Source organism: Pleurodeles waltl, chromosome 9 (genome assembly GCF_031143425.1).
Source record: "Pleurodeles waltl isolate 20211129_DDA chromosome 9, aPleWal1.hap1.20221129, whole genome shotgun sequence".
Lineage (NCBI taxonomy): Eukaryota > Metazoa > Chordata > Amphibia > Caudata > Salamandridae > Pleurodeles > Pleurodeles waltl.
In genome coordinates this window covers 704682235-705835667 of record NC_090448.1, presented here as the reverse complement: position 1 = coordinate 705835667, position 1153433 = coordinate 704682235, and the positions used below count along the sequence as shown (strand labels likewise).

Below are 1153433 nucleotides of genomic sequence, written 5' to 3'. Positions count from 1 at the left end.
CCATGGTACACCCAGATGCAATAATCATGCTTTTGCACCCCTGCAGGACCCCTACCCAACGTCACCGCTCAGGAGGGTCCACGCATGTCCACACCACCAACAGAAGAGGCCCACAGTGATGATAGCAGCTCTGTCCAACTGGATCTAGATGACCAGCCCGGCCAATCTGGGACCTCGGGACAGTCGGTTCCCCTCACACTGGCACAGGCCACTACAGAGCTTGCCCCCTTTGGAAACACCAGCACAGCACCCACCCAGCGGGCCCATACCTCTGTCCCCAGGACACGTCAATCAGCAGTGTGTCCACCACTACAGGGAACCCAGGCTAACCCACCACCCCAACAACAACAGGGACCTGGGGGCAGTGGCAGTGGGCACACCGTTCAGGGGACAGAGGCCCAGGAACACAGGGGAACTGGGAGGGCTGCTGTGCGACAGGGTGAGGACAGGCCCAGGGAACCCACTTTCCACGAGGCTCTCTCTAACATCATGGGAGCCTACCATCATTCCCAGGAGACGATGGCAACGGTACTGGCCAAGTTTCAGGTGACCCAGCGGCTGCAGGAGGAACAGTATTTGGGCTTCAGGGAGGAACTCAGATCCATCAATTCCACCCTGGGCACCATCGTAGGGGTGCTGAAGGACGTCCTCAACACCAGGAGGGACACTGTGGCACAACAAGGGGCCCCTGACACTAGCCTGGATGATGAACTGCCCACCACCTCCTCCGGCGCTAGTGGACAGGAGGCACCACCACAGGACCACCACACCAGCACCCCACTCCCTGCAGAGGGAGAACCACCCCGCAAACGGTCCCTGAGATCCAGGACAAAGACAGAGAACGATGCCAAGACCCCCGCCAAGAAAGGAGACCACCCTAAATGTCATCCTTATGTCCCACCTTGTCACCCTGTCCATCCTCAAACTGCCCCAGCTCCACTTCCTGTGCCCCTTTGGACAATGCACCTGTGAGACTAATAGACTGGACTCTGCCATGGGCATTCCTCCACCATCACCCCTCACCATTTTACAACCCCCTCCAATATTGAGCACTTAAATAAACACCCTTCAAGCACAAAACAATCTGGAGTCTGTCTGTGATTTCAAAATAGTGTATTAGCAATTACAGTGTCAAAATGCTCTTTCAAATGTAATGTCAACATACCTATGTCACACAGCTCTAATCCATGAGGAAACAAAGCAGTTGTCACACAGTGGGACCCACATCTGTGAAATCGTAAGGGAAGGTGACAACTCGGTGACCATACACTGGGTGAAAAGGACAGACAGTAGAGAGGTAGTGGTGTTAAAGTACATGTAGTAGGCAGGTTTGTATTCTTACCTGTGTCTCACTGGAAGTATTGCAGGATCACAGAGTTCCTGTTGTCGATGTCCTCTTCTTCTGCTTCCTCGTCTTCGCTGTCCACAGGCTCCACAACTGCCACAACACCTCCATCTGGACCATCCTCCTGCAGAAAAGGCACCTGTCATCGCAAAGCTAAGTTGTGAAGCATACAACAGGCCACGATGATCTGGCACACCTTCTTTGGTGAGTAGAATAGGGAACCACCTGTCATATGGAGGCACCGGAACCTGGCCTTCAGGAGGCCGAAGGTCTGCTCTATAATCCTCCTAGTTCGCCCATGGGCCTCATTGTAGCGTTCCTCTGCCCTTGTCCTGGGATTCCTCACTGGGGTCAGTAGCCATGGCAGGTTGGGGTAACCAGAGTCACCTGCAAATGGCGAGGGACAACTGTTAGACACACACTAACCTGTAGGGATATCCCCAGACAACTATTCCCACTGATTTGGTTCCAGGTGCTCACCTAATAGCCACACACAGTGCCTCTGGAGTTGCCCCATCACATAAGGGATGCTGCTATTCCACAGGATGTAAGCGTCATGCCCTGTGCCAGGGAATTTTGCATTAACATGGGAGATGTACTGGTCTGCCAAACACACCATCTGCACATTCATCGAATGGTAACTCTTCCGGTTTCTGTATACCTGTTCACTCCTGCGGCGGGGGACCAAGGCCACATGTGTCCCATCAATGGCACCTATGATGTTGGGGATATGTCCCAGGGCATAGAAGTCACCTTTCACTGTAGGCAAATCCTCCACCTGAGGGAAAACGATGTAGCTCCGCATGTGTTTTAGCAGGGCAGAAATCACTTTGGACAACACGTTGGAAAACATAGGCTGGGACATCATGGCCACTGTAGTTTGAAAAGACCCACTTGCAAGGAAATGGAGTACTGACAGCACCAGCACTTGAGGGGGGATTCCTGTGGGATGGCGGGTAGCTGACATCAGGTCTGGCTCCAACTGGGCACACAGTTCCAGGATTGTGGCAGGATCAAGCCTGTAGGTGATGATTACATGTCTTTCCTCCATTGTCGACAGGTCCACCAGCGGTCTGTACACCGGAGGATGCCGCCATCTCCTCACATGTCCCAGCGGACGGTGCCTATGAAGGACAACAGCGAGCACAGAGTCAACCATCTCAGAGGTACGTAAACACAGCTTACTCATAAAACTATTCATAACCCGAATTTTGTCTGTATGAGTGTTGAGGCAAGGCCTAGGTATGTGTGACGCAGTTAAAAATTAAAGCCATGTGGGCCCCTGAAATGGCGGCTGCCTGACCTGTAATGTGGGACAAGGGGATATGAGGTAACTGCGCTGGCGTTGTACACCGTCGCGGTAGGCGGTCGAAGACCGCCGCGCAATTCTGCATTGGTGAACATTGTAGCCCTATGGGTCCCAGGAGCCAATGATGATGTACGCCGGCGGTGACGGTACGCACCACCGCGGACGTGACCGCCATTTTCTCTCTGTGCAATCACTCGATACCTGATCTTCGACAGGAGAGGACCTACACTGCAAGTGCTGCTGTGACCTCGGTCTGGAAGAGACAATGGCTCGTGCGTCTGGGGAAAGGGCCCCTGCCTTCAGCATGGAGGAGTTGGAGAAACTCGTGGATGGGGTCCTCCCCCAGTACACGCTACTCTACGGTCCTCCAGACAAACAGGTAAGTACACTGGGAGCATGCTGTATGGGCAATGCCTGTGTGGAGTGGTGTGGATGAAAGATTGGGGGGGGGGAAATGATGCGTGCATGAAACGACGGTGAGTGCATGTGCCACATGGCAAGGATAGGGATGTGGGCCAATGACTGTGATGGTGCAGTTGGTAATAACTTCTCTTTTTCCCCTGTACAATTCATGTAGTTCAGCGCCCACCAGAAGAAGGATATTTGCCGTGCCATCGCCAAGGACGTCCGGACCCTGGGGGTCTATCACAGACGGAGCACCCACTGCCGGAAAAGATGGGAGGACATTCGCTGCTGGAGCAAGAAGACGGCGGAGGCCCAGCTGGGGATGGCCTCCCAACGTGGGAGGGGTGCCCGTGGCACCATGACCCCCCTGATGTTCAGGATCCTGGCGGTGGTGTACCCAGAGTTGGATGGGCGCTTGAGGGCATCACAGCAGCAACAAGAGGGTGAGTACACTCTCATTCTGCTGATTCAGCGTGCAGTGGAGGTGTCTGGGTGGGGGAGGTGAGCTGTGGGTTTCCCTAGGCCGGGGCGAGTGTGCTAGTTAAGTCCCCTTTTTCAGCCAGACCCTGTGGCACCCCACCCCACCTGGGTACAGTGCCAACTACAACTAGTCAGGCTCCTGTGACATCCATGTGTGCAGATATCGGCCATTGCCTTGTAGGCCATGTCCCAGGGATTGAATAGTGGACCCCAAGAGCGCGACGTAGTGCAGGGGGCTTCTGTGTCTGTTGTGTCTGCCAACGGTAGCAGTAATGCATGCACTCAACATGTCTTTCTTCTGTCCCCCGCCCCCTTTTTGTGGTCTCCCTGTACATGTGTGCATTAGCATCATCAGGCGGAGGAGCAGTGGCATCGGAGCAGGAGGGAGCTGCATCCCAAATGGCCCTGGAGGGCGACACTACGGAGTCTGATTTCACCAGTGGGATGGAGGGCGAGGGGAGCTCCATGGCAGGGACAGGAGCTGACACCACTGATACAGACTCGTCCTTTGATGGGAGCTCCCTTGTGGTGGCAGCACCATCTGTGCCCCTGCATCTACAGGTACAGCCGCCAGCCCCCCTCCAGCACTGCCTTCCCAGCAGCCCTCAGCCTTTGCCCTGTGCCCGCTCACCCAGGAGGGTGGGCATCCCCTTTGTCCCAGGCACCTCAGCCCCTGCCCCATTCACCCCTGCTGCCCTCAGTGAGGAGGCCATTGACCTCCTCAGGTCCCTCACTGTTGGGCAGTCTACCATTTTGAATGCCATTCAGGATGTAGAGAGACAGTTGCAACAAACCAATGCATTCCTGGAGGGCATTTATTCTGGTCAAGCAGCCCTTCAGCGAGCTTTTGAGACTCTGGCCTCAGCACTGATGGCAGCCATTGTCCCTGTCTCTAGCCTCCCCCCTCCAACTTCCTCCACCCAAACCCAATCCCCTGTACCTCAGCCTACCCCAAGCACACCATCAGACCAGCATTCACACACCTCAAGACACAAGGGAAGCTCTGGCAAACATAATCACCACACATCCCACAGGCACTCACGCAAGCATCACACACATGCAGACATAGCAACATCCACTGCCTCCACTGTGTCCCCCCCTCCTCGTCTCCCTCCTCCCTCCCAGTCTCGTCTCCACTCACACCTGCATGCACTACATCTACAGCCACTACTTCCATTGCCAGCACACCCACCACCACACCCCGCTCACGTGCAGTCACCACCCCCACTACCATTCACACATCCCCTGTGTCCTCTCCCAGTGTGTCTGTGACGCCACCTCCCAAGGTACACAAACGCAGGCACACACCCACCCAACAGCCATCCACCTCACAACAGCCTCCAGCACATGCACCTTCACCCAAAGTCACCAAACATACACCTCCTACAACCACAACCTCTTCCTCCACTCCCAAACCCCCTCCATCTACCCGTCCCAGTGTTCCTAAGAAACTTTTCCTGGCCACCCTTGACCTCTTTCCCTCACCTCCCCCACCCCGTCAGTCTCCTAGGGCCCGACTCTACAGGTCCCAACCTAGCACCTCAGCCACAACATCGGTGGGACCAGTGGTGCCAGTTGTCACCCGATTCTGGAGTGCACCAGGCAGAAGGGCAGCCAGTGTGGCAAGGAGCCACAGCACCAACAGTCCCCCACCTGTCATGCATCAAAAGTTGGGCAGTGCCCGGTGGGAGTGGGGGAAGACACCAGCCACCAAAGCCGCTCCCAGGGGTCCAGGTGGGAGTGTGGAGTCAGCTGCGACACCTTCCAAGGTGGGGAAGAGGCACAAGAAACCCGGCAAGTCTGGGAAGATCAGCACGGCGGAGAAGACCGCCATCAGCCCCGCTGCCCAGGAGGCGACCGCCAGCAGCCCCGCTGGCCCAGACAGGACCGCCAGCATCAGCTGCGCTGCCCAGGAGGCGACCGCCAGCAGCCGCGCTGGCCCAGACAGGACCACCAGCATCAGCCACACTGGCCCAGACAGGACCGCCAGCATCAGCCCCGCTGGCCCAGACAGGACCGCCAGCATCAGCCCCGCTGGCCCAGACAGGACCGCCAGCATCAGCCCCGCTGCCCAGGAGGCGACCGCCATCAGCCCCGCTGGCCCAGACAGGACCGCCGGCATCAACCCCGCTGGTCCAGACAGGACCGCCAGCATCAGCCCCGATGCCCAGGAGGCGACCGCCAGCATCCCCGCTGTCCAGGAGGCGACCGTCATCAGCCCCGCTGGCCCAGACAGGACCGCCAGCGTCAGCCCTGCTGGCCCAGACAGGACCGCCAGCATCAGCCCCGCTGCCCAGAAGGCGACTGCCAGCAGCCCCGCTGTCCAGGATGCGACTGCCAACAGCCCCGCTGGCCCAGACAGGACCGACAGCATCAACCCTGCTGGCCCAGACAGGACCGCCAGCATCAGCCCGCTGCCCAGGAGGCGACTGCCAGCAGCCCCACTGGCCCAGACAGGACCGCCAGAATCAGACTTGCTGCCCAGGAGGCGACTGCCAGCAGCCCCACTGGCCCAGACAGGACCGCCAGCAACTGAAGCGCTGCCAAGGACACTGCCGCCACAATCACCGCTGCCAAGGAGACCCCGCCACAAGCACCGCTAGCAAGACACCGCCGCCACAAGCACCGCTGCCAAGGACACCGCCGCCACAAGTACCGTTGCCAAAGACACCGCCGCCACAAGCACCGCTGCCAAGGACACCACAGCCACAAGCACCGCAGGCCCATGAGCGCCAAAAGCACTGACGCGACTGAGGCCGCCACGAGCAGGATGAAGCACTCTGGGCACCAAGCCCCCTCCAGAACCAGTGGAGATTTACATCCACTTCCTCAGTCCTTGGCAGGATGAAACACTCTGGGCACCAAGCCCCCTCCAGAACCAGTAGAGAGATACATCCACTACCTCAGTCCTTGGCAGGATGAAGCACTTTTGGCACCAAGCCCCCTCCAGAACCAGTAGAGATTTACATCCACTTCCTCAGTCCTTGGCAGGATGAAGCACTCTGGGCACCAAGTCCTCTCCAGAACCAGTGGAGAATGTTATCCACTTGTGAGACTGTGGCTTTGCACTCCCCAGGATTGAACAGTGGGCAACCCACCCACTGTAGAGACTTGTGAGACTGTGGCTTTGCACTCCCCAGGATATAGCAGTGGGTAACCCACCCACTGTAGAGACTTGTGAGACTGTGGCTGTGCACTCCCCAGGATTGAACAGTGGGCATGGGGCCCCCTCGTGGATTTGGTGTCTTGCACTCAACCGGCTGAGGTGTCCCCCCTTTCCCATCCACCTGAGGTGCCTGTTTTATTTCTATCTGATGCCCCTGCAGTGTTCTTTCCATCATGTTCGGGTATCTTGTGTGGGCCCAGTGGTCCACGGACTTTAAGGGTGGAATACCCTGGACTAATATTCATGGTGTACATATTTGTAAATAGTGTATGTATATTATTTGAGTACTGAATTTTAATATATTACAATCGTTCACCTCATTTCTTTCTGTCTTTGTATTCTTCCGGGGGTTGGGGGGTGTAACTGTAATGTATCATGCTGTATTAGTGTGTGTGTTGTCGTGGGTGAGGGTGGGGGTTGGGGTGTTGCGTGTTACGTGTGTGTGTCACTGTTTTTTCAATCCCCCCTCCCCTGTGTCATAGGTGCAGTACTCACTGTGGTCTTCGCCGCTGGCGTTCGTGCCTCAGAATATTTGCCTTCCAGAGGGAACAGAGGATAATGCCCCATCGGCGATTATCTTCCTTGAAAAATGGATTCCAGTGACACTGGGATTTACATTTACTGAAGATTTTGAAATTGAACACACCCACAGAGAGCCTTCTCTTAAAGTTAAAAATGGGTCCAATCCATGTGCCCTGATTTCCCACCCACTGCACTACCAACACACTAAGGCTATCCTCTCATACATGAGGAAACACAAATCAATAGTCTGTCAACACACAAAGAATAACATCTCCAAGGATTATGCCAAAGACACAGTTACCAAAAGGAAAGGCTTCTTAGCACTTAAGAAAAGAAAACCCTGATGGACAAAGACAGCTAGCATTCCTTTATAGGTCCAACGAAATTCAGGGTGAACTATCAAGGCAAACCGCACATATTCTCTGAACCTAATGAATTAAGCACCTTACTGGACACTTTCGAAACCCAGATGGAAGAATCCCAAAATGGTCACGGTTGAACAAACCCTCGAACCCTACAATATATAGCCCGCACTAACATATCCTTCAGAGTGTTCCGGAAAACCAACATGCTACCTTATTCCCTCTCAATGAGCATGTATACCTTTGGGCACCATGTCCTCTTGATTTACACTATAGTAGAATGTGTGCCTAGTACATGCCTCATAAGTTTATTGATGTAACATAACAGACATTAAGTACTGTGTTTTCACTTTTTTATGTAACTCACGGGAATGATTGTACTTATCAAGGACCTTATAGGTTGTCTTCTCTAAAAGTTACCCTCAGCAGAACTACAATTATTAAAAGTCCACAGAGGTTGATTTAGGATGGTGTTCTATCAACTTGCCATCAAAATAACACCCCTTTTAATGCTGAGAGAGTCAGTTCTGTGTTTAGATGTTTCCATTGCAGTTACTTGCTACTTTGCCATTTGTTAACTACTTTATCACAGGGTCACATTGCGATGTGCATGCTTTTCTGCCCACGAGGGCAGCACCGTTATTGTTGGTTTTCCTTTTCTTCTTTTTTAAATACATGATTACCATGGTCAATGTTGCGCCGGGATTGTACCGGATAGTATCCTAGACAGACAATCTGTCTTCAGATATAGAATACCTAGATCCCACAAAGCACCACATGCCTTTTGTTCCCCCTCACAAACTGTCAGACATTTGGAGACTTCATAACTCCACTGGCAGTGATTTTATATTATTTTTGCCCCCACATAACTTGTTCTCCAAAATTGATTATATCTTAAACGACTCTTCTTTTCTACTACATGTCACCTCAACCTCTATAGAGCCTATAATGATCTCTGACCCTGCAGCTAATTCTTTCTCTGTACAGCCTCTCCACACCCTCCCGAAAGTCAAAAATTGGAGAATGAATTTAGAAATATTAGAAGACCAAAAATGTCCAAAGAACTTCAAGAAGAATTATCACAATTTATTCTAATAACTAATAACTCACTACTCTCTCCAGTAACTCTATGGGACTAATTAAAATGTTTCTGTAGAGGTCAAATGATAACAAGGATGACTCAGAAAAATAGACATATTAAATCTACATTTGACTGATTGACATCAGAAATAAAATCAAAGAACGTGAATACCAGAAAAGTAGGAAATAGACTTGTCTAGCAACCCTAAAATGCCTTAAATATGAATTTACTCATTAGTAAGTGTGCACATCTCTGGACCCATGCTCAAAAAGACAAGAAGCTCTTTTATTTAAATAAAGCTGTAAAATCCCTAGCAGTCAAATTCAAATGTAACTTCACCATTATCCACAGGATTAATGAAGAACATAATGATTTAGATACCTCAACAGAATCTATAGTCAGTGTTTTCCAGTGTTTCTATGCTAAACTATACACACCATCTCCCAATACCCCATTTAACGACTGCTTAAAATTACTAAATTTTCTCCTGCTTAAACAAATCGAGGAATCCGATTGCATCTCACTAACCAACCCAATAACCAAGGAAATAATTATATATTAAATCAAGAGCATCCCGTCTGGGAAAGCACCCGGACCAGAAGGCTTCCCAACTGAATTTTACAAAACCTTTGCTTGCTCTATTCTCAACACATTAGAGTCAACTCTTTCTCATTTTGCGACTTGCTGTTCAGTTTCACGGTCTGCCTCAGAAGCAACATTGTAGTCATATCCAAAAAGAGGAAAGACCACTCCAATCCTAACAACTTTAGGCTGATATCCCTCATCAATATGGAAGCAAAGATATACGCAAAAATTCAGACAAACAGACTTGCACTCTTGATCCCAAAACTAGTGCACGTAACACATTCAGGTTTCATTAAAGGCCGCTTAGCCAGTAACAATATCAATCTCTTCTCCCACATCATAGAGAAAGCTTCTAAAACTAGTTTTCCCAGCACCAGCCATAGACCTCAGTGTTAAAAAAGCATTTGATAATGTGTCTTGGCCATATCTCAAAGCCGTCCTATACAGACATAACATGGGGGACTAATTTGTCACGATGGATATGGCACTCTAGTCAAACCCTTTTCCTAGAATTACAGTAAACGGAACCCTATCTCTACCTTTCCCACTCCAGCAAGGAACACACCAAGGATGCCCTCTTTCACCATTACTATTCTTACTCGCTATTGGCTTTCTTATCCTGATGATAAATGATTCAGTAGACATCCCAGGCATTACATTTAACAATGTACCATACAAAACAGCAGCATACGCAGACGACATTCTCATATTAGCAACAACTCTAGATCTCACAATTAACGCGATTCTAAGTATTATTAATCTGTTTTCCCAAGTTTCTGGCTACTCACTGAAAAGAGAAAAAACAGAGATCCTCCCTCTGAATGTGAAGTCATCCCACAATAATCGGCTCTTCCAGCTTTCAATGGAAAACTACTATAAAGATCTTGGGATCTGGTTCTGTAAGGACCTGTCTGAATCTATCACCATCAATGAAAATAAGACCCTTAACAAAATAAAAGATCTATTAGCGACATGGTCTTCTAAACATATTTCATGGTGGGGTGGATTTCAAACCATCAAAATGATCTTATCCCATTGATTATTTTTTTATCCAGTATGCTCCCACTTTGCCTCTCACCAGCCTTCTTTCTAAAGATCAATAAAGCTGTTTCCAACTTCTTATCGGAGAACAAAAAATACAGAATTAGCTTTTAAAAGCTGAGAGCACACACAACAACCGGGGGTTGCAACTTCCCAAATTAGATCACTTACCAGACAGCCTACCTAGTGATTGAAGGTGCAGTGTGGTGTGTAACCGACCTAATTAAAAACCCTTTTGAGTAGCAATAGAATCCTCGCTCTGCTCTCCCTACTAACTACAAGCCATACTGATAATGTCATTCTACCCCTTCACCCAGTCCCAAAAGATTGTTAAAAAAACTATGGGGGTGATTCTAACCCTGCCGGTCGGTGATAAAGCGACGGCCAACACGCCAACAGGCCGGCGGTCGAAAAAATGGAATTCTGACCCTGGCGGGAACCGCCAACACAGCCCGCCACATTAACACTCCGACCGCCGCGGCGGTGCAGACAAACAGCGTGGCGGTCACCGCCAACAGGCAGGCGGCAGACAATGTACCGCCCACACTATCACAACTCACCAATCCGCTACCTTTTCCGGGGCGGGAGCACCGCCGATAAAAACACGGCGGAAACAGACTACGAACGGGAAAACGCGCACCAAAACACACTCCACGAGGAAGGAGGACAGCATGGAACCCGAATTAAACATCCTACCTGCTCTCGTCTACCTTCTCATCTACCACGAGTACGAACTCCGGCGCAGACGACAACGGTGAGTACTGCACCTACGACACACGGGAGGGGGGAGGAGGGAAGCTTACGGCACACACATATGCGACCCCCCCCCCCAAACTATGTACACACTAATGCAGAGCAACAATGCACAGTGACACCACCCAAACCCACCTTAAGAATGCAAAGACAGAAATAAATTGGGACGAAAAATGTATATAAAAAATAGACTCTGATATGGAGCGGTCAACTACGCAAAATATCCATAACAAAATGATACTATATACACTGCCATGGAGAACCGAGGCAATTAGTCCTGTACATGAAAGTTAAATGGAACAGTCCGTGGGCTACAGTGTAGCGACACAAGGGCAAAGCCCACACAGGAGACCTGAGTCCTTTGGCGAGAACACTGCAGGGGCATCTGATGAAAAAATTACAGGCACCTCAGGGGGAAGGGAAGGGGGAGGCACCACAGCCACATGAGTCCACGACGCCAGATCCACGAAGGGGCCACCATGCCCATTGATGTATCCTGGGGAGTGCAAAGCCACAGTCTCTCAAGTCTCTACAGTGGGTGGGTTGCCCACTTCACCATCCTGGGGAGTGCAAAGCCACAGTCTCTCAAGTCTCTACAGTGGGTGGGTTGCCCACTTCACCATCCTGGGGAGTGCAAAGCCACAGTCTCTCAAGTCTCTACAGTGGGTGGGTTGCCCACTTCACCATCCTGGGGAGTGCAAAGCCACAGTCCATCTGGTGGATGACAGTGTCCACTGCTCAAGGAGGAGGCATGGTGGGCACAGTGAACCATAAACAGTGCTTGACAGGAAGGGCCCAGCGGAGCGGTGCTTGAGACGGCGGGGCCCAGCGGAGCGGTGCTTGAGAGGAAGGGCCCAGCGGAGCGGTGCTTGAGACGGCGGGGCCCAGCGGAGCGGTGCTTGACAGGAAGGGCCCAGCGGAGCGGTGCTTGAGACGGCGGGGCCCAGCGGAGCGGTGCTTGAGACCGCGGGGCCCAGCGGAGTGGTGCTTGAGAGGAAGGGCCCAGCGGAGCGGTGCTTGAGAGAAAGGGCCCAGCGGAGCGGTGCATGAGAAGGCGGGGCCCAGCGGAGCGGTGCTTGAGACGGCGGGGCCCAGCGGAGCGGTGCTTGACAGGAAGGGCCCAGCGGAGCGGTGCTTGACAGGAAGGGCCCAGCGGAGCGGTGCTTGAGACAGCGGGGCCCAGCGGAGCGGTGCTTGACAGGAAGGGCCCAGCGGAGCGGTGCTTGAGACGGCGGGGCCCAGCGGAGCGGTGCTTGAGACCGCGGGGCCCAGCGGAGCGGTGCATGAGACGGCGGGGCCCAGCGGAGCGGTGCTTGACAGGAAGGGCCCAGCGGAGCGGTGCTTGAGACGGCGGGGCCCAGCGGAGCGGTGCTTGAGAGGAAGGGCCCAGCGGAGCGGTGCTTGAGACGGCGGAGCCCAGCGGAGCAGTGCTTGACAGGAAGGGCCCAGCGGAGCGGTGCTTGAGACAGCGGGGCCCAGCGGAGCGGTGCTTGAGACCGCGGGGCCCAGCGGAGCGGTGCTTGAGAGGAAGGGCCCAGCGGAGCGGTGCTTAAGAGGAAGGGCCCAGCGGAGCGGTGCATGAGACGGCGGGGCCCAGCGGAGCGGTGCTTGAGACGGCGGGGCCCAGCGGAGCGGTGCTTGAGACGGCGGGGCCCAGCGGAGCGGTGCTTGACAGGAAGGGCCCAGCGGAGCGGTGCTTGACAGGAAGGGCCCAGCAGAGCGGTGCTTGACAGGAAGGGCCCAGCGGAGCGGTGCTTGAGACGGCAGGGCCCAGCGGAGCGGTGCTTGACAGGAAGGGCCCAGCGGAGCGGTGCTTGAGACGGCGGGGCCCAGCGGAGCGGTGCTTGAGACCGCGGGGCCCAGCGGAGCGGTGCATGAGACGGCGGGGCCCAGCGGAGCGGTGCTTGACAGGAAGGGCCCAGCGGAGCGGTGCTTGAGACGGCAGGGCCCAGCGGAGCGGTGCTTGAGACCGCGGGGCCCAGCGGAGCGGTGCATGAGACGGCGGGGCCCAGCGGAGCGGTGCTTGACAGGAAGGGCCCAGCGGAGCGGTGCTTGACAGGAAGGGCCCAGCGGAGCGGTGCTTGAGACGGCGGGGCCCAGCGGAGCGGTGCTTGAGAGGAAGGGCCCAGCGGAGCGGTGCTTGAGACCGTGGGGCCCAGCGGAGCGGTGCTCTTGTGCACGGCGGGGCCCTGTTCAGTGGTGCCTATCTTCACGGCGGGGCCCTGTTCAGCGGTGCTCTTCTCCACGGCGGGCCCTGTTCAGAGGTGCCTATCTTCACGGCGGGGCCCTGTTCAGCGGTGCCTATCTTCACGGCGGGCCCTGTTCAGCGGTGCTCTTCTCCACGGCGGGGCCCTGTTCAGCGGTGCTCTTCTCCACGGCGGGCCCTGTTCAGCGGTGCCTATCTTCACGGCGGGGCCCTGTTCAGCGGTGCTCTTCTCCACGGCGGGCCCTGTTCAGCGGTGCCTATCTTCACGGCGGGGCCCTGTTCAGCGGTGCTCTTCTCCACGGCGGGCCCTGTTCAGCGGTGCTCTTCTCCACAGCGGGCCCTGTTCAGTGGTGCCTATCTTCACGGCGGGGCCCTGTTCAGCGGTGCCTATCTTCACGGCGGGCCCTGTTCAGCGGTGCTCTTCTCCACGGCGGGGCCCTGTTCAGCGGTGCTTTTCTCCACGGCGGGCCCTGTTCAGCGGTGCCTATCTTCACGGCGGGGCCCTGTTCAGCGGTGCCTATCTTCACGGCGGGCCCTGTTCAGCGGTGCTCTTCTCTACGGCGGGCCCTGTTCAGCGGTGCCTATCTTCACGGCGGGGCCTTGTTCAGCGGTGCCTATCTTCACGGCGGGCCCTGTTCAACGGTGCTCTTCTCCACGGCGGGCCCTGTTCAGCGGTGCACATCCAGTAGGTCAAGGGAGCCAGACCTGGCCTGGACTCCCTGCTCAGTCACCCTCCGACCGTGATGCTTCTGGACCCTTCGGGGACGGAGTCCTGGGCCCTTTGGTGTCCTCCTTTCCAGCTGGGATGTGGCATGTGGGGCCCACCTGCTCCGCGCTCCTGCTGCCTGACTTCTCCGCCCTGCTGCCCTTACGCTCCTTAGATGGGGCTCTCGGGCCCTTGCCTCCCCTAGATGATGTGGCTGGTGAAGTGGGCGAAGTTTGCTCCTTGGGGGCAGCCGTGTCAGTCCTCGCACTGCGGCCCTTGTGTTTCCTGGTCCTCTTGCCGGGGGGGGGGCTGGATGTGTCCTTGCTGCTGATGGAGGTGTCACTGCTGGAAAAGGGTGGACTCCAGAACCCATGCACAACAGTGACACCCGAAGCTGGGCTGGTGGTGGCTGTGGTGCTCTTGGGACTCTTTGCAGATGGAGGGGGTAGGTCATCGGAGGGAAAGAGGTCAAGATTAGCCAGGAAAACTTTTTTAGGGCCAAGGTAAAGGGTAGGAGGAGTGGTGATGGGAGTGGAGGAAGAGGATGTGGTTGTAGGAGAGTCAGGTGTGCTGTCATTGGGTGAAGGTGCTGGTGCTGTAGGCTGTCGTGAGGTGGATGGCTGTTGGGTGGGTGGCTGCCTGCGTTTGTGTGTCTTGGAAGAGGGGGTGACAGACACAGTGGGAGAGGACACAGGGGACGTGTAAATGGCAGTGGGGGTGGTGACTGCACGCGTGCGGACTGTACAGGAGGGTGTGGTGGTGATGGAAGCACTGGCTGATGTTGGTGTGCATGCAGGTGTGAGTGTAGACGTCACAGGGAGGGAGGAGGGAGACGAGGAGGAGGGGGACACAGGGGTGGCAGTGACTGTTGGAATGTCTGCATCTGGGTGTTGCTTGGGTGAGTGTTTGTGGGATCTGTGGTGCTTGTGTCTGGATGAGCTGCCCTTGGGTGTTCAGGTGTGTGCAGGCTGGTCAGATGGTGTGGATGGGATAGGCTGAGGAACAGGAGACAGAGACAGGCTGGAGGCAGTCCGAAGAGGGAGGCTGGAAACAGGGACAATGGCTGCCGTCAGTGCTGAGGCCAGAGCAGTGAACGATCGTTGATGGGCAGCCTGACCCGAATGAATGCCCTCCAGGTAGGCATTGCTCCGATGCACCTCCCTTTCTACCCCCTGGATGGCATTCAAAAGGGTAGTCTGCCCAACAATGAGCGTCCTCACAAGGTCAATGAGCTCCGCACTGAGGGCAGCAGGGGTGACAGGGGCAGGGGCTGAGGTGCCTGGGGCGAAGGAGACGCCCGCCTTCCTGGGCGAGCGGGCACGGAGCGTAGGCTGAGGGGCTGCAGGGAGGGCGGGGCTGGTGCGCTGGGTGGCGGCTGTACCTGTAGAGGCGGGGGTCCCGGATGTTTCCGCCACCGCTAGGGAGCACCCATCCGAGGACGTGTCTGTGTCGCTGCTCTCACCACCGGTCCCCGTTGTGGTGCTCCCCTCGCCCTCCGGATCACTGGTGCCCTCGGTGTCTGTTCCTGGGCCCACCGGGGCCTTGTGACTTGCAGCACCCTCGTGCTCCGATGCCAAATCTCCTCCGCCTGATGATGCTAATGCACACATGCACAAGAAGATGAAGAAGAAGGGGGGGGAGAAAAAAGAAGACCAGGCTGAATGCATGCAATGTCAACACCGTTGGCGGAGAGGACAGACACAGGAGCCTCATGCACTAAGCCGCGCATTCGGGGTACACTACTCAGTACTTCTGACTAAGACAACAGGTCAAGAGAGGACAAACGTGCAGATGTGTGAGGCTGGACCATCAATAGCTGTACTTGTCACCCTACAGAGGTGGGGGCCGGGAGCACAGGGCCATGCCTAAGGGAGAGGACTACACTACAGAAAGCGCCCTGGCCTAATGTCACCCACAACCCTCCTCCCCCACCCAGACGCCTCCACTGTGCAGAAAGATAGCAGAATGTGCTGATACTCACCCCCTTGTGTCTGCTGTGATGCTCTCAAGCGCCCATCCAAATCAGGGTAGGCCACCGCCAGGATCCGGGACATCAGGGGGGTCAGGGTACGACTGGCACCCCTCCTAGGTTGGGAGGCCATCCCCAGCAGTGACTCGGCGGTCTTCCTGGTTCCGCGGCGGATGTCCTCCCACCTCTTGCGGCAGTGGGTGCCCCGTCTGACGTGGACCCCCAGGGCCCGGACTTCCTTGGCGATGGCACGCCAAATCTCGACTTTCTGATGGGCGCTGACCTATGTGACATGTACAGGGTGGGAAGGAAACATTCATCAACTTACTGCATGTTAGATGTGATTGGCCCCCCCTCCCCAACCTTGCCATATGGCACATGCTCTCATCTGTCGTGCGTTGCACTCCTCATTCGCCCCCCACCCCACCAACTTACATCCACCCCACTCCACACAGGCATCGCCCATTCCATGTGCACCCGGTGTACTTACCTGTTGGTCTGGAGGACCGTAGAGTAACGCATACTGGGGGAGGACCCCATCCACGAGCTTCTCCAACTCTTCAGACGTGAAGGCAGGGGCCCTTTCCCCAGTCGCAGCAGCCATTGTCACTTCCAGACCGAGGTCACAGCAGCACTTGCAGTACAGGTCCTCTCCTGTGGATGATCAGGTCTCGAGTGATTAGGCAGATAGAAAATGGCGGTCACGCCCGCGGCGGTGCGTACCGCGGCGGTGCGTACCGCTACCGCCGGCGCACATCGTCATTGGCTCCTGAAACCCATAGCATTCAATGTTAACCAATGCGGCTCCGTGTAGCGGTCTTCGACCGCCTACCGCCACGGTGTGCTCCGCCTGCGCATTGACCTCACATCCCATTGTCCCACTTCACAGGTCAGGCAGCCGCCATTTCAAGGGCCCATATGGCATAATTTCTACTGCGACACACAGGCCTAGGCCTTGCATTGCCACACATACACGCCTTTCAAAACATAGATAACCGTGTGCTATGCAAGCTGTGGTGAACGTACCAGTGATTGGCTTGACTCTGTGCTCCATGTTGTCATTCCTAGGCACCGTACGCTGGGACTTGCGAGGAGAAGGATGAATCCTCGCGTGTACCGACCGCTGGTGGACCTGTCGACAATGGAAGAACGCCACATCATACTACGATACCGACTTGACCGTGCCACTATCCATGAACTGTGTGCCCAGCTGGAGCCAGCCCTGATGTCCCCCATCCGCCAACCCACAGGAATTCCCCCTCTGGTGCAGGTTCTGTCAGTTCTCCATTTTCTTGCAAGTGGCTCATTCCAGACAACAGTGGCCATGTCATCTGGAATGTCTCAGCCTATGTTTTCCAAAGTTTTGTCTAGAGTGTTGTCTGCCCTGACGAAACACATGCGGAGTTACATTATATTCCCTGAGGAGGTTGATTTGGCCACTGTGAAGGGTGATTTTTATGCCCTTGGACATATTCCCACATCATTGGTGCCATTGATGGGACCCATGTAGCCTTAGTCCCCCCAAAAGACGATGAGCAGGTGTACAGAAACAGGAAAAGTTACCATTCTATGAACGTCCAGGTGGTCTGTTTGGCTGACCAGTACATCTCCCATGTGAATGCCATGTTCCCTGGGTCAGTGCATGACGCGTATGTGATGCGTAATAGCAGCATCCCTTATGTGATGGAACAGCTACAGAGACAACGTGTGTGGCTAATAGGTGACTCTGGTTACCCCAACCTGCCTTGGCTATTGACCCCAGTGAGGAATCCCCGGACAAGGGCTGAGGAACGGTACAATGAGGCCCATGGGCGAACTAGGAGGATCATAAAAAGGACCTTTGGGCTCCTGAAGGCCAGATTTAGGTGCCTGCATATGACAGGGGGATCCCTGATGTACTCACCAAAGAAGGTGTGCCAGATCATCGTGGCCTGCTGTATGCTTCACAATCTGGCATTGCGACGTCAGGTGCCTTTCCTGCAGGAGGATGGTCCAGATGGTGGTGTTGAAGCAGCTGTGGAGCCTGCGGAGAGTGAAGAGGAGGAAGACTCAGAGGACGACACAGACAACAGGGACAGAGTTATCCAACAGTATTTATAGTAGCACACAAGTAAGAATCAAGCACGCCATTTTACTTTTCCTGCAAGCCTCCTGCTTCTCAGCTTTGTCTATGACCCCCCAGTTCTTTTAAACTGATGTTTGATTTTCCCTTCCCTTTTTAGTGCTGTATGACCCACTCCGTGACTACTGCTTGGTTAGCCCATGGACTAATGCTTATTGATCTCGATATGTGTTCAGCACAAAGTTAACAGAACATAATTGATCGGTAATGTGTTATACATTTGTAAATAATACAGCCTGACTCCTGTTTGATTTCAGTGCATTGAGTGATTTATTTTTTGTGCTAGATAATGGTACATGATATAAACACGGTGATGGGTGGGGGTGGAGTAATGGCCATGGCAGAGTCCAGTTCTCAGTCTCACAGGTGCATTGTCCATATGCCTGTGGAAGGATGGAGCAGGGGCAGTTCAAGGTTGGACAGGGTGGCAATGTGGGACAGTGGGATGACTTCAGGGGGTGTCTCATGCTGGCGGGGGTCTTGACATCCTACTCTGTCGATTTTTTTGATCTCAGGCTCCTCTTGCGGGGTGGTTGTCCTTCAGCAGGAGGTGGGGTTCTGGTGGCCTGTCGTTGTGGTGGGGCCTCCTGTCCACTAGCGCCGGCGGAGGTGGTAGGCTGTTCCTGGCTAGTGACAGGGGCCCTGTGTGGTGCCACACGGTCCCGCAACGTGTCTTCTATACGGTTGAGGGCCTGGACTATGCTCCCCATAGCGGTAGAGATGTTGGTGAGTTGATTGGTGAACCCCATGTAGCGCTCCTCTTGCTGTGCCTGGATCTCCTGGAACCTGGCCAGTACCGTCGCCATCATCTCTTGGGAGTGGTGGTAGGCTGCCATGATGGTGGTGAGGGCCTCTTGGAGAGTGGGTTCCCTGGGCCTCTCCTCCCCCCCCTGTCGCACAGTAGCCCTCCGAGTTGCCCTGTTTCCCTGGGCCTCTGTCCCCTGGACGGTGTGCCCACTACCACTGCCCCCAGGTCCCTGTTGTTGTTGGGGTGGTGGGTTAGCCTGGGTGCCCTGTAGTGGCAGACACACCGCTGATTGACCTGTCCTAGAGACAGAGGCATGGGCCCGCTGGGTGGGAGCTGTGCTGTTGGTCCCAGAGGGGGTTGGGTCTGCTGTGGCCTGTATGTGGGGAACCGACTGTCCAGAGGTCCCCGATGGTCCGGGCTGGTCATCAGGTTCCAGGTCGACAGAGCTGCTATCATCACTGGGGGCCTCTTCCGGGGGGGGATGGACATTTCTGGACCCTCCTGGCCGGTGTGTTGACGTTCGGGTCCTGCATGGGGTAAGAGAGTATGGTTATTGTTTCTGTGTGTGCTATTGCGTGCCATTGATTGGTGCCCTTGTCCCCCAGTGCTGCCATTCCCTTGGGGGAGGTGTTGTGGGGGTGTTTTGGGGGGGGGGGTATGTGCAGTGGTCATGCTTGGGTGATGGGTGTCCATAGTTTGTGGGGGCATGCAGGGGTTGGTGTTGGGTGGGTTGTGCTGGAGAGACATTCTCAGGGAGGATGTGTGATGGGGGGTTGGGGGTGAGGGTGGTGGTGGGGGTTAGCATGCTGGGGGGTGAAGTAGTTGAGATTGTACTTACCAGAGTCCATTCCTCCGTGTACTCCAGCGAGGCCATCAGGATGCAGGATGTTTAGTACCTCTTGCTCCCATGCTGTGAATTCGGGTGGAGTGGGTGGGGGTCCCCCGCCAGTCTTCTGCACTGCGATGTTGTGTCGCGAGACCATCGAGAGCACCTTTCCCCTTAAGTCGTTCCAGCGTTTGCGGATGTCGTCTCGATTTCTGGGATGCTGTCCCACCGCGTTGACCCTGTCCACGATCCGCTGCCATAGCTCCGCCTTCCTGGCTATAGTGGTGTGCTGCACCTGTGAGCCGAAGAGCTGCGGTTCAACTTTTATGATTTCCTCCACCATGACCCGGAGTTCTTGGTCCAAAAAGTGTGGGTGCCTTTGGGGTGCCATGGGGTGGTGTGGATGAGGTGTGGGGTGGTATATATGGTGATGAGTGTGTTGGTGTGTGGTGCTTTGTGCTTCTATGTGGTGTGTGTGATGGTGTAGTGTGCCTCTGTGTGATGTAGCTCTCTATTCTGTGATGTGTCTGTCTCTCCTTCGTCTCTGATCTTCGGTCATAGGGGTTTGTGGGTGATGTGGGTGTGTGTTTTATAGTTGTATGGATGTGTGGGAGTGTTGTTGGTATGTGTGTCAGGTGTGTGTATTTCAAATTGCCCAATGTGGCAGTGTTTTGGAGCTGTGTGTCAGAATGGCATGGGCGTGTTTGTGTTGGCGTGGCGGTGGAGGTTTGGTCATCTCCAGTTTTCCGCGGCCCGCTGATGAGGCGGCCTTCCTTGGATATCGGGTTTTTGGCGGATTCACAGTTGGTGGTCAGAATGACCGTGGCGGTTTACCGCGGCCACGGCGGTAGTATGGCGGAGTTCTGACCGGCGGTATGGCCCTTTTACCGCCAAGGTCAGAATGACCCCCTATATCTGCCATCTTGTCCCTAGATAGAATATTAACTATGAATATCCATAAATCCTTCCTCCCTTTCTATTGGAATAATAAGACACGGCAAAACCCTAAACCTATATCCATAGGACAGACATGGGGTACATAAGGAATCCAAACAATTGCCGATCTTTATGACAAACCTGCACCACCAACCTTTACTACTCTGCAATATAAATACAGCCTCTCAAACATAGACTTTTATGACTTTCTACAAATGAAAGCAAAACCTTCCAACCTTGGCACACTCAATAACTTATCCATCCCTCAAACCTACAAATGATATTATTGGGAGGAAACACAGCGTCTAAATCTGATAAAATACTTACCATCTCTAAAACCCCACGTCATCCTCCTCTAATGCAAAAAGGGACTTCATACTTTCAATGGAAAGGCCTTGCCCCACCTCACAAAGAAACTTGGTCACAAATTGGATTACACCTACTTAAAGACAAACTGATCCCTTCCTTAACCCAAACCAAATTCTTCGCTGCACACCTCACGGCTAAGGAACTCTGACACCTGTTGGTCCTGCAACTCTTCCTCAGGAGACAAGGAACACATGTTCTTTTTTTGCCCTCACTCTACCCTTACTGGCATAACATCACCTTACAATTACAGAAAATCTTCAAAATGACCATACCATTATCTTTCCCACTTATCTTATTAGTTCCACACTTTGCTACCCCCCGCAAATTGACCTTTCTGAGATGGATCTATCCCTATTGGACTTTTTACTTACCATTGCCATGAAGGTTATCCTAATCAACTAGAGATCTAACAATCTTGTCTCACTCCACACCTGATGGGCCTGGGTTCCCCATCTGAGAAGCAAACATATAAATCAATCACTCAACAGAGGCTACCCTTCTATCTCCCAGCACATATAGGATACGTTAGACCACTTTTGCACTGACCCTTTCTCTATTAGGCTAACTCTCTCGAACACATATAGCTAACTATTGGTCACTTTTCGTCTCTATATACCTCACCCTCTGGATCAAATGACTGTTATCTCCTCCTCCCCCTTCCCTTAACCCCAACCACAGATGACAATACCAACCTCATGTAGGTCTTAGACCTCTTGACCAGACCTACCCGCAATGAAAACTCTAGGATGAACATTCTAGGTTGCCTAGTGATTGTTGTTCAATACATACTCATTGGATAATGTTTGATGTTCATTATATGTTCACTACAGGATGCACATTATGTTCATTATGCTCACTGCGTCTCTGATGTTGTTCAGTATCCTAACATTAGTTGATGTATACCACTTCAAGATTGTGCTCTCTACTCTGATTACTCATACGTGTCTTAATGACATATTCACTTCCTACTACCCTCCTCCCCTTTTTCCCTTGCTTAATGTTAAAAATGCCAATAAAAACGTTTTGAACAAAAATAATAATATTGGATGGCTGTTCACTTCGCCTTCCACATTCTGGTCTGCCTGTAGGACTGCACCAAACATGCAATCCTCCTCTCCCCTCAGACAGCATCACTGTGACTGACTCTGTCCTGTAGGAACTCCAGTGTAGCTGAAAATTGTGGGGAATTGTCTTCAATCACTGATGATTTTTGCTGAAATCCCACATTTGTCTGAGATCTCTGAATGCTACTTTGCATGCATATTCTCCTTGAATTGTCTTGGATTCTGCAAGTTCTTTACAGAGTCTGGTGGGGCTTGGACCATTGACTATGTCATCCCATTCTGCAGCATTTTGTTCATCTTCTGCTGCATGAGGGGAACCAATTGCGATTCATCTTGAAGTCTAATTGGATCCAATCTACAATCCTGTTTCCAGTATCTGTTTTCCTCACAAAGATCATTTCTCATCTCAGCATTATCATTCACATTATTCCTGTTAGAATTGTTAAGAAATCCTTTACCTCTACCACGATAATCAGTAATTACAGCTTGCACTAAATGTACATCACTGTCTTGTGAACACTTTGCACACCAGAACCAATACCAAAACCTGGTGCCTCAAAGCCACCTTCACCATGCTTTCGAAAAACTTTGAGCCACCATCAATTTCTCTTTCATCGTTTTCTTTTTGACATTGTAACAATTACCACAATACTCCTTGTAGGCTAGTATTTCATCCAATGATTTGCTTTGTCAACACATCACACTTTCCTGAAAATGCAAACTAATTTCTGGCCTCAATCGCAGCACAAAGACAGTAGCAAGTCCAGACACATCTTCTATTGTGGGGGTTTTAACTCTACTGTACTAGCTGTTTATCTGCCTCAATTTCTCATAATATGCATGGCCTGATCCACCTGGATCTTGCTTTGCTCTCATGGTTTCTGACTAATTGACTTGTTAGTGGGGAAGCTCTGTTTAGAGATGTTCAATAACCTGATTACATTTCTGCGTAACAATTGGAAAAGGCTTATTGTGAGGGGCTTCCATCTGTGGTTCTTCTTCTGACCAATGTACTATGGTCTTACACTGTATCTACAAATCTTGAGGCAGAACAATTGAAAATAAAGTATCTAAATGTGTCCAGAGCACTTTTGAAATGATCACAATGCATCCCACCTTTGTATACCACTTCTCGGGCTCCTTGATCAAGGTACATGCATAAAAATTCCTCCCTGCACTTCTGTCAATCGAAACCCTTTTTAAACAATTACTTCACAAATCACTCACATTCACATTTTGTTCATTATACTCTTTTTTGACCCCCCAAGTTTATCACATGGTTCCGTCCATTGTTCTCAATACTTTGTCACATTCTCCCATTATCTAATCATGTCTAATAATTCTTCGAGATTTTCTTGCAGTGTTCTAGATTTTGTCCCATTAATTTGTTTTCAGTCGACCTTATCTTTTATGACTCACAAATGATCTTTTATTTTAAACTGACTTTTAGTCCTGTGCCCAATTCCTCAATGTTCTCAAATACACAATGAACATGCCTTCCTGCATCTGCCCCCAAACATGGCAATTCATTTTTAATATACATTGACATGTCATTATAATTTCCAGTTTCTACCATTTTTTAGAAATCTCCTTTGAGTTTGAAAGTATTAATCTCTGCCACTTTGTGAAGACAAACTAAATCCTGCATAATTTCTCCTCAGATGTAGCTTTACTTTTCCCATCTCTTCTACCAGCACTTGCACATGAGCCATTATACAAAGATGGTCTTGCTTCAGTAAACATTCTGCCTCTAAACTCATCTTTTCCTCAACATCACTGTCATTCTTCTCCGTCTCATTCTTTTTCTAATTTTTGTATCTTTTTTGTCATTTTTTATTTTCTTTTTGTCTGATTCGGTAGTAAGCCCAAGGAAAAGCACCTAGAGTGTTTAACACTTTGGGGGTCATTACGACCTTGGCGGTCTTTTCGCAAGACCACCGAGGTACCGCCGTGCTGAAGACCGCCAGTGGTGGTGGTCTTCCGCGCCGCGTAGTATGACCGCTGGCAGCCCGCCGTCCTTTTTCATACGGAAAGCCGCCAGCAGCCGTACTGGCGGATGGCGGGAAAGTGGAGGTTGCGCAACCTCCACTGCCACGTCAACAGAACACCGCCCACTGAATCACGTCCCATGATTCGGTGTGGCGGTGTTCTGGTGACGGTGTTCTGGTGGCGGAGCTGCCCCCATGGATCCCATCCCCTCCCGGAGGGTCAACGGACAAGGTAAGTTGATCGTCCGTTAGGGAAGGGGGTGGGAGGATGTTGTGTGCATGCATGGGGGTGTACGTGTGAGAGTGTAGAGGGGGTGAGTGAGTGAGTGAGTGAGTGTATGCGTGCGGGGGGGTGTTGTGTGAATGGGAAATGTGTACGGGTCAGACGGTGTGCATGTCTGTTTCTATGTGTGCGTGTAGGTGTGTGTATATGTGCATGTTGGGGTGTATATGTGCGTGTAGGGATGTGTATATGTGCATGTTGGGGGTGTGTGCGTGTATGGGTGTGTATATGTGCATGTTGGGGTGTGTGCGTGTAGGGGTGTGTATATGTGCATGTTCGGGGTGTGTGTGTGTAGGGGTGTGTAGATGCGCATGTTGGGTGTGTGTGCGTGTAGGGGTGTGTATATGTGCATGTTCGGGTGTGTGCATGTAGGGGTTTGTATATGTGCATGTTCGGGGTCGGAGTGGTAGGGGGGTTGTGCCACCTTTGGAGGTTGCAGGGGGGTGGGGGGTGGAGGGAGGATTTGTGGGAGGTAGCGGGGGTGGGGGAGATCCCTATCAGTGCCAGGGAAGGAATTTCCCTGGCACTGATAGTGCCTACCGCCATGGATCTCATGGCTGTTCCCAAACAAACGAGATCCATGGCGGTATGCAGGGTCCTGATACTGTCGGCGGTCTAGTGACGACCACCGGGCTGGAGACCGCAATCTCCAGCCCAACGGTCTTCACCGTCATGGCGGTCGGAATGGTGAAGTGGCGGATGACCGCAGCGGTTCATAATTCCATTTGTTTTTCTGCCGGCCTGTTTGCAATCTTACTGCTGCTTTACCACCGACCGCCAGGGTCGTAATGACCCCCTTTATGTCTTTGTGCCTTCACCTGTAAATGCAAACTTGTATCAATCCAATGGTTGACAGCTTTACTAAATTGTTCTTCTAAAATTTTCTGAAGTATTTTCTCATTCCCCACCATAGTCTCACATATTCAGGGCTTCAAACTATGCATGTCTGGGCTGCAGATTTATCACAGATATGACGCATCTCAAATTCTCAATAATTTTGACTTCAAATGTACCATTAAAAAGAAATTGTGACTTTTTATTAACAGCAGTATTTCAATTCCGTTCTATATCTAACAAGCATGTGTGCAATTCATGGTCTAATAGTACTTTGTGGGTGGCGATAGCAATTGGGGGTGGAACCTCTCTCCCATGGGAAGGAATTGTAGACTTATTAAAAAATGCACCCATTCTAATCTCAAACTAGGTCACAATACATGTAATACTAATACAATCAATCACAATACAATTTCAAAGCAAGACTTAATATGTAATGCACAAACTTACTAACCCATAAAACATAACAAAGAAACCTTTGTCTTCCTACCTGGAAATGGGGCAGAAAATCAAACTCACCTCAGAAAGGCGTTGGAACCTTAAGTGCTCCAGTCACTCCAAGATAGGTTCTCAACCAGGGGCAAATTACCCTTAGAATTAACTTATTTGTCCCTGGACACAAAGGAATAAAAAAAAAACACTACCCAGCATTTGTTCTCATACACATCTAGACTATAAAAGGTTGCATAGAACATTAACCTATCAGGACTTTATCCCATAACTTGATGTGATGCCACACACCTTTTAACCAGACAAACTTATAATTTCATCTTGAAATCTTGGATGTCTCTAAATCTGTAACCCTTAAACATAAATCCAAAAACCTATTTACATGGATTATATGAAATCATAATATCTCTCCACTAGGAGCACAATTTAGATAGCTTTAGCATTTTGTGCAACACATTACAATACACTACAGTATTCAACACAAGTGCAAAACAAAACACCATTCACATGACATGCTATACAGTGCTCCCAAAACAAATGATTTCACTCCAAATCACACAACACAAGACAACCCACACTCTGCTATTATTCAAAGTGTGGAAGAGAACTTATCACTCAAAGCCCTATTAATAATCACATAATGCAACCCCAACACCATCAACAAGCACATCAGCATTAATACACACAATTCAGGCTTCTCTAAATTACATTTTTAATTACATTTTTGAATTACAACATGCACATACTAATTTGCCCCAAAATATGCACATACTAATTTGCACCAAATTTTACATATACTAATGCCAACATTCTCCCCCAGAATTATGGCAAAATTTTTATGGATCAAATCTGTTTATTAGCATATAAAAAGCATAGAAACCAGACACAAAACACTGTGCTGCGACCAAAACAGGCAGAAGCATTGAATACAGACCAGTACCACTGTCATGGATAGTAAAAGTCAAACTAGGCATGAGCCGAGGACAAGGCACGCAGAAGTTGTATTCCCCGCAACCCCATCCACCGGCACTGGCACCCACGCCGCCCGTGTCCATAAGAACAGTTCGAGCTAAGCTGGAATGCAGCACAACAAACAAAACACAATAACAAAACAGTGCTCCCCCATATAACCTTCAGCAATGCCTCTCCCTCCCAACGCCCTCCTCCCCGCGCTCTCAGGAGGTCCCCTAGCCCCATCAACTTCCCAGGCCGCCCGTCTACCCCCCTCCCCCAGACACCTCCAGCAGCCCCAATACCCTTAGATAGGTAGGACAGGTCAATTCATTAAATTCTATGGAAAGGATCTGAATGAAGGGTCGCCAAAGTTCAGAGGCCTCCTCTGCCTGCTGCTGCAAATCTAGTGTTAATTTCTCCATCGCAAGGATGAACCACAGCCTATGGAGCCAGGAGGTGTAAGTCAGGACCCTGTCCGAGTCCCACAGGGCTAAGATTGCCTGATGTGCTGCATTAAGGGCAAGAGCCATCTGTCGGCCACTGAACGAGCGCAGGGGATAAGTGCAGGGATTGGGTAAACCCACTATAACATATGCTGGAAACCTAGTTATCTCTGTATGAAAAACTTTGTCCATATCATCCAGAATGTCCTTCCAAAATCTATTTGACTTGGGACAGTGCCACAGCAGGTGTATAAGTGTGCCTGTGTTGCTGCATCCCCTCCAGCAAAGCTGCGTTCTAGAAGGGTCCCACGCATGCACCCTGGCCGGCGTATAGTACCAATGTGTTGCCAGCTTATAGGCTGTCTCTGCCCCTGATGTATTGTGTGCTGTATGGTGTGCCCTATAGTGGATACTCTCCCTTTCCTCCTCCGTCAGCCCTCGTCCCAACTCCTCCTCCCATCGCTTCTGTCCCAAGGTTTTCGGCGGAGGTGCAACCCCCTGCAAGAGTCTATACAGCTCCGATATCACCCGTTTATCATCCTTCTTCACCTGCAGCCATCTCTCAAAAGGAGTTAGCACTCTGTCCACCAAGGGCCTAGCCGTCCAATGTGGGACCTGATAATATGTCAACCTGTCCGCCTCCATGAGCCCATAATCCTCCCCCATCCGATCGAAAGGGATTATTCCCTCTGCATCAAATAAGCTCCCCACTCTTCTGCAACCCCCTTCATACCAACGACGGAAGCCCTCCGGTTGCAGGCCCAGAGCAAAATCCAGGTTCTCACAAATCGGCAACAAGGGAGAGGGGAAGGTCGTCAACCCCTGCCTGACCGCCACTGCATCCCAAACTCGAAGGGTCGCACCCGTAATCGGGGAGGAATACAGCCCATGTGCTCTGTGCCTACGACTGAGCCAGGGTTCCTTCCATATGTGAGACCTAGCCACCGCCTGGTCCATAAAGCACCAGTGCTTTTCTGTAAGCGACCGGTTCCACTCCAGTAGAAAAGCATAACTGAGCTGCCTGGTAGTACTTCAACAGACACGGGACCGCCAAACCCCCTTCGTCCTTAGGATGATACATTGTGCAGCCCGGGATCCGCACTGGCCTCCCATCCCAAATAAATTTCAGAATCGCATTTTGAAGACTTGCAATAGTATGCGGCGGTGGCGTCAGAGGAAGCGTCTGGAACACATAGAGTATGCGCGGCAACACCGTCATCTTAACCGCAGAAACCCTGCCAAACCAGGACAGCTTTTGCTTACCCCAATTCCCTAGATCCTTCAACATCTCCACAGCAAGGGAGGCATAATTCACGCTAACCATCCTAGTCACTGATGTGGCCAGCTCTATGCCTAAATACAGGATATGTTATGCCGCCCATATGAAGGGATATATTGACGGAAGGGCCTCCTCATGCTCCGGAAGGACTGACAAATTTAGAATCTGTGACTTCTGTGTATTCATCTTAAACCCTGAGACCCTGCCAAAGGCACTCAGGGCGTCCATTAATGCCTCTCTTTCTCTCCCCTTCCCAGCCTGCACCATCTCAGTCGGGCCTCCTTGAAGGGGGCCGGGGCCTACTCCAGCCCAGAGGGCCCCGACCACGCGGCACAGATCTTCGCCGCAGCTCCCCCTTCCTGCTCTGCGTCTTTGCGGCCCAACAGCCGCGCCAGTCCAGCCAGTGCCGCTGCTCCCCTAATCACAGGCCCAGGCCGCTGCGCCCCCCAAGAGCAAGTGCATGCTGGGCCCTCCGGCGCTCCGCACAGCAGCCTCTGGCAGCCCGAGCCGCTCCCTCAGGCCGCTCAAAGTGGTCCCCGGCCTAGACTCGGCGGATGCTCCAGCCAGCAGAATCCGGGCCCGTAGCAGCACCGAAGAGGCCAGAGCGGCGGAGCCCCAGGACTCACGTCCGTTCACACCGCCATCTTGGGCACGCCCCATGGCAACATTTTTAACTAATAAATTGAAAGGTTTGATATGCTGTATCGGGCAATGTGAGGCCCATGTACACAATAAAGAAAAACTTTGTAGGATATAATTCAAACTCCATGAAGGTTTATTTAAAATTAAAGAATTATTACAGAATGCAAAAAAAGTTAATTGAATAGATTCAAAGCAGCATCAGTACTGCATCAAAGACGTACATTTTACAAGAGGTACTACATAAGGTCAATTTCCAAAGCAAGTCAATAGCCATTTTCAACATGTAGTTCAGCAAAACGCTAGCAAGAATCTACTGTGTTCATAAGTTAAGAACAGACTAAATATAAGTGTACCAAAATGATTGCCACTAGAAACGATGAAAACAGTGGTGGTAAGTAGGCCTGGGTGGAGCTCACGGAGTTTCACAATGTGGAATTCCGCTGAGTTATCAAAAAACTCTGAGAGATTCTGCAGAGTTCCGCAAGTGGGTGGAGTTCTGACCCTGGCGCCGGCATGTCATCTTCATTCAGCGGCAGAACATCATCGTCAGACATCGTGTGATGGAGTTCATCAAAGTCATTTGTTTCCTTAAAGTTCATTACTTTTCAGTGAACACTTTGCAGGGAGAGATTAAATTCTTGCTCAGCCATGTGTATGCTTTCAGTATATGTCAGCTTTGATGAGCTGCCAGAGCAGATACACATTGCATCACGTTTCACTGCATGGTGATCAAAGCTTCTGAGTAATGCAAAAGGCTCAGTGCCTTGGGAAAGTGAGCCACAAAGTGTTGTCAGAATATCTACATTAGGAAGGTTCTGTGTTTTGTGATAGTAGAAGAATAGGGAATATGTAGTGCTACATGACATAGGCATGCATGTGTGAAGCCAGTAGCTCAGGCTTTAATGTGTCAAAGAATGTATTTTAAGGGCCGTTTTTACTTAGGACTGCTGGCGTTGCCCCCACCCCATTGTGTCCCTTAAGCACTTTAAAAAAATGGAAGCACTATCATACAAATTTGATTTTCACCCCCACACACACACACATCTATAATTCTGCTTCAGAAAAAACAAAAACAAAGTCTTCACAACTAAAAGGAGAAGGTTTTGTTTATTGCTACAGGAAGAATCTTGTGTAAAGCTGGGCCCTTTCCCATGAGGTACAATCCCATGTAGCAGAGAGAAAGGAAAGAAGTATGTGTGAGGAAAGAGGTGAATAAAGCAGAAGACAAATAAAAGCACAGTGAATAGTAAAGCAAGAAACGGAATGAGGGGTGGGAAAGAGCAAGGAGGGAAGTGGAAAGACAAAAATGGTGGGGGGAGCAACAAAAAGTGGGGAGAGAAAATGGAATACAGAGAAAGTATGGATGGATTGAAATAAATAATGAGGGTAAAAGAGGAAGAGGTGGCCAGATCACGACATGTGTATGGACAGAGGGCAGAGAAGGGGCAGTGATAGAAATGAAGAGAGAGAAATAACATATAGCAGGGAGTGCTGCCTTCTAACCAAGAAGTCTCAACAAAAACAACATAGTGGTCTCGCCTGTCCTCGATGATCAGGCCTTTGCCCCCCACCCCAACACAACCACCCCACTCCATGAGCTCTGAAATACACTTGGGCCCTTTACACTAACCCCAAGTTCAGCCAACTCTGTGGAGTTCAGATGAAGGTGCCCTGAAAAGAGTGGTCTTCCCAGCTCATGCACAATGTCCTGGGCCTTAGTGAAACAAGCCACCCCGGGCTAGTGCAAGACCTGCAAGAATGTGTCCAATTCAAGCCAGCCTGGGGTTGTCAAAGTGGTATGCCTCATCTTTGGCCTATTTAAGCTCTCTGCCTGTGTCTCTTAAAGTGCATGAATTAACAAATGATCATCTGACATAGGAAGACCATTGAGAGTGAGGCCCATCTGTAAAACACAGAGCGCTGACAGCCTTGGTCCCTTGTGGAGTTACATGTCAGCTTCCAGTGCCCTGCCTCCTTTGTAGCAGTACTCCCTCCACTTGTAAACATGTTCAGTATTACTTTCCCTGGGCTTGGACAGCACAGGGACTCCCCTGTAGTGGACTATGCTAATTGACCCCTTCCTGCTCTGTAATGTATCCACTTCTGCAAAGTCCTGGGAGGGGCGGAATGTGGGCCTCTTTCCACTCTGGTGCAACACAGCACATTCGCTCTGCAGTGAACACACATTGCCTGTTTTGTCTCCATTTGGTTGGAGTTGCTATACACAGCAAATGACCTCCGCTGTGTGCAGCCTTTGTCTGTTTTGTATTTCTCTCCCAGGGTGCTCAGTGGATTTACACATGGCACGTGTATTTTATACTCTAAAACAGGTCTGCTGCTAAACTAAGGGCAGTGTTTGGCGTAATGAGCATGCTTATTGGAAAGATACTGTTCCCTTTGACAAATGAAGTACTGCTGAAATAGCGTGTCTGCAGGCAGGCTTTGACGAACACCTGTCAAATTCATTATCTTAATGCATTGATTATCAATGTAAAGATAAAAAGGCATGCTTTTTACTGTATTCAGGTACCAAACACAAGCTTTGACTCATCTCTGAGCACATCCTGGTGACTAGCCTCTCACATTATGGCCATATGACCATATTACCCTCCTTGTGGGCAGTACACTCCACTACACAGTGGTTGAAGGAGTTTTTCTGAACTTCATGCTCTAGCAGAGTGTCAAAACTCTGAGAACTCCCCTGCTGGAGTGGAGTTTACCACCCCCACTGGTGGTAATCCACATCACTAAGAGGATGTCCTATACAAGGGAAAACCAACTGATCATGTTGGCAACAAAAACATTTTGCACAAGCATGCAAGAGCTCTGGACGCAACTTAAATTAGTCATCCAGTGAATGATGTCTCAATGCATCTCAAAACCCCAGCAGATGTCATCAAACAAAGCAACATTTTCGAATGTCTGTTGTTGCTGATTATTAGCAAAGCAGTACTGGGTCAGCCCAGCTGTTTTCCCTAATCCAGGTGGCACTTTTAAACACCCCAAGATAACCTTTGCCACCCAGGAGCAATTCAGTATAATACCCTGAAATATAGAGTCAAAATCAAATCAAATCATTAACATTTATAAAGCGCGCTACTCACCCGTGCGGGTCTCAAGGCACTAGGGGAAAGGGGGGGGGGTTACTGCTGCTCGAAAAGCCAGGTTTTTAGGAGTCTCTGGAATGCGGAGTGGTCCTGGGTGGTCCTGAGGCTGGTGGGGAGGGAGTTCCAGGTCTTGGCTGCCAGGAAGTAGAAAGACCTCCCACCCGCCGTGGAGCGGCGGATGCGAGGGACGGCAGCGAGCGCGAGGCCAGAGGAACGGAGGAGGCGGGTGGGGACGTAGAAGCTGAGGCGTCGGTTGAGGTATTCCAGTCCCTTGTTTTGGAGGGCTTTGTGTGCGTGGGTGAGAAGTCGAAAGGTGATCCTTTTGCTGACTGGGAGCCAATGCAGGTGTCTCAGGTGTGCGGAGATGTGGCTGTTGTGGGGTACGTCGAGGATGAGGCGGGCCGAGGCGTTTTGAATGCGTTGCAGGCGATTTTGGAGTTTGGTGGTGGTCCCAGCGTAGAGGGTGTTGCCGTAGTCCAGGCGGCTCGTGACGAGGGCGTGGGTCACGGTTTTTCTAGTGTCGGCGGGGATCAGACAATAATAGAGTCAGACAATAATCTGACGTTGAGACTGCTTGGTTGAAGGTCAAGGAAATGGCTTTCTTGCATCCCAGTAAGGGCACATTTTACAGGTTTAAGGCAGTGAACAAATTGCACCTTCAACATGGTGAGATTCAGCATCATAGAGCTGTACTAACAAGGACACATAACATAAATCAAAAATAATCAAGAAAATATGATAATTCGAATATAAAACAACTTAAGGAACCCTGACTTTGCCTAGGAAATTAGGAAAATGACATGGCATTTATGCAGCAAGAGAAAATAATACACACTACAGCGAATGAATAACTCTTAAAGCAGACTCAGGCAAGGGAAATGAATTATTTTACAAAAACTGTTACAATTAGCACATAGCTTCTGATAAACCTGGATCTCTCTGCAGGGTCTCCCCAAGATTTGTTGCTTTCAACCCTCCTAATTTGTTTTTTGTTGGCTTTAGGACTCTGTGCACTTTACTATCGCTAACCAGTGCTAAAGTACTTGTGCTCACTCCCTAAAACATGGTAAAACTGGCTTACACCTGATTGACTTATAAGTCCCTTGTAGAATGGATCCATTCTGAGTGAGACCTAACCACCCAAGTGGTGTCCCTCCAGTTCTGGACCCTAGGTATTGGCCCAGATAGACAAACTCCAAAATGTGGGATTTAGAAAATATTTGTCTGAAAACTGATATGAGATCCGAGAGAATACTGGGACCAACCTACCTAACCATCTATCCATGCACGGTGTATTGCCAGTAGGCCTGACTGCTGCAGCTCCTGCTACATTCTTCTCTGCGGAAGCAAATCATGTTTAGCGGTCCCTCGGAGAAGGGGTGTCTGGCCTTGTGGAACTCATCAGCTACAGCCTCCAATAGATATATAACAACATTTCTTTGTCTGCATGGTTTGCTAATGTTACTGTAGACAGTTGCCTGTCAAATTATTCTAGAATGCTATTGAAGATGCTAAGGCCAGCCAAGATGCCATCATGAAGGTCAGCGACAATATTCTTATATACTTCTACTAGAACGCTTAAAACAGTTAAAATGTATGAGCAAAACTTTACAAAATTTGTAACCCTGAGAGCACCTCTGGAGATGTACAAATTATGCTGGAGGACCCAAAGTGACCACCATCTTCTTGTTTGTTGCACTTGGGAATGAGACTCACCAGTGGTGGTTGTGTTGTCATTTAGACTCATGTCCACAGAGGGAAGGCAGCATGTCTTTGACAGTCTCAGTGAAGAGTCTGCATCCACTCTTCCCAGCCAGCAACATTGCTCCCAAAGCAGCCTTGAAGGTTGATGAAGAGTCAGCTGAAAAAATCAGGGAGCGATGTGAAGAAATATGTCAAACGTGCCATTCCCAGAAAGCTTGATTCTCCTAAACAGGTACGCTTGACTACCCTTACCCAACATGGTCATTAAAGTTTGCCAGTCGAAGATGCTGACAAACATTTTTGTCTTGTGGTATAGTTTCCTTCCCATACCATATATAAAGAAGTTGTTGTCAGAAAAGGATGTGTTGCAACACTTTCATGTGCTTATTTTTATCATGTTTATTACCCATTTAGATGCCTTTTGTTCCTGACTTTTGGTCTGTTTTTCTGAAGCCATTTTCCTTACTTGATTCTCTTCCATGTAAACGTATTGCTATGGTTGTGCTCAACCCTGTAGTAAAGGTTCCTGCTCCTCAGTTCCTTTACCATTCATCATGTACAATTGGGAAATAACAGAGGTATTTCTGCCCTTAATGCCTTTTTTATTCTAACTAGAAACCTCTTCAGAAGATGCAGACTCCTTTCACATATACATTAGGCACAGGGTGGAACTGTGGCCACTGGGATGAGTAATCCTTTCCTAGGGAAATCAATAAAGAAATTAAAGAGAGAGACAAAGTGTCCAGTCGTCCTTGACTGATTGCTTCATTCAATAACTCCATATATCTGTCTTTGTCATTAATCCTTCTCAGGACCAGGCTCAATAAATATGTGCCTAAAACAAACCTTAACATTAAGGTCTAGGGTATCATAGTATCTCCTTATAACACTGAATGTTTTTCTAGTGATCCTGTGAAGTTAGCAAAACATTTGGATTCCCTAATGGTGGGTTTTGATTTCTGCCCTGCACAGCTTAAACAGGACAGAGCTAAGGTCTGATATCTAATCAGCTGTCTCACTGGACCTACCCTATCTTGGCCCATCCCTTCAGTTATTACCACATATCCTTGTGTGGATAGTTATGCTATGTTTCTGCTGCCCTTTAGAAAGATGTTTGATTGTCCTGTTCCAAATCATTCTAAGAAGTTATCTGTGATATCCAGCAATATGGTATAGCTGTATAGACCTATTGGACTACTTTTCATAAAATGGTAGCCAATTCTACTTGGGTTGAAATGATCACAGTAACATTATTTAATTTTGTATGTGGGTGGCACTAGCTACACCTAAGCCTGGTTGAACCTACCATTCTAGACAGGGAAAAGGAACTACACACCCAAGATAACCCCTGCTCACCTACGTAGTATCTTGGCCAGAGCAGTCAGGCTCATCCTGGAGGCAAGGTGTAAAGTGTTTGCACAACACTTACACACATAGTGACATAAATCAGTAATTCCTTTGCCAACAAGGCAATTGCCAAACCATCATAGTGCCAAGAGGCAAACCATGTGCCTTGCATATGTCAGGACAAAACATCATAACCAAAACATTACCGTGCCTGTCATATGGTTCCTCAAACAGTAGCTGGGCACTTGTCAACAAAGAACCCAACTTAAATCAATCTCAGAACACAGAAATGCAGCAGATAATGAATCACACACCTGAATCGTGAAAATACTTTTCAGCATAACCCGATTGGTCTGGGAAAACACATCAATTACTCTGTCAACATAGGGCACAGCACTTCTTCGCATCTATTAATCTTTACACTGTAATGTGCACGTTCTTTTGATGCATTAGCTTCTCCAAATTATCCAGTGATTGTTTTAAATTCCATGACTAAAAATGCACAATCCATACATCAATTAGGATACCAAAACAGTATCAGTATAACAGTTTTGTCACACCCATTGTTATTCTTCAGGAGGTTATTCCACAACTACACAAAGTCTCATCATGGCTAATTCTTTGTCAGCATCTCTGTACTGTACAATTTGTTCTAAGCCCACAGTCTGCTCACTTCCTTCTCACAGGGAAAATGATAGTGTGATAACAATTCAGACTGGCTCTGTCATACCATTTGAATACTCATATACTCCTTGTTGGAGAACAAGAAGGAAACCTCAAAGGACTGTTTATCAAAGAACTTGTGAAATGGACTGATTGCAAATTATTTTTCTCCAGCTGGGGTACCACTTTTTATTTATTCTGGAAAAAAGATTGAGATCTCGGACCCCACATTGACTGTGCAGGCCCAAAACATATCACAATGAACAATCTCTCTCCTTTGTGTCGTATAAAGACATTTGGAATCATTGCAAAGAGCTCAAATATTCACCCAACCCAATTTGCAAGATATTTAACACCTCCAGTGTAAAAAACTGTATTTTACAATGCATGAGGGCGTTTTTAAGTTTGTACCATGCCATTCAGGTTGAGCACTGTCCCTGCTATTTTTCAGTGTTTCATGGATTCAGGACCCCATGTGTTGCCTAAAGTGAGTTTGGCTCAGCTCTACAAGATTTGTTTTCCTACCCACAGGTGACAGGAGTGAACTTAGTTCAATGCATCAACACTTAAATGTGAAAGACAAGTTTTTGCAGCTCTGCAGAACTCCACTCAACACATAGTTGAAATGGCATCAATGCTTTTGGGTAACTAACGCTCCCTAAACAGGGATCCAGGAGCACCATGAATTTGTCATTCTCTTCAATCACACGCACAAAAGATGTGATAATAAAATCACTTTACCTAAAGGGCACATTTATTTCAACAGGTTCTTTCGGTTCCTCAACACACAGAATAGGATTAAAACTGGGCAAATGCATGTTGCAAACAATGAGAATAAAATAAACATTTCTAAAAGAATAAAAATGTAATTTAAACATCCAACACTCTAAACCCTACTTCTGTGTGCCAAGCTAGGAAAGCTGTGAAAGTAGAATACTTGCATCTGAGAAATGTGAATTTCAGGCAAAGGCGTTTGAGTAACATGGGTTAATATTGAATACACCTGGTTTGTCTATGGACCCAAAGAGAGTATCGGTCATCCTTGTATGGCTTTTTCCCTCCCATGTCAAAGAAAGCAAAAATTTCCTTGGATTTGCAATTTTTTATCAGCAATTGTTTTAAGGATTTTACAAATTTAACTGGTGACATTATGGGGGTCATTACAACCCTGGCGGATGGTGTTAAAGTGGTGGTAAGACCGCCAACAGGCTGGCGGTCTTTTTTTTTAATTATGACCATGGCGGTTACCGCCATGGTCATCCGCCGCTTCTCCGTTCCGCCCGACAGGGCAGAGACGACCGATGGGCTGGAGACCTGGGTCTCCAGCCCGGCGGCCGTGACAGTACCGCCACCGGTATTGTGACCAGGCTTACTGCCGTGGATTTCCAGCGGTAGGAACTGCCATGAAATCCATGGCGGTAAGCACTATTAGTGCCAGGGAATTCCTTCCCTGGCACTGATAGGGGTCTCGTCACCCCACACCCCTACCCCGACTCCCTCCCCTACACCCCCCACCACCCCTGCCACCCCCCAAGGGTGGCAGGACCCCCCTCCCCACCCGACCCCCGACATTACCTTACACATACACACTCGACACGCACGCAGGCACCACCAACACACATACATGCACACACACCGACACACATGCCAACATCCACATACACAGTTAGACACGCACATCCACATTCACACATACACGCACACAGCCATACAGACATAACTACAGACATACACGCACTCATTCCCAAAACACGCAACACCCCGCAAGCATACACGCACTTACACACCCCCTCTACATACACCCACGCACACAACACACAACACCCCACCACCCCCCTCCTCTAACGGACGATCGACTTACCTGTTCCGTCGATCCTCCGGGAGGGGACGGGAGCCATGGGGGCAGCTCCGCCGACACCACACAGCCAACAGAACACCGCCGCGCAGAATCACAGGACGTGATTCGCTGGGCGGTGTTCTGTTGGCGTGGCGGTGGAGGTGGAGCAACCTCCACTTCCCCGTCGCCCGTCACTGTGGCTGTTGGCGGCTCTCTGTCGGAAAAATGACGTAGAGCTGCCAAGAGTCATAATACGCCGAGTGGAAAACCGCCACCACTGGCGGTCTTCAGCACGGCGGTCCCTCGGCGGTCTTGTAAAAAGACCGCCGAGGTTGTAATGACCCCCTATATGTGTCTTTAAGAAGGAATTCCTTAGACTTCTCAAGCCTAAAGGCATATTATATTTTCTCAAAATGTATGCCCTGAAGGTAAAATCAAGCACGCGCGTAAGCTAAAATCTGAAATCCTGACACCTCTAAAAAGTTTATAGAAAGGACTGATCCTTCCGAAAGCGGAGTGGAGCTGCCAAGACAGTGATGGATCTACCTGTCCTATGTTCTGTCAGAAAGCAAAAAGAACTATTGAGTTCTAGAAAAAGAGTTACCTGGTATTAGATTGCTTTTGTTGAATGGAAGTATCTATTAATGTATACCAAGGAACCTTTTGAAATTTGAAATGACCATAGGAGCTTACTGTGCCTGTGAAGCATTCAATAACAGAATCGTTTTCAAGCTAGATGAGAATATTTCCTTTCATATTACGATTTGACCGTAACCTATATTCTTGGTTCAAGTAATCTTTTGACTGACCCATTATCCCACCATTATCCAGATTCATAATTTACTTACAGCCATATTATTATTTATACTTATCATGTGGTGGGACATATTCAATCTTACTTAAAAAGAGACAATATGGATCAAGAATAATTGGATCCTAAGTAACTAGATGATCTTCATCCTAAAAACTCCATTTACACTATGTAATGATTTGTATTTCAGTCAACATGCTATTTTGACCTACCAAAAACCAACAGTTTTATATGATGTGCATGTGTCATGATTCTGCAGTTTCAGGCTACAAAAGATATATATATAGCAACATGCAAGATCTTGCTCTTAATTATTTTGCAGGCCTTCAGTGCATTCCGATGTTCACAAATATGTCACCTCTTGCCCCATTTTTGCTCAAAACAAATCATTACATTCCAGGACTTTTGCATATTTGCAGCCTCTACAAGTGGCTCCAGAACCCTGGCAATCTATTTTTGCTGACTACATAAGGGATCTTCTGGCCACAGAAGGCTTTTGAATTACAATAGTTATAGTTGACATTTTCTCTAAGATGGATACTTTCCCCCTTATCTAAGTTACCTAAAGCGGAACAAATTACTGTATGCTTTCTGACAAACATTTTTCATCTTTATGCCTCACCATATACAGTATTTTCTGACACAGCGATTCAATATTCTTTGTGATTTTGTAACTTTCTTTGCAAGGCACTATGACTTGAATATACTCTCTCTTCCAGTTACCGTGCTCTGTCTGAGGGCCAAACACAGTGAAAAAAATCAGAATTTTGAACAGTATCTCCAATGCTACTGCAATGCCACCCAAGATGCTCGGTCATTTTTTTTTGTAATTGTGAAGAGAACAGAGTCTAAACCTACCAGAAGCCCTACACAGTCCAGGAAGGAAGGATCACAGCCCATATTGGCAGGTTGCATGTTCTGAGATGCTGCAGTTGGTGTAATGCTGAGTGAATAAACTGCCTGAACTGCTGTGTATCACCATGCTCACAGCTACCCAGAGGGGTACTCCACCATCTCTTCAGAGTACCAGCCATATAAACAGCTGCAGGATCTTAATATACAGTGCCAGTCAAAACACATCACACTTTGGCTTTTCCCTCATCTACCTGGTGAGCACCATGATTTTCAGAAAGTTGGTCTGGTCAGGCCATGTAATCAGTCTCTCCTCAAGATGATTGCTTACTCATCATATTGTAACATTGGTTTGCTTTGAAGATGGGACAGAGGTATTTCCTGTGACTTCAGTCTGTTTAACACCATATATAAGGAAGTATTTCCCAGTGCTGGTTAAATTGCAACACGTGTTCCCTTATTTGTAGTCATATTCCTTTTCTTAGGGCCTTGCTACTATATCTGTCACTCACCTTTGTTTCTAGATGTCTTGAACTTCTTTTGGATTTCTACACGTGTATTCTGCTTAGATCTTTGCTCCTTCTTGATGTAAGGAAGTGGTGCTTTGCTGGTTGCAATACTAGCATCTATCGTCAATCAAGAGCTAAAACTTTTTTTCACCTTTGTGGGATTTTCTTCCTTTCTGGGATACTCTTAAGGAAGCATTTTGCACCTTTCACATATACTATTCTGTGCAGAGAAGCACGAGTAGTTCTTGCGTTTGGCAATCCAAAATGTAACTTAACAGTCCTTCTCAGCATTCAGTCCTTGAAGATTGCAATGTCAATGACTCCTTAGGTTTGGTAAAGCTGTGGATCCTTTGCAGGACCTAGCATAAGATTTACAATACTTTTGCCTTTAGAATGTGTTGCTACAGCAGACCCTAGGGACCCAGTCTATTAATGTCCCAGTAGTCCCATCCAGTGCTCTGTGTTTCTCTGGGGATCCTGTGAAGTTAAGAGAAGTTTTGCATTCTCTTATGATTCATTTGTCTTTCACTGCCCCAAAACCAAGTGAAACTGGGTCACTTAATTGACTTCCTTCTAAGCAGAGGCTTGTGCCACTCCATTAGAAACAAATTTAGATCCTCCTCTACACCTAATGATAACTTATTGATAGCATGAATTTTGGGAATTAGTGTGATATGGAGTGTCTAAGAGGCAAAGGCATCTAGGGGCATATTTATACTCCGTTTGCGCTGGAATTGCGTTGTTTTTTTGACGCAATTTCGACGCAAAACTAACTCCATATTTATACTTTGGCGTTAGACGCGTCTAGCGCCAAAGTCCATGGAGTTTGCGTAATTTTTTTGCGTGGACACCTACTTTGCGTTAATGAGATGCAAGGTAGGCGTTCACGTCTAAAAAATCGACTCCGAGGCATGTGCGTCGGATTTATACTCCCGGGCAAAATTCACGCCCGGGAGTGGGCGGGTGAAAAAAATGACGTACGGCCGCTTTTGCGCCGTTTTTTAGCGCCTGCAAAAGGCAGGCGTTAAGGGACCTGTGGGCTCTGAAGGAGCCCAGAGGTGCCCTCCCATGCCCCCAGGGACACCCCCTGTCACCCTTGCCCACCCCAGGAGGACACCCAAGGCTGGAGGGACCCATCACAGGAACTTTAAGGTAAGTTCAGGTAAGTGTTTAAAAAAAAAAAAAAATGGGGCATAGGGGTGCCTGATTTGTGCCCCCCTACATGCCACTATGCCCAATGACCATGCCCAGGGGACAGAAGTCCCCTGGGCATGGCCATTGGGCAAGGGGGCATGACTCCTATCTTTGCTAAGACAGGAGTCATTTCTATGGGGGTTGGGAGTCGGAAAAAATGGCGCAAATCGGGTTGAGGCGAAAAAATTGCCTCAACCTGACTTGCCCCATTTCTTGACGCCCAAGCCCCATATCCCACTACGCCGGCGCTGCCTGGTGTACGTCGTTTTTTTACACGCACACCAGGCAGCGCCGGCGGCTAACGCCGGCTAACGTCATTGATTAAATACGGCGCCCGCATGGCGCTTCAGAATGGCGTTAGCCGGCGCTAATTTTTTTGACGCAAAACTGCGTTAGCGCAGTTTTGCGTCAAAAAGTATAAATATGGCCCCTAACCTTTTTATTCCCTAAAAAGTCTTGAAACATGTTGGACCTGGTCTTTTTTGCAGGGTCATCCCGAAACATTTTGCTTCCTTACTTTTCTGATCTGTTTTTTGTTGGCTTTAGAACTCTGGGCACTTTACTAGTGCATCTGCTCTCATTCTAAATTGTACTGGTGGTTGGTTTAGCCATAATTGGCATATTTAATTTACCAGTAAGTCCCTAGTAAAATGCACGAGAGGTGCCCAGGGCCTGTAAATCAAATGCTACTAGTGGGCCTGCAGCATTGATTGTGCCACCCACATGAGTAGCCCTGTAAACATGTCTCAGACCTGCCACTGCAGTGTCTGTGTGATCAGTTTGGAACTTCCAATTCAACCTGTCAAGTGTACCCACTTTCCAGGAAGCAGACCCTCCCTTTAACTACATGTAAGTCACCCCTAAGGTAGGCCCAAGACAGCCCCATGGGCAGGGTGCAGTGTATTTAAAAGGTATGACATATACTGCTTTGTTTTACATGTCCTGATGGTGAAATACTGCCAAAGTCGTTTTTCACTATTGAAAGGCCTATCTCTTCCATAGATTAACATGGGGATTGCTTGAAATATCTGTTAAGTGCAGTTTCCCATTAGGAGCAGATGGAGATAAAGGCCCTCATTACAACCCTGGCGGTCGGTGTTAAAGCGGCGGTAATACCACCAACAGGCCAGCGGGAAAAAAAATGGAATCACAACTGTGGCGGAAACCACCAACATAGACAGCCACTTTAACACTCCAACCACCATGGCAGTACAAACAAATAGCGCAGCGGTTACCGCCAACAAACAGGCGGAAGAAAATGTACCGCCCATACTATTATGAGAGGCCAATCTGCCACCTTTTCCAGGGTGGAACCAACGCAAACAAAAACACGGCGGAAACAGGACTTGGAAGGGAAAACACTCACCTCTCCACACCCCACGAGGAACCAGGACGCCATGAAGCCAGAACTCCAAATACTCCCTGCAATGGTATTCCTGCTCCTCTATCAGGAGCAACAACGTTGCGACAACGGTGCGACGACCACGGTGAGTACTGCACCTACAACACAGGGGGGGGAGGGAAAAGAGAGTGACACACACACGCAACACGCCCACACCCACCCTCACCCACAACATACACACAAATACATGCTGCAACATTCATTTACATCCCCCAACCCCCTTTCAAGAACGCAAGAACAAAAGGAAATGAGTTGAACAATTGTAATCATGAAAAAAACAGTAGTCAAAACAGTATATACAATTATGTACACCAACTACACAAGTCCGGATAGTGCACCAATATTGTCAGTGGACCACTGGGCCCAAAATGCATGGGAGAGGCCCACACTCGATAGCAGACTTCAAATGGAGAGAACACTGTAGGGGCATCAGATCGAAATGAAACAGGCATCTCAGGCGGAAGGGAAGGGGGGGCACGTCAGCCGGATGAGTGCACAACGCCACTGCTCCACGAGGGCGCTCCATGCCCACTGCTTTATCCTGGGGAGTGCAAAGCCACAGTCTCTCAAGTCTCTCCAGTGGGTGGGCTGCCCACTGCTCTATCCTGGGGAGTGCAAACCACAGTCTCTCAAGTCTCTCCAGTGGGTGGGTTGCCCACTGCTTTATCCTGGGGAGTGCAAAGCCACAGCCTCTCAAGTCTCTCCAGTGGGTGGGTTGCCCACTGCTTTATCCTGGGGAGTGAAAAGCCACAGTCACTCAGGTGGATGCCTTTCTCCACTGGTTCTGGAGGGGGCTTTGTGCCCTGAGTGCTTCATCCTGCCAAGGACAGAGGTAGTGGATGTGATACTCCACTGGTTCTGGAGGGGGCTTTGTGCCCAGAGTGCTTCATCCTGCCAAGGACTGAGGTAGTGGATGCCTTTCTCCACTGAAGGTGTTGCATCATGGAAGCTGCCCAGGCTCCTGGAACTGACCACCAGGCTCGGTCGACTAACCACTGGGGATGGCAGCCATGTCTGCGGCGGTGCCACTGGCTCACGATGTCCTGGGGCCGCTGGCGGTGCTTGCGGCGGTGTCAGTAGCGCCAATGCTGGCGGCGGCCTCTGTGGCATTGGGGCTGGCGGCGGCCTCTGTGGCATCGGTGCTGGCGGCGGACTCTGGGGCATTGGTGCTGGTGGTGGTCTCTGTGGCATTGGTGCTGGCGGCGGACTCTGTGGTGGCGGTGCTGGTGGCGGACTCTGTGGCGGCAGTGCTGGTGGCGGGTTCTGTGGTGGCGGTGCTGGTGGCGGGCTCTGTGGCGGCGGTGCTGGTGGCGGGCTCAGTGACTGCAGTGCTGGTGGCAGGCTCAGTGACTGCAGTGCTGGTGGCGGTGCATGTGGCGGTGCATGTGGCGGTGCAGGTGGCGGTCTTCTCTGCCGTGCCGGTTGGCGTCAACGTGGACAGAAGGTGTGACACTGGTCCCATTGTCGGTGCCACCATGCCTTCTCCTGACCTGCCCTTGATTTTCTGGCGCTTCCCCACCTTGGATGGTGGCGCAGCTGTCTTGCTACTAACCCCTTTTGTTTTCCCTGAGCCCTTGGTGGCAGGTGTTTTCGCCTTCTACCTCTGGGTTGTGGGCAACTTTTTTTACTTTTGCAGGTGGCTGAATGTCCTTGCCCTCTCTCCGTGGCACACTGGCTGCCCTGATGCTTGGTGCACTCCAAAAGCCCGCTGTTGGTGGGACCACTGTGCCCGATGATGTGGTGGCTGAGGTGCTGGGTTGGGACCTGGAAAACCTGGCCCTAGGGGACGGATGGGGGGTGTGTAGGGAAGAAGTCAATGTTAGCCAGGAAAATGTTTTTACACACACTGGGACGGGTAGATGGAGTGGGTTTGGGAGTGAAGGAAGAGGTAGTGGTTGTAGGAGGTGTACGTTTGCTGAATTGGGGTGAAGGTGCATGGGCTGGAGGCTGTTGTGAGGTGGATGGCTGTTGGGTGGGTGTGTGCCTGCGTTTGTGTACTTTGGGAGGAGGGCTCACAGACACACTTGTAGAGGACACAGGGGATGTGTGAATGGTAATGGGGGTGGTGAGTGCACGTGAGCGGTGTGTGGTGATGGGCGTACTGGTGATGGAGGTAGTGGCTGAATATGTAGTGCATGCAGGTGTGAGTGGAGACGAGAGAGGTAAGGAGGAGGAGGAGAACGTGGAGGAGGGGGACACAGTGGAGGCAGTGGATGTTGGTATGTCTGCATGGGAATGATGCTTGTGTGAGTGCCTGTGGGATGTGTAGTGCTTATGTTTGCCTGAGCCACCCTTGTGTGATGAGGTGTGTGCATGCTGGTCTGATGGTGTGCTTGAGACAGGCTGAGGTACAGGGGATTGGGTCTGGGTGGAGGAAGTTGGAGGGGGAGGCTGGACACAGGGACAATGGCTGCCATTAGTGCTGAGGCCAGAGCCTGAAATGCTCTCTGTTGGGCTGCCTGGCCAGAATGAATGCCCTCCAGGTATGCATGTGTTTGTTGCAAATGCCTCTCTACACCCTGGATGGCATTCAGAACGGTAGATTGCCCAACAGTGACGAATCTCTGGAGGTCAATAGCCTCCTCACTGAGGGCAGCTGGGCTGACTGGGGCAGGGCCTGAGGTGCCTGGGGCGAAGGAGATGCCCACCCTCCCAGCTGAGGGGCTCCTGGGAGGGCAGTGCTGGTAGGGGGGTGGCGGCTGTACCTGTTAATGCGGGGGCACAGAGACGCCCGCCACTGCAAAGGAGCTCCCATCAGAGGAGGAGTCGCTGTCGCTGCTGTCACCTCCTGTCCCCACCGTGGAGCTCCCCTCGCCTTCCCTCCCACTGGTGGCTTCAGACTCTGCTGTCTCGCCCTCCAGGGCCAAGTGGGATGCAGCTCCCTCCTGCTCTGGCGCCACTGCTCCTGGGCCTGATGATACTATTGCACACAAGAACAGGGAGACCACAAAAAAGGGTGGGGGAAAGACAGAAGAAAGACATGTTCAGTGCATGCAATACCACTACCGTTGGTGGACACTACAGACACAGCAGTCCTCTGCACTACGCCATGCACTTAGAGTTCCTAGATTAATCACATGTCCATGGGGTACAAGGCCTATGCCCGATTGCTGCACACATGGAAGTCACAGGAGCCTGACTAGGTGTAGTTGGATCTTACCACTGGTGGGGTTGGGGTGCCACATAGCCTGCCTCACAAAGGATCCTTGCCTACAAAGCTTGCCCTGGCCTAGGGTAGCCCACTGCCCACCTCCCCCACCCAGACACCTCGTAATGCGCGCAGAGTCAGATGGATGTGACGATACTCACCCCCTTGTGGCTGCTGTGATGCCCAAAAGCGCCTATCCAACTCCGGATACGCCACCGCCAGGATCCGGAACATCAGGGGGGTCATGGTGCGACAGGGACCCTTTCCACGTTGGGAGGCCATCCCCAGCTGGGCGTCCGCCGTCTTCTTGCTCCAGCGACGAATGTCCTCCCATCTTTTCCGGCAGTGGGTGCTCCGTCTGTGGTGCACCCCAGGGTCTGGACGTCCTTGGCGATGGCACGCCAAATATCCTTCTTCTGGTGGGCGCTGACCTAGAGGAATAGTACAGGGGAAAAGGAAAAACTTTAACCGTCCCGAACGTCACAGTCATCTGCCCACGTTCCCACCCTTGCCCTTCCGCACATACACCCACCGTCCGCACATGCAGGCCTCAGTCCTCCCCATGTATCTACTATCCACACCACCCAAACAGGCATTGCGCATGCAGCATGCTCACAGTGTACTCACCTGTTTGTCTGGAGGACCGTAGAGTAGCGTGTACTGGTGGAGGACCCCATACACTAACTTCTCCAACTCCTCTGAAGTGAAGGCAGGGGACCTTTCCCCAGACACATGAGCCATTGTCGCTTCCAGACTGAGGTCACAGCAGCACTTGCAGTGTAGGTCCTCTCCTGTCGAAGGTCAGGTATCAAGTGTGTGAACAGACAGAAAATGGCGGTTACGTCCGCGGCGGTGCGTACCGTCACCGCCGATGTACATCATCATTGGCTCCTGGGACCCATAGGGTCCAATGTTAACCAATGCAGGATTGCGCTGCAGTCTTCGACCGCCTACCGCGACAGTTTAGAACGCCAGCGCAGTTACTCATATCCCCTTGTCCCACCTTACAGGTCAGGCAGCCGCCATTTCAGGGGGCCACATGGCATTAATATTAGCTGCGTCACACTTATCTAGGCTTGCATACACACAATAACAGGCACATTTCGGATTTACAAATGTTTGCAAATGACATTTAGTAATACGTTCAGTGTTGGCTGACTCTCTGCTCGCTGTTCTCCTCCATAGAGAGCGTCCGCTGGGGCAGGTGGTGAGATGGCGGCATCCTCCGGTGTACAGACCGCTGGTGGACCTGTCGACAATGGAAGAGAGACATGTAATAGTCACCTACAGACTTGATCGTGCAACAATCCTGGAACTGTGTGCCCAGTTGGAGCCAGACCCGATGTCAGCAATCCGCCATCTCACAGGAATCCCCCCTCTAGTGCAGGTCCTGTCAGTACTCCATTTCCTGGCAAGTGGGTCTTTTCAAACAACAGTGGCCATTGCATCAGGGATGTCCCATCCTATGTTCTCAAACGTGTTTTCCAGAGTGTTGTCTGCCCTGCTTAAACACATGTGCAGCTACATTGTTTTCCTTCAGGTGGAGGATTTGCCTACAGTAAAAGGTGACTTCTATGCCCTGAGACATATCCCCAACATCATAGGTGGCATTGATGGGACACATGTGGCCTTGGTACCCCCCTGCAGGAGTGAACAGGTGTACAGAAACCGAAAGAGCTACCATTCAATGAATGTGCAGATGGTGTGTTTGGCCGACCAGTACATCTCCCATGTGAATGACAAGTTTCCTGGCTCTGTGGATGACGCTTACATTCTGAGGAACAGCAGCATCCCTTATGTGATGGGGCACCTCCAGAGGCACCTTGTGTGGCTAAAAGGTGAGGACAAGGACCCTATACCCTGTGAATAGTTGTCTGGGATTGTCCCTAAGGCTAAGTGTGTGTCTAACAGTTGTCCCTCAACATTTGCAGGTGACTCTGGTTACCCCAACCTGTCATGGCTACTAACCCCAGTGAGAAATCCCAGGACAAGGGCAGAGGAACGCTACAATGAGGCAGATGGGCGAACTAGGAGAGTGATCGAAAGGACCTTCGGCCTCCTGAAGGCCAGGTTCCGGTGCCTCCATATGACAGGTGGTTCTCTCTACTACTCACCAAAGAAGGTGTGCCAGATCATCGTGGCCTGCTGTATGCTGCACAACCTGGCTTTGCGATGACAGGTGCCTTTTCTGCAGGAGGATGGTCCAGAAGGAGGTCTTGTGGCAGCTATGGAGCCTGTGAAGAAGAGGAGGCAGAAGAAGAGGATATCAAGAACAGAAGCAACGTTATCCAGCAATACTTCTAGTGAGACACAGGTAAGAAGATGTCACTCCCTCACACCTCTCATACAATTGTTAGACCTATCATATGTCTGTCACTTTCACCCAGTGTATGGACCTTGACTTGTCACTTTGCCTTTCCATTTCACAGATGTGGGTCCCACTGTGTGACCTCTGCTATATTACCTCATGGACTAGAGTTGTGTTACATCGGTATGTTGACAATACAATCGACATTGTTATATTCCATAGTAATTGCAAATACACATTTGTGAAAGCACAGACTGACTCCAGCTTGTTTTGTGATTCAAGGGTGTTTATTTCAGTGCAAAATAGTAGAGGGGGTTGTAAAATGGGCAGGGGTGATGGTGGAGGATTGTCCATGGCAGAGTCCAGTCTATTTGTTTCACAGGTGCATTGTCCAAAGAGGCATAGGAAGTGGAGCTAGGGCAGTTGATGGATGGACAGGGTGACGAAGAGGGACAGAAGGATGACATTTAGGGGGGTCTAATTTCCTGGCGGGGGTCTTGGCATTGTACTCTGTCTTTGTCCTGGATCTCAGGGACCGTTTGCGGGGTGGTACTCCTTCTGCAGAGGGTGGTGTGCTGGTGTTGTGGTCCTGTGGTGGTGCCTCCTGCCCACTAGTGCCGGTGGAGGTGGTGGGCTGTTCATCATCCAGGCTAGTGTCAGGGGTCCATTGTTGTGCCACAGTGTCCCTCTTAGTGTTCACAAGGTCCTTCTGCACCCCTACAATGGTGACCAGGGTGGTGTTGATGGACTTCAGTTCCTCCCTGATCCCCAGATACTGTTCCTCCTGCAGCCGCTGGGTCTCCTGAAACTTGGCCAGTACCGTTGCCATCGTCTCCTGGGAATAATGGTACGCTCCCATGATGTTGGAGAGGGCCTCATGGAGAGTGGGTTCCCTGGGCCTGTCCTCCCCCTGTCGCACAGCAGTCCTCCCAGTTCCCCTGTTTTCCTGTGCCTCTGTCCCCTGAACCGTGTGCCCACTGCCCCCAGGTCCCTGATTTTCTTGGGTCGCTTGGTATTCCTGGGTTCCCTGTAGTGGTGGACACACTGCTGCTTGACGTGTCCTAGGGACAGAGGGATGGGCCCGCTGAGTGGGTGCTGTGCTGGTGTTTCCTGATGGGGGAGGCTTGTGCCAGTGTCAGGGGAATCGACTGCCCTGAGGTCCAGATGGGCCGGGCTGGTCATCTTGATCCAGTTGGACAGAGCTGCTGTCATCACTGTGGGCCTCTTCTGTGTGGGGAGTGGACATGTCTGGAACCTCCTGTCCGGTGACTTTGGGTAGGGGTCCTGGAGGGGTGTAAAGGCATGATTATTGCATCTGTGTGTGCCATTGTGTGCAATGGGTGGGTGACCCTGTACTCCAGTGCTTGCATTCTTGAGTAGGACCTTGTGTGATAATTGGTTTGGGGTCTGTGTGGGTATCTGTAGTGGACATGCTTTAGTGATGGGTGTCCCTGCTTTTGTGTTGCATGCAGGGCTTGGTGTTGGGATGTGTGGGTTGTGATAGTGGGACATTTGTGAGGTGCTGGAGTGATGGGGTGAGGGTGAGGGTGGGGTATGTGATAGCATGCAGGTAGGGAGTGGGATGTAATAGTTAAGATTTGACTTACCAGAGTCCATTCCTCCTGCTACTCCTGCAAGGCCCTCGGGATGCAGTATAGCCAAGACCTGCTCCTCCCATGTTGTTAGCTGTGGGTTAGGTGGTGGGGGTCCGCTGCCAGTCCTCAGAACTGCAATCTGGTGTCTTGAGACCACGGAACACATCTTCCCCCGTAGGTCGTTCCACCTCTTCCTGATGTTATCCCTTGTTCTTGGATGCTGTCCCACTGCGTTGACCCTGTCTACGATTCTGCACCCTAGCTCCATCTTCCTAGCTATGGAGGTGTGCTGCACCTATGATCCGAATAGCTGTGGCTCTACCTGGACGATTTCCTCCACCATGACCCTGAGCTCCTCCTCAGAGAACCTGGGGTGTCTTTGCGGTGCCATGGTGTGGTGTGGGTGAAATGTGAGGTGGTATGTGTTGTGATGTGTGAGGGATGTGTTTGTGTGGGTTGTCTGAGGTGCGTGGATGTTGTGTGAGTGATGGTATTGTATGCCTGTGGATGCTAGTGTTGTTGATGGTGGTGTCTCTCTCTGGGCTTCTTTCTCAATTTTTGTCGTAGGGGTTTGTGGGTGATGTGGGTGTGTGTTTTATATTTTATTGAGTGTGTGGGAGTGGTGTGTGTATGTGTATCAGGTGTGTATTTTGAATTGTCCAATGTCGGTGTGTTTTGTAAGTGTGTGTGTATTTTGAGCGCGGCAGTGTGTACCGCTAATGGAATACCGCGGTTGAATGACCGCCACATGGATTCGTGTGTCGTGATAGTGTGGGCGTATTTCTGTTGCCGTGACGGTGGAGGTTTTGTTATTGCCAGGTTATCACTGACCTTTGGTGTGGCGGACTTGTGTCGGTGTCTGGTTTTTGGCAGATTCCGGGCTGTGGGTCATAATAGCTGTAGCTGTATTCCGCCGCGGTGTGTTGGTGGTCTTCTGCAGTGGTAAGCGGGATGTACCTCCAATGTTGTGATGAGGGCCATATAGTTTGAAGTTTCTGAACTCACAATTTATAAATACTTCTTTTTGGTAATGTTGGTTTTTAGTTTGTAAGTTTGAAAATGCCAATTTTAGAAAGTGGGAATTTTCTTGCTTCAACATTCTGTGCTTCGGCTTGGCTGCTGAATCCACATCTGAGTCAGACTGAAGTGTGTTCTGCATATCCTGATGAGACTTCTTGGGCTATAGTGGGAGGGAGGAGCTGACACCTGCACTTGAAAGGGCTGTGCCTGACCCCTCAGAATACAGTCTCCAACCGCCTAGAGTATGGCAGGGACAGGGCAGGGAAGAGCTAGGGTCTTGTGGACTACAAAGACTTTCCTTTGGAGTTTGCCTACTTCAAAGGCAGAAATAAGTATAAGTATTGGACTGCTGACACCCAAAACAGGAGATTACTTCTGGATCAAAAGGAACCTCTGCCAAGGAGAAGGGCTTGAGGCTTGAGGAGGACCTGCCACCCTGCCTGTTGCTGTGTTGGCCTGCTACTTCTGCCCTGGGAGTGAAAGGACTGGAATTTGATTTCTGAAATCCTGTTTGTGTAGTTTCTCCAAGGGCTTGGACTGAGCTTGCCCCCTGTTCTAAAGTCTCAGGGGCACCGACGACTTCATCTGCCAGCACCTGTGCTCTCTTGCTGACATCCCTGACCTGCTAAGTGGTGCCACATCCAGTCCCTTGGCCCTTGAAAAGAGGAGTTAGTGAACCCAAGGTGGAAATCCACTCACCAGAGCCGAGTCGCAGAAAATCGATGCAAGCACCCACACCACGGCTGTAAAATTGATGCCGCACATACATCGTGGCTGTAAAATCTCAGCACCTGCCTCGCGTCTGCAGAAATCAACACAATGCCTGCTCAGTGCTGATTCATTGTTGCCATGCATCCGGATTTTCCATGCATCATCGCTGGCCGTCATAATCTGCAGAATCACTGCACGGACCGGAAGCTACAGGCTCGGAAATCCACAAATTGCTCTCCTCCGAGAAAAAGATTGACACATTTCCTAACCGTTGGGGAAAGAATCGATAGTACGGCCTCACTTGCAAGTAAGGAATTGAAGCATCGCTTGCTTTTCCGATGCATCACCTCGCCTGTGGTTTTATGTTTGACGCTCACAAGATACATTGTGTTAAATCAATGCATCCATTGATTTCTATGGATGAAGACTCTTTACTTTAAAAATTGATATCTCTTTTTGTGTATGCTGGATTTTTGTTGTTTTGGTCTTGTGTGATTTAGATAAATATTGGCTATTTTTCAAAACTGGTATGTGTCCTTTTGTGGTGTTTTAACTGTGATACTGTGTGTGGTTCTACAAATATGTTACACAATGCCTCGGAGATAAGACTGGCTTCTTGTACCAAGCTACCAAGAGGGTGGGCAGGGGTTTTCTTAGGTGTGTGATTCCCTTACCCTGACTAGAGTGAGGGTCCCTAATTGGACAGGGTGTATACTGACTGCCAACTAGAGACTCCATTTCTAAGAGAATACTTTGGTCAGACTAAATAATGTAATTGTAAAAGTATGCAAAAATAATATTGCAAGCCCTGAAAGAGTATAATTGAGAAACTACTTCAAGTATATTTAAAAGTGCATAGTCAATTAAAACCAGTACACTAACAATAAAATCCATAATTTAAACCATGCAGTTCTCAGAAACATACAGTGTAGGACCACAAGGGCTAAAGTGCTAACATTGCTAATTACCATTAGACTGCAGTAACATTCAAATTCAAAACATACATTTCGCCATAACGTACAGTATAAGATTACAAGGACTAGAGTACTGATGTTCCAGGATGCAAAAGACGGTGCCATATCTGTAATGAAAGTGCAAAAGATCTCTTCAAGTAATGGCTTCCCGATTGCAAACATACAGTTCTGTGCCATCTCATTGCCCTCAATACATATAACTTCATCAACCCTATTTCTCTTGCACAACCTCACACACACAGCAAGTTGGGAACCTAAAATTAATAATCAATGGAGACAATAAATGTTCTAAAGTGCCCAACATCAACACAAGTTACTGTCTTCTCGCTTCGTCCTAGCTTCTTCTACTTCACAATTAATGTACCAGTAGGCCAGAAATGTTAACAAATCTTTTTACGGCAGACATCAGTCAATTGGTACATATCCTGTCTGTCCCATTCATTGTCCAAGAGCCCATAAGGGCTAAGTTACCTTAATACAGAAAGTGCATAATCAGTGAGTATTGTTGCACAAGAGTACTCATGGGTAATATTAAAGTACAAAACATATAAAAAACTAATCTTGCGTACCATTGCTCTATAAAGGAAACTAAGAGCTCAAAAAGCGTAAGTCTTAGCTGAGAAGTTCAGTAGTATTATTTATTTGGGACTTAAAGGTAGATCAGTGATTTAAGTCCATAGGCTCTAAGAGTTTCCCTCCAAGCCTGTCTAAAAATGTCACCAGTCTGCAGCTAAACAGTAAATCCTCCTTGCTAAACCTAGCCATCATAAATAGCAGGTCTACACCTGTGCAGTCCTCTTTGGAGCCAAGCTGGCCGCAGGAAAGCTCTCTGATCGACCGTACTGGTGTTACAAAAGCATATCTGGTGGATCAGCGTTTCCAGGACTCGCGCACAAAGCCGGCAAAGACCTGTCAAGTCTCTCTGTTTCCACGGGGTAAGATGTGCATATGTTGGTAAACATCCCATCTGATATTTTATAAAGGCTGTTTTAGTTCGCAGTCTAACCGCCATTTCCAAGTATGGCTGTGGGGCAAGTGTTACATAAAACGACAAGACAAGCCAAGAATATTTCCTCTCTGCCAAGACCTATTTATCCATTAGCAGAGAGAGGATTTTAACACTTTTATTAATTAGCTGCCTGACTTGGTGGTACGAGCTAAGGTGATCACTTTGATCTATTAGTCCCAGTAATGCCAGAAAGGACTGCATATAAAACCAAGCAGGAGAGCTGTGGTGCTCATTAATTTTTGCCCAAAGAAGGGAGCTTAACATGACCGGACTGTTTTGAGTTTGTGACACAGCTTAATGAATGCCCCATTTCTCGCCAATGACTGTCTAACCAGGTCAAACTAAAGGCGCACATGGGCAAATGTATGTTTTTGGTAGACAGAATATTGCCTCGAAGAGCCTAGTAACCATTTTGTCCAATTGTGCCCCATCTCTTCCTCTGAAGGCTTTGCTACCAAATGTTATAGTAGGAACTAGTTTAGCCTAGATGACCTTTAGCAGAGGTAGCTAAGTCAAGCTGCCTATAATATTTTAATGTGTTTAGGTGCAGAAGTGAAAGACAGGGATATCCGCCTTAGTCCCTCCAAGTGAGGTTTAAAAGAGCCATTGCAATTGAGGAGAACTCCCAAATATTTATATTCCCGCACAGCCTCAATTTTACTGTCACCCTGGAACCACTGGTGCTGATGTTGTGTTGTTACTCTAGAGGACGTGGTTTTAGATTTACCCAAATTGATGGCTAGAGCATTTTCATTGGAATACGCAGCGGTGGAGTTCAATAACCTCTGTAGTCCAACTCTAGTGCAGCTGAGAAGAAAAAGATTGTCAGCATACATCAAACACACCAGGGCCATTTTCCCCAACTTCGGGGGATATGAGTTAGCTTGGTCCATGCTAGATGGCAAATCAGCCAAAAAAGATTAAAAAGAAGAGGTGCTAACACACACCCCTGTTGCAAGCCTTGAGAGGTTGGTATTTCTCTGAGCCACCCCCCAACTTAACTCTCATCCAGGTGTTTGTGTGGAGAAGAGTTATCGCTCTTAGCAGATAGCCCGGGATGTTCCACTTTGTGGGTTTGGCCCACAATTTACCTCTGTCTTCCCGATCGAAGGTGGCCTTATAATCTATGTACGAAAGATAGAGGGGTAATTTGGCACGCCAACTTTGTTAGAATAATAGAGATACGGCCATAAGGTTAGCAGTTGTGCCTACCCCTTTTGATTAAACAGAATTATGCCATTATTGCAGAGGCCCCCTAACTTTTTGTCCCCATTATCCACTTTTTGCTGGTGTTTTCCTGACCCTGGGTACTGCTAACCAGTCCCAGGGACTGTGCTCTGTGTAAAATCAGTATGCAAATTAGGCTAATTATAATTGGCTAAGTCAACCTACCTATAAGTCCCTAGTATATGGTGGGGCATGTAAGTTTCGGGACCCCAGCATAGGTAGTGCACCAATAGGTGCACTGCAGAGGTTCCCAGTGCCATTTTAAAGGCAGGCCTGCCTTGCTGGCTGCTTTTAAATTAAAGTTATATGCAAATTCGACTTTGGAATTAAAAGTAGCTCCAAAGTCTTAAACTACCTTATTTTTACATATAGGTCACCCCTAAGGTGTGCCCTATGTGTTCCTAGGGCTGGGTGGCATGTAACTATAAGCAGGGACCTTATAAAAATAGTTTTATAAGCCCTGGTGCGGTAAAACAGCCAAATTTGTTTTTCCCTCATTGTAGTGAATGGCCATATAGGCTAGAATGGGGAGACTTTATTTAAATTTTTAAAGTCCTCTTAAGTAACAGACACCAGAAGTGTGGTATCAAATTAATTGTTATAATAAATCCCACAACTTCCGGTTGTTGGATTTAATATAACTTGTTCAGGTAAAAGGTTTTAAACTTTACCTGAAAAGTTGCCAACTTCAGCCCTGCAGTGTTTCTGCTGCTCTGCTCTGATTGGCTAGCCTCTGGCAGCCTGGGCAGGCTGCCTTGATGAAGTATGAAGTGGCCTGGCTCCACACAAAGAGATGTGCCTGGGGGAGGAGATCTCCCCTCAGCAGATGGTGAGGCAGGAAGGGAGAGGGCTGCCAAACTGGTCTTCAAAGGCAGGGGAGGACATTTGGAGCAACCCAGCAACACCCCCACCACCTGCAAACCCAGACAATTAAGTGCCCCCTTGATTAGATTAGGAGAGGGCAGGAGAGGGGTGTGTTTAGGATTTTTAGCCACCCCAGTGGGTGTGCTCAGCCAGATGTAACCTCCAAAAATCACTTTCAGCCATGATGGATTTTTGAGGAATGTTGCTCCCTGGGATTGTTTTTTGCCACACTTCCCAGGAGGTGTTCATCACAGGAGGAAGGACCCTGCACCTGATTGGAGAACCAGGACCCCCCTGTTTTTCACCCAGGGGCAGGGATCAAACTGACAGACCTGCACCCACACCTCAGATCCCTATCAGATTCCACAAGAAGAACTACAGGAGAAGAATGACTGCTCTGCTGGACCCCTGACCTGCACCTGGACACTGCACTCTGGAGGACTACACCAGCTGCACACTTGGGCTACACCACTAAAAGGACGTTACGTGTCTTCTACTGCTTCCAGAAGGGACTCCCTGTTTGCTACAGGTACAAAGGAGCTGCCCAGAGTCTCCTGCATCAAGTCCTGCAAGCAGAGCCCAGCTGACCAGCATCCAGTGGCCATTTGAGGATTCTGACCAGGTGCATTCTGGAAATTGTAGTCCCAACTCCCAAGGAGCAACTCAGAGCTTCTGGAACCTTGGATCAAGTTGTGGACACTTCAAGGACACAAAAAGGACCTCTGGAAGAAGATCCAGAAGTTTGGAGACGTTTGGAGCAACTCCATAAGTTAAAGAGGTGCATTGTGGGAGTTGTAGTCCCAGACCCCGAGGCACACTCGAGCCTCTGAACCCTTGGCTGGTGCTGTGGACCACTTTCCTGAATCAAACACTTCTGAAAGTAGGTGTGACAGTGTTACCTCATGGGTGGCCTGAACTCTGGACTTTGTTCCTTTCCAGTGCAACCTTTTTTAACCATTGGAGCGCTAGTTGCTTACTTATTTAAAAATTCATATCTCCGGTTCCACTTATCCGATTTTATTTGTTTTGGTGTCATTTTAAAGCTAACAATATTTCCTATTTTTATGAATTGATTTTCGATTTTTAAACTGTTTCCTGTGTTTATATAATTACTGTTTTGTGATATTTGAATGCTTTACATTCTGTCTCCTACGTTAAGCCCTGTCGCTCGGTGCCAAGCTACCAAGGGTTGAGCTGGGTTTAATTTACTGAGACCTAACTAGACCTAAGTGGAAGTTAGTGGCCTATTGCTAAGTGTAGGTCCTTACCTGCCCTTACCAATAACGCATTTTCCAACAGTCATTATCTGCAGCCCAGGCTTCTAGTTCTTCCAAAAGACACCTCGCAAAAACTTAGACTCAACATCTAAAAGCGCTGTTAGCCAGTAGTTTGCTAGATCATTGGCTGAGCATCCTTTGAAGATTGGGGAGATTATTGAACCTCTACATGAATGCAGAATGGTATTGGTGACGGTTATGCTGTTATAAAGTGCTGGTGTGTGTGTTGGATAGAAGTTTTGATCTTCTCTAAAAAAGGCAGCAGGGATACCATTGGAACCTGGGGCTCCCTTCCTCTAGCTTTTAATTATTCGCTGCTTAACTACTTTTGGTAGGAAATGCCAACTGTTGTGACTTCATGAGGCCCATTGAGTGGACTTAGATGCCGGACAGACCATGTCCTGGCCCTGAGTTGAATTTTGATTTGGAGGTCTAAAATACTTAAAACGGGTGTTGATGCCAGGTGGGCTCAGAAATATTCATTATAGAATTAGGGTGCATTGCAGTATCCAGGCTGTTCACACACTTACAAAACTGTGCATGTCTATTTGTCTTGAGCTTGTACAAAAGCGCTGTCACTATACTTAATGCCACATCTCTTTGCTGCTCCCATAGATGTTTCCTGTAGGCAGAACGTGAGGCGGTCACAAGCGTCTTCAAGGCTACATTTCCAGGACCCCTTTCGAGTAAACGTAGGGCCCTGTTTAAATTGGGTTTAAGTATCTTGGTTTCCTGATTTGATGGTAGCTCTTTCAATTTGCTGTGTCTTAGGCCTCTCGATTGATGCGGGCAAGAGGCAACAAACTCCTTAGTAAGCTCACCCCAGGCTACTTGAGCTGTTTGTACGGGGGCAGTATGGCCCAATATTTTGGTCCACTTTTCCTTAGCCTATTCAGATAGCCTGAAAATGGTATCTAATGACCATTTAAGCTTCTTACCATTGTTTGTATATGTGATACGCTGGGATGCATCTGTTGGATCATGAAGATCAATTGTATTAAATAAAGAACGCTCCTTATGGCAAATGATCACTTTCACCTCTAATTGCTATTTCAAACTTTGAGACTTGATGAAACAAGGAGGGTGAAAGAATCATGAAATCGATTAGTGATCATGGCCTCTGATTATAGAGGGGGGCTGATCCGAGCTGAAGCGGCCATTGACAACTCGTAAGTCCATGGATTCCAGGTCATTTATTAGCAGTTTCCCTAGTTTGTCTCTCTTAAAGGCACCACATGTAATTTGATCAGGAACCTGCCAGAAGATGTTCTGTGCAACGATGGCCTCCTCAGTGCATTCCGTGCCCAATAAGTTCATATTAAACTCCACTGATAGGAGTAGCTCAAAGCCTTGGGTATTGTCTTGCCCCCCTGCTATCTCTCTAACAAGGTGTGCTATGGCCTCCAATATGCAAGCTTTTTCCGGGGGAATGTAGATGTTCATAAGGGCTAGATGAACTTTTAAATGACCTTCAGTCACATAAAGTAAAAAAGTTTATAGATTTTTGTAAGCGATTGGGTGCATTAGATGACTCCGCTTCATGGCAGAGTGAATAAAGATGGTTAGACCTCCGCTCAGGTGACCATAGCTGGCTCTTTTGGTCACTGGAACAGAATAGTTCACTTATCCTGGGTGCACCAGCACTGTTTCAGTCCAGGTCACTTGCAACATAATTATTTGAAAGGTGATTAAGTAGTTCAGTGTATCTTTGTCCTCTAACTTATCGAGTAAACTGTTGATGTTCCAGGAGCATATATTAAGTTCTATTTTGTGCTCTGAGTGATCAGTAGCCAGCCTACCTTTTCATAATTGCTTTGTTGGAGAAGTCAAGGTCCCAGGGAGCCAACTCCAATCATCACCATAAGAGGGAGCCTTTGGGAATTGCAACAACAATTAGACGCATTGTGGAGCTAAAGACAATGGTGACTTACTTTGTGCACTCTTTAAAATGCCACCAGGGACAAACTTCGGAGGCTCAGTTCCTCCATAGTCTGGCTGCGACAAAAGTAGATAAGGATATGCACTTCAGTTGCAAGAGAGTCTTGAATGCCCCAGTTTCTGAAGAAACTTGCACCTCCCAGAACCCGGTTGGCTACTTCAGTAGAGATCCAGGTCACTTTGGTAGTTTCTTTTTTTGGGCTGAGCAAGGTGGTAGAAATCCCACTGACATCATATCAGCAGAGGTTAAATTCTCAGGGTTAGATATCTGGCTCAATGATCAAAGAATGCTACCACGATTAAGCAGATCAAATTTACCCCATTGACTTATATGCTGGACACAATAAATTGGCTCTGATGCTTGCACTGCCATAAGAGGGTGCCGGTGCTTGCCGCTCACGGACATCCAAGGTTTGAAGTGCCATACCGTCAGTTGCTGGTTGAGGGTAAGTAGACTCTTGAGATGCTGGTGCTGCATGTGGATGACTACAGGGTGCTACTAGGTACAATCTCACGGCTCCTTGATGCCTCAAGTCTTGTGGCACTTTGACTAAACGTGTCTTTCTTGCAAGGTCTTTTGTTATAATAAGTGGTACATTAAGTGGTGTGCAGCCACCAGCTATGGGGAAAGCAATAGAAAGTGTTCCACTTTGCCAAAAGGAATGATTTAATGAAGTGACTTAACTTGACTGGGCAGCCATCCTTGCAAGATCAGTTGATTCCCCACGGGAGGTACTATCTCCTGTTTATGAGCACTTGCTAAGGCAGCATCCCTAGATTCTATAAGGGGTTGGCTTGTTTTAGTGCGAGAAAGACTCAGTAAGGCATTGTTCTACCCCTCCGGATGGCCTCCCTGTTGGCACGTATTATATCCAGGTAGGGATTTGGACAGACCTGTTTGATTGCTAAACAAGGAGTAGATCGATTTTCTCCCTGTAGCCTTCATCCAATGCTTCCGCCCTTTCTGTCAGTTCTTCTGCAGGGGTTCAGTCGGTGGAGGGACTGCAACTAGAGTGTCTCTTGGACCCGAAAGATTGGCATTAGGGTCAGCGTATAATGGTAAGCACTGGCCACCCTGAGGACTGCCCTGAAATAAAACAGAATGGCTTTAGGGAGGCAATTTCGAACAAGGACCAGTCTTTCACTCCATGGATAATGAAGAAAACTATAGTGCATTGGGAACATTTCTTCTGTTGCTATGATGATGTTAAACACGCTGTAAATTCTGGCTTATTGAGGCAAAAAATTGGTTAGACAAAATTGGGCTACTGACGATGAAGGATCCTCCTCCAGGAAAATACAGACTGTAATGGGTACCAGGGATGTGTGCTAGCACCAATGCTATTTTCATTTTGTTTGGCTGGCCGTCCAACTATGCTGCACGAACTATGCCATGTTCACCTCACGTAGGAGGAGCCTATGTCACATGTTTTTGTTTGCAGAAGGCATAGTGATCATGGATAGTATTGAGATTGGTTTGCAAAGAAAACTGAGGGGCATATTTACATGCCCCTAGCACCACCAGAGCGTGATTTAACACATACTTTATTCGATCAATCGATCATCAAAGCGAATATACAATAGTGATAGGAATAAAAATAAAAACCAATAATAATAATAATAATAATAATACATATACATAAATATAAGATATAAGAAGACGTAGATGCCTAAAAATGTGATTTTGTTAAAATTCTCAGTACTCATAATACACATAATACAGCTGCGAGCCCCCTCCTGCAGTTCTTATAAAGAGTAAAAATTTAAGACACTAAATTAAAACACAGTCCTAACAATAGAATTACGTATACGCCATGCTACTAATAAATATTTACTAACAGCATGTATTAAAACCGTAGAATGGTGACTTTTTAAGATCCTCAAAGCAGAGGCACAGTCTCTTATCCCCATTTCGTGACAGATGTGACGGATCCACTTAGACCTGGGAAGAGAGTAAACAGGGCAAAAGAACATAAAATGTTCAACTGTTTCAGATTTTGCACCACAAGCTGGACATGTATCTGTATCTGTTTTTGTACCCCATCTACACACCAATGACTTCAGTGGCAACGACCCAAAACGGAATCTGGCATATAAGCTTTTACCTAGGATGTCAGGAATATTGTCTAGATGTGGTTCAAATTGTGGATACCACTTAAAATCTGTGAAGTGATTTGTTAAAGTGCCATAGGTTCTGTGGGTGATATAATCGTTGTATACATAGGACCAGTATATGCGTTTCAGTACGTTGGAGTGAGCCTTTTCTAGTTTATGGGGTTCCTCCCAAAAATCGCCAAGGCCTAATTTATTGAACCATCTGGATACATGTTTAACCCAGGGAATAGTGGTTGAGTTAGAACACTTTAGCAGGTCATGGAGTGAGGTCTTATAAACGTCTAATTCAGGGACGGTCCATAGTCTTATCCAATATAATAATGGTCTTAAGATAATTAGATCGGCTATGCGTCTCAGTCCCAGGTCTAAGAACAGTGGTATTAAAGGAGTACTAGGAGGACAGGCACATAAAGACCTCGCAAAACTGTTCTCACTAATAGTAAGCCTGTTACAGTCAGTAAAACCCCAGACCTCAGCTCCGCATGCAGCGGCACCCTGTGCTCTGGCAATATAGATCTTAATTGCCGGGGAGACAGTTTTTGCTGTCGTACCCCTATAGAAACGCAGGATTGATGCTGCACCGTGCTGCAGGCGACCCACACTTTTATTGACCTGTTCTGCCCAGTTCAGATTATCAGTAAACCTTACACCCAGATAATCAATGGAGGAAACCTTATCCAGGAGGTTCCCTTCTAAATGGATAGTACATTTCTTCCGCACTCCTGAACGGAACGCCATTAACTTGTTTTTTTTTTGGTTCAGCTCTAGGCCGCATTTCTCGGCAAAAAGAGTTGAATCTGTTGATAAGAGTTTGAAGGCCCATGGGAGATTTAGAAATAAGAAGAGAGTCGTCAGCGAAAAGAAGGATTGGAATTTTTTGGGCGCATAGGGTGGGGGTATCATTCTGGCACGTCATTAAAACCTGTACAACCTCATTAATAAAAATAGTAAATAAAAATGGTGCCAACACACAACCCTGGCGAACACCCCTATTTATGGGGATTTTGTCCGTTAGTTCGCCTTGGTTACCCCATCTCACCTGCGCGTATGTATCCTCATGCAACCGCTTCAAAAGTTGGATTAAGTTGGCCGGAGTCCCTATTTTTTGTAGCACCTCCCACAACTTTTCCCTCGGGACAAGGTCAAATGATGATCTCAAATCAACAAAAGCAATGTATAAGGGTTGTTTTGCCAGGGCTGTGTATTTCCAGTACAGTATGGCCAGTCTAAAGACCTGGTCTACTGTACTGATCCTTAGTCGAAATCCAGCCTGGAGAGGAGAGTGAATGTGCTGATCTTTGGCCCAATGGGTCAATCTACCTAGGAGTTGCTTGGCAAATATTTTTTGGAGGTTGTCAATTAAGCTGATTGGTCTATAGTTTGTCGGGAGGTTTACATTACCCTTTTTATGGATGGGGATCATTTCTGCACCCTTCCATGTCATGGGAATCTGCCCCCCTTCGGCAATTTTATTGGAGAGTGTGTTGATGTACCAGGTCCAGACTATTGGTTCTGACGAATAAAGATCCCCCGGAATTTTGTCTGGACCTGGAGCTTTCCCAAGTTTTAAAGAACTAATAGCCTCGGCAGTTTCTTTGATAGTAAAGCAGATATGGCCCTTAGAATCCTGTGAGCCCCCTGCAAGGGGAGCTGGCCCGTGATGCGCATCAGAAATAGAGAGAAGGTCTTGGCCTGTTTCCCCTGCAACACAGATTGTAGGGGTCTGAATTTTTCCATATAGACCCAAAAAATGCTCAACCCATCTTTCTGGCTGTATGTGGCTTCTTACACCAGTCCTGCCCTCTTTCTCTCGCTTACCTAACAATTCCCAAAACAATTTATTGTTGTTGGATTGAGTAGCATCCAACAACTCCTGCCAGGTTGTATCTTCCCAGGTTTTTTTTGCTCGGGTTATGGATACTTTGTAAATGCGTCTAGCTAGTTGTATTTCCCCATGGGTTCCTTCCGTGAGGGCACTTTTTAATCCTTTCTTGGCCGTATGGCAGGACTCGTCAAACCATGAGCTAGAAGTAGCTCCTTGATGTCTTGCCCCAACTTTCCTATAGAAAATACGTTGTAATCTTGTGATCATATTTTCATGTATGGACAAGAAGGGGATATCATTGGAATCATAGTCACTGTATGGAGTAAAAATGTCTGTGAAAGCCAGGTAAATCTCACGTAACAGATAGGGATTTGACTGGACCTTTGGCCACCTGACCTTCGTAGATGTGATGTTCATGGTAGGAATAGGGACCAAAGTAGTTTGTTTGTTCAAAGTCCTACCAAAAACATCGCCTGACATAGAGAGAAGCAAAGGATAATGGTCGCTTTCGGTTCTAACATCCACCTTCATATCGTTCAAAAAGGGCAACAATCTCACATCCACTAGAAAATAATCGATTACGCTTGTAATTGAGCCTCGTTTGAAAATGGGTGCAGTATCCAGGTCAGAGGGCATGCGGCCATTACATGCCCTGAGACCATGTTTCAAACAAAGGGATGCCAATTGGATAGCTACACGGGAATTAAAACAGTTACTATCACTAGTCAGCTGTGGGATCCCCCATGTTTGATCTTCATCCTCTGTGAGACCAGTTAGTATCACAGAGGGTTCAAAAGTGCAATTTACATCCCCCGCTATTATTAAGTAGGAGGTTGATTGTAAGGTGTCTAGGAAATCAAGAAGCTGTTTTAGAACTTGGGACTCAACCCCTCGCGAAACCGATCGGGCATAAACATTAACAAAAATTATAGTAAAATTCTGTTGAAACGTAATTTGTAGCCCCATCAGATCTGGACTATCAAACTTTAGAGTCTTATATGTGCACTGTACAGTTTTGTTTATTAACATCAAAAGTCCTTCTTGGCGCGACCCGTCAGTTTAGTAGAAGGTTGAGCAGCCACATTAAAAGAAAGAAACCCATCTAGGGTAATCAGCTCTTCAGCCCATGTTTCTTGAAAAAGACATATATCTTGGGTGTTGATGTACGAACACCAGTCAGTATCGTCTAATTTTCTCCCGAGGCCAGCTAAATTCCATGTCATAATTGATATGCCTTTTTCCTCAAAGACCGAACTTAGTGGCTGTAGGTTGGGCCTCTCAGGATTCAGTTCTGTGTCGGTAGGTCCACCAGAGCCTCTCTTTTTGTGGCGCTCAGGCTGCGCTGTGCACTATGCCATATTTACAAGGCAGCGCTAAGCCAGGTTTTTGTGGCTTAACACTGCCTTGTAGATATGGCCCACTTTGACACAGTTTTCTGAGGCAGAGGTGCGTGCAATGGGTGTTGCTGTGAGCATTCCACTGCAACCCCCATTGCATTTTACGCTGCCCCAGATTTACAGAGAATTCAGAAATCTGTGGCAGAGCAAAAACTAATGCCACACCAGGGGTGGTGTTAGCATAGCGCAACAAGGAAAAATATTTTTATTTCTCATCCTTTTTGCTTGTTCTATGTGTGTTGCATTGTGTTGCATTCTGCAGCACACATAGAAATAGCAAAATGGCATGAAAATGTTTTATGTGCTGGAAGATGTTCCTTCCTGCACATAAACAATCATTCAATATTGATGATTTGCTGCTTCTATGTGTGCTGCATTTTGCAGCACACATCGAAGTAACAAATTGCCATTGTAAATTGTTTATGTGCAGGAAGAGGCACATTCCTGCACATGAAAAATCATTCCCTTCAAAGTAAATACCCTTGCACCTACGTTAGCAGCTAAATTTAGCGCCAGCACTAGGGGAAACATAGGGGTGAGCAATATTTGTGTAAATATGATGCATCCCTGCGTTTCAGAAGTGACGCAGCGTGGTGCTGAGAATGTTGGCTCAGCACCGCACTGCCCCACTTCTATGTAAATATGCCCCTAAATGCCTTCCATAAATATTGCTTACAAAATTGTTGTTTAATATGGATAAAATCAACACTTTGCTTTTGGCCCCAAGAACAGTAACTTCACATGTTATAAAGGGGAGTGAAAAATTGAGACAATATCCTGATATAAATACTTTAGCATTATTTTTGATAACATATAAAATAGACTGTCCAATGTGAAGTTTGAGCCCTGTCTGCAATTACATAGAATTAAAAAGACCATGATAGCTTGTCACATATCATGCTTATTCAGACATAGAGGCCAAAATTCTTCCCTAGGCATTGTGTGGAGTACAAATGATACTTTTAGATTGTAAATCCTCCTGAGGGTCTGTGGAAAACCTTTGCTTGAAAGGGTTATTGTCACTTCCCAATTCATCCATGGTATGAGCTGTTAAGCTACAACTACAGTTGACATATTTGAGAGATTCAGTGGTACTATAACCATTATGATAATAGAATAAATTATTACCGACCAATAGTAAAATAGCATTGTTTTGTTACAAGGACTTATTACAGAGTGACCTTCGATAAGTGCAAATTTCCAAAAACAGATATGTGCAGTTAGGGGAATTATTAGTTAGAAAAACAAAAACCCACTAACTCCCCTGAAGTGTACACAGATAGAATTAAAAGAGAAAATTAATAGGGTTTAAAAAAAAGAGATTGTCAGAATTTAGAATCAAAGCAGTCAGTTGCTCTGTTAAGGCTCATCTTGGCCGAAGATGTCAAATGCACACATATAACACAGTTAACGAAATATGATGTGAGTCAGGAAATCCTCAAGTTTCAAATTGGTTTTAACCCCTATTGCTCCAACCCAATTGCTGATAATAAATAGCATCTTAGCAGGTATCTATGCTGGTGTTCTTTAGGGGGCAAATGTACAAATGCTCATACGTTATTGGACGACATTTTAAATTATCCCTTTAAAAGCATTTTTTAAAACATGTTCTTATAAAATATGATGCAATTAGCACTGAGTCTGCTAAAAATGTTTACTAAAAGTGACCGTTTTAGATATGGATTGTTCTGTAAATCCTTTTTATGCTCTGATTCTTTTTATTTAGTATCAGTAATTTAGTACACTAAACCACCACGACCAGCGGCCTAAGGAGGAACAATGTAAGTAACAAACATAAACCTTCTACCCTTCACCTTCAGTCCAGGAATGCACGATGAGCCTGATTACAACTTTGGTGGAGGGGGTTAATCCATCCCAAATGTGACAGATATCCCACCCGCCATATTACGAGTTCCATAGGATATGATGGACTCGTAATACGGTGGGCGGGATATCTGTCACATTTGGGACAGATTAACTCCCTCCGCCAAATTTGTAATCAGGCCCATATGCTTAACATGTCTCATAATCCCTTCATACTTTATCCCCATCCACTGCAGCCCTTGCGTGTCTCTGCAAGCCCTTTTTGTTGAACTATTATCAGGTTCCCTATGTTTGATCTTATCCTTTTTAACTATGATGCAAAGTATAGTAAGAAATCTAGGACATCATAGCTTCTTGAGTTCCAGTGGCAGAAATTGTATACCCAGTGCCCATGTTCCATTTAATTGTGACTCTTCATAGATTGCTTTTTGAAGAAGGTGCACAGATTGAAAGGTAGATTCTAACCCTATTTTAAGCGCCCCTCCTTCATATTGTTTTTATATTTCTGTCATATTGCTTCATTGTTGTAATATATATTATATGTAATAAACTATGGCCTTAATAAGCAATTTGTTCACTTCAAGTAAAAGGTGTCTTTATCCACAATTGTAAAATTGTGCTGGCTTAAGGCTGGGCTGTGTTTCTATTGTGTTGCAGCTGGGCACATGATTCAGGCCTGTGTTAAACAGCCTCAGACCTCACTAAATTACCTTCTGAGAAGAAGATGGGAGTGGAGTATGTTGCCTCCCTTATATTGGATCTTCTTTCAATAAGTTGATAATCATTTGTTCCTTAAACAAATTGTTTTAATAAGAGAGAAGGAAAGATTGTTAATATGCCTGCATTGTTGGCTAGTGGAGCATGTGGAATATTTACTGATCAGGAATGGGCAACTAAGTATAACATTCCACGGTTAAGAAGACTCCTAACGTGAGTTGAACTGTTTATGGCTCACCATTACGTCCAGGACCAGTAGAGACTGCAGCTTCTTGCAAGTCTCAGTACTGTTTTGACATTATTGTCTCCCCAAAATCTGCTTCCCATTTTTGAATCCCTAGGTTGAAGAAATACTTTTTATATGTTAAGTGATCTACTGACACAGTGTCTTTGTTATCACAATTTTGTCATGATTCTTGTTACAAGAGATGACATAGGAGACTTTGATTTTAATTTAATGGTGGTTAACCCTTCCTCAGCTTCCTGCTGTCAGCTTGCAGGCCACGTAGAGAGGGGACCCCAGTGAAACTAGCAGTCTCACCACCCCTCCAATCCACCCCATCCCTTGCATGCTGATTACAAGGTTTCTACTTGGCTGACTGACGGAAACCTATGAAATCAGAGGTTTCTGCCAGTCAGCCCATTGGAAACCATGCGCCGGCATTGGCCTCGGCCCCTCATGGAGCCAAGGCAAATGCTGTCGCACAGAGGGTACTCCCAGCACCCTCAGAATACACACTGTCTGCTGTAGCAGACAGTATGCATTCCGATGGTGCTGGCCAGTGGGGCCTTGTGTCTCTCAGCACTGGCTTTCCACCAGCCATTTCATGGCAGGGTTTCCACCATGAAAAGGCTGGTGGAAACTGGAATTGTGATAAGCACGGCAGCACTGAACTCAGCACTGCCATAGCTGACCACCACTCTGATCACCGCACACTGTAAGAAACCATGTTCCTCACTGTGCCAGCAGTGTGACTGCCAGGGTCATAATTTTGCTTTTGGACTGCCAGAAGTGCGGCGGTCCAACTTCCACCACGAGTCTGGTGGTCTAAAGACCACCATACTCATAATGAGGCCCTATGACTGTGCCATATCAATTGAACCTGGCCCTTTTAGACATATGTATTTATTGACATTGGGTAAGGAAAGGCGATTGTAAAGGCTTTTGGAGGATTTACAGAATGGTTTGTTTATATTACCATCATCACCTGCCAGATCACTTTTTTCCTAAGAAAGACAAAGACTTCTGACCTTGTAATGATTATAAAGGTTTAATTTGATTAAGGATAGATACTCTTTGCTTTCTAAAGAAGACATTTTGGAATCAGTCAGTGAAGCACAAAATTTCACAAACTTGGTTTCAGAGGCAATATATCACCTCCTAAGAATAAAAGAAGTTGATGAGTGGAAAATGTTGTTGTGCACACCATTTAGTAATTTTGAATATCAAGTAATGCTTTCGGATCTTTCAATACCCCTGCCATTATCCAGCACGTTATGGATACAGTATTTTCAGATGTCTTGAATTAGTTTGTATTCCTCTTTGTTTATGACATCTTAGCGTCCTCAAAGATCCATGGCGATCCATTGATATATAATTTGAAATAACAAAGACTTCAGCAACATCTGTTATTTTGCACAACTGAGCAGTGTGAGTTTGAGGAAAAGTGAGTAACTAGGGTTCAGATTGACTGAGTATGGCCTTTGTATTGACCTAATGAAGTTTCAGCTATTTTGGAATGATTTTAACCTATTAAGGTTAAAGAGACCCAGATATCTGATAGATTCACACATTTCTGGGAAGGCTTTTTGTACACAAACAGATTTTTACTAAAGCACCCGTATTATGTCATCCTGATACTTCAAATATATTTGTTATAGAAACAGACAACTCTGACTGAAGAGTTGGCAAATACTGTTACTTGAAAAAGTGATGATGGCTAAGATCATCATATCTCATGACCTATATACTGACATCTTAATGAAACCATTCAGTACTTGAAAGGGAACTTTTAGTCTTGAAAATGGCTTTTACTGAGTAGAGACTTTGTGTGATTGGTTTTTGAGAACCTTACCCCATTGTGATCCAAAATTATTAATCACTTGTGCCTGTAATTCCCTTTCAGGGAGTGGTTGGAATAATGTGAAAACATCCACCTGGAGTGCAAGAAATGTTTTTTACTATGTAATAGTAATTATTAAAAGTAATGTATGAAGCTAATTAAATATAATTTAGATAATATTTATACGAAAGGTAATGTTATCCTCATTTTTTAATTCAAAAAGGTTATTAACATATGTAAAAATAAAATATAAAAATGTTGTATTTTTAGGTACATTTGCATTAGCTTACATTTTGTAAGTCCCTAACTCCATTATTCTGTATAGGAGAGTGTTGTAGTACCTGTGAGTGGCTGTGGGTGGTGTTGGATTTACTCCAGCTCTACATTTCCAACTTTTTTGGGTTCATTTTGGCAGTAGTAACTATAGAAATGCAGTTTGTAAATAGAACTAGGCTTCTTCTTTTGTGGGTGGGTGCATGCCATTCCCTATACCCCTCCCTACCCCTCCCTTAATCTATCCTTACTCCTCCTTAAATCCCTCACCTTTAGCCATAGATATTCTCCATTTTCCAACCATTCACCCATGTTCCCCCCACATTTACTACTAAAATGTATACCTATGGATACAGAGACTCCACAGTTGTTGTAGTGATCTCAACAAAGACAAAGATAAGACTGGGTGGAATGGGCCTCCACATATAGTTTGTGAATAACATTTTGTAGTGCATTTTTATCACTAATCTACCATAAAATGTATCAGAAAGTGCAGTTTGTGAATATGCCAATAAATATAGTTGCAAATGTTTTGGAATGTGGAGTTAGGGTTGTGGATTTAGAATTTATTGGCACAGCATGTAAGTTCTGTTTGCTTTTAGATGTGATGACAGATGATCAAAGAGGTTGGGAATAATTGTGGTCAAAATTAGCTGAAGATGAAAATGCCCTGTTCAAAAGATAATGAGAACTGAAAATAGAAAAGTTATTCTGTTCAGAAGATTAATTTGGTAGAACATGAACAGCAAATAAAGACTATGCTGCTCAAGGTAATCCACTGGCAATCAGTGTCAGTGGAATTGAAATTAAAAATTCCTGTAGGTGTGTGAAGATTATGGAAAGCCAAAGTACCATGTCAAAGCAAGGAACAGGTGATGGGTGCGCCTCAGAGTTTAACCTCTCTAATGTTGATTTGAAAATTGGAGAGATGGCAAACTGTAATATGAAAGGGATACATGGACTTGATATCACCCTACAACATACAGAAAAAAAAAATCCAGTTTCACTTTTTTCTGTCTTTCATTTCCATAATTGTAAACACTCTGCAATACTCAATGGGCTATATGTACGAATGTTTGGTTTTGCAACTCGCAAATTGTGAGTCAGAGCGACTCACAATTTGCGCGTCGCAAAATCTTATGTTGCACAGTGTCACTGACACTATTTGCCATTCGCAAGGGGTTTGCAAATGCCCTACCTCATGAATTTTCATGAGGTGGGTCGCAATTTGCGACCCCCTTAGGAATGGCCGCCCTCACAGGGATGGCAGCCTGCTGGAGACAGCAGACCACCATGTCTGTGACTGCTTTTAAATAAAGCAGTTTTTTTTCTTTTAAATGCATCCTGTTTTCCTTAAAGGATAACAAGATGCATTTCAAAAACAAAAACTGAAACGTTTTCGTTTCCTTTTTTTTAGAGCAGGCAGTGGTCTGTAGGAAAAAATGTTTTTACTGCCATTCACAAAGAGGAACGGGGTCCCCATTTGCAAATGGGTTAGCACCAGTGTGACATTGGTGCAAACGGCAATTGTTTTGTGACCGCATTTGTGGTCACAAAACAATCATACATGGGACTGAGACTCGCAATTAGGAAGTGAAAACCCCTTCGTGATTGTGACTCGCAATCCCTTTTTGCGATTCGGTAAATAGCTTACCAAATTGCAAAAATGGGTTTGAACATGTCAAAGGGCATTTTGCACGTCGCAAACTGCCAGATTCGCTGCATGCGATGTGCAAAATACTATGTACATGTAGCCCTATATCTTCAATATCTTTCACTTCATGACGTTTCTTTTTAACTGCATTTTACATATGATTTTTGCAGCATGTGATCCACGAAGAAAGCAGACAGCTGCAGGAAAGGAAGTCATGCCTACACAAGAGCATTTTTGGAAGTTTGTTGCGAACAAAGCAGTCTATCTCATATTTTGTTTAACAGCAATGTGTTATGTTCAAAGTCAGAGAGGAAAATCATTAGGTATGTATGAAATTTCTTGGGAATGTGCAGAATGTGGTTGATTTGGAGAGTATAATAATCCTGCCACAGCGTGGTGACACTGGAGAATTGGAGGAAGTTTAAGAATCATATCCTGGAAGGAATGTTGACATTAGTGAACAGTGAATCAGACACTGATCAAGTGGAAGAATCTCTTCAAGGTGAAGTGGGTGACATTTGTGAAATCATTTTGAAAGTTGAAAGGGGTGAAAGAGGGTATGGATTCTGGAGGCTCAAAGGGTAAAAAGGGTGATAAAAATTTGATTGGTGAAATTATGTCATCAGGTTACACAGGTCAAATGGGCAGAATATGCAGGCACATTTGACTGATTGGAATAGATCTGAGTTATGCAAAAGGGATGGAGGGGACAAATGGCCACTGGTCGTAATGTCATTGTTTTGGAGGGTCAAGATAAGTTAGTGAAAAATGTTCACAAGCAGTCTTTCTTGATAGACTTAACAAATCATTTAGTACACCATTCAGTTACAATGTAAAAAGACCACATAACCTCTTATGGGACACCATCTAAAATGCATAAATTGAAGCAGATCAGTAAAAGTATTAAAAACAACACAACAGCAATTATTTAATGTGTAACCATTGTTAATGTCAATGCAGGCCATTTTGACTGCACTGACAATAACACCAGATTCATGGAAGCCGTAAGGTCATACTTTCACAAACATTAAAAACAAAGACCTTAGTGGGCAACGTAAGCACTAACTTTGAATTTACTGAAAAATCCCTTCTGTGCCACATGCATAGGGTCGGTTTAATGAGGATAACGGTGCATCTATCTCTCAGATTCCTCTGCCAACTTTGTGTATGCTGTGTAATGAGTGCAAACATGTTACTTCTGCTTCAAAGAAATCAAAGTTTGAAATGTAAGATGAGGATCTTACTTTGGTCATTTCTGGGCCTGCCTCATGGTAAAAGTTTCTTAGGACCAGAAAGAGCTAGCATGAATGTAGCAGAATTTATGCTGAGTCATACACTATTTAATGTATTTGTTTATACACAAACTGACACATATCAAAACAGTGGTGATTTTACTTGCAATTTAAATGTTTGTTAACTCTTTCAAATTAGTCCAGTTTTCAAACTCTACGTAGTTAATGAACTGAGCAGCTTTATGTTGATTGCACATTGTTGAACTTATCACTTCAAACACTTTCCCGATGGAAGACCCTTGCCTGTGTCTGTTCTGTTACTCATTCGTCTACAATGGTGGCTGTATTTATTAGATCTTGGCAGAATTATAATTCAGCTTGCAGAGTTGCTGGAATTTGGAAACTCCGCACTACTACGCGTGTGGTGTGGAGTTCCAGCTAAATTCCGCCATCTGGCACATGGCAGAATAATTTTTCAGTTTGCGCATGCATACTTGTTTTGGCATCTCCAAGACTTGATTTGGCATACACTTGTGAGCGTGATGAGATTTGCCAGCCTCTAGCGAGCGCATGCAATATTTGCTGGCTGCTTTCGTGACTTCCGGTTACCACAGCACCTCCTGGTGCCATTTTTGTGATGCTGGCGAGCAGCCGCAGCTGCTCCTTGAGCAGATTTTCTACTCAAGAAGCTGCTAAATCTACTTGAAAAGACATTTATGAATGAGTATTCTACTCCAACGGACTATTCAGGTTGTTTTTTTTGTGTAGAAAGCATTTTTTATTTTACTTCTTTTTTCAACAGGAAATAAGTGCCCCACAGACTCCAACTTTTCCTTTCTGTCCAACAGGCTCCTCCCAGTGCTTTGTCCATCTCCTGGTCACTTTTCACTTGGATTTCGAAGTGCAAAGTTCACTCTCTCTGTAATTCATCCTGTATATATCCCATTGAATGTTAAGGACTTTGATTTAGTGATATCTACAATTGTGTAAGGGTGTTGTTTGTTTGATAGAGGGCATGCACCAGTATTTAGTTGTACTTTTATTCCATTTAATTTTTTTTTTATTGTGGTTGTGGTCGGTGTCCTGGAGTTTCAGAAGGGGCCTGGTTATGCTTTTGCACAGTTAGCACATTTTCTTCATATTTGTTAAATTTGCACTATTAATTTATTTTACTATGTGGACTAGTCTGCCCACAGGCCATCCTGCCAGTGCTAGTCATGGGTACATGAAACAACTGTTTCTGTGGTATATGTTGTTTTAAAACATCATTTAGGCCAGGGATGGCATTGGATTAAATGTAAAATGTGGGTATTATTTTTATATTTCACTATTGTTCTGCAAAATAGTGTATTTTGGTGGGGTAATATTTGATGCCTTGGAAGGATGTGTTTTGTTGTACAATTTTCATAGCTCACTTAATTTTAATGGTAGTTTTTTGTTCATTGTTAACATGCCTGCTTTGTCTGGCCAGTGTGTGCATGTGTGTGTGTGTGTGTGTTTACTATAGGCCACCATTTGTCTTTGTTTGTCCTCCATGCCAAGTGCCTAAAGACCATTTTGTGTAGTCAGTGTCCATAGGCCTACATGTGTACTTTGTTATCCATGCTTCTTTGCTTGTTGTTTGACCATGTGGTGGGTGGCCATTTTGTGCAGCCAGACAGTGTGCTTTTGCTATAGGCTTGCATGTGTTCTTTTTTGCCCATGCCTCCTTGCTTGTTGTTGTTTGACCGTGTGACTTGATGCAATTTTGGGCAGTTAGGCAATATGGTTTTGCCATATGCATGCATGTATATTTTGTTCTACAATGCTTCCTTGCTTGCTGTTGTTGCTTGAACACGTGGCTGATGGCCAATTTGTGCAGTCAGCCAGTGTGCTTTTGCCATAGGCCTGCATGTGTTCTTTGTTGTCCATGCCTCCGTGTTTGTTGTTTGACCATGTGGTCAGTGGCCATTTTTTGTAGCCTAGTCAGTTGGTGTGCTTTTTCCATAGACCTGCATGTGTTCTTTGGTGCCCTTGCCTTTTTGCTTGCTGTTGTTGTTGTTTAACCATGTAGTTGGTAGACATTTTGCCTAGTCAGTCAGTGTGCTTTTGCCGTAGGTCTGCATGCGCTCTTTGTGCTCCATGCCTCCTTGTTTGCTATTGTTGTTGTTTGACCTGATGGCCAGCGGCCATTTTGTGCAGCCGGCCAGTGTGCTTTTGCCATAGGCCTACATGTGCTCTTCTTTGTTGTCTGTGCCTCCTTGCATGTTGTTTGACCCTGAGGCCATTTTGTGTAGGCAGTCAGTGTGATTTTGTCATAGGCAAACATGTGTTCTTTGTTGTGGCCATGCCACCCTTGCTTGTTGTTGGTTGCCCAAGTGGCCGGTGGCCACTTTGTGAAGCCAGCCAGTGTGTAAATCCTTTTTTACCAGTTTTCAACCCAATTTTCTAGAGAGATTGATAGGAAAGGACTGTGCCTTTTTGTTTTTGTTCTTTTTTGTACTTTTCTGTGATATCAGTTTATTACGCTTGAGGTTCATTGTAGTAAATGTATGAACACTGTTTAATATTATATGCATTTTTTCCATTTTTCATTTGTACTTCCTTGCCTCTGAAATCCCAATGGGCTCCTCATAGTCCCCCGGTACACCAGCAGTTATTTTTTTCTGTATTTTCTTAGTTTTAAAAATATTTTTCTTTCTTCATTTATTTAACGTTTTCTCATTTTTAATTTTTTTTAAATGTTAAAAAAATATGTTTTTAGTTTTAATTTTTTTAAAAAATAATTTCCCTCCTTCCACCCCCTGCCTGCCAAAGGTGCCTGCCACACACCAGCATTCAGTTTTAAAGGATTATCATTACTCATTTTCCCGTGGAACCTCTGCCTACCAAAGGCACACAACCACACACCCTCCAGCATTCATTTTTTAAGTATTATTCCATTCTCCAGTGGACTCCTGCCTGTAATCGGCAGGATTATTTCATTTTCTCCTGGACCCCCTGCCTGCCATGGGCGCACACCAGCATCCATTTTTGAAGGATTATTCCATTTTGAGTGGACCTTCCTGCCTTCCACAGGTGTCTCCCCTTAGATGCACCTATAGCAAACAGTTACATCTGTATGTTGTTATTCTGATTGAAAGTGAAATATGTTTTGGTGGTGTGTTTTAACTTTCGCATGTATACACTAAGCACACTAAATTATATTGTCTGTACTATTAATAATTAAAACTGCAATGCCACATTTACCTAAAAGATTTTCTTGCTTGTTTGCTTTTAGGCGCACAAGAGACATCACCTACATAGTATTGCCAGACAGTAGGCTGGCACAAAGTGACATGACCACAACACATGAGTCCCCCAGTCTCCGCTTGTGCTGCTAAGTGCTATTGCCAACTTACAGCTTGAAGAGGGCCCCAAAGAAAGGTTCTGCCAAGAAAGTGGCCAGTGAGAAGGAGAAGAAGCAAATTTCTTCCACTGGCGTACCGCCCCAAACCTCTTTCAGGAAACCAGTGCCTGTGTAGTAAAGCCATTTATAGTTGTGTTCTTGGACATATTATTTTAGCAATTAGGCCTGCTGTTTGTGCCCTTTAGCCTAGTTACATTTCATTTCATCCCATTTTATTTCTTCAGAAACAATCACATTTGTGGTGATGTTTTATTTTTCTCTACCTTGCTGTTGTTTCGCCTAGGAATGCATTTACATTTCTTAGCACAACATCCTTTCACTCTGTCCTTTGTTTAAGGCTGCAACAAGATAGGTTTGCTGGCACAATGTGGTACATCGTGTCTCTAATATTTCACCGAAACATGGGTATTTTTACATGAGGACACTTTTCTCAGAATACTAGCCGTTGTGATATAAAACATATTTCTGCCCCCAGTATGTTAGAGGGAGGTTCCAGCCAGATAACTGCCATGGCATGTTGTTTGACTTTGCTACAGCTGTGTTCTGAAACTACCAGTTCCCTGGCCTACAGGCGGACGGTGTCTCAATAGACAACAGTCTTCTTCACTACTGGCATACTCTGGTATGGGGGATGATGTCTTCCCAGGGGCTCCTGGAGGACAGATCATTGCTGATCCTGCTGTGCTCTAACATAGAACATTAGTGGTGTATGTAGGAATCATACATCTCGCGTAGTGACATTATGGTGGGACTTTTCCTGTGTTTCACTTTTCTTGTCACCATCCTGTTTTTAGTATATTTTATGATCCTAATTATTGCAGTCCATGTCTTTTTATCTAGAACTCAGCTAAGTCAATAAAATTTACTGAACCATTTTCTGCTTCTGTTTGTCTTTGCATGCCTGAGATGAATGTAACTGGGAGAAAGGGATAAGATCTGATTTACCACGATTTCCCTGTGAGGTCACAATGTCATGTGCCTGGCTGCCACAAACAACCCCTGCTCTAGGGACATAAGTGAGGCTTTGTTAGCTGATTGGAAATGGATTATGCCGACAGTTGTCACATGGTGTGGGATCAAACTCAGTTCCCGACAATTCAGGTGATGCTGCTGCACAAATTCAGCAGCCTCATTGGTACAATGAGTGCCAACGCAACACCTGCTGCACCATGCAAGCTAGGAGCAGCATTCCCGCATCAGTAGCACCACCCTCACCTAAGCTCAAATGCATGTCTCTCAGAGAGGCAGCCAGTGCAATCATGGCAGTGAGTCTGAATTCGGAGTTGTCTCAGCCGCAAACTACTACCCAGTCATCACAGGACACTGAGAAAAGTGGACAACAGGAGTCACAGCCAGCAATAGTAGATCTTCCTGATCCCAGAACAGCAGGTTGAGCTTCCTGCTCAGCAAGATGTACCTCGTCTTGAGCTATTGCCTTCCCAATTTTCATCTTCTCCAGTCCCTCTTCTGATGATCTGGACATGGATTGGACCCACCACGAGAGACAAGGAAAAAGGAAAGTTACTGAAAGCCTTACAATTATGGAAGGGGATGAGGAGGGGAGCCAGTCATTGTCATGTCAACTTGCTTCGAGGGATATGGCACTGGCACAACCACCACCACCACCAGCTAGCCTCCATATTTGTAAGGTGCCCTCTAAGACCTGCATCCACCACTACCTCAATCAATGCACGCATTGCAGAGAGGCAATCGTCAACACACCCACCTACCACCAGTTCTTCGGACATTGACAGTGGCACCTGTTGCCCACTAAAAAGTTCTCGTCCCCAGTTTGGCTTTTCTTTACGATAAGCAAGCAGGAGGATAACATTGCAATATGCTCCATTTGCCAGGCGAGAGTTCATCACAGTAATCCTGGGTGACACTATGATCCTAGAGGCCAAACTACCCATTTGAAAAGACATCACACAATCTGTTGTGAGGAGTACCTTAAAAAAATAGCTGCAGGTGGTGGTGGGAGAAGGGAATCAGCTCCGATCACGGTGGGAGGTGAAGGTGTTAAACAAGAATAAGGTGACAGCTTTGCCCAAAGCAGCCTTGTCCCCATCAGTGCACCAGTATCACCCACCTCAGCACCCCCAAAATGGTACAAGAGTCAGATGGAGACACCATAGCATGCAGTGACTGGCCCAAGACATACATTGAGTTTACCACCTCCTAGTTTTCTGAAGTTGCCTGTGTTAATAGCACCAAAAAGGAAAAAAATCCAGGCTACCAATATGTCCATGTTTAGGCAGGAGGGGCCCTACAAACACAACCACACAACTGCACGGGTCAATCCACAAAGGTAGACTTACACTTTTGGTCTAAGTTTAGATTAAAAGTGTAAGTTTACAACTTTATGGAAATCACAAAGTTAAGTTACAAGTAGTATCTTTACATCTGCACTTGGGACAGATCATCTGCACAAAGGGCGGATCATCCACACTCGGGGCGGATCATCCGCACTCGGGCCACATCATCTGCAATTAGGCCGGATCAGGCAGAAGTACATGATGGCACACCTGTGTGAGTGCCTACCATCCCCCATCCAGCTCCAGCTAAAACTCCTGAGCCCACACCCAATCCCAGCCTTGCTGCATACATAAAAGCAAAGTTGACACAAACAAACCCTTTCAGACCTAGCAACATGTCACTGAATGTGTTTGTCGGTTTGCCCCTTGCTATGCGACAGGATCATTTGAGGAGAATGAGGAGGAAGAGAGTAGAGAGGATCTTTAGACAAAGGATAAACCTCTTTGGGATGTCCAGCCAAGAAGTCCTGGCCAGATACCGTTTTCCACAATATCGTCTTGGAGATGGTTTGTGAGTGGGAGCAGGATCTTGACTCAGTGACGTGCCGCGCCCACACCATCCCAGCCTATGTCAAGATCCTAGCAGCTCTCCATTTTTTTGCTACAGGGTCATTCCAAAGGGTCACAGTTGACCTTGTGGGCATTTCCCAGTCCACCCAGTCCTGATGCCTTCATCAGGTAGTGAGCTGCATGATTAGGAATGGCCATCGTCACATACTAATACCCCATACACTGGCTAGAAGTCAAAGGGTAGCTATGAATTTCTTCCACATTTCTCGCTTCCCACGTGTGCTGGGTGAAATTGATTGCACTCATGTCCATGCCCATTGTCACATACTAATGCCCCATACACTGGCTAGAAGTCAAAGGGTAGCTATGAATTTCTTCCTCATTTCTTGCTTCCCACATGTGCTGGGTGCAATTGATTGCACTCATGTGGCTCGCCAGCCACTGCTCCACAATGCACACATCTTCTACAACAGACACCGCTGGCACTCCATCAACATGCAGGGTGTCTGTGATGCCAGTGGTAGCTTCATTGGTGTTGATGTAGAATTCCTAGGCAGTACCCATAACAGCCACGTATTTCGCAGGTCACCTTTTGCCCAGCAGATGGCAGTGGGAGAATTTGGCAACATATGGCTACTGGGTAAGTACCAAGCACCACAATAATATGAGATGTATAACTGTGTATGTACATGTGCACAAACATCAGACAGAGCTGATCCTCATCACACATTTGTGTCCCAAACAGACACAGCATGTACCATCTCACACAGCATGTACTATAGAGATGCATGAGGGACATTTCTCAAATGTCACTCCATTTCCTTCCTCAGGTGATGCTGCATATGTACTCTCCACTCATCTCCTCACACCATACGGACGTACAACCACTGTACCGCACCAGAGGTACAATAGGGCACACAGACGTACATGAGCCATTATTGAACACAGTTTTGGGCTCACAAAGTCAAGAATCAGATGCCTTGGCCGTACAGGGGGTCACCTGCTGTACTCCCCTCAGGTTGTGAGCAAGATCAAAGTAGCCTGTTGTGTATTGCACAATATAGCATGAAATCATGGCTTACACATACCTCTGGACCCTCAGCTAGGTCTGCATTGGGGCAACCAGCCTATTGTAAAAAACAGACGGCACAGTATGCAGGTGCGTGACCAGCTAGTTGACACTTTTTTCACCTAAGCAACATATTTTGTCATGGCCTCATGTGGTTTGCAGTCTGCTGTCAATGATGATTGGTGGACATTTAACACTCTTTCCGCATATGCCATCCTGAGACAACTTTTCGACTCATACATGATGTCTGTATACAACAGCTGACCACAGGAGTCAAAAGATTGTCTCTGCATGTTATCATGTGTGCATGTCATGGACTAGCATGTAAAATGTCACTTAGAGCCTCATTGGCTCTGGGGATCAAAGCTCAGCTTGTGTGAGACCTCCAGTGATTGTGTCACAAGAGGCCTCTGCTTCACGAAGGGCATTGCCCATTGGGTTGAAGGTGCCACGTCAGAGAGTCTGTCCTTGTAACCAAGGTGGGTTTTCCTGCCATGAGAATTTGCTGTACAGTGATTGTAACCCATGTACAGTGATCGAGGGGCCACTGCCAGTAGTGTGTAGGTCATGGGCATGTCCTGACTGGCCAGTGGGTTATTGGACCTTTGTTATGGGCACTGGAGGGGAGGGGGCAGGTCATTTATGTGTATTGTTTCAGAACTGGCATGCCGGTATGTGCAACCAGTTAAAAATCATCAATCCTGCATGATCCACACACTTGACCTTACAGTTTCTGTGAAGAGGCTGCTGTAAGAAACTAGTCAGTGCTGCATTGGCTTCCCAGCCTTACACTGTACCTCTGGCCCTTGGTGTACTTCTTACTATGAGTTCAGGGATTGACATCACAACCTGATCCTGGATTGGTGATACAGCACAGTTTCCCAAGATGTGAGTAAGATATGTTGACCACATGTACCATAATGCAATGTAAAGTTCAAAACTGCTGGAAGTCCTGTAGTGTAAAGTGTGACCAGAAAACATTCCATATCTCCCTCAGTATACCTGCCCTTCCTACACGCTTGCATACGTCACAGTTGATTTTCATTTTTCACTTAAAATCTTTTTTTTTAGGATTTCTATTCTGAATAAAGTGCCACACCCCGCAAGTAGATCCTACCCTCCTCATGTGGAACGTATACTCGGGGTGCGGATAATCTGCACTTGGGGTGTAGAATCCCGTGACGGGCCAGAACCCAATGATAATCAACAAGAAGTGACACAGAGGAAATGCAAGGCAGGAAGTCCCTGACAGGAAGTTGCAGGCAGCCATTTTCTAGTCATTCTGAGTCATCCTCTGCTACAGACAGGACCGTCTGCCATCCTGCTGGTAAGTCCAACCTTACTGCCCCCAACTTGGCTTAGAGAGTTGAGGAGAGGGCACCCCCCCTACAGTGAAAGGGAATTGTACAACTTAGCTGGGGGGGGAGGTGCTGGACCACTACCCTCAGCTTTATGGGGGCCCAAGAGGACCAGTTGAGCAATGCAGCGTGCACTGGGATCTGGGAGCAGATTGTGCAGTGGGCATTTATCACTGGCTGGCCAGGACATGCTGCAAGTGTTAGGAGGACCTCAAAGGCTGGGCCTGTCTGAGGGCTTAAGAACTGTTGGGGCAGTCCTCCCAGCTCCACATGCACTGGCCCTGCCTCACGCCACTGTACAGTAGGGTCCTGAGTACAGCCTGACTGACCCTCCATGCTCAGATGGAAGAGTTGGGGTAGCAGAGATCTGGTGAGTGCATTGCCTGCATGCAGTGTCTGGTAGCATGGTGTGAGTGGTAACAGAGCTGTACAAACATGTATCACATGTCATCATGTACAGAATCTGGGCATTTGCTACAGCAATCATAAGGCCAATGTCCCATGGGCTCACTTTGGAAGCACTAACCAAAGTGCATTGTGGAACTTGTTGTGTGCTGGACACTACAGGGGAGAGTGGTCACATTTCTTGTCGCATGCTCTTTCTGTGCCTCTCATGTCTCTTTGCAAAAAATCACACCAATTGCAGCAGCAATCATAGGGCCCATACCCTTTGGGATCACTTTGGAAGCACTGACCTAAGTGCATTCTGGGACTTGTAGTGTGCTGGACACTACAGTGGAAATAGCCATCACTCATGCTTTTATGTGAAGAAATGCAATGCCTCCACCATGACTGGGTAAGCAAGGGCATTATCACTGCTGGGTCCAATGCAAAATGGATGGGCCAGACACTGTCCGGTGTGTGGTCAAGTGATCACATTTGTTGTGTCGGATGCTGTGACATGCATGCCTGGTTGTGTGTATCATCAGTGTAAAATATCATTTCTTGTATTTTGGAGTACTGGTTGACTTTGGAATATCTGTCTCACAAAAATGGTTCAGGAATTCCCAAGGTTGAACAAGTGCACCTGTCCTTACAACAGTGGCTAATTTAACAGCTAACTAGCTGCCAACTGGTGTGCAGCACCAACAGGCATTCTTGAACTGCCAAATGTGGCACATGCCATGTAGATAGGCAGATAGCTTCAGGCATTTCCCCAGTGCATGTACTCACAGCTTAGCAAAGGTCAGGGCCAAGGGCTGGTTTACACCCATTCAAGCATTTGTGTGGAATCAGACCATGCTACACAGCAGATGATACGCAATATTTTGAGGCTACCAAGTATGCACTTCGCAGGGTGCTCATTGACACATGGGGCCCTATTCACAAAGTCTATTTTTAGGCCACGACCTAAAGTCTAACTTTACTCGATGTAATCTTATACTTTTGGTCTAAGTTTAGACTTCTGTTCTAAATTTACCTTTATGAATTGAGCTCATGGCTTTGGGGGTGTCAGCTCCATCTAGACCATGTTCCATACCCACTTGTAGTCTGATTTGAGAAGACAACTGGGTAGTGAGTACAGGAAACTCTTGTCCCAATATATTTGGGTAACTTGAACTTCAGTTCAATAATTCACACATACAACTTTTATGGCTGTTGAGAATCTGGGCAAGATATTCAGGTTTTGCTTAAGGTTAGGCTTTGTCACTAGAGTAGGGTATACCACCCACAATTGTGACCAATATGAATGTGTGAGTTATGTCTGGAAATATCAGTGATAGTACACATTCTATTGGGAATTAAAGTCACCTGCAATTAGTCAGTGAGATTAAAAGAGGACAAAGTCAGCTTTTGCTTCTGATACTCATGTGCTTTGCCATGAATTGGATGCCAACTACATAAAGTTCTCACTTCCATTTCAATGGACCCAGCTGTCCAAGAAGACCAAGGAGAGGATCACAGATCGAGGAGAGTTACCTGAGTATGACGGCAGGCACAACCTCTAGCGTCTACTGAGGAATAAGAGGAGGAGGAGGGACCTGTACCATCTAAAGGCAGGGGAAATGTGCCCACCCGGACAGACACTGAGGACAATGCCCGGGTGGAAGCTGTGGAGACTGTAGGGGTAACCTCAACCTGGACACCTCTGGCCGGGAGGGAGGGATGTCACCTCTCCCAGGGACATTGAAGACCTTGATCAGCCAGAGGTGTACCTAAAGCTGCAGTCTCCAATGTCTGTGCCTGGCTCTGTCCTCTCCCCAGAACATGAGGCCCCCAGTTCAACAGGGCCCCCAGCTGCAACCCCTGCCACCAGTCCCCCTCCATGTGCCTGCCCTAGTCCCACTGGGATCTCTATTGTCCCCGACACCTCACATCTTGCCAAGGGGCTACCTGTTCCTCACTAGGGCTGGCATGTCCCTCAGATGTTGGTGAGAAGGCCTGGGAGACACTGTCAGAGTAGGAGTGTGTAGGGGAACCAACATGTCTGACCTCGATGTGAGGGCAGTGAAGAAGTGAGTTGTGGATTGGGGTTTGTGGGGAATGGGAAATCCTGTGGGTTGTAGACGGAGGTACCATGCCAAACACAACAGATGTGGACTTTGTTTGTGAGCTGCCTGGGCCAAATGGAGTGGTCATGGATTTGGCTTTCACATTACTTTAATTCTGCTTCTGATCTTCCTCCTCGTCTACTTCTTCCTCCTCCTCATCCCCCTCCTGTGCTGTTCTGGAAGCTGACAAGGCAACTTGGAAGAGAAGTGTGTTTGCCAGTCAGATTGCCTGCCACTGGTAGTTGCTCCATCATCCAGATTCAGATCTATGTTATCACCACCTGTGAGACAGAGTTTTCAACAGGCTAAGGCCCTCATTTATACTTTTTGACACAAACCTTCATTATCACAGGTTTGTGTCAAAATGTATACATCCGGCTAGCGCCATTCCTGGATGCCAGCTGGGTGTCATATTTAAGCTATAGGCGTAGGGGGAACTGGACTTTGTGTATGAAAGAATGGAGCTAGTCAGGTGGGAGTAAAAAAAATGACTCCAACCTGATTAGCGCCATTATTTCTACACACAACCTCCATGGACATGACACCCGTCTAAGTAAAGACAGAAGTCATGCCCCCCAGCCCAATGGCCATGTCCAGGGGACTGAAGTCCCCTGGGCATGGCCATTGGGCATAGTGCCATGTAGGGGGGCCCAAGTTAGGCCCCCCCCATGACATTTTGCAAAAAAAATAAAAATACTTACCTGGACGTACCTCGGATGGGCCCCCCCATCCTTGGGTGTCCTCCAGGTGTGGGTACGGGTGGTTGAGGGTGTCCCTGGGGGCAGGGAAGGGCACCTGCGAGCTGTTTCCATGGTCTCTGACCATCGAAAAGGCCCAAAGGTCCCCTAGCGCCTGCTCTGACTCAGGCGTTAAATAATGGTGCTAAGCAGACTTAGCGCCATTATTTAAGGCCCTCTTCCTCCAATGCGTGATTTTTGTATAGGAGGATAAATAAGGCGCTAGATCCTTTGAGTCATTTATTGCCCGGGGACACCTACCTTGCATCTCATTGACGCAAGGTAGTTTTCCACAGGCAAAAAGTGACTTTAACTCCAATATTTTGGCGCCAGACATGTCTAACGTCAAAATATAAATATGGAGTTAAGTGTGCACTGGATTTGCGTTAGAATAATGACGCAAATCCGGTGCCAACAGAGTATAAATATGCCCCTAAGTATGTGGCTTACAACATGATGCGGTGCAACACAGGTATTGGTCAAACTATATCTTCAATACAATGGATAATTAGCATGTGACCTGGCCTGTGTGCCCCTACACATGATAGCTCACACTGTAGCATTGAGATGTTTAATGCAAATGTGAAATGCCTAAGCAAACTCACCAGTTTCAAACCACAGGCCTGTGTGGTACAGAGCTCCCCCTAGGTGTCAGCTGTTGGACAGAGCTCCTTGAATGTGTAGCAGAAGAACTGGTCTGTGATCCAACAGCTTTGGAGTGAGGTGACACAATTGTTACTATTCTCCATGTAAGAAATGTGATTATACACACCTGACAGAAGCATCACTAATCAGTTAGGGTACATTTTGCACACCAGCTACAAGAGAGGTCTAAAAAATGGCAATCACTGGTAATCCACTTCCACAAGGAATTGGTTCTTGTTCAAGGGTGGAGGTATCAATAGGTTACCACACCATATGACACACTTACCTGACGGATGGATGGCAGTGGGTTTGACTGCTGCAGCCAGGATGTCTGCTAAACCCCTGGGTGGCGTCATCCTTACCACTGATGTTGTCCTGGCAGCAACTGAAATTAACATACATATCCATTACTGACAGCAAAGGATGATGGTGATGATTCCACATGTACATGTTAGAGATATAGACCAGTGATCTTCAAGTTACACCAAGCCCCAGATCAACCATGATTCACACTTACAGGAAAACATGTAATTGGACGTCACTGAGAGCTATAGGACGGGAATGACTTGGGTGTCTTTCACTAGCTACCTCTGGACACAACTACATCTACATTGGCATCATGTATCCTAAGTATGATGTGATATGTGCTAATTTGTAAAGGAGTCTTCCAGAACATGCAGAGCTAGGCAATTTTTTCTCATCAGTTTTTGTTGTTACATTGACAGGTACATGTTTAATATACGCAATTATCAACCAAGGTATGGATGACATTTAATTAACCCCCCTCCAGCAGGGCAATATTGCTAATTATGGACTGCGAGGGCAGCCATCTCTGCTGTGCACTTACCCTTTGGTTTGTGCTTCAAATGTATGTGTACAACTTCATGTTCTATGTTACCTGACACTGTATACAGTCATGCTCACCACACATCCTGTGGTTCTCTATTCAGAGGTTCAATCATTTGTGATATTGTTGGCAAAGGGAGATTGACAGCATTAAAGGAGCCCACATCTTGCGCAAGTGGAAAAGCTGGGCTGTTCCCCAGCTTTACTGTTTTCAATATGTGCTGTTCAACCACTAGATGTCTAGTCTTCCCCGCCTCTACACCCAACTTAACACCCTATGCCACACTTCTAAAATGCAAGCCTGCTGGTATCAGTACACCCCTCACCAACAACATGAGTTTAGCCGTTGTTTCCTGGCATCTTGTCAGCAAGTATCCATGTCAGGAAATTAGGAACAGGTTGTGACTCCACCTTTCCATGATGGACTTTGGGACAACATAATGAGCCCCGCAAGGCCCCAGAGGATCACTCTTTGTGCAACTCCAGCTGCACACACCAGTAAATCATGTCTATGAGGCCACAGCAGGCCACTTTGCATGGTTTGAAGTGGCATGCATGGAGTGTGTTAAGGGTGGACCAATCACTGTATTGCCTCACTCTCCACTTGAATGACATTCCATAAACAATAGGAAGACTTGTGGCAGTTTGCCAGAGTGGCAGAGTCATGTATACATGGGAAGGCACAAACACCTTACACCCTGTGAGGTGAGTCATTGCCACTTGCCACATGCAGACCTCCAGCACTGGCCCACGCAAAAAGTAACGTATGTGATGGCCCATATGAACCCTTAGGGAGGTAATGTACACATACATATTTGGTAGACAGATCGTTAGCCAACATGTCCGGTTGGTGTGTGGCATACTGTTATGAGCCATATGTGTGCATTTGGGGATGAGTGACAAAAGTGACATTAGACAGACACCACATACTGTTGACATTTACAATTCAATTTAGGAGCAAAATCTTTTTGTAAGGCCATTTTCGTGTGTCCTTACAAGTGTCTGATATCCCCCGGTGTGTGGTGCCTGACCAGAAGTCACATCCATACATGTTGCAGAGGTCACTGCAGGCTGTACCTTTCTGGAAAATGTCACAGGGCCTACAATGATATGTGTGTGTTCAGTTAACACAGTAGTTGACTCGTGAGACACAAGCATACATAGTTCACTTCACAGGTTTGACACAGTTCATGCATTCCATGCACATTAACTATGAATTGACTGGTAACAGTGTATGGGAGAACGCCCTCCCCTAGCCAAATGTACGTATCAGGTTGTGCTGATGATATGGGTTGTTGTGCTCCATGATGTTGCCTCACTGATGGTGCTGGGACCTGTGCTCCAGTGTGACTGTTCTCTGGCTGTATGTGGCAACCGAACAGAAAGTCAACAGACATGTCCAAGATATTTGGTTCTGTGCAATCTGTGACATGACTACACATTTGCATCTACATGTCAATAGCAGCGGTAAAGTGCATGAGACAGCAGTGATGGCTCACTGTTTGGGACTGAGACATTGTAAATTTCTATTGCCATCACAAGGGATTCTGGTACTTGTAGTCTAATTGACTAACTAAGACACATGAGGGCAGAGTCACCATGCAGATAGCACTTATTTGGGACACCATTCTTTGTCACATTTAATGAGCATCACAAACATTAGTCATTTGGTGTAATTGTTAGGTACATTGCAAATTACCTGACACCAAATTGCGGTCATCAGTCACAGGCAGCCCATGGAGCAGATGGGGGTCTACGGTGGAGAGGACATCCCTCTCAAGTGGGGTGAGACGGAGGCGGGTTCCAGTTTGTACACCTGGGAGAGCCCTGGCCACCTCTGTCCTGGTGTACTTCTCCTTCTTCTGCCTCTTCTCCTCCTGCCACTTCTTCTTGATGTCATTCATTGTCTGTATATCCACCCCCAATGCAGTGACTGCCATGGCCAACTGCTGCCATAAAGCAGCCATATATGAGGAACTGCTGCTCTAGGGTTGGAGACTATGCAGTCTCTTGTAGTTCCTTACAATAAATTTCAGGATCATGGTGGTCTCCTCCTTTGTGTAGTTTTTGTTACTCCTAATGGGCAGCATGGCTTCAGGATATGCAGCACAGGCATGCACAGTATGGTTCTTGGGAAACCACAGCATTGCTTGTATGCTGCTTTAATCTGTTTTTTGGATCTGGGTTGCAGGTGGATTTGGTTATGTGCAGGTGCATGTGATTACATTGATTACTACTGTGGCCCAGTTGATCTGGGCTGAGTGCGGACGATCTGACCCAAGTGTGGATGATCCACCCTGAGTGTTTATGATCTGGCCCGAGTGTCGATGATCTTCCCCGAGTGAGGATGATTCCGCCTCGAGTGCAGGTGTAAAGATATTACTCGTAACTTACCTTTGTGAATACCAAGAAGACGTAGACTTACACTTTTGGTATAAACTTAGACCAAAAGTGTAAGTTTACCTTTGTGAATCAGGCCTGTCATATTTTGGGCTTTTAAAAATGTATTTTATATCCTGATTCCACTAGATTGGTGATACTGCCCTCTACGCATTCTAAGTGTTCATCCAAACAATTGTCTGTGATATATGTACCATGAACAGATGACAATGCCTCAGGATCCCTTTGCAAGAGCTTGATTGTTCTCACAGAAAACACCATTTAGCTATTTGTGTGGCTTTGATCTAGAAAAATGACTAAGTATTCAGTACTTCCTGATGTAAATGCAGGTAAAGTGACTTAGGAGGTATACTTTGTGAGTTGAACCCTTTGCTAATGTAAGTTGTTATTGTGTATATTTATTTATTGTCAGCTTGGTTGTTAATCCAGTGCTATGTTTATTATGCACAGCATGTTTTGCAATATGAGATTACATTCTTAAAGTCCAAAACTAATCTCGAAAACTCATCAGGTTTAGAGTCCAGGAAAATGGCAGTGTTCATAGAACAATGCAAGTAGTGTACCTTGGTACATATAATTCAAAACCTTTTTAATGTCCCTTTTTAGGTCTCACCTGCAGGCAGCATGCATGTGCTGTTGCTTGGTGACCTCTTTTATTTAAAAAAAACCTCTAAATGGAGGTCTTAAGTCCACCCATGACATACTATTGGATGGCTTCATAGTCACTCTTATTTCTCTGCTTCTCATTTGTCGAGCATCCAGTTTCCCTTTCTTCTTTGGGTGTGCTGTCCCTTCGATGGAGCAGGAACCAAGGACTGATTGATTGCTTTATTAGTGTCTGTCCGCTGGTCATGCTCGGAGTGAGCTACTTTATTTTCTTTTTCCCCCATCATGTTGTTGTTATTGTTGTTTTTGTTTCTGGCATTTATGTGTGTGTTCTGAATGTGTCTGCTGCTGACCTTCGGCTGCACTTTCCCATGTGTGCAGATGTAACCGCTTGTTTTATTGTAAAGGTTGAAAGATAATACATCATGACAGTAAAAGTAGTGGAACTAATGGCTTAATGGAACTACATGAAAATCATTGTCCATCATAAAATGGCTACCTATGTCTCCATGAGAGCTGAGTAATCACAGAATTCATTTAACATTACTCAGCACTATTTTTATTCATAATCACACGTCCAGTGTCATTTAAATCTTCACATGTGGAAGCATTCCAAATTGCACCAGTTTTCCTGTTCTTTCACATTCAATGTATTGAGGGATGATCCTTGGCAATGTACATTTCCAGTCCTTTATTATTTGTTCTTTAAGAACTTCTTCAGGGCTACCAAATATAGAAAAACAAATATTCAGTATTGTTATGTTAACTAAATTTCTATATATACCCCTAAACAGGTTCCCAGTGACAGATCTCTTTCCCCAAAAATGTACCATGTCTTGGCACTTCAACCACCATTGTAAGTCCCTAGTAAATGACACTCCTGGTACCTAGGGCATGGGTCCTTAAGAGGACCCCCAGAGCTGCAGCACCAATTGTGCCACTCTGAGAGTCCCTATTCCAGCCTCATGCAGACTGCCATTGCAAGTGTATGACAAGGTGTATTTAAAAGTTGCAAACTTGACATGGCACTCACTAAGAGTGCCTTGTCAACTAACACTGAATGCACAATAGGTAAGCCACTCTGGCCCTACGGCAGCGTGCTCTATAATGCATTTGAGGGCATATACTTGCATGAGCAAATATGCTCCTACTGTGTCTTTAGAAAACCTTAGGACATAGTAAGTGCACAAAGAAGCCATAGCAAATACATGTGCTGGACGCTGGTCATTACGAGTTCCCCAGCTACCTGATGGTCTCTCTGAGTACTGGGTTGTTTGATATCAAATAACTCAGACAATAAATCCACACTGATGCCAGTGTTTGATTTATTATAACATGTACCCAGAGGGTACCTTAGAGGTGCCCCCTGCAAATCCTACTAGCCCTGGCATGGTTGCTCACCATTTTTAACCAGCCTGACACCACCAGACACAGATCTGGACTCCTCGGGTGAGAGCCTCTGCTCTATGGAGCCAGAATACCAAGCCTTTCCTGGGTGGAGGTATTACACCTCCTCCCCGCCCCCCCAGGCAGGCACACAGGCCCCACAGTCACTTTCAAAGGCTTTACCGCCTTTGAAATCTGATCTCTGACACTGCTGCTAGAAGCAGATGGCTTCCCATTGGTTTTTCCTTCACTTTGAGCGGGAAAACGGGTGGGAAAACTTAGTCAGAATGGGAGGAGTAGCCTTCCTCAGCCTGCACCACTCCCCAGGTGTGGCAGGCGGGGTGACCACTCCATTCCATATTACCCAATCTTGAATGGGAGGAAAATAGCCTATCGGGGTTAGGGATGTGACCTCTTCCCACAGGAAGTAGTCAAATAGTGGGTGTAGCCACCCTAAAGTAAGTGGCCCATTGGCCACTACCAGGTACTCCCTTTAACACCCACTAAATGCAGAATTTAGTGAACATCTCTAAACCTGCAGATCAGACTCGACAGACACAAGAAGACCAGCAACAAAAAAGATCCAGGGCTCGAGAACAGAAGTCTTGCTACAGAATGAAAAAGGTGCCAAACACTGCTGCTGCACCCAGGACTCAACAGCTGCTGCTGAAGGGTTTGACTGGACATCCAACAGGCTCTTAGAAACCCCAGAGGACCTCCAACCTTCTATAAAATTGCCAAGAACTGCCCTCCAGAGTGAAGGCATCACTCCCTGCACCCAGCAGGCAAGAACCAGTAAAGTCCAGTTCACTGAACGCCGCTGACCAACGAGCTGAACACAGCAGCCAGACCCAATTTCACCCATTGGACTAGGAATACAACCCCTGCAGTGAGCCAAGTCTGGTGGAACTGCGACCTCCATTGACTAAGACATGACATAGCCCATGGTACTGGACCCCCAACATCGGACACCGAGAAGACAAGTCCACTCTGGACTCTCCTAGGACCAGACACAAGCTCCAATTGAAGGACTTCAGGACACCCAAGAATCACCCCCCAGAGGGACCCTGCTGACCTGCAATCCACCATCAGAGTGACCTGCACCTGGCTCCAACAACCCTAGAATGCACAACTCTTGACTAACCAATCTGCACTGCACCCGGCCTTCTTGGCCCCTGCATCAGCAAACTAGCAGTGCTCTAGGGGTCCCTGACCCCTGGCAACCTCTACACTCCACCAGACTTACTTTTAAATCCTTCTCTGCAGTGTGGTTCCAAGTGGCTCCCTTCTCAGTTCTGCACCAGCTGAGAAACTTTCAACCACTGCTCCTGCTTGAACCGCAAGCTGCCTCAACTTCTCCCACTGTCCTCGACCTAAAAACAGAACGTGACACTTGTGAGAGCATTGCCTGATTTTATATGCATTTTAAAAGTTTTCTCCTATGTATTCCTATGGTGCCTCATTACACACAAAAATACTACTTTTGCTAAACTTTGAAAAAAACATAACATAAAAATTATTTTGATGATCTTAGTCTTAAACATTTTATAAAAATCAGAAGTATTTTTGTAATTTTACCTCGAGTTATTCTTTTGAGTGTGTGTCCACATTTATTGATACAAGGTGTTCAGCAAATGCTTTGCACATCTCCAAGATTATCTTAACTGCTTGACCAAGCTACTACTAAAAATAGAGCATTAGATGGTCTACTTAATACCTCTGGATACCACGAGGGGATTGCTTGGACTCCTTGCACAGTGCACATCAGTTTTGTTCACTATATAGAGAGCCAGGCTCCTACACCCATATCAGGAGAAAAGTGTGCAACACATTTGAGTATCTCTTGTGAGTAAGTGTTTAACAATTAGTATAATTTCATTATCCTCAATCAAATAGAGGATCATAGGTACACTTAGACTGATGACAAAGAAGTACAGTGCTGTAATATTATGTGGATATAATATATAATGTAAGAAATGAAACAGCCAAGATGCTTTATCTCCCTTCTCTCTTTTCACAAAACCTGGTAACAAGACCTTATTTGCTCCTTGAGTACATTAATTTGTTTTTCTATGATGCTCAACAGACTTTAGGTTTCATAAGTTGGATCCTGTAAATACAGAGGACATTGGAAAAACATTCATTTATCTAAAATAGTCTAAAAATCTCCAAAATTTGAGAATCCTAAGCCTGTAATAACCTAAGCTATTTTGTCCAGAGTTAGGAAGCCAAAAACTCCAAAACATTAGATCCTGTTCAAATGAGCTATTAAAATACAGAAACCTAAACAGGTGCCTGCTTCAGAAACAAATGTAAGAAAATAATGTGCATATCAATAAATGGTGGGTGAAGGAGATATGTATATGCTCCAGAGTAAAAATACTACAACTGCAAGAATATTACCTAAGGAGGAAGTTTTACAGAAAACACGTGCTTAGGACTGGTTCCACATGGTTGGATTAAGCTTCAAGGGAGGAATAAAATCAGCAGACAGATGTAATCAGTTTGTGACCTGAACCTAGGTTGACAATGAGTCTAGTTAATTATATGACCATGGTTGGCCACAGAAGCTGTGAAATGGAAAAAATTGATGAAACATTGACTACAAGTGCACATATTAGGAAAGAACACCAACTGATTTGTACTTGTATATTTGTTAGAAATGGGGTTTGTGTTTGGCTAGGGTATGGACCTAAGCCAGGCAGAACTCACCCACTCTAGTCAGGGCAAGGGAGTTACACGTCCAAGATAACCCCTGCTCACCCCCTTGGTAGCTTGGCACAAGCAGTCAGGTCTATCCCAGAGGCAATGTGTAAAGCGTGTGCACAACATACCCAACATATGTGACAAACTCTCCCCACCACAAAGGAAACACAACACCCAGTTATATAAAAATAAACTGTATTGCGCACAGAATAATTATTAGACCAAACACAACATATCAGTAATACCCTGCAACCCAAGCATTTGTCAGAACGTTACACAATAGTTACTCTGCACAAACAAGCAGAAGTCACACATAACACACTGGTTACTTATTATTCTGCAACATAAGCAGTAGTGAGGAATCACATTACTAAAGAAATGCACTTGTCATAGAAATATCATAAATGCCCATACCAGGAACATTATAAAACAAATGGCAAGTAATAAAAATATGTCTGCATAGGATGCCCTTAAAAAGAACATCAGCAAATATATGTCACATCATACAAGAAAAAACAGGTTAACATACTAGTCAATAATGTCCATACCAGGAACATTCGGAAAACATATGTCCATAAAAAGTAACTATTTTCATGATGAAAAGGTACATCTAGTGCTATGAATAAAACGTGGGGGGCCCTGGCGCTCCTCTTTGCAAAACGGGGGCCTTCGGCTGAAGTTGGGGGAGAGGGTGGCACCCACCCCCTCTGGGTTTTATATCAGGCCCCTCCTTGGGCCTGCGATATCTGCCCCCCCGGACCACGACTGGCCCTCCTGGGGGGAGGGAAGCACAAAGCAACAAAAGGAGACCCTGGGGTGCAGAGCCCCTCTGGTGAGGCTTCTGCCACGCCCACGGTGTCTTGGGGTGAAAATCAGGGCTCCAATGGAGCAGGAGAGCCTCCGGTGAGGCTTCCTTTCCCCCTGCCCGTCCACCAACACAGTCAGGGGCCTGGTGGGGTGGGGAGCCTCTGATGAGGCTTCCTTCCCCGCCCATCTCCCTCCAGACAACAGCCAGGTCCGCAGAGGTAAGCAGGCACCAAAGTCGGTGCATGTTTGTGCCCCGGGGCTGTTCCTTGGAGCTTGCTTCAACCCGGGGGCACGGTAGGAGCGGGCTCGCTCCTTTCTTCACTTTGGTGGTGCCCCGGGGGTCCCAGGGGCAGCGCATCTCTGGCACACTTGAAATTGATGACGCCCGAGTCGTGGCAGTGAATTCTTCAAGCCCCAACAAGCGGCGAGTGCTTACACAGCACAAAAATCAAAACGCTCTCCAGGCGCTTTCTCAACAAAGCCAAGATGCCCAGGCCCGGCACCTTAAAGAAAAAGGGGTGCTCCCACAGTGCCTTACACAGAGCACTCTCCAGGCGCTACATCAGGAGAAAGGAAACACTCCTTATGCGCTTCAGACAGTTGCCGGGGTCAGGGGCCACAGCACCCTGCCCATGGGGGACTCAGCAATTGGAGCACAGGGCGGCAGGGCCCAGCATCAGGCCAGCACAAAGGGTTTGCAGGCAGTTGGCAGTTCATCCAAGTGACCAGGCAGGTCACAGGTCAGCACAGCAGCAGCAGTCCCAGGTGGTTCCTGGTGAGTACCTCCAGCAGCATTCTGTGTCCGGTTACAAGTAAGTTCAGTTCCAAAGAGTCTCCAAATTGTGGGGTCAAATCCCCTCTACTTCTACTCAGTTTTGCAGGGGGTTAACAAAGAAGGGGAGAGGAGGTTCCAACCAGTTACAACTGGTTCTGGGAGTGCCCCCCTCTCTTCTCCAGCACAGGCTCCAAACATCAGTTGGGGGTAAACAACCCTTTTGTGTGAGGCCAGGGCATAGCCTTTACAGATGCAAGTGTGCCCCACCTCCCACTTCTCTCAGCCCAGAAAGACTATTCAAAATGCAGATGCACCTCTGTGACACCTCCACCCTCCCTGTGTACAGGCTGTCTGAAAAGTATGCACAAAGCCCAACTGTTACTCTGCCCAGACATGGATTGGAGTCAAGCTGCAAAACACCAGAGTCATAAGCGCCGAGAATTGCTCACTTTCTAGAAGTGGCATTTCTGTAATAGTAATAAAAAATCCACATACACCAGTAAGCAGCATTTCTCACTACCATTACAACCATACCAAACATGCCTAAGCTACCCCTCATAAATCAGACAATACCCCCTAGACATAAGGCAGGGCATTTCCAATGCAATCCAATGAGAAAGCAGCACTCACAACAGTGAGAAACCAAATAGGCTGTTTGTCACTACCAGGACAGGCGACGCTACTAGGCACATGTCCTGCCTTCTACATACATAGCACACTGCCCATAGAACTAGCTAAGGTCTCTCTTAGGGGTGACTTACATGTAGTAAAAAGGGAGTTCTGGGCCTAGCAAGTAAATTTAGATGACAGGTCCCTGTGGCAGAAAACTGAGCACACAGGCCCTGCGCTAGCAGGCCTGAGACAGGTTTAAACGGCTACTTCAGTGGGTGGCGCAAGCAGCGCTGCAGGCCCACTGGTAGCATTTAATTTACAGGCCCTGGGTATAGGGATACCACTGTACAAGGGGCATACAGGTACATTAAATATGCCAGTTAGGTATAAGCCAGTCATACCAACTATAAAAGGGAGAACACCTGCACTTTATCACTGATCAGCAGTGATAAAGTGCTTCGAGTCCTAGAGCCAACAGCGAGAGGTCAGAAAAACTAGGAGGAAAAAGGCAAAAATCCAGGCGATGAACATGCCGAAAGGGCCAGGTCCAACACAACCCCCCACCAGCCTAAAGCCAGGTGAGAACAATCAATACCTTGATGGGCTTCCCTGGTTGGGGTGATAGAACATGGACCCTGGCCCACAACTGCAGGGGCATGCTCTAGTTTTACGCCACTCTGATCCCAGTTGAGTCTCTCTGTCAATGTGTCCCAGGCAACCTAGACTAACCGCAGAATCTAAAACTGCCAGGGCGCTGGATACAGCCGTCCTGCACAACTCTTCCGCCAGCCCAGGATCACCACCCAGCAACTGGCCACCCAACCCAGGGTCACCACCCATGGACTGCACCGGGGTCCAGGGCGAGTTTCCCCCTCTCTGAACCCCACTTCCAGAGTGTTGCACCTCCCCACCACGGGAAGTGCCTCCAGAAATCACACACAGGGGTGAGCACACTAACCGCCCCCCAACCAGATCAGAGTTTACCCCTGAACCTGTCTTCCCAGTCCAGAGTCAACACCCTCAGACTGGGCCATTGCCCGGTGAACCAGGACTTCCTGGGGAGCACACCTATCGCTCGCCAGGTCACAGCTTACCCCCTGAACCAGACCATCCAACCCAGAGTCACCACCCTGCAGCTGAACCACTGCCTGGCGCACCAGGACTTCCTTGGGAGCACAGCTACTCCCCATCAGGTGAGAGTTTATCCCCTGAACCTGATCATCCAACCCAGAGTCACCACTCTGAGGTTGAACCATTGCCTGGCCCACCAGGACTTCCTGGGGGACACACCTACCCCCACAAGGGAAACACCTTCCACAAGGACCACACAAGAGTCTGGCTGGTGCAGGTCTCCTGATATCTGCCCATCTGGCAGAGTCTGGATTCCCCCAACCCAGAAATGGTCTCACGAAGGTCATTCCTGGGGGACTCAGACCTCAGAGCTGACCCCTGACCCTCCAGGTTCTCCACTGGGGCCCACAGTCCCCTCTCAACCCTACACCAGAATTTCCGTGTCCTCCACTCTGGAGTGAGACTACCAGACACCAGGACCGGCAGAACACTATCACCAGCCACCCGCCCAAGTCCTCCTGGCAAAATGGGATCCCTCTGAGCAGCTGGCCCTGCTGTTCAGGCTAGGCTCCCCTCCTGGAATTCACTCATGGAACCAACCAGGCTATGAGACTGGGTCTCGGACATCCTGGGACACAGCCCACCCCCACTCCCTGTCCTCTGAGACAAGACATGGGAACCTGAACCAAACCAATTACACTGGGACCTACCTGGGACACAAGCCTCTCCCATCACACCTGGTTGGGAAACACCTAGACCACTCTCTTTAAGAACACCCCTTGCCACACCAGACCCTCTGGCACTCAACCAGAGGTCTGTCTCCTTTGTAAGCTCCCTGGGGTCAGAGAGCTCACACACTGACACGTTTGTATAACCCTGAAAAACAAAAACAAAGCAGGTGCTCTCTGACAATCAGATTAAACTGCCCCTCAAAATTGTTTTCTGTGCTACCCTTTACCCATCCATCTAGTGCAATGCAGCAGTTCTCCACAAAATCCTCCCAGGACTGGTGGGACAGTTTCTTACAGCCCTTGTACCTCTTTCTGTATTCCGCAGGGGAAAAAACATAATTCTCAATCAGTGTGTTCTTCATAGTGGAGTACCCCTCCCTGTCACTCCCTTCCAGATCCAGTAGGGCGTCCCTCCCCTCCTCAGGAAGATAGCTCCCTAGGTTAGTACCCCAATCCTTCTCAGAGATCCTACACTCTACCAGAGCCCTCTCATTTTCCTTCAACCACTGACTTATGTCACCCCCCTCTTGGAACTTAGGTACCAGATCTGTGGGTATGTGACAAACATCTTTGCTACAGCACTCTACATTGCTGCCACCACTGGACTCCACCTACAGTGCTGGTGAGTCCAGAACCTTCAGACTGCGCTCAACAGCGAGTCCCTCTCCGGCAAAGGCCCTCTCTGCCATCTTCTCCACCTCACCCCTTCTCTCCTCCTCAGCCAGATGCACTAGCTGTAACTTCAGAGCCCTCTCTTCTCGCCTATCTCTAAGCTCATAAAGGCATAAAGGAATAAGAGGTAGCCCTGCTTTTTACACTGGATCCAGCAAGGGACTCCCTATCACTGGGGCCTTCCCTGTCAACTGGCGTCCCCCCCTGGTCATTCTCATCCTCCTGATCAGTGTCTCCACCGCTCTCTAGGAATGAGGTCTGGGAGCCCTCACATTGGGAATCCTAACTACACTCAGGATCCTCTGGATACCCCTAGGAACACTCTTACCCTGGACATATGTCACAAACCTTTCAAAGAAATTCAGAGATCTCCTGAGGTCTCCATTCACTGGCACCTCTCTCTCTCTACATAAGCCCTCTAATTCCTCCTGCGTGTAAAATGGCAGGTCCTCTAAATTAAAGGCTGGCCCCATTTTGAAAAGGTGCAGTAAACACAAGTGGGACAACCCAAATACCGAAGTGTAAGAGCTGAAAACAGGAAAAATGACCTATGAGAGAAAGTTAGGAGAAGCAAAAACATGTGATGGTCTAAAAGTACAGCGTGTGGTGCAACAATGAGTCACAATTGTATTGTGGAAGCGCAAGTCCTATGCTCACCGTTGACAACCAATGTAAGAATTGGGGTTTCTGGTTGGCTAGGGTATGCACCTAAGCCAGGCAGAACCGACCCACTCTAGTCAAGGAAAGGCAGTTACACGTCCAAGATAACCCCTGCTCACCCCCTTGGTAGCTTGGCATGGGCAGTCAGGCCTATCCTAGAGGCAAAGTTTGCACAACACACACAACACGTGACACACCATCCCCACCACAAGTGAAACACAACACCAAATTATATAAAAAGAAACTGTATTGTACACAACATAATTATTAAACCAAATACAACATATCAGTAATACCCTGCTACCTAAGTTCTTGTCAGAACGTTACACAATAGTTACTCTGCAGAAACCAGCAGTAGTCACACATAACACACAGGTTACTTATTATTCTGCAACATGAGCAGTAGTCACAAATCACATTACTAAAGAAATGAACTTGTCAAAGAAATATCATAAATGCCCATACCAGGAACATTATAAAACATATGGCAAGTAATAAAAACATATCAGCATAGAATGCCCTTAAAAGGAACATCAGCAAATATATGTCACATCATACAAGAAAAACAAGTTAACATACCAGTCAATAATGTCCATACCAGGAACATTCAGAAAACATATGTCCATAAAAAGTACCTGTTTTCACAATGAAAAGGCACCTCTAGTGCCATGCAGAAAACAAGGGGGCCCTGGGCGTTCCTCTGTGCAAAATAGGGTCCTTAGGCTGATGTTAGGGGCAGGGGGTGGGACGCACCCCCCCAGGTTTTATATCGGGACCCTCCTTGTGCCCGCGATCTCTGGGGGCCCCCTGGACCACGAATGGCCCTCCTAGGGAGGGGGGCAAAGCACAAAGCAACAACAGGAGACCCTGTGGTGTGGGGGGCCTCCGGCGAGGCTTCCGCCCCACCCGCGGTCTCTTGGGGCCAAAATCAGGGCTCCAATGGGGTAGGGGGAGCCTCCGATGAGGCTTCCTTCCCCCCTGCCCATCCACCAACACAGCTAAGGGGCTGGTGGGGCGGGGAGCCTCTGATGAGGCTTCCTTCCCTGTTCGTCTACTTCCAGATAACAGCCAGGCCCACCAGGGCTGCAGCAGTGAGTAGGCACCAAAGTGGGTGGCTGCTTGTGCCCCGGGGGTGCTCCTTGGAATGCGCTTCACCCCGGGGGCACAGTAGGAGCACGCTTGCTTCTTTCCTCACTTTGGTGGTGCCCTGGGAGACCCAGGGGCAGAGCTCTCTGGCATGCTTGAAATTCATGACGCTCAGGTCGCGAAAGTGAATTCTTCAAGCCCCGACAAGTGGCCAGTGCTTACACAGCGCAAAGGGATTTAAAATCAACGCGCTTTCCAGACATTTTTTCAACAAAGCCAAGGTGCCCAGGCCTAGCACCTTAAAGAAAATGGGGTCCTCCCACAGCACCTTACACAGAGCGCTCTCCAAGTGCTATATCAGGAGAAAGGAAGCACTCCTTATGCGCTTCAGACAGTTGCAGGGGTCAGGAGCCACCTCATCTGGCCCCTGGGGGACTCAGAAAATGGAGCATAGGGCAGCAGGGCCCAGCAGCAGGCCAGCACAAAGGGTTTGCATGCAGTTGGCAGTCCCTCTAAGTGATCAGGCAGGTCACAGGTCAGCACACCAGCAGCAGTCTTAGGCAGTTCCTGGTGAGTCCCTCCAGCAGCATTCTGTGTCTGGTTACAAGTAAGTTCAGTTTCAAATAGTCTACAAATTCTGGGGACAAATCTCCTGTACTTATACTCAGTTTTGCAGTGGGTTAAAAAAAAAGGGGAGAGAAGGTTCCAACCAGTTACAGCTGGTTCTGGGAGTGCTCCCTTTCTCCAGCAAAGGCTCCAAACATCAGTTGGGGGTAAACGACCTTTTTGTGTGAGGCCAGTGCACAGCCTTTACAGATTCAAGTGTGCCATGCATCCCCCTTCTCTCAGCCCAGGAAGACTATTCAAAATGCAGATGCACCTCTGTGACACCTCCACCCTTCCTGTGTACAGGCTGTCTGAAAGTTATGCACAAAGCCCAACTGTCACTCTGCCCAGATGTGGATTGGAGTCAAGCTGCATAACACCAGAGTCATAAGCACAGAGAAATGCTCGCTTTATAGAAGTGGGATTTCTGTAATAGTAATAAAAAAGCAGCATTTCTCACTACCATTACAACCATACCAAACATGCCTTCTCTACCCCTCATAAATCAGACTATACCCCCTAGACGTAAGGCAGGGCATTTCCAACACACTCCTATGAGAAGGCAGCACTCACAAGTTCAAAAATCCTTTACAAAGAAATACACAAATTACAGATAATCACATTGTGATTCCCTGTGCCCCAACACTATAAAACAGCATACGGCATCAACAATAAAGCAACAAAGAATTATTTACATTTAAATACTCAATGCCCAGAGTCCTGAAAAAGCTAACCCTTGAATCACAGGTTTTGCTGAAACCAGTTATTTGGGTGCCCAAATGCCACAATGAGGATACATTCTAAATGTGGTGAGTGCCCTTTCCTCCTGATGTTGATCTTCTAGTTCTCGTGGGGTGCTTGTTATTTAGTTTCTTCGGTATTGTGGGAAAGGACGCTTCAACTTCCTTTCTCTCTCTTGCCAATGCATTTCGACCTCAGAAGGAGGGCTCAATCATTCATGAGGTCATCATCGGGGCACAACATTAATTTAATCTGAACTGTAAATAAGGGTGGAGGATAGGGATGAAAGGAAGCAGAAAGGCTTGGTGTTAAGAGGGGTTAAAAACCCACTTTTGAGTATAATATTACTGGTGTAGCTCTGTGTCACCACAATAGTGAATTTGTGCCACATTTCGATATCGGCAAGAAAAGCACCCATGTGGTGAAGTGGCAGATAGATGTAATGCCTTAAGTGAGGTTCCTTCTCACACCTTTCTCCTAATATACATATGTATGCAGTGCATTTGCCGTTCATCATAGTGGAGGACTACATCATACTTCTGCTAACACATTTCCCTCACCCTTTGCAGGATTTGGAAACACTTCCCCTAGGTGGATGGGACCTTTTGACCCAATGAAGACTGCAGTAACTGCAGTAACCATGCACAATCAATTCAAACCCAATCAACAATTCTTATGCATCACGACCCATTTGGCCACAGAAGAATACTCCTATCGAAGTAAAAGTTTCAAAACCTTATTTTATAACCACAAAGCCAAAGTCATGTAAATAGTGCGCAGAATCAGGTTCTAAAGCTAATTGAACACCATAATCTATTTAACAAGTTTAATCTACTCAACATCATCACCATTAGACATTCTAGAAGAATAATGCATGTTAATAAAGCAATCACTTGTGAGGCAGAAACATGGTCCAATTCTAACTGCAAATACATTAGTCAAATCAATAACACAGATTCAGAAGTCAGGGATTGGGAAATAGGTTCTCCCTACTAATAGCCACCTTCAGGCAAGCATGTGTGGGAGCGGGCTAACACATGTAGGCAAAAATCAAAAGGAAAAGACAAAAAATAATCTGGAAAGACAGCTTTATTGGGCTGAGTTAGACTATCTAAAAAGTAAAATAGGCAGGTGTCAGCATGCTAACTCTACTCAGGAAAGCAAGTCAAGAGAAAATATCACTGCATTAGAATATACCTCTCCTAGGATAAGCATTCAATGCAGTTTTGTCAGCAAAGCATGTAGATCATCATCAAAGTCTGTTAGAGGCATCATCAGGGGGAAAATGCAGAACACAGGCTGCACATGGAAATCATGAATATCCAAAGGGACAATTTAACAGAACAAGATTCAAAATGGGACTGACTCTGAACATACAAGTCCATCCCTAACTTAGAAATACTCCAAACAGTTTGACTGGTCAGTTTGATGAGTTCATATTACGCTAATGGGGTAATAACCAATAAGATCTATCGCAGGAGTCAAATTTGAAACATCCATAAAAGTTCCCAGGTTTAGTGTGTAGTCATCACTCCTTTCTGTGTGACTCCAATAATTTAACAATTTGTACATCACTTGTTGCAATCCACATTCCTTCCCATGGCACAAGATGATTTCCTCCTTTCTCCTGAGAATTAGTCTGCTAAACAATAGTAATGTTTTACATTCAGTCCTCTTGTTACAATTCCAAAGACCCTGTGGAACAAACTTACACATAATACAATGGGGCTCTTTACTATTCATGTGAAACAACCTAGTAAAAAAAGTCTTGTTAGAGGGAAGAAAAATGACTGAACAATTTTACATAGCTGCAATATGAAAACTTCAGGCCTAGTTATGCTAACACAAGTAATATAGGCCCTCATTACAACCCTGGCGGTAAATCCCGCTTACTGCTGTGCTGAAGGCCGCCAACATACCGTGGCCGCGGCAGAAATCCGCTACAGGTATTACGACCCACATCTCGTAATCCGCCACAATACAGACACCCACACAAGTCCACCACACCAAATGTCAGTGATAAACTGGCGATACCAAAACCAACATCGTCATGCCAACAGGAATACCGAACAAGTAGAAAGTGAGAACCCACTTGTAGTTCAGTTCAATGGTGTCCAATTTGAATGAAATAAACTTGCAGACTGTGCTTAATATTCAATCATTTATTTAAATGTTCCAGATCAGAACCAGCCGACACGTGTTTCGCCCTCTATGGTGAGTCCACCTAGGGCTTTCTCAAGGCTGTAAGTAATCAAACATAAGGCAATCAATTATGAATGACTTGTGTTAAAAAGGAAAACACCACCGGTAAGTGAAGGGCAAGTGATGTGGCATGCAGTCTAAAAAATCCATAATACTACGTGAAAAAAGTGCAATAGGAAAACACCACCATAGAAAACTGATTTGGCATAGTTAAATTCAGTGGAGCGAAAAACAAAAGAAACACCAAAGGGATCAGAAGATTCCCGTCATACAAATGTCGTTGGTAAAATAAAAAAATTGACAGAATAATACTGGAGAGGGGAAAACTTTTAAATTAAAGGCGTTTAGAAAATACATAAAGAGGTGCTGGCCCATCCACCAAAAATTGAGAGGTAAAATAACTGGTGATAAGTGGAAGATCCTCATGATATTTGGTGCATCTCGTGATCCAAAAGAAGTCGTTAGCAAAAAGTACAGCGAAACTAACATACCATTTCAATAATCATGTATAGCAAATGATCTGATGATGTCTAGTCATTACAGGAATTTAAATAGAGAAATGCATCATGTAGTATGTGGACTAGAAAAAAGAAGAAGAAACAAGAAGGAAGAAAAAAATCATTCATCTAAGAATACGGCATTTGTAATGTGCATGGAAGTGATAAAGGTAAAATGATTATCCATATACAGAAGGTTAAAGAAAATTTAAATAGGTGTAAAATACCGTCAATGTCGTCATTCATCTAAATTCAAATAGCGAACAAATAGTGCATGGAAGAAATTGTTTAAAAGCATACGTATAGTCAAATTATGTTAGTTACCGTCCTGCGTAAAAGTTTTATATTTCCAAAACTGGTGTCTGGGGTCCTCCCCCAGTACACGCTACTCTACAGTCCTCCAGACAAACAGATGAGTACACTGTGAGCATGATGCATGGCACATGAATGTATGGAGTATCGTGGATGGAAGAGACAGGAGGGGGCAGAGGCCAGCATGTGAGGATGGTGAGTGTATGTTTTTCTGGGCCAGGGTGGGAGGTTTGTGGCCAATGAGTAAGAAGAACCGGACGGGGGAGTAACATCCACTCTTACTTCACTATTCCTCTAGGTCAGCGCCCACCAGAAGAAGGGGATTTGGTATGCCAACGCCAAGGAAGTGCGGACCCTGGGGGTCTACCATAGACGGAGCACCCAATACTGCAAAAGATGGGAGGACCTGCGCCGTTGGACCAAGAAGATGGCAGAGGCCCAGCTGGGGATGGCCTCCCAACGTGGAAGGGGTGCCTGTCGCGCCATGACCCCCCTGATGTTCCGGATCCTGGCGGTGGCATATCCTGAGTTGGATGGGCGCTTGTGGGCATCACAGCAGCCACAAGGGGGTGAGTACAGCATTCAGATGACTCTGCGCACTTAATGAGGTTTCTGGGTGGGGGAAGTGGGCTGCGGGTTCCCCTAGGCCAGAAGCGCCGAGGCAGATCCATTGTTTTTCAGGCTCAGTGCCACTCCAACCCCAAAAGTGGTAGTGGCCCTCTACACCTAGTCAGGGTCCTGTGGGTTACAGCTGTGCACCAAATGGGTCTAGGCAGAGTACCCCATGGGCATGTGCTTTTCCCCTGAACTGTTAGTGCATGGGCTAGTGCATAGGGCTGCTCTCTGTGTGTTGTGTCCGCCACCTGTAGTGGTGTTGCAGGCATTGATCATGTGTCTCTTCTGTCTTTCCTCCCCTTTTTGTTTTGTAACCTTGTCCTTGTGTGCATTAGCATCATCTGGCAGAGGAGCATTGGCACCGGAGTAGGAGGGAGCTGCAACCCACATGGCCCTGGAAGGTGAATTTACGGACTCTGAAGGCACCAGTGGGATGGAGGGCGAGGGGAGCTCCACGACGGGGACAGGAGGAGACACCAGCAACAGCGACTCCTCCTCTGATGGGAGCTCCCTTGCGGTGGAGGGAACCTCTGTGCCCACCTCATCAACAGGTACAGCCGCCACCCCCCTACCAGCACCACCCTCCCAGCAGCCCCTCAGTGTGTTTCCCGTGCCTGCTCACCCAGGAGGGGGGGCATCTCCTTCGCCCCAGGCACCTCAGGCCCTGCCCCAGTCAGTCCTGCTGCCCTCAGTGAGGAGACTATTGACCTCCTGAGATCCCTCACTGTTGGGCAATCAACCTTTTTGAATGCCATCCAAGGTGTCGAGAGGCATTTGCAGCAAACAAATGCATACCTGGAGGGCATTCATTCTGGTGTGGCAGCCCAACACAGAGCCTTTCATGCTCTGGCCTCAGCGCTGATGGCAGCCATTGTCTCTGTCCAGCCTCCCCCTCCAACTTCCACTACCCAGACCCAATCCCCTCTACCTCAGCCTATCCCGACCACACCATCAAACCAGCATGCACACTCATCAACACATAAGAGTGGACATGGCAAACATAAGCACCACATATCCCACAGGCACTCACAAAAGCACCATTCCCATGCAGACACGCCAACATCCACTGCCTCCACTGTGTCCCTCTCCTCCACGTCCACCTCCTCCCTCCCAGTCTCATCTCCACTCACACCTGCATGCACTACATCCTCAGCCAATGCCTCCATCACCAGCACGCCCATCACCACACACTGCTCACGTACAATCACCACTCCCACTACCATGCACACGTCCCCTGTGTCCTCTCCCAGTGTGTCTGTGAGCCTTCCTCCCAAAGTACACAAACGCAGGTACACACACTGTTAGTACCAGCAGTTGGCAGGCAAAGTCGCAGCACGGTGGAGTGTGTCTCTGACTCCATGGAGTATCATGCTACCTGTTCCCAGGCAATCTCGTGGCATACACACCCAGGTGAGAGAATGGGACCTGCTACACAGCATGTGCAGCACTCTGGGCACAAAGCCCCCTCCAAAACCAGTGGAGAAATACATCCACTACCCCAGTCCTTGGCAGGATAAAGCACTCTGGGCACATGGCCCCCTCCAGAACCAGTGGAGAACAGCATCCACTACCCCAGTCCCTGGCAGGATGAAGCACTCTGGGCACAAAGCCCCCTCCAGAACCAGTGGAGAACAGAACGCACTACCCCATTTCTTGGCAGGATGAAGCACTCTGGGCACTAAGCCCCCACCAGAACCAGTGGAGAACAGCCTCCACTACCCCAGTCCTTGTCAGGATGAAGCACTCTGGACACTAAGCCCCCTCCAGAACCAGTGGAAAACAGCATCCACTACCCCAGTCCTTGGCAGGATGAAGCACTCGGGGCACTAAGCCCCCCTCCAGAACCAGTGGAACATGTCACACACTTGAGAGACTGTGGCTTTGCACTCCCCAGGATAAAGCAGTGGGCAACCCACCCACTTAAGAGACTGTGGCTTTGCACTCCCCAGGACCAAGCAGTGGGCATGGAGCCCCCTCGTGGAGCAGTGGAGTCGTCCCTTCATCCGTCTGAGGTGCCCCCCCCTCTCTTCCCCCTGAGGTGCTGTTTATTTTCGACCTGATGGCCCAGCAGTGTTACCTCCGTTTAGAGTCAGGTATTGTGTGGACTTGGTCCATGATTTTTGGCCCAGTGTCCCACAGACATTTGCAAAGGACAATGTACAACCTTATGTACATATTGTATATTTTCGTAAATACTGTTTTTTGAATCTTTACGCATATATAACTATTTCTAAAATATCACTGTTTAACTCAATTCCTTTTGTCCTTGCGTTCTTCCAAGAGGTTACGGGGTGTATATGTAATGTTGCTGCATGTGTTTGTGTGTATGGTGTTGGGGGTGAGGGTGGGGGTGTTGTGTGTTGCGTGTGTGTGTCACTCTCTTTTTCCTCCCCCCTACCCTGTGTGCTAGGTGCAGTACTCACCGTGGTCATCGCCGCCGTCTTTGTTGCTCCTGGTAGAAGAGGAGGTAAACCAACATTGGTAGCACCTGTAACTCAGGCTCCATTGCGTCCTGGTTCCTTGTAGGGTGTCGAGAGGTGAGTGGTTTCTGTTCCAAAGACTGTTTCCGCCGTGCTTTTGTTGGCGTTGGTACTGCCCAGGAAAAGGTGGCGGATTGGTGCCTTGCAATTCAGTGGGCGGTACATTGTGTTCCGTCTGTCTGTTGGCGGTTACCGCTGCGGTGTGTGTTTCTACCGCTGTGGCGGTCGGAGTGTTAAAGTGGCTGTCTGTGTTGGTGATTTCCGCCATGGTCACGATTCCATTTTTTTTTACAGCTGGCCTGTTGGATTGTAATGAGGGCCATAATGCTTCAATATCACCATTAATAAAACACACATATGCAAACATATGAATTCAGTATTAATAATATATCAACAGACTATGGAAAAGTGTTTCATTAATAATTGCAGTCTTTGTTAAAGCATCATATTAAGTATGACAAAGACGTGAATTTAATTTCTCTGCACACCTGTAAATGTATACTACTAAATCATCATAAATCAAATTCGTTTCTGCTACTAATTTTTATTCTAATGATTAAAATATATTTCAACATTGTTTTAAATTGTGTTAGCACATTTTCAGTTCTGTTTGGCACAACCTCTACAATAAATGAGGAATGTGAACACTTTTAAAATACGTGTCACTGCAGCCTTTTCTCTATGTTAGGCTTTCAAATGTGAATCTAAATGACACCAAATGCTGACGTCTGGTGCACTAAAATCATCACTAAGGGGGCGTGGCCAAGATGGCGGCGTGAGTGTATGCGTTCGTCCGAGCTCCGCCTCCCGGGCCCCAGAAATCAGTCTTGCGACCCCGGAGATCGACGGCCCGGGGTGCCTGGAGGTAGCAGCTGGTCCCGAAGAGCGGAGGGCACCCCGAGGACGTCGGAGATGCCCGTTGCGGCGAGAGGTGTAGGTGCGGAGCCGCGCATTGCTTGGCCCCCCCGGTGGACGGAGACCTCTGACGAGGCGGGGGACAAGCCGGGGTGTTTCCGGGGTACCCCGGCTCTGGAGAGGGGCGGCCTAAGGTGGCGCAACGGTGCTGGGCCCCAACTGGTGCTACAGATTGCAGCTGGGTGGCGAGTGGCTATTGAGAGTCCAGGAGCGAAAGGGCAGTGGCGGCTGGTGGAATACGAGGCCTGGTGAAGCCTGGTCCCCTGGAGATACCGTGAGGGGGCCCTGGCTGGGTGATTGCACGGTCGAATCAGAGAAGCAGGAGTGATGGCGGCCTCCAAGTCTAAGCGGGAGCGGTCAGTTAGAGAAATGCTGGCTGGGGCACCCCGGGGCCGGGTGGAGCTGCTGAGGGGCCGCCGGTGATGACGTCCCCAGAGATGCATGGGGAGATGGAGCAGGACGAGGGGGCCCCCGTCACAAAGGGCTACCTTACCTCCTTGTTTGACTCACTCCGGAGCAATGTACAGGAACCCCGCAGGGACATATCTCAAGAGGTGAAGGAGCTGCGAGGGGAGGTTACGTCCCTGGGAGAGCGGGTGGCACAGATGGAGGATGGTGGACCTGCAACAGGAGTTTGTCCGCCTCCATGAGCAGCAGGACCTCCTGCAGATAGCGGTGGAGGACTTGGAGAATCGCTCAAGAAGGCATAATATTCGCATCAGAGGAGTGCCGTCTGGGGCTGAGAAGGAGGGCATTGGAGACTTTGTGGTGGTGCTGTTTCGCTTGATACTTGGCCTGGAGGAGACCCGGGAGATCACGCTAGATAGAGTTAATCGAGTGGGTCGCGCTGGTGGGGCCGGAGTCCGTCCGCCAGATATTCTAGCCTGTGTTCACAGCTACGGGCTTAAAGAAAGCATATTGCAGCAGGCTCGCAATCTTCCACAGGTCCACTTCAGAGGGCACGCACTCCAATTATTTCAGGACCTCTCGGTTCAGACTTTACAGCGGCGGCGAGAACTCAAGCCCATTACAGAGCATCTGAGAGCGCATGATGTGTCTTACTCTTGGGGTCATCCGTTCCGCCTTGTCTTCCGATGGGAGGATCAGCTTCGACAGGTGAAGTCAATATCGGAGGCAAATCGGATTCTGCGCCTGGAGGGTGATGGCCAGGATCCGAGTGCGAACGTGGGCTTGGCTGGCAGAGATCATTCACACTGGCGGCGGAAGGACAGAAGGAGGAAGCAGCAGCAACCTACGGCTTCGGAACAGATGTCGGAACGGCAGTTGGCATTGAGCAACGTGGCCACTGGGACTAGTGCTTAAGGGAGAGACGGCCGAGGAAGGCTGGGCTGCTGTGGGTCACATTGCTTCAGGCCTTGTGGCCGGTTAAGGGGGACCCGGGTGGTGGAGTCGTTGGACTTGGCTTGACAAACTTGGGTGGTTCTACAGCCCTGTCGAGACTTTGCCTCTGTGGAGATGTGTGTGAGAGGACTTTTTTGCTGTGAGCACCTGTTGTGCGTAATGGTTTTCTGTTGGTGTGCTTACCTGAGATCCCGGTCATGGTGTGGCTTAGCAGTATGGCCCTGTTGTTCGGAAGGGTCAAGGTGCTGTCCTGGACTATGGTTCCCAAGCTGGGCTTCGCCTTTTCTGAGCGCTCTTCCCTGTTGCATGACTATTAAGTGCATAAGCTTAAATGTCCGCTGGCTTAATAGTCCGACTAAGAGGTTGGCGATCTTATCAGGCCTCGAGAAGTCTGGGAGCCATATCTGTTTGTTACAGGAGACACACTTGTTGCATAAGGACACATACTGCATGCGCTCACAGTGGTTCCCTAGACAATTCTGGTCTTCGGCTTCCACTAAACATGCTGGGGTGGCGATATTGCTTTCAAGGTCCTTTTCTGGGGAAGTAGTGGAAAAAATACATGAGCTACAGGGGAGGTTTCTGGCTATCAGAATAAGGGTTGGGCTTTTTCCTTTACTATTGCTTCCTCATATGTTCCTAATACTCAGCAGGAAGCCTTCCTGAGATAGGCTGTCTCCTCGATCCTACACTCGCCGGATGGCGCCATCTTGGTAGGGGGGGATTTTAACTTGGTGATCGATAATGAACTGGATCGCTCTGGTCACCGCTTTGGGCAGACGGGGGCGTTGACAGTGGCAGGGCGGCAGTGGCTGGCTGAGTGTGGTATAGAGGATGTGTGGAGGAAGGCGCACCCCACGCTTAGGGATTATTCCTATTACTCAGCGGCGACCAAGACGTATGCACGGCTCGACCTTTTTCTGGCTTCGCAGGAGTTCCTCTCCTGAGTTAGAGAGGCCACGATTGAGCCTCGAGCCTTGTCGGACCATGCTCCTATTACTGTAGAGGTTACTATGGATGTGGGCCGGGTGGGTGCTTCGGGCTGGCGCTTTAGAGATTCGTTGCTTCAGAATGGGGCAACGGTGGAGTCGCTCCGGCGTGCAATCACGGACTACCTTAGTTTTAACAATGACGGGAACACTTGTTTGGAGACACTCTTGGAGGCCTTGAAGGCAGGGGTGAAGGGGGAGGTGATGTCGATGTCCACTAGAGATAATAAAGCAAGGAGAGAGAAGAGGGAAGAGCTGGAACAAAGGGTGGCGGCACTGGAGCGGTCCCATAAGTCCACTGAGTGCCCAGAATCTGGCGGGAGCTGGAGAAGGTGCGGCAACAGCTAAAACGGCTAGATTGGGACAAGGCGGAGTATGCAATAGCGCGTCTTAAGCATAAATATTATATTGGGAGCAACAGGTGTGGGAAGCTTTTGGCGCACCGGTTGCGCGCGCAGCGCGCAGCGTCGACGATAAAGATGGTCCGTTACCCTTCCGGAATGGAGGCGTGAACGAGTGATCGGATTGCAGAGGCGTTTGTGGAGTTTTACAGGGGCTGTACGCGGCGGATGATCGGAGCAATGTGGCTCTAGATACATTTCTGGAGGGCATAGCAATCACTCCTCTTGGGGAGCGGGAGGCATCTTTATTAGACCAGCCTGTAAGGGCGGAAGAGGTCATATCGGCGATCTCACGCCTAAAGGTTGGGAAGTCCCCCGGCCCGATGGTTTTACGGCACTTTTTTACAAGACCTTTTGTGCGGAACTCGTGCCGCTTCTAGTGCAGCTCTTTATCTCCTTCCGGACGTCGGGAGTCCTAACGCCCAGTATGCTGAATGCTACCTTTGCAGTTATACATAAGCCAGGGAAGGACCCAGAGGAGTGCGCTTCATATAGGCCAATTTCGCTCCTGAATATAGATGCCAAACTATTTACAGGCATACTCGCCCATCGCCTTAATTTCTATATGCCGGGTCTTGTTGACCCGGATCAGGCAGGTTTCATACCGCACCGACAGTGCAGCGATAATACGAAGCGGCTGCTTCATTTGCCAGATAAAACGGATTGTTCTCGCCGGGAGGCACTCTTCCTCTCTATTGACGCGGAGAAGGAGTTCGATAGGGTTCATTGGCCGTATCTTTTTAGAGTGTTTGAGCATTTTGGACTGGGCCCAGGTTTTATGACGTGGATTCATTGTATCTACCAGTCCCCTAGGGCTGCGGTCCGAGTCGACGGTACGCTTTCTTTGCCATTTCCAATTAGGCGAGGGACAAGACAGGGGTGCCCGCTCTCTCCCCTCTTGTTTGCGCTATACATGGAGCCCCTGGTGCAGCATCTGCGAGATGGCTCTTTAGTCTCTGGCATAAAGTTCTGAGGCGATCACCATCTCATTACCTTGTATGCAGATGATGTGATCCTTACCCGGGCGGAGCCCGCAACATCGCTACCTGTGCTTATGGAGATACTTGATGAGTTTGGCCGGGTCTCGGGATTCCGGGTGAATATGCAGAAGTCCCAGGTCCTTAGTCGATTTATAAGCTCGGAGCATGAGGAGAATCTGAGGGCCCGACACCCCTTCCTCTGGTCGTCCTCGTGGCTTTCCTACTTAGGGGTTGAACTGGTGCCTTCTGCTGCAAAGACGGTGAGCTTGAACTATGCAAAGTTAGTTCGTGAATTGCAGCGAGACCTGGAGGCTTGGGGGAGACTCAAGCTGTCTTGGGTGGGTAGGGTGGTGGCGGTAAAGATGACAGTCTTGCCGCGTATACTGTATGTGGTCCAGGCGCTTCCCCTGACCCCATCGCCCCGGACGATAGCGACTCTTCAAACAGCGGTTATCAGATTTGTCTGGGAGGGTCGACTGGCGCGTCTTCCGCGACGGGTTCTTTATCGCTCTAAGGGGGAGGGGGGGCTGGCGGTTCCCTGCCTTCTGCGATATTTTCAGGCAACACAGTTGCGTTTTCTTTTAGAGTGGAGTCGCCCACTTACTGAGAAACATTGGTGCTTTATGGACCAGGCGGTGGCGGGCTCTCATATATGGAAGGAGCCCTAGCTCTGCCATCGGCACAGGGCAGGGGGACTCTATTCTTCCCCGATCACGGGAGCAACATTACGCATATGGGATGCAGTGGCGGGTCGGATGGGGCTGACGACGTTTCCGTCCCCGATGACCCCCATAGGTGCGAATCCTGATTTTGAGCCAGGGTTACACGTGGAAGGTTAGCGACGTTGGCATGAGGGGGGCTGTAAGAGGATGGGGAGCCTTTTTGATGAGCAGGGAGTGATTCCCTTCGATCGGATGAGAGAGACATATGGCTTGACAGAGGCGAATAGGAAGATGTACTATCAGATCCGGCACTGGGCCCTGTTGCCGGCTAATAGGGCATTAATAGATAGGCGGTTAAAACCATTTGAGAAATGGCTCCTGATGAAGAAGGATGATAAACGAGTAATTTCGGAGCTTTATAGGCTTTTGCAGGGGGAGGGGCTCCCGCCTAAATCTAAGGGACAGTTGAGATGGGAGAAGGAGCTGGAAAAGGAGCTTTCTGACGAAGAGTGGGCCAGTATTTTTTATAGAATACATCATACGGCCTATAATGCGGCAGGGACGGAGACAGCTTATAACGTGGCCTCCTACTGGTACTACACCCCAGCAAGGATACAAACATGGGACCCCACTAGATCTAGACTCTGTTAGAGGGGGTGTTGGGGCAGGGGTACACTTGTGCATTTATTGTGGCATTGCCCCAAGCTCCATAGATTTTGGGAGAGCATTATAGACAGTGTTGACACAGCGTTTAATACTACGATTCCTAGATTTCCATCGTATATCCTGCTGGGTCTGCCTAATCCCCTCCCCTTTCCTCTGCGATCGATAAAATGGCGGCAGATGGCCCTGGCCCTTAATGCGGCGCTGCAGCTGATTCTAGCTTTGTGGGGCATAGACAGAGTACCGACATATCTGTCCTGGCTGCAGAAGCTGTGGTTTATACTGGCGATGGAGAAGCTTACTCTGGCCTCTCAGCAGCAGATGGGTGACCTGACCACCTTGTGGAGACCGTTCCTTCAGATTTTGTCCACAGAATTTACTGAGTTGAATTGCCCGGCTTATCTGAGAGTACTGGGGCTGACCTGAACCACTGGGTGGGTGCCTATTTGGAGGGATCTTGCGGAGAACGGGGGCAATGCGGGGGGGGTGGGGCGAGGGAACGGAGAGATGAAAAGACGGGGTCCTTCAAGAGAAGCACTGTTAGTGTTGTATTAGTTATTTATATGTTATGTATTACAATGTATGAAGTTTGATTCGCAACGCAACAGACTTTTGCGCATGGCCCACCTGTTCATTGGGTGGCAAGGAGGAGACCGATGGGGGGTCCAGTTTGACATAGCTATACAGGGGATGGATTCATAGGGGCCGCTTTAGAGCTTTTGGATAAGAGGTGATGTATTGTGTTTATCATACTACGATGTGCTGTACTTATATGTTGATATGTTTAAATCAATAAACAGATTTGATACATAAAATCATCACTAAAATATATACTCCAGCAGACCATCCTCTAGCAGCATACTATGCCGTCACAAAAAGGACACTCTCATTTCAATGAGACAAATGAAAGCCTTGTGATCTGATAATGTAATGGCCTCGGTCTAATGAAACTTTCAATTCTCCTCACGTTCTTGTAATCAGAACTCCTCATTTTCTCCATTTCAGTCTCTGTTTACTATTAGCTCTTTGTACCTTCCAAAATCTGTAAAGCTTGTAAAATCCAAGTGCGACTACAGCATACAATGTCACAATCAACAAAGGTCTCAGGATCATTTTCACAATTGCCTTTCCCAAAGCTCCAAACCATGATCTAACGTCTGCAAATCATTTCATTATTGTTGCCCAGATGCTTGTCTCCTTTAGATCTTTGAGGTCATTTTTCATGTTTGTCATGTTTGATATAAATCTCCTCATCTCCTTACTATTTTCTGGTATGAATGTGCAACAATTTTGCGTGTGTAAAACTTTGCAGACTTCGCTTCCTTTGCTAATAAGATGTCTACCACAAGACAGTTTTGCAAAACCATTGACCTCACAGCAACCATTTCCGTATCCAGGAGCAACATTGTTCCAGCATAATCAGAAGACATCTTACCTACAAATTGTTGACAACTTTCTAATCTTAATATCATTCAAGATCACACCAACTGACGGAATAAAGGCACCAAACATATCACCTGTAATCTCTGCTTCACTAGCTCCTTTTCTTCTCCTGGATTTAGGTCTCTCATTGCAGACTGGATTGTCAAAATCGTCCACATAGTAGACTTTCGGGAAAAACTACCTCTAAGTAACATGTACCATACCAGCCTTTCGGCAGCTTGGAATGGGCATTTTTCCCACAAATTAAATAAACATGTGGTACGGTGCATTTAAAATAAAATCCCAAACACTCTTAAACAAAAACACATATCACTAGTCCCTATAAACTTTGTGTCAGTCCTTGCCTGCGGCATATATATACATAGCTTCCCTACATATTGCCGATCTAAAGCTAAGCGTCCTTGTGTATCTGGAAGATGGGTAACATATTTCTGCCAACTCTGTAAAACTACTGTTTTTTCCATTTTCATTTTCATAGTTTTTCTCCTGTCATCCACTTAGTTAATGAAATCTTTCTCAACTTGTGTGAGAATGCAGGTTAAATTATTGTGTTCATATGCAGTTTCAAAGTTTAGGGTTGGTTCAAAGAAACCTCCAACAATGACTATATTTTTAGCTCAAGCACTGCTGCTCAGACAATACTTAATAGGCACAAAGGAAAATGCTAAATCAAATCTTGAATAGAACTATTGTTTATACTCTAGGTTATCCAAACGGGTTAGGAAAATACTGCATGTTCTGTCATAAGTTAAAGGTTAACTATTATATGCTATTTCGTCCTGTACTGATGAAGGGATCTGTGTACACTCATAATAGTCATGCACATCAATATTTTCAATATAATCATACATTAACCTGTAGTATACATTTGAAGACAAATCTGCCTCTGAGTCTTCAGGATGAAACAATCTCTCATCATGCAGGGGATCTCGTTTTGTATGGCACTCTTCCAACACAGGTGTAATTGTGATCTCAACTTGCCTTTTATTGACACACTCAAACGAGCAATCAATAAAATGCTCACAATCACACACACTATTGCTAAGCTTCAACACACATACTCACATTTACTACACTTACCTTGATCAGGACTCATGGTTTATCTAGAGTCAGACCAAGATATCAAATTAAAAAAGCAAATGGAAAAATTATAAATCAAAAATCAAAAATGTAAAGCAACTTGTAAAAGTTTTTTTTTAACATGAGCAAATCAAAAACAAAAACAAAAATATCTCCTTCAAAGTCTTTTTGCACTTATTTATAACAGTTTTGATCTTCTACAAAGTTCATCAAGTTTTTTCTGCTTGCAAATGTCTCTAGTAATACGCCATCTGGTAATCACTGATTAGCACTTCCAGTATATAATGTCTCTTCTGATCGAGGGGCAATGACATTTTAAAGTTAAGTTCAGGTGCAATTTCAAGTTCCAAAATATTCATCTGAATTGTCAACATAGAAGGAAATGAATTCCTTCTCCCATCATTAGCAGCAAAGTATGTCTATTCACATGCTGAGTACCTGAGATTTGGCACCCTTTTTCTTTTTGATCCTCTTGCTGCAGTATCTTCACTGTCACTTTGATCCGATTCTTCAGCTTCTTCAGCTATAGTTGGAAGCACATCTGCTATTGAGTCTGGACTTTTTGTGGCCCACCGGTCCCCTCCTACAGTTCTCATTTCAAGCACAACTGGATTTACAATGCTCACTGAGCTAGTAGGAGACGTCTGATTCTGACTTGACCCTCCTGCACCTTCGATTGCTTTTGACATGCTCAGATTTTCACCAGCCTGTGCAGGCTGTGCATCAGACATTTGTCCTGTCCTCGCAGTTTGGCTAACCTGGACCCCTTCACTCACTGATTCCAACCCTAGAGGAACATGTGACAATCACATTACCACTCTGATCTATGCGAAGGTCACGTCCACTACCTTTAAACTGAGGCACGTTATCCTGCTGTTGCACACCTTGCATCCCACTGATGTGCACCATCACTTGCAGACTCTGTGTTCCTGTCTGGGCAGATTTTATTTTCATCACCATCAATTTCTCCTTCAGCTTTTTCTGCTTCAATTCAATTACTGCAGCACTTCATCAATCGTTTTTTTCTGCCAGCCAATCAAATGATTCTGAATCATGTTGGCAATCTCAGGTTTCAATCCTTGCACAAATCTAAATACAAATTGAGTCATGTCTTTCAGCTGAATCACTTCTGACCCACTTGCTGCTTGAATGCCTGCAGAAATCTTATAATAAGCATGAATCGACTCCTTCATTTCCTGTGCTGTCCTGTCAATCTTTTGCCAATAAACATATTTTGGGGAAACTTTGTTCTTCAGAAACTCAATCACCTTGTAAAACCCTTTCATCACCTCTTCAGATGGCACACCTGTTGCTGGATCTCTTTATGGTTCATGAGTTTGAGAACTTTGAGGGACGCCAAAATGAGGTGGGAAAGCAAACAATGCGATAGACTAACTGATGCTCTTCATGATAGGGATATTAAAGTATTTTGGTAACTAGTAACAGGTAGGAATGATCCCGCTGCATTTGAGTGTGAATCAACAATCCAGCCAGACAAATGGGTGAACCATTTTAAAGGGCTATATGTTGTAAGAACTACTGGGAAGCCACCAGGGTAATTACTGGGTCTTTGATGGGTCTAAACCGTACAGTAAATATTACTCCTCCACGTACAATTTGGCAGAATTTACTCTGGATGAAACTTCAATGGCCTTAAGGATCCTAAACAAGGGGAAAGCACCAGGCCCTAATGGCATTCCTGGCAACTTGTATCTATCGCAACCTGAGATTTGGACACCATATATAAATACCCTAAGTAATGCCATCTTGAAGGGAGAAGGCATCCCCCCCCACGTGAAGTGGACCAACTGTACCAATTTATAAAAAGGGAGCCTGGATCTCCCTGGAAACTACAGACCAATAAGTGTAATTGATGTCACCCAAAAGATTTTTTGTGAGCAGATTCTGGCAAGGTTGCATTCATGGATTGACGAGCACCATATCCTTACTGATTGGCAGGCTGGGTTCCAAAAAGGGGTCAGCACTGTGGATCAAGTCTTCAGATTCAAATCTCTTTGCTGGAAATACTTAACTCTGAAATGCGACCATTTGTATGTTGCCTTTATTGACTTGAGCGTGGCTTTTGATCTGGCGAGTCCCTCTGGAGAGTCCTAAATGCCTATGGGATGGATGTTGACCTCCTGGGGCTAATACAATATATGCATGAGGGTACCTATGCTAGGGTGAGATGGACAACGGGAGGCGACCTCACTGACCCAATTCCAATCGTAAGTGGGGTGAGACAGGGATGTGTACTGGCCCCTACTTTGTTTAGCCTTTATATTATTTGGGCAGTGGACCAGTTGATCAGGTGAATCATGATGCTCCTAAAATAGAGGGAATGTCAGTACCTTTCCTTATGTTTGCTGATGGCACACTGCTGATATCAAGATCCCAGATGGGGCTGCAAAATGAACTGGATTCCTTTGCAGCATTTTGTGAAGAAAGGGGGATAGAAATCAACTCTGAGAAATCACAATTTATGGCCCTAAACCTGCATAAATCCTTTGGGGGAAAAATGGTCAGAGGGGGCGTCCCGATTGAGCAGGTTAGCCATTTTGACTACTTGGGAATTAGAATGTCATATAATCTTGCCTGGACTCCACAAATAGAGAAAAGTTTGGTGGCCTTACAACAGCGGGCAATGGTTATCAGTAGAAGGGTAACAAACTCAGTTGGAGGGCCTCTCTCCCCGGTCCTTGCGGCATATAAGGCTGCCGCAGTGACAGCTGCAACTTATGGTGCAGAACTTTGGGGGCATTACAACTTGCGCAAATTGACTGTGACTGAAAACAAATTCCTGCGCTCTATGTTCCATCTACCAGTTAGTACCCTACTCACTCCCCTCTGATTTGATTTGGGACTAAATCCAATACACTGTGTAATAAATTTGAAACCTCTTTTATATTGGGTGTGTCTGTGGTCTTCTGCCTAACTAGGGCCATACAGGATGGTAATGATGGAACTATTATGCTTTGATAAAGTGGAACTAATCCTGTGACTTAAGTATATAAAGGACCTGTGCTATCAGATTAAAATGGAGGAGGTATGGAGATGCCCATTGAATATTCAAAAAGATATGGCATACCGTGTAAAAAAGTTATATTGGGAAGCTATACTCATTTGAACTTGGCAAGTACAGCACACGGGCAGTAGAACAGATCACTACCTTAACCATAAATGTCTGCCTAAGTTTGAACATGACATGGACAATATATATCCGGCACAAGCAAATTACTTTTTTATAAAATTCAGACTAGGAATTTTGCCACTGAATTCCCTACCTTCTAGGTGGGAAAAAAGTAAAAGTAGTGGTGCGATTAGCTCTTGCCCCTTTTGTCCAGCGGAAGTTGAATCTTTAGCTAATTTTCTCATTTTTTGCCAGAGGTATTTAAAGCCAAGGAAATAATGGATTGCCCCACTGTGCCATAATCTTGGAATTAAAAATCATAAGGAGTCATACGTGTGCTGTTTAGCGACACTAGCGGAAAGGTAGTGTTTTCAGTCACTGGCTTCCTGAGAATTGCCTGGATCATGAGATCTAAGAATGGCCCCTCTAATTTGTAGAATACAGTTTAATATCATGGTCATTGGTTAATACCTAGTAATAATAGTGGGAAAGCATGATTTTTTACCTGATGTGGCCTCGCTCTGTATAGAAAGAGTACAATTAGAAAGGATGGCCCTGTAGGACCCTATCTGAGGGTAAAATGATTGAAACAATTATAAACCAAATATGAATTGTAGAAACATTTTTATTTAAATGAGTATTTATTTATCTGATTTTATGATCTTAACTTGTTAATGATTTTAACAATTGTAAAGTATTTTTAATAGATTATGTATTTTTTTTTGTTATTGATAGGATGTTGCTTTTATGGCTTATGGACGAAATAAAGCTGATGATGATCACGGTTCACGAGTTGGCCAATCTACACTTGGCTTGCACTCAACTCACAAATCGACTGCAACCACAATGTCAAATAATGTATTCGAATCTTCCCACAGGCATTTGGAAAGTTTTACAAACCTCTCTGTTTGCTTGTACCATTCTACTGGTTTCTCCCTCAATCTCGGGTGATCATTTGTGAATGACAACGTGTCACTTCTGCTCCACGGGACATGTACATAACCTCCACCTGGAATCTCTCTCATTGATAGCATTTTTACACTCTCAACAGTTTGATTTGCTCCAGCCAGAGGCAAATTCTGCTTTGCTTTCTTTTGATCTCTTTCTTTTCCCATCTGCCTTTCCAATGCTCTCTGTGTCCAAATGCTCAACATTAATTCTTTAATGTGCACTCTCATGCCAGGTGAACTCCTTTTCACAATGACGTTGGAATTAAATTCTAATCTATAACTCCATTTTAGTGTCTTTGACTTCCCTGAATCCTCCTCATATTTTTCAGCCAATTCTACTAATTTCTCATAACTCTGTCCTGCATAGTTTGTGACATCTTTGCACATGAAGCACAATTCTTCTTCATTGTACATATCCAATCTTTCCAGCTCCAGGGTTCCCTCTAATAATTCATTTAGCTCTAATTTCAATCCAGGGAGGACCTGGCCTGGCAGATTGGGCTGGACTGTTCCCACGGGTACCAGGGTCAAGACTGATTTGCATATGGCTAGGTCCAAACTGGGGTGGCATGGTGGGCAAAAAAACAATGGATTGAACCCAGATCTTTGTGACTGTGGGTGAATGTGTGCATTGTTCAGCATTCTGTCCTCCATCTATTCTTTTTGCTTCTGTCGCCCTAAGTGGGAAGGGTATGCCCAGATGTGGGTCCCATGCTCATTGCACCAGTGGATTCAAGCTAGCCTGGCTGATGAGGGGTGATACCCTGAAATGGTCTTAGTTTGTGTGTTTCTCGTCCAGCAGAGACCTGGGCTGGCAGTCCGGGCTGGACTGTTTCAATATGGAGCAGACTCAAGACTGATTAGCATATGGCTGGGTCCAAACTGTGGTAGCGTGCTGGGGAAAAAACAATGGATTAAATCCAGATCTTTGTGACTGGGGGTGAATGTTTACATTCCATCCATCATCTGTTCTTTTTGCTTTTGGTGCACTAAGTGGAAAGGGTATGCCCAGACGTAGGTCCCATGCTCACTGCTGCACTGGATTCAGGCTAGCTTGGCTGATTAGGGGTGATACCCCGAAACCAGTCTCAGGATGCTTATTTGTGGTCCAGTGAGGACCTAGGCTGGCATATCGGACTGGACTGTTTCCTTGGGGAGCAGGGTCAAGACTGATTTGCATATGGCTGGGTCCAAACCGGGGTGGCATGGTGGGCAAAAAACAATGGATGAACCCAGATCTTTGTGACTGTGGGTTAATGTGTGCATTGTTCAGCATTCTGTCCTCCATCTATTCTTCTGGCTTCTGTCACCCTAAGTGGGAAGAGTATTCCCAGATGTAGGTCCCATGCTCATTTCACCATTGGATTCAAGCTAGCCTGGCTGATGAGGGGTGATACCCTTAAATGGACTTAGAGGCGTGTTTCTGGTCTAGGAAGGACCTGGCCTGGCAGTTCGGGCAGGACTGTTCTCATGGGGAGCAGGATCAAGAATGATTAGCATATGGCTGGGTCCAAACTTTGGTGGCGTGGTGGGGAAAAAACAGTGGATTAAATCCAGATCTTTGTGACTGGGGCTGACTGTTTGCATTGTTCAACATTCCATCCATCATCTGTTCTTTTTGCTTTTGTTGCCCTAAGTGGGAAGGATATGCCCAGACTTGGGTCCCGTGCTCACTATTTCACTGGATTCAGGCTAGCCTGGCTGATGAGGGGGTGATACCACAAAACCAGTCTCAGGATGCTTGTTTCTGGTCCAGGGCGGACCTGGCCTGACAGTTCAGGCAGGACTGTTCCTATCAGGAGCAAGGTCAAGACTGATTTGCATATGGCTGGGTCAAAATTTGGGTGGTGTGGTTAGCAAAAAAAAGATGGACTAATCACAGATCTTTGTGACTGATGGTGCATGTTTGCATTGTTCAAAATTCCATTCATCATCTGTTCTTTTTGCTAATTTTAATCTGGGCACATTCATTGTCCTGTCCCTTTCTAAGGTATGTTCTGTTTTGTCACTGTTGTTAGTTGTATCCCTTTCTCCACTCAGACCGTCTTACCATTCAGTCAACTGCTGTTCTGAAAATCCTTGCAAACTGATGTTGTTTCTATGTATCATGTTCTACGGGATATTGCATGATACTCTTATAATGTGTTCTGGTGAGGACGTGTGTAACTGGAGTGCCTGGAGGACATCTCACATCTATTATTGGACTTGCTTGATTTAACTTCTTGTTGGGATCTGCAATTTACATGGAGTTCAAAGCAGGAATAGAGGTAGCTAGCCTTTCCATTTATGAATTAGTTGAATACACTGATCTCTGCATATCACATGGGAAAACTGCTGCAGATACAGGATTTGCGGTCTTTAGGCTACTCTCAGTATTACCTGGAGCATACGTGGGACAACAGGACCCATGGTGACGGGCACTGTCAATGCTTCGGCTTCTGTCTGAATGGTTTGATTTTGCGCGGAATCATCGTCCCTGCACTTTGACCTGTCAATGCTGTACTGAAAGTGGGTCCTGATTGATTTTGGGCAATATTTGGGGTTGTCGTTACTGGAGAATACATGGGCATTGTCTGTGTCTGATTTAAAAAAATTCAGGTGCTGTCACATTAGGTGTAGATTCTATCTGAATAATTTTGTAGCTGGCATTACCTGATTCACAACGGGCCTTGTAATTTGCTGTGCTGTACCAACAACAGTAACTCATGGATACAATGCAGTTGTACTTGGGGCTACCTGAATAGGGCACTGTGAAACTGGAGCTGTTCGCACACTTGGGGCTACATTCTGAACTGCTCGCTCAACTGCATGATAAGGCTGGGGACGATTCATTAAAAGCTGATTTGTAAATTCATCTTCTGAGTCACTCTGATGTGTAGCTGTTTTTTATCCCATCTGCTCTGTCTTTTCTGTCTACTTCCTTTTCGTTTTAAGTTTTGTACTTCCATCCCCTTCTTCTGTGATAGCGGAAACATTCTCACCCCATCTAACGTCTCCTTTTTCTACATTTTCTGTTCCTCATCCCATCTACCTTCCGTTAATCCCTTCTCTGCTCTCCTGGTTCTGTTCTGAAATGTTTCTTCCTGTCTAGCATCAAGTTCCCAAGTAGCTAGAGCTTCAAATTGTGCGAGTCTTGGAGGAGGCTTTAGTTCACACAATACTGTCCTGCAAATTTTCTAAAATCTTCAAATTAAAGGTTCAGTAACATGGAAAGACAATGAACCCTCTTTCTCTGTGTTTTACACCACTGTTTAACCCAAAAACATACTGAAACTCCTCTTGCCTCTGATACTTCATATGCTGGTGTACCTTCAGGTACTGTCTGTTCACCCTTCCTAACTGGAATAAACATGTCTCCTCTCAGCGCATTTCTTCAGGCTTTGGGAAATGTCATTATGCACAAAATTTCAATCAATAATACAAATTTGAACAAAACCAGAAAGTAAAATCAATCCTACAATTCTTTTCACAAGCTGTTCTCAACCAATGACAACACAGTATTGTCCACCAATACGTGTGCAGCTTTCTTACTAACCGACCTACCTTGGTGCTGCACAACTGATTTCACACTCACTTCACTGAGCAGCTGCAAGTCGTTTCGCAACTGTCTCTGACACAACTCACATACACTAAAATCAAGATATTGTGAGCACTAGAAAAAACAAAAACCTGTCTGCTCACTATGGGTAGGAACTCAAACTCTTTTAAAAGCTGTACGGCTTACACATCCGACAGGCTTTCGCAATTATACAAGTAAGACATAACCAGCAGATCTCACCCTGGTTTATACAGATCCCCAACGTGCACTGATGATTCACCTAATAACAACCAACAACTCACACTCACTCAAGGAAAACAACTGGTACTGTCAATGGTGCTTCATGACCGATACCTCACTGCAGATACTAAATTAACCAAGTGTTTCCATACACTTGTGTGTTACTCTGGAGTCTTAGGCTGCAACAGACCTGTCAACAACAACAACCATCGTGGACATTTTTTAGCCCAAAGTACCACAATCACTTTGAGTACGACGACACCACAACCGCCTCACAACATCACACTTTGCAACAATTTGTAGCAAGAAGCACCAGAAGTGCAAATCCCTACTTACACATACACTGTGCACTTGCAACACAATGCTGACATTTCATCAACCTCTCAAACAAGCAATAGAATAACTCTACTACCAAATTTGTCACCCTTAACACTCCTCAGATAGATGGTTCCCCTCCACGTGGGAGTAAACTGTCCTTTGCTACCAGATTTGCTAATGCGATTCCCTCATCCCTCGCAGGATTCGGAAGCACTTCCCTTAGGTCAATGAGATCTTTTGATCCAATGTAGAGGGTATTAACCATGCACAATCAATTCAACCCCAAACAACATTTCTTAAACACAATGACCCATGTTGCCACAGAAGAATACTACAATCAAAATTCAAAGCTTTATTTTATAACCACAAAGACAAAGTCATGTTAATAGTGAGCAGAATGAAAAATGTCCTAGCTAGGTGAGGTTTAGGCTTTACTTTCCTCACTTTATTGCACCCAGAAGCTATTAAAATGAACAATAACCATCAACAAAGTACGTTTCCCATTTTTCCTTGGGATAGAAAACAAATAAAACATAATGTCCAATCACAGCGCTGTCCTCCATACATATTAGTCCCTGAAGGTCTTCCTCCTCCCTCTTTCTTCGTGCGACACAGCCAAGTCTGTTTTAATTACTCCAGTTTGCCACAATCTAGCCCTAATATGAAGAATCAACATTTTAGGGTCACAGAAGCATCGAGTTACCATTAAGTTGGCATGAAAACATTACACTATAAATCAACATCCTCAAATTCCCATAAACCTTGTATAAAGAACATTATTAACTTGCAGAGTATTGTGACTCCTCGTCAGGAGGGAACATTTTCCATTAAAAGAAAAAACAGGGTGGGCTAATCCATGCCTCTGTATCCTTAATAGAATTGAAACTTTCTGTTACAATAGCTAGGGCATTTTACATTCTATGTCAGGACACGGAGGCGAGGATTAAGCTAGTTCAGAGCTTCTCTACCACCAAAGTAGCCAGATGTGTGATTTGCTTGAAATAAAATAATTTAAAAGTAGAATCAAATGACAATCAGCAGAGTTAAGGATGTCTTCCAACCTCACCCCCAAAATGAAGGCATTAGACACCATGGCGCCTCTCACTGAGTGATCTCCAAATTGGGAAACATCTATACCCGCTTGTGCATAGCCCATCTAACCCATCGGGCAATGGTAGGCGAAGAAACCGACTTGTGGGAATTTGTCAAAGCGATCAGAAACTGACGTTCACCTGGGGGAAGGAGCTCCCCGTCATAGCCTTGTACACTTTTAGTGCCCTAACCACACATAGGCCCACATTACAACCCTGACGGTCAGTGTTAAAGCGGGACTAAAACTGTCAACAGGCCGGCGGCAAAAAAAATGTAATCACGACAGTGGCGGAAACTGCCAACATAGACAGCCACTTTAACACTCCGACCGCCACGGCGGTACAAACAAACAGCATGGCAGTCAATGCCAACAGACAGGCGGAAGACAATGTACCGCCCACAGTATCATGAGAGACCAATTTGCCACCTTTTCCAGGGCGGATTCACCGCAAACAAAAACACGGCGGAAACAGGACTTGGCAGGGGAAACGCTCACCTCTACACACCCCACAAGGAACCAGGACGCCATGGAGCCGGAACTCCATATTCTTCCTGCCATTGTCTTCCTGCTCCTCTACCAGGAGCACGAACGCCGGTGGCGAAGACCACGGTGAGTACTGCACCTATGACACAGGGGAGGGGGCAGGGAAAATAGAGTGACACACACACGCAACACGAAACACCCCCACCCCCACCCTCACCCACTACAACACACACACAAGTACATGTTGATACGTAACATTTACACCTCCCAACCCCCCCGGAAGAATGCAAGGACAAAAGGAAATGAGTTGAACAATTGTAATCAATAAAAATCCAGTACTCCTAAAATGTATATACACTATTAACAAATATATACACCAAGAATTCAAGTCCATGTACTGCACATACATAGTCACTGGACCACTGGGCCCAAAATGCATGGGCGAGGCCCACACAGGATACCCAACCAAAACGGAGAGAACACTGCAGGGGCATCAGATCGAAATAAAACAGGCACCTCAGGGGGAAGGGAAGGGAGGGCACCTCAGCTGCATGAGTGCACAACGCCAGATCCACGAGGGGGCTCCATGCCCATTGATGTATCCTGGGGAGTGCAAAGCCACAGTCTCACAAGTCTTTACAGTGGGTGGTTTGCCCACTGCTGCATCCTGGGGAGTGCAAAGCCACAGTCTCACAAGTCTTTACAGTAGGTGGGTTGCCTACTGCTGCATCCTGGGGAGTGCAAAGCCACAGTCTCACAATTCTTTACAGTGGGTGGGTTGCCCACTGCTGCATCCTGGGGAGTGCAAAGTCACAGTCTCACAAGTCTTTACAGTGGGTGGGTTGCCCACTGCTGCATCCTGGGGAGTGCAAAGCCACAGTCTCACAAGTCTTTACAGTGGGTGGTTTGCCCACTGCTGCATCCTGGGGAGTGCAAAGCCACAGTCTCTCAAGTGGATAACAGTCTCCACTGGTTCTGGAGGGGGCTTGGTGCCCAGAGTGCTTCATCCTGCTGAGGACAGAGGTAGTAGATGCCTTTCTCCACTGCTTCTGGAGGGGGCTTTGTGCCCAGAGTGCTTCATCCTGCCAAGGACTGATGTAGTTGATGCCTTACTCCACTGGTCCTGGAGGGGACTTTGTGCCCAGAGTGCTTCATCCTGCCAAGGACTGAGATAGTGGATGTAACTCTCCACTGGTTCTGAAGGGGGCTTTGTGCCCAGAGTGCTTCATCCTGCCAAGGACAGAGGTAGTGAATGTCTTTCTCCACTGGTTCTGGAGGGGGCTTTGTGCCCAGAGTGCTTCATCCTGCCAAGGACTGAGGCAGTGGATGTAACTCTCCACTGGTTCTGGATGGGGCTTTGTGCCCAGAGTGCTTCATCCTGCCAAGGACAGAGGTAGTGGATGCCTTTCTCCACTGGTTCTGGTGGGGGCTTTGTGCACAGAGTGCTTCATCCTGCCAAGGACATAAGTAGTGGATGCCTTTCTCCACTGGTTCTAGAAGGGGCTTTGTGCCCAGAGTGCTTCATCCTGCCAAAGACAGAGGTAGTGGATGCCTTTCTCTACTGGTTCTGGAGGGGGCTTTGTGCCCAGAGTGCTGTATCCTGCAAAGGACTGAGGTAGTGGATGTAACTCTCCACTGGTTCTGGAGGGGGCTTTGTACCCAGAGTGCTTCATCCTGCCAAGGACAGAGGTAGTGGATGCCTTTCGCCACTGGTTCTGGAGGGGGCTTTGTGCCCAGAGTGCTTCATCCTGCCAAGGACAGAGGTAGTGGATGCCTTTCTCCACTGGTTCTGGAGGGAGCTTTGTGCCCAGAGTGCCTCATCCTGCCAAGGACTGAGGTAGTGAATGTAACTCTCCACTGGTTCTGGAGTGGCCTTTGTGCCCAGAGTGCTTCATCCTGCCAAGGACAGCGGTAATGGATGCCTGTCTCCACTGGTTCTGGAGGGGGCTTTGTTCCCAGAGTGCTTCATCCTGCCAAGGACTGAGGTAGTGGATGCCTTTCTCCACTGACGGTGGGCCTACATGGAAGCTGGCCAGGCCCCTGAAACTGACCACCAGCTTCGTACGACTGACCACTAGGAATGGCAGCCATGTCTGCGGTGGTGCCACTGGCGCATGATGTGGTGTGGCCGCTGGCGGTGCTTGAGGCGGCCTCAGTAGTAGCAGTGCTTGCAGCGCTCATGGGCCTGCATTGCTGGTGGGTGGCTCAGTGAGCGTGCTGATGGCAGCGATGTCCTTGGCAGAGGTGCTGGTGGCAGCGGTGTCTTTGGCAGCGGTGCTGGTGGCGGTCTTGTCCGCCGTGCAGGTTGGCGGCGACTTCCTGTTCTTTTTCTGCCCCTTCCCCACCTTGGATGGTGGGGCAGCTGTCTTGCCACTCCCAGCTGTAGTCCTGGGAGAGCCCTTGGTGGCAGGTGTTTTGCCCTTCTCCCTCCGGGCTGAGGCCAACTTCTTATGTTTCTGAGGTGGGGGACTGTCTGTGTTCTGGCTCCGTGGCACACTGGCTGCCCTGCTGATGGTGCACTCCAGAAGCCGGTTACTGCTGGCACCACTGTTCGTGGTGATGTGGTGGCTGAGGTGCTGGGTTGGGACCTGGAAAGGTGTGTCCTAGGGGACAGAAGGGGTGGGGGAGGTGTAGGGAAGAGGTCAACATTTAAGAGGAAATGTTTTTTAGACACACTGGGACGGGTAGATGGAGGGAGTTTGGGAGTGGAGGAAGAGGTAGTGGTTGTAGGAGGTGTACGTTTTCTGACTTTGGGTGAAGGTGCATGGGCTGGAGGCTGTCGTGAGGTGGATGGCTGTTGGGTGGGTGTGTGACTGCGTTTGTGTGCTTTGGGAGGTGGGCTCCTCCGCCTGATGATGCTATTGCACACAAGAACAGGGAGACCACGTAAAGGGGGGGGAGACAGAAGAAAGACATGTTCAGTGCATGCAATACCGCTACCGTTGGCGGACACCACAGACACAGCAGCCCTCTGCACTACACCATGCACTTAGAGTTTCCTAATTTATCACAGGGCCATGGGGTACAAGGCCTATGCCCAATTGCTGCACACATGAATGTCACAGGATCCTGACTAGGTGTAGTTTCTTAACACTGGTGGGGTGGGGTGCCACATGGCCTGCCTTACGAAGGGACCTTGCCTACAAAACTCACCCTGGCCTAGGGGTACCCACAGCCCACCTCCCCCACCCAGACACCTCCAATGCGCACTCATTCAGCTGAATGAGAGTGTACTCACCCCCTTGTGGCTGCTGTGATGCTCTCAAGTGCCCATTCAACACCGGGTACGCCACCGCCAGGATCCTGAACATCAGGGGGGTCATGGTGCGATGGGCACCCCTCCCACGTTTGGAGGCCATCCCCAGCTGGGCCGCCGCGGTCTTCTTGCTCCAGCAGCGAATGTCCTCCCATCTTTTCTGGCAGTGGGTGCTCCGTCTGTGGTGGACCCCCAGGGTCCGGACTTCCTTGGTGATGGCATGCCAAATATCCTTCTTCTGGTGAGCGCTGACCTACAGGAATAGTACAGGGGAAAAGGAGACAATATAACGTCTGGACCGTCACAGGCATTGGCCCGCCTTCCTACCCTTGCCATGACGCGCATACAGAACAGCTGACAGGATAGCTGACATCAGGTCCGGCTCCAACTGGGCACACAGTTCATGGATTGTGGCACGATCCAGTATGTAGGTGACAATTACATGTCACTCTTCCATTGTCGACAGGTCCACCAGCAGTCTGTACACCAGAGGATCCCGCCATCTCCTCACCTGCCCCAGCGGACGTGCTCTATGGAGAACAGCGAGCAGAGGGTCAGCCAACACTGAGGTACGAAAACACAACTTTATTGCACAAAGTTTTCAATACGCTATTGGCCTACACATTAAGACAGGCCAATAGCGTATTGAAAACTTTGTGCAATAAAGTTGTGTTTTCGTACCTCAGTGTTGGTACAGGCCAATAGCGTATTGAAAACTTTGTGCAATAAAGTTGTGTTTTCATACCTCATTGTTGGCTGACCCTCTGCTCGCTGTTCTCCATAGAGCACGTCCGCTGGGGCAGGTGAGGAGATGGCGGGATCCTCTGGTGTACAGACTGCTGGTGGACCTGTCGACAATGGAAGAGTGACATGTAATTGTCACCTACAGACTGGACCGTGCCACAATCCATGAACTGTGTGCCCAGTTGGAGCCAGACCTGATGTCAGCTATCCACCAACCCACAGGGATACCCCCTCTAGTGCAGGTGCTGTCAGTACTCCATTTCCTGGCAAGTGGGTCTTTTCAGACGACAGTGGCCATAGCATTAGGGATGTCCCATCCTATGTTCTCCAACGTGTTGTCCAGAGTGTTGTCTACCCTGCTGAAACACATGCGCAGCTACATCGTGTTCCCTCAGGTGGAGGCTTTGCCTACAGTGAACGGTGACTTCTATGCTTTGGGACATATCCCCAACATCATAGGTACCATTGATGGGACACATGTGGCCTTGGTCCCCCCGCAGGAGTGAACAGGTGTACAGAAACCGGAAGAGTAACCATTCTATGAATGTGCAGATGGTGTGTTTGGCCGACCGGTACATCTCCCATGTGAATGCCAAATTTCCTGGCTCTGTGCATGATGCCTACATTCTGAGGAATAGCAGCATCCTTTATGTGATGGGGCAACTCCAGAGGCACCGTGTGTGGCTATTAGGTCAGGACATGGGCTAGTGAATAGTTGTCTGGGTCTGGGGTTGTCCTTATGGGTTAGTGTGTGACTAACAGTTGTCCCTCAACATTTGCAGGTGACTCTGGCTACCCCAACCTGTCATGGCTACTGACCCCAGTGAGGAATCCCAGGACAAGGGCAGAGGAACGCTACAATGAGGCACATGGGTGAACTAGGAGGGTTATAGAGAGGACCTTCGGCCTCCTGAAGGCCAGGTTTAGGTGCCTCCATATGACGGGTGGTTCCCTATTCTACTCACCAAAGAAGGTGTGCCAGATCATCGTGGCCTGCTGTATGCTGCACAACTTGGCTTTGCGAAGACAGGTGCCTTTTCTGCAGGAGGATGGTCCTGAAGGAGGTGTTGTGGTAGCTGTGGAGCCTATGGACAGTGAAGAAGAGGAAGCAGAAGAAGAGGATATCGACAACAGAAACACAGTGATTCATCAATACTTCCAGTGAGACACAGGTAAGAAGACATCACTGCCTGCTACATCTGATACGCTTGTCCTACCTCTCATCTGTCTGTCACTTTCACCCAGTGTATGGACCCTGATTTGTCACTTTCCCTTTCGATTTCACAGATGTGGGTTCCACTGTGTGACCTCTGCTATGTTTCCTCATGGACTAGAGCTGTGTGACATAGGTATGTTGACAATACAATGGATATTGCTATTTCCCTCAGTTATTGCAAATACACATTTGTGAAAGCACAGACTGACTCAAGATAGATTTCTGATTTAAGGGTGTTTATTTAAGTGCTAAATAGTGGAGAGGGTTGTAAAATGGGCAGGGGTGATGGTGGAGGAATGTCCATGGCAGAGTCCAGTCTATTTGTCTCACAGGTGCATTGTCCAAAGGGACATAGGAAGTGGAGCTGGGGCCGTTGATGGATGGACAGGGTGGCAAAGTGGGACAGAAGGATGACAATCAGGGTGGTCTCATTTCTTGGCGGGGGTCTTGGCATTGTTCTCTGTCTTTGTCCTGGATCTCAGGGACCGCTTGCGGGTTGGTTCTCCATCTGCAGGGGGTGGTGTGCTAGTGTTGTGGTCCTGTGGCGGTGCCTCCTGTCTACTAGCGCCGGCAGAGGTGGTCAGTTCATCGTCCAGGCTAGTGTCAGGGGCCCCTTGTGGTGCCACAGTGTCCCTCCTGGTGTTCACGAGTTCCTTCAGCACCCCTACAATGGTGCCCAGGGTGGTATTGATAAATTTGAGTTCCTCCCTGAACCCCAAATACTGTTCCTCCTGCATCCGCTGGGTCTCCTGAAACTTGGCCAGTACCGTTGCCATCGTCTCCTGGGAATGGTGGTAGGCTCCCAGATGTTGGAGAGGGCCTCGTGGAGAGTGGGTTCCCTGGGCCTGTCCTCCCCCTGTCACACAGCAGCCCTCCCAGTTCCCCTGTGTTCCTGGGCCTCTGTCCCCTGAACCGTGTGCCCACTTACACTACCCCCAGGTCCCTGCTGTTCTTGGGGTGGTGGGTTAGGCTGGGTTCCTTGTAGTGGTGGACACACTGCTGCTTGACGTGTCCTGGGGACAGAGGTATGGGCCCGCTGGGTGGGTGCTGTGCTGGTGTTTCCAGAGGGGGGAGGCTCTGTTGTGGCTTGTGCCAGTGTGAGGGGAACCAACTGTCTCAAGGTCCCAGATGGGCCGGGCTGGTCATCTAGATCCAGTTGGACAGAACTGCTGTCATCACTGTGGGCCTCTTCTGTGGGGGGAGTGGACATGTCTGGAACCTCCTGTCCGGTGACGTTGGGTAGGGGTCCTGCAGGGGTGTAAAGGCATAGTTTTAGTATCTGTGTGTGGCATGGTGTGCAATGGGTGGGTGACCCTGTACCCCAGTGGTTGCATTCCTGTGTAGGACCTTGTGTGCTAATTGTTTAGGGGTCTGTGTGGGTATGTGCAGTGGACATGCATTGGTGATGGGTGTCCATACTTTGGTGTTGCATGCAGGGCTTGGTGTTGGGGTGTGTGGTTTGTGATAGTGGACATTTGTGAGGAGTTGGAGTGATGGGGGTGAGGGTGGGGGTAGGTGTTAGCATGCAAGTAGGGTGGGGGATGAAGTAGTTAAAGATTTAACATACCAGAGTCCATTCCTCCTGCTACTCCTGCAAGGCAGTAGAGCCAAGACCTGCTCCTCCCATGTTGTTAGTTGTGGGGGAGGAGGTGGGGGTCCGCCGCCAGTCCTCTGTACTGCAATCTGGTGTCTTGAGACCACGGAACGCACCTTCCCCCGTAGGTCGTTCCACATCTTCCTGATGTCATCCCGTGTTCTTGGGTGCAGTCCCACTGCGTTGACCCTGTCCACGATTCTGCGCCATAGCTCTATCTTCCTAGCTATGGTGGTGTGCTGCACCTGTGATCCGAATAGCTGTGGCTCTACCCGGATGATTTCCTCAACCATGACCCTGAGCTCCTCCTCAGAAACCCTGGGGTGTCTTTGCGGTGCCATGGGGCGGTGTGAGTGATGTGTGAGGGGATGTGTGTTGTGATGTGTGGGGTGATGTTTAGGGGTGTGTGGTGCTTTGTGCGTGGAGGTGGTGTTGTCTTGTTGTCTTTGCTGTGCTGTCTCTCTGGCCTTCGTCACTATTTTAGGTAGTAAGGGTTTGTGGGTGATGTGGGCGGGTGTTTTATAGTGGTGTGGGTGTGTGGGAGTGGTGTGTGTATGTGTATCAGGTGTGTGTATTAGGAATTGTCCAATGTGGTAGTGTACCGCCAATGGTTTACCGCAGTTGAAAGACTGCTGAGTGGATTCGTGGGTTGTGATAGTGTGGGTGTATTCCTGTTGGTATGATGGTGGAGGTTTTGCTATCGCCAGTTTATCCCTGACCTTTGGTGTGGCGGACTTGTGTGGGTGTCTGGATTTTGGCTGATTTCGAGCTGTGGGTCATAATAGCTGTGGCAGAATTCCGCGGCCGCAGCGGTGTGTTGGCGGTCTTCTGCACGGCGGTAAGCAGAATTTACCGCCAATGTTGTAATGAGGGCCATCATTTGGGAACCCCAGGAAACGTTGGATAAGGCACCACTTTTGAAATATATTTTGTTCAATGAGCACTTTGGTAAGTAACCCCTTTGAGGGGTACACTCTCTACCTGTTATATCCAGAGCTCTCAAGTCTGAAACTCTTTGGCAAGAAATAAGACATAACAGAGTAGCCAACTTGGAAGATAGCTGTTTCCTTGAGAGGTTTTTGTTAGAGGGCCATGACTTAAACAGATTGAGAACCTGATTCATGTCCCATCATCTGGAATACTGCGGTCCGGGGGAAACTGACAACTTGATACCCTGTAGAAATTTACAAACTGAGGGATGTTCTCCCACAGGGTGACAGTCAACCGGATGACCACCTACTGAAATCACAGAGCGGAAGATGTTGATCGTTCTGTATGCTAGTCCTTCAGAGGCTAGGGCCGCCAAAAAGTTTAAAGTGTGGAAATCTTTGCTCCCAAGGGATCCAACTAGCGTAGTAGACACCAACGCAGCCATCAAGACCAGACTGAGTGGTATCTCTTATTTGTGCTATCTGGCCAGGCTCTGGTGAGTAAGGAGGCAGCCTCCTGCAAAATGCCCAGGACTTTCCAGCGTTCCCTGTAATCAGCCAAACTATAACATGCAGGGAGCCGTCTAGGACTACGTGATGCAGGTTTCCCAGGGGATCCCGGAAAGGATCCGAAAGCAGAGGTAGAGGGATTGGAAAATCCCACGAAAGTAACATCAGAGCTGGAAACCAAACATGAGATCTCCAAATCGGGTGATAACAACCAGATCCGCCTTCTGCCTCCAGACCTGAGTGGATAATCTCATCACTGCAAGCGGGGGAAATGCATACCAATCAAGGAGACAGGAATTGCAGAATGTAGCATTGGAGTCCGGGCGCCAGCTACAATACTGGGCCAGCTGAAAGTCCGGACGAGAGGCAAAGAGGCCTATGGAGAAGGAACCCATGTTCCTGTAGTTGCCAAAATACTTCTGGGTGAATCATCTACAGACTGAAGTCCTTCCAATGGCGGGAGTGCCAATCCGCCACTTGATTGGTCTTCCTCGGGAGGTGTTCCGCTAACACAGAGATCTGATGTGCTAGGCAGCATTCCCAGAATGATCGAGCTAGGTCCGACAGGGTCTTTGACTGAGTTCTGGCCAGATGATTGATTTATCGAACTGCGGCAACATTATCCAATTTGAGAAGGACAAAACAGTGCACCTTGCCCTTTGTCTAACACTTTTCAGCGAAGGTACCTGCCATGAGTTCCAGGTAATTTATATGAAGTGTCTGTTCTGCAGAAGACCACCTTTCTACTGTGGAAAAATCTCTACAGCATGCTTCCCAGCTCAAACTGCCGGTGTCTGATTCAATAACCAAATCCGGTTGGGAGCTATTTCCTGGTCCACAAGCTGCTATTGTTCCAAAGGAAAAAAAGTGGATTTGGTCTCTGGGGTTGAAAAGGAGTCCCATAAAACTCTATCTGAAAATCCTTCACAGGGGGTCATTCTAACCCTGGCGGTCGACGACCGCCAGGGCTAAAATGACGGGAGCACCGCCAACAGGCGCTCCCATGGGTGTCCCGCCGGTTTCCCGCTGCCCTAGGGAATCCTCCATGGCGGCGCTGCAGGCAGCGCCGCCATGGGGATTCCAACCCCCTTACCGCCATCCTGTTCCTGGCGGTGAAAAGGATGGCGGTAACGGGTGTCGTGGGGCCCCCTAACAGGGCCCCATAAAGATTTTCAGTGTCTGCATAGCAGACACTGAAAATCGCGACGGGTGCAACTGCACCCGTAGCACCCTTCCCACTCCGCCGGCTCCATTCGGAGCCGGCATCCTCGTGGGAAGGGGTTTCTCGCTGGGCGGGCGGGCGGCCTTCTGGCGGTCACCCGCCCGCCCAGCGGGAAACTCAGAATAACCGCGGCGGTCTTTTGACCGCGCAGCAGTATTCTGGCGGTTCCCGCTTGGCGGGCGGCTCCTGCCGCCCGCCAAGCTCAGAATGACCCACACAACAGTCTGTAAAACCCAGGCATCTCATGATAGATTCTCCCAAGCATAAAAATATTGCCACAATCTGCCACCAAGTCTTAACCCCTCTGAGTCTTGCACTCTTACCTTGGGTAGTGATGGTGGCACTTGGGTCCCTGGAGCCACCCCGGCTTCTTGTGGGGTAAAGGTTTCAGAATCTGGAAGCGTCCTACTACTGACGCCTGTGGGGATTCGCACCTTGAGCAGAGGCTTGAGAGAAGGCGCCACCAGTCGAGTGCCCCCTACCATAACTGGCTGAGGCAAAAACACGTGGTGTGAAGACCCGTTTAATGGAAGACTGGGCCTTGTCCAAGGAAGTGAATGTATTTACAAATGTGCCCAGTTCCCAGACCAATAGGTCCCCAAACAATTTCCCTTGGGCTACAGGACCCTCTTCAGAAGTGGCTAGATCCCCAAGTTTCAAATTTATCTTGTTTAGGAATGGCCTTCAGGGTTCTGTCGAAATGGCACAGTTAGTATTACCTAAAAATGTAATAGCCCTTTGAGCCCAGTTGCACAGAGTGTCTGGGGAAATCAAGGAACCGGATGCCTCAGCACCTTCCGCCATATCTAAAATTTTAGCTAAAGGTCCTGCCACATCCAAAAGCTTGTTGTGGGAGGAACACCAGGACCAATCTATCCCTTTCTTGGGATACTTGATTAATTTTGCTAAGAAAATGGCCATCTTGGACTCAATTTCTAAGGTAAGCAATACCTTGACTTGCATAGAGGGTCTAGGGCACTCCGCCCAGAGGCAGACCCTGACCTCCTTGTCTAAGGGCTTTTGTAGGCAACCCGCTATGTAAGACACTTCCTTGGGAGCCAGGCACCATTCTGAGGACCAGGGATGCAAAAGGTTATAAGGGTCCAGCATGTCAGGTTCAGGGTTGGGAGTGCTAGTGGGCCCATTAGGGGCATCATCTGGTACTTGGTCTTTAGAGGACAGGCACCATGGTGTACTGGATCCACATCACCACCCGAGGTACTGGGAGAATCTTTCCCATCCGTGGGGTCATCAGGAAAGGGGGAGAAGGGGACTCCTGAAGTGCCTGGATGGCTTGCTCCTTAGAAGGGGACTGGGATGTGTTAAAGACCTTCTTTAGACACGCAAAGGCATCAAGATCAATACCCATATCATCAGTGTGTTTACACTTGGCCTCTGGGTTGGGATTTTATAGGCTGAACTGGAGGTTCTGAGGCCTGAGGCCCTGAGGAGTCTTTCCTCTGGCCAAGGGGTTTTGGGCATTATGACTGAAGTTGTACAATTTTCCTCTCCAAGGGCACCACCAGTTGGGTTACCATCTTGAAGATGGAAGTATCCATCACCTTGGCAAAACTGCTCATCTATGGGGAGGTAGGTAATACCCTGCTCTTCCATATAGGATTTGTATTCCTCAAAATGCCCCATAATGCTGTCAAGATAAACTTTGTGTACTCCACAGGTGGAACATGTAATTGGAGAAACCAGGCCACAGATGTCAGGGAAATAGTAATGCAGGGTAAAGCCCTAATACATGTATTTGGAGGAACAAAGACTAAGTGGTGAGGGTACAGTGATGCAGGGCAAAGCCCTTCGGAGAGAAAACGTCTGAGAAGCCTCCTGATGGGGTTTGGGACAATCACCCAATAAACTTGGGTAAGGAGGAGCCGCTTGGGACGAGTCCCAATTAATTAGCCAATGTGTCTCACCCACGTTGCGGCTGTTCAGTCACCAGGTGGAGACTCTTAATACCAAAGATGTACAGCCCCTGCTTGAGAATGTGGCCAGATGCACGTCACTCCTGTCAGAGAGTGAAAGTGACGTGACGGCGTGAGGTTATGCCCGCGATATCTTAGAAGCTGTGAGTGGGCCCCATAGCGGTCAAAGACAATGCTGCACATTGGAGCTGGCAAATGGATCACTGCAGCCACGTAGGAGATGTGAAACGCTCCTGCGCTGTTGGAAAAAGCAAAACAAATGAATCACAAACAGTTGACCTCTCGTCTGCCTGTGGCAGATACCGAAGCAGAGACACTGCATTCCGTTTGGTATCACTGCTGCAGTGACAGAGGGCAGTATTAGCAATAGAAAGAGAAACACTTATCTGCCAGCTGCTGGAACAGTGAAGAAAGAGGAAGGAGGAAGACCTTCAGGACTCTTATGTGTGGAGGACGGCACTGTGATTGGACATTGTGTTTTGTTTATTTTCTTTCCCAAGGACTCATGGGAAATGTAGTTTGTTGATTGTTATCGTTCATTTGAATGCCTGCTGGATGAAATAAAGTGAGGAAAGTAAAGCCTAATCCTCACCTCCACGTCTTGACATAGAGTCAGATTGTAAAGATAAATGAACACCATAGGCTGACAAATCTATGAAACAAGTTTAATCTACTCAGCATCATCACCATTAGACATTCTAGAAGAATAATGCATATTAACAAAACAATCACTTGTGAGACAGAAACATGCTTCAATTCAGACTGCACACACATCAGTCAAATCAATTACAAAGATTCAAAAGTCAGGGAGTGGGACATAGGTTCTCCCTACTACTAATCAAATTAGGGCAAGCATGTGTGTTAGCGGGCTAACACATGCAGGCAAAAGTCAAAGGAAAAGACAAAAAAATAATTTGGAAAATGCCTCTATCTCAGGCTAAGTTAGACTAACTAAAAAGTAAAATAGGCATGGACGGCGGCGAGAGCGAGGCTGGTGGATCGAAGTTGATGGGTGGGCGTGTAGAAGGTGAGGCGATGGTTGAGGTATTCGGGGCCCTTGTTGTGGAGCGCTTTGTGTGCGTGGGTGAGGAGCCTGAAGGTGATCCTTTTGTTGACGGGTAGCCAGTGCAGGTGTCTCAGGTGGGCGGAGATGTGGCTGTGGCGGGGTACGTCGAGGATGAGGCGTGCAGAGGCGTTTTGTATTCGCTGAAGACGTTTCTGAAGTTTTGCGGTGATTCCTGCGTATAGGGTGTTACCGTAGTCCAGGTGGCTTGTGACGAGGGCGTGGGTCACAGTTTTTCTGGTGTCAGCGGGGATCCAGCGGAAGATCTTTCGGAGCATGCGGAGTGTGAGGAAGTAAGAAGACGAGACGGCATTGACTTGCTTGGTCATGGTGAGAAGGGGGTCCAGGATGAATCTGAGGTTGTGTGTGTGGTCTGAGGGGGTCGGTGCGGTGTCCAGGGCCGTGGGCCACCAGGAATCATCCCAGGCGGACGGGGAGTTTCCGAGGATGAGGACTTCCGCCTTGTCTGAGTTCAGCTTCAGGCGACTGAGCTTCATCCATTCTGCAACGTCTTTCATTCCATCCTTTAGGTTGGCTTTGGCGGTGGCTGGGTCTTTGGTGAGGGAGAGTATCAGCTGGGTGTCGTCGGCGTAGGAGATGATGTTGATGTTGTGTTTGCGTGCGAGGGGGTCATGTAGACATTGAAGAGAGTAGGGCTGAGTGAGGAGCCCTGTGGGATGCCGCAGATGATCTCGGTGGGATCCGAGCGGAAAGGCGGGAGGTAGACTCTTTGGGAGCGGTCAGAGAGAAAAGAGGCGATCCAGTCCAGGGCCTGTCCTTGGATACCAGCGGAGGTGGGTTATTAGGGTGCAGTGGCAGACGGTGTCGAAGGCAGCTGAGAGGTCGAGGAGGATGAGGGCGGCTGTTTCTCCGTTGTCCAGCAGGGTTCGGATGTCATCGGTGACTGCGATGAGGGTGGTTTTCGAGCTGTGGTTGGCCCGAAATCCGGATTGGGAGGGGTCGAGCAGGTTGTTGTCTTCGAGGAAGTTGGTCAGTTGTTTGTTGACGGCCTTCTCAATGACTTTGGCAGGGAAGGGGAGGAGCGAGATGGGGCGGAAGTTCTTCAGGTCGCTGGGGTCCGCCGTGGGTTTCTTCAGGAGAGCGTTGACTTCCGCGTGTTTCCAGCTCTCGGTGAAGGTGGCAGATGCAAACGAGTTGTTGATGATGGTCTGGAGATAGGGGGCGATGCTGGCGTCGGCTTTGTTGAAGATGTAATGTGGGCAAGGGTCCGAGGGGGCACCGGAGTGGATGGTGGTCATGGTAGTTTTGGTCTCTTCGGCGCTGATGGGTGTCCAGGGTGACGGCTGGGGCTGTGGGTTCCGTGGTGGTCGGCGGGATCTGTGGACCGAAGCTGTCGTGTAGGTCGGTGATCTTTCGATGGAAGAAGGTAGCGAGGGAGTTGCAGAGTTCTTGTGAGGGCGTGATGGAGTTGGAGCTGGCGTTGGGATTGGGGAGCTCTTTGACGATGTTGAAGAGCTCTTTGCTGTTGTGGGTGTTCTTGTCCAGTCTCTCTTTGAAGGATGCTTTTTTGGTGGCGCGGATCAGCTGGTGGTGTTCGCGGGTGGCGATTTTGAGGGCTGACATGTTTTCTGTGGTGTGATCTTTGCGCCAGGCTTTCTCGAGGGTACGGCAGGTTTTCTTGGATTCTTTGAGGGCGTCTGTGAACCATTGAGGTTTCCTGGTGCTGGTCTGTCTTGGGAGGCGTCTGAGAGGGGCGAGGTTGTCAGCGCAGTTGGTGATCCACTGTGTGAGGCTGAGGGCTGCGTTGTTGGCATCGGAGGGGATGGTAGGTTGGTTGTGGTTGAGAGTGTAGAGTAGCTGTTCTGTGGAGATTTTGTTCCCAAGTCTGCGTGAGATAGGTTGTGTGCGAAAGTGGAGAGTCTTCCGTCTGAAGGTGAAGTGGACACATCTGTGGTCGGTCCAGTGTATTTCGGAGGAGTGGCTGAAGGATACGTGGTTGCTGGCAGAGAAGATGGGGTCGAGCGTGTGTCCAGCGATGTGGGTGGGGGTGTTCACCAGTTGCTTGAACCCGAGGTTGGCGAGGTTGTCGAGCAGGGTGGTGGTGTTGGTGTCGTTGTTCTGCTCCAGGTGGAAGTTCAGGTCTCCGAGTAGGATGTAGTCTGGCGAGGCTAGGACGTGCAGGGAGATGAAGTCTGTGATGGATTCGCTGAATAGGGCGCGTGGTCCAGGGGGCCTGTAGATGAGAGTTCCTCTGAGGGTGGTCCTGGGGTCGGTGTGGATCTGGGAGTGCATGTGTTCGGCGGCGAGGGGGGTGTCTTCGGTGGAGGTGGTGACGTTGATGGAGCTCTTGTATATGATGGCGATTCCTCCTCGGACTTGGTTGGTGCGGTCTTACCTGGTGATCTTGTAGCCGTCGGGGATGGCTATGGCGATGTCGGGGGCCGATGAAGCGTTCATCCAGGTCTCAGTGATGAAGGCGACGTCAGGTGCGGTAGAGTGCAGGAGGTCCCATAGTTCAATGGCGTGCTCGTGGACGGAGCGTGCATTGATGAGGATGCACTTGAGGTGGTTGTTGGCACGTGGGCTGGTGGACGGGGTGCAGTCGCGGTGGATGGTATGCTTGCAGGTTTGACAGGCGAAGGGACCTTGAGTGCGCTTCGGGCTGGCTTGGTAGCAGGTTGTAGTACGTCCCGGGCTGAGTGCGTGGAGGGAGGTGGCGTCGTAGAAGTGCTGGGGGTTTTGGGAGCGCTTGGGGCCAGGGGTTCTGGTGCTGGGCGCGGTCCAGGCGCAGATGGGCGCAGACGGGCTTGCCTTTGGCGCGCCAAAGGCGCAGCCGTGCAGCGGGCGCCATAAGAGGGAGGTAGGGGGAGGAGGGGTCAGCTGGGGGCGGGAGGCGGGAGGGAGGGCGACGAATGGGGGCGGGGCTGTACGGGTGGCAGCGGCGGGAAAGCAGAGGGCGGGGGGCGGGAGGCCGAAAAAAGAGAGAAAGTGGGGAAATTCACAGAAGATAGAAGTAAAAACGAGGAGCTGGACAAAGAGCACAGACACAGAAGAAAAAACGAGGAGCTGGACAAAGAGCACAGAAGACAGAAGAAAAAAACAAGGAGCTGGACAAAGAGCACAGAAGACAGAAGAAAAACGAGGAGCTGGACAAAGAGCACAGAAGACAGAAGAAAAACGAGGAGCTGGACAAAGAGCACAGAAGACAGAAGAAAAACGAGGAGCTTGGACAGGGGAGAGCGCAAAGGAGCACTTACGGTCTGCTGGATGTGGCAGGGGCCTGGGCAGGTGGAGCTGCAGCGGCGGGGGAAGCGACCTACCCTAGGGTCAAGGGTCGCTGTCTCTGCCGCGCAGCGGGCGCCATAAGAGGGAGGTGGGGGGGAGGAGGGCTCAGCTGGGGGCGGGAGGGAGGGCGACGAATGGGGAGCGGGGGCGGGGCCGTACGGGTGGCAGCGGCGGGACAGCAGAGGGCGGGGGGCGGGAGGCCGAAAAAAGAGAGAAAATTGGGAAATTCACAGAAGACAGAAGAAAAAACGAGGAGCTGGACAAAGAGCACAGAAGACAGAAGAAAAAACGAGGAGCTGGACAAAGAGCACAGAAGAAGGAAGAAAAATCGAGGAGCTGGACAAAGAGCACAGAAGACAGAATAAAAAACGAGGAGCTGGACAAAGAGCACAGAAGACAGAAGAAAAAAACAAGGAGATGGACAAAGAGCACAGAAGACAGAAGAAAAACGAGGAGCTTGACAAAGAGCACAGAAGACAGAAGAAAAAACAAGGAGCTGGACAAAGAGCACAGAAGACAGAAGAAAAAAGAGGAGCTGGACAAAGAGCACAGAAGACAGAAGACAGAAGAAAAAACGAGGAGCTGGACAAGGAGCACAGAAGACAGAGAAGAAAAACGAGGAGCTGGACAAAGAGCACAGAAGACAGAATTAAAACGAGGAGCTGGACAGGGGAGAGTGCAAAGGAGCACTTACGGTCTGCTGGAGGTGGCAGGGGCCTGGGCAGGTGGAGCTGCAGCGGCGGGGGAAGCGACCTACCCTAGGGTCAAGGGTCGCTCACCATCACTGTCCAATCCTGCATGCACCAGGGAGCCTGGTGATGAGAATCCCAGGATACAGTGGATGCTACCATTCTGTTCCCATTTGAGTGATCTCGCCTTCAAAATCTGTAGGCTTAAGGACAGATTTACCAAGGACATATGCTGCCCTTGTGTGATGCAAGTCTTCTAAAGGGCAACACAAGCCTTTAGTGGGATTTACTATGCCACACAAAGCCACCTTGTGCTACCTTGCAGTACTGGGGCCTTCCATGGGTGGTATGTGGGCGTTCCCACACATCGATCCAAGGATTTTGGTGCATACCTAGAATTACAAAGAGTTACAAACATGGGAATGCTTCAAAATGGTACACCTCCCAAGTCCAGGTATTACAAAGAGAAATATCTTTATTTCCCCTAATTTCTTCCTTTTTCTGTGTGTCATGTAATCCGCATCACATACAGAAAAAAGGAAATTACCTTTTGGAATTGTTTTTGTGTAGTAAGGTGTTCCTTCCTGCACAAAAACAATCCTGCCTGTAACACAGCCTGCATTGGCTCATGGCAGCATACAGTGTGCCAGTGCAAGGAGGCAGTGTAAATGCACCATATCTTTGTTATTAAAGTGCATTTCTAATGTCCCCCTTTCATGCAAGGCTTTGAAGGCCATTCTTCGCGGAGTTGTGTGAAATGTAGATGAATCTGTCCCTCCATATTTATGGTGTTATATTGGGGTCAATGTTTGTTATAAACTTCATTAACATTAAAGGGTATGTAGGCGGGTCCAAGATGGCAGACAGATAGGATGCTCTATTGAGTCCCTCCGTCCCCACCACCATAAGCCCTGTGGTTAGCGAGTAGATCTGGCGGTGCCAACACCAGTGGCACCTCACGCTGATAGGGCAAAGCCCAGGGAGATACTGAGGGAGCTCACTGTGGGCCCTGAACAATAGAAAAGCCTGAATTGGGGGCCGTGGCTGGTCAAAGTGCAAATGGCAGCCACACAACGTGGTTGATCTAGCTTATGGCCCTGCCCTCCTCACCCAAAGCAGACCCAAGGCGTCTGACGTGTGGCCCGTAAGGTAGGGCTGTGACGGTGATCTCCAACAGCGAGAGAGGGGCTAAAATAAAGGCTTGACTGCCCACGGGACCCTGGACGGCATAGACCGCGATACCCAGCAGGCCTGCCAGAGCCAGGAAGAGGTGAATAGGGGGTCAGAGGGATGTCCAATCCGCACTCAAGGTGCCTGCGTCATGGGAGTTGAGGCCTGCAATCCCATCTAGCTGGTGGCCCTGGGGACCAGAAGGCAGCTGGAAAGAGGTGACCTCCACCCATGCAAACAGAGCGGCAGCCACTGGATCGGTGCCTGGCAGTGGACACCCATGCAGACGCTTGCCCTGTGCATGAGCCTACAGAGAAATGTGGTCTTGCCCATCACTCTGGAACAACGACAGTACCACTACCCATGGGAGACAGCCACTGAATCAATACATATTGGGGGCCATCCTGTGCTCGCCCCTCAAGGACTTTTTCTGAGCTGCCCCTTTGTTTTTGCCCAGTCTGGGCCTTCCTGTCAGTGTGGACAGGGAACCAGCATCTAATCTTGCCATTCTGGGGGAGCCAGGACCAAGGCCCATGGGCCCATGCCACAACCACAATATGGACACTGGTGGGACGAGATTGCACTGTGGTCTGCTGGAGTGGCTGCTGTTAATGGACAGGCTTCCTGACCACACCTGCAGCTGCTGCCCATCTGAATGATATGCCCGCTGCTCGAGAGGAGATGGGCTGTGCTGGGAGAAGATTCATGCCCCTGCTTCCTGGCAGCATATAGAGCACTTCTGGGCCCTACATCGCAGTCTAGAAAGAAACAAGGGGGCGCCTGTGCTCTCAGAACACCATGGCGACGGCCCACACCAAGAAGGACCATACTCTGAAGGAGATGCTATCAAAACCCCCTGCCAGCAAGATGGTGGACGGACCTCACTCCCACCCCCGAGCGTGAACAACAACCAGATGGAGACAGAGGGGAGGACCAAGGAATGCACCCTTTCCTGGAAGCCTTCTTTGCTTCTCTCTGGGAAGACTTGCAAATGGTGAAAAGGGGTCTTTCATAGGATCTGAAAGAGGTCAGACGCGAGGTGGCGGAGATAGGCGACAGAGTTTCCACCCTGGAGGACCACTAGTCTACTCGAGACAAGGAAATAGAACTACTCCATCAAGAAGTCCTTCATCTCCGTGAGCAGCAAATCGACCTACAAGCCTATGTGGAGAACTTTGAAAACTGGTCCCAAAGGAAAAACATCAGGATTGGGAGGCCCTGATGGGCACCAAATAGTGGGACATAACTGCTTACGTCAAGGCCCCGTTCCTCCAGCTTTTAGAGATGCCACCTGAAAAAGACATTCATGTTGATTGGGTCCACAGGGTTGGCCTACCGCACCATGGGAACTCATGGCCAGCTGATATTGAGGCCTGCATCCATGACTTTCAACTCAAAGAGCTACTTTTACGCAAGGCCACAGATTCCCACCCACTGAAGTTTTGAGGACATACTCTACTCCTATATCAAGACTTAGCAATGATCACTTTGCACAAAAGGATGGAGTCTCAACTGATTTCTACACACCTCTGGGAAAAGGGAATAGCCTACTCCTGGGGACACCAGTTCTACCTCATCTTCCGCCTGGAAGGAAAAGTACACCAACATCGTTCCTTGGTGGCGGCCTGCAGGGCCCTGCTGATAGAGCACCCCTCAGATATGGACCAGCCAGCCTCACAGGAAGACCGAAGAAATTAAAAATGCTCCAAACGGAGGAGCTGGAGGTCATCGCCGGGCACCCACTGTCCAGATCCAGAGACAAAGAGGCATGAGCGGTGCTAGATTCGGGGAGGCCAAAGGGTGAAACACCACTGGACTGTATTGCACAGCCCAGTAGCAGATTAGACATGGATAGCATGGGCTGGAGCGGGCGGCGGAGGGACCATAAGTGAGGTATAGCGTACCTATGGGGGACTATGGTCCTAACTACCACATTGCACACAGAGACAATACTGGACAAGTCCAGCATTATTTCCTGGTTTTTGTGTTGTTCATGCCATGTTGGGGGTTTCTTTTTCATGTAGGGCAGAGAGCACATCTACACTCAATGATGATACACCACTATCAGATCCACTATCACTGGGGGCGAACCTGGATATATGAGCGAAATCTATTCACTATAGACCGTAGGTCGACCGGACACCATAGAATTAGCTTTCCCTTGGTTTCTACACGCTAACTTAAAAATAATTACCCCTAATGTCAAGGGTCTCAACAATCCAACTAAGCGCCATTCGATCCTATAATATCTGGAACACTCAGGAGCAGACCTGTGCCTTTTACAAGAGACACACTTGCTTCCCGGGGAATGCCAAAGGCTAAGATCCAGGGCCTTTCCTCATCGATATTTATCCTCAGCAGATACTAAGACAGTGAGCATGGCCCTGTTAGCCTCCTGTTCATTCCAGGGTAAGGTAGGAGACAAGGGTTTTGAGGCCAAGGAAAGGTCCTCAGCACGTAGAGTACACATAGCTAATTAGTCAATTGTGGTGGGCTCTATATATGCAGCAAACGAGAGCCAAGAAATATTTCTTAAACAAACCCTGGCAGAGGTGATGGTCACTCAAGACAAACTGATGTTGCTGGGTGGGGATCTGTACCTGGTTTTACATAACGAGATGGACAGGTCGGCTCAACAATCAGAAGCAACTGGGGAGGTTTCCACAGAGGGGGCTCGATGGGTGAGGGAACTAGGCCTTAGAGTTTTATGGCGTGAATATCATCCCCTTTCCCGGGACTATACCTTTTATTCTCATGCCCGCAAAACATATGCTAGACTGAATTACTTCCTGGGGACCACCGACATTCAGAACCTCCTCACAGACATTGCTATAGAACCAAGTTGCCTATCTGACCATTTGGCAGTGTCCCTGTATCTCCAGCTCCCTCCTCCCCAGAGGACGATTCATCCTTGGAGAATGAATGAAACACTTTTGCAAAGACCTGCAGTTGTGAAACAAATAGAACAGGCCATTTTGAGATTCCTGGAACCTAGGGCCAGATGTAGGAAACACTTTGCGAGTCGCAAACGGCAAAATCTGCCGTTTGCGACTCGCAAATGCGTGTTTCCTATGCAGAAATGCATTTTGCGAGTCGTTACCGACTCGCAAAATGCATTTCCGAATCGCAAATAGGAAGGGGTGTTCCCTTCCTATTTGCGAGTCGCAGTGGTATGCAACTCCATTTGCGACCGTGTACGCGGTCGCAAATGGAGTCGCAGTTACCATCCACTTCAAGTGGATGGTAACCCACTCGCAAATTGGAAGGGGTCCCCATGGGACCCCTTCCAGTTTGAGACTGGACCCCAAAACATTTTTTCAGGGCAGGGAGTGGTCCAAGGGACCACTCCCTGCCCTGAAAAAACCGAAACAAAAGGTTTCGGATTTTTTGAAATGCAGCTCGTTTTCCCTTAGGGAAAACGGGCTACATTTAAAATAAAAAAAACTGCTTTATTTAAAAGCAGGTTGCTAACATGGAGGTCTGCTGACGTCAGCAGGCCTCCATGTTAGCGAGTGCCTATACTCGCAATGGGGCCACAATTTGCGACCCACCTCATGAATATTCATGAGGTGGGTCATTGCGACCCCATTGCGAGTTGCAGTCGGTGTCTGAGGCATTTGCGACTTGCAAATTGCGAGTCGCAGGGACTCGCAATTTGCAAGTCGCAAATTGCTTTTTTGCTACATCTGGCCCCTAAATGACTACCCAGGTGTCTCTGGCTCCCTTCTCTCTGAGGCCCTCAAAGCTATCATTAGAGGGAAACTCATAGCGATTAATACAGCAGATAATAAGCTCAGAAAGGAGAAAAAGGAAGTATTGAGCCAACAGGTACTGAAATTAGAGAGCATCTACAAACGTATGGGTACACCACTTGTCAAGTGACAGCTTAAAGCACATGTATACAGGTAGCAGGGTTAGATCAGATTAGAGCGGAGTAAACCTTACTTAGATTACACCACTCCTTCTATATATGGGGAAATAGATGTGGTCGCCTACTAGCGAAACGTCTCCGAGCCAAGAGACAGTCAGAGGGGGTGGACTCCCTTAAGTCACTAGATGCCTCTTTATTACAAGAGATGCTCATTGCCTCCACCTTTTGCCATTTTTTCGAAAACCTGTACTCGCAGGACGGCATGATGGGGGACGCACCAGAGGTTTACCTCAAAGGAGTCCGCACTGCCCAGTTGACATTGGACCAGGCGACAACCTTGGAGAGCCTTATTAGAATATAGGAGGTCATATCGGCGATGGCACCGGTGCTGGACGGATTCCCATCAGCATTTTATCAGGTTTTTTGCTCGCTCCTGACACCCAGTTTGACGCACTATTTTAATGCAATCACAGGCCCGGACACAATCGCACCCTCCATGTTGGAGGCGTCCATCGTTGCAGTGCAGGTCTTGCCTACCAATATCATTACTCAACATTGATATCAAACTTCTCACTGGCATTTTAGCTAAACGCTTGAACCCACTTCTGCCGGGATTGATAGCTCTGGACCAGTGTGACTTTGTGCAACATAGACAATGCGGACATAACACGAAACACATTCTCCACCTCATTGATAAAGCAGATGGCTCACATCGGGACATTATGCTCCTGGCCATCGACTTAGAGAAAGCGTTTGACAGGGTGAACTGGCCTTATCTGACAGTGACACTGCTCACTTTGGCCTCGTCCCCTGGTTCCTATGCTGCATACACAGCACCTATAACCAGCCATTGGTGATGGTACGAGTCAGTGGCAATATCTCATCGCCATTCCCTATTTGTTGGGGCACCAGACAAGGGTGCCCTTTGGCCCCCTGCTATTCGCCCTCTATATTGTTTGCTCAACAGGTTCAGGAAAATTCAGATATAATGGGTGTGACCTTTGACGGAGAGATGTACACCCTGGCCTTACATGCCAGTGATGTTTTGGTATCACTAGACAACCCTTGAGAGGCTCTTCCAGCCCTTTTATGCGAGATGGAAACCTTCAGCAGGGTATCTGGCTTCCGTGTTAATATCCAGAAATCCCAGGCTCTCTATAATATCAGTTTCCCGTGAGGAACAGATCCTCTTAGAATAGTGGTTTCCAATACATTGGAAACCTACCTCTATTCTTTACCTGGGGCATCATATCGTCCCCACCATCAAAGATACATCTCTCATTAATTACTGTTCGCTATTACAGCGGGTTCAATGTAATTTGGCCCAATGGCAATTATACCCAAAATCGTGGCTGGGTCGTATTGCTGCTCCAAAGATGACGGTCCTGCCAAGGATCCTGTACCTCTTTCAAACTTTACCAGTTGATCATCCTCCTGGTATGCTCCAGCCCCTACAGGGAGAATTTCAAAGCTTCGTGTGGGCTGGGAAACGGCCTCAGTTAGGCCCAAAGAGACTGGGAATCCCTAACCTTCTACAATACTTCCAAGCTGCCCAGCTCCGCTACATAGTGGGGTGGTCCAGGGAGGAGTCTGAAAAGCATGACTGTTCATGGACCAGGCAGTTGCGGGCACATCCTTGTGGAAGGTCCCATTTCTGACACACTCCCAGCGGCCGTTGGGTCGGTATTGCTCACTGAGGGCGTAGGGAGGGAGTAGGACCAAAGAGCTTCCCACATTTCCCTCATCGTGTCCTTTACACCAGGCATGGATGCAGCTGCCTACAGCTGCTGGCTATTACTCGGATGCTGTTCTATCGGTCAACTTTTCGACGAGGAAGACCCACTCCCTTTTCAGACATTAAAGTCCGACCATGCGCTCCCAGAGACAGAAAGGATGCACTATTTGAAAATCCACCACTGGATAACACTGCCCGACATACCTGAGGAGACCCTCACAGCATTCGAAAGATGGCTCTTGCTGAAATCTACTGATAAAGGGCTTATTATGGAGCTATATGGCTTTTTGCAACAGACTCCCACCCTGCCGAAATCCCTCGGGCAAAAACGCTGGGAATCTGAGATTGGAACATCCCTTACACCCAAGGAATGGGATGAGATATATTATAGGACATGGCATACAGCCAGAAATATGTCTAGCATAGAAATTGCGATGAAAAGTGTCACATATTGGTACTTCACTCTGGTGCGAAACCATAAAACTAACTCCAGTGTTGTAGAAACTGTGGATTCCTAGGCACACTAATACATCTGCTGTGGGGCTGCCTGATGCTGGCACATTACTGGGAGAAAGTATTGGATGACATGACCTCTACCTGGATACACAGCACCCCCACTTCTTGGCATATATCCTTTTAAGGATGCCCAATGCCCTTGCATATCCTCTAAAATCACACAGAGGGCGATTAATAGGTTTGGCCCCGGGGGCTGCCATCCAGAACATACTTTCGCACTGGGGCACTGATACTCTACCTGCTCATATGGGGTGGATACATCAGTTGTGGCGTGTGCTGGGCATGGAGAAGCTAACCTTGAACCTTACTGCACAGGGAGAACCTTTTCAAGAGATTTGGGGCCTGCTTTTTGCACTCCTCTCTAGTGAATTTAGGGGACTGTCCTGCCCTAAATACCTTGGGCTCCTGCGACCCATGGACAAGCCTGCTCAAGCACAGTGACCAGTGGACCTCAAAGGGCCACACACAGATGTCTTCTTACTTAACATACTGATCAAACATGGGTGCTCCAGGGGCAGGGTTGGGGGGAGGCTGGTTGTTTTTCTTATACTTTTACTTTAGTTTTTTCGCCTACAGTTGTTATCACAGATACAAAGTCTCAAGAAAATGCTGCCTCACTGTTATATGGGAGATACCTTGCTACTGTATCTTATACCAATAAAAATATTTGAACGTAAACGGTTATGAATAGTTTGCAAGCAGATGAAATGTCTGTTCATTACTGTGTAGCTAAACATGCTTAGTTACTTTTTTAGAAAAAAAAATTGGGATACACCCTGCATCTCCCATTTTGGGGTTGATAAATTCCTTAGGCTACAAGACTGCCTAATTATGGTCAGGCGATAGCATCGTTAGATTTTCTTTTTGAATCGTTATCTGCCCCCTAGGAACTCTATGGGTCTAAAGCTGCAGCTGAAGCGTTATATGGTGCTGAACTTTAGGGACGTTTGAACACCATATTCTTGTCTTTAGCAATCTGAGCCGGGGAAGCAACCCTAAGAAAATTGTGCAGCGTCTCCCAGTCCACCCCAGTAAGCCTCTTTGAGATGAGAGTCACCAATAAAATGCATGTGGCAGCGTTCACGCATCCATTTGTGTGGGCAAAGGTGTGGGCTAAAGGGGTCAATAACGTGATTCAGATATATTAGTTGACCTCTTGAAAGCGCATCCTGCCACGGCATTTCCAGAGATGTTTCATGTGCAGAGTTCTTAAACTGTTAGTGTGCTCAGAGCCTAATTCCTGTTAAAAATCGAGTTAATTGGGGCTACCTTACCTGTTTTTTAAAGTATTTTTCTGGACGGAAAAATGATCTGGACTTCATACGGTCTTCCCTTAAAAGTTAAAAGATTCCTCTATGAACATCTTCTAGGGAGTTTGCCTTTAATAACTGCCTCACAGTAAGACGGACTAAGGAAACTTCAGACCTATTTCCTTGTTTCACCAGTTTGGCTACGATGAAATGCAATTTCCATTTTTCTCTTTATTACTTGACAACCACCGAAAATATCGGATCTAACGACTTTTAATTGAATATGTAATTTGCGATAGGCTCTTTTTTTTTATACTTTACTGCGAATTCTGTTGATATAACACGAGTTAAATTAAGACATGTAACTTAAGTTAATGAATAATTGTTTAATCTTGTCAGGGATGAGAAATTGCTTTTTCTACTTATCTGTTTAATATGGGGATGAGGTAAGGTCGTGTAGGATAGGTCATGCGGTGTAAGATGTATTGGAGGAATATATGAAGTGTTCTTCATTGTATCATGGGTGGCACACTGTTTTAAAAATGATCATGTTTAATATATGAATGAATGACATTTACTTGTGTAGCGCACAGCTACTCGAAAGAGTGTCCCATCGCTTAAGATACTAGCAAAGGGGTAAAGGCTAAGGCAGCTAGGGTGTTGTTATGTTTACTACCGATAGTTTATTTCGTGAGGGGTAATCTACACGAGCCGCTGGTATGCGGTCGCGTAGAAACCCCTCTCAATGTTCAGTTTCGATTGTTTGTTTTTATGACGTCAGGGAGCCAGTAATAAAGATTCTAGTGCTTGCGCTAGAACGGCAGTTAGGCACCGATTAACAATGCGTGTGGTGTGTTTATTTTAACGCTCTTCTGACGCCGATTTTCCTCACAAGATTACTTGTTAATAATGCTAAGAATATGACAAAATTGGCGACGAGGACCGGGATACGACCCTCGCACCCCAATCAATGCCAGTTTAGATTTGTTTCTCACCTCAAGTGGCCTGTGGTGCTGGTGTAACAGGCGGGTGCGTGGCTGATGTGACATCGTTTTGAGGTGTTCGGTGAGCAGAAACTCAGGAGGTGAGTCTCTCAAGTGGTAGACTCTGTAGAATCATGGGCAGTCGGCCGTGTTTCTAAATCGCTCAGCGGCAGAAGGAGCTGACGTGAGTTCAACTCATCAGGAGAATTGTTGTTAAAAAAAAAAAAAGCAAAAGAGAAAGGAAGAAGAAAACAACCACGCCCCCATCAGGAGATTAGAGGAAAGTGCGTGGGGGAGCGCTATTCAAGAAATTCAGACAGAGGCTGCAGCCACTGGACTATTGATGAGTGACAGGAGCAGGGAGAAGACACAACATTGAGGCAGTGCAGGTGAGGAAATGGAAAAATAAACCTATATTCAAGGTTTTCATGGCATGGCAGTAGGACTGCACATTTGATGGAAACAATAAATAAATAAATAAATAAATAAATAAATAAATAATAAAATACCTAGGTGCCTGTGAACACAACATAGAGTATTTGGGACACTTTAGATTACTGAGTGGACGTCAACGTCAGTTGCAAGTGGTCCCTATTTGGCAAGTACACACTGTCAGCAACATGAATTCGTTCCCGGCGTTGGAACCGTTCCTAATTGATGGTCCTCCATCAGCACATACTGCCAAATGGAGAACATGGGTGGAGCGTTTGGAGAACTATTTTGAGGCAGCAGCAATACACCCTGAAAGAAGAAGGACGATGCTTTTACATTTGGGAGGGCCTGCGGTTCACAAGGTTAGCAAATCGGTGGTAGAAGATGGTCCCCCATTCACATATCAAACTATGAAACGTGCAATTACAGCATATTTCGAGCCATTGGCGAATCCAGACTATGAGCGTTTCCTTCTCAGGCAAGCCAGGCAACGTCCGGAAGAGTCTGTAGATGTCTTCTATGCTCGACTCAGGGAGTTAGCGAGCACATGTACGTTACCTGATACAGCTGACGAGATTTGTGTGCAGTTTATTCAAGGCTGTCACTCTACCAAGCTCAGGGAACATATCTTACAAGTCCCAGGCATGTCAATGGTGGACATACTTACAATGGGGCGCTCCAAGGAATTGTCGCGTGTGAGGGCGGCCCATATGGAGTCAGCACTTGTAAAACCTATAAAGACAGAACCTGTGAACGCAGTGGTGGCGGCGACACTTATAAAGAAAAAAGAAAAGAATAAATCTGAGGGAGGGGGTCGCACCTGCTACATGTGTGGAGGAGTGTATCCGCACCAAGGAAAATGTCCAGCAATGGGGAAGCAATGTACAAATTGTCAACGTCTCAACCATTTTGCGAAAGTATGCAGGTCAGCTAAGAAGCCTAAGTCAGGGGGACGGAAAATGATACATGAAGCTCAAACCATCCAACATCAGAATGAGGTTCTAGACATGGATGATGATGATGAACCGGAAGGCACAGTGTATATTATTCACACCACACAACCAGGCAATGGTAGGGCGAAGAGAATTCCAAGGTGCACAGTGAAAATTGATAGTCATCAAGTGCCTGCTCTCATTGACACTGGGGCCTCGATAAATATACTGGCACAGTCGGTATTCCGGCAGCTTCCAAATCATCCCCAACTTCGGCCCACCACTGTGCAGGTATATGCATTTGGATCGGCAACCCCAATTCCTTTGGCAGGTGTGTTCACGACAGACATTGTACATGAGGACACTGCTACCAGAGCAAAGGTGTATGTCACAAAAACTGGAACAGGGATGTTACTGAGCTGTCGCACGGCTGAGGAACTGGAACTAGTCACTTTTGCTTTCAGTGTTCATGTGGGTGCCGTAGAAAGTCTGGAAGAAGAATATGCAGATATCTTCCAAGGCATTGGTTGTTTGAAGGAGCGACAAGTGAAACTACACATCGACAAAACGATTGAACCTGTAGCCCTGAAACATCGACGCATAGCATTTCACCTGACGCCAAAGGTGGAAGAGTAATTGGCCAAACTGGAAAAAGCTGGCATTATTGAAAAAGTTGAGGGGCCGACACCATGGGTGTCACCCATAGTTGTCACTCGAAAGCCAAAACAACCAGGTGAGGTGCGCATATGCGTGGATATGAGGTTGCCGAATGTGGCCATTCGGAGAGAGCGGCACCTCACACCAACGGTGGATGACATTGTGGCAGAGGTAAGTGGGTCACGGTGGTTCTCTAAAATGGACCTTCGGGCCGGATATCACCAACTGTTGCTTTCTCCTGAATCAAGGGCCATAACAACATTTTCAACTCATGTGGGGCTGAGGCGGTACAAGCGTCTCAGTTTTGGCATTGCTAGTGCTGCAGAAGTGTTTCAGGACACGATTCGTGGTGTGTTAGCTGGGCTTGAAGGGGTCATCAATGTGAGTGATGATATTCTTGTGCATGCCCCTACTGTGGAAGGGCATCTCAAAAGACTCTGTGCTACTTTCCACAGACTGAGACAAAACGGACTGACACTACACAGGGAGAAATGCGAATTTTTGAAACAAGATATCGCATTCTTTGGCTATCATTTCTCGACACAAGGGGTCCGGCCTGATCCAGGAAAAGTGGCTGACATACAGGTGGCACGTCCTCCTACCTCCGTCACAGGTGTTCGCAGTTTTCTAGGAATGGTGACCTACTGCGGAAGATTTATTCCTAATCTGACGTCTCTTACGGCGCCGTTAAGAGAACTCACGAAAACTCACACTCCGTAGGAGTGGACGGCTCGCCAGGATGATGCTTTTCAAGAGACAAAACGGGTGTTGTCGGCAGACACACCGTTGGTGTATTTTGACTCTTCTAAAGACACCGAGATATCTGTGGATGCCAGTCCCGTAGGATTGGGAGCAGTTTTATCTCAAAAAGGAACAGATGGTGAATGGGCCCCGGTAGCCTATGCGAGTAGAGCTTTGACGACCACAGAACAACGCTACTCTCACATAGAAAAAGAAGCGCTGGCGGTCCATTGGGGCTGTCGTCATTTTCATTTGTATATCTATGGCCATCCGTTCACAGTAAATACTGATCACAAGCCTTTGATACCCCTGTTCAATAAGTCAACATCCCAACCCCCACCCAGGATAGAAAAATGGATCCTCCAGCTCCAGGAATATCAATTTGTGGTGCTGTATCGACCAGGAGCCCAAAACCCGGCAGATTATCTGTCTAGACACACCAGACCCCTCACTACTCAGGAGGAAAAGGAATCGGAGGAGGTGGAAGAATACGTAAGATTGGTGGTGGAACGGTCAAGACCACGTCCCATTTCAATCCAGGAAATTCAAGAGGCCACCCGAGTAGATGAAGTGCTGCAGTTAGCCATATCGTGTGTTCGTGATGGAAGGTGGCATTTACTAAAACAAGACATGGGTCGTAGAACGACACAAGCCAAAGTAACTTTGTCTTCCCTGCATAATATTCGCCAAGAGTTGGTGGTGTCCCCGGAAGAGTGCTTACTGCGAGGTCATCGTTTGGTGATTCCTGAAGCATTGCAGCAACGAACGATTGATTTAGCTCACATCTCCCATCAGGGGATTGTAAAGACCAAAGCGAGACTGAGAAGTAAAGTATGGTTTCCTGGCATGGACGCTAGGGTAGAACAGACGATCCAACATTGCCACACATGTCAAATCCTCAGACCTGCTGATTTGCCTGCTCCGATCATAACAGAACCAATTCCCCCCACTCCATGGCATCAGGTGAGTGTGGATTTAGGCAGTCTTCCTGATGGGCGCCATATGCTAGTTGCCATAGATGATTTCTCCAAATACCCAGAGGTGGAGGTCTTGACCTCTACTACTACCGATCGAGTTGTGCCATGTTTAGAAAAAATCATGGCCACCCATGGCATATTCAAAGAGCTGAGAACAGATAATGGACCCCCGTTTTCGAGCCATGAGTTTTCAGAATATTTAGTGTCACATGATATTCATCATCGAAAAATCACCCCTCGCTGGCCTCAAGCTAATGGGGAAGTTGAACGATTTATGAGAACTTTAAATAAGGTGCTAAGAATTGCAGTGTCTCAGGAAAAGGATGTAGAATGTGCTCTGTTTGAGTTTCTAAGGGAGTACCGCCTGACTCCCCATGGCACCACTGGTGCTATTCCCAGTGAAGTGTGTCGTGTACAGGGTATGAGAGATACGTTGCCTCAAGTGAATGCTTCGAGTGGTTTTCATGATCAAGTTTCCAGTCGTTTGCGAAGTCGTCAGGTGCTGAATGATCAGATGTCTAAGAAGAGGCGAGCCTGGGTGCGACGTTTGAGAGTGGGAGACTGGGTGTTAGTAAAAAATAGACATGCAGGAGGCAAGTTCAAGCTCCCATTTGAAGCTAGCCCTTGGACAGTTGTGAATGTGAAAGGCACGATGGTCACTGCCCAACGAGACAAGGAGATAGTGACTAGGAATATATCTTTCTTTAAACCCTATTATTTGCCCATACATGATTCTCGGAAGCCAGTTTTGAGTACACCTGTTGTCCTGCCGAAGGAATGTATGACTCAGGGTTCTCCAGCACAAGACAGGCTCCCTGCTGCGGACCTGGGTTTGCCCCTGGATGAGACTGAATCATCTGATGATGTTGTTGTTACAGAGAAGCCTACTAGCAAGTCTTTAGACAGTTCTTCCCCGATTGGCACTGTGCCGAGAAGAGGCAGGGATAGATATACTTTGCGTTCCCGAATATCAGCTCCTGTTAAAATGAAAGACTATGTGTGCAATTAGAGTATTCAGGAATTTTAGAAATGCATTGCAGTGTTTTTTTTTTTATTTTGTTAATTTGTTATTTTATTTTGAGTGGAGGAGGAATGTTATGTTTACTACCGATAGTTTATTTCGTGAGGGGTAATCTACACGAGCCGCTGGTATGCGGTCGCGTAGAAACCCCTCTCAATGTTCAGTTTCGATTGTTTGTTTTTATGACGTCAGGGAGCCAGTAATAAAGATTCTAGTGCTCACGCTAGAACGGCAGTTAGGCACCGATTAACAATGCGTGTGGTGTGTTTATTTTAACGCTCTTCTGACGCCGATTTTCCTCACAAGATTACTTGTTAATAATGCTAAGAATATAACAGGTGTGACTCGCTATTTTGTATGCAAAATGTGTTCACTTATTTTTAAAATTTGTCTTTTGCCATGATGGATCTTATATATGCGGCAAGATGGTTCCACGCCTTGGCGCTACAACTGTGAAGGTAGAGCCTCCACGGCGCTGCCTTTTAAAATGGGGTACCACCATTAGGCTGATGTTACTGGACAGAAGTGCTAGCGACAGACAATATTCCATTTCATTGAGGTAGTTTGGCCCCTTGTTATAAAAACATTGGTGGACCAATGTCAAAGTTTTAAAGATTATGCGTTGCCGCACTGGCAGCCAGTATAGTTTTTTTTTTTAAAGGGGACACCCCAACACACTTAGGGTATTAAACAAAAAGCACACAGCCATGTTTTGCATCACTTGTAACCGTTTGATCAAATAATGTGGCAGACCTAACAGAGAACGTTGGCATAGTCCAACCCAGAAAGAATCACTGTTCTCACTACTGTCACATGAGCAGAGTGTGGGATATACTGTAAGAATTTTTTCAGCATGTGCAAGATCCAGAAGCAAGATTTGACTACAGCTGACACCTGAGACCCAAATGAGAGTTTGGTGTCAAATATGACCCCTAAGTTTCTTGCCACCATCATGGGTGGAGGAGGAGCAATCTTGGCCATGCTCCAACCCACCTTCGAAAATGATCACAACCAAACAGTAAGACTTCCATCTTATCTGGGTTGCATTGCAATTTATTGACTTGCTACCAGTTCAGCACTGCCACCACACAACATGCAAAAATCATCTTTGGCCCTTACTGAGTCCCCATCATACGTGAGCAGAAGTTGAGTGTCATCCCCATATACAAGATGACACAGATATAATAGGATTCCACCAGCAATGCCAAGGGTGCGATATAGATATTAAAAAGAGTACAGCTGAGGGCTGTATATATAATGTATATTGTTTTATGATGAATTAGAGTGTGTTGTATAGAAATGTTTGATGCAATTGCTGATTCAGAATAAGCAAATATTATGATGAAATAATGTGCTGTGGAAGTACTATTCAAGTGAGCTTATGGCTTCTCCACATGTAAGTTATATATATAACCAGTTTTTCTCCCTCTCTCTATCCCTCCTTCTTGTTTTGTCTCTCACATACAGTGGGATTTGGTGTGTGACCAGCGGTCTTTAAAGCAGTTGGCTCAGTCCATCTTTATGGCAGGTGTGCTGGTTGGGGCATTCCTGTTTGGCAGCCTGGCTGACAGGTCAGTATAATGGGCTGGTCGGTTTCATCTGTTTGAACAAAGGTACATCCAAATCAGAGCCATAAATAGTTGAAGTTGCTCTCCCTGTCTTTGTTGTTTGCCCGTCATCATTGCTAGCCCCGTTGTTGTTGCTTGCCCTGCCCTCTCCCACAATCTTGCTGTTGTCTCCCACCACTCTCCTGCATTGTGTTTCTTCTCTCATTGATGTCACCCCTCTCCTGTATTGTGTTGATTCTACTGTCACTCCCACCCTCTTCCCGTATTGTGATGCTTCTCCAGTCCCTTCCACTCCCCTTCTGCTTGTATTCCTTGGTCCACTGGGAAGGAAAGCAAGCACTAGCAAAAACAATAGGTCAAACCTATTTGACAGCTCTTGGCTTTGTGATTGTTGTTTAACCATGTTGTACAGAAGCATTGCTGCTGTGCAGCCTGGCTGAAAGGTAGGGAAAAAAGCGCTTTGACATAGCCAGCACTGGCCGCATCATAATGCTTTTTTTCTGGTGGAAGGGGCGGGGAGGAAGGGGAAAGCATTGGAACGCAGGATGGGGTGGAAGGGATGTGGCAAGGAACACAACACAGGAGGCTAGTGGGAGGGACTGGGGAAAACAACACAACACATAAGGAGTGGGAGCTACAGGGGAGGGGCAAACACACAAAGAGGAAGTGAGGCCAGCACCCACTGACCAAACAGAAGTAAGGAAATGAGAGTGCTGATGAAGCCAACCTGAAGCCAACCAATGGTAAGCAGTGGGCAAGTCGTAAGCCCTCTGTAATACAACAAAATGTCTCACAATTGACAGCCCATGAGCTGCTTCAGGTAAGACTTAATAAAATACTTTTTAAAATTGAAACAACTGTTATTAAACATAGGCAATAGCCCTTTACAAGTATCTTATTTATGAAATCGGTTTGAAGTATGATCGCTACCTAACTATATTTCAATCAGACACCATTATTTTAGTTTTTTATCCCTGTTTTACAGACAGGTAAAGTAGCATTTTATCCTTTAGCCATTTTAGCTGAAGAATTATCAAGAAGTATAGGAAAGAGAGGGCTTTGGATCAGCCATTTAGGCCATCAGCGTTTATGTGTTTTACATGGTTTGCCATTACTTGGATGGGCTTTCTGTTAAGGCAATGGGCTTTTGAGGATGGTGACATTGTCCTACTTGTGTTCCCATTAGATTTTCATAATGGGATCAGGCTGCCCTGTTGGTAAAATATAGTTGCAACATGAGTTGTAGTATGATATTGAGACCCAGCCTGTTTTCTTTGATGTATTTACTTTCTTGTCTCATTGACATTTTAAATGCTGATTAATGGCTTCAGATACCTATGCCTTTCACAACTTGAAGTCACAATGCCATTACTAATAGCACTTGCACGTTCACTTTTACATCTCATCTACCAGATAGCTTTTAGATGTCTGCAGGCAAAAGCCTCTTGTGGACCATGCCAAAAATGTACAGTGAGCTTAGAGCTTACCCATCGCTGCTTACCCATTGCTGACCATTGGTTGGCTTTGTTGCCACTCTCATTCAGTGCTTAATATGTAAAATAATAAGTGCTGGCACCCACAGTTTTGTTTAGAAGCCTGCGGCTGGTGATATTGAAGATTTGGTTGCTGAATACCAAGGCTCCACAGTCTTGATTCCTCCAACTTTCTTCTTGAATCCAGCACCAGGCACTCCTTCATTCTTTATTTCACTTTTTCAGGTTCCTTTTCATCCCTGTTTTCCCCTTTTATCACTGTTTTCTCGTCTTTCCCCTCCTCCTTCTTTCCCCCTTGTGTATTTATCTCTCTCTTGCTCTGGGTGAAAGTCTGATGAGGAAACGTAAGTGCTGGTCCTCGAAAATAAATGCCTGTGGTCCCCACCTGCCACCACTGGCTCATATTAGGCACTGCTGTCATTGCTTGCTTTTTATTTGATGGTTTACCTTCTTCTTGTGTTGTCCCACCCCAGCTCCATCAATCCCCCAGCCTCTCCTCTGTTGCTTCCTGAATCCCTTTTAGACAGTTAAATCTTTTTTTTGTTTTGGAGGGCCTGCCAGCTGCTGTCTGCTGCTGGGCCACTCAGCTATCAATAAAGCACTTCTGCACCACTAAAAGTATTTGTTTTTTGCATTGATTCAAGGAGAGCCCACCTTCTTGGATTAGTAAATAAATCAGTAAAAGTAGTGCCCATGTAATTTCCTAGGTGCACATAGGCAGGCATGCTTGGGGAATGAACTGGCCAAGTCATTGCAACTTTTTTCCTCTTTTTTGTCGATGCTATAGATCATCTGTAAAAACATTTTTTTCTGGATAATGCTATAAAGCATCTGCAGAAACATTTATACAGCCAATAAGTAATTGCTTGTTTTAAGTTTTCTGTCATGATACAATGTTGGATGTGAGCGTCTTTTGTTCACAGAGTAAAGATGTGCGGGCATACAGGCTTTCTTTAAAAAATACTTTCCTTGGTATGTCTTTTAGTTCTGCACTTGCAATGCCAACTTCAATTCCTGCCTCAGTTTTGTAATACTCTTCTTTGAGAATACAGCATAATACTGAACATTCAACTGGCTCACCAAAAGGCCCTTTTAGCCATTAACAAGGACACTTTAATTGTAATGAAAGTATGTGTAAAGAAGAGGTCTGTTGGTCTACCGCCAATTTATCCTCCATGGAAGGAGAGACTGCGTCAGGTCTACCCTGAAACTTGCAAAGGCAACGTAGACTGTACAATGGCAACTGGTTGGAATTCCCCTCTATTGTGTAGGGGGCAGTGAGGTGTTTTATTATAAAACATCTTGTGTTCTGAGAAAATTGCCTTGACGTGCTAACATGTATATTTCTCTATATAAGAGTTGAGGAAATGATGAATGCTTTATACTGGCAATAATTCGGAACTTATCACATACAACCTTGGATAGTGCACAGAATAGAATTGTGGTGCAGAGAAAAGAATAACAGAAGTTTGTGTAAAAGGACAAGCTTATGAAATAATAAAAACATCTCAGCTAAAAAGAAGGCTTTTGCTAAAATAATAGAAAAAATAAAATTGCACGCCTCAAAGTGAAAGTACACAAGCGTTAGGAATAGGCTAATGTAACGTGCCTGTGTAATAGCTAATGTAACCTCACAACACTCTCAATGACTTTTCAAAGAATAGAGGCCCCTAACAAAGCCTAAAGCAAGAGCTGCCATTTCTACAACTAAATCCTTAAAATCAATATTAAAATGTTTACAATAAAATGTCCATGTTGACAAGCAAACAGACAAAAAGTATGTCAAACTAAAACTGGGCAATTTAGAATTTAAAAACATAGCAGTCTAAAAACAGGGCCAAATGTCAAAAGACCAGCAATAATCATGGTCTTTTAGAAAGTCACCAAAGTCATAAAGTTTGAGAGCATCCAAGAAAAACCCCACTTCGGCAGATGGTATTGTAACCAATATTGGCCAGGAAGGCGAGAGAGCACTCATGTTCAATTGCCTTAGCTGAGGCAGCAGCATGCCCGTGCTGTGCCGGGTGTTGTAGCACCAAGAGCCGCTTGGTCCTCAAAGGGTGACTTATGGGAAGTTTCCCACAACAAAGGCAATCTCAATGTGCATGTCTAGTAATGAGCCCTCAGCGAGAAAATCAACAGATCAGTGTTCAAAAAGATTTGCGCTGCGTAGCAAGACACACTCTCCGTGCATGTTTGAAAGAGCACCGCAAGCAGTGAAAGACAGGCTGCACACAATTCAAAACCAGTCTGAATGACAGAGACCAGTTGCACCTCAGTTCTTCCAGGAGTCATGCTCCAAAATGGTCCCTCATACGTTCAAGACACAGTTGCGCTGGTGGTAGCCCCATCAGTCCTCCTTGCTGAGGAAAGAATAGCAACAGCAAAATGCCACCAATTAGTGCCAAAGTAATAGGGAATTCCCCAAAAACACAAAAAAAAAAAAGAGTGTATGGCTGAAGGTATGATGCCAAATATAGAGGAAAAGGTTCTGACAAAACCGGAACCAACAGCCTTAAAGAAATGTACAATACCTGCAGTGTTCGAGGTGCTAAGTATTCACTCAATTCATTTCCAAAAATATTTAGGAAAGTTATTATTTATGAGGGACTGTATCTCTGCAGATGACCTCACCACTTGAAGCGCATAGGTCTCGCAGGCAGATATAAGCACCAAGTGTTTTGGAAACAAAAGAGTTTTCAGTCTGCTTAGCTTGTCACAATTTACATTTGAAGTAGCAATATAAGGCCATATCTCTGCTATTTTTGTTCATTGCGTTGGAAGATAAAGTACATTACTGCAGAAGATGACAATTTGGGTGACCGAAATGATGTAGGCGATTCCAGCTCGCATTCCACAACAGCTCTCTTTGTTCAGAACCATATAGCTCCCATTCGAGAACACCTGGAACACAGGAAGAATCAAAGGGACTGGAACTCCCTTCAGATAACAGGCTAAATTTATTACTGAAGCATTGCATGCTCCATGCAAGGACAACTGTTTGCAAATCATTGAATGGCTTACAGAAGTCTCACACTTGCTTCTGCTAAGAAAGACCTCTTTCATGCCATTGAAACATTTCTACAAGATGGGCAGCTCCTACTCCTCATGAATGTAACTATCTCCCAGCCTTTCATATCTGCCTATAGGAACGTGCTTCAAGCACAAAGTAAAATAAAGTGTGGAAAAGGCAGATTATTTACCCCATGAATTAACCAGACAGCAGATAGTATTTTTGCCACAGTAAAAGGCAACTTTTTGAATTTTTCCGTTAAGCATGACATAAGTCACTTCTTTCTTAGCCATTATTTATTGCTGTCATATTAAATTTAATGCAACAAACAGGTCTTTTGAGCTAACATATTGCCATGGTATTCAACCACTTTTCAGGACTTGTAACCTCCAACCTAACTGCATTATGGACCTCAGTTGACTTTGTTCATGTTGTAAAGATGACATGCCATTTTGTATAAAGCTCAATCTCAGAAGAAATTATGTTGTTGAGCGTGTATATGCGGTCGGACAAGGTATTCATTCCATTATCTACAACGGCTAATGCTTTCTGTAAGATTTCCTGATCTATTTGCCTTAACTGAGCTGCGGCTTCTATTTGGGAAAGTTTTCAAATCTCATTATAATATGCATATAGGAAGTGCTTTTTTTCGCTGTCTTCTAGGGCCCAACAAGAAATGGTGTAGATCTGTGTCTTCTGATAGGAGATTTAGTTTTTTTTTTACGGCTTCTAGTGAGGAAGATTTCAGCCACTGTTGGCATAATTCCCCTACACTATATGTAGTGACAATATCAGAGTGTTGTCAGGGTCAGGTTGGCTCGCTCTAAAACCCTTTGTGGAGTTTACAAAACATGCATGACAAGCATTTGTGTCCGTTGGCCACAACAACCACTCATCAGGACCTCAAAGTGTTGTGTTGAATGTGCCTTTTTGGACCCACCCTTTGAGCTGTTCTTCAGCGACGTTTATAATTTTCTGCCGATTCTTAAATTTATCTGGTGAGAGAATACTGGGCGTTTATTTCCTTAATTTTCGCCAAGCCTAGACAACTTGTTTGATGTATTGTGTCATTTAGAAAAATAATTTGTAACGTAATAAGGCATGCTCCAAAAAAAGCTTCCCTGCCCTGTATTTGCCCAAACTCTTTTTAAGTCAATCGATTTCAAACAATATTCAAAGCCTTCTATTGCCACCTGGGAAACAAAGGAATCAGAATTAATCAATCTGATATCTGTTAACAAAATACTTTGCAGCTTCATAGGAGGTCATTTGAAATAATAAGACTCAGCATTTGTTACATCATGCCCTGTAAAATATGCACATTTTTCCATGTATGTTTTTGAACTCCCCACTGTTGGGGTCAGACAATGTTCCCATTGTGTGTAATTAAAATAATCTCTCAGGGTGCTAGCTTTATGTATAAAATGATGTCCATAATGGTTGTATTAAAACATATCGCCATAGTGAGCAGTTGTTCGATACACATCTTCACTTTCAGATATAGTGTAGAATTCATGCACTGAATCAATTGTTTTCACATCCCAATCATCAGAAACTACTCCTGGTGTTATAATATCATTCATCAAAACTTTAAATACATATGGTATTTGAAGGATCTCTATCGACCCAAAGACATCAAAGAATGCTTTGTCCCAAACAATCCCATCAGGAATTGGTATAGCTGAAATGTTCACTAGGGACAGGTCTCCCCAGATCTTATTTGAAGACAAATGTGGTTTTAGGACCTCATCCACCAGTTCAACAGCAGAGCATTCAGGAAGACAGTGACCATGTATCAATAAAAAGAAAACAATGACAAAACCAATCCAGAGAAGAAAGGCAAGCACAGTTAATACAACCCATAGATAGTTCCATGGACAAATCAGATAGTTATTTTTAATGTAAGTGAGCAGCTTACGTGGTCTTGATACAAGTACTTCTGAAGGCGTAGAAGAGTCAGTGAAAAAATAATTGATGTTGGCAAAATATCCAGAAGCAGTTCGTGGAAATACTGGAGCCAATATTGGAGAAGTTGAACTGACAGATGTGTCCCTCAGTGATTCGTCGTAAACTACCCCATCCGTTTGTGTTGAATTTGGATAATACTGGTCAGTAGAGTTGATGTTGCTTGTCACAGACCAAGTTACTGGTACTAATGAAAGATAATTTTCCACCTTCGCCAAGCTTGGGAAAGTGTCAGTGTTGTTAGCTAGAACTTGTAGAGGTACATCCTGGTTGGTAATGAGAGGGGTTCGGGAACTACCCAGGAGTCCTCTAGGTCTGCTGTGTGGGATTGGCCACATGGTATAATTTGATATTGTCAATAGAGACAAAGCGGTTTCTTTTCGAACCAGGCACTAGTGATAAGATGACAGCTCTGGTACTGTGTATTCCTAGGACTGCAACTGTGCTCTATATGAAGTGCCAAATTATTTTATCACAGCAATGTTTTCGTGCACCAGATCCCCAACTTTTGGGATCTAGCCAGTCTGTGTTACTGGTGTATCCCTTATTCCAAGGGTGGCGGCACATGCAGATGAGTTTTCATCACTGAACTGCTGTACTTCCTGCAAGACATTCATTGATGTCAAAAGGTGTGTCCGCCTCTACCACACCAGAGCCATCAAGATCTGGGACATATTTAGGTATGCTGAACAGGACCTCGTATGAGGTGCGCCCTCGCAGGGACCGACCTTCTAGGTAGATTATTAAGTACTCTCTGGACTCCATATAGGTGACTTGGCCAACTAGGATCTGTACCTAATACTCTCGCTGTTAAGAATTGCTTTAACTCTCATTTTATTTTTTTCACTCCACTAAACTGTTACTCTTGGGATAATAGGGAGACAAATAATGCAATTGGACACCCAATGTCACTATGGTGTCCCTGAATGCCCTTGAAGCAAAAGCAGAGCCTTGGTCTGAATGAAAGGGCACAACTGCATATGTCCCAATAAAGACGTGCAAATCTTTAATAACAGTTTGAGTGTCAGCTGATCGTTGTGGCCATAACCATAAGAATCTGGAGCAAGAGTCAAAAGTGACTAAAATGTATTTATATGCACCATCAGGTATCAAAGGACCACAATGTTCCAAGTACAGACATTGTAGTGGTTTGTTGGAAATTAGGATGGGTGTCTAAGGTGGGTGCCTGATGTTGGATTATTTTATGTGTTGGCAGATGTCACAACAAAGGACATACTGTTTGGTCTGTTGATATGGATCAGGCCACCAATAACGTTTTTGCAACAAGGAAATATTAGCTTCCACTGCTGCATGGGCAGACGCAACTCTTTATGCCACAATATTTATTAATTCTGGTCTCTGCTCTTAGTTGGGATCGCAAGGTCACCCACCCCTGGTATTGTTACAAAGCCTATGTTCTGTGCACTTATGAGGTAGGAATATTGGGCAGGATATGCCTTTGGTAGGGTCTTGCTCTCTGCTGCAGCTTTTACAACAGCCCATTTTCATCATCCAACCTAGTTCTGGAATGAGTAAGCACGGTAACAGAAGCCGTGGCTACTGCTGATTTGGTTGCTTCATTAGCCAAGGTATTGCCTGTAACATGTATCCCTACATGTTGATGACCCATTGTACTACATGGGCATTGGGTAGCATTTCTTTCAAATCTGCTACTTTCCCCCACAGTAATCTGTGTTTGATGGTGTTCCCTTTTGAATCTCTGAACCCATTTTGGCGCCAGTAATGCAGATATTCTTTCTTTCTTAAAACTTTATTTTGGCCACCAGGGCCATAAAAGTACAACACAATCACAAACAAAAATATAAATACGACATTTGATGGACAAATTGTTCCAAAAATGTAAAATTAAACAAAATAAAAACTATAACCATTATGCACTCCCTACAAGCGTCTTTCAGTTACAGTACTGTACATTCAGTGAGCAGTGTCACACCGAGGGAGTGATATTTTAGTTCTAAGAAGCAACATGGCTTCAAGGAACCTAGCAAGAGAGATAGCTTAAAACCTGATGGGTATCTGACCTAAGAATGCGAAGAGAGATAGAATAACTGCAAACTCCTAGTAAACTACAGGCAGGAGCAAGCCAATTACTGCGAGGCACTGTGTAGGCAAGACAAACAAATGAAACATGGGCTAGATTTTCTATGTGAGCGTTGCATGCTGGGCAGGCCGATGATGCCCCAGGCGACCAGTCACAAATTAATGGTCTTAATGGTAAAGCCCCCACACGAAACTGGAAATAAAGCTTCCTGTTCTTAGAGGGCCAGAATCACATCCCAGAATGCCTCATATCTACACACATCTATTAAATCACTAAAATCATGTAACAGCATGGAACAACCTGTGCCAGACAGCTCATCAGAGTCTACCATCCTCCAGTAATGTTTTTTTAAGTCGCTCTTGGAAAAAAATTAGGCAACATCTAGACAATCCCAAAGCTCATGCGAACCAAGCAAATACAATGAATCTTTAATATTTCTGAGCCAAGCAACGCTAAGAAAATGATCGGCTTTCAGCACAACGTGGAGAGCTGCAATATAGGGACCTAGCTCCGGGGTGGTCCAGCACCTCCTCCAATACAGAAGAGGATGCAAGTGAGCTTTGGACCCTATTTACTTAATACCCAAGTCCATGAAGAGCGGGAACAAAGGAGTACTCTGAGGAAGAGAGGCAAGGTTCCTCCCAAAATTGTTTTCATTTGAAGACAGTTCTTGGACATTAGAATAGTCCCATAACTTTGCACCATAAAGGGCAGAGCCCGTGGACTTGGCTTCATAGACCTGAAGTGCCAGAAAAATAGGCTTAAGACATGAAGCAGCAAACTTCTTGAGCAAAGCACCAGTGATCTGTTTTTGTTTCAGTGCAACCTTGGCAGTGTGTGGCTTCCAGGACATATTCTCCAAGATTTTTAAACCTAGATAGTTGAAGGATTTCACCAACTCAATATTCATTAAAGGACTGGACACAACAGTACGAATCACACTATCAGTGTTAACTGTTTCGGGTCTACATGTTCCAGTGCCAATACCAGAGCCTTAATCTCTGGTAATTGTGCAGTGCAGTCCCCTAGGGTCTGCGTGTAAGTGTTCTACGGAAGGAATTTGCCATCCTTCATGACACCACTCACAACTGCCATGCTGCGGAGTACTGTTGTTTTGTGCCTGCTGCTGGTTGTGCTGAACCATCAGTGTAGATTAATGTTTGGTATTGATCAAGAGGCAATATATTTGTTGGTATTGGGTATTCAGGCTCATGTTGAAGGAGTTCTTGAGTTTGACGTTTTCGGTCAAAAACATAATCTACGTCAGTCGCCGTCAGAGACGTTGCCTATTGGATTCAACGTGGATTTAATGCTTTAGGGTTCAGGACGCTGGCTTATGTAACAGCTCCGAGGGCTGGTATTGTGGTTCCGACAATAATGAATTTCTGCTGGGCCACGGGTCTCTCTTTGATGACAGCCATCTGAACAGTAGTCAGAATGTTTTCTGTGGAAGCAAAGCATTGTTCTGCCGTGGAGTACAGGTGTGATTTGTATGCTGTAGGTATGGTACAACCTTCATGAAATGTTATATAGGTGAATCCAAAAGCACCAGCAATTACTCTGATGACCAAATGTGTGTTGTTATCATGTGTTTGTAAGTGTTTTCCTTTAAGCATGTCCTGCTGCAAAGCTCTCAGAATGTGTGTGTGTTCAAATGTCCAATATTTAATTGAAAAGTTGGGGCAGAAAAAATCATACAGTGGTTTTATGCATTGTGCATAGTCTGGAATATCAGTTCTGCCAAAGTTGAAAAAAACAATAATGATTGTAGCTTTTTAATGTTATTTGTTTGTTGAAATTCTGTGCATTTCTTTAGAAAGTGGGGCGCCAGGCTCTGTTTTTCATCACATCACTCATATCCCAAAAATAGGGCACTGAGAAATGCAATTTTAGTTTTCATGAAATTGAATTTATAGCCTATTTCGGCAAATCCCAGAACAATGCAGATACCCATCTTAAATGTTCCATGAGGTCATCATCCGAAAGGTAGATATCATCTACATAGGACAATGCCTCGGGTAAATTTTGTGTAGAATGGATGTTACACTTGCTGAGAATAGTCCAGGACTGTTCTTATACCCCTGAGGGAGCCTACACATTTTTTTTGCAAGTTTAAAGCTCTAAATGCTGTTAAATCCCTGCTTTCAGGTGCTATATTTTGGCAGCAAAACCCATTGGAGATATCCAGGGTCATTTTGTATTTTTTGTGCACTAAATTGTTAATCAATGCTGTGCTGTGTTCATTTTGGATACCAAATGTGCATGTATGGCTATGTAGGTGTCTGTAATTTAAGACTATTCTATAAGAATGATCTGGCTTAGCTACAGGAAACCAGGGGTTATTTATTGGTGAGACACAAAGCTCAATGATACCCTGGTACTCGAGTTGTGTGAGTATTTCTCTTACAGGTGCATTAGACTCATGTTTAATGGGATATTGAGGTGGAGGCTGTGGTTGTGATCTGATATGTATTTGGTGGCATGGGGAGTTTCTGTCCCATCCCCACATGATTGCGATACAGAGCGGGGGCTTGTGCCAATGCCCAATCTACTGCATGAAGCTTCCCCTAATTCCTAGGAATGAGGAGTGAGAAAGAAGGCATAACTTCTTCCCCAAATTGAAAATTGCAGGCACGTTCTGGTGGCCAATCCTTTTCTGTCAATAGGATATCATAGCGCTGTGTCAATTGTTCCCAGAATATTACTTTAATTGTGTGCTCAATGTCTCCTTTGAGTTGCAATTTCAATTTGTAAGCTCTGTCAGGGGGAGAGACTTCAATATAGTCATTAGTTGCTGTCGTATCCAGAAGCCCTTGAAGATTCTGGCAAACTATTGTGACCTCTTCTGTCCTGTCTAGCAGAATCAGTGCCCACTTCCTGTTCTTCATTAAAGTTCTCAACCTGTGTGGCATTTCAGGCTGAACATCACCTTTTTCTTTTTCTTTTTTTTAATTTCTGTTGGGGAGGTTTCTCTTCCTTTTTTATGGAAGTTTTAGCCAAGCGTAGGAATCTTTTGTTTGTTTCATTTAGTTGTTTCACTGTTCGGAATACCCACCTCTCTTATTTCATTTATCCGGTGAGTCCTGAAAAGAACAATATTGGCCTGTATCAGTATATTGATATCTATCTGGAGTTTTACATTTATCTCTATTTCTTAATTGTATTGTTTATTGTTTATTTTGTTTTTGTTTATCCCAGCATTTTTAGAACCATCCATTGCTTGCTTGGTAGAATCCTTATTGGATTTACCTTGTAGTTGCTGTTTACTCGGTCTGGCTCCCAAACTACCCCAACCTATACTAGAATAGGTCTCTGCAATAATGTTTGGCAGCTCGCACTCCTGATCCTGTGCAGTAATATCACGGAGTCACATGAGGACTAACAGAGCTACTGCTTCCCCTTTAATGTTACTTATTATTATTGAGGATACTATGGCAAAATTGCCCATTAGTTGCATCCCCAGCTTAGGGCTGGGGCAGCCCCGTATTCATCTTGAATTTGTTTCAACACTTTTGGAAGATTCACAAGTGTCGGTGTACCATGTGCGTTAGTGTATATTGCTGCAAATACTGCACCCCATGTGGTGCAGTTGTCTACTGGCAGAACCATCCCAAATGGCGAGCACATTGTGAGAATACTATGAGGTCCCGTATGGGGAAACACTGCTTCCAAAGCGCTTATTTTTTGTTGTAGCCAAAACAGAATGTCTTCACGTTTGGTGGGTACTTTACCCATGACTGAATGTGCTGTTGCAGGATTAATTCCTGCCGTAACCTTATGTGGTTGCGCTTGAGCAACCCTTACTGGGACAGTATTTTATGTTTGCATTACAAATTGTATTAAGTGTCTATATACTTATACTTAATCATTATATAGGGGGCGCACTTCCACTACCGCCATGGTATTACCATTTGGATGTGGTGTATATGTGGGCAGCTGTGGCCACGTAGGGCCTTCATTACTTAAGGGACCTAGTCTAACATTGTATGCAATATGTGGTAGGGTGCCATTAAGCCAATTTTGGTGTTCTTGATAAGATAGAGGTATTTCTAAGTATGCCTAAGATCTGTATTGTGCAGATGTGTTAGCATTAGTGTAGTGCTGAAATACATGTGTGTTCCCGTCTTGCTGGAAAGTTGACCCAGGAATAAAATAATTCACTTCTATATGCTGCATTTGCCTCATCTACAAATGTGACCACTCATCCCTCCTCTTTGATGCCATTATTTATTAGATGATTTGTGAGGGACAGACTCATGTTTGCTGCAATTACAACCCGTCAAGGTTTCACCATGTTTTAAATTTTGTACAATTCAGAGATATGGACACCAATTGAGGATTTAGGGCCAGATGTACGAAGCATTTTTCTAGTCGCAAAGGGGCCGATTCACAAAATGCTTTTTAGGATGTACAAAGCCCAAACTGCGATTCGGTAACTTGTTATCAAATCGCAGTTTGGGTTTTGCGATTCAGTATTAGGAAGGGGCGTGTCAAGGGCGTTCCTTCCTAATACTGAATCTAAATGGTATGCGCGGTCCCAAAACAATCACGGTTAGCACCAATTTAAAATTGGTGCTAACCCCTTCCCCTTTGTGAATGCATGTGAAACATTTTTTCCCACGGACCACTGCCTGCTCTAAAAAAATGAAAAGAAAACTTTTCATTTTAAAAAAAAATGCATTCTGTTTTCCAACGGGCTGCATTTAAAAAAAAAATACTGCTTTCTTTAAAAGCAGTCACAGACATTGTGGTCTGTTGACACCAGCAGGCCACCATCCCTGTGAGTACTGCCATTCCAAATGGGGTCGCAAATTGCGACCTACCTCATGAATATTCATGAGGTAGGTCATTTGCGACCCCATTGCGAATCGCAGACAGTGTCATTGACACTGTTGTACATCTGTTTTTGCGACTCGCAGTTTGCGAGTTGAAAAAGTGGATCTTTGTACAAGTGGCCCTTAATCCTTCAAAAGGTTCAAGCTTGAACAACCTACAGCCAAAAATAGGTACTACCTGTCTTAGCTGAGGAGGATATCCCTAATACCATGGATGTCTGTATAAGGTAATTAGGGTGCCTTTAGCATGTCCTGAGACAGAGATACTTGGGAGAGCCATAATTCAGTGCCTAACCAATGTTGGAGATGCCATGTTGTAAAGACTCTCGCAATTAGTAATAAGACTGCTGGTATTGGACAGCAGCACTAGAGTCTGATCCTGTGCTGTGTGACAGCTATTGGCCTAACCCTTCTGGCAAGGGAGAGAGAAACATAGGTAAAGTCCCACCATACTGTTGCAACAGTGGTTCTAAAATCACTACCTGCTCTCCCATTAGGGCCCCTGGGAGAGCCCTATCCCCCATACAGGTGAATGTAGGTAAAGAAGAGGTCTGTTGGTATACCGCCAATTCTCCATCATGGAGGGAGAGACTGTGTCGGGTCTCAGCAGAAACTTGCAAAGGTGGAGTGTACGATGGTAACTGGTTGGAATTCTCCTCTATCGTGTAGGTGGCAGTGAGGTGTTTTTTATAATAAAACATCTGGTGTTCTAAGAAAACTGCCCTGATGTGTTAACCCATATATTTCTGTGTATAAGAGTTGGGGCCATGATGAACACTTTGGGGGTCATTCTAACCCTGGCGGTAAAAACCGCCAGGGCGAACGACCGCGGTAGCACCGCCAACAGGCTGGCGGTGCACCGCTGGGCATTCTGACCGCGGCGGTTCAGCCGCAGCCATAAACGGAAAGTCGGCGGTGTCCCGCCGACTTTCCGCTGCCCTTGAGAATCCTCCATGGCGGCGGAGCGCGCTCCGCCGCCATGGGGATTCTGAAACCCCCTACCGCCATCCCGTTCCCGGCGGTTCACCCGCCGGGAACAGGATGGCGGTAGGGGGTGCCGCGGGGCCCCTGGGGGCCCCTGCAGTGCCCACGCCAATGGTATGGGCACTGCAGGGGCCCCCGTAAGAGGGCCCCAGAAAGAATTTCAGTGTCTGCCTAGCAGACACTGAAATTCGCGACGGGTGCAACTGCACCCGTCGCACCTTCCCACTCCGCCGGCTCAATTCTGAGCCGGCGTCCTCGTGGGAAGGGTGTTTCCCGCTGGGCTGGCGGGCGGACTTTCGGCGGTCGCCCGCCAGCCCAGTGGGAAACCCAGAATGACCGCCGCGGTCTTTTGACCGCGGTACGGTCTTCTGGCGGTTCCCGCTTGGCGGGCGGCCCCTTTGTGTCCGCGATAATTTGTAACTTATCAAATACACAGAATGAAAATGTTGTGCAGAGAAAAGAATAACAGAAGTCAAAGGACAAGTTGATAAATTAATAAAAACATCTCCACTAAAAAGAAGGTTTTTACTAAAATAATAGAAAAATAAAAATGTGTGCCTTGAAGTGAGAGGGCACAAGCTACAGGCCTAGACTAAAATAATGTGCCTGTGTAATAACTAATGTAACTTCTCAACAGTAGTTTGTTTAGTGGTGGGGTACACTTGAGACCAAAAGGATATTTTTGCTGACATATTTGTTTACCTTGATCAGGGCCCGATGGTTTCTCCAACATAGAACTTGTCCAAAAACCATGACAAAACTAAACAACCATTTGGCAAAAGCAAATGACTGGTGGCCAACGCCAGAACTTTCGGCTTTGCCAGTGCTCACAAAATTATTATTATTACTATTATTGTTATTATTATTAGTAATAGTAATAATAGCAGTAGCAATTATTATTATCATAATTATTACTATTATTATTATTATTAGTAGAATTAATTGTAGTAGTAAAAGTAGCAGCAGTAGTAGTAGTAAGTAATTACACTAAATACATGTAAACCATTAATCTACAAGCTAAAAGTGTGCTTTATTAAGAAGACTGTGGCCCTCATCATGACATTGGTGGTAAATCCTGCTTACCTCTGCGGTGATGGCCGGCAACATACTGGCATGTAGGCGAATACTTGTTCGCCAAATTATGACACACACATACCAATCCAACAGAATACTGCCACATGTACAAATTCGCTAGCCCAAAGGCCAGTGCTAAAGTGGCATCACCAACACCCATACCATTACACAAACAAAACAACGCCCACCACATCATGACCCACGAATCACCATGGCGGACATTCAATGGTGGTAAACCATTGGCGGTACACACCGGCGCGCACAGAATGGACACCCAAATACTAAACTGCAAAACATTGGCCAATACCAAAACACACACCTGACACTAATACACACACCACACCCACCCACCCACAGCACTACAAAACACACACCCTCATTACCCACAACCCTTTACGAACACCAGTTATTGTAACAAGACTGACACCAAGACCACTGCAACAACTAGACACACACCACATATACCCATACATCCCTCACACACCCCACTTCACACCCAACCACAGTACCCAACACCCACACACCTACACACACCACACAATACCCATGTCCCCACAAAGGCACCCACGTTTCACAGATGAGGAGCTGCAGATCATGGTGGAGGAAACAGTCAGGATAGAGCCACAGCTGTTTGGAGCACAGATACAACAAATATCCTTTGCCAGGAACATGGAACTATGGCGGAGAATCGTGGACAGGGTGGATGCCGTGGGACAGCATCCAGGAACAAGGGACGACATCAGGAAGAGGTGGAACGACCTACGGGGGAAGGTACGTTCTGTGACAGCAGGGCACCAGCTTGCCATCCAGAGGACCCCCACCTCCTCCCCCACAGCTCACAGCATGGGAGGAGCAAGTCTTGGCAATACTGCATCCTGAGGGACTCAGTGGAGTTGCCAGAGGACTGGACACTGGTGAGTCAAGATTTGCTACTTATCACCCCCCATACCTGCATCCCATCTCACCCCCCTCACACTCACTCCCATCACTCAACCACATCCCAAGCACTGCACCTACACATATGACTAACCCCAATGCCAAGCCCTACATGCTATACCAATGCATGGACAGCCCTCCCAGCCCTGCATGGACACCGTTCACAAAAGCATGCACAGCATAGGGAAACTAACAATTCCACAGTACATCACAATACACAAACAAATGTGGCAGGGCAACAGCAATGATAGAGGGGAAGCTAGGGATGTACAATATGTCACAGACATGAAGCATAATATATCACTTACTTCCCCACAGGTGCCCAAGCCAATGTCAGTGGAGAGGAGGTACCATGACAAACCAGTCCCCCAACAAAGAGATAACCCCTGTGATGACAGTAACTCTGTACTCATAGATCTGGATGAACTATCTGGCTCATCAGGGACCACTGGTCAGTCGGTCACCCCAGCCCACTCCCAGTCAACTACAGAGCCTCCCCATCAGTATCCAACACCACAGCACCCACCCAGCTTCCCCACACCTCTATCACCATGACACATCAATCAGCAGTATGCCCACCTGTACATTGGCCCCAGGCCACACCTCACCCCCAAGACAATCAGGGACCTGGGCACAGTGGCAGTGGGCACACCGTTCAGGGGACACAGTCACAGGGCAACAGGGACACTGGGAGGACCACTGTGCACCGGGGGATGACACGCCCAGGGAACTGACTCTCCAGGAGGCACTCACCAAGATCCTGGGGGCCTACCAACAATCCTAGGACATGATGGGCCAGATCCTTACCAACATGCAGGAAAACAAGCGGCTGCAGGGGGAACACCATCAGGAGATCAGGGAGGACTTGCAGGCCCTCAACACCACCATGATCTCCATAGCAGGGGTGCTGGCAGACATGGCCAACATCATGAGGGAATTGACAGCACACCAGTGGGTCCCTACCATTCGCCAGTCTATTAACCAGCCTTCCATCTTCGCTGCAGCTAGTGGGCAGGAGGCCCCACCACAGGATCCACAGGCCACCTGCAGCCCTCCCCCTGCAGAAAGTGAACCACCCTGCAAACGTTCCCTGCAACCCAGACGGAAGCCAGAGACACTTGCCAAGACCAAGACCACCGCCAGGAAATGAGACTCTCCTGATTGTCCCCTCTGTGTCCAGCCCTGTCACCTTCTCCACCTTGAACTGCCTTTGCTCCCCTTCTTATGGCCCCTTGGACACTGGATATGTGCTACAAACAGGCTGGAATAATATCCACATGTCGTCTGAGGGCCAGGTTGTGCAACATGCAGCATCCCACTACTGTCTGGTGAGTAGCACAGGGATCTACCTGTCAGAGGCAGGTATCTGAACCTGGCCTTCAGGAGGCCGAAGGTCCTTTCGATTACTCTCCTGGTTCGCCCATGTGCATCATTATAACGGTTCTCAGCCCCTGACCTGGTATTCCTCACATGGGTCAGGAGCCACAATAGGTTTGGGTAGCCAGAGTCACCTGCAAGTATTGAGGGACAAACATTAGCCTTACACAATGCTATGGGGATAACCCCTGAAGGAATACACCGACAATCAGTGGGTGGGGATTCTGGCTCACCTATTAGCCACACCCTGTGCCTCTGTAGTTGGGCCATCACATTTGGGATGCTGCTATTCCTCAGAATGAAGGCGTCATGCACCGACACAGGATACTTGGCAGTGACATGGAAAATGTACTGGTCCGCCAGGCACACCATTTGCACATTCAGTGAGTGGAAACTCTTCCGATTCCTGAACACCTGTGACCGGGGAAAGGGCCCCTGCCTTCACTTCGATGGAGTTGGAGCGCTTGGTGGATGGTTCCTACCCCAGTATGGACAGCTGTATGGGCCTACAGACCAACAGGTAAGTACAACTTGGGCACAATGCATGTGGGAAGGTTGCAGGGAGATGTGTGTGCAGGCATCGTGTCTTTTCGGGGGGATGTTTGGTGGTATTGTACATGGTGTGTGCTGGGCAATGTGTGTGCCAATGGAGTTGGAAACTGGATTTGTGGGCCATATGTGTGACAGGCTGGATTCTATGTGTAATGCTGTCCTCCTGTCTGTATTACCTCTGCAGGTCAGCACCTATCAAAAGAAGGGATTGTTGCATGCCATCGCCAAGGATGTGTAGACCCTGGGGGGTCTACAGCAGGCGGAGGACCCACTGCAGGAAATGGTGGGAGGACCTGAGACGCTGGGAACAGAAGACCGCAGAGGCCCAGTTGGGGATGGCCTCCCAGTGAGGAAGGGGTGCCTGTCGGAACCTGACCCCCGATGGCCTGCATACTGGCGGTGGCCTACCCAGAGCTGGATGGGCGCTTGAGGGCATCACAGCAACCACAAGGGGTTGAGTAGAGTTGGCATTACTACAATAATTGGTAGGTGGCATGGGATCCGGGTGGTGGGTGTGAGTTAGTGGGTGCCCCTTAATGCCAGGACAGACATTGCAGCGTGATCCAGCTCAAGGGGGTGTATGGCAAATGCAGATAACCTAGCTCGCTTGCATTCCATGTCAGTCAGGGCTTTTTCCTCCTTCTCATCCACCACCCTCACAGTCACAACCACACTCACACCAGCAAGCACTGCTTCAACAGCCACCACCAGCATCACCACACCAAGCAGCACACACACCTCGCTAGCAGACACCTCCACAACATCCATCCACGTGTACCCTGTGTCCTCTCCCACCCTGTCTGTCCCCCCACAAAGGACACAAATGCGGCACTCAGATACCCAACAGCCATCCACCTCACATCAGCACACTGCCCATGCACCTGCACCCAAGTCCAGCAGACACACTCCTCCAACAACCACTCCCTCAACCTCCACTCCCACCCCTCCTCCCTCATCCCGCCCCACCGTCCCTAAGAAGCTTTTCCTTGCCTAACTTGACCTCTCCCCTCCCCTTCCACCCCGTCCTGCCTGTAAGAACAGGGTCCCAATGACCCAGCCCAGCAACTTAGCCAAACAGTCCACAGGGACAGTGGAGGCACTTCCTAGTTGTGGAGGCAAGAAAGTGAAGGATCCCACTCCACCAGCCAGGAAAGGGAAGGATCCCACTCCACCAGTCAGGAAAGGGAAGGATCCAACTCCTCCATCCAGGAAAGTGCAGATTCCCACTCCACCAACAAGGGAAGGGAAGAATCCCACTCCAGCAGCCAGGAAAGGGAAGGAAACCACTCCACCAGCCAGGAAGGGTAAGATCCCCACTCAACCCCCAATGACAGCAGCGGATCCCACTCAACCACCAATGATAGAAGAGGTTCCCACTCAACCACCAATGACAGTAATGGTTTCCACCCAACCACCAACGACAGAAGAGGTTCCCAATCAACCACCAATGACAGAAGAGGTTCACACTCAACCACTAATGACAGTTATGGTTCCGACTCAACCACCAATGAAAGGCAAGAAGCCCTCACCTCCAGCTGAGACACAGCAGCCCTCACCTCCAGCAGAGGCTGCCCAGGAGACACATCCCCCTGCTGAGACAGTGCAGCCCTCACCTCCAGCAGAGGCTGCCGAGGAGGCACCTCCCCCAACAGAGACAATGCAACCCTCACCTCCAGCAGAGGGCATGTAGGCCACCCTCCAGGGACTGTTGTACAAGGAGCCCCCTCCAGAAGCAGTGGGCGAGTTTCCCACTTCAGAGACTGTGACCTTGCACTCCCCAGCATTGGGAAATGGGCATGGGGCCCCCTCCAGAAGCAGTGGGTGGGTTTCCCACTTCAGAGACTGTGACCTTTCACTCCCCAGCATTTGGAAATGGGCATTGAGCCCCCTCCAAAAGCAGTGGGCGAGTTCCCCACTTCAGAGACTGTGACCTTTCACTCCCCAGCATTTGGAAATGGGCATTGAGCCCCCTCCAAAAGCAGTGGGCGAGTTCCCCACTTCAGAGACTGTGACCTTGCACTCCCCAGCATTGGGAAATGGGCATGGAGCCCCCGCTAGAAGCAGTGGGCAAGTTCCCCATGAGAAAATGTACATAAACTTAATCATACACCATAGCTGCTAGGCATCTGTTTATCTTTATTATGTTGCCATGTGCTCGACAAACCTCCTGAACTTTGATGATTGACCTTGTGTTCACAGCCTTGGGCTGCAATCTGCTTATCACTGTAATTTACTTGTTCTAACCGTAGTTCCGAGAATGTTTGTGCTTAATCAGTAACTGCCAGAACAGGTTCGTACAGGTCGTTGCCACCTCCTGCCAGCTGCATCTGTACCTTCTCCCACCACACGTGTATCCCTGAAATATTCTGAAGGCCGCAGAGGGCCTTGAATACGCTAGGGGTGGAGTTGTCCTCTGACTAAGCAGTTTTGTGTGTATATAAGGTTAGGTGCCCCAGAGTGAAGGGGCAGCCTCCGTAGGATAGTCACTTGACTGTCCTGGGACTCTGTATTAGCTCGAGCTATAATCCATGTAATAAACTTCTCTTTATTCCTCCAGTTGGTGACTCCGCTTGATTTGTGTATTCTCTGCTAAACGGATCCTGAGGACTAGGGTGTCCCTCCACGGCTGGGAAGGAGACCCCGGGTGGGGATTCTATCTTTCCTGGTTCCTCACCCACTTCAGCTGAGGTGCCCCCCACCCCCTACCCCCTGAGGTGCCTGCCCACTTCCAACATGTTGCCCCTTCACAGTTTGGTCCTGTGAATATCAGGATCAAGTTGGGGCTTGGATGCTGCCCTGTGGCCTACTGGGCCTTTTGTACTTCGGACTGGGCATTCGCCATTTCTGGACAATGGTTCATGTATAATATTTGTCACTTCGGTACTAATGGTGGTTGTTGTCATGCAAATACATTTTAAATTCTGGCTTACAGTTGTCCTTGCATTATTATGACGTGTGTCCTGTGACATTGTTTTCCCTCCCCAGCTGGTTGTGTGTAATGGTGTGTGTTGTGCGTGTCACTCTCCTTTTCCTCCCTCCCCCCTCACTTTTGTGCTAGGCGGATGTACTCACTGTTGTTGTCTTCGTTGGCGTTGGTGTTCCAGGTGGAGCATGGCATAGGAAAGCATAGGGAGGACCTGCAGTTACGGTTCCATGGCGGCGTTGATCTTCTCTGTGTCTCTAATGGTGAATCTTCAGTCTTCTGTGTTGTGTTTCTGCCAGGCTTTTGATGCCGTGGCTGTCGCCCCGGAAACCGTGGAGGTGTGCTGTGTCATAATATGGTGGGCGGTACCTTGTGTCCTGCCTGGCGGTTGATGGCTACCGCTGTGGTCAGTGGTGCTAACTCCCTGGCGGTTGGTGTAGTACATTGACTGTCTATGGGAGTTATCACTGCCATGGTCTTAATTTGGCGGTAATTACTGCCAGCCTATTGGCGGTATTACCGCCACTTTAACAGTCACCGCCAATGTCATAATGACCACCTAAATGTTTGTGTTTCTCATTAACAATTAAATGATAGGTAATCAAAAAGACTAGACATTACTTGAATAGTGCAAACATTTAAATATCAGAGAAAATTTTTATTATTTTTCTATCATACTTAACCTACCATACAAGATCTAGCCTACACGTGCACTGCCTAACCTGCCAACAGTCTTAAGCACTCCTAAGTTACCGTACTGAACATATGATACCTACTTACGTATCCTACCTATCTAATATACCTATATAGCAGACATTACCTACCATACCTATCTACATGAATGGATGAATAAGTCACTTGAAACGACTGACAGCTACCCAAAACGGGCATGACAGTGCTGCAGTAAGTAGGAGGAGGTACAATGAACATATGTGAGCATTGGTTAATTAGATCTAAATTGCCAGGGTTTTAATTGTTTTTTAACCTCTTCGCTGCCAGGCCTTTTCCCCCTCAGGTGCCAGGCCTTTTTTTGGCTATTTGGGGCAGTTTGCGCATAGGCCCTCATTTCCTTTTGTCCACATAAGCTGCCCATGCCGAATTTGCATCCTTTTTTTCCAACATCATAGGGATTTTAGAGGTACTCAGAGTTTGTGGGTTCCTCTGGTGGAGACTAAGAAATTTGCCAAAATACAGTGAAAATTTGCATTTATGGGAACAGTCACATCTAGTGCAAATGATCTGAACACTGTGATGGCATACAAATAATGACCTATTGCTGTCAGTGGTAAACACATCGGGACACTGTTGTCATATCACCAACATCTGTAAAATGACAAGCCAGAGGTGACAGTAAGTTGAGATGCAAAGGAAGTGAAAACCTTCATGATAAAGCCACACAGATAAATCAATAGTCATAGTAATGGTCAGTTCCACTGTCTCACCTGTGTGTCATTGGAAGTATTGACGTATTACTGATGTTCTGTTGTCCACATCCTCATCCTCACTGTCCTCAGGGTCCACTGCTGCAACTGGGTCATCTCCAGTCTCCTACTCCTGTAGGAAAGGCACATGTCGTCTAAGGGCCAGGTTGCACAACATGCAGCATGCCACTACTGTCTGGCAGCCCTTCACTGGTGAGTAGCACAGGGATCTACATGTCCGATGCAGGTATCTGAACTTGGCCTTCAGGAGGCCAAAGGTCCTTTCGATTACTCTCCTGGTTCGCCGATGTGCATCATTATAACGGTTCTCTGCCCCTGTCCTGGCATTCCTCACAGGGGTTAGGAGCCACGATAGGTTTGGGTAGCCAGAGTCACCTGCGAGTATTGAGGGACAAACATCAGCCTTACACAATGCTATGGGGATAACACCTGAAGGAATACACTGGCATACAGTGGGTGGGGATTCTGGCTCACCTATTAGCCACACCCTGTGCCTCTGTAGTTAAGCCATCACATTTGGGATGCTGCTATTCCTCAGAACGAAGGCGTCATGCACCAACACAGGATACTTGGCAGTGACGTGGAAGATGTACTGGTCCGCCAGGCACATTATTTGCACATTTAGTGAGTGGAAACACTTCCGATCCCTGAACACCTGTTCATTCTGGCAGGGTAGGACAAACGCAATATGTGTACCATCAATCACCCCAATAATATTGGGTATATGTCCCATTGGATAGAATCATACCTTCACAGTGGCCAAATCTTCGACCTGTTGGAAAGCAATGCAGCTACACATGTATTTCACCAAGGCAAACAATACCCTTGCCAGCACGATTGAGAACATTGGCTGTGACATTCCTGCTGCCAAGCCCACTGTCACTTGGAAAGAACCAGTTGCCAGGAAATGGAGCACTGATAGAACCTGCACAAGAGGGGGGATCCCAGTGGAATGACAGATAGCTGATATCAAGTCAGGCTCCAATTGGGCACACAGCTCTGTGATTGTGCTCAGTCCAGTCTATAGATGTGTATTATGTGCCTGTCCTCAAGTGTAGCCAAGTCCACAAGGGGTCTGTACACAATCGTTTGTCTCCTCCTCCGCAGTAGTAGGTATCTAAGGGACACAATAGTGAGTAGGTTGTTACAATTTGAACAATGTAAAGGTGCCAGGCCTTTTTTTGGCTATTTGGGGCAGTTTGCGCATAGGCCCTCATAACTTTTTGTCCAAATAAGCTGCCCATGCCAAATTTGCATCCTTTTTTCCCAACATCATAGGGATTCTAGAGGTACCCAGAGTTTGTGGGATCCTCTGGAGGAGATCAAGAATTTAGCCAAAATACAGTGAAAATGTTGTTTTGTTTTCAAAAAGAGAAAAAAGGGCTGCCGAAGAAGGCATGTGTTTTTTTCCCTGAATATGTGATCAACAAAGGTTTGTGGTGCTAAAATGATATCTTCCCAGCTTTCAGGAACAGGCCCCCTTGAATCAGAAAACCACATTTTTCAACACAATTTAGTCATTTTACTGGGATATACCCCATTTTTACTATTTATTGTGCTTTTAGCCTCTTTCAAGTTAGTGACAAAAATGGGTGTGAAGCCAATGCTCAGCCAGCACCTAGGGAAACCTACCAAACCTGTGCATTTCTGAAAACTAGACTCCTAGGAGAATCCAAGATGGGTGACTTGTGGGGCTCTCACCAGGTTCTGTAAGCTGGAATCCTTTGCAATCCTCAAAATTTGGCAAATAAAACACATTTTCCTAACATTTCGGTGACAGAAAGTTCTGGAATCTGAGAGGAGCTACGAATCCTTCTACCCAGCATTCCCCAAAGTCTCCCAATAAAAATGGTACCTCACTTGTGTGGGTAGGCCTAGTGCCCACAACAGGAAATGCCCCAAAACACAACATGGACACATCACATTTTACACCCCCAAAAAACGACCAGTTTTTTGCAATGTGCCTAGCTGTAGATTTTGGCCGCTAGCTCAACTGGCAGCTGGGGAAACCTGCCAAACCTGTGCATTTTTTAAAACTAGACACCTAGGTGAATTTGAAATGCGGTGACTTGTGGGGCTCTCACCAGGTTATGTTACCCTGAGTCCTTTGCAAACCTTAAAATATGTCAAAAAACACTTTTTCCTCAAATTTCAGTGACAGAAATTCTGGAATCTGAGAGGAGCCACAAACTTCATTCCACCCAGCGCTCCCCCAAGTCTCCCGATAAAAATGGTACCTCACTTGTGTGGGTAGGCCGAGTGCCCGCGACAGGAAATGCCCCAAAACACAACATGGACACATCACATTTTCCCAAAGAAAACTGAGCTGTGTTTTGCAAAGTGATTAGCTGTGGATTTTGGCCTCTAGCTCAGTAGGCATCTAAGAAAAGCCAGCAAACCTGGACATTTCTGAAAACTAGACACCTGGGGGAACCCGGTATGGGGTAACTTGTGGTGCTCTCACCAGGTTCTGTTACCCAGAATCCTTAGCAAAACTCAAAATTTAGCGAAACAAACACTTTTTCCTCACATTTTGGTACTGCAAAGTTCTGGAATCTGAGGGGAGCCACAAACTTCCATCTACCCAGAATTCCCCAAGATCTCCAGATAAAAATGGTACCTCACTTGTGTCGGTAGACCTAGTGTACACAACAGGAAATGCCCCAAAACACTATGGGGGTCATTCTGACCCTGGCGGTCATTGACCGCCAGGGTCAACGACCGCGGGAGCACCGCCAACAGGCTGGCGGTGCTCCCAAGTGCATTCTGACCGCGGCGGTATGGCCGCGGTCAGAAACGGAAAACCGGCGGTCTCCCGCCGGTTTTCCACTGCCCTGAGGAATCCTCCATGGCGGCGCAGCTTGCTGCGCCACCATGGGGATTCCGACCCCCTCACCGCCATCCTGTTCCTGGCGGTTGTGACCGCCAGGAACAGGATGGCGGTGAGTGGTGTCGTGGGGCCCCTGGGGGCCCCTGCAGTGCCCATGACAATGGCATGGGCACTGCAGGGGCCCCCGTAAGAGGGCCCCTAAAAGATTTTCAGTGTCTGCCATGCAGACACTGAAAATCGCGACGGGTGCTACTGCACCCGTCGCACCCTTCCCACTCCGCCGGCTCCATTCGGAGCCTGCTTCCTCGTGGGAAGGTGTTTCCCGCTGGGCTGGCGGGCGGCCTTCTGGCGGTCGCCCGCCAGCCCAGCGGGAAACACAGAATAACCGCAGCGGTCTTCTGACCGCGTAGCGGTATTCTGTTGGGGGAACTTTGGCGGGCGGCCTCCGACGCCCGCCAAAGTTAGAATCACCCCCTATGTGGACACATCAAAATGATCAAATACAATACTACCTGTTTTCGCGAGGGGACCTGCGTTTTTGGTCCTGGGCTCAGTAGCCATCTAGGGAAACCTACCAAACCCAAACATTTCTGAAAACTAGACACCCGAGGGAGTCCAGTGGGGTGTGACTTGCCTGGATCCCATAGAGTTTTCTTACCCAGAATCCTCAGCAAACCTCAAATTTAGCTACAAAAAAATATTTTTTCCACATTTCTATGTGGGATCACCGCCTTGGCACAAATGTCCTACCACCCAACGTTCCCCTCAGTCTCCCGGTAAAAATGATACTTCACTTGTAGGTGGGCCAAGTGCCTGTGACATGGAAGAGCCAAAAACATGTAAAAAATGAGGGCGAACCAAAGCAGGTCCAAAAGGGCAGACTGAAAAAAAAGTTTTTAGTCAGCAAGTGGGGCAGAAGTTTTATCTGTATAGATTTGACAATGCTGGGTGGTAGGAGTTTTGTGGATTCCTGCAGATTCTGGAATATTCCATCACAAAAATGTGGGAAAAATGTGTGCTTTCAAGCAAAGTTGGAGGTTTGCAGGGCATTATGGGTAAGAAAATGATGTGGGGCTCCCGTGAAGCACACCACCGTGGGCTCACCCAGATGTTTAGTTTTCAAATGTGTCTAGGTCTCGTAGATTTTTCTACATGGCTGCGTCCTAAAGTCCAAAATCTCACAATTTTGAGAGTTAGACAAGCTCTCATGGCCCAAATGTAAAACCAAAACCCAAAATTGTCAAATGCCCTCTTGCTTGCCATGGAATAAGATGTTTTAGTGTGTGGAGGAGAGCTGAAAGGCTGTTACCCCCTTCAGTAGGGGAAGGGCCATAACGATGCCTGTACTGATTAATAGCCACCACCCCACTATTTTTTTTTATAATTCCCTGGCATCTAGTAGGCTTTCTGCCCCCCTGGGGAGTGGATTCCGGGTAACTGCCCCAGCTGCACACCGGTGGGCAGAACAACTTTGTCCCCATTTACTTGGGGTGGGGGTATGGCCATACCCCCACCCTCTTTTTTTGAGAAACAATCTTCCCTGGTGACGGTGGGCTTTCTGCCCCCCTTGAGGGCACATGGGCCTTACAAAAAGAGGCCGATCTGCCCACGAGGGGGGCAGAAATGGCCTAAAATAAATTTGCCCCCCAAGGGAGCAACCCTTGCCTAAGGGGTCGCTCCCCTTGCGTGAAATTGTCACTAAGAAAATCCCTTTGTCTCCAATGGTTTTTGTCCCCCTTGGGGGCTGATTGGCCTGAGAAAAATAGGCCTGTCTGCCCCCAAGGTGGGCCTAAATGGCATAAAATAAAATTGTCCCCCAGGGGAGCGACCCTTGCCTAAGGGTCGCTCCCAAAGAGAAACACAAAAATAAAATACAAAAAATAAAAATCCCTGGTGCCTAGTGGTTACTGTCCCCCTTGGGGGCAGATCAGCCTAATTAAAATAGGCCGATCTGCCCCCGATGGGGGCAGAAATAGTCCAAAATAAATTTCCCCCCCAGGGGATCGACCCTTGCCTAAGGGGTCACTCCCCTTTATTGAAATTGTTGCAAAAACAATACTGCCTGGGGTGTAGTGGTTTCTGTAACAATAGATGATTTTTAAAACTCATTATTATTATTATAAACTATATTCGGTTGCATAACCACAAAAGTATACAGAATAGATAAAAAACAGAATAAAACAGCTATAAGATATAAAACATTTTGAATTGTGCATCCACTGTCAGAGAATTAATAAAAAAAAATATCTGCCACTTCATAGTTTGGATAAAGATTCGATGACAATTGAGATAAAATACAGGCGTGTCTAAGGGAGGCACATAACGGGCAAAGATCACAAGGTCAGACCAAGGCTGATTGTGGCAAGGTAAGGCTAAGTGGTGCCAGGGTAGCCAGACTATGCGAACAAGTTTAAGACAATAAAATGCATACGTGAAACTTAACATGTTGTTCATCTGTCACCCACTCAAGATGACACATAGGTTTCATTATGTAACACATCTAAAGATAAGACAATTCTGTCAACAAAGTGCAGAAGTAATAGTCAAACCTGCACTGCTGTACATTTTGGAGACAATACATGCAAATAAGGGCAGCATCATTATAATAAGCTATCAAGAATGGTATAACTAAGGCAGCTGGGAAGAAGAAATTTCAGTAATCCTGACACATTTTGAATTCTTCACCACAAAACATTGCAAAGTGCCACAAAGAGCCTAAAGATTTAATTCCCCTGGATTGAGGCTACCCTAGTGCCTTACTCCTCATAATCCAGGCCCAGTGCAAGAGCTTAGGTATGCTGTGCACAGTTGATTCTTTAGTTTCTGCTTGCAGGAGCCTCAGCACCACAAGGCATTGTCTGCAGCCCAGCTGTCTTCAGATAGGCACTATACAGCGATTTCTGGTTGAACACAGCCTAGGCAGAAAAATAAAAGATGTAGCACTGTTTCAACTACCCCCAAACAAAGAGGGCCGGTATCATTCTGAGCTCCATAATTATCCCAATTTTAACAAACAAAGTCAACTGGGGGAGTTCCATATTGGATCTTCATGAACAGTTGCCTATCTAGTGGAACAGAAATATAATAAAGGAAGTCTTCAAATTTGCTATGGTTCTTAAGGGCCATGAATTTGGAAGTAAGGGACTCTTGCTTTGTATTAAACTCTTCCAGTCCTTAATGGAACACCCAAAAAGTATCCTTGACACATTTCTTAGTGACCATAACCTTATTCCCTCCAGATTCCCATACATTGGTAAGACCTAGTTGGGCTTAAGAATCCTTGATGTAATAGATCCATTTGTCAAGAGCAGTTACTTCAAGAAGGGTACTATAAAACCTTCAAGGGCTGGGGTATACTTCAACGGCCTCCAATAGGGAATGGGTCTTAAATTGGCCTCAATTTCGATAGCTTTAGTGCCTGCATGTACCGTGTACGCTTTGTGTGGCATCAGATGAGACACAGATGTGCACAAGCTAAATATTCATAATGTAGATTACTATTGAAGTTTGGAGACCCTTACTTGGGTAAATATGGAATCCAATTTCGTGTCAAATTAAGATTTTGAAAAACAAATTTGAGAAAACTATAAGTGTTGTGTTCCATCGGAATTGAGATACATTAATGAACAGAAAAAAGCCTTGAGAAAGTCATGGAATGGGACGAAACACGTGTTGGCTGAAGTTTAGTTTCATTGGCTGAGAACTCATAAAGATTGAATATCCAAGATCTACTGTTAAATGAAATTTTATACGAACAGACACCTACTTTCTAAATTGTGAAAAATCATGTAAATACATGAGATTGTATAAAATATGGATACAAAAAATTTATATAATGTTTTTTGTAAAATCTTTTCATCAAAGATAATAACAACCAAAATTGGTATACACCCATTTGTCTTTGCATTGGCTCTTCTATTACTCCTTTTATTTAATATGCTCACTCAATGTAACTACTCAGGGGACTACAATTACTATTGTAGCTTGATGTAAAAAAAATGGAGTTATGGTGTGCTCCACTATATTTTTTGTTTTTGACTCTTGCTCTGTATTAAACTCTTCCAGTCCTGAATGGAATGCCCAAAAAGTATCCTTGACACATTTCTTAGTGACCATAACCTTATTCCCCCCAGATTCTCATACATTGGTAAAACCTAGTTGGGCTAAAGAATTCTTGATGTAATAGATCCATTTTTCAAGAGCAGTTACTTCAAGAAGGGTACTATAAAACCTTCAAGGGCTAGGGTATACTTTAACGGCCTCCAATAGGGAATGGGTCTTAAATTGGCCTCAATTTCGATAGCTTTAGTGCCCAAGCCCTAATGTAATGGGAGAAGGGCCAAGGACAATAAGGATCTCAAAAATCTATTTTCAATAGATGCCAAGAAGGTAAGCCCTGAATGACTACACAGCTGGGCCCTGTAAAGAGCGCTTCTTACCGCCTTTTTGTTGTATACATTAATAGCTGGAGATGCATGCTTTGCCTTGGTAGAGTTATGACACTTTGGGGGTCATTCCGACCCCGGCGGGCGGCGGAAGCCGTCCGCCTGGCGGGAACCGCCAGAAGACCGTACCGCGGTCAAATGACCGCGGTGGTCATTCTGACTTTCCCACTGGGCCGGTAGGCGACCGCCAGAAGGCCACCCGCCGGCCCAGCGGGAAAGCCCCTTCAACAATGAAGCCGGCTCCGAATGGAGCCGGCGGAGTTGAAGGGGTGCGACGGGTGCAGTGGCACCCGTCGCGATTTTCAGTGTCTGCTAGGCAGACACTGAAAATCATTATGGGGCCCTGTTAGGGGGCCCCTGCACTGCCCATGCCTGTGGCATGGGCAGTGCAGAGGCCCCCAGGGGCCCCACGACACCCGTTCCCGCCATCCTGTACCTGGCGGTTTTTACCGCCAGGACCAGGATGGCGGGAAGGGCGTCGGAATCCCCATGGCGGTGCTGCGAGCAGCGCCGCCATGGAGGATTCTTTGGGGCAGGGGTAAACCGGTGGGAAACCGCCAGTTGCCCTTTTCTGACCGCGGCTTTACCGCCGCGGTCAGAATTGCCCTTGAAGCACCGCCAGCCTGTTGGCGGTGCTTCCTCCGTCCCCGGCCCTGGCGGTCCATGACCGCCAGGGTCGGAATGACCCCCTTTGTTCTCCCTGCAGCGTGCTGGCATGGCTTAAGGCTACTTTTCTTTACTTGGGCGGACCAGGACATATTGATGGTTAGTCTAACTCCTAGATAATCAAAATAGGTGAACCTTTCCAGGGTGGAACTGGTCAGCCTTATAGAGCCTTTAAAGGATGTACATGTATTTATATGCATAAACCTGGTTTTAGAGTGATTAATCTCTAATCCCCTATCTAGGCAGAAGGCCTCAAAATGGTCTACAAGGACCTGCAAGCCTGCCGGTGTTTTAGATACCAGGAGTGTTTTGTCTTTAAAGAGGAGCAGAGGAGTCTTTTGCCCACTTATACAGGGGGCATCCTTGTTACAATTCTCCTAGTAGGCTGAAACAATATTTAAGGAAAGGGAGAATTGTGTGGGGGCAAGGACGCACTCCTGTCAACACCCTTTGTGAGTCCCTCTGCATTCTGTAAGTTCTCCCTGGAATCTCCATCTAAATTATGCATAGATTCCTTCATGTAAATTATGTAAGATGTCAAGTAAGTCTGGAGGCACTCCATTATGCTCTAGCATTTCCCAGAGTTTACGACGTGGTACTATATCAAACGAGGACTTTAAGTCCACGAACACTACGTAAAGCTGTTGCTTCTGCAAGACTACGAACTTCCAATAAATAGTTAGAAACCTCAGCAATTGATTTCTGCACCTTATAGGTTAGCATTAGTCAGCTTATTGAAATACTTGGCCCAATCCTCAGTATCAGTTAAGAAGAAATCACCTGGAATTCCATCCAGGCCAGCTGCTTTTCAGAGAAAATGCTTTTGATAACACACAAAGGGCCAGATTTACAGGCCCTATCGCGTCTGGAGCGTCACTTTTTGCGACGCTCCAGAGGCACTTACCACTGCTCTAGATTTACAAGGACCTGTAACATCACTTTTTATGGCGTTACACCTCCTTGTAAATGCCCATGTGTCCAGAGCAGCCAGATGGTGATAAGTGGTCAGAGTTACAATAGGATGTTCGAATGTAACAATAAGTCCATACAGCAAAACAGCCAACTATTCTTGGCGTAGCTCTTGCTACTCCTTTAGATGTGATGACTTTCACTTGAGGCTTAGGATCAGTGTGTAATCTAAATCTGGTTCCCCACAAATATTGCCTGAACCTTTCCGAAGCCCATACTGTGGCTAGCATTTTTTTCTTAATTACTGACAACTTTTCTTCCTATTTTAGCGATTTGAGTTAAAACTACCCCTAATCCTTTACCACTGGTGTCGGGAGTCACTACACTATGAGCCCCAATTTCAAATCCTTGTAAAGGGTTAGCTGTGCTTAAATCATGTTTAATGTTTTTCGTAATATTATTGTAGCTCCTTACTCCACTAAAATACTTGTTTGGCCTTCATCAACGGCCCCAATCCATGAGTTTTTATGGCAAACTTTTCCACAACCCTAGAATAAATTTCAACAAGACCCAGAAATGATCTGACTTCATCTATTTTTCTTTTTTTAATGAACTCTTTTTATTGAGTTTATGTATTCAAAACCAAACAAACATAAAACAGTGTATAGCATATGGGACCCCTCAGATGTCTTTCTTTCATGAAAATTACTTACACAGACAGAAATATATATCAACATTAGCTGATCCAGCAGAGCCTCCTATTAGCCCTCAACACATGGTGGTACCATTATGAAACCAATTCATATACAATCTATGCATACAAGAGTTTCAATATAAACATAGTTGGTTGTCAACATAATTTTATTCGTAAGTGAACCCTGTTAGTTAATCATCAGTGTCAGTACTCAACAGTTGCAGTGGAGCACTCCCGTTAGCGTCCCCATGCTATCAAATCGGTAGGTGCAACCTCATCCCTACGTGCAATCCGCATATGTTATACCTCTGCCACTCCCTTCTCCAGGATATCTCGCATCCAGTATTCAACCGATAGGCTCCTAGAGCTCATCCAGCCTATGGCCACCCTACCCTAAGCTAGCACTAGAGCCAGTTGTGCCAATTTGCATGGGATCTTCCACCCCCTGGGCTGCGTCACCACCCCCAGCAAACATGTCAATGGTGTCAATGCTGTACCTGGTCCCATGGACTTCACAACCTTTACAACCACCTCTTGCCAGAACTGCTGCACTTCCCTACAGGACCAAGTCAGGTGTAGGAAGCAAGTGTTTACCTCACCACATCGGGGACACCCGGCTCCCCTAATTGGATCAATCTTGGTAAGATGAGAAGGCGTGACATAAGTATGGTGCACAAAATGAAAATGTAGGAGCTTAAATCTATTATTGCATGAAACCGTGCGCACCCGTGACAAGGCCCTGGCCCAATCAGCATCCTCCACTGGTTCCCCAAACTCCCACTCCCAGGCTCTAAGCACCACATAAAGTGCACCAGTCATATTCTCCCAAAGGGAGTGTCTCCCATCCCCCCAATTTATCATCCGATTCAACACCTTAGAGGATGGCGGGGCAGCTGGAAATTCGCACCATATCTCCCTTGCAACATTTTCCATCTTAGCATATTGCAGGAATTGGCCGGGGCCCAAGCCAAACGTATATTCTGTGCCTCCTGAAATGATATAAACACCTCATTTGGGGATAAATCCCCTGCAACAAGACATCCCCCCACTCTCCAGCTGTCCATAGACATGTAATTTTCAATATTATGGAAGGGAGCAAGGTCCCACACCTTAGGTTCCCTATCAAACGGGGAACGGCGAAGCACCTTCTTAACGACCTGTTCCCAGATCCATGCAGTATTTAAGCCAGGTAAGGGACAGTTGTCTCTGACTGATCACCTTTCATCAGGATATGCGCTAACGAATCAGTGCCCAGCATGCCGTCAAAAAGTCGCTTTTCCCAGCCATCTCACTCAGTCAGCCATTTTGAAGCATGCTGCAAGTGTGCAGCATTGTAATATAGCCTAATTTTAGGGATAGCCAACACTCTACTGCACCGCCCACCTAAACTAGCAAAACTTATCCAACCAAGTAAACAACCGAGGGGACAACAGAAACGACAAATTTTGTACCAAGTATAGACAGCGCGGAAGAAACACCATCTTTGCAATAGCTGCTCTTCCCATCACAGAGAGTGGCAGCCTATTCTAAAACAAAACCGAGCGCTCCAGGCCTAACACCACTCTTTCCACATTATGGGGGTCATTCTGACCCCGGCGGTAAAATGCACTTACCGCCGGTCATAAATCCTCCATAATCCTGCCGCGGTCGCGGAAACCCGCCACGGTCATTCTGACCCGCAGAAGGCAAACCTCCGAAAATCCGACAGCCACAACCGACCGCCAGACCAGCGGTCGGCGGAAAAGTGGAGGTGACAAAACCTCCCCCGCCACGCCAACAGAAATACGCCCATGCCATTACGACCCACGAATCCACGCGGCGGTCATTCAAACGCGGTATTCCATTGGCGTGGCACACCGCGGCGGGCGGCGGGCGAAGACCGCGGCGCGAAGCCGCATTGGTTAACATTGAAGCCTATGGGTTTCAGGAGCCAATGGCGAAGGGCGCCGGCGGTGGCGGGACGCACCGCCGCGGTACGCACCGCCGCGGATGTGACCGCCATTTTCTATCTACTAATCCACTTGCGACTTGAACTTTCACAGGAGAGGACCTATACTGCAAGTGTTGCTGTGACCTCGGTCTGGAAGGGACAATGGCTGCTGCGCCTGGGGAAAGGGCCCCTGCCTTCACTGGAGAGGAGTTGGAGAAACTTGTGGATGGGGTCCTCCCCCAGTATGCGCTACTCTACAGTCCTCCAGACCAACAAGTGAGTTTAATTCAATCTGGATTTGGGGCCACTGGCTGGCTTGGGGGCCTGGCGGGGGCCTGGCGGGGGGCCTGGCGGGGATGGGGGGCATGTTGGGCCTGGCGGGGGGCATGACGGAGGGCCTGGCGGGGATGGGGGGCATGTTGGGCCTGGCGGGGGGCATGGCGGGGGGCATGGCGGGTATGGGGGGCATGTTGGGCCTGGCGGGGGGCATGGCGGGGGGCATGGCGGGGATGGGGGGCATATTGGGCCTGGCGGGGGGCATGGCGGGGGGCCTGGCGGGAATGGGGGGCGTTGGGCCACTGGCAGGGAAAATGCAGACAAACTTGAACGTGGTATTTCTCCCTCCCTGTACGTGTCACATAGGTCCGCGCCCATGAGAAGATCGGGATTTGGCGTGCCATCGCCAAGGGAGTCCGGACCCTGGGGGTCCACCATCGACGGGGCACCCACTGCCGCAAGAGGTGGGAGGACATCCGCCGCGGGACCAAGAAGACCGCCGAGTCTCTGCTGGGGATGGCCTCCCAACGTAGGCGGGGTGCCTGCCGTCAACTGACCCCCCTGATGTTCCGGATCCTGGCGGTGGCCTACCCTGATTTGGATGGGCGCGTGAGGGCAGCACAGCAGACACAAGGGGGTGAGTACAAGCATTATCTACTCTGTTGTCGCGCAGTGGAGGTGTCTGGGTGGGGGAGTAGGGCTGTGGGTCCCCCTAGGCCAGGGTGATATCTGTAGGCTGGGCACCCCCGTAAGCCCCTGTGTCCCCAGCCACCACCCTCAGTAGTTTGTCAGTACAGCCATCCCTGGGTCGTGTCATCCATGGGTGCAGTTGTCAACTCTAGGCGTGTAGGGCATGTTCCACGGAATGCGTAGCGGACCACAAGTGCGCAACTTAGTGCAGGGGGCATCTGTGTCTGTCATGTCCGCTAACTGTACCGGAGATCCATGTACTCAATATCCCTTTATTTCTCTCTCCCCCCCCCTTTTTGTTTGTCTTTCTGTGCTTGTGTGCATCAGCATCATCAGGCGGAGGAGAAGTGGCATCGGGGCAGGAGGGAGCTGCATCTCACATGGCCCAGGAGGGCCATGCCACAGAGTCAGACTGGACCAGTGAGACGGAGGGCGAGGGGAGCTCCACGACGGGGACGACTGGACCCTGCAGCGACACCGACACGTCCTCGGAAGGGAGCTCCCTTGCGGGGGTGGCACCATCTGTTTCCCCCGCCATTACAGGTACAGCCGCCACCCAGCGCAACATCTCCGCCCTCCCAGCAGCCCCTCAGCGTTCGCCCCGTGCCCGCTCTGCCAGGAAGCCGGGCATCTCCTTCGCCCCAGGCACCTCAGGCCCTGCCCCTGTTACCCCCGCTGCCCTCAGTGAGGAGGTCATTGACCTCCTCCAAACGCTCATTGTTGGGCAGACTACCCTTTTGAATGCCATCCAGGGGGTGGAGAGGGAGGTTCATCGCAGCAATGCGTACCTGGAGGGCATTCATTCGGGTCAGGCTGCCCATCAGCGATCGTTCCAGGCTCTGGCCTCAGCACTGACGGCAGCCATTGTCCCTGTCTCCTGCCTTCCTCTACTAACTCCCTCCTCCCAGTCTCCTGTTCCTCTGCCTGTCCCACCCACACCATCAGACCAGCCTGCACACACCTCAACACCCAAGAGAAGCTCATCCAAACATAAGCACCACAGATCACGCAGACATTCACACACGCAACATTCCGATGCAGACATGCCAACAGTCACTACCACCTCTGTGACCCCCACCTCCTCGTCTCCCTCTTCCCTCCCTGTGACGTCTACACTCACACCTCCATTCACCTCACCATCAGCCAGTGTTTCCATCACCAGCACACCCTCCACTCCAGTCCGCACACGTGCAGTCACCACCCCCACTGCCATTTACACGTCCCCTGTGTCCTCTCCCACTGTGTCTGTCACCCCCTCTTCCACACCACACAAACGCAGCCACCCACCCACCCAACAGCCATCCACCTCACGACAGCCTATCCCTCCTGCACCTGCACCCAAAGACAGCAAACGTGACTCACCTACAACCACATCCTCTCCCTCCACTCCCATTCCCACTGTACCTACCACTCTCCATTGTCCCAAGAAACTCTTCCTCGCCACTGCTAACTTCTTTCCTGACCCTGAGCCCCCCCCTCCTTCTCGTCGGGGTAAGAAGAGCACCTCAGCCACCACCAGCCCTGCAGCCCCCTTGACAAGGGTGCAGGGGTATTGGAGCCCGCCAGCCCGCATGTCTGGATCTTCGCCCAGCAGCAAGGGGACAGCCAGCCCACCCCCTGGGAAGAGGAGCAGAAGGCGGAAGGGGCGCCGCAGGAGCCCGCCTTCTACATCCCCCCCGGACACCACCCAGAGACAGTCACCAGCCACAGCTCCAAAGGGAGGAAAGGGCCACAGACTCACGACTAAGGAGGGCAAGGGCAGCAAGTCGGAGAGGTCAGGCAGCAGGCATGCTGCCCAGGAGGAGCCCACAACCCCCATAGCCGCTGCCCCGGGAGGAACCGGCACAGCTGCCCCGGGAGAGCCCACCACCCCCATAGCCGCTGCACAGGGAGGACCCAGCCCAGCTGGCCAGGAGGGCCCCACCACCCACAGCCCAGGTGGGCATTGAAGGAGCACCATCCCCGCTGCCCAGGAGGGCACCACCAGGCAATGAGCAGTTGGCCATAGACCGGCCGCCGTCTCAAGCACCGCTGAACTGGGCCCCGCCGTCTCAAGAACCGCTGAACTGGGCCCCGCCGTCTCAAGAACCGCTCCGCTGGGCCCCGCCGTCTCAAGAACCGCTGAACTGGGCCCCGCCGTCTCAAGCACCGCTCCGCTGGGCCCCGCCGTCTCAAGAACCGCTGAACTGGGCCCCGCCGTCTCAAGAACCGCTCCGCTGGGCCCCGCCGTCTCAAGAACCGCTGAACTGGGCCCTTCAAGGCAAGACCCGCTGAACTGGGCCCTTCAAGGCATGAGGCGCTGAACTGGGCCCTTCCAGGCAAGAACCGCTGGCCCTTTGGCAGACGTGGCAGGGCAGGATCTATCTCGGGCAGGGCTGCAGGATGTCCTCTGGCCAACATGCCTCCTCCAGTGGCAGTGGGGTCTGTTATGGACTGTATGGACTGTGGCTTTGCACTCCCCAGGATGGCCCAGTGGGCAGGCCACCCACTGTATGGACTGTATGGACTGTGGCTTTGCACTCCCCAGGATGGCCCAGTGGGCAGGCCACCCACTGTATGGACTGTTTGGACTGTGGCTTTGCACTCCCCAGGATGGCCCAGTGGGCAGGCCACCCACTGTATGGACTGTATGGACTGTGGCTTTGCACTCCCCAGGATGGCCCAGTGGGCAGGCCACCCACTGTATGGACTGTTTGGACTGTGGCTTTGCACTCCCCAGGATGGCCCAGTGGGCAGGCCACCCACTGTATGGACTGTATGGACTGTGGCTTTGCACTCCCCAGGATGGCCCAGTGGGCAGGCCACCCACTGTATGGACTGTATGGACTGTGGCTTTGCACTCCCCAGGATGGCCCAGTGGTCATGGAGTCCCCTCGTGGATCTGGCGTCGTGTACTCAAGTGGCTGAGGTGCCCCCCCTTCCCTTCCCCCTGAGGTGCCGGTCCTATTTTCTTTCTGATGCCCCTGCAGTGTTCTCTCCGTGGAGTTCTTGTCGTGGGACTGGGCCTTGCCCCTTTGCACAGGACCCCTATGGTCCACGGACAGTGGTTGGACTACATTTAGTAGCTGTGTATATTTTGTACATAGTTTATTTATTTATTGGGATTACTGGTGTCCATATTTCAATATATCTGCCCGTTTATGATCTCTTCTTTTGGTCTTTGCATTATTTTGGAGGGGGGGGTTTGTGGGTTGTGACAGTGATCTGTGGGAATGCATTGATGTGTGTGTTGTAGTGGGTATGGGTGGGTGGGTGTGTGCCGGTAATCTTTTCCCTCCCCTGTGTCGTAGGTGCAGTACTCACCGATGTCTTCCGCGCCGCCGGGCGTGCTCCTGGTATATGAGCAGGTATAGGAGTGCAGGGATGACCTGCAACTCTGGTTCCATACTGCCGGAATCTCGCGTGGAGTGCGTAGAGGTGAGCGTTTTCCCGTTCGTAGTCTGTTTCCGCCGTGTTTTTATCGGCGGTGCTCCCGCCCCGGAAAAGGTGGCGGATTGGTGGGTCGTGATAGGGTGGGCGGTACATTGTCTGCCGCCTGGCTGTTGGCGGGGACCGCCGCGCTGTTTGTTTGTACCGCCGTGGCGGTCGGAGTGTTAATGCGGCGGGCTGTGTTGGCGGTTCCCGCCAGGGTCAGAATTGCATATTTTGGACCGCCGGCCTGTTGGCGGCTTGGCCGCCGCTTTATCACCGACCGCCAGGGTCAGAATGAGGGCCCATGTGTCTTATATGCCGCTGCAGTATGGGTGACCCATATACCCAAATACCTAAAAGTCTCTAACTCCCAACGGAGATCCACCACCGGTAAATCATCCAGCTGTCTGCCACGAAGCACACCCAGCGGGAACAGGAGTGACTTAGGCGTATTTACCCGGAGTCCCAACATTTCCCCAAACTCCCCTAACAGCAGTAACAACAGAGAAACCGAGGCACCCGGCAATCAAAGGCACAGCAGCACGTCGTGAGAGTATAAAGAAATTATGTTAGTGGAAAGTCCCACCTGAATTCCCCAAGGCGCCAGCTCCGCACGTAACAACATTGCCAACGGCTCCACCTCTAGGGCAAAGAAGAGCATTGAAAGAGAACACCCCTTTCTGGTTCCCTGCGGACCACCCACGATTCAGAGAGCTCCCCTCCCACCGGGACTCGTACTATGGGTTCAGGAAAGAGCAAGCAAACCCATGCACTGAACTGGGGGCCAACAACATTCCTGCAGTACTGCCATAAGGTAGCTCCATTCCACAGTATTGAAGGCCTTTTCTAGGTCCAACGATACCAATGTCAGTTCTTGCACCACATCCATGGATTTATGCAGAACATGCGCCAAACGACGTAAGTTTAAGGTCATACTATGAGCAGGTATAAATTCACTTGTGTCTTCGTGAGCCAACCCCCAGACAGTTCCTCGCAGCCTAGTAGCTAATATCTGACAAAGGATCTTGACATCACTATTCAACATTGTGAGCGATCGGTAGGAAGAGGGGTCGCTTCAATTACCACCAGGCTTGAGCATGAGAAAAACAATAACTTACTGCAGAGACTCTGGCAAAATGCCCTCCACGTGGGCTTCTTCAAACACTGCCAATAATTCCTCTCACAGGAGGGAGGAGTATGTCTGATAAAGCTCAACAGGAAACCCATTCCCCCCCAGGGTCTTGGATTTAGACAATGCTGCCACCGTTGCACCCACCTCCTCTGTAGTAATCTCACTATCCAAGTCTCGCCTATTCTCGGGGTCCAACGGTGGTAGCTGCAATTGCTGTAAAAAACCCTGCAGAAACTCATCTGACACCAGGGGACCAGCCCGCAACACCATTTGCAAATGATCTGCCAGCACACTTAAAATATCTCTATGGTTGGTGACCAGTATGCCCGTAGCACTCAGAATATGGAAGATAGGGGGCTGTTAGAAATGGGGACTCTAGTTTGCAGTTAGTTTGAACCCTGTGAAAGAAGGGACCCTCACTCTAGTCAGGATAAGGGAAATACCCGCTCAGATAACCCCTGCTCAACCCTTTGGTAGTTTGGCATGAGCAGTCAGGTTTATCTCAGAAGCACTGTGTAAAGCATTTGCACATAACGCACAGTAACACAGTGAAAACATTACAAAAGGACACCACACCAGTTTTAGAAAAATAGCCAATATTTATCAATATACAACAAGACCAAAACGAGAAAAATCCAACATACAGTAATAAAGATATGAATTTTGCAAGAATTAACTTAAAAATACAGTTCCTTGAAGTCGATAGCTCCACCTGGGGATATCACAGCATCGTGATCAACAAAACCAACAGTTCAGGCTGGCCATGGTGTCGCAGGCCAGCTACGGTGTCGGGGAGACCCGCAAACATTACCTTTGGAATTGCAGGGCGTCGGGATCCTTGCGATGAGATCTGGGGAGCAGCATTGCTGGTGTCCCAGTGTCGGTTCCGGAGTTGGTATAGGGTCATCGGGCCCTTGAAGTCACAAACGTTGCAGATTGAACTCCGGACTGATGAAGCCAGGAGCGCAGGTGTGGATGGTGTTGGGGCTGCGGTGCGAAGCGGGACGATGTGATAGGTGGTGCCCAGAGGTCACGGTGCAGGCAGCGTCGTCGTCATGCTGAAGCTCTGTCATTGGTAGGCCCAAGTCAGCAGTGCCGGGCAGGAAGAGCTCCGTCACGCTGCAGACAGAGATGTCTGGTGATGACAGTGGAGACATCATGTCAAATTGTTGCCAAGGTTACAAAGTGTACACTTTGTCCAGTGCGCATGGATAAGCTGTGCACAAACTGCATGCTAGCGTGTAAAGTTTAGGTTAGTTAGCTCCGCTTCTCTCTGTACTTCTTCATATGTCCTGCTGCTCTACTTGCATACTGTGGAAACCATGGTTAAGCTCCTCAAACACCATGGTTGCAAGTTTCCCTTTGAGTCACATGATGAACTGTCTGATACTTCCACTCCACTCTGACTATCACCCCGAAATATAGAAGGTTCTGGTCCAGCTCATAGCCAAACTGTAATGAAGTACTGTACACTTGTGAAAAAGTAGAATGGTTTATTGGGGGACAGGCAGTACACGTCCTTACACAACAAAGTCCTCTCCAACGGTCACCAGTTTATTCTCACCTCCATTCTACAATCCCCATGTTCCATTCTTTATGCCGCAAGTGTGATGCAAGTATCCTAGATACCACAGAGAAGTTCAAAGATAATGTGTGTAGTCTAGCGAAGATAATTGAAAGAGTTGGTTCTCACCTTTTGTTAAAAAATACAGGCCATGTGTTTGAGCCTTGCTATTCTAAGAGCTGGTGGTAGGTGAAAAGAGATTTGTGTACAATTGTCAGGATTCTTTTGTTGTAATATGGCAACTAAACCTCTGTTACCTCTAGTAACTATTCTGAAATGATTTAGGCATGAGTTTTCTGTTTTAGGTTTATGCTTCAGTTGAGAAAATGGGAATTCAGTGCTTTACCTAATATTGTTACTGGCTTGGACTTAGAAATACAGGGCAGCCCAGTAAAAACTGGCCAGATGGCAGCCCCAGGGTAGAATAAAGAAATATCAGGTTGCCAGCCACCCTTCTTTAATTCTGTAGTGCTTAATACAGTAAACCTGACGAACTCCCACCATTTGCAACTATATCCTGATTGTCTTTCCATGTCACTGTCCTTCCCCAAGGCTTCCTTCACAGCATTTCTTTCTAGTCCACAGTCCCCTGCCACAGGATTAATTCAGATCTGGGTGAAACCATGTGAAGTGGTACCACTGCCACACTGTACTTGTGCCAAACTGATTGAAGCTGGTATCAGAAAAGAGCTTTGCATGTAGTGTGCCTTTGGAATGATTGTCTGTCTCAAGGTAGCTGTATAGATAAAGCCATTCTCATTGCTGTAGAATGAGAATGGGAGGAGAGATGGAAAATAACTCTGGCACTAGGGCCTTGGCAGCTCAAGTTTACACTCTTGGTGAATGATGGTACCATGTATGCTATTTTCTTGTTTAGTCTCTCACTGCAAAAATCACTAAATAGCTGTCTACATTTCATGGAACATGCTGCACGCTCCATATTAGCAGTTTGATTATTTTATTGTACAGTCTTTAATATCATAAAATATTATTTGTAAAGCACACAGTCACCCGGAGTGGTATTTTGGAGGTGAAAAAAGAGATGTTTATTGTTAACCAGTGGTGCTCCTTTTATCAACTTTGGAAAGGTGAAAGGGTGCGGCGGCTTGTCAGGATTTGAACCTCTGACCACATAGTCAAGCAGTAGATGCATCAGTCCACGTGGAAACTGGCAAGTTAACTGGGAACGCTGTAATGGTTTGCCTTGTCTATAAGAGCCAACAACAATGCCATGAGTGAACCAAGCGGCAGATTGTCACGTGCCTCTTGAACATGTCAGATAATATTATAGATGAAACGTCATTATAGCCTACAAAACAATGTACTAAATAGGCCTTTGTACACAGCACTCCCTGTACTGCAGTCAAGCAGTTCTCAGATGTGACGATCCAGGGAAATGAGAGCAAAGAAGTAAAGTGAGTTGACTCAGACCACTCAGTTTGATCAAGATGATATGCTGGGATTTGAAGCCCCCATCACAGTTTTCCTGGTAATATATTGTGTCAATTTGGAAACTGGATTTGTAACATCTGCTGTATCCCGTGCAACTCTAAATGGACCCCTACTGGACAAGGGCTCTTCCCGAGGTGCAGCACAAAGAACATTTCTGTCTGCATGGTCAAGCTGAAACTGTTGTGTAGCCATTTTAGTTATAGCTTCATGCACGCTAGTTCAATACACTAGGCCGCTGTACACCTTGACCTAGATATTTTATTCAGCTTCTCATTGTTATTTTTACAATAACCAGTTTTACGGTCTTGTTTTAATTTCTTCTATCTAACTGTTTGGTTAGCCCAGCACTGTGTTCTCAAACAACACATTCTTGATCACTTTGTGCTTCAGTCAAGGCTACAGTTTGTTACATTGCTGGTGAACGTGGTAGAAGTTTAGTCTCCAACATCCGTAGAAAATACACATCCTGAAGTAGGGACATTTTCTTAGAACATTAGCTGTGTTATTATTATAAAAACACTTCCTAGTCCCATTACACGTTAAGAGGGAGATTCCAGCCAGGGAACCACAACTGTATGTTGAATGCTTCGCTGCAGATTCTAACACAGACTACAGGCCTTTGCTCAGGTATGAGGGTTGATGTCCTCCCGGGGAACCTGAAAGGCAGGATTAGAGCTTAACATGCCGTGCTCAAATTATGATTCAGATAGAAAATAGTCCATCGACTTTAGTGACAACATGATAGCATTATTCTTATGCTTCACTCTCATCGTCACCATTTTAATATTGTTATGTTGTGTCGTTCTGGTTATTGCAGCTCACGCTTTGCTATCTAAAATGCAGTCGTTTTATTAAACCAGTCTTTAAAAATCATACTGCTTTCATTGTCATTTATATATGAGACTGAATTGTGAATGAGAGAACCGGATGCGACCTGAGTGACCACGACTTCCCTGAGAAGTATATGTCATGCGCTCTGCTGCCCAAATATCTTAACCTTTCGGGGGAGATGAGGCACTGCTAGTTAGTTGGAGCAAAACCCGGATTTGGAGCGACAGGTGTCACCCACTGTGGGTCAGACTTAGTCCCCCACACTGTGGATGAACTTGCTGCTCAAAATCCAGTAGTCTCATTAGAATAATGAGAGCCTACGCGACATGGCGCCGCCAACGTTTGGTCAGGCTCAAATTTTCGGGTCCTCCGGAGTATTTCTGTCTCATTATATATAATGACACCTCAATGCCGTATGCGGAGATGTCGGTGGTACTGAGGATTTCCACCACAGCTGTGTAGGTAATCCTATTACAACTGACGGTTGTTCAAGCTTGAACTTTAAAAAGAGACCCTATTTTGGCATGCCTTCTCTGAACTCATAGTGTTACTATCATGGCGAATCCCCAACATGTACAAATAGCTGGTAATATGAGACAACCTCTCACAGCACACTTATTAGCAAATGGCCTAACAGCCCAGGGAGGTCCCGTCACATTCGTGTTGGATGCCCACGCAGCTTATAGAACAGAACTTTTTTACTCTTGGGTCACATTTCCAGCAGTTGATGGGAACACAAATACATTTCACCAATATACACCTGCGAACGTGCCTTGACAATACAGAGCGTACGCATATTTAGAGATACCTCTATCTTATCAAGAACATAATAATTGGCTTGATGGCGCCCTACCCCATACAATATTACCAGTAAGGTTAGGTCTACTAAGTAATGACGGTCCTACCTGGCCTTTATTGGCCACCTATACACCACAGCCTGCAATTGGAAACTTAGCAGTAGCTGAGGTTCGTCGCTTATACATTGAGTTAACAGCAATATATAGACGATTAGTACAATTCGTGATGCAAACATTAAATACAAACCCAGCACGTGCTGCTCCAGCACACCCACCTGCAGTAACGCCAGGTATAAATTCTGCGACTGTACATTCAATTATGGGTAAAGTACCCGCCAAACGAGAAGAAACTCCGTTTTGGTTAGCACAAAAAATGAATACACTGGAGGCAGTATTTCCCCATACAGGACCTCAGGATAAACATAGAATATTAACGATGTGCTTGCCCTTTGGGATGGTCCCTACAGTAGAAAACTGTAATACCTGGGGTACGGTATTTGCCGCACTCTATACAACTGCACATGGTACACTGACACTTGCCAATTTACCAGAAGTGCTTAAACAAATTCAAGATGAATATGGGGCTGCCCCAGCCCTAGATTTGAGGATGCAATTAATGGGCAATTTTGCCACAGTGTCCTCAATCATTTTAAGTAACCTTAAAGGGGAAGCAATCGCACTTGCAGTGCGCATGCGGCTTTGTGACGTTCCTCAACAAGATCAAGAACGAGAGCTGCCTAAAATAATAGCAGAAACCTATTCAAGTATCGGTCGAGATAGCCTAGGGGCCAGACCACAAAAACCTCAATTCCAGGGTAAATCAAATAAAGATAACCCCAAACAACAACCTGAGGGTAATAAGAAACGCTGGGATAAAAAGCAACAAATGCCTAAAAAAGAAAGGGGAGAATCTCCACATACGGAGACCCCACAGAATAGGTATAATCTCAGAAATAGAGATAATATCAAAACGCCTGATAGATATCAATATACTGATACACACCAATCTCATTCCTTTCAGGACTCATCGGAAAAGAGAAATGAGAGAGGTGGGCGATCAGAGCGAAGAACAGAGTACGTGAAACCGAGACAGGAATCACAACGCTCTTCGGAGGTTTCTGTTAAAAAGGAAGAGAAACCTGCCCAACAAAAACAACAATTTAAAAAGAAAAAAGTGGCAGCAGTCGCAGTCCAACATGCCACACAGGAAGAGGGTCCTCTTGAAGAACAAGAATTGGGGTCTAGCATTGCTAGACAGCGCGGCAGCGGTCACAATAGTTCGCCTGAATCTTCGAGAGCATCTGGAGGTGAAAGAAACTGATGACTTTATAGAAGTAGAAACAGCGGACATGCGTGTCTCCAAGCCTGATAGGGTGTACAAAGTAATGCTGCAATTAGAAGGAGACATTGAACGCACAATAGCCGCAATCTTATGGGATTGCATAGTAAAAGTGTATGATGTCTTGTTGGCCGAACAAGATTGGCCACCTGACTTTGTCCGTACCTGCCCATATGGAGAAGATGTCATTAAGCCTTCCTTCTCGCCCCTTGTTCCAGAGGAACTGGCTGAATCCTATTCCATTGAATGGGCTTTAGCACAATCACCTTCATTATACAGAAATCACGTATGATGGGATAAAGACTCCCCCTACCATGTAATTCCCATTAAAAGTGAACCTCAGCCACAACTGCAGTATCCTATAAAACATGAAGCAAAAGCACCAGTGAGAGAAATACTCATGCAATTAGAGTACCAGGGTGTGATTGAACCCTGTGTCTTGCCAATGAATAACCCTTTATTCGCCGTAGCTAAACCGGACCATTCATACAGAATAGTTTTAGACTACAGACATCTAAATAGTCATACAAGGACCTATGTAATACAAAATTCACATAGCACTGCAGATTACCAAAAAAAGAACTGCAATGAAGGGTGGTGGAGGTGCTTAGATCAATGTTATCATATTGTAATGTAGCATTTGTATAGCCCTTTCCTGCCCTTTTCAGTGATATTGTAGCTTTACAAGATCCAAAGGTTACTGCCTAGGCTCATACATTTTGGCACAGTGTGGCAACTGGGAATCAGCACAGGTTCTCCAGTCACAGAAATAGTCTGCAATTCAACAACAGGAATTACCATCTGCAGATTCTAGTATTAGAGGGAAGGACTTTGTAAATAACTAGCTTTTCAGAAATTAAGCTGTGCTATACCAAGCTACGAAAGGAACAAACTAAGCAACAGGCTTTTTTGCATCTATGCATCCAGGATTTGGAACACTCAGTTAACATCTGGACCTGTCCACCCCAAAGCTCCCTCAATTTAGAAAAGAGTTGTAGACATTCATCTTTAAGGAAGAGTACTTCCCAAAGCAGTTACATTCTACACACCAGCTACCTCACCTATCACTTGTTGACTGTATGCTTGCCTTTGGCTGTGTACAGTGCCCCTCTGCCTTTTGTTTATAGAAATACCTCAACCATATGTACATAGGGTTAGCAACCATAAACAGACTATTTAGTGTGCATTAATCTCATTTTATGACCCTGTCACACAGCGCAGTGCAGCACCCAAATTTACTGTGCTGTGCTGCATGACAAGGAGAGAGAAGAAAAGCAAGATATTCCACCATTTCCCCCTTCTCCCTGGCTCGGCACACAATCAGGCTGCTGGGCCCCACACACACAGCTAGTGCCGAGGTGTCTGTGTGAGTCTAGCACATATTTTGATTGCAAGGGTACCCTTCCAATACAAATACTATGCCTAGACAAACTGAAAAACTTTTCTCTCTTTGTATGTGTGTTGTACAGCGCAGCACGCTTGAAAAGTCGGAACAGAAAGGAGAAATAAATGATTTCTCCTTTTAACGCCTGCTTCATTGTGATGACTTTTGGTGCAAAACACTGTCTACTATCGTTAGTAGTTAAGGTTTGGTTTAAAAAAGCATGGATGGTTGCATGGGAACGACGCCCCTCTGATGTTATGCTCTGGAAAGTAAGTCCCACGAAAACATTTTTTGCACGTTTGACCTATCTTTGTGACTCGAACCCAGTGCAAATTGATTGTAAATCTGGCCCAGAAGTTTTTTCCCTTCAACACCTCATTGAAGGCAATCACACATGTTAGCAAATCAGAGAGGTTTCAGAGAGTCTACACATTTTCAATAAGATACATAGAAGTGCAGATCTTGGTGATAAACAGAGTTTCACATCTAAGTTCTACATTTGATCTGCTGAAAAAAGATCCTACTGAAATGCACTTTTTTGCATCAATTGGTTACAATTGTTTGTCTCCTGCTTAGCAGTGTTTTCTGTTTATAAAAAAAACTACATTAGGGAGGGAAAACAACTAAGATGCTAGACTGGATCCGTTTGCAGAGCGAATCCTCATAGTCATGGGCTGAGCCTGGGCCCCATATTCTTCCCAAACAAAGCTTGAGCCTTGGTTAACTTTCCTGCCTAATGCACTTCAACCAGAGACTAGAGGGGGTAGGGTGTATCTTGAAAAGCTTGTTAATAAAAGTATACTCATGCTGGCATACAATGGCTCCTTATTGGGTCAGACCCTCTCTGCCTGCCTTTTCTTCAACCTGAACCCAAACAATGGAATTTTATACTTTAACCAAGCCATGGGTACACTGTAACCAGGATGGTTCTGTGGGAGGAATGATCATCACTGATTGCAGAGGCCCCCTAACATTTTGCCCCCATTTTCCCCTTTTTGCTGATGTTTTCCTGCCTCTGATGGTGCCCTGGGTACTGCTAACCATCCCAGGGCCTGTCTTTTGTGTACACTCAATATGAAAATTAGGCTAATAATAATTGGCTAAGTCAACCTATCTATAAGTCCTTAGTATATGGTAGGGCATGTAGATTTAGGGACTCCAGTATAGGTAGTGCACTGCTGAGGTACCCAGTGTCATTTTAAAGGCAGGCCTGCCTTGCTGGCTGATAGTAAATTAAAGTTACATGCAAATTCGACTTTGGAACTAAAAGTAGTTCCAAAGCCTTAAACGACCTTATTTTTACATACAAGTCACTCTTAAGGTGTGCCCTATGTGCCCTCAGGAATGGGTGCCATGTAACTATAAGCAGGGACCTTATAAAAATAGTTTTATGAGCCCTGGTGAGGTAAAACTGCCAAATTTGTTTTCCCCTCATTGTAGTGAATGGCCTCCTTAGGCTAGAATGGGGAGACTTTATTTTAATTTAAAAAATCCCCTTAAGTAACAGATACCAGAAGCTTGGTATCAAATTAATTGTGATAATAAATCCCACAACTTCCAGTTGTTAGATTTAATTTAACTTGTTCAGGTAAAGAGTTTTAAACTTTACCTGAAAAGTTGCCAACTTCAACCCTGCAGTGTTTGATGAGGTGTGAAGTGGCCTGGATCCACACAAAGAGATGTGCCTGGGGGAGGAGATCTCCCCTCAGCAGATGGTGAAGCAGGAAGGGGGAGGGCTGGCAAACTGTTTTTTAAAGGCAGAGAAGGACATTTGGAGCAACCTAGCAACACTCTCACATCCTGCAAACCCAGACAATTAGGTGCCCCCTTGATTAGATTAGGAGAGGGCAGGAGAGGGGTGTGTTTAGGACTTTTAGCCACACCAGTGGGTGGGCTCAGCCAGATGTAACCTCCAAAAATCACTTTCAGCCATGATGGATTTTTGAGGAATGTTGCTCCCTGGGATTGATTTTTGCCACACTTCCCAGGAAGTGGTAATCACAGGGGGAAAGACCCTGCACCTGATTGGAGAACCAGCCCCCCCCTGTTTTTCACCCAGGAGCAGGGATAAAACTGGCAGACATGCACCCACACCTCATATCCCTATCAGATTCCAACAAGGAAGAACTACAGGAGAAGAAGGATTGCCCTGCTGGACCCCTGACCTGCATCTGGACACTGCACTCTGGAGGACTGCACCAGCTGCACACTTGGGCTTCACCACTAAAAGGACTTTACCTGTCTTCTACTGCTTCAGGAAGGAACTCCCTGTTTGCTACAGGTACAAAGGAGCTGCCCAGAGTCCCCTGCATCAAGTCCTGCAAGCAGAGCCCAGCTGACCAGCATCCAGTGGCCATTTGAGGATTTTGGCCAGGTGCATTCTGGGAATTGTCGTCCCAACTCCCAAGGAGCAACTCAGAGCTTCTGGAACCTTGGATCAAGTTGTGGACACTTCAAGGACACAAAAAGGACCTCTGGAAGAAGATCTAGAAGTTTGGAAATGTTTGGAGCAACTCCATAAGTTGAATGGGTGCATTGTGGGAGTTGTCGTCCCAGACCTTAAGAGGCACACCAGAACCTCTAAACCCTTGACTGGTGCTGTGCACCACTTTCCTGAATCAAACACTTCTGAAAGTAAGTGTGACAGTGTTACCTCATGGGTGGCCTGAACTCTGGACTTTGTTCCTTTCCAGTGTGACCTTTTTTAACCCTTTGAGCGCTAGTTGCTTCTATGCACTAGAAAACATTAATTCTTAAAAATTCATATCTCCGGGTCCCCTTATCCGATTTTATTCATGTTTATGTCATTGTAAAGCTACAAATATTTCATATTGTTTACAAATTGGTTTTGGATTTTTAAACTGTTTCCTGTGTTTTATTTAATTACTGTTTTGTGATATTTGAATGCTTTACGCTTAGTCTCCTAAGTTAAGCCTTGTCTCTTGTTGCCAAGCTACCAAGGGTTGAGCTGGGTTTAATTTACTGAGACCTAACTGGAGCTAAGTGGAGGTTAGTGGCCTATTGCTAAGTGTAGGTACTTACCAGCCCTTACCAATAACCCATTATCCAGCAGTAACAAATAAGTTCAATAGTAACACTTGTAACTTACAGCATTGAGAAAAACTGGTATGAGGCATTGCCTAATAAGTCAGTTATTGTAATAGGCCACTTGGGACTCATTTCTTTACAACCCTGTATGGACATAATGGGGGTCAATACAACCCTGGCGGACGGTGTTAAAGCGGCGGTAATACCGCAAACATGCCGGCGGTAAAAAAAAGGGACTTATGACCGTGGCGGAAACCTCCAACAAAGACAGCCACTTTAACACTCCGACCGCCACGGCGGTCCAGACAAACAGCGCAGCGGTCACCGCCAACAGATAGGCGGAAGACAAAGTACCGCCCACAGTATTACAACAGGCCAATCCGCCACCTTTTCCGGGGCGGATTCACCGTGGATAAAAACACAGCGGAAACAGCCATTCCAATGGGAAAATGTTCACCTGAACAAACTCCACGAGGAAGGAAGGCACCATGGAGCCAGAACTCCAAATACTCCCTGCAATTGTGTTCCTGCTCCTATACGAACATCAGCAACGGCGGCGCCGAAGACAACGGTGAGTACGGCACCTACGACATTGGGGAGGCAAAAGTCACGGACACACACACGCAACACCCCCACCCCCACCTGACCCTCACCCACTACAACACACACATCAATGCATTTCAAAACATCACAGTAACAACCCCCCCGGAAGAATGAAAAGACAAAAGGAAATGAGTACAACCATTGTAATGTAGGACAACACAGTTAGCCAATATATACAGAAATATATACAAATGCCAAAAAAAAAATCACGATCAGTAGTGCAGGTATGCACCATCCAATGTCCGTGGACCACACGCGATACCTCTCCTGAAACGGAGAGAACACTGCAGGGGCATCAGATAGAAATACAACAGGCACCTCAGGGTGCAGGGAAGAGGGGGCACCTCAACCAGATGACAGCACCCGCCAGATCCACGACGGGGCTCCATGCCCATTGATGTATCCTGGGGAGTGCAAAGCCACAGTATCACAAGTCTTTTCAGTGGGTGTTTTGCCCACTGTACCATCCTGGGGAGTGCAAAGCCACAGTCTCACAAGTCTTTTCAGTGGGTGGTTTGCCCACTGTACCATCCTGGGGAGTGCAAAGCCACAGTCTCACAAGTCTTTGCAGTGGGTGGTTTGCCCACTGTACCATCCTGGGGAGTGCAAAGCCACAGTCTCACAAGTCTTTGCAGTGGGTGGTTTGCCCACTGTACCATCCTGGGGAGTGCAAAGCCACAGTCTCTCAAGTGGATAACAGTCTCCACTGGTTCTGGAGGGGGACTGGTGCCCAGAGTGCTTCATCCTGTGAAGGACAGATGGAGTGGATGCATGTCTCCACTGGTTCTGGAGGGGGACTGGTGCCCAGAGTGCTTCATCCTGTTAAGGACTGAGGTAGTGGATGCCTTTCTCCACTGGTTCTGGAGGGGGATAGGTGCCCAGAGTGCATCACTCTCCCCGTGACGGTCCCAGTTCCGTCACTGCCCCTGCCGCACATGGGCTAGCGATGCCTGAGTTGGCGGTGCTTGCCCTGTTCAGCGGTGCTTGCCATGGCTGTCTTTGCCCAGTTCAGCGGTGCTTGCCCTGTTCAGCGGTGCTTGCCAAGGCGGTCTTTGCCCAGTTCAGCGGTCTTTGCCCTGTTCAGCGGTGCTTGACCTGTTCAGCGGTGCTTGAGCTGTTCAGCGGTGCTTGCCATGGCGGTCTTTGCCCCGTTCAGCGGTCTTTGCCCTGTTCAGCAGTGCTTGACCTGTTCAGCGGTGCTTGCCCTGTTCAGCGGTGCTTGCCATGGCGGTCTTTGCCCAGTTCAGCGGTGCTTGCCCTGTTCAGCGGTGCTTGACCTGTTCAGCGGTGCTTGTCATGGCGGTCTTTGCCCAGTTCAGTGGTGCTTGCCCTGTTCAGCAGTGCTTGCCATGGCAGTCTTTGCCCAGTTCAGCGGTGCTTGCCCTGTTCAGCGGTGCTTGAATTTGCTGTCTTTGACCTGTGCAGCAGTGTGTGCCATGGCGTTCCCTCATTGACCAGAGGGACTGTGGCTGCCGGGGCCCTCTTGGGCACTGACTCCGGCGGTGGTCTCCTGACCAGTGACGATTGTGCTGCCCTCCTGGGCACTTACTCTGGCGGTGGTCTCCTGACCAGTGACGATTGTGCTGCCCTCCTGGGCACTGACTCCGGCGGTGGTCTCCTGACCAGTGACGATTGTGCTGCCCTCCTGGGCACTGACTCTGGCGGTGGTCTCCTGACCAGTGACAATTGTGTTGCCCTCCTGGGCACTGACTCTGGCGGTGGTCTCCTGACCAGTGACGATGGGGCTGGCGGTGGCGTCCTGGGCAGCGGGGATGATGGGGGCCTTCTCCGCCGTGCTGCTCTTCCCACAATTTGGCACTTTCTTCTGCCCCTTCCCCACCTTGGGAGGAGTCACAGCTGACTCGACACTCCCCTCGGGACCCTTGTGAGTGGCTTTGCCGGCAGGAGTCTTCACCCTCTCCCGTCGGGCACTGTCCAACTTCTGGTGCTTCACGGGGGGACTGGCTGTGCTTTGGCTCTGTGTCACACTGGCTGCCCTGGTGCCCGGTGCACTCTACATACCACTAACAGGCACCACTGGTACCGGACTTTTTTTGGCTGAGGTGCTACTACGGGACCTATGAATTGGAGGGGGGGGTGGTGGGAAAGAGGTCAACGTTGCTCAGGAAAAGTTTCTGACGAAAACTGGGACGGGTAGCTGGAGGGGGTCTGGGAGTGGAGGAAGAGGAGGTGGTTGTAAGAGGTGTAACTTTTGGTGATTTGGGTGCAGGTGCATGTTCTGTAGGCTGTCCTGAGGTGGATGCATGTTGGGTGTGTGTGTGGCCGCGTTTGTGTACTTTGGGAGGGGGCGTCACAGACACACTTGGAGAGGACACACAGGACGTGTAAATGGTAGTGGGGTGGTGAGTGCAGGTGAGCGGGGTATGGTGGTGGGTGTTCTGGTGCGAGTCCTAGTGGCTGTGGTGGTAGTGCATGCAGGTGAGAGTGTAGACGAGACTGGGTTGGAGGAGGGAGACGACGAGGAGGGGGACACAGCGGAGGCAGTGGATGTTGCTGTGTCTGTCTGTGGGTGATGTTTGTGTGAGTGCCTGTGGGATGTCTGGTGCCTATGTTTTCCTGAGCTGCCCTTGTGTGTGGAGGTGTGTGCAGGCTGGTCTGATGGTGTGCTTGTGATAGGTTGAGGTACAGGGGATTGGGTCTGGGTGGAGGAAGTTGTAGGGAGGAGGCTAGACACAGGGACAATGGCTGCCATTAGTGCTGAGGCCAGAGATTGCAGGGTTCGATGATGGGCAGCCTGACCAGAATGAATGCCCTCCAGGAATGCATTAGTGTGGTGCAACTCCCTTTCTACACCCTGGATGGCATTCACAATGGTAGACTGCCCAACAGTGAGTGACCTGAGGAGGTCAATGGCCTCCTCACTGAGGGCAGCAGGGGTGACTGGGGCAGGGGCTGAGGTGCCTGGGGCGAAGGTGATGACCACCCTCCTGGGTGAGCGGGCACGGGGCGAAGGCTGTGGGGCTGCTGGGAGGGCGGTGCTGGTAGGGGGGGTGGCGGCTGTACCTGTTGAAGTGGGGGGCACAGGTGGTGCCACCACCACAAGGGAGCTCCCATGGGAGGACGAGTACGTGTCGCTGGTTGCTGATGCGGTGACTGCCGTGAAGCTCCCCTCGCCCTCTGTCCCACTGGTGTACTCAGAGTCCGTGGTGTGGCCCTCCATGGCCATGTGGGATGCAGCCCCCTCGTGCTCCGGTGCCACTGTACCTCCGCCTGATGATGCTGATGCACAAAAGAACAGGGAAAGCACAAAAAGGGGTTGGGAAACAGAAGAAAGACAGGATGAGTGCATGGCTTACCTCTACCGTTGGCGGACAATACAGACACAGCAGCCCCCTGCACTACGCCGCTTTCTTGGCCTCTACAGATGCAGTTCCTGGGATATGGCCTACATGGCTATGGTGGACATCTGCACACATAGATGCCACAGGGGCATGTATACCTGTACTTGGCACTCTACAGAGGTGGGGTGGAGTGCCACATGGCCTGCATTACGGAGGGGCCTAGCCTACGGAACTCGCCCTGGCCTAGGGAAACCCACAGCCCTCCTCCCCCACCCAGATCCCTCCACTGCACGCAAAGTTAGCAGAATGAGAGTGTACTCACCCCCTTGTGTCTGCTGTGATGCCCTCATGCGCCCATCCAACTCAGAGTAGGCCACCGCCAGGATCCGCAACATCAGGGGGGTCATGGTGCGACGGGCACCCCTCCCACGTTGGGAGGCCATCCCCAGCTGAGCCTCCGCCGTCTTCTTGCTCCAGCAGCGAATGTCCTCCCATCTTTTACTGCAGTGGGTGCTCCGTCTCTGATGGACCCCCAGGGTCCAGACGTCCTTGGCGATGGCACGCCAAATATCCTTCTTCTGGTGGGCGCTGACCTACATGACATGTACAGAGGAAGAAGAGAAGTCATTACCAACTGCACCGTCGAAGTGAGTGGCCCACATCCCTGCCCTTGCCATGTGGCACATGCATTCACACTCATTCATGGTCGCAGAACTCTGCCCCCTTCCTTCTTACATCCAGCCCTCTCCACCCAGGCATAGCCCATACAACTTGCACCCTATGTACTCACCTGTTGATCTGGAGGACCGTAGAGTAGCGTGTACTGGGGGAGGACCCCGTCCACGAGCTTCTCCACTCCTGTGCAGTGAAGGTAGGGGCCCTTTCCCCAGACGCACGTGCCATTGTCTCTTCCAGACCAAGGTCACAGCAGCACTTGCAGTGTAGGTCCTCTCATGTCGAAGATCAGGTATTGAGTGACTGCACAGATAGAAAATGGCGGTGACGTCCGCGGCGGTGCGTATCATCACCGCCGGCACCCTTCCTCATTGGCTCCTGGGACCCATAGGGTCCAATGTTAACCAATGCAGCATTGCGCTGCGGTCTCCGACCGCCTACCATGACGGTGTACAACGCCAGCGCAGTTACTGCACATCCCATTGTCCCAGTTTAGAGGTCAGGCAGCCGCTATTTCAGGGGCCCACATGGCTTCATTTTCAACTGCGTCACACATAGCGAGGCCTAGACTCAACACACACACATACAACTTTTTGGAATTTGTTTCACGTTCTGGGTTGCTGTGGGTACATACCTCTGAATTGCTTGACTCTATGGTCGCTTTTGTCCTTCCTAGGCACCGTCCGCTGGGACATGTGAGGAGATGGCGGAATCCTCCGGTGTACCGACCGCTGGTGGACCTGTTGACAATGGAGGAGCGACATTTAATCATCACCTACAGGTTTGACCGTGCCACAATCCAGGAACTGTGTACCCAGTTGGAGCCAGACCTGATGTCACCAATCTGCCATCCCACAGGAATCCCCCCTCAAGTGCAGGTGCTATCAGTGCTCCATTTCCTGGCAAGTGGGTCATTTGAAGCAACTGTGGCCATGGCATCAGGGATGTCCCAGCCTATGTTTTCCAACATGTTGTCCAGAGTGTTGTCTGCCCTGCTGAAACACATGAGGAGCTACATCGTTTTCCCTCAGGTGGAGGATTTGGCTACAGTTAAAGGTGACTTCTATGCTCTGGGACATATCCCTAACATCATAGGTGCCATTGATGGGACCCATGTAACTCTGGTCCCCCCCCCCCCCACAGGAGTGAACAGGTGTACAGGAACCGGAAGAGTTATCATTCCATGAAAGTACAGATGGTATGTTTGGCAGACCAGTACATCTCGCAGGTAAATGCTATGTTCCCTGGCTCTGTGCATGACGCCTACATCCTGCGGAATAGCAGCATCCCTTATGTGATGGGTCAACTCCAGAGGCACCGTGTGTGGCTATTAGGGGACTCTGGTTACCCCAACCTGTCATGGCTACTGACCCCAGTGAGGAATCCCAGGACAAGGGCAGAGGAACGCTACAATGAGGCCCATGGGCGGGCTAGGAGGGTGATCGAACGCACCTTCGGCCTCCTGAAGGCCAGGTTCAGGTGCCTCCATATGACAGGTGGTTCCCTATTCTACTCACCAAGGAAGGTGTGCCAGATCATCATCGCCTGCTCTATGCTTCACAATCTTGCTTTGCGACGCCAGGTGCCTTTTCTGCAGGAGGATGGTCCAGATTACGGTGTTGTGGCAGCTGTGGAGCCTGTGGACAGTGATGAGGAGGAAGCAGAGGAAGAAGACATTGACAACAGGGACTCAGTCATGCAGCAATATTTTCAGTGACACACAGGTGAGAACACTTTCTTTACTACTACTTTTACTTTCACACTTCTACCTCTTTCCTGTCTGTCAATTTCAAGCAGTATTTGGTAACTGAGTTGTACGTTTCCATTACGGTTTCACAGGTGTGGTTACCAACGTGTGTCATCTGCTTGCATCCTTCATGGACTTGTGATGTGTGACATAGGTATGTTGACATTACTATTGTGAACGGATTTTGGGGGTCATTACAACCCTGGCGGATGGCGGAGAACCGGCGGTAAGACCGCCAGCAGGCTGGCGGTCTTACCTTGGTGAATTATGACCATGGCAGTTACCGCCATGGTCATCCGCTGGTTCTCCGTCCCGCCCGCCAGGGCGGAAACGACCGCCGGGCTGGAGACCTGGGTCTCCAGCCCTGCGGCCGTCAGTATACCGCTGGCGGTATTTGGACCCGGCTTGAACCGCCATGAAATCCATGTCGGTAAGCACTATCAGTGCCAGGGAAGGAATTCCCTGGCACTGATAGGGGTCACCGCCGCCCCCCACCCCCACCCCGACTCCCTTCCGTACACCCCCCACCACCCCTGCCTCCCCCCTAAGGTGGCAGGGCCCCCCTCCCCGCCCCGACTCCCAACATAACATTACTCACACACACCCGACACGCATGCAGGCACCACCAACACACTCACGCACACACCCCGACATACATGCCCACAGCCACACACACAGTCAGGCACGCACACCCACATTCAAACATACACGCACACATCCATACAGACATAACCACAGCCATACACGCACTCATTCCCATACACACAACACCCCCGCAAGCATACACGCACTCACACACCCCCTCTACATACACACACGCACACCCCCATGCATGCACACAACACACAACACCCCCCACCCCCCTCCCCTACCGGACTATCGACTTCCCTGTTCCGTCGATCCTCCGGGAGGGGACGGGAGCCATGGGGGCAGCTCCGCCGACACCGACACGCCAACAGAACACCGCCACGGCAAATCACAGGACGTGATTCACTGAGCGCTGTTCTGTTGGCGTGGAGGTGGAGCAACCTCCACTTCCCCGCCGCCCGCAAGTATGGCTGTTGGCGGCTCTCCGTCGGAATAACGACGGAGAGCAGCCAACAGTCATAATACGCCGAGTGGCAAACCGCCTGCACAGGCGGTCTTCCGCACGGCGGTCCCTCGGCGGTCTTGCAAAAAGACCGCCGAGGTCTTAATGACCCCTTTTGTCATTGTTATAGCTAATATACATTTTCGAAAACACAGACTGACTCCAGATTGTTTTGTGGTTCAAGGGTGTTTATTGAAGTGCTAAATATGGGAGGGGGTGGTAAAATGGTGAGGGGTGATGGTGGGGGAATGTCCATGGCAGAGTCCAGTCTATTAGTCTCACAGGTGCACTGCCCATATGGGCATAGGAAGTGGAGCTGGGACAGTTCCAATCTGGACAGGGTTACAAAGTGGGACAGTGGGATGACAATCAGGGTGGTCTCATTTCTTGGCGGGGGTCTTGCCATCGTGCTCTGTCCTGTTCCTGGATCTCAGGGACCACTTGCGGGGTGGTTGTCCGTCTGCAAGGGGTGGGGTGCTGGTGTGGTGGTCCTGTGGCGGGGCGTCCTGTCCACTAGCGCCGGCGGAGGTGGTGGGCAGTTCATCGTCCATGCTAGTGTCAGGGGCCCCTTGGAGTGCCACGGTGTCCCTCATGGTGTTCTGTATGTCCTTCAGCACCCCTACGATGGTGCCCAGGGCGGAGCTGATAGTTCTGAGTTCCTCCCTGAAGCCCAAATACTGTTCCTCCTGCAGGCGCTGGGTCTCCTGAAACTTGGCCAGGACCATAGCAATCGTCTCCTGGGAGTGGTGGTATGCTTCCATGATGGAGGAGAGGGCCTTGTGGAGAGTGGGTTCCCTTGGCCTGTCCGCCCCCTGTCGCACAGCAGCCCTCCCAGTTCCCCTATGTTCCTGTGCCTCCGTCCCCTGGACCGTGTGCACATTACCACTGCCCCCAGGTCCCTGTTGTTGTTGGGGTGGTGGGTTATCCTGGGTTCCCTGTAGTGGTGGACACACAGCTGATTGACGTGTCCTGGGTACGGAGGTATGGGCCAGCTGGGTGGGTGCTGTACTGGTGTTTCCAGAGGGTGGAAGGTCAGTGTTGGGCTGTGCCTGTGCGAGGGGAACCGACTGTCCTGAGGCCCACTATGGTCCGGGCTGGTCATCTGGATCCAGTTGGCCAGAGCTGCTGTCATCACTGTGGGCCTCTTCTGTGGGTGGGGTGGAGATGTCTGGACCCTCCTGTCTGGTGACGTTAGGTAGTGGTCCTGCAGGGGTATAAAAGCATGATTATTGCATCTGTGTGTGTCATGGTGTGCAATGGGTGTCTGAACGTGTACCCCAGTGCTAACATTCCTGTGTGGGGGCTTGTGTGATGATGGTTTGGGGTTGTTATGGGTATGTGCAGTGGGCATGCTTTAGTGATGGGTGTCCATGCTTTGTTGAGTCATGCAGGGCTTGGTGTTGGGATGGGTGGTTTGTGTTATTAGTACATTAGTGAGGAGTTGGAGTGATAGGGGATGGGGCGAGGGTGGGGGTGTGTGATAGCATGCAGGTAGGGTGGGGATATGATAGTTAAGAATTGACTTACCAGTGTCCATTCCTCCACCGACTCCTCCGAGGCTCTCAGGATGCATGATGGTCAAGACTTGCTCCTCCCATGTTGTTAGTTGTGGGGGAGGAGGTGGGGGTCCGCCGCCAGTCCGCTGAACCGCGATGTTGTGCCTGGAGACCACGGAACGCACCTTCCCCCGTAGGTCGTTCCACCTCTTCCTGATGTCCTCCCGATTTCTTGGGTGCTGTCCCACTGCGATGACCCTGTCGACTATTCTTCACCATAGCTCCATCTTCCTAGCAATGGAGGTGTGCTGCACCTGTGATCCAAATAGCTGTGGCTCTACCCGTACGATTTCCTCCACCTTTACCCTGAGCTCCTCTTCCGAGAACCTGGGGTGTCTTTGGCGTGCCATGGGGTGGTGTAGGTGATGTGTGGGGTGGTGTATGTGCTGATGAGTGTGGTGATGTGTAGTGGTGTGTGGTATTTTGTGCGTGGATGTTGTGTGGGTGATGGTGTTGTGTGCCTCTGTGTGGTGGGGTTGTCTATTGCTGTGCTCGCTCTCTCTGGCCTTCGTCAAAGTTTTTTGGTCGTAGGGGTTTGTGGGTGATGTGAATGTGTGTTTTATATTGTAATGGGTGTGTGGGAGTGGTGTTTGTATTTGTATCAGGTGTGTGTATTTGGAATTCACCAATGTGGCGGTGTTTTGGAGATGTGTGTGTATTTTGAGCGCGGCAGTGTGTATCGCCAATGGAATACCGCGGTTGAAAGACCGCCGCGTGGATTCGTGCATCGTAATAGCATGGGCGTGTTTCTGTTGGCATGATGGTGGAGGATTTGTTTTTGCCAGTTTATCACTGACCTTTGGTGTGGCGGACTTGTGTGGTTGTCTGAATTTCGGCGTATTCCGAGATGTGGGTCATAATAGCTGTGGCGGAATTCCGCGGCGGTATGTTGGCAGTCTTCTGCACGGCGATAAGCGGCTTTTACCGCCAATGTTGTAATGTCCCCCAATGTCACAACCGCAGGGCTCAAGGGAATGACCCCTGCAGTAACAATATACAAACTACCTACCTCTCCTATCACTTGTTGACTATATGCTTGTCTTTGGCTGTGTCCAGTTTTGCGATGCCTTTTGTTTATATCTGTGCTATACAAATACCTCATACATACACACACATGATTTGCAACCATAGACTGACTTTTTATTTTATATAAAAACCATTTTGAATTATGGAAATCATTACCCACTTGCAAAACAGGTTTACCTCCTGAGACTGAATTGCAATTAAGGAAGGGTATTTGTGAATCGCAATTAAGAAAGGTTGTGGGGAGTGCCAGAGAGCCCGGCCATAAAATGGCCACCAATTAGGTAAAATGTGCCTGCTGACCTAGTAATCCTTCATTTATGTGCGGCGCCTGAAAGATCTGCAGCCACTCAATCACCTCCAGCTGCAGGGACTGAGCTTTGGCAGTGGCGGTGTCCCTCATTTGCTCGCTTGCTCCTGTGGGGGACTCAACACCGGCCGTCTGCTGCCTAATTCGGGGTGAGCCGTGCCGCTGATGCCACCTAGCAGGTCGGTGCTCCTTGCAGCAGTGTTGGAGTCGCTGTGCTGAGTTTGCTGCGGCTAACCCACTGGGTGCTGACAGGGGTCCGAGACGGCCCCCAAGCAAAGACTGTTGTGCCCAGCTTGGGTGCGGCTGGACCTTGCCACGTGGGCCAGAGCTGGGTCCCCTCTTGGCCTTAGGGGAGTCTGCCTGTGGCGAAGGAAGACTTCTGCATGTGTGCTTGAGGATATTTGTACGATGACTGTACAGTCACTCAGCTACTGACTGGACCAGATTCTGTTTGTGCCCCGCAGCCTGTCAGTGCTTGGATGCAGGGATGAGGTGTGACTCGGTAGTCAAATATACGCAATGGACCATCAAGTGGACAAACAGGACGCCAGGTAACCCAAACTGGCCCTTGATGGCAAACAACAAATGTGTGGAGGACCCCGACCAGTGCTCACACACCCCTGCTGCCCCAACCTCTGGAGAAGGTGTGCAAGACCTCAACGTTAAGGAGATGTATGTTGATTTGAAAAGCAGCTTGTACACCATTGATGCCAAAATCGGACTGCTCACTTGTAGGATTGTTATATTGACTATAAAGCCACTTTTGACTTCGTAAATCGAAGTAGGCTCTGGAGGGAACGTACTAATTGGTTTCTTGACTCATTCAAGACTGGCAAAACATGTGAATATAAATAACTCGGCCTACTATTGGACAGCAACGGCACTTTTCAATGCCAGAAGGAGGAAATTAAAAGAAAAGGGATTGCCCTAGAAATTGCCAAGGTAGTGCCTTCCCTGGCATACAGCAGTGAAACTCTATGGGCCAGAGACTCAAATGTTCTGGATACTACTGTAGCGAGGATATATAGGCAAACTGTTCAACTCCTCAGCCACACATCACCAGCGCAGATCAGGCTGGAGTTTGGTCTTGTAAATCAGACACTAGGTAGATGTGTGGCCTTTGTCAACTTCTGGTATAGACTTATGTCCTGTGGGAAGAACACTATTAACCACAAAAATGGCTGGAGATAACCAACAGATCCCACTCACCTTTCAGAGACTATTTACGCTCAACAATCAACAGGTTTCGTCTAGCAGAAGTATGGTGTGCAGCAGCAAGTTCCAAATCATTAAAAGAGATGTAAATAACAGGTCTAAAATCCTATCATCTTTAGAGGACAACGCAACCTTAGAAAAACGATCACATGCCTGGATGGTCCTGGATACCACCAAGTCTCTAAGATCGCAGCAATGTCTGGCAGAAGCTTTTAACAGCAGAAATACCGACTGTTCATTTTGCACTCAAACACCCTTGCTATTCCTTGCCCACCCAAAGCTAGACATAATTCATGCCAAGTGCCTCTGCAAAATGACTCTCAGCCTCTGCTGCCATTGACTTTGTTCACTCCGGAACCAGCTCGGGGCACGTCCCTGCAGACAAGCGTTATTGATTTGCCACAACTCAGCTGAGCTGCAACTTATATCTTGGACTGTGAAATATCTCCAGCACAGCGAAGGGGCATTAAAGAAGGCACTCGACCAGAACGACCCCAATATTTGAGAACTATACCCCCCTAAAGAATTCTCTGCAGCTATGACTGGTACCAGGTAACTCATAAGAGGCTTTTGTTAGAGCTCGAGAGTCAATGGAATGACGGCCCGAACTTATTACCTGAGTGTAATCAACCTGCATTTTTCACCTTGGTCTGTGGCCAACTGATGTGGCCAGAACTAATTGCCAATCATTTTTATGTTTTGAAACATGAATGGGATTTTCAGTACAAGTATGTTTGGTGACCGCTATCCAGCTGGGCACTACCTTCCACCACATAGCTTTGGGAAGCATCCTTTGCATGCAGCACTTGACATCCTTTAGTATCATTAGCTCCTTGCTGCCTGTCGCACCCTGCACAACACGTTCCAGGCACCGCCCCCACAAACCCACCTGCACTCAGCATCTTAGAATATCTGATAACCAATCCTTCCCCCCGGAAGCTTATAACTTGTTTGTAGGAGAAGGAACCTGTAAATGTTCCTGGGGCTCATCTGCCTGGAATCTGGACACTAGTCTCCTTACCATGGAGGCACAGTGGCGTTTCTGTTGCTCCCAGTACAGCGCTCTCTCCCCAAACAACAGACTCCATGTTCTACACCTGAAATTCCTAATTAGACTATATTGTACTCCTGACCAACTATCCCGGATGGGGCTAGTGGAATATTCATGTTGCCTAAGATGTGTTGCTCCGACAGCCACTTTTCTTTATCTGCCCTGGGACTGTCGCTCAGTGGCACGTTCCTGGGTCGGTGTTCATGGGAAGGTGACCAAATTACTGGTCATCTCCCTCAGTGGGTACCACTGGTAGCCCTTTTAAGACGTTCCTTTTGAAGTGAGACGACTCACAGCAATGTTACTCCTTCTGTCTAAACAGAGGGTGGCAGTTGATTGGGAATGATGACCCATGTCTCAAGTTACAGTCCAGCTGCGAGATGCTGCATACTGTCAGGAACAACTGGTAAACTATAGGGACCTCTTGTCAGTACAATTGCAACCCAAAGACATTTGGGGCTCATTGGCTATGCATTTGAAACATCAGAGTGCGGATGAGGTCCTGGAGCACATGGACAAGAGGACATCCCTGGACAACAATCCCTCTTTGTGAGTACTGCCTGCTAGGTCTGCGACGGACTTAGAGGATGCCCCCTCCTGTTGGACTTGCACACTACTTTGGCTCTGATGCTAGCTGCTTTGGATGCAGGACTTGATTGTGTCCCCCTCCGTACTTATTCATTAACTCATTTCTTCTTTACTGAGATGCTATTCTACTTATAAGGCTTGAAATTCCCTCTCCCCTTTTTTCCTTGTACTTTCTCTGTGTGTTTGTTGTTTAAATGTCAATAAAAACAATAACAAAAAAGAGAAGTGGCATGAAAGGAGGTATGATATGTATCAGTGGCTTATGATCTCTAGTGGGATCACGAACCATTGATCAAGTTACAATAGTTCAAAGGTGCAAATTGATAGATTTGCAAAAGAGAAGATGTTACTGTAAATCATGATTGTGGCCTTTGGGGGAGCAGGCAGTGGCCCGCTGCCAACTTTATTGCCTGCTCTCTCTGATGTCTCCTCAAACTATAATATTTTTTCATTAAAAGTAGCACTTGTCCCTTTTAAGGCTGTGTTAGACCTGACATGCTTAGGGTGGTCTCACCCCAGACTTTTTATCTTCACCTCCCAATTTGTTTCTGTATCTTTTTGTTGGCTTAGGACTCTGAGAACTTTACCAGTACTAATCGGTGCTAAAGTGCACATGCTTCTCCCCTAAGACATGGTAACACTGGTGTATACCAAATTGGCATATTTAATTTACCTGTATGTCCCTTGTAGAGTGGTATACCACATACCCAGGGCCTGTAAATTAAATGTTACTAGTGGGTCCGCATCACTGATTGTGCCACACACTTCAGTAGCCCTGTAAATCTGTCTCAGGCCTGCTACCTCAACTTGGCATCTAAAACCTCTTGCCAAGTCCAGAACTCCCCTTTTCTTACATATAGGCCACCCGAAGGTAGGCCCTAGGTAGCCCATAGGGCAGAGTACAATGTAAGCAAAAGGTAGGACATGTACCTTTACGTTTTTCATTTCTAAGTAATGAAAAACTCCTGTAGTCCTTTTCCATTACTGCGAGGCCTGCCCCTTTTATAGGCCAGCACTAGGAATTCATTATAAAATCTTTAAGCTGTAATTCTTGATCTGAAAGGAGTAGGGGCATCATGTTTAGTACCATTGGAATGGCAATAAAACATCCTCTTTACTGATAAAGTCAGTTCTATTATTACTATTTTAGAAATGCCACGTTTAGAAGGTGGGCATTTCTCTGCACTCTGTGCCCTTTGTGCCTACAGCCTTGCTCCAATAAACTTCCTGCTTGTGCTAGGTGACAGCTACACTCCCTTCAGACACCCACAACATAGGATACTCAGCCACATCTGCATTCATCTGCATACTGATGGGTCTTCTTGGGGAGGAGGTTGGGAAAGGCTCAGAATTACACTGCAAAGAGTAAGGAATAGAGTTCACACAAAGAGGCTGATTATCTCCCAATGGCTGTCTTGAGCCGAGACTGACCTGAAAGTCAGACTTGTGCACTGCATAAGCATTGGGTCTCTGGACCCACTCAGTAGTACACTGCTGGATTAAGAAGAAACCCAGTTGGAGTAAAGGATGCCGTTCCAGAAGGCTTGCCACTCTGCTGTGACTGACTGTTCCCAGGAACTGCTGCACTGCTCTGCTATCTGCTGGCTTCTACGCTGCAACCGGGAACCAAAGATCTTTTCGGAAGATCCCTTCCAGATCCCTTCCAGCGTGACTCCAAGTACAGGTTTGCTTGCCCCTACTCATCACCTGCTGGGGACTGCAACAACCTTGTAAAGTGGCTTTGCCAGCTTGCCGCTCTGTTTATCCCGAGGTCCTGCAGACGACCCTGACCTTGTCCTTGATTCCTTTTTGACTCCGTGCTGTGGGAATGCATTTGAGAACCAGCGGGTATGAGAGAGGAGGAAGTCCCCAACCTCAGCGCTTTCTATAAACCCACACTATGCCTGAGCAGGAAACTCATGGCTGGAGGAATCTGCACTCCGCTGCGCTCCCTGATTGGACCTCCCCATTCACCCAGGCAGACGAGGAACAGTGCCCGGCAAAGCAGGGTCCGTGTCCATGACCCACCTGCAAAACTTGCAGCTTGCTCACCAGTCCTGCCTTCATCCACGGAGCCGTGAAGCAGGGAACCTCGCTAGATGGCGGGTGCACTCTGCCCAGAAAGGTACTGTGATTGTATGATCCCAACAGCTGATCCCTGGGTCCTCACGGGCTGCTGGGGGAGATTACATGTCAGCATCTCAGTCTTTTTCCAGGCCTCCGGAGGACCTTCTGAGTACTGATTCAGCTTCTGTGATTGTACCATTCTTACCAAGCAGAATTACCGTAAAGGTTCTACAAGGAGCGTAAATGATTTAAGTACTGCTCTTACAGTTAATCCTTGTAAACTATATATCTCTTGGTATATTGATTACATTCTTAACCAAATATTTCCTATTTTTCCAAACCTGTGTGAGGGTGAGCACAGGATAATTTAGGTGTGTATCTGACTTGCCCTGACCAGAGTGGTCGGTTCTGCCTGGCTCATGTGCATACCATAGCCAGCCAGAAACCCCATTTCTAACATAAGTGATCAGCGGTGGCAATAGGACTTGTCTTTGTGCAATACCATACAGTGATTCAGTAAGCACTACAACTCCATACTTAGGCCTACTCTTCCTATTTGTGCCTGACCTATACCAATTGCCATTTTTTTTTCCTTTTCAATTTTTTTCAATTTACCCTAATTGCCCATTTGGATTTTTTTGCTAAATTATGTCTCACTCTGGAAAAGCCGCTCCTGCACCTGCAGTAGTTGACTTGGAGCTGACCGGGTTGGAATCTTATTCCGTGCAACAGTTCAAGGATTTCTGCAAGGACTTTCAAGTGTCTACAAGTGGTTTCACCAGGAGGGTGGAACTACAGAAGGCTTTTTGGAGGCCTGGGCAGAGGCCCAGTTTGCAGAGGAAGACAGCCCAGAGGAGGAGCCAGAAATTCTTGAGGAGGAAGATGACCTGATCTTGGATTCCCATGAGGAAGGGGAATCACCCTGGCAAAAAGACCAACAGTTTGCCAGGAGCAAGAGTGGTTTCCAGACCAGGAAGCAGTGTCTCTTCCAGGAATCTATCACCAGAGGAGCTGGCAGACAGGAGGGAGGAGAGAAAACTCAGACTGGAGCTTGCTAGATTGGATCAGGCCCAGGAGGAGAGAAAACTGGCTCTTGAGGAGAAGGAATTGGCCCATGAGCTCAGTTTAGGAGAGCTTGACATAAGAGCCCCAGAAGTAGGGTCCAGCAATGGAAATGGTGGCAGCATACCAGCAGTGCATTCAATTGAGCCCAGATTCCACATCCAAAAAGATGTGGCACCCAGTTTCAATTGGGGGTTGAAATAGGTAAGTGGTTGGCACGAAGTGGTTTAAGAGTTCTGGAGAGGTAATTCGTATAGGTATCTGTCTCCAGTGGGGAGGGACACCCTAATTACCTTGGATGTGGGGGACCAGTTTAATTACCCTGCCATGGAAGCCATCTTAGTCAAGACGTTTGGCCTGACACCTGAGAGATATAGGCAAAGGTTCTGGGCCATTCACAAACTCAACACACAGACCTGGGTGGGTTTTCTAGATTATGCCGGTAAGGCACAGAAGGGCTGGGTGAAGGGCAGCAAAGTGAATGATTTTGATGGACTGTCAACTTGTTTTTGAGGGAGCACATGATTGGTAGTTGTTTTACAGAGCTGCACCAAAACCTGGTGGATTGCAAGCTGACTGATCCGAGGAAGCTTGCTGAGGAGGTGGACACCTGGGCCAGTACCAGGGTGTCCACAAAGGTATCTAGGGGGGATCCCAAAACGTTGGTCAGGGTTCCCACCAGAGGAAGGAGTGGGAATATAAAAAGAAGGAGTTCGCTAAAGCCCCGCAAAACAACTCACAAGGGAAGGAGTCTCGTTCACATTCCCAATCTGCTCATCAGACACCAAACTACCCTGACAAAAGTCAACAGCCCAAAACACCCAAGTGCTTTGACTGCGGCGAGTATGGACACTACAAAGGGGACTCTAAGGTCTAAACAGAGAACCTCCTTCTACTAGAGGCAAGAACCCAGGGGTGGCTAGCATAGTGATGGGGTAGGAGTTTGTACCAATTAATGGGGGGAGTTTGGTGGGGTTACTCTAGTGTCCCTGAGTGGCCAAGATGTGGTTCATAAGATCCATGAGCCATCAAATACTACTAAGTATAGACAACGGGTCACCATCAATGGGCAAGGCGTTGAGACTCTGAGGGAGACAGGAATAGCATAGCCATGGTAAGAAGTCAACTGGTGACCCCAGAGCAGGTCATTCCCCATGCATTCCACCAAGTTGTTGGGGCTGACAACAGGGAGGCTCATTATCCAGTGACCCTGGTTCCATTTGAGTGGAGAGGGGTTTCAGGCCATCTGAGAGTTGCTGTGAGCCCTGCCATGCCTGTAAACTGTTTATTAGGTAATGACCTAGAGTTGTCTGCCAGGAAGGAGGTGGAACTCAAAGTTTGTCTGGAGATGTTAGGGTTACCTGACTGGATTTGTGCTACCACAAGATCCATGGCTGCTGTGGAGGCGAGTCAAGAAGGGCTAGAGCCTGGAACAACAGCCCAACCAGCTACTAAAAAGGGGAGAGGCAGAGCGCATGGTAAACCAGCTCCTAAATGCACCCCTAGTAAGATGGATGGGGTGTCCACTGAGGACGGCACTGTTTCCCAATGCAACCTACTTACCCCTGCGGACTGGCAAGCGAAAGGAGGAACTGCCAAAGATGAGTTCTGTGGGGCACAGAGGGAGTGCCCAACCCTTCAGGGCATGAGTCTACATGCCTAAGCCCAAGCAGCAGGTGATGTCTCTGGAGGATATTACATTTATTGGGAGGACAGCCTTACATATAGTGAGTCTAAGGCTCCTGTGCATGACAAGACCCATGTGGTCCCCCAATACTACAAGGCCTTACTACTGGAACTGGCTCATGAGATACCCCCAGTGGGACAAATGGGCCAAGCCATTTGCAAGGCTTGTCGCCCACTTTTATTGGCCCAAGATGAGGACATCCTCAGATACTTTCTGTGGGACCTGTGTGACCTGCCAGGGTAGGAGAAAGATGGGGCAGAAGCTGAAGGCTCCCTTGGAACCACTGGTGGTCGTTAGCACCCCCTATGAAAGGTTGGGCATCAACATTGTTGGGCCTATGGAACCCCAGACAACTACTTCTGGTCACAGGTTCATCCTGCTCCTGGAGGACTATACCACCTAATACCCAGAGCCCATACCTCTGAGGAACACCACTGCACAGTAGTAGCAAGGGCCCTGATGGGGATTTTCTCCCAGGTTGTTTTCCCCAAGGAAGTGGTATCTGACAGGGGCACAAACTTCATGTCTGCCTATTTGTTCTTCACCCGTTACCACCCCCAAACCAAAGGGCTTGTTGAGAGATTCAACAAGACCCTCAAAGGCATGATCAGAAGTCTGCCTGAGGGTCTGAGGAGAAAGTAGGATATCCTCTTGGCCTGTTTGTTGTTAGCCTACATGGAGGTACCACAGAAGGGAGTAGACTTCAGCCCCTCCAAGCTTCTATATGGGCACCCTGTCAAGGGACCTCTTAGCTTGGTGAAGGGGGGTTGGGAGCAAGCTCCCACAATAGTCTCCCAGGATGTAGTGAATTACATGCTGGCCTTCTGTAGCCAAGTGGCTAAGTTGTGGAAGCAAGCTTCTGGCAACGTAGAAGCCAGCCAGGCTGTAATGAAGGAGTGGTATGACCAAAGCTCTACCACTGTTGAATTCCAGCCTGAGCAGAAAGTGTGGGTGATGGGACCTTTGGAGCCCGTAGGCCTCCACAATCACTGAACATGGCCCTACAAAGTGGTTGAGAAATAGGGTAAGGTCACCTATGTGGTGGACCGTTTGACCTTTAGGCAACCCCATAGGGTGCTGCATTTCAATTGCCGCAAACCCCACTATGAGAGGTCGGAGATCACCATGTTGCTGGTGACTTAAAGAGCTGATGAGGAGGCGAGTGAACCTCTACCTGACCTCTTAGCCTCCCGGAAGAAGGATGGGTCTGTTGAAGGAGTGATCCTTTCTCCCACCATGACTCCTGAACACCAGAGGGACAGCCACCAAGTATTGAAACAATTCTCTTCTCTTTTCTCCTTTACTTCTGGGAATACCCACCTGTGCACCCATAATATGAACAAAGGAGACAACCTCCCTGTCAAGCACAAAGCTTACAGGTTGCTGGATAAGGTGAGGGCTAGCATCAAGGCGAGGTCGCTAAGATGCTGGATTTGGGGATGATACAACCCTCCAGTAGCCCCTGGTCCAGCCCTGTGGTGCTGGTACAAAAACCTGCCCCACCAGGCACCATACCTGGACTAAGGTTCTGTGTGAATTACAGGGAGCTGAACTATATGACCAAACTGATGCTCATCCCATCGCCAGGGCTGATGAGCTGAATGACAGATTTGGGGCTGTCAAGTACTTAAGTACCTTTGATCTCACCTCCGGATACTGGCAGATCACCCTCACCAATGGAGCGAAGGAGAGGCCAGCCTTCTCCACCCCTGAGGGCTACTACCAATACAGAGTGATGCCCTTTGGCCTGCAAAACACTCCTGCCACCTTCAAGAGGCTGGTAAGCCAGGTACCTGCTGGGTTGAAGACCTTCTCTGCTGCCTATGTTGATGGCATAGCTGTCCAGATTAGCAGCTGGGAGGACCACCTCTACCACTTCAGGGAAGTGCTTCAAGCTCTGCAAAAGGCAATCCGGACTTACAAGGCCAGTAAGGGCTAGATAGGGCAGGTGTCAGTGGTGTACTTGGGACACCTGTTGGGCGGGGGTAAGGTGCAGCCCCTCCAGGCCAAGATTGAGACTATCATGGCCTGGAAGCCCCCCAAACACAGAGCTTTCATGGGCCTCACTGGATACTATAGGAGGTTTGTCAAGGGGTATGGCACCATTGTTGCCCCTTTGACTGAGCTGACTTCTAAGAAGCGGCCCAGTAATGTGATTTGGACAGAGGCATGCCAAAAAACGTTTGACTGCTTGAAGCAAGCCATGTTCACAGCTCCTGTGCTCAAGGCCCCTGACTTCTCCAAAGAGTTCATTGTACAAACTGATGCCTCAGAGCATGGCATAGAGGCAGTGCTGTCACAACTCAATGAAGAAGGCCTCTTTGTGGTTTCTTCATTGAGTTACTGTAATTTAAGTGTTGCGCAAATACTTTATACGTTGTCTCTTAAGTGAATCCTGACTGCTCTGTGCCAGGCTACCAGAGGGTGAGCATAGGTTAATTTAGGTGTGTATCTGACTTGGCCTGACTAAACTGGTGGGTTCTTCTTGGCTTAGGTGCATGCCATAGCCAACTAGAAACCCCCTTTCTAACAGGCTGCTTTTTAAAATAGAGTTTCCTGTTGTAAATGCATAAGCAGTGATTGAGGTCTACTGTCCTTTGTATGCCTCTATGCCTGCATTTGCAGTCAGTCACATGGTATTGTAAACAGTGGCCTGTCCAATTAATAGTCATTAGGCAGGAATTATTTTGACTCCTGTGAAGGTACAATTAGTGGCAGGCCCTAGTGAAACATAAGTTGCATTACAATTTGCAAATGCATTTGCCAACCAGTCAAGATACAAATCTCACATCTGAATGGGAATAGTACATCAGGCCCTGCAGAAGCCCATGCTGACACTGTTCAACGTACGGCTTACTTGCAATTCATGTATATACTATGTTAAATAAGAAATATTTCTAAAAACAAGTTTGGTAAACAGACATGAATATGTATCACAAATAATTATCCACAAAATTAGCATCAAGTACTATACCAAACACCATGGATTACCAGTTCTATCTGTTTGTGCAAGAATTGAGAAATATGCTTAATGGATTAGCAGGTCAGGAGAGGGCATAGTGGCACCAACTGAGGGACCAGTGTCACAACTTCTGTCCACGACTGAACCAACCTGTACAGCGGCAAACACCGCTAGCAGCCCCTCCACCACAACCGCCACCTGCACCGCCACCGGCACGTCTACAGCCTCAGCAACAGTCCCCAGCCTCTTCCCCAGTAGGCAGCTGTCTGAGGCTGCAGGAGACATCATGTTGTGTCCCTCAGCAGGTCCTGACCCATGCACCGCCGCCAGCACCGCCACCACAGACACTGCCGCAAGCACTGCCGCCACAGACACAGCCGCAAGCACCGCCGCCACAGACACCTCCGCAAGCACCACCGTCACAGACACCGCCGCAAGCCCCGGCACCAGCCCCGCGACCTACTCGGACAGTGGCACCACCGCTGACATGTCTAACATCCCCAGTGGTCAGTTGTCCGAGGCTGGAGGAGAGTTCCTGGACCCTGGGCAGCTTCCATGAGGCATGACTTCCATCACTGTTTGCACCTGCAGGTGCAAGGCGAAGCCGCAGCAGTGTTGGGTATGTCTCTGCCTCCATGGCGTATCATGCTACCTGTACCTCGCCAATCTCATGGCACACACACCCAGGTGAGGGAATTGTACCGGCCACACTGCACGTGGAGCACTCGGACACCAGGCCCCCTCCAGAACCAGTCGTGAGATACATCCACTACCTCAGTCCTTGGCAGGATGAAGCACTCTGGGCACAAAGCCCCCTCCAGAACCAGGGAGAGAAACATCCACTACCTCAGTCCTTGGCAGGATGAAGCACTTTGGGCACAAGCCCCCTCCAGAACCAGTGGAGAGAGACATTCACTACTTCAGTCCTTGGCAGTATGAAGCATTCTGGGCACCAGGCCCCCTCCAGAACCAGTGGAGACTGTTATCCACTTGAAAGACTGTGGCTTTGCACTCCCCAGGATAAAGCAGTGGGCAAACCACCCACTGGAAAGACTTGAGAGACTGTGGCTTTGCACTCCCCAGGATAAAGCAGTGGGCAAACCACCCACTGGAAAGACTTGAGAGACTGTGGCTTTGCACTCCCCAGGATAAAGAAGTGGGCAAACCACCCACTTGAGAGACTTGAGAGACTGTGGCTTTGCACTCCCCAGGATAAAGCAGTGGGCAAACCACCCACTGGAAAGACTTAAGAGACTGTGGCTTAGCACTCCCCAGGATAAAGCAGTGGGCAAACCACCCACTTGAGAGACTTGAGAGACTGTGGCTTTGCACTCCCCAGGATAAAGCAGTGGGCATGGAGCCCCCTTGGGCAGCAGTGGTGTTGTGATTTCATCTGGCTGAGGTGACCCCTCTCCCCTTGAGGTGCCTGTATATTTTCAGTCTGATGCCCCAGCAGTGTTCTCTCTGTTTCCAGTCAGGTATCTAGCGTTGGCTTCGCCCATGCATTTTGGGCCCAGTGGTCCACAGACAATGATTGGTACACTATCCGGACTTGTGTAGTTGGTGTACATATTTGTATATACTGAATTTTGAATTTAGATTTTTCATGATTACACTGGTTATAATAATTTTCTTTTGTCCTTGTGTTCTTCCGTGGGTGGGGGGGGGTGTATATGTAATGTTGCTGCATGTATTTGTGTGTATGTTGTTGGGGGTGTGGGTGGGGGTAGGGGTATTGCGTGTTGCGTGTGTGTGTCACTCTCTTTTCCCCCCTCCCCTGTGTTGTAGATGCAGTACTCACCAAGGTCGCCGCCGTTCGTACTCCTGGTAGATGAGAAGATACACTAACATTGGTAACACCTGCAGTTCGGGCTCCATGGCGTCCTGGTTCCTCGTTGGGTGTCGAGAGGTTAGTGTTTTCCGGTCTGTGTACTGTTTCCGCTGTGCTTTTGATCGTGTTGGTTCTGCCCCGGAAAAGGTGGAGGATAGGCGTCTTGAAATACAGTGGGCGGTACTTTGTCTTCCGCCTGTCTGTTGCCGGTGACCGCCGCAGTGTTTGTTTCTACCGCCGTGGCGGTCGGAGTGTTAAAGTGGCTGTCTATGTTGGCGGTTTCCGCCATGGTCGTTATTCCATTTTTGTTTTCGTCAGCCTGTTGGCGGTATTACCGCCGCTTTAACATCGACCGCCAGGGTTGTAATGATGGGCTTAGTCTTTACTGGCTTACCATCCAGTCCCTGAGCCTTTACAATAAATTATTGTAAGAAATTGGGTTCTTGGTTGACTATGGTGAAACTCTAATTGAGCAGAAACCAGAATCCTTGTCAGGATGAAGTCACAAGCAAACCCTAAATCAACCTGTGAGCAACCCTCAGGTAGCATGGCACATACCAACAATCAGGCTTAACTTTAAGGCAATGTGTAAAGTATTTCTGCAACACTTCAAACAGTAACACAGTAAAAAGACCCCCACAAAAGGATGCCATACTAGGTTAGAAAAATAGAGTAACGTTTAATAAATAAAACAGGACCAAATGACAAAAATCCAATCAGTGGAAAAGGAGATATGCAAGCGCTCAGATTTTAGTGAAAATAGTGCCCAAAATCAAAGCGCACCATCTGTTGAGATCTGGGTGTGCTGGACAAAGACAAAGTCACAAGTTCAAACCAACCCCAATGGAGTGTGGGCCGGCAACAGGGACACAGTTAGGCCCGCTGAACAAAGTATAAAGATATGTTGCTCAGCTGAGGTGATGTGTTGGTTTCAAAGTCCTACAGAGTTGTGATGCGAGGTCTTTCTTTATTGTCAAGGGTGCGAGGGCCTCCTTTGGGAAAGCTTTCCACAGGTGGCAGTTCTGATGCGGCAGTGAAGGCAATGCAAAGTTGTTTACAATGGAAGAACCCTTACAGCAGAGGCAATGTATCATTTCTGCTCAGGTTTGCACTGCACAGAAGAGGAGATGCATTGGTTCTGCTGAATCCAGAGATGTCTTTGCTGAGCACCTTCAGGCCCATTGCCAAGGGTCCAGGACTGGGATGGTACCACTTTGCAGGGTAGGACTCATAGATGTCTGAGTCCAGGTACTGGGTTCAAGGATGTTCAAGCTTTCTGTCCCTGAGGTACTAGACAGGAGGCCAGCAATTAGCTGTTGGAGTCACTCTGGGGTCCTGGGTTCAGCAGATGCAGGTCCAGTCCTTCTCACCCTGGCAAGAGGTCAGCAAGGCAGAATTTCCTTCACAGCAGCAGTCCAGCAGAGTGGCACTCCTTCCAGCAACAGAGCAGTCCTTCTTCCTGGCAGAGTACTGACAGGTCCAGAAGTGTACTGAAGAGGTGGTGTATGAGGTTCAACATAAATACTTGATGCCCTTCCTCTGGTTTTGTATTGACGTCCCCAGGCATCCTGCCTTCCCAGTACTGGCTCCAGACTAATGACAAGGTGTATTCAACTATTTGTTTGGAGACAGGACAAAGCCTATTATAGTGTAAGTAGGGCTGTGCCCAGCTCCACATTCCTATCCTGCCAGTGATGGCCCATCCAGACACACATAAGCTCTTTATTATGTTTGGCTTTCTAGAAGGAATGCACAAAGCCCAACTGTCATCTACATCCAGTCATGTGACCCAGAGACAGGCTACAGACACTAAGGCCCTCATTATGACTTTGCCGGTCTATTCCGTAGACTGCCAAAGTCACTGCCGCCATATGACCGCCAATGTTGGCGGTCTTCAGACTGCCATATTATGGCTGGTGGCTGCTCTCTGCTACTATTTGTTGGGGAAGCCGCCAGCCGCCATACTGGTGGTTGATGGTCTAGTGGAGCTTGCTTCGTCGCCACCGCCACGTCACACAACACCGCCTGCGGTATTACAACATTGTAAACTGCGTGGCGGGGTTGTGATGGCGGGGCGCTGGTGGGAGAGCAAGCTCCATGGACCCTGTTCCCTCCGGGATGACCACAGCGACCACCAGGTAAGGTGCTCCTCCGACAGGGGAGGGGGGTGTTGAGTGCGTGCATGGGTGGGGTGAATGGAGGGGGTGGGGAGGTGTTGTGTGCGTTTGTCTGTGTGTGTACAAGTGTCTGTGTGCTTGTGTGAATGCCTGTATGCAGGGGGTGTGGGGTTGTCATGGCCGTGTGTGCATGTGTGTGTGAATGAGTGAGCATGGATGTGTGGGTGTATGTTTGTATGTGTGGTGTGTGCGTGCATGGATTCAGAACGGGGACCAGGGCAGGGGGTCAGAACAGGGATCGGGGTTGGGGGGGCAGAACAGGGATCGGGGGTATCAAAACAGGGATCAGGGAGTAGGGAGACATCACTGCTTGGGGGTGGGTGGCTTCTGATGGGGTCAGGTGTGGGGTGGCTCCTACATGGAAAGGGGGGTGGGGAGTCCTGTTGTGGTGACAGGAATGAGTATTCCTGTCGCCAGTATCCTTACTGCCAGGGATTTCGTGACAGGGCTGCCGCCACGGAATCCCTGGCGGTAAGGATACTCAAAATGCCGTGGGTGGTGTTAAGTGGACAACCTTCGGCCAGGCGGTCCCACCCCCTTGGCGGTAGAGATAGTGAACTGGCTGCGATGCAGCGAGTTCACTAGCGCTGTCATAATTTGGCGGTCCTGCACCACCACGCTGTCGGCGGTCTGACCGCGACCGCAGGCGTGGTGGGGCAGGGCAGCCAAGTTCATAATGACCACCTAAATGGCTAAGGCAAGAATATGCCCACTTTCTAAAAGTGGCCTTTTCAGAATTGTAATATACAATCCGACTTTACCATAAGAGAGCGTTTTTCATTACAATTCCAAAGACTCTAAGCCTGGTCACCTGTTCCTAATTGGAAATTATCACGTATTAGATATAGGGGGTTATTCTAACTTTGGAGGAGTGTTAATCCGTCCCAAAAGTGACGGTAAAGTGACGGATATACCACCAGCCGTATTATTAGTTCCATAGGATATAATGGACTCGTAATACGGCTGGTGGTAAATCCGTCACTTTTCCGTCACTTTTGGGACGGATTAACACCTCCTCCAAAGTTAGAATAACCCCCATAATAATGTAACTCCAATGTTAGCCTATGGGAGAGGTAGACCTTGCAGTAGTGAAAAATTAATTTAATTTACAGGCCCGGGGCACAGGTTTTGCCACTTTAATAGGGACTTACAAGTAAACTGAATATGCCAACTGGAGATGTTACCATTTTTAAGGAGCGAACATAAGTACTTTAGCACTGGTTAGCAGTGGAAGAGTGCAGAGCATCCTAGGGCGAACAAAAATGGGTTTAGAAACTCAACAGTGAAGACAAAAGTTTGGGGATGACACTGCAGAAGGAGACAAGTCAAGCAATTATACGGTATATGTTATGTTCTGGCATTCAATTTTACAGTAGTTAGTTAGACATCAAGGGCCAGATGAAGGAACATTCCGAATTGCAACCCGCAAATTGCGATTCAGAGCGAGTCGCAATTTGCGAGTTGCAATTCGGAATGTTGGATGGTGTCCCTGACACCATCTGCGACTTGCAAGGGGGTCGCAAAGGCCCACCTCATGAATAATCATGAGGTGGGTCGCAATTTGCAACCCCTTTATGAGTGGCGGCCCTCACAGAGATGGTGGTCTGCTGCGGACAACAGACCACCATGTCTGTGACTTCTTTTTAAGAAAACAGATTTTTTTGTTGTAATGCAGCCCGTTTTCCTTAAAGGAAAACGAGATGCATTACAAAAACGAAAAATTAAATGTTTTCGTTTCATTTTTTCAGAGTACGCAGTGGTCCATAGGACCACTTCCTGCTCTGAATTTTTTTTTGCAGTGCCATTCACAATGGGGAATGGGTCCCATGGGGACCCCTTCCCTTTTGCGAATGGGTTACCACCCATTACAAAAGGGTGCAAACTTCGATTGGTTTGCGACCGCGGTCACAAAGCAATCCTGCATTGCACTGCGACTCGCAATTAGGAAGGGAACACCCCTTCCTAATTGCGACTCGCAAATCCATTTTGCAATTCGGTAACCAGGTTACAGAATCGCAAAACGGGGTTTGTGCATTGCAAAGTGCCTTTTGACGTCGCAAACCGTGCAAAAAGCTTTGTACATCTGGCCACAAATCCCCTAAACAAACTTGTATATTAGCTTATTTTACCCTGCCCCTTAACAAACTGCAAACCGCAACAGGATAGCAAGGCCAGATCTCTGCCCTAATGCTACTTAACTATGCCCTTAACGCACTAATCCTTATAAAGGCAAGGTGCTACAACAATAGAATACATGCTGAATCATGCTGTGCTGATTCTATTTGATTTTATAATCGTTCCCCAGGGTACTCCAACTGAGAAGTGATTATCAGATCAGGGACTGACAGGTACTCTTTTTGTTGCATACACCCAGTAAAGTCATTTTACTGTTCTATACAACAGGCGTGGATCACATTTAGTACAGTGGAGGTAGGGATCAAAACACATTTTGTCATTATACAGGAAACCATCACTAATCATAGGATGTCTACACTTTTTAGCCAAAAACAATTATTTTATTTATATTAGCCAGTCTGTACAGAAGACAATTATTAATATTAAACAGTGTGAAAGATTCAAGTGGGTTTATCACATAAATACATACAATATTCCTAAACTAAATATTAAAAAACAGGCCAAACATCAACAGATCCAGGCAAATATTCAGAAAAATTTAAGCACTGAAATTCTCCAGGCCTTTGTAAACGCCTCCAACTCACAGGTGAAATCGTTAATCAATGAGGTCCATTATGAGGGTTCTTTAGTGGTACCTAAAAGTTGTGTAGGTGTCTGTTTTTAATAATTGCGGGTTTGGCTAATAAGAGGAGCGACTAGGTGCCATTTCGACTATACAAATTGCCTGCAACCATTAAAAAAAAAGACATGGGCATGTCCGCATGTTGAGAATATATTAAGAGAGTAGACAATCTACGGTTAGTGAGGGTTTCCCATATAATGAGAGAAAGTAATTTTATCAGCAGCACAGGATTCACACAGACTATACACACTATTGATGTGATTATCTCACTCAGTTGCAGCAAGCCAAACGAAAGGTCTCACTGCCATAGAATGTCAAGTTTGGACTAGTGCTTTGTGGTTTGAGAAGAACTTGCTGGAACAGACGATTAGGGTGGGAGAAGTTGAGCCGATTCATTGAAAAGGTTTCTGTATGAGGCACGCAATTAGTTTGCAAAAGAGAGATAAATGCTTTAAAATTAGAAACTGTGCCCACAACCTATTCATAAAAAGGGACAGATTTACAAGGCCCTACCGCCTATTTACGCCACACTAGGGTAATTATTTTTTACGCTAATGTGGCTGAGGGAGGCAATTTTCGCGGCGCCATATTTACAAAGTGGCGCAATGCATGCATTGCGCCACTTTGCGACCCCGTGCGTCACAGGCATAATGTATGCAAGTAGGGCGTTCCGGTGTTAGGAAATCTGCAAAAATGGTGCACTGAAATCTACAAGATTTCACGGTACAATTTTTGGCGTTATGTTTAATGCCTGCTCAAAGCAGCCATTAAAGGGACGCACCTATTTTAATAATTGGACCTCCTTGCTCTTTGCTGCACTACCGTCAAAATTGTTTACGCTAGTGCAGCAAAGTGCCACAATAGCGTAAAAAATGTTGACGCTATTGGCCTAACGCGCTCCATGGTGCCCCATATTGTAAATACGGAGCACCCATGGTGTTGATAGATGAGACAGGGGCAACACAAGAAAACTGGAGCATGAGCACTGATGTGCCAGTTTGATATGTTGACATTCTATTTGGAATGCGGGGCCTGTAATGGGCTTGTGCTGGGGTTGTCTTGGAGAACGGGGACCGGCAGTTGGGGGAAGGTGACAGGATGTGTTTACGGTGGCTCCTGTATCTTGACACTGAATAAACGTGCACAGCCACTTACCGAGTGTGTGTTGATCTCATTGACTGCAACATAAATTTGGCGACGAGCAGTTGGAGCCACCTCAGGAGCCAGCGTGCTCAAAGTGAAGATCCTCGCACTCATCCATTCTTCCAGGGGCAGAGCGGAACGGATGGCATGGACGGAGTCAGATCGTTTTCAGAGGCAGTGAGAGCACTGTATTGGGATTCTCTGGCAGCACTCTGTTCACATTTCCTGACTATTGCTGGCAGTTTCATCTTGTGCGTGTGCCGCTACCATCACGGTCTGCGCGTGCCCATCAGACGTCTTGCATACGCGGTGAGATCATTGCTTGGTAACCAAGCAACAAGAACGCTCTTACGGAATGGCCTCATTGTGTGGATCGGTTGCTATGCAACACCAGTAATCCTTGCCCTCCCTCTCATTTTTCCTGGTTAATGCCCTTACTTTCTATAATCAACGCTGCATCCTCAGAGCACATTGGAGAGCAATTTTGTGTGTCGCATGGAAATTTTGCTGCATTCTTCGCTGTAATACACAATTTGGAGTGCAGTTTCACACTGGTTTTGTAGGCATTTCTCAACAAATACACAACTTTATAGAGTAATATTAATAGTAAAAGTATACCGTCTCCGGCACGATGCAATCTGTGTCTGCTCCTCCACCATTTTTAGAGTCCCCAGGAGAACCTCCAGTTTTATGGTCTCAATGGTTTGATTCATTTGAGACTTATTTGGGTGCTATTGGTGCCTCACGCTACAGACTTGAAAGGAAAACAATTCCGTTACTGCACTCTCTAGGCTTTGAAGGCCGAGAAACTTTAAAACATCTCCCTGATGTTGTAGTTGCAGAAGGCAATGAGTTGGACGAATACCAGGAAACAGTCAAAAAACTTGTTATGAGATTTGACAAACAGCCGAGCCTCATCGTGTTACATCACAAATTTTTCAAGAGATCCCAGTTACAGAGTGAGTCAATTGATGAGTTTGTTAGTGCACTTAGGAAATGGTGTGCACAATGCCAGTTTGGAACATGCCGGGATCAACTTATCAGGGATCAATTCATCGGACATTGTGTTGACAGATACATTCAACAGTAGCGACTTACGATGGATGACCGTCACTGGAAGAAGTAATCAAACTGGCTAAGAGTATTGAACTTGCTCAAGTATCTCTTAAAGAATCAGCTGTCCAGCGTAAAGAAGAGCAAGTCAGCATCAGCGTTGTTTCCACACGTAAAGAACACAAGAGTGTGAACAATCAATTTTTTAAACGAAACAATATTTGTTTTAGATGGGGAAATTTTCCGCATGGAGAGGACTCAAAGGGTTGCCCGGCAAAGGGTGTTGTATGTCACAAATGTGGTCGTACGGGCCACTTTACAAAAGTATGTCAAAGTAGTGTGAACAAGAATGTCAAGATTAACAGCATTTCTGAAGCCAGAGAGGTATCAGATCAGTATTTGGAGAGTGAGTTCCGTGATATGATTGTTGTGGTCACAGATGAACAAACTATTTCAGGAAATCCTGAGGAATGTGTAGACCCCTATGTGGATATCGTTGTAGAGGGTAAGACACTACATTTGCTAGTGGATTCTGGTGCACGAATCACCATGGTTATGTCAGAGTTATTTAAGAAAACATGGGGTTCTAGGAGATTGTTTCCGCCTGTAGATCTCCAGTTTCCTATGAAGGCAGGAGGATAGAATTCGAGGGTTTTATCAAAGACATTTTGGAATTCAAAGGGCGTAAGATCCAGGGAAAAGTGTATGTAGCAGTCAAGGGGCTGAACATTCTGGGTTGGTTCCATCAGGGCCTTCTCGGTATGGTACTTAAGCATGGTACAAGCGAGTAGGTGATGGTAGTTGAAGACCAAGGTGGTTTGGATCTCCAGGGCCCACATAAAGATTTCCCCAATGTTTTTGAGAAAAAACTTGGATGTATTAAGGGTTTTAAACATAGAATTAAAATTAGGCAAGGTGCTATTCCTGTTAAACACAAACTGAGAGCAATTCTCTTCAGTTTGAGGGATGACCTTAAATTAGAGTTGGAAAAACTACAAGGATCAGGGGTTATCGAACCAGTGGAGTCCAGCCTGTGGTTGTCTCCCATTGTGTAGGCACTCAAACGCAATGTGGAAATGCGTTTATGCGTTGACTTAAGGAGCTTGAACAAGGAGATCTGGATTGACTCATTTCCCCTTCCCAGAATTAATGATTTGTTGGAGAAACTCAATGGGGCTGAATGGTTTTCTAAGATTGACTTAGCATCGGCATACCACCAGGTGGTGCTTGAAGATGAGTCTAGACATCACACTGCTTTCAACACGCCTTTTGGTAGCTTTCAATTTCGCAGGATTCCTTTCGGTCTTGCCTCAGTGGCTTCAGTTTTCCAGAGTATTATGTCATAGCTGTTGAGGGATATTGAAGGAGTTCGGGCTTTCCAGGACGATGTCCTCATTTTTGCTAAACAGTTAGCAGAACATGACACTGTGTTCAAGTTAGTTTTACAGATTTTGAGGATAATGGCGTGGTTGTGAAAGGCGAAAAATGTAAATTTTGGAAGAGAGAGATTGAGTTTTTGGGACATGTCATTTCTTCGGAGAGCGTCAAACATAGACCTGGTTTAGTCAATGCAGTTCGGGATTGTCCTCCTTCAAAGAATAAAGATGAGTTGCACTCTTTTGTTGGATTATGCAAATTTTATTCCAGGTTTATTCCTGATTACACTTCCAAGATGAAGTGTTTGTCCAATATGTTGAAAAATAGTGTTGCGTTTGTGTGGGACAAGGATTGTCAGGACACCTTTAAATTAGTAAAATCTGAAATGACCAGTGCCAAAGCATTACGTTCATATGATCCCCTTTTAATGTGTACGATCATGGTGGATGCCAGGAAGTATGGTTTGGGTGCTGTGTTAATCCAAGAAACTGCACAAGGAGAAGCCACTATTAGCTATGCCTCTAGAGTGTTGAGGGAAGCTGAATTGAATTACTCCGTAATAGAAAAGGAGCTCTTGGCATGTGTCTGGGAAAGCGAAAAGTTCAGAAGTTATGTTTGGGGTAGAATATTTGTAATTGTGACTGATCACAAACCGCTACTATATATTTTGAGGGGTGACAAAATCAATTACACTACTCCACGTATTGCTCGTCTTACCACAAAACTTTTGCAATATGACATTGAGGTTAAGCATTTACCTGGTAGGCTTCACGTAAGGGTTGATTTCCTTTCAAGATTACCCATTGTTGAGTTGGACGAGTTTGATACAGAAGAAGATAGGGAAGACTTTTTTGTTGCCAGTGTGGATCTTACTGTGTACAAAGCTTTCAGCAAAACTGACTGGAAGGAAGCGGACTGCGATGATGCAATTTTAGCCAAGGTTAAGGAGTTTGTGATTAGTGGTTGGCCGAAAGAAAGAAATGTTTCCTTGTCTTTACAACCATTTTGTACAATTGCGGAAGAGATTTCCATTGAAGGTCAGATACTCTTGAGAGGTGAGAGGTGTATTCCGCCGTATGGTATTCGTTCTGGTTTGATAAATTCAGCACATGAGGGTCATTTTGGGGCAACAATGACCAAACTGAGACTAAGAGAGAATTACTGGTGGCCATCTATGGATAAAGCTGTGGATGTTGTGGTCAAGGGCTGTGTGATCTGCAATACTGCTGAGAAGAGGCTGAAGGTGTGTACGCCGCCCTTACATCATATTAGTATTCCAGAAAGACCTTGGTTGAAGCTAGGCATAGACATGGTCGGACCATTTAATATTCTTCCTCATGATTTGGGTATGCTTTCGTTCTCATGGACTATCACAGTAGGTGGCCTGAGGTTCATTTTTTTGCCACACCGTCTGCAACCAATGCAGTCAATTTCCTTAAAAATATTTTAATGCGAAAAGGTTTTCCTGAAGCCATTATTTCAGACAATGGAGTGCAATTTGTTAATTCTGAAAATGAGAGTTTTTTACCACAGTCTGGCATTAGGCACTTGAAAAGTTCACTATATCATCCTCAAACCAATGGTTTGGTTGAGAGAATGAATAGAGTGGTTGAGGATTGCATACAATGGACTAGACATAATAATTTTGACACCCAAGAGGCAGTTAAGACCATGTTATGGTTTTATTGTTCTACAGCTCATTCTTTGACTAAGGTGTCTCCTTTTGAAGCGTTAAGAGGTCGCAAACTAACTTCCATTTTGTTTCCGTCTTGGTTAGCAAGTTCAATGAAAGGTAAGGGGATGAGTGAAAGGAATGGTGTATACAAGTGGGAAAATGTGGATTTGGGACAGGAACGTATGAAGAAGAGATACGACTTCATCAAGGCCACCAAACTGCATGTGATTTGCCCGGGGGATTTAGTGCGTATTAAAAAAGTATGTTTGTTAAAAAAGGTGATGCTTGTTTCAGTGAACCTGTTAGGGTAAAACAAATTTGTGGTAATGCAGTAATGGTTGATGGAGGCCGGTGATGGAATCTGTCCAAGGTTGTAAAGATATCTGAAGACTATTCCCAAGGTGTTGAATGTGAGAGTGGTTGTAGTAACGAATGTGAGAGTGGTTGTAGTAACGGTCCTACTGTACAGATCAAAGATTCGTTAAGTTCAAGTACCCAAAGGGGAGCCATGGATTCTGGGGAGATCTGTGTACGCAGGTCTACCGTGAAACTTTTTTAACCGTGGAAGCTGAGATCAGATGTGTAAGATGTCATTATTAGGGACTCTGGAACTTTATGGTGGAGTAAAAAAAAAAAATGTTTTTTATATTTCTTTTTTTGGGTGTTTTTGTTTTTTTAATAGTTTGTTTATTTTCTTTTTCAGTTTTCAAACAATTTGCTATGTTCCTTATAGATTATCAAGTAGGCTCAGGTTCTGTTAAAAAAAAAATGTATTGTGTACTTTATTAATTAGCAAGTATTTATTTGTTATGTAAAAAATAAAAGGAGGAAGAGATGGTATGATATGTTGACGTTCTATTTGGAATGCGGGCCTGTAATGGGCTCGTGCTGGGGTTGTCTTGGAGACCGGGGACCGGCAGTTGGGGGAAGGTGACAGGACGTGTTTACGGTGGCTCCTGTATCTTGACACTGAATAAATGTGCACAGCCACTTACAGAGTGTGTCTTGATCTCATTGATCGCAACACAGTTTATTGTAAGAATACCCAAAAGGTCTGTCAAAAATTATCATGACGTTTAGTGAATGATCAGACTGAAAGATGTAAGAAGAGAACATTTCCCAAAAATAACATTTCTTACAAGGAACAACATATTCAGTTGTTGTAATTCTGTTCACAGAGTTGTCTGTGTGACTCGATGCAGTTAGTTGCCTGATATTCCCAGCTCCTGGATCCTGGCAATTAGGATTGCAAGTTGAAACCATACCTACTTCATACCTGTGTCTAATAGGTGATATACCCCTGTTAATCAATCAGCAATTTTCCTGGGTGCTGGATTTATTGAGCACCTTTTACTGGTCCACATTATTGTTTAAAGTAATATATTGAACAAATGGTCACCAGTACAGAGTTTGGAAAGGATGCACTCTTCTCTTGCATCCTGAGATCTTGAGCATATCTGCTATTCAAAATTTAGCTCTCCTTATTTTTTTGGATTCCATAACATTTTCTTATGTAAGGGGAGCTTCAAAAAAAAAAAGAGACCAAACAGAAGCTTGTAAAGCTTTACAAGGAAACTTCATTTTTTCCAGTTCAATCAAAACCTTCAAGTACTCCTTTTGAGGATCACCATAGCATGAAAACATGATCTTGCTGCTGGTGGGCTGGTAATAGACTCAAACGAAAGCGTATCTGCTTCCATTTAATCAAGCAATAGGGACTTACAAACTGTCTCTGAAGAGTCATCTCACAGAACAAGAGAAGATGATAACTTATGCACCCCACTTTAAGTGATACAACAGGTACATTTGGCCTTTAAATTAAATGTCACTAGTGGACATGTAGCACTTACTGCGCCATCCACCAAAGTAGCCTTTTTAAAGCATGTCTCAGGCCTGCTATTGCAGCCTACGTACAGTTTTAAAATGCCTATTTTACATGGCAGAATAAACCTCTTTCCAGACCTAAAACTTCCCTTTAATACATATAATTCATCCCTACAGTAGTTCCGAAACAGGCCCTCGGGTAGGGTTCATTGTATTTAAAAAGTTGGGCATGTACTTTTAAAGTTTACATAACCTGGAAGTTGAAAACTCTTAAATTCATTATTTGCTACTGCAAGGCCTACACCGCCCATAGGATAACATTAGGTTACCTTAATATTACATTTAATAAGTGATAAATTTGCTTGGGAATGAACACATGAATGAATGAATGAATGGATTCATAAAGTGCAAACAGCTTCTCCAAAAATGAGTGCCCCGGCACTAGGTAAGAAGTAAGACACAGCAAAGGAGCAGACATAACAAGGGCCAACCGTAAATTAGATCTCTCTAAAGAGGTGGGTCTTTAAAAGGCTCTTAACTAGAATCTCTGAGGTTTCTCTTCTAACAAGACTTGGTAAGAGGTTCCAGAGTTTTGGGCCAAGAAGAAAAATACAACGTCCACCTGCTCTGGACTTTTTAATTTTGGGAATATAGAGTAGGTTTTGATTGGATGAATGTAAAACTTTGCAAGGGAGATATCTTTTGTTTTTGCACATATATATGCAGAGCTTTTCTGATGGGTGGCCCAAAACGATAATGTCAAAGCTTAAAATTGTATTCTTTGCTTGAAGGGAAGCAAATGGAGGCTTTTTAGGCCATTACAAACTGATTGCCTTTTGGGACTAATGAGCACAAGACTGGTTGTCGCATTCTGGACACTTTGAAGTCTATTTAACTATCTTTGAGGCAAACCCGAAAGCAACACCTTTGCGTAATCGAGTTTCAAAGTGATTAATGCATGAATGATGATTTTTCTGGTGTGCTCTGGCAAGAAATTGAGAGTCAGCCTGAAGGCTTTCAAAAGAGAAAAACATACTCTTGTGGTGGCATGAAAAAAGCCTAAAAGTAAGGGCATTGTCAAGCTTGAATCCCAAGTTTTTAACTATGCTGAATGGGGCTGGGGAGAGTCCCGTTACAGAAGGCCAAAGGAGGGTCGGATGCCATATGAAAAGGAAGACCAAGATCAAATCTTCAGATTTGTCGTAGTTTAGGCAGAGACCTCAATCATGCATCTAGCCAGCAACTGCGAACAGGCAGCCCTGAACATTGGCTGAAACCAATGCATCAGGATGTTCAAAAGCAAACATTAACTGGGTATCATCGGCATAGGACCCTACATTAAAGCCCAACTCTAAAGAAATAGCAGCCGGGGGGTATGTCGATTTGAAAAGGCATAGGTTTATGGCCAAGCCCTGTGGAACACCATAGATGATCTCCTGAAAGTCAGATGTGAATGGGGGGAGAGAGACTGATTGCTTGCAGTTTTAAAGAAATAATTTAATCCATTTCCACACAGTGCCAACAATTTCTACTTTTTCCAGTCTTTGCAGTAGTATGAAATGAGAAACCATGATGAAGGCCGTTGATAAATCTAACAAAATTACGATGGTATTGATATTCAAATCATGGTGGGTTTTGATAAACTCAGTCACTTGTAAGAGTGCTGTCTCTGTGCTAAATCCAGGTCTGAACACGAATTGTGAAGGGTGTAGTACATTATTCACCTCAATACATTTTGTAATCTGGTGATTACCTGACAATTCCAGCATCTTTCCGCAAGCAGGAAGAAGTGAAATAGGTATGTAGCTAACAGGGCAGGAGGGGTCCAGATTGGGTTTTTTAAGAGTGGAAGGACCATAGCCTCTCTCTAACACAGTCACTACGTCAGATTTGAGGGAGAGGTTGAAAAGGGCATTCATCTGTGAATTCATTGACTGAGGCACGTTTTTGAGAATGTGGGGCGGGCACAGGTCAAGCGGTGAGCCAGAGTGAGCTTTTAGGATCAGTCTCTCTGAGTCCTCTAAAGCAAACTTTTCAAAGTTGACATTGGGCTGTAGGGCGTCTTAGGCTGTTAGGCAATGGTCCCGGCATGACCAACCCTGTGTCCATAATGTTAGGAAATTTTGTAAAGATAATATAGAAACGTTTATGGAAACACCTTATAAGCTAACAAAAAACTCCTGGGAGGCAGGTATAGATTAATTTTGAACTGGAGGCTTTATTAAAGTGTTAACAATCTAAAAAAATGTACGCAGTGCATTTTCTGCCTCATTAATTTATTTGGAGAGAAGTGAAGCTTAGGTTTTTTAAAACTGTTTAGGGGCAAATTTATATCTAAGTTAGTCTTGCTCCAGGAAGTTGTGTTGCCATTTCCTCTCTAGGACTTTGCACCTCTGTTCTTCAGCTTTGAGGGAGGAGAAGAAGCAGGGCGCAGAGGAAGAGGTCCTTCTATTTTTTCTCATTTTCAAGGGTATCAGGTCATCGAGGTAGCCTTGAGATTTAAATTGGAGGACAATGTTGCTGACTCAATGCCAGAGTGATGGTTAACCACTATTTGACAGCAAACCAAATTTAAGGTAGCAGCGCCAATAGAATGCCACTGGCATTGGAGCAATGGCTTCAGGGTTTGAGGGGGGCAGGAAAGTGGGTAGCATTCAGCTAAAGGGAACTACAAAGTGATCAGTCTAAGCTAAAGGGACTGAGGAGCCAACTTCAAGAGAAGATATATTTGAGAAGATGACATTGAGAGTATGTCCCACTTATGAGTGACTTTTTGTACAGGTTTAAAGTGAGACACAGCTCCCCTAAGCTGTTCCGCAGCTTTACAGTTGTTGCCATCAACGTACAAAGTGCAGGTACCCAAAATCGTGAAGTTGTTGTGTTGAAGACAGAGGTACGTAATTGCTGTGGATAGAAGATCAGAGACATAGAATCTGATTACGACCTTGGCAGATGGGATACTCCGTCACAAATGTGACGGATATCCCATCCACCGTATTACAAGTTCCATTATATCTTATGGAACTTGTAAAACGGCGGGTGGGATATCCGTCATGTTTGTGGCATAGTATCTCATCCGCCAAGGTTTTAATGAGGCCCATACTGTCTGGGTGAGCAGGACGCTAGATGCAAATGCCCAAGAGGGAAAAGGTTTCTGAGATTTTGATGGTAAATGAGATGGTCTCCACACTCTCTGCTAAGTCCAGGCGCTGACTAGCACAGAGACACTTAGACCAATGAATAATAACTATTCCTTCCCCTTTTTTGACTACTCGTTCCAGGTTAGAGGTAGACTATTCATAGGGAATAGCCAAAGCGAGGTCAGACCTGAACATGGAGTGAGCCAGGTTTCTGAAAGAAGATAATGTCCCAATAGTAGTTATGTAAGATGCTTCAAATCTCAATTTTATGTTTTGGGTAGGATCTTACATTGACTGAGCAAGCTTTTAGAGTATTGTTTTTGAGCACCTGGGGGTTCAATTTGGGTAAATGGTCGGAATGTGCAATTGGGCAGCTCTTAGGCCTAGAGGAGGGATCAAAGAACAGGGAAAAACCACAAGAGGAGCAGGAAAGAGGGCTGCCTGGTTCAATGGGCCAGGAGGGGGAGTGTAAGCACCTAAATGGTTGGAAGCCTAAGAGGGCTTATTATCATAAGAAATCGGTCCTACCAAATCAGGAGGCAAAGAGCAGCATGGCTTGACATGGTCTTCGCATTGAAGGGCGCAGACAGGCTTACCTTCGGCGCACTGGCAGGGTGCCAGTGGCGCGGCTGCCGTGTACGTCCACTGCATGTCTGCGTTTGTATGGCCATTATATGAATTGGAATCGAGGAGTGGCTCAGCCCCCCTTCAGCAACTAGATTGGGCAGAGCGGAGAATGGAGTTCTAACACTCTCCATTTGTCTGCCATAATAGAATCCAGCAAGCTGAATCTCCCACATGTATTTTAAAAAATACAACAAAAAATAACAATGCAAAGGTAATAAAGACAATGTTTAATGTGCTTACAGTCACTGGGGCCACGGCGGGGGAAATAGAATTCCAAAACCATCTGTCTGTGGGGGTGGGTGGGAGGGGCTTCCAGGTGATTCTTCCCCTTCAAAAACTTCAACACTGTCCCCAGGTATAAATATTGGACCCTCAGACCAACTCTTTAGTACACTCATGGACATGTAGATTTTACAGAACAACTACTGCCTAACTGCCAGAGGACTGCCCTGATTCTGGAGGCCTGCCCTGCTATCTGAGAAGGAAGACTGGTCCTCCTTCCTTCATCTCAGCTCTCTGAAGTGACTCCAAGGGTCAGCTGACTTTCCTCCTGTTCAGAGCTACAGGGATATGACTAGCTCCACAGGCCCTCTTGCAACTGCCTAGCTGACCTGCTGCCTGGATCTGCCTTGTTGTATTGTCCTCGAGAGGTTTCTCCCCAGGTCCAGGGCCCTGGTGTGGCATCAGAGTGCACTCCTCTGAAGGAAAAGAGAAAATCCTGATCTGAGAGGAGTAGCTGTCTCATGTTTAGTACAGTTGGAATTGTAATAATGAATCCTCTTTACTGGTAAAGTCAGATTTATTATCACTATTCTAGAAATACCACTTCTAGAAGGTGGACATTTCTCTGCACTCTCTGCCCTGTGTGTCTACAGCCTATCTCCAGTACAATTCTGTCTTGGGCTAGGTGACAGCCACACTTGTGCATTTCCTTTCAACACCCACTACACAGGACACTTAGCTACATCTGCATTCATCTGCATACTGAAGGGTCTTCCTGGGGAGAAGGTTGGGAAGGGCTCACACTTATACCTCAAAGGGTAAGGACTAAAGTTCACACAAAGGGGCTGGTTACCTCCCACTGGCTGTCTGGAGCCTAGACCGACCTGAAAGGGGGACCTGTGCACTTCACAAGGATTCTTTTGTAGTCATCCCCCACATCAGACCACTTTCTTGTATACGTATTGGGTCTCTGGACTCAATCAGTAGTACAATGCTGGACTAAGAAGAAACCCCACTGGAGTAAAGGCTGCTGTGGCAGAAAGCTTGCCACTCTGCTGTGACTGACTGTTCCCAGGAACTGCTGCCCTGCTGTGCTGCACTGCCCTGCTGCCTGCTGACCTCTGCCCTGCAACGAAGACCTGAAGATACCTTCCAGCATGACTCCAAGGACTAGTTCGCTTGCCCCTACCTATCATCTGCTTGGGACTGTAGCAACCTTGTAAAGGGGCTTTGCCAGCTTTCTGCTCTGTTCACACAGAGGTCCTGCAGTCAATTCCGATCTCGTCCTACCTAGTAAAGGGGCTTTGCCTGAGGTTGCTCTCCCTACAAGCGCTTCATGCATTGGGAGCGTGTTTGAGAACCAGCGGGTGCAAGATAGGATGGAGCACGGCACTTCAGCCCCCAACCTCAGCCCGCTCCGTAAACATGCACTCGGCCCGAGCGAAAACTCATGACCAGAGGAATCTGCACTCCACCGCACTCCCTAATTGGACTTCCCCACTCACCTGGGCAGACAAGGAACAGCGCCCAGTGACGCAGACCCCTTGTCCACGACCCGCCTGCACTACTTTTAGCTTGCTCCCCAGCCCGCCTTCATCAACGGAGCTGTTAAGCAGCACACCTCATTAGATGGCGGCTGCACTCTGCCCATAAAGATACTGTAATTGTGTGATCCCGATCGTTGATCCCTGGGATATCACGGGCAGCTGGGTTGAGATTACCTGACAGCATCCCAGTCTTTTTCCAGACCGCCAGAAGTCCTTCCGAGTCCCGATTCAGCTTCTGTGATTGTGCCATTCTTGCTGAGCAGAATTACCTTATAGGCTCTAAAAGGAACGTAAATGATTTAAGCACTGCTTTTACAGTTAATACTTGTAAACGATATATCTTTTGGCCTATTTATTACATTCGTCTAAACCTGTGTGGAGTTTTTTTGTGGTGTCTTCATTGAGTTACTGTAATTTGTGTTGCACAAATACTTCACACATTGCCTCTTAAGTTAAGCCTGACTGCTCTGTGCCAGGCTACCAGAGAGTGAGCACAGGTTAATTTAGATGTGTATCTAACTTGCCCTGACTAGAGTGGTGGGTTCTGTCTGGCTTAGGTACATACCATAGCCAACTAGAAGCCCCCTTTTTAACAGGCTGCTATTTAAAATAGAGTTTCCTGTTGTCAATGCAAATGCCGTGACAGAGGTCTACTGTCCTTTGCATGCCTCCAAGCCTGCATTTGCAGAATTATTTTGACTCCTTTGAAGGTACAATTAGTGGCATGCCGTAGTAGAACATAAGTTGCATTACAATTTGCAAACCCATTTGCAAACGAGTCAAGATACAAATCACACATCTGAATGGGAATAGTACATCAGGAAGCACATGTTGACACTGTTCAATGTACTGCTTACTTGCAATTCATGTAATACTATGATAAATAAGAAATATTACTAAAAACAAGTTTGGTAAACAAACATAAGTATGTATCACAAATAAGTATCCATCCAAATTAGCATCAAGTTCTATACCAAACATCATGGATTACCAGTTCTATCTGTTTGTGCAATTATTGAGAAATGTGCTTAATGGATTAGGAAACTACTCAGATCCTGCTGTAACTCCTTGGACTCTACCGAAATAGAATGTGCTGAGCTAGTTTGTTATAAATGCACAGAATATTTTAAATAATGTCCCAACACAAACCAAGACTAAAAATTACAATGTTGTGCTGTCAGCATTCAGAGACTACTATCCAGGGCCTGTAAGGGACGTGTATATACCTTCTCACACCTGCCTGTTCCATTGTCACCTGAGCTACCCACTACTTCAAAAATCTTCTATTTTCATGAAAGGATACGCTAGACTTAGGGCCTGATTTATACTTTTTTAGTGCCACATTTGCATCATTTTTTACACAAAAGTGGCACAAACTTACAAAATTCAATTATATTTTAGAAGTTTGCGCTGCTTTTGCATCAAACAATGACGCAAATGCAGTGCTAAAAAAGTATAAATCAGGCCCTTATTCTTTACTGGCTGACCATCCAATCCCTGAGCCTTTACAATAAATTATTGTAAGAAATTGAGTTACTGGTTGACTGCGGTGAAACTCTACTGAAGCAGAACCCACAATCCTTGTCAGGATGAAGTCATAAGCAAAACCTAAATAAACCTGTGCGCAAACCTCAAGTAGCATGGCACAGAACAATCAGGCTTAACTCAGAGGCAATGTGTGAAGTATTTCTGCAACACTTCAAACTGTAACAGAGTTAAAACACCCCACAAATGGATCCCATACCAGGTTAGAAAAATAGAGTAACTTTTAATAAATAAAACAAGACCAAATGACAAAAATCCAGTGGAACCGGACATATGGAAGCGCTCAAATTTCAGTGAAAATAGTGGCCAAAAACACAGAGCACCATCTGTTGCGATCTGGTTGCGCCAGACAAGGACAAAGTCATAAGTTCAAACCAACCCCAATGGAGTGTGGGCTGGCTACAGGGACACAGTTAGGCCTGCTGAACATAGTACAGGGATATTTTGCTCAGCTGAGGTGATGCATTGGTTTCGAAGTGCTGCAGAGTTGCGATGCAAGGTCCTCCATCATTGTCAAGGAGATGCGAGGGCCTGCATTGGGAAAGCTTTGCACAGGTGGCATTTCTGATGCGGCAGTGGAGGCAATGCAAAATTGTTTATAATGGGAGAACCCTTACCGCAGAGGCAATGCATAATTTCTGCTCAGGTTTGCACTGCACAGCAGAAGAGATACATCGGTTCTGCTGAGTCCAGAGATGTCCTTGCTGAGCTCCTTCAGGCCCATTGCCAAGGGTCCAGGACTGGGGTGGTACCACTTGTCAGGGTAGGACTCATAGATGTCAGAGTCCAGGTGTTGGGTTCAAGGATGTTCAAGCTTTCTGTCCCTGGGCTACTGGACAGTAAGCCAGCAACTGGCTGTTGGTGTCACTCTGGGGTCCTGGATTCAACAGATGCAGGTCCAGTCCTTCTCATCCAGGCAAGAGTTCAGCAAGGCAGCATTTCCTTCACAGCAGCAGTCCAGCAGAGTGGCTCTCTTCCTAGCAGCATAGCAGTCCTTCTTCCTGGCAGAGTACCGACAGGTCCCGAAGTGTACTGAAGAGGTGGTGTCTGAGGTCCAATATAAGTACTTGGTGCCCTTCCTCTGGTTTTGCATTGACGTCCCCAGCCATCCTGCCTTCCTGTACTGGCTCCAGACTAACAACAGGGTATATTCAACCATTTGTTCGGAGGCAGGATACAGCCTATTAAAGTGTAAGTAGGGCTGTGCCCAGCTCCACTCTCCCATCCTGCCAGTGATGGCCCATCCAGGCACACATAAGCTTGTTATTGTGTTTGGCTGTCTAGAAGGAATGCACAAAGCCCAACTGTCATCTATATCCAGTCATGTGGCCCAGAGACAGGCTGCAGACACTAAGGCCCTCATTATTACAATGGCGGTAAATCCCACTTACCGCCATGCTGACTGCATACTGCGGCGGATATCCGTTCACCATATTATGACACACACACACCAATCCGTCACTATTCAGCCACATACACAATTCTGCCACACCAAAGGTCACTGATAAACTGGCGGTATCCAAACCCACACCGTTACACCAACAGAACAGTGCCCACCACCTTATGACATACAAATCACCACGGCGAACATTCAATGGCGGTAAATCATTGGCGGTATATTCCGCCGCGCTCAAAATACACACACACATGCAAAACAACATTACATTGGTCAATTTAAATAACACACACCTGACACCCATACACACACTACACCCACCCACGCACACCACTATAAAACACACACCCACATTACCCACAACCCTTTACCATTACAAACAATTGCCACCAGAGAGAGACAGCAAGACCACTGACACAAGCAGAGCCACACACTACTCACACCTATACACCACTCATGTACCCCACATCACACACCCCAACACATTACCCAACACACCCTCACATACACACCTCACAAAACACACATGGCACCACAAAGACACCCCCAATTCTCAGAGGAGGAGCTAAAGGTCATGGTGGAGGAAATCATCAGGGTAGAGCCACAGCTATTTGGAGCACAAGTACGGCAGATATCGATAGCTAGGAAGATGGAGCTATGGGGGAGTATCATGGACAGGGTCAACGCTGTGGGACAGCTCCCAAGAACAAGGGATGACATCAGGAAGAGGTGGAACGACTTAAGGGGGAATGTACGTTCCATTGCAGCAAGACACCAACTCGCTGTACAGAGGACTGGCGGTGGACCCCCACCTCCTCCCCCACAACTAACAGCATTGGAGGAGCAAGTCTTGGCACTACTGCATCCTGAGGGCCTGGCCGGAGTACTATTATCACCCCCCTACCTGCATGCCATCACAGACTCCCACCCTCACCCTCACTCCCATCACACCACCACGTCCCATACCACCCACCATCACATTTCACTCATTGCAATGCGAAGCCCTGCATGCTCTATCAATGCATGGACATCACTCACAGCCCTGCTTGGACACCTATCATCAAAGCATGCACACTAGAGAGAATCAGCAAGCCCACCACATACCAACTTACACAAGTGCAAGCTGCTAGGGCAAATAGAACCAAAGAGGGGAACCCACCGATGCACAATATGTCAAACACAGAAACAATAACACATCATTTACATCCCCAGAGGTATCTCAGCCAATGTCACAAGAGAGAAGGTGCCAACAATATCTAGTCCCCCAACTGAAGAGGCCCACAGTGATGACAGCAACTCTGGTCGCCTGGATCTGGATGACCAACCTGGCCCGTCAGAGACCTCTGGACAGTCGGTTACCCAAGCCAAGCTACATACCACCACAGAGCCTTGCCTATCAGGAAACACCAGCACAGCATCCACCCAGCGTACCCATACCTCTGTCCCCAGGACATGTCAATCAGCAGTGTGTCCACCTCTATAGGTACCCCAGGGCACACCTCATACCCAAGACAATCAGGGACCTGGGGTCAGTGGCACAGGACAACAGGGAAACTGGGAGGATTGGTGTGCGCCAGTGGGAGGACAGGCCCAGGGAACCGACTCTCAAGGAGGCACTCACAGAAAATCCTGGGAGCCTATCAACATTCCCAGGACACGATGGGCCATATCCTGGACAATGTGCAGGAGAACAGGCGGCTGCAGGAGGGACAGTACCAGGGGATCACGGAGGACTTGCAGGCCATCAACACCACTCTGGTCTCCATAGCATGGGTGCTGGCAGACATGGCCAACATTATGAGGGAGGTAGTCTCACAACAGCGGGCCCCTGCCACTAGCCAGACATCTGAACTGCCTTCCACCTCCACTGCTGCTAGTGGACAGGAGGCCCCGCCACAAAACCAACAGGCCACCAGCACCCTCCCCCTGCAGAAGGAGAACCACCCCACAAATGTTCCCTGAGATCCAGGCAGAAGCCAGAGACTATTGCCAAGATCCCCACCAGAAAATGAGACTCTCCTGATTGTCACCCTTGTGTCCCACTCTGTCACCCTGTCCACCTTGAACTTCCATTGCTCCCCTTCCTATGTCCCCTTGGAGAATGCATCTGTGCTACAAATAGACTGGAACAATACCCTGGACTTTCCTCCATCATAACCCCATCCCATTGCACTTGCTCCTCTTTTTCTTAGCACTTCAATAAACACCCTTGGAAAAAATACAAGTATGGAGTATGTCACATTTTTCAAGTATGTATACGTTTAACCAGGTACAAACATTGCAATTCAACTGTACAGTAAATGAGCACATAAGAAAGACCTATAGTTGGCTGCAGTGATCACACCAGGAGCTATAGAGAGGCACCAACATCTGTAAAATGAATTGCCAAAGGGTACAGTAAGTGGGCATAGAAGTGGGAAATAACAGCATGCCAGTGCCAAAGTATTTCAAATTAATGACAATGAAATTTGAAGTAACACTGTCCTACCTGTGTGTCATTGGAAATATTGTAGTATCACTGCTGTTCTGTTGCCCTTATCCTCTGCCTCCTCATCCTCACTGTCCACAGGGTTCACTGCTGCCACACGGGCATCTCCAGCCTCCTCCTCCTGCAGAAAAGATACATGGAGTCTCAGGGCAAGGTTGTGCAACATGCAGCATGCCACTATTATCTGGCAGACCTTCTTGGGTGAGTAGCACAGGGATCCACCTCTTAGATGGAGGCACCGAAACCTGGCCTTCAGGAGACCAAAGGTTCTTTCTATTATCCTTCTGCTTCACCCATGTGCCTCATTGTGACGTTCTTCTGCTCTTGTCCTGGCATTCCTCACAGGGGTCAGTAGCCATGATAGGCTGGGGTAACCAGAGTCAACTGCAAATATTGAGGGACAACATTTAGCCACACCCTATCCCATATGGCCCACACCATACCCATACACCAACATATAGTGGGTGGGGACCAGGGCTCACCTATTAGCCACACCCTGTGCCTCTGTAGTTGGCCCATCACATTTGGGATTCTGCTATTCCTCGGGACAAAGGCATCATGCACTGACCCAGGATACTTAGCATTGACATGGGAGATGTACTGGTCCGCGAAGCACACCATCTGCACATTCATTGAGTGGAAACTCTTCCGATTTCTGAAAACCTGTTCATTTTGACAGGGGGGAAAAATGCAATATGTGTTCCATCAATCACCCCAATGATGTTGGAGATATATCCCATTGCATAGAAGTCAGCCTTCACTGTGGCCAAATCCTCCACCTGGGGAAATACAATGTAGCTGCACATGTGTTTAATCAGGGCAGACAACACTCTGGTCAGCACTTTTGAGAACATTGGCTGTGACATTCCTGCTGCCAAGCCGACTGTCACTTGGAAAGAACCAGTTACCAGGAAATGGAGCACTGATAGAACTTGCACAAGAGGGGGGATCCCAGTGGGGTGACGGCTAGCAGATATCAGACTCCAATTGGGCACACAGCTCTGTAATTGTGGTCCTGTCAAGTCTCTAGGTGAGGATGATTTGCCTTTCCTCCATTGTTGGCAAGTCCACGAGGGGTGTGTACACGGGAGTATGTCTCCATCTCCTATTCATCCGCAGCGGTAGCAATCTAAGGGACAAAAGAGTGAGGAGCCAGTCACAAACTAAACAATGGGGCTACAACAGTACAATGCATGCTGTCAAATTGTAATGGGTCAGTGAGAATTGTCCTGTATGTCCAAATTTAAACAGTGACGCAGTTATTATCCAGGGCCTGCCCGCCCTGAAATGGCAGATGTCTGTCCTGTGTGGAGGGACAGGTGGAAGTGAGGTAATTCCTCTTACGTTGTGCGCCATTGTGGGAGGTGGTTGGGAACCCCTGTGCAACTCCACATTGGTTAACATTGGTCCCTATGGTGTACAGTGGCCAATGGTGATGTACGCCGGGTGTGACGGTCTGCACCACCGCGGACGTCACCACCATTTTCTATCTGATTCCTCACTTGCTACCTGACCTTCAACAGGAGAGGACCTACACTGCATGTGCTGCTGTGACCTGTGTCTGGAACCTACCATGGCCCGTGTGACTGGTGAAAGGGCCCCTGCCTTCACCTCAGCGGAGTTGGAGAGACTGGTGGATGGGGTCCTACCCCAGTACGGACTGCTTTATGGGCCTCTTGACCAACAGGTGAGTACACTCTGGGCACAATGCATGTGGCATGAATGCATGGAGTGGTGTGCGAAGGTCTTGTGTAAGGTGGGTGGGTTGATGTCCCCTGGGCAGCATACAGGTTGTGTGTTGGGCCATGTATGTGTAAATGTTGATATGAAGGGGTATGGTGGGCCAAAAGTGTAACAGGCAGGACTGTCTGACTGATACTATTTTCCTGTGTGTATTTCCTCTGCAGGTCATTGCCCATCAAAAGAAGGGTATATGGCGTGCCACTGCCCAGGACGTGCGGACCCTGGTGGTCTATGGCAGGCGGAGCACCCACTGTCAGAAACGGTGGGAGGACCTGAGACACTGGGCACGGAAGACAGCAGAGGCCCAGCTGGGGATGGTCTCCCAACGGGGAAGGGGTGCCCGTCGCACCCTGACCCCCCTGATGACCCGAATACTGGCGGTGGCCTATCCTGAGCTGGATGGGCGCTTGAGGGCATCACAGAAGCCACAAGGGGGTGAGTACAGTGCCCATCTTTACAACTTACGCATGGTAGGGTGGTATCCGGGTGGGGTTGTTTGTCAGTGGGTGCCCCTAGGCCAGGCTCATGTCCTGAGGGTGAAGGAGGCTGCACCAGGCAGCCTCAAGGGTAAGGAGCCTGAACCAGCTGCTGCCAGGAAGACCAAGGAGCCTGCCCCAGCTGCTGCCAGGAAGAGCAAGGAGCCTGCCCCAGCTGCTGCCAGGAAGAGCAAGTAACCTGCTCCAGCTGCTGCCAGGAAGAGAAAGGAGCCTGACCCAGCAGGCAGGAAGGGCTAGGGGCCTGGGGCAGGGACTCTGACGGAGCCCCCACCACCAACCATGTTTGTGCAGCCATCTGAGGCAGCAGGGGATGGGCTGCAGCCCCCCCAGCAGCAGCAGCACCACCACCAGTGGGCAGCTATCCGAGGCTGCAGGGGATGGGCTGGAGCCTCCCCCGCCAGCAGCATCACCACCACCAGTGGGAAGCCATCCGAAGCTGCAGAGGATGGGCTGGAGCCTCCCCCCACCAGCACCACCACCACCTCCAGTAGGCAGCCATCCGAGGATGCAGGGGATGGGCTGGAGCCTCCCCCTACCAGCAGCATCAGTACCACTACCACCACTGAGCAGCCATCACCACCGGCGGACGGTGTGTAATCCTGCATCCATGGGCTGCTGCGCGGCCTGCCCCCTGCAAATCCAGTGGGTATGACACACACATGAGAGACAGTGACCTTGCACTCCCCAGGATCAAGAGCACAGTGCACGATGCCTCCTCCAGAACCAGTGGGTAAGACACCCACCAACCCCAGCCTCCCCAGGATCACGAGCGCATGGCACGATGCCCCCTCCAGAACCAGTGGGTAAGACACCCACCAACCCCAACCTCCCCAGGATCAAGCACAGGGCATGTTACCCCTTCCAGGACATGTGGGAAAGTCACCCACTTGAGAGAATGTGGCCTATCGCTTCCCAGGACCAAGCACAAAGCATGTTGCCCCCTCCAGAGAATGTGGGCAAGTCACTCACTTGACAGACTGTGGCCTATCACTCCCCAGGAACAAGCACAGGGCATGTTGACACCTCCAGAGCATGTGGGCAAGTCACCCACTTGAGAGACTGTGGCCTTGCACACCCCAGGACCAAGCATAGGGCATGTTGCCCCCACCAGAGCATGTGGGCAAGTCACCCACTTAAGAGACTGTGGCCTTGCACTCCCCAGGACCAAGCACAGGGCATGTTGCACCCTCCAGAACCAGCGGTTGTGTTTCATCTCCTGGCTGGGGTGCCCTCCCATCCCCCGTCCCCCTGAGGTGCCTGCCTATTTACCAACTGATGCCCCTGGAGTGTTCTCTTCGTGTTGATGCAGGTGACATGTGGGGCCTTGGACTTTGGCCTGTGGCCCTGTGGCCCTGTGGCCCAGGCACACTGAGGACTGGGCAGTGTCCCTTGAACTGTACAATTGTATATATCTATTACATTGCATATTTCTTATTTATACTGTATTGATCTTATTACACTCATTTTAGTAAATTCCTGTTGTCCTTGCATTATTCATCTGAGGTACGGGGTAAATATGTTTTAGTACTGCAGCTGATTGTGTGTATGGTGTTGGGGGTGGGTGTGTGTGTGTTGCATGTATGTGTCACTCTCTTTTTCCTCCCCCCTCCCTTGTGTGCTAGGCAACTGTACTCACCGTCGTTGTCTTCGCCGTCGTTGGTGTTCGTGGTGGAGCAGCACGTAGAAGAGCATGGGGAAGACACGCAGCTGTGGCTCCATGGCGCCGTGGTTGTTCCCTGTGTCTCCACTGGTGACTCCTTTCCCTTCTGCGCAGTGTTTCCGCCAGGCTTTTGATGTCATTTGTACCACCCCGGAAAGGTGGCAGACTGGCATGTCTTAATAAGGTGGGTGGAACTTTGACTTCTGCCTGGCTGTAGGCAGCTACCACCGTGGAGCCTGTTTTCTCCGCCCTGGCGGTCGGTGTGGAAAGTGACTGTCTATCTGAGTTCTTCCCACCATGGTCATAATTTGGCGGGAATTACTGCCAGCCTGTTGGTGGTATTACTGCCACTTTTGCACCAACCGCCAGGGTTGTAATGAGGGCCTAAATAGCTAAGGCAGGAATATGCCAACTTTCTAAAAGTGGCCTTTTCAGAATTGTAATATACAATCCGACTTTACCATGAGAGAGGGCTTTTTATTACAATTCCCAAGACCCTAAATATGAACTGGTCACCTGTTCCTATTTGGGACTTATAACTTATTTAATTTAATAATGTAACTCCAATGTTAGCCTATGGGAGAGGTAGGCCTTGCAGTAAGAGAAAAATGAATTTAAGAGTTTTTCACTACCTTGGCATGTGAAACTAAAAAGTACCTGTCCAACTTTTTAAATACACTGCACCCTGCCTGCTGAGCTGTGCAGGGCCTACCCTAGGGGTGACTTATATGTATTAAAACGGAAGGTTTGGTCCAGGTCAAAAGGGCAGTTTAAAGACATCACATACAGATCGCAATGCAGGCCTGAGACATGTTTAAAGGGGTAGTTGAATGAGTGGCACAATCAGTGCTGCGGGCCCACTAGTAGCATTTAATTTACAGGCCCAGGGCACAGGTAGTGCCACTTTAATAGGGACTTACAAGCAACTGAATGTGCTAACTGGGGATGTTATAATTTTTAATGAGCGAGCATAAGTACTTTAGCACTGGTTAGCAGTGGTAAAATGCACAGTGTCTAAGGGCGAACAAAATTGGGTTTAGAAACCGGAGAGTGAAGGCAAGAAGATTGGGTATGACACTGCAGAAGGAGACAAGTCAAACAATTACACAGTATATGTAATGTTATGGCATTCAATTTTACAGTAGTTTGGTATTGCCTGGGTTATCTAGGAGACATTAAGGGCCAGATGTAGCAAGATATGCTTTTGCGAATCTGAAATTGCGAGTCGGTGCGACTCGCAATTTCAGACTTGCAAAAGCATATGCAGAATGGTGTCTCAGACACCTTCTGCGACTCGCTATGGGGTCACAAAGACCCACCTCATTAATATTAATGAGGTGGGTCGCTTTTTGCGACCCCATAGCGAGTCCCTGCACTCACAGGGATGGTGGCCTTCTGAAGTCAGCAGACCTCCATGTCTGTGACTGCTTTATAAATAAAGCAGTTTTTTAATTTATTTTGCAGCCCATTTTCCTTAAAGGAAAAAGAGTTGCAAAATGAAAAAACTTCCGAAACCATTTGGTTTAATTTTTTCAGAGTAGGCAGTGGTCCATGGGACCACTGCCTGCTCTGAAAAAATGATTTTGTCGACATTCACATAGGGGAAGGGGTCCCATGGGGACCCCTTCCCTTTTGCGAATGAGTTGCCACCAGTGTGACACTGGTGGTAACTGCGAGTTGCTTTGTGACCGCATTCGCGGTCACAAAGCAGGTCTGAATTGCGATGCGAGTCGCAAATAGGAAGGGAACACCCCTTTCTATCTGCGAGTCGCATTCTCGCAATTTGTGAATGTGCATCGCGTTCGGCCGTTTGTATGGCGCAAACTGTGATTTTCGCAGTTTGCGTCATGCAAACGGCTTGCTTCATCTGGCCCTAAATCCCTTCAACAAACTAACAAACTTGAATTTTAGCTTACTTTGATCTGCCCCCTTAACAAACTCCAAACCGCAACTGGATAGCAAGGCCTGTTCTCAGCCCTAGTGCTGCTTAAATATGCCCCTAATGCACTAATCCTTTTAAAAACAAGGTGCTACAACAATAGAATACATAATGAATCATGCTGTGCTGATTCTATTTGATTTTTTAATCCTTCCTCAGGGTACTGTTAGCGCGTCTGACCTTAATAAGTAAACTTACAAGGGGACGCGAATAGGTCGATTAACCTTTTGACTCGCAATTAAGATGTTCTTATCACAGCTCCAGTGCATAATCAATAACCAATACACAATATCAAAAATGAACAACAATCAATACCATCAGTAATTAATAGAGTCAATAATTTTCACACACCATGACCTTTCAGTTATGAATAACCACACCTTTTAATAAAAGTTAGAGTATTTTTTTCCCTATAATAACAATGCTAAGGTCATGTAGATCAATCTCAAAATCAAGTGAAACATATACAGAAACTATACTGGCTGTCCAAAGTGGCGGAAGAAACATAATCTAATCAAAGCTTGAACTACAACACATTCTAAGTTTACAGGACAAATTAATAGCAAAGTCAACTGCGTCAAAGTGATTATATACATTTAAGTTCAGCAGAGAAATTCATCAAACATTATTCCCTCTTAGCACAATTTCAATAGTGAGGATCCTTAACTAACATCAGATTAGCATCAGCATGTTGGGCTTCATGCAAAACAATTTAGGAACACAAATTTGGAAAACATCTATCTATATCAAAACAGTGCAGTTGGTACCTAGAAAGGAAAAGCAAATGCACATGATAGTCAATTCATAATACCTATCCTCAATGTGGATCAGCAAGCAGAGTCAGTCTTAATCCTCAGGACATCAGTCGATCAGCAATGCATCAGGGACCAACATCAAAGTTCAGAAAACGCAAAGTCTTTAAGCAGTAAAGTTAAGCACATCTCCTGTCACGACGCATAAGGAAATCTTGACCTTTTGGCCAGCAAGAAGATGGGCAATGAATCTGTCTTCTCTCAGTGCAGTGTTGTTATATCAAAACTATTAAAACTACTTCCCAAATCCCTATTGGTCAGTTAGTCGCATGTTCACACTTTGTCCAATAAAACGAAAACTCCAAATCTATGAATTCTACCATTACTTTGTTCACATGTCTTTGATTGATTGTCCTGCAATGTCCGCATCATACGGCTTGTCAGGTAACAATATTGTTGTAGCTTCTACTCCAGGCAGTATCTCCATTGTTCTTCTCCTGAGGAAGTCAGTCTCACACACATTACACACAAAATGTTATGTTAGCAAGAACAGCATCTTCTAGTGAGCACATTTAAACAATGCAAAAATGAAAACCACAGTTTAACTCTCTAGGACAACCATTTTATTAAATGTTAAGAAATACAGCTTTGACGTGAGGCACAAGACACTCACTAAGTTAAGGCCTACAGTTAATAAAACTAAATCATAATGCATAACCCTTAAAATGACATATTACTACATTAGTCAAACATATATTCAACATTTCACAATATTAATCCCACTAATAAGTACATTTTGTGACCATTGGCGGGCACTCTTCGTAATCACATTTTCAAATGCGTGTATTCGTTTTTCTACATTATTATATTTTCTACATAAACCCATTACTTAGAATACATGAACACTCATTAATAATTTTTATTTATACCTGCGCTAGCAGTACTTAACTCAGATCAGGGACTGACAAGCACACTTTTTGTTGCATGCACCTGACAAAGTAATTTTACTGTTCTATACAACAGGAGTTAATCACATTTAGTATAGTGGAGGTAGGGATCAAAACACATTTTGTCATTATACAGGAAACCGTCACTAATCATAGGTTGTCTACACTTTTTAGCTAAAGACAATTATTTTATTTATATTAGCCAGTCTTTACTGAAGACAATTATCAACATTAAACAGACAGTGTGAAACATTCAAGTGGGCCTATCACATAAATAGATAAAATATTCTGAAACATAAATATTAAAAAAAAGGCCAAACATCAACAGATCCAGGCAAATATATAGAAAAATGTAAGCAGTGAAATTCTCCAGGCCTTTGTAAACGCCTTCAACCTATAGGTGAAAATGTCAATCAATGCGTTCCATTATGAAGGTTTGTTAGTACTAATTAAAAGTTGTGAAGGTGTCTGTTTTTTAACAATTGCAAGATTGCCTAATAAGCAGAGCGATTAGGTGCCCTTTCAACTACAAAGGTTGCCTGCAATCATTAAAAAAACAGACATGGGCATGTCCGCATGTTGAGAATATATTAAGAGAGAAGACAATCTACGGTTAGTGAGGGTTTCCCATATAATGAGCGAAAGTAATTTTACCAGCAGCACAGGATTCACACAGACTATGCACACTATTAATGTGATTATCTCACTCAGTTGTAGCAAGCCAAACGAAAGGTCTCACTGCCATAGAATGTCAAGTTTGGACTAGTGCTTTGTGGTTTGGGAAGAACTTGCTGGAACAGATGATTGGGGTTGGGGAAGTTGAGTCGATTCATTGAAAAAGTCAGTGTCTATATGAGGCATGCAATTAGCTTGCAAAAGAGAGAAAAATGCTTTAAAATTAGAAACTGTGCCCACAACATATGACATACAAAGGGCCAGATTTACAAGGCCCTACCGCCTACTTATGCCACACGAGCGTCATTATTTTTTACGCTAATGTGGCTGAAGGAAGCAATTTTCATTGAGCCATATTTACAAAGTGGCAAAATGCATGCATTGCGCCACTTTGCTACCCCTTGCACCACATTATTCCTGCGTCAGACATAATGTATGCAGAGGACTGCAAAAATGGTGCAGTGAAATCTACAAGATTTCACTGTGATTTTTGGTGTTATTATTAACGCCTGCTCAAAGCAGGTGTTAAGGTGATACACCCATTTTAATCATTGGGCCTCCTTGCACTTTGCTGCACTAGAGTCAAACAATTCTAAGCTAGTGCAGCAAAGTGCCACAATAGCATAAAAAATGTTGACGCTATTGGCCTAAGTTGCTCCTTGGTGCCCTGTATTGAAAATACGGCGCACCCCTGGTGTCGGTAGGTGAGACGGGGGCAACGCAAGAAAACTGGAGCATGAGCACTGATGTGCCAGTTTATTGTAAATATGCCCCAAAGGTCTGTCAGAAATTATCATGTAGTTTAGTGAATGATCAGACTGAAAGATGTAAGAAGAGATAATTTCCCAAAAATAACAATTCTTAAAGGAACCGTCCCCCGCATCCAAAGAAAGACCTCCGGAGGCAGATCCTTCTCATACCTCGCCGCCAAAACCTGGAACGCCCTCCCCACCAACCTGCGACAGACTCAAGACCTTCAGAAGACTCCTCAAGACCTGGCTCTTCGACCAGTAACACCAGTAACACCAGTTCCCCCCCCCCCAAGCGCCTTGAAAACATCACGGGTACGTAGTGAGGTTTTCAAATCCAATGACTGATTGAGTGATTGATTGAATAACATATTTAGTTGCTGTAATTCTGTTCACAGAGTTGTCTGTGTGACTCAGTGCAGTTAGTTGCCTGTTGTTCCCAGCTCCTGTAAATCAGGATTGCAAGTTGCAACCATACCTACTTCATACCTGTGTCTAATAGGTGATATATTCCTGTTAATCAATCAACAACTTTTCTGGGTTCTGGATTTATTGAGCACCTTTGACTGGTCCACATTATTGTTTAAAGTAATATATTGAACAAATGGTCACCAATACAGAGTTTGGAATGGATGCACTCTTCTCTTGCATCCTGAGATCTTGAGCATATCTGCTATTCAAAATTTAGCTTTCCTTATTTAACTATTTTATTGGATGCTATAAACATTTCTTATGTAAGTAGCGCGTCAAAAGAAAAAAAGAGACAAAACAGAAGCTTGTAAAGCTTCACAAAGAAACTTCATTTTCTCCAGTTCATTCAAAACCTTCTAGTACTCCTTTTGAGGATCACCATAGGATGAAAGCATGATCTTGCTGGTGATGAGCCGGTAACAGACTCAAACGAGGCTGTATCTGCTTCCATTTGATCAAGCAATAGGGACTTACAAACTGTCTCTGAAAAGTCATCTCACAGAGCAAGAGAAGTTGATAATAAATTGTTGAACTTGGCCCACTTTGCAGGGTCACCTCCAAATGTTTTGCCTCACCCCTCCTGTTTCCTACACCAGTTTTTGTTGGCTTTTAGGACTGTGTGCACTTTACTACTTCTAACTAGTGCTAAAGTGCTAGTGCTCTCTCTTATAAAACATGCTTCAATCGACTTACACCCAATTGGCACGATCAATTTACTTAGACGCCCCAAGTTAAGTGGTACAACAGGTACATAGAGCCTGTAAATTAAATCTCAATAGTGGGTGTTTAGCACTTAGTGTGCCACCCACCAAAGTAGCCTTTTTAAAGCATGTCTCAGGCCTACTATTGCAGCCTGTGTGCAGTTTTACACTGCAAATTTGACTTGGCAAAATAAACCTCTTGCCAGGCCTAAAACTTCCCTTTAATACATATAATTCATCCCTAGGGTAGACCCTAAACAGCCCATTCGGTAGGGTTCATTGTATTAAAAAAGTTGGGCATGCACTTTTAAGGTTTACATATCCTGGTAGTGAAAAACTCTTACATTCATTTTTCACTACTGCAGTTCCTAACTCTTCCATAGGATAACATTGGGTTAATAAGTGATAACTGTTGCTTGGAAATGAATGCACGAATGAATGAATGAATGAAGAAATGAATGAATGGATGGATTTGTAAAGTGCAAACAGCTGCTCCAAAAAGGAGTGTCCCAGCGCTAGGTAAGAAGTAAGACACAACAAAAGAGCAGAAATAAGAAGGGCCAACCGTCAAGTAGATCTCTCTAAAGAGGTGAGTCTTTAAAAGGTTCTTAAATAGATTCTCTGAGGTTGCTCTTCTAATATGATCTGGTAAGAGGTTCCAGAGTTTTGGGCCAAGAAGAAAAAAGAACATCCACTTGCTCTGGACTTTTTAATTTTGGGTATACGGAGCGCTTTTTGATTGACTGAATGTAAAACTCTGCAAGGAAGATATCTTTTGTTTTTATCACACATATACCCAGGGCCTTTCTGATGGGTGGCCCAAAATGAGATTGTCAAAACTTTAAATTCTATTATTTGCTTGAAGGGAAGCAGACAGAGGCTTTTAAGATCATTACGAACTGATTGCCTTTTGGGACTAAAGAGCACAAGTCTAATTGCCGCATTCTGGACACATTGAAGTCTGTTTAGCTATCTTTGAGGAAAACCCATAATCAACACATTTGCGTAATCGAGTCTCAAAGTTATTAATGCATGAAAGATGATTTTCCTGGTGTGCTCTGGCAAAAAATTGAGAATCTGCCTGAAGATTTTCAAAAGGGAAAAGCAGACTCTCGTGGTGGCATTAAAAAGAGCCTAAAAGTAAGGGCATTGTCAAGCTTGACTCCCAATTTTCAACTGTGCTGAATGGAGCCGGGGAGAGTCCCATCACAGAAGGCCAAAGAAGAGTCAGATCCCATATGGAAGAGAAGCCCAAGATCAAATCTTCAGATTTGTCATAGTTTAGGCAGAGACCTCAATCATGCATCCAGCCATCGACTGCCAACAAGCAGCCCTGGAAAATGGCTGAAACCAAGGTGTCAGGATGTTCGAAAGCAAACATTAACTGGGTATCATTGGCATAGGACCCTACATCAAAGACCAACTCTAAAGCAATAGCAGCCAGAGGACCATGTAGATTTGAAAAGGCACAGGTTTATGGCCAAGCCCTGTGGAACACCATAGACGATCCCCTGAAAGTCAATTGTGAATGGAGGGATAAAGGCTTATTGCTTGCAGTTTGAAAGAAAGAATTGAATCCATTTCCACACAGTGCCAACAATTTCTACTTTTTCCAGTCTTTGTAATAGTGCGAAATGAGACACCATGTTGAAGGCCGTTGATAAGTCTAACAAAATTATGATGGTATTGATATCCAAATCAAAATTGGTTTTGATGAACTCAGTCACTTCTAAGAGTGCTGTCTCTGTGCTAAATCCGGATCTGAACCCAGATTGTGAAGGGTGTAGTACATTATTCACCTCAATACAATGTATAATCTGATGATTACCTGACAATTCCAGCATCTTTAGGCAAGCAGGAAGAAGTGAAATGGGTATTTAGCTAGCAGGGCAGGAGGAGTCCAGATTTGGTTTTATAAGAGTGGAAGGGCCAGAATATCTCTCCTACACAGTCACTAAGTCAGATTTAAGGGAGAGGTTGAAAAGGGCATTTATCTGTGAATTCATTGACTGAGACACGTTTTTGAGAATGTGGGGTGGGCACAGGTCAAGAGGTAGCCAGAGTGAAATGTTAGGATCAGTCTCTCTGAGTCCTCTAAAGCAAGCTTTTCAAAAGTGGACATTGGGCTGTAGGGCATGTTAGGCTGTTAGGCGATGGTCCAGGAGTGACCAACCCTGTGACCATAATGTTAGGAAATTTCGTAAAGATAAAATAGAAGTTTTTATGGAAACACCTGATAAGCTATCAACAAACTTCTGGTAGGCATGTATAGATTAATTTTGAACTGGAGTCTTAATTAAAGCGCTAAAAATCTAAAACATTGTACACAGTGCATATTCTGCTTCATTTATTTGAAGAGAAGTGAAGCTTAGGCTTTTAAAATATTTTTTTCTCAACTGTTTAAGGGTGAATTTATATCAAAGTTTGTCTTTCTCCAGGAAGTTGTGTTGCCATTTCCTCTCTAAGACTTTACACCTGTGTTTTTCAGCTTTGAGGGAGGCAAAGGAGCAGGGCGCAGAGGAAGAGGTCCTTCTATTTTTGCTCATTTTCAAGGGTATCAAGTCGTTGAGGCAGCCTTAAGATTTAAATTGGAGGACAATGTTGCTGACTCAATGCCAGAATAATCATTAACCACTAGGTGAGAGCAAACCAATTTAAGTTAGCATCATTCAATAGAATCCCACTAGCAGTAGAGCAATGGCTTCAGTGGTTTGGGGGTCAGGACAGTGGGTAGCATTCAGCTAAAGGGAACTAGAAAGTGATCAGTCCAACCTGAAGGGACTGAGGAGCCAACTTCAAGAGAAGATATATTTTAGAAGATGACATTGAGTGTATGCCCCATTTATGAGTGGGACCCGTGACTTTATGTAAAAGTATAAAGTCAGACAAAGCTCCCCTAAGCTCTTCTGAGGCTTTACAGTTGTTGCCATCAACGTGTAAATTGCAGTTATCCAAAATCGTGAAGTTGTTGTGTTGAAGACAGAGGTGCATAATTTCAATGGATAGAAGATCAGGGACATAGGTCCTCATTATGACATTGGTGGTAATCCCGCTTCTGCCACGCTGACGGCCGCCAACTTACTGCCATGAATATCCGTTCACCATATTATGACACACACACACCAATCCGACAGAATACAGTCAAATACACAAATACGCCAGCCCAAAGGTCGGTGCTAAAGTGGCGGTCATAAAACCCATACCGTTACACCAACAACACTACGCCCATCACATTATGACCCAGGAATCACCATGGCGGACATTCAAAGGCGGTAAACCATTGGTGGTATATACCGCCACGCTCAGAATGGACACCCACATACAAAACAACACTACATTGGACAATACCAAATACACGCACCTGACACCCATACATACACCACACCCACACCACTATAAAACACACACCCACATTACTCATAACCCCTTACATACAATAATTGCCACCAGGAGACTAAGAAGAAGAGCACAGAGACAACTAGACACATACACCATTCACACCCATACACCCCTCATGCAATCCACATCACACACCCACCACATTACCCAACACACCCTCACCAACACACATCACACAACACCATGGTAACACAAAGGCACCCCTGTTTCACTGAGGAGGAGTTAAGGGTCATGGTGGAGGAAATTGTCAGGGTAGAGCCACAGCTCTGTACAGCAGATATCTATAGCAAGCCAGATAGAGCTATGGCGGAGAATCGTGAACGGGGTCAACGCCGTGGGACAGCATCCAAGAAAAACAAGGGATGACATCAGGAACAGGTGGAACAACCTACGGGGGAAGGTACGTTCCATAGCAGCATGACACCAGCTCGCCATACAGAGGACTGGCGGTGGACCCCCATCTCCTTCCCCACAGCTCACAGCATAGGAGGAGCAAGTCTTGGCACTACTGCATCCTGAGGAACTCGCTGGAGTTGTCGGAGGACTGGACCCTGGTAAGTCAACGTTTAACAATTATCACTGCATACCTGCATGCCATCACACACCCTCACCCTCAATGCCAGGCCTTGCATGCTGTACCAATACATGGACACCCCTTCCAGCCCTGCTTGGACACTCATCACTAAACCATGCACAGCATAGGGAAACTAACAATCCCACAATACACCAACATACACAAGCAAAAGCTGGCAGGGTAACACCAACCATAGGGGGGAAGCTACAGAAGTACAAATGTCATACACTTGAAGAATAATACATCATTTTCATCCCACACAGGTACCCCAGCTAATGTCAGTGGAGAGGAGGTACCACCACAATCCAGTCCCCCAACAGAAGAGGCCCCCAGAGATGACAGTAACTCTGGACTTCTGGATCGGGATGACCTACCTGGCCCATCAGGGACCACTGGACAGCGGGTTACCCAAGGTCACTCACAGATCACCCCAGAGCCTCCCCATCAGGAACCAACAACACAGCACTCACCCAGTGTACCCACACCTCTGTCCCCAGGACAGGTTAATCAGCAGTGTGCCCACCTGTACAGAGACCCCAGGCCACACCTTGCCCACCAGACAATCAGGGACCTGGGGTCAATGGCAGTGGGCACACAGTTCAGGGGACAGAGGCACAGGCCAACAGGGACACTGGGAGGACTGCTGTGCACCAAGGGGAGGACAGGCCCAGGAAACCGACTCTACAGGAAGCACTCACAGAGATCCTGGGAGCCTACCAACATTCCCAGGACATGATGGGCCAGATCCTAGACAACATGCAGGAGAACAGGCAGCTGCAGGAGGGACAGTATCAGGGGATTAGCGAGGACTTGCAGGCCATCAACACCACCCTGATCTCCATTTCAGGGGTGCTGGCAGACATGGCCAACATCATGAGGGAGGCAACAGCACACCAGCGGGCCCCTACCTCTAGCCAGTCATCTGAACAGCCTTCCACTTCCGCTAGTGGCCAGGAGGCCCATCCACAGGACCCGCAGGCCTCCAGCATCCCTCCCCCTGCAGAAGGTGAACCACCCCGCAAACGTTCCCTGCGATCCAGGCAGAAGCCAGAGACCATTGCCAAGACCCCCCGCCAGGAAATGAGACTCTCCTGATTGTCCCCGTGGTGTCCCACTCAGTCACCATGTCCATCTTGAACTGCCATTGCTCCCCTTCCTATGTCCCCATGGACACTGCACCTGTGCTACAAACAGACTGGAGCAGTACCCTGGACATTCCTCCATCCTCTCCTGATTCCATTGCACTTTCCCCTCAATTTCTTAGCACTTCAATAAACACCCTTGGATAAAACTCGACTACTAGTATTTCATGTATTTCAATTTTGTATTGATTTAAACAGCTGCAACCATTGCAAATGAACTATACATAGTGTGAGCACAGAAGTAATGACCTGTTGCTGGCTGTTGTGATCACATCAGGACATTGTTGTCATATCACCAGCATCTGTAAAATGAATATCCATAGGTCACAGTAAGTTAGGGAAGAAGTGAGTAATGCCAGAATTCCAATGCCACACAGAAAACACCTATAGTCATAGAAATATGAAGTTGCACTGTTTCACCTGTGTGTCATTGGAAGTACTGACGGCTCACTAATGTTCTGTTGTCCACATCCTCATCCTTTGCCTCCTCATCCTCACTGTCCTCAGGGTCCACTGCTGCCACAGGGGCATCTCCAGTCTCCTCCTCCTGCAGAAAAGGTACATGGCGTCTGAGGGCCAGGTAGCGCAACATGCAGCATGCCACTACTATCTGGCAGACCTTCTTGGGTGAGTAGCATAGGGAGCTACCTGTCAGATGGATGCACCTAAACCTAGCCTTCAGGAGGCCAAAGGTCCTCTCAATGATCCTTCTGGTTCGCCCATGTGCCTCATTGTAACGTTCTTCTGCCCTTGTCCTAGCATTCCTCACAGGGGTCAGCAGCCATGATAGGTTTGGGTAACCAGAGTCACAACATTTAGCCACACACTATCCTATTTGGCGAACAGCATAGGCATTCACCAAAATACACTGGATGGGGACCAAGGCTTACCTATTAGCCACACCCTGTACCTCTGTAGTTGGGACATCACATTTGGGATGCTGCTATTTCTTAGGACAAAGGCTTTCATGCACCGACCCAGGATACTTAGCATTGATGTGGGAGATGTACTGGTCTTCCAGGCACACCACCTGCACATTCAAGAAGTGGAAACTCTTACGATTCCTGTACACCTGTTCATTCTGGCGGGAGGGGGACAAACGCAATATGCGTTTCGTCCGTCGCCCCAATTATATTGGGGATATGTCCCAATGTATAAAACCCGGCCTTCATAGTGGCCAAATCCACTACCTGGGGGAAAGCAATGTAGCTGCACATGTATTTTATCAGGGCAGGCAAGACTCTTGCCAGCACTATTGAGAACATTGACTGTGACATTTCTGCTGCCAATCTCACTGTCACTTGGAAAGAACCAGTTGCCAGGAAATGGAGCACTGATAGAACTTGCACAAGAGGGGGGTTCCCAGTGGGATGATGGATAGCTGAGATCAGGTCAGGTTCCAACTGGGCACACAGCTCTGTGAGTGTGGCCCTGTCCAGACTATAGGTGATTATTATGTGCCTGTCCTCCAGTGTAGCCAAGTCCACCAGGGGTCTGTACATGGGGGTATGTCTCCATCTCCTATTCATCCGCAGCGGTAGGTATCTAAGGGATACAAGAGTGAGTAGGCTGTCACAATTTGAACAACTATACCACAACAGTAGTCCACATTGTGCAATCATGTTTTGTGACAGTGTAGTTTAAAAGTATGTGCCTATATATCCTGTGATGCAGAAATTATCGATAGGCCTGTTCACCTCCCACCCTGAAATGGTGACCGTCTGTCCTGTGTGCAGGGACAGGTGGAAGTGAGGTAATGCTGCCGACGTTGTTCGCGGACCGTGAACCGCCGTGCAATTCCTCATTAGTTTATATTGGGCCCTATGGGGTACAGTGGCCAATGGGGATCTACGCCGGTGGTGACGGAATGCACCGCCGTGGACGTGACCGCCATTTTATTTCGCATTCCTCACTTGTTTCCTGACCTTCCATAGGAGAGGACCTACACTGCATGTGCTGCTGTGACCTGTGTCTGGAACCTTTCATGGCCCGTGTGACAGGGGAAAGGGCCCCAGTCTTCACTTCGGAGGAGTTGGAGCGACTGGTGGATGGGGTCCTACCCCAGTACGGAAAGTTGTATGGGCCTCCAGACCAACAGGTGAATACACTGAGGGCATGATGCATGTGTCATGAATGCATGGAGTTGTGTGTGACGGCATCATGTAAGGGGGGTGGATTTCCTCTTGCCGGTGCACATGTTGTGCGCTGGGCTATGTGTGTGCCAATGGTGATGGAAACGGGTATGGTATGCCATTTATGTGACAGTCTGGACTGTTGTCTAATGGTGTTCTCCTGTCTGTATTGTCTCTGCAGGTCAGCACAAATCAAAAGAAGGCAATATGGTGTGCCATCACCAAGGACGTGCAGACCCTGGGGGCCTAAAGCAGGCAAAGCACCCACTGTTGGAAACAGTGGGAGGACCTGAGATGCTGGGCATGGATACCGCGGAGGCCCAGCTGGGGATGGCCGCCCAACAAGGAAGGGGTGCCCGTCGGACCCTGACCCCCCTAATGGCCCGCATACTGGCAGTGTCCTATCCTGAGCTAGATGGGTGCGTGAGGGCATCACAGCAGCCACAAGAGAGGGAGTACAGTGGCTATCATTACAACTTATGGCTAGTGGGGTAGTATCTGGGTGGTGGTTGTGTGTTAGTGGGTGCCCCTAAGGCCAGGCCAGACATAGCAGCATAGGTCCTCTGCAGTCAAAGGGTTGAATGGAAAATACTGGTTACCTAGCTTGTTAGTATTCACTTCTGGCCAGAGCTCCCAGGTGTGCTGCAGTTGGTGGTGCGTGCCCCTTCTCATGCCTTGGTGACTAGACATTTCACTGGTAGTGCAATGCATAGTGCGTAGGCCTGTTCCCTGTGTGTGAGGGTGCTGTGTACGCCAACTGTGTTGTTGGTGCAGTCACTGACATAGTGTATCCTTTGTCTCACTAGCCCCCTTTCTTGTTTTGTCATCCTGTCCTTATGTGCATTAACATCATCTGGCAGAGGAGGAGAGCACCGGCGACAGAGGGAGCTGCATCCCACAGGACCCTGGAGGCACAGTCCACCGACGCTGAGGGAACCAGTGGGACGGAGGGCAAGGGGAGCACCACGACGGAGACTGGAGGGGACAACACGGACTCAAATACCTCCTCAGATGGGAGCTCCCTGGTGGTGGCGGACACCTCTGTGACCACCCCAGCTGCAGATATAGCTTCCACCCCGTACCAGCACAGCCCTCCCAGTAGTCCCTCAGCGAGTTTCCTGTGCCCGCTCACCCAGGAGGGTGGGATCTTCTTCGCCCCAGGCACCTCAGGCCCTGCCCCAGTGAGCCCTGCTGCCCCGAGTGAGGAGGCTATTGACCTCCTGCGATCCATCTCTGTAGGGCAAACAACCATTGTGAATGCTATCCAGGGTCTGGCATCCAAGATGCAGCAATGCAGTGCATTCCTTGAGGGCGTTCACAATGGATTGAAGGCCCAACAGAGATCAATTCAGGCTCTGGCCTCCTCTCTGATGCCAGCCATTGTCCCTGTTTCAACCGCCCCCCCTCCAACTTCCACTTCCCAGTCCCATTCTCCACAACCCCAACCCATCCCAAGCACACAGGCAGATGAGCATGCACACAAGACAACACACAAGAGTGGCACAGGAAAACACAAGCACCACACTTCATCCCACAGGCACTCACACAAACACCATACAGTTGCAGACAGGACAACATCCACTGCCTCCAATGTCTCCCCCTCCTCCTTCACCCACCAGTTATGTCCACACTCACACCTGCATGCACTACATCAATATCCACTACCAGCATCATCACCACACCAAGCAGAACACACACCTCACTGGCAGGCACCTCCACAACATCTATGCACACGTCCCTCTGTGACCTCTCCCACCATGTCTGTCCCCCCTCCTAAAGGACACAAACGCAGGCACTCAGACACCCAACAGCCATCCACCTCACAACAGCATACAGCCCATGCACCTGCACCCAAATCCAGCAGACATACTCCTGCAACAACCACTCCTTCATCCTCCACTCCCATTACTCCTCCCTCCTCCCACCCCAACGTCCTAAAAAGCTTTTCCTTTCCCAGATTGACCTCTTTCCTACCCCTCACCCCCTGTCCTGCATGTATGGGCAGGGTAGCAAGGACACAGCTCAGCACCTCAGCCAAACAGTCCATGGGGACAGTGACAGCACCACTTACTAGTGGTGGTAGGGATACCAGACCAACAACACAAAAGGGGAAGGAGCCAGCACCACTGGGATGAAACAGAAGAGTCTGGCACCAGCTGTGAGGAAGGGGAAAAAGTCAGCACCACCTGGGATGAAAGGGAAGAGTCCGACACCAGCTGTGAGGAAGGGGAAGGAGCCTGCACCACCAGGCAGAGAGGGTAAGAGCCCATCGACCCCTGCCAGGAAGGGTAAGGAATCCCCAACCCATGACCAGGAGGACAAGAGGCACTCTACGCCAGTGGAAGCTGTCAGACAAACACCGCCACCACCACCAGCTGTCACGGGACCCCCACCGCCAGCCGTGGATGTGCAGCCATCAGTGAGTGCAGAGGCTGCCCAAGAGCCTCCCCCAACCACCACCAGCATGCAGCCATCAGTTAGTGCTGGGGCTGCCCAGGAGCCTCCCCCAACCACCACCACGATGCAGCCATCAGTAGGTGCAGGGGCTGCCCAGGAGCCTCCCCAACCACCACCAGCATGCAGCCATCAGTGAGTGCAGGGGCTGCCCAGGAGCCTCCCCAATCCACCCAGTTACGTCCACACTCACACCTGCATGCACTACATCAATATCCACTACCAGCATCATCACCACATCAAGCAGAACACACACCTCACTGGCAGACACCTCCACAACATCCATGCACGTGTCCCTCTGTGTCCTCACCCACCGTGTCTGTCCCCCCTCCTAAAGGACACAAACGCAAGCACTCAGACACCCAATAGCCATCCACCTCACAATAGCATACAGCCCATGCACCTGCCCCCAAATCCAGCAGACATACTCCTCCAACAACCACTCCCTCATCCTCCACTCCCATTACTCCTCCCTCGTCCCACCCCAACGTCCTAAAAAGCTTTTACTTTCCCAGATTGACCTCTTCCCTACCCCTCACCCCCTGTCCTGCACGTATGGGCAGGGTAGCAAAGACACAGCTCAGCACCTCAGCCAAACAGTCCATGGGGACAGTGGTAGCACCACCTACTCTTGGTGGTAGGGATACCAGACCAGCAACACTAAAGGGGAAGGAGCCAGCACCACCTGTGATGAAACGGAAGAGTCTGGCACCAGCTGTGAGGAAGGGGAAAAAGCCAGCACCACCTGGGATGAAAGGGAAGAGTCCGGCACCAGCTGTGAGGAAGGGGAAAGAGCCTGCACGAGCTGTGAGGAAGGGGAAGATGCCTGCACCACCAGGCTGAGAGGGTAAGAGCCCATCCACCCCTGCCAGGAAGGGTAAGGAATCCCCAACCCATGACCAGGAGGATAAGAAGCACTCTACGCCAATGGAAGCTGTCAGGCAAACACCGCCACCACTACCAGCTGTCACGGGCCCCCACCGCCAGCCATGGATGTGCAGCCATCAGTGAGTGCAGAGGACGCCCAGGAGCCTCCCCCAACCACCACCAGCATGCAGCCATCAATGAGTGCAGGAGCTGCCCAGGAACCTCCCCCAACCACCACCAGCATGCAGCCATCAGTGAGTGCAGGGGCTGCCCAGGGGCCTCCCCCAACCACCACCAGCATGCATCCATCAGTGAGTACAGGGGCTGCCCAAGAGCCTCCCCAACCACCACCATCATGCAGCCATCACCGCCAGCGGACGCAATGTAGTCCACCATCCAGGGGCTACTGTGAGGGCTGCCCCCTCCAGAACCAGTGGGCAAGACACCCACGCAAGAGACCATGGCCTTGCATTCCCCAGGACAGAGAGGAATGGGCATGTTGCCCCCTCCAGAACCAGTGGGCAAAACACCCACCTGAGAGACTGTAGCCTCGCACTCCCCAGGACAAACAGAAATGGGCATGTTGCCCCCTCCAGAACCAGTGGGGTAGTCACCCGCTCCAGATACTGTGGCCTTGCACTCCCCAGAACAAAGCAATGGGCATTTTGCCTACTCCAGAACCAGTGGGCAAGACACCTACTCAAGAGACTGTGGCCTTGCACTTCCCAGGACAAAGAGCAATGGGCATGTTGCCCCTTCCAGAACCAGTGGGCTTGTTCTGGCATCTGGCTGAGGTGCCCCTCTCCTCCCCTTGAGGTGCCTGCCAATTTGCAAACTGATGCCCCTGCAGTGTTCCATCTGGATGTGGTCAGGATTTGAGTTGTGCTTTTGACTGTGCCCTGGGGGCATGTGGGCCCTTTGAACTGGGAAGTGTCCCTTTTTATATACACTTGTACATGTCTGTTTCATTGCCAACTTGGATTATTAATTTTGATGTTGAACTGATTACAATCACTTTTGTCAATTCCTGTTTGTCCTTGCATTATTCTGATGATTTTCGGGGTCAAATTGTTTTTGTAGTGCAGCTGGTTGTGTGTATGGTGTGTGTGTGTGTCAGGTGCATGTTGTGCATGTATGTGTCACTTTTCTTTTCCTCTTGTGCTTGGAAGTTGTACTCACTGTCGTCGTCTCCGTAGGTGTTGGTGTTCCAGGTGGAGCATAACGTAGAAGTTCATCAGGAAGACTTGCAATTCGTGTTCTATGGTGGCGTGGTTCTTCCCTGTGTTTCCATTGGTGAGTCCTGTCACTTCTGTGCTCTGTTTCCACCACGCTTTTGTTGGCATTGGTACCGCCCTGGAAAAGATGGCAGTTTGCAGGGTCAAAATATTGTGGGCGGAACTTTGACTTTCGCCTGGCTGTTGCCGGCTGCCGCCGTGGTGGTTGTTGTTTCCACCCTGGCGGTTGGTGTGGTACATTGGCTGTCTGTCGGAGACATCACCACCATGGTCATAATTTGGCACTACTTATCGCCAGCCTGTTACCGGTATTACCGCCACTTTATCACCCACCGCCAGAGTCGTAATGGGGGCCATAGTGTCTGGGTGAGGAGGAGGACAGATGAAGATGCCCAAGATGGAAAAGGTGTCTTCGATTTTGATGGTAAATGAGATGGCCTCCACACTCTCTGCTAAGTCCAGGGGCTAACTAACACAGAGAACCTTAGACCAATGAATAATAGCTATTCCTTCCCCCTTTTTACCTACTCAGTCCAGATTACAGGTAGAATATTCATTGAGTATAGGAAAGTGAGGTCAGACCTGAACATGGTGTGAGACAGGCTTCGGAAAGAAAGATAATGTCCCAGTAGTAGTTCTGTAAGATGCTTGAAATCTCAATTTTATGTTTTGGGTGGGATCTTACATTGACTAAGCAAGCTTTTAGAGTGTTGTGTTTGAGCACCTGGGGATTCAATTTAGGTGAATGGTCAGAATATGCATTTTGGCAGCTCTTAGGCCTAGAGGAGGGGTCAAAGAATAGGGAAAAGCCACAAGAGGAGCAGGAAAGAGGGCTGCCTGGTTCAATGGGCCAGGAGGGGGAGTGTAAGCACCTAAATGGTTGGAAGCCTAAGAGGGTTTTTCTATTATGAGAAATCGGTCTTACCAAATCAGGAAGTAAACAGCAGCATGGCATGAGCTGGGCGTGGTCTGGGCATGGACGAGCGCAGAAGGGCTTACCTTCGGTGCACTGGCAGGGTGCCGGTGGTGCGGCTGCTATGTACGTCCACTGCATGTCTGCATTTGTATAGCCATTATATAAATTGGAATCGAGCAGTGGCCCAGCCCCCTTCAGCAACTAGAGTGGGCAGAGCAGAGAATGGAGTTCTAACAGACTCTGTTTGTCTGCCATAATAGAATCCAGCAAGTTGAATCTCCCACACGTATTTTAATACAACAAAAAAAAAAAGTGCAAAGCCTCACTCCTAGATCTGTTAACATCTACCAATTCAGCTTCCATTCCGTGGGTCAAGCATGTATCCACTTGGTTCAAGATATTGCGGTTAGGAGATTACTGGGAGAACCCTCACAAACTTGAGAAAGTCCATCTTAAAGCACTGAAGCGTGCCTATTGGTCTTATTTGAGGAACAATGTTATTAATTATAAATTACGCGATCGTTTAACCAACTCATTTATTGACATCAAATGGTACCCAAGGTTCGAAGCCTATCTAGACGTTATACCTGATATTCTAGGCAAAAGCCTATATGCTAGATTTCACTTTGGGACTTTACCATTGAAGACAGTGGTGCGCAGATGGGATTCAAATGTGACTAATGATATTTGGCCTGTGTGTGGTAATAATTCTGAATCAGTGGTGCACTTTATGTTTTTTTGCCCTGCATACATAATTCCTAGGTCCAAGTGGATCCGTGACCTATGTCGAGAAATTGGAATAAGGGAATGTGCACTAGCACTGAGGATTTTAAAAAGTGATTCCACTAAAATGCTAATATATTCTGTTAGTAAATATTTACTGTCAGCATGGCGTATAAGGAACTCTTATATTAGTAAAAGATCTGATGAACGAGTTCTTCCTGTTAAGTCAGGTCAGTGGAGGTGATCCTTTTATTTAGTATTATGATTTTAGGACAGATTTGTATTTTATTCTTTTAGGTGGCGTCACCATGTGGTATTATGCTCTTGGGATGGAATTGTATTTTATATTTTTATACTATATTTATGATGATATTGATTATGTATTGCTTTGATGATCATTGATCGAATGAAGCTTCTGTTGACAAACAAACAAACAGTGCAAAGGTATTGAAAACAACTTTTAATGTTCTTACAGTCACCAGTGTGCTCACGTTTCTGTGGCCATCATACGCCTTGGAATTAAGGCGTGGCCCCGCCCCCTTTAGCAACTAGAGGGGGCAGAGCGGAGAATGAAGTCTTAAAAGACTCCATTAGTCCGCCATATTAGAATCTAGAAAGTTGAATCCCCCACAGGTAGTTTTTTTAAAAAGCACAATAAAAATTAACAGTGCAAAGGTATTAAAAACTATTTTTAACATGCTTGCAATCACCAGAACATGTAGAACATGTAGAAATGTCATGTTTGTTCTCTAACGAATTATAATGTAAAATCCTCTTAAATGTAAAGTTGACTTTTAAGTCACAATTCTGAAAATGCCACTTTTTGCAAATTGACAGTTTCTTGTTGTAACCATTTGGTGTCTGCCGCCTGTGTCCTGGATGGCATGAGTAGTTGTAGTTCGCAGTTGGCCTTTGTATATTCCACCCAGACAGTGTCACAAAGGGGGAATGGGTGCTGGCAGGAAGACCATACTGACAGGATGGGTAGGGGCTGGGCTGTCATCTTACCACACTTACAGTCAAAAGTTGCAACCTCAGCACACCCACCCTAGCCTTTTGTCAACCATGGGGCCATGGTGGAGGAAAATGAATTCCAAAACCATCTGTCTGTGGAGGAGGGCTTCCAGGTGATTCTCCCACTTTAAAACTTCCCCAGGTATAAATTCTTGACCCTCAGACCAACCCTTTAGTACACTCATGGACCTGTAGAGTTTACAAAACAAGTACTGCCTAATTGGCAGAGGACTGCCCTGTTTCTGTAGGCCTGCCCTGCGATCTGAGAAGGAAGAATGGACCTCCTTCCTTCATCTCAGGCTCTCTGAAGTGACTCCAAGGGTCAGCTGACTGACTTCTTGTTCAGAGCTACAGGGATATAACTAGCTCCACAGGCCCTCTTGCAACTGCCTAGCTGGCCAGCTTCCTGGACCTGCCTTGTCCTGTTGTCCTCTATAAGAGTGAGTTCCTGATCCCTAAGATGATCCTCCCCAGGTCCACGGCAATGGGTTGGAATCAGAGTGCACTCATCTGAAGAAAAAGAGAAAATCCTGAAGTTATGGGCTCTTCACAACCACTAACAGGCCTGTTCATGCCAAGATCATGCCACCTGCACTACTCACCAAAGCGAAGCTCAGGTGAATTACACTTTTTGTGCTACAACAACCACCAGCAACAACTGGCAACATTACATCTGCACTTCACGCTACAGTGTTGACAGTTTGTGGTGACCACCAACACAGATCTCCAGGAACAACTATCTTCAATGCTTGACTAGATATTCATGGCACAATGACAATATCTGTGATGCCCGGCCTGCTGTTGGCTCTACAGTAATGACCATCCGCTACACTCTCCCTGCTCCTTGCAGCCTCCTCAGCTGCAAAATTGACTCTTCCCACCAGACGTTGAGACGGTAAGTCTTTCAATGGCACTGACTTGATCTCTGGGCCACGATCCATCACAGCATGACCAGATGGCTGCAAGTGACGCTTTGTCCTTTTAGGTGCTGTTATTACCTTAAATCTTTGAAAATGCATATCTCCAGTTCTCCTAGTTGGATTTTTGTACTTTTGGTGTCAACTAAATTTATTAAATGTTACACCCTTTTCTAAATTGATGTGTGGTTTCACTTTATTACTATTTGTGTGCTGCATAAATATTTTACATATTGCCTCTAAGTTAAGCCTGACTGCTTTATGCCGCACTACGAGGGGGTTAAGCACAGGTTAATTGAGGGACTATTGTGTTTCACCCTGACAATGATTGTAGTTGTTACTTCAGTAGGATTTCACCCCTTCAAACAATACCCCAATTTCTTGCACCATTGTTGACAAACACCTCAAACTACAACAGTGAGCTTCTAAACTGATCCTGCCTTATGGAATCACATTATTAACAAATTATGATTGTACTGGATTCAAAAAGTCTTTTAGCATGTCAAAATGGCAACAGTGATTTTTCCAAATCAACACGTGTATATTAACTGGGTGGAAAAAAAAGAGTTTTTCCAATGCTGCTTTCAAGCAAAAACTGCAGATTGATGAATTTGTAAGTTGTAAATGGTTGTTATATATACCATCACAAGTGGAAGTCTACTGTTTTTCTAGTTGTTTGTATTCTTGTGCATATTGTACATTCAGTACAACTGGGTTTAATGAATGTATGCATAAACTCAGCTCTGTTTCACAACAAGAAGCTGACCCAGAGCATTAAACATGCAAGGTAATATATAGGACATGTCAAAATGAAGCTGGCAATATTAACTCTGAATTACTGAAATAGATGAAACATGGTCACGATGTACTGGCAGGGTGTGTTGAAAATAACTATAGCATTTTTAAAATTGTTGGCATCAAGGGGAATGGCATTTATTAAGGAAACCGTATGATAGGATCATAGCACAAGGGAAGTTATTTGCGGATTTTGGAAGTGCTAAGCCAGTTTGATCCATTCCTTGGGCAGCATGTCAATAAATATGGAAATGCTGGTAAAGGGAATTCCTCACATCTATCTGTAAATATTTCTGAAGTATTTAAAACGTTAATGAGCAAGAAATATTTCTCTACAAACTTATCGGAAATAAGAGAAGAAAAACATGATTCTCTTAGTGTGGAATCCACACCAGATGTGTGTCTGTTGATCAGCTGACTTTCATAGTGCAATTTATAAAAGGTGAAGCACCCCAAGAGCTATTTCTGGAATTTCACCCCATTCATGGTCATGGTGCAGAGTAGCTCCTCATATATCTTAGCGAAATTCTTAGAAAGGGCAGATATTCCCTTATCATATTGTCATGGCCCGTCAAACAAAAATGAATCAAATATGTCTGGCCAGTATTCAGGCTTGCAAGCAAGGATACAATAAATGAGGCAGGTAAATCATTGTTTGATGGTTATGAAACAATTCAGGATGCTCTTTATTCACTGACAAACTATGACGAGTAGTCACAGGACTCCATAAGTGATGCTGTAAGCCTCCTTAAACAATGGACAAACTGGAAAGCATTTTCTTGACCATTCTTTGGAATGACATACTGGTGTGTTTCAATGGAATAAGCCAGTCTGCACAAAAAGATGATGTGGGCCTATCTGTTGCTGTTTTATGTGCAAGAGCTTAGCGTTCAAATGTGGAAACTATGGCCCGTATTTATACTTTTTGACGCGAAACTGCGCTAACGCAGTTTAGCGTCAACATTTTTTGCGCCCGCTAACGCCATTCTGAAGCGCCATGCGGGCGCCGTATTTATTGAATGGTGTTAGCCGGCGCAAGCAGACCGGCGCTGCCTGGTGTGCGTGGAAAAAAAACACGTACACCAGGCAGCGCCGGCGTAGGGAAAAATGGCGTTAGGGCGTCTTAAAATGGCACAAGTCAGGTTGACGCTAAAAAATCGTCTTAACCCGATTTGCGCCATTTGAAACGACGCCCAGACGCCATTTACATGACTCCTGTCTTAGTAAAGACAGGAGTCATGCCCCCTTGCCCAATGGCCATGCCCAGGGGACTTCTGTCCCCTGGGCATGGTCATTGGGCATTGTGGCATGTAGGGGGACACAAATCAGGCCCCCCTATGCCAAAAAAAATAATAAAAAAATTATACTTACCTGAACTTACCTGAATGTCCCTGGGGTGGGTCCCTCCATCCTTGGGTGTCCTCCTGGGGTGGGCAAGGGTGGCAGGGGGGGTCCCTGGGGGCATGGGAGGGCAGCTGTGGGCTCATTTTGAGCCCACAGGTCCCTTAACGCCTGCCCTGACCCAGGCGTTAAAAAGTGGCGCAAATGCGGGGTTTTCTGCCCCGCCAACTCCCGGGCGTGATTTTTGCCCGGGAGTATAAATACGACGCATTTGCGGCGCAGTCATTTTTTTGGACGGGAACGCCTACCTTGCATCTCATTAACGCAAGGAAGGCGTTCACGCTAAAAAATGACGCTCTTTACTCATACTTTGGCGCAAGACGCGTCTAGCGCCAAAGTATAAATATGGTGTTAGTTTTGCGCCGAATTTGCGTCGAAAAAAACGACGCTAATTCGGCGCAAACGGAGTATAAATATGCCCCTATGAATGCAGGGCAAAGGCAAAAGCTCCAGATACTATTTACAGTGACTAGGTCAAGCATATTAAACGATGAAGCTGTCGACTAACATGTCCTAAAGGACCTGCAAGTGACACTGTACTTAAAAGACGAAACAAATTTCAGGTAGAAGGATGCTAATCAACTGTGGACGCATTGATTGATGGTTTAACACAACAACATTACTCTTACCCAGACTTAAATCATCGCTTTGGATTCTTCATGTAATTGAAGAACATGAACACCAAAGAAATCCAAGAGTAGTGTGAAAAGCTTGCCTCTCTGTACCACAAGGACCTCAACAGGTCAGACCTCATCCTTATTTGTTAGCAATTCAAATATTATGCATTTCAAGAGAAAATTATCACTATCATGTCTCTTCAGAAAATAAAATCTGATGCCCTAGTTTTGAAATTGCACTGCAAGTATTCCTTTCCATAATGGTCACAAACTGCTGCGTTGAAAGGTCTTTTTCAAAACTGAAGCTAATGAAAACATGAGCTAAGTAATCGTATGCTCTAAGCTAGACAGAACTCTCTGGCTCTTTTGAATATTGAGTCATAGATGCTACAAGAAATTTAGGCCCTCATTAAGACCCTGGCGGTCTCTTGATCGCCATGGTTAATGTGGTAGTATTACCGCCAACAGGCTGGCGGTGTATACCGCCACATTATGAGTGTGGCGGATTGGCCGCTGCCAACCTACCACATCTCCACTCATACCGCCATGGCGGTATGAACCGCCGGGCAGGAAATGTTTATCTCCGACCTGGCGGTCCACAGAAGACCGGCGGCTGCATTATGAGTCAGCCTACCGCCATGGTTTCCGCGGCGGTAGCACCACCATGAAAACCATGGCAGTAAGGCTACCGGTGACAGAGAATTCCTTACCTGTCACCAGTTGACGGCTCCCCAACCCCACAGCAAGCACATGACCCCCTACACACAAAGCGCATCCCACACGCAAACAGCACCACCCCTACACACATAGCGCACCCCACCCCCTACACACATAGCGCCCCCTACACACATAGTGCACCCCAGCTCCCTACAGACATAATGCCCCTACACACATAGTGCATCCCACCCGCATACATGCACACCCACACACACCACTCATACACCCATTCACCTCCACTTTCAGACACGCATCCACTCACACTCATCCATACACGCATTCACTCACACATACTCACATGCATTCAGGCATGCATCCACACAAACATACTCACATGCGTACACACTGACATGCAGACACGCACTCACTGCAACATTCATACACACATCCACTCAAACGCATACAACCATGCATACACCACAACACTCACAGACGCATTCACACACGATACACACATTCATACACACAGGCAGACAGAACACACAACACCCCCCCTCCCCTGTCGGATGCCCGACTAACCTTGTCCGGCAAGGAGGTTGTCAGGAGCACCAGAGAGATGTTCCTCACTCTAAAAAATAAGGATGTCCCCAATGAAAGAGAATACTGATGTCGAAATCATCCTGGATGACCAGGAGATGTTTCTTGCTAAAACAAAAGGAAGGATGTCCACATTTAAAGGGAATGCTCTTCAGGCCAGTGAGGAGCGCCAGACATGTCCCTTCATGTCATATGAAAACGAAGGATGTCCAAATTTAAATGTAAACCTGATGCCTGAATCAGTTAAGAGCACCAGAGAGCTGTCAGTTGTTACAAAAATTATGATGACCAAAAAAAAAAAACGTATGCCTGAATCAAGCAGAAATCCTAGCGAGATGTTCTTCTAGCTGCTGAGTGAGCTCTGATAGCAAATTGATAGCAAGTACAATTTAATTTCTAAGAGAATACCAGAAGCTAGATAATCAGTTCGATAAGCATGAAAAGAATAAGTCCAACCATACATAAGACAGTTACCTGAAGATTGGTATGTATCACAATCAAGAGACATCTTCTGATCTTTGGTCGCCGCAGTCTGTGGATTAAACTAACATAATCATTGCACCATTTAATGTAAGTATTTGCTTATCTATTTTCCTCAATGATTTACTGCTTCTTAAAATTAAATGTAGAAACCAGTATTGTTTAAATTGCGTGCTTCAATTAGCTGGAACTGGGTAATAACTCTAAAGCGATACTCGTCAGGGTGCCCCAAATATGTCTTGCCATGGGCCCCAAAAAATCCATAAAATGGCACTGTGTTGGATTAGAGATGTGATTAATTGGCCAAATCTGAAATCATTGTGCTGAAGAGGGAGAAATGCTGAGGCTGCAGGAAGTACTCAATTCTATGAAGGGGACGAAATACTGATGGCTTTTGAGCACCCAGAATAAATTATTGATATGCAAATATATGAACAGGGACGGTACAGGAGAAATTAATCATTCTGCATTACGGGGTCCGTTAGGGTGGAATGGGTAGAAAATGGATAAACACATCGGAGTTGATACTGTAGCAGTTGCAGCCAGGACCTATGAAAAGTTCATTGTTTAAATTGGTTTACACACAAACAAATATGTAAAGACCAGTTTGGTAACCTCATGGGGGTACTGTGTGAAAATGAATATGATATGAAAACTAAGGGGCATATTTATACTCTGTTTGCGCCGGATTTGCGTCGTTTTTTTTTACGCAAATCCGACGCAAAACTAACTCCATATTTATACTTTGGCGTTAGACCCGTCTAGCGCCAAAGATCTTGGAGTCTGCGTCATTTTTTAGCGTGGACACCTTCCTTGCGTTAATGATATGCAAGGTAGGCGTTCCCGTCTAAAAAATGACTCCGAGGCATGTGCGCCGTATTTATACTCCCGGGCAAAAATGACGCCCGGGAGTGGGCGGGTCAAAACAAATGACGTCCAGCCGCTTTAGCCTCATTTTTTTGCGCCTGGTCGGCTGGTCGGGGCAGGCGTTAAGGGACCTGTCGGCTCGGAAGGAGCCCAGAGGTGCCCTCCCATGCCCCCAGTGACACCCCCTGCCACCCTTGCCCACCCCAGGAGGACGCCCAAGGATGGAGGGACCCATCCCAGGGAATTTAAGGTAAGTTCAGGTAAGTTTTTATTTTATTTTATTTTTTGGCATAGGGGGGCCTGATTTGTGCCCCCTACATGCCACTATGCCCAATGACCATGCCCAGGGGACAGAAGTCCCCTGGGCATGGCCATTGGGCAAGGGTGCATGACTCCTGTCTTTGCTAAGACAGGAGTCATGTCAATGGAGGGTGGGAGTCAAAAAAAATGGCGCAAATCGGGTTGAGGCAGATTTTTTGCCTCAGACCGACTTGCCCCATTCTTTGATGCCCAAGCTCCATTTTCCCCTACGCCGGCGCTGCCTGGTGTGGGTCATTTTTTTTGACGCACACCAGTCAGCTCCGCCGGCTAACGTCATTCCATAAATAAGGCGCCCGTATGGCGCTTTGGAATGGCGTTAGCCGGCGTTAACTTTTTTGACGCACAACTGCATTGGCGCAGTTGTGCGCCAAAAAGTATAAATACGGCCCTAAGACTTGGATAAGATGTATAGCGTGAAGTGTGAAGTGGTCCATTTTGCCACTCAACGGGCCAATATTTACTGGACTTGAGATTGTTGTAATCTTGCAATTGTCATACAATATAAACATAATAAAATTGGTTTGAAAGAAAATATGTGAGTCATTTACTTTAACTTGTCTTCTAAGGAAAGGCAAATAATTTTCTGTTTAAAGAAGATAATGTGGTTGTCTGCTGATATTTATTTCATACACACGCCTTATTTCACAGGTTACTTCGATTTTTGTTTCGTTTTGTCTGTGTGTGCAACATTGTTGACTACACTAAAACCGGCATTTCTATGTGCTTTATCATAAAATGAAATGAAAATTGGGCCCCTTGCTCACTGTGCCACTGGATGCAAGCTAGCCTGGCTGATGAGGAGTGATACCCCAAAACCAGTCCCAAGATGCTTGTTTCCAGTACAGGGAGAACCTGGCCTGGCATTTCGGGCTGGACTGTTTCCATGGGGAGCAGGATCAAAATTGATTTGCATTTGGCTGGGTCCAAACTGAGATGGTATATGGTGAGCAAAAGAACGATGAATTAAACACAGTTCTGTGACTGGGGGTGAGTGTTTGAGATGTTTCAGCACTCCGTCCATCATCCTTTTGTATTGCTAAAGTCACCCTAAGTGATCAGCGTAAGCCCAGAAATGTATATGTAAAGAATTCTATGCCGCTAAGTCTAGTCTAAAATCTTTAAATTATTATGACCCTGTGTTTAAGAAAACCTCTTTAAATTATACTACCCTTTTTCCTTTCCATCTGATCTTAATGCTTCAGTTGGAATTACTTCTTTAAATGTATTTTGATCAGTATGTACCTTTTATATTTTCCTTTAGAACTTCTTTATATGTTTTTTTCTATACTCACTCAGTTATGACCATTGCTATGCTGTGGTTAACGGTTAAGCATTTGTTTCTCTGTTTGTTGTCCAGTCTTGTTAGTTCCTTCCTTGCATTTGTGTTTGCTGGTAACTGTACTGTTGCTTCATTAACTTTAATCTTTTCAGATTTTTCTTTTATAGTACATTTACAATATATATTGATATTATCATAAATAAATGTTATGTTTTAAAGATTGTATCATTTAATTAAAAGGCTTGGGGTCCCCCGATAAAAGATGTAAAATTTCTGATTACTTTTATGATAGGAAATACACATTCCTAATATAACTTTATCTTCTTTAAGAAAATATTGTTATTCTAACATTGTTGTTTCACCAGTGTGTGGGTAAAATGTTGTAGCCATTTTATTTCATAGGGCCATAGATAACAAATAAGATTTCAAAGGGAAAGGGGTTTGTGTAAAAGTGGAGGTTGGCAATTTACAGTTTGTTCTTTTAAACATTTATGGTTCTTCTGTGTCTGACCCATGCTTTTGGAAAAGAACTACATCAATGTTGTTGGAATGGGATATTCTGACAATTGTGGTAGATGGATACTTTAAGCAATTTACAGACCCACTACTAAATCGGATGTCAAGATTTACCTGTAGACAGCCTAGGTACTGCAGGATCTAATTTGCACAATTAAATTGTTTGATTATTGATCTTTAAATGATGCTACTTCTAAACAATTTATCTTTTATTAAATGTGCAAAACACATTCTTGTATTAATTTTCTTCTGTTTTCTGGTTGCAGTTCACATCTCATATCAAACCATATGTTAGAAATGGGGTTTCTGGGTGGCTAGGGTATGCACTTATGCCAGGCAGAACCCACGCACTCTAGTCAGGGACGAGGGGGTTACACACCCAAGATAACCCTGGTCACCTCCTTGGTAGCTTGGCACGAGCAGTCAGGCCTATACCAGAGGCAATGTGTAAAGCGATTGTACAACACACACAGCACACATGACGCACTACTTTAACCGCAAAGAAAAAACAACAACCAGTTTTATACAAATAAACTGTAGTGTACACAACATCATTAGACCAAACACAACATGTCAGTAATACCCTGCTACCCAAGCAGTTGTCACAACATTACACAGTATGATTAATCTGCAAAAGCCAGCAGTAGTCACATACAACACATAGGTTACTGGTTATTCTGCAACATAAGCAGTAGTCAGGAAAACAGTATAGCTAGAAATGCACATATCATGGAAAACACATCACCAACAAGGTCAAACAGCATCATGGCTGTACAGTAGAAATTATATTGCGCAAATGAAATTCTGAAACACATCTGAAATTCCCATAAAAATGAAGTATTCCCTGCCTGTTTACCAGCCAAGTCCCTGGGGCCACATAAAGAGGCTCCAGCGCTCCTTTCAAGTTAAATGGAGCCCTAACTGGCTTTGTGGGGTAGGGGCCTCCGTGGAGGGTCCCCTTCCGCCCGGCAAGCCATCTCGCAGAGTGTGAAGAAGGGCGGGAAGCACACACACGCTCCTTTCAAATGGCGAGATCTCTCCCTGTTAGCCACAAACTTCCAAATAGCCCCCAGTCACCCCCAGAGGCCACGACTCGCTCTTACGGAGGCTGGAAAATGTCTCTGTGACCTATGAGGGTACAAATCTCACACGCTCCTCACACAGCGACCTGGAAAGAGGGACTTACCCTCAACTCCCTTGGTCCTGCTCGTGGGGTGCTCCCTCCTCAGACAGGGGTCACCTTACAACTCCGTCTTTGCCAGGCGGGGCCTCCGATGAGGCTTCCTCGCCACCCGGTGAGGGAAACAGAGGCTCACACAGCCTCTTGCATCTCGGGGGACCACGCATCTCCCCCCGAGTGCAATGCTCCCGTGATGTAGGCCCTGGGGCGGCCCAGCGAGTGGGAGGGACCGCCAATGAGATTTCCTTCCCTCCCGCTGCCACTCCTCCACACGCCCACACCTGTTCTGGTGCGCGAGTGTCTCAATGTGGATTGCCTCAGTCTGCAGCGGTGATTTTACAACAAATGGTGCTGGCCTGTGCCCCGGGGGCTTGCTTCTGCGCGCTCCTGTGCCTGGGGGGCACCAATGAAGGGCGCGCTTTGGACTCCTGTGGATTTCGTTGACCCGCCTGGGTTGAGACGGTGATTTTCCTCAGCCAGCCGGCTGAAGCACTCCAAATGTGCTTTGGTTTCCCAGACCAAAGCGCTCAGAACGCGCTTCTCCACTGAAAGTGAAGCGCTCATGACATGCTTTAATTTCTCAAAATAAAGTGCTCAGAATGTGCTCCTGCTCACAAAGGTAAAGCACTCAGATTGTGCTTCACAAAACAAAGCACTCTGATATGCCACCACAGAGTGCTCTTCCTGCACCACTTCAGTACAGGGAAAAGCTGCAGGGGAACAGGGGACACACCACCCAGCTCTTGGAGACTGTGAGAGGGAGCACAGGGCGGTAGGGCCCAAGCAAGCAGGCCAACACAAAGAGTTGCAGTCAGAGGTAGTTCCTCCTAGTAACCCAGCTGGTCACAGGTCAGCACAAGAGCATCAGTCCAAGGCGGTTCCTGGTGAGTCCCTCCAGCAGCATCCTATGTTCATTTCAGTAGTCCATTAGTGTCTCTCCTAAAATGGGGAAAACCCTCTGTAGTTATACTCAGTTTGGCACACACTGTCACAAAAAGGGGGAGAATAGGTTCCAACCAGTTCTAACTGGTTCTAGGAGTGTTTCCTCTCTCCTCCAGCACAGGCTCCAGACATCAGTTGGGGGTAAACAAGCCCTTTGCGTGAAGTCAGGACACGGCCTTTACAAATGCAGATGTGACCCGCCTCTCTTTCTCTAAGCCCAGGGAGACCATTCAATATGCAGATGCACCTCTGTGACACCTCCACCCTCCCTGTGTACAGGCTGTCTGAAAAGTATGGAAAAAGCCCAGCTATCATTCCACTGCAGACGTGGATTGGAGTCAAGTTGCAAAACACCAGAGCCATAAGCTATTTCTGCTGCTCCCTCCGGGTGGGAGCAATATATTGTTCTGTTTCCCTGCACACATCAGTGCAGGCAGGGAAAGGAATCTTCAAACACAGGTTTCTCTGCCCACATTAGAGTAGGCAGGGAAAGAATTATGCCCCTGTGCTGGGCTTCCTTGGACACAGTCAGTAAGCCGGACCATAGGCTGGGTTCCCAAGGGCCATTATAGGGTCAATATGGGGAGCCATGCAGCCTCCCTGCCATTTAATGTAACTTATGGCCCTGGGGATGGGGTCCCCAGGGCTTTTTGGAAGGCTCTGGGGAGGGGGCTGAGTGGCCCCCTCCCCGTAATGAGTACACAGAGCCCTGGGGGATGGTGTCCTTGGGCTTTAAATGGCTCTGGAGAGTGGCTGCATGCGCCCCCTCCACTAAATATTTGCATTGGTCCCCGAGGGATTGAGGTTACTGGAGATGAAAACATCTAGGGAATGGGGATACACACCCCCTCCCTTAAATAGAGCCCACCCCAGGAGATGGGGACCCTAAATTGGCTGGGGAAGGGATCTTACTGGCACCCCTACGTATATTATTAATATAAAGTGTTGGTTGCCATTTTGTTTTTTCTTTTGCCATAATCCCCCTGGACACCCTCAGGATCACAGCAAAATGTGCCTATTTTTAATAAATATTGGCCTGAGGTGGGCCCCTCTTGGTCCCCCCAATGGCCCTAGTGGAGGCAGCGTATCCCTAGTCTGCCCTATGTACTAAGTACCCGAGTCCTGTAATGGTTGCCAGCAAAACATTCACATTGCTGGCAGCCAATCAGAGTGCTCGCTCCCGCTGGAGTGTAAGATGTTCCCAGCATAAAAAAGCTTCCTGGGCCAATCAGATACCTCTGTTTTTAAACTGGTGCTACCACGAGACTTTTGCAAGCTTCTCACATACCCAACCATCCAGACATACAATTATATTTGTACCCTAATTTCTGAAAAACAACTGTATGGATTTACACCAAATCATAAAAAGCTCAATCCGATCCAGCTTAGTTTTTGTGGTGGCGCTTCATAGAGAAGTCTATAGAAAATGCATGGGGAAATCTGCTCCCCCCCCCCCCTTTTTCTTGGCTCCCGGTTGACAGATCACCCCTAAGCTTACCAGGAAGCAGCTGAAGTGAATTTAGTTTGTTTTTTTGGAAAGTTTAATGAAGATTCATCAAACTGCTCCAAAATTATTAACAAAACAAAAGCTAACCTAGCTATGATTACTATAATTTTATATATATTGAATTAAGAAATTCACCAGTTGCAGTTTCTCATGTTGCTGGCAGCCATTCAGAGCGCTCCCTGTTGCTGGAGTCTGACTCCTGCAGGAGCGACATGACCCAAAAAGCTCCATGGGCCAATCAGAACGCACTATTTTTAAATTGGTGCCCTATCCGTCCACATATATAATTATTTTTGTCCCTTAATTTCGCAAAAACTATTGAATGGATTTACACCAAATCACAAAAAGCATAATCTGTGGACCAAGATCTAGCTTCCTGCCAAATCTGGTGTAATTCCATTCAGCAGTTTTTGCTGTAGCCTGTCTTAAATAGGTCTACGGAAAATACATGGGGATTTTACATTTTGGGTCCCCCTGTTTTATTTAGCCCCTACTTGACAGATCACCTCTAAACTTACCATGCCCATACTAGTCAAAAAGTAGCACTTTTTTAGAAAGTTACTTAGTGTCTACCGCCACTAGGTTAAATAGGTATATAAAACCTACTGGCAGCATAGTTAGGACCTATTTTCCAAGGAAAAGCAGTTTTGTTTTGCTTATAACTTTGGTGCGGTTTAACGAATCTTCACAAACTTTTCAAAACTAGTTTCCCACTCACTTCAGCAGCTGGATGGAAAGTTTTGGGGTGATTTGTTTCCTGATCCAACTACCCATAGGGATTTTAGACACGACTACAGCCTGAAATGTTGATGAGAATTACACCAAATTTGACAGAATGCTAGATCTTGGTTCGGAAAGATCTGTTTTTGTAATTTGGTGTAAATATGTTCAGTAGTTTTGGAGTTATTAAAGAAAAAAGATTTATGTTTGTCTAGACAAGCAGGGGGTCTGCAAATCCGAACGATCTCAAAATGAGATCTGATTGGCTGCACCACTTCAACCAGGAAGTGATGGAAGCCGTCTTGGGACTGGGACTCAGTCAAGTCAGGGCAGTTTAGAAAAACCTTGACTCCATAGGACCTGTGGTGGGGGTCCCATATTTCTTTTTATTTCCAGCAAATCTGCAGAGGTTCCAGGAGAATTTTTTACGAGCCCCCTGGGGTAGGCTAGGTCCTGAGGGAGTAATAATTATTGTATAATTAGGTACGGAGTCATACAGTCCCCCACTGCAGGCTGATTTTGGCCCCTGGGACCCCATCCCCCAGGGCCTGGCTGAAGTAGAAAACAGGGAGGGGGGCTGCATGACCCTCCTCCTGGGCTGATTCTGGATCCAGGGACCCTATATTCCAGGATCCAGCTATGCACCATGCAGCACCTCTCCTGGAGCCATTAATGCCCCTGAGGACCCTGTCCTCCAGGGCCGGCTCCTGCTATGTCCTGGAATGTCCACCCCGGCACATATTGGTTTCTTTGCCCGCACTGGCGCAGGTAGGGAAACCTGTATTTGCTTTCACTTGGTGGGAGCAATTTCAAAGCTTCCGCCAAAGAAAAGCAATTGCTAATTTTGCTCCCAGCAGACGGGCGGGTGCATGAAAAATGCTCTTCCCCACTTGGAGCTGACTTTTCATGTGTTTCTCTGCCAGCTGAGAAGCAGGCAGGGAAACAGATGAAGCTATTGCTTCTGCCTGCCGGGAGAAGCTTGTTTAACTGCTCCCTGCAGGCAGGAGCAATGCCTAGCTTCCCGCTGGAGGCGAGGAGCTAGCTGGATCTGCGGGGCATTGGGACTCCCCTGCAGCCATCATCTAGGATGCAATGGGTGCTCTGGGTGATCTCCAGTGCACCACCCTTTCTTTGCCAGGCCCTGGGAAATGGGTTCCTCTGAGCTGAATTGAGCCCAGGGAGGGGGACAACCTTCAGTAATTAGCCAGGACCTGTGGGTTGGGGTCCCCAAGGCTGAAATTGGCCCAGGGGGCCATATGGTCCCCTCTCTCATTATTAATTGGCCCAGCCCCTGGGGATGGTGTCCCCGGTGTTCGATATTGACCCAAGGAGAGTGGTTGTGTGCCCTCTTCCACATTTCAAAAGGTAGTGGTTTCTAGGGGATGGGATCCCCAGGACCAAATTGGCCTGGGGACGGGGGCTCTGTGCCCTACTACCCCTTTAAAACACAGCCGGGCCCTGGGTGATGGGGTCCCCCATGACCTCCTAACTTGTGCTCTAAGGTAAACTCACGCTCTCACCATACACTGCTAATTATCCCACATTAGTCATGACATTTTCTATGACGTTATTGATAATATTACTGGAAAATTTCCAACACAATTGTTGATGGAAAAGCTGTGCATGGCGGGGCAGTATAGTTGCTTGAGATGAGATATGTATAACTATAACTGCTGAATTTCTATGGTTTTGTGTTTCTGAAATCTAAACTAACTATAAAGTCTGTGTAACCTTTGTTCTTTTTAGTGAAACATTCTCAGTGGTACTATTGCCATAGTGGCATGCCTTACATTTATGGTATTTTTTAAATCCACTTGCACTTGTTAGCCACTTTTTTTGGTTTGCCTTTTCCGAACTACTCCTAACAAGTTTTTGCCTCATAGACCTAGCTTTCCTGAAGGTAACGAGGAACTTTTTCTGAACCATTTTACCAACAACTGGATCACTCTTTAGTGAGATGCCAATGTTTAGATATATTTTTCCTAATGGTATCATGCACTTGGCTGCATTCTTGTTTATACGATTCTTGTTTTTTGGACTTTTCTTTTAGTCTTTGGGAACATAATAGTACTCTTGATTGATCACAGTGGCTTTCTGTCTGACCTGGTGAATTATTTAATTACGGTACCCTCTCTGGGAAAAGTGTTATGCTAATTCCCGTGCCTGTTCACAAGCAACATAACTGTAATTTGAATTAATTTGCAAGTTTTCTGCTTAGAGAATGCCGTAATTAAAATTGTGTGGTTGTGAGCTACAGGCACACAAAATAGTGTTCCTTGTATTGTCTGAGTAGAATTGTGTGTGGCTTACCATTTGTGTAAATATACAGGCAGATAATGAAAATGCACCTCTTGATTATTGATATCACCAGAAAACATTAAATTTAATTCATTGTTATTAATTTTGTTCACAACACAAATAGCCGTTTCTGTTGGCCCTTTCTATATAATAATCATCTATGTAAGAAGTCCATAGAATAACATGTTTTTCCTCTCAATAGGACATCGATTCTGAAGCACCTTCTCCTCCCACACACCCATATGCAAATTAGCATAGCTGAGGCCTAAGCAGGTGCCCATAGCTGTGCCTCTGATCTGTCTCAACAGCTTCCTGTTAAACAAAAAGTAGTTTTTAGGCCAACAACATCATTTATTTTTTCCATTATAAAATAAGTCTGCACAAGGAAATGTTCCACTGCTCTCTATCCCTGGCCATGTATTATGCTTCTATGCAGGGCAACAATGTCCAGTTTTCTTAAAAGATAATCTTCCTCCCATGGTAAGCCAAATATCCTTTTTAAGAAGTCCCCACTATGTTGGATATATGAGAGTAAGCCTACGATATATTCTCTCAAAAATGAGTCCACATTTTAGGATGCAAAAATGCTTTCAATAGCAATTAACCAACATAAATGAAAACCACTTTCATCAATAATGTTTTCGTTCTGGGTTTACCATGGAAATAGTCATGCTAAAGGTGCTCAATTATATACAGCATGTACTAGATAACTGTGACTGTGTTAATATTGCAACATCTCTCCACAGCTGTCAACACTGTTGACCACACCAGACTGCTCAACTTGTTTGAACAAAGAATAGGCCTTCATAATCAGATATAAAACTGAATCTTCTTTTTTCTTTCACACCATTACCGGTGCAGCAGGATTAGCAACCATATCTCAAATAGGTAAGAAATGGTGTGTAGTTTCTCTCAAGACCCCATATTGGTTCCAACGTCATTCAATCCATAGCTCAAACGTCTCAGGACAGTACCAGTAGAGTTTGGCATGACTATCTGAGAGTACGCTTATAATTTGTAACTCTACTTAAACACATCATCCATAAGGGATATTTGTACCCCAGGTTTTGTCCCACAAAACTCTACCATTTGATGTCTAGTAACCTTCTTATGCAAAAACTTAAAAAACACAGGGCCTGATTTAAGAAATGTGGTGATGTACCCAGTGTGGCACCACTTTTCTTGCACCCCTTGACCCCCCCCTAACGCCACCATGTGTGTGCCGTATCTAAGATACAATGCAACATGGCAGTAGTTAGGGGAACTAGCATCAACATTTTTTACACTAATACACTAATTCAGAGTTTTGCAGGATTAGTGTAAAAAATGTTGATGCTAATCCTGCAAAGCCCATGAAGGCCCATTGTAAACACTGGTGTACCTCCTCTTAACGCCTGCTCTGGGCAGGCGTTAAAAGTGCCAAAAATGAATGGCGCAAAGAAATCTCTTATATTGCTTTATGTCATTTTTTCAGCCCCTCTAATGGGGGAATGCCCCCTTTGTATACAAAGCCTGATGCAGACATAATATAGTACAAAGGGTTACAAAGTGGAGCAATGCATGCATTGCGCCACTTTGTAAATTTGGCGCTGCAATTTTGGCCTCATTGGGCCACATTAGCGTAAAAACAATGATGCTAATGTGGCACAAGGAGGCGACAGGGGCTCTTAAATCTGCCCCTAAGTTTATTATCATCATGCAAAAGTACAAATCAAATTTGATCTTGTCCTGTCTGAACTCGGTCTGGGTGACTCCCACCCTACCTTTCCCACAGGAAAACCTTTGTTAAGCAACATTGATCCCATTTAACATTTGTATCCACCAAAATGAACAACATTTTTTCTTCACTCCCTTAAAAAACAGACACACCCTGAATTCTAACCAATTGAAAACTGCATTCCAAGCTTTCATTATCTCTCAGCTTAATGGCGTCAGCACCATTTTGGCTCTTGTCCATCGGTTGTTTCTCAAATTGATCAATGCTGTACTTTCTATCACCCACCATGTCATCTTCAATGAGAGAAAATTCAACCACATTTCTCCACTTTTGTAGGATCCTCACAGGTTATCATTTGGGTTAAGAATAAAAAACAGGTTATCCTATTTGCCCTGGCTATTGAACCACTGGTGTATAAGATTTCATGCCTAAATCCAGGGTTTGAGTTGAGATGGGAACAGGGAAGACAAGATAGCACTTTATGTGGATGATGTTCTTTTTTTGGCCAATCCCCACCTCTTGGGACCCCAAAGTCTGTGAATCCTCAAATATATGAGGAGGCTCTCAGGCCTTCGAGTCAACTGGGGAAAATCACAACTAGTCCCTCTCCGGGCATGTACATCACTTGAGAACCGGGGTTGACATGGATCCCTGAATCTCCCCCTCTAGTGGTGAAAATGAAAAGAAGTTTTAAGAACTGGCCGCTTCTCCCTCTCTATATCCTCAGCAGAGTGGCCTTGTTTAAAATGATTATACCCCAGTGATTCTTATAGGTCTTTCAAAACTTCCCGAACCACTGGTTTAAGAACCTCACCTCCATGATGTGCTGCTTCTTGTGGGCAGGTTGCCACCCTTGCACAGCCTGAGGCGAATGTCTCTAGCCAGTATATGATGGACGAATGCAGATGGATGACCTCCAGCTGTATTAAGCAGCAACACATAGCCTAGCCATCAACAATTGGTTGAGTGAGGGTTGGAGTGACCCGACATACCAGGCAGAACTCTCTTTACTAGGTCTGGGCAATGTTATGGACATTTTATATAGAAGTCTTTTCCTACAGGCCTCCCAGAGGCTATGAGAGTGGTCATCATGATTGACGTGGGTAACTTTGCTTCATGGGCTAGGATGTAGAATTGACACACCTCACTTAAGCAGGGGAAATGGCTAAGCAACACGGCTAAGCTGGAGGGTTTTTGCACAATGGGATAAAATTGGTATCACAACCTTGTGAGATGTGTTGCAAGGTGGGTCCTTCAAACGTTCCAGGACCAGCAAACCCACTATTGCCTATCATACACTGAGTTTCATAAATGTCTGCAGCTCCGCCATGCCCTTGCCAGTCACTTTCCTGGAATCATTGAACTGTCTGAATGCAACCCACTTGAAGCCAAGCTCCTGAGAGGCCCAACTGTAAAAAGGTCTATATCTCAGTTTTATCATACCCTAATTGTTATTATCCCTGACAAATTTGAAGACCTCAGGTGAAAATGGAAACATGGGAAGATGTGCGTTGGTGAGACATCGGGATGGCCCCCTGGAACCTTGCTATTTGTTCCCGGCTTAGATTGGTCCAGTTGAATTATTTGCACACCCCCTACATATGTCCACTGTCTTTTGCACGTCAACAGGAATCACCATCCCATCTGCTTCCGCTGTACTTACACAGATGCAGGCTTCTTTCATATGGTCTGGTCCTTCCCTAATGTAGCAGTGCTCTGGAGAGGGGTTGAGGGAGTGTTTGCCCAGTCCTTGTGAAAATAAATGGAATTATTACCCGGGACAGCTCTCCTGGGAGTATTAGAAGACCTTGGTGGTAACTGGGAAATACATACCCTGGTTGGTGTAGCCTCACTAGTTGCTAAGACAGACCATGAATGTTAATGGATACACCAGAACCCCCCCACCACTGTTGGAATTGCGGATGGGAGTATACTGGTGTGCAAAAGGAGAGCAACTGATGTACCAAGTAAGAGGCTGCCCCTGGAACCATTTCAGGATTTGGGGAAGGTGGTAGGAATACTTCAGGTTGGATGTGGACTGTGCAGATTTTTGTTGGAGAAATACAAACATGTCACCACATAACCTGTATGATAATGCCAGCATTGCATGTTTTAAATTGCTTTCAACAAACTAACAATAATATTTTTTTTTTTTAAAGAATAAAAGTAAAAATTAGCTATTTGGGTTGCAGAGCACTTCAAATAGGTAATCCACATTATCTAACCAAACTGCTTACCATCTCTAGTGGTCAACAGGTACCCTATTTTTGGAAATTCTAATGTTAGAGACATCTTTGGGCCTGATTTTGAGTTTGGCGGATGGGTTACTCCGTCTCAAACAAGACAGATACCCTGCCCGCCGTATTATGATTCCCATAGGCTATAATGGAATTGTAATACGACGGACAGGCTATCTATTTGTGACGGAGTAACCCCCTCCGCCAAACTCTAAATCACTCCCTATATCTTTAATTGGGTCTCTCAATTGTATCAGTATCAGTCTTGAGAATGATTTTCCAACGACATTAAGAACTCAACTGATTCTCCAGTCCTAAATTATGGTGCTGAAAACACATCTTATCTGATTTTTCAAGGGATAACCATCATCCTTTACTTTCAGGTTTTCTTAATTCTCCCAATTCATAATTTTTGCAATTTGTAATGATAGGTTGTCTAATTTCCGTACTCATTCTACATCTCATCTTTTGATTTGATGTACTGAACCACCCTGCACAGCAATTTAGGTGTTTGACTATTCAACTGTAACTTCCTTCCCATACCCTCCCCAATTTCCTTCTGATATTAGTACCATTACTTGTAAAGCATGCTAATGCCTTTCTGTGCAGCGACTGTAGAGAAGCATGTTAAGCAAATAGTGCTAATAACAACTCAATTACTAGATAGGAGCGCAGGCAGTAAGGTGTGAGGTAGGAAATCTTCTATTAGTGAGCAGAGGCCTAGAGTATGAGTTTAGAGGTAAACTTTGTAGTAGGATAGAGATGACACACTAAAGGCAAAGTGGGAGCCAAAATAGGGGTTGCCTAGCATGACTCATTTAAAATAGCTTCCATTGGGATCAACTAGAGCACACTGTTACCTGTACTATATTGAGAAGAGAGTGTTGTATTATATATGCGTTTCCTATTACTTAGTGTTTCTGGAGGGCCTTCAAAGTCCCCACCCTTAAAACAGGATTCTAATTACAAGTTATTCTGCCTGAAATGGGGAATACTGTGCAGATACGTTTTTACATGGGAATTCCTATTCTGAATAGAATAACGGTCCCTTTTCCTCTCCCATTTGCACACAACAGGGAGTCGCTGAGGACACTCGGGGTTAGCGCAGGCTCTGGCCAGATGGGTGGTGAGTGGCATTCCTTGTTTCTGACTTGGCTTTGGACGAAGTTGGGTGAGGGCATGGCTGTGCCTTCTAGGCCTTACGTGAGTTTACAAAATTAGTTTTCAGAATTATTTGGTATGGGAGCACTGGACCAACTGTGATCGTGTGGATCAGTATCCTCTCAAGAATACCATTTTGCCAGGCCTGTGAATGGGCCCACAAAATGTTTCCTAGCAATAAAGTATGACACCCCTATTATAGTATGGCTTTATTATGTGGTGTAAGAAATTGGATTATTATATGGGGTGGGTGACTACCTATCTCAAGGAATAATCAAAACGTTTGACAGTGTGGACCCTCAAAGTCACTAAATTAGCCTGAGCTCACTCCCCTTGGAAATTATGGCATCAGAACAGACAAGAGTAACATAGGGCAATGTGTATAGTATTTAAGCAGTACCACAACAGCAATAAGATCAAAATGCCAAACAATAATAGTAAACCAAATGAGATGAATTAAGTAAAATTTAATAAACAATTTGACACCATTCAGTAAGGGAACCAGTGCTATGAATTTTTAAAATAGAAATAGCACCAAAAAACATAGGCCCTCAAGTCCCGCCGTCAAAATACCGTACCGCGGTCGCAAGACCGCGGCGGGTATTTTGACTTTTCCCCTGGGCCAGAGGACCATTGCCTATTTCTTAAACAGCTTTTTTTTTTTTTTTGTTAAGTTTACCTTTTAGGAAAATGGGCTAAATTTGTTTTATTTTTATTTTGTTTATATCTAAATGCAATCACAGTCATGACTATCATGCCTGTGACTCTAGCCAATCATAGGGGGTCGCAATTTCCAACTTGCCTCATGCATATTGATAAGGTAATTCGAATTACGTCCCATTATGATTCAGAATTTGTGAACTGACCTATTGATTGATTTTTGGCCTATTAGTACATAGTTGGTTCACATTATACCTTTTTATTTGAAAAAAGTTGATGCACAATTTACGACCACTTTTTGCAAATAGAATATTCGTACATTATGCCCTGGAGCATCATTTTTAGACTTGGACATTTTGCTTGAACATTTTTACTATGAAACGGGAAACATGACAAGATTCTGCAGCTACACCCCGTGGACTGGGGTCTGAAGATATAGGAAGTCTTCGATCTAGATAGAATTACCTGAGAATATTAGTGCCAACAGTGCGACTTCAGGAGCTGAATGCTCGTGTTTTTTTTTTTCGCTGAGGGTTTTTCTGGAGTGTTTGAGTCTACAGCGGCGCCCCTCTCCAAGGACGTATGACCTTGTGAAACCCTACTAGAGCTTAAAGGCACCCTGTCCTACTATAATTTAGTACAACTTGAACGCTCTGATATTTTTGGAATTTCGGCCCGTATTTATACTTTTTGACGCTAAACTGCGCTAACGCAGTTTAGCGTCAAAATATTTTGGGCCGGCTAACGCCATTCTGAAGCGCCATGCGGGCGCCGTATTTATTGAATGGCGTTAGCCGGCGCAAGCAGACCGGCGCTGCCTGGTGTGCGTGGAAAAAAACCACGTACACCAGGCAGCGCCGGCGTAGGGAAAAATGGCGTTAGGGCGTCTTAAAAATGGTGCAAGTCAGGTTGAGGGGTCTAGCACCAAAGTATAAATATGGAGTTAGTTTTGCACCGAATTAGAGTAAAAAAAATGACACTAATTCGGTGCAAACAGAGTATAAATATGCCGCAGAGTATAAATATGCCCCTAAATATGGCGTTAAAGCCATAGAGTCATTTTTTGCATGGGAACGCCTACCTTGCATCTCATTATGGCAAAGTAGGTCTCCACTTCCCAAAAATGACTTTAACTCCATAAATTTGGTGCTAGAGGGGTCTAGCACCAAAGTATAAATATGGAGTTAGTTTTGCACCGAATTAGAGTAAAAAAAAATGACACTAATTCGGTGCAAACAGAGTATAAATATGCCCCTCCATGCTTTTGAGCTCTGTCACATCTATGTTTAATAAAAACCGCTGCCGCTGCCGCTCCCGCGTTATATTCTGCCTCAAATTAATCTTCTGGGGAAAAATAAAAATGTGTATTAATGAGGTTAGCCTGAGATTAAAGACATTCCTACTATCTGCATGAGAAAGGATTTTGCAGTGTATGCCTTAATCACAATGTATAAGGATTTTCAGCTCTCATGTACTTGACAAAAATAACAAAATACGCTTGGTGACACTTCTTTGTAAAAGAAGTATGTATCATAAGCAACTCAAGAAGCATTCGGAGCAATGGCATTGCTTAAAATTCATTAAAAGGTGAAATTCTTAGGGGAAGATTTACAAACATTTTGCGCTGGGTTAGCATCACAAAAGTGACGCTAACCAGCACAAAATGTATTTTTTCTAATTTACTTTCCAACGTGAAACTTGTTTTGCATTGCTTAGAGTTAATGGAGCATTACATGGGCTCCCGTGCAACCACCCCTGGTGTTTGACGCAAAACAATAGCAGACATGATTTTGGGCCAAAAGTTAAGGCTATTTGAAGTCAGGCGTTAAAAGGAGAAATGTTTTATTTCTCCTTTCTTTTCTGAACTGTGCAGCACACATACAAAGTAGGAAACGTTTTCAAGTGTGTCTAACCATAGTATTTTGTACTGAAAGGGTACCCTTCCAGTACAAACCCTAAGCTAGACTGACACATACACCTTTGCACTATGGCACAAAGGTGTGTGCATGGCTCTGGGTAGGTGAAATCAGCACCGGCGCTAGGGAGAGGGGAGGAGAGGGCCATATTGTTGTAGATAAGGCGCTTTCCTGCTACATCCCTTTCACCAACGCAGCACAGCTTTTTGGCTGCTGTGCCGAGTTACCTGGCAGTTTTGTAATTCTGGGCCTTGGTGTGTCACACACATAAAAAATGCTTTGTTAATGAGTCCGTGACAGGCACAGAGAGGACTGGTGATTTTTCTTCTTGCCTAATTCATTTTCCCGGAGGGTAATCTTTCCTGGAATCTGTGAAGTAATTGTGACAGGCACACATGGAAATCAAGCTATGACAGGAACTAAAAGCAACAACTATAGTGTGTCAGTACCACTGAGGATAATTTACCTGAATCTTGTGAAAGGAATGTGACAGGCACACATAAAAGAAAGATGTGACAAGCACACAAAGTAGAGTATTAACACACTTGTCTGTGATGTGGGTACAGTGGATTGAACCTTAAAATGTTTTTCTTTATTCATTCTCCTGTACATTTATGTGGTAAAATACATCTCTCATCTCCAATAGCTTAATTGTTTATCTAACAATGCAGAATGTATTTTCTCCTCCATTTTTTCTATCCCACCTCGGAGAACCTCCTTTACGCTGGTGAAAGTGGAAAAACGTTTTTCAGAGTTATGCAGCTGTGTCATTACAGATTTGAATCTGGAACATTGCTCTGCTACAGCAGTTTGGGAGTGAAGGGTCAGGAGGTTTTTAGAACAATTACCCAGTCTAGACCCAGAAGAAGCTGAGGGTTAAATGCTTATGAACATTTTATAAAACATCTGGGTAACCAAGGATCTGTAAAATTTTAGTGATATCACTTTGGCAGAAGAGTACAGAATGAAAGACAGGCAAATAATATTTGTCAGATTTGAAAAAAATGGCTGCAAGTTTGGCAATCTGAGTGATTTTTATGGCCCTGTAATATTGATATAATCAGATGAGATTTCTTGATGAAGATGAACCACCACTCAATGGTGTTAAATATTGATAAACAGATAGAACACACAATGACGTGTGAGAGAGATAACAAAGATTCAGTAGTGAAAGAACTCGTCTACATCTTCAAGAAAATTAAAAATACAATAGGAAAGGAGGAGACAGTACTTTTAAAGGACAGTGTATTCGCTGTGGTTTGATGGGTATTATGGGCCATACAAAGGTGTGTCCTGCGATTAAGGCATGTGTAGTAAATATGGGAACAAAGGACATTACATGATGTAGATGCAAATATATAACAAATGAAGAGGCAGCTGTACAACATATGGGAGACAAACATTGAAGAAATCCCAAAGATTGGGTAAAGATAGACAGGTCAGGTGTGGAGTTTGGAAAGTTAGACTTAGTAAAATGGATATTCATCCAGGCTGACACAGGGGACAACCCATAAGAATGAAATGATATTTTAAAGCTGAGTTTGAATACAAACATAGTTTAGGGGTAAGAATAGTTCACTAGTAAGCAAGGTTTATGTCCTATTCAAAAGTGACAATGTTTTGAGTTTGTCAATGCAAAAAGATCTAGTTGTATATTTAAATCTTAATATTGAGCCACAAATTCAAGTATAAACAATATAAGGGGAGAGCGAATTCGAGAAAGAATTTTGAGCCAGATGTAGGTAAGAAAAAAATTGTGACTCGGAAATAGCGACTCCATGCGAATCGCTATTTCGGACTTGCAAAATGAAATTCCAGAAAGAATCGCTATTCCAATTCACGAGTCGCAGAGGAGTCGCACCGCATTTTGCGACCTCGTTTTTAGCGAGGTCGCAAATTGCACAAAGGGTGTGGTCCGGTGTCACAAATTGCGACTGACTCGCAAATTGCCTGCAGGTGGAACAAAACAGTTGAAATACCCACTTCCTGGTTCTGTGTGATGACATCAGAACCAGGAAGTAACCAAATGGAACAGGGAGGAGGGAGGAGCTCACCCAGCCCAAACTGCAGAGCCACTCCCAGGTGAGAGAAGCAGCAGCAACAATGGCTACACAGGAGGAGACACCCAGTGGAGGCAGAAAACTAAACATCAAGTTTTCTGACAAGGAGTTGGAGGTGCTAACTGAGGAGTGCTGCCTGCACCATGAACAATTATTCGGCAAGGCAGCAATGAGTATCCCTGACACCCAAAAAAAGAAGATATGGCAAGACATCCAGAACAAGATAAATGGCATTGGTGTACGCCACCGCACCCTGGATGAAATCTACAAAAGGTGGTATGACCTTCGCTCCAGGACCAAGGAGAGGGTGGAGGAGCGCATGAGGGAGATGCATGGCACTGGAGGAGGCCCATCCACCGTTCCACCCCCTACAGCAATAGAAACCATGGTGGAGACAACTCTGGAGCCGGAGGCTGTACTGGGCATTGGAGATGTAGACAGTTCGGCACCAGGAACATCAAAAAGTAAGTACCAAAATATATGCATTCACACCCACAAATGCACTATACACACAATCCCAGTAAACATCAGCAGGCACCTCCAGACAAGGGTTTCCAGGCACGCGACCCAGGATAGGTTTGCCGATGGACTAGAGGAAGACTTGAATAAATTCCCTTTGGTTTGAGGCTTGCACGTTCCTAGGATGCCTTTTCTCTACTATGGGATGGGCGACCTACTGACCAATTGACGGTGACAAGTAGTCTTCGTTCAGTAAGTGACTTTCAAGCACTTTTTTCTTTTATATAAATAGGAGAAGTAGTCATTACGGTCCTGATGAAGTGCCAAGGGATCATTTTTTGACCGCAGAGGCGCGAAACATGTTGACCACACTGTGTCAGGACTAGGTACACCACCTTTTTTTCCTTTCCATGGAGTACAGTGGGACATTATTCCCCGTATTAACTCCTCTTGTTTCCTTTTTTAATCTTGGCCTGATCCTTTTTCTGAGTTATTAAATCATGATGCCCAAGGCTCAGAGTCAATTTTAATCCGTTTGTCTCTCCCATTTTTTTCTTGTTGTCAGTATTTTCTGCAGACCTCATTACATCTGCTATATAATTTTTGGTTGAGTACCACCACCTTGTGTGGGGTGGTCCGCCAGACATTGCAGTGCCGGTCTGACGAGGAGATTGCCCAATGATGATGCTTAGCATCCTAGTGGATGCTTGAGGGCTCTCCTGATAATACTGACACTCCTTCTCCCTGCATGCATATGTATTGGAACAGTGTACTATTTCTACTTACACCTCCAGATAAGCTCCATTCCAGTCTAGCAACCTCTAGAATAGTGCATTATGGGCAATGTAGTACAGTAGTCCAAATATAGGCAAATGTTTATTTTGAGGCATAAAAGATATGTGTGAGACTGACAGTGTATCCCCTATGTCACACAGGTCTCCCACAAGGCCCCCCCCATCAGTGCCACTGTGCAGGGAGAGGAACATGGCACAGACCCACAGGAGGAGGCTGCCACAGAAACTGCAGGGGAGTGCAGGACAACACCACCCATGGAATTGACACCGGAGACCATGGACGATCCTGCGCTGGATATGGAGGCAGCCGTAGAAACACCAGGGCCAATGCCTATGGAAAGGCACACCCAGCCATCATCAGTTGCAGTGCGTAGACGCCGCTGCAGATTGCAGTCTGTGCGCAGTGAGGATGTTCCAGATGTCGAGTTTGTGGGACTTGAGGCACCCTTATTGCAGGGTCAATGCCTGCAAAATAGACAGTTGAGGTTAATGAACCGGAACCTCACAAGACTGCAGACCACTGTCACAGATGGGCTGGCTAATGTGGACAACCAGTTCACAACAATGAACACACATCTGGGAAACCTGATGACCTCCATTGACAATTTGGTCAGGGAACTGGTGGCTGACAGGGCACAGGCACAGCACAGGGAGCGCAACACTGCTGTCTGTTAAGACAGACTTGCTGCATCCATAGGGCACCTGGTGACATACACGACCTGCCTGTCAAGGCGCACTGTCAGCCTGCAAGTAGAACTGGGGCATTTTGGAGGAGATGTGGCATGTGGACTTGGCCGCATCAGCCATGTGGTGGATCTGCTGGAGACCAGACAGGCTGCAAGGGGCATAGGGGATACCCCGCAGGACAGTGAGGAGGGCTCAACAGTGAGCAGTGTGTCTGCCACTGATGCACATGTGCTGTGGAGTAGCAGTGCACAGCAGGGCTCAGGGGACCAAGCTGGAGTGCGCCATGGTGGCCGCAGTCGTAGGAGGCTGTGAGCCACTGACACGTACTGGTACAGAGGCACATGAACATAATGTGTCTGATTTGACTGTTTAATTTCCATACTGTTGCATAGTTCACAATGATATCAACATTATATTTGTGCATTAAAAAGGATTTGTTTGTTTGACTACACAACTGGGCTATGTGTGTCTGACATTAGTGAGTGTGGTCAAGGTTGCCACGTACCTGCCAAAGGAGTGGGTTGCAATGTGGTTCCGTCTCTGTCTGCCCTCATTTGCGATGCTTCTATCCCCAGGCTGTAGGTGTGGTAGCTCTTGCTCCTCATCCTCTGTATCTGTGTCTTCAGGGGTGAGATATATCCGACATCTGGTGGCAATGTTGAGTAGGATGGCACAGGTGGCAACTATCTTGCATGCTGTTTCTGGGGCATAGCGGAGTGCTCCTCCACTTTTGTGCAGACATCGGAATCTTGACTTTAGCAAGCCAAACGTCCTCTCAACTACAGTTCTGGTCCATCGATGTGCAATGTTGTATCGCCTCTCGTTCTGATTGCCAGGTGTTAGGTATGAGGTGAGTATCCATGGTCTCAGGGCATGTCACCGGTTTGACAAAAGAGGCAAATTTAGCAGGGCATCACAGGGTTACACAGTGACCTGTATGTAAGGCTTCAGAGTGTAGTCACCAATACCTAGTAAATATCCTTCTCCAAACTCCCCACGTTCTAGGTGTTGGTGTATCCCACTGTGCCTGAATATGTATGAGTCATGTGGATAGTCCCTGGATATTTATCCACAATGTCAGTAATGACATAATGGGCATCACATACCACCTGGATGTTTAGTGAATGGGTACATTTCCTATTGCGGAACACATATTCCAGATTTGCTGGTGGGCAAATTGGTATATGGGTCCCGTCCACACACCCTATTACATGTGGGAAGTTGGCAATTCTGTAGAAGTCCAACTTGGTGCTGTTCATTTCTGCCTCATTTCTGGGTAGGTATATATATATCTGGACATGTGTGTGAGTATGGCATCTAGGAAACATCTGAAGAATCGTGAGAGTGCACTTTGGGATACCCCTCCTGCCACTGCAATCACCCCCTTTGATAGCTAACCTAGGCCAGGAGGTGCAGTGAGCATAGCACTTGCACATGTGTGGGGATGGCGCTGCTGCGCATTGTCTGTTGTTCAAGCTGAGGTTTCAGCAGTTCAATAATCTCTAAGATAGCAGCACTGCTCAGTTTGTATTTGTCATAAATCTCCTCCTCAGTTTGTTGTAATAGTGTCTGCCTGGTTCTGTATATCCTCTCCTGTCTCTGCCTCCTCCTCCTCTGCTGGGCAGCCCGGACTCTCCTCCTCCATGCAATCAAGTATAGTGCAGCCATTTTGAGTAGCCCAGATGCCTTCTGGGTCTCCTTTTATACTTTGGTTCTGGTTACCACCTGCTCTGAATCAGTGGTAATCTGGGTATGCAAACCGGGCTGTTTGCGACTAGTCGCAATTTGCGACTGGCTTTTGCATACGGTTTGCGACTCGCAATTTGCGGGTTCCCAATTGCGGGTCGCAAATTTTGTGAGTTGGTAATGGGTTGCATCACTATTTAGTGATCAGAAATGGCATTTTTACATCCCATTTCTGATTTTGCGGGGTCTCAAATAGCGATGCAAGACATTTGCGAATCGCAATCCTTTGCTACATATGGCCCTTTGTGAGCTCCTCAAGAAAGTCATTGAATGTTTGAAAACTTTAATGTATAAGATTAAACTCAAAAGAGAGGGTGGTTTTGTGATTTCAAGAGTGAGGAACACATCATGGAAGCGGTAAGAAAAGAATTAGATATGTGTTATGAAGGTAATTGAGACAGAATGGCTAGCACCCATTGTAGTAGCATGTAAAGCCCATGGAAACATAAACCTGTTTGTTGATGTGTGCTCTGTCAATAAGGCAGTGGTGGTAAATAAGTTCCCATTACCTAATATATGTAAAATGATAGCTGCAGTAGCTGGCACAAGATTATTAACTCATTATTTTCTTCCTTTCTGTACATTCTCGGCTGGTGGTGTCTCAGAACACAGACTTCTGGCACCACAGGTGAGCCTCTGAGCCCCGGATGCCCAGTATCTGTTCTCCCTCCTTTACGTTTCTTCCAGGTTTGTAGCTGGCTCTGGGGGGTGGACCTTCCATCGAATTTTAGTGACAGTGCCCACAGCTCTCATTTGAACATTCTGTTTAGGCCGTGTGAATGACTGGTTGGGGTAGTCTGATGCATCTTACTTAGCGAGTGAATATCCTGGATGTATGTTTGTGAACCTGTACCCAGATAAAGTGTAGGCAGCCTGTGTAGGCAGCAAGATGTGTCTGTGGATTTGTTTATGCTTTTTAATGGTTAGGTATGTGTTTGGCTACAAAAATTAAATTTTGTAGCATTCTGTTTTATGTGGCCTGCTTGTGCTATTTTTGTCCAAGCTCATGCTATCAATACATGTCTGTATAACAGAGGATCATGGGCTCCAGGTTTGTTATGGACACTCGCTATCAAGGACTTCAAAAGTATATGTAAACATTACTATGATCATTCTCTTGTGGTTTTAGGCAGCTTATTATTGCATTTTGTTCCAGCAACTGCTCCCATTGCCCATTGGTAGACCTTCACCTGGTGGTTATGTGTTAAATATGAACAAGGATTGGTGGCTTACCTCTATGACAAGTATGTACAGCACTATTCAATTCTGTTTTTTTTTTTCTCCTCCTCGTTCATCCAGTTTGGTTGCAGGTTTGGTGCACTGGTGGGTGACATTTGGGTCCTCTTGCCCTGATGAAATTGCCTGAAAGTCTTTAATAGCAATGAAACATATTGGCCATTTTTAACATCATGGTCTAAACATGTAACTCAGGTTTTAATCATGAGCCTGGGGCACACACAGGGGCTCCGGGATGGCATGTGGACTCATTTCTAATCTTTCTTCTCCTTTTTGAGAGTAAGGAATTCACTCTTGCATTATGAGGATTTTATTGCATTTTTGTTGCAGGATAGTGGGGTATGTGTTTAGCTGGGCTTATTTGCTACACTCACCTACTATAGACAGATACAAGCCTCATACTTCTTCCTGCCTTCCGAATAAAATGTTTTGAATTGCATCCTGCTGTGGTGCCTGCTCACTTTTCTTGCAGCTGTTCGCCTGCTGGAGCTTTTATCGGCACTCACACCATATAGATATTTTCTGCTTTAATACGAAAGTGCCAGTGATGATGGAACAAGCCATTTGGTAAACACTAGCTAACAGACATTAGGTGCTTACTTCAGTGAGGCACTTCCTATTATTTGTATTGAGTATTTCTCTTTCTAAAGTTTGGTTTGCTCATGATACTGTATGCTGTTATAGATGCACCCCTTTCTTTGAGTGATGCTGAGTTTACCAGAGCTTTTTGATAGAGCTGACTGGGACCAAAGAAGCCCACTGACTTTTACCTCCTTTGCTGGAGCGTTGGAAAATGGGGCTTTTTGTTTTTTGAGCTTATGTGAGTGCAGGGTGCCCCTTTGTCCCTTCTTCCCTCTGTAGCTCCTCTTCTTTTGTGTTTGGCAAGATTGTTCACAACATTAGACTTAACAGGAATCTATTATCAATTACATTTACACCCAGAGTCTCAGGAATTAGCATCATTCATAACACCCATGGGTGCGTTGAAATTCAGTTATCTGCTGTTTCGGCTTGTCTCAGCAGTCTAAGGTATTCCAGAGAGACCTTTCATCTATGCTGTTTAGGATATCAGGAATGTTCTATTATAAACAAGATGCTCTGATTTTGGAAGATAGTGTGAGGAACATGTTGAAAGAGTAAGAATGGTCCTTAAGACCTTTATGGAGTGTGGATTAAATGCCCATGCAGAGGAATGCCAGTTTGGATGTGAGGAAATAATTATCTGGGACATTTTGTCACACAAAAAAGGGCTGACCCAGAGAAAGAACTTGTGGACACCATATTGAAACTTGTAGCCCCTAAAAACAAGGATGAGTTAAACTCCTTGGTAGGTATGATATAATTTTACAGTAAGTTCAATGAAAGTTTAGCAAAGAAAACCAATAACATGAGAATGTTGTTGAAAAGTAAAGTGGTCTTTGAGTGGGATGTGGTGTGTGAGAATAAGTTCTCTGATGTGAAAAAATTCTTAGCTAGCGAACCTCAATTAAATCATACCAGGAAGAGAGGTAATATTGGTAATAAATGCTAGTTCTAAAGGGCTTGGAGATGTATTGTTGCAGAAAGATCAGAGTAATGAGGAACCCATGGTGCTTGCCTCCATGGTCCCTACATAGTTCAGAAGTAAATAATTCTGTGATTGAAAAAGAGGTGTTTGCTGTGCACTGGGCAATTAACAAGTACAGAAACCTCTTGTGGGGTACTCTGTGTAAGGTTTGCACAGATCATAAGCTGCTAAGATTTTTTTTTTACCAAAATGGGATTGTAGGCAGTACCCAGTAGAATAAGAAGATGGATCATGCATTTGCAAGACTATAATTTTGATGTAGAATATATTTCTGGCACCAGGTACAAAACAGTGGATTGTTTGTCCAAATTCATTGCGGAAAGTAATGGTACAGGTGAAGCAAGTACGTTATCAGTGAAAGATGAGTGGGCTTGAGCGAAGGTATGTGTAATCACAGGGGGAGTGGTAACTGAGGAAGAGTGGATGAAAGCAATGGAAATAGATCTAGTGTTATGAAGTGTTATGAAGATGATTTAGGAGGGATGGAAGCAAGAAAAAGACATGTGGGAACAATTTAGATTGTATTGGATGGTCTCGTACAAATTGGCTGAGGAAGATGGATATTTGTTTTGAGGAACATAATTAATTCCTTAAGAGACTTTTAGAGAGAAAATTAATTAGCTCATGAGAGACACTTTGTATTCAGTAAAATAAAAGAAAACCCCAGACTCAAACCTGATTTTTGGTGCCCAGAAATTTACATACCAGTTGAGCTTAGAGTAAAACATTGTATAGAATTCGGCAATAGTGATATGATGCTGTACACCATAAAATCACCTATGATCTGTTGTGAACTTCTACCTGGGCCGTAGGAAGATGTGGCTTTGGATATTGTTGATCCAGTAACAGGAGAAGGTAGTACTATGTAACTGATCTTGTTATTTGACATTTTCTCTTGTTTGCCTGATGTAAAATGTGTTAAGGATATTACTATAGCTAGACAACGGTGTGCAGTTTTCTTCCAAAGAGATGCAATGTTGTAGTGAGAACAATGGTATTGAACATTGCCACAGCACTTTATAGTACCCAGAGGCAAATTATGTTGTTGAAAGCATCAGCAACACTCTCAAAGAGTACATATAATTAGCTAGAGCAAGTGGTTTGAAGTGGAAGCATGAGTTAAAAAAGGCTTATTGCATACAGGTTAACTCCTCATCAAGTTATACGTAAAACTCTGTTTGACTAGTTGGGAGGCAGAAAATTTAACACAAAATCAATCAATCAATTACAGGGTCTTATATAGCATAAGCTTGTCACCCTGGGGGTTCTCTAGGCACTGGGGCGGGGGTGCTGACCGCCTCATCTGGCTGGTGCTGGCAGTCGAAGAGCCAAGTCTTGAGCTGCTTTCTGAAGTCCTTCAGAGAAAAGGGAGACGTGCAGGTGGAAGTCGTTCCAGGATCTGACAACGAAGTGGGAGAAGGAACGACCTCCATAGCATTCACAGTATTTTAGAAATTCTTTTTCAAAATCATTTAATGTTCAACATGAGAAATGTGAGGAAATTCATTTAAACTGAAATGTATTCATGTTATTTTAGCTTGGGCAGAGTGAAGGCCTGAATTCTTTATGTGTGTTCTAAACTTCCATGTGAAGTTAGCTTTTTGCACATTTTCCTAAAGCTGCATGTGTCATGCCACAAGTTTCAAGGTTAATAAGGAGCCTATTGTGCGTGAGAGAAAAGGGAACCTCAGAGAAGTGTTACCAAGGATGGAAGGAGTATCCTGATCTGACAGCTATAACTTTTCTGAAATTCCTGAAAGTGCGAAGATGTACCAATGTTGGGTACAGAGACTTGAAAGGACGAATATATAATTTAAACTGTATATTATATGACTTGGGAAACTTTGACAATAATGTCAGGCCCTGGAAGAATTGACATTTAAGTGTGGTTTAGCTGGTGGTAGTTTCAGAGAGTCCTTGTTCCTTGAACAGAGCAGACCTCTCTGAGGTACAGACCTCATACTTTAATTCTATGTGGCTTCATGCTACTTCACCTCTCTTGACAGAACCTTTCACAGAAGTTCTGTTGTGCTGACCTTTTCTCTGAATTTCACACATAGTAGAATAGCTAGAAATCTAGATTTAATGGTCAGACAGAAAAACTTGGATTTGGACTTGATGCATCATACCCTTTTTCTGATTTTCTGCATTGTCGCTATTGTAATAATGGCAGTACATTTGTTGATCAAAATCAATATTGTGCAATGCTTTAATTCTCAGTTGGTGATTATGTACATTTATACTATGATTTTAAGACTCATTTAAGTAAGCTTGACTTTGAATCTGAAAAAAAGCCCTTTGAAACTTTAAATTGGTCTCTGAGATTCAATGGGTGACCATTGTGTTACACAATAATTCATTTTTATAATTTGATGCATTGTTTCCTCACCCCTTGGAACAGAAAAAGAAAAGATTAATCGGACCCCAGATTTAGAGATAGGGCACATTTCTGGATCAAAGATATTGAATGGACCTAGTCTAGGTATGCCCTCACTGTGCGCATGTTAAAAGCTTTGATAGCCTATTTGTGGTTGTAAAGTCAAAAAAGAGGGATTTACCACTTTCCTTGGTATGAGGAGTTATCATTGTAGGGTTAACATAAAGATCCTTAAACCTAACTTCTCAAAAGAATGTTTTACTTAAGTCAACCAAGGACCCTATCCACCCCATCCAATGCTAGACACGTTTCCAGTACCAATCTCAAAAAGGCAGCTTCTGGAGAAGATCAGATCTTAACTCACAAAAGTAATGGGAGGAGATGTGCCACATCCACAAGTAGTTTAGGACCAATTCCTAGTGCCAATGAATGAGGCTAAGGAGGCAGGGGTTGAAAGAATACGGTTTACAAATCTATTTTCCTGGGTCTGGAGAATTTCAACATTAACATGTCTTCACACTCTTCACCATGGAGCCCCACCAGAATGCATTTGCTTTTGTACAAAAGGAACATTTTATTTACCAATTTTGTGCCCAACCTTGAAGAAAATTGGAAAATTGCCTCGATAGTACACTGAAATTGGTGTGCTCTAGTCCCAAGTATAATGCTTCCAACTTAAAGAGGTATCAAAGGGTATGCCCAGATAGCTGAAGGTTGGGACTCCATGAATAGTGACCCCTCCCACCACATGTAACCTAGATTTCATCATTCGGGAGCCCATAACCATCATAAAGGATTTAGGGCCAGATGTAGCAAACCGTTTTACCCATTCTGTGTCTATGGGAAAATGTGTTCGTACATATGGCCCTTAGTAAAGTTAGCACTTAAATCTAAATTGCTCATGAAGGCCGTGACTGATTCCAAAAGCCACAGTAACCCATTTGCTGTGTGTGCTATGAGCACAGCGTTGTCCGCATAGAGAAGGCACAGAACCAAGCGTGCATCCACTACAGATAAATCTTATCCCTTCTTGATCAAAAGTAAATACAAACCATTTATATATAACTAAAAAGGAAAGGGGGCAAAATGCATCCTTGCCTAATCCCACTGCTGGATTTAATTGAATCAGTGCAGTCCTCATTTTGGCCTTATCGGATTTTAATCATGGTATCCAAGTGCATTCTCTTGAGGAGAGATACTAAGCTCTACCCCTATGGATTCTATCATATGCCACAGCCTAATGCAATTTGCTTTATCAAAAGCACAGACGAGGTCCATGAATGCCAGGTGTAAGGCACCTCCCCTGGCTTTGACATACTTCCCTGCTGTGAGTGACAAATTAAACATTGCTCCACTGTGACCAAATCAGCAAGAGTGGAGAGTGCAAGTGCAAGTGGCAAGAGTGGAGAGAGCACTTTTCAAAAATTATATTAATATCATTGAAGAGGGGGATTTGAGTGTCGGAAGGAATAAGAAGATGTTATAATACTCACTGGGTCCTCAAGCTTTTATAGTTACACTTGCTGCCCGAACAGCAGATCTCCTGTCCTCTCCTACCTGAATCCCACCCCCCCAGATACCTTCACTATGCTTCCTTCTCCCTTGCATCCCCTCCCACCTCTCGCATATGCTGAAGCAACAGTGGAAGATGCTTCTTCTCCTACCTCGCAGCAAAAACCTTGAACATCCTCTTTCTTCACCTATGAACCTCATCCTCTCTTCTGGGATTCAGGAAAGGACTCTAAACCAGGCTGTTCAACTGAGCTCTCCTTAGCAGCAATATCCTCAGTGCCTGAATAACCACGCAGGTGATTAGTCGAGCTCTTTAAATCCTTGATTGATAGTTTACAGCTGGATGGAAAAGAAGCCAAGAACACCTACTGAAGGATTTTTTTAAATGCTTCAGCAGACCTTGATGATTATTACTCTCCTTCTGTGTGCATTGAGATTGACTAATTTAACTTTTACTGCAGAAAATAAGAGAAATGTGAACAAGTTTATGAATATATAGCAGCTTTAAAAAATTGCACTCAATTGTAGGTTTGGCGCATTATGTGATGAGCTGATGAGAGATCAAATCATAATGCATGTGAACAACAAGAGAGGTTTTAGGCTCATGGAGATGCCGCATTGGTGGAAGTATTTGTTATAGTGAGAAAGGCTGAAGTATAAAATAAATGTGCCAGGGCAGCATTAGAGGGACTGTGGTGAAGGAGGTGGTTGCAAATATTAAATGAAAGAAATATTCCCAAAAGCAAAGATTACACTAAGAAAATCTTAAGAATGAGAGGACAAGTACCCCCAGTAAAAAAAGGCCAGAATGTGGGTGTAGGTAACATTAAAAGGTAATATACATGTGTTAGTGTACAACATTTGGCATAGAACAAAAGGTGCCTAGCAATAAATCAAAGGTGATCATTGTGTGGTATATGGAGTCATTTGCAAAAATGTGCAGAAAGAGTATTAAAGAACAAAGTTAACACAGTCATTGATATAGGTATATGACAAGGAACTTACAAGAAGTGAATCTAGTACCTCTGGAGATGGTGACTGTGTACCTAGTATTGAAACACAAGATGATGGGACAATTGGATTGGTGGTTAGCCTTACCAAGTCATTTGGGAATAAACCGGTGTGCGAGGTCTAGTTGAGTGGTGTTAAGGTTCTAATAGTGGTTGATTACGGGTCTCCTTGCACGATGTTGACAAGATGGTATGGAAGGAAAAATATTTGGGGTTGTTGGGTGATAGGTTGTTACAATCAGATATAGTTCCTGAAACTTTCTTTGGTGAGCTCAGTCCTATGGTAGGTGACTGGAATGTGAGTTTTGAGTTTAGAAATAGAATGTGAAATGGAAAGTTGTATGTTGCTGAGTATGGTCGCTCTGTATTAAGACAGATAGATCAAGGGCACTTGACATCATTTTGAAGCCCAGTCGTGTGGAACTAGTAATGGTGGTGGACACTGGTGAAAACATTAGATAAGAATTATTAAAATAATTTCCAGTTATTTTCAGGAAAAATTGGCAGTTTGGATGGGTTTTCACATAAAATGATGTTGAAAGACAATGCTCAACCTACAGTTCATGAAGTGAAGAATATTTCATGGATTATAAAGTAGAACGTCAACAAGGAAATTAAAAGATTGTTGAAATATGGAAAATTGTTTAAGTTAATTCTATGTACATGTTAACGTTCTTATCATTTGTTTCTGTATACTGTAGTTCTATAGGTGTTTGTTTGTTTCTTGTGTTCTATTAAAAAATCTGTTTTAAAAGGGAAGATGTATGGTATCTTCCTCTTTAAATGTCAGCCCTATTTACGGTTTTATGGTGACTCCCTGTCATCACATTTTTTATGATGTTAATTTCTAAAATGAATTGATGCCCAAGATAAGACTTTATTTGTGTTCAACAGTGGAGAAGCTGTGTCTAGGGTATTTTATGAATAAGTCCTCAACTGGACCTAACATGTCTGTTTTTATTTGAAGAGGATGTTGCAGAAACCTACTTAAAACCTGAGATGCACCCACAGTTTTACCCAGCACATTATTGACAAAGAGCCTTGGTTTTGGTTTGCTGCACCCTATATATTATTGTTTTTTTGTTTCTTTTTATCAAATTGGTTTGGATCGTTATTTCCTAAATGTGTTATTATTTTCTCTGAGGAATACCTTGTTGTTTGTGCCACAGTACCAAGGGTCAGTCAGGGATTCATACCAGAGTGTTTGGGCCAAGTGCTACTCAGTTACAGTAAACATCAAAAGAGTGTTCAATTTCTCCCATAGCCTTACATCCCCATTGCCTACACAATCAGTTTGATTGAAGAAAAGGCCAATCAAACTGATTGTGACCGCTCCAGTATAACCATTCTCTGTCTGGTCTTTACTAGCAAACTACAATTGAAATCTTGCTTTATTCGTCCTTTTTCAGCACATGCTTTCACATGTGTGCCCGACGCTGTTCAAAGTTGACTCATTACTTTTTTCTCCATTATTTTTACTCGAAATGCAATAGGTATGAACTGCCCTGTTTGTGAAAATAATATTTTCTTATGCCACTCCTAATAATAAGTACACAGACTAGAAGTTTCATATTGTGGCTTCTAGGGCCAAAACATGAGGCCCTGAGCTGTCTTTGACCCTAATACAAGTTTTAATTTCTCCATCGTGGCTCCCTTTTGATCCCACCCCTCCATAGTGCATGTTTAGATACTTTAGCTCTGCTCTTAATATGTGTGGCTTAAATCATGCACCTTCTGGCCAAACATTCAGAAAAAAGTGAAAATTACTTGTACTCCCTTCCCACTGTAAATCGTCCGTGGAAAAGGCATCTTTAGCATAAGTTGTAGTGGGTTCGCTACACATTGTAAGTGCTATATCTTCTGTCCAGTATAATTCTAATGCCCATTTTGTGCCCTTTCATTTCTCCCCAGGTTTGGTCGTCGGGCAATACTGCTCTGGTCCTTCTTGCAGATTGCCACCATGGGCATTGGAGCTGCTTTTTCACCTAACTTTTTAGCTTATTGCATATTTCGCTTCTTGACTGGCATGGGGATCTCCGGCTTCATTCTGAATGACCTCAGCCTGGGTGAGTGTTCTTTTCATACCATGGGACATCTCAACAAGACCTCCTGCAAAAGAGGTTGAGGAGAAAATACTGCTGGTCTGCTGCAGATAGATGTGTTGAGGCATTAGTTGAGAAGTGTGATGTCTGCCAAACCAATGGATTACATTGCAGGGAACCTCCTATAGTAGAAGTAGGTTGTCCTAGCAATGTTTGGGAAAAGGTAAGTGTAGATTTGTTATGACCACTTCCTGTTTTACTGCCTAATCAGAAAAATTTGATTTTGATAGCAAACTATATATATAAATGGCTGGAGGAGAGCTTAATAAGAGATCTCAATATCAAGTCAGTGATATATTTCTTCAATTATATATTTTCGATAGAAGGTATTATCTCACATATTTAATCTGACAATGGAGTACAGTTTACGTCACATAACGGTGGAATTTCTTGAAGAACTTTTTAAATAAACACAAAAGGCTAGATTATGTCATCCAAAACGCCATGGTAGTGCAGAAAGGATGAACTGATTAGTGAGTACGTGTATCAGGGGAGTAGTGGCCTCTAGTCTTTGTGTGAGAAATTATTTTTGCATGATGCTTTAGACCTAATGTAAAATGCTCCACGCATTAGTGGTATAATACCATTTGTTGCATCCAGGGGTAGAATGGGTTGTGATAAGCTATTTCAATGGGGGTTGTGTACGTTTAAAGGAAGTTTAGATGTTATGTCTGAAAAGGAACACAGTGAAACCATTGCAGGTGCAAAGAACAACATTTTATTGAGCGAACTGAAGACCAAGAGTAGAAATGATGCAATGAAGAAGACTTAAAATAGAGCTACCTGATACTTTAATCAGAAAAGGACATCAAAGATATGGATCTGTGCATAAGAGTAAAGAAGTTGTGATGGATGTGTTGTTAGGATGGAAAATGGTCAGTGGTGGAATAGTGAATGAGTGGTCAAAGTGATAAATCAGGTGGAAACACTTGGAGCCCAACCTGAGAATATTCAGGTTAAAGGAGGTGAATTTCCTCAACCAAGGGTGTGCTAGCGCAGGTGGTTTTAATAAAAAATATTAATGAGTATTCATGTATTATTATTACTGGGTTTGTGTAGAAAATGTAATAACATAGAAAAATAATACACGCATTGAAAATGTGATCACGATGAGTGGCCGCCAATATTCATGAAGTATACTCAGTAATGGCTTATTAATATGAAATGTTGAGCATATGTCTGATTAATGTGGTAATATGTCATATTGGGGGTTATGCATTATGTATTAGCTTTATTAATTGTAGGCCTTAACTTAGTGGAAGTCTTGGCCTAGTTGCATAGCCGCATGTCAAGCTGTATTTCTTAAACGTTTAATTAAATGGCTGTCTTAGAGCATTACACTGTGAATATCCACTGTGCTGACTAAATGTGCTCGTAGATAAAAGTCTTTCTCATGAGAACCGATTGCTAGAAGATGTTGTTCTTGCTAAATGTAACATTATGAGTGCAACATGTGTAAGACTGACTTTCTCAGGAGGAGAACAATAGAAACACTGACTGGAATGTAAGCTGCAACAATATTGTTACCTGACTAGAAGGACGATGAGGACATTACAGGAGAAGCCAAACAGCGATATGTAAACCAAGTACTAGTAGAAAGTATAGATTTGATGTGTTAGTTTTATTGGCCAAATTGTGAACATGCGATCCCTTGACCAATAGGGATTTGGGAATTAGTTTTAGGAAATTTAACTTAAGAGGACTGCACTGAGACAAAGCTGCCATTGTGCATCTGTCCTTAGCATTTTGCCATCGCTCTTTTGCCTTTAGCCACCGTCATAATTTCTTGAGCATCTTGACAAGAGACGTGCTTAACTATAATGCTTAAAGACTTTGGGGGTTATTACAACATTGGCGGTAAAAGCCGCTTACCGCCGTGCAGAAGACCGCCAACACACCGCCATGGCCGTGGAAATCCGCCAAAGCTATTATGACACACATCCCGAAATCCGCCAAAAATCAGACACCCACACAAGTCCGCCACACCAAAGGTCAGTGATAAACTGGTGAAAACAAAACCTCCACCGTCACGCCAACAGAAATACGCCCATGCTATCACGACCCACGAATCCACGCAGCGGTCTTTCAACTGCGGTATTCCATTGGCGGTACACACCGCCGCGCTCAAAATACACACACATCTCCAAAACACCACCACATTGGACAATTCGAAATACACACACCTGATACACATACACACACCACTCCCACACAATCAATACTATATAAAACACATACCCACATCACCCAGAAACCCCTACGACCAAAAATTTAGACGAAGGCCAGAGAGACAGCACAGCATAGACAACCCCACCATACAGAGGCACACAACACCATCACCCACACTACTTCCACCCACAAAACACCACACACCACTACATATCACCACACTTATCACCACATACACCACCCCACACATCACCTACACCACCCCATGGCACGGCAAAGACACCCCAGGTTCTCGGAGGAGGAGCTCAGGGTCATGGTGGAGGAAATCGTACGGGTAGAGCCACAGCTATTTGGATCACAGGTGCAGCACACCTCCATAGCTAGGAAGATGGAGCTATGGCGAAGAATGGTCGACAGGGTCAACGCAGTGGGAGAGCACCCAAGAAATCGGGACGACATCAGGAAGAGGTGGAACGACCTACGGGGGAAGGTGCATTCCGTGGTCTCCAGGCACAACATCGCGGTACAGCGGACTAGCGGCGGACCCCCACCTCCTCCCCCACAACTAACAACATGGGAGGAGCAGGTCTTGACTATTATGCATCCTGAGGGCCTCGCAGGAGTCGGTGGAGGAATGGACTCTGGTAAGTCAAATCTTATCATATCCCCCACCCTACCTGCATGCTATCACAGACCCCCACCCTCGCCCCCTCCCCTATCACTCGAACTCCTCACAAATGTACTAATAACACAAACCACACATCCCAACCCCAAGCCCTGCATGACACAACAAAGCATGGACACCCATCACTAAAGCCTGCCCACTGCACATACCCATAACACCCCCCTCAACCATCATCACACAAGCCCCCACACAGGAATGTTAGCACTGGGGTACACGGTCACCCACCCACTGCACACCATGACACACACAGATGCAATAATCATGCTTTTACACCCCTGCAGGATCACTACCCAACGTCACCAGACGGGAGGGTCCAGACATCCCTACCCTACCCACAGAAGAGGCCCACAATGATGACTGCAGCTCTGTCCAACTGGGTCCAGATGACCAGCCCGGACCATCGTGGGCCTTGGGACAGTCGGTTCCCCACACCCAGTCACAGGCCACCACAGACCTTCCACCCTCTGGTAACACCAGCACAGCACCCACCCAGCGGGCCCATACCTCCGTACCCAGGACACGTTAATCAGCTGTGTGTCCATCACTACAGGGAACCCAGGATAACCCACCACTCCAACAACAACAGGGACCTAGGGGCAGTGGCAGTGGGCACGCGGTCCAGGGGACGGAGGCCCAGGAACACAGGGGAACTGGGAGGGCTGCTGTGCGACAGGGGACGGACAGGCCTAGGAACCCACTCTCCACGAGGCCCACTCCTCCTTCATGGGAGCATACCACCACTCCCAGGAGACGATGGCAACGGTCCTGGCCAAGTTTCAGGAGACCCAGTGACTGCAGGAGGAACAGTATTTGGGGTTCAGGGAGGGACTCAGAACCATCAGCACTGCCCTGGGCACCATCGTAGGGGTGCTGAAGGAGATACTTAACACCAGGAGGGACACTGTGGCACTACAAGGGGCCCCTGACACTAGCATGGACGATGAACTGCCCACCACCTCCGCCGGCGCTAGTGGACAGGAGGCACCGCCACAGGACCACCAAACCAGCCCCCCACCCCCTGCAGACGGAGAACCACCCCGCAAGTGGTCCCTGAGATCCAGGAACAGGACAGAGCATGATGCCAAGACCCCCGCCAAGAAATGAGACCACCCTGATTGTCATCCCACTGTCCCACTTTGTAACCCTGTCCATATTGGAACTGCCCCAGCTCCACTTCCTATGCCCATATGGGCAGTGCACCTGTGAGACTAATAGACTGGACTCTGCCATGGACATTCCTCCACCATCACGCCTCACCATTTTACCACTCCCCTCCAATATTTAGCACGTCAATAAACACCCTTGAAGCACAAAACAATCTGGAGTCAGTCTGTGATTTTAAAAATGTGTATTAGCAATGACAGTGACAAAATCCGTTCTCAAATGTAATGTCAACATACCTATGTCAGACATCTCAAGTTCATGAGGAATGTAAGCAGATGACACACGTTGGTAAACACACCTGTGAAACCGTAATGGAAATGTACAACTCAGTTACCATATACTGGTTGAAATCGACAGACAGGATAGAGGTAGAAGTGTGAAAGTATGTGTAGTAGACAGGAATGTGTTCTCACCTGTGTGTCACTGGAAATATTGCTGGATAACTGAGTCCCTGTTGTCAATGTCTTCTTCCTCTGCTTCCTCCTCATCACTGTCCACAGGCTCCACAGCTGCCACAACACCGTCATCTGGACCATCCTCCTGCAGAAAAGGCACCTGTCATCGCAAAGCCAGATTGTGAAGCATACAGCAGGCCACGATGATCTGGCACACCTTCCTTGGTGAGTAGAATAGGGAACCACCTGTCATATGGAGGCACCTGAACCTGGCCTTCAGGAGGCCGAAGGTGCGTTCGATCACCCTCCAAGTCCGCCCATGGGCCTCATTGTAGCGTTCCTCTGCCCTGGGATTCCTCATTGGGGTCAGTAGCCATGACAGGTTGCGGTAACCAGAGTCCCCTAATAGCCACACACAGTGCCTCTCGAGTTGACCCATCACATAAGGGATGCTGCTATTCCGCAGGATGTAGGCATCATGCACAGAGCCAGGGAACATACCATTTACCTGGGAGATGTACTGGTCTGCCAAACATACCATCTGTACATTCATGGAATGATAACTCTTCTGGTTCCTGTACAGCTGTTCACTCCTGTGGGGGGACCAGAGCTACATGGGTCCCATCAATGGCACCTATGATGTTGGGGATATGTCCAAGGGCATAGAAGTCACCTTTAACTGTAGCCAAATCCTCCACCTGAGGGAAAACGATGTAGCTCCTCATGTGTTTCAGAAGGGCAGACGACACTCTGGACAACACGTTGGAAAACATTGGCTGGGACATCCCTGATGCCATGGCCACTGTTGTTTGAAATGACCCACTTGCAAGGAAATGGAGCACTGATAGCACCTGCACTTGAGGGGGGATCCCTGTGGGATGGCGGATTGCTGACATCAGGTCTGGCTCCAACTGGGTACACAGTTCCTGGATTGTGGCACAGTCAAACCTGTAGGTGATGATCAAATGTCGCTCCTCCATTGTCAACAGGTCCACCAGCGGTCGGTACACCGGAGGATTCGGCCATCTCCTCACATGTCCCAGTGGACGGTGCCTAGGAAAGACAACAGAGACCACAGAGTCAAACAACTCAGAGGTATGTACCCACAGTCTACATAGAACACCATTCATACATAGAATCTGGCCTGTATTTGTGTTGTGTGACAAGGCCTAGGTCTGTGTGACGCAGTTGTGAATCAGGCCATGTGGGCCCCTGAAATGGCGGCTGCCTGACCTCTAAAGTGGGACAATGGGATGTGAGGTAGCTGCGCTGGCAGTGTACACCGTCGCGGTAGGCGGACGGAGACCGCAGCGCAATGCTGCATTGGTTAACATTGGACCCTATGGGTCCCAGGAGCCAATAATGATGTACGCCGGCGGTGATGGTACGCACCACCGTGGACGTGACCGCCATTTTCTATCTGTTCAATCACTCAATACCTGATCTTCAACAGGAGAGGACCTACACTGCAAGTGCTGCTGTGACCTCGGTCTGGAAGAGACAATGGTTTGTGCGTCTGGGGAAAGGGCCCCTGCCTTCACTGCAGAGGAGTTGGAGAAGCTCGTGGACGGGGTCCTCCCCCAACGTGGGAGGGGTGCCCGTCGAACCATGACCCCCCTGATGTTCTGGATCCTGGCGGTGGCCTAGCCTGAGTTGGATGGGTGCTTGAGGGCATCACAGCAGACACAAAGGGGTGAGTACAACAACACTCAGCGGACTTTGCACGCAGTGAAGGTGTCTGGGTGGGGGAGGAGGGCTGTGGGTTTCCCTAGACCAGGGCGAGTTACGTAGGCTAGGCCACTCCGTAATGCAGGATATGTGGCACCCCACCCCACCTCTGTAGAGTGCCAAGTACAGGTACACATGCCCCTGTGTCATCTATGTGTGCAGATGTCGACTATAGCCATGTAGGATATATCCCAGGAATTGCATCTGTAGAGCTCAATAGCGCGGCGTAGTGCAGGGGGCTTCTGTGTCTGTGTTGTCCACCAACGGTAGCGGTAAGCCATGCACTCAACCTGTCTTTCTTCTGCCCCCCCCCCCCTTTTTGTGGTCTCCCTGTTCTTGTGTGCATCAGCATCATCAGGCGGAGGTACAGTGGGACCGGAGCACGAGGGAGCTGCATCCCACATGGCCATGGAGGGCCACACCACGGACTCGGAATATAACAGTGGGACGGAGGGTGAGGGGAGCTTCACGGCGGTCACAGGATCAGCAACCAGCGACACGGAATCGTCCTCCGATGGGAGCTCCCTTTTGTTGGCGGCAAAATCTGTGCCCCCCCACTTCTACAGGTACAGCCGCCACCCCCCCCCCTACCAGCACTGCCCTCCCAGCAGCCCCTCAGCCTTCGCCCCGTGCCCGCTCACCCAGGAGGGTGGGAATCACCTTCGCCCCAGGCACCTCAGCCCCTGTCACCTCTGATGCCCTCAGTGAGGAGGCCATTGACCTCCTCAGGTCACTCACTGTTGGGCAGTGTACCATTTTGAATGCCACCCAGGGTGTAGAAAGTGAATTGCAACACACAAATGCATTCCTGGAGGGCATTCATTCTGGTCAGGCTGCCCGTCATCGAACCCTGCAAACTCTGGTCTCAGCACTGATGGCAGCCATTGTCCCTGTCTCTAGCCTCCCCCCTCCAACTTCCTCCACCCAGACCCAATCCCCTGTACCCCAGCCTATCCCAAGCACACCATCAGACCAACATGCACACACGTCAACACACAAGGGAAGCTCAGGCAAACATAAGCACCACACATCCCACAGGCACTCACGCAAGCATCACGCACATGCAGACACACCAACATCCACTGCCTCCACTGTGTCCCCCTCCTCGTCATCTCCCTCCTCCCTCCCAGTGTCGTCTCCACTCTCACCTGCATGCACTACCACTACAGCCACTACGTTCCGCACCAGCACACCCACCACCACACCACGCTCACGTGCACTCACCACCCCCACTACTATTTACACGTCCCCTGTGTCCTCTCCCAGTGTGTCTGTGACGCCTCCTCCCAAGGCACACACCCACCCAACAGCCATCCACCTCACGACAGCCTCCAGCGCATGCACCTTCATCCAAAGTCATCAAACGTACACCTCCTACAACCACTACCTCTTCCTCCACTCCCAAACCCCCTCCAGCTACCTGTCCCAGTGTTCCCAAGAAACTTTTCCTGAACTAGCTTGACCTCGCTCCCACCCCCCCTCCAAATCATAGCTCCCATACTAGCACCTCAGCCAAAAAATCTCCGGGACCAGTGGTGCCTGTTACAGGTATGTGGAGTGCACCGGCCACCAGGACAGCCAGTGTGACACGGAGCCACAGCACAGCCAGTCCCCACCCTGTGAAGCACCAGAAGTTGGACAGTGCCCGGCGGGAGAGGGTGAAGACTCCAGCCAGCAAAGCCGCTCACAAGGGTCCCGGGGGGAGTTTTGACTCAGCTGTGACTCCTCCCAAGGTGGGGAAGGGGCAGAAGAAATCTCCAAAGTCTGGGAGGAGTAGCACGGCAGAGAAGACCGCCATCATCCCTGATGCCCAGGAGGCCACCGCCAGCCCAATCGTCACTGGCCAGGAGGCCACCGCCAGAGTCTGTGCCCAGGAGGGCAGCCCGATCGTCACTGGCCAGGAGGCCACCGCCAGAACCAGTGGAGACATGCATCCACTCCATCTGTCCTTCACAGGAAGAAGCACTCTGGACACCAGTCCCCCTCCAGAACCTGTGGAGACTGTTATCCACTTGAGAGACTGTGGCTTTGCACTCCCCAGGATGGTACAGTGGGCAAACCACCCATTGTAGAGACTTGAGAGACTGTGGCTTTGCACTCCTCAGGATGGTACAGTGGGCAAACCACCCACTGTAGAGATTTGAGAGACTGTGGCTTTGCACTCCCCAGGATGGTACAGTGGGCAAACCACCCACTGTAGAGACTTGAAAGACTGTGGCTTTGCACTCCCCAGGATGGTACAGTGGGCCTGCTCTTACCTCTCATCAACCTATTTGGTGCTGAGGGTTTAGGGGATGAGAACGTTGACAAACAATGAAACATGAACAGGGTTTGTTGGATCTGTGTTTAATATCGCACTTAACCCCCAAAGGGCAAATTGTCACTCGAGTGAGGAAGGGGTTGCTTATGACCTGGTTGATATCTGGTCCCATAATCAGGTCATGGTGCCCTTAACTGCCAGAGAAATTGGCCTGTTTAATTCCAGGCCCCTTCATGTAGCATGCTGTAGTCCTAATTTTTTTAATGTGTTGGATAGCAAAATTACGGATGGCATGATACAGTCATCACAGGAAGGGTTGTCAGTCCCCAGTAACACAGAAGAGACATTGGCATTTATTACCAACCCAAAGGATCTATCACTGACACAGAAGGAACCCCACTCCAATTAAGGATAGTTCTCCCACACAGAGCACAAAGGGTTTATGGTTCCTTTCTTGGAATGTGACAGGGCTTCGATCTAATTTATGTAATAAGGAATGGATGAGTTTTATCAAAGCTTTCTATGACCATATCTCAAAAAGTTTCATGTCTTTCTGTTCCTCTGCAGTACCTTCCACTGCTGGTAGGGGGATGGGGGGCAATTAGTCCTTGTATTTGCAGTAGTTGGGAATGTGCATGTCAAGGAATTCATTTTTAACTCCTACTATCAATTATTGAAGTTATCGCACCCTAAAGAGTTTAACCTAATCCTAATAAATTTCTTTTTTAATTTTTACATGACTCAACCAGTGGGGATTATTGATGAGTCGGAGCTTAGTCTCTCGGATTTAATAGATAAAGTGCCAATGGTCTTTCACTTTTATGCACGGGTGACTTATTGTAACCAAATGTAGCTTCAGCCACATTTTGGGAATCATTAATAGGCAGGGTGACTCTGCTGGTCAATTTTCAAGTTCTCCATATGGAGAAGTACTAACAAGAATAATATTAAGCAATAATCTGTCCTTTTTGATGGACGTAAAGGCTGATAATCCTAAAGTTGTTCCTTTGAGGGGCAAAAGCAGTATTATTAATCATATTTTAGTGTCAGATGATTGGGTCCCGTTGTTGAAAAATCACAAAGTCTGCCCCTTTCCTTGGAGTGATCATTATTTTCTTACTGTCACTCTTGCCCTGGCACATGTTGCCTCTCCTACTCCCAGTAAAACCCATCCCCTAACATAAATTTCTAATAAAGGGGTGCGCAGCAAAATGGCAAAATGTTGATCCTAAAAAAATATGTTCAGACGTGGTATAAAATAATCACATAGAAATTGTAAGTTGTCTCAGAAAAAAGAGTGATCCAGTTAGTATTCGTGACAACTTTACCAAGATATGCAAATCTAGCTCCAATACGTTACTGATCGATAATTTTTGGACAGTCCGTCCTGCCCGTGCATGGTTTAATTTAGAATGCACCCTCAAAACTTTAAAATATGTTACTAATATAATCCCACTAAATTTGGAAGCAGTGAAAGTAGCTAGAAATAATTACAAAGTAGCCATTTAAAAAACAAATGCTGAAATAAGAGTTAATGCTTGGGATGACTTAGAATGTGCTGCCTCACAGAAAGATAATAGGGCCTTCTGGAAAATTGTGACTAGACCCTATTTTACTAAAATAAAACTTCCACGGGGATAGACTGTCACATAAGGGAGCACAAATGGATTTCCCATTTTAACAAAGTATTTAATCCAGAAACGTCTGAATAAGTGCCACCTATGTTAGCTGATGTCGTTGATACGTCCATGGCCCTAGTTGAATTCAGCAAGACTATTTCAGTGGGAGAAGTGGGACAGTACATTTTGCGATTTGCAACAGGAAAGACATCAGGCCCAGATGGAGTTCCAGGGGAGATTTTCAGATATAACCTTGAATTCTGGGCCCCATTGCTTACAAATGTTTTCAGGGATATAATAATGGGGGGGGTTAGAGTTGTGGAGACAGTCAGTTCCAATGCCTACATGCCTATATATAGGAAAGGAAACAAAAATGCCCCTTCAAATTACCTATTTCAGTGCTCAATTCGACTGTTAGCATTTTTGGCAGGGCTCTTTTAGGGAAATTGGAAGCCTGGGTGGAAGAAAAATCTGTTTTCACAGAAGTGCAATCTGGATTTCACCCAGGCTTGGGTACTACTGAACAAGCTTTAAATCTCTACCTGATTTTAGGAAAATATGTCAAGGCCAGAAGAGGTCCCATACATATGGCTTTTATGTACCTCTCTTGTGCCTTTGACCTAGTGGATAAAGAAAAACTGTGGGAGATTATGGGCTAGGCAGATGTTGATCCTCCTTTATTGCATGTTTTAAAAGGTTGCCATCAAGAAATCATGAGAGTGCTCTATTCCCAGTTAGGTGATCAGACACCCCCTTTTCAAGTCACTCATGGGGTGAGACAGTTGCATTCTGACCCCTTTTTTATTTCTATTTTATATCAATGCTCTGGATTTTTTTTAGGAACCTGCAGCTCTGATGTATCCAAAAATGATTTGCACCTAGTTCCTGTACTGTTGTATGCAGACAACGCTGTGCTGCTAGCTCACACCACAGATGGCTTGCAAGCACCTTTAAATGGATTTCACAGTTTTATGCAGGGGCCGAAGCTCAAGGTTAACAATAATAAATCTTATATTCTAACATGTGGTCCAAAGAATACTCGCTCCAAAAAGTTTTTTATTGGTGAAACACCAGTCGTGGCTTGCAGCATACAAGAGGGCGGGCAGCATGGGGGGAAGAATTAAATAAAAAATAAAAAACAAAACCACTTGCTTCCGCCATGGCTCCATCCGCTCCTCCCACTCCTCTGCAGGTCAAGTCTCCCAGTCTGCCCTTTGCCAATCCTGACGCTTCTTAGAGCAGCATCAGGATTGGCTGGGAGCGCCCAGCCAGGGTGCTCCCGGGCAGACTGGGAGCCTGTGCAGGAGAGAGCTCACTGCCTATGTGTGTTTGGCCGGCCCGAGACGACCAGCCAAACACACATGTGCTTTGAGGGGGAGTGCACTGCTCGTCACACCTGAGGCCCCGCCCCTTTCCCCAAAAACACAGTTTTTTACTGTTTTTTAGGAAAATGTTTGCTGCTGCTGGCAGGGGGGATGGGGGTGACACTCCTCCACCCCAATGGAGGAGCCGCCCCTGTGAAACACCCATAATAAAAACAATGAATTTTAGCTATTTGGGTATTTTGTTTAATGTTAATTTGAGTTTGTTGTAAAGACTCTCGCAATTGGTAACAAGACTGCTGGATTTCAATGAGAGCACCACCGGACACAGGGGACTAAGTCTGATCCTGCACCGTGTGACAACTGTCAGCATAAGCCTTCTGGCCAGCTTGCAGCACCTCACCAGTACCCAAGAGTAAATGGTGATGTGTGGCAGTCCTTTGCATGTTATCTGGATTTCTCAGGGAAATCGTGGTGGAACAGATCTTACCCCTTTCTCTCACTCACATATGTCTCACACATACAAGGCAAAACAGAAGCAGGGCGAGGTTCAATAGATTTTATTGAATCATTCTATGTGAAAAGGCATGTATTGTGATTATGAGGATGATAAAACATAATAAAAGCAAGGCAGTGACAAGGAAAGTGAAACATAAGAAAAGTTCCACCATACTGCTACAACAATGGCTCTAAGATCCCTACCTGTACTATTATTCTCTACAAGAGCATGGCAGTTTAAGCCCTAATCTGCCCATCAGGCCCCCCTGGGAGAACTCCATCCCCATACTTATGATTGCAGGTAAAGAAGAGGTCTGTTGGTCTACTGCCAACTCTCCCACAAAGAGGGATTGACTGTGTCAGGTCTCAGCAGAAACTTGCAAAGGTGATGTGGAGTGTACGATGGCAACTGGTTGGAATTCCCCTCTATCGTTTAGGGGCAGTGAGGTGTTTTATATTATAATAAAAAAATCTGGTGTGCTGAGAAAACTGCCCTGACATGATAACACGTATATTTCTGTGTATAAGAGTTGGGGACATGATGAACGCTTTGTACCAGCAATAGTTTCTAATTTATCACATACAGTCTTGGATAGAGGCCAGAATTAAAATGTTGTGCAGAGAGAAGAATAACAGAAGTCTGGGTAAAAAGACAAGCTGATAAAATAATAAAAACATCTCAGCTAAAAAGAAGGCTTTTGCTAAAATAATAGAAAAAGAAAAATGTATGCCTCGAAGTGAAAAGGTACAAGCTACAAGCCTAGGCTAAAATAGCTTGCTTGTGTAATAGCTAATGTAACCTCATGACATCCTCCCCATTGATGGGTCAAAGTGTAGTGGTCCCTAACAAAGCCCAAAGCAAGAACTGCCATTTCTACAGCTCAAACCTCAAACTAATACTAAAATGTACACAATGAAATGTCCATGTTGATAAGCAAACAGACAAAGGTAGGTCAAAATAAAACTGGTCAATTTAGAATTTAAAGCATAGAGATTAAAAAATTGGGTTAAATGTCAATAAATCAGCAATAATCATAGTATTTTAGAAAATTGGCAGTGTCATAAAATTTAATAGCATCCAGGAAAGACCCCACTTTGGCAGATGTTAATGTAATCAATTAATTGGTAAGGAAGGTGAGAGAGCAATCATGTTCCATTGCTTCAGCTCGAGCTGAGGCAGCAGCATCCTGTGCAGTGCCAGGTGTTGCAGCACCAAGAGCCACTTGATCCTCAAAGAGTGACTCATAGAAAGCTTCAGCGAGAACATCAACAGATCAGTGTTCAAAGAAGGTGTGCTCTGCGTAGCAACACACACTTCTGGTGTATATTTGAAAGGGCACCACAAGCAGTGAGAGACAGCCTGCACACAAGTCAAACCCGGGCTGAATGACAGAGACCAGCCGCACTCCATTTCTTCCAGGAGTTGTGCTCAAAAGTACTGCATCATCAGTTTACGAAATAGTTGCACTGGTGGCAGCGCCATCAGTCCCCTTTGTTGTACAGGGGCAGCCTTTGCCAAGAAAGAATAGCAACAGCAGGATGCTGCCAATGTAAAAGTCAACCCCCGAGAATACTCGAAAAAATAGTGTATCGGTAAAGGTATGATGCCAAATATAGAGAAAAGGGTGCTGACAATACCGGAAGGAAAAGCTTTAAAGAAATATACAATCTCTGCGGTGTTCGAGGTGTTAAATATTCCCCCAATTAATTTTCCAAATGTTTAGGAAAGTTACTATTTAAAAGGGCTGTATCTCTGCAGATGACCTCGCCACTTGGAGCGCATAGGTCTTGCGGGCAGATGTAAGCACCACATGTTTTTAAAACAAAAGAGCTTTCAGTCTGCTTATCTTGTCAAAATTTACATTTGAAGTAGCAGTATGAGGGCATATCTCTGCTACTTTCATCTGTTGCTTTTGAGGAAAGAGTACATTACCGCAACAGGTGACAATTTGGGAGACCGAAATGATGTAGGCAATTTTGGCTCACATCCCACAACAGTTCTTTTTGTTCAGAACCACATAGCTCCCATTCGGGAGCACCTGGAATGCTGTATGAATCAAAGAGACAGGAACTCCCTTCAGATAACAGGCTACATTTAGTACTGAAGCATTGCATGCTCCTTGCAAGGATAACTGTTTGCAAATCCCCGACTGGCTTACAGAAGTCTGACAATCGCTTCTTCTAAGAAATACTTCTTTTATGCCTTTGAAACATTTGTACAAGAAGGGTGTCTCCCAACCTCATGAATGTAACTATCCCCCAGCCTTTCATATCTGCTTACAGGAACGTGCTTCAAGCACAAATTAGATTGAAGTGTGGAAATAAGCAGATTGATAACCTCATAAATTAACCAGGCAGCAGATGGTATTTCTTCCACAGTAAAAGGCAACTTTTCTACCTTTTCGATGTTAAGCATAACATAAGTCACTTCTTTCTTAGCCAATATTTGTAAGGTCCAACCTAACTGCTTAATGGACCTTAGCTGGCTTTGTCCATGTTGTAAAGACAACATGCCATTTTGTATAATGTCACTCTCAGAACAAATTATTTATTGTGCATGTATATTCAGTTGGACAAGGTGTTCATATCATTATCTACAACGGCTAATGCTTTCTGTGTGTTTTTCTGATCTATTTTCCTTTATCGGACTGTGGCTTTTATTTGGGAAAGTTTCCAAATCTCTTTATAAATTGCATATAGGAAGCACTTTTTTCGCTGTCTTCTGAGGCTCAACAGGAAATCTTGTAGATCTGTGTCTTCTGATAGGAGACTGAGGTGTGTTTTTTACGGCTTCTAGTGAGGAAGATTTCATCCACTGTTGCCATAATTTCCCTACACTATATGTGGTGATAATATCAGAGTGCTGTGATGATATGTAACGAGGGTCAGGTCTGCTCGCCCTTAAACCCCCTATGGAGTTTTCAAAGCGTGCATGACAACCATTTTTGTCTGTTGGCCAAAATAACCAGCCATCAGGACCTGAAAGTTTTGTGTTAAATGCTCCTTTCTGAATCCACCCGTCGAGCTGTTCTTTAGTGACATTTATTATTGTCTGCCAATTTTTACATATAGCTGGTGCGAGAATACTGGGCACAATCATCTCCTTAATTAGATAACTTGTTTGCTGTATAGTGTCATTTAGAAAAATATTTTGTAATGGAATAAGGCAGGCTCTAAACAAAGCTTCCTTTTTCTATATTTGCCAACATTTTGTTCCCCAAACACTCTTTAAGTCAATCGACTAAACAATATTCATAACCTTCTGCCAACTGGGAAACAAAGATATCAGACTAAATCAATCTGGTATCTGTTAACAAAATACTTTGCAGTTTCATGGGAGGTAATTCAAAATAATAAGACTCAGCATTTGTTACATCATGCCCAGTGAAATATACAAGGTTTTCCATGTATGTTTTTGATCTCCCCACTGGTAGGGTCGGACAATGTTCCCATTGTGTGTAATTATAAAGAACTCTCAGGATGCTAGCTTTATGTATAAAATGATGTCAATAATGGTTGTAACAGAACATATCATCATAATTAGCAGTTGTTTAATAAACATCTTCACTTTCAAATACAGTGTAGAATTCAAGTTCAGAAAGAATAGAATCAATTGTATTCACATCCCAATAATCAGAAACGACCCCGGTGTTATAATATCATTCAATGAAACTTTAAATACATATGGTATTTGGAGGATCTCCGTTGGCCCAAAGACAAGAAAGGATACTTTATCCCCAAACAATCCCAACAGGAATCGATACAGCTGAAATGTTCACTAGGGACAAGTCTCTCTGGAGCCTATGTGAAGGACAAATGTGGTTTTATGATCTCAACCACCAGTTTAACAGCAAAGCATTCAGGAAGATATTGACTATGTATCAATATGAAGGAAACAATGAAAAAACACAATCCAGAGAAGAAAGGCAAACACAGTTATTAGGACCCATAGTTAGTTCCATGGATGAATCATATAGTTTGTTTTAATGTAAGTGAACTGCTTATGTGGTCTTGATACAGATACTTCAGAAGACGTAGAAGAGTCAATGAAAGAATCATTGATGTCAGCAAAATATCCAGAAGCAGTTCATGCAGAGACTGGAGCCGATGTCAGAAAGTTGAACAGGCAGATGTGTCCCTCTGTGGTTCGTAGTGAACGACTCCATTCGTTTGTGTTGAATTTGAATAATACTGGACAGTAGCGTGGATGTTGTTTGTCGCAGACAAAGTTACTGGTACTAATGAAAGATAATTTTCCATCCTCCCTAAGCTCGGGAAAGTGTTAGTGTCTTTAACTAGAACTTATAGAGGTACATCCTGGTTGGTAGTGAGAGGTGTTCAGTTCCGAGTCGCAAAATCATATGCAGAATGGTGTCTCAGACACCTTCTGCAAATCGCAAGGGGGTCGCAAAGACCCACCTCATTAAAATTAATGAGGTGGGTCACAATTTGCAACCCCCTTGCGATTCCCTGCACTCACAGGGATGGTGGCCTGCTGGAGACAGCAGACCTCCATGTCTGTGACTGCTTTTTTAAGAAAGCATTTTTTTTAATTTTTTTTATTAAAGCCCGTTTTCCTTAAAGGAAAACGAGTTTCAATACAAAAGAAAAAATTAAACCATTTGGTTTCGTTTTTTTTCAGAGCAGGAGGACCACTGCCTACTCTGAAAAAATATTTATGGCGACATTCACAAAGGCGAATGAGTTAGCACCCACTTGACATGAGTGCTAACTGCGAATTGCTTTGCCACCGCGGTCGTGGTCACAAAGCAATTCTGCATCGCGGTGCGAATCGCAAATAGATAGGGAACACTCCTTCCTATGTGCCAGTCGCATTCCCATTTTGCGAGTCAGAACCGACTCGCAAAAATGGGATTGTGCATCGCGATGCCTGTTTTGCATGGCGCAAACTGCGAATTTCGCAGTTTGCGCCATGCAAAACGCTTCGTACATCTGGCCCTTCATCACAGAACTTCTATAACTCCTGCAGGGCAGTGACACGTTCATTTATGTCAAAAGGAGTGCTTGCTGCGATCACACCAGAATGATCAGGATCCAGGACATACATAGGTATTCCGAACAGGAACTCATTTGGGGTGCACCCTCCCAGGGACCTTCTAGGCAGATTATTAAGTGCTCTCTGGACTCCTGAGTGGTGACTTAGCCAACTACGACCTGCACCTAATACAAAGGATGCTTTAGGTCAATTTTTTTATGCTCCACAATACGGTTACCCTCAGGATGATAGGGAGACGAATAATGCAGTTGGACCCCCAACATCTCTGTGATGTACCTGAATGCCCTTGAGGCAAAAGCAGGGTCCTGGTGTGAATGAAATGCCGCAACTGCATATGTCCCGATAAAGACAATAAAATCTTTAATAACAGTTTGAGTGTCAGCTGATCATTGTGGCCATACCCATAGGAATCAACAGCTACTAAGATGTATGTGAATGCACCATCAAGTGTCAAAGGACCACAATTGTCCAAGTACACACATTGTAATGGTTTGTTGGAAATTATGGTGGCCGCTTGATGTGGGATTGTTGTATTTGTTGACAGATGTCAAAGCAAAATACATACTGTTTGGTCTGTTTATATAGACCAGTAATGTTTTTGCAATAAGGAAATTGTAGCCACCACTTCTACATGGGCAGAAGCAACTCCCTCATGCACTGCTTTTATTAATTCTGGTTTCTGCTCTTGGTTGGGGAGCACATGATCTCCCACCCCTGGTATTATTACAAAGGCAATGTTCTGTGCACTTGTTTGGTAGGAATATTTGGCAGGAAATGCCTTCTGTAGGGGCTTGCCCTCTTCTGCAGCTTTTACAGCAGCCAATGTTTAATCATCCAACCTCATTCTGGAATGAGTACTAACAACAACAGAAGCAGTGGCTACTGCTGATTTAGCTGCTTCATCAGCCAAGGTATTACCTTCAACGTGTATCCCTACATGTTGATGACCCTTTGTATGGACTACATATCTGCTACTTTCCTCCACAGTAATCTTTGATGGTGTTCCCTTTTGAATCTCTGAACACATTTTGGTGCCAGTAAAGCAGATATTCAGTGAAGGACTGGACACAATAGTACGAATCACACGCTATCAGTGTTAACTGTTCCGGATTCGTATGTTCCAGAGCCAATACCAGAGCCTCTAGCTCTGCTAATTGTAGTTTTGTGCCTACTGCTTGTTCTGCTAAACCATCAGTATAGGTTAATGTTTGATATTATATATTTGTTGATATTAGGTATTCAAGCTCATATTGAAGGAATTCTTGAGTCTGAAGTTTTGGGTCAAAAACATAATCTACATCAGTGGCAGTCAGAGGCATTGCCTATTGAATCCAACATGAATGTAATGCTTTAGCATTCAGGATGCTGGTTTTTGTAAAATGCTTTTAGGGCTAGTATTGGATTAACAACAATAATGTGTTTCCCTTGGGACAGAGGTCTCTATTTAATGACAGCCATTTGAACAGCAATCAGAATCTTTTCTGTGGGAGCCAAGCATTGTTCAGCTATGGAGTATAGGTGTGATTTGTATGATATAGGTACAATATAACCTTCGTTAAATGTTACATAAGTGGCACCAACATTTACTCTGATGACCAAATGTGTTTTGTTATCACATGTGTAAGTGCTTTGCTTCAAGCATGTCCTGCTGAAATGCTCTCAGAATGTGTGTGTGTTCGAGTGTCCCATATTTACTTGAAAAGTTGGGCATATTAAATCATACAATGGTTTTATGCGTTGTCTATAGTCTGTAATATAAGTTCTGCCAAAGTTGAAAAAGCCCAATAATGATTGTAGCTTTTTAATGGTATTTGTTTGTTGTAATTGTGTGCATTTTTCTAGAAAGTGGGACGGCAGGCTCTTTCCTTCATTAGATAACTCATATCTCAAAAACAGGATACTGAGAAAGGCAATTTTAGTTTTCTTGAAATTGAATTTATAGCCTAAAATCCCTGAACAATGCGGGATACTCGTCTTAAATGTTCCATGAGGTCATCATCTGCAAGGTAGATATCATCTACATAATACAATGCCTCTGGGTCAATCTTGTGTAGTATGGGTGTTACACATGGTGTGAACAGTCCAGGACTGTCCTTATACCCCTGAGGGAACCTACACATTTTTCTTTGCGAGCCTAAAGTGCTAAATGCTGTTAAATCCCTACGTCAGGTGCTATACCTGTTGCAGATATATAGGTTTGTTTTGTATTTATTGCACACTAAGTTGTTAATCAGTGCTATGTTGTGTGCATTTTGGATAGGAAAAGTGCATGCATGACTGTTTAAGTGTCTGTCATCTAAGATTATTCTATAGGAATGGTCTGGCTTAGCTACAGGAAACAACGCTTTGTTCATTGATGAGACGCAGGGCTCAATTATCCCCTGGTACTCGAGTTGTGTGAGTATTTCTTTCACAGGTGCTTTAACCTCATGTTTGATGGGATACTGAGGTTGAGGCTGTGGTTTTGATCTGATAGGTATTATGTGGTATGGGAAATCTCTGCCCCACCCCACATGATTGCAATACAACGCAGGGGCTTGTGCCAATGCCCAATCTACTGTATAAGCTTCCCCTAGTAACGAGAGGTGAGAAAGAAGGTATAATAACTTTTTCTCCGAACAGAAGATTAAGGGCAAATTCTGGTGGTCAATCCATTTTTGCCAACAGGATATCATAGCACAGTGTCAATTTTTCCCCAAATACTATTTTAATTGTGCGCTCAATGTCTCCTTTGAGTTGTAATTTCCATTTGTAAACTCTATCAGGGGAAGATGCGCATGTCTGCAGTTTCCAGAAGCCCTTGAAGGTTCTGGTGAACTATTGTGACCTCTGCTGCACTGTGTAGCAGAGTCAGTGTCCCCTTTCCTGTTCTTCATTAAAGCTCTCAACATGCGTGGCATTTCCGGCTGAAATAGCTGCCACCTTTTTTCTTTTTTAAATTGTTGTTTCTGTTGGTGATGTTTCACTTCCTTTTTTATGGAAGTATCAGCCGAGCATTGTGAATCTTTTCTTTGTTTCACGTTTTGTTGTGCGAAACTCCCACCTCTCTGTTTGTTTATCCTGTGAGTTCTGAAAGGAATGAGATTGGCGTGTATCAGAATATTGATATCTATCTGGAGTTTTCAAACTATCTCTAGTTCTTAAGTTGTATCATTTATCAGAGGTCTCTGGATGAAGAGATTCTCATCACTATTTTATATTGTCCTTATTTTGATTTTGTTTATCCCAGCACTTTTTAGAACCCTCCATTGCTTGCTTAGTAGACTCCTTACTGGATTTACTGTAAAGTTGTGATTTACTCAGTCTGGCTTCCACACTATCCCAACCTATACTAGAATAGGTCTTGGGGATAACCTTTGGCAGCTCACGATCCTGGTCCTGTGCAGGTATATTCCAGAGATGCATGTGGACTGCCACTGCTACTGCTTGCCCTTTAATGTTACTTAATATTGTTGAGGGCACCGTGAAAAAGTTGCCCATTGATTACATACCCAGATCTAGGGCCGGGGCAGCCCCTTATTCATCTTGAATTTTTTTCAACACTTTCGGACGATTTGCAAGTGTTGGTGTACTGTTTTCAGTAGTGTAAAGTGCCACAAATACTGCACCCCAGGTGGCGCAGCTGTCCACTGGGGGAACCATCCCGAAAGGCAGGCACATTGTGAGAATCCTATGTTTATCTTGGGGTCCTGTATGGGGAAACACTGCTTCCAAAGCGCTTATTTTTTGTGCTAGCCAAAACGAAATGTGTTCATGTTTGGTGGGTACTTTACCCATGACCAAATGTACTGTCACAGGATTCATTCCTGCCGTAACAATATGTGGTTTTCCTGGAGCAGCCCTTGCTTGAGCAGTATTTAATGTTTGCATCACAAATGTTATTAAGCCTCTGTATACTTATACTAAATCATTATATAGGTGGTGCACTTCCACTACCGCCATGGTGTTAGCATTTGGGTGTGGTGTATATGTGGCCAGCTGTGGCCATGTAGGGTCTTCATTACTTAAAGGACCTAGTCCAATGTTGTATGCAACATGTGGTAGGGCACCATCAAGCCAATTTGGTTGTTCTTGTTATATAAGATAGAAGTATTTCTAAGTATGCATAAGGTCTGTACTGTGCAGGTGTGTTAGCAATAGTGTAGTACTGTAATACATGTGTGTTCCCATCCACTGCTGGAAAGTTGACCAAGGAATCAAAGATTTCAGTCTAATATGCTGCATTTGCCTCTACTACAATTGTGAATGCTCCTACCTCCTCTGTGAGGCCATTAATTATTAATTGATTTGTAAGGGGAAGCCTCATGCTTGCTGCAATTACAACTGGTGAGGGTTACGCCATGTTTTAAAGTTTGTATAATTCAGAGATAGAGACACCAACTGGGGATTTAATCCTATTAAAGGTTTAAGCTTGAACAACCTACAGTCAAAATTAGGTACTGCCTATCTTAGCTGAGGAGGATATCCCTAATACCATAGACATCTCCGTTTAAGATAATTAAGGTGTCTTTAGCATGCATTAAGACATAGGTGGTCATTACAACCCTGGTGGTCGGTGTTAAAGCGGCGGTAAGACCGCCAACAGGCCAGCGAAACAAAAAAATGGAATCACGACCGTGGTGGAAAGCATATCGGTCACCGCCAACAGACAGGCGGAGGATAATGTACCCACCCACAGTATCACAACCTACCAATCTGCCACCTTTTCTGGGGCGGATTCACCGCGAACAAAAACACGGCGGAAACAGGACTTCGAAGGGAAAACGCTCACCTCTACACACCCCACGAGGAATCCGGACGCCATGGAACCCGAGCTCCAGATCCTGCTGGCCCTTATCTTCTTGCTCCTATACCAGGAGCAGGAACGCCAGCAGCCAAGACCACAGTGAGTACTGCACCTACGATACAGGGGAGGGAAAAAACAGGGACACACACACGCATCACCCCCACCCCCACCCTCACCCATTACAACAAACACGCTAATACAGCATGATACATTACAGTTACACCGCCCAAACCCCCAGAAGAATTCAAAGACAAAAGCAAATGACTGTAACCATTGTAATATGTAAAAATCCAGTATGCAACAATACATATACACTATTAACAAATATATACACCAAGAATAGTAGTCCAGGTAGTGCTCCATTGAAGTCTGTGGAACACTAAGCCCACACGGCATGGGCAAGGCCCACACTCAATACCCGATCAAAACGGAGAGAACACTGCAGGGGCATCAGACAGCAATAAAACAGGCACCTCAGGGGGAAGGGAAAGGGGGGGCACCTCAGCCGGTTGAGTGAACGAAGCCAAATCCACGAGGGGGCCGCATGCCCACTGTTCAATCCTGGGGAGTTTAAAGCCACAGTCTCTCAAGTCTCTACAGTGGGTGGGTTGCCCACTGTTCAATCCTGGGGAGTGCAAAGCCACAGTCTCTCAAGTCTCTACAGTGGGTGGTTTGCCTACTGTTCAATCCTGGGGAGTGTAAAGCCACAGTCTCACAAGTCTCTACAGTGGGTGGTTTGCCCACTGTTCAATCCTAGGGAGTGCAAAGCCACAGTCTCTCAAGTCTCTACAGTGGGTGGGTTGCTCACTGTTCAATCCTGGGGAGTGCAAAGCCACAGTCTCTCAAGTCTCTCAAGTGGGTGGTTTGCCCACTTGTGAGAAACTAGGGCTGATTGCAGAGGCCCCATAACTTTTTGCCCCCATTTTCCACTTTATGCTGGTGTTTTCCTGACTCTGATGGTGCCCTGGGTACTGCTAACCAGTCCCAGGGCCTGTGCTCTGTGTAAAATGGATATGCAAATTAGGCTAATTATAATTGGCTAAGTTAACCTACCTATAAGTCCCTAGTATATGGTAGGGCATGTAGGTTTAGGGACCACAGCATAGGTGGTGCACACCTAGGTGCATTGCTGAGGTGCCCAGTGTCATTTTAAAAGCAAGCCTGCCTTGCTGGCTGCCTTTAAATTAAAGTTATATGCAAATTCGACTTTGGAATTAAAGGTACTTCCAAAGTCTTAAAATACCTTATTTTTACACATAAGTCACCCCTAAGGTGTGCCCTATGTGCCCCTAGGGCTGGGTGCCATGTAACTATAAGCAGGGATTTTATAAAAATAGATTTATAAGCCCTGGTGAGGTAAAAACAGCCAAATTCGTTTTTCCCTCATTGAAGTAAATGGCCTTCATAGGCTAGAATGGGCAGACTTTATTTTAAATTTTAAAGTCTCCTTAAATGTTGCATACCAAGAATTTGGTATCAAATTAATTGTTGTAATAAATCCTACAACTTCCAGTTGTTGGATTTAATATAACTTGTCCAGGTAAAAAGTTTAGACTTTACCTAAAAAGTTGCCAATTTCAGCTCTGCATTGTTTTTGCTGCTGTGCTCTGATTGGCCAGCCTGCAGCAGCTTCCGCCAGGCTACCTTGATGAGGTGTGAAGTGGCCTGACTTCACACAAAGGAATGTGCTTGGGGGAGAGAATCTCCCCTCAGCAGATGGTGAGGCAGGAAGGGGGAGGGCTGCCAAACTGGTCTTCAAAGGCAGAGAAGGACATTTGCAGCACCCAGCAACACCCCCACATCCTGCAACCCCAGACAATTAGGTGCCCCCTTGATTAGATTAGGAGAGGGCAGGAGAGGGGTGTGTTTATGATTTTTAGCCACACCAGTGGGTGGGCTCAGCCAGATGTAACCTCCAAAAATCAGATTCATCCATGTTGGATTTTTAGAGACTGTTGCCTTCTGGGATGGATTTTTGCCACACTTCCCAGGAAGTGGTCATCACAGGGGGACGACCCTGTCCCTGATTGGAGAACCAGGGCCCCCCTGCTTTTCACCCAGGAGCAAGGATAAAACTGGCAGACCTGCACCCACGCCTTAGATCCCCTCCAGAATTCAACAAGAAAGGAACTAAAGAAGAAGAAGGATTGCCCTGCTGGACCCCTGGCCTGCAACTGGAACCTGCACTCAGAAGGACTGCACCAGCTGCACACTTGGGCTTCACCACAAGAAGGACTTTGCCTGGCTTCAACTGGTTCAAGGAGGGACTCCCTGTTTGCTACAGGTGAAAAATTGCTAAACCAGAGTCCCCTGCACCAACTCCTGAAGAAAGCGACCAGCTGACCACTGTCCAGTGGCCAAAAAGGAGTTTGCGCCAGGTGCATTCTGGGAGTTGAAGTCCGCACCCCCCAAGGACCATCACAGAACTTCTGGACCCTTGGGGTGAGCTGTGGACCCCAAAAGAACCTTAAAAGAACATCTGGGTGAAGCCCCAGAAGTTTGGAAAAGATTTGAGAATTTTTGGAAAAAAGCTCCAGAGAGGGACCGACCCGCCGCGGAAATTCTAGCCGGCTTGCCTCAACCGCGACCCGGCCTGACTTCGTGGTTCGTCCCGGTAAAGAAAAACATCCAAAACAGAGACTAAGTCCGAATGTAAAAAGTTGACCGGGACCTCCCAGCCATCGTATCCGAGAAGGGCTCCATGGACGTCGGATCAAGATCCAGGTTTACTACGGTCGAAGGATTTTCATCTCGAAAAAACGACTAAGTCCGAAGGTAAAAGTCTCCACCGAGGAAACCCACATCGCGTATCCGGACAAGGGCTCCAGGAGGTCGGATTCAACTGGCAGGTTCGTCCCGGTGAAGAAAAACTTCAAAATAAAGACTAAGTCAGAAGGTAACTTTTTAACCGAGGCCTCCCGCGACCTGTAGCCGAGCAGGGCTCCATCGCGGTCGGCCTGAAAGTTTGACTTTGCCCCGGTCGAGGTGCAACCAGATGACCCGATTGGCGCCTTTTGTTTCTAAGCGCTAGAAAAGTAATAATTCTTTAAAAATTCATATCTCCGGTTCCCCTGAACCGATTTTAATCGTTTTTGTGTCATTTTAAAGATAAAAATATAAACTATTTTTATAAATTGGTTTTGGATTTTTAAACAGTTTCCTGTGTTTTATTTAATTACTGTTTTGTGATATTTGAATGCTTTACACTTTGTCTCCTAAGTTAAGCCTTGACGCTCGATGCCAAGCTACCAAGGGTAGAGCTGGGATTAATTTACTGAGACCTAACTGTACCTATGTGGAGGTTAGTGGCTTGTTGCTAGGTGTAGGTACCTACCTGCCCTACCAATAACCCATTTTCCAACACCACTGTTCAATCTTGGGGAGTGCAAAGCCACGGTCTCTCAAGTGGATGTCAATCTCCACTGGTTCTGGAGGGGGCCTTGTGCCCAGAGTGCTTCATCCTGCCAAGGACTGAGGTAGTGGATGTCATTCTCCACTGGTTCTGGAGGGGGCCTTGTGCTCAGAGTGCTTCATCCTACCAAGGACTGAGGTAGTGGATGTATCGCTCCACTGGTTCTGGAGGGGGGCCTTGTGCCCAGAGTGCTTCATCCTGCCAAAGACTGAGGTAGTGGATGTATCTCTCCACTGGTTCTGGAGGGGGCCTTGTGCCCAGAGTTCTTCATCCTGCCAAGGACAGAGGTAGTGGATGTCATTCTCCACTGGTTCTGGAGGGGGTCTTGTGCTCAGAGTGCTTCATCCTACCAAGGACTGAGGTAGTGGATGTATCGCTCCACTGGTTCTGGAGGGGGCCTTGTGCCCAGAGTGCTTCATCCTGCCAAAGACTGAGGTAGTGGATGTATCTCTCCACTGGTTCTGGAGGGGGCCTTGTGCCCAGAGTTCTTCATCCTGCCAAGGACAGAGGTAGTGGATGTCATTCTCCACTGGTTCTGGAGGGGGCCTTGTACCCAGATCGCTTCATCCTGCTCGTGAAGGACTCAGTAGCGTCAGTGCCCTTGGCGCTCATGGGTCAGCGGTGCTTGTTGCGGTAGTGTCCTGTTCAGCGGTGCTTGTGGCGGCAGTGTCCTTGGCAGCGGTGCTTGTGGCGGCAGTGTCCTGCTTGTGGCTGCGGTGTCCTTGGCAGCGGTGCTTGTGGCGGCAGTGTCCTGTTCAGCAGTGCTCGTGGCGGCGGGGTCCTTGGCAGTGACTCAGCTGCTGGCGATCCTGTCTGGCCCAGCGGGGCTGGTGCTGGCGGTCCTTTATGGCCCAGCAGGGCTGGTGCTGGCAGTCCCTAATGGCCCAGCGGGGCTGGTGCTGGCGGTCCTTTATGGCCCAGCGGGGCTGGTGCTGGCGGTCCTTTATGGCCCACCGGGGCTGATGCTGGCGGTGGCTTCCAGGGCAGCAGGGCTGGTGCTGGTCTCCTGGGCAGAAGGGCTGGTGCTGGCCTCCTGGGCAGCGGGGATGATGGCGGTGGCCTCCTGGGCAGCGGGGATGATGGCGTTGGCCTCCTGGGCAGCGGGGATGATGGGGGTGGCCTCCTGGGCAGCAGGGCTGGTGCTGGCGGTGGCCTCCTGGGCAGCGGGGATGATGGCAGTGGCCTCCTGGGCAGCGGGGATGATGGAGGTGGCCTCCTGGGCAGCAGGGCTGGTGCTGGCGGTGGCCTCCTGGGCAGCAGGGATGATGGCGGTCTTCTCCGCCGTGCTGCTCTTCCCAGACTTGCAGTGTCCTGTTCAGCGGTGCTTGTGGTGGCGGTGTCCTTGGCAGCGGTGCTTTTGGCAGCAGTGTCCTGCTTGTGGCGGCGGTGTCCTTGGCAGCGGTGCTTGTGGCGGCAGTGTTCTGTTCAGCGGTGCTTGTGGTGGCGGGGTCCTTGGCAGTGACTCAGCTGCTGGCGATCCTGTCTGGCCCAGCGGTGCTGGTGCTGGTGGTCCTTTATGGCCAAACGGGGCTGGTGCTGGCGGTCCCTAATGGCCCAGCGGGGCTCGTGCTGGTGGTCCTTTATGGCCCAGCGGGGCTGGTACTGGCGGTCTTTTATGGCCCAGTGGGGCTGATGCTGGCGGTGGCTTCCAGGGCAGCAGGGTTGGTGCTGGCGGTGGCCTCCTGGGCAGCAGGGCTGGTGCTGGCCTCGTGGGCAGCGGGGATGATGGCGGGGGCCTCCTGGGCAGCGGGGATGATGGGGGTGGCCTCCTGGGCAGCAGGGCTGGTGCTGGCGGTGCCCTCTTGGGCAGCGGGGATGATGGTGGTGGCCTCCTGGGCAGCGGGGATGATGGAGGTGGCCTCCTGGGCAGCAGGGCTGGTGCTGGCGGTGGCCTCCTGGGCAGCAGGACTGGTGCTGGCGGTGGCCTCCTGGGCAGCGGGGATGATGGCGGTCTTCTCCGCCGTGCTGCTCTTCCCAGACTTGCAGTGTCCTGTTCAGTGGTGCTTGTGGTGGCAGTGTCCTTGGCAGCAGTGCTTGTGGCGACAGTGTCCTGCTTGTGGCAGCGGTGTCCTTGGCAGCGGTGCTTGTGGCGGCAGTGTCCTGTTCAGCGGTGCTTGTGGCGGCGGGGTCCTTGGCAGTGACTCAGCTGCTGGCGATCCTGTCTGGCCCAGCGGGGCTGGTGCTGGCGGTCCTTTATGGCCCAGCAGGGCTGGTGCTGGCGGTCCCTAATGGCCCAGCGGGGCTGGTGCTGGCGGTCCTTTATGGCCCAGCGGGGCTGGTGCTGGCGGTGGCTTCCAGGGCAGCAGGGCTGGTGCTGGCGGTGGCCTCCTGGGCAGCAGGGCTGGTGCTGGCCTCCTGGGCAGCAGGGATGATGGCGGTGGCCTCCTGGGCAGCGGGGATGATGGTGGTGGCCTCCTGGGCAGTGGGGATGATGGGGGTGGCCTCCTGGGCAGCAGGGCTGGTGCTGGCGGTGCCCTCCTGGGCAGCAGGGATGATGGTGGTGGCCTCCTGGGCAGCAGGGCTGGTGCTGGCGGTGCCCTCCTGGGCAGCGGGGATGATGGTGGTGGCCTCCTGGGCAGCGGGGATGATGGAGGTGGCCTCCTGGGCAGCAGGGCTGGTGCTGGCGGTGGCCTCCTGGGCAGCAGGACTGGTGCTGGCGGTGGCCTCCTGGGCAGCGGGGATGATGGCGGTCTTCTCCGCCGTGCTGCTCTTCCCAGACTTGCAGTGTCCTGTTCAGTGGTGCTTGTGGTGGCAGCGTCCTTGGCAGCAGTGCTTGTGGCGACAGTGTCCTGCTTGTGGCAGCGGTGTCCTTGGCAGCGGTGCTTGTGGCGGCAGTGTCCTGTTCAGCTGTGCTTGTGGCGGCGGGGTCCTTGGCAGTGACTCAGCTGCTGGCGATCCTGTCTGGCCCAGCGGGGCTGGTGCTGGCGGTCCTTTATGGCCCAGCAGGGCTGGTGCTGGCGGTCCCTAATGGCCCAGCGGGGCTGGTGCTGGCGGTCCTTTATGGCCCAGCGGGGCTGGTGCTGGCGGTGGCTTCCAGGGCAGCAGGGCTGGTGCTGGCGGTGGCCTCCTGGGCAGCAGGGCTGGTGCTGGCCTCCTGGGCAGCAGGGATGATGGCGGTGGCCTCCTGGGCAGCGGGGATGATGGTGGTGGCCTCCTGGGCAGTGGGGATGATGGGGGTGGCCTCCTGGGCAGCAGGGCTGGTGCTGGCGGTGCCCTCCTGGGCAGCAGGGATGATGGTGGTGGCCTCCTGGGCAGCGGGGATAATGGAGGTGGCCTCCTGGGCAGCAGGGCTGGTGCTGGCGGTGGCATCCTGGGCAGCAGGGCTGGTGCTGGCGGTGGCCTCCTGGGCAGCGGGGATGATGGCGGTCTTCTCCGCCGTGCTGCTCTTCCCAGACTTGCAGTGTCCTGTTCAGTGGTGCTTGTGGCAGCAGTGTCCTTGGCAGCGGTGCTTGTGGCGGCAGTGTCCTGCTTGTGGCAGCGGTGTCCTTGGCAGCGGTGCTTGTGGTGGCAGTGTCCTGTTCAGCAGTGCTTGTGGCGGCGGGGTCCTTGGCAGTGACTCAGCTGCTGGCGATCCTGTCTGGCCCAGCGGGGCTGGTGCTGGCGGTCCTTTATGGCCCAGCGGGGCTGGTGCTGGTGGTCCCTAATGGCCCAGCGGGGCTGGTGCTGGCGGTCCTTTATGGCCCAGCGGGGCTGGTGCTGGGGGTCCTTTATGGCCCAGCGGGGCTGATGCTGGCGGTGGCTTCCAGGGCAGCAGGGCTGGTGCTGGTCTCCTGGGCAGCACGGCTGGTGCTGGCCTTCTGGGCAGCGGGGATGATGGCGGTGGCCTCCTGGGCAGCGGGGATGATGGCGTTGGCCTCCTGGGCAGCGGGGATGATGGGGGTGGCCTCCTGGGCAGCAGGGCTGGTGCTGGCCTCCTGGGCAGCGGGGATGATGGCAGTGGCCTCCTGGGCAGCGGGGATGATGGAGGTGGCCTCCTGGGCAGCAGGGCTGGTGCTGGCGGTGGCCTCCTGGGCAGCAGGGATGATGGCGGTCTTCTCCGCCGTGCTGCTCTTCCCAGACTTGCAGTGTCCTGTTCAGCGGTGCTTGTGGTGGCGGTGTCCTTGGCAGCGGTGCTTGTGGCAGCAGTGTCCTGCTTGTGGCGGAGGTGACCTTGGCAGCGGTGCTTGTGGCGGCAGTGTCCTGTTCAGCGGTGCTTGTGGTGGCGGGGTCCTTGGCAGTGACTCAGCTGCTGGCGATCCTGTCTGGCCCAGCGGTGCTGGTGCTGGTGGTCCTTTATGGCCAAGCAGGGCTGGTGCTGGCGGTCCCTAATGGCCCAGCGGGGCTCGTGCTGGCGGTCCTTTATGGCCCAGCGGGGCTGGTACTGGCGGTCTTTTCCAGGGCAGCAGGGCTCGTGCTGGCGGTCCTTTATGGCCCAGTGGGGCTGATGCTGGCGGTGGCTTCCAGGGCAGCAGGGCTGGTGCTGGCGGTGGCCTCCTGGGCAGCAGGGCTGGTGCTGGCCTCCTGGGCAGCGGGGATGATGGCGGTGGCCTCCTGGGCAGCGGGGATGATGGCGTTGGCCTCCTGGGCAGCGGGGATGATGGGGGTGGCCTCCTGGGCAGCAGGGCTGGTGCTGGCGGTGGCCTCCTGGGCAGCGGGGATGATGGCAGTGGCCTCCTGGGCAGCGGGGATGATGGAGGTGGCCTCCTGGGCAGCAGGGCTGGTGCTGGCGGTGGCCTCCTGGGCAGCAGGGATGATGGCGGTCTTCTCCGCCGTGCTGCTCTTACCAGACTTGCAGTGTCCTGTTCAGCGGTGCTTGTGGTGGCGGTGTCCTTGGCAGCGGTGCTTTTGGCAGCAGTGTCCTGCTTGTGGCGGCGGTGTCCTTGGCAGCGGTGCTTGTGGCGGCAGTGTTCTGTTCAGCGGTGCTTGTGGTGGCAGGGTCCTTGGCAGTGACTCAGCTGCTGGCGATCCTGTCTGGCCCAGCGGTGCTGGTGCTGGTGGTCCTTTATGGCCAAGCGGGGCTGGTGCTGGCGGTCCCTAATGGCCCAGCGGGGCTCGTGCTGGCGGTCCTTTATGGCCCAGCGGGGCTGGTACTGGCGGTCTTTTATGGCCCAGTGGGGCTGATGCTGGCGGTGGCTTCCAGGGCAGCAGGGCTGGTGCTGGCGGTGGCCTCCTGGGCAGCAGGGCTGGTGCTGGCCTCCTGGGCAGCGGGGATGATGGCGGTGGCCTCGTGGGCAGCGGGGATGATGGCGGGGGCCTCCTGGGCAGCGGGGATGATGGGGGTGGCCTCCTGGGCAGCAGGGCTGGTGCTGGCGGTGCCCTCCTGGGCAGCGGGGATGATGGTGGTGGCCTCCTGGGCAGCGGGGATGATGGAGGTGGCCTCCTGGGCAGCAGGGCTGGTGCTGGCGGTGGCCTCCTGGGCAGCAGGACTGGTGCTGGCGGTGGCCTCCTGGGCAGCGGGGATGATGGCGGTCTTCTCCGCCGTGCTGCTCTTCCCAGACTTGCAGTGTCCTGTTCAGTGGTGCTTGTGGTGGCAGTGTCCTTGGCAGCAGTGCTTGTGGCGGCAGTGTCCTGCTTGTGGCAGCGGTGTCCTTGGCAGCGGTGCTTGTGGCGGCAGTGTCCTGTTCAGCGGTGCTTGTGGCGGCGGGGTCCTTGGCAGTGACTCAGCTGCTGGCGATCCTGTCTGGCCCAGCGGGGCTGGTGCTGGCGGTCCTTTATGGCCCAGCAGGGCTGGTGCTGGCGGTCCCTAATGGCCCAGCGGGGCTGGTGCTGGCGGTCCTTTATGGCCCAGCGGGGCTGGTGCTGGCGGTGGCTTCCAGGGCAGCAGGGCTGGTGCTGGCGGTGGCCTCCTGGGCAGCAGGGCTGGTGCTGGCCTCCTGGGCAGCGGGGATGATGGCGGTGGCCTCCTGGGCAGCGGGGATGATGGTGGTGGCCTCCTGGGCAGTGGGGATGATGGGGGTGGCCTCCTGGGCAGCAGGGCTGGTGCTGGCGGTGCCCTCCTGGGCAGCGGGGATGATGGTGGTGGCCTCCTGGGCAGCGGGGATGATGGAGGTGGCCTCCTGGGCAGCAGGGCTGGTGCTGGCGGTGGCATCCTGGGCAGCAGGGCTGGTGCTGGCGGTGGCCTCCTGGGCAGCGGGGATGATGGCGGTCTTCTCCGCCGTGCTGCTCTTCCCAGACTTGCAGTGTCCTGTTCAGTGGTGCTTGTGGCAGCAGTGTCCTTGGCAGCGGTGCTTGTGGCGGCAGTGTCCTGCTTGTGGCAGCGGTGTCCTTGGCAGCGGTGCTTGTGGCGGCAGTGTCCTGTTCAGCAGTGCTTGTGGCGGCGGGGTCCTTGGCAGTGACTCAGCTGCTGGCGATCCTGTCTGGCCCAGCGGGGCTGGTGCTGGCGGTCCTTTATGGCCCAGCGGGGCTGGTGCTGGCGGTCCCTAATGGCCCAGCGGGGCTGGTGCTGGCGGTCCTTTATGGCCCAGCGGGGCTGGTGCTGGCGGTCCTTTATGGCCCAGCGGGGCTGATGCTGGCGGTGGCTTCCAGGGCAGCAGGGCTGGTGCTGGTCTCCTGGGCAGCAGGGCTGGTGCTGGCCTTCTGGGCAGCGGGGATGATGGCGGTGGCCTCCTGGGCAGCGGGGATGATGGCGTTGGCCTCCTGGGCAGCGGGGATGATGGGAGTGGCCTCCTGGGCAGCAGGGCTGGTGCTGGCCTCCTGGGCAGCGGGGATGATGGCAGTGGCCTCCTGGGCAGCGGGGATGATGGAGGTGGCCTCCTGGGCAGCAGGGCTGGTGCTGGCGGTGGCCTCCTGGGCAGCAGGGATGATGGCGGTCTTCTCCGCCGTGCTGCTCTTCCCAGACTTGCAGTGTCCTGTTCAGCGGTGCTTGTGGTGGCGGTGTCCTTGGCAGCGGTGCTTGTGGCAGCAGTGTCCTGCTTGTGGCGGAGGTGACCTTGGCAGCGGTGCTTGTGGCGGCATTGTCCTGTTCAGCGGTGCTTGTGGTGGCGGGGTCCTTGGCAGTGACTCAGCTGCTGGCGATCCTGTCTGGCCCAGCGGTGCTGGTGCTGGTGGTCCTTTATGGCCAAGCGGGGCTGGTGCTGGCGGTCCCTAATGGCCCAGCGGGGCTCGTGCTGGCGGTCCTTTATGGCCCAGCGGGGCTGGTACTGGCGGTCTTTTCCAGGGCAGCAGGGCTCGTGCTGGCGGTCCTTTATGGCCCAGTGGGGCTGATGCTGGCGGTGGCTTCCAGGGCAGCAGGGCTGGTGCTGGCGGTGGCCTCCTGGGCAGCAGGGCTGGTGCTGGCCTCCTGGGCAGCGGGGATGATGGCGGTGGCCTCGTGGGCAGCGGGGATGATGGCGGGGGCCTCCTGGGCAGCAGGGGTGATGGGGGTGGCCTCCTGGGCAGCAGGGCTGGTGCTGGCAGTGGCCTCCTGGGCAGCGGGGATGATGACGGTGGCCTCCTGGGCAGCAGGGCTGGTGCTGCCGGTGGACTCCTGGGCAGCGGGGATGATGGCGGTGGCCTCCTGGGCAGCGGGGATGATGGAGGTGGCCTCCTGGGCAGCAGGGCTGGTGCTGGCGGTGGCCTCCTGGGCAGCAGGGCTGGTGCTGGCCTCCTGGGCAGCGGGGATGATGGCGGTCTTCTCCGCTGTGCTGCTCTTCCCAGACTGGCTGAGTTTCTTGTGTTCCTTCCACACCTTGGAAGGTGTCGCAGCTGACTCCACACTCCCACCTGTACCCCTGGGAGCGGCTTTGGTGGCTGGAGTCTTCCCCCTCTCCCGCCAGGACTGACCAACTTTTGATGCTTGACAGGTGAGGGACTGTCCGTGCTGTGGCTCCGTGCCACACTGGCTGCCCTGTTGAGATGTTGTGGCTGAGGTGCTAGTTTGGGACCTGGAGAGTCGGGCCCTAGGAGACTGACGGGGTGGGGGAGGTAAGGGAAAGAGGTCAAGGGTGGACAGGAAAGTTGCTTGGGAACACTGGGACGGGTAGCTGGAGGGGGTTTGGGAGTGGAGGAAGAGGTTGTGGTTGTAGGAGGTGTTCGTTTGGTGACTTTGGGTGAAGGTGCATGTGCTGGAGGCTGTCGTGAGGTGGATGGCTGTTGGGTGGGTGTGTGGCTGCGTTTGTGTACTTTGGGAGCGGGCGTCACAGTAAGAGAGGACACAGGGGACGTGTGAAAGGTAGTGGGGGTGGTGACTGCACGTGAGCGGGGTGTGGTGGTGGGTGTGCTGGTGATGGAAGTAGTGGCTGTAGATGCATTGCATACAGGCGTGAGTGGAGACGAGACTGGGAGGGAGGAAGGAGACGAGGAGGAGGGGGACACAGTGGAGGCAGTGGATGTTGGTGCGTCTGCATGTGTGTGATGCTTGCGTGAGTGCCTGTGGGATGTGTGGTGCTTATGTTTGCCAGAGCTTCCCTTGTGTGTTGACGTGTGTGCATGCTGGTCTGAAGGTGTGCTTGGGGTAGGCTGAGGTAGAGGGGATTGGGTTTGGCTGGAGGAAGTTGGAGGGGGGAGGCTAGAGACAGGGACAATAGCTGCCATCAGTGCTGAGGCCAGAGTCTGAAAAGCTTGCTAAAGGGCTGCCTGACCAGAATGAATGCCCTCTAGGAATGCATTGTTTGTTGCAACTGCCTTTCTACACCCTGGATGGCATTCAAAATGGTAGACTGCCCAACAGTGAGGGACCTAAGGAGGTCAATGGCCTCCTCACTGATGGCAGCAGGGGTGACTGGGGCAGGGCCTGAGGTACCTGGAGCGAAGGTGATGCCCACCCTTCTGGGGAGCTCCCATCAGAGGATGAGTCCGTATCACTGGTCTCAGCTCCTGTCCCCGGCGTGGAGCTCCCCTCGCCCTCTGTCCCACTGGTGAATTCCGAGTCCGTCGTCTCACCCTCCAGGGCCATGTGGGATGCAGCTCCCTCCTGCTCCGGTGCCACTGCTCCTCCGCCTGATGATGTTAATGCACACAAGAACAGGGAGACCACCAAAAGGGGGGGAACAACAGAAGAAAGACATGTTGAGTGCATGCATTACCGCTACTGTTGGCGGACATGACAGACACAGAAGCCCCCTGCACTACGCCGCGCACTTGGGGTCCACTGTTTAATCCCTGGGACATGGCCTACAAGGCTTTGGCCGACATCTGCACACATGGAAGTCACAGGAGCCTGACTAGGTGTACTTGGCACTGTACACAGGTGGGGTGGGGTGCCACAGGGTCTTCCAGAACAAGGGGACCTAACTAGCACACTCGCCCTGGCCTAGGGAAACCCACAGCCCACCTCCCCACCCAGACACCTCCACTGCGCACAAAATCAGCAGATTGATAGTGTACTCACCCCCTTGTGGCTGCTGTGATGCCCTCAAGCGCCCATCCAACTCCGGGTACACCACGCCAGGATCCTGAACATCAGGGGGGTCATGGTGCAACGGGCACCCCTCCCACGTTGAGATGCCATCCCCAGCTGGGCCTCCGCCGTCTTCTTGCTCCAGCGGCGAATGTGCTCCCATCTCTTACGGCAGTGGGTGCTCCATCTGTGATAGACCCCCAGGGTCCAGACTTACTTGGCGATGGCACGCCAAATATCCTTCTTCTGGTGGGCGCTGAACTACAGGAATTGTGCAGGGGAAAAGGAGAAGATATAACCGTCCATACCGTCACAGTCATTGGCCCCCTTCCCTACCCTTGCCATGTGGCACACGCACTCACCGTTGTTTCATGCACGCCTCGATCTACCCCCCATCTGTCATCCACCCACTCCACACAGGCATAGCCCATACAGCATGCTCCCAGTGTACTTACCTGTTTGTCTGGAGGACCGTAGAGTAGCGTGTACTGGGGAGGACCCCATCCACGAGTTTCTCCAACTCCTCCGATGTGAAGGCAGGAGCCCTTTCCCCAGACTCACGAGCCATTGTCTCTTACACACCGAGGTCACAGCAGCACTTGCAGTGTAGGTCCTCTCCTGTCGAAGATCAGGTATCGAGTGATTGAACATATAGAAAATGGCGGTCACGTCGGCGGGGGTGCGTACCATCACAGCCGGTGTACATCGTCATTGGCTCCTGGGACCCATAGGGTCCAATGTTAACCAATGCAGAATTGCGCCGCGGTCTTCGACCGCCTACCGCGACGGTGTACAACGCCAGCGCAGTTACCTCACATCCCATTGTCCCACTTTACAGGTCAGGCATCCGCCATTTCAGGGGCCCACATGGCTTAATTTTTAACTGCGCCACACATACCTAGGCCTTGCCTCAACACTCATACAGGCCAAATTTCGGATTATGATTTGTGTTCTGTGTAAGCTGTGTGTACGTACCTCTGAGTTGGTTGACTCTGTGCTCGCTGTTGTCCTTCATAGGCACCGTCCGCTGGGACATGTGAGGAGATGGAGCATCCTCCAGTGTACAGACCGCTGGTGGACCTGTCGATAATGGAGGAAAGACATGTGATCATCACCTACAGGCTTGATCGTGCCACAATCCTGGAACTGTGTGCCCAGCTGGAGCCAGACCTGATGTCAGCTATCCGCCATCCCACAGGAATCCCCCCCTCTAGTGCAGGTGCTGTCAGTACTCCATTTCCTTGCAAGTGGGTCTTTTCAAACAACAGTGGCAATAGCATCAGGGATGTCCCAGCCTATGTTTTCCAACGTGTTGTCCAGAGTGTTGTCTGCACTGCTGAAACACATGCGGAGCTACATCGTTTTCCCTCAGGTGGAGGATTTGCCTACAGTGAAAGGTGACTTCTATGTCGTGGGACATATCCCCAACATCATAGGTGCCATTGATGGGACACATGTGGCTTTGGTACCCCCCTGCAGGAGTGAACAGGTGTACAGAAACCGGAAGAGTTATCATTCCATGAATGTGCAGATGGTGTGTTTGGCAGACCAGTACATCTCCCATGTGAATGCCAAATTCCCTGGCTCAGTGCATGATGCTTACATCCTGCGGAATAGCAGCATCCCTTATGTGATGGGGCAACTCCAGAGGCACAGTGTGTGGCTATTAGGTGAGCACCTGGAAGCAAGTCAGTGGGAATGGTTGTCTGGGTTCTGGGGATATCCCCACAGGTTAGTGTGTGTCTAACAGTTGCCCTCGCCATTTGCAGGTGACTCTGGTTACCCCAACCTGTCATGGCTACTGACCCCAGTGAGGAATCCCAGGACAAGGGCAGAGGAACGTTACAATGATGCCCATGGGCGAACTCGGCGGATTATAGAGTGCACCTTCAGCCTCCTGAAGGCCAGGTTCAGGTGCCTCCATATGACAGGTGGATTCCTATTCTACTTACCAATGAAGGTGTGCCAGATCATCGTGGCCTGCTGTATGCTTCACAACTTAGCTTTGCGATGACAGGTGCCTTTTCTGCAGGAGGATGGTCCAGATGGCGGTGTTGTGACAGCTGTGGAGCCTGTTGTCAGTGAAGACGAGGAAGCAGAAGAAGAGGACATCAACAACAGGAACTCGGTTATCCTGCAATACTTCCAGTGAGACACAGGTAAGAAGACAAACCTGCCTACTACATGTACTTTAACACTACTACCTCTCTACTGTCTGTCGTTTTCACCCAGTGTATGGTCACTGAGTTTTCACTTTCCCTTACGATTTCACAGATGTGGGTCCCACTGTGAGACATCTGCTTTGTTTCCTCATGGAATAGAGCTGTGTGACATAGGTATGTTGAAATTACTTTTGAAAGAGCATTTTGTCACTGTAATTGCTAATACACTATTTCAAAATCACAGACAGACTCCAGATTGTTTTGTGCTTTAAGGGTGTTTATTTAAGTGCTCAAGATTGGAGAGGGTTGTAAAATGATGAGGGGTGATGGTGGAGGAATGTCCATGGCAGAGTCCAGTCTATTAGTCTCACAGGTGCATTGCCCAAATGGGCATAGGAAGTGGAGCTGGGGCAGTTTGAGGATGGACAGGGTGACAAAGTGGGACAGAAGGATTACATTCGGGGTGGTCTCATTTCTTGGTGGGGGTCTTGTCATTGTTCTCTGTCTTTGTCCTGGATCTCAGGGACGATTTGCGGGGTGGTTCTCCCTCTGCAGGGGGTGGGGTGCTGGTGTGGTGGTCCTGTGGCGGTGCCTCCTGTCCACTAGCGCCGGTGGAGGTGGTGGGCAGTTCATCGTCCAGGCTAGTGTCAGTACCGTTGCCATCATCTCCTGGGAATGATGGTACGCTCCCATGATGTTGGAGAGGGCCTCGTGGAGAGTGGGTTCCCTTGGCCTGTCATCCCCCTGTCGCACAGCAGCCCTCCCAGTTCCCCTGTGTTCCTGGGCCTCCGTCCCCTGGACTGTGTGCCCACTGCCACTGCCCACAGGTCCCTGTTGTTGTTGGGGTGGTCGGTTAGCCTGGGTTCCCTGTAGTGGTGGACACACTGCTGCTTGACTTGTCCTGGGGACAGAGGTATGGGCCCGCTGGGTGGGTGCTGTGCTGGTGTTTCCAGAGGGGGGAAGCTCTGTGGTGGCCTGTGACTGTGTCAGGGGAACCGACTGTCCAGAGGTCCCCGATGGGCCGGGCTGGTCATCTAGATCCAGTTGGACAGAGCTGCTGTCATCTCTGTGGGCCTCTTCTGTTGGTGGTGTGGACATGTGTGGACCCTCCTGTCCGGTGGCTTTGGGCAGGGGTCCTGCAGGGGTATAAAAGGATGTTTATTACATCTGTGTGTGCCATGGTGTGCAATGGGTGGGTGACCATGTACCCCAGTGCTTGCATTCCTGTGTGGGTCGTTGTGTGATGGTGGTTTAGGGGGGTGTATGGGTATGTGCAGTGGCCATGCTTTGGTGATGGGTGTCCCGGCTTTGTTGTTGCATGCAGGGCTTGGTGTTAGGATGTGTGGTTTGTGATGCTGGGACATTTGTGAGGAGTTGGAGTGATGGGGTGAGGGTGAGGGTGGGGGTATGTGATGGCATGCAGGTAGGGTGGGGGATGTAATAGTTAAGATTTGACTTACCAGAGTCCATTCCTCCATCTACTCCTGCGAGGCCCTCAGGATGCAGAATAGCCAAGACTTGCTCCTCCCATGTTGTTAGTTGTGGGGGAGGAGGTGGGGGTCTGCCGCCAGTCCGCTAAACCGCGATGTGGTGTCTTGAGACCACGGAACGCACCTTCCCTCATAGGTTGTTCCACCTCTTCCTGATGTCATCCCTATTTCTTGGGTGCTGTCCCACTGCGTTGACCCTGTCCACTATTCTTCGCCATAGCTCCATCTTCCTAGCTATGGAGGTATGCTGTACCTGTGATCCAAATAGCTGTGGCTCTACCTGGACGATTTCCTCCACCATGACCCTGAGCTCCTCCTCAGAGATCCTGGGTTGTCTTTGCTGTGCCATGGGGTGGTGCGGTGATGTGTGGGGTGGTGTGTGTAGTGATAAGTGGGGTGATATTTAGTGGTGTGTTGTGTGAGGTGCGTGGAAGTAATGTGGGTGATGGTATTGTGTGCGTGTGGATGCTTGGTAGTTGTTTGTAGTGTCTCTCTCTGGCCTTCTCTTGGTATTTGTGTTGTAGGGGTTTGTGAGTGATGTGGGTGTGTGTTTTATATTGTAATGGGTGTGTCGGAGTGGTGTGTGTATGTGTATCAGGTGTGTGTATTTTGAATTGTCCAATGTGGTAGTGTTTTGTAAGAGTGTGTGTATTTTGAGCGCGGCGGTGTGTACCGCCAATGGAATACCGCAGTTGAAAGACCGCCGCGTGGATTCGTGTGTCATGATAGTGTGGGCGTATTTCTGTTGGCGTGACGGTGGAGGTTTATCACTGACCTTTGGTGTGGCGGACTTGTGTGGGTGTCTGAAGTTTGGCAGATTCCGAGCAGTGGGTCATAATGACCGTGGTGGAATTCTGCTGCCGCGGCGGTGTGTTGGCGGTCTTCTGCACGGCGGTAAGCGGCTTTTACCGCCAATGTTGTAATGACCCCCATAGATACTTGGGAGATAAATACTTCAGTGCCTAACCAACGTCTGAGGCGCCATGTCATAAAGACTCTCGCAATTGATAACACGACTATGGGATTTGGTCGACAGTACTACTGGACACGGGGGTCTGATCCTGTGCCACGTGACAACTGTCAGCCTAACCGTTCCGGCCAGCTAGCAGTACCTCACCAGTACACAAGAAAAAGGTGATTTGTGGCAGTCCTCAGCATGTCAACTAGATTTCTCAGGGAAATCATGGTGGAACAGATCTTACCCCTTTCTCTCAGTCACATATGTCTCACACATACAAAGGTAAACAGAAGCAGGACAAGGTTTAATAGGTTTTATTGAATCAAATGCATTCTATGTAAAAAGGCATGTATTGCTATTATGAGGATGATAAAACATTATAAAAGTGAGGCAGTGACAAGGAGAGTGAATCATAGAGAAAGTCCCACCATACTGTCACAACAATGGTTCTAAAATCCCTACCTGCACTACTAAGGTTATCTGCAAGGGCATGGCAATGTAAGCCCTAATCTGCTTATCAGGCCCCAGGAAAAGCCCCATCCCCATCTACCTGTGATTGTAGGTAAAGAAGAGGTCTGTTGGTCTACGGCCAGTTCTCCCACATTGAGGAAGAGACTACATCAGATCTCAACAGAAACTTGCAAAGGCGACGTGGAGTGTATGATGGCAACGGGTTTGAATTTCACTCTATTATGTAATGAGCAGTGAGGTGTTTTATAATAAAACATCTGCTGTTCTGAGAAAACTGCCCTGACATGATAACGTGTATATTTCTGTGTATAAGAGTTGGGGACATGATGAACGTTTTGTACTGGCAATAATTTGTAACTTATCACATACAACCTTGGATAGAACACAGAATGAAAATGTCGTGCAGAGACAAGAATAATAGAAGTCTGTGTAAAAGGACAAGCTGATAAATAATAAAAACATCTCCGCTGAATAGAAAGCTTTTACTGAAATATTAGAAAAATAAAAATCCATGCCTTGAAGTGAAAGAGCACAGTCTAGAAGCCTAGGCTAAAATGACCTGCCTGTGTAAAAGCTAATGCAACCTCATGATAAGTTGAGACCTATTAATTACTCAGAGTTCCCAATCGATGGAGGTGGGGTGCAAAATACTTTTTAGGTTTGCAAATAAATTGGGACATAAGCCCCTAGAGAATTGATAATGTTAAATAAAAGCCAGTGCCACTCTGCGGGAATATATGGGGCTGGTGTGTCGGGGTATACGTCTGTAAAGACCCTCCAGGCAATTCAGGATAGGTTTTTACATAGGTTTTTATAATTTCTGAGATTCACATCAAGTCTTATCTCTCATCAAGAAGTGGGGTTAGGCGTTTTGGGAGAAGTGGTAGGCCTGGTGCCTGTTTTATTCTGGGTTAAAATCTGGTCTATGCTGGAGCTGAATTTTACACACAGAATTGTGAAGGATCGTCTGAAACAAAGTAACATGTTCCTCAGATTCATTTGGTAATAAGTACTTCTCAAGGCCTAGGAATGAGCAATCCTTTTGAGAATCCAGATAAGATTAGTTCACACACCAAGGCCCTGGTAAAGTAAATGTATGCTGCCCATTAAAAAAAAAAGATGAGATTTATGAAAGCTTTTGACATAGTCACAGTCCAATAATCTATATGGCTCTCAACTTGCAATGGCATGGAGCACTATTTAATGTGGATCAAGGCTCCAAAACATAGGTTTCATTTAACGTGGCTTAGAGCCAACATGATTAATTTTTTAGGGACTTTTACTGTCACTGGCTCCTGGTTTGCTTCATTACCATGTTGCCCATGTGATTGTGTTTTTAGCCAGTCAACCAACCACTTTATGTTATTTTGTTCTTTGTATTCTTCTTTTAGAATTTGGTTTTTATTCCCCATTTTAAGTAGAAATTGTTTCAAAACACACCAAGAGAGTCTATTGGTCCTGCAACGCCTTGTTATGCAGTTCTCAATTTTATTATCCAGGCGCTGAAGTTAAGGAAAAAAATATGCTACATGGTGTATCCTTGTCAATTGTTAAACCAGTGATGTAGAAGGTTTTTTTATTTTAACTGAAGTTTCACGACATTGATTTGTTGTGATTTCTATATATGTTTTAAATATGTGCTTTTATGGTCATACACTTGACTGAGGAAACATTTATTGACTTGTTGACTGTCACATAAATTAACTCAAAAGCTTAACACAACTATGGGCGCTTGTATATTCCTGTTTCAAAACTTTGAATTTCTTGTACTGAGGTTGAATACTTTTTAAGAATTTCTTGTTTGCCTTGTGGGCTTTGAGAGGTCCAAATTGGGAGTTCTGGGGTTAACAACATGCCCCAGGGGTTTTGGGGATCTAGGGCCAGATGTAGAAAGGGTTTTGCGCCTCGCAAACAGCGAAAAACGCAGTTTGCGAGGCGCAAAATCCTCTCCGGTATGCAGAAATGCATTTTGCGAGTCGGATCCGACTCGCAAAATGCATTTCCGACTCGCAAATAGGAAGGGGTGTTCCCTTCCTATTTGCGACTCGCAATGCTATTCATTTTCATTTGCGACCGCGAAAGCGGTCGCAAATGAAATCGCAGTTACCATCCACTTGAAGTGGATGGTAACCCAGTCGCAAACGGGAAGGGGTCCCCATGGGACCCCTTCCACTTTGTGTCTAGAAAAAAAAAAAAAATTCAGAGCAGGCAGTGGTCCAATGGACCACTACCTGCCCTGAAAAATACCGAAACAAAAGGTTTCGGTTTTTTTTCTAAGTGAAGCTCGTTTTTCTTTAAGGAAAACGGGCTGCAGGTAGAAAAAAAAACTGCTTTATTAAAAAGCAGTCACGGACATGGTGGTCTGCTGTCTCCAGCAGGCCACCATCCCCGTGAGTGCCCATACTCGCAATGGGGTCGCAAACTGCAACCCACCTCATTAATATTAATGAGGTGGGTCTTTGCGATCCCATTGCGAGTTGCAGAAGGTGTCTGAGACACCTTTCTGCATACCAAATTGCGACTTGCAATTTGCGAGTCGCACGGACTCGCAAATTGCAAGTCGCAATTTGGATTTTTGCTACATCTGGCCCCTAGTGATGCTACTGATGGAATAGGTAAGGACTACAAGTAAATGATTGCTCTGCAATATTTATCAGAGATAATATTCCTGCACAAATACTAAGTAGTTATTGATAAGGAACCTGAAGATATGGAAAAAACTACAGAATAAAATTGAAACAAAAGAGCATTGCTCATCGAAATGGCATGAGAAACTGTGGCGGGATAGTGCTCTTTGCAGAAGAACTTTGCCTCTACAAGATATGTCTGCTGCTTTTAACACATACATTTGTACACACCCTTTTTACTAAAGCAAGAGTCCTCACCATCGCAGCCTTCTCAAAATCAGGGTGCGACTTTGTGTGTTATGTGTCTTACTTAATCAAAGTGGTTTGGGTATTTACTATTTACCTAAAAAGAGGCTGGAGATATGGGTGGTGAGAGTGCTGTGGATTTTCATTAAATATGTTAACTGGTAAAGTTATAGTCAAAGGGACATAAAGGTTACTGTACAAATATGGAAGCTGAACGATGATTTATTTAGGGAGGCCTACAAACTTCATCCACTCTTTAACAAGAACATCATGCATCAGATGAGCAAACAATACCTTCAAACAGTATACATTAGTCAGAATCCTCAGACCTTCATACACACAAAATGATAATCCTGCCAACTAGTTGGCAAATGGCAGCCAACCCAACGGTGCTCCCATGCACTGCAGTAAAACAAATAATAGACCCACTTTGATAAATGTACTATAAGCACACCACCCCTCACGCTTGCAGTATTACAAATCAACATATTCTCTACTAATTAATTACAGACACCAATTAATGTCAGAAACAATCTATGAATGGCCACCCCAATTATAAATTAAAAAGTGCCCTTTAAATTCTCAAAAATCAGAGATTTCCAACACCCCTCTAAAACTACCTTAAATGCCACCCACATTTGAACAATCATACTTTACCAGTATGTTTGTAAATACCCGATTGCCACCACAAACGTAATCCAAACATAATACTAAGGGAGTACCCATCCACCTGCTGCCCTGGAAAATTGCTTTTAAATCCTATCCAGTTTTAACAGCTTGTGGCCCAATTTGCTTTTACATGCACCATTTGCTACAACTTGTCTTAGGATTTCCTATGGGATAGCCGCCACACCACTCTTTTAAATTATCTTCCATGGCTATCCAATTTTCTTCCACATAACAGGCCCAATTTCCATTGGGGAGAACCGCCTAATCTCTCTGTAAAGTCACCTTTCATTTTTATTAATTTTTTTCATACATCACTGACAAAATGGGCTTTTCAATGTAGTTTCTCAAAATTACCTTGGGTGAGACCAAGAACCCACATGAATGTCTTTCTATCCTATTCAGTTATGCTAGTCCAATGTGTGTTAAAATTTCCCTGAAAAATCCTTTTGGTAAAAAATATCCAAAATTCTCTGCAAATTTGTTTTAAATCATTTCCAGTTTTATTCAATAGGTTTTGCTCATTGTTCTCTAAAATGTCTCAATATATATACCAAAGTATATTGGTAAACTTGTACAAAAAGTTTGCTGGTGAACCTCTACATTATGTCATACCAATAACTTTCTGTCAGAGCTCAACCAATTGAGAATTTCTGGGCCTAGAATGAAAAGCCTGAGAGTCTAAAAAGGAAAAATAAATACGATATTGTGTATAGGTGATCTAGACACAGCTGAAATGTTTAATTCATAGATAGGTAAGAGGCAGTGGATTCGTCACAAAAATAAATCTGATTATAACAGAGTCAGGAGTAAACTGGTCATTTAGGTGGTTTTTCTCTTCCACATCCAATTATGACTTTATTTCAATCAGTAAATAATTATCAATAATCCAAACGCCTATTGCTTAAAAGATAAAAACTTAAGTTGACAAAGTACTGAAAATACTGTGTGATTTATTTTTCTTCCAGCTCAAGAATGGATCCCATCAAGGTTCCGGGCCATAGTGGTCACAACCCAAGCCTACTTGGTCACGTTAGGCCAGCCTCTCTTAGCCGGGATGGCCTATGGGCTCCGTCGATGGCGATGGATCCAGCTGGTTGCTGCACTGCCGTTTTTAATATGCTTCCTCTACACCTGGTATGATGATAGCTGTGTAATATGAATGATGGGGTTTAACTTGCTTAAGCAATGATCTACTCTCATACCATTATACACAGCCAAAAAGATAACTTTGATGTTTGCTCGGGGAGAGGAACTGCTCCCTTGGTGCTTTAGTACAGTACCCTTGGAAAGAAACTGGTGTATCTCAAGAGAAATAGCGATCTTCCCTTTGTAACCGGGACTTTATTTATGATTCTGCACAATTCTGTCATATTAGTGGCAAATCCAGATATAGCGAATTACCAGATGCAAAGCAGCAGTAATTGACCACTGCAATCTAACTCAAGAGGTCATGTACTATTTTCCCTAACAAGTACCTCATATCTTTTCACATCACTGCCACGCTATTCCTTTCCCAATTCTTTAACTTTCCAATTTTTCCCATTCCCCGTTTGGGAAACTGAAGATATCCACATCACTTTTTAAAAAATACAACCATTTTGCAAACATAGCTTCTCCTGTCATAATTCTAGCCTGTGCTATGTGCAAATCGTAGTGTAGTGTGAGTTATCAATGACGGAATCTGATGGACTTCATAGAACTGTGAAGTAATTGTTAGAAATAGTGAAGTGAATGCAGGTTAGAATGTTGAGTTTGCAGTTACACACAGACGAATAAAGGTGTGTAACACTCTGCTCCATGTGAGCCATAGTCATTGGCAGGTACCCAGGCTGGGGAAGACATTACAACAGGCAACAAGATAGGGGATAAGTAACCCGAAGGTTGACAGTGCTCTCCCACAGAGCTTGCCATGGTCTAATCAAACTGCATGTGCGTGTCAAGTCTGCCTCTGTCAACTTGCAAAATCGATGTTTGGCGTATGTGGAGTCAAAGTGTATCTCTAGCCTGTGTGAAGCACTTGAAGAGAATGAAAGCTGCACTGAGAGGTTTACAAATCGTTGGCCAAGAACCTGCTAGCAAGGCCGCAAAGAGAGGTACTGCACTATTACACAACATAAAGCTATACATCATAGAGAGTGATAACGCTGAAGGCAGATACAACCAGGTTTTAAAAGTGTAGCAAATAGCGACAGCAAATTGGAAAACAACACTGTGACCAGAAGCGCTGCGAGGCAGGGATCAACCACATGTCAAAACGCACAAAAGGACACCTAAAGACAAAGTCATTCAGATAAAAGAAACGGTATCTGCTTACTGGCATGATACCAAATCTGCTTAGTGGGGCACTGAACATCTTCAAAGGTCTTCCAAGACTGATAGGTCGAGAGTGCCGATAGGTATAGTGAAAGGCTGTTTTTCCAATAGAGACCAAGAAAGAGGTCACGTTTACCACAGTTATCAAAGATGACCCAGAGGCCAGCATATCGCAAGGTCTCAGAGGCGGTTTGCATAACAAGTTCGTAAAGACCACCAAGCAGCATCGGAGAGAATGCTATTTTCTGCATCAGCAAGTTCCACAAACAGTGGAAGCTGCCACCTTCCTGAAACCACCACCAGCATTCAAAACCACGCAGCCAAAAATCAGAATATAGTCAATAGATTGACTACTTGTATAGAGACATTTGATGATTTCATTGATGCACTAGAAGAAACAGATATCAAGAAGATTATCAAATATCTTAAGAATCTTGCTGGTGAGGGTGTAAAAGAAGTCATAAAGATAATGCTGCGAGGTGACAAAGATACATACCGTCAAGTTAAAGGGGCCCTGAGTCTCAAGTTCAGTCCATTGCCGAATATAAAAGTACACTTTCAGTCAAGAACGACAGAGAGTTGGTTAAACCATAGGTGAATATGATGAGAGACTGGATACACTCATCAAACACAAAGTTCAATTAATTTAATGATGAAGAAGGAATGTGTCTCAGAGTACTGACGGATGGCTGTCAGATTCATTCAAACAACGAATGCTGAGACAAACACTTAGGCCCAGATGTACAAGAAAATGATGAAGTGTAAAGCTGTGCCAAATTTGGCAGCGCCGCGCTCAGTCATTTTCAAAACGCAACAACAATATGGAGCACCCCTATGTTTCCCCGCTCCGGTGCTACATTTGCTGCCGAGCACCAACGCATCCACCCTTGTGCCATGGTGCAAGGATGGCTGCGATGCGGGAGATTATTTTTGTGCAGGAAGGGACACCTTCCTACACAAAAACAATCTTCAATGGCCTTTTGCTCTTTCTATGTATGCTGCAGAATGCAGCATATATAGAAAGAGCAAAACACAAGGAGAAAGCATTTCTCCTTGTTGTGCCATGCTAACTCCACCCCTGGGTTGGCTTTAGATTTTGGTGCTGCCTGAGGATTAAGAAATTACACCCACAGCAACACCAATTGCACCCTCCTTCCACACAAAGTGCTGCGTGTGAAGGGGCCGTATTTACAAGGTGGCATTAGGCCACAAATAGTGGCTTAACGCCACCTTGTAAATACGGGGCGGTGTGTATTGCCACTGGAGCATCACTAAAAGAGATGCTCCAGTGGCCATAGGGCCTTGTGAATCTGGCCCTTATTCTAGAGCGACGTCTCATGGCTGCCAGAGCTGAAGAGCATGTCGATCGACAAGCTGCTGACATGGAGCCGGGAGATTCCCCAAAGGGAGTCAGTCATGAGCATGAAAAGTAAGCAGAAGCACAAGGCTGAAGGACACAAGTGATGTCTTCAAAGTGATCTGTTTCAGGAGTGGATTTTCATTTCTACACAAAGGTAAATGTCTCGTCATTGAACAGATATGCAAAGGCTAAAGGAAGGATAACCATTTTGTAACTGTTTCAAGGCAAAGGAAAAAGTGAGTGTGTCACAGTGAGATGACAAAGTGGCCATCCAGACGTTCCAGAAGCGGCATTCTACGAACGCCCACAAGGCCAAGGAACAACACCAGATGAGACAAATCAACACCAAACGAAGTTGATTGTCATCTAAATCATTTAAAAAAGTTCATAAGTAATCATGTCAAGTGAAAGTGAAGAAGATGGTTGTGCAATGTTGATGTTTATCTCAGAAAAATGTGCCCATGTTGGACTGGCCACATGTGAAGACAATATCAAAGAAAAGTCAACTTCAAAAGGCACCAAAGTAATTCAAACATTGTCAGAAGATTACACTGAAAGTAAACTGCTGTTCAATACCTTTCATTATCGACAGTGGTGTGTTGCTAAACATTGTGCTTAAGGAGAAATTTAATGAATTATCTCCATTGCCACAACTAACGCCAATGAAAAGTAAAGCATATACCTAGGCTGCCTTGCTGCTATTGAAAAGTCAAGGTTCATTCGTAGTAAGGATGAAGCACAAGAAGACAGAAGTGCAAGCACCCAATCATGTGCTTCAAGGTACGGCATCAAGTGCCTGTTTACTCAGTTTCAGAACCTCTACTGATATGGGACTGATCTCAGTTACAACGTGAATGTTCACCACAAAATAGTAAGTCAGTTCTCTTCATTGTTTCAGGGGGTTATGAAAGTACAATTGCATATTACTGGGGATGTCTGTCCGGTTGCTCAAAAACACAGACAAATTGTATTTTGTTTACAAGAAGCTGTTGAAAAGGAGCTTGAATCAATTATTAAACCTGATATCATTGAGCGTTCTTCCGTTCTAACATCAGGGGTTTCTCCCTTAGTGGTAGTACCCAAAAAGAACAGTGAAGGAGCTGTATGCAGCTGTGTGGATATGCGTGAAGTGAATAAGGCAATTGAAAGAGAACGACATTCAGGTCTGCACATTGCTGACATGCTAATACAATTGAATGGTGTGAAGGTCTTTTCTTGCCTTGATTTAAAAGAATTATATCTTCAGTTTTAACTCAAGCAGAATTGCCGGTACATTAGAACCTTTTCTTCACATATTGGTCTATTTTTGATATAAAAGACTACTGTTTGGTGTGTCATCCACTGGAGACCTTTTTCAGGATATCAACCAACATATCATATAGCCTGTCATGAATGGTTTCAACTATAGCGATGACATAAATTTTCAGAGCTACAAAGAAGGAGTATGATAAAGCTTTCAAGCAAGTGTATTGTTTACTTGTTGATGCAGGTTTAACTTTGAATGCTGATAAATTTGAATTTCATAGGACAAAGCTAAAGTTCTCTGGCCATAACTTTTCTAATGGGGGTACCACACCCTATCCAGCTCAAGCGCAAGCATTGTTAACTGCCAGTCTTCCGCAAGATGTATCCATATTACATTCATTCCTTGGCATGGCCAGTTACAGGTCCAGACAAATACAAGACTTTGCCACCATGAGTGTTCCAATGAGAGACTTGATGAAAAAGAACGTTTCATTAAATTGGTCGCATGAATGCGAACAAAGCTTTAAGCAAATCAAACAAGCTATTGAGAACGCTACTGAAATGGCATATTTTAATCCAAAGCTTTATACAGAAGTTCTTGTTGATGCTAGGCCAGTCGGGTTAGGTGCAATCCTTGCACAGCACAGTGGACACCCAAATGCTTGAATACATTTTGTGGCATATGCAAGCAAACGTTTGTCCCAAACGCAATGTGTTTATTCACAACCTGAGAAAGTAAGTTTAACAGTGGTGTGGGCTTGTAAAAATTTCTTCCTATTCTCATGTGGAAAGCCTTTTATGCTTGTGACAGATCATCAAGCATGGTTGACCATCTTTGGCAATCAAAAGGCCAGGATGCCTCCTCGCATTGAACATTAGGGTCTACGATTACAATGGTGCACCGTCCTGGGAAAGATCAAAACCCTTCTGACTACTTCTTCAGACTGCCTATATAGTATCATAGTATCCCTTCCAAGATGGCTTAAGCCTACATACATTTCATTGTGAAATTAAACACACCAGCTGCCATTTTATTGGAGCAAATTGTCACTGCCACGAGTCAAGATAGTAACATTTTAAAACGGAAAGACATTATTACTCATCTGTCTTGGAACCAGCACACTCAACCTCTTGCCAGTGAAAGTGAATACCAGAAGTTTTTCAATGTCAACGATGAACTGTGTGTGACTTAAAAAGGCATCACCCTGAGTGGTTTGAGAATTGTTATTCCAGAGAGTCTGCAACAACAGATAATTGAAGTGGCCCATGAAGGACATTGTGGAATCATTGCCACAAAGTGAGCTCTCCCAGACTGAGTCTAGTTTCCTCATCTCGATGAGAGCTGAAAGAGAGTTGAAGGCCTGTCATCTATGTAATTGCCTTTCATTGAAAACAAATTAAACACCTTAAGCATGGCAAAGTTGCCAAAGGATGTATGGGAAAGAATTGCTGTTGACTTTTTCAGTCCTCTTGACAATCGATATCACCTGACAGTGATTGCTGATGAAGACTCCTGTTTTCCATTGATGGAAGATCTCTTACCTATCACTCAATCAATAAATCAGTGTATTTGTAGAGCGCGCTACTCACCCGTGAGGGTCTTAAGGTGCTTCGTGGGGGGGGGGGGGGGGGGAGAGGCTGCTACTGCTTGAACAGCCAGGTCTTGAGGAGTCTCCTGAAGGTCAGTAGGTCCTTGGTCTGTCGTAGGTGGACGTGGAGGGTGTTCCAGGTCTTGGCTGCTAGGTAGGAGAAGGATCTGCCGCCGGTTGTTGTCTTGCAGATGCGTGGGACGGTGGCGAGGGTGAGGTTGGTGGAGCGGAGCTGACGATTCAGGGTATAGAAGGTGAGACGTCGTTAAGGTATGCTGGTTCGGTGTTGTGGAGTGCTTTGTGGGCGTGGGTTAGGAGTTTGAATGTGATCCTTTTGTTGATGGGAAGCCAGTGTAGGTTTCTTAGGTGGGCTGTGATGTGGTGGGGGATGTTGAGGATGAGGCGTGCAGAGGCGTTCCGTATCCGTTGCAGTCTTTTCTGAACAGCTGCTGTGGTTCCCGCGTAGAGAGCGTTGCTGTAGTCCAGTCTGCTGCTGACGAGAGCCTGGGTAACCGTCTTTCTGGTTTCGGTAGGGATCCACCTGTAGATTTTGCGGAGGGTGTTGAAGCAGGAGAACGAGACGACGTTGACTTGTTGGGTCATGAAGAGCGATGAGTCAAGGATGAAAGATAGGTTGTGGGTGTGGTTAGTGGGTGTTGGTGCGGTTCCCAGAGGGGGCGGCCACCAGGAGGCGTCCCAAGCGGAGGGGGTGGGGCCGAGGATGAGGACCTCTGTCTTGTCTGAGTTTAATTTTAGTCGACTGTTCTTCATCCAGTTAGCAACGGTCTGCATACCCTCGTGTAGGTTGGTTTTGGCTGTGGTGGGGTTCTTGGTGAGGGAGAGGATCAGCTGGGTGTCTTCGGCATAAGAGATGATGTTGAGGTTGTGAGAACGTACGATTGTGGCGAGCGGTGCCATGTAGATGTTGAAGAGTGTCAGGCTGAGGGAGGAGCCCTGTGATACGCTGCAGATGGTCTTGGTGGCTTCAGATAGGAATGGAGGGATGCGGACTCACTGTGTTCTGTCTGTGAGGAAGGAGGAGATCCAGTCCAGGGCCTTGTCATGGATCTCTGCGTTGTGGAGGCGTGTGCGCAGGGTGTGGTGGCAGATGGTGTCGAAGGGGGCCGAGAGGTCCAGGAGGATGTGGGCTGCTGTTTCGCCTTTGTCCAGGAGGGTCCGGATGTCGTTGGTTGCCGCAATGAGGGGGGTCTCGGTGCTGTGATTGCTGCGAAAGCCGGATTGGGACGGGTCCAGAGTGTTGTTTTCCCCCAGGTGGTGGGATAGTTGCCTGTTGACGATCTTCTTGAGTACCTTTGCCGGGAACGGAAGCAGGGAGATGGGCCGGTAGTTTTTTAGGTCCTTGGGGTCCACCTGGGGTTTCTTGAGAAAGGCGTTGATCTTGGTGCGCTTCCAGCTTTCCAGGAAGGTGGCAGTCTCGAAGGAGCTACTGATGATCATACGGAGTTGGGGGACGATGATGGAGCTCACTCTGTTGTGGATGTAGTGCGGGCAAGGGTCAGATGGAGAGCCAGAATGAATGGTGTTCATTACTTTTATGGTGTCGGCGTCAATGACGTGTGTCCAGGAGAGCAGGAGGTTGGTTGGGGGGTGAGGAGTTGGAGGTGTTGGTGGCTTCTGGTGGGGACTTGTTGAAGCTATCATGGATGTCTGTGATCTTGTGGTGAAAGATGGTGGCGAGGGAGTCGCAGAGGTCTTGCGAAGGTGGGATGTCATTGGTACTGGAGCTGGGGTTCGAGAGTTCCTTTACGATGTTGAAGAGCTCCTTGCTGTTGTACGTGTTGTTGTCGATGTGTTCCTTGAAAGAGGATCTCTTGGTGGCCCAGATAAGCGGGTGGTGTTTGCGGATGGGGTTCTTGAGCGCCGTGTGGGTGGCTGGTGACTGTTCCTGGTGCCACTTCCTCTAAAGTTTTGCGGCAGGCTTGTTTGGATGTCCGGAGGTCGTGGTAAACCAGGTGGCATTTCTGATGGCACGGTTGTGGGAGGATGATTTGATCGGGGCAAGAGTGTTGGCGCAGTCGTCAATCCATTGCCTGAGGTTGCGGGTGGCTGAGGCAGCGTCGGTGGAGTCAGCTGTTGCGGGTCGGGTGAGGGCGGAGACCAGCTGGTCATTGGTAATCTAGTTCTAGCTGCGGTGGGGGATCGGTTGTGGGTGGAAGTAGGTGAAGTGGACGCAGTGGTGGTCTGTCCAGTGGAGCTTGGTGGTGTGGCTGAAGGTGATGTGTCTGCTGGCGGAGAAGATGGTGTTGAGCGCGTGTCCGGCAGAATGGGTGGGAGATGTGACGAGTTGATTAAGTCTGAGGTTGGCGAGGTTGTCGAGCAGGGTGATTGAGTTGCTGTCATTGGTGTTTTCAGGGTGGAAGTTCAGGTCCCCGGGGAGGATGTAATCTGTAGAAGCAAGGGCTTGAGTGCTGATGATGTCGACAAGGGAGTCACTGAACTGAGGTCGAGGTCCGGGGGGGTCTGTAGATGACGGTACCCCTGAGGGCAGTCTTGGGGTCGATATAGACTTGGAAGTGCATGTGTTCGGGGGGGCTGAGGGTGTCTTCGGTGTTGGTTGAGATTCTGATGGTGTTCCTGTGGACGATGGCGATCCCTCCTCCCGGACTGTTGGTGCGGTCTCTGCGGGTGATCTTGTAACCGTCTGGGATGGCTATGGCGATGTCGGGAGCTGGGGATGGGTTCATCCAGGTCTCTGTCAGGAATGCGATGTCCAGGGAGGGGGAGACGAGAAGGTCCCAGAGCTTGATGGCGTGCTTGTGGACTAAGCGAGTGCTGAGAAGGATGCACCTGACGTGGTTGCGTCCGGTTCCTGTGGGTGAGTTGGTGGTTCGGAGGGTGGAGAAGCTGCAGCTCCGGCAGGAGAAGGGTCTGTGGGCGAGCTTTGGTGAGGCCTGGAAGCAGGTGGTAGAGCTGCCGGTGTTGAGGGTGTTGGGGTCATAGTGGCGTCTGGTGCTGGGGGGATCTCGGCGGCCAGGGAGACTGGCGCAGGGTGCATTCCAGGTGCAGATGGGCACAGATGGGCGCAGACGGGCTTGCATCTGGCGCGCCAGTGGCAGGGCTGCGCAGCGGCCGCCATTAAGAGGGGGAAGTGGGAGGGAGGAGCAGCTGAGAGGCGGGAGAGAAGCTGAAATGGGCACAGGAGGGGGGCGGGACGCAGGGGATGCAGCGGCAGGGGAAACGACAGGGGAAGCCCAAGGAAGGAGCAGGGTGAAAAAATAGAGGAACAGAGAAAAAGGTACAAAAGAAACAGCAAGAAAAACAGAAGTAGTCACAAAAGAACGTGAAAAACAAACACAAGACAAACAGACAGACAAGACTTACAGCACCACTAGACCACCAGGGATGAGGTGCAGGAAGCGTCCTGTGGGTAGAGGAGGGCCTCGAACTCGCAGTAACAGATGCGAGGGCGGGGAGAGGGACGCTGACACAATGGTGGAGCTGTGCGGCGCAGGCAGCTTCTCCTGATCAAAAAACCAGGTCAGAGGTTGCTCTCCTCACCGCGTAGCAGGCGCCATTAAGAGGGGGCGGTGGGAGGGAGGAGCAGTTAGGAGGCGGGAGGGAAGCACGAATGGGGGCGCGAGGGGAGCAGGGCCGTGGGGGAAGCAGCGACAGGGGAAACCACGGGGGAAGCCCGAGGAAGGAAACAGGGCGAAAAAATAGAGGAATAGTGAAAAAGACACAAAAGAAACAGAGCAAGAAAAACAGAAGTAGTGACAAAAGAACGTGAAAAATATACACAAGGCAAACAGACAGACAATACTTACGGCACCACTAGACCACCAGGGATTAGGCGCAGGAGGGGGTCTGCTGGGAGAGGAGGGCCTCAAACTCGCAGTAGCAGCTGTGAGGGCGGGGAGAGGGATGCAGGCACAATGGTGGAGCTGTGTGGCGTGGGGAGCTTCAAGAGTCACAAGAGTCATCAAGAGATTAGACAGCATCTTTGTGACATGAGGTGTTCCTGCAATCTTAAAGTCTGACAAAGGCCCACTTTGCAACAGTAAAGAATTCAAAGATTTTCTCAGTCATCTTAATGTGAAGCATCAGAAGAGCACACCTCTTTGGCCACCGGCCAATGGCCTTGTCTGACGTTTTATAAGTACATTGAAGAAAGCTGTTCAGCATACTGTATTATAAAAGCTCAACCTTAAAAATGTCTTGAATTTTACCTTATGAGCTTACCATTCGACTCCTTACTTGACCACAGGTGAAAGCTCTGCAACTTTGATCTTCTGGAGAGCCATGATGACCAAGTTACCTCAATAGACCAACAGAAGATCAAGTACTGAGGAAGAAACACATACCAAAGACTGTGATTCTAAAAGGAAAATGAACCCCTATGCAGACAAACAACAACGTGCAAAAGATATTACTTTCACTAGAGGAGATCCTAAACCAACTGATTGTATCTCATTTCACCAACAGAATTTTTGCTGCCCAAGTAAATAAATTATTACCCAGAAAATTGCATAACATAACGCTGTTCACTGGAGTTTTGCCCCTACATTTCTTTGTTCTCTATCAATATCATCAATTTGTTAGTGTCACTTTCAGCCCCTTTTCATAATACAAGGTATTTACCATGCTTCTTTGCTGGAGTTACATAATTCCAGGATAATAAGTTTATTACCCTATGTTGACGATCAGCTAGTTTCAGCTGTGACTTAATTGTAGACACTGAGAAATCACATTTTGCTGTCACCAAGAGACTACAGATCATTGGTGACCTGCCCAAACAGATCTAGGTCAACTGTTTTTAACTCAAGCAAGGACGGTGAAGCTGGTTGAACATCTGTTAGCCATACTTTAGAAGAACCAAGCAATGATGATGGAGTGGTTTGTGGTCTTGCTGTCTTCTTCAACCTTTGATACAACATTTGCAGGAGTAGTAGAATCCAATTTCTCAGAACTAGTACCTCATGGCACCAATTACTGTGGAGATCCACGAAGCCCCTCAATGATGGCACATATAGGCATTCTCAACGGAGGAGTTCCCCTTTCCCCTCCTCTGCTATTCATTTTTACCATGGGTTCCAGTTTGGTGCTAGAGAGTGAAAATAAAAGAAAAGGTTGAGATCATCTAATTGGAGAGGGCTGGCAGCAATACTTCAAAATCTTTCCTGTTTTCCTTCTCAGCTTCAAGGTCAACTAGTAGCTGTAAGAATGGACAATTAGATTGCATGTTCTTAAAGCAACTGTCAGGGAATCCCTCAAAATCTCTGTTTAGCAACTGTTACTCAGAGGATTTTTTAAGGGGAAAGCAGAACCTTCTCTATGAGAAGCAGTTTATCGAACGACAGACAGAATATGGGTCTGCCAGCCTCTGAGCAGGACCCTTTCTCATTCAGAAACTATGACACTATGCCCTCAGCTATGCCAAAAATAGTTCTTCATTACAGCCAACCTTGGATCAGCTTGTTTACTTCAGAGAGCAATTTCCTCCTTCTGAGATTGTGTTCTCTGGTACCATCTTAGACTGAAAAGGGATAATCTGTGGATCCCTTGGCCTAAAGACCTATTGTGTGCCTTCCATCCCTTTTCACTGATCTCCAGAGTCCTTCATAAACTTCAAGACGAGGAGAGCAGAATATTTATTATAGTTCTTTGTTGACCCAGATGACAACAGTTCTAATTAGCATGCCATTCTTGTATAGTCCCCCCAATTCCATCTCTTTTTCTGTTTTTGTCTCTCTCAGAGGACCCTGAAATGTATTTCACTGCAAGTCTGGCTTTTGAAAGATCAATGTTAGAGTCCAGAGAATGCTCATCAGCGGTTGCCACTTGCCATGTACATACAACAATCTAGAAGTCCATAAAGATTAAGGTTTACACAAGGCACTGGTGGAATGTTAAACAATGCTGTCAAATTAAAAGGGAACAGATGTATTCTTGTAGTACTACTTCAATTTTGGATTTTGAAGAGATAGATTCCTATTAGGTTTGGCAGTCTTAACATTGTTAAGTCAGTGGGCTGTGAGTAATGCCTACAAGGGTGAGCAGGCAGGTGTTAGCTTCCAGATTCTTAAAGTTTTTTCTTAAAGTGTCCTGTAGTTCCCTCCCTGATTCCTTACTGGGATTTGGCATTAGTTCACCATCTTGAGCTTCTTCACATGGTAGAACTCAAATTCCTTCTTGCAAAAGTCTTTTTCGTTTGCTCTATTTAGGGCTATTTTTTTCAGTCACATATGGGGGCTTTAGTGTGTGAAGAACAGTATTTGCATTTTGTTGGAAATGGCCTTTCTTAAGGGTGACCCCTAAACTTTTTGCCTTTCTCCTTCTCTTTTTCTGACCTCATTTCTGCTGGCTTTAGGACTCTGCACACTTTACCACTGCTAACCAATGCTATGGTATTTTTAGCTCTCTCCTTTAAACATGGTATAATTGGCCTACACCTGATTGGTACATTTAACCTACTTATAAGTCCCTAGTAAAGCAGTACTACATGTACACACATGAAATACTACTAGTGGGCCTTCACCACTCATTGTACCACCCACTGATGTAACAATTGAAAACATATCTCAGGCCTGGCACAGCATTATAGCCTGTGTGCAGGTTTAAACTGACATTTCAACCTAGCAAAATAAACCTTTTACCAGGGTAAAACTTCCATTTTAATACATGTGTCACCCCTAAGGTAGGCCCTGAACAGCCTAAAGGGCAGGAGGCAATGTATTTAAAAATTAGTCCTGGGAGTGAGAAACTCCTACATTTGTTTTTCACTACCTACTGTAAGTCCTACTGTAATCCCTATCACTCCCATCAGGTCAGTGCTTACTTTTGATTGGGAGTTTGTATTGAAATTATTTGTAATTTAAAATCTCTTTAAAAGTAAAGTCGTATTTGAAGTCACAGATCTGAAAATGCCACTTTTAGAAAGTTGAAATTTTCTTGTGCTAACCATCTGGTGTCTGCTGCATATGTCCTAGGTAACATTATTGTGAATAGCTTGACATTTGGCCTTTGTATATTCCTCATAGGCAGCAAGACACAGGGGATGAATTAGGTGTTGATAGGATAGAGCATTGAGACTGAATGGGTCGGGTGGAGCTATTCCCTATCCCACTTACATTAGACAGGGCTGTCTCTAGCACACACAAAAAGGAACCTCACACTAGTCTTTTGTCACCCCAGAGCACTTGGAGCCTTGCACGGAGAAGAGAATAACTTTCCAGAAACAGATATGGGGGTAGCCAGGATGTCATGTCCACTTTAAAGGAGGGCACCCTGTATAAATATTGACCCTCACGAGCCACCTCCTCAGGATACTCTTTGACCTGTGGAAGATTTCAGAAGGCCTGCCTTATTTCTCATAGGATTGCCCTGCTTCTACCAGAGGACTGCCCTGTAGCTTGAGGCCTGCCTTGTTGTTTAAATGACTGCACTGCTGCTTAAGGCCTGCCTTGCTACTTGAAGGAGAGAGGACCATCTCCTTGAACCCAGGTCTACCAGAGTGACTCTAAAGGTCAGTTGAATGACCTCCTGTTCTGAGCTACGAAGATACAACAAGGTTGGAAGGCCTCATTACAACTGCCCAGATGACCTGCTGCAACTAGACCTGACTGGACCTGCAACCCGCCCTGCCTGAGCCCTGCTGGTGTCTGCTAGAGTGAGTACCTGATTCTCAAGTGGTGCCTCCCAGGTCCTGACCCTTGGCTGACATCAGAGTGCACTCCTGTGTAAATAAAGATTTGAGATTTTTGCAACTGCGAACAGGCCTGATCGTGCTGAGATTCTGCCGCCCCCATCATCCACAATGCAGAGCTTTGGCAAACCTGGCTCTTTGCCTCGATCTCCGTGATACAGAGATGACCATCATGGATGCCAGGCCTGCTGTTCTTGCTACAGTGACAACCATCTACAATGCTCTCCCTGTTCATCAGGGCCACCTCTACAGTGAACTGGACTTCTTGTACCAGACTTTGTGGAAGTATATTTTTCATAGGGACTAACCTGGTCCCTTTACCCGACCTGCCCTCCATCTCTATCAGCCTGAACTTTTGACATCCTCTGGTCCAGCACGACCAGGTAATCACAAGTCGCACTTTGCATTTCTTGGGTTTATTTTCACCTAGAACTTTAAAAACTCATATCTCTGGTTCTACATTTAGTTTTTTTGTTGTTTCAGTGGCATTTTATATATTTAGCAACACGTATTCCAGTATTGTAAATTGTTTTTGGAATTGTTCTTGTGTTGTTTTCACTTTTATTTTATTACTGTTTGAGTGCTTCATAAATACCTTACACTTTGCTTCTAAGTTAAGCCTGACTGCTTTGTGCCACGCTACAAGAGAGTTAAGCACAGGTTAATTTAGTTACTTGTGTGGTTTGCCATCACAAGGACTGTGTTATTATTTGAGTGCCACTTCCACTCCTTTCAACTAATAAGCTGGTGTTTTGCTTTGGTGTTCAGAGGTGGGATCCAGTACTTGTGTTTGTGCAGTGGCAGTCAGTGATTTGCTGAAAACTAAAAATCCCTAATAATAATCTGACATCAGAATTAACTTTTTAAATTCTATTTGATTTGCAATTTTTCCTATTTCCAACTGCACCTGTGATGCTTGCTTGCAGGTATGGAAATGGATCTTCCTCAAAAGCTACTCTATGGTGGAGCTGAAAGTGTTTTGCATGGTGAGGAATCTCCAGATAGCCCTCAGAGCCTGGGAGAAAGCACTTCAGCTTCAATCTACAGCACAGGAGCAGGTGGAGGATGAAGAGGATGGGTAGGAGGAGGAAATTGAGGGAGAGGAGGACAAACCCTTCCTGACCATGGCCTCATAGTAGAGAGGAGGGCCCATAGGTTTGAGGAGCCTTGCTGGATCCAGAACAGCAAGCAGTGTGTCTTCTCACAACCTTTCCTATGAGGAGTTGGAGGACAGGAGGGCTGAAAGGGAATTCAAACTGCAGATGGCCAAACTGAAAGTGGCTGCAGAGGAAAGAACTTTAACTGCAGAGGAGAAAAAGGCTGAGGCTCACAGAGCCCTGGAGGAAAGTAAACTTGCTCTCGATGAAAAGAACATTATTCTGGCTTGTGAAATAAGTAACAAAATGCTGGACCTAAAAGCCAAACAACTCACAGAGTCCAGCAGCAATAGTAGCCAAGACAATCCAGTATTCAGTGGTGATAAGAAGGTCCATTTACCAAAGGATTTGATTCCTAACCTTGTGGAGGAGGATGATATTGACAGGCAGTTTGAGGGCTATGGGGTACCTCTCAAAATACATAGGGTCCCTGAGAAGGATTGGGGAGCCAGTTTCTGGTGGCATATACCTACTAAGGTGAGGAATTCGCTGCTGGCCCTAGGAAGGGGTAGCAGGATGAAATACCCATTCATGAAAGAAACCGATCTCAGGAAATATGGTCTCTTGGTGGACCATTCCACTCAGTATCCAGAGGACAGTGACTGCGTCTGCAATGGCTTGGGCACTGATAGTGATATTTATCTGGAATTCTTCCCAAGGACATAGTGTCTGACTGTGGCACCAGTTTCATGTCAGCATACATGAAGTCAGTGTGGAACAAGTATAGGTAAACCTACACGTTTTCCACACCCTACCATCCCCAGAGCAGTGGGTATGTTGAGAGGTTCAACTGGTCTCGTAAAGTCATGGTCATGGGCCTGTCAAAGCCATTGAGGCAGAAGTGTAATGTCATCTTATCGTGCCTTTTGTTTGCTGACAGGGAGGTGCCTTAGATGGCATTAGGCGTCAAGCCCCTATATGTCCTCTCAGCCTTGTCAAAGAGGGATGGGAGCACTCCCCAAGAGGAATCCAGCTATATGTTGGCTCTCAGGACTCAGGTCAAGCTCTTTTGTAAAAAGGAAACTAAGAACCTGGGAGCCAGTGGGGGATTTTTTAAACTCTGGCATGACCAGCAGGCCATTCTGGCTGAGTTTCAACCTGCCCAGAAAGGGTAGGTAATAGAGCCAGTAGGCCAATGAAAACACCCCTAAACATAGGATTAGAAAAATAGAGAATATTTATCTGAGTAAAATAAGACCGGAATGACAATAATTTCATTGGTAGGAGTTGAGATATTAATTTTGAAATATTAAATTAAAAATACTGCTTAGAAGTCACTAGTTGGCAATAGGTTACTTGACATCGTGAGGAACCAGTGGAAATTCAAAGTTCAGGCCGACCGTGATGGAGGATAGGCGGGATACTGTTCCCAGGCTGGGTCTGCTGACTAAGTACCTTGGATGGAGCAAATCGTCAACGTCGAGGGCATGATGCATGGGTTCTGATCCGCACAGTCGGGTGGATGCATCGTTGTTGAGCCTCGCAGTCAGGTGCTGTGCCGGTGCCGAACTTTGTTGAGATGAATGCAATGCAGTGACGTTGTGCCGCACAGACCATCATATCATATCACATAGGCTGTGAATCCACTGTTGTCAGACAGCCTCTATGTTGGCGTCAAAGGGGTGATGCATCCGTTCTGACCTGTGCAGTGGTGACAATGCGTCGTTTTTTGCTGAAAGCAGCTGCAGAACGCACTTCTATGTCCCAGGATTGAAGTGGGCACCCCAGGCAAGGGTAGGACTCACAGATGGCAAAGTTTAGCAGCACCAGGAGAGATGCAGGCAGTCTTTGATGTCCCTGAGACTGCAGGAGAACAGGGACAAACCAGCGAGCACTTAGAGTCACTCTGGGTTTAAGTGAGAAGGGTCCAGTCCTTGTCCTCAGCAGGGCAGAGATCATCAGGGAGCAGGGTTGCAGAGCAAAGCAGAGAAATATGACTTTGAAGTGGGGGTGACTTCAAAGAAGGGCATTTGAAGTGCACAGAGATCCTTTCTTCCTAGCCCTTACTCTAGACTACGAGTAGGGAGTAATTAGCTCTTTGTGTGGGGACAGGTACCTTCTTATTCAAGTGTAAGTGTCAGCTCCTCTCCACCCTTCCTGCCCAGGATGGGCCATCAGATGACAGATGAATGCAGATGGGTCCATTGTCACACCCACCACTAGGCCTGTGGTTGTGGTTCTCTAGAGGGAATGCACAAAGTGTTAGCTATCACCTAGACCAGACGTGTATTGGAGACAGGCTGCAAGGCACAAAGAGCAAGAAGAGCAGAGAAATGCCCTATTTCTGAAAGTGACATTTCTAAAATAGCAATGTTAAATCCAACATTACCAGTAAAGAGGATTTATCATTACCATTCCAATAATATGAATCATGATGTAGCTGCTCTTTTTTGATTAGGAATGATAGTTTAAAGCTATATTAAGGAATTCCCAATGTTGTTCTATGTGAGGAGTAGGCCTCACTGTAGTGAAAAACAACTTTGAGGGTTTCTTCACTACCAGGACACGTAAAACTTAAAAGTACATGTCCTGCCTTTTACTTACATTGCACCCTGTTCTAAGGGCTACCTCGGGCTTACCTTAGTTGTGACATATATGTACCAAAAGGAGAGTTTAAGGGTTGGCAAGACGTTTTACATGCCAAGTCGAAGTGGCAGTGAAACTGCACGCACAGGCTCTGCAGTGGCAGGAGTGAGACATGTTTACAGGGCTACTTAAGTTGGTGGCACAATTAGTACTGTAGGCCTCATGATAGCATTTAATTGACAGGCCCTGGTATATTGTATACCACTTTACAAGGGACTTATAAGTGAATTATTTATGCCAGTTGTGGATATGGCAATGTTACCATGTTTAGGGAAGAAGCACATGCTCTTTAGTGCTGGTCAGGGATGTCAAAGTGCCCAGAGATCTAAAGCCAACAAAACACTATAGTAAAAGCAGGAGTAAACAGCAAAAAATCTGGGGTAACACCATCGTAAGGATTCCAGGTCTAACAGGAGGGCACTGACCTAGTGGACCTCAAGATCACCAGGAACTCTTTCAGAGTCCTGCATGTCAACTGCCTCAAATCCTGCTTTGGGAGGTCCGAGGTCACCATGCTCTTGGTGACAGATGTGGGTGAGGAGGAGGAGAGTGAACCTGTCCCAGATCTCCTCACCTGTATAGAGGAAGGTGGTTCACTTGAGGATGTGAGCCTATCCCTCTCTCTGACCTCCCAATAGGAGAGAGAAGTCCACCATTTGCTGGACTAATTCTCCTTCTTGTTCTCAATTAACCCCGGGTTCACTACTTGGTGTACCCATGATATTGACACTAAGAACAGTGTGCCTGTTGAGAATAAAATCTACAGGATGTTTGACAATGTTAGAGCTAGCATCAAGGAGGAGCTGCCCAAGATTCCTGAGTTAGGGGATGATCGAGGACTCCAATAGCCACTGGCCCAGTCCAATAGTTCTCATACCTAGAGCTTCCCCACTGAGTGCCACACCAGAACTCCTGTTCTGTGTATAATACAGAAGGCTCAACTCAGTCACTAAAACTGATGCTTAGCACATTCCCAGACTATCCAGCTCATTGACTGGTTGGGTGCTGCCAAGTTCATATGTACATTTGATTTGACATCATGATACTGTCAGATATCCTTGACCATGGGAGCTAAAGGGTGGTCTTTATTCTCTAACCCGAAGGACCACTTTCAGTTTTGAGTAATGCCCTTTGGGTGAAAGATATCACTGCCACCTTCCAGAGGTTGATCAGCCTAGTCCTGGCTTGGTTAGATGACTTCGGAGCTACCTACTTAGAAAACATTGCAGTTTTTAGCTCTAGTTGTGATGACCACCTGTACCACTTCAAGGAAGTGCTTCAGGCCCTGCAGAAGGCAGGCCTGACAATAAAAGCCAGTAAGTGCCACATAGGGCAAAGATCTATTTGTATTTGGGACACCAAGGCCCATATTTATACTTTTTGACGCAAACCAGCGCTGGCGCTGGTTTGCGTAAAAAATGATACCGCCGGCTAACGCCATTCCTAAGCACCATGCAGGCTCCATATTTAAGGATTGACGTTAGCCGGTGCTGCGAGCTGGTCAGAGTAAAAAAAAAAGACTCATACCATGCAGCGCCGGCGTAGGGGAAAATGGGGGTTGTGCGTCAAAAAATGGTGCAAGTCAGGTTTGAGTAAAAAATCATGGCTCAAACCGGACTTGCGCCATTTTTGGTGCACAACCCCCATAGCAAAGACAGGAGTCATACCCCCTTGCCCAATGGCCATGCCCAGGGAACTTCTGCCCCCTGGGCATGGCGATTGGGTACAGTGGCATGTAGGGGGGCTCAAATTAGGCCCCCCATGCCACTTTAAAAAATAATAATAATACTTACCTGAACTTACCTGTACTTACCTGGGATGGGTCCCCCCATCCATGGGTGTCCTCCAGGGGTGGGTGAGGGTGGCAGGGGGTGTCTCTGGGGGCAGGGAAGGGCACCTCTGGACTTCTTCCATGGTCAGAGACCACAGAAGTGAGCTAACAAGTCCCCTAACGCCTGTCCTCACCCAGGCTGGGCGCAGTTTTTTAAGGCCCACCTCCTCCTGTGCGTCAAAATGACACAGGAGTATAAATAAGGCGCACAGGCTTTAAAGTCATTTTTTGGGCGGGAACACCTACCTTGCATGTCATTACCGCAAGGCAGTTTCCTGCATCCAAAAAATGACACACACAGAGGAATTGTGACGTCCGCGGGGTCAGGCGTTATAGTATAAATATGGTGCACATTTTGCGCCAAATGTGCGTCAAAGGTTTTTACGCACATTCAGCGCAAACAGAGTATAAATATGCCGCCAAGTCAGTAGGGGCAAGGTGGAGCCCTTCAAACCAAAATACAGACCATCCTGGTTTGGGAATCCTTCAAGCCCTAGAAAAAGATGAGAGCCTTCCTAGAACTCACCGGTTATTAGAGGAGGTTTGTCAAGTGATATAGATCATTGTTGCCCCCCTTGACATAGCTGACTTCTAAGAAGCAGTTCAAGATTTCTATCTGGACAGAGGTGTGCCAGAATGCTTTTGACACCTTGAAGGAGGCCATGTGCACAGACCAATGATCAAGGCACTTGAATTCTCCAAAGATTTCATTGTACAGACTCTTCAGAACAATGCGTTGGAATGAATGATGAGGGCTTGAACCAACCTGTAGTCTTCATTAGCTAGAGGCTACTTCCCAGGGAACAGAGGTGGAGTGGAATAGAAAGGGAAGCCTTTGGAGTAGTCTGTACACTGGAGAAGTTGAGACCATACTTGTTTAGGACTCACGCTTGGGTTCAGACAGACCACATACCCCTCAGATGGCTAATGTATATTATGGGTGAGAATCCAAAACTGTTGAGGTGGTCCATCTCCGTACAGGGAATGGCCTTCACAGATGTACTTCACTCTGGGACTGACCATGCCAATGCTGATGGTCTTTACAGGTTTTTTTGCCTTAGTGATTAGAACCATGAAGAGGGTGGGTCGTCCTCCCTGCTTTCACCTGAAAGAGATATGTTAGATCTGACAACCTTAGCATGGTATTCCCCTAACCTTTTTGCCTTCGCCTCTTTACATTCCGGAACTTGTTACTGTTGGCAGCAGGCCTAAACCTTCCATTTTAATACTTATAAGGTAGGCCCTAAGGCCCATATTTATCCTTTTTGACGCACAACTGCGCCAACGCAGTTGTGCGTCAAAACTTTTACCGCTGGCTAACGCCATTCCAACGCGCCATGCGGGCGCCTTATTAATGGAATGACGTTAGCCGGCGCTGCGGACTGGTGTGCGTCAAAAAAAATGACTCACACCAGGCTGCGCCGGCGTATGGGAAAATGGGGGTTGTGCGTCAAAAAACGGTGCAAGTCAGGTCTGAGGCAAAATTCAGGCCTCAAACCGGATTTGCGCCATTTTTTTTGACGCCCAGCCTCCACTGACATGACTCCTGTCTTAGCAAAGACAGGAGTCATGCCCCCTTGCCCAATGGCCATGCCCAGGGGACTTATGTCCCCTGGGCATGGTCATTGGGCATAGTGGCATGTAGGGGGCCCCAAATCAGGCCCCCCTATGCCACGAAACAAATCAGAAAAAAATACTTACCCGAACTTACCTTTCCTTCCCTGGGATGGGTCCCTCCATCCTTGGGTGTCCTCCTAGGGTGGGCAAGGGTGGCAGGGGGTGTCCCTGGGGGCAGGGGAGGGCACCTCTGGGCTCCTTCCGAGCCCACAGGTCCCTTAACGCCTGCCCTGACCCAGGCGTTAAAAAACAGCGCCCATCAGGCTGTGTGCTGTTTTTTAAGGCCCACCCCCTCCTGTGCGTCAAAATGACGCCAGAGTATACATAAGGGGCACAGGCCTGAAAGTCATTTTTTGGAAGGGAACGCCCACCTTGCATATAATTAACGCAAGGCTGGTTCCCCCTTCCAAAAAATGACGCACCTGGTGGAATTTTGACGCCCGCGGGGTCGGACGTCAAAGTATAAATATGGGGCAGGGTTTGCGCCGATTGTGCGTCAATAATTTTGACGCACATTCGGCGCAATCAGAGTATAAATATGTCCCTAAATGTGCAGAGGGTAGGGTTGATGGTATTTAAAAAGTAGGGAATACAGGTTTAAGTTTTACATGTCCTGATAGGAAAAAATCCCTCAGATTGATTTTCACTACTGTAAGATATGCTATTTACACTCACATGAACTGTAATTTAAATTCCTCTTTAATGGTAAAGTGGGATATTAAGTTGCTATTTGAAAACTGACACTTTTAAAAAGTTGGCATTTTTCTGCCTAAACCAGTTCTGCTTTCTGCCAGTGTCCTGGGTCACATGACTGTGAATGGCTCTCCTCTTGTGGGTTGTGTGTTACTTCCAGACAGAGATACACAAGAGGCCTAGGTGTGAGGGGATTGGGTCTTCCTGACAGCATGGCTGGGGGGAGTTTGGCCTTGCCCTGATTACACCTGCCTGTCCTTGCCTTTGTCATCCTAGAGAGTTTGGAGCCAGGACCCAGGGAAGGGGAAGTATTGCCCAGAACCAGTTTTGGGGGTAGGCCAAAGAATTCCACACGCAAAGGCTGACACCTGGTATAAAAGTGGGACCTCCAGGCCCTCTCATTGGAGCACTCCTGGACCTGTAGAAGATTCAGACGAAGGATGCCCTGCTCTCTGAGTAAGAGGGACCACCCTGCAAACTGAAGGCTACCCAGAGTGACTCCAAGGAGGTCAATCGGCCTACCTTATGTGTCAACTGTAGGGTTAGAACACACTTCTAAAGGCCTTCCTGTAACAACTCAGGTGGCCAGCACTAGCTGAAAGTATATGGACCTGCCTGAGCCCTGCTGCTGGCCTCTACTGAGTGAGTCCTGATCCCCAAGGGTTGTCCCCCAGGTCCTGGACCCTTGGTTGGCATCAGAGAAAACTCCTCCCGAAGAAAAGGTGAAGATAACTAAGTTCTAGGCTCCTTCTGACCACAAATGGACCTTTTTGAACCAACAGCGACCATCGCAATGACTGTCAATGCGAGACCTTCACTTCATACCAACTATTGCCAACGTGAAGCTGCAGCAACAACTGGCTCTGCGCACTACAGCAACGATCGTCTGCAGTGCTCGACTTGTTCTGGACGCTGACAGGGTCCTCCTTGCAGCCCTGCCAATATAAACAGCACCCCTCACACCAGATCTGAGACAATAACTCTCCAGCAGCACTAAACTGACCCATGTATCCAACCATGCTTCATCAATATCGGCCTAAACTTCTGACTTATCCTCTGTCCACTGCAACCAGATAACCAGAAATGGCCTTTTGTGCTTCTTGGGCTATTTTCACCTGAAAGTTTAAGAACCTATATATTCAGTTCTACTGATTAGATTTTTTGTTGTTTTGGTGCCAGATTATTTGTTAGAATCTACGCAGATTGATTTTTCTAATGTTGTGCTTTCAGTTTATTACTGTTGGAGTGCTGCATATCTACTTTTCACTTTGCCTCTAAGCTAAGCCTAACTGCTTGTGCCAAGCTACCAGAGGGTTAACCCCAGGTTACTTTATGCCTTTTGTGGTTCACCCTGACAAAGATTGTGTTTTTGAGGAGGGTTTCCATCCCTCTTAACTAATAACCTAATTTTTTACACCCACAGACTAATGTGATTACAGGCACTCAGTGGTATTGAATAACCTGTGGATTTAATAGTGCTGCACGTCAAATTGTTTCAAGAGAGACTTAAAGAAATACCATATATTCCTGCTGTGGCAGCATGCTTATTATTAATTTGGATGCAGTACCTATCACTGCCCAGAGAAGTTGCCACAAAAGTCAGAAACAATCTCGATGTCAAGAAATATGTGAAAGCTTGGAAAATGAAGAGTCCATGGGGTGAATTAAGGCCATTGCCAGGTCCATATGTGATATGCATCCTTATCAGACACAAATCCATAGTGCCAAAGAGAATGAAGATATTCAATATCCAAAGTGAGGTGTGTGGTCAAAAGGTTGATACTGTGTAATTAAGACCCCAGTCAGCTAGCCACACACCAATAGGAGAAGTGGAGACCAAATTATCAGCTGGGCAAGGAGCGAACCATCTGGCATGTTTATGGAGGTCTGACAGTGTGACAAAGTACTTTTTGCTAAAAGTACCCTAATGATAAAGGACAAGCACTTTTAATAAAAAATCATTCTGCAGACAACTATATAATGGTGGTCCTTTCAGCAATGTGTTTCTTCCTTTAGACAAATCACTAAAGTGGGTTTTTTTTTCCTGAGAAGAACCCCATTGCCACATGAGTGGCCTAGCACTGCAGCATGCTCCCCAGTCTATTTCTTAGAAACAAGCCCCAAATTGAGGGATGAGTTTGGCAAAGCAATAATTCAATGGCTGTAATGCACAGGGAGCTTTCTCGGTTAAAGTTACACACAGTTATTATTATTCCTGCTTGGGCCCATAAAAACCTCACACCCAGACCCAGAAAATAAAAAAATAGATCTGAAGGCCCACACTAAGCAGGGCAGGCCTGTCAACACAACAAATCACCATCCCTGTGGCAGAAAATCTGTCATGCCACAGAGTTTTAACGGCAGACTCAGCTGACACCACCATCAAGGACTATCTAATGTGTTCACCACCACTAAATGAGTCTGGCAGGGAGGAAGCCTTACCAACTTACATCAAGGCTCCCACTCCACCAAACACTAACTTACCCCCTGTGTTTTGATATTTAGGGAGAAATTAGGTCTAACAGCCTGTTGATCTATCTGACACTCTCATGTAACCAAATCTAAGAATTGCCCCTAAGTTACAGCCTGTTTCAATATATTCTAAGACACAGGGGGGCTTATTTATAAGGAGCTTGGGCCGCTGTTGCATCATTTTTTTCTATGCAGCTGCAGCACTGTGCTAGCCCCATATTTACAGCATGATGCATTTGGTCAATTGTGTCACTTTTCCTAGCCCTGCATAAAAAAAGACCTGTGCAGGATCCAGCTGCGTCACATAGATCTTAGTTTATGCAGAGTGGGCATTCCGTCAGAAAAAGTCACTTAAAACCGATGCAGTGATATTTACAACATTTTCCTCTTTAAGATGTGTCACGTTTAGCCTGCAATGCGTCAGAATTCCTACACCTCCAAAACCCAGGCATAGGGACTGTCTTAATGGCTTTAAAAGAGGAATATGCCATTTGAAATCACTTCACATCCTGGAAGATGTCTGTTTTTTACATTCCCACTAATTGACGTATGTCTACACATGTGAAACTCGTGTTGTAGGACCTCTTCACCAACCTGGGACCATGGCACCTGTGATATTATCATGAACTGCAGCAAGACTATGTGATGTTTTGTACTTTTTGTAAAGGACAGTCCAGGATTGTCACTTCTGCATGGAAGAAGGGGTCCCCGCGTCCAGGTCTGCGTACTCCAAAGGACACCAGGTAAGTACACACATAAGGTAGGTAATACATGTATTGCCACTTCACATTCCAACACATACTTGTATTCACTTAGATTGTTCTGTCACTTACTATGTCACACATACTCAGGTCTGTACATGCAAATCAGTAGACTATGCCCACTGTAATGTAACACATAGTCACACTTCATACATTATCTCTTACACCCAGGACCAATGTAAATGTTTAGAAGGTGATATTCTACCAGTTTACAGTCTTTTACATTGGTCCTCACAAATTGGGCTCCATGCTTGAATCTGAACTGACGCATCACCTCAGATTTTTGACACATTGCTGAAGTTGCGACAGTCCTGACACCACCTTCAGCAATGCTTCAGTTTTTGAGTGTATTTATTGCGGCATCCTTCTCTCGGATGTGTCAGTATTTCTGACACATTCTGGTTGTCTGCCCCATTGAGCATTGTATTGTAATTACGATGCATTCATGACATCGTGATGTTTTTTTCCAGCAGAGGTGCATCAGTTCTTACAAATGAGGCCTCTGGAGTTTATATGTTTACATGCACAGTGCTGCCACCTTGTGCCATATATTATATAATCAAGATAGCAAAAGAGTAACTAGTGCCCCACGCAGCTTAGGTGAGCCAATAAATTGGCAAAGTTTAGATTTCTGATCCATTGTGATGTGCACACAATCTGACATCATAAGGAAACTGTGTGTTCATCAGTGGTCACCCCTTTATTGGACATGTTAGAGTGATTACCAGACTTAATAATGTGGCATATTAAGAAGAAAGGTCAATGGTTTCTCTCTCATCAGTAGTACAAAAATGAAACCATGGGGGTGCTGAATTTTCTGTACTAAAATCCTCTCTGGCAGGTCCGCAAATGCTTCGCGAAAGGAATAATACATTAATCTGGCGGCTTAGAAGAGTGTTCTTGCCCTTAACTGTTCTTTTCTTAGGTCTCCAACACAGAAAAATATGTTTATCAACCGGGGCATGGGGTCACCTTTCCTCTTTAGGTTAGTTTGTTTTATTTGGGGTTATTTGCCACTATGTCACTAATCACCAGTAATCAATATCTGGTTTTTATTGCATCTTGTGTGTGTATAAATTAAATTCAATTTTGTGGAATTGGACAATACAATGATGTACTGGTTGTTTTCCTACCATTTGTTATGAAGTTATGTCTGACAGAATTCGCACTGGCTGAATGTAAATGCTGGGATTTTGGTCGATTCTATACAGGATCTCCTGTACTATTTTATTGGTAATGTAAAATAAATTACATTTGAACGCCTATTCTGAAAGGTCTTTTTATACCCATGTTCACGTAGACATTTGATACTTGTTGTTTTTGTAGGCCTTTTAATCTTTGAGCAGAAATCAAAATTCTTTCAAATTGTCTAAAATAATTCCAAAATTGGATTGAGAGATCTGTTTAGAAAACATACCAGTGGCAACATTTCTGCCACGAGTTTATTCACATAATCTGTTACATTTATAGAGAAGCTTATATAAAGTTTGCACTGATGTATGGTATGTTATGCTACGTTATGTTATTAGTGGTTTTAAGCACAGTAATCACCCGTATCCAGGTGCTCTGAAACAGGTAATTGATGATAGCCCTGGGGGGCTTACTCAAAAAGCCGGGTCTTCACCTTTTTGTAAAAGTCAATTTGACAGAAGGAGGCTCGCATGTGTTTTGGGAGATTGTTCCATTTATGGGCCAGGCACAAGAAGACACTGCCCCCGCTCTGCTTTTGCATATGTATAATGCGTGTGCTCGTGAGACCAACAGAGCAGAGGTGTCTGGAAGGTTGGTGGAAGTGAATGCGTCTGCTCAGGAAAGAAAGGCCAGTTTTGTATAGTGCTTTGTAGGTATGAGTGAGGAGTTTGAAGTGTGCACCCCTGTCAGAAGCCTGTGCAGTGCCTTAAGGTGTGGTGATGTGTGCTTGGTGTAGGATGTTGAGGACTAAACAGGCTGTTGCGTTTTGGATGGTCAGCAGTCTCCTGGTGAGCTGGTTGGTTATCTCTGCGTACAGGTTGTTTCTGTAGTTTAGTCTGGTGGTGATGAAGGCTTGGATAACTGTTTTCCTTGTTTTGTCTGGTAACCACTAGAAGATTTTTTTCAGCATCCTTAGGGTGTTAAAGCAGCAAGAGACCACTGGGCTGACTTGGGTAGTTATGTCCAGCTTGTTGTCAATGATAGCCCTGAGGTTTCTCGCTTGTGAGCATGGTTTGCAGGTGGATTCAAATGCACCAAATGCTTTTTTACACAGTTTCTGTGGCTTGTGAAATAGAGAATAGAGCAAGCAGATTAGCTTCAGTCCACACTAAGTGAAAAATTTTCATCACAGCACACCTGAATAAAACATACTGTGAAACGTTGGTAAAGCATAACGGAGTCATCTTTTAGATAGAAATAATTTTACAATTAATCATGATTCCACCCTGTAAAAAGGAAACTAATGTTTGTTGTTTTAACCAGTTCTCATGACATGCATGGGGACCATCTGTTTGAAGACCAGAAAGCATGTCTGAAGTTCAGTACCTCTCTTCGCACCATCTTTTTTAGGGTAGTCATGCGTGTATCATTCTGAAGTATCCTGGAGATGTTGACAAAAGGGGGTTATTACACAGAGAAACATTCCCAGTATTGTTAACCTTCTCTGCATTGTCACCTCTAAACGTTTTGACGTCAGTCCTGATGTTTTCTGAATTTCGTTTTTCTTAGCATTGGGGCTTTGTGCACTTTACCGCTGCTAACCAATGCTAAAATGTTTTTGCTCTCTTCCTTAAACATGGTATAATTTGCCTACACATGATTGCTACATTTAACCTACTTGTAAGTCCCTAGTAAAGTAGTACTACATGTACACACATTACATACTACTAGTGAGTCTTCACCACTCATTGTGCCACCCACTGAAGTAACACTTTAAAACATATCTCAGGCTTGGCATTACAACCTGTGTGCAGGTGTGCTAGGCCATTTCTGCCTAGCAAAATAAACCTTTTTGCCAGTGTAAACCTTCCCTTTTAATACATCTGTCACCCCTAAGGTAGGCCCTGAACAGCCTATAGGGCAGGGTGCAATGTATTTAAAAATTAGTCCCGGTAGTGAGAAACTCCTTCATTTTTTTTTCACTACCTACTGTAATTCCTACTGTAATCCCTATCAGTCCCATCAGGTTAGTGCTTACTTTTGATGGGGAACAGATAAGAATATCAAATTTGTACTCAATTGTAATTCAAAATATCTTCAACAGTAAAGTCGTATTTTAAGTCACAGTTCTGAAAATGCTGCTTTTAGAAAGTTGACAATTTCTTGTACTAACCATCTGGTGCCTGCTACATGTGTCCTGGGTAACATCACTGTGAATAGCTTGACATTGGCCTTTATATATGCCTCACAGGCAGCAAGACAAAGAGGATGGATTAGGTGTTGACAGGATAGAGCATTAAGACAGAATGGGTGGGGTGGAGCTGTTGGCTACCCCGCTTACTTTTCAAAGGCCTTTCTCCAGCACACACAAAAAGAAACCTCACCCTAGCCTTTTATCACCCCAGACCACTTGGAGCCCTGATAGGAGAAGGGAAGAACTTTCCAGAACCAGATATGCGGCTAGCCAGGATGTCACACCCACTTTAAAGGCTGGCACCATGTATAAAGTTGACCCTCCTGAACCACCTCCTCAGAATATTCTTTGACCTGTGGAAGACTTCAGAAGACCTGCCGTATTTCTCATAGGATTGCCCAGGGGACTGCCTTATTGTTCAGAGGACTGCACTGCTGCTTAAGGCCTGCCTTGCTACTTGAAGGAGATAGGACCATCTCCTTAAACCCAGGACTACCACAGTGACTCTAAAGGTCAGTAGACTGACCGCCTGTTCTGAGCTACAAGGAAACAACAAGGTCGGAAGGCCTCACTACAACTGCCCAGATGACCTGCTGCAACTAGACCTGCCTGTACCTGCAACCCGCCCTGCCTGAGCCCTGCTGGTCTCTGCTAGAGTGAGTACCTGATTCTCAAGAGGTGCCACCCAGATCCTGACCCTTGGCTGGCATCAGAGTGCAATCCTCTGTAAATAAAGGAAAAATCCAGAACATTTTAGCTTTTTGCAACAGCGAATGGGCCTGTTTGTGCTGAGACTCTGCTGCCCCCGACATCCACCATGCAAATCTTTGGCAAACCCGTCTCTTTGCCGCAATCTCCGTGTTACAGAGATGACCATCAATGATGCCAGGCCTGCTGTTCTTGCTACAGTGATGACCATCTACAATGCTCTCCCTGTCCATCGGGGGCCTCCTCTACAGTGAACTGGACTTCTTGTACCAGACTTTGTGGAGGTATCATTTTCATAGGAACTAACCTGGTCCCTTTACCTGACATGCCCTCCATAGCTGTCAGTCTGAACTTGTGACTTCCCTTGGTCCAGCATGACCAGATAATCACAAATGGCACTTTGCACTTCTTGGGGTTATTTTCACCTAAAACTTTAAAAACTCATATCTCTGGTTCTACTGATTTGATTTTGTTGTTTCAGTGGCGTTTTGTATATTTAACAAAATGTGCTCTAGTTTTGTAAATTGATTTTGGAATTGTTCTTGTGTTATGTTTTCACTTTTATTTCATTACTGTTTGAGTGCTTCATAAATACATTACACATTACTTCTAAGTTAAGCCTGACTGCTTTGTGCCAAGCTACAAGAGAGTTAAGTACAGGTTAATTTAGTGACTTTTGTGGTTCACTATCACTAGGATTGTGCCAATATTTGACTGGGTTGTCCACCCCTTTCAACTAATAACCTGGTGTCTTGCCATTGGTGTTCAGTGGTGGGATCTAGTACTTGTGTTTGTGTAGTGGAAGTCAGTGATTTTCCTCAAAACTAAAAATCCCTAATATTAATCTGACATCAGAATTTACTTTTTAAATTCTCCTTGATTTGCCATTTTTCCTATTTCCAACTGCACCTGTGATACTTGCTTACAGGCATGGAAATGGATCTTCACAACCCCAAAAGCTACTCTATGGTGGAGGTGAAAGTGTTTTCCAAGGTGGGGGAGCTCCATATAGCCCTCAGAGCCTGGAAGAAGGCACTTTAGCTGTAACCTACAGCACAGGAGCTGGTGGAGGATGAAGAGGATGGGTGGGAGGAAGAAATTGAGGAATAGGAGGATAAAAACCTCCTGACCATGGCCTCATAGGAGAGAGGAGGGCCCATAGGTGTGAGGTCCCTTGCTGGATCCAGAGCAGCAAGTAGTGTGTCTTCTCACAACCTTTCCCCTGAGAAGTTGGAGGACAGGAGGGCTGAAAGGGAATTCAAACTGCAGTTGGCCAAACTGAAAGTGGCTGCAGAGGAAAGAAAATTAACTGCAGAGGAGAAAAAGGCTGAGGCTGACAGACCCCTAGAGGAAAGGAAACTTGCTCTCAATGAAAAGAATGTTCTGCTGGCTTGTGAAATAAGTAAAAAAATGCTAGACTTAAAAGCCAAACAGCTCACAGAGTCCAGCAGCAATTGTAGCCAAGACAATCCAGTATTCACCGGTGATAAGAAGATCCACATACCAAAGGATCTGGTGCCTAACCTTGTGGAGGAGGATAATATTGACGAGGGCTATGAGGCACCTCTCAGGATACATAGGGTCCCTGAGAAGGATTGGGGAGCCAGTTTCTGGTGGCATAGACCTACTGAGTGGAAGGATTCACTGCTGGCCCTAGGAAAGGGTAGCAGGATGAAGAACCCATTCATGAAAGAAGCCGATCTCAGGAAATATGGTCTCATGCCTGAGAGGTATAGGTTGAAGTTCAGGGACTACTCCAAGAAGGCACTAGATGGTTTGGTGAAGGGCATTAATGTACATGATTATGATGAGCTGTACAAGCTATTCTCGGAGAGCACATGTTCAGTCACTGTTTTGCAGAGCTGTGCAACACCTCATTGATCCAAAACTCACTGAGTATAGTGAACAGGTAAACGTAGTGGACCTCTGGCTTAGCATCAGCGTCCACATGAAGGCACCTGGGGGAGACTCAGTGAAGGGTGGTCAGGGTGGCTCTCATCACAAGGAGAAAGGAAACAAGTATGAAACCAATTAGTTTTCTCAAGGCCACCAAAAGAGTTCTGAGAGGAAGGCATCCCAGTCCAATCAGACCAAAAGAAAAGTGGTTTCTATGGCAAGGAGCCCCTGGGCTTTGTTAAGCCCAAGTGCAATGAATGTTACCAATTGTGCACTTTGAGGAAGAGCTCATCTGTGATTAAAGGAAGCAGCCCCCCACTGTTTTGCAGACCCCGGTGATAGGGCTTGGAAGGTGCTTGCCTTAGGTAGTGGGGTGGGAAATGTAGGACCTGGACTCTGGAACAATGACCTAGGTGCCTATCAAAAAGAGGAAGGACATGGAACCCCACCCCAGAGATTCTCATGGTTTGAGAGGAGACTCATCCTGAGGGTGATGCTCCTGAACCTACATGTGAGAAGTTTCTTCCTTGGGTGGCCTGCCCAAGCTAGCCGGATTATAAGCAGAAGAATTCTGCAAAGTCCAGAAGGAATGCTCCACTTTTGTGGGCCTACGGTGATAGGATGAGACCCTAGCAGTTGGAGTCACCTGTTGTGATCACCTCATTTACTAGGAGAATGACCTCATGTATAGCCTAGTGTCTCTGAGCCTGAGGCAACCTGTGTGTTGATGATCCCCCAGTGAAAGCAGGCCTTCCTATTGGGACTGGCTCATGATATATCGCTGACCGGACATGTGGGGAAGGTCAGCACCTTTGCAAGGATGGTTACTTAGTTTTATTGGTCCTAGATGAGAATGACTTCAGATACATTCATCCACATCAGTGGGAAGTCAAGGGTAAAAAAACAGGCTTCCCTGATTCCCCTCCCTATTATAGGCACCCTCTTTGGGCATTAATATTGTGGGGCCTATGGACCCCAAGACAACCCTGGGTGACAGGTTTATCCTGCTCTTGTTGGACCATTCCATCAGATACCCAGAGGTCATATCTCTGAGGACAGTCACTGCGTCTGCAATGGCTTGGGCACTGGTGGTGATATTTACCTGAAATTATTCCTAAGGACGTAGTGCCTGACTGTGGCACCAATTTCATTTCAGCATACATGAAGTCAATGTGGAACAAGTATAGGGCAACCAACAAGTTCTCCACACCCTACCATCCCCGGAACAGCTGGTGTGTGAGAGGTTCAACAGGTCTTGTAAAGTCATGGGCCTGTCAAAGCCATTGAGGTAGAAGTGTAATGTCCTCTTACCATGCCTTTTGTTTGCTGACAGGGAGGTGCCCCAGAAGGCATTAGGCGTCAGCCCCTTTTTGTCCTCTCAGCCTTGTGAATGAGGGATGGGAGCACGCTCCCTGGAAAAGTCCCCAAGATGAAGCTGGCTATAGGTTGACTCTCAGGACAAGCTCTTTTGTAAAATGGCAACTAAGAACCTGGGAGCCAGTCGGGGATTTTTAAAATAAAACTCTGGCATGACCAGCAGGCCACTCTGGTTGAGTTTCAACCTGGCCAGAAAGTATAGGTAATAGAGCCAGTGAAACTCTGGGCCTTGTAGGGATGGTAGATTGGGCCCTATACGGTCAAGGAGAGCAGAAGGGGAGCTGTTAGTTGCTGGTTAGCAGGGGTATGCACCCTGTCCAATTAGGGACCACAATCCTAGTCAGGGTATGTCAGATGCAAACTTTAAGTGAACCTGTCTTCACCCTCTGCTAGCTTGACACAGAGCAGGTGACTTAACTTAAGAGGCAACGTGTGAAGTATTTGTGCAACACACATACACACACTGACACTATGAAAACACCCCCAAAAAGCCTCCACACAGGTTTAGAAGAAAAGACTAAAATAAGACCAAAATGACAAAAATCCAATCAGTAGGAATTGAGATACTAATTTCTAAATATTAAACTAAAAATAGTGCTTAGAAGTCACTAGCTGGCAACAGGTTGCTTGATGTCATGAGGAATCAGTGGAAATCCAAAGTTTAGGCCAACCGTGATGGAGGGTAGGCCGGATGCAGTTCTCAGGGTGGTTCCGCTGACTAAGTACCTTGGATGAAGCAAATTGTCATTGTCGAGGACATGATGCATTGGTTCCGACTGCACAGTTGGGTAGATGCATCGTTGTTGAGCCATGCAGTCAGGTGCTGCGTCGGTGCTGAACTCTGTTGAGATTAATGCAATGCATTGCCGTTGGGCTGCACAGACCCTCACAGTCAGGCCACATAGGCTGTGAATCGATTGTTGTCTGACAGCCTCTATGTCGGCGTCAAAGGGGTGCACATCAGTTCTGACCATGTGCAGTGCTGACAATGAGTCGGTTTTTGCTGAAAGCAGCTACCGAACGCACTTCTAAGGCCCAGGATTGGAGTGGGCACCTCAGGCAAGGGTAGGACTCACAGATGGCAAAGTTCAGCAGCACCAGGAGAGTTTCAGGCAGTCTTTGATGTCCCTGAGACTGCAGAAGAACAGGGGCAAGTCAGCGGGCAATTGAGTCACTCTGGATTTAAGTGAGAAGGGTCATGTCTTTGTCCTCAGCAGGGCAGAGATCACCAGGCAGCAGGGTCGCAAAGCAGAGCAGATAAGAAGTTCCTTTGAATAGTCAGTCCGGGCAAAGTGGCAATCCGTACAGCACAGCAGTCTTTACTCCAGCAGAGTTCTTCCCAGGTCCAGTAGTGAACTGATTTGGTAGAGTCAAAGACCCAGTACTTCTACCCAAATATGCCTTTGAAGTGGGGGTGACTTCAAAGAAGGGTCTCTGAAATGCACAGAGATCCTTTCTTCCTAGCCCTGACTCCAGACTACCAGTAGGAGGTAATCAGCCCTTTGTGTGGGGACCGGTACCTACCTATTCAAGTGTCAGCTCCTCTCCACCCTTCCTGCCCACGAGGGCCTATCAAAATGCAGATGAATGCAGATGGGTCCATTGTCACACCCACCAGACCTGTGTTTGTGGTTGTCTAGAGGGAATGCACAAAGTGTAGCTGTCACCTGGACCAGACGTGTATTGAAGACAGGCTAAAGAGCAATAGGAGCAGGCATAGAAATGCCCTCTTTTTGAAAGTGACATTTCTAAAATAGCAATGTTAAATCCAGCTTTACCAGTAAAGAGGATTTATCAATACCATTCCAATGATATGAATCATGATGTAGCTACTCCTTTCTGATCAGGAATTACAGTTAAAGGTATATTAAGGAATTCCAAATGCTGTCCTGTGTAAGGAGTAGGCCTCACAGTAGTGAAAAACAACTTTGGGTGTTTCTTCACTACCAGGACATGTAAAACTTAAAGGAACATATCCTGCCCTTTTCTTACATAGCACTTTGTTCGAAGGGCTACCTCAGGCCTACCTTAGTGGTGACATATGTAACAAAAGGAGAGTTTAATGGTTGGCAAGAGATTTTAAATGCCAAGTCGAAGTGGCAGTGAAACTGCACACACACAGACTCTGCAATAGCAGGACTGAGACGAGTTTACAGGGCTACTTAAGTCAGTGGCACAATCAGTGCTGTAGGTCAAATGGTAGCATTTAATTGACAGGCCCTGGTATCTAGTATACCACTTTATCAGGGACTTATAAGTGAATTATTTATGCCAGTTTTGGATGCAGCAATTTTACCATGCTTAGGGGAGAAGCACATGCTCTTTAGTACTGGTCTATAATAGTAAAGTGCCCAGAGTCCTAAAGCCAACAAAACACTACAGTAAAAGCAGGAGGTAAACAGCTAAAAATCTGGGATAAGACCACCGTAAGGATTCCAGGTCTAAAAGGAGATCACCGACCTGGTGGACCTCAAGATCGCCAGGAACGCTTTCAGAGTCCTGCATGTCAACTGCCTCCAATCCTGCATTAGGAGGTCTGAAGTCACCATGGTCTTGGTGACAGGTGTGGATGAGGAGGAGGAGAGTAAACCTCTCCCATATCTCCTCACCTGTATAGAGGAAAATGGTTCACTAGAGGGTGTGAACCTCTCCCTGACCCAGAAAGATGCGCAGGATGAAATAGTGTTGAAAAGAGATGAAATGGATGCCTTTATAGAATTAAAGGAATGCATGTGCAGAGCTCCAGCTTTAGGTATGCCTGATTACACAAAGCCTTTCATATTGTTTGGTCATGAACGTGATGCATGTTCCTTGTCTGTCTTGACTCAAGCCCATGGTGGCATAAACAGACCAGTAGCATATTTTTCAGCTACTTTGGATCCAGTCGCAGCAGCCTTACAAGGATGATTGCGTGCTGTAGCAGCAGTGGGTATAAGCCTAAATCAGAGCGAAGGAATAGTGATGGGACATCCTTTAACAGTTATGGTCCCTCACTCAGTCGAAATACTTTTGACACGTTCCCGAACACAGCACATGACTGGTGCTAGGCTTACAAGGTAAGAGACAGTAATTTTGGGATCACCCAATGTGTATCTGAAAAGGTGCACTACGTTGAATCCAGCAACTTTGTTTCCCAGTGAAAATGTTGAAATTGAGAACGCCGAAGACATCGAACACAACTGTCTTCAGGTGACTGAATTTTGTACTAAACCAAGACCTGATATCAAAGACACCCGATTGGAAGAAAATGATCAAATTATTTTTGTTGATGGTTCATGTTTAAGAGGTGCACTAGGAATATTGAAAGCAGGATATGCTGTATGTACAATAACTGGTGTTCTAGAAGAATCTTGGCTTCAGGGAGTTTACTCTGCGCAAGTAGCAGAACTTGTAGCTCTTACTAGAGCTTGCCAACTTTCTGCATTCACGAAAGTCACCATTTACACTGACAGTCAGTACGGATTTGGAATAGTGCATGATTTTGGACAATTGTGGTCACAAAGAGGCTTTATGACCTCTTCAGGATCACCAGTAAAAAATGGTGAAAGAATAAGAGAATTTTGACACGCTATCCAGTTACCAGGAGAAGTAGCAGTGGTAAAATGCAGTGCACATTCGAAATCACAAGACCTTGTTTCTTTGGGAAATGGATATGCAGATCAAGACGCATTGAACTGTATATTGCTCAGAGACGAATGGAACTTGATAAATGAGCCAGAACTTGAACCAAGTGAAGCCTTTGCTCTAAAGGTCGTAGACACAATCGAAGAACTGAAATTCCTACAAAATAATGTCAGTAAGGATGAAAAACTCTCATGGAGTAAATTACAATGCGTAAAGAAGCCAGATGATTTGTGGGTTTCAAGTGAAGGGAGATTAGTTTTGCCAGACAGTCTCTTATCACAATTGGCCAGATTATATCATGGACAAGCCCACCTTGGAAGGGATGCCATGATTAGATTATTAAAAATTGATTGGTTTAATCCCAAATTCCGCAAAGTTGCTGAAGCAGTTTGCCATTGTTGCGTCATTTGCCAACAAATGAACGCAGGGAAGGGAACCGTAGTAAATTTGAGCCACATTGGAAGAGCAGGTGGGCCATTCAGCAGGATGCAAATGGATTTCATTGAGATGCCTATGCATGCAGGCTTGAAATATGTGTTGGTGGTTGTGTGTATTTTTAGTCACTGGATTGAAGCATACCCTACACGCAGAAATGACAGTCTCACAGTTGCAAAACTACTTTTGAGAGAACTAATACCACGTTTCGGATTCCCCATCTCTCTAGAATCAGATAGGGGAAGTCACTTCAATAACTAAGTAATAAAATTACTATGTGCAGTATTGAACATTGAGCAGAAATTGCACTGTAGCTATCGCCCTGAAGCAACAGGACTAGTGGAACAAATGAATGGCACGCTAAAATCAAGAATGGCGAAAATATGCGCATCCACAAATTTGAAATGGCCTGACGCGTTGCCCTTGGTGTTAATGTAAATGAGAAACACACCTGATAGAAAAACTGGACTATCACCGCATGAAATCCTCATGGGCAGAGTCATGAGACTTCCAGCAGTCCCTGCAAATGCTCTTGTAAATATTACAGATGATATGGTATTGGACTACTGCAAAGGTCTGGCTGATGTGGTCCGCTCTTTTTCTCACCAGGTGGAGGCAACCACCTTGCCACCGATCCAAGGTCCAGGACATGCCCTGAAGGAAGGTGACTGGGTGGTGATAAAGAAGCACGTGAGGAAGTCGTGCTTGGAACCCCGTTGGAAAGGACCTTTTAAAGTGGTTCTGACAACTACCACAGCATGATTACTTTTAAAGACCTAGAGAAGGCTCATGCTGATCTCAAACCACTAGTATTTTTCTGATCATAATATTACCATACTAGAGTTCAGTGAGCTAGTCTGTGGGGAAATTTCAGGCTTTGTCAGGCTCCCAATCTAATAGTAAACGTATGTTCGAGCAAACTTGGGCACCACACAAATTTTGGTAATGGGGTACACTTTCGAAGGCCATTCTAAGAAAGATGGTTACAGCAGAACTCATAGTTGTTACGCAATATACGAGGGGTAAAACAGAGGATCTACACACCTTACTTTTAAGAATGCATGAGGAACTCCTATAGAAATTAGCAATTTCAGAAAGGTGCACTATATTATTTTACTATGATAAACTGAAATTTCAATTAGAGGTGGGTTAGAGTTATAATGGAACTGTTAATTATAAGACTTTGAAGCAGAGAACATATAAAGATAGCAATAATGAATAATGTAGGGAAGCTCCTCGCTTTGAAAGGCTGGGGATAAAAGGTAATTCATGTAAGAGAAAGGGCGAGCGATCCTGTGTGCCAAGTTCTTATATTGTAAAAGAAGGATAGTAGTTGGGTATTCAAGGATTTTTATGTGTTATAAGGAGAATTTGAGGGCTAGCTTGGATAGTAAAAGAACATTTTAGGATGCTCAAATCTCAAACGATTTCCTATGACTGCAGGACAGGCACTACTGGAGAAACTAACCCACAATAAATAATTGTTGTAATACAAGAACTGTGTTGCAGAAGAAGGTGGGATAGGAAGACAGTGGTAAAATAACATAGCAGTAGGGATAGATCCCCCACATTCCCATGTCGTTTAATTTTCTTCTTGATGGGACCTGATTCCTGTGTCTTTCAAAACAGGAATCCTGAAAGTTATTAAAGAGAGGAAGGATATTCTGGTATGTGACTGACATTACCCTAAAACCTAAACAGTGATTATAAACGTCTGATGAATATTTTGGCTAATCTATATTGGGAAGTGTAATAGGGAATTTGGTCCAGAAAGAACAAGTATGGTTCCTCCTGGATGATTACTGTAAGCTAATACTCATTATTTGGTAGAGGTTTAGGGAAAGCAACAACGAAAGGATGCCCCATGACATCCATTTTTTAGATGCTTAGAAGTTGTTCACTCTGGTGAGGTGGACTTTCTTGTGGACAATGATAGACCTTTTTTGTATACCCTCCAAATTCTCAAGGTCAAAAAATTGACTATATGAAGGGACATCAGGAGTCTTTCACGTAAATGGGGTGATTCTGAGGACACGGCAGGCATTTGGAAAATCCCTAAGTGATGTAAACTGTAGTTCTCAAAGAACTTTGAAATGAAACAAGACCAATGGGCTCTGTTTTAACCTTGTGCATCTGGCGAATTGGTCTACATTTGCTGTGTTACAAGGGACTATGGAAAAACGTCAGGTAAGATTCAGGAACAATTTTTAAATTGATCTACTATTTTTGTTCATAGTAGTTAATCTGGGCCCCAGAGATAATTTGGAAGGCTTTTCTCACTTCACTGATAGGTGTTTCGGATTATTTGTTTTTGAAGTTAATTGGAAGCACATGCTTTATGACTCATCTAAGCTTTTGCACTTATGTTTGTCTGTGTTTTTAGGCTTGATATTGGAAGTTGATAAAAGAGCTCAAATGAGCCTTTAACAGAAGCTGGTTCATTGGAGGATTGACTTAGAGATCATGAAGGGGACACAAAAGCATGATGCTGTTATAGTGCTGTAGTCCGTTGGTACTTCAGTTACAAGAGCACCCATAGTTCAACATTGGAAAGACCAATATTACTCTACCTTTTTTAGAATATAGAAAAAATAAATACTAAGGTCCAAATTTTCAAGAAATTATGCAAAACTGCGCAAGTGCAATTTTGGGCCAAAAAAGGTAATGTTGCACTAAGAGATTTCTGAATGCCATGTTTGTGCCATATTTACAATGTGGCATACTATGGCGGTAAGGAAAGCTTAGCACCAGAAAAAATGATGGTAATTTATGCAACATGTCGCAAAAAAACAGTGCTAATGCCGCAAAAGTGGCGCTATCCTGATTTACAGCATGTTACGTGACAGAAATCGTGATTGCATCACTTTTCGAGTAAAAGCATTCAGAAAAAGCCAGCAAAAAAGCCAAAAAGTAGCCAACAAGTCAAAATGGGGAATCCAGGACAGGAGAGACCCCCAGTGAGCCAGGTACCAGCCAAGATGTCCAAACAGAATAGCAGGAGAAGGGGAAAAAGAAGAGGAAAGGTCACTTCAATCAGGAGGAGAACAACATCTTGATCACAGAGATGACAGAACACTAACACCAGCTGTGTGTCACCTATAAATTGCCAATAGGTAGTAAGGAGACCATATGGGAGTCCGTAGTAAGAGGTCAGAAGAACTGTGACGGACTGCAAGAAGTTTTGCCACAATTGCAAGTGCAGAACAAAAGAGAAACTAGCCAGCAACCGAAAGGCAGCACAGCAGCCCGGAGGTAAAAGTCATGTACCCCAGGAGCAGTTGGATGAGCCTGAGGAGATGCTGGCATCCCGGATGAGTTGGTGGAAGGAGTCCAGGGACAGGGCAGTGCTGCATTTGAGGAACAACAACAAACACAGAGTAAGTCGCAGTGGGGGCAATAGTGTATCTAACAATGACATAAGGGGGAGGCATATAGGACGCACTGTATGCATGCTAGTGGGTGGTATGGGGTACACTAATGGCTAAACGCCAAACCCAAGTAACGTCCATAACCCCACCACTGTATGGACTGACCACTTCACAACCCTCACAGCACTCCCTTCACTGTGTCAACTGTAACACCTGGTCATGTCAAACTCTCTATGGGCAGCATGTACCAGGCCTGTTGTGTATGGCGGAGGCACCAAGGGATATGCCTGCCTGCACCACTGGGAAAGAGCACTAATGCAACATACCCACAACAGAGGGGGCTTTACTGTCATCAGCATCTGCACTGCTGCACATGTGCCAACACATGTGCCTGCACCATATTGCAAAGGTGTCTGTCTTGTGGGGATGATTGCTGTTGTGCACGAAGTGACACCTTCCTGCACAAAAGCAGGCACAAGTATTGTTTATACCCCACTATGTGTGATGCACATTGAACCACAAATGGATACGTGAAATTACTGGCACAAACAATTATGTCACTGACTCCCCTGTCACTTTTACATCACCCTGAGGTGGCAAAAACACCTGCAGCGATCCCAGTCATGTATATCTGGGAAGGGCATCAAAGGTTGGGTGGCCTATATCTGTGTTGTGTGTAAACACTCCCAGCAACACAATTGGAATGCCACCCACATGCAGTGTCAGGTGTCAAAGAGGCACATCATTACCAGGCTATTAAAAGGCATGCAAGGTGCCTTGCTAAGCCTGGTAAATATGGGCTAGCACACTGCACCACTGGAGTGTCATGTAAACATTATAATCTGGTGGGGCAGTGTGTTATTAGAGTCAGGGAGATGTGGTTTATTGTTAACCATGTATGTTGAATGATACAGTGCAATGTAGCAACCCACCAACATACAATGCATCGCTGTAGTTCCATTGGTAATGGACCACAAAATGCTGCACATATTCAGGAAGGGAAACCTCCTGCAACATCAACAATAAGGAATGCTGTCTGCCACTTGCGTCATGGGTGCAGGGGTGCCTGTGTTGCTGGACTGAGTGTAGTTGTGCATGACACAACAACTCCCTGCATGAACACTTACACACAAGGTGGGTGCATCTTATTATGGGTGGTGCAGGACACAGTACACAAAACAAGAGGTGACGTGGAGGATGCAAGTGGACAGTTATCTCCCATGCATTACTCTCACAAGACATGTGGGGTGACAAAGGTGTAGTGTGGTTAGTTTTACGTATCCTTTGCGCATTAGCTTCAGGCCTTAGGCCTTTGTGCATTTTGCCCTAGATGTATTTTATTCATTTGCTCGCAGCTTAGAGCCTCTGTGCACTTTGCTCTACATGCTTTTATTCGGCTTCGTACTGTTATTTTTCAAATAGCCAGTTCTACGGTCCTGTTTTATATTTCATATCACACTGTTTAGCCTACTTCAGCACTGGAGTTCTCCATAACACATTCCTGTTTAACTCTGTGCTTCAGTCAAGGATACAGTCTGGTACATTGCCGATAGACGTGGTAGGAGTTTAGTCTTTGGCATTCCTGCGTAGGGACATTTTGTGATCACGCTGACATGTTAGTTATAAAAACACTTCCTTGTCCCAATACACGCAAGAGGGAGATTCCGACCAGGGAACCACAACTAGACGCTGACTGCCTCGTTGCAGATGCTGAACCAGATCACAGGCATTTGCTCAGGTATGAGGGCTGATGTCTCCAGAGGGATTCAGAAAGGCAAGTTAGAAGCTTAACATGCTGTGCTCGAAATAGAACTAGCTGAGGGAGAGTAGAAATAGTTAAATACCATGATAGCGTTATTCTTATGTTTTACTCTCCTTGTGACTATTTCAATCCTACTGTGTTGTATGGTTCTGGTTATTGCGGCTCACGCCTCATTATCTAAAATGCAGTCGTTTTATTAAAACATTATATAAAAAGTATACTGCCTTTGTCATTTGTATATGAGATCGTACTGTAAATGAGAGAGTTGGTTTGGATCTGAGTGACCACGATTTCCCTGAGAAGTTCCAAAGATGTCATGCGCTCGGCTGCCCAATCATCTCTTCCCTTTTGGAGAAATGAGGCACTGCTAGTTAGCCGGAGCAAAAACGGATTTAGGGTGACAGAGGTCCTTCCAAGTGGGTCAGACTCAGTCCCCCACACCGTGAACGATCCTGCTGCCTAGAAATCCAGTACTCTCATTTAGGATAATGAGAGCCCACGCGACATGGCGCCGCCAACGATTGGTCTGGCTCTAATTTTTGGGTCCGGCTGACTCTCTCGGTCTCATATATATATTGACACCTCGTATTTCCGCCGCCACGGGATAGGAGCATCCTATTACTTAGTGGTCGGTTGTTCAAGCTTGAACTTTGAAAGGAAAACCCCGTTATTGGTGTGCTTTCTCTGCCCTAGTGCTATTTTTATAATGGCGAATCCTCAAGTAGTGAACGTAGCGCTTAATATGCGTCAACCGCTCACGGGACATCTGATGGCACATGGACTGATGGTCCAGGGGGGTCCGGTCACTTTTGTGGTGGACGCCCATGCAGCCTATAGAACAGAACTTTTTTATTCTTGGGTCGTATTTCCAGCAGTTGATGGGGGTACAAACACTTTTCACGAATACACTATTGCGAATGTCCCGGGACAGTACAGGGCTTATGCATACTTAGAAATACCTTTATCTTATCAAGAACACCATAATTGGCTTGATGGCGCCCTCCCACACACAGTAGCACAAGTTAGGTTAGGTCCACTGAGTAATGATGGTCCGACCTGGCCTTTATTGGCTACTTAGACACCATATCCTGCGGTTGCTAACTTGGCAGTGGCTGACGTACGTCGTTTATATATAGACTTAGCAACTACATACAGAAGACTGGTTCAGTTTGTGATGCAGACTTTAAATACTAATGCAGCGCGTGCTGCTCCGGCTCACCCACAGGCTGTGGTTCCGGGTATTAATCCGGCCACTGTACACTCAGTTATGGGTAAGGTACCGGCTAAACATGAGGAAACTCCATTTTGGCTCGCGCAAAAAATTAATACGCTGGAAGCAGTATTTCCCCATACGGGACCTCAGGATAAACATAGAATATTGACGATGTGTTTGCTGTATGGAATGGTTCCTCGGGTGGACCATTGTAATACCTGGGGCACGGTGTTTGCCGCGCTCTACACTACAGCACACGGTACACCAACATTAGCTAATCTACCGGAAGTGTTTAAACAAATTCAAGATGAATATGGGGCTGACCCCGCCTTAGATTAAGGCATGCAGCTGATGGGCAATTTTGCTGCAGTTTCTTCTAATATTTTGAGTAATCTCAAGGGAGAGGCAGTGGCGCTAGCTGTGCGTATGCGTCTTCGAGACGTTCCGCAGATTAATCAGGAGCGGGAACTCCCGAGATTAATAGCAGAAACATATTCCAGTATTGGTCGCGATAGCCTAGGGGCTAGACCGCAAAAACCCCAATTACAGGGTAAAAATAGTAAAGATAATGCTAAACAACAGCAGCCTGAGGGTACTAAAAAGCGCTGAGAAAAGAAACAGCAAATACCTAAGAAAGATGGGGGACAGTCTCCGCAACCGGAGACCCCGCAGAATAGGTATAATCTCAGGAATAGGGATAATCTGATAGATATCAATATACTGATACACGCCAATCTCTTTCCTTTCAGGACTCCTCGGACAAGAGAAGTGAGAGAGGCGGGCGGTCAGAGCAGAGAACTGAGTACGTGAAACCGAGACAGGAATCACAACGCTCAACTGAGGTTTCTGTTAAACACGAAGAGAAACCGCTCCAACAAAAACAACAATTTAAAAAGAAGAAAGTGGCAGCAGTCTCAGTTAGACATGCTGCTCAAGAAGAGAGTTCTCTTGACAAACAAGACATGGGCGTTGGCACTGTTAGACAGCGCGGCAGAGGTCACAATAGTTCGCCGGAGTCTTCTAGAGCATCTGGAGGCGAAAGCAACTGATGACTTCATACAAGTCGAAACGGCAGATGTGCGAGTCTCTGATCCTGATAGAGTATATAAAGTAACTCTGCAATTAGAAGAGGACATTGACCGCATTGTACACGCCATCTTTTGGGACCATGTGGTAAAATCATATGACGTTCTGCTGGCCGAACAAGATTGGCCACCTGACTTTGTTTGCGACTATCCGGTTGGGGAGGAGGTTATTACACCTTCATTCTCACCACTTGTTCCGAGAGAACTAGCGGAGTCCTGTAGTATATCATGGGCTCTGGCACAGGCCCCCCGCACTATATAGAAATAACGTGGGGTGGGATAGACAATCACCTTATCATGTAATTCCAATAAAGGGCGAACCTCAGCCGCAGCCGCAGTATCCTATCAAATTTGAGGCAAGGGCATTGGTTAGGAAAATTCTTACACAATTGGAGTACCAGGGTGTAATTGAACCCTGTGTCTCGCCGATGAATAATCCCTTATTTCCAGTTGCTAAACCGGACCATTCCTATAGGATAGTGGTGGATTACAGACACTTAAATGGACATACACGCACATATGCAATACAGAATTCACACAGCGCAGCGCTTATGAATAATATTGTGCGTAAAAAATACAAAACAACATTAGATATCTCGAATGGATTTTTCTGCCAGAATATAGCGCCCGAAAGTCTGGACTATCCCAGTATCAGTCATTTGCCTCAGGGGTATAAGAATAGCCCAGGACTATTTTCGGCTTGTGTAACTGAAATTCTACACAAGTTGGACCCTGAAGCGTTATCATATGTTGATGACATATATTTGGCAGACGATGAGATTCTGCAACATCTGAGGCGTGTAGCACGCATTGTTGTGGGGTTTGCTGAAATTGGCTATAAGTTTAATTTTAAGAAATCGAAGATTGCCTTCCTCAGCGTCATTTTCCTGGGATATGAGTTGTCGAATGAGGGCAAGAGCTTAGCGCCACATTTTTTGGAGAAATGTGCTCAATTGCAGCCTCCTAATACGGTTCGGAAGCTCCAGTCATTGTTGAGGTTTCTGAATTTTGGCAGAACTTACATTCCTGATTATGCTACACGTATAAAACCCTTATACGAGTTGATTCGCCCAAATTTTTCGAGTAGATTTTGGACGATTGAGCATACACATATTCTTCGAGATCTACAAACTGATCTCTTAGCAGTTAAACATTTACACACTAGGGACAATAAAACGCATCTGGTCATCAGGGTAATACCTGGTGCCGTTGGGTTTACATATGTCACCTTTAATGAGGGTGAGACAGTCCCAATAGCATACAAGTCCCACTTATATTCTGCTGCAGAACAACGATTTGTACAAACTGAGCAAATACTCACTGCTGTACAGATGGCTGTGATTAAAGAAAGACCTATGGCCCAGGGCCAACGCATCATTGTCGTTTCCCCGATTCCGGCCTTAGAGGCTGTTACTAAAGCGAGTGTTCCTAATTCGAAAGCTTTACACCCGCGATGGATACAATGGGCTACGTCTTTGACAAGCACTGATGTAGATTACATCTTTGACCCTAAACTGCAGACTCAAGAATTTCTTCAATATGAAATGGAGTACCCAGTTCCCGCTGTCACGTTACCTATTGACCAATATCAGGTGGTCATGTATACAGATGGCTCTGCACAGCCAGCGGTTGGGACTAAACAACAGTATTCTGTTGCATGTGCGGTGGTGAACGGCACTATGGAGGGGGAAGTGTTCTGCCCCCGACAAAACTATACGCAGACCTTGGGAGATTGTACAGCACAGTTGGCTGAGCTCAAAGCTCTATTGTTAGCCTTGGAACATGCGGATCCGGCGATACTAACTTTGCTGGTCTGTGACTCCTACTACTGTGTTCAGTCTTTCAATGAATATTTACACTACTGGAGGTTGAGTGGGTTCAGAGATTCTAAAGGCAACACCATTAAACACAAATTGCTGTGGGGGAAGGTTGCGAATCTGAAGGAAACGCTTCCTAAAGTCCATGTTGTACATACACTTGGACACCAGCGCGTTGGAATACACATTGCTGGAAATACTTTGGCTGATGAAGCCGCGAAGTCGGCAGTGGCAGTTGCCACTGTGGCTGCAGTGACTCGTTCAAGTTCCAAACCAGACACAGAGATTTCGGCTGCCATAAAAGCTACGGCTGATGGCACGCCATTTCCTAAAGGATTCCCTTCTAAATATAGTTACTGCTTGGGTAGTATGCTAAATGCTGTTGTTAAAATTCCAGGCGTTGGTGTACGTGAAATGCCCAATAAAGTTGAGAGACCTCAATTTATATCTGCAGCACATGAGGGGGCGGCATCTGCACATGCTGGTGTGGCTGCCACGATTTCACTTTTACAGGCTCGTTACTGGTGGCCTGGTCTCTATAAGGAGACAAAGCAGTATGTCCTTTGTTGTGACGTCTGTCAACAAATTAAAGCTTTGACGGCTAGACGCCCGCAGCAGACGCCCCTTCTGATTTCAAATAAGCCTTTACAGTGTGTGTACTTGGATCATTGTGGTCCGCTGACGCCAGATAGTGCATACAAATATATTTTGGTTGCTGTAGATTCGTGCTCCAGATTTGTGTGGGTCTGGCCACAGCGCTCGGCTGACGCTCGGACTGTTATTAACCTCTTAGCTGCTGGGCCTTTCCCCCCCCAGTGCTGAGCCCTTTTTTGGCTATTTGGGGTAGTTCGCGCTTAGGGCTTCATAACTTTTTGTCCACATAAGCTAACCACGCCAAATTTGCGTCCTTTTTTTCCAACATCCTAGGGATTCTAATGGTACCCAGAGTTGGTGGTTTCCCCTGGAGGAGACCAAGAAAATAGCCAAAATACAGTGAAAATTTTGTTTTTTCCCAAAAAATGGGAAAAAAGGGCTGCCGAAGAAGGCTTGTGGTTTTTTCCCTGAAAATGCCATCAACCAAGGGTTTCTGGTGCTGAAATCACTATCTTCCCACCTTTCAGGAACGGGCAGACTTGAATCAGAAAACCGAATTTTTCAACACAAATTTGGCATTTTACTGGGACATACCCCATTTCTACTATATTTGGTGCTTTCAGCCTCCTTCCAGTTAGTGACAGGAATGGGTGTGAAACCAATGCTGGATCCCGGAATGCTAAACATTTCTGAAAACTAGACAAAATTCTGAATTCAGCAAGGGGTCATTTGTGTAGATCCTACAAGGTTTTCCTACAGAAAATAACAGCTGAAATAAAAAAATATTGAAATTGAGCTGAAAACAACAGCCATTTTTCTTTATGTTTTACTCTGTAACTTTTTCCTGCGATGTCAGATTTCTGAAAGCAATATACCGTTTTGTCTGCTGGACTCTTCTGGTTGCGGGGATATAAAGGGCTTGTAGGTTCATCAAGAACCCTAGGTACCCAGAGCCAATAAATAAGCTGCACCCTGCAGTTGGTTTTCATTCTATACTGGGTATACAGCAATTCATTTGCTGAAATATGAAGAGTGAAAAAGAGGTATCAAGAAAACCTTTGCATTTCCAAAATGGGATCAAGATAAGGTTTTGAGGAGCAGTGGTTATTTGCACATCGCTGAATTCCGAGGTGCCCATACTAGCATGTGAATTGCAGGGCATTTCTCAAATAGACGTCTTTTTTACACACTCTCTTATATTTGGAAGGAAAAAATGTAGAGAAAGATAAGGGGCAATAACACTTGTTTTGCTATTCTGTGTTCCCCCAAGTCTCCCGATAAAAATGATACCTCACTTGTGTGGGTAGGCCTAGTGCCCGCGACAGGAAATGCCCCAAAACACAACATGGACACATCCTATTTTTTTTATAGAAAACACAGCTGTTTTTTCCAAAGTGCCTACCTGTAGATTTTGGCCTCTAGCTCAGCCGGCACATAGGGAAACCTACCAAACCTGTGCATTTCTGAAAACTAGAGACCTAGGGGAATCCAAGGAGGGGTGACTTGCGGGGCTCGGACCAGGTTCTGTTACCCAGAATCCTTTGCAAACCTCAAAAAGTGGCTAAAAAAACAAGTTTTCCTCACATTTCGGTGACAGAAAGTTCTGGAATCTGAGAGGAGCCACAAATTTCCTTCCACCCGGCGTTCCCCCAAGTCTCCCGATAAAAATGATACCTCACTTGTGTGGGTAGGCCTAGCGCCCGCGACAGGATAACGCCCCAAAGGGCAACGTGGACACATCAAAATTTTTGGAAGAAAACAGAGGTGTTTTTTGAGAAGTGCCTACCTGTAGATTTTGGCCTCTAGCTCAGCCGGCACCTAGGGAAACCTACCAAACCTGTGCATTTCTGAAAACTAGAGACCTAGGGCAATCCAAGGAGGGGTGACTCGCGGGGCTCGGACCAGGTTCTGTTACCCAGAATCCTTTGCAAACCTCAAAAAGTGGCTAAAAAAACAAGTTTTCCTCAGATTTCGGTGACAGAAAGTTCTGGAATCTGAGAGGAGCCACAAATTTCCTTCCACCCGGCGTTCCCCCAAGTCTCCCGATAAAAATGATACCTCACTTGTGTGGGTAGGCCTAGCGCCCGCGACAGGAAACGCCCCAAAGCGCAACGTGGACACATCAAAATTTTTGGAAGAAAACAGAGGTGTTTTTTGAGAAGTGCCTACCTGTAGATTTTGGCCTCTAGCTCAGCCGGCACCTAGGGAAACCTACCAAACCTGTGCATTTCTGAAAACTAGAGACCTAGGGAAATACAAGGAGGGGTGACTCGCGGGGCTCGGACCAGGTTCTGTTACCCAGAATCCTTTGCAAACCTCAAAAAGTGGCTAAAAAAACAAGTTTTCCTCAGATTTCGGTGACAGAAAGTTCTGGAATCTGAGAGGAGCCACAAATTTCCTTCCACCCGGCGTTCCCCCAAGTCTCCCGATAAAAATGATACCTCACTTGTGTGGGTAGGCCTAGCGCCCGCGACAGGAAACGCCCCAAAGCGCAACGTGGACACATCAAAATTTTTGGAAGAAAACAGAGGTGTTTTTTGAGAAGTGCCTACCTGTAGATTTTGGCCTCTAGCTCAGCCGGCACCTAGGGAAACCTACCAAACCTGTGCATTTCTGAAAACTAGAGACCTAGGGCAATACAAGGAGGGGTGACTCGCGGGGCTCGGACCAGGTTCTGTTACCCACAATCCTTTGCAAACCTCAAAAAGTGGCTAAAAAAAACAAGTTTTCCTCACATTTCGGTGACAGAAAGTTCTGGAATCTGAGAGGAGCCACAAATTTTCTTCCACCCGGCGTTCCCCCAAGTCTCCCGATAAAAATGATACCTCACTTGTGTGGGTAGGCCTAGCGCCCGCGACAGGAAACGCCCCAAAGCGCAACGTGGACACATCCAAATTTTTGGAAGAAAACAGAGGTGTTTTTTGAGAAGTGCCTACCTGTAGATTTTGGCCTCTAGCTCAGCCGGCACATAGGGAAACCTACCAAACCTGTGCATTTCTGAAAACTAGAGACCTAGGGGAATCCAAGGAGGGGTGACTTGCGGGGCTCGGACCAGGTTCTGTTACCCAGAATCCTTTGCAAACCTCAAAAAGTGGCCAAAAAAACAAGTTTTCCTCACATTTCGGTGACAGAAAGTTCTGGAATCTGAGAGGAGCCACAAATTTCCTTCCACCCGGCGTTCCCCTAAGTCTCCCGATAAAAATGATACCTCACTTGTGTGGGTAGGCCTAGCGCCCGCGACAGGAAATGCCCCAAAACAGAACGTGGACACATCTCATTTTTTCATAGAAAACAGTGCCTACCTGTGGATTTTGGCCTCTAGCTCAGCCGGCACCTGGGGAAACCTAGCAAACCAGCACATTTTTGTAAACTAGAAACCCAGGGGAATCCAAGATGAGGTGACTTGTGGGGCTCGGACCAGGTTCTGTTACCCAGAATCCTTTGCAAATCTCAAAATTTGGCTAAAAAAACACATGTTCCTCACATTTCTGTGGCAGAAAGTTCTGGAATCTGAGGGGAGCCACAAATTTCCTTCCACCCAGCGTTCCCCCAAGTCTCCCGATAAATATGATACCTCACTTGTGTGGTTAGGCCTGGTGCCTGCGACAGGAATAGATCACACAACGGTCAATGTTGGTCCTTACGTGAGGCAGCTGTTGACCCTGGGGTGATCCATTCCTGACACAGGCACTAGGTGTAGGCACTCAAGTGGGGTAGTGTTTTTATCAGGACAGGTGAGGAGTCACTGGGTGGTAGGAATGTTGTGGATCCCAGCATATTCCTGTAGTTTGTGTGACAGAAATGCGAGAAAAATAGAGTTTTTTCTCAACATTTCAGCTTTGCAGGGTATTCTGGGTAAGAAAACTTTGGGGAATCCACACAAGTCACACCTCTGTGGACTCCCCCGAATGTCTAGTTTCCAGAAATGTTTGGGTTTAGTGTGTTTCTCTATATGGCCGCCGAATCCAGGACCAAAAACACAGGTGCCTGCCTTACAAAACCAGTTTGTTTTGCCATAGACAATTTTGATGTCTCCACAATATGATTTGGGTGGTGGAATTTGGGGCTGAACTAAATTGGTGAGCTCCCAAGAGAGCACTCTCTCTCTGCTTGCCGCCGCATTCACCTGCTCTCTGGGTTGGCCTAACCCACTATTACCCAGTTGCACGAACAGCTTGCGAAGGGACAGCAGGACTGTCCTCATCACCTCCCTCATAATGTACTGGAAGAGGAGTTTTCGAATGGGACTCCTCTGACTGAAAAATCACTCCCAGAGTCTGCGCCATTGTCCTATCCCTCAGATGCTGTCTCAGTATCTGATGTCTCAGTCTCTGATCCTATGTCAGAGCGGTCCTCTATAACCCGAGTGCAGGCAGCAGTCATCCATCAAGATGCCATCTCTGCTATTGGCTAAACTGTTGCTCTAAAACACTAGCCTACGTAGACAGTCACAAAATCGATGGTGTGTGTGAGATACGTGCAACAGTAGAGGCCACCTTACCTGCGCTTCTTCCCTCAATCAGCACGTACTTTCAAGACACTCAAAAAACACCTTGTCACATACCATTCGTCACAGTCTTTAGCACCTCCTGCGCCCAGTCCAACAATCATTATTGGTGCTCCCACTCCCTCCTCCTCGGATTCCCTCATTACCACCCAGCAAAAGTGCCCTTCATCTCTCCATAGACTTTACTAATGTACTCAGCTATTTACATAAAATACAGATGTGCTCTTTGCAGTAGGCATATAAACCTTCTGCGCTTCTTTATGGCACTAAAACTGCCACTAGACAAGTCGGACCCTTTTCCCCCCAGGGAAACCACACACATATTGACAAAAGTGATGTATATATGACAGCCAACCACCTGAAACTCAACTCAAGCAAAACCGAAATAATCCTCTTTGGCCCTCACCAAAAACACCTGGGACCCCCCATGGTGGCCCACCACGCTAGGCCCTGCACCCACCCCCGCCAACTACGCACGCAACCTCAGCATCATCCTAGACTCCTCCCTCTCTATGACCCAACAAATCAACGCTCTTACCTCCTCATGCTTCAACAAACTCCGTATACTGAAAAACATTAAAATGGATCCCCACAGAGACCAGAAAAACTGTCACTCACGCACTCATCAGCAGCAGGCTTGATTACAGAAACGCCCTCTACGCCGGCACCACTCTAAAACTCAAGTGCAAACTACACGCATCCAGAACTCAGCAGCACGACTCATCCTCGACCTCCACCGACACGAACACATCTCTCCACACCTCAAATCCCTCCACTGGCTCCCCATTGACAAAAGGATCACCTTCAAGATCCTCATCCTCACACACAAATCACTCCACAACACAGGCCCTGCCTACCTCAACGAGAGTCACCTTCCACACCCCCACACGAAACGTCCGTTCAGCTGACCTCTCTCTCGCCTCTGACCCCCGCATCAAACACACCACCACCGGGGGCAGATCCTTCTCCTACATTGCACCCAAAACATGGAACGCACTCACAACCCACATTCGCAAGACCCAAAACCTACTTCTTTTCAGGAAGGGCCTCAAAACCTGGCTTTTTGAACAGTGAACCTCCTAGCCCCTTTCCCTCCCCCCCGTTCCCCCCCCCCCAGCGCCTTGAGACCCTCACAGGTGAGTAGCGCGCTTTATAAATCTCTTTGATACAGATCTACCTATATATATATATATAAATATATATCTACATAGATATATCTATAGATATATCCATGTACCTAGATATATCTATCTACATAGATATATATATATAGATATATACATATATTTTTTTTTAGTTGTTGTATGGTTTCCTTGGGGGCCAAAATGGCCCCCAGGGAAACCCTACAACATCTAAAAAAAAAAATTGCCCCCACAGGGGGTCACCCTGCCCACGGGCGACCCCCTGTCACTTAATTTTCTATCAAATTTTTTATTTTTTTTTGAAAAAAAAAAAAATCCCCTGGGGGGGGGAGGGGGGGCGCGATCGCGCCCCCCCCCCCCTCCCCAGAGGGCACCTACCTTTTTATTTTTTTAGGAAAATTATCCGGGGGGGGGCGGCCCGTTTTCGAGGGGGGGGCTGCCCCCCAAAAGTGAAATCCCTGGTGTCTAGTGGGGTTTCCTGGCCCCCGATCGCAGCTGTGCTGCGATCGGGGGCCAGGAAACAGTTTCAGAAGGCCTCATAAGAAAGGGGAGACTCTCCCCTTTCTTACGAGGCCTTTTCAAAATGTTTCCTGACCCCCCCGATCGCAGCTGTGCTGCGATCGGGGGAGCCAGGAAACCTGAAAGTGTTTCCTGGCCCCCGATCGCAGCACAGCTGCGACCGGGGGCCAGGAAACACTTTCAGGAAGGCCTCGTAAGAAAGGGGAGTGTCTCCCCTTTCTTACGAGGCCTTCCTGAAAGTGTTTCCTGGCCCCCGATCGCAGCTGTGCTGCGATCGGGGGCCAGGAAACACTTTCAGGAAGGCCTCGTAAGAAAGGGGAGACTCTCCCCTTTCTTACGAGGCCTTCCCGAACGTGAAAAAGGCTGTTTTCCCCATGAAAGCAGGAAGCGGCCGCAAGGCTGCTTCCTGCTTTCATGGGGAAAACACCTTTGCAACGTCAGCGCGCCTCGCGGCGCGCTGACGTCACAAAGGGGCGGGTGGGGGGCGGGGGGAGACACGGTAGCTTCCGTGTCTCCCGGGGGGGGGGGGAAACGCACCCGAGGATTTATTAATGCCCTTCCTGGTGTCGGCCACTGGTCGTGACCCGCACCAGGGAGGGTGTGTGGGCGTCGGCCAGTGGCCGACGCCCGCATTTAAGAGGTTAAAGATTTGCGCATCTTTGTCGATTCATTTGCAGTTGTGGCTTTTCATTCGGACCAGGGCCCTGCTTTTGCCTCTAAGGCATTCAGGGACACCATGGCTTCGTTGGGGGCCCAACTCCAGTTCTCGTCTCCATTTCATCCCAAGGGAAATTCTGTCGTGGAGCGTTTAAATCGTGATTTAAAGCAATCCTTAACGGCCAGAGTTATGGGTACGGGTCGTAGTTGGCTAGCCCACCTGTATGGAGTACAGAGAGCACTTAATAACTTGCCTAGAAGGTCCCTGGGGGGTCGTACTTCATATGAGTGCCTGTTTGGAACACAAATGTATGTTCCTGATCTAGATGGTCCTGGTGTGGAGGCGGCAGATACGCCCTTTGACATAAATGATCGTGTCACTGTTTTGCAGGATTTACAACTATTCGTGAAGATAACTCTTCTGCGAGTGCTGCCTCCACAGGAATTAAGGATGAGCCAGTAATGCCTACTGGTTGGATACCCAGGATTGGGGATCTTGTGCGTGAAAAGGTCGCAGTAAAGAAAGAATTTGGTCCTTTTTATCGAGCACCAGTCCCTGTATTAGGGGTTAGCGGCACGAGAACTGTAATTTTACCGCCGCTGCACAGGGCCAAAGGAAATCGCTTTGTTTCCATTGATAATGTCAAGTTACAACATGTGGCCGATTCTGCACAGCAGACCAAGAGGGACACCCAGTAGTTCCGGAATCCCTCTCACTACTGGGGACGAAGTCCCGCTGCATGTGATTTGCACCGATGCTGTTGCCTCTCCGAGCTTGGGGAGGGTGGAAGCTGATCTTGCGATTGTTCCACAGACGATGATTAATTTGGAATCTTTTGATCAAGTTGCTGTACGTTCTACTGATATTTCTGAACTTGTGGTTTATAGCGTGCCAAGGCGAGAGCCACCATCTGCTTCTTTGTTCACGGTTGCACCTTTTGCAAGAACTGCCTCTGGCTGCTTCAACAACACTGATGATGCTGTGTCAGACTCCTCGTCCTCACTATCTTCAATCCGAGGTACACGTAAGCTGCTATGTTGGCTTAAACACACATATTTTGTTTTTCCTTGGAACTATTTATGGCTTTTTATGGCTGTAATGACTCTTTTCTTGTGGTTGGGATTTGTGGTTACTTTTTTTTTGGTAATACATGGTCATTTTCTTCCTGAACGATCTGACATTGAGCACGTGGAGACGGTGTTGAAACCACATTTTTCGTCTCATATGGTACGAAGAGACTTGTCCAATGTGAACATTTCTGCAATACCGATTCCGGATGGGATTGTGTGGGATAAAGTGATGTTTGATATATATGGTCCCACTGAATTGATTCAAATACCGTATGTTCTCAAGTTATCAATGAATGATATCGTTATACCTGGCATTGTTTCTGATGATTGGGATGTGAAGACAGTAGATTCAATGCTGACAGAATTGCAATATTATACTGTCTACGACGATGAAGATGCTTACCTTTTTAGAGATAATCATGGTGAGATGTTTTGCTACAATTATTATGGACACCACTTTATTCATAAAGCGAGTAGCCCTAAGTTGATATTTGATTATGTGCAATGGGAACATTGCTCGACTCCTCCACAGGTGAGTTCTAAAACGTATTATGATAAATTTGCATATTTTTCTGGGCATAATCAACAGGATGCTAAGTCTTACTATTTTAAAGTTACTCCGTACGCTAGCAAGCAAATGTTATTGACCGATACTAAATTACTGTATTCAAATTTGTTTGTATCTAAACTTTCGGTTGAGGGGTATGAATATTGGTTTAAGACTGTTGACTTAAAAAGTGTCTGGGGAACGAAAAATTGGCAAATGCGAGGCAGGGACACGTTGTTTAGGGCATGTATTATCCCTGTGCAAATGATTTTCCTCAATGACACTGTACAACAGACTAGCTGTTGGGGCTTAGCAACGATTGGAGATTTGAATTTGCCTGGTATACCTGTCCCTTCCAAATTGAACAATTGGCAGCGATATGTTAATGCCACGTTTAGTGAGTTTACACACTGGGTCCAGAATGGTACGCTTAACACTTCATTGATACATCTGGGCGGTCGGTTATTATGGCCCGTAGACACTAATAGGTGTCATCAGCGTTTTGTCACCTCTTCAGGGGGGTTCAGGACTAGTAGGGCAGACCCTCACTACATATCACCAGAACATGCTGATATCATAACTACATACAGCGTGCGAAAGCTTTGTCAGCAATGGTTAAAGTCATCCACGCTGCATGCAGTTAAGTCACATCTCACGTTACTGTCTAATGATACTGACTTACAAGATTTTTTGTCAGGACCAAGGATGCCACGGAAGAAAAGTTTTTTTGTATGAAGTATATAATGAGATTTGGAAGCTTTCACAACAAGAGGCAGCGGCCCGGTTGAGACAAATTGATCAGGAAAATCTGATACAGGCTTTGTCTGTTGTGGATAATGGGATGCATACCCTTTCAGACCGTGTTTACACAATTGACAACATTTTTTCCTCTGCTATAGACATTATTAAATCAGATATGTCTTCTTTATATCATGGGCAGAGTCAGACGTGGTCCATCATGCAGCTGGGTTGGACTCTACAGACCTTGAAGGCAGGTCGCGTTCCGTGGCAGCACATTCGTGCCAGGGAGATATTTGTTTCCTTTAATTTGACTCGTCAACAACAGCTGATGGCTAAAAAGGAAGAGACGTATGTTATGTTAAATATTGAAAAATTGGAGAAACTGCCTTTTACGGTTGCTGAGATTCCGTCAGCTGAGTGGTTGATTCATGGGGTTATTAATTTGCCTATCTCCACTCTGCAATTTACTTCTTGTTTAAAGCACATTCTGGTGGGTAGATACGAACAGTTGGGAGACAGTTACATACATGAGGTGTGGGAGGTTCCCTTTCTATACAGATGTAATAATGGTTTGAGGGAGGTTTTTCTTAGCGGTAGCGAATGCGAAACTTCTGTCAGCCATTCCATGGTTTGTAAACAGCTGTCCTTGCACGGGGCGTGTAATGCCTCGATTGCTAACTTAGCTTGTTATCTGAAGGGAGTTCCAGTCCCAGTTATTAAAAACACTTTCCAGGTGCTTTCAAACGGCAGTTACATCCTTCTTAACAGTGAACCCTGTTGTGGCATGCGTGCCGGAATAGTTTACGTAGTCGTTGTCACCAAGGCCGTTACGTGCTGCGGGAATGTGTTGTTTCCCCCCACTCAAATTAGGGAGGTAGCGGACATCTGGCCTCATATTGCTACTTCCAAGGTAAATTTCGACAAGTTGAGTCAACTAAAGGCTCTATTGTTTCAAAAGCATGTGGCCCTTACATCTGCTAGCGAGATGTTCAGGTGGCAAGGTCATCGGCGGAAATACAGTCCCTTTTGAATTCTAACTTTCCGAGTCACTTTGGTGAACTCGTGGGATGTATAATTAATGCGTCCAGCACTGCTGGAATTGCACATTTTTTCAAAGCCGTTGTTGTTGGTTTTGCTCACACCTTCTCTTCTATATTCGGTTTGATACCTTCGGCTATTCACTCTATTTTCGGAAGCATTTTTGGGGGTTTCCCGATTACTCTGGATTTATTGGCTGGGGTTTTGCTGTTGCTGCTGTTCTTCCGCAATGGCTGTCCCGCCACGACGAGATCCCATGTTGACGCTCCCGTCAACGCAGCTGTGTCGTGAACGTATGATACGGCATTTTGGAGCGACACTCCTGGTACAATTGGAGTGTGACTGGTCTTTGACATTCCGGCCGGTTTTGGAGTGTGTGCAACCCGTGTTTCGGTGCCTCTGGTGCTCGTTTGAACATGCACTGGCTCTCTGTCTCTCACTGCAGCGCCCTCCAGTGGTTGATGCTGATCTGTTGATGTTCCCGATTAGGGCTCATTCCCAGACTTGTGTACTACGGTTGTGTTTGCTTCATGAGGCAGTTTATGAGATTCCCTTCCTGGAGGAAGATGGTATTGTCTCATTCATAGGCCCTGCACGGGGTACCGCCCTGAATGGTTTTGGGGCTTTGGAACACATCTGCTCCATGGTACTTTTTGGCGTGGATCTTCCGATATTGACATATATCGAAGTGGAGGAACTCCTGCTTTAATTTGCTTCTGTCTGACAATTGGATTTTTTTTTTCTCTCTCAGTGAAACAAAAATTGACATTATATTGAATTTGGCTTTATCGTCACATGCTTCCCAAATTTATGACTTTGTTGTCCTCTGACCTTGTCGAAATATATATTTTTATGTATTGTTTATATCTGGGGCATACTTTTATATTATTGGAACCACTTGCTACCGACAATGGGAGGGTGTAGTGTGGTTAGTTTTACGTATCCTTTGCGCATTAGCTTCAGGCCTTAGGCCTTTGTGCATTTTGCCCTGGATATATTTTATTCATTTGCTCGCAGCTTAGAGCCTCTGTGCACTTTGCTCTACATGCTTTTATTCGGCTTCGTACTGTTATTTTTCAAATAGCCAGTTCTACGGTCCTGTTTTATATTTCAGATCACACTGTTTAGCCTACTTCAGCACTGGAGTTCTCCATCACACATTTCTGTTTCACACTGTGCTTCAGTCAAGGATACAGTCTGGTACATTGCCTATAGATGTGGTAGGAATTTAGTCTTTGGCATTCCTGCTTAGGGACATTTTGTGATCACGCTGACATGTTAGTTATAAAAACACTTCCTTGTCCCAATACACGCAAGAGGGAGATTCCGACCAGGGAACCACAACTAGACGCTGACTGCCTCGTTGCAGATGCTGAACCCGATCACAGGCCTTTGCTCAGGTATAAGGGCTGATGTCTCCCGAGGGATTCAGAAAGGCAAGTTAGAAGCTTAACATGCTGTGCTCGAAATAGAACTAGCTGAGGGAGAGTAGAAATAGTTAAACACCACGATAGCCTTATTCTTATGTTTTACTCTCCTCGTGACTATTTCAATCCTACTGTGTTGTATGGTTCTGGTTATTGCGGCTCACGCCTTATTATCTAAAATGCAGTTGTTTTATTAAAACATTATATAAAACTTATACTGCCTTTGTCATTTGTATATGAGATCGTACTGTAAATGAGAGGGTTGGTTTGGATCTGAGTGACCACGACTTCCCTGAGAAGTTCCAAAGATGTCATGCGCTCGGCTGCCCAATCATCTCTTCCCTTTTGGAGAAATGAGGCACTGCTAGTTAGCCGGAGCAAAACCGGATTTAGGGTGACAGAGGTCCTTCCAAGTGGGTCAGACTCAGTCCCCCACACCGTGAACGATCCTGCTGCCTAGAAATCCAGTACTCTCATTTAGGATAATGAGAGCCCACGCGACAAAGGGACCTGGCACATTCCCTAAAATGTAGATCTAGCAATGCAACTGGATCTGCATGCTTCCATGGGTGTTACATGGGAACACCCCAAACAACATGGCATACAACTGCCATGTAATGTACTGCATGAAAGGGGTCATATGAGGAAGCCCATGAAAATCCGTGTCAGAGGGCTCTGACCTAAATTGTAAATGTGGACTGGCTCAATGTGTCAACAGAGGGTTACCACAAATCATGCTCTGGTGGCGTAGTGTTACGCCAGGGGCCTGTGAATGAGGGAATTGATTTGTGGCTCTGCGCCATGTAAATATGGCACCATGATGGACAACCTGATGACTCATGTGAACAGCTAGTACAGATCAACATTGACATATCTCTATCTTATTGCAGAGAATGATGACATACCTTCTGCCCAGCTGCCTGCCCTGGACTTCCAAGATGATCTTGATGACCACCTGCCACCCAATAATCCCAACACTCTCCAGCAGATCGTGGGTGTCATTGGTACATCATCTCTGGTTGCAGGGAGGACACGCAGTGTTGTAGGGGTCTCCAGATGACTCACTCAACAGAGCACACACTCCACCTGTTGGCTCACCCAGAGCCCTGGACTCCCATGACCCAGACAATATTTTCCAACATTAAACGGTAGGAGTCCAGCGTGAGCTGGCACAGTATCTGCGAGTGGGGATGGAGACCATGGCAGGCAGCCTAGCAGAAGTTCAGTGGTGCCTCAGTCCAAATAGGGACAACTCTGCTGCCATCAGAGGCACCCACTCCCCGCTTTGTGGACTACAGCAGTCCCTGGCTGACATCGTTGGCATCATGAGGCAGAGGCATGAACAAATGCCCTTCCAAAATGGTGCCAGCAAGGATGCCAAAAAGCTGGGGGTAATGCTAGCATGCCATGCAGCGGGAGCTTGTCTCCATCAAAGAGTACTTGGCTGCCTACCACCGTGACTTTGCTGCTGTGTTGCGAAACCAGCAGTTCCACCTTCCTGTAGTGGTGCCTCACATCTTGCCACAGATGAGAGCTACTGGGACCTACAATTCCACATCTTATGCCCCTTATGTGTGTGTGTGTGTGTGCCTCCCTCAACTCAAACACCAGCACAACCGTTGGTACAGGAGGCACTGCACACATAAGAGGATGTGGAAGAAACACCTTTCACTCACAAAACAGCCTGGTGGCTTCAGTTTGTGGCACATGGACAGTTTATCTTTTGCTCTGTGTTTAAGATTGTGCCAATGTTGCAAGAACTATCTATGTCCCCTCTTCACTGTCTCACTGTTGACCACCAGACATATGGGCTGTCAATGTGCCCAGTCCTACATAATGGCAATGTGATCACCTCACAACTGATGCAGTCCTCTCCTACACATGTCTGACGACATGTTCCGCTACTCCAGGACTCTGTTTGGACATCAAATGAATTGGGATCTCTCATAGAGTCTATCTCCTGTGAAATGTAAAGAACTCCACATATTATAGTTGCACATGTCAACAAATTCACTCCACACATAATCTGTGCTATATTTGTGTCTAAGGCAGTAACTTTTTGAACTGTATGCATTATGTGAAGCCAATACATTGAGGGGCCTATGTCTAAAGAAATGGCACTGCACAGTTCCATAAGCAATTTCTCTACATCAAGGTGTGTCATTCCCAAAACACAGGGTAGGGACGTATGGAAAAGAGTACTGTCCCAGTGTGTGTGTTTTCAGTAGTGCTTTTGAATAATCTGTTGCCTAGTGTCCATGCAGGCACCCTAGCACCACAGTGCAACATGTGCCAGTGTTGCAGGGAATGGTTTTTTATCTACAGAAAGGTGTCCCTTCCTGGTTATGAACGGTCCCTAATGGATCTTTGCACTCTTTATGTGTGTTGCAGAATGGTGCACACATAGAAGAAGCAAAAATATGGAGAAAAAATTATATTTCTGCAAGTTGTGCCCTGCAAACCCAACCCCTGAGCTGGTGTATGTGTTCTTCCATTGCTTCTGGTGCACTTCATTGTATATCTGATGCACTTTCAAAAGCAATGGATGTTGCCTGGGTATGCCCACAGCAACACCTATTGAATGGCCTTCTGCAGCAGAAACCTGCTGCAGGGGAGCAACATATCTACAGTAAAGTAGCATTGAGGCACCCTCAGTGGCATAATGCAAATTTGTACATATGTGAAAGAAAACAACACCCCTGTATTGTCACAAAAATGATGCAATGGTGGTACTAGGGGTTTGTAATAATGCCACTGAGTACCTGCCTAAGGGACATGTGCATATGTGTGTCAGACAGAATGCCACAAATACTGCAACATGATTAAGGTGAATGAGAACTAATTTGAGAAGCAGGTTTTACCTGAGTCTTCCAAACATGGCATGTGACATGCATGTATTGTGATACCTGACACCCGTCACTAACCAAGTGGCAGGGCCAAGCAAGGATGGTAGCAACAGTACTACATTGATATTACAAAAAATGATGCATATGTAGGATTGTGAGGGGTAGGCATGAGTGACTCATTACCAAACTCTATATTTAGGGATAGTGTTTTGACAAAAACATATTGACAATGCAAGTCACATAACTTCAAGACAGAAGAATGCAGTATGAACACCTGTGTCAGGATGTGTATCCATGCACAACCAGAGTGCCATGTACCTTGCACAAAAATGTCTTTAGTCGCTGATGTGACACCATTGCAAACCTGACAGGAACTTCACCATAGGAGATATATAGTCATACATGTCACAAAGTACTGCTGTTCAAGGCACTGTAATGTGTCTATCGTGACCTGTGCAGACATGCTATCACCTAGACAGTAGACATGATGGAGACCAAGCTGTAGGGTTCAGTTAGATTTATTTTGCCATTATCTTAACCCTAATAAAACCATTCCTAAATAACCTAACTATACTAACCAATCCTACACTATGTTATCCTAACCTATCACTTCAACTAACTTAGCTTAACGTAACCTATTCTGTACATCACATGACACATTCTAAACATCTAACCCCACTCCCTTAAAGTACATCCATAGACAAGGACAACAGTGACAACAGCTAAACATTGACTAACTAAACATATAGGCTAAACAATTATTTATTTTTTGAAAAATGTACATATTTCTTTTTTATTGAAATATAACATAGACCCAAAACATTACCCCCAAACAATCAAAATAGTCACCACAAACCCCACCCCCTGTAATGCAACTACTATGGCCTAAAACAAACTACACTTTGCTAACTAATCTAACCTTACCTATCTAAAAAAAAAACCTTAGGAAAACAAATATATACATAGGAAAGGAAACAATGTTCAGATATGAAAATGTCCAGCTCAAAGCCTACTCCTCAGTTGGGCCTGGCTGTCACGTAGTACCCTTAAGATCTGTTCAGTCCTGGGCTACACCTGAGCTATTTGGTACTTCTGCTCAGCCAGTTCTGTTCTGAACTCCTGAACATATGGGGGCTCCACAAATTGCTGAACTGTTTGGGATGTGCCAGGTTCAGTGTGTTGAAAGTGGCATAGGTGCTGAAGGTCCGGCCCTGTCTGATCTTCCAGACCTGCCTGCTGGCTGGGTGGTCAATGTAGATTCCTCCCTTGGTGGTCCCCCATGAAGGAAGGCCCTCCAGGTCCCCTCAGCCTTTTCCCTGTCATACAGGTGCTCCATCCGCCTTTACCCCTTCTGGACTAATTTGATATGCCGATAGTGTTCGGCACGCAGGGCGACCTCCTGTTTCTCAGTTGGGGTCATGTTGGCAGCTGAAGGAAAAATAGGACATTTCAGCCATCTGTCTGTTAGTCAAAAGAGCAACAGGCATACAATGAATACACCAACTGCAAACCTCAGACATTGAAATGCACAAATCACAATATCACCCTGATTGGCAAGGTGAATACACATCTGCACACCTGCAATCACCTCACAAAATGCACATGTGCAAGGTTTCACGGCTATCCACTGTAGCACAATACCACTTCACCATCCTTGAATATCTTGTAAGGACAATGATACCATTGACTAGTATTGTCATACACATCATCCATGTGGCCATGGTTTGTCACTATCATCATGTTGGATTGCTCATCAATGTCCCTTATGCATAAGCCTTTGACCCCTGACCTGATTGCATATACCAAACTCATCTGAGCAAGGATTGCTAGCGAAAGATAGTCTCTCAACAGTTTGTGCATGATATGGCAAGGACAGTTTCTGAAAACATTGCTACATGGAAAATGGATATGACAGGGATCAAATGTGTGAATGGTAAACAGGGCAGTCATCCATGTCACACAGAGGAGGCTGGCACAATTCTCATATCCACACAGTTCAGTACAATGTGAATTGTGCCATAACCCAGAATTCCTTGATGTGTTTCACTATGTTGTCCATTGCCTGTTTACATGTCAAAGAAATATGTGTTGCATGTTGCACTACAGCACTCCTATCTCATATGTTGATGCATACACCATATCTGCACAGGGATTCTGGAACAGCACTGGCTAATGCTGTACATGGTGTGAAACTGTTTGCATCACATCATAGGCACTATCAGGACCACCACTTGTTTTGAATGATGGCATGTCATATGACAATGTTGTATGGACATCCCTCAGCCCAAACACACATGTCAAGATCTCTGAGGATGACATGAGCTGACAATGTTGTAACACACGACTCTGTGTATGGGGTATTACAGCTCCATGGTGGTTAAGACTTAGGTAGTTTTTAAATGTGGTAGATTGCCCACTATACAGCAAATAGAGGGAAATAATCACATGGTGATAGATTTCAGCATGAACAGAGTTTATGTGTGCTATGTGTGGCACACAGTGCAGTCACATGTTTAGGGAACAACATCTTGCCACCCTGCATATATATGTCAGATCCTGCACTTCTGGCACGTGTCCCAACATTCAACACTGTTTTTGGACTCATATGCCATGTCAAATATGTACAGGCCCTTGCTGTACATGTTGGCACCAATGCATTGTTTACTTGCGATGCCTATCCTAAACACAAGTGCAACAATACAGTCCACATTCATGTATTGCATATGATGTCTGTTATAACATACATGCACCTGGTACATGGCATCCCACAGAACATACCACATCTCACACCATACTTGCACCATACATAATTACAGATTTACACTCACTGGTAGTATCGGAGTCGGCAGAACTGGCCACCTCACCAAGGAAGCGGAGCACCTGCAGGAGAAAACATGTGACATATCATTGTGAATCTTGATCAATGAACAGCATGGACACATATTGCACATCACACAAAATAGCATAATGTACATAGGAGAGTTGGATTAGTTATTAAAAAGGCCAATTGAGATGTCTTTGTGACATACATTGGGAGGACAGTTTGAAATGTAAACATATGTGCTTGGACCATACATACATGTCTCAGCCACATTGTTCACATATTGCAAATGACTCACTACTGCATCATTTTTAGAGCATAGACAACCGTAATATCACTTTGCACATACATGCCTCAAAGGACACACTCAGGCATGATTTCCTTTATGCCTGCATCACTTCTATCATCACATGTACATGAATAGGCAACATACGACATCTGTCAGTCCCTTAGTGGACAAGGACACTTCTTCCTCTTAATTAATTTCACTACAACCATGATACAGTTGTTACAACATTGCTGCACATCATACTTTTGTAAAAATAAAAAAAACACTATACTGGGGATAAGGTGAAGAATGTGCCACTTGTCTTGAGTATGGTGCTTTACTGACCTTTTCATGTGTGTATTTTTGCAATAACACACTACCCACTTGCCTGCCCTTAAGCTTAGCTGTGTAAATGAGGGCATATGTCAAACAGACATGAATTTGCAATTGCACAACAGGAGTCACCCACAAAGATTTTGTACTCACCAGCGGTTCCGCTGACCTCAATACCGAGGAACTCCAGCAGTTTTCCCTTAGTTGCTATTAGGTCTGTCCAGCTATGCTTCAGTTGCCAGACAGTCCTCTCCATCTGGTAGATCCGGTTCACGTGGGACACGACCTTGCCCCAGCACAGCTTTCTTGCCTCTGTTCTGTACCCTTGGATGACCCTGCAACCATGGCCACTATGTGGGGAGGTAATGCATAATTAACCTCCTCCTTGTTCCAACAGTCATCTTGCTTCCTCTGAAGCTAACAACAAGGCCGTTTCCGTGCTATGTTGTGCGCAAAACCCCATTTGGGGTGAAGAATATGGTGGGAAGCAGAGAGATGTGCATTAATATGTTTTTCTAAGAGCTTAGATAAACACAGCAGCAGGCAGATGGTCTTATAGTTGCTCAGATATCATGAGTTAAGTCCAGCATTTATTTTTTTTACCACTGCATGTTTCCAGTCCGGAGATACCTGACCTTTAGAGAGAGAAATGTTGAGTAATTCAAACAGTATGAGGACTATACTATCACAGCCCTTTTTTAGGATATGAAGATGGGCATGGTCAAGAGGGGACCCTGATTTTATTGTACTAAAAAGATCTACAAGGAGGTCTACAGTGATGTCTGGAAAGGCTATGAAAGTCTGTGCTAAATGACTTATGGGTGTCTTTGGGGAATTCTCCAGAAAAATGTTATCTGGAGATGAAGGATTTTCCAAAGGTTTGTTTTCTGGGAAGAGAGAGTAGATATTTAGTATCGTCTTTTGGAAAAAAGGGCCAGATAATTGCTGTGCTCACAGGAGGCTTCTGAGGCCCCATTGAAAGATTTAGGCTTCGTGTTATCTTTCAGAATTTGAAATATCTGCTTGGGGGAATTAGCAGAGTGCTCTGTTTTTGAAGACTAAAAGGCCATTTGAGCACCTCTGATTTCAGAGTTGTAGTGCCTAACCACACTCCTATAATTGACCTTATTGATGCATCATACTCCTTTCTCCAAATTCTCTCTAGCCGCTTACACTCCTCTTTTAAGCTAAGTAAATGGAGTTAAAGCTGGGGGATTTTTTATCTGGTTGCCTATTCTTGAGCTGCCTCATCAGGAGAACTTATCCAGGGAGTTGGTAATCCACTCATTGGAGCTTTTCGAAAACTGGACAACTTGATCACTCCGTTTAGGCCTTGAAGCATCCAGGACCCTAAGCCAGTTCCCAATTTTCAAGTTGGACCAACAACGGCCCCTCTTGCTGCTATTGCTAGAGGGGGCACAGAGGTGGCATCAGACACAGTAAAAGAAAGCAAATAGTGGTCGGTCCAAGTTTTAGGTGCAGAACTATGTACCTTTAAGGGAGATCGGTAGGTCAAGATTAGGTCAGTAGTGTGACCTCTATTGTGAGCTGGGCCTATTACTCGTTGGATAAGTTGAAGTGATGCCAGATCACATGCAAGGCTCTTTGAGGCACTATCATTTACATCCTTGAAGTGCATATTAAAATCCCCAAGAAGGGTAAAATTAGATCTTTCCACCACTAGACTCACAACGAGCTCAAGAAGGGCCTGTAAAAACTGGAAGGGCGATCCTGGGGGTCTGTAAACCAGAATCCCTGAAAACATAAAAGTGAGAGGAAGATTAAATACAAGGCTTTCACAATTCGGTATACTGAGAGGGGCAAACAGACCATTCAAGGAATCTTTTTAGACAATAGCTATCCCTCCACATGTTTTACCTGCACGATCTAACCCATAGATTTAGTATACAGGTTGGATAGATTGAATCACATCAGGGCCTGATTCACTGTTCAACCATGTTTCTGTAAGAAAAAGTGCCTCAGGTTTCTGATCTACTATAAAATCATACAAATCAAATTTGTGTGAGACTTGAGACCAACAATTTACCAAAGAAAGGCCCCAAGAAGTACATTTACTAATTGGACATGATTTCTTACAAGATGGCGAAGGAGACCAGCCATAGCTTCCACACTGCGTGGTGGATCCTGTAGGTTTGATAAGCAGATGGCAAAGACACAGGTCAGGGTTTTGCAATGCTTGTAATTGACCAGAAGAGTAAGTTAATCTACCATTTACAAAATGGCTGGCCCCTGGGACCCAATAGGTGTGGACGGGCACAGACGGGCTTGCCTTTGGTATGCCTTTAGCGCGTCTTGTCACGGTTTCAATGGGCTTACCGTCGAGGTTGAGAAGCGTAGGGGAACGTCCCCGGTTCCGGCAGGTTCTGCTCTGGCCGAGGTAGGGGCGACCCCTTCCGGTAGCCACGGTGCTGTTTGGCAAGAGCAAACCACTACAGTCCGTGCCCCCCAGAAGGAGTCCCAGAGGAAAAATCCCAGTACGGTAAAAAACCTCCACAGGAACTCCCTGAAACGAAAGGAGGACACCAAGGCGTTAGGACTGAAGATCAGGAAGACTGGAGAACAAAGACAGGTCAGGAAACACTGGATTCGCAGGAAGAAATCAATCAGAGCGTGACTACCACCAAGGAGTGTTGCAACGCAATGAACCAGCAGCTGAATTCCCCTTATATACCCCCAGGCAGGAAGTAGGAAACAGGAAGTAGAAATACCACCATCTTGGATTGGGGAAAAGAATGCAATAGTGAATCAGGTACATGCACCTAAAGAAGAAAAATAATGCATGCTGGGAGGAGAGGAAGTGCTCAGCATGCTGGGAAAGGAAAAAGGCAGGTACAAAAATACCACCATGTGCAAGGGTTCGGCTTTTGACTGGAGACATGGTAAGTGGTGAGCAGGTGTGCAAAGCAGAATGCAGAGATTAGCTGTAAACGCGCATTATGCGCTACATGCGGTCAGACCTGAAACCCCTTCGGGGTCTCAAGCCCTACCGCGTCTGCCTTTATGGCAGAACTTAAAGAAGGGGAAGCGGCGAGTGCCGCGACCCCTAATCAAGCTCCCTGGAGCATCCGCGGCCTGTGCCCGAGCCGCGGCGTCCCCCGCTGCCCGCGCGCCAGCCGCGGTGTCCCCCGCTGCCCGCGCGCCAGCCGCGGCGTCCCCCGCGGCCTGCGCGCCAACCGCGGCGTCCCCCGCGGCCCACGCGCCGGCTTCGGTGTAAATGGAGTGCCGCGCCGCGGCAACCTGAGCCCGCGGCCGCGGCAAGCGCCGCGGCCGCCGCGGCATGACAGTATGCCCCCCCCCGAGGCCCCAGGTTTGTGAGGGAAGAGACGAAAAAAGCGACGGACCAAAAGAGGAGCATGAACTGAAGGAGCATCTTCCCAGGAACACTCACTCATAGGGTATCCCTTCCAATGAATAAGATATTGGAGGCGCCCATGGAAAAACCGAGAGTCACAGATTTCCTGAACCTCATACTCAGGTACATTATCAACCAACAGAGGAGGGGGACAGGGTAAGTGCCTATGAAAAGGATCGGGACGGTAAGGCTTCAATTGAGAGACATGGAATACAGGGTGGATCTTCCACGTCCGGGGCAGGCGAAGACGCACAGACACAGGGTTGATCTTTTTGAGAATTAGGAAGGGGCCATAAAAGCGAGGTTTGAATTTGTTCTGAGTGAGTCGGAGAGGTAGGAATCTAGAGGAGAGCCAGACCTTGTTATGAACCTGATATTGAGGAGCCGCACAACGTCTTCTATCTGCTATCTTTTTCATGCGGAACTTAGTGGCCACAAGGTTGGAATGGATAATTCGTTGTATACCCCGTAGCTGTCGAACATAGGAGGAGATGGCAGGAAGATTGGAGTTATCTCTCAGGGGAGTTGGGAAGGCCTTGGGATGGAAACCGTAGGAGCCATAGAAAGGAGAGACCTTCGAGGCACTGTGTAGAGAGTTGTTATAGGAGAATTCTGCAAGCGGTAAATAGGTAGCCCAATTACTTTGTGTAGCATTGCAGAAGCTACGTGAATACTGTTCGAGACCCTGATTGAGTCGTTCCGTTTGCCCGTTGGTTTGAGGGTGGAACCCGGATGATAAGGCCACCTTGATTCCCAAGGTCTTACAAAATTGATTCCAGAATCGGGAGATATATTGAGGACCCCTATCCGATATAATGACCCGAGGTAACCCATGAAGCCGAAAGATTTCTTGAGTAAAGATTTGACCCAATTCCTTAGCCGTTGGTAACTTTCTTAAGGCCGTGAAGTGAGCCATCTCGGTGAAGGAGTCCACGGTTACCATTATTACGTGGTTTCCCATTGAGGAAGGTAATGCGCACATAAAATCTGTGGAGATGGTGTGCCATGGGCCGGGGGGAACTGGTAATGGACGGAGTAATCCCACTGGTCTGGTACGGGGTGTCTTGGCTTGAGCACATATAGGACAGGCAGATACATATGTCTCAGTATCAGCCTTGAGAGTTGGCCACCAGAAAGAGCGCAGCAAAAGTTCTTGGGTTGCTTTCATTCCTCGATGACCTGCAATAGGGGAATCATGGCACATATGTAAAGCTTCAGTTTGTACTACTTTAGTGGGTAAAAACAGGGCCTTGTCATGATAATAATAGCCATGATCTGTATGCAGTTGCGGACGCAACTCTTTCAGTTCTGTTTCGTCTAGACGGGCATATTCGGACTTGACTTGGTCTAAAAAAGTCTGTGCTACTCCAATGATCTTGTCGTTGTCAAATAAGTTCTGAACAGTAGAATCGCTGCACTCAGGATAACGTCGGGACAAGGCATCCGCTAGGATGTTCTGAGAACCAGGGATGTAAGTGATATAGAAGTCATATTGGCTGAAAAAGAAAGCCCATCGAGCCTGCCGGCTATTTTGACACTGAAAGTTTCTTAAGCACTGTAGATTTCTGTGATCTGTCCGGGCTTCAAAAGGTTCCTTTGATCCCATCAAAAAGTGTCTCCATTCTGTTCACGCGGTTTTTAAAGCGAGTAATTCACGTTCTAACACGGAATAATTCCGCTCGGAATCAGATAAAATGTGTGATAGGTAAAATACAGGGTGTTCTAAGTCATCATCGTCTTGTCTTGCCAATAAGGCAGCTCCAATGGCCCTTTCTGAGGCGTCTGCGACAACAATGAATTGCTTGCTGGTGTCTGGGTGTCTTAGGATAGGGGCTTGAATAAAGGCTTTCTTTAATTCCTGAAAGGCTAACTCAGCGTCTTGTGTCCAACAAAAACCCTTCTTTAGGTGTTCTTTTTTAAGGGTTTGAGTAATATAGCTGGTTCTCTGGGCAAAGTCTGCTATGAACTGTCGATAGAAGTTGGCTAGTCCCAAAAAACACTGAGGCCCTCATTCTGACCTTGGCGGTCTTTTCGCAAGACCGCCGAGTTACCGCCGCGGTAAAGACCGCCGACCGCGGCGGTATGCCGCTGCGCGTATTCCGACCGCTGGGAGCGTTCCGCCGGAATACCGCCAGCAGCCACACTGGCGGTCGGCGGGAAAGTGGAGACTGGTCAACCTCCACCGCCACGCCAGCATAACACCGCCCCCAGAATTACGACCCACATTTCTGTGTGGCGGTCTTCTGTTGGCAGTCTTCTGTTGGCGGTCACGTCCCTATGGCTCCCGTCGCCTCCCGGAGGACCAACGCACAAGGTAAGTCGATCGTCCGTGAGGGGAGGGGGTGGGGGGGTGTTGTGTGATGTGTGCGTGCATGGGGGTGTGCGTGTGAGTGTGTAGAGGGGGTGTGTGAGTGCGTGCATGCGGGCGGGGATTGCTGCTGTGCCTATGGGCAATGTGTGTAGTTCGGCGGGTGCGCATGTCGGCATGTATGTGTGCGGGTATGTGTCCCCGTTGTGTATGTGTGTGTGTAGGGGGTGTGTATATGTGCATGTTGGGGGTGTGTGCATGTCGGGGTGCATGTATGTGCATGTCGGGGTGGGGGTGGGGAGGGGGTTCGTACCACCTCTGGGGGGTGGCAGGGGGGTGGAGGGTGTGGGGGGAGGACTCGGGGTGGCAGTGGGGGTTGGGGGAGACCCCTATCAGTGCCAGGGAAGGAATTCCCTGGCCCCGATAGTGCCTACCGCCATGGTTCGCATGGCGGTTCCCGAACGCAAGAAACCGCGGCGGTAAGCAGGGTCATGATAGCGTTGGCGGTCTTGGGTCGACCGCCGGACCGGAGTGCGCAGACTCCAGCCCGTCGGTCATGACCGCCGTGGCTGTCGGAGTGGGGAAGTGGCGGTCGGTCGCGGCGGGGACCGCCGCGGTCAGAATGCCATTTTTAATACCGCCGGTCTGTTTGCGGTCCGACCGCCGCCTCTCCGCCGACCGCCAAGGTCAGAATGAGGGCCTGAGTCTCCTTGATGGAAGAAGGAGATGGCCAATTCAATATAGCCTGCACCTTGTCTGAATCCATGGCGACTCCGGTTTGGTTTATGCAATATCCCAAGTATTTTACTTCCGTCTGATCAAATTCGCATTTTTCAGGTTTGCAGAATAAATGATGTTGTCGGAGTCTCTCTAAGACTTGGCGAACGTGCTTGGAATGTTCTTCTGGGTGAACCGAAAAGATTAGAATATCGTCAAGATACACCACCACTTTTTTTTGCAAAAGATCAGAAAAGATAGAATCCATGAACCTTTGAAAAATGGAAGGGGCATTAGTAAGCCTGAATGGCATTACTCTATATTCGTAGTGACCAAAAGGTGTTCTAAAGGCGGTCTTCCACTCATCACCTTCTCTTATTCTTAGAAGATGGTAGGCTCCTCGGAGATCCAGCTTGGTAAATCTCTTTGCTCCTCTGACTGCTTCTAAGATGTCCTTTATGAGGGGTAACGGATACCGATCTTTAATTGTGATCCTGTTTAACCCTCTGAAATCGATACAAGGACGCAAATCTTTAGTTTTCTTTGGTACAAAGAAAAGAGGAGCCCCGGCGGGTGAAGAAGAGGGAGTAATCAACCCGCTTTGTAGGTTCTCATCTTAGGAGTTGCTGCTGAGAGACCTTTTGGGGACCAATAATCCCCGGCGTGATAGCAGTGGTGTTGGCAAAAGTGAGAAGACAAGGAAATGGTTTTTGTTTCCCAGTTAATGTAAGGATTGTGCCGTGTGAGCCATGGAATGCCCAGGATCATGACGTGGTGTGGTGATGAAATTAAATCAAACGAAAGATTTTCTTGGTGTTTTCCAAACTGTAGACAGAAGGTAGGGGTAGTATATTGTACAGGTCCAGAGGCCAAGAGTGACCCATCCACGGTATGTACCTGTTCTGGTACTTCCTTAGGTATTTGTGCTATCTGTCGTTCTTTGGCCCAGGCTTCATCTAAATAGATGCCACTGGCTCCGCGGTCTAATAAGGCCAAGGTTCTTTCTTCCCGGCCATCAGTTAGATGAAAGATAACTGGTAAGAGAAAAAGGGCAGTTCCTTCCTCCCTGGAAGAACAAATAGAAGGTATGTCACGATATCCCGTCCTCACCCTTCTTACTGGGGACGGGAGTTGGCGTTTCCCAAGGGCTTGGTTGGACGAATGGGGCAAGTGCGAATTAGGTGACCAGCTGCACCACAATATAGACAAAGCCCCTTCCTTCGTCTATGTTCTCTTTCACTGGCTGATAAAGGTCCTCGAGCCGTGTCAATCTGCATTGGTTCTTCCTCGGTATTCCCCTTAGGTTCAGGACGGACTTCCTCGGTACGATGAGAGAAAGAGCGAGACGGTACTGAGTGCGATGGCAAACGACTCTTCTTTTTCTCCATTCTTCGTTCATTTAACCGATATTCTATCGTCAGAGCCTGGTCCATCAATCCTTTAAGGTTCTCTATTCTAGCAGAGTGCACTAGTTCATCTTTAATGTCCTCTCTGAGACCTCTACGGAACAGTGTCACCAAGGTACGTTCCACCCAAGTTGTTTCTGCTGCTAATTGTCTGAAACGGGTGATGTATTGTAATACATCTTGATTCCCTTGTTGAACTTCGCAAAGAGCTTCTTCTGCGGACGCCTCGAGTCCAGGGCGTTCAAACATCTGTTTAAAAGTAGTGATAAAGGTGGAATAATTAGATAGGCAGGGATCGTTTCTGGTTACTAGAGGGGTGGCCCAAGCCAAGGCTGGCCCCGATAAGGCACTAATCAAATACCCCACCTTGGTCTTGTCTTGTATAAATTGCGAGGGGCGAAAAGCAAAGTAAACCGTCAAGGCATCCAGGAATTCTTTTAAGTTGTTAGGATCTCCGGAAAAACGAGGTGTAGTGGCAGCTACTGAGGGGACATCTGTGGTCCTGGATGCAAAGGCTTGTCGATAGACGGTATTTTCAGTACGTAACTGTTGGAGTTCTTGAGCCTGTTGTTGTATCGTCATAAGCAGGGTCTGGCTCGTAGGTTCCGTGTTTGCCACTGGATTATCCATGATACCGGACTGCAACTGGAGTTTTGGGCGTTGCAATCTGTCACGGTTTTCAATGGGCTTACCGTCGAGGTTGAGAAGCGTAGGGGAACGTCCCCGGTTCCGGCAGGTTCTGCTCTGGCCGAGGTAGGGGCGACCCCTTCCGGTAGCCACGGTGCTGTTTGGCAAGAGCAAACCACTACAGTCCGTGCCCCCCAGAAGGAGTCCCAGAGGAAAAACCCCAGTAGGGTAAAAAACCTCCACAGGAACTCCCTGAAACGAAAGGAGGACACCAAGGCGTTAGGACTGAAGATCAGGAAGACTGGAGAACAAAGACAGGTCAGGAAACACTGGATTCGCAGGAAGAAATCAATCGGAGCGTGACTACCACCAAGGAGTGTTGCAACGCAATGAACCAGCAGCTGAATTCCCCTTATATACCCCCAGGCAGGAAGTAGGAAACAGGAAGTAGAAATACCACCATCTTGGATTGGGGAAAAGAATGCAATAGTGAATCAGGTACATGCACCTAAAGAAGAAAAATAATGCATGCTGGGAGGAGAGGAAGTGCTCAGCATGCTGGGAAAGGAAAAAGGCAGGTACAAAAATACCACCCGCAAGGGTTCGGCTTTTGACTGGAGACACGGTAAGTGGTGAGCAGGTGTGCAAAGCAGAATGCAGAGATTAGCTGTAAACGCGCATTATGCGCTACATGCGGTCAGGCCTGAAACCCCTTCGGGGTCTCAAGCCCTACCGCATCTGCCTTTATGGCAGAACTTAAAGAAGGGGAAGCGGCGAGTGCCGCGACCCCTAATCAAGCTCCTTGGAGCATCCGCGGCCTGTGCCCGAGCCGCGGCATCCCCCGCGGCCCGCGCCCCAGCCGCGGCGTCCCCCGCGGCCTGCGCGCCAGCCGCGGCGTCCCCCGCGGCCCACGCGCCGGGCGCGGTGTAAATGGAGTGCCGCGCCGCGGCAACCTGAGCCCGAGGCCGCGGTAAGCGCCGCGGCCGACGCGGCATGACACGTCTGGGCTACATGCTTCATTTGAAGGAAAGAAGCCAAAAACACTAGAGTGTATCCATACCAAAAATGGTGGATCGTAGTGTGCAATTGGGCAGGCCTGAGCTCTGAAAGGGTGCATGCTTAATGGCAACAACTTTCCACCCAGCATTGTTTCCCTCCAAACAGCCCTAACAGTTCCCAAAAACCACAAAGATAAAAGCCAAAATGTTTTTCCAAAATGAAAAGATAATAAAAGAAGTGATCTCCCTGCAGCAACACCAAGCAGTGAAGTGATTCTGCTAGTGGCGCAACCGCTCTACTGCTTCATTTGTCGGAAAGAGGCCAAAAACACTAGAGCACGTCTATACCAAAAATGGCGGCTTGTAGTGAGCAATTGGGCAGGCCTGAGCTCTGACAGGGCGCACGCTTAACAGCAACAGCTTTACCCTCAGCAATGTTTCCCTCCAAACAGTCCCAAAATTTCCCAAACAACACAAGATAAAAGTGCAAAAACATTTCCAAAATAAAAAGATAATAAAAAAAGTGATCACCCCGCATCAACACCAAGAGGTAAAGTGATTCTGCTGGTGATTTAAGAATATAGAAGAAAAAATATCAAGGACCCAAATATTGAAATGTAAGTGCAAATAGAGGATGTATACATGTACTGTTCCTAAATCCACATCGCTGCACTATGAAGATATGTATTTTGTTAAGGTACATATATGTGGAGTTATGTATAGAAAAATATATACTCACAGTTTGGTAGTTTGGTTTGGATATTTTGTCTTTGATAGTCAGGGAGCACACCAGTCCATATATTTCATGAATCAAGCCAATAAATTAAGGTTTTTTCCCACTGAAACAAAAAATGACTGCATTCCAGCAATCACAGAGACCTAGGGGTATATTTAAGAGCACTCTTGTATTGCTCTTGCTCCAGGCAATTTAGTGCAAGAGCGATGCAAGCCTCAAATGAGATTTATGAAGCTATGCAAGGCTGCCTTGCATAGCCCGGAGTTGCTTGATAAATCTCGAGTAAAGCAACGCAGCACAAATTGCTACCCTGCCTTACTCCACACCAGGGAGGTCTTCCATAGGTGTTGTGTGTGTGTTCCTACGCAACATCCGTGGATTTTGAGGCATTCACAGATTTACCAAAAGTGGCATACCTGGGAATGTGCCAAAAACATATGCCTCCACAGGTGAAGCCTAACAAGGAGAAATATCTTTATTTCTCTTCGTTTTCATTCTGAAGCCCACATAGAAAGAGGAAAAAGCCTCAGGGTATTGTTTTTGTGCAGGATGGTGCCAGAGATATATTGGGATTGTTGGGTACATTGTTTCGTAAATGTCTGATATATGATTACATGTATAGAGCATACAAGGCTGGCGGCAGTGGGCAGCTTTGTCAGGTAGCACAGGTAATTCTAGTTGTGTATTTTGGCATTAGGTATTTGGTATACTGCCTGATTGAGATTGATAAATTGAGGGTTGTTATTAAACTCTGTTCATAGCTCCCATTAGAGTGGTTCACTTAAGTTGTCCGCTCGCCTATTAATGCAGTAATAAAGTTGCTGCGGAATGTGGTATCTTCAACAGAAATAAACCCATGCTGTTCATCTGATATCAACATACAGCTTATCCTATTAATCCTGTTGGCCAAGGGTCTGGTGTATATCTTGGAATCTGCATTTAGCAATGAGGTGGAGTAGTATGACCTACATTCCAAAGAAATTATCTTTTTAACTATTATAGATATAGCTTCATGCCAAGAAGGCAGATAATGGTTAGTAGTTTGAATTTCCTTGATTACTTCCAAAAATAATAGAGAAACAATATCTGACAGCATATGATATATTTTCCCCTAAGAATATAGACAGAGTCAGGGACCTTTCCAAGTGGTAAGTAAAGAAGACCAGTTGAAACCTCCTCTAATGTGAACTCAGCATTGAGCATTCCACTACCACTGTGATCTCGTTTGGGCAAATTAATATTGCTAACATAGTTATGAATGGCAGTGTCATTGCTGTTCAAGTCCTCTCTATGCAATTCTGAGTAATATCTTTCAAAATTGAAGAATTCCTGAATGTTGATTACATATCGCCCATGTTGGGTCTCTGATTTGAGTACTTAGGTTCTTCTGATTATTAGACCGGCTGAAACAAGCTACCAGTTTTCCTAATGTCTTCCCTATTTTATAAATTTTGACTTGAGGCTGAAAAGCTCTTTTATTAAGTCTAGCTGTTGATAATGTAACAATGCACTCCCGTAAGCCCACTTTTTGTAGATACGTTTCAGACCGAAAAATGATCTGAGCTCTATGTACCTGGATTAATCTACTCAGTTGTCTTCATAGCAGTTCTTCTTCCCTATCCACTTTTTGTGTCTGAACGATAAAAGATTGCATGTTACCTCCGATAAAGGCTTTCATACTGTCCTCTACTACAAATTGACAAACTGATTTCTGATTGCATTGAATAAAAACGTGAATTTATGTTTGCAAATGATTAATATAATCAGTCTGTTTGAGTACATATTTGGGGAAATAACAGAAACATGGTTTAGTGTTGTAATGGTGTTGTAAGTGCTGCAAGGTTCCCATGGTAATGATATTGCAGAGTGGTCAGAGAGTAAAAGATGCTGCATTTGAGTTTGACAGGAGGAAGCAATTAATACACTGTTCAAACATATCTCTCCAATCTCTGCCTATGAGGCTTCAAGAAAAAGGTATAATTCTTTATATTGGGATTGGGATTCCTCCATACATTCACTAAATTTAACACCTCTGTCATAATAATGGTGCTGAGTCTGGGGATCACTAACATAATATCAAGGTATACAATGTTGAAAAACAAAAATAACAGAAAATAAATATTGATAACAAAAATATCGCATTCCTATACTTAACTCTTAAAACCACAAATGTCATGAACACAAATATTGTTGTTAAATATATAGATTTTTACTTATTTTGAAAACACAAATTGCGGAAACATAAATATTGGGGGTCATTACAACCCTGGCGGACAGTGTTAAAGCGGCGGTAATACCGCAAACAGGCCGGCGGAACAAAAAAGGGAATTATGACCGTGGTGGAAACCGCCAACATAGACAGCCACTTTAACACTCCGACCGCCATGGCGGTACAGACAAGCAGCGCGGCGGTCACCGCCAACAGACAGGCGGAAGACAAAGTACCGCCCACAGTATTACAACAGGCCAATCCGCCACCTTTTCCGGGGCGGATTCACCGTGGATAAAAACACGGCGGAAACAGCTTTTGCAATGGGAAAACGCTCACCTTAACAGACTCCACAAGGAAGGAGGGCACCATGGAGCCAGAACTCCAAATACTCCCTGCGATTGTCTTCCTGCTCCTCTACGAACATCAGCAACGGCGGCGCCGAAGACAACGGTGAGTACTGCACCTACGACATAGGGGAGGGGGGAGGCAAAAGTCAGGGAAACACACACGCAACACCCCCACCCCCACCCCGACCCACGCACACTACAACATACACACCAATGCATTTCCAAACATCACAGTAACAACCCACAACCCCCCCGGAAGAATGCAAAGACAAAAGGAAATGAGTTCAACTATTGTAATGTATCAAAATAGAGTATGCTCATATATACATAAATATATATACACATTCCAAATATATAAATCACGATTAGTAGTTCAGGTATGCACAATTCAATGTCCGTGGACCACTGGGCCCAAAATACATGGGCGAGTCCCACACACGATACCTGTCCAGAAACTGAGAGAACACTGCAGGGGCATCAGATAGAAATACAACAGGCACCTCAGGGGGAAGGGAAGGGGGGGCACCTCAGCCGGATTACAGCACCATGCCAGATCCACGACGGGGCTCCATGCCCATTGATGTATCCTGGGGAGTGCAAAGCCACAGTCTCACAAGTCTTTGCAGTGGGTGGGTTGCCCACTGTACCATCCTGGGGAGTGAACACAGTCTCGCAAGTCTCTACAGTGGGTGGGTTGCCCACTGTTCAATCCTGGGGAGTTCAAAGCCACAGTCTCACAAGTCTTTTCAGTGGGTGGGTTGCCCACTGCACCATCCTGGGGAGTGCAAAGGCACAGTCTCACAAGTCTTTGCAGTAGGTGGTTTGCCCACTGCTCTATCCTGGGGAGTGCAAAGCCACAGTCTCACAAATCTTTGCAGTGGGTGGTTTGCTCACTGCTCTATCCTGGGGAGTGCAAAGCCACAGTCTCACAAGTCTTTGCAGTGGGTGGGTTGCCCACTGTACCATCCTGGGGAGTGCAAAGCCACAGTCTCACAAGTCTTTGCAGTGGGTGGGTTGCCCACTCTACCATCCTGGGGAGTGCAAAGCCACAGACTCTGAAGTGGATAACAGTCTCCACTGGTTCTGGAGGGGGACTGGTGCCAGAGTGCTTCATCCTGTTAAGGACTCAGGTAGTGGATGCTGTTCTCCACTGGTTCTGGAGGGGGACTGGTGCCCAGAGTGTTTCATCCTGTTAAGGACTCAGGTAGTGGATGCTGTTCTCCACTGGTTCTGGAGGGGGACTGGTGCCCAGAGTGCTTCATCCTGTTAAGGACTCAGGTAGTGGATGCTGTTCTCCACTGGTTCTGGAGGGGGACTGGTGCCCTGAGTGCATCACGCTCCCCGTGACGGTCCCAGTTCCGTCACTGTCCCAGCTGCACATGGGCTAACGATGCTTGAGTTGGTGGTGCTTGCCCTGTTCAGCAGTGCTTGCCATGGCGGTCTTTGCCCTGTTCAGCGGTGCTTGCCCTGTTCAGCGGTGCTTGCCATGGCGGTCTTTGCCCTGTTCAGCGGTGCTTTCCCTGTTCAGCGGTGCTTGCCCTGTTCAGCGGTGCTTGCCATGGCGGTCTTTACCCTGTTCAGCGGTGCTTGCCCTGTTCAGCGGGTATTGACTTTGCTGTCTCTGACCTGTGCAGCGGTGTGTGCCATGGTGGTCCCTCATTGCCCAGCGGGGCTGTGGCTGCCGGGGCCCTCCTGGGCACTGACTTTGGCGGTGGTCTCCGGATCAGTGACGATTGTGCTGCCCTCCTGGGCACTGACTCTGGTGGTGGTCTCTGGACCAGTGACGAATGTGCTGCCCTCCTGGGCACTGACTCTGGCGATGGTCTCCGGACCAGTGACGATAGTGCTGCCCTCCTGGGCACTGACTCTGGCGGTGGTCTCTGGACCAGTGATGATTGTGCTGCCCTCCTGGGGACTGACTCTGGCGGTGGTCTCCGGACCAGTGACGATGGGGCTGGCGGTGGCGTCCTGGCCAGCAGGGAGGATGGCGGCCTTCTCCGCCGTGCTGCTCTTCCCAGACTTTGGCGACTTCTTCTGCCCCTTCCCCACCTTGGGAGGAGTCACAGCTGACTCGACACTCCCCCTGGGACCCTTGTGAGCGGCTTTGCCGGCAGGAGTCTTCACCTTCTCCCGTCGGGCACTGTCCAACTTCTGGTGCTTCACAGGGGGTGGACTGGCAGTGCTTCGGCTCCATGTCACACTGGCTGCCCTGGTGCCCGGTGGACTCCACATACCTCTAACAGGTACAACTGGTACCAGACTTTTTTTGGCTGAGGTGCTAGTACGGGACCTATGAATTGGAGGGGGGGGTGGTGGGACAGAGGTCAAGGTTGCTCAGGGAAAAGTTTCTGACGAACACTGGGATGGGTAGCTGGAGGGGGTCTGGGAGTGGAGGAAGAGGAGGTGGTTGTAGGAGGTGTAACTTTAGATGATTTGGGTGCAGATGCATGTTCTGGAGGCTGTCGTGAGGTGGATGGATGTTGGGTGTGTGTGTGCCCGCGTTTGTGTACTTTGGGAGGGGGCATCACAGACACACTGGGAGAGAACACAGGTGACGTGTAAATGGTAGTGGGGGTGGTGAGTGCAGGTGAGCGGAGTGTGGTGCTGGGTGTTCTGGTGCGAGTCCTAGTGGCTGTAGTGGTAGTGCATGCAGATGAGAGTGTAGACGACACTGGGAGGGAGGAGGGAGACGACGAGGAGGGGGACACAGTGGAGGCAGTGGATGTTGCTGTGTCTGTATGTGGGTGATGCTTGTGTGAGTGCCTGTGGGATGTGTGGTGCCTATGTTTGCCTGAGCTGCCCTTGCGTGTTGATGTGTGTGCAGGCTGGTCTGATGGTGTGCTTGGGATAGGCTGGGGTACAGGGGATTGGGTCTGGGTGGATGAAGTTGGAGGGGGGAGGCTAGACACAGGGACAATGGCTGCCATCAGTGCTGAGGCCAGAGATTGCAGGGTTCGATGATGGGCAGCCTGACCAGAATGAATGCCCTCCAGGAATGCATTAGTCTGTTGCAACTCCCTTTCTACACCCTGGATGGCATTCACAATGGTAGACTGCCCAACAGTGAGTGACCTGAGGAGGTCAATGGCCTCCTCACTGAGGGCAGCAGGGGTGACAGGGGCAGGGGCTGAGGTGCCTGGGGCGAAGGTGATGCACACCCTCCTGGATGAGCGGGCACGGAGCGAAGGCTGAGGGGCTGCTGGGAGGGCGGTGCTGGTAGGGGGGGTGGCGGCTGTACCTGTAGAAGTGGGGGGCACAGATGGTGCCGCCACCACAAGGGCGCTCCCATCGGAGGACGAGTCCGTGTCGCTGTTTGCTGATCCGGTGACCGACGTGAAGCTCCCCTCGCCCTCCGTCCCACTGGTGTATTCTGAGTCCGTGGTGAGGCCCTCCATGGCCATGTGGGATGCAGCCCCCTCGTGCTCCGGTGCCACTGTACCTCCGCCTGATGATGCTGATGCACAAAAGAACAGGGAAAACACAAAAAGGGGTGGGGAAACAGAAGAAAGACAGGTTGAGTGCATGGCTTACCGCTACCGTTGGCGGACAATACAGACACAGCAGCCCCCTGCACTACGCCGTGCTCTTGGCCTCTACAGATGCAGTTCCTGGGATATGGCCTACATGGCTATGAGTGTCATCTGCCCCCATAGATGACACAGGGGCATGTATACCTGTACTTTGCACTCTACAGAGGTTGGGTTGAGTGGCACATGGCCTGCATTACGGAGGGGCCTAGCCTACGGAACTCGCCCTGGCCTAGGGAAACCCACAGCCCTCCTCCCCTACCCAGACCCCTCCACTGCACGCAAAGTCATGAGAATGTGAGTGTACTCACCCCCTTGTGTCTGCTGTGATGCCCTCATGCGCCCATCCAACTCAGGGTAAGCCACCGCCAGGATCCGGAACATCAGGGGGGTCATGGTGCCACGGGCACCCCTCCCACGTTGGGAAGCCATCCCCAGCTGAGCCTCCGCCGTCTTCTTGCTCCAGCGGCGAATGTCCTCCCATCTTTTACGGCAGTGGGTCCTCCGTCTCTGGTGGACCCCCAGGGTCCGGACGTCCTTGGCGATGGCACGCCAAATAGCCTTCTTCTGGTGGGCGCTGACCTACATAACATGTACAGGGGAACAAGAGAAGTCATTAGCAACTTCACCGTCGAAGTGAGTGGCCCACATCCCTGCCCTTGCCATGTGGCACATGCAATCACACTCCTTCATGCTCGCAGAACTCTGCCCCCATCCTACTTACATCCAGCCCTCTCCACCCAGGCATAGCCCATACAACTTGCACCCTATTGACTCACCTGTTGGTCTGGAGGACTGTAGAGTACTGGGGGGGGCCACCGTCCACGTGCTTCTCCAACTCCTGTGCAGTGAAGGCAGGGGCCCTTTCCCCAGACGCACGTGCCATTGTCTCTTCCAGACCGAGGTCACAGCAGCACTTGCAGTGTAGGTCCTCTCCTGTCGAAGATCAGGTATCGAGTGATTGAACAGATAGAAAATGGCGGTCACGTCCGCGGCGGTCACGTCCGCGGCGGTCACGTCCGCGGCGGTGCGTATCATCACCGCTGGCGACCTTCGTCATTGGCTCCTGGGACCCATAGGGTCCAATGTTAACCAATGCAGCATTGCGCCGTGTTCTACAACCGCCTACCGCGATGGTGTACAAGGCCAGCGCAGTTACCTCACATCCCATTGTCCCACTTTAGAGGTCAGGCATCCGCCATTTCAGGGGCCCACATGGCTTCATTTACAACTGCGTCACACATACCTAGGCCTGGACTCAACACACATACAGGAAGATTTTTGTATTTTGTGTCGTGTTCTGTGTAGCTGTGGGTACATACCTCAGAATTGGTTGACTCTGTGGTCGCTGTAGTCCTTCCTAGGCACCGTCAGCTGGGACATGTGAGGAGATGGCGGAATCCTCCGGTGTACCCACCGCTGGTGGACCTGTTGACAATGGAGGAGCGACATTTAATCATCACCTACAGGTTTGACCGTGCCACAATCCAGGAACTGTGTACCCAGTTGGAGCCAGACCTTACATCCAGCCCTCTCCACCCAGGCACAGTCCATACAACTTGCACCCTATTGACTCACCTGTTGGTCTGGAGGACTGTAGAGTACTGGGGGGGGCCACCGTCCACGTGCTTCTCCAACTCCTGTGCAGTGAAGGCATGGGCCCTTTCCCCAGACGCACGTGCCATTGTCTCTTCCAGACCGAGGTCACAGCAGCACTTGCAGTGTAGGTCCTCTCCTGTCGAAGATCAGGTATCGAGTGATTGAACAGATAGAAAATGGCGGTCACGTCCGCGGCGGTGACGTCCGCGGCGGTGCGTATCATCACCGCTGGCGACCTTCGTCATTGGCTCCTGGGACCCATAGGGTCCAATGTTAACCAATGCAGCATTGCGCCGCGTTCTACAACCGCCTACCGCAATGGTGTACAAGGCCAGCGCAGTTACCTCACATCCCATTGTCCCACTTTAGAGGTCAGGCATCCGCCATTTCAGGGGCCCACATGGCTTCATTTACAACTGCGTCACACATACCTAGGCCTGGACTCAACACACATACAGGAAGATTTTTGTATTTTGTGTCGTGTTCTGTGTAGCTGTGGGTACATACCTCAGAATTGGTTGACTCTGTGGTCGCTGTAGTCCTTCCTAGGCACCGTCAGCTGGGACATGTGAGGAGATGGCGGAATCCTCCGGTGTACCCACCGCTGGTGGACCTGTTGACAATGGAGGAGCGACATTTAATCATCACCTACAGGTTTGACCGTGCCACAATCCAGGAACTGTGTACCCAGTTGGAGCCAGACCTTATGTCACCAATCCGCCATCCCACAGGAATCCCCCCTCAAGTGCAAGTGCTATCAATGCTCCATTTCCTAGCAAGTGGGTCATTTCAAACAACAGTGGCCATGGCATCAGGGATGTCCCAGCCTATGTTTTCCAACGTGTTGTCCAGAGTGTTGTCTGCCCTGCTGAAACACATTGGGAGCTACATTGTTTTCCCTCAGGTGGAGGATTTGGCTACAGTTAAAGGTGACTTCTATGCCCTGGGACATATCCCTAACATCATAGGTGCCATTGATGGGACCCATGTAGCTCTGGTCCCCCCCCACAGGAGTGAACAGGTGTACAGGAACCGGAAGAGTTATCATTCGATGAATGTACAGATGGTATGTTTGGCAGACCAGTACATCTCGCAGGTAAATGCTATGTTCCCTGGCTCAGTGCATGACGCCTACATCCTGCGGAATAGCAGCATTCCTTATGTGATGGGTCAACTCCAGAGGCACCGCGTGTGGCTGTTAGGGGACTCTGGTTACCCCAACCTGTCATGGCTATTGACCCCAGTGAGGAATCCCAGGACAAGGGCAGAGGAACGCTACAATGAGGCCCATGGGCGGACTAGGAGGGTGATCGAACGCACCTTCGGCCTCCTGAAGGCCAGGTTCAGGTGCCTGCATATGACAGGTGGTTCCCTATTCCACTCACCAAGGAAGGTGTGCCAGATCATCATCGCCTGCTCTATGATTCACAATCCGGCTTTGTGACGCCAGGTGCCTTTTCTGCAGGAGGATGGTCCAGATGACGGTGTTGTGGCAGCTGTGGAGCCTGTGGACAGTGATGAGGAGGAACTAGAGGAAGAAGACATTGACAACAGGGACTCTGTCATACAGCAATATTTCCAGTGACACACAGGTGAGAACACTTTCTTTACTAGTACATTTACTTTCACACTTCTACCTCTATCCTGTCTGTCACTTTGAAGCAGTATTTGGTAACTGAGTTGTACATTTCCATTACGGTTTCACAGGTGTGGTTACTAATGTGTGTCATCTGCTTGCATCCTTCATGGACTTGTGATGTGTGACATAGGTATGTTGACATTACATTTTCGAAAGGATTTTGTCATTGTCATAGACAATACACATTTTCAAAATCACAGACTGACTCCAGATTGTTTTGTGGTTCCAGGGTGTTTATTGAAGTGCCAATTATTGGAGGGGGTGGCAACATGGTGATGGGTGTTGGTGGAGGAATGTCCATGGCAGAGTCCAGTCTATTAGTCTCACAGGTGCACTGCCCATATGGGCATAGGAAGTGGAGCTGGGGCAGTTCCAATATGGACAGGGTAACAAAGTGGGACAGTGGGATGACAATCAGGGTGGTCTCATTTCCTGGCGGGGTCTTGCCATCTTGCTCTGTCCTGTTCCTGGATCTCAGGGACCGCTTGTGGGGTGGTTCTCCGTCTGCAGGGGGTGGGGTGCTGGTGTGGTGGTCCTGTGGCGGGGCGTCCTGTCCACTAGCGCCGGCGGAGGTGGTGGACAGTTCATCATCCAGGCTAGTGTCAGGGGCCCCTTGGAGTGCCACGGTGTCCCTCATGGTCTTCTGTATGTCCTTCAGCACCCCTACAATGGTGCCCAGGGCGGAGCTGATGGTTCTGAGCTCCTCCCTGAACCCCAAATACTGTTCCTCCTGCATGAGCTGGGTCTCCGGACACTTGGCCAGGACCGTAGCCATCGTCTCCTGGGAGTGGTGGTATGCTCCCATGATGGAGGAGAGGGCCTCGTGGAGAGTGGGTTCCCTTGGCCTGTCCGCCCCCTGTCACACAGCAGCCCTCCCAGTTCCCCTGGGTTCCTGTGCCTCCGTCCCCTGGACCGTGTGCCCACTACCACTGCCCCCAAGTCCCTGTTGTTGTTGGGGTGGTGGGTTATCCTGGGTTCCCTGTAGTGGTGGACACACAGCTGATTGACGTGTCATGGGTACGGAGGTATGGGCCCGCTGGGTATGTGCTGTGCTGGTGTTACCAGAGGGTGGAAGGTCAGTGTTGGGCTGTGCCTGTGCGAGGGGAACCGACTGTCCCGAGGCCCATGATGGTCCGGGCTGGTCATCTGGATCCAGTTGGCCAGAGCTGCTGTCATCACTGTGGGCCTCTTCTGTGGGTGGGGTAGAGATGTCTGGACCCTTCTGTCTGGTGGCATTACGTAGTGGTCCTGCAGGGGTATAAAAGCATGATTATTGCATCTGTGTGTGTTATGGTGTGCAATGAGTGGGTGAGCGTGTACCCCAGTGCAAGCATTCCTGTGTGGGGGCTTGTGTGATGATGGTTAGGGGGTGTTATGGGTATGTGCAGTGGGCATGCTTTAGTGATGGGTGTCCATGCTTTGTTGTGTCATGCAGGGCTTGGTGTTGGGATTGGTGGTTTGTGTTATTAGTACATTAGTGAGGAGTTGGTGTGTGATAGCATGCAGGTAGGGTGGGGGATATGATAGTTAAGATTTGACTTACCAGTGTCCATTCCTCCACCGACTCCTCCGAGGCCCTCTGGATGCATAATGGTCAAGATCTGCTCCTCCCATGTTGTTAGTTGTGGGGGTCTGCCGCCAGTCCGCTGAATCGCGATGTTGTGCCTGGAGACCACGGAACGCACCTTCCCCCGTAGGTCGTTCCACCTCTTCCTGATGTCCTCCTGATTTCTTGGGTGCTGTCCCACTGCGTTGACCCTGTCCACGATTCTTCGCCATAGCGCCATCTTCCTAGCTATAGAGGTGTGCTGCACCTGTGATCCAAATAGCTGTGGCTCTACCCGTACGATTTCCTCCACCATAACCCTGAGCTCCTCCTCCGAAAACCTGGGGTGTCTTTGGCGTGCCATGGGGTGGTGTAGGTGATGTGTGGGGTGGTGTACGTGGTGATGAGTGTGGTGATGTGTAGTGGTGTGGGGTGTTTTGTGCGTGGATGTTGTGTGGGTGATGGTGTTGTGTGCCTCTGTGTGGTGGGGTTGTCTATTGCTGTGCTCTCTCTCTGTCGCCTTCGTCTCTAATTTTTGGTCGTAGGGGTTTGTGGGTGATGTGGGTGTGTGTTTTATATTGTGTTGGGTGTGTGGGTGTGGTGTTTGTATGTGTATCAGGTGTGTGTATTTTGGATTGTCCAATGTGGTGGTGTTTTGGAGATGTGTGTGTATTTTGAGCACGGCGAGTGTGTACCGCCAATGGAACACCGCGGTTGAAAGACCGCCGCGTGGATTCGTGGGTCGTAATAGCATGGGCGTGTTTCTGTTGGCGTGACGGTGGAGGATTTGTTTTCGCCAGTTTATCACTGACCTTTGGTGTGGCGGACTTGTGTGGGTGTCTGAATTTCTGCGGATTGCGAGATGTGGGTCATAATAGCTGTGGCAGAATTCGGCGGGCGCGGCGGTGTATTGGCGGTTCTCTGCACGGCGGTAAGCGGCTTTTACCGCCAATGTTGTAATGACCCCCATTGTCACCTTTAAATAAGCATATAAGATGTCAATAATATCAATTCACCCAATACCGGCTACATTAATATTGCCAAACTAAAAAAAAAGCATTTTTACGTAAAACAAGTATTTAAAGTAAACATAAAACATTGTAAACACATGTTTGAATTGAAAATAAATACATTACATTAGCAAGATAAATATAATTCACCCCCAAAAATATATACCTAAATTCATAACATTATAACTGAAAAAAATCCATTAACTACATTCCCTTTACAATGTAAATATTATTAAATTTATATGAATACAATTATATTAAAAACTATCAAACTATATCAAACATTAGAAATACAACCAATATTAGCATTTACCATAGAAGGATACAAGTGATAAAAAAAAACAATCTAAACTAACCAATAAAATCAAACTATAAACAACCTGAACCAATAAAATTAGACCAACAATTAAATCAGCAATATAAAAGGCACACTAATGTTACCAACTAAATACATCAAAAAGAACAGATGAGGAAACTCTGCTGGACTCCCTGACCAGAACCTTAAAGAAGAAATTTATAAATCTCAACAACTACCTAACCAAATAAGGAAAACAAATTTTTAAACTAAAACTTACTTAAAAATAAAATTGAAACTGTAACATAGCAAATAATCAGCAAAACACTATCCATCTTCTCTTTACACATACTTCTTAGAAGAAAACACTACAAATTAAAACTGTGATAGCATGCCAGCAAAAAGAAATAACGAAGTATACATAAATTATTAAAAATATGAACTCACCCCAATAGCGAGTAAAAATAAACATAACAACCTCAACCTCTACAAACTACCAACAAATAAACATTTAAAATGAAACTGATACTTTTTCTTCCAACATAAAAGAAAGCAACTGCTTCACATTACAACACCCCCAATGGAAAAGTTGCAAAACTGTGTGAAGCATCTGAAAAGAACATACATGTAAGCAGAAAAAATAGAACTAGTTGAATACTTTTATATATAAATAGCAAAGGTATAAACTTTGAAAATTTTTATCTATTTAAACTATTACACTACTGTCTGATACAATGACAGAGAGAGCTAAATATATAACATACCAGAAAGGAGGGCAGTTACTAATTCACATGGTTTACACCTGCTACCAAGAAAGTGCATTGACAGAGAATGTGAAGTGGAAATGTACCACATATTATTCTAATGCACGCAATGGGAGTTCCACCACAAAAGGTGATGTAATTAATGTAAGGGAACACTACCACCCCCCCAAATCTGACAGAAATAGAAGTAAGGAAACTATTGCAGTAAATATAGGAGTCAATTACATTCTCCCAAGAGCCCACAACCAAAATCCAAAAAGATATGCTGCCTAAAGTCCCCGAACACATCGCAGGCCAACTACCACCTACAACCACTTTAAAAGTTTAATTGCACAAACTAAAAAAGCCACCAGCAATGCTCCTCTTGCCCTGGATCCTAATATTCTTTACAGCAGCTAACTTACGAAAACCAAGCCATTATCAAACCTGGAAGATGGATGGGGCTTTCAAAATGTGTCCCAAACTATTCACTCAGATATACACCATACATGTTGAATATCAACACACAAATATCCCTTTTACATATATGCCCTACTGCCAAGTAAACAAAGAAGTACTTGCTACGAACTCCTAAACCACACTAAACATCAATCAAATAGCTACTACCTACAAAAAATAGTCAGAGACTTTAGACAAGCCATGATTAAAACATTTTTAAAAATTGGCCCCACACAGCCATACAAGGCTGTTACTACCATTTCAATCAAAGCATATGGAGCCACCTTCAACAATCTGCACTAAGGCCCTCATTCTGACCCTGGCGGTCGGCGGAGAGACGGCGGTCGGACCGCGAACAGACCGGCGGTATTAAAAATGGCATTCTGACCGCGGCGGTCCCCGCCGCGACCGACCGCTACTTCTCCACTCCGACCGCCGCGGCGGTCATGACCGCGGGGCTGGAGTTTGCGCACTCCGTCCCGGCGGTCGTCCCAAGACCGCCAAGGGTATTATGACCCTGCCTACCGCCGCGGTTTCTTGCGGGCGGGAACCGCCGTGCGAACCATGGCGGTAAGCACTATCGGGGCCAGGGAATTCCTTCCCTGGCACTGATAGGGGTCTCCCCCACCCCCCACTACCCACCCGAGTCCTCCCCCCACACCCTCCACCCCCCTGCCACCCCCCAGAGGTGGTACGAACCCCCTCCCCACCCCCACCCCGACATGCACATACATGTACCGCGACATGCACACACCCCCAACATGCACATATACACACCCCCTACACACACATACACAACGGGGACACATACCCGCACACATACATGCCGACATGCGCACCTGCCGAACAGCACACATTACCCATAGACACAGCAGCACCCCCCGCCCGCATACACGCACTCACACACCCCCTCTACACACTCACACGCACACCCCCATGCACGCCCACATCACACAACACCCCCCCACCCCCTCCCCTCACGGACGATCAACTTACCTTGTGCGTTGGTCCTCCGGGAGGCGACGGGAGCCATAGGGACGTGACCGCCAACAGAAGACCGCCAACAGAAGACCGCCACACAGAAATGTGGGTCGTAATTCTGTGGGCGGTGTTCTGCTGGCGTGGCGGTGGAGGTTGACCAGTCTCCACTTTCCCGCCGACCGCCAGTGTGGCTGCTGGCGGTTTTCCGGCGGAACGCTCCCAGCGGTCAGAATGCGCACAGCGGCACACCGCCGCGGTCGGCGGTCTTCACCGCGGCGGTAACTCAGCGGTCTTGCGAAAAGACCGCCAAGGTCAGAATGAGGGCCTAAGTGTACAATATGCTGCAAAGTGCAAATTTTCCTTTGAAATACAAAAAAATGATAGCACTAGCCTATGCCCATGTCACAAAGGCAGCTAACCATCCCCATTTAGTAATAGAAAGCCCTTTCTGCCAACAAAACAAAGATAAACTAAGCCCCTAATGGATTATTTTGAACTGCAATCTGTATGCCAAATTGCACCTAAACTTAGCAAACAACCCAAAAGAATGAACGAGATGCTACAATTTAAAGTCAAACTCCTCATAAACATCAAAAGAGTTGATTATTTCGAAATAATAGCCAATTAATAATATAAAAGAAATAGTAACCTACAAGAGTCCCAAACAACTGTCACACGACACCCCTCACCGCCATCCTGTTCCTGGCGGTCGGAGCCGCCAGGAACAGGATGGCGGTGAGGGGGTCAGAATCCCCCATGGCGGCGCACCAAGCTGCGCCGCCATGGGGGATTCCCAGGGCAGCGGAAAACCGGCGGGAGACCGCCGGTTTTCCTTGTCTGACCGCGGCCAAACCGCCGCGGTCAGATTGCCCTGCGGGGCACCGCCAGCCTGTTGGCGGTGCTCCCGCATCCCCGGCCCCGGCGGTCCCTGACCGCCGGGGTCGGAATGACCCCCTTGGTCTGATGGGCTGGCAGTCTGGGATGGATATCAAAGGTTTGCAGTCCCGGCCGTGCGGTCTCAAGGAGGACACCCTAATTGGGGCCTAGTTACCCTAATCCGATTCTCTAAAATAGCGAGAGCACATCAAATTACCTGTAAACATCAGGGTTTTCTAATTGTCTGGGTAGTCTTTCCAAATAAATGTAATGTCCTGCTGGTAAATATGCTGTTTGGGACTCTGGCTGCCAAATTCGGGTCCTTTTTTCAGTCCTACAGATATTCAAGTGTAGATTGGTAGGGTTTGATATGGAGTTTTCTGCTGTTGTGTCAGGGGATTTTAATGCCAAAGTAGGGTGGCATAGATAGTACTGTGGTGAATCCTTTTGAGCAGGATTATGAGATATATACAGCTAAGCGATTACAGGACCCAAGGGGTAGGGACCTGATCAAGGGCCTACGGAGTTTGGATCTTTTAAATGCATGCGACCTGGAAGCAGTAGGTACACATCAGGCCCCAACTTTTGTAGGCAGAAGGCGGGAACGACAATGGAATACATCTTTATGTCCCCATCTTTATAAAATGTGGTTATGCATGGTGAGGTGGTAGAGCAATATTTTAGTGATCATAATCCCCTCACGATTTCCTTTAACTTCCCTGAGATCTTACACAAACCAATGTGTGGAGGGCCAGTCTCGGTAAGAACTAAAGATCAGGGTAGGGGACTTGGTTGGAGACAGGTAAATATCCAGCAAGTAATAGAGAGGGTGGTGGGTAACAATCTAAATCTGATTAGAGGAACTCTCTTGGCCGAATCCCCCAGATCAGGGGAAGTCATGGATGCCATGCTCAGAGTAAATGTAGCACTTAAAGAATGTATGGCTGTAGCTGCCCAGCCCTCTTTTAAGTACCAGGGTGGATGGTTTCAGTAAGCCCTGTTATGAGGCAAAGAAACCTCTGTGGAGGGCACTAAATGAACATCCAAGAGATAAGGTCCATGTAAGAGATGTGAGGGCTCATTACAAAATCATATTGAGGGCTAGGCAGCAACAGCTGAAGGAGCAGGCCTGTGAGGAATTGGAACATGCATCCTATTACAAGAACCCAGGCCTGTTCTGTAATGTTGTAAATAGGGGTTCCATTGAGACAGAAACATCTGAAGGTTTGGGCTGTAATATCGCCCCTGAGGTTTGGGTGAGCCATTTCTGTAGGATTTGTTAGGGGAGAAAATGGGTAAACAGTATGGCTACCCCCCCAAACTTAGCCATTAGGTTTACCCTTGAAGAGGTGCGGGACACGTTGCAAGGCAATGCTAGTCATAAAGCCCTGGGCCCGATACTATCCCAATGGATTTATACAAACACTGTCCTCAGTTGTGGGCACCTATTTTGCTCAATATTCTCAACGCAGAAGTTAGTGCAGGAATCCCCACTACTTGGAGATCGGCATGTATTATACCCGTCTATAAGAAGGGCAATCAAAATGACCCAAAGTCGTATCGCCCAATCTCACTTCTTGATTACTCAGCAACACCTTTGGGTGGATTATTTTAAGGCGTATTGAGGATTGGATGTCTGAAAATGCAATTCTGAGCAGGGTGCAATATGGTTTTAGGGAAGGGCTTGGTACCCAAGAGCAATGTTTAAATCTGCTTATGCTGATTGGAAAATACACGCAAGCTAAGAGGGGTACTTTGTATCTTGCTTTTATGGCTCTTAGTTGCTCCTTTTATAAGGTTAATCGGAGTAAGCTGTGGGAAAGGCTAACCCAGTTGAGCATGGATCCCCAAATCATGGAGCTGCTTCGCTATCTCCACCTAGGAATAAATGCAAATGTGAGGGTTGGGCCTAATGGGGAATGTACGGACTTGTTTGAGTGTAATAGGGTTGTACACCGGGGGGGTGTTTTGGCTCCTACCCTTTTCCTTCTATATACAAATGGGCTGTATGATTTTTTAGCTGAAAGATGTAAGGATGCTCCTAAAATCAATGGCAAGAGTGTCCCGGTATTGATCTATGCTGACGATGCAGTTCTTATGACCCGCACCATGAATGGACTCCGTGAGGCAGTCAAAGCGTATGAAACTTTTATGTCATCCCTAGATTTAAAGATAAATTGCAGTAAATCACATTCTATGGTGTATGGCAAACCGTTGAATAGGGTGGGAGGGTTGAAGATAAATGATCAAGGAATTAGCAAGGTACAGGAATTCCCCTATCTAGGGGTAAATTTTGATGATAAGGGCACCTGGAAATCCTGTATCTCTGGGAGAGGGATGCTTTTAAATGCCACAGTAGTTGCCACGATTGAGTTTGCTGCAAGACTGGGAAATAAACCTGTCAAGTCCCTGGTTGAGGTATACAGGTGCAACTGTTTTCCAGTTTTGCTGTATGGGGCACCACGTTTTTGTAGAAGGTTGTTAGGAGTTGTCCAAAACACCTCTGGTTTCTGTTTGCATGCTGAATTGGACTTAGATTTGAAAGAAGATGCCATCAAGATTGCTCCTTGCTGTGGATTTCTATCTGGACTAATGAGTTTGCTTCTTTAAACAGAGAAATCCTGCAGGATTGTATGCTTTGTGATCATGCAAAGGATATTCCCTGGCTGGTATATATAAGAAAAGTAGCCATTGCACTTGGGCGTTTAGATATGTTTGATGCACCAGAGGGTTTAACTAGCTCTGACAAACATTGGGCAAAGGAGAATTTCTATAAAATCTCAGGGGCGAAGAGGGAGGAGGAGGAATTAAGGAAAAAACCAGCGAGGGTTTTTATAATGTTAAAGATGGGGGTGGGCCCAGAGGCGTACCTCTGAGAGATAAGAAATGTTAGGGAAAGGACTCTCATTTTGCGATTCCGTTTGGGGGTAATTAAAAGTAATTTGTGTTTTCTGTTAGGTCAGTTTGATCGAAATTCTATAAAATTGTGCCCCTGTGATGGTGTGTCCTTACAGACCCTAATTCATCTTACTTTGTTCTGTGATTTTTATGCACCCTTTAGGCATTGTTATTTACTCCCCTTGCTGAGGTCTAGGGGTTTTGTGCAATATCGCCCAGCTTTCTTGTGGTTGCGTATGGTTTCTGATGTGCTGGTGTGGTGGGGGGAGGATCTTTTCTAAAGGGAGCTATAACCTGGCGGAACAATGTTAATCATTTTTAAGTGTTTTTATAAACATTTACCTTTATTGAATTATTAATTGATCAATTAAATTTCGAATGTAATTTTTAAATGTGTTAAAATTACTTGCAGTCTTTGAGGTGATAAATTTGGTGATTTAATGCAATTCTTTTTTGTTTTGTTTAAAAAGTATTTATTGGGAAGAATAGTTGTCCCACTGTAACCTTGGTAGTTACTTTTAATTATTACTGTGAGTGCTATGTGATGTGCTGTTTATTTATTTGTTTTTATGGTTGAAACTTTTTAAACCGAATAAAGTGTTTGATGGATGGAAATGAAATGTAAAAATATTGGTTTGTTATAAACCAAATATGATTTCTTGAAAAAAACAGTAACAACCAATGCCCATAGGATATGTTTGAAGAAAACCCATCATGCAAAACACATTACATTCCCCAAAAATATATATATTACACTTAATCATCATAAAGTAAAATAACACAATATAACATAACATAATGATTCATTACTAAAACAGTGTATAAAAACCCAAACTACACACTAGTGAAAAACACTACTAATAAAAGAAAATGTACAAAAAACCCAAACAACACAGAGCGCCTCATTACAAGTTTGGTGGCCCAAGGACCACCAGACGCGCAGTGACGGTCCGACCACCTCATTCCAGGCAGTCCGACCTCCACATTATGACCCTGGCAGTCGTACCGGCAGGGGACTGCAGTCACCACCGGGGACATGGTTCCCAATTGGCTGACGACAGTCTGACTAGTGTTCAGTTACAGCAGCACTGAACTCAGCACCGCCGTGCTGATCATGACTCCTGTTTTCACCAGCCTTTCTATGGTGGGGACCCTGCCATAGAGAGGCTGGCAGAAACACAGTGCAGGGGAAGAACCACGCCGCCATGGAGCCCGAGCTGCAAATGTTTCCAATGCTCTTCTACGTCCTGCTCCACCACAAACACCAACAACGGCAAAGACGACCACAGTGAGAACAGCCGCCTAGCACACAAGGGGGGGGGGAAGAGAGTGATACATACACGCAATACGCAACACACACACACTCCAACACCATACACACAATCAGATGCAGTAAGGAAACATATATATCCCGTACCCCTCAGGAATAATGCAAGGACAACACAAATAGATGAAAGTGAGTGTAGTAATATAAATACAGTAAAAATATGTACATCCAATCTAAAAGTATATACGTATGCACATTTTAAGGGACACTGTCCAGTCCTCAATGTGCATGGGCAACAGGGCCACATGACAAAGTCCAATGCCCCACCTGTCTCTGGCACCAACATGGAGAGAACACTGCAGGGGCATCAGTTAGAAATAGGCAGGGACCTCAGGGGGACGGGGAACGGTGGGGCACCTCAGCTGGCAGATGGAACAACACCACTGGTCGTGGAGGGGGCAACATGCCCTATGCTTGGTCCCGGGGAGTGCAAGGCCACAGTCTCTCAAGTGGGTGACTTGCCCACATGCTCTGGAAGGGGCAACATGCCCTGTGCCCTGTCCTGGGGAGTGCAAGGCCACAGTCTCTCAAGTGGGTGACTTGCCCACATGCTCTGGAGGGGGCATCATGCCCTGTGAACTTCATCCTGGGGAGGATGGGGTGTCTTCCCCACTGGTTCTTGAGGGGGCATCATGCCCTGTGATCTTTATCCTGGGGAGGATGGGGTGAGTGGGTGTCTTCCCCACTGGTTCTGGAGGGGGCATCGTTCCCCATGTTCAGATCTTGGGGAGTGCAAGGCCACAGTCTCTCAGCTGGGTGTCATACCCTCAGGATTTCCAGGGGGCAGGCCGCACAACAGCCGATGGAAGCAGGTCTACAGAATGCCCACCGGCGGTGACGGCTGTTCAGTGGTGGCAGTGGTGGTGCTGCTGCTGGTAGTGGTGGGGGGAGGTTCCAGCCCATCCCCTGTAGCCTCGGACTGCTGCCCACTGGAGGTGGTAGTGCTGCTGCTGGTGGTTGTGGGGGGAAGCTCCTGACCATCCCCTGCAGCCTCAGGCGGATGCCCACTGCTGGTGGTGGTGGTGCTGCTGCTGGTGGTGGTTGTTGGGGGAATCTCCTGCCCCTGGTGGTGGTGGTGCTGCTGCTGGTGGTTGTGGGGGGAGGCTCCTGCCCATCCCCTGCAGCCTCGGACGGCTGCCCACTGGTGGTGGTGGTGCTGCCACTGCTGCTGGTGGTGGTTGTGGGGGGAAGCTCCTGCCCATCCCGTGCAGCCTCGGACAGCTGCACAATCATGGTTGTTGGTGGTGGCTCTGACTGATTCCCAGCACCAGGCCCCCTGTCCTTCCTCCCTGCTGGTGCAGGCCCCTTGCCATTCCTGGCAGCAGCTGGGGATGGCTCCTTGCCCTTCCGGCCAGCACTTGGAGCAGGCACCCCTTCCGTGAGGCTGCCTGGTACCCTGGATCCTTTGCCACCACGAGTTTCTGTGGATAGTACTGGGCCAGTGGGCTGGGTGGCTGAGTTGCTTGCCTGGGTTTTAGCCACCCTGGCCAGACGTGAAGGACAGGGGGGAGGGGTAGGGAAGAGGTCAATGGTGGAGAGGAAAAGCTTCTAAGGGACATTGGGGCAGGAAGAGGGAGAAGGTTTGGGAGTGGAGGAAGAGGGAGTAGTTGTGGGAGGTGTCTGTCTGATGTGTTTGGGTGCAGGTGCATGGGCTGGATGCTGTTGTGAGGTGGATGGCTGTTGGGTGTCTGAGTGCTTGCGTTTGTGGGACAGACACTGTGGGAGAGGACACAGGGGACGTGTGCATGGCTGTTGGGATGGTGTCTGCCAGTGAGGTGTGTGTTCTGATAGGTGTGCTGGTGATGGCGGTAGTGGATGAGGATGTAATGTATGCAGGTGTGAGTGTAGACGCAACTGGGATTGAGGTGTAGGAGGAGGAGGAGGGGGACACAGTGGAGGCAGTGGATGTTGGTATGTCTGCATCTGGATGGTGCTTGTGTAAGTGCCGATGGGATGAAGTGTGGTGCTTGTGTTTGCCTGTGCTACCCTTGTGTGTTGTCTTGTGTGCATGCTGGTCTGCCTGTGTGCTTGGGATAGGTTTGGGTTGAGAGGAATGTGATTGGGTAGAGGAAGTTGGAGGGGGAGGGTAGAAACAGGGACAAAGTCTGCCATTGGAGAGGAGGCCTGAGCCTGGATTGATCTCAGTTGGGCCGCCAAGCCAGTGTGAATGCCCTCCAGAAATGCATTGGTCTCTTGCATTTGGGCTGCCAGACCCTGGATGGCATTCACAGTGGTTGACAGCCCAACAGAGATGGATCTCAGGAGGTCAATAGCCTGAGGGCCTGAGGTGCCTGGGGCGAAGGAGATGCCCACCCTCCTGGGTGAGGGGGCACGGGCAACTTGCTGAGGGGCTGCTGGGAGGGCGGTGCTGGTACATGGGGTGGCGGCTGTAGCTGGGGTGGGCACAAAGGTGTCCGCCACCACCAGGGAGCTTCCATCGGAGGAGGTATCTGAGTCTGTATTATCCCCTCCAGTCTCTGTCGTGGTGCTCCGCTCGCCCTTCATCCCACTGGTGCCCTCACCGTCGGTGGACTCTGCCTCCTGGGTCCTGTGGGATGCAGCTCCCTCCGTCGCCGGTGCCTCTGCTCCTCCACCAGATGATGCTAATGCACATAAGGACAGGATATCAAAACAAAAAGGGGGGAGAGACAAAGGATACACTTGGTCAATGGCTGCACCAACGCCACCGTTGGTGTACACAGCACACTCACACACAGGAAACAGGCCTACACACTATGCAATGCACTACCAATAACAATGCTAGTCACCAGGGCATGGGGAGGGACACATACCGCCAGCTGCAGCATACCTGGGACCCACACAGCCCTGCCCAGTAGTGGATGTCTACAAGCTAGGTAGGAGTAAATTCACATCAGAACTCTGCCCAACATGGGACCTACTCTGCAATGTCAGGCCTGGCCTAGGGGCACCCACAGACACACATCCCCCACCCGGATACCACCCCACCAGGCCTAAGTAGTAATGATGGGCTCTGTACTCACCCACTTGTGGTTGCTGTGATGCTCTCAAGCGCCCATCCAGCTCCAGATAGGCCACCACCAGTATGCAGGCCATCAGGGGGGTCAGGGTTCCACGGGGACCCCTCCATCATTGGGAGGTCATCCCCAGCTGGGCCTCCGCCGTCTTCCATGTCCAGCGTCTCAGGTCCTCCCACAGTTTCCAACAGTGGGTTCTCCACCTGCCATAGACCCCCAGGGTCCGCACGTCCTTGGTGATGGCATGCCATATACCCTTCTTTTGATGGGCGCTGACATGCAGAGGAAATACACATAGGGAAAGGTATTATTCAGACCGTCCTGCCTGTTACACTCATGGCCCACCCTACCCCTTCCCACTCCCATTTGCACAGAAATGGCCCAGCACACAAGCTGCACGCCGCCCAGGGGACATCCACCAACCCCCCCACACGAGGCCTTCACACACACCACTCCATGCATTCATGCCCCATGCATCGTGCTTACAGTGTACTCACCTGTTGGTCTTGAGGCCCATACAGCAGTCCGTACTGGGGTAGGACCCTATCCACCAGTCGCTCCAACTCTGCTGAGGTGAAGGCAGGGGCCCTTTCTCCAGTCACACAGGCCATGGTAGGTTCCAGACACAGGTCACAGCATCACATGCAGTGTAGGTCCTCTCTCCTGTTGAAGGTCAGATAGCAAGTGAGTGAGCAAATAGAAAATGGCAGTGACGTCCGCGGCTGTTCATACCGTCACCGCCGGTGTACATCACCATTGGCCACTGTACCCCATAGGGCCCAATATTATCCAATGAGGCGGTGCACGGCGGTTCCCGACCGCCTCCCGCAACGGGGCACAACGTCAGCAGAATTACCTCAAATCCATCTGTCCTTCCACACAGGACACGCGGACGCCATTTCGGGGGGTGGGGGGGCAGGCCCTGGATTATTACTGCATCACAGTTCACAATTGTACATACAGGACAAATGCCACTTATACATTGCAATTTAACATCATGCATTGTACTGTTGTGGCTACAATGTACAGTTTGTGCCCGGCTCACTCTTTTGCCCCTTAGATTGCTACTGCTGTGGATGAATAGGAGATGGAGACATGCCCCTGTGTACAGACCCCTTGTAGACTTGGCAACAATGGAGGACAGGCATATTATCCTCACCTATAGACTGGATGGACCATAATCATGGAGGTGTGTGCCCAACTGGAGGCTGACCTGATATCTGCTATCCGACACCCCACTGCGATCCCCCCACTTGTGCAAAACCTATCTGTGCTCCATTTCTTGGCAACTGGTTCTTTCCAAGTGACAGTGGGCTTGGCAGCAGGAATGTCACAGCCAATGTTCTCAATAGTACTGACAAGAGTGCTGGCTGCCCTGATTAAATACATGTGCAGCTACATTGTTTTCCCCCAGGTGGAGGATTTGGCCACAGTGAAGGCAGACTTCTATGCAATGGTACATATCCCCAACATCATTGGGGCAACTGATGGCACACATATTGCATTTGTTCCTCCCCGGCAAAATGAACAGGTCTTCAGAAATCAAAAGAGTTTTCACTCAATGAATGTCCAGATGGTGTGCTTGGCAGACCAGTACATCTCACACATCAATGCTAAGTATCCTGGGTCTGTACATGATGCCTTTATCCTGAGGAAGAGCAACATCCCAAATGTGGTTGTATAACTACAGAGGCACAGGGTGTGGCTAATAGGTGAGCCCTGGTTCCTACCCAGTGATGTTAGTGTATGGGTATGGTGTGGGCCATATGGCATAGTGTGTGGCTAAATGTTGTTCCTCAATATTTGCAGGTGACTCAGATTACCCCAAAATATCCTGGCTACTGACCCCTGTGAGGAATCCCAGGACAAGGGCAGAGGAGCGTTACAATGGGGCACATGGGCGAACAAGAAGGATAATTGAACGTACCTTTGGCCTCCTGAAGGCCAGGTTTCGGTGCCTCCATCTAACATCTGTGCTACTCACCCAAGAAGGTCTGCCAGATTATCGTTGCATGCTGCATGTTGCATAACCTTGCCTTGAGACGCCATGTGCCTTTTCTGCAGGAGGAGTAGGCTGGAGATGACCTTGTGGCAGCAGTGGACTCTGTGGACAGTGAAGATGAGAAGGCAGAGGATGAGGATGAGGACAACAGAACTGCAGTGATTCGACAGTACTTCCAATGACACACAGGTAAGACTGTGTAACTTCACATTTCATTGTCATTTTTTTGTTTCACATTGTCACTGCAGGCTGCGATTTCCCACTTCTATGCCCACTCACTATACCCTTTGGAAACTATTTTTGCAGATGTTGGTGCCCCACTATCGCTCCTGGTATGTTCACAGCAGCCAACTACAGGTCTATCCTATGTGCACATTACTGTACAGTTGATTTGCAATGTTTGAACCTTGTTAAATGAATACATACTTAAATCATTTCACATACTCCATACTTGTATTTTTTCAATGTATGTTTATTGAAGTGCTAAGAAGAAAAGGGGGAAGTGCAATGGGCTGGGGTGATGATGGAGGAAAGTCCAGGGTATTGTTCCAGTCTATTTGTAGCACAGGTGCATTGTCAAAGGGGACATAGGAGAGAGAGCAATGGCAGTTCAAGGTGGGCAGGGTGATAGAGTGGGACTCAAGGGTGACAATCAGGAGAGTCTGGCGGGGGTCTTGGCAATAGTCTCTGGCTTCTGCCTTGATCGCAGGGAACGTTTGCGGGGTTCTCCTTCTGCAGGGGGACGGGTGCTGGTGGCCTGTTGGTCCTGTGGTGGGGGCCTCCTGTCCACTAGCGGCAGTGGAGGTGAAGGGCAGTTCAGTCGTCTGGCTAGTGGCAGGGGCCCGCTGTTGTAAGCCTGCCTCCCTCATGATGTTTGCCATGTCTGCAAGCACCCTTGCAATGGAGACCAGGGTGGTGTTAATGGCCTTTAAGTCCTCCCTGATCCCCTGGTACTGTCCCTCCTGCAGCCGCCTATTTTCCTGCACATTGTCCAGGATCTGGCCCAGCGTATCCTGGAAATGTTGCTATGCTCCCAGGATCTCGGTGAGTGCCTCCTGGAGAGTTGGTTCCCTGGGCCTGTCCTCCCCCTGGCACACAGCAGTACTCCCAGTGTCCCTGTTGTCCTGTGCCTCTGTCCCCTGAACCGTGTGCCCACTGCCACTGACCCCAGATCCCAATTTTCTTGGGTGCGAGGTGCGCCTTGGGGTCCCTGTAGTGGTGGACACAGTGCTGATTGACGTATCCTGGGGATAGAGGCATGGGTACGCTGGGTGGGTGCTGTGGTGGTGTTTCCTGAGGGGGTAGGCTCTGTGGTGGTGTGTGACTATGCCTGGGTAACCGACTGTCCAGAGGTCCCTGATGGGCTAGGTTGGTCATCCAGATCCAGGCGACCAGAGTTGCTGTCATCACTGTGGGCCTCTTCTGTGGGGAGATTGGAAATTGCTGGCACCTCTTCTCCACTGACATTGGCTGGGATACCTGTGGGGATGTAAATGCAGTGTTATTGTTTCTGTGTGTGACATATTGTGCATGAGTGGCTTGCCCTCTTTGGTTTTATTTGCCCTGGCAGCTTTCACTTTTGTGAGTTGGTTTGTGGTGGGCTAGTTGATTCTCTCTAGTGTGCATGCTTTAGTGATAGGTGTCCATGCAGATCTGTGAGTGGTGTGCATGCATTGGTATGGCATGCAGGGCCTGGCATTGGAATGAGTCTGATGTGATGGTGGGGTGTGTGGGAAGTGGTGGAAGTGGTGGAGTGATGTGAGTGAGGGTGAGGGTGGGGGTATGTGATGGCATGCAGGTAGAGGAGTGATAATAGTATAGAGTTGACTTACCAGAGTCCAGTCCTCCTCCTACTCCGGCCAGGCCCTCAGGATGCAGGATTGCCATGACTTGCTCCTCCCATGTTGTGGGGGAGGAGGTGGAGGCCCACCACCACACCTCTTTACAGCGAGTTGGTGTCTTGCTGCAATGGAACGTACCTTTACCCGTAGGTCGTTCCACCTTTTACTGATATCATCTCTTGTTCTGGGGTACTGTCGCACGGCGCTGACCCTGTCCACGATCCTCCGCCATAGCTCCATCTTCCTAGCAATGGATATCTGCAGCACCTGTGCTCCAAATAGCTGAGGCTCATTCCTGAGGGTTTCCTCCACCATGACCCTTAGCTCCTCCTGAGAATCTGGGGTGTCTTTGTGGTGCCATGGATGTTGTGTGAGTAGTGTGGGTGAGGGTGTGTAGGGTGATGTGTTGGGGTGTGTGTTGTAAGATGCATGGGTGGTGTATTGGTGATGGTGGTGTGTGGCTCGGATCTTGTCTGTGGTCGTGGTCTCTATCTCGTGGCAATTGTTTGCAGTCGTAAAGGGTTGTGGGTGCTGTGGGTGGGTGTTTTATAGTGGTATGGGTGTGGTGTGTGCATGTGTGTCAGGTGTGTGTAGTTTGAATTGTCCAATGTGGTGCTGCTTTGTATGTGTGTGTGTATTTTGAGCACGGCAGTATGTACCGCCAATGGTCTACTGCCATTTACTGTCCATGGTGGTGATTCATAGGTCATAATGTGGTGGGTATAGTTCTGTTGGCATAACGGTGTGGGCTTGGATACTGCCAGTTTATCACTGACCTTTGGTGTGGCTGAATAGTGATGGTTTGGTGTGTGTGTGTCATAATATGGTGAACGGATATCCACTGCCGCGGCGGTATGTTGGCTGCAGTCAGCGTGACGGTAAGTGGGATTTACCGCCATTGTCAAAATGAGGGCCTAAGTCTCCCCCCGTCCATCATGCCCAGCACAGCATTGGTGTTGCATTGTCTACGGGAGCTGGAAGTTGATCATCAGTGGGATTGAGGGGGAATCTGAGTGTGCTGACATATAGTGGTGTAATGGCCCCCAAATGTCTTCTGGCCTGGAACTCACCGTTAGAGTTTCTGCATACAATGATAACTGCTCATCACAACAAATGAGATCCGTCATCGATAAGCTATTCTATTTTTAGCCAGCACTAGTGCCAGCGCTGTAAATCTCCTGTACTGTGGCTTAATCTGCTGTGTGTACCCCAGTAGAGCTGCTAAGGGTATAAGCTGAAACAAAGGCTCTAGCATTTCCTTTAACACCTGTTCTACATCATGCCAGTATACGCCTATGCAGCCACACTCCCAAGCCAGATGCAGAAAATCTGCTCCTGCCATGTTGCATCTCTGGCACCTATCGTGAATGGGTGGGATGGTTGCTTTGCATTTGTTGCTGAGTCAATTGTTGGAGGGGGGCTTGTTCTTAGCTGGGCTTCCAGTGCCATATCTTGGCCTGAGAGTTTGTTTGGGGGCCTGCTGTGGAGCTTCATGGGATGACATGGTAGGCCCTTGGGTTTCCTGGGAGGGTAGTTCCTGGGATGTTTCTGCTGCTGGGGTCATCTGATGCTGGTTGTCCAGGCTGTTGTGGGGGCCTCTTGTCTGGTGTGGGTGTCAGACTGGTTTTTGACCAACTGCAGCAATGCTCCTGCTATGGTGGCCATTGTGGCATTGTGCTCTTTCCACTGCTCCATGGCCTGCTGGTGTTGTTCCTGATGCATCCTCTGACTGTGCTCCAGGGTGGACACAATCTGTGCCAACCTGTCTTGGGTATATTGGTAGGCCCCCAATACCTCAGATATCACGGCCTGGGCTGCTTCATACGTCCTGTGGCCTCCCCCCTGGCCCACTGCGACCCTTGCACTTGCCCTAGCCCCCTGTGCCTGTGTCCCCTACACAGGTCTGGCAGTACCACTTGTACTGGGGCCCTCGCATTCATGCATGTTGGAAATGGGAGACTGTGGCCTCTGTACCTGTGTTCCACCAGTCTGTGTGGGTACGCCTGTCCTGGGCTGATGGTCTTGACTGGGTGGGAGGGGTGACAGTGGTTACCTTGGTGGGGCTGCTGCATGGTGAGAGTCCAGGACTGTGTGAGGGGCCTACCTGCTTATCAGTGCCCAGGGATCCTTCACCAGTGTCCTGTGAGGTGCCTCTGTCTCCCTAGAGGGCAGTGTCACTCCTTGTCCCGTCCATTAGGGTTGCATGGGTGGTGGTGCCTGCTGGGGGTCATAGACATGTCTTTTACATATGCATGAACGTTTGAGGTGAACAGGACTGTGCTATTTTGTCTTGGTGTTACTTTCAGTAGCCTTCCAGGGTGCCTTTGTGAGGTTGACATTGCATTTAGCGCCAGTGTGGGGTTGCATTGTGGTGGGGGTGTCGTTCCATTGTGGGTACGTGCAGGGGTGGATGACTGTGCACAGCAAGAGTGACGTGGGCCTGTTAGTGGGTTTGTGGTCATGCAGGGGGGTGGATGTAGTGGCCCATGGCTGGGTGGGGTGTGGGTCCTGATGGGTGTGGGTGGGGTGGGGTCGTGCATGCATTGCAGGTGGGTGGATATGGGGTAATTGTAGATGACTTACCCGAGTCCATTCCTCCAGTGAGTCCAGTGAGTCCCTCTGGGTGCAGGGTGGCCAGTACCTTTGCCTCCCAGTCGGTGTAGTCGGGTGGTGTTGGTGGCGGTCCTCCCCCAGTCTTCTGCACTGTGATGTGGTAACTGGATGCTATGCCCCGGAACTTCCTCCGCAAGTCGTTACATCTCTTCCGGATGTCGTCCCTGGTGCGTGGGTGGTGTCCCACTGTATTGACCCTGTTCACAATGGTCTGCCACAGCTCCAATTTCCTGGCTATCGGTGTGTGCTGCACCTCGGTCCCGAAGATTTGTGGCTCCACCTTCAAGTTCTCGTCCACCATGGTCCTTAACTCCTTTTCGGTGAAGCGTGGATTTTTTGGGGGGGACATGGTGAGTGTGGTGAATGGTGTCAGGACTCGGAACAGGGTAAATGTGCTCTTCTGTGGGTCGGTGTGTGTCTCCTGTGTGCTGGCGTTCGATGTCTGCCTCTGGTGCTCTCCGTCTTCTTGTCCTGCTTTCGTTGCAAGGGATTGTAGGGGGTGTCTAGAGGTGTTTTATGGTGTTCTGGATGTGTGTCAGGTGTGTGGGTCATACGCCTATCCAATGTGTGCACTTCTTGCTGTTGAGTCCATTTGCCGCCCGTGGCGGTTGCAGCCGCCAATGGTCATCCGGCCTCCACTGTTCGCCGAGGTGATTTGTGCATCATTATTCGGAGCGGGGGATGTGGGTGTGCTTGGCGGTGGCGGAGTGGGGAGGTCCGGGATACCCGCCGACAGAGTCATGGCGGGGAGTGGTGGTGTGGGGATTTTTGGCGGGGTTGGGTTCTTTGTTCATTATATGGTGGGTTTCCATTCACCGCCAGCGGCGGGATTCTATTCACCGCCGACACGGCAGTCGGCGGTCTTTCCCACCGTGTTCATAATGACCGCCTTAGCCTGGGAAACAGCCTCCAGGGTGCAAGAAATGAGGGCTCTCATTTCAAGGTTCAAGGTTTTTGTTCCCATATAGACATTATTAATGGTAAAGTGTAAGAGTATTGTGGGCAAGCTATGGAAGCAAAGCCTCTCTTGGAAAGTACATTAGGGCTCAACAATATGGGGAGGGGGAGGGGGAGTGACTGGGATGCACCCTGGAGCATCTGCCCAGTCCCTCCTGAGGCAGTGATAATATCCCCAAACTGCTGTGGGAAAATGGGGTTCGAATCACTGACAACACAAAGATCCTAGAGGAATTACTGTGCCACTACTCTACTCTCTATACTGCCTGCAGCACGCAAGATTATGTTGCTATATCTGACTAGCTCTCGAGATTGCCCCGGTGTGGATGGCACTGGCCCAACAGCAGTTCCTCAGCAAGCAGATCTCTCTTGAAAAGATTATACAGGCGATAGATGCCCTCAGTGGGTCGAAGGCCCCCTGTCTGGATGGTGTGATTGGTGCCTTTTACAAAGCATACAAGCAGCTATTGTCTCCACAGCTCTTTGAGGTTTAAGCAGAACTCCTAGAAACAGGGGTGCTATGCCCAACACTCCGTGAGGCTGTTATTACGCTACTAGTCAAAATGGGTAAGGATCCCTTACATTGCACTTCCTACCAGCCCTTATTACTAATACATTTTGACACTAAGATACTGGCTAAGGGATTGGCGACTCCGCTGTACCTTCCTTTGGACCAAAGAATTTCCCTCTTGCAGTCGGGCTTCGTTCTGGAGCGATCCATGTCTCACAACTTACTTGTGGTGTTCTCGGTGCTCCACAGGATCTCTCCAACTCTGCCAGCTGCAGTTGCCCTCCTCGATGCAGAGAAGACATTCGACTCCCTTGAGTGGCCTTTTCTGCTAGTGACATTGTGCAAGTTGGGACTTCCCCACAGATTTATGTCACTAGTTCAGTTACTATACACATAGCCACGGGTGCGCATTTAGGCAACGGCTCCCTCACTGACTCCTTTGAGATTACCAGGGGGACCAGAAAGGGCTGCCCTTTGTCACCCCTTCTTTTCATCATTGCCATGGACCACTTGTTTGTCACCTCCAGGAAAAACATCTTCACTGCTGTTTACAGTTCCGACCGGGCCCGCTCCTCCTGTCCCCTAATGTAGATGATATCCTACTGGTTGTCTACCTCCCATCTGACAATATGGTCCCCATTATCCAAGGAATAACCCAGTTTGGAAAGTTCTCTGGTCTAGCTATCAATTGGAAAAATAAATAAAAAATCTTCCTCTCACTGATGTCATGGTGCCATTTGCATGTGCCTGTCCCCGTGAGTGGTGTGACGGTCTGGTTCTTTACCTGGACATCTGTTAGCACTGAGATAAAGAGCAAGTTATTTGTTTGAACTAGGGCCCTGCAGCTGACAAACTTGCAAGGCAGATCAAAGGGTGGTGTCGACTCCCACTGTCTATGACTTGTCTTATCAACATTATTAAAATAGTTGTTCTACCCTGATTCCTATACTTTTTTCAGAATATTCTGATCCCCCTCACCAATGCCTTTTTCTCTATACTTAAAACTCAGCTGATACATCTGGTTTGTGCAGGACAGAGACCCCAGGTGGGCTGGAACACTTTGGTGCTTCCCTATGATCAAGGGGGATCTGAGGTACTGCATTGCCAGCTGTACTACCTAGTTTCTCAATGCTACTTTAACATTGGTATAATTGTTCTGCTCATTTCCCCTAAGCTATACCTGAACATGACCAGGCGTTCCCAACTCCTCTTGCCTCCATTCTCCCGCTGGGTATCTCTCTGGACCCAATTGATATATATACCCTCTCTACCACCAGCTGGGCATAGAGGAGGCTCCTCCGACTGCTTGGGGAGGGCCACTCTCTACTCGCTAGTTTTACCACTAGTCAGCAACTGATGGCTGCCCCCCACACAGGACAAACTGGTTCATCAGACTTTGACACGCCATGGTCTCCATACGATTGGTGACCTCTTCCCTGATGGGCATGTTTTATCCCATGGTGATGATACCCGATTTGCTGATGCTTCCTTTATGGACCATTATTGTTTTACAGCACATTCACAGTGCTTTGAGATCACAGACCTCCTCTTACTCATTGGCCTCCAACAAGTTTCTCCCCTTGACAATGTTGATTATGGACCCCAGTGGGTGGCTCTTGGTGTCCAAGCTGTACCATACTTGTTGCTACCGACCCTTGATGAGAAATTCTGCGAGGTGTGCAAGCTTGAGTTAGACAGACCACTGTCAGAAAACCAAACTAAACTCATATCATCTAAACACAGACACAAACTGATACACTACAAATTCTTACAACATGCGTACACTTCACCCAGTGCATTGGCTAAACTTGATCCATCCAGGTCTTCTAACTGCCCCAACTGTAGAGCTGGTAACTCCACCCAATTGCCTGGAACTGCAGCCTGTGGGAGACTACTGGAAGGCAATTTTTACACAGCTCTCTGCAATAATTGGGACTGAATTGGCTCCAGACCTGCTGCTAGCCCTGCTTGGGTATGTCAATGATGTACCACAGGGGGTGCATAGTTTCACGGCTATATTGCTATTATTAGCTAAAAGAGAGAGCACCCTACACTTGGGCATTAGGCATTGTCCTTCCGTTCCTGACTGGCTGCACAGTATGACATTTTATGACACCACAAGTGAAATATATGCCACACTTCAGCCCACTACTTCCCGGCCCAAGACATTTGGCAGCCACTTAGAGACTACCTTTTGCTACGTGAAAGTCCGGATTCGGATTAGAGGGACCATTTAAAAATATGACACTGCTGTATATCGCTCTCAAAGCTTGTCCAATCTCAATACATAGGGCCTCATTTACAAAGAAGTGGTACTGCACCAAATTTGTCAGCGCTGTGCTGCATCACCTCAGAAATTCAGGGATGCGCCGTATTTACTACAGTACTGCGCACCCCTGTGTTTTCCTTAGTGCTGGCGCTAAAATTAGCTGCTTAATGCCAATGCAGGCACCCTTTCACTATATTGACAGGGTGCCTGTGTTGCAGGGAATTATTGAGTTGCAGAATGCAGCACACATAGAAAAAGCCTAAACAAGGAGAAATAAAATTATTTCTCATTGTTGTGCCATGCTAATGCCACCCTTGGGGTGGTGTTAGCTTTTGGCACTGCCTCAGGTTTACGGTTTCTCGTAAATCTGTGGCAGCATCAAAATGCAATGGGTGTTTTGGTGGAACATCCCCAGCAACACCCATTGCACGCCTCTTTCACGCAAAGTGATGCATGTAAAGGGGATGTATTTACAAGCCTTTCTTAAGCCACAAAAAGTGGCTTAACACCACTTTGTAAATATGGAGCAAGGAATTGCTCCACTAGAATGTCGGAAAAAGGGACGTTCTTGTAGTGCACAGCCCTTGTATATGATGCGCATTGTATCCTATCTTGTCCTCAGGCCAATGTTAAAGATGTCTTCTTTATTCTGTCTCTGCAGACTGTTTCGATTGCCATGCCATCATATACTGATATTGATGTACCTGCTGATGTTTATATATGCTCGATGACTGCCTACTAAGCATTGTTCTCCATTTGTACCCATTTCCTTTGGGTAGTGTGCACTCTTTGTGGCCTCCTTAATGCAAAATGATGGATAAAGCTTTAAGAAAAAAAACTATGGGAGCAAAAAATAATAAACCAAGAGGAAGGCAAATCCCCCTTTTTTCTTTCTTCATTCTAATTTTTTCCTGGGGATTAATGTGCAGAGAAAAGGAGGGCCCAATCAAAATATTCCCTAGATGTCAGGAGTGACATTTGAGCAGGGATGGGTCTCCCTGCACCCTGTCAATGTCAAGCTAGGGTGCTGTAGCAGACCAAGTGTGGGAAGACAATAGGTGTGGAAGGGGGGTGTAGGGGCAAAGGAAGGAGGCCGGTGAGAACTGACAGGGGGAGGAAGGGAGGTATACTGGGGACAAAATAAAGAAAAAGGAGCATTCAAAATAACAAAAGCTTTGTCAGTATCTAATAAAATGGGGACTGGTTAAAAGTTTGACATGTAATATTGATGGCATTCAGAAAGGGGGAAGAAAGCAAGACTTTTCTATGGAGCTGGGTGACTGAAGGCAGATATTATAGCTCTGCAGGAAACTCATCTAACTAAGGGCCCTATTATAAGTCTGGCAGTCGGAAGACCGTCAGACTCGCGGTGGAGGTCGGACCGCTACGGCTGTAGTGGTCTGAACTCCACATTACGACCCTGGCGGTCGGATTGACAAAAGACCAAAGTCTCCACCAGGATCTTTGATCCAAACGGAAGGACGGCAGTTGGGGTTGTTGCTGAGTACAGCCATGTTCTCTGCCAGCCTTTTCATGGCGGTTCAACCGCCATGAAAAAGCTGTCGGAGAACAAATGCCAAGGGGCACAGGGGGGCCCCTGCACTACCCATGCCTATGGCATGTGCAGTGGAGGGGCCCCCCTCCCCAGCAGAGTTAGAATGCGCACTGTCTGATGTGCAGACAGTGCACATTTTAAAGGTTCTAGGGAGGCCACCTGTGTGACAACATTGGACTCGGCTCCATGTGGAGCCAAGTCTGATGCCCCCACACGTTTTCCACTGGGCTGACAGGTTTTCGCCCAGTGAAAAAGTCATAATGGGGCTGGTGGGGAGCGGGAGCGGTCTCCTCATCGGGAGTTTGGCGGTTGGGATTTCCGACCGCAAAACCTGTAATCAGCGCCTAAAGGTCTGAAGCCACAATCCACAATATATCTAAGTGCTGCAAAGGTTACACTATTCCAAGAATGCATGACATAATTAGTGTTACATATCACTCGAGGAAGAGAGGAATCTCCATAATAATTTTTAAGAATGCATTTAAAATGATGAATTTTAAGACAGATTCTGCTTGCCAATTGATATCAAGAGAGATAGCCAATTAAGAAGTTAGAGGCCAGCTTATTCTTGACAATCTGTATGCACCTAACTTGGAGAGTCCACAGTTTTTTGCTAAAGTAATGCTGGAGTTCAATAGCTTTAACTTACCTCTTATTGTCATGGACAACTTCAATCCTATACCTAATTCTGCTATTGGTACTACTAATGCTAAATACATTGGATAGATGAAGACAACTAGGCTTGGTGTTTGGACAAAATATTGATTACAAACAATTTGATAAAAAATATTGTACCACGACTACTGTGATATCAAAAATATTGTTGACAGGAATATCGAAGGCAAAATTATTGTTTTAAATGTTTCTAACACTGTTGTAAAAAATATTGATTGAGAAAATATCATATGTAGTATTGTTTAAAAGTGTTATTTTGTGTTCTGTGTTTAATTTTATGTTTATTAATCTTTTATTATTTGTGTTTTTAGTAAGTTGGTGTATTAATTATGACACTGTTAAAATGTGTCTTTTTAGTTGCATGTCTAATAATGGATTTACATTTTTTTTAGCAGTGGCACATTGAGTTTTTAAGTGGATAAAGCTGGGCAGATTTGTCAAAAAGTAGCTATATTAGTGTAAATGTAATGTTAATTATTTTAATGATATGCAAATTGAAATTGTAATTATGAAATTGTTGAAATTTGTCTTTTTAGTTACATTAATGTCCAAAAATTATGATTTTTTAATTTTGTTAGCAGCAGGTATTGTGTTTTTAGGGGATAAGGATGTGGAGATTTTCAAAAAGTTGATATTTTAATGTGAATTATTTTAATGTTATACAAATGAAGATTGTAAAGTTTGCAAATTTATTTTATTATATTAATAACTGTTATAAATAATCATATTTAAGTACATAGAATATTTATTAGTTATATTCAATTAAAAATATTTTGTTGAAATATTTTTAAAAATTGTAAAAAAAGCTTTTAACATTAAAAATCAATTTCAATTACATTTAATAAAGTGAAATAATTAAAAGTTTTAAAAAATGTTATAATAAAAAAACAATTTAACGTTTTTAATGTTGAAAATTATAATGTAATATTAAGAATATTTCTATGAACATTTTTATTTCAAAAATAGTTTTTAGATATTTTTATTTTTATTGTTAACTGTGGATTTTGATTAGATTTATTATTCTATGGTTACAAATTTACGAATGGTAGTACATATTTTAAAACATATTATTTATTAATAGCGATAAAAATATTCTTTTATATGGTAATGTTTAATTATGAACATTTCGATTTTATTTATATTTTTAAATTGTATTTAATGTATCAAATCATATCAAATCAGGGTTTTTCGAGCACAACTACTCATCCGTAAGGATCTCAAGACGCTGAGGAGGTTTATCCTCTGTGCTTCAGTTGAAGAGCCAGGTTTTAAGGTCTTTCCTGATTTGAGGTAACAATGATGACTGCCTGAGGTGAAGGGGCAGGTGCTTGGCGGTTAACAGATGAAACTGTAACTGATGAAGCAGCAGGTTTTGTCCAAGCTGCTGCTAGTGCCATTTTAGCGGCTCCCAGATACAACCAAATGATTAAACGATCACTGGAGGTTTGGTGTTTAAGAGACTTGTCTTGTATACCAAAAGGGTAATTTCTGGTCTAGCCGGCATGTGGTAACCCAAAATCTCTTTAATTTGCACCACAATCTTGGACCAGTAGGGGTGAATCGTGGGGCAATCCCACCAGATATGGTGGAAATAGCCCAGCATCCTGCAATGAGCACAGATATCTTTTTGGCAGACTTCATAGCTGTCAGTGGCAGGGAGAGTCTCCAGATGAAGATGGTGGTCCTGCCTCAGCTGTTATACTATCACTAATCTCCCTCTATTCCTTCACCGTCCCTTTTTCCGTTCTTTAGAGCGCATCATGGGAGCATTTATTTGGCACAACCTCATGCTTTACCTTCCTAACTGATGGTGACAGGCTTATTGTTCCCAACACAAACAATATTGTCTAGCCTCCCAACACCAGTGAGTATCCCATTGGTTTGCAGGTGACAACCGAGAGGACACCGCAACACTTTGTCTTCCATGGGTTTTAGAGAGAATGCTTATGTGGTTCCACACTCTTGCAAGGACACTGCTCCAAGACACCCCCTTCCTACACACAGCTTACGGATGTTACAGCAGTGCCCTGCTTTTTACCCGGTTGACCAAACCGTATGCTCCAGCCCTGCCACTACTTGGAATGCTGCACCGCTTTATCTCTGCTACCCACAGGGAATTAACACAATGGCACGCAGCTGGTTTACACACCTTGGGCATCCTATACTGTGATGGCGCTCTCCTTTCCATAGAGGACTTGCTGGCTGGCTCTGAACTCCCACCTGGCCAATTCCTACTGCACTCTTCTTTTCTTTGGATACTACGCCAGTCCTGAGGAGAGATACAGCAGGAGCCCTCACAACATCTTGTTGTCCAATTTTTGCATGTCTTGGGTACTGGAGGACATGAGACCTGGTAGTTGGCAAGTGCCTTGCGCACACACACAGCAGTGCCACTTGCCAAGCTGAGGAGATGCTGGGAGACGGATCTTGGACATGCGTGCACTAGCAGTGAGTGGCTGCTTCTTCTGACCTATCCCCTATTGGTGTCCCGAAATGCCAGTTTTAAATTGATCCACTTTTATATACTACACCGCTCCTAGCTGACCCCAATAACATCAACTGTTATTTTAACCACAATGACACTGTGCTGTCTGTTTCATGATGCTGGGTTGGTGCATATGATATAGTCCTGCCCGAAACGTGCAAGTTACTGGAATAATTTAATTACACACAACTCATTTCATGGGATCTGTCGGTTTACATTTGGGAGCTGTGCATCCTGGGCCATTACCGAAGGATTAAAAAGTACTTGGACATGCATGCACCAGCAGTGAGTGGCTGCTGCTTCTGACCTATCCCCCATTGGTGTCCCGAAATGCCAGTTATAAATTGATCCGCTTTTATATACTATACCGCTTCTACCTGACCCCAAGAACATCAACTTTTATTTTAACCACAATGACACTGTTCTGTCTATTGCATGATGCTGGGTTGGTGCATATGCTGCATATGCTGTAGTCCTGCCAGAAACTTGCAAGTTACTGGAATAATTTATTTACACACAACTCGTTTCATGGGATCTGTCGGCTTACATTTGTGAGTTGTGCATCCTGGGCCATTACCGAAGGATTAAAAAGTACGTGCATTTTTGTTTTCCTTCCATAGGCTAGCATGAAGACTCTGAAAATTGCACTCTGTCAATTTTTGAAACAGCAATTCATTTTTAATTTAAAAACTGCTTACCTTATAATGAAGTTCTTTGGTTCAAAGCATACATAAAAGCTACTGTCATTTTTCTAAATTGGTCTCGGATTTGTTATTTGAGTGTGTGTCTCATTTATTGCCTCTGTGAATACAACAAATGCTTAACACAACTCCTTGATAAGCCTAGCTGCTTGCCCACACTACCACAAGAAAAGCACTAGACCTATCTATTTCTGCCTTTGCAAACCTTTGGGGATCCACTGGACTCTCTGCACAGTGTACTTCATTTTAGTGCATTATATAGAGACCCAGCTTCCTACACTCACCGTTTGGCGCTGCTGAATACAACCTTGTTGATCCCCTCTGGGTTTATAATCTCTGTGCTAATTTCCACTGTCATCATGCGCGAGTCCAGTTTTTACTTGTTTCTTCATTCCGTTTAATACTTTAACCATTTTTTCTTTCTTCTCAGCATTGGTTTCATTGTATACATTGATCATATTTTCCTGACTTTGACATCTTGCCTTTCATCAGGCCCCATTTATTCGGATTTTGAACTACCAACTGATAAATTCACTGCTGTTTCTCTTGTAGCCCTGCATATGGACAATAGGTTAATCAGTGGTGTAACATCCCCCATGGTGTCGGGGAGGCCGAGCTCCAAGGGGTTCCATCAGCAGAGCCGGCACTGTGCACAAGACGTCCTGAATGGGTTTGGGGGGAAGAGAGGCCACTCCATGTACTCTGCAGGGCCCCCCCTCAAGTTTCATTATGCTCCTGCGGCTAATACTGATAGTAATGTTACATATTGTTGTTCTCTTGGTACTTTTCTCCAGGACGTGTCATCAACGGAAATGCCTTGTTGTACTATGATCACTGTCCTGCTTTAAAAGTATATTTGTATACAACTAAGACAAATGCCAATAAAACCATTTACAAAAAAACAAGATATTCAGATGGAATCTCAGGTTATCCCCCTTCCCCTTTGAAGCTTCCCTTAGAGACTAGGTTTTACCCTGAGTAACGAATATCAAGCTCTCTAAATCTTCTCTTTGAACTTCTGTTTTTATACAGGACCTCTTTAGACAGTTGCAGAAAGCCTTCTATTTAACGTGTCTCGCTCTCTCTTACAACGTTACATCACCTGGCTGAGATAGATAATCACATTAATAGTAAAGTAATAGTCATGAGACCTGATTTTCAATCTCTAATGGAAACTGGGTATTCATCAACAGGCTTCTGGAACAATGTTTGCTGGAAATGTTCTCACCAAAGGTAGCGTTTTACCTTGAAACACTAAAGAACAGTTAGTTTTGAGTCTTACTCAATCTGTATGTAACCAAACAAACTCAATGCACTGAAGAGCAATACAGTCTTTTTACCTGGGACTTGAAAACTGGGATTTACTAAGAATTCAGCTGACAAGGCCCTTACCGATGAGGACCCCCAAAGTCCTTCTTCATTTAAGGACTTCAGGCCTTTCTTTGGGAGTGCAGACTCACTACCTAGTTGCTCCAAAGGGCAGTAGTATCTGGCTGAATTTCCCTGGAGAAGTTTGCTGTACTGGAATGTCTCACTTCACAGGACACTCTGGTGAGTGGCCTCCCTCCTGATGCTTTTACAAAATAGTGAGCATGCAGTTCGGGGCAAGCCGGTTTTATACACGAGCCCCACCCAAGATGGCTGCTGCTCAAGGATGCCTGGGATTTCTAGTGCAGAAGCACACTAAGGGTCTGATTTTGATTTTGGTGGATCTGGTCCCTCCATCGCTTTACCATCAGTTTCTCTGTCTGCCTACTAGCCGGCGGTCCACCCGCTCTATTTAGATGCTGGCAGGTCGATGAACGAAAGTCCGTCGGAGTGTCGCTGCCGTTGTCGGAATGTTCATCCCACATCAATGGCACCATTGGCAAAAGTGGCTGTACGAGGGAGTACAGCCAGTATTCCGCCGGGCCAAACACAATGTGCCATCCTGTTGACATAACTGTGGCGGCTAAAGTTCTACATCTCACTTGGTGGATTAGAAGGAATATAAGCTCGAAACTTACCTTCTCCTCTTCTTGCACTACCATTTCCATCAGGAATCTAATCTTCCAAGTCCTTACTTTGCTGCTGAAACTTGATCATGGATCAAATCAACCCTGTCATTGCTGAAATTTAAAGTGTATTTTTTACATGTTACCATTTCAATTTCCTCCTTACATTAGCCCTGGACTTGTGCATTTTTTACTTTACACATACAAGCAATATTTTACTAGTGTGCAATGCATATTTTTGTAATGTGGTCACTCAAGAAATTTAACGAAACACACCTGTACAGTTTTTCCTCATTTAAAAATGTGGTGCAAGCTGCCCTCATGCTTATGGATACCTACACAAAAAGTTACATTAATCCCAAATTCTAAATATGTCTATACAGATGTGTTTAATAATTTGTTGTAAACTGTTAAAGCACATACATATGCGTTACACAATTTTGAATACTACAAATGTAATGAAATGTAGAAATTGCACTCTGTATATAAATGAATTATAATTTACTCTAAGTTCTTTAAATGTGTATTGCATATGTGTTTATTTTTATCACTATCAATTTAAAATGAACATATTAATGTAACAAGTAAATCCAATTCTTCAACATTGGTGTAAGTGTCAATTATTCATGATGAGTGCCTGCACCACAATGATCATGTCCGTTACAAATGTCTATCACTAATGTATTCACTGTACTAATATGTTATTTAAAAAAGCTTTTGTGTGTACTGTCAAAAATGTAAGTAAGTTTATGTTTCTCACATTTTCATCATTAACATTGTGACTAATCAATGACTTGTAAAGAAATAATAATGTAAGGACAAACATTGTAAAAAGAAAATATTTGTATTGAGAAATGAGATACCTCTTCCATAATCTTTATTATTGTTTTATATAATCATGAAAACAAACATGATGTACAGCAACAACACATGGGTTTTTGTCCCAGAACATGCCTCCTAAATAAACCCCCAAGGGGTAACCTCCTCAGGAAGGAGCATCTAGTGGACACAGAGAAAGCACTTCAAGGATTCTTCTTGGAAAGAGTGGGTTTGGGTTACACAGGGGTCAGGGAAAGAAGTAAATTCAGGGGGAGGAGTACGGGTAGAAGGGGTGGGGGAGGATTAGGTTTGGGAGGTAGAGGGAGCTGGAGTGGTTGATGTATGTGTGTCTGTCTGTTGTGCAGTTGCATGCGGGTCTGGTGTGTTATGTGTATGTTTGGGTGTTTTTTGAAAGGTGTTTGTTGTTTGGGTAAGTTTGTGCTTTTGTGTTTGGTTGGTGTTGTGGATCAGTTTTTGTGTGTGTGTTTGCTTGGCTGAGTGTGCTGTTGAGGTGGTTGGTGTGATTGTAGTTTGTGTGTCTGTATGTTTTGCAGCTTCATGTGTGCATGGTGTATGTTTGGATGTGTGTGATTTAGCAAGTGTTTGGGTGGGTGTGTGTGTTTAGATTTGATGGGTGTGGTTTTACATGTAAGTGTGGTTTTGTATGAGTGTGTATGTTTGGGTGAGTGGGCTGTTGAGGTGGTTGTTGTGGTTGTGTTGCTTGTGGGTGTTCTAGTGGTTTTAGGTGTGCTGGTGGTTGTGGGTGTGCTGGTGGTTGTGATGCTTGTGGGTGTGTTGGCTGTGGGTGTGGTGTAAGTAGTGTGTGTATGTTGTTTGGGTGTCTGTTTGTGTTTCTTTGTGTGTTTGTGTGTGTGAGTATGCTGTTTGTGTCTGACGGAGTGGGTGACTGCAAGAAAGTGAGTGTACTTGGGATGGGGAGGGACTTGGTATTTGGGATGAGGGAAGGAACTGTGTTGGGGCACAAGGTTGGGCTGGTTGGGGGGCTGTGGTGAGTGCAGAAGCTATTTTAGCAAGCAATCTCTGCATGCCAGGCTTCAAACTATGAATGGCATCTAGAAATGCAATCATTTGTTACAGTTGGCAACTAAGGCCCCAGATGCTATTCACGATCACTGTCTGGCCTACAGAGATGCTGCGTAAGAGCTCAATAGCCTCCTTACTCAGCGCAGCTGGGGGGACAGGGGCAGTGGATGAGGTGCCTGCAGCGAAAGAAACCCCAGGTCTTTTAGGGGGTGGGGGTTGAGTTTGTCCAACTGCGGGGAGCAAGATGGAAGGTGGAGATGGGTCTCTGGGTGGCAGACAAGGATGCAGCTGGTACTGTCTCTGTAGGGTCCACCACCAATAGGGAATAGTCAGTTCTGGAGACCGCTGAAGAAGATGATGATCTGGTGGCCTCCTTTCCAGTCCCCTCACTCTCCATGTCTCACGACACACAGTGGTCAGCTGCTTTCCCATCTTCGTGTCCAATGTCCCCTTTGCCTACACCTGAATATGCTGAAAAGACACATACAATAGTTTTATTGTATCGATGTAAACTGAGGTGATTGTGAGGTTTCAATCAAAAAATGTTCCTACTTTTCATATTTCACCTGCATTAAAGTGTTCAAACTGAGGTTGCATTTACCATTATCTCATGCATGTAGGAAACTGCTTCAGAAAACATTTGGTCACAGTTTTGTATTTTCACATTGCTCCCATATTATTTATGATCATTCCTCTTAACAATTTAAAATTTTCTCCAGGAATTAACACCTATGAATGGATCTGGTATTTTTTTCTTTTTTTTGAATAATGAACTTATGTCACAAAAATCAATGACAAGCAAACAAACCTTTGTACATTGTACATTGTCCAGCTGCAAAAGTCCATCTAAATAATCTCTTTTCTTCATTATTGATTTTTCATCTTAGAAATAGCAAAAGACATAAAAAAGTTGTTTTTGGGTATGTGTTACTTTGTCACCAATGTGTACATATTCCTGTCTGTGTTTTCAAAACTGTATGCCTATCAAAAACAATTTTCAAAAAACAAACTTGCATGCAAATTTGTGAAAGACTAAGACATCATGCAAATCTATAATTTTTATCATAAATTGTATTTGTATGAAAAAATATATTAATAATACGTTTTTAACTAAAAAATCTTTCCATTTGTTCTCATGTTTCTAGTCGTTTTGGCTCATATGCTCACCGCTGTTTGTCTATCATGGCAACTCATCAATCGGCTGTTTAGAACATCCACTCTATAATAAGTGCATTTTATGGTATGGCTCCTGTAATAGGGCCAACATAACCTCCTTCACAATTGTGATTGATTATCACACCTGTCACATTTATATATTGTGGCCTGTTTGATACAACTGCCACTTTTAACATCAAACAAACTCATGCACATTCTTTTTATTAGGCAGGCATCTGTCTGCTTAAAACAGTTCTTTGGCAGTGATCAATAATTTATTACTATCATTTTCCACAATTAAATATACAAAACACATCATCGTAAACCTTGTGCAAACCTTACACCTTAAAGAACTCTTCTTGTGCATTGGACATGTGTCAACCTTATGTTTATGCCATAATTAGCTGCTGTAACAAAAAATAGTTATTTAAGAAAAACTCAATAAAGAACTTATCCCCTTGCTGGTGCTGTTCGGCTCTCAACTGCCCATCAAGCTGTGGATAGACCACTGCAAGAATGTGGGCCATTAGGGGTCCATGGTGTAGTGCATATGCTTCCCATGTTGGGAGGACTGGCTTAGCTGGGCTTCTGCTGACTTCTTGGTCCAGAGTCGTAGGTCCTCCCACCTCTTGCGGCAATGGATGCTGGGCCTCTTTAGACCCCCAGGGTCTGCACATTCTTCACGGTGGCCCTCCAGATGGATTTTTTTCTGATGGGCGTTGACATGTATGGATATGAAAAAGAAAGAAAAAATTGGGGGGGGAGTTTTTGTTTGTGTGCACTGATGTAACACAATTTTGAAAAAAACAATCACAGCATTTAGATAAAGTTGGAACAGCATATTAGTTCCTTAAGTTTTATAACATAAAAGTTAAAATTTGTAGTGACCTGTTGAGTACCCTTACCCCTTCTCACGTCCTCACTTTACTAATCCAGGCCAGTAACATCTTCTAGGCCTGGGTTCTCCAGCATTTTCTGTAGTGAGAGCTACTTCTGATCAGTGAAAGCTCATCATGAGCTACTGAAGGCTAAACAATGTGAATATGTGTGTGTAGGAACGGTATAGATATTTATGGGTGACAGAGCCTTTGTTGTATGTACTTGCAGCACAGAACATACCTTTCCCTATATGTGGCACCATTATATATAACACAAACATAACCTTTTTATTTTTAAATGGAAGAAAAAGAAAGTGCAGAAAAGGAATTTAACACAATCATAATATTGTGATTTTCTGCACTTACAATTTCTCTCATTTGAAAAATTGCTGTATTTTTCCCTTATACTCATGGCACAAATTATTTTTATTCTGCATGTAAAAATATACATTTACAAGTGTTACTTTTATTGCAAATAAAATATATTTAACAAATTGACATATTGTTAATTTAGTAGATTTCACAATAACATGTTACATATACATATATACAGAACTATACACCAAATAAATATAGGCCATCAAACACACAACACATACTAATGTTGTGATGTAGTCTGATTCGAATGTGTTCCAAAATAGACATCATGATTTTTCTTTTTTCATTTACAAAGAAATTAAACTTCACTTCAATTGCTGTACTGCCCTCAGGAACTAAAAGGGACATTCTAGTCTGTGTTCCTCAAACAATAAAGTTACTGAGAATTACATTTTTCAATTTCAGTATGTACCTCTTCCTCTAGGGAGCCATACAGCTGACTGTACAGGGACAGAACTTTCGTTGTCAGCAAATCAAGCTCCTCTACTGAGAAGTTAGGGACCCTGTCAACTGCTTTCCTGGGTATCATGGCTCCTAGAGGTCATAATCAGCAGCAGAAGTGGAAGAGGTGTTGTTGGCTGAAGTGTGAGGAGGCTAGTGAGCTTTTTTAAATACGCTTTGTATATCTACACAGCATGGGTGATCATCAATGAAGACGGGTTCATCTATTGGCTTTCATAAGTAGCTGTCACACACGTTAGCCTGTGGCTGTGTCCAGCATGGAGATTACACCCACTACGCTGTCAGCTTCAACTGAAGGAAATGTTCTGATTGCGAGGTCTGGCGCCCACCATTTTAGAATGTGAAACAGTGCTTCCTGAATGTTAAGTGTGTCACCACCACACAAAATGGTGGCTAGTTTGTTTAAATAGACCAAATGCTAGCGTTATTCTTCTTTAAAAAAAACAGTATGATTAGTGCATTACTGTGGTTAAATGTGATAGTTGCACAGTTTTGTTTATACTTCCTTCGATGGAATTTTTGGAAGAAAAAAAAACAAAATATAGATTGTGTACATAATACATGTTAAATGTATTATTTACAGATGTCCAGAAAAAAATAATAAACATGTCAAAAGTGTTATCTGAAATTTAAAAATCACTAATAAATGTGTACAGATATGTTAAGAAACCAAATAGATTTTTTGAAATGCATGAAATGTCTGTTAAATATCAAATGAAGGATTTCAAATGTAATTAAAAAACTTTTACATTTTTCTAATGTAGTCATATAAACCCAGGGAGAGGTAGAATATGACAGCTTCAAGTGTTTCAACTATTTTCAGACCTTGTCACCATGGGAGAATAATATATTATAAAACAATCTGATTGAATAGACAAACTATTCAATATTTATGCCATCAGTTGGAGCCAGATCTTCTGCCTCACAATAGGAATCCCACAGCAACAACACCAGTAGTGAAAACCATTACAGCACTCTAGTTTGTGGCCACAGGATCATTCCAGTACACTGTGGCAGTATCTGGTGAAATGCCACAGCCAACGTTCAGTGGTGTGCTACAAGGCTACAAGACGTTCTTTCCATAATCTATAATCTGTATAAAGCAGCAAATATATATGTATATATATATATATTATATATATTCACTGAAAAAAACAAAGGTTACTGTGACGTTATAGTTAGGCACACATTTGAAATATACAAAACCATAGAAATTCACTGTTTATAGTTAGAGTTATCTCAAGTAACTATAACTCATGCCCCAAGGCAACTATGACTCGCGCCCCCACCATGCACAGTTCTTTTGAGAAAACATTTACTGCAGATATTACATTGATATTATCATTGATGTTGTCAAAGATGTCATGAGTGCTGCAATTTGTGGGGTAATGAGCAGTGCTCAGCAGGAGTTGGCTGCAGCCTCTGTGGGTGTGAGAATAGGTGTGAGAGGGTGTTTCTGAGGGTGACAGTAGCTGTGAGAGTGTCTGTCTGGGTGTGAGAGTGTGTACTTCAGTGTTTTAGTGGGTGCGTCAGTATGTGCACGGGTCTGAGTGGGTCTGTGAGTGGGTGTGTGAGTGTCTGAGTGGGTCTGTGCGTGGGTGTGTGAGGCTCTGAGTGGGTCTGTGAGTGGGTACATAAGTGTGTATGTGAGTGGGAGAAAGACATAGGGAGTTTTTTAGACTTCGATGGATGATATACTTAGAATAAGATATTTTTCCACAAAATGAAAAGAAAAATGTACTTGTCAAATAAAAACAATAAGATCACCTTGTAGTATGACCCTTAAACATTTTCACTTAAAAAAAAAGGAGGGAAATGACCAGGGATGCACCTGGACTCGAACCCTCAACGCTCAGTGTGAAGTTTTGTGACCTTCACACTTGAGCTACAATTTTTTTAAATATATTCTTTTTAGCCCTTTATGGGCTATCTGGGACCACCAGTGGAGCCTCAGGGCCTCTCCCATGGTCCCTGATTATTTATTTTATTATATGGCCTTTACTGACTACCTGGGGCCACTGAGGGCTCAATCCCTCCCCCGTGGTCCCACCCCAGTTATTTTTTTATTTTTATTTTTTGTTGCCCTTTACAGGCTATCTGGACTAAAGGGAAGCATCAAGGCCTCTCCTGCTGTCCCTGCCCATTATTTTTTTTATTATGTTTGGCCCTCTATGGGCTATCTGGGACTGCGGGCCGAGCCTCAAAGCCTCCCCGGAGTCTCATTGCTCCAGCAACCAAGGAGCTGCTTTAAGTAGCAGCTCCGTGGTTGCTGGAGCAAAGCTTTCATCTCTGTTAATAGCATGCATGTCTGCGTGCAGGGAACATCATTTACTATTTGCCCTGGGGAGGTGGTGGTCCCCGGGCCTGCAGGGGGGGGGGGGCACACAGCTCCCCACACTGAATCTAATTAATGTCCCAGAGAGATGGTGGCCCCCAGGGCTACAGGGCATCTGAAACAGACCCCAATCATTTTTTTTACTCTTTGCCCCACAGAAGTGGTGGTCGCTGAGCTACAGGGGGTCCGAAACAGACCCACTTCACTTTTTTTTACCTTTTGGCCCGGGAAGGTGGTGATCCCTGGGGCAGCCGGGAGCCGAGTGACCTTCATGTTTAATTCAAAAAGCCCTGGTGAGGTGGCGGTCCCCGGGGCAGTGGGGGGCGCTGCATGGCCCCCCACGTGTTAATTTCTTGAAGCCCTGGGGAGGAGGTGGTCCCTGGGGCTGTGAGAAAGGCCAACCCCCTATAACTATCCAGAGAGTTTTTCTAGACTTTGATGACTGACATACTTCGAAAGAGATATTTTAGGACAAATTGTACTTGCAAGTAAAACTAGTGCAATTACATTTCGGAATATATCTTAAATTCTTAAATATTTGAATTTGAAAAGTAATTAACGCAGGAATGTGACTACTGACACATCTAGGACCCGATTCTCGAAGTTAAACTTATACTTTTTGTCTAAGTCTAGAACAAAAGTCTATGTTTATGAGTTTTCGGTATTCACAGAGGTAAGTTACGAGTAGTATCTTTATGTCCACACTCGGGGAGGATTATCTGCACTCAGGGCAGATCATCCGCACTCAGGGCAGATCATCCGCACTCAGGATGGATTATCCAACTTTGGTGTGGATCGTCCACACTCGGGCAGATTTTCCGACCTCGGGCCAAAAGCATTGTAATTACACACACCTGCACACTATCAATACCACCTGCAACCCTGCACCAAAAACAGATAAAAGCAGCACACATCCAAGGCACTGTCTTTTTCCACACCAACACTGCACCTGCCTGCTCTGAGGACATGCTATCCCTCAGGAGGAAGAAAAATTACACAGAGGAGGAGACCACCATGATCCACAAATTCATAGTGATGAACTACAAAGACTGTGTGGTCTTCCCCCCTATAGCAGCAGTTCCTCACATAACACAGCCATATGACAGCAGGTGGACACGGCTGTCATTGCATTGGGAGAGGATATACGTACTGTGACAGGTATCAAGAAGAAGTGGCAGGATGAAAAGAGGAGGGAGAAGGAGAAATACAGCAGGTTACAGGTGGCCAAAGCTCTTCCAGGTGTACAAACTAGACCTTGCCTCCAACCCACCTCACTTGAGAGGGACATCCTCTCCACCATGGACCCCCACCTGCTCCATGGGCTGCCTGTGGGTGATGATCTCAGTCTGGTGCCAGGTAATATGTAATTATACTAACAATGACACTAAGGCCCTCATTCCAACCCTGGCGGTCGGTGGTAAAGCGGCGGTAAGACCGCCAACAGGCCGGCAGAAAAAAAATTGAATCACGACCATGGCGGAAACCGCCAACATAGACAGCCACTTTAATACTCCGACTGCCACGGCGGTAGAAACAAACAGCATGGCGGTCACCGCCAACAGACAGGCGGAAGACAATGTACCGCCCACAGTATCATGACAGGCCATTCCGCCACCTTTTCTGGGGTGGATTCAACGCGAACAAAAACACGGCGGAAACAGGACTTGGAAGGGAAAACACTCACCTTTACACACCCTACGAGGAACCAGGACGCCATGGAGTTTGAACTTCAAATACTCCCTGCGATTGTCTTCCTGCTCCTCTACCAGGAGCAGGACCGACGGCGGCAGCGACCATGGTGAGTACAGCACCTACGACACAGGGGAGGGGGGAGGGAAAAGAGAGTGACACACACACGGAACACGCAACACCCCCACCCCACCCTCACCCACAACAACACACACACAATTACATGCTGCAACATTACATTTACACCCCCCCCCAACCCACCTGGAAGAATGCTAGGACAAAAGGAAATGATTTGAACGAATGTAATCAAGAAAAATCCATTACTCAAAATTTTATATACACTTTAAACAAATATGTACACCAAGAATTCAAGTCCACGTACAGCACCTATATAGTCGGTGGACCACTGGGCCTAAAATGCATGGGCGAGGCCCACACAAGATACCCGATCGAAACGGAGAGAACACTGCAGGGGCATCAGATCTAAATGAAACAGGCACCTCAGGGGGAAGGGAAGGAGGGGCACCTCAGCCGGATGAGTGCACGACGCCAGCTCCACGAGGGGGCTCCATGCCCATTGATGTATCCTGGGGAGTGCAAAGCCACAGTCTCACAAGTCTTTCCAGTGGATGGTTTGCCCACTGCATTATCCTGGGGAGTGCAAAGTCACAGTCTCTCAAGTCTCTCCAGTGGGTGGATTGCCCAATGCTTTATCCTGGGGAGTGCAAAGCCACAGTCTCACAAGTGTTTCCAGTGGGTGGTTTGCCCACTGCATTATCCTGGGGAGTGCAAAGCCACAGTCTCTCAAGTCTCTCCAGTGGGTGGATTGCCCACTGCTTTATCCTGGGGAGTGCAAAGCCACAGTCCCTCAAGTGGATAACAGTCTCCACTGGTTCTGGAGGGGGCTTGGTGCCCAGAGTGCTTCATCCTGCCAAGGACTGAGGTAGTGGATGTCAATATCCACTGGTTCTGGAGGGGGCTTTGTGCCCAGAGTGCTTCATCCTGCCAGGGACTGAGGCAGTGGATGTCAATCTCCACTGGTTCTGGAGGGGGCTTGGTGCCCAGAGTGCTTCATCCTGCCAGGGAGTGAGGTAGTGGATGTCAATCTCCACTGGTTCTGGAGGGGGCTTGGTGCCCAGAGTGCTTCAACCTGCCAATGACTGAGGTAGTGGATGTCAATCTCCACTGGTTCTGGAGGGGGCTATGTGCTCAGAATGCTTCATCCTGCCAATGACTGAGGTAGTGGATGTCAATCTCCACTGGCTCTGGAGGGGGCTTGGTGCTCAGAGTGCTTCACATGCAGTGTGGCAGGTCCCATTCCCTCACCTGGGTGTGTGTGCCACAAGATTGCCTGGGAACACGTAGCATGGTACTCCATGGAGGCAGGGACACACTCTACCCTGCTGTGACTTCGCCTGCCACCTGCAGGTACAAATAGTGCTGGGAGTCATGCCTCCTGTACGCTGGGCAGGGTCCAGAACGTCTCCTGCAGCCTCGGACGGCTGCCCACTGGGAATGATTGCCATGTCAGCTGTGGTGGCACTGTGTGAGCACGTTGCGGGCTGGTGGCGGTGCTTGCAGCGGTGTCTGTGGCGGAGGTGCTGTCGATGGTGCATGTGTCAGAACCTGTTGAGGGACACAGCAGAACGTCTCCTGCAGCCTCGGATGGCTGCCCACTGAGGATGATGCTGGGGACTGTTGCTGAGGCAGCAGACGTGCAGGTGGCGGTGCTGGTGGCAGTGTCCACCGCCGTAAGGGTTGATGTTGTGGTTGACAGAAAGGGTGACCCTGGTCCCTCATCTGGAGCCACTGTGCCCTGTCCTGACCTGCTCTTTGGCTTGTGTCCCTTCCCCACCTTTGATGTCGCTGATGGTGCCTTGCCACTGTCCCCTTTTGGCTTGGAGGAGCCCTTGCTTACTGGTAGGTGCGGCTTATCCCTCCGGCATGTGGGCACCTTCTTCACCTTGGCAGGTGGCGGAATGGCCTCCTCCTTGGCCTTGCTAGGCGGCACACTGGCAGCCCTGATGGGTGGTGCCCGCGATGAGACAGGACTTCTGGGACCACTGTGCTGGAGGATTTGGTGTCTGAGGTGCTGGGTTGGGACCTGTACAGCCTGGTCCTAGGGGAAGGACGGGGGGAGGTGTAGAGAAGAGGTCAAAGTTTGCGAGGAAGAGTTTCTTAGACACACTGGGACGGGAAGATGGAGGGGGTTGGGGAGTGGAGGAAGAGGTATGTTGTAGGAGGTGTACATTTTCTGAATTTGGGTGAAGGTGCATGGGCCGGAGGCTGCTGTGAGGCGGATGGCTGTTGGGTGGGTGTGTGCCTGCTTTTGTGTAGTTTGGGAGGATGGCTCACAGACACACTGGGAGAGGACACAGGGGATGTGTGAATGGTTGTGTGGTGGTGATTGCACGTGAGCGGTGTGTGATGATGGGCGTGCTGGTGATGGAGGTAGTGGCTGAGCATGTAGTGCATGCAGGTGTGAGTGGAGACGAGACAGGGAGGGAGGAGGAGGACGTGGAGGAGGGGGACACTGTGGAGCAGATAAAGATATGGAGTTTGGGGTCTCTGAACCCACAATTTAAAAATAAATCTTTTGGTAAAGTTGGTTTTTAGATTGACAGTTTGAAAATGCAACTTTTAGAAAGTTGGCATTTTCTTGCTTAATCATTCTGTGCCTCTGCCTGCTTGTGTAATCCATGCCTGGGTCAGACTTACAGTTGGGCTATTTGTGAATTCATTCTAGACAGTGACACAAATGGAGGTGGGGAGTGTCCTGCATATGAGTCTCCTGGGCTACTGTGGGGAGGAAGGAGCTAACACTTACACCTGAAAGGGCTGTGCCTGTCCTCACACAATGTAGTCTCCACCCTCTGCTTTGTATCTGGGTCCAGGCCTGGGCAAGGCAGTATCTTGTGGACAACAGAGACTTTCCCTTGAAATCTGTCTACTTCAATGGCAGAAATGGGTATAAGTAGTGAACCCAAAAACCCAGACTTTTAGATTACTTCTGGATCAAGAGGAACCTCTGCCAAGAATAGCTGAAGAGCTAGAGGAGGAGTACTGCCCCTTTGCCTGTGAGTGTGCTTTGCTGGGTTGACCTGCAGTTTCTGCTTCTATCGAAGAGAGGACAAACACTGGACTTTGCTGTGTTTTCCTGCTTGTGAAGTGTCTCCAAGGGCTTGGACTGAGCTTGCCCCTTGTTCTGAAGTCTCTGGGCCTTTAAAGACTTCCTCTGCCAGCACCTGGACTCTCTTGTTGAGACTCCTACCCTGCCAAGTGGTGCCTAATCCAGTCCCTGGGCCCTTGAAAGGAGAAGCTGGTGGAACCAAGACTGCAGGAGAAAAATCGACGCAAGACCTGCTTTGCGGCTGCCAAAATCAACGCATCACCCATGCAGCGCAGCTCTTCACCACTATGCACAGGGATTTCAGACGCATCATCATGCAATGTCAAAACCACAGTGAACATGCACAGAACCCCAGGTTGCCTTCTGGAATTCAATGCATCTCTCTTCTGAGGGAGAGAAAAATGATGCATTGCCTACCTGACCGGAGAAGTAACGACGCACAGACTTACTTGCAAGTCAGGAATCAACGCATTGCTGACTTTTCCAAAGCACACTCGCCCATGCGGCTTTATTTTTGACGCAAACAGGTACTTTGTGTAAAAACAACGCATCCATTCATTTCTATGGATTAAAACTATTTTTAACTTTAAAAATTACAAAAGCCAAAAGAAAATGCTGAGGCGAAGTTACAGTAATTTTCAAGCGCTTTTGTTCAGAATAAAATAACAGCTCTCATAAAATCCTGACGCGTTGTGGGTAAAAACCCTTGATCACAGGTAAGTGATTTCAGGTGTAAAGACAATGCTTTTAAATTCACATGTCACTGCCATTGTTGTTTCACCAAACACGTTTTGGATGTTGCAATATTACATAGGATACTGCACCTATGACGCTGAGGCTGCCCTGCAGGGTTGGAAGACCCGATGGAGGCTGCATTTGGATTCTCATGTAAATATTCAGGGGCGTGACCCGCTGGTCTCTACAGTAGCTTAAGCATTTATCCCTATATATTTATGAGTGGAGGCAAGGAGGGATAAAAGAGAGTGACTCCTCTCTTTTAGTAGCTTCAGAATTCCTTGCGTTTGGTGACAGCAGTGGCAGCAGCTCCAGTAAAGTGATCTTTACAGAACAGCATATGAGTTGTATTGGATCATGTGGCTAATCCAGGAAAATATTTGATGAACTGTGATTATTGATGCAAATGTGAACTGTGGAGTTTTTGAATGCTATTACAGCAGGATAATGAGAACAACTCTGCAATAATGAATGTTGACATTAACGGTGCATTATGGGAGATGGATGCTGCTAATATTTAGTCATGTGACATGTGATTTAAAAGCACTGGCTTTACACCTGAAACCACTTACCTGTGATCAAGGGTCTGTTGTACCCGAAACGGTTCATGATTTTGGCTGTTGCAATATATATATAAATATATATATATATATATATACATATATATATATATATAAAACACAGTGGGGGTCGCCAGTAGGTAGTTAGAGTTGGGACCTAGTTTCTATATAAAAAGTGATTCTTTACTTGCCTACATCTTTGGTGCTATTTGAAGAATCTTTACAAAGTTTTGATAGAAAATGCTATGCTCACTTGAGCTGCTGTATGGAAAGTTCTTGGATGATCGGTTGAGCGGGGGCGGGGGAAAATGGGGCTGTCCCAAAATAATATTTCCCCATTCATTTTTAGGGGTTTAGAACAGGGATACCGCCCGAATCACTGAACGGAATTGCACCAAATTTGGAAGAATGGTAAGTCCTGGTCCAGAAAGTGACCTTTTCGTGATTTGGTGTGAATCCGTTCAGTTGATTTCTTGTAATTACGTGAAAACCAAATTCGTATCTATAGGGACGGGGATCCGTCTCGTAACCTACGCGAAGCATTGCAAATCCATGTGTGAGAAGGATCACTGTGATTGGTTGGCCGTAACCTGTTTAGAAAGTTGTGGCCACCTTTTTCTGTACAAGTCAACGATCCCGGGGGATGGAAATTGAGGGACAAAACAATAGAAGGTATCAGCGTAGAGTTACTCTGACCCCATGGGGATTATTTATGGGTATCTGAGGGACCCCTTATTACTTTAAAAAGGTTAAAAAACTTTTTTGTAACAATTGTGGAGTCACAACTCTGTCGCAGTGCTCGGCGCGGCCCCCCCATGTAATGTTTAGATGGAGTCACAAGCCCTGCCAATAAAAAATAAAAAAAATACATTCAGACACTCACTCATACACTAATACACACACAGTCAGACACGCACAGACCCAGACAGACCTTGTACACCCATTCAGAGAGCCACTCAGTCATGCACACACTCACAGACCTAGTGACACTCATACACCCACTCAAATACCCACTCAGACACTCATACACCCATTCACAGACCCAGTCAGACACTCATTCACAGACCAACTCATACTCTCTCACACACTCAAACCCACTCAAATGCTCACAGACCTACTCAGAGACCTAGACAGTCACATGTACACCCACTCAGAGAGCCACACAGTAGTCATGCACCCACTCACAAACTCAGTGACACTCATACACCCACTCAAACACTCATACACCCATTCACAGATCCAGTCAGACACTTATTTACAGACCCACTCATACTCCTTCACACACACTCACAAACCAATTCAGATACTCACAGACCTATTCACAGACCCAGACAGACACGTTTACACCCACTTAGAGAACCAGTCACTCATGCACCCACTCGCAGACCCACTCATGCACACTTACAAACCCACTCAGACTCTCACACACTCACTTACAGACCCACTGAAACGCTCACGCACCCACTCACAGACCCACACAGACACTGACACACCCGCTAAGACACTGATGCACCCACTCTCACACCCAGATAGGCACTCTTACAGCCACTCTCACCCCCAGATGACCCTTTCACACCCAGAGAGACACGCAGCAGCTAACTCCTGCTGCACACAGCCAAAGGGCCGTGCGCAGCATGGGATTCAGAGGTTCGGGGGTTGGCCACAAGGTCAGGCTGCAGGCCAAGCCCCACGGCCACCCCACCTGCATACGGACCGTGCGTGGCGTGCGGTTGCGTGGTTATGGGGGGTTGGCCACAAGCGGTGGATATATTATCGTAAAGTAGTTTAAATTACTTTAAGTTAAAAAAAACCTTGCAATTCACTGAAAAAAAACAAAGGTTACAGGGACATTATAATTAGGAAACAGAATTTTTTTTAAACATAGAAATTCACTTAAAAAAACAAAGGTTACCGGGACGTTATAGTTAGATTCTGCCTATAACTTGCACTGTCTGCATGCACTGCTAATTCATCCTCATATTACAGCATTCATGCCATCTTTTATAACACCATTAAAATATCAGTGTAACAGTAGCAGTCAAATTATTGAAGAGAAAACTGTGCATGGCAGGGGCACGAGATATAGTTACCTTAGTGCGTGAGTTATAGTTACTTCATCTAACCATAACTATGACTGCTGAATTTCTATGTTTTTCTGCAAGTAAATTCAGACCCTAAATATATATAGATAGATAGATAGATAGATAGATAGATAGATAGATAGATAGATAGATAGATAGATATAGTTATAAATGAGGTCTTTGGTTGGCAGTTAGGTTACCCCCTGTCCAAGCAAGGACCCTCACTCTAGTCAGGGTAAGTCACACACAATCCAAATTATCATGTGCCCACCCTCTGGTAGCTTGGCACTGAACAGTCAAGCTTAACTTAGAAGGCAATGTGTAAAGTATTTGGGCAATAAATCATGCAATAACACAGTATAACACCACAAAAATACACCACACAGGTTTAGAAAGATATATCATATTTATCTGAGTAGATGAAGGTCAAACCGATCAAGATTTGATAAATACAAGTTGAAATATCACTTTTGTACTGATAAATAGAGACTTACATTTCTTAAAAACAACAATGGTCTCTTGCGAGCGCAAAGTACCTGGTTTGCGTCTAAATCAGCCGCACTTGACCGCAGAGGAGGAGGTGCGTGGAGAATGGGGAGGTGTGCATCGGTTTTTCCAGGCGCACACAGATGATGCATTGATGCTTTTCCATACAGCAAGGGCTTTGCATTGATTTTCGGCACGCAGACTTGGATCCTCTTTGGGTTGTGGGGGATTTGGATGCTCCGGGGACGATGCAGAGAAATCCTGGGCGTGCAGGACGAAGTCACAGGAGCTGCGTCGATCCGGTGGGCAATGCACGGAAATTTCTGTTACACAGCAGGTGCTGCGTCCATTCCTCTTGCAGTAAGTTGGGCTGCGTCGTTCTGGCTTGTCGATCTAGTGGGCCGTTCGTCGAAGTTCCGGTCGCAAGGCTGGCACTGCGTCGATCTCCACTCAGGGAGGCAGGCTGCGTCATTCCGGTTCGGCGTTGCAGTGATTTTCTTACCGCAGGGCAGGCTGTGCATAGATTCTGGCAGGCTGTGCTCGGATTTTCGATGCACAAGGAGTTATTTGTGGAGATGAAGTCTTTTTGACCCTGAGACTTCAGGAAGCAGGAGGCATGCTAAATCCAAGCCCTTGGGGCAGCAGGGCAACAGCAAAGCAGCAGTCCTTTACAGCAAAGCAGTCAGGTGAGTCCTTTGGGCAGTCAGGCAGGTTCTCTTAGCAGGTTGCAGTTTCTGGTTCAGAGTTCAAAGTTCCTTTCCCAGTAGGTATCTTGTCAAGAAGTGTCTGAGTTGGTAAGGTCAGAGACCCGGTTGAAATACCCAAATGTGCCTTTGAAGTGGGGAAGACTTCAAAAAGTGGCTTTGAAGTGCACAAGGTCCCCTTTCAGTTCCATCCTGTGTGCCAGGGTCCCAACACGGGGTTTGGCAGTCCATTGTGTGAGGACAGGCCACTGTCCTTTGACATGTAAGTGTCAGGCTGTCCACCCTCCCAGCCCAGGAAGACCCACTCAATATGCAGATGTGTGCAGGTGTGACTGACCATCCTATGTTTGGGGTTGTCTGAGTGAAATGCACAAGCGAGCTGTCAACTAACCTAGCCAGACTTGGATTGGAGACAGGCTGTCAGGCACAGAAGGATTTGAGTGTAGAGAAATGCTCACTTTTTAAAAGTGGTATTTCTAGAATAGCAATATTAAATCCAACTTCACCAATACGCAGGATTTTCTATTACCATTCTGGCCATACTAAATATGACCTGTTTACCTCTTTCAGATCAGAATCTACCACTCAAACAATTTATGATGGGATCCCTAATGCTATCCTATGAAAGGAGCAGGTCTCACTGTAGTGGAAAATGAATTTAGGAGTTTTACAATACCAGGACATATAAACTATACAGGTACATGTCCTGCCTTTTACCTATATAGCACCCTGCCCTATGGGTTACCTAGGGCCTACCTTGGGGGTGACATATGTAGAAAAAAGAGAGTTTAAGGCTTGACAAATACTTTTAAATGCCAAGTTGAAGTGGCAGTGGAACTGCACACACAGGCCTTGCAGTGGCAGGCCTGAGACATGGTTAAGGACTACTTATGTGGGTGGCACAACCAGTGCTGCAGGCTCACTAGTAGTATTTAATGTACAGGCCCTGGGCACATGTAGTGCACTTTGCTAGGGACTTACAAGTAAATTAAACATGCCATTGGGTATGAGACAATGTCACCATGTTTTAGGGAGAGAGAGCATATGCACTTTAGCACTAGTTAGCAGTGGTAAAGTGTGCAGAGTCCTGAAGCCAGCAAAATCGAGGTCAGAAAAAGAGAAGGAGGAGGGCAAAATGTTTGGGGTGACCTTGCAGAAAGGCCATTTCCAACACACACACACACATATATACAGTATATATATATATATATATATATATATATATATATATATATATATATATATATATATATATATATATATATAGACATACATAATGATAAACCCACAAACCCTCTGGCTGGGAGCTATCTGGAGCCTCACACCTAGTTGCAAATATAGGAGAGGCATGCAACTTGTTATCACTTCACAGGTACCTGAGAGGCCTGCTTTTGACTTTGTTCGGTATATATATGCACTGTAAAAATGTCAGATCCGGTTGGTCTGTCTCAGTACTTACACAAGTAACAATTTAATTACAACTGTTTTGTTTTATTTCATTTATAGAACTACTCATCCCAATGCAGTGTGTCAGAGCACCTAACACACATTATTATATATTGACAATAAATCATATGTGTGTAAATCATATACAGGATGTGTTACATAACACAATGAGGGTTACAAGGTGTGGTGGTCACGTCCTTTATAGCTCACTGTGCTGTATTTGAGTAGGATTCCAATTTATGAACTGCAAGTGAGAAAAGGATCTCTGTGTTAAAAGAAGTATACCACTTACCCATTTAAATTAAATAAAAATCTGTCATTTCCGTGTTAGATGATCTGCTTATCAGGAGACATATTAACCCTCTATGCCACTTTGATTTAAAACTGGGAATAGACAAAACACAGATCTCTCCAGTAAATGTGTTAACCTGCAAAATGATCTTACCATTGTTATCATTTCATGAGATTTATTGGGCACACAAAGATCTCCGCAGCAGGTGTCTTAACCCCATATTATATTTTTAAATGCAGACTTTGCAACCAGTTGAGCTGAGCAACTTACTACCACGTCTCTCCTTATTGCCAGTTTATTTGTGACAGAGTTTAAAAAAAAAAAATGTATAAGTTGAGGCCTTGATTTTGCATCAGGGTTGTGAACCCTGATACCAAATCTAAGTTGCCAAATCTTGTAATGTGTTAAAGAACCATCAACAAAGATAATTTGGTCATTTTCTTCCAATCGGGTGTCTCTAATGGCAGGTCTTGGTTTTGTGCACAAGTCAGTTACTTCAAGACAATCATGCCCAACATCTTCCATCTTTTAGATTTCGACATTTTCATTTGGAAGTAAGGTTGCCGGGTTCAGCACTGTACATCTTTTCAATGACACATTTGGTGACCCTAGAATACTCGTTTCATATCTGGTCAACCTGGCACCAGTCAAATATGGGTTTTTTCTCCTTGTAAGTAGAATCTCAATAGAGTGAGGGACCATTACAGTCAGGGGATGTCCCATCCAAATGCCTTCACACTGTGTAAGGCTTTAACCAACTGCTGCAACTGTGTGCAAACAATCTGGTAAGGCTGCTGCAACTGGGTCCAGAGTAGCTGAAAAATATGCTACTGGGTGGTTTACACCTCCACGGACCTGTGTCAAGACAGACAAAGAACAGGCATCCCGCTCATGACGAAACAATGTGAAAGGTTTTGTGTAATCAGGCATACTCAACACTGGAGCATTTGCCAGACTCTCTCTCAATTCAGTGAACGCTTTCATTCCGGCCTGGTCTAACACTATAGGATCAGTGACTTCCTTATGAGTCACTTCTGCAATGGTCTCGAAATGACTCAAAAATTTGGAATCCATCGGCGACAATAGCCTACCATCCCTAAAAACATCCTGACATCTCTCTGTGTGGTTGGGGGATTTATCTGCAATATGGTTGTAGTCCTTTCTCTGGATATCTTTCTTGAACTCTTCTCAATCTGGTGACCCAAATATTTCACTACTTTTTGAGAATATTGCAATTTAAGCAGAGACACTTTGTGACATTTTTTTCCCAAATAGTTCAACAGGGCAATCATATCATACTTGCACTCGTCCCTTGTTTTGGACTCAATCAGCAAGTCATCAGTGTACTGCACCAAGGTCGATTGGGAAGGCAATTCCAACGACTCCAAATTCTTTTTCTGGATCTGATTAAATATGGAAGATGACTCTGAAAACCCTTGAGGAATTCTGCACCAGCAGTAAACTCGATCCAGGAGTTTGAAACTAAAGAGAAATTGGCTATCCTCATGAAGAGGCACAGAAAGGAAGGCTTGCGACAAATCAATGACAGTGAACCACTCAGCATCACATGGAATCTGAAACATTATCACAGCTGGATTTGGCACCACAGGACAACAATTGACTACAATCTCATTTATTTTTCTCAAATCCTGAACAATTCGAACTTTCCCACAGGGCTTCTGCAAACCTATTATCGGTGAATTACATGGACAGCTCAATACTTCTTTTGAAACCCTTTGCTTTACAAAGTCTGCAATTATCTGGGCAACCTTCATAAGGACATCTTGCAGCATGTGGTACTGTGGAAGTTGAGGAAAAACTGCATTCGGCTTCACATTAACTTTAACTGGCTCAACTCCCTTTATTAGACCTACTTCTTTTCCTGTCAGATCCCACACTTTCTCGTTAACCGTTCCCTGCAAATCAGGATGAAGCTCTTTCACTGTGAACATCGAGAAAAAATCAATCAGAGGGTATTCCTCATTTGTAGTTTCACACTCTGTCTCTGGGGCTTGGTCATCCTCATCATCACTATTCATCTGGACCTCCATCCCATCATTTGAGCAAGTAATTGAACACTTTGCTTTACACAGCAAGTCTCTTCCCAGTAGGGATACAGGACTTCAATCACAGACTACGAATTTGTGCAATCACTGAAAGTTGCCAATCTCAACTTGAACTGAATCTGCAATCAGGTTTGTCAAATACTGGTTTGCTACTCCCACAAACTTAACTGTTCTACCTGAAAGGGGCAAAGTTGGAACTTCTGCACTTCTCACTGTAGAGCGTGTAGCTCCTGTGTCAACCAAGAATGAAAATCTGTGACCCATAACCTTTCCCTTCACCTAGTGTCCTCTTTGATCTACTTCTAAGGAAGTTGCAAGCACACATGGCTCCTCATCTGAACTGTCACTAGTCCAATCACCATTTATTCCATTCTCACTGTGTAACAGTGTAGAAAAGTACCATCTTTCTTGGCATGTTACCCCCAATATCTACCTGTTTGTCAGTATGTTTTGCCTGTGTCACTGGGATCCTGCTGGTCAGGACCCCAGTGCTCATAGTTTGTGGCCTAATGTGTGTGTTGTCAATAGTGCTTAACTGTGTCACTGAAGTTCTGCTAACCAGAACTTCAGTGCTTATGCTCTCTCTGCTTCCAAATTAGTCACTATAGTTTATTGACTTCATAGTCCAAGTCCAATTGGCACACTGGATCCCCCTTATACGTCCCTAATATATGGTACCTAGGAACCCAGGGCATTGGGGTTCCAGGAGATTCTTATGGGCTGCAGCATTTCTTTTGCCACCCATAAGGAGCTCAAACAAACCCTTCTTCAGGACTGCCACTGCAGCCTGTGTGCAATAGTGCACACACTATTTCACAGCCATTTTCACTGCACCTAAGTAACTTATAAGTCACCTATATGTCTAACCTTCATTTACTAAAGGTTAGCTGCAAAGTTACTAAGTGTGAGGGCACCCTTGCAATAGCAAAGGTCCCCCCACGCTGTTCAGGGCCAATTCCCCGGACTTTGTGAGTGCAGGGATACCATTACACACGTGCACTACATATAGGTCAATACCTATATGTAGCTTCACAATGGTAACTCCGAATATGGCATTGTAAGGTGTCTAAGATCATGGAATTGTCCCCCCATTCCAAATTCCCATTGGGAGGCCAACCTCATGCATCCTGGAGGTTCCACCATGGACCTCCAATACTGCCAAACCAGCTCTCTGAGGCTTGCACTGCAGCTACAGCTGCTGCCACCTCACAGACAGGGTTCTGCCCTCCTGGGGTCTGAGCAGCTCAGTCCCAGGAAAGCAGAACAAAGCATTTCCTTTGGGAGGAGGGTGTTACACCCTCTCCTTTTGGAAATAGGTGTAACAGGCTTGGGAGGGGTAGCCTCCGAGAGCCTCTGGAAATGCTTTGAAAGGCACAGATGGTGCCCTCCTTGCATAAACCAGTCTACACCTGTTCAGGGACACCAAGTCCCTCCTCTGGCATGAATCTGGACAAAGGAAAGGGGAGAGACTCCCCTGTCCATCACCACCCCACGGGTGGTGCCCAGAGCTCGTCCAGTGTGTCCCTGGTTTTAGCCATCTTGTTTTCAAAGGTGTGGGGACACTCTGGAGATCTCATTTAATCTGTGAAAATCTATGCAAGGGCGCAAGTCTTTCGTCTTCTTCGGTACAAAAAAGAGGGGAGCCCCTGCGGGAGAAGAGAAGGGAGCAATCATACCACTCTGTATATTCTCTTCTAGGTATTCTTTGAGGATCTTCTTCTCAGGCTCAGTAAGAGAATACATTCTCCCAAAGGGGACTACAGCATTGGATTCTAAAGGAATGGCACAATCATATTCTCTATGAGGCGGAAGTACTCGTTTATCAGGTTTTTGAAAGACGTCTGCATATTCCAGATAATGACTGGGTACTCCTTGAAGGAGGTTGATGGAACAGTTTACTTTAGTTGACAACATTTTCCTTGGGGGACCAATATGTTCCTGCTAGATAACAGTGTTGTTGACAAAATTGGGAGGACAGTGAAATGGTTCTAGTTTCCCAATTAATATAGGGATTGTGCCGGGTGAGCAATGGAATACCTAGAATCATGACGTAATTAGGTGAAGATATCAGATCAAAGGAATCATATTCTTGATGTTTCCCGAAGTGTAAACACAAGGTAGGAGTGGTATTAGTACCAGGCCCAGAGGCTAACAGAGAGCCATCCACTGTATGAACTTGCTCTGGTATGTCCTTGGGTACACGAGGAGTCTTCCTTTCCAGAGCCCATGTTTCATCCAAGAACATACCACTGACCCCACAATCCAACAAGACTAAAGCTTTTTCTTCTCGGCCATCTGCTAATTGTAATGTGATAGGTAAAAGAAAAAGAGCTGTTATTTCTTCTCTGGAGGAACAGATGGAAGGTATCTCGGAATATCCCATCCTCACCCTTCTCACAGAGGATGTGAGCTGGCGTTTCCCAAGGGCCTTGCTGGATGAAAGGGACAAGCACAAATTAGATGACTGGAAGCACCACAATAAAGACATAGGCCCTCATTACGATCTTGGTGGGCGGTTGAAGCTGCCCGCCAAAATCGGACCGCCGGGAGGCCACCAATGCAGCTGCACCCCGCCGCAGCCATTTGGAGATCCCCGCTGGGCCGGCCCAGCATAGCAGACAGTGAAAAGCTGCACGGGGCCCTGTCAGGGGGCCCCTGCACTGCCCATGCCAGTGACCACGACTCCCCGTACTGCCAGCCTTTTCCTGGTGGTTCAAACCGCCAGGAAAAGGCTGGCGGTAGGGGGACTTGTAATCCCCTGGGCAGCGCGGATTACAACTGCCGGGGCCATTATGGCGGAAAACCGCCGGCCCGGGGGTGCGACCGCAGCCCTTCTGCCGCGGTCGTAATGCCCTAGGAAGCACCGCCAGCCTGTTGGCGGTGCTTCCTCTGGAACAGCCCTGCCAGTCTTGGACCGCCAGGGTTGTAATGAGGGCCATAGTCCCTTCCTTCGTCTAGTCTCATGCTCACTAGTCGATAAAGGTCCATGTGCCATGTCAATTTGCATAGGTTCCTCATCTGTAGCTCCTCTAGTTTCAGGATGAGTCTCTTCAGAACGATGAGGAGGTGCACGTGAAGTTACTGAATGTGATGGCATACGATTCTTTTTCTTTTCCATCCTGCGTTCATTAAGACGATATTCTATGGGGAGAAGTCCATCAAATTCTTGAGATTCTCCACTCTAGCAGAGTGCAGTAATTCGTCTTTAATCTCCTCCCGCAAACCTCTTCAATAAAGAGTAACATGGGTACGTTCTACCCAAGAGGTTTCCGCTGTCAGTCGCCTAAACCGTGTGATGTATTGTAAGACGTCCTGACTCCCTTGTTGGATGTTGCATAAGGCTTCATCTGCAGAAGTTTCAAGTCCAGGACGCTCAAACATTTGCTTAAAGGCAGCGATGAAGGCTGGAAAACTAGAATTAGACAGATGGGAATCATTGGAGGTTACCAGAGGAGTTGCCCAGGCTAAGGCCGGGCCGGACAGGGCACTGAATAGGTATCCGACCTTGGTCTTGTGTTGTGTAAATTGTGACAGTTTAAACGCAAAATAAACTGTTAGGGCATCTAGGAATTCTCGTAATTTGTTAGGATCCATAGAAAAACTGGGCATGGAGGCAGAAACGATGGGAACATCAGTGGTCCTGGATGTTAAGAATTGTCGTAAGACAGCGTTTTCATTTCGTAGCTGTTGTAGTTCCTGGGCTTGCTGTTGGATAGTCAGGAGCAATGACTGATTTGTTTGTTCTGTACTTGGCAAGGGGTCCTCCATGATACTGGACCATGACCGGAGTTTTGGGCGTTGCAATCTGTCAGGATTTGTCTTGGGCTTACCGTCCAGGCCAGTGGGAGATGGCGTGCGGCCTCGGTTCTTGCAAGTCCAGCTCTGGCTGAGGTAGGGGCGACCACTTCCGGTAGCCACGGTGCTGCTGACAGTAATACGCCACCACAGTCCGTGCCCTCCAGAAGGAGTCCCAGAGGAAAAAACCCATAGGGAAAAAACCTCCAGACAGGAACTCCCTGGGACAAAAGGAGAACACAAGAAAAATCAGAACTTTGATGCCAGGAAAAACTAGTAAGTACAGAGGAAAAAACAGTAGCAAAAACTGGATTCCAAAAAGAAGACCAGCCGGAGCATGACCACCACTGGAGAAGTGTTGCAACGCAAAGAGAAGAGAAATCAATCCCCTTATATACCCCTTGACAGGAAGTGACAAACAGGAAGATGAAAAACAGCCATCTTGGATTGGGAAGGGGTATAGAACAGGTTTACCCGAGACCGATGCTAGTTCAGACGGAACCAACTCCACTCTTACTGCCCCAAGTGCAGCCGCAGGTAATGCCAAGATTTACTCCAGTAACAGGGACACAGTCAGATATGACTCCGATGATGAATCAGAATCTGGGAGTTACTCTCGCACAGAGCGTAAGTGCCAGAACAGCCCCAGATGCTATATCGCTACCTATTACCGTTGGTTCAGCTGCACCCTTTTTTGCACAGAAGAAACTGACTGTAGGTAAACAGGAAGCAAGGTCCCAGAGTATGATGAGGGGAGGACATAATGAAAATGTTCAGGTAGTCTGTTCTGTGGGACAGACATTTGACGGATCAAGGTGATTGCTTGACCTTAGTCCACTTGTAGCACTTCCAGATACTATGGCAGGGTCAACTGTTAGCCAGAGTTTGAAATTATTGACACCACAGACCCCAAATGTAGTTGCACAGCAGGTGCCACCAGTCCGAGCAAGTAGCATTTCGCTACAAGGATTGACAGCTCAGCAGTTGACTGGATGGTTAGACAAGCTGAATACTCCACAGAATGCTTCTGAAGGAGAGGAGTATTTGAACTGTGCCAGGCTAAGCATGGAAGTGGGCAAACTCATTGAGGGACCAATGGGGGTGAACAGGTTAGAATCCTAAGAGGAAAAACCACAGCACATAGCAGATTCGTAGAAATGTCAATTTATTCTCCTGACACCATGCGACGCCGTTAGCAGAACAACAAGATATTATCCAACCCTTTTGGAAGCTTATCATGGTCTTTGGCCGTTATTACATTTTACTCTATTTGACAAATTGTAGTGCCCATCGGAGCTTGACAATATAATTTGATACTTCCACATGTTGGAGCCTTGAAAAAGTCATTTCTGACGAAAAACACGTGTCGGCTGTTGTTTTCCCGCATATGAGAACTGTATTGGCCTATTGACACCGCGCCCATTTGTCTCACTGGGTCAGGTGATGTACTTTCTGATACACCACAGGAGAATAAATTGACATTTCTACGAATCTGCGATGTTCCGTGGTTTTTCCTCTTTCTATAAACCAACTGTGGCCCTTCCAAGGCGACAGTTCATGCACCCTGTGGCTGGGTGTTAAACCGCTTGTGCATTCCTTTCTTCAATAGAGACTCTATTGTTTATGGACTTTGTACTCTTGCGTGGGCTTACCTTCCGGAAGTGCGCACCATCTCTACACAGCCACAACTCTTGTTGTCATTTTTGTAATACAGGTTAGAATCCTACATAGAGCAGAATTGAGATATTTGTGCCCGAAGATTACGAGAGAAGTGAGCAATGTACATCAGAAATTAGCGGACTTGGCAGAGAAGTACGGCATAGAAATAGAGAAAACGAAGCATTTGAAAAGGAGTTACAGATTAGATTTTGAGGCTAAAGATTTTGAACATATGAGATCTGCTGGAAGGAAGGCACACCTTAGGGAATTGTGACATAGCGGGGACCCGTGGCGCCACCCGCTCGAGCCGCAGCAGGAACCATGGTCCATTTTACCGGCTACGAGGCCCGCCCCGGTCTTTTTTCCAACGTCGTCCAATCCTCCTTGCTGCGGAGGGGTCGGCCTCAGGATTGGGCTTCGGTTCTCGCCGCTCATTGTGCGCGGTGCGGATGTTAACTTGAGGCACCCGCGGGCCCCCTCCTTGGCCTTCCACTCACCTGGTGCCCATTACATGGCCTTCTCTTTTTCCTCTTTCTTCTGGTGGCCATTTTCTCCTATCTCTCCCAGCATGCCTTTCTCTGTTCTTGTTCCCTGCATACATCTGATTCCCTTCTTACTATGGTGTTTTTCCTATCTAGTTCTATACCCCAAGTGTCTCATACACTTTTCAATATATCCGGAGTCTTAGACCGTACATCAACAACCACATGGAAAATTTTTGACTTCCCGACTCTCACACTGGGGAGTACGCATACTCCTTCTACAACTTCATCTGGAGTACGCAAACTCCCTAAACGCTCACAAACCTCACAATTCTCCTGCTATTTGCATAAGCTGTACAAGCGCAACCTACTTCATTTACACTGTCACTAGAATGCAGAGAACATCCTCAAACAACCATTAGCAGGATCCAGGATTCTGGGAAAGTCATTTCTAGACTTAAGGGAACATCATTTTCTCTCCAATTAGCATCCTTGAAAAATAAAATCAAAATTTTAATAATAATGAATCTTTACCTCTGTTACTATCTCTGGACATCTGTCACGGGCTCTTAAGGAGACAAACCTTCACCTCTCTTTACCAATACTGTTAACACCTGATAACCTGTACCGGACGTCTAAGGTAAGTTCTTAAGAAGACCAACCATCAGTTTCTCTTACCATCTCTGTTAACACCTGTTATTCTGTACCGGACGTCTCTGATGAGCTCTTAAGGAGACTATCCATGACCGCTGCTACCATCTCTGTTAGCGCGTCTGACCTTAATAAGTAAACTTACAAGGGGACGCAAACAGGTTGATGAACCTTTCGATTCACAATTAAGATGTTCTTATCATAACTCCAGTACATGCGAATCAATAATAAATAATCAATATCAATAATCAACAACAATCAATAACATCAGTAATCAATAGAGTCAGTAATTGTCACACGCCATGACCTTTCAGTTATGAATAACCACACCAATTAGTAAAGGTTAGAATATTTATTTCCCTATAATAACAATGCTAAAGTCATGTGGATTTATCTCAAAATCAAATGAAACACATACAGAAACAATACTGGCTCTCCAAAGCGGCGGAGGAAATGTCATCTAATCAAATCTTGAACTACAACACATTCTATCGTTATGGTGCAAATTAATAGCAAAGTCAGCTGCGTCAAAGTGATTATATACATTTGAATTCAGCAGAGAAATTCATCAAACATTAGTCCCTATTGGCTTAATTGTATTAGTGAGGATCCTTAACTAACATCAGATTGGCATCAGCATGTTGGGCTTCATGCAAAACAATTTAGTAACATACATTTGGAAAAACATCTAACTATGGCTCTATCAAAACAGTGCAGTTGTTACCTAGAAAGGAAATGCAAATATGCATGATAGTCAACAGTCTAATTCATAATACCTATCCTCAGTGTGGATCAGCAAGCAGAATCTGTTTTCATCCTGAGGACGAGTCGATCACCAAGGCATCACGATTCAGCATCAAAGTTCAGAAAAAGCAAAGTCTTTAAGCAGTAAAGTTAAGCACGTCTCATGTGAAGACGCATAAGGAAATATTGACCTTTCGTCCAGCAAGAAGATGGGCAATGAATCTGTCTTCCCCCTGTGCAGTGTTGTTAAATCAAAACTACTAATACTACTTCCCAAATCCCTATTGGTCAGTTAATCGCATGTTCACACTTTGTCCAATAAAACAAAAATTCCAAATCTATGAATCCCACCATTACACCGTTCACATGTCATTGGTTGGTTGTCCTGCCATGTCTTCATCATCCGGCTTGTCAAGTAACAATATTGTAGCAGCTTCTACTCTAGTCAGTATCTCCATAGTTCTTCTCCTGAGAAAGTCAGTCTCACGCACATTACAAACAAAATGTTACATTAGCAAGAACGGCATCTTCTAGCATTCGGTTCTCATGAGAAAACGTCTGCTGTGACCACATTTAAACAATACAATAGAAATCACAGTTTGACACTCTAGGACAGCCATTTATTAAACGTTAGGAAATACAGCTTTGACATGAGACCTGGCAAATAGGCCAAGATACTCGCTAAGTTAAGGCCTACAACTAATAAACCTAGAGCATAATGCATATCCTTTAATATGACATATTACTTCATTAGTCAAACATATATTCAACATTTCACATTAATATTTCTCTAGTAAGTACACTTTGTGAACATTGGCAGCCACTCTTCATAATCACATTTTCAAATGCATGCATTATTTTCTGCATTATTTTCTGCGTTATTATATGTTCTACATAAATCACTTATTCAGAATGCATGTACACTTGTAAATAATTTGTATTAATACACCAGCGCTAGCACCTAGCATAGCCCACCCACTCCTCCACCCCCACTTCAAAGTAACTAGAAAGTCTTGTGGTTAATGCACTGGCCAAAGTCATGTGTGTTTTGTCTAGTCAGGGTTTTGACTCTTCATAAAGGAGCACGGAGGCCTAATGTGCCTGCTGCAAAGCACAATGTGTAACATTCAGAGTAGAGAATTTTTTTGTAAATAGCTCAATGGGTGTCTGCTTTTGTCACAACGATCCTTTTGTTACTTAAAGTTAATAAGCCACAGTCATTCTCATGTAGTATAGAGAGCTACGAACTAGCATCAAGGAGCTGAATACAAAGTTCAGGACATAGAACCTTATTATTTTCATCAATCTTTGGATAAACTAAGGTTGTTAAAAATGGTTCTTTTAGGTATTAATAAAGATGTATTAGTACAGACAACACCAGCTTCTGTAGTGTGTGTTAACTCTTGTGTGTTTGTACAGACCAAGCATTTTTAACATTTAGGGGGTCATTCTGACCTCGGCGGTAAAAGGCTCTTACCGCCGGTCAGAAGTCCGCCATTATACCGCCGCGGCCGCGGTAAACCGCCACGGTCATTCTGACCCACAACTGCCAAACCGCCAAAAACCCGACATCCACGGAAGGCCGCCTCATCAGCGGTCAGCGATAAACTGGAGATGACCAAACCTCCACCGTCACGCCAACACAAACACGCCCATGCCATTACGACCCACGAATCCACACGGTCAAAATACACACACCTTTACAAAACACAGCCACATTGGACAATTTGAAATACACACACCTGATACACATACACACACCACTCCCACACATCCAATCAACTATAAAACACACACCCACCAACCCCCACTACTAGAAATTCGGAGAGAAGGCGAGAGAGAGAGCACAGCTATCGAAAACCCCAACACACAGAGGAACACAACATCATCACCCACACTACATCCACGCACAAAACACCACACACCACCACACACACCACACTCATCACCACAAACACCACCCCACACCACCCCATGGCACCCCAAAGACACCCCAGGTTCTCGGACCAAGAACTCAGGGTCATGGTGGAGGAAATAATTAGGGTAGAGCCCCAGCTATTCGGCACACAGGTGCAGCACACCACAATAGCCAGGAAGGCGGAGCTATGGCAAAGGATCGTCGACAGGGTCAACGCTGTGGGACAGCATCCCAGAAACCGGGAAGACATCCGAAAGCGCTGGAACGACCTACGGGGGAAGGTGCGGTCGATGGTGTCAAGACACAACATCGCTGTGCAGAAGACTGGCGGCGGACCCCCACCCACTCCACCCGAATTCACAGCATGGGAGCAAGAGGTCTTGAACATCCTGCATCCTGAGGGCCTCGCTGGAGTAGGTGGAGGAATGGACTCTGGTAAGTCTAATCCCAACTAATTCACCCCCCCCACCACCAGCATGCCAACCCACACCCCCACCCTCACCCCCAACCCCCCAGCACACATCCTCCCTGCCAATGTCTCACCAGCACAACCCACCCAACACAACACCAATCCCTGAATGCCAACACAAACCATGGACACCCATCACCCAAGCATGACCACTGCACATACCCATCCCCCCCCACAAACCACCCTCACAACTCCTCCCACAAGGGAATGCCAGCACTGGGGGACAAGGGCACCCACAAATCGCACGCCATGGCACACACAGAAGCAATAACCATACTCTTTTACCCCTGCAGGGCCCGAACGCCAACACACCGGCCAGGAGGGTCCAGATTTGTCCATCCCGCCCCCAGAACAGGCCCCCAGTGATGATAGAAGCTCTGTCGACCTAGAACCTGATGACCAGCCCGGACCATCGGGGACCTCTGGACAGTCGGTTCCCCACACACAGACACAGGCCACAGCAGACCCAACCCCCTCTGGGAATACCAGCACAGCTCCCACCCAGCGGGCCCATGCCTCTGTCTCCAGGACGCGTCAATCAGCGGTGTGTCCGCCACTACAGGGCACCCAGGCTGACCCACCACCCCAACAACAACAGGGACCTGGGGGCAGTGGTAGTGAGCACACCGTCCAGGGGACAGAGGCCCGGGGAAACAGGGGAACTGGGAGGGCTGCTGTGCGAGAGGGGGTTGACCGGCCCAGGGAACCCACTCTCCAAGAGGCCCTCACCACCATCATGGGAGCATACCACCACTCCCAGGAGACGATTGCGACGGTACTGGCCAGGTTCCAGGAGATCCAGGCACAGCAGGAGGAACGGTACATGGGGTTCAGAGACGAACTCAGGAACATCGGTACCGCAATGGGGACCATCGTCCTGGCCCTCAACCAGATAGTCACCACATTGCGGGACCATGTGGCACCCCAAAGGGCCCCTGTCACTAGCCCGGACGACGAACAGCCTACCACCTCCGCCGGCGCTAGTGGACAGGAGGCCCCCACACAACGACAGGCCACCAGAACCCCACCTCCTGCTGAAGATCAACCACCCTGCAAGCGGAACCTGAGATCACACAAGAAGACAGAGTAGGATGCCAAGACCCCCGCCAGCATAAGATACCCCCTGATGTCGTCCCACATTGTCACCCTGTCCAACCTTGAACTGCCCCTGCTCCATCCTTCCACAGGCATATGGGCAATGCACCGGTGCTACTGAGAACTGGACTCTGCCATGGACATTACTCCACCCCCACCCATCACCGTTTTACTATCATGGACCTATACGCAGCACTTAAAATAAATCACCAATTGCACTTCAAATTTCAGGAGTCTGCTTGTATTCTTTACAAATGTATTACACATATTACACACGGTGCAATAATGTTCATTTACATTGTGATGACAACATACCAGTGTCAATAAGCATTAGTCCATGGGCAAACAAAGCAGAAGTCATGCTGTGGGTCATACAGCTCTGAAAAGGGAAGGGAAAGTCAAAAATCAGTTAAAAGGAACTGGGGGGGAACGCAGAAAGTAGAGATGCAGGAGGCCAGAAGTAAATGTATAATGGCGTGGGTGATTCTTACCTGTGTGCTACTGAAAATACTGTTGTATAACTGTGTCCCTGTTGTCCGTGTCATCCCCGTCGTCTTCCTCCTCTTCACTCTCCACAGGCTCCACAGCTGCTACAACCCCACCATCTGGACCATCCTCCTGCAGGAAAGGCACCTGGCGTTGCAATGCAAGATTGTGAAGCATACAGCAGGCCACGATGATATGACACACCTTCTTTGGTGAGTACATTAGTGATCCACCTGTCATATGCAGGCACCTAAACCTGGCCTTCAGGACCCCGAAGGTCCGTTCTATAATCCTCCTAGTTCGCCCATGTGCCTCATTGTACCGTTCCTCTGCCCTGGTCCGGGGATTCCTCACTGGGGTCAATAGCCAAGGCAGGTTGGGGTAACCAGAGTCACCTATTAGCCACACACGGTGTCTCTGTAGCTGTTCCATCACATAAGGGATGCTGCTATTTCGCATGACATACGCGTCATGCACTGACCCAGGGAACTTGGCATTTAGGTGGGAGATGTACTGGTCAGCCAAACAGACCACCTGGACATTCATCGAATGGTAATTTTTTCTATTTCTGTACACCTGCTCATTGTTTTTTGGGGGTACTAAAGCCACATGGGTCCCATCAATGGCACCAATGATATTGGGGATATGACCAAGGGCATAGAAATCACCCTTCACAGTGGCCAAATCACCCTCCTCAGGGAAAACAATGTATCTCCGCATGTATTTCATCAGGGCAGACAACACTCTGGACAAAACCTTAGAAAACATAGGCTGAGACATCCCTGATGACATGGCCACTGTTGTCTGAAAAGACCCACTTGCCAAAAAATGGAGTACTGACAGAACCTGCACCAGAGGGGGAATCCCTGTGGGTTGGCGGATGGGGGACATCAGGTCTGGCTCCAGCTGGGCACACAGTTCATGTATAGTGGCTCGGTCAAGTCGGTATCGAAGTATAATATGTCGTTCTTCCATTGTCGACAGGTCCACCAGCGGTCGGTACACGGGAGGATTCATCCTTCTCCTCGCAAGTCCCAGCGGACGGTGCCTAGGAAGGACAACATGGAGCACAGAGTCAAGCAACCCACAGGTTAGTTCACCCAGCTTGCACAGTACACGAATCGCTATGCATTGAAAGGCTTGTATGAGTGGCAATGCAAGGCCTAGGCCTGTGTGACGCAGTAGCAATTAAGCCATGTGGGCCCTTGTAATGGCGGCTGCCTGACCTGAGAAGTGTGACAGTGGGATGTGAGGTCAACGCGCTGGCGTGGCACACCGTGGCGGTAGGCGGTCGAAGACCGCTGTGCGAAGGCGCATTGGTTAACATTGCACCCTATGGGTCTCAGGAGCCAATGACGATGTGCGCCGGCGGTCGCGGTACGCACCGCGGCGGTACGCACCGCCGCGGGCGTGACCGCCATTTTCTATCTGCTTAATCACTAGAGACCTGATCGTCCACAGGAGAGGACCTATACTGCAAGTGCTGCTGTGACCTCGGTCTGGAAGAGACAATGGCTGCTGCGTTTGGGGAAAGGGCCCCTGCCTTCACTTCTGAAGAGTTGGATAAACTTGTGGATGGGGTCCTGCCCCAGTATGCGCTACTCTACGGTCCTCCAGACCAACAGGTAAGTACACTGGGTGCACGTTGAATGGGCTTTGCCTGGTTTGTGTATGGTGGATGTAAGATGGTGGGGTGGGGAGCGAATGAGGAGTGCAAGGCACGACAGATGAGAGCATGTGCCACATGGCAGGGTTGGGGAGGGGGGGGCAATCACATCTAACATGCAGAAATTTTTTGAAATTTCCTTTCCCACACTGTACATGTCAAATAGGTCAGCGCCCATCAGAAAGTCGACATTTGGCGTGCCATCGCCAAAGAAGTCCGGGACCTGGGGGTCCACAACAGACGTGGCACCCACTACCGAAAGAGGTTGGAGGACATCCGCCGCGGGACCAGGAAGACCGCCGAGTCACTGCTGGGGATGGCCTCCCAACGTAGGAGGGGTGCCAGTCGTACCTTGACCCCCCTGATGTCCCGGATCCTGGCGGTGGCCTACCCCGATTTGGATGGGCGCGTGAGGACATCACAGCAGACACAAGGGGGTGAGTACCAGCACATTCTGCTATCTTTACACGCAGTGGAGGTGCCTGGGTGGGGGAGGAGGGCTGTGGGTGACATTAGGCCAGAAAGGCCGTGAAGAAAGGCACCGCTGAACAGGGCCCCGCCGTGAAGACATGCACCGCTGAACAGGGCCCCGCCGAGAAGACAGGCACCGCTGAACAGGGCCCCGCCGAGAAGAAAGGCACCGCTGAACAGGGCCCCGCCGTGAAGACAGGCACCGCTGAACAGGGCCCCGCCGTGAAGACAGGCACCGCAGAACAGGGCCCCTCCTGTCAAGCACCGCTCCGCTGGGCCCCGCTGTCTCAAGCACCGCTCCGCTGGGCCCTTCCTGTCAAGCACCGCTCTGCTGGGCCCCGCCGGGCCCCGCCGTCTCAAGCACCGCTCCGCTGGGCCCTTCCTGTCAAGCACCGCTCCGCTGGGCCCTTCCTGTCAAGCACCGCTCCGCTGGGCCCCGCCGTCTCAAGCACCGCTCCGCTGGGCCCTTCCTGTCAGGCACCGCTCCGCTGGGCCTTTCCTGTCAAGCACCGCTCCGCTGGGCCCTTCCTGTCAAGCACCGCTCCGCTGGGCCCCGCCGTCTCAAGCACCGCTCCGCTGGGCCCTTCCTGTCAAGCACCGCTCCGCTGGGCCCCGCCGTCTCAAGCACCGCTCCGCTGGGTCCTTCCTGTCAAGCACCGCTCCGCTGGGCCTTTCCTGTCAAGCACTGCTCCGCTGGGCCCTTCCTGTCAAGCACCACTCCGCTGGGCCCCGCCGTCTCAAGCACCGCTCCGCTGGGTCCTTCCTGTCAAGCACCGCTCCGCTGGGCCCCGCCGTCTCAAGCACCGCTCCGCTGGGCCCTTCCTGTCAAGCACCGCTCCGCTGGGCCTTTCCTGTCAAGCACCGCTCCGCTGGGCCCTTCCTGTCAAGCACCGCTCCGTTGGGCCCTTCCTGTCAAGCACCGCTCCGCTGGGCCCTTCCTGTCAAGCACCGCTCCGCTGGCCCATTGACAGTGCCGGTTCTGTGTCGAGCTAGTGTTCACGCTGCACTCTGGGCACCCTGCCTCCTCCATGACCAGTGGAGTCTGTTATCCACCTGATGGACTGTGGCTTTGCACTCCCCAGGATGGCACAGTGGGCATGGTGGCCCCTTCGTGGTTCTGGCGTCGTGGACTCCTGTGGCTGAGGTGCCCCCCCTTCCCTTCCCCCAGAGGTGCCTGTAGTTTTGTCATCTGATGCCCCAGCAGTGTTCTCTCCAACGGACTCAGGTCTCCTGTGTGGGCTTTGCCCATGTGTTTGGTAGACATTGGCCCACGGACTGTGGATATTTGACACACTGAGCAGGACTTATTGACTATGTACATAGCTTTCGCACTGTTCATGATTTTTGCTTTGATATTTCATGACGATAATTTTCCATGACTTCAATGAACCTAATTTATACATAAATTTAAATTAATATTTAATTGTGTCTTTGCATTTTTCAGGGGGGTTTGGGGGGTGTCACTCAGTTGTTGCTCTGCATTGGTATGTTGATAGTTGGGGGGGGGGCGTATGTGTGTGCCCGTAACCTTTCGTCCTCCCCCCTCCCCTGTGTCGTAGGTGCAGTACTCACCGTTGTCTTCTGCGCCGGAGTTCGTACTCGTGGTAGATGAGCAGGTAGACAAGAGCTGGTAGGATGTTTAATTCGGGTTCCATGCTGTCCTCCGTCCTCGTGGAGTGTATAGAGGTGAGCGTTTTCCCGTTCGTAGTCTGTTTCCGCCGTGTTTTTATCGGCGGGGCTCCAGCCCCGGAAAAGGTGGCGGATTGGTGAGTTGTGATAGGGTGGGCGGTACATTGTCTGCCGTCTGCCTGTTGGCGGTGACCGCCGCGCTGTTTGTCTGTCCCGCCGTGGCGGTCGGAGTGTTAAAGTGGCGGGCTGTGTTGGCGGTTCCCGCCAGGGTCAGAATTCCATTTTTTGGACCGCCAGCCTGTTGGCGGTTTTGTCGCCGCTTTAACACCGACCGCCAGGGTTGGAATGACCCCCTTAATGCCTACCAATTTGGATAACATGCGACTCCTACACCTTGTAGCCCTCATTGTCTGATGTAACATTTCCTGTATTTTGACCTTCACACATATGATTCATTGTCTCTGCATATTATTCGTGAGGTATGAAGCGTTCCGGCTCCTTAGGTAGGGATAAATAGCACTTTACAAGAAATTAAATAAGAAATGATGTAGTAAGTGCTACAGAAATGGTACGAGTGTAGTAACTCCTGCAAACATGAGAATCTGACATTCTTACAGTGCATGGCTATCTCTGACACACAGGAGTTAAACTAAGTTGAAATATCCCTTCAAATCATAGTCTGTCTCTTAAGTGCTTGTAGTGTGACATCAAGTTCTCCATGGAATTTACATCAAGGTGTTAGGCTTTGGATAGAACCCAGCAAGGAGAGGGCTTGAACAAAAAAGGGATGATGGCCCTTCAAATAAGGTCTTTGTGTTGGGGCTCGCTCAAAGTGAAAATAAGAAAACCACCCTCATGCCTTGAAGGTGTCTTCTCTGAATGCAAAGTAGACAAAGTGCAGGTGTTGTAAAACATGCCCTGGTGCCAAATTACGCAGAGACAATTTCAGCATATTTTACTGGGGCTGCTCTGATCCTGGATCTGGATCAATAACAGCTGCTGATCTAGCTCTATGCCTCTCATTTCCCATTGAGGATGAAGACAACACCACTGGGGTCCCGTGTCTCAGTCTGTCTGTTCATTCATTGTTGTCAATAATTCAGCTGTTGAGCAGCCTGCTGTTCTGCACTACCTCTGTGCTCTTCTCCCGTGTCTGATTCTTGAAAGATGTAGATGCAGCAGGAAATTCTTGCAGTCTTGCCTTATGGATACCCTGTGGTCAATAGGATCAGCATTCTATGTACTCATCAACTGTTGCAGGCTGTTGCAACCCCCCTTTTAGATACCTTCATATTTACAAAATGGTGTAATAATCTCTAATAATCTAAATAATCTGTTTATAAGGATCAGATGCCCTGTTCAGCTCTTGATAAAGTGCCACTAAAAGTATCACACCTAAGGCTTGAAATGACACACAAACTTTGCAAACTGGTAAGTGTCACACATTTAGACAACATTTGGCAGCTATGGAACACCGTAGAAACCCATTTCTTCCTCCACCTTCTCAACACAGCAAGCCAACTACAAATGATTCATTGGCCATGGCGATTTCCCTGGGGGTGGTACAAGTGTTTATTCCACTTACTTTGCCCAGGCTGCAGTAGGTGGAGTATACATATGCAAGATACACAGCCGGAACTAAATTCAGTATACTATTTTTGTGCTTCTAAATAGAGCTATATTGCACACATGCCATTAGACCAGATTCAGGTAGGAACCGCCCAATTTTTAAAGCAAAAAAGGGATTTAAAGTACCTGTCTCCCACCTAAAATTACCCCTTTTTCAATGTTAGGATGGTGACAATAAATTGACTGGATTTTTTTACACACTTTTTTATTTTTTTAAATGTTGGCATGTATGCTATTGCTCTAAAGAACCTTACCAGGAGCCTGGTAAACGTTTCATTCATAAACTTGCTGTCCCTTGAGTGTACTTCAGTCTCTGCTTTCCTGTATGCCCTTGGAGGATGCTCAAAAAGAATTGCTGCCGAGTAACAGATAGTTGGTGCTGCAATGCGTTCATCGGGTGGCGAGCAGCTCAGCAGGACAAACCATTTACAGCACCTGACTTTCCACCTTCCATCATCAGTTGAGCCTCCGTTCCTGCTTGCCATCACACCAGCCCAGGCACGACTAGTGCCTCTGCGACAAAACCTAACAGGTGAAAAGATTCCACCCTGAGCAGGAAGTGTAATGCTTCCGACGGCCAAGCAACCTTCTCTTCCTTCCACCCTCCCCACCTCCTTCCTTGTGCTTAAATTTAGCTGGTATTTGTAGGTGGGGCTCACCAGCACTCATTTGGGGGCCAAGATTTATTTTCTTCATCAGACTTTGATCCAGACCAAGAAAAAGAAAAGCGGAAAAGGAGGAAAGGAGAAGGGAGAGAAAGATGGAAGACCAGGGAGAAAGCAAGGTTGAACTAAAGCCTCTACAAATGCGATAAAGTGGAGTATATGGTGGTGGACACAAGACTGGACAGCCTTGGTATTTAGCATCCAACATTTCACTACCTCTGGGTGTGGACTGCTGAGAAAACTAGGATAAATCCACAACCAGAGGTATGGTGAATTCCCCAAGAACTAGGTGTTGGGTAAAACAGACCATGGAAGACTTGGGTCTGGTAGATATTTGGTGTAGTCGAGCCAACAGGTGCCCAAGATTTACTTTTCCTAATAAAAAGTATGGACATAGATCCAGGATTGATTTTATTTTGATTCACAATAGTCTTTGTGGGAAGGTGAAATGTGTGGCTTATGCACCGGAACATTTGTCTGAACACTTGGCAGTTAAAATTCATATGAGCTATGATATATCAACTAGTCCTCATAGGTGGCCTTTAAATCATGCCTTGTTGGCTGATGGAGGTACTATTGAAGGACTAAAACAAGGCTCTACATTTTTTTTTGCAACTAATTTTGGGTCCGCCTCTTTACAAGTTGTATGGGACACATACAAGGCATTTATCAGAGGAAGATGAGTTAGTATCTCCGCACATAAACTCAAAGAAGACAAAAGGCAAGTTTGATGTTTTGAGTCTGTGATTCAGGAATTGCAAATTAGGGGTGACATGGGATTGAATGTTCAGACAGGGAACGCATTGGATCATCAGCTGAAGGAAGCAAGAGCAGGTCTGTGGAACTTCTTAGAAGTGAAGATCAGGAAAAGATGGAAAACTAGTAGATTAGCACATTATGAGTATGGAAGGGCTGTGGCAAGTTAATAGCCTGTAAAACTAAAGTAGACCAAGCTAGGAATAGAATCAGTGCACTTCAAATGGAAGGTAACCCTAGTCGCTTCGTAGATGAACTAGAAATAGAACAGGCATTTGTTTCCTTTTTACAAAGCTATACACAGAGGAAACGGAGGCCACGGACGATCAGGTTAGAGATTACTTGAGTAGGACATTGCTGCCTGCCCTGGATGAGATAACAAGACAGGCTTTGGAGGCAAGAATAACTGTGGGGGAACTTCAGGAAGCATTAAAATCCTTGAAAGGGGGGAAATCCGCGGCCCTGATGGTCTACCTAATGAACTACATATGTTGGTTTCAAATGAGGTGGCCCATGTTATGCTGGAATTGATGAATGAAGTCTTTTTTGGTATTTCTCCAAGGTCATGGAATGAGGCTACGATTATGTTGATTTTGAAGCCGAATAAGGACCTGACACAGTGTGAATCTTATAGACCCATTTCTCTGCTTAATTCATTTTAATGAGAAGGTCAGCTGAGGTAGCTGATACACTGATACACTCTGATCAGAAGGGCTTTATAAGAGGTAGGCAATTGTTTGCATTGACTCATGAATTATTTGGTGCTACAGATTTTGCCAATTGAATGGTCATCCTCTTGCGATTCTTAATATAGATGCCGCCAAAGCTTTTGATTGGGTTAGTTGGCATTGTTTATCGAGAGTTATGGAAAAAAATGGCTTTGGCAGCCTTTTTATTAAGGCAATAGAGGAGTTATATAAGGATCTGGTAGCTAGGGTATTGGTGAATGGCAATCTATCAACTCAAGTTAAGATAGAGAGAGGTACCTGTCAGGGTTGCCCACTTTCTCCTCTTCTATTTAATTATATATTGAACCTTTGTCGAGGATGATTAGGTCCAATCAAAATATAATAAAGTTTCGCTTTAGAGCGTGGGAAAAAAGGTGGCATTATATGCAGACGATCTTATGATGTACACTAGTGATTTGATAGGTTAATTACCAAACATTTGGAGTGTTTTGGAGAAGTTTGGTCGGATGTCCAGGTATTTGGTCAATCAACAGAAGACAGAGATAATGTGCTGGAATGTTTGTTACAACTCTCCCCTTGTTAAAAAAGAGATCAGATACCTGGGAGTTCAGGTTACTGCAGATTTTGGGGAGGTGACCTGGAAACATTGTTTTAAACTGTGGCTATCTACAAAGAAGTTACTGAGATCACAGGCTGCGCTTCCACTGTCCTTGCTAGGCACATCCAATATTTTGAAAATGCTTATTTTACCGAAATTCACCTTTTTATTTAACACTATTCCACTAGAATTTAAAGCAATATGGTTCAGAAGGTTAGAGGGGGATTTAACTCTTTTTGAGTGGGCATCACGGGGAGTCTGTATTGCATGTAGGAAGTTGTCCAGGAAGAAGCATCAAGGGGGAATAGTTGCCCCGGACCTGTATGAATACTACATGGCATTCCACCTTAAGAATATAAGGAGGCTATTGAATGAGTGTTCTAGTTATACCCTGTACCACAAAGCAATGATTGACATCTTGAAGGCCGGAGACCACTTTCTATACAAATATGGCCACCGTAAATACTTTAAGAAGGTTAGATTAAGGTGTCTTAATGCAGCATGTAAGATACGGTTTGAGACGCAATTACTATTAGATATACCATACTATTATGATTTTGCACCGATATGGGACTCACCAGGCAGTCCAGAATGTTTGCAAGACGGTCTATTGCTTCCACTAAGGAGAAACAGGTTGTTTGTTGGGGGCAAATTCTGGTAAAGCAGCAATTGATACTGTTGGATAGGTTTGTTGAGTTAGTTGGAAACAATGTTTCCAAGTTCAAATATTATCAATTGGCAAGTTGGGCAAGTGTTCTTCCTAGATTAGAGCAAAGAGAGGACATTTGGGAGGAGAAATTGTGTTCTACTCATGGTATGGTAAGGAAATTGCCCTCTGGTATTGGATGTTGACAGAAGACCCCTGTTTACTTCCAGCAAAGAAATGGAGTAAGAAATTAATCTCGCCAGACTTTGGCAAACTCTGGCATATTTCATTTACTACCCTTTGGGATATAGTTAAACCTGCCCTTCTGAAAAAGAATCATCTTTTTACTTTGTACAGATTATACTGGTCCCCGGAGAGATTAAACGCTCTTGGAAAGGGAATGAAATGCTATCCAGGGTGCAACGAAGAAAGGGTCAATGACATCCATATGTTCTTGAATTGCCGGAAGCTTGATCGATACTGGATGGAAATAGGGCAAGTGATTAGAGGTGTGGTGAGCCCAGATGTCAACATAGCACATTCACTAGTAATATTTGGAATTAGTTTAAGGGAGGATTGCTTGTCAAATTTGGATAAAGAACAGAGGCACATGATACTTGTGCTAATTATTTTGGCACGACGTGTGTTTTGCCTAAAATGGACGCTTCCCCAGGCTCCGGTCGCCCAGGATTGGGTCGTATCTATTAATAAAGTGTGTAATTTGGAAAAAAGGTGGCCTTCAGAGTAAGCAGAATAGATTTTGGGCATTATGGAGGGAAAGGGCAGCTGATCTAAGTTAAATGCGGAACAGATGACCATGATAGAGAGTCCGAGAATTATATGCCTTGACTGTTCTTCGGTTGCAATAACCTGTGGGGTAAAGGGGTGTCGCTGTCTCTTTGGAGAAGAGACTCTTGGTAGAGCGGGGCCTAAACCACAAGGCTGATAGACGGCTGGATGAGGCCCATGAGTGTTGGTTCGCCCTCTTGGCGCTTTAATTCGAATATTTTGGTGGCCTGGCCCGAGTGGTTATGAGGACACAAAAAAAAATATATGCAATATCTGTCAGAACTTGTGATTCACGGCTACACTTGTGTTGTATAATATATACATATGAAATCCTCAGAACTGCGAATGAAAGAAAAAGGCATTAACGCAGCGATAAAAATGTACACAATTAAAAATTAAAACAAAACTAATGGGTGCCATGCGAATTTTGGTGGCGAATACATCTCTTCTGAGTCGCATGTCTGAAACTGAACGAAAGTGCATTGTTAAACAGAACACTTATGAGCTTTCCCAGTTGTAACTCGAGTCTTTATATTTCTCTGCAGGTGGCTTCCAGAGTCTGGGCGGTGGCTGATTGTGAATAATAAAACTGAAATCGCGTTAAAGCACCTGAACAGAGTGTGTAATTTCAACAAGAAAAAGGAAGAAAGACAACTGGTGTCTCTAGAGGTGCGTTCCAGCAGTACATTTCATGCAAGCTTCTGAAGGAGTGGGACGTCAGAGGAGAGACAGAGGAGGTTTCTCCCAGAAACCTTGACCCCAGCATAGAATCCCACCCTTTAATTCCAGATTTTTAAAATAGAGAAAACCGGCAGGACATACCACCAGGGGTTGACTCAGGAGCAGGGACCAAGGTACAGGGAAACGTGATAGAGGGTGCGGCAAATAGAATGAGTCTATGAATTAAAATTAATACAGTTAATGTGACAACTGTAAGGATTTTCCGTATAAAGTGAGAGTAGAAAAAAAAGGTCGCCTTGGCTCTTTCACCGACATGGATGTGGGTTAGGAGAGCAAGCTTTACCAGTATGTCTGGCTCCGGTAAAGTATAATACTTCTAAACATGAACTAAGGAGTAAATAGTGATGGCGCAAATCTGGATGTGTTATCAATATCCCTGAGTACACGTTTGGGCATGTATTAAGGAGTTACGACTGTTAGTGCAAATATGAACAGGAACGCAGGATTATTGAGTGATAATCCAACACTGTGTATGCACTAATGATGATTGGTACAAATATAAACATGCTGCTGAGATTAATGAGTAATCGCACAAATCTGAAGATACACAAGGGATTAATTCATGATGGACAAAATCCGAGCATGCATAAAGGTGCTGTTGTAACCATTCTTGACATAATGTCTCGCACTCCTGCGTAATGCTTTCACTGACATGATAGGGGTAGTTCTTGACATGGTATAGGCAGTCTTACTACAGTGGCAGCCATCCTTGGCCTAATGTGGGAGAGATATATTTCAATGGTACCCAGCTGTGGTATAATGAGGTCTAATGCTTTCTGTGAAATAATATTACCAATTCCAGGCATTTTTAGAGTCCTTGCTGACTGAGTTCTCAGGCTGTAAGAGGTGTGCCTCCATCTAGGCATTCCTCAACCGTTGATGGACTCACCCAATCATACAGGCAGGAACCCATCCACGCCCTTAATTATTCAACCAATGCATTATTTTGCCATTTATACAGCCATTTATCTAAGTATGCATATGCTCATTTACATATTAATTATCCGTGATCTCAGTCCTTCACTTTTTCAACCTAACATGCGCCCAGCAGTTAACTCATTCTCATACCCACCCACTCACCCTTTCGGAAAACCAAACAATTAAGCTGGACAACCAATTGTGAAACAACCAGGCCTATTGGCTTTTCCAACGCTTGTTCTGTGATGTCTTCATTTAAACAAAACGAAACGGCCATGCTTATGTGTCAGTTATAATGTGTCTGAACACACTTTTGGAAGACAAAGGATATATTGTCATACAAAAAGACAATAATAACAATTGCTGGCCCCTTACATGTCAGCCTCTGATTCCCAGCCATCCCTCCAACAGTGCAACCTACAGTTTGCCTCGTAAAAAATAAAACGTGTGATTTACCAGAAAATAAATGGAACGGATTTTAAGTGAATTCTCTGGCGAGTGCTATAAGGTGGCATAAAAAGCACTTCTTTCCTCAAGGTAAGAGTAAGCATAATGGTTTAGGACAGGAGTAAAAGATGGAAGTTGCTCCAGTTATTATGTTCTGTTTTTAATTTTCTTTTGACATGTTCCATCACTTTGGTGTCAGTGGTCCTTTAAGATACCACAGAGGGCCTTCATTTTTCGGCATTGACCGCCAACAGGCAGCTTAAATCCAAGCACCAGAGGATCTTCCATCACTTAGCGAATTGCATGAGAGCTGCCCCGACCTTTATTGGCTCTTTCTAAATCATCTCCTTGTTTTTCGTTATTCCACTTTCAGTGGGAGTAAGGAGTTTGCTGAAGACTGAGAGAGGTATATTGCGTGGAATATCAATTGATTCGCTCTTTTTCTACCCAGATGTTGCAGATGGAAACACAGGAAGTTAAACCTGCTTCAGATTCCAGGCTGAGCTTTGTACACCTCTTCCGCTCTCCTATCATGTGTAGGATGACCTGCTGCCTCACATTCGCCTGGTAAGCACCTGCTTCAATGGTACCCTACTGTAATACGCTCCTCTAGTCTCTTCTACTCAGTCCTCACTTCTCTACACTCACCTAATCTATCATAGTGTGCAATGCCCTAGTGTAACATAATTGTATCTATCCTTTTAAGTTGTAATCAAACCTTTCCTATTCTACCAGGTGCTGGCCTACTGTCTTGTACTGTAGTATAGGGTACTTTGGCCTTCTTTACCTTGTCCCCTGCACCACTTAATGGCTTGTCTTCTGGCCATCTTCAAGTGGAATTTTATATTCACTCTTATTGTTTTGCCATTCTAAACTGGCTGCAAAATTTATATTCAGACCAGTGGTGTAACAAATGCCCCCACAGCCCCCGCGATGCGGAGGGCCCTGTGCTCCAGAGGGCCCTCTCAGCACAGTACCCTGGCCTGAGAACTCCTGAGTGGGTCTGGAGGGGGGACCTCCAGATACTGTGCAGGGCCCCCCTCTCAAGTTTGGTTATGCCACTGATTCAGTTGTTGAATGTGCGGCATCACTAGGGAGTGAGTTCTGACCAGCTCATCTCCCCAGTGGTGCTGAGCAAACACGTAATGGTTTTTCCAGTGCTTGTTTTCATTGAAACACACTGTTATTTTCTGGTGGTTTCCAGCTCTGGTGAACCCACCAGCACAAAGGCATCTCTGTTTATGTAAAAAAAAAAAACATTAATGGAAGAGCTCAGGAGACTCAAGCAAGGGTGTCACTTAGGGGTGCCTTTTGTGACCCATGGCACTGCCTTTAAGGCTCCTGGCCTCATAGGTGAAAAATAAGGGGCAAGAACACATAGGCAGCTCCACATTCCTTAGTTTCTACCTGTTGTTCATGATACTAGTATTAAATGATATTCTAACTTTTGCCTGCCCATTCACCGGCTTTCTTTTGGCCGCCATGCCTCAAAATGTCTCAAAATACGCACCCTTGCATACATTTCAAGGGTGTGTGCATTCTTTGCAACATTGGTTTTGTACTGGAAGGGGTTCCTTCCCGTACAAAAACTATTCTTTTACCCTTTTCCCACTTTGTATGCACACTGTACAATGCAGCACACATGCAACGTTGGCAAAATGAGAAGAAATGAAAACATTTTTCTCATTACACCTGCCTCGGTGAGGTGTAACATTTTGGTTAAAATTCCTTTCTACCCATATTTGTAGATAGGATTTGTGTCAAAACCCATGGGTAGCTGCATACAAATGCCTATGCATCATCCATGGAATGCCCCTTTATGCAAAATCACTCAAATCAGTGCATTACACAACTTTGCTTTGCTTTGGGAAGCTATCTCATCAAAATTCCTGGTTTGCATTGGATACTAAATACCACCCTAGCACTTTGCACCAGGTGTGCATCACAGAAGTGACGCAAACCCAACACAAAACATCAGTAAACCTGAGTGTTATTAAGTAGGAGTAAGTAAAAATTAGATCAAGAGTGAATGCAAGTGAGTGAGTAAGAATGAATAAGAATAATTGTTAAGGGGGTGTAAAAGAGCATGACTGAGAATTAATGAGTATGATTGTGAGTCAATGTGAGTGTGACAGAGAAGGTGATGTGATGCTTGCTTGCCTTTTATGATGGTTTTATGTTTTAAGCTGATAGGAAGAGATCGTTACTTGAACTTACATTAGGCATGGAAGGCCAAGAAATATTTGAACATAATGGATGTATGTGTAGGAGGATGAAAAACAGGAGTTAGATGAGTTTGAACAGACCATCAAAAGATTAGAACAACATTTTGCAAGATACAAAATTTGGTGATGAAGAGACATACGTTCTTGTCTGAAGAACAGTCAAACAGAGACTGTTCAGATATATGTAGTATCACTGAGTGTTAGCTGTGAAATGAGAATTTGACAATTTCATAGATAAAATCATTAGAGACCAATTGGTAACCAGATATCATAACAAAAGTATACAAACGAGATCACTTACATGCAAGTACACAAAAGAGATTACTTACATTCAAGAAAGCATCTTTGGATGAGGCAAATGAGACTACTAATAAGATATGACTTGAAGAAATATGCTAAGTAATGGAACAAAAAAGTTGAAGAGCCATTGTGGGCTGTAAAATTCAATAAAAGTGAAGCCAGACAGTCACAGTAGAAGAAAATTTTGACTACAGATAACTGTTGTTTTAGCTATAAATCAAAGTTTTCTACAGCCTCATTTAAGCAGTGTCCAGCTAAAGGAAAAGAGTCTGCCAAATCTAGCATGTTGCAACATTTTGCTAGAGTATGCAAAATGAAGAACAACAGCGCCAGTGCAGTTCTGGAAGAGATGGAAGAGGGGTTAGCTAATATTTTAAACATTATTGTGTTGTGTCTGAAAGCACATGAGAAGGGTGCACCATTAACTTCAGATCCATGCCATTCCTAACTGCTTCAAGAACTAAAATTACTAATATTTCCAAGGGCATGCTGTATGGTTTTGGGACAAATCGGGATCTTAATCCTCCTGGCCTGAATGGAATTCAAATTATGCAGGCTTAATGCGCATAATTTTGGGAATTTCACATTACGTTTGTTAAAGAAATTCCCAAAATTACAGCAATATACCACTTTGCATAATTATGTGCCATTCGTGGGACAAACTTACCACAAAGGTAAGGAACACCTGAAAGAGAGCAGCTGTTGTTTGTGGTGTTTTTGTTGAAATGCATACTTGACCAAAAACACAGACGGATTTGCATTTCATGTAAATATATGTAATCCTGTATAATCTTGCATAATTAGGCAAAGCAAGTTATGCAAATTTCTCACACACCTTATATAAACCCCAGAGGATGCAATGGTGTAGGGATTGATTTGAAGCATTGCCTTGAAACTATTGTGGAATTCAAAGGATAAGCAGTTACAAGGAAGGTTAGGCTCAGGTGGAGGGCCATGATACATAAGCTGGCATCAGCAAAGAACTTTAGGAGTTATTTTAAAATTGAGCTGTGGTCAACAGGTGTAATGGATTAACAATTAAGTGAGTGCTGGGTTCAGTCTTGTAAGCATTTTGGACAAAACAAGGAAACCTTCTGAGGGTAGTTAGGGAAGTTCAGTGTTTTTGAAGACACCAATAAAGAGAAAAAGGGGAGTGTGTCTGTGAAAAACTTATCAAGGTGTGTACTCGACTACAAGAAGTGAATTGAATGAATTTCTGAAAACGTGTGCTGAGGGGGAATTGAATTTACAAATTCAATATTATGGGTACCTCCAATTGTGGTGGCACATATGAAAAACAGGGAACTCAGGATGTGAACTGACTTAAGAAGTCTCAACAGTAATTTTTGTTGGTAGTCACCCATCACCAAAAATAAATGAGATGTTAACATCATTAGCTGAGTGGATTCTCTCAGAATTAAACATGCGTTCTGCATAGCATCAGGTCATGCAGAGCAATGAAGAAGGCATTTAAGAATGTTTGTAACTCCTAATGTCGTGTATCAGTTTTACAGAATGCTATTTAGTTTAGCTTCTTCAGTAGCTATTTTCCAGTGTCTGATGGAAGAGGTGCTGCATGGTCTCCCTGGTGGTTTGGTATTGCAAGATGATATTTTAGTTTGTGGCAAGGGTGGTGGTGAACATGTGTAAAAGCTGGTTGCAGCTTCTTAAGCTCTTTTGAGGTTGAGATTGGATAAATGTGTGTTTAGGTTCAGGAATTGTATTATCTGGGGTGCATAGTTTATAGAAAAAGGATTTCTCCAAGGCAAGAATTGTTAAAAGCAATTGAGGAAGTGTCTTTCCTAAGGATCATGCAGTTGCTTGTATATATAGGAATGTGGGACTTTATTCCAAATGTATTGAAATCATTGCCACCATTTCCAAACCACTTCACTGTCTTTTAACAAAAAATGCTAAGTTGTCATGGGGTACAAGCAAACAAGTGCATTTGTTGAAATCAAAAAGAAACAAGTGTGCCCATATATTCCAGGGACAGAATTGTGCATCGCTGTTGATGCCAGTAATATTGGTGCAATTTTGTCCCATGGTAGAGGTAACTGGGACCATACTACTGCAATGAAGTCACAGACTTTGGCCAATTGAACATGCATATTCGGTTCCAGACTGCATATGGGAGTTGAACAACTTGAATCATTTGTGCGGGTGACCACATTTCCTATAAGAACTAGCCATACCCTTCTTCTGGCTATTTGAATTTGAACAATGTGAACACAATTAAGGCAACTGATAAATCAGTAAGATTGAATTCAAAGCTGTTAGAGCATCATTTTTATGATGAACATATTGCTGGTAGAAGGAACAACAAAACTGATTGTTTTGATTACCAAGTATCCAAGAGTGGCGGGGAGGAAAAATGTGATTCCACAGAGTTGGAGTGTCTTATGGCAAGTAGTTGTTGGTCGGGTAAAGAAAATTTTAGTGAACAGGAGTAAAGCAAGGTATTAGACTAGAACAGAGTTTTGATGAAAGTGATTGATTTGCTCAGCAAGGGACCCCCAAAATAAACAAGGCCTGCCATTGGAATTGGAATGATCATTGGCAGTGTCAACATTTCTATGACTTTTCTCAATTACGTATACTGCTTTTTGTGCTACATGTGCTAATCAATCAAAAGATAATGGGGGTCATTCTGACCCCGGCGGGCGGCGGGAGCCGCCCGCCTGGAGGGAACCGCCAGAAGACCGTACCGCGGTCAAAAGACTGGGGCGGTCATTCTGGGTTTCCCACTGGGCTGGCGGGCGACCGCCAAAAGGCCGCCCGCCAGCCCAGTGGGAAACAGCCCTCCATGAGGAGGCCGGCTCCGAATGGAGCCGGCGGAGTGGAGGTTGTGCGACGGGTGCAGTGGCACCCGTCGCGTATTTCAGTGTCTGCAATGCAGACACTGAAATTCAAAGTGGGGCCCTCTTACGGGGGCCCCTGCAGTGCCCATGCCATTGGCATGGGCACTGCAGGGGCCCCCAGGGGCCCCACGACACCCCTCACCGCCATCCTGTTCCTGGCGGGCGGAACCGCCAGGAACAGGATGGCGGTGAGAGGGTCGGAATCCCCCATGGCGGCGCAGCAAGCTGCGCCGCCATGGGGGATTCCCAGGGCAGCGGAAAACCGGCGGGAGACCGCCGGTTTTCCTCTTCTGACCGCGGCCGAACCGCCGCGGTCAGAATGCCCAAGGGAGCACCGCCAGCCTGTTGCCGGTGCTCCCGCGGTCCCCGGCCCTGGCGGTATTTACCGCCAGGGTCGGAATGACCCCCAAAGTGTTTGAATAATATAGAATCCGCATATAGTTTATACTATTTTTCATTTTGATGTGATAATCAAATCTGCTCAAATATATTCATACTATTTAATCTTTTCTGACTGTTTTAAATAATTGGCACTGTATTATAAGCAAAGTTTTATGGAAAGCTGATAACTGCATATCCTATTTGTTGTAATTATTTAATGAATGCAGTTTTGTGGTGTAGGAATAGTGAAAGGGTATTAGACCATTTTCTGTCAATTGTTTATTCTAGAAGATTCAACAACGACTAAATAATGTTACAAAAGATAAGCACAGGGTGTTAAAGTGGGAGAGATGAGCCTTTATGCCAGGCAACAAGGAGTCAGGCCATGCAGAATTACATAACCCACTTTCACTGAAGGCTGCCAGAAAATGTATTCAGCCTTGACGTGCTGAGCTATCAGCCCAGCTGGCCTCACACAGCTAGAACAACATAAGCTCTATTGTTAAACAGGTGTGTGGGTGTGAACATCTCTGAAACTCAAATTAAGCTTTCTATTCTTTTCTGTGTTAAACTTTGTTTATGGAATAGAATATAAGAACGAGGGAAGAGATGCTACAAAATCATAAAGCAAATATGATAGATTTTCTCTTGTTATTTACTCTTTTAGCCACCATTGCAGCTACCATTCTATTTTTCTTTATTATAGTTATAGTTCATAACAGTTCATATCATGTGCGCTAGGACAGATTCTGATTTTAAAAATTGCAGTCATTGTGGTTAAAAAAACCAGACCCCCAAACTCCCGATGAGGAGACCACCACGGTGCTAGGAGTCTTGCCACCAGCCCCATTACAAGTTTTCCACTTGGTTGACCGGCGCAAACCAAGGTTTCTGCCAGTCAGCCCAGTGGAAAACATGTGGTGGCATTGGACTCTGCTCTACATGGAGCCAAGTCCAATGTTGTCGCACGGGGGGCCTTGCTCAGCACCCTCGGACTGCGCACAGCAGACAGTGTGTGTTCCGAGGGTGCTGGGCAGGGGGGCCCCTGCACTGCCCATGTCATGGCCATGGCCAACACAGAGACCCCTTTACGGCCCGATGCACTTGTTCTTTGCCAGCCTTTTCATGGTGGTTGAACCGCCATGAAAAGCTGGCAGAGAACAGGGTTGCAGTCAGCACGGTATTACAACCACAACTTCTGTCATCTCGTCGGGATCAAAGATCCTGGCTGAGATGGCAATCTTTTGGAGGTCCGACTGCCAGGGTCGTAATGTGGCAGTCGGACCACCAAAACCGAAATGGTCCAACCACCACTGCGAGTCTGGCGGTCTTGAGATTGCCAGAGTCTGTAATAGAGCCCTAAATCTTGAAAATGTGTCCTTAATTTCCTACTATTCACACGTGTGGTTGTCCCTAATAAAAGGGGATTTGGAGTTCTGCTAATTATCCCTGTCTCATGGAACTGATCCATATCTAAAATACTCCTTGCCTAAATATTTCTAGTGGGTAGTGGAGTGGTTACAATCCAACTAATTTTCTGTCTCAGGTTAACACATTGACTGAGCCTTTGGGCCAGACTCTGTGTTCTAGAGTAACCTAGAAAACATATCCACATGTGGATTATTGTTTTATAATGATGCATTGATTCTGCCTTATTCTATTAGTAAAGCATTGGGCATGTAGGTCAGGCATCTAACAAAAAAAGTTGATGGTACAGTATTGGTGGCTTACCCTAGATAGGGATCTGGAACATTTTGTGTAAATGTAATCTGTTTGCAAAGGATGTAAGGCTCAAGCCCAAAGTTACACTGGCAGAGGTGGGTTGCCCTAGTAAAGTGTGAGACAGAATGTACATTGATTTTTTGGGTCCATTTCAGACTCTTCCTTTGCATCAGAGATTTATTATTGTGCATGTAGACTATATTTCAAAGTGGATAGAAGTGAGGTTTGTAGGTGAACCAGACTACGGTTATTTTTGGGCATATTTGCTACAAAAGGTTTCCACATATGATTGGTGCCATGCAGTTCATTTTGAAAGAGATGAAGAACCTTGTGGATGGAGCTGGAGTTAATATGATGTAGTCTATATCATCCTCAAAACACTAGTCTAATGGAAACAAATGAATAGGGTGGTTAGTGAGTGTAACAGAGGATCCACGATAAGTGGAGTCCATGTGGAAGATCCTGTAGGAGCTATGTCTTGAGCTCACTGTAAGATGCTACATAGTGTCATAAAGGTTACACCACTTTGTGTGTTGAGAGGTAGGAACTTGAAGGATTTACTGTGTCTGGCTTGATTGAACAGGTTGAGGAATGTGTTCAGTATCAAGATGAGGAATATGTTTGAGAGTGACTGTGGTCAGTTTCATGAGTACATCAAATAAAGAATTGCACAAAGTTAGAAGAAGAGTAACTCTAGATTTGATTCTATTAAGAGGACGAGATTACACAAGTTTACAAACAAATGATTGGGTAAGGGTGAAGGCACCAGGGATTAGGGTCAAGAATGGAAATTTGAAATACAGCCATTCTTACACAGTGGTTGAAGTGAGTGAAGATGCAAATGCTATGAAGTTGCCTAGTTGAAGGTAGTGGAATTGTTAGAGGGTTGTGAAGGTCTAGATCTGCACCCTGAATACTGAAACCAGTCTAGGTTTTCTGTACCTAACTCCACCTATGTGAACCTACACAATACATAGATCTTTACTGTACATAGATATGGAGTTAGGAATAGTAAATCTATACTTCCCTATGTGCACTTACCTTTTGATATTTTGTTCCTGATATTCTTTTATCTCAATATATTTGATATTCAGTACTACAATAAAGGTATATAATGTGGGATGTGACACAGTGTCTTTCAAATCATCTGTTTCCTCTCTCAGTGAGGATAATGGTAGTGATGACACTGTTCTACGTAGAGCACCCGCTGTTACTCCAAATCAGCAGGAACAAAAATTATCATTGAAATACAAAGACTATGTTATAGACAGATGTTTTGGTTCTCCTACTTACTGTTGCAGTGCTGCGGAAGAAACTTTCCACCATGTTGCCTTTTTTTGCCCCCTGCATGCTAGGCCATGCAAGCTGTGGCGAAAACTACAGTGCAGTCTCTTCAGTTTCAGGCAATATACAACAGCACTACGCATTTTATGCTTTGATTCAAAAGAGGTGATTGTGGCTCCTTCACAAACGTTTCTGGGAGGTGTCAATAAGGCTGATTGGTCTTTAATTCCCAGGATCGTCTTTACTACCTTTACTATAGATGTGTATAATATTGGTTGAATGCCATGATGCGGGGATATGGCTGCCTTCCAACAGATCACAAACAAGAAGCTGGAAGTACAAGGCCCAATTCAAGGGTATTAGTATATCAAATGCTTATATTTTTCTAGCTCTGTAAAACATGTCTTAATAAATGCCATAAATACATTTGCTTTCTTGCATATATCCATGGTACAATAAGAAAAGACTAAACACTCTGCCTCTATTAAGCAAACATAGGGCCGGGGTCGGCGGGAGCACCGCCAACAGGCTGGCGGTGCCCCGCGGTCAGAACAGGAAAACCGGCGGTGTCCCGCCGGTTTTCCGCTGCCCTGGGAATCCCCCATGGTGGCGCAGCTTGCTGCGCCGCCATGGGGGATTCCGACCCCCTCACCGCCATCCTGTTCCTGGCGGTTCCGACCGCCAGGAACAGGATGGCGGTGAGGGGTGTCGTGGGGCCCCTGGGGGCCCCTGCACTGCCCATGCCAATGGCATGGGCACTGCAGGGGCCCCCGTAAGAGGGCCCCACTTTGTATTTCAGTGTCTGCTTTGCAGACACTGAAATACGCGACGGGGGCCACTGCACCCGTCGCACATCCTCCACTCCGCCGGCTCCATTCGGAGCCGGCATCCTCATGGAGGGGTGTTTCCCACTGGGCTGGCGGGCGGCCTGTTGCTGGTCGCCCACCAGCCCAGTGGGAAACCCAGAATACCTGCGGCGGTCTTCTGACCGCGCAGCGGTATTCTGGCGGTTCCCTCCAGGCGGGCGGCACCCGCTGCCCGCCGGGGTCAGAATGACCTCCATAATGTCATATTAGGGCAGGTGCGAAACACCTATATTTAAAAGTATGAAATATATTTTAAAAGTGATTAAAGGAATGATTGATTTCATCTCAGCCACTGGTAAGTACTCGGGCTGCATCCCAGTCCATAGTTACTGTGCACACCATGCCTCCTTGATTTGGACCAAGACATCTGCTAATCAGTCTTGACTCTGCTCCAGTGGGAGCTGTTCTACCAAGCCAGATCCTCCCTGAACTGGAACACAAGCAAACCAAGACCTGTTCCCTCCTTATTAGGGCTAATCAGCCAGGCATAGCTTTATTCTAGCTTCTTAGAATTATTTCAAAAACTTGCGCCACTCTGGGCATTGGTAATTTAGTTTCTCAAGCTGCTAAACCACAACTCAAAGCAAAACATGAGACTGGGGACTCCAGTAAAGAGAAAGCTAAGGAAAAGCAGAAAGCAAACCAGAAAAACAGAACTGGATCTCCTCCAGTGCAGGATATAATTTGAGGAAGCATGATAAAATAAGAAAGCTGGATCAGCATCAGTATTCTCACAGCCATTCCCTCCATTCTGTGCTTGACTCTGGGGACAGTATAGAAAGAGATGAACAGGCTGAGTATTGCAGAAAAGATGAATACGTGAAACAGAAAAGTGAAATGGCTTGTGAAGTTGAAATTGATATAAAGAAGTAAGAGAAGGTTCAGACTCAAAAACACAGTTTAAGAAGAAGAAAGTAGTTAGGTTGACAAAAAAACATGCCCTGAAGGTTACCGATATGTCTGTGGAACTGGAATTAGGCAGTAGCACTTCAGGACAGAGCAATAGATGTGACCATAGTTTGCCAGACCTCCAGGGAGAATATTGTTGTGCAATACAAGTTAAAGACAGGGGAGGATCCAAGAGATACTATGTAGTACAATAGGTATGCAGTTCCTGAAAAGGGAGAAAGGGAAGAGAAAGTCTAGGCCAGTGGTTCCCGACCTTTTCACTTTGGGTGGACCACGACTTTATTATTACTGGAGCACAGGGACCCCCACTGAATCATTATTGCAATCCGGGGACCCCCCACGGAGTAATTACTGAAAGCTGGGGACCTAATCTTTTAATATTATTTAATTTTCCAAGCAGTCGCGGACCACCTGAGGAGGCTTTGCGGACCCCCAGGGGTCCCCAGACCACAGGTTGGGAACCACTGGTCTAGGCCATGGGAACTGAGGCAACAGATCAGGGTATCCGATTCCTCAGAAGGAAGAGCCCTTACACACCCAGGATGGTGTCATGCTTCATCATTGGGTAGCTCCTCGTTTAGCCGGCACTGCAATGCCCAATTGGCCCCTCGAGGGGGCTCTTTGGTGGAGGTCTTTTGCACATGAGATGCTGATGTGAGGTGTAGGGTGGGGGTTCTCTAGATGTAGGTTGGTGTAATGTGAAAAATGGTTTAAAAGTAGCTAAGAGATACCCAATGAAATTTAATGGGTGGGTCCTCTTGTTATGGTTAAAAGCAGTAGGTGGCTGAGTGTGGAAGTATTGGTCCCATCCAGCTCATAAGTTGATGTGTTTAAAAGTCAACCTGTTTCTTGCCTCGACCTGGAAAATTCTTCAGGGCTTAGGTAGAATAGGTTTAGCCTTGCATAAAGTACCTGAATCACACAAATCCAAATCCTCACAGTAAAGTATACATAGGGATGTCTAAAACCTGACCATAAGCTATTGACCCCTTAGGTGATTACAGAGATCATGCTAGCTGTGGAACAAAAAGCTTCCAGTGTGCTGTTTCAGCTGTGACCTATTCCTTCTCTGCCCTGTGAAGGTTTCAATACAAGTGCCAGTTTCAACAAGTAAACCTGAGGTTGCAATATCAACAGTTGCAACCTTGGTGTCTGTGGAACCACCCCAGTACCCACTTCAATTGAAATGATATGCCAACAAGAAATTATACTATGTAAAAATGACTTTGAGTCCAACAAGCTGGTAGTGAGGGAGTTACTGACCCCCAATCACAGAGGACACCATGTCCCATCTCTCCTAACTCCAGGAGGTGTCACTCTAGTACCATCCTTGGACAGGGCATGGTCTCCCGCAATGCTCTATAAAATGCATTTTGCTGTCCCGCTGCCTGGGTCTCATAAGTGTCAGGGGCCCCGGCTGCAGTATCATCCTTGGAGGGTGGGGTGGACTCCCGCAACGTGCTTTGAAGCACATTTTGCTGTCCCGCTACTTTGGTCCAACAAGCTGGTGGCGATGGGGCTACTGGCCCACACAGACTTACCCAGTTGCAGAGGATGCCATGTCCCATCTCTCCTAGCACTAGGAGGGATTGCTGCAGTATCATCCTTGGAGAGGGGTGTGGCCTCCTGCAGCACGCTTTAAAGCACATTTTGCTGCCCAGCTGCCTGGGTCCAACAAGCTGGTGGTGAGGGGATTACTGTCCCTCGCAGACTTACCCAATTGCAGGGGACTCCATGTCCCACCTGTCCAAGCACCATGAGGCGCTGCTTCAGTATCGTCCTTGGAGGGGGGGGGGGGGGTGACCTACCACATGCACTATAATAGGCATTTTTCTGTTCTGCTGAATGGCCAGCGGCCGGGCGAAGGGCAGGCCCGTCCTGCAAATGTCTGTGCCAGGAGAAGACAGGGCAGGGCTACCCCCTTGGTTTCCTGGCTGAGGATTTTTTACTTTTACTTGGCAATTTTGGTAAGCCTTAGTCTGCTGTATGCTGCCATAGGTTCTACTTTTCCCCAGTGCCTGCATTGTCGTTCAGTATATCTGGTGGCCAAAATCCAGGGCTAACAGTGTTCCTGTCCTCCTAGGTGTGCTCACTCTATGTGCCTAGACCAGTGGCAGCTCCTCCGTTTGGGCAGAGGAGGGTTGTCCCCCCGCCAGCAGCAGCAGCTGCAAAACCTTTTAAAGAAAACAATAATAAACCATGTTTTTTATTGTTTTCTATAAAAGGGACGGGCTACGGGGTGATGTGCCCTGAGGGGGAGTGCTCAGTTGGTGGGCTCGAGAGAGCCTGCACAGGCTCCCAGCCAATCCTGACGCTGCTCTGAGAAGCGTTAGGATTGGCACAGGGCAGGCTGGGAGCCTGTGCCTGCAGCGAGGAGCATCGAGGGACAGAGGAGCAGCAGAGGAGGTAAGTGATTTTTTTTTAATAGAAGTAAATGTTTATTCCCTCCCTCCCTGCCCTCCTGCGCCTCCCCGCCCCCCCTTCTGCGGCATGAGAGCCGCTACTGGCCTAAACCCCATTTTAAGCAGCCTCAGAAACCTTATTTGGTGACTTGTTTGATCTAACTTTGCCGATGTATATTCGGGACATGTTCCTGCTGATATTGTACTGATTGATTACTCAAATTAAAAGGAGGACACTAACCCCAGACTCGATAAACATGTGCTACTCAAGAGTATATCGGGTGATTGTTCGTCCTTTGCTATTTTGCTCCTCCTTGCAGATTGGCTCATGGTTTTCTGCTCTTTTTCAGAGGCATCTATATTCGTTTATTAACTCTGGAAGGCCCACGTATTGATGCAAGTCAACTGATAATCCTTTTAGCTTGTAAACCTACCTTTCCTTAAGCTTTTATAGTGCAAGCCTATCTCATTTAATTTTACCTTTGTATCATTGAAAAGGTCCTTATCTAACACAGGGGGATGTCTTGGGGAAAAGAAAACCCATCAAAAAAACATTCAGGTGAACCCAATAATAAACAAAGATCTATGCCCTTCCTCCATTTATTGTACTTTGCAAGATATTGACAATCTCATAGAAGAAGTAGAGCAAATCTTCTGCCCTACCGTCTCAAATGCATAATACCGTAAACTACCAATCTTTAGTGACTTCACAGATGTTTCCTCACAAGTTTCAACCTCCAAGGGTACCACAGGAGTAGCTGCCAATCCATCTGATTGCCCTAATCCTGAAATTCACACAAGTGGACTGGGGGACTTTTATTGACAATAATGATATCATTATGTTGTCAGAAACTTGGGAATTAGTGCCATCCCAAGGCAAGGCTATAAAACATTTTGTACCAGCCTGGAAGCCTCAGGCTGGCCAGCCATCAGGGTGCCTAGCAGTTTGGCTCAACATGGTTGCTCTGCAAAATCAATTAGACATTGATTCCCTTGACTTGCTTGGAATGCGAAGAAACTATTTTTATACAATGTGTGCAATAGAAGTGCTCCAAAGACCTCTGAGTCTCTGGTACTACTATTATTAAGAGGCCATACCAAAGGGTTAGCCAAGGAAGCAATTGTTATTGTCAGTCGGGATTTTAATACAACTTTTGAGCCTTCTGCTCTTTTAAAATTCATTGCCGATGAAGAAGATCAAATCTGGGGTATCCCTCACCTTCAGGTCCGTATATATGGTCACTGTTTAAGGCAGCTCTACAAATGTTAGATCTATACTTAAGTTGTCACCTGAGAGCCTGTAGCCGTCGTACTGTCTCTGACATAATTGGATGTTCAACCTTTAAAAGAAACTCCTACCAGAGCAGTAATGACTACATTCTCTTTGATTTGCACTCTTGGTTTCAACTTATCAACATGGAAATTATCCAGTGTTACAAAAGTGACCACTTTTCCCTGTTTCTTACTCTCTGGGGTAATCTATACCAACCAAAAAGGCAACCAAGATTGCCTTGTGGCACTCTATCTGTCCCTAACAATCAGAAGGATGTAAAATGGGAGTCAATAGCTAAGAATAAGGAATATCTTGCACTGATATACCTTCATTTGGGCCCAATCTTATCTGTTTTTGCTAACCTTGATACTTCTCCTCAGTCAGTTATGGCTTCTCATGCCAAGTGTTTTGTGGAACTAAAAAACTTTTTTTTTTACAAAACCGTTTTTTCAAGAGGAGCTCTTCCCCTCATATTAGTCATACTTGGTATAATAAGACCTGCAGGACAACTAAACTTTAATTTCAGCTATTAAAAGCAAAAAGTGACTCCCACGCTGACATTCAGATTGCCAGAACTGATTACAAAGCAGCTCAAAAGCAGGTAAAATTAGTTTAGGATACTCCCGTCTGGGATGAGTTCGTTCTGGCAACCAGATAGCATTTTGGCACCTGATACGTCATGGTTTAAAAACAACCACAATGAGGCCAGAGAACAAAGTTCTTCCTCATGATTGAGTCAACCATTTCCAATCTCTTCACTCTAATGGTACAGTTGGTTCCTCTCTTTCACCATTTTGGCTCACAAAGATTTAGGCTATGACTCTTCAATGATAAGCTCCAGTGGGTGGGAATCAGATAGTGGCTCGTTTTTTTTCCTTGCTGAAACCAATCGCACAATTTGCTTGCAGAATGCAGGTAAGGCCCCTAGGTCAGATAAGATTCCTGCAGACCTCTTTAGGTCCAAGCCTACTGTCTGAGCACTTTGTCTAAATCGTGTTGCCAATGCCATCATGGTTGGTGCCCAAATTCCTGCTTCCTGGAAAGGAGCAGAGATAATTCCCATCTTCAAAAAGGAATGAAAATCTGACCCAGCTAATTACTTCCCAATAAGCCTTATGGATGCATAACAGAAAATCTTCTGCAAGCAATTTCTAGATCATCTTCTTACATGGATAGAAAACAACAGGATCCTTTCCCATTTCCAAACTGGAATTTGTTCCAAGACTAGCACAGTGGACCAAGTCCTTAGATTCCAACTCTTAAAATCGAAGGTGGTGGATCAAATGGGGGCAGCCTGTATGTGGCTTTTGTTGACCTGTAGGCTGCCTCCAATATGGTCCTGGGAGAAAGGCTTTGGTACACTTTAAGAGAATTGGGGCTTCCATCTCCTCTATTTGACATTGTTTGTCCAGCTACACTCAGACAACTTTGCACAAGTGCAATGGGGTCCCAATGGGGAAATAACATGTAAAATAAATGTGGCTAAGTGAGTAAGGCAAGGATGTGTTCTCACCCCAGCTTTATTTTGTCTTTTTATAAATAGGTGCATTGATTTTCTACTGCATTGCAACAATGACTCACTTCTTTTGGGGGTCGCAAAAACCCCAGCCCTTCATTTTGCTGATGATACTCTCTTAATGTCCAAAACCATAAAAGGCCTAGAAACCCTATTAACCAGGTTCAAAATGTTTTTCACTAATCAGGGTTTGGCCATAAATACTAATAAAAGTTTATTGTACAACATCCACACAGGCACTTCAGTAGGGTTATAAGATTAGAGGGTGTAGACCTCAGGTAAGTGTTAATACTTTGATAATCTTTTATCCGCCTATCGACTAGTAAATCCTGGGCTAGCCAGATTTAAAAGAGCACACTCCTGTTAAATCACAGGGTGACAGCCACATTGCAATTTTCAAGAAATACCACTCTCCACTGATATCTCCCCTTTTCGAAATTTGGAGAGCTAAAGCGATGGCGGATCCAATCTATGAAGCTAAACCTTGGGGCCATTGCAATATTGATGCATTAGAAGTTACTGAAAATACATTCTTGAGGGAGGCTCTTAAACGTGCCCAAAGCACTCCACTAATTTTCAAACATGACTTGGATATGCAGTCTATTATCACCAAGATGAGACTTTGGCTGATTTTATATTGGTTGAAGATATGGTACACTGCTGAGCTAGACCTATACAGGGCTGGTTTGGGAGACATTTTGGAGAGGTAGACAGTATGAGAGACACTCCTGTGGCTTAAGTACGTGAAAGAGGTGCTAACTGCTCTAGGTCTGATAGAGTTTTAGACTACCCAATGTTGAAAGCCCTCTTCATTAGATTAAAGCTTGATGCCCTCCCACTTGCAAGTTTCACTGCTAGGTGGAAAGGCCCTACTGAAGAAGTTAAAATCGGCAGCGTCTTTGTGTGCAGTTTTAAACTGCCAATTCAACTTGGCAAGTGTGCCCACTTGCCAGGCTCAAACCTTTCCCTTTCATACATGTACGGCACCCCTAAGGTAGACCCTGAATAGCCCCATGGGCAGGGTGCAGTGTATGCTAAAGGTGGGACATGTACTGATGTGTGTTACATGTCCTAACAGTGAAATACTACTAAATTCACTCTTCACTGTTGCACGGCCTATTTCTCTCATAGGTTAACATTGGGGCTGCCTTTAAATAACTTTTTTAAAGTGCAGATTCCCTTTGAGAGCAGATAGAAATATGGAGTTTGGGGTCTCTGAACTCACCATTTAAAAATGCATCTTTTAGTGAAGTTGGTTTTAAGATTGTTAGTTTGAAAATTACACTTTTAAAAAGTAGGTATTTTCTTGCTTCAACCATTCTGTGACTCTGCCTGTTTGTGGATTGCCTGTCTGGGTCAGTTTGACAGTTGGACTGTTTGTGAATCCCCTCTAGACAGTGAGACAAAGGAAGCTGGGGTTTAGCCTGCATATCCTGATGAACCTGTGTGCTAGAGTGGAGGAAGGAGTGTTCACTTACACCTGAATGGGTTGTGCCTGCCCTCTCACAATACAGTCTACAACCCCCTAGTGTGTGTCTGGGTCCAGGCCTGGACAAGGCAGGATCATTGTGAACAACAGAGACTTTCCCTTGATGTTTGCCTATTTCAAAGGCAGAAAGGGGTATAAGTAGTGGACCCAAACCCCCAGATTTTCAGATTACTTCTGCAACCAAGAGGAACCTCTGCCAAGAAGAAGAGCTGAATAGCTGGAGGAGGAATACTGCCCCTTTGCCTGTGACTGTGCTTTGCTGGGTTTGCCTGCTGGTGCTGCTTCTGCCTGAAAGAGGACAAAGACTGGACTTTGTGGTATATTCCTGCTTGTGAAGAATCTCCAAGGGCTTTGATTGAGCTTGCCTCCTGTTTTGAAGTCTCAGGGCCATCAAAGCCTTACTGTGCCAGCACCTGGACTCTCTGTTGAGACTCCCGCCCTGCCAAGTGGTGCCCTATCCAGTCCCTGGGCCCTTGAAAGATAAAGCTGGTAGAACAAGGACTAAAATCCAAGCACAGGAAGACATGAGAGAAACATTTCGATGCAACACCTGTTTGCGGCTGTTAAAGTCGACGCAAACACCACAAATCACAGTTTTTCATCACCATGCTGCCGGATTTCTCACGCATCGTTGCTGGGCGTCAAAATCACGGTGAACCTGCGCGGATCTGAGGTTCCCTGTCCAGAAATCGATTTGTCGCTTTCTTGCGAGAGAGAAACAACGTATTGCCTACCCGACCAGAGAAGAAATGACGCATGGCCTCACTTGCGAGTACGGAATCGACCCATCGCTGACTCTTCCGAGGCACGCTTACCCGTGCGGCTTTATTTTTTTACACAAACCAGGTACTTTTGTGTAACAACAACGTTCTAATAGTTTTCTATGGAGTAAGACTCTTTTTACTTTAAAAATGTGTAACTTGACTTGTGTATGTTGGATTTTTGTTGTTTTGGTCTTGTTTGATTTAGATATATATTGCCTATTTTTCTAAACTGGGTGGTGTCCATTTTGTAGTGTTTTCACTGTATTACTGTGTGTGTTGGTACACATACTTTACCCATTGCCTTTGAGATAAGCATGACTCCTTGTGCCAAGCTACCAAAGGGGTGAGCAGGGGTTCACTAAAGTGTGTATCTCCATTGCCTTGACTAGAGTTAGAGACCCTGCTTGGACAGAGTGCAAACTGACTGCCAGCCAGAGACCCCATTTCTAACAGTTCCTTATAAAAATATGGGTCAGACAGAAATGATTCAGATTCACTGCGTTTTAACAATCTCCCTATATTTTAAGAGTATCCCTGAATGACATGTTAATTCCTGACCCTGGCTAGTGGATAGGGTGTCAGTGTTTCTGTTAATGGGGAGAGGCCTGATTTGTTTGGAATACATAGGGGTACCAGCCCAGGCTGTCTAGTGCCCCTCCCCTGGTCTTCCACCTTTTATACCGAAAGTCTGACAAATAGAATTATAGCCTAGATAGATATCAAAGAGACCCGCCTTGAGAGTGAAGATCATGATTTGCTTGTGCGCAGGCAATGTGCTGGTGATGCTGGCTGGTCCAATGTTTTCTCTCCTGCCCCTACTGGAGGAGCCGAGAGATTTGGAGTAGCTTCAAGGTTTTAAATGAATTTGCAGAAATCTCAGGTTTTGAATTTATCGATCCTTGTTGACCAGAAGGCCTACATGAAGGCTGCTTTCCTTTGACATGGGTGGAAAGCAAAATCACATACACTGTGGTAAAAATCTTCCCAACTTTGAAGGATACAGCATGTGTAAACTATGATGATCTTTTGAGCTTCCTTAAGTCAAACTTGCAGATGTGACATGAAGGGGGTCTCACTTGAAAATCACTGTAGTTAAAATGACAGCTCTGCCTAGATTATTATAGACAAACATTGCCCCTCTAACTACCAAAGGGAGCTCTGGGAGACCGTACACTAATTAATTTTGAATGGAGAGAGAAGAAACGAAGATTGTAGTCTGCACTATGTGGAAGCCACTTACAGAGGAGAGTTTAGGTGCTCCCTACATATGAAACTATTATCACACATCACAGTTGCAATGCATAGTCTAATCGAGCAGGGGGGAGAGCAAGGGCCACACCCATCTTCCCAAAATCCATTTGTAGGCAGCATGGTATTCTTGCAAGGTAAAAGCTGGGAAGAATAGCCAGAGTTACGTCACAAATTTCAGGATTTAAAACTAACTATAAGCACTTGGTTGATACCTATAGATTCTTTATGCTGGCTATCTACCCTTGCAAAAAAGCAGGTCAAAAACGATGGGAGACTGAGTTGGAGAGAACACTGGCAGAAAATGAATGGGGAGAGTTTTACTCCAGGTCAAGAACAAGCACATCCAGCTCTGCCATAAAAGAAACTGTAATTAAAGATTCCAACTACTGGTATTATGCATCTGGTACAATACATGACTGGGATAGAAGCAAAAGCGGGGACTTCTAGAGGAAGTGTGAACCTCCAGTCCCTTATACATTTGCTGTGGCACTGGCCCAAACTTAAAACATAGTGAAATAATATTTTAGATGATACTGATATAATGTTTCATACCACCACGAATACATTCTCGGCACGTTATTCTATGTGTTCTTTCAAATCTAATGAGATCCGCAAGAGTTCGCTTGATTACTTTATTTTTATGTGCTGCTAAGCAAGTGAATCTGGGTTGTGGGGTAAAGAAGATAAAACAAATCAAAGATCATGGCTTTATTGTGTTTGGGAACTGAAGGGTATTGAAAAATATCAATGTCGATCATTGGTAATGGTGAATGTGGAAACCATTCTTAACACTATGGGCGTCAGAGGTTAGGGAGGTCACCCAACCTAAGTTTCTTAGGGTATTGCACATTTCAGAACTGCCTTCAGGGTTGTAATTTTTGTGGGCGTCATACTCATATATATAAAATAGTTGATAGATGGGCTTTGGGGCTTGTATGATGAGCAATATTTTATAGGACGCAGATATGCTTTAAATATGAGCAGCTTTCATGGGGATGGGGGCTAGTTGTCGGGGGAGATATCTATTGTTTTGTGCGTTAGTTAACTTGTTCATTATTTTAAAGGGTCAGCAATCAAACATCATTCAAATAAAAAGCAAGCATGCCACAGGTAGTAGGCGGATGTATGTGTATCTCTCAATTCAATAAATAAATTGATCATGAATAATGGCTGGCCTGTTTGCTAATTCATGGGCATAAAGGCTATTAAACAATTAATTAATGATTTGAATTCATATGCATCACTGGACAATTAAGAACCTTATTTAAATGCAGAAAATAGCTGTTTTTTTCATTACTATGGACAACATGACATTCATTAAACAAAACAGCCCTAGAGAAATACATAATTTTACATGGTGGGAGTATTGTTGTACCTCACCCATAAATAGTCCTAAAAAATTCTAGGGATGAATTCCCTATTTTATTGGTGATGACCTGTCTGATTCATTATTAGTCCCAAGAACAAGAAACATTGAAAAATATCCTGATAACAAACTATGGGGGTCATTATGACCCCGGCGGTCGGTAATAATGTGGCGGTAGTCCCGCCAACAGGCTGGCGGTACATACTGCCACATTATGACATTGGCGGGCTGGCTGCAGCAATCCCGCTAATTTACCATACCGACCGACATGGCAGTAGCAGCTGCTGGGCCAGAAATAAGAATCGGCAGCCCGGCGGCCGCTACTGTACCACTGGCAGCATCATGGCCCTGCCTACCACCATGGTTTTGGTGGTGTTTGCAAAGCCACGAAAACCATGGTGGTAGGCCCTACCAGTGACAGGGAATTCCTTCCCTGTCACTTGTTGGAGGTTCACCCACCCCACCACACACTCCCCAGACGCCCCATCCCTTCCATCCATGCCCCCCCTCCAATCCCCCACCCCCTTCACACACACTCGCAGACGCACCACGCGTACACACACTCACTCACACAGGCATACACGCATTCATTCATGCATACATCCATACATTCTTGCACACATCCGTACACACATTCACACTGACACGCAGACACGCGTTCACATTTCCATTCACACACGCCAAAGGTGGCTATCTCAATCCAGTTTAAATGTTGTGAAAGATCCCCACTTTTTGCCTGCTATATTATGTTGCCTAGAAATTGTAGTGCCCAGGGCTGTTGTGATGCATTGGCACAATTGGATACACCTTTAGCTGTGACTATAAGTCCCTAGTAAAAGGTACTTAGGTACCCAGGGCATGGGGTACTAAAGATAGGCCCCTGAGGGCAGCAGCTCTGATTGTGCCACTCTCTAGGGCCATGCATCCAGATACACCCAGCACTGACATTGCACACTAAGGCCCTCATTATAACATTGGCAGTAAAAACCATCTACTGCTGCGGCGACAGCCGCCAAAAGACCATCGCCGCGGCTACCAGCCGTCCACCATATTATGACCACAACTGGATTTCCGCCACAAGAAGGGCAGAAATCCAGCTGTGGCCATATTGGCGGATGGCAGTAAGGTGACGCTGCTACTACCAGCAGTGCCACTCCAGTAGACCACCGCCAGCCATATTATGAGAAATAATACGGCCTGGCAGTGTTCTGCTGGCGGGTGCTGCTGGCGGTAGCAGTGGCCCATCCCGTCTCCTGCCGGAAGACCCCCAGGATCCAGTTAAGTCGGGTCTCCGAGAGGGGTGTTGTGTCTGTGTGGGGGGGTGTGCATGTATGTGTGTGCGTGATTGCGGGTGTGTGTTGAGTGTTGATTGCATGCGTCAATGTATGGAAGTGTGAGTACATGTATGTTGTAAAATCGTAATGTGTGTCTGCGTGTATGTTTGGAAGTGTGTGCGGATGTGTGTTTGATTGGATATGTGCATGTGTGTATGTATGTGTGAATGAGTGTGTGTATGTGTGTGTGTGTTAAGGGGGCGTGGATGTATGGGGCATGGGGGTTTGGAGAGGTAGGGGGTGGGATGGGGGTCTTTGGAGAGGTAGGGGGTCTTTGGAATTGGTTTGGAGAGGTAGGGGGTGGAGTGGGGGCTTTGGAGAGGTAGGGGGGCAGGGGCCCCCTATCAGTGACAGGGAAGGAATTCCCTGTCACTGATATGGCCTACCGCCATGGTTTTCGTGGTTTTCATAGTCCCGCAGGTGGCACAATGTTGGCCGCCAGGCTGGAGATGGTTATCTCCAGTCCAGCGGCTGCTACTGCCATGGCGGTTGGAGTGGTACATTGGCGGTTGGCTTCAGCCAACCCACCAATGTTATAATGTGGCAATAAGTACCGCCAGCCTGTTGGGGGTACTACCGCCACATTATCGCCGACCACCGGGGTCAAAATGACCCCATAAGTGTCCTGGTGCAAGCCTAAAACACAAACTCGACATGGCACTCTGCCTGTGTCTCCTGTCCACCATACACTGCATGCGCTATGGATAAGGCACCCCTCTGGCAGGCCTTCCAGTCCTAAAGCAGGGTGCACCATAGTATATGTCAGGGCATAGCTGCATGAGCAATATGCCCCCATTGTATCCTTGCAAAACCTGGGACATAGTGAGTGAACAGAGCAGCCATTTTAAAACACATGTGCTAACACCCCTTCCTCAGGATTATACTCAGCCTTGGTGGTGAGCTTCAAAAGGCTAACCACATTTGAAACTCGACCCCCAGGCCTGCTGCTAGCAGTAGATGGTCACCTCCTTTGCAAACCCCCACTTTTGGCGGTACAAAGGCGGGAAACCATGTAAAGGGTAGGAGGAGTGGTCCCACCCAGTATGTACTACCCCTTAGGTATTGCCTGCGAGGTGGGCACTCCATTTCATTTTCTTCCATCTTGGATGGAAGGAAAATAGCCACTCAGGGATAGGGAAGTGACCCTTCCTACAGGAAGTGGTCGCTGTAGTGGGTGTAGCCACTCAAAGGTAGGTGTTCCTTTGGTCACTACCAGGTTCCCCCTAAAACGCCCACTAAATTTAGTATTTAGTGGGCATCCCTAGACCAGGTAATCAAATTCAGTGGACAAAAGAAGACCAGCAACAAGAAGTTCCAAGACACGAGAACTGTGGACCTGCTGCAACAAAGAAAGGCACCAAACCCTGCCTGCTGCATCCAGGACCCAACAATCGCCACTGATGAGCTTCTAAACAACTGGAAAAACTCTAAATAATCCCAGAGGACCTCCAGGCTTTGGAAATTGCCATAGAACTCCCTCAATGAACTAGCAAACCAGTGAGGGTCACTTCACTGACCAGCTGCTTACTCCCAAACTGGAAGTCGCAGCTAGACCCAACAACACACCGATGACCACGAGGACAGACCCTGAAAGTGTGCCAAGTTTGGAGGCACTGCACCCTCCAGTGGTCAAACCATACCAGTACCCGGGGTATTGGTCAGCTAACGTCGGACACCAGGAAAACCTGCCCATCCAGGGCTGAAAAAGGACCAGAAAGCAGCCCCAGTCAAGGGACTTCAGGAACACCCTGGACCTCCTGCCAGAGTGCCACCCTTGAACCGACTTACCTCCAGCTCCAAGGGCATCCTTCAGCACAGCTCCCGGCTCACTGATTCACTCTGCACCCGGCTGCCCTGTGTCCTGTATTGAAGAACCGGCTGTGCCCTGAGGGTCCCTTGCTGCGTAGGTTCTCATTATGCTAATGGGGCTACTGGATTTGGGAGACAGGATCACATGGATTGTGGCTACTGAGTAGAATTCCACACTACATGACGCCTGTCCGCCTAATACGGGTTCTCCGACTAACTAGCAGCGCCCCATCTCTGGCCGAGATGATTGTGGCAACCGGACGCATGACAAGAAGACTTCTCAGGGGAACTGTGGTTGATCAGATCCGATCCCTTTCTCTCAGTTACCAAAATGTTTCATACAGGCAAAGACAACAGAGGCAGAATTTAGTTCAATATAGATTTATTGAAGTAACTGCATCTTAGATAAAGGCATGTATTGCAATAAATAGGATGATAAAACACAATAAAAGCAAGCGGGTGACTAAATGAGTAAAACACAAGAATAGTGCTACCATACTGTCACTAAGAATGATATGAATATATACTTCTCCTACCTACACTATGTTTGAGCACAGTGTAACAAGCCTTATCGGCCCTTTGGGTTTTTATCCCTGGGAGTACACCATCCCTCATACCTGGAAGAAGAAGCCTGTAGTCTAGGGAGACACCGTCCCCATGTGGATTAGGGGTCCAGCCGTCCAGGTCAGTACCTGCAGCGAAGCAATCAGCATACAGTCATGGTCATCTGGCTGGAATCTCCCTCTTACGTGTCTGGGATAAAGGGGTGTTATAATAATATTACAGCTAACATTTTAAGAAGTGGTCCCCACGTATGAGTATGTGTTTTCTGTGAATGTTGGAGACACAGCATACCATGTTTGTCGGCACCCTATCTGACTGCAGCCTCGGAGAAAGCACAGAGTGAAATAAATGTCCTACGAAGAACATAGGGGGTCATTCCGACCTTGGCGGGCGGCTACCGCCGCCTGCCAGGCGGAAACCGCCATGCGGCCGCCAATGCAGGCGCACTCACGTGGCCCCCATTCCGACATTCCCGCTGGGCCGGCGGGCGCAAACCAAGTTTGCGCCCGCCGGCCCAGCGGGAATGAGGCCGCAACACAGAAGACGGCTCCGAATGGAGCCGGCGGTGTTGCGGGCGTGGGACGGGTGCAGTTGCACCCGTTGCGCTTTTCACTGTCTGCTAGGCAGACAGTGAAAAGCTGGCCGGGGCCCTGTTATGGGGCCACTGGACACCCCTTATCGCCAGCCTCTTCCTGGTTGAAAACCGCCAGAAACAGGCTGGCGGTAAGGGGGTCATAATCCCAGGGCAGCACTGCAAGCAGCGCTGCCCTGGCGGATTATCGCCGCCGGGGCAGAAATGGCAGAAAACCGCCGGCCCCGGCGGTCCGACCACGGCTTTACCGCCGCGGTCAGAATGGGGAAGAAAGCACCGCCAGCCTGTTGGCGGTGCTTTCAGTCATACTAGCCCTGGCGGTCTCGGACCACCAGGGTCAGAATGACCCCCATAATGCCTTCCTAGGCGAAAGTACAATGAGAAAGAAAAAAAACAGCACCGCAAATATTGCTAGTGCTAGAAAAATAAAGCAATGCTGAATAAAATGTAACATGGTTAAAGTGCACAGCGGCAGGCCTAGTTAGCATAAAACAACGTGTCTAAAACATGGCTAAAATAGCTATATAGCACACTCACCCATTGGGGCCTCGACACTCCAAGGGGACGCCAAGGAACAACCTCTAAACTTACCTGTGCAGTGCTTTTCCAAGTGGTCCCTCACAGTGGCCCTGCACCAGCTTCAGAGACCTTTCCTTGCTGCTTCTACTGGAACCGGGAATTGTCTGAACTTCTCCAGGTGGCACAGCGTGCCCATAAACGACCTCGACCAACCAGAAAAAGAAAACTTGGTAAACCAACTGTACGACTTGATATGTAATTTTAAAGGTGACTTTACATTGATTCCTATGGTGTGTATCTAAGCACAAAAAGACAATTTTTTTTAAACTTCAAAAACAAATTCATAACTCAAAAAGTACTTAACCAATTTTGATAATCCTGGTCTTAAAAATGATATCTGAAGTATTTTTATAAATTGGTCTTGAGTTATTCCTTTGAGTGTGTGAGTCGCATGATTGATACTATGAGTACAACAAATGCTTTGCACTTCTCCAAGATTGGCCTCACTGCTTTAAGCTACCTTAAAAATTAGAGCATTAGGTGATCTAGTTTTTACCCCTGTAAATCAATGTGTGGTTGCCTGGACCCCCTGCACAGTATGCTAAGCTTTGCACACTACTAGAAGGACAGCCTCCTACAATCCCCTGTCAAAGCTAGGCAAACATATTGATTTAGGTGATTTTCTCTGTGGGTCCCATCCCAATAAAAAATATATACATTTATGCATCCCATGATTCATGGCACTTTAAAGAAACACAGGCATATTTTGAAAGAGAAGCTGCAGAAATAACTGGAAAAAACTGAAAACTAATAATGCTGAGTACTTCTAAAATTATCAACAATGGTTTTCAAACACTTTCCAAATGCATATACACAACCCAGCCATGATTTCTTCTGCTCTCAATCTTTTAAAAAATATTTAAATCTCCTGCAATAAGGGCAAGTTTGGATGTGAACAATTCCTCAATTAAATTAAACTTTATAAACTCTGAAAATGAATAAAGTGCCACGACAGCTCATAAACAAATCAGTCATGATTTTTCCCTGCTGAAGCATTTTCCTACTCAGGAATATGTTTTCAACAAGGGTAATAAATCTTTTCACCTAGCATAAGGGTGTGGAGACATAAGGCATCACAATTTCACAATAAGTCAATTTAGAATAACAGTGTGATCACATGGATAATACAAGGGAAATTCTAGTTGGAATTAAAGTTGAGCGGTTTTATTAGAAGATTAGACCTAAAATCATGTAAACAATTCTCAAGACAAAGGGTCTGATTCAAAGTTTAGTGAATGGATTACTCCGTCACAAACGTGACAGATATCCCATCCGCTATATTGCAATTTCATTACAGCCTATGGAGATCTTAATATGGTGGATGGGTTCTCCATCACGTTTGTAATGGAGTAACCCATCCACCAAACTCTAAATCAGGTCCAAAGTAAAGGTACAGAATCACCGTTGGTTGACTAAGGTGACGAAAAAGACTCAAATGAACTAACATCAAAATGACTAAACATTCAACAATGAAGATACAAAACAGCAACAAAATAGCCTATTGAATAGAAAACAAGCATTCTTCACTTCTTTAAGCATTAGGCATTAGGGCAATTTAAAAGTCATCTAAGCTTACCTAGCTGGGGCAAGGGAAGCCCCTATAAATATTAAAGTCAAAAGTCAACATGTGCTAGGCTTAACACATGCAGACAAAAAGTAAAAAGAAAAAAGGCAAAAAGAATTTGGAAAAGTGACATCTGGGACAAAATGTGACTAACCAAAGATGGCAAGAAGTAGGTAAAAAGGAAAAGTGTCAGCATGTCAGAAGCTCAGTCAAGAGTCTTCTTCTTAGGGTCAGGGAAACATTTTTTTACGTCTCAGCAAAGCATTTCAAATGGTAAAAGTTGAGATATCTGTACCTCTGAGTCCAAGGGAATCTAGCCACAAGAGAAAAATGGGGAAGACTGACTGAAGAATGCCACTGATCCCACTTAGAACAGTATATTAAAGTCCATAGTGCAAGATGATTTTCTCATCCATCACTGCACATGACACAGAAGATGAAATTGTCCACTCATTGTCATTCATGTGATATAGAACTGCAACATCAATGAAGGTTCCCACTACCAACATTTAGAAGGCATCCATCTTAGCTCATCTGTGCGGGTTGAAACAAATCTATACTATGGCCCTCATTACAACACTGGTGGTCAGTGATAAAGAGGCGGTAATACCGCCAACAGGCCGGCTGTAAAAAAAAGGGATCACGACCATGGCGGAAACCGCCAACATAGACAGCCACTTTAACATTCCGGCCGGCAGGGCGGTAGCAACAAACATCGCATCGGTCACCGCCAACAGACAGGCGGAAGACAATGTACCGCCCACTGTATTACAAGGCACCAATCCACCAGCTTTTCCGGGGCGGTACCAACGACATCAAAAGCGCGGCAGAAACAGTACAGTGAAGGGGAACCACTCACCTTTCGACATTCAACGAAGAACCAGGATGCCATGGAGCCCGAACTGCAGGTCCTCCCCATGCTGGTGTATCTGCTAAAACACCAGGAATTTCAAAAAATGCGCGCCGACAACCACAGTGAGTACTGCACCTAATAGACAGGGTTGGGGGGGTAAAAAGAGAGTGACACACACACGCAACACCCCCACCCTCACCCACAACACCATACACACAAACACATTCAGCAACAGTACATTTACACCTTGTAACCCCCTGGAAGAACACCATGACAAAAGGAATCAAGTCAAATCTGTGATATTTAGAAAATGCATATAAAGTTAACGATTGTAAACAGCAGTTCAGACAAATATTTACAATATGTACAGAGGGCCGTACACTGTCCATTGCAAATGTCTGTGGACCAGTGGCCCAAAAAATCATGGGTGAAGCCCAACCTTGACTCCTGCCTCAAAACGGAGAGAACACTGCAGGGGCATCAGGTAAAAAAAACACAGGCACCTCGGGGAAGGGGAGGGGGGCACCGCAGTCGGAAGATGGTACTACGCCACTGCTCCTGGAGGGGGCAACATGCCCACAGCGATGTCGTGAGGAGTGTAAAGCCACAGTCTCTCAAGTCTTTCAAGTGGGTGGTGTGCCCACTGCTTGGTCCTGTGGAGTGCAAAACCACAGTCTCTCAAGTCTCTCTAGTGGGTGGTTTGCCCACTGCTTGGTCCTGGGGAGTGCAAAGCCACAGTCTCTCAAGTCTCTCTAGTGGGTGGTTTGCACACTGCTGGTCCTGGGGATGACAAAGCCACAGTCTCTCAAGTCTCTCAAGTGGGTTGCTTGCCCACTGCTTGGTCCTGGGGAGTGCAAGGCCACAGTCTCTCATGTGGATGGCTTCTCCACTGGTTCTGGGCAGGGCTTTGTGCCCAGTCTGCTTCATCCTGCCAAGGATAGGGTGAGTGGATGCATTTCTCCACTGGTTCTGGAGGGGCCTTGTGCCCAGTCAGCTTCATCCTGCCAAGGATTGGGTGAGTGGATGCATTTCTCCACTGGTTCTGGAGGGGGCCTTGTGCCCACTGAAGCTGCACCTGGGGTGTGGCAGAACCCATTCCCTCACCTGGGTGTCTGACGCACGAGATGTGCAGGGAACAGGTAGCATGTTACTCCATCGAGGCAGAGCCAGACTCCATCCTGTGGCGACTTAGGCTGCAAACTACTGGTAGTGCCAGTGCTGGTGCTTCAAGTGGTGGGTGCAGGGTCCAGGCCGTCTCCTGCAGCCTCAGACGGCTGCCCACTGGAGATGCTGCTGATGTCTGATATAGTGGCACCAGCATGGTGCATATGGCGGTGCAGGTGGAGGTGTCTGCGGCGGAGATGCTGCTGATGCTGCCGTGGTGCAGGTGCTGGTAGTAGTGGAGGGAGACACCAGGTCATCTCCAGCAGCCTCGGATGGCTGCCCACTGAGGGTGATGCTGCTGACTGTCATTGTGGCAGCGGCGGTTCAGGGGGCAGTGCAGATGGCGGTGCAGGTGGTGGTGCATATGGCGGTGCAGGTGGCAGTGCTTGCGGCGGTGCTTACCGCAGTACAGGTTGCTGTCCTGTCAGGAATAATGGTGGTCACCAGTCCCTCACTGGGAGGCTCCGAGCCCTGAAGTGCCTTGTCTTTGCTCTTTTTTCCTTCCCCACCTTGATAGACGCTGCTGGGACCTTGGCACTGTTTCTTGTTTTTTGGATGAGGCCTTGCTGGGTGGGTCGTGCGTCTTGGCTGTGCTGCATGCTGGCCCCTTCTTAACCTTGGCAGGTGGCGGAATCGGTTGGTCTTTTGCATTGGTAGGTGGCACACTGCCAGCCCTGACGGGTTCCCCCTTCGATCCCCTCGGACTTGCATGGACCACAGCGGACGGCGAGTTGGTGGCTGAGGTGTGGCCTGGGATCTTGACATCCTGGCCCTAGGGGAAGGACGGGGGGTGGGAGGCATAGGGAGGAGGTCAATGTTAGCCAGGAAAACCTTTCTAGACACACTGGGATGGGAAGATGGAGGGGATGTGGGAGTGGAGGAAGAAATAGTGGTTGTAGGAGGTGTACACTTGCTGAGTTTGGGTGAAGGTGCATGGGCTGGAGGCTGTTGTGAGGTGGATGACTGTTGAGTGGGTGTGTGCCTGCGTTTGTGTACTTTGGGAGGAGGGCTCACAGACACACTGGGAGAGGACACAGGGGACGTGTGCATGGTTGTGGGGGTGGTGACTGCTCGTGAGGTGTGTGTTGTGATAGGCATGCTGGTGATGTAGGTAGTGGGTGAAGATGTAGTGCATGCAGATGTGAGTGGAGACACTACTGGGAGGGAGGTGGAGGACGAGGAGGAGGGGTACACAGTGAAGGAAGTGGATGTTGGTATGTTTGCATGGGTATGGTGCTTGTGTGAGTGCCTGTGTGATGATGTGTGGTGCTTATGTTTTCCTGAGCCACTTTTGTGTGTTGATGTGTGTGCATGCTGGTCTGAAGGTGTGCTTGGGAGAGGGTGAGGTAGAGGGGAATGGGTCGGGTTAGTGGAAGTTGGAGGGGGAAGGCTGGACACAGGGACAATGGCTGCCATCAGTGCTGAGGCCAGAGCCTGAAATGCTCTCTGTTGGATCGCCACACCAGAATAAATGCCCTCCAGGTATGCATTTGTTTGTTGCAAATGCCTCTCGACACCCTGGAGGGAATTTAGAATGGTTGACTGCCCAACAGTGAGGGGTCTCAGGAGGTCAATAGCCTCCTCACTGAGGGCAGCAAGGCTGACTGGGGTAGGGCCTGAGGTCCCTGAGGCGAAGGAGATTCCCACCCTCCTGGGTGAGCGGGCATGGGAAAACACCTTGAGGGGCTGCTGGGAGGGCAGTGCTGTTGTGGGGGGCGCTGTACCTGTTGTTGGGGTGGGCACGGAGGTGTCCGCCACCGCCAGGGAGCTTCCATTTGAGCAGGAATCGCTGTCACTGGTATCCCCTCCTGTCCCCGTCGTGGAACTCCCCTCGCCCTCCGTTCCACTGGTGCCTTTACCCTCAGTGGATTCAATCTCATGGGCCATGTGGGATGCAGCTCCCTCCGTCGCCTCTGCTCCTCCGATAGATGATGCTAATGCACACAAGGACATGGTGACAAAACAAAAAAGGGGGGAGAGACAGAGGATACACTTGGTCAATGCCAGCAAGACCACTACCGTTGGTGGACACAACACACACTGAGCTGCCCTATGCACTAGGCCATGCCCAACCAGTCACTAAGGTAATTACCAGCCATGGTGTACAATGCCTAACGCCAGCATCTGCATACCTGACACCCACAGGACCCTGCCCAGTAGTAGTTGGTCACTTGTACCTTTGGGGTAGGAGTGATTCAGAGCCTGCACACAAGGGACCTACCCTGCCATGATCACCCTGGCCTAGGGGCACCCACCGCCCATATCCCTCACCCAGCTAGCTCCTAAAGGGCACAAAGTCAGCTTTCTGAATCTGTACTCACCCCCTTGTGGCTGCTGTGATGCCCTCAAGCACCCATCCAACTCCGGATAGGCCACCACCAGGATGCAGAACATCAGGGGAGTCATGGTGCGACGGGCATCCCTTCCACATTGAGAGACCAGCCCCAGCTGGGCCTCCGCCATCTTCTTGGTCCAGTGGTGCAGGTCCTCATATCTCTTGCGGCAATGGTTGCTCCGCCTGTGATGGACCCCCAGGGTCCGCACCTCCCTGGCAATGGCACGCCAAATACCCTTTTTCTGGTGGGCACTGACCAAGAGGGAATAGACAGTGGAAAATGTAATTACTCACCCGTCCGGACCGCCATACACATTGCCCTCCAGTTCCCACCCATGCCCTGATGCACATACACTGACCGATTCTCATGCAGCACGCCAGGACGCGTCAGCACCCCCCAACATGTGGCTTACATACACACCACTCAAAACATGCACTGCCCACACATCATGCTCTCAGTGAACTCACATTGTTTGTCTGGAGGACCATAGAGTAATGTGTACTAAGGCAGGACCCCATCCATCAGTTTCTCCAAGTCCTCCGCAGTGAATGCAGGGGCCCTTTCCCCAGACACATGAGCCATTGTCCCTTCCAGACTCAGGTCACAGCAGCACTTGCAGTGCAGGTCCTCTCCTGTTGAAGGTCATGTAGCAAGTGAGTGAATAGCTAGAAAATGGCGGTGATGTCCGCAGCAGTACGTACGTCCCATCCACCAGTTTCTCCAAGTCCTCTGCAGTGAATGCAGGGGCCCTTTGCCCAGACACATGAGCCATTGTCGCTTCCAGACCCAGGTCACAGCAGCACTTGCAGTGCAGGTCATCTCCTGTTGAAGGTCAGGTAGCAAGTGAGTGAATAGTTAGAAAATGGCGTTGATGTCCGTGGCGGAACGTACGTCCCATCCACCAGTTTCTCCAAGTCCTCTGCAGTGAATGCAGGGGCCCTTTGCCCAGACACATGAGCCATTGTCGCTTCCAGACCCAGGTCACAGCAGCACTTGCAGTGCAGGTCATCTCCTGTTGAAGGTCAGGTAGCAAGTGATTGAATAGTTAGAAAATGGCGTTGATGTCCGTGGCGGAACGTACGTCCCATCCACCAGTTTCTCCAACTCCTCTGCAGTGAATGCAGGGGCCCTTTCCCCAGACACATGAGCCATTGTCGCTTCCAGACTCCGGTCACAGCAGCACTTGCAGTGCAGGTCCTCTCCTGTTGAAGGTCAGGTAGCAAGTGAGTGAATAACTAGAAAATGGCGGTGATGTCCGCAGCTGTACGTACTGTCACCACCGGCGTACATCACCATAGGGCCCAATGATAACCAATGCAAAGTTGCGCAGTGGACATCGTCCACCTACTGCGACGCAGCAGTACGCCAGCGCACTTACCTCATTTCCCCTTGTCCCCCTCACAGGTCAGGCAGCCGCCATTTAAGGGGGGCACATGACATGGCACCTAACTGCGTCACAGCACATATTGGCACATCTACTGACTCTCGACTTCACACATTGCTTCTGTGACATACATTCACAAACAGTTGTGCCATCTGTGTGGAAATGTGACCTTCTGCTCACCGTTCTCCTTCATAGGCTACAACCGCTGAGGCAGATGATGAGATGGCAGCATACTTCAGTGTACAGACCCCTGGCGGACCTGTCAACAATGGAGGACAGACACAGTATCATCACATACAGACTTGATCGTGCCACAATCCAAGAACTGTGTGCCCAATTGGAGCCAGACCTGATGTCAGCTATTCGTCAGCCCACAGGAATCCCCCCTCTAGTGCATGTCCTGTCAGTGCTCCATTTCCTGGCAAGTGGTTCCTTTCAAACAACAGTGGCCATGGCATCAGGGATGTCTCAGCCAATGTTCTCCAACGTGTTGACCAGAGTGTTGTCTTCCACATGCGCAGCTACATCATATTCCCCCAGGTTGAGGATTTGGCCATAGTGAAAACTGACTTCTATGCCCTGGGACATATCCCCAACATCATAGGTGCCATTGATGGTACACATGTGGCATTTGTCCCCCCGCAGAAATGAACAGGTCTATGGGAACAGAAAAAGCTATCATTCGATGAATGTGCAAATGGTGTGTTTGGCTGACCAGTACATCTCCCATGTGAATGTCAAATATCCTGGCTCAGTGCATGACGCCTATGTCTTGAGGAACAGCAGCATCCCTTATGTGTTAGGGCAACTCCAGAGGCACCAGGTGTGGCTATTAGGTGAGGCCAAGGTCCCCACACAGTATAAGTTGTGGTCTAAGTATGGGGTTGTCCCTAAGGGTTAGAGTGTGTCTAACAGTTGTCCCTCGATATTTACAGGTGACTCTGGTTACCCCAACCTGTCATGGCTACTGACCCCAGTGAGGAATCCCAGTACAAGGGCAGAGGAACGTTGCAATGAGGAACATGGGCGTGCAAGGAGGATAATTGAGAGAACCTTCGGCCTCCTGAAGGCCAGGTTCTGGTGCCTCCATCTGACAGGTGGCTCCCTGTACTACTCACCCAAGAAGGTGTGCCAGATCATAGTGGCATGCTGTATGTTGTACAACCTTGCCTCGAGACACCAGGTGCCTTTTCTGCAGGGGGATGAGCCTGGAGATGGTCTTGTGGCAGTGGTAGAGCCTGCAGACAGTGAGGAAGAGGAGGCAGATGGAGAAGATGTGGACAATAGAACAAACATTATACAGCAGTACTTCCAGTGACACACAGGAAAGATGCTGTAACTCAACTTCACATTTCAGTATAATTTTGGACATTGTACATGGCAGCCTCTTATCCTCTGTCTATGGACACTGACTGTTCCCTTTGGATTCCCTTTTTTCAGATCTGTGTACCCCATTCTGGCTCCTGCTATATGTACTGCTGCCCACCAACTGTCATCCTGTGGTATAATTCATTGAACAAAGATGTTGCAATGCTTTGAGAATGTTGTAAGAATACATCTTTCCAAGCATTACACTGACTCCAGTATGGTTTATATTTCAGTGGTGTTTATTTTTTGTGCCAAATAGTATGGGGTAAGTGCAACGGTCTTGGCTGATGGTGGAGGAAGGTCCAGGGTAGAGTCCAGTCTCTTGGTATTACAGTTGCATTGCCCAATGGGGCATAGAAAAGGGGGTAGTGGCAGTTCAAGGTGGACAGGGTGACAGAGTGGGACAGAAGAGTGACAATCAGGAAAATCCTATTTTCTGGCAGGGGTCTTGGCAATGTTCTCTGTCATCTGCCTGGATCGCAGGGACCATTTGCGGGGTGGTTCTCCTTCTGCAGGGGGTGGGGTGCTGGTGGCCTGTTGGCCCTGTGGCGGGGCCTCCTGTCCACTAGCACCGGTGGACGTGGAAGGCTGTTCCTCGGTTTGGCTAGTGTCAGGGGCCCTTTGTTGTGCCAGTGCCTCCCTCATGGTCTTGCCCATGTCAGCCAGCACCCCTGCAATGGTGACCAGGATGGTGTATATTTTAGTGAGGTCCTCCCTGATCCCCAGGTACTGTCCCTCCTGCAGCCACTGGGTCTCCTGTAACTTGGCAAGTACCGTGCCCATGGTCTCCTGGAAATGGTGGTATGCTCCCATGATGTTTGAGAGTGCATCGTGGTGGGTCGGTTCCCTGGGCCTGTCCACCCCCTGTCGCACAGCATTCATCCCAGCTTCCCTGTTTTCCTGTGCCTCTTTTCCCTGAACCGTGTGCCCACTGCCACTGACCCCAGGTCCCTGATCGTCCAGTGTTTGTGGGGTTGCCTGGGTCCCTGTAGTGGGGGACACACTGCTGATTGACGTGGCCTGGGAACAGAGTTATGGGCCAGCTGGGTGGGTGCTGTGGTGGTGTTCCCTGATTTGGGAGCCTCTGTGGTGGTTTGGCAGTGTGTCCGGGTAACCGACTGTCCAGAGGTCCTTGATGGGCCAGGTTGGTCATTTTGATCCAGGCGTGCAGAGCTGCTGTCATCACTGTGGGCCTCTTCTGGGGAGGAGGCTGGATGTACCCGGCACTTCCTTTCTGGTGACATTGGGTAGGGGTCTTGTTGGGATGCAAATGCATTGTTATTGTATCTGTGTGTGCCATCTTGTGCAATGGGTGTGTTTCCCTGTATAATTGTGCTTTACCTGTCACTTTGGCCTTGTGTGAGTGGTGATTATGTGGGCTGGGTGAGTTTCTCTAGTGTGCATGCTGTGGTGATGGGTGTCCATGCAGGTCTGTGATGGGTGTCCATGCATTGGTGTGGCATGCAGTGCTTGGTATTGGGATAAGTGGGTTGTGATAGTGGGCATATGTGAGGTGTTGGAGTGATGGGGTGAGAGTAGGGGTGGGGGTTTGTGATGGCATGCAGGTAGGGTGGGGTATATAGTAGTGAAGATTTAACTTACCAGAGTCCACTCCTCCTGCTACTCCTGCGAGGCCCTCAGGATTCTTGCTCCTCCCATGTTGTTAGTTGTGGAGGAGGAGGTGGGGGTCCACCGCCAGTCCTCTGTACAGCAATCTGGTGTCTGGAAACCACGGAACGCACCTCCCCCTGTAGGTCGTTCCACCTCTTCCTGATGTCATCCCTGGTTCTTGGGTGCTGTCCCGCGGCGCTGACCCTGTCGACGATTCTCCGGTATAGCTCCATCTTCCTTGCAATGGAGGTGTGCTGCACCTGTGATCCGAATAGCTGTGGCTCTACCCGGATGATTTCCTCCACCATGACCGTTAGCTCCCCCTCTGAAAACCTGGGGTGTCTTTGGGGTGCCATGGATGTGGTGTGAGTGATATGTGTGAGGATGTGTGAGGTGATGTGTGCGGCGATGTGTTGGGGTGTGTGGTGTGATGTGTGTGGATGGTGTATGGGTGATGGTGTTCTGTGCCTCTGATTGAGTGGGTGCTCTTTGCTTGTCTCTCTGTGCTTGGTCTCTTTTTTTTCGTTGTAAAGGCTTGTGGGTATGAGTGTGAGGGTGTGGTGTGTGTATGTGTGTCAGGTGTGTGTAGTTTGAACTGTCCAATGTGGTGTAGTTTTGTAAGTGTGTGTGTATTTTGAGCGCGGCCGTATGTACCGCCAATGGTTTACCGCGGTTGAAAGACAGCGTCGTTGATTTGTGGGTCATTATACTGTGGGCGTATTCCTGTTGGCGTGATGATGTGGGTTTTGCTATTGCCAATTTATCACTGATCTTTGATGTGGCGGACTTGTGTAGGTGTCTGTATTGTGGCGGTATTCTCTGTGTGGATCATAATACCCGTGGCGGATTACCGCCGCGGTCACAGTATTTGGCGCCCGTCAGCACTGCGGTAAGAGGCATTTACCACCAGGGTTGTAATGAGGTCTATATTCTGGTTCCGTAGTTCTTGAATTTACTGTGCTCAAGGTTAGTTTCTCAGGTTCACTATGTGTAAAACAATAGCGCATCTAGAACCAAGCTAGCATCTCATTGGAATGAAGTCTGAAAGAAAAGTTCATGTTAGCAAGAATGATTTAACATTTTTCTGCATAGTCAGCAAACAAGGCCTTGTAGGTCTCGCTTAGGCTAAGCAAAGTGAATTAAAATGGCACATTCATTTATGCAAAAAATGCGTATATAGCACTCGAAATTATGAATTCATTATTGATAAACTTTGTCAGTGTTCATATTACAGTAGATTTCAAATGAAATAACTCTTCTGTTAATACAATGTATTAAGTACGGTGAGAACTGCAATCTTAAACTTTTGTTTGTAATATTTTAAACATTACTCTCTTGAACTCTTTTGTCGTTTTAGTACAAACTATTAATAAATATCATGAGAAATTACATAAAGTTGAACTAATTGGTTATACATGATGTTTTAAAGCTATGCCACCAGACCTTAGTTTATTGACCTACAGTGAATGCAAATTAATATAGGCTTTCAGTGCTCCACTTTACAATGAATCTATTAGTACTTCAACTAACAAAATGCAAAGTCTGTCATGTATAGATGATCAATGTGAAGTCAGTAGCAATAACATGTCTGCTACTTCACCTCTATAATCTGCCCTCAAAACAGATTATGATCTCTAGGAAAGAGGCTTCGTTCAATCTTTTATCAATAGATCAGACACAGACAACTTCATTCTCTGTAACAGAAAATACACATTTTATGTGGCTCCTGCTTGGAGTAATTTCCTTTCACTGCTTTCTATTTTTATGATTGTAAAAAATACATCTCCTTCAGTTGGTATGAAAAAATACACCATACTTTTCTTCAACACATCTGGAAATTCCCTTTCAAGTTCAACTGTTGTACAAGAGTATCCTGCATTCATTAGCACATCTGCACATGCCAACTAAGTAAGTGATTTCATCCTTTGTGACTCTATCACTTTGCACGGAGCTCGTGACTCTTTGAAACTTCCCCTTACTTGCAAACTTATTGCATCACCTGTTTCATTCATTCCTTCTAATATACACTCCTAGATACTGATTCATATTCAATTAGAACTGATGAATCATGCTGTGGGTTGACCAGAGTTTAGTCTATCTATTAGTGTTTCAAAAAAGAGATCTGTTGTGTTATTATCATTATTAGTTCATCCTGCCAAACTAAGTGAAAGTGTTTCATAGCAAAAATAAACAAATAATAATTGAATGTTTTGATAAATTATTGTTTGTTTGTTGCAAGTCAGGCACAGAAAGAAATGTCTTTAATCTCTGCATCCAAAATTCAGCAGCTTCTGCAGACTCCATTCCTGATAAAATTTGCTGATTTAATGCACATTATCTTTGATGCATTAAATATAACGTGTGGTCCATATTTTTAAAACCATCAGATCTGACCTATGTACTGGCTTTAAGAATATCTGTGCCTCCTTCTTCCTTCTTCAGTTCTGTGTTTTAGAAGCTTTTTGGTGGAATCTCACTACGCTTCCAACAGTTGATTGTGGAATTTATTTATGTTTCCTAGTAAATAAATAAAGCCAACCAGCCAAAAAGTTGAACAGGATAAGTACAAACTGGAGTTTTTCAATTCACAAGTTTCAAGCTCCCCAAGTAACACTTATTTCCTGCTGCATGTTCAGTTGTGAAACAGTTTATAGGAGTATTCTGTTGGAACAACCACCAATGATGTCCCCTGATATTTGGGAAATAATTTTGTATAAAATTTTTGTTGTTGTGCAAAATGCATCAATTTCATCTTCAACATCGACAGTGTCTGATTTTTCAGATTTAATTGGTATCTTTTTGCGGAATGCTTTGGCTTTATCATCGACACCGCCAATGGTACCATTTTCCTCTATGGTCTCTTTTTTTTGAGAGACTTATGGCAACTTCACCATCACCTACATCTATTAAATGTGGGATGTTATAATCATCATGTTTTTTCTGTTCTATTTATCCCCCTCTTGAATCATATGTGTTTGCTTTTTTGGGTTCGTTTTTCAAATATAAATGCATATTTAATAATCTTGTATTTATTGCACTGTGATAATTCAGCCTGCTTGAATATATTCATGTTATTTCTGTACGTTTTGAATTTTCTATACAGTAAATAATGAACAATGCTTCATAGAAAGATATCTTGACTTCTCACTAATTGTTTTTGAACAACAAGCAAGATTTCACAGAATGTAAGTGAAAAGTTAGAATGGCTTTACTATTGATTGTATATTTTGAAAATGTTCTACAACTTTCAGACAGAATATGTAAAGTAGAAGAGAGCATCATTAGATAGAGTAGAACATTGTACCATAGAAGTGAGACTAAGGCCCTCAATAAAGGTTTGGTGGTGGTCTGAGGATCGCCACGGTGGGGGTGGTGGTTGCACCACCATGGGCCTGGCGGAGCAGACTGCCAAATTATGACCGTGGCGGTGTTCCAAACTGAACACAGCCAAGTCACCGCCAGTGTGGACGGGCCGCCGCGGCCAGCAGTAAGCATCTCCAGGCCGGCAGGAACCATGTTTCCGCTGACCATATTACAAGGTTGCCCCGCCACAAAAAGCCTGGCGGAAACAAACTACGCAAAAGGGGACACTCATCTTCAGGAACACAGGCACTTCCGCAGCTGCCATGGAACCAGACCTGGAAGTCTTCCCACTGCTCCTGCTGGCCATACAACTCCACAACCAGCAACGCTGGCAAAGACAACAACCGTAAGTATAGCCACCTAGCACACACTGGAGGGAAGGACATTAGTACACACCCACACACAACACACCACCCTTCCAATGCTAGCCATGCCCACACACACACACACAAACAGACATCTGTACCAATACACACACACATATACACACTCACACACAACCCCCACTCAACAAATCACACATATACAACACATACATGTGGAAGGAAAGCCAGGACATGTTTGTTACCCTCGACACCAACAGGTATCTGGTGCAGATATATTAAATAGAAATGGTAATACTTTAAAAACTATGTACAACATAGGCCTACTGGCCAGTGTAACAGCATGAGGGGCACCAGGCACACAGGGCAATGTCCATGGCCCCAATTTGACTCCTGACTGCAAAGAGGCCTCCACATGGCAGGGGCATCAATGGGGCACGCAGGCACCTCAGGGATGAGGGGGGGGCGAGGTGGGGGTTTGGGTTTGGGAGGGGGGTCCCCAGGTTTGGGATTGGAAGGGGGGTCCTTTGCTTTGGGTTGGGGGGTTTAGGTTTGGACTTTGCTTTTGGCGGTTGGGGCTTGGCTTTGTGTTTGGGATCGGTAACCTTGGGCTTTGTGGGGTTAGAAGTCGTAGGTGGAGGAGATGCATGGCTTGTACCAAGGGGACCATGGGAGGACTCTGAGGTAGAAGGCAAGGATATGGGGAGGGTAACAAGGCGGTGGGAGGTACAGAGATTGGGACAGTGGGAGGAAACAGGCAAAATTCCAGCAGGAAACATTTTTTAGGGACACGTTGGTCATGGGAAAAATGTTTGGGAGTGGAGTGAGAGGGGGTGGTTGAGAGGTTTGTAAGTGGAGGTACCTTGGGTGCAGGTGCGAGCATGGATGCCGTTTGTGTGCTGTGTGACTGTTGGGTGGGTGAGTGTGGGCGTTTAGGTGTAGTGGGAGGAGGGGGGAAGAGATGCAGGGAGATGGCAGGGTGGATGTATGAATGTATGTTCTGGTGGTGTCTGCAGGTAGGGTGACTATGCTGCATGTGGGGGTGTTGACAGTTGTACTGAGTGCGCATGTGATGTATGGGTGTATGTTTGGGGGTCTGCTATTGTGGTGATGGTGGGAATGTGGGCACTTGTGGCAGGATCTGGGAGTGATGACGTGGTGACTGCAGGTTTCAGTGGTGTAGTGTCTGTGGGGGGGTGGCCGGGGAGTCCGGGTAGGGCGTGGATGTTGTTGTGTCTGTATGTGTCTGCTGTGCGTGTGCATGGTGGTGGTGGCTTTTGTGATGCTTGTGTTTGTCCTTGCGAATCATGTCTGTTGATGTGGATGCATGTTGGTATGAAAGTGTGCCTTGGATGGGTGTGGCGAGAGGGCTGTGGGATTGGGAACAGGTAGCTGTAGGGGGGACTGGAGAAGAAGGAACACTGCCTGCCGTCGATGGGGAGACCAGAGCCTTAAAGGATCTCTGCAGGGCAGCCAGGGCACTGTGAATGCCTTCGAGGTAGGCATTGGACTGCTGCATCTGTGATGCCAGTCTTCGGATGGCATTCACAATGGTTGACTGCCCCACAGAGGTGGACCTCAGGAGGTCAATAGCCTCCCCATTGAGGGCAGCAGGGCTGACTGGGGCAGGGGCAGAGGTGCCTGCAGCAAAGGAGATGCCCTCCTTCCTGGGTGAGCGGGCACGGGCAACTAGGTGGTGAGCTACAGGGAGGTGGTGCTGGTAAGGGGGGTGGCAGACAAGGATGGTGCTGGCATGGCCCCAGAGGGGTCTGCCACCACCAGGGAGGGTCCATCGGAGGAGGATTCCAAAGATCTTTTCGTCGATCCTGTCTCCCTCATGGCACTCCCCTTGCCCTCCGTCCCACTGGTCCCCTCAGCTCTGCTGGTATCAGTCTCCTGGGTCCCATTGGCTGCAGCTTCCCCACTCACCGGTGCCCCTTCTCATTCACCTCATGATGCTGATGCACACAAAGACAGAGGAAGAGAGGAAGGAAGGGTAGCAGAGAAAGACAGGGTGCAATGGGTCAATACCAAACTAACATTCACACAGAGTAACAACATCAGTAACTGCTCCTATGCCATGGCAGGCCATGCCTTCACCTATACATGCTACAACAGTAGGACACCATGGGGGAAACTACAACAATGTTGATGTAAACTGCTGTTGTGGGAACATTTGCTCACATTTCCTTGATAAGGGTCATGCTTGTTACACTTGTCCAGTACTTGGCATATTCTCATGGTCGTTCATAGAGACATATTCTGTACTCCTCACTCAACAGAATCCTGCATGGGTAGGTAGCATGCCCACTAATCACTTAACATTTAGCACAGTAATATCAGGGTCTGCACTTGCTTGGCGATGGCACACCAAATCTCCTTCTTCTGATGGGCACTGACCTGCATGGGTAACACAGATAGAAGCCATGTAGAGTGGCATCACAGGGACAGCAGTGGACATCACACATCAGCCACATCTCATGGCCACACTAACTTGTCTTCACCTGAATAACGCTCCAACTCCTCACCCATCACCAAGCTGTATTCAATAGTATGTGTGCCCTTGTAATCTCACTTTCTTCACAATCTGCCCTGTGTCTCTACTGGTATTGGGATGGGTCCAACCTTTGTTCACACAGGTCACTCTGGCTATCCTAACCTTCCCTGGCTACTGACACCTTGAGATATCAGACTACAGATGGTAAAAACCGTTTCAATGAGACCCACAGCTGCGCAAGGCGTGTCATCGAGAGGACCTTTGGGCTACTGAAGGCCAGATTCCGCTGTCTACATGTCTCCAGAAGTGCCCTGCTCTACACACCACTAAAAGTCTGCCAGATCGTTGTTGCCTGCTGCATGCTATACAATATCTGGCCCTGCGATGTCACGTCCCATTGCTGGATGTAGAGGAGATGGCAGATGGACTAGTGGCTGATGATGGTGACATAGTAAGTGATGTGGAGGTAGATGATAAGGATGCAGCTGACTCTAAAGCAGAGTTGATCCGCCAACACTTCCAATGAGAAACAGGTATGTGTAGACTGTTTTGTATGTGACCTGTACTCCTGTCTGCCTAGTGACATAGCACATCCTGGTGTGTCATCAGTGGAGGTGTTGAGCGCAGCTATTCCCCTGGGGGGTCTGAGCGGGAGACATATTGCCCATCAGGGGAGGTGTTACTGTTCAAATGTCAGAGCTATTTTCACTCTGCTGTTGTGTTGCATCACATCAGCAAAGTACTGTCCATGTTGTATGTTACCTGTACTGCTATGTCAACTGCAATTGAAGTGCCAGACATAGTGGTGTCATCAGTAATGCTACTTATCCTCCCAATCCACGAGGTGAGAATGTGTTACCCAACTTTTACTGACTGTGGAACATGCCATAAGTTGAGTTTTGTCAGCTGTGAGGGAAGGACCACTAGGTATGGATGTCTAGGGAATGTGGATCTACCATGGAAATATGGTTTGAGATTCCACTTGCCAAATCACACTAGGGAGCTCGACATTGTACTGCTTGTGTGTTGAGTGGCAAACATTGATCCTATTGTGATAGTTGCCCCTATGTTGGTCTATTTGCATGTCATTTGTGTGGTGCAACTCTGGTTCCTGCCCTGCCTGGTGGCTCCCTTGATACATGAATCCAAAATATGTGTGCTCCACCATCATCCCTGCTGCATATTGTGCCCCCTTCTGTCAATCTCACAGACTTTTGCAGGACTATGGGTTGACATGCTGTACAACAGAAAATCATAGTTATTACAATAAAGACATGTTGGCAGTAGCTCTGCTCAAAGGTGTTTAATGTGATTCACAAGTGCAGTGGGTGATGAGTGGGCTCCTGGTGGCTGAAATCATCAGAGTAGTCATCAAAGCTGTAGGTAGTTCAGGTCCAGTATCCAAGGGGCCATGGGAAAATAGAGAGATGACAGTTAACAGTCAACAGGGTGTGTCAGTGGCAGACAAGGGAGAATGTTCAGGTGAGGGTCACTTCCTGGCAGTGGTTTTGGTCTTGGCATCAGGCCCTGCAGGATGTCTTGATGGTCAACCTCACTTGCATGTGGGTTCCTCAGCTACAATGGGAGGGGGGGCTGGTGGTCTGCGGGTCCTCGGACAAGGCCTCCATTCCACTAGCTGCAGCAGAAGTGGAGTAATGTGGCTAGTGGAAAGGGGCCTGCTGGTGGTTGGAGAGCGCTCGCTGGATGGTAGTGAGTTACTTGAGCACCCCTGCAATGGAGGCCATGGTGGCATTGAGGTTCTGCCACTGCTGCATGGCCTCCTGGTGGTATTCCCTATGCAGCCTCTGGTTCTCCTGCAAGGTTTCGAGGATCTGGCCCATCTTTTCCTGGGATTGCTGGTATGCTCCCAGGATTTGGGAGTTGGCCTCCTGGCCAGTCGTTTGCCTTGGGAGCCCCGTCCCTTGAGCCATAGGTGCCCTCCCATTGCCCCTGGCCCCCTTTGCCTGTGCCCCTGGCACAGTGTGCCCATTCCCAGTTGCACCAGGTTCTTAATCGTCTTGGGTGCGTGGCCTTGACTCTGGTCCCTGTACTGTGGGGCACACTGCTGATAGTCCTTGGGACACAGGTTTGGAGATGAAGGGTTGGCTCTGGTGTCATAGCTACTGCGGTGGGGGATTCCGATGTGTTTATGGTGGGGCTGTTGGTAATGGACTGAACATTTCTCCCAGATGGACTAGGCAAGTCGTCTATGTCCAGACATCCACTGCAGCCTTCATCCTGGGAAGGGCTGTCTGTTTCTGGCAGCCTCTGCAGGGTGGCAGGGGAACCTGTGGATGGAAAGGGAGAGAGTTACATAGTGGAGATGTACTTGTTCGTATCATCGTCTGATGCATGGAGTTGCTTGACTTGCTTCCCAGTGACGGCAGTGACAGATGCAGCACTGCATACATTGTTTGCGGGTGACGGATTGTGACATTGTTTCCATGTTCCATTGAGGGTTGAGGATAGTGGATAGCAATGCTGTTATTGCCATTTCGTAGAAAGCAGTCGAAGCATCCAGTTAGTGTTGCATGTGCTATGATTTTCTGTGCAGGTGTTCCACTGTGAAGTGGGACTGTCATCTTTTGATGTGTAGGGAATGATGCATTGTAGGAGTTGTGGTGCATGGCATTGTGATTGGTATCCGTGCACTAGGGAGGGACTGTTTGGGGATAGTGGGTATCAGTGGTATGGCATGCAGGGGAGGGGTGTGTGGTGATTGGGGGGGTGCAGAAGTGTGGGATGGGGTGGATTGGGGAGTGTTAGGGTGGTGGGGATGCATGCTGTCCAGAAGTGGTTGGTGCCTGGGAGTGTTGTTGACTTTCCAGAATCGAATCCTCCGAAGATTCCAGTCAGGCCATCAGAATGCAGTATGTCCAAGACCTTCTCCTCCCACGATGTGAACTCAGGGGGAGGAGGTGGGGGCCCACGGCCAGTTTTGTTAATGGCAATCTGATGACGTGATGCCGTGGAAGGCACCTTCCCCCTAAGGTCGGTCCATCTCTTCCTTATGTCCTCCCTTGTGCGTGGATGGGTGCCCACTCAGTTGACCCTGTCAATGGTCCTCCACCATATTTCCATTTTCCTGGCAATGGATGTTTGCTGGGCCTGTGCTCCAAACAGTTGTGCCTCTACCCATATTAGTTCATCAAGCATGACCCTCAACTCTTCATTGGTGAAGCGTGGGTGCTTTAGAGGGGACATGGTGGTGCAGTGGTTTGGGGGTGATGATGTGTGCAAGGGTGTGGTGTTTGGGGATTGATGGTGTGTGTTGGGTGCATATTTAGGTGTGCAGGTGTGTTGCGGTGTTTGTGTGCAGTTGTGATGTGTGTGTTGTGTACTGCGTGAGATTTGTATGTGTGCCTATAGTGATTAAGTGCTAAATATGTGTATTTGCCTGATGTAGGTATCTCTGTCTGTGGATGTAGTTGCAAAGGATTGTGGGTTGTGTGGGGGGGTGTTTTGCAGTGGTGGTTGTGGGTGTGTGTAGTGTGGTTAGGTGTGACAGGTGTGGGGTACCTATATTGTCCAATGAGGTGTTGGGTTCTGGTGGTGGTGATCTTTTGAGTGCAGTGGTTCGCACCGCTGTGATGATTTGTGGGTCGTAATATGGAGGATGGGATGTTGTCGGCGGGGTGGGGCTGGTGGTGGGACCGTCTCTCTCCTTCCCTCGTCGGCCTGGTGGTGTCAGATTTTGACTCGTAATACAGCGGTCAGGATACCACCATCACTGGCAGTCTTGCGGCGGCCGCCAGCGCGGCGGTCTTGCCAAAAGCCCGCCAAACTCGGAATGAGGTTCTAAGTGTTATACGGAAGCCTTGCTGAAGGCTACAGATAAGGCACATCAAGCTTTCACTCTGTTTATCTGCCAATTTCCAGATACAGATGGGAACAGCAGCTGTAATTTCTTTGCTGAACGTTGGCTACACTGCTCTGAAAAAGATATGTGGGTGTGAACAATCTATAAAACTCAAAAAGGCCTAACGCCTCCTTTGGTGCTAGGTTTAGCTTAGTTAGCAAATAGAAAGGAAGGGCTGGGCCTACTGATATAAGGGAGCAGAATGATACAGACATAATGTTAGAATATTTTCCGTAGTTCTGCCTCCTAACAGTATCATTGCCACTATCTTGTTTATTTTTAAAATAGTTCCTATGCATATTGTATGCACTAGGATACAATTTTGATTTTAATAAATCTTGAAGGTATATTCCTGGTTTTGTAGTATTCTTGGGGGTACCTATTTATGATGAAAGAGGGTTTGGGGTTCCACTAACATTCTCTGAAATTGCACAGCACTGATTGCTCCTTAGAACACAACTCACTTAAGTAATGCTCGGTAAGGACGTGCTGGTTGTTGTCAGTTGCTGCTGCCTGGTGTGGGAAAACCAAACCACAGATTACAATACTCATAATTACATCTTCCCAGGAGGCGGGTGCTGCAGCCTTTATCTGGCCACCTTGCAACCGCTGCATCGGACACATTGGTTGTTGTTGGTTGCCGCTGCCTGCTGTGGGTGAAGCAAACCATAGACTACAATACAATGCCCATAATTACATCAGCCCAGAAGACGGGTGCTGCAGCCTTTATCTGGCCACCTTAAAACCGCTGCATCAGACACACTGGATGTTGTTGGTTGCCGCTGCCTGCTGTGGGTAAAGCAAACCATAGACAACAATGCCCATAATTACATCAGTCCAGGAGACGGGTGCTACAGCCTTTATCTGGCCACCTTGAAACCGATGCATCGGAAATGTGCAGGACGCACCCGGGCATGTGCCTAGGCTAAGAATGGGCCAAGAGTGGGCCTGTTTGTGCCCATCCACGGATGGCTGAGACTACACAGAGCACTTTCTCTTGGCTGTGTGTTCTTCTCTTCTTTACTATGGGTAACAGTAAATTCAATTCTACACCTGGCGAAGTCAAGCACCCCTGCAATGGCCCCAACGTTATGAGGCTGGTAACATCTGCTGTGGGGACCATCACTGGGAAAAATAGTGCAGTGGAGTTAGAGCTTGGTTTAGGTGCTCAGGCCTCCAACTGTGCCGGGAATGGTGTTACTGTCCACGCCATTGAATCTGTGACAGGAGGCCTATCCATTATTGCTGTTACATAGGATCTTTCTGCTGCCAGTCCATGTGTTTTTTCAACCTCAGCTGTTGTGCATCAACCTGTAGAATCTATGGTATCTCAGCTGTTCGCTTGTAAAGTACTAAAAGAAAGCATCTTGCCAAGGATCCTTTGAATAAGATATAAATACCTTATCTAGGCGGCGGAACGGTACCCCTGATTACTGATGAATGTTGTGATCTAATTGTGATCTAGACTTTGGTGGCCCCCTCTTTCCCATCTTTTGAACAGCGGCTTTCTAGGATTCAATATACCACTCTCAAATCAATTTAAGACTCTTATAACAACTGTGTGGCTGGGGCCGAGTCATCAATCATTCAAGTCCCCCTCGAGAAGCTTGTCTCCGTTGCTTCTGTTCCATCTGTTGGCACGTCATCTTTACTTAACGTCCCACATCCTTCTGATCGCACTATATCAGTGGGCAGCTTACACCTGAATGCAAATGCTCAGGGTTAAAAGACGAGGGTCCGAGTAAGGTGCTTTGTATTCTGTCTGCTGCCTGCAAACTTGAGTACTTAGATGGTGATTGAGGTGTTGTCAATTTTAGTAACCCTAAGACAACTGATCTCCTGATGCTTACTTGGCGTTTAGGCATGTGACCTCTTCCTGCATTTTACCACTTTCTTTAGGTTACTTTTACAAACCTTACCCACCAAGCGGCTTAGGTAACAGTAAGGTTCATACAATTCCCATAATTCTTACTGTTTTCAACTCTATGCCTGTGTCTGAAAACAGTTTAGCTTTTTCTGATAGTTTTGCACCCAAGAGCATCGTGACTGACAATGATTGACTGCCTCCTGCTCACTATAGAGGTTTGCTCTCCCGCCAGGAAGGTCATTTCTTATGGAGTCTGCTTACACTTTAATGTTTTTAAGCTAGAAGATAGCTGAACTAGCTAATAAACTGGGCAATGTGGATTTCTACTTTTTACAGAAATTTAAAAGTGTGTGTTTTCAAGAAGCTTGGGGCGTTGGTTCAAATTGTTTTTCTGATGGTTATACTTCTTTTGTTGTGCATGCCATGCCGTCAAACCATGGGCAGGCCAGAGGCAGCCTTTTTGTACTGATTGTTTTGAATTTAGGATGTCAAGGCAATCAATACTAGTCCTCCAAACTTGGCTGCCGTTTTGTTACCTTTTTCTAATTCCTTTAGTTTACTTGTTGTTAGTTTCATTAACACTTTTTGACAGTCAGAGAAATTTTAGAAAGGTTGTCAGTTTTTAACTGTGCAGATAGTTTTGCCATTTTAGCGGGTAATTTTCATTTAGTCCCTTGCATTTGGTTTTTTTTGCATGGTTTTGTTGACCCTGTTTTATCTGATGCTTCGCACTTTATTCCTTCACTGAAGCAAGAACTAATACATTCGATCGTATGTCATTTTTATTTATTGTCAGTCAATTTGTACCGCTCTGGGTCCGGTCTATTCCAGATATACCCACTTTCGTAGGTAGAGGGTGTTCTATTGTGATCGATTATCTTTTTGACTCGTCTCCTACGGCTCAATCTGAGGTTATGTGGGTCCCTCTGAGTGATCATAATCCCTTCACAGCATCTTTTATATGGGATATTAAAAGAGCTAACCCTGTTTATCTTGCTTTGGATAATGCTAAACCTCACACGCAAGTGTGTCGCCTCAGGTGCAATAAGGTCCTTCCTGATTTTTTTATCATGACCTTTTTAGAGATTGTCAGCATAGCTTGATACCTGCTTATGCGTTCTGAAGCCTGCCTTGGTGTTTGCAGCTGCTTTTGTACAATGTATTTTGTAGTACTTGTTTGTCAGGTGACAACAGGTGAAGGGAAAACAGCAGCAGTAATAACTTTTTTTTATAAGGCCACTTATGCAGCACGTATTTAATTTCTAAGCTTTGTAAATAACAAGTGTCAGTGTTAATCTAATTAATGTTACTCAATTTAAACACTTTGAAAGGATGAAAGCCTTACATTTGCCCTGCAGGGTTTCGGGTAATGGTGGTTGTGCCACTGAATGGATGAAATGACTGCCTGAGAGACAGTAGTGGCCAGATATGAATCTGAGTAGGCTGGTCAAGGGATGGGAATGGAGGATATTAGAGCTAGAGTTTGAAGAAGGGTAATTTATTTTGATTGTCTTGCAAGAGTCTCAGCAGAGGGCACAAGCTGACTGAGTGGTAGAAGGGGCTGGGAAAGGGGGGTGATGTGACCCAGAAGCCTATATTATTCAGTCATTGTGCCTTCTTTTTGATGATGGGACACAAAGATTGTAGGAAAAATATATTTTTCTGCTGCGAGTAGCCCCAGTATTTTCAATTTACAGTGCATTTCAGTAAAAGGTAAAACCCCATTTTAACCTCAGAGGAGCCTTACATTGCATCTTTCAAAGACTGAGAGCCACACCAGGGTACTTTGGAGAGTGCAGTGGTTACAGGATATCACCTGTGTCCAGCCAGAATCTTGGACTCCTGCACACTGATGTAGAAGCCTCAATTAGGCTATGTTGGACCTTATTCTGATACATTTTTCCTTTTTCCTTTGGTGTCTGAAGGCAACTGTTGTAGGTCAAGCACTGGTCTTATGACCAAAATTGTATTATGGCATGTTGAAATCTGTAGGAGACAGGCCTTTAGGAAAATGAATAGCCTAAATTGGCAAATGTAGCTTCTATGCTTGTGAGATTAGCATTGTGCATTACGAATGAGGTAAAATACTGAAATTGACTACACTTGAAATTTAACGTAGTCCAACCTCCACCATTGAAAGACTGGTTTCTGTGTCAAGCAATGCATCACAAGATTGCCAAGGCACATTGTCTCTCCCTCGCTTGCTTCATTGAAGATGCACAGGCAGAATTCTAAAGTTATAGTTCACAGTTGAAGAACACATGGTGATTGGCAGAGTTTTAATAAAGGATGGTAGTATTTTCTTGGGTTTATGACTATGTTCATTCAATGTAACTATTACCTTGATATTTTCTTTCTTGGGGCATGGACCTTTGGCAGATAAAAAAAAGAACATGGTAGATGATCGTCCGAAATGTGGAATATTATGAGACAGGTATAATTATGTTATCAAAGCAGAAAGTATTTGTTGTTCATATGTGTAGCTGTACATGTAAGCAGTGTCTCAGAGTGAAGTGCACAGTTATACCAATTAACTACCTCCCTCCAATGTTTATTTTCCAGGGAATGCATGGTCAGCATCCTGGATTTTCATTGGTTTCAGTAGAGCCAATTTAATTTGTTCAGTTAAACAAAATCAAGAGTATAACTCCCCAAATGCAGGTGTGTGTTACATAACAGCCTAAAATTACTAAGTAGGTGTGCCTTTTCTTTTGTCAGTCGTTTGGTAACCCTGCACCAATCATTTGCAACATATTAAGCACCGACCTCTTGATGTCTATACCCATCATCCTTATTTTCCCACTGAGTTTTATTCACACCTCTTCTACCTCATCCCATACCCCTCTATCTCTCTTGCACTCTCACAGCCCACTCTTTGGCGCTTTCACAATCACTCACACCCACCACCACCTCACATCCTATTGATATATCCCTCACTCAAAGCACCAGTCATTCACAACACTTATCACTAATCTTCCGCTTCAGTGTCACTTGCAACAAAATTGTAGAATGACACTTAATCACGTACTATGCATGCTTGCCTCCTGCTATATGGACTATCTAATGACCCTTGGCTGATTTCACTACTCGCACAACCATTCAGTTGTATGTTCACTTTAAAAAACACCCAATACTCCTACAGCTACTTGTAACCCAACTTGTATCCCAAAACGACTCTCTTGCCCCCATGACACCACTCTGCTACAGAAGCCAGCACATACCAGAGGATATTCAAAATACTTTGGAGCTACACTACTCACCACTATCACATTCATTCTTACTGTCCTCAGTGTACTCACACATATCCAATGGACACCACCCTTTTCCCCCACCTTATTGCACCACTCACCGTTGATCACTGAATCTCATTTACTCTACTATCTTAAGATTTGCTTACTCACAGCACTCACCATTTACTCAGTCATACAAATCAATCACCTACATATGTAGCAACTCGTAATACCACTCGCATCATTTGCTTACACTTCACCACTCATAATGCCACTCATTACACCACCTATTTGCCAATAGCCACTCATACTGCAATCCAACTTTCAGCTCCACTTATCTACTGGATCACTTCACCACATATGACCAAACACCACTTTGGAAATTAATTGCCCATATCATTTGCTCACCATCAGCCTTTTATAACACCTCTATAAAAAAATGTCAGTCTTTTTATATCACATTACAGTTCACCCACACAAATAAGCATTCACTGTAGCAAACCCACGTGTTTGGCCTCTCACATGCTTGTAGCCAAAACATCCACTTACTGCATAACTCACAGCAATGTTCATTCATTTGAATTATTATAGATTGTAGAATGAGTGAATTCAAGTATTTCCTAACCATATCACTTCTCCACCAATGCACCAATTGGCCCTCCAGAGTACTATTGAGCTATGTTGAGCACTATTCAGAGACCCTTTCACACTGCAAGAACATTATACAACACACAGCACATCATTGTTTGCACCATTTCCTGGCCATAATCCACTCATACCATTCAATGGCAACACCAATCACACACCACATGAAACATCACCGATTCACTGACAGCTACTCAACACAGCACACATTTATCCAACTGCAATATAATACTCAACGCCATTACTCCACCTACCCACACACAATTACATCACCAATCACGCACACCATTTATTTGCCTTCAGGTAGTTAAAAACGTACTTTCAGCACCATTCATCGATTTCATCACGCAAGCACAATATAACTTCCCTACGCTCGACACTTTGCTTGCCACACTACTTGGAAACTCATCCTGCAATTCAGCCACTTGCCTCACCTGGCCATTGACAGAACCACTTTTCAGCACCACTCAATGGGAGCCAGTCAAATGCTGCCTTGCAGAGCAATATGCATCTTTCACAACCTCTTTGTAATAGATGACACACCCCAGGTACCATGCACCACTCATTCACTACACCAGCATACACCACTTAAACTAGGCATCCATAGCCATTCACTAAGACCATCCTCCATGTCCACTTGCACCCCCATCAGTAATATTCTCAACAAACAGTTGCAATACCTCTCATCTGCAGCACTACAATCATTCAATCAACTCTCAATGCCCTCTCCAGTCACATGCTGCTTGTGTGCCTCACTGTCACCTACATTCATTACAATCCTCATCCACAACACACCTCTGTTACACTAGTCACATGCACCATCACTTATTTGCACCACACCCTTAGAACATCACTCGCCAAATAAACCTGATTGCCTTCACTTACGTCATGTAATCATCCTCAGACATTTATACCTCACATCATCATCCACTCAGTGCACAGTCACCATTTCCTGTAACATTGCCTATGCGCACCCTCACTGCTGCTTGCCCAAGAAATACTTTGAAGCTACCTACTGATTGCAGGTATCTCAGTGTCCCCCACCAAATGTATATCACTGCCACTAGCCCTTTACATTAACTGTTAATCACACCATCATTCAACTGAAGCATCCCAACTGATTCCGCACAATACTATGCAAGTTGATTGTTAACAAATACTCAACCACAGCTTATCACAACATACCTGTCCCACTGGTAAACATGTCTTGGTTCACTGAACACTTCCATAGCCTGTGCAAATACTTGCACTTGGAATCAGTTATTTACACCTTCCTCCACACTACTGAATAATAGTGACAGACCAAATGATAGTTCTCTTCTTGTTAGATTATCAACACTCTGTTGCTCTAAAGTTATAGTAGGGAAAATTATAATTATAGAATCCCTTGAAGTACTGCTCATGAAATCATCCTGAAGTTACAAATTTGTCCTTCTCTATATAGGTCACCATTATCTTCTTCCATTTACCATGCACAGAAAAAGTGACTAGCCAGTGACATCCTGCAGGGATGCAAGATTTGACTGCTCTTCAATATATTCAGAGATCGTTTCAGACAATATGGGCAGTAGAGACAGCAAAATTATGAATGGATTGCTAGATACCAGTCATAAGGGTATAACCGTAGAACAGTCTCCTGTGTCAGCATATTGGATTGGCTGCTATCTACCAATCAAAAAAGCTTACTTTTAGGCCATTCATACTTTTAGGCTCCGGGGAACCTATTCAGAATAATAATGGGAAGCCCATTCCTTCTGGGACAGTTTGAGATCTAGAGTAGCACAGACAGTCATACTGCTTTCCCTATATTCAGGCTGACTAGTCCCTTGAAGTACTGCTCATGAAATCATCCTGAAGTTACAAATTTGTCCTTCTCTACACAGGTCACCATTATCTTCTTCCATTTACCATGCACAGAAAAAGTGACTAGCCAATGACATCCTGCAGGGATGCAAGATTTGACTGCTCTTCAATATAGTCAGAGATCGTTTCAGACAAGATGGGCAGTAGAGACAGCAAAATTATGAATGGATTGCTAGATACCAGTCATAAGGGTATAACCGTAGAACAGTCTCCTGTGTCAGCATATTGGATTGGCTGCTATCTACCAATCAAAAAAGCTTACTTTTAGGCCATTCATACTTTTAGGCTCCGGGGAACCTATTCAGAATAATAATGGGAAGCCCATTCCTTCTGGGACAGTTTGAGATCTAGAGTAGCACAGACAGTCATACTGCTTTCCCTATATTCAGGCTGACTAGTTTGCCTGTGAAGCGGGTGTAAGTTTTTTTTTGTTTCGGTAAATAACCATGACCACTGTGGAAGCAAATTTTACAAAAGGTGGATTTTTTACTTTTCACATTTAGCAAAAATGTTTGCGCACACTACCCAGTAGATACCTGTGAATAATACAGCATCGCTGTGAAGTCATTCTGGAGTCTAACAGCCCCATCTTAAAGTCCTCATGGAATCATCCTAGAGTAAAAACTCCATACTGAAGTAATCATTATTTCATCCTGAAGTAATTCAGTCTCATCCTGAAGTCATCATGGAATCATCCTGGAGTTATACTATCCCATCCTGAAGTTGTCATATTATCATCCTGGAGTAATACAGTATGCCCCTGAAGTCATCATGGGATCATCCTGTAGTAGTAAAAGGTCATCACATGTTTTCCAATGAAGTAATCACAAGGCCATCCTATATTAATAAATATCATCACACTGAAGTCATCACAACACAATCCTGAAGTAGTTTTTTCTGATGACACTAGAGTCACCTCATTTAAATATTTCACCCTATACACATACTTCAGGATGGCTTGTGATGACTTCCCCAGATAATTACAGGAATAGCCCAGCTGAAGTCATCGGCCTTCTTCTTGTGCAGCTAAAATTGCCTATGCTTCTTTTATTGATGCTGGGTCTCCTATCAATAAAGAATTTCCATTTAATGTTTAGAAATAATTGCATCATCTTTTATTGACACAAATAATTCAAACAATTATACATTTCTATTTTATATATGGCAATCACTTTCATTTTAAAAAGCCATGAAGGTGATACTAATCCAGCGTGCACGCAGACGCAGAGCCCAGCAGCAACAACAGCAGCTACAACAACACCAGCAGGGACCCCAAAGGCAGCGCAGAAGGCAGGAGAGGATATTCCGCCCAAGAACAACCCTTCAGGGCCTCAGGATACACATCATCATACAGAGGTACCGGTTGAACTGGCAGGCCATTCAGCAGCTGCTGCGAAACATTGAACAGCAGTTGGCCCCCACTTTGATGACACCCCGCACCATCCCAACAGAAACAATGCGGCTTGCCGTACTTCATATGCTGGCAAGTGGCTCTTTCCAAACAACTGGTGCCCTGGTTGGCGGAATATCACAACCATCATTCTCCACCATTTTGCCCAAAGTACTGGACGCCATCATTCGACTGACACCCCGCCACATCTGCTTCCCTAACACACTGCAGAAGCAGCAGGAAACTAAACAGGGGTTCTACGCAATCAGTGGCTTCCCACACGTCCTTGGTGCAATCGACTGCACACATGTACGCCTTGTGCCACCTGCTGCAACTGAACACCTCTACCGCAACAGGAAGCACGCACATTCCATCAACGTGCAGGTCATTGTCGATCACCAGGGATTGATCATCAACATCGTGGCTAAATATCCTGGGAGTGTACATGACTCATACATCTTCCATCACTGCACCATCAATGAACACTTCCAGGATGGACGGTATGGCAATAGACTACTTGTTGGTAAGTACAAGAACCTACATATATATACACTGCACAGCAACCCTCTAGGACACACAATACATACACCACAACAGCAACATGTCAACAGGAACACACTGAGGTCATGACTTCACTAACCATGTTTCTTAAGTCACCATTAAACCTGTCACACATCGGAATTTACTGTACAGCCTAATGTGAAGGCGTCAATGAGTGTGGTTGCTGAAATGTCACCTTGCAAATTGTAAGTGTCCCAATGACCTTTACATTAATACATTGCATAAGTCTAAAGGTATGGGATGTCCAGGGTACTTTGATATGAACGTGTTAACAACACTTTCAATTTTAACTGTGCATGGAACTATCCTCTCACCCCCAGTGAAGACACACGGACACCTGTATCACAAGTCACAATGCTAGGGAGGGCACACTGTACTGCAAATCCCAAAACATACTGCTGACAAACGGTTAGCAGACAAACACTCGTTCAGCCAAGGAAACAACACAATGCAGATGGTATAGCCTACAAGCATAGGATGTCACATTAGTACACAAAAGAGTCACAGACAATACAAGACAACTACTGCCATTAAAGGTCTTTTCAATAGTGCCATCTACATCAACATGATCCCATTCATTTTCTCTTGCAGCTGATCAGGGGTATGGCATCCAGCCATGGATTATGACACCATTTGGCAACCCGAGTACAGCTGCAGAGCGTGCATACAACGAGGCCCATAGGAGGACACGCAGCATTGTCGAGCGGACCTTCGGCATCCTCAAGTCAAGGTTCCGCTGCCTCGACATCACTGGTGGTAGGCTCCTCTATTCCCCTGAGATGGTCTGTAGGCTCATCCTCACATGTGCAATATTGCACAAAATTTTCATCAGAAGAAACATTCCCCTCCTGGAACCAGAGCCACACATGCCTGAAGAGGAGGAAGAGGAGGATGCTGGCCTGCAACAGGAGTGGGAAGTACAGAGCACAGCTGCTGGTATACGCAGGCGGCAACAGATTGTAAATAATTTCTTCTGAATATGATCACCTTCGCCACTTTATTTAACTAATTTAAATAAACACCTATTATAATCACCATATCATTGTCTGGCTACTCCTTTTTACACACCTTCATCTCTACTTATCAGAATAAGAGTGTTGCCTCATGGAGCATTGCTGAGATACTGAGTAGGACACGGAACATCCCAGAGCTTATGTGATGCCTCACATACAATGGTCACATACACACACACTCTTAATGTCATATATCATGTACATATCTCCTTTGAAGGCCTATAGCAGAGGACCACAACTATTTCACACATACATGTTGAAAGCAAGGTCCAACGCAGCATATGGCACACAACTATGACACCATCACTCAATAAGGGGAAAACAAGCCTCATACATGAGGCAGTCAATGTGCTTTGGCATCACTAACAGGAATCTCTGACAAGACCCTTGACAGCAGTTAGTCCAACTGCATCCAATATTTGCAAAGAATATCTGTGACTAGAGTTCCATAGAAGCAGAACATAGACAGCACAAGTGCCACACATATGACATGCATTGCGCACTGGACATTCCATGCACATGTCAGCCCATTTCCTAACTCCTGACATACCCATGCACCTGGTCACAACCCACCTGTCGGAAGAGATCCCTGGAATACTAAGATGTGTACCCTGATAATACCTCCTCTACACACACAGACCAACATTAGCAAACCAGTGTGCTACACCCTTTCCTAAGGTATGCCATTTTCATAGAACATCTGACTGCATGGACGTCAGGTCAATTTATACACTGTCTTCTAGTTTCAAAGCCCTGTTAGCACATGTAGATTGCTTCCCCTTGTGAAAATGTCTGTTGGCCCTTAGAATGCAAGTCTCACCTACAGGACTGGTGAGAAACAGATGCAGCCCACACCTGTGATCACCTCCATGCACACCACCCATTTAAAAAAGCACTGCCCCTGATGATGCCTGGAACAGCATAGGAGTTGCCATCATGTCAAATACACCGTCAACCATTGATACTAATTAAGCCGTGTAACACAGCCCTTGGGTTCATTTGTCATCTTCAAAAACACAGGACGTACACAGATTGACATGTCAACTGTCTAGTTTGTCCTCCAAACAGTCTCAGTCAGCCCACTTGATTATGTAACTTGTCCAGTAGCTGGCTCCTGAATCATCTTGCATTCTGTCAGCCTGACTGGCAACTGTCTGTGCGTCACACTAATGTATCCCTGTGTCTACATATGTACCACACTTGCGTTAGCAAACCTGCCATTCATCAGGGGGCATTGGGCATGGGCTTCTTCCATGCATACACAAATAGATTGTATAGCATCATCTGCCTTTTAACTGTACCATTTGAGTTAAATCCTCTTGGAAATGCAAAATTCATGGCCCATCCCTTGTCTGGGTTGCATATATGCATGAATGACAAAGTGTGACAGTGTCCCAGGGTCATAGGCAGGGATTGGGTACGGGACTTTCAGCATGTTGGAAAATGGGTTATTGGTAGGGCAGGTAGGTACCTACACCTAGCAACAAGCCACTAACCTCCACATAGGTACAGTTAGGTCTCAGTAAATTAATCCCAGCTCAACCCTTGGTAGCTTGGCAACGAGCGTCAAGGCTTAACTTAGGAGACAAAGTGTAAAGCATTCAAATATCACAAAACAGTAATTAAATAAAACACAGGAAACAGTTTAAAAATCCAAAACCAATTTATAAAAATAGTTTATATTTTTATCTTTAAAATGACACAAAAACGATTAAAATCGGTTCAGGGGAACCGGAGATATGAATTTTTAAAGAATTATTACTTTTCTAGCTCTTAGAAACAAAAAGCGCCAATCGGGTCATCTGGTTGCACCTCGACCGGGGCAAAGTCAAACTTTCAGGCCGACCGCGATGGAGCCCTGCTCGGCTACAGGTGGCGGAAGGCCTCGGTTAAAAAGTTACCTTCTGACTTAGTCTTTATTTTGAAGTTTTTCTTCACCGGGACGAACCTGCCAGTTGAATCCGACCTCCTGGAGCCCTTGTCCGGATACGCGATGTGGGTTTCCTCAGTGGAGACTTTTACCTTCGGACTTAGTCGTTTTTTCGAGATGAAAATCCTTCGACCGGGGTAAACCTGGATCTTGATCCGACGTCCATGGAGCCCTTCTCGGATACGATGGCTGGGAGGTCCCGGTCAACTTTTTACGTTCGGACTTAGTCTCTTTTTTGGATGTTTTTCTTTACCGGGACGAACCACGAAGTCAGGCTGGGTCGCAGTTGAGGCAAGCCGGCTAGAATTTCCGCGGCGGGTCGGTCCCTCTCTGGAGCTTTTTTCCAAAAATTCTCAAATCTTTTCCAAACTTCTGGGGCTTCACCCAGATGTTCTTTTAAGGTTCTTTTGGGGTCCACAGCTCACCCCAAGGGTCCAGAAGTTCTGTGATGGTCCATGGGGGGTGCGGACATCAACTCCCAGAATGCACCTGGCGCAAACTCCTTTTTGGCCACTGGACAGTGGTCAGCTGGTCGCTTTCTTCAGGAGTTGGTGCAGGGGACTCTGGTTTAGCAATTTTTCACCTGTAGCAAACAGGGAGTCCCTCCTTGAACCAGTTGAAGCCAGGCAAAGTCCTTCTTGTGGTGAAGCCCAAGTGTGCAGCTGGTGCAGTCCTTCTGAGTGCAGGGTCCAGGTGCAGGCCAGGGGTCCAGCAGGGCAGTCCTTCTTCTTCTTTAGTTCCTTTCTTGTTGAATTCTGGAGGGGATCTGAGGCGTGGGTGCAGGTCTGCCAGTTTTATCCTTGCTCCTGGGTGAAAAGCAGGGGGGCCCTGGTTTTCCAATCAGGGACAGGGTCGTCCCCCTGTGATGACCACTTCCTGGGAAGTGTGGCAAAAATCCATCCCAGAAGGCAACAGTCTCTAAAAATCCAACATGGATGAATCTGATTTTTGGAGGTTACATCTGGCTGAGCCCACCCACTGGTGTGGCTAAAAATCATAAACACACCCCTCTCCTGCCCTCTCCTAATCTAATCAAGGGGGCACCTAATTGTCTGGGGTTGCAGGATGTGGGGGTGTTGCTGGGTGCTGCAAATGTCCTTCTCTGCCTTTGAAGACCAGTTTGGCAGCCCTCCCCCTTCCTGCCTCACCATCTGCTGAGGGGAGATTCTCTCCCCCAAGCACATTCCTTTGTGTGAAGCCTGGCCACTTCACACCTCATCAAGGCAGCCTGGCAGAAGCTGCTGCAGGCTGGCCAATCAGAGCACAGCAGCAAAAACAATGCAGAGCTGAAATTGGCAACTTTTTAGGTAAAGTCTAAACTTTTTACCTGGACAAGTTATATTAAATCCAACAACTGGAAGTTGTGGGATTTATTACAACAATCAATTTGATACCAAATTCTTGGTATGTAACATTTAAGGAGACTTTAAAATTTAAAATAAAGTCTGCCCATTCTAGCCTATGAAGGCCATTTACTTAAATGAGGGAAAAACAAATTTGGCTGTTTTTACCTCACCAGGGCTTATAAATCTATTTTTATAAAGTCCCTGCTTATAGTTACATGGCACCCAGCCCTAGGGGCACATAGGGCACACCTTAGGGGTGACTTATATGTAAAAAAAAGGTAGTTTAAGACTTTGGAAGTACCTTTAATTCCAAAGTCGAATTTGCATATAACTTTAATTTAAAAGCAGCCAGCAAGGCAGGCTTGCTTTTAAAATGACACTGGGCACCTCAGCAGTGCACCTAGGTGTGCACCACCTATGCTGTGGTCCCTAACCCTACATGCCCTACCATATACTAGGGACTTATAGGTAGGTTAACTTAGCCAATTATAATTAGCCTAATTTGCATATCCATTTTACACAGAGCACAGGCCCTGGGACTGGTTAGCAGTACCCAGGGCACCTTTAAAGTCAGGAAAACACCAGCAAAAAGTGGAAAATGGGGGCAAAAAGTTATGGGGCCTCTGCAATCAGCCCTGTTTTCTCACACAGCACAACCAGCAACCTCTGATAATGTACATGACTAATACACGAATGTCAGAACCATGACAGTTCACACACAGCGTCACAGTGCGCACAACATAGTGATGGGCCGTGTGTGGTGAATAGCTGCGAGAATAAACAGCACAGAGGCTATGATGTCCCAGATGCAGTGGGAAGTGCAGAGGCCAACCTGTGTACAAATGTTGTAATGACACCTGCCGGAACATGACAATTGAGACATTATCTCACTCAGCACACCAAGGTTGCCCTGTTTACTGTCTCATTACACGTTTTTAGTGACAGGGTGGGACCATCCACATGTTGGTTCACATGTCCACATCTACTTTACTCACATTGATCAACAAAGGATACTCAGTAGTTACAGGAATAGCTGCCACTGACTCATGATGAGTCCTGGTCCAAACTGTGACAAATTACACCCCAAACAATCTACAGGATCATCATTGGACCACACACATGAACAAGACACCTATGTGCAATTGATCACTGGAAATACAGTATGTGGACACGTGCTGTCTTGTATGCTGGTCCACCACAGCCACTTGATAGTTGGGCCTTACTTCTATGGCCTCAACTGTGGTGTCATCATACATATGAGATTGACCCTTGCCTGTCTGTGCAAACAACATGGTACCCACTTCCTCAATGCATGTGTATGACTCACTGTGGGATTCATCAACTAGTGCCTAGGAAGCTCTTACCAATACTCTAGGACATAGGATGTTGAAAATGTGGACCTTTGACATGAACATGCGTCTGCCATCCATCTGGTGCATGCTATGTCACATGTGGTGTCTACGTGACCCTAAAACTTGGAAGTATACTTTGCGGGTGTTGTTACATGTATAACTAACACATGCCTTTGCTCATTCCAATTTTGACTTGCATCTTAGGGTTGGACACATGGATGTCACATTCATACAACCAAGTGTACAATAATGCTTCATGTGATATACACACACACTTGGTCAACCAACAAATTAGTTGTCAAAGCACACACTTTGAGCCAAAGGCAATTAGGTATTGTACATATGTGCGTCACATTGCTATCCTCTCCTTATGGCAAACATGCACAATTTGTGCCACACATATATGTAGGCCACACTTATGACCATCTATGATGTCAGCCAACTGTAAACATACTGTGAAGGGTGTAGTGGATGGTGTTCCACTGCAGTATGATGTCACACATGTGAACATACACCATCAACACCATACTGTCTTCAATTAGCCAATCTCTGATGTGTTCCAAATGTAAAATAACCAAAAAAGATGTAAAAATGCCCCAAACCAGTTAATGCACTGTAATTTTGAGGTCCCTAGCGGTGTGCGTCATTTTTTGTTTACCAAAACTGTATTTGCGTCATTTTTTTTGACGCACATGAGTGAAATTTAGCCCGCATCCAGATATTTGTACAGTCCATGTATCATTATGTGGATGCGGGTTAATATTCACGTCTGTGCGTTAAAAAAAAGGACGCAAATACAATTTTGTTCAACAAAAAATGACGCATAACGCGAAAAAGCCGGGACTTTTCATACAGGAAGTGATGTAATAGGATATCCTGTTTACAGATCATGTACAGTGGGTGTACTTTCATTTTCACTTTGCAGTCTATGATCCTTCTAGACTGTGTGGCTGTGTGGAGAGTGTTGTCCAGAGATTTTGTGCTGTATTTGTCCTGTGTGCTATCTGTAAAGTCCTTTTGTGAAATAAATATTGTTTGTGCATACTGTAGTACTGTGTTTGGTATACATTTGTCCATTTATCTTGTGTATTTCTTGTTTGTGGGAGTCTGTTGGTAGTGTTAGTTTGGGGATAGTTGGGCTCTTTTAGTGTTTAGGTTTACTTTTTTCTGTCTTTTTACCCCTACTTTCAGCCATTTCCCCTTTCTATTTCTTTTACCCCTATTCCTTCTCTTCAATTATAAGTATGTCTGGTAGGCCACGTCTTGGCAGGATAGGGGAAGAGGAGTTGGGGGGGCTTCATCTGGCTGGTGACACATTTCTTACCACTCATGATCCAGGCAGGGGGCAGGGTCATACAGGGGTACCCGACAGAGGCGCGCAGAATCCGGTGGGGAACGGTGCTGCATCACCTGCAGCGTGTGTATGCCAGCCAGAGGAGTGACCACCAGCTGAAGCACCGGTGGGCTGACCTCATCACCAGGGAGCAGGATCTCTTGGACCACCTGGGAATCATGATTGGTAGCACTGTTGGTGAGTACGACTATTGTTATTGTGCACAATTAAATGCTCTGTAGTGACATCAGGGGATTAGTGCATTGTCTGCCAGCTAACTTGATGACTGTGTGTAATTTTGGGGAAATATAAGGGGATCATTGATGCACTATGGCAAGGATCACAATTGCTAGCTGTCAGGTAGCACGTGCTCAGCAAACTTACAGGTAACTTTACCATGAAGGAAATTTGTGCGTCTTTTTTGTCAGCACTGCTAACAAAAGAGGAGCCAATCATGTCTATATAGGGTATTATTGACATAGAAGTACCGATGTACCAACATTTAGGCCAACAATGTTGACGCAATAGCTAGACTGACTTTAGAATCACTACATGATGCTGAAAATGAGTGCTGCCTTCACGTCAATTGATAATAGCAAAGTGGCTCAAACATTGGTCTCATGTTAGTCTGGTGAGTGTGGAAGGAAAGCGTTCACAGAAGTACTATGAATGTGTGGGATTATTGTGTTTCTTGATCTTTTTGGATACATGTCAGTTAATGATTTGAAAACATCGTGAAAAGGTGTAGGGTGCCCTCAGCTAACATCTTAAGATGTTTGTTGGAATCGGTTGAGCCACAATCCAAATATGGATGGCAGTCCAAGTGTATGCACATGGCTTCACATCTCCATGGTTGGTGCAAATCACTATAGCTGGGCCACATCAATTGACTATACTGTAACAACAGGATGGCTTACAGGAGTCCCTGCCCCTCCCTCTGTACATTGGGCCTATGTTTCTCTTGGATGCACATGATGAGACGATTACACTCCATATTTTTTAGTGCTCACCAATTATGGGGCAAGTTTGCAACCACATGATAGTTAGGGCCAATGTATGTGTGCAGATATGTGTGTAACTGTCACAGGAGACCCATGCTATGTACAAGTTGGCCGTGAAATATCAGATGCAGTATCATCATGTCTGAATGGCTGCCATGTCCTTATTCAGCCTACACATTGTAAATGATACTGAAATTGTTGCACTGTGCACAGATTTTGAGCACATTTCTTCCTTCCATACCTTACAGGTGGACCGGTGCCCTACACTGTGGGAGAGGTGGCGACATTTGAGGACTCCGACCACTCCAGTAAGTGTTGATATGTCTGTTATGTGTTGTGTTTGCTGGTTATGGACTCGTGTGAGTTGGACACACAGCAAGGTATGATGCGTTGGGCAAGTTTTTCACTTGTTCCATGAGTGGGAATGCAGTTCTCACATGTTTTGAGTTAGCCAATGTGTATCCAATGGTATCATGTAGGGATTGTAGGACATCCCTGTAGGCCCCACTGTGACTACTGGGGATAGTCATGTCTCTGACACTTGTATCACCAAGAGTCGCAATGGAAGTCAGCCCCTATTTAGTCAGCCTGTCAGACCCACATTCTCTAAGATTGGTGGAGCTAATAGCTTCCCAATAGACATCTGCTTCACTATTTACCTACGAAAGTTTGAAACAGTAGGTAGAACCTCCTAGCAGCATGTACTTCCACATGTAGTGCATCAAGTCTGTGGAACCTGAGTGTAATGGCCTAGGTGTGCATGCAATTCATGATCATGGGTGTTCTAGCAACTCTGTGTCTGATGTAAGTCAGGCCTCACTGGAAGTATATGTTGTGTACTAAGTTCTGATTTTCCTGACATGTCTGACCCTATGAGTGCTCTAGGGTTTGCTGACTCCAAATTGTAGATAGACCTTACCTGTGGTGTGTCTGTAGAGACAAACATGTGTGGATTAGCCTGTACACTCCTCGGTGTACATGTTGTTGGCAAATTATAGTTGTGTATCCACCGCCCCCCCTCAAACACGCCATGGGTTTGTGAATGGGGTACCTAGTATTGATGCTACCAGGATGTTACACATACCTGTGAATAAGTGACAGTTTGGTTGCATAGTAGTATACACACTCAGGTTTGGCACTTGGTACCATACTGGAAAGTCCAGTTACAACTTGCAGACCATGTGGCTTTAGTTATGCTTTCCGTACACTGACATTTGTAGCCCAGCTCTTGGTGGAGGATATGCAGCATGATTCTTAGATGTTAACTGTCAGAACTCAGATTGCAAGTCAAGGCCAGTTGTTACCCATCTTGTGGGTTATGGATGTGCTTTGTGTGATGTGACCTTTGTTGTCTGGCCTGCCATGTACTTCCTCAGGGACATTCAATGCTCTGTATGGTGATATGAGCTACACAATGCAGTTACTAATGTGGCATATTTGCATTTGTCTTCACAGCAGCTAACATGACTCCAGACCAGGTCTGTGAATTTCAGCGTCGGGCCATGCGATACCAGCACATCCTGCTGGTGGAGTTGGGGTTCCGGAGGATGGCCCGGCGATATCGCCATGAACGTGCCTCCGGGGCATGGCGAGCATTCCCACAGGGTGGGCCTACTGTGCCCACCACAGAAACAACCACCAGTCAGAGCCCGGTGGCCCTACCCACAGCTGCCTCTGTTGATTCTACATCTGCTGTACTTCCTGGCCCCAGCATTGCCACCGGTGCAGGACAGCCCACACAGACATCCTCCACCGGTACCCAGACTGCCACTGCTCCAGCTGTTGACCCTGCAGCCTTCAATAGACTTGAACACAAGATGGACAAAGTGCTGCGCAAGATGAGCCACCTGAGCCGGGACGTGCGGCACATTAAACGGCGGGTCAAAGATATAAAGAGGACCCTCTGGAGGGCCAACCTCTAGACAGTTGAATAGATGGACATGATACCCTCCCCTCCCTCCTCTTTCCTTGTTCTTATAGTTAGTGGGCTTAGTGTTAGGTTAGTATAGGCTGTTAGTTTAGTCAGTGTTAGTGGGTGGGGCGTAGGGGGTCCTGCTTGTTTCTTTTTTTACTTATTACATGTGTGGGTGGGTGGGTGAATGGCTATGTTGGGGTTCTTGTGTGTAAAAAAAAAAAAAAAAAAAAAGCCAAAGAATAAAAAAAAACAATTACCAACAAAATATATATTTGTTTAGGGTAGTATAGTATGTGTTTAGGTTAGTATGTGTTGTCCTCAATGTGTCCCGTCTCATAAGGGGGGTGGGGGGTAGATGTTTAGAACGTTTTGTTACATGTGATAAGTAAGTGTAGCTTAGGTTAGTTAGGGACAGTTGTGGGTAATGAGTAGTCAGGGTAGATTAGGGTAGGTAAGATTTTTCCTTCCGTTTCCTCATCTATGGTTAGCTTTTAATAAATATTTGGTTACCCCTTAATAGTATGTGTTGAATGGTACTTGATCGTGGGTTTGGATTCCGTGTACATCTCTTTTGTACTATAACATCTGTGTCCAATGCTACAAACAAATCCCAACTGAGCTGTACGATTGGCAGCTAACCCAGAGCTACCTTGCAAAGTACCCTTTGTTGCAACCACCAGTCACAGTTAATATGGATCCCAATGTGTTTCTGTTGATAAGTGTGTTTTCAAAGTCACTAACAGTGCTTCCAGACTTGTTATTGGGGAAACAGTTTTAGGTCCGACTGCAGTGTGATGATCATGCACACCCTTATAAGATGAGTTCTCATTGGCAATCTTGTATTCTTGTCTTCATGACCCTCATACATCATTTGTGACACAGTTCGGCATGATTACCTATTTGTATGTTAACTCAGACACCTTCATTTGTGCAGTTTTTTTTTGTATTTACTTAGATTAGTGTGGCATGTTTATTGTGTTATTTCTGCATGTTGACAACATTTAGCGGGCACTATTTGATGACTTAGTTATCCCCTGAAGAAGCATTCTTCTGTCCTACACAGCATGGTGGTGTATGGTTTCTCAGTTCATCAGATTATTCCCTCAGGATGGGCAGAGTATGATGCAATCATGGTCACTGTGCAGATTTCTCTAACTACATAATATCTGGACAGTTGTATTGACAAGCTACGTTATTTGACAGTAGGGACATTTCAATTATCTACTGCGCAGTTGATATGTCACATTACCCAGAGACAGATTTGTTGTGTAAGTGCTATTTATTGAAAAGTGCTGTAGTGCTATATGTACATTGTCCATTATTGTGAGTCCATTATAGTGATATCTTCCATTGTGATCCAACACAAGGGTTTACCAAAATGCTTTGGTCATGCTGGGGTTGCTGTTTCAGACAGTGCAGAGGGACAGACTTAGCCAATGAGTAGGAGAGAGACAATCACTCGGCTGGGTGACAAGATATACAGTGGATAGCAGAACAGTGCTTGAGTACAGTTGTTGCAAGACTGTCATGTTTCAAAACGCAGGACTTTGGTAATAGTTGGCCATGTGGCAGGGACTAGTGCTTCCGGGTACTTTTCCTTGTGAATGTGATCTGTTCCATGTCTTCTTCTTCTGATGTGTGTGTTGCCTGCTTTTTCCTTGTTGTTGTTGGTTGTGAAGGGGCAACACACACCTCAGTGTTAGAAGACGTGGAGTCAGACATCCCGGTCGCTGCTCCCTGTGAAGGTCTTAAGGGCAGTACTGCTGCAAGGAGGGCCTGCTGGTTCTTGAGAATAGCAGCCACATCACGATGGTAGGCAGCCAGGTCGGCCCTGAGGGGTTCAATGTTGCATTCGTGCACGCATTGATAGGATTGCTGTTGTAGGTGTTGGGTCAACTGTATTACAGCTGTGCTGATTTCCTTCTGGGTTTTCTGCAGTTCCTGCGAGATAGATGTTAGGGCTTGCATAACTGCTGCCTGATCTGCAAATGACACCATGCACGAACGCACCCACTTAAGGCTGGCTACTATATTTTGCATCCCCACCCGCACCTCCTTGGCCAGCTCCCGCTGTACTCCAACTACAGTTCTCTCAAAGCTGGTGCCAGTGTCGTCTGAGTCCTCAGCTGTATTGGAGCTGGCAGGTCTTACAATTGGGGTGGTGGGTGGTTCCTCTGCAATGGCTGCTTGTTCTGTGCTCCTCCTTCTGACAGAAGGTGGGGTCTGGAGGGTTTCAAGGACATTTTGGAAAGTCTCCTGGGGAATGTTTATCGGCTCGTCATCCATGTTATCAGGGAAATCTGGGACAGGCATATCGGCAGGAGATCCATCTTCCTCTGCAATGAAACAGGGTACAATTAGTGTGTCTGTGTTGTGACAATTTTGTTGTGACGTGCCTGCCTTTTGATGAATTTACTTTGTGACCTTGTTTTGTATTAATATCTGCAGTCCTTCAGATGGGCATTGTTTCAGGCCTATGGCCCACCTGTGTGTCACATGTATGGTATTGAGTTATCAGACTTGTCAGCCTCATCGCGTCTAGGTGTTGGTTTATGCCAAATAGAGAATTGCCACCTTCTTGTCCTACTCGACCCTCCGTGTGTATCCATTCTCATGGTGAGACCTTTCACTGGCTGTGGGTGTTCTGATGGGCCTGGCAGCACACTTAACAATCTGGACCTGCCCCAATCCCTGATCGTTTGCATCGACTTAAATGTAATTGACATGTTGCATATCCTATGCATGGCAATGATATGATCTGATATGGATGTTGACATTGTTAATGGGTCCTGCTGATGTTGGGTAATGTGTGTTACATTGAATTGCCCTGATAGTCGTATCAGTGTCCTATTTCGTCCTCTAACTGTGTAGGTGTATTTCAGTGACCAGTTACATGTGTCCCCTCCTCAATGCTGTTGTCTGAGCAGTATGACATTTGGGATGTTGCCTTGTTACCCAGGCACAGGATGGACCCTGACATATGCAGCATGGGTGTGTCCTTAGTGCTGTGTCGCTCCTATTGTTGTTTACTTTGGCTGATGTTTGTGACAACTATGGGCATTGACATTTGAGTGTACTGGGGCCTTTGTCTTGTTTCAGGGGATTGTTGCAGATGTCATCCTCACCCCCTAATTTAGGTGTGTTTGATCCATGGGGAGGTTACTGCCATTGGCTACTTGAGCTGCACACAGATCAGAGGTGGTAGTGGCAACTGTTGTCGCAGTTACATTGCAGTTGTCGGTTTGGCTAGAGGATTGCTAATAGGGCCCTAGTTAATGTAGGAGGTATGTCGGCTGACGAGTGCCAGGATGTAAGTTTGACGTAGTGGCCTTCCCTCCTGTCGTGGCTTTCCCTTTGCTCCATCGTTGGCATGACAGCATGCCCCCATGGGACTGTTATTGGTGTAGTGTAATGGTGTGCCCCAGCTTCTGTCTGTGCAGGCCATGCCTCAATGCCATGCCCCTTTACCCATGCCACTCCATGTATATGTTGACGTCCATGCATTTTGTGGTCGGTATCCCCCCGCTTGCAGTTAACATTAGTGCATTTTAAATCCCCATGCAACTTACCCTGCATGTGCATTGTCCCCTGGTAGTCTGCGATGTCCTGTCCTTGAATCCCTGTGACGATCTCCTCAGGGATGACGGCTGCGACCATCTCCTCCATGTGGTCCAGGGCCTCCTGGTGTGCTGGACTCCCCCCTCCAGTCTGCAGTGCTGCCTTCCTGTTCCTGGCCATCTTTTCCTTGGTCCTGCGTTTGCAGTCATGCCAGCGTTTCTTGCACTCGATGACAGTTCTGCGTACTTCAGCCACACTGTTAATCTTGTCGACAATTTGTTGCCATATAGCCTCTCTCCTACTGATTGGCAACTTTGATGTGACAAACAGTTGGTGCTGGTGTTCCGTCACCTCTTTAACCAGGATTTCCTGCTCCTCCTGCACTGAAGCCACACTTTCTTTTCTTCTTAAAAGTGTCCTGATTCTTGTGTGGGTCCTCCTGGCTGGTTCCTGGTCTGCTGTCATCTTCTTGGGGTCTGTAGTGGCATCTGGGATCCATTTTGGCTCTCCTCTGGTGAAATGGCTGTGTTCGCTGTGTTTTTTTACGCTATTGCGTCAAAAAAAACGGCGCATATCCGGTTTGCGGTGTCGTAAATCGACCCACAGTCATTTCCGCTGCGTTAACGTCGTTTTCTTTTACGACTTGACGCCGCGGTGTGCGTAAACAATAATGACTCCCACCTGTTGTTTGCGCCGCCATGCGTCAAAGTATAAATCTGACGCCCGCACGGCGCACCAAAATGGCGTTAGCCGGCGGTAATATTTTTGACGCAAAACTGCGCCGGTGCAGTTTTGCGTCACAAAGTATAAATATGGCCCAAAATATTTAAGATTACGATTTGGTGTCTTTGATTTATGCGAGATTTACAAAACATGGAAGTACACAAAGGAATCTATTAGCTGCCACTTTTGTAGCTATAAATGTGATTCATTAGACCATGAAATATGCTGTTTTCTGACTCTTTATAAAGATCGAAAAAAGGTTTTGATCCCATATTGGAAACAAGCATTTTCAATGCAATGGGTCTGGCATTTGTTCGAGTTAGAGCTATTAGCGTTGTAGAGCAAAAAAAAAAGCAGCGCGATCGTGCTATGTAAAATGCAGCAGGATCGCGCTTCATGGAAAATGAACAGATAAAGTAGTCTGGACTCCAGGCTGAAAACATCGAGCCTCGTATGTTTTTTGTACTTTACCAGTGCTGTGTAGGTGGGCTAAACATCGGAAAAGGCATGACGTATGCATGCCTTTCACAAATGAAAGCAAGCGGATTTTAAAAGGCAAGCCCACGAACCAATGTAAGTGACTGACATGGCATGGGCGTGGTTTCAAGCCCAAAGAGAGATTACAGAATGGACGGAGCACTTTGTGCTCGTCCATAAAAACATGTGACCTGCTCCTGTCAAGGAGCAATTCTTTTTTGCTTCAGTAGTAACAACGGACAGGTTATTGCTGGCTTTGTGATTTTAACTACTCCTTGAACGGCAACGATGGGGAATTGAGTTTAACCAATGTACAATGATTTAAGTGGAGGAGTTTTTTTAATTTGAAAATTTTCTGGCACTAGCATTACACTGTTTTTCTTTTTTCTCGCACACCACTGTATAATTAATAGCTTTCATTAGCTATGAATGCATTATTTACAATACAGTACACAATATACACACTAACTGTCAATGTAGCTTGCCAACCATGTTTGCTATGTCCGTATGTCTACTGATAAGCTGGCTTGTAGGTGAAGGCATCTACTGAGGGGTTAATGACCTGATGATCTGTGTGCATTAAGCACCTCTTAGCATAATACTTCCAATATATTGCTTAGGATGTAAATGCACTTGATAAAGAGATCTGTATGTAATCTGCTACTTATGAGTTTGAATAATTATAAAACATCTTGGTGAGTTAATGTGCTGTGAATCACATTTTTACCCCACAATAAGATTGTGCAGTCACCTAAAGAGCTTACGGGAACAGGGGAGATGGAAAAGTGGGACTAGGGGAGAGGAACAGACGGGGCATGATTGTGGCAAATAGTAAGGTGCATTGTGGATGGTATTATCTCATTGAAGAAACTGTCAATAGTAGTTTGTGGGTGGGAGAGGACGGATTTGTCAATATTTTATATTTTTGATAAGGACGGAACAGAAGGAACTTCACTGTTGGCTTTCCCTAATATCACCTCAAACACTGTCTGCAGCAAGCACAAACACCGAGGTCCTCAATCCTTCAGATACCACCCAGATAGCATGTCCTAGAAAGTTTGGAGCTGCTTTATTTACAAATGTGGACCTCTTTTTGTACTGCATGGGTCGGGAATGGAGGCCAGTGGCGGCCGGCAGCTTTGGGAGGAGGGCGGGCGGGGCACACACACAAACACACACACAGACTCATTCTTTCACACCCAGACACGCACGCACGCACGCTCACCCATTAACAACACTCATTCCATTCAAACATGCACGCACGCACCATTCATTTTACAAATTCACACACATTCATTCTTACACACACGCACGCACTCACATCCAGTAACAACACTCATTCCATTCAAACATGCACGCACGCACCAAACATTCATTTTACAAGATCAAACACATTCATTCTTTCACACACACACACGCACGCACATCCATGAACAACACTCATAACACTCAAACATGCACGCGCGCACCAAACATTCAAAGGAAAACATAACACACATACACACACACACACACACACACACACACACTTACCTTCAGCCTCCAGGTCCCAGGAGGGTTGGGACTGCTGCCTTCCTTCATTGGCTGACCTTAGGTCAGCCAATGAGGGAAGGCAGCAGTCCCAGCCTCGTCACAGAGTGGGATGGGGTCAGTGAGACTGCTGACCCCACCTCACTCTGTGACGAAGTGTCACTGATTGACACTCGCCCTGGGCGCTTCAGGGCTTAAACCTGAAGCGCCCAGGGAGAGTGTCAATGGGTGACGCTTTCCTCGTCACCCAGGGGAGGGCCTGGAGGCACCTTTGCTGGGCCGAGGAGATCACGCCCATAAGGGTTGTGATCTCCTCAGCCCAGCAAAGTTCAGCTCAGGCAGCTAGGAGTCTGCGCAAATCGCGCATGTCTGCTCCTGGCTGCCTGACCTGAACATAAAGAGTGTCTGTCAGGCTGACCTTTGTTCAGCCTGACAGACACTCTTCATGGGGTGGGGGGGGCGTGGCCCCTCCGCCCTAAAGGACGGGCCGCCACTGATGGAGGCCTCTCTCATTTTGGTACCCAAGGGTCTTTTCTGTCCCAGTCGGACAATGAGAACAAGCAATTTTGTTAGAAGTGTCACAACAAAGCAGAAGCAATGTGTAAAGCAATATCACTATGATGTATAAGCTCAACTCTCTGCTTTTGACTTACTGACATAGGAATCCTGGGGGGTTATTACAACTTTGGAGGAGGTGTTAATCCGTCCCAAAAGTGACGGTAAAGTAACGGATATACCACCAGCCGTATTACATAGGATATAATGGACTAGTAATACGGCTGGTGTTATATCCGTCACTTTACCGTCACTTTTGGGACGGATTAACACCTCCTCCAAAGTTGTAATAACCCCCCTGGTTGCTGGTTTACAAGTGTTTCTGAAAAAAAATATATATGTATAATATTGTGCAATGTTGTCCACAAAGAAGCATTATCTTTTTACAGTGATTCCTCACAAGTGGTTCTTATATGCTGCTATTCCTTTTAGTTTATTCTTGTGGGAAACTATTCTAAAAGATAAAGGGCCAGATGTATCAACAAACCATTTTGCGATTCTCTAATAGGGCATTTTAAGAAATCGCTATTTCAGAGTCGCAAAATGGTATGTATCATATTTGCGACTCGGTAATAGTGATTTCTTAAAAATCGTGAATGCTATTACCAAATCGCAAAAATAGCGATTCTGACCCCATTCGCACCTATGGGCCTATAAGGCCCATATTTGCGAACTTTTTGCATTTCCCAAATTGTGAAGTCCTAACTGGAATTCGCAATTTGGGAAATGCAAAACCCCGAGTGCTGGGGGCTTAAGGCCCCCTCTGCTGCACCCCCAAAAATTATTTAAGGACATGTAAGGCGCACACATGCCAAAGAGGCATGTGTGCGTTACATGTCAATTTTAAAAATTCATTTTTAATGCATTTTTAAAATTTGCACATGGTTACCACCAACTTGTATTTGGTAGTAATTGCGATTCCTTAATGCCCAATTCGCATTAAGGAAAAGCTTGATACATGTGCTTAAAAAATCGCAAATAAGGATTCCTTATTTGCGATTTCTTATTTAGAGAATCGTAATTTGTGATTCTCTAAACGAGGTCGCAATTTTAAGGAATCATATTTTAGCAATTCCTTAAAATTGCATAGCAAATGCCTTTCATTCATAATGAAAGGCATTTTTGCATTCGCAAACGGCCATTCGCACCGTTTGCTAATGCAAAAGCGCTTGATACATCTGGCACAAAATGTTATGAGAAATAACCACAAGCACCGATTTCTAAACACATTCAAATTGTTTGCGATGAGAAATGCATGAAACATGGTTAGACAGTGGCAATTTGTATTTTGAAGATTATTATTAAATTACCTGCCACATTGCAGTTTTCAGATTTGAATGACATGTTATTCCTAATTAAAAAAAGTATGTCAATATAGAGATTTGAAATATTTCAGTAGGTGAGGAGATATTATGATTACATTTTTACTGTAACACTCTACCCTGCCAATAGAATATACGTTTCCAAATGCTGATATATGCCACATACAAGGATTTTTTCACTCCATTAAAAAAATTAAAACAATAAGGGCATATTTACAAGGAGTTTGCGCCTCCCCTGCGTCCTATTTTTTGATACATCTGTGGCACATTCTCTGCTTCATGTGCCCCATATTTACAAAATGACACATTGGGCCCATTGCGCCAGTTTTTGATGGCCTGTGTTAAAAAATATGTGTTCTGGAACCATCTGCTCCCCGCAGCTTATAATGTGTGCAGGGTCGGAGTACCTTCATAAAAACTCACATAAGACTGACGCAGTGAACTTTATACTTTTTTTTATGTGGGACACATCTTGGAGATGCGTCACTTTTAGCCTGGCATTCGTCAAAATTCCTAATCCTCTGTAACCCAGGCGTATGAAATGTGGAAATGTTTTTTTAATAGGAATCTGACCAGCTGATGTCCTTTTACACACAGTTATGACTTATAAAATCACATCCCCTCAACCAGTAGTAGACTTATACATGTAACAATCATGTAGTGGGACCCCTTGACCAACCTGTGTCCATGGCACTTGCGATATCAACATCCAATGCAGCAATGCAATGCAACTCTGTGTACACCATGGGAGGGACAGGCCAGGATTGTCACATCTCCATATGGGAATGGGTTCCCAAGTCCAGCCAAGCATACTCCAAAGCACGACATGTAAGTACAGACATAAGATAGGTAACACATTATTTGCCACTTTACATTACACTACACACTTTCATCTACTCACATGACAGTGTCACTCAATATGTCACACTTACTGTACATCCTGGACCAATGTAATAGAGTAAAAGGTGAGTATTCCACCATTTCAGACTCTATTATATTGATCCCCACACAAAAGGCTACTTGCTTCAGTCAGAACTGACGCATCACCTATGTGTTTTTGTACATTGTTGAAGTTGCGCTAGTTCTAAGCCCAACTTCAGCAAAGCATCATGTTTTTTGGGAGGATGCGTTGCAGCTTCCTTCCCTCGGACGCATCAAGATTTCTGATGCATCCTTGGGACCCTACGCCATGGTGCACCATATTATAAATACGGCACATCCATAGCACTGTAAGCTGTCTTCATGCACCACAAGTGATTCCTTGTAAATGAGATGCTAAATATGCAATAAGTGAAGCAACATATTACAGAGGAATGGTTTTGTGGATACAGGCAGAAGATGTGTTTGTCAGATTCCTATTATCCTATCATAATTATTGCAATGAAAAAATAGTTGTTTTATTAGTATTACATTTATTTTTGGAACATAGCAGTATTTACAATGAACTATAATCAAACACAAAAATAAATAAAGATATTTTTATATCAGACATATTCATTTATCTTGCTTTCAAGAAAAAAGAAATAGATTGCAAGCTTCAGTCTCCTTCTGTGTGCTTCTTGTGAGTCTGAATCAGACCTTTGGCATGTGCCTGGTATTTCATCTTCTGTCTGCATGTTACTTTCAATGTCTTCCAGCTTAGATATATTAATACAAACAATAACACTGCACAATGTTACACAACCATTATGTTACAAACTAAGTTTGAATAGCAATTGGCCACCAGCCAAATTCCGACACTCAAATCTTGATTTTCAAATTCAATGACAACGTTGTTGACGGATCTTGACGTCATTTGAGCAGCATTGTACAATTTCTCTGTAACAGTTTTTGCTTTTTGAAATGATGTTGTCAGCTGTGGACATAGGGCATATTCATGGTCACCTGTGGTACTATGAGAAACAATGGGCAAGTTTGAATCACTATACTCTTTCTAAAGCACACACAGCATATTGATGTTAGTTTAAACATTTTCAACAAATATCTTTCTTTTAGTATTTAATGAATATTTCAGAATGAAGCATACTCATGTAATTAAGTTGACATGGTCAAGCTCTCCAAACCTACATGACAAGAGTATCAGATGTTGAATATATAGCAAAAATGAATATATTGAAGCAAAGTTTATTACAATATAACATTTCAAGATTTAATGTTCTTTATATGACTCAACACATAACATATATGCACTGTTTTTATAGGTTCTTGGTGGCATTATTATTAGTAACTTAGGTTGAGCATTGTTTATCATGACATGCATTTTAAAATCTCAGAATGCAAATACTCATCAAAGTTTGAATATCTCCTATTAACTTACTAAAAATTAGTTAAACTCAAATAACAACCAGCACAATAAAAAGAATATCTAATAAGGGAAACCTACATGCACTTTCAATTCCAATGACTTGGGGTGTCAGGGAAGGCAGAAAAGGGTCAGCACAGAGGAGATATGATTCAGGGGTCTTGTTAACATATCTGGAGATCTAAGGGGTAGTGGGGAGGGGAATAGTGAAGGGGTGTGAGTTTTCTAGTAATACTTAATAGGAATGATTCAAGCTGGCAGCAAATTGAAACATATTTTCCCTCAGTGGCACTGTATTGCTTTATTAGATATTAACATTCAGTAAAAAACAAAGAGTAAAAACATAAATTTACAATTAAAATTGATTGAAATGGATCCCTTTGTAGGTATACTACATTTCTAATGTGAAACAATATCTGGCAAAGTGTTTATTTTTTATCAATTTGATCCATAGACAGCACTCTAAGGTTTTATTGCAGCTTTAGAACTAACATATTGTAGTTAACTTTTACATTTGTTTCATATTACATGAAAAAGCTTTGTTCAAATCTCAGATGAAATTTCTAGATTATTCTTTTAAATTATGTGCCCATACATCACAGTGTTAAGCTAATGCTCGCCCCACCATTTTCTCACTAACAATGTTACTTCAAATGTTACAGTGATATTGTCAATGATGTTATATAAGATGACATGGGTGGTGTAATATCTGCGGTAATATGCAGTGCATGGTGAGGGCACCAGTTATAGTTACTTTAGGGCATGAGTTATTGTAACTTGAAATAAGTCTAACTATAACAGCTGAATTTCTATGGTTTTGCACATTTGAAATGTGAGCCTAACTACATCGTACCTGTAACCTTTGGTTTTTAAAGTCAATTTGTATGTTTTTTAAATTCTATTTTCTAACGATAACGTCCCTGTAACCTTTGTTTTTTCCAATTAATTTCCTTGTTTTAAAAAAAATGTAAAGTAGATTAACATATAGGGGGTCATTCTAACCCTGGCGGTAAAAACCGCCAGGGCGAATGACCGCGGTAGCACCGCACACAGGCTGGCGGTGCACCGCTGGGCATTCTGACCGCGGCGGTTCAGCCGCGGCCAGAAACGGAAAGTCGGCGGTGTACCGCCGACTTTCCGCTGCCCGTGAGAATCCTCCATGGCGGCGGAGCGCGCTCCGCCGCCATGGGGATTCTGACACCCCCTACCGCCATCCTGTTCCTGGCGGTTCTCCCGCCGGGAACAGGATGGCGGTAGGGGGTCCCGCGGGGCCCCTGGGGGCCCCTGCAGTGCACATGCCAACGGCATGGGCACTGCAGGGGCCCCCGTAAGAGGGCCCCAAAAGGAATTTCAGTGTCTGCCTAGCAGACACTGAAATTCGCGACGGGTGCAACTGCACCCGTCGCACCTTCCCACTCCGCCGGCTCAATTCTGAGCCGGCGTCCTCGTGGGAAGGGTGTTTCCCGCTGGGCTGGTGGGCGGACTTTCGGCGGTCACCCACCAGCCCAGTGGGAAACCCAGAATGACCGCCGCGGTCTACCGCTACGGTAGACCGCCCGCCAAGCTCAGAATCACCCCCATAGTATTGAAAATTACCTTACGTTAAAAAAAAAAGAAAAATCACTGAAAAAAACAAGGGTTACAGGGACATTATAGTTAGGAAATACAATTTAAAAAACCCTAGAAATTCACTTAAAAAAACAAAGGTTACAGGGACGATATAGTTATGTTCTGAATTTACTTGCACTAAACCAGAGAAATTTAGCAGTTATAGTTAGAGTTATTTCAAGTAACTATAACTTGCGGCCTAAGGTAACTATGGGCCTGATTATGAGTTTGGCAGTCGGACTGCCAGATTGCCAAGGCAATGGTCCCAAAAAGACCTCTGCGCTAGCTGTCTCCAACAATCTTGGCAATGTGCACTCCTCATCGTCATAGCCACATGGAGCCTCTGAGCCCATTACAAAAAGACAGTCATTGTGGCGATCGTCTTGCAGCAGTCAGCTGATGGCAGTCGGCCTCCACGTGCGCTTTCAGCAAAGCAACAGACAAATGCTCATTGGATGGATTCAATTCAGCTTTATTTCGGCAAAAGAATGCCCATAAAGCAAGTTTGTCACACACAAGAATAAAACCATTAAATTCCTAAAACAGATTAAAAAGAATTTCATCCGCAAGCTTCTAAATAACATTTCACAAAGTATGAAATATGAATTGACCTGCAATAAATGCACTCTGGACATTAAAACAAATTAAGAAACTGAAACTAAAACAGATTGAGGCAAATTTACAAGTACAATTCTTCATATAAAAAAGTGACTTAGGCTTTATCCACCACACTGTTTCCTATGCTACCAGCGACAATATGTGCAAACTAATGTTTAATTGCCGGTAGGAAAGACTCACAACCTATAATTTCGCTCTACGCATAAAACGTTTTGCCCTAACAATTAAAATTTCCTATACAAAAATATAAATGTATATAAGTGTATACATAGATTAAAAATACAAAAGGACACCATTATAAACTACTTATTAAAATGTATACATTGGTAGTCAAGAGTTTAAATCTGATATGCCATATCGCCTCTAAATATTTTGCCAACACACATGCCACAGTCCCAAGCGGGTTTGTTCTGCAAATCCTAAGGGCCGAGTGCCGATCTCTAATACCCAAGGACTTAAAGAAAGGCCTAATCCAGCGCACCCTCTGCCTATTATACGCCGGACAGTGGAATAGGACATGAGCAATATTCTCTGTGGTCAAACATCCCATCGGCAAAGATCTACTCGACTTTCAGATTGCTTCCATCCAGAAGTGAAAGCCCGAAGAGGTAGGGATCCAATTCTAAACCTAATGTACAGTTTACATGCATGAGGTGCTAAGATCATGTCAAGATAGGGCTCAAATTCATAGTGGCATTTAGCTAATAAAAAACTATCAGTTAAACTTCAGGGCGAAACTGAAGCTAACCGTGCCACTATCAGATTCATCCAAAGTGCATCCTTCAAAGTTTGAATAGCTCTCTTTGGAAGATGCATATGTCTATCCAAAACAATCCTAACCCCAGAGTATAAAAGGCCTTTTTCAAGTATCTGCACTGTGGAATTTTTTCATTTTGCAGGGCAGCTAGGGCAGCTAGCACAGCTCCTAACCATATTCTATACAGATTTAATACATCTGTAGACCATAATCTTATCTAATACTGCAGTGGCCTCAAGGCGGCCATGTCCGCAATTGAATGTGAATTCAGATCCATTCGAATAGGAATTGTGGGGGAGCTCAAAGGAATTTTTAACAGAGCCTTGAGAAAAAAAATCTCTGCTCTCTCTAAGTCTTGTAATTTGCTGTGTCCCTACAGCTCAGCACCATAGAGGACTCCTCCTCTGGCTTGGCTTTTATACATCTCCATCGCTGGTGTGATGGAGAAACTGGGGGATCTACCTGCAAATCTCAGAATACCCCCTGCTTTTTGTTTCAGAGACATAATACATTTTAACGATTGAGCTTCCAACTTATGCGAGTCCTCCAGCCTTATTCCCAGATAGTCAAAATCTGGAACACTTTCTAAGATATTACCGTCCAGCGATATCATTTTCTTCATTCTACATTTTGGGTCACCCAAATGTAGTTGGTGGTGTTGATTTGTATACCACACTCTCTACAGAACCCCGAAAATCTCTCAAGGAGTCTATCAAGGCCATAAGCGGTTTGGGAAGCAGGAGGATGCCATCCACAAACAAGAGACATGGGATCTGTACACCACTCAGTTTTGGAGCATCGTTTTCAGTCATAGAGATATGGGATGCAAGCATTTATAAAGGGTAAAAAATGTAAAGGCGCCAGCACACATCCCTGTCTCACCCCCTTCTGTAATGGAATTTCCCCTGTCAGTTCACCATTCATACCCCACCTTACTCCGGCAAAACTATCAAAATAAACCTCCTGGATAAACTTTATCAGGGGGCCCGGAATTGCAGCCCTACCCAGGATCTCCCATAGTTTATCTCGAGGGACCAAATCAAAGGCAGGCTTGAGATCCACGAAAGTGACAAAAACTCTACCAGCATCCAGGTCAAAATTGTGAGAAAGCAGAAGACCTGGTCTTCTGTGTCAGTCTTCTGTCTAAAGCCACCTTGAAGATGGGATAAAATATTGTTCGCCTCCAACCAATCTTGGATCCTACACAGGACCTGATAAGAAAAGATCTTCTGCAAGTTATCTAAGAGACTTATAGGTCTGTAAGTACCCGGGACTGAGCTATCCCCTTTTTATGAATTGGGACAATTATTGCGACCTTCCAAGAACGAGGGAGAATGCAGCCCGCCACAACTGCATTGGACAAATTATTTATATAAGGTCCCCAAAAACTTAAATCAGACTTGAACAAATCTGATTGGATTCTGTCTAAGCCAGGCGCCTTTCACAATTTTTGTGCTCTGATAGCTGCCACGGTCTCTTCTAAAGTAAACGGGGTAAACGTGTCTGCACCCGGACTAGCAATCTTTACTATGCTCTTTATGCATTTAAAAGGCACAATTTCCTGTCTTAAGAGATCAGTAAAATAATGCAACCAAACATCAGCAGGAATGTGGCAGTCAGGTCTGGGGTTTACATTCCATCGTTCATGAGCAATCAATGACCAAAACCTCTTAGAGTTATTTTGGCTATCTGCTAATAGTAGTTCCTGCCAAGTTAACTCTACCCATTTACTCTTACTGGTCTTTATAATGAGAGCGTACTCAAGCCTTGCAAGAATGATCCTTTCTCTATCTTTTGAGTGTATTGCATCCAAGAGTCTACCCTTATCTATTCTACATGCTTTGTTAAACCACTTACAATTACCTTCTTTCGGCTGTGACCTTCCCTTACTCACTCTGGAGAAAAGATCTTTTAGAGAATAAAAGAGTTCTACGTGAGTAGCCATAATTTGGTTTGGGGTACACATACAATATGTGACATAGAATTTATTGGTGGAGACTAAGTCATACAATTTAACCACTAAGGCATTGGAGTTTGTAAAAGTCTCCCATTTCATGACACGTTTGTTGTTAGACACCATTATGGGTGACATACCCTCATAATCTCGATGGATGTTAGTTACTGTGGAAAACCACCTATGACACTCCACCAAAATAGGAGAGTGATCACTATTACGTTGCTCACCCACCCTAAGACCTTTAAATTCATGCCAGATTCTTACATCAATAAGCACAAAATCAATAGAGCTGCTACAAGACCCTCTAAAAAAACGTAGGTTTTGCGGGGGAATCTGAGGGAAAATGACCATTACCTGACCGGAGACCGTGCATTATCATGAAGTCAATGACTTGGAGGGCCCTGGTACTAGCTTTGGGTTGCATCCTTAACGATGAAAAAGTTGGAATTCCCCACTTAAGATCCGCTGCCTGAGTTAGTTCAGAGAAGAAGGAGTTAGGCTCTAGGGACACATTTAAATACCCTGCTACGATGACAAAATGTGAGGGAGCGAATTCTGAGACCAAGACACTCAACACACTAATAGTACTAGACGATTGGCTTGGGGCACCAGGTCTGTTGTAAATATTAACACATAAGAGCCTAGATCCGTACTTTAACTTAATTGCAACTGCCAATATATCGAGTGAGTCAACATATATTTCATCCAGATCACCCACCTGGGAGATTTGTATCCAGGTGACAAGACCCCCACCTGCTCTCCCTGATACAGATGGACAAGCCTTCTTACAAAATGAGATAAACTCCTGTATATAGATGTTTGAAGTGGCCCAAGTTTCCTGGAATAAACAAATGTTAAAATTATCTATAAACTGTCCCCACTCCTCATCAATAATCTTATTACGTATACCAGCTACGTTCCAGTAAATTCGTGCAGGGTTCATAAGCCCTGGGGCCTCAGTCTCTCTCAGTGATATCTTAAGATGAAAGGTTGGATTTGGTTGTTCATAACTGCCAGCCGAGTTTCGATCTTCTGCAAGAAAAGAACTCCTGAAAGAAAACAATTCAGAGTGTGGTTGAAACTCTATCTCAGATGTACCCCCATTGATGTGATAAATTGTTAAGGGAGAGAGTAGGTAAAGAGCACAGTCAATCGATGTCAGAAAGATCATAGGATTGCAATGTTCTTGAAGGGTTCCGTGTCCTAACCAAATCTATGCATTCCGTTCCAAAACTCTTGGAATGCTCCTTCATAGGAGGGATTTCAATCAAGGGTCCCATATCGGATAGTAAATTAATTACATTTGGGATTGAAGCATTAAGGGGCATATTTATACTCTGTTTGCGCCGGAATTGCGTCGTTTTTTTTGACGCAATTCCGACGCAAAACTAACTCCATATTTATACTTTGGCGTTAGACGCGTCTAGCGCCAAAGTCCATGGAGTTTGCGTCATTTTTTAGCGTGGACACCTACTTTGCGTTAATGAAATGCAAGGTAGGCGTTCCCGTCTAAAAAATTGACTCCGAGGCATGTGCGCCGTATTTACACTCCCGGGCAAAATTCACGCCCGGGAGTGGGCGGGTCAAAAAAAATGACGTCCGGCCGCTTTTGCGCCGTTTTTTAGTGCCTGGTCAGGGCAGGCGTTAAGGGACCTGTGGGCTCGGAAGGAGCCCAGAGGTGCCCTCCCAAGCCCCCAGGGACACCCCCTGCCACCCTTGCCCACCCCAGGAGGACACCCGAGGCTGGAGGGATCCATCCCAGGGAAATTAAGGTAAGTTCAGGTATTTTTTTTTTTTTTTTTTGTGGCATAGGGGGGCCTGATTTGTGCCCCCCTACATGCCACTATGCCCAATGACCATGCCCAGGGGACATAAGTCCCCTGGGCATGGCCATTGGGCAAGGGGGCATGACTCCTGTCTTTGCTAAGACAGGAGTCATTTCAATGGGGGTTGGGAGTCGAAAAAAATGGCGCAAATCGGGTTGAGGCGAAAAATTCGCCTCAGTCTGACTTGCCCCATTTTTGGGCACCCAAGCTCCATATCCCCCTACGCCGGCGCTGCCTGGTGTACGTCATTTTTTTTCACGCACACCAGGCAGCGCCGGCGGCTAACGCTGGCTAACGTCATTGAATAAATACGGCGCCCGCATGGCGCTTCAGAATGGCGTTAGCCGGCGCTAATTTTTTTGACGCAAAACTGCGTTAGCACAGTTTTGCGTCAAAAAGTATAAATATGGCCCTAAGTACCATATTAATAGGCCCATTGCTCGCGGCAGTAGGAGCCCCTTGCTCTGTGTGGCTCGCTGATCTCCATATGGGCTCTGCCTTCCCGACAAGTTCACACATTCTCTCCCAACAATCAAAGGATGCCTCTTCACCAGTAACACTGAAGTCCTAGATCTCATCTTTTCTTGCCCAACACTCGTATTAGAAGATGCCCTCTGAGCCAGTGGTCCTCTCTCCGGCCAGGAGCTCTTAAAAACAATGAGTGGATTGCGCATCTCCAGTGACAATAGCCCTTTTACCAATTTGGGACAGGCGAGCATAAGCTCTACAGTGTCTCAGCACCCTGGGTTCTCTGGACATTGCTTGACAGAAACTATATCTGATTATATAATGGACCAAAAGTGCCTGACATTCCTTATCCAATGGATAACTTTGTTCTTTGGTGAGAGGCTATCTTCTCTTATGGTAGAGGATACTACCGGCACTTTACACATGTAAATTGGATAACCATTGATGTTGTTCTTGGGACCTGACAAGACATAAGAAGAGTCACATACAAAGCTCTCACAGGACAAGGATAGGTAGTGAGCACTTTTGAACATTGACACCCTTGTTGTTAAGACTAGCCAGGGGTACTTTGGACCTAACATCATGCCTAAAAGAATCCTTATTCACCATATTTCTCTGGTATGTGCAAGTAGGGAGCGTAGAATTCAAGCCTTCTCTATAGGCGTCTTCATTGTTCCACTTCCCTCCAATAAGTCGAAGGAGGTTGAGGGTCTCCATCAACATTTGTTTTAGGTCCTTTACCTCCTCTCTTAGGCTAGAAATGGCAGGAACCACATCCTCCTGTGAGAAGGCTCCAACGGGCTCAGAGGTGAGTATTTTAGTGTATGGGTCAAGAATACTGGATTCTAACAATTTTACAGGAGCATCCAATGGCAGAAAGTGATTACAATAGGGGATTTCATGAATAATAGCGCTACATGTTTTGGCGTTCTCAACATTGGTGGGTACGGGATTGATATTCAGAGTTGCTAAGTTAGGGGCGTCATTTTGCCCTTGAATAGGCAGGGTTTCCGTACAATCAGTTACACAATCAGAGTCGCCCTTAATAGACATTTTTGGTTTAAAAAAATACGAGAGCGAACCGGTATTTAGCCCCTTGGAAGATCGCTTACTTTTCCCCTTCAGCAAAGACTCAACTTCTTCAATCCGTGAATCGATATCATTAGTAACACAATTAGAAAAGTTACAGGAAGTTTTATGTAATTTGGGCACTTTAGATGAAAGTACACCCACTACAGGACTCCCCTTTGCCTTGCGTTCCCCATCCTCAAGCTTCGGAACAGGAAAATCAAAAGTCAAAACCCTACCTTTAGTTTGTGGAACCTATCCCAAAAGGAGCCCAACCTCATTCAACCAAAAAACAAACACTGCCAGGCACGATTCACAAATGATACTGCACTGTGGCACTCTAGAAAAGTAATAGGCCAACCTCGTAGATGTGAGGCTCCTTAGGCAGCAGGATCCATCCAGGTGTTACAGCTCACAAGGGGAGGGAAAGAACCTAAAAAAATGAAGGACAGGACCAAGAGGAATGGCCCTGCCCTGTCTTTCCTGGTGCTGATGGGCGCGGACGGGCCATCCATTGGCTAGGGCTTTGCCCGGGCGTGTCCCATGCCACGTTGGAGTAATGGTGCTTTGTAGCGTGAGGAGGTCAGGCTCCTCCCCCTATGTCCGTGCCTCCTGGCTCACTGCAAGGTGATTCGAGGTCCCCTACGGGACAGCAAAACAAGCAGTGTGTCCCACGCCGCGTTGAAGTAATGATGCTTTGTAACATGAGGGGGTCCGGCTCCTCCCCCTATGTCCGCGCCTCATTGCGCACTCCAAGGTGATTCCAGGTCCCCAGATGTCACTGCAGATGTTGAGGTGAATACCGTAGAGTAAAAGGTGACAATTTGCTGCAGTTCGGAGTCACTGGCAGTTAATGTGAATACCTGTCCGCTACTAATAGCGGCCGGCAATGAATTCAGCCTCAATGAATGGATTAAAACACAACGCAGCTGACATACATTGGCCCAGTGGACACATCTCCAAATCCCACTATAAAACACACCCCTTCCCAAACCACAATCTTTTGCCTCTCCACTGCAAGAAAGAGACCAGAGACCACCAATTTTTCTTATCATTGATAGATTAGGCACCCCTTTTATCACCATCCCATTTAACACCTTTCACGCACTTTTGTCCATTTACTCCCTATATCACTTTTGTTTGTTAAGTAAGTCCCTGTCACCCACTTTAATTGACTGCCATGTCACTTATGTGTTGAGTGTCATGGTGGATGAAATCATAAGAGTAGAGACACAATTGTTTGGAGCACAAGTCCAGCATACTCCTCTCAGTAGGAAAATGGAAATGTGCAAAGGATAGTCGACAGAGTGAATGCTGTAGGAACCACCCTACGCACAAAGAACATTAGGAAGAGGTGGAACGACCTGAGAGGGAATGTGCATTTCTTGTCATCCCAGCAACACATGGAGTCCCTGAAGACTGGTGGTGGTCTTCCCAGTGCCCCAGTACAACTCTCCCTGGGAGGAGAAGGTCTTGGCCACCCTGCATCCTGAGGGCTTGACAGGAATAGCTGACGGACTGGGATCTGGTAAGTTACAAACCAAAAACTGTCACAAATCTTCAATGTCAGGTATGATCACATCTCATCTTTTGCCACTGTGTTGTTCATCTACTTTCCCAACATGCAGTACCCCGAGTTGCAGTGAGGTAGGTTTGTCAATATGCATTGTTGTACAGAACATCACATGTATGAATCTTCATTACATGCCATCAGTTGGAATGGGATCTGTAAATATTTCAATATCAAAAGTTCATCCCAGGACCCATGGTATGTGTCAAAATGTAAACGTACAGTCCGATCTAACTGCAGTGTGGACACAGATATGTACGACTAAACATTTTTCAAGGGTTGGGAAGTACAGAGAGTGGCGCGACAACAACTACCAGGAGGCCCTGTTTCTGTACCTCAAAATAACAAGTCTTTCTACATTTGTCCAAATGAACCTGTGTGTCATCTCTCAAATGATGTGGCCTCCCCAGGAAGTTTAGCATTTGTGTAGTGTGGAGAGTCATCAAGTGATAAGACTACAACTGCCTGGAGGCCCTGTTTCTGTACCTCAAAACAACAGGCCTTACTGCACTTGTCCAAATACACCTGTGTGTCATCTCCCTATTGAAATACCCTCCCCTTGGAGTTTAGCATTTGTGTTGTGTGGGGAGTCAGCAAGTGACATGACTACAGCTACCTGGAGGTCCTGCTTCTGTACCTCAAACCAACAAGCCTTTCTGAATACCAAATTCTAAATACACCTGTGTGGCATCTCTCAAATGATATTCTCTCACATGGGAGTGAGCAATCTACATATCATGCTCAACAGAGAGATGTGTCTGTCTACCTAGCTTGCCCTTGTCCTGGTATCCCAAAATTAAACTATTGAGGACAATAATGACACCTTACCAAGTTTGTACATCAAGTATTCCTAAGGCTTTAAACTGCTTTACCAGATTGGTAGTGGCAGTTAACACATTGACTCAGCACTGCTTATATGATGGATCTAGCTCCATATACAACAAAGGTGTGTGTTCACCTGTATCTCACACAGCTAGGCCTTGGAATGTTCAAATACACACCTCCTCTCCACTATGTTGGCTAAACTGTTTCTAAGATGCCATGTTAATTCCGACATCTAAAGTGCAGCTGATCAGCACATCTAATGGGCTACTTGAGTCTAATAGCTTCACACACGTCATGCCAACAACTTCAATACCATGATAATATAGCACAATCATCAAACCTACTACTTAAGATTGCCAAAGGTCTCTACTTACAGTGACACAAAACCTTTGGATGTAGTTTACGCACTTCAATCAATATCAATGCAGTCTATTTCCCAAAAGGTCGAGGTGGCACAGCACCTGGCCAGATATTGTCCACCGAGCAGACTCCCAATCCACCTCTGGATGAAATCCTCAGTGATGATGACACTCCTGGACATGTGGATGTGGATGACGGTCCTGGCCCATCTGGGCAGCCTGGTCAGACGGCAACCTCCCACCCAAGTTGCTTCAGTTTCACAGAGAACAACATACCCCCCAACCGGTGTACCTAGCATAGTTACTACTATATTGTGCCCCCCAGTCCTGGATCCTGAGGTGCATATCAACAATCCTGACACTGAGGGTACAGGATCCAGTTGGAGAATGCATCTTGTGCCAAAGGCACAGGCTTGTGGGGGTAGGGCCCATGGGAGGGATGCTGTGGGCCAGCAGAGTGAGACTACTTGTGCCACCCACAACCAGGATACCAACAGCCAAGTCTTGGTGGTCTATCATGAGTCCCAAGACATGATGGGCCAGTGCTAACCAAACTCCGGGAAAACAAGCAGGTAAAGAGGAACATGAACCAACATATGGAGGACAATAATTTTAACATGGCCACCCAAACTGGGGTGCTGAGTACATCCATACAAACCTGAGCAGGGCTTTTACCCCAACATCTACCCCTTCGTGTGGGCCAACTACATCATGCCCAAGTTCATCTGTGGCAGACACATAAAGGGAGGCCCTGCCAGAGGACCACCCATCCTCAGATACCTTTGCCTCTGCATCAGTTGAAACCCCCACCCTCGCAAGCGGGGACGTCCATGTAAAAATCCAGGAGGTGCGGATGGCAAGACACCCACCACTGCCAGCAAGAAACCTCATCCTTATTGTCCTCCTTTGTGTGTCACACCTTCACTCCATAGACTGATCCTAAGCCCCCTTCCATTTCATGGGAGGAGTACTGTGGACTTTAGACTTCCGATGGTGTGGCATCTACTCCTATGATTTCATGTACCATGACTGACCCCTTCACTTTAAATTTGTGTTACTTTTTGCCACCAGTTTGTTTTCCCCCTTAACACTGTAATAAGTTCACCAGTCACAACTTATTGTCTGCTGTCTTAAATTTCACATTTAGCAATGTAAATATGTAAGAACATGTGAACCATACAATTAAAAAACAAGCTACTTGTTGAAGCAGGGATATGTTGCATGTACGCAGTGTCCATCTCAGGATTACAACAATTCCACACAAACACACGCATACAAGTGTCTTGTCAAAGAAGAAAATATATTACATTGTTCGGCTCATAGGCTGTCAATACGTCTAGAACATAGCAAATCATACATTATTGGATCATACTGGTTCAATGACCAAATTTACAGGTACAGACCTCCGGACCATGGAAGGAAGGGATATATCAGACATTGTCCTGTAGAATAGGCAAACATTAAATTGTTTGATGTCATCAGCTGGAGTCATATCGCCCACCCCACAAAAGGAATCCAATATCATATAATGTAAGACTCATGGCAGTACAACAGTTTCTAATCACAGGGTCATTACAATCCAGTGCTTCTGCATCTGGCTGTAAGACACACACAAATGTCAGTGATGTGCCACAGGCACTTTGGCTTACAATGATGAAACACAAGAGCTGCTACATATAGTTCATACAAAAAGAGTGTTTAGCCAGCGTGAGAGGAAACTAACAAAAATGTGGCGTAGGACGACATAGTTTCTGACCACATGATGCCACAAATGATGCATCAGGGTCACCACATGACAAGTAACAAGTCCAATGGAGTCTTCAACACTTCCATTCAATGACTGTGCAAGCTGGCTTTGCACGGGTCTTGTACACTCAAAGTCTGTAACCTACACTCCCCGGAACAATCCATGTCCATTTTGTATATCCGAACAGCATCATATACCTACCAATATCACAAATCGGATATTTCCCACTGAAGATTTCATGCTGAAGGTACCTGAACAAATGCAAAGTCAAGGAGTATATTTATGAAACCATACATATGACACAATTCACATAGCATACGTCTGGAGAAAGCAGTCCACGTTATAAATCTCACACAAACACAGCAACCTCTCCAAAATGTTATTGTGTCAGGAGCTTCCTCATCAGCTGCACGTTCCCACTTTTCCAACAAATATACTCTTCACATCATCACAATAGTTCAAAGTACAGTCAAAGTCATGACATCTCATGGCATACTTACACTCATGAGAAGAAGCTGTTGATGAGTTCTTGTTGCAAGTCAGATCCTCTTGACCACTATCATCTTCATTTGGCATTTCTAGATTCTCACCCGGTGGCACCCAGGCTCCCCTTCCTCTTGGATGTAAAGGATGTAAAGGATGTTCCTTCGCAGGGCGATGTTATGGAGCATGCAGAATGCCACAGTGATTTGACATACCTTTCTGTGGGTGAGTAGAGGAGGGCTCCCCCAGTCTTGTACAGACAGCAAAATCTGGCCTTTAGAAGCCCAAAAGCCCGCTCAACTGGCCACCGTATTTTTCCATGGGCCTCATTGAAGAGAACTTTCCCTGGCATTCTTCAGCTGTGTTAACAACCAAGGACGGTTGGGATGTGCTGAGTCTACTGTTTTGTAACGTGACCTAAGTACCACAATGAGCCACATACTTCCTGATTGTATCACCTGACATTGCACAACAAGGTCACAACAATACCAATAAGCCAGGGCCTCTCCAGTTGCAGTTGTGACATCAGCTGGGGTATGGTGCTGTTCTGCATAACAAAGGAATCATGGGCTGAGCCTGGGAACCGGGCATAGACGTTTGAAATGTACAAATCTGACAAGAAGACAACTTGCTTGCTGATCAAATAGAAGTGCTTCAGTTTGTGATAAACTTGACTGGCATGCTGTGGCGCCAATGCATGATTTTTGCCATCAATGGCTCCCACAATATGTGGGAGGCCACCAAATACATAGAAGTCAACCTTCACATTGGCTAAATCCTCACGTCTGGGGAACCTGATATAGCTGTCAATGTGTTTCATCATTGCTGACAGCACATCTTTTGAAACACCACTGAACATAGGTTGTGACTTACCACCAGATATAGCGATTGTATATTGAAATAGCCCTGTGGCCAGGATTTGTAATACTGCCATGAGTCTCACAATGGCAGGTATACATGGATTACTATTTTGAGGCATGAGATCTGGCTCCAACTGACAACATAGATCTCAGGTTGTTTGCTATTCAGGCAGAACTGCTTTATTATGTCACGTTCTTCCATGGTCTGGAAATGGACGGTAGACTGGAGGTTCTCGCATCCTCCCTCTCTGAGGTTACCTATTGGTGGAATAAAATGACTTGGAGCATTAGTCACTGTGTCCAGACCAACATAATCTGATGAGTAAAACCACAGTCATGTGACAAAACATTACTAACATTACACCCCATACACATCAAAACTGTCTACTACTCAAGGTCAAGCTATGATCCCCATGCTTGTCTAGACATGTTTCTACAACACATATGTGCACATAACACACCTATCTGCTCCTCTTGTGCCCCTTGATGTTGTAATGTGTGTTCCGACCACCAAAAATACAGTCACCAGTGGAGTACAGTGCACTGCGGTTATATGGCATCTGTGACTAGCAAAGCACTACACTGTGTGCCACCTCTGGGAGCAATAATGCCAGGCCAAGCAGATGAAATGGCTCCTGCCATCTCTCCAGAGGAGCTGGAGCAACTTGTTGAAGAGGTCCTTCCCCTGTATGTCCAGGACTATGACTCACCGGAGGAACAGGTAACTATCTCACACCCATATCTGACTATGTTCAAAATCATACTTTCCTTCCTCTCAGGCTAAAATGTGCCTCGAAGTCCCAGTGAGTTCTTTGGGTGCTTGTTGTCACAATCTGTGATCCATGCATAGGATGTACAGGTTGTGGATTGTGGTGCCCTGTACTCAGAGTATTTCAAATAATCATTGTATTGTGTGATAAGCCCCAGATCCTCCTTGTGTTGCATTTGTATATCTATGCAAGTAAACTTTACAGACAAACAATGATACATCTGATGATCTGATGATGGTAAGAAACCCAGCAAATGTATTTGCATTACAGCATGAACTGTGTATGTATACTGTTGAAGTCAGTTGAGGATGTTGTTAGCAATGTGTAAAGTCTCACAATTCACCCAGTCCAGATCAGACCTTGGCAAACAGTGGTTTGGGACCAATGTAAAACTTACTGAGCCATTCAGAGTGCTGCACAACCCTGAACTCACATATAGGGTGGCCACAGGATGTACTGCCATGCATGGAAGTGATAGAAATGTGCTGTTAGTTTAGGTTCTGTATGTTCAGCCTGCAGAGAGCAAGGCTGGTCAACGCCCTTTCACAGTATAGGACATAGCCCAGGCTGGTGCACAGTAACTGTGGCTATACAACTGAAGCACTGGGCCAACTCCCTATAGACCGTCTGATCCTTGGATGTGGCCAAAATGAGTCTTCAGAAGCAAGATTTGGCCTGAATGTTTTTACATTGATTACATTAGGAGTGAGGACTGAGGTAAGCACCTGACCTGGTACTTATTTCCATTGACCCTTATTGTCAATATGTGTCATTGCCTGGTGACAGGCCCTCTACTCCCATACGTCTGTTGTCACCTTTCCAGAAGTCATGTTTGTACAGTACAGGCCTCTTGCACAAGTGACAAACCCACAGTACAGATAGTTAGTTAATGCAGGAAAGAGCATAACATGTGAATCACTAGCTTTGTTACATGCAACCAATTAGACCAAACATACCACTCATATCCACTCAGACGTGGTATGAGATTCCATTATGTAGACCACATTTTCACACATCCACAGAAAAGACGCTTTCAGTGACACCCATGCCATCCCTTTTATTGTCACCTAAGTCTTACGTTGTAGTCTGTACCATGGTACTTGCCTGTATGGACTATATGCAGCAAGTCAATGTGCCTGGTTGTAAATTTGTCTGTACAGTCATGTACAAATAGTTTGCCCTTCAGAAGGTCACAATGGTGTGCTGTGTTTCCTAGTGGCTCACATCATAGTACATGTTGCTTGGCCCTGGGCTACATGGTGTCAGTGGGATTGCTTAGTCAGTGTAGGCCATGAACAGGTTTGTGGATAGTCAGCAGATGACTCCAAAAGTGTGTATTTATGTCCCTGTACTTGTCACCATGTGTGTTTTACACATGCTGTGTGTTGGCAATTACAAAATGTTTGTGCTATGTGTTTCCCAATTGTGTGTTAAACAACCAGTTACTCTAGAAAAGTGCAATTGTGACCTTTTCATTTGTCTATTGCATCCATACAGATCAATGCCCATCAGAAGCAAGGGATTTGGAGAACCATCAACCGGAATGTGCGGACCTTGAGGGTCTATTGCTGGTGGAGTGTCTACTGTTGAAAAAGGTGGGAGGACCTGAGGTGCTGGGCCAGGAAGATCACGGAGGTCCAGCTGGGGCTGCCCTCCCAATGTGGGTGAGACACACGCAGAGCCCTGACCCCCCTGAGGGCCCACATACTGATGGTGGCCTACCCCGAACGTGATGGGCCTTTGAGGGGAGCACAGCAGATATAAGGGGGTGAGTCCTGGGCAGATTCATACCTGTTGCATTGTCAGGTTGATATGTTAGAGGCAGCCATCTCCCCATGAATATTTGAGCTGGCCAATGTGAGATACACAAGATGAATTATTGTTTGTGTAGGTTTGGTAGCTGGTGCATGGTGATGTGCCTTGCCTCTTGTCCTAGTGACCAGGGACACAATAGAGTAAGGTCCACTGCCAATATATTCTCTTGGGCAGACACATGGCTGAGTGCAGTTGTCAATCATTTCATGTTGTTTTATGTTCTGGGTGTCATTTGAACCAATTGTAGTCCCCTTGTCTTCAGTGTGTCAGCCATATATTCAACATGAGGTAATAGATCACTGTACTCAGCCATGTGTCTGCTGAAGAGAGTATAATGGCATCTGTACCTAACAGGCCACTTGCCTTCATTGTGTCAAGAGTGCTGGTACCTCACTTCTGTCTCTTATTTGGTGCTGGCCATCATACTTATGACAAAGCATACATTGTCCTTTGTGTGTAGTCACTGGGCAATACATTCCCCTAGTAAGTAGTGAATGGACAGTTAAATGATTTGGGTAACATCACTGTTGGTATCAGTATTTTTGCCTATTTGTTAGCATGTGTACCTTGCACTTTGTAGTATCATTTCCACTAATGTTTCATACATAATCTACCTGTCTTCATTCGATGATATCCGATTCTATCACATATGTGTGCATGCCAAAATCTTTTGGAAGTAGTGTTATATGATGGGTATACAGTTCATGTGGTATGTCAGACAGAAATGTGTCAACATTGTTTTCTGGGACACACATACCCTAACCCATTACTCCATGTCATTTATCATGAACAATTGCAAAAGCTATGAAAAGCATGACAGGTAGACCTACAATACTTACTCACAATGTGCATTTCCATGCCGTTGATGTTCAATCATTTGGCTAAGTACTTTGCACGTCATTTGTTGAAGGTTCAGTACCTGAATGTTGACTTGCATCAAGGAGTGACATGCAGAAATGTTGGAATCATATGTGGGTGTGTACACTCAGTAATCCAATGGAATCTGTGTTTGCATCCTACTGAGAAACAGGTTAAAGGCCTTCTTCAGGTATTGGAGATCCATGAGCCACAACAACATTCAATGGACTTTTTCCTTTTAGTTATGCAATGTTAGAAGGGTGTTCTCAGCTTTACCAATCGAAAAACAGGTGATTTCCCTAGGCCTAGCTGATTTATTGTGCTGTGGATATTTGTAGAGAAATCTCCCAGACATTTTGACCAGATCTCCAGTATTCTGTTCTGTGCACGATGTTTTATGTAGCACGGCAACATTAGCACAACTTCCATTAGGCTATTTAGACAATGGACATATTGTGAAGTTACCATTGGTGAGTTTTTAGTGTGACATGGGTGTGTTCATGTCACCTTCTTCGGGTTACTGTGCGTCTTACTTCTTCCTCCAACATGTCTAAATTATTTGCCCATCATTTCATCATGATATGGTATTGTGTATATGAATATTTGCTGATTTCAGCACCTTGTGTGGAATCTGTGAGAATGTCCTTGGCATTGCCATTATATATGATGCCAACAGGTTAGTGAGAGGTGCTACAAGAGTCAGGCCATTCAAGGTAACAAGGTCACCTACTTGATCCAAGGGTATTGTGATGGGACAAACTTCACTCATGCAACTGAAGTTGTCTGTGAATCTGATTTTCAAAGGTGTTTTTCAAGTGTGTTCAGGCACATGGACTAACCCTACTTTTATTTGTCATTTCAACATCATCACAGACAAGCGGAGGAGACAAGCCCAACATCAGTGGGGAAGAAGCTGCCCACGGTCCCTTCAGTCGCAAAACATCAGGCACGGAGAGACATAGTGGCCCAGAGGGTGAGGGCGGAGTGCCATGGAGGAGACCAGCTCTACATCATCTTCTTCTGAGTTGACCTCCAGTGGATACTCCCTAATGGTGGCAAAACACTCAGGACCTACACCTGTTCTATCCTTGTCCACCACCCCAGTTCCATCTCCACCCTCCCTGATGCTCCCCACCCTTTTGGCCAGGCCTGCTCTCCCAAGAGGATAGCAGTAGGAGGCTATTGACCTCCTGAGGAGCATCTCTGTGGGTCAGACTGCTATTCTGAATGCCATCCAGGTGCAGGGCACCAAGCTTCAACAGATAGCTGTGTACCTGGAAGGCATTCACAGTGCTATGTCTGCCCTATAGAGACCTTTTCAGGCTCTGGCCACCTTCCTCGTGGCAGCCTTCCACCCCCCTCAATCCTCCCCCCACCACATTCCACTTCCCCATTCAATTATCCTATTCACATACCTGTCCAAAGCACACTCACACAAATGCATGCACACACTTCAACAGCCACAAGCAGCACACATAAAAACAAACACCACAAGACACACAAGCATGGAAGCAATCAACAGTCACTCACCCCACTCACAACCACCACCACATCCATCTCACCCCCAGACACCACCCCAACACCCACAGACACAGCCACCCTAACCACCATATCCCAAGACACCACCCCAATACCCACAGACACCACATCCACCATATCCCAGACATGACCCCACTACCCACAGACACAGCCACCAATCACACAATAACTCCAGACACCACCCCCACCCACACAGACACATCCACCACTCCCACCTTACTCATCACATCCACGTCCCAGCCCACCAAGAGACGCAAATGCCCACACTCACAAACACAACTGATATCAACAAAATACAAACATACTTCAGACACACACACCAGCCCCAACAACACCCAAATCCACAGCTGAAACAAGCACTTCCTCAAACTCCCAACCCCTATCCCCTTCAGTGGATGACTTCCCAGTATAGACTAAGTTCCCTCCCCGGGGCCCCCTCTGGATACTCTCCCGGGTCTGCGGCAGGGCATAGGACCATCTAGAACCTGCACCCTCCCCACTATGGGACCTGTCAGGGTTACTCTGAACCTCCCTCGCCCTATGTTAGGGGGAACTTGAGCCTTTCCCTTTTGGGTCACTCCCCAGTGCCCTACCAGCTCCCCTAGCATTCAGCCAGAGGTCAGCCTCCTTTGCAAGTTCCCTGGGGTCAGAGAACATACTCTGCAACAGGTGTTGGCATAGCCCTGGAAAAAAACCACGGAACATGTGCTCTCTAATAATCTGATTGAACAGCCCTTCAAAAATGTTTGCTGTGGTCCCCTTCACTCATCCTTCGAGTGCCTTGCAACAATCCTCCACAAAATCCTCCCACGAATGGTGAGACCACTTCCTGCTGTCTCTAACTCTCAACCTGTAGTATTCAGGGGAGAAATCATACCTTTTTATCAGGGCCTCTTTAATGAGAGGATACTCCTGCCTGTCACTCCCTTCTAGGGCCAGCATCCCTCACCTCCTCGGGAATATAGCAACCCAGGCCAGTCCCCCAATCCTTCTCAGGGATCATGTGCGCAACCAGAGCTTCTTCATACTCCCTCAGCCACTGACGTCTGTCTTCCCACTTCTTGAACCCAGGGACCAGGTCGGTGAGTAGGTAAGGATTGTTCCTGACACTACAGTCAATTATGCTGCCACCACTGGACTCCACGTGCAGCACTGGTAAGTCCAGATTTGTCAAACTGCGCTCAAGGGTGAATCTTTACCTGGTAAAGGCCCTTTTAGCCTCTGCCATCCTCTCCTGGACTAAGGCCTTCTCTACATCAGCCTTTCTCTCTTCTACAGCCAGCTGGGCTAGCTGTAGCTTCAGGGTCCCGTCTTCCTGCCTATCTCTGAGCGCCTCAGGCAACAGGGAATGGGAGGTGACACTGCTCCTAGGAAAGGACCCAGAAAGGGAAACCCTATCTATGGGGTCCTCTCTCTCTACTGGCGTCCCTTGACAGTCATCTTCTCCCTCTATGTCAAACTCTCTGGGGTCACTGTTCCCCTAGGGTGTGGACTGGGGACCCTCCCACTCAGAGTCCTCAGTAATCTCATGGTCGTCTTCAGGGTCACCCTCAGAACCATCACCTCCTTGGTCCTCTGTTACCGTTGTTAGGCAGGGTGCTTCATCAAATTTAAACAGGGCTCTCTGGAGTTCCCTTATAGTGGATTCCCCATTTACAGGTATGCCCCTCTCCCTGAAGAATCTCTTTAACGCCCCTAGATTGTAGAGCAAAAATTTGTCTCGGTCAAAGGTAGATTCCATTTTGATGAGAACAAACACAGGTGTAAAACAACAAGAGTCCCAAGTGCAAGAATCTGAAACATAAGTGATACATCAAAATGACTGGTTTTGAGAGAACAGAAGAATCAAAAAAAAATGTGAACATGTAATGGTCTCAGTGCAGTTTGTGGTGCAAAAATGAATCACAATGGTATTGTTCAAGCGCAAGTCCTATCCTCACAACTGATCACCAATGTTAGAAATGGGGTTTCTGGTTGTCTTGGGTATGCACCTAAGCCAGGCAGAACCTACCCACTCTAGTCAGGGCAAGGGGGTTACACACCCAGGATAACCCCTGCTCACCCCCTTGGTAGCTTGGCACAAGCAATCAGACTTATCCCAGAGACAAAGTGTAAAGCGTTTGACATCACACACAATACACCACAAAGAAAACACAACACCAAGTTACATAAACTGTATTGCGCAAAACATCATTAGACCAAACACATCATGTATCAGTTGTCAGAACATTACTCAGGTACTAGTACTCTGTGAAAACCAACAGTAGTCATAATAAAAACACATAGGTTACTGGATGTCCTACAACATAAGTAGTAGTAGTCAGGTTGTCATTAGTGCTGACAGTGTATTATGCAAAATAAAGTTACATTTGGGGTACCCAAATATCATCATGAATACATACTAAATCAGACATTCCGATGAGGCATGTATGATACTGGAACATTCCTCACCGGGCAATCCGGAAAGAAGTTAATCACCTAACATGGTGATCATGTGCGCTGGCCCGTCTCGTAGGGGAAACATAGCTCTGTGGGGAGGGGGGGAGAGGACACCACCCTGCCCGCAAGCCACAACCTTGGAGAGGGAGCCCAGCGGGAACAGGGGAGTCATGCTGGCTCCCCGGCTTCTCTGGGGGGGAGGTAGGGACACTCCAACACGGCACTAAGCGCGCAACCAGCACTCGGGTTCGGAGGCCCATGCAGTGCTTTACACGCGTTGGCTCAGAGGAGATCCAAAAAGAAGACGAATCGCTTTCCTCACGCTTAGATGCCAGTAGGGGAAGGAGGCAGGGGCCCCAGCACCCAGCCCCTAGGGTATGCTGGTGGGGGCACACAGGGTGCAGTAGGCAGCAGCTAAAAGAGGCCAGCACCCTAAAGGCAGGTAGGGGCAATTTCTCGTGGCAGTCTAGCCGTGCCCAGGGGACCCCAAATCAAAGAGTAACTGGCAGGCAGGTCAACAAGCAGAAAAGCAATCCTGCTGAATCTTTTGTGCCATCCAGCAGACACCAGGCAGCAGTGCAACTAACAGAAGAGCAGTCCAGATGAGTCCTTTGCGCTGTCCAGTAGCCTCTCTGGCAGAGGTTTGGTCCCAGTTCCGCAAGTGCTTTGAAAAACATGTGGAAGACCCCCCTGTACTCATACTCATTTTGCACATGGTTACAAAGGGGGGAGAAGAGGTTCCAACCAGTCTCAACTCGTTCTAGGAGTGTTCCCTCTTTCCTCCAGCACAGGCTCTAGACATATGTGGGGGTAAACGAGCCCTTTGTGTAAGACCAGGGTACAGCCTTTAGAAATGCAGGTGTGCCCTGCCTCTCCTTCTCTCAGCCCAGGAAAACCATTCAATATGTGGATGCACCCTTGTGACACCTCCACCCTCCCTGTGTACAGGCTGTCTGAAAAGTATGCACAAAGCCTAGCTGTCACTCTGCCCCAGACGTGGACTGGAGTCAAGTTACAAAACACCAGAGTCATAAACACAGAGAAATGCTCACTTTCTAAAAGTGGCATTTCTATAATGGTAATAAAAAATCCATCTTCACCAGTAAGCAGCATTTCTCCACTACTGTTACAACCATACCAAACATCATAAGCTACCCCTCATAGATCAGACAATACCACCCAGATAAAAGGTAGGGCATTTCCAATGGAATCCTACAAGAAGGCAGCACTCACAGCAGTGAGAAACCAAATAGGCTGTTTGTCACCACCAGGACAGGCCACACAACTAGGCACGTCCTGCCTTTTACATACGTAGCACCCTGCCCATAGGGCTAGCTAGGACCTACATGTAGTGAAAGGGGAGTTCTAGGTCTGGCAAGTAAATATAGATGCCAAGTCCCTGTGGCAGTAAGCTGTGCACCCAGGCCTTGCACAAGCAGGCCTGAGACAGGTTTGAAAAGCTACTTCTGTGGGTGGTGCAAGCAGCACTGTAGGCCATTGGTAGCATTTAATTTACAGGCCCTCGGTGTAGGGATGCCACTATACAAGGAACTTACAGATAAATTTAATGTGCCAATCAGGTGCAAGCCAATCATACCAGGTTTACAAGGAAGAGCACATGCACTTTAGCACTGATCAACAGTGATAAAGTGACCAGAGTCATAACATCAGCAAAAACAGGACCAGACAAAATAGGAGGAGGAAGGCAAAAAGTTTGGAAAATGGCCCAGTAAAATGGGCCCGGACCAACATACACCCTCCCCATTTTCCCAAAGAAAGTTTCTTGTTTCACTTGCCCTTATCCCTGTGAAACCCACCGTCCGAAAGAAAAAAGGACCCCACCCATACCCCAACCCATCCCTTCCACATTCAAGCCCTCCTCTTTGACACCTGCCCCCCCAGACCCAGCCATACCCCACTCAAACCCAAAAAGAGGCTGACCCATCCCAAAGTAAAGCCCACTCCTCCCATGACCAAATCCACCCAACCAAAACCCGACCTCACCCCACCCAGGGGTGATCATTGAGGTGCCTGGAATGCCCACTAGATGCCCTTTCCTGTGCAGGTTTCTGTGGCAGTGATTTTTGAGGCAAGTTGTGGGGAATAGAAGTGTGCTCAGCACACCTTTTTTTATTAAGAAATGGCCATTGGCCTTTACTCCATTTTTGGAGTGTTGTATATAAAGTTCAGTTGTTTTCTTTGCTACACATTTGTCCTGCCATTACTTTTCTACCTTTTTGATGTTCATGTATAATGTGTGATGTATGACTACAGTTGTGTCTATTTCACCGTGATTGATGAGCCATTTGATGTGGTTGGTAAGATCTGACTTTGAAACCAGTGCTGGAGTCACCCAGGACAAGGGGAATGTTCGATGGATGGATGTTTGGGATGCAATCCAATTGTTGTTTCATATGGTAAGTATTTCTTATTGGCTTAGCCAATGTCAACATCTATTGGGTTACATTTATCCCCCTGATGTAAACTGGACATTTGTTTAATGTGTGCAAGCTAAAGGTTTGTTTGTCCATAAATGGAGGGTCGTCATTTAAGCTATCTTCCTATAAATTTGAATGGATGTGTCCATTTTCATCCGTGCACCTTACACCTACTTGATCTAAAAGTGTGACCCACGCTGTTACTGGTGCATATGCTTTCATGACTTTCACTGACACATTTGCCACATGAGCATGACACTTGGTTATGCTATTGATTGTCCCTGATATTCAAAAGGCCACAGTTCCTGTGAAAAAGGTGTTTTTGAGGCATGTGCAAAGTGAAATGTGTCCCAGGGTAGCAGCCTTCCTGGGGTCCCCCTGATGCGGCCATTCCTATTCTGCAGGGACTGTTTGCATTGTGTGCTTTGGATGTTTGTCACTCAAATCATTCTGCATCCCATTTACCTTACATTCTCTTGCAATATGGGTGATATGTGTGAGTCTATGACAAGGATTTTGCAGGAAAGGTGTGTTTGGGTTCAATGACATATCCATGAAGATGTATAGGGTCTGTCACGACAGGCCATGGCATGTGGACAATGTGCCACTTCAATATGTAGTTGTGATATTGCCTGACACACTGTTATGTACACATCACTATCCCTGAGACTGGAATTTTAACACATATCACATTTTGTAGAGTGTGGCAGTGCAGTGTCACTCTGCCTGCAGGTGACTTTTGGCCTTGTATCCCTCCATTTCCGCCTGCTCAAGTGTGGTGGTTGGACCGCCACAGTCATGTCAGTGGAAAGCAACATCGTGAATGGGATGGCAGTTGAACTGGCGGCCCACCATCCAATAGATGCATTGGCTTATCTTACCAACGAGGTGGTCTACATTTGCTGGCATTGTGGGTGGGACCGCGGCAGTCATTTGTCGGTGTAACTGTATGTATCGTAATACGGCATTTGGACCGCCAACACAGCAGCTGTTGGACTGCCATCTTCGCCGTGGCGGTCCCTGGATTGCCTAACTCGTTATCAGGCCCTATAACTCACGCTCTCCCCATGCACTGCTAATTACCCCAGATATTACAGCACTCATGACATCTTTCCTAATGTCAATAAAAATATCAATGAAACATTAGAAGCCAAATTATTGAAGACAATCTGTGCATGGAGGAGTTATAGTTACCTTAGACTGTGAGTTATAGTTACTTGAAATAACTCTAACTATAACTGCTGAATTATATACATATACATATAAATACCAACACACTTCTAAAATTCACCAGTTATAGTTATCTTAAGTAACAACAACTAGTATTCTACAGTAACTAGAACTCACATCCCCACCATGAACAGTGTTGTCAACAATGAGGTAATCTCAGATGTTGCAGTGATGTTCACAACAATGTTATAGAACATGTCATGAGGGATGTAATATGTGAGGTAATTAGCAGTGCATGGCGAGGGCAAGCTAATTCATTATCCACTTTTTTGTCATTCAGTATTTTTTGCGATATTCAAATTGACTGAATTTTCAAAACATTGCTGCTTATATATTTTTTACCTACTGTTGAATCATTTCTCTTAGTACTTAGAAGTTTCCCATATGGGATGTTCCATTTTGTTAATGGTTGGTAGTTACTCTTTGTGTTGAACAATCTTTCAGTTGTCTTTTTTTCAATGGACAGTGGTTTGTATATGTTCTTCTTCTATAAATACCTCCATATATAAGAGTGGCACTCTCGGTGAGCTGCTTTCGTAACTGTATTGTACTGTCAGATCATTTTTTGCCATAGGAATACCCTGAAACTGAATAAGGCATGCCTACTGGCAACAATCTGGACCATTTGTGCCTGCATCTTGGGAAATTGGTCCTTCCTGGCTACCATTGTGGAAAGAATCAGGTTTTTCTTTTGGTGTGTGATTCATGTTTGATCTCTTAGACAAATTAGGGCACATTCATCAGTTTTCTTCTTTTTTTAAATCCTACAAAACATCCTATATGTTCTTCTTGGTGGTTCAGATAGTCCGATGAGCTCAGCTGGCTTATTGAAACTCTCTATATCTGGAAATATCAACATTATTTTCAGTAGACTCCAGCATATTCAGAACATGACAGTCAGATTGATTCTGCTGATTCTGAGGCTTTCATTCTTTTCCATCTGTGACCATGCCTGAATGCTTGAAAGCCTTCAGTTGGAAAGGCATGTTCTGTTCAAGTCTCTATGAATGTGTGACAGTGCTCTTGCAAATGAAGGACCCATTTCAAGCGGTACAGATTGTGACTCCACGGTGTGAAGTAAGGTTTTGAGATTAGCCTCTATAGCTAATTGGGAAATCCCTTCCTTTCGCTTTCATAGATTGAAGGGAGATCCCTCTCAGTTATCAATGCAGAAATTTGGAAAATGCTTCCCACTGGTTCACAGTGGACAACTGATTATTTGTGTTGAAGAAATAAGCTGAAATTGTTAGATAATGGCTGTCAGCTCGATGTCTAGCTCATCATCATGCTTCTTATTAGATTATTTCTGTTAAGTCACTGGTGGGCAGTCTAGTGCTACAGCACCCTTTTGCAATTATCTGAATGAAACAACATCATGGAATACCTTCAGAGCTTGCATTTTAGAAATGCTCTAACTCAGTCATTTGCTAACTCACTTACTTGCTGTGACCATCTATAGTGAACATGAGCACCAGTACATTTATTTTTGGAGTGACTGGCTACATTGGTAAAGGTGTACATGGATGCCAGGATGAAGCAATGATGTTGAAGAGTAGAGTGCACAATTGTATTAAGGTGTATCATTATTACTGTTATAGGTTTGCAACAAGCTTTGCCTTCTTCGCCGTAGCTATGGACCTGCAGAAGTTTGGACTTAGTATATACCTGGTGCAAGTAATCTTTGGAGTCATTGATATCCCATTTAAGCTCCTGGCAGCTTTGGGAGTGACCTACATTGGCCGTCGCTTCAGCCAGACCTCCTGTCTCATCCTGGCTGGACTCCTCATCTTAGCCAGCATAGCTGTGCCTGAAGGTAAATATTTATTTTTATCATTATTTTATCTTGGACATTTTTCTGTTGAATAATCGTACTTCATCCAGATGGAGGATGATGGAGGGGTCTCATCATTTTTTGTAGCAAAATGTAGCCTAAGCACCAAAAACAAACCCAGTTATCCCAATACATTAACTGTATTCAATCAGGTGAAAACATTTGATGCATAAGATATTATGGAGCTGAATACAGAGTGTAAGATGTAGATCTAATTAGATCGACTCTGATGGATTGGGGGGATTTGAAATGGTAATTTGTTTCCCTTAATTGTGCATCCTTTACTCTACACCATCCTTGGGAGATTAAACCTCAGGTTTATTGCAGATTCAACATTAATTCATTAGGTTCCAGACTGTACAAATGTATATAAATTAGTGTGCAATAAACGCATTTTCCATCTTCTATTAAATCTAACTATTAAAATCAGGCATGGAGCAAAAACATTAAGAACATGAAAGCTCTTGCCTATCTTCTTGGATAAAAACTATGATTCACTATAAAAGTTTCCCCCCAAGCTTCATTTTAAAACTAAACCTAACAATTATTCTGAAGAAACATTTACATTTTACAGACCTACAGCAGAACCCAGTCTTTTTGCTACATGGGAACACATAGGCCAACTGCAGTCCCTCTAGGAATACACGTTCTCCTTTTTTATTGTTATGAGCTGTGTTGCTTTCTTATGGAAGGGTTTCTCCATTATGCCCTGTGTTTTGTCCCTGACACTTTCTTTCACTATGTTACAGTCCACATTACTCTTTACATATTAATGATGAGTACATTGTGTAAAAGAGAGGGATCTGTGCTTGCTAACATCTTTCTTTCTTGCACTCCTATTAGCACTTTATTTCCCTGTTCCTTGAGTCTTTGGTCAGTCAAAAACAAGCTTTTGAAAATGTAATTGTGAATTACCATAGAGTTATACCCAGACAGTACATTTATGTTTTGTTTATTTCTATTTTTTATTCCTTCGTATTCCAACAGTACATTTTACTATCTTCATTCTATGAGTAGAGCCGTCTTCAGATGTGCATTCCTGTTCTATTGAAGGTAATCCTGTAAGTGAAGCAACTGAAGAGTGAATTTGAGGAGGTGCCTTTCGAAAAGATTAAGTATTTCTCCTTTCTATCATTTCTAAGGCACATGGATCTGTTTTTATGGCCTTCCTGAGGAAGAGAGATTTTTTTTTGTAGCACTGCTCCCACACATCCCTGGGTGGCTTTGTGAGACTCCACATTGGCTCCATACTGCTCTGGAAGTGACAGAGTGGATCCATATGTAAGTGGCACACCTCCACACTGACATCAGTTTCTTGTCTTTTTTTTCCTCCACCCTCAGACATAGAGTGCAAACAATTGTTGGTAACAGTGTGCTTTATACCAGCTTGGGACCTATTCAGATGTTACAAAGAGCCCATTTAATGGAACAGGGAGGTGCGAGGGCAGTGAGGAATCTACAGTTAGATAGATGATCCACCAAAAAGTGTGTTACTGATGTTTAAGTAACATTCTTCTAATGGATACTTCTAACCTCAGATTTCTCACCTTAGAACTCATACCAAAGCAGTACTTCCACAACAGGGGTGTAAGCAGGTCCCTGTAGCCCTTCCTATGTGGAAAGACCTCCAACCATTCATGCCCCCCAACCCTTGAATGGGCCACCATTCAGCCCAAAGCAAATTAGTATCTGTAATATACTGAAACATCAGGGACCGCTCTTCAGATTCTGCAGGGTGGTACCATTATTTTGCTTTAGGCAGTTGCTCCCCAAGGTGGAAGATTTGCGGAGTGGATTCATAACAAAACCTCCTGCAGCCCTGGGTGGGCAATGTGACCTTTCCACCCGGACAGTGATTGAATGTATGCACCAACACCAAAGTCTCCGCCTGGAAAAGACCAAGGACAAGCACCTCTCATGTCGACACAGTGGCAGCAGCCTTGGCCATGGTAGGATGGGCTCTCAGACCATCAGGGGCTAATTCTTGGCAAGTGCATAGCCGATCCTAATATCCAACATCCACCTCATAAAGGTCCTTTTCTACACAGCCTTCTTTTTTTGCTCTAGAGAACCCCACAAAAAGTTTATCATCCTCTTGGTGATCCTTGGTATGATCTCTAAAAGCTCCAAGCTCTTTTGGTGTCCAACCAATATACTATAGCCTCCTTTGAGTGGTAGCTAAAAATACATGTAAAGGGATGGATTGCCCAATGTAAAAGGGAGTTATGACTTTCAGTAAGAAGGCGGCCTTAGTCCTCAGCACCAATGTGTCCAAAAAAAAATGTTTTAAGGTGTTTGAACTTAGAGTGCCTGAGGAGCTGACGTAATCACAATAAATAAGGCAGTCTTTAACGTCAGGAGACACAATGAACAGCCATTCATTAGGTCAAAAGGCATACACATGAGGAATGTAAAGACAAAGTTAAGGTTCCAAGTTACAGTTCATGTGGCCTGGCCCTCTGTTGCATTACTGGTTCGCAAGGCTGTGTCTGTCTATATACCATGTCCTAGGTTTCCATAACTGGTGTGGAAATTATTTGGCAGACACCAACAGCCACAAGGAAGGCACTGTTGTTCTGCTGTCCTTCAAGCGTTCCAAAGCAGAGTGTATTTTCTCAAAAAAGGGATGAGACCCATCATCGAGCAGACCAATCAGTGAAGCCTGCATATTACCAGAAAAACCCAGTGGACCTCATACAGGCATGTCAGTGAAGGATCACACTGTTATCATTTGCCCTGCCAACACAATCCATGGTACCCAAACCTGCATGTATAACAGATTTTTCTGCATGTTGCCCATCACGTATAACGTACCAATCAAAAGAGAGTCAACCTTGGATCACGTGAAGGGAGCCCACTCGTTCTAGAAGAAAAAGCCTTTTTCTTAACAGGAACTGTCATTCACTGAATGTTATTCAGTGACATGCTTTATCATCAGGCTCTTTTTTTTTAAATGGGAATTTGGAATGTTCATAGGGATCATGGAAATAAGATATAGAATAATAGGTGACAACATCATCTTAATTGAATCGAATCTACCCCACCAGGAAAGAATTACTGGGTTCCATTTTGAAATAGTGTCACTTAAGGATTTGATGATATGGTCAAAATGTAATTTAATTGTGTCTCTAAAAGTCTTTGTAAACCATAATTCAAGATATTTTATTTTAATAGGCTGCCAGCTAAAATATACAAAGTCAAAAAGTTGCCTAGTAAAATGAATATTTAAAGGTACAATTTTAGAATTATCAGTATTTATTCAGTATTTATTCAGTAACTTGATATGTGAGAAAATATTAAAACATGTTCTAGGAAGACTGGAAATGTTTTAGAAGGGTGAGAGCAGAATAATAAGATGTCATCTGCAGAAACTGACATCTTTACATGCTGTTCTCCAATCACAAAGCCAGAAATGTTTTGGTCTTGTTGAATCTTAAAAAAGAAGGGTTCTAATGTGATGATAAACAAAAGAGGGGACAGAGGACAGCCTTGGTGCACTCCTCCAAACAAAAGAAAGTAATCTGTTAGTATACCGTTAACAAAAACAGCAGCTTTGGGACCTGTATTTATTAAAGAGATGAAACTATATAGTTTGGGGGGAATCCAATTCGTTTTAATGCTGCAAACATGAAGCCCCAACCAATTCTGTCTACATCTTTTTCAGTTTCTAAGGCTATAGCAGCCAAAGGATGGTCTAACGTAGAGGCAGTACTTAAAAAGTCAAACAGAAGGCAGGTATTATCAGAAATCAACTGACCTTTGACAAAGCTGGTATGGACCAATGAGATCAGGAAGAATGGCATCAATGCAGAGAGCAAGTATATTCACAAAAATGTTATAGTCCATATTCACTAAAGATATGGGACGATAATTCTTACAACATTTATGATCTCTGTCTTCTTTTGGTATTAAAAAATCATGGTCTCTTGAAATGTGCCTTGAGATGCTTCATTTGTGGTGAAAGTATTAAACAAAAGTAAAAGATTTGGAAGAAGAATCTTAGCAAAACGACTATAAAATTCAATAGTGAAGCCATCCAGGTGAGGGGCCTTCACTTTCTTTATAATGGACATTGCTTTATTAATTTAAACTAACAAGATATTTTCTTCCAAGGAAATAAAGTCAATATGTTGAAATTGGGGAGATTTAATAGATTGAAAAAAGGTAGAGATATCTGTAGTGGAAGGTCACGATTCCGGAGTACATAAAGATGTATTACATTTGACAAATTCATTTAAAATGTCTTTGAGGATAATATCACCATTGTTATTAACCAGAGTTTCAATGTTTTTACAGTCTTTCTTAACTTTGAAATAATTGGCAAGCAGTGTACCCATCTTAGTTTGACCACCATAATATCTTTTGCTACTTTTTAATAAATACGTTGAGGGAGAGTTGGTGGTTAGTCGATTCAAAGAAGATTTAGTGCCTAATAATTCTCATAAAGAAACATCACTCTTTGAGTTATAAAGTTGTTTTCATTTTTATTTTTTTATTTTGCCAAGAAGGTGATTACATTGACCTTCCTTAGGTTTCTTTTTTGTTGGACAAAATTGATCATAAAACCACAAGCAGCTGCTTTTAATGAGTCCCATATCATTGGAAAGGAAGTGCCACTGGTATTATTGAGCTAATAATTCTCAGGCTAAAACTTCAAATTGGGAAACACGTTTAGTAGCCAGTAGTAAGGAATTATCAAAGTGCCAATGTAGTGAGAAATGTATAAAATCTAGATCTGCGTAAACTGGGACATGATCTTATATCAAAATAGAGTCCACATCAGAAAATAAATGATGTTGAAATAAACTCTACTAAAGAAGAGGTAGTGAAATAGAAAGAGTACTCACAAAGGTCTGGGTAACATAATTTCCAAACATCGACTAAAGATTTACTAGTAACAGCACATTTAAACTGAGTATACATTTTGGTATGGTCATATTTAAGTTTGGAGCTTCCATTCAAGATGGGACCCATTACTTGATTACAGTCACCTTCTAGAATAATATAATAATCATTACAGTGGTGCAGGTTGTCAGGTTGTCAGAATGGTAGTTGAAAAAGTGTTGTCCACAAAGGCAGTGCCATAAAAATTAAAAGTTGTAACAGAAATATGAATTAACAACTTAACTATGATTCATCTGCCCTCTGAATCATGCTCCTGGCTTCTGACTGACATTTGTAGCTTGTTATGACAAAGAATAAGTACACAATGTTTCTTCCCAATTGCAGGTGAGACAAATACATTACCAACCCAACATGTTTTCAATTTGTTAGCTTCCAAATCAGACAAGTGCTACTCTTGAGTTAAAGTTAGGTCTGTTTTTAACTTAGCTAAATGAGATTAAACCCTCCGTCATTTATTAGGGATACCTAAACCATTAATATTCCATGAGGTAACTCTGAATTTAAGACTAAAGTGGGAACATGAATAATTTGTATGTCTACATTATTAACGGATATGATAAATTGAAACAAATGTATAAATAGCAATTGGAACATTGAAAAACACAAAAATTGATTTGAGAAAGGAAATAGAAAAGAAGTAAAAAAATGGGAGGAAAATGAAAGGGAAAAAGTGAAGCAGGGTACAAGAAATAAATAGATCTTAAAAAGTAGGGTACAAAAAGGAAGAAGAGACAGTACCCGTCGTACAAATGACCATTAAGAAACATACCTACGAATATGATAAAAAAATGAGAAGGGATGGTAACACCAGAAGATGATGATGACAACATCTTCACTCCAAAGGACAAGTGGGCAGCAAGTGTGTGGAGCGTGAGTAATATGACATAGGGTCATACGGAAATAAAATGAAAAACACAAACCAGTGTATGAAAAAAGATAACATGTTAATGAACTATAATGAATAAAATGAAAAATTCATAGCACACTACTACTGAGACACAATAATGTTATTTTGAAACATGAAATCGGTGACAGGTAAATAATCATGTACTATTTCAGACCTCCATTGCTTCTCTGTCATGTTGCTGAAGGAATTGTAGAAGAGCAGCAGAATTTTCATAGGATATAATTTTATCCTTATAAGTCACTTTAAATTAGCAAGGATGAATAAGGCCAAATCTGGGATGCTAGACTCTGTGGGCAGGTCGCACATCTAGAGACTGCTTTTAGTGATCTACTGTGACCATTGCTACATTCTGAGAAACGTAGAGTTTACAACCTGACCAAATTCTTAGCTTTTTGGATTAAACACAGTCATTATTTTCTGGAGGTCTGTATATTGCAGGTAGAAAAGTGTAACTCCTCTCAATTTAGATTAAATTCTCGTGCAGAGTATGTGCACTCTTTGAATGCTAAAATGGGTAGAAGGCATATCTAGAAGAACTGGGAGAAACAATTGAAAGTAAACAATTGGGTCAGAGCCTTCGGATCCCTCGAGAAGACCATCCATTTGGAGATTATGGGGGTCATTATGACCCAGACGGTCGGAGATAATGTGGCGGTAGTGCCGACAACAGGCTGGCGGTACTTACTGCCACATTATGACATTCACGGGTTGGCTGAAGCCAATCCGACAATGTACCACTCCGGCCTCCAGGGCGGTAGCAGCCACTGGGCTGAAGATAATCTCCAGCCAGGCGGCCGCTATTGTGCTGCCGGTGGTATCATGACCCTGCCTACCGCCATGATTTTTGTGGTGTTAACCATGGTACTAGGCCCTATCGGTGACAGGAAAGTGCTTCTCTGTCACTGATAGGAGGCCTCCTCCCCTTCCAACACTCCCCAGACACCACCACCCCTCTCTTCATCCACTTCCACATCCACTTCCACATCCACTTCATCCCTTCCAACCTCGCTCCATACACACACATGCAGACACACACTCATCCACACAGACATACAAACATACATACACACATGCATTCATTCATTCATGCACACATCCGCACACACATCCACACTTGCACGCAGACACGCCTTCACATTTCCATTCATACATGCACTCACACACATTCATACACACACTCACACACATTCATACACACACACAAACAACACTAAAAACACACTCACATTCACACGCACACTCACACATACATGCACACACACACACAACACCCCCAACCCCTCCCCTGTCAGGATTCCAACTTACCTGTATCCAGGGGGTCTTCCGGCAGGGGACAGGACGGGGCTCTGCTACCGCCAGCAGCACCCGCTAGCAGAACACCGCCAGGCTGTATTATTTGTCATAATACGGCTGGCGGCAGTCTACTGGCGTGGCGCTGCTGGTGGTAGCAGCGCCACCTTACCAACATCAGTGAGTATGGCCACAGCCGGATTTCCACCCTTCTTGTGGCAGAAATCCGGCTGGGGTCATATTATGTAGGACGGATGGTAGCCGCGGTGATGGCCTTTTGGTGGCCGTCGCCATGGCGGGAGGCAGTTTTTACCATCATTGTCATTATGAGGGCCTATTTCTTTGGTTAAGATTTTGATGGTTGTTGTTATATTTTTGGAGTGTTGAGACTTCTGACTCCAAATGCGCAATACTTGAGGGAGTATCTTGCAGACCAATAATCATTTGTTCTTCCCTTGAAACTTGTACATCCAAAGAGGGCTATTTATCATTCAAGCATTGTAGAGTAGTATTAGTTTGTTCCATAAAGGGCTTTAAAGTGCAAATTACCTCAAGAATTATTAACATTGATTAAGATTTGACTTGACAGCAGAGGGAGGCTCTTTTTTAAGTCTTTTATTTTATCCCAGTGGTACTTTGCCAGGTGTTGAAGTTCTAAAGGTCATTATAGGGTCAATGTTTGACTTGTGAGCAGTGGCCTCTTCCATGCGTTGCAGAGTAGAATCTGAGTCTGAGAGTGAGAAAGTAGCTTGTGATGCAATAAGGTTAAGTTTCCTTGTTTGTGCCATGTGCCATAAAATATATTCAGATAAAAGAATCCTCAAAAAGTATTATTCAGCAACAATGCTAATATTAGACCTCAAGAAGACATAAGGAATGAAAAGTAGAGAGGCTCACCTTATTGATGAAGATGTAAAATACAGAGAGTAAAGTTACATGTGAAAAATGGTTGTTTAAAGCAACTTTGTACTATATAAGGGTGGGACAATTTATGAAAAAAGTCACATTTTACTACCAGTAATTGGGGAAATATGACCCACATGATTAGCAACCTGAAGATAGAAGAGTCAGCATTCATAAAATAGAACTGTTATTCCAAAATTATCAACATAACCTCGTTGAATCCAGGTTGGGGTTTGATGTAGAACATGAAGTAAGCAGAAGAAGAGAAATATAGGATGAAAAGAGGTGCATGGCCAATGTAAAGCTGCAGTTGAAAAAGAAGGCTCTGGGATGAGTAGAATGTGAAATCATCAAACGAAATGAATTAATCTGTGCCCATTATGGAAGTGTTGGCAATGAGTAGTAAGTGTGCACAGATACCACACAAAAAGGTGGGCGAGACTTCAAAAGTGAGATGATAAATTCCCAGGACGGGCTCCTGAAGCATGTTGTAGCTGAAATTGTGGAGTACTAGCAAATCACCGTCCACTCCGGAGGTGACATCTGCTAAAATGAGTCCTGGGAACTGTGACTATGAGGCCCAAATATTGAAAAAAGCTCCCCACTCAGATCCCAGCATAGCATAGCACCACCATCTTGAAAGACACCAAGACACCAAGACCACACCCCCACCTGGAGAATATTCTAAGATGAGGAATCTGCAGTCAGAAGTATCTACAGGCAAGTGATACAGCTAACAGAGCCTCTTCCTTACTGCCCTGAAAATGGGCCTGAATTCTTCCTTTCCTAAAGGAACCCAACTTTAACAGCTATGAAAAAAACAAATTATCATCCTATTACTCATCAGCCCTTTGATAAAGCCCTTCAAGAGCCCTACAACACAATCCCATGTACTAAATTTTTCTTCAAATTTACCAATCTGACTTGCACCTACACTGGAACAACTAAAGTACCATGCTCCAACTCGGATGACAACCTTCAAATTATAGACAAAGCTGTACCATTCCTTCTTGTTTACCTAAGCCTTTCACTGGTATTCAGTGTCATTCATCATAAAATCTTCCTTTTCTCTCCTCTCATGTGGACATCTCTGGCATCGTCCTCAACTAGTTTGAATTCTTCTTCTCCTTTCTCTATTGTAAACTCATGTGCTCGACCTTCTGCATAGGCCCCCTGAGTGCTATACCAGCCTCACATTGAATTCGCCTCCACCAATATTCTGATGTCAGAACTTTACCTCAGAGTATCATCTACAGAACATATCCCACATTAAAGGCGTGTTTGCAGATTATTCATTCTTCAGTGTCCACTGCCTCCCTCAAATTAACCTAGACAAAACCAAAATTCAATATAATAAATGATGCAAAATGCATCAACCTATTAAATAATTGTTAATCTCATTGCTTCTTCACTTCTGTCTCCTTACTACAAACCTTCTTGGCTTGCCCAATGACCCTCTTCTCTCCCTGAGGTAGCATGCTATCAAACAAAAAAATATATTGGCTTCGAATAAGTGTTCTCGGCATTAACAAACATTTCTTTCTCACACATTTCCTAAACTACTGTAGAACCCCTTGTCCTCTCACATATTGATAGTTAATGCTCTTCAATGAGGTTCCCTTGAAAAAAGATCCTCTTCTTCATGGCTGCCAGCTACACAGCAGTTATCTTATTACTGGGGAAGCTGCATTTGGTCATATTATTGCTACCCAATTCAGTCTTTATTGGCTAACTGTCCCAGCATGTATCCAACATCAATCTCTGCATCGTTCACAGAACATGACACCCAGAAACTGGTTTACCAAGCTGAAAACCTTTCTTGAAGGTTGGATTTGCATGGCACGCCTCACCAGCGAAGTGGTTCTCAGAATTCCCAACTTTTAAAAATTTCACCACCCACCCCAACTCTTCCTAACAACTACACGTCACTTGAGAATGGATGATTCGTTGTTTCTAATCTTTCAAATGTGTTCTCAAATCTTTCATTTTTTTCAGTTAATCTTTCCCCTCTCTCATCCCAGTCTTACCTCTTTTGCTTTGGCGAATTATTAATTCCTCTTACCCTTTGTAATCTTCTGTATCACCTGTTTGCTTCCAAAATGGCCAACAAGTTTCAGAATCATGTATTCTTTGACTATTTTCTTTGAAAACCTACTCCATTGTGTACATTATGCCAAGTTCTTTGTCAGCCGGCTGCCTGATACACATGTTCTCATCCTCATCCTCACTTTCCTCTGTGCTTCTTCTGCTTTTGAATACAATCTTTGGCATATCACACACTTACCCCTTGTTCTTCTGCTTTTGTGAACAATCACAGTCTGCTTTCCTTGGCTCACACATCGGATATTCTTTTTTATCCTATTTAAAGTGCAGCAGTGCCTCTCATGACTTGGATGAAACTACATCAATTCCCAAAATGAAATAAACTAAATACAGACAGTGGTGTATATATCAAAATGCAATAAACAAATGTACCAAAGCAAGAGCGTAACCTGGGGTACAATTGAGTCGTGAATGCTTCAAGACTGGTAAATGACATGACTAGTTAGAAGAGAAAAACCAATAGAAATACAAAGAGCTTAATCATAAGAACAATAATAACTCAAACTAAAGTGTTTTTAAAAAGCAAATTATTTAGAAGTGATTTGAATACAGAAGGCAACAAGCATTCCTGCTACATAGAGGAAGACTGTTTCAATTTCTGGCAGTTACTCTAGAAGGACCTGTCTAATATATTCCGCAAAGGATGAGGGGAGAAAAATATTTTGTTATTGCTCTGAGAATCTCCAACTAGGGACAGTTTTTTCATTGATATCTAGGAGATTTGATGTTTAAGGCTTTGTAAGTGATGCATGCTGTACTCATGGACCATAGTGCACCCACAGAGGGTCACCAAATGATGATATATGTGAATTAATGGGAAAATGAAAACTGAGAAATCACATGCGAGGAAACTAAATAATGGAAAATCAACTGTAATGAAATACAATATTAAGGGAATACAAATAAATTGAAAATTGAAGCAAACATTTCAAAGCAAAGATAATGTTAAGGAAACATGCAACATCACACATGGGTGAAGATTAGCAGTAGTAAGGGCTTTTGGGTTCAAGGATGGGTGATTTATAGGTGCAATGGGGGGTTTTCAGGGTTAGGGATGTGTGGAGAGTAGGAGTGGCGATAGTTTTTTTAGGGATCAGGCTTGGGTGGAGTTTAGGGGTGAGAGTTTTTTAGGGTTCACAGATAAGTGAAGTTTAGGGGTGGTGAGGAGTTTTAGGATTCAGGGATGGTTGGAGTTTAGGGCTGGTGAGTGTTTTGATGGTTCACTGATGTGTGGTAAAGGGTTTTTAGTGTTCAGGCATGGATAGAATTTCAGTGTGATGTGGGGTTTTAAGAGTTCAGGGTCGGTGAAGTTTATTTGTATAAAACGTTTTTAGAGTTCAAGTATGGGGGAGTGTAGTGGTGGTGAGGGGTTTTAGGAGTAATGAATGGGTGGTTTTCAGGGTTGTGAGTTTTTTTTTTAGGGTTTTGGGATTTGGAGTTTGAGGGTGGTGTGGGATTTTGAGGCTAAGGGATGGTTTCTGTTCAGGTGTAAAAAGTTTTTTTAGGGTTTAGGAATGGGTGAAAATGGGTAGAGTTTAGGAGTAGAAGGGCCTTTAAGAGTTCAGGAATGGGTGGACTTTAGGGGTTGGAGATGGGTAGAATTTAGGTCTGGTGAGGGGTTTTAGGATCCAGGTGTGTATGAAGATTAGGGTTAGAAAGGGATTATAGGGTTCCAGGATTTGGTTAAATTTAAGGGTCAGTGATGGGCGTAGTGTATGACTGGGGAGGTATTGCTAGGGGGCAGATATGAATGATGTTTACAGGTGGTGAGGGTTTAGTGAATTAATAGCATTTAAAGTAATTGTTTAATATAAATCTGAAATAATGTCCCCTGCCATACATGATTGAAATAAATACCTTTGACAGAAATGTTTGTTAAAGTAGGATCTGCAGCCATTCATTTATGCAGAAGCCAAATTTGAAATAAAAGACATTCTATGATTTGGTTACAATGAAATGGTAAATGCCATTCATCCTGAAAATTTCCATTAACCCATTTAGATTAAATAGTTTCTCAGGAATGGTATTCAGTTAAATCGTTTGTCTATGAAATCACATACAATCCCTAAGGTAAGAAAGGGCAGAAGTGACATGATCATATCTTTTGGTTACAGGCCCAAATTTTGCAACTTTATGAAAGGCATCTGTAGGGTAAAGCTTTAATTAAGAAGCAGACCACAATTATATAACCCTCTAGTATGTATATAGCCGCTACAGCTAGGTTCAGAATGCGTTTAGGCTTTTGAAGCCTATGATTTCTAGTGTCACCACTAAAACCAGTGAGACAAGAAGGCAGAGGTGACCTTCATACAACATGAGGAGGATTTCTTAAGATACTGTGAAATAACCGCCTACCTGGAGGGGATCCATGGTGGTTTATTTTATGGCACTGAAGATTTGCAAAGTAGACGCCATGTTTAAGTGCCCACTGTAAAAACAATTTTGCTCAGAGAAAACAAATTCCCAAAGCAGGAGTTTGACTCTACTGGAAAACAAATGAATGGCCAGACGCACACAGTGTTTGTACTTGTGTAGGAGTGCCATTTAAAATTTGCACTTCCTGTGTCCACAATGTCTCACATAGTGGGTACGGTCTTGTAAAAAAGATTATCGCTGCACCACCCTCCATAGGGCGTGATGACTGTCCCAGTGACCCAACCGTCTTGTGACAGATGAACAGCTGAATCAGGAATTGCATCAGTGGAAACAGTGGCGCCTGTGCAAGCAATAACTCAGCTGGTCCCCCGACTCTTACTAGAGCAGGGCAAGTACAGCAATTTTATGAGATTCCTCACACTCTGCTAAACCCTGAATGAGGCCCTAGCTTTAAAAAACGGCCAGTATATGATGGGTGTGTAAGATATAACAGAATGTAAACCAATCCTCATATGTACTTTTATTCTACAGTGTAGTAATGGTTGTCTACAGCCAAAAATGTGTCACTATAAGAGCACAAGTCTGACGCATGAAGCATTAATGTGGTACCGAACAAATGATGGTTTGACTAAGATTCTCAGGCCTATGGCCTTGTTGGAGGTCCTGAAGAGGAGGCCAGTGCAGTTAATGTGAAGGATTATGAGAACCAGTGGTCAGTTTAATTTCCTATTGTACCATTTACCATCATTTTTAATTCTATAATGGCACTTTAACCCCATCGCTGAAATGCCTTTTCCCCCTCAGGCACCAGGCCTTTTTTGGCAATTTGGGGTAGTTTGCGCTTACGCCTCCCTAGCTTTTTGTCCACATAAGCTACCCACGCCAAATTTGTGTCCTTTTTTTTCAACATACTAGGGATTCTAGAGGTACCTACTATAGAGTTTGTGGGTTCCCCTGAATGAGACAAAGAAGTTAGCCAAAATACAGCGAAAATGGGGAAAAAGGGCTGCAGAAGAAAGCTTGCGGTTTTTCAACACAATTTTGACTTGCCATTTTACTGGGATATAACCCGTTTTTACTATTTTTTGTACTTTTAGTCTCCTTCGAGGTAATGACAGAAATGGGTGTGAAACCAATGCTGGATCCTGGACAGCAAAATATTTCTGAAAAGTAGACAAAATCCTGAATTCAGCAAGGGGTCATCTGTGTAGATCCTTCAAGGTTTTCCTACAGAAAATAACTGCTGAAATAAAAACATATTGAAATTGAGATGAAAAAAACAGCCATTTCACTCCACGTTTTACTCTGTAACATTTTCCTGTCATGTCAGATTATCAAAAGCAATATACTGTTACGTCTGCTGGACTCTTCTGGTTGTGGGGATATATAGGGTTCATCAAGAACCCTAGGTACCCAGAGCCAATAAATGAGGTGCACCTTGCACTGGGTTTTATTGTATACTGGTTATACAGAACTTTATTTGGTAAAATATAAAGAGTCAAAAATAGGTATCAAGAAAACCTTTGTATTTTCAAAATGGGCACTAGATAAGGTGTTGAGAAGCAGTGGTTATTTGCGCATCTCTAAATTCTGGGGTCCCCATACTAGCATGTGAATTACAGGGCGTTTCTCAAACAGACGTCTTTTTTACACACAGTCTTACATTTGAAAGGAAAACATGTAGAGAAAGACAAGGGGCAATAACACTTTCTATTCTGTGTTCCCCCAAGTCTCCCGATAAAACTGGTACCTCACTTGTGTGGGTAAGCCTAATGCCCGAGACAGGAAACATAACATAGACACATCACATTTTTACATTGAAATCTGACGTGTTTTTTAGAAAGTGCCTAGTCGTGGATTTTGGCCTGTAGTTCAGCCGGCACCTAGGGAAACCTACCAAACCTGTGCATTTTTCAAAACTAGACACCTCGGGGAATCCAAGATGAGGTGACTTGTGAAGCTTTCACTAGGTTCTGTTACCCAGAATCCTTTGCAAACCTCAAAATATGTAAAAAAAACTTTTCCTCACATTTCAGTGATAGAAAGTTCATGAATCTGGGAGGAGCCACAAATTTCCTTCCATTCAGCATTCCCCCAAGTCTCCCAATAAAAATGGTACCTCACTTGTGTGCGTAGACCCAGTGCCCGCAACAGGAAATGCCCAAAACACAACGTGGACGCATCACAATCTCCAAAGAAAACTGACCTGTTTTTTGCAAAGTGCCTAGCTGTGGATTTTGGCCTCTAGCTCAGCCGGCACCTAGGAAAACCTACCAAAACTGTCCATTTTTAAAAACTAGACACCTAGGAAAATCCAGGATGGGGTGACTTGTGGGGCTCTCACTAGGTTCTATTACCCAGAATCCTTTGCAAACCTCAAGATTTGGCACAAAAAAAAAACGTTTTCCTCTCATTTCAGACCTGCAAAGTTTTGGAATCTGAGGGGAGCCACAAACTTCCTTCTACCCAGCATTCCCCCAAATCTTCCAATAAAAATGGTACCTCACTTGTGTGGGTAGGCCTAGTGCCCGCAACAGGAAATTCCATAAAACACAACGTGGACACATCACATTTTCCCAAAGAAAACTGACCTGCTTTTTGCAAAGTGCCTAGCTGTGGAATTTGGCCTCCAGCTCAGCTGGCACCTAGGGAAACCTAGCAAACCTGGATATTTCTAAAACCTAGACACCTAGGGGAATTCATAATGTGGTAACTTGTGGGGCTCTCACCAGGTTCTATTAACCAGAATCCTTTGCAAACCTCAAAATATGGCAAAAAAAACACCTTTTCCTCTCATTTCGGGGATGGAAAGTTCTGGAATCTGAGAGGAGCTACAAATTTCGTTCCACCCAGCATTTCCCCAAGTATCCCGATTAAAATGATACCTCACTTGTGTGGGTGGCCCAGGTGCCTGCAACGGAAAAGTCCAAAAACCCATAGAGATTGATGGGATAGCACCGCGAGTTGATAAGCACAATTTATTCTTTTATACATTTTTAGGCTGACTCTTCGTTGGGGACCCACTAAATTGAGGTATAATTTTACTTGGGAGACTGAGGGGAATGCTGGGTGGTGGGAAATTTGTGCCCGCGTAGTGATCCTACAAAGAAAAGTAAGGGAAATATGCATTTTAAAGCAAATTTTGAGGTTTTCTGGGAGGATGGGTAAGAAAATGTTGGGGGATCCACGCAGGCCACACCTCCCTGGACTACTCCGGGTGTCTAATTTTCACAAATGTCTGGGTTTGGTAGGTTTCCCTAGATGACCGCCGCACCCGGGACCAAAATGCAGGTGCCTCCCCCCCAGAAAAACAGGTAGTTTTGTAATAGATCATTTTGATGTGTCCACGTCCTTCTGTGATGTTCCAAACACTAAAATTGTGATAAGAAACACACTTAGATTATGTTAAAAAGACCCGTCACCCACCAACCAAGTTGGTGGCATGCTTCATCATTGGGGTCCCACCCGAGACACCTAGCATGTCACGGATGTGCTTCAACACCTGATTACAACGGAGCAAGTTTTTTAATTTTTACCATACATACTCGTTGGATTTGGCATGAGGTTGAGTGATGGTTCAGTAGATCAAATGTTATTAAGAAGAGATTTCACAAAAATGAAATGCACTGTTAATAACTGAAATGCCAAAAACTGACCCAACCGCGTCATGGCACCGACCGCTTTACAGTCCATTCACACACCTTTCATACATGACATGCACAAGACCATTCACGCCGTGAGCCGCGGACCCAGCACATTACAACACTCACATCAACAGACAGTGCCATTCAAGGGCCCATCACTTTCATATGCCCACATGTCTGACACAGCAATCACACCAGCTGATGGGAGTGTGTGTACTGGCGTTTGGCTAGCAGTGTGTGGCAGTGGCCAACAGCAAGTCACTGCCAGCCAAGCGCCACTCCACGCACACTGCCAGCCAAGCGCCACTCCATGCACACCGCCAGCCAAGCGCCACTCCTTGCACACCACCAGCCAAGCGCCACTCCATGCACACCGCCATCACTTTTTTTTTTTTTTTAGCAGCAAAGAAACCACTAACTTATTATAAATAAGTACAAAACTATAAACACAAAAGCTCTAACTAAATACGTGACAGTAATGCCAACCCTGAAACTGAACATCTGAAAATATAAAACAGGCAGTGTATGCTCACGGTGGGGCATATTTATACTCCGTTTGCGCCGAATTTGCGTCGTTTTTTTCGACGCAAATTCGACGCAAAACTAACTCCATATTTATACTTTGGCGTTAGACGCGTCTAGCGCCAAAGTTCCTGGAATTAGCGTCATTTTTTTGCGTGAACACCTTCCTTGCGTTAATGATATGCAAGGTAGGCGTTCCCGTCTTAAAAAATGACTGCGATGCTATTGCGTCGTATTTATACTCCCGGGCAAAAATGACGCCCGGGAGTGGGCGGGTCTAAAAAACCCGCATTTGCGCCGGATTTTAGCGCCTGGGTCAGGGCAGGCGTTAAGGGACCTGTGGGCTCAGAATGAGCCCAGAGGTGCCCTCCCCTGCCCCCAGGGACACCCCCTGCCACCCTTGCCCACCCCAGGAGGACACCCAAGGATGGAGGGACCCACCCCAGGGACATTAAGGTAAGTTCAGGTAAGTATTTTTTAATATTTTTTCCCTACGCCGGCGCTGCCTGGTGTACGTGGTTTTTTTTCACGCACACCAGGCAGCGCCGGTCGGCTAACGCCGGCTAACGCCATTCAATAAATACGGCGCCCGCATGGTGCTTCAGAATGGCGTTAGCCGGCGCAAATTGTTTTGGCGCAAAACTGCGTTAGCGCAGTTTTGCGTCAAAAAGTATAAATATGGCCCGGTATTTCCTAAAAGTTCTTTTTGGTGTGGTAACTCCTGAAACAGCCGGCCACACACAACCCAGGCTTTGAAGGGCAATCAGGGCAGTACATCCGGATTCTCCCTCCGGATACCTCTTGGGGCACTGACTCTACATTTCTTAGTGGGAAAGTCTTTTTTGGGAGTGGGAGGAATGTGATCAGGAAAGTGGTGATAGTTCAATCTAGCCATATGCTCCACCACTGCTGCTCTAGGAACTGTTGCATGTTCCACCACAACAAGGCTCTCTATCACTGACTCCTGAATTTTAACAAATGTCATCCTTGACTCTGGGGAACAATCCTTGAACACAATAAAAGCATTACAAGTTGCTAAATTAAACAAATGGATCGCCAACTTTTTATACCAAACGTAAGACTTACGAACAGCAGTGTAAGGTTTCAACCTCTGATCTACTCTATTAACACCACCCATGTGCTTATTGTAGTCTAAAATGCACACAGGTTTGCACACTTCAGCAACTTGACCCCAAACATCCACAGGTGAAGTACTCTCATTGTGGATGGTAGTTAGCATGTAGACATCCCTCCTGTCTGCAAATTTCAGAGCTAGGAGCTCATTATTCCACAAGGCACTGCACTGTCCCTTCTCAAGTTTTTTTACAAACAAGCTCCCTTGGATTGCCTTTCCGGTTAGAGCAGATTGTGCCACAAGTAACAGTGTCCACTCTGAACAATTTATTGAACAACTGCACTCCAGTGTAGAAGTTATCTACATTCAAATGGTGACCTTTGTTAAACAGTCGTCCACCAAGTTCCCACACAATTTTCTTTCTAACTCCAAAAGTGGGCGGACAACCGGGGGTTCAACATGGAATCTCTACCAGTGTAGACCCGGAAATTATAAACATATCCTGTACTACTTTCAGACAGCATATACAATTTAATTCCATACCGTGCCCTCTTGCTAGGAATGTAGTGTCTAAAAACCAAACGACCCTTGAACAGGACCAAAGACTCGTCCACACTTATTTCTTTGCCTGGAACATAGACCTCTGAAAACAGCTCTCCAAAGTGATCAAGGATAGGCCTAATCTTAAAAAGACGGTCATAATTAGGGTGATCTTGTGGAAGGGCTAAAGAATTCTCAACAAAATGCAGCATCTGAAGAAGAAGCAAATACCGATTACGAGTCATGATTGCAGGAAATATAGCCGTTGCCATCAAGGGACTAGTAGACCAAGAAGAATCTAGTGACGGCTTTCTTATCAACCCCCTCAAAAAAGTCAAACCCAAGAACTTTTTCATTTCTTCCAAATTTGTTGGAATCCACTGGCTAGCTCTAGACTGTGGCCTAAGTCTGGCAGGGTTGTCCCTCAAATTCTGCATACAAATTAGTCTTCTCAATAATCTCTTCCAAAAATACATTGTCCATAAATAACTCAAAGAAATTGACCGGCAAAAAGTTTCCGTATTCACTCTTCACCCTGGGAGACCAGTGAAGGCAGGCAACTATGGCTGCTCCAGGTTTGGGGCAACTCAGATTTCAGGTCTTCCAATGGGAAACCTTTCAGCCCCAGGCTGCTACACGATTGGCACATCAGTGTCCTCCTCTAAAACAAGCCCTTCATCTGCACTGAGAGTGGCTTCCTCATCAGAAGATTCCTCTTGGAAAGACAATTCACTGTCAGAATCTCTCTCTTCCGCCTCTGCCTCAGATGCAGAGTCAGTCTCATAATCATGATCAGAAGACAACTCAAAAAGCATACCAACAACCTGCTGAGCGGTCACCCTGTGGCTAGCCATGATCCTTTCTAACAATAAATGGATTGCCAACAGCAACCAGCACTGTCTAAAATATGTAATAAACAAAGTGTGGCTTTGAAAAGGCTGGTTTCACCAGCAACTAATTTGCACAGACATAGCAATCATCAATGATATCCCACTAAAAAGAAAAAAAGAAAAGAAAATTAGAGATAAGACTAAAAATATCATTGTGCACACATCACAGGACAATTTCACACACAATCCTGCATTTAGAACACCACTTACAAAAATGGCATTCATGCATGACAATAATACTCCTTTGAGGTCAATTGTTTTTTGCTTACCTAAAACATGCAGCTACGCAAATTCCAGGTCAGCCACTGCCAAAACCGCAAGGAGTCACAGCAAAGGAAGCAAAAGTTTTGAACTAGAACAAAAAGGAGAAATAAACTGTTATAATCACAAATGCAAATGCTTCGCCAGTTGACAAACACCCCGCCACCAAACATGTAGAAATTTTCTCTGGAGTCTAGTGGTCTCTGCCCCCCTCAGAGGCAGATGGGCCTAAATAAAATAGTAAACAAAATGGCATAATATATATTGCCCCCTTTGGGGGTGACCCTAGCCCAAGGGGCCACCCCCCCCATATAACAAAAACACACACAAAAACAATCCCTGGCTTCTAGTGGCCTCTGCCCCCGGGCCTAAAAAAATAGGGCGATCTGACCCCAAGGGGGGCTGAAATGGCATAAAATATATTGCCCTCTTTGGGGAGCGAACCTTGCCCAAGGGGCTGCCCCTCCACACAAAACACACACACACAAGATCCCTGGTGCTAAGTTGATTCTGCCCCCCAACAGTGCTTTGCCTCCTTTGGGGAGCGACCATTGCCCAAGGGGCCGCCCCCACACAAAATAAAACACATAAAAAACAATCCCTGGCATTCCAGTGGCTTCTGTCCCCCCCACGGGGCAGATCGGCCTAAAAATAAGAGGCGGATCTGCCCCCAAGGGGGGCAGAAACAGCGATAAACATTATGTCACCATGGGGGAGTGACACTTGCCTAAGGGGCTGCTCCCAACAACATAAAAAACACCCAAAAAAAATCCCTGGTGTCTAGTGGGCATTCCTGCTGCCGGAGGAAAAACTTACCTCTTCCTCCAAAGTCACGACCGGTGGCCTCTAATGATGTCAGCGCGTGATCGCGCACTGACGTCATTAGATGGGGTTGGCGGTAAAGGGGGGCGTGGAACGAGAAGCGATTCCCCTTCCATCCCTGCCCATGGGCCTGGTGCAGCACTGCTCGGGTGCACAGGACGTAACCGTTACGTCCAGGGCATCGAAGGGGTGAAGAGGGTGAATCTCTAGTGTATCTATCTCTCTGGTGTTTGGGCAAAATATGGAGTCAAAAATGTCTTGTGGAGAAAATATTGTGTCAAGAATATCAAGGACAAAATTATTGTGAAGGTGACTTTCTATGTGTAAGCAAAGTTTTAGTATACTTAACTATGCATATATGTACCTTGACAAGATAGTATATGTATGTATGTATATATATATATATATATATATATATATACATATATATATATATATATATATATATATATATATATATATATATATATATATATATATATACAGGCTATGCAACTCTAGAGTTAAGAATAGTAAAACAATACTTACCTGTTTGCACTTACCTTCTTAATATTTCAGTCCTTCATATATCATTACATGATATTCTGTCAACACATTATTTTTAGCTTTAATATTCTATCAGACAACCTATCTCCCTGGACACTTGTAGTAACCCTTTGATAAAAAGTACTGCAACTCTTTGAGTGAAGATTGAACATGGTTAGATCTGACTCCATGTTATTCAGATGCTGTTTGTATGCCTGAGTTTTTGTTTAACAAACATATTCTGCCACTTGTTGATCTCAGACTACAGCCACCAGAAAGCATTGGTTTGTTAACGGAAAGCTCATGGACTGGATTCAGTGGGCCTCATGTACAAATCCCTTTTGCAATCACAAACCCTGTCATTTGCAAAATGACAGGATTTGTGACAGCAAGAGGTATTTTTATATGTACAAAAGCTCTTTTGAGAGGTGGAAAACTCCTTCCGTTTTGTAAAAGGACTTTTCAACCATGTCCACATTGCAAATATAAGGGGGCATGTAAAGGGCATTCCCCTCCTATTGACGAATTGGAGAGGAATGTATCAATGGTGTGAGGCTGCAGTTGGATATCGCAAACCATTGATCAGATTCTGATACCTCAAATGGGTGATATCTGATTTGCAAAGGGGGAGGGGTGCTACTAGAACTCCTTCCTGTTTGTGAATCTACAAATAAGTTTCATGGAGAGGTGGCAGTGTTGAAACTTAAAAAACAAAACTTTTTTTATACACAGTACTGTTTACTGTAAGCTAAACACACCAGTTAAAAAAAAGATTTTCTTTATTTAAACACAATCACAGACATGGTGGTCTGTTGACTCTTGCAGGCCATCATTCCTGTGACTGTGGCCAATCGGCAGGGGTCACAAATTGCGACCTGCATCATGAATATTCTTTAGGCACATTGTTCTGCAAATCCCTGTGAACCAGTATTTTGTAAACTGACATATTGTACATAGGTTGGTTCACCAAATCAGAATGAGTTTGCAAACATTTGAAGCGACCCTTGAGACCATTTTTACTAACCAATGCATGAGGCCAATATACCATAACCACAGAGGGTCACCTGACCCTCACTGCTGAAAGTGAGAAGAGGATGATTATTGCTTACACACTTTTGCTACATTCCTAAGAACCAAAAGAACCTTGACGTCCATGAGCAGTATCCTATTAAAGATGTATGCCGGCTTTATTGTAGCACCCGCTGTCCTTCCTCCTCTCCACTGTGTTGTCACAACCCCAAAGGTATTGTTGTGTCTGGCTACAGTTCCTCACCATAGTCAGGCACACCCAGGAGATAGATCCCTCCCAGTGCTTAAGGGTTGCACCTAAAGCTCCCTCCCCCATTTTCCGTACTCTGATTCTAACTTGCTCAGTGTTCGGAAGCAGTTCTCCCATCACCTAGGTTATTCCCTATCATTAGGGTTTTGTTTCTCAATTACAAAGCAACTCTATTTAAAGGGTAGCAGCATGGTATATATGTTTAGTGTGAATAAATATGTTATTTTTGAGTAGCTCATTAAGGGCCTGATTATGACCTTGGAGGATAGAATACTCTGTCACAAACATGACGGATATTCCGTTCTCCATGTTATAATCTCCACAGGATATAATGGGATCGTAGTATGGTGGACAGGATATCCGTTACGTTTGTGGAGGAGTAACCCCGTCCGCCAGGATCATAATCAGGCCCTTAATCTTTGTTGCAAGTGTGTCTTGTATCTGCGGTAATGAAGACAAAACTCAAACTTCAAAGAAAAAAATGAGTGAATGAGCGAAGTCTACCATACATAGGCCACCTTTAGCTCTGTTTCTTTTTCCTGCAGGCACCATTCTGGTCATTCCAATTCCCAGCATCACACCAGATACTTTCAGCCTTAGCTTTCACCTATGAAGAGTAGGTGGAGTCATTATGGCCACACGTATCTAGGTCTTGAACCCTTTCCCGAAGCAAAATGGACAATGGCATTATTGTGTGTGTTAAGCTCAAAGCATTACAAATGTAAACTGACTTTTAACTTATGTTGTTGCATTTTACAGCAGTGTCATGAAAGGACACTTTCATGATAGGATAAAAATATAGAACAATTAAAATGAATCAATCGACAAAGGGTATGATGTATTTTTCCTACTCCACAGACATGCACAGACTTCAGATCACGCTGACTGTCCTGGGGAAAGGCTCCCTCGCCTCCTCCATACTCTGCGCCTATGTGTACAGCACTGAGCTCTTCCCAACAGTAATCAGGTATGCAAATACAGCACTTCTACTATGCATTATGCATAGTAGTAACAACAGTTTCTAGAAGACTGCACTGTTTCGTCAAAGATACCGTTCAATAGAGTGGCAAATAATAAAATCATGCTAGCTTATTTAGGCATATGGTTCAGAAAGTGGCCTGTATCCCCGAAATACTACTTTTATAGCCCATAGCTTCTTTAAAAAAAAAAAAAAAACCTTTGTCATGTGGCATTTGAAGTGAATGTACCTACAGGCTGTGGGCCACTGGCTCTGTTGCTTCCTAGCTGGGTGTATTGTTTTTCAGGAACCCATACATACATTTTTACAGCCCCGATGAGATAACAAAAGACATGCCCTAACCTACTTCTTTACAACTTTAGACGTTGTTTTCTTAATTATTGAACATTTCCTAAACATCACACTAATACACAATTACTTTTCTATCTTCCCCATGCCTCAGAACATCTCATTGAAGTGAAGAGATCGTGCACCCATTTCTCTCCCAGCCTTAGAATCCATTAAGGGCAGCACTTCCACCCTAGTGCCTTGGCAACCCTTCCTTCTCAATTACCAAATATGACTTGATTTTCCCATTTCGTGTATTTTATAACATATTTATTATTGCACACGGCCTACCATAGCCTCTCTCCTGTGCCCCCCAGCCTAGGCACTAACTAACCTCTAACCAGAAATCTATGTCTTCAAAGCTATCTTTTCTTTCCCCATTCAATGGCCAGGCATCCTGTATATAGCGTAGACGGGTGGGTGTCTTCTCAAGCCAGAATGGTACCCTGGCTTGTGCTTTCTCCTTCTCCATATGGTGGCCTCATGGGTTTCGATGATTGATGATAAGAAAAGGTGTGCTTTTGTGCAAAGCTCTGCCCTGTCCGCCAAAAGACCCAGGGGTGGAGAGGGAGGTGACATTGCCTTCCTTTAAGGGCAGTGTTAAGAATAAACTTTTCAATTCAAAGGTTCTTCATAAACCTTTATTAGGTTCATAGCATGTTTATCCAACCTCCCCAGGCAGTGAACTGATTGAAACTGACCACATTCAAATCTCCCATAGAAGCTTATCACTGCCTGGAATGCTGTGACCTCAAAGTGATTGGTACTGCATTCCAGCCAAGTGATCTAGTGAAAACCACTACACATCTCCCTCCCTTATAATATCATATCAGAATACAACAGTTACAAATCAACATTAAAGTAATCAGCTTCTAATGAAACAAATTACATCATGGAAATCATATGTGTACAAAAAGAAAATGAAACATGTTATACACATATACATACATTCACTTTATGTATAACAGTAGAAGGTTCCCTTACTTAATAAAATTGTTCCATTCATGATTTAATTGTCTGTTTTTAACTTTCCCCATTACGTAGTCCTTGTGCCAAGTAGGTTTATAGCTCTCTCTTATAAACAAAAACTCTTTCTTATCATTCAGATCTTCTACCACATGACTCTCTTTTAGCATAGTTCCTGAACCAACCTCTTTTAGTTTTGTTAATCTAGATATACTTCAGACATCTCCTGAGTTCAAAACTGCGGCATTCCTTTTAAGAGAAGTTATCACAAAAGGACCTATGAATTTTGAATGCCCCTTTCTTATTATATTAGGTTTTTTAACTAAAACTCTGTCACCGACCTCAAACTATGATTCATGTGCACAATTCTTAGCATCATAGTTTTATATTCATTTTGATGTTCCCGCCTATGCAGAACAAGCTCATAATTTGGAAAGTCCACATTATGTTCCCCACTTATTTTTACCCACACAGGACTGAGTTTACAATGTGGTTTCCTGCCTTTAAAAAACAAATGGAGATATAGATGTTACACTATTAGGAGTGACACGGTGTTCCCAGCATGTTTCTCTCAACACTTCTTTTGTGGATGTCGTATTCAAGAGCGCACTCTGTGGACAATTTTTAATTATCTTATTCATATTCTCTGCTAAACCATTGGCCTGAGGTGAATAGAGGGTTTTCTTGAAATGAGTTATTGACAATTCTTTAAAAAAAAAATCATTTCCTGGGATACAAACTGTACCCCATTATCAGTTATAAGAGTTTTTGGAAGTCTCTTCCTATAAAAATCTTTTTTTAAATATTTGATTACTATTTTAGTGTTTACCGTAGCCACATACATTGTGACCACCCTGTTAGACGTATAGTCTACCAGCAGCATAACATATTGTTCATAATTGGCTAGAAGATCAAAAGGCCCTGCTATATCTAAACCTAGCTTAGTCCATGGCTCCATTGGAACCTAAACAGGTGACAGAGGAACTGTGTGAGTTTTCTTTGTTTTGTCATTCGCACAATGCCAACAGTCCTTTACCACCACTTCAACCTCTTGATCCATTTACGGTCACCAGTACCATTCACACAATCAATCCTTGGTCAAATTTCTCCCTAACTGTCCTTTATGAGCCAAGTTAATTAACTTCTGTCTCAAAACATCAGGAGGAAGCACCTATTCCTCTCCTAATACTTTCCCATCACTAATGCTAAGTTTGTCTTATACACAAAGAAATCCTTCCACCTTAGTTGGTTTATCTTTCTTGTTTGGCCAACCATTTACAATGATTTCCTTAAATGTAGATAATGCTAAGTCATTTGAAATAGCATTATCCCACTCACTTTTCTCCAGGGGTGATTCACATACCCATTCTACAAATACTACTTCACACACATCTATACTCTGGTTGATTAGCAGTCTAGAGAGACAATCTGCCATTGCATTCCCTGCTCCAGGTATATACTCAGCTGTAAAATTATAACTGGCCAATCCATCTGACCACCTCCTGATCCTAGGGGATACATTCTCCATCTCCTTCATAAGAACATATGAGTAAGTGGTTGATGATCTAATCTAACCACAAATGGTATTCCTCATAAAAAAAATTAAAGTGGATAATTGCCGAATATACAGCTAAGGCCTCTTGTCCAATAACTGAATAACACTCTTCAGCACCTTTTTATGAGCGAGAAGGAAAAGCGATCACCTTCATTTTATAATTCACTAATTGGGCTAAAACTGCACCCAAACCCTTTAGACTGGCATCGGTCAATACAATTGTTTTCTTGTGAGCATCAAAATGTCCTAAATTTGTATTTTTCCAATGCTGCATTTAATACTGGCGAAAGACTGATCACATTCTTCAGTCCAGTTGAATTGGGCACCTTTCTTTAGCAGCAACTTCAATAGCTGAAAAACACTAGCAACATTTTGGATGCATTTTGAACAAAATACTGCCAAACCAAGAAATGATCGTACTTGGTCTTTGTTTTCTGGTTTGGAAATCTCGAAAATACTGCTTGCCAAATAAATTTTGGGACTTTCATACCTTCACCTGAGATAGTGTGTCCCCAATAAGCTACAGTGGATACACGGAATTAAATGTTTTCTTTTTTATCACCAAGCCTGCATTCTGTAATCACTCCAGCACCTTCCACAATATTTCATCATGTTCACATTAGTTTCGTCCATAGACCAAAATATCATCCTAGAAAAACAGAACTTTGTCCAACCCTTTTACCACTTTTTTCATGACCCTCTGAAAGCATGGCATTGCAGAAGCCAATCCTAAGGGCATTCTGATGAATCTAAATGCTCCCAAAGGGGTTACATATGATGTTAATAGCCTAGAATCAGGATGGAGCATAACTTGGTGGTACGCAGAGGACAGATCCATCACACTAAATAACAGCATCTTTGATTAAAGCCAGAGTTGCGGAAATATTCGGTAATGGTTGACGATCAACCCAGATGTGTTTATTTAATTCTCTGAAGTCAACACACATACAAATCTCTTTACCCCCATCCTTTGGTGCTAGAACTATGGGGCCAACTGCTCTGAGCACTCAATTTCTTCAATTACTTCCCTTTCTTTAAAATTTTGTAATTCTTGCTTGAGTGGTGCTAACATCATTTGTAGGACTTTCCTTATCTTAGACATACATGGTATTGCATCATTCTTGAGAACAATTCTACATTCAAAATTCTTTAGTAACCCTAAATCATCTCCAAATACTTTAGGAAACCCAGAAACTATCTCATCTGAGAATCCGTTGTTCGCCATTATTAACACTTTCTGTTTGGAATTCTGATTTAACATTATCCCCATGTCCCTTTGATGTCTCCAACCTAAAAGGTTATCACCCCTTTTCGCTACATTCGATTTCCCAGTGTTTTCACGCTCATCAAATTGAATTCTCATCACCGAATAACCCAAAACATCTACTTTCTTGCCTCCGTTCCCAACAGGATTTATATTTGGTGGTAGTAATTCAGTTTCTCCATTCCCAAATATTGAGTTCCAATTCTTGTCACCAATCATCGTGTATGGTGATCCCCAATCAGCAAGTACAACACCTTTTTTTCCTCCCACCACAATAAAAAATTCCGGCATTTCTGTTGGATCTGCGTCCACACATTCATCATCGTTTATACTGAAAATATATTACTCTTCAAATTTTTCTTCTCCTTCAATACAACTCACCGCCTGTTGTTTATTCCATCTACACACCCTGCCATAGTGTCCTTTCTTACCACATCTCTTGCAGACTGCTAACCTTGCGAAACATCCAGAAATATTGGAAAGATGTCCTTCGCTCCCACATCTAAAACATCTCATCCCTCCACTTTTTGTTGATATTACAGTGTCATTTTGAGAAAGTTTCTTCTCAAACTTTTTATGTCCCTCCTTGCTCTTCGTTCTCTCATGTTTGTCTACTTCCTTCTCTGCATTTCTACCAACTCCTCTTACTTCATTTTCTAACTCATCTACAAGCATGTTGCCTTTTTCTTTTTCATCACGCATTTCACACACCCACATACTAGTATTCTCCATACCTTCAACTATAGCTGTCATCCCTTTCAAAGTGGGATTTTTTGTTAATAATTTTTTTCTACTTTTACATTGTTCTTGCACCTGTCAATCTGGTCTCTGTAAAGAGAATCAGTCAGTTGTTAAAATTCGCATGTACAAGCTAACATTTTGGAGGCTGCAACATACGTGCCAATTTTCTCCTGTTTCCCCTGCACCCTCGTGAAAAATTTGTGCTTTTCAAGTGTCACATTAATCTGTGCACCAAAACGGTTCACCAACATCACTACAGACATGTCAAAACATTGTCTGGTTCACCCTCCCCATGACCAATGATGATTTCCTCCAAACTTTCATACACATTTCTCCCTTCTTTTCCTAAATTATGTAATAGTACAGCTTGTTTGCAAACTGTTGAAAATGTTTCTCCCCCAATTGAAAGTATTAAAGGTATAAAGCTGTGCAATGGTCTGTACTTCACAGCAAATTTGAGGAAATAAAGCCCTTGGTCACTGTCACTGTTAAAATTCTGTTTAACACAATGTACAAGAACCATTTTGTAAAAATAATTACCTAATCCCTGACTTTTTACTGAAAGAGATGCTCATCACAGCATATTGGCCAGATCATTGGCCATCACTTTAAAGCATTATACACAGGCTAGGCCCTCCAGCCAACCCCACGCTGCTCATTAACTTGCACAGCAGCTGTTGTCTGCCTGCGGTAGTTGGATGCAGGGCCTGGCATAGCGTAAGCCTAGTTAGGTATGAGAATAAAATACAACTTTATGTTGAAAAACCATAGACATTCACTGAAAGTCACTGAAAAAACATAAGGGCTCATTATGGCTTTGGCAGTCAGAAAACTCCAACTGCCAAAGCCGCAGGGTTGATGCAGCCGTCATACTGCGTCCTCCCCTGTCATATTACGATATTCCTGCCAGGCTGAACATTGCAAACAGTGCTACAGTTTTGGCCTCAGCTCCCTTAAGGAAGTTGAGGCCAATAACGTAGCACACCAGCACCCTCGGAATGCGCACCATCTGTAAAACAGTCAGTGTGCATTCTGAGGGTGCTGGGCAGGGGGCCCCCCTGCGCTGTGTTTCCACCAGCCTCTCCATGGTGGAGTCACGGCCATGGAAAGGCTGACCAAAACATGAGTCATGATCAGCACAGCGGTGCTGAGTTCAGCGCCTATGTGGCTGACCACGTGTCCACCCACCGTCAGCCTGTCGGGAACCATGTTCCTGGCAGTGGCGGTGGTCGCAATGTGGCGGTCAGACTGCCTGGAGTGCGGCAGTATGAATGTCACTGCGAGTCTGGGGGTCCCTTGACTGCCAGACTCGTAATCAAGCCCAAAGTTATATTTAGGTATGGTCATATTTTTTTTTTATCTGAGAAATTCACTGAAAAATGTTAGTGAAAAAGTTACATTTAAAACTTTAAATTGAAAAAACACTAAAACCCAATAGGTATAATTAACTAAAGTAAAATAACTCACACCCTTGCCATGCACTGCCTATTACGTCACATATTACATCGCTCATGACAAGATCTATGACATAATTGATAATGTAAGCGCAACATCTGCAAAATGACATAATTGATAACAAAACTATTCAAACGCTCTTTATTCATATGTTTTGTGAGGCAAAGAGCATCAAAGCTATCTAGAAAATAAAAATACAAAATTCATTGGAAGCTCTGCTCTATCAATAACTACACAGATGCAATTGAAAAAACAATGGATTTAGTTAGATGTCAGAAATACGAAGACTCTGCAAAGCCGGCATAGAGGGGACTGCTCTCGACTGGATCACATCCTACCTTCAGAACAGAATTAATGTCATCCATACTCTCCCTTTCTCATCAAAACCCAACTTCACAAAAGCAGGGGTCCTCCCAAGGCTCAATCATCTCATCCAAGTTTTTCAACATCTACATGATGTCATTAACGACAATGATCAATGAATTTCAACTCACATTCTACAATTATGCAAATGACACACTAATACTCCTTAAACCGCCCCAAAGACATTGCAAACTCACAAATATTCAGTTGCCTCAGAGCTGTTAATCAGTGGATGACATGGAGCCATCTCAAACTGACTGCTTCCAAAATGGAAATACTCACATGTGGTGACTGGAAAAATTATGACCCGCTCTGCTCCTGGCCTGATGATCTGGGGCCACCTCCTAAACTATCTAAGGAAGTAAGAAACCTGGGAATTACCATAAATTAACAATGAATGCTCAAGTGGACAAATTAGCAAGATCAAGCTTCGTCACCATGAAAACTCTGATACGCATCTTCCCCCACCTCAGATTTCCGCACAAGGTGCAGGCGACTATCTCTCTTGTACTGTCTAAATTGGATTACGCCAATGGCCTCAACCCTGGATCATCTCTATCTATACTATGAAAAAACTACAACGCATGCAGAACTCGGCTGCCAGACTCCTCCTACATGTAAAGCCACTAGCCCACATCTCACCGGCCTTGAGGTCCCAACATTGGTTACCGGTTGCCAGACGATTCACTTTCAAGCTGCTTTGTATCACCCACAAAGCAATACATGGAACAGGATGGCTTTTCATCAGGAATAAAATCACCAGATGCATTCAACAAAGAAACCTTCGCTCAAGATTATCACCTCACCTCAAAATACCACCATACTAGAAAAAGACAATAGGTGGTACATCTTCCCCTGTTCAAGCAGCCAAACTATGGGACTCATTACCCCCAAATATTAGATCCACATCTTATCTTCAGAAGACTTCTCAAGAGTTGGCTCTTTTCTACATAACCACCATACTCAAACAGCAATGGACTGCATATCTCCGTGAATGTAAACATGTTAATTTGATTATGTGTATATATCTAGATATGAGTATTTCATTGTACAAATATGAATACTAACTATTTTATCTTAAAATATATACATATTCCTTAGGCCTGTTTAACAAATGTATATTTTACTTCAATTAAATGTATATATGTATATGTTTATATGTGTAGGTGTATGTATGTGTGTGTGTATATAATATGTATATGTTTATGTTATATATATATATGAGTGTGTGTGTGTGTATTATTCTACACTTGTCATGTTCATAGGTCAATGCATAGTTTCTATATAAGTTGCCTGCTTAGATGCTTTTGAGTCTCTGTTTTAATTTAATCAATCACAATAGGTAAATAGTATCTTACTATTTATCCACAAGTATTTCACTATTGAAATATTGAGGAAAGCTAAAATAATGTTATAAAAGTACACAAATAAATTAACTTCAAATATTGTAACTCTTGAAAGCCTGTGTTGATTTGATTCAACTTTAAATCTCAATATATTATGGTGGTCATTACAACATTGGCGGTAAAAGCCGCTTACCGCCGTGCAGAAGACCGCCAATACACCGCCGCGGCCGCACAAATCCGCCACAGCTATTATGACCCACATCTCGGAATCCGCCGAAATTCAGACACCCACACAAGTCCGCCACACCAAAGGTCAGTGATAAACTGGCGAAAACAAATCCTCCACCGTCACACCAACAGAAGCACGCCCATGCTATCATGACCCACGAATCCACACGGCAGTCTTTCAACTGCGGTATTCCATTGGCGGTACACACCACCGCGCTCAAAATACACACACATCTCCAAAACACCGCCACATTGGACAATTCGAAATACACACACCTGATACACATACAAACACCACTCCCACACAATCAATACTATATAAAACACACACCCACATCACCCACAAACCCCTACAACCAAAAAGTTTGACGAAGGCCAGAGAGACTGCACAGCATAGACAACCCCACCACACAGAGGCACACAACACCATCACCCACACTACATTCACGCACCTCACACAACACACCACTACACATCACCACACTCATAACCACATACACCACCCCACACATTACCTACACCACCCCATGGCACAGCAAAGACACCCCAGGTTCTCGGAGGAGGAGCTCAGGGTCATGATGGAGGAAATCGTACGGGTAGAGCCACAACTATTTGGATCACAGGTGCAGCACACCTCCATGGCTAGGAAGATGGAGCTATGGCAAATAATAGTAGACTGGGTCAACGCAGTGGGACAGCACCCAAGAAATCGGGACGACATCAGGAAGAGGTAGAACGACCTACGGGGGAAGGTGCGTTCCGTGGTCTCCAGGCACAACACCGAGGTACAGAGGACTGCCGGCGGACCCCCATCTCCTCCCCCACAACTAACAACATGGGAGGAGCAGGTCTTGACAATTATGCATCCTGAGGGCCTCGGAGGAGTCAGTGGAGGAATGGACTCTGGTAAGTCAAATCTTAACTATCATATCCCCCACCCTACCTGCATGCTATCACAGACCCCCACCTTCACCCCCTCCCCTATCACTCCAACTCCTCACATATGTACTACTAACACAAACCACCCATCCCAACACCAAGCCCTGCATGACACAATAAAGCATGGACACCCCTCACTAAAACATGCCCACTGCACATACCCATAAAACCCCCCAACCATCATCACACAAGCCCCCACACAGGAATGCTAGCACTGGGGTACACGCTCACCCACCCATTGCACACCATGACACACACAGATGCAATAATCATGCTTTTATGCCCCTGCAGGACCACTACCTAACATCACCAGACAGGAGGGTCCAGACATCTCTACCCCACCCAGGATAACCCACCACCCCAACAAAAACAGGGACCTGGGGGCAGTGGTAGTGGGCACACGGTCCAGGGGACGGAGGCCCAGGAACACAGGGGAACTGGGAGGGCTGCTGTGCGACAGGGGGCAGACAGGCCAAGGGAACCCACTCTCCACAAGGCCCTCTCCTCCATCATGGGAGCCTACCTCCACTCCCAGGAGACGATGGCTACGGTCCTGGCCAAGTTTCAGGAGACCCAGCACCTGCAGGAGGAACAGTATTTGGGCTTCAGGGAGGAACTCAGAACCATCAGCTCCGCCCTGCGCACCATCGTAGGGGTGCTGAAGGAGATACTGAACACCAGGAGGGACACCGTGGCACTCCAAGGGGCCCCTGACACTAGCATGGACGATGAACTGCCCACCACCTCCGCCGGCGCTAGTAGACAGGACGCCCCGCCACCGGACCACCACACCAGCACCCCACCCCCTGCAGACAGAGAACCACCCCACAAGATCCAGGAAGAGGACAGAGCACGATGCCACGACCCCGCCAAGAAATGAGACCACCCTGATTGTCATCCCACTGTCCCACTTTGCAACCCTGTCCGTATTGGAACTGTCCCAGCTCCACTTCCTATGCCCATATGGGCAATGCACCTGTGAGACAAATAGACTGGACTCTGCCATGGACATTCCTCCACCATCACCCCTCACCATTTTACCACCCCTTGAAGCACAAAACAATCTGGAGTCAGTCTGTGATTTTGAAAATGTGTATTAGCAATGACAGTGACAAAATCCGTTCTCAAATGTAATGTCAACATACCTATGTCACACATCTCAAGTCCATGAGGAATGTAAGCAGATGACACACATTGGTAACCACACCTGTGAAACCGTAATGGAAATGTACAACTCAGTTACCATATACTGGTTGAAATTGACAGACAGGATAGAGGTAGAAGTGGGAAAGTACTTGTAGTAGGCAGGAATGTGTTCTCACCTGTGTGTCACTGGAAATATTTCTGGATAACTGAGTCCCTGTTGTCAATGTCTTCTTCCTCTGCTTCCTCCTCATCACTATCCACAGGCTCCACAGCTGCCACAACACCGTCATCTGGAGCATCCTCCTGCAGAAAAGGCACCTGTCGTCGCAAAGCCAGATTGTGAAGCATACAGCAGGCGATGATGATCTGGCACACCTTCCTTGGTGAGTAGAATAGGGAACCACCTGTCATATGGAGGCACCTGAACCTGGCCTTCAGGAGGTCGAAGGTGCATTCGATCACCTTCCTAGTCCGCCCATGGGCCTCATTGTAGCGTTCCTCTGCCCTGGTCCTGGGATTCCTCACTGGGGTCAGTAGCCATGACATGTTGGGTAACCAGAGTCCCCTAATAGCCACACACGGTGCCTCTGGAGTTGACCCATCACATAAGGGATGCTGCTATTCCGCAGGATGTAGGCGTCATGCACTGAGCCAGGGAACATAGCATTTACCTGGGAGATGTACTGGTCTGCCATACATACCATCTGTACATTCATGGAATGATAACTCTTCCAGTTCCTGTACACCTGTTCACTCATGGTGGGGGGGGGACCAAAGCTACATGGGTCCCATCAATGGCACCTATGATGTTAGGGATATGTCCAAGGGCATAGAAGTCACCATTAACTGTAGCCAAATCCTCCACCTGAGGGAAAACGATGTAGCTCCGCATGTGTTTCAGCAGGGCAGACAACACTCAGGACAACACGTTGGAAAACATAGGCTGGGACATCCCTGATGCCATGGCCACAGTTGTTTGAAAAGACCCACTTGCAAGGAAATGGAGCACTGACAGCACCTGCACTTGAGGGGGGATCCCTGTGGGATGGCGGATAGCTGACATCAGGTCAGGCTCCAACTGGGTACACAGTTCCTGGATTGTGGCACCGTCAAACCTGTAGGTGATATTAAATGTCGTTCCTCCATTGTCAACAGGTCCACCAGCGGTCGGTAAACCGGAGGATTCCGCCATCTCCTCACATGTCCCAGCTGACGGTGCCTAGGAAAGACAACAGCGACCACAGAGTCAAACAACTCAGAGGTATGGACCCACAGTCCACACAGAACACAAAACATAATCCAAAAAGTTGTCTGTATGTGTGTTGAGTCTAGGCCTAGGTATGTGTGACGTAGTTGAAAATTAAGCCATGTGGGCCCCTGAAATGGCGGCTGCCTGACCTCTAAACTGGAACAATGGGATGTGAGGTAACTGCGCTGGCGTTGTACACCGTCGCGGTAGGCGGCCGACGACCGCGGCGCAATGCTGTATTGGTTAACATTGGACCCTATGGGTCCCAGGAGCCAATGACGAAGTGCGCAGGCGGTGATGATACGCACCGCCGCGGACGTCACCTCCGCGGACATAACCGCCATTTTCTATCTGTTGAATCACTCGATACCTGATCTTCGACAGGAGAGGACCTACACTGCAAGTGCTGCTGTGACCTTGGTCTGGAAGAGACAATGGCTCGTGCGTCGGGGGAAAGGGCCCCTGCCTTCACTGCACAGGAGTTGGAGAAGCTCGTGGACGGGGTCCTCCCCCAGTACACGCTACTCTACGGTCCTCCAGACCAACAGGTGAGTACACAGGGAGCAAGTTGTATGGGCTATGCCTGTGTGGAGAGGGCTGGTTGTAAGAAGGAAGGGGCCACAGTTCTGCGTGCATGAAGGACTGTGAATGCATGTGCCACATGGCAAGGGTAGGGATGTGGGCCACTCACTTTGACGGTGCAGTTGGTAATGACTTCTCTTCTTCCCCTGTACATGTTATGTAGGTCAGCGCCCACCAGAAGAAGGATATTTGTCGTGCCATCGCCAAGGACGTCCGGAACCTTGTGGTCCACCAGAGACGGAGCACCCACTGCCATAAAAGATGGGAGGACATTCCCCGCTGGAGCAAGAAGATGGCGGAAGCTCAGCTGGGGATGGCCTCCCAACGTGGGAGGGGTGCCCGTCGCACCATGACCCCCCGATGTTCCGGGTCCTGGCGGTGGCCTACCCTGAGTTGGATGGGCGCTTGAGGGCATCACAGCAGACACAAGGGGGTGAGTACAACAACATTCTGCGGACTTTGCGCGCAGTGAAGGTGTCTGGGTGGGGGAGGAGGGCTGTGGGTTTCCCTAGGCCAGGGCGAGTTCCGTAGGTTAGGCCCCTCCGTAATGCAGGCCATGTGGCACTCCACCCCACCTCTGTAGAGTGCCAAGTACAGGTATACATGCCCCTGTGTCATCTATGTGTGCTGATGTCCACCATAGCCATGTAGGCCATATCCCAGGAACTGCATCTGTAGAGCCCAACAGCGCGGCGTAGTGCAGGGGGCTGCTGTGTCTGTATTGTCCGCCAACTGTAGCGGTAATCCATGCACTCAACCTGTCTTTCTTCTGTCGTCCCCCCTTTTTGTGCTCTCCCTGTTCTTGTGTGCATCAGCATCATCAGGCGGAGGTACAGTGGCACCGGAGCACGAGGGAGCTTCATCCCACATGGCCATGGAGGGCCACACCACGGACTCTGAATACACCAGTGGGACGGAGGGCGAGGGGAGCTTCATGGCGGTCACAGGATCAGCAACCAGCGACACGGACTCGTCCTCCGATGGGAGCTCCCTTGTTGTGGCGGCAAAATCTGTGCCCCCCACTTCTTCAGGTACAGCTGCCACCCCCCCTACCAGCACCGCCCTCCGAGCAGCCCCTCAGCCTTACCCCGTGCCCGCTGACCCAGGAGGGTGGGCATCACCTTCGCCCCAGGCACCTCAGCCCCTGCCCCTGTCAACTCTGCTGCCCTCAGTGAGGAGGCCATTGACCTCCTCAGGTCACTCACTGTTGGGCAGTCTACCATTTTGAATGCCATCCAGGGTGTAGAAAGGGAATTGCAACACACAAATGCATTCCTGGAGGGCATTCATTCTGGTCAGGCTGCCCTTCATTGAACCCTGCAATCTCTGGCCTCAGCACTGATGGTAGCCATTGTCCCTGTCTCTAGCCTCCCCCCTCCAACTTCCTCCACCCAGACCCAATCCCCTGTACCCCAGCCTATCCCAAGCACACCATCAGACCAGCATGCACACACGTCAACACACAAGGGAAGCTCAGGCAAACATAAGCACCACACATCCCACAGGCACTCACACAAGCATCACACACATACAGACACAGCAACATCCACTGCCTCCACTGTGTCTCCCTCCTCATCGTCTCCCTCCTCCCTCCCAGTGTCGTCTACACTCTCACCTGCATGCACTGCCACTACAGCCACTAGGTCCCGCACCAGCACACCCACCACCACACCCCGCTCACCTGCACTCACCACCCCCACTACCATTTACACGTCCCCTGTGTCCTCTCCCAGTGTGTCTGTGAGGCCCCCTCCCAAAGTACACCAACGCAGGCACACACCCACCCAACAGCCATCCACCTCACGACAGCCTCCAGCGCATGCACCTGCACCCATAGCCACAAAAGTTACACCTCCTACAACCACCTCCTCTTCCTCCACTCTCACCAGACCCCCTCCAGCTACCCGTCCCAGTGTTCCTAAGAAACTTTTCCTGTCCATCCACCCCCCCTCCAATTCATAGGTCCCGTACTAGCACCTCAGCCACAAAAGCGAAGGTACCAGTGGTGCCTGTTAGAGGTATGTGGAGTGCACCGGGCACCAGGGCAGCCAGTGTGACACGGAGCCACAGCACAGCCTGTCCTCCCCCTGTGAATCACCAGAAGTTGGACAGTGCCCGGCGGGAGTGGGGGAAGGCTCCAGCCGGCAAAGCCACTCACAAGGGTCCCGGGGGGATTGTCCACTCAGCTGTGACTCCTCCCAAGGTGGGGAAGGGGCAGAAGAAATCGCCAAAGTCTGGGAAGAGCAGCACGGCGGAGAAGACCACCATCATCACCGCTGCCCAGGAGGCCACCACCAGCCCGATCGTCACTGGCCAGGAGGCCACCGCCAGAGTCAGTGCCCAGGAGGGCAGCCCGATCGTCACTGGCCAGGAGGCCACCGCCAGAGTGCCCAGGAGGGCAGCCCGATCAGCACTGGCCAGGAGGCCACCGCCAGAGTCAGTGCTCAGGAGGACAGCCCGATCATCACTGGCCAGGAGGCCACCGCCAGAGTCAGTGCCCAGGAGGGCAGCACCATCGTCACTGGCCTGGAGGCCACCGCCAGAGTCAGTGCCCAGGAGGGCAGCCCGATCGTCACTGGCCAGGAGCCCACCGCCAGAGTCAGTGCCCAGGAGGGCCCCGCCAGCCACAGCCCCGCTGGGCAATGAAGGACCGCCAGCCCCAGCCCAGCTGGGCAAGAAGGACCGCCATGGCAAGCACCGCTGAACATGGCAAGCACCGCTGAACAGGGCAAGCACCGCTGAACAGGGCAAAGACCGCCATGGCATGCACCGCTGAACAGGTCAGAAACTGCAAAGTCAAGCACCACTGAACAGGGCAAAGACAGCCATGGCATGCACCGCTGAACAGGTCAGAAACTGCAAAGTCAAGCACCGCTGAACAGGGCAAAGACCGCCATGGCATGCACCGCTGAACAGGTCAGAAACTGCAAAGTCAAGCACCGCTGAACAGGGCAAGCACCGCTGAACAGGGAGAGACTGCCATGGCATGCACCGCTGAACAGATCAGAAACTGCAAAGTCAAGCACCGCTGAACAGGGCAAGCACCGCTGAACAGGGCAAGCACCACTGAACAGGGCAAAGACCGCCATGGCAAGCACCGCTGAACAGGGCAAGTACCGCTGAACAGGGCAAGCACCACTGAACAGGGCAAAGACCGCCATGGCAAGCACCGCTGAACAGGGCAAGCACCGCTGAACAGGGCAAAGACCGCTGAACAGGGCAAGGACCGCCAACTCAAGCACCGCTAGCCCATGTGCGACCGGGACCGTCACAGGGAGAGTGATGCACTCTGGGCACCAGTCCCCCTCCAGAACCAGTGGAGAACAGCATCCACTCCGTCTGTCCTTACCAGGATGAAGCACTCTGGGCAACAGTCCCCCTCCAGAACCAGTGGAGAACAGCATCCACTCCGTCTGTCCTTACCAGGAAGAAGCACTCTGGGCACCAGTCCCCCTCCAGAACCAGTGAAGAACAGCATCCACTCCGTCTGCCCTTACCAGGATGAAGCACTCTGGGCACCAGTCCCCCTCCAGAACCAGTGGAGAACAGCATCCACTCCGTCTGTCCTTACCAGGATGAAGCACTCTGGGCACCAGTCCCCCTCCTGAACCAGTGGAGACTGTTATCCACTTGAGAGACTGTGGCTTTGCACTCCCCAGGATGGTACAGTGGGCAACCCACCCACTGTAGAGACTTGAGAGACTGTGGCTTTGCACTCCCCAGGATACATCAATGGGCATGGAGCCCCCTCGTGGATCTGGCGTGGTGCACTCATCCGGCTGAGGTGCCCCCCCTTCCCTTCCCCCTGAGGTGCCTGTTGTATTTCTATCTGATGCCCCGGCAGTGTTCTCTCCTTTTTGATCAGGTATCTGATGTGGGCCTCGCCCATGCATTTTGGGCCCATGGGGTCCACGGACATTGAATGTTGCAATACCTGCACTACTAATCGTGATGTAAATTTTGTTGAATGTGTATATATATCTGTATATATTTGGTTACTGTATTTTGATATATTACAATGGTTGCACTCATTTCCTTTTGTCTTTGCATTCTTCCGGGGGGTTTGGGGGTTGTTACTGTTATGTTTGGATATGCATTGTGTGTGTGTTGTAGTGGGTGAGGGTCGGGGTGGGGGTGTTGCGTGTGTGTGTCCCTGACTTTTGCCTCCCCCTGCCCTATGTCGTAGGTGCAGTACTCACCGTTGTCTTTGGCGCCGACGTTGATGATGGTCGTACAGGAGCAGGAAGACTATCGCAGGGAGTATTTGGAGTTCAGGTTCCATGGTGTCCTCCTTCCTCGTGGAGTGTGTAGAGACGAGCGTTTTCACTTTGAAATGGCTGTTTCCGCCGTGTTTTTATCCACAGTGAATCCGCCCCGGAAAAGGTGGCGGATTGGTAGGTTATGATACTGTGGGCGGTACATTGTCTTCCGCCTGTCTGTTGGCGGTGACCGCCACGCTGTTTGTTTGTACCGCCGTGGCGGTCGGAGTGTTAAAGTGGCTGTCTTTGTTGGCGGTTTCCGCTGCGGTCATAATTCACATTTTTTTTCCGCCGGCCTGTTTGCGGTCTTACCGCCGCTTTAACACCGTCCGCCAGGTTTGTAATGACCACCTATATTCCTTAAACATTTACCCTTGATTATGTAATCATGTACTTATATATTTACTACTCTAATCCACAAGAGAAAAAAAATAAACATGTTTTACTCACTCGAAAGCTTTACTCTGTCTGACATCACCCTATACCTCTATCAATCGATCCTCTATCTCTACTCTCTGACTCATCCCAAACCTATTCAACTACTATGATCTCCAAAATAACCCTTCCCAGACTCTTCCCTCCTCTACCCCTCCTAGTTCACCCAAAACCTCAGTTTACTACTATGATCTCCCAAGCAACCCTACTAAATTCATCCTCATTTATCTTTCCTTCGACTCATCCCAAACCCCATTTAACTACTATGATCTCACTAATCCCTTTCCACAGACACTTTCATCTTCCACTTCTCTTTTACTCATCTCAAACCTCATCTTACTACTATGATCCCCAATTAACACTTCTGGATTCTTCCCTCCTCTATCCCTCCATTATTCTATTCAAACCAACTAACAGACTCACATGTCCATCGCTCAAATTAACTCATACCTCCCCACACTAATACTAATACAGTACTCACATTTCCCTATACTAATCCATTACTAATCATTTTGAGTTCTAGAGTAGCGTGCTGCTAGCCGAAAAGTACTTTGACGCCTCATCAGGGGTAGTAAGTGCTTTATAAATACAATCACAGTTACAATTACAAGCTAACGTAAAAAAATCCCTGAAATACTCCAGTTATAGTTTACTGAGCTAACTATTCTTGTGCCCTGTCATGCGCTGACCTCACACATTACATTATTGATGACATGTTAAATGACATCAGTTATAATATCTCAAATGACGTCACATCCGTGAGGATGACAAGTAACAATTTTGATTATTAATAAGGCTGTCATTATTTCCTCTTTGTGTCTTACAAATTAAATGAAAAGTTTTTTATGGAATATGTTGTTACAACTCGGGGAATAAGAATGTTATTGTTGAGTAACTTGAAGTGTGTTTTTCATGTCTTTCAATTACAAAGTTGATACGAGAAAGCTGTATATACATAAGAGTTATTTGGAGAAGTGTTACTATGATTAACATTTCCCATGACGTGTAATCTTCCTCATTTTTTAATATATATATATATATATATATATATATACTGCCACAGTTATCGCCTTCACTCCAGCCTCTTGTTACGGGGAGTCACAGGCAGGGCGGCGACCCCTCATAAATCCATCCAGCGTTGACCTAAACATCACAAGATAGTTTCCCCGCGATGAAAGCAACAAGCCAGGACTCAGTGCAGATTAACGTGCTTTACTTAAACAAAAGAAAAGAAAATCTAACGCGTTTCGGAGAGTTAACTATTTGTTCACAGATCCAAATCACCTCTGTTTGTTACACGTATTTAAATGTCCAAGAGCAAGCAACAGAAACCTAACATGAACTCCTTTAAAATATGGGATTTTACTCCCTCCGATTCAGATACATTCGAGACATCAGTTTCACTGTTCTCACTTTCATTCGTATCTGCTGAGATCTCCTCATTTGCACCTCCTGCAGGCTTTTGAGAAACATGTAATACTATGGGTACGTTTTATTGACGATATTTTTGTTATCTGGAGGGGTAATGAAGATCAGGCAGTAGAGTTTGTTAAAACACTAAACATAAACCAGATGAATCTTAGGTTAACATCACAGATAAACGGAAAGGAAATTGAGTTCTTAGCCTTAAAGTTAGAAATTAAAAATGAAAAATTGATGAGTACTCTGTTTCGCAAAAAAACGGCAGGGAATAGTATTCTTCATGCCAAAAGTTGCCATCCAAAAAACCTTATTCGGAGTATTCCATATGGAGAATTTCCAAGAGCCAAAAGGAATTGTAGTGAACATAGCGACTTCCTGGTAGAAATGCAAATTATGAAAAAAAGATTTTTGGAAAGAGGTTACTCTGTAAATTTAATTGACAATGCGTGTCAAAAAGTACTACCACTGGATCGAGAAAGAATACTAATAGACCAAAAAGATACCAGGAAAAGAGATACTAGTGAGGGAGCTAATGAAACAGTAAGGTTTTTACGACTTTTAATACACAGGCATGGGATGTCAGATGAATTTTGATGACATTTTGGAATATCCTTCAAGTAGATGACCATCTGCTAAGTGTGGTCGGGCAACAACCTCAAGTGATTATTAAAAGATGTGTATCCTTGAAAGATCGTTTATGCAAAAGCCTTATTCAGTCATCTCAGGCTAATCGAGCAAATACTGATCAGGGTTTCTTTATTTGTGGAAGGTGTAAAGCATGCAAAGGTAGCAAAAATTGCCACAAAGTCCAATTATCCAAAAATATGGCTCCATTCACAATTAAGAAACATGTGAATTGGAATTCGGAATATTGTGTTTATGCCTTGAGCTGCCCATGTGACAAATATTATATTGACAGCACGATTCACAAAGCCAAAAAGAGGATATTAGAGTATATGAGGGCAATAACCAATGAGGATAAATCATATACGATTGCAAGACATTTTGTGAGTACACATCAAAGAAACAGGGACCTGTTAAAATTTTGTGTATTAGACACTATTCCAGTAAAGATAAGAGGTGAGAATAGAGAGTTGGAACTAAGGCAGTTAGGCCCATATTTATACTGTTTTAGCACCACATTTGCGCCGCTTTTTGATGCAAAAACGGCGCAAACTTACAAAATACAATTGTATTTTGCAAGTTTGCATCGCTTTCGCGTCAAAAAATGACGCAAATGTGGCGCTTAAAAAGTATAAATATGGGCCTTAGAGTCTAGATTTATCATCAAGTACTCGACTATCTCCCCATATGGCTTTAACCAGGATGAAGAACTTTGGGTTCACTTTAATCCTATTTAAATTGGCCTAAATAATCAGAAATAATTAAGAAAATTTAGGTATGATTTTGATTAAACAAGAGTGTGAAAATTTTGAAAAATTGAGGAAAGAATTGAAGAAAAATAATTAATAAATTGTAGGTGGTAAAACTGTAGTTAAATGACTGTAGAGAGAAAACAAGAAATGGTTGAAGGATCTTTTGTTGTAAATGTGGCAGATAATGAACTATGTATTGTATTTCCTCTTTTTTGTGTATCTTATGTACGAATACTTATGTTTGTCTTTTTCTCCTTTTTTTAGGTATGTCAGAAATAGTAGTGGGGTGTTGCTGAATTGCAAGGAGCTATTATATCTATGAGGATTGATATCGCTCATCCAGATAAGTGATATTGTATAAAAATACGATACCTGCCTGTTTCAAAATGGCCGACACCCTTTAGAGTATTTGTGTGACGACTCTGTGTTTGAGTTCCTCTTCTATGTTAAGTTTCTGTTGCTTGCTCTTGGACATTTAAATACGTGTAACAAACAGAGGTGATTTGGATCTGTGAACAAGGAGTTAACTCTCCGAAACGCGTTAGATTTTCTTTTCTTTTGTTTAAGTAAAGCACGTTAATCTGAACTGAGTCCTGGCTTGTTGCTTTCATCGCAGGGAAACTATCTTGTGATGTTTAGGTCAACGCTGGATGGAAATATATATATATATGTATATATATATATATATACATATACACACATAGATATACGTATATATATATATATATATATATATATATATATATATATATATATGCATACATATGGACTGAAGAAACCAAAGGGTACAGAGATGTTATAGTTAGGAAATAGAGTTAAAAAACCCATAGAAATTCACTTAAAAAACCAAAGGTTACAGGGACGTTATAGTTAGGCTCACATTTGAAACGTAAAAAAACGTAGAAATTTACCACTTAAAGTGAAACTTATCTCACGTTTGATGTTATCAAAGATGTCATCAGTGGAGTAATTTGTGGGGTAATTAGCAGTGTATGGCGAGGGCACGAGTTATAGTTACCCGAGATAACTCTAACTTTAACTGGTGAATTTCCCTGTAACCTTTGTTTTTTCTGTGAATCTCTATGTTTTTTTTAACATATGGTGGTTTTCATTACTATACGTTGATCCAACCACTGCCACACACAGCCTTCGGCCATGCATTGCCATGATTGGCCACAGGGCCTGGCCTGTGGCAAGGCACTGCAGCCAACTCCTTATCAGCACCCAACCTTGCACCGTGCACTGTCTTAGTTCGTGCATAGCATGGGTTGCTTGCAAGAGTTAGCCTGCAGCCATTCCCTGCAACCAACCTCCCTCGCCACTAAACCCTACTCTGCACACAGCCCATTGGCCGTGCACGGTGGGACTGTGTCTCAGCCTATCTCTCTAGGTGTGAAAATAGGTGTAAGATAGTGTATCTAGAGGTGAGAGTGTGTGTCTGGGTGTGAGAGTGCGTACATCAGTGTTTTAGTGGGTGCGTCAGTGTGTGCGTGGGTCTGTGAGTGGGTGCATGAGGGTGTCTGGGTCTGTGAGTGGGTGTGTGAGAGTTTGAGTGGGTCTGTGACTGGGTGTGTGAGGGACTGGCTGGGGCTGTGACTGGGTGCACAAGGGTTTGAGTGCATCTATGATTGGGTGCATGAGTGGGTCTGTGAGTGGATGCGTATGTGTCTGAGTGGGTGTGTGAGTGGGAGAAAGAAATTGAAAGGGAGAGAGAGAAAGAGAGCGAGAGGGAGACAGAGGGGGTGATTCTAAGTCTGGCGGGCGGCGGAGGCCGCCCGCCAGACTTCCCCCTCCAAAATACCGCTCCGCGGTCGGAAGACCGCTGAGGGTATTCTGGGTTTTGCACTGGGCTGGCGGGCGACCGCCAAAAGGCCGCCCGCCAGCCCAGTGCAAAACTACCTTCCCACGAGGACACCGGCTCCGAATGGAGCCGGCGGAGTGGGAAGGTGCGATGGGTGCAGTGGCACCCGTTGCAAATTTCACTGTCTGCAATGCAGACAGTGAAATTCTTTGTGGGGCCCTCTTACGGGGGCCCCTGCAGTGCCCATGCCATTGGCATGGGCACTGCAGGGCACCCCAGGGGCCCCACGACAACCCATACCGCCATCCTGTTCCTGGCGGGCGAACCGCCAGGAACAGGATGGCGGTATGGGCTGTCAGAATCCCCATGGCGGCGCAGCTCGCTGCGCCGCCATAGAGGATTCAAATGGGCAGCGGAAAACCGGCGGGAGACCGCCGGTTTTCCACTTCTGACCGCGGTCAAACAGCCACGGTCAGAATGCCCAGCGGGGCACCGCCAGCCGGTTGGCGGTGCCCCCGTCATTTTAGCCCTGGCGGTCTTGGACCGCCAGGGTTAGAATGACCCCCAGAGTTTTTTAGGCTTTGATGTATGATATATTTAGAATGAGATATTTAGGCACGATTTTAAAAGAAAATTGTACTTGTCATTTGTGAGATTACATATGACCCTTAAACAGTTTTATTTTTTTTTAAATGAGGGAAATAAGTCTAGCTGGACTCAAACCTTCAGCGCTATTCATGTTTTTTTTCAAATATTTTTTTAGCCCCTTATGGGTCATCTGGGACTGCGAGGGAGCCCTGAAGGGCTCCTCTGCGGTCCTTACATATTTTTGTTATTCTTTATTTATTTGAAAACATGCCTTTTACAGGCTATCTGGAATCACGGGGGAAGCCTCAAGGCCTCCCCCGCAGTCCCATTGCTTCACCAAGCAAGGTGCTGCTTTAACAGCAGCTCCCTGCTTCCTGAAGCAAACCTTTCATCTCTGTTCCCTGCATGCATACCTGTGAGCAGGGAACAGAGATGAAAGCTCCACTGTTTGACAGCGATAACTGCTTAACAGGTCCCGCTATCAAACAGCGGAGTGTTTGCTCTGGCTTGACTGCAGCTTCAAAGCTGCAGCCAAGTCACATCAAACAGCTATTGGCAACCCAGGACATAGCGGGATCCGGCCCTGGGGGATGGCGTTCCCCAGGGCCATCAGTGGGTCCACAAGGGGGGCCGCGCAGCCCCCCTCTAACATGAAGGAAGACCCAGGGAGATGCTGGTCCCCAGGGTTAATGCAGGTCTAAAACTGACCCCCTTTGTATTGTTTACTCTTTGCCCCAGGGAGGTGGTGGTCCCTGGTGTAGCAGCAGGGGCCAGGTGCCTCCCGTATCATAAGTGTGAAGCCCTGGGGAGGTAGTGGTCCCCAGGGCCTGAGGGTGTGGGTGTGGGGGCACCCGCAGTCAAATGTAATCAAGCCCCGGGGGAGTGGCGGTCCCCAGGGCCCCCTCCATTAATTATTAATTATTTTTGCCCTGTGGTGGTGGTGGTCCCACACTTCATTTTAATGATGCCCCCGGGACTTGGACCACCTGGGGGCTTTAGGAAAACGAAGCACGGAATCCCACGCTCTGTTGTTTTTAAAAACTGTTGCCAGATTCGCTGATCCTCCTTGAATCTCTGCAAACATTTTTTTTAAATGTTTTTTTAGCCCTGAGGGACCCCTTTTCTTTATTTTTAACTTTGTTTGTGGGACTCAGCTGAAGCCAAGTCCCAACATGGCTGACAACTCTTCCTTGTTGAAGTGTTGTCAGCTAATCAGATCTCAGCACGAGAGCAGGAGGGATCGCAAATCCTTCATGTCCCTAAATATACAAACTTGGATTTCTACCAAATAACAAAAAGGGCTCTTTCTGGACCAAGAGCTACCTTTCTGCTAAATTTGGTATAATTCCGTCCAGTGGTTTTGGCGCTATCGCTGTTCAATTTTTCCTATGGGAGTTTCCTATGGGAGTTAACATTGGAAACGCTCTGAATTCCCCCCCCCTCCTATCTCAGCTCCCTCTTGACGGATCACCCTGAAACTTTCCATGTGACCTGGGCTCCCTCTCTATGAGAGCAATGTTTCCTCTGTTTCCCTGCCTCATCTTCGCAAGCAGGGAAACAGGGGAAACCTCGGGTCACAGAGCTGTTTGACATCGGCCCCGGGGAGGTGAGGGTCCCCCAGGGCTTTGGCAAGCCCAGGAGGGGGTCCCCGTTGGCCCCGTTCTTGCATGCCCCGGGAATTGGCCCACCAGGGGGCTCCATGAAAAGGGCAGGAAGCTGCCTGGGTTTTTATGTAAAAAACATGGAAAAATCTGCAGATTCAGATCCGCTGATTTCCTAGGTTTTAAAAAAAAATGCTTTTAAGCCCGGGCAAGGTCCCTCTGGGACCCCACATCCTAACTAAGGGGTTAGGGTGTCCCTACCCTGGCCCCTTTCATGTGTTTTTTTTGCTTTTTTTCTGGAACTCAGCCAAAGCTGAGTCCCAAGATGGCTGCCAACACTTACTGGTTGAAGTGTTGACAGCGAATCATATAACTGTACAAGGACACTCAGATCCCTGGAGGATCCAGATGCCTATATATATCTATATTTTTAAACTCTAATTTCACCAAAACTACTGAACGTATTTACATCAAATTACACAAAGCGTGCTTTCTGGACCAAGATCTAGCTTTCTGCCAAATTTGGTGTAATTCAGCGGTTCGGGCTGCATTTGTGTTAAAAATGTTGAGTGGTCCTGAAGGGGTGAAAAAGTTAGAAATATCCGCACCGTTCCAGATGTGTTCTGATAGGCCACTTTGAAGGGAAGTAGTTAATCCTGATAAGCTGGTGACAAAATGGACAACCTGTTGTGGCAGCCATTACTGGACTCAAGGTCATGGTCCCCATTGCAATGCATTGTGGTGAATGCCTGGTTAAAGGGATACAAAAAGAAGCACATATAAGAGATGATAACAGATTTTAGTCATAATAAATACATTGGTACCATTCTAATTTTAGGAACTGTAGCGTACTCTCAGGCGATTTTACTTTGTGTAAAATTCTGATACTCTACTGGGATATGATGAACCATTTTTTAAACAAAACTTGTTTATCTCATGTTTTTCTCCTACAGGTTATGAAAGGTGCTCCGGGAAGCCGAAATGAGATCATAATTTCTGTAAATTCACACTATATTCCTCTGCCATGTGAGAATAAAGTCTAACATACTGAGTTAAACATGGACTTTAAACAGCATTAGCCTGTCAGTTGACTCCCCATTGTGCTACTGCGACCTACCACAGTGTTCAAATGAACAACTAGAGAATTAACTTTCTTAATTATGACAAAAGTGTGGCACTCCTGAAGCTATTATAATGGAATCAAAAGTTTAAAACTGAAAGCATTGCCTACAGACGATACTGCAGTAAAAGAAGAAATTAGGAAAATTGATCACAAAAGAGTCTCTCCAAGATGCAATATGCTTAAGTAACTTGTGCAAAAATAATTGATTGATCAGTTGGGATAAAAGAACACAAAAGTAGAACCTAGTTTAAAAGTCCTTTGTTCCTATTTTAGAACTCAGAAAATGTGTCCTCATTTTAGTTGTCTAGACCACTGACCATAATTTCTATAAAAAATACCCTTATATTGTTGAGTTTGGAAGGAAACACTTTAGATGTTGATTCCATCACAATGATTTCACACTTTTGTCACAAACACAGAATGTTAACGCTTCAGTTGTTCATTAGAACATTGTGGGGATTGCTGGGGTGGGGATCTAGTTAAGTTATCTATTTTCAAAAAGGTTTTACCTTTCATTGAGAGAGAAATCCCAGCTGTTTTACTGGGCCAATGGATGTTTGATGTTGGCTGAGATTAACCAGGAGCTGCATATCAAGTTAAATTATCATCACAATCTCAATTCTATTTTCAGTCAATAAGGAGAGTTGGTGTGAGTGTTAAGTGTTTTATTGATCAAATTGAGCAAATCTTTTAGTATTTAACCAGCAAATAAAGTTATCAATATCAATCATTAGCTTGGTCAATGTTCAAAAATAAGTAATCAACAAATCATAATAAATGCATTAAGCATGTTCTATAAAGGAAAGAATCCCTATTCGAGGAATGAGTTTGAAAAGGTGTCCGTTAGAATCTATAAAGAGCTCCAATTAGAGTAAGAGGAATCAAGAAGCATAAAGCTTTAGCATCAGCTCATTAATTCAATTCAATATTCAATCACAGCAGAACAGTAGATTCTCAGCATGAGCAGCATGCTCTGTGAATGAAAGTGCAGGGCAAGTGGCAAGTGGGGCATCTGTTGACCTACTCTAGAAACATGCATTATTATAGACACCATAATCTAAAGCTTTTGAAACATGTTGCTTCTTCTTTCTTCTATCAGCCAATCAGCTTTTGATGCCCTCATGGGAACAGGATTGCTCCTCTTCTTCTCTTCAGGAATACAATAGCCCACAGACAGCAATGTCGAGTGAAAAATTTCTTATCAACAACAGTGTTAATTCTCATATATTTTCACACCATTCATTGCCTTTAGAAAAGCTTCATCTTCGTATGAAAGCTTCTTCATTGCCTTACTAAATTACACATCTCTAATATTTAACAGTGAATCATTGTGTAAGTAGTAGCACTTGCAGAGTTAAACAAAAACATTGTATTCAACTAATATTCATTCTGATAAATATGTTCATGGGAAGGTCAGGCAATAAACATTTTATGTGAAATCTGCATTCTTTAGACATCTCATGTTTGTCAAATAGCACTACTTTAACTATTCAGGTTTAGTATGAGTAAATAGTGTTGCCTACTAAGTTTTTTAATGTAAATACATTTATTTTCATCAAGTCTACATGTTATTTTGGCGCATTATTGCATTATTTTTCTCGATATTTAAAACACTCCTATCAACCATCATCATTTCTTCACAAATGAATCTTTAGAGTTTACTCTCATCCTCAATTGAGTCTTTTTATTTTCAAACTCTCAAGATTCCTTCAGCCTTTTATATTATCGATTGATTTGATCATTCTGTTCTATTCATTCAGTTCTTTAAATCTTTGGTTCTTTCTTTGTTCTTTCTCTTTTCAAGATATCACTTGATACCTTTCTAAAACCCTTATAAGATCAGGAAACAAACACCAAAAATTAGTATAGGTACTTTTATTGCTTTAAAAATCCCTCCTCCTGCTGTTGTTGTAAATCAATTGCAAATTGAAGAAACTCCTTTACTCAAACTTTCTAAAACACCTGTGGTTTCTAATGATTCTAGCTCAGGTTTAAAGTCAGAAATGTTCTTTCTAAATTCTAATATTTTCTTACTCTCATCAGGAATGTAAGTGCAGCAGTGCTGAGATTTCAGCATCTTACAGACTCCGCCTTTCTCTGCGAGCAAAATGCCTAAGGCTAATCAATTTTGTAGAACCATTGATCAAACAGCCACTAATTCGATGTTAACAACTAATAAAGCTCCAGAAGTACTGATTGCCAATTTGTCTACTATTGTTTGAAGGTTTCTAATTTTCCTGTCATTTAAAACAATTCCCTCTGGTGGATGATTGCTCCAAAAATGTCTCCAACTAATTGTGTTCCATCACTTGTACGACGTGTGTGTCTATTTGATGGTGTCATTGTCAAAGCATCTATACTACTTACATGATACATCTTAGGAAACAGCAACGCTAAATGGTAAATTCCTTCACAATCATCTGGCAAATTAAAATAGGCATCCTGTCCACAACCAAAATAAACTCCTGAATGATTGTCTCTCCTCCTTGTAAAATTTGCCACTAACCACCTGATATTTCAAATATGTATTCACAACTGCTATTTCCTACAGGTCTTTTTCTAAGTTGTTTTTTTCCTCTGAAAACACGTATTTTGCCCTTTTGTCTTCTGTCTAATTTTAATTTAGAATAAATCATATTCATTCTGAAATCACCTTCCTCCTTTTTTCAAACATTTTTCAAAACGCTCTCTGATTTTAATGTGTGAAATGTGTGCCCTTCTTTCTTTTAACATCATGATAAATGTATTTTCTAATGGTCTCATTAAACAGGTCAAATAGTTTTCATATACTTTAACAGTGTGTTTAGGTAAGAATAGTCTAAAATAATGCCAAGCGGTCTCCATTTCTTTTTCTTGTGGATGTAGATTTATGCTGTTCCATAAAGAAACATTTGAGAGAGTTATTTCAAAACTAGAATTATAATATTCAAAGTGTCCCTGCTTTTAATAAAGTAAGCAAAACACTACATGTAATTGCATATGACAAAGGTATGTGGTGGTATATCTTCTCCTCTGCAGATGACAAAGGTTAGTGTGCACAAATGTAACAATTTTTCACATATAAAAGCTGAGCGTATTCTGGAATTAACCTAGAATAAACATTTGTTGTGTAAACGTCTTTCAAGTAATCTACAAATAAAGACTTCAATGTGTCCTCCTCTAAAACATGTGCAGATGTCATGCTATTAAATACAAATGTTAATTTCTCTGGAAACACATGTTTTCCTAAAGTCAGATTGTTAAGTAAAATATTGCAGCAAGTAAAGCCAATAATCTACTCCCAGACTTTTGCATTAGGCAGATGGTTCTTTTAACTTTATTTATAGCAATCTTTGTATAGTCATCCCTAACCCTACTCTGTCTTCTTCTTAAATGTTCTTCTACTGTAGCCTTGGGCCTAGGGAAATCTTAAATATTTTATTTAACAACTTATCGATCTTTATATTTCAGACTTTTTTTCAGTCTTTTGCACTTTTGAGTCAATAAAGTTTTTCAAAATACTTTTTATTTCTTTCTGAAATCTTTTTCAGCAACTTTTTCCAGACACTGTTTTTAGTATGATGTTATGGAGGTTTAAACAGTTCTGGGCTCACATCATGCAACTCTGATATTGGAATGTTTACCCCTTGGTTCACATAGCAAGTCCATTCAGGTGCAGAATACCTCTGAAAAGAAACCCTTGCTCTTTTTGATCTCCTTGGTGCCGGTGGAACTCTTTCGGTTTCACTTATACCACTTGATTCTGTCCCCTCAGGAACTGTTGGCGGTATGCGTTCAACTGACACACTTGATTCCAATTTCCACTGTTCATAGTTTTGTGGCCATTCAGCATTGTGATTCTTCTTGATTCAGTACTTGTCCCTTCTCGTGGATCTTCTATTTGTTCTGGTGATGTCTCAACTGTTACCTCAGGTTGAGCTCTAGTTGTTTCTTCTTCTTCCCCCCTCTCTTTTTCTTGCTATTGTGTCTCTTGAGACATTGTTCATTGCAGTTGTACACATTGCAGTCGTACTGTCACCAGTGCTCTTGGGTCTGGCTTAAAGAACACTTTTCCTTCATATGGATTTCTTGTTCTCTGCATATGTGATGCATGCACCCAGTTTGGTACTCCAGCACACTTAGCAGCAGTCTTCTTTAGGATAATCACCTGGAAGGGGCCTTTCCATCTTGGGTCCAAACACGACTTCTGTTAAATGTGCTGTCCATAAGTGCACAATACTGTGCAACTTGTTCAGCAAATCTGTTTTCAACTGTAACATATCCTTTGGCACTTCTGTGAGCCGCACATTTAACAGGTCTAAATTTGGTAGGCATCTGCAGTGTGTCAAACAGCTTCCTTACATGTTCCCATTTTGGATGGGAGTGCACGATGAGGTAATGAAATCCCTCTGTGACCAAAACTGTCCAAAGTCATGGATCACACCAAAGCTGTACTGACTACCTGTAAATATAGTCACTCTCAATTGGACTACCAGATTGAACGCTTTTGTAAGGGGCAACCAGTTCTGCAACTTGTGCTGTGGTAACACCTCAAAGCCATGAAGCTTCCACAACCTCTTTAATTGTACAGCAAAAGCTGATCTCAAGACACCTTCATTTGTTCTCAGACATGAGCTATCCTCAAAAATAACATAATCAGGCTCAATCAAAGTCGGGAACCACTGATCTAGAAATCATCTCCCCATCGTCTGTTTCATTTTTAGGAAGGGACAGCAAAGTGACTGGATTCAGTGTCTGACATCTTTTTAATGAAATATTATCAGCAGCAAGGATCTGCAGCTCGTACTTTGTAAGTCTACTGTTTGTCATATGCTGTGTTTTTATTCTGGTAAGCCAAATTTCTACAGGTTGAGGGACCATAACAGTTAAAGGATGTCCCATCACTATGTTTTCACATCTCTCTATACTGACACCAACTGCTGTGATTGCTTTAAGGCAGCTGGGATGTCCAGTAGCTGCAGGGTCAAGGGTACTAGAAAAATAAGCTACAGTTCATCAAGAATCTCCATGTATATGAATAAGCACTGAGAGAATGCAGCCATCTTCTCACTACAATCTGAACATCTTACTGTAATGAGGCATTTCAAGTGCAGGGGCACAGCAGAGACTTTACTTTCTCTCAGGTCTAGGGAAGCATTCAGCATTGTTGTCCCATGGAAGCGCATCAGGCACATCTTTGCGTGTCAGTCTCAGTAAATGTTTAGCCACTAGTGAAATGGTTACTGTCTACTGTAGCCACCCATTCCCCTGCATCTGAAGAGCAACTACTGGAGGCAGATCCTTCTCCCACCTCGCCGCCAAGACCTGGGACAACCTTCCAATGCCTCTGCAACAGACCGAAGACCTGCTGACTTTCAGGAAGCGGCTCAAGACCTGGCTATTCGAGCAGTAGCAGCACCACCTCCAGCGCCTTGAGACCCTCTCGGGTGGTAGTGCGCTTTACAAATACACTGATTGATTGATCCCCAGGAACATTCTGACTTCTCCTCGTGTTCTGGGTGGATTTATTCTAAAAATCTTTCTACTCAGACACTTTTCTTGTTCCCTTTTCAGTGACATGTCCCAAGTATTGGACTTCTTTGGGCCACTATTGTGGTTTACTCAGAGACACCTTATGTCAATTTTCAGCTAGGTGATCAAACAAAGCAATGGTTTCTTTTCTGCATGCTAATTTAGTACTCAATACCACAAGTAGGTAATCAATATATTGCACCAGAACTGAATCCCAAGGCATCGGCAGAGACTCAAGATTTTTCTTTAAGATCTGATTAAAAATTGAAGGACTTTCAGTATACCATGTGTAACTCAGCACCCAGAGCCGGCGCTATGGGGGGCCGACAATGGCCAGGCCGGCCCAATTTCTACCTAGCTGTGTTCAATGGCCTTTTGAAAGATATCATGTTTCATGTTGTCTAAGCCTTGCTCTAAGGGTGTACATTATGTCTTGTATTTACTGTAGTCACGTTGCACATGAGACCCTGAGCAAAAGCTTCATTTTGCTTGAGCACATGGCAAGTCACAGTCCTGTTGAGTGTCTACTGTGTCTGTGTAGAAGTCGCCGTGCCTTCAATGAGGCAGGTGGCATGCAGAGGCAGTAAAGCAAAAGCAATGTCGCAATGGGTGACAGGAGCTTCTTCGCACACTTCCTGTTTGGCTATTAAAATAATGCCTGCCTTATGTTTAACTGCCTGCCTGCCTGAACAGTTAACACTTTGCAACCCAACAGCACAGTTTGTGCGTGACTTGTGCACTTGCATCCGTTTGTCAGGACAATCACTGGGCCTACTCTGGTTTGTTTCACCCCTATATGGTACAGTGATTCAGCATAGGAGTAAAGCTCAGACAGAGTCGGAAGATAGCGGGAGGTGGATCCAGTAAAATGCTGTGGTTCAAAAATTATATTCAGAGTGGTAGCAGAGCCCTGCATTCAGTTTAAAAAGAATATCGTATGAATAGCTATCTGACAAAAAGACAGATCTTCTTCAAGATGCATTATTATCAGTTATCACACTGAAATCATTATGATGACAGAGATTTGTGGGGAAGCAGTGCTGTTCTACTTAGCATGGCTTTAAGGCCATTAAGAAAGATTCTGGGTCTTTCAAAACTTTCCTTTGTGTCTGCCTCTCATCTCTCTGAAAACCACCCTTTTAAAAGTACTTTTATATTTGTGAACTGGTATATTGCATGTAACCTTGGAGTCTTCCAAACACAGTTGACTACAAGATTCAGAATGTAATGTGACAAACAGCGTGGTTGATCTGGGGGTGGGGGCTTAGCTGCCTGTGAATTGGTGTGTTAATTTAAGGATGTAAACATTCAAAATTCTTTTTTGGGGAAAGGGTGGGGATGAGTGCTCAGGACATACCATATATACAGCAGCACTGAAGTGCCTTCTCGCTCCCATTTTGACTCTTTGTTCACGTGTTTTTTTTGGTTTGTTCATGTTAGTTAGGAAGCACAGGGCAGGTGTGACACATTCATCCAGTCCCTACTTTTGGCCAGCTGCTCCTAGCTTTCTGTTACTTGGAGGTCAGGTTTTCCTAAGAATGTATTTTCAAGATTCAGAATTGAAAGCATAGTTGGATAAAAGACCGGGAGTGACTGAAGGTGTTTCAGTTCCCACTCTTGCATGCACCCCTGGCCACAGTTATATTTGATGGTTAAGGCAATAGCTTATTTGTCTCTTCCTATTATTAAAACTATGAAATGTAATGCTTGATTTGGTAGTTGATTTGTTGCTTTCTATAAAAAATTATGCTTTCCTACTTTGGTATATTAGGTGTAAAGCCTCATGCTGGAGAGACCATTTTGTGGCTGTACCTCCAATGATGAGAAGTCCAGAGTAAATTATATCAAAAAATTGAAAAAAACAATTGTTTTTTTAGTAATGAGCAGAGATGAGCAGATGTAATAAACATCATAACTTGACAAATTGGCTCTCCCCGAAACCTCATCAAAATGTATCAATACTTTCGATAATCAAATAAGCTTAGAAAATAAACACATCGTGTAATTCATAATACTCCTGTAAACATAAATCTTAGTCCAAGATCTGAATCTTCATATTGTTAAAAGGCTGGAAAATGAACATATGCAAAAGTGCTGCCAGTTCAATGAAGTAGACGTAAACATCAACTTAAAAAAGCTTATTACTGTAATACCATTTAGACTGAAAGTAATCCTGGACTAAAATGTTTAGAAAATGTTTTGGAAAACATACAGCTAAGATCCCAAAACTGATTGAAAGTGAACATGTGAAATAGTACCAACTGATACCGAGTAACCTGGTTGATAATGTAGAATGGGCGTAGTCATCGAATTGAAAAAAGCTAGCTACTATAATACCGATTAAACTAAAAGTGATCCTGTGCAAAAGTGCTTAGAAACAGCTAAATGCGGCCATCCAAAAGTGCCAACTTGCAAGGAGCTAAATTAGAATCAGTATCAAAATATAACCATCCCCAACCCCTCTAGCATTGCAAATATTAAAAACACATCCATCACAACACCTTACAACAAATTAAGATAATGCCATACTACCCAAAATCTCTTTAAAATCCCCACCCTTCCAACATGTGACTCTTCAAACCTTCTTATTCTAGCCATTTTTTCAAGCCATTCTCTACATAATGGGACCCACTCCATACAACAATTTTCTTAGGTAATTAAGGATCTAAATGAAAACTGCAAGCCATGTACCAGCCTTGCACATCATGGTATCCAAAGGAAATGGATCGAACACAGCCCCTGGAGTCAAAGTTCTAGCCAAAATATCATTAAGGGCCACGTCGTAATACGTTTGTATGTGAGGAAGAGCCAACCCACCATATAAGGTCGAAAGCTGAAGCACAAGTACTTTACCCTGGGTGTTTTATGGTTCTATATAAATTGTTGAAACATAGTATCTAAGTCATTAAAAAATCTCTTACTCATTTTAATGTGAATGTTAGAATATAAAAATAATAGCAGCAGAAGAATAGACATTTTGATAAGAGCCACCCTGCCTATCAAAGTCAATGGAAGAAGACGTGTCCATTTATCCAGAAGACCTTTGATTTTATGGAGCATTGGGAGGAAATTTAACTGATACACCTTGGAAAAGTAATTGGTCAAGTATATCCCAAGATAACAAATCAGAGTTTGGGATAGCGCTTGTTGTTGTAAAAAATCCAGAAGATTATTAGCAGAAGTATTAAAAAGGAGCAGTTCTGTTTTATTATGATTGATTTTATAGCCCCCTATATCCTGGAACTGAGAAAATTCCTCTATTGCTCTTTGCACATTCTCTATATCAGGTTTCAGGTAAAGAATAACATAACCGGTGAACATTTTCAATTTTGTCATCCCTAAAACAGGGGCTTTAATTGCCAAATTAGCTCCAATCTTGACTGCAAAGGGTTCTAAGAAGAAAGTAAAGAAGATGGGCAAAAGAGGGTAACCCTGCCGAGTCCCTCGATTAATATCGACTACTCCTAACAACTGGGAATTTACCATGAGTTTAGCTTGAGCCCCCAATATATCTTACTAAGCATTTCAACTAATTGGGAAGGGAAACCAAATTTGCTCATAGAAAAAAAGAGCATGCCAGTTGACTAGGTCAAAAGCTTTCTCAGCATCAACCATTATTACTGTCACACTGGTGGTGTTAGCTGAAAAATAGTCTAATGCTTGTACTAGAAAGCCAGTGTTGGCAGCCATCAGTCTACCAGCCACAAAGCCCTTCTGATCCCGATGAATTAGGGTCTGAGCCAAAGAAATGATACGGGCAGCCCATGCTTTCACACAAAGCTTATAATCTGTATTAAGCAAGCTTATTGGACGGTAGGAATTAACATCACAAGAATTTTTACCTTTCTTTATAAAGCTAACTATTGTGGATTCCTTAAATGTACAGGTAATCTCCCCCTTCTAGAATTGAATTGAACAAATCAGACAAAAAAAGGTAAAAGGTCTTTGGCAAAGGTTTTATAAAATTCAACAGGAAAACCATCATTGCCAGTAGCCTTCCCATTTGACCTAGCAGAAAGGGCTTCCTGTACTTCCCTAATATTAGGGAATATATTGTTATTAGCCAGTATCAGCCAGAAAAAAATCTTACACCCAACTAGAAACATTTCAGCATGACCTCACACAGATATATATTCAGAAATAAAAATAGAAGTAGAGATCTATTCTCAGAACTGCTCTTTTTACATTGCATGAACCCCACCTCCCCACACACAACCCATCCTCCCAAAAAGGAGGGATCCACCCCAAACGTGAATAGCAAAAAAACAAACACCAAATAAAATTGCCCTCGCAAGTGGGGAACTGCCCTATAATCCCTCCTGCTATATGACACCTTAGATTGCGGGCCATGGCTTTGTATCCTATTGCGGCCCCGCCCGACCCCACAAACCGCATTTGCAACTAGCATTCATAATTTTTCATTCATTTTGTAAAAAAGCTACACATTAGACGTATTTGACTTATTAGCCATTTCATGGAGAAACTGCTGAGCCTTTGCCAGATTTGTGAATAGATGAAACTGTCCCTGGGCCAAAACTTTCTGTTTAGTTTGCTGCACAATAGGCGCTTGCAGGCTATGGGCTTTAAAAAGATGCATCAAATTCACAAAGTCTTTCCTCCTACGAGCAGCTGAAGCAGTCATATTGGAAAAAATATGACATTGGGGAGCTCTGGTGTAGATGATTGTTTTCACCTGATGGCCTCTGGCAGCACCCATTCCTTAATCCGGTAGTCCATGAAGTTGACCAAGATAGTATATAGAAACTTAGCATTTGGAGGGTGATGAGCCGGTACAAGATGGGCCCTGGTTATTGAAAGATCCCCTGAGAAATCTGGAATGCCCTGGCATCTAATGAAAGAGTCTACCCATTGAGCAACTTGCTGACCTTCACAGCCCTCTGGGATACCACCTATCCGTAAATTAGAGCGCCGGAATGATTTTCCAACTCCTCATGTTTTGCCTCGAGAGATAAATTCTGCTTTTCAAGCTGAGAGATGAGCTTCTGAGTCAATACAATCTGATCTTCTAGTTGCAACACTTTGGTCTCTGCCTCTGGGACCCACTCCGAGAACTGAGTCATTGCTAGCTCGATTTTAGCCAGCCTTGCGTGACCAGCCGCTACCTTGGTGGCTTGTGATGCCTTAAGATCTCTAATCTCATCCAGAATCATGTTGAGCATATTTTTGACGTTGAACTGCATCACAACTTCATCTGCAGATGCTTGCAACTGCTGTGGCTGTTGGGCCAGGAGCTTGCCTGATGAGGAACAATCCTGGGCCTTTTGGCCTAGGAGCTGTATTTTTGATACTAGGGGCTAGAGGTGGAAGCAGGTTAAAGTGGATCTGCCTGGACGATGACAGGCTGAGTGAATTCCACAACAGCCACGCCTGGTTTACTTTGACAAACAAGGGATAATCTTTAACTTTACCAGGCAAGAGTCCCAGAGCCTGGCTAGCCCCATCAGAAGAAGATAGTCCAGAGATAGAGGGAGATGAAAGGGCACCTATATTCATAACAGCAGATTCAATAGAAGAGAGTCCATCAACTTGGGCGTGTATTCTGTGATAATAGAGACATGAAGGGGGGGCACCAGGGAGGACACCCCCTGCTGCACATCATCAGAACCTGCCCTCACTCACTGATGTTGCAGAATATCCTCCAGTTTGGAAGAATTCAAGGACATTTGGCTCTCCTTACTCAGGTGTGGCTGCAATTTCCCCTAGCGACCAGATGCCCTACTCTTTTCTAAGCCCTTTGCATAGATACAGCGGAGTTTGTATTCGCCGTGAAGCAAGTCTTAAAATGTTTTTTCATTTCTCCTGCTGTTTACTTTCTCTTTCCCTTTATTTAGCCAGATGTGCAATGTTTAGGCAGATAAGGTCAACAAATCCTGTGGGAACTGCAGGAATGCCCAGCTCCACATCTGGAATGATATACTCTGTGCAATGAAGCGAGCAGACAACCAGAGCAATAGCCATCAAACATGCGCAATTCCGGCCTGGAAAATGGTACCAGAGAAACTGACATTAAACTTCCTTTAGCAGGCTGCCATTGACTCTGAAGATTGCTTGTTAGCAAGACGCCAACTCCAGCGTCCCAACACCTCTTGCCTCATGTCTCGCAGAGCCTGCCCTTCTCCCCCCGGAAGTTAAGGCGACGTGACCGGGGGAGGGTCCAACCAATGCCTCAGCAGCAGCAGAGCATGCCGCATCCACCTGCCGCCTCCTACATTTGCTCAGGCAAGATGAAATACATAGTTTGAAAGAGATTACACTGGAATGTTTAAGCATGAAAAACTTTTCTATTGAAAGCATAACATGTGAAAAAAAAAGTCTGAAAGTTGTTAAATGACAATAATGTGGCATTTTGTGTAAATGAGGCAGAATAAAAAAAAATAAAGTGGGAGCTCTTTGATCACCTAAAGTCAAAGGAAAAGTGTTGTGCTTCTGAAATGTGCAGATTTTCTTTAATTCCGTGATGCACAGTGAGGGTCTAGTTAAGAACACAAAACACTCCAGGTCTTCAGGAACACTGTTTTCCTTATATTTCTTTTATCCTAACTCATACTGGGAGTTGTTACCTTGATTAATTTCAAGTGATCCAGTTGGATTAACACACCTGACATCAATGTTCGCTTGTTACAGCGAAAGCTGAGAACTGAAGCATGGTGTCTTTGATGACATAAACGCACCTATTAGTCCTTGGTTTGGGGTTGATGTGGAAGGTCTTTCACCACTGGTTTTCCTGAAATTTACAATTAGAACAACAAAGATGGGGTGTCCTACATACAGCTGGATCAGATAACATCAAAGATGACATGGGTGTGGAGAGGCAGCAGCAATTCTAGGACAGTATTGAAACTTAACAGAATGGTAGAATACTGTTAATAACTGAAGGCCACATGTAGGAAACTCCGAGATTGCGACTCGGATATTGTGAGTCTGTCCGACTCGCAATTTCCGAGTCGCAATCTCGGATGCAGAACGGTGTCTCAGATACCGTCTGCGACTCGCTATGGGGTCGCAAAGACCCACCTCATCAATATTCATGGCGAGTCCCTGCTCTCACAGGATGGTGGCCTGCTGAAGTCAGCAGACCTCCATGTCTGTGACTGCTTTTTAAATAAAGCATTTTTTTTTTTTCATTTTGCAGCCCGTTTTCCTTAAAGGAAAATGAGTTGCAAAATGAAAAAAATACCGAAACCATTTGGTTTCGTTTTTTTCAGAGTAGGCAGTGGTCCATAGGACCAATGCCTGCTCTGAAAAAAAGTTTTGTCGACATTCACAAAGGGGAAGGGGTCCCATGGGGACCCCTTCCCTTTTGCCAATGAGTTACCACCAGTGTGACACTGGTGGTAACTGCGAGTTACTTTGCGACCGCATTCGCGGTCACAAAGCAATTCTGAATTGCGATGCGAGTCGCAAATAGGAAGGGAACACCCCTTCCTATTTGCGAGTCACATTCACAAATTGCGAGTCGGTACCGACTCGCAATTTGTGAATGTGCATCGCGTTCGGCCGTTTGCATGGTGCAAACTGCGATTTTCGCAGTTTGCACCATGCAAACGGCTTGCTACATCTGGCCCTGAGTTCTTTATTTTTTTTAAATGGAAAACGTTTGGAACTGATGCCTACAAATTAAATTGCATTGATTTTCAGAGTGAAAGTTTCTCATTTTCGCTTCTTATTATTTCAAACGTTAAACTTTAAACCTAGATTTTTCTCTACACATTTTCTGTAGCATGTGGATGGAATAGGTAACACTTGGTGGTGGACTTAATTCATCTGACAATTTTTAGTAAGGAGTAGAAAATTCCCATCATAGTTCTACAACAAATCGCTCCATAGCCATAGGTTATTTAACAGTGCTTGTGGAACTTTTACATACCCAACAGTCTCAGCACATTTAAGTGGCTACTTTTGGACACACTTCATTTCACAATGGACAGTCTTACATGACTCCTTCCTATCTCAACACAGCATAATCCAAGACCCAATCCTGTCACTCTAAGGAGTAGCACAAGGTTCTTTCAAATATCAATGGGAAGCACTGTATGGCCATATCTCATCACAACGTGGAACCTTGTCCTATCACCACACAGAATATTAAGCTCTATTCCATCACTGTGTTGCCTGCCCAACAATACTATCTAACCATAAGAGCATACTACAGGTTTACCCTATCACAGAGCACTGCAAAGGTCTAACCTGTCATTATTTTGTGCTCCCTAGTACAGTAATCCAGGGGTCTATCCCAGTGGTTGTTAACCTTTTGACTTATGTCGACCACCACTTAATGGTTACTGGAACCCGGGACCCCCAACTGAATCACTATTGGAATCTGGGAAATCTACACTGAGTCTATATTAGATTCCTGTAATCATGATTTAACCATTTGTAATGATTTGAAACACAAAACAGTACACAAAAAATACAAACACAAGCATTCATCCACCAAATACACAAATAATGAAATATTTTAATTTGCCAACAAATATAAGAAGAAAAAATCAAATTGGTAAATTTAATGGGACGTTTGGAGCTTTTCTAAAATCAATTGAGGCCACTGATCATCCATACTGTCTTCTGTTTGATGCACTTGCACTGCTCCCAAAAATTAATCTGAGGATACAAAGTTAATTTTTAGCCTCCAGTTTCAAATTTCATCACATTTATAGATTGTTTTAAAAATTGTAATCTTTACGTTTTTTTTTCTTTGTTTATATACACTTCATTCATCTGCTAATATTATTTAGTTTTCTAAACAGTCTCTGGCCCTCTGAGAAGACTTTGTGAACCCCCTCAGGCCTCCCAAGGCCACAGGTTAAGAAACACAGGTCTATCCCATCTTCACTGGAACATCCCAAGGCTTTTGGCCATAGTCTTACAAAAGTAATCCAAGACTCTTTTGTGTCACCAACCAGGCAGCAGCTAGACAAACAGGCAGCAGGGATGGACCTCCAGAAAAAGTTACCTTCACACTTCGGCCTCTGAGTATTTTGGAATTAGCCTATATATTTGCTAAATTGGCTAATTAATTTGCACCAGTGCTATGTGCCATGGACTGTGCTTGATTTAGATATGCACGACCACCATGGTAACAATGTTTTGCACCTGTGCTAAAACTGCAGGGTTATAACACGAGATAAAAATAACACATGCACACAACATTCTGGTTTAACTTTATTTTCTTCTAGTGTATATGCTTCTATATAATTATAAAAATGCAATAGAAATGAAGTGAGAAACCACAGAATGATTTCTTACTTGCCTTGTAGTACTGTCATGTTTTCCCTTATTTGCAAACAAAGGCATTTTATTGCTCCAAAACTGCCAGGAAAAACTGTTCATCATTAGTGCTATATCTTGGTCATAGAAAGAATGTTCACAACCCATTGGCATTCTCCACATCATTTCACAGTTTGTAGATGTATATTAGTGAACCTGGAGCTATACAGACCACAGCAGTCCCAGGAGAAGGAAAAGCAGAAAGCTCAACTGACAAACTGACAGAATTACCTAATTAGATTGCTAAATCTTATGGGCATGCACAGGTTGCATGTAAAACCTGCATTTCCAGGCTTAGGATCTGGTTAGAAATACGTAACAAGACCAATGTTGACACTGTTTACCCCTGCACCTTTAACCAATACAGGTAACAATGGAGTCGTCACATTCCTGTCTGTAAGTCAGTGTCCAAGCAAAGATAATTCCCTCAACGGAGTGAAGGACGGTTATCACACTAGCTGACCCAAGGGCCTTGGAGGGAGAGACAGTCAATACCATAATATACCTAGCTATTTTTTCAGGGCTCATTGGAGGCCTTTAGATACCCTATTTGAATAAATCATTAGAATAGTGCAAAGTTAAAGATGGTTTAACCATAATAGTTTGCATGTATCTAGTACTTAGACAACATAATAAGATGGCTTGAATGTGATATATGAGAGATCCAGTGTCAAATGCTTTTTTTTTTGTATCAGCAGTAGGAAGGTGGCTGCGGTGCATTCCACAATAGTATTTTGCTGCCTCTTCCAAAAAGCACTTTCCACAATCACTAGAGTTCCTTATATAAAGATTTTGTATACTGAAGGGTTCAGAGAACTTCACTACTGGATGTAAAATTATGACTGGGGAGTTTAGAACAGCAGTCTACTATTCCAGCACTTCTGAATATAGATAGGGCACCAGAACCTTGAAAAGGCAAGGGATCCATAAGACCATTTTGCAGCTCTTAAATATGTTGACTCCCATGAAAGGTTGAATGATGTGCATCTTTGTTTCTTAAGGATTGTTGTAGACATGCAGTACTGCTGAATAACAATAGTAACTTGCATTTTATATGGTGCTTCATACAGCAATTGTATTGTCCGAACACCGTAAAACCTGATGTTACTATTACCCAATTGAATGGAAAACCCTCAAGTGACCTCTTATGTAGAGAATGCTGAGTTTGCTTTAACAGGAATTGACCTTTTAGCTGGTACTCTATTTGCTGCTCTTGGATTGAATAGAATTGGTGTATGTGGGAACATTGTTCGTGTAATGCTTAAGGATTATCTAGGCATTCCTGTTTTGTTTCAGAAAACTTGTAGCTGCTGTTGAGCACATACTAAAATAAAGAGGAAGTGATGCAGTCTTATCCACCGATAAATACCAATGTGATGCTTGGTTGGTAGAGTGTGGTCTACTTGGAAAACATATTGTTTTGGAACTTGGAGAGAAGAGAAGCAAAGATAATTTGATTAATTTGTCGTGCCAGGGATCAGTGAGAGTCGATGACCACTGCCAGGTTATTTCTTACTTTTCATGAGAGGTGGTCCACGTTCCTGATGTCAGGTGGAGGTAGAGTGGTAATTCTACCAGTTCCCTCCCCTGGGGATCTTGGTTTTTGATGTGCTCATTTTCAGGTCATTGATCAACATTCATAGGAGGCAATGTTCTGTGCTGGAGAAGTAAGGCCTGTTAGGTTATTTTTAGCCTATGGGTGTTCTTCTTGTCATGTGCCATTGTTGGAACAAGTTAGACAGAAGGGCTTAATAATGTAGTGGAATTAGGTGTATGTTGAAGAGAAGAGGAGATGAGATATAATAGATCCTGTGATATGCCTCAGTTGATGTAGAATAACATGGTGCTTGATGAGATAAAATATGAGACAATTCAATCTAGGAAGGTTCGTTTAATACCAAATTCATCTATTCACTGTAATAGGGCTTTGGTGATGGATTGTATAAAAGTAAACAAAACAGTGGTGGGTGGAATGCCCAAATTAATCCTAACCACTGGTAATCACTGGTGGAGTCATCCCAGTACATTGTTGTTTTGCACACCATGCCACCTCAGTCTTGACCCTGCTTCAATAGGAACAGTCCAGTTCAATCTGCCAGGCTTTCCTTTCTGAACCGGAACACAAGCAACCCAGAACAAGTTTTGCCCTTGTGAGGGCTCATCAGTATTCCACACATTATTGTTTTGTATACTTTAGCATGTCAGCCAAATAGGACAGGTATGCCCAGACTTGGGTCCTGTGTACACAGTGTTACTAGAACCAAGTTATACCTGGCTGATAGGCCCTAATTAGGGCAAAATCGGTCCTGAGTTACTTGTATCCTGGAGATCAGGGAGGACCTGCCTGACAGTTGTGGATGGACTGGTTGAATAAAACAATTGTATTTTTAGGCCTGCTTTGCTTAAAGGGAAACAGGATGATTAAAAAAAATAAAAATTGCACAAACCTTTTTCAGGAGCAGTCAGTAGTCCCATGGGCCACTGCCTACTGTTAAAAGGAATGTTTTTGAACAGTCACAAAGAGGAAGGGGACCTGTTTGCGAATGGCTTACCACCTCCTTTGAGGAAATGGTAAACTATTAATGTTTTTAAACAGGATTTCAGTAACAAAACATTATTATAGCCATATAGGAATCTGTATCTGGAAGGGATGCCCTTAACAGGCCCCTTCCAGATACCAATTTGGTAAGTATTCCAAAACCCAAATTGCGATTCAGTAAAATATTACTGAGTCGCAGGTTGGGTTGTTTGAATTCAACTATGATATTTTGCAAGTCATTAAGTCTCTGATTTTACAAATATGACCCTTATTGATCATAAAATCACTTAGTACATGAGGGCCATAGTACAGAACCTTCTCATAAATGCACAGAATAGAACACTGAGATGTATGGAGAGAGTCCAAGCTTTTGAGATATGTACGGTATGCATGCAGTAGATGTATGAAGGCATTAGATATATTCATATTACGGAAACCACATAAATACACATCACATTATGCAGGCCTCTGACATGTGAACAGTACTTCAGCCTCTGCTATATGAAAATAGAAATGTACTTTTTATACAGTGGTTCATATCTCATTTCTGATGTTTAATGGCACTGCAAGTAACACGTGCTACTAGTTCCCAAAGTAATAGAACTAAATTTACCAATCTCAGACGAAAGGAAGTCTGAGTTGGCTTTGCTGCGATTTGAATGTCTGAATGACAGATAAGCACAGAAGCCAATGGCAACTCTCTTCTTGCTGTAGGTGTAACATGCAGACAGAATATGAGGTGTGTATAACAAACATTTATCAGAGTCTCCATACATTAAAAAATATCAGATACTAGATTTTTCTACTGTGCGCACGTCAGAGACTGTACATACATATATCTGTACCAATAATTCATATATTGGAGGCCTTCCTGCTTACTGGGCATCTATGACTGTGAAGACTGCACATAATGGGCAGGTTGATAAATGTATTGCTCAAGACTGATGCACTGATAGTAACACTCGCACCTAAATATACAGAGAGGTCTCTTGGAGTGGAATGCGGTCAATGCCCAATTAAGAAAGGGAGATGGATAATTAGAGGGAGTTGTGTATTTTCTATCCATTGACTTGCATTAGGGTGAAGGATCTTAATTTCAATTATGATTTTTGGCCATTTCAAAAAGGTTCAGTACTTAGAACATTATTGTACTTGGAGTCAAATGGGAACCAGATTAAATGATTTTGTGGTGGCAGAAAGGAAACAAGACTTTTAACTTGGCCTTTATCTTGTTCAACTCCAGTTTTCACATTATTCGACTACAGAGATTTGCAAGTTAGGTCAAAGGAAGAAAACATGATTCTCTCATAATCAAATTTCTTGATCAAGGACCAAGTTGAGAACATCCAGACCTCCCCTTTCCCAACGTTTGCCTGCTACAGTACATTAATGGAAAATTTCCAGTATGAAAATTGTATTTTCGAAAAAAATAAAAGAAAATGCATTGTGGGTTAAAACTTACCTACTATTTTAGGCGTTTTTTCTGAAAATTCCTGAAGGCAGAGAATACCCCATCTTCTGAATCTGGGAAACACTGCCCATAAACCCTTTCTTCACTTCTATTATGTTATCATGATTAGGGGCCGTGCCCCTGAAGTACATGCTGCTGGCTGCGACCCTGTCGGCACCATGCCAAAACTGTCTCTCAGAATACGAATGAGTGCAAGAACTGACTGTCCTCATGCAATTGGATAGAGAAAAAGGCCGGGCACAGATCCATAACAGTAAATCATTCTGCTGTGCACGGAATTTGAAAAAGGATGATGGCAGGATTTGGTATCGTGGAACAACATGGAACAGCAATAAAGTTAATCTTTTCGGAGGTCTTGAACAATCCAATATTTACCATTAGGTTTCTGCAAGCCCATATTGGGAGAGTTGCAAGAGCTCCCAACAATTTCTATTAGAATTCCTTTCCTCAAAATGTCTTTGTGAGAAATTGGGTGGCTGCATGGGGTGCGATCCCTGGTCAAGCAACAGCTACAATCCCTGTGTTTAACCCTGGGGAGCTTGGCACAAAAAGCAGTCAGACTAAACTTAGAGGCAATGTGTTAAGTATTTATGCAGTACAAAAACAATAAAAAAGTCAAAACACAACACAAAAAAAATCCAGTTGAGAACAATAGACAACATTTTAATAAATTATTTGACACCAAAACCATCAAAATCCAACAAGTAGAAACGGAGTTGTGATTTTTTAAAGTTTAAGGTTCAAAATAATAAGTCCTCAGTTTTAGAAAATGGCCACCCGAGCACCTTTAGCACCACAACCAAGAGTCCAGAAGTGGATGTGGACCCCTTGAAGGTTCAAGACTCACTCAAGCTGTGTCCAAATGCTGGTTCAAGATGGTGGGAGCCTGTTATGTCCCTGTGGCTCTGAATAGGGGGCCAGCAAAACTAGCCCTTGAGGTCAATTCTGGAAGACCAGGGTACAGGTGAATATGCAGGGCTCCACAGCAGGGATGTCCTTTGAAGGTTCAAGGCAGGTTCCAGGGCAGCAAACCATCCTTCGAGGGACAGCAGCAGTCTGGTAGGATGCACAGCAGGCCACAGCAGCAGGCAGTCCTTTGAGAGTCCTTTTGCATGTCCAGTAGTCAATCAATCGATGGATTTGTAAAGAGAGGCTTATCACCCTGGGAGGAATTCTGGCGCTCTAGGAGTTTTGTTGTGTGCCAATGGCTACTCCTCAAACAGCCATGTTTTGAGCTTTTTCCTGAAGTCGAGGAGAGTATGTGATGTCCACAGGTGGGGAGGGAGGTAGTCCAGGACTTTGTGGCGATGTAGGAGAAGCAGCAATCTCACTGTGGCTGAGTCAGATTCTCAGGACCTGTGCGAGGGCGAGGGTTGTAGAGTGAAGCACCCTGGTAGGCTGGTGGAAGGGGAGTCTGTGGTTGATAAGCTTGAGTCCGATGTTGTGGAGGGCTTTGTAGGTATGGTGAGAACCTTGAATTTGCAGCTCTTGTGCAACAGCAGCCAGTGTAGCTCTCTGAGGAGGGGATGATGTGGGCCCTTCTGGGGCGGTCTACGGCGAGTCTTGCAGCTGCATTCTGAATGGTCTGGAGGTGATGGAGGAGCTGGGCAGGGAGTCTGGCATAGAGGGTGTTTCTTTGATCAAGTCTGCTGGTGATGATGGCCCGGGTGACCATCTTTCTGGTTTTGATTGGATCCATTTGAAGATCTTATGTAGCATACAGAGGTTATGGAAGCTAGAAGAGGCCACTGTGTTTATCTGCTGTTTGTAGGTAAGTTTGCTGTCGACGATGATGCCCATAGGTTGTCTGAGCGTGGATGGCCACCAGGAGACGTCCCGGGAAAGGGGTTGCTTTCGAAGATGATCACCTCTGTTTTGTCTGTGTTCAGTTTCAGGCAGTTGGGTCTCATCTATTCGGCAACATGTGTAATGACATTGCTGAAGTTGTCTCTGGGGGTGACGTGGTATTTGAAGAGGGAGAGTATTCGTTGAGTGTTAGTGGCATAGGAGATGATGTTGAGTCCATGGGAGAGGGCAAGCTTGGCTAACGGCGTCACGTGGACATTGAAGAGGGTGGGGCTGAGAGAGGATGCCTTTGGGACGCCGCAAATGTTGTTCTTTGGTACTGACGCGAAGGGTGGGAGGCGGACCATGTGGGTGCGGACTGTGATGAAGGTATGGATCCATTTGAGGGCATTACTTTGGATCCCAATGTGGTGTCTGGAGGTGAAGTGAAGATGGCGTCGAAAGCAGCAAAGAGGTCTAGGAGGATCAGGGCAGCTTTCTCTCCGTGGCCCAGGAGTGTCCTGATGTCGTCCATTGCGGCGATGGGGGCAGTCCCTGTGCTGTGGTTGGAGCAGGACAGGGTTGAGTCTTTCAAGGTGTTTGGACAGTTGCTTATTTATGGCTTTATTGAGGATCTTGAATGGACTGAGGAGTATGTTTAAGAACCCTATTTTTATACTCTGGTGCCCTGCTCCTAGAAGTTGGGAGAAATTTCCAGAAGTGTTCTTTGAAGTTCCAGGAATTTCCTGCCTCCCCTGCCCTGGCTCCTCGTTGGCTGTTCTGACAATACAGGGTTGTTAAGCCTATTGTGTGGCAGCAAAGCTTAGCCTAATCAGATGTAAGTGGGGCTGTGCTTAGCACATACTCCCATCAAGTGAGTTAATGGCCCATTCAGGCCCTGCTAATCCCATTATTATGTGACTGTCTGGGGTGAATTCACAAAGTCTCAACTGTCAGTTACAGCTAGTCATGTGACCTAAGGCAGGCTGCAGTCACAGAGGGCTAACGGCAGGACAATACCAACTTTCTTAAAGTGGCATTTTCAAACTTGTAATGATAAATCTGACTTTACCATTAAAGAGGATTCATCACTACAAGTTCATAGATACCAAGCATCATAAATTCACCACCTCTGGTGGTGACGAACTTATTAAATCTAATGACGAACATCCAATGATATCCTATGTGAGAAGTAGGACTCGCCGTAGTGAAAAAACTAATTTGGGAGTTTTTCACTACTAGGACATGTCAAACTAAAAAGTACATGTCTTACATTTTAATTACACAGCGCCCTGCCTTAGCGCTACCTAGGGCCTACCTTAGGGATGACATATTTCTGATAAAAGGGGAGTTTAAGGCTTGGCAAAGAGTTTTTTCAATGTCAAGTCGACAGCTGCAATGGCAGGCCTGGGACATGTTTTAAGGTGCTACGTAAGTGGGTGGCACAATACGTGCTGGAGGCCCACTTGTTGCATTTAATTTACAGGCCCTAGGTATATGGCATGCCACTCTATGAGGGACTTACAGGTAAATATGCCAATCAGGTATATGCCAATCAAACCATGTTTAGGGGAGTGATCACTGGTTAACAGTGGTAAAGTGCACAGTGCCCTAAGGCCAACAAACTAGAATCCAGCAAAAAGTAGGAGGAAGGCAATACTTTTGGGGGTGGCCCTGAGGAGCGGGCTGTTTCCAACAGTCTTCAATTATTGGTGGTATTCCTGGCTCTGTCTCTGGGGTCAAATTGTATGGTGGTATTTTCAGAAAAATTGCATTGGCCTTTACTGTAAATAGGACTGGTTCAACCCCTTTGATTAGTCCAATGTCTTTATGTGTAAAATTCCACACTTCTGGATTCACAATCTCCCTCAAATCAGGAGTTACATTCTCTACTGTCTTCACTGGTGACAACAATACAGCTGCTTCTAGTTGGGTCATTTTAAATTCAGACTCTTCATCATGAGTTTGAAACTTGATACCAACCGGTGTACAGTAAACTGTGCAGTTTAACTTGCATAATAAATCTCTTCCTAGCAGATATACAGGACTTGAATCACACACCACAAACTGATGTTTTTCATCAAATTAACCCATTTTATTTTTACAGTATCCTCTTCTGAAACTGGATTTGGAATCTGTCTATTTCTAACTCCCACAACTTGGATCATCTTTTCTGTTAGAAATTGGGGGGCATATTTACAAGCCCCAAGTACCACCAGAGCATCACTTCTTTTGACTCTCTGGTGGCGCAGTGTGCCGGCCTATATTTACAAGGCCACACAAAGCCGCCTTGCGTGGCTTTTCATGGCCTTGTAAATATGGCCGCCTTCCATGCACAACTCTGCATGAAAGGGATGTTCCATGGGTGTTGCTGAAGGTGTTTCCACAGAACACTCATGGAATCTGATGGATTCCCAGATTTACAAGGCTGGGAGGACAAATAACTTTATTTTTCCTTGCTTTTTGCCTGTTCCATGTGTGCGGCATTCTGCAGCACATATAAAAGGAGGAAAATGTCATCAATTATTGTTTATGTGCAGGACGGTGTCCCATCCTTCACATAAACAATCATCACTGTGACACAGGCACCTCGGTGCGAGAAAGGGTACCTGCATTGGCAATAGGCAGCCAATTGTCCCCCAGCGCAGAGGAAAGTACAGGGATGAATCGTGTTGCTGTAAATACGGTGCATACCTGCACTTTCCTAATGATGCAGCGTGACATAGGGAGCTGGCTTGCAGCACCACGCTGCATCATCTTTTATAAATATGGGACAGGGTCTCTAGTTGACAGAGGTATGCACCTGTCCAAGTAGGGACCACAATCCTAGTTAGGACAATTCACAACACAACCTAAATTATCCTGTGCTCACCCTCAGGTAGGTTGGCACAGAGCAGGCAGGCTTTACGTTGAAGGCAATGTTTAAAGTAGTTGTGCAATAACTCATATAGTAACACAGTGAGAGACACCATAAGTTGTGATTTTAAATTGTGAGTCTAAGGACATAAAACTCCATATTTCTAAGTTTTCCCATTTGGAAATTAGACCTCAACAGCATTTTAAGGTAATCCCAATGTTATCTTATGGGAGAGAAAATCTTTACAATAGTGAAAAACTAATTTAGGAGTTTTTCACTATCTGGACATGTTAAACTTAAAAGGACATGTTCAGCTTTTTATAAACACTCCACCATGCCCTTTGGGCTTACTAGGGCCTAGCTTAGGGGTGACTTACATGTAATAAAAAGGAAGGCTTGGGCCTGGCAAGTGGGTATGCTTGCCAGGTCGAAATGGCAGTTTGAAACTGCACACAGACTCTACAATGGAAGGCCTGAGACATGTTTAGAGGGGTACTGTAGTGGGTGGCACAATCAGTGCTGTAGGGCCAATAGTAGTATTTAACTTATAGGCCTTAGATATACACACTATACTTTACTAGGGAATTAAAAGAGAATTAAATATGCCAATTGTGGAGAAGCCAATGCTACCATGTTTAAAGTACAGATCACCTGCACTTTAGCACCGGTCAGCAGTCGTAAATTGCCCTGAATCCTGATAAGTCAGCAAAAATGAGACAGAAAAACAGTTGGAAGAAGGCAAAAAATTTGGGGGGTGACCCTGCAGAAAGGGCCATTTCCAACATTTCCCAAGAGGGGTATGTCTGGGACTTCTGGTGTTCTAACAGTAGAATGGGTAGCTCTAATGTTAATAAGAAATTACACTTGGTGGCATTTATCTCAACTTCTACAAATGTCCCCTTCTGATCTATCTCAAGACTGTGCTCAGTACACAATCTTCCTCCCCCTCAGGCACCGTCATTGCGAATTATCAGAGTCAAAGCTCTTACTGACCAACATAGGGAACTGTTGAAATCTGTTCTGATTATGAGTCTGGAATGGGTTTGGATGTTCCGTGGGCATCTGATTCATATTAACTCCATTGTTTCCCATATTTTGTGAGACCATTGTAACTTGTGAGAACGGCATCATTGGAACCTGTGTCTGCATTGGCACTTGCATTTTCTGAACAGGAACACTATGCATCTGCACATGATTTCCTCCTTGCATTTGACCATCACTGCTCATTCTTTTTGGATTCAGTCTACACTCCCTCTTCCAATGCCCTATCTTGTAACAGAAATGATGAGGAATTGTTTTCTTCTGCGTTGCAACATCTAAATCAGAATTCAGATCGACTGAACTACTAGACCTCTACCCTGCGGAAAAATCCTACCTCCATGAATACATTGAATACCAGCTTAAAACCCAACTCCTTGCATTCTACCAGAATTCCTTGCAAACAACTGTTTCTGAAATCCTTTTAATGCCACTTATGTTTGCACAAGCATAGCGTTCTCTTTAAGTCTCTTCTGCTTAATTTCCTTTCCATCACTACAATATTTTGCATATCTCAGGATCTCATCTAATGGTTTTGTCTGCCAGCAAATCACACTGTGTTGTATGTGCATACCGTGGCTGGTCTTAACCTGAGTACAAAGTGCGACACAAAGAACAACATATCACTCTTGTTGGAATGTTTCTGTCCACTGTGTTGTCTAAACACCTTCAGCAATCACTCATAATAGTCATACAATGATTTGTTTGGTTTTCGTGATGTTCTTTTTATGCTTACCCAATCAATATCCTTTGCAGGAACTTTGCCTTTCCGAAAGGTAATCACCTCATCATATGTATTCATCACTATAGGAGATGGTGCATTAGTACATGAATCTCTCTGTGGCTCTGTACGTGGCCATTGTACAGTAGTTTTACACTCTGCCCACAAATCACTTGCCACTACAATATCAAAGAACATATTCAAATCAGTCAACAACACCTTTAAAATCTTCACAAATCCATTAACGTGTGTACCACTATACAGTATTTTCTATCAGCTTTGGATAATTATTCCTCATTGCTGCAAGATCGCCTTTACTCCATAGTACAAGGGCATACCCTCCAGCAGGCACTTGTCTCACTGGACTAGCTGAAGCTTCTCCTTCATCTGGCATACTTGGCGGTGGCTTACTATTTGCTTCAGCCACATCTGATTGTTTCTTTTTCTTTACATGTTTCATTGCCCATTTGCTCTCTAATTTCTCAAAATCACTCCATATTTAATGCATTTTACTAATTCAGTAATGTATATTTGCACCTCTGAAGAGCACATATTCTCAATAGCTTCATCACCCAATTGTGCTTTGAAACATTTCTGCAATGTGATACTCTTTGAAAGATCGATATCATATTTGCGGTCCATTTCAGTTAATTTATTATGTGTACCCGCTGCATGCCTAGTAATTTCTTTGCTCAGATAAATCAACTCTTTTTCTTGGTAATAACTCACAGGTTCAAGATCTGGACATCCTCTGATTATTCCTTCTCACTCTATTTTTAACCTTGGGACATTTAGTGGTCTTTCTTTCTATGTCTACTATGTAATGACCACCTGATTTTCTGCATTTCCTGTCTTCATATTTTCTGCAGTTTCTTCAAACCATGGGGGAAAAATCCCATCTTCAAATAAATTAGTCTTGTCTTGTGCTATTGATCTTGTAAAGACAATCCGTCTCCCTTTCCTCAATGATTGAACAATTTGTGTTGTTGTCCAAGCAAAAATGTGTGAATGCTGCAATCTTTGGATGCACCCTGCTGCAGGTACTTCTCCAACAGAATATTGAACTACAGTGTTTGAGACAATATTGTTCAGAGCAGTTGCTCAGCAAATCTCTAATGGCTGTGCTGTTATAACTCCTCTAGTCACAACAGAAGTAACACCTGGAGGCATCACTGTGGGAACAGTCTGAACTTTGGCAGGCACAGTATTAGGTATAACAGGTTGTACAATAGGCTATGTCACAACAGGCTCTGTCATCTGTAATGGTCCTTCGATTTGAATCACATTCAGGTCAACAGGGGCTGTAACCACTGTTGCATTACAAGACGAAGCACCCTTAGTATTTGTAGCAGGGGCCACATAAGGTGGTGGATGCACTGCTAATAATGAATCCAACATTTCATCCCTGAATCACTATAGGTATCTGATTTATTTTCATCTTTTTCATTTTCATTTCCCTGTGTTTTATTCTTTTTTGACTTCTCAGAGTTTTCATTAGTGATGGCTGGATACAACTAAGCTCCTTCAGTTATACATTTCCTCCACCTCTGCTCTTTCTCATCACATCTTGCATCTGTATAATTATGCACTGCTTTCTTAGCCTTGTTCTTATATTTTTCTCTCTCTTTAGCATGTGCTATTGTCTCCCAACCATTTAATGCTTCATACTGTGTTGGACTAGGGGGTGGTTTCATGTCATATAGCATTTCTCTCAATCTCTCAATAATTCATAATTCAAATGTACCACATCTTGGGAAACTCAAAGGACTCTCATTTTCAGTGATCTTGCACCACTGACAAAGACACTAAAATGTACGAACCCTATACATGTTGCCATATAATGTGCTGATGTACCCTCAGGAGGTGACTCTTCACCTTCTCGTACTGGAATTGTCAAATCCCTCTCACAATACTTTTAAAAGCTTTAAAACATTTCATGATTTCAGATTATTCAACAAATAGCACACAGCATAATTCAGATCACCTATGTTTTGATTCTATTCCGTATGCAGCAGTTTCTTAGTAAGACCGTCCTCCAATCTCAGTCGATTCTGAAAACAGACCATCCAATGACTGCATGGCATTTCATCCAATCTACCAATGTCAGCGCAGCACAATATGACACAACTCCTCACTCCTTTTAGAAGTTCATCCGCCTTAATAATTTTCTCATACTCACAATTCTACAGTTCTAAGTGAACACAAAATAAACAATCTTTGTCTGCTCCTGTAAAAAAACTAAAGACAACAAAACAACTGGAATAGTTAGGTTTTTACACCCTCCAACTTTTCTTATTCAAAAAGATTTTTCACATATGCAAATGAAATCCAGATCAGTGGGAAAACACCTTAATGAATGCAGCCTCACCTTTTTGCAATAGATTCCACTAATATCAATATATACTAGTACAATCACAACAAATTGTTACCATCCCTATCTCAATTGTGCAGTCAACTGCAGCTCACGACCTGCACCACAAATCTTTAGCAGACAAAAAAACATAAATTAACTCTTATTTATCTATCCTGGGGTTTTAGACTAATTTGGGGTAGGATAACCATTTCATCTTCTTTACAATAAGCACACAAAAATCAACAATTCCTTCAACGCACATAAATAAACCCTTGAACAAAACCTTAATCATCAAAGCAATTGCAATGCAGAACCTTATTGATACTCACACCTCCAAGTCTTCAACCACCTTAAAAACCACGCTCCATCAATCTTCAGAATTCTGGCATTGGGCTGCGGGACATGGGCATCTCTCTAAATCAGGGCACTTGATTACTGCTCCTCTTCCTCATAATGTAAACCATCTTCTGCTACCAGCTTTACAAAAAGGGATTACCATACATTCAGTGAGAAATCCCCTCTCTGTCACTGGGCCAGTGGATCTTTGACAAGATTAACAAGGAGCTACACACCAAGTTAAATTATTATCACAATCTCAGTTCTATTTACAGTCAATAATGATAGTTGATGTGGGTTGTAATAGTTTTATAAATCAAATAATTTAGTATTTCATCTTTATTGTGATCAGCAAATCAAAGTCATCAATATCAATCATTAGTTTAGTCATTGATCAAAAATAAGTAATCAATAAGTCATAATAAATGCATTACCATGTTCTATAAAGGAAAGAATCATTCTTCTAAGAATGAGTTTGAAAATGTGTCAGTTAGAACCCATATATAGTTCCAATTAGAGAGAGAGCAATGAGCATAAAGCGTTTGCATCAGCTCAGTAATCCAATAATCAATCAAAGCAGAACTTCCCATAAGGAGAGGCTCAAGAAACTCAGTAAAGTCTCTGCATGAGCAGCATGCTCTGTGAATGAAAGGGCAGAGAAAGTAGCATGTGGGGCATGTGATAACTTACTCTAGGAATACACACTATTATAGGCATCACAATCACAAGCTTCTGGAACATGTGGCTTCTTCTTTATTCAGTCAGACAATCAGCTTTCAATGCCCTCATGGGAACAGATTCACTCCTCTTCTTCACCTCAAGAATACAATTACTCCACAGGCAGAAAGGTTGTGTTGAGTGAAACATTTCTTATCAACTACAATGTTAATTCTCATATATTTGCACACCATTCATTGCCTTTAGAAAAGCTGCATCTTTGTACGTAAGCTTCCTCATTTCCTCACTAAATGACACATCTCTATTCGTGAGTTAACAGTGATCTTACGCAGAATTAAAAGAAAACATTTTACAAAACTGTTATTCATTATGAAAAATATGTCCACTGCAAAACATTGAAATCAGCATTCTTCTTTCAGGTCATCTTTGTCAATTAGCACTGCTTTAACTAGTCAGGCCAAGTACGAGTACATATGGTTGCCTACTATATTTTTTGCATTTAAATGCATTTATTTTCATTAAGCCTACAAATTAATTCTGCTCAATATTGCATTATTGTTTCGATATGGAAAACACTCCAATAGGATGGAGGGGCAAGGAGCACAGACTCAGACAATGGAGGGCACTGGTTGGAGCAGGACAGAGGCAGCAAACCAGCCATGTTAATTAGGCAGAATGTGAAGTGGAAGCACAATGGACCATGCAGGGCAGGCAGGAGGGGCGGTGGCAGAACAACTGACCATGGAGGGAAGATGGGATGTGGCCAAGGGCAGTAAGCCAACCATGCAGGACAGGCAAGAAAGGCTTTGGCAGCACAACAAACCATGGATGGCAGAAGGGATGGGCAATGGCAGCACAAAGGTCCAAGAAGGATGAGTTGGGGGAGCAGACATGCACACTGGAAGACAGGAGGGAGGTTGCAGGTGCAGCAAGCTGACCACATAGGGCAGGTGACAGGGCTACTGACCACACAGGGCACACAGAAGGACAATGACAGCACAAAAAACAAAAGGGAACAAAAGCACGCACACGGACAATGGAAGTCAGAGAATGGGTGCAGGGGCAGCGATCTGACCAAGCAGGGCAAGTGAAAGGGGCAGTTGCATCACAACAAACCCCGGACAGTAGGAGCGAGCGGGCTGAGGCATGCACACAGACAATGGAAGCCAAAGGGAGGGAAGTAGGGACAGCAAGCTGGCCACACAGGGCAGGGAGGAGGGGCAGAGTGAGCACAACAGACAGTGGAGGGCAGGAGAGACGGAGCAGCAGCATGCCAACAGACCATGTAGGATAGGAGGGAGTTTGAACACAATATCCAGTTGAAAATATCAGGAGACAAAACTTCTCAGATTAAATATTGTGTCCCAAATGTTGTGATGCATGAATATGGTTGACAGGAATATCATTTTTAAAAGAAAATATTATTGTTTTTTTAATGTTATTTTCTCTAATATAGTGGTTACAAATATAATTTTTTATTTATTTTAATGTTTTAGTTGATACATCATTTTATGTGTTACTATTGTTTCTATAAAATATAATAATTGTGTTTAAACCATAGCATGTATTTTAAAGTGAGCTAGAATTGTGAATAGTAATTTATAATGTTGTAGTGGGATGTTGGATTTGTAGGGAGATAGGGTGGGGAATTAGTTAGAAATAATTAAGTAAAAATGATTTAATAATTGTTATTTAGTGATATAATTGATATTTATTACTTAATTTATGTAATACTGATTTATTTCCATTATATGTTATTCGCGGGCTGTTACATTTGTTGGGCATAGGCTAGAAAGTTAATTAGGTAATATGTGTTTGAAAAATACTTATTAATTAATTATTGAACTGATTTTCAATTATGTAATTTACGTAATACTTATTTAAGTTACATATATTTTGGTTATGGGATGCTAAGTTTGTAGGAGTGTAGGGTGGGAAGTTAATTAAGTGATAATTAATTAACAATTTATTATTAATTGTTTAATTGAATGCTAGGTTTGTGGAAGTATAGGGTGGAAAGTTAATTATTTATTATTAATAATTATTAATCATATTTTTTAAATGAATTATTTAGTTGAATTTTAAATCTTCAAATTGTGGAATAGTTATTTATTTTCATTTTGTTTTAGTTGTGGGATGTTAGGTTTGTAGGGGTCTGGAGTGGGAATGTAATTAAGTAATAATTAAGTAGCAATTACTTATTAAGGCCCTCATTCCAAGTCTTGGACCGCCAGACTTGCGTTGGCGGTCTTACCGCCGCTGGCGGTAAAGACTGCCATATTAGGACTTCGGTGATTTGGCAAAAGCGAAACCGCCACCCGTTCCGCCAGGGTGGTCGTCCTGCCAGGCCGGAGGTGAGTACCTCCGGTCCGAGGGTAGCCGTAATACTGCCATTGGTATTACGACTCAGCAGACCGCTAGCATTCTCGTGGCGGTCGCACCGCCACAAAAATGCTGGTAGTCATGCACCCACCTACAGGAATCTCCATTCCTGTCACTTGCAGACCCCCCCACACACCTACATTCATGCACCCACACTCACCCACGCATTCGCTTACATACACCCCCACACACTTGCACTCAAACACATACTCAAATACACCCATTCACTTCCACACCCACACGAACACACCCATTCAAACGCACATGAATACACCCAGTCACTCACACTAACACACGAACACACCCATTCATGCACACACATGCACTCAAATAGACACATACACTTGCATGCAGACACTCAAACTGACACATACACTCACATGCACGCACTCAAACTGGCCCCCCTCCGCATTCACACAAACATACATGCACATACAACACCCCCCTAGGCATACACGCACTCACAAACTCCCTTCACCATCCCTGCATTCATACACATATGCAGACACCACACACATTCACACAACACCCCCCACCCTTCCACCCACCTGCCACCTCCTTTCAGACAATCAACTTACCTGCTTCGGGGAGGTGGCCATCCGGTGGGGATGGGTCACGGCGCTTTCCACCGCCGTGCAGTAAACTGCCACCCTGTATTACAAATCATAATATGGCATGCAACGTCCTGTTGGCATGGCGGTGCTGGTGGTGGAACCTCCTCTATTATGATATCGGCTAGGCCGACGGTGTTGGATTTCTGACTGAAATCATAATAGGGTGGTCTCTAAACCGCCAGCAGTGGCGGTCTTTTGGTGGTCTTACGAAAAGACCGCTGAAGTCGTGATGAGCATCTAATTGTTAATTAGCTATCTTATTTATTTTAAATATGTAAATTAGCCAATAGTTTTTAGTAATATTTTACTAAACAGGTAAGTAGGTGTCCAGCATGGGAAGTTAATAAATTATTAATTGAGTAACAATTATTTAGCCATTGACATTTACATTTATATTGAATAGTAAGTATGTAAATTGAATAATTGATTTTAGTTTTGTTTTAGTTTAATATTTTTTACATTGAGTGTAATATTTTTTCTACATTGCTGTGGTTGCTCATATGAATAATGTGTTTGAAGTGAAGTACTTTCCCTACTCTTGCTTAGACCTCAGTAAGAATAGTAAAATTAACCTCTTTGCAGTTCAACTCTTTCCCTACTGTTGATCTGTTTATAATGGGAATAGTAAATTTCACCTCTCCGAAGTCCAACGCTATCCCTACTGTTGCACAGATTGTAGTGAGAGTAGTAAATTTTACCCCTCTGAGGTCCAACACTTTTCCTACCTTTACTCTGTTAGAAGATGGAATCATAAATGCCACCTCAACAAAATCCAAAACTTTCCCTACTGTTGTACTTTTTGTAGTGGGAATAGTACATTTTGCCCTTCAAAGTCCAGCAGTTTCCCTACTGCTGTTTAGACTGGAGTGGGAGTAATAAATTTAACCCAACTACAGACTGGAGTAGGAATAGAAATCTAACCCCTCCAAAGTCCAACACTTTTCATACGGTCACATAACCTAGAGTGGAAATAGTATTGTTAATATTCGTAGACTCCAAATGTTTTCATAATATTGGTTAAATAGAGTTTATAGCAAATATTGGTGGTCATTATAACCCTTGCGGACGGTTTTAAAGCTGCGGTAATACCGCAAACAGGCCGGCGGACAAAAAAAGGAAATTACGACCCTGGCGGAAACCGCCAACTAAGACAGCCACTTTAACACACCGCCCGCCACGGCGGTACAGACAAACAGCGCGGCGGTCACCGCCAACAGACAGGCGGAAGACAATGTACCGCCCACACTATCACAACACACCAATCCGCCACCTTTTCCGGGGCGGATTCACCGTGGATAAAAACACGGCGGAAACAGCTTTTCCTATGGGAAAACGCTCACCTCAACACATCCCACGAGGAACGAGGACACCATGGATCCGGAACTACAAATACTCCCTGCCCTTGCATTCCTGCTCATCTACGACCAACAGCGACGTAGGCGCAGAACATACCGGTGAGTACAGCACCTACGACACGGGGAGGGAGGGCAAAAGTTACGGGGACACCCACCAAACACCCCCACCCCCACCCTCGCATATTACAACATACACACCAATGCATTCACAAAAATCACAGTAACAACCCACAATCCCCCCGGAAGAATGCAAAGACAAAGGGAATAGCGGTCAAACTTTGTATTGTGCCAATATACTACTAATTAAAAAATATAGGGATATATATATCACTAAATCTGTCAAAAATATATGTACAATACAAGAAGTAGTGCAGATATGTACACAACAATGTCCGTGCACCAACAGTCCAAAAATGCATGGGCGACGCCCACAATAGATACCTGACCAAAATCCGAGAGAACACTGCCGGGGCATCAGATAGAAACACTACAGGCACCTCAGGGGGAAGGGAAGGGGGGGCACCTCAGCCAGATGAATGCAAAGCCAGATCCACGACGGGGCTCCATGCCCATTGATGTATCCTGGGGAGTGCAAAGCCACAGTCTCTCAAGTCTCTACAGTGGGTGGCTTGCCCACTGTTACATCCTGGGGAGTGCAAAGCCACAGTCTCTCAAGTCTAACAAGTGGGTGGGTGGCCCACTGTTACATCCTGGGGAGTGCAAAGCCACAGTCTCTCAAGTCACTTCAGTGGATGGGTTGCCCACTGTGCCATCCTGGGGAGTGCAAAGCCACAGTCTCTCAAGTCTCTACAGTGGGTGGCTTGCCCACTGTTACATCCTGGGGAGTGCAAAGCCACAGTCTCTCAAGTCTAACAAGTGGGTGGGTTGCCCACTGTTACATCCTGGGGAGTGCAAAGCCACAGTCTCTCAAGTCACTTCAGTGGGTGGGTTGCCCACTGTGCCATCCTGGGGAGTGCAAAGCCACAGACTCTCAAGTCTCTACAGTGGGTGGCTTGCCCACTGTTACATCCGGGGGAGTGCAAAGCCACAGTCTCTCAACTCTCTACAGTGGGTGGGTTGCCCACTGTTACATCCTGGGGAGTGCAAAGCCACAGTCTCTCAACTCTCTACAGTGGATGGGTTGCCCACTGTGCCATCCTGGGGAGTGCAAAGGCACATCTTCGCAAGTAGATGCAGTTCTCTACTGGTACTGGGTGGGACTGGTGCCCAGACTGGATGAGTCTCCCCGTGAAAGTACATGTCCTGTCACAGTCCCAGCTGCACATGGGAGAACGATGCCTGATGTGCCGGACTATTCATACCCACACGGTCTTTGCCCTGTTCAGCGGTGCTTTGCCATGGCAGTCTTTGCCCTGTTCAGCGCTCTTCACCATTGCAGTCTTGGCCTTGTTTAGCGGTGCTTTGCCATGGCGGTCTTTGCCCTGTTCAGCGGTCTTCACCATGGCGGTCTTTGCCCTGTTCAGCGGTCTTCACCATGGCGGTCTTGGCCTTGTTCAGCGGTGCTTTGCCATGGCTGGCTATGGACTGTTCAGCGGTGCTTTGCCATGGCAGTCTTTGCCCTGTTCAGCGGTCTTCACCATGGCGGTCTTGGCCTTGTTCAGCGGTGCTTTGCCATGGCTGGCTATGGACTGTTCAGCGGTCTTCACCATGGCGGTCTTGGCCTTGTTCAGCGGTGCTTTGCCATGGCTGGCTATGGACTGTTCAGCGGTGCTTTGCCATAGCAGTCTTTGCCCTGTTCAGCGGTCTTCACCATGGCGGTCTTGGCCTTGTTCAGCGGTGCTTTGCCATGGCTGGCTATTGACTGTTCAGCGGTCTTCACCATGGCGGTCTTGGCCTTGTTCAGCGATGCTTTGCCATGGCTGGCTATGGACTGTTCAGCGGTGCTTTGCCATGGCAGTCTTTGCCCTGTTCAGCAGTCTTCACCATGGCGGTCTTGGCCTTGTTCAGCGGTGCTTTGCCATGGCTGGCTATTTACTGTTCAGCGGTGCTTTGCCATGGCAGTCTTTGCCCTGTTCAGCGGTTTTCACCATGGCGGTCTTGGCCTTGTTCAGCGGTGCTTTGCCATGGCGGTTCTGGTACAGATATTGGTGTGTGGCATGACGATCTCCACAATGGACATTGGTGTGTGGCATTACGATCTCCACAATGGACGTTGGTGTGTGGCATGACGATCTCCACACTGGACATTGGTGTGTGGCATGACGATCTCCACAATGGACATTGGTGTGTGGCATGACGAACTCCACACTGGACGTTGGTGTGTGGCATGACGAACTCCAAACTGGATGTTGGTGTGTGGCTTGACGTTCCATCATTGCCCAGCGGGGCTGTGGGATTCTGGACCCTCATGGGCTGTGACTCCGGCGGTGGCGGTGGTCTCCTGACCAGTAACGATACTTGGGCCCTCCTGAGCTATGACTCTGGCGGTGGTCTCCTGACCAGTTACGATACTTGAGCCCTCCTGGGCTGTGACTCTGGCGGTGGCGGTGGTCTCCTGACCAGTAACGATACTTGGGCCCTCCTGGGCTATGACTCTGGCGGTGGTCTCCTGACCAGTTACGATACTTGAGCCCTCCTGGGCTGTGACTCCGGCGGTGGCGGTGGTCTACTGACCAGTTACGATACTTGAGCCCTCCTGGGCTATGACTCTGGCGGTGGTCTCCGGACCAGTGACGACGGTGCTGGCGGTTGTGTCTGGACCGCCGGAAATGATGGCGCACTTCTCCGCCGTGACACTCACAACAGGTTGGGGAGACTTCCTCGGGACCTTCCCCACCTTCTTTTGAGTTACAGATGACTCACCAATCGCCTTGGATCCCATTTCACTTGTTGTCCCACCAGGAGTCTTGACACGGTCCCGTCGTTCACTCTCCAATTTCGGAGCCTTTACAGGGGGTGGGCTGACAGTGCCTTGGCTCTGGGTCCTACTGCCTGCCCTGGTGGACGGGGCACTCCAAAAACCTGGTACACGCACCACTGGTACTGGAGGCTTTTTGGCTGAGGCACTACGACAGGACTGATGAATTGGAGGGGGGGATGGGGGCAAAAAGGTCAATTTGACATAGGGACAGTTTCTGACGTACACTGGGATGGGTAGCTGGAGGGGCTCTGGGAGTGGAGGAAGAGGAGGTGGTTGTAGGAGGTGTCACTTTAGCTGTTTTGGGTGCAGGTGCAGGTACTGGAGGCTGTCGTGAGGTGGATGGATGTTGGGTGAATGATTGCCGGCGTTTGTGTACTTTGGGAGGGGGCGTCACAGACACACTGGGAGAGGACACAGGGGACGTGTATATGGCAGTGGAGGTGGTGAGTGCAGGTGAGCGGCTTGTGGTGCTGGGTGTCCTGCTGCGAGTCCTAGTGCCTGTAGATGTGGTGCATGCAGGTGTGTGTCTAGACGACACTGGGAGGGAGGAGGGAGAAGAGGAGGAGGGGGACACAGTGGAGACAGTGGATGTTGCTGTGTCTGTATGGGTCTGATGCTTGTGTGAGTGCCTGTGGTGTGTGTGGTGCCTATGTTTGCTTGAGCTACTTGTGTGTGTTGACTTGTGTGCATGCTGGTCTGTAGGTGTGCTTGGGATGGGCTGGGGTACAGGGGATTGGGTCTGGGTGGAGGAAGTTGGAGGGGGGAGGCTGGACACAGGGACAACGGCTGCCATCAGTGCTGAGGCCAGAGATTGCAGGGTTCGCTGAAGGACAGCCTGACCAGAATGAATGCCTTTCAGGAATGCATTACCGTGTTTCAACTCTCGTTCTACTCCCTGGATGGCATTCACAATGGTAGACTGCCCAACAGTGAGTGACCTGAGGAGGTCAATGGCCTCCTCACTGAGGGCAGCAGGGGTGACTGGGGCAGGGCCTGAGGTGCCTGGGGCGAAGGTGATGCCCACCCTCCTGGGTGAGCGGGCAGTAGGCGAACGCTGTGGGGCTGCTGGGAGGGCGGTGCTGGTAGGGGAGGTGGCGGCTGTACCTGTAGAAGTGGGGCGCACAGATGGTGCCACCACCACAGGGGAGCTCCCATCGGCGGACGAGTCCATGTTGCTGTTTGGTGATCCTGTGGCCGATGTGAAGCTCCCCTCTCCCTCCGTCCCACTGGTGAATTCAGAGTCTGTGGTGTGGCCCTCCATGGCCATGTGGGATGCAGCTCCCTCGTGCTCCGGTGCCACTGTACCTCCGCCTGTTGATGCTGATGTACAGAAGGACAGGGAGAGCAGAAAAAGGGTGGAGACAGAAGAATGAGAGTTTTAGTGCATGGCATACCGCTACCGTTGGCAGACAAGACAAACGCAGCAGCCCCCTGCATTACGCCGTGCTCCTGCCCTCTGCACATGCAATTTCTGGGATATGGCCTACATGGCAATGGTAGAAATCTGCCCACATGGATGGCAAAGGGGCAACTATACATCAATTTGCCTTATTTTTTAGCTGGGGTAGAGTGCCACATGGCCTACATAACGGAGGGGCCTTGCCTACCTAACTCGCCCTGGCCTAGGGACACCCACAGCCCACCACCCCCACCCAGACAGCTCCACTGCACGCAAAGTCCATAGGATGAGGTTGTACTCACCCCCTTGTGTCTGCTGTGATGTCGTTAAGCGCCCATACAACTCCGGGTAGGCCACCGCCAGGATCCGGAACATCAGGGGGTTCATGGTGCGACGGGCACCCCTCCCACGTTGGGAGGCCATCCCCAGCTGAGCCTCCGCCGTCTTCTTGCTGCAGCGGCGAATGTCCTCCCATCTCTTCCGGCAGTGGGTGCCCCGTCTCTGGTGGGCCCCCAGGGTCCGGACTTCCTTGGCGATGGCACGCCAAATGTCCCTCTTCTGGTGGGCGCTGACCTACATAACATGCACAAGGAAAGAGGAACAGTCATTACCTACAGCACCGTCGTTGTAATTGGCCCCCTCCCAACTCTATCCCTGTGGCCCATTCATCCCCATGCATGACTGTTCTATGTACTCTGCCCCCTTCCCTCATCCACCCAGCCCTGTCCATACAACGTGCTCCCTGTGTACTAACCTGTTGGTCTGGAGGACCGTAGAGTAGTGTATACTGGGGGAGGACCCCATCCACAAGTTTCTCCAACTCCTGTGCAGTGAAGGCAGGGGCCCTTTCCCCAGACGCAGCAGCCATCGTCGCTCCCAGACCGAGGTCACAGCAGCACTAGCAGTGTAGGTCCTCTCCTGTCAAAGGTCAGGTATCTAGTGATTGAAGAGATAGAAAATGGTGGTGACGTCCGCGGCGGTGCGCATCATCACCGCCAGCGCACCTGTTCATTGGCTCCTGGGACCCATAGGGTCCAATGCTAACCAATGCAGCATTGCGCCGTGCTCTACGACCGCCTACCGCGACGGTGTCCAACGCCAGCGCAGTTACCCCACAATTCCATTGTCCCAGTTTAGAGGTCAGGCAGCCGCCATTTCAGGGGCCCACATGGCTTCAATTACTACTGCGTCACACATACCGAGGCCTACACTCAAAACCTTTCCCGGATGGGTTAATTGTCTGGTGTAGTCTTGTGTGTGACTGTGGGCACATACCTGGAGGAATGCTGACAGTTTTTTCGCTGTTGCCCTTCTTAGGCACCGTCAGTTGGGACATATTGGAAGATGGCGGAATCCGCCGGTGTACCGACCGCTGGTGGACCAGTGGACAATGGAAGAGCGACATGTCATTGTGACCTACCGGTTTGACCGTGCCACAATCCGGGAACTATGTACCCAGTTGGAGCCAGACCTGATGTCACCAATCCGCCATCCGACTGGAATCCCCCCTGACGTGCAGGTGCTGTCAGTGCTCCATTTCTTTGCAAGTGGGTCTTTTCAGACAACAGTGGCCATGGCATCAGGGATGTCCCAGCCTATGTTTTCCAACGTGTTGTCCAGAGTGTTGGCTGCCCTGCTGAAACACGTAAGGAGATACATCATTTTTCCCTGAGGTGGCGGATTTGCCTACAGTGAAAGGTGGCTTCTATGCCCTTGGAAATATCCCCAACATCATAGGTGCCATTGATGGGACCCATGTAGCTCTGGTCCCCCCCGCAGGAATGAACAGGTGTACAGGAACAGGAAGAGCTATCATTCGATGAATGTCCAGATGGTCTGTTTGGCAGACCAGTACATCTCGCAGGTAAATGCAATGTTCCCTGGCTCAGTGCATGACGCCTACATCCTGCGGAATAGCAGCATCCCTGATATGATGGGTGAACTCCAGAGGCACCGTGTATGGCTATTGGGGGACTCTGGTTACCCCAACCTGTCCTGGCTACTGACCCCAGTGAGGAATCCCAGGACCAGGGCAGAAGAACAGTACGATGAGGCCCATGGGCGGACTAGGAGGGTGATCGAGCATACCTTCGGCCTCCTGAAGGCCAGGTTCAGGTGCCCCCATATGACAGGTGGGTCCCTATTCTACTCACCGAAGAAGGTGTGCGACATCACAACTTGGCATTGCGACGCCAGGTGCCTTTTCTACAGGAGGATGATCCAGATGACGGTGTTGTTGCAGCGGGTGAGCCTGTGGAGCCTGTGGACAGTGATGAGGAGGAAGCTGATGAAGATGAAAACGACAACAGGGAGTCAGTCATACGGCAATATTTTCAATGAGACACAGGTGAGTACAATTTCATGTTTCACATTATATTACATTTCACACGTCTACCTCTATCCTCTACCTACATTTCACTCCCTATTTGGTAACTGAGTTGTCCCCTTCCATTTCAGTTTCAGTAATGTGGTAACCTACGTGTCAACAGCTTGCACCCTTGAAAGGCTTGTGATGTGTGACATTGGTATGTTGACCTTCCAATGGGTAACCTTTTTTAACACTGTAATTGACAATACAAAGTTCACAATCATTGACTGACTCCAATATTATTGAGGTTTCAAGGGTGTTTATTGAAGTGCATAAAAATATAGGGGGGTTGTGAAATGGGGAGAGGTCATGGTGGAAGAATGTCCATGGCAGAGTCCTGTCTATTAGTCTCATAGGTACATTGCACATCTGGCCATTGGAAGTGGAGCTGGGGCAGTTCCAATCTGGACAGGGTAACAAAAGTGGGACAGTGGGGGGACAATCAGGGTGGTCTTATTTCCTGGCAGGGGTCTTGCCATCTTGCTCTGTCCTGTTCCTGGATCTCAGGGCCTGCTTTTGTGGTGGTTGTCCGTCTGTAGGGGGTGGGGTGCTGGTGTGGTGGTCCTGTGGCGGGGCGTCCTGTCCACTAGCGCAGGCAGAGGTGGTGGGCATTTCATCGTCCTGGCTAGTGTCAGGGGCCCCTTGGAGTTCCACGGTGTCCCTCAAGGTCTTTTGAATGTCCGTCAGCACCCAGGGCGGAGGCGATGGTCCTGAGCTCCTCCCTGAACCCCAAATACTGCTCCTCCTGCAGACGCAGGGTCTCCTGCAACTTGTCCAGGACCGTTGCCATCGTCTCCTGGGAGTGGTGGTATGCTCCCATGATGGAGGATAGCGCCTCGTGGAGAGTGGGTTCCCTTGGCCTGTCCTCCCTCTGTCGCACAGCAGCCCTCCCAGTTCCCCGGTGTTCCTGTGCCTCCGTCCCCTGGACCGTGTGCCCACTACCACTGCCCCCAGGTCCCTGTTGTTGTTGGGGTGGTGGGTTACCCTGGGTGCCCTGTAGTGGTGGACACACCGCTGATTGACCTGTCCTGGGTAGGGAGGTATGGGCCCGCTGGGTGGGTGCTGTGCTGGGGTTACCAGACGGTGGAAGCTCGGTGTTGGGCTGTGGCTGGGCAAGGGGAACCGACTGTCCTGAGGCCCACGATGGTCTGGGCTGGTCATCAAGATCCAGTAGGGCAGAGCTGCTGTCGTCACTGTGGGCCTCTTCTGGGGGTGGAGTGGTGTTGTCTGGACCCTCTGGTGTGGTGACGTTCCTTCGGGTTCCTGCGGGGGTATAAGTACATGATTATTGCATGTGTGTGTTTCATGGTGTGCAATGGTTGGGTGTGCGTGAACCCCAGTGCAGGCATTCCTGTGTGGGGGCTTGTGTGGTGATGGTTGGGGGGTGTTGGGGGTCTGTGCAGTGGGCATGCTTTGGTGATGGGTGTCCATGCTTAGTTGTGTCATGCAGGTCTTGGGGTTGGGATGGGTGGTTGGTGTTATGGGTAGATTAGTGAGGAGTTAGGGTGATAGGTGATAGGTGATAGGGGAGGGTGTGAGGGTGGGGTTGTGTGATAGCATGCAGGTAGGGTGGGGGATATGATAGTGAAGATTTGACTTACCAGTGTCCGTTCCTCCAACGACTCCTGTGAGGCCCTCAGGATGCAAGATGGACAAGACTTGCTCCTCCCATGTTGTTAGTTGTGGGGGAGCAGGTGGGGGTCCTCCTCCAGTCTGCTGTACCGCGATGTGGTGCCTGGATACCGTGGAACGTACCTTCCCCCGTAGGTCGTTCCACCTCTTCCTGATGTCCTCCCTATTTCTTGGATGCTGTCCCACAGCGTTGACACTGTCGACTATTCTTTGCCATAACTCCATCTTCCTGGCTATGGATGTGTACTGTACCTGTGAGCCAAATAGCTGTGGCTCTACCCTGATGATTTCCTCCACCATGACCCTGAGCTCCTCCTCGGAGAAGCGGGGTGTCTTTGGTGTGACATGGGGTGGTGTGTGTGATGTGTGGGGTGGTGTATGTGTTGATGAGTGTGGTGAGTGTAGTGGTATGTGGTGTTTTGTGCGTGGATGTTGTGTGGGTGATGGTGTAGTGTGCCTCTGTGTGATGGTGTTATCTATTCTGTGCTGTCTCTCTCTGGCCTTCGTCTCTAATTTGTGGTCGTAGGGGTTTGTGGGTGATGTGGGTGTGTGTTTTATATTGTGTTGGGTGTGTGGGAGTGGTGTGTGTATGTGTATCAGGTGTGTGTATTTGTAATTGTCCAATGTGGCGGTGTTTTGGAGATGTGTGTGTATTTTGAGTGCAGCAGTGTGTACCGCCAATGGAATACCGCGGTTGAAAGTAGTAATAGCATGGGCGTGTTTCTGTTGGCGTGGAGGTGGAGGATTTGTTTCCGCATATTTGTCGCTGACCTTTGGTGTGGCGGACTTGTGTGGGTGTCTGAATTTCGGCGGATTCCGTGATGTGTGTCATAATAGCTGTGGCGGTGTATTGGCGGTCTTCTGCACGGCGGTAAGCAGCTTTTACCGCCAATGTTGTAATGACCCCCATAGTCTTGTTATTTTTTCTATTTTATATTCTTTGGTTTTATTACTTTTTTTTAAAATGTTTATAGTATTTTAAGTAAATGTGTAGATTTTTTAATTTCTTAATACTTTGGTTATTGTCTGCATTAATATATTTCTTCCTGTTCAGTTGTGATATATTCTTATGATTTTAGGGCTTTATGTTGTATATATCGCAATATATAGTGTAACAATTAATAATAGCATTTTTATTTTACATTATGGTAATTTATTAATATGTCTCCTTTATTAATATGATTATTATATATATATATATATATTTATATATATATATATATATTTATATATACATAAATTCACAATAATGTACTACAACTATTAAAATCCTTAATATAATGTCAACGATATTTACATCAATTATATATAATTATATTTAATGCAATTATGTATAGTCTATATTTTATTAATAATAATTACATTATGTTGATTTTATTTGTGTGTTAAATGTATGACTATGAATATATATAGTATATTTTATATATATATATATATATATATTCATTTTAATTAATGTAAACTTTAATAAAATGATGGTAATGTAAACTACTCATATATTTATGTAAATTCATACTAATAAATTCAAAATATGAAAAACAGTATAATGTAACATAGATATATTTCATATTTATGTTCCAATATATATAAATATGTGTGTGTTTGTATTCATATATATATAACTCCTTTTGATAGCTAGAAGGCAAGGAACAGCACCACAAGGCAATGGGAATCATCCAGTGTTATTTATTTATTTCACCAACAATGCAACACAGGATAGACTGGCATCTCACCTTCAACTGATCCATATATATGTGTGTGTGTGTGTATGTGCATGTGTCTGTTTAAATCAGTACATATCTATGTATGATATTAAATATTAATGACATTTTTAGTTTACATTATATTACAATTAGATGTTCAAATATTTAACATATACTTTAAACTCTATTCGTATTAATAAAACAATATTTTTTGTTATTTTGGGTGATATTAGTGCAGACAATATTTGTTCCCCCTATTATTGTACTTGCCATTATCAGTATAGAAGCACAATATTGTGGTAAGCAATATTTGTGAAACAATATTTATGTCAACAATATTTTTTACCACAATATTATGCCATTGAACTTGGCAGGAGGGAACAAATAGGTGCATGGACTGAGACAGCAAAGGGCAGGGGAGAAGGGTGCAAGGGCAACAAGCTGAACATGCATGACAGGTGGGAGAGGCAATAGAAGCACAGCGTACCATGCAGGGCAAGTGGAGAGGGGAGTGGCAGCTCAGTTGAGCCTGGAGGATCATGGAGGACATAAGGAAGGGGTAGTAGTAATACAACAGACCATGGAGGACAGGAGAGAGGGGATAAGTACACAGGCTCAGACAGCAGAGGGCGGGGGAGGGGAGAGTGCCTACAGGCTGACTGTGCAGGGCAGGTGAGAAGGGCAGTGGCAGCACAAAAGGCCATGCAGAGCAGACACAAAGGGCAGTGGCAGCTCAAGGTGCCATGGAGGGCAGGAGTGAGGGGGTGGAGGCACAAACAGAGACAACAGATGGCTGAGGGGGGAGAGCAGAGGCTCAAGCAGCAAGCTGATCATGCGGGACAAACAAGAGGGGCAGTAGAAGAACAATGCACCATGAGGGACAGGAGGAAGGGGATAGGAGCAGGCACACAGAGAACTGGAAGAAAGTTAAAGATGATCAGAGGCAAGGGTACCAAGATGACCATGCAGGGCAGGTGGGGGGGCAGTGCAGCACAGTGGACATGCTTGGCAGGCAGTAGGGTTAGTGGTAGCTCAATGGACCATGGTGGGCAAGAGGGAGGGGGCGGGAGCATGCAGAAAGGAGCATGAGGGGCAGAAGTGAGAAAATTGGGGCTAGCACATAGGCCAGGCAGCAGGGGAAGTGGCAGCACAAAGGACTTTGAATGGCAGGAGGAGGGGGATAAGGGCATGGGCTAGGATGATGGAAGGCAAGGTGAAGGGGCAGGGACAGGGGCAGCAAACTGACCATGCTGAGCAGGCAGGAGGGGCAGTGGCATCTCAACGGACCACACAGGGTAGGCAGGAGGGACAATGGGAGCTCAATGGACCTTGGAGGACAGTTGGGAGGGGGGTGGGTAATGCACACAAACAACAGAGGGTGTGGGAGGCAGGGCAAAGGCAGCAAGCTAAGCACATAGGCGGAAAAGGAAGCAGCAGGACAACTGATGACATAGAACTGGAGTGAGGGGGCAGGGGAATGGACTCAGGCAATGGAGGGCAGTGGGAACTGACCATAGAGGAAAGGCATGTGTGGGCAGAGGCAGCAAAGTGAACCATGGGCAGCATGAGAGCGAGGCAGGGGCTCTCACAAAGAGAGCAAATGGGGGACAAGAGCAGGGACAGCAAGCTGATCATGTAGGACAACCTGCTATCTACACAGGGCTGACAGGATGAGGCAGGGGAATGAAGATGGTGAACGGAGGCTGTCAGAAGGGGGCGGGCAGCAATATGATTTTGTGAGCAAGCCAGCCTGGGCAGGATCAGCACAATGGACCATGGAAGGCAAGAGGGAGGGGCCAGGAGAGGCATGCACATGGAGAAAGGAGGGCAGGTAGTGTGAGCAGAGGTGGGGTAGGAAGCTGTCCTCGAAGGACAGGCCAGCATGCTTGGAGCAGCAAAATGGACCACAGAGCACAGGTGAGAGGGTGAAGAAGCTGGTATATGGAGAATGGAGGCCAGTGTATTGGGGGCCGTGGTAGCAAGCTAACCGCCCAGGGTGCATGAAAGGGCCAGGGCACAAATACAGAGTGGAGAGGGCAGGTAGGGAAGGGACAGAGACAGAACGTTGACCATGAAGAGCAGGATATAGGAATCAGGGGCATGCAGATGGAGAATGAAGGTCAAGCAGGAAGGGAACAGGGGCCAAAGCAGCAACCTGACCATGGAGGGCAGACTGCTGTGGGATGGCCACCAGGGAGTGGGCCTGTGCCAACCCCTAGTTGCGAATGGCCAAAGAGTGACTGGACACAGTGGTGATGTTGGCTGGATAAGTTCAATAACCCTAAAAATTCACTACACCATTCTGCTCATTCCAAGAAAATGTGTGAGATATTTTTTACAAACATGCCTTGTCAGTGGCTAAAGTATAGATGTGAAGCTGTTGACTCAAAATTCAAATCATTTAAAGTATTTAACAGGTACATCACATTAATAATAATAACTCACAGCCTGCCATGCACTGCTAATTACCTCACATATTACATCACTCATGACATGTTCTAAGACACCACTGGTAACATCACTGCAACGTTAGAAATAACATAATTGATAAGAACACTGTGCATGGCAGGGGTACGAATTATAGTTACTTTAGGGCATAAGTTATAATTACTTGAGATAAATATAACTGATGAATTTCAGTGGGTTTGTTCATTTAAAATGCTATGTTTCAACATTTATTTGCACCTATGTATAATGTCCTTTAGCCTTTATTTTTTTCAGTGATTATATAATCAGATTTTCATACATTGGTTCCCCTGATACTGGTTTTGGGGGCAACAGACGCCTACAGGATTGGCTGATGGGCGGTTGTGTGCTCTTTGTTCAAGGCTGTTGGGTTGAGGGAGAGTATGTGTTTGGGACTTTTTATTTTGTTGGTGTTCAGATTTGGGGCCATATTTATACTTTTTTACGCAAAACTGCTCGATGCAGTTTTGCGTCAAAAATATTATCGCTGGCTAATGCCATCTCAATGCGACGTGCGGGCGTCAAATTTATACTTTGACGCACGGCGGCGCAAACCCCAAGCGTGAGTCATTTTTTTGACACACACCACAGCGTCACGTCGTAAAGGAAAACGACATTAACGCGGCGGAAATGTGCTAATGAGAGCCAAAATGGATCCCAGATGCTTGCACAGACCCCAGGAAGATGACAACAGACCAGGAACGAGCCAGGAGGACAAACACAAGACCCAGGACAGGGAGAAGAAGAAAAGAAAGTGTTGCTTCAGTGCAGAGGAGCAGGAAATTCTGGTGAAAGAGGTGACGGAACACCAGCACCAACTGTTTGTCACCTCAAAGTTGGCAATCGGTAGGAGAGAGGCAGTGTGGCAGAAGTACGCAGAACAGTCATCGAGTGCAAGAAATGCTGGCATGACTGCAAGCGCAGGACCAAGGAAAAGATGGCCAGGAACAGGAAGGCAGCACTGCAGACTGGAGGTGGAAGTCCTGCACCACAGGAGCCCCTGGACCACATGGAGGAGATGGTGGCAGCTGTCATCCCGGAGGAGATTGTCACAGGGATTCAAGGACAGGACAGCGCAGACTACCAGGAGACAACACACATGCAGGGTAAGTCGCATGGGGAATTAACATGCACTAATGTAATGTGCAACAGGGAGGGTGGACATACCCACTACACAATGCATGTAAGTCATGATATTCAGGGAGTGGCATGGGTAAAGGGGCACAGCACGGGGCATGGCCCGTAATGAGGAAACCTGGGGCACACCACTCCACAACACCAACAACCTTTGCATGGGGGTATGCTGCCATGCCAAGGATGTTGCAAAGGCAAAGCCAGCCCAGGAGGGCAGGGCACAACGTAAAACTGGCAGCCCGTCACACGTCAGCCAGTATACTCCCTACATTAACTAGGGCCCAATTAACAACCTCTGGCCATACCTGCAAGTGGAATGTAACATTGACAACAGTTGCCACTACCACCTCCGCTGTGAGTGCAGGTCAAGTAGCTAATGGCAGTAATGTCCCCATGGATCTAAAACACCCAAATTAGAGGGTTCAGGATGACAACGTTAACAATCCCCTGAAATGAAGACAAATGTTCCAGTCCTGTCAAATGTGAATGTCCATAGCTGCCACAAACATCAGCCAATGTTATTAACATTAGGAGGTACACAGCACTAATGTCATACCCATACTGCATATGTCAGGGTCCACCCTGTGCCTGGGTCACAATGCAACATCCCAAATGTCATACTGCTCAGACAACAGCATTGAGGGGGAGGACACATGTAACTGGTCACTGAAATACACCTGCACAGTCAGAAGAGGAAATAGGACACTGCTACGACTAGCAGGGCAATCCAATGCACCACACATTCCCCAACATCAGCAGCACACATTACCAATGCTGACATCCGTATTGTGCCATTGCAATGCTATACATAGTATATGCAACATCTCTACTACATATAGGTGGAAGTGAAAGATCAGAGACAGGGGCAGGTCCAGATTGTGAAGTGTGGTGCTAGTGCCATCAGAGCACCCACAGCCAGTGAAAGGCCTCACCATGAGAATGGAAGTAGACAGAGGGTTGAGTAGGACAAGAAGGTGGTAAATCACCATTTGGCCAGAACCAACACCTAGCGGATATGATGCCGACAAGTCCACAAACTGGCCACAATACATGTGACATGCAGGTGGGGCATAGGCCGGGGAGAATGCCAATATGAAAGACAGGAACTATGAACAGGAACCAAGATCACAATGCGAAAATAATCCTAAGGCAGGCATGTCACATTACAGATGTCACAACACAGACACACTAATTGTACCGTATTTCATTGCAGAGGATGATGGATTTCCTGCAGATATTCCTGTCTAGGACTACCCTGATGACATGGATGACGAGCTCACAAACATCAGCCACCAGACACTCCAAGAGGTCCTTGAAACCCTCCAGACCCCACCTTCCTTCACAAGGAGGAGTACAGAACTAGCAGCCATCACAGAGGACCCACCCACAATACCAATTGTACGATCTGCCAGCTCCAACACAGCTGAGGACTCTGACGACACTGGCACCAGCTTTGAGTGTAGTTGGAGTACAGCGGGAGCTGGCCAAGGAGGTGCGGGTGGGGATGCAAACTATGGCAACCAACATAGAGGGGGTGCGTTTGTGCATGATGTCAACTGAAGAACAGGCAGCAGCCATGCAAGGGAGAACATCTATCTTGCATGAAGTAGAAAAAAAGATTGAAGTAAATTACCACAGCCATAATACAGTTAACTCAACACCTACAACAGCAATCCTGTCAACGCGTGCACAAATGCAACCTTGAACCCCTCAGGGCCGACCTGGCTGCCTACCACCGTGATGTGGCTGCTATTCTTAAGAACCAGCAGATCCTCCTTGCAGGAGTACTGCCCTTAAGACCCCCACAGGTAGCAGCTACCAGGATGTCTGACTCCACGTCTTCAAACACCGAGATGTGTGTTGCCCCTTCACAACCGCCACCACCAAGGGCAGAGGAGACTACACACACAGCAGAAGATGAAGACGTGGAACAGATCACCTTCACACGTAAGAGTACCCGGTAGCATTAGTCCCTGCCACATGGCCACCTATTACCAAGGTCCTGTGCTTTGTAACATGCCAGTCTTGCAACAACTGGACTCAAGCACTGTTCTGAAACACACTGTTTATCTTGTCAGCCTGCCCTGTGATTGTCTCTCACTAACTCATTGGCAAATCCTGTCCCTCTGCACTGTCAGACACTTCACCCCAGCATGTCCAATGACATGTCCTTTTGCACTTGTGCAGGATCACAATGGAAGATGTCACAATAATGGACTCACAATCATGGACAATGTACATATAGCACTGCAGCACTTATTAAAATAAATAGCACTTACGCAACCACTATGTCTCTGTGTAATGTGACACATCAACCGTGCTGTAGATCAGTGAAGTTTGCCTCCTGTCAACTATTATAGATTGTCAATACAACTGCCCTGAAATAATGTGGGCTGATAACTATGCACAGTGGCCTGGATTGTACCATCATCTGCCCTTCCTGAGGGTTATTTCAGAGGAAAATAGAAACTATACACCATAATGCTGTGTTGGACAGAATAACGCTTCCTCAAGGGATGTCTAAGCCAGAAAATAGTGCCTTCAAATTTTTGCTTCAAGCCAAAACTAACGTATGTGACATTTGCCACAAATTTAAGCGAACACACACCAAACTGCATGAAGGGATGTGTATGAGTTTCCATCCAAATAAGTAACCATGCTGAACAGTGTAACAAATGATCTATGTGTGTTATGTACACTATGCTACAAGAGAGCATACTACCACAAACCTTATAAAGATTTCCTTGGACATCAGACTGCAGGCAGACTTAACACAGTGTCCCCAATACTAAATCTGGAAGCACAGTATGTGACATTGAAAACATACATCATGAAATAACCACACTTTGGGTTCCATAGTAACCGTGATTGTTGGTTGCAATGAATGGCCGAATCTTAGCTAAGTAGCTTTGCGGTAGCTGCCAGTGTAACAGATCAGTTGGGATATGGTTGCAGCATGGGACACAAATTCTAATACAAAAGAGACACTGTTCACTCATGCCAAGGCCCTGATCTACACGCATTTGACACATACTGTAAAGGGTTACCTACATATTTATTAAACAGTAAAAACAGAAGTTAAAACTAGGGTAAACACCTTACCTAACCTAATCTACTCTAACTACACATCACCCACAACTGTCCCTAACTAACCTAAGTTAAACTTACTTATCACATTTATTGAAACAATCTAAACATCAACCCCCCTCCCCCCTTATAAGATGGGACACATGGAGGACAACAGATACTAACCTAAACACATACTATCCTATACTAAACAAATATATATATTTTTTGTAATTTTTTCTTTTGTAATTTTTTTTTTTTTTTAAACACAAAAACCCCAGCATTGGCGAACACACATAATAATAAACTGTAGAAATATTCTGAAACCCCAAACCCTCACCCACTACTACTAACTAAGCTAACAGCCTATACTAACCTAACACTAAGCCCCCTAAACTCACAAAGTGTAAGAACCAGGAAAGAGGAGGTAGGGGAGGGAATCATGTCTGTGTAGATACCTACAGGTTGGCCCTCCTCAGGTTCTCTTTTATGGAACGCCCCCGCCGGTTGACCAGTGCCACCTCCTGCTGCAGTCTGGTCATCTTACGTAGGACACGGTCCAAGTTCCTTCGCATCTCAGCAAAAGCTGCAGGGTCAATGGCTGCAGCAGGGGTGGTCTGGGTGCCAGCCGAGGAAGTATGGGCCTGTGTTGTTGCAATGGCTGTAGGCTGCCGTGCAGGTGGTGCTGTGACTGGTCCTGGAGCTGTTGCAGTTGATGGTCCCGCAAAGGTCCCAGCTGCTGTTCGTGCCACCTGGGTGGTAGTGGTGGTGCTGCTGGTGGTGGCTATGGTAGACACAGAAGGGCCCCCTTGTGCAAATGCCCTCCAAGCTCCGGAGGCTCGTTCATGGCGATATCTTCTGGCCACGTTGCGGTACCCAGACTCTACATCAAGTATGTGGCGGTATCGCATTGCCCGGCATTGAAACTCCCGAGCCTGGATGGGAGTCATATTTGCAGCTGTTAAGACAAATAGAAAACCAAACATTAGGTACTGCATTGTGTGAAATGGCACAAGAAGTAAATCAGACAATACATCTAATGTACTTGTAACAGCCCATATTATCATACAGATCACTGATTGTCCCTGAAGAAGTACATGGCAAGCCACCCTACAAATGTCCTATCACAAATAGCACATCCAAACCCTACAAGATGGGTAACAACTGGAATGATTTTGGCATCATAGTTCTGCCAGTTGTCAGCTAAAAATCATGCTGCATATCCTCCACCACTGCCAGGCCAACAAATGTCTTTGTCCTGGATGGCAATCTAGGGCCACAAGATCTGCGAGTTGTAAATGGACTTGCCCGTATGGAAAGCATGTGTTAATCATGAGTGTATATACGAGGTTTGGACAAGTGATTTACTGATTTACATGTCTCTGTACCAAACTTGTATCATCAGTCCTAGGTACACTATTCACAACCCTACGCCTGTGTCTGAGTGGGGGGTGGACAATCAACTAATAATTTCTAACAAGGACACCCAGGAAGCTTTGGAAAGCTGGACATGGGTTTGGCCAGCACACCACAGGTAAGGAGGAACTCCAAATAGGAGACAGCCAACCCTTGGACAATCCCATCAACACTTATGTTTGGAAATGCAGACCTTTGTCCACATCATTTACTACCAGTAAGCAATGACTTACAATAAACAGATGCAAGAACCCCTCTGGCCATGAGCTGTATGCACACCTAGGCCATTGTACTCAAGTGCCACATACTCGTAGCACTACATGTGGAGCTATATGCTGCTAGGAAGTTTAACATACAGTCAAACATGTTCATAAGTGAATACGGAAGCAGAAGTCTGTGGGTAAGACTTTGGCATCCCTATTCTGGGAGAATCCGGTTCTGACTGGCTGACTAATTCACTAATATGGTCCAATGCTACTTTTTCTGAATCACATTTTATCCACATGACTCATCACTATTCACATTGCTGTGCCTACAGGACTGACCTAGAATACCAAAATATGACAATACAATAAATGGTGATAAAATGATATTCCACTCATGGAACAAAACAAATGATTGCCCAGTGCATCACACCTTGCTATGTGTCCAACACACAGGAGTCCATCACACATCACCAGCAAACACAACACATAACAGAAATATCAACACTTACTGGAGATGTCTGGGTCCTCAAATTGAGCCACCTCGCCAATACTGTAGGGTGCTGGTCCACCTGTAAGGCATGGAAGGGAGAAATGTGCTCAATGTCTGTGCACTGTACAGCAATTCCAAAGACAAATACTATGTGTAAGATTAAATCAGAAAGTAAAGCCTCTCAAACATGATGATACTGCATCCTACATACCACGGCAAACATGTACAGACCCAGGGACTCCAGTGAGTGATATACACATATCTGCACACATGCAGTGGCCCTAACTACCATGAGGTGGCAAACCTGCTCCTTCATTAGTGAGCAGACAAAAGCATGGAGTGCATTCCTCTCATCATGTGTATCCATGAGAGACATCCAAAGCCACTTTCTGTGAGGACTGCATTACCAGTGAACCAGCCATTGTGACTATGACCAATTTCAGACACACAGGTACAATGTGCAGAGGGCCAGGGACAGTTGTTAGCCCTCAATTTGTATCAGTTTCTTCATTTGATGTGACACAGCTATGATGAGTTGCACCAACAATAGAGATACGAACCCATGTGCATACCTTTTGCCTGCCATCCCTAATTTAAATGTGGCACTACAAACTCCAAATATCAGTCTAAGATGTTAGCTGAGTGCAGCTAGAACTTGTTACGTATGTGTCCAAATCCAGATCAGACATGTATCCGAAAAGAATGGAGGGACACAATAATTCTGATTATTTTCGGGATTTCCATGATCGGTTTCCTGACACACTCACCGAACACACATGAAACATATATTTGCGCCACATTGCCATCATCAATTGATGTGAAGCCTACACTAATATTCAGGCTCCTGTTGTGTTTATAAAGTTAGTCTAGCTGTTTTGTCAACAAATGACGGTAATGTGTCGGAAATTTCTATACTTCACAGGCAACTGTGGCCCATATCTATACCTATTTTGCACCAGATTGTGTTGCTGTTTGACACAAAGGCGGCGCAAACTTACTAAATAAATTGTATTTAGTAAGTTTGCGGCACTCTTGCTTCCAAACAGGTCGCAATTGTGGTGCTAACAAAGTAGAAATTTGGCCCTGTATGTTTCACTAGCATTCCACATGTTCAAACAGATTGCCGGCAGATATTGTAAAAATCAGCTACTGTCACTACAGAGCATTTAAACATGCACATTAACCTGATTTGTACTCACCAAGAGGGCCACCAATCACAATCCCCAGGTGGTCCAGCAGATCTTGCTCCCTGGATACAAGGTCAGCCCAGCGGTGCTTCAGCTGGTGCTCATTTCGTGGTGTGTTTAGATGCATGTGCGTCATTTTTTGACGTGTATGCGGCAAAATGTCTGGCATTAACTGGGTTTGGGTCATTTTACCATTTTAATGGTACATGACAGTTGTGACAATACTGAGATAGGCTGATTGCACCCACTTTGGGCATGACGGTGTATGGGCACATGTGACAGATCATACTACTGCGAACCATGATCCGCTACTTGGTGTACAGGATTTTCACTCTTCACTGACGCAATAGATGGCCAAACATGTGGGCTACATATATGTATTACCCAAATTGGGCATGTTTGGTGTCAGGAGAGGATAGCAAGGTGACACACATGAGTACAATTACTCAATGCCTATGGGTCAATGTGTGTGATTTGGCTACTACTATTTTTGTTGACCCACTGTGTGACCATCACAAGATGCATTTAAGCAAATATGCTTGTATGCATGTGGAGTCAATGTGTCCAACCCTCAGATGCAAGTCAGTGTGGAAATGAGAGAGGACATGTGTTAGTCATACATATAGCAACAACTGCTGTGTGCACTTTCTAGTTTTTGGGTAACATAAACATCACAAATGACAAAGCATGCACTGGATAGATAGCAGACGGTTGTTCATGCCAATGGTCCAAAACTTGGCCATCACATGTCCTGGAATGTTGGATGCTACTTCCTAGGCACTTGTTGGGTAACCCACCTTGAGTCAGGCACGGGTACATACTAAGTGGGTACCGTGTTTGTGACACGGAGACCCAAAGATAAACCACATTTGTTATGTTACGCCACAGTTGAGGTCATATAACTGAGCCACGACTCTCCTGTGGCAGTGGAGGACCAGCAGACCAAGCAGCACGTGGCCACATATTTCCAATGGTCAAACGCACAGAGGTGTCTGGTTCATGTGTGTGGGCCAATGTTTAGCCTGTATATTTTTAGGGGTCTATATTGTCATAGTTACGTGCAGGTCTAGTCATGAGTCTATGGCGGCAATTCCTGTATCTACAAAGTATCCTTCGCAGATCAATAGAAGTAAAGCCAATGAGGATTTGAGAACACACAAGGGGATGGTCCAACCCTGTCACTGCAGACGTGTTATGAGACTGTCAACAGGGCAACCTTGGTGTGCTGAGTAAGTTAATATCTCAGGATTCTTGTACCGGCAGGTGTCATCACAACATTTGTACACAGGTTGGCCTCTAAAATTCCCACTGCATCTTGGAACATCATTGCCTCTGTGCTGATAATTCTCGCAGCTATTCACCACACACGGACCATCAATATGTTGTGAGCAATGTGAATCCGCGTGTGGACTGTCAGGGTCCTAACATGTGTAGACATTTCATGCACATTATCTGACGTTGCTGGTTCTTCTGGAGGCACCATACCCAATCCCTGCATACGGCCATGGTACACTGTCACAATTTGTCACTCATGCATACATGAGACCCAGACAAGGGATAAGCCATGATTTGGGTATTTGGAGACAAGTTGCCAATGATGGTACAATAAATAAACAGATTATGCTATACAATGTATTTGAGTATGCATTGTAGACCCACCTGACACAATACCCCAGGAGGAATATGAGGGTTGGGAAAGCAACTATGATACAATTGTAACCCCAAGGAACCTTTAGGGTAACGCACAGACAGGAGCCAGTCAGGCCAACAACATGCAGGGTCAATCAGGATCCAGACATTTCACAAGGTAAATACACAGTGGTCCAACTGAGACTTGTCAGAGGAGGAACAAGACAGTTGAAATGGAAAACTGTGTTTGTCCTGTGATTTGGAAGGTAACACATTAACGCAAGGGCTGTGTTACACAGCTGAGTTAAACGGCAATGCATAACAGTGTTATCGATAAAATGGCAGCTTCTATGCTACTCCAAGCATCTGCAAGGGCAGTGCATGTTCAAATGGCTGGTCTCCATGGAGGTGCACACAGATGTGTGCAGCATCAGTCTCTCCCAAGTCCTGTATGTGAGATTCTAGTTCAAAGGGCCAACAGTACCGTTCACATGGGAATCACTGTACAGGTGATAACAGGTCTTAGAAACTACAAGCCAGTGCATTATTTAACGTGACGTCCATGCAGCCAGAAGTACAATGACAATGGCATACCATACTAAAGGGGGAAGCACACTAGATTTACATTGTGAGTCTGGGAGTGTGTAGAGGAGGGATTATCTGGGTACACATATTACCATTCCAGGGACCTCTGAAGACGGGTGGGGTGAGACCGGGAACATGGGTGTGTCAGGACTTAAGCTTGTCATACCTGTGGCACTTGTGCTATCTATTTGCTGCTTATATGGAATACTAGTCACACATAGTCATTGCACAGATAGGTGTTGTAACATTTACTGCTGTCAAGGGTCTGGTCATACATTCCTGTTACTAATGCAATAGCACATCCACTGCCTCATGTTTGATGCTTTTTGTTCCATTATTGACTGATGATGTCTTAGTTGTGTGCCATATGCTGCAATGAACCATGTTGCCAACATGTATGTGTGAAATAGGTGTGGTCCTCTGCTATTGCCCTTCAAATGTGAAATGTACAGAATATATGTAATTTACAGTGTGTATGCATCACAATAGATTTGGACTTTTCTGTGTCCTGATCGGTATATCAGCAATGCTCCATGAGGCTACACTCTTATTCTGATAGTTAGAGATAATGTTATGCAAAAATGATTACCCAGACCATGATATGGTGATTATTATAGGTGTTTAGTTACATATGTTAAAACAGTGGTGATGGTGAGTTGAGTCAAAAGAAATTGTGGACAATATGTTGGCGCCTACGCAATCCTGCAGCTGTGTTAGGTTGGTCCCCCTCATGTTGATGGCCAGCATCCTCCTGTTCCTCCTCTTCAGGCATTTGTGGCTCTGGTTCAAATAGGGGAATGTTCCTTTGTACACATATGTTGTGCAGGATTGCACAGGGCAAAATTATCTTGCAGACTATTTCTGATGAGTATAGGGGGCTGCCTCCAGTGATGTTGAGGCACCTGAATCTTGACTTCAGGATGCCAAAGGTCCTCTCGACTATGGTGCGTGTCCTCCTATGTGCCTCATTATAGGCGCGCTCTGCTGCAGTGTCTGGGTAGGCAATTGGGGTCATAATCCATGGCTGGATCCCATACCCCTGATCAGCTGAAAGAGAAAATAATTGACAACATGTTGATGTAGCTTGCCCCTTAAATATCACCTTGCATGGCAGTAGTTCTCTTGTTTTGCCTGTGACTCATTGGTGTTTGTGTTATTGTTTCGATTCCTAGGCTTCTAGGATGTACCATCAGCATTGGGTTGTTTCCTTAGATGAACGAGTGTTTGGCTGCTGACCGGATGTCAGAAGTATTTTTGGAGAGTTGCAGTACAGTGTGTACTCCCTTGCATTGTGACTTGTGATACAGGTGTCCCTGTGTCTTAACTGGGAGTGAGATGATAGTTCCATACACAGAATCAATTCAACAGTGGTTGTAACACGTTTGCATCTATGTACCCTGGATATCCCATACATTTTGACATATGCAATAGATTCATTTAACCATCAGTGAGACCCTTAGGTTTTGCAAGGTGACAATTTGCCAAACTTCTCCGTGCGTTGTGATCACTGACGTGTTAACATTTGACTATACACTAATTACACATGTGTGACAAGTTCACTGCAGACCTATTTCTCTGCCTTTGCCAAGTTGACTCAGGTTGTAACGTGTACCTAGACTACTACACATGTTCTAGTTCAGCTGGCTAACTTGGTTGTGAGGTTGTCATTTTGAGTTTCAGAAGGTCCGTATGGCAGTACATCTGTTGTGTGTGTTTTAATTTGTCACAATGCGTATGTGTAGGAATGTGCACTTTCCATATTGTCACATCAAGATGTGTTCTTCGCACAGTCTACTTGCTTCTTGGTTGTGGGCAATGTGAGAGCAGGAGTGATGTGAGATAATGGAACGGCCTCAATGATTGCACGTGACCTTCATTGTAGTCATCATCATGCTATGTGTGTCATGGTGTTTGACCTGCAGCAAAAAACATTCTACACCCCTCATACAGTACGTATTGATTTGAAGGGTATTTGATTGAGTGTTATTGATGTGATATTGAAGTTTAATATTCGCAGATGTACTGCCAGTTGGGACCATGTGTTTGTCATTGTGTTGTTTTACATTTTTCCCTTGTGTCTGTGGAGTGGCATCAGTTGTTATTTGGAAAGGTCATTTGTCCCTAGGTGTGTCTCCCATTGGGTGAAGATATCAAACATGCCTAGCGGTGTCACAACCTCAGTGTGTTCCTGTCCACATGTTGATGTTGTGGTGTATGTGTTGTGTGTCCTAGAGGGTTGCTGTGCAGTGTGTATATAAGTAGGTTTCTGTACTTACCAACAAGTAGTCCATTTCCATATCGTCCATCCTGGAAGTGTTGATTAATGGTGCTGTGGCGGAAGATGATTGAATCATGTACACTCCCAGGATACTTTGCCACGATGTTGGTGATCAATCCCTGGTGATCGACAATGGCCTGCACAGCGATGGAGTGTGTGTGCTTCCTGTTGCGGTATAGATGTTCAGTTGCAGCAGGTGGCACAATGCGGACATGTGTGCAGTCAATGGCACCAAGGACATGTGGGAAGTCATTAATTAGGTAAAACCCCTGTTTTGTCTTCCGCTGCTTCTGCTGTGTGTTGGGGAAGCAGATGTGGTGTGAGTGAGATGATGGCATCCAGTACCTTGGGTAGGAAGGCAGAGAATGATGGCTGTGAGACCCAGCAACCAGGGTGCCGGGTGGTTTGAAAGGAGCCACTTGCCAACATGTGTAGTACAGCTAGCAGCTTGGTTTCTGGTGGAATGGTGCGGGGTGTTTGCAAGCTGGGTGCCAACTGTGGCTCAATGTTGCGCAGCAGCTGATGAATGGCTTGCCAGTTCAGCCTGTACCTCTGGATGATGTCATGTTCTCTGAGGCCATGAAGGGTTGTCCTGATGCAGAATATCCTCTCCTGCCTTCTGCGTTGCGTTTGGGGTCCCTGCTGGTGTTGTGGAAGCTTCTGTTGCTGGTCCTGTGCTCTGTGTCTGCGTGCACGCTGGATGAGAAGCACCTCCATGTCTTCCTTTTGGAGCTCTGCTGTTGCTTATGTGTGTTTTCATTATATACAGGTGTGTTTGCCCCATTTTAACGCCTGCCCTGACCCAGGCGTTAATTTTTTACGCAAATCGGGCTGTGCGTCGTTTTCCGACTCTGCGTCCCGGCCGTGCGTAATTTTTGCACGGTAGCATAAATAAGGCGCACTGGTGTTTGAGTCATTTTTTGGACGGAACGCCTACCTTGCATGTCATTAACGCAAGGTGGTTTCCCGCATCCAGAAAATGATGCACACGGCGGGATTTTGGCATTCGCGGGGTCGTGTGTCAAAGTTGAAATATGGTGCATGGTTTGCGCTGAATGTGCGTAAAATATTTTGACACACAATCGGCGCAAAGGGAGTATAAAGATGCCCCTTAATATTTGAGCTTGGGTGGACTAAGGGGAGAATGAAGTTAGACACTGTATTTTACTTCAAGATTTTAAGGGTGATCTGTCCTTGGCAATCAGCAAATCCTAAGGTAGGCCCCTACAATTTTGACATGGAACGTCAACAGGCTCGGTAGTAAAATTAAAAGAGGAGTGGTGTTCTAGGTACTTTAATGATACAAAGTACATATAGTACTGCTTCAGAAATCCCATGTAATTGGGGAAAGGGACAGATTTATAAGTGGAAAAATCTACCTAATTGGCATGTGAGGGCCTTTTTTCAAGATCATAAGGAGTAGTGACCCATATTAGAAATTCCACACAACTTGTTTCTAAATAAATATCCTCTCTTTACCCCAGTGACACTCAACTCATACTCTCCCTCTTGGTCAAGACTGTCAGAGCCCAGCCCCTAATACCCACGCCAAGAACCTTGGGGTCATCATTGACAGCAAACTGGACATGAATGCCCAAGTCAATGTCATCACACCCTCCTGCTTCTACACCCTCAATATGCAGAGGAAACTCTTTAAATGGCTCCTGAACATCATCTGCAAAACCATCACACACATCCTCGTCATTGGGAAACAGGATTACAGGATCTCCCTCTATAACGGGATAAACAAACACCTCACTAATTGACTGTAACCGTGCAGCTCTAGCGAGCATCCAGAGTCACTGTTAATCTCCCACGTAGCATGGACATCATGCCACACCTCAAGGAGCTCCACTGGCTTCCTATAAACATGGCATGCAGAAGTTAAACTCCTCACTCACACTTCCAAAGCACTAGACTACACTGGCCCTGTAGGAAAGTCCTTTTTTTTGCCTGATCACCCCCACTCTTTCTGGATAGGTACTGGTGGTTACTGACTCTTGGCTGTGCCCTGGGTACTGCTTACCAGTCCCAGGGCCAGTGCTCTGTGTAAAATGGATATGCAAATTAGGCTAATTATAATTGGCTAAGTTAACCTACCTATAAGTCCCTAGTATATGGTAGGGCATGTAGGTTTAGGGACCACAGCATAGGTGGTGCACACCTAGGTGCATTGCTGAGGTGCCCAGTGTTATTTTAAAAGCAAGCCTGCCTTGCTGGCTGCTTTTAAATTAAAGTTATATGCAAATTCGACTTTGGAATTAAAGGTACTTCCAAAGTCTTAAACTACCTTATTTTTACATATAGGTCACCCCTAAGGTGTGCCCTATGTGCCCCTAGGGCTGGGTGCCATGTAATTATAAGCAGGGACTTTATAAAAATAGATTTATAAGCCCTGGTGAGGTAAAAACAGCCAAATTCGTTTTTCCCTCATTGAAGTAAATGGCCTTCATAGGCTAGAATGGGCAGACTTTATTTTAAATTTTAAAGTCTCCTTAAATGTTACATACCAAGAATTTGGTATCAAATTGATTGTTATAATAAATCCCACAACTTCCAGTTGTTGGATTTAATATAACCAGTTCAGGTAAAAAGTTTAGACTTTACCTAAAAAGTTGCCAATTTCAGCTCTGCATTGTTTTTGCTGCTGTGCTCTGATTGGCCAGCCTGCAGCAGCTTCTGCCAGTCTACTTTAATGAGGTGTGAAGTGGCCTGGCTTCACACAAAGGAATGTTCTTGGGGGAGAGAATCTCCCCTCAGCAGATGGTGAGGCAGGAAGGGGGAGGGCTGCCAAACTGGTCTTCAAAGGCAGAGAAGGACATCTGGAGCACCCAGCAACACCCCCACATCCTGCAACCCCAGACAGCTAGGTGCCCCCTTAATTAGATTAGGAGAGGGCAGGAGAGGGGTGTGTTTATGATTTTTAGCCACACCAGTGGGTGGGCTCAGCCAGATCTCTCCTCCAAAAATCAGATTCATCCATTTTGGATTTTTAGAGACTGTTGCCTTCTGGGATGGATTTTTGCCACACTTCCCAGGAAGTGGTCATCACAGGGGGACGACCCTGTCCCTGATTGGAGAACCAGGGCCCCCCTGCTTTTCACCCAGGAGCAAGGATAAAACTGGCAGACCTGCACCCACGCCTCAGATCCCCACCAAATTTCAAGAAGAAGGAACTACAAGGAGAAGAAGGACTGCCCTGCTGGACCCCTGGCCTGCACCTGGACCCTGCACTCAGAAAGACTGCACCAGCTGCACACTTGGGCTTCACCACAAGAAGGACTTTGCCTGGCTTCCACTGGTTCAAGGAGGGACTCCCTGTTTGCTACAGGTGAAAAATTGCTATCCAGAGTCCCCTGCACCAACTCCTGAAAAAGTGACCAGCTGACCACTGTCCAGTGGCCAAAAAGGAGTTTGAGCCAGGTGCATTCTGGGAGTTGAAGTCCGCACTTCCCAAGGACCATCACAGAACTTCTGGACCCTTGGGGTGAGCTGTGGACACCAAAAGAACCTTAAAAGAACATCTGGGTGTAGCCCCAGAAGTTTGGAAAAGATTGGAGAATTTTTGAAAAAAAGCTCCATAAAGTGACCGACCCGACGCGGAAATTCTAGCCGGCTTGCCTCAACCGCGACCCGGCCTGACTTCGTGGTTCGTCCCGGTAAAGAAAAACATCCAAAAAAGAGACTAAGTCCGAACGTAAAAAGTTGACCGGGACCTCCCAGCCATCGTATCCGAGAAGGGCTCCATGGACGTCGGATCAAGATCCAGGTTTACCCCGGTCGAAGGATTTTCATCTCGAAAAAACGACTAAGTCCGAAGGTAAAAGTCTCCACCGAGGAAACCCACATCGCGTATCCGGACAAGGGCTCCAGGAGGTCGGATTCAACTGGCAGGTTCGTCCCGGTGAAGAAAAACTTCAAAATAAAGACTAAGTCAGAAGGTAACTTTTTAACCGAGGCCTCCCGCGACCTGTAGCCGAGCAGGGCTCCATCGCGGTCGGCCTGAAAGTTTGACTTTGCCCCGGTCGAGGTGCAACCAGATGACCCGATTGGCGCTTTTTGTTTCTAAGCGCTAGAAAAGTAATAATTCTTTAAAAATTCATATCTCCGGTTCCCCTGAACCAATTTTAATCGTTTTTGTGTCATTTTAAAGATAAAAATATAAACTATTTTTATAAATTGGTTTTGGATTTTTAAACAGTTTCCTGTGTTTTATTTAATTACTGTTTTGTGATATTTGAATGCTTTACACTTTGTCTCCTAAATTAAGCCTTGTCGCTCGTTGCCAAGCTACCAAGGGTTGAGCTGGGATTAATTTACTGAGACCTAACTGTACCTATGTGGAGGTTAGTGGCTTGTTGCTAGGTGTAGGTACCTACCTGCCCTACCAATAACCCATTTTCCAACATAATTGGAAGCAGCGACGGGATCCTGTACTTGTGTTCAATATCACGTTACAGTTTTAGGTAAAACAAATTAAAAATCCTTTAAATTGTCCTAGTGCAAAAATTGTTTTTAATTTTTAATTTGGATTAATTTCAATTATTGAATTTTTGTAATTTTTCTAAATTCTTGTTTCCAATTTTTGCAAAAAGTTTTTGTTGACACAAAACTAGGGAACCATGGAGCTTGATCTGGCTAGCCTACCCACACTGACAGTAGTCCAGCTTAGGGGGTTGTGTATTGAAAGAAGGTTGCCTGCAACCACTAATCTCAGGAAGGAAATCCTGATTAAATCCCTGACAGCATGGGCTGAGGCCCAAGAGGTAGAGACAGAGGAAGCTCCAGAGGAGGAAGAAAAAGGGGAAGATGCTAGCTCTAACCTTTCAGGGGAGGGAAGGCATCAGATCCCAAGTGAGGAAGAGGAGGAACGGTCCTCAGTGGATACAGTCACTAGGGGCAGACCCAAAGCTAGTGGTAGGAAGGGGGTCCTTTCAGGAGGAGAGAACCCATCCATCAGGGAAAGAGAGCTGGAAGCCCAGCTAGTCTACATAGCTTTGGAAGCAGATAAGCTTGCCCTAGAAAAGAAAAAGTGGGCAAGCAAAGAAAAAAAAGATGGAGGCAGCGTGAAAGAAACTGAGGTGTCCCTGGGTGGGGGTTTTGCCCCCAGATTACCCAAAGGGGTGGTTCCTGCCTATGTAGAGGGGGATGACATAGATAAGTGGCTGGGGGCCTTTGAGAGGGCCCTCCAGATGAGGAAAGCCAAGCCTCAGTACGGGGGTTCACTCCTTTGGGAGTTAGTTCCCAACTCTGGGAGGGATAGGCTCCTAACCATGAGTGGGGAGGATGCAGACTCATACCCCAGTATGAAGAGTTGCTTGACTAAAAAGTTTGGTCTAACCCCAGAGCAGTATAGGCTTAAGTTTAGGGACACCCAAAAGACAAGCACCCAGTCCTGGGTGGACTTTGTGGACATTTCAGTAAAAGCACTGGAGAGCTGGATACAGGGCAACAGGGTAAGTACCTTTGAGGGGCTGTACAATTTGATTATGAGGGAGCACCTTCTAACTAATTGTGTCCAAGAGAGGCTCCGCCAGTATCTAGTAGACTCTAGGTTGACCAACCCCAGAGAGCTGGGGGAGGCAGCAGATGACTGGTTAAGAACTAGGGTTAACCAGAAACCCCCAGGGGGTGATCAGAAAAAGGGAGGACATGGTTCTTCTCAGGGGAAGAACCAGGGGAAAGATGACAAAAAACCCAAAGAGTCCTCACAAGAGTCCCCAAAAACTTCTCAGGGAGGGGAAGCCCCGAGCCAATTCACTTTTAAAGGGAAAGGGTATCAGGGAAAGAATTATGATCCTGCTAAAGCAGGAAAGTTTCAGGAGCTTGCTAAGGCCGGCAAGTGTTTTGACTGTCATCAGCCAGGACATAAAAGAGGAGATGCTATCTGCTCCAAGAAGCCCCCCACTGGTGGGCAATCCCAGGGGATTGCTAGTGTAGGGTTGGGGGTGGAAGTTGGCCCAGGGGTGGAATCAGGGTACACTGAGGTCACCTTAGTATCCGTGGGTGGGGTGGACATTGCAACTATGGCCACCTTACCTCCCATCATGGAGAGGTATAGGCAGAGGCCTAAAGTCAATGGGACTGAAGTGGAAGCTCTGAGAGATACAGGAGCCAGTGTGACAATGGTCGCAGAAAAGCTGGTTTCTCCAGAGCAGGTCTTACCTGGTGTCTTCCACCAGGTGACTTACGCAGATACCAGAACCAAACTCCATCCCATGGCTATGGTGAGTCTGGAATGGGGAGGTGTGACTGGCCCTAAAAAAGTAGCTGTAGCTCCTGCCCTCCCAGTAGAGTGTCTACTGGGGAATGATCTTGAAGCATCTGAGTGGTCAGAAGTGGAAAGAAGGGTCCATGCACAGATGCTGGACCTCCCTGAATGGGTGTGTGCTGTAACCAGGTCACAGGCGGCACAACAGGGGAATGCTGGACACGTGGACCCTGGAACAATGGGCCAAGCCTCCAAGAAAAAGAGAAAAGGCACTGGGTCTGGCTTGCCAGCCCCAACAAGTACAGAGGGTCAGGAAGAATCCAACCCTGAGGGGGAGGATCTGAACTCTGAGGGAGGGACACCTTCCCTGCAAACTCTGCCTGACTTGGCAGAACTGCAAGGGGCAGGTGGGCCCACCAGAGAAGATTTGTGCCAGGGACAAAGAGAGTGTCCCACTCTTGAGGGCCTGAGGCAGACTGCTGCCAGGCAAGAACAAGGGGATACCAGTGGTACCCACAAGGTTTACTGGGAGGATGGAGTTCTCTACACTGAGGCAAGGGCCCTTAAAGAAGGGGCTACTAGGAGAGTAGTGGTCCCCCAAAAGTATAGAGAATTCCTCCTTACCTTAAGCCATGATATCCCCTTAGCTGGTCATTTGGGACAGACCAAGACCTGGAGCAGGCTGGTCAACCATTTTTATTGGCCCGAAATGTCAGAAAAAGTCAGGGAGTTTTGCAGCTCCTGTGTCACCTGTCAAGCCAGTGGCAAGACAGGGGGCAAGCCAAAGGCTCCCTTGATTCCACTGCCAGTGGTTGGGACTCCCTTTGAGAGGGTGGGGATTGACATTGTTGGTCCTCTAGACCCACCAACTGCTTCAGGTAACAGGTACATTGTGGTGGTAGTGGACCATGCCACCAGGTACCCTGAGGCAATACCCCTCCGGACAGTCACTGCTCCCACAGTGGCTAGGGCCCTACTTGGTGTGTTCACCAGAGTGGGATTCCCAAAGGAGGTGGTCTCAGATAGGGGCACAAACTTTATGTCAGCCTATCTGAAAGCCATGTGGGAGGAGTGTGGTGTTACTTATAAGTTCAGCACACCCTACCATCCACAGACCAATGGTCTGGTGGAAAGATTCAATAAGACCCTGAAGGGCATGATCATGGGTTTGTCTGACAAACTCAGGAGGAGATGGGATGTCCTCCTCCCATGCCTGCTGTTTGCCTACAGGGAGGTGCCGCAGAAGGGGGTTGGATTCAGCCCCTTTGAGTTACTGTTTGGACACCCTGTAAGAGGCCCATTGTGCTTGGTGAGAGAGTCTTGGGAAAAGCCTCTCAAGGAATCCAAGGAGAATGTGCTGGATTATGTACTAGGCCTGCGGTCTCGCATGGCTGAGTATATGAAGAAGGCAAGCAGAAACCTGGAGGCCAGTCAGGAGCTCATGAAGCTCTGACATGATCAAAAGGCTACCATGCCTGAGTATCACCCAGGACAGCTGGTGTGGGTTTTGGAGCCCATGGCTCCTAGGGCACTACAGGCCAAATGGACTGGGCCCTATCCAATCCTAGAGAAAAAAGGTGAGGTCACCTACTTGGTGGACCTTGGCACCCCCAGGAATCCTCACAGGATCCTACATGTCAACAGGATGAAACCCCACCAGGACAGGGCAGACATGACCATGCTGATGGTCACTGATGAAGGGAAGGAGGAGGAGGGTGAACCTCTGCCAGACCTCCTGTCCTCAAAGGCAAAAGATGGGTCAGTGGAGGGAGTGGTACTCTCTCCCAAATTGACAGATCAGCAACAACAAGACTGTAAGCAAGTCTTGGGACAGTTTGCTAGTCTGTTATCCCTGACCCCTGGACTCACCAATTGGTGTGTCCATGATGTTGACACTGGTGACAGCTTGCCTGTCAAGAACAAGCTGTACAGGCTGTCTGACCAGGTCAAGGCCAACATCAAAGCTGAAGTGGCTAAGATGTTGGACCTGAAGGTAATTGAGCCCTCTGATAGTCCTTGGTCCAGTCCAGTGGTACTGGTGCCCAAAGCTAATCCCCAAGGTGGGAAGAAAGAATTAAGATTCTGTGTGGACTACAGAGGTCTAAATGCAGTCACTAGGACTGATGCTCACCCCATACCTAGAGCTGATGAGCTCATTGACAGGTTGGGGGCTGCCAAATTCCTGAGCACATTTGATCTGACCTCAGGATATTGGCAGATTGCCTTAAGTCCAAGAGCTAAGGAGAGGTCAGCATTTTCCACACCAGAGGGCCACTTTCAGTTCAAGGTGATGCCCTTCGGGATGAAAAATGCTCCTGCCACCTTCCAACGGTTGGTGAATAGAGTCCTATCTGGGTTGGAATCTTTTAGTGCAGCTTATCTGGATGATATAGCTGTATTTAGTTCCACCTGGAGGGACCACCTGGTCCACCTGAAGGAAGTGCTTCAGGCCCTGCTTCAAGCAGGCCTGACTATCAAGGCAAGCAAGTGCCAGATAAGGCAAAGTTCTGTTGTGTACCTGGGCCACCTTGTTGGTGGAGGCCATGTACAACCTCTCCAGCCCAAGATCCAGACTATCCTGGATTGGGAGGCTCCAAAAACCCAGACTCAGGTCAGGGCCTTTCTTGGCCTGACTGGGTATTACAGGAGGTTTGTTCAGAATTTTGGGACCATAGTGGCCCCTCTGACTGAGCTTACCTCCAAGAAACAACCCAAGAAGGTCATTTGGACCCCAGAGTGTCAGAAAGCTTTTGACACCCTAAAACAGGCTATGTCTTCAGCACCAGTGTTACTGGCCCCTGACTATAGCAAGGAGTTTGTAGTGCAAACAGATGCTTCAGAGGAAGGGATTGGGGCAGTGTTAGCACACGTTAATGAAGAGGGCCATGATCACCCAGTTGCCTTCATCAGCAGGCGACTACTCCCCAGAGAAAAAAAATGGAGTGCCATTGAGAGGGAGGCCTTTGCTGTGGTTTGGTCCCTGAAGAAGTTGAGGCCTTACTTGTTTGGCACTCACTTCCGTGTACAAACTGACCACAGACCTCTCAGATGGTTGATGCAGATGAGGGGGGAGAACCCAAAACTGTTAAGGTGGTCCATTTCCCTACAGGGGATGGACTTCACAGTGGAGCACAGACCTGGGACTGCTCATGCCAATGCAGATGGCCTTTCCAGGTTTTTCCACTTAGCTGATGAGGACTACCAGGGTGTAGGTTAGTACCCATCACCTTTCATCTGGGGGGGGGCAGTGTAGGAAAGTCCTTTTTTTTTGCCTGATCACCCCCACTCTTTCTGGATAGGTACTGGTGGTTACTGACTCTTGGCTGTGCCCTGGGTACTGCTTACCAGTCCCAGGGCCAGTGCTCTGTGTAAAATGGATATGCAAATTAGGCTAATTATAATTGGCTAAGTTAACCTACCTATAAGTCCCTAGTATATGGTAGGGCATGTAGGTTTAGGGACACAGCATAGGTGGTGCACACCTAGGTGCATTGCTGAGGTGCCCAGTGTCATTTTAAAAGCAAGCCTGCCTTGCTGGCTGCTTTTAAATTAAAGTTATATGCAAATTCGACTTTGGAATTAAAGGTACTTCCAAAGTCTTAAACTACCTTATTTTTACATATAAGTCACCCCTAAGGTGTGCCCTATGTGCCCCTAGGGCTGGGTGCCATGTAACTATAAGTAGGGACTTTATAAAAATAGATTTATAAGCCCTGGTGAGGTAAAAACAGCCAAATTCGTTTTTCCCTCATTGAAGTAAATGGCCTTCATAGGCTAGAATGGGCAGACTTTATTTTAAATTTTAAAGTCTCCTTAAATGTTACATACCAAGAATTTGGTATCAAATTGATTGTTATAATAAATCCCACAACTTCCAGTTGTTGGATTTAATATAACCAGTTCAGGTAAAAAGTTTAGACTTTACCTAAAAAGTTGCCAATTTCAGCTCTGCATTGTTTTTGCTGCTGTGCTCTGATTGGCCAGCCTGCAGCAGCTTCTGCCAGGCTACTTTAATGAGGTGTGAAGTGGCCTGGCTTCACACAAAGGAATGTGCTTGGGGGAGAGAATCTCCCCTCAGCAGATGGTGAGGCAGGAAGGGGGAGGGCTGCCAAACTGGTCTTCAAAGGCAGAGAAGGACATCTGGAGCACCCAGCAACACCCCCACATCCTGCAACCCCAGACAGCTAGGTGCCCCCTTGATTAGATTAGGAGAGGGCAGGAGAGGGGTGTGTTTATGATTTTTAGCCACACCAGTGGGTGGGCTCAGCCAGATCTCTCCTCCAAAAATCAGATTCATCCATTTTGGATTTTTAGAGACTGTTGCCTTCTGGGATGGATTTTTGCCACACTTCCCAGGAAGTGGTCATCACAGGGGGACGACCCTGTCCCTGATTGGAGAACCAGGGCCCCCCTGCTTTTCACCCAGGAGCAAGGATAAAACTGGCAGACCTGCACCCACGCCTCAGATCCCCACCAAATTTCAAGAAGAAGGAACTACAAGGAGAAGAAGGACTGCCCTGCTGGACTCCTGGCCTGCACCTGGACCCTGCACTCAGAAAGACTGCACCAGCTGCACACTTGGGCTTCACCACAAGAAGGACTTTGCCTGGCTTCCACTGGTTCAAGGAGGGACTCCCTGTTTGCTACAGGTGAAAAATTGCTATCCAGAGTCCCCTGCACCAACTCCTGAAAAAGTGACCAGCTGACCACTGTCCAGTGGCCAAAAAGGAGTTTGCGCCAGGTGCATTCTGGGAGTTGAAGTCCGCACTTCCCAAGGACCATCACAGAACTTCTGGACCCTTGGGGTGAGCTGTGGATACCAAAAGAACCTTAAAAGAACATCTGGGTGAAGCCCCAGAAGTTTGGAAAAGATTGGAGAATTTTTGAAAAAAAGCTCCATAAAGTGACCGACCCGACGCAGAAATTCTAGCCGGCTTGCCTCAACCGCGACCCGGCCTGACTTCGTGGTTCGTCCCGGTAAAGAAAAACATCCAAAAAAGAGACTAAGGCCCTCATTCTGACCCTGGCGGTCTTTGACCGCCAGGGCGGAGGACCTGCGGGAGCACCGCCGACAGGCCGGCGGTGCTCCAATGGGGATTCCGACCGCGGCGGTAAAGCCGCGGTCGGACCGGCACCACTGGCGGGCTCCCGCCAGTGTACCGCCGCCCCATTGAATCCTCCACGGCGGCCCAGCTTGCTGCACCGCCGCGGGGATTCCGACCCCCCCTACCGCCATCCAGATCCCGGCGGTCCGACCGCCGGGATCCGGATGGCGGTAGGGGGGGTCGCGGGGCCCCTGGGGGCCCCTGCAGTGCCCATGCCACTGGCATGGGCATTGCAGGGGCCCCCGTAAGAGGGCCCCTACATGTATTTCACTGTCTGCTGCGCAGACAGTGAAATACGCGACGGGTGCAACTGCACCCGTCGCACAGCTTCCACTCCGCCGGCTCGATTCCGAGCCGGCTTCATCGTGGAAGCCTCTTTCCCGCTGGGCTGGCTGGCGGTCTGAAGGCGACCGCCCGCCAGCCCAGCGGGAAAGTCAGAATTACCGCCGCGGTCTTTCGACCGCGGAACGGTAACCTGACGGCGGGACTTTGGCGGGCGGCCTCCGCCGCCCGCCAAGGTCAGAATGAGGGCCTAAGTCCGAACGTAAAAAGTTGACCGGGACCTCCCAGCCATCGTATCCGAGAAGGGCTCCATGGACGTCGGATCAAGATCCAGGTTTACCCCGGTCGAAGGATTTTCATCTCGAAAAAACGACTAAGTCCGAAGGTAAAAGTCTCCACCGAGGAAACCCACATCGCGTATCCGGACAAGGGCTCCAGGAGGTCGGATTCAACTGGCAGGTTCGTCCCGGTGAAGAAAAACTTCAAAATAAAGACTAAGTCAGAAGGTAACTTTTTAACCGAGGCCTCCCGCGACCTGTAGCCGAGCAGGGCTCCATCGCGGTCGGCCTGAAAGTTTGACTTTGCCCCGGTCGAGGTGCAACCAGATGACCCGATTGGCGCTTTTTGTTTCTAAGCGCTAGAAAAGTAATAATTCTTTAAAAATTCATATCTCCGGTTCCCCTGAACCGATTTTAATCGTTTTTGTGTCATTTTAAAGATAAAAATATAAACTATTTTTATAAATTGGTTTTGGATTTTTAAACTGTTTCCTGTGTTTTATTTAATTACTGTTTTGTGATATTTGAATGTTTTACACTTTGTCTCCTAAGTTAAGCCTTGACGCTCGTTGCCAAGCTACCAAGGGTTGAGCTGGGATTAATTTACTGAGACCTAACTGTACCTATGTGGAGGTTAGTGGCTTGTTGCTAGGTGTAGGTACCTACCTGCCCTACCAATAACCCATTTTCCAACAGGCCCAAACTACCTCCAGGAAAGGAACTAAAGGCCAAGGACCCTAATGAGAAGGAGGGCTAGCAGGGCCTGGGAGCACCAGCCAAGAGCAGAGGAAAGAAGAAGGCCAGACCGAGGTAGAAAGACCAAAGAGGACCAGTACCAGGAGACCAATGGAAAGAAGGACCACAAACAGGAGGACCAAGACCACGAAAATCAGATCAAGAAAGACCAAGGGACCAAAGCAAATGGACCAGTACCAGGAAACTATGACCAAAAATGACCTGGGCTAGCAATACCTGGTGATCCTAGATTAGAATGACAAGAGGGAATATAAAGGACCAGGAAGTCAAGGTCTCCTGGGATCAGGATCAGAAGATCAGAGAGGGTCAGACTCCAGGGATTCATTTGAGGATGACAAGGACTACTTGGACCAGGGTGACACACAACATGGGAAGTAGGGTGCCAGTGCCAGATGGAGGAGGAAGACCAGACCCAGGAGGGCCAGGACAGAGGGGACCAGGGTCAAAGTGACAAGAACAAGGTGGAACAGGCAAACCAGGAGGACTAGTAGAACTAGGATGGGACAGGAGGACCGGGCTTTTGGGAGCACTAGGGAAATAAAGGCCAGTGAGACCAGCACCAGGAGGCTGATACATGAGGACCAGACAAAGGAGTTCCAGGACTAAGATCAGGACTACATGGACCAAGAGAACCAGGTCTACAAAGATTAAGAACAGGCAGACCAGGGAAATAGATAAACCAGGGGAGTCGGACTAATAGGACTGCTAGACAAGAATTAGGGTGAGGGGGTGAAAAGGTTGAGGACCAGGAGACTGTGAAACAGGAGAACAGAGATACAAAGGGCTAGGTGCGGGAGTACATGTGAATGATGACCATAGAGACCAGGAAGTACGGGGTCAAACATTTTTAGGACTAAAATGCAGAACCATGAGGGAAATGAGCAGGAGGACTAGTGCCAGGAGGATCTTGACCAGATTTAAGAGAAGGACGAAGATCAGGATCTGGAGGGCAATGGCCAGTAGTATCAGGAAACAAGGATAAGCAGGATAGGGACTAGAAAGACAAAGGAGACCCGTACCAAGGCCAACCAGATCACCAGAGCAAGGATGACAAGCTGAACTAAAAGCATCATCACCAGGAGAATCTGAAACAAGGCTAAGATGGCTATGAAGATTAGAAACTAGGAGACAAGAACTCAGATTACCAATTGGGGCAGAGCAAGGGGGATGAACATTGGTGGCCAGGAGGACCAGGACCAAAAGGACCATGCTCAGAATGGCTAAACAAGGGGAACCTGGAGCAAGAGGTGCAGAATCAATAGCTGCAGTACCAATCGGACTAAAATGACAAGGAAAAGATCCAAGAGGAACAGGATGGCCCAAACCAGAAAGGCAAAGATTAAGAGGGCCAAGACACAAGAGGCCAGATGGACACTGACCTGCAGTACCAAGCTGGGAGGTTCAGAGAGAGTGAGATAAATCAAGACAATTTAACTAGGGCCAAGAGGACCAGAAAGATTAGCTGATGGGCCAAGACTGGAGGGAACCAAGAATGGCCAGGATTGCCAAAAGGGAAGGTTCATGATAACAAGCACAATAGGATAAGAATGACTAAAACGTCCAGGACCAAGGAGGCCAAGAATAGGTTTGTTGGTGAACCGAGTCTATGAGAACTAAACCCAGGAGAAGCCAAAGTATAAGGACCAGGACCAAAAGGATTTAGATCAATGGGCACATAATCTGTAAAAGGAAAAGAAGCATTAAAAACAAGAAAGCATGACCATGGCCAGGATTGCCAGGGAGATGAGACCATGAACAAAGGCAGCCAGAGCCAAAAAGAAAAGTTCTAGGAGGACAAGGAAACACAGGACTAGGGGGGACCAGAAAGATCAGGGCAAAAAGGATCAGCACCTTAAGTACCAGGACCAAGAGAACCAGGGTAAAGAGGATCAGGACCAGCATTAACACAGCCTGGAGATCCTAGGAACAGGTTGGTTAGGAGATTAAGCAAAAGGATAAACAAGCCTAGGAGAACCCGCTAAAGGAGGACATGATGAGTTTCTGTAGAAGCACAAGGAGCAGGGCAAACAGGGCCAGAATGATCAGGACCAGATCCAGGAAGACCGGATCAAGGCCAATAGGACAAGGGGGACAGAATAAGAAAGGAAGATGAGGGAGGCAGTACCAAGAATACCAGGAGGACCAGAGCCAGGTGAACCAGAGACAGAGGATTAGAAAGATCAGCACTAAGATGACCAGGAATTTGCCTAGTAGTGCCTAGGAACCAAAACCAGGACCCAGATAATAAGCAGAGCAGAAAGTCTAGGACATTGGGGTAACAGGACTAGGGTGAAGAAAATTAGATGGACCAGAACAGCCAAAGACAGGAAGAATAAAGGGACTGGAGCTGGATGTCCATGAGGACCAGGAAAAATGACAAGTCTGTCAAGGAACCAAACAAAGAGAACCAGGGCCCAGGCCTGTGGGTGCTGCCAGGACCATGAGGACAAGGCTCAGAGACAGGAGGGCAAGGATGATCCAAACCAGGAAGACAAGGGCTAAGAGGGCAAGGCCTAAGAGGTCCAGGACACAAGAGGCCAGGTAGACCAAAGGGACCAACAGAACCAGGAACTGATGAGCAGGGTTCGACGGATCAGAAGAACAAGGTTAAATAGACGAGGGTAAAGAGGGTCAGAAAGAAAAGAAAGAGGTAGGAAAAGGGGCCTGAATGGCCACAGTGGCCTGAAGGACTGGAACCATGAGAATTACGAATATAAAGACCAAGACAAGGGAAACAAAGAGATCAAGTTTAGTAAGCACAAAACCAGGAAGAGAACACGGAGTCTGAGGACCTGAAATAGGAAGAGCATTGCTAGGCAAGCCAGAGTGAGAATGAGGAAAACTAGGAGAACAGGACCTGAAGAATCAAGAGGAGATGGGCAAACAACCAGAGCCTGCAGGATACGAGCTAAGATGACCAGGACAAGTAGGACAAGTGGGAACACATCCAAGGCGTAAAGGAAGCTCATGTCACAGAGGCCCAATGGTATAAGGACTTTCCATACCAGGACAAGAAGACCGGGAGAAAATGGAGGACCACAACAAGGAAAGCCAGGATGACAAGAGCAATAATGACCAAGCTGGGCGGCTAAGAACAGAACGACCTGAACAAGGAAGATCAGGACAAAGTGGAAAAGTTAGTCCAAGATGACAATGAGCAGGAGGACCAGGGCCAAGAGTATCATGACATGTTCGAGGAGAACCCAGAGAACTAGTCACGTCAGGAGCAGATGGACTAGGGACATTGAGACCTGAGACCAGATGGGCGACGCTTAGGTGGGTGATGACAATCAGAATAAGCGGAAATAAGGCTAGGAGGAACAGAGGGGTCAGAACCAAGGGGACTGACACCTGAAGTGCCAAGTGCAGCAGGAGGACTAGGAACTGGCATATTAGAACCAGGGTGGTGAGGATCAGGGGAACCAGGACAACTAGAGCCACAATGACTAATGTGAGGGACCAGGACCATAATGACCAGGCCCAGCCCAAGATGACCTTATAAGGAGGACCAGGACCAGTGGTTGGAGTGCCAGATGGACCACAAGGACCAAGCCAATGAGAATTAAGATGATCTACAAGGGCTAGGAGTGCCAGCCAGAAGCATCAGGATTAGATGCAGGAAGACCAAACCAAGGCCAATAGGACCAAGGGGTGGGGGGGAATAAGTAGGAAGGATGAGGTGGTAGTAACAATAATACCAGGTGAACCAGAGCCAGGAGGACAAGGGCCAGAGAAAGGATGATTAATAGGAGCAGCACCTGGAGGACCAGAAACAGGCCTAGGGGTTCCAGGGGGGACAAGACCATAGGACCAGGGCCCAGAGTATAAAATGGAGCAGTAAGATCAGGACCTGGGGAGAGCACAACTAGGGTGTGGAAGATCAGGAGGACCAGAACAACCAGAGACAGAAAAACTAAGGGGCTGGAACTGGATGTACAGGAAGACCAAGACCAAAATGACAAGGCTCTGAATGACCCAAGCAAAGAGAACCAGGACCAAGAGATCCAAGACCATTGGTAGCAGTGAGGACATTGAGGGCAAGGCTCAAGGCTAGGAGGACAAGAATGACCTAAACCAGGGTGACAATAGCTAAGATGGCAAGGAATAAGAGGGCCAGGACACAAAAGGCCAGGTAGACAGAGCAGACCAGCAGGACTAGGAGCTGATGTATTCTGAATCAGATGGGCAGGGTGAGAAGGATCAGAAGGGCCATGTTAAATGGATGAGGGTCAAGAGGATGAGGAAAGAACCAGGACCTGAAATTCCAAGTGGAGCAGGAGGACAAGGAAATGGGGTATAAGGAGTAGGCTGGCGAGGATCGCGGGAATCAGGGCAACCAGAGCCACGAGGACCAATGTGACTGACTAGGACCAACCCAAGGGGAACTAATAAGGAGGACCAGGACCAGTGGATGCAGTGCCAGGTGGGCCACATTGACCAGGGCAAGATGAATCAAGATGACCCAAAACAGGAAGACAAGGAGAGCCTGCCCCAGGAGAACCAGGACAACAAGGCTAGGTGGATCAGGACCCAGCAGGACCAGGGTGAGGATCAGTAGTACAGGATAAGGTGTTCCAGCAAACTCTAATTCAAGGATGAGCCAGTAACAGGGTCAGGAAGACCAGGGTCAGGAAGGAACCAAACAATACAACTGGTGCAGGTCAAATATGTGCCTTAGGAATCCACAAAGTCAAAGCATCACCTCGGGGTGGCATATGAGTGGGCATCTTTGGTAGTGTGTGGGGCACAACGACAAACACCACAGTGTCTGGTGAGGTCGCTAGTCAAAGATTTATTGTGCTTTCAGCTTGGATGGTGTAAAGCAAGTATGCTCAAGGCAAGAATAATAATCAATGAGTGGTTGCCAGATACAGGTGAATTTTGCTTCAGTCTGGGCCCTTAGTGGGACAAAAGTTCTGTTGCCATAACATGCTAGAGGCATGTGAGCCATTGGGCAATTGGTTGGCCACAGTCTTCTCACAGGCAAGAGCTTTAAGCTGTTTTGCAGTGCCTAACATATGGCTAATGAGCCTCCAGTCAGTATGTGTCATCACCTCTAGTACAAGGGGTTGGATACCCCATATGATAGTTGTGTAGGAGGCAGGGATTGTAAATCCTACTGTGAATTTTATGTGACCCAGGATTTCCTTCAAGTAAGTAGCGATGAGGGAGCAAGATCACCAGATGTTGCAGAAGACCCTGGGCTCTGTTCCGCATCACCAACAGACAATAGAAGCAGTGGGGTAGATAGTGCGCAGGCGTGTTGGGGTATAGTACCACTGTGTCTTGATCTTATATGCTGTCTCTCATTGGGGTATACTTCTGTAGGTTTTGGGGATGTTGCAGCAGAGTATTTCCTATTGCTTTTGCGAGATGCCCTCTATAGTGCTACCCTTAAATTGCTTTTGGTACATGTGTGTGCGGAAAGGTGTAGAGTGCTGAAGTACTTTGTAGGTTCTAGATACCAATCCCCTGGAGCCATGGTATGCCCTGATAAATTTCTTGAAGGGGGTGCAAGCCTGAGTACCTCCCTTTGAGTCACCGGGGTGGTGGCTTGACCAGTGACATAGTAGACAGTATTGCAGCCACGTCAATTGTGGGACTTTGAAGTCCACTTTGCATTGATCAAAGAGCGTTATGGTGCCTCCCACGAAGAGGTCACACAAGTTTCTACACTCATCCGCCTTCCATCTGGAAAAATATATGGGGGTTGAGGGCCAGGGTGAAGTCCAGATTATGGGCAATCAGTGTGGTTGCCCAGTTTGTCTCAAATCTCGAGGACCGTCTTTGTCAGGGTTGCGATATACACACTCTGTGGTCTGGCACGTATGAGGGGTGACAAGCCACTGCTCGGTCCATGTGGAAGCAGTGTTTAACACTTTTGCGGATGACCCATTTGGGGCTATAGCATAGATGAGCTGCCCAATAGTCTTCAAGGAAGTTAGGACAAGGTAGACTACCTCTATCTCTAGGCAGCATTAACAAAAGAGTGAGATAGCCTAGGGTGTTTACCTCCCCAGATCAAGGAGTGTATTTTGCTCTGTAGGCACAATACGTCATTGGAAGGAATGGGAGAATCCTAGGCTGGGGAGGGCAATCATTTTTATAACATTGAGTGAGCCCAGCCACAATACATGCAATGGCTTCCAGCGGCAGAGGTCTCCCAGGATGGATGTTCGGTATTCTGGCCAGTTGGCTTGCATTCAAGAGGTCAGTGTGAAGGTTAAGTTAAGGCCCAGGTATCAAAATGTGAGGACGTTCATTGAAATGGGGACTAGTAGTTGAACTGCATGGAGATCCTATTTGGGCATGGTGAGGTTCAGGGTGTACAAACTGATCATATCAACTTTGAAGCCCTATATAATTTCAAAGGCAGAAAGGTAGTGCAGTGGGCAGAATGAGAGTAAGTAGTAGGTCATCGACAAAAAGACTTATCTTGTGGGACCGCTCACAAAATGGGTAATAGTGGTGGATGCCATTTGTTGAATGGTAATGACTAGAGATTCGACTGCCAAGGCAAAATGTGGTGTGTGACTCCAGTAAGATGGATTAGCTTCGCATGCTGTCCATTAATATGGATTAAGGCAGTAGGGCATACATAGGATGCCATGATCTTGATGACCATACATGGGCCTAGACAATCTTCTTGAGGACTGAATGGAGAAAGGTCCAGCGCACACTTTCAAAAGCATTTTACACGTTGAGCAAGAGAACGCAAGCTGGGATATTGCGATAATGAGATTTTCACACCAGGTGTGCAATCCAGTGAACATTATCTGTACCTTGCTTATCACTCCAGCCTGTTAGCCAGGATCTTCATAAAAATCTTGGCATCTGAGTGTTCAAAAGAGTTATAGGGTGATAGGATGAGCAGAGTGTGTGGTCCTTTCCTGGTTTGGGAGGATGTATGAAGGAACCATGCATGCCATTACCACGCATGCCTTTAGCATGCGTGCATTATCCACAATGCCTTTACCACCCAAGTCAAAACCACATATATGCCTTTCCGACGCATATCTTTGCCACCAAATTGTAGGTGTATGCCAGGTAAGTGAAACCCTTTTTTTAAATCTACATAGATGTCTATAAACATGTGTGTGTGTTCCCCTATCGACCCCAACCCATTAACTCACCCACCACTAAACCCTAAAGATACCCTTGCCACCAAAATACGCTTATCCACCACAAACCCTAAAAATACCCCTGTCACCCAAATATCCTTAACCACCCTAAAAATACCCTTGCCACCCTCTCACCCACCCTAAACCCTAAAAAAAAACCTGTCCACCCAAATACCATTACCCACCCCTAAAAACCCTTCCCATTCAAATACCCGTACCCACCACTTTATATCTCTCTCTCTCTCTATATATATATGTATATATATACTTGCCTGGCATATACTTCCTATTTCATGGTAAAGGCATGTGCATGGTAATGATTTGCATGGTAAAGGCAATGTGTAGTAAAGGCATTCAGGCATTGCATGCTAATGGATGCTTCTTAAATGTATTGCATGGTAACGGCTGCATTGTAAAAGTTGTTTCCTGTTTGGGAATGAGAATTGAGGGAACTCCAGTCGCAGTTGCAAAAGTATGCCTCTATCAAGGCCTATGGGATAATGTCTTGTGTGTAGAGAGTTTGGTAGTATCTGTAAAATGCCTGTTGCTTTGCTCCTTTAGTGGTTGCACAAGTCATGTCTCCTGCTCAAATTTTAGCAATATGGGCCTTAGCATGCTGTTGGCACAGTTTACGGGCAAATAAGGTGCCAGCCATGCCCTCCCCCTTCATAGTACTTCTGTTTCAAACCCAGAAGGGAGCATTCATCTTTATTGGTCCAATGGGCTCTCAACTGTCCCCATAGAATTGCAAGCTCTCTCTTGTTGCATCAGGTGGGGGCTGTCTGGTTGAGGCACTCAAGGGCTTTAATCTCTGTCACCAGGCCTGTCTCCATCAACCGGGACTCCCTCGCTCTTGCAATGCAATGGTCAAGATCACCCCCCAGACAGTAGCCTTGACACCACATCAAAGTGTTTGTGTTGGTATGTCCAGAAGGGCACTGAGTTCAAAGTAGTCCACAATCCCTTTTAAGATCTCCACTGTGTCTACTGCATCTCTAAGTAATTGTGGGGGCAAGCGCCACCACAGCAGACTCCGACATGGGTCCGTGTTACCAGCTTACACCAGCTCCATATGTGCATGGTCTGAGACTGAGATGCCTGAAATGGCGGCTGTTTCAAGGCCACAGAATAGGGCGTGAGTGAGGAAGAGATAGTTAAAGCAGGAGTAAAACGCATGAACATGAACAGACTAATCCCACGAGTCAGGGTGTAAATAGCTCCAGGCGTCCAGCAACCCCAAGTCCATGGTGTCATGCTTAAATAAGCAGACATTGCACCCGTGCCCTGGTAGGAAGCTGTGCTTCAATCTAAATCTGAGTCCCAGATCAGGTTGAAGTCGATTCCTATTGTAATGTCACCCACCACTTTTGTCAGCTGGTGCCAAAGTATTCCCCAAATTTAGTGGTCCTGTGCTTGACTGGGGGCATACATGTTAAGCAGTGTTAGCGGGCGTGTGCCCTGTAGGTGCTCAATTTAAAAAAGCACCCATCCATGTCAGACTTCAGGACCGTGGAGCAGAAGCCTGCCTTGCACAAGATGGCTACTCCTAGCATTTTGATAGGAGTGTGGGCCCAAAAACAAGAGGGATATTTCAGGTGGAACATGCAGTGGCTTTCTGCCCTTAGGAGGTGTTTTTGTTAGAGGAAGATGGTGTCAGGATCCCGTTGAAGAAGATACTGTCAAATTTCTTTGTGCTTGTTGGGTGAATTCAAGCCCCTGGCATTGAGAGAGAGTACTTTAGTGTCCTGTGTAGTGCGCATGGCGAGAATGAGTGTGTGTATCTGTTGCATAAGTCGCTGCGCCCAAGATAGTGCTTGGCAGGGCACTGACAAAGTGGCCCAGGTGGAGGGCTCCCACATCCCAGGTATTGAGTAGTGGGAAAGCTGGGGGTCTCACAAGGATCTTACCAGAGAATGGGGGAACAAGGTAGCTATACTGTCAATGCAGTACAAGCCTATATGTGGTGGTGCGGAGCCCCGAGCAGTGAAAAAGTAGTAACCACCCACATAGGTCACCTGACCAAGAAAGAATAAGAAACAAATAAAGAAAACAAACAATGGTGAACCAACAGGACCCAACAACACCAGCCAGGCCCTGTGGAGATCGGACCAGAAGCACACAGGTCCCGCTGGAGTTGTCACCTTCCTGGGTTATGAATCGAGGTGGGCGGCCCACAGGGAATGATTGCTGTCCTAACAGTAGGTAGTGAGTCAATAGAAGTAGCAGTGTGGTGGACATGAGAGTATAACAAGTTTGTTACTCTGAATCCCCGTGTCCTGCCTCAACTGGGGTTCAAAGCCCGAAGGTTCTCAAGGATACATCATGAAAGTGTGGGACCGCTCTCCATGGAAGTGCATAATCTAGTCAGTGTTGCTGTCAGCCAATCATGCACGCAGCTGGGGAGGAGTTTTTCCCTATGCTCTGCAGGTAAGTGATAATGTCTTGCTTGGTCCCTTGAGGTACATTCTCCTTTTTGAGCTTGTTGTGGTGCAGAGTGCGTACTGTACACCAGACCGGGCGTCATCACTCCCCGGTTGTTGCATGGGTTGGGGATACATTCCTGATAGACCTGTCATCAGGAATGTCTAACATCTTATTTTCTTCAGCTAGTAAGCATAGGGATCTCTGCATCTTCTTCCAGTGAAACATAAAAGCAAAGGGGTGGCCCCACTGCTCATGGATGTTTAGTTCCCTTAACTTATCTGGGATCGGCTTAAAGTCATGCTTCTTACACAGCATAACTGGAGAAAGATTCTGAAAGGTGGGGCCATGGTAGATCAAGTCTGCTTTCCCCTGGATGCCTGCAGAATGGTTTCCTTTTTAGTGAAGAAATGAGCCATCATGAGGATGTGTGGCATGGCATTTGGACATCCCAACACTGGAGACATCCAGTGGGCTCTGTTCAGGGGTGGTGGGGGCCTTCATATTGCCCTGCATTGTCTGTAGGAGCTCAGTGGTGATGGTCATGATGTTGCTGCAACCTGAACCCCTGGGGATCCCTGGGTGCAGATGTTGTTTCAGTGGCTTTTATTTTCTAAGTCTTCTGGCGTGGCCTTCAGTTCCACCTCAAGCATCCTCAAGTGTCACTACCGGGTGCCACAGCTTCTCCTGATCTTCCACCCAGGAGTCCGCCCGATCATCTACTCACCCCACTATTTCGGAAATGTCACAGTGTAAGTCCTGGAGACAGGACTTGAAGGCTTACATAAGGCATCTTATTTCCTGTTTTTCAGGAATTGATCCATGTAATCCTGCATGATGGGCACTGGATGTGATTCTCCAATCAATGACAATGGGGTGGGCTCCTTCATGTCCATATCTGCTGGCTGGACCTTGTGCCAGAGAGAAGTCACAGAAGTCTCCATGGCGGGCTTGGGTCATGGCATAATGTGGTAGAGTGGGGATAGGGATGTGAAGTCTCAATGGTGAGGTGGTGCAATTATCCACCCTCCTCCCTGCTGTATTGATTGTACCAAGGGGTGTATGACAGGGGGCATAAGAGATGAACTAGGCCCAGTCAGGTGAGGCAAGCTCCTATCTCAGAAGTGGTCAAAGGGCAGGAGAGATGTCCCTTTGAAGCAGTGGTCAATATGGTGGGGAGGTGCACGTCCGAAAGCCCTAAGTTCACTGTAGGGCTGCACAGCCTCAGAAGGGCACTGAACTCTCACCTGCCATGCATGTACTAGTTGGTTCTCCAAAAACTCCAGGGAGGGATTCCATATCACACAGTTGCAGGTTGGCCACCCTAATCCATGATGTGCTGTAGGGGGACTCATTACAGTTTAGGCAGTCTCTCGCTCGCCCCCCACCCCTGTGGATGTTTTTAGGGGACCAGTACAGGGGGGCCAGTTCAGGGCCTGCAAGGAGGGCCTCAGGGGGTCAAAAGAGGCCCCCAAAAGTCCAGGTCTCACTGCTACAGACCAGCACTCAGGCCAGGAGCAGTCCCTAGGGCTCAGGTAGTGCCCCTGCCGAGGTCTGCATGCAGGCAGCTACCACAGCACACCAGTACCCATTTGTGGTTCGTCACAACCCCCCACACCAACACAGTCATTCACATGACAGCTTTTTGCATTGGAGACCTCTAGGGAAACTTGTCTTACTGTCCCTGATTTTGTTGACCTTTATTTCCTTTGGGGTATTCTTTAGATTAAGTAGATGATCTTTTAGAGCCACTCTAGCACAGACTGGGGCTATCTTCACCCCTTTTTCCAGTATAGCAGTAAGATTTAAATTCTCAGGAGCTTCTGCCTCCTCAATTGCCACAGGTGGTGCTCCTCCTGGGGTTGCGCCTGCAGGCACTTTTCCTTGCCACACTGGTCATAGACAGAATGAAACTTCTCCGGTACCAGTCCACAGAGGCAGCTCGGGGTCCTTGGGAGCAAATACCCTCCATTCTGTACAACCGTGAAATAAAGGAACTCCCCTGCATGGCCCCTGATTGCAGCCATTCATGAATGTCACCATCCTACATGGCTATATTTGTGCCATTTTGAGGTGACATTGGAGGCAGACACCGCATTCCCCACACATTTTTTATATCATCAAGTGCAAACCTATTAAAACATAGACACCACCTGGCCCACCTCAAGCATTGACGGTCAGTTGTATACCGGGCCTCAGTAAACCTGTTTTCACCTCGACTGTCACCAGAAAGGGCACATCACTGGGTATCCAGGGAATGGTGTTCGATGAACTGCATTGCTAGCTCGTCCAGAGTAACTTTTTTCACAAGTATATGTGGAACTTTGTACCTTACTCTGGCATGGGGAAGTTGCCAGAATTCTGCTCACAAACCAATGTAAATGGTTGTGGGATGTAGGAACTGCTCAAATATTAGGAAATATTATGGTAATATTTGGTAAATGATTGGTCGTGTGCATTCCAACATAAGTCCTCAATACAAGTGGACAGATATACGAAGGGTGGAGGAAGCAATATTACTAATAAGTCAGTTCACAACATACTAAATCGCAGTGGGTTGCAATTGGACATACATCATGAATATTAATGAGGTAGGTCACAAATTTTGATCCATTATGATTTACTGCCATCACAGGGAAGGTAGCCAGTTTGGGTCAACAGATCACCATGGCTGAGGCTGCTTTGAAATAAAGCAATCTATTTTTTTTTTTTAAATGCAGCCCATTTTCCCTAAAGGAAAACTAGATAAAAAATTTTTAAAAAGAGAAATGTTTTCAATAGCAAATTACCCTAGATATTATATCAATTACAGTTGTTATCCCAGATATTAGATCACGCATAACCCAGATATTACATCACTCATAACAACTTCTATGACATCATTGATAATTTCACTGTAACATTTGCAGTAAAATTATTGATGAGAAAACTGCATGCTGACGGCGCGAGTTACAGTTACCTCAGGGCATGAGTCATAGTTACTTGAAATAACTATAACTATAACAGCTGGATTTGTATGGTTTTGTGTGTGTACAACCAGAACCTAACTATAACCTCCCTGGAACCTTTGTTTTTTAGTGAATAGATAGATAGATAGATAGATAGATAGATAGATAGATAGATAGATACATAGATAGATACAGACTAAAGAGAGGCTACAAATGGCCAGATTACATTTACTTTTATTTTTTCCATTTTAAAAGAATCCCATGACATACAGATATGTCATTAACAAAAATGACTATAGAAATAAATTCTTTCACAAACCTTTATTAAAAGGAAAAGGAAAGGTAATATGATGCTTCAGTAGCCAATAGGCTGCCATTCACAAAATAGTAGGGAAAACTGGCACTGTGCCTTTGATGAAGGGTGATACCCTGAAAATAGTCACAGGATGCTTGTTTCTGATTCAGGGAGGACCTGGCCTAGCAGTTCAGGCTGGACTGTTTCAATGGGGAACAGAGTCAAGTCTGAGTTGCATATGGCTGGGTCCAAACTGGAATGGCATGGCTAGCAAAAAAACTGATGGATTAAACCCAGATCTGTAACTAGGGGTGAACGTTTGATTTGTTCTGCATTCTGTCCATCATTTGTTGTTTTTGCATTTGTCACACCAAGTGGGAAGGGTATGCCCAGATGTGGGTCGGTGCTTGCTATGCCACCAGATTCAAGCCAGTCTGGCTGATGAAGGGTGATACCCTGAAACCGGTCCCAAGATGCTTGTTTCTGATTCAGGGAGGACCTGGCCTAGCAGTTCGGGTTGGACTGTTTCCATGGGGAACAGTGTCAAGACTGATTTGCATATGGCTGGGTCCAAACTGGAATGGCTAGCAAAACAACTGATGGATTAAACTCAGATCTGTAACTGGGGGTGAATATTTGATTTGTTCTGCATTCTGTCCATCATCTGTTGTTTTTGCAGTTGTCACCGCAAGTGGGAAGGGTATGCCCAGACGTAGGTCCTGTGCTTGCTATGCCACCAGATTCAAGCTAGCCTGGTTGATTTTGTTGACCTTTATTTCCTTTGGGGTATTCTTTGGGGTGATAGCCTGAAACCGGTCCCAGCATGCTTGTTTCTGATTCAGGGAGGACCTGGCCTAGCAGTTTGGGTTGGACTGTTCCCATGGGGAACAGGGTCAAGAAAGATTTGCATATGGCTGGGGCCAAACTGGAATGGCATGGCTAGCAAAAAAACTGATGGATTAAACTCAGATCTGTGACTGGGGTGAATGTTTGATTTGTTCTGCATTCTGTCCATCTTTTGTTGTTTTTGCATTTGTCACACCAAGTGGGAAGGGTATGCCCAGATGTGGGTCCGTGCTTGCTATGCCACCAGATTCAAGCTAGTCTGGCTGATGAAGGGTGATACCCTGAAACCGGTCCCAAGATGCTTGTTTCTGATTCAGGGAGGACCTGGCCTAGCAGTTCGGGTTGGACTGTTTCCAAGGGGAACAGGGTCAAGAATGATTTGCATATGGCTGGGGCCAAACTGGAATGACATGGCTAGCAAAACAACTGATGGATTAAACCCAGATCTGTAACTGGGGGTGAATATTTGATTTGTTCTGCATTCTGTCCATCATCTGTTGTTTTTGCAGTTGTCACCCCAAGTGGGAAAGGTATGCCCAGACGTAGGTCCCGTGCTTGCTATGCCACCAGATTCAAGCTAGCCTGGTTGATGAAGGGTGATAGCCTGAAACCGGTCCCAGCATGCTTGTTTCTGATTCAGGGAGGACCTGGCCTAGCAGTTTGGGTTGGACTGTTCCCCTGGGGAACAGGGTCAAGAAAGATTTGCATATGGCTGGGTCCAAACTGGAATGGCATGTCTAGCAAAGGAACTGATGGATTAAACTCAGATCTGTGACTGGGGTGAATGTTGGATTTGTTCTGCATTCCATCCACCATCTGTTGTTTTTGCATTTAAGAACCGTACAGCACCCCTGTATCCAATCAAGCCTCACATGTGACAGTTAGGTCAGTTAATTTTTCCAGCTTCTACTGTTAAGATCCTGGAGCACCCAGCTCTGTCTTTTTGGCAATTTAGTCAGAAAAGTCTTTTCAAAACCTTTTAAATTTAACATCTTTTGACATTTCCCTTTACCTTGAGTGCAGAAAATTCTTTTTCTGACAAACGTTTTTTTTATTTTCTGTCAGTAATACCTTCACTTGTTGTGAAGTGCCCTTCCAGTGGGAAGAAAACGGCCCAGACTGACGATTATTTAGTCTGTATTGTCTGCCTGCTGGAGTCTCATAATCCTAAGACTTGTGGTTACTGCCAGAAGTTATCTAGGCATACACTCAAGGACAGAGAGAAGATCAGACCTCATGGTCCCCAAGAGAGAGGGATAAGTGTACCATCAAGAGTCCTTGAGGAAGGTCACACTTCTTCCAAAGAGCCCCTCTCTCTCTCCAAGGACTCCCACAGAGGAAGATCTCATGAAAAACATCATCATCAAAAAACAAGATGTTCCTGGTCGACGTAGAGAGGTATGACATCGAGGACGGAGTGGATCCTGGTGTGTTTTCCGTGCATGTCTAAGACAGGGTCGAATGTGGGGTTGAGTCACACTTCCCTTAAGAGTGTCTCCCGTAGATTCTAAATTTACCTTTTTCAGGTAATATCCTTTTTGCCACCCAGGCAGATGAAGAGATGTCCACAATGAATACAGAAATGGAGACTCTCAAGCCTTTTGGTTTGGAAGCGAGAAGGGAACATACAGGAGATACAGATCTTACAACAGAAGGCTTTTCCCTCAGATGGTTCAAGCCCCTCACAGGCCCCATCAGCAACACCAACAACAGTCAAGGCAACACGACCATCCTTGAACACCATTAATAAGAAGAGTATCTCAACAATAGCCTGCATCTACAGGAAAGCCTCCTGCTAAACAATGAGCTGTCGTTTCCCACTTCTCTGTTACCTACTCCGGTGGGGGAAAGTATAACCAATCATCTGGAAGAGTGATACGCAATAACAAAAGACAGGTGGATCTTGATTATTGTTCAGAATGGATATTCTCTTTGATTGAGGTCCCCTCCTCCCTCTGTTCCACTAACAAAAACAGTGCTGCATCAAAAAGACCCATTCCAGAAAGAAGTCAACATTCTGTTACAAAAGCAGACAGTAGAGCAGGTGCTCCTTCATCAAAGATGACCAAGGATTTATTACTGCTATTCTTTAGTAGGAAAGAAAGGACCAAAGCAAGATTTCAGACCCATTTTAGATCTGCGAGTATTTAATAGGTATATGCCGAAAGAAAAATTCAGAATGCTGGTGTTACATCAGATGAATGAATGAAAAAGGCATTTGTAAAGCAATATTGTCACTTGTGAATGAGCATCCTGGTGGTGTGCTAAGTAGCAGTGTGAACCCTGTTCTGAACCTGCGTGAGTCAGTTAAATTAGGGCGTGGCAGAGAGCATCAGTTGCTTGGGAAAGCCAGGTCTTAAGGGATTTTTTAAAATGCATCTTTCGTGTCTGTAGATCTGCCCACAATTACATCATGGAGAGTGGCTGTGTTCCATAGATCTACAGGATGCTTACTTTTACATCCTGATATCCATAAGGCATTGAAAATTTCTCTGTTTTAGGGTAGGATCCTGAGACTATCAATACAGAGTCCTACTTTTTGGCTTAAAATCAGCTCCACTGATGTTTTTCAAATGTATGGCTGTAGTCACAGCTCACTTAAGAAAACAAAAGATCTTTGCCTATTCGTACCTGGACGATTGGCTAATAAAGAGGACGTCACCAGCCCAGACAAAGAAACATTACCAACTTTGTGTGAAGATGTTAACTAATCTGGGTCTACATGTCAACCTCAAAAAACGTACAACCAGTCCGGTCCAAATATTTGGGAGCAATACTGGATACACAATCCGCAAAACTATCCTTCGGAGGAGAGAATATTATTAATCCAGTCAACACAGCTTTATTCGATCAATTGACCATGAAAGCCTATATAAAACAAAGCTAACAAAGATACAAGAATAAATAATAATTTTTGATAAAATACAGCAACTACATGTCAATAAATTAATTTAAAATCATTAAAACATGAAAACAGTAAAAGCTCAAATTACACATAAAGCTCTAAGAAGAGATAATAACCTTAGGTTGCTTTTTGGAAATGGCAACGTATGCGCCAGGCTGTCACTAAATACTTGCTCACTGGAAGAATGACATCAGCTGAATTATGGCTTTTTAACACGCGGAGAGCCAATGAACAGATCTTAAATCCCATAGCCCTACAAGTGTTGCGGATCAATTTTAATCGCGGATTCGCATAAGCTGGACAGAAGAACATAAAGTGTTCGATGGTTTCGGAGGTACTGCCACAAGCAGGGCATATATCAGGGAGACCAATTGGCCCCCACCTGTGAGTCAATGACATCAGGGGCGAGGAGCCAAAACGAAACCTTGCATATAGGCTTTTGCCGTGCAGATCCGGTATAATGTCCAAATAGGCTTCAAACTTTGGAGTCCATTTAAGATCAATAAAAAAGTTAGTTAAACGACCATGAGATTTACAGGTTATGTTGTTATCCCTAACATAAGACCAATAAGTTAACTTTAAAACATTTTTATGCCATCTCTCCAGTTTATGGGGATTTTCCCAATAATCACTCAAGCCCAACAAACAGAACCAATGGGACACATGGCAAATCCATGGGAGAGTATTGGCATTTTGGCATTTTAATAGATCAAGTAAGGAGGTGTTATATATATTTAGTTCAGGGGTAGTCCATAACCTGATCCAATACAGGAGAGGTCTTAAAATAGCTAAATCTGCTGCTCGACTTAAGCCCAGATCCAGAAATATTGGGAGCAGGGGTGTGGAGCGTGGACACGCTATCAAGGGCCTCGCAAAGTTGTTTTCTCCGACTGAGATCTTGTTACAGTTGGAGAAACCCCATACCTCCGCTCCATAAAGAGCGGCACCTTGTGCCTTGGCTATATAAATCTTTAATGCTGGAGAAACAGCTTTTGCAAGGGAACCCTGATAAAAGTGCAGTATGGCGTAGCTCTATGTTGTAACAACCCTGCGCTTTTTGTGATCTGCTCTCCCCATGATAGTTTACTAGTTAACCTGACTCCCAAATAGTCTATAGAGCTAACTTCCTTCAAGAAAACACCATCGATGTGAATAGAACATCTTTTACTAAGCCCTTTGGATAACACCATTAGTTTTGTTTTATTAATGTTAACCTCCAACCCATGATCGCTACAAAATGAATTGAATCGATCAACAAGGATTTGTAACCCCATCGGTGTCTTGGAAATGAGGAGCGAATCGTCTGCGAAAAGCAGGATAGGGATTTTTTGTGTGTTCAAGGAGGGAACGTCATTCTGGCATGTGGACACTGCCTTCACTACTTCGTTGATAAATAGAGTGAATAATAACGGGGCTAGCACACAACCTTGGCGGACTCCCCTTCTGATTGGGATCTGTTCTGTCAATTCGCCTTGATCGCCCCACCTCACTTGGGCATAGGTATTTTCATGTAATCGTTTTAGCAGGAGTAGTAGGTCCTCTGGAACTCCCAGTCTGCCCAGCACTTCCCACAGTTTAGCTCTTGGATCCAGATCAAAAGCAGATCGCAGGTCTATAAATACTACATATAGACATTGCTTGGGGATAAGGACATATTTCCAATACAATATAGCCAATCGAAAGACCTGGTCTACCGTGCTAGTTTTAGCACGGAACCCGGCCTGTAGTTGAGAGAGAATTTGGTGCTCCTCAACCCAGCTAGTTAGCCTCTGCAAAATTTGTTTAGCAAAAATCTTTTGCAAGTTGTCTATATGGCTAATTGGCCTGTAGTTGGCTGGAAGGTTAGCATTTCCTTTTTTGTAGATGGGTATAATTTCGGCCCCCTTCCATGTGCCTGGGATTTGTCCCCCTGCAGCTATACTATTTTAGATACCAGGACCAGATATTTGGTTCCGATCTAAAAAGATCTCCAGGGAGTTTGTCCGGTCCGGGTGCTTTGCCAAGTTTCAGACTGTTTATAGCCTCAAGGGTTTCTTCTACTTTAAAAATGAGATGACCCTTGGGGATACACTGGGCCCCCACTTGGACTGACGTACTGGGGATCAAATCCAATAGCATAGGTTGACTACATTGGTGTCCGTTGAGCCCTCTGGTCGGGCAGAAAGAGTGGAACAATGTTCTACCAAGCTTTCTGGTTGTATGTGGTTGCTGGGGCAACTCCTACCTCCATTTTCTCTTTTAGACAGAAGTTCCCAAAAGCGCTTATTATCCTTCTCTCTGGAGGCATTTAATAATTCCTGCCACAAGGAGTCCTCCGACCGCTTTTTTGCATTAGACACGGTTTCTTTATATAGAGATCTAGCTTGTTTGATCTCCCCCTGGGAACCGGACATTACTACTGCTTTTAGCCCGGACTTAGCCTTTGAGCACCTCTCATCGAACCATCCCTTACGTGCCCCTTTTCCTTCACATGGCTTTGGCCGCCTTGCTTGATAAAAAAAAGCCCGTAGCTGAGTGGCCAAACTATCATGAATTTTAAGAATCAGAATGTTCCCCACAATCTGCTCTTCATACTCTGCCAAATTATTTAAAAAGATTTGGTATATTGCTCTGATATGATATGGGTTAGACATCACTTTTGGCCAAGTAATCTTAGTGAATTTATTATTCCAGCATGGTGGCGGGATTATTGTAACATGATTATTGTATGTTCTCCTGAACATTTCTCCGGAAAGGGTAAGAAGCAAGGGAAAGTGGTCGCTATCGCTTCTCACTATTACTTCCATGTCTTCCAAGTGGGGCCACAACCTAACATCAACTAAGAAATAATCTATAGTGCTTGTGGACTTGCCCCTTTTGAACGTTGGTGCAATGTTCATATCAGATGGCGTCCTACCATTACAGGCCCTAAGGCCGTGTTTTAAACATAGTGAAGCTAATTGTGTGGCCACCTGAGATTTTTTGCAGGGCCGAATGATAGATAGTTGCGGGATCCCCCACAGCTCATCCTCTTCGTCAGTTAGGTCACTAATAAGGGTGGAAGGTTCAAAGGTACAATTAAAATCTCCAGCTACAATTAAAATAGTCGAGGGGTGAAGGCTTTCTACAAATTCGGACAAAATGGCCAAGGTATGGGACTCGGAGCTGCATGAGACAGATCGTATATAAACATTAACAATAACAATTAATTAAGTTCTTTTGAACGTAATACACATAGCTTTTATATCTACAGAATCAATTTTCAGAAGCTTGTAATCACACTGCAGGTTCTTGTTTACAAGTAGTAACAACCGACCTTTCGCCCGACCCAACCCCTTCTCTGGAGGTATAGCAGGAACACTAAATGAAAGAAATCCATGTATAATAGTAGCATCCTCTACCCAAGTTTCCTGGAAGAGACAAACATCTATATCCTCAATAAAAAAGGCCCATTCTCTGTCATCTAATTTCTTTGCCAACCCAGCAATGTTACAGGACATGAGTTCTAATGTGCATTTGCCTTTGTTTACCACCACAGTTGAGCAACCAACGTCCCCTGGGCCCAGGTCATTATTATAAATGTCGAATGTTGATACTTTATTGTTCCCCTTTAGATGTGAGACCTTGGGGCAGGCCATCGCATGAGTCACTGGTTCAGAAGTCAGTCATACAGAATCAGGCAGCGGCCCTAGATCGGTAGCTGCCTTACATACAACACCTCCATGGGAACTAGTTAAGCCAACTGGTCCATCCGGTCCCCTATCTGGTTCGTGATTGTATGGGTTTAACATAAGTCTTATCCCCTCCATAGTTGTTGCTCTATTCGAGTGGGTGCGAGAGTCAAAATCCATTAGTTGAGTCACCATAGTCTCACCTCCAAAATGGATAGTAATTATGTCAAAATTGGTCCCTGAGATGCTGTTTCTCTCAGCCGATGTTATATCCGAACGAAAGACAGAGAGGCAACTTCGTCGGGAGCGTAGCCAGTGTATGACTTTATTAATCAAGGAGGCTTGGTTCTCAACTGACCCTGGCAATAATTTTGGAACATTAGTCAAATAGATTTTATTTGTTCCATAGCTTGTACACAAATCCTGTTCTTTGTTAACTGTGTTCTCAATATTGTTACGAGGGAATTGTTGTTATAGAAGGTTTTGTATGGCCTGCTAGGAAATTGTGTGGGATTGTCCCCTTGGACAGTTTCAAGGGGGTCGGATCCATTGATCCTACCTCTAGCTCTACCACTAGTTGGATTAGTCGCCCAGTTCCCTTGACAATCCCGGTTTCTGGGTGCATATTCAACCCTCCCTTTGGGCCTCAAGTTATCTTTAGTATGGTTGGGGCGGTTAACTTCCCTCCCTTGTGGAATTGTCCCCCCTCTGACGGGGAGACAAGAATTAACCCTTGACTCAGCCCCCTTGTTTGGGGCAGAGGAGGGGAATACTTCTTTCCCCCTGACCTCTCTACAAACCCTACAAATCCCTCCGCAAGCACAGTTATTCCCATGCTGGTGCACAAGATTACTCTTCAAGAGATCTATTAAAACTAGAACCAGTCCCTTGACTTCGTCAACTCTCTGGAGAACTTTAGCCAGATTGCCTCTGCAAGCTGCTGGTTCATTACCTTCCGGATCAAACTGGGAGATCAGTGGAATAACACTAGGATTAGATATTCCAACTGCAGGCTTGAGCACACTCACAGGCACAGGCGGGTCCTCTGTTGCCAGCAGTGGTTCAAAGCGATTAGTACACAGTAGGCTTGGAACCTCTTTAATCACCGGGCTCAACGGAAGGAAGGACGGACTATTTGGTACATATGGGGAACCCCCATGGGATACTAGGGGACTCTCTATGCTAAAAGTGGGTTTTGGAGTGGGGTCCCTACAATTGTGCAGGGCCCCATCCCCATCAACCTCTGTTGTTACATCTGAAGGAATCCTCTTCCCCTTCTTTTTAAATATCTCAGAGATTTTCCTATCCTTGGGGGGGCCTTTCCTTGGATTATTTATCCCCGTGGTTTGTGTACCTAACTTCTTTAACTAAGAGGTCAATTTCATCAAGTGGATTTGGCTTGTTAGATGTGCCCAAATTCAGGGATCTATTTGTGTGATTTTTCGCTATTTTTGTTCCCTTGGTTTGCGCTGGTAAATCTACAGCCTTCCTTTTCCCCACGATAAGAGAACACTCGTAAAATCAATAAATACAAATACAAGAGAAAAGGAAAAAATTACTCTCTTACTTGTATGTTGAATGTCCTGCCACTGGAGTAACTGGCCCTGCCTGCCAAGCCTCTTCTGGAAAGTAGCAGCGTCCCGCTCTTCAGCTAGATACTTGTTTAAATAGGGCCCTCCGGGTAAAAGCCACCACTAACAGAGAGGAGCTTGTGAAAGGGGCCTGTTGATAATGCAGTTGTAGTAATGAACAGGGCTACTCAGATTAAACTGTGCAGTTCTCTTAGATGACAGCTAGGCTCTTTACTGCAGACGAAAGAGGGGGGGGCAGCCCAGCCTCCTCCGGTCTCCGACTGGCACAGGACGGGAGTGCTAGCAGGGATTTAAAGGGCTCCTGCCCTTGGTTATGCTGGTGCTGGTCTCCCCTCGGCCCCAGGCATCGTGAAAGCGCGTCCCGTGAAGCGGGAGCACTAGCAGGGATTTAAAGGGCTCCTGCCCTTGGTTATGCTGGTGCTGGTCTCACCTCGGCCCCAGGCGTTGTGAAAGCGCGTTATTAATCATTGTGACGTGTTGCTATGTTCTACTGCTCGAGTTCCATCACCGAGGCAGGCTTCATCCCCACTATGATCAATGTTATCTTGTATCTTCATAGTTCCTCATGCAAGATTTCACAAAAGACCCCTGCAGCAATGTCTAAAGAACCAGTGGAATCAGACCTCCTACTGCTGGGAAGAAAATCTAATTCTATTGCAGGCAGCATGGTGGTCTCAACAGAAGAACCTTTTGGTAGGGGTACCATCCCATCAGGATCTACCAACTCAGACACTGATCATATTTGCTTCTCTCCAGGGATGGGGTGCTCATATGGGCTCCTTGCAGACACAAGGAATTTGGACAGACAAAGAAAAGACTTATCACATCAATATGCTGAAATTGAGAGCAGTTCATTTGGCTTTCAAATCTTTTCTCCTGTTGATAATTATGAAAAAATCACTTTGTTCAAACTGACAACACAAAAACAATGCCTTACCTGAACAAGCAGGGAGGGACTCATTCTTATCCTCTATCTCTCGAAGTTTGGGCCATTTGGAAATAGTTAATATCCAGGACTTTAACTATAACAGCCATTCACCTTCCAGGGGTTCAGAATACCCAAGTAGACTCTCAGTCTGGTTTTTCAAGAAAATGACAAATGTATCTTAAACAACAAAGCCTTACAAGGCGTTTTCCAAGACTGGGGATACCCGCAAATAGACCTGTTTGCCGACAAAAACAACAACAAATTCTGAAACTACTCATCCAGAGTCTTTCAACCTGGGTTTAAAGCGAATGCCCTTTTGATAAATTGGTCAGGGAAATTTCTCTATGCATTTCCCCCCATTTCCTCTCATACCAACAGTGATCATCAAACTTTACAAGTGCAAGACCAGGATGAGACTGATGGCACCAGAATGGCCTCAGCAGTTTTGGTTCACAGAACTTCTGTGCTTGTCAGAATGACACACAGGAGATTGAGTGCAGACAGGATTCAGAGGACAGATACTGCATCTCAAACACCCATTACTGACCTTGACAGCTTGACTCCTGAATTCCTCCAATAGGGACATTAAGGCCAGCCTTGAGACTGCATGGACATTTTAAGAGAGGTTAGAAGACTTTCCACTAGAAATTCATATGCCTTTAAGTGGAAAGGTTTTTCATGGTGCATTTAAAACAAGTGCAATCCTAGATTGTGCCAATAAGAGGTAGTTATTCCTTATCTTCTTTATTTAGGTAAGTATGGACTACAATTTTCTTCTATTAAGGGCCATCTTGCAGCCATAACAGCCTATGGAAATCTCTGTCACCGACATCTTTCTTTAAAATCCCAGTGATCAAAGACTTTTTAGAAGTCATTGCTCACTGAGATTTAAAAGAACTATCAACTTTTATAAGGGCTTAAAAGGGTGCTCCATCCAATAAGGTCACCTTCCCACCGTGTGTGGAAACTTAACATTGTTCTCTCCAAACTGATAGGTCATCCATTAGAACCTTGCCATAAAGCCTTCTTACAGCATCTATCACGGAAAGTGGCTTTTTTTGTGTCCATCACTTCAGGACCCAGGGTTAGTGAAATTCAGGCATTGTGCTCTGAAGAGCCATAAAAAGATTTTTCATAGCTTTAGAGTGCTGATGAGAACTCACCCTTGCTCCTTTCCGAAGGCAGTTTCAGACTTTGACATTAAACAAAAGATCTCAGGATCATGCACTAGAACAGCCATCATCCTACGCTATACAGCTACCATCATACAATAAACACCCATCATCATATGCTAACATATCTACAAACATACGCCCACACACCAAACATCATATGGCAGTCAACCTACCCCCCACCACATGTCAACACACACACCAGCATATGTTCACCAGCAATAACCTATATTATAGGCTGGTGGGACTGGTAGATGAGTTATAACATTGTATGCAGGATACAAATATACACTGTTGCCCTTTCTAACAAAAATCTAAGTTCCAGGTGCATCCTTATAATAAACCTTATCATAATTTCCTATCCATCCCCTAAACAGCCATGGTCCATGTATTATAGCATTATTAATCAAAACAATCTATATTTAACTATAAAATAAGCAACCTCCCTTTCCTTCCGAACCAAGATCTCCAGCAGAATTAGCAGTACAGTATTGGACTTGAGTTTCACTTGAATCTTTACATAGAAATATACTCTGAGGCCTTGTTCTTATCTCATTACTGCTTAGGGTTGGCCTTATCCAGCCTGTGCTCCAAATAAAAATGGCAAGTACCAAAAATGTATGTATCATTTTCAAAACATTTGTTGTTGTATCTACAACAAGATAATTGGCTGCGACCACACTTTGAAGTAAAGCTTTTTAATGTACGGATACCCTATTTATGGGCCTAAAAAACTTCAGAACCCCCTTAGAACACAGTTAAATTGATGCTGTGGTTGCAGTACAAAACATAAAAGCTCTCTAATCCCCCAGTTGTAATTAACCATAACCCACATTGCCCATGAGCTGTTCATGACATCATTCAATGTCATCAATGAATTTTCAAGCTTCATAATCACGGGCATCACTCATGATATCTCAAAATGTTCTCTTTGATAATATCACTGATGAGATCACATATGACATCAGCAATAATCATGGTGTGGGAGTAATTGGAGGCAGGTGCGCAGTATAGTCAATGGTCACATTTTAATTTCAGTCCCCAGGACTCATGAAAATAAAGGGGATCATAATGAACATGGCGGTCCAGACCGCCATGCTGGCAGTGGCGAAAATTACCGCCACCGGCATGGCGGTCTGGACTGCCATATTACTAACACAGGAAGACCACTACAGGCGTCCCTCCGCCACCGCCAGGCTACTGCCACCAGGCAGCCTGTTGATGGCGGATTTCTCTATCTGACAGGGCAGCGCTGCAAGTAGCGCTGCCCTCTGGATAAAAAACATGTGTTACTCCATCCTTTCCCTGAAGACCGGCGGAAGGGGTGCTCTGGGGCCCCCCTGGGGACCACTGCACTGCCCATGCACTTGGCATGGGCAGTGCAGGGCCCCCCGTGCACAGCCCCGTCGCGCAGGTCAGTGCCCAATTTACGGGCAGTGATTTGTGCGACAGGTGCTGCTGCACCCGCCGCACTGTGGCATTGACGACATCTCCATGTGGAGCCGTCGGCAATGTCCGGGCCCAGCATTCAGCTGGGCCAGCTGGCGGAAACACTGTTTCCACCCGCAGGCCCAGCGGAATGTTGTTTAAACGGCCGGCAGGGCCTTCCATGGGCTGGCGGTCTGTGTTTAGAACACCAGCATGAACACAGCGAGGATTTCCACTGTGTTCATAATGACCCCCAAAATGTGTGCAAGCTGTTCTGTGGACTTGATTTTTTAGGTTAATTAGAAAAATGTGCCAGCTGTACACCACCAAGTTCCATGTGCAGTGGAGTTTGTCCACAAGGCCAGGGTGAAAGACCTCCTGTGCCCCGCAAGCCCTGCCTAAACTCCTGTGTCAGTGTGTTATGTCCATCAGAGGGCTTGTGTAGACACACTGCACCACAACTTATACATGTTCAGACATCACACACTACACTTGTTTATGCACAATTGTTACTGATATAATCAGTACTGTCATGTCAACAAGGATGCATGTGTGAGGCAAAAACCAGCTCATGCTGACGCCTGGGTTGTGGTTCCTCAACTTACAATGACTAGAGAATTTCAGGTTTTTCCTTTTAAGCCTAACCTCACTTTGAGTATGTTTAAATATATATATATGTGTGTGTAATAAATCTTTTTGTTATTTTTTATTTCAGTTTGGTGATTGTATCCAAAGCCTGCTGTTGTCTTAAACACTTTGCTCCTTGGCTTTGATTATGTCATACACTCAAACAGACAAATTGAAAGCATTCTCAGGCATGTTGAAATCTTGATTTTAAGAGCCAGATTCACCAATTGTATTGTGTAGTACTACAGTAGAACTACTTTGTGCCTGATTACAATCTTGGCGAATGGGGTACTCCGTCACAAATGTGACCGATATCCCATCCGCCGTATTACAAGTTCCATAGGATATAATGGAACATGTAATACGGTGGACGGGATATCTGCCAAGATCGTAATCGGGCCCTTACTTACTATAACATACAATTCACAAACCTACCAGTCTAAATTGTGGTGTGAGAAATTTGCATTATTTGCTTTTGCTTAATTAGGTGACAATTCAACAATATTACATGAAATTATGTATAATTATGCGATATGTGAATCTGTCATTTTGCGCTATTTTTTAGTATGAAATATCTCCTCATGTCCATTTTTGCTGCAAGGATGCATTTCAACAAAAGCACAGTGAACACCAGCTGCTCACCTTCTGTTGTTCCCCTGCATTCACAGTAAATTTATAGTGCGAATGGCGCTATCCTCAGTAAATGTTTACCACACATGGCAAGAAGTTACGCTAAGTGCAATAATAGTGTAAATATGGAATTTCATGTAATAGCATCAAGTGAAATTCCCAAAATGACATGAATTACTCCAGCGTAGTTTGCCCAAGCATGGAGTAAATCTCTATCTTTCCTGTCCTTTCTAGGGGAAGATCCTCACACTTGTGAGTTTACTACTTAATGGTAAATATGGGATGGACAAGACATCAGTGGCTGTCAAAAAGGGCATACTTCCTACTACTTGGGATCAATTTGGTGAGAAGTAAGGGGGGTTGGGGAGGGTTAAGGAGGGGTTTGAGGAGGGTTAGGGAGGGGTTTAGAGAGAGAAATGCACAAACTCAGAAAGGAAAAAGCTCATTGTTGTTCATAAACTACACTTCTGAATTTACTAGAGCTAAAAAGGGCCCAAAAGAGTATTAAATGTACTCCAGCACAGAGCTGGAGTAGGTCCAGCACCAAACTTGGTCAATCACTCCTACAGTAAAACCTTCGTTTAGAAAATAATGGTGGTAAGTACTTAAAATAAAGCCCAATAGGAAATAATGTTACATTAAAATATTTAAATTAGTTAAAAATATAAATAAATGTAATTCAATAACAATATCTGGAAATAAAACATATTTGTGATTTTTTTAAATAATATTTAATAATCTTTGTTGAATGTAAAAAAATAATGTAACATTATTTTTAGTCAATTATAATAAAATGACTAGTAAATAATTCTATACATCACTTTTAATAATTGTTAATGCATAATATAGCCTTGGAGCCCACTATAGCAGGCTATACCAGCCATTAAAGGCCCGCTTAAGCATTAAAAGCTCAACAGGCTCTAAGGATATGAGAACATTTAGGGCTAGATTTATGCTAGCCAGTGCGGCGTTCCTGCGCCACATTAGCATTATTTTTTTTACGCTAATGTGGTGTTGGAAGGGGAAAAATACAGTGCCATATTTACAAAGAATTGCACCACTTGTAACCCCTTGCGCCACATTATACCTGCGCCAGGCATTATGTATGCAGGGGGGCGTCCTCGCCCTAGTGGGGGCCTGTAAAAATGCTGCAAAGGAATCTGTGAGATTCCTTTATGCCATTTTTATAGCCATTTTTTAATGCCTGCTAAGTGCAGGCATTAAACAGAGGCTCCCATTGATTACATTGGGCCTCTGGGTGCTTTGCAGGATTAGCGTCATAATTATTTATGCTAATTCTGCAAAGCACAGGACTAGCGTAAAAAATTATGATGCTAGTCACCCTAATTACCGCCATGGTTCACCGTATTTTTAATACGGCGCCACCATGGGGTCGTTAGGGGGGTGCTAAGGGGCGCAAGAAAGGTGGCGTTGCATTAGGTACAGCGCCACTTTTCATAAATCTGCCCTTTGGTTCCTAGAGGGCAGAATGTTCTAATTATTAAAACAAAGGCCTCATGGAGCTCGAGGGGGTTAAAATCCCCTTGGGTTCCGTGAGGCCTTTGTTCACAGCAACAGTTGTGAACAACATTGGAATGTTGGAGCATCCTGGCTTTTACTAGATTAGAAGCCCGGAGCTCTCCATAGTTTTCAATGGAGCTCCCAACGTTCAAATGTTCTAATAAAAATATATACATATTTACATTAGGTGAGATTTATTTATTTAATCTTCAGAAAAATAAATTTAATTGTTAAAAAATTAAAATTTCAAATGCAATTAGGTAGTAGTAGTAAATCTTTATTCGTTATAAATAAAACAATAAAAAAACATAGAACAATTCATTATATACAATATGAATCCGATTTCATAAAATCTCCATCAATACAAACAGGAATAAAAAAAAAAAAAAAAAATCATTAATGTCCAGATTCAGGTTCCACATACGTTTACATTCACTTATATGTCACGAGAGCACTGCCCCTTAATATTTTAACAACAAAGGTGTAAAGTGCATTAATCACAGTGCAGTTATTTGCCAATCACTTTGCACAGCCTTACAGCAGCTGCAATAAACCTGTATACTATATGGCAAACCATTTCTGTTTGTAGTAGTTGTAGATAGAGCAAGGCAGGTCTACAGGTTCTAATGTTAAGGTTTCTGACTGGGGAATTAGAATATTTCTCCTTGGGACCCTATATAAGTCACATAAAAAATGAAATGCAGCTGAGATTGGATAGATGTTGTCACAAGGGCAGGCAGTGAGGACTTTATCACAGTATGCCTGTGACGGGTATGAGACCAGCAAATGGGCGAGATTAAGGTGTCATCTAACCAAATTGTATCTCTGTATACTAGTGCTATAGAGATAAGGTTCCATACTGTTGGTCATTACTAAAAGGGCATAGACATTCATCATCTTTTTTTCATGCTCAACTTAGGCTCTTTTAATTGCCATAAGGGCCAATAATTTGCTCTTAACAAGAGCTTTCAGTTATCGGCGCATTTTATATTTTATTCTACATTTAAAATAAATGTATACAATTTACTTTACTACTTAGCCTAAAATATTCTTACTAATTTTTATTAATTTAATAAACTTCTCTTCTTTTCACAATTATTTACCATAAGAAGATGTCTGCCCTCGAGTTGGCAATCTCCATATGGTAACATATAGGGAAAAGTAAATAATTTTATTAACTTAAAAAATTAGTGCAGATATTTTGGTTTATTATTATTTATTTTAAATAATAATGTAAATTAACAGTATTTATTTGAAATGTAGCACAAAATAAAAAAAGCAACGCCATTAACCTAATTTTGAAATAAATAATTATTACATTTAAATATAGCGGGACACTCACAGGACTCAGCTGGAGGCAGGACTACAAGCTCCAGGATCCTCACCTGGCGGGGGAGATCTGCCACGCTAGTTTCGCATCAAGAGGTGCTTTATCTTGGTCTGTGCCACTCCCGCTGCACAGGACGCTCACAGGACTCAGCTGGGAGCAGGACTGCTAGCGCCAGGATCTTCACCAGGCGGGGGAGGTTCACCATGCTAGTTCTGCACCTGGAGGTGCCTCAACTTGGTCCGTGCCACTCCCGCTGCACGGTACGACCATGCCCGGGCAAAGAGCGGGCCTGTCCACACCCGTCAGAGCCTGGAATAGGCTGTTCTGGGGCCCATCCCCCGTCGACAATCCTCTCAGGGTGAGCCTTTTACTCTAATCTCGTGCAGGAAATGGGGAAGATACTAGCTGGCCCCATGAAAGCTCTTCTGTCAACCAAACCAACTAGCATAGACAAAATGTTGCAGAGGGCTATGGGGATCATATCCACCGAAATAGAGCTTACTGAGAGGAGGTTGTCGTTAGACGTTCAGAGTGACCAAGGGATCCTCATTTAATGCCATCCAGACTGTCTCTAGCCCTGCTCTAGACTGTTCGGGGTCTAGTACTGAGACACCTCGTTGTGCAGACAAAGAACCGGTAAAAGAACCAAAGGGGGCACACCCTAAGGCTGTCTGCAGGGCCCTGTACACTAGTGTTTCAAAATCTAAATCTCGTCATTCAAAGCAAAACCCTGACCTGGTAACTGATAATAATCATGAGGTAGAATTGGTAAATGAAGCAGATCCCCCGAGCACTCTGCCCTCTGATGTCACAGTTTCGGGTCGGCTAGACCAACATCATACCGGAGGCAAGTACCTTATGGAATTTATAATGCAGGAATTCACAGAGATCGTGCTAAATGAACTGCACCCCATATTCAGCCGGCTTGATGCCATTTAAAAAGGTCTAGCCTCTGCTCTCTCATTACAGAAATCAAATACTTACCCCCTCCCCCACATGATGTGCCATCCAAAAAGGAGGGGAGCCAGAATTTTGTAGGTGACTCGTCTGCTAACCTTCCTAAATTAGATGCTCTCCCAAGGAATATGACATTAGAGACAGCACCCATCATATCCAAGGGCTGCTCCTTAGTGAGTGTTACTGATGGTGGTCAAGATTCCTCTTTTAGGGGGACAGAACCTGATAATGGGGCAGTCTCAGTCTCAGATATGGTAGCTGGGGCTGTGAGGAACTTAGAATGGGAAGATCGCCGAACATCTGGGAAGAACCAAATTGTGATCAATTTACCACCAACCTCTTGCCCCTATATGACTAATCTAGCAGGAGGTACCACAGCTGCAGAATGAACAGAAAGGAGGGCCAAAGTGAATTGCGTAACAAATGGATTAACTGGCTTGTTACTCAAAGGAATTTTCCTCCTTGTATGGCAAATTAAATTCTTCTTACACGTCGGGTGGGTTGGGTTAACCCTGGTTGTAAGGACATATGTGGGGACTGTGTTATTATTAACTTTCAATCCCCTCACATTGTACAGAGGCTGTTCTTTCCCCCCCGTAGGATGACCAAAGAAATTCACTGTGGCTTTATTGTCACTGTGGTACCTCTACAAACCCAGAAGAGGAATGATTAATGGGCTACTATCGCTCAGTCCAATTAGCAGGGCTAATTGTACACAAGATCTAATGTTAAGGCCTTTTGCCATTGGAGCCCCTCGAAGGGTTTAGTTTGACCTTCCACTCACAAATCGGTATGGTATTCTGGATGGTGTGGATTGACTTGCTCACGGGGAGTGGCCTCTGAGCTGAGGTTGGAGGGGTGGAACTGGGAACGTTGTATGGCCTTCTAACTCCGGCATGGATCCCAGCTTGACCTTGCTAAAAAAGGGGGTTAATGCAGTGGGTGGTCCCCAAGAAGTGTTTCAAGTCACCGGGGTAGGGCACAGGCCCCTAAAGTAATCTTTTACTAAAGATTTAGTTACCCTTGATGTTGGGCCCCCTGGTGTTGTGGCTTCAAGTCCAGGTAGTGCTAGACAAAGGCTCCTGGAAACAGGCCCCCCTAATTGAGATTGGTGATCTAACGGACTCTGTGTATAGCTCTGAAGAGATTGGATTCAACCTAAATCCCTCTGATGTAGGTCCCACGAGTATGGTCAATGGTGTGCTAACTCCAAATAATAGTGAAGCGTCCAGAGAGGGTCACCAAAAACAGGATTGGCAACAATTGACTGGCACACAGTATTGCATCCAAAGGAGAAGGGTCCAGACAAATTAACTTCCTGTATGGAATGCCTGTTCACCTGCGATGTGGGAGCTTAGACCGGAGGACATGAACCCTAGTCCTCCTTTAATGAGGAATCCTACTAATTGGTTGGTAAGGTCCCACTATGAAAACATAATTTTTTCAGCTGTTAATTGCAATAGTTCAAAAGTAGAAGGTGCCAGAAAGGGATCTCTTGTGCCCAATTCAACACGTTTTTATTGAAAAGAAGTGGTGAATTCCAAAGTTGAGTCACAAAATCCAACGAAGTTTCAGCCAACACGTGTTTCACCCCACACGGCGTATGCGCCAGGGCTTTCTCAAGGCACGTTATTTGAAAGCATAATTCTTCAGGCTGAATGCCACAATATTATAGAGAATCTATTTAAATGGAGACAAGCAATATTTACGATCCCGACGCGTCCATCGCCTCTTCTCGGGAACAATTGACTGGCACACAGGCCTCTGGTAGGTTGCTGCCATGGAATATTGTGGGTCTTGTTGCCAAACTTAACATCCCTAAATGGACTAGGCTTATAGATTCTTATGCAATATGTCTATTCCAGGAAACTTGGGCAGTTCAACCACAACACCGTATCAGGTTTGTTAACTTTAGTATGGAGGAAGTCTCAAGTGGCAGGGATCGTCCCTCTGGGTGGTTAACTATATGGGTCCACACAAGCCTTCGATGTAAAGTCAATGAGCTTCTGGTCCCCTCTCCAGATATTTTGTGTATTTGTTTGAGTACGGGACCCAATGTGATATATTTGTATGATGCGTATTTAAGGCCCAGTGGGGCTGGGAAAGAATCCACTACAATAGAAATATTGAACTCTCATATGTCAAACGCACCTGGGGGGTGCTGGGTTTCGCGAGACGTTAGTTTAATTGTCAGTATGAACCCTTGGATGATAATGTGGTAGCCCTAACTCATGAAATTGATATTGGTTGGAGCATACCCCAGTTGACCCTGGTGCCAATTAAGAAATGGTCCACACTAGCCCTGCAAATTAATGCCTTTACAATGAAGCAGGGGCTATGGGCCTGCAATGGGAGAACAATGACTGACAAAGACAAAAACCATACTTTTAATCGGGCTTCCGGTACAAGCTTAATCAATTAAATCCTAGTAGACGTCAGGGTCTAGTCATCAGTGGTAGACATTGCTGTGATCCCTCCTTTGGATAGTGACCACAACACTTTCAGCCTTCAGGTAGATCTTCATATTATGGGGTGGGAAGGTAGTGTGAGAGATCCTTCATTAACCGCTCTATGTTTATCTAGTAATAAGCGCAGAGTAAAATGGCCCATGGGTTCTCCGAAGATAATGGCGGTCATTTATGGTGAGGTCACTTCAAGCCTTGATGCCCTCCTGAGAGGACAGGGGGACTCTGCTTGGAACATTAGTGGGGAATGGATTAGCTCTATTCACAACCATCTATTTGGGGGACTGAAGGATAATTTCTTTATGGCTCTCCCTGGATCTATGGGCTGGAGGGCTCCAGTCTCATGGTATAGCAGGGCATGTAGGGATGCTAGGACTGCCCTAGCTACTGCAATAAAAGCACAGAATCAAGCTGAAATTCAAGTCTGAAGGGCCAGCTATAAGAAATCCATTTTAGTTGCAAAAAAAGAATGGGATATGGCAAGATGGGAGAAAATGCTTATAGCCACCAGGGCTGGGGATGTTTGTGGGTTTTGAAATCTGATTTTGACAGGAAGTTGGGATCATATCTCCCAGTTGGGAATTAACGTTCTGGCAAGTGATTGGGTAGCACATTTCTCCACACTATATGCTGATGGGGAGGGTATTGTTCCACCACAGAAGCTCAATCGGTGGGAAGTAAGTTTGAAGAGTTGTGAGCTTGGTAATTCTGAGATTATCATTGGCTCCCCTATCACTGGGGATAAAGTTAGAGCTGCTATGCTAAAATCAGACTTAATAAAGCTCCAGGGCTGAATAAAGTCCCAGAAGATTTATATTTAAGTAAGCTGGACGTTTGGGCCCCATATTGTCTGGTAGTTTTCAATAACATCTTTGCAGGTGGACCCATTCCTCCTTCCTGGCCAAGAGACGAAAATTATTCCATTTATAAGAAGGGCTCCAGGAATGATCCCCGGAACTATAGGCCAAACAACTTAATTGACTGTTCACAAAAGTTATTTAGCTCAATTCTTCTTGATCGCTTGCAAGTGAGGATGAAGTGTAGTGATATTCTGACTGATTTATAAGTGGGGTTCCGAGAGGGAGTTAGTACAGTGGACCAGGTTTTTAGACTTATGTTGATCTATTGGAAAACAGTGGTCTTGGGGGGTGATAAACTGTATGTGGCTTTTGTTGATTTTACTGGCCTCATTTTACTTGGTTCCCTGCCCCAACTTACGGTAGGCCCTTGGAGAAATGGGTGTTTCACTGGACCTGTTAGCTACTATTGACAGGCTGCATAGTAACAATTATGCCCAAGTGCGGCACGGCTTGTCAGGAGAGCTGAATGACCCTTTCCCGGTGTACCGTGGAGTTAGGCAGGGCAGTGTTTTGGCTCCTACTCTTTTTTCCCTATATGTCAATGGGCTTGTTGATTATCTGAATCTTTTCAAGGGGGACGTTCCCAGGTTGGCCATCCTTAAAATACCTGTATTGTTATTTGCAGATGACACCCTTTTAATATCTAAACTGCCTATGGAACTGCAAAACATCTTAGGTCACTTTGAGAGTTTTTGTGTGCAGAAGGGCTTAGAAATTAATGCTGAGAAGACCAAATATATGATAATAAACCCAGACTGGACAACTTGATTGAGCCCCCAACTCACGGGGGTTGTCTTAGAAAGGGTCAGTGTGATTGATACTGTAGAAAGAGAAGGTTGAAAAAGGTGCAGTGTGTGGGGACAATCCTGGGAGCTCACTGAGCCTCTTCTTTCCGCCTCTAGATCCCCCTATAAAAATTTCTAGATCAACGGGGCTTGGGGACTGCCCTTAATGGGGCTCAATTATGGGGGCCCAAGGATGTGAGCAAACTTGTCATTGTTGAGAACTGCTTTGTGCACCAGCTAGTGGTTCTTCCTGTTAGTACCCCTCTAATACCACTTAGGCTTGATCTGGGTATCAAGCCTATTAAAGAGGGAGTGGGGATTGGGCCCTTATTAATCTGGCAAAGACTTTGGGCAACAGCTGAGCTATCCCCATACTAGGAAGCGGTTAGAGATGTTTAAAGCCATCCCGGCTCAAAAACTCTTCCCTGGTTCAAATATGTTAGAGACTACCTATACAATATTGTATTGTGTAGTACTACAGTAGAACTACTTTGTGCCTGATTACAATCTTGGCGAATGGGGTACTCCGTCACAAATGTGACCGATATCCCATCCGCCGTATTACAAGTTCCATAGGATATAATGGAACATGTAATACGGTGGACGGGATATCTGCCAAGATCGTAATCGGGCCCTTACTTACTATAACATACAATTCACAAACCTACCAGTCTAAATTGTGGTGTGAGAAATTTGCATTATTTGCTTTTGCTTAATTAGGTGACAATTCAACAATATTACATGAAATTATGTATAATTATGCGATATGTGAATCTGTCATTTTGCGCTATTTTTTAGTATGAAATATCTCCTCATGTCCATTTTTGCTGCAAGGATGCATTTCAACAAAAGCACAGTGAACACCAGCTGCTCACCTTCTGTTGTTCCCCTGCATTCACAGTAAATTTATAGTGCGAATGGCGCTATCCTCAGTAAATGTTTACCACACATGGCAAGAAGTTACGCTAAGTGCAATAATAGTGTAAATATGGAATTTCATGTAATAGCATCAAGTGAAATTCCCAAAATGACATGAATTACTCCAGCGTAGTTTGCCCATGCATGGAGTAAATCTCTATCTTTCCTGTCCTTTCTAGGGGAAGATCCTCACACTTGTGAGTTTACTACTTAATGGTAAATATGGGATGGACAAGACATCAGTGGCTGTCAAAAAGGGCATACTTCCTACTACTTGGGATCAATTTGGTGAGAAGTAAGGGGGGTTGGGGAGGGTTAAGGAGGGGTTTGAGGAGGGTTAGGGAGGGGTTTAGAGAGAGAAATGCACAAACTCAGAAAGGAAAAAGCTCATTGTTGTTCATAAACTACACTTCTGAATTTACTAGAGCTAAAAAGGGCCCAAAAGAGTATTAAATGTACTCCAGCACAGAGCTGGAGTAGGTCCAGCACCAAACTTGGTCAATCACTCCTACAGTAAAACCTTCGTTTAGAAAATAATGGTGGTAAGTACTTAAAATAAAGCCCCATAGGAAATAATGTTACATTAAAATATTTAAATTAGTTAAAAATATAAATAAATGTAATTCAATAACAATATCTGGAAATAAAACATATTTGTGATTTTTTTAAATAATATTTAATAATCTTTGTTGAATGTAAAAAAATAATGTAACATTATTTTTAGTCAATTATAATAAAATGACTAGTAAATAATTCTATACATCACTTTTAATAATTGTTAATGCATAATATAGCCTTGGAGCCCACTATAGCAGGCTATACCAGCCATTAAAGGCCCGCTTAAGCATTAAAAGCTCAACAGGCTCTAAGGATATGAGAACATTTAGGGCTAGATTTATGCTAGCCAGTGCGGCGTTCCTGCGCCACATTAGCATTATTTTTTTTACGCTAATGTGGTGTTGGAAGGGGAAAAATACAGTGCCATATTTACAAAGAATTGCACCACTTGTAACCCCTTGCGCCACATTATACCTGCGCCAGGCATTATGTATGCAGGGGGGCGTCCTCGCCCTAGTGGGGGCCTGTAAAAATGCTGCAAAGGAATCTGTGAGATTCCTTTATGCCATTTTTATAGGCATTTTTTAATGCCTGCTAAGTGCAGGCATTAAACAGAGGCTCCCATTGATTACATTGGGCCTCTGGGTGCTTTGCAGGATTAGCGTCATAATTATTTATGCTAATTCTGCAAAGCACAGGACTAGCGTAAAAAATTATGATGCTAGTCACCCTAATTACCGCCATGGTTCACCGTATTTTTAATACGGCGCCACCATGGGGTTGTTAGGGGGGTGCTAAGGGGCGCAAGAAAGGTGGCGTTGCATTAGGTACAGCGCCACTTTTCATAAATCTGCCCTTTGGTTCCTAGAGGGCAGAATGTTCTAATTATTAAAACAAAGGCCTCATGGAGCTCGAGGGGGTTAAAATCCCCTTGGGTTCCGTGAGGCCTTTGTTCACAGCAACAGTTGTGAACAACATTGGAATGTTGGAGCATCCTGGCTTTTACTAGATTAGAAGCCCGGAGCTCTCCATAGTTTTCAATGGAGCTCCCAACGTTCAAATGTTCTAATAAAAATATATACATATTTACATTAGGTGAGATTTATTTATTTAATCTTCAGAAAAATAAATTTAATTGTTAAAAAATTAAAATTTCAAATGCAATTAGGTAGTAGTAGTAAATCTTTATTCGTTATAAATAAAACAATAAAAAAACATAGTACAATTCATTATATACAATATGAATCCGATTTCATAAAATCTCCATCAATACAAACAGGAATAAAAAAAAAATTAAAAAATCATTAATGTCCAGATTCAGGTTCCACATACGTTTACATTCACTTATATGTCACGAGAGCACTGCCCCTTAATATTTTAACAACAAAGGTGTAAAGTGCATTAATCACAGTGCAGTTATTTGCCAATCACTTTGCACAGCCTTACAGCAGCTGCAATAAACCTGTATACTATATGGCAAACCATTTCTGTTTGTAGTAGTTGTAGATAGAGCAAGGCAGGTCTACAGGTTCTAATGTTAAGGTTTCTGACTGGGGAATTAGAATATTTCTCCTTGGGACCCTATATAAGTCACATAAAAAATGAAATGCAGCTGAGATTGGATAGATGTTGTCACAAGGGCAGGCAGTGAGGACTTTATCACAGTATGCCTGTGACGGGTATGAGACCAGCAAATGGGCGAGATTAAGGTGTCATCTAACCAAATTGTATCTCTGTATACTAGTGCTATAGAGATAAGGTTCCATACTGTTGGTCATTACTAAAAGGGCATAGACATTCATCATCTTTTTTTCATGCTCAACTTAGGCTCTTTTAATTGCCATAAGGGCCAATAATTTGCTCTTAACAAGAGCTTTCAGTTATCGGCGCATTTTATATTTTATTCTACATTTAAAATAAATGTATACAATTTACTTTACTACTTAGCCTAAAATATTCTTACTAATTTTTATTAATTTAATAAACTTCTCTTCTTTTCACAATTATTTACCATAAGAAGATGTCTGCCCTCGAGTTGGCAATCTCCATATGGTAACATATAGGGAAAAGTAAATAATTTTATTAACTTAAAAAATTAGTGCAAATATTTTGGTTTATTATTATTTATTTTAAATAATAATGTAAATTAACAGTATTTATTTGAAATGTAGCACAAAATAAAAAAAGCAACGCCATTAACCTAATTTTGAAATAAATAATTATTACATTTAAATATAGCGGGACACTCACAGGACTCAGCTGGAGGCAGGACTACAAGCTCCAGGATCCTCACCTGGCGGGGGAGATCTGCCACGCTAGTTTCGCATCAAGAGGTGCTTTATCTTGGTCTGTGCCACTCCCGCTGCACAGGACGCTCACAGGACTCAGCTGGGAGCAGGACTGCTAGCGCCAGGATCTTCACCAGGCGGGGGAGGTTCACCATGCTAGTTCTGCACCTGGAGGTGCCTCAACTTGGTCCGTGCCACTCCCGCTGCACGGTACGACCATGCCCGGGCAAAGAGCGGGCCTGTCCACACCCGTCAGAGCCTGGAATAGGCTGTTCTGGGGCCCATCCCCCGTCGACAATCCTCTCAGGGTGAGCCTTTTACTCTAATCTCGTGCAGGAAATGGGGAAGATACTAGCTGGCCCCATGAAAGCTCTTCTGTCAACCAAACCAACTAGCATAGACAAAATGTTGCAGAGGGCTATGGGGATCATATCCACCGAAATAGAGCTTACTGAGAGGAGGTTGTCGTTAGACGTTCAGAGTGACCAAGGGATCCTCATTTAATGCCATCCAGACTGTCTCTAGCCCTGCTCTAGACTGTTCGGGGTCTAGTACTGAGACACCTCGTTGTGCAGACAAAGAACCGGTAAAAGAACCAAAGGGGGCACACCCTAAGGCTGTCTGCAGGGCCCTGTACACTAGTGTTTCAAAATCTAAATCTCGTCATTCAAAGCAAAACCCTGACCTGGTAACTGATAATAATCATGAGGTAGAATTGGTAAATGAAGCAGATCCCCCGAGCACTCTGCCCTCTGATGTCACAGTTTCGGGTCGGCTAGACCAACATCATACCGGAGGCAAGTACCTTATGGAATTTATAATGCAGGAATTCACAGAGATCGTGCTAAATGAACTGCACCCCATATTCAGCCGGCTTGATGCCATTTAAAAAGGTCTAGCCTCTGCTCTCTCATTACAGAAATCAAATACTTACCCCCTCCCCCACATGATGTGCCATCCAAAAAGGAGGGGAGCCAGAATTTTGTAGGTGACTCGTCTGCTAACCTTCCTAAATTAGATGCTCTCCCAAGGAATATGACATTAGAGACAGCACCCATCATATCCAAGGGCTGCTCCTTAGTGAGTGTTACTGATGGTGGTCAAGATTCATCTTTTAGGGGGACAGAACCTGATAATGGGGCAGTCTCAGTCTCAGATATGGTAGCTGGGGCTGTGAGGAACTTAGAATGGGAAGATCGCCGAACATCTGGGAAGAACCAAATTGTGATCAATTTACCACCAACCTCTTGCCCCTATATGACTAATCTAGCAGGAGGTACCACAGCTGCAGAATGAACAGAAGGAGGGCCAAAGTGAATTGCGTAACAAATGGATTAACTGGCTTGTTACTCAAAGGAATTTTCCTCCTTGTATGGCAAATTAAATTCTTCTTACACGTCGGGTGGGTTGGGTTAACCCTGGTTGTAAGGACATATGTGGGGACTGTGTTATTATTAACTTTCAATCCCCTCACATTGTACAGAGGCTGTTCTTTCCCCCCCGTAGGATGACCAAAGAAATTCACTGTGGCTTTATTGTCACTGTGGTACCTCTACAAACCCAGAAGAGGAATGATTAATGGGCTACTATCGCTCAGTCCAATTAGCAGGGCTAATTGTACACAAGATCTAATGTTAAGGCCTTTTGCCATTGGAGCCCCTCGAAGGGTTTAGTTTGACCTTCCACTCACAAATCGGTATGGTATTCTGGATGGTGTGGATTGACTTGCTCACGGGGAGGGGCCTCTGAGCTGAGGTTGGAGGGGTGGAACTGGGAACGTTGTATGGCCTTCTAACTCCGGCATGGATCCCAGCTTGACCTTGCTAAAAAAGGGGGTTAATGCAGTGGGTGGTCCCCAAGAAGTGTTTCAAGTCACCGGGGTAGGGCACAGGCCCCTAAGGTAATCTTTTACTAAAGATTTAGTTACCCTTGATGTTGGGCCCCCTGGTGTTGTGGCTTCAAGTCCAGGTAGTGCTAGACAAAGGCTCCTGGAAACAGGCCCCCCTAATTGAGATTGGTGATCTAACGGACTCTGTGTATAGCTCTGAAGAGATTGGATTCAACCTAAATCCCTCTGATGTAGGTCCCACGAGTATGGTCAATGGTGTGCTAACTCCAAATAATAGTGAAGCGTCCAGAGAGGGTCACCAAAAACAGGATTGGCAACAATTGACTGGCACACAGTATTGCATCCAAAGGAGAAGGGTCCAGACAAATTAACTTCCTGTATGGAATGCCTGTTCACCTGCGATGTGGGAGCTTAGACCGGAGGACATGAACCCTAGTCCTCCTTTAATGAGGAATCCTACTAATTGGTTGGTAAGGTCCCACTATGAAAACATAATTTTTTCAGCTGTTAATTGCAATAGTTCAAAAGTAGAAGGTGCCAGAAAGGGATCTCTTGTGCCCAATTCAACACGTTTTTATTGAAAAGAAGTGGTGAATTCCAAAGTTGAGTCACAAAATCCAACGAAGTTTCAGCCAACACGTGTTTCACCCCACACGGCGTATGCGCCAGGGCTTTCTCAAGGAACGTTATTTGAAAGCATAATTCTTCAGGCTGAATGCCACAATATTATAGAGAATCTATTTAAATGGAGACAAGCAATATTTACGATCCCGACGCGTCCATCGCCTCTTCTCGGGGACAATTGACTGGCACACAGGCCTCTGGTAGGTTGCTGTCATGGAATATTGTGGGTCTTGTTGCCAAACTTAACATCCCTAAATGGACTAGGCTTATAGATTCTTATGCAATATGTCTATTCCAGGAAACTTGGGCAGTTCAACCACAACACCGTATCAGGTTTGTTAACTTTAGTATGGAGGAAGTCTCAAGTGGCAGGGATCGTCCCTCTGGGTGGTTAACTATATGGGTCCACACAAGCCTTCGATGTAAAGTCAATGAGCTTCTGGTCCCCTCTCCAGATATTTTGTGTATTTGTTTGAGTACGGGACCCAATGTGATATATTTGTATGATGCGTATTTAAGGCCCAGTGGGGCTGGGAAAGAATCCACTACAATAGAAATATTGAACTCTCATATGTCAAACGCACCTGGGGGGTGCTGGGTTTCGCGGGACGTTAGTTTAATTGTCAGTATGAACCCTTGGATGATAATGTGGTAGCCCTAACTCATGAAATTGATATTGGTTGGAGCATACCCCAGTTGACCCTGGTGCCAATTAAGAAATGGTCCACACTAGCCCTGCAAATTAATGCCTTTACAATGAAGCAGGGGCTATGGGCATGCAATGGGAGAACAATGACTGACAAAGACAAAAACCATACTTTTAATCGGGCTTCCGGTACAAGCTTAATCAATTAAATCCTAGTAGACGTCAGGGTCTAGTCATCAGTGGTAGACATGGCTGTGATCCCTCCTTTGGATAGTGACCACAACACTTTCAGCCTTCAGGTAGATCTTCATATTATGGGGTGGGAAGGTAGTGTGAGAGATCCTTCATTAACCGCTCTATGTTTATCTAGTAATAAGCGCAGAGTAAAATGGCCCATGGGTTCTCCGAAGATAATGGCGGTCATTTATGGTGAGGTCACTTCAAGCCTTGATGCCCTCCTGAGAGGACAGGGGGACTCTGCTTGGAACATTAGTGGGGAATGGATTAGCTCTATTCACAACCATCTATTTGGGGGACTGAAGGATAATTTCTTTATGGCTCTCCCTGGATCTATGGGCTGGAGGGCTCCAGTCTCATGGTATAGCAGGGCATGTAGGGATGCTAGGACTGCCCTAGCTACTGCAATAAAAGCACAGAATCAAGCTGAAATTCAAGTCTGAAGGGCCAGCTATAAGAAATCCATTTTAGTTGCAAAAAAAGAATGGGATATGGCAAGATGGGAGAAAATGCTTATAGCCACCAGGGCTGGGGATGTTTGTGGGTTTTGAAATCTGATTTTGACAGGAAGTTGGGATCATATCTCCCAGTTGGGAATTAACGTTCTGGCAAGTGATTGGGTAGCACATTTCTCCACACTATATGCTGATGGGGAGGGTATTGTTCCACCACAGAAGCTCAATCGGTGGGAAGTAAGTTTGAAGAGTTGTGAGCTTGGTAATTCTGAGATTATCATTGGCTCCCCTATCACTGGGGATAAAGTTAGAGCTGCTATGCTAAAATCAGACTTAATAAAGCTCCAGGGCTGAATAAAGTCCCAGAAGATTTATATTTAAGTAAGCTGGACGTTTGGGCCCCATATTGTCTGGTAGTTTTCAATAACATCTTTGCAGGTGGACCCATTCCTCCTTCCTGGCCAAGAGACGAAAATTATTCCATTTATAAGAAGGGCTCCAGGAATGATCCCCGGAACTATAGGCCAAACAACTTAATTGACTGTTCACAAAAGTTATTTAGCTCAATTCTTCTTGATCGCTTGCAAGTGAGGATGAAGTGTAGTGATATTCTGACTGATTTATAAGTGGGGTTCCGAGAGGGAGTTAGTACAGTAGACCAGGTTTTTAGACTTATGTTGATCTATTGGAAAACAGTGGTCTTGGGGGGTGATAAACTGTATGTGGCTTTTGTTGATTTTACTGGCCTCATTTTACTTGGTTCCCTGCCCCAACTTACGGTAGGCCCTTGGAGAAATGGGTGTTTCACTGGACCTGTTAGCTACTATTGACAGGCTGCATAGTAACAATTATGCCCAAGTGCGGCACGGCTTGTCAGGAGAGCTGAATGACCCTTTCCCGGTGTACCGTGGAGTTAGGCAGGGCAGTGTTTTGGCTCCTACTCTTTTTTCCCTATATGTCAATGGGCTTGTTGATTATCTGAATCTTTTCAAGGGGGACGTTCCCAGGTTGGCCATCCTTAAAATACCTGTATTGTTATTTGCAGATGACACCCTTTTAATATCTAAACTGCCTATGGAACTGCAAAACATCTTAGGTCACTTTGAGAGTTTTTGTGTGCAGAAGGGCTTAGAAATTAATGCTGAGAAGACCAAATATATGATAATAAATCCAGACTGGACAACTTGATTAAGCCCCCAACTCACGGGGGTTGTCTTAGAAAGGGTCAGTGTGATTGATACTGTAGAAAGAGAAGGTTGAAAAAGGTGCAGTGTGTGGGGACAATCCTGGGAGCTCACTGAGCCTCTTCTTTCCGCCTCTAGATCCCCCTATAAAAATTTCTAGATCAACGGGGCTTGGGGACTGCCCTTAATGGGGCTCAATTATGGGGGCCCAAGGATGTGAGCAAACTTGTCATTGTTGAGAACTTTGTGCACCAGCTAGTGGTTCTTCCTGTTAGTACCCCTCTAATACCACTTAGGCTTGATCTGGGTATCAAGCCTATTAAAGAGGGAGTGGGGATTGGGCCCTTATTAATCTGGCAAAGACTTTGGGCAACAGCTGAGCTATCCCCATACTAGGAAGCGGTTAGAGATGTTTAAAGCCATCCCGGCTCAAAAACTCTTCCCTGGTTCAAATATGTTAGAGACTACCTATACAATATAGGCTGTAGTGAACTATGGTTGATTTCTGAGTCTCCTCCACATATTGGGAAGGCGTTATTAAAAAAAAGGTACTGGGAATTTATATTGGGTCAACTCTTTGCCTACTCTTCGATTGGTGTGCTGTCACATTCCTTTCTTAGGATCAAGGATGTATTTTTCCAGGAACAATTTTTGGATGAAATGGAACCCCCCTTGGCAAGGAAACTGCACATGCAGTTCAGGTACAGTATGCTTCCAATTGGCATCTTTACTGGCAATTGGGGTGTGTAAGAATGATCCCATTTCATTCTCCTGTGCCTTGCGTGGAGCAGCCAAGGAAACTGAAGAACATCTCCTATTTTTTTGCCCGACCTATGCTAGGTGTAGGAAAATCTGGATTCCCCCCGTGTGTCAGTCATTGGGTGTAAGAGAATGCCTAACAGCTCTTTGATGATTAAAATATGATGTGAGTTATCCTATAACTTTTGCCATCTCACGGTTTCTCCTGGCGATGTGGAGAACAAGACAACTTGCACATTTATACTAATTGATATAGTGCCAATGTCCCTTTAATTATGAAAATATTTTGGACGCTGGGCATTGGACCAACATTTGGAAGACGCTCCCCATTGTGATCCAATTAGACTAGTGTTAAATTGATGCACAATATAATGTTATATATTGGAATTTGTTTAGTGTATTTTAATCAATAAGGTTTTTTAAGGGTTTCTTTTGTGCAATCTTGATGTATTATATATTTTTTAGATTATTTATTTATGATGTGTTTTTTATGTGCTTTTATGGTCGGAATGACTAAAATAAAGTATTTATGATGATGATGACATTTTTAAACATTTAGGCGGTCATTATGAACACGGCGGGAAACACCGCCGACCGCCGTGGCGGCGGTGAACAGAATCCCGCCGTTGGCAGTGAATGGAAAACCGCCATATAATGAACAAAATCCCATGCCCGCCAAAAATCACCAGACCACCACTCCCACCATGACCCTGTTGATGGGAATCTTGGACCTTCGCACACCGCCACCCCCAAGCATACCCACATCCCGCCCTCCAAATAATGATGCACAAATCACCATGGCGGACAGTGGAAGCCGGATGACGATTGGCGTCTGCGACCGCCACGGGCGGCAAGTGGACTTAACAGCAAGAAGTGCACACATTCGATAAGGGTAAAACCCACACACCTGACACACATCCATAACCCCATAAAACATCCCCAGACATCCCCACAATCCTTTGCAACGAAAGCCGGCCAAGAAGACTGAGAGCACCAGAGGCAGACAGCGAACGCCAGTATACAGGAGACGTACACCGGCCTACAGCAGAGCATCCTTACCTCGTTCCCAGCCCCAACACCATTCACCACACTCACCATATCACCCCCCAAACATCCACGCTTCACCGAAAGGGATTTAAGGACCATGGTGGACGAGATCTTGAAGGTGGAGCCACAAATATTCGGGGCCGAAGTGCAGCACACACCCATCGCAAGGAAGATGGAGCTATGGCAGACCATTGTGAATAGGGTCAATGCAGTGGGACACCATCCACGCACCAGTGACGACATCTGCAAGAGACGGAACGACCTGCGGGGGAAGGTCAGGGGCATGGCATCAAGGCACCACATCACAGTGCAGAAGACTGGGGGAGTACCGCCACCAACACCACCAGAATACACAGAGTGGGAGGAAGAGGTACAGGCCATCCTGCACCCTGAGGGACTCATGGGACTCACTGGAGGAATGGACCCGGCTAAGTCATCAACACATACCCCATATACACCATACCTGTAATGCATGCACCACCCCACCCACACCCACCAGGATCAACACCTCACCCAGGCATCAGCCACTAAATCCACCCCCGCATGACCACAAACCCACTAACAGGTCCACATCCCTCCCCCTGTGCACAGCCACCTACCCCTGCAAGTACCCTCAATGTAACAACACACCCCACAACAATGCAACCCCACACTGGCGCTAAATGCAGTGTCAACCTCACAAAGGCACCCTGGAAAGCCACTGAAAGTAACACCAGCACAAAATAGCCCAGCCCTGTTCACCTCAAACGTTCATGCAGCTGTAACAGACATGTCTATGTCCCCCAATAGGCACCACCACCCATGCATCCCTAACGGACAGAACAAGGAGTGCCAGTACCCCCCAGGGAAACAGAGGCACCCCACAGGACACAGGTGAAGGGTTCCTGGACACTGATGAGCAGACAGGCCCCTCACACAGTCCTGGACTCTCACCATGCAGCAGCCCCACCCAGGAAACCACTGTCACCCCTACCACCCAGTCATGATCAGCAGCACAGGGCAAGCGTCCCCACACCAGTGTGTCCAGGCCACAGACCGGTGGAACACAGGTACAGAGGCCACAGTCTACCACTCCCAACATGCAGGAAGGCGAGGGCCCCAGTACAAGTGGTACAGCCAGACCTGTGCAGGGGACACAGCCACAGGGGGCTAGGGCAAGGGTGGCAGTGGGCCAGGGTGGAGGCCACAGAATGGATGCAGCAGCCCAGGATGTGATATCAGAGGTTTTGGGGGCCTACCAGCATACCCATGACAGGTTGGCACACATAGTGACCACCCTGGAGCACAGTCAGAGGATGCAGCAGGAACACCACCACAGGCCATGGAGCAGTGGAAAGAGCACAACGCCACAATGGCCACCACAGCAGAAGCAGTGCTGCAGCTGGTCCAAAACCAGTCTGATACCCACACAGGACAAGAGGCCCCTACAACAGCACCGGACAACCACCATGAGATTACACCATCAGCAGAAACATCCCAGGAACTACCCTCACAGAAATCCCAAGGGCCAACCATGTCATCCCCTCAAGATCAATAGCAGGCACCCAAACGGACCGTCAGGCCAAGATATGGCACAGGAACCCCAGCAAAGAAGAAGGCCCCCTTCAAGAAGTAACTCAGCAACTATCTGCACAGCAACCATCCCACCCAATCACCAACCACACATTGCTAAGAGGCAATATGAACTACTGTAAGACACCCACCCACCCCTCACGACTTGCCATCACTGTAAATAGCACTATTCACTCACATCAACCAATAAAACACATATCACACCTGTAACACTGTCCCCTGTGTTAAATTGTGAACAAAGTGAAGTATGGATGCAACTGGCTGATAACTACTTTATTGTCAAATCTGTGCATGAAGGGAGTCCTGTGTGCCTAAATGGTGGCAATGAGTAAATGCATAAAATTTCAGTCTGTACCATGCAGAAGTGGAACATGTTTCTCCTATCATGACCAACCCCCCCCCCTTATATGACTGAGCACACTGACAGTATTTGACACAAACCACAATGTCAGGCCCAAATCCCACACAGTTACTGAAAGTAGAGTTGTATCAGTTGGTTCCTGGAATTGACATCTTCCCCTTCCTCATCATCAGCATCACTCTCCTCCCCTCTCTGAGGTAGCTGGTCAGGACATACATCACCCTCCACCTCCAAGAGGGGGATAGAATGTCTCAATGCCATGTTGTGCAGCATGCAACAGGCCACCACTATTCTACACACCTTATCAGGCCCATAGGCCAGGGAACCCCCAGAGATATGTAGACAACGAAATCTATCCTTCAGGAGACCTATAGTTCAGTCAATCACCCTCCTAGTACGTCCATAGGCCTCATTGTAATTCCTCTCTGCATCCGTCCTGGGATTCCACACTGGTGTCAGGACCCAACGCAAGTTTGGATAGGCAGAATCACCTAGAAAAAGTTGCAATACAGAGGCGTCATTGTTATGCCCCATAGACAGACAGCCTGGCTGTCTGCTATGTGTCAGTTAGTGACAGGCACACTTACCTATGATCCACCCTCTGTCCTCTTGAAGTTGTTCCATCTTCTGTGGCACACTACTGTTCCTCAACACAAAGGAATCATGGACTGAACCTTGGAACATGGCATTCACATGTGAAATGTACTGGTCTGCAGAACATACCACTTGAATGTTCATGGAGTGAAAGTTCTTTCTGTTTCTGTACACCTGTTCACTCACTCTTGGGGGGATGATCGGTATGTGGGTGCCATTGATGGCACCTATTACATGTGGTATGTTGGCAAAGGCATAGAATTCATACTTGAGGGCAGGGAGGTCAGTACTTTGGGGAAATCTCACATAGAACTGCAGGTGTCATACAAATGCATTCAGAAATCTTGTCAGTACCATGCTGAACATTGGCTGTGAAACTCCAGCACCCATGCCCACTGTCACTTGAAATGAGCCCGTGGCCAGGAAATGGAGTGAGGAGAGCACCTGCACTTCAGTAGGGATGGCATGCTGATTACGATTTCATGTGTGTTAGAATACGGAATGGACAGAGGATTAGGTGCCTCATGTGGCTAGTAGGGCCTGCATTGTGAAAAGTGTAATTATAGAGGCGTAGTTCAGGCCAAAATGTCTTCCCACTGTAAATCTGCCCTTTCGTTGTGGAAGTGACCTCATACTGCTAGCGGTTGACCTCACAACATAAGGCGCTGTTTACCGCCATTCACACCCTCATTGGTTAACATGGATGCCAATGGGGAATCCTGGCGTATCATGATCGCCGCCGGCGGTGACGGTGCACACCGCCACAGAATGTATGCGAGTTCGTCATAGATTATTCACTTGACTCCCTGATCTCGTGCGGACAGGTACTCCACTGTGTGTACTGCTGTGGCCTGCCTCTAGCTATAGATGTGCCTCATGTTGCAGGGTAAAGGGCCCCGGCCTTCACCCAGGAGGAACTGGAGAGGCTAGTGGACAGGGTCCTGCCCCTGCACGCAAAACTGTACAGATGGCCAGAGGTACAGGTGAGTCTGGGTTTGGGGGGCACTGCTTGTGTGTAATGGATGGTGTTGATTGGACATATGTGTGCACCTCTGAGCCTGCATGGGCCATGGTGCATGGCATGCTGCGTGCGTATGTCCTATATGTCTGACAGTAGTGTCCGTCCCATAGTGGACGAATAGTCAGCTGTACCTATCGTGCAAGTGCCTGACCTCTGTGTTCCATTTCTGTGTCACCCTTTTAGGTCAGCACCCACCAAAAGGGCACTTTGGAATGCAATCGCCAAGGAGGTGCGGACCCTGGATGTCTACAACCGGCGGAGCACCCACTGCAGAAAGAGGTGGGAGGACCTGCAGTACTGGGCGCGTAGGATCTGTGAAGCCCAGCTGGGGAAGTCCTCCGAACGTGGATGAGGTGCCCATCAGGCACTGACCCCCCTCATGCGACGGATCCTGGCAGTGGCGTACCCAGACCTGGATGGGCGCTTGAAGGCTGCACAGCAGTCACAAAGGAGTGAGTACTCATTTCACAAACTTGAGACTGGAAGGATGTCTGGGTGTGCATTAGGGTTCATGCTGCTTAAAGGCAGGGACTTTGACTGGTGTCCATCTATTCTATGGTCCCCAAAGGGTGTAGGGGTGTCTTTGTCAGGTCTCCCACATGTTGCATCCTTAGGTAGTCCAGGGGATGGGTGTAGAGCAGTACTCTGGTCAGTAGTCAGGGGCATGGCCATGGGCATAGTAAACGGTGCTGCCTGTTGGGTGTGTCTTCTAGGTGGGTGTATGTCTGGTCATTATGTACCTCCATTCAGCTACTTACAATTGTCCCTGCTGTTTTGTCTCCCCATCCCTGTTCTCTTGTGTTGGTTTGGTACAGCATCAATATCTGGCCAGGGAGCTGAGGCACCGGCAAGTGGGGAAGCAGCGGCCAACGGATCCTCGGAGGCAGAGACAACCAACGCCCAGGAGACCAGTGGGTGGGAGGGCGAAGGGGAGTTCCACGGGGAGGCACCTACCACAGGAGGTAGTGCTTCCAAGACGTCCTCCGATGGGGGCTCCCCGGAGGTGGCGGATCCTAGTGGCCACACCACTACCGTTACATCTTCCGCCACCCCCCATTCCATCACCGCCCTCCCTTCTGCTCCCCACCGAGTTGCCTGTGCCCACTCACCCAGAAAGGTGGCCATCTCCTTCGCCCCAGGCACCTCCTCCCCTGTCCCAGTCAGCCCTGCTGGCCTCACGAAGGAGGCTATTGACCTCCTGAGAACCATCTCTGTAGGGCAGACAACCATCGTCAATGCCATCCAGGGGCTAACATAAGAGGTGCAGCAGACAAATGCCTATCTGGATGGCATTCCTGGTGCTGTGTCTACCCTACAGAGATCTTTTCAGGCTCTGGCCTCCTCTTGGACAGCAGCCAGTTTCCCTGGCCATTCCGTCCCCCCTCCAACCTCCTCTACCCCTTCCAGCACCCCACTCCCTTCACCCATCTAAGGCACACATTCAGATACGCAGTCAGGCACATCAATACACAAGAAGCACACTTCCAAACACAAGCACCACACCTCCCACCAAAAGCATATTCATAACCAACAGACACATGCACACACAACAACATCCACTTCCCCCAGTGTGCCCACCTCTTCTGCCTCCCTATCTGTCCCCTCTACATCCACACCCTCATGCACTGCACCTTCACTCACTGTTGCTGCTCCTCTTACTGCACTCACCACAATAGCATACAACCATACATGCACCCAATGCGCCACACCTGCACTCACCACAACTACTGTAGTTGACACATGCAGCACACTCACCAGACTTGCAGATACCCACCCAACATACATCCACCCTAGCTGTCTGTCTTCTCCCACTGTGTCCACCCCTGCCTCCAAAAACACACAAACGCACCAAGACACCCACCCATCAGACATCCACCACACCACAGCATACTGTCCAGTCACCTGCACCCACTACACGCACTCCTACACTACATACATCCACTGCCTCTGCCTCCACTCCCACGCCCTCATTGAGGACCACCCTAATTTCTCTGAAGAAACCTTTCCTCTCCTGTGCTAACCTCTTCCAACCCACTGGCCCACCCCGTCTTGTCTCCAAGCGTGCTCACCCCCTTGCCAACTCCACTCCTTCCACATCACAGCCACCCCTGTCTGACCTTCACATTCCCATGCCCCTTCCCCAGATAAAAAAAAGGCCCGGACTGAGCCGAGTCCATCTGGCTCCACCCGATCTAAACGCCCCCCACCCCCTTCAAAGGACAAGCCCACCCCCCTCAACCTCCCAAACAAAAGTCCAAGGCCCACCCCGTCGCAAATCCTCACCCCTACCACCCCCTGCCCCAGTTCCGTGAGGTGCCTGGATGCCCATATGTTGCCCCATAAGGTGGAGTACCATGCACTTGTGGGAGTCAGGTTGGGTCCGTTGTGGCCCATGGCAATTGTAGCCATACAGACTGGCCATTGGCCCTGTTTGGACTGTTTGGCTCTGTGAGCTTCACATTAAAGATTTCTGTGTCGCCTGTGTTTTGTCGGCACACTGTTGAACCCTGGTCTTTTGTTTCATTGTTTATGGGTGTGGGGCATTTATATGTACTATGGACAAGTTGGATTAGCCTTGTGTCGGGTAAGTACCTCTTGCTGTGGGGTGTATGACTTGTGCTGCTGTGAAGGGTTGGGAGTGTAGCAGGGTGGGTGGTGTGGGTGGATATGTCACTGTACCCTTTCATCCCTTGTTTCGTAGATTGCGGTACTTACCGTCGTCGTCTTCGTCGGCGGTCTCTGTCGTGGAGGTATATGGCAAGGAGCAGGGCTGGCATGATCTGCAACTCTCCATCCATGTCTGCTTCGGCGCGTTGTGTGGTCCTCCGGTGAGTGTTTTATTATATTTGGTTCATTTCCGCCTGGCTTTGCATGGCGGTGGTTCCCGGCCCGGAACTGGTGGTTCATTATTTGATGGGCGGGTTGGGCCTTTCCGTCGGCCTGTGGGCAGACTCTGCCGTCGTCGTCGGCACTCCTCTGCTGGCGGTGGGTGGTTTTCGGGATGCCTGTCTTTCGTTTTGGTTCATTATTTGGCGGTCTGGCCCGCTCCTCTGTTGACGTTTTTTACCACCACCGCCGGCGGAGCGGAACGGACCGCCATGTTCATAATTAGTAACAAAACCCATCTAAAGTAAAATATTAACCTTTATTTATTATATATTAAAAATCACAAAAAGGAATGAATAGGATTCATTGAAAATATGTTTTTTTTTAAATAGAAAGTATAGCTACACTTTTCCTTAAATTAAAAAGGTTATCAGTATTTTACAGGTTTTTATTATGTTTACATTTTCAACATAACATTACATATATATATATCAAAATTATATCTATCTCTATATATGTGTATATCTATCTAACTATGTATATATATATTTATTTATATATATATATATATATATATATATATATATATATATATATATATATATATATATATATATATTCAATAGCATGTGTAGCTAAAGATACACATGCTTTGCATAAGTTCACCATCTAGTGTTGGGCTCGGAGTTTTACAAGTTGTTTTTCTTCGAAGAATCTTTTTTGAGTCGCAAGATCAAGTGACTCCTCTCGGTGATAGTGCGCATGGCCATTGAGTCCTTTGTTAGATTTTTTTTTCCGCTGTCGAGTTCGAAAGTGTTCCCTCTCGCTCCGGTAGATCTCGGTTCGGTACATTCTGAACTTCTCTCTTTCCTTTAAACGTCGGTATCGTTTTCGAACGTGTTTTCCATCCTACGCTCAATCTGATTGTAGTGTCGTTATCAATTAAACGCCCTTTCGGGCGCCCGTGCCCTTCTTGGGCCTTCTCCGGCCTACTGCGTCATAGACTCATGGAACAGGCTCCATTTCGATTCTGCCCTCGGTGCCACGCTACGTTCCTCTACACTGACCAGCACTCGGTGTGTAACCGCTGCCTCTCTCCCGACCACAAGGAAGAAACCTGCGAGGCTGGCCGATCCTTCCACTCCAGGAAGACTCTGCGGGATCGGAGAGCGTGTTGGCTGGAGATGGCATCGAAATTGACCGAACAAATGCCTGACATTTTCGGTGTGGAACAGTTGCAGTCCGCGGTTTCCATTGCAGACTCTGATTCCGACTGTGACTCAGATAGGGACAGCCAAGTTATTCCTGTGGCACAGTACGTGAGAACGCCAGCCCCTTCCCATCACCAAAAACATCATAAAAAGTCAACACAAATTGTCTTGGGTCTACCACTGCTTACCGGCCATGGTTGGGCCAGAAAGTTACATCTCGTCGACCAGCCCTCGGGTTCGGCATTAAAAAAGACCAAAATGCGTTAGACCGAGCGGACTGCCACGCCTGTTTCGGGATTGAGTCGTAAGGTGAAGGCTTCCACTTTGGAACCAAAACTTTTGCATACCACCTCGGAGCTGAAGCAGCCAAGCTCCTCTCCGGAGTCAAAAAAACTCCCATCTGCTTCAGAGTCCACATTTTTGGCCCGATTAAAGTAGTCAATCACCACGCTTTCAGAGAACACAACTATAGGAAGCATATATGTTCCATCTACAGGGGAATCAGCAGACATTAGACCCATTCTTGAAGTGATGGACCATAAACAATGGAAAATACGGATTCAAAAAGACAATGGGAAGATTATTGCCTCTCCTCCTTCAATAACAAAGAGGAAGCTGTCTTTTCAGGAAAGTGTGGAACCCGGGCCTTCTCCTGCAAAAATATTTAAGCACAAGGAGAAACCAAAGACAGTACAGCAGTCTTCTCCACTGTGCTCTCCTTTGCTTCCCACTTCTCTACCACCTCAGACTCCACCACCACCACCTTCACCTACAAAGTATTCTATGCAATCTCCTGTCTCTTCACATGGGGATTATGTGGAAAACAATACTTACAATGTAGACCCATGGGATGTATATGATTCCGACCGTATCCCATATAATGACCCTGATGTATATCCCACTAGCCCATCTCCACCAGAAGACGCCACAGCCAATAATCAGCTAGAGAAAAGGCCATGGGTGCCCTTTACACAACACCATTTTGGAGTACTTTTCACAAGCCCCAATTCAGAGGGGGTTTTAAACTTCAAGCATCAGAGGCCTCTACATCCCAACAAAAACAGGGACAACAGTATTATTCTAGGGGATCTTTCAAAGGATCCTATAGAGGACACAACTTCAGAAGTAGGGGCAAATCTACTGCCAAAAGAGGTGCCTCCACCTCATCAAAGGAGACACTTTCTCTGCATCCCCAAACAGCACACATCTCCTGTGGCAGGAAGACTGCAACATTTCTACCATCAATGGCACAAATTTACATCAGATCAATGGGTACTGTCAATTATCCACAATGGTTTTTGGCTAGAACTCATCTCCACGCCACAAAATATCCCCCCTAGCTCACACAGGCTTTCTCCGGAACACATTGTTCTGCTAAAACAAGAGGGAGAATCACTTTTACTCAAAGGTGCAATAGAAGTAGTACCTATCACTCAACAAGGAACAGGAGTATATTCTCTATACTTCCTCATACAAAAAATGGATGGCACTCTCAGACCAATCCTCGATCTCAGACCTCTCAATCAGTACATTCTCTCAGAGCATTTCCACATGGTCACTCTTCACGATGTCATCCCCTTGTTACAAAAACAAGATTACATGACAGCATTAGACCTAAAAGATGCTTACTTCCACATTCCCATATATCCAGCACACCACAAATACTTGAGGTTTGTAATAGCAGGCAAGCACTACCAATTCAAAGTGCTACCCTTTGGAGTAACAACAGCACCAGGGGTATTTACCAAAGGCTTAGAAGTGGTTGCAGCATACCTTTGAAGACAGTATATACATGTCTTTCCCTATCTGGCCGACTGGCTCATAAATGCCAGCACCATTCAAACCAGTCAAAAATACACACATAACACAAATGATACCCTACACATTATACGGTTCACAATCAATTACCAGAAGTCACACCTTCAGCCAGCGCAAATACAACCATATCTGGGAGCAATTCTGAACACTCAGTCAGAATTAGCATACTCAAACCCACAAAGAATTCAAGCGTTCCACATTCTCATATCTCAGCTACAATACAATCAAACTTATACAGTAAGTTTTATTATGAAACTGTTGGGATAGATGGCATCCTGCATATCAATAGTACCCAATGCACGTCTAAACATGAGACGCCTGCAACAGTGTCTTTCACAACAATGGTCTCAGGCACAGGGTCAACTTCACGATCTAGTGTTGTGGGACCGCCAAACTTACAACTCTCTGCAATGGTGGAATCACACCAACTTATCAAAAGGGCGGCCATTTCAGGACCCTGTGCCACAGACCATAATCACCACAGATGCATCAGTGACAGGTTGGGGAGCCCATCTCAACAATCTTATGATACAGGAAGAATGTGACTCAGTCCAGCAGACTTACCACATAAACCACTTGCAATTGCTGGCAGTGTTCTTAGCGCTGAAAGCATTCCAGCCACAGATCGCACACAAGACAGTGTTAATAAGGACAGACAACATGACAACAATGTATTGTCTGCAGAAACAGGGGGGACACACTCTTCTCAATTGTCCCTTCTAGCACAGATGATTTGGAAGTGGGCAATTCACAATCGCATTCACCTATTAGCAGAGTATATCCCAGGGATACACAACCAACTAGCGGACCTCTTAAGCAGGACGCAGCAACAAATACACAAATGGGAGATTCACCCACAAGTAATTAAACAGTACTTTCACATGTGGGAAACACCAAACATAGACCTCTTTGCAACAAGCGAAAATGCTAAATTCCCAAACTTCACATCCAGGTACCCACATCCTCGATCCACGGGGAATGCTCTATTGATCAATTGGTCAGGGATATTTGCTCATGATTTCCCCCCTCTCTAACTGTGATACTCATAGCTCCCACATGGGCACGTCAACACTGGTACACAACACTATTGGATCTATCTGTAGTACCACATCACAAGCTCCCAAACAGACCAGACCTATTGACTCAAAACAAAGGTCAAATCAGGCATCTCAGTCCCAGTAGGCTCGACCTGGCGATTTAGCTCCTGAGGTCATAGAGTTTGGATATCTACAACTTCCATCAGAATGTATGGACATTCTAAAGGAAGCACGTAAACCTACAACCAGGCAGTGCTATGCAGCTAAATTGAAACGTTTTGTATATTACTGTCAACCCAAAAACATTGATCCACTTAAAGCATCTGTACAGGATATTGTACGTTATTTGCTTTAGTTACAAAAAGCAAATCTAGCATATTCATCTATTAAAATTAATTTAACAGCAATATCAGACTATCTCCAAAACAGACAGCATGCCTCTCTGTTCAGAATTCCTGTCATAAAAGCTTTTATGGAAGGCCTTAAAAGAGTTATTCCACCTAGAGCTCCACCAGCTCCTGCCTGGAATCTTAACATTGTGGTCACAAGGCTTATAAGTCCACCATTTGAACGAATGCATTCTTGCGCTCTTCAATTTCTCTCATGGAAAGTTGCTTTCCTGGTAGAAATGACTTCCTTAAGGAGAGTAAGTGAAATTCAAGCATTCACTTTAGAAGAACCCTTCTTCCAAATTCACAAACACAAAATAGTACTTAGGACAAATCCAAAATTTCTACCCAAAGTGGTTTCACCATTTCACATCAATCAGTCAGTGGAATTGCCAGTCTTCTTTCCACAGCTAGATTCAGTTGCTGAAAGAGCTGTCCACACTTTTGATCTCAAAAGAGCTCTCATGTATTATATAGACAGAACAAAAGATTTTAGAAAATCTAAACAACTTTTTGAGGCTATTCAATAGCCTCATAAAGGTAATCCTATTTCCAAACAAGGATTAGCCAGATGAGTACTTAAGTGTATTCAAACTTGCTATCTTAAGGCTAAAATGCAACTATTAGTAACTCCTAAAGCACATTCTACTAGAAGGAAAGGAGCTTAAATGACATTCTTAGAAAATACACCGATGGCAGACATATGCAAAGCAGCCACATGGTCCACACCACACACATTTACTAAGCACCACTGTGTGGATGTGCTATCTCGCCAACAAGCAAATGTTGGTCAAGCAGTGCTTAGAAACCTATTTCAAACTACTCCAACTCCTACAGGCTAGCCACCGCTTTTTTTAGGAGGGGACTGCTTTTCAGTCTGTGCAAAGCATGTGTATCTGCAGCTACACATGTCATCGGACGGAAAATGTCACTTACCCAGTGTACATCTATTCGTGGCATGTAGTGCTGCAGATTCACATGAGCTCTCTCTCCTCCCCGAACGCCTGTAGCTGTTGTGGTACTTTCCTATGTAAATATGTATATACATTGCATGGACATCTTCTTTACTTACTATATATATGTACAAATACAATTCTTCACTTCTTACTTCACCCTCCTGCGGGAAAACAATCTAACAAAGGACTCGATGCACATGCGCACTATCACCGAACGGAGGAGTCACTCGTTCTCGTGACTCGAAAAAGATTCTTCAAATAAAAACAACTTGTAATGGTCCGAGACATTTTCCATATATATATATATATATATATATATATATATATATATATATATATATATATATATATTGAGAGATATACAGATGTACATACATACATAAGTTGCCAGTAGGTAGCTATGTGGCCTGATTACGAGTTTGTCAGTCGGATCGCCAAATCCCAAATCGCCAAGGTGGCAGTCCCAAAAAGGCTGCTGTATTACGATGTATGCAGGCTGAACTGCCGTCCTCTAAACCAAATGGCTACCCACCAGCTGCGTGGCTGTTTGCAATCTTGGTGGTGCATAATCCATGGCCATCATGGCCGGGTGGAACCGCCGAGCCCATTACAATAACAGTCTATATGGCAGTCTCTTTGTGGTGGTCAGCTGAGGGTAGTCAGCCGCCCCGGAACACATTCAGCAAAGTAGCAGACAAGTGCCCATTGGATGGATTAGAAAATCACACAGCTGACATACATTGGCTCAGTGGACACACCTGCAAATCACACTATAAAACACACCTCTTCCCAGACCATGATCCTTTGCCTCTCCACTGCAAGAAAGGGACCAGAGCCCACTGTTTACTCATCAGTGATAGATAAGGCACTCCTTTTTCACCATCCATTCAACATTTTTCACCCATTTCTGTCCATTTATTCCCTATAACACTTTTTTTGTTAAGTAGTTACCTGTCACTCACTTTAATTTACAGTTATGTCACGTCCCAAAAATCCCCATTTTTCTAAAGATGAGTTGAGAGTCATGGTGGATGAAATCATAAGAGAAGAGCCACCGTTATTTGGAGCACAAGTCCAGCATGTTCCTCTCTGTAGGAAAAAGGAAATGTGGCAAAGGATAGTCGACAAGGTCAATGCTGTTGGTACCACCTTGCACACAAAGGAGGACATTAGGAAGAGGTGGAACTACCTGAGAGGGAAGGTGAGTTCCATGGCCTCCAGGCAACACATGGAGTCCCAGAAGGCTCCTGGTGGTCCTCCCAGTGCCCCATTACAACTCTTTCCCTGGGAGGAGAAGGTCTTGGTCATCCTGCATCCTTAGAAATAGACAGGAACAAAAACTGTTGCAAATATTCTGTGGCCTGCATACTTATATCTTACCCTTATCCATTGTGTTGTTCATCTACTTACCCAACATGCAATACCCAGAGCTGCAGAGATGTAAGCTTGTCAATGTGCATTGTCTTACAGAACATCACATGTATCAATCCCCATCACATGCCATATGTTGGAATGGGGTCTGTAGGGGTTTCAATATCAAAAGGTCATCCCAGGATCTACGCTATGTGCCTGCAAGTAAATGCATGGACCAAGCCAACTGCAGTGTGGCAACAGATATGTAAGGGTAAATATTTGTCAAGTGTTAGGAAGTACATAGATTGACTACAACTACCAGGAGGCCCTCTTTCTGTAACACAAACCAACAGGCCTTCCTGCCGTTGTCCTAATACATCTGTGTGTCATCTCTCAAATTATGTACCTGCTCCTGGAAGTTCAGAATTTGTGTAGTGTGGGGAGTCAGGTAGTGACATGACTATAACTACCAGGAGACCCTCTTTTTGTAACACAAACCAACAGGCCTCACTGCACTTGTCCAAACACACCTGTGTGTCATCTCTCAAATGATGTACCCTCCCCTGGGAGTGAGCAATCTACATATCATGCTCAATTCAGAGACATGTCTGTTTACCTAGCTGAAAATGAAACTATTGAGGACAGGTATGACACCTTAACATGTCTGTACATCAAGTGTTCCTAAGGCTTTAAACTGCTACATCAGATTGGTAGTGGCAGTTAACACATTGACTCAGCATTGCTCATATGATAGCTACATTTCTAACAAAGTACTGTGTTCACCTGTATCTCATACAACTAGACCTTGGAATGGTCAAATATACATGTCTCCTCTCCACTGTGTTGGCTTAATTTTTACAAAGATGCCATGTTCATTTCATCCTCTAAAGTGCAACTGATCACCACATCTAATGAGCTGCTTGAGTCCAGTAGTTACTGTAGCTTCACACATCATGTCAGCAACTTCAATACCATGGTCATAGCACTAGCAGCAAACCTATCATTTAACAATGTCCAAGATCTCTACTTGGCATCACACAAAACCTTTGGATGTAGATTCCCCACGTCAAACAATAACAATGTACTCTATTTCATAACAGGTTGAGCTGGCACAGCCCCTGGTCAACCTTTGTCCACCAACCAGACCCCCAACCCACTTCTGGATGAAGCCCTCAGTGATGAAGACACTCCTGGACATGTGGATGTGAATGACGGTCCTGGCCCATCTGGGCAGCCTGGCCACATGGAAACAGTGAGTCTCACTGTGCCCACAACAACACCTCCTACCCGACTTGCTTCAACATCACAGACAACAATGTGCCCCCCCAACCTGTGTAATTAGCATAGCGGCTACCTCCTAGTGCGGACCCAGTCCAATATTCTAAGGTGCAAACCAACAATCCTAACACTGAAGGTCCAGGACCCAGATGGAGAGGGCACCCTGTGCCAAGGGTACAGGCTTGTGGGGGAAGGGTCAGTGGGAGGGAAGCTGTGGGTCGACAGAGTGAGGCCACTGGGGCCACTCACGAACAGGATACAATCAGTCAAGTCTTGGGGTCTATCATGAATCCCACGGTGTGATGGGCCAGGTGCAAACCAAACTCTGGGAAATCAAGCAGCTGCAGAGGGACATGAACCAACATATGGAGGCCCATAACACCGCCATGGGCATCCTAACAGGGGTGCTGAGGGACATCCATACAACCCTGAGCAGGGCCTTTCCCCCAAAATCTACCCCTTCCTGTAGGCCAACTACATCAAGCCCAAGTACATCTGCAGAAGACACAGGAAGGGAGGCTCTGCCAGAGCACCAAACAACTTCAGACACCCCTGCCTCTGCAGCAACTGACCCCTTACAAAAGGGTACATCCATATAAGAATCCATGCAGTGCGGATGGCTAGACACCCACCATTGCCAGCAAGAAACATCATCCTTATTGTCTCCTTTGTGTGTCACACATACACTCTGTGGACTGATCCTGAAGCCCATTCCACTTCTTATGGGAGGAGTACTCTGGACCTTGGACTTCCAATGGTGTGACATCTACTCCTATGATTTCATTCACCATGATTGACCCTGTCACTTCTCATTTATGTTACTTTTTTGCCACATGTTTGTCTTCACCCCTAGCACTGTAATGAACTCATGAGTCACAAACTTATTGTCTGTTGTCTTAAATTTCACATTTAGCAATGTAGATATGTAAGATCATGTGTTTTGTCAAAAAAGTAATTTTATTACATTGTTCAGCTCATAAGCTGTCAATACGACTGAAACATAGCAAATCATACATGATGAAATCATACTGGCTAAATGATCAAATTTACAGGAACAGATCTCCGTACGATGGAAGGAAGGGATATATCAGACATTGTCCTGTAGGATAGGCAAACATTAAATTGTTTGATGTCATCAGCTGGAGCCAATTTGCCTACCTCATAAAAGGAATCCAACATCATGTAATGCAAGACTCAGACAGATGGCACTACAACAGTTTCTGATCACAGGGTCATTACAATCCAGTGCTTCTGGTGGTATGACACAAACAAATGTCAGTGATGTGCTACAGGCACTTTGGCCTACAAAGATGAAACACATCAACAGCTACATATAGTTCATACAAAAAGAGTGTTTAGTCAATTTGAAGGGAAACTAACATGAATTCGGCCTAGGATTCCATCTTTTCTGACCACATGATGACACACATGATGCATCAGGGCAACCACACGACAAGGAACAAGTCCAATGGAGCCTTCTAAACTTCCATATTTTCACTGTGCAAGCTGTCTTCATACAGGTATTGACCACCCAAAGTCTGTGACCTACATTCCCAGGAACAATCTATGTCCATTTCGTATGTCCGAACAACATCATATACCTGCCAATGCCACAATTCGGAAATGGCCCACTGAAGATGTCATGGTGAAGTTACCTGAACAAATGCAAAAACAAGAGTAGAGTTGTGAAACCATACATATGACACAATTCACATAGCAAACCTCTGGAGAACACAGTCCATGTCATATATCTCACACAAACAAAGCAATGTCTCCAAAATATGATTGTGTCAAAAACTCCTCATCAGACACACATTGCCAGCATTTGCCAGAGCTACAGCTTCCAACGTTTTCCAACAAATATACTCCTCACATCATCACAACAAGAGTTTGTTGTACAGGCAAAGTCATGACATCTCATGACCTACTTACACTCATGAGAAGGAAGTGATGATGAGAACTTGTTGTAAGTCAGTTCCTTCCTCCTCACCACTATCATTTTCATTTGGCATTTCTGGATTCTTACCATGTGGCACCACAGGCTCCCTCTCCTCTGGTATGTAAGGTATGTTCCTTTGCAGGGCGATGTTATGGAGCATGCAGCATTCCACGGTGATCTGACACACCTTCCAGGGTGGGTAGAGGAGGGTTTCCCCAATCTTGTCCAGACAGCAAAATCTGGTCTTCAGGAGCCCAAAAGCCCACAAAGATGGCCACCTTGTTCTTCTCCTGGCATAGTTGGATTCCTCAGCTTTTTTAACAACCAAGGACGGCTCGGATATGCTGGGTCTCCTGTTTTGTAATGAGACATAAGTGCCACAATAAGTCACACATTTCCTGATTGTAGCACCTGACATTGCGCACACAAGATCACAAATGATGTAACTTACCAACAAGCCAGGCCCTCTCTGGTTGAAGCTGTGACATTAGCTGGGATATGGTGCTGTTCCACATAACAAGGAATCACGGGCTGAACCTGGGAACCGCGCACAGATGTATGAAATGTACAGAACTTATAAGCAGACAACTTGCACGTTGATCGCATGGAAGTGCTTCCTGTTGCGATAGACTTGTTCACGGGCATACGGTGGCACCTATGCAATATGGGTGCCAACAATGGCCCCCACCACATGTGGGAGGCGACCAAATGCATAGAAGTAAACCTTCACATTGGCTAATTCTTTATGTCTGTCAATGTGTTTCATCATTGCTGATAGCACATCTTTTAAAACACCACCAAACATAGGTTGTGACATACCACCAAATATAGCCACTGTATATTGAAATAACCCTGTGGCCACGAAGCGTAATACTGCCATGAGTCTCACAATGGGTGGTATACATGCTGGATTATTGTTTTGAGGCATGAGATCTGGCTCCAACTGATGACATAGATCTTGGATTGTTGGCCCAAACAGACAGAACTGCTATATTATGTAACGTTCTTCTATGGTCTGAAGGTCTGGAAATAGACGTTAGACTCAAGGTTGTTGCATCCTCCTTCTCCCAGGTGACTTAATTGTGGAATCAAATGACTTGAAGCATTAGTCACTGTGTCCAGACCAGCATATCTGATAAGTGACAACAAAGTCATGTGACAAAACATTACCGACAGAAAAAACATTACACCCATTATGCATCAAAGCAGTCTGCTACTCAAGGTCCATCTATGATCCCCATGGTTGTCTAGATATGTCTCTACAACATATATGTGCATGTAGTGCACCTATTTACTCCTCTTGTGCACCTTGATATTGTAAAGTATGTTCCAACCGCCAGAAATACCGTCACCGGGGGTTTACAGTGCACCGTGGTAATATGGCATCTGTGACCAGCAACATACAACACTGATGATTGTGTAGGAGAATATACATATCAAGGGATGTTGACATATTTTGAGGTATTAGTGCACATTTATATATGTTGTGACGCATTTTACAGTCTGCAAAAATGTATTTTCAACCGCCAAAATGACGGATGCCTGACCTCGTTCATTGGACATTAGGAACCTCCCTTTGCTAGTGGAAGTCGACCACACGGTGGGTGGGCTTAGCAGAGGTCGACCACATGGTTGGCAGGTTCAACCGCAGCAGTGACAGCCATAAGCTATATTGTTGACTAAGATGGTCGCAGGTCAATAGCTGTGGCCGTTGACGGTGATGACTGTGTACATGACATACATGTACACCGCATCTTGGAAAATTACTCACTTGCCTCCTGACACTGCTGCCATCAACACCTCTACCACATCAGCTGCTGTGAGCCACCGCTGGGAGCAATCATGCCAGGCCAAGCAGGTTTTAGGTCCCCTACCTTCTCTCCAGAGGAGCTGGAGAGGCTCGGGGAGGAGGTTCTTCCCCTGTATGTCGAGCTCTAAGGCTCCCCAGAGGAACAGGTAACTACCTCATTGGCATAAATGACTCTGATCAACACTGCCCTTCCCTTCCCCACAGGCTACAGTGTGCCTCTGAGTCCCAGTGAGTTACTTGGGTGCCTGTTGTCCCAATCCGTGGTCCATACATAGGATGTACAAGTTGTGGAACGTGGAGCCCTGTACTCTGTGTATTTCAAATGACCATTGTGTTGTGTGATGTGTGATAAGCCCTAGAGAGTCCTTGTTTTGCCTTCATATGTCTTTGCAAGTGAACTTTGCAGACAAACAATGATATATGTGATGATCTGATGATGGTAAATGGCACAGTAAATGTATTGGCATTACAGCATGAGCTGTGTATGTATACTGTTTGAGTCAGTTGCGAATGTTGGTAGCAATGTGTAAAGTCCCACTGATCACTCAGCCCAGATATGGTCTTGGCAATCTGTGGTGTGTCAACAAAGAAAATCTCATGGAGCCCTTCAGAGTTCCACACAACCCTGCATTCGTATATAGAATGGTCACATGATGTACTGTAATGCATGGAAGTGATGGAAATGTGATGGTCATGTACGTTCTGTATGCTCAGCATGCAAAGGGCAAGGCCTGTCAAAGCCTTTTCACAGTATGGGATAGAGCCCAGGCTGGTTCACAGTAACTGTGGCCATGCAACTGAGGCACCGGGTCTACTCACTGCAGAACTTAAGATCCTTGGATATGGCCAAAATGAGTCTTCATAAGCAAGATTTGGCCCAAATGTTTTTACGTACACTACACTAGGAACGGGGATTGTGGTAACCACCTGACCTGGTACTCATTTCCATTAACCCTCATTGCCAATGTGTGATAATGACTTATGGCAGCCCCCTTACTCCCAGAAGTCTATTTTCACCTTTCCATAAGTCATGTTTGTACATTACAGGCCTAGTGTTCACATGACAAACACACAGTGCAGATAGTTGGTTAATTCAGGGGAAATCATGACTTGTAATTTACTAGCTTTGTAACTTGCAACCAACCCCACCAAACATACCTTGCTATGTTGGATATCATCTCTGTCAGAGTGCCACATAGGGTAGCAGGTGTCTCCTGTGATACCACTACATACCACACAAACCAACTCAGAAGTACTATGAGATTGCCTTAGGAAGACAAGTTATCAACATATCCACAGACAAGAAACTTTCAGTGACAGCCAATGTTTTGTGATCAAAACTGTTGTTCTAGTGTGTTGATGCACATGGAATGACCCTATTTGTATTTGTGATTCCAGTAGCATCCCAGGCAAGCAGAGGAGATGGGGCTTACATCAGTGGGGAAGCAGCTGACCATGGTACCTCCAGTCACAAGACAACAGACACAGAGTGACCCAGTGGCTCAGAGGTTTAGGGGAGTGCCACAGAAGACACCGGCTCCACATCATCATCTTCAGAGTCGACCTCCAGTGGACACTCCCTAGTGCAGGCGGAACACTCAGGACCTGCTTCTGTTCCATCCTTGCCCGCCACCCAGGAATCCATCTCCACCCTCTTTGTTGCTCCCCACCCAGTTGGCCGGGCCCACTCCACCAAGAGGGTAGCCGTCCCCTTCATGACAGTCACCTCATTCCCTGCCCCATTACCACTGCTGCCCTTAGTGAGGAGGCTAATGATCTCTTGAGGAGCATCTCTGTGGGTCAGACTACCATTCTGAATGCTATCCAGATGCAAGGCATCCAGCTCCAACAGATAGATATGTACCTGGAAGGCATTAGTTGTGCTATGTCTGGCCTAAACAGATCGTTTCAGGCTCTGGCCTCCTCCCTCAAGGCAGCCTTCCACCCACCACAATCCTCCTCCCACCACCTTCCCCATCCAATTTCCCTATTCCCACATCTATCCAAAGCACACTCATACAGACGCATGCACACACCTCAACAGCCACAACCAGCACACATAAACACTAACACCGCAGACACACAAGCAGGCAAGCACTCAACAGTCACTTACCCTACTCATAGCCTCCACCACATCCACCTTACCCCAAGATACTACCCCAACACCCACAGACCCTGCCACAACTCACCCCATACCCCAGACAACATCCCAACATACACAGACACACCCAGAACATCAACCATACCCTCAGACACCACCCCAACACACAAAGACACACCCACCACTACCATCTTACCCATCACATCCACATCTTAGCCGATCAGGAAATGCAAACACCCATACTCACACACGCAACAAACACCAACAAAACACAAATATACTTCAGACACACATGCACCAGCACCAACAACACACAAAGCCACAGCAGGCACAGGCACTTCCTTAACCTCCCAAACCCTAATCCCTCCTGTACACCCTCCCCATTTTCTAAATGAAAGTTTTCTGTTTGGCCTTGCCCTTAACCGTGTGAAATCCCCTCTCCCAAACCCAAAAAGACCTTGCCCACAACCTAGCCCATTCCTTCCATGGCCATGTCCTCCCTAGTAACACCTGCCCCACCAGACCCAGCCATACCCCACCCACATCCAAGAAGAAATACACCCCTTCCAAAGTAAAGCCCACCCTTCCCAAAACCAAACCCATCCATCATAAACCCCACCTTACCCCACCCCACCCAAGGGTGATCATTAATATGCCTGCAATGCCCATTAGATGATTTCATGTTTTCATGGACTGGCCATTGGCCTTTACTCCATTTTTGTTTTGTTAATAAAGTTCATTTGGTTGTTGTCCTAAACATTGGTCCTGCCATTACTTTTCTATCTTTGATGTTCATGTACAATTTGTGATATATGACTATAGTTGTGCTTGTTTAACACTGATTGTTGATCCATTTGATGTAGTGGTGAAAATCCGATTTGGAACCAGTGCTGGAGTCATCCAGGACATGGGGAGATGTTGGATAGATGGATGTGTGGGATGTAATCCAATTGGGGTGATATAGCATTGGGTGTTGTTTCATATGGTAAGTATTTCATTTTGGATTGGCCTTTGTCAACATCTATTGGGTTTCATGTCTCCCTCTGATGTTGATTGGACATTTGTATCATGTGTGCAGGGTAGAGGTTTGTTTGTCCACACATGGAGGATGTTCAATTGCGCTACCTTCTTATAAAATTGAATTGAAGTGTTCATTTTGATGTGTGTACCTTACACCTAGTTTATCTAACTGCGTGATCCATTTGCCACATGGGCATGACACTTGGTAATGCTAGTGGTTGTCCGTGATATTCATCAGGCCACTGTTCCTGTGCAAATATTGGTTTAGAGGCATGTGCAAATTGGAATGTATCCCAGGACAGCAGCCTTCCTGAGTACCCCCTGACGCCACCATAACTATTCAGCAGGGATTGCTTACATTGTGTGCTTTGGATATTTGTTAGACAAATTATTCTGCATCCCATTTACCTTACATTCTCTTGCAATGTGGGTGATATGTGTAAGTCCATTACAAGGATGTTGCAGGGGAGGTGTGTTTGGGTTCAATGACACATTCGTACAGATGTATCTGTTGTGTCACGACAGGCCATGGCATGTGAACAATGTGAGTGTGTCACTTCAGTTTGTAGGTGTGAGATTGATGATGATCTGCTGTTGTGTGACACAGTGTTATGAACACATCACTAGCCCTATGACTGTTATGTGTGCACACTAAGGGGGTCATTCTAACTCTGGCAGGCGGCGGAGGCCGCCCGCCAGAGTTCCCCCAACAGAACACCGCTCCGCGGTCTGAAGACCGACGCGGTGATTCTGTGTTTCCCGCTGGGCTGGCGGGCGACCGCCAGAAGGCCGCCCGCCAGCCCAGCGGGAAACCCCTTCCCACGAGGAAGCCGGCTCCGAATGGAGCCGGCGGAGTGGGAAGGTGCGACGGGTGCAGTTGCACCCGTCGCAAATTTCAGTGTCTGCTCAGCAGACACTGAAATTCTTTGTGGGGCCCCCAGGGGCCCCACGACACCCCATACCGCCATCCTGTTCCTGGCGGGCGAACCGCCAGGAACAGGATGGCGGTGAGGGGGTCGGAATCCCCCATGGCGGCGCAGATGGGGGATTCCTCAGGGCAGCGGAAAACCGGCGTGAGACCGCCGGTTTTCCTGTTCTGACCGCGGCCAAACCGCCACGGTCAGAATGCCCTGCGGGGCACCGCCAGCCTGTTGGCGGTGCTCCCGCCGACCCCGGCGGTCCTTGACCGCCGGGGTCGGAATGACCCCCTAAATGTTTTGTAGTGTGTGACAGTGCTGTGTCGGTGACCTGGCCAAAATGGGCGCCGTGGGGGTGTGATTGTGACCTACGTTGTGTACGATTCCGAACCGGGGCACGGACAATCTTTTGGACCACGGAGCACAGCCCACATACCAGGCCAGTGGTGGCCCTTTGAGTTGCTGAGGAGTGTGAGGGAATGGGTAGGTGTTTGGCTTACTGTCGGTTGCATCAGTGCGTCCCTCGGGCCTTGCCAGGGCAAAAAAAGCATTTTTATAAAAAAAATTGGCAAAATTTGCAGAAGATCCAAGAATCCGGCAAAATAAAAAATAAAAAGAAGTGCAGACTCCTGTGCTTATTCATTATGGCACCTGGGTGGGCCAGGTCCCGGGAGCATTTGCCAATATTCAAATAAAAAACAAGGGGGGCACTGGTCCCCTCTTGTAAGGCTCTATTGAGCCCTATAAACCACCACCTTCCCGGGGCTTTATTAGTATAGTGGAAGGGGGAGCGCGGACCCCCTTCCTGGGGCTGTTTGAAGCCTCAAGGACCACCACCTTCTTTGTTGAAAACAGTAAAAGTGGGTCATGCAGATCCTCCCAGGGGCGACCACCACCTCCCCAGGACCGATACATTAAGTAGAAGAGGGAGGGGACAGCATAGCCCCCCTCCTGGGCCATATACAGTCTCGGGGACCGCCACCTTCCCGGGTCGGACAATGCAAATTGAAGGATTGGGGCTGCGAGGTCCCCCTCCTGGAGCCATTATTGGCCCTGGGGACCAACACCCCCGAGGGCCAGCTCATGCTATCTGCAAAGGGCCCACCCTCAGGAGATAGAACTTTGCTTTCGCTTGGCAGGAGCCATGACAGCTCCCGCCAAGTTAGAGCAAAAACATACTCTGCTCCCAGCAAGCAGGAGCTGTAAAACTGCTCCCACTTGCTGGGAGCCGAGCTTTCATCTGTTTCCCTGCCCACTGCCATGCGGACAGGGAAACAGATGAAAGAATGTTCCCACATACCTAGAGCTGCACTTCTTTCAGCTCCCTATATGTGTGAGCAATGCTGGCTCCAACAGGAGAGAGGGGGCCAGCTGGGACCTCAGGGGCATTTAGGCTTCCCCTGCAGGCCCTATCATTTCACACTGGGTGGCCTAGGTGGGGCCAGAGCACCCAGGCCTAAGTGCCTGGGCCCCAAGGGATGGGGTCCCTGGCTCCAAAAATGCGCTGGGCAGGGAGTCGCGCCCCCTTTCCACTATTTATAATGGTCAGGACCCAGGGAACGTGGTCCCCGGGGCCAAAATCGGCCAGTGGAGGAGACTGCATCATCCCATTCCCCCTTTAGTAATTGGTCGGGCCCCAGGGGATAGGGTCCCTAGGGCACAAATCGGCACAGGGAGGCAGGTCACATGGCCCCTATTTCCTTATATTAATTGGCCGGGCCCCAGAGCATGGGGTCCCTGGGGCCAAAATAGGCCCAGGGAGGAGGACCACGTTGTCTCCATCCCACTTTTAGTAATTGGCCAGTCCTGTGGGTTGGCATCCTCATGGCCAATATCGGTCCAGGGAAGGGGGGAGCACAGGGCCCTCTCTCTTAATAATAATTAGCCTGGCTCAGTGGGTGAGGCCCCACCACGCACATCAGAAGGCTGTGTAAGGCACAGAGTTGGGTGCTTATAGGTGGTTGGCAGCACGGCTTGCAGTGCGGACAACCTCTGCTGTGCATGACCAAAGGCCGTGGGCAGCAGTGGTTGGAATAACGTACAGTTATTAAATATTACTGAAATCTAAAAAAAAAAAGAAATTCACTGAAAAAACAAAGGTTACAGGGAAGTTATAGTTAGGTTCACATTTTACTCGGACAAAACCATAGAAATTCAGCAGTTATGGTTATCACAAGTAACTATGGGCCAGATGTAGAAAGCCTTTTGCAAGTCGCAAACTGCGAAAAACGCAGTTTGCGTCATGCAAAAAGGCCTAACGCGATGCACAACCTCAAATTGCGAGTCGGTACCGACTCGCAATTTGAGGCTGCGACCCGCAAATAGGAAAGGGTGTTCCCTTCCTATTTGGGACCGCATCGCCTTGCTGAGTTGCTTTGTGACCGCGAATGCGGTCGCAAACCAACTCGCAGTTACCACCCATTTGAAGTAGGTGGTAACTCATTCGCAAAAGGGAAGGGGTCCCCATGGGACCCCTTCCCCTTTGTGAATGCCGAGAATTTTTTTTTTTCAGAGCAGGCAGTGGTCCTATGGACCACTGCCTACTCTGAAAAAAACTAAACCAAATGGTTTCGGAAGTTTTTCTTTTTGCAGCTCGTTTTCCTTTAAGAAAAACGGGCTGCAACAAGAAAAAAAAAAACGGCTTTATTAAAAAAGCAGTCACAGACATGGAGGTCTGCTGTCTTCAGCAGGTCACCATCCCTGTGAATGCATGGACTCGCTATGGGGTCGCAAAATGCGACCCACCTCATTAATATTCATGAGGTGGGTCTTTGCGACCCCATAGCGAGTCGCAGAAGGTGTCTGAGACACCTTTCTGCATAAAATTTTGTGAGTTGCAATTTGCGAGTCGGTATGACTTGCAATTTGCAAGTCGCAAAATTTTACTTACCTACATCTGGCCCTATAACGCACACCCTTGCCATGCACTGTTAATTACCCCATATATATATCACTCATGACATCTTCTATGACTTCATTGATAATATCACTGTAACGTTTGCAGTAAATTTATTGATAAGAAAACTGTGCATGGTGGGGGCATAAGTCTTGTTACCTTAGGGTGCAAATTATAGTTACTTGAGAAATATAACTGCTGAATTTCTATGCATTTGTGCAACTAAATGTGAGCCTAACTATAAGGTCCTTGTAACATTTGTTTTTTTAAGTGAATATTGTCAACATCAGGGCAGTGTTCGCTCTACGAGCGACTGGAATGCAAAAACCCAACCCTTATGAGAAAACGTAATTCATGCATCATGTTGATATGCTGTTGTTTAACCTTTAGCATTGCAGAGTTAATCCTGAAGACTTATATTCAAGGTGATTGTAAATACTGTTCGGCAAGATGCGCGATTCATTCCCGCATTTAAATGTTGATGTTTCAGATTGTTTGCAGAGCGCACAAACATTTCATGGCATTTGCATAAACCTGTTGGAATCGGCAGTGTGCGCGATTCATTCCCGCATTAAAACCTTGATGTTCAGATCGCTTACAGAGTGCGCGATCATTTCATGGCATTTGCATATTGTTGTTGGAATCAGCAAGCCGCGCGATCATTCCTGCATTTAAATCTTGACGCTCAGATCGCTTACAGAGTGTGCGATCATTTTGTGGCATTTGCATATACTTGTTGGAATCGGCAGTGTGCGCGATTCATTTCCCGCATTTAAACCTAGGTGTTTATATCGCTTACAGTGTGCGCAATCATTTCATAGCAATTAAAAAACTTTTGATGTGCAATGTTTTCCTGAAGTGCACACAACTATCCAGGGCTTTTGAATTTTCTGCAAAGGTGTTAAAATTCAAGGTGTTACATTATATGTGCATATTTAGTACTTAGTACAATTCCTATTGTTTTCCAGGGAATGTTCAGATTTCTTTTTGTCCTCATGTAAAAAGACAAAGGGGGTCATTACAACTCTGGCGGGCGGTGTTAAAGCGGCGGTAAGACCGCCAACAGGCCGGCGGTAAAAAAATTGGAATTATGACCGTGGCGGAAACCGCCAACAAAGACAGCCACTTTAACACTCTGACCGCCACGGCGGTACAGACAAACAGCTTGGCAGTCACTGCCAACAGACAGACGGGAGATAATGTACCGCCCACAGTATCCCAACCTACCAATCCTCCACCTTTTCCGTGGCGGATTCACCGCGGATAAAAACACGGCGGAAACAGCCATTTCAAATGGAAAACGCTCACACTCCACGAGGAACGACGACACCATGGAACCGGAACTCCAAATTCTCCCTGCAATAGTCTTCCTGCTCCTATACGACGATCATCAACGCCGGCGGCGAAGACAACGGTGAGTACTGCACCTACGACATAGGGGAGGTAAAAGTCAGGGACACACACACGCAACACCCCCACTCCCACCCCGAACCTCACCCACTACAACACACACACCAATGCATATCCAAACATTACAGTAACAACCCCCAACCCCCTGGAAGAATGCAAAGACAAAAGGAAATGAGTGCAACCATTGTAATATATCAAAATACAGTAACCAAATATATACAGATATATATACACATTCAACAAAATATACATCACGATTAGTAGTGCAGGTAATGGACCATTCATTGTCCGTGGACCACTGGGCCCAAAATGCATTGGCGAGGCCCACATCAGATACCTGATCAAAACTGAGAGAACACTGCCGGGGCATCAGATCGAAATACAACAGGCACCTCAGGGGGAAGGGAAGGGGGGGCACCTCAGCCGGATGAGTGCTCCACGCCAGATCCACGAGGGGGCTCCATGTCCATTGATGTATCCTGGGGAGTGCAAGGCCACAGTCTCTCAAGTCTCACAAGTGGGTGGGTTGCCCACTGTACCATCCTGGGGAGTGCAAAGCCACAGTCTCTCAAGTCTCTACAGTGGGTGGGTTGCCCACTGTACCATCCTGGGGAGTGCAAAGCCACAGTCTCTCAAGTCTCTACAGTGGGTGGTTTGCCCACTGTACCATCCTGGGGAGTGCAAAGCCACAGTCTCTCAAGTCTCTACAGTGGGTGGGTTGCCCACTGTACCATCCTGAGGAGTGCAAAGCCACAATCTCTCAAGTCTCTACAGTGGGTGGGTTGCCCACTGTACCATCCTGGGGAGTGCAAAGACAACAGTCTCCACTGGTTCTGGAGGGGGACGGGTGCCCAGAGTGCTTCATCTTGTGAAGGACAGAGGTAGTGGATGCATGTCTCCACTGGTTCTGGAGGGGGACTGGTGCCCAGAGTGCTTCATCCTGTGAAGGACAGAGGTAGTGGATGCATGTCTCCACTGGTTCTGGAGGGGGACTGGTGTCCAGAGTGCTTCATCCTGTTAAGGACAGACGGAGTGGATGCATGTCTCCACTGGTTCTGGAGGGGGACTGGTGCCCAGAGTGCATCACTCACCCCGTGACGGTCCCAGTTGCGTCACGGCCCCTGCCGCCCATGGGGTAGCGGTGCTTGCCATGGCGGTCTTTGCCCTGTTCAACGGTGCTTGCCCTGTTCAGCGGTGCTTGCCATGGCGGTCTTTGCCCTGTTCAGAGGTGCTTGAGTTTGCAGTTTCTGACCTGTTCAGCGGTGCTTGCCATGGCGGTCTTTGCCCTGTTCAGCGGTGCTTGCCCTGTTCAGCGGTGCTTGCCATAGTAGTCTTTGCCCTGTTCAGCGGTGCTTGAGTTTGCAGTTTCTGACCTGTTCAGCGGTGCTTGCCATGGCGGTCTTTGCCCTGTTCAGTGGTGCTTGCCCTGTTCAGCGGTGCATTCCATGGCGGTCTTTGCCCTGTTCAGCGGTGCTTGAGTTTGAAGTTTCTGACCTGTTCAGCGGTGCTTGCCCTGTTCAGCGGAGCTTGCCATGGCGGTCCTTCATTGCCCAGCTGGGCTGGGGCTGGCGGTCCTTCATTGGGCAGCTGGGCTGTGGCTGCCGGGACCCTCCTGGGCAGCTGGGCTGTGGCTGCCGGGACCCTCCTGGGCAGCTGGGCTGTGGCTGCCGTGGCCTCCTGGGCACTGACTCTGGCGGTGGCCTCCAGGCCAGTGACGATCGTGCTGCCCTCCTGGGCACTGACTCTGGCGGTGGCCTCCTGGCCAATGACGATCTGGCCAGTGACGATCGTGCTGCCCTCCTGGGCACTGACTCTGGCGGTGGCCTCCTGGCCAGTGACGATCGGGCTGCCCTCCTGGGCACTGACTCTGGCGGTGGCCTCCTGGCCAGTGACGATCGGGCTGCCCTCCTGGGCATTGACTCTGGCGGTGGCCTCCTGGCCAGTGACGATTGGGCTGGCGGTGGCCTCCTGGGCAGCGGGGATGATGGCGGTCTTCTCCGCCGTGCTGCTCCTCCCAGAATTTGGCGATTTCTTCTGCCCCTTCCCTACCTTGGGAGGAGTCACAGCTGAGTCGACACTCCCCCCGGGACCCTTGTGAGCGGCTTTGCTGGCTGGAGTCTTCACCCTCTCCCACCGGGCACTGTAAAACTTCGGGTGCTTCACGGGGGGACTGGCTGTGCTGTGCCTCCGTGTCACACTGGCTGTCCTGGTGGCCGGTGCACTCCACATACCTGTACCGGCACCACTGGTCCCGGAGATTTTTTGGCTGAGGTGCTAGTACGGGACCTATGATTTGTAGGGGGGGTGGGAAAGAGGTCAAGCTTGGTCAGGAAAAGTTTCTTAGGAACACTGGGACGGGTAGGGGGAGGGGGTTTGGGAGTGGAGGAAGAGGTAGTGGTTGTAGGAGGTGTACGTTTGATGACTTTGGATGAAGGTGCATGCGCTGGAGGCTGTCGTGAGGTGGATGGCTGTTGGGTGGGTGTGTGCCTGCGTTTGTGTATCTTGGGAGGGGGCATCACAGACACACTGGGAGAGGACACAGGGGACGTGTAAATGGGAGTGGGGGTGGTGAGTGCAGGTGAGCGTGGTGTGGTGGTGGGAGTGCTGGTGCGGGACGTAGTGGCTGTAGTGGTAGTGCATGCAGGTGAGAGTGTAGACGACACTGGGAGGGAGGAGGGAGATGACGAGGAGGGGGACGCAGTGGATATTGCTGTGTCTGCATGTGTGTGATGCTTGCGTGAGTGCCTGTGGGATGTGTGGTGCTTATGTTTGCCTGAGCTTCCCTTGTGTGTTGACGTGTGTGCAGGCTGGTCTGATGATGTGCTTTGGATAGGCTGGGGAACAGGGGATTGGGTCTGGGTGGAGGAAGTTGGAGGGGGGAGGCTAGAGACAGGGACAATGGCTGCCATCAGTGGTGAGGCCAGAGCTTGCAGGGTTCGATGAAGGGCAGCCTGACCAGAATGAATGCCCTCCAGGAATGCATTTGTGTGTTGCAATTCCCTTTCTACACCCTGGATGGCATTCAAAATGGTAGACTGCCCAACAGTGAGTGACCTGAGGAGGTCAATGGCCTCCTCACTGAGGGCAGCAGAGGTGACGGGCAGGGGCTGAGGTGCCTGGGGCGAAGGTGATGCTCACCCTCCTGGGTAAGCGGGCACGGGGCGAAGGCTGAGGAGCTGCTGGGAGGGTGGTGCTGGTAGGAGTGGTGGCGGCTGTACCTGTAGAAGTGGGGGGCACAGATTTTTCCGCCACCACAAGGGAGCTCCCATCGGAGGACGAGTCCGTGTCGCTGGTTGCTGATCCTGTGACCGCCGTGAAGCTCCCCTCGCCCTCCGTCCCACTGGTGTATTCCGAGTCCGTGGTGTGGCCCTCCATGGCCATGTGGGATGCAGCTCCCTCGTGCTCCGGTGCCACTGTACCTCCGCCTGATGATGCTGATGCACACAAGAACAGGGAGACCACAAAAAGGGGGGGATGACAGAAGAAAGACAGGTTGGGTGCATGGCTTACCGCTACCGTTGGCGGACAATACACACACAGAAGCCCCCTGCACTACGCCGCGCTGTTGGGCTCTACAGATGTAATTCCTGGGATATAACCTACATGGCTATAGTCGACATCTGCACACATAGATGACACAGGGGCATGTATACCTGTACTTGGTACTCTACAGAGGTGGGGTGGGGTGCCACATATCCTGCATTACGGAGGGGCCTAACCTACGGAACTCGCCCTGGCCTAGGGAAACCCACAGCCCTCCTCCCCCACCCAGATACCTTCACTGCGCGCAAAGTCAGCTGAGTGTTGTTGTACTCACCCCCTTGTGTCTGCTGTGATGCCCTCAAGCGCCCATCCAACTCAGGGTATGCCACCGCCAGGATCCGGAACATCAGAGGGGTCATGGTTCGACGGGCACCCCTCCCATGTTGGGAGGCCATCCCAGCTGAGCCTCCGCCGTCTTCTTGCTCCAGCAGCGAATGTCCTCCCATCTTTTCCGGCAGTAGGTGCTCCGTCTGTGGTGGACCCCCAGGGTCCAGACGTCCTTGGCGATGCTACGCCAAATATCCTTCTTCTGGTGGGCGCTGACCTACATGAAATGTACAGGGGAAGAAGAGAAGTCATTACCAACTGCACCGTCGAAGTGAGTGGCCCACATCCCTAGCCTTGCCATGTGGCACATGCATTCACAGTCCTTCATGCACGCAGAACTATGCCCCCTTCCTTCTTACAACCAGCCCTCTCCACACAGGCATAGCCCATGCAACGTGCTCCCTGTGTACTTACCTGTTGGTCTGGAGGACCGTAGAGTAGCGTGTACTGGGGGAGGACCCCGTCCACGAGCTTCTCCAACTCCTCTGCAGTGAAGGCAGGGGCCCTTTCCCAAGATGCACGAGCCATTGTCTCTTCCAGACCGAGGTCACAGCAGCACTTGCAGTGTAGGTCCTCTCCTGTTGAAGATCAGGTATCGAGTGATTGAACAGCTAGAAAATGGCGGTCACGTCCGCGGCGATCACGTCCGCGGCGGTGCGTAACATCACCGCCGGTGTACATCGTCATTGGCTTCTGGGACCCATAGGGTCCAATGTTAACCAATGCAGCATTGCGCCGCGATCTCCGACCGCCTACCGCGATAGTGTAGAACGCCAGCGCAGTTACCTCACATCCCATTGTCAGACTTTAGAGGTCAGGCAGCCGCCATTTCAGGGGCCCACATAGCCTGATTCACAACTGCGTCACACAGACCGAGGCCTTGTCGCACAACACAAATACAGGCCAGATTCTGTGTATGAATGGTGTTCTGTGTAGACTGTGGGTACATACCTCTGAGTTGTTTGACTCTGTGGTCGCTGTTGTCCTTCCTAGGCACCGTCCGCTAGGACATGTGAGGAGATGGCGGAATCCTCCCGTGTACCGACCGCTGGTGGACCTGTTGACAATGGAGGAGCGACATTTGATCATCACCTACAGGTTTGACCGTGCCACAATCCAGGAACTGTGTACCCAGTTGGAGCCAGACCTGATGTCACCAATCCGCCATCCCACAGGGATCCCCCCTCAAGTGCAGGTGCTGTCAGTGCTCCATTTCCTTGCAAGTGGGTCTTTTCAAACAACTGTGTCCATGGCATCAGGGATGTCCCAGCCTTTGTTTTCCAACGTGTTGTCTGCCCTTCTGAAACACATGCGGAGCTACATCGTTTTCCCTCAGGTGGAGGATTTGGCTACAGTTAAAGGTGACTTCTATGCCCTTGGACATATCCCCAACATCATAGGTGCCATTGATGGGACCCATGTAGCTCTGGTCCCCCCCACAGGAGTGAACAGGTGTACAGGAACAGGAAGGGTTATCATTCCATGAATGTACAGACCAGTACATCTCCCAGATAAATGCTATGTTCCCTGGCTCTGTGCATGACACCTACATCCTGCGGAATAGCAGCATCCATTATGTGATGGGTCAACTCCAGAGGCACTGTGTTTGGCTATTAGGGGACTCTGGTTACCCCAACCTGTCACGGCTGCTGACCCCAGTGAGGAATCCCAGGACCAGGGCAGAGGAACGCTACAATGAGGCCCATGGGTGGACTAGGAGGGTGATCAAACGCACCTTCGGCTTCCTGAAGGCCAGGTTCAGGTGCCTCCATAGGACAGGTGGTTCCCTATTCTACTCACCAAGGAAGGTGTGCCAGATCATCGTGGCCTGCTGTATGCTTCACAATCTGGCTTTGCGACGACAGGTGCCTTTTCTGCAGGAGAATGGTCCAGATGAAGGTGTTGTGGCAGCTGTGGAGCCTGTGGACAGTGATGAGGAGGAAGCAGAGGAAGAAGACATTGACAACAGGGAATCAGTTATCCAGCAATATTTCCAGTGACACACAGGTGAGAACACATTCCTGCCTACTACTAGTACTTTCACACTTCTACCTCTATCCTGTCTGTCGATTTCAATCAGTATATGGTAAATGAGTTGTACATTTCCATTACGGTTTCACAGGTGTAATTACCAACGTGTGTCATCTGCTTACATTCCTCAAGGACTTGAGATGTGTGACATAGGTACGTTGACATTACATTTGAGAACGGATTTTGTCACTGTCATTGCTAATACACATTTTCAAAATCACAGACTGACTCCAGATTGTTTTGTGCTTCAAGGGTGTTTATTGAAGTGCTAAATATTGGAGGGGGAGGTAAAATGGTGAGGGGTGATGGTGGAGGAATGTCCAGGGCAGAGTCCAGTCTATTAGTCTCACAGGTGCACTGCCCATATGGGCATAGGAAGTGGAGCTGGGTCAGTTCCAATATGGACAGGGTTACAAAGTGGGACAGTGGGCTGACAATCAGGGATGGTCTCATTTCTTGGCGGGGGTCTTGGCATCGTGCTGTCCTGTTCCTGGATCTCAGGGACCGCTTGCGGGGTGGTTCTCCGTCTGAGGGGGGGGTGCTGGTGTGGTGGTCCTGTGGCGGTGCCTCCTGTCCACTAGCGCCGGCGGAGGTGGTGGGCAGTTCTTCGTCCATGCTAGTGTCAGGGGCCCCTTGGAGTGCCACAGTGTCCCTCCTGGTGTTAAGTATCTCCTTCAGCACCCCTACGATGGTGCACAGGGCGGTGCTGAGGGTTCTGAGTTCCTCCCTGAACTCCAAATACTGTTCCTCCTGCAGGCGCTGGGTCTCCTGAAACTTGGCCAGGATCGTTGCCATCGTCTCCTGGGAGTGGTGGTATGCTCCCATGATGGAGGAGAGGGCTTCGTGGAGAGTGGGTTCCCTAGGCCTGTCCGCCCCCTGTCGCACAGCAGCCCTCCCAGTTCCCCTGTGTTCCTGTGCCTCCGACCCTTGGACTGTGTGCCCACTGCCACTGCCCCCAGGTCCCTGTTGTTGTTGGGGTGGTGGGTTATCCTGGGTTCCCTGTAGTGGTGGACACACAGCTGATTGACGTGTCCTGGGTACGGAGGTATGGGCCCGCTGGGTGGGTGCTGTGCTGGTGTTGCCAGAGGGTGGAAGGTCTATGGTGGCCTGTGCCTGTGTGAGGGGAACCGACTGTCCCGAGGCCCACGATGGTCCGGGCTGGTCATCTGGATCCAGTTGGACAGAGCTGCTGTCATCACTGTGGGCCTCTTCTGTGGGTGGGGTAGAGATGTCTGGACCCTCCTGTCTGGTGACGTTGGGTAGTGGTCCTGCAGGGGTGTAAAAGCATGATTATTGCATCTGTGTGTGTCATGGTGTGCAATGGGTGGGTGAGCGTGTACCCCAGTGCTAGCATTCCTGTGTGGGGGCTTGTGTGATGATGGTTGAGGGGGATGTGATGGGTATGTGCAGTGGGCATGCTTTAGTGATGAGTGTCCATGCTTTGTTGTGTCATGCAGGGCTTGGTGTTGGGATGGGTGGTTTGTGTTAGTAGTACATATGTGAGGAGTTGGAGTGATAGGGGAGGGGGTGAGGGTGGGGGTCTGTGATAGCATGCAGGTAGGGTGGGGGATGATAGTTAAGATTTTGACTTACCAGAGTCCATTCCTCCACTGACTCCTCCGAGGACCTCAGGATGCATTATAGTCAAGACCTGCTCCTCCCATGTTGTTAGTTGTGGGGGAGGAGGTGGGGGTCCGCCGCCAGTCCGCTGTACCGCTATGTTGTGCCTGGAGACCACGGAACGCACCTTCCCCCGTAGGTCGTTCCACCTCTTCCTGATGTCGTCCCGTTTTCTTGGGTGCTGTCCCACTGCGTTGACCCTGTCGACAATTCTTCGCCATAGCTCCATCTTCCTAGCTATGGAGGTTTGCTGCACCTGTGATCCAAATAGCTGTGGCTCTACCCGTACGATTTCCTCTACCATGACCCTGAGCTCCTCCTCCGAGAATCTGGGGTGTCTTTGCCGTGCCATGGGGTGGTGTAAGTAATGTGTGGGGTGGTGTATGTGGTGATAAGTGTGGTGATATGTAGTGGTGTGTGGTGTTTTGTGCGTGGAAGTAGTGTGGGTGATAGTGTTGTGTGCCTCTGTATGGTGGGGTTGTCTATGCTGTGCTGTCTCTCTGGCCTTCGTCTAAATTTTTGGTTGTAGGGGTTTGTGGGTGATGTGGGTGTGTGTTTTATATAGTATTGATTGTGTGGGATTGGTGTGTGTATGTGTATCAGGTGTGTGTATTTCGAATTGTGTGTGTATTTTGAGCGCAGTGGTGTGTACCGCCAATGGAATACTATGGTTGAAAGACCGCCGCGTGGATTCGTGGGTCGTGATAGCATGGGCGTATTTCTGTTGGCGTGACGGTGGAGGTTTTGTTTTCGCCAGTTTATCACTGACCTTTGGTGTGGCGGACTTATGTGGGTGTCTGAATTTTGTCGGATTTCGGGATGTGTGTCATAATAGCTGTGGCGGATTTCCGCGGCCACGGCGGTGTGTTGGCTGTCTTCTGCACTTTTACCGCCAATGTTGTAATGACCCCCAATGTTTGTTCTGAAAACATAATTCTAGAAGGTTCTTATATTCCTAAACAATATGTAACATTTCATGAAAAGTTTCATATGAAAAGTTGTATTAATCATTCTTGATTCCTTCCCAGTTACCCAGACGTCTTGAGGCCTAGTTATAGCCCTTTCTTAAGTTATCCATGGTTACAGTATGACAATGTCTAGAATCATAGTCTAGTGAAGATCAATGTGATATAATCTTGATATTGTGTAGTTTAACCTTTTGCTTCCTACAGGCCTCCTTACCAGCTGTTCCCATCCTAATCCCCTTTTCCCCCCCTCGGACTCTCTCAGGCTCTGTGATTTTTTCTATTAGAGTTTTGGAGCTGTCTAGTGGTGGACATGTTGGGAACGCGCGCAGACCCCGAGGATCTGGTCTCCCTGACAAATATAGATATATTTGAAAGTCAAAATAAATTAATTTAATTTTAACATTATTTCATATGGGGTTCTATTTTAGGTCCTTGCCTCCATTATTTTCTGGTTGTTGCAGAATACGTGGTTAGCCATGCATGATATTGGACTTAATACTGCTCCTTTTTGGCAGCAGTAGGTTACACTCATAAATTAGGATCCACCTCCTGTTTCAGAGTTTGGAGATATGCAAATCTTCACTTTTCAGCAAGCTTACACTTAAATGGTAAATAGCCAAGAGTAGTAAAGTTACTCGTAAGAGTAAACTTATGCATTCAATTTACTCTCATGTGTAGGTTACCTTTATCATTTGCCCCCACTTATATTTAGTGGGATGTACGATGGATAGTAAATAGCTATGATGGAGGAGCTTTGTTACACACAGCAGGGCTAGTCACCCTAAACACACAGGCGTGTAGTCACACAGCGGATATTCAGCAGTGCTCCCTTCATGTTTTCTTCATTTGCGGAGGACCTGCATTCCCATGAGGCAGCAGTGCAAGCTTCTCATACAAACAAATTATAGCAGCAGTGCAAGCTTTCTCAGCACTGATCCGTAGATGTTGCTGGCCATGCAAATTATTTAATGGAAGGCGCCCCCATCTAACTCTAATATATAATGAGTGCAAATCTTAACCCAATACTCCATTCTTGATTGATGAAAGCCGAGGAAGACATAGGCCCTCATTATGACATTGGCGGTAAATCTCACTTATCGCCATGCTGACTGCCGCCAACATACCCCAGCCGCTGCGGATATCCATTCACCATATTATGACACACACACACCAATCCATCACTATTCAGCCACACCCACAAATCCGCCACACCAAAGGTCAGTGATAAACTGGAGGTATCAAAAACCACACCGTTACGCCAACAGAACAACGCCCATCACATTATGACCCACGAATCACCACGGCGGACATTCAATGGCGCTAAACCATTGGCGGTACATACCGCCACGCTGAAAATGCACACACTCAAACAAAACACCACTGCATTGGACAATTTAAATAACACACACCTGACACACATACACACACCACACCCACCTACTCATACCACTATAAAACACACACCCACATTACCCACAACTCTTTACCATTACAAACCATTGGCACGAGACAGACACCACGATTACAGACAAAACCAGAGCCACACACTACCACCACCTATACACCGCCCATGCACCCCACATCACACACCCCAACACATCACCCTACACACCCTCACCAACCACTCACACTACACCCATGGCACCACAACAACACCCCAGATTATCTGAGGAGGAGCTTAGGGTCATGGTGGAGAAAATCATCTGGGTAGAGCCACAGATATTTGGATCACAGGTGTTGCAGATATCCATTGCTAGGAAGATGGAGCTATGGCGGAGAATCGTGGACAGGGTCAACGCCATAGGACAGCACCCCAGAACAAAGGATGACATTAGGAAGAAGTGGAATGACCTACGGGGGAAGGTGCGTTCAATTGCAGCAAGACACCAGCTCGCAGTACAGAAGACTGGAGATGGACCCCCACCTCCTCCCCCACAACTAACAACTTGGGAGGAGCAAGTCTTGGCAATACTGCATCCTGAGGGCCTGGCAGAAGTAGGATGAGGACTGGACTCTGGTAAGTTAACTCTATACTATCATCACCCCACTACCTGCATGCTATCACATGCCCCCACCCCACCCTCACTCCCATCACTCCACCACCTCCCACACACCCCACCATCACAACCCACTCATCCCAATGGCAAGCCCAGAATGCCATACCAATGCATGGACACCACTCACAGCCCTGCATTGACACCTATCACTTAAGCATGCACACTGTAGAGAATCAGCAAGCCCACCACATAACAACTCACACAAGGTAATGCTGCCAGGGCAATAACAACCATAGAGGGCAACCCACCCATGCACAATATGTCACACAGAAATAATAACACTGCATTTAAATCCCCACAGGTATCCCAGCCAATGTCACAGGAGAAGAGGTGCCAGCAACATCCAGTCCCCCACAGAAGAGGCCCACAGTGATGACAGCGACTCTGCTAGCCTGGATCTGGATGACCAACCTGGCCCATCAGGGACCTCCGGACAGTCAGTTATCCAGGCACAGTCCCACACCACCACAGAGCCTCCCCCCTCAGGAAACACCACCACAGCACCCACCCAGCATGCCCATACCTCTGTCCCCAGGACACGTCAATCAGCAGTATCTCCACCACTACAGGGACCCCAGGCCACACCACAAACCCAAGACAATCAGGGACCTGGGGTCAGTGGCAGTGGGCACACGGTTCAGGGGACAGAGGCACAGGACAACAGGGAAACTGGGAGGACTGCTGTGCGCCAGGGGGAGGACAGGCCCAGGGAACCAACTGTTCATGAGGCACTCACCACGATCCTGGGAGCATACCAACATTCCCAGGATACACTGGGCCAGATCCTGGACAAGTTGCAGGAGAATATGTGGCTGCAGGAGGGACAGTACAAGGGGATCAGGGAGGACTTGAAGTCCATTAACACCACCCTGGTCTCCATTGCAGGGGTGCTGGCACACATGGCCTACATTATGAGGGAGGCAGTGTCACACCAGTGGGCCCCTGCCACTAGCCAGTTACTGAACAGCCCTCCACCTCCGCTGCCGCTAGTGGACAGAAGGCCCGCCACAGGGCCAACAGACCACCAGCACCCCTCCCCCTGCAGAAGGACAACCACCCCACAAACATTCTCTGTGATCCAGGCAGAAGCCAGAGACCAATGCCAAGACCCCTGCCAAGAAATAAGACTCTCCTGATTGTCACCCTTTTGTCCCACTATGTCACCCTGTCCACCTTTAGCTGCCATTGCTCCCCTTCCTATGCCCCCTTGGACAATGCACCTGTGCTACAAATAGACTGGACTCTAGCCTGGACTTTCCTCCATCATCACCCCAGCCCATTGCACTCCCCCCTTTTCTTCAGAGCACTGCAATAAACACACTTTGAAAAAATATGGAAAGTATGTATTTGTTTAAGAAGGTTTAAACATTCCAATTCAACTGTACAGTAATGTATACATAGGGAAGACCTGTAGTTGGCTGCAGTGAACACACCAGGAGCGATAGTGGGGCACCAACATCTGCAAAAAGAGTTGCCAAACGGTACAGTGAGTGGGCATAGAAGTGTGAAATCACAGCCTGCCAGTGACAATGTCAAACAACAAACTTTCAATGAAATGTGAAGTTACACTGTCTTACCTGTGTGTGATTGGAAATATTGTCTAATCACTGCAGTTCTGTTGTCCTCATCCTCATCCTCTGCTTCCTCATCTTCACTGTCCACAGAGTCCACTGGTACCACACGGCCATCTCCAGCCTCCTCCTTTTGCAGAAATGGCACATGGCATCTGAAGGCAAGGTTATGCAACATGCAGCATGCCACGATTATCTGCCAGACCTTCTTGGGTGAGTAGCACAGGGATCTGTTAGATAGAGGCACCAAGACCTGGCCTTCAGGAGGCCAAATGTACATTCAATGATCCTTCTTGTTCACCCATGTGCCTCATTGTAACGTTCCTCTGCCCTTGTCCTGGGATTCCTCACAGGGGTCAATGGCCATGAGAGGTTGGGGTAACCAGAGTCACCTGCAAATATCGAGGGACAACTGTTAGCCACACATCAACCCTTATGGGCCACACCATACCCATACACCAACATCCAGTGGGTGGGAACCTGGGCTCGCCTATTAGCCACACCCTGTGCCTCTGGAGTTGGGTCATCACATTTGGGCTGCTGCTATTCCTTAGGATAAAAGCATCATGAACCAAGCCTGGATACCTAGCATTGACATTGGAGATGTACTGGTCCACCAAACACACCATCTGCACATTCATCGAGTGAAAATGTTTTCGATTTCTGAAGACCTGTTCATTTGGCTGGGGGGGGGCACAAATGTAATATGTGTTCCATCAATCGCCCCATTGCATAGAAGTCAGCCTTCACTGTGGCCAAATCCTCCACTTGGGGGAAAACAATGTAGCTGCACATGTGTTTAATCAGGGAAGCCAGCACTCTGGTCAGCACTATTGAGAACACTGGCTGTGACATTCCTGCTGCCAAGCCCACTGTGACTTGGAAAGAATCAGTTGCGAAGAAATGGAGCACAGATTGCACTTGCACAAGAGGGGGGATCCCAGTAGGGTGACGGATAGCAGATATCAGGTTAAGATCCAGTTGGGCACACAGCTCCGTGATTGTGGCACTGTCAAGTCTGTAGGTGAGGATAATGTGCCTGTCCTCCATTGTTGCTAAGTCCACCAGGGGTCTGTACACGCAGGTATGTCTCCATCTCCTATTCAACCACAGCGGTTGCAATCTATGGGGCAAAAGAGTAAGGAGCTGGTCATATTCTGTACATTGTAGCCACTATAGTTCAATGCATGATGTGATTCTTTAATGTATCAGTGGCATATGTCCTGAATGTACAATTGTGATCTGTGACGGAGATATGATCCATGGCCTACCCCCCCCTGAAATGGCATCTGCCTGTCCTGTATAGAGGGACAGGTGGAAGTGAGGTAATTCTGCTGACATTGTGCGTCGTTGCCGGAGGCGGTCAGCTGTGTAACTCCTCATTGGTTATTTTTGGGCCCTATGGGGTACAGTGGCCAATGGTTATGTACGCCGGTGGTGATGGTATGCACCGCCGCGGACGTGACCCCCATTTTCTATCTGATTCCTCACTTGCTACCTGACCTTCAACAGGAGAGGGCCTACACTGCATGTGCTGCTGTGACCTATATCTGAAACCTACCATGGCCCGTGTGGCTGGGGAAAGGGCCCCTACCCTCACCTCGGCGGAGTTGGAGAGGCTAGTGGATGGGGTCCTACCCAAGTACGGACTGCTGTATGGGCCTCCAGACCAGCAGGTGAGTACACTGTGAGCACGATGCACGGGGTATGAATGCATGGAGTGCTGTGTGTGAAGGCCTTATGTGGAGGGGGATTGGTGGATGGGCCCTGGGCAGTGTGCAGCATGTGTGCTGGGCCATGTCTGTGCATAAGGGGATGGGAAGGGCTACAGTGGGCCATGAGTGTAACACGCAGGACGGTCTAACTAATACCTTTCCCTGTGTATATTTCCTCTGCAGGTCAGCGCCCATCAAAAGAAGGGTATATGGCATGCCATCGCCAAGGACATGCGGACCCTGGGTGTCTACAGCATGCGGGGCACCCCCTGTCAGAAACGGTGGGAGGACCTGAGACGCTGGGCATGGAAGACAGCAGAGGCCCAGCTGGGGATGGCCTCCCAACAAGGAAGGGGTGCCTGTCGAACCCTGACCCCCCTGATGGGCCGCATACTGGCGGTGGCCTAGCCAGAGCTGGATGGGCGCTTGGGGGCTTAACAGCAGCAACAAGGGGGTGAGTACAGTGCCCATCATTACTACTTACTCCTGGTGGGGTGGTATCTAGGTGGGGGATGTGTGCCTGTGGGTAGCCCTAGGCCAGGGCTGACATTGCAGAGTAGGTCCCATGTTGGGCAAGGTTGTGATGTGAAATTCCTCCTGCCTAGCTAGTAGGCATCCAGTATTGGGCAGGGGTGTGTGGTTCCCAGGTATGCTGCAGTTGGCGGTTTGTGTCCCTCCCCATGCCCTGGTGACTAGCATTGTTACTGGTAGTGCATTGCATATTGCGTAGGGCTGTCCCCTGTGTGTGAGGGTGCTGTGCACGCCAACGGTGGTGTTGGTGCAGCCATTGATCAAGTGTATCCTTTGTCTCTCCCCCCTTTTTTGTTTTGTCATCCTGTCCTTATGTGCATTAGCATCATCTGGTGGAGGAGCAGAGGCACCGGCGACAGAGGGAGCTGCATCCCACAGGATCCAGGAGGCAGAGTCCACGGACGGTGAGGGCACCAGTGGGACGGAGGGCGAGGGAAGCACCACGGCGTAGACTGGAGGGGACAGTTTGGACACAGATACCTTCTCCGATGGAAGTTCCCTACCTTTGTGCCCACCCCAGCTACAGGTACAGACGCCACCCCCGTACCAGCACCGCCCTCCCAGCAGCTCCTCAGCGGGTTGCTCGTGCCAGCTCACGCAGGAGGGTGGGCATCTCCTTTGCCCTAGGCACCTCAGGCCCTGTCCCAGTTAGCCCTGCTGCCCTCAGTGAGGAGGCTATTGACCTCCTGAGATCCATCACTGTTGGGCAATCTACCATTGTGAATGCCATCCAGGGGCTGGCAGCCCAAATGCAACAGGCCAATGCATTTCTGGAGGGCATTCACACTGGCTTGGCGGCCCAACAGAGATCAATCCAGGCTCTGGCCTCCTCTCTGATGGCAGCCATTCTCCCTGTTTCCAACCTCCCCCCTCCAACTTCCACTACCCAGTCCGAATCCCCTGTACCTCACCCTATCCCAAGCACACAGGCAGACGAGCATGCACACAGGACAACACACAAGAGTGGCACAGGCAAACACAGGCACCACACTTTATCCCACAGGCACTCACACAAACACCATCCAGAAGCAGACATACCAACATCCACTGCCTCCACTGTGTCCCCCTCCTCGTCGTCCTCCACCTCCCTTCCAGTTGCATCTACACTCGCACCTGCATGCACTACATCCACATCCACTACCGCCATCACCAGCACACCTATCAGAACACACACCTCACTGGCAGTCACCACCCCAACAGCCATGCATACATCCCCTGTGTCCTCTCCCACTGTGTCTGTGCCCCCTCCTCCCAAAGTACAGAAATGCAAGCACTCAGACACCCAACAGCCATCCACCTCACAACAGCATCCAGCCCATGCATCTGCACCCAAACACAGCAGAGAGACACCTCCCACTAACACTCCCTCTTCCTCCACTCCCAGACCTTCTCCCAGCCCCAATGTTCCTAAGCAGCTTTTCCTCTCCACCATTGACCTCTTCCCTACCCCTCCCCCCGTCCTTCACGTCCGGCCAGGGTGTGTAAAACCCAGGCAAGCACCTCAGCCACCCAGTCCACGGGCCCAGTAGTGTCCACAGCAACTCGTGGTGGAAAAGGATCCCGGGCACCAGGCAGTCACACAGAAAGGGTGCCTGCCCCAAGTGCTGCCAGGAAGGGCAAGGAACCACCCCCAGCTGCTACTGTGAAGGTCAAGGTGACATCCCCAGCTGCTGACAAGAAGAGCAAGGAGCCATCCCCAGCTGCTGCCAAGAAGAGCAAGGAGCCATCCTCAGCGTCTGCCAGGAAGGGCAAGGGGCCTGCACCCGCAGGCAGAAAGGACAAGGGGCCTGGTGCTGGGAGTCAGTCGGAGCCCCCACCACCAACCATGGTGGTGCAGCCGTCCAAGGCTGCAGGGGATGGGCAGGAGCTTCTCCCCACCACCACCAGCAGCAGCAGGAGCAACAGCACCACCACCACTACCAGTGGGCAGCCGTCCGGGGCTGCAGGGGTTGGGCTGGAGCCTCCCCCCACCACCAGCAGCAGCAGTACCACCGCCACCAGTGGGCAGCCGTCCAAGGCTGCAGGGGATGGGTTGGATCCTCCCCCCACCACGACCAGCACCACCACCACCAGCAGCAGCACCAGTGGACAGCTGTCCAAGGCTGCAGGGGATGGGCTGGAGCCTCCCCCCACCACCACTAGCAGCAGCAGAAGCACCACCACCACCACCAGTGGGCAGCCGACTGTGTCTGCAGGGGATGGGCTGGAGCCTCCCCCCACCACCAGCTGCAACATCAGCATCAACACCACTGAGCAGCCGTCACCGCTGGTGAACAGTGTGTAGCCCTTGTCCAGGGGCTGTTGTGCGGCCTGTCCCTGCAAATCCTGTGGGTATGACACCCACCTGAGAGACTGTGACCTTGCACTCCTCAAGACCTGCATGCCCCCTCCAGAACAAGTTGAGAAGCCACCCACTCACACCATCCTCCCCAGGATGAAGATCACAGGGCACGATGCCACCTCCAGAACCAGTGGAGAAGCTACCCACTCACCCCATCCTACCCAGGATGAAGATCACAGGGCACGATGCCCCCTCCAGAACCAGTGGGGTATTCACCCACCTGAGAGACTGTGCCCTTGCACTCCCCAAGACCAAGCACAGGGCATGTTGCCCCCTCCAGAGCCAGTGGGCAAGTCACCCACTCAAGAGACTGTGGCCTTGCACTCCCCAGGACCAAGCACAGGGCATGTTGCCCCCTCCAGGACCAGTGGTTTTGTTCCATCTGCCGGCTGAGGTGCCCCCTCATTCCCCATCCCCCTGAGGTGCCTGCCTATTTTCAAACTGATGCCCCTGCAGTGTTCTCTCCGTGTTGTTGCAGGAGTCAAGTGGGACCTTGGACTTTGTAATGTGGCCCTGTGGCCCACAAACATTGAGGACTGGGCAGTGTCCCTTGATTTGTATATGTGTATATACTTTTGGATTGGATGCACATATTACTACTGTATTTATCTTATTATACTCGCTTTCATCTATTCGTGTTGTCCTTGCATTATTCCAGAGGGGTACGGGGTAAATATGTTAAGTTACTGCATCTGCTTGTGTGTATGGTGTTGGGGGTGTTGCGTGTGTGTGTCACTCTCTTTTTCCTCCCCCCTCCCCTGTGTGCTAGGCGGCTGTACTCACCGTGGTCGCCTTCGCCTTCATTGGTGTTCGTGGTGGAGCAGGACGTAGAAGATCATTGGGAAGATCTGCAGCTCAGGCTCCATGGCGGCGTGGTTCTTCCCTGAGTCTCCACAGGTGAGTCGTTTCACTTCTGTGCATTGTTTCCGTCAAGCTTTTGATGGCGTTGGTACTGCCCCAGAAAAGGTGAAGGTTTCCTGTGTCTTAATACAGTGGGCAGAACATTAGCTTCCGCCTGGCTGTAGGCGGCTACCGCCATGGTGCCTGTTGATTCCGCCCTGGCGGTCGGTGTGGTAAAGTGGCTGTCTGTCTGAGCTCTTTCCGCCATGGTCATAAGTTGGCGGTATTTACTGCCAGCCTGTTGGGGGGTATTACTGCCACTTTATCACTGAACCAGGATTGTAATGAGGGCCATAATGTGTACTGTTAATTACAATTCATAAGGTCACGTTACCCATTTGAATTCCTTTAGCTTTTGGTTTAGAACAAATAGTCACTGATGAAAGAAATAGCCTGATCGCCAAACTGAGAGCTGTACATTTCAATACAATTTCATTCCTCAGATTCAAGAAATACACTTTCTCAAAAAATTATTATGTGGTTTTAACAGTGAACCAAGTCACCCTCCTCCCCCAATAACCTCATAACTTTGTACCACATAAGGTGCTGATCGAAGCTTTGTTAAGTAACTGAAGGAGTATAAAAAGGAGCACTCCTAATTTTAAATTCAATGTAGATATGATATGTGTGGTTTTACCTAACAACAAACACACAAAAGGTGATGGAAGGAAGGCTTGCAATTAATTGGACCACTGGTAATTGTGTTGTTAGCATTCCAATCCATCGTTGTTTTGCCCACCTTGCCGCTTCAGATGAGACCCAGCCATGTGCAAATCAGTAGTGGTTCTGGTCCAATAGGAACAGTCTAGCCTGAACTGCCAAGCAAGGTCAGTCAACTGGAACACAAACAACCCAAGCCCAGTTTGAGCCTGATTGTGCATCTTCAGAGTAAGCAAGGGACCTATGTCTGGGCATACTCTTGGCCACTTATCTCATTCTGTCAAACACACAAAAGGTGATGATAAGAATGCTTTAAATTTGTCTAACCACTGGTAATCACTCTGGATAGCATTCCGACCCATCATTCCTTTGCCCAGAATGCCACCTCAGATAATGGAATAATGGTACCCCAAGAGATTGCCCTAGGTTAGACAAATTGCAATCATTCCTCCCACCACCTTATGTGTGTTTGATGTAACTCCCTAAGTAGCCTAGGTTGAAACTGCATATGCATATGGCTGAGTATATTTTAAAGTGGTATGGTGAGCAAAAAATGATGGATTGGAATGATATCCCAAGTGATTGTCATTCATTAGACAAATTGCAAGCATTGTCTATAACCTTTTGTGCGTTTGGTATTACTTAACATCCTATGGTTCACTGAGAGCCAGTTGCCACAGCTGTTAAACCTTAAGCCCCAAAATCGAAATCTACAACAACTTCATTTTGGTACTATTGATTACAGACCTTTTCTAGAGATATCAGTATGAACATTTACTTGCAGTTATCCTCCACCATTCAGATGAATAGTATGATTTAAAGGAGTCTGGAATCTTGTTAAAGACTATTTAAGTTCTGTTTACCAAAACCCTAATGATACTGACTCACCATTAAGCATAGGTCCATCTTTAGACACAGAAAAAATAGATATTAGTTTGTTATGAAAACTTTAAACTATGGAGTGGTAAGTGTAAAACCTTTCTTTACACTTTTCTTTTCTTGACACTAAAACTGCCACTTACATTCACTAGAATGGTATACTGTAACTCTAAGATTGTTGTTGAAATGGAGTACAAAGTTATATGTATGAGCTCTCATGTAATGGCATTGCCCTGTTCGCAGTATTGAATGCTCATCTACATTGAGAAAGGCCATCAATAGTTTTACTTTCTTTAGGTGGATATATTTAATAGCCATTGAGGACAGTCTAACCGCCTACTGAATAGTACCTAAGGTTTGCCTAAATCCGGCTTGGTGATTTGTCCACTTTGTTCTCACTGCCCCTGCACCACTACTCTGGTCTTCATTGTCTTGAGTTGCCCATGCCCCTCCTGTCTACCCTCTTGTGTCAAAAGTGCTACCCACTGCCCCTCAAGCCAGCCATCTGCGGTCAGATTGCTGCTCTTGCCCTTTCATTGTGTTACCCCTGATTTACCTACTTGCCCTCCTTAACCAGCTTGCTGCCCTTACTTGAGCTCCATTGCACATGTGCTGTCCCTTCCCACCCACCTGCCATCTGTTGTCTGTTTAATGTCCTTGCCTGTCCCACCTACCCTCCCTTGTCTATTGTGCGGGCCCTCCCTCCTGCCCTACATTGTTTGCGCGATCTCATAGCGCCTCCCGCCCAGCTTCTGTTGTCTCTCTCCTGCAGTGTAAAATTACTGTACTGTGTTACCACAAAGGTTGTGCCGGGTACCACGGTACAAGCTGTTCGGCACCCAAGTACCCACCACCTGAAATATAAATTTTTTATGTTTGTCACAGAAAGGGGTGTCTGTTTGGCACCCACTCACAATGGCTTTAGAAGGTCAGGGTGTGTCCACCGATGTGCCTTAATGCGCTTTTAAAAAAGAATTCAGGACTTGGAGACTGAGTCCCCAAGTCCTGGAATGGCTGCCCAAGCATTTTGTTTCTAGCTGTACTCAGCCACTCAAATTACTCTGTACCATGGGAACATCCTGGTCCTGCACTTCCAAAAATGCCCAAGAGACAAAAAGCTCCCTGAGCTAATCAGAAGGTTCTGTCTTTAAAAATTACAGTCCTAATGACTACCACAAGACCAACCTTCTAGAAATACCTTTTCCTTAAGCCTTTCAAGCATGCACTGAACTCCTTTTTTAAAGGCACATTTCTTGAAAACGAGTGAACAGATTTACACAAAATCACAAAAAGTGTTCTTTCTGAGCAAAGTTGTAACTTCTTGCCAAATTTGTTGTATAGACATTCAGTGGTTTTTTCTATAGCTGCAATAGATGTTTCCAATTTCCAGGAACAAACTGAGGTGGGTAGGCTTTTGTTTGGAATGTTTTTCAACAAGTTGTCAAATAGTTCCAAAGTTATTAGTGAAACAAATAAAAAAGTTCTAACTTTGAACTAACTATAACTACATAGTGATGATTAGTTCACTGAAGGATTTGCTCTGCCAGATGAGCAAAGTGATTTTCCTTTGTTACACATTGGTGATGACCTATGATTTAGCAACTGTCTTGTCTGTCCTGAACAAAATTTGGTGACCTATCAGGAAGGTGGTGAAGGCCAATAGACTCCTGTGGGTACCTTGCAGATTTCAAACTCTCTGATTTGTTCCAGAACCCCTAACCTCTCTCCTATCCATAGTTGGTTCTCAATATGATATAACGGCATTCATTAACACCACCTACAGAGCATCCAAATCCAAAGAAAGCCCTCATCTCAGATAAATGAAGTGACCACCCCAGTTGTTATCAGAAATCTGGAGTAAGAGCCACAAGTTCTTGCATGAGATCCACTCCTGCATTCAATATTCAAACTGGGGCTGGGGAACCAATATTGGTATTTTGACAAGAATACTATGCCCACTTGACTTTGGAACTCTACCGCTTTTATTTCTAAGGAGTGAGATGGATCTAAGAGTGATTTATTTTCTGCCTAAAAAGAAAACCATGTTGATGCAACACCACAAACTCCCTCTGAGTGTGATGCTTTGTTAGATTAGGAATTGGGGCATGCATCTACCAACCTTCTCAAAGCGGATGAACCACGGTGCTTTCTTCTTGGAGAAATTCTACCAAAGGTAAAAAATGTTTGGTGAATATTCTGGAAGCTGTATTGACCTTGAGGAACAACAATGTGAGCAGGTATGTTGAACATCACCAACTGGATAAACCTCTGGTGAGGTTTCCAAACAGATACATGCAGATAGCATCCTGAAGAGCAACGGAAGCCAAAAGGTTGTAAGAAGAAATCAAAGTAATGAACTGTTGCAAGGTTTCCATCTTGAAGCAAATGTTGGAATATTGGGAATCCACTTATTCACTAAAATAAGAAAGATTGTGGAGTAAACACCTTACCCCCAACATGTCTTCTGTTCCAGAACCACAGCTTGCTTAGCCACCAATTCCAGAACTAAGGCCTCTTGGAGCCTTCTCCTAACCAGATCATTGGAAAGAAGTGTAAGTACTACCACAACCAGCAACCAACACGCACTCTCCTCATGTAACCCCACAGCATATCGAATACATACAAGCTCTAAGGAAGGAAGTCACAGAACTCAAGCATATGGTTAACTCATTACTTGCAATAGTAAAACAGCTAACCCACGCAAATAACACGACCACCAGTAACCTTGCCCAAAATCCAATCCTATCAGGCATCACAACAAACTCGCCCAACTCCTCTGCTTCTAGCCACGCTGGCCCTCACCCTACCAAAGAAAAGATCATGAACTCCCACCAGTCTCCCCTCTTCCACAATTTAGGCATAGGAAATTCACTAGACATCTATCATAATACCCTCAAACCCATGAGCAACACCGCCTCAAAATACTCTACGCAACCTGCCACTGACCAGTCCCATTTAGGTAATATAGTTCTAATGGTTAACGTTCCCAAGTTAACCACATTGGCGCGCAAGGAAGGGGTAGACTCTATCAAAAACAAGGCAATCCACTGGATTCGCCATGTTAGAGGCTGCCGATCCATAATACGTGAGGACCTAATTACCATAGTACGACGGCCAGACCCGGGAACTCACTTTGATATCCTAAAACTGACACTCAAGAACAGGACCATGGCGAACAATCTGGTGGCCCTAGACGCAAGAACAAGCCCACCTGCACACTCACGCATCCAGTTTAAACAGCCCAGGTCACCCACGCTCCACGAGGAACGCCCGAGTTACCACCCGGCAGAAAACCTATCCCCTCTTGGTAAACATGATTGACTCACAGCCCCACCTAAAATCTATGCAGGCAAACCTTGCAACCTTCCAACATCCATCACCCCCAGATCCTCCTTTTACCCCACCACTGTCTGTCCATGTATTCACCCCCCTACCCATGATACCGCGACCATTTCCGGCTCACCGAGCAATCATGACAACGATGCTCCACCCATCTTGCAGGCACATTGCCCACCAAACCTAGAGCTGCTGTCTAGGACCGCAAGCATCTCCTTGATCAGGACCAGGCCTGTTCCAACAGAGGAACATCACCAACCACCACAAACCCCACGGGCAAACATTGGCATCAACCCATCCCTGCTCCCCCAGCCACATCTGCCAAACCAACCCCTGACAGCCAACCTCAAAAACCCCGGGCATTTAGGTAGGACAACTCAGTCACAATCTGGGGTACGACTTGTCTCATGGAACGTGGCAGGTCTGAAATCTATTCTTCCCCTTCCATCCTTCTCCTCATTTATTGACGAACATGACATATGTCTCCTACAGGAAACATGGTCACTCGACCCACTCTTCCGAACAGGCTACTCAAATTTCCACATCCCCGCTGTGGCCAGCACGAGAGGCAGGCCCTCAGGGGGTCTGACCATCTGGATCAAAACATCACTTAGCTGCCATATATCACAGCTACCTACCGCCTCTCCCGACCTGTTAGGCCTTTGTCTATCCTTTGGGCCTGACTCTGTGGTGAACATCTTTAATATCTACGCCCGAGGGGTCAGGGGGGGTCAAGTCTCCAAAACCCTCTGCGCCCTCGTAGCCCTCTTACAAAATTATCCCCGCCATCATAAAACCATTGTGGCTGGGGACTTCAACGTCACATTCGAACCCCTTGACTGGGACGATCTCAGGTCCACCCGCGAGGAAGATCAAGTCTGGTCTATCCCCGCCCTGTCCATTGCACCCATCAAAAGGTGGACGTCGGTTGCGATTCAGGTAAAATCATTGACCATGGAGTTTGGACTCAGGGCGCTAAATGGCAGAACTAATTCAGACACCAACGGTAGTCACACATACAACAAAACGAACCACACCAGCAGAATCGATTATTGCCTATTCGATATAAGATTATGGCCTCTAGTCATCGATATGACAATCATCGAAAGGACCGAAAGTGATCACAACCCTCTTTCTGTCCACACATTAGCCCTAGGTAACCTCCCAGCCACGTCTAACCCCGCAGCAGTAGCACCCGAGGGTATTAACCTGGCCAACAACAAAAGACACCTAAAATGGGTCAATATTGTGGCCCGGCCCGCACTCATCAATGCTGCCAACAACACCCTAAAATCCACACTAAGGGACCTAGAGGCAGGTTCTGCAACACCCCACCAGGAAATTAGCTCAATCCACACCTCCTGCTTTAGGGATATCGCAACCCACTTCTCAGCACCCCCAGCCCACGACGACAAACGACCCAAAGCCAGGCACCGCTGGTTCAACAAAACGTGCCGATCCCTAAACAAGCGCCTAGTTCAAGCCATTAAATCCAAGGACCCCATCGCCATCCGCGTAGCTAGGAAGTCCTATAAATCTGCAATATGCATAGCCAAGCGTGATCAAGATAGCAAATGGTGGACATCACTCAGCGACGCTGTGCGCGAGAGAAATTATAGTCTGTTCTGGTCCCTGGCAGCGCGAGGCCCAGAAACCAGTGGTTTGGACATCACAACCAATATTGCCCCAAGAGACTGGATAGCCCACTTTAGTAGTCTGTACTCCCCTGATCATGATAGCCCCACCTCTGTTTGTACGGGCCCCCTCCTATTTCACTCGTTAGCACCAACCACCGCAGCACCCCTGTTGTTCTCCCAAAGTGATATAACTTACTCTCTAAGCACTGTAAAACGCGGCAGGGCCCCTGGTTCGGACTGCGTCCCAGCAGACCTATTCTCAACAGACCTAGCATCCTGGTCAAGATATCTCACCATTCTAGCTAACGCAATAGCATCTGGGGCGCCAATTCCCGACTCTTGGAAAGCGGCCATTGTTATTCCAATCTTTAAAAAGGGCGACAGATCTCTTCCCTGTAACTATAGACCCATTAGTCTAATTGACTGTGTCCAAAAAGTCTTCTGCCACTGCCTCCTAGGGAAGATAGAAGAATGGATAATTGACCACGATATCCTTAGCCCCCTCCAAGCCGGTTTCCGAAAGAAGATTTCCACCACTGATCAAGCCCTCAGATTCCTATTATTATATTGGAAAACAGTGTTCATTGGTAAAGGCAGCCTTTATGTAGCTTTCGTGGATCTCAAATCTGCTTTTGACCTAGTACCTCGCAACAAACTGTGGGTCACCCTCTCTCGGATGGGAATCCCGGAACACATCCTTGCCATTTTGATACGACTCCACGAGGACAACTACGCACAAGTCAGGTGGGGCAACAAGGGCCAACTTACCGATAGAATCCACGTCTCCAGGGGTGTGCGGCAAGGTTGCGTACTTGCCCCGACCCTCTTTTCCCTGTACATCAACGAAATTGTCCCCTCCCTCCTCAGACTGCAGGCTGACGCACCTTCACTTGGCACACAAAAAATCCCAGTCTTACTCTTTGCCGATGACACTCTCTTGATATCTAAGACCCCTAGTGGTCTAAGGAAACTCCTTGCGTGCTTCGAGCATTTCTGTTCATCCCAGGGACTCGAAATCAACGCAACGAAAACCAAACTAATGACCCTTAATCCCCACAGATCTTTCAAAGGGAAATTTACTCTAGAGGGCTCCTCACTCGAGAAGGTGGGCATTTTCAGCTACCTGGGCATAACACTCACTGACAACATGTCCTGGAAGCCACACATAGGAAAACAAGCCCTTAAATTAAGACAAACAACTGGGGCTCTACTAAAAAACTTCCACCTCTCACACACAAAACCAATTCGCCCAGCATTACAATTATACGAAGCCCAGGCAGTTTCCTCAGCGCTCTACGGGGCTGAACTTTGGGGTTATACCAAAACCCAAGACCTAACCACCGCTGAAAACAACTTCTTAAGAAACCTTGTGTCCCTTCCGCTAAGCACCCCACTGTTCCCTCTTTTTAGGGACCTCGGCATCAAACGCATTGGTCACAAAGCCCGCCTGTGACCTCTGCTGTACTGGCGGCGTCTCTGGACCACTCCGGAACTTGTCATCTTCACCGAAGCTCTACAGGTCATCCTAAAAGCCGACCACCTGCACAGAATCCCCTGGCTACGATCCATCAAGGATTTACTCCACTCTATCGGGCTCGATGATCTCTGGAACTCACCAGCCACGTCAGTCTTTCCCTCGAAAAGCGAACTAAAGAAACTTTACTGGCAAAGGGCCAACAACGAAGACACTCGGGCTGCACTCCACACTACATTATCTTGTGACTTTGCCAACCTAAAAGAGTCATGCAAGTACGAAACTTTTTGGGACCTAATCACGGCCCCAAGGGAAAGGAAACTGTACTTCCAGCTCCGCATTGGAACACTCCCATTAAGACTTTTCACCAGCAGCTGGTCACACAACGAATCCACCGCATGCCCTGCTTGCAAAGCCCCCGTGGAGAATCTCCCTCACCTCCTTTTTGCATGCCCCGCGCATACTGCCCCCCGTAGGAAATGGCTGGCCCCGGCATGCAGACTACTGGGAGCACGCTGCTCTGCGCTAGCTCTGCGAATCCTTAGATCAGACACCAGACCAACGCTAGTGATCGCTATCGCCAAATTCCTCGGAGCTAGTTGGCTTATTAGAGGGAAAACTCTCCTGGACAAAGACTCCAAATAAGACTGTCCCAACATCCTGCAGAGTGCATTTCACTTCATTTCATTTTTTCTAATTTCATTCCATTTTATTCTATCTCATTTTTATTCCATTTTAATTTTTATTTATATTTCATTCCCTTTTATCACCATATTTACCTGCAATTTTATTTTATCATGTGCATTTATTTGTATTTATTACTGCTCGCGCTTTTTTGGCTCTTGTAGCCGCAATAAAGCTTCCTTGAATTGAATTGAACTACCACAACTCAGAGGATGGGAGGAAAATTCTAGCTAATACCATTTGGACACAATGGACTATACCCAAGGGACTTGAAATCACTGGCACCATGAAGCCTTGATCAGACAAAAGCAACCCCTACTCAGAACCTCTGGTAGTGTGGTTAGTAAATAGTCAGGATTGAGGAGGCTTCCAAGGGGCTGACTGCTGAAAACCATCACTGAATCTTTCTTGCTCAAAGATTTTCAGTAGCAGCCTGTGTATCTAGACAACAAGCCTCCTGGCTGCATTCCACTATTGGTGCTGCTCTAAAGAGTCAGACTTTGACGTGACCTATAATGAAAATGAGAACTTGTAAATTTCAATTACCTTACAACCCATATCCTCTAAATCTGAAGCAAACAATGTTTGGCCCGTTTAAAGACTTTTGAAATTGATATCTGTGTGCCACTCGCTGAGCTGAATAATCCACCTGGAAACCACTGTGAAACTCTTAGTGAAAGCACCTCCAATGAATGTAATTAAGGTCAATATATGTCAAGAAATCCATTTGATGTTCCATCATAGACAAATCCAGTGAATAATCCAATTTGTTTTCTGTCATGGAAAATAAAGATCGAAAACCACACTGTAAACATTTAGGGCCATATTTATACTTTTTGACGCGAAACTGCGCTAACGCAGTTTTGCGTCAAAAAAATTAGCGCCGGCTAACGCCATTCTGAAGCGCCATGCGGGCGCCGTATTTATTCAATGATGTTAGCCGGCGTTAGCCGCCGGCGCTGCCTGGGTTGCGTGAAAAAAAATGACGTACACCAGGCAGCGCCGGCGTAGGGGAATATGGAGCTTGGGTGCCAAAAACTGGGGCAAGTCAGGCTGAGGCAAAAATATCGCCTCAACCCGATTTGCGCCATTTTTTCCGACTCCCAACCCCCATTGAAATGACTCCTGTCTTAGCAAAGACAGGAGTCATGCCCCCTTGCCCAATGGCCATGCCCAGGGGACTTCTGTCCCCTGGGCATGGTCATTGGGCATAGTGGCATGTAGGGGGGCACAAATCAGGCCCCCCTATGCCACACAAAAAAAAAAAATATATACTTACCTGAACTTACCTTAATGTCCCTGGGATGGGTCCCTCCATCCTTGGGTGTCCTCCTGGGGTGGGCAAGGGTGGCAGGGGGTGTCCCTGGGGGCATGGGAGGGCACCTCTGGGCTCCTTCCGAGCCCACAGGTCCCTTAACGCCTGCCTTGTCCAGGCGCTAAAAAACGGCGCAAAAGCGGCTGGACGTCATTTTTCTTGACCCGCCCACTCCCGGGCGTGATTTTTGCCCGGGAGTGTAAATACGGCGCACATGCCTCGGAGTCAATGTTTTAGACGGGAACGCCTACCTTGCATATCATTAACGCAAAGTAGGTGTCCACGCTAAAAAGTGACGCAAACTCCATGGACTTTGGCGCTAGACGCGTCTAACGCCAAAGTATAAATATGGAGTTAGTTTTGCGTCGGAATTGCGTAAAAACAAACGACACAATTCCGGCGCAAACAGAGTATAAATATGCCCCTTAGCCTCATAAGCTGCACAGATTTCGCACAAATGGAGAGTCACATAGTCTCATTTTACGGTTGCAATCATGTTGTAGTCCACAGAATCTTTGGTTACACTCTTTATAGCCTTGGATACCCTCTCAGGTAGATTGGGTTACATTGAATCCACAGAAACAGAGTTAAGCAACCCAAGTCCCAATCCTTTCAACGGAAACATCCTGGACATACATTTGGCCATGATAAGCTTCTTAGAGTTTGTCCATTCCCTGCCAACAACATTCTCCATGGATCTATACAGTGACCTATGTGACAAAGAAAGTAAGCATATCTCTCAAACTCATCATAAATTCTGTCATGTTCTACCTGATGTAGAACTGGGCCTAGATTAATGTGCATATGTTGTAAAATTAGGGCAAGCAATTCATGTGACAGAAATCTAAAATCTTGGCAACCACGTTCCTTGACATAAATCTGGATTGAAGTCCTAGGGCTGTACTCCCCCCCTCCTTTTTGACTCAGAAGAAGATTTGTAGTCACATTACCTCGCCTGTTAGATTCCACAGCTGCTAGCACTTCCCTGGAAACAATGGCCTACAATGAAATAAAAGATCTATGTAAGCCATCATCCTCAGCTTATGAGGGTGAGTGATAGCAGCGCTGCATTACTGATGTAAGGGAATGTTGAAGGATGTGGGAGGAAGACCTGCTGCATCATCTCCTCCTGCTATACATAATAAGCCCTACTGCCATTTGCATGCTTCTGCAGGAATTATTGGCTCCAGGATGCAACTTACTACCTTGACTGGGCACCAATGTCCACTTTGACCAAGCCCTGAGTGTAAGCCAGCATCATCAGCACCATGCCCTTTTTGAATTAACTTGTCTTAACAAAAGCATGTTAATTTTAAGCCAAAGGAAAAAGTCAGTTTCATTAATTTTCATCTGCCCTCCTCAGTGTATCTATCCACCAAGGGGACCATCTCTGGCACCCAGTCCTGAAACCGCCATCTACCAGACTTCCATACGACTGTCCACAGATAAACAACAAAACAGAATATTGCCACTGTTGGACGTGGCCCTCTCTGCAGATTGATCCCCCAAAACATTTTGCCTTCACCACTCCTGTTTTCTGAATCCATTTTTATTGGCTTTTAGGAATGTGTGCACTTTACTACTGCAATAAGTGCAAAAGTGGCTGTACTCCCTCCTCTAGACATGGTACAATTGGCTTACACCCAATTGACACATTTAATTTACTTATAAGTCTTTAGTAATGTGGTACAATATGTACCTTGGGCCTATACATTTAATGCTACTAGTGGGCCTGCAACACTTATTGTGCCACCCACTTAAGTGGCCTTTTCAGACTTGTCTCAGGCTTGCCATTACAGCCTGTGTACTGTTTTAAACTGCCAATTCAACCTGGAAAAATAAACATCTTGCAGGGCCTAAAACATTAGTTTTCATGCACACAAATCACCCCTAGGGTCGGACCTAAATAGCCCTTAAGCAGGGTGCATTGCATTTAAAAAGTTGCAAATGTGCTTTTAAGTTTTACATGTTGTGGTAGTGAAAAACTCTTAGTTATTCACTACTGCAAGGTCTACCTTTCCCATAGGATACATTTGAATTACCTAACTACATTTATTAAGTGCTAACTTTTGCTTGAGAACAGGTAGAAGTCATTTCTGATCTCTAAAGAATTATAATCTAAAATCCTCTTTATTGGTAAATAAATCACAATTCTAAAAATGTAACTTTTAGAATGTTATCACAAAACACATATCCACCTCAAACTCATTTTCAATCAATTTAAATATTATAGCAGAAAAATCTTGCTACTGGTTAACTCATACACAAAATTCTTAAATGAAGACGGAAATCATTTATCTAGAATCTTTAAAAAAAAACTCCACTGAATCCAGTACCAACACACATGTGAAAAACATGTTTTTGATGTTTTGGAAGCTGCATCAGCATATAATGGTAAATCATTTTTATAATCATACTTTATGAAAATAAACAAAGAGTGATAGTTGAAAAAAGTGATCCCCAAGTGAGAAAAGAGACACCACACCATAAAGCAATAAAGAAATCTTAATCTTGTCTGATTAAAGTGTCAACGGCATTTCGACCTTCATGCTGGATACTGGGGTCTCATCAGGACAAAAAATTACCTGGGAAACTGTCAAGGAAAAGACCATCAGTAAGGAGTGTGCGATGATGTATAAAAACAAAAAGGGGTATATTTGAAATAATATACATAATGGGGAAAGATTGGAATCATTAAAGCCTCAACTGGATGTCAAATATTGGTATCTGGAAAAAAGGGGTCCAAATTCAGTGAATACGCTTATATTAAAATTAGTATTTGTGGGAGCAAGTTATAGTAAGGCATAACTCATCACTGTCTGACCGAAAAAGGTGCTTTTGTCACCTAAAAAAAAGAAAAGCATTCATGAGCTTGTGGAAAATAAATGAATGACATCGTGAGGGGAGAAAATAATCCTTTTTACCTTAATATAAGAGCTGGGTAGACTGGCAGCATCTTCCCACAGTGGGGAGCGCTGTATTTTCTTAATTCTGAAGTCTGGACACAAGGGAAAGTCAGACCTGACTCTCCTTCTATAAATAGCCTCTGGAGACAAAGCCTGACTTTGATGTTTGCCTGAGGGCAAAAGGCAATTAGAAACAGCTGTGGACAACTCGAAGAGAAAGATATTATACTCTGGGCTCATTTGTATTAGGTAATGTAAACAATAATTAGGAGAAAGTTGAATGTGAATTGGAACAGATGTATAAGTGAGATGAATGTAATCTATTAGAAATAAATACTGAGCGGAAATAAGGGGTAAATAAGTACTTGGTGGAAATAAAAAAGGGAAAATAGCTCGAAAGATCCTTTTCCCCCCTCAAGTTGCCATTAATTTATTTTCACATGTGTTGGTACTGGATTCAGTGGAGCTTTTTTGAAAGATTCTAGACAGATGATTTTCATCTTCATTTAAGATTTGTTTGTATGAGTTAACCAGTACCAAGATTTTTCTGCTATAATATTTAAATTGATTGAAAACGAGTTTCATATGGATATGTGTTTTATGATAATTATACCCAGGTTCACGTGGACATTCTGGGTAGCTCGTGTATTTGTTTAGTGACTTTTAGAATGTTGCATTTTTTCACCCTAACCATTTGGTACCTGAAGCGTGTGTCCTGGGTCGCATGACTAGGTGTAGGTGGCAGTTGACCTTTGTGTATTCCTCTCAGACAGTACCACAAAAGAGGACTGGGTGTTGGCAGGATGGGATGGGTAGGGGTGGAGCTGTCACCTACCACACTTACATTTCAAAGGAGATGACTCAGCACACTTACAAAGGACTTCACAGTAGCCTTGGTTACTCCAGACATCCTGGAACAAGGGCAGGAAGGAAGGAAATTCCAGAATCATCTGGGGGTGGGGAGGGGAATTTTCTCCCACTTTAAAGCTGGTATAGGCTATAAATATTGGAATCTTGGGCCATCCCTTCAGTACACTCCTGGACCTGTGGATACCACAGAAGGAAGACTGCTGTGCTGCCAGACGACTGTCCTGCCGATTCAGGCCTGCCCTGTTGTCTGAGAAAGAAGACTGGGCATTCTCCCTTTAACCCAGGATCTCTGAAGTAACTCCTGTTCACAGCTCCAGGGGGCATAAGAAGATCCAGAGGCCTCCCTGCAACTGCCCTGCTGGCCTGCTGCACTGGACCTGCCTGGACCGACTAGCCTCTACAAAAGTGAGTTCCTGATCCCTAAAAAGTGTTTCACAAGGCCTGATCCATAAAAAGTGCTTCACAGGTCCTTGGCCCATGATTGGCATAAGTGTGCACTCCTCTGACGAAAAAGGAGAAAATCTTGAAGTTTTGTGTTCTTCTCGACCATGAACGGGCCCTTTCGCACCATGATCTTGCTGCTCATGCTGCCCTCCAACACAAAGCTCAGGTGAACCAGACTGTTGTGTTATAACAATCACCAGCAACGACCGGCAACATGAGATCTGCACTTCAGGCTACAATGTCGAGAGTCCGCAGTGCCCACCAGCACAAAGCTCCTGTAGTGACCATCCGCAACAGTCAACAGGATCTTCACACTACAGTGACGACCATCTACGACGCCCAGCCTGCTCTTCATGCTCCAGTAACAACCATACAGGATGTTCTCCCTGCTCCTTATGTTCTCCTCCACAACTATCTGGACTCTTTGTGCCGGATTTTGTGGAGGAATTTGCAGCGGAATTAACATGGTCCCTGTACCTGGCCAACCTCCATTGTAGTTGGCCTAAACTAGTGACTTTCCTCCAGTCTAACATGACTAGATGACTGCAAGTGACACTTACCTTAAATCTTTGAAACTGCATATCTCCAGTATTATTGATTGGTTATGTGTTGTTTTGGTATAAAATAAGTTATTAAATTTTACTCTATTTTTCTAAATTGATGTGGAATTTTTCTTGTGATGTGGTTTTACTTTATTACTGTTTGTGTGCTGCATAAATACTTTACACTAAGTTAAGAATGACTGTTTTGTGCCACGCTACCAGAGAGGTAAGCACAGGTTCGTTTAGTGACTTTTTCTGTTTTATCCTAACAAGGATTGTGGTTGTTGCTTGAGTAGGGTTTCACTCCCTCAAACAAAAACGCAATTTCTCACACCAGCAACCTTCTCCTGCCTTACGGAATCCTATTACAAACAAATTTTGATTATAATTGATTTAAAGAGGCCCTTTAGTGTGTCAAAATTGCAACAGTGGATTTTCCAAATTAACATATTTATCAGCTAGGTGAAAAAAAAGGAGTTTTTCAGATGCTGCTGTCAAGTTAAAACTGTGGATTGTTGAATTTCTAAATTGGAAATAGTTGTCATATACAACATCACAAGGAGAAGTGTGCTGTTTAACTTGTTTATTTATTCATTTCTTTATTTTAAGTTTTTAGTGAGAGCAGGAAAATCAGACATGCACAACCAAGTTGCAAGAAAGACAACAACACTGTCAGAAAGGCATATAAAAATGGCCACTGGTACACAGTCTGTCCTTATAACATCATCCACCGGATAAGGTGGGAGGTCATAGGGTCTATCTATAATCATTCCTCCAGACCACACGCCTGTTCCCTTTATCCAGTTATGGAACCTGTCTACAAGTCTTTGTTATGGCTCCCATTGTGCAGCACCCCACAGTCTATTGCAGTGCTTCACTAGCAGTTCATGCTGAATCAGTCAGTTGCTCTCGTTAGGAAAGTTTTGAGGGGGCCCCAAATATCTTCAGGCCGAGAGGATGGAGGAAGCATCACAGCATGCAACTCAAAGAGTTCATTATAATTAATGGGATAAAATCCATTCCTTGTACTTTAGGGACTGTCCTCTGCCTCAGCAGCAACTCTTGTGTCTCTAGGCATTTCAGAAGCCACCACGGTGGAGAGCGAATTCAGCTCCTCCTCACGGTACATATAGACAGCCGGACAGGACCAAGCCAAGTGCAAGATATTAGCCCCTTGCTGGCCACATCTAGCCCAATTGGTATCCTTCCTGTGACCCTGCCTATGTAGAGACACCAGAATATAATATGCTTGCTGGAAGAGGTTATAGTGTAGGATACAGAATTTACTACTTTGGGATATAGTGCCAGTTAGGGTACAGCAAAAAGCCACATTGTCTCAAAGATCTCAGGCCTCATCTCCCCCTCTCATTTAGATAATGCAGATTGTGCTCTAGCTGGCACATCTTCTAATGCTGCCTGGTACAGTTTAGCAATTAGTTATGTCATCGAGGTGGCCTTAAGAAGTGTGTCCAGCACCCTGCAAGGCACTGGTTCTGCAGGGAACCCTGGCCCTAGTGCCCCCATCGTAATTTTTATTCAGTAGTATAGAAAAGTATCCAAAGGGGTGTGCCGCGTGGCGTCAGCTAAGGCATTCAGGCTCATAAACTCCTTGTTGACATTTAAGTCCTCCCACTATAATAGGCCCTTATTACAGACCTGGAATAGTGCTTTCATTTAATTTATAGCGGGGATTTGCGGTGTTGTTGAAGCACAAGCTCAGGACAGTAGAGCAGCTCCAGGCCCAACAGCCTGCCCAACTCTGTCCATGCTTTCAGCGTGCACTTTGTGAGTATCTGGGGGGTGCCCCCTTAGTGAAAATGGAGTCACTGCATCCGTCTCAATCGCCAAGCAGGGGCCGCTGCTCCGCTACGGCAGAGGAGTGTCATTGCGCTGCTTTCATCAGAAAAAAAATTAAAATGATAATAATAGATCTTTATTACCATTTTATTTTCAGCTGAGGCAGCACAATAGGGTGGGGCGAGACTGAAGGGAGCTGGAGGGAGGAGTGGTTTGTGCACCTTAAGTGTGCATGTCTGTTTGGCCGGCTGTGTTGGGCCTGCCAAACAGACATGCGCACTTTGCATTTTTCCACCCGGCTGTATTGAACAGCTGGGAGGAGAAAGTGCACAGGGTGACACTTCCTCTGTGAGCGCTGAAGCAGGGTGCTCACACCAATCACGGAGCTGCTGTCATGCTGGTGACAGCAGCTTTGTGATTGGCTGAGGGGAGTATGGGAGCCTGTTTGCTCCCAGACGGCAAGGATGAGGAGACGGAGGAGACGGACCTGGAGGACAAGGTAAGTGTTTGGTTTGTTTTTCATCTTTATTTTTATTTATTTTTTCATCCCCATCCCACCATCACCGTTCAGTGGCAGCTGCCACTGTCGCCAAGTGCTGGGTGATCATTTCCTGACCATACAAGTAGTGTGCAAAGTGCACCTGGGTGCAAGATAGTATAGTTCTGGGTCTAGCGCCTCAAACTCCCCCATCCCCTTGGGGAAAGCCGGTATAAATATGTACCATCCCATCCGTGGTTGCTTGTTGGCACAAGCTAGCTTTATAAATTACAATTGAATCTGACAGAGAAGGCATTTGGTGAGCAGAAGTGGGACAGTGATGAACAGATATAGCAGTTGAGGCAGAAGCATCATTTTTGTGAATCTTATCGTGATAGCTAAAGATAGAGGGAGGGAGACCCACAGAAACACCTTGGCCCATATTTAAGAAAAAGTGGTGAATCAGCTATGATGCATCACTATTCTTGAGTCAACCTACTGGCACCTAACGACACCATGGCTGCGACATATTTATAATACGGCGCACCATGGCGGTTGTTAGCACAAGAGCATCAAAGGTTTTGACGCTATTGTGGTGCTTTGCTACACTAGCGTCGTACAAGTTACTTACCTTCATTAACAATATATCTGGTAGAGACATATTCTAGTTGCAGATTCCTTACCTTAAAATTTCCCCCCAGTCATCAGATTGGATCCGGAGATTTTTTCTTTGAGCAATACCTTTGCACGTCGGTAGGTGGTGTTGGTCGACTCCGTGGGTGTCGTTGGCGTCATAGTCACTGTGATGACGTCGGGAGTAGTACATAGACGCCGCCTCAGCGCAGTGACATCAGTTTATTTTCACAACTTTCCACGCCAAAGCACAGAGCCACAAAGAACACTGAGATTGGTGCACCAGAGCTAAGGCCCTGAATAGGAAAGCACTATCCCTAGAAATCAGTTCACAAGCAGGGAGGATGGGTGGGTCGGTAGGGAATCTTCAACTACATGTCTCTACCAGATATATTGTTACCGAAGGTAAGTAACTTGTACATCTGATAGAGACTTCTAGTTGCAGGTTCCTTACCTTAGAATAGATACCCAAGCAATGCCATCCTCAGAGGTGGGCTATGAACCAAGATCATACTAGGAAGTCCTGCAGGACCGCACGACTGAAGTAGCCATCTCGATGGACCTGACTGTCCAGGCAGTAATGTTTAGTAAATGTGTTCAAGGATGCCCACGTAGTTGCCTGGCAGATATCCAGGACAGGAACTCCATTTGCTAAAGCACTGGAAGCAGCAGTTGCTCTGATGGAATGAGCGTGCAAGCCCTCAGGGGGTTGCTTCTTGGCCAAAATGTAGCACATCTTGATGCAAAGAAGTACCCATTGAGAGATGCTACGTTTTTGCACAGCCTTCCCTTTCTTCACACCCACATATCCAACAAAGAGTTGATCGTCCACCCGGAAATCTTTAGAACAATTGAGATAGAATGCCAACTCTCTTTTAGGGTCCAGCCAGTGGAGTCTCTTCTCCTCATGAGAAGGCTGTGGAGGTGTGTAAAAAGTAGGCAAGGTGATGGACTGGCCTACATGAAAAGGTGTAATGACCTTAGGAAGGAAGGAAGCCTTAGTGCGCAACACCACTTTGTCAGGGTTCACAAACAAGTATGGGGGCTTTGAAGAAAGAGCCTGAAGCTCACTCACTCTGCGGGCAGAAGTGATGAAAACAAGAAAAAAAGTCTTGAAAGTAAGGAGCCATAATGGACAGTTGATCAGTGGCTCAAAAGAAGTACACATTAAGGAAGTAAGTACAAGATTGAGATCCCACTGAGGCATGATAAATGGAGTGGGAGGAAACAAATGGGTGAGACCCTTAAGGAATCGACTGACAATAGGAGACTTAAAGAATGAAGGCTCATCAGGCAACCTAAGAAAGGCCTAAATAGCAGATAAATAACCTTTAAGGGTGCCCACAACTGAACCCCGCTGGGCTAAAGAAAGAATTAACAAAAGAACCTCAGAAAGAGGAGCAGAGAGGGGGTCAACAGATTTGTTGGTACACCATGCCACAACTTTATGTCAACGACAAGCGTATACACGGACGGCAGGCTGCCAAGATGATGTCACAGACGTCGGGTGGAAAGTCAAAAGCCGTCAACTCCTGACGCTCAATCTCCGCACATGAAGGCAGAGATTGGACAGGTTCGGGTGGAGAACTGTCCCCTGCTGCTGCAACAGAAGATCCTCCCAAATAGGCAGTCTAAGTGGAGGATCAATTGCCATGCTCAATAGCTCTGGATACCATACTCTCCATGCCCAGTCCGGAGCCACTAAGATAACTTGGGCCCGGTCGTTCCTGATCTTCTTGGATGCCTCGGCCATCAACGCTCCTCCCGCGTCGCATCAGCTGAGCGACAGGGTGAAGTCGAAGGATGACAGGGTCTCTTTGACTTCCCACGGCCGTCTAGGTAATCGCGGCTATCTACGGTTCAAGGGGGTCTTTCATCGTTTTTTGCCTCTAGTCTGGAGACTAAAGTGCCCCAAGTTTCGCAGCCCGATTGTCGCAGTACCCTTCACGCCAGGTTCATTAGCACCGGGTGTTCAGCACGTGCCCAGCGAAGCGTGAGGGTGAGCCAGGCTTTTAGGTCGGGTGCATTGGGGGCCTTCCAGTTCATGGCTATCAGTCTTTTGTACATTGCATAAGCTAGATCTACGAACCTGTGCAAATGTTTGTTTCTTTTCGTCCTTATCCTGTGGCCAAGAAGGCAGGATTTTGGATTCGCGTCCAGGTTGAGACCTGTCATTTCTGATAATGCTATGACCACCCCAGCCCGTTCCCCTTGTAACCGCGGGCACTCCCAGACCATGTGGTAAAACTGTGCTGCTGGTGTTTTGCATCTGGGGCAAGCTGGGTCCGTCCCGGGGAACATACTTTTAATCCTGGCTGCGCCAAATATGTCTGATGTAAGTAATTAAACTGTGTGTATCAAGATCTTCCCCTCCAGCGAGACCGGGACCTACGCGGAGTCGAGCGTCGGGTCACCATAAGCTTGAGGGATTGCTCCCTCAAGGCCTTGGTGTGCATGGCACAGCACTCAAAGCATGCATTCCGGTTGTGGTCACGCTCCACGCACCACAAACAGACCTGATGCGGATCATGCGGTGACAGTCCTTGCACGGATTGAAGCCAGCCTTCGGGGACATCCCTTGACGCACCAAAAAAGTTACCAAAAAGTAGACAAAAGAGTTGAAGTTGGTCTAAAAGCGACCAAGGGTAGCTCTCTCCAGGTTCAGCACATGGCACGAAAAGTAAAGAACTGATGTCACGGCGCTGAGGCGGCGTCTATGTACTACTCTCGACGTCATCACCACAACTACAACGCCAGCAACGCCAGTGAAGATGACCAACGCCACCGACCGACCACGCAAGGGTATTGCTCGAAGAAAAAATCTCCGGATCCAGTCTGACGCCTGGGGTAAAATTCTAAGGTAAGGAATCTGCAACTAGAAGTCTCTATCAGATAAAAATGTTGACTCTAGTGCAGCAAAGTGCTAGGAGGCCCATAGGTTACTATAGGAGTATCAGTTAACACCCTCGTCTGAGCAGGCATTAAAAATGACGCCAAAAATGGTGCACTACAATTTTTTAATTTTCACTGCGCCATCTTTGTTGGCCTCCTAGCATGGAACGCACCCTTTCATACATTATGCGTGATGCAGGCATAACGTGGAGCAAGGGGTTACAAAGTGGCGCAATGCATGCATTGTGGCACTTTGTAAATATGGTCCAGCAGAAAAGCCACTGTAGTGCTGCCTTAGCCTAAAAACAAAAGATGCTATGGTGGCACTAAGGTGGCGCTAGGGGCTCTCATATATGCCCCCTTGTCTTCAATCTTGCTGACTGTATGGCCGTGGTTGTATCTGATTACCATATCCATGTCCTGGCTCACCCATACCTCTAGGTATTTCATGGAGCCGTAGCACTACTCCTAGGGGGAAGTCCTAGGTGAAGCGCTGCACCCCCTCTGTTAAAGGAAAGATGACAGATATTCCCCAGTTAATTATGACACCGATGTGAAAACCACATCGGGTGTATTTTTCAAAATCTCATTAAGATATGAAGTCACGTAATTCATGCAAAGTGATATTACAGTAGGATGCAGTGTATAGTGAAGTGCATGAGGTGCTTAATTTTGGCAAAATGTTCTGCCAAGAGCTCCGGAGCCAGCGCAAATAATATAGGGGAGATCAGACAACCCTGTTGGTTTCCCCACGTAGGTGCTAGGGGGTGGGACAATCAACCAATAATACATATTCTTGTGGTTGGGGCACTGTAAAGGAGCTGTATCCAGGCCATAAAAATCTCTGCACACCCATGCGTGACAGAATCGGAAAAAGATATCCCCATTCCACTGAGTCAAATGGTTTCAAGGTGTTCAGAAACACTGTGACTGCATCAAGCTTGGAGCCTAGTGCCTGAATCAAAGCAAAACGTGTGTGGATATTTTGTGCTGTGGAGTGCCCCGGACCAAATAGGTCCGGTTATATCATATCAGGAAGGAGAAGGTTTATCCTGTTTGCAATTAGCTTAGCCAATATTTTATTGTTGCAGTTAAGAAGGGACAGTGGGTGGTAGAAGTCACAGAGATATGCCTGCTTGTTGGGTTTCAGGAGAGTCACTAATATGGCCTCCTGCAAAGAGGAGGGAAAAAATCTGATGTGCAGGATTCCTCAAATATATTTAGCAGATGGGGGACTTGTAGAGTTTTGTAATGTTTATAGAACTCTGTGGGGAGTCAATATGACCCCGGGTTTTGCACTTGGGCGAATCATCTATTACTTCTAACGCTTCATCAAGTGTAAAGGGTTGCACCAGAAACAGCTGCTGAGCATCGGTTAGTCACACCAGGGCCATGTCCTCTAAATATGTACTAATTTGTTCAGGTGTGCACAATCCCCTAGTAGTGTAAAGCCCTGAATATTATGAGTGAAACCAATGTAGAATTTGGGAAGTGTCAGAGTGTTCTGTACCCTTCTCATCTGTAAAGGAGACAGTGGTGTTGGCTGCCCAGGGGCGCTGAATCATGGTTTGCAATTAATGCCCTGGATGTTCCCCCTCCCCAAAAGTGCAGGCCCAGGCGTATCTTCCACTGTGCTTAACCTAACCTCCCTATTAGCCACTACGCACTTTGAAAGTTTATCTCTGATGTTGACCTATAGGTGGGCACAATGCCCCACTTGCTCCTGCTCATCCAGAGCTCCCAGGTCTCACTCCAGCCTATCCAAGTTTGCCCACAGGTGTCTATGGAAACCCCCCGATTTGAGATACAGATACCATGGATGGAGGCCTTGATGGCTTCCCATATTGTACCAATCTCCTTCATCAATACCAGATTTAGCGCAAAGTATTCTACAATAGCTATTTGGAGCTAACCTGGCAAGACTTCATGCAGCAGGGCCTCATTGATCAACCTCTACCGGGCCCCCCTTCAACAACCCCGGGGACAACAAGGTCAGCAATACAGGAGAGTGGCCCGACAGTTTGCATGCCAGGTGGACCACCTCTATAACCCATGTGTCTACATCTTTTATGATGTGCCAGTAGTCCAGATGGGATCATATGCCATCTGCAGCAGAAAGGTGCATGCTCTCCCACCATTGGGGGTTGAGATGTCTCCAGAACATGCTCATCTATGATTGTGTGTAGACATCCAGAAGCCAGTGTGTCCCCCTGGGTGCTAAGGTAGCTCTTTCAATGTGATCCTGGAGGGTGCAGTTGGAATCTCCACTCCAAAGCATGTATATGGGGATGGTCACTAATACTCAATTTCATAGCACACCAAATAATCCGGGGTCATCAGTATTTGGGCTATAGCAGTTAACAAATGTGCTGCACGTAGTGACTCATCTGCCCTAGAGGACAACACATCGACCCTGGTCATTGCAGTAGGTATCCAGCTCTATAAATTGGTCACTTTTTGTATGACTATAGCAACCACCCAGCCATAGGAGGAGTAGAACCATAGACAGCTGTGCACCACCCATTGGCCCACAAAAGTGGTAGCCGAGCATGGGTCAAATTGCATCTCTTGCAGCACTAAATAGATGCCATGTCTATCTAGATAAGCACACATTTGTTGTTTCTTACACGGAGTGCCTAGACCCCTTGCATTCAAAGTCAGACAGGAAATAGTTGCAATGCGATTGGCACCCACATTGGGTATGGTGGTGGGTTAGTCAATGGTATCACTTGAGCCATGAGTGAGGGCTAGGGTAAGGGGATTTGATATTTTTAGTTACATGGTTCTGATCCTATGTCCTTAACTAAAAACTTCAAATCCCCCCACCACAGCCCTCCCACATTGATGGCCCAAACACACCAGGACAGTATCTAGCCTTGTCCCCCAAACCATATAACACATTCCCCTTAACCAAAAAACTATTCCAAACTGCCACAAACCAACCATCAAAGTAAATAGAGGAATTTCGCATCTGGAGCACCAGTGGGTGCACCCACACCAGTACTTTGCGGGTGCTGGGGGTTGTCTCTGGCTCATTCCCCTATGAGGAGGCATTATGCCCACAAGAGGGACACCTTTTGTGTTTGCGAGGACCCCAGGTGGGGTCCTTTCTCTTCTCCGTGGGAGTCACAAGGATACCTTTATTCAGAGTCCATGTGGTATTGCAGTGAGTTTCAACTTCTTGAGCTTGGCTCATCACCACAGAGGAGCTTGTTAAGAAAATCTGATACTAGCTTAGGAGTATGGAACATCTGTTGCTTGCTAGCTTGCTGGATGCATAGGCAGGTCGGGTAAAACATACCATATTGTACATTGGCATTCCACAGTAGTTGCTTTTCCAGTAAGAATTGTCCCCTTACGTCCTGCAATGATATAGTAAAGTCCAAGTACAATCAGATGATATTGCCATAAAAAGAGAGTTGCTTTGCCTCTTTTGCTAGGCAAAGCGCTGTATCATGGTACCAGAAGTTGAGCTATCTCGCAATGATGGGGCAAGCTGGCACATCAAGAGGGGGCCTGGCCGCCAAGGATCTATGCACGCTCTCCACTACCAGGCAGCAGGGCAGCACAGAAAAGCAAGAGTCCAGCAAAGCAGCAGTCCAGCAGAGTGGCAGTCCTTCAGCAGCACAGCAGTTCTTCTTCTAGGCAAAACCTTCACAGGTCCAAACGTGTAATGAAGTGGTGGTGTCAGAGGTCTAGTACTTGTACACAGTTGTCTCTTTGAGGTGGGAGGAAACTTCAAAGACAGGCCTTTGAAGTGCACAGAGGTGCTGCCCTGGCTCCAGTCTCACTACAGAGGGTTATTCAGCCATTTGTGTGTGGACAGGACACAGCCTACTCAGATGTATGTGAGCCTGTACCCAGCTCCTCCCTCCAATCCTCCCAGGATGGCCCATAAACTCACACCTAAGCTCCCATTGTGTGTGGCTGTCCAGGGGAGTACATAAAGCCCACCTGCCAGCTGCCCCAGACATGTGATCAGAGACTGGGAGGAGGCACCAAATGGATAAAGTAAGCAAATGAAAACTTTCTAAAAGTGGGGTTTTCAGAATTGCAATTTAAAATCTGACCTCACCATAAGTTGTGATTTTAAGTTGTGATTCCAGACACACCAAACTTGAAATGTTTATCTCTTCCAGATTGTGAATTGCACTTATAAGATGTTATAAGGTAATTGGAATGTATTCCTAAGCGAAAGATAGGCCTTGCTGTAGTGAAAAACTACTTTGGGAGTTTTTCATTACCAAGACATGTAAAACGTAAAAGTACATGCCGTGCCTTTTAAATACATGGCACTCTGGGTTGTTCAAAGCCTACTTTAGCGGTGACTAATACATTTAAAAAGGGAAGGTTTGGGCCCAGCAAAATGGTTATTTTTGCCAGGTAGACATGGCAGTGTAAATCAGTGCTGCAAACCTACTAGTAGCATTTGATTTACAGGCCCTGGGCATGTGTAGTGCACTTAACTAGGGACTTCTAAGTAAATGAAATATGCCAATTGGGGAAAAGTCAGTGCTTCCCAAGCCTTTTAGACCCACGACTCCCTTGACCTGTTAGCCATGATGCTCCATTATATTACTTTTTTTGGCTGGTGGGAGGATGTAAGCTTGGCCTCTGGAGTACTTTACATTTTTCTCCCTGAAAATAATTGTGATTAAGCCGATGAAGGTATTATTATAATCATAGATGTAATCCTATCCTATCCACTGCAGCGCCCCATGCAGGCATCAACGACTGATTGGAGGGACATGGGGTTCTCAGAGAAGTGAACTGTTACTGCATTGTGATGTAGTACTCTTTAAAGAGGTGTGTCTTTAGCTCATTCATGAGCAGGGTTCGAGAGGCCCTGATAAATACACAAATGTCGTTTCAGATCCTGTGCACATTGATAGAGAAGGTCTGCTGTCTAGTTTTTTTTCTTTTTAGCACATTATTGTCCCCAGTCTGACAGTAGTAAGCTGTCCTTGGTTCCTTGGCAGTGTGGTCCTTGAGACTTAAGTTGGTCTCCAGGGTTATTTGCAGTAACTTGATGTTGTATGAAAGTTGGGGTTTGAATTGGTCAAGTTTTATGATGCTGACTTAGGTTTGGACTAGTTATTGCTCATCTTTCTTGGTAAATAACAGTCCCTTGTGGAGTTGGGCTTCAGATCAGTGCTGCACATCCAGTTCTGAATGAGGGGCAGGCATTGCTTGTGGTGTAGAACGCCTGGAGCAGAGGACACTTTCAGGTAATATGATCTTTCCCCAGCAGTGCCCTGTGAGTGCTAAGACTGTAGTAGTGACCTGTCCCTGTGGTGTACCCCATAGGACAGCAGGAATATTAGCTTCCTCAAGCAGCATGTCTTTTATATAGGACTCAACAGTGTAAGTTTTCTACCAGCACTGCCCTGTCAGTACTGTCGCAATAGCATTGTGAGTCCCCTGCCCTACCCTCAGTGCTGTAGGACCCCAGCAGTGTTGTCTTCCTTCCATTAATGACCTGACAGTGCTGTAGGAAATCATCAGTATGAGTTTCATCTCAACTAGAGATGGGCAAGCCAGACAAGACTGGAAGCTGGCTCCAGTTTAATATCTACCCTGGCGCTGCCTTTGCCCCAAGGAACAAGCCATCCTTAATAAAGCTGGATCCAGTACCCCAGATAGTGCCTCTATTGCTCCCTAATGTAGTTCTTAAAAGATAAAAAACACTGAACACAGGACAGCTGATTGGAAACTGGAATTCGAATGAAGAGAACGTGTTGGACACACAGTTTGTCAAGTGAAGAACTGTAATCTTCGCACCGCCTATCTTGGATTTAATTTACCTGCTATTAACATCACAGAGAAATTCCAGGCAAATCACACTCTCATTTTCCTTGGCAAAGTAACTTGAAAGCACCAAGAAGAAGGTTTGTTCAGGATGCATGCTGTACAAAAATCAAACTCTTAATTGATTTAACTGAAATATGCTTCAGATACATTAGTAGGGTTGGCCATATATACAGTGGTCATGACAAACTGACAATTCATGCTCACCGATGGGAGCGTCATCAGGATAAAACGTGCTATTTTGTTGGCTTGTGTATGAATGTTTTAGATATGTCTCTCACTGGTGTGGGTCTGAGTATGGATGTTGAGGTGGGTGTGTTTTTCAATGTGTGCATGGACGAGTATTGTAGATCACTACTGATGTGGATGTAAGTGCATTGATATTCTGTGCCTGTCTATTTACATTAATATTATAGGTGGTTTATGGATTTGAGCAATGCAACACATCCTAAGTGGAAGTAGACACAGGCCTCGCTGAACACGACTCCAAAAGTCGTGCCTAACCAGGATAGGTCCATCAGAAGGGGGATGGCACCCCCCATATAAATGTAATTTGTCATAAATAGTTGGGTGCAGGGGCTTTCAGTCCGATATGGTGAGGTGCCTGTCGGATTTCACAAGGAATTTTTAAACACACTGACAAAAATAGACACACGCTGCCTCCCTTTCTCTGTTTCGAAAGACTTAAAACATGTTGGTTATTTCACAAAATAATGCTCTTTCTCTCACTTAGTACACCTACCAATCTTGCGTGTCTGTAATGTATTTTAATATCATGTGCCACTGTAATTTGTCGGGAATTCTGAAGCTAACAACCCTCAATCATACTGACCGAGCTACGCCCCTGTCCATCAGAAACAGGAAAAATGCTCTAAGTCTCTGGGTTCCCTGGTAGCAGAAAGAGGCAAATCGTTATTTTCAAATGGGGAGCTAAAGTAAAAAAAAAACGTTATTGAAACCCTGAGAAAGAAAAACAACTAACTCCCAAATCTTAACAACGAGTTAAAAAAATATTTCAGTAGAGTTAGTGCATAACAATTAAAGCTCCACAAAGAACTGAATAAATAAACGTATTTCATTTGTGTTAACAAAGACTGGGGCATTCTTGGGAGAAATATCCAGCAGGTGCAGAAAAGAATGGACCATTCGAAAATGGATGCCTCCTATTGGAGGCCTGAGAATGCCTGGTTCTCTGTGACGTCAATTTGAAGAGCCTGCATATAAAGGTTGTGGGAGAGTAAGGTCTTAGTAGACTGTTTTCCAAGTAACACCAAGGCTATTCCAGCTAAAGTGGCAACAGTTTCTTGAGCATTGTGCACTTCCTCAGAAAGCTCAGCCTGAGGGCACTGATGTTTTTTAAACTGTGTAGAAAAAGTTGTAAAAAAACAATAGTTTTCCACAGTTACATATTATTTTAGACCAGGAGCTGCAAGAGCAATGCTAGGGGTAGCAAGGACAAGCCAGGGTTCGCAGTAGCGACACCTAAATGATGCCAATGCTTTTTAGCAACCACAGAATAATACAAATTTGAGTGAAAAAAGCAATCATGTTCTAAACCAATGTTAGCGCGCCTGGTCCTTAGTAAGTAAACTTACAAGGGGACGAGTATAGGTCGATGAACCTTTTGAATCGCATGGGGTATCCCAGTCATGCAGTGACCACTGAATCAATAATCAACATCATTGAGACAAAATATACCACCTTAAGAAACCACACAAAAGCCACTTTACTCAGAAATAAACCATCACTCATGGAAAAGGTTAACAATTTTTATTCCCTATTGGTTACAATTCTAATCAAATGTTAATTATACCTTTATTAATCAATCTTTATTAGTTCATCACGGAAAACATTTTTCTCCAAAGAAAACATAAGCAACAATGCAAATCATAAGTCAGTAAATATCAACATTAATGAAACAATTCAGCAATTCAATTTGTCTGTCATTTGTCACTGTCAATGTCTCCCCTGTCAGCCTGCCAAACCAAGATTAGCATCAGCATGTGGGTCTTCATGAAAAAAGAATTTAGATAAAACATTAATTTGGAAAAATCTACCTAAAAGAGAATTTCTATAAAAACAGCGCAGTTGGTACCTAGAAGAAAAGGCACAGAATTAGTCAGTCACGTTTTCATAGCTACCTATCTAGCATGGATCAGCAACGAGTCAGTCTTCGTCCCCAGGTCATGAATGGTCAGCTACGTATCAGGCTCAAAGAGCATAAGCCCATTTGTCAGCACATCGGACAGTATCTCCTGACGTCCTCAACTTTCTCCTCGCAGTTCTGATTTTGCTCCCCTTGTCGTGAATTTTTATCAGGGTCTCCCAGTCCATCCTACTAATTGCTAATAGGTCAATCCGTTGAAAGTTATAACTCTAACCTATAGTTTTTGTTTACCAAATCTTCAATTTTGCATATGCTTTATGTCCCATAAAACTGATTGGTTCTTCTTGCGATGAGAACATCATCCGGCTCTTCAGGTAACTAAATTGTTGCATACAAGTCTTTAGCCAGTGCCTCTATTGTTCAAGTCCTGGGAAAGTACATTTAGCCTACACTACACATAATTGTATCAAATTGTCTTCATCATCTCCTGTCTGTTTGTACATTTGCAGAATGTTCTAGCTGAGCGGCTTGAACTCTGAGCGGTTCAAGGTTGCTATCCCCGGTTACTAGTCCTGTGCGAGACACTCGAGTTCTTCATTTTCAGAGCAAGCAAGGCCCTTTGAAACCAGGCCTTTAGTCTGGCTAATTTAAGAATATGAATTAACATAAAACATAGGTTATACATCCAGTTATGATATATTAATACATTTTCTTAACATATTTCCATTATTTAGCATCTGTAAATACATATGGTAACCGCTCTCCGAGGGCACATTTTCGATTATACACATTATTTTCTAATATTAATTTTTCTATGCATTTTCTCATTAATAAACACACATTAATCATTAGCAATTTCTTTAATTAGCATATCTGCTTCATCAGCCTCTCCTCTGATGACTAAATATGTCATCACACTTTTCTTGTCAATACTTTACAAATTTGTCTCAGATATATTTTGCCTTGTTCTTGAATTTTCCCTATAAATCTGTCTCCTAGGTGATTCTTCCCCCCTCTGATCATTTTCAATTTTCCTTAATTTTATCCTTTGCCATAATTTGCATGCACCCCATGGAAACAATCACAATTAATATTCCCTGGACAATTTTACATAACACCCCAGTCCAAATTTGACTAAACCAATTTCCCACAGAGGCAAATCCATTTCCAACTTTTTCCCAAACTCCAAAACATAGGTTATACATTCAGTTATGATATATTAATATGTTTTCTTAACATCTTTCCATTATTTAGCATCTGTTAATACATACGTGACTGCTCTCCGAGGGCACATTTTCGATTATACACATTATTTTCTAATATAAATTTTTCTATGCATTTTCTCATTAATAAACACATATTAATCATTAGAAATTTCTTTAATTGGCATATCTGCTTCATCACCAATGTGCCTTGAAGTTTTAAAGCAGCTCGCTAATGCACGTTTACAGCTCGTGCTACATTAAGAGGACTACTGCCTATGAACTAGAAGTAACAAGAGGATGTCTTTGACAAAGAGAGTGCCTCAGTGATCTTTCACCGCAAAACACAAATCTGTGTTCTGCATATTACACGTGTGCTTTGCAGCAGGCACATTAACCCTTGATGCTGCTTTAAGAGGAGTCAAAACTGTGAAAAGGCAAAACACACATTTATGTTGTCATTGCTATAAGCCTCTGAAGATTGCTGTGCACACAAAGCCTCTGCATCTAGGGATTTTAACATCCATAAAATATTCAGAAATGCCTTTTGGGCAACAAAGATGCGTGCTATGAAAGTGCTGAGTATTTACCTTAAAGGGTTGGTCACTGAGGGCCAGTCAACATTGTGGCATGTTATTGTTGGTAGCTGCATGTGGCCTGGTCACATTGCGGGTGATGGCCACGAATGTCAGTGCTGGCCTGGCATTCTCTCTCTCACACTCAACAGCAGGTCGACCAACGCATTTTAAACAGGACCTTCATTTGTAGCACTTTGGGAGCTACATTAAATGAGTGTCCTGCAACAACCACTAAGATGGAATCAACATATGATACATTATTGTGGTGAAACAGAGTCATGGACATAAAAAGGGAACCTACCTACTGTTACTATTCTATTCCGAGATGGCGGTAGCTTTGGCTGACTCTGATTTCTCTTGCCTGACCACCAACTGAAAAGGTGTGGATCACATAGGGAAGCGACGGACATAGCAACGTGAGCAACAATGCTCCTCTCCCATCAAGTTGTTCCCAAACAGTGTGTTTGGTGCACATCTGTTTGCGGCCCCTCTAGCTAGTTTTGAGGATGCATCAAGGCGCCACAGTGCACGAATTGGGGACTGCAGGAATAAGCCAATGTTAACACGTTTAAAGGAGAGACCAAAAGCACCTTCCCACTGGTTATTAGTGATAAAGTGGACAGAGTCCTAGGCGCAACAAAACAAATTCAGCAAAAACAGGAGAATTAAGGCAAAATGTTTTGGGTAATCCTGCAGAAAGGGCCAGGTCCAACAGGAAACCTAGCAAAGCAATGCATAATTTTTGAAAGCAAGACACCTAGGTGGGGGGGTGGTCTAGGATGAAGTAACTTGCATGGGTCTCACTAGGTTTCCTTACCTAGAAGACCTTGCAAACCTCAAACTTTGACCGAAGACACACATTTTCCTAATATTTCTCTGCGAAAAACTTCAGCAATCTGTGGGAAGCCACACATTTCCTACTGCCCAACATTCCCCCAAGTCTCCCAATAAAAATGGTACCTCACTTGTGTGGGTAGGGCGAGTTCCCGCAAAAAGAAAGGCCCCAAAAGAAACATGGACACTTCACATTTTTCTACTAAAAAATGACCCTTTCTTTGCAATATGAGTGGCAGTGGATTTCGGGCACACACTCAACTGGTACCTAGAGAAATCTAGAAAACCTGTACATATTTGAAACTCGATACCTCTGGAATCCAAGGTGAAGACCTGGGTGGCTCTCACCAGGTTTTCTTCCCCAGAAGCCCTTGTAAACCTCAAACTTTGACTAAAAACACACATTTTCCCTCACATTTCTGTGAGAAAAAAGACTGGATTCTGTGGGGAACACAATAAAAATGGTACCTCTCTTGAACACTGACTCTTTTTTGTAATGTGGGTAACTGTGAATTTTGGACCCGGGCTCAGCCGACACATAGGGAAACATAGCAAACCTGTACATTTTTCAAAACTAGACTTCTTGGTTAATTCAGGCTGGGGTGTGTTGCATGGCTCTCACTAGAGGCCAGATGTATCATGACGGCCCTTTTCGATTCGGTAATAGCGATTTTTAACAAATCTCTATTACTGACTCGCAAAGTGCCATGTATCACATTTGCGATTCGGTAATAGCGATTTCTTAAAAATCGCAAATTCTATTACCGGATCACAAATTGCGATACCGGCCCCATTCGCAGCTATGGGCCTGTTGGCCTATAGCTGCGAATATTTTGCATTTCCAAAATTGCGATTTCTGAACCAGAAATCGCAATTTTGAAAATGTAAATCCCCAGGGTGCTGGGGGCCTATGGCCCCCTCTGCTGCACCCCAAAAATGTTTTGGGGGACATGTAAGGTGCACACATGCCAAAAGGGCATGCGTGCTTTACATGTTCGATTTAAAAATGGATTTTTAATGCATTTTTGAAATTTTAACCAGGTTACCACCTGGTTGCAGTCCATGGTATTTTGCATGTGCAAAATGCCATTCTGCGAAAAATCGCAATTTGCGATTTTTTGCAGCATCGCCTTGTGACCTGGAATATGCGACTCGCAAATTGCGACTCGCAATTTCCAGGTCACAACACAAGAAATCGCAATGTTAGCGATTTCTTATTTTGTGGTCTGCGAATGCCTTTCATGCATCGCAGACCACTGTTTTGCACTCGCAAATGGACGAATTTACCGATTCGAACCGTTTGCGAGTGCAAAACATTTTCATACATCTGGCCCTAGGTTTGCTCACCCAGACGCCTTTGCAAACCGTAAATATTGACTAAAAACACATATTTTACTCACATTTATGTGAGAAAAAAGTTTGGAATCTTTGGGGATCCACACATTTCCTACCACCCGACATTGCCCTTCAAATAAAAGTTGTACCTCACTTATGTGGCTAAGGTAGTGCACATGACAGGAAAAGCCCAAAAACGCAACATGGACGTATCACATTTTTCCAATGAAAACTGCCCCTTTTTTTGCAATGTGCATAGCTAAAGATTTTGGGCACTAGCTCTACTGGCACATAGGAAAACCTACCAAACCTACAAAGTCTTTTAAATTAAATTCCCAGGGGAATCCTGGGTGTGGTGACTTGTTTGCTTCACACTAGGTTTTCTTACCCAGAAGCCCTTACAAACCTCAAACTTTATCTAAAAAAAACACATATTACTCACATTTCTGTGATGGAACGTTCTGGAATCTGTGGAAAGCTGCAATTTACCTACCACCTAGCATTCCCCTAAGTCTCCTGATAAAAATGTTACCTCAATTGTTTGGGTAAGCCTAGAGCACGTGACAGGAAGGGGCCAAAACACAATGTGGAGACATCAACATTTCCCATCAGAAAAACCACCTTATTTGGCAATGGGGGTAGCTACAGTTTTTGGGCCGGGGCTCAGCAGCCACTGAGGGAAACCAACCAAATCCAGATATTTCTGAAAACTAGACAACCATGGGACTCTAGGGTTGTGTGCCATGTGTGGTTCTCACAACGTTTTCTCATCCACAATGTCCTGAAAACCTCAAACTTTGCCTAAAAGTGTGCATTTTACTTGCATTTCTGCAACATAGATGTCCAGAATCACCAGGAATCACCAACATTCTTATAACTCAGAGTTTCCCCACTTGTTTCAATAAAAATGATACCACACTTGTGTGGCTAGGCCTGGTACCCACGGGCGTGGACGGTGGTGGTTGGATGCAGGGCCTGCAGCCAACCCCAATAACCACCCAACCCCGCACTGCACACGGCCTTCTGCTGTGTGCAGTGAGGGTTGGCTGCAGGGCCTGGCCCATGCCCAACACTCCTAACCACCCAACCCCACGCTGCACACAGCCTTTGCTATGCACAGTGGTAGCTGGCCACAGGTCTGCACGCACTCCTCCCCCAGGCCAATCTTGGCCCCGGGGAACCCATCCCACCGAGTATCAATGTTGGGACTGCGGGGCAACCTGAAGGCCCCTGCGGGCCCAGCTGGCTCCCCACATCCTGTCGGAGCCTGCATTTCTGTTGCAGAGAGGGAGCTGCCTCTGTGAGAGCAGTTTCCTCTCTTTCCCTGCCTGCATCTTTGCAACAGTCCCAAAATCTCTTTGTAAATTAGCCCCAGGAGGTCTGTATCCATCAGCTATTGGCTCTTTTGCTCTGTGATTGTTGGCATTTTGTGATCATGTATGTACCTGAAAATAAGTGTACTTCAGTATCAGGGCAGGTTGACAGGTCCTTTAGTTTTAAATGTTCAACTTCTATGATTCCCCTTTAATGCCCTTTTTCTTATCTTTTTATTTCATTGTTCCTTAACAGCATACAACAGCTCTCCAGGCAAAACTAACAGGTAGCTTGCTTACCGCCCATTTAGTCTGCTGTGCGCAGCGTTCCACATGGCCAATTTCTCTAAACCATTATATTATAATGGAATACTGTTGTCCATAATGTATCACTGTTTTACCATTCCAAGATGTCCAACATGTTGGTTTTAACTGTGGCGGCCATGCTTGAACTTCAAAACAATGATAGATTATTTACAATACTTTTGCAAGACAGACAACTGCTTCTGTGTTTAGTTTTGTTGCTTCAAACATATGCCCACTGTGTTTAGAAGGGAGCATGTTTTCTTTTTCCTACTAGCATTCTTTTCATTCATCTTTTATATGTTGTTCAGTTTGTGTGGTAGTGTCAAAGGGTAAATGGAATGCTGAGTCAGTAGATTCTTGAATGGATGCATGAGTGCAATGATGAGGGACAAAGTGTGTAAATGATGGCTTATTGAGTGTCTACACCCATCAGTGATACAAAAGGCATATACATTCATAAGCCAGACCTATTGTCATTGCCAACAATTGACATGCCTCCTCATTACTAACTGCCCCCATTCTAATTGTATTCTGTACCTTCAGATTCTGTAACCAAATTGTCTCCTGTACTTCATTGGGTCACTCCTGCAGACAGTGTTAACTATGTCACACACCACTCACGACATATTATACACACCTACATGCAAAAAAGAAACATATGGGCTTTTGAACAGCCCCTTACAACCACTGACTACTGTGGTTCAGCTGGCCTCAGGTATTTGCTAACAGGGATTTTCATCAGCAATGGTATCAGTCCATGGCACTTCGTGGATATGAACATCCTAAAAAGCTGTCCACAAATATATTGGCATTTAGGCCCTCATTACAACCCTGGCGGTCGGTGTTAAAGCGGCGGTAAGACTGCCAACAGGCCGGCGGTAAAAAAAAATGGAATCACGACCATGGCGGAAGCTGCCAACACAGACAGCCACTTTAACACTCCGACCGCCACGGCGGTAGAAACAAACACCGCGGCGGTAACCGCCAACAGACAGGCGGAAGACAATGTACCGCCCACTGTATTACAAGGCACCAATCCACCAGCTTTTCTGGGGCGGTACCAATGCCATCAAAAGCACGGCCGAAAAAGTCTTTGGAACGGAAACCACTCACCTCTCAACACCCAACGAGGAACCAGGACGCCATGGAGCCCGAAATTCAGGTGCTACCAATGTTGGTTTACCTCCTCTTCTACCAGGAGCAGCAAAGACGGCTGCGATGACCACGGTGAGTACTGCACCTAGCACACAGGGGAGGGAGGGAGGAAAGAGAGAGTGACACACACACACAACACGCACAACCCCCACCCCCACCCTCACCCACAACAACATACACACAGATACATGCATCAACATTACATTTACACCCCGTCACCCCCTGGAAGAATGCAAGTACAAAATGAAATGATTGCAACAAGTGTAATCATAGAAAAATCAGATATGGAAAATAAACAGGCACCTCTGGGGGGAGGGCACCTCAGCCGGATGAAGGGACGACACCACTGCTCCACGAGGGGGCTCCATGCCCACAGATTGGTCATGGGGAGTGCAAAGCCACAGTCTCTGAAGTGGGTGGTTTGACCACTGCTTGGTCCTGGGGAGTGCAAAGCCACAGTCTCTCAAGTGGGTGACATGTTCCACTGGTTCTGGAGGGGGCTTTGTGCCCAGTGCGCTTCATCCTGCCAAGGACTGGGGTAGTGTATGATTTTCTCCACTGTTTCTGGAGGGGGCTTTGTGCCCAGAGTGCTGCACATGCTGTGTGGCAGGTCCCATTTCCTCACCTGGGTGTGTATGCCACGAGATTGCCTGGGAACAGGTAGCATGGTACTCCATGGAGTCAGAAACACACTCCACCCTGCTGCGACTCTGCCTGTCACCTGCTGATACTAACAGTGCTGGTTGTGGTGCCTCATGTACGCTGTGCAGGGTCTAGGACATCTCCTGCACCCTTGGACGTCGGTCCACTGGGAACGTTGTCCATGTCCACTGTGGTGGCACTGTCTGTGCACCTCGCGGGGCTGGTGGTGGTGATTTCGGCAGTGTCTGTGGCGGAGATGCTGGCGGGGGTGCATGTGTCAGCACCTGTGTGGAGGGAGACAGCAGGACTTCTCCTGCCGCCTCGGACGGCTGCCCACTGGGCCTGATGTAGGGGACAGTTGCTGAGGCAACAGACGTGCAGGTGGCGGTGCAGGTGGCGGTGTCCACCACCGTAAAGGTTGCTGTTCTGTTTGCCAGAAGGGGTAACACCAATCCCTCAGCCGGAGGCTCCGTGCCCTGTGCTGACTTCCCCTTAGCCTTGTGTCCCTTCCCCACCTTGGATGTTGTTGCTGGGCCCTTGGCACTATGCCCTTTTGGCTTGGAGGAGACCTTGCTGGGTGGTTGGTGCGGCTTTTCCCTACGGCATGTGGGCCCCTTCTTCACCTTGGCAGGTGGCGGAATGGGCTGATCCTTGGCCTCGATAGGTGGCACACTGGCAGCCCTGATGGGGGCCGCCCGCGATGTTACAGGACTTGCAGGGACCACAGTGCTGGAGGATTTGGTGGCTGAGGGGCTGGGCTGGGATCTGGACATCCTGGCCCTAGGGGAAGGACGGGGGGAAGTGAAGGGAAGAGGTCAATGTTAGCCAGGAAACGTTTTTTAGACATACTGGGACAGGAAGATGGAGTGGGTTTGGGAGTGGAGGAAGAGGTAGTGGTTGTAGGAGATCTACGTCTGCTGAATTTGGGTGAAGGTGCATGAGCAGGAGGCTGTTGTGAGGTGGATGGCTGTTGAGTGGGTGTGTGCCTCTGTTTGTGTAATTTGGAAAGGAGGGCTCACAGACACACTGGGAGAGGACACAGGGGACGTGTGCATGGTAGTGGGGGTGGTGATTGCATGTGAGCGGTGTGTGGTGGTGGGTGTGCTCGTGATGGAGTTAGTGGCTGAGGATGTAGTGCATGCAGGTGTGAGTGGAGACGAGACTGGGAGGGAGGAGGAGGACGTGGAGGAGGGGGACACAGTGCAGGCAGTGGATGTTGGTGTGTCTGCATTGGGATGGTGCTTGTGTGAGTGCCTGTGGGATGTGTGGTGCTTATGTTTGCCATGTCCACTCTTGTGTGTTCATGAGTGTGCATGCTGGTCTGATGGTGTGCTTTGGATAGGCTGAGGTACAGGGGATTGGGTCTGGGTAGTGGAAGTTGGAGGGGGAGGCTAGACACAGGGACAATGGCTGCCATCAGTGCTGAGGCCAGAGCCTGAATTGCTCTCTGTTGGGCTGTGTGAGAAAGTAGCCTTTTTCTAGCCTTGTTACCCCAACTTTTGGCCTGTTTGTGAGTATATGTCAGGGTGTTTTCACTGTCTCACTGGGACCCTGCTAGCAAGGGCCCAGTGCTCATAGTGAAGACCCTATGTTGTCAGTATGTTTGTTATGTGTCACTGGGACCCTGCTAGCCAGGACCCCAGTGCTCATAAGTTTGTGGCCTATATGTATGTGTTCCCTGTGTGATGCCTAACTGTCTCACTGAGGCTCTGCTAACCAGAACCTCAGTGGTTATACTCTCTCTGCTTTACAAATTGTCACTAACAGGCTAGTGACCAAGTTTACCAATTCACATTGGCATACTGGAACACCCTTATAATTCCCTAGTATATGGTACTGAGGTACCCAGGGTATTGGGGTTCCAGGAGATCCCTATGGGCTGCAGCATTTCTTTTGCCACCCACAGGGAGCTCAGACAATTCTTACACAGGCCTGCCACTGCAGCCTGAGTTAAATAACGTCCACGTTATTTCACAGCGATTTACCACTGCACTTAAGTAACTTATAAGTCACCTATATGTCTAACCTTTACCTGGTAAAGGTTGGGTGCTAACTTACTTAGTGTGTGGGCACCCTGGCACTAGCCAAGGTGCCCCCACATCGTTCAGGGCAAATTCCCCGGACTTTGTGAGTGCGGGGACACCATTACACGCGTGCACTGGACATAGGTCACTTACTATGTACAGCGTCACAATGGTAACTCCGAACATGGCCATGTAACATGTTTAAGATCATGGAATTGTCACCCCAATGCCATTCTGGCATTGGGGAGACAATTCCATGATCCCCCGAGTCTCTAGCACAGACCCGGGTACTGCCAAACTACCTTTCCCGGGGTTTCACTGCAGCTGCTCCTGCTGCCAACCCCTCAGACGGGTTTTTGCCCTCCTGGGGTCCAGCCAGGCTTGGCCCAGGAAGGCAGAACAAAGGACTTCCTCAGAGAGAGGGTGTTACACCCTCTCCCTTTGGAAAAAGGTGTCAGGGCTGGGGAGGAGTAGCCTCCCCCAGCCTCTGGAAATGCTTTGATGGGCACAGATGGTGCCCATCTCTGCATAAGCCAGTCTACACCGGTTCAGGGATCCCTCAGCCCTGCTCTGGTGCGAAACTGGACAAAGGAAAGGGGAGTGATCACTCCTCTGACCTGCACCTCCCAGGGGAGGTGCCCAGAGCTCCCCCAGTGTGCTCCAGACCTCTGCCATCTTGGAAACAGAGGTGCTGCTGGCACACTGGACTGCTCTGAGTGGCCAGTGCCAGCAGGTGACGTCAGAGACTCCTCCTGATAGGCTCTTACCTGTGTTGCTAGCCTATCCTCCTTCCTAGGTAGCCAAACCTCCTTTTCTGGCTATTTAGGGTCTCTGCTTTGGGGAATTCTTTAAATAACGAATGCAAGTGCTCATCAAAGTTCCTCTGCATCTCTCTCTTCACCTTCTGCCAAAGGATCGACTGCTGACTGCTCAGGAAGCCTGCAAAACCGCAACAAAGTAGCAAAGACGACTACTGCAACCTTGTATCGCTGATCTTGCTGCCTTCTCAACTGTTTTCCTGGTGGTGCATGCTGTAGGGGTAGTCTGCCTCCTCTCTGCACTAGGAGCTCTGAAGAAATCTCCTGTGGGACGACGGAATCCTCCCCCTGCAACCGCAGCCAACAAAAGACTGCATCACCGGTCCTCTGGGTCCCCTCTCAGCATGACGAGCGTGGTCCCTGGAACTCAGCAACTCTGTCCAAGTGACTCCCACAGTCCAGTGACTCTTCAGTCCAAGTTTGGTGGAGGTAAGTCCTTGCCTCCCCACGCTAGACTGCATTGCTGGGTGGCGCATGATTTGCAGCTGCTCCGGCTCCTGTGCACTCATCCAGGATTTCCTTCGTACACAGCCAAGCCTGGGTCCCCGACACTCTAACCTGCAGTGCACAACCTCCTGAGTTGTCCTCCGGCGTCGTGGGATCTCCTTTTGTGACTTCGGGTGAGCTCTGGTTCACTCCTCTTTGTAGTGCCTGTTCTGGCACTTCTGTGGGTGCTGCCTGCTTCTGTGAGGGCTCCCTGACTTGCTGGGTGCCCCCTCTGTCTCCTCATCTAAGTGGCGATATCCTGGTCCCTCCTGGGCCACAGCAGCATCCAAAAACCTTAACCACAACCCTTGCAGCTAGCAAGGCTTGTTTGCGGTCTTTCTGCATGGGAACACCTCTGCAAGCTTCTACTTGACGTGGGACATCCATCCTCTAAAGGGGAAGTTTCTTGCCCTCCTCGTTCTTGCAGAATCCACAGCTTCTACCATCCGGTGGCAGCTTCTTTGCACCCTCAGCTGGCATTTCCTGGGCATCTGCCCAATCTCGACTTTGTCGCGACTCTTGGACTTGGTCCCCTTGTTCCACAGGTACTCTCATCTGGAAATCCACTTTGGTTGCATTGCTGGTGTTGGTCTTCCTTGCAGAATTCCCCTATCACGACTTCTGTGCTCTCTGGGGAATATAGGTGCACTTTACACCTACTTTTCAGGGTCTTGGGGTGGGCTATTTTTCTAACTCTCACTGTTTTCTTACAGTCTCAGCGACCCTCTACAAGCTCACATAGGTTTGGGGTCCATTCGTGGTTCGCATTCCACTTCTAGAGTATATGGTTTGTGTTGCCCCTATCCCTATGTGCCACCATTGCATTCTATTGTGACTATACATTGTTTGCACTGTTTTCTATTGCTATTACTGCATATTTTGGTATTGTGTACATATATCTTGTGTATATTTGCTATCCTCATACTGAGGGTACTCACTGAGATACTTTGGCATATTGTCATAAAAATAAAGTACCTTTATTTTTAGTATATCTGTGTATTGTGTTTTCTTATGATATTGTGCATATGACACCAGTGGTATAGTAGGAGCTTTGCTTGTCTCCTAGTTCAGCCTAAGCTGCTCTGCTATAGCTACCTTCTATCAGCCTAAGCTGCTAGAAACACCTCTTCTACACTAATAAGGGATAACTGGACCTGGTACAGAGTGTAAGTACCCCTTGGTACCCACTACAAGCCAGGCCAGCCTCCTACAGGCTGCCACGTCAGAATGAATGCCCTCCAGGTATCCATTTGTTTGCTGCAAATGCCTCTCAACACCCTGGATGGCATTCAAAATGGTTGATGCCCAACAGTGAGGGATATCAGGAGGTCAATAGCCTCCTCACTGAGGGCAGCAGGACTGACTGGGGCAGGGCCTGAGGTGCCTGGGGCGAAGGAGATGCCCACCCTCCTGGGTGAGCGGGCACGGGAAACACGCTGAGGGGCTGCTGGGAGGAGGGTGCTGGTAGGGGGGGGTGGCAGTTGTACCTGTTGATGCAGTGGGAACAGAGGTGCCCGCCACCTCAAGGGAGCTCCCATCATAGGAGTTGCTGTCGCTGGTGTCTGCTCCTGTCCCCGTCGAGGAGCTCCCCTCGCCCTCCGTCCCACTGGTGCCTTCAGACTCCGTAAATTCACCCTCCAGGGCCATGTGGGTTGGAACTTCCTCCTGCTCCGGGGCCAATGCTCCTCCGCCAGATGATGCTAATGCACACAAGGACAGTGACAAAACAAAAAGGGAGGGAAAGACAGAAGAGACACATGCTCAATGCCTGCAACACCACTACCGTTGGCGGACACAACACACAGGGAGCAGCCGTAAGCACTAGCCCAGGCACTAACAGTTCAGGGGAATAGCACATGCCCATGGGGAACTCTGCCTGGACCCATTTGATGAACAGCTGGAACTCACAGGAGCCTGACTAGGTGTAGAGGGCCACTACCACTTTTGGGGTTGGAGTGGCACTGAGCCTGCAAAACAATGGATCAACCTTGGCGCGTCTGTCCTGGCCTAGGGGAACCCACAGCCCATTTCCCCCATCCAGAAACCTCATGAAGCGCCCAGAGTCAGCTGAATAAAACTGTACTCACCCCCTTGTGGCTGCTGTGATGCCCTCAAGTGCCCATCCAACTCAGGATGTGCCACCGCCAGGATCTGATACATTGGGGGTCATGCTGCGCCAGGCACCCCTTCCACGTTGGGAGGCCATCCCCATCTGGGCCTCCGCCGTCTTCTTGGTCCAGCGGCGCAGGTCCTCCCATCTTTTGCAGCAGTGTGTGCTCCGTCTATGGTAGACCCCCAGGGTCCGCACTTCCTTGGTGATGGTACGCCAAATCCCCTTCTCCAGGTGGGTGCTGACCTAGAGGAATAGTGAAGTAAGAATGGATGTTACTCCCCTGTCTGGTTCTCCTTACTCATTGGCCACAAACCTCCCACCCTGGCCCAGAAAAACATACACTCACTATCCTCACATGCAGGCCTCTGCCCCCTCGTCTCTTCCATCCACGACACTCCATACATTCATGTGCCATCCAACATGCAGACAGTTTACTCACCTGTTTGTCTGGAGGACCGTAGAGTAGCGTGTACTGGGGGAGGACCCCATCCACCAGTTTCTCCAACTCCTCCGCAGTGAAGGCAGGAGCCCTTTCCCCAGACACTGTAGCCATTGTCGCTTCCAGACTCAGGTCACAGCAGCACTTGCAGTGTAGGTCCTCTCCTGTTGAAGGTCAGGTATCAAGTAAGTGAACAGATAGGAAATGGCGGTCACGTCGACGGCGGTGCGTACCGTCACCGCCAGCGTACATCGTCATTGGCTCCTGGAACCCATAGGGTCCAATGATAACCAATGCTGAATTGCGCAGCGGTCTTCGGCCGCCTACCGCGACGCTGCACAACACCAGCACAGTTACCTCATTTCCCCTTGTCCCTCCTTACAGGTCAGGCAGCTGCCATTTCAGGGGGGCACATGGCAGGGCAACTAACTGCGTCACAGCACTTTTGGCCAGGAATACGGACAGACAGCGCCACACACCAATTACATCTCAATTGTGCTAAACAGCCTTTTGAAACCTATGTGGTGTATGACCCTCTGCTCACCCTTCTGCTCCATAGGGCACGTCCACTGGGGCAGGTGTACGGTATACAGACCCCTGGAGGACCTGTTGACAATGGAAGACAGACACATCATTATCACATACAGACTTGATTGTGCCACAATCCAAGAACTGTGTGGTCAGTTGGAGCCAGACCTGATGTCAGCTATCCGCCACCCCACAGGAATCCCCCCTCTAGTGCAGGTCCTGTCAGTATTCCATTTCCTGGCCAGTGGGTCATTTCAAACAACGGCGGCCATGGAATCAGGGATGTCACAGCCAATGTTCCCTAACGTATTGTCCAGAGTGTTGTCTGCCCTGCTGAAACACATGCACAGCTACATCGTTTTCCCTCAGGTGGAGGATTTGCCCACAGTGAAAGGTGACTTCTATGCCCTGGGACATATCCCCAACATCATTGGTGCCATTGATGGGACACATGTGGCATTTGTCCCCCCCCTGCAGGAATGAACAGGTGTACAGAAATCCCAAAAGCTACCATTCTATGAATGTGCAGATGGTGTGCTTGGCAGACCAGTACATATCCCATGTGAATGCCAAGTATCCTGGCTCAGTGCATGACGCTTACAATTTGAGGAATAGAAGCATCCCTTATGAGATGGGAAACTCCAGAGGTACCTTGTGTGGCTAATAGGTGAGCCGAAGGTCCCAACACAGTTGACAAAGGTGTCTGGGTATGGGAGAGTCTCTAAGGGTTGGAGGATGTCTAACAGTTGTCCCTCGTTATTTGCAGGTGACTCTGGTTACCCCAACCTGTCATGGCTACTGACCCCTGTGCGGAATCCCAGGACAAGGGCAGAGGAATGCTACAATGAGGCACATGGGCAAACTAGGAGGATGATAGAGTGCACCTTCGGCCTCCTGAATGCCAGATTCCTTTGCCTCCATCTGACAGGTGGCTCCCTGTACTACTCACCGAAGAAAGTGTGCCAGATAATCGTGGCATGCTGTATGTTGCACAACCTGGCTTTGCGACGCCAGGTGCCTTTTCTGCAGGAGGATGGGCCTGATGTTGGTTTTGTGGCAGCTGTGGAGCCTGTGGACAGTGAAGAAGAGGAAGCACAAGAAGAAGATATAAACAACCTAAACAACATCATCATGCAATACTTCCAGTGAGACACAGGTAAGAGGATGGCACTGCTTCTCACATATCATACTACTGTAGGACATAGCATAAATCTGCCTTTCTTCCTCTATGTATGGACCCTGACATGTCACTTTGCCTTTGCATTTCACAGATCTTGGTCCCACTTTGTGCCCATCTGCTATGTTTACTGCTGCCCAACAACTGTGTAACATTGGTAGGTGAACATGAACATTGACATTGCTGTATTTCTGAGAGGTTGCAATTACACATTTGTGAAAGTACAGACTGACTCCAGATTGATTTGTGATTCATGGGTGTTTATTTCTGTGCAAATAAGTGGAGGGGTGTGCAATGGGCTGGGGTGATGGTGGAGGAATGTCCCTGGTAGAGTCCAGTCTCTTGGTCTCAGAGGTGCATTGTCCAAGGGGGCATAGGAAGTGGAGTAATGGCAGTTCAAAGTTGTCAGGGTGACAAAGTGGGACAAAAGGGTGACAATCAGGAGAGTGTTATTTCCTGGCGGGGGTCTTGGCAATGTTCTCTGACTTGTTCCTGGATCTCAGGGACCATTTACGGGGTGGTTCTCCTTCTGCAAGGGGTGAGGTGCTGGTGGCCTGTTGGTCCTGTAACAGGACCTTCTGTCCACTAGCGCCGGCGGAACTGGAGGGCTGTTCATTGCTCAGGCTAGTGTCAGGGACCCTTTTGTGTGCCACTGTGTCCCTCATGGTGTTGACCAGGTCTGCCAGCACTCCTGCAATGGTGACAGGGTAGTGTTGATGGACTTCATGTCCTCCCTGATCCTCAGGTAGTGTTCCTCCTGCAGCCGCTGAGTCTCCTGAAACTTGGCCAGTACCATGCCCATGGTCTCCTGGGAATTATGGTATGCTCCCATGATGTTGGAGAGTGCCTCGTCGAGAGTCGGTTCCCTGGGCCTGTCTTCCCCCATCGCACAGCAATCCTCCAAGTTTCCCTGTTATCGTGTGCCTCTGTCCCCTGAACTGTTTGCCCACTGCCACTGTCCCCAGGTCCCTGATTGTCTTGGGTTGGTGGGTTTGGCTGGGGTCCCTGTAGTGGTGGACACACTGCTGATTGACGTGTCCTGGGGACAGAGGGATGGGTTCGCTGGGTGGAAGCTGTGCTGGTGTTTCCTGGGGGGGAAGTTTTGTGGTGGTTTGTGACAGTGGCAGGAGAACCGACTGTCCAGAGGTCCCTGATGGGCCGGGCTGGTCATCTTGATCCAGAAGTACAGAGCTGCTGTCGTCACTGTGGGCCTCTTCTGTGGGCGACTGGATATGCCTGGCACCTCCTGTCCGGTGATGTTGGGTATGGGTCCTGTTGGTGTGTAAATGCATAGTTATTATATCAGTGTGTGCCATCTTGTGCAATGGGTGAGTTACCCTCTACTCCTGTGCTTGCATTATTGTGTTTGCCCTTGTGTGATTAGTGTTTTTGGGTCTGTGTGGGTATCTGTACTGGACATGCTTTGGTGATGGGTGTCCATGCAGAGGTGTTGCATGCAGGGCTTGGTATTGGGATGGGTGGGTTGTGATGGTGGGGCATATGTGAGGTGTTGGAGTGATGGGGGTGAGGGTGCAGGTGGGGGTATGTGATGGCATGCAGGTGGGGTGAGGGGATATGGTAGCAAAGATATTACTTACCAGAGTCCAGTCCTCCTGCTACTCCTACGATGCCCTCAGGATGCAGTATTGCCAATACATGCGCCTCCCATGTTGTTAGTTGTGGGGGAGGAGATGGGGGTCCACCGCCAGTCCTCTGTACTGCTACCTGGTTTCAGGATACCACTGAACACACCTTCCCCCGTAGGTCGTTCCACCTCTTCCTGATGTCATCCCGTGCTCTGGGGTGCTGTCCCACTGCTTTGACCCTGTCGAAGATTCTCCGCCATAGCTCCATCTTCCTAGCAATGGAGGTGTGCTGCACCTGTGATCCGAAAAGCTGTGGCCCTACCCCGATGATTTCCTCCACCATGACCCTGAGCTTCTCCTCAGAAAACCTGGGGTGTCTTTGAGGTGTCATGATGTGGTGTGGGTAATGGATGAGGTGATGTTTGTTGTGCTGTGTGATGTGTTGTGTTTGGGTGTGTTGTTTGAGGTGCGTGGATGTTGTATGAGTGATGGTGTTGTGTGCTTGTGGATGCTGGTGTTTTGTTTGCTATTCTCTCTCTCTCTGCTTCTTCACAAAAAGGTCACTGTAAAGGGTTGTGGGTAATGTGGGTGTGTGTTTTATAGTGGTGTGAGTGTGTGGGTGTGGTGTGTGTATGTGTATCAGGTGTGTGTATTTCGAACTGTACAATGTGGTTGTGTTTTGTAAGTGTGTGTGTATTTTGAGTGCAGCGATGTGTACCGCCAATGGATTACCGCGGTTGAAAGACCGCCGCGTTGATTCATGGGTCATGATAGTGTGGGCGTATTCCTGTTGGTGTGACGGTGTGGGTTTTGCTATTGCCAGTTTATCACTGACCTTTGGTGTGGCCGACTTGTGTGGGTGTCTGTATTGTGGCGGATTACAAGATGTGGGTGTTAATACCTGTAGCGGATTTCCACTGTGGCCACGGTATGTTGGCGGCCTTCAGCACGGCGGTAAGCGGGACTTACCGCCATGGTTGTAATGAGGGCCTTAGTCTTTTGAAAAAATATCTATCATTTTTTTACTATGTACGGCCCGTCTCTCCCTATGTACTCGTCCCCCATGATCATTCTCTTTCATTTCTGCCTGTTGCTCCCACACCCATCGCCGTCCCATTCACTGCCTGTTTTTTATCTCTGATGGTCTGGCAGATGCAAAGTGGTACCAGATTGGTTGCCTCTTTTGTTTCAAACCATTACAAATGGCACTGTGTGCTCAGACCGCCAGTCAAATGGCTTTTTTTTATACATTACTGCTTCAACATGTCTAACAGCCGTTTTAAAACAGTAAAATCAAACTTAAAAAATAAAGCGTGTGGGTGCATGAACTGAGAGGGCTGATACAACTTTAAAGCTTCCATGCCCTTGAAACAAATAATAAAGTACTGACAAAGGCAATACGCTCAACTTATTTGCCTTACAAATGCTTGCTTAATCTACATTGGGCTGATGTACAATGACAGAAGCAGGCGGCTTTTTGGTGTTAAGACATCTGGAGGTGATAACAATAATCATTTGTACTATTGTTATGCCTGCTGCCAAATGCAGTGAATGTAATGTGCGATGTAGCTCCACTACGTTTGGAAACAATTCAATAAAGAGTTTATTAAAAAAACAAAAAATTGGAGGAATACAACGGGTTAATTTTATGACTGTCAATATTAATGTGGTGAATTCCTGTTGAGGTATGAGTTAGCCTATGGAATAACAGACCTACATTTAAGAGCAGGACAGGAAATAAACAACAATAACAATACTTCTTATGGACAACAGCATGGCAAATGGTTTACTTGATGGTGACAGAAAGAAAAAAGTCATCTTACTTCCCATCACACATGTGTAGGATGTGTGGGGATTCTGTGTTTTGGTCCTGCCCTTCTCCCCTCCCCCTCTTGCAGGATTATACCCAAACCTTTTGCCTTTACCCTCTTATTTTCTGAATATTGTTTTTGTTGGCCTTAGAATTATGTGCAACTTCAAACAAAGCTTTCCTGTGCAGCCTCAGACAAACTCTGCTGGGTATCATGAGCGTGAGGCATTATATGCTGGTCTTTAAGGAGCATCAACAACACATGAAGGGCTTATAAAAAGTCTGTTTTAAACAAGACTCATTTTAAAATCTTAGGGGGTAATTTTGACCCTGGCGGTAAAAAACTGCCGACCGGCACGGCGATGGCTTCCAAAAGGCCGTCGTCGCGGCTACCAGCCGTCCGCCGTATCATCACCACAGCCGGATTTCCACCAGAAGAATAGTGGAAATCCGGCTGTGGCGTTACTGCTGCGGGAGGCGGTGTGGGAAATTGGCGGTTTGGCTTGAGCCAAACCACCAATGTCTTAATATTGAGGAAAGTACTGCCAGCCTGTTGGCAGCACTTTCCTCCACATTAACGCCATCCGCCAGGGTCATAAGGACCCCCTTAGTGTACCTTGAGAACATCATTGTCTTTGAAAACATAGTGGAGGAACATGAGTGACAATGCCAAAAGTCCTCAAATGAATAAAAGCGCAAAACCTCAAACTTTCACCCAATACGTTTGACTTTTGAGGTGGTATGAGTGCCAAGTTTGTCTCTGAGTGAGGAGTCGAAGCAGACCCAGTGTGTATAGAGTCTCTCAACTCCTAGGCTTGACCCAACAGCCTGACGGAGGTACAAAGCTCCCTGGCGTCCTGCAACTATTACCACCAATTCATGGATGATTTGCCATGATCAACCAAACGCTAATCTTCTCATTGCGGAATAAACCAGAGAAAAGGTGGGCGCAATGGACTTTAGTTTCATAGGCATTTCTACAACAATGGCTTATGTTAGAATAAATTTCACCCTTCCGCCATCTAGTTGTAAAACTATCCAGCAAGAGAGCGTCAAAGTGAAATTTCATGGAGTTGTCTGCTGAAGGTTAGATATGGTCCAGAGAGCTAAAGATTAGATATGTGCCAATAGTTGCAAATGGTGGGCACGCACACTCATTTTTGGGGAACAGGACTTGTTTTTATCATTAAATTTTGACCCAGAACAAGAGCTGGAAACAGCAGAAGAAAGTAGGAAGAGTAAGAAAGGAAAACAGTGAAGGGAGAAAGAAAGGATGGAAAAGACCCCGAAGAGTCCACCCAGTACAGCACTACTTGGGGCCCGGGCTTAGGGGTGCAGCCATCACTCTGTACATCCTGTTCAGCATCAAGAAGAGTAAATAAGCACCATCTAGCATCAGGGCAGCTAACAGCTCGATCGGGTAGGGGTGAGGGGGATCCCGCTCTACGGATGATTCCTGAGAGCAGGGTCGTACACCATGGTGGTGATGATGGAAAGGGTGCAAATAGACTGAGAGCCTGATTACGACCTTGGCGGATGGGATACTCCATCACAAATGTGACAGATATCCTGTCCGCAGTATTACATCCGCCAAGGTCGTAATCAGGCCCTAAGTCTCCCCACAACAGCTTGCCCTTTTGATGTGATTTTAACAAACGCACCAAGACTCAACCAGACCAATCGGAGAAGAAGGATCAATTTACATTAAAAGCTAATCACCGGTTAATTCAACGAGGGGGGATATCATTATTTCCTGATAGACAATATTTTGATGGCAAGGAGGGTGGAGTGCGAGGGGGTCTCTACCAATTCTTTTTCTTGTGATTGTATTGTGGTTAGCTTTAGCAACTCAAGAATTCTGTTTTACTTGCTAATGCACTCCCCTCTGTCCTCTACAAAATCTTCTCAAATTTCTGTTTTACCTTTGTTTTGTTTTTTATCAATGCATTTATAGCCCAGTCAGCCACCACACAGTAGCTTCTAATTGTAGCAGGCCCTTGATACCTCATAGCTCAACCTGTTGGCAGACAGTAGCCCCCAATAATGGTAGGCCTCTCACAAAGACCCGTGTGGCCTACGATTGTGATTATGATACTGCCAAGGTAATCTCTCAAAACAGATATGCACCCCTGGAAGGGTTAGAGGGTGTGGACTGACTACCTCCTCAACAGGAGTTAAGGGTATCTGAACATAAGGGAGGGCACCTGGTTAGCACTTTGGGACCATCCCCCACAAATGTTCATGCTTGCGAGCCACTTAGGGTTCTGACCTGGAATATCACAGGCTTGAAGAGGAAGATACACAATCAAGGCTGGAACACCTTAATTGCTGCTTTTCACGTAGTCTGCTTTCAAGAAACCTGGGAGGTTGAGCCCAATTATTTGGATCGGTCCTGCTCCTATCACACACCAGCCCTCCTGTCAAATCCGGGAAGAGCTAAAGGGGGATAACTTACCCTGATTGCGAACATCTTGGATAAGATAACTTTCTGTAACAAATCTCCCTTTTTCACTATCTTGTGTGTGAAGGGGCACACAATTGGGATCTATCAATTATCAACTGTTAAATAATTGCTTCTAATGTAATGCCTCTGGGGTGGTGGTGGAGCTTGAAGAAGCCCCCCTTTCTTTTAGTAATACTCACGAAAGCCTTGAAGATACTCTGGGTTGGTGATTTTAACACCCATCATTTCCCAAATATAGGGAAACCAATATATGGCATAAAGAATTTTGTGAATAAGGCTCCCTTGCAATTTGAACACAATGACTATGGAAACATACGCAATAATATTATGGTCAAATTTGGCCTGACCGGAGTGAATGAAGTGATAGATCAATCAGGGCACCCTACCCTGACTTTTAGGAGGTCTGTAGGCGAGTCAACCATTGATTTTAACTTAGCATCTGAACATTTTGTCAGGCTATAAGATGATTTTGATGTATGTCATGGATTCAGTGATCACGCCAGTCTCTTGTGTAGTATAAGGTTAGAGGGGGTCTGCAAACTACATCGCAGGGTAAAATCCAAACCAGTGTTTGCCAAGAAGAACGGCTACTCTCTTAAGTGGGTTCAAGTTGATAAAGTTAATTTTCTCCCAGGGATCTCAAATAGAATCCAAGCTGAGCTTTTGGTCTGTTTAGACCCTGAAGCATCCCCTGCACAGGTTATTCCGGCTTTCGTGGGAATCACTACTAATATCAAGAATACTTTGTTGCTGCCTTCTGGCTTAAGTGCCCCCCAAGGCTCCGGGATGATTTGATTCTAGGTGCAGAAAAACTCGGGCATGTTTAGTTCAGGCCCTGCGCGATAAGCAAAAAGATCAGGAGCTCATAAGGAGCCCACGCAGACTCTATAAAGAGGCCCATGTGGCTAAAACCAAGGAGCTGCAAGATAGGGAGTGGGAGGAACTTAGGTCCAGGGATTGTGTCCAGGGAATGTGCTTCCTTTTGGAAGGTACTTAGAGCTCCCTGTTTCAGGGAGCCTCAGGATCCCACTTTAGATGTGCATATATTCAGGGACCCGCTTGGATAGAAATGTTTTCATAGGTTTACGCAAGTGGGTCAGTGGAGAGTGAAAAGGAGGAAATAAGTAGGATGGAGGATGATTTGACCTCCCAGAAGTACAAAGGGCCCTAGGAGAATATAGTGGAGGTAAGGCGCCAGGGCAAGATTGGTCACCAGTAGACATTTTCATGGAATGCCAACCCTTATGGGCTCCTATCCTTATAAATATCTTTAATGTGGTCAAAAACCTAGGGCCCCTGGATAAATGCCAAGAGTCAATAATTGTACCTATTTATAAGAAGGGGAGCAAGGCCCAGCCTAAGAATTATAGGCCTATCTCTATTCTTGATTCAATTGCTAAAGTCATGGGCAGGATTCTGCTGCATAGGTTAGAAGAATGGGTCGATGCTAAGAACGTTTTAATTGATACCCAGTATGGTTTGAAAAAGGGGTTAGGTACTGCAGACCAGGGGTTGAATTTTAATCTTATAATTGGCAAGTATGCTTTAGCTAAGAAGTGCCCTATTTATATGGCTTTTATAGACCTGGCTGTCGCATTCGATTGTGTAATTCATTCTAATCTTTGGACTATTATGGAGGAGAGGGGTATTGAGGCACCAACTGTAAATTTTATTAGGCGATATACTTGGGAGCGAGTGCCAGGGTACGTTTTGGGCAGAAGGGTGAATGCAGGCAGCCCTTTAAAATCAAATCTGGGGTCAGGCAAGGATGCGTGTTGGCCTCTTTTTTGTTTGCTTTGTATAACAACAAAATAGAAGGAGCTTTACTTAGGGAAGCTAGAGACGTCCAATGTGCCCCCCTCCCAATCCTCCTCCATGCGGATGACGCAGTACTCATGGCTTGAACTGGACGGGCACTGCAGGGCCTGATAAGGGAACATACCATCTTCATGTCTGATTTGGGCTTAGAGGTGAATGTGGGCAAAACATTCACCATGATTTGCGGCAGAAGGCCAACAAACCTCCCCGTATTTACTATTAACAATTGTAGAATTACTGATGCTTCAAGTTTTTGTTATCTGGGCACACTCTTGGATGCTACTAAGCTTACTTGGAAAACCATGATAACGAATAGAGCCGCCCTGTTGGAGAGATCGGCTTTGGAACTGTTCCATTTCAGTAAAAAAAAACTTGGTGTAAAACCTATTCATGAGTTGCTTAGCATCTATGCAGCTAAAGCCGTGGCCATTTCAATGTACGGGGCAGGGGTACGGAGAATGAGGGATACCCATGAGATTCAGAGTCATGAGGATGCCTTTTTGAAAAATCTGTTGACTGTCCCATGAAGCTGCTCTAGCAGCGCATGCCATGACGAGCTGAGTTGCCCTTTTACTAATGACAGAATAACAATCGCCCCTTTGTTTTTTTGGCACTCAGTATGGAGAAGGGAATCTGCCAAGCTGACACAACAGGTGCTAGTGGCCTCCATGCAGCCTGACTTGCGTATGTAACCCTGACTTGCGTATGTAAAATCACCCCGGGATCTGTTGGGTTGGCGAGGCTCTTCAGTTCCCCACAGTTATGCCTTTCTTTTAGTAAATTTGAGATGAAACAGGTATTTTTGGAGCTGCATAAAGATAAAACTGCTGCATGCTTATCTAGTTAGTCTCTCTCATTTGTGTGCCTCCAGCCTTATTTGATGGGCATTTTAACCGCTTAGGTGCGGGCGTCGGCCACTGGCCGACGCCCACACACCCTCCCTGGTGCGGGTCACGACCAGTGGCCGACACCAGGAAGGGCATTAATAAATCCTCGGGTGCGTCGCACCCGAGGATTTATTTTTTATTTTTTTCCCCCCCCGGGAGACACGGAAGCTACCGTGTCTCCCCCCGCCCCCCACCCGCCCCTTTGTGACGTCAGCGCGCCGCGAGGCGCGCTGACGTTGCAAAGGTGTTTTCCCCATGAAAGCAGGAAGCAGCCTTGCGGCCGCTTCCTGCTTTCATGGGGAAAACGGCCTTTTTCACGTTCGGGAAGGCCTCGTAAGAAAGGGGAGAGTCTCCCCTTTCTTACGAGGCCTTCCTGAAAGTGTTTCCTGGCCCCCGATCGCAGCACAGCTGCGATCGGGGGCCAGGAAACACTTTCAGGAAGGCCTCGTAAGAAAGGGGAGACACTCCCCTTTCTTACGAGGCCTTCCTGAAAGTGTTTCCTGGCCCCCGGTCGCAGCTGTGCTGCGATCGGGGGCTAGGAAACACTTTCAGGTTTCCTGGCTCCCCCGATCGCAGCACAGCTGCGATCGGGGGGGTCAGGAAACATTTTGAAAAGGCCTCGTAAGAAAGGGGAGACTCTCCCCTTTCTTACGAGGCCTTCTGAAACTGTTTCTGGCCCCCGATCGCAGCTGTGCTGCGATCGGGGGCCAGAAACAGTTTCAGAAGGCCTCGTAAGAAAGGGGAGAGTCTCCCCTTTCTTATGAGGCCTTCTGAAACGGTTTCCTGGCCCCCGATCGCAGCACAGCTGCGATCGGGGGCCAGGAAACCCCACTAGACACCAGGGATTTCACTTTTGGGGGGCAGCCCCCCCCCCCCGGAAAACGGGCCGCCCCCCCCCCCCCGGATAATTTTCCGAAAAAAATAAAAAGGTAGGTGCCCCCTGGGGAGGGGGGGGGGCGCGATCGCGCCCCCCCCCCCAGGGGATTTAAAAAAAAAAAATAATAATAAATCAAATAAAAAAAAAAATGAAATGACAGGGGGTCGCCCGTGGCAATTTTTTTTTTAGATGTTGTAGGGTTTCCCTGGGGGCCATTTTGGCCCCCAAGGAAACCATACAACAACTAAAAAAAAATATATGTATATATCTATATATATATATCTATGTAGATAGATATATCTAGGTACATGGATATATCTATAGATATATCTATGTAGATATATATTTAAATATATATATATATTGGTAGATCTGTATCAAAGAGATTTATAAAGCGCGCTACTCACCTGTGAGGGTCTCAAGGCGCTGGGGGGGGACGGGGGGGAGGGAAAGGGGCTAGGAGGTTCACTGTTCAAAAAGCCAGGTTTTGAGGCCCTTCCTGAAAAGAAGTAGGTTTTGGGTCTTGCGAATGTGGGTTGTGAGTGCGTTCCATGTTTTGGGTGCAATGTAGGAGAAGGATCTGCCCCCGGTGGTGGTGTGTTTGATGCGGGGGTCAGAGGCGAGAGAGAGGTCAGCTGAACGGACGTTTCGTGTGGGGGTGTGGAAGGTGACTCTCGTTGAGGTAGGCAGGGCCTGTGTTGTGGAGTGATTTGTGTGTGAGGATGAGGATCTTGAAGGTGATCCTTTTGTCAATGGGGAGCCAGTGGAGGGATTTGAGGTGTGGAGAGATGTGTTCGTGTCGGTGGAGGTCGAGGATGAGTCGTGCTGCTGAGTTCTGGATGCGTGTAGTTTGCACTTGAGTTTTAGAGTGGTGCCGGCGTAGAGGGCGTTTCTGTAATCAAGCCTGCTGCTGATGAGTGCGTGAGTGACAGTTTTTCTGGTCTCTGTGGGGATCCATTTTAATGTTTTTCAGTATACGGAGTTTGTTGAAGCATGAGGAGGTAAGAGCGTTGATTTGTTGGGTCATAGAGAGGGAGGAGTCTAGGATGATGCTGAGGTTGCGTGCGTAGTTGGCGGGGGTGGGTGCAGGGCCTTGTGTGGTGGGCCACCATGGGGGGTCCCAGGTTTTTTTGGTGAGGGCCAAAGAGGATTATTTCGGTTTTGCTTGAGTTGAGTTTCAGGTGGTTGGCTGTCATATATACATCACTTTTGTCAATATGTGTGTGGTTTCCCTGGGGGGAAAAGGGTCCGACTTGTCTAGTGGCAGTTTTAGTGCCATAAAGAAGCGCAGAAGGTTTATATGCCTACTGCAAAGAGCACATCTGTATTTTATGTAAATAGCTGAGTACATTAGTAAAGTCTATGGAGAGATGAAGGGCACTTTTGCTGGGTGGTAATGAGGGAATCCGAGGAGGAGGGAGTGGGAGCACCAATAATGATTGTTGGACTGGGCGCAGGAGGTGCTAAAGACTGTGACGAATGGTATGTGACAAGGTGTTTTTTGAGTGTCTTGAAAGTACGTGCTGATTGAGGGAAGAAGCGCAGGTAAGGTGGCCTCTACTGTTGCACGTATCTCACACACACCATCGATTTTGTGACTGTCTACGTAGGCTAGTGTTTTAGAGCAACAGTTTAGCCAATAGCAGAGATGGCATCTTGATGGATGACTGCTGCCTGCACTCGGGTTATAGAGGACCGCTCTGACATAGGATCAGAGACTGAGACATCAGATACTGAGACAGCATCTGAGGGATAGGACAATGGCGCAGACTCTGGGAGTGATTTTTCAGTCAGAGGAGTCCCATTCGAAAACTCCTCTTCCAGTACATTATGAGGGAGGTGATGAGGACAGTCCTGCTGTCCCTTCGCAAGCTGTTCGTGCAACTGGGTAATAGTGGGTTAGGCCAACCCAGAGAGCAGGTGAATGCGGCGGCAAGCAGAGAGAGAGTGCTCTCTTGGGAGCTCACCAATTTAGTTCAGCCCCAAATTCCACCACCCAAATCATATTGTGGAGACATCAAAATTGTCTATGGCAAAACAAACTGGTTTTGTAAGGCAGGCACCTGTGTTTTTGGTCCTGGATTCGGCGGCCATATAGAGAAACACACTAAACCCAAACATTTCTGGAAACTAGACATTCGGGGGAGTCCACAGAGGTGTGACTTGTGTGGATTCCCCAAAGTTTTCTTACCCAGAATACCCTGCAAAGCTGAAATGTTGAGAAAAAACTCTATTTTTCTCGCATTTCTGTCACACAAACTACAGGAATATGCTGGGATCCACAACATTCCTACCACCCAGTGACTCCTCACCTGTCCTGATAAAAACACTACCCCACTTGAGTGCCTACACCTAGTGCCTGTGTCAGGAATGGATCACCCCAGGGTCAACAGCTGCCTCACGTAAGGACCAACATTGACCGTTGTGTGATCTATTCCTGTCGCAGGCACCAGGCCTAACCACACAAGTGAGGTATCATATTTATCGGGAGACTTGGGGGAACGCTGGGTGGAAGGAAATTTGTGGCTCCCCTCAGATTCCAGAACTTTCTGTCACCGAAATGTGTGGAAAACGTGGTATTTTAGCCACATTTTGAGGTTTGCAAAGGATTCTGGGTAACAGAACCTGGTCCGAGCCCCACAAGTCACCTCATCTTGGATTCCCCTGGGTTTCTAGTTTACAAAAATGTGCTGGTTTGCTAGGTTTCCCCAGGTGCCGGCTGAGCTAGAGGCCAAAATCCACAGGTAGGCACTGTTTTCTATGAAAAAATGTGATGTGTCCACGTTCTGTTTTGGGGCATTTCCTGTCGCGGGCGCTAGGCCTACCCACACAAGTGAGGTATCATTTTTATCGGGAGACTTAGGGGAACGCCGGGTGGAAGGAAATTTGTGGCTCCTCTCAGATTCCAGAACTTTCTGTCACCGAAATGTGAGGAAAACTTGTTTTTTTAGCCACTTTTTAAGGTTTGCAAAGGATTGTGGGTAACAGAACCTGGTCCGAGCCCCGCGAGTCACCCCTCCTTGTATTGCCCTAGGTCTCTAGTTTTCAGAAATGCACAGGTTTGGTAGGTTTCCCTAGGTGCCGGCTGAGCTAGAGGCCAAAATCTACAGGTAGGCACTTCTCAAAAAACACCTCTGTTTTCTTCCAAAAATTTTGATGTGTCCACGTTGCGCTTTGGGGCGTTTCCTGTCGCGGGCGCTAGGCCTACCCACACAAGTGAGGTATCATTTTTATCAGGAGACTTGGGGGAACGCCGGGTGGAAGGAAATTTGTGGCTCCTCTCAGATTCCAGAACTTTCTGTCACCGAAATCTGAGGAAAACTTGTTTTTTTAGCCACTTTTTGAGGTTTGCAAAGGATTCTGGGTAACAGAACCTGGTCCGAGCCCCGCGAGTCACCCCTCCTTGGATTGCCCTAGGTCTCTAGTTTTCAGAAATGCACAGGTTTGGTAGGTTTCCCTAGGTGCCGGCTGAGCTACAGGCCAAAATCTACAGGTAGGCACTTCTCAAAAAACACCTCTGTTTTCTTCCAAAAATTTTGATGTGTCCACGTTGCGCTTTGGGGCGTTTCCTGTCGCGGGCGCTAGGCCTACCCACACAAGTGAGGTATCATTTTTATCGGGAGACTTGGGGGAACGCCGGGTGGAAGGAAATTTGTGGCTCCTCTCAGATTCCAGAACTTTCTGTCACCGAAATGTGAGGAAAACTTGTTTTTTTAGCCACTTTTTGAGGTTTGCAAAGGATTCTGGGTAACAGAACCTGGTCCGAGCCCCGCGAGTCACCCCTCCTTGGATTGCCCTAGGTCTCTAGTTTTCAGAAATGCACAGGTTTGGTAGGTTTCCCTAGGTGCCGGCTGAGCTACAGGCCAAAATCTACAGGTAGGCACTTCTAAAAAAACACCTCTGTTTTCTTCCAAAATTTTGATGTGTCCACGTTGCGCTTTGGGGCGTTTCCTGTCGCGGGCGCTAGGCCTACCCACACAAGTGAGGTATCATTTTTATCAGGAGACTTGGGGGAACGCCGGGTGGAAGGAAATTTGTGGCTCCTCTCAGATTCCAGAACTTTCTGTCACCGAAATCTGAGGAAAACTTGTTTTTTTAGCCACTTTTTGAGGTTTGCAAAGGATTCTGGGTAACAGAACCTGGTCCGAGCCCCGCGAGTCACCCCTCCTTGGATTGCCCTAGGTCTCTAGTTTTCAGAAATGCACAGGTTTGGTAGGTTTCCCTAGGTGCCGGCTGAGCTACAGGCCAAAATCTACAGGTAGGCACTTCTCAAAAAACACCTCTGTTTTCTTCCAAAAATTTTGATGTGTCCACGTTGCGCTTTGGGGCGTTTCCTGTCGCGGGCGCTAGGCCTACCCACACAAGTGAGGTATCATTTTTATCGGGAGACTTGGGGGAACGCCGGGTGGAAGGAAATTTGTGGCTCCTCTCAGATTCCAGAACTTTCTGTCACCGAAATGTGAGGAAAACTTGTTTTTTTAGCCTTTTTTTGAGGTTTGCAAAGGATTCTGGGTAACAGAACCTGGTCCGAGCCCCGCGAGTCACCCCTCCTTGGATTGCCCTAGGTCTCTAGTTTTCAGAAATGCACAGGTTTGGTAAGTTTCCCTAGGTGCCGGCTGAGCTAGAGGCCAAAATCTACAGGTAGGCACTTCTCAAAAAACACCTCTGTTTTCTTCCAAAAATTTTGATGTGTCCACGTTGCGCTTTGGGGCGTTTCCTGTCGCGGGCGCTAGGCCTACCCACACAAGTGAGGTATCATTTTTATCAGGAGACTTGGGGGAACGCCGGGTGGAAGGAAATTTGTGGCTCCTCTCAGATTCCAGAACTTTCTGTCACCGAAATCTGAGGAAAACTTGTTTTTTTAGCCACTTTTTGAGGTTTGCAAAGGATTCTGGGTAACAGAACCTGGTCCGAGCCCCGCGAGTCACCCCTCCTTGGATTGCCCTAGGTCTCTAGTTTTCAGAAATGCACAGGTTTGGTAGGTTTCCCTAGGTGCCGGCTGAGCTACAGGCCAAAATCTACAGGTAGGCACTTCTCAAAAAACACCTCTGTTTTCTTCCAAAAATTTTGATGTGTCCACGTTGCGCTTTGGGGCGTTTCCTGTCGCGGGCGCTAGGCCTACCCACACAAGTGAGGTATCATTTTTATCGGGAGACTTGGGGGAACGCCGGGTGGAAGGAAATTTGTGGCTCCTCTCAGATTCCAGAACTTTCTGTCACCGAAATGTGAGGAAAACTTGTTTTTTTAGCCACTTTTTGAGGTTTGCAAAGGATTCTGGGTAACAGAACCTGGTCCGAGCCCCGCGAGTCACCCCTCCTTGGATTGCCCTAGGTCTCTAGTTTTCAGAAATGCACAGGTTTGGTAGGTTTCCCTAGGTGCCGGCTGAGCTACAGGCCAAAATCTACAGGTAGGCACTTCTAAAAAAACACCTCTGTTTTCTTCCAAAATTTTGATGTGTCCACGTTGCGCTTTGGGGCGTTTCCTGTCGCGGGCGCTAGGCCTACCCACACAAGTGAGGTATCATTTTTATCAGGAGACTTGGGGGAACGCCGGGTGGAAGGAAATTTGTGGCTCCTCTCAGATTCCAGAACTTTCTGTCACCGAAATCTGAGGAAAACTTGTTTTTTTAGCCACTTTTTGAGGTTTGCAAAGGATTCTGGGTAACAGAACCTGGTCCGAGCCCCGCGAGTCACCCCTCCTTGGATTGCCCTAGGTCTCTAGTTTTCAGAAATGCACAGGTTTGGTAGGTTTCCCTAGGTGCCGGCTGAGCTACAGGCCAAAATCTACAGGTAGGCACTTCTCAAAAAACACCTCTGTTTTCTTCCAAAAATTTTGATGTGTCCACGTTGCGCTTTGGGGCGTTTCCTGTCGCGGGCGCTAGGCCTACCCACACAAGTGAGGTATCATTTTTATCGGGAGACTTGGGGGAACGCCGGGTGGAAGGAAATTTGTGGCTCCTCTCAGATTCCAGAACTTTCTGTCACCGAAATGTGAGGAAAACTTGTTTTTTTAGCCACTTTTTGAGGTTTGCAAAGGATTCTGGGTAACAGAACCTGGTCCGAGCCCCGCGAGTCACCCCTCCTTGGATTGCCCTAGGTCTCTAGTTTTCAGAAATGCACAGGTTTGGTAGGTTTCCCTAGGTGCCGGCTGAGCTAGAGGCCAAAATCTACAGGTAGGCACTTCTCAAAAAACACCTCTGTTTTCTTCCAAAAATTTTGATGTGTCCACGTTGCGCTTTGGGGCGTTTCCTGTCGCGGGCGCTAGGCCTACCCACACAAGTGAGGTATCATTTTTATCGGGAGACTTGGGGGAACACCGGGTGGAAGGAAATTTGTGGCTCCTCTCAGATTCCAGAACTTTCTGTCACCGAAATGTGAGGAAAACTTGTTTTTTTTAGCCACTTTTTGAGGTTTGCAAAGGATTCTGGGTAACAGAACCTGGTCCGAGCCCCGCAAGTCACCCCTCCTTGGATTCCCCTAGGTCTCTAGTTTTCAGAAATGCACAGGTTTGGTAGGTTTCCCTATGTGCCGGCTGAGCTAGAGGCCAAAATCTACAGGTAGGCACTTTGGAAAAAACAGCTGTGTTTTCTATAAAAAAAATAGGATGTGTCCATGTTGTGTTTTGGGGCATTTCCTGTCGCGGGCACTAGGCCTACCCACACAAGTGAGGTATCATTTTTATCGGGAGACTTGGGGGAACACAGAATAGCAAAACAAGTGTTATTGCCCCTTATCTTTCTCTACATTTTTTCCTTCCAAATATAAGAGAGTGTGTAAAAAAGACGTCTATTTGAGAAATGCCCTGCAATTCACATGCTAGTATGGGCACCTCGGAATTCAGCGATGTGCAAATAACCACTGCTCCTCAAAACCTTATCTTGATCCCATTTTGGAAATGCAAAGGTTTTCTTGATACCTCTTTTTCACTCTTCATATTTCAGCAAATGAATTGCTGTATACCCAGTATAGAATGAAAACCAACTGCAGGGTGCAGCTTATTTATTGGCTCTGGGTACCTAGGGTTCTTGATGAACCTACAAGCCCTTTATATCCCCGCAACCAGAAGAGTCCAGCAGACAAAACAGTATATTGCTTTCAGAAATCTGACATCGCAGGAAAAAGTTACAGAGTAAAACATAAAGAAAAATGGCTGTTGTTTTCAGCTCAATTTCAATATTTTTTTATTTCAGCTGTTATTTTCTGTAGGAAAACCTTGTAGGATCTACACAAATGACCCCTTGCTGAATTCAGAATTGTGTCTAGTTTTCAGAAATGTTTAGCATTCCGGGATCCAGCATTGGTTTCACACCCATTCCTGTCACTAACTGGAAGGAGGCTGAAAGCACCAAATATAGTAGAAATGGGGTATGTCCCAGTAAAATGCCAAATTTGTGTTGAAAAATTCGGTTTTCTGATTCAAGTCTGCCCGTTCCTGAAAGGTGGGAAGATAGTGATTTCAGCACCAGAAACCCTTGGTTGATGGCATTTTCAGGGGAAAAACCACAAGCCTTCTTCGGCAGCCCTTTTTTCCCATTTTTTTGGAAAAAACAAAATTTTCACTGTATTTTGGCTATTTTCTTGGTCTCCTCCAGGGTAAACCACAAACTCTGGGTACCATTAGAATCCCTAGGATGTTGGAAAAAAAGGACGCAAATTTGGCGTGGTTAGCTTATGTGGACAAAAAGTTATGAAGCCCTAAGCGCGAACTACCCCAAATAGCCAAAAAAGGGCTCAGCACTGGGGGGGAAAAGGCCCAGCAGCTAAGGGGTTAAATGTGCAACATCGTTTTGTGCTCACGCGATTTCGCTTAAATTATTTACCTTTAATGATGGGCTTTCCGCTTGGGTGTCATACTTAGAAGGAGCTGGGTCCTTGCCTTTACAGCACATCTCCTCAATCTGACTTACACTTTTTTTTTCTTCTGCCGGTTTTATATGACCCCAAGGAAAAACTGTATTGTCCACCTTTTAAGAAGTTATAATTTTAGGCAATGCAGACCAGCTCCCTCTTTAAAAATTTTTTTTTAATTAGAAGCCCCTGTGCTCTGTATGTGGTGGCTATTTTTATTTGACAATGTATTCAACTGAGGAAAACGTTGTAAATTAATAGGTTTATGTCTTTGATTTTTATGGTTCTACGATAAGTATTTTTAGTGGCATATATATGTGATCTTTGTATCCTCAATAATACTACATAATTTGAGTATATAATGCAAATTTATGTAACTTTGCGGGGGACTCCCGAAATGTACGACTATATTTACCGAGAAAGGACATTTGTGATTTGTGATTTTTTAGCTGGATTTGTATGTTTTTAACAACTGATCAGTTTTCACACTTATTTATTTTGTATATTGTACTTTTACGCTATGTAAAAATAGGGAATAAAGTTTGATGATGATGACCCCGAGGAGTGAGATTAAAAAAAGAAACATAATCTGTATGGTGAGAGATGAAAGAAGCATGAGATGGAATCAAAATAAGGAAGCTCAGGCACGAAACTCCTCAGAAAGTCTTTGCTCACCCCACTGCACTTATGTTTTTGACAAAGTAAGCACCCTTGACACATGTTTAACCAAGAGTATTGCAATGTTAATACACCACGTTTCGAAACATGCAAGCAACGAGCCCAGCTATAAAATAAAGACCTTTCAACTCTAAAATTATACCTTTACCTGCTAATTCATTTTTTTCATAGAAGTTCACACCCTAATAATGACAGAATATTGCAACTATCTGAAAAGTAGAGTAGACTGGAAAGCCACAATCATGCAAAATATAGCAGGCTCTGCATGATGAAGAGTTGCAGACAGCGCCTTTGCCCGACATACCTTGTTATTTATGTACGTTATATTTTGTTAATAGAGCACATGTTCACAGATTTTCTGGGGCTAACCATGAGCCTGACTTAACCAGAGTGATTAAAACTCAATGAAGAGAAAGTCTAACAGTTTTCTAAAAAATCCTCAAATGAGAGTGCACATACATGCAGAAGGGTGGGGAGTTCCAAAGTTTGGTGGTGTCTATGGAGAAGGACCAGCCTTAAGTCACTGATGTAGTCTTTGGTGCCTTAAGGAAAGTCAATTAGATGTGCAAAAAACTATTATAGTATTACAAAGTGAATTTGCTGACCGGGAACTCTATAGGTTTCTGATAAAATGGCGTGTGTTGAAGGGTTATTGATTTAAAGGATACTGTAATTCATACAGGTATCCAAAGAAGTGATCGTAACACTAGTGAAAAATGTTCACACCTGGCCACACCCATGATCAGACAGGAGGTAGCATTTTGGATCTATTGAAACTGACAGAAGAGCTTTTCTGGCGAAGTAGAAGAGTTTGAGTTGGCATCCCTTACTAGAAAGGATATCATCCACTTTTGGGCCTTGCCAGTGATGCCTGCTTCGGAGAGCAATGCTATCAAACATTTTTGGCTGTTGTGTCAATGGCAGCTGACAGATCTAATAAAATTAAATAGTCCTTTGTAGACCCCAATGAACATCTACCTGCAAACAAGCCTGTTTATTGAGCAACTGTTACTGGCTTGAAAGACACAACTAATCCACCAAAGTTTAAAATAAATCTTTTGAAAACATTAATTCTACAGTTCAACAAAAGTGAGGTTTTATCAGCTTGCAAGCACTATGTTGCATCGACAATTAAAGAACCCCCTCAGTAAACCTCTTCCAATTACTCTCCATCCAAGTAGATGTTTCTTCTAAAGGTTTTGTGGGGCAAAATGACGTGTGTATTGTTTTACTGACATTAACGATAGCCCATACAATTTAAACAAATACAGAATACATTTAAGTAGACAAGCCCTTGACGAGTTTTAAAAATAGAAATTCATCATCAGCAAAAAGTAGTAATAGCAAATACTTTTCCTAAGATGGGTACATCAGAGGGCTCGAGTGACAGACCCATCCATTAACGGACAAAGGTTTATTGGCATTAATATTAACCTCTGGCAGCTGGTCAGCCTTTACTTGTCCTGAATGGGGTGTGACCGAGGTGTGAACTTCCTCCCAGAAGCTACACAATAGGTCAGTTTGATTGAGAGGTGGGCCTGAACGGGCAAGGATAACTACACCATCTTCATCAGAATATTCAGGATGGGGGCTGTTGCCATCCTTTTGGCATATCTATTTCAAATGTCATATCCTGCCTGAGAAGCATGACTGAAGCACATGGATTAAACAGAACCAGAACACAAATGCATCCCCTGTCTGAATGCTGGATGACCCTTCTTTAGTCCTATCAGACATCTGTTTCCTGTCTTGTGAGTCCAGTGCCTGCCTCAAATTGGATTTTAGTGTTATATATTTCGGAGGACACTGGTAATTTCAACGGTACCCTCCCTTAGACACCCCAGCTCTCAGAGCTCAAGTTTAATGTGGTAAAAACTTGATATGTTGGGCCTTTTTCAGTAAAGCAAACAAGAACTACTAAAAGGGTAGTCAGGCCAGGGCAAGGGGAACACTTACTCCAGGTCAGAGAGGGACCAGGAGTGTCTTAAGGTGTCCCCCACCTACAGACTGGTGAAGCCCATAAAGCTAGATCGTCCCCCAGCCTTCCTGAAACATTTTCAGGACCTACAAAAGACTTGAAGAGGGCTGGATCATCTGTGTGTAACCTAAGAGGCTCCTTCATGTACCCATGACAAAGAGGTGGACTCCAAGGGTCAGTTGGATGACCTCCCGTGTGGCTAAAGGGACCATGAGGTCCTGGGGGCCTTGGAAGTGTACTCCTGTGCTTGTTTGGACACCAGAGGGAAATCTGGAAACTTTTGAAAACTTTTCCTCCAAAGCCTCAGTGGGACACACTGTAAAATGTATCTGACCTGCAGATCCACTGTGTCGGGCACAAATCAGGCCCCCCTATGCCAAAAAAAAAATATATATATACTTACCTGAACTTACCTGAATGTCCCTGGGGTGGGTCCCTCCATCCTTGGGTGTCCTCCTGGGGTGGGCAAGGGTGGCAGGGGGGGTCCCTGGGGGCATGGGAGGGCAGCTGTGGGCTCATTTTGAGCCCACAGGTCCCTTAACGCCTGCCCTGACCCAGGCGTTAAAAAGAGGCGCAAATGCGGGGTTTTTTGGCCCGCCAACTCCCGGGTGTGATTTTTGCCCGGGAGTATAAATACGACGCATTTGCGTCGCAGTCATTTTTTTGGACGGGAACGCCTACCTTGCATCTCATTAACGCAAGGAAGGCGTTCACGCAAAAAAATGACGCTCTTTACTCATACTTTGGCGCTAGACGCGTCTAACGCCAAAGTATAAATATGGCGTTAGTTTTGCACCGAATTTGCGTCGAAAAAAACGACGCAAATTTGGCACAAACGGAGTATAAATATGCCCCCAAATGACTTGATTCAGTGCAAATATTATGCAAGCTGAGCCTTTTTTCAGAAACAAAACAAAACAGCAGTTTGTCCTAAAAACAAAAAAACTATAACCCTGATGAACAGCAAGTCTTCCTCCTGCACGTAGGGATAGTTGTTGACTTTCACTAACCGTCTCCACCATGGCGCATGTAGTGAACACCTGCATCAAGAGGGCAGCCCTAATTATGGCAGACCTTCCAATGCTTTAAAGATGGTAGATCAGTGGTGTACAATCAGTGGTGCCATCACTATTAAACGGGGCAGAAGGAACTGTGGATTTGGTAATGCAGGAGCCTCTTCAATCCATTTTTATATATACTGAATAGCACAGCGTCAGCATGGGCCCAATAAAATTATTTGAAATCAATTTCTGGAACATACTGACATTTTCAAATAATACTCAAAAGGCTTAGTGACAAAAAGTTTTAGCCTTTTCATCAATGTTGCATGCAAACCATATTCAATAAACAGAAAGATAATGGCCCTCATTCTGACCTTGGCGGTCTTTTCGCAAGACCGCTGAGTTACCGCCGCGGTGAAGACCGCCGACCGCGGCGGTGTGCCGCTGTGCGCATTCTGACCGCTGGGAGCGTTCCGCCGGAAAACCGCCAGCAGCCACACTGGCGGTCGGCGGGAAAGTGGAGACTGGTCAACCTCCACCGCCACGCCAGCAGAACACCGCCCACAGAATTACGACCCACATTTCTGTGTGGCGGTCTTCTGTTGGCGGTCTTCTGTTGGCGGTCACGTCCCTATGGCTCCCGTCGCCTCCCGGAGGACCAACGCACAAGGTAAGTTGATCGTCCGTGAGGGGAGGGGGTGGGGGGGTGTTGTGTGATGTGGGCGTGCATGGGGGTGTGCGTGTGAGTGTGTAGAGGGGGTGTGTGAGTGCGTGTATGCGGGCGGGGGGTGCTGCTGTGTCTATGGGTAATGTGTGCTGTTCGGCAGGTGCGCATGTCGGCATGTATGTGTGCGGGTATGTGTCCCCGTTGTGTATGTGTGTGTAGGGGGTGTGTATATGAGCATGTTGGGGGTGTGTGCATGTCGGGGTACATGTATGTGCATGTCGGGGTGGGGGTGGGGAGGGGGTTCGTACCACCTCTGGGGGGTGGCAGGGGGGTGGAGGGTGTGGGGGGAGGACTCGGGTGGGTAGTGGGGGGTGGGGGAGACCCCTATCAGTGCCAGGGAAGGAATTCCCTGGCCCCGATAGTGCTTACCGCCATGGTTCGCACGGCGGTTCCCGCCCGCAAGAAACCGCGGCGGTAGGCAGGGTCATTATACCCTTGGCGGTCTTGGGACGACCGCCGGGCCGGAGTGCGCAAACTCCAGCCCCGCGGTCATGACCGCCGCGGCGGTCGGAGTGGAGAAGTAGCGGTCGGTCGCGGCGGGGACCGCCGCGGTCAGAATGCCATTTTTAATACCGCCGGTCTGTTCGCGGTCCGACCGCCGTCTCTCCGCCGACCGCCAGGGTCAGAATGAGGGCCAATGTGTTGTCACACTGACACATCCTCTTTCCCACACTGTTTCACCACCACCACTACCACCAGCACACAACAAGCTGCTATGATTATGTTTTGACCTATATACTGAAACTACAAATCCAGATCCTGCTGCCACATAGTACAGATGCTTCTTTCCCTATGTATGTTCTAAATTCCCTATCCGACCTTAACCAGCTGATGTGATCAGGACAAATCATGTCCAAATACTTGAACATGGTCCCACTTTTCTCTGAAAATTATTACAGTACACTACCACAAATATAAAAGATTGGAGTCTAAGGTGGTCATAATGTACACGGCGGAAACAACCGCTGTGTTCATGCTGGCAGTCAAAACACTGACCGCCAGTGACCCTGGAACCCCGCCGGCCAGATAACGAACATTTCTGACATTGTTTCCGCCCGCCGGCTCACAGGAAAGCTCGGCCGGGACATTACCAGTGGCTCCACATTGAGCCACTGTGAATGCCTCTGTGCGGCAGGTGCAGTTGCACCTGTCGTGCAGATCACTGCCCGATAATCGGGCAGTGACCTGCGCGACAGGGCTCTGCACCGGGCCCCTGCACTGCTCATGAAAAGTGCATGGGCAGTGCAGGGTTCCCCAGGGGTGCCCCGCGGCACCACCTCCGCCAGACGTTTCCTGGCGGGAAATCCCGCCAGGAAAAAGGTGGCGGGAAATGAAACATTATCCACAGGGTAGCACAGCTACCCTGGCAGATGGTGTTTCAACTTGCCGCCAGGCTGCCCGACCGCGGGAGCCTGGCGGTGGGTGAGGGATGCCGCTGGAGGCCGTCACCATGTGCATTATATGACGGTTCAGCCCGCCATGCCGGCTGGTGGCCTCAGCCGCCACTGCCGGCAAGGTGGGCCGACCCACCATGATCATTATGAGGGCCTAAATGTCCATTCCATATTTAGTTTCCTATTCACATGCTGTTTCCCTGTGTGGATGTTTAAACAACTTAATAAAGTCATTTACCCAAATGTTTTCTTTGTCATGGCTAACAAATGTGCCCCAAATAGCACCATAACTGTTATATATTGAAATATTGGAATTGTTCTGTGACATCTCTTCCTGTATTCTTGTTACAAGCTGTTCCCAGTCTCTTCCTCTGGGACCATCACCACTTCCTTTCATTTCTGGACCATATGGTCTGTTTGTGTTTCCTGAGCCATCTTCTGTATGAGCCATATCTCTTTTAGATTGCACTCATGGATTTGCTTCCCCCTTTTGTGGAGAGTCTATCTTATTCTACAGCATTATCCTTTTGTGTCTGAGCTCTAGTGATTCAATGTCATGTTGTTTTTCAAATGTATCATGCCGTTCAAAGAACTATGGGCATCATTACAACTCTGGTGGCTGGTGTTAAAGCGGCGGTAATACCGCCAACAGGCCGGCGGTAAAAAAAATGGGATCACAACCACGGCGGAAACCGGCAACACAGACAGCCACTTTAACACTCCGACCGCCATGGCGGCAGCAACTAACGCAGCGGTCACCGCCAACAGACAGGCAGAAGACAATGTACCACCCACCCAATTACAACCCGCCAATCCGCCAGCTTTTCTGGGGCAGTACCAACGCCATCAAAAGAACGGCGGAAACAGTCTTTGGAAGGGAAGCCACTCACCTTTCAACAATCAACAAAGAACCAGAACGCCATGGAGACCGAGCTGCAGGTCCTGCCGATGCTGGTCTACCTCCTCATACTCGAGGAATATCAAAGGAGGCGACGGTGATGACCACGGTGAGTACTGCACCTAGCAAATAGGGGAAGGGGGAGGAAAAAGAGTGTGACACACACATGCAACACCCCCACCCCCACCCCCAACACCATACACACAAACACATGCCTCAACATTACATTTACACCCGTTACCCCCTGGAAGAACGCAAGGGAAAAAGGATTTGAGTTAAATCAGTGATATATTAGAAATAGGCAGATTTACTTAACGAATAGAAAAACAGTATATACAACTATTTACAATATGTACAGAAGGGCGTACACTGTCCTTTGCAAATGTCTGTGGTCCACTGGGCCGAAAACATGGGCCAAGCCCACACTTGACTCCTGCCTCAATACGGAGAGAACATTGCAGAGGAATCAGGTCAAAAAACACAGGCACCTCAGGGGGACGGGGAAGGGGGGGCACCTCAGCCGGAAGATGGTACTACGCCACTGCTCCTGGAGGGGGCTCCTTGCCCACAGCGATGTCCTGGGGAGTGCAAAGCCACAGTCTCCCTAGTGGGTGGTGTGCCCACTGCTTGGTCCTGGGGAGTGCAAAGCCACAGTCTCTCAAGTGGGTGGTTTGCCCACAGCGATGTCCTGGGGAGTGCAAGGCCACAGTCTCTCAAGTGGGTGGGTTGCCCACTGTTTGGTCCTGGGGAGTGCAAAGCCACAGTCTTTCTAGTGGGCGGTTTGCCCACTGCTTGGTCCTGGGGAGTGCGAGGCCACAGTCTCTCAAGTGGGTGGGTTGCCACTGCTCGGTCCTGGGAAGTGCAAAGCCACAGTCTCTCTAGTGGATGGCTTCTCCACTGGTTTTGGAGGGGGCCTTGTGCCCAGTCTGCTTCATCCTGCCAAGAATAGGGGTAGTGGATGCATTTCTCCACTGGTTCTGGAGAGGGCTTTGTGCCCAGTCTGCTTCATCCTACCAAGGATAGGGGGAGTGGATGCCTTTCTCCACTGCTTCTGGAGGTGGTCTTGTGCCCAGTCTTCTTCATCCTGCCAAGGATAGATGGAGTGGATGCCTTTCTCCACTGCTTCTGGAGGGGGCTTTGTGCTCAGTGATGCTGCACTTGGGGTGTGGTAGTTCACATTCCCTCACCTGAGTGTCTAAGGCATGAGATTTGCAGGGAACAGGTGGCATGATACTCAGTGGAGGCAGGGCCAAACTCCATCCTGAGGCAACTAAGGCTGCAAACTGGTGGTAGTGCCGTTGCTGATGGGGGTGCTTCCAGTGGTGGTGGGAGGCTCCGGGCCGTCTCCTGCAGCCTCGGACAGCTGCCCACTGGGGATGCTGCTGCTGACAGCTGTTGTGGCAGCGGCGGGGCAGGCGGCGGTACAGGTGGCGGTGCTTGTGGCGGTGCCTGCTGCCTACTGGGGATGCTGCTGCTGAAAGTTGTTGTGGCAGCGGCGGGGCAGTGCAGGTGACAGTGCCTGCAGCGGTGCTTGTGGCGGTGCTTGCCATGGTACAGGTGGCGGGGCTGTCGGTTCTTAAAGTGGGCAGCAGGCCCTCACCTGGAGCCTCCGAGGCCTGAAGTACCTTGCCTTGGCTTTTCTGCCCCTTCCTCACCTTCATAGATGCTTCTGTGACCTTGGCACTGGCAGATGCAGTTTTGGAGGAGGCCTTGCTGGGTGGTTTGTGCTTCTTGACCGTGCTGCATGCTGGCCCCTTCATCACCTTGGCAGGTGGTGGAATGGGTTGGTCCTTTGCAGTGGTCGGTGGCACACTGCCTGGCCTGACGGGTGTACCCTTTGATCCTCTGGGAGTTGCAGGTACCACAGCAGACGCCGACTTGGTGGCTGAGGTGCTGGCCTGGAATCTGGACAACCTGGCCCAAGGGGAAGGACGGGGGAGGGATAGGGAAGAGGTCAACGTTAGCCAGGAAAGTTTTTTTAGACATACTGGGATGGGAAGATGGAGAGGGTTTGGGAGTGGAGGAAGAGGGAGTGGTTGTAGGAGGTGTCTGCTGAGTTTGGGTGAAGGTGCATGGGCTGGATGCTGTTGTGAGGTAGATGCCTGTTGGGTTGGTGGGTGCTTGCATTTGTGAACTTTGGGAGGAGGGGTGACAGACACACTGGGAGAGGACACAGGGGACGTGTGCATGGTTGTGGGGGTGGTGACTGCCAGTGAGGGGTGTGTTGTGATGGGCGTGCTGGTGATTGAGGTAGTGGATGAGGAGGTAGTGCATGCAGGTGTGAGTGGAGATGATACTGGTAGGGAGGTGGACGATGAGGAGGAGGGGGACACAGTGGAGGCAGTGGATGTTGGTGTGTGTGCATGGGCATGGTGCTTGTGTGAGTGCCTGTGAGATGAAGTGTGGTTCTTATGTTTGCCTGATTTGGGTGAATACTGGTCTGAAGGTGTGCTTGGGATAGGGTGAGGTTGAGGGGATTGAGACTGGGTAGTGGAAGTTGGAGGGGGGAGGATAGACACAGGGACAATGGCTGCCATCAGTGCTGAGACCAGGGCCTGAAATGCTCACTGTTGGGCTGCCACGCCAGAGTGAATGCCCTCCAGGTATGCATTTGTTTGTTGCAAATGCCTCTTGACACCCTGGATGGCATTCAGAATGGTTGACTGCCCAACAATGAGGGATCTCAGGAGGTCAATAGCCTCCTCAATGAGGGCAGAAGGGCTGACTGGGGCAGGGCCTGAGGTGCCTGTGGCGAAGGAATGAGATGCCCACCCCCCTGGGTGAGTGGGCACGGGAAACGCGCTGAGGGGCTGCTGGGAGGGTGGTGCTCGTAGGGGGGTGGCGGCGGTACCTGTTGTTGGGGTGGGCACAGATATGTCCGCCACAGCCAGGGAGCTTCCATCGGAGGAGGAGTCACTGTCTGTGGTCTACCCTCCTGTCCCCATCGTGGTGCTCCCCTCGCCCTCCGTCCCACTGGTGCCCTCACCCTCGGTGGATTCAGCCTCCACGCCCATGCGGGATTCAGCTCCTTCCGTCGCCGGTGCCTCTGCTCCTCCGCCAGATGATGGTAATTGTTGGACCTGGCCTTTTTGACAGGGTCATCCCCAAACATTTTGCCTCCTTCCTCCTATTTTTTCTGACCTGTTGTTGTTGGCTTTTAAACTCTGGGCACTTTACCACTGCTAACCAGTGCTGAAGTGCATATGCTCTCTGTATAAATTGTACTGTTGGTTGGTTTATCCATTATTGGCTATTTGATTTACTTGTAAGACCCTAGTAGAGTGCACTATATGTGCCTAGGGCCGGTAGATTAAATGGTACTAGTGGGCTTGCAGCACTGGTTGTGCCACCCACTTAAGCCCCTTAACCTTGTCTCAGGCCTGCCATTGCAAGGCCTGTGTGTGCAGTTTCACTGCCACTTCGACTTGGCATTTAAAAGTACTTGCCAGACCTAAAACTCCCCTTTTTCTACATATAAGTCACCCCTAATGTGTGCCCTAGGTAACCCCTAGAGCGGGGTGCTGTGTGGGTAAAAGGCAGGACATGTACCTGTGTAGTTTATATGTCCTGGTAGTGTAAAACTCCTAAATTCGTTTTTACACTACTGTGAGGCCTGCTCCCTTCATAGGCTAACATTGGGACTGCCCGCATACATTGTTGAAGTGGCAGCTGCTGATCTGAAAGGAGCAGGAAGGTCATATTTAATATGGCCAGAATGGTAATACAAAATCCTGCTGACTGGTAAAGTTGGATTTAATATTACTATTCTAAAAATGCCACTTTTAGAAAGTGAGCATTTCTTTGCACTTAAATCTTTCTGTGCCTTCCAATCCAAGTCTGGCTAGGTTTAGTTGACAGCTCCTTGTGCATTCACTCAGACACACCCCAAACACAGGGTACTCAGCCTCACTTGCATACATCTGCATTTTGAATGGGTCTTCCTGGGCTGGGAGGGTGGAGTGCCTGCCCTCACACAAAGGACTGCCACACCCCCTACTGGGACCCTGGCTGACAGGATTGAACTGAAAGGGGACCTGGTGCACTTCTTAGCCACTCTTTGAAGTCTCCCCCACTTGAAAAGGCACATTTTAGTATAAAACAGGGCCTCTGCCATACCACATCAGACACTTGCTGGAGAAGAAACCTGAACCAGAACCTGCATCCTGCCAAGAAGAACTGCCTGGCTGCTCAAAGGACTCACCTGACTGCTTTCTACAAAGGACTGCTGCCTTGCTGTTGGCCTGCTGCCTTGCTGAACTCTTGTCTGGCTGCAAAAGTGCTCTCCAAGGGCTTGGATAGAGCTCGCCTCCTGTTCCCTGAAGTTTCAGGACCAAAAAGACTTCTCTTTTTCAACTGGACTCCTTGTGCGCTGAAAAATTTGAGACACAGCTTGCTCCGCAGTAAAAAATTCACCGCACGCCGATCCGGAAAGACGCCGCTCGACGCGACGCCTGCGGTGCGACCGGAAACTTTGACGCATGGCCTCGCATGGACAACGCCGCCCGACTTGCAGAGAGGAAATCGATGCGATGCCTGCCGTGAGAAAGAAAATTCCACGCACAGCCCCCTGGAACGAGGCGCAGCCGGATAACAAGCCGAGGAATTCACGCACAGACCCTGGGACATCTGGTAATCCCGCAATCCACAGAAGGAGACGGTCCGCGTGCCGGTAAACGACGCACGTCTTCCCCGAGTGAAAAATTACTACCCAAGTTCGTGTGTTAAGGGCCGAAACCGACGAACACACCATTTTTCTTCCCGTAGAACGATGCACGTCTCCCCGCGTGGAAAATAACGACCCAATTTCTAACAGTAATGCACACAAGGACAGGGTGACAAAACAAAAAGGGGGGGAGACATAGGATACACTTGGTCAATGCCAGCAACAACACCACTGTTGGTGTACACTACACACAGGGAGCAGCCCTATGTACTAGGCCATGCCCAACCATTTACTAAGACAGTCACCAGCCCATGGGGCACAATGCCTAACGCCAGCATCTGCACACCTGAAACCCACAGGACCCTGCCCAGTAGTAGATGGCCACTTACACTATTGGGGTAGGAGTGCTCCAGAGCCTGCCCAACTAGGGACCTACCCTGCCATGTCCGCTCTGGCCTAGGGGCACCCACAGCCTACATCCCCCACCCAAGTAACACCTGAACGCACACAAAGTCATGATTCTGACTCTGTACTCACCCCCTTGTGGCTGCTGTGATGCCGTCAAGAGCCCATCCAACTCTGGATAGGCCACCGCCAGGATGCGGAACATTAGGGGGTGTCATGGTGCAACAGGCACCACTTTCACGTTGGGAGGCCAGCCCCAGCTGGGCCTCCGCCGTCTTCTTTGACCAGCGGTGCAGGTCCTCCCATCTTTTGCGGCAGTGGGTGCTCCGCCTGTGATAGACCCCCAGGGTCCGCACCTCCTTGGCGATAGCACGCCAAATACCCTTTTTCTGGTGGGTGCTAACCTGGAGGGAAAAGACAGCAGAAAAGGAAATTACTCACCCATCCGTACCCTCATACTCATTGCCCACCAGTTCCCACCCATGCACTGACGCACATAAACTGACCATCTTACATGCTGCACTCTGGCCAGGACGCCTCAGCCCCCCAATATGTGGCTTACATCCACAGCACTCCATACATTCATGGCCCACGCATCATGCTCACAGTGTACTCACCTGTTTGTCTGGAGGACCGTAGAGTAATGTGTACTGGGGTAGGACCCCATCCACCAGTTTCTCCAACTCCTCTGCAGAGAAGGCAGGGGCCCTTTCCCCAGACACATAAGCCATTGTCCCTTCCAGACACAGCTCACAGCAGCACTTGCAGTGTAAGTCCTCTCCTGTTGAAGGTCAGGTAGCAAGTGAGTGAATAGTTAGAAAATGGCAGTCACGTCCGCGGCGGTGCGTACCATCACCGCCGGCGTGCATCACCATTGGTTCATGGAACCCATAGGGCCCAATAATAACCAATGGAAAGTTGTGCAGCGGTCATTGACCGCCTTCCTCGACGGCGCACAACGCCAGCGCAATTAACTCATTTCCACTTGTCCCTCCTCGCAGGTCAGGCAGTTGCCATTTCAGCGGGGCACAGGGCATGGCACCTAACTGCTTCACAGCACACATTGGCACATCAACTTACTCTTGAGTTCACATACTGCTTCTGTAAAGTAAATTATTCAACATTAGTGCAATAGATGTGGAAATATGACCCTATGCTCACCATTCTCTTCCATAGGCTTCAACTACTGAGGCAGCATATGACATGGCAGCATCCTCCGGTGTACAGACCCCTGGTGGACCTTGCGACAATGGAGGACAGACAGATTATGATCACAAACAGACTTGATCGTGCCACAATCCAAGAACTGTGTGCCCAATTGGAGCCAGACCTGATGTCAGCTATCTGCCAGCCCACAGGAATCCCCCTTCTAGTGCAGGTCCTGTCAGTTCTCCATTTCCTGGCAAGTGGTTTCTTCCAAACAACAGTGGCCATGGCATCAGAGATGTCTCAGCCAATGTCCTCCAATGCGTTGACCAGAGTGTTGTCTGCCCTGCTGAAACACATGCACAGCTACATCGTGTTCCCCCAGGTGGAGGATTTGGCCACAGTAAAGGCTGACTTCTATGCCCTGGGACATATCCCCAACATCATTGGTGCCACTGATGGTACACATGTAGCATTTGCACCCCCCCAGAGAAATGAATAGTTTTACAGGAATAGAAAAAGCTATCACTCGATGAATGTGCAGATGGTGTGTTTGGCGGACCAGTACATCTCCCATGATAATGCCAAATATCCTGGCTCTGTGCATGACGCCTTTATATTGAGGAATAGCAGCATCCCATATGTGATGGGCGAACTCCAGAGGCACCGGGTGTGGCTAATAGGTGAGCCAAAGGTCCCCACCCAGTATATGTCGATGTCTGGGTATGGGATTGCCCCTGAGGGTTAGTGTGTGTCTAACAGTTGTCACCCTATATTTACAGGTGACTCTGGTTATCCGAACCTCTCATGGCTACCGACCCCAGTGAGGAATGCCAGGACAAGGGTGGAGGAACGTTACAAAGAGGCACATGGGCGTACAAGGAGGGTTATAGAAAGATACTTTGGCCTCCTGAAGGCCAGGTTCCGGTGCCTCCATCTGACAGGTGGCTCCCTGTACTACTCACCCAAGAAGGTGTGCCAGATCATCGTTGCATGCTGCATGTTGCACAACCTGGCCTTGAGACATGAGGTGCCTCTTCTACAGGAGAATGTGCCTGGAGATGATCTTGCGGCAGCGGTGGAGCCTGTGGACAGTGAGGAAGAGGAGGCAGAGGAAGAAGATGTTGACAACAGAACAAATATAATACAGCAGTACTTCCAGTGACACACAGGTAAGAGAGTGTAACTCCACTTAACATTTCAGTAATCTGTTGGACAGTGTACAAGGCAGCCTCTTACCCCATGTCTATGGCCACTGACTGTTCACTTTGGATTCACTATTTTCAGATCTGTGTGCCCCATGCTGGCTCCTGCTATATGTGCTGCTGCCCACCAAAGGTCCTCCTGTAGTATATTTCACTGAACATATACATTTGCAATGCTTTGATAATGTTGTACAAATACATTTGTGAATCATTAGACTGACTCCAGATTGGTAATTGCTTCAAGGGTGTTTAGTTAGGTGTTAATAAGTAGAGGGGTATGTGCAAGGGGCTGGGGAGATGGTGGAGGAAAGTCCAGGGTAGAGCCCAGTCTCTTGGCATCAGAGGTGCATTGTCCAAGGGGGCATAGGAAGGGGAGTAATGGCAGTTCAAGCTGGAATGGGTGACAGAGTGGGACAGACGGTTGACAATCAGGAGAGTCCTAATTCGTGGTAGGGGTCTTGGCAATGTTCTCTATCTTCTGCCTGGATCGCAGGGACCGTTTTTGGGGGGGTTCTCCTTCTGCAGGGGGTGGGGTGCTGGTGACCTATTGGTCCTGTGGCGGGGCCTCCTGTCCACTAGCGCCAGCGGAGGTGGAAGGCTGTTCCTCGGTTTGGCTAGTGTCAGGCGCCCATTGTTGTGCCACTGCCTCCCTCATGGTCTTGCCAATGTCATCCAGCACCCCCGCAATGGTGACCAAGATGGTGTATATTTTTGTTAGGTCATCCCTGATCCCCAGGTACTGTCCCTCCTGCAGCCGCTGGGTGTCCTGCAACTTGGCCAGTACCTGGCCCATGGTCTCCTGGGAATGGTGGTATGCTCCCAGGATGTTTGAGAGCGCCTCGTGGAGAGTGGGTTCCCTGGGCCTGTTCTCCCCCGTCGCACAGCAGTCCTCCCAGCTTCCCTGTTGTCCTGTGCCTCTGTCCCCTGAACCGTCTGCCCACTGCCACTGACCCCAGGTCCCTGATCGTCCTGTGTTTGTGGGGTTGCCTGGGGTCCCTGTAGTGTTGGACACACTGCTGGTGGACACACTGCTGATTGACATGTCCTGGGGACTGTGGCATGGGCCAGCTGGGTGGGTGCTGTGCTGGTGTTTCCTGAGAGAGGAGGCTCTGTGGTGGGTTCGGACTGTGGCAGGGGAACTGACTGTCCAGAGGCCCTTGATGGGCCAAGTTGGTCATCCTGATCCAGGAGTGCAGAGCTGCTGTCTTCACTACGGGCCTCTTCAGGGGGGAATGGATGTGGCTGACACCTCCTCTCCGGTTACGTTAAGTAGGGGTCCTGTTGGGATGCAAATGCATTGTTAATGTAGCTACGTGGGCCATCTTGTCCATGGGTGTGTTTCCATCTATGATTGTGATTTCCCTGTCGGCTTGCCCATGTGTGAGTGGTGATTTTGTGGGATGGGTGAGTCTCTCTACTGTGCATGCTGTGGTGATGGGTATCAATGCAGGTCTGTGATGGGGGTCCATGGATTGCTGTGGCATGCAGGGTTTTGTATTGGGATGGGTGGGTTGTGATAGTGGGGTATATGTGAGGCGTTGGAGTGACGGGGTGAAGGTAGAAGATTGTAATGGCATGCAGGTAGGGTGGGGGATGAAGTAGTAAAGATTTGACTTGCCAGAGTCCAGTCATCCTGCTATTCCTGCGAGGCTCTCAGGATGCATGATCGCCAAGACTTGCTCCTCCCATGTTGTTAGTTGTGGGGGAGGACGTGGGGGTCCACCGCCAGTCCTCTGTACAGCAATCTGGTGTCTTGCTACCACGGAACGCACCTTCCACCGTACGTCGTTCCACCTCTTCCTGATGTCATCCTGGTTCTTTGGTGCTGTCCCACGGCAATGACCATCCCCACTATTCTCCGCCATAGCTTCATCTTCCTTGCAATGGACGTCTGCTGCACCTGTGAACCGAATAGCTGTGGCTCTACCCGGACGATTTCCTTCAGAATGACCCTTAGCTCCTCCTCAGAAAACCTGGGGTGTCTTTGGGGTGCCATGGATGTGGTGCGAGTGATATGTGTGAGGATGTATGGGGTGATGAGTGGGGTGATGTGTTGTGGGTATGCTGTGATGTGCATGAATGATGTATGGGTGATGGTGTTCTGTGCCTCTGTTTGAGTGGGTGCTCCTTGCTTGTCTCTCTCTGCTTGCTATCTTTTTTTTGCTGTAAGGAGTTGTGGGTGATGTGAGTGTGTGTTTTATATTGGATTGGGTGTGTGGGTGTGTTGTGTGTATGGGTGTCAGGTGTGTGTAGTTTGAATTGCCCAATGTGGTGTGTTTTGTAAGTGTGTGTGTATTTTGAAAGCGGGGTATGTACCGCCAATGGTTTACCACGATTGACAGACTGGCGCGATTATTCTTGGGTCGTGATACTGTGGGCATATTCCTGTTGGCGTAACGGTGTGGGTTTTGGTACGGCCAATTTATCACTGACCTTTGGTGTGGCAGACTTGTGTGGGTGTCTGTATAGTGGCGGATTTCTATGTGTGGGTCATAATACCTGTGATGGATTACCGCCACGGTCACGGTATGTTGGTGGACGTCAGCACGGCGGTAGGTGGCCTTTACTGCCACAGTTGTAATGAGGGCCTATGTGAATGTTTCAGTATGCTCGACATTTAAGAATGTCTTCCCCTGGACAAACAACTGACAATTTACTGAGTCACATGTTTGTCCTGAGGAAGTTTGTGAAGTCAGAGTTTTTGTATGATTTTACAATAGTGGTAAGTGCTCAACCATGTTATGATTGTGTAAATGATGAATGCTGAACAAATTGGTTGTAAAGTTTTGACTTGGCACCCAGCCTTTTTACTGGTCCTCTGCTGTGATAACACTCTAAATGTATATGATGTTCTGTTTGTATTTCTCAAATATGTCAGGTTTTTTGTCTTGAATAATCAGGAATTTCCATAATTAAATGTGTTCTATTTGGAGTGTTTTGTATGGGTGGGTTCAACACATACCATTCAGTTTTTTACTTTCCACCTTTATTGATTAATCTTCCCCGAAAGGTGTAATGGGAGGTAAACCATTTATTTCCCCCTTTCTCCTTATTATAATGTTTAAAAGTAACTTCAGCTTTTGTAGGGTCAGCCATTTTTCATGTCGCTTGACGTGATATATTGTATCATGAGACTGGATCAGGGAAGGATTGCTGCAGGCTTAGAGATAGATGTTGACGCCCATGTTGAGCACACTGCACACTCTATCTGATAGAGTCTTCTAGCTGCAGATTCCTTACCTTAGATAATTCCCCAGGTGTCAGACTGGATCTGGACATTTTTGAGCAGTCCCCTTGCATGCCTCTAGGTGGCATAGTTTGACTCTGCATTGTGTCATTGGCGTCATCCTAGCCGGAAATGACGTGCAAGATGCCAATATAGGTCTCACCTTTTTTGGAGAATGTGCCCAAAGAAATCAGCTGGTTTCAAACCTTGTGGTGCCTGTCAAAGGCAAATGACAGATACCCACTTGGTGTGCCTGTGGTTCCTGGTGCAGGACCACAACTCCTAGGCCTTCCCAGATTGCAGGTGAACGAATCCAAAGGTAACTAGCAGGCCATGAAGCTTCTGGCTGCTAGTCATGCAATTCCACACCGCTTAAAGTACCATTTACGAGGGATGTCCCAGGACTGCTCTCGGAGTCTCTCAAGACAGTTATTGTTGCAAACCTGGACTTCTTCAGGTAAGTCTCATAAAAAGAAGTCCAAGTAGTAGAAGCATTCTTTGACTTCTCTGCACCAGTCCCATTCATTGAACAAGGCACAGGTCCAACATCACAAGTCCAGGTCCTGCTCCCAGACAGTCCCTGTGGAGCCCATGGCTGAGCCTGGGTCCACTTCGTACTTCCTTGATTTTCCCAGAGCGACCCCTGCCCAACTCAGAGGATTTTATGAAGTCATGAACCTCATGTTTAAGTAGAGCACCTTCGGGCCCCATTGGGTTTGTGAGAGACTTCAACTGGTTCTCCGCCAGCGAGTTTGCCCTTGGCACCAGATGGGCCCTCAGAATCTGTTGGTGGATCTGGATTGGCTGTGACTTTGTGACCTTCTCCAGGAACCAGTCCAGTGGTGCTGTTCCCAGCCATTGGCTGCACCGAACACATTGTGATTTCTGACTCCTCTACAGAACCAGACCCGGCATTGCCTGGCATTGGTTCTGGTGCTGATCAAGCCCACATGGCTTGAATTGGAGATGGAGTCCTATTTTCTTGAATAGCCCATGAGGAACACAAATGGAGGGGTCTGAGGATCCCTATGGTTATTCCAAACCCCTACAAGATTCCATGGCTGACAGCAATTGATATGAGAACCTGGCTGATGCCAGTGGTCTGGACACCTCATCAGTCACTGGCCTCCTCTCTTCTCCTATGGTGGTTACGAAGGAAGGTGCCTCCCTTGCAATGTTGGTCTGGAGGGGGACTGAGGTCATGGACCTCATGCTGCCCATGGAATAGGTCAAAGCCAACATCATGACAGAATTCTTTCAACCTGGAGTGTCCCCCTCAAAACCTTTACTCCCCTTCAACAAAGTCTTTACTGACATTCTGCTCAGGGCCTGGGCAAAGCCCTGAACAGGCACTCCTGTGCATAGGACCATCATCTGCTGCTGTAGCCCCGCTCCCAGGGACTCAGCCCTCCTCACCCAGCATCCCACTCCTGAGAGCCCTGTGGTCCAGGCCTCCGCTTCCAATATTAATCCCAGCGCGTTCCCTACTATTTTGCTTTCCTTGTCTCATGACCGAGCTGACAAAACGTCTCTGGAATGCACTTCTTAGTTTAAAGAAGACATTTATTATTATTACTTCACCACAAGATTCCTGAGAGACGAGATTAGTTGGTTGGAAGCACACGTTTAAAAGTAGTCACAGCAATGAAAGCAAAATATATCAAAGTACTTCTCAATTGCAATGTACACAGCAAATACTTGTGATCATAGTATAGCATTACTTCAAAGTAAAGAAAAAAAGTCAAAATTCATCACCGTAGGGCCTATCACTGCTCGTCATCTTTCTCATGCCTGCAAGTTGATGACTCCTGTTCAACTGCAAGAAAGAGATTTTCCACCCAAACAGGAGGTCAGGCAGCTGACGTCCGCTCCTGACTGAAGTCCTCGAAAATTCGCCCTCGCTGCTGCCCAGGGACCCCTCTTATAATGGCAAAAAAGCCTGCTAACCGGCCCTGTCCTCTAATAGTCAAAACATGGTGGCTACTGTACATCAGAGTGGGAACAGAACAAGAGTTGGAGAGTAGCCAAGTCTCCAAAGCTCGCTCGTTCCCAGGGCTGAGCAGGGGGAAAACACAAAATATATGCTCTCTTATCACGCTAGGGTTCAGTGTGAACACAATACGAAAAACACAGCTTGGTTTACCATGTGGAAAAACACAGCTCATCTGCAATGTCTCAACTGCAATGTTGAACTCCATGATAAAGCCAATAGGCAGCTAAACTGAATACAGAATGTAATGTCTAATGCCACGTTAAAGCCAATAGGCAGCTAACCTAAATACCAAATGTAATGTCTAATGCCACGTTAAAGCCAATAGGCAGCTAAACTGAATACAGAATGTAATGTCTAATGCCATGTTAAAGCCAATAGGCAGCTAAACTGAATACAAAATGTAATGTTCTACTGATGAACATTGAACAACTAATATGCGCAGTGGTGAAACACAAAGTCAGTGGTCAAAAACAATTAATGGCATAACACCTACCTCACCACCGGATAGAGAATCCAAGAGGGTGGATATCTTTGGAAAGAGGATTTTCTCTTCTGCCAGCCTTGCACTGCTGTCAGTGAACACTGTGGGCTTATTGGGCTGCTATTCTGATACTGTTGCTCAAGTGCTGGCATGGTCTTGGAGGAGGCCAGACCCATACTCTCTCAAGCTATTGCAAATGGGAGGATTTTCAGCAAAGTTCACAATCAGATGTGGATTGGATATAACTGACCCACTGGGAGGAGCCATAGCTTCCATCATGTCTGACTGAAGACTTCTGGCTTTTCAGGGGATGTCCAAGCATTCCATATGGACATGCCCTTTGATGACACTTGCCTTTTTGGTGACAAGGTGGATTCAGCACTTGAACGTTTCAAGGATTGCAGGGCCACTTCTAGGTAATTTGGGCTCACCATGGCCCGCAACAGCAACTTTCTGCCTTCTGCTCCTTACGGGGCTATTAGTCATATCCTTCTCCCCTTAGCCACCATGGCCAACAGGCACTTCACTCCTTTCTTGGCTGCGGATGGGGCTCCCATAATCTTTGTGGAAATCAAGACCAGAGATCTACCCACCCCGGGATCTGCAGCCTCAAAGCCCCTTTTATATGCCATCACATCATCATGGGCACCCGTTTGGTGGCAGGATTCAGCACCACCTGTCCCAATGGCGAGAGATAACATTGGGCAAATGGGTGCTTCAGATGGTCAAGAAGAATTATGCTTTACCTTTCTAACAGAGAATCACTTTTTGTTCTTGCAACACAAAGTGCTGGCTTTTCTATCCAAAGGAGCAATCAAGAGGGTGCTGTTAGTAGGTCGTGGTTGCTATTTCCACTACTTTGTGATGCTGAAGAAGGACAGAGGCCTCTGTCCTGTACTAGAACTGTGGCCCCGAAATTACTTCCTGAAAAATAATTCAAGATACTCACTTAGATTCAGTCTGCTGTCAGCCCTGGAAACTGGATGGTAGCATTAGACTTTTAGGATGCCTACTTGCATATTCCCATCCTGCCGGCCCACAGGCATTGCCTGCCATTCATGGTGGGCCATGAGCATTATCAGTTTGCTGTGCTCCCCTTTGGTTTTAGGGGCACCCGTGGTTGCAGCACATCTGTGGAGGTCAGGGGTTCCAGTCTTTCCCTACAACAATGACTTGCTACTGAAGGCAGGCTCACCACAGACAGTCGAATTCCACCTTCAGACTACAGCGGACCTCCTCCATTCAGTGAGGTTAACTATAAGCATGCCAAAGTCACAACTGACTCCCTGTCAGACGCTCTATCTCATTGGAGCAGTTAAGGATACAGAGGAGTTTCGGACCTATCCTCAAAAATGGTGAGTCCGATATAATTGGACTATGATTCTGATGTTTCAGCCTCTATCCTGGGTTTCGGTGAGACTGACTCTGAGGCTGCTAGGACTAATGGCCTCCTGCATCCTTCCGGTAAAAAAATGCCTATTGGTATATGCAGGCTCTGCAGTGGGATCTAAAGTCCCAGTGGGTGTAGCATCAGGATAATCTATCTGACCTGGTTCAAATATCAGAGGGCACTGCAAAAGATCTGCAGTGGTGGCTGACGAACCGCTATTGGGTCAGCAGCATACCCCTCGACCTTCCCCACCCAGTCATGATAGTGGTGACAATTCCATCACTTCTGGGTTGGGGCAGCCATCTGGAAGTGATGAAGATCAGGGGACTGTGGTCTCTGGCGGAATCAGAGCTCCACGTAAACCTGTTGAAACTGAGAGTGATTCACCATGCATTGAAAGCCTTTCTCCCTTCCATCAAGGGAAGGCTGGTTAAGGTGTTATTAGACAACACAACCACCAAGTGTTATTGCAACAAGCAGGGCTGAATGGGATCATGGACCCTGGGTCCAGCATCCCTGAGTCTCTGGACATGGCTGGAACATCAGGACAAACTCAGCTTTTGATGCCTCACAGATCGCAAATGGTGTCTCCATGCAGAGCTGGTGCAATGTCTTTTCAGAGACTGGGGAGAACCTTGGTTAGATCTATTCACCACTGCTGAGAACGCACAATGTCAGCAATTCTGCACACTAAACTTTACAAGGAGCTGTCGCTCTGAGACACATTTGGTCTCAAGTGCAGCTCAGGAGTATTGCACGCCTTTCTGCCAATTCCACTCCTGCCCAAAGCTCTGAATAAGATCAGGGCCCAAACCAACTTGGTGGCTCTGGATTGGGCAGGAAGAGTCAGGTATCCTGAAATCATTAGCATGAGCATCTGTCCTGCACTGAGGCTACCCCTTCAGGAGGATCTCCTGTTGCAGGAAAAGGACAGGGTCCTGAACCCAAACTTGCACACTCTTCATCTACATGCTATATCATTTCCCCCCCATCCCTAATTGTGACTTGTTTCCTGAAAGATTTGTGGCATGTGTTTCCCCCTCACCTTTCAATATGCTGCAATCGGTTCTTAATTTAGTTCTATATTTTTTAATGTGTTCACTTTTTGAGCCCTTGCACAGCTGCCTTCTGAGACTGCTTAGCATCAGAACAGTCTCCCTTGTGGCATAACATTTGCCAGGAGGCTTAGCAAATTGCAGGCCCTTTCAGTCTACCCCCATATACTACCTTTTTTCTGAACAAGCTGGTCCTCAGGGCCTGTGCATCCTTCTTAGCTAAGGTGGCCACACATTTTCTGATCTGGACATCTGTCAGGCAGCTGCATGGGTATTTCTGCACACATTTGCCAGGTATTACTGCCTAACAGTCAGGTTCACCATCATGGGTATTTCGTCTGTTCAATCCTTCAGGAGTTTTTTGGTTTAACCAGGGAGATGTTGCTTTGGTATCTATTCTAATGTAAGAAATCTGTGATTAGAAGTCTCTATCAGATGAAAAAGTTACTTACCTTCAGTTATGCCTAATCTGGTAGTCTCTATCTAGCCGCAGGTTCCTTACCGACCCTCTCATCCTCTCCATTCTGTGTACTGTACATTTCACCTGAAAGTGATCCTTCAGAACACCACTTTGGCCAATTGGTCAAACCTCGTCAGTTTGGCTCTGTGATTCTGGCACAGGAAAATAGTCACAAACTGAGGCTAGGTCAATGGGGTGATGCCTAAATAGACACAGCACACTCCACTTATACCACAGACAAAAAGCCAAATGACACCACCTATCAGTGAGCAATGGGACTACTCAAAAATGTCTAGATACAGTCTGAAGACTGGGAAATATTCTAAGGTAAGGAATCTGCAGCTAAGTAGAGTCTGTACCACATAAGGCATTACCAAAGGTAAGTAACTTGTTCTTTCATACCCAAGTGGGTCCTCAGAACAGCAGTCACATCCAACATGCCTACTGTCATTATAGCTTCTCAGTAGCTCTTATATAAAGGACCAGTGCATATGTTTCTCAAATGCCACTTCCTGGGACAAGAATGGGATGTGTCCCAGGAGGTACCGCTCTCCAAAAACAGTTGCCTCTGCAGACAAATAGGCTTAGGAGGGGAGTGCATGCCCTCAGTCGCCACCTAGAAGGGCTGTGGCTTGGAGAGGGAGGTGGTTCTTGGGAAGAATGGCGACACTTTGGAATTGAGAAACTCATGATCTAGGCATGTGAAAGGTAGATGGGCTAATATTAATTAGATGCTGGCCTGTGCCGAGCTTACAGTGTGGACGCTGGAGCAAGCGCTACACATTAGGATTAGGTAGGTACATAATGAGAAGCTGGGAATTGCAGGCTGAAAACAAGAGGCATTGGCTGCAGCCTGTAGAAGGTTTGTGATGGGCTTCTAAATTATGTTTTCATTTTAAAACTGAAACAACAATTATGTTGCAGGTCAGAATGCGAATGCATTTTCTGTCTGTACTGTCATTGGGGGCCACAATGAATATAATAGTAGTTATGGAAGGCCAGGTTTCAGGAGAATTGGGTCAAAGAGGCTTTTGGGACTCTAAATTAGGGTAACAAATGTATATTCTTCTAAGATTATTTAATCAGTTGTTCTTAGCACATATTTTTAAGGTACATGACCATTAATTAGTTTACTCTTAGCATTGCATTAATAGACTGTTCCTTAACACTGCTAATTGTAGATATATTAGAAATGAGAAACTGGATAGTTAAGTTATTTGACCAAATTAGACAAAAATTGTCAAAATGAGATTGGCAGATGTTGACTTTGGATCTTCTGGCTGGGCAGTCAGCATAGTACTTACTAGAGAACATCTTTCCCTTAATCACCACATACATAAAAAGTCTGAATGTAATATAAAGTGTTTTTTCTGTTTCTGGTTTGCAGGCAAACAGGAATGGGCTTTACGCAGATGATATTCAGGTTTGGAGCTATGGTGTCTCCCTTAGTGATGATGACTAGTGAGTATGTTTCGTTCCTGCCGATGATAATATTTGGAGTGACAGCCTTGATAGCTGGAGTATTTGTCCTTCTGCTGCCTGAAACCCGCAATCTGCCTTTACCTGATACTATAGAGCAAGTCCATAATAGGTGAGTACTTTTTTCCCTTTGTCATCCTTCACTACTTCTATATATTGTCTAAATATTGTCTCTTGTTAACTTCTATATCCCCCCTCGTCTCTATTTTTATTTATTCATAATGTCACTCTTCCCCATTCTTTGGAACTGTTTTCTTAATTTTTCCCAATGCAGAATTTTCTAAGATTCCCCTTTCTCTCTTTTTGCCTCCCTTTCTCTTTTCATGGCCCGTACCCTCATCTGTAGAATGCTGGCTCCCAGGCAGACACTAGCTTTGACCGCAGAGCGGAAATCAGAGCACTGCAGAGAACTCCCTTCCTTGACTGTAGAGGCCCTGGACCTGGGGCAACAAGTGGGGTGTTGGGATCCCTCTTTTATTCAGCAAAATCAGACAGGAGATGTGTATCCTTTGTCTGCATCTCCTGAACTGGCTAGTGGTAGTACTCTTTTCAAGTACTCTTTCTAGACTGTTCTGCAGACACAACCTTTGTGTGTAGTCATACTTCTAGTAGAAGAGTCACCTCCAGCCTGGATCACTCACAACTAGGGCTGTACGAAATTTGCATAATTAGCTTTTGTGTAATTACAGGAAATTACATGAAAATTATGCATACGTGAAATGTAAATCTGTCATTTTGCACCAGATGTTAGCATGAAATGCCTGGGATGTTAACACTAAGAGCTGGGGAAACACATAGAATCATAATTTTATACAAGTGGAAAAGTAGGTCTGCACTCCAGTTACACAGATAAATAGATCTGGTCACAGCTATTGATTCACAAAACATGTTACACTGCCATTACTGTTCTATTTGCTAACCCATGTCGTTAACAGTAGTCCTCTGTCCACCAATGTGGGCATGCTTGGTGCGCACCTCCAGGTCACATGGCAGATCCAGGATCTTACACGTGTCAAGGCACAGGCTTTGGCACATTCAAACAATTTAGATAAGCATGGCACCAGGGCCAAACTCAAAAACCAAGAAACCTGATACACACACTTGAGCAATCAATCAGGGCAGGGGGACATGACTGTGCACCAATCAGGGGAGATTATTCTCTCACCATCTTCCATCATCATCAGTAGTAGCCATGATACCTTTAAAATATTGTTGATGAGACACCGGTGGGTCATTACAAACTTTAAGATGGTGAAGATGAGTGAGTGCTATTTTCCTCACTTCCGTCACCACCTTCAGTTCCTTCAGCTGGAGAAGTCTTGTCTTCTGCTGCAGCTGTATCTTCTTGTCCCACTCCTGGTACATTTTACTGGCACTCTGTTGTGCACCAATGTTTGTTTCCATGGATGAGTGGTGCTGTGGCCTCAGGAATGTGTACTTCTTTACTACTGCTTTTAGTGTATATGAATGTCTGGACATGCTCCATTTCTCCTGTGGTTTCAGGGGCTTTAATTCTAACGTGCCACAGTAGTGGACTGCTTAAGGGTATTCTGTCTTTCATATTCAACATTGTAGGTCAGGTTCAGTAAGAGAAATGTTTTTTCCTCAAGAAAGCAATTCCTACTCCCTGCTTTATCTGCAGGCAGGGGAAATTTAGAATTCAAACACACGTTGGCATTGTGACAATAGAAATGCAAAGTAGATTTCTCTTGGACATATAAGAGAATAAATATTAAATGTGTATCATCTTGAAAATCTGTCAGGCCTCCTGTCAATGAAACATGAAGATTCAATCAAGAAAGTGTCTTACTTTGGGCTTTTGCATACCAGAAAAAAAAGAAACTAATGAAGCCTCTGGTGATTGGAAGCACACCCTGACTTATTTCTTGATCACCTCTGCCAACCTACATGTACACCAAAGTACCTTCATCTCCTTAGTGGAAAAAGTAGCATGCAGGTCCACGATGCTGATGAACATGTCTGAAAATAGCTGGGGGCATATTTATAAGAAATTCACGCAGAGCGGCAAGACACTGAACTGTGAGACAGGGAAAAGGCAAGGATGCACCGTATTTAACACATTTGCAGGCACACCAGGCAGCCTTATGGCACCTGCTGTGAGTATTTCTTGTGGTGACAATCCTGTTCTTCTATCAGGAGTACTTTGGAGACTGATCAATAACTAAGGCAGAGCATCAGGCCATTTTAAAGAAGGTGACACACACACTTTAGCTAAAATGACTTCAGTGTCCCATTGTCCTTTTCTACAATACGCAAAGCTTACGGTCTGTAGCTACAATGTAATTGTTGTCTTACCTGTAGTGCCACACATAGCATTCTGAGGACCTCATTATTAAAATGAGTCCCTCTGTCTGACTTGAGAGGAAATCAGAATCTTCATATGAGTTCTCGTAACAGCAGTTTGGCTACAGTGAGGCTGCCATTCCTCAGTGTTTGGTAGGCTTGCACCCATCGAGAGAAAATGCACACTATGACCAGGACATATCTCACACAGTTACACATAGGCATCTCAGTGAAGTCAAACTGCAGTCTTTTAAAGGATCCTCCTGATCTGCCTATTTGACCAATGGTTACTGGGGTTCTCCTCCCTACATTCATTTGCTGACACGTCACATGCATCTATGGCATAATTCCTCAGGCAAAACTCTAAATCATGGATTAAACCAATTCTGTCTGAACAGCTTAATCATGGGTTTTCTCCCTGTATGTGTGGGACTATGAAAATATCTAGTTGTTGGGAATAAGAAACTATCAGGTAATGCAGTTCTTTCATCAGCTGAGACCCAGTTGTAATTTGCGTTCTTATTGCATCCTGCTCTGACCGTTCCTTGTTGCTCCGCTTCTAACACTTCCTCCTACAATCTCCTGAATTCCTCCAAAGTATCAGCCTCAGACAACAGCAGAGAAAGTTGGCATCTTCTTCAGTTTCCTTTGTTCACTGCCCATTAAATGTGCATTCCACAGTGGCACAATACCAAGCAACTTCATCAGCATATTTGTTTCCACAAGTCACATAATCATTTCCACTTTTGTAGGCTGGTGTACGTATTTAACCACAGCAACTACTTGAGGCAACTGTAAAGCTTCTAACAGTCACATCACATATTCCCCGTTACTGATCGGTGACCCGAATGAAGTCATGAATCCTCGTTATGACCACAACTGTCCAAAGTCATTTACCACACCAAAGCCATATTGTCTATCAGTGAATATTGCCACCCTCAATTGATCGGAAAGACGAGCTCTCGTGTGAGCAACCAGTTGTGCTACTTGAGCAGAGGTGACACCTCAGAATGAGGAGGCTTCCACCACTTATGAACTGTGCATTCAGCATAGGCTGCTCTCAGATCCCCATGCTATCTCTTAAACATGAGCAGTCAACAAACATTACATTGCCAGGCTCATCAAGGGGTTGATCCCTAACGTCAGGTCATGACTTGATGCACAAATCCATGACATTGAGACCATCATGCTCACATTTTTCCCCATCAATTTCCTTTTCAGGCAATGGTAACAATGTAGCTGGATCAAGGGTCTGTTTCTTTTTCAGAGTTACATTTTCAGCAGTTACAATCAATTGTTCATACTTTGTGAGCCTTCTATCAGTCAAATACTCAGTTTTTCTGTGAGTGAGTCACAGACACACAGTAAATTAACCTGTGCTCACTCCCTGGTAGTTTGGCACGGAGCAGTCAGGTTTAACTTAAGAGGCAATGTGTAAAGTATTTGTGCAACCCTTCAAACAGGAAAACAGTGAAAACACCACACAAAAAGATACCGCGCCTGGTTAGAAATATAGAGCTTCATTTAGGGAACAAAATGGCAAAAATCCAACAGGTAGAATTTGAGATATGAATTTTAAAAGAATAAACTGAAATGTAGTGTTTAAATCATAAAGAACCAACTGGGGCTATCTGGTCCCGCTAGATGGGATCAAATCTGAAAGTTCAGGCTGTTCTCAATTGCGGTTGGCTCGGATACAGGGACCAACCTTAGCCCGCTCAAAAAGTATCATGTTTGCGTAAAGGAAGATGAGAGGAGCAGAGGAGGTGATGGGACATCAGCGTTCCTTGGGATAGAGAGGATGCATTGGCTCAAAGACACTCAAAGTCCGAGATGCATTGGAAATGGAGCCGATGCACAGTGCAGTCGGCGATGCATTGCACTTGCAGAAGCATTGATGTGTCAGCATCTATGGAGATGTGCCAGTTCTATGTGGCGCCACAGCGTCAATGAGGGGATTCTGGTAGAAACTGCACTTTCTATCTATTTCCAAGGGCACAGGACTGGATTGGCATCACTTGGTAGGGCAAGGCTCACAGATGGCAGAGTCCAGGTGCTGTAGCAGGAAAGTTGGAAGTCTTTTGTGTCCCTGAGACTTCAGAAAACAGAAGACCAGTCAGGTGGCTCTTGGAATCACCCAAGATGTTGGGTTCAAGTTATGTAGGTCCAGTCCTTTTCACCCAGGCAAGGAGGGCAGCAGGTCAGCACAGCAAGAAATCAGTTCTCCCAGAACAGCAGTCCAGCAGAGTGGGAGTCCTTCAGCAGTGCAGCAGCCGTTCTTCCTGGCAGAGTATCCTGAAGTGGTAATGTTTGAGGTCCAGTATTGATACTTAGGTGCCATGCTGCTGGAATGTGGGAGAAGCTTCTAGACAGTGGCTTTGAAGGGCAGGGAATCATATTCCTCCTCTTTCCTGGCGCCAAGCTGGTTGGAGTAACAATACAGGTTTGTTAGGCCTATTGAGAGGAGACAGGGCACTTCCTATTCAGGCACAGTGGGGCTGTGCTTAGCTCTGCCCCCCATCAAGCCAGTTAATGTCCCATCAAGGCTCATCAAGGTACACCTAAGCTCCCATTATATGTGTCTGTCTAGATGGAATGCACAAAGCCCAGCTGTTACCCCAACTCCGACGGGTATTTAGACCGGCTGCAGGCACACTGGGCTAAGAGCAGGAAAATTCCAACTTTCTAAAAGCGTCATTTTCAAAATTATAACAATATATCAGACTTTAGCACTAAAGAGGATTTATCATTGCAATTCTGTAGGTACTAAGCATGAACAATCTACCCCTTCCCAATCAAGAATTAGAGCTTAATAAATGTAATAAGGAATCCCGTGTTATTCTATGTGAAGGGTAGACCTCACAATAGTGAAAAATTAATTTAGAAGTTTTTCACTACCACAACATGTGAAACTTAAAGCACACGCCCTTCCTTTTAATTACACAGCACACTGCCTTACGGGCTACCTGGGCCTACCTTAGGGGTGACATATTTACTAAAAGTAGAGTTTAAGGCTTGGCAAGGCGGTTTAAATGCCAAGTTGACCTGGCAGTGTAACACTGCATTCATGATGCAATGTCAGGCCTGGGACATGTTTTAAAGTGCTACCTAAGAGGGTGGCACAAGTAGTGCTACAGGCCCACTCGTAGCATTTAGTTTCAGTCGCTGGGCACACATAGTGCACTTTAACATGCCAATCAAACTATGTTTTAGGGAGCAGAGCAGAGCATAAGCAATTTAGCACAGGTTAGCAGTGGTAAAGGCACAGAGTCTAAAAAGTCAATAAATACGTATTCAACAATAAGTGGAGGGAAAAGTCAAAACATCTTGGGGTGGCCCTAGAGAGAGGGTCATTTTCAACACTCTAAGACTTTGCCAAGAATGCAATCTTCTTCTGCCCCCAGGCACCCCAACTATGAAACGTCAGAGTCAAAACTTGCATTCTCAAACATTAGGTAGTGTTGAAATGGGTTCCTATTTTAGAAAGGATTCAGGTTTGCTCTTGAGGCTTGATTTGTATTGAATCTGGCGTTACCCATGTTTTGCAGTGGCATCAGAACTTGCAGGACTTTCATAATTGGAGCTTGTAACTGATTTGACTTTTGCATTTGTTGAACGGCACATTCTGAATTTGATTCAGAGTAAAATGTTGCATTTGGCCTTTGCTCATACTCTATTTAGTTTCTGACAGGGCTCCCTCTTCCAAAGCCCAAGCTTGATACAATAATGACAAGGAGTCGATCTTTCCAACGTTGTGATATCTACACCAGAATGCAGATCAACCAGAACATCTCAATCTCTTCCTTATGAAATGCCATGTCCATCTTGCACCAACTGACTTCCACTGGGATAACCAGCACCTTGCATTCCACCAATATTTCCCACATATGGCTGATTTTTAAACCCCTTTTGCGTCAGCTTCACCTGGGCAAGCATAAACTTTTCCTTAAGTCTCTTCTGTTTTATCCCTTTGCTCATCACTGCAGTACTTAGCATATCTCAGGATGTCATCCAACAGCTTAGTCTGCTATCAAATTACATTCTGCTAGATATGCATGCTAATTTCCAGGCACAATCCAAGAACAACCGGTGACACAAAACTTCCAATATCTTCCCTTTCAGGGTTCTTCTGACTGCTGTGTTGTTTAAACACCCTCAACAATCTTTGATAATAGGCATGCATGGATTCTTTAGCCTCCAGGGTTAGTCTGTTAATTTTAAGCCACTCGATATCCTTTGCCAGGACCTTTCCCTTCAAGAATATAATCACCTCATCATACTTTGTCACCACCGTATGAAGTGGTGCATGAATCAGTGAATCCCTTGGGCGTTCTGTACGTGGCCACTGTATGGCTACCTTACACTCAGCCCATAAATCACTTGGTACCCGAATGTCAAAAAGGTATTCAAATCTGTCCAAAAAACACTTTGAGATCTTAACAAATTTGTCAACCAGGGTGTTTCATTGAGCAGGATTCTCTGTCAAATTAGGGAAATTATTTGTAAATGTTGCAAGATCACCTTGACTTCATGGCACATGAACATGCCCTCCACCAGGTACTTCCCTCATTGGGAATGTCAGAGCCTCATTTTTGTCTGGAGTGCTGGAAGTGTTTTACCATTCACCTCTACTTTATCTGATTGCTTCTTTTTCTTTCCTCAATTTCCTCACCTACTTACTCTCTAACCTTTTAAAATCACTCCATTTCTGAATGTGTTTAAGTAATTCAGCAATGTGTAACCTCATCCCTTAAGATCACATAGTGATGATCACTTCATCATCTATTTATGCTCTGAACCTTTTCTGCAAGAGCACACTTTTGGAAAGATCTACTTTATATTTTCCTGCTAAATCTGATAGCGCCTCATGTGTCAGAGCTGCACGCCTAGTAATCTCTTTACTCAAATGTATCTTCTTGTGTTCCTGGTATTGATTCAAATGTGAATAGTCTAAGAACCCCCTAATAAATTCATTCAATTCTACCTTGCACTTCAGTACATCTAACGGTCTAAATGTCCCTTGTTTCATGGATGGCGACTCAGTCTCTTCTGACTTTTTATTGTCAGGATTCTCTGTGAGCCATGGGAGAAAGATTTCCAAATTAAATATTCCTTATTCTGGAAATCTTAATGCTCCTTCTTTCTTGGTGATCTTATGCTATTGACAAAGCCTCAAACATGTGTGGAGCCTTACACTTGTCGGCATGTAATGACTGGACATACCTTCTGGTGGAGCTTACTCACCCTAAAGGACAGAAACTCTCACATCACCTCTCATCAAATCTTGAAAGGCTCTGATACCTTTCATGATTAGAATACGTTAGCAGTGAAATTAACAAATTTCAGTTCAAAATATGCAGCATTTTAATCCAAATCACAATTCAATGCAGATCGGCACTTGTATCCAATCCCAACCCAGGCCCTCTTCCAGATGCAAAACTTGATGACACAACAACCAAACCCAGCGTGCAGCACCTTCTGACATAATCCTCACTCTCCACAGCAGTTCACACTTCTTTACAATTACCCGTTTTTACAATTCCTTTTGTAAACACTAAAGCAAGCACAAATAACAAATAACTCTTGCCTGCTTCGCAAAAGAGTTAATTAATCATTCACACAAGAAGCAACCCGAAATAACACTTTCCAATTTACACACACACAGATAAAATCTTGACTAGCGGAAATCAACATGACTAAATGTGATGCACAACCCTATTATTATTCACTCCTCCACCCTTACGAATACCTTCAGAACCGCCAAAACCCATCAATCTTCAAAGTTAGGTAATGGACTTTTGGGACATGGGAAATTTGGGCTGGTGCAAGGTCCAATCAGATCTAGATCCATACAAATTGGTTGTATGGATCTTTTCAAGTCGACATAGAGAGAAATCAACAAGCTAGCATTTACATTCATTTCCATAAACAGTGAAGACCAATGGGGCTCCACAAGAAATGACAAAGACAGTTTGAGTTTAAAGGGGATTTATTAACTTATTAATTCAACTCAGATCATTAGTTCATTAAACATACAAATTCCAGCAGGATCATAAAATAAGACAGGACATTAACAAATTAACAAGAATTACAAAAAGAATACAGAACATGCAACAAGAGTTTTCCATGAAGGATATACTGTATGGTAACTTACCTTTATTGCTATTCTTATAAAAACACATTAGCAGATCCTGATCCACAGCAGCCCTGCTTTTTATTAGTCAAATAAGTTGAAGTTTATGGGATGTTACTCAATGAATGTGGATTAATAGACGGGAGGATGCATAGGTACACCCATGATCCAACAATGGAAGTACTTCACAACGCAAGGTAACCCACAAAAGCTCCTTACAGTATTTTACTTAGTGCTGCACACATAGCTACACAAACTGGCTTGCACGACATAGCAACATTTAATTTGCTTTAGGATTACACCATTGAAGCTGCTCTACAACAGTGCTAATAATTACATGCTTATATACCCCTATGAGTCCTTGCCTACTACTACATAGTTTACATATTTCATGTTTTTGTAAGACTCATAAGATTCTAAATACCTTTCACATATTGTTACCCACAGAAGGTGTGTAGAGATGTGTTATTGATAGGCAACATTTATATGACTTCCCAAGATTTCTTCTGGCTTCTCTGTGACATACACAATCTACATGGATCATGGTTTCTCTGGCAGTCTCACACAATGCCAACTTGGATCTTTACAATATGAGACAACATCTTCAGTACTACTCTGATGACATTTGAAAGTCTGATCAAGGGAATATATAACTATATAGATGCATCTTAAGTCTCTATACTGAACAACCATCACACATCCACTCATGGCACATATATGCTTGTCTCAAGCTGCAGAATAGTAAAGTTGTAAATGCCATGAAAATAAAACTTTTGTAATACAAACTGGTGATTTCAGTGATATGTGGATTACTCTAATAGTTGTTGTACAACATTTTCACATTTCATGTTTTAATTATCAAAAAGCCACAACATTAATTAGAAGAACCATACATGTTTTTTTACAGGACAAATACATATATTTAGATTTATATTTACAAATGTTAAATGATTTCATTATGTGAAAAAAATTTCAACAACATAGTTTCTCCTTGCCTGCCCTTGCATTGAGTGTACAATTACTTCATTGTTCACATCTTCTGGCACAATGGTTAGAGCGGCAGACCCTCATGCAGAGATCTGGCCCGGGACCAGGGTTCAATTCCCACCTCGAGAGTCTTGGGCTCAATTCCCTTAGACCAGATCATTCTTGTCTTGGTGCCTAATCTAATTAATGGGTCCCAATCTGTAACTCTGGGCAATAATTTGCTTAATCTCCACAATGGCCCTCACCGTGCTTGGATGCCTGGCTTCACCCTGGGGCTGTCCAGGAGTGGGTGCCTCACAGGGAAAAGCCAGGAGGGGTTCCACAGCGGTATGCGTACAGTGCCTTGAGACCCTAACGGGTGAGTAGTGTGCTATACAAGTGCAAAGTTTACCGTTCTATCTTGTCCACTTCACTTGCTAGTGGACATGGAGAGTCCCATTTAAGATGTGTTTTAACACATACATTGTGGAGGATGGCACACACAAGAATAAGTTCCACACCATGGGTGGTGTGTATAGCTGTCTTCCACTAGACTGGTCCAGGCATTGAAATCTGAATTTTTCAAAACCCTAAGGCCCGTATTTATACTTTTTGACGCTAAACTGCGCTAACGCAGTTTAGCGTCAAAAAATTTTGCGCCGGCTAACGCCATTCTGAAGCACCATGCGGGCGCCGTATTTATGGAATGGCGTTAGCCGGCGCAAGCAGACCGGCGCTGCCTGGTGTGCGTGGAAAAAAACCACGTACACCAGGCAGCGCCGGCGTTGGGAAAAATGGCGTTAGGGTGTCTTAAAATGGCGCAAGTCAGGTTGACGCTAAAAAATCGTCTTAACCCGATTTGCGCCATTTGAAACGACGCCCAGACGCCATTTACATTACTCCTGTCTTAGTAAAGACAGGAGTCATGCCCCCTTGCCCAATGGCCATGCCCAGGGGACTTATGTCCCCTGGGCATGGTCATTGGGCATTGTGGCATGTAGGGGGGCACAAATCAGGCCCCCCTATGCCAAAAAATATATATATAAAAAAAAAAAATTATACTTACCTGAACTTACCTGAATGTCCCTGGGATGGGTCCCTCCATCCTTCGGTGTCCTCCTGGGGTGGGCAAGGGTGGCAGGGGGGGTCCCTGGGGGCAGGGGAGGGCACCTGTGGGCTCATTTTGAGCCCACAGGCCCCTTAACGCCTACCCTGACCCAGGCGTTAAAAAGTGGCGCAAATGCAGGGTTTTTTGACCCGACCACTCCCGGGCGTGATTTTTGCCCGGGAGTATAAATACGACGCATTTGCGTCGCCGTCATTTTTTTAGACGGGAACGCCTTCCTTGCATCTCATTAACGCAAGGAAGGCGTTCACTCAAAAAACTGACGCTCTTTACTCATACTTTGGCGCTAGACGCGTCTAACGCCAAAGTATAAATATGGCGTTAGTTTTGCGCCGAATTTGCGTCGAAAAAAACGACGCTAATTCGGCGCAAACGGAGTATAAATATGCCCCTAAATGTCCTGTCAATAACAGTGTTCTGTTTGTTTGAGTCCCTGTGCTCAGGTGAACTGAGTCATTAACCATGCCTGGATGCCATGCCCTTGATTACCTGTTGAGAGGGATAGATATATGTTGGAAAATGGGTTATTGGTAGGGCAGGTAGGTACCTACACCTAGCAACAAGCCACTAACCTCCACATAGGTACAGTTAGGTCTCAGTAAATTAATCCCAGCTCTACCCTTGGTAGCTTGGCATCGAGCGTCAAGGCTTAACTTAGGAGACAAAGTGTAAAGCATTCAAATATCACAAAACAGTAATTAAATAAAACACGGAAAACAGTTTAAAAATCCAAAACCAATTTATAAAAATAGTTTATATTTTTATCTTTAAAATGACACAAAAACGATTAAAATCGGTTCAGGGGAACCGGAGATATGAATTTTTAAAGAATTATTACTTTTCTAGCGCTTAGAAACAAAAAGCGCCAATCGGGTCAGCTGGTCGCTTTCTTCAGGAGTTGGTGCAGGGGACTCTGGTTTAGCAATTTTTCACCTGTAGCAAACAGGGAGTCCCTCCTTGAACCAGTTGAAGCCAGGCAAAGTCCTTCTTGTGGTGAAGCCCAAGTGTGCAGCTGGTGCAGTCCTTCTGAGTGCAGGGTCCAGGTGCAGGCCAGGGGTCCAGCAGGGCAGTCCTTCTTCTCCTTTAGTTCCTTTCTTGTTGATTTCTGGAGGGGATCTGAGGTGTGGGTGCAGGTCTGCCAGTTTTATCCTTGCTCCTGGGTGAAAAGCAGGGGGGCCCTGGTTCTCCAATCAGGGACAGGGTCGTCCCCCTGTGATGACCACTTCCTGGGAAGTGTGGCAAAAATCCATCCCAGAAGGCAACAGTCTCTAAAAATCCAACATGGATGAATCTGATTTTTGGAGGTTACATCTGGCTGAGCCCACCCACTGGTGTGGCTAAAAATCATAAACACACCCCTCTCCTGCCCTCTCCTAATCTAATCAAGGGGGCACCTAATTGTCTGGGGTTGCAGGATGTGGGGGTGTTGCTGGGTGCTGCAAATGTCCTTCTCTGCCTTTGAAGACCAGTTTGGCAGCCCTCCCCCTTCCTGCCTCACCATCTGCTGAGGGGAGATTCTCTCCCCCAAGCACATTCCTTTGTGTGAAGTCAGGCCACTTCACACCTCATCAAGGGAGCCTGGCAGAAGCTGCTGCAGGCTGGCCAATCAGAGCACAGCAGCAAAAACAATGCAGAGCTGAAATTGGCAACTTTTTAGGTAAAGTCTAAACTTTTTACCTGAACTAGTTATATTAAATCCAACAACTGGAAGTTGTAGGATTTATTACAACAATTAATTTGATACCAAATTCTTGGTATGCAACATTTAAGGAGACTTTAAAATTTAAAATAAAGTCTGCCCATTCTAGCCTATGAAGGCCATTTACTTCAATGAGGGAAAAACGAATTTGGCTGTTTTTACCTCACCAGGGCTTATAAATCTATTTTTATAAAGTCCCTGCTTATAGTTACATGGCACCCAGCCCTAGGGGCACATAGGGCACACTTTAGGGGTGACTTATATGTAAAAATAAGGTAGTTTAAGACTTTGGAAGTACCTATAATTCCAAAGTCGAATTTGCATATAACTTTAATTTAAAAGCAGCCAGCAAGGCAGGCTTGCTTTTAAAATGACACTGGGCACCTCAGCAATGCACCTAGGTGTGCACCACCTATGCTGTGGTCCCTAAACCTACATGCCCTACCATATACTAGGGACTTATAGGTAGGTTAACTTAGCCAATTATAATTAGCCTAATTTGCATATCCATTTTACACAGAGCACAGGCCCTGGGACTGGTTAGCAGTACCCAGGGCACCATCAGAGTCAGGAAAACACCAGCATAAAGTGGAAAATGGGGGCAAAAAGTTAGGGGGCCTCTCCAATCAGCCCTGTTTTCTCACACAACCCCCCCCCCAGCCCACACGCCCAGGAGACTCAGCCCAACCCTGGGAGAGTATTCCTGGCTTGTTAGGCGAGGAAGACAGTGAAGAAAACTGGCTGTCCCTTTGCAGGGCCTACTCTGCCTTTCATCCTCCTGTCAGGGTCACTTCCTCTGGGTAGTGAACCCACCCCAACAATGAAAGGACCCATCTCTAACTGAAACTTCCCTCCAGGAGGGTCTTCCTCCTCTCTCTCTGCCAACTTGGGTAGTGAGGTGCCCACCTCCCCTACTCCAAACTTTGCTAGGGCAACACCTAGCTTACCCAAAGAGGTCACCCAACACTTGAGCAACCCCACCATGACCAATAGGGTCAGGGGGCCTACTTTGCTATTGGCCCTGGGGTCTGCCTCCCAGGCCAAGTACAGTGCTGCCAGGAAGGCTAGCACCCAGCAGAGGCTACTGACAGCTGTCAGTACCCAGAACCACACCCTAAGCTCTCCACTGACAGGTGGCTGAGCTGCCTTAAGGGCAACTTTGGGGTCCTGGCACTCCTCTTGCTGTCTAGAGTGGGGGGCTACCACCTCTTGTGGTAGACACCCTCCTTCCACTCTCTCTTCTGTCAGTGCAGGGGCAACACCCTGCATCTGGACAGCTGCCTGACTACTCAGGACTTCCTTGGGGTCAGGTAAGGCCTCACCAGTGCCAATTCTGGGCTCCCCCCCTACTGGGGCAGAAGGCCTTTGGCTCCCTGGAACTCTCTTTAAGAGTGGCCTACCCTTCCTTTTCTTCTTTCCTTTTCTTGGGGACCCCTGTCTCCTAACTGTAGGGACTGACTCCCCAGTACTTTGGGTTGGGGGGGGCGCCCTGGGCGACCACCCCATCTGGGACCAGACTCCCCTCTGGGAGGTCATTGCCCAGGATACAATCTAGGGGGAGGTCAGCACTGACTACCACCCTAATCCAGTCAAGGATACCCTCCCTCTCTAGGGACACTATGGCTACAGGTTTGGAGGTGACCTCCCCTGTGGCTATCCTGACTTTCTTTGTCTCTCCTGGGACATACATGCCTGGTGTCACTAACCGGTCACTCACTATAGTGTGACTGGCACAGGTGTCTCTCAGGCCAGTGGTAGGGATCCCATTCACTTGAATGTGGTGGAAGTGCCTACTCCCACCCTCAGGGATCACCAGCTTACCATCTGGTCCTGTCTCCCACCTTAATGCTAGGAGGACTTCATCATCTGAGGAATCCTCCTCTATGGCTACACTGGAAAGCCCAGTGCTAACCACCTTCTTTGGACAGGCTGCATCTCCTCTGAAGTGACCTGTCTGCTGACAGTCAAAGCAAGCCCTACTGTCCAAGAGCTTTTTTTAACCCTGGGTCTCCCTGTCTCTGCTGGTCAGAGTGGGAGTGGGATTTACTCTCCTCCTTCTTAGGGTTCTGGGGTACAGAGGGAGTCTCTGTGGTGGGCTTACCACCTCCCTCCTTAGGTTTTTGGGGACCTGACCCCCCCTTCTTGGAGTCTCCCCCCTGGGACTTGACAACCACCCTGGTTCTCAACCACTCATCAGCTGCCTCCCCTAGCTCTCTAGGGTTGGTCTGCTTAGAGTCCACTAGATGCTGGCGTAACCTTTCTTGGGTACAATTGGTCAAGATGTGCTCTCTCATGATCAGATTGTATAACCCCTCATAAGTATCTACTTTGTTACCAATAATCCAGCCCTCTAGTGCCTTTAGTGAGGTGTCCACAAAGTCAACCCAAGACTGGGTACTGACCTTCTGGGTGTCCCTGAACTTCATTCTATATTGCTCTGGGGTCAGACCAAACTTTTTAGTTAAGCACCTCTTCATACTAGGGTATGAATCTGCCTCCTCCCCCCTTATGGTCAGAGCCTATCCCTCCCTGAGTTGGGAACTAACTCCCAAAGAAGTGAACCCCAGTACAGAGGCTTGACTCTCCTCATTTGGAGGGCCCTCTCAAAGGCCCCCAGCCACTTATCTATGTCATCCCCCTCTACATAGGCAGGAACCACCCCCTTGGGTAATCTAGGGCAAACTCCCCTACCCATGGACACCTCAGCTTCTTTATCGCTGCTTCCTTCTCTTTTCTCTTTGTATGCCCACTTTTCCTTTTCTAGGACCAGCTTCTCTGCTTCCAAAGCTATGTAGGCTAGCTGGGCTTCCAGCTCTCTTTCTCTGATGGATGGGTTCTCTCTTCCTGAAAGGACCCCCTTCCTACCACTAGCTTTGGGTCTGCCCCTAGTGACTGTATCTACTGAGGACCGTTCTTCCTCATCCTCACTTGGGCTCAGATGCCTTCCCTCCCCTGAGAGGTTAGAGTTAGCATCTTCCCCTTTTTCTTCCTCCTCTGGAGCTTCCTCTGTGCCTAGCTCTTGGGCCTCAGCCCATGCTGTCAGGGATGTGATCAGGATTTGCTTCCTGAGGTCTATGGTTGCAGGCAACCCTCTTTCAGTACACAACCCCCTAAGCTGGACTACTGTCAGTGTGGGTAGGCTAGCCAGATCAAGCTCCATGGTTCCCTAGTTTTGTGTCAAAAACTTTTTTGCAAAAATTGGAAACAAGAATTTAGAAAAATTGCAAAAATTCAATAATTGAAATTAATCCAAATTTAAAAATTAAAAACAATTTTTGCACTAGGACAATTTAAAGGATTTTTAATTTGTTTTACCCAAAACTGTAACGTGATATTGAACACAAGTACAGGATCCCGTCGCTGCTTCCAATTATGTTGGAAAATGGGTTATTGGTAGGGCAGGTAGGTACCTACACCTAGCAACAAGCCACTAACCTCCACATAGGTACAGTTAGGTCTCAGTAAATTAATCCCAGCTCTACCCTTGGTAGCTTGGCATCGAGCGTCAAGGCTTAACTTAGGAGACAAAGTGTAAAGCATTCAAATATCACAAAACAGTAATTAAATAAAACACGGAAAACAGTTTAAAAATCCCAAACCAATTTATAAAAATAGTTTATATTTTTATCTTTAAAATGACACAAAAACGATTAAAATCGGTTCAGGGGAACTGGAGATATGAATTTTTAAAGAATTATTACTTTTCTAGCGCTTAGAAAGAAAAAGCGCCAATCGGGTCAGCTGGTCGCTTTCTTCAGGAGTTGGTGCAGGGGACTCTGGTTTAGCAATTTTTCACCTGTAGCAAACAGGGAGTCCCTCCTTGAACCAGTTGAAGCCAGGCAAAGTCCTTCTTGTGGTGAAGCCCAAGTGTGCAGCTGGTGCAGTCCTTCTGAGTGCAGGGTCCAGGTGCAGGCCAGGCGTCCAGCAGGGCAGTCCTTCTTCTCCTTTAGTTCCTTTCTTGTTGATTTCTGGAGGGGATCTGAGGTGTGGGTGCAGGTCTGCCAGTTTTATCCTTGCTCCTGGGTGAAAAGCAGGGGGGCCCTGGTTCTCCAATCAGGGACAGGGTCGTCCCCCTGTGATGACCACTTCCTGGGAAGTGTGGCAAAAATCCATCCCAGAAGGCAACAGTCTCTAAAAATCCAACATGGATGAATCTGATTTTTGGAGGTTACATCTGGCTGAGCCCACCCACTGGTGTGGCTAAAAATCATAAACACACCCCTCTCCTGCCCTCTCCTAATCTAATCAAGGGGGCACCTAATTGTCTGGGGTTGCAGGATGTGGGGGTGTTGCTGGGTGCTGCAAATGTCCTTCTCTGCCTTTGAAGACCAGTTTGGCAGCCCTCCCCCTTCCTGCCTCACCATCTGCTGAGGGGAGATTCTCTCCCCCAAGCACATTCCTTTGTGTGAAGTCAGGCCACTTCACACCTCATCAAGGGAGCCTGGCAGAAGCTGCTGCAGGCTGGCCAATCAGAGCACAGCAGCAAAAACAATGCAGAGCTGAAATTGGCAACTTTTTAGGTAAAGTCTAAACTTTTTACCTGAACTAGTTATATTAAATCCAACAACTGGAAGTTGTAGGATTTATTACAACAATTAATTTGATACCAAATTCTTGGTATGCAACATTTAAGGAGACTTTAAAATTTAAAATAAAGTCTGCCCATTCTAGCCTATGAAGGCCATTTACTTCAATGAGGGAAAAACTAATTTGGCTGTTTTTACCTCACCAGGGCTTATAAATCTATTTTTATACAGTCCCTGCTTATAGTTACATGGCACCCAGCCCTAGGGGCACATAGGGCACACTTTAGGGGTGACTTATATGTAAAAATAAGGTAGTTTAAGACTTTGGAAGTACCTTTAATTCCAAAGTCGAATTTGCATATAACTTTAATTTAAAAGCAGCCAGCAAGGCAGGCTTGCTTTTAAAATGACACTGGGCACCTCAGCAATGCACCTAGGTGTGCACCACCTATGCTGTGGTCCCTAAACCTACATGCCCTACCATATACTAGGGACTTATAGGTAGGTTAACTTAGCCAATTATAATTAGCCTAATTTGCATATCCATTTTACACAGAGCACAGGCCCTGGGACTGGTTAGCAGTACCCAGGGCACCATCAGAGTCAGGAAAACACCAGCATAAAGTGGAAAATGGGGGCAAAAAGTTAGGGGGCCTCTGCAATCAGCCCTGTTTTCTCACACAACCCCCCCCCCCAGCCCACACGCCCAGGAGACTCAGCCCAACCCTGGAAGAGTCTTCCTGGCTTGTTAGGCGAGGAAGACAGTGAAGAAAACTGGCTGTCCCTTTGCAGGGCCTACTCTGCCCTACATCCTCCTGTCAGGGTCACTTCCTCTGGGTAGTGAACCCACCCCAACAATGAAAGGACCCATCTCTAACTGAAACTTCCCTCCAGGAGGGTCTTCCTCCTCTCTCTCTGCCAACTTGGGTAGTGAGGTGCCCACCTCCCCTACTCCAAACTTTGCTAGGGCAACACCTAGCTTACCCAAAGAGGTCACCCAACACTTGAGCAACCCCACCATGACCAATAGGGTCAGGGGGCCTACTTTGCTATTGGCCCTGGGGTCTGCCTCCCAGGCCAAGTACAGTGCTGCCAGGAAGGCTAGCACCCAGCAGAGGCTACTGACAGCTGTCAGTACCCAGAACCACACCCTAAGCTCTCCACTGACAGGTGGCTGAGCTGCCTTAAGGGCAACTTTGGGGTCCTGGCACTCCTCTTGCTGTCTAGAGTGGGGGGCTACCACCTCTTGTGGTAGACACCCTCCTTCCACTCTCTCTTCTGTCAGTGCAGGGGCAACACCCTGCATCTGGACAGCTGCCTGACTACTCAGGTCTTCCTTGGGGTCAGGTAAGGCCTCACCAGTGCCAATTCTGGGCTCCCCCCTACTGGGGCAGAAGGCCTTTGCCTCCCTGGAACTCTCTTTAAGAGTGGCCTACCCTTCCTTTTCTTCTTTCCTTTTCTTGGGGACCCCTGTCTCCTAACTGTAGGGACTGACTCCCCAGTACTTTGGGTTGGGGGGGCGCCCTGGGCGACCACCCCATCTGGGACCAGACTCCCCTCTGGGAGGTCATTGCCCAGGATACAATCTAGGGGGAGGTCAGCACTGACTACCACCCTAATCCAGTCAAGGATACCCTCCCTCTCTAGGGACACTATGGCTACAGGTTTGGAGGTGACCTCCCCTGTGGCTATCCTGACTTTCTTTGTCTCTCCTGGGACATACATGCCTGGTGTCACTAACCGGTCACTCACTATAGTGTGACTGGCACAGGTGTCTCTCAGGCCAGTGGTAGGGATCCCATTCACTTGAATGTGGTGGAAGTGCCTACTCCCACCCTCAGGGATCACCAGCTTACCATCTGGTCCTGTCTCCCAGCTTAATGCTAGGAGGACTTCATCATCTGAGGAATCCTCCTCTATGGCTACACTGGAAAGCCCAGTGCTAACCACCTTCTTTGGACAGGCTGCATCTCCTCTGAAGTGACCTGTCTGCTGACAGTCAAAGCAAGCCCTACTGTCCAAGAGCTTTTTTAACCCTGGGTCTCCCTGTCTCTGCTGGTCAGAGTGGGAGTGGGATTTACTCTCCTCCTTCTTAGGGTTCTGGGGTACAGAGGGAGTCTCTGTGGTGGGCTTACCACCTCCCTCCTTAGGTTTTTGGGGACCTGACCCCCCCTTCTTGGAGTCTCCCCCCTGGGACTTGACAACCACCCTGGTTCTCAACCACTCATCAGCTGCCTCCCCTAGCTCTCTAGGGTTGGTCTGCTTAGAGTCCACTAGATGCTGGCGTAACCTTTCTTGGGTACAATTGGTCAAGATGTGCTTTCTCATGATCAGATTGTATAACCCCTCATAAGTATCTACTTTGTTACCAATAATCCAGCCCTCTAGTGCCTTTAGTGAGGTGTCCACAAAGTCAACCCAAGACTGGGTACTGACCTTCTGGGTGTCCCTGAACTTCATTCTATATTGCTCTGGGGTCAGACCAAACTTTTTAGTTAAGCACCTCTTCATACTAGGGTATGAATCTGCCTCCTCCCCCCTTATGGTCAGAAGCCTATCCCTCCCTGAGTTGGGAACTAACTCCCAAAGAAGTGAACCCCAGTACAGAGGCTTGACTCTCCTCATTTGGAGGGCCCTCTCAAAGGCCCCCAGCCACTTATCTATGTCATCCCCCTCTACATAGGCAGGAACCACCCCCTTGGGTAATCTAGGGCAAACTCCCCTACCCATGGACACCTCAGCTTCTTTATCGCTGCTTCCTTCTCTTTTCTCTTTGTATGCCCACTTTTCCTTTTCTAGGACCAGCTTCTCTGCTTCCAAAGCTATGTAGGCTAGCTGGGCTTCCAGCTCTCTTTCTCTGATGGATGGGTTCTCTCTTCCTGAAAGGACCCCCTTCCTACCACTAGCTTTGGGTCTGCCCCTAGTGACTGTATCTACTGAGGACCGTTCTTCCTCATCCTCACTTGGGCTCAGATGCCTTCCCTCCCCTGAGAGGTTAGAGTTAGCATCTTCCCCTTTTTCTTCCTCCTCTGGAGCTTCCTCTGTGCCTAGCTCTTGGGCCTCAGCCCATGCTGTCAGGGATGTGATCAGGATTTGCTTCCTGAGGTCTGTGGTTGCAGGCAACCCTCTTTCAGTACACAACCCCCTAAGCTGGACTACTGTCAGTGTGGGTAGGCTAGCCAGATCAAGCTCCATGGTTCCCTAGTTTTGTGTCAAAAACTTTTTTGCAAAAATTGGAAACAAGAATTTAGAAAAATTGCAAAAATTCAATAATTGAAATTAATCCAAATTTAAAAATTAAAAACAATTTTTGCACTAGGACAATTTAAAGGATTTTTAATTTGTTTTACCCAAAACTGTAACGTGATATTGAACACAAGTACAGGATCCCGTTGCTGCTTCCAATTATGTTGGAAAATGGGTTATTGGTAGGGCAGGTAGGTACCTACACCTAGCAACAAGCCACTAACCTCCACATAGGTACAGTTAGGTCTCAGTAAATTAATCCCAGCTCTACCCTTGGTAGCTTGGCATCGAGCGTCAAAGCTTAACTTAGGAGACAAAGTGTAAAGCATTCAAATATCACAAAACAGTAATTAAATAAAACACGGAAAACAGTTTAAAAATCCAAAACCAATTTATAAAAATAGTTTATATTTTTATCTTTAAAATGACACAAAAACGATTAAAATCGGTTCAGGGGAACCGGAGATATGAATTTTTAAAGAATTATTACTTTTCTAGCGCTTAGAAACAAAAAGCGCCAAGCGGGTCAGCTGGTTGCTTTCTTCAGGAGTTGGTGCAGGGGACTCTGGTTTAGCAATTTTTCACCTGTAGCAAACAGGGAGTCCCTCCTTGAACCAGTTGAAGCCAGGCAAAGTCCTTCTTGTGGTGAAGCCCAAGTGTGCAGCTGGTGCAGTCCTTCTGAGTGCAGGGTCCAGGTGCAGGCCAGGGGTCCAGCAGGGCAGTCCTTCTTCTCCTTTAGTTCCTTTCTTGTTGATTTCTGGAGGGGATCTGAGGTGTGGGTGCAGGTCTGCCAGTTTTATCCTTGCTCCTGGGTGAAAAGCAGGGGGGCCCTGGTTCTCCAATCAGGGACAGGGTCGTCCCCCTGTGATGACCACTTCCTGGGAAGTGTGGCAAAAATCCATCCCAGAAGGCAACAGTCTCTAAAAATCCAACATGGATGAATCTGATTTTTGGAGGTTACATCTGGCTGAGCCCACCCACTGGTGTGGCTAAAAATCATAAACACACCCCTCTCCTGCCCTCTCCTAATCTAATCAAGGGGGCACCTAATTGTCTGGGGTTGCAGGATGTGGGGGTGTTGCTGGGTGCTGCAAATGTCCTTCTCTGCCTTTGAAGACCAGTTTGGCAGCCCTCCCCCTTCCTGCCTCACCATCTGCTGAGGGGAGATTCTCTCCCCCAAGCACATTCCTTTGTGTGAAGTCAGGCCACTTCACACCTCATCAAGGGAGCCTGGCAGAAGCTGCTGCAGGCTGGCCAATCAGAGCACAGCAGCAAAAACAATGCAGAGCTGAAATTGGCAACTTTTTAGGTAAAGTCTAAACTTTTTACCTGAACTAGTTATATTAAATCCAACAACTGGAAGTTGTAGGATTTATTACAACAATTAATTTGATACCAAATTCTTGGTATGCAACATTTAAGGAGACTTTAACATTTAAAATAAAGTCTGCCCATTCTAGCCTATGAAGGCCATTTACTTCAATGAGGGAAAAACGAATTTGGCTGTTTTTACCTCACCAGGGCTTATAAATCTATTTTTATAAAGTCCCTGCTTATAGTTACATGGCACCCAGCCCTAGGGGCACATAGGGCACACTTTAGGGGTGACTTATATGTAAAAATAAGGTAGTTTAAGACTTTGGAAGTACCTTTAATTCCAAAGTCGAATTTGCATATAACTTTAATTTAAAAGCAGCCAGCAAGGCAGGCTTGCTTTTAAAATGACACTGGGCACCTCAGCAATGCACCTAGGTGTGCACCACCTATGCTGTGGTCCCTAAACCTACATGCCCTACCATATACTAGGGACTTATAGGTAGGTTAACTTAGCCAATTATAATTAGCCTAATTTGCATATCCATTTTACACAGAGCACAGGCCCTGAGACTGGTTAGCAGTACCCAGGGCACCATCAGAGTCAGGAAAACACCAGCATAAAGTGGAAAATGGGGGCAAAAAGTTAGGGGGCCTCTGCAATCAGCCCTGTTTTCTCACAATATACATATTAGGAGTAGTTGACAACTTACATATGCATGCTGCATGAATGCTTGTTGATGAAAGATTGTAAACAAATCAAATTGTTACTCTTACTCTAGTGTTTGTTGTGGTAGTATGACTGTACAAGGGATGAATGGAATTTGGTTGCATTGAATGTTGATTTGCAGTGTACAATCAACATATCTTGAACTTACATAGATTCAGGTCAGAATGGGCCTAGACTATGTTGACAATCTCTGCAAATTGACAGCATATTCATCCTGTCTTTTATACAGTTTTTGCTTATTGTTCTGGTATGTATGTTCAACACTTATGTCGTATATGTTGTTTTGGTGACAGTGACTGACACCTCCACTGTATTTGGTTAAATGAGGCAAAACACATAACTTAAAATGATCCTTTGTTAGTACAGGTAGTAAATAGGTATTTAAAACATATTACTTTCCTGTTTTAAACAAGGAGCCTTGTTAGCCATGCAGCATATTTCTTAGATTAACTTCTTTCATACTAGAGCACCATTGTGTGCTTAGAAATAGATGTAACATGACACATATAATATACAGGACATGAGCCAACAATTGTACACCACAGTGTGAGTTAAATTGTGATGGGTGATGAAGTTATAGCCATGTCCAGACATGTATCCAGTACATTTGGAATGCGTATGTGTGTAGGCATTTCTTAAATCAGTAGTAGGTTCTTTTGACATGCCACACAGGAAATGGTATTTTGGTACATGTGTGTGTGTGAGTTAAAAATATAGGCATCCTGGGAACTTCCTGGGTACTTGGCTGCAACGTTGGTGAATATGTCTTTATGGTCCACAATTGCGTGCACATTAATTAAATAGATGTACTTCTTATTTCTATATATATATGTGCAGTAGGTGCAGGTTGCACCAATTGTACATGCGTGAAATCAATCACTCCCAACACTTGAGGAAAACCTGCAATTTCATAGAATCCTTGTTTGGTGCTGGATTGTTCTTGGATTTTGTTTGGAAAATGCAGGTATTGTGGAGTTAGCTTGATGATTGCATCTGGCAACAATGGCAGAAAAGTGAATAAAGCACCCTCTGATATTCCAGCCAACATGGCAGATGTCTTCTGAAATGATGCAGAGCCCAATATGTCGAGTACTGCCATTGGTTTAGCATGTGGTGGTATGGCCTTGGACCATTCTATTTCTGGCTGAAGACTTCAGGATATCTTCTCCAACAACTCAAGAATTCTCACCCCCTTGAGTCGCTATAGCTGAATCACCTCTGTTAGCGCGCCCGGTCCTTAGTAAGTGAACTTAAAAGGGGACGCGTATAGGTCGGTGAATCTTTTGAATTGCATGGAGTATCCTAGTTCATGCAGTGACTACTGAATCAATAATCAACATCAATAATCAAAATATATCACCTTAAGAAACCACACGAAGCCACCTTACTCAGAAATAAACCATCACTCACGAAGAAAGGTTAACAATTTTTATTCCCTATAGGTTACAATTCTAATCAAATGTTAATTATGTCTTTATTAATCAATCTTGATTAGTTCATCACAGAAAAAAAATTTCTCCAAAGAAAACACAAGCAACAATGCAAATCATGAATCAGTGAATATCAACATTAATGAAGCAAATCAGCAAATCAATTTGTCAGTCATTTCTCACTGTCAGCATCTCACCTGTCAGCCTGCCTAACCAAGATTAGCATCAGCATGTGGGTCTTCATGCGAAAACAATTTAGATATAACATTAATTTTGAAAAATCTACCTAAAGGAGAATTTCTATAAAAACAGCGCAGTTGGTACCTAAAAGGCACAACATTAGTCAGTCACATTTTCATAGCTACCTATCCAGGATGGATCAGCAACGAGTCTTCGTCCCCAGGTCATCAATGGTCATCTACGTATCAGACTCACAGACTATAAGCCCAATTGTCAGCACATCGGACAGAGTCTCCTGACGTCATCAACTTTCTCCTCGCAGTTCTGATTTCGCTCCCCTTGTCATGGCTTTTTATTAGGGTCTCCCAGTCCATCCCATTAATTGCTAATTGGTCAGTCCGTCGGAAGTTATGACTCTAACCTATAGTTTTTGTTTACCAAATCTTCAATTTTGCATATGCTTTATGTCCCATAAAACTGATTGGTTCTTCTTGCGATGAGAGCATCATCCGGCTCTTCAGGTAACACAATTGTTGCATACAAGTCTTTAGTCAGTGCCTCTATTGTTCAAGTCCTGGGAAAGTACATTTAGCCTACACTACACATAATTGTATCAATTTGTCTTCATCATCTCCTGTCCATTGGTACATTTGCAGAATGTTCTAGCTGAGCAGCTTGAACTCTGAGTGGTTCAAGGTTGCTATCCTTGGTTACTAGTCCTGTGCCAGACACTCAAGTTCTTCATGTTCAGAGAAAGCAAGGCCCGGTGAAACCAGGCCTTTAGTCCGGCTCATTTAAGAATATGAATTAACATAAAACATAGGTTATACATCCAGTTATGATATATTAATATGTTTTCTTAAACATCTTTCCATTATTTATCATCTGTTAATACATACGGTGACCGCTCTCCGAGGGCACATTTTCGATTATACACATTATTTTCTATGCATTTTCTCATTAATAAACACACATTAATCATTAGCACTTTCTTCAATTAGCATATCTGCTTCATCAACATTCTCCCCAAGATTTAAGATGGAGATCCATTGTCTGAATATCCACTCCTTCCTCCTTCGCAATAGCTGTTGTTGACCCACACCAGCACCCAGTTGCATAATAACTACCTCCATGGTTGAGAAGAGCTTGCCTGAGTGTGCTAGGTGGAACATCTATTGATATTCATACCCTTGGCATTGCGCACACCTGCGTTGGCCATGTGTCTTACAGAACAGCAATTTCTTTTTAAATCCCACTGCATTGCTGTTGCATTGGGACCTTTGTAGGAACATCCAACTTGCACACATTATTGCCTGTATCATGCAGGCCAATGCAGTGCCTCCTGCCTTCCTCACTTCATACCTTTGACTTAAGCCCTTGTGTTGTCTTGCATCACCTTGTGTGACACAATGGCTTAGTAAATCTGGGAATTGATGTGTAAAAAGTAGTTATTATATTATATTATATTATATTATATTATATTATATTATATTACATTATATAGAATGTGCATAACCCTTTAAGCATCCTTAGCCTTTGTGAAAATAACGTTTCTAAATCAGGTGTTGCTTCTCTGCTGATTTCTGTTGCAAGTACCCGATCTACACTATTGGGGTCTAGCACTGTCCCCAGCGCATTGTGATCCTGCCACTCCAGGACTGACTGCACCTTTCTGCCATTCACAACTTTTGAAATTGGATTGTTGAACATCAGGTTCTGCTTTTACAAAACCTATAGGTTTTATGGTTACCACCCATTTACCCCTGAGGCATCAGGCATCAGGCGGTTTATGTTGTGTCATAACCCTTATCCGCTACACCGCTTGTCAACTTACAAGTTGACAGAAACATGGATTTGTTATGTATTGTTCAGTCTTAGTAAACAAGTGGCTCGTTACCGAGGTCATGTTTGCTTACTATTAAACTCACATTCGCTTCTGGGCATTGTGTAAGCAGCACCTGTTAATTTCCTCAGCAACTCGACTGAAATGTGCTCAAAGCCTATCCCTCTTGTAAAATCGTTACTGGATGTTTTGCAGAGGGGATGGGATTTGCACCATGCAAGTTGTTGGTGGAAACTCCAGTGCAAACTGCACTCGAACGGATGAACCTTTAGCCCCGGGCTGAGGTTTAATATTAACAAATCAACAAAACATTAATGACAGTAAAGCAAATTAGGCCCCACAATGATGAAAGAGAGCAGTAGATTAGCAAACCATGAAGGTTTACTAACAAGTTAGTAAAATTACGAACTCAAGTCAATCAATTAGTTATAAATCGATGATCATCAACTATATACAGTGATCAGTATAACTCAAAGTAGCGAATAAAAAACACAAAGTAGCAAGACTGAGAATTGAAGATGGCTCCTTCCTGTCCAGGAACATAGAAACCTCCCATGGTCTAAAGCAAAGGTGTGTTGTTCCCCTGTATCTGTTCAACCTCCTCTTGGCCGACCTGACCCCTTCCCTGGATGCAGTAAACGCTCATGCCTTTTAACAAGGAGACATGCATATCTCGAACCTTCTGTATGCAGACAACATGATTCTCCTCAGCCAAACAAAAATCAGTTTGCAAAATCTCATTGACAAACTACCTACCTACTCAATAACTAACAGCCTGTTAATAAATCAGAAGAAAGCCAAGGACATGGAAGTGCGTAGTAGGATTCAGAAAAGGCACAAATGGCACCTACAAGGACAACAACTGGAGCCAGTGAATACTTATAGATACCTTGAAGTATTGTTTGATGACAAGCGCTCCTTCTACAAGCTCAGGCTGGATTTGCAGAGTAAGGGTAACGTCTTGCTTCTTGCCTTTCGCACTTTATTAAGAACGTTAGAAAACCCAAGATTCTTGCCACTGCTAATGTTGATACCAGCAGAACTAACACAAAGGATTTCTTACAGAAGTGAATCACTTTGTGGTATGGACAAGACAATGTTAAATTCGATGTACCCGAAATATTCAGGTCGCTTTTTCGTCTCTCTCCCAATGTTTCGACGGCCCAGATAAGGCTTGAGTTTGGTTTAATAAATCAATTAATAGCAAGAAAAGAGGCCTATATTAAAGTATGGAACAGAATAAAGTCCCTGTCAGTAAATCAACTGTGCCAAATTCTTTGACTGGAAGTTCAATCAAGTAAAGACACACCCTCTCGTCATTTAAAAACAAGCACTTGCAATGCAATGGGTCTCGCTTCTGCTCGAGTTAGAGCTATTAGCATTATGAATTCATAACTAGACTTTCTTGCCACTTCAATTGAAAAATGAAAAGTAGAACAGTTGACATAAGCGAGCCGATTCAAAGTGCCATGGCCGCCATGAGCACGAGGGAGAGACACAAGAAGAAAAACAAGTTTGCTTACAGTCAAACGTATCAGCAATTGTGCAATTATCCAAGTAATAGGGGCAGTCTGCAACGCAGTAACAAAACCGCCCCAAGGAGGGGCAAACGTAAAGCATTCACCAATGATATCGAAAGAGTTTTGAAAGGCATGCCCAGGAACGAGTGAAAGTGATGTGCGTGTAGTGAACGTGGTTAAAAGCCCACAATACTTATAACAGGTCAAAGCGCTTCCGCGCTCGACCTTAAAAGTCAGTCACCTGATCGATAATCATAGAAGTAGGCTCCAAGACTGTCATCATAGTCATCCAGGGAAGCGAACAGGGAGATGCTTCTGCTACAGTTCAGGAAGGAGATCCTAGACGATGTGACACCACTCTGCATTATGGTGCCAGCTGCAACTAGATCACTGGCACCAGGCAGCAAAGAGCTGCCAAATAATACAAAAGGAGCTGGTCCGACCATCACTGTGAGAGACTATCAGCTTTCAGTCTATAATTAATACTGACTGAGAGACAATCCCAGGGCCTTGCTTTGATGGAACAAAAATGCGCAAATGTGTTAGTCTGACCGTGGATGAGTGGAACTTGGCAGTGCTGTAATGGATCTAGTCTTAAGTTATTTGTGAAGCCGGGGTCCCTAAGCTCTTATACCCTTGTGCCCATGCGCGAGGTTGTAGTAGAGAAAACTTTGTGAGACAAAAGACTGGAATGGACCCCAGGAAGAAGCAAAAAAAAAATGGAAAATTAAAGTACGAGAGAGCACAAGGACCGGAAAATATAGAGGACTATTTTAAGACAGAAACAGGACTAAATTTAACTAATTTACTGTTAACGCGTCCTTCTATGTTTGTTTTATACACATTAGGACTCGTTTTAGGCCAATGAATCTTGTGACCCAGTGGTGAGACACCGTAGGACGAGATAACTGATCAGTATGTCAAGCAATATGTCAATAATTTCATCAATACTTATCACCACAATGTACTTTACTTTGGAAAAAAGCATTTAATCAAATTGTCGACGCAACCATGACCTTTCAGCCATAAATAACCACACCTGTTGATAGAATTTATGTATTTTATTCCCTATTGATTACAATCTACAAGCAGCTGAGTTAATCTCAAAATCAAGAAACATAAGAGTATAGTCACAATATGACAACTATGATAAGATTTCACTAATGCAAGGATTACAAACATAAGAATATAGCACGAAGTGAGCAAGTGTTATTTACATCAAGTTTAGCAAGGCGTAACGTCAGTCATTTGTCTAATGCGTCAGTAGGAGTGAACTCCTAACCTAGCCCCTAATTAGCATCAGCATGTTGGGCTTCATGCAAAACATTTTAGAACGCAAATTTAGAAAACATCTAGCTATGGCCTCTATAAAAAATACAGCAGTTGGTACCTAGAAAGGAAAAGCAAACAGACAAATTGTAATTTGCATTGTCATAATTACCCTCCAGTAATAGGTCAGCACACAGGATCAGTCTTCGTCTTCAGGACATCAGTGAGATCGCCTTCAGTCTAGCTTTGTCTAAGAGACATGGGATACTTCCTTCATAAGGAGGAGAAGTGTAAGGGCAGTCTATGGGCAAGAATAATTCTTATTAAGTCCTCAATCACCAAACAGAGTGACAGAGTTTCTGGATGAAATCAATAGCATTCCCTACCTAGTTCTTCTCGTCCCTTCTGTGACATGGGTTTTTATCCCTTTTTCATAACACCTTCCTCCAAAATTCTATTGGTCATTCACTATACCCACTATCTTTAACCTATCAGATTATACATTAGGTAATTCCAATTGTCACCCCACGATAATTTACAAAACTTTGATTGGTCTTCATAATTGACGTCTTCGGAGGTAGTACATCCTGGATTAGTTCATCATCTTGGCACGTTCTTCGGGTCATAAGCTCTTCTGTCCATGGTCAAATGTCCTTGAATATTTCTTTTAATCTACTTTGTTTCAATTTGTATAAAGTCCATACAAAAGCAGCTACCATGCGGATGGGAACTAAACCAGCATAGTTACATGAAATAAAGAAAAAGAACAAATGAAGGTTCATGGCCCCTTTGTGAGTCAGCACACTGAAAAACAGAGAAAAATGCTTTTAATATGAGAGCTAGGCAGCTACATCCACAGCTCACGCTAACTTAAGGCCTATGGGTTTAATGCATTACTGTAAACGCTAATATAAGCTCGATAATCATGATGCAAGCAATCATTATTCATAACTAACATTAGTTTGTGTACACAATGGTAATTTCATGTTTCATTGTCATAACTAAAATGCACATTTAAGCAAATTACTATTCATTTTCATTTTCTATGTGGCATTTGTTAGGCATTTATATAAGCCTTACACTTCTAATAATTGATACATTCAAACTACGCTCTCTCAGTCACTCCTCTGATGACGTTCGTCATCACACAAACCTTTTCAATTTTTCACCTTGCGCATAATGCGCATTTCAACATCTTGCCCTTTATGTGAACTTTCCCAAATTTCATTGAATATTTTCTCTCTTTCACTTTCTTCATTTCTTCTTGTTCTTTTAGTCCAATTTCTCTTAATGTTGTCATTAATTTTGCATGCCCCCCCACAATCCTAATAGGCAAACCAGAATAATTAGTAATCCCATTAATATTTTTGCAAGGACCCCATTCCAAATATTGGTAAACCAACTCCCTACTCTGGCAATTCCCTTTCCAAACCTTTCCCAGACACCAAGTTCTTTCAAATCCTTCAAATCTGTACTATCTCTAGTAAGGTTAGTAAGCATACTTCTAATCTTTTTGCTGTTATCCGGAAAGAACGAGCAACAATGACGCTCGTTGAGCATCTTGCAGACCCCCCCCCCACTCTTTGCTAAAAGAATGTCTAAAGCAAGCCGATTTTGAAGAGTCATAGCTCTTTCTGCAGCAAGTTCAGTATCCATCAGGAGTATAGCCCCTGTAAAATTTATCAGCATGTTATCCACAATAGTAGACAACTTTTATATTTTCATAGAATTTAAGATAACCCCTACTGAAGGAATTATAGCTCCAAATATGTCACCGATGACAGCCCCACTGATTCTCGTTTTTGTCTAGTATGTTGTATTTCAGACGTTTTAGGTATTTGTTTTAAGTCATCAATCTGATAGATCTTTGGGAAAACTATTCCCAAATAACATGTCCCATACCATCCCTTAGGGAGACAGTAATAAGCATTAAGTCCACAAATATAATATATCCAAGGGTTCGCTGGATCTTGTCCATTCAACATAAATGTCCATTTACTCTGAAACAGAAACACATGCCTGCATTCACTCGTTCCCACAAATAAATTGTTTTGCTCAGATTTCAGTCTATATATACAAAGCCTGCCTACATGTAGTGCATCTATAGCTAATTTGCCTTGGGTTTTGATTGCAGTGTAAGCATAATCATTTGCATATGTGCGCTTTTCTAATCCTTTCTCTAATCTTTCTTTTAATGCTTTGCGCCTATCATCAGTGTGGTCTAAAAAACTCTTCTCTACAGGCGATAGTAAGCAGGTCAAATTATTGTGATGTGCATAAGCAGTTCCGAATGTAAGTGTTGGCTCAAAGAAACCTCTAACTAATTTTATTTCATGTTCTTTAGCTAATCTATTCAAAAATTCAATCACAGGCACAAAGGAAAACACAACATCCAGGTTTGAATAAAAGTAATGCACATGCTCTTGATTGTAGAATCTTGTTAATAGCAAACTACAACTAATCCCATAAACTAAAGGGAGGCTATGATAAGTAACTCCCTCCTGCACAGATGAAGGAATCTTAGTGCACATATAACAGGCTTTCGCATCCATAGTCTCCACATATTCATTTAGCAAGCGATAGAAGACATTAGTAGAAAGTTCCCCCTTTGAATTAGTTCCTTCATGCATGTGTCGTGCATCCTGCTCAAATCTTTCCCATGGTGTTAGTGTTGTAGTTACAGGTTTTGAGGTAGCATTAATAGTCTTTTTCTCCAACCACGGCATTCCTACAATCACATCCACAATCATTATTGCACATACAATACCTACTATAAGGCTCAACCAACCACACATTTTACTTTTCTTGCTACTACTACTATTACTAGCCATTTCTGTATATAATCAGATAGCAGAATAACAATCAACTAGAGGATGATCTAGATTTTTTTCTTTTTCTTCTTGCGTATTTTACAATGTCTTCACTCCAGGACCCCTTTTCTTGTCAACTCAGGTTAGCAGCTTGTCACCATCAGGTTTGTTAAAGTCAATCCGGTTTTAGTGTCACTTTCGGTAATTTATAAAGTCTCTCTTTCAGTTTTCAGAATTTTCAGTTTTAACCAACAAAAAATATTTGCTGAATTCCTCAGGTACCGTAGTATTGGCCTGGTATTTCTCTATCAAAGCAGAATGCCAGGAATTCTTGTTGCCATTCAGATGCTCTAGCATACCCCCATTCAGGACCTGTATATCTTCTGTTTGCAACTCTTTTTCTTTTCAACCTTCGTTCACCTTGTTGTTCTCCTTCGCTTAAGTCTTCTACTCGAGATGTATCACCTTCCTCTATGATGGTGTCTCTTGGCACACCTCGTATTTTAGAAAGTGGCTTGGTTGGCCTGTTATCACCCTTATGCGTCTGATATGTCTTTTCAGGACTTTGGACAGCACCCTCCTCTTGTACTATGGTGTTTTCGCTTGATGGACCTGCAATCGGCTCAGGAGATTTCGGCTCACTCTGACTTCTCTCTACTATTTCTCCTTCTTCTTCTTCTTCTACTTCTGGGTCTGTACCAGGTTCAAGTTCTAGCCCGTATCTGTCTATTTCGGGGAGAACTTCTTCTTGATTTTGTTCTCTTGTCGTTTCTACTGAGATAGGCTCTCTGTCACCTCTCTCGAACTCATTGACTGTTTGAGGGACGAGGCTATTCTCAGTGAGTTCTCCAGCAGTCTCAGTTCTTGCTTGACTGTTTTCTAGACCTGAGACATCTCCTTCTGAAGCGGGTGTGCTGGTAACTTCGAACTCTTCTTCATCTGGACACGTTACCTTTTTTGTGTGACTGGCATGTACCCAGTTTGGAATTCCGGCACACTTTACAGCAGTGGTAGTTGTTAAGATCACTTGATAGGGCCCTTTCCAACCTGGCTCCAGACACAACTTTCTCACGTGCTTTTTGACAACCACCCAGTCACCAGCTTGCAGAGAGTGGCCTGGATCCCCAATCGGTGGCAAAGTGTTAGCTTCCACCTGGTGAGAGAAAGAGCGAATTACATCAGCCAAACCTTTACAGTAATCCAACACCATATCATCTGTAATATTCACTAGAGCATTTGCAGGTACTGCTGGTAACCTCATCGCTCTACCCATGAGGATTTCATGGGGGGACAATCCCGTTTTCTTATCTGGGGTGTTTCTCATTGACATCAGCACTAGAGGTAATGCATCTGGCCACTTCATATTGGTAGCTGCACACATTTTTGCCATTCTTGATTTCAGGGTACCGCTCATTTGTTCTACTAGTCCTGATGCTTCAGGGCGATAGCTACCATGCAGCTTCTGTTCGATGTTAAGTGCAGCACACAGAAGTTTGATTACCTCATTGTCGAAGTGTCTGCCCCATCTGATTCTATAGAGACCGGAAACCCGAATCTTGGTATCAGTTCCCTAAGTAGTAATTTTGCAACTGTGAGACTGTCATTTCTACATGTAGGGTATGCCTCAATCCAGTGACTGAAAACACACACAATCACCAACACATATTTCAATCCTCCACAAACAGGCATTTCAATAAAATCCGTTTGCATCTTGCTAAATGGACCTCCAGCTCTCCCAATGTGGCTCAAAGTTACCACGGTTCCTTTTCCCGCATTCATCTGTTGACAGATGATGCACCTGTGACAAATGACTTCGGCAGCATGTCTGAATTTTGGATTGAACCAATCAATTTTAAATGACCTGATCATTGCGTCCCTCCCAAGATGAGCCTGTCCATGATGTAATCTGGCGAATTGTGATAAAAGGCTATTTGGTAGGACTAATTTTCCTTCCTCTGAAACCCATAGATCATCAGCTCTCTGTGTACATTGCATTCTTTGCCAAGAACGTTTTTCTTCTTTACTTGCACGACTCTGTACATCTAAGGTATCAACGACTCGTAATGCAAGATTCAAACATATGTCATTTTCAGTCTGTGGTAATAGTTCCCATTGGCCCTTGTACGATATACAGTTCAATGCGCAAAACCTTGCGACTTGATCTGCATAACCATTTCCCATGGACACAAAGTCTTGTGATTTAATATGAGCACTGCATTTCACCACGGCAATTTCAAGAGGTAACTGAATTGCATGTAACAAATCTTTTATATGTTCGCCATTTTTCACAGGGCAATCAGATGAGGTCATGAAACCTCTCTGGGACCAAAGTTGGCCAAAATCATGCACAATTCCAAATCCATATCTGCTGTCAGTACAGATAGTAACCTTTAAATTTACTGCTGCGTGGCATGCCTTGGTAAGGGCAATTAGTTCTGCCACTTGTGCGGAAAACACTCTCGCGAGCCAGGAGGCTTCAACAATGCCGTCTATAGTACATACCGCATAACCAGCTCTCAGCGCTGCAGCAGAATCTCTTAGATAGGACCCATCAACAAACATGATGCAGTCATTTTCTTTCAATTGGGTGTCCTGAATATCTGGACGAGGTTTGGTACACAATTCGGTTACTTCCAGACAATCATGTTCAAATTCTTCCTAATTTTTGATCTCAGTATTTTCAACAGGAAGTAAAGTTGCCGGGTTCAATAAACTGCAACGCTTCAAAGAAACGTTTGGTGACCCCAATATGATCGTCTCATACCTGGTGAGATGTGCATTTGTCATGTGCTGAGTTTTTGTTCGAGTCAACAGTATTTCAACTGAATGTGGAACCATTACTGTTATGGGATATCCCATGACAATGCCTTCACATTGTGTGAGGCTTTGACCAACTGCTGCAACTGTGCACAAACAACCTGGTAAGGCTGCTGCGACAGAGTCCAAGGTAGCTGAAAAATATGCTACAGGGCGATTTGCGTCTCCATGGACCTGTGTTAAAACAGACAAAGAACAAGCATCACGTTCATGACAGAACAGCAAAAAAGGTTTCTCATATTCTGGCATTCCTAATGCTGGTGCCCTGCACATGCATTCTCTCAACTCCAAAAATGATTCGAGCTCTTCTTTAGACAACACTATGGTATGTGGCTCATCTTTGATCTCCTTGCCTGTCAATTTTATTAATGGCTTTAAAATGATCGAAAAGTTGGGTATCCACTGACGACAGTAGCCCACCATTCCCAAAAACATCCTGACATCTCTTTTTGTCGTTGGAGAGTTCATTTGTAAAATGGCTGTTATTCTTCCCTTTGATATTCTTCTGGAACCTTTTTGAATTAGGTGCCCTAGATATTTCACCTCTTTCTGACAGTATTGTAATTTCTTAGGTGACACCTTGTGTCCATTCTTTCCCAGATGATTTAGTACAGGACTAAATTTAACGAATATACGATAGACTGAGGGCATAAACAGACTCAAGAGTGAATAAGACGAAAAAGGAAGCAACACAATGACGTTAACATGCGGGTAAATGAGGTTGTAAAAGTATAAAATCTACATGAGAACCATCTCGAATCGTTGGAGATTCTCCAAAATGGAACTTACCTTCCGTGAACGGATAGAAAAATATCGGAAACCAGCTTCCCTAAGCGGAAAGATGACAGGGTAAACAAAGAGTAGTTTTAAAACCGACTGGCAGTCTAAAGATTGTAGACTGGTCTTTACGGCTCTAATTTCCTGCAAAATCTGCGATCGGTCAGAAAAAAAAATAACCCACCACAAAAAAGAAATCCCACATATCACCCAAAGAACTACTGATGCCCCCGTAACGGAAGTGATTGCTTCAGTATGCGGAAGAGACTTCACACTGCTCCAGAAAAAAGTGGCCCAGCCGCACAGGAGCTGGTGCTCCACGCTGTGGTGCTCTGGGTGGGAGTAGAAAGAGAAAGAGAGAGAGAGAGAGACAGAACTAGAGAAAGAGCAGCACTGATCGGTGAAGGGTCGGAATATGCTTCTCCCTCCGTACTACCCCCCTCCCATTGATTCCGCTGTGCCTCTTAAATGGTGCCATGCTGCATTCACTCGAGTTAGAGCTATTAGCGCTGTAAAGAAAAAAAAATGCAGCGCAATCACGCTGCGTGGAAAATAAACAGATAAAGTAGTCCGGACACCAGGCTGAAAACATCGAGCCTCGCATGTTTTTAGTAGTTTACAGGTGCCTTGTAGGTGGGCTAAACACCGGAAAAGGCATGACTTATGCATGCCTTTCACAAATGAGAGCAAGTGGATTTTAAAAGGCAAGCCTAAGAACCAATGTATGTGACTGACGTGACATGGGTGTGGTTTGAAGCCCAAAGAGAGATTACAGAATGGGAGGGAGCGCCTTGCACTCGCCCAAATAAACGATTAACTGTGTGATGAAAAAAATCTCTGTGCTTAAAGACAATGAGTCTTTCTCTACCAGATCTCATGCCTGGATGATTTTAAATGACTATATAGGACACTTAAACTCCAGCCTTCTGGAGGCAGGTTGGTTCAGGCGTATAAATGTGCCTTTCATGAGATATTGTTTTGGCCACTTTCCAGGCCAGGCCTACAGTGTGCGCTGGATCCGGGACATCAAAAAGGCTTGCTGCAGGCTATGTAAATCTGGGAAGGAAAAAACAGGGAAACTGTGAGGTTATGTCGTCCTAAGCTTGTTGTTGTTTTATCGGATTTCCCTTCCATCCAAGGCCACTGCGATGGTCAGGACCGTAACTCATCAAATTTGATCATCTATTTATGCTTAGGCATGTTTTACGGAACACTATTGTAGCAGCCTTTAAAATGAGCTAATTTAAGCAAAGGTTTTTAGTAACTATGCACAATAAAATCTTACCTTATCATTTGCAGAACTAAGGCTCATCACAAATAGGTGGCCTGGCTGCTAGGTCAAGGCTGTCATTGGTAAATAGTCTGTAGTTGTGGCTATCACTGACCATTCACTATTTTGCGACAAACCTCATCTGTCCTGCTGTGTCAGGAACATAGTGACCAGAGTTAACTTATGACTTAACCGCCAGTTCATTCATAGTAAATTCACTTGAAAAATGTATCCTAATAATGCCAGATTTGCATTAGGCTTAGCACTTTATTTTTTAAGAGTATATCACCTCACCTCGATTTTAACTGGCCTACATTAGATCCAGAATTTCACCTTTTTTAGAGTCAAGTACCAGAATCGCAGTTTAGGCCGTGGCATTGATGTCTTCAAATGTTAACAGGGGCTTGCACTTGAAATTATATGCCATGAGCAGTTCAGACCATGATATTGATGTCTATTTATGTTAACAGTCGCTAGCACTTTAAATTGTATGCTATGAGCATCACTTGCTGTTTTATTCTGTTTTTATGAAATTACTGGAATGTAAAAAGAGACATCGCTCACATGCTTGTCATATTTTAATGTTACATTTTTAATCATATATTTTGGCACCTCAATAGACTTGAATGTCTAAATGTAGTATTTTTCAATTCAAATATTTAAAGTTGTCATCAGCAAATCGAACATATTTCAGTTTCCCCTCAAGAGAAATGACCTAACATGCTAAGCTAAAAGAAAACAGGAAAATGTGTGTGAGCGAAATCAAGCAGAAGGTGTCTGCAAGGAAAACCTCTAGTAGGCGGAATCAAATAAAGACTCAGCCAGATAATGAAAAAACGGATTTGCTCCTGAGTCTTATTCGTTGAACAGGAGTAAAGTAAGGTATCTAGTCTTGCGAGAGAGAGGAAAGGGGCATCTGACTCTAATTAGCTCAGCAATGAACAATTAAAACATACAATTCTTGACAAGATGTAATACTCCCCACAGTTCTCAGGAGAGGGGGGGCATTCGGGATCAAGTATTTAACAAAAAAATGGCTGAACCCATCTTCCCAGCCATCACACAATGGAAGGTTTAAACTACATGACCTTCAAGAGATATCTCATAACATGATGATACATCACAGTCAGCTTGACCCAGGTACAGGTGTGGAAATTCATTATCTATGGAACACATACAGATAAGTAATTTTTACCAAAAAATCAAAACATTTGTGGCAGTTTAATTAACTCAGCCTACTACAGCTTAACCCTGAAATGAGAGAAAGAGAGAAGAACACAACAGCCGGAAGTACATTTTCATGTCAACATCAGTCACTTAAACAGTCACTTAAACTGAGGCCTACAATAACTATGGCTAACTTAACATGGAAATCACACTTGATATATGTGTATATGATATGCACATTAATATGGTATGCAAAATGGAAAAAAGTGACAGAGCGTCACCAGATGGAATGGCAGCCCTTCTGGATGCTCGAGGAGGAGATTACATTTTGTGTCCCTCCCCATGCTTCACTACCATCCTTGCTATTTAAAACCCACTCTTTCAGTTCTCAAAGAAAGGCACAGTAGATCACACCCTGGAGTGTACTTTGGAAAAACACAAATATGCTCGACCAAGAAGTTTGCAAAAAACAATTTATTATGGGTGTCATAGAATTTTCGTCCTTCTCCAACAATCAAGGGGCATATTTATAGGGCCCTAGCACCACCTTGCACCACATTAACATAATTTATTTTGACGTTAATGTGGCCCACCGAGGCCAAAATCCCCACGTAGTATTTACAGGGTGGCGCAATGCATGCACTGCGCCACCCTGTAATCCTTTGCGCTAGATTATGCCTGTGCCTGGCATAATGTATGCAAAGGGGGCGTGCCCCGTTAGGGGAGCCAATAAAACGGTGCAAGGAAATCTATGGGATTTCCTTGCACCATTTATTATGCCACTTTAAACGCCTGCTCCGGAACAGGTGTTAAAAAGGGGCTTCCATTCTTTAGAATGGGCCCCTATGTACTCTGCAGGAGTAGCGCCAGCAGTTTGGTGCTACTCTTGCAGAGTACATCAATAGAGTCATTAAAAATTACTCTATTGCCCTCTTGTAGGAGGCTGGACTGGCTTGTAGTGAGTACCAAGGGGTACTTACACCTTGCACCAGGCCCAGGAATCCCTTATTAGTGTATAGGGTGTCTAGCAGCTTATGCTGATAGATAATGGTAGCTTAGCAGAGCAGCTTAGGCTGAACTAGGAGACGAGTGAAGCTCCTACAGTACCACTAGTGTCATATGCACAATATCATAAGAAAACACAATACACAGATATACTAAAAATAAAGGTACTTTATTTTTATGACAATATGCCAAAAGTATCTCAGTGAGTACCCTCTGTATGAGGATAGCAAATATACACAAGATATATGTACACAATACCAGAAATATGCAGTATAGTATTAGAAAACAGTGCAAACAATGTATAGTTACAATAGGATGCAATGGGGACACATAGGGATAGGGGCAACACAAACCATTTACTCCAAAAGTGGAATGCGAACCACGAATGGACCCCAAACCTATGTGACCTTGTAGAGGGTCGCTGGGACTGTAAGAAAACAGTGAGGGTTAGAAAAATAGCCCACCCCAAGACCCTGAAAAGTGAGTGCAAAGTGCACTAAAGTTCCCCAAAGAGCACAGAAGTCGTGATAGGGGAATTCTGCAGGAAAGACCAAAACCAGCAATGCAATAACGATGGATTTCCAGACGAGGGTACCTGTGGAACAAGGGGACTAAGTCCAAAAGTCACGACCAAGTCGAGAGTGGCCAGATGCCCAGGAAATGCCAGCTGTGGGTGCAAAGAAGCTGCTTCTGGACAGTAGAAGCTGAGGATTCTGCAGGAACGACAAGGGCTAGAAACTTCCCCTTTGGAGGATAGATGACCCACGCCGTGGAGAGTCGTGCAGAAGTGTTTTCCTGAAGAAAGACCGCAAACAAACCTTTCTAGCTGCAAGCCATGCGGTTAGGGTTTTTGGATGCTGCTGTGGCCCAGGAGGGACCAGGATGTTGCCAATTGCGTCATGGGACAGAGGGGGCACCCAGCAAGACAAGGAGCCCTCTCAGAAGCAGGCAGCACCCACAGAAGTGCCGGAACAGGCACTACGAAGAGGAGTGAAACGGTGCTCACCCGAAGTTGCACAAAGGAGTCCCACGCCGCCGAAGGACAACTCAGGAGGTCGTGCAATGCAGGTTAGAGTGCCGTGGACCCAGGCTTGGCTATGCACAAAGGATTTCCGCCGGAAGTGCACAGAGGCTGGAGTAGCTGCAAAAGACGCGGTTCCCAGCAATGCAGTCTGGCGTGGGGAGGCAAGGACTTACCTCCACCAAACTTGGACTGAAGAGTCACTGGACTGTGGGAGTTACTTGGACAGAGTTGCTGGATTCAAGGGACCTCGCTCGTCGTGCTGAGAGGAGACCCAGGGGACCGGTGATGCAGTTCTTTGGTGCCTGCGGTTGCAGGGGGACGATTCCGTCGACCCACGGGAGATTTCTTCGGAGCTTCTAGTGCAGAGAGGAGGCAGACTACCCCCACAGCATGCACCACCAGGAAATCAGTCGAGAAGGCGGCAGGATCAGCGTTACAGAGTTGCAGTAGTCGTCTTCGCTACTTTGTTGCAGTTTTGCAGGCTTCCAGCGCGGTCAGCAGTCGATTCCTTGGCAGAAGGTGAAGAGAGAGATGCAGAGGAACTGTGCTAGAGACCCGTGGGATCATGGGATTGTGCCAACGATGCCAGGATGGCATAGAGGGGGCAAGTCCTTGATCTTAGACATGTTACATGGCCATATTCGGAGTTACCATTGTGAAGCTACACATAGGTAGTGACCTATATGTAGTGCACGCGTGTAATGGTGTCCCCGCACTCACAAAGTCCGGGGAATTGGCCCTGAACAATGTGGGGGCACCTTGGCTAGTGCCAGGGTGCCCACACACTAAGTAACTTAGCACCCAACCTTTACCAGGTAAAGGTTAGACATATAGGTGACTTATAAGTTACTTAAGTGCAGTGTAAAATGGCTGTGAAATAACGTGGACGTTATTTCACTCAGGCTGCAGTGGCAGGCCTGTGCTAGAATTGTCAGAGCTCCCTATGGGTGGCAAAAGAAATGCTGCAGCCCATAGGGATCTCCTGGAACCCCAATACCCTGGGTACCTCAGTACCATATACTAGGGAATTATAAGGGTGTTCCAGTATGCCAATATGAATTGGTAAAATTGGTCACTAGCCTGTTAGTGACAATTTGAAAGAAATGAGAGAGCATAACCACTGAGGTTCTGATTAGCAGAGCCTCAGTGAGACAGTTAGTCATAACACAGGTAACACATACAGGGCACACTTATGAGCACTGGGGCCCTGGCTGGCAGGGTCCCAGTGACACATACAACTAAAACAACATATATACAGTGAAATATGGGGGTAACATGCCAGGCAAGATGGTACTTTCCTACACCTCTTCCCTGCGCCATGGTGTGCCTTATTTTAAAAACGGCGCACACATGGTGGCGGTACAGGGGTGCTAAGGGGTGCAGGGAAAGTGTCGGTGCACTCGGTGCAGCGCCACTTTCCATAAATCTGCCCCCAAGTCTTCAACTGGTGAGTCAAAGTCAGATCGTTGTGAGTTACAGACAGCTTGGCTTGTGCTCTGGAGGGGTTTGGTAGCCTGGATCACTGTGGCTGGCGTATCTAACTCCTGCACCGCGCAGAGATCAGATGAAAACTCTTTTGTTGGCTTTTCTTTGATTTTTTGGGCAAATATAGTTATTTGATGTACCCAACGGAAAGTGTTAGGATGGGTTGAAGCCACTGAATGGAGATAACAGACAGAGTGAGGGACATTATTTAAAAGTTATTTGCTAAAGAAAGGACGTCTTTGGTAGCAATAATATTTACATAGCTAAAAGCCACAGCACATATTAGCATAAACCTCAACGTGTACTATTTATTTGTCCACTGCAGTACACTATAAGTAAAGGTTTTTTCAAAATCTACTTAAAAGCGTGCAATAGAACACTTACAGTTGGAAACAAACAGTTTTTATTTGACGAGTTAAATTAATGTGATTGATTCTTTTAGACAAGTCTGGAACTATCAAAATCTTTGTAAATTGTTTATTAGCATCCAACCGGTCTATTGTCATTCTGTATTGGTTTATATGTATGTAAGTAGCATTCTGTGGATCAGTTTCTCTATGCCATAATAAACCTATTGTCCAAATCGACCTCAATGCAGAAAACAGCAGATCACTGAAATAGGAGCATTATGCAGTGGGACCTGAATCTGAAACATGTTGATCCTTTCCGAATTCAGTTTATCAGTAATATCTGCTTCACAAGGGATGAGCAGAAAATGATTTAATTGTTTATCTGTCATTGTGGATCTAAGGTCATTCTTTGCCAGTTTTAGTTGACTAACAGAACTGTTACATCACTACAGCGGCAGTAGACGTTTCCTAGCTACAGAAGTGATAAACCTCAGAAAGCATCAGTGAAGCTTCTCACTCACATAAGTGCAGCAGCAGTGCAAACTCCCTCATCTAATTGATGTTTTCTGTAGAGTTGTGTGGATTCCTAAGTGCATTGTCACTTGAGCATGTGAGTTGTTGAATATGGATAGATGAGTGGAGGGGTGAATGAATGTATGAATATGTGAGTGGAAGGAAGAGTACGATATTGGTTTATAGTTCTCATTATGAGTGGCAGAATTCTACATTGAGCAATAACTCTGGATAAAATTCTGCAGCCCACACATACAAGTGTCTCCAGGCTTGGAATTATTGTATCCACAAACTCTGCACCTTCTAATTCCGGGTCTGGAGACACTGGAGCTTTTCTTCACTCCCACACAGGCAGGGGGTGCAGGCAGCAGCACAGCCTCGCACCCGCCTGACTCCTGCAGCTGACTCTTGAAGCTGATGGTTGCCCGCCCCCCAGGCCCCCTACACCATGGACTCACAACACGTTTGACTGGCCATCCCCCTTACACTATGTGCCTGCTTTGAGCTAGTAGAAACAGAGGTGTAACTAGCATTATTGCAGCTGGAACAGTGGCACTGGGCCTGCCTAGGGTCTATCTTTGTGTTTACCATTTGGGAAATGTGGCTTGAGGAAGGGCATGGAGGGAATAGAAAACTAGAGAGAAATTGAGGAGGAGAAACGGATGAAAGAAAAGGAAAGGGCAAAAGATAGAAAGGATAGGTGAAAGAGACAGACCGGGGGAAGGAGTTATGGATTGGGAAAAAAGGGGTAAAAGCAAGCAGAGCGAGCAAGGAAAGAGGACAATGAGGGGGAAGGAAAAAAGGATGATAGCTGCAAACGTAAGAAGGAGATGCAGGAGAGTGAGAGACTGAGGCGGGGGAGAGACAGAGGTGAGAAAGAAGGAAAGTTTGAAAGAGAAAAAGGAGATGAGTAAGGGGTGGAAATAGAGAGGAGAGAAGAAAAGACAGGTAGACTGGGGAACGTGAAGACTCCGTAAGAAGGGGCGTAGCTATCATTAGTGCAGCAATTACAGTGACACCAATATCAGGGCTATGATTGGTTTACCATAGTAGTTTTTTTAATACCATCTCGGGCCAGTTATCTTTGCTTGCGTTAGGGCCTATGATACCCGGGCAACGCAACTGAGTAGAAAATGTCAGCAGTTTTCTCACCAGAATATGGTAAAATACACCTACAAAGAACCAGTATTTCTGGCTCTGTGCAGCTATTTACCATTTTGCCTGGATTACTTGTGATTTTTTGGTGTGGTGATAAACAAGCATTCATTTGGGGAAACATCCTGAACAACTAAGTCATAAACAACTACTTGCCTAAACCACTACTGCTAAACAACTAAAAAGTCTCTGCAACGAAGTACTGAACAACTCCAGCCTAAACAACGATTTTGCCTAAATAAGGATTGCCTGAACAACGAATTTTAAGGTACGTTTTTCTTTTTTTTAATGGTTTATTAGTTGTTTAGAATTTATATATATATAGATATAGATAGATAGATAGATATAAATTCTAAACAACTAATACACCATCAAAAAAAACTTACCTTAAAATTCGTTGTTCAGGCAATCATTATTAGGGCAAAATCGTTGTTTAGACAGTAGTTGTTCAGTACTTCATTGTAGAGACTTTTTCGTTGTTTAGCAGTAGTGGTTAGGGCAAGTAGTTGTTTAGGACCTAGTTGTTCCATCACATATTCATTAATTTGAGCATTTCCACTCCAAATTTCTGCAAACTCTCAATGAGGGCCTAAGCCGATGGTGTGTGAATGCATTTATGTATGTGTAGATGGAATGTATGTGCATCTCAATGTGTATGTCTGTGCTTCTGCAGATGTGCTTGTGGAGATGACTAATATGTTGATGGATGAGTGCAAATAAGCTTAATGCTACTGCTCTCCTTGTGCACACATTGAAATGTGAACAAGGGCTAATGAGTATCCCCAGGCAAAATGTAAATTAATTTGGCATAATTGGCATAATTTTTGGAACTTTGCAATTAGCTTGTCACACAAAATTCCTAAAATTATGCCATGTAGTATAATCACACTGCATACGTGGCAAAATGATAAAGCAGATACGACAAAAATGATCAGAACGCAAGCAGATATTTTTCGAGCCACTTGCATTTTTCGTAGCATTTTTTTAACTGCAAACTGCGCCGTTCTGTTCAAAATGAATGCAATTATACATTCTGTGCTAAAAAATAGCGCTAAATGCCAGTTTAGCATATGCTAAATGCCAGTTCTGCATAGAGCATAATTACATGTAACTTTATGTACTTTTCCTCTAAACCAAACAGGCTTCTGTCCCTCATCGAACACCTCTGAACACCTGATAGCACTAGCAATGTTTGCGGAAAATTATACAAAAAAGAAAATGGCCTTGTACACCTGCTTTGTGGACCTATCTAAAGCTTTCGACTCTGTGAAACAGCATAGACTGTGGAAGAAGTTAGTAGCTCTCAATATTCCACCAAACCTGCTAAGAGGAATTCAGCTTTTATATTCTGACAACTGGGCTAGGGTAAAAGTTGGCAGCAGTGGAAAAGTGTCTGCTAAAATTCCGATAGAAAGAGGCGTTAAGCAAGGCTGCATACTAGCCCCGATGTTATTCAACTTATATCTGGCAGATTGGTGCGCACATTTGAACTTTTCCAGTTTCCATCCCCCAAATTGGGCCACCAACTCCTAACAACACTACTATACGCAGATGTCAAAGTCCTGTTGAATCTTTCAGTTCGGGGCTTCAAAAACTGCCAAATACCCTATATCAGTATTGCAAGTCCAACATGCTGCTGTTAAACCTGGAAAAAACCAAGGCAGACATTTTCGGCAAGCGTGTAATTAAGAAAAGGCAGTGGCTATGTGGAAACCAGCCAGTGGGCAGAAGTAGTAGCTACAAATATCTGTGGGTCTGGTTGCAGGAGCGGTAGGTCTCACGGCATGCATCTAAAGGCCTTGAAAGCTAGAGTGGCATCGCAACTCACAGCTCTTCAAAATCTATCTGCGAACCTGCAAAGTCCAACCTGGAGTCCATTCTTCGTGGTGATCAAGGCAAAGTTCCTGCCCTCCCTAGTATACAGTATGGAAATGTATCCTGGCAAATTTAATGATTTGTTGAATATTGCCCAGAGTAAAGTTTTCCACTTTCTTTTCTGCCTGCCATACAGTTCTTCACTGGCACAAGTCAGATTGAAATTCGGGCTACAAGACCAAGCCTTGGTACAGAAATGAGCTATCCTCAAATATGACGCTCTACTAAGACAGGCACCCCCAAACATACTAAAAGCCCTTATCTGGGAGGAGCAGGCCTGAACACGCCGGATGATTAAAATTCATGGTCTAACAAAATTGTCTTGGCAATCAAGCAACTACAGGCAGGAGATCTGTGGTAAAAGATCTTACCGCATAAATTATTTAAGCAACTGGTAAACAAACAAATCAAGCAGCTATCATGAAGTATGGACAAGGACAAGTTCAGGTTACGATCCCATTCATGGATGACGATCAACACGTACAAGGGACCAACAGCACAGCCATACTTGAGGGAAATACTAAATAAATCTCTAAAAACAAATGTGCTCCATGCCAGGTTTAGTCTACTCCCCTCACTGGACGCAGTTCCAAAATGGCTCAAACCCTCACACAACAGGAAATGCAGGCTATGTGCATACCATCAGGAAGACTTCTTTTACCTTCTATGAATATGTCCTGCACTGTTACCCTTGCAGAAACTGTACCTCAAAAACATGTTTATCCAGAGTGGCATTAGATCGTGCTGACAAGCTATCCTATTTTGTCTCAAAGGGCTGACACCACAACACGTGGCATGCGTGGCAAAGTTCATATTAAAAACGGAACACCTTTTAAAGCATGCACTAATAACTGTAAAAGCTGATGGAGCTAATCAGCTCATGACTAAGCAACTTTGTTAGTGCTACTTTCACGCCCAGCCTAGATGCAGAACTTTAAGGACAGCATGGAGTTAGAGGGGACAGTTCATGTTAAGTGGGTCTCCAATAACTTATCTTGGTATCGGTGTTTGAACTCTGTGTGAATTAGAAACCCCATTAGGTCATTTCTGGCTTTCTATTTAACTTGATAACGCTTTTATGTACATTGCTGACTGAAATTATTTTGATTAATTATGCAATAAAGGTATATTTCATGTACTTTTCCAAAAAGTTCATGGAATTATGCAAATTTCGGACCCCTTTAGAGACCTTGCACGCCACATACATGTAGTTTATAGGCAACAAAGCAATGAATGAGGGTTGGCTGATGTGTACGTACCTCTCATACCCCAGATTTTGGGCACAGTCGGCTCTAAAGAGGGAGGCTAAGTGCTGTAACAGAACAAATAAGAGACAACCATTTTAGACATTTGTTTGAAGGGTGAAATAGGTTGTAAAAGCGTGTTAGCCCATTTAATGCCTATATAGGCGTATTGCTTGTCAGGACAGTGACTAAAAGTTAACAAGTGAGTGACACCTATAAATAGTGGATGACTTGGCAGGTATGATTATTATTTACAGTACTAATATTATGATTATTATGTCCTCTACTGTACAATGACAAAGCACGCAGCACTATAAGAAGGAATAATTTGTAAGATAAACTGTGGGTAGGGGTTTTGCCATCTGGATGTTTTTTTCACCTGACTGCGGTACATTTTTATGTTATTGCCAGTAAAAATTAGAAAAGGCAGTATTTTTTAACTTATGAAATCTACATCTGAAACAGTGTAAAGAAATCACAAGTATTTTGAAAGGTTTCTAAATACTTTCTAAATGATTATTAAAACAAAATAGAGTGGTGATTTCCATGGTACAAGAGTATATACATTTGCCATTGGCCATTGGCCCCTCCAGTATAGTAAACGTTAACAAATGTTTGCGCTATTTGTCAGAGAAAGGTGGCAATCCTAATGGGAATAATGTGTACCTGTTCAGCGGCGAATATCAGAGTTGGAACATTAGAGATATAGGCTTCGTGACCCACTGTCACACTGCAGGAACAGGTCAGTAATAATCTGCACAGAGCTTTAAGAGTGCATGATTTAGTGCTGATCTGACTTGAACTTGTGAAAGCAGAGGAAATGAGGAAGAAAAGACCAATGCCAGATAAAATCACTGACATACAGATTAATGCTGGATGGCTTTAAAGACCCCACTGCAGCTGCAGGATCACTACATCCCATGTACCACAACCAAAGCCTGTTTCCTGCTTCACCCTCAGACACACCGTGATGACTTTCACCTCCCTTCAGACACCTCCACTGATTCAGACTCCTACTTGCATAAATCCCATGCATCCAGAAAACCAGATCTGGCTTTTTATGTAGTCCCACTTGGCCCTAGGTGTGCCTGGACTCACACCTGCTCAGTGCCCAGGTGACAGCGGGCTCTACAAATCTGCATTACATACATGGTCACACATCTAGGCACTCTGGAGATGGGACACGGCCACTGTGTCTGCCCAAGAGCTGAGAAACTCCTTGATAGTGGCTGTTGAGCACCAGGGCACTTTGGGCAATGGGGGCAACAAAACGTAGACGTTTTAAAATTAGAAACACGAAGAAAGCACAATCATTATGAAAAGTGTAAATAAGCAGATTAAAAAAAAATCTATGAGACTGTGATTTACAGCTGAAATGTCCTTGAAACTCAGACTCAGAGAGGAGACTACCTGTGTGGCCTGTGGTCGCCCAGCCATAAATGAGAGTGAACACATGGAAGAGGATGATGATTCCATGGGTCCCTAGTGAGGACAGGAAAGGCAAGGCTGGACACAAGCCCAACAACCACAGAACTACATCATCGCTGCCCCTATTAAGAACTCGTACATCATCTGGGCACCTCACAAGTAATCTGCTGCCTCCATTTAATGAACTTGCACACCTGCCAATGGAGGCGCCAAGATGGCATACATGGTTAGTGAGGCTAAATATCTACTTTAAGGAGACAACGGAAATGGACTGAGGCATCAAAAGGTTGTTGCTTCTCCATTATGCAAAGGAAGATGTATATTTAAACAGTTTTGGAACCTCACAAACAAAGGGAATGGAGATGACTACGAAGGAGCAGTGGCAGCACTTGAAACCCACTTGAATCTGGTCTACGAGTGATATAAACTTCAACAAACAAAATAGCTGGACAACGTTACGATTGATGGGTGTATGCTCTGTTGAGAGAACAGTGAGTATGTGCATGGAGAGTGACTCCATCAAAGAAATTGGGACCCAAATCATCCATGGATGTCGATCTTTTGTGTTGAGAAGATTTATCTTCCGAATACCAGCCATGTCTCTACAAGACACACTGAACTAACTGAATATCAGAGCTGAGCACATAGAATCAGCCCTTGCCAAAGTGACTACCAAGGAAGAACCTGATGACCTTAGCATAGTAAAGACAAAGAGGGCACACTCAAAGGCTCAAGACTGAGAGTGACTGACCTTAACCGCTGGCATGGCAGGGACACGTACTGTAGGGACAAACACTATTCAGTAGTGCAGTATCCAGCACAAGAAAAGATGTGCTCCACTTGGGGCAGGTTCAACTCCAATGCCAGAGTGTAACCGAACGCGCAATGAGGATGGTATGTGTTGGTAAATGGACCTCTCTGAACTTTTTTGCCTTCCTCCTCCTCTTTTTCTGACCTCATTTTTGTTGGCTTTAGGACTATGGGCACTTTACCACTGCTAACCAGTGCTAAAGTGTTTGTGCTCTCTCCCCTAAACATGGTAACATTGGTTCCTACCCAACTGGCATATTTAAGTTACCTGTAAGTCCCCAGTAAAGTTCACTATAATTGCCTAGGGCCGGTAAATTAAATGATAACAGTGGGCCTGCAGCACTGATTGTGCCACCCACATAGGTAGCCCCTTAACCATGTTCCAGGCCTGCCATTGCAAAGCTTGTGTGTGTAGTTTCACTGACACTTCGACTTAGCATTTGAAACTACTTGCCAATCCGTAAACTCCCCTTTTATTACATATAAGTCACCCCTAAGGTAGGCCCTAGGTAGCCCATAGGGGAGGGTGCTATTTAGGTAAAAGGCAAAACATGTACTTATAAGTTTTACATGTCCTGGTAGTGAAGTAGTTTTTCACTAATGTGAAGTCTGCTCATCTCATAGGCTAGCATTGGGAATTCCCTTATATACGTTAGATGGTAATGTCTGATCTGAAAGGAGTGGCATTGTCATGTTTGGTATGGTTGGAATGGTAGTGAAAATTCCTGTTTACTAGTGACATTGGATTTAGCATTAATATTTTAAAACGCCACTTTTAGAAAGTAGGAATTTCTCTGCATTTACTGCCCTCTGTGCCTTGAAGCCTGTCTCCAATCCACATCTGGTCTGTGCTGGTTGACAGCTACCCTTGTGCATTCCACCCAGACAGACATAAACACTGGACACTCAGCTGCATCTACGTTAATCTGCATACTGATGGGACTTCCTGGGCAGGAAGGGTGGATGGGCTCTCACTTACACTTCAAAGGCTAGTGGCCTGACCTCACTCAAAGGAATGATAACCCCCTACAGATCTCCTGGCAGACAGGACTGGGTTGAAAGAGTAACTGGTGTACTTCAAAACCACTCTTTGAAGTTTCCTCCACTTCAAAGGCACGTTTGGGTGTGTATATATACTGGGTGTGTGACCCCCTAACATCAGACACTTCTGGACATACAACTGGACTCTGTCAGACGGACTGCCATGCTGCCAAAGGACTCATCTGGACTGCTTTTCTGGAAGGACTGCTCTCCTACTTGTTGCCCTGCTGCCTGCTGCTCCCTGGCTCTGCTGGAAGGACTCTATCTTCCCCCACAAGTGATCTCCTAGGGCTTGGACTGAGCTTGCCCCCTGTTAGGAAGTCTCAGGGCCATCAAACACTTCACTAGAGAGGGAAAAACCACTGCGTCAGAAAATCAACACAACGCCTGCAAAATTCGACACAGCACCGCAGTAATGAGCCAAGGCTGCTCACTTGGAAATCGATGTGCCACCTTACCCGCGGAGAAAGAATCAACACATCACATCCTCTATGCTGGAAAAATGTACGCATTGCTTTATTTTCCAACACATCACCTCCTCTGCGGCCCTCGGTGTCATTATTTATTACTTATCCCAGGTGCTGTGTGTTAAAACAATACAACCACTGACTCTTATGAATTAAGACCCCTCTAAACCTTTTAAAGTGATATCACGACTTGTGCATTTTGAATTTTTGTCGCTATGGTCTTATTATATTCAGATATTTATTATACCTTTTTGTGGTGCTTTCACTGTGTTACTGTATGAGTTACTGCACAAATACTCTACACATTGCCTTCTAAGTTAAGCCTGCCTGCTCTGGCCCAAGCTGAGCACAGGATAATTTAGGTTATGTTGTTACTTACCCTGACTAGGATTGTGGTCTGTACTTGGACAGGGTGCATACCTCTGCCAACTAGACACCCAATTTCTAAAAGTATGCATGAGCAGTCAGCACACAAACTAGGCCTATCAGGGCTATTGCTGAAAGGGGAGATGAGGTCAAAATGAGACTCTGCACCGCTGTCACAGCCTTGAACTATGAAAAGGACGACAATAATTAGGAAAAACAGCTGTGAAAAAAAAGCCCCAACTATGTGCATATGGCAGAACAAATCCGATCCTTTTGCTAGGCACTTTCAGTTCCCAAACATCACATGACAAGGACAAAATCTTTGTCAAATATTTTGTCACAGAAACAGGAGGAGAAACTATGATGAGCTGCCACAGATCCGAACTAGGATAAATGGTGTTTGTTCACCACTTCGGAACTAGGAGTGGGCCGAACTCTCAGAGTTTCACTCTGCAGAATTCCTTGGAGTTACAGAAAAACTGTGTGAAATTCCATGGAATTCCACTAACGAATGGAGTATATGCTGCTCACCCTGCAACTTATCACCAATAGAGCAAGCAGCACGAAAATGAGCACAAACTCTGCCATGCATTATGCAATAGGACAAGGCCACTCAAGTTGATTTGCTGCCACACGAGTAGAAAAATCCACTCAAGTGGCAGCAAATCCACTCGAATGGCAACCGTCAACTACCGCTCGCATCCACCCGTAAAATAAAATGGTGCCTGAAGGCTCTATTGTGAATGGAAATCACGCCAGGGACCGGCAAATCTCTCTCACAAGCGAGCTGCGTGGAGCCTTGCATTGTTCCTGTAAGACACAGACAGCAGAATAATTTTGCTACATGCAGATTGGCGGAGTTTGGCAGGAAATCTGTGTTACAAGCATAATGCAGAGTTACCCAAATTATGACAATTCCGTGAGTGGCATTATAATTCCTCCTGGGTCTATTCGAGACATTTTAGGTTGACGAAATACTGAACATGTTCCAGCATCTCATCCATGGACAGAGATGCTTAATAATGAGTCCTGTGAAATTACACATAAACAAATCAGCCCCAACAGTAGCTGTGCACCATCACAATATTCCATTTCAACTTCGAGCCACATTAAAAAACTGGAGTTAAAAAAGCTGGAAGATCTTGAGGTAACTGAGAAGGTAAAATGATCCACTCTGTGAAATCTCAATAGTGGTAAACTGAAAACCAAAGCTGTCCAGCACAGTACATGTATGTGTTTACATGTGGCTGCCCAACAAGGCCACCAGCTGGGAGAAACACTTAACACCAGCTGTAGATGACCTTTGACTTGACTTTACCAGATCCAGAGAGTTAACCAAGCTAGACCAGTAGGTAAGTTACTTCAAAATCCCGGTTGAAGAGACTGGTCCTTACATTATATTTTCTGTATCCACTGTATTATATAGTTACGAAAGATGGAGTTTCAGGCTATCCTCCTCTCCTGCGGTTTTCCAGGATGTGATTAAAAAGATATTAGTCCCTAATGCCGAGACTTTTTTTGGCTATTTGGGGCAGTTCGCGCTTAGGCCCTCATAACTTTTTGTTCACATAAGCTACCCAAGCCAAATTTGTGTCCTTTTTTTTCCAACATCCCAGGGATTCTAGAGGTACCCAGACTTTGTGGGTTCCCCTATAGGAGACCAAGAAATTAGCCAAAATACAGTGAACATTTTGTTTTTTGTTTTTAAATGGGAAAAAAGGGCTGCATCAACAAAGGGTTTGCGGTGGCAAGATCACCATCTTCCCAGCTTTCAGGAACAGGCAGACTTGAATTAGAAAACCCAATTTTTCAATACAATTTTGACATTTTACTGGGACATACCCCATTTTTAGAAATGTTTGTGCTTTCAGCCTCCTTCCAGTTAGTGACTGAAATGGGTGAGAAACCAATGCTGGATCCCAGAAAGCTAAACATTTCTGAAAAGTAGACAAAAATTTTAATTCAGCAAGGGGTCATTTGTGTAGATCCTACAAGTGTTTCCTACAGAAAATAACAGCTAAAAATAAAACAATATTGAAATTGAGGTAAAAAAACTGCCATTTTTCTCCACGTTTTACTCTGCAACTTTTTCCTGCGATGTCAGAATTTTTAAAGCAATATACCGTTACATCAGTTGGACTCTTCTGGTTGCGGGGATATATAGTGCTTGTAGGTTCATCAAGAACCCTAGCTACCCAGAGCCAATAAATGAGCTGCACCTTGCAATGGGTTTTTACTCTATACCGGGTATACAGCAATTAATTTGCTGAAATGTAAAAAGTGAAAAATAGGTATCAAGAAAACCTTTGTATTTCCAAAATGGCCACAACATAAGGTGTTGAGAAGCAGTGGTTATTTGCACATCTCTGAATTCCGGGGTGCCCATACTAGCATGTGAATTACAGGGCATTTCTCAAATAGACGTCTTTTTTACACACTGTCTTACATTTGGAAGGAAAAAATGTAGAGAAAGACAAGGGGCAATAACACTTGTTTTGTATTCTGTGTTCCCCCATGTCTCCCGATAAAAATGGTACCTCACTTGCGTGGATAGGCCTAGCACCCGTGACAGGAAATGACCCAAAACACAACATGGACACATCACATTTTCACAAAGAAAACAGAGCTGGTTTTTGCAAAGTGCCTAGCTGTGGATTTTGGCCTCTAGCTCAGCCGGCACCTAGGGAAACCTAGCAAACCTGTGCAGTTTTGAAAACTAGACACCTAGGGGAATTCAAGATGGGGGGACTTGTGGGGCTCTGACCAGGTTCTGTTACCCAGAAACCTATGGAAACCTCAAAATTTGGCCAAAAAAACACTTTTTCAGTGAGGAGCCACAAATTTCCTTCCACCCAGCGTTCCCCCAAGTCTCCCGATAAAAATGGTACCTCACTTTTGTGGGTGGGCCTACTGCCCGCGAAAGGAAATGCCCCAAAACACTATCTGGACACATCAAAATGATCAAATACAAAACTACCTGTTTTTGCGGGGGGCACCTGCGTTTTTGGTCCTGGGCTCAGCAGCCTTCTAGGGAAACCTACAAAGCCCAGACATTTTTGAAAACTAGACACCAGAGGGAGTCCAGTGAGGTGTGACTTGCGTGGATCCCCCAATGTTTTCTTAACCAGAATCCTCAGCAAACCTCAAATTTAGCAAAAAAAATGATTTTTTCCCACATTTCTGTGTGGGATCACTGTACTGGGACACATTTCATACCACCCAATGTTCCCCTCAGTCTCCCGGTAAAAATTATACCTCATTTGTGTAGGTGGGCCAAGTGCTTGTGAAAGGGAAAAGCCAAAAACATGTTGATATTGAGGGGGAACCAAAGGGGGTCCAAAAGGGCGGTTTGCAAAAATACATTTTTAGGCTGACAAGTGCAGCAAGCTGTTTATCAGTACAGATGAGACAATGCTGGGTGGTAGGAATTTTGTGGATTCCTGCAGATTCCGGAAGATTCCATCACAAAAACGTGGGAAAAATGTGTGATTTCCAGCAAAGTTGGAGGTTTGCAGGGGATTGTGGGTACAAAAATGTTGCGGGGTGCATGTGAAACACACCACCCTGGAATCACCCAGATGTTTATTTTTCAGATATGTCTAGGTCTTGTGGATTTTTCTACATGGCAGCGTCCCAAAGTCCATAAAGTGCAGCCCTTACCATTCCAGGTGGGACGATTTGGAGAGTAAGCCAAGCTCTCATGGCCCAAATGTAAAACTAAAACCCAAAATAATCAAATATCTTCTTGCTTGCTGTGGGATAAGATGTTTTAGAGTGCGGGGGAGAGCTGAAAGTCTGTTACCCCCTTCAGTTGAGGTGGGGGCGTAACCAGGCCCATACTGGTTGGTAGCCACCACCCCAATATTTCTTTTTTTTTATTCCCTGGCATCTAGTAGACTTTCTGCTCCCGGGGAGTGGATCAGGGGTAATTGCTCCATCTGCCCACCCTCTTATTTTTGAAAAAAAAAACTTCCCTGGCCTCTGGTGGGCTTTCTGCCCCCCCCCCCTTGGTGGCAGATGGGCCTTCCAAAAATAGGCCCATCTGCCCCCAGTGGGGGGCAGATATGGCCAACAGTAATGTGCCCCCATGGGGATCGACCCTTACCCAAAGGGCTGCCTCCCTAAAGAAAACACATGCATACAAACACACCAATCCCTGGTGCCTAAGTGGTTTCTGCCCCCATGGGGGCAGATTGGCCTAACAAAAATTGGCCGATCTGCCCCCAAGGGGGGCATAAATGGTCTAAATACAATTTGCCCCCCAGGGAAGTGACCCTTGGCTAAGGGGTCGCTCCCCACCTCTAAAAAACAAAACAAAAACATTTTTTTTATTTTTTTTATCCCTGGCGCATAGAGGTTTCTGCCCCCTCCCCTGGGGGCAGATCGGCCTAATAGCAATAGGCCGATCTGCCCCCGGGGGGGGCAGAAAAGGCCTAAACTAAATTCCCCCCCCCCCCCGGGTAGCGACCCTTGCCTAAGGGGTCGCTCCCCACCTCTAAAAAACAAAACAAAACAAACAAAAAAAATCCCCAAAAAATGTATCCCTGGGGGCAGATCGGCCTAATAACAATAGGCCGATCTGCCCCCAGGTGGGGCAGAAATGGCCTAAAATAAATTTACCCCCCTGGGGAGCGACCCTTGCCTACGGGGTTGCTCCCCTTGCATGACATTGGTGCAAAAAAAAAAGATCCCCGGTGCCTAGTGGTTTCTGCCCCCCTTGGGGGCAGATTAACCCAAAATCGGCCGATCTGCCCCCAAGGGGGGGCAGAAATTGTCTAAATATAATTTGCCCCCCAGGTGAGCGACCCTTGCCTAATGGGTCGCTCCCCATCTCTAAAAAAAAAAAAAAAAAAAAAAAAACATTTTCTTTTTAGCCCTGGCGTCTAATAACAATAGGCCGATCTGCCCCCGGGGGGGCAGAAATGGCCTAAAATAAAATTGCTCCCCCTGGGGAACGACCCTTGCCTACGGGGTTGCTCCCCTTGCGCGACATTGGCGCAAAAAAAAATATCCTGGTGCCTAGTGGTTTCTGCCCCCCTTGGGGGCAGATTGACCTAAATCGCCCGATCTGCCCCCAAAGGAGGCAGAAATGGCCTAAATACAAATTGCCCCTCCAGGGGAGCGACCCTTGCCTAAGGGGTCGCTCCCCATCTGTAAAACAACAACAACAAAAAAAGTCTCCGGTGCCTAGTGGTTTCTGTCCCCCTTGGGGCAGATCGGCTTAATTAAAATAGGCTGATCTGCCCCCCAGGGGGGCAGAAATGGCCTAAAATAAATTTGCCCCCCATAGGGGAGCGACCCTTGACTAAGGGGTCACTCCCCTTGCGTGAAATTCACGGAAAAAAAAAACTCACTGGTGTCTAGTGGTTTCTGTCCCCCTTGGGGGCAGATTGGCCTCATAAAAATAGGCCAATCGGCCCAAATGGCCTAAATAATTTGCCCCCTAGGGGAGCGACCCTTGCCTAAGGGGCCGCTCCCCACCTCTAAAAAAAAAAAAAAATGATCCCTGGTGCCTAGAGGTTTCTGCCCCCCCCCCGGGGCCTTAAAAAAAAAAGCCCCCCTGGGGAGCGACCCTTGCCCAAGGGGTCGCTCGCCTTATGCCAATTTCAACTAAAAAATAAATCCCTGGTGTCTAGTGGGTATTTTAGCAAATCCGGCTGCTAAAATGCTCAGAGAGACTTCAAAGGGAAGGAAATTCCTTTCCTTCCCTTTGAAGCCTCTCAGGCCTCCTCCACGTGATCGGAAGAGAAATGCTGAGCATTTCTCTTCCAATCGCGATGGAAGCTGAGCTTCCAGCACGATGGGAGGAGGCCTCTGTGATGGTCAGCACACAATCGTGCGCTGACGTCACAGGGGGAGTGGGGGGGTGGGGGGGCTGTCGGGGTTGGAAGGGGAAGGGCTTCCCCTTCCATCCCTGCCTTTGGGGGGTTGGAGGGAAGAACACAGAGGGATCGCTAGCGCTCCCTCTGGGCTCTGTGCCCAGGACATAATGGTTACATCCTGGGCACACGAGCAGTGTGCTGCAGGACGTAACCATTACGTCCTCGGCACAGAAGCGGTTAAATGCCAGCAATGCCATAGTGATCCATGTCAAGTTCGTACTGAGCACAACATGAGACTATCAGAGTCTGGGCTTACTCTTCACAAACTAAGGGGGTGATTCTGACTATGGCGGACGGCGGAGGCCGTCCGCCATAGTACCGCCACCAAATGACCGCACCGCGGTCAAAAGACCGCGGCGGCCATTCAGACATTTCCTCTGGGCCGGCGGGCGCTCTCCAAAAGAGCGCCCGCCGGCCCAGAGGAAATGCCCCTGCAACGAGGACGCCGGCTCAGAATTGAGCCGGCGTAGTTGCAGGGGTGCGACGGGTGCAGTTGCAAGGCAGACACTGAAATACTTAGCGGGGCCCTCTTACGGGGGCCCCTGCCGTGCCCATGCCATTGGCATGGGCACGGCAGGGGCCCCCAGGGGCCCCGCGGCACCCCCTACCGCCATCCTGTTCATGGCGGGTTTCCCGCCATGAACAGGATGGCGGTAGGGGCTGTCAGAATCCTCATGGCGGCGGAGCGCGCTCCGCCGCCATGAAGGATTCCCCCGAGCAGCGGTAAGTCAGCGGGAGCCCGCCGACTTGCCGCTTCTGACCGCGGCTGAACCGCCGCGGTCAGAATGCTCGTGGGAGCACCGCCAGCCTGTTGGCCCCCTAAGTGTGTGTTTCTGATGATCAGAGTAGAAATCTAGGGATGCATATTCACTGCAGACGCCATCCAGGTGGACCCCCAGAAAGTGAAGAAATTCAAGATGTGAAAAACTTAAAAAATGCCTCAGAGGTGGTGTGCTCTGTAGGAATGGCCACACATGTGGATGGTTCATACCAAACCTTATCACCGTAATGGGCCCCTAAAGTAATCTGGGGTCGTCTTAAACAATGCAGTGCATTCTCCTTGTTTGCACTGGGCGCACCTTTCAAAAGGTGTGCCCGGCGCAACAAGGAGAATGAGCTGTATTCTTTTGAATGTGCTGCCCCCAAGGCAGCCGCAAACTCTCACTTACCTAGGGGCAGTGCATTCAAGTTAAAAACAGAGCAACTTTGAAGCAGCTGCTCCGTGTTTCACTGTGCAGGTGGCAACCCGCCTGCACTTTTAAGGGGGATTAGACATCCCCTTGCAGGTGACTGCAGTGAGTGACTGCACCTGCCTGCAAGGGGATATCTGTCATACAACCCCCTTTCCTCTCACCAGAGGGCTGTAATCAGGGGGCATGCTGAAATGTGTCACCTTTTAGGGGGTGCACTGTCAGTGTGCCTCCTGACAGCTTCTTTGCCTCTGCACTTGTGTCTATAATACATTGTGGGTGCAGAGGCAAAGGGAATCACTCATTTTCTGGGGCCACAACCCATGCAAATGAGGGAACACCTTCTAGTAATAATGCTGGCGCTAAATGAACCAGCGCTCTCTGTATTACAGAAAGTGCCACACAAGCGTCTGCGGCCCCCGGGTGCGCAAAGCAGGCGCATATGCCATATTATGGAAAGTGCCCCCGGGGGCAACAGGCATGTGCGAGTTTGTGACTGCCCTGGGGGCAGGGCATTCAAGGTAATAGGGGGACTTTCTCTGTTTATGCCATGCGGACCTGTTTTAAGGTGTGCCATGGCGCAAACAGAGAAAGTGCGCCCTGTGTGTAATAAGGCCCCTGATGTGGAATCGAACCCACAGCCGTGGCATAAGATCTGTGAAAATGCCCTCAAGAAAATATCAGGTTTTCTCCTGAGTTACACTGCAAACTCCAAGATACCCACAAGGCTAATGGTGGATGCCAGTCCAGTTGGTTTATTTACTGTACCATTGAAGTGCAAAGAGGGGGCTAGTGGGCACCAATAGCGGTCTCCACATGGTCAGTGTCAGAAAAAATTAGCTACTTTCAGATTGAGAATGAGTCACCTGCATTTCGATGGGAGTGTGCCCACTTGCATCCCTGTGTATGGACAAGATTTTGAAGTGGCCACCAACCACAAACCATTAGTATTCTGTTCACAGGTGTTAGCAATGTGGTCTCTAGTTGGCAGTCGGTTTACAGCCTGTCCAAGTAGGGACACTCACTCTAGTCAGGATACGAGATATACCCGCTCAGATAACCCCTGCTTGGCACGAGCAGTCAGGCTCATCTCCGAAGCAATGTGTAAAGTATTTGCACATAGCACACAGTAACACAGTGAAAACACTACAAAATTACACCACATCAGTTTTAGAAAAATAGCCAATATTTATCTATATAAAAGAAGACCAAATACGATCAAAATCCAGCATACATTAATAGATATATTAATTCTGCAACATTTGTTCAAAAATACAGTTCCATAAGCTCAATAGCCCCACCTGGGGCTATTACGGCATCGTGATCAACAAAACCAACAGTTCAGGACGGCCGAGGTGTCACAGGCCAGCTACTGTGTCGGGAAGACCCGCAAACAGTACCTTTGGAATTTCAGGGCGTCGGGATCCTCGCAGTGAGCTCTGGAGAGACTGGCGTCGCAGGCGTCGCGCTGTCGGTTCCGGAGTCGGTGCAGGAGTCATTAGGCCCTTGAAGTCACATCTGTTGCAGATTGAACTCCAGGCTGATGAAATCAGGAGAACTGGAATGAATATCGTCAGGGTTGCGGTGTGAAGCAAGACGATGAGACGTGCAGTGCCCTCAGGTCATGTGCAGGCAGCAGCTCGGTGACGGCATCCAGCGGCATCAGTGGGACCAGGTCTGCGGTGTGAAGTGGGACAGTGCGACGTGCAGTGTCATAAGGTCAGGGTGCAGGCAGTGGAGTTGCTGAAGCACCGTCCTCAGTAGGCCCAAGCTGGTGGTGTGGGACGGGACAGTGCTTCGTGACCTTCACGAGCGGTGTCCACAGGCCACGGAGCAGGCAGGGATGCCTGGTGAGGACACTGGAGTCGATGGTGCTGGCGTCGGTGGACCGGGGCTCCGGCTCAGGATGGGAGAGGGCTTTGTGCTCCTCACAAGCGGTGTCCACAGTCCACGGTGCAGGCCGGGTGTCAGCGGGAGTGGCAGTGTCGGGGATGCCCAGGCTGCAGTGTGAGCAGGCGATGCCAGAGTGCGGTCCCACGGGTCGCGGTGCGAGCTGCGGATTGGTGAAGTTGTCCGATGAAGGCGTCGGTGAGACTAGAGTCACTGCGCGAAGCGGGCAGTGCGGCTCTGTGTGGCGGCGGCAGGTCACGGTGCAGGCCAGCAGCTTCATCGGCGGTGGCGCAGTGGTTTCTCCTCTTGAACAGCACAAAAAACACAGTTCCCAGTGCTGCAGGTTGAGGAAACTGAAGTCTTTGGTGTCCCTGAGGCTTCCAATAGGAGGAAAGCTCTACTCCAATCCCTTGGAAAACTTTCTCAAGCAAGGCACACAGCACACAGTAAGGTTCACCCTTTGCACTCTTTTCAGGCAGAAGCAGCAACTGCAGGCCAGTCCAGCAAAGCAACACAGCAAAGGGACACTCCTTCTCCTCTAGCTCTTCAGCTGTTCTCCTGGGCAGAGGTTGAGCCTGATTCCAGAAATATTCTAAAAGTCTGGGGTTTTGGGTCCAATACTTATACCCCTTTCTGCCTTTGAAATTGGCAAACTTCAGAGCAAAGTTTCAAGCATTTTCAAGATCCTTCCTTGTCCAGGCCAGGCCTCAGATACACACCAGGGGGTTAGAGACTATATTGTGTGAGAGCAGGCACAGTCCTTTCAAATGTAAGTCACCACTCCTCCCTACACTCTGGCTCAGATGGCTCATCAGGATATGCAGGCTACACCCCAGCTCCCTTTGTGTCACTGTCTAGAGGAGAGGTGTAAAGAGCCCAACTGTCAAACTGACCCAGACGGGGATTCCACAAACAGGCAGAGTCACAGAATGGTTTAAGCAAGAAAATGCCTACTTTCTAAAAGTGGCTTTTTCAAACTCACAATCCAAAAACCAACTTCACTAAAAGATGTATTTTTAAATTGTGAGTTCAGATACCCTGAAGTCCATATTTCTCTCTCCTCCCAAAGGGAATCTGCGCTTTAAAGTTATTTAAAGGCAGCCCCCATGTTAGCCTAGGAGAGAACTAGGTCTTGCAGCAGTGAAACCCGAATTTGGCAGTATTTCACTGTTAGGACATGTAAAATACACCAGTACATGTCCTACCTTCCAAATACACTGCACCCTGCCCATTGGGCTACCTAGGGCCTATTTTAGGGGTGTCTTACATGTATAAAAAGGGAGGGTTTGGGCCTGGCAAGTGGGTACACTTGCCAGGTTGATCTGTCAGTTTAAAACTGCACACACAGACACTGCAGTGGCAGGTCTGAGCCATGTTTACAGGGCTACTTATGTGGGTGGCACAATCAGTGCTACAGGCCCACTAGTAGCATTTTATTTACAGGCCTTGGGCACCTCTAGTGGGCTTTACTAGGGAGTTACTGGTAAATTAAATATGCCAATCATGGAAAAACCAATCAACAGTACAATTTACATAGGAAGCACTTGCACTTTATCACTGATCAGCAGTGGTAAAGTGCACAGAGACAAAAAAACAGCAAAAACAGATTCCAGTAAACCAAAAAAACAGGAGGTCAGAAGGCAAAAAGACAGGGGAGACACACCAAAAAGCTGGCAGGTCTAAAACATGGCCCCTCCAGCTGAGAGTAGGGGGAACTACCCAACCCCTGGGAAGTCCTCTTCACTAAGGCGGGGAAGAACCTACATCAGCGTTGGCGTGTTGTGTGCCAGGATGATGTTCCACCATAAAGTCAATCCCCTGTAGGGAAATGGACCACCTCAGCAGTTTTGGGTTCTCACCCCTCTCCTGCATTAACCATCTGAGGGGCCTGTGGTCAGTCTGAACTCGGAAGTGAGACCCAAACAAGTAGTGTCTTAGCTTCTTCAGCACCCATACCACAGCAAAAGCTTCCCTTTCAATTGCACTCCACCTCTGTTCCCTGGGGAGTTGTCTCCTGCTAAGGAAGACTACTTGCTGGTCTAGGCCCTCTTCATTCAGCTGTGAAAGTACTGCTCCCACACCATGCTCTGAAGCATCTGTCTGTACTACAAATTCCTTGGAGAAGTTAGGGGCCAGCAGCACAGGCGCCGTGCACATGGCCTCCTTCACGGTGTCAAATGAAGTCTGGCACGCCTCAGTCCAGATCACCTGTCCTAGCTGCTTCTTAGAAGTCAGCTCTATCAAGGGGGCAACAATGGTGCCATACCCCTTTACAAATCTCCTGTAGTACCTGGTGAGGCCTAAGAAGGCTCTCACTTCTGTCTGAGTCTTGGGGGGTGCCCAAGCCCAAATAGCATACATTTTGAGTTGTAGGGGTGCCACCCAGCCGCTCCCTATGTGGTGCCCCAAGGACACCACTGACCCCTGCCCTATCTGGCACGTACTGGCCTTGATAGTGAGGCCTGCGGCTTGCAGCTCCTTCAATACTTCCCAGAGTTGGTGCAAGTGGTCCTCCCAACTGGAGCTGAACACAGCAATGTTGTCAAGGTAGGCGGCACTGACGTTTTCAAGCCCAGCCAGGACCAACCTCTGAAGATGGCTGGAGCATTCTTCAACCCGAAGGGCATGAACCGGAACTGGAAGTTCCCCTCTGGTGTTGAGAACGCTGACCTCTCCTTGGCCCCATCGGTTAAGGCAATCTGCCAGTACCCAGACGTTAAATCAAACGTGCTGAGCAACTTGGCTGCCCACAACCGATCTATGAGCTCATCAGCTCTGGGGATGAGGTGGGCCTCCTTTTTGGTGACAACATTGAGCCCCCGGTAATCCACACAGAGCTGAAGTTCTGGTGTGGCACCAGGTGCAGCAGCCTTGGGTACCAAAACCACTGGGCTGGACCAAGGGCTGCTGGAGCGCTCAATCACCCCATAAGCCAATATCTTGGAGACCTCCTCCTTGATGCTGACCTTCACCCTGTCAGCCAACTCGTACACCTTATTTTTCACAGGCAGGCTGTCCCCAGTGTCCACATCATGAGTGCATAGATGGGTGACACCTGGAGTTAGTGAAAACAGAGTTGCAAAGTGTCCCAGTAACTGGTAACACTCACTCTGCTGCTCTAGAGTCAGAGAATGGGATAGGACTACGCCTTCTACTGACCCATCTTACTCCTTGGCAAACAGCAAGTCAGGGAGAGGTTCACTCTCCTCTTCCGCCCCATCATCTGTAGCCAGAAGCATGGTTAACTCAGACCTCTCAAAGTGGGGTTTGAGGCGGTTCACATGTAGAACCCTCAAGGGGATCCTTGGAGTCTGCAAGTCCACCAAGTAGGTGATGTCACTCTTGCTCTCCTTCACCTCAAATGGCCCTGCCCACCTGTCCTGCAGAGCACAGGGCTCTGTGGGGGCCATGAGCCACACTTTTTGGCCAGGCTGAAACTCAACCAAAGTGGTATTTTGGTTGTACCAGTGTTTCATGTCCTCCTGGCTTGCCTCTAGGTTCTCTTGTGCGAGCTTCCTGAAGCCTGCAGTCTGGTTTCTGAAGGCCAGCATGTAGCTAAATACATCCTAGGGTGGCTTCCTAGGAGCTTGCTCCCAGCCCTCTTTCACCAGATTCAGAGGCCCTCTGACAGGGTTCCCATACAACAGTTCAAAGGGGCTAAAGCCAACCCCCTTTTGTGGTACTACCTGGTAGGCAAAGAGAAGGCATGGTAAGAGGATGTCCCACTTACACCTCAAGGAGTCTGACAGACCCCCAATCATGCCTTTCAGGGTTTGGTTGAATCTCTTGACCAACCCATTACTTTGGGTGTGGTAAGGAGTGGTGAATTTGTAGATCACTCCACATTCCTTCCACATGGCCTTTATGTACATCGACATAAAGTTGGTACCCCGGTCAGATACCACCTCCTTGGGAAAACCCACTTGGTTAAAGATCTCCATCAGTGCCCGGGCCACAATGGGTGCCATCACTGTCCTCAGAGGGATAGCTTCCGGGTACCGGGTGGCATGGTCCACCAAGACTCGGATGAACCTGTTGCCTAGGGCTGTCTTGGGGTCCAGAGGCCCTACTATGTCAATGCCCACCCGCTCAGAAGGGGTGCTCATGACAGGAAAGGTTTGGAAGGGGGCTTTACATTTCCCTCTACTTTTCCCACTCGCTTTGCAAGTACGACAGGATTTACAGAACACATCTGAATGCTTTCTCATTTGGGCCAATAGAAGTGGGTGACAAGCCTGTCAAAGGTCTTTCCTTACCCTAAATGTCCTGCTTGAGGCACATCATGCACCAAACCCATTAGGAAGGCTCTGAAGAGCTGGGGTACCACTAGCACATGGGCTGCCCCAGTCTCAGCAGCATTAGGCTCGCTATACAGGAGATCATTCTCCCAGTAGATCAGGTGATCCTTGGGCTCAGCGCCAGCGCCTGGTTTTCAGCCTACTGCCTAAGACCTACAAGTGCAGGGCACGTCTTCTGCTCTGTGCAGAACTCCTCCCTGGTGGGACCCTTTCTTGCTGCTAATGGGTCAGCTCAGGTAGTTCTCCCAGTACAATCACTTGTTCCCCTGTCGATGCTGTGGTGTCCTCCTCGATGTCAGCTTCCTCCTGGACCGTGGGAACCTTTGGGGCGGGTTTCCTGCACCCCTTGCCCTTTCTCTTGGCAGTCACCTGGGCCGCTGTTTCAGGCTCCAGGTCTGTCTGATCACCTTGTCTGGCTGCCATGGACTGAGTGGTCATGCATGCCCAGTCTGGCAACCCCAACATCCCCAAGTGCGACCTAAGCTCCACCTCCTTCCAGACAGAAGTCTCTAGGTCGTTGCCTAGCAGACAGTTAACTGGCATGATGGGACTCACAGCTACCCTCAAGGAACCTGAGACCCCCCTACTCAAAGGAAATCTGCACCACCTTACATTGGAGCTCTGAGTTGTCCACTGCAATTACTTGGTGGAATATACCAGGGAATATTTGCTCTTCAGACACCAGGTGACACCGGACCATGGTCACACTGGCTCCAGTATCTCTTAGAGCCTCAACCCTTTGCTCATTGATGGTCACCCACTGCCTGTATGTCTTAGTGTTAACAGGCATTAGGTTTCTCCGGACCATCTCACTGTCCCCTAGTGAGCCAAGGGTCATCTCTGTGGGATCCCCACACCCACCTAGGACCACCTCCTCTCCAAGCGCTATACTGGCCAAGCCCTTGGTCTGTCCACCGCTGGATGGTGGTGTCCACTTGGGACACGTGGGAGCTCCTTTCATGTGACCCTCCTGGTCACCTGCAAAGCACTTACGGTGCCCTGCCTCTGCAGGCTTTCCTAAAGAGGCCAGTGGGTTATTTTATCCTGAGGGGTGGGATTTCTTACCCGCGTTACTAAATTGGGGCCCTTTGGAAGACTTCTTTTGTTTACCCTTGTCCCCCCGCCCCCACTCTGCTGCTGGAAACCCTCCCCTCACTTGGCGGAATCTCCCCCATAACCTTTTTTAGGACTCTGGTACTCACCCAGCAGTCCACCTCCATAGCAAGCTTCCTGGGGTCAGTCAGCTTACTGTCAGTCAAGTGCTGGCGCAACTCTGCAAAACACAGCCTAGACAAGTGCTCCACGCAATTAAGTTGTACAGCCCCTGAAAATCTGTCACATTACTGCCCTTCACCCAACCATCCAGTGCTCTACAAAAAGAATCTACACACTGTAACCAGGTCTGGGAATCAGTTTTCTTACTCTGCCTAAACTGATCCCGGCACTTGTCAGGAGTGAGACCATACTTAGTAAGAAGGGCCTCCTTCATGTCAGTGTAATTGAGGTTGTACCCCTTACCCAGAGTGGTAGCGACCCTTGACCCAAGGGTAGGTCGCTCCCCCTGCCGCTGCAGCTCCTCCAGCTCCTCCAGCCCTGGTTCCTGAGACCTCCTAGCAAGCCCAGCTACCTCGCAGTAAGTACCCCCCCACCGCCCAGCCCCTCGCCCTGCCCCGCGCTACTCACCCTCTCTCCTGCTTCTTTTCTTCTTCTCTGTTCTTCCTCTGCGCTCTTCTTCTGTAGTCTTCTTCTGTACTCTTCTTTCCCTCCTGCTCCCCGTCTTCTGTCTTCATCTGTGTGCTTCTCTCTCTCTCCTTTGCACCGCGACCTGCGTGTGCCTCTTCTTCTCTGTCCCTCTTCTTGGCTCTTTCCTCTGCTGCTCGTCGCTCCTCTTCTTCTTCACCTTCTTCTGTATTCTTCTGTCTTCTGCGCTCCTCTTCTTCACCTTCACCTTCTTCTGTATTTTTCTGTCTTCTGCGCTCCTCGTCTTCTTTACCTTCCTCTGTATTCTTCTGTCTTCTGTTCTTCGGCTTCTCTTCTTCTTTACCTTCCTCTGTATTCTTCTGTCTTCTGTTCTTCGGCTCCTCTTCTTTACCTTCCTCTGTGGTCTTCTGTCTTCTGTTCTTCGGCTCCTCTTCTTCTTTACCTTCTTCTGTGGTCTTCTGTCTTCTGTTCTTCGGCTACTCTTCTTCTTTTACCTGCTCCCTGGTTCTTCCTGCGCCTGTCCTCCTGCTCCTGTCTCGTCTCTCTCCCTCACTCGCCTCCCCCTCTGTATCACCCCTATCTACCTATCTCTCTATCTGTCTCCCTCACTCGCCTCCCCCTCTGTATCACCCCTATCTACCTATCTCTCTATCTGTCTCCCTCACTCGCCACCTCCTCCTATCTACCTATCTACCTATCTCTCTATCTTTCCCCCTCACTCGCCACCCCTTCTGTAACCACCCCTATCTTCCTATCCTTTCACTCTACCTCTCACCCTCACCCACCTCTACAACCCCCCTCCCCTATCTTCCCAACCTTCCTCCTATCTCTCTTCCTAAACTCTTCCTAATCTCACCCCCCACCACCCTTAACCCCCCTCCCCCATCTCTTCTCCCCACTACCTGTCCCCCCTCCCTCCGCTTTCCCGCCGCCACCTCCTGCACGCCCCCGCCCCCCATCTCCCATTCGTCGCCCCACTCCCGTCCCCCACCCCCAGCTGTCCCCTCCCCCCCTCCTCCCTCTTATGGCGGCCGCTGCACGACTGCGCAGCGGGCGCGCGCAGCGGGCGCGCGGCTGCCAAAGGCAAGCCCGTCTGCGCCCGTCCGCGCCTGGCCCACGCCCAGCGCCATGACCCCTGGCCCTCAGCACTCCCAAACCCCGCTGCACTGCTACGACCCCACCACCCTCCACGCCCTCAACCCAGGGCGCCCCAGCACCTGCTTCCAAGCTAACCCGAAACGTACCCATGGACCTTTCGCATGTCACACCTGCAAACGTATCTTCCACCACGAAACTACCACAACCACCAGCCCACGTGCCATCAACCACCTCAAATGCATCCTGGTCAACGCTCGATCCGTCCACAAGCACGCCGTTGAACTCTGGGACCTCCTGGACTCCACAGCACCAGACGTCGCCTTCATCACGGAGACCTGGATGAACGCCTCTTCGGCCCCCGACATCGCCATAGCCATCCCCGAAGGCTACAAGATTTCCAGGAAAGACCGCACCAACCAAGTATGAGGAGGAATCGCCATTGTCTTCAAAGACTCCATCGCCATAGCCATCCCCGAAGGCTACAAGATTTCCAGGAAAGACCGCACCAACCAAGTAGGAGGAGGAATCGCCATCGTCTTCAAAGACTCCATCAGCGTCACCACCTCCACCGAAGACACCCCCCTCGCCGCCGAGCACCTGCACTTCCAGATCCGCACTGACCCCAGGACCACCCTCAGAGGATCACTCATCTACCGCCCCCCCGGACCGCACGCCCTTTTCAGCGACTCCATCACCGACTTCATCTCCCTGCATGCCCTCGCCTCGCCAGACTATATCCTCCTCGGCGACCTCAACTTCCATCTAGAACAGAACAACAACCCCAACACCACCGCCCTGCTCGACAACCTCGCCAACCTCGGCCTCAAGCAACTGGTGAACACCCCCACCCACATCGCCGGACACACGCTTGACCCCATCTTCTCCGCCAGCAAACACGTTTCCTTCAGCCACGCCTCCGCTCTACACTGGACCGACCACAGCTGTGTCCACTTCACCTTCCGACGCGAGACCCGCCACCTCCGCACTCAACCCATCCCTCGTTGACAGTGGAACAAAATCCCCGAAGAACAGCTTTTCTCCACGCTCATCGACAAGCAACCTACCTTCACCACCGACCCCAACGACGCAGCCCTCAGCCTCACGAACTGGATCACCAACTGCGCAGACAACCTTGCTCCCCTCAGACGCCTTTCAAGACAGGCCAACACCAAAAAACCTCTCTGGTTCTCTGACACCCTTAAAGAATCAAAGAAAACCTGCCGCGCCCTCGAGAAAGCCTGGCATAAGGACCACACCGCTGACAACATGACCGCCCTCAAGAACGCCACCCGCGAACACCACCACCTGATCCACGCAGCCAAAAGGAATTTCTTCACTGATAGACTGGACAAAAACAGCCACAACAGCAGAGAACTCTTCAGCATCGTAAAAGAGTTCTCCAACCCCAACGCCATCACGCCCTCACAAGACCTGTGCAACTCCCTCGCCACCTTCTTATATCGTAAGATTACCGACCTTCACTACAGCTTCGGACACCAGACCCAGCCGACCAACACTGAACCCACACCCCCAGCCATCACCCTCAACGCCTGGACCCACATCAACACAGAAGAAACCAAAACCACCATGAACTCAATCCACTCCGGCGCCCCCTCGGACCCCTGCCCACACTTCATCTTCAACAAAGCCGACGACATCATCGCCCCGCACCTCCAGACCATCATCAACTCCTCTTTTTCGTCTGCTACCTTCCCCGAAAGCTGGAAACACGCCGAAGTCAACGCCCTACTAAAGAAACCTACGGCTGACCCAAGCGACCTGAAGAACTTCCGCCCCATCTCGCTCCTCCCCTTCCCTGCCAAAGTCATAGAGAAGACCGTCAACAAGCAGCTTACCAACTTCCTTGAAGACAACAACCTTCTCGACCCCTCATAATCCGGATTCCGAGCCAACCACAGCACTGAAACCGCCCTCATCTCAGTCACAGACGACATCAGAACCCTGATGGACAACGGTGAAACAGTCGCCCTCATCCTCCTCGACCTCTCGGCTGCCTTCGACGCTGTCTGTCACCGCACCCTAATAACCCGCCTCCGCTCCACTGGGATCCAAGGCCAGGCCCTGGACTGGATCGCCTCCTTCCTCTCCAACCGCTCTCAAAGAGTCTACCTCCCACCTTTTCCCTCAGACCCCACAGAGATCATCTGCGGCGTCCCTCAAGGCTCCCCGCTCAGCCCGACACTCTTCAATGTCTACATGAGCCCCCTCGCCGACATCGTACGGAAGCACAGCATCATCATCACCTCCTACGCCAACGACACTCAACTTATACTCTCCCTCACCAAGGACCCCGCCAGCGCAAAGACCAACCTGCAATTTGGTATGAAGGACGTCGCAGATTGGATGAGGCTCAGCCGTCTGAAACTGAACTTAGACAAAACAGAAGTCCTCATCCTCGGCAACACCCCGACTGCATGGGACGACTCCTGGTGGCCCACGGCCCTTGGCACCGCACCGTCCCCCTCAGACCACGCTCGCAACCTCGGCTTCATCTTGGACCCTCTTCTCACCATGTCCAAACAAGTCAACGCCGTGTCCTCCTCCTGCTTCCTCACCCTCCGCATGCTCCGTAAGATCTTCCGCTGGATCCCCGCCGACACCAGAAAGAACGTGACCCACGCCCTCGTCACCAGCCACCTGGACTACGGCAACACCCTTTATGCTGGGACCACCGCAAAACTCCAGAAACGTCTGCAACGTATTCAAAACGCCTCCGCCCGCCTCATCCTCGACATACCCCGCAACAGACACATCTCCGCCCACCTGAGACACCTGCATTGGCTCCCCGTCAGCAAAAGGATCACCTTCCGACTTCTCACCCACGCACACAAAGCCCTCCACAACAAGGGACCAGAATACCTCAACCGACGCCTCAGCTTCTACGCCCCCACCCGTCTCCTCCGCTCCACCAGCCTCGCTCTTGCCGCCGTCCCTCGCATCTGCCGCTCCACAGTGGGTGGGAGGTCCTTCTCCTACCTGGCGGCCAAGACTTGGAACACCCTCCCCACCAGCCTCAGGACCACCCAGGACCACTCCGTATTCCGGAGACTCCTCAAGACCTGGCTCTTCGAGCAGCAGTAACCCCCTTCCCCCTAGCGCCTTGAGACCCGCACGGGTGAGTAGCGCGCTTTATAAATGTTAATGATTTGATTTGATTACCCAAAGCTAGAAAAGTGTCTCTCCTCTCCTCTGTTAAGTGGTTCCACAATCCTGCCCCCCAGTTCTTCTCAGGGACCCCATTCATGTGGATGGATGCCCCATACCTCTGAAACCACCTCTGACAGCTAATGTTGGAAATGGGGTTTCTAGTTGGCAGTCGATTTGCACCCTGTCCAAGTAGGGTCCCTCACTCTAGTCAGGATAAGGGAGATACCCGCTCAGACAACCCCTGCTCACCACCTTGGTAGCTTGGCACGAGCAGTCAGGCTCATCTCCGAAACAATTTGTAAAGCAAATACGATAAAAATCCAGCATACAGTAATAAATATATGAATTCTGCAAGATTTACTCAAAAATACAGTTCCTTGAAGTTGATAGCTCCACCTGGGGCTGTCATGGCGTTGTGATCAACAAATTCCAAGAGAAAGAGAGAGAGGGCCCTCTTGTATCTATCACCCCAAGGGGACAGGGCACCATAATACAGTGAAACAACAAAACTCCCCAAGGGGAAAAAACAATCACCACACAGTCTCAAACAATCAGTCTCTCAAATGATCAATCTCAAATAAAGGAATCTGATAATAATAATTTTATCTGAAAAGGACGAGAGTTAAGCTCTGTTACGCCGATTTGAGGTTGGGATCCGTATGGACGATATATGGTCCCGGTTCACTATTTAAATGAAATTGTGGATTCCATGAAATTTACTTTTAAAAGACTATTGTGAAACAAAGGAAAGTATACATATTAACATTTGGATCGGTCATGATGGTTTGATTTGCTTTTGATGGAGATTTGGATTAATAATTGTTGGGAGCACATTCTTTAGTCCTGAAGAAGGTGGTGAAAGGACCTGAAAGACCACCGAAACGCGCCAACGCTAAATTACATTACTGGACCTACAGGAGCAGGCCTGAATCGAATAGGGATTGGGGACAGAAATTGATTGGCCTGTATCTACCAAAACTGGGACAGTTTACCTACAATAGACGATAGTAGACATCTTCTATCTCCCTCATGTTGGATTTTATTTTTTATATGTGATTTTTTAATCAATTTTTTCTGTATTGTGATTGTTGTCATATTGGGTTTTTAATCGTATGGGATTATATTATTAAGTTATTATTATCAGATTCCTTTATTTGAGATTGATCATTTGAGAGATTGATTATTTGAGATTGTGTGGTGATTGTTTTTTCCCCTTGGGGAGTTTTGTTGTTTCATTGTGATCAACAAAACCAACAATACAGGCCGTCCGGGGTGTTGCGGGCCAGCTACGGTGTCGGGAAGACCTGCAAACAGTTCCTTTGGAATTGCAGGGCATCGGGATCCTCGCGGTGAGCTCTGGAGAGCGGCATCGCTGGTGCTTCTGGAGTCGGTGCGGGAGTCGTCGGGCACTTGAAGTCACACGTGTTGCAGATCGGAGTCCGGGCTGATGAAGTCAGGAGTGCTGGCGTGGATATCGTTGGGGCTGCGGTGCGAAGCAGGATGATGCAATGTGCGATGCCCACAGGTCACGGTGCAGGCAGGGGCTCGGTGATGGCGCCCAGCAGCATCGATGAGACCAGGGCTGCGGTGTGAAGTGTGGCATTGCAGCATTCAGTGTTACGTGGTCACTGTGCAGGCAGCATCGTCGTTGTTGAAGCACTGTCGTCGGTAAACCCCAAGCCGGCGGTGCGGGACGGGACAACACTTCGCGACCCTCACGAGCGGTGTCCACAGGCCACGGTGCAGGCAGGGATGCCTGTTAACTGCACTGGAGTGGATGGTGCTGGCATCGGTGGACCGGGGCTGCAGTGCAGGATGGCATGGTGCTTCATGCACCTCACAAGTGGTGTCCACCGTCCACAATGCAGGCAGCGGTGCCGGTGTCAGCGGGAGCAGCATCGTCGGGATGCCCAGGCTGCAGTGTGAGCAGGTGATGCCAGAGTGCGGGCCCACAGGTCGAGGTGCGAGCAACGGCTTGGTGAAGTCATCCCATGATGGTGTTGGGGAGACCAGGGTCCCTGTGAGAAACGGGGCAGTGCAGCTCTGTGCGCACGGCAGGTCACGGTGAAGGCCAGCTGCTTTGTTTGCGGTGGTGCAGTGGTTTCTCCTCTTGAACAGCATAAAACACACAGTTCCCTGTGCTGAAGGTCGAGGAAACTCAAGTCTTTGATGTCCCTGAGACTTCCAACAGAAGGGAAGCTCTACTCCAAGCCCTTGGAGAACTTTCCTAAGTAGGACAAACAGCAAAGTTCACCCTTTGCACTCTTTTCAGGCAGAGGCAGCAACTGCAGGCCAGTCCAGCAAAGCAACACAGCAAAGGGACAGTACTCCTCCTCCAGCTCTTCAGCTCTTCTCCTGGGCAGAGGTTCCTCTTGATTCCAGAAAGATTCTAAAAGTCTGGGGTTTTGGGTCCAATACCCCTTTCTGCCTTTGAAGTTGGCAAAATTTAAAGCAAAGTCTCGAGTGTTTTCAGGATCCTCCCTTTTCCAGGCCAGGCCCCAGATACACACCAGGGGGTTAGAGACTACATTGTGTGAGAACAGGCACAGTCCTTTCAAATGTAAGTCACCACTCCTCCCTACACTCTGGCTCAGATGGCTCATCAGGATATGCAGGCTACACCCCAGCTCCCTTTGTGTCACTGTCTAGAGGAGAGGTGTAAACAGCCCAACTGTCAAACTGACCAACACAGGGATTCCACAAACAGGCAGAGTCACAGAATGGGCAAGAACATGCCTGCTTTCTAAAAGTGGCTTTTTCAAACTCACAATCCAAAAACCAACTTCACTAAAAGATGTATTTTTAAATTGTGAGTTCAGATACCCTGAAGTCCATATTTCTCTCTCCTCCCAAAGGGAATCTGCGCTTTAAAGTTATTTAAAGGCAGCCCCCATGTTAGCCTATGCGAGAACTAGGCCTTGCAGCAGTGAAACCCGAATTTGGCAGTATTTCACTGTTAGGACATGTAAAATACACCAGTACATGTCCTACCTTCCAAATACACTGCACCCTGCCCATTGGGCTACCTAGGGCCTATTTTAGGGGTGTCTTACATGTATAAAAAGGGAGGGTTTGGGCCTGGCATGTGGGTACACTTGCCAGGTTGATCTGGCAGTTTAAAACTGCACACACAGACACTGCAGTGGCAGGTCTGAGCCATGTTTACAGGGCTACTTATGTGGGTGGCACAATTAGTGCTGCAGGCCCACTAGTAGCATTTTATTTACAGGCCCTGGGCACCTCTAGTGGGCTTTACTAGGGAGTTACTGGTAAATTGAATATGCCAATCTTGGATAAGCCACTCAACAGTACAATTTACATTGGGAGCACTTGCACTTTAGCACTGATCAGCAGTGGTAAAGTGCGCAGAGACAAAAAAACAGCAAAAACAGAGTCCAGTAAACCATAAAAGCAGGAGGTCAGAAGGCAAAAAACAGGGGAGACACTCCAAAAAGCTTCCAGGTCTAACAACGGGCATGACTTATCTGGCACCACCCATCCTGCTGCAAAGGTACCAAATCAATGTAAAGTACCAGCTGGGGTGCAGTAACCCTGTAGATTTCTTTTTAAGGCACCCAGGCAGCTGAAACAGCTACATCTGAGGACCCCTAAGAATATATCAACAATGGGGGGGGGACACAAGCTGTGCAAGATCCGTCTTATGGCAAGAAGTAATCATAGCCTCTGCCAATGATCCCTATGTCCAGTTGTCAAGAGATGCAAGTCAAGACAACTCAGAAAAACATTTCTTACTCTTTCCAAATATAGACACAAAGGCTGTTAATGGAATCTAAGGTCCTTGTAGAAGGTATAGGATGTGCTTATTGCAGCTTCTGATTGACTCCTACTGAGAGAAAATAAAATTGTTGTCCCAATGTCACTAAGGAGCAGAGCAATGTGGGGTCCAGATCTGCTCATCCAATGAAAACAAAGGTATCAAGAACCTTGAAAGCAGGTGAGTGCACCCTTCTGTGTTCTTCTATAAATTAAACAGCTTCTCATGATAATTGTCTCATATTCCAAATACTATGTAGTTGTAATAATCAGATCCACAACGTTCGAGCGAGTCCACCACACATTTGAAAAGGACTTGGAATACCAGCTCAAACAAAAACTGACAATGCCCCTCCTCCCCCATTTCAGGAAGCTGAATTCAAAGCCTACTTGACAGAGCTAGGTATATATACACTGGTGGCCCCAAGCAGATGCAGAGGTGCAACAATTTATTTGGACTCCAAGCATAGTTATTCCAATAGAGGTTGAACAGCAGATGAACATTGAAGCTGCCATACATCTGTCTGTGAGAAATTACTGTCTCAGCTCCCATTGCACGACTACATGTTCCCCAGCACAACTGTTATTTGGGAGACCCAAAGGACATGTGTTACAGCATAACCAGGGTGGGTATCTCCCACAATCGAAATCAACATGGCACAATGCCAAAGAGCAAACAACTGGTATACCAGTAGGAAACAACCTGCTGAGCCAGTTGTCTGTACTGGGTACCAGGTCAGGACCATACCCCAAAGAGCAAATTCAACACTCCTTATGAACGTTCTCCATGGCAGGTGGCTGTTGCATAGAAAGAGACAATGCTACAGTAATTGGAAATGTATCCTTCTTGAAAAGAGTGAAGAATCCACAAGAAGTTGAGACCCCATCAAAACTCTACAATCGGCACCAAGGATGTCATGGAGCAGTTGGGGTTGATGAATCAACACCTTGTCCAGTCCCTGGAGCAACGTCCAGAAAGAGCTGAACTGAGCCCATGATGTACTGTGCCTATGAGCGTTGTAGTAGGGTAGAATCAAGACACATAGGAGGTCATTCTGACCCTGGCGGTCAGCGGTGAAGCGGCGGTAAGACCGCCAACAGGCTGGCGGTCTTTTTTCATGTATTCTGACCATGGCGGTTACCGCCATGGTCAGCCGCCGCTTCACCGTTCCGACCGCCACGGCGGTAACGACCGCCGGGCTGGAGACCTGGGTCTCCAGCCCGGCGGTCGTCACATACCGCCGGCGGTATTCCAACCCGCCTGACCCCGGCTTACCGCCATGGATTTCATGCGGTTGGGGACCGCCATTCAATCCATGGCGGTAAGCACTATCAGTGCCAGGGAATCCCTTCCCTGGCACTGATAGGGGTCTCCCCCACCCCCAACCCTCACCCCGACTCCCTCCCCTACCCCCCCCACCACCCCTGCCACCCCCAAAAGGTTGCAGGACCCCCGTCCCCCACCCCGATCCCCAACATATACACACACATACACACATACAGGCACGCATTCATGCACATACACACACCCCCCTGCATTCATGCACGCATTCATCATGCACATACACACACCCCCCCGCATTCATGCACGCATTCATCATGCACATACACACACCCCCGCATTCATGCACGCATTCATCATGCACATACACACACCCCCCGCATTCATGCACGCATTCATCATGCACATACACACACCCCCCGCATTCATGCACGCATTCACACGCCCCCTCAATATACACACACGCACACCCCCATACACGCACACAACTCACAACACCCCCCCACCCTCCTTCCCTAGCGGACGATCACCTTACCTGTTCCTGGTGCTCCTCCGGGAGGGAACGGGCAGCTCCGCCGACACCGCAACGCCAACAGAACACCGCCACAGCGAATCACAGGTCGTGATTCGCTGGGCGGTGTTCTGTTGGCGTGGCGGTGGAGGTGGAGCTACCTCCACTTCCCCGCCTGCCGCCAGTATGGCTGTTGGCGGCTCTTCGTCCGGAAACGGGCGGAGCGCTGCCACCAGTCAGAATGGCCCATGCGGAAGACCGCCAGCACTGGCGCTCTTCCGTAGGGCGGTCCCTCGGCGGTCTATTGAAAAGACCGCCGAGGTCGGAATGACCCCCATAGTCCCAACATTGCCCATCAGTTGTGCTAATGGAAGAAAGAGGTGGCAGTTGATACAACTCTGCAGTGAAATCCTCTGCCCTTGGTGAGGCTGTGAGGCATAGGGGCATATTTGAGAACTGTGGCGATGCACACAGTGCAGCTCCACTTTTCTTGTGCCTTTTAGTGCCCCCTATCGCCACCATGTGTGCGCCGTATTTAAAATACAGTGCACCATGGCACAGGGTAGGGTGCATTAGTGTCATTTTTTGTTTTTTACGCTATTGATGTACTCTGCAGGAGTAGCGCCAAAATGCTGCAGAGTACATAGGGATTATATGTTAGATTTCCTTGCACCATTTTTTTGGCCCCCCTAACGGTGGAATGCCCTCTTTGCATACATTATGCCTGGTGCAGGCATTATGTAGCGCAAAGGGTTACAAAGTGGCGCAATGCATGCAGTGTGCCACTTTATAAATATGGTGCAGCGTTTTTGGCCTTCTAACGCCACATTAGCATAAAAAAATGACACTAATGAGCTGTTAGAATGGCGCAGGGGCTCCTAAATATGCCCCTTAGTGTTAGACATTTTGTAAAGCTTGTTGGATTAATGTTATGGTTATTGTTAACATTGTGGGTGGTGATAAATAATGCAGTGCGCTGACAACCACCCCCTAATGACATGGTCACGCATCTACACATGCGGACCACAAGAAAGAATAAAGGGAACTGCATGGTGCATGGGCTATCGGTCCAGACTAAGGGCCAGATTTAACAAGGTTTTGCAAAGCAGAGCGACGCAAAACCTAAGTACAATTTATCAAGCCACACAAGATCACCCTGTGTGGCCCTGCCTGGCTTGATAAATCTAAAGTGATGCACAGCAGCGCAAATCACTGACGTCCATTACTTTGCCCCAGGGAGGAATTCCATGGGTGAATTGTGGGTTTTCTCACGCATCCAACCATGGATTTTGGTGCATTTTCAGATTTACTATTAGTCATAGACCTGGGAATGCATCAAAACAGAGAAAGTTTGCCTTAATACTTTGAATGGCTTTCCCAGGTGAGGCGTAATATCTCTATTTTTCCTCTTTTTACCACTTTCAATGTTTGTGACATTCTGCAGCACACATTGAAAGAGAAAAATGCCTCTTAGGATTATTTTTGTGCGGGATTGTGTCCCTTCTGACACAAAAAAAATCCTGCCTACAGCGCAGGCACCCTTGTGCCATGACACAAGGGTACCCGCATTGGCGCTAGGCAGCCAAATGTGTTCTAGTGCTAGGAAAGGACAGGAATGTGCCATATAATATTAAATACAGTGCTTGGTGTGTGGTGCTTTGCTATCAGCCCCAAGGCCCCTCCATGCAGTATGGCCTTCACACCAGCATACTGAGCACTAGCGTTTTTGGGGCTGGAAATTACAAAATCATACAATTTCTATGACGCACAGGACCCTCTGTGAGAAAGAGCTGGGGGAAAACAACTTTCAAGTAATAGAATTTTCTCTATAAAGCTCTCCAAATACAAATAATGCTTAAAAGATGAAGAGAGAAAATGCTGTCTACTAACAGAAGTTTTAAAAAGAAAGGGAGACAGGGCGCGATGACATCATTATGTTAAAGGAAAGAAAAATGAGCCCACCCCAACAAGAGATATAGACTTTCTGGTCCCTACTAGGGGGCAGATGTGGTAATTACCCCAATCATCCCCGTGGGGGGCAGAAAGCCTACTAGACACCAGAGTCTAAGTTTTAAATATAGGGGAGGGGGCTGTCCATTATGGGCATGGTTATGCCCTCATCCCCCCAAAAACTACATCCCGGAGGGTGGATGAGGGTGATTACCTCAGAAAGCCCTCTAGACACCAGGGATTTTTTTTAATATAGGGGTGGAGACTGCCCACCATTGGAATTGCCATCCCCCTCCTCCAGTAATAGATATTAGCCCTCATTACAACCCTGGCGGTCAAAGACCGCCAGGGTTGTTTTGGCAATCGTACCGCCAACAGGCTGGCGGTACAATTTGCCATATTTTGACCACGGCGGTAGCGCCGCGGTCACACCGCCTGGACCGGCGGTTTCCCGCCATCGTTGTCCCGGCGGTTTCCCGCCATCGTTGTCCCGGCGGTTATAATCCGCCAGGGCAGCGCTGCTTGCAGCACTGCCCTGGGGATTATGACTCCCCTTCCCACCAGCCTGTCCATGGCGGTAGAGACAAAAGGCTGGCGGGAAGGAGAGTCGCGGGGTCCCTGGGGGCCCCTGCACTGCCCATGCACTTGGCATGGGCAGTGCAGGGGCCCCCAGGCACAGCCCCACCCTGCTTTTCACTGTCTGCACAGCAGAAAGTGAAAAGCGCGACGAGTGCAGCTGCACCCGTCGCACGGCCGCAACACCGCCGGCTCCATCAGGAGCCGGCTGCAATGTTACGGCCGACACCCCTGCTGGGCAGGCGGGCGAAAACTCTGTTGTAATGCGGCTGGTGGCCACCCTCCAAGGTTGTAATGAGGGCCATAGTCTTTCTACCCCACTGGGGGTGGATGGGGGTAATTACCCCCAATCTGCCCCCTAGGGGGCAGAAAACCTCTTGATACCAGGGTCTATTTTAAAAATAAATATATGGATGGGGGCTTCCCAATATGGGCATCATCATTTCCCAACCTCCCCCGCAAAAAAACTATGGTGACACTCTTTCTGCTCCCCTGGAGGGCAGATGGGGTGATTAGCCTGATCTGCCCCCCAGGGAGGGCAGAAAGCCCACTAGACACCAGGGAATGTGTTTAAAAAAAACAAATATCGGAGTAGGGGCTGCCCACTATGGGCATGGCCATTCCCCAACCCAACAAGAAGCCAGACAGTCTTCCAACACCCCTCTGGGTGGATTGGGACATTTACCCCAATTTGCCCCTAGGGGGCAGAAAGCCCACAAGACACCAGGGACTACATTTATGGAGTATTTCTTTTGGGGGAGCAGCCCCCCCGGGAATGGGCCTATGCTCTTCCCTACCTTGCAGCCTAATAGAATTTGTGACCCTCTGGGGGGGGTAGATAGGGATTTTCATCCCCAATCTGCTCCCCAGCGGGGCAGAATGCCCACTAAGCACCAGGCATTTAAAAAAAAGAGCCAAAACAAACAAAGGAAGGGTGTGGCCTACCGTGGCATTGTCTTTCTGCCCTCCTCAGGGAGCTATGGTGGAGAATTGTTGACAGGGTCAACGCAGTGGGACAGCATCTAAGAACACGGGATGACATCAGGAAGAGGTGGAACGACCTACGGGGAAGGTACGTTCAGTGGTATCCAGACACCAGGTAGCCGTACAGAGGACTGGCGTGGACCCCCACCTCCTCCCCCACAACTAACAACATGGGAAGAGCAAGTCTTGGCAATAATGCATCCTGAGGGCCTCGTAGGAGTAGCAGGAGGACTGGACTCTGGTAAGTCATATCTCTACTATTATATCCCCCCACCGTACCTGCATGCCATCACAAGCCCCAACCCCTACCTTCACACCCATCACTCCAACACCTCACATATACCTCACTATCGCAATCCACACATCCCAATACCAAGCCCTGCATGTGACAACAATGCATGGACACCCATCACAGAACTGCATGGACACCCATCACCAAAGCATGCCCAAGGGAGAGACTCACCCTGGGCACACAGTCGCCACTCACACAAGGGCCAAGGCGATATTGCAAGCACAGTAGAAGACGGAAACACACCCATTGCAGAAGATGGCACACACAGATACAATAACAATGCATTTACACCCCAACAGGACCCCTGCACAACGTCACCGGACAGGAGATGCCAGCCTTATCCAGTCCCCCCACAGAAGAGGTCCACAGTGACAACAGCAGCTCTGCACGCCTGGATCAAGATGACCAGCCCGGCCCATCAGGGACCTCTCGACAGTCGGTTCCCCTGCCACAGTCCCAAGCCACCACAGAACCTCCACCCTCAGGAAACACCACCACAGCACCCACCCAGCGGGCCATTGCCACTGTCCCCAGGACACGTCAATCAGCAGTGTGTCCACCACTACAGGGACCCCAGGCAAACCGCACTAACACAGGACGATCAGGGACCTGGGGTCAGTGCAGTGGGCACACGGTTCAGGGGACAGAGGCACAGGATAACAGGGAAGCTGGGAGGACTGCTGTGCGACCAGGGGGAGGACAGGCCCAGGGAACCCACCCTCCACGAGGCACTCTCCAACATCATGGGAACATACCACCATTTCCAGGAGACCATGGGCACGGTACTGGCCAAGTTTCAGGCCAGTTACTGACCAGCGGCTGCAGGAGGAACAGTACCGGGGGATCAGGGAGGACTCGAAGCCCATTAACACCACCCTGGTCACCATTGCAGGGGTGCCAGCAGACATGGCCAACACCATGAGGGAGAACATGGCATACCACCAGGCCCCTGACACCAGCCCGAACGATGAACAGCCTTCCACGTCTGCCGGCGCTAGTGGACAGGAGGTCCCGCCACAGGACCAACAGGCCACCAGCACCCCACCCCCTGCAGAAGGATAACCACCCCGCAAACTGTCCCTGCGATCCAGGCACAAGACAGAGAACATTGCCAAGACCCCCGCCAGGAAATAAGACTCTCCTGATTGTCACCCTTCTGTCCCACTACGTCACCCTGACCACCTTGAACTGCCATTGCTCCACTTCCTTTGCCCCCGTGGACAATGCACCTGTGATACCAAGAGACTGGACTCTACCATGGATGTTCCTCCACCAACACCCCAGCCCATTGCACATCCCCCTCTACTTATTAGCACTTAAATAAACACCCTTGAATCACAAAACAATCTGGAGTCAGTCTGTACTTTCACAAATGTATTATTACAACTTCTTTGCCAAATATCAATGTAAATGTTAATTTGCAAATACCAAGGTATGACAGTTGTTGGGCAGCAGTAAACATAGCAGAAGGCAGAATGAGGTACCCAGATCTGTGAAAAGGAAAGGCAAAGTGAACTTTCAGGGTCCATACACAGAGGTAAAAAGGCTGACTTATACAATGTCCTACAGTAGTCAGATAAGAGATGAGCAGTGCCAGTCTTACCTGTGTCTCACTGTAAGTACTGCATGATGATGTTGTTTCGGCTGTCAATATCTTCTTCCTCTGCCTCCTCTTCCTCACTGTTCACAGGCTCCACAGCTGCCACAAGACCAACATCAGGGCCTGCAGAAAAGGCAACTGGCGTCGCAAAGCCAGGTTGTGCAACATACAGCATGCAACGGTGATCTGGCACACCTTCTTCGATGAGTAGTATAGGGAGCCACTTGTTAGATGGAGGCACCGGAATCAGGCCTTCTGGAGGCTGAAAGTCCGCTCAATAACATGCCTAGTTTTTCCATGCGCCTCACTGTAGCGTTCCTCTGCCCTTGTCCTGACATTCCTCACTGGGGTCAATAGCCATGAGAGGCTGGGGTAACCAGAGTCACCTGCAAATTTCGATGGATATCTGTTAGACACACACCAACCCTTAGGGACTACCCCATACCCAGACACCTATTCATACTGTGTGGGGACCTTGGGCATACCTAAAAGCCACACACAGAGCCTCTGGAGTTGCCCCATCACATAAGGGATGCTGCTATTCCTCAAAATGTAAGCATCATGCGCAGAACCAGGATACTTGGCATTCACATGAGAGATGTACTGGTCTGCCAAACACACCATCTGCACATTCATTGAATGGTAGATTTTTAGATTTCTGTACACCTGTTCATTCCTGTGGGGGGGGGGGGTCAAATGCCACATGTGTACCATCAATGGGACCAATGATGTTGGGGATATGTCCCAGGGCATAGAAGTCAGCTTTTACTGTGGCCAAATCCTCCACCTGGGGGAAAACGATGTAGCTACGCATGTGTTTTAGCAGGGCAGATGACACTCTGGTCAACACGTTATAGAACTTTGGCTGAGACATCCCTGATGCCATGGCCACTGTTGTTTGAAAGGAACCACTTGCCAGGAAATGGAGTACTGACAGGACCTGCACTAGAGGGGGGATACCTGTGGGATGGTGGATAGCTGACATCAGGTCTGGCTCCAATTGGGCACACAGTTCCTGGATTGTGGCACGATCAAGTCTGTTGGTGATAATGATGTGTCTGTTTTCCATTGTTGACAGGTCCACCAGGGGTCTGTACACCAGAGGATGACGCCATCTCATCATCTGCCCCAGCGGATGTGCCTTATGAAGGAGAATGGTGATCAGAGGGTCATGTACCACATAGGTTGCACAAGTGTTTTTGCAGTAATGTAAGTAAATCCTTGTGTGGCGTTGCCTGTCCGTATTTCTGCCCAAATGTGCTGTGAGGCAGTTAGGTGCCCTGCCATGTGCCACTCTGAAATGGCGGCTGCCTGACCTGCAAGGAGAGACAAGGGGAAATGAGGTAACTGCAGTGGCGTTGTGCAGCGTCGTGGTAAGCGGTCGAAGACAGCCGCGCAATTCAGCATTGGTTATCATTGGGCCCTATGGGTTCCTGGAGCCAATGACGATGTACCCCGGCGGTGACGGTACGCACCGCAGCAGACATGACAGCCATTTTCTATCTGTTCACTCACTTGATTCCTGACCTTCAATAGGAGAGGACCTACACTGCAAGTGCTGCTGTGACCTAAGTCTGGAAGCGAGCGACAATGGCTCGAGTGTCTGGGGAAAGGGCCCCTGCCTTCACTTCATAGGAGTTGGAGAGACTAGTGGATGGAGTCCTACTCTACGGCTCTCCAGACAAACAGGTGAGTAAACTGTGAGCATGATGCATGGGATATGAATGTATAGAGTGGTGTGGATGGAAGATACATGTGGGGGGGGCTGAGGCCTGCATGTGAGGATGGTGAGTGTATGTGTGTCAGGGCATGGGTGGGAAGTGGTGGGCAATGAGTATGACAAACTGGATGGGGGAGTAATTTCCTTTCATCCTTTACCTTTCCTCTAGGTCAGCGCCCACCAGAAGAAGGGTATTTGGCGTGCCATCGCCAAGGAAGTGCAGACCCTGGGGGTCTATCATAGATGGAGGACCGACTGCCGCAAGAGGTGCGCCGCTGGAGCAAGAAGATGACAGAGGCCCAGCTGGGGATGGCCTCCGAACGTGGAAGGGGTGCCAGTCGCACCATGACCCCCCTGATGTTCCGGATCCTGGCGGTGGCATATCCGGAGTTGGATGGGCGCTTGACGGCATCACAGCAGCCACAAGGGGGTGAGTACAGTCTTATTCAGCTGACTCTGCATGCTTTACGAGGTGTCTGGGTGGGGGATGTGGGCTGTGGGTTCCTCTAGGCCAGAGCGACCTTGGTAGGGTAGGTTCCTTGTTAGGAAGGCTCTGTGGCACTCCAACCCCAATAGTGGTAGTGGCCATCTACAACTAGTCAGCCTCCTGTGGGTTCCAAGTGTGCATCAAATGGTGTTAGGCATAGTCCCCCATGGGCAGGTGTTTTTCCTACTAACTGCTAGTGCATGGTCTAGTGCATAGAGCTGTTCCCTGTGTGTTGTATCCACTAACAGTAGTGGTGTTTCTGGCATTGACCATGTGTCTCCTCTGTATTCCCCCCCCTTTTTGTTTTGTTACCCTGTCCTTGTGTGCATTAGCATCATCTGGTGGAGGAGCAGAGGCACCCGAGACGGAGGGAGCTGCATCCCACATGGCCCAGGAGGGTGAAAGTATGGAGCCTGAAGGCACCAGCGGGACAGAGGGTGAGGGGAGCTCCACGACGGGGACAGGAGGGAACACCAGAGACAGCGGCGACTCCTCTGATGGGAGCTCCCTTGCGGTGGCGGGCACCTCTGTGCCAACCACATCAACAGGTACACCAGCACCGTCCTCCCAGCAGCCCCTCAGCTTGTTTCCCATGCCCACTCACCCAGGAGGGGGGGCATCTTCTTCACCCGAGGCACCTCAGGCCCTGCCCCAGTCAGCCCTGCTGCCCTCAGAGAGGAGGCTATTGACCTCCTGAGATCCCTCACTGTTGGGCAGTCAACCATTTTGAATGCCATCCAGGGTGTCGAGAGGCATTTGCAACAAACAAATGCATACCTGGAGGGCATTCATTCTGGCGTGGCGGCTCAACAGAGAGCATTTCAGGCTCTGGCCGCAGCACTGATGGCAGCCATTGTCCCTGTGTCCAGCCTACCCCCTCCAAATTCCAGTACCCAGACCCAATGCCCTCTACCTCAGCCTATCCCAAGCACACCATCAGACCAGCATGCACACACATCAACACACAGAAGTGGCTCAGGCAAACATAAGCACCACACATCCCACAGGCACTCACACAAGCACCATGCCCATGCAGACACACCAACATCCACTGCCTCCACTGTGTCCCCCTCCTCCACGTCCTCCACCTCCCTCCCAGTCTCGTCTCCACTCACACCTGTATGCACTACATCATCAGCCACTACGCCCATCACCGGCACGCCCATCACTACACACCGCTCACGTGCAAACACCACCCCCACTACCATTCATACGTCCCCTGTGTCCTCTCCCAGTGTGTTTGTGAGCCCTCTTCCCAAAGTACACAAACATCAGCACACACCCACTAAACAGATATCCACCTCACAACAGCCTCCAACCCATGCACCTTCACCCAAACTCAGTAGACGGACACCTCCTACAACCACTACCTCTTCCTCCACTCCCAAACCCCCTCCATCTTCCCATCCCAGTGTGTCTAAAAAACCTTTCCTGGCTAACATTGACCTCTTCCCTACACCTCCCGCCTGTCCTTTCCCTAGGGCCAGGATGTCTATAGCCCAGACCAGCACCTCAGCCACCAAATCGTCGTCCACTGTGGACCCTGCAAGTCCGGGAGGATCAAAGGAGGCACCCATCAGGGCTGCCAGTGTGCCACCTACTAAAGCTAAGGACCACCAGATTCTGCCACCTGTCAAGGTAAAGAAGAGGCCAGCATGCAGAACAGAAAAGCCGCACCACCCACCCAGCACGGCCTCATCCAGAACCAAAGAGGACAGTGCCAAGGTCCCAGCAGCGACTACCAAGGTGGGGAACGGACACAAAAGCAAAGGAAAGTCACCTCAGGGCACGGAGCCTCCTAGTGAGGGACTGGTGACCCCCATTTCTCATGACAGGCCAGCAACCTGTACCAAGGCGAGCACCACCGCAACGACCGCTACATGCACCGCCATCTGCACCACCACCTGCACCGCCACCTGCCACAACTATAATCACCAGCATCATCCCCAGTGGGAAGCCGTTCGAGGCTGCAGGAGACAGCCTGGTGTCTTCCTCGACTACTACAGACACCTGCACCACGGGCAGCACCGCCAGCATCTCCGCTGCAGACACTGCCACAGCCACCAACACCTGCCCCACGACATGCCCAGCCAGTGCTACTACAGAGGACATCAGCAGCATCCCCAGTAGGCAACTGTCCGAGGCTGCAGGAGACGTCCTGGACCCTGCACACACTACATGAGGCACTACTACCAGCAATTTGCAGCCTAAGTCTCCGCAAGGTGGAGTGTGGCTCTGCCTCCATGGAGTATCATGCTACCTGTTCCCTGAACATCTCATGGCTCAGACACCCAGGTGAGGGAATGGGAACTGCCACACCCCAGGTGCAGCAACACTGGTCACCAAGCCCCCTCCAGAACCAATGGAGAAAAGCATCCATTAACCCAGTCCTTGGCAGGATGAAGCACTCTGGGCACCAAGCCCCCTCCAGAGCCAGTGGAGAAAAGCATCCACTAACACAGTCCTTGGTAGGATGAAGCACTCTGGGCACCAAGCCCCCTCCAGAACCATTGGAGAAAAGCATCCACTAACACAGTCCTTGGCAGGATGAAGCACTCTGGGCACCAAGCCCCCTCCAGAACCAATGGAACATATCACTGACTTGAGAGACTGTGGCTTTGTACTCCCCAGGACCAAGCAGTGGCCAAACCACCCACTTGAGAGACTGTGGCTTTGCACTCCCCAGGACCAAGCAGTGGGCAAACCACCAACCTGAGAGACTGTGGCTTTGCACTCCCCAGGAGCAAGCAGTGGCAGTGGAACCACTTGAGAGACTTGAGAGACTGTGGTTTTGCACTCCCCAGGGCCAGGCAGTGGGCAAACCACCCACTAGAGAGACTGTGGCTTTGCACTCCCCAGGAGCAAGCAGTGAGCAAACCACCCACTTGAGAGACTGTGGCTTTGTACTTCGCATGACCAAGCAGTGAGCAAACCACCCACTTGAGAGACTGTGGCTTTGCACTCCCCAGGAGCAAGCAGTGGGCATGGAGTCCCCTCGAGGAGCAGTGGTGTCGTCCCATCATCCGGCTGAGGTGCCCCCCCTCCCCTTCCCCCTGAGGTGCCTGGCTTTTTTTTGACCTGATGCCCCTGCAGTGTTCTCTCCGTTTTGAGGCAGGTGTCATGTGTGGGGTCCGCCCATGCTTTTTGGGACCACTGGTCCACGGATATTTAATGGGACAGTGTATGGACTTGTGTACTTGCTGTAAATATTTGTGTATACTGATTATTTACTGTTCTCTTGGGCTATCTGATTGTCCGAATATTACACTAATTAAACTCATTTCATTTGGTCCTTGCGTTCTTCCAGTGGGTGACGGGGTGTATCTGGGATGTGAATGGATATGTGTGTGTGTGTTGTTGTGAGTGGGGGTGTTGCATGTGTGTATCACTCTCTTTTTCCTCCTCCCCCGTGTGCTAGGTGTAGTACTCACTGTGGTCGTCGCTGCCGTCCTTCGTACTCCTGGTAGATGAGAAGATACACCAACATTGGTAACACCTATAGTTTGGGCTCCATAGCGTCCTGGTTCCTAGTTGAGTGTCGAGAGGTGAGTGGTTTCCCTTTCAAAGACTGTTTCCGCCATGCTTTTGATGGCGTTGGTACTGCCCCAGAAAAGCTGGCGGATTGGTGCCTTGTAATAGTGTGGGCGGTACATTGTCTTCTGCCTGTCTGTTGGCGGCTACCTCTGCAGTGTTTGTTTCCTCCGCCGTGGCGGTTGGTGTGTTAAAGTGGCTGTCTGTGTTGGCGGTTTCCACCATGGTCGTAATTCCATTTTTGTTACCGCCGGCCTGTTGGCGGTATTACCGCCGCTTTATCACGACCGCCAGGGTTGTAATGAGGGCCTTAGTTTTGTTAGGAAAACCGGAAAGGATCTACACATATGACTCCTTGCTGAATTTGAAAGTTTGTCTACTTTTCAGAAATCTATAGCTTTTCTGCATCACCCATGGATTTCACACTGGTTTCCACCACAAGCTAGAAGTAGTTTGAGTGCACAAAAAATAGGAAAAACTGGCTACCTCTTTGATACACGCTACATCTGTGGAAAAAAAATATAGATTGTTTTCAAACCCTGGGTACTTTTAGAAACCCCAGGATATTGGGTAAAAAGAACACAAATTTGGCATGGCTACCTTATGTGGAAAAAGGTTATGGAGCCCTAAGCGCCAACTACCCCTAAAAAGCCAAAAAAGGACTCGGCATGTTGAGTTGGGCAGTAAATGTGTTAATTAATTAAACTATGTGCAGAGACAGGAGCATCATGAATTTCTCAAATAAACACACATTGTGCCCTTGCAAAGCTGATGAATGAAGGGGGCATGGCTTGGCAGAGCCTGGCTCTTGGAGCTGCTAGGAGCTCTCCAGCATAGGAGTTCAACACAGGGCTCTGTCTGGTTGGCCTGCCCTTGCCTGTCCTACGCCTGCTGGAGAGAGATAAGCCAGAATGTCTGATGCCAAGTGAATGAAAGTCTATTTCTGACCTTGGCAACCACCACATCCAGGCAGTGCCAGTGCAGGCTCTGAGGGGAAGGCACGACAATGAGACCCACCTCTGAATCAACCTGCTTGTAAAATGTCCTTCTCCACCTGTATCGGAGCACTTTACATGAGCACCAGTTACATTAAACATTCATTTTTGTTTCTCAGGCTAGGGGAAATTAAATAATTTACCCAGAATCACAGGTTGAGCTGACACTGAGACTCGAACCTGCTTCCCTAGTTCCAAAGTTGGTTGCTCTGGCCATTACGCTACATTCTCTCCCACCACTGGAAATGTACCACAGAATAGAGCAACAACTGGAGGGAGAGCAGGAAGTACTGAGTTTAGGTATTGGCACAGATGTAAATGTGTCAGGAATGCATGTGTCTAAGGCTGTTGTACTGTAGTACAGTGTTGACAAACCTTTCATGGGCACAAAGGTACATGTTGCACAAAGGCTGTTTGGACATTGGCTGTGCCTGCACTTGTGCATGCATCCAAGTGAGAATGTGTTTACTTTGTGTATATTGGTATGTGTCTTTTAATGTCCAAGAGTGTATGCATGTTTAAATGTGCGTAGATAGAAGAAAAAGTGTGTGTGTGTGCATGTATGTACATGCATGGTTTTACTTGCATGTGAGTATTATTGTCTGTATACATTTCAGTTTCTATATGTGTGTGTAGGTCTGCATGTTTGTGTGTTTGTGAGTATGGCTGCTGTGTGAACATGTGTTTTAAAGTGTGAGTTGATATAAATATCTGCATTGGTAATTGTGTTGATGTTTGTACAATTGCATGTTGATAAATTTTTGTAACTGAGTGTGTGTGTTTTAATATTAGGGATGGCCAAAAAATTCTCCTCTGCCAGCAGAGTTTGCAGAGTTTTTCCCACTCCAAGCAGCACATGGAGTTTGGGCAAAACTATTGCTAACCACTGCATGGTGGAGTTTTTTCTCACATACGGCTCGCCAACATTAAGTTTGCAAGCGAGAATTTGTGTTCCCTAGCGAGCTGTTCAGGTGCTAGAATGCTTCTAGGCGTGATTTCTCAATGCTAGTAGTCGCAGCAGAATTCTACGGAATGAAACTCCGCGAGCACTGCCCAGGCCTAGCTTTTATGTGTGTGTAAGTGTGGGTTGTGGGTATGCTGTATAAATATATACATGGATATGATAGTAAATAATTTGGGTCCTTATTGTTATTGAGTTTACATTTTAATATATGTGAAATATATTTATGTGTGCTTGTATGTACACTTGCTATGCTTCTATGTGTGACTGTGCTCTGTGTGTGTGTGGGTGTGTGCATTTAAAGCAGAAGAAAACTACAATTATTTTGTATTCCTTCTTGCAGTTAACATTCTGTGGCCATTATTAAAAACTGTTAATTATTTATACAAGTCTCAAATTAAGCAAAAGGTTTCATAAGTTGGTGACAAGGCAGCAGCATCTCCCTGTCTCTTTCCATCTCTCTGTCTCCAGTGGGAGTCTATATGGAGCCCTTTTATCGCCTGGGATGGTGCGATAGCCAAGTGCCTTATGCTGTGGATAAATCAATGGTCATATATGAGCACAGCAGAAAGGGTTTATATATACTGATAAACCAGCACATATAAGAATCTATGAACAAGTTTCAATGGGACCTAAAATAAATAAAAAAGTTTTTACAGTCTGAAACATTGCATTCTGCTACCATTGTCTGATCGTTAAAACTATTTTAGAGTTACATTTGATGACAGCAATGATTGGTGTTTGAAACAAATGTACATTATATAGGTAGGTGGTGTTTACACTTATGGAGTGGTGTTTTATCTTTGTAAAGTCATACTGCCATGATATAATTAAATAAAATTATGTTTAGTTATTTATTTCCATTGCATGTAGTAATAATATACAGGTGTGCATCAAATTACAATTAATATGCATGTGAAAAGATGTGGCTAAATGGGGAGGCAGAGGGCAGCTAATACAGGATTTTTGTTTTTAAATGACTGGGATGGGGAGGGAAGGAGAAAGCAGTAGAAATACCTTGGAAGGGGTAGCAACATGGAAAGGCAGAAGTTGGAGAAAAGAAAGGGAAAGCAACCCACAGGGAAGAGACCCAGGAAGCATCTCCATTCCCATGGATTACTTAAACTACAAGAAAAAAGTAGTTTCCTCAATGCAAGCAATGTTGCTCAGACTGAAATTATTCCAGGTAGGACAGACATAAATAGGGAGTTGTTATTCCTGTCGGCCTTTATCGTGGTCTTCTCACAAATCTTTTGCCTAGCTACTCCATTTTTGCTGATCTAATTTTTGCTGGCCTTGGGACTCTGTGCACTTTACCACTGCTAACAAATGCTAAAGGGCTTGTGGTTTCCTTGTTAAACATGGTAATATAGGCTTATACACAATTGGAATATTAATTTACTTATAAGTTTCTTGTAAAGTGGTACTAGGTGTACCCAGGGCCTGTAAATTAAATGCTACAATTGGACCAGCAAAACTGATTGTTCCACCCACTTAAGTAGCACTTTAAACATGTCTCAGGCCTGCCCTGGCAGTTGGTGTGTCCAGTTTTAAACTGTAATTTTGACCAGGCAAAGAAAACCCTTTTGTCAGGCCGAAACCTTCCTTTTTAGGTTGAGCGTAAGCGTTTGACGTGTTGTATACTTTTAAGTATACTTATACTGTGGGTTACAGTGATTTCATTTGTTGTTTCCAGTGTCCTTTAAAAATCCTTGCTTGCTAGTGGTCACTTCTGCCTCTTTGTCCTGCCTTTTTCACTTTGGGAGCAGCACCATTTATTGTATAATTACGCAATGTCCTGTTTATGACTTCTGTAGGAGACTTTTTTTTTTAGTATTGCCTGTTGGTCTTACACTGTGGGTGTGAGTTCAGTCCCTCCTCCCCACCAGCTCCCTCTGCAAACATAAAACCAACAGCAGAGGGAGGCTTTTCCAGTCGCTCTCATTTATCTTAGCTCCCATGTTTGGCTTCTCTGCTTTTGTAACTGCCCATTAGGCTTGCCCCTTTTAAATGTGTTCTTACTTGGCATATTTTTTATGCTTCCTGCACACTTTTTATTTTATTTGTATGGCTGGTTGAGCCACGAGAACAATGCACTTTCTTGAGCACAAATCATTTTGCTTTCTGGCTGTAACAGAAAGCGCTTGTGAATTTATTTGCTCTGTTCCTGTTTATTGTTTTGGGGCCGTAACTCATGCGAACCCACCAGGGCAGCTGACCTCCAATAAAAGCTGCTTAATGACCTCTGCTCCTGCTACCAGTGACACCACCGCTGATAGCCGCTCCCTTTCACCCAACTGGGACACACTAGTTTCACCTCTTCATTTACTTGTCATATCTCAGTAGCACAATATGATTTTCCTTTACACATGCACAAGAGTTTTTGATAACTTGCATTTATACATCATAAAATGCAGTGAAAAAAGGGACACGCATGTGCAGCGATGCGCAACTCCGTTTGTTGTTTGTGCTCTGCACATCTCCAGGAGGGGTTGCGGTCTGGACCCCTTGGATGTCTGGTTCTAATGCAGTCAGATTGCAGCAGTGATGGAGGATTACGTGGCAGTGGGTTCCTCCGCTAGGTGCTGGTGTACAATGAGAGGGCAAAGGATACTGCCGCCCCTCCCCTTAAAGTATCTTGAAATAAAAATGTCTTTGCAGGGCAAAGCAGCTCACCCCTCCACCCAAACGTACACTTTTTCCTGCTTTGTCATCGCTGTATAGCGTGTGCCACGTCCAGAAAGAGACATACATAGAGTGCAAGACACCACAGGGCTAATGTGTGAGGGAAGATATGCCTTCGCCAGCTTCACAGACATCACCCCCTTTGCCCCCACCTCCCAAGCACTCAGTGTTCTGTTCCTTCAAGAGAATTGTTGTGTTTCACAGATGATAAAACTGCTGTCTTCCTAATTCCTCTGGATATTTCTGGCAATGTTATAACACAACATGTTTTATAAAGTTTGTAAATATGGTATTGTTTATGGAAAAATGAATTGCTCATTGCAACTAAATAGCATTAAAATGTCATTAACAGTGTGATGAAAGGACAAACCCGATGTACGTTATGGTAGCATTGCAAGTGTCTTAAAAAAAGGTTGTATTATCATTAAAAATAATGATCCTACCACCTAAAACTTTTATTACTTCTGTGAATTGTGTGCATGTGTTTGGGTGGGGGAAGGGTGGTTAGATCACCAGTTTTCAAGACATTTGCTTATGTGAGGTAGTTGTGAAATAGTGCCCACTTCTGAGAGCCCAAACATTGTTTGCCTGCAATGTATATGTGTCCTGTAACCTCATCATTGTGCCTCAGTCGCCTTGCGTCCCTATGACGCCTACTCGCTACAAGCTGTGCCCCATCACTCCCCACCTTTTTAAACTGGCACCCTCACACCTGCGCCACGCCTCCCCGTATTTTGCTGCACCTATTGTCTGTGCCTTGCACCCCCATAAAGAGACAACACCTTTTCTGATCACCCACAAAAAATATTTTAGACGCCATGGTTGCCTAACTGCCATAATTTCTGAGGCATGTTTGTGGCAAAGACACTTTCCTCCACATTTCCAAAAGGTTGCAAAAAGCCTGTTGCAGGTGAATTTCAGCCGTTGCCAGGACAATGTCGTAGATCATTTATGTTGGTCCCTGAGTGGTTCATTTTGTCATCTTAGACGAATGTGCTGTGACTTTTAACAAGGCATCCACAGCTCAACTTACGCAAATATTACAGAAGTAATTACCAGAACGCACCCAATGGCGAACAACCCTCATAAACTAATTGATTCATACTTAAACAATACTTTTTTGGGCATTTTTATATAGCGAGAACATGAGCGCTTTACACCAGCACCAGTTGCATTTCACAAAGATACATTCATTTTTTGTAGGCACAGCTAGGTGAGTTGCCCAGAATGACAGGATGTTGAGTTTATGGCTAGACTCGTAAATATGCAGTATGGCTCAGTGAGGCAATCAATTATTGCTGAGATATGTGGTGATTTGAAGATCAAAAGTTCAAATTTCAGAAAAGCACACTCAGCCTTCCATCCAGTTCCATGGCCTGTTATTTATATGACTTAACACTGACATCTGTTGTTCACAGTGCTTCGAAGCAAGAGAGGAACTGAATTAATTATTCAGCAGAATACAAATGCGGTTAATTTACTCACTCCCCCACCCCACCCCGTGAGTGGCAGGAATAGAATCCTATGATCATATCACTCTAACATCTGCCTCTGCTTCTGGCTCACGCCCAGCATTATACCAGCTGCTTGAGAACACCCTGGGGAAGAGGAAGAGGTCAGGGGCGTCTCTCACCTCCTGTGAAAAGAAGAGGGAGAGGGCGAGGGGGTGCTTTCCGAGGGCTCAGCCAACTACCCCAGAAATAAAACAGTCACACTGTGAGCTGAAACTTGATGCTGTACTGGCAGTTTTTTTTATCAGTGTACACAATAACTTCATGAAATGCTGAGAACTAAGCTGAATATAAAAAATAGTTAAAGCCGATTCTCCGGCGTGGGATTCATCCGTGGAACTTTGCCTTTGCCCTCGGGGGACGCGCTTGACAACCGGATACAAGGGGGGCGGGGCCTGTCCTTGAAAGCGCATATAGCGCGTTGCTGCCTCCCGCGGCGCAGGATTCATCCGTGGAACTTTGCCTTTGCCCTCGGAGGACGCGCTTGACAGCCGGATATAAGGTGGGCGGGGCCTGCCCTTGAAAGCGCGTATAGCGTGTTGCTGCCTCCCGTGGCGCGGGACACACCCGGGCAAAGCCCGGGCCAAGGGCGGGCCCGTCTTGCGCCCGTCATCGCCCGTTAGAGGCTGGGCTGGGCCACCCCTCTTTCATCTTCCTGTGGATGGTGACCATTTAACTTTGCCAAAATTTAGAGTATATTTGGAGTTCTATAGTGGGTGTGACTGTGATCTAAATTGTGTCTCTTATTTTTGCTACATTTGTTGTTTCTGTTGTGTGAAATTTCTCTATTGAGAAATGGGTAGGAAAAGAGGTCCAATAACTGGCACATTGGGGGTTGGCGGTGGTAGACAGGGTAGTGGCACCACCACATTGGACTCCTTCCTCGCAAGAGCTGTTGGGGTTGTAACAAAGGAAATCGATTTGGCAGAGAGGAGGTTATCCATGGAATTGGAGAATTGGCATCAGGCCCCAGTAGATAGTGTTCCTCCGGAGGGCATGGATGTGGGGATGGCCCATCCGGGGGGCGACCAATGTGCTGCTATGGCTGTTGCTAAGCCTGTTCAGGCTGAGCCAATAGAGACAATAGAGGGCTCTGGTGGTCAGGAACTTTCTAGGAGAAGCAAAAGACTTTTATTATCCTCTCCCCCGGTCTGCTCCTTGGATAAATGTAGCCCTCCCCCGAGGAAAAAAAAGGTTTTAAAGAAAACGATGCCCAAATCGAAAACATCTCTCTTGGAGCTCCCTGAGGGGATGAGCAGTGACTCTGCACTTTGCCAGCATTTGTGGTATGATGTAACTATTTTATTGTCAAAATTTCAGGAAATGGTCCAAGGTATCTTTTCTCCTGTTGTGGTGAAATTATTGGCCATAGAAAAAGCAGTTTCTCGGTTATGCGAGCAAGGAAGTCAAGGGAGGCATTGTGTAGGTGGATGTGTGGCCCCAACTAGGCGATCCCATTCTAGTGAGGAGTTGATCCTGCAGGAGGAAGCTGCGGGGTCTCTGGGGCCTGTGGGGAAAATACCTCAGCAATTGGTTAATCTTGTAAATCCTGGGGGCCAGGGTGCTTGCGTTGAGATTGCTCCGGCTCCACCGACTTCCCTATCAATGGGTGAAAGGGCCGTTAATAGGTCTAGTTGCAGTAGGCAGCCTGATCCTGAATCTGTGGCAGTTGGGGGGATCTGCCTACAGCTGGATGGGAAGCATAATCAGAACCTGTTGATGGTCAGGCCTTCGTTGGCTTGCTTGGATCTCCCCCCAGCTGGTGCCCCCTATGTGGTGGTGTTGACGAATGTGCCTGCTCTTGCTCCTGGGGCAACTGAGTCTACGGCCCAACTCATAAATAAGGCTGGATATTGGTTGAGTAAGAATTGTGATTTTTCATGTAAGGATTTTAAGGACATTCTGTTTGCTTGAAGAATTGGTTGGGTCGGGCCCAAAAATAAGGTGGGGAATGAAGACTGTATCATTATAAATGTTAGTTATCCTGGCCTGACCCAAAGGCTCCTTTCTACTTATAGTCCTGCTGTTTCAAGAGCAGGTACAATAGGTATGGCCCCTTTGGGTTATTTCTATGACCACATGCGATTCAGGGTTGAGGTTTCTCTTGGTATCGGCAGGAATCCCCCTCCTAGGTCAGAATATCCTGCAGGCAACTAGCAGAAGAGCTGTTACCAACAGCAATCTAAATTTGGAAGCGGTGGATTGACAATGCACCGAGACCCTGATTATGCGAGAAGAGGTGCCTCCTCAGTGCAATCTTATCTCATGGAATATTGCGGGGTATGATGCCAAGCTATCTGATCAGGCGTGGGTTAGTTGTGTGGTTAACTATGATGTTATCATGCTTCAGGAAACCTGGTCGGATGGGATGGCTGTGTGGGATGGGTATGACAGATTTGCAATTCCAGCTGTGCAGTCTCTTGGTGGCCGCTCGAAAGGTGGCCTGGTTACCCTAATTCGCTTCTCTAAGATAGTGGGTGCATTTCAAATCAATTGCAACCACCAGGGTATATTGCTGTGATGGGTAATTTTTTCCAACACTTTTAATATTCTGCTGGTAAACTTTTAAAATGCTGTGTGGGATGTGGGGTGCCAAATTGGGACCCTTTTCTCCGTTCTTAAGGTTTTGAAATGCAGAATGGAGGATGTGGGATTGGAATTTTGTGCTATTGTGTCTGGAGATTTTAATGCTAAGTTGGGAAGGCTTAGTACTGTGGTTAATCCCTTTATGTGTGATTGTGAGGATTATTCAGCAGATGGTCTGCAGGACTCCAGAGGCAGGGTTTTGATTAAGGAAATTAGGAAGATGGGCCTACAGAATTTCTGTGACATGGAAGCAGTAGATACTCACCAACTCCCAACCTATGTGGGAAGAGGGTCTGGAACCACTATTGATTATATTTTCGTGTCTTCACCTATGAAAGATCTGGTGATTGGGGGAGAGGTGCTCGGGGAGTGTTTTAGTGACCATAATCCCCTCATAATGTCTTTTAAACTCCCTGGGGCTCTACGTAAACTAGGACGAGGTGGGCCTGTTACAGTGGAGATAAGGGATCAGGGCAGGCGGCTTGGGTGGAAACAAGTAGATTCCCAAAAAGTCGTAGGAAGGGTGGTGGGGGAAAATCTACATTTATTTATGGATATACTTTTGATTGAGGCTCCCGGTCCTAAGCCTGTTATGGATGCCATAACAGTAGTAAATGCAGCAGTGAGAGACTGTTTATTTTCAATAGGCAGCCGCCCCAGTGAACGCAAACTTGGTTGGTTTGACAAGGCCTGCTATGATGCAAGGGCAAACTTGAAGATGGCCGTGAAGAAACTTCCTAGAGATAGGGTCCTTGTAAAAGAAGCTAGAGCTAAGTATAAAAGGGCCCTGAGGAATAGTAAGTTAAAACATAAAGAAAACGCCTGGGAAGAGTTAGAGCGTGCCACAGTTCTGAAGGATCCTGGTCTGTTTTGGAAGGTGGTAAATAGAGGTTCCTTTGGAACAGAGACATCTGAGGGCCTTGGCTGTAACATTGCCCCGGAGGCCTGGGTAACTCACTTCTGTAGAACTTTTGAGGGTATCCCCTTCGGAATGAACCGGGACAATGAGTATGTTATGGCTCCTACTCTAGCAATTAGGTTTTCGCTCCAGGAGGTTTTTGATGCGATACAGGGTAGCGCCAGCAATAAAGCTCCAGGCCCGGATTCGATCCCTATGGATCTTTATAAATCTAGTCCCCAGTTATGGGCACCTATTCTTTTAAATGTTCTCAATGCGGCAGTTACTCTGGACATTCCTGCCTCTTGGAGACTGGCCTGTATTATCCCAGTATTTAAAAAGGGCGATCAAAATGATCCTAAGTCTTATCGTCCCATTTCTCTCCTTGATTCTTCTGTGAAGATTCTGGGACAGATTATTTTAAGGCGTATTGAGGCCTGGATGATAGGAAATGATATCTTAAGCCGGGACCAGTACGGTTTTAGGGAAGGCCTCGGCACGCGAGAACAATGTCTTAACCTATTGATGATGATTGGTAAATATACGCAAGCTAGGAAAGGTACCCTCTACCTTGCTTTTATGGACCTTAGTTGTGCCTTTGATAAGGTGAACCGGTCTATATTATGGGAGAGGTTAAATCAGCTAGGGATGGATCCTAAAATTGTAGAGTTGCTCCAGTATCTCCACTCAGGAACGGTTGCAAATGTGAGGGTGGGGTCGAATGGGGAATGTTCAGAGGCCTTTAAGCTTTCAAGGGGCGTGCACCAGGGGTGTGTTTTGGCTCCTACTCTGTTCCTTCTTTATACAAATGGATTGTCGGATTTTCTGATGGAACATGGGTATTGATATCCCTGTGCTGACGTACGCGGATGACGCAGTCCTTATGGCCCGCACTATGAATGGTCTCCGCGAAGTAGTCAGAGCTTATGCCTCCTTTACGTCAGCTTTGGGCTTAGAAATTAATTATAAGAAATCACATTTTATGGTTTGCGGAAGACCCTTGAGTAGGGTGGGGGAGCTAAGGTTCGAGGATCAAATCATTAGCAGGGTCCATGAGTTCCCATATTTGGGGGTCATCTTTGATGAGAAAGGATTTTGGAAACCCTGTATTGCCAGAAGGGGTGTGCTTTTTCATGCAACAGTTGGTGCGACTTTTGACTTTGCTGTCAGGGTAGGAAGTAAACCTATTAAGCCTTTGCTTGAAATCTATAGGCGGGAATGCCTCCCTGTCCTGCTGTATGGTGCTGCACTTTGGGGGTATATGGATACTCGAGCCCTTATTGTAGAAGGAAATCGGTTCTGTAGAAGGCTATTGGGAGTTGGACAAAATATTTTTGTTTTTTGCCTTCATTTGGAACTGGAGCTTGAGTTTGTGCAAGACAATATCCATTTTTCTCCCCTTCTGTTATGGATTTCAATCTGGAGTAACGAACATGCTACTTTTAATACGGATATTTTAAGGGATTGTTTGGCTTGTGACAATGTAAAAAACATTCCCTGGCTGACCTATATAAGGAAGATGGCCCACGATCTAGGGCGGCCTGATTTATTTGAATATCCTGAGGGCCTGACTAGTCTTGATAAAAAATGGGTTAAGGATAATTTTCTGGGAATCCTGGCGACCAAAAGGGAGGGGGAGGCCTTAGGGAAAAAATCGGTCAGGGATTTTATTATGCTAAAGATGGGGGTGGGTCCTGAGCGCTATCTCTTAGAGATAAATGATGTGAGGGAAAGGTCTCTCATTACTCGATTATGTTTGGGGATCATTAGAAGTAATCTGTGTTTCCTGCTAGGCCAGTATGGGGAAATATCTATTAGACCCTGCCCCTGTGATGGGGTGTCCTAACAGACCTTGCCCCATTTTACATTGTTTTGTGCTTTTTATGCACCGTTTAGAACTTGTTTTTTATTACCTCTTTTAAGGCCCAAGGGTTTCGTGCAATATCGTCCTGCTTTTATGTGGTTGCAAATGGCCTCAGAGGTATTGGTGTTGAAGGGCCTGGGATCATTCCTCAAGGGAACTATTGCTTGGCGTAAAAATGTAGAGTTCTTAGAATGAAATCTTTTATTTTATTGTTTTAATGAATGAGGTCTTATCTGTTTATATTCTTGATGGGTATTTTTATTGTTTTATTGTTATTTTAACTAATGTATTGGTGATTATTTGTTTTAATGGATTAATTTTTTCATACCGAATAAAATCTCTCTTTAAAGCCGATTCAGTTCACAATATGTGTATTGTGTTATTGTGTCGTACATTCCATATTAATGGGTGTTTTTTTTTCATTTCTCCCCTTTACTTCATCTTTTTATATCATGTGTGCTGTCCCTGGGGCCTTGCAGACTGACCCTGTTATGTCGATCATTGCACGATTGCCAATATGTTTGACTGTGAGCGAACTTGTTTTTCCTTTTGTGTCTCTCCTTCGTGCCCATGCTTATGGTGGCCATGGCAATTTGAATCGGCTCGCTTATGTAGATCGCACATTGCAGAATACTTTATGAATCTAAATGTGTGTATGTTTCATGGCAAAAAGCTGTTTCGAATGCGTGCATGTTTAGAGGGATTTTAGACTGGATGTAAACAATGAGTTCATTAAATAGTGCAGCATTTCCTCACCTTCTGCGTGTTCACGAGACTCATCGATTTGCATCCTATCCTGTCAAAGTCTAAGAAGTACCTTCCTTGCCAAAAGTTTATTTCTGATGAATGTTTATATGATATATGTATATGTTTTAATAATCTCTTCTTATCACAATTATGACCGTGATTCAGGCCAACTTAACATCCTTATTACACTAGGACTGTTTGAACATTCTTGATATGTTTGGGGGATCCTTCTAGTTTATTTCTCCCCTGTGGCTGTCTTGTGTCTTTTTTGGGGGAATTATGTTAGCCAGCCAGCAACTCTGATTGCAGGGTGGTGAAAGTGGTATTCTGTTGGAATTAGTATGGCAGATTTAAATTAGGATGCTAAATGGCAACATTTACATTTTTTGCTGCAGATAGAGAAAGAAGGTAAATGGAAGTGATTTCGTTCTATGCAGGGCCACTGGAATTACATGGCAGGAAAATATCAAATTATAAGGCAGGGTTGACCAATTTATGTGGCAAGAAAAGTCCAGTTATGAATTTACAATGCCAATAGCTCTAACTCGAGCAAATGTGAGACCTATTGCATTGCAAATGCTTGTTAATACATATGTCTCCCCTAGTGTTAGAAATTGGGGTTTTGGTTGGCAGTCAGGTTACCCTCTGTCCAAGCAAGAACCCTCACTCTAGTCAGGGTAAGTCACACACAATCCAAAATTAGCCTGTGCCCACCCTCTGGTAGCTTGGCACGAGCAGTCAGGCTTAACTTAGAAGGCAATGTGTAAAGCATTTGTGCAATAAATCATACAATACCATAATATAGCACCACCAAAAATACACCACCCAGGGTTTAGAAAAATATCTAATATTTAGCTGAGTATTTGCAGGTCAAAACGATCAAAGATGCAATATGAATTTGTAAAGTTATCACTGAAAAGTGATATAAAGTGTCTTAAGTCTTTAAAAAGCAAACAAAGTCTCTTTCAAGCACAAAGTACCTGGTTTGGAGTGGAAAATCTCCGCAAAGGGCCGCAGAAGAAGAGATACATGGAAAAATGGTGTGTACGTCGATTTCTCCCCAGCACACATGGACTTACGTCGTTATTTTTCATGCAGGGAAGTTGTGCGTCATTTTCCGGCGCGCGGACAGTCTCTTTCTATGGGTCGTGGGGATTACCAGATGTCCCGGGTCTGTGCGTGGATTCTCCTGCTTGTTTCCCGGCTGCCCGTCGTTCCGCGGGGCTGTGCGTCGAAGTCTCGCTCTCAGGGCAGGCGTCGCGTCAATTTCTCCTCTGGAAGTCGGGCGGCGTTGTCCTTGCGAGGCCGTGCGTTGAAGTTCCGGTCGTCCCGAAGGCGTTGCGTCGATCAGCGTCGGTGTGCAGTGTTTTTCTCGCCGCGGAACAAGCTGTACGTCGAAAATTTCGACGCACGAAGCGTCCAAGTGAAAAAGAGAAGTCTTTTTGGTCCTGAGGCTTCAGGGACCAGGAGGCAAGCTCTATCCAAGCCTTTGGAGAGCACTTTTACAGCTAGACAAGAGTTCAGCAAGGCAGCAGGCCAACAGCAAGGCAGCAGTCCTTTGTAGAAAAGTAGACAGGTGAGTCCTTTGAGCAGCCAGGCAGTTCTTCTTGGCAGGATGGAGTTTCTGGTTCAGGTTTCTTCTCCAGCAAGTGTCTGATGAGGTAGGGCAGAGGCCCTGTTTTATACTAAGTTGTGGCTTTGAAGTGGGGGTGACTTCAAAGAGTGCCTAAGAAATACACCAAGCCCCCTTTCAGTTCAATCCTGTCTGCCAGAGTCCCAGTAGGGGGTGTGGCAGTCCTTTGTGTGAGGGCAGGCCCTCCACCCTCCCAGCCCAGGAAGACCCATTCAAAATGCAGATGTATGCAAGTGAGGCTGAGTACCCTGTGTTTGGGGTGTGTCTGAGTGAATGCACAAGGAGCTGTCAACTAAACCTAGCCAGACGTGGATTGAAGGGCACAGAAAGATTTAAGTGCAAAGAAATGCTCACTTTCTAATAGTGGCATTTCTAGAATAGTAATATTAAATCCGACTTTAGCAGTCAGCAGGATTTTATATTACCATTCTGGCCATACTTAATATGACCTTCCTGCTCCTTTCAGATCAGCAGCTGCCACTTCAACAGTGTATGAGGGCAGCCCCAATGTTAACCTATGAAGGGAGCAGGCCTCACAGTAGTGTAAAAACGAATTTAGGAGTTTTACACTACCAGGACATATAACTACACAGGTACATGTCCTGCCTTTTACCCAAACAGCACCCTGCTCTAGGGGTTACCTAGGGCACACATTAGGGGTGACTTATATGTAGAAAAAGGGGAGTTCTAGGCTTGGCAAGTACTTTTAAATGCCAAGTCAAAGTGACAGTGAAACTGCACACACAGGCCTTGCAATGGCAGGCCTGAGACAAGGTTAAGGGGCTACTGAAGTGGATGGCACAACCAGTGCTGCAGGCCCACTAGTAGCATTTAATCTACAGGCCCTAGGCACATATAGTGCACTCTACTAGGGACTTATAAGTAAATTAAATAGCCAATCATGGATAAACCAATCAATAGTACAATTTACACAGAGAGCATATGCACTTTAGCACTGGTTAGCAGTGGTAAAGTGCCCAGAGCTCGAAAGCCAACAACAACAGGTCAGGAACAATAGGAGGAAGGAGGCAAAAAGTTTCAGGATGACCCTGTCAAAAAGCCAGGTCCAACACCTACGGTAGGACCTGAACAGCATAGAGAGCAGAGTGCAATGTATTAAAAAATAAGGACATGTACATTTAAGTTTTACATGTCCTGGTAGTGAAAAACTCTTAAAATACATTTTTCTATATTGCGAGGCCTACCTTTCCCATAGGATAACATTGGAGTTAACTCATTATATTATATAAGTGTAATTTCCAAAGGGGAACAGGTAACTAGTTCATGTTTGGTGTCTCTGGAATTGGAATTCAAAATCCTAACTGATGGTGAAGTCGGGTTTTAAATTACAATTTTGACAATTCCACTTTTAGAAAGTTGGCATTTTCTTGCCTTAGCCATTTGATGCCTGCAGCTTGTAACTGGGTCTCATGCCTGGGTGTAGCTGACAGTTGAGCTTTGTGTATTCCTCCTAGACAGTCACACCCAATAGGAAGCTAAGGTGGGATTGGAGAGGCCATCACTGGAGAGGGAGGAGGTTGGCACTGCCCCACTTACACTTACGTGGGCTATGTCCTGCCTCCACACAAAGAGTTGCATACCCCCTGTAGTTAGTTTGGAGCCACAACAGGGAGATAGGATGCCTGGTGATTTCAAAAGGGAAACCTCTAGAAGCTTCTACCCACTTCAAAGGCACAACTGGGTATAAATAGTGGACCTCATACACCACCACTTCAGTACACCTCTGGACCTGTGCATACTCTGTCAGGAAGATGGATTGCTGTGCTGCTTAAGGACTGCCACGCTGCTTGACTACTGCCTTGCTGTGCTGCTGCTTTGCTGTGCTGAACTGCTGCCTGCTGCCCTCCTGCCTGGGTCTGAAGGACTGGACTTACATCACTTGAACCAAGAAGCCCAGAGTGACTCCAGCATGCTAGTTTGCTTTCCTCCCGACTTGAGCCTCAGGCCCGGACCCTTGGATGTGGGCCTAAGGTGCTCTTCCAGCCTCTGTGGATCCATAGGAACAGACCCATCTCCTCTGCTGCTCAGCGTAAACCCGGACAGAAAAGACCCATCGCCAATGCAGCGTGGATTGGAACCATCGCAAAGAACAGCATTGCATTGCAGCACTCAGAACTGCTTTATCGTGCCAACTGCACAATGCATTTTTGGTGCAGGCCCTTGCATCCCTCATCAACATCATCCTCAATGATGTGAGACTCTGCATCGTAGCCTCACAGCTCCTCAGAATCAACACATTGCCAGACTGTGCACTGCATCCTTGACACCAGACTTCGCATTGCAAGCCCCAATGACAGGATCCTTGATGACGATACAGGCTCTCGCATCGCATCCTCCCTGCATCTCACAGCCCGATGCATTGCCTTGGCTGGGTGATGCATCTGTACTGCGGATCCTCACAACTCTCCGTAAACCCAGATTGAAGGTACTTTGCGCAGCCGACCTAACTGAGTCCCTGTAGCTGGCCCACGCTCCATCTTAGTTGGCCCAAATGTGTGACTTTGTCCCGGTCCGCCACAACCAGATATCCACATTTTGTCCTTTTGGTCTTGTTTTATTTTATTAAAAAGTACTCTACTGGTCTAACCATGTTGTGGGATCCTTTTGAGGTGTCTTTCACTGTGTTACTTTTGGAAGTGTTACACTAATACTTTACACATTGCCTCTGAGTTCAGCCTGACTGTGCTGTGCAAAGCACCCTGAGGGTTGAGCAAAGGTTACTTTAGGGTTTGCTTGTTTTTTCAACCTGAGAAGAATTGAAGATTCTGCTTGAGAAGGGTTTCAGTCCCCTACCCCAGCAACCCAATTTCTCTTAGGAGGAAAGCCATTGAGTCACACTACGACAACTGAGATAGAAAACAAAGCCATACAATCACAAGCAAGGGCCAAACTCCAAAGTAAACTCTAAATAAATATTCTATATTAGAAACAGTATGTCACTCCAAACACTGTCAGTTTGTATGTTACTTTTCTCTACTGCTCTGCTAATCCTGCATCCATGTACTATTCTGTACCTTGAACATGTAACCTTTGTCTGTTTGTTGATAAATGCAATAAAAATAGTTTAAAATCAAATTAAAAACAGTAGACCAGCTTACAAAGCAGCCCAAACATACTTCACTTTGGAAAAGGATCAGAAGGCCCATTTTGTTTAGAGAATCCCAGGTCATACAGAAACTAATGCTTTTAGGTACCTTTTTCAGGAAAAATCCAAAAGAGTAGGCTCTACTGTGATCAATAGCATCTGTGCATACACCACACCTAAACAGCATTTGTAAATGCCTGTGTTTACATAGTTGGCACATTAAAGTCAAACCTGTTGGCTTTGTAATTCTTGTTGCGATATGGGCCCAAGAAAGTTAGCACCTTTGGAGACCTGCATTTGAAAGCTACTCCTTTTGAGCACTAGGAGCCCGCAATGCCATAACATGAGATCAGTTGACCATACCTGGTCTGTATCTAAACTGTGTTGCATGTGGATATGTGGATATGTGGATACAGACTATCTAACCTTCGGTAGTCCTGTAACCCACACACAAAGGACCATATTTACGAGCAGCCTGTGCCACCGGTGCATCACATTTTGTGATGCAGTGGCAGTGCAAGCTGCTGACCCATATCTGCAAGGCCACACAGAGCCACTCTGCGTTGCTTTTCATGGCCTTGAAGATACGGACTAAGGCAATGCAGCTCAAGTCGTTGCATTGCGTTAGTTTGCGTCAGGGAGGCATTTTCATGGGTGTTGCATGGGTTTTCCCACGCAACATCCATGGATTTTGACACAACCCCAGATTTACAAGGTTTTAAAAACCTGGGAATGTGTCAAAAGCCTACGGCACCCAAGGGGTGGCATAAGAGTGACGCACAGTGGGGAAATATCTTTATTTCGCCCTGTTTTTTCCTCTTTCCATGTGTGCTGCATTCTGCAGGCCACATAGAAGGAGGAAAATGCCTCCATTGATTGTTTTTGTGCAGGAAGGTATTCCTTCCTGCCCAAAAACAATCATCCCCACAATGCAGACACCATGGTGCAAGTGTGCCTGCGCTGGCGCAAAGCAGCAATTTCTGCACCAGCACAGGGGAAGAGGACAGAAATGCACTGTATCTTGTAGATATGGTGCATTTCTGCCATTTCCCAGTGGGGCAGGGCAGCGCAGCAAGGCACTTGCTGCGCCAGCCTTGTGCCATGCGGCTTGTAAATATGGCCCAAAGAGGGTAAATTGCCCCTGGTATTTTTAACTTTGGATGGTTCCTTGTTCCGTTGTGAACAGTGAGTATTTGTGGTGCTTTGAAATTTTGGGCTGTTTTGCTGCACGGCCCTCTGCAGTGAGCTACACTTCATAGAATTGTTAAGTTTGCTACCAGAGCCAGTGAGAACCCAGGGAAGAGTTCACACGTGTTGTACATAACTTAATACAAATAGCACCTCTTCCCTATGGACAGCCTCATGTAAATACATTGTACATTTAAAAACATTGAGAGTTTATTAAGTATAACTAAAAACACCTGAACCTTTTTTTTTTTTTTTACAGAATATAAGTGACCAAATGTCCTGTGATATTTTAGCAGTAACATAGTGTTTGGGGCCACATTTGAGCTATTTTGTGTAAATAATTTATGCAAATGTCCTACCTTCCCTACACATATTCAAAGACCTATTCCTTTTTAACAGATGTAAACAGTTACTTAGAGTTCATAAGATTATTTAGATTGTATACATGGGTATTTACTATAGACAAGATGGAAAGGACATATGCCAGTTTTGGCGTATATCTTGCATCTCCAAAACTCTAAATAACCCACTTAGTTCTAACAAGATAATTCTTTGTAGGGTACACTGTGCTGAAGTCTAAATCCTCTACCACATACTGAGGTAAGCCTTGATAGGTCAACCTGCTACCTTTTGGTAGCCAAACATATAAAGATAAAAACATGGATGGCCAATTGAAGCAACAGAGTACAGGAGGCCATGGGACACCAGAGGAAAATGGCAGTACTCACCACACATATGTCTTGCAAAATCTGACTGTCCTGGGACTTAAAAAAGGCTGTATACAGGCTGCTAAGCAGGTGGTTGTGGGTAGAGAAGGTCAGGCTTTCGTTGCTCACATCAAATGAGAGGTGCAAGAGCCTGACTCACACACAACTCTTCGCCTTTCGCACTACTACCGCATGAATTAAGGAGTGTACATTAAGCAAAAATCAAAAAATGCTCAATTCAAACAGTCATGAATAGTCTGCAAACCTAAACAAAGGTAAGAGGACATATATCTGCAACTATATTAAAAATGATAAGGAAAGGTCCAGATTTACCAAACAAATACAGCCCTCTGTGGCTCAGATTCCCTCCGTGATCATCCTGGAACACATAAACTGGAGAGGGTTCTTTCCCTACTAACAACAGACTAGTTGGTCACACCTGTATGTGAAGACATTAGAGGACCTTTCTGCACATACTGCAGCATCTGAGCATTGCACCCTTTGGACCAGGCATGCAAATAATCAATAGGCAAAAAAGTGGTTTCAAACTGTGCACCAACCTTTTGAAAATCTATTTTGATTTTGCAAACCGGCCTATGTACTATTAGGTTGGTTCCCAAAGTCACCTTTCGAGTGTGTTGCAATTCGACCTACCTCATCAGTGTTCATGAGGTACGTCCTAGATTATGGCCTTCTTTGAATGGATGCTGTGAGAAATTTGGTTGCTGGGTGAGTGGGGTGTGAGCCCTTCTCAAGCAGCAGTTACAAACTTGTCAGGTTGAACCACAAAAATTCACTAAATTAACCTTTGCTTAACCCTCTATTAGCTTAGCACAAAAGCAGTCAGGCTTAATTTGCAGGCAATGTGTGAATTATTTATACAGCACTTAAACAGTAACAAAGTGAAAACACAACACAAGAAAAATTCCAAACTAATTTAGAAAGTGTGGTTCAGATGCACAAAGTGGAATTGGGCCTGGTCTCCGCTTACTTTCAGGCTTAGAAGAAATTTCAACAAGAAAATATCTGAGAAGGTAAAGTTCAGCAGGGCAATGCAGCTAATGGCCTGATCAAGAAATTGGGGGATGTGTTACTCCATCACAACGGTGATAACTATCCCGTCAGCCGAAATCTAAATCCCATACGGATATTCCATCAGCCGAAATCTAAATCCCAATATATCCTTTGGGTTTAGAATTTGGGGGACTGGATATCCATCACCGTTGAGACTGAGTAACTCATCCGCTAATATCTAAATAAGGACCTTAGTCTCTTTTTTTTGCAAGTCAAGAATCTCCAGTGAGATCAAGCTGCAGGCTGTAGCCCATGATGGCTTCATAAGGCCAGATGCTCCTTCTACGAGAAGCCATGGAAAAGGATTTGCGACTAGGGAGAAAAATGCAGCAGAAGCAGCTGCAAAGTCAGAGTAGCCATTGATGCACATTGGGCAGATCAGGCAGCAGGTAGGTCCTGTGCTGCTCTCGATTCTCACAACATTTTTTGGCAGAAAATTTTCTAAGTCCCAGGTTTTGGATTTGGGCTATTTGAGCACCTTTAGCACCACTTCCAAAGGTCCAGTACAGGAAGGATATCACTTGGAGAGTCAGGAATCATGCTGGGTCCAGGTGCAGTTTCAAGATGGTTGGAACCTCTTCTGTCAATGAGGCTCTGATCAGGAGGCCAGCCAATTAGCCCTTGGGGTCAATCTGAAAATCTTGGATTCAAGCAGGAGTCAAACTGCAGGTGTAATCTGCTGAGGGTACAGATCAAGCGTCAAGCAGCAGGGCAGTTTCTTCTTGGTGCAGCATTGCAACACTCTAAAGTACACAGCAGGTCACAGGCAGCAGGGCAGTCCTCTCAGAGTCCTTCTACAGGTCCAGTAGTGAGCAGAAAAGTGTGTCGGAGGGACACATTTTTATACCTGGTGCCTCCTTTAAAGTAGAAGAAACTTCTGGGGGTTTTCCCCTACATAGGTGCTTGGAATTTTCTGCCTTCCTACCCTACTGCCATTCTATCTGCAGACATATTAGGCTAGGGTGAAACTATTTGTGTGTGAACTGAAGCTGTGACTTTGAAGTGCAAGTCGAGCTGTGCACTTCTCCGCCCACTCCCACATCCTGACTTAGATGGCCCATTCTTCCAGCACCCAGGCTCTCTATTATGTGGCTGTCTAGAAGGCCAACTAAACCTAGTCATGTGACCCGGGAAACAGACTGCAGGCACCAAATGGTTAGGACAAGAAAATGCCAACTTTTGAAAAGTGGCATTTCAGAATTGTGACTTAAAATCTGACCTTACCATTAAAGGTGACCAAAGTAGCTTCTACCTGCTTTGCTATCCTGAAGTGGCTTCGTAAAATTCTCTGGATGCTTCCTGCGGCTACCCAAAGAACAGTGGTCCAAGCGCTGGTTATTTCTAGACTGGACTACGGAAACGTGCTCTATCTCGGTGCGAAAAAAGAAGTACTACACAAACTTCAAGTTGTTCAGAACTCTGCGGCCAGGCTTCTTTGCCAACTTCCCAGAAGTGCTCCTACCTCTGGTGCACTTCGTGAACTACATTGGCTGAGAATTGAGAACCGCACCAAATTCAAAGCCCTATGCTACATGCATAGAATTAATACGGGCCTAGCTCCCAACTACCTTAGAATTTTGGTCCAACACTACCGGCCCTCTCGTTTGCTTCGATCTTCCAATCAACTAAAATTCCAGGTGCCCAGAATCAGACGTGCCAAAATGGGGGGACGTTCTTTTGCCTTCCTAGCTCCCTCTCTCTGGAATTCTCTTCCTTCTTACTTACGTCATGAAAGGGTGTTCATTAGATTTCGTAAGGAGCTTAAGACATGGCTCTTTAACCAGTAACCGTCCAAGTTGATCTCCTAATCCTGCCTTTGCCTTGCATTGTCCTAGGCGCCGGGAAACCTCCGGGTAGCTGTGCGCTATATAAATCCAATAAATAAATAAAATAAATAAATAAAAGAAGATTTTAAATTACAATTCCCTAGAAATCAAACATGAGATTTCTACCTGCTCCCGAACAAAAGTTATCACTTATTAAATGTAATAAGGTAGCACCATGTTAACCTATAGGGGATGTAGGCCTCACAGTAGTAAGAACGGAATTCGGGAATTTTTCACTACCAGGACATGTAAAACTTAAAAGTACAAGTCCAACTTTTTATATACAATGCACCCTCCCCTGCGGACCATGTAGGGCCTTACCCTTGAGGTGACATGTGTATTAAAAAGGGAGCTGTTGGCTTGGCAAAAGGTATACCACATTTCTAGGAACTTACAAGTAAATGAATTAAGCCATTCAGGTGTAAGTCAATTTTGTCATGTTTTAGGGAGTGTGTGTAGGCACTTTCGCACTGGTTAGCAGTGGTAAAGTGCACAGAGTCTTATGGTCAACAAAAAACAAATTCAGAAAAACAGGAGGGTAAAAGGAAACATGTTTGGGGGAAGACCACCCTAAGGCTGACAGGTCTAACAGATGCCATTAGAAGAATGGTGACTTGATGGGGTCAGCAATCCATCATGCCTATGATTGCATTTAACTAAAGTAAATTTTTTAATGAATCCTATTTTCCTTAAAGGTAATAGATCTGCATTTTTCAAGTCCTTTTTTTAAAACAATGTTTTTTTAATAGTTAGGAGTGGCTTCTAGGATCGTTGTTTGGCAAGAATATTGACTACAGAATATCATGGAGCCAAAATATTGTGACAAAAATTTTGTGAGGAATGTACTTTATATAGTCAAGCAAAGATTAATTATACTTAACTTCACAGCTACGTACCATGATAATATATACATCTTCAAGGTATGTAAATATGGAGTTAAGAACAGTAAATCTACACTTCCCTTAATGCACTTACCTTCTTGATATTTTAATCATCAATATTTTTGCCACAGAATTTTGACTTACAATATTTTTGTCTTCAATGTTCTGTCATACAATCCCTGGACAACAGCTCAGTACAAAACAAAACTTTTTCACTTACACAAAGAGGAAAGGGTCTCTGTGAAAATGGGTACCACTTTCTTTGAGGAATCAGTAAAATATCCATGGCTTGCAACCGAAATTGTGGTGGCAAACCATTGATACATAGCATTGAGAATGACTGTCTTTAGTCTGTTGGACAAAGCTTTTCCTTGTATTTTGGTTTATATGTTCAGAATACACAGTGATCTTTTGGATTTATTGTCGTGGATCTTTTTAATAGGGTTTCTACTAGCGCTTCTCACATTGATTTAAGCAGTATTACCACTTTCCACCTATCTAATGTGTTACTGTATGACTTATAAAACTACACTGGGTAAACACCTTTGCCTGGTGTTTTACCACTACTCAATTCTTGTACAGCCAGTGTTATTTCATTTAATTCTAGGGAAGCCTCTAGTGTTTCTTGTTGTGCTTTTGACAGGTTGGGCAGGGACACCATTTACAAACTTTTAGACTCATTTAATATTTATTTTAGGAGGGCATTTTTTCAAAGAGTCCATATTTACTCATATATTTTATTTATTTATTTATGGTTTTATTTATTTTTGCAGTTTTATTTAGCCCGACCTCGACCTGAAGTTGTGGGAGTGTTTTACATCAGTGCAACTTACATTTCATAAGATCACATGTTTTTAGGCATGGGACATTAAATGATTTGCACAGAATCACAAGATGTTGAGACAACGCTGAGACTCGAACTTGGTTCCCCAGTTCAAAAGCTGGCAGTTCTGACTGTAATGCCACATCCTCTCCCCTGATATTCAAAGAAAACATCTTTTGTGTGGACTTCTTGGCCCATGTGATGCCTATTCATGACCAGTGATGATATATTATGTTTCCGCTTCTATTGCCATGATGATAATGTTTCCACTTTATATTTTTGTGCCTATACTGTCTATTCTGATATGTCTCTAATATGAGCATAATATTTTGCAAAAGTTTCTTTCTTTTTCCAATATTTCTGGAGTCGGATAGGGAAGTGCAGCATTCACTTTGACAGTCTACCTCTATCCGCCTCCACCATCGTAATATCTCTCTCAATCTGTCTGTGTGTTGAAGTAACTCTGGACATTGTTATTCCTCTGACTATCTCTACTACTGCCCCCAGTCCATGCATTTCATCAAGGCAGTGTCTTTGTTGTCTTCTTAGTAATGCATAGATACTATGCCCAGGGATTCCCTGAACGCTTCGTCCGCCGATACTTTCATCAGTTGGCGCCAAGTTGGGTTCTTGGCTTCTGCACTGCCACAACTTATCTCCACTGTCAGTGTCAAATGAAATGAAAATGCTCTGCCCATTTAGCAGAATGTACAAACTGTAGGTTTATAATGCCCCAACACCAGTAAATAATCTCTTCCTGTGTATGCTGTGCTCAGAAGAGAAACAGGAACATTCTTTTGTTTGTGGGTACAGACATCTCCTCAACTCTGCCATCTAATATACAGTTAGTCTCCCAACACATTGAACATTCCCAATATATTTTTAGGGTGATACTATGGAAGCAATCACCGAATTTTGGATCATCTGTATTAGAAACATAGATGTTCATCTGACATATATCCATACCATTAAGCAGGCTTATCCAAACTATCTACATGTTGTTTAGTGTGTTCAAGGGTAACACTATTCCCACTCCTTTGGAATTGGTTGTAAAGCCTGCATGATAGAATTTTCCCCTCTATCTCTTTACACTTTTCGAACTGTCTTCTTGTTCCAAATGTGTTTCCTATATACAGGCTATGTGAATGTATTGTCTGCACAATTAGGAACCCACCCTCCACCATTTTACATAATTGACGACCGTACACTCCATTCTAAGATCTCAATTGCATCTTCCGTTTGTCCCATATTTCTCTTCTGCCTTAATCATGTTTGCATCATCAGTTACCCCATCACAAGTGTTGCATAAACAACTAAATAACCTGTAAACCTTAACAGCCTGCAGTACCCTCCTTTGGGTGTGACACTGAGGGGCATATTTATACTCCGTTTGCGCCAATTGTGCGTCAAAAAATTTGACGCACAATCAGCGCAAACGTTGCCCCATATTTAAACCCTGACGCCCGAGCCCGCGGACGACAAAAATCCGCCGTGTGCGTAATTTTCTGGATGCGGCAACCCGCCCTGCATTAATGATATGCAGGGTAGGCATTCCCGTCCAAAAAACTACTCACGCGGCCGTGCGTCGTATTTATGCTTCCGGGCAAAAATGACTCTCGGCCGGGAGGCGGAGCAAAAAAATTACGCAAAGCCCGATGTGCGTCAAAATTTAACGCCTGGGTCAGGGCAGGTGTTACAATGGGGCAAACACACCTGTATTTAATCAGAACACACAGAAAAAACAGCAGAGCAGCAACAGGGAGATATGGAGGTGATTTTTATCCAGCGTGCACGTAGACGCAGAGCCCTGCAGCAACAACAGCAGCTACAACAACAACAGCAGGGACCCCAAAGGCAGCGCAGAAGGCAGGAGAGGATATTCCACCCAAGAACAACCCTGCATGGCCTCAGGGAACACGACATCATACATAGGTACCGGTTGAACTGGCAGGCCATTCAGCAGCTGCTGCAAAACATTGAACAGCAGTTGGCCCCCACTTTGGTGACATCTATCCAACAGAAACAAAGCTGCTTGCCGTACTTCACCTGCTGGCAAGTGGCTCGTTTCAAACAACTGGTGCCCTGGTTGGCGGAATATCACAACCATCATTATCCGCATTTCTGCCAAAAGTACTGGATGCCATCATTCGCCTGACACCCCTCCACATCTGCTTCCCTAACACACTGCAGAAGCAGCAGGGAACTAAACAGGGGTTCTACGCCATCAGTGGCTTCCCATACGTCCTTGGTGCAATCGACTACACACACTTACGCCTTGTGCCACCTGCTGCAACTGAACACCTCTACCGCAACAGGAAGCACACACATTCAATCAACGTGCAGGCCATAGTCGATCACCAGGGATTGATCACCAACATCGTGGCTAAATATCCTGAGAGTGTACATGACTCCTTCATCTTACGTCACAGCACCATTAACCAACACTTCCAGGATGGACGGTATGGCAATGGACTACTTGTTGGTAAGTACAGAAACCTACTTATATACACACTGCACAGCAACCCTCTAGGACACACAACACATACACCACAACAGCAACATCTAGACAGGAACACACTGAGGACCTCACATCACTAGCCATGTTTCTTAACTCACCATTGAACCTGTCACACATTGGAATTTACTGTACAGCTTAATGTGAAGACATTAATGAGTGTGGTTGCCTACATGTCACCTTGCAAATTGTAAGTGTCACAATAACCTTTACATTAATACATTGCATATGTTTCAAGGTATGGGATGTCCAGGGCACTTTGATATGAACGTGTTAACAACACTTTCAATTTTAAATGTGCCTGGAACTATCATTTCACCCTCAGTGAAGACACACGGACACCTGTATCACAAGTCACAATGCTAGGGAGGACACACTCTATTGCAAATCCCAAAACATACTGCTGACAAACGGTTAGCAGACAAACACTTGTTCAGCCAAGGAAAAAACACAATGCAGAAGGTATAGCCTACAAGTATAGGTTGTCACATTAGTACACAAAAGAGTCACAGACAACACAAGACAACTACTGCCATTAAAGGTCTTTTCAATAGTGCCAGCTACATCAACATGATCCCATTCTGTGTTTTTCTTTCAGCTGATCAGGGGTATGGCATCCAGCCATGGCTAATGACACCATTTGGGAACCCGACTACTGCTGCAGAGCGGGCATACAACGATGCTCATAAGAGGACACGCAGCATTGTCGAGCGCACCTTTGGGATCCTCAAGTCAAGGTTCCGCTGCCTTGACATCACTGGCGGTAGCCTACTATATTCCCCAGAGATGGTCTGTAGGATCATACTCACTTGTGCCATATTGCACAACATTTGTGTAAAAAGGAACATTCCCCTCCTGGAACCAGACCCATACATGCCTGAAGACGACGAAGAGGAGGATGCTGGCCTGCAACAGGAGGGGGAACAACCAAACACGGCTGCTGGAGTGCGTAGGCGCCAACAGATTGTAAATAATTTCTTTTCTTAATAATCACTACCACCACTTAATGCACAATTGTAAATAAACACAGATAACAAACACCACATCATGGTTTGGCCTATTCTTTTCTGCCCACCTTTAGTTTGAAATTGCTGAAGAAGAATGTCGTCTCATTGAGCAATAATGATATAACAATCATCACACAAAAAATATACACCACAAATGTAATGGCCACCATACAATGGTCAAATACACACACCATGTAAATGACAGACATCCTGTACAGTTCACCTCTGAAGGGCAATAGCTGAGGACCACACATATGACTCACATACATGTAGGAAACATGGATCATCGCAGCAGATGGCACACAACTAAAACACCATCACTCAACTAGGGGAAAACAGGGCTCATACATCAGGCAGTTCACATGCTAATGCTTCAGGAACAGGAATGTAGTACTAGACTCTTGGCAACAGTAATTCCAACAACTTACTATCATTGCAATGACTATCTGTCACTAGAGTTACACATAAGCAGAACATACACAGCACAAGTGCTACACCTATGACAAGCATCCAGCACATCACATCCCATCTACATGTCAGCCCTTTTCTAAAAACATTACACACACTTGCAGCTGTTCAGATTCCCTCATCTACACACACACACTCACAAGAGTCATCCAGTGTGCCACACCCTTTACTATGCCGACCATTGTCATACTACCATCTCACTGCATGGAACACAGCTCATATAATACACTGCCTTGGAGTTTATAAGGCCTGGTATCACCTGTAGATTGATTCTTCTGTGAAAGGTACTGTAGGCTATTTATCAGCTAATCCCATCTGACAGGACTAGTGAGACACAGATGGAGGCCACCACACCTGTGATCCCCTCCATGCACACCTCCCAAATGTACATGCCCCGTCCCTGCTGATGCCTCCTACTGCATACATGTTTGAATGTGAGCCATTACATCATTAAGCTTTGACACTAATGTTGCTGTGTAACACTTTATCAGGGTTCATGTGTCACCTTCAAAGCAACACAGGACATACACAGTGTGACATCTCAACTGTCTAATGCTCCCTCTGACCAGTCCTAGTCAGAACACATGATCATGTGATTACTGAAAGAGCTTGCTCCTGATTGACCCAGCATCCTCTCAGCCTGACTGGCACCTGTCTGTGGGTCACTCTACAGATACCTGGGGTCTACCTATGGACCACACATGCTGTCCAAAACCTTTTATACCTCAGACACTAATTTGTCATTAGCCTCATCAATGTATACTCAAATACATAGTAGTGCATCATCTGACTGTCATTTGCATCAGACTTGTGACAGTGCCCATGAATAGCCAAATCTTGGCCCTTCCGTTGTCTGACCTTCATTAATGCCTAAACTTAAAAGTGTGACAGTGGACCAGGACCATAGTGTATGATGGTGTAAATGGCCTCCATCAAAGCCAGAAACCTCAGATAATGTCCATGAAAAGTCAACACATATGAGGACCCTGACTGTTCAAAACGCTGAGTAACACTTTTTCAAATGATAAAGATGAGTCGTGTGTTGAATACCAGCAATTTACTTCTGCACAGAGGCTATGATGTTTCATGATACATTACCATCCACAGAGGCCAACTGGAGTAGAAATGTAGCAATGACACATGCCAGATCCAGACACCTGAGACATTCTCTCACTCAGCACAAAAAGGTTGCCCATTTGAAAGTCTCATTACACGTGTTCAGTGACAGGGTGGGACCATCCATGTGTAGGTGACCATGTCCTCAATGGCTTCTCTCCATTTTTGCTACAAACAATGCCCAATTGAAACAAGATTAGCTGCCACTAACTCATGAGGAGACCTGGAAGTTACAGTGACAACATACACCCTGACAGTTGATAGTGGATCTACATTGGACCACACATATAAACATGTACCATCCAATCAACAAAATATTTGCAAGCAGCCGATCACAGTAGTGTCCCAGTTGGAACCTAGCAGGAAGAATTAAACATGCCACTAAACCAGGTAATGCATAAAGGGCCACATACATCAACAACCTATTTGTCATCAGCACATGAGGAACGTTGAGATTTAGCAAAAAATATCAATGCAAAATGGTATGTCAGATTGCTCCAAAGAATCAATAGGGCAAACGTCAAATGGGCAAATGGGATTATTGAATGGCAAACAGTGAATCATACCCTATGGGCTTCCATGAGCATGCTGCTGCAGGTTTAGCATTACTGAATTAGGGAAACCCTTGGATAAATTAGCAAGTCTGGAAGGGCAAACCCTAGGGTGCTAGGGGCCTAAGTCCACCTCTACCGCCCCCCAAATATACATGAAATATGCACATGTGAAGTACACACATGCATAAGGCGCATGTGTGGCCTACATGTCAAAAGTAAAACACATATAAGATACACAAACTCATAATTAGGACAAAGTTACCCCCATAAAAAGTGTAGGTGACAATTGCACTACCTATTTGGCCTATATATAATTTGGATTACCATGATAAATGTGGACACATTTTTGCTAAGGAATACATCCTGGTATCCCATTCATCATTTGAAATTAGCCATCAGCAATTACCCAAAATATGTGTACAATTATGGGTAATAACCATTTTGAGCAATCATTACTATTGCACTGTGAATACCTTCTATACATCCTATAAGGGACATGTGCCATAGCTAACCCCAAATGTGTATCACTTAGCACCGTTTGGTCATGACAAAATTATTTTCACAATTTGAAAAATTAAAGACATATTTGTCATAATGCGTCATATTTCCACGCATACAGCTTGTGTGTCATAATTTTTTACGCATAGGAGTGCACATAATGCTGAGTCAAAAAAATCAAAATAAAATAAATATATTAATAACCAGCATTACATGGCCACCATTTTTTTCTATAATGCGTCATATTTCCACGCATACAGCTTGGGCGTCATAATTTTTGGACGTACAGGAGTGCACATAATGCTGAGTCAAAAAAATCAAATTAAAATAAATATATTAATAACCAGCATTACATGGCCACCATTTTTTTCTATAATGCGTCATATTTCCACGCATACAGCTTGGGCGTCATAATTTTTTGACGTACAGGAGTGCACATAATGCTGAGTCAAAAAAATCAAATTAAAATAAATATATTAATAACCAGCATTACATGGCCACCATTTTTTTCTATAATGCGTCATATTTCCACGCATACAGCTTGGGCGTCATAATTTTTTGACGTACAGGAGTGCACATAATGCTGAGTCAAAAAAATCTAATTAAAATAAATATATTAATAACCAGCATTACATGGGCACCATTTTTTTCTATAATGCGTCATATTTCCACGCATACAGCATGGGCGTCATAATTTTTTGACGTACAGGAGTGCACATAATGGTGAGTCAAAAAAATCTAATTAAAATAAATATATTAATAACCAGCATTACATGGCCACCATTTTTTCCATAATGCGTCATATTTCCACGCATACAGCTTGGCGTCAAACTTTTTGACGCACAGGAGTGCATATAATGCAGAGTCAAAATTAATTTTCATATTTGCTCATCATATTTGCCAGCGGCTTAAATTTAAACTCTAGAACTGTAAAATAAGCCTCAAACAAATATAAGGGAACAATGATGAAATTTTTTTTGACTCTGCATTATGTGCACTCTTATGTGTCAAAAAATGACGCACTATCTGTATGCGTGAAAAAATGACGCATAACGGGGGAAAAACGGTGGCCATTTTATGCAGGATGTGATGTAATAGGATATCGTGTTTACAGAATCTGTACTGTGGGTGTACTTTCACTTTCACTTTGCAGTCTCAGATTATTCTAGACTGTGTGGCTGTGTGGAAAGTATTGTCCTGTGTTTTAGTGCTTTTGTGTCCAGTGTACCGTCTCTATTGTGCTTTTGTCATCATTGTCTTGTTGTTGAATACTGTGTGAGTCTGTATTGTATAATTTTGTCAAGTCCAGTGTTTCTTTTATTGTCTGTGGGAGTCTGTTCTGGGTAGTGTAATTTAGGGGTTAGTTGGGCTTTTCTTCCTAAGTTTTCTTTGTATTTCACTACTCTACCTTTCCCCATTTCCCCCTTTTCCTTTTTCTCCAACTTTTTCCACTTTGTTAGTGCTGAGATGTCAGGTAGGCCACGGCTTGCCAGGATGGGTGAGGAGGAATTGGGGGGATTTATATGGCTTGTTTGCCATTTCCTCCCACTCATGCTGGAAGCTGGGGGTCGTGTGATACAGGGGTATCACACGGAGGCCCGTAAAGTCGGGTGGGGGAAGGTGCGCCATCACTTGGTCCGTGTCTATGGTAGCCTGAGGAATGACCATCAACTTAAGCACTGCTGGGCTGATCTGATATCCAGGGAGCAAGATCTGCTGGACCACCTGGGAATCAGGATTGGTGGCCATGTTGGTGAGTACACATCAATTACATGTGAACAATTTAAAGCTGTGTGGGGACATGTGATGATTGTTACCCAATCTGCTAGATAAGTAGCTGACTGTGTGTAATGCTAGGGAAACCTACTGGGTAATTGTTGCACAATGTGAAGGAAGACAAATGCTAGCAGTCAGGTAGCTCATGTTTTCTACACATACCGGTTGCCTGTAGCAGTATGTAATGTAGTGTTGCCTTTGTGTCAGACAAGCGACACGTTAATGCCTCAATTTGAACTCTACAGGTCACAATAGCCAGTGAAAAATGGATGTTGAAACATCATACCTACATATGTAGACACCATAGCTAGACTGACATTTGTAAACCCAATATGATGCTATAAATGAGTGCTGCCTTCACGTCAATTGAAGTTAGCTATGTTGTCCACACATATGTCACATGTGTGTCTGGTTGGTGTGTGTTGAAAATGACCACATAGGCTGTTTGAGTTTGAGGGGTCATGCAGTCCTCAAGTAACCAGCTTTTGGATGTCTCTCTTGGATGCACATGATGAGATGAATGCACCCCTATATTGTTGGGGCATACTAATGGAGGTGCATCTTTGACACCACATGACTGTCCAGGCCACTGCATGTGTGTAGTAGGGTGTGTAACTGTAGCAGGAGACTCATCCAATGTAAATGTTGCTCAAGAATTATTCCATGCAGTATGAGCATGTGTGAAAGTGTTTCATTACGCATGTCATATTCTCACATTGTCTTTGTAATTGCAATTGTTTGTCAGTGCACGGATTCTGAGTATATTCTTCCTTCCATGCTTTACAGGTGGACCTGCACTGTACACTGTGGGAGAGGTGGCTCATTTTGCGGACCCCGACACCTACAGTGAGTGTTGCATGTGTGCTATTTTTATTGTTTGCTGGTGATGCATGATGGACTACTGTGTGTTCAACAGAATTCAAGGTTTGATGCGCTGCCCATTCATTAGTATTGTTCCATTAGTGGGATGTCAAATATCACTTCAGTTTTAGTAGACCTATGCTTATCCATCTCTCAGATTTTGGGTCTGTAGGCCATTCCAGTCGGGCCCGCTATGGGGAATGGGATGAGTCATGTGGAATACACTGGTTAATGTAAGAGTTGCTCTGGGACTTGGCTTGGACTGAGTCTGCATTTCAGACTGACATTCTCCCAGATAGCTTCTGCAAAAGGCTTGTCTGAAATATGCAGCTTCCCTAGTTGAGGATGGACTGAGTACACTGTAGGTTGGATCTTCCGGGGGCATGTACTTCCACAAGTTGAACTAGAAGTGTGTGGGACTAGAGTGCAATGGCCTAGGTGTTCATTCTACTCATGATCATGGGTGTTCTTGCTCCTCTGTGTGTGTGGTAAAATATGCCTCACTGGTAGTATGTGATGTTGGCCTAAGTCAGTACATTTTGACATGTGTGGAGCTTGGATAGGACAAGGTTTAGCTGACTCCAATTTGTTGCTAGCCCATTGGTGTTGTGTGTGGAGGCAAATACGTGTTGACCTTTCTATACACTCCTGGGTGTGCATTGAATATGGGATTGTTGGTTGTTCTTCCCACCCCACCCTCAAAGACTGCCATGTGTTTGGGAATAGGGTACCTAGGACTGTAGCAACCAGTATGTTACACATACTTGTGACCTTTTGCAACTTTTTTTTGAACCTAGTGTACACACTCGGTTATGGCACATGAGTTCTATATTAGCAAAAAACAATTACAAATGGCAGATATTGAGGGTTGTGATTGTTATCACATAGAGTGACATATGTAGTGAAGTCAGTAGGCGGAAGAGGTACAGCCATAATGTCAGCTGCATTACCCATTATTTGGATGACAAGTTTAGGCTGATGTCACCCATCATGTAGAGACATGGATATGCTAGGTGTGAGATGCCCTTTTGTATGCAGGCTTCCCATGTACTTCCTCTGAGACTTTCAATGATCTATGTTGTGAAAATAGCTGTTACTACTACAGTAAAAGTAATGTGCAATTGACCCATTGTGCTATTCCACCCAATACATTTCCTATGGTAAATAGTTGCCCTTTCTCTTCACAGCTGCAAACATGAGTGCCGCACAGAGACATCAGTTTGAAAGGCGGGGAATGAGATACCGGCACATCCTGCAGGTGCAGTCGGGGTTCCGAAGGATGGCCCGAAAATACCAAGCGGATCGGGCCTCCGGAGCATGGTGGGCCTCACCACAGGGTGGCCCAACATTGCCCACAACAGCCACCACCACCACATCCACCAGTTCTCCCCAAGTGGCCCCAGCAACAGTGGGGACAGTTGACCCTGCCTCTGCAGCACGACCTGGACCCAGCAATTTCAGAGCTGCAGGACAGTCCAGTGGGCTAACAACAACTCCCACACCGAGCACCTCTGCCAGCACACAGACAGCAGCAGCCCCTCCTATTGACCCTGCGGCATTCCTGGCTTTAGACAGGAAAATGGACAAGTTTATTAGTAAGGTGGACAAGCTAAGCCAGGATGTGGCCTACATTAAGAAAAGGGTTCGGTCCATCAGGCGGACCCTACGGAGGGCCAACCTCTAGGACTTTATTGATTGTTTTAAATTTATCCCTCCCCTCTCTCCTCTTTCCTTTTTGTCATGATAGTTGGGTTTTGGGGATTAGTGTTAGGTTAGTGTAGGTTGTTAGCTTAGTTAGTGTTAGGGAGGAGGGTGGGGGGTCCTTATTCTCTCTATTTTTCATTTTTGGGTGGGTGGGTGGGGGTCAATGTTGGGATTCCTGTCTGTTTAGAAAAAAAAAAAATTCAAAAAATTATAAAAAAAAAAAATACAAACAAATATATGATTGTTTAGGATAGTATAGTATGTGTGTAGGTTAGTATGTGTTGTCCTGCATGTGTCCTGTCTCATAATGGTGGGTGGGGGGTTGATGTTTAGATCGATTCGTTATATGTGTAGAGTAAGTTTAGCTTAGGTTAGTTAGGGACAGTTGTGGGTTTGGAGTTGTCAGGTTAGATTAGTGTAGGTATGACTTTTCCCTTAGTTACCTCTGGTGTGAATACATAGGAATAAACATATAGTTAACCCTTTGCATTATGCGTTAACTGCTACTTTATCATGGCCTTGACATCAGTGTAGGTGATTGTTTTTCTATGACATTTGTGTCCTATGCTACACACCACAGAAAATAGAGGTTTAACATGGCAGCTACCCCTGTGCTAACTTGGTAAGTATCCACCATTTGGTAGACCCACCATTAGTAGTTTACATGGATCACCAAGGATTTGTGTTGATGAGTAGGTATTCTACATCACAAAGTGTGCTTCCAGACTTGGTATTGTGGGTAATTTATTAGGTCGGACTGCAGTGTGATGTTCAGGGACATCTTTGTAAATGAGGTGTTGTAAACACTCTTGTCTTGTTGTCTTCAATGCTGACATAGATCATGTGTGTAAAAATTCAGCATGACTTCCCTTCATGGAAGTATACTCAGAAAGGGTGATTGATGCAGTGTTTAGTTGTGTTTGCTTAGATTATGCTGCATAATTTCATTTTTTAGTATTGCATGGTGCCTACATTTATCAGCCACCATTAGTTGACTTGGATTGCTATAGATGGAGCATTATTCTGTCCAACACAGCATAATTGTGTGTGGTTTGTCCCTTCATTAGTTATTCTCCTCAGGATGGTCAGGCTATGATGCAGTCCTGGCCACTGCACAGATGTATCAGACTACATGATGTCAGGACACTTGTATTGACAAGCTACATGGTTGTCACACAGGCACTTTAGAGTTATCTACTGCACAGTTGATGTGTCAAATAACACAGAGACATATTAGGTGTGCAAGTGCTATTTATTGATAGGTGCTGTAGTGCAAAATGTACATTGTCCATGTTTGCTGAGTCCGTTCTGGTGCATTCTTACATGGTGATCCTACAGAAGGGGTGTGGATGATGCTCCTGACATGCTGGGGTGATGTAACAGACAGTGCAGAGGGACAGGATTTGCCGAATAGTAGGAGAGAGACATTCACTGGCAATGCTGACAAGTCATACAGTGGTTAGCAGAACAGTCATTGAGTATAGTTGTAGTGAGACTGGCATTTGACAAAACGTAGGACCTTGGTCAAAGTAGGCCATGGTGCAGGGACTAGTGCTTCCAGGTACTCTTCCGTGAGAATGTGATCTGTTCCATGTCTTCTTCTTCTGATGTGTGTGTTGCCTGGTTTGTCCTTGTTGTTGTTGGTTGTGAAGGGGCAACACACACCTCAGTGTTAGAAGACGTGGAGTCAGACATCCCGGGGGCTGCTCCCTGTGAAGTTCTTAAGGGCAGTACTGCTGCAAGGAGGGCCTGCTCGTTTTTGAGAATAGCAGCCACATCACGATGGTAGGCAGCCAGGTCGGCCCTGAGGGAGTCATGATTGCATTCGTGCATGCAGTGGAAAGTTTGGGGTGCGAGGTGTTGTGGCAACTCCCTTACTGCAGTGGTGAATTCCTTTATAGTTTCTTGTAGTCTTTGCAGTATGGATGTTAGGGCTTGCATAGCTGCTGCCTGATCTGCAAATGACAACATGCACGAACGCACCCCCTCAAGGCTGGCTGCCATATTTTGCATCCCCACCCGCACCTTCTTGGCCAGCTCCCGCTGTACACCAACTACAGTTCTTTCAAAGCTGGTGCCAGTGTCGTCAGAATCCTCAGCTGTGTAGGAGCTGGCAGGTCTTGCAATTGGGGTGGTGGGTGGTTCTTCTGTGATGGCTGCTTGTTCTGTGCTCCTCCTTGTGACTGAAGGTGGGGTCTGGAGGGTTTCAAGGACCTTTTGGATGGTCTCCTGGGGAATGTTTATGGGCTCGTCATCCATGTCATCAGGGAAATCAGGGACAGGCATATCAGCAGATGATCCATGTTCCTCTGCAATGAAACAGGGTACAATTAGTGTGTCTGTGTTGTGACAATTTTGCCGTAACATGCAAGCCTTTGGATGACTTTACTTTGTGATCTTGTTTGGTATTGGTATCTGCTGTCCTTCATATGGGCATTGTTATAGGCCTATGGCCCACCTGTGTGTCACATGTATGATATAGAGTTATCAGACTTGTCTGCCTAATCGCCTCTAGGTGTTGCTTTGTACCAATTAGGGAATAGCCATCTTTTTGTCCTACTCGACCCTCCGTGTATATCTATTCGTATGGTGAGACCTTTCACTGGCTGTGGGTGTTGTGATTGCCCTGGCAGCACACTTGCCTCTCAGGACCTGCCCCAAAATCTGCTTGTTCACATTGACCTAATTGTAATTGTTATGTGGCATATCCTATGCATGGCAATGTTACGATGTGATATGGATGTAGACATTGTTAATGTTTCCAGCTGATGTTGGTTAATGTGTGTTTAATTGGATTGCCCTGTTTATAGTATCAATGTCCTATTTGGTCCTCTGACTGTGCAGGTGTATTTCAGTGACCAGTTACATGTGTCCCCTCCTCAATGTTGTTGTCTGAGCAGTATGACATTTGTGATGTTGCCTTGTTAGCCAGGCACGTGAGGGACCCTGACGTATGCAGCATGTGTGTGTCCTTAATGCTGTGTGGCTCCTATTGCTGTTTACTTTGGCTGATGTATGTGTCAACTATGGGCATTGACATTTGAGTGTACTGGTGCCTTTGTCTTATTTCTGGATATTGTTGCAGATGTCATCTTCCCCCCTAATTTAGGTATGTATGTTCCATGGGGAGGTTACTGTCATTGGCTACTATAGCTGCACAGAGATCAGAGGTGTTAGTGTCAACTCTTGTCGCACTTACATTGCAGTTGTTGTTTTGGCTACTGGATTACTGATAGGGACCTAGTTGATGTAGGATATATTTTGACTGACGAGTGCCAGGATGTAAGTTTGACGTAGTGGCCTTCCCACCTGTTGAGGCTTTCCCTTAGCTCCATTGTTGTCATGACAGGATGCCCCCATGGGACTGTTGTTGGTGTTGTGTTATGTCGTGCCCCAGCTTCTGTCTGTGCTGGGCATGCCCCCCTGCCGTGCCCCTTTACCCATGCCACTCCATATATATGCTGACTTACATGCATTGTGTAGTAGAGATTCCCCACCCCGGTTGCAGTTAACATTATTGCATTATAATTCCCCATGCGACTTACCCTGCATGTGCTTTGTCTCGTGGTAGTCTGTGCTGTCCTGTCCTTGAATCCCTGTGACGATCTCCTCAGGGATGACGGCTGCGACCATCTCCTCCATGTGGTCCAGGGCCTCCTGGTGTGCTGGACTCCCACCTCCAGTCTGCAGTGCTGCCTTCCTGTTCCTGGCCATTTTTTCGTTTGTCCTACGTTTGCAGTCATGCCAGCGTTTCTTACACTCGGTGACTGTCCTGCGTACTTCAGCCACACTGTTGATCTTGTCAACAATTTGTTGCCATATGGCCTCTCTCCTGCTGATTAGCAACTTAGAGGTGATGAACAGTGGATGCTGGTGTTCCGTCACCTCTTTAACCAGGATTTCCTGCTCCTCTGCACTGAAGCGACACTTTCTTTTTTTTCTATCTATGTCCTGGTTCCTGTATGGATCATCCTGACTGGTTCCTGGTCTGCTGTCATCTTCCTGGGGTCTGTAGTGGCATCTGGGATCCATTTTGGCTCTCCTATGCTGAAAGGGCAGTGTTCGTGGGTATTTTTGACACTATTGCGTAAAAAAAAACAGCGCTTTCCGGGTTGCGCTGTCGTAACTCGACCCACAGTCATTTACGTCGCGTTAACGTTGTTTTCCTTTACGACTTGACGCCGCGTTGTGCGTAAAAAAAAATGACTCCCACCTGTTGGTTGCGCCGCCGTGCGTCAAAGTATAAATTTGACGCCCACACGGCGCATCGAAATGGCGTCAGCCCTTCTTTTGTGTAATTATCATCCTGAATGGGAGACATCTGGAGCCTAGAACACCTAGAGACAAAGGCAATGGACAGCTTATCACTTCATAAGTACTTCAGAAAAACTGTGACTCAGAGGCAGGTTTTTGACTTTGTTCAACCCCCTTATTTAAAAGCTATCTGTGTGTATGAGTAATTACACTAATAATGATTGATTTAGATGGCACCTACCAAGGTATTTGGTTTTCAGTTCTTTTATAGCTCTACTTATCCCAGTATAGGGTGTCAGATCGCTTTACATCACACACAGGGACGCAATAAATTATACAAGTGTGTGAATCATTGTACAGGAAATGTTACTTAAGGCATTGAGGGTTATAAGGTTGTAGGAATCACATATCATCCACACTTGTAGACATTATATACTAAGAATGAACAGTAAGGAGGAACTCAAAGTCAATATTTTAAACATAACACAGTGATTGGGGTTGACTGACTAACGCAACATCATTAATTCCCACAGAAGGCCTTTACTAAGAAGTGGCGATTGTGGCACTGCGACAAATTTGGCAGCACCACACGGTGTCACTTCAGAAACGCAGGGATGCACCATATTTAATACAATACGGTGCACCCCTGTATTCTTTGTAGCGCTGGTGCTAAAATTAGCTGCCTAGTGCCAATGCAGGCACCCTTGCACCATAGGGCCTGCGTTGCAGGGAATGATTGTTTAGGTGCATGAAGAAGCTCCACTAATGTGGCGGTGCTTTCTACTGATAAATTCAAAGGACTGATTAAATGGACCGGGGATGTGTGATTCCCAAACGACGAGGTTCCAAGGCAAATAAGGGAAACCTACACAAGACAAGATTCAACATCCAAACCATGAAGGTTTTTTTCAAAATTAATAATCATTACAGATTGCAAAAAGGAAGTTAATTAGTCAATTCAAACCTGTATCAATATCTCATTAATCAAAAGAAAAGGCTAAGGGCCTGATTTAGATCCCGGCGGAGGGGTTACTCTGTTGCAACGGTGTCGGATATCCCATCGCCAAAATCTAAATACCATAGAAAACAATGGTATTTAGATTTCGACAGACTGGATATCCGTTACCATTGAGATAAAGTAACTCCTCCACTGAGATCTAAATCAGGCTCCAGGTACAGAGTCAGCAGGAGAACTGACATAGAGTCTGCCAGAAAGATGAAGCAATGGCAGAGAATCGTGGACCAGGTGAAGGCCGTGGGCCAGCATCCATGAACAAGGGACGACATCAGGAAGAGATGGAATGACCTACGGGGGAAGGTACTTTTCAGAGCAGCAAGTCACCAGCTCGCTATCCAGAAGACTGGTGGTGGACCCCCACCTCCTCCCCTGCAGCTGACAGCATGGGAGGAGCAAGTCTTGGCAATCCTGCATCCCGGGGGACTCCTTGGAGTTGTCGGAGGACCGGATATTGGTGAGTCAATATTTACTGCCTATTCCCCCTCACCTGCATGTCACCACCACCCGTCATCCTGACACCCATCACTCCACTCCATCCCACACAGAGAACCACCACAATTAACTAACCTAAATGCCAAGCCCTGCATGCCATACCCACTGCATGCACATCCCTCCCAGCCCTGCATGTACACCCACCACCAATGCATGCACAGCATGGAGAACTAACAATCCCACAATATATCACCATACACAAAAAAAGGTGGCAGGGCAACAGCAATAATATAGGGGAAGCTAAGGATGCAAAATATGTCACAGACATGAATCATAATACACCACTTACAGCCCCACAGGTGCTCCAGCCAATCTCAGCGGCGAGGAGGTGCCACGGCTACCCAGTCCCTCACCAGAAGATGGCCCCAGTGATGACAGCAATTCTGGAGTTCTGGATCTGGATGAACTCCTTGACCCATTAGGGACAACTGGTCTCTCGGTTTCCCCAGCCCACTCCCAGTCCACCATAGAGCCTCCCCCCTCAGTATCCAAAACTACAGCAGCCACCCAACGTCCCCAGACCTCTGTCCCCAGGACACGTCAGTCAGCAGTGTGGCCACCTGTACAGGGACCCCAGTCCACACCTCACAGGCAAGACAATGAGGGTCCTGGGGTCAGTGGCAGTGGGTACACCGTTCAGGGGACACAGGCACAGGGGGCCAGGGACACTCGGAGGACTGCTGTGCTCCAGGTGGAGGACAGGCGCAGGGAACCAACTATCCAGGAGGCACTCACTATTGTCCTGGGGGTTTACCAACAGTCCCAGGACAAGATGGGTCAGGTGACAGACATCATGCAGGAGAACCAGCAGCTGCAGGAGGAACACCACCATGGGATCAAGAAAGAATTTCAGGCCCTGAACACCACCATTGTCTCCATAGCAGGGGTGCTGGGTGATATGGCCAACATCATGAGGGAGTACACATCACACCAGCGGGCCCCTTCTACTAGCCAGACAACTGACCAGCCCTCCACAACTTCTGCACCTAGTGGACAGGATGCCCTGCCACAGGACCCACAGGCCACCAGCACCCCTCCCCCTGCAGAAGGTGAACCACCCCGCAAACGTTCCCTGCGACCCGGACAGACACCAGAGACACTTGCCATGACCAAGACCACCGGCAGGAATTGAGCCCTGCTGAATATCCCCCTTGTGTTCCACTGTGTCACCTTGTCCACTTTGAACTGCCATTGCTCCCCTTCCTATGGCCCCTGGGACACTGGAACTGTGCTACAAACAGACTGGACCACTACCCTGGACTATTCCCAACCATCACCACACTCTATTGCACTTCCCATTGTAGAACAATTTTCAATAAACGCCCTTGGACACAACTTGAGTAATAGTGCTTTATCTACAGGTAATGTACAATGTAATGAACTGCAATGAACTGCATGATCCTATGTAAATGTCCAGTAACTTGTTGATCCATCCAACAAAGGTGTCTCAGCAGTCTGTACACATCACAGCAGTACACTGTTGGAACAACACCTGCATCTGCAATAAGGGAATGCATAGATAACAGGTGGGATGCAAAGGGAATGATTGGCAGCATGCTGCAGTCACACAGCACAACACTAAAATGTAGAAATGTTTAGTTCAACAGTCTTACCTGAGTGTCATTGGAAGTACTGCTGGATCAAATGTGACCTGTTGTCCACATCCTCTTCCTCTTCCTCCTCCTCCTGCTCCTCACTGTCCTCAGTGTCCACTGCTGCCACAGCTGCATTGTCACCCCCTCCTCCTGCAGATAGGGTACATGCCGTCTGAGGGCCAAATTGTGCAACATGCAGCACACAACAACAATTCTGCAGACCTTCTCAGGGGAGTAGCATAGGGATCCACCTGTCAGATGGAGGCACCTGAACCTAGCCTACAGGAGACCGACGGTCCTTTCTATAGTTTTCCTGGTATGCCCATGAGCATCATTGTACCTATTTTCAGCCCCTGTTCTCGGATTCCTAACAGGGGTCATGAGCCAGGACAGGTTTGGGTAGCCAGAATCACCTGCAAGAAGTAAGGGACACACATTAGCTCTGCACAATGGCATAGGCCATGACTCCTGAAGACATACACTCACAAACATTGGGTGGGGACACAGGCTCACCTTTTAGCCACACTCTGTGCCTCTGTAGTTGTGCCATAAGCTGTGGGACACTGCTATTCCTCAGGACAAAGGCATCATGCACCGACCCTGGATACTTGGCAGTGAGGTGGGAGATGTACTGGTCAGCCAGGCACACCATCTGGACATTGAGTGAGTGGAAACTCTTCCGATTCCTGTACACTTGTTCATTGGCCCTGGTGGGGGCTAAGGCAATATGGGTCCCGTCAATGGCCCCAATAAAATGAGGTATATGTCCCATTACATAGAATCAAGCCTTCACAGTGTGTAAATCATCTACCTTGGGGAATGTGATGTAGCTGCACATTTGTTTGAGCAAGGCAGAAAAAACCCTTGCAAGCACAATAGAGAACATTGGCTGTGACATTCCTGTAGCCAAGCCCACTGTCACCTGGAAAGACCCTGTTGCCAGGAAATGGAGCACTGAGAGTACCTGCTCGAGAGGGGGGATTGCTGTGGTGCTATAGATAGTAGGCAGCAGATCAGGCTCCAATTGTTCACACAGCTCTGTGATTGTGGCTCTGTCCAGACGTTAGGTGAGAACGATGTGTCTGTCTTCCAGTGTAGCCAAGTCTACAAGGGGTCTGTACAAGGGTGCTTGCCTCCTCCTATTCCTCTGCAGTGGTTGGTACATAAGGGACCCAAATGTAAGAAAGGAGTGGCAACAGGAACCATGAACACACTACAGCAGTGTACACAGAGCATGTTTGTATGTTGGACACTGCAACTGTGTAGGTGAATACATTTGACTACAATGACATAGGCCCTCATTACGAGCCTGGCGGTCTGTGACCGCCAGGCTCGCAGTTGGCGGGAGCACCGCCGACAGCCTGGCGGTGCCCCTTAGGGCATTCTGACCGCGGCGCTTTGGCCGCGGTCAGTGCAGGAAAACCGGCGGTCTCCCGCCGGTTTTCCGCTGCCCGTCAGAATCCTCCAAGGCGGCGCAGCATGCTGCGCCGCCTTGGGGATTCTGACACCCCCTACCGCCATCCTGTTCCTGGCGGTTCGCCCGCCAGGAACAGGATGGCGGTAGGGGGTGTCGCGGGGCCCCTGGGGGCCCCTGCAGTGCCCATGCCAATGGCATGGGCACTGCAGGGGCCCCCGTAAGAGGGCCCCGCTAGTATTTCACTGTCTGCATAGCAGACAGTGAAATACGCGACGGGTGCAGTAGCACCCGTCGCACCTTCCCACTCCGCCGGCTCGATTACGAGCCGGCTTCATGGTGGGAAGGTCGTTTTCCCCTGGGATGGCGGGCGGCCTTTTGAAGGCCGCCCGTCAGCCCAGGGGAAATCTCAAAATACCCGCCGCGGTCTTGCGACCGCGGTACAGTATTTTGGCGGCTCGCGCCAGGCGCGCGGTCACCGCGTCCGGCGGGAGTCGTAATGACCCCCATAGTGATTAATCTGTGTATGTATACCAGCATTAGAAAATAGCATCCACCTGTCCTGTATTCAGGGACAGGTAGAAGTGACCTCACACCACTGGCGTCATGGAAGAAGCTGGTCTGCACCGCTATGCAATTCCTCATTGGCTAACATGGCCCTCTATGGAGTATGGGAACCAATGATGATCAGTGCCGGCGCTGATGGTGTTCACCGCCGCGAATGTGACCGCCATTTCCTTCCTACCACTTCACTTGATTCCTGACTTTCCACAGGATGACATCTCCACTACGTGTGCTGCTGTGAGCTGTGTCTGGAACCTGCCATGGCTCATGCAACAGGGGAAAGGGCCCCAGCCTTCACGTCAGAGGAGTTGGAGTGCTTCGTGGACTGGATCCTACCCCAGTATGACCAGTTGTATGGGCCTCCAGACCACCAGGTGAGTACACTATGGGTATGTTGCATGCAATATGACTGCATGGAGATGTGTGTGTGTGATGGCAGTGTGTCAGGTGGGTGCGGGGTTTATGGCTGGTGGCAGCGTCAATGCAGGAGTACGGGTCGTGTGTGTGCCTGATGAGGGGAAATGCTTTTTGTGGGCCATATGTGTGACAGGCTAGATTGTCAGGTTCATGGTGTACTGCCTTCTGTGTTTCCTCTGCAGGTCAGCACTCATCAGAAGAAGGGATTGTGGAGTGCCATCACCAAGGATTTGCGGACCCTGGGGGTCTATAGCAGGTGGAGCACCCACTGCAGGAAATGGTAGGAAGACCTGAGATGGTAGGCCCGGAAGACCGCAGAGAGCCAGCTAGGGATGGCCTCCCAACGAGGGAGGGGGTGCCCATCGGAACCTGACCCCCCTGGTGACCCCCATACTGGCAGTGGCCTTCCCAGACTTAGATGGGCGCTTGGGGGCATCACAGCAGCCACAAGGGGGCGAGTACAGTGTGTTTGTCAACCATCTCTGTTGCCTGGCATGGGATTTGGGTGCAGGGTACTAGTCAGTGGATGCCCCAATATGCCAGTTCAAATATTGCTGTGTGGTCCAGCTCAGGTTAATAGGGTGTAAAGCATGTATTAGATAGCTAGGTAGGTGGCTTCTTATGTCTCACAGGGCTTAGCTGGTCCCAGTTGGTGTTTAGCTGGCAGTGTTTGGCTCCTACCTGCTGTGGTCATTAGCCAATGGTATGCCAGTGTGGTCCATACTGCCCATTCTCAGTCTCCGTGTGTGACAGTGATGGGTCTGCCATCTGTGCTGTTGGTGCTGAGATTGTCCCTGTGCTCCCTTTCTCTCTCTCTCTCCCCATCTCTCTCCTTTTGTTTTCCTGTCCATGTGTGCCTTAGCATCATCTGGAGAAGGAGCAGGGGCACAGGCGAATGATGGAGCTGCAGCCCTCTGGATCAGGAGGCCACCGACGCCAAGGGGACCAGTGGGATGGAGGACGAGGGGAGCACTATGGCGGGGACAGGAGGTGACACCACTGACTCTGATTCGTCCTCCGATGGGAGCTCCATGGTGGTGGCGCACCCCTCTGGGGCCACCCTAGCTACAGGTTCTACTGCCACACCCCTGTACCAGCACCACCCTCCCAGTAGCCCCCCACTGAGTTACCTGTACCCGCTCACCCAGGAGGGTGGGCATCTCCTTCACCCCAGGCACCTCAGGCCCTGCCCCAGTCAGCCCTGCTGCCCTCAATGAGGAGGCTGTTGACCTCCTGAGATCCATCTCTGTAGGACAGTCAACCATTGTGAATGCCATCCAGAGGCTGGCATCCCAGATGCAGCAATGCAATGCCTTCCTGGAGGGCATCCACGGTGGGTTGGTGGCCCTACAGAGTTGTATCAGGCTCTGGCCTCTTCACTGACAGCAGCCAGTGTCCCTGTTTCATCAGTCCTCCATCCAACTACCACTACGCAGTCCCAGTCTCCTCACCCCCATCCCATCCCACGCACACATTCTGACAAGCATAAACCCAAAACAACACACAAGACTCGCACAGACAAACACAAGCAGCACACTTCAGTCCACAAGCACTCACACAGCCAACAGACAGATGCAAACACAACATCATCCACTGTCTCCCCGCCTCCTCCCTCACAGTCACATACTTATTCACACCTGCATGCACTGCATCAACAGTACCAGATCTTGCCACCTGCATAGCCTTGCCCACAGTCACAACAGTCCAAACTGGGGTGGTGAGGTGAGCAAAAAAACGATGGATTAAACCCAGATCTTTGTGACTGGGGGTGAATGTTTGATTTGCTCTGCATTCCATCCATCATCTGTTCTTTTTGCATTTGTCGCCCCAAGTGGGAAGGGTATGCCCAGACGTGGGTCCCGTGCTCACTGCACCACTGGATTCAAGCTAGCCTAGCTGATGAAAGGTGATACCCTGAAACCGGTCCTAGGATGCTTGTTTCCGGTCCAGGGAGGACCTGGCTTGGCAGTTTGGGCTGGACTGTTCCCATGAGGAACAGGGTCAAGACTTATTTGCATATGGCTGGATCCACACTGGGTGGTGTGGTGAGCAAAAAAATTATGGATTAAACCCAGATCTTTGTGACTGGGGGTGAATGTTTGATTTGCTCTGCATTCCGTCCATCATCTGTTCTTTTTGCAACAGTCACCGTAACAGCAGACAGGCAGACATGCACCCCACACACCACAAGTGCAGTCACCACCACCTCATGCAGCACACGCACCTCACTTGCAGACACCACCACAACATCCATACACACATACGTGTCCTCCCCAACCCTGTCTGCCCACCGCTCCAGTAACACACACACGCTCGCACTCAGACCCCAAACAGCCATCCACCTCACACACACACACACACACACACTGTTCATGCACCTGCACCCAAGTCCAGCACACCTCCTCCTCCTACAACCACTCCCACTACCTCCACTCCCATCCCTCCTCCCACATCGTGCCCTATTGTTCCTAAGAAGCTTTTCCTTGCCCACCTTGACCTCTTCCCTCCTCCTCCCCCTCTCCCCGTCACCCCAGCCCAGTACCTCAAGCACCCAGTCCGACACAGCTCCACCCCCAAAGTCTCCAGCTGCCACTAAGGGGCACATGAGTGAGAAACCAGACCCCCGCAACAAGGACACTCCTCGCCCCCCAAATGGAGGGCTAAAGTGCCACCCCCTCACAAACAGCCTGGCAAGACCATGGGGCCACCTCCAAAACCCAGGGCCAAGGATGCTCCAATGAAATCCCTGCCCAAGGAGGCCTCACAAAAATCAAAGGCCAAGGAGGCCCCCGAGCCATCTAAGGCCAAGGAGGCCCCCCAGAAATCAAAGGCAAAGGAGGCCCACAGAAATCCCAGGACAAGGATGCCCTACAGAAATCCCTGGACAAGGAGGCCCCACTGGAAACCATGGTCAAGGAGCCGCCACTAAATATTGTGGTAAAGGAGCAGCATCTGGAACCAGAGGCCAAGGGGCACCATCAATAACCAGTGGGCAGGCAGCCCCATTCTCAACCTGTGGGCAGGAATCCCCCTCCAGAACCAGTGGGCTAGGAGCCTCCCTCACAAAGAATTGCAACCCCCTCACCCCATGAGGTGCCTGCCCATTTCAAACATGATGCCCCTGCATAGTGGAGTACCGATGTTGTCAGGAGTCAAGTTGGGGCTTGGACTTTGCCCTGTGGGCATTAGTGACTTTAGACTGGCCTTTGGGCCTGCATTTATTTATTTCTGCAGTTGTGCATGTTTTTACATTTTACATATTCATACAAAAGGAATACAGTGGTTGGAACTGTGTATGTGTCCTGCGTTTATTTACTCCAGGATTCTGTTTCTGTTATATTCCTGTGCCTGTGTTTCTGGGTGTGTGGTGTAAGTATGGTGTGTGTTGTGCTTGTGTGTGCCACTCTCCCCCACCCTTGTGTGCTAGCCGGCTGTACTCACCATCGTCGTCTTCATCGGCGTTGGTGCTCCAGGACAGCCATGACGTGGTACAGCATCGGAATACTTGCATTTCAGGTTCCGTGGCGGCCACAGACTCCTGTGTGTTCCTGGAGGTGAGTGGCTCCTTTTAAATGATGTGTTTCCGCCAGGCTTTTGGTGTTGTTGCTACCGCCCCAGAAATCGTGGCGGTGTGCTATGTCATAATGTGGTGGGTGGATCCTTGTCTTCCGCCTGCCTTAGGTGGCTACCGCTGTATTCGGTGTTCGTACCGTGCTGGCGGTTGTTGTGATACATTGGCTGTCTATAGGAGGGATCACCTCAACGGTCATAATTTGATGGTCATTACCGCCAACCTGAAGGCGGTGATACCGCCATGTTAACCCTGGCGGTCAGAAGCCTGCCAGGGTCATAATGACCACCTTTGTCTGTAGCAGGAATCTGATAGAGACTTCTAGTTACAGATTCCTTACCTTAGAATTTTCCCCCAGGTGTCAGACTGGATTCAAGCAATACCCTTGCGTGTCGGTAGGTGGCGTCCGTCGGCTCAGCAGGCGTTGTTGATGTCGTAGTCACCGTGATGACATCGGGAAAAATACATAGACGCCGCCTTATTGCAGTGACGTCAGTTCTTTTCTTTCCACACCACGCACTCATCCGACGAGAGCTACCCTGGTCTCTTTTTGACCGACTTCGACCCTTTTGTCGAGTTTTTTGGTGCGTCGAGGATGTCCCCGAAGACCGGTTTCAAACCGTGCGAGGACTGTCACCGCATGATGTTGGTGACGGATCCGCATCAGGTCTGTTTGTCATGCCTGGAGCGCGACCACGACCCAAATTCGTGCTCCGAGTGCCGGGCCATGCACCCAAAGGCCTTGAGGTAGCACTCTCTCAACCGTATGGCGGCCCAGCGCTCGACTCCACGTAGGTCCCGATCTCACTTGAGGGGAAGGTCTTGAGACTGCGTACGGAGCCACCACCATTCTCCTTCCTCAAAGTCTTCAGGACAAGATGAGAAGAAGAAGAAGTCGAAGAGATCCCGTCACCCTTCGACTTTACCCCGTCGCTCGGCTGATGCGACGCGGGAGGAACATCCATGCTCGAGACCTCCGTCTTCGTAGCCTCCTTAAAGAGTTTTATGAGGCCATGCACCAAATTTTTGGGCAGGCCGACCACAATACAGTGCCTTCGGGCCCAAAGGGTTTGGTTGGTGGGCCTCCGGGATCCGCGCCTTCAGCTCCGGCCACCGAGGTCCCATCCGGATCCACTCTCAGATCCGCACTGGCACTGGTCATACCATTGAGACCTTTTCTGGCGCTGGTTCGATTGTCGACGCTCCCGACGTCAGAGGTGCCCACCATCGCCCCGATCCTCATTCCTGAAGACTCGAAGTCAGACCTCCGTTGGCCGATGCTGTTTCCATCTTCAAGGGTGCCTATTCACCCCAGGTCGGATTCTGATCCTTTTTCTTATGGGTACGAATTTGGGGAAGGATTGGAGGGTCCCTGTACCCTTATGAATACCAGGATGATCCTAATTTGGACTGGGCACAGGAGTTGGGCAAGGCTAGTGACCTTGACACTTTTCCAGACACTGGCATACTGTCTCCTCCTACCGTGGCTACGGCGGAGGGAGCAACTTATTCTATGGTGGTCAGTAGGGCGGCTGAGGTCCTCGGCCTTGAGCTGTCTACTGTTCAGGTCAGGTCAAATCTCCTGACGGAGGTGCTTCTGCCAGGGGTTTCCACATCTGAGCCTCTTCTGCCATTCAATGAAGCCCTCACTAATGTCTTATTGGGTACTTGGTCCAGACCCAACACAGGGACTCCTGTGAATAGGTATATCCCACGCCCCCATTGGCCCGCCCGAATGACCCTAAATTCCTATCCGAACACCCCACGCCTGAGAGCCTTGTCATCCAGGCATCCTCTTCCTCAGGCACATTCCCTTCCTCACCCCCGGATAGGGAATCAAAAAGGCTGGAACAATTTGGGAAGAAGATGTTTTCTTCCTCCAGTCTCGCGCTGTGGTCCGTGAACACCACATGGCTTTTGGGCTGCTATACTCACTCTCTGTGGGATATGGTTGCGCAAGTTCTGCGCAGATACCGGAGGAAGCCAGTGCTATCATCTACCAAGCTGTCACTGATGGGAGAGATGCGGCAAAGTTAACGATTAGATACAGGCTGGACACGACTGACTTTCTAGGTAGATCAGCTGTGACGACAGTGGCCTTGAGGCACCACACCTGGTTGTGTACATCTAGTGTTTCGGGGGATGTCCAACATGCCCTTTGATGGCTCCCGTCTCTTTGGAGAGAAGGCGGACTTGGCTTTGGAGAGGCTCAAGGACTCCCGGGCTACAGCTCAGTCCCTCAGCCTTTCCACTGCCCCTCGCCCCAAACAGTCTGCCTTCCATCCCTTTTGTGGCCATGGAAGGGGCTCCCTGTCACATCCCTATCCCAGCCACCATGCCACCCATGCTGTTCAGCCGCTGCGTGGCCGGGGACGTGGAATCCCACGTGGGTTTGGGACAGGGAACCAGAGTTCTGCCCAGTCCACCCCTGCCCCTGCTGCAGCCTCCAAACCCTCCTTGTCCGTCCCCCTCACTCCGATCCAGTTGGCAGCAGGATTCACCATCATCTGTCCCACTGGGAATCCATTACTACGGACAGGTGTGTATTGCAGATCGTTCGAAGGGGCTACTCCCTTCCCTGAATCTGCCACACCAGCCATGCCTCCATCAGTCAGCCATATTCCAGAGGATCGTTTGGCACTTCTCTGCCATGAAGTTAAGGCTCTCTTGACCAAGGGAGCCATAGAGAAGTTTCCTGCTCCAGAAATAGGTTGTGGTTGTTATTCCCACTACTTTCTGGTTCCCAAAAAGGATAAGGGCTTATGTCCTATCCTAGACCTTCGGGACCTCAATCTCTTCCTCAAGAAGGAGAAATTGAAAATCCTCACACTGGCTCAGGTCCTGTCTGCCTTGGACCCCGGAGACTGGATGGTAGCATTGGACTTGCAGGAAGCTTATTTCCCCATTCCCATCCTGCCTGCCCACAGACGTTGCCTGCGAATCGTGGTAGGTCACGAGCACTTCAATTTACCGTGCTCCCCTTCAGCCTTACAACCAAGCACCCCTTGGGTGTTCAAGAAAGTGATGGCGGTGGTTGCAACTCATCCGCGCAGGTTGGGGGTTTCAGTCTTCCTCTACCTCGACAACTGGCTGTTGAAGGCGAACTCGCCCCAGAAAGTCGTCTCTCACATTCAGACTACGGCAAACCTCCTACATACGTTGGGGTTCACTATAAACAGGCCGAAGTCACACCTGACTCCCTCTTCGACGCTCCCTTTCATTGGAGCTGTTCTGGACACAGTGCAGTTTCGGGCCTACCCTCCCGAAAAGCAAGTCCAAGATATTCAGGCTATGATTCCGATCTTTTAGCCTCTGTCTTGGGTTTCGGTGAGACTGACTCTGAGGCCGCTGGGCCTCATGGCCTCCTATATCCTGCTAGTGACACATGTGAGGTGGCATATGCGGGCTCTGCAGTGGGACTTGAAGTTCCAGTGGGTGCAGCATCAGGAAAATCTCTCTGACATGGTCCAGATCTTGGAGAGGACTGTGAAAGACCTGCAGTGGTGGCTTTCGAATCCGCATTGGGTCCACAGCAGATCCCTCTCCCTTCCCCAGCCAGATCTATCCATAATGACAATTGTGTAACTTCTGGGATGGGGTGGCCACATAGGAGAGGTGGAGATCAGAGGCCTCTGGTCTCCGGCGGAGTCTGGGCTACATATCAATCTTCTGGAGCTCAGGGGGATCAGGCTTGCATTGAAAGCATTTCCTCCCTCTCTCAAAGGGAAAGTAGTGCAAGTGTTCATGGACAACACTACCCCCATGTGGTACTGCAACAAACAGGGCAGAGTAGGGTCCTGGACCCTTTGTCAGGAGGCACTACGCCTCTGAACATGGCTGCAACATCAGGACATTACCCTGGTGGTTCAACATCTGGCGGGCTCTCTGAACACCGTCAGCCATCAGCCGTCAATGCATAGCCGATCACGAATTGCGTCTCCATCCGGAGGTGGCGCAAGTCTTTCAGCGGTGGGGACAGCCTTGGTTAGATCTGTTCGCCTCCGCAGAGATCACGCAATGTCAGCTGTTTTACGTGTTGGAGTTTTCAAGGCAGCACTCGCTCAGAGACGCTTTTCATATCGAGTGGAACTCCGGCCTCCTTTACGCCTTTACCACATCTGCCCAGAGTTCTCAAGAAGATCAGGAATGTCTGGGCCCAAGTTATCTTGGTGGCTTCAGACTGGGCACGGAGAGTATAGTATCCTGTGCTATTGAGCATGGCCACGGATCCTCCACTCAGACTGCCTCTTCGGGAAGATCTTCTGTCGCAGCAGCAGGGGACGGTTCTCCACCCAAACCTGTCTAATCTCCACCTTCATGCATGGAGATTGAGCGGTGGTAGTTGACAGCTTTTGACCTTCCACCCGAAGCCTGTGACGTTATACTGGCAGCCAGGCGTCCCTCCGCCAAAACGGTATACGCCTGTCGTTGGCATACATTTGTGGCATGGTGTACTAACAAATCTCATGACCCCCTCTCTGCTCCTCTTTCTGTGGTTCTTTTGTTCATTCTTACATTAGCCCAGCAGGGCTCTGCTTTGGGCACCCTTAAAGGGTATTTATCGTCTATTTCGGCCTTTCTTAGATTACCTCATCAGCCTTCACTCTTTCAGTCTCCTACTGTCAACCGATTCCTCTAAGGTCTCACCCATTTGTTTCCTCTCACTCAATTTATCATGTCTCAGTGGGACCTCAATCTTGTCCTTAATTTCTTAATGCGTACTCAATTTGAGTTGAGGCACAACTGTACGTTATGCCTCCTTACTTTCAAGACTGTTTTTCTTGTTGCCATCACTTCTGCTCACAGTGAGTGAGCTTCAGGCTCTTTCTTGAAAGCCCCCATACTTGTCTGTGCACCCTGAAAAAGTGGTGTTGCACAATAAGGCTTCCTTCCTTCCCAAGGTTGTTACGCCTTTTCATGTAGGGCAGTCCATCCCCTTGCCTACTTTTTACGCACCCCCACATCCTTCTCATGAGGAGGAGAGACTCCACTGTCTATACCCAAAAAGAGTTTTGGCGTTCTATCTTAATCGTACTAAAGATTTCCGGGTGGACGATCAACTCTTTGTTGGATATGTTAGTGCGAATTAAGAGAAGGCGATGCAAAAATGTACCATCTCTTAATGGGTACCTCTTTGCATCAAGATGTGCTACGCTTTGGCCAAGAAACAACCTCCTGAGGGCTTTCGCGCTCATTCCACCAGAGCAACTGCTGCTTCCATTGCGTTAGAACGCGGAGTTCCTGTCCTGGATGTCTGCCAGGCAGCTACGTGGGCATCCATGCACACGTTTGATACACATTACTGCCTGGACAGTCAGGTCCGTTGGGACAGCTACTTTGGTCGTTCGGTCCTGCAGGACTTTCTAGTATGATTTTGGTTCACAGTCCACTTCAGAGGATTGCATTGCTTGGGTATCTATTCTAAGGTAAGGAATCTGCAACTAGACGTCTCTATCAGATGTACAAGTTACTCAACTTTGGTAATGATATATCTGGTAGAGACATATTCTAGTTGCAGATTCCTTATTGGCCCACCCATCCTCCCAGCTTGTGAACTTATTTCTAGGGACAGGGAATTCCCCTTTCAAGGCCTTAGCTCTGGTGTACCAATCTCAGTGTTCTTCACGGCTCTGCACTTTGGCTGTGGAAAGTTGTGAAAAGAAACTAACGTCACTGCATTGAGGCGGCGTCTATGTACTACTCCCAACGTCGTCACCGAGACTACGATGCCAACGACACCCCCGGAGTTGACTGACGCCACCTACTGACATGCAAGCATATTGCTCGAAGAAAAAATCTATGGATCCAGTGTGATACCAGGGGGAAAATTCTAAGGTAAGGAATCTGCAACTAGAATATGTCTCTACCAGATATATTGTTACCGGAGGTAAGTAACTTGTACTTTAGTGCACTCCATCAAGATACCTGTCTGAAATGTTCACCTTTATTCTAAATATATTAATTGTAATGTAAACTAGTAGACTTGTTGCATTTTCCTTACTATCTCATGTGTTTCAACAAATGTACAATGTTTTTGGAGTTATTAAACAAAAATTAACGTTGACCATGTTCGTCATTCTAGAGATATACCAGTCAAATTAGAAGGATTTTTTTTTGTTGGTCTTTACTTGATTGATATTTGCCAGAGCATGGTTGCCACCAAAAGGCTTAATTCTTAAGGTTCAGACACAGTTTCTTTGTCAAATGGTTTACTCTAGAAACATTGTTTTCTACAAGAACGCTAGGGTGTGAGTGGTTTTAAAAGAAATGACACCCATTACTTTAATTTAGATGGATTATGATGGTTTTCTCTACACCATTTTATTAGAAAATAAAAAAATAGGAACTCTAAACCATAGCAAGACAATACTGATAACAGTTCACACAGTGACCCTGAGTACCATGAACTAATACCATTGAATGCACCTCAAACCTTCAGCTGCAGAATACAAGAGACACAAGCAGGACGTTGTCTCATAATCCTAAACTATATTAAATAGAAAAGAAAGTAGCATATAGCAAACACCTATAATTCTAACCCAATGTAGAGCAGATGTTACATAGTATGCACTCACTTCCCTCAACCACAGAAATACAAAAACACTAGCTTGATAAGCATTCACTACGTTTATACATAACTATAGATTTGTCATGACATCCTTCAACCACCATAAACAACACAAATACAAACCAAGTAAAATAACATCAGCAACTGGAATCTCAAAATGAGAACTAAGGTATCTGTTTTGCAAGGCTATGAGAAAGACTTCAACAGGGATCTATAGCAGTGACATTTAAGCAAGGGGATGGTTTTGTTGTCTTTAACAAAAGGTGAATTACATGAATGTATGAGATGGTACATGGCTGCAAAGAAAATAAAATTAAGCCACAGTGGGAAAACTGTATTTATTTACATTTGGAATAATCCCTTTTCTCTCTTTTCTCCAATTTGTTTAGATCAATGGAAAAAAAGAAACATCATCAAAGTGGGACACAAAGCACCTATGAAAGAGAAATTGATTATTTAACTCCTTCCACCGAAGACAATGGTCCCACAAAAACAATTCTGGTTGACCCATTGTAAGAAACATTGTGAGGTATTCCTCGCAGAGGCATCGGGAAAATGTAGATAGCTAAATGAGCAAAAATCAACCATCCTCATGTTTTACACTGTTATCAGTAATAAGTCATTAAAAAATAAATTGTAACTTTATCTACTAAATATAAGTTTCTCACAGGATGAATAAACACAGTATTCTACATAACTACTCTTTGAAATTCCAACCGTTCTACTTCTTCTGTTTTGTTTTTTACTACTGCTATATAAGATCATCTTTACTTTTCAAGCCAAAGGCACCTGTGGTCCACAGGGTTATTTATTGGGCACATAAACATCAGCCTATTATAGATAGGTTGCGAGCATACAGTGTATCTGCCAAAGATAATGCAAACTTCAATTATTGCCTAGTCTAGGTGACTCTTCCCTTTCAATGTGATTATTGGTTGATTCAGTGGATTCTGAGAAGGAGTTGAAAAATCTTGACCTACAGAGACACAAAAAGGCAGAGCTAATTGAGATAAATTTGCAGATCTCTCAGACACACTTCTCATTTCATTGCAACCTCCGGCTACATGGGAGCATAGATTTGTAATTACCTACCAAAGGGAATGAAATTAATTCCAAAATCCATGTCCTGCAAAAAGACCAGAAAATGTATTACCTGTCATCCCCAAGCATTTCTAATTCTCCTTTTTAGTGTTACAGGACAGAGCTGAAAGTTGTAGGTATTTCATCTTCAGTTAATCCAATGAATAATATAAACTCCTGGATTCAGATCGGTGCAAGAATTCCATTCTTTTTTTGCAATTTCAAACTTGTGAATTCCTCAAATTTTCTGAAAGCTCGATTCACTATTTAAGATCATACCGCTGATCCAGCACTGGTCCCTATCTATAAATCTGGGGTCCGATTAATCTTTTCTTTCTCTGTTCCAAGGGATGAGGAGACAATGCATCAAATTATTCAAATTAAATATAGTGTAACTCAGTGGTCACACATTCAATCTGAGAGACCAGCTTAAAGTTTCTAAGGGCTTTATTTCAGACAGAGGGGGTCATTCTGACCCCGGCCGACGGCGGAAGCCGCCGGCCTGGCTGGGACCGCCAGAATACCGCTGCGCGGTCAAAAGACCGCCGCAGGTATTCTGGGTTTCCCGCTGGGCTGGCGGGCGACCGCCAGAAGGCCGCCCGCCAGCCCAGCGGGAAACACCCTTCCATGAGGATGCCGGCTCCGAATGGAGCCGGCGGAGTGGAAGGGGTGCGACGGGTGCAGTTGCACCCGTCGCGATTTTCAGTGTCTGCATGGCAGACAGTGAAAATCTTTGTGGGGCCCTGTTACGGGGGCCCCTGCAGTGCCCATGCCATTGGCACATGCCAATGGCATGGGCACTGCAGGGGGCCCCAGGGGCCCCACGACACCCCATACCGCCATCCTGTTCCTGGCGGCCAAAACCGCCAGGAACAGGATGGCGGTCGGAATCCCCATGGCGGCGCAGCTAGCTGCGCCGCCATGGAGGATTCCCCAGGGCAGCGGGAAACCGGCGGTACACCGCCGGTTTTCCGTTTCTGACCGCGGCTGTACCGCCGCGGTCAGAATGCCCATGGGAGCACCGCCAGCCTGTTGGCGGTGCTCCCGCGGTCGTTGGCCCTGGCGGATTTTACCGCCAGGGTCAGAATGACCCCCAGAGTCAAGCTTACATAAATGAGTCTCAAAATCATAGTATAAATGTACAAGATCACCAATGACGAATTAATGCGTTTCACAATATTGAATTTGATCAACATATGCAGTACCAATATTTCAATAGCGACAATGCAGGAAATCAGAAAAAGCGTTAGATGCATCAAGTCCAAATCCAAATTGTCCTGCCTAACCATTAAATCTAGATTCCTAGTTATTCTAGTATCTATAAAATTCAGAGAAAAGGTCAGTATGACAGAACTTCTGTAGACGTTTCTGTGAAGAGAGGTGAAGTAGCATGTAGCCACATAGAAATTAAAGTATGAGGTCTGTACCTCAGAGAGGTCTGCTCTGTTCAAGGGACAGGAAGATCTCTGAAAGTACCACTAGCTAAACCACACTTAAATCTCAATTCTTCCAGGGGCTGACATAATCGTCAAAGTTTTCCAGTGAAAAATAAAGTCATATATAACACAACTTAATTGGTATTTTCATCCTTTCAAGTCTCTGGTACATGGCCTTGGTGCACCCTTGCACTTCAGGAATTTCAGAAAAGTTATAGCTGTCAGATCAGGATACTTAGAGCCTGACCGCGCTGCCATAAACATCTATTTATGTCTGTGTCAGCGACTGCCTAATCGCCACGAGAACGAGATCTCAATATATCCCTCTTCTCCCCTGTAGGACGAATACCATCCCTTTAAGAGAAGTTTACATTCTGAAAAGGAGTAGCGGCTACAGGATAACTTCTGAGTGCTGGCCCTGGCGTCAGGAAGTACAAAAGGGCCAGACTTGAAGACGGCATCTTCGCAATGGCAACCGAAGGCAGAGCCAGGAGTGAACAGTGCCGAGCGACCAGAAGAAGAACAGGTACTCCAACGTCTTTGAGGGTCGACTGGAGCTGAAGAAGACGGTGGGAACTGTCCCCTTGTCTTTGACCCAGAGCAGCAAACAATGGAAGGGAAGCAACCCGAAGCAGACCAGGACACGAATCAGGAGGCTGTTTGCAATGGAGCTGCATCTTCCCACCACCCTTTAGGAGAAGCGTGGCTCTGTCAGGTGTGGCCAGGTGCAGGGACTGGGGAAGACGCTTGTGGCTATCTGACCAACCCAGTAGTTCTAACAAAGTGAAAAATCACGAGGCGGAGGGGGGGCTCTGTCTTGCATGTCAGGGGAGGGGCTGAGTATAAGCCTTGCTACCCTATTGGAGCACAGTATACATTTGTTTATATTTTTCTTCTTCCTCCCATACCTACAAGGGAAAGAAACCTTTCTCTCTCCCCCCCCACCCCCAATCCACCCCTTTGAGCTTTCAGTGCACATTCATGGTGTTTGCGATTATGGTATCAAACTAAGAAGGAGAACCAAATACTCATTAATACTTACTGTGCTTCTCTTGAGGGACCGGTGGGCGGACCTCATCCTTGGAACCTAGAAGAGAGAAGAAAAAGAACAAGCATTAATCTTCATCTGAAGTTTATGTTGAAATACCTTGAGAAAAATAAATATAAAAAGTGCAATCCCTATCTAGAGTGTATCTAATTCCTGAGAAGTGCTGCCAAAACATCACAGTCTGCAACTTTTGATGCAGTTACATGAAAGCCAATGACTTTCACTTAAAATATATAATGTTCTTTTCAGCAAAATTGAAAATCCCCAGAAAGGGCAAACCTATGCTTTTCAGACAACAAAACCAGAATGGGGCTAGTTGGAAAATATAATACCCCCTATGATACCTGTAGAAGCCTGACCGCAATGCCATGCACAGAGGTTGAGTCGTGTGACTGCAAGAGATTAAAAAGACTTTCGCTCCTTGCCCGACACAGCTAAGTGTTAACATGGACCTCCTACTCACCAGGACCTCACACAGGTTGTTTCTGAGCTAACCCATACATTTCACTAGGAATTCAGCATTGGTCATTAGTCCCCACATGCTTTGAAAAAGCCCCGGGCTTTCTAGCCACTGGGAAGTGAAAAACGTGTTGGCTGTATGTTCCTAAATAGTGAATCATGTTTTAGGAATATTTGAGGAATTACAAGTTTGCAATTACAAATAAAGAATGGAATTCTTGCACTGATCTAAATTCAGGAGTTTATATTAATCATTGGATTAACATAGGATGAAATACCTATAACTGGCAGCTCTCCTGTAATGCTGAAATTAATGTCTTTTGAATGAGTTAGGGGTTCCCCATCCTCCAAGACATCTGACTATTTGAATTACCCATTAATCTATGGTGGGCAATGTCACAGACTTTCACCCCTGTTCTTTAGTGATATATTTCTCATTGTCAACTGATTCTTCAATACCTTTGTATAATTGTGCTTTTAGGCTATCATTTAAATCTGTTACTCTTTGTTTATTTAAATACCTCTTTGCCCTATTCCCCTTCTCAGCCTATTTTACTCACTCCTCTTCCTTGCTTGACACACCATCTTTCATGCTGGAGCTCATAGAATCAGCACACTCAATTTTTATGGATCTGTTATTGATCTATCTGTTCAAACAGAAACCCCAAATTACGGACTTCCTACAATATACCTGTAGACCCTATTTGCTCAATCCTAGTCACCTTGGACCTAGTTGATGTTATGTTTTATTTGTGGATCTTGCTTTATGAGAATCCATAATTGTGGTCTTACAATGCAATGGCCACATGTCACTGCACTGATGAAGACCCATTCATTGATAGAGCAGGGTTGAAACGTGTTCTGACTAATACAGTTGTTGAATGACCTGGAAATTTCATTCATTGTTACAATTTGTTAATACTCATAATGTACCTTATCGTTAACTGATGGCAACCACTTGGCTGTTGGTTTTCAAATATGTGCTTTAACTGTTTATGTCCCTGTAAAAACTGAGCTGTGCAATTTCCGCTTTGAGCACTGCTTTACTTTTCATTCATTTGTTCTTTTAACATTTATTCATTATTTCACTGTTGCAAAAATACATATGACCATTAACAGAAACCATAAAATATTTTGAAATTCATGAAATAAAAAATTTAGATCTTTCCATAAACATATCAGTATGGGATCAGTTTTTCTAACTGTTGCAATTATAAGAAATACATGTATATCTCACTAATCCAGTTCTGTGCATTCTGTTTAATAACTGCCATTAGAAAGAATGTTCTTTTAGAATAAAAGCTGCAACACTGCAGCATTTAGCACTATGTAAATAAATGTGGAAATACAAATCTGAAATAGACAGTGGAAAGCCTTTGGTTGTGTAGCACAAGTAGAATCCTCCTGGCCTGATAGATCTAGTGTAGCTCCCATATTACAAGAATCTTAAATAAGCTGTACATAAAAATATCTAGTAGAGGCCCAATACTTGGGCTGAAACGTTTTTACTGTGTGAGATATAGTACTTACCATTTGCGAAAAACCTAGGGAGCTAACCATATCTTGCCATGTCTTGGAAAAACACACCTGAGAGTTTCCTGTCTACACCTGATAAGGAAAGTAATTCCTGCCTGAATAGAACTTGAATATTGGTTTGATTTTGCCTCTAGGAAATTAAATTCTGTGACATTTTATGTGGCATTTTATGTGGCACATGTTATCTGATAGTCTAACCAGATTACCAGGCATCAATTGTCACCTGATTATATTAGTAAAAGTTCCTCATGGTAATAACTAATTTGCTGGTAGTTCTTATACTGCTCCTTTTGCAACCTTCTTAAGCAAACTCTCTGGGAACTTATCAGAATGGCACCTCCTCTCTGGACTTCACATCTATGCCCCTCAGCCAGGTGGTGTATTAATTTATTTGCAGTGCAAAATTTATAATTGTCCCTAGGCATCAGAATTCAATATATTCCAGGCATTGGCATAGACAGAGGTTCTGTGCCAGGTCCCATGTACAGCAAATCTTCCACAGAGCCTAGCAGAAGTGCCCTTCCCTCCTGCTGGAGCAGAGGGTCTGCTCATCACTAGGCCCCCACTCACTGCATCTGAAGAGACTCTAAAAGAGGTCTCAACCAGTGTCATCAATATATGAGTTTTTTAAAATGTTGCTGCCTATGATGAAGGAGGCCCCAGCTCTCACTTGTAAGGTGCCCATTGATGCCACATGCATTTGAATCCTTTTTTGTATTGCCAGGGCACTTTTGGTAATATTGCCCTAGGTAAAAACTAACAGAGGGAACTTCTCCATGAAAGATCTGAAAACAGGTAGTGATATGTGTGATAAACAGCGTCAGTGTTTTGTCCTATCCATCATAGCCTGCAAAGTCTTTGCATGATTTCCTCCTGTAATGGGTAGATACATTGCAGTGATATCAATCCACAGACCACCCATTGCAACCTCTCAGGACATACATTGATGTCTCCCAGTTCTCACATATTGTGAACCTCCCATCCTGAGCATATTTTCACTCTTGGTCACTCACAATAGAGGAATTGAGTTTTATGTATGTGTCATCTACAAATCATGATTTTTCTGTTAATTTGTGAACTTCTGACACACAGTCCTGCAGTTTCCTCCCTGCAAGTTTTTGACTATACGCTCTCTGTATAAATGTGTATGTAAATGCTTGGTATTTCTGAAATGGTGTGAAGTACTAAAAACCTAATCGATATGTCAACTTCAGCTATATCAACAAACTCTCCTGTCTTCTAGCTCTTCACCCCACAACCCCATGGCCAGTTGTTTTGCTTTCACTTATCTTATGACTGAGCTGACAAAACTTCTCTGGAATGCACTTCTTAGTTTAAAGAAGACATTTATTATTATTACTTCACCACGTGGTTCCTGAGAGATGAGATTGGTAGGTTGGAAGCACACGTTTAAAAGTAGTCACAGCAATGAAAGGAAAAATATATCAAAGTACTTCTCAATTGCAATGTACACAGCAACTACATGTGATTATATTATAGCATAACTTCAAAGCAAAGAATAAACGTCAAAATTCATCACCGTAGGGCCTATCACTGCTCGTCATCTTTCTCATGCCTGCAACTTGATGACTCCTGTTTAACTGCGAGAAAGAGATTTTCCACCCAAACGTGAGGTCAGACAGCTGACGTCCGCTCTTGACTGAAGTCTTGGAAAATTCCCCCTGCTGCTGCCCAGGGACAAAGTTTATAATGAAAAAGCCTGCTAACAGGCCCTTTCCTCTAATAGTCAAAACATGCTGGCTACTGTATCACAGTGGGAAAAGAACAAGCGTTGGAGGGTGGCCAAGTCTCCAAAGCTCGTTCCTTCCCAAGGCTGGGTAGAGAGGAAAACACCAAAATATACGCTCTCTTATCTCGCTAGGGCTCGGTGAGAACAAAATACAAAAAACACAGCTTGGTCTACCATGTGGAAAAACACAGCTCATCTGCAATGTCTAACTCCACGATAAAGCCAATAGGCAGTTAAATTGAATACAAAATGTAATGTCTAATGCCACGTTAAAGCCATTAGGCAGCTAAACTGAGTACAAAATGTAATGTGTTACTGGTGAACATTGAACAACTAATATGCGCAGTGGTGAAACACAGTCAGTGGTCAAACACAATTAATGGCATAACACCAGTACACTAGAAAGTATTCCAGAAAAGCCATGTGGTACCACCTCTGTAACTTACACTCCATCCATATCTCTGCATACCACTGACCTCTCAGTACAGTTTGAAATCTCCTTATCCATAGGCCTGAGAAAAAATTCTCCACTGCACAGTCCACTGAGTTATCGTAAAGCCACAACTTCACACCATTACAATTTTCCAAAATACACAGCCACAGCTGCATGTCACTCTGTATTATCCCTGTAATCCTAATCCAGCTACAGGACTTTATTGGCCCTTCATTGTCAAAGCCAGTTGTCTGCTCAAAAACCTGCCTGAAGCAATTAATCTACAGGCAAAAATTAGGCGTCCAGCACTTGCTGAATGAACCTTGACCCACACTTTTTTCTCCTCGCCTTTGCATTCTGATATAGACATCTAGCCGGAGCTTACTCACATTTTGAATATTCCCCAGGTGTCCCACTGGATCCAGAAACCTTTTCAGCAGTACCCCGGTGTGCTGGTAGTTGACACCATGAGGCTCTGCACTGACTCTATTCCGCTCCAGAAATTAGGTGCAGAGCCTTTATCGGTGCCACTCCTGCAGTCTGACGTTGGTTCCTTTCTTTCTTCACCACCAGAAATGGATCCGGAGCTACATCTTACCTCTTTGAGGCCCTTAAACATCAGAAAAATCTTCAAAAAACAGTGTGCTGGGGAAATGTCCCCTTCCATAAGGACGGACTTTAAACCCCATAAGGACTGTCTCAAACAAATGTCTGTGACAGATCCTCATCAGGTGTGCCTGTGGTGCATGTGGTCACCAAACTGTCAGGAATCCACTCAGGTCCCCATACGTGACTATGCTGCTGGCTACCCCTTGTGCTGCACTGCGGCAAAAGAAAAGGGCAGGAATGTGCTGTATCTATAAAATACAGCGCAGTACTGACCTTTTCCACTGTGCTGGCGCACAATTGGCTGCCATCCTCCAACACAGGCTCCCTTGCACAATGGTGCAAGGGTGTCTGCATTGTAGGAATAATTGTGTTTGGATAGGAGGAGACACTTTCCTGCACAAAAAGAATCAATGGAGGTGTTTTCATCCTTGCTTATGTGTTGCAGAATGCAGCATACATAGAAAGAGGAAAGAACAAGGAGAAATCAAGTTATTTCTCCCTGAACACCTCCCCTGGGGAGGTGTAAGCTTTTGACGTATTCCCAGGTTTACAAATCCTTGTAAATCTGGGAATGCATCAGAATCCATGGGTGTGGCTTGGGCAATCCCACTGCAACGCCTAGGGAACGCCTCTTTGACTCAGAGTAAGGAAACGCAGCGACTTGTTCTGTGCTGTCTTACTCCGAATCTACAAAGCCATGAAAAAAACATGCAAAGTGGCTTTGCTTAGCCTTGTCGATATAGGCCTGCAGCCTGCGCCACTGGTGCTTCAAAAAAAGTGATGCACTTGGGGCTTAAGCCGCTTGTAAATATGCACCTATGGGTAATTTTTCTGCACCAAAATTATAGGTGAGTGCTTGCCAATTGTTACAACAGAAACCTTACTCAAAATGGTTCTCAGGTCCCAGGCACCATAACTGGTGAAGGAGAGCTGCCGTCTTGCATTTGAGACCCACTGCCCAAAGCCTTGTAAGAATGCCAGCTCTCGCAAGAGGTAATAATCTCTGTGGCCATCTTTGATGTTACCAGTACTTAAATACCTCTCCTAAAAACATCAGTGCTTCACATTAAGGATCCCAAAGGGGAAGTATTTACCTGAAGAACCTCTGCAGAACGTTTTGGCGACCCTTACCACCCGATAAGTGCTACCTTTTAGGGGGAAGGGATCTGATTTTGTGAGAGTGTTGGGAGGTTGGGCCTCTCCCATATAGGGTGGCATTATTGAGAGCTGTACTTGTTGGCCAACCAGCGGTAACTAGCCTGGCCTACCAATCAGAGGACATTCTTTAGGAGGTGGTAGGATTTCAGTACTGCTGCTCGGGTCTCACCAGATCAACCGTTGGACTTTCTTGTTACAGCTTGGGCATACCATCTCTTCCTGTGTATGAGGGAATACACAGTTGGGGAGTACCTTGTAGTGTTGTGTCTATACTAGTCCTGGGCTGCCATTTGTTGCATTTGAACATTATCTCAACTCATGTTTTGGTGAAATACTCTATTGGAAGGTGCCTTGTTCTCATGTGGTGGCAAATGGTGCTGTTGCCTAATGCCTGGTTGATAAGGTTCAAGACATTCTTCAGTTTACAGTGGAACCATTGAATTGTGTCACCAGCCCCAGAAGCAATTGCACTTCTTAGGTGTCAGGTGATGGCACCCTTAAGGAGAAGAAATTAATCAGCTCAAGCTGCGCTCAGTTAGGCATTATTATTTTGGTTCCTTCTTTTGGCTTGTTGTTTTGATTTCTTATTTTAGTTTATTGTTTGTTCCAGACCCCTTCCCCTTGTGTTCACTCCGATCCCTCCACAGAGACCTTCCAGTGGTGATGGCATGGGTGTGAGGGAGACTGAGTCAATGTTGTCCCTGCAACTGGCTGGCCACGAACAAGGACAGAATGAATCTACTTGTAGCCTCCCTGACAGAATGAGAAGCCACTAAGGGCCATATTTATACTTTTTGACGCAAAACTGCGCTAACGCAGTTTTGCGTCAAAAAAATTAGCGCCGGCTAACGCCATTCTGAAGCGCCATGCGGGCGCCGTATTTATTGAATGGCGTTAGCCGGCGCTAGCAGACCGGCGCTGCCTGGTGTGCGTGGAAAAAAACCACGTACACCAGGCAGCGCCGGCGTAGGGGGAAAATGGCGTATGGGCGTCTTAAAATGGGGCAAGTCAGGTTGAGTCAAAAAAATCGTCTTAACCCGACTTGCGCCATTTTTTTTCGACGCCCATCCCCCATCAACATGACTCCTATCATTGTAAAGATAGGAGTCATGCCCCCTTGCCCAATGGCCATGCCCAGGGGACTTCTGTCCCCTGGGCATGGTCATTGGGCATAGTGGCATGTAGGGGGGCACAAATCAGGCCCCCCTATGCCACAAAAAATAAATTAAAAAATACTTACCTGAACTTACCTTAATGCCCATGGGATGGGTCCCTCCGTCCTTGGGTGTCCTCCTGGGGTGGGCAAGGGTGGCAGGGGGGGTCCCTGGGGGCAGGGGAGGGCACTCTGGGCTCATTTTGAGCCCACTTGTCCCTTAACGCCATCCCTGACCCAGGCGTTAAAAAGCGGCGCAAATGCGCAGTTTTTGGCCACGCCCACTCCCGGGCGTCACTTTTGCCCGGGAGTATAAATTCCACGTAAAGGCCTGGGAGTCATTTTTTTAGACGGGAACGCCTCCCTTGCATCTCATTAACGCAAGGAAGGGGTTCACGCAAAAAAATGACGCACACTCCGGGCACTTTGGCGCCCGAAGCGTCTAACGCCATAGTATAAATATGGCGTTAGTTGGCGTGTGTTTAGCGTCGAATTTGCGTCGAAAAAAACGACGCAAATTCGGCGCAACCAGAGTATAAATACGGCCCTAAATCTTATTGGTTGCCTGAGCATCTTGGCTTCGGGAACATTTTCAGTGACCAATCTGGACTGCATCCTGCAGGACGTGGAAAGACAGCTTAAGCTATCACAAGAACAAACTAGAGCCTGTGTACACAAGTAGTGACTCTTCCCAGCAGGTGGACAGAATCATGGGGACCTGCCTCGACCACAGGAGCCATGCCTCAAAGCTTTGCAGGTGAATCTCAGAAGTTGAATATCTGCCTGACCCAAGGTCTGCTACACTTCTTGTGCTGCTCAGCATCCTTCCCTACGACCAGATCAAGGGTAACCTTTGTATTATCCTACCTGATGGGGGAAGCAGACTCCTGGCTGGTCCCTTTAATGCTGGAGGACAGTACAATATATAACTCTGATGCCTTTGAGCAAGAACTTTGCAGGATTTTCGATCGCCACACCGCAAATCAAACAGTGGATAACAAACTCTTGGAACTATGACAAGGTAGTCTGGATCTTTTGAGCTCCCTAGCCCACTTCAACCTCTTAGTAGTAGATGCTGAAAGGCCAGAAAAAAGGGGGTGTTGCTGTTCTACTGAGACCTGAAGGATGAGCTTAAGCACAAGTACTGGATAGACCTAACAATTGCAATGAACTAATCAGTCTTATTTTACAGTTCGATCACCCATTGACAGAGTGCAAGGGCAAAAGAAAAAGAAGTTAGGTCCAACTATCTCCTCAACAGGATCATCCCAAGATCCCTTAGCAGAGCCGATACAGATAGGATCCTTCAGGTTTCTGTTAACCAGCCAAGAAAAGGAGTATTGACACAAGGCCTGTACTGCGGTGTGGAAGGACATTTTGAAGGGATTGTGGGAAGAAACTCAAAAAGACCTGGAAGCCACCTCCCCACATTGTGCAAAAGACTGTCCAAGCGACCACACACTAAGTTACTGTGGAAATATCCTTGTTCCTCCCTGATATTCCCTGCTTAACAATGTCTGTCACGATTGATTCTGGGGCAGCTGGCAATTTCTGCAACTGGCAATACATACGCTGATATAAAACCCCATGTTGTGTAAGCTAACTCCTGAACAGGTTAGGGCAGTTGATGGCTCTCTGTCATTATCAGGTCCCATCACTCCCTAGATCCAAAAGGCCACAATACATAGGGGGTCATTCTAACTCTGACGGGCGGCGGAGGCCGCCCGCCAGAGTTCCCCCCTCCAGAACACCGCTCCGCGGTCATTAGACCGCTGCGGTGATTCTGGGTTTCCCACTGGGCTGGCGGGCGACCGCCAAAAGGCCGCCCGCCAGCCCAGTGGGAAACTCCCTTCCCACGAGGAAGCCGACTCCGAATGGAGCCGGCGGAGTGGGAAGGTGCGACGGGTGCAGTTGCACCCGTCGCGAATTTCACTGTCTGCAATGCAGACAGTGAAATTCAAAGTGGGGCCCGCTTACGGGGGCCCCTGCAGTGCCCATGCCATTGGCATGGGCACTGCAGGGGCCCCCAGGGGCCCCACGACACCCCATACCGCTTCCTGTTCCTGGCGGCAGAGCCGCCAGGAACAGGATGGCGGTATGGGGTGTCTGAATCCCCATGGCAGCGCAGCGAGCTGCGCCGCCATGGAGGATTCAGAAGGGCAGCGGAAAACCCGTGGGAGACCGCCGGTTTTCCTCTTCTGACCGCGGCTGAACCTCCGCGGTCAGAATGCCCTGCGGGGCACCGCCAGCCTGTTGGCGGTGCTCCCGCCGACCCTGGCCCCGGCGGTCTAGTACCGCCGGGGTCAGAATCACCCCCATAGTTCAGGGGGTCACGTCAAAGAACTGACTTTTAACCTACTTGATGTCCCTTAGTATAGCTAATCCTTGCCCTCCCCTAGCTATGCTTACATAACCCCTAGATCAATTGGTTGCGGGGTTCCCTCCTATTCCCCTCCACACACTGCATCGAACACTGCCTCGCAACTACACGCACAGCTTGTTTTCCTCAAAATGAAGACTTAACCTGGGAATAGCAGGTTTCAGGAGATGTGTTTAGTGAACAAAAGGCTAAGACCCTTTCTCACCACCAACATTTAGATTGCAAAATGGACTTAGAACCTGGGGCCTGGCTACCGTGCAGTTGCATCTACACCCTTACTGAACCAGAGACCGAGCACCAGCAACAATACCTAGGCAAATACCTGTCTAATGGTTTCATTTGCCATGCTAAATCCCCATTGTCCTCCCCATTATTTTTTCTTTCCAAAAAGAACAGGAACCTGTGAGCCTCCTTAGATTATAGGGCCTTGAATAATGTGACCAGAAAGAACTGTTATCCTCTGCAACTCATTCCGGTATTGTTGGACCAAGTTAAGAAGACAACCATCTTTTCAAAACTCCATCTCCAAGGCTTACCACTTGATACGGATATAGGACTGGGATGAGTAGTAGACGGCCTTCCGCACTCAATTTGGCTTCTCTGAGTATCAAATAAGGCCATTTGTCCTTTGCCCCTGTGGCTTTCCAATTTTTCGTAAATTGCTCCCTGAGCGAATTCCTAGACGTCTTTGTGGTAGTATTCCTAGTTGACAGTCTCATTTATTCTACGTCCATAAGCGAACACGTAACTCATGTGAGGAAGGGTTTACATGCATTACGAGAAAATGATCTCTATGCTAATCTCGAGAAATACAACTTTCATGTCACCTCTGTGCAATTTATAAGATTCATAATCCTGGCAGATGGTCTGACTATGGATGATAGCAAGGTGCAAGCAGTTCTGCAATGTCCTCAACTCATCCTGAGATTCTTGGGCTTTGCAACTTTTTAGGCAATTTACCGGAAAATTCACCACCCTCATTGCTCCGATTACAGCATTACTTCGGAAGGGGCAGGTTTTTTGCTGGTCACCTACTGCTGCAAGGCCTTTGCTCAGTTAAAGATAGCTTTCATGTTGGCGCCCATTATTCTCCGTCCTGATGCTTCCCAACCATTTTTTGTGGAAGCAGACACCTCCAATGTTAAAATAGGCACCCTACTATCCCAAAGAGAAAGGAGCACAGGGTTTCCAACATCCTGTAGCCTTCTTTTCTTACAAACTGAATAGGGCATAGAAGAATCATACCACATTTGAAAGAGTGTTGTTGCTCGTCAAGGCAGCATTTCAGGAGTGGTGACACTACCTCACAGAGGTTCAGCACCCAGTCACGTAGTATACAGACCACCATAGTCTACAATTCCTGAAATCCATCAAGGCCCTGACTGCCAGGCAATTGTGGTGCTCACTTTTCTTTGTGGATTACAAGTCTGTGATCACTTTTCAGACTGGCGCTAGCAACCATAAGTCAGATGTCTTGTCTAGACAGGAGAACACAGAAAAAACCTTATCTGTCTGTCTTGACTGTTCCAAAACACTTTTGCTGCCTACCAATTTTCCCTCTCACTCGTGCGCTTCTCTCTCCATTTGGGAGTCCGAACTATACCAAGCCATTCAGCAAAAAGACGTGCCACCTTTTCTAGCCACGGAGCCCACCTATCAGCTAGCCCATGGATTGCTATCTGATGATGGTGCCCTCTATCTACCAACCAAGGAACTACAAACCAACGCACTACAATGGCCTCAAGTTACCCCTCTGTCAGAGCATCAGGGAACTGCAAAAATGTATGACCTATTGCAGAGCTCCTTCTGGTGACAAACCATGTTCATGGACTGTAAGATGTTCGTCTCCACATGCAAAACCTGTCAGAGAGCTAAAAGCTCTTCCCAAAAGACTGCAGAACTCCTTCAACCATTCCCTAACCCGCCACATCCAAGGCATCATATATCGATGGACTTCATTTCAGACCTTCCCAAAGATCAAGGCCATGACACCATCCTGGTGGCTTTAGACACCTTCACCAAAATGTGTCACTGCATTCCCTTACATGGGCTTCCTTGAGCCCCTGTTTTAGCTGCCTTTTTTTGGAACTTGTTGTGTGGCTGCATAGTTTGCCCTCCAGTATCATTTCTGACCCGAGGACGCAATTCATATCCCATTTCTGGAGGGCAATTTGTAAGATCTTAGGAATAACCCTCTGTCTATCCACGGCCTAGCCTCCATTGTTATGAAGACGGGTGGCACCACTATGGGTATGTTTACTGCACCACAATATATCTGTGTGTTTGTTATTGCACCAACACTATAGGTATTTGTACTACACCAAAACTGTACTTGTGTGTTTGCCAATAGTTGCAACTAAAACCTTACTAAATATGGTAATCAGACCCCAGGGACCGCACCTGGTGAAGGAGAGCCGCCGTCTCACATTTGAGACGTGCTTTCTGAAGCCTCACGAGAAAGCCGGCTCTCAAGAGAGCTTATAATCTTGGCAAACTGCATGCAGATTTTTGTTATTTAACCAACCAAAATCCACGTGATATGATAAATATTGCATGCTTTTCCCCCATTAAATTTCGGCAGGTTTGACTTGCCAAAATATTACAAAGGTTGTCATATTTAATGCATCTGATAATTGCTGGACGTCTTAAATACCTCCAAAGCCATAATTCTGACCCGTGCTTAAACAGGGGTTTACGCATGGGATGAAATTACAGATCCATTTGGGATCAGGCCCTATGTGTATACACCTGCACAGTTCCTGTAAACCTGACGGTTACATCAGAGCAAGTAGTATGAAGACTGAGGATTAAACCATTGGGAGCTGTGGAGTGCCCCCACTGTTGTCATCTGAGAGTGATTCTTCTCTAGAGATCATTAATCCTGTTGTAGTAGGTTTCGAACTATGGCGTGTGTCTTTCACTCCTGCTGCCCTGGCTATGGCTTCCTTTCTGCTTTCTTGCATTTGCAAGAAGTAGGAAACTTTCTTCCATACACTTACTTGGCCCCATTGCTATTCTTTTGCAATATTATAGAACAAGTATAGGGCAATTCTTCCATGATTCCTAATTCTGCTGTTTGACAAATGTCCTCATATAGTTTGACCCAACCCCATGTGGCTCCTGGATCAGTGAGGAAGAGAGTTCGAAGAATGGCAATGATGCTCAGTGATTTTCATGTTTGTGGAGAACAGCAGCACAAATTGTAAATCAAGGAATCTTCATTTCTTCTTCACTTAGGTAAAAAGAAGAACATTTCTATTGGACCATCAGGGTATAATCTGGGAATATCATGACCTAAATTTTCTATGACTGTGTACACTGGTTTCCTAGTGCCACAAAGGATAGTGTCTCTGTAATTTAAATTTTTTGCAAAAATGGGTCAGGCAGGGCTTCCCGGCAGGGACAGTCTGACAGGCACACTGTGGGCTCATGCCACTGTGAATGGAGGGGTTAGGGCAAGACAGGACACTCCTTTCTGGTGCCACTATTCTGTCAACTGCTTAGGGTCTCAACCGTCTTTACATTCCAGCATCCAATTGGTACATAAATTATTGCACCATGCTCTGCACTCAGCATCTTAAGCCCAACCCTCTAAAAACATAACTCTCTTCATTAAGTCTTGGATGTGTTTTACATTGTCAGCTGTCTGTGGTTGTGTTGTGTAAGCTCCCTTAAGAACTGCACACCCTTTGAGATAGTTTTTTCTGATTTTTACAAAACATGCCCAACTCCAACACAACTGCATCATCCTCTTGTTTGGGGGCAGTGTGTGTTTCATAGATTGCTTTTAGGATCAAGGTTAGTTTACTGAGAGTTCCTCACTGAAACTGCCCATTTCTCCCATTGCAGGGATCCATACTGAGTGATCACCCCAGTCCTCCCACTTCATCTGTATCTGATGTCTCTGTACTCTGCCCATTCAATTATCCGCTGCCTACAATGTTTTGTTTTAAAGCCAAAAGACGAACATGCCTCTCAATAGCCACCTTCTGGCAGGTCCTTCCCTGCTGTATCAATATCCATGTCAGACCTCTGATCGGAGCACCATGGTTTTGATAGGGCATTGTCTATAAATCACATATGTAGATGTAGCATCCACCTCACCCAAGAGTCAGTGCACAGAGAAAACATCCATGTGACTTTTTGTGAGACAAGCATCCAGTGCCAGGTCGATGATGTTCTTTGTGGTACCAGCTGCAGCCATGTGTTTTTAGTGTTTGCACAGTTGGCCGGTGTTATGAACGTCACTGCCTCATAGTTAGTAGTTGTTGAGTTTAGGATGTCTGTTTAGAGGAGGGGGTAAAATGTGCTCATTCAATGCAAAGTTTCTGAAATATTTTCAGCGTTACTATCATGTGTGCCTCTGCCCTTGGCGAAATAAGGCAAGTGTAATTGTGCTCATGAGCCACATTCATGTGTCAGAAAGGAGGGTTTTACTCTATCAGTTTAGGGGAGACCCACAAAATCAAGGCCACCCTTTCCTTCACATCCCACCAGGTCCATGTCAAGGGATTGCTCACACGACCAGCAGCGGGGCGAGGTCAAAGCTGTTGAGTTGACTACGCACTCCCAATCTCAGGGGGGTGCAGACTGGGCCGCCCGTGCCTAGACCACGCCCAGCACCAGGAACCCTGGTCTAGCCTCCACCCACCATACCCACACTTCTACTGCCCTCCACATCCTTGACCCTGGATGCAGTCACAAACACTACCACCACGCTGCACTCCACGATAGGACCTTTCACCTGCACCTTCTTTCTGCCACTTCACCAGCCACAATAGGCATGGCCCCATCCATTTCACCATCAGCCAGCCCACTCGTTGTGGAACACCAGTTACCCAGCTGGCATGAACCCTCCTCAACACTCGCTCACTCAGGGAACACACCTGAGGTCTGGGACCTTATCGACACTCACGCCCAACATTGTCTTCCTAACTGAGACCTGGCCTAACCCCGCATCAGCCCCGAACATTGCCACCACCATACCATCCCGATACAGAATCACCCACCACGACTGCATCAACAAGCCAGGCGGAGGAATCACCATCATCCCCCATCATCCATCATCAAATGCACGACTGCCACTGGAGACACCATCTGCATGGAACACTTTAACTTCACCTTCCAAATGGGGGAGAAATCCACCATTAGGAGACACCTTGCATACAGTCCATTTGGGACTTCAAACCATCTTCTGCAACCTCATTACCGATTTCATCAGCCCACCTCACCATCATCCCAAAGAACTACAGGTTCTTGGGTGGCCTCCACTCCCACCACATTGACAATAACTACATAACTGACTCTAACTCTGCCAACCTCCTTAACAGTCTGATCACCATCGGCCTCACCCAGCTTGTACACGACCCCACACACATCGCAGGACACATGCTTGACCTGCATAATTACCTTCGGTGAATACAACAAATACAGCGACACTACTGAACTCACATGGACCAATCACTCAATAGTCCACTTCATCATTACGAGCCCCCTGCCCTCCCCACTGATGCAACCCAACGCCACCCGTCACAACTGGAACTAGGCCTCAGAGACTGAATGGACCAAAAACACTCACCCTCAACACTCCCAAGTACTACATCAAAGTAAACCAGAATGACGGAAGCTTCAACGCTTGGATAATTGACTGTGCTGACATCTTCACAGAAGACCCACAAAGCAAACCAGCTGATAGACCAGGGATCGCAGGACAGCCAAGCGCCACTGCAAGCACTTCAAGAGAAGGTGATGCACCAACAAAGACCCAGAAGAAAGAACCACATACGAATCAGCACTCAACGTATCCCACCGCCAACTGCGTGTGATGAAAAACAAAAGGCCCTGACATCAAAGCTAACCCCAATGACATTAAGGAGCTCTTTTCTCAAAATCTACAGAACCTTCAACCCCCAATTCAAGCCTGAAGACTTTTTCAACAGCCATACCTCCATACACACGACTATCTCAAGGCTAACACATGGAACCACCTTACCACTCAAGACACCATCACCATCATGAAATCCATCCACTCAGGTGCTTCATCTGACCAATGCCCCCACCATGTCTTCAACCTAGCAGCATCTAGGTTCAGCCTCGAACTTTCCACTCTACTCAACACCTCAGGATTCAGCCAGCTTCCCAGAAGATTCTAAGGGCCAGATGTAGAAAGCATTTTGCATGGTGCAAACTGCGAAAATCGCAGTTTGCGCCATGCAAAATGCCGAATACGATGCTCATTCACAATTTGCGAGTCAGTACCGACTCGCAAATTGTGAATGCGACTCGCAAATAGGAAGGGGGGTACCCTTCCTATTTGCGAGTCGCATCGCTATGCTAAATTGCTTTGTGACCGCGCATGCAGTCGCAAAGCAATTCGCAGTTACCACCAGTGTCACACTGGTGGTAACCCATTCGCAAAAGGGAAGGGGTTCCCATGGGACTCCTTCCCCTTTGTGAATGTTGCCAAAAAGGGGGTTTTAGAGCAGGCAGTGGTCCAATGGACCACTGCATACTCTGAAAAACCGAAACCAAATGGTTTTGTTATTTTCTTTATTTTGCAACTCGTTTTCCTTTAAGGAAAACAGGCTGCAAAATAAATAAAAACTGCTTTATTTAAAAAGCAGTCACAGACATGGAGGTCTGCTGGCTTCAGCAGGCCACCATCCCTGTGAGTGCAGGGACTCGCTATGGGGTCACAAAATGCGACCCACATCATTAATATTAATGAGGTGGGTCTTTGCGACCCCATGGCAACTCGCAGTCGGTGTCTGAGACACCGTACTGCATCCGATTTTGCACATCGGAAATTGCGAGTCGCACCGACTCGCAATTTCCGATTCGCAAAATCGGAAATTGCTACATCTGGCCCTAAGTGTGCAAAATTAAAACAACGGCTGGAGGAACCTTCAGCAGACCCCTAATAACTCAGCAACAATAGACCCTTGTCCCCCTCCCTTTCCCAGCCAAAGTCATTGAAAAAGCCATCAGCCAACAACTCATGATCTACCTGGAATACATCCACCTCCTGGAAGACTCCCAGTCTGGATTCTGCAGCAACCACAGCACAGAGACAGCCCTGATCTTAACCACAGATGACATCCGGAGACAGCCACCCTTATTCTCCTCGATCTCTAAGCAGCCTTTGACACCGTCTCCCACCACATGCTGATCGCCATACTTCACGACATAAGTATCTAAGCAGTCACCCTCGTATGGATCGCTTCCTTCCTCACCAACAGAACACAACAAGTCCATCTTCACCTTTGAACCCAAACTAATCATCTGAAGAGTCCCTTAACGCTCATCACTCAGCCCCACTTTCTTCAACATCTAAATGTCCCCCCTTGCCAACGTTGTCAAATCCCATGGACTCAACATTATATATTACACCAACAACACACAATTCATTCTCTCTGGAAGCTCCACCACCACCAGGGCCAACTTCCAACAATGCATGACCAGCATTGCCAATTGCATAAGGAATTACTGCCTTAAGTTCATCACAGACAAGAAGGAAGTCTTGTTCGGCAGAAACAACTCCCCTTGGGATGCTCCTTGTGGCTCACAGAACTCAAGCCCACTCCAACCCCAGCTGAGCATGCCAGGAAACGTGGAGGCTTATATACAAGCCCCTTGCACCACCGGTGTGTCACTTTTCCCCATATAAAAAGTAACACACCGGTGGCATAAAAGGCTTGTAAATAACCCCATTAGTATCACCCTGGATAGCAAACTCACCATGAGGTCCCAAGTCAACAGAGTGTCATCCTCCTGCTTCTTCATCCTGCACGTTATGTGAGATTTTCAAGTGGCTTTTCCAAAATGAGACACACACCATCACCCAAGCCCTCACCACCAGTCGAATGGAATACAGAAACACCACTGATTTTGATATGGAGGCCCACCTAGCTCAAAGACTACAGACCCTCCAGAACGCAGCAGCAAACATCATCCGGCATCTCCCTTGTCACACCCACTTCACCCCCTACCTCAAAAACTCCACTGGTTCCCAGTTCCGAAGAGATACCAGTTCAAGCTCCCCAGCTACGTGCTGAAGGCGCTGCATGGCTCTAGACCCGCATACGTCAACCACCGCCTGAGATTCCACAAACCCTTCAGAAACCTCTGCTCTGCCTTTCTAGCTCAGACTCGTACACCCCTGCATAGAACACAGCAGAGCAGGAGCACGCTCCTTCCCCTACTTCACAGCCAAAGCCTGGGACAGCCTCCCCCTGCACCTCAGGACCTCCCCTTCTCTACAGGGGTTCCATAGGATGCTGAAAACCTGGCTCTTCGACTGAGACCCTGGATACCCTCACGGATGACAAGTTGTGCTCTACAAGTCGACTGATTGATTAACGCATGGTGAAGCATTTGTCATCTGCCAGCTCAGATATAGGTGGTCATTATAACATTGGCAGTTAAAGCCCCTTACCGGCGTGCAGAAGACCGCCAACACACCGCCGCGGCCGCGGAATTCCGACACAGCTATTATGACACACATCTCGGAACCTGCCGAAATTCAGACACCCACACAAGTCCGCCACACCAAAGGTCAGTGTTAAACTGGCGAAAACAAAACCTCCACCTCCACGCCAGCAGAAACACGCCCATGCTATTACAACCCACGAATCCACGCAGCGGTCTTTCAACCGCGGTATTCCATTGGCGGTACACACCGCTGTGCTCAAAATACAGACACATCTCCAAAACACTGCCACATTGGACAATTCAAAATACACACACCTGATACACATACAAACAACACTCCCACACACCCAATACAATATAAAACACACACCCACATCACCCACAAACACCTAGGACCAGAAAATCTGAAAGAAGCACACAGAGAGAGCATCAGCAAGAATAACAGCATCCACAGGCACTCAACACCATCACCCACACAACTTCCACGCACAAAACACCACACACCACTACATATCACCACACTTATCACCACACACTCCACCCCACACATCACCCACATCACCCCATGTCACGCCAAAGACACCCCCGCTTTTCCGAGGAGGAGCTCCGGGTCATGGTGGAGGAAATCCTACGGGTAGAGCCACAGCTATTTGGCTCACAGGTGCAGCACACATCCATAGCCAGGAAGATGGAGCTATGGCGAAGAATAGTCGACAGGGTCAACGCAGTGGGACAGCATCCAAGAAATCGGGACGACATCAGGAAGAGGTGGAAAGACCTACGGGGGAAGGTGCGTTCAACGGTCTCCAGGCACAAGATCGCGGTTCAGCGGACTGGCGGCGGACCCCCACCTCCTCCCCCACAACTAACAACATGGGAGGAGCAAGTCTTGACCATCATGCATCCAGAGGGCCTCGGAGGAGTCGGTGGAGGAATGGACACTGGTAAGTCAAATCTTAACTTTCATATTCCCCACAATACCTGCATGCCATCCCACACCCCCACCCTCACCCCCTCCCCTATCACTCCAACTCCTCATTAATGTACTCATAAAACAAACCACACATCCCAACTCCAAGCCGTGCATGACAAAACAAAGCATGGACACCCATCACTAAAGCATGCCCACTGCACATACCCATAGCAACCCAGAACCATCATCACACAAACCCACACACATGAATGCTTGGACTGGGGTACACTGTGAGCCACCAATTGCACACCACGACACACACACATGCAGTAATCATGCCCTTATGCCCCTGCAGGATCACAAAGGACCGTCAACACCCCGGAGGGTCCAGACAACTCCACTCCACCCACAGAAGAGGCCCACAGTGATGACAGCAGCTCTGCCCTACTGGATCCTGATGACCAGCCCGGACCATCGTGGGCCTCGGGACAGTCGGTTCCCCTTGCACAGGGACATCCCAACACTGACCTTCCACCCTCTGGGAACACCAGCACAGCACCCACCCAGCGGGCCCAAACCTCCGTACCCAGGACAGGTCAATCAGCGGTGTGTCCACCAACACAGGGAACCCAGGAAAACCCACCACCCCAACAACAACAGGGACCTGGGGGCAGTGGTAGTGGGCACACGGTCCAGGGGACAGAGGCACAGGAACACAGGGGAACTGGGAGGGCTGTTGTGCGACAGGGGGCGGACAGGCCAAGGGAACCCACTCTCCACGAGGCCCTCTCCTCCATCATGGGAGCATACCACCACTCCCAGGAGACGATGGCGACGGTCCTGGTCAAGTTTCAGGAGACCCAGCGCCTGCAGGAGGACCAGTATTTGGGCTTCAGGGAGGAGCTCAGGACCATCAGCTCCGCCTTGGGCACCATCGTAGGGGTGCTGAAGGACATACAGCAGACCTTGAGGGACACCGTGGCACTCCAAGGGGCCCCTGACACTAGCATGGACGATGAACTGCCCACCACCTCCGCCGGCGCTAGTGGACAGGACGCCCCGCCACAGGACCACCACACCAGCACCCCACCCCTTGCAGACGGACAACCACCACGCAAGCGGGCCCTGAGATCCAGGAACAGAACAGAGCAAGATGGCAAGACCCCCGCCAGGAAATGAGACCACCCTGATTGTCCTCCCACTGTCCCACTTTGTTACCCTGTCCATACTTAAACTGCCCCAGCTCCACTTCCTATGCCCAGATGGGCAGTGTACCTGTGAGACTAATAGACTGGACCCTGCCATGGACATTCCTCCATCATCACCCCTCACCATTTTACAACCCCCTCCATTTTTGAGCACTTCAATAAACACCCTTTAACCACAAAACAATCTGGAGTCAGTCCATGATTTGATATGATGTATTATCAATGACAGTGTCAAAATGCGTGTCAACTTGTAAAGCCAACATACCTATGTCACACATCACAAGTCCTTGAAGGATGCATGCAGATGACACACGTTGGTAACCACACCTGTGAAACCGTAAAGGAAAGGAACAACTCAGTTACCAATAATGCCATTAAATTACACACAGGATAGAGGAAGACGTGTGACAGTGAATGTAATGGGAAAAAATGAAATTGTTCTCACCTGTGTGTCACTGGAAATATTGCTGTATGACTGACTCCCTGTTGTAGTTGTCTTCTTCCTCAGCTTCCTCCTCATCACTGTCCACAGGCTCCACAGGTTCCACAGCTGCCACAACACCGTCATCTGGACCATCCTCCTACAGAAAAGGCACCTGGCGTCGCAATGCAAGATTGTGAAGCATTGAGCAGGCGATGATGATCTGGCACACCTTCTTCGGTGAGTAGAATAGGGAACCACCTGTCATATGGAGGCACCTGAACCTGGCCTTCAGGAGGCCGAAGGTGCGTTCGATCACCCTCCTAGTCCGCCCATGGGCCTCATTGTAGCGTTCCTCTGCCCTGGTCCTAGGATTCCTCACTGGGGTCAATAGCCAGGACAGGTTGGGGTAACCAGAGTCCCATAATAGCCACACACGGTGCCTCTTGAGTTGACCCATCATATCAGGGATGCTGCTATTCTGCAGGATGTAGGCGTCATGCACTGAGCCAGGGAACATAGCATTTACCTGCGAGATGTACTGGTCTGCCAAACAGACCATCTGTACATTCATGGAATGATAACTCTTCCTGTTCCTGTACACCTGTTCACTCCTGTGGGGGGGGACCAGAGCTACATGGGTCCAATCAATAGCACCTATGACGTTGGGGATATGTCCAAGGGCATAGAAGTCACCTTTCACAGTAGGCAAATCCTCCACCTCAGGGAAAATTATGTATCTCCTTACGTGTTTCAGCAGGGCAGCCAACACTCTGGACAGCACGTTGGAAAACATAGGCTGGGACATCCCTGATGCCATGGCCACTGTTGTCTGAAAAGACCCACTTGCAAGGAAATGGAGCACTGCAAGTGCACGTCAGGGGGGATTCCTGTGGGATGGCGGATTGGTGACATCAGGTCTGGCTCCAACTGGGTACATAGTTCCTGGATTGTGGCACGGTCAAACTGGTAGGTGACGATTACATGTCGCTCCTCCATTGTCAACAGGTCCACCAGCGGTCGGTACACCGGAGGATTCCGCCATCTTCTCAAATGTCCCAGCTGACGGCGCCTAGGAAGGACAACAGCGACCACAGAGTCAATTTTTTTGCACGGTATGTACCCACAGTTACACAGAAGACGACACAAAACCCTTCCTGCATGTGTGTTGAGTGTAGGCCTAGCTATGTGTGATGCAGAAGTAAATGAAGCCATGTGGGCCCCTGAAATGGCAGATGCCTGACCTCTACACTGGGACAATGGGATTGTGGGGTAACTGCGTTGGCGTTGCACACCGTCGCGGGAGGCGGTCGTAGACCGCAACGCAATGCTGGATTGGTTAACATCGGACCCTATGGGTCCCAGGAGCCAATGAACAAGTGCGCCGGCGGTGATGATACGCACCGCCGCGAAACGTCACCGCCGCAGACATCACCGCCATTTTCTATCTGTTCAATCACTAGATACCTGACCTTCGACAGGAGAGGACCTACACTGCAAGTGCTGCTGTGACCTCGGTCTGGAAGCAGCCATGGCTGCTGCGTCTGGGGAAAGGGCCCCTACCTTCACTGCTCAGGAGTTGGAGAAACTAGTAGACGGGGTTCTCCCTCAGTACATGCAACTCTACGGTCCTCCAGACCAACAGGTAAGTACCCAGGGAGCACGTTGTATGGGCTAGGCCTGGATGGAGAGGGCTGGTTGTAAGAGGGAAGGGTGCAGAATTCAGGGAACATGAATGCATGTGCCAAATGGAAAGGGTAGGGAGGGGGGACACTTACATCTACAGTGCAGTATGTAATGGCTTCTCTTCTTCCCTTGTGCATGTCATGTAGGTCAGCGCCCACCAGAAGAAGGACATTTGGCGTGCCATCGCCAAGGACGTCTGGACCCGGGGGGCCCACCAGAGACGAGGCACCCACTGCCGGAAAGATAGGAGGACATTCGCCGTGCAGCAAGAAGATGCCAGAGGCTCAGCAGGGGATGGCCTCCCAACGTGGGAGGGGTGCTCGTCTCACCATGACCCCCCTGATGTTCCGGATCCTGGCGGTGGCCTACCTGGAGTTGGATGAGCGCTTGAGGGCATCACAGCAGACACAAGGGGGTGAGTACACTCTCATTCTGCAGACTTTGCGCGCAGTGGAGGGGTCTGGGTGGGGGAGCAGGCCTGTGGGTGTACCTGGGCCAGGCAGAAATACGTAGACGAGGCCCCTCTGTAATTCAGGCCATGTGGCGCTCTTCCCCGCCGCAGTATAGTGCCAAGTACAGGTATAGATGCCCCTGTGATGCAGATGTCCACCATAGCCATGTAGGCCACATCCCAGGAATTGCATCTGCAGAGGCCAGGAGCACGGCGTAGTGCAGGGGGCTGCTGTGTCTGTATTGTCCGCCAACGGTAGCGGTATGCCATGCACTCAACCTGTTCTTCTTCTGTCTCCCCCCCCCCTTTTTGTGCTCTCCCTGTTCTTTTGTACATCAGCATCATCAGGCGGAGGTACAGTGGCACCAGAGCACGAGGGAGCTGCATCCCACATGGCCATGGAGGGCCACACCACGGACTCTGAATGCACCAGTGGGACGGAGGGCGAGGGGAGCTTCACGTCGGCCACCGGATCACCAACCAGCGACACGGACTCGTCCGCCGATGGGAGCTCCGTGTGGTGGCGGCACCATCTGTGCCCCCCACTTCTACAGGTACAGCCGCCACCTCCGCTACCAGCACCGCCCTCCCAGCAGCCCCTCAGCGTTCACCCCGTGCCCTCTCACCCAGGAGGGTGGGCATCACCTTTGCCCCAGGCACCTCAGGCCCTGCCCCAGTCACCCCTGCTGCCCTCAGTGAGGAGGCCATTGATCTCCTCAGGTCACTCACTGATGGGCAGTCTACAATTGTGAATGCCATCCAGGGTGTGGAAAGAGAGTTGCAACACGGTAATGCTTTCCTGGAGGTAATTCATTCTGGTCAGGCTGTCCTTCAGCAAACCCTGCAATCTCTGGCCTCACCACTGATGGCAGCCATTGTCCCTGTCTCTAGTCTCCCCCCTCCAACCTCCTCCACCCAGACCCAATCCCCTGTACCCCAGCCCATCCCAAGCACACCTACAGACCAGCATGCACACACGTCAACACCCAAGGGAAGCTCTGGCAAACATAGGCACCACACAACCCACAGGCACTCAAACAAGCATCACCCACATACAGACACACCAACACACACTGCCTCCACTGTGTCCCCCTCCTCGTCGTCTCCCTCCTCCCTCCCAGTGTCGTCTACACTCTCACCTGCATGCACTACATCTACAGGCACTAGGACTCGCACCAGGACACCCAGCACCACAAGCCGCTCACCTGCACTCACCACCTCCACTCCCATTTACACGTCCCCTGTGTCCTCTCCCAGTGTGTCTGTGATGCCCCCACCCAAAGTACACAAACGCCGGCAACCACACACCCAACATCCATCCACCTCACGACAGCCTCCAGTACCTGCACCTGCACCCAAAACACCTAAAGTGACACCTCCTACAACCACCTCCTCTTCCTCCACTCCCAGACCCCCTCCAACTACCCTTCCCAGTGTCCATCAGAAACTGTCCCTCTGCAAAATTGACCTTTTTGCCCCACCCCCCCTCCAATTCATCAGTCCCGTCGTAGCGCCTCAGCCACAAAGCCTCCAATACCAGTGGTGCCTGTTCAAGGTGTGTGGAGTGCACCGGCCACCAGGGCAGACAGTGTGACCCGGAGCCAAGGCACTGGCAGCCCACCCCCTGTAAAGGCTCTGAAATTGGAAAGTGGCCGACGGGACCCTGTGAAGACTTCTGGAGGCAAAACAACTCACATGGGTTCCAGGGGGATTGCAGAGGCAGCTGTGACTCCTCCAAAGGTGGGGAAGGGCCAGAGGAAGTCTGCGCAGCCTGGTGTGAGCATCACGGCGGAGAAGGGGGGCATCCTTCCCGGCGGTCGGGACGCCACCACCAGCACCGTCGTAACTGGTCCGGAGACCACCGCCAGAGTCATAGCCCAGGAGGGCCCAAGTATCGTCACTGGTCAGGAGACCACCGCCAAGGCCGGAGTCACAGCCCAGGAGGGCCCAAGTATCGTCACTGGTCAGGAGACCACCGCCACAGCCGGAGTCAGTGCCCAGGAGGGCCCAAGTATCGTCACTGGTCAGGAGACCACCGCCACGGCCGGAGTCAGTGCCCAGGAGGGCCCCGGCTGCCACAGCCCCGCTGGGCCATGAGGTAACGTCATGCCACACACCAATGCCCAGTCCAGAGGACGTCATGCCACACACCAATGCCCAGTCCAGAGAACGTCATGCCACACACCAATGCCCAGACCAGAGACCACCATGGCAAAGCACCGCTGAACAGTCCAGAGACCACCATGGCAAAGCACTGCTGAACAGTCCAGAGATCGCCATGGCAAAGCACCGCTGAACAGTCCAGAACCGCCATGGCAAAGCACTGCTGAACAGTCCAGAGACCGCCATGGCAAAGCACCGCTGAACAGTCCAGACACCGCCATGGCAAAGCACCGCTGAACAGTCCAGAGACCGCCATGGCAAAGCACCGCTGAACAGTCCAGACACCGCCATGGCAAAGCACCGCTGAACAGTCCAGAGACCGCCATGGCAAAGCACTGCTGAACAGTCCAGAACCGCCATGGCAAAGCACTGCTGAACAGTCCAGAGACCGCCATGGCAAAGCACCGCTGAACAGTCCAGACACCGCCATGGCAAAGCACCGCTGAACAGTCCAGACACCGCCATGGCAAACCACCCACTGTAGAGACTTGAGAGACTGTGGCTTTGCACTCCCCAGGATGGTACAGTGGGCAAACCACCCACTGTAGAGACTTGAGAGACTGTGGCTTTGCACTCCCCAGGATGGTACAGTGGGCAAACCACCCACTTGTGAGACTTGAGAGACTGTGGCTTTGCACTCCCCAGGATTGCACAGTGGGCAACCCACCCACTGTAGAGACTTGAGAGACTGTGGCTTTGCACTCCCCGGGATGGTACAGTGGGCAACCCACCCACTGTAGAGACTTGAGAGACTGTGGCTTTGCACTCCCCAGGATACATCAATGGGCATGGACCCCGTCGTGGATCTGGCTTTGCACTCCTCCGGCTGAGGTCCCCCCCTTCCCTTCCCCCTGAGGTGCCTGTAGTATTTCTATCTGATGCCCCTGCAGTGTTCTCTCCGTCTGTGGACAGGGATCTTGTGTGGGCTGCGCCCATGCATTTTTGGACTAGTGTGCATGGACATTGATATGTGCATATCTGCACTACTTCTTGTAATGTATATACTTTTGTATGATTTTCTAACATATCTGTTAATTTTTGAGACATTTATATTGCTACATTACAATGTTTGGACTGTTTCATTTTGTCTTCTCATTCTTCCGGGGGGGGTTGTGGGTTGTTACTGTGATTTTTGTGTATGCATTGGTGTGTGTGTTGTAATATGCGAGGGTGGAGTGGGGGTGTTGCGTGTGTGTCCCTCTAACTTTTGCCTCCCCCCTCCCCTATGTCATAGGTGCAGTACTCACCGTTGTCGTCGCCGGCGCAGGCGTTGGTCTTCGTAGATGAGTAGGAACACAAGGGCCGGTAGGATTTGGAGTTCCGGCTCCATGGAGTCCTCCTTCCTCGTGGGATGTGTAGAGGTGAGCGTTTTCCCATTTCAAAAGCTGTTTCCACCGTGTTTTTATCCACGGTGAATCCTCCCCGGAAAAGGTGGCGGATTGGCGGGTTGTGATACTGTGGGCGGTACATTGTCTTCCACCTGTCTGTTGGCGGTGACCGCCGCACTGCTTGTCTGTACCGCCGTGGCGGTCGGAGTGTTAAAGTGGCTGTCTTTGTTGGCGGTTTCTGCCAGGGTCATGATTCCCTTTTTTTGTCTGCCGGCCTGTTTGCGGTATTACCGCCGCTTTAACACCGTCCGCCAGGGATGTAATGATCACCATAATGTCCCTGGCAATGTCGTAAAACAACAAAACCAATGCTCAACGCCCTTAAGTTAAGCCAATATTTTTTTCACTGTTTACCATCACAATGTCCAACAATTTGTGTAATTTCTTTAGACAGAAAAGTGTCAAAATTGCACGCTAATGAAAATTGACATGGCAAAGGAGTAGGTGATTGACATGGGGCAAAGCATCTTCAGGACAGTCCAATATTCAGTGGTCCACATGCAATCTATTAATTCTCAAAAGTACCAAGGGGCAGATTTATCAATCTTTCATGCATCACAGTGCAGAAAGCCACCTTGATGCACTGTGCTGTGTGAAAAGTAAAGGGCAGGAATACACTGTATTCAACATTATGTGGCGCATTCCTGTCCTTTCCTAGTGCTGGTGCACTTTTGACTGCCTAGTGTCAATGTAGGCAACCTTGCGTCATGTTGCAAGCATGCCTGCGTTGTAGGTCGGATTGCTTTTGTGCAGAAAACAATCCTCATACGCATTTTCATCTATGTGCTCTGTAGAATGCAGCGCACATAGTAAGGGAAAAAATTAGGAGAAATAAATACATTTCTCCTAGTTATGCCTTACCTGGGCAGGCATGGCATTTTGACGCATTCCCAGGGCTACCACTAATGTTAAATGTGGGAATGCATGTGTATGTGCATGGGAACACTCATGCTCCACGTATGAAATGCCTCCTTTGGGTAGAGAAATTTGTGCTGCCTTGTGTTACTCTAGATTTAGCAAACCATGCTGAGTCATGCAAGGCGGCTTTATGTGGCTTGATAAATCTCACTTAGACTTTGCGTTGCCCTTGAGCCCTCTTGCATGGCACAAAGGCAACCCAAAACCTTGATAAATATGGACCCATGTATCCACTATTAGTTCAGTGGTTTGTAGTGCTGACTCAATCGTATTTCACATTTTTCTGTGATCAGGGTCAGCCACAGCTGATAAGTAGCCACAGCTTGGTACCAATCGTTTTATAAAAATTAGTACAAATCAGCAAAGTACACTGTTCCATAAAAAAGGGAAAAGGACAGGGGTTCTAAAAGCACTTCTAAAATTAGAAGCTAGTGCCCTCACACTTCCACTGGATGTCATGCTTCATCATAGGTCTTGCTCCTCGTCAGACTGTCGCTGCAATGTCTGACAGGCCCCACTAGGGGGCTCTTTGCCGGAGATCTTAATTTGATGTGTGTGCCGTGATTTAGGAATAGGAATAAATGTAATCCTACAGCCAGAAAGGAGCAAGAGAAAAAGAAAGTTAAAATTGGCTTGAGAGCCCCAAAACAGTGTATTTTATTAAGCTTAGAGGATCTTGTCAAAGTTAAAAGCAAAGGGGAGTGGAACGGAAGTAATGTTCCACCACTCTACCAACACCAGGGGGGCGAACAGGAACAGTTCTCTTTCAGCCACTAAATAAGGTCAACATGTTTCATGCATGGAATCTCCCCACGGATCAAGTGGCGTTTCATCAGCACCAAAAGATAAGCATCTCCTAAGCTACACTACATACCCTAATTACATTAGGAATTTGTAAGGCAAATGTAACTGACTTAGTGCTCTACGCACATCGTAACCTAAATTGGTGAGGACCTGTGGAAAGGAAAAGAACAAAGCAAAATATGTGTATTAAAAATATAAAAATGCACTACACATGCAATACTCTTGTGGCATTCCCTGATGAGATGCTGCCATGCTAAGTGTGACAACAAAACAGAACTGCTTACCCTCCTATACTAAGCACAGGGCTACTTGGGAAAATGCAAACCAGAGGACTGACATTGTTTTAAGTGAATCACAGAGGCATCAGTAATTACAAAACACAAAAGAGAAACCAGACAAGAGGAAGGTAAGTATATTATCAATAAGAACATTAGGTATGGGAAGCCGTTCATGTCAAAATTACAGCTCCCCATATTGGAAAACTCCTGAAATGAATAGCGTGCTGCAAAATGAATATGACACACACCAGAATGAATGTACTATGTGTCAAAATAATTATGATACCTGACAGAGTGAATCTGAATTGAACCAAAACAAATATGAAACCTTGCAGTATGAATATGCTACTTAGAGATTAATATGAATAACACACACACCAAATTGAATAAGAAATATACTGAAATATATATAAATCATACTGAAATTAATATAGCCCTCACTGTAAACAATAAAGCAATCACTGAAACAAATACAATATTCACCAAAAAGGAATGGGGCATTTCTTGAAATGATTGACTTATGCCAAGAGAAATATGACATACATTGAAATTAATATGGCATATTGAAAATAATAATATGTATTGAAATTAATATATTATATTCTGAAAATAATACAATGCACATTGAAACTAATACAAATGTACATTGAAATGAACATTAAACATGTTGCAATGAATTTCAATTGTGTTGAAATGAATATTACCAAGATGGCAATGAATATGAGACACACAGTTGACATGTCTTCAAAGGAGTACGACCACAGCTGAAATTCACATGAGATTTGTTAAAATGAATATGGCACGCCTTGAAATTAATATGACGCATATTCAAACTAATAAGATACATATTCAAATTAATATGATATATGTTAAAATTGATAAGTTGCATCTTAAAATTAATATGACAAGTGTTAATATGAATATGACATCCATTGAAATACACTTAACATTGATTGAAAAGAATATAAAACATGTTAAAATGAATATGACCTACATTGAAATGAATATGACCTTCATTGAAATGAATTTGACATGTTTTAAAATTAATACGAGTAACGTTAAAATGATCAAGACATTTATCACAATGAATATGGCTTGCATTGAAAGTGATATGATATACATTGACATGATTACAATATATGTTGCAATGGATATGATTTGTGTTAAAATTAAGATGTGTTAATATGAATGAAGCATCCATTGAAAGAAATATGACACATGCTAAGATGAATATGACATGCATTGAAACAAATATGAGCTCCACCGAAAGAAACTCAACATGTCTTATGACCAATGCTGAAATTAAAATTACACTTGTCAAAATGAATATGTTGTGCTTTGAAATTGATATGATACACAGCAAAATAAATACTGCATATATTGAAATTAATATGACCGATGTTGAAATGAATATGACCCTTGTTAAAATTATTATGACAGGTGTTAAGGTGAATATGACATCCATTGAAATGAATGACATTCATAAAAAGAAATATGAAACATGTGAAGATGAATATGAGCCACTTTGAAATGAATATGACACCTGATGAAATTAATATTGCCCACATCAAAAGTTATATGACATTCTGTAACATGAATATCACACTTTCTGAAATGAAAATGTGAGATAAATGTAACATGCTTTGAAATGAATTATGCAGATATTGAAATGAACACAAGCCATGTTTAAATGAATATGACTGCTGTTTAAATGAATGTGGCTTGCTCTGAACTTATGTGGATTTGCTTTCAAATTAATATTACATGTTGAAATTAATGTTACATATTCTCAAAGGGTCGCATTACGAGTTTGGCGGTTTGTGCACCACTATGTCGGCGGTGTGACCGCCATCTGCTTGGCAGTCAGACCACAGTATCACGATGCTGGCAGTCCCATAGGGAAAGACTGCTGCAGTCCCGCCAGCACCACCAGGCAGCGCAGACCACCGTGGTGGCGAGCCTGGCCAAAAAGGCCGACGGAGCCAGTGTTCCGGATGGAAACATTATGATGTTGCCTACCGCCAGCGTGACTGTGGCAGTCGAACCACCACATCCGAGTAGGTGGAAACGGAAAGCATAAAGGAAGCAACTCACCTGCAGGCAGTGTTACATGACCTGTGCTGCCATGGAGCCCATCACACGCACGTCCTGCCGCAGGTGCTGCTCATCGATGGACCCACACAGCACCCACACTGCAACACAATGGAAGGTTAATGGGATGCACAATAGGTTGTGAAACGAATATCCAAAGCTCACAATGCAAACAATACCTGCATAATAGTGATGGCGACATCAGGAGCATTCATGGACACATTTCACTTTGCACATGCCCCTAAAACAGCATTTGCATAGGAACTGACCCTTCATGTATATCAGGGAGAAACAATATTTGAGCCAAGTGATATGCCTAGCTGCCAAATGTGTAAGTGCAAGTCAAGAAAGCACATACAATGGCAACAGCATGGTCCAGACATCTAGGAGATGTAGCTGTAAGGTACACACATCAAAGTGGACACATTGTGAGTCAAATGCGAAGGAAGCTACCACAATTTAACACCCTCCATGTGTGGACAAACAAAACTCTAGCTCCTGCACAGAAGACGAAAGTACAATCTATATCAGGGGACAAATCTACATCATACATGCTAACATTGGCCAACACAAGATGAACTACTTACCCTAGCAAGCATACCACAATGCAATGACACCCCAATTGGATCAACACCAACATATCCATACAGTGAACATCTACCCTTGGTGACCAACACTTCCCACAAAGTCAGATATTAAAAAACAACAGCAAATGTGGTGGATGTGTCTGTGGGTGTTGTGGTGGTGTCTGGGGGTATGGTGACTGAGGTGTGTGGGGCTGTGGCTTGTGAGCTGTTGTAGGAGGCTGTCCTGGCTTGTAGTGGGTACCTTAGGTACTTACACCTTATACCAGGTCCAGTTATCCCTTATAAGTGAGATGTAGTAGTGTTCTAGCAGCTTAGGCTGATAGAGGTAGTTGTAGCAGAGCAGCTTAGGCTGAACTAGGAGACATGCAAAACTCCTTCAATACCACCTATAGTTACACAGTACTTATACACAATAAAAGACAATACTCAGTGTTACCAAAAATAAAGGTACTTTATTTTAGTGACACAAGAACAAAATTATCTTAGAGGCAATACTCCTTCTGGAGGTAAGTATTATACACAATATATACACTAGACACCATAATCAGGTAAGTAAATAGTCATAGGATACTGCAAACAATAGAAAATACCATAGAATGCAGGAGGCAGAAATAGGCCTTGGGGCAACACAAACCATATACTAAGAGAATGGAATGCAAATCACAAATTCCCCCCTAGGCAAGTGTAGTATGTAAAGGGGAACTGGGAGTTGGTAAAATACCCCACCCCAGAGCCCAGGAACGTAGGAGTAAAGTACTGCAAGTTTCCTTAGCACACACTAAAAGTCGTGAATAGAGTTATTGCAAGAAACAAGCAAGACTGCAAGCAACAAATGGTGGATTCCTAGTCCTGAAGACCTATAAAAAGAGGAGACCAAGTCCAGATGTTGCAGAAGATTTCAGGAAGGACAGGAGCCCCTGCCAACCTAGAAGATGGTGCAAAAGAGGATTCTCTGGTTGGAAGAAGTCTGCAGAAGAGCACCAAAGAAGATGGCTGTGGGTTCCTGCATAATGCAAAGGATGTCCCACATGGAGATGTTGGATGCAGGCGAGTTGTAGCACTGGATTAGTCCAACAAGCTTTGGTTCAGGCAATGTCGCGGATTGTGTCAAAATGGTGCTGCCTCGACCCAGGAGGGACCTGGGGGCCTCAACTCAGACTGAGGAGGCAGAGGGGGCTCTCAACATTAGAGGGAACCCACAGATGATCAGGCAGCACCCACAGAATTCCCACGACACGGGGACAAAGAAGGTGCAAATTCCGGTTGCTGCAGCACTACAAAATAATTTCCCACACCGCCGGAGAACAACTCAGCGAGTTGAGCGTCACAAGATAGAGTGCTGGGGACCTGGGCTAGGCTGTGCATGAACAATTCTTGCGCATAGTGCACAGAGGCCTCAGGAAGTGAAGATGACGTGGTGCACAGGGGTACTGTCGCAAACGGGGAAGGCAAGCTCTTACCGCCTCCAAATTTGGACAGCTGGACCTTAGGACAGTCTGTGTCAAAGGGGCCCACCACCTGTGTTCCAAGGAGCACGCTCATCATCAGGAGAGGAGTTCCAGAGAACCTGTTGTCATTTTAGAAGGTGCCTGCTGGAGCAGGGAAGTGACTTTGTCACTCCATGGGAGATTTCTTTCGTCCTTCTGGTGCAGGGTGAAGACAGGGAGTCCCCAGAGTGTGCACACCATGGAAACTGTTGCAGTTGCTGGCTGGAGCTGAAGTTGTAGAGTCGCAGTAGCCTTTCTGGATACTTTGTTGCAGTTACAACGGTTCCTGGAGCAGTTTGCGGTTGATCCGAGGTCAGAGGATAAAGCAGGAGTTGCAGAGGATTCCTGGTGGAAACTTGCAAGCCAAATCTGAAGAGGAACCCACAGGAGAGACCCTAAGTAGCCCTGATAGGGGGATTGGCTACCTACCCAGGTATGCACCTATCAGGAGCGGAGTCTGACATCACCTTTTGGCATTGGCCACTCAGAGATCTCCAGAGTGTCCCCACCCCTTGGAAAACAAGATGGCTAACGCAAGGGACACAATGCAGGAGCTCTGGGCACCACCCCTTGAGTGGTGATTGACAGGGGAGTGGTCACTCCCTTTCCCATTGTCCAGTTTCACGCCAGAGCAGGGACATGGGGTCCCTGAACCAGTGTAGACTGGCTTATGCAAGGAGGGCACCATCTGTGCCCTGTAAAGCATTTCCAGAGGCTCTGGAAGGCTACCCCTCCCAAGCCTGTAACACCTATTTCCAAAGGAAGAGGGCGTAACACCCTCCTCCCAAAGGAAATGCTCTGTTCTGCCTTCCTGGGACTGGACTTCTCAGACCCCAGGAGGGCATAACCCTGTCTGTGAGGTGGCAGCAGGTGTAGATACAGTGCAAGCATCAGAGAGCTGGTTTGGCAGTACTGGGGGTCCATGCTGGAGCCCACAGGATGCATGGGATTGGCCCACAATACTAGATTTGGAATGGGGGGACAATTCTATGATCCTAGACACCGTACATGGCCATATTCGGACTTACCGTTGTGAAGCTACATATAGGTATTGACCTATATGTAGTGCACTTGTGTAATGGTGGCCCCGCACTCATAAAGTCTGGGGATTTGGCCCTGGACTGTGTTGGGGCACCTTTGCTAGTGCAAGGGTGCCCTCACACTTAGGGCCAGATGTAGGAAGAATCCCAATTGCGAGTTGCAATTTGCGAGTCCCAGCGACTCGCAACTTGCAACTCGCAATTTGGAATGCAGAAAGGTGTCTCAGACACCTTCTGCGAGTCGCTATGGGGTCGCAAAGACCCACCTCATTAATATTAATGAGGTGGGTCGCAATTTGCGACCCCATAGCGAGTCAGGGCACTCACCGGGATGGTGGCCTGCTGGAGACAGCAGACCACCATGTCCGTGACTGCTTTTAAATAAAGCAGTCTTTTTTTTTCAAAGTGTAGCCCGTTTTCCTTAAAGGAAAACAAGCTGCACTTTGAAAAAAAAACGAAACCTTTAGTTTCGGTATTTTTCAGGGCAGGTAGTGGTCCATTGGACCACGGCCTGCTCTGAAAAAGTATTTTTTATTCCAGACACAAAGGGGAAGGGGTCCCCCCCGTTTGCGCCTGGGTTACCATCCACTTCTAGTGGATGGTAACTGCGCTTGCGGTCGCAAATGAAAATGCATAGCATTGCGAGTCGCAAATAGGAAGGGAACACCCCTTCCTAATTGCGAGTCGGAAATGTATTTTGCGAGTCGGATCCGACTCGCAAAATGCATTTCTACATAGCAAAGAGGCTTTTTCGACTCGCAAACGGCATTTTTGGCCGTTTGCGAGTCGCAAAACCCTTGCTACATCTGGCCCTTAGTAACTTTGCACCTAGCCTTCAGTAAATGAAGGTTAGACGTATAGGTGACTTATAAGTTACTAAAGTGCAGTGAAAATGGCTGTGAAATAGTGTGTGTACTATTTCATTCAGGCTGCAGTGGCAGTCCTGTGAAAATGGTTTGTCTGAGTTCCTTATGGGTGGCAAAAGAAATGCTGCTGCCCATAAGGATCTCCTGGAATCCCAATGCCCTGGGTACCTAGGTACCATATACTAGGGACTTATAAGGGGGGATCCAGTGTGCCAATTGGAATTGGCGTATGAAGTCACTAGCCTACAGTGACAAATTTAAAAGCAGAGAGAGCATAAGCACTGAAGTTCTGGTTAGCAGAACGTCAGTGACACAGTTAAGCACTATACAGACACACACATTAGGCCATAATCTATGAGCACTGGGGTCCTGATCAGCAGGATCCCAGTGAGACAGGCAAAAACATACTGACATACAGGTGAAAATGGGGGTAGCTTGCCAAGGAAGATGGTACTTTCCTTCACAACCCCCCCCCCAAACGAGGGACAATAAGGCTAACCTTGCCTAAATGAGTCTTCATTGTCTAGGTGGAAATATCTGGAGAGTCCATCTGCATTGGAGTGGGTACTCCCAGGTCTATGTTTCACTGTATAGTCCATCCCCTGTAGGGAAATGGACCACCTCAACAATTTAGGGTTTTCACCTTTTATTTGTTTAAGCCATAATATAGGTTTGTGGTCTGTCTGAACAGTGACGTGAGTCTCAAACAAGTAGGGTCTCAGCTTCTTCAGTGCCCAGACCACAGCAAAGGCCTCCCTCTATATGGCAGACCAACGCTTTTCTTTAGGGATCAACCTTCTGCTAATGAAAGCAATAGGTTGACCCTGGCCCTCCGAGTTCAGTTGTGATAGTACATCCCCTACCCCTAATTCAGAAGCATCTGTTTGAACAACACATTTTTTGGAGTAGTTTGGGCTCTTTAAGACAGGTGCAGAGCACATTGCCTGCTTAAGCTCCTCAAAAGCTTTCTGACAGCTAGCTGTCAACAATACCTTTTTAGGCATCTTTTTGCTGGTGAGGTCATTAAGCAGGGCTGCGATGGAGCCATAGTTCTTAATGAACCTCCTGTAATACCCAGTGAGACCTAAGAAGGCTCTGACCTAGGTCTGAGTAGTAGGGGGAGCCAGTCCATAATGGTCTAAATCTTCCCCTGTAGTGGTGCAATCTGTTCTCCACCTACCAGGTGGCCCAGATACACCACATTCCCCTGCCCTATCTGGCACTTTGAAGCCTTGATAGTTAGGCCTGCCTTTTGCAGGGCCTCCAAATCTTTCCAGAGGTGGACCAGGTGATCATCCCAGGTGGAGCTAAAGACAGTAATATCATCCAAATATGCTGCACTAAAAGCTTCCAAACCTTGGAGGACTGTGTCTACCAGCCTCTGAAAAGTGGCAGGTGCAATTTTCAAACCAAAGGGCATAACTGTGAATTGATAATGCCCTCCTATGGTAGAAAATGCAGTTTTTGCTTTAGCATCTTCTGACATTTTGATCTGCCAATACCCTGCAGTCAAATCAAAAGTGCTTAGAGACTTGGCATATGCCAGTGTATCTATTAGCTCATTTGCCCTGGGTATAGGGTGAGCATCTGTTTTGGTTACTGTATTGAGACCCGTATAGTCCACACAAAACCGCATTTCTCTCTTTACTTCTTTGCTATGCAGTTTGGGGACAAGCACCACTGGGCTCGCCCAGGGGCTATCAGAGAGCTCAATAACTCCCAGGTCTAACATTTTTTGAACTTCAGCTTTTATGCAGTCTCTGACATGGTCAAGTTGCCTGTAAATTTAACTTTTGACAGGTAAACTGTCTCCACTGTCAATTGTATGTTCACACCAAATAGTTGTAACAGGTGTGAGTAAGAAGAGTTCAGAAAACTGATCAAGGAGATTTTTACAGGCTTCCTTCTGCTTCAGTGTTGTAGAAGAGATCAGGGAGAGGGTCACTCTCTTCTTCCTGTCCTCATCTGTAGCCATGAGTAGGGTTAAGCCAGCCCTGTCATAGTAAGGTTTTAGGCGATTGACATAAAGCACTCTAAGGGGGCTTCTGGCAGTGCCCAGGTCCAACGGGTAGGTGACCTCACCTTTCTTTTCTACAATTAGATGGGGTCCACTCCATTTGTCCTGGAGAGCTCTTGGGGCCACAGGCTCCAATACCCACACCTTCTGTCCTGGGTGGTACTCTGTCAGGACACCCTTCTGGTAAAACCATTGCTTTTGGAGCTCTTGGCTGGCCTGAAGGTTTTTGCTGGCCTTTTTCATGTACTCATCCATTCTACTTCTAAGGCCAAGTATATAGTCCACAATGTCTTGTTTTGGAGCTTTTAAAGGTTGTTCCCAACCCTCCTTAACAAGAGCAAGGGGACCTTTAACAGGGTGACCAAACAGGAGTTCAAAGGGGCTGTAGCCCACTCCTTTTTGGGGTACCTCCCTGTAGGCGAAAAGGAGGCATGGTATTAGGACATCCCATCTCCTTCTGAGTTTTTCAGAGAGTCCCATAATCATACCTTTGAGAGTTTTATTAAACCTCTCAAACAGTCCATTAGTTTGTGGATGATCAGGGTGGTGAACTTGTAGGAAACACCACATTCCTTCCACGTTGCTTTTAGGTATACAGACATGAAGTTACTACCTCTGTCTGACACCACTTCCTTAGGGAAGCCCACCCTAGAAAAGATTCCCAGGAGGGCATTCGCCACTGCAGGAGCTGTAATCGTCCTTAAGGGGATAGCTTCTGGGTACCTTGTGGCATGGTCCACCACCAGAAGGATAAATCTATTGCCACAAGCTGTTGGAGGGTCAAGGGGGCAAACAATATCAACCCCTACCCTTTCGAAGGGCACCCCATCAACTGGCAGTGGGATCAAGGGGGTCTTTGGGGTGCTACCAGTCTTGCCACTGGCTTGGCAGGTGACACAGGAGCAACAAAACTCCTTTGTGTCTTCTGACATATAGGGCCAGTGAAAATGTGGAACAAATCTGTCCTATGTTTTATTCTGGCCTAAATGCCCAGCTAAAGGGATGTCATGAGCCAGAGTTAGGAGGAATACCCTGTACTGAAGGGGGATGACCATTCTCCTGGTGGCACCAGGTTTAGGGTCCCTTGCTTCAGTATAAAGGAGATTATTCTCCCAATAAACTCTGAGTGTGTCAGTCACATCACCAGTTTGCTGCTTGACAGCTTTCTGTCTGAGTCCCTCCAATGTGGGACATGTTTGCTGTGCCACACTCAGCTCTTCCCTGGCAGGCCCCCCTGAACCCAAAAGCTCAGCTGTATCAGCTCCTCTGGTGTGGGTTCTGCACAGGGAGAGAATTCCTCTTCCTCAAAAGGGGAATCATCTGTGGAGGGAGGGGTAGTGGGCAAGGGTTTGCCCTTCCTACCCCTAGTTTCTGGGAGCACTTGATCCATTATTCCAGGATCCAGGTTTCCCTGTCCTCTTTGCTTCTTGGCCTGAACCCTGGTAAGAGCAAAGATATGCCCAGGAATGCCCAGCATTGCTGCATGGGCCACCAACTCCACTTCAGCCCAAGCTGAAGTCTCCAAATCATTGCCTAGCAGACATTCTATAGGTAAATCAGTGGCTACAACAAATTTATTTGGACCAGTAACCCCCCCAGTTGAGATTCACAACAGCCATGGGGTGGTTTACAATGTTGCTATGGGCATCTGTCACTTGGTAGGGTGACCAAGTAGGTGCTGCTCAGGGGCAACCAGTTTTTCCATCACCATGGTGACACTGGCACCTGTGTCCCTGTAGGACTCAACCTGAACACCATTAATCAGGGGTAGCTGCTTGTACTTATCCAAATTAAGGGGACAGGCAACTAAAGTGGCTAGGTCAATGCCACCTTCAGAGACTAAAACAGCCTCAGTGATCTCTCTAACTAGACCAACCCCAACTAAATTACCAATGGTGAGCCCAGCTACACCCTTTGATTGGCTATTGGTAGTGTTTTTCCCACCACCACTGCTATTACTAGGGGCACTAGTGTTTGCAGTTGGGGTTGTGGTGGTGGGAGGTTTGGTGTTTCGTTTTGGACAATGACTGTCAGTTGCCCAATGGCCTTTGGCTTTACACATATAACACCAAGGTTTCTTAACTTTTTGAGAAGAGGATTTGGACCCACCAATCCCAGAGGATTTTTGTGGGCCTGATGAAGACTCTGATGATTTTTTATCTTTGTCCCCACCCTTGTCATGTGACTTACCATCCTTCTTCTTGACATCCTTGTCACCCCTATATGAGGTTTTCTGCTCACCCTTGTTCTGGCCCATTTGTCTGCCTTCTTTCTCAATTCTTATGGAGAGGTCAGATCTGAGACCACAAGATACTGATGTAACAAGTCAGACACACAATTATTCAAAATATGCTCTCTCAGAATCAAGTTATACAGGCTTCCATAGTCTGTCAGCTTACTGCCATTTAACCAACCTTCTAGGGCCTTCACATAACAGTCTACAAAGTCTGTCTAGTCCTGTGATGACTCCTTTCTGGTCTCTCTGAACTTAAGTCTGTACTGATCAGTGGTTAAGCCCAGACCATCCAAGAGTGCATTTATATTTTTTTCAGAATTTTATAGTTATCTGCATTATCCTCTCTGACAATAAGTCTGTCTCTCCCCTTGCCAGAGAAGGATAACCACTGTACACAAGGGACCCTCTGAACTTTACAGGCCCTCTCAAGTGCAGCAAACCACTTGTAGATGTCATCACCATCCTTGTAAGGAGGGACAATTTTGTGCAGATTTCTAGAGTCAAATGAAGGTTCCCTAACATTTGAATTTCTAAAATTGCTGCTGCCACCATGGGGAACTAACCCCAAACCCTGCCTCTCTTTCTTCCCAGCCAGGGATTCAATGTCTAAGGCCAACTGTTGCTGCATTAGCCTCAGTCTGGCCTCCTCTAACCTCCGCTTTCTCAGTTCTCTATCTAGCTACTGGTTCACAGAGTTAGAATTGTGGGATGCCTCTGAGACAGAGATAACATGAGAGTGTGCAGAGGTAGATCTATCTCTAACAGGGGCCACTCTAGTGACCTGGCCTCTAGGGGTGAAGGGAACCCTACTTGTGTGTGAACCCTTCCCACTACCAGTTGTACTAAGTGACTTATTTACAGATAGATCTATGGAAGTACCCTCCCAAGGATTGTCAGTTTGCTCCTCTGAGCCTTCCTGGTTGGAATCATCCTCTACCTCTTCCCCTGTCTGATCTGGACCAGTGCTGAGTCCCTGATCATCTTGGAGGAGAAGATTTAAGGGGAACTCCTTATTGGGGTTCTTCCCAATGCCCAAACGTCTTTCAATACAGAGATACCTCAAACTTCTAAAGTTAAGATTTTCATATGTTGTTTTCACAACTCAAGGGGTAGCATCTATAGGAGACATATTGAAAGAAAAATGTTTAGGAAAAGTGAGTAAAAAGTTATTAGAATAACAGAGCTGACCTTTTAGAGAAAAGAAGAAAACTTTTCAGAACTTTGTAAAAACTTTTTCAAAGTTAAACAGAACTTTTAGAAAGTTAGAAAATTACTTCTAGGTATATAGTATATATGCTCTAAGTATTGGAGCAAGCTTTTCTAGTGAAAAGCACAGGTAACAAAGTGGTAAAGCAATTGCAAGTACTTATCCCACCGCTGCACCACCAATGTAATAGGCTGGCCTAGTTTGTAGAGGGTACCTTGGGTACTTACACCTTATACCAGGTCCAGTTATCCCTTATTAGTGAAGTAGTAGTGTTCTAGCAGCTTAGGCTGATAGAGGTAGCTACAGCAGAGCAGCTTAGGCTGAACTAGGAGACATGCAAAGCTCATGCAATACCACTTATAGTTACACAGTACTTATACACAAGTAAAGAAAATACTCAGTGTTACCAAAAATAAAGGTTTTTATTTGGGTGACACAGTACCAAAAATATCTTAGAGGCAATACTCCTTCTGGAGGTAAGTATTATACACAATATATACACTAGACACCAACATAAGGTAAGATATTAGACATAGGATAGTGCAAACATTAGGAAATGCTATAGAATGCAATGGGAGAAAATAGGTCTAGGGGCAACACAAACCATATACTAAGAAAGTGGAATGCGAATCACGAATTCCCCTCTAGACAAGTGTAGTGTGTGCAGAATTGCTGGGGGAGTAACAATACAGTAAATGTAAGTAAATTACCCCACCCCAGAGCCCAGAAAAGCAGGAGTAAAGTACTGCAAGTTTCCTTAGGACACACTACACCTCGTGATATGGATTATTGCAGTAACCATCCAAGTCTGCAAACAACAACTGCTGGATTCCTGGACCTGAAGACCTGCAAAAGGCTAGGACAGAGTCAGGAAGTCGAAAGAAGTTCCAGGAAGGACAGGAGCCCCTGCCAAACTAGAAGAGGGTGCGAAAGAGCAGTCCCCTGTTGAATGAAGACTGCATAAATGCACCCTAGGAAGATGCCAGTGGGTTCCTGCATGATGCAAAGGATGTCCCACGACGTGAAGATGGATGCAGATGTGATTTTGTGTCGAAAGTCACCAACAAGCCTTGGTTACGACAAATATGCATTTTGCATCAAAAAGGTACTGCTTGAACCCAGGAGGGACCTGGGGGCTTCAACTCTGTGTGAGGAGGAAGAAGGGGCTCTCAGCACTTTAGAGAGCCCTCAGGATGCCAGGCAGCACCCATGGAAGTCCCAGGACATGGGAACAAAGGAGGTGCAAAATGCAGTTGGTGCAGCACAACAAAGGAAGGTCCCACGCCACTGGAGAACAACTCAGTGAGTTGAGCGTCTCAGGATGGAGTGTTGGAGACCTGGGCCAGTGCACAGAGGCCTCGGGAGGTGAAGAAGACGCAGTTCACAGGGGTACCATTAATCTCAGCGAAGGCAAGGTCTTATCTCCTCCAAATTACATCAGCAGGACCTCAGGGCAGCCTGTGTCAATGGGGTCCACCCTATGTGTCCTTAGGAACACACTCGTCACTGTGAGAGGAGTCCAAGGGTACCAGTCGTCGTCTTGGAAGGTGCCTGCATGAGCAGGGGAGTGACTCCGTCACCCCACGGGAGATTCCTTCGGTTCTTCCGGTGCAGGATGAAGACAGAGAGTCCCCATAGTGTGCACACCGTGGAAACTGTTGCAGTTGCTGGCTAGAGCTGAAGTTGCAGAAGAAAAGTATCCCTTGTAGATATTTTGTTGCTGTTACAGTGGTTTCTGGAGCAGGCTGCGGTTGATCTGAGGTCAGAGGATGAAGTAGTTGCTGTAGAGGATTCCTGAAGCAAACTTGCAAGCAAAAGCTGAAGAGAACCCACAGGAGAGACACTTAATAGCCCTGAGAGGGGGATTGGCTACCTTATCAGGTAAGGACCTATCAGGAAGGGTCTCTGACGTCACCTGTTGGCACTGGCTACTCAGAGCCCTCCAGAGTGCCCCCACACCTTACAAAGCAAGCTGGCTGAAGTCTGGGACACACTGGAGGAGCTCTGGGCACCACCTCTGGGGTGGTGATGGACAGGGGAGTGGTCACTCCCCTTTCCTTTGTCCAGTTTCGTGCCAGAGCAGGGGACAAGGGGTCCCTGAACTGGTGTAGACTGGTTTATGCAAGGAGGGCACCATCCGTGCCCTTCAAAGCATTTCCAGAAGCTGGGGGAGGCTACCCCTCCCCAGCCTGTAACATCTATTTTCAAAGGGAGAGGGTGTAACTGCCTGCTCTCAGAGGAAATGCTTTGTTCCACCTTCCTGGGACTGAGCTGCTCAGACCCCAGGAGGGAAGAACCCTCTCTGTGAGGTGGCAGCAGCTGAAGCTGTAGTGCAAGCCTCAGATAGCTGGTTTGGCAGTACTGGGGGTCTATGCTGGAGCCCCCAGGATGCATGGAATTGGCTCCCCAATACCAAATTTGGAACGGGGGACAATTCCATGATCTTAGACATGTTACATGGCCTTATTCGGAGTTACCATTGTGATGCTACATATAGGTATTGACCTATATGTAGTGCACGCGTGTAATGACATCCCCGCACTCACAAAGTCCCAGGAAATGGCCCTGAACTATGTGGGGCACCTTTGCTAGTGCCAGGGTGCCCTCACACTTAGTAACTTTGCACCTAACCTTCAGCAAGTGAAGGTTAGACAAATAGGAAACTTCTAAGTTACTTAAGTGCAGTGAAAATGGCTGTGAAATAGTGTGTGCACTATTTCACGCAGGCTGCAATGGCAGGCCTGTGCAAGGGTTTGTCTGAGCTCCCTATGGGTGGCAAAATAAATGCTGCAGCCCATATGGATCTCCGGGAACCCTAATGCCCTGGGTACCTAGGTACCATATACTAGGCACTTATAAGGGGGGTCCAGTGTGCCAATTGAAATTGGTAAATGAAGGCACTGGCCTACAGAGACAAAGTTAAAAGCAGAGAGAGCATAAGCACTGAGATTCTGATTAGCAGAGCCTCAGTGACACAGTCAAACACTATACAGACACACACATTAGGCCATAGACTATGAGCACTGGGGTCCTGACCAGCAGGATCCCAGTGAGACAGGCAAAAACATACTGACATACAGGTACAAATGAGGGTAACATGCCAAGGAAGATGGTACTTTCCTACAGCAGTATTTCAATATCAGGACATGTAAAATACCCCAGTATATGTCCTACCTTTAACACACACTGCACCCTGCCCATGGGGCTGCCTTGGGCCTACCTTAGGGGTACCTTACATGTAGTAAAAGGGAAGGTTTGGGCCTGGCAAGTGGGTGCACTTGCCAGGTTGAAATGGCAGTTTAAAACTGCAGACACAGATACTGCAGTAGCAGGTCTGAAACATGTTTACAGGGCTACTCATGTGGGTGGCACAATCAGTGCGGCAGGCCCAATAGTAGCATTTGATTTCCAGGTCCTGGGCACACATGTTGCACTATACTAGGGACTTATGGGTAAAACAACTATGCCAATCATGGATAAACCAATCATCAGGCTAATTTAGACAGACAGCACTTGCACGTTAGCACTGGTCAGCAGTGGTAAAGTGCTCAGAGTCCAAAGGCCGGCAAAAACTAAATGTAGCACATAGTCGAAAACATATATTTATTTTAGTTCATTAATTTGTGTTCATATCAGATCCTTTCATAATATGTAATATTAATTTCAATATGTATTGTTAATTTTAAAGCAAATCAATATCATTTCGATATGTGCTTTATTCATTTCAAAGCATGCAAAATTTATCTCATATAGTTTCTTATCCATTTCAATAAGTGTCATATTAATTTTAATGAATGTCATATTAATTGTGATATGGGTCAGATCAACTTCATCAGATATCGTATTCATTTGAAAATGGTTCATATAAATCTTAACATGTGTCATATTGCTTTAAATGAATGGTATATTCGTGTCAGTGGATGTCATATTCATCTTAACATCTGACATTATAATTTAAATATGGGTCATATCCATTTCAACATAGGTCAAATTCATTTCAATATATGCAATATTCATGTCACTGTGTATCATATTGATTTCAAAGCATAACATTAATTTTGACAAGGTCATTTTAATGTCAGCATGGGTCAAATTCAGTTTAAGGTATGTTGAATTAATTTCAAAAGGGTTCATATTAATTTCATGTCATATTCATCTTAGCACGTGTCATATTCCTTTCAATAGATGTCTCATTCATATTAACGCATGGTACTGATTTTAACATGACTCATACCAATTGCTACACATATTATAATCATGTCAATGTATATCATATTACTTTCAATGCAAACCATATTAATTTTTTTTATAAATGTAATGTTCATTGCACATTATATTCCTTTCAGAATAATGCATTTTCATTTCAGTACCTTATATTCATTTCAAGCTGTCATATTCATTCCAATGCGTGTCATAGTCCTCTTGGCATATGTCAGTCATTTCAAGAAATGTCTCATTCTTTTTGACAAATATTGTATGTGTTTCAGTGATTGCTTGATTATTTACAGCGAGGGTCATATTTATTTCAGTATGATTGATATATATTTCAGTATATCTCTTATTCAATTCTGAGTGTGAGTTATTAATAATAATCACTAAGTAGCATATACACTTTGCCTGGTTTCATATTTGTTTTGGTTCAAGTCAGATTCACTCTGCCAGGTATCATATTTATTTTGACACATAGTACATTCATTCTGGTGTGTGTCATATTAATTTTGCAACACGCTATGCATTCCAGGAGGTGTCCTATATAGGGAGCTGTAATTTTGACATGAACGGCTTCCCATAATTAGGTATTTAAAAGTACATCCCAGCCAATAAAATGTATTAGAGGAAAAGTATTGCCATTTGGGGGGACATGTGTTATCTCCTCAGAACTCTCTTGCCTGGGTAGGTGGCGTTCAAAATGGTAATAACACAATAAATCTCCCATAGATGGTGTCATGTATAAGGAAGATACACAAGGTCAAGTTGACAGTGATATTAATTTAAATGTGTTGCTCATGATATCATGAAAGAATATAGGCACTCATTACAACATTGGAGGTAAATCCTGCTTACCGCCATGCAGAAGACCGCCAACACACGGCCGTGGAGTTCCGCTACAGCTATTATGACCCACAGGCCGGAATCCGCCATAATACAGACACCCACACAAGTCCGCCACACCAAAGGTCAGTGATAAACTGGCGATAACAAAACCAACACCGTCACGCCAACAGGAATATGCCCACACTATCACGACCCACAAATCCACGCAGCGGTCTTTCAACCGCGGTAAACCATTGGCGGTACACACAGCCGCGCTCGAAATACACACACACATTTACAAAACACAACCCCATTGGACAATTCCAAATACACACACCTGATACGCATACACACACCACTCCCACAAACTCAATACAATATAAAACACACATCCACATCACCCACAAACCCTTACAACCAGAATTGCTGCAGAAGGCCAGAGAGAGTCACCACCATGAACAAACTAGCATCCACAGGCACTCAACACCATCACTCACACAACATCCACGTACCTCACACAACACACACAAACACATCCCCTCACACATCACAACACACACCACCTCACACATCATCCACACCACTCCATGGCACCGCAAAGACACCCCAGGTAATCTGAGGAGGAGCTCAGGGTCATGGTCGAGGAAATCATCCGGGTAGAGCCACAGCTATTCGGATCACAGGTGCAGCACACCTCCATAGCTAGGAAGATGGAGCTATGGCGCAGAATCGTGGACAGGGTCAATGCAGTGGGACAGCATCCAAGAACATGGGATGACATCAGGAAGAGGTGGAACGACCTACGGGGGAAGGTGCGTTCCGTGGTCTCAAGACACCACATTGCAGTTCAGAGGACTGGCGGCGGACCCCCACCTCCACCCCCACAACTAACAACATGGGAGGAGCAGGTCTTGGCTATACTGCATCCTGAGGGCCTCGCAGGAGTAGCAGGAGGAATGGACTCTGGTAAGTCAAATCTTAACTACCATATCCCCCACCCTACCTGCATGCTGTCACATACCCCACCCTCACCCTCACCCCCATCACTCCAACTCCTCACATCTGTCCCATTATCACAAACCACACATCTTAACACCAAGCCATGCATGCAACAACTAAGCATGTCCACTACAGATACCCACACAGACCCCAAAACAAATATCACACAAGGTCCTACACAAGAATGTAAGCACAGGGGTACAGGGTCACCCACCCATTGCACACCACGGCACACACAGGTGCAATAATCATGCCTTTACATCCCTGCAGGACCCCAACCCAATGTCACCGGACAGGAGGTTCCAGACATGTCCCCCCCCCCCACAGAATAGGCCCACAGTGATGACAGCAGCTCTGTCCAACTGGATCGAGATGACCAGCCCGGCCCATCTGGGACCTCGGGACAGTCGGTTCCCTTGACATAGTCACAGTCCACCACAGAGCCTCCACCCTCAGGAAACACCAGCACAGCACCCACCCAGCGGGCCCATTCCTCTGTCCCCAGGACACGTCACGCAGCAGTGTGTGCACCACTACAGGGAACCCAGGCAAACCCACCACCCCAAGAACAGCAGGGACCTGGGGGCAGTGGCAGTGGGCACACGGTTCAGGGGACAGAGTCCCAGGAAAACCAGGGAACTGGGAGGTCTTCTGTGCCACAGGGGGAGAACAGGCCCAGGGAACCCAGTCTCCACGAGGCCCTCTCCAACATCATGGGAGCATACCATCATTTCCAGGAGACGATGGCAACGTACTGGCAAAGTTTCAGGAGACCCAGCGGCTGCAGGAGGAACAGTATTTGGGGTTCAGGGAGGAACTCAAGTCCATCAACACCACCCTGGGCACCATTGTAGGGGTGCTGAAGGACCTTGTGAACACCAGGAGGGACACTGTGGCACAACAAGGGGACCCTGACAATTTCCTGGATGATGAGCTGCCCACCACCTCCGCCAGCGCTAGTGGACAGGAGGCACCGCCACAGGACCACAACACCAGCACCCCACCCACTGCAGATGGAGAAACACCCGGCAAGCGGTCCCTGAGATCCAGGACAAAGACAGAGAACAATGCCAAGACCCCCGCCAAGAAATGAGACCACCCTGAATGTCATCCCTCTGTCCCACTTTGACACCCTGTCCATCCTTAAACTGCCCTAGCTCCACTTCCTGTGCCCCTTTGGACATTGCACCTGTGAGACAAATAACTGGACTCTGCCATGGACATTCCTGCACCATCACCCCTGACCATTTTACAACCCCCTCCACTATTTAGCACTTAAATAAACACCCTTGAATCACAAAACAATCTGGAGTCATTCTGTGCTTTAACAAATGTGTATTTGTAATAACTGAGGAAAATACCAATGTCCATTCTATTTTCAACATACCTATGTCCCCTAGCTCTAGTCCATGAGGTAACCCACAGGACCCACATCTGTGAAATGTAAAGGCAAAGTGACAATTCAGGGTCCATACACTGGGTGAAAGTGACAGACAGATGATAGGTCTAACAATTTTATCAGATGTAGGAGGCAGTGATGTCTTCCTACCTGTGTCTCACTAGAAGTATCACTGGATCACGTTGTTTCTGTTGTCTATGTCCTCTTCTTCTGCCTCCTCTTCTTCACTGTCCACAGGCTCCACAGCTGCCACAAGACCTCCTTCTGGACCATCCTCCTGCAGAAAAGGCACCTGTCGTCGCAAAGCCAAGTAGTACAGCATACAGCAAGGCACGATGATCGGGCACACCGTCTTTGGTGAGTAGTATTGGGAACCACCTGCCACATGGAAGCACCGGAACCTGGTCTTCAGGAGGCCGAAGGTCCTTTCTATCATTCTCCTAGTTCACCTATGTGCCTCATTGTAGCGTTCCTCTGCCCTAGTCCTGGGATTTCTCACTGGGGTCAGTAGCCATGACAGGTTGGGGTAACCAGAGTCACCTGCAAATGTCGAGGAAAATCTGTTAGACACACTCTAACCCTTAGGGACAACCCCAGACCCAGACAACTATTCACAGGGTATAGGGTCCTTGTCCTCACCTATTAGCCACATATGGAGCCTCTGGAGTTGCCCCATCACATAAGGGATGCTGCTATTCCTCAGAATGTAAGCGTCATGCTCCGAGCCAGGAAACTTGGCGTTCACATGGGAGATGTACTGGTCTGCCAAACACACCATCTGCACATTCATTGAATGGTAGCTCTTCCGGTTTCTGTACACCTGTTTACTCCTGCGGGGGGTTCCAAGGCCACATGTGTCCCATCAATGGCACCTATGATGTTGGGGATATGTCCCAGGGCATAGAAGTCACCTTTCACTGTAGGCAAATCCTCCACCTGAGGGAACACGATGTAGCTGCGCATGTGTTTCAGCAGGGCAGACAACACTCTGGACAGCACGTTTGAGAACATAGGCTGGACATCCCTGATGCTATGGCCACTGTTGTTTGAAAAGACCCACTTGCCAGGAAATGGAATACTGACAGAACCTGCACTAGAGGAGGGATTCCTGTGGGATGACGGATAGCTGACATCAGGTCTGGCTCCAACTGGGCACACAGTTCATGGATTGTGGCACGATCAAGTCTGTAGGTGACTATTACATGTCTCTCTTCCATTGACGACAGGTCCACCAGCGGTCTGTACACCGGAGGATGCCGCCATCTCCTCACCTACCCCAGCGGACGTGCCCTATGGATGAGAACAGGGAGCATAGAGTCAGCCAACATTGAGGTAGTAAAATAACAATTTTATTGCACACATTTGTCAGCACGCTATGTGCCTGTCTCAGTGTATATGCAAGGACTATATATGTGTGACGCATTAAAAATGAATGCCATGTGGCCACCTGAAATGGCGACTGCCTGACCTGTAATGTGGGACAAGGGGACATGAGGTAACTGTGCTGGCATTGTACACCGTTGCTGTAGGCGGTCGAAGACAGCGGCACAATCTTGCATTTGTTAACATTGGGCCCTATGGGTTCCAGGAGCCAATGACGATATACGCCGGCGGTGACGGTACGCACCGCCGCAGACGTAACTGCCTTTTTCCGTCTGTTCACTCACTTGATACCTGATCTTTGACAGGAGAGGACCTACACTGCAAGTGCTGCTGTGACCTCAGTCTGGAAGCGACAATGGCTCATGTGTCTGGGGAAAGGGCCCCTGCCTTCACATCGAAGAAGTTGTATAAATTAGTGGATGGGGTCCTCCCCCAGTACACGCTACTCTACGGTCCTCCAGACAAACAGGTGAGTACACTGTGAGCATGCTGTATGGACAATGCCTGTTTGGAGTGGTGTGGATGGAAAATACGGGGGGGGTGAGGCCTGCATGATCGGACGGTGAGTGTATGTGCGTCAGGGCAAGGGTGGGAACGTGGGACAATGACTGTGATGGTCCAGACGGTTAAAGTTTTACATTTTCCCCTGTACTATTCCTCTAGGTCAGCGCCCACCAGAAGAAAAATATTAGGCATTCCATCGTCAAGGACGTCCGGCCCTGGGGGTCAACCACAGACAGAGCACCCACTGCCGTAAAAGATGGGAGGACATTCGCCCCTGGAGCAAGAAGATGGCGGAGGCCCAGCTGGGGATAGCCTCCCAACGTGGGAGGGGTGGCGGTCACACCATGACCCCCCTGATGTTCCTGATCCTGGCGGTGGCGTGTCCGGAGTTGGATGGGCGCTTGAGGGCATCACAGCAGCCACAAAGGGGTGAGTACCGTCACATCCATCTGACTCTGCGCGCATTGGAGGTGTCTGGGTGGGGGGGGGGGTCAGTGGGTTCCGCTATGCTAGGGCGAGCTGGTGGCATTCGGGGGGGGGCGTGGCTTGGCGCCATGGCGGTAGCAGCTTCTCCTTGAGGCTCCCGCCTTTCTCTCCTCACCCCCAGGGCTATAATACTCAATTCGGCTCCAGATTCCGCACAAAGGGAGCGGAATGCTTGGTGCCCCCCAGGCTATCGATGTTCGGCTTCTGACCCCCAGAAACCGCTAGTTTGGGCTCCGATACGAACGGGCTAGATGCGAGTCGGAAGAGAGCTCGAGGGGACAAGATGGTGGCTGCCAAGCACTCCGGGACCTGGCCGGCCGGGAGACCACCCTTGGGCATCACCTCGGCTGACTGAGAGAAACACGGAGGCCTAGATCGAACCGTACTGAGCCAAAACGAGCAGAAAGAAGGAAGAAATCGGATGCCAGGCAATGCTGGAGGAGACACCCCGGCACAGCGGAGACGTTATAAGAGGAGGTGAGGAGGCCTGGCATCAAGAGGGGATCGAGGGCGCAGCCATCCGACACAGTAGACCGTGATAAACCCACCGGGCGGGGATGGCCCGGGGTGCTGTAATCCGGAGACCCAAATAGCGAGAAAGCAACTGAAAGTGAGAAGAGGCCTGACGTAACGAAGCTGAAACCCAGTGAGGCCGCTAAAGTAGGGGTGGGAGATCGGCTGGGCCAGCAGTATGGGAAATCAGAGCAGAGGGACGCCCCCCCAAGCCGGAACATTGAGAGACGGCCACCAGGAAGACACCGACCTAACAATATCCAAATCAGACTTTTATAACAGATGAACCGAATAGCGGGCGAATAAAGAAAGGAACGGTGGCGTAACTTAAAAATACAACCCGGCTCCATGCTATACCCCTAAGTTCCGACACGTTAATAAAAATAGCCAGCAGCTCAATTCAGAAGGTCCAACAGATTATTCGCCAATCTAGTTTAATAATCTAAGACGTTTGGCTCAATAAAAGACAGGCCTCCACCCCCCAGATGCCGGACCCAGGTGGGCCCATCCAGCAACTTTTGGAAAAACAGGTAAACACTATCATCTGCTCTATACTGCCCTTACACTATCAAGCCATCACCAGCAAAAAAGCAGCATACCGCCAGAGATGGGCAAACCAAATAGAAGGCGAGAAGCCGATAATACTAGGGATATAACAGACAATGCACCCCCCGAACAGGAGGTTGCAGGGAAATTTTCCTCTGTGGAGGAGGGAGCCACAAAAGAGCCTACCCTGCAGGATGTAATACAGACTATTGCTGACTCCAGAACCGCCCTTGAGATGAAAATAGACTCCCTCGCGTCAGACTTCACAGTACTCAGAGACGATCACCAGCACCTAGCAGAAAGAGTGACCTCGACAGAAAAACAGCTGAAAGGACTGGGACCAGAGCTTCAAGGCGCTTCCAAAGCATCAGGACAAATGGAGAAACGAATAAAAGATTTGGAACTGAGGGCGGAAGATGCTGAAAACAGATCAAGAAGAAATAACATCAGATTCATGGGGCTACCGGAGAAAATCGAAGGAACCAACATGGTTGACTTCCTTGAAAAATGGTTGAAGGAAAATACAACGAACGAAGGACTATCCCAATTTTTTGCAGTGGAAAGAGCACATAGAGTCCCGGCACGTCCTCCTCCGCCGGGCGCTCCTGCTAGACCGGTGGTGGCCAAACTATTGCACTATAAAGACAGAGACCATTTACTCACCCAAAGCAGGAAAAAGGGAGACTGCTTATTGGACAACCAAGTGATTCGGATCTTCCCTGATTTCACGCGAGAAGTATTAAAGCAGAGGGCTTCTTTCAGGGAGGCCAAACAAAGACTCAGAAATCTAGGGGTCCAATACGGGATGCTATTCCCGGCCAAACTCCGAATAGTAACCACAACAGGCACACAGTTTTTTAACTCGGCGGAGGAGGTTTGGAACTGGTTGGACAAGCAACATCTCAACGAGAAACGAATTAACCCTGAAAAACACCAACTAAACCTTAAAGGAAAATCTAACAGCAGAAATACTACGAGACGCACTAGTCCATCCCCTCTGGAGATTCTAAACGACCGTCAAAAAGCAGTGGAGGCAGCTGCGTCCCTCGGCTGTTCTGAACAGAGTTCATCTAAGCAAACGCATAGTGACGTAAACCAATCAGACTCGGAACATGAATCAGATTTGTCACTCACGCCTAACCAAAACGGCCCAGATGTAACCCCAGGGACGTCAGACACCATAATCTGAAGTACATGCTTGAATTACAAACAGAGCTCCTGGGAGATATGATATATGTAAACCTCAGGGACAACTAGGAGTACACCTACGGCTTCTAAAACCGAATTAAAAGTCTGCAAGAAGAGTCTAGCCCACTGACACCCGATAATCGAAACCCTAGAGCCACTGAATTTCAGTCTTTCTTCCACCCGGGGGCTGAAGAGAGGTCGCCCTGTTGAGCTTCGGTTTGCTATCTGAGGCACCCCCCACGTGGTTGGACAGTTAACTTTTTTTTTTTTCACACAAGTTTGGGCGAGAGAGGTTCGACTTTTGTCCTAGGTTTGGGGAGTTGGGGAGTTATTATGTTGGGGAATTTTCTAGGGTTTAATATCGGTCCGAGAATTACCACAGAAATTGCAAAATGGAGCAGGGAGCAAGAAATCACCAGGGAACCCAGCATAATACTAGGCTACCAGGAATCACCCCTCAGTAGAACCACAAAAACATTACTATGGCTACACCGAAATCATATAAGGTCCTTACCTGGAACATCAGGGGTATGAACTCTTTAGTCAAGAGATATAAGATATCTTCTTATTTACAGAGAAGGGGTATTCAAATAACTATGTTACAGGAAACTCATTTAACATCGAAAGAGGGCAAAGCCTTACAAAAAAGATGGAGAGGTCAGGCTTTCTATACTACTTACTCAGCATACTCGAGGGCCACTCTGATTTGGATCCGAGCAGGGGTCCCATTTTAGTTGACAGATAGCCAGGTGGACCCAGAGGGGAGATTCGTATTGATCAAAGGCAGACTGGAGGGGAAGGACATAGCACTAATCAATGTATACGCCCCTAACACAGGACAGGGCGACTTCTTTACTCGACTATCCAATTCATTAGCGACATTCCTGCAAACACCGGTAATAGTGGGTGGTGATTTTAACTGTGTAAGTGACGTAGGTGCAGACAGATCACATCCTCCCCTGCCACACTCTCCATTAATGAAGATAGCTCAACAGTTCACCACATGGCAGGCAAATTGGGGCCTCATCGATACCTGGCGTAAACTACATCCTAGTGCCAAAGACTACTCCTTTTTCTCTGCCCTCCACGAGCTCCATGTTAGATTAGACTCCTTCTTGTGCTCACCGGACATACACTTACTTGTATTAAACACAGAATACTTGTCTCGCACAATATCTGACCATAACCCCCAGTTGCTATCATTAGGATGGGGGTCCCCCATCCCATGCATACCCACATGGAGACTTAGACCCGAATTACTAGAAGATCCCCCCTTCCGAGAAGATATCCACCAAGCCATAGAACGTTATTTCGAAGAAAACAACAACACCACGACTAACGGGCTGATAGAATGGGATGCCTTTAAAGTAGTAATAAGAGGGAGATGCATTGCTGAAACAGTAGCAATTCGTAGGACCTTATTGGGAGAGACTGAGAAGGCCGAAGATATATTAAGAGAAACAGAGAAAAATAGGCCTGGAAACCCTCATTTACAACCCCAAATTCAGGAAAACAGATCAAAAGTAGCACACTGTGTTGAGCGCCTCAGATGTTTCGACCATAAGCAGTATCTCGCAAGAGTGCATAGCGAAAGAGATAAAGCGAGTAAACTGCTTGCCTGGGTAATATCGCAGTCAGAAAAATCCCCCCCAATAATGAACCTGACCACAAGAGATGGGACCCACATACACGACCCAAAACAGATTAATGCCCAGTTCTTGGCTTTTTATGAATCACTATACCAAAAAAGATCTAACCTAAACAGAGACCTAACTGAGCAATACTTATTAACAATAAACTTAAAACCCTGGGAACCAACACCCACCGATGCATTAGAAGGAAATATCACACCAGATGAGATCAAAGGGGCTGTGAAAGACCTGGCAAGGGGAAAAACACCTGGTACTGACCGCCTGCCTGCCGAATTTTACAAAACCTTTGCTGAGATACTCATACCCTGCTTGGAAAAAATGTTTAAATACGCCAAGGATCAGGGCCTGTTGCCTGAAACCACTAGGGAAGCCATTATAGTCCCGCTGCTCAAACCTGGCAAGGACCCAACTGGGATGGGGGCATACAGGCCCCTCTCCTTGCTGAACCTCGATTATAAGATACTCAGCAAAGTCTTGGCAACTAGACTCCTTCCGCTGATGCCTTCTTTCATCCACCCAGACCAAGCAGGCTTCATCCCAGGCCGTAACACTGCAGGAAACATACGCAGGCTCTTCGCAGTCATGAATCCCCGGGCATATTGGCAGTGGACATTGAAAAAGCCTTTGATAGCCTAGAATGGGACTTCCTTTATAAAGTTATGGCTCAAATGGGAGTTGGCCCTGATTATATCGCATGGGTGAAACTGCTTTACACTAACCCTGCAGCTAGAGTCCGTGCGGGACGTATTATATCATCCAGGTACGCGGTGGAACACAGGACGAGACAGGGTTGCCCCCTCTCCCCCCTGTTGTTTGCACTAGCAATGGAACATCTGGCTGCGACGGCCAGGGCGGGACAGGGAGGACCTGGAATACTGATCGGAAACGTAACACATTTCATAGCCTTATATGCAGACGACCTCCTGATATTTTTGGGTGACATGCAGAGGGATCTCCCTGTAGCTCAACTAATGCTGTCCAACTTCGAAAAACACTCAGGCCTAAAAGTAAACTGGGACAAAACGCGTCTATTCCCCCTAGTGAAACATCATCAACCCCCACTGACTTTGGGAATGGTTAGATGGATACCTGACAGGCTTCCATATCTAGGAGTAAAAATATATCATGAGACTAGAGACATTTTTGATGGAAATTTGGGCGGTGTATTCCGCTCCATAAAATCCTGCATGGCATTCTGGCAGACACTCCCTCTGTTGGTGATGGGTCGCATCGCGATTCTTAAAATGATAGTACTACCAAGACTGTTATACCATTTCGCGGCCCTTCCGATAGGGATTCCTAAGTCCTTTTTCAGGGATATGAATTCAACAGCAAGCTCATTTATATGGGGTAGCGGCAGGAAAAGGGTGGCTCTAATAAAGCTCCAAAGACAGATGTCAAGTGGGGGCCTAGCAACTCCTGACTTTGAGTCATATTACATTGCGGCTCAATTACAATGGCTGGCACTATGGATCTCTAACAGCCTGGTGTTACAACCTAGTGCAGAGTCCTCCGTGCCACAGAAAGCAAGACTGTTTGAAATACTGCTGGACCCCACAAAAGAAGAAAAGCAGGACAGCCCAGAAGTGAAAATAATAGCTAAATGTTGGAAATCATACTTACACAAAGCTAAAACTAAAACTCCCTATTCAGCGGAACTTCCTCTCAATGCGCTGCAAGCAATAACTCAGAAAAGGGCTGAACTTGAACTCAGAGACTGGCTGGAGGCCGGGGTTAATACTGTAGGCACATTATTCGAGAACAATAAGTTTAAATCGTTTGAGACCCTAGAGCACAATATGACATACCAGTGAAACACTTTTTAACTTACGGGACCATAAGGGCTAGCATAGGCAACCACTGGCGAACAAAAAATTCTGAACCACTAGCGCAGGGTATGTGCACGTACCTGGCATCCTCAACTCCCAAGACTAGGGTTATTTCTACTTTATATGCATTGATTAGAACAGATAATACAGTCCCCCTTCCATACCTGAAACAACAATGGGAAAAAACCTTTAACAGAGATATCTCTGAAACAGAATAGGAACGTACACTACAGAACTTACCTAAAGCATCGCAGAATGCCAGATTTAAACTGATCAATTTTTATGTCCTAAATCAAGCCTACCTTACACCCGCCCGTATTAACAAATACTTCAACAAAACCGCAGAGTGCTGTCCAAGATGTAAGACAATAGATGCAGAATTCAACCACATGTTTTGGGAATGCCAAACACTGACATCTTACTGGTCTGAGATTTGCCAAAAAGTATCCCAGATACTAGGTAGGACTGTGTCATGTTCAATTGACACCTGCCTCTTGCACACATTTACACATTCTACTAAACATAAAGCCTCAGACAGATTCCTAGACCTAGCCCTAACCCTGGCGAAAAGAGAAATAGCCAGCAACTGGAAAAATCCGGTGGGCCCTAAACTAACAAGTTGGAAAAATGAACTTCTTAAGTGGGCTTCTGCCGAGGGTACTCTGCTAGAAAAAGAAGACAGAACCGGGATCAGACCTCCTGAAGTATCAGATAACTGGTAACTAATAATGGATTCACTAAAAAACGAACTAACCATACAGCACTCCCCCAACACTCCATAACCACGCCCAAGTTGCCTTTACAAATACACAAGAGCATTCAGCCCTCAAAAACAAAACATAGCTCTCACATGGACAAAGTCAGCAGTCCCCTACACATGCAAACTACCTCCAGAGACACAACTAAGTTAATTGAAAGTCTCCAACTTTCCTATTGCAGATGTATTATCATTAAATAAGTATCCGGAACGAGGGATTAGGGTGGGAATAGGGAGGGGGGAGTTGGATTTCGATGATACCAAATAAATAATGTTTATTAAAAATGAATCACTACCAGTTTAAGTGCGCAAATAAATAAATCCAATGTGTTACACAAAAAGATAGAGAAGAAGGAAGTACAATGTAAACTGTTTTGAATTGTTTATAAAATCAACAAAATTTGGTTTAAAAAAAAAAACCTGGAGGGCATTCATTCTGGCCAGGCAGCCCAACAGCGAGCATTTCAGGCTCTGGCCTCAGCACTGATGGCAGCCATTGTCCCTGTGTCCAGCCTCCCCCTCCAACTTCCTCCACCCAACCCCCAGTACATCAGCCTATCCCAAGCACACCATCAGATCAGCATGCACACACCTCAACACACAAGGGTGGCTCTGGCAAACATAAGCACCACACATCCCACAAGCACTCACACAAGCATCATACCTATGCACACATGCCAACATCCACTGCCTCCGCTGTGCCCCCCTCCTCCACGTCTCCCTCCTCCCTCCCTGTCACGTCTCCAGTTACACCAGCATGCACATCTTCAGCCACTACCTCCATCAGCAGCACACCTATCACCACACACCGCTCACGTGCACTCACCACCCCACTACCATTCACACATCCCCTGTGTCCTCTCCCAGTGTGTCTGTGAGCCCTCCTCCCAAACTACACAAATGCAGTCACACACCCACTCAACAGCCATCCACCTCACGATAGCCTCCAGCCCATGCACCTTCACCCAAAGTCAGCATATGAACACCTCCTACAACCACTACCTCTTCCTCCACTACCAAACCCCCTCCATCTACCCGTCCCAGTGTGTCAAAAAAGCTTTTCCTCTCAAATCTTGACCTCTTCCCTACACCTCCCCCCGTTCGTCCCTTAGGGCCCGCCTTTCGAGGTGCCAACCCAGCACCTCAGCCACCACATCACCGGGCACAGTTGTTCCAGCAATATCCGGATTCTGGAGTGCACCAAGCAACATTGCTGCTGGTGTCCCAAGGAGCGAGTCCAAGGACATTCCCCCACCTCCAAAACAGAAGAAGTTGCCCACATCCCGGAGGGGGAAGGCCAAAACACCTGCCACCAAGGGCTCAGCCAAGACAATAGTTGGGAGTGGCAAGACAGCTGTGCCACCATCCAAGGTGGGGAAGGGCCTGAAAAAGAAAGTCAAGTCAATGTCGCCGCCAACCTTCACGGCGGACAAGACCGCCACCGGCACCGTCACATGCACCACCGCCACAGACACCGCCGCCAGAACCCCAGAGACTGAGCCCTTCACCAGCACCGCAGACACTGTGCCCTTCAGCAGCACCGCAGTCAGTGAGCCCATCAGCACCGCTGCTACTGACACCACTGCCAGCACCGCAGTCAGTGAGCCCATCACCAGCACCGCCGCTACTGACACCGCCGCCAGCACCGCAGTCAGTGAGGCTGCCACCAGCACCGCCCCTACTGACACCACCGCCAGCACGGCAGTCAGTGAGCCAGCCACCAGCACTGCAGTTAGTGAGCCAGCCACCTGCACCGCACTCAGTGAGGCCGCCACCAGCACTGCCGGCCCAATGACCGCCACAAGCACCGCCGCCCCAATGACCGCAACAAGCACCGCCGCTACTGACCCCGCCGCCAGCGGCCCCGCAACATCCTGAGCCAGTGGCACCACGGCAGACATGGTTGCCATCCCCACTGGTCATTCGTACGAGGCTGGTGGTCAGTTCCAGGGGCCTGGGCAGCTTCTATGTTGCCCCACCATCAGTGGAGTATCTCATCCACTACCTCAGTCCTTGGCAGGATGAAGCACTCTGGGCACCAACCACCTCCAGAACCAGTGGAGAAAGGCATCCACTACCTCAGTCCTTGGCAGGATGAAGTACTCTGGGCACCAAGCCCCCTCCAGAACCAGTGGAGAAAGGCATCCACTACCTCAGTCCTTGGCAGGATGAAGCACTCTGGGCACCAAGCCACCTCCAGACCCAGTGGAGTGTCACATCTACTACCTCAGTCCTTGGCAGGATGAAGCACTCTGGGCACAAAGCCCCCTCTAGAATCAGTGGAGTATGGCATCCACTACCTCTGTCCTTGGCAGGATGAAGCACTCGGCGCACCATGCCCCCTCCAGAACCAGTGGAGAAAGGCATCCACTACCTCAGTCCTTGGCAGGATGAAGCACTCTGGGCACAAAGCCCCCTCCAGAACCAGTGGAGTATGGCATCCACTACGTCTGTCCTTGGCAGGATGAAGCACTCTGGGCACCATGCCCCCTCCAGAACCAGTGGAGAAAGGCATCCACTTGAGAGACTGTGGCTTTGCCCTCCCCAGGATAAAGCAGTGGGCAAAACACCCACTGGAGAGACTGTGGCTTTGCACTCCCCAGGATACAGCAATGGGCATGGAGGCCCCTCGTGGAGCTGGCGTCGTGCACTCATCCGGCTGAGGTGCCCCCTGAGGTGCCTGTTTTATTTCAATCTGATGCCCCTGCAGTGTTCTCTCCATTTCAATCGGGTATCGAGTGTGGGCCTCGCCATGCACTTTGGGCCCAGTGGTCCACGGACTATATAGGTGCAGTACCTGGACTTCAATTCTTGGTGTACATAATTGTTTATAGTGTATATACATTTTTGACTAATGGATTTTTCTTGATTACAATAGTTACAATCATTTCCTTTTGTCCTTGCGTTCTTCCGGGGGGAGGTTGGGGGGTGTAAATGTAATGTTGCAGGATGTATTTGTGTGTATGTTGTAGTGGGTGAGGGTGGGGGTGTTGCGTGTGTGAGTCACTCTCTTTTCCCTCCCCCTCCCCTGTGTTGTAGGTACAGTACTCACTGTGGTCGTCGCTGCCGTCGGTCATCCTCCTGGTAGAGGAGCAGGAAGACTATCGCAGGGAGTATTTGGAGTTCAGGCTCCATGCCGTCCTGGTTCCTCGTGGGTTGTGTAGAGGTGATTGTTTTCCCTTCCAAGTCCTGTTTCTGCCGTGTTTTTGTTCACATTGAATCCGCCCCGGAAGAGGTGGCGGATTGGCCTGTCATAATAGTGTGGGCAGTACATTGTCTTCCGCCTGACTGTTGGTTGTGATCGCCATGCTGTTTGTCTATACCGCCGTAGTGGTCGGAGTGTTGAAGTGGCTGTCTATGTTGGCGGTTTCCGCCATGGTCTTAATTCCATTTTGTTTTCCGCCGGCCTGTTGGCGGTTTTACCGCCCTTTACCACCGACCGCCAGGGTTGTAATGAGGGCCATAGTTTGCTAAATAGTACGTAGCTCAGTATTAGCTAAAGAGTGCAGTCAAAGATGTGAAACTCCACTAGATCTAGACGGTAGCAGGCGTAACTAGAGTCTGTGCTGGTCATATTAAGTACACACGTACTGGCGTGAAAACATCATCAAACATTGCAAAAGGGAGAGGACTACGGTAGCGTCCTCATCTAAACATGTAACAGGCGTCCCTGAGTTCCGTCATAGTAGTGTGTACTTACACATTGAGACGTGGTCTGTAGCCGGTGACGTACCCGACGGCCGCAATCCCGGAAGTGTTGGGATAGACGCGGACGTTAGGTAAAAAGGATCAGGTCACTCAGGAGAATCCAATCAGAATGAGGGGCAAAGTGTAGGAGCACAACATGTGTATGTCGGCCCCACCCATTCATATCAATAGAAAGAGGTCTCACGTGGGCATCCGTGAGGGAGCCAAAGGAGGTTTCCATCAACATCGGAGTGACGCTTAATATACTCTCTAGCCACACTTGAGTGGGAAGAGAGATTGAGCAGGTAAAATCAACAGAATGCAAAGCTGATACGAAGAGTAAAAGAAAAAGAAAAAGGGAAAGAAAAGAAGGGGGACACCGCAGGTACATCATGCATATCGACAACAAAGCTGTTGAAGGTATCATCTGTATGTGAATCGTATTATTGTCTCTGAAGGCAACTAAGGTGTCATATAAGTCACCAAAGAGTATAAGTAGCTGGTTGTTGGGCAAGGGTATATCATACCACAAGACTCACAATGCTAATTATTAGGGAAAATCAATAGCTGGCTAAATAGCTCAGTGATGCAATTCTCACTGGGCCGATCAGGAATCTGTGAGGAAACTCATCTATAGTATATCATAATTTAACCCATTGATATGGGTCCCCAATTTGAACACTCAGCTTTGTTCCCTTTCAAATAGACTCTGGGGGCCATTAGTTAGGTGGTTAGGGGCCTCAAGCACTACCCTCCATAAGTCATTGGGAGTGTGTTTTGTCTCAAGGAAATGAATGCTCAATTTGGTTGCTGTGCGTCCGCACCTGATGTTACTATGATGTTCATTGATCCTAATCTTAACTGGTCTTGTAGTCATTCCTATGTAGCGTAAATCGCAGGGGCATTTAATCATGTGAATACAATTACGAGTGTTTCAAATAGTATGTTTCAAGAGGCGCCATCTGCCCAAAGGTTGAAAATCTAAGGCTTCAACTCGTTTGGTCAAAGAACATACGTTACAACTCCCACATGGGTGGTGACCTTGTACTGGTGGAAGTTGCCATAATGTAGTCTGTCTAGATTCTGTCCTGGGGCGAGTGTGTACTACTAGGTCCTTAATGTTCTTTATCCGTTTGAAAGCAAACAAAGGTTTGGGAAATGACTCCCCGCCACTACAAAGCATGGACCATCGTTTATTGATCAGTTTCTTAATTGTGTTGGAAAAAGGGGCATAAGTGGAAACACACATCAGTTGAGGGTCTGAATTGTTCGATTCAGTTGTCAGTAATTACTCTGTATGCATATTATGTGCCCATTTGCGAGCTGAGTTGATTATCTTACGTGGGTAATGTCTATCATGTAACTTGCGTGTGAGGTCATCTGCTCGCGTTCAAAAGTAGAATTATTACTGCAGTTGAGGCGGAGCTGCGGAAATTGACCGTAAGGTGGATTGTCCCATTATGCTTTGGGATGGTGGCTTTCATATAAAAGCAAGTTGTTGAAGCCTGTTTTCTTGTGGTAGGTGCTGGTCTCTAATTTGCCCTGGTTCATGGTAATCATAAGGTCCAGGAAAGAGAGCTGAGTGGTTAAAACGGTTGAGGTGAACCTTAAGAGAGGGTCCAGTCCGCTGATCCAGGTGGTAAATGAACCAACCATTTGTATCTGGCCATGCCATATGATCAGGATATCGTCGATCATATATTGTCCACACATGGATTCGAGCTGTTAAGTATGACTCATTGCTCAGAATGATACATGTAAATGCAGGCCAGACTGGGAGCAAAGGTACTCCCCATCGATGTCCCGCGTATTTGATGATAAAGTTGATCTTCAAACTGGAAGACATTTTCAGTTAAGGCCAGGGAAGCACATTGCATGATAAAATGGAGAGGAGTCGGAGAGGTCTATGTGGAATTAGCCAGTGCGTCTTCAACAACCCGAAGGTAGCTTCCTGAGGTATGTTTGTATACAGGGACTCCACATCCAGGCTTATCAGGGCATGCACCTATTCGGTGGTATTGATATTGTTGATAAGGTTAAGGACATCTTTAATATCCTTCAAGGAAGTGGAGGTCTCCTTCACAATAGGTTGTAGGAAGTGATCACAGAAGATAGATAGTGGTTCAAGGACAGACCTGAGACGATGGGTCGCCTTGGGGGGGGTGGTCGTGTATCCTTGTGGATCTTGGGGAGGCAGTAAAGGTACGGTATGCATGGATGGAGAGTGTCAAAAAACTCAGCCTCCTTGTGAGAAATCAAAGCATTTGTTTCTGCTTCGTTGATCATGGTTTGTATCTTGGGTCGTAATCTCTCAGTCGGATCCTGTATAATGGGGGCATAGTAGGTAGAGTCACTCAGGAGACGTACGCATTCCTGTCTATATGCCTGTGCCTCAAGAATAACTATAGCTCCTCCTTATCTGCCGGCTTGATGACTATGCTCAGGTGGAGTGCCAATGTCTTGAGAGTTTCTCTTTCACGTGATGAGATATTCATGAAGGTGTGTTTAGGTCGCAGTTTATTCACATCTGTTAAGACCGCCTTCTCAAATGCGAGTAGATCGCACAGCAAGGCAGTGGTGGGAGGAATGAAGGTCAATGGATTTCTGAGGCCGGAGTCTTCCCTGCATGGTTCAACAGGTTTGTCCTTGAAAAAGAAGTGTAACCGGATCTTTCTAAAAAATTTAGAAAGTTCACAGTTAAGGCGGAAAAAGTCTTTCTTAGGGGTGGGTACGAAGCCTAACCCTTTATTCAAAGCACAGAGCTCATCTGTGGAAAGCTGTCTTGGAGACAAATTGACTACTAAATTCTTGTTGTCTGGTTCTTGCCTTGGCTCCTGGTCACCATTTGTGGTTGTGCCAGTGCAACTTGAGAAAAGCCTTGTTTAACCAGTCAAGGGATGTTTTCTCTAGTCTCTAAGCCTTATTGTACTAAATTGGAAGTGATCCGTAAGTATATGGGAACTAGACTTAGTACAAGAAGTTATGTGCAAGTACTTGCACTTTCGCAATCCTTTGCTAAGTGGTAATGAACAGTGACTGCATTGGGTCATACAGGCAACTGACGGTCCAGACTGCTTGTGCTCAGAGGTTCTGGAGGAGTGGCATTCCTGGAGCTTTCACCAAATGGCCATTCCTCCTTACGAGAAAGGGCTTTGCCAAGGAGTTCTGCCAGGGAATGACTTGCGCTTCAGGGTGGATTAAAAAACAACTTCAGAAGGCAACTGCAGTGAGCTGTCATTTTCACTCCTAGGCCTACAGAAATTGTAGGGAAACGGGCCTCATTTGTTTAGGTTCTTGTTATCTGACATGGCCATTCAAAGACATTTAAGAAGGACACAAATGTTGCTAAATAATAAAGGATAAGTAAGAAAAGAAAAAGGTCTAAAACTGACAATATGTGTGCTTTGGATATTGTTATTGTCTCAAACCCCACCTTGCCTACATTTTTATTTATCATTTTCTTTCGTCTTTTTATGGTTGTGTAGTTATTATTGATTTTTACAACAGACCAACGGAAATAAACATAAATAAAAGTACCATCCTCCACCCCAACTATATCGATCGATCTCCATGAAACCAAGCCAAAATAGAAAAGCTCCCATTCATAATTTGTCCCATGCCATAAGATGTGATTGAATATCTTTACGGGAGTGGGAGAAAAGCGATGCAGATGTCTGCCTCACAACTAGACACCCAGAACAGTGTGCCATTCTTAGGATAGAGCAGCAAAGTTTAGTGGCAGTAAGGTGATTGGGTGATGAGGGATATCTCCTCACACTAAGGAGTGCTTACACTAAAATGAGGTGTGCTATGGGACTGAAATACAACCCAAGGACACTTTGTAGGAACAATGTCCAGAGTGGGCTGCCAGTGGCATCAGCTCACTAGACTCAATGGGCTGTGTGTGTTTGTGTGTCGGGGCAAGTATAGGTAAACACTGTAATTTCCAGACAACACTATCCTTGTGAGGACCAGTGCTTTAGGAGGACCGATCCCTGTAGTGTGTTTAGGTAGTTTCGAGCGAGTGCATCAAAAAACTAAAATTGCAGTTATATTTGCCCTGGTCTGCTTTATAACCTTCCCTACTATCAAAGTGCATGTGGAGTTAGAATAGTAAATGCACATTTCATTATGGTCAATGGCCGGTCCTCATAATTATAGGTATGTCATGCTGTGTGTGTGTGTCTGTGTGTGTGTGGTGGGGTGGGTGGGATGTGTGTGTGTGTGTATATATAGAGATAGATAGATGGCCCTCAGAACGTGTAAAGGGTGGGACACAGTATGGTGCCCCTAATGGGAATAGCATGTTACCGCCAATCTGCAAAAAGAGCTGCCTAAATAGACAAATGAACTCAGTTCTCAATCAGAGCTCAGAACTGGTTGGAAAAATATGTGGATTTCCTAAACCATCCCATATGTGTTAGTGGATTGTAGTAAGGAAGGTTGCATGGGTGATATCATGTCCAGAAAGCAACATAGAAGGGACTCTCCATCCTTTGTTGCAGTTGTGGAGACCACACAGAGGGACAGATTTATCAACACTGCACCAGTGCAGTCACCGAAAGTGACACAAACCAATGTAAAGTGTTGATTTGTGATTTACTTTCCAGCATCAACCTATTTTTATCCTGGAAAGATGCCTAAAAGTAGAGCAAAGTAGCACTTCATGCTACTTTTCATTACTTTTTGTCAAGTAGGCGTCCCAAAAAATAACCCCTCCTTAAGCAAGACGTTATCTTTTGGAAAGATTTTTATTTATCCTTTACACGTCTGCTGCACTGCACAACACACACTGAGGGCCTGATTACAACTTTGGAGGACGGTGTTAAACCGTCCCAAAAGTGGAGGATATACCACCTACCGTATTACGAGTCCATTATATCCTATGGAACTCGTAATACGGTAGGTGGTATATCCGCCACTTTTGGGACGGTTTAACACCGTCCTCCAAAGTTGTAATCAGGCCCTTAAAGTCAGAAATTTGTTTAAGTATGTCCTAGCATAGCTTTTTGTACTGGAAGGATACCCATGCACCAGTGCTAGGAAAGAGAGCAGCAGCGGACTAAATATGGCACTGTCCTGTCCTCTCCTTCTAGAGTAACGCAGCACGGCAACTTTACAAGATTTTAATAAATCTACCCCAGAGTTTTGCAACATAAAGCGACAGTCACACTACATGTTTGGCACCAGTGAATCAATCCACCATGGACCAGGGGTTTATGCTTTTTAAATGATAATGTTTGTAGTTGCAGTTGCAGAGGTACAGTTAGGAAGATGGATTATGTACTCAAGAGCCTCCAAATGTCAGTCCAACTGCAAACCAGTATGGTGATAGTAGCCACCCTGTATTACGGTCAGGGTAAACTGTGCATGTACCTCACAGTCCAGCACAGCATTGTATTCAGCAGGGAATCAAAAAACGACATGGAACACCTCCAAAGGGCTCCACGATGTAGAGTCCACTGCTGGTAAAACATATGGGCCCATATTTATACTTTTTTAGCGCCACATTTGCATCACTTTTTGACGCAAAAGTGGCGCAAACTTGCAAAATACAATTGTGGGGCATATTTATACTCCGTCTGCGCCAATCAGCGCAAATGTTGCCCCGTATTTAAACTTTGACGCCCGAGCCCGCAGGTGACAAAATTCCACTGTGTGCATCATTTTTTGGATGGGGCAACCCGCCTTGCGTTAATTATATGCAAGGTAGACGTTCCCGTCCAAAAAATGGCTTAAACGGCCGTGCGTCGTATTTATGCTTTCGGGTAAAAATGACGCACGGCGGGAGACGGAGCCAGAAAATGACGCACACCCCGATTTGTGTAAAAAATGAACGCCTGGGTCAGGGCAGGCATTAAAATGGGCAAACACACCTGTATTTAATCAGAACACACAGAACAAACAGCAGAGCAACAGAGCAACAACAGGGAGCCATGGAGGTGATCCTAATCCAGCGTGCACGCAGACGCAGAGCCCAGCAGCAAAAACAGCAGCTATAACAACACCAGCAGGGAACCCAAAGGCAGCGCAGAAGGCAGGAGAGGATATTCCGCCGAAGAACAACCCTTCAGGGCCTCAGGGAACACGACATCATACAGAGGTACCGGTTGAACTGGCAGGCCATTCAGCAGCTGCTGCGCAACATTGAACAGCAGTTGGCCCCCACTTTGGTGACACCCCGCACCATCCCAACAGAAACCAAGCTGCTTGCCATACTTCACATGCTGGCAAGTGGCTCTTTCCAAACAACTGGTGCCCTGGTTGGCGGAATATCACAACCATCATTCTCCACCTTTTTGCCCAAAGTACTGGATGCCATCATTCGACTGACACCCGCCACATCTGCTTCCTTAACACACTGCAGAAGCAGCAGGAAACAAAACAGGGGTTCTACGCAATCAGTGCCTTCCCACTCGTCCTTGGTGCAATCGACTACACACATGTACGCCTTGTGCCACCTGCTGCAACTGAACACCTCTACCCCAACAGGAAGCACACACATTCCATCAACGTGCAGGCCATTGTCGATCACCAGGGATTGATCACCAACATCGTGGCTAAATATCCTGGGAGTGTACATGACTCATACATCTTCCGTCACTGCACCATCAATGAACACTTCCAGGATGGTGGGTATGGCAATGGACTACTTGTTGGTAAGTACAAAAACCTACTTATATACTCACTGCACAGCAACCCTCTAGGACACACAACACATACACCACAACAGCAACATGTCAACAGGAACACACTGAGGTCGTGACATCACTAGCCATGTTTCTTAAGTCACCATTGAACCTGTCACACATTGGAAATTACTGTACAGCCTAATGTGAAGACGTCAATGAGTGTGGTTGCCTAAATGTCACCTTGCAAATTGTAAGTGTCCCAATGACCTTTACATTAATACATTGCATAAGTTTCAAGGTAGGGGATGTCCAGGGTACTTTGATATGAACGTGTTAACAACACTTTCAATTTTAACTGTGCATGGAACTATCATCTCACCCCCAGTGAAGACACACGGACACCTGTATCACAAGTCACAATGCTAGGGATGGCACACTGTACTGCAAATCCCAAAACATACTGCTGACAAACTGTTAGCAGACAAACACTTGTTCAGCCAAGGAAACAACACAATGCAGATGGTACAGCCCACAAGCATAGGATGTCACATTAGTACACGAAAGAGTCACAGATAACACAAGACAACTGCTGCCATGAAAGGTCTTTTCAATAGTGCCAGCTACATCAACATGATCCCATTCATTTTCTCTTGCAGCTGATCAGGGGTATGGCATCCAGCCATGGATTATGACACCATTTAGCAACCCAAGTACAGCTGCAGAGCGTGCATACAACGAGGCCCATAGGAGGACACGCAGCATTGTCGAGCGGACCTTCGGCATCCTCAAGTCAAGGTTCCGCTGCCTCGACATCACTGGTGGTAGCCTCCTATATTCCCCGAGATGGTCTGTAGGATCATCCTCACATGTGCAATATTGCACAACATTTGTATCAAAATAAACATTCCCCTCCTGGAACCAGAGCCACACATGCCTGAAGAGGAGGAAGAGGAGAATGCTGGCCTGCAACAGGAGGGGGAACTACAGAACACAGCTGCTGGTATATGCAGACGGCAACAGATTGTAAATAATTTCTTCTGAATATGATCACCTTCACCACTTTAGTTAACTAATTTAAATAAACACCTATTCTAATCACCATATCATGGTCTGGCTATTCCTTTTTGCACACCTTCATCTCTACTTATCAGAATAAGAGTGTTGCCTCATGGAGCATTGCTGAGATACTGAGTAGGACACGGAACATCCCAAAGCTAATGTGATGCCTAACATACAATGGTCACATACACACACACTCTTAATGACATATATCATGTACATATCTCCTTTGAAGGCCAATAGCAGAGGACCACAACTATTTCACACATACATGTTGAAAGCAAGGTCCAACGCAGCATATGGCACACAACTATGACACCATCACTCAATAAGGGGAAAACAAGCCTCATACATGAGGCAGTCAATGTGCTTTGGCATCACTAACAGGAATGCCTGACCAGACCCTTGACATCAGTAAGTCCAACTGCATCCAATATTTGCAAGGAATATCTGTGACTAGAGTCCCATAGAAGCAGAACAGAGACAGCACAAGTGCCACACATATGACATGCATTGCGCACATGACATTCCATGTACATGTCAGCCCATTTCCTAACTCGTGACACACCCATGCACCTGGTCACAACCCACCTGTCGGAGGAGGTCCCTGGAATACTAAGATGTGTACCCTGATAATACCTCCTCTACACACACAGACCAACATTAGCAAACCAGTGTGCTACACCCTTTCCTAAGGTATGCCATTGTCATATTACATCTGACTGCAAGGACGTCAGGTCAATTTATACACTGTCTTCTAGTTTCAAAGCCCTGTTAGCACATGTAGATTGCTTCCCCTTGTGAAAATGTCTGTTGGCCCTTAGAATGCAAGTCTCACCTACAGGACTGGTGAGAAACAGATGCAGCCCACACCTGTGATCACCTCCATGCACACCACCCATTTCAAAAAGCACTGCCCCTGATGATGCCTGGGCCAGCATAGGAGATGCCATTATGTCAAATACACCGTCAACCATTGATACTAATTAAGCCGTGTAACACAGCCCTTGGGTTCATTTGTCACCTTCAAAAACACATGACTTACACAGTTTGACATGTCAACTGTCTAGTTTGTCCTCCAAACAGTCTCAGTCAATATCCGTCTGCCATCCATCTGGTGCATGCTATGTCACATGTGGTGTCTACGTGACCCTAAAACTTGGAAGTATACTTTACGGGTGTTGTTACATGTATGACTAACACATGCCCTTGCTCATTTTAAATTTGACTTGCATCTTAGGATTGGACACATGGACGTCACATTCATACAACCATATGTACAATTATGCTTTATGTGATATCCACACACACTTGGTCAACCAACACATTAGTTGTCAAAGCACACACTTTGAGCCAAAGGAATTTAGGTATTGTACATATGTGCGTCACAATGCTATCCTCTCCTTATGACAAACATGCACAATTTGTGCCACCCATTTATGTAGGCCACACTTATGACCATCTATGACGTCAGCCAACTGTAAAAATACTGTGAAGGGTGAAGTGGATGATGTTCCGCTGCAGTATGATGTCACATATGTGAACATACACCATCAACACCATACTGTCTTCAACTAGCCAATCTCTGATGTGTTCCAAATGTAAAATAACCAAAAAACTAGTAAAAAAGCCCCAAACCAGTTAATGCACTGTAATTTTGACGTCCCTAGCGGTGTGCTTCATTTTTTGTTTACCAAAACTGTATTTGCGTCATTTTTTTTGACGCACAGAAGTGAAATTTAGCCCGCATCCAGATATTTGTACAGTCCATGTATCATTATGTGGATGCGAGTTAATATTCACATCTGTGCGTCAAAAAAAATGACGCAAATACAGTTTTGTGCAACAAAAAATGACGCTTAATGCGAAAAAGGTGGGACTTTTTATACAGGAAGTGAAGTAATGGGATATCCTGTTTACAGATCATGTACAGTGGGTGTACTTTCACTTTCACTTTGCAGTCTATGATCCTTCGAGACTGTGTGGCTGTGTAGAGAGTGTTGTCCAGAGATTTTGTGCTGTATTTGTCCTGTGTGCTATCTGTAAAGTCATTTTGTGAAATAAATATTGTTTGTGTATACTGTAGTACTGTGTTTTGTCTACATTTGTCCATTTATCTTCTGTATTTCTTGTTTGTGGGAGTCTGTTGTGGGTAGTGTTAGTTTGGGGATAGTTGGGCTCTTTTAGTGTTCAGGTTCACTTTTTTCTGTCTTTTTACCCCTACTTTCACCCTTTTCCCCTTTCTATTTCTTTTACCCCTATTCCTTATCTTCATCTATAAGTATGTCTGGTAGGCCACGTCTTGGCAGGATGGGGGAAGAGGAGTTGGGGGGCTTCATCTGGCTGGTGACACATTTCTTGCCGCTCATGATCCAGGCAGGGGGCAGGGTCATACAGGGGTATCCGACAGAGGCGCGCAGAATCTGGTGGGGAAAGGTGCTGCATCACCTGCAGCGTATGTATGCCAGCCAGAGTAGTGACCAACAGCGGAAGCACCGGTGGGCAGACCTCATCACCAGGGAGCAGGATCTCTTGGACCACCTGGGAATCATGATTGGTGGCACTGTTGGTGAGTACAACTATTGTTAATGTGCCACGATTAAATGCTCTGTAGTGACATCAGGGGATTAGTGCAATGTCTGCCAGCTAACTTGATGACTGTGTGTAATGCTGGGGAAATATAAGGGGATCATTGATGCACTATGGCAAGGATCACAATTGCTAGCTGTCAGGTAGCACGTGCTCAGCAAACTTACAGGTAACTTTACCATGAAGGAAATTGGTGCGACCTTTTTGTCAGCACAGCTAACAAAATAAGAGCCAATCATGTCTATATAGGGTACTATTGACAGAGAAGTACAGATGTACCAACATTTAGGCCAACTATGTTGACGCAATTGCTAGACTGACTTTAGAATCACTACATGATGCTGAAAATGAGTGCTGCTTTCACGTCAATTGATAATATCAAAGTGGCTCAGACATTGGTCTCATGTTAGCCTGGTGAGTGTGGAAGAAAAGCGTTCACAGAAGTAGTATGAATGTGTGGGATTATTGTGTTTCTTGATCTTTTTGGATACATGTCAGTTCATGATTTGAAAACATTGTGAAAATGTGTAAGGAGCCCTCAGCTAACATCTTAAGATGTTTGATGGAATTAGTTGAGCCACAATCCAAATATGGATGGGAGTCCAAGTGTATGCACATGGCTGCACATCTCCATGGTTGGTGCAAATCACCATAGCTGGGCCACATCAATTGACTATACTGTAACAACAGGATGGCTTCCACGAGTCCCTGCCCCTCCCTCTGTACATTGGACCCTGACCACTCCAGTAAGTGTTGATATGTCTGTTATGTGTTGTGTTTGCTGGTTATGGACTCATGTGAGTTGGACGCATAGCAAGGTGTGATGCGTTGGGCAAGCTTTTCACTTGTTCCATGAGTGGGAATGCAGTTCTCACATGTTTTGAGTTTGCCTATGCGTATCCAATGGTATCATGTAGGGATTGTAGGGCATCCCTGTAGGCCCCACTGTGACTACCGGGGATAGTCATGCGTATGAAACTTGTATCACCAAGAGTCGCAATGGAAGTCAGCCCCTATTTAGTCAGCCTGTCAGACCCACATTCTCTAAGATTGGTAGAGCTAATAGCTTTCCAATAGACATCTGCTTCCCTATTTACCTATGTAAGTTTGAAACAGTAGGTAGAACCTCCTAGCAGCATGTACTTCCACATGTAGTGCATCAAGTCTGTGGAACCTGAGTGTAATGGCCTAGGTGTGCATGCAATTCATGATCATGTGTGTTCTAGCAACTCTGTGTCTGATGTAAGTCAGGCCTCACTGGAAGTATATGTTGTGTACTAAGTTCTGCATTTCCTGACATGTCTGACCCTATGAGTGCTCTAGGGTTTGATGACTCCTAATTGTAGATAGACCTTACCTGTGGTGTGTCTGTAGAGACAAACATGTTTGGAGTCGCCTATACACTCCTCGGTGTACATGTTGTTGGCAAATTATAGTTGTGTATCCACCGCCCCCCCTCAAACACAGCCATGGGTTTCTGAATGGGGTACCTAGTACTGATGCTACCAGTATGTTACACATACCTGTGAACAAGTGACGGTTTGGTTTCATACTAGTATACACACTCAGGTTTGGCACTTGGTACCATACTGGAAAGTCCAGTTGCAACTTGCAGACCATGTGGCTTTAGTTTTGCTTTCCGTACACTGATATTTATAGCCCAGCGCTTGGTGGAGGATATGCAGCATGATTCTTAGATGATAACTGTCAGAACTCAGATTGCAAGTCAAAGCCAGTTGTTACCCATCTTGTGGGTTATGGATGTGCTTTGTGTGATGTGACCTTTGTTATCTGGCCTGCCATATACTTCTTCAGGGACATTCAATGCTCTGTATCGTGATATGAGCTGTTACAAGTACAGTAGATGTAATGTCTGATTAACTTGCTGTGCCGTTTCACACAATGCAGTTACTAATGTAGCATATCTGCTTTTGTCTTCACAGCAGCTAACATGACTCAAGACCAGGTCCGTGAATTTCAGCGCCAGGCCAAGCGATACCAGCACATCTTGCTGGTGGAGTCGGGGTTCCGGAGGATGGGCCGGCGATATCGTCATGAACGGGCCTCCGGGGCATGGCGAGCCTTCCCACAGGGTGGGCCTACTTTGCCTACCACAGCCACCACAGAAACAACCACCAATCAGAGCCAGGTGGCCCCACCCACAGCTGCCACTGTTGATCCAACATCTGCTGGACTTCCTGGACCCAGCATTACCACCGGTGCAGGACAGCCCACACAGACCTCCTCCACCGGTACTCAGACTGCCACTGCTCCATCTGTTGGCCCTGCAGCCTTCAATAGACTTGAACATACGATGGACAAAGTGCTGCGCAAGGTGAGCCACCTGAGCCGGGACGTGCAGCACATTAAACGGCGGGTCAAGGATATTAAGAGGACCCTCCGGAGGGCCAACCTCTAGACACTTGATTTGATGGACATGATACCCTCGCCTCCCTCCTCTTTCCTTGTTCTTATAGTTAGTGGGCTTAGGGGGCTTAGTGTTAGGTTAGTATAGACTGTTAGTTTAGTTAGTGTTAGTGGGTGTGGGGTGGGGGGTCCTGCTTGTTTCTTTTTTGACTTATTACATGTGTGGGTGGGTGGGTGGGGGGCTATGTTGGGGTTCTTGTGTGTTAAAAAAAAAAAAATACAAAAAAATATATATTTGTTTAGGATAGTATAGTATGTGTTTAGGTTAGTATGTGTTGTCCTCAATGTGACCCGTCTCATAAAGGGGGTGGGGGTAGATGTTTAGAACGTTTCGTTACATGCGATTAGTAAGTGTAGCTTAGGTTAGTTAGGGACAGTTGTGGGTAATGAGCAGTCAGGGTAGATTAGGGTAGGTAAGATTTTTCCTTCAGTTTCCTCATCTATGGCTAGCTTTTAATAAATATTTGGTTACCCCTTATTAGTATGTGTTGAATGGTACTTGATCGTGGGTTTGGATTCAGTGTACATCAATTTTGTACTATAACATCTGTGTCCTATGCTACTAACAAATCCCAACTGAGCTGTACGATTGGCAGCTAGCCCAGAGCTACCTTGCAAAGTGTCTACCCTTTGTTGCAACCACCAATCACAGTCAATATGGATCCCAATGTGTTTCTGTTGATGAGTGTGTTTTCAAAGTCACTAACAGTGCTTCCAGACTTGATATTGGGGAACCAGTTTTAGGTCTGACTGCAGTGTGATGATCACGCACACCCTTATAAGATGAGTTCTCATTGGCAATCTTGTATTCTTGTCTTCATGACCCTCATACATCATTTGTGACACAGTTCGGCATGATTACCTATTTGTATGTTAACTCAGACACCTTCATTTGTGCAGTTTTTTTTGTATTTACTTAGATTAGTGTGGCATGTTTATTGTGTTATTTTTGCATGGTGAAAACATTTTGCGTCCACTATTTGTTGACTTAGTTATCCCCTGAGGAAGCATTCCTCTGTCCTACACAGCATGGTGGTGTATGGTTTCTCACTTCATCAGATTTGTCCCTCAGGATGGGCAGCGTATGATGCAATCATGGGCACTGTGCAGATTTCTCTAACTACATAATATCAGGACAGTTGTATTGACAAGCTACGTAATGTGACAGTAGGCACATTTCAGTTATCTACTGCACAGTTGATATGTCACATTACCCAGAGACAGATTTGTTGTGTAAGTGCTATTTATTGAAAAGTGCTGTAGAGCTATATGTACATTGTCCATGATTGTGAGTCCATTATAGTGATATCTTCCATTGTGATCCAACACAAGGATTTACCAAAATGCTTTTGTCATGCTGGGGTTGCTGTTTCAGACAGTGCAGAGGGACAGACTTAGCCAATGAGTAGGAGAGAGACAATCACTGGGCTGGGTGACAAGATATACAGTGGTTAGCAGAACAGTGCTTGAGTACAGTTGTTGTAAGACTGTCATGTTTCAAAACGCAGGACTTTGGTAATAGTTGGCCATGTGGCAGGAACTAGTGCTTCCGGGTACTTTTCCTTGTGAATGTGATCTGTTCCACATCTTCTTCTTCTGATGTGTGTGCTGCCTGCTTTGTCCTTGTTGTTGTTGGTTGTGAAGGGGCAACACACACCTCAGTGTTAGAAGACGTGGAGTCAGACATCCCGGTCGCTGCTCCCTGTGAAGGTCTTAAGGGCAGTACTACCGCAAGGAGGGCCTGCTGGTTCTTGAGAATAGCAGCCACATCACGATGGTAGGCAGCCAGGTCGGCCCTGAGGGGTTCAATGTTGCATTTGTGCACGTGTTGACAGGATTGCTGTTGTAGGTGTTGGGTCAACTATATTACAGCTGTGCTGATTTCCTTCTGGGTTTTCTGTAGTTCCTGCAAGATGATGTTAGGGCTTGCATAGCTGCTGCATGATCTGCAAATGACATCGTGCACGAACGCACCCCCTCCAGCCTGGATGACATATTTTGCATCCTCACCCGCACCCCCTTGGCCAGCTCCCGCTGTACTCCAACTAAGGTTCTCTCAAAGCTGGTGCTAGTGTCGTCTGAGTCCTCAGCTGTATTGGAGCTGGCAGGTCTTACAATTGGGGTGGTGGGTGGTTCCTCTGTGATGATTGTACGACGAAACAACGACTTCAAAAACAACTACTGCCTTAACAACGAAGTCGGAACAGTGACCTCGTTGCTACTACTAATGATTTTACCACGAATGCCTTAACAACGATATTTCGTTGTAAAGGCATTCCTGATAAAATCATTAGCAATAGGCACCATTCACCCTACATCGCTCACCCCACCCCCCCACCCCACCCCAAAACCTAAAACCCCCTGACGCCCACCCACTCCCCAAAACCAAAAACGCCCCACCCCCCCAACCCCACCCCAAAACCTAAAACCCCCTGACCCCCCACCCACTCCCCAAAGCCAAAAATGCCCCACCCCCCAACCCCACCCCAAAACCTAAAACCCCCTGACCCCCCACCCACTCCCCAAAACCAAAAATGCCCCACCCCCAACCCCACCCCAAAACCTAAAAACCCGGACCCCCACCCACTCCCCAAAACCAAAAACACCCCACCCCCCCAACCCCACCCTAAAACCTAAAACCCCCTGACCCCGCACCCACTCCCCAAAACCAAAAACGCCCCACCCCCCAACCCCACCCTAAAACCTAAAACCCCCTAACCCCCCACCCACTCCCCAAAAACGCGCCACCCCCCCAACCCCACCCTAAAAACCTAAAAACCCCTGACCCCCACCCACTCCCCAAAACCAAAAACGCCCCACCCCCCCAACCCCACCCCAAAACCTAAAACCCCCTGACATCCCCACCCCCTCCCCAAAACCTAAACCCACCACTTACCTTCGCCAACTCCCTTTTTTGTACCTTAACCACGCATATTTGTTGTTCAGAACATACGTAGTTAAGGCACAAAAAAACGGAGTCGTGGTTAAAAAATCGTTGTTGCGCTTTTGTTAACCACGACTTTCGGAAAGAAAAAGTCGTAAAAAAGGATGTTTCCCCTCTGCGATGGCTGCTTGTTCTGTGCTCCTCCTTGTGATAGAAGGCGGGGTCTGGAGGGTTTCAAGGACCTTTTGGATAGTCTCCTAGGGAATGTTTATCGGCTCGTCATCCATGTTATCAGGGAAATCTGGGACAGGCATATTGGCAGGAGATCCCTCTTCCTCTGCAATGAAACAGGGTACAATTAGTGTGTCTGTGTTGTGGCAATTTTGATGTGACGTGTCTGCCTTTTGATGAATTCACTTTGTGATCATGTTTTGTGTTAATATTTCCAGTCCTTCAGATGGGCATTGTTTCAGGCCTATGGCCCACCTGTGTGTCACGTGTATGTTATTGAGTTATCAGACTTGTCAGCCTCATCGCCTCTAGGTGTTGATTTTAGCCAAATAGAGAATTGCCACCTTCTTTTCCTACTCGACCCTCCGTGTACATCCATTCTCATGGTGAGACCTTTCACTGGCTGTGGGTGTTCTGATGGCCCTGGCAGCACACTTAACAATCTGGACCTGCCCCAATCTCTGATCGTTCACATCGACTTAAATGTAATTGACATGTGGCATATCCTATGCATGGCAATGTTATGATCCGATATGGATGTTGACATTGTTAATGGGTCCTGCTGATGTTGGGTAAAGTGTGTTACATTGGATTGCCCTGATAGTCGTATCAGTGTCCTATTTCGTCCTCTGACTGTGCAGGTGTATTTCAGTGACCAGTTACATGTGTCCCCTCCTCAATGCTGTTGTCTGAGCAGTATGACACTTGGGATGTTGCCTTGTTACACAGGCACAGGATGGACCCTGACACATGCAGCATGGGTGTGTCCTTAGTGCTGTGTCGCTCCTATTGTTGTTTACTTTGGCTGATGTTTGTGACAACTATGGGCATTGACATTTGAGAGTTCTGGGGCCTTTGTCTTGTTTCTGGGGATTGTTGCAGTTGTCATCCTCACCCCCTAATTTAGGTGTGTATGATCCATGGGGAGGTTACTGCCATTGGCTACTTGAGCTGCACACAGATCAGAGGTGGTAGTGGCAACTGTTGTCGCAGTTACATTGCAGTTGTCGGTTTGGCTAGAGGATTGCTAATAGGGCCCTAGTTAATGTAGGGGGTATGTTGGCTGACGAGTGCCAGGATGTAAGTTTGACGTAGTGGCCTTCCCTCCTGTCGTGGCTTTCCCTTTGCTCCATCGTTAGCATGACAGCATGCCCCCATGGGACTGTTGTTGGTGTAGTGTAATGGTGTGCCCCAGCTTCTGTCTGTGCAGGCCATGCCCCAATGCCGTGCCCCTTTACCCATGCCACTTCATGTATATGATGAATTCCATGCATTTTGTGGTCGGTATCCCCCCCGCTTGCAGTCAACATTTGTGCATTTTAATTCCCCATGCAACTTACCCTGCATGTGCGTTGTCTCCTGGTAGTCTGCGCTGTCCTGTCCTTGAATCCCTGTGACGATCTCCTCAGGGATGACGGCTGCGACCATCTCCTCCATGTGGTCCAGGAGTCTGTAGTGGCATCTGGGATCCATTTTGGCTTGTAAGAACAGAGCAAGAAAAAAAAGGTGGAATGGCAGAGCAGTGTACCCAATACAGGGACTTTTTTATTAAACATGGTGACTCCCGATCAAGATGAATGTTTCCCTTCAAGTTGCCGTCCTGCTGGTGGATGTGAGAGCTTCCATACAGCTACCACTGGAAAAAGCTTAAAGCCTTATGGGAATTCACATCCATATCTACCAGGCCTGGAAATAAACTGATGCCATTTTGTGATAACTGGGTCTCCCCCTCGCCATTCTCCCCTGGAAATTCTCAGTCCCTCTTGAGAAGTCTGGTATGCTACACATGAATACACATCCCAGTGAAAATGTGTTTCTTCTCTTGCCACTAGCGCACAAAACCTAGCAAATGGTAGCAAAACTGCCAGTCTCTACTCTGGTCGGGTATGCTTAAGATGTTTTAGCAGGATACTCCTCCTCCCAGCCAGGTTGCCAAAAGAAGTCGTCCTCAAGAACCAGAACTTTGTATTCATCTTGACTTCTGAGGACACTCTGCAGCGCAAACCAGAAGTTGATGCCTGACCAAGGCATTGATTTATATTATTGTTCATCTGAAGGCTAAGACTACACCTGGAATCAAGGATATTCCCTGCTGTTACTAGTTATTGGGCTGCACAGAGAGGAGCTTCTCTAACATTGATGACAGACACAAGGTCAAACTGAATGAAACCAAAATGGAGAATGACCTGAGGAAAGCGCTAGAGGTATGGGGACCTGCAATAACCTAGTCTGGAACAAGTGAAACATCTGCATCCATATAACAGAAGTAAGGAATGTGCTGGAAACGCCAATAAAGAGCTCCTTTGGATGGTGTTTAATTCCCCTAATCCTGCCCTCTACTAGCCTTACAGTGTGAAGAAAGCACCTGGGATTTGACTTAGTAGTGGCCTGAAGAAGGTCAGTACAATGCCTGTGCCAGCATTGAAGAAACCCGTATCTCCGACTTGTTGGTTTCCTACTTTCACTCACTGCTAATTGCCCTTAATTCGGACTCATGGGAAGCATTGATGTATGTGTTTTCGTTACACAGATGGTGCAATCAGAAGGAACAGTTACATCGTAACCATACTTTCTGATGCCCCAGTATCCCCAGAGATCTCAATTAAACTATGCCCTTGGTTCCCTCGTCCCATGTATGTCCCTACTGTCAGAAAATGTTGACGGCGACCAGCAGTTTTTTCAAAGTTTTGCATTGATTTTCCAAGATGCAACATTAAAATAACACACTCATTACAAGTATTCGCAAGCAGTTTACAACACAATTACAATGTTATTTTTATTTACAAATCAGCAATCCAGCCCAGGATACAGTGAGGGTCATTTATGACTCATCCACCAAAAGCATCTTCAATTAACAAAACTTGTGTACCCCTCAATCTGTGAACCAAGACAAGGGAAAAACTGTTATTCTAGACCTACTTTTTCTGTGACACCCACATACTCAGCAATAGCAAACAGCATACGTTATTTGATGGCTGTTTCTTTAGCTGAAGATTTAGCAGGAAATGTAGAAGTGGAATCCAAGGGCCACATTTATACTTTTTGACGCAAAACTGCGCAAACACAGTTTTGTGTCAAAAAGTTTAGCGCTGGCTAGCGGCATTTTGTTAACGCCACCTGGGTGTCATATTTATACTGACGCAGGGTGGTGCTAAAAACAGGTTAGAGTCAAACTTTTTGATGTTAACCATTGCGCCTTGTTGTAAGGCAAAATAACGATAGCGGCGGAAAAATGACTCTACCATGTTTTATGACAGGTAAACATGTCGCAAAACGGAAATGCGCCATTTTTTACCTCGTTAGCGTGAACTTTAGACGCTAATGCAGTAAATAGTGCAAAGGAGAGGCAATATGGAGCCAGAAAGCCAGGAGAGACTCCAGGTTGATCCCACTCATCCAGGCACCAGCCAGGAGGACACACACAAGACCCAGGGGAGGGAGAAGAAAAAGAGAAAGTGTTGTTTCAGTGTGGAGGAGCATGAAATACCGGTGAGAGAGGTGACGAAGCATCAACATCAACTCTTTGTCACCTCAAAATTGCCAGTTAGAAGGAGAGAGGCAATCTGGCAGCAGATATTAGACAAGATTAACAGTGTGGCAGAGGTAAGGAGAACCGTAATTGAGTGCAAGAAACCCTGGCATGATTGCAAGCGAAGGACAAAAGAAAAAATGGCAAGGAACAGGAAGGCAGCACTGCAAACTGGAGGTGGTAGTCCAGCACCACAAGAGGACCTGGATGAGATGGAGGAGATAGTCGCGTCGGTCATCCTGGAGGAACTGGTCACTGGAATTGCAGGACAGGCCAGCGCAGACCACCAGGAAACACCACAAATGCAGGGTAAGTTTCATGGGGGAAATTAATGCTAAATTGTCAAGTGCAAGAAGTGGGAGGCACATAGGACACACACAATGCACGTCAAAGGAGCACAGAGGGACCCATTGCACATGAAGCAAGTTGCACCATGCTGACGTAAGCTACACATGTATTTACGCCTTTGTAGTGCCATGCACCACAACACATACACAACCTGGACATATGTCAAACACCAGGGCTAAATACCTACATGTATATATGCAGCACATGGGATGGATAGCATGTCTAATGACTGTGCCTGTGGTTGTGTCATCACAACATCCCCCGCATATAGTCAAATGAACCCTACCAACATGACTAAGACATCAGAGATTAAGAAATCAGTTGATACCATTCCTGGGGTTACGTCATGGTGGTGTCCCTTCCAGTAACACCTTGCAACTGCCTTGCCTCATTGCCCAAATACATGTGCTGCAACTTACAGCACACAATTCATTGCAACCATCCCAACAGTACCCAGACATGTGCCGGTAGCACCACCACCCCGCACATTAACAACACATCCACATAAGGCAGCCACCACTCCATCATGCAGTGAGAATGCCCCCTGGGTGAAGAGGAAATTAATCAGAGCATGCAGTGGGGGGGTGGCAGGGTGGTCCTGCATCACTGGAAACATGTCACTACCCAGAGCAACTAAAGTGGTGTAGTGTTGAACCACACATCTTGATGCTGATCAGAAATGTGACACCTCAAAAAATATATATCACAAATAGCAAACTGTAGGTCACAAGAGATACAGGCTGAGCCCACAACTACTCTGACACAACCATGTGAGACACATAGGAATGGGGAACATAAACACATACATACAACACATGGTATATGACTGTGAACATACTGGTGTACAATTCAACATTGACAAGTCTGGTGTTGGTAAGACTGCCAGTGCAGTGTATCCTTTGCGGTTGGCAGTATGAGTCACACATTGGGATGGCGGGTGGAAATCTGTCTGTTCATGGTAGCTCTGTGAACTCAGTACCAGTCTGGGGGTGCATTGGGTGTGACAGGACATCACCACAACCTTTGCATGGGGGTTTCACCACCTTGCAAAGGCTGGTGGAAAACAGGGAACATACTTGGAGGGTAGCGTAATACTGGTTTGGTGTCACAAGACAGGTGGCATTGCCAGTCTGTAAGCTGCTGGAAATCTGCCAGTCCCCATTGACAACACGTGCCATCACCACCTGCACAGTTGGGGATTGCCATATAGACAATGGCAGTCAGGTGGTCATAGGACTGCCGCACTTGTAATGAGGGACTAGTATGACTACCTGCAGAATCACCATCAAACTAGCTTGAGGCCCTGACCTAAGTTCAACTGCAGTTAACTGGCTATGTCCATTAAATAATTTAACATCCGGCACCGCCATCTACAAAATGATGTACCAACTTTGCTTGCATCATAGTGTAAGGATGGCTGCATTGAGGGTGAGATCATAGTTGTGTAGGAAGGCGCACCTTCCAGCACAGACAGAAGATGAAATGAAAATCTGTTAGGTCCATATATGGTGTGGAATGTAGCACACATACACATACATCAACATGAGGAGCTATCAAAGGAAACAACAGCATAATGTCTTGGCAATGTCATCCCTGGGGTGGTGCAAGGTTTCAGTACCGCATGGGTGTATGTGAAACATGTAAGACTGGGACAGGGGCATATTGCCATGGGTGATGCTGTGGCTTGACTACTGCAACACCCATTGCAAGGTCCTACCATACAAATGGATGCATAGAGAGGGTTGACAATAACAAGATGGTATCAAGCCACAAAAAGGATATGCACTCAGGTGGGGCACAGGGCTGATAGACTGCAGCCATGATGTACAGAAACAATGTTTGGGAAGTAAGATGACAATGAGCCTCCAATAGCAAATCAGTGACGTGACATGTCAACTTCCACAACACAGAAAGATTGATTTTACACCATCTCATTGCAGAGGATGATGGCTCTCCTGCTGATATGCCTGTCCTGGAGTACCCCAATGACCTGGATGACCAGCTGACAATCATCAGCCAAGAAACCCTCCAAGAAGTCCTTGTATCCCTCCAGACATCACCTTCAGTGGAAGGAGGACAAATAATGTAGCAGCCATCCCAGATGCCCCACCCAACACCCCAATAGTAGGACCTGCCAGCACTGACACAGGTGACAACTCTCAGGACCCAGGGACCAGCTTTGAGAGGACAGTGGTTGGAGTCAGCGGGAGCTGGTCAAGGAGGTGCGGGTGGGGATGGAGACTGTGGCAGCCAGCCTAGAGGGTATGCGCACGTGCTTTGTTATGGCCAATGAACAGACAGCTGCCAAACAAGGCTGTGTAACTATGTCCCTCAGACACTGCTGGACTGCATGGAGTCCAGCAGTATCTGAGGGACAGAGCTGCTGCCATGAGGGAGAGGCACAACAACTGCCCTCTCAAACTGGCAGCAGCGTGATTGAGAACAAGCTGGACTCCATGAACTGGGAAGTGGCCTCCCTCAGGGCAGACATAGCTGCCTAACACCGGGATATTGCTGCTATCCTAAAAAATCAGCAGCTCCTCCTTGCTGCAGTGATGCCATATGTTGTTCCACAGATGGAAGCTGCCGGGAACTGGGAGTCCACATCTCCATCCACTGAAGTGTGTGGCCCGTTCTACCTCCCTACCACCACCATCAAGGGCAGAGGACACACCACACACATCGGACGATGAAGATGTGGAACAGATCATCTTCACTTGTAAGAGTTCCCGCTAGCATCAGCCCATTCCACATGGGCAGTGTTTTCCTTTGTCCTGTGCTTGAGATCATGCCAGTGTTAGCACAGTTGAATGTATGCACTCTTCACCGACACACTGTTGACCTGTCTGCTATGGACTGTCATTGTCTCTCACTTGCCAATTGGCAATTCATGTTCTTCCGCACTTAACAACACTTCACCCAAGCATGTCTCATGACATGTCCCTCAACCCTGGACCTGTGTTGTGTCACAACTGTATGGAATTTACAAATGAGGTGACTGACCTGGCCATTGTAAATATTGCACTACCACACTTGTAAATAAACACCTCCTACATAACCAGCATTTCTTTGTGTATTGTGACAAATCTACTACGCTTAGGAATTGTGATGTGTGTAATCATGTCCTCAATCACAGAGTGTCAGTACAAGAGTGCAGGAATATGCGGGCACATACCTACACACAAAGTTCCAACATGAGAAATGTCAATGCGGGTCTCATCCCCTACAAGCAATTCACTGAGTATGTCAAAAATGAAGAACACATGTATGCTTCAATCACTACATATGACAGGAATGGCTGTGAAACAATTCTCAGGCAATATCATCAGCTGGGAGTAGCAGTAGAACACATTGGTGTGAAACAGAGGTACCTAACCTCATTTGAAATTGCCACTGGTCACTTTTGCAGGATAGAGTTCAAATGTAGGCTTTTGTCAGATGTGCCACAATCCCCAACATTCCTACACAGGTCCCCAACACTGACAGCTGAATTACCACACCTACCTGTCCAATACAAAGTTAACATAGTCACCTTGAGTGGTCAGTACACTGGATGGCAGATACATGGACAAGTAGATATGTTGTTGCTGTCAATGTGACAGCTCAGTTGTCAATAGGTGATGCACATGTCAAGAGAGGAATTCAGAAGCATGACGGAATCCCTAGGCCAACACATAATTTGCACTGTGCACTCATGGAAAGACCCTGCAACACTAGCAGATAACACAAAATGTATAGGAGTGCGCAAAAATGTTTATTAAGTATTAAACTAAACCAAAAAAATGAATAAAACCTACCCTATCCTAAACTAATCCTAACCTATTCTAACCATACTTAACCAACAACTAAAGCTAAATACCCAATGCTAAACTTAACTAACACATTTAACACTACACTCTAAACATTGGCCCTCTCACTCCCCTTAGGTTACAGGGCATATGCAGGACAACATTTACTAATACTACACATATACTAACTAAATCCAAACAAATATATATTTTTGGTATTTGTTTTAAAAATTTTAGATTTGTTTTTAATTTTTTTTTATTAAACACATAGATAAACCAACATGACACCCCCACCCACCAATTAACACGTAATAAGTAAATAACCCACCCCCCCAAATCCACTTATCCTAACTAAACTACATACCTGCACTAACCTAACACTATCACCCTAAAACCTACAATAAAACATAACTTAAAAGCAGAAGGGAGGGGACAGATCTTGGAGATGGCAGTTCAGTTCAACTCAGAGTTTGGCCTTCTTCAGTTTTTTTTTTAATGAACTTCAGCCTGTTGGTGTTGGCGGCAACCTCTTCCTCCAAACTGTCCAAATGTTTCAGGACCAGTGAAACGTCCCTCTTCAGATCCTGCAGCAATTCCGTGTCCATGGCAACACGTGGTGTGGGCTGTTGCACTGTTGTAGTTGAAGTTGTTGCAGCTGAGGTAGTGGGAGTGGTGCCAGATGTGCCCCCCTGGACTGCTGAGGAGACATGTGTTTGCAGTGCCTCGCTTCGCCACTGTGGGGGCCCCTTTGGGAATGCCCGCCATCCCCCTGTTGCCCTCTCAGCACGATAGCGGCGAGCCTTTCTACGGAAGCCAGATTCCACTGCCACTGGCGATACCTCACAGCCTTCATTTGGAATGCACGCAGCTCATCATTGTTCATGTTGGCAGCTGTGAAATGGAGACAGGCAACCATCAGCGTCAGCATTGTGTGGAATCTGTACAGATTAGTAGCTTACACTGCTACATCTAATTACACATGCACTCCAACTCACATTCCAGAAAAGACAATGGCCCTGATAAATGTAACAACAATGCTGCCTTAGCATGATTTTATTGACACTAAGGCGACGCAAAACGCGGAAATGAACCAATCATATGAAGGTGTGCATCGCTTTTGCATTATAAACAATAATGCAAAGGCAGTACAAACATGACATAGATCAGGCCCAAACCTCCTCATCATCTGTGTCTATTTACAACCATACATCACCAGGAACATGTACATGTTAATGGGAGGATGGGATGCTGTTGGTAACCATAAGGGGTCAGAGCTGATAGGTACACCTGCAAGCCTGATCAATATGACTGTCACCTACACTGTGAGCATCACATCTACCTACAAATTTGGTATTCAACTCCGCCTGAGCCTAAGGGGGTGTGGCCATGCAATCCATCATCTCAACTCTCCTGGTCATCCACCAAAGCATGCCCACTCATCCATGGAGTCAAGGAGTGGACCATATGTTAGGAGGGCTGGCAGCTGGGAAGCTGGTATCCATAGGACTATCACATCTACGTTCATGTGTCCAGGTGTAGACATCCATCTATACCTGATCTGCCACTACTATTCCTTACACACCATTTCCCATGCCAGCACATGTTTGGCCTTGACCTGCATGCAAGCCAATTACTTTCCACATAAGTGTAACATACATGGGGCCTGATGTAGCAAAAAAGCAAATTGCGACTTGCAATTTGCGAGTCCGTGCAACTTGCAAATTGCAAGTCGCAATTTGCTATGCAGAAAGGTGTCTCAGACACCTTCTGCAACTCCCAATGGGGTCGCAAAGACCCACCTCATTAATATTAATGAGGTGGGTCGAAGTTTGCAACCACATTGCGAGTATGGGCACTCACGGGGATGGTGGCCTGCTGGAGACAGCAAACCACCATGTCCGTGACTGCTTTTTAATAAAGCAGTTTTTTTTTTTCTATCTGCAGCCCGTTTTCCTTAAAGGAAAACGAGCTGCACTTAGAAAAAAACCCGAAACCTTTTGTTTCGGTGTTTTTCAGAGCAGGCAGTAGTCCATAGAACCATTACCTGCTCTGAAAAATTATTTTTGTTTCCATTCACAAAGGGGAAGGGGTCCCATGGGGACCCCTTCCCGTTTGCGACTGGGTTACCATCCACTTCAAGTGGATGGTAACTGCGATTTCATTTGCGACCGCGAAATTGCGAGTCGCAAATAGGAAGGGAACACCCCTTCCTATTTGCGAGTCGGAAATGCATTTTGCGAGTCGGATCCGACTCGCAAAATGCATTTCTGCATAGCGGAGAGGCTTTTGTGCCTCGCAAACTGCGTTTTTCCGCCGTTTGCGATGAGCAAACCCTTTCCTACATCTGGCCCATGGAGTGCAAAAGAGGGAGCGCCATGCTGGGGGACAATTGCCAGCCCAGTCCTCCATCTTCATGACAATACAGGGATGCACCAAATTGGGTTCAATATGGTGCATCCCTGTATTGTGAGAATGATGGAGTGCACCACTACCAATATTCTCACAGCGTTGCACTCTGTCATTCTTAGTCACATATGGCCCTACATGTGGCTTGTCATCACCTTGTGTACACTATGCTGGCCATTGTGCACCTCGTGCCTCACAAGATGTGGCCCTCTGGTGGTGCATGAGGATCCTTTAAAAGGGCCAAAGCCTACTTTGATATCTGATCACTGGACAGCTTCTCACCTCTGGCATTGTATTCAACACACAGGACTCACTCACACGAAACCTTCTATTACTTCACAGGACACACATTATCACATTTACTGGATACATCTGGGTCCTCAAATCACTCCACTTCTCCTATTGTGTAGGGGGCAGGTCCACCTGTAAGAAATGAATGGAAAACCATGCTTAGTGTCATATCACAGTCACTGCGAGTGGACAACAAATGTCAGTGTGAACTAGTTGAAAGGAGTAAGCTAGTTATCATAGTAGAAAACAGTGCAACAGATACACCACTACGATCACACAATGACACAGACACTCAGATGAGTAAGAGCCACACATCTGAACACTAACACTGGGCCAGAGACTCATATAGAGTTACACCCTGCAACAAACATATGTGGGCCATCTCTAGAAGATGGAACAACATGGTATAAGGGGGAGTTGTGGTTAAAAAACATGACACTACCCTGGTGCTTTGCAAGACATATGACTCATGTTCTCAAGCCTGTCCAGCAAGGCACCCAGAGGCACTTTGTGATAGACATGCCACTCAATTTTAAGTCCGCAATGATCATGCATTGATGAACTCATGACTGATGTGGCAAAGTTGTCTAATGGTATCAAATGCCCCATATACATTGCCCCCTAAGGCTGGTAAGCCCACTTTACTAACATAATGGAAGGGGCAGGGGTCATGTGCGTTAAAAGATGATAAAGTTATGCTATACATGCATTGCCCAACAGTGTTGACACAATCCAGGGAAAATATGGTAGGCTGGCAGTGCCTTGGCATTTCAGACATGACACTATGCCGGGGCACAAGTGTTGCCATGGACTCTGAAATGTGTGCCTATGTGATTGTTGTGCAGGACTCACCAGGCATCTGACCTGCATTGGTATCATGGTTGAACATTTGCACTCCAGGCCTAGACTGGAGCAGATACACTTAATTCTGGTTGCATACAACCTGTCCACAAGCATATGCCAATAGAAGACTCACCAACACGTCCACCGATCTCAACACCAAGGTGATCAAGCAGATCCTGCTCCCTGGCACCCAGATCTGCCTAGCGATGCTTGAGCTGGTGCTCATTCCTACCGCTCCTGTACACTCTCTTCAGGTGGTGGAGCACCTGCCCCACCGCAGCCACCTGGTCTCTGTCTGGTATCCCTGGATGACCTGGCCACCCATCACTAGCATCATGGGTAGGTAGTGGCATACCAGTCACACAAATCCACCTAACTCATCCTCTGACATCCTCGTCAGCCTCCCCCTACCAGACATGTTGTAAATGGTCAAAGTTGACCCCAAATACCAAGAAAAAATCAAAACTAACCGAAACTTAACCCCACTTACTAATCCCAACTATCCCCAATGCTAAACTCCCCCGTACAGACACTCCATAGTACAAATACAACTTTAGACTATAAACACTCAAAATCACAACTACTGGGACAAAATGCACACAATAAATGACAGGACACGACAGGAGGGACACCACAAACTGCAATCAACAACTAAGACACAACCACCAGCTCTGAAACACAACCATAGTCAGAAAGGCACAGACCGTAAAGAGAAAGTAAAACTACACCCACTGTACCATGCTTGTAGGTAGGATTTCCTATTGCATCACTTGCTGCCCCCATGCGTCACGTTTTTCAGTTGAGTGTATTTATTTGACACATTTGACATTTGCGTAGGTTTTTTTAGGCGCATGACGCATGTGCATCGTTTATATAGACGCATTGAAGGCAGCATTGAGAGGAGTGCGAAGGTGAAATTCACGCTTAGGGCCCATGTGACATTTACTTTGTGTTTGCAGATGTTTTAGATGCATTTGCGTCACATTGTTTGACTCAATTCCTGATTGCGTGTTTTTTTGCATTGTCCTTAGATGCACCCTGAATCAACATACATATGACATTGGCTGTGCTGCAGTGTGGAATTTTGTGTATAGCCACATTTGGTAGTCCATGCAACAATGTGACAAGGGTCTGATTGGTCTGTTCCACCAATGTGTGTGTTACATAATCAACAGTATGCAAATTGTTGCACGTCGTGCACATTAATATGCATGTGTGACACCAGTGTATCCACATATGTTTGGCATTCAGTTTAATGCAATAGTTTTGATTTGTGATTGTGTATTGTGTTTTTGTCTGTGATGTGTAATGTTGTCATACAGAGCATAATATTTAAAGCTACATACACAGTGCAGGCATTGTTGATGATGGGTGAACCAGTGCTACCTAGGAATTATTACCCGACAGCTGTCTCCATATGTAGGTTTTGAGTTGATGGAGACTTGTGTGATTCTTGCATATTTATCTGACATGTGTACATCTTTGGTACATAGTGTGTATGACACACTGTGCCTACATTCCACACAGAATATGTTTTGATCACAAACGTTTGAATAAACTTGTTGCAATTACCAATGGTTGTTGGTTTCGTGTGGTGGACCTGCAGCCCTAGCTGCATATGGTCTCATCCATGTTGATGTGCATTCCACCGACGTGCCCATTCAATGAGTGAGGTCATGTGTACCCTGTGTCAGGATTGTGCCCCATGGCAGTGGTAGGACAGATTACCATGGATATTCTGTGCAGGCCCAACTTCTACCACTGGTTGTTATACCTGGGCAAATCATGATGACCATTGTTACTAATGATGTACCCCCCCATGTCACTCATGTCCTGTGCAGCCATTGCAAGTCTCACACTGAGTTGTGACAGTGTTCAGTTCCAACATGACTTAATTTCTATTTTTTGGCATCCACTATCTCATGTGGATGTACAAAATATTTAGTGGTCCATAGAATGTGTCCTTCAGTTGTTACATACCAGTGATGAGGCTGTTAGTGATGTGTGTGATGGTGGCAGTACAATCTTATACATCACATATGGGGGGTCATTACAACATTGGCGGTAAAAGCTGCTTACCGTCGTGCAGAAGACCGCCAACACACGGCCGCGGCCGCGGAATTTCGCCACAGCTTTTATGACCCACATCTCGAAATCTGACAAAATTCAGACACCCACACAAGTCCGCCACACCAAAGGTCAGTGATAAACTGGCGATAACAAAACCTCCACCATCAGGCCAACAGAAATATGCCCACGCTATCACGACCCACGAATCCACGCGGCGGTCTTTCAACCGCGGTATTCCATTGGCGGTACACACTGCTGCGCTCAAAATACACACACTTCTACAAAACACCGCCACATTGGACAATTCAAAATACACACACCTGAGACACATACACACACCACTCCCACACACCCATTACAATATAAAACACACACCCACATCACCCACAAACCCCTATGACCACTATTACAGAGAGAAGGCCAGAGAGAGACACCACCATCCACAAACTAGCAGCCACAGGCACTCAATACCATCATCCACACAACTTCCACACACAAAACACCACACACTACTACATATCACCACACTTATCACCACACACACCACCCCACACATCACCTACACCACCCCATGGCACGGCAAAGACACCCCAGGTTCTCTGAGGAGGAGCTCAGGGTCATGGTGGAGGAAATCTTCCAGGTAGAGCCACAGCTATTTGGAGCACAGGTGCAGCACACCTCAATTGCAAGGAAGATGGAGCTATCACGAAGAATAGTTCATAGGGTCAACGCAGTGGGACAACACCCAAGAAATCGTGACGACATCAGGAAGAGGTGGAACGACCTACGGGGGAAGGTGCGTTCCGTGGTCTCCAGATACCACCTGGCAGTCCAGCAGACTGGCGGCGGACCCCCACCTCCTCACCCACAACTAACAACATGGGAGGAGCAGGTATTGGCGATTCTACATCCTGAGGGCCTCGCAGGAGTCGGTGGAGGAATGGACTCCGGTAAGTCAAACCTTTAACTACCATATCCCCCACCCTACCTGCATGTTATCACATACCCCCATCCTCGCCCCTCCCCTATCACTCCAACTTCTTACAAATGTACCAACATCACAAACCACACATCCCAAAACCAAGCCCTGCATGCAACACCAACGCATGGACACCCATCACTAAAGCATAGCCACTGCACATACCCATACACCCCCCTAAACCAATATCACACAAGGTCCTACACAGGAATGCAAGCACTGGGGTACACGGTCACCCACCCATTGCACACCATGACACACACAGATGCAATAATCATGCTTTTACACCCCTGCAGGACCACTACCCAACGTCCCCACAGAAGAGGCCCACAGTGATGACAGCAGCTCTGTCCAACTGGATCTAGATGACCAGCCCGGACCATCGTGGGCCTCGGGACAGTCGGTTCCCCTCACACAGGCACAGGCCACAACAGACCTTCCACCCTCTGGTAACACCAGCACAGCACCCACCCAACGGGCCCATACCTCCGTCCCCAGGACACGTCAATCAGCTGTGTGTCCACCACTAAAGGGAACCCAGGATAACCCACCACCCCAACAACAACAGGGACCTGGGGGCAGTGGTAGTGGGCACACGGTCCAGGGGACGGAGGCCCAGGAACACAGGGGAACTGGGAGGGCTGCTGTGCGACAGGGGGCGGACAGGCCAAGGGAACCCACTCTCCACGAGGCCCTCTCCTCCATCATGGGAGCATACCACCACTCCCAGGAGACGATGGCAATGGTCCTGGCCAAGTTTCAGGAGACCCAGCGCATGCAGGTGGAACAGTATTTGGGGTTCAGGGAGGAACTCAGAACCATCAGCTCCGCCCGGGGCACCATCGTAGGGGTGCTGAAGGAAATACGCAACACCAGGAGGGACACTGTGGCACTCCAAGGGGCCCCTGACACTAGCATGGACGATGAACTGCCCAACACCTCCGCCGGCGCTAGTGGACAGGAGGCACCGCCACTGGACCACCACACCAGCACCCCACCCCCTGAAGATGGAGAACCACCCCGCAAGCGGTCCCTGAGATCCAGGAACAAGACAGAGCAAGATGCCAAGACCCCCGCCAAGAAATGAGACCACCCTGATTGTCAACCCACTGTCCCACTTTGTCACCCTGTCCATATTGGAACTGCCCCAGCTCCACTTCCTATGCCCATATGGGCAATGCACCTATGAGACAAACAGACTGGACTCTGCCAAGGACACTCCTCCGCCATCACCCCTCACCATTTAACTTCCCCCTCCAATATTTTGTATGTAAATAAACACACCTAAAGCACCAAAAGATCTGGAGTCTGTCTGTGATTTTGAAATAGTGTATTTGCAATTACAGTGACAAAATTTCCAGGAAATAGTTATGTCAACATACCTATGTCACATAGCTCTAGTCCATGAGGAATCTAAGCAGATGGCACGCGTTGGGACCCACACCTGTGAAACCGTAAGGGAAAGTGACAACTCAGTGACCATACACTGGGTGAAATCGACAGACAGGATAGAGGTAGTAGTGTAAAAGTACTTGTAGTAGGCAGGAATGTATTCTCACCTGTGTTTCACTGGAAATATTGCTGGATGACTGAGTCCCTGTTGCAATGTCTTCTTCCTCTGCTTCCTCCTCATCACTGTCCACAGACTCCACAGCTGCCACAACAGCGCCATCTGGACCATCCTCCTGCAGAAAAGGCACCTGTCGTCGCAAAGCCAAGTTATGAAGCATACAGCAGGCCACGATGATCTGGCACACCTTCTTTGGTGAGTAGAATAGGGATCCACCTGTCATATGGAGGCACCTAAACCTGGTCTTCAGGAGGCCGAAGGTGCGTTCGATCACCCTCCTATTCCGCCCATGGGCCTCATTGTAGCGTTTCTCTGCCCTGGGATTCCTCACTGGGGTCAGTAGCCATGACAGGTTGGGGTAACCAGAGTCACCTAAAAGCCACACCCGGTGCCTCTGTAGTTGACCCATCACATAAGGGATGCTGCTATTCTGCATGATGTAGGCATCATGCACTGAGCCTGGGAACATGGCATTCACATGGGAGATGTACTGGTCTGCCAAACATACCATCTGTACATTCATCGAATGATAACTCTTCCGGTTCCTGTACACCTGTTCACTCCTGTGGGGGGGTACCAAAGCCACATGGGTCCCATCAATGGCACCTATGATGTTGGGGATATGTCCAAGGGCATAGAAATCACCTTTCACTGTAAGCAAGTCCTCCACCTGAGGGAAAACAATGTAGCTCCGCATGTGTTTCAGCAGGGCAGATAACATTTTGGACAACACGTTGGAAAACATAGGCTGGGACATCCCTGATGCCATGGCCACAGTTGTTTGAAAAGATCCACTTGCAAGGAAATGGAGCACTGATAGCACCTGCACTTGAGGGGGGATTCCTGTGGGATGGAGGATTGCTGACATCAGGTCTGGCTCCAACTGGATACACAGTTCCTGGACTGTGGCACGGTCAAACCTGTAGGTGATGATCAAATTTCTTTCCTCCATTGTCGACAGGTCCACCAGCGGTCGGTACACCGGAGGATTCCGCCATCTCCTCACATGTCCCAGCGGACAGTGCCTATGAAGGACAACAGCGAGCACAGAGTCAAACAACTCAGAGGTATGTACCCACAGTCTACACAGAACACGATTCATACACAAAATCTGGCCTGTATGTGTGTTGAGAGTAGGCCTAGGTATGTGTGACGCAGTTGGTAATTAGGCCATGTGGGCCCCTGAAATGGCGGCTGCCTGACCTCTAAAGCGGGACAATGGGATGTGAGGTAATTGCGCTGGCGTTGTACACCGTTGCGGTAGGCGGTCGAAGACCGCGGTGCAATGCTGCATTGGTTAACATTGGACCCTATGGATGCCAGACACCAATGACGATGTACGCCGGCGGTGATGGTATACACCGCCGCGGACGTGACCGCTGCGGACATGACCGCCATTTTCTAGCTGTTGAATCACTCGATACCTGATCTTCGACAAGAGAGGACCTACACTGCAAGTGCTGCTGTGACCTCGGTCTGGAAGAGACAATGGCTCGTGCGTCTGGAGAAAGGGCCCCTGCCTTCACATCGGAGGAGTTGGAGAAGCTCGTCGAGGGGGTCCTCCCCAAGTACACGCTACTCCACGGTCCTCCAGACCAACAGGTAAGTACACAGGGAGCATGTTGTATGGGCCATGCCTGTGTGGAGAGGGCTGGTTGTAAGAGGGAAGGGGGCAGAGTTCTGCGTTCATGAAAGACGGTGGGGGCATGTGCCACATGGCAAGGGTAGGGATGGGTGCCACTCACTTTGACGGTGCAGTTGGTAATGACTTCTCTTCTTCCCCTGTACATTTCATGTAGGTCAGCGCCCACCAGAAGAAGGATATTTGGCGTGCCATCGCCAAGGACGTCCGGACCCTTGGGGTCCACCACAGACGGAGTACCCACTACCGGAAGAGATGGGAGGACATTCGCCGCTGGAGCAAGAAGACGGCGGAGGCTCAGCTGGGGATGGCCTCCCAACGTGGGAGGGGTGCCTGTCGAACCATGACCCCCCTGATGTTCGGGATCCTGGCGGTGGCCTACCCTGGGTTGGATGGGCACTTGAGGGCATCACAGCAGACACAAGGGGGTGAGTACACTCTCATTCTGCTGACTTTGCGTGCAGTGGAGGGATCTGGGTGGGGGAGGAGGGCTGTGGGTTCCCCTAGGCCAGGCCGAGTTCCGTAGGCTAGGCCCCTTTGTAAGGCATGGCCCTGTGACCCCCCACCCCACCTCTGTAGAGTGCCAACTACAGCTATTCATGCACCTGTGTCATCTATGTGTGCATATGTCGTACATAGCCTTGTAGGCCATTTCCCAGGAATTGCACTGTAGAGCCCAACAGCGCGATGTAGTGCAGGGGGCTGCTGTGTCTGTTTGTCCGCCAACGGTAGCGGTAAGCCATTCACTCAACCTGTCTTTCTTCTGTTCCCCCCCTTTTTTTGCGGTCTCCCTGTTCTTGTGTGCATTAGCATCATCAGGCGGAGGTGCAGTGGCACCGGAGCACTAGGGAGCTGCATCCCACGTGGGCATGGAGGCCCAAACTACGGACTCTGAATACACCAGTGGGACGGAGGGTGAGGGGAGCACCACGGCGGTCACAGGATCTGCAACCAGCGACACGGACTCGTCCTCCGATGGGAGGTCCCTTGTGGTGGTGGCAACATCTGTGCCCCCCACTTCAACAGGTACAGCCACCACCCCCCTACCAGCACCGCTCTCCCAGCAGCCCCTCAACCTTCGGCCCGTGCCCGCTCACCCAGGAGTATGGGCATCACCTTCGCCCCAGGCACCTCAGCCCCTGCCCCGTCACCTCTGCTGCCCTCAGTGAGGAGGCCATTGACCTCCTCAGGTCCCTCACTTTTGGGAAGTCTACCATTTTGAATTCCATCCAGGGTGTAGAAAGGGAGTTGCAACACACAAATGCATTCCTGGAGGGCATTCATTCTGGTCAGGCTGCCCTTCATCGAACCGTTAAAACTGTGGCCTCAGCACTGATGGCAGCCATTGTCCCCGTGTCTAGCCTCCCCCCTTCCTCCACCCAGACCCAATCCCCTGTACCTCTGCCTATCCCAAGCACACCATCAGACCAGCCTGCACACACCTCAACACACAAGGGAAACTCAGGCAAACATAAGCACCACACATCCCACAGGCACTCATGCAAGAATCACACACATACAGACACACCAACATCAACTGCCTCCACTGTGTCCCTCTCCTCTTCGTCTTCCTCCTCCCTCCCAGTCTCGTCTACACTCACACCTGCATGCACTACCTCTACAGCCACTACGTCCCTCTCCAGCACACCCCGCTCACGTGCACTCACCACCCCGCTATCATTCACACGTCCCCTGTGTCCTCTCCCAGTGTGTCTGTGATGCCCCCTCCTAAGGTACACAAACACAGGCACACACCCACCCAACAGCCATCCACCTCACGACAGCCTCCAGTGCATGCACCTGCACCCAAATCCACATAAGTTACACCTCCTACAACCACCACCTCTTCCTCCACTCCCAAACCCCCTCCTGCTACCCGTCCCAGTCTCTCCAAACAACTTTTCATGTCCACACTTAACCTATTTACCACCACCCCCGTCCAACTCACAGGTATGTGGAGTGCACCGGCCACCAGGCCAGCCAGTGTATCACGGAGCCAGAGCACAGCCAGTCCCCCCCCTGTGAAGCACCAGAAGTTGGGCAGTGCCCGGTGGGAGAGGGGAAAGACTCCAGCCACCCAAGCCGCTCACAGGGGTCCTGGGGGGAGTGTGGACTCAGCTGTGACTCCTCCCAAGGTGGGGAAGGGGCTGATGAAACCCACAAAGTCAGGGTGGACCAGCATGGCGGAGAAGACCGCCATCATCCCCGCTGGCCAGGAGGCCACCGCCAGCCACAGCCCAGCTGCCCAGGAGGGCCCCGCCAGCCACAGCCCTGCTGCCCAGGAGGGCCCCGCCAGCCACAGCCCAGCTGCCCAGGAGGGCCAGCCACAGCCCAGCTGCCCAGGGGGACCCCGCCAGCCACAGCCCAGCTGGGCAATGAAGGACCGGCAGCCACAGCCCAGCTGGGCAATGAAGGACCGCCAAGTCAAGCACCGCTGAACAGGGCAAGGACCGCTGAACAGGGCAAGGGCCACCAAGTCAAGCACCGCTGAACAGGGCAAGCACTGCTGAACAGGGCAAGGACCGCTGAACAGGGCAAGGACCGCCAAGTCAAGCAGCACTGAACAGGGCAAGCACCTCTGAACAGCGCAAGCACCGCTGAACAGGGCAAGGACCTCCAAGTCAAGCACCGCTGAACAGGGCAAGCACCGCTGAACAGGGCAAGGACCGCCAAGTCAAGCACCGCTGAACAGGGCAAGCACCACTGAACAGGGCAAGAACCGCCAAGTCAAGCACCGCTGAACAGGGCAAGCACCGCTGAACAGGGCAAGGACCGCCAAATCAAGCACCGCTAGCCCATGAGCGGCAGGGGCAGTGACGCAACAGGGACCGTCACGGGGTGAGTGATGCTCTCTGGGCACCAGTCCCCCTCCAGAATCAGTGGAGACATGCATCCACTCTGTCTGTCCTGCACAGGATGAAGCACTCTGGGCACAAAGCCCCCTCCAGAACCAGTGTAGAAAGGCATCCACTCTGTCTGTCCTGCACAGGATGAAGCACTCTGGGCACAAAGCCCCCTCTAGAACCAGTGGAGACATGCATCCACTCTGTCTGTCCTACACAGGATGAAGCACTCTGGGCACCATGCCCCCTCCAGAACCAGTGGAGAAAGGCATCCACTACCTCAGTCCTTGGCAGGATGAAGCACTCTGGGCACAAAGCCCCCTCAAGAACCAGTGGAGACATGCATCTACTCCGTCTGTCCTACACAGGATGAAGCACTCTGGGCACAAAGCCCCCTCCAGAACCAGTGGAGAAAGGCATCCACTCCGTCTGTCCTGCACAGGATGAAGCACTCTGGGCACAAAGCCCCCTCCAGAACCAGTGGAGACATGCATCCACTCCGTCTGTCCTGCACAGGATGAAGCTCTCTGGGCACCATTCCCCCTCCAGCACCAGTAGAGAAAGGCATCCAATACCTCAGTCCTTGGCAGGATGAAGAACTCTGGGCACAAAGCCCCCTCCAGAACCAGTGGAGACATGCATCCACTCCATCTGTCCTACACAGGATGAAGCAATCTGGGCACAAAGCCCCCTCCAGAACCAGTGGAGAAAGGCATCCACTACCTCAGTCCCTGGCAGGATGAAGCACTCTGGGCACAAAGCCCCCTCCAGAACCAGTGGAGACATGCATCCACTCCGTCTGTCCTGCACAGGATGAAGCACTCTGGGCACAAAGCCCCCTCCAGAACCAGTGGAGAAAGGCATCCACTCCGTCTGTCCTACACAGGATGAAGCACTCTGGGCACAAAGCCCCCTCCAGAACCAGTGGAGAAAGGCATCCACTACCTCAGTCCTTGGCAGGATGAAGCACTCTGGGCACAAAGCCCCCTCCAGAACCAGTGGGGACATGCATCCACTCCATCTGTCCTGCACAGGATGAAGCACTCTGGGCACAAAGCCCCCTCCAGAACCAGTGGAGAAAGGCATCCACTCCATCTGTTCTGCACAGGATGAAGCAATCTGGGCACAAAGCCCCCTCCAGAACAAGTGGAGACTGTTATCCACTTGAGAGACTGTGGCTTTGCAATCCCCAGGATTGAACAATGGGCAAACCACCCACTGTAGAGACTTGAGAGACTGTGGCTTTGCACTCCCCAGGATTGAACGGTGGGCAAACCACCCACTTGAGAGACTTGAGAGACTGTGGCTTTGCACTCCCCAGGATAAAGCAGTGGGCAAACCACCCACTTGAGAGATTTGAGAAACTGTGGCTTTGCACTCCCCAGGATGAAGCAGTGGGCAAACCACCCACTTGAGAGACTTGAGAGACTGTGGTTTTGCACTCCCCAGGATGAAGCAGTGGGCAAACCACCCACTTGAGGACAGTGGCTTTGCACTCCCCAGGATAAAGCAGTGGGCAAACCACCCACTTGAGAGACTTGAGAGACTGTGGCTTTGCACTCCCCAGGATAAAGCAGTGGGCAAACCACCCACTTGAGAGACTTGAGAGACTGTGGCTTTGCACTCCCCAGGATAAAGCAGTGGGCAAACCACCCACTTGAGAGACTTGGGAGACTGTGGCTTTGCACTCCCCAGGATAAAGCAGTGGGCAAACCACCCACTTGAGAGACTTGAGAGACTGTGGCTTTGCACTCCCCAGGATTGAACAGTGGGCAAACCACCCACTTGAGAGACTTGAGAGACTGTGGCTTTGCACTCCCCAGGATGGTACAGTGGGCAACCCACCCACTGTAGAGACTTGAGAGACTGTGGCTTTGCACTCCCCAGGATACATCAATGGGCATGGAGCCCCCTCGTGGATCTGGCGTTGTGCACACATCCGGCTGAGGTGCCCCCCCTTCCCTTCCCCCTGAGGTGCCTGTTGTATTTCTATCTGATGCCCCTGCAGTGTTCTCTCCGTCATGTTCGGTATCTTGTGTGGGCCTCGCCCATGCATTTTGGGCCCAGTGGTCCATGGACTATGAATGGTGCATTACCTGGACTACTGTTCGTGGTGTATATTTTGTTAATAGTGTATGTATATATATATTTTGGCTTACTGAATTTTTATATATTACAATGGTTACACTCATTTCCTTTTGTCTTTGCATTCTTCCGGGGGGTTGGGGGGTGTTACTGTAATGTTTGGATATGCATTGGTGTGTGTGTTGTAGTGGGTGGGGGTGGGGGTGTTGCGTGTGTGTGTCGCTGTTTTTTGCCTCCCCTATGTCGTAGCTGCAGTACTCACCGTGGTCTTCGCCGCCGGCGTTGGTGCTCCTGGTACAGGAGCAGGAAGACTAGCGCAGGAAGAAAATGGAGTTCCGGCTCCATGGTGTCGTCGTTCCTCGTGGAGTGTGTGGAGGTGAGCGTTTTCCCTTCGAAATGCCTGTTTCTGCTGTGTTTTTATCCGAGTTGAATCCGCCCCGGAAAAGGTGGCGGTTGGCCTGTCATAATACTGTGGGCGGTACATTGTCTCCTGCCTGTCTGTTGGCGGTGACCGCCGCTCTGTTTGTTTGTACCACCGTGGTGGTCCGAGTGTTAAAGTGGCTGTCTTTGTTGGCGGTTTCCGCCACGGTCGTAATTCCAAAATGTTTACCGCCGGACTGTTGGTGGTCTTACCGCCGCTTTAGCACTGTCCGCCAGGGTTGTAATGACCACCACGATGTTGCAACAGTACTTGTCAGATTCCTATTTGTAACATGATCCCTGACCTTTGGCTCACATTCCTATGCTATGCGTAGTGGAGATTGAAAAGACCAAAGCAGGAGTGGTTGTATTAGTGAAGTGTTTATTTACAAAATTGACAAGGTGAAATCAGTGATTCTTAGGAGTAAAAGTTGTCAACTATGTACTGGCTCCGGTGTACACCAGCAGCTGTGCTGTGCTGTTCCCCCTCCATATCGTCACCACCATCCTCCTTCTTCTCCTCATGCAGGTCATCTACCTGGTCATACATCAGAACTTTTATCCGCGCACATATGTTGTGCAGGATAGCACATCAGGATGATTTTGCACACAATGTGTGGGGCATATAGAAGGCTGCCTCCTGTGAGGTCCAGGCACCTGAATCTTGTTTTCTGTATGCCAAATGTCCTTTCCACGATATTGCGTGTCTTACGGTGTCCCTCATTGTATGCACGCTCTGCTGCTGTGCTTGGGTTTGCAAATGGGGTCATCATCCATGGCTGTATGCCATAACCCTGATCCCCTGCAAAAGATAAAATGTGTAAGTTGTTGTTTAGGGTTGCAAAAGGTTTGTCATGTAGCATGGCATTTAGGGCCATATTTATACTCCGTTTGCGCCGAAATTGCGTCGTTTTTTTTGACGCAATTTCGACGCAAAACTAACGCCAACTAACGCCATATTTATACTATGGCGTTAGAGGCGAATAGCGCCAAAGTTCCCGGAATGTGCGTCATTTTTTAGCGTGAACCCCTTCCTTGCGTTAATGATATGCAAGGGAGGCGTTCCCGTCTAAAAAATGACTCCCAGGCCTTTACGTGGTATTTATACTCCCGGGCAAAAGAGACGCCCGGGAGTTGGCGTGGCTAAAAACGGCGCATTTGCGCCACTTTTTAACGCCTGCTCAGGGCAGGCGTTAAGGGGCCTGTGGGCTCAAAATGAGCCCACAGGTGCCCTCCCATGCCCCCAGGGACCCCCCCTGCCACCCTTGCCCACCCCAGGAGGACCCCCAAGGATGGAGGGACCCACCCCAGGGACATTCAGGTAAGTTCAGGTAAGTATAATTTTTTTTTTTTTATATTTTGTTTTGGTGGCATAGGGGGGCCTTATTTGTGCCCCCCTACATGCCACTATGCCCAATGACCATGCCCAGGGGACAGAAGTCCCCTGGGCAT

The 1153433-nt window shown here is 46.6% G+C and overlaps 1 protein-coding gene across 1 annotated transcript; it reads left to right on the top strand.

The window, feature by feature from the left end:
• The first annotated feature begins 314636 nt into the window (after positions 1–314636).
• On the top strand, positions 314637–911190 carry LOC138259734 (solute carrier family 22 member 6-A-like). The gene is made up of 9 exons (XM_069207627.1): positions 314637–314680; positions 314823–314977; positions 358952–359120; positions 514260–514383; positions 516272–516387; positions 618376–618590; positions 641509–641617; positions 910343–910546; positions 911124–911190. Exons 1-9 carry the CDS (start codon positions 314637–314639, stop codon positions 911188–911190), a joined length of 1203 nt encoding a protein of 400 aa, XP_069063728.1.
• The last annotated feature ends 242243 nt before the right edge of the window (positions 911191–1153433 follow it).

What these genes read in the sequence shown, in the direction of transcription:
- LOC138259734 (XM_069207627.1), top strand. Translation starts at nt 314,637, where the DNA reads ATGCACCTTCTGGCCAAACATTCAGAAAAAAGTGAAAATTACTT. An exon ending in TCTGAATGACCTCAGCCTGG is followed by an intron (nt 314,978 to 358,951) that starts GTGAGTGTTCTT and finishes TTTTTCTTCCAG; the next exon opens with CTCAAGAATGGATCCCATCA. An exon ending in GACAACTGGTGTCTCTAGAG is followed by an intron (nt 514,384 to 516,271) that starts GTGCGTTCCAGC and finishes TTTTCTACCCAG; the next exon opens with ATGTTGCAGATGGAAACACA.